This window comes from Pongo abelii, chromosome 6 (assembly GCF_028885655.2).
Source record: "Pongo abelii isolate AG06213 chromosome 6, NHGRI_mPonAbe1-v2.0_pri, whole genome shotgun sequence".
NCBI classification, from domain to species: Eukaryota; Metazoa; Chordata; class Mammalia; order Primates; family Hominidae; genus Pongo; species Pongo abelii.
In genome coordinates, this window is record NC_071991.2 from 45,419,829 (window position 1) to 46,308,296 (window position 888,468).

Consider the following 888,468-nt stretch of genomic DNA (forward strand, 5'->3'; position numbering starts at 1 on the left):
AAATAGGAACACTTTTACACTGTTGGTGGGACTGTAAACTAGTTCAACCCTTGTGGAAGTCAGTGTGGCGATTCCTCAGGGATCTAGAACTAGAAATTCCATTCGACCCAGCCATCCCATTACTGGGTATATACCCAAAGGACTATAAATCATGCTGCTATAAAGACACATGCACACGTATGTTTATTGCGGCATTATTCACAATAGCAAAGACTTGGAACCAACCCAAATGTCCTACAATGATAGACTGGATTAAGAAAATGTGGCACATATACACCATGGAATACTATGCAGCCATAAAAAATGATGAGTTCACGTCCTTTGTAGGGACATGGATGAAATTGGAAATCATCATTCTCAGTAAACTATCGCAAGAACAAAAAACCAAACACCGCATATTCTCACTCATAGGTGGGAATTGAACAATGAGAACACATGGACACAGGAAGGGGAACATCACACTCTGGGGACTGTTGTGGGGTGGGGGGAGGGGGGAGGGATAGCATTGGGAGATATACCTAATGCTAGATGACGAGTTGGTGGGTGCAGCGCACCAGCATGGCACATGTATACATATGTAACTTACCTGCACATTGCGCACATGTACCATAAAACCTAAAGTATAATAATAATAATAATAATAATAATAAAAGAAAAAAAAAAAAAAAAACCATCAGATCTTGTGACAACTCACTCAGTATCATGAGAACAGCATGGAGGAAACCATCCCCATGATCCAATCACCTCCTACCTGGTCCTTCCCTCAACACTTGAGGATTATGGAGATTAGAATTCAGGGTGAGATTTAGGTGGGGACACAGCCAAACCATACCAATAGGTATAAAGTAATATCTCATTGTGGTTTAGATTTGCATTTTTCTGATGATTCGTGATGTTGAGCATCTTTTCACATACCTATTGGCCACTTATATGTGTTCTTTGGGGGGGAATGTCTACAGAAGTCCTTTGCTCATTTTTAAATTGAGTTATTTGTGTTTTGTTCTTGAGCTGAAGGAGTCCCATATATATATATATATATATATATTTCAGATATTAACACTTTATCAAAAACATGGTTTGCCAATATTTTCTCTTATTCTGTGTGTTGCCTTTTCACTCTGTTGATTGTTTCCTTTGCTGTGCAGAAGCTTTTAAATTTGATGTAGTCCACTTGTTCTATTTTTCCATTTCTTGCCTGTGCTTTTGGAGTCATATCCAGGAAATCATGGCTAAGGCCAATGTTAGGAAGCAGATCTACCTTTTGAAGGGAGGAGAGTCAAAGCATTTGTGGACACATTTAAAAACTTCCAGATATGTTACTATTCATTTAAAATATCATATTAGTCCATCAGAAGGCAGAATCAGAAGGCAAAGTGGATTAAAATTATGGTTTCATTATTTAATTGCTGTGTGGCATTGGAAAGGTCACTTAATTCTTGGTGCCTGTTTTCTTAGCTGTAAAATGGGGATGATGATATACATTTCTGTTATATATAACATCGTATACCATCTATTCATCCCTGAAAAAAATGTGTTCTGCCTTAAACAAATTTTCAAGAAAAAAACAACCCCATCAAAAAGTGGGCAAAGGATATGAACAGACACTACTCAAAAGAAGACATTTATGCAGCCAACAGACACGTGAAAAAATGTTCATCATCACGGGTCATTAGAGAAATGCAAATCAAAACCACAATGAGATCCCATCTCACACCAGTTAGAATGGTGACCATTAAAAAGTCAGGAAACAACAGATGCTGGAGAGGATGTGGAGAAATAGGAACACTTTTACACTGTTGGTGGGAGTGTAAATTAGTTCAACTGTTGTGGAAGACAGTGTGGCGATTCCTCAGGGATCTAGAACTAGAAATACCATTTGACCCAGTGATCCCATTACTGGGTATATACCCAAAGGTATTTGACCCAGTGATCCCATTTGACCCAGTGATCCCATTACTGGGTATATACCCAAAGGATTATAAATCATGCTACTATAAAGACACATGCACACATATGTTTTTTGCGGCACTGTTGACAATAGCAAAGACTTGGAACCAACTCAAATGCCCATCAATGATAGACTGGATTAAGAAAATGTGGCACATATACACCATGGAATACTATGCAGCCATAAAAAAGGATGAGTTCATGTCCTTTGCAGGGACATGGATGAAGCTGGAAACCATCATTCTCAGCAAACTATCACAAGGACAGAAAACCAAACACTGCATGTTCTCACTCATAGGTGGGAACTGAACAATGAGAACATTTGGACACAAGGGAGGGGAACATCACACACTGGGGCCTGTCATGTGGTGGGGGGCTGGGGGAGGGATAGCATTAGGAGAAATACCCAATGTAAATGACGAGTTAATGGGTACAGCAAACTAACATGGCACATGTATACCTATGTAACAAACCTGCACGTTGTGCACATGTACCCTAGAACTTAAAGTATAATTAAAAAAAAATGTGTTCTGCAACATCATGCACTAAAAATAACAAGGCCAATGGGAAAAGTAGTGCTGGGAAAACCACACGAAACCTGTGGAACTGTGTAATCAGAGTACTCACAGAAACAGTAACAATCCTAATGAAAGTACTTGCATGGTTCTATGCAGGAATTGGCAGCTGAAATCTCAGGCAATCAACCCTTTGCAGCCTTCACCACTGGGCTTGTGCCTCAGTTGAAGGTGCTGGAGGGCATGCTTCTAATCATTACTAATCTACCACTTTAATAAGGAAGCTAACTTTTTCACAGCTCTTTCATCAACACTTGTAGCTTTGCCGAATGGATATACATAACAAAACTCAGTGGTTCTCTTTTCCTTCCTTCCTCCCTCCCTGCCCCCTCTTTCTCTTTTCTTTTCTTTCTTTCTTCGTCCCCATCCCTTCCCTTCCCTCCCTTCCCTTCCTTCTTTTTTTTTTGAAACGGTTTCACTGTCACCTAGGCTGGAGTGACATCATCAGAGTTCACCGCAGCCTCAATCTGCTGGGCTCAAGCCATCTTCCCACCTCAGCCTCCCAAAGAGCTAAGACCACAGGCGTGCACCACCACCACCAGCTAATTTTTGTATTTTTAGTAGAGACAGGGTCTTGCCTTGTTGGCCAGGCTGGTCTCAAACTCCTGGGCTCAAGTGATCTGCCCGCCTCAGCCTCCCAAAATGCTGGGATTACAGGCATGAGCCACCATGCCTGGCCATGACCTAGTGGTTCTTGAAGTCTTTAAACCAGCCTTTACTTGCACTAAGAAAAAGTACTTTGATGCACTTTTAATTTTTTTAAAGCCTTCATTTATTATCATGCCTCCTCTTCTTTCATTGTGAGAAAACTTGTGAGATCTTTTTTTTTTCTTTTTTTTTCTGAGACGGAGTTTTGCTCTTGTTGCCCAGGCTGGAGTGCAGTAGCGCAATCTCGGCTCACTACAACCTCCGCCTCCTGGGTTCCAGCGATTCTCCTGCCTCAGCCTCTCGAGTGGCTGGGATTACAGGTGACCACCAGCACACTTGGCTAATTTTTTTTTATTAAGTAGAGACAGGGTTTCACCATGTTGGCCAGGCTGGTCTTGAACTCCTGACCTCAGGTGATCCACCTGCCTCAACCTCCCAAAATGCTGGGATTACAGGCATGAGACACTGCGCCCGGCCATGAGATCATTTTAAAACATTAATGTACTGGGAAGAATCAAATATGAACTACAAGATGTGTTATAAACATCACTCCCTTGTTTACTAATCGTGTATGAGCTAATTTGCAGCAAGGATCAGGCATTGTAACAGCCTCATGAAGTTGTGAAGATTAAATAAAGTGACGCATGTGAAACATTGAGGACAATGCTGGGCAAATAGTAAGTGCTTAAAAAGTTATTTTGATTATAATCATATTTGTTTAACCAATCCCCTCTTAGTTTTCCTGCTCCATTTGGAACTACACACCACTGAAGAACCTATTTTTCGAGTTTTTCCTATTTTCACAGTGGTTAGTTCAGATCAGAGCCTTCAGTAATTTCTCTCAGGCCTGGAGTTCTTGGGACTGATTATGGGTGAGAGTTTACAAATATGGATTCACTTACAAAGTCCATTCCTGTGTAGCATAGTTTGGCTTTAATTTAGAAATGTTTCGCTTCATTTAATTTTAGGAACAAGTATAATGATAAAACAAATACATCTTGAATAGGTGCACCCCTTCAGACTATATACTTTTATTTTCAGAATGATAACTTCAAGGCACCTAGATAATTATGAAACAATAAAAAGTTATTTATTGTGTTTTCTCAGGGAAGGATGGGCATTGACTGTCTTATAGGAATATTCTATTTTTTTTTGTTTTTTGAGACAGAGTCTTGCTCTGTCACCCAGGCTGGAGTGCAGTGGTGCGATCTTGGCTCACTGCAACCTCTGCCTCCGGGTGCAAGTGATTCTCCTGCTTCAGCCTCCAGAGTAGCTGGGATTACAGGCGCGCCCCACCACGCCTGGCTAATTTTTGTATTTTTAGTAGAAACGGGGTTTCACCATGTTGGCCAGGCTGGTCTCGAACTCCTGACCTCGTGATCCGCCTGCCTTGGCCTCCCAAAGTGCTGGGGTTACAGGCGTGAGCCACCATGTCTGGCAGGAATACTCTAAAATATAAAAAGAAACAAACTTGGCATATTGGTTAACCCTGAGTTATGGATAAAGTTCAAGTTGAGAAATCTTGCCTTTCTTCAAGCAGTTTAATTACTCAAGGTAGAATCTCTTTAATAAGTAACACTACATTTATTAGATTTTCAAGGAAATATTACTTGTGCCTCATAAAGGGCACTTCATTGATATTTTGAAAAAGCTACTATATCTTAAACCCTATAAATTTTCCTAAATTCCCCTCTTTTGAATTCTTTTGGTAACAACAGCCATGACAATAGAAATAACTAAGATTGCTCTCATGTTTGCTGTGTGCCAAGGCCCTGTGATTCACTAAATGAACGCAATGCTAAAATTGTCCTTTAATCTGGACTTTGCCTACGTATGTGAACTTGGCACTGTGTTAAAATCAAACATTTGTGTCGTTAGGACTTTTTCTTTTTTTTTTTTTTTGAGACAAAGTCTTGCTCTATTACCCAGGCTGGAGTGCAGTGGCATGATCTCGGCTCACTGCAACCTCCGCCTTCTGGGTTCAAGTGCTTCTCCTGCCTCAGCCTCCTGGGTAGCTGGGATTACAGGAGCGTGCCACCACGCTCGGCTAATTTTTGTATTTTTAGTAGAGACAGGGTTTCACCATATTGGTCAAGCTGGTCTCGAACTCCTGACCCCTCACAAAGTGCTGGGATTACAAGCGTGAGCCACCGCACCCGCCAGAACTCTTGAAAGGAAATTTACAAAGGTAAGTTATTGGATAAAAGCGTGATAGAGTAGTTAGCACCAGGTGGCGCTAAAGGACTGAACTTGGAAACGGCTACGGTATTTGGTCCTCTGACCTGAGGGCCGGGAAGGGCGAAGCTCCTGGCTTAATGGCTGTGTTACAGGAAGGAAGGACAAGCATTTGCCTTCCTATGCCCTGTTACGAACAGATGCTAGGATTGAGCCTGTCACATTGTCTAGTTTCCCTCCCTGGAAAGTTGAACTCCCTAAAGGTATGACAGACACAGTAACCTTACTGAGGTCTCAAGTGAACAAAAGACCCCATGGTTTTTCTAAAGAAAAGTGAAAACAAATATCACATGAAATTGCTTTTTGGAATGCGTTTAGTCTTGCTCTCATCTTTGTAGGTATTCAGGAATGGAGATTGGACAAAGGTAGCCAAATGAGAAAACATCTGCCGAAATTCCTTGCCTCGGGAGTAGACGGTGCAAAATCCTTCCCACCAGTTTGGGGTTTATTATTTAATGCACTTCCCCTTTCCTAGACATTTCCAATGTGCTCATAAGTGTTTTTCTCTCCGGCTGTTACCAGGAGAATAAAATCTTAGAATGGAGACCATAGATATAACAATAAAAATAAAATCTTTCCACCGGGTTTCTAAGGGGATAGCAGGAGAAAGAGCAGGAAGTGAAGTAAAAAGCCTCGCTGCAAGTAAATGTAAAACCCCGGGAGCCTGAGAAACAGAAGCTGCCAAATTAAAGAATGGCAACAGTTCCTGCAAGGAGTCAGGCACAGGGGAGGCTGCTTCCTTGGGCAGAGTTACTGGGACATTGAGAGGGAGGCTCTATGGAAAGCGACTTTTGGAGGTAGATTGAGAAAGAAAAGATGTTTAAAAAATGCCTGAAATTTCTACCATCAGCTCTTTCTTTTCTGAAAGTCCAGTCTACTAAAAGAGCAGACCAATAGCTAAGTATCGTGCTCAATTTACACAAATCTCTTGCAATATGCATCACTAAGGGCCGTTTGTGATACAAGATTTGGGCCAAGTAATTCACCTATGTCAGCAATCCACCAGCCAGTCTAAGCCGGTCTGACGCAGACATCCACATAGAGCGAGATGTTGCTGCCATTTCCTGTTTATGGAATTTTTCTGCTGTCTTAGGGAGGCTGATCATGGAAACTCCTGAGTGCAGTATTCCAATTACAGTAGCACCAGGAATTGCATTGTGGGCTTAGAATGAAGCAATTTATCCCTTCTGTCCCCACTCCATTCCCTCCTTATTTCAAGGACCTCCATGACACAAGGGAGTGAAGAAGGCAGTGGGAATGGCTAAGTGTCCCAATGCCTCTGGCTTAGTTCTAAGCATTTTGCTTCATGTAACCTGGAGATCAGGTCATTCCTTGGCCAACCAGGAGAGGCTTTCTCCTCCTAGGCCTTCTGTGTTTGTTTCATTTATTTCAACATTCTCATGTGAAACCATTGTTTAAGACATTTTGCTGCTAAATGGAATTCATTCAGCCTGTAAGAACAGTGAGATCAAAGAAGGGGTATTATTATTTTTTCAAGAGTTGATCCTGAGGTTGGAAATGTGGTGATGAGGCTGGGTGTAATGGCTCATGCCTGTAATCTCAGCGCTTTGGGAGGCTGAGGTGGGAGAATCACTTGAGGCCAGGAGCAACGAACATAGTGAGACTCTGTCTCTCGAAAAAAAATATGCAAAAATTATCTGGACATGGTGGCACACACCTGTAGTCCTAGCTACTCAGGAGGTTGAGGCAGGAAAATCGCTTGAGTCCAGGAGTTTGAGGCTGCAGCGAGCTATGACCATGTCACTGCACTCTGGCCTAAGTGACAAAGCGAGACCCTGTCTGAGAAAAAAAAATTGTTAAAGAATAGCTCTTCTTCCCACAGATAGCCAGTGATTCTACAGGAAAACATACTCCACATTTCTAGGTTTTCATTTATTCAAGCCCTCAAAAGAATTCTATAAACATGGGCTCATCTAGACTGAAGTATAAATAGGTTTAAGATGGGAAAATCGCATGGAAAAATGAACATGGTATTAGGAGACCAAGCGTGAGTCTTGGTGTCGCTGCCGATGTGCTGTGGTGTAAACGGTTTGGGTGTCAGTTTCTCAGCAGCAAAATGAATGTAATGCAAGGCAGGTGTTGCCCCCACCTTAGCACTGGGAAAGAGGGATGACTTGCCTATATTGACAGCCCCTTACTTCCTGTCCTCAGGTCCAGTCTTTCTAATGGACAGGGGACTTTGCATTCACCATGTGGTATGTGTACTTCTACTCATTGGAACTGAGCTTGCAAGCTCTTCTCTTTGGGTCTGGAGAGCCCCTGGCATTCTTTGTTTATTATGAGGAGCAGAATGACTGGACAACGCCAGCTCAATTCCAATGAGTAGAAGTACACATACCACATGGTGAATGCACCGTAGGCAAAGCCGTTTCCCTCATGGTGGTCGTGTCTGCCAGGTTATTATTTTAGCAGCCAGTCCTTTCACACTTTTGCACAATGGTTCCCTTTGAGGCAACTTACTATTTGTTGGTTACAAAGAGACAGCATTGCACTAGGGTGGCAGGGCTAGAAAAGCACTCTGAGTATGTCATCCTGAAGTGGTTGTGATCAGCTGCCCTCTCTAAGTCTATTGGGTTAAATAGCCAGGGTGTGGTAGCATAGGCACTCCGGAAGAGGTGAGGTGATCTGGACTTTGTGTGGTGTCTTGGCAAAGCTGCTGCAGACAGTGTTGAAACGAATGTCTTTTATTCTCCTTTCAAAGGCAACTTCCTTCTGTGTCAGTAACCTCTCTGACAAGAGCCTTGATCTTTGTGGGCACTTCTCCCAGAGTAGATTTTGGGAAAGATTTCGAGTGGCACCAACCCATATGAATTAATATTGTTCTATAAACTCCCACTATCTGGGATGAGATCTGGGGCTGGAAATTGGGCAGGGGGATCCCAAGGACTCCCAGGAACTCATGCCTCACTTCTGTCTGCACAGAGTCCTGTAGAGTGGAAGCAGTTACTGTTCTCAGGGGACGGCACAGGTGGCACCACGCATGTGGAATTAAAGTGTTCTTAGAAAACATCGAAGACATTAAAGGGATCATTACAATTTAAAATGGCATTTTGATAGTTTGATAGATGTATTCTCTGGTTCTGTTAATAACTGTAAAGTCTTAAACATAATGTGCTATTTAAAAATTGCCACATTCAAGCTGTTGTCTGTGCGTGTGTGTGCGCGTGCGTGCGTGTGTGAGCCAGAGCAGGCTCGCACATGCACACACGTGCTTAATGCTCACTTAGTATTGTCAAACTGTTTGTATTTTAATGAATGTATTTGTAATGGCAAGGGACATATTACAGATGCATTTTTCCTTCAGTTACCAGAAGCTTTTAAGGAGTCAGAAAATTTGAACTAATAGAGATAATGTTTTATGTAGTCCCTCAGTGCATCTGTTGAACATGTAGTCAAAGAAGTTCATTGAAATAAATGCTGCGGTTGAATTTTTAACAGCGGCTGCATAAATATGCAGCCATCTATAACCTTTATGCCTGTGGGAGCCAGGAAAATGATCTGTATAATTAACCCCTTGATTGATCTGGTCTTTCAGCTGTCAGGGTGGGAGGGCTGAATTCCCACACAGAGCAGGATGTACCCATAAACTCAAGGTGGCTGAATATTTTTTGGGGGAGAAGTTTCTTTGGAAGCACTAAGTGAGCATTCATTTGACCGAATCTTTAAATGATTCTGTATCCCTCAGTTTCTCAGTCTCTGCTGAAGGATTGGAAGGAACGGGGAAATCATCTGGGATCTCTGATTGGTCACTCGAATTCAGTAGGTGTGGCAGGTAGAGTTCTGAGATGGCCCCCAAGATTCCTACCCTCTGGTGTACACACCCAGTGTGGTCTCCTCTCCTGAGGGTGGGCAGGACCTGGGAATGGGATGGGACGTCACTTTCTTGATTAGGTTATATGACAAAGGTGATAACAGCATCAGCATTATGTTAAGTTACGTTACATTACTTTATGGCTCCATCTTAGCAGAGTGGAGAGATTCAGAACAGGAAAAACCTCCTACTGGCCTTGAAGGAGCAAACGGCCAGATTAGGAAGAAGACCACGTGACAGGGAGTGGCAGGTGGCTGCTAGGAGCTGAGAATAGGCCCTGGCTGCCAGCCAGCAAGAAAGTGAGGACCTCAGTCCTATAACCACAAGGAGCTAAGTTTTTCCCATGACCAGGGAATATGGAACCTGAAGCCTCTAGGGAGATTGCAGCCCTACCTTGATTTCAGCCTGAGGACATTCCAAGTAGAGGATCCAGTAACTGTGTCCTGACTCCTGATCCATGGAAACTGTGAGATAATGCATGTGTGTGTTTCGTGGTAACCTGTTATGCAGAGATAAAAAACTGAAGCAGTAGGTCCGGGGTGGGACCTGATAATTTGCATTTGTAATAAATCTTCAAGTGAGGCTGAGCTGCTAGTTCGGGGCCACACTTTGAGCACCGCTATTATAGTTTAACTTCCCCTGGCAGTTGATTTTATCTGTGATATCACAAATGGACACTCATTGTATGATTCTGGAATGTAACAAATGTTAACCAAAAGGGATTTAGCAATATGTTTTAAGCCTCAGCTAAATATAAGCCATATGGTTTAAGCCTTTAAAAATTATTTTAAATGTGGTGAACAAAATTAAACACAATGTATACTACTAGAAAAAGCAATTAGAGGCCAGGCTTGGTGGCTCATGCCTGTAATCCTAGCACTTTGGGAGGCTGAGGTGGATGGATTGCTTGAGCCCAGGAGTCCAAGACCAGCCTGGGCACCAGAGTGAGATCCTCTCTCTACTTCATGTAAAAAAGTGTGAAAAAAAAAAAAAAAAAAGAAAAAGCAATTGGAATCGGGGCTTACAAAATGAGAACAGGAAAATAACAAAGTGAGGTGTGAAGCTAGCATGCAAAATGCAAAAATCACTCTTAGTTCTCACCTATGTAAGCAAAAGAGACTTAAGGATTAATTGCCATTTTCTTTGTGAGAATCAAACCCCATTTATACTGCTTATGAACAAACTTTATATTGTAAACATACCTTGATTAAAAATTAAGTGATGATTTAGAACACCACATAAACTTTCTAATTTCCACCGTGATAGAGAGTGAGAAAGATGGGACACCCTTTTGTTATTATCCAAAATATTGGCAAATTCTCTGGCATTGCTGAATATATATGGGTAATAACGGCACTTCATTAGTAGGTAGAAAAATGGGTCCTGTGCCTCTAATTCTGTGCAACTATCTTCAACTATTTTTCCAACTCTTTTTGTGATCAAATTCTGCCTCTCTCCCTCTCTGCCCACTCTCTCTCCCTTCATCCTTACTTGTTTTTGTTGAGTAATTTTTGAAGTTAAAACATGCAGCTCCATTGAGATTTTCCTAGCAGAACAAAACAACTAGAGTTTTGCTTAATCCTGAGGCATTTTACTTCTCTCTTAGTAATCTTAGTCCCCTCTGGTATGATATGGGCTTACTGCTGTGACTCTATTAGCTGAACCATCTGGATTGTTGTTTTTTTTAATTTAATACTGCACCTATCATCACCCAAATATGAAAGTTCTGCTCTCTCCAGGCACCTCCATATCCGTATAAGGTATTTTATCTAGCTGTGCCAGGGGGATCCAAGGAAAAAGATATTAAACTTGATTTTGAAGCTATTTCTGAATATTGGTTGGTCTAATGACTGCCCTGCTCAGGTCTTTTGGAATAGAAAGTGTGAGTATGAGTGTGAGTGTGAGTGTGGTGGGTGGGACTGGGGCAGCTGTGAAGTGGAGGGTAGTCATAATCACTTGTAATGGGAGAGAGGGCCCAAGCCAGCACTGTGGAGATGTTTCTACTGCTGGGATATATATTGCATTCTTTTATTCGGAGCCAGAGGCAGGTACCCGACCAGGATATTCGTTCAGCCCTCTTGTAATGGTGACTTTATTTTTATAACTCTTTTTTTTTTCTTTTTGGAGATACAGAGATTCTTTTCTGCAGCTCAGACACCAGCCAGAAGGTAAGCATCCCTGGACCTTTAATTCCACGGTGGCACCCTTGCTAGATGCTGTTTCATTAACAAATGAGACTTTGCATGCGCCTGCTGTCTTTTCAGAGCCACATATCTCAGTCTGGGTGTTAAATTAGTAATTAAATATTTTATTCTTCTGGGTAAGATAGGGAAATAAGTATGATGTTTTTAAATCATTTTTATTATTTTATTATTTTTATTATTTATTATTATTATTTATAACTTCCTTCCGTTTTAACTTTCACTATTCTCCCTCATTAGCAAAGCTTTTTTTATTTTATTTTCTTCTTCTTCTTTTTTTTTTTTGGGGCGGGTGGGGACAGAGTCTTACTGTTTCTCAGGCTGGAGTGCAGTGAGTGGCGTGATCTCGGCTCACTGTAGCTTCTGCCTCCCAGGTTCAAGTGATTCTCATGCTTCAGCCTCCCCAGTAGCTGGGATTACAGGCACGCACCCCACAACAGGCTAATTTTTTGTATTTTTAGCAGACAGAGTTTTGCTGTGTTGGCCAGGCTGGTCTCCAACTTCCGACCTTAAGTGATCCATGCGGCTCGGCCTCCCAAAGTGCTGGCATTACAGGTGTGAGCCACTGTACCTGGCCTCATTAGCAAAGCTTTCAAACAAATAAAAACTTTGTGTTTGGGACAACTCATGGGGGCTGGGGAATCATAGATAAACTTGACCGACCTGTGTATGATTCTTCTGTGTAGAACCTGTAAGGTGGTTGGAGTGCTTGCGATGCTCTCTGTTTTGTGGATTAGAAGACGGAGGTACAGAGGCTTGTCATTTTCCCAGGTTAGGGGTGAGGACATTGGTCTACATTGCTAGTCTTCAGCTGTGCAGCCACCTTAGACAAAATTATAACCCAAATACTGTATTTCTGCTTTTCCTTGTGAATGTCAGTATAAGCATACCAGATGAAAGACTTACCCTAATATTTATGGCTTAAGAATCTGAATTGCATTTCCACTCTGGAGCAATTGTGGGCCCTTAATAGTCATGCTCTTTCACAGTGAAATATTTCTAGAAAGTCTATATTCAAATTGTAAAATACAGGCCAGGTATAGTGGCTCACACCTATAATCTCAGCACTTTGGGAGGCCATGGCCAGAGGACTGCTTGAGTGGAGTTGGAGGTTGCAGTGAGCTATGATTGCACCACTGCACTCCAGCCTGGGCAACAGAATGAGACCCTGTCTCAAACAAAAACAAAAATTAAAAATATTGTGTCCTGGCCAGGCACGGTGGCTCATGCCTGTAATCCCAGCACTTTGGGAGGCTGAGGCAGGCAGATCACGAGGTCAGGAGTTCGAGACCAGCCTGACCAAAATGGTGAAACCTGTCTCTACTAAAAATACAAAACTTAGCCAGGTGTGGTGGCACGCACCTGTAATCCCAGCTACTCAGGAGGCTGAGGCAGGAGAATCACTTGAACCCAGGAGGCGGAGGTTGCAGTGAGCAGAGATCACACCACTGCACTCCAGCCTGGGCGACAGAGGGAGACTTCTTCTCAAAAAAAAAAAAAAAGAAAATATTGTGTCCCAAGAAATTTATTAAACAATGGTGTTTTAGGTTTTTGTTGTTGTAGTGGTGGTTTTTTGTTTTTTTTTTTGAGACAGAGTCTTGCTCTGTTACCCAGGCTGGAGTGCAGTGGTGCAATCTCAGCTCACTGCAACCTCCAGCTCCTGGTTTCAAGCAATTCTTGTACTTCAGCCTCCAGAGTAGCTGGGACTACAGGCACCCACCACCGTAACTGCTATTTTTTTTTTTTTTTGTATTTTTAGTAGAGATGGGGTTTTGCCATGTTGGCCAGGCTGGTCTCAAACACCTGACCTCCAGTGATCCACCTGCCTCCCCAAAGTGCTGGGATTACAGGTGTGAGCCACTGCGTTGGCCAACAATGGTGCTTTGAAGGCAAGTAGTGTTAGGTCTATAGATGACGGTTAATAGAGATTGTAAGCTCTACTGATAAGTTTTGGGTTCTGATAAGCCCAACTCATCTAATGGATGGAGACACATTCTCTGTTAGAGGAACTTCTCTGATAATCTCTCTTGTCAGCACTGCTCCAGGCTTGTCAGGTTGTTGCCACTGGAAACATACAATTGGCTGGTGAAGAAGGTTGGGGTGGGTTATCGGAGTTGTGAGTTGCCTTTGGAGCGTAGCTCTGAGGTTTGAAATGTATTTGTTAATTAGTCTCATAAATGGCCTGTTTATCCATGGGCACATTCTATTTTTAACCTTCAGCCCAGTGTAAAATGATTTTGGAACATTTATCCAGGAATAGCTTTAAGAGCTTTGCTATAAGGAGACTGCCTGTGGCTTGGCGGTAGTTCGGCCTGGAGACCAGCACTGTTTAGAATACTTCTGAGCTCCTTCTGAATGAGTATTTGACTACATGGTGCGAAACAAGCCAGCTCAGTGGCTCCTATGCAGAGATGGAGATGATCCAGGCTGGACCAATCAGCTGGGAACTAAGGGGAAAGGAAAGGTTGGTATCCAGGAAAACAACTTGGAAGCAGGTAGGGAGATGTAACTTCATGAAACCAGCCAGAGATTTCAGCTCTTAGCCCATGATGGCATTGAATAGGTGTGAGGGAGAGACCATGTATGAGAAGCGACATCTCAATTTAATCTCTCCAGGGCAAGGTTTCCTGAGTTGTGTTGTGCCAAACATTAGAGTTTCTCAAGATATTAAGACTGTTTCAAGATCAAGTAAGCTTGACAAACTCTCTATATGATGTTCCTGTTTGGAAATCAAAATTCTTCTGAATAGAAATCTAATTACTTTGCTTAACTGACCATTTACTTCACTAAGTTGACCAAGAAAATACCTTTAGCTCTTAGTTAGCCTGCATACCAAGAAGATGTATGGACGTTCAATGGGTGACTCATCCTGTAATCTTGTGTTTTACTTCTCTTTGTCTCTAGATGAGTCTGGTGATAATAGGAGCATGGGCTATTGATATGGTTTGGCTCTGTGTCCCCATCCAAATCTCATCTTGAGTTGTTATCCCCATGTGTTGAAGGAGGGGCCTGGTGGGAAGTGATTGGATCACAGGGCGGATTTTCCCCTTGCTGTTCTCGTAATGGTGAGTGAGACCACTCACTCACAAGATTTCACAAGGTCTGGTGGTTTTAAAGTGTGGTACTTCCCCCTTTGCCCACGCTCTCTTTCCTGCCACCATGTAAGATGTGCTTTCTTTCTCCTTCATCTTCCACCACGACTGTAAGTTTCCTGAGGCTTCCCCAGTCATGTGGAACTGTGAGTCAATTAAACCTCATTTTCTTTTTAAATAACCCAGTCTCAGTTCTTTATAGCAGTGTGAAAATGGACTAATACAGCTATGTTACATTTTTGCAAGAGCCAAATACATTAACAGTGGCAGTCACTGTTCTCTCTTTGCCCTTTCATTTTTTTTTTTTAAATTTTTTTTCATTATTATACTTTAAGTTCTAGGGTACATGTGCACAATGTGCAGGTTTGTTACATATGTATACATGTGCCATGTTGGTGTGCTGCACCCATTAACTCGTCATTTAACATTAGGTATATCTCCTAATGCTATCCCTCCCCACTCCCCCTACCCCACAACAGGCCCCGGTGTGTGATGTCCCCCTTCCTGTGTCCAGGTGTTCTCATTGTTCAATTCCCACCTATGAGTGAGAACATGTGATGTTTGGTTTTTTGTCCTTGTGATAGTTTGCTGAGAATGATGGTTTTCAGCTTCATCCATGTCCCTGCAAAGGACATGAACTCATCATTTTTTATGGCTGCATAGTATTCCATGGTGTATATGTGCCACATTTTCTTAATCCAGTCTATCATTGTTGGACATTTGGGTTGGTTCCAGGTCTTTGCTATTGTGAATAGTGCCACAATAAACATACATGTGCATGTGTCTTTATAGCAGCATGATTTATAATCCTTTGGGTATATACTCAGTAATGGGATGGCTGGGTCAAATGGTATTTCTAGTTCTAGATCCCTGAGGAATTGCCACACTGTCTTCCACAATGGTTGAACCAGTTTACAGTCCCACCAACAGTGTAAAAGTGTTCCTATTTCTCCACATCCTCTCCAGCACCTGTTGTTTCCTGACTTTTTAATGATTGCCATTCTAACTGGTGTGAGATGGTACCTCATTGTGGTTTTGATTTGCATTTCTCTGATGGCCGGTGATGATGAGCATGTTTTCATGTGTCTGTTGGCTGCATAAATGTCTTCTTTTGAGAAGTGTCTGTTCATATCCGTCACCTACTTTTTGATGGGGTTGTTTGTTTTTTTCTTGTAAATTTGTTTGAGTTCATTGTAGATTCTGGATATTAGCCCTTTGTCAGATGAGTAGATTGCAAAATTTTTCTCCCATTCTGTAGGTTGCTTGTTCACTCTGATGGTAGTTTCTTTTGCTGTGCAGAAGCTCTTTAGTTTAATTAGATCCCATTTGTCAATGGGCAAGGACTTCATGTCTAAAACACCAAAAGCAATGGCAACAAAAGCCAAAATTGCCCTTTCATGTTTAACGTGACAAAATTTACCAATGTCTTCAGGCCCCATTGGTTAAGAAGATGAGTAGGATATTCTAAAACCCTGGAAACTTGGATCTTTGCTGGCAAATGCTACTCTTAGATGCTGAATAAAAGCATCAGGAAGAAATTATAAAGAACATTGTATATTTCTAGGAAGAACATTTTAGTTGGGGAAGAAAGCAATTTCTATCAATTTTTCTAAATTGTGACATAAAACACAACTTAAATATTACCTGTTTGTATAGGGATGCCTGATGTTCACCCACATCCAGCTTTCTTTTCTTTCAGAGCACACAGATGAATATTTATCTCCGTGTAGTTAGGTGGATCCACGTGACCAATTCCAGCCAATGCATCATGGGTGGAAGCAACATGTATAATTTTGCAGCCAGAGCATTTAATTGCAGGTGTGAGAATCTCCAACTCTCTTCCCTAACTGCCATGTCTTTTGAGGTTTTATGTTCCAGATGATGCCTGGATCTTTAAGTCTCTGTCTTGTGAAGGACAGGCAGTGGCTCTGGAGAGTCACTTGAATCCGCAGCTGACTCTGTGTAAAAGGGAAACAAACTTTTGTGTGTGTGTGATGCCAGAATGAGTTTTGTAGGTTTCAGTTATTGTAAAACCTAGCCTATTCTGAGTTTTTCTGATGGACTAAATGAGATAATCCAGGCCAACTTTTCTGAGACATAGTTTTCTCTTTTGTAAAGTGTGGCAAACATTTCTTAACATATAGTGTTGTGGGGATTAAATACCAAGAACACGTAAAACATTTAGCATGGTGCCCATCCCTAAAAAATTTCAATAACTATTAGAAGTTTAAGTATTATAATTATCTGTTGGCATATTTTCTGGCTACAAGTCTTTTATCAAATATATGATTTGCAAATATTTTATCTCAGTTTGTGACTTGTCTTTTAATTCTCTCAACAATGTCTTTCAAAGAGTAGGGTTTACATGTTTATCAGTTTGGCTTTTTTCATAAATTGTGCTTTTGTGTTATAACTTAAAATTTTTTGCCTAACTCAGAGTTACAAAAGTTTTATCCTAGGTTTCCTTTTAGAAGTTTTATAGTTTTAAGGTTTACATTTAAGTCACTGATTCATTTTGAGTTAATTTTTAAAATATAATGTGAAGTATAGATCTAGGTTCATGGTTTTTTGTATATGGATATCAAATTGTTCCAGAACTAATTGTTGAAAAGTGATTGTTTCTTCATCAAATTACCTTTGCACTTTTATAATAAAATCAATTGTTCATATATGTGAAGGTCTGTTTATGAAGTCTCTCTTCTGTCCCATTGATCTATTTGCTGATGTTAACACCAATGCTACATTGTCTTGATTACTATAGCTTCATAATAAGTCTTAAAATTAGCTGGTATTAGTCCTCCAAATTGTTCATCTCTTTCAATGTTGTTGGCTATTCTAGTTTCTTTGCACTTTCATATGAATATTAGAATCAGTTTGCCAATTTCTAAAAAAAGTCTAGTGAGATTTTGATTGGAATTGCATAGAATCTATGGATCTACTTAGGGAGAACTGACATCTTAACATTTAGTTTTTTGATCCATGAACATATTATATCTCTCTGTTTATTTAGATCTTTACTTTTTCTCAATAATGTTCACAGTTTTCAGTGTACTGGTCTTTCACAGCTTTTGTCAGATATATAGCTAAGAATTTTATACCTTTTGGTGTTATTGTAAATGTTACTATTTTTTGAATGTCAATTTCTGACTGTTCATGGTTAGCATATAGAGATACAATTGATTTGTATTTGATTTGTGTATTGTTCTGGAACTTTGCCACCTTGCTCAACTCATTTATTAATTCTTTTATGTTTTTAGTAGATATCATAGGATATTTTACATAAGTAAACATTTTATCTGTAAATAAAATAAATTATACATATTCTTTTCCAAACTGTGTGCCATATATTTTTCTTGTCATATTGCACTGGCCAGAACCTCCAGTACAGTATTGAATAGAAATAGTGAGAGTGGACATTTTTGTCTTATTTCTGACCTTAGCAGGGAAAACATTCAGTCTTATTTGTTGTTTTTGTGTGTGTGTGTGGGAATAGGGAGCAGGGTCTCACTATATTGCCCAGGCTGCAGTGCAGTGGCATGATCAGGGCTCACTGCAGCCTCAAACTTCTGGGCTCAGGTGATCCTCCCGTCTCAGCCTCTCGAGTAGCTGGGACTACAGGTGTGTACCACCACACCCAGATAATTACATGTGGGTTTCACTGTGTTGCCCAGGCTGGCCTCAAACTCCTGGGCTCAAGTGATCCTCCCACCTTGGCCTCCTAAAGTGTTGAAATTACAGGCGTGAGCCACTGCACACAGCTGGCATTCAGTCTTTTATCATAAAAAGCTGTAGGTTTTTCACAGATGTTCTTTATCAGGATGAGGAAGTTCCTTTCTATTTCCAGTTTGTTGAGGTTTTTCTGTTTTTTTGTTTGTTTGTTTGTTTTTAAATCAGGAATGGGTATTAGATTTTGTCAAATGTAATTTCTGTATCTGTTGATACCTTTAAAATCAATAGCCAGAAAAAGAAAGATAGTTTCCTTTTTTGACATGCAGAAATGATATTCAATTATTTATATAAATGCTTTTCTTCAGTTTCAAAGGATATTACACAATCAGCACCATGTAGTATTTCTTGTGTCTAGACCATTGTGACATATAAAAAAACAAAATTATAATTATATCACCTCCTGGAATTCATGATTTTTTCTTACCCAATCCCCACCTATTTCTTTTCCTGATTCTCTTATTTTTGTTAACAGCACTAGTATTTTTCCAGTTAGTTAGAATGAAATATTGGTTATTGCTGACTAAAACAGGAATTCTGGCAAGTAAGGGTTTTAATTTAGTTTAGTTAACAGTTAGTTTTGTGACCTTAGACAAGTGATGTTATCTGTTGCCTGATGGGTTAGTTGGTTCTCTGAGAAGCAGATGCCAAGATGGAGTTAGATGTGCAATGATTGATTTTAGGACATGACTGTGAGGGATAGTGGGAAGGAGCAGGAGAAGGTGGGAGAGACTTCAGAGTATGAGACAGGTCTGTCATATCTGAGAGAGAGGAGGAAGGAAGCAAGATTGGGTAGGAAGAGTTTCAGTCTAGGAAAGTTCTGTTCAACCTGATGGAGAGTCCTTGTGCCAAAATCACCTGTTAAAGGAGTCCTGTTTACAAGAAGTGGACCTTCATTAATACCCTCACTGTGCTCAGTCATCAGCTAGGGGCAGCCTAAGGGAAGTGTGGCCCCACTAGGAACTTGGGGATGGCTCCAGAAGTGCAGCTGCTGGGGTCCTCAGTCAGTTATGCTTCTTGCAACAGAATATCCAAGCAGCCCATTTGCGTTGCTAATGCACTTTATTTGATCACTTACAAAAACGACAGTATTGAACTTTAGGCTTAAATCGATAGTCCACAAATGTGTTTTATTTAGGAGTATAGTTTAACATTGTTTTTTAAAAAATTAGTTTTCAGCACCTAAAAATCTTCAATTTCATCTAAAATTTGCATGCATAGATTCTAGTTACACTGAGTCACATTTTTGCATGGCCACAGTCAACCAGGCCTGCAGAGAGGTTGTGCCCTTTAGGTGGGCCTCTCTACTTTGTCACTGTCTCCACCCAGTCGGCTTTCTTCATTTAAAGGTACCAACCAGGACACTGTGGTCAAATGGTTGGCTCTATTCAAAGGGTGTTGGGAGAGGGAATATTATAAAATGCTACAATTTAGAAAGGGAACAATAAAAAATGGTCAAAGAACATGAACAGATAGTTCCCAAATGACATAAACATGGCTACATTTTAAGCTACCCAATCTTATGATTAATATTTGCATATAGCTTTAATTATTTTCCTAAGATAATTTCTAGAAGTTAAGTTGTACATCTTTATAAGAGGTTGATGGGTGTTGATGAGTTACCGTCTAGAAAAGTTGTGTCAGTTTACACTTCCAACAGCAATGTATGAGGGGCTTATTTCCCTGAAGATGTGCAAACTCTGAATCATGATTTTTTTTTCATCTCTGCCAATTTTAGAGGGGACCAGGTTTCTTGTGATTGTTTTAATCTGTACTTGTTCTGTTACTAAAGGTCTGCATTCAGTTGCAATGAATCTTATTTATAGTGTCTGTTTTTCTAAAACAATGATTACTGGTTAATTTTTTATTAGTTGGGAAATTTCAAATTAATGATATTGTGATGCTTCTGTCAACTGATAGATGTTCCACTTTTGTCACTAAATATTTAGTACTGTGGCAGGGCATGTTAGTTTAAGGTGCTTTGAGAAGCAGATGTGAAGTAAGCACTAAAAGTATAATGACTTATCAGGAGGAAACACCTGTGTGAGGGAAAACAGAAGGCTCTGAATAAAGCCGAGAGAACCATCAGACCACAAAGCAAGTCTGATCCTGTGTGAAGAAGGGAAGGAAAGGAGGAAGGGAGGGTGAAAATGTTCAGCACAGTTGTTTGGGTGTCTTTGAGCCAAAGTTGTTTGTTAGGGGAGCTCCACATCTCCCAGGAACAGGCCTACCTTAGTATTTCTGTTGCATGGAGTTGTTGGCTATAGCAAGCCCATAGGAAGTATGACCTTGGCTATGGCCTTGAAGTCATGAAAGATTTCAGAGCACAGCAGCTGGGGTCCTTATGGTTAAGTAAGCTCCCTATATGAAGATCTGTGAGGTATAACTGATGCCTGAGTTGTCTTCACCAATGGGTGACTCTTCCAGTGGAGCAGGCTTGCTAGAATACTATTTGTAGGAGGGACTAAAGAGCCTCTTAAGGAAGAACTCATCAAAGGAAGAGATGGTCCGGCCCAATGAGCCAGGCACAGACACACTCATGATGGGGGAGCAGTTCTCAGTAGGGCTTCCTACCTAGCTCTCAGCTCCACCTCCTGGCCCAGCCCCAGGGAGGAACGAGGAGACCAGAAAGCCACAAGTAACAAACAAAAGAGCTGATTAATCTAAAATTCCTGGAAGACACAAGCAGCACCATTTTCATATTCTTCTTCTTTTTTTTGAGATGGAGTCTCACTCTGTCATTCAGGCCATAGCACAGTGGCGCAATTTCCGCTAACGACAACCTCCGCCTCCCAGGTTTAAGCAATGCTCCTGCCTCAGCCTCCTGAGTAGAATACCTGGGACTACAGGTGTGCACCACCATGCCTGGCTGATTTTTGTATTTTTAGTAGAGACAGGGTTTCGCCATGTTGGCCAGGCTGGTCTTGAACTCCTGACCTCAGGTGATCTGCCCGCCTCTGCCTCCCAAACTGCTGGGATTATAGGCGTGAGCCACCATGACTGGCCTCATGTTCTTTCTAACAGAGACAACACAAAAAGAGAAAGAAAGGTGCTGTATTCTTCCTACCTGTGTCCCAGAATCCTGAACAGCCGCCGGTGTGCAGGGCCTGGTGGGAAGTGACGTTGCTGCAGAAGCTGCAGTGCTGACCAGGAGGGCAGCATCCCTCAGAGAGAAGGTAGAGGGAGTCTGTGAGAGAGACAGCAAGGGGGCTGGGGGGTGGGGGAATTGGTGCAGTTCGGGGTGGTGTGGTAACTACCTCATAACAGGACTTCTTGATGGGCGACATGTGATGTTCCCTCTCAGAGATAATTGTGGCTGGAGGGCGAGAGTTCTGAGGGGCCAGTGGGGTAAATGCTTTTATTTAGAATTAAAATCAGTTTAGGGTATTGCTCAAGGACTCTGTATTATTAGGTTGGGCAAAGTTATGTCACAATAACAAATAACCCCCAAACACAGTGGTTAAAACAACAAAGGCTTATTTCTTGTTCACATTACTTCCGTGGTGGGTTGGCTAAGGGCTTTGTTCCACTTCATTCCCTTCTTCACATCAGGACCCAGTGCAACAGAGCAGTCACTTTCTGGAACATTGCTGGTGACCTGGCAGAGGGGAAAGAGAAAGAACATGAAGAAGCAGAATTTGACTGTAAAACTTTTGCCTGGAAGTGACACATGTTACACATCATTGGCCCTAACAAGTTACATGATGGCACCTGAGTTCAGTGGGGTGGGTAGTTTAGTCCCCCTGTAGGGTGCGGCAGAGAACAATGGTAAAGAGTAGTAAGGTCTACTCCAGCCCCTCCTTTGGGGGCTCCACCTCAGCTGTGTTCAGGCTTCCAGGCATTGACAGGAGGAGGTGAAAGAGGGAAGCGGTGCATGCTCAGCCCACTAACCATGTGGTGTCCTTTGCTGCCTCAGGGCACCACAGAGTCCCTACCAGCCAGGAGGCTCTCACCAGATGCGCCCCCTTGACCTTGGACCTCCCAGCTTCAAAAACTGTCATACAAGACACTCTGTCTTGCTCTCTTGAATTGCCTGTTCTGGTCGAAGCCAGCCAGCTTCTGCCATGTCATGAGAACACTCATGCAGCCCTGGGAAGAGGTCCACGTGGTGAGGAACTGAGGCCTCCTGCCAACAGCCAAGTGAAAGCACCATCCTGGCAGAGGACCCTCCAGCCCTCATTAAGTCTGTCAAGCCTTGAGGTGAATGAACCAACGCTATGAGTGTAACTTCCCGAGAGACTCTGAGCCAGAACCACTCAGCTAAGCCACAGTAACTGTGAAATAATCATGTATTACTGTTTTAGGCCAGCAAGTTTTGAGAGAATTTATTATGTGGTAATGGATAACTAACACAGTTGTGCTTGTTATGTTTGGTACTCAATCATTTTTACCACCACCACATCAGTACACTGTAGTAGAAAATAAATTGTATGCATTAAACCATTTCTTTTTCCCTGATGAATTAGGCTGGGAAAAGTGACCATCAGAGATTTTTAAATGATCCGAATGATTGCATTAAACATCGCTTATTAGTCTGCTAGGACTGCCATAACAAAATACCACATACTGGGTGGCTTAAACAACAGAACTTCATGTTCTCACAATTCTGGAAGCTGCAAGTTCAAGATCAAGGCATCAGCAGGGTTGGTTTCTTCTGTGGCCCTGGTTTGCAGATGGCCATCTTGCTATGTTCTTACATGATCTTTCCTCTGTGTGTGTCTGTGTCCTAATCTCTTCTTACAAGACACCAGCCATATTGGATTAGGGCCTACCCATATGACCTCATTTTACCTTAATTGCCCCTTTAAAGGTCCTATCTATAAATCTATAAATACAGTAACATTCTGAGGTTACTGGGGGCTAGGACTTCAACATGTAAATTTTTGGGGCACACAATTTCGCCAAGAACACAGCACTACCAGCATTTCCTTCTCTCCCTCCCTTCCTTTCTCCCTCCCTTCCTTTCTCCCTTTCTTTCTCTTTCTTTCTTTTCTTTTCCTTTCCTGTCCTTTCCTTTCCCTTCCTTTCCTTTCCTTTTCCTTTTCCCTTCCCTTTTCTTTCTTTCTTTCCTTCTTTTTCTTTCTTTCTTTCTTTCTTTCTTTTTCTTTCTTTCTCTCTCTCTCTTTCTTTCTTTTTCTTTCTTTCTTTCTCTCTCTTTCCCTCCCTCCCTTGCTTCCTCTCTTCTCTCTCTCTCTTTCTTTCTTTCTGAAGGAGTTTTGCTCTTGTTGCCCAGGCTGGAGTGCAATGGCACGATCTTGGCTCACTGCAACCTTTGCCTCCCAGGTTCAAGTGATTCTCTTGCCTCAGCCTCCATAGTAGCTGGAACTACAGGCGTGTGCCACCACACTTGGTTAATTTTTTTGTATTTTTAGTAGAGGTGGGGTTTCACCATGTAGGTCAGGCTGGTCTTGGACTCCTGACCTCAAGTGATCCAACCACCTCGGTCTCCCAAAGTGTTGAGATTACAGGTGTGAGCAACTGCTCCCAGCCTATCATTTCATGTAGAGCATTCAACTGGAAAAACCCAGTAATATATCTTATATTATAGACTGTCCTAATTGTTCACTTAAAGGTCTGAACACCTTTTTTTAAAAATCATATTAAACCAGGTTCTCTTTAGAAGACTAAAAAAAAGAAGAAGGCAGTTCTACCAAATTGTTTCAGGCATCTCTCTCTTCTTCTGCTATATAAGTATAATCATGCTAAGCTTATTTCTACTTTAAGGACATTACACTAGCTGTTCCTTCTTCCTAGGGAACTTTTCTCCCAGATGTTTGCAAGACTAGACTTCTCCTGTCATGTAGATGTCAGCTTTCAAGTCCCTTCCTCAGAAGTGTCTTTCCTGTTTCTAATCTGCAGTGGCCTTGTCCCCCCACTCCCAGCTCTCGTGTTTCACCATCTTCTGTTTTCTTTGTGGCACCATGTCTATCAGAAAACATATTCTATCTGATAATTCTGGTTTACTGCTTATGTATTTATTGTCTGTGTTCCTTCACTAGAACACAAGTTTCATATTTATCACTCTAGGCTTTTATTGTCAACCATGTTCACAGGCTTTAGTGATAGGGTAGTGGATTGGACACGGGGAAGGAGAAGGGGAGGGGAACAAAAACTGCCTGGACAGGGCAGATGCCAAGAACACCTGGGGCATGGAATTAGGAAAAGGAGGTTTGTAGGTTTGTAGAGGAAACATTTCTGAAGGGCCACAAGATGTGTGACAATAAGAGGGGAAAAGAACAACACTTTTAAAGAAGTGCTATTGGGTGTGTTTATGTTCCTTGAGAGATTCAGGAAAAGATGAAAGTACTCTTTAATTATTTTGATTGCAGTAATGTGTATATATGACCATGACCATGATGCCCTATGTAAAAAGTAGCCTGAATTTCACAACCCAAGAGGTAGGCCTTGTTAGAACACCGTCCTCTGCGGAAATTCTGGTTTTGTGTATCAGTCTCTATAAGGGTAGTCTCTAGAATAATATATAATTACTTTTGGGTCTCTATAACTAAGGATTCTGGAACAACCCCTCACTCTGCTGCCAGTGGGGCTAAACAGTACTCAGCACATAATGAGAACTGAAGAGATGTTAGCTCCTAGGGAGACTGCAGTGTTCATGAGCCAGGCAGAAGGAAGATGGTATAGATGGTATTGGGGAGGCAAACTGAGGCTCTCCCCCAATAGTAGGTCAATGGGGGAAATACTGGGGAGGAAGAGAGGGAGGGAGGGAGAGAGAGAGAGAGAGAGAGAGAGAGAGAGAGAGAGAGAGAGAGAGAGAGAGAGGTGGCTCTTATTTGATAATTTAAAGTATTATTATTGGACTTGATCTTTTGGGAGAATACAGTGAGAAGAGAACATTCTAGAAAATGACTGTTTGTTGAAATAGGGGCAGAAAGACCTGGTACTACTGGTTCCCCAACCTTTTAACTTGTAAAGAGTCATGGGTTAATATGCTGCCCTATGCATCTTAAGTGTACCCAGGGCATTTTGGTAGTTAAGTGTCAAGGAAACTGTCTGAAGGTCCGCAAATGGGATATTTAGAATGCCTGACTGAACAGATAGACCTCTGCCCAAGAGCCTGATGATGAGTAAGCAGCCACTTTGGCAGATGGCCAGGGCAAAGGGTTCCAAGTCTGAGTACCCCTGATGAGAATGTCTCATCATTTGAGATTTGAGATTAAAACTCTAAGGACTCAAACTTCTTGGTGCACCGTTTGCATCCCTGGTTGGGACAGGCCTAGAGGAGAGGGGGTCTGTCTAACCCACTGAAGTCCCAGCCACCTTTCCAAGTGGTCTTGACCAAGGACAGCACACGCATACCTGATATTTCACTTGTGGACCACCTTCGTATAAGGAAATCAGGACTTGGGAGACAAACTCAGATATAGCTTTCAAGATATGATCAGGCATGAAAATAGCATGAAAATGAAAGTAACATGTTGAATAGGTGAAAGAAAATTTTATTTTAAATTCTTTTTGAATAATAGCACATTCTCAAGAAATCCCTAGAATTAAGTATTTTTGTCAATTATTTAGTAAGTGCCTAATTTGCTCTTGCTAGGGAAGAAAATTACATGGTTGTTCCTAAATTATTAAACAATATTTTGATGGCATTGACAGAGCAAGTAGCAAGGTATTGACCAGTCACCCTGCTATAGGAAAACTCTTGGGCAGCTCTGTTTTATCTTGCTAGGTGAAATTGAAGAGAAAAAGTAATTAACTCCCATGAGCTACATCTGCAAACTCTGATGGAAAGTCACACATAAAGTTCACCGTCTTTTATAAGACAAAGTAGAAAAGCTCACAAACTAGTTCTTTTAAAAAATGCCTTAAATGAACTTCAAAGCTGAAATCTTATTATCGTCCAAAGTTTCATTGGTCTGGCTTTGGAGAGGAAATGTAGTTTGGGGGTAAGATTTACTCAAGCTTTTCTTTATGGAATTTCATAATCCAGCCAATCTTCCTTTCTTGCTTTTGTAATTCATCCGTATATCCCTTTCAACACTTAGAACAGTGAATGAGTGAATGGACTTTTTCTTAAGGTTGACTTCTTGCTACATCCATAAAGAAGGATAACTCTGGGGAGAAGAGAGAGAAATTGGAGTTAAAGATAAATCCTAAAAATAGCTGTCTTTTGATTCAGTGAATTGGATTTAGACTGCTGTATGCTTCGTCCAGTTGCTCTTCTCTGGGCCAGGGACCTGCAATGATCGAGGAATGGGGAGATATCATATTTTGGGAGAACTTTTAACCACAACTCAAAAAGTGAATTTCATCCTTCTTGGTACTGAGGGGCAGCCAGAAATTAACTTTCTTTCTTTCTTTCTCTCTCTCTCTTTCTTTCTTTCTTTTTATTTCTTTCTTTCTCTTTCTTTCTTTCTTTCTTTGTTTCTTTCTTTCTTTCTCCTTTCTTTCTTTCCTTCTTTCTCTTTCTCCTTCCTTCCTTCCTTTCTTTCCTTCTTTCTTTCCTTTCTTTCTTTCTTTCTTTCTTTCTTTCTTTCTTTCTTTCTTTCTTTCTTTCTTTCTTTCTTTCTTTCTTTCTTTCTTTCTTTCTTTCTTTTTCTTTCTCTTTCATTTTTGAGACAGAGTCTCATTCTGTTGCTGAGGCTGGAGTACAATCTTGGCTCACTGCAACCTCCACCTCCCAGGTTCAAGCGATTCTCGTGCCTCAGCCTCCTTAGTAGCTGAGACTACAGGCGCCCATGACCATGCCTGGCTAATTTTTGTATTTTTACTAGACGGGGTTTTACCATGTTGTTCAGGCTGGTCTTGAACTCCTGACCTCAAGTGATCCACTCGCCTCGGACTCCCAAAGTGCTGAGATTACTGGCCCAGAAACATTATTTAGATACAGTTTATAAAATGAAAGAATATTTATTAGGAAAAAGATGATTCTTTTATGGGCCACCTACTCAGTGCCCTTAATGTGCTAGGTACTCATGTCATGGATTTTTCACATCAACCCTTTGAGATGATGATGATTTCATCCCCAGTTGATGAGGAATTTGGGACTTCAAGAGGTCAAATAACTCGTTCCAACTTTCACAGGAAGGGCAGAGAATGGCAGCTGGGATCTGGACCCATTTATCTTTAACATCAAACCATGCCATGCTCACTTAGAAGTGCCTGGTAACAGAAGTGGTCACTCCATTGGTGTTGCGTACACTATAGTTGGAAAGACAAGGAGTAGGCACATGGAGAAGGGTCCAGAGTGCAGGGGGAGGGTTAAGATGCATTGAGCACCTGTTATGAAGCAGTGCTAAAGACCATCTTTGGAAAAAGGCCTCTCTCTCAGATGGCTAATGGGCCAGGAAGTTAAGCTGAGCAAGTTTAAGTAATTTTTCCAAGGGTCTCCCAATCAGATCTTGATTTAGGTTCAGTTTGATGTCAAATCTTATGTCTTCTGAGATGCTTCATGCTTCAACTTAGAGCAAAGACCTCCAAAAAATATTGTCAAGGAACAATGTTTGTCTGTGTGCCTGGTAAGTGCTGTTGAGATGGAAAGAAGGGAAAGGACATTGAGTCAAGTTAATTTGGAAAAGTAGAACTGTGTGAGCCAAGGTGGAGGCAGGAGCGATATAGCAGGGGTTGAACTGAGCTCTGACGCCAATGGCATGGCTATGCTTTCCATAGCCGAGAAAGCGTCTCAGAAGGAGAGGAAGAGAGAGAGAGAGAGAGTGTGTGTGTGTGTGTGTATGTGTGTGTGTGTAGTGATTTGTGCACCTAGAGTGGACTCTGTGGCAGCTCCCCTCACAGCTCTCTGGTGGCCTCCATGACCCCCAGGCTTTTGAGTGTGACTAGGAAGCCAGAGGACAAAGAAAAGGTGGCAGGAGAGCAGGTTCTCCTCATGGAGCTCTGGGCTGTCTGCGGTTCTGCCTGTGCTCACCCTCTAGTGGTTACATCTCTTTAACCCCTCACTAAACAATGCTAAGGACAAAACATTCCAGACCAGAAAATGGCCCGCCTGGTGATTATGGCTGCCTTACTAAGTTTTACTGCCTCCCTGTGGATTCTGTTATTTGGGCAGAAGTTGGTCATTCAAAAGATTGAATACAAGTGATTCAAATAACTCAGTGATTTTTCAGAGGGTACATATGGATATTACTTAAGAGTGGGCAAGACCTTTCTCTAGAAACCATCTTTTCATCTTCCAGTCCTAAAACTTCCATATTTTCACTGTATAGTTTGGCGAGAAGAATAACCAAGAACTCTATGCTTTCAGAATGTTTAAGGAGACTCTTTTTTCTTTATTTTTTTGAGACAGAGTTTTGCTCTGTCACCCAGGCTGGAGTGCAATGGCGCAATCTTGGCTGACTGCAACCTCTGCCTCCCAGGTTCAAGTGATTCTCCCGCCTCAGCCTCCCAAGTAGCCGGGATTACAGGCGCCTGCCATCATGCACAGCTAATTTTTGTATTTTAGTAGAGACGGGATTTCACCATGTTGGCCAGGTTGGTCTCGAGCTCCTGAACTCAGGTGATCCACCCACCTCGGCCTCCAAAAGTGCTGCTATAACAGGTATGAGCCACTGAACCCAGCCTAAGGAGACTCTTTTGAATTAGTTGCAGCTGCATCCCAAATATCTTCTTTCCCTTTCAACAGAGTTTCGAGGCTGGTTTTGTTCAGGTTTATCTGAGTATAAACAAAGGATATGCATAGTCACTGTTATTTAAGCTCTGTCATGAAACATTATTCGTCAATCAAACATTGTGGCATCAAGTTGCCTTAGAGTTGAAAAAGTCAGAGGGGACCTAATCATCATTTTCAGTAATCATTTTACCATTCACACATTTGGAGATACCACAGCACTTACTTCAAATGCTTCTTCCTCAACACATAAATTACCACATCCCCAACTTGTGCAAACACACACACACACGTGTGTGTGTGTTCTTCAACGTGTCTGCAAAAGAGAATACCAGGAGTTCTGAGAACATGATCTGAAAATCTTTCCAATTGTCTGTGATTTAGGAAAATCTTGTACTTTGTAGAAGATCCTAAAATTCTGAGCTCATGGAAGACTTGGCCAAAGGAGCCAAGTTTCTGGATTTCTCATCTGGCATTCCAGTCCCTATGTTCTGCTGCGTAAAGGCTGGGTGTGTTTCTAGTGTATGAGATTGTGATGTTCAAAAATAGAAATAAGAGAGATTTTCAGCAACTGAGCATTAATATTTAAGATCCTTGTGGGAAAGGGGAAATATTATGGTGTAGTCAATTATAATGCCAACTTCTTCAATCTCTATTTACTTGGGAAAGATTTCAGTGATGTGGTCTTAATTCCAGTTGAAACTGATCTTTTCATGTTTAGAGGGGACTGGATGTTGACAGTTTTCTTCCCATTTGTTCAGAAGTTTTATTTTTGGCTTATGATCATCCTAGCGTATCAGTAACCATGCAAAAGAATAAACACAATTATTATGTGTTACTAGAACATATTGGTGTTTAATGTGACTTTGATACTTTCTTCTTCCCATTTACAAGCAACTGTGAGAAAACCTTCTGATAGAACTGTTTGGTCATTTACTTTATTTATTTCATTTCACAATAGTTCACACATTTTTAAAGAGTGAAGATTCATACTACTGTAATTGCACCCTGGGGCCACTAATTCGGGTGCCTAAAGGCTCAGGCTGGTCTGGCAAATTGAAGTCTTGAAATTCCATGTCTTATGTTGGCTGATATGCCATCTTTGGGTGTTGGCATCTGTTTTCTTCTGTAAGATTCGTTTTCCCCCCGAACATGGAATATTGTCAACACAGACTATAGTCCAGAGGGCCAACTGTTAAGCTGGGGTAACAAGGAGTTCTCTGGAGCACCAGTGCCTCCGCAGTAATGCTGAAGCTTTTCTTTTTTAAATGTAGGTTTTGAGACAATCTCCTGCCATCTTCATTTACTCCGAGTGAAGGATTCTAATGAAGTCACCATGAGTAATGAGGCTTAGTCCCGTGGGTCCTCGCCTGAGGTGACTGTTTCTGCCACCTGGTTGTTAGCTGTGTGATTTCTGTCTTTGTCTTTGGTATTTGCAGGGAAAGGGCTCCGAGAAGGAGGTGAGCTTCACCTTGGCAAATTCTCTCCCAGCGAAATGAATACAAACATCTGATGTCATGACCCCCCTCTGGTTCCACACATTCAGCATGTTTGACACTGTTAGCAGCCATGGTGCAGGCCCAGAGGACATCAGCAAGTAGATTAAAATGTCCTTTTCTGCCAGGAGATGAGGCCTGTGTCTCAGTGGGCAGAGGCAGGGACAGCCAGGGAAGCTTTGATGGAGATGCTGCAGAACTCGCCTTTCAGGGTGTGTCTGTGGGTATATGAATTATTAATATATTAAGTGGGTTTCCTCTTCCTTTAATTTTCCCCTCCCAAATTCCAAAAAGCAAACAAGGAATTTGTGCTCACTTGCAAAAAGGCCAGATAACTTGGTGTTGGAAAACAACTTCTTTTTCTTCTGTTAGTTTTTGCAATGATGAGCTTATTGAGGAGACTGGAGGAGGAAAAACAGGAGAGAGACATGTGTGTCTTTTAGAGCAGTTGGTGGGTGTGTGGAAGTGGAGAGGAGAGAGAAGTCTGAATCTAGGTGCCAGAACTCCAAGATTGACAAGGTTTTCTGTGCCTGAGTAAAATAGTAGGACCACGTGCCTTCAAGAGACTGCAGGCTTGGACCACGACGCCATCAGTGGTGACTGGAATAGATAGAAGAAGAGAAGGCATGTGGCCGGGTGTAGTGGCTCATGCCTGTAATCCCAGCACTTTGGGAGGCTGAAGCAGGTAGATTGCTTGAGGTCAGGAGTTCGAGACCAGCCTGGCCAACATGGTGAAACCCCATGTCTACTAAAAACACAAAAATTAGCCGGGAATGGTGGTGTGTGCCTGTGGTCCCAGCTACTCAGGAGACTGAGGTAGAAGAATCGCTTGAACCCAGGAGGTGGAGGTTGCAGTGAGCTGAGATTGTGCTACTGCCCTCCAGCCTGGGTGACAGAGGGAGACTCTGTCTCAAAAAATAAATAAATAAAATAAATAAATAAGTAAATAATAAGAAGAGAAGGGTGAAGGGTGTCCCTGACCATTTGCTCTGTCAAAGCTCCTGGGGCCTTTTCATCATTGTGGGGAGGAAGAAACACACCTAATGATGACTGATAGCCTCAGAATCAGATTGAGTTTGATTTAAAGGAGATAAAGAGAGTGACTTTTACGTGTGTTAAAGTCTGTGGAATCAAATTCATCCCTGCTGCCCATCTCACTGCACAAGGAGAGGCCCTGAAGACCTGTGACATTAGCCCAACTGAAGAGCTGGAACTTGCTTCTTCCAAAAAGTTTTTAGTTGAAGAAGCCTAACAGACAAGGAGTGTGAGGAGTGTTACTTTATATATGACAAAGAAATTACATTGTCATTAATATTGCAGGTCACTGCTTTGAGGGGGAAAATCCTTGTTTTATTTTAAGATTCTTAGTAGGGTTGATTCTGAGGCATAGAAAACTCAGGAGAGTTGGGCCTTCCAGACAAATGCATTTGCCTTGATGAAACACATTTGCAATAGCTCTCCAACAATGGCCTAGAGACTACTCACAATTCACATTGGACTTTAAAAAAATATTTTTTTTATCCTGTTTTGAAAATGGACCAGGTTTGGGGCACTAATTCACACAACTACCACACCCACTCTTTCTGCCCAGAGAGTGAGGAGAAAGAATGGGTCAATCAGCTGACATATTTCCATCCAATTTCAAGGATGGAATGTGTTCATTTTCTGACTAATGGCATGTCATTTTGCAGAAGCCTTTGGTCGCAAATTAATCCTGGAATCAAAACAGATTTTCCGGGGAGCAATCTTCCATCAAGTATTGATTTTTTTACACTCATGGAGTCTGTACTCCCTAATTTAACCTGACAATGATTCTGCACAATGGCCTGGGAGCACCTTGGCAGCTCGCTGAAGGAACTTTTACTGTCTTTTCTTTCCGCGAAGTAGAAGGGAAAAAAACAGCCTGGCTAGCTCAGTCAGTCACTGGGGGGCATTTATGACTTGATACTTTACTTTTGGTGATTTGGAATGGTCAGAAAGCTGCCTCCTAACTTTTAAAGCAGTGCTGGGAGGGAAAGCTTCGCTTTGCTGAGATTCTGTTCAAAGGAACATTTTTAAAGAACTGCCAATATTAAACAAATCTGTAATATATTGTTCAGTTATGGCCAATGTTTTCAAGTGATGCCATCTTGCTGTATCCACCAAACATGAGAAAATGGGGAAGCGTTTTCTAAAGAGAGGCTTTTGCCTTTGAATTTCAATAAATGTTGTTCTTTTTCTTGTTTCTGTTTTCTCAAAGACACTTTTGGATCCATTCTGATTCTTGTGAACCCAATAAACATTCTTAAGCTGTGCTGGATATGACAAAACCCCTACTTCAAGGAACGTAGGGCTAGGAAAGTATGGATAAAACAAGCACATTCCATCTATGACAGAACATAAATTACGGAAAACATGGGCACGAGCCAGTGGGGTGGTGAGAACTGGGAGCATTTCCTAATTTCCCTTGCAAGCAGGTTGGGACCATGTGACCGGCTTTGGCCAATTGATGAACTATGAATGGAAGACATAGGAGTCATCTTTAGGTGGAGGCAGTTTTCCTTTCATCTGCTGTCTTCCCCTGCCACAGTGACTAGATGGAGGACAACCTTGTTCTTCGAAGTCCAAACTGGACTTTGCGTAAGCTAAACAAACTTTCATGCTACAAAACTCCTAAGAAGGCTGTGCGTGGTGGCTCATGTCTGTAATCCCAGCAGTTTGGGAGGCTGAGGTGGGTAGATCACCTGGGGTCAGGAGAAACCCTGTCTCTACTAAAAATACAATAATTAGCAGGGCGTGGTAGCGGGCATCTGTAATCCCAGCTACTGAGGAGGCTGAGGCAGGAGAATCACTTGAACCCGGGAAGCGGAGGTTGCAGTGAGCCGAAATCGTGCCATTGCACTCCAACCTGGGCGACAAGAGCAAAACTCAGTCTCAGAACAAAAAACAAAAAACACAAAAAACTCCTAAGAAATCTAGGCCTGCTTAATATCACAGCATTGGTTAGCCAAACTAATACAGATGGGTAGGATTACATAATGAGGAGTGACGCCAAAATCCAGAGAGATGTAATTAAGAAGGCTCATTCACAGACAAGAATTTTGATGAACCCAGGAACACTGAGTTCATAAAAAGTAGTGCTTAAGCAGCTCATGGAAACCAGTGGCGGGTTTTAACTGAAGTTGATTTATCTCATACTTACTGAGATATTGTTTGGAAACAGGGCATGTACATTTATTACTGTTGGAAAACAGAATCAATACTCTGGCTGAATAATGCATTAAGCAGTCTGAGTGAGTCCCTGAGTCATGGGCACCCTAACAGATTAGTTTGGTTTAGAGGTCATATCCTCTGGGTTCTGAATCTTCAACCTAATAAGAATAAAATTACTATTAATGCATTAATTTAGTAGGCACTTGGAGAGACAGGAGAAGTGGGAGGAGAATTTTGGCCCTTGAAGAACTTGTGGGTGGGGAAGGAAGATTGCAAGCACTGTACAGAGTGAGGAAAGAAGACAATTGAGGAGTGATCAGTTTGGGCAGTGGCAGGTCAGAGGAGGCTTTCTGAGACCTGAGAGCTGGGTCCCAGAGGGAGCAAGAGACTGGTAAAGAGGAGGTAGACAGGTCATCCCACTGAAGTGAGCAAAGGACTGAATGGTCTGAGTTGATGATGAAGAAAACTCATGAAGAGTTTGTGTAAAAGCATTCCCAAATGTCCTCATCAAAGGGAAGGGAGTAGATCTAAGGGAGGGAAGAGTGGCAAACTCTCCCAACATTTTCCTTTATTAGTCGTTCGTGTTGACCAGGGACTCTTATGAAACATGACATGTGGTTGGCCATGGCCATGCTGCACTCTGAAGAGTGGCCATCCTGCCCTTTAGATTTGAGCCTTTTTTCTTTCTCTGCATTAGTCATGCATCAGGTTGTTATTGTCGGTGACAATCACAAAATTACTCCATTAGGCCAACTACACATCTTAACCAAGCCAAAAAGATGGCCTTACCAACACACTGGGTTGCTGCCTGGTGCTGTGACCCCATGAGCATTAGTTTCTTCATATGTAAAGTGAGAATTAAATTAAATGAGATGATTTTTATAATACAATTAGTATATAATTGGCCTTTGGTAGATTATTAATCATCAGTAACATTATTATTACCAATCTATGGTTTTTATCACTAAATCAGAATGCATTTGTGATTATATAAAAAGCTCTTTTGGTGGATGCTAAAAAATGAAAACTGACTTTGTTTTAAACTATTTCAGGTCATGTTTATTTGCCCTGTTTGAAATCCAAAGTTCCAAATGGTTGAGGACAAAGTCATCGCTAATATTGAGATTGTTTTTTAACAATTCACTTTCATTTTTTTCTTTGCTTTCTTCTATCATCAAAATAAAGAAGTTATCCACATGTTCCACAAACGAGCAATGAATATACAAGTTTATGTTTAATAATTTTTTGGAAATCACAGATTTTCCAAAATGGGCAAAACATATAAATTATTGTTTTGAAAATTCTTGGAAATCTTCATCTTCCTGTCTTTGTGCCTTCAGGGTGGGAGACTGTTTGGCTTTTTCACCTCTATGGGAAAGCTACAATTATTATGCCTGATTCTCTTGTCTTCTAAAATTTCAGTTTAATAGCAAAATGTTTAATTAAAAACACAGATCAAATGTCATTTGAACAAGTGAACAGTATAGGATGAGTTTTGAGAAAGTTAAACTATAAGTTGTAACTAATGGCTATATTAAATCCCTTGTGTTTCAGGGAGGAAAACAGCACACACCAGGGCCTGTTGTGGCGGGCAAAGGGAGGAAGAGCATTAGGACAAACACCTAATGTATGTAGGGCTCAAAACCTAGATGATGGGTTGATAGGTGCAGCAAACCACCATGGCACATGTATACCTATGTAACAAACCTGTACGTTCTGCACATGTATCCCAGAACTGAAAGTAAAATGAAAAATAAAAATATATTTTGTGTGTGTGTGTGTTTTTTTGAGATAGAGTCTCGCTCTGTCACCCAGGCTGGAGTTCAGCGGTGTGATCTCGGCTCACTGCAAGCTCTGCCACCCGGGTTCAAGCCATTCTCCTGCCTCAGCCTCCTGAGTAGCTGGGAGCCTGGCTAATTTTTTGTATTTTTAATAGAGACGGGGTTTCACCATGTTAGCCAGGATGGTCTCGATCTCTTGACCTTGTGATCCACCCGCCTCGGCCTCCCAAAGTGCTGAAATTACAGGCGTGAGAATAATTTTTTTTTAAAAAGAAAGAACTGTTAGGAAAAGAAAATCCCTTGTGTTTGAAACAGTGATTGAAATAGCGTATTTCAACAGCTTTATGCAGGATGTCGTTCTAGAATGAACTCTTTTTTTCTTTACAAATTAAAGAAAACTTCTGTTCAGTTGAAAGAGTGCCAGCTTTTTTCTTTTTTTCCATCAAAGTGCATCTATACATTAGTGAAGTGCTTTAATGATCTTCACTGTGCACGATTACAAAGTGCTCTATTATATGCAAGTACCGTGGAGGTAAATAGCAGGTTTCATGATTGTAAATTTCAAACTTTCTCCCTTTAAAAAACATATCAGTGATTCTACTGCACATCAAGATATTTAGATTTGAGTGAAACCACTTTCTGATTCTCAAAAGATAGTAACATTTTGTTATATTTGTTATTTGAGCTACTTTTGGAACCAGTCTTCAAAACAGCTAGAGCAGCTAATTATTCCTCTGAGCCTACAGGGTGGGAGAAGTTTGCAGGGAGATAAACACAGGTTATTATTGTTTTATTTCTTTTCCCCTGACTACCAGGTATGAGAGATTGTCAGAGAACACACATGATATGTCATCTTCATTGCCCATGCGTATCTACATTTTTGGAAACTCTAGAAGCTTCTGAAAGCTCAAAATTTGGAGAAGTTTTGCTCTGGGTTTCAAGTGGATTAGAGACCTTACACCAGTGATTCTGGGATTAGAGGCCTATGTTTTTGGATGACAAGCATTTTAGGAATGAAGAATATACAATGAATACCATATGGCCTTTAGCAGAGAGATTCAGGTCATGAACTCTAATCAGACAGGCATGGCTTTAATTTCTACCTCTGATATTTTTTTGGGTAAGTTACTTAAGCTTTCTAAACTTTATTTTTCTCATCTTTATAATGGAGGTAATAAGATCTCCTTCATGGGGTTGTTGTGAAAATTAAATACATACAAATGCATGTGTATACATACACACATAATTTTTTTGGTGATATTAGTTCAGTTCCTGGCAGGAAGCTTAATAAGTGGCAGTTATTCTTATTAAAGCTAAATAGCTTTGCTCAAATGTCTATAGTGGCCCAGATAAATAATGTTATACTCAAATAGAATATAAAAATCCAAACAAAAAAGTATGATTGCCTAAGGTCTCATCCTCAGTTAAAGCGAAATGGAGGAAAAACAACACTTCAGATCCTCTTGGCCAGGTTCCTTCTGTAGGCCTAATAAAGTGTGAGCTGATTTGTCTTTCCTATATGGGCATTTAGGAAAAAGATCTGACTCTAGAAGAGTTTTCTTAATTTTTTTTTTCTTTCCAAACATCTGCATCAAATACTGCTCATTGGTCGTTGGTAGAATCTAATTGTATTTAGATTGCTGAATAAAAACCAGGTAGAAAAAAATGACATTCTGGATGAAAGCATAGGATCAATTGGATTGTTTCAATGAGTTTCATCTATTGTCAGAGGAATAAGTGAAGGGTTCTAGCTGCAGTTGTGAGACTGTAAAAACCATTTAAAGCACATCAACATGTTAGAATTGACTTGCATAGTTTAGAGAAGGGGAAAAAAGGAAGAATTAAAGCTTAGTATTATACTGTGACTTGGCTATTTTTTTATGGTCTGAAAATAAGATGCGGAGGTTTTTTGTTTTTGAGGTCTATTTCGTTCACCTTTTTCTAAAAGATGCACCCATGCTCACTAAGTGGTAGGCAATGATCATTTGAGATGAGATTTAAATTCTTATGTAAAAAACTATGTAGCCCCACAATAGTAAATAACATTTAAGGAATTTTGCAGATGTCTTTATTGAAACAAAGAGAGATGGGAATCCAGAAAATACACTTAAAGAAAACAAAACAGAAAATACAAGATCAGCAGATCGGGTTTTCATTCTATCAATATGCACAAAGACCTGTGGTAATTACACAGTAAAACATTTGCCATTGGCACGCCCCTAAGATGTTTGCATCTGAATTTGGGGCTTTTGGATCCTGTCTTATCAAATAAAATTTCCTAACAAAATCTGGTTGACTTGAGCGAAACGTCTGCTGTACAATGGGAAAGCAAGAATCTCAAATGTTAGAAAGAAATCATCTTTGTGGATTTAATTGCCATTGACAGAAAAAGGCCATTGGGCTGGAAAGATAATCACCGTTCAGTCAGAAAGCATTATGTAGTTTGAAATTAAGGAAAAAAATTCTATTATGTTAAAACAGCTGGAAAATGAAATCTAATAAAGAAAATATTTAATTTAAATGATTTACTTTATTTCATTTCATTTTATCTTTTTGGTCAGTGAACTTTTTCACTGCAAATGTGACATGTATGACTAAATATCACATGTCTGGGCCAGGTAGAAGCTGATATTTATTGATAAATGTCAATCTTGGGAGAAAAACACAACAGATCTACTGCTTTTAAGTTTATTGCCTTTCCATACCAATCTAAATTTTTTTTTTGACGTGACATAAGAGGAACTCTAGTTCATTTTACCTATACGCCGGGAAAAGTTATTCTCTGGGAGGGCATTTTGATGCAACAGTCCACTTGCAAAGATATTCAGATGAGATTACAATGGGTGGCACCACTTCTTCCTTCCTGAGTTAGACTTCAGGCTCCTCCCAAACTAAAGCTGCCATGGTGGCTTGGTTTTGTGTTTGTGAAGCCTGCTGTTTCTTCCGTTTTCTTTGTTCCTTCTTCTTCCTTCACTAACTTTTCAAAGCCCAGCCCACCACCCCTTGGCAGACCGTTCCCTCCTAACCCTCAACCCTTATGCCGGAGAACTGTGGCAAGTAAGATTTTTCCTGGTGGGTATATGATTTTAAAATATTGTGAAGTATTGATGTAGACATAGTCCAGATCTGAGTGAGCTTTTCTTCCTTCCCAAGAGTCTGGGGTTCTGCACTGAAGACCAGGCTGTATCTCTTGTATCCATATTCATAGATCTAGCTGAAGTCCCTGGGTGAATATTATTTTAGCTATTGTCTTACTCTGTTTGTGCTGCTATAATCAAATACCAGAGACTAGGTCATTCATAAAGAATAGAAATATATTTCTCACAGTTCTGAAGACTGAGAAGTCCAAGATCAAGGCACCAGCAAATTTGGAGGCTGGTAAGGGCTGCTTTCTGCTTCCAAGACAGCGCCTTGGAAGGTGAAGGGGCAAATGCTTCCTTGCACCTCTTTTATAAGGTCACTAGTCTCATTCACAAGAACTCTACCCTCATGATTTAATTATCTCCTAAAGGCTTTACCTCTTAATACTGTCACATTGGTAATAAAGTTTCAACACATGAATTTTGGGGTCCATTCAGATTGTTGCAGCTATGAAAGCTATTATTATTAAATTTCTTTTCTGTAGGAAACATCAAGTCATCCTAGTTAGGGGGTTCCTTAATTTCTCTACTTATTCATTCATTTATTCATCTTGCTTTTGCTAGGTGCCCGAACTTGTATTTGTCACAGGCAAGACAAAGATTACTACGACATGTCTCCTCCTCTCAAGAACGAACTATTCTTAACGGATTCAATGGTGCTACAGAATGGAATGAAGTTTAGATTTTCTTTAGAATTTCTCTGAGACCATCTGCCCTAGCCTCAGACATGTTCACTACACTTTTGCTTCTTCCCATCAGCATTGCCCCTCACTCCCCTGTGGGAGCTCCAGTGTGCTCTCTCTCTCTTCTAATGGTCATCACTCCTGTCACAGTGATGCAGGCAAGGATTTAGGCTTAGGTATTTGGAGAGGAGATAAGAAACTGTAGGCCCGGCACGGTGGCTCACCCCTGTAATCCCAGCACTTTGGGAGGCCAAGGCAGGTGGATCACCTGAGGTCAGGAGTTTGAGACCAGCCTGGGCAACATGGTGAAACCCCATCTCCACTAAAAATGCAAAAATTAGCTGGGCATGGTGGTGGATGCCTGTAATCCCACCTACTCAGGAGGCTGAGGCAGGAGAATTTCTTGAACCTGGGAGGTGGAGATTGCAGTGAGCCGAGATCACACCACTGCACTCCAACCTGGACAACAGAGTGAGACTCTGTCTCAAAAAAAAAAAAAAAAAAAAAAGAAAGAAAAGAAATTGTAGAAGCCTACGTCTAATGGCCTTTATTTGCTCTGTGAAGTAGGAGGCAAATTCAGTGCAAAGATTAAGAAAAGTTGTAAACTGTAACCGAGGTCACTCTAGCTCAGTATCTCCTTTTTCACTAGGCTCATCAGCCCCTCAGAAAGCCCCACAAGTGTTTCAGGGGTTACCAGAATGTCTTTACTTGCCTAGAGACACATGCACACCCCCTTCCGCCTCTGGTGTCAGGGTGTCCATGAAGCCCACTGGGTACCCACTATGGGTTTCTGCCAGTGGCCTGAGTGGGTGGCTGCTGAATGACCAGGTACAGAGGTCACTCCTCTGATGCTATTCAGCTCCTCTGGCCCACAGTCCTTCCCACCGCTCCTTCTGGCCTGCAGCCACCTGGCCCCTCTGAGTTTCTGTGTTGGCATAGTCCAATGCTGTGTTACCCAGGCCTTGATGGGCTGCAATATGAAGAGAAACTGTTCCTTCAGTTTTTACTCATAGCATCTTTCTCTCTTATATACAGACAAGCACCCAAGGACTGGCTTAGGGATATATTTAAATAATAGCCACCTGCTATTCTTGGAATCCCTGAGAATGCTCCAGTGATTTAGCCTCTGTTATTAGCTCAACATCGCTGTGCCTTACAATAATTCTGCTTGAAGGGATCTGCAGATTCCCTCATTCCCCTCACTATGCAGTCTAAACCCCAGCTATGGACACAATTCAAGCCACCATATCAGCAGATTCCAGAGGACCCTTTCTTCATAGCTGTATCAACATTTCCAGACAGATGGGATCATGACAGCAGCAAACTAAGACTTAAGTTAAACTCCATGCTAGGAAAGTTTTAGAATAACTGCTTAGGGGATGGAAAATGTACCAGACTAGAGAAAGTTATAAAATTGCTAAACTCCACTCATTGCTCCTTGGAGACTGGAGCCCTTCGATTGGAATGGTACCGTCCAGCATCTGTGTGCAATTTGTCCAGCAGTGTTGGGCGGCCCAGGAAGAAAAGAGAGGTTTGAATTGAATCAGGGATGAGGATGAGCAGAGCTGGTAAGGCATAGTAATACAGAGTGTGAGGGGATTGAGAAAGTTTCTAACATTGTTGTTGGAATGATTGATTTTGAAGCTCAGCTGGCTGGTGCAGAGAAGGAAGGGGAGGGTGGGGGAGTTGAGAGAGTCATTTGTTTAGCAAGTATTTATTGATCACTGACAATGTGCTGGGCAGGCACAGGCATAGGTTCTGGGAAACTGTCTTTGAGAAGTTTGCAGGCAGGTTGGAGAGGTATGTAAATCATAGTATAGAGCGCTAACTGCTACAGTAGTCTAGGGAGCTGTAGAAGTAGACAAGAGAAGCATCTGATTTTTCCAAGACTGCTGGAGGAAATGCATCTTGGAAAAGCACCTGAGTTTTCCAAGACTTCTGGAAACAAGCTTCTGACTTTTCCAAGACAGCACCTACATGGGGAACTGGGAGGCAAGAAGGAGTTAGCCAGGGGAATGGGGAAGCAAGTGTGTTCCCAGGCAGAAGGACCAGCTTGGGTAAAGTCTTTGAGGTAAGAGAGAAAGGATGGCAAGGCCAGCTCAGGGTGACTGGAGTGTAGTGGACTGTGGAGGAGCAGGGAAGGAGGGCTGGCCAGGTTGGAGGAAGGGTCATGGGGTATTGTAGGATATGTTCACAGCTCTCTACCCAGCTCAGTCCCTGCTGGCCACCACGAAACTGCCTCACCATCAAGGGTAGAGCCCAGAATCCAAGTTTGTGTCATGTTGACTGTGCTTTGCCAGTCACAGCTGATCAGACCTAAGGATCATAGTCCAGAATATTCACATAAGGGCAAAGAAAGCTGTTTGCAGAGAGGCAGAACTGAATCAGCGTGTGCAGAGAGAAGGGGAGGGAGAGATAGGGCCAGGGGAGAGGGAGTGAGGAATGTATGAAGATCCTAACTCCTTTTAGCGCTTGAGCTCTGGGGCATTCCCCTGTGTCCTTTTAATTAATTCTTCCTTTTTGCATCCAATCTAACTCAAGTGGGTTCTGTTTCTTGCAACCAAAGGAGCTTTGACGAGGCTCACCAGGGAGAGAACACACAATGAGAGAACTCTGTGGAGCAGCAATGCAGGTAGAGTTGCTTTATGTCTCAAATTGTTAGTCACAGACTTTTCTAGTCTGAGCTGTGGTTTCCTTGGCTGTACTGGTGCCCTCACAGCTTACTAGGCTTTTTTTAAATCTAGTTCAGGAGTCAGCAAACTACAGCAGGTGTGCCAAATCCAGGTCGACGCTTATTTTTGTAAATAAAGTTTTCATTGCAACACAGAGATGTCCATTTCTCACATGTTGATTTATCTCGGTTCCATGTTGCCATACCCACGATTCCTTTCTAGACACATTTCTTAGATTTTCCATAATCCTTTGCATTATTGTGCCTATGCCAGCTCTTTCTTTCTCACTGTAGTTGTCCAGTGTCTCGAGCGTGTCAGGTTTAGATGGAAGCGTCGGAATCTACCTCCCACCAAGACCTAAACAGTGAGGAGAAATTCCTCAAAGAGGACAAATTTCTGAATTGGAGTGTCAAGAAATGACAAATATCCACTACTGAGGGCTGAGGTGGACTTTTCAGAACGCTGGAGCTTTGGAAGAGGCAGCACGGAGTAGTGGGAGTTAGGAGGTCTGTCTCTTCATGCACACCGTCTTACTAACGGGCTGGGGACCTTCACGGTCACTCAGCCTTCTGGAACTTCAGTTTTCCTATCTACAAAATCTCGTGGTTTCTAGATTTTGAATTTCATTGACCAATAACATTTCAAAGGGAATTTTGGGAATTAACATAGATATCTTGCCAATTTGTTGCTTTGTTAAGTAAAGATATTATTTAAAATAACTACCAACTACTATCACCATCATTTTATGCAATAAAATATATTTTAATACCAAAATTAGGAAGGATATTATCTCAGAATAATAATTAATTCCTCAAATTGAGTTAGCTTTTAAGAAAACTTACTATGTTGGCTTTTTTCTTTTTTCCAACTTCATGTGGACCAGTGAAAGACCGTCACTACACCATGGGTGTAGTGGGAACCGTCAGTAATGGTTTTTAAGGTCTTTCCCAAGATCATGATTCTTTGATTTTCTGAAGGCGGGAGAGAGGGCTTTTTGTCTAAGCTTGTTATGACATTGGAAACTTTTTCCTTTTGATCTCTTAGCAGACCTTTTTTGGATGACCTTCAGTGCATGGCAGAAAGTCTACCTTTTAATGTGCATTTAAAAAAACTCTTGAATGGTAAGAGGAAGCCTTTGGGACAAGGAATGTCCACCTCTTTATGTTGCTTAATGTTACTGTCGTAGAGGTGCCCCAGAGACCTTGGCAGTGAGTGCATTTCTATAAATCTTAAAAATCAATCAACTAATCAATATGTAGGCAAGGCTGATAGATGTGCCCACTTACGGGACTAAATGCCTGTCCAGGTTGGCCTTTCTCATTATTGAGGAGACATTGATGGCTGGGGATATGCAAAGTTTCATAAAGATAACCTTTGTCTCTCTCTCCTTCCCACACTTTTCAAAATCCTACATTTTGAAGGCAGCTGGGATCGAGGGAATTGAATATGCACATTTTGAAGGAAAGAAACCACTGATGCATCTATAAATACCGAGGAATAATAACGGAAGGGAAAGGGACACGTTATTGACTGTGGTTAAAAGTACGGCAAGGGATAATGGGCCTTGTCAGACCGAGGGAAACTTTTCAGCTCTAAGGATCCAACTTCCTAACAGTGGGGAGTGTGGAGAGGTTTGTACATAGAGGCCCTTTTCTGGGTGTTCAGAGCCAACCAGATGAAAAACGGAAGGGTTTAGTGCAGTGAGCAGTACCGCCTTCACCAGGGGCTTTCTATGGCCCTAGGTGGTTGTGTTTTTTTCAGCCGTAAGATCTATAATTCTGTTTTTCTCTGTAGATTTTGTGTTGATTCATTTTGATTGCTCCAGTTCTTTCCTCTCCTTGCCGTCCTATGCCTGTGGTTGTCTCTTCTTAAAATTTTGTCTTGCAAGTCCAGTTTGTCTTCCTCTTTGTGTGGATCCTTTTGGTTCATTGCGTGCATGCCCATGTTATTTATTCTGATGTTTTTCCCTGAAACTCTCTCTTGCTGGCTTGGACACTCAGCTATTTGAACACAATAACTACCCTGTGAAAGAGACCTTTCTTTTACTCACTTTCCTACCCCAAGTTACCTGTTTCTGTTCTTAGGAAAGTTCATGTCTAGGAGCAGTTATTTTGTCTTTCTACATGAAGGATGGTTTGTTATATCTGGTACATTTTGGGACTGTGAGGTAAAAAGGCTGATTCCTAAACAAATATATCAGCATTTACAGACAACAACAACAAAAACCAAAACCAAGCTATCCATCACCATAGCCTCTTTATTCTCATGCTACTGCCAACAGTAAAAAAAAAAAAAAAAAAAAAAATTCTGGGCCAGGTGCAGTGGCTCATGCCTGTAATCCCAGGACTTTGGGAGGGAGATGTGGGCAGATCACCTGAGGTCAGGAGTTCGAGACCAGCCTGGCCAACATGGTGAAACCCCATCTCTACTAAAAATACAAACATTAGCTGGGTGTTATGGTGCACATCTGTAGTCTCAGCTACTTGGGAGGCTGAGGCAGAAGAATCACTTGAACCTGTGAAGCAGAGGTTGCAGTGAACTGAGATTGCGTCATTGAACTCCAGTCTTGGCAACTGAGCAAGACTCCATCTCAAAACAAACAAACAACAACAACAAAATTCTGGACTCATCTGTTGAAATTACCCTTATAGCTTATTCATCAATCACACCAGAAAATTGGTCTCATCGCTTCATAATCCCACTTTTTTATTTGACCCAAGATTATATTACCACTTTCATCCATCTTATTTAATTAAATCTGCTTCTTATGCATTTAAGTGCAAGTTGATTGATAGTGAAAATATTTTATAACACAGGCCAGTCAAAACAGATGATAGTTATAACCAACAGATATACCTGTAGCAATATATAGCCTCTGAATATCAATTTTGCTTTATGCTATTCCAAAACATTTTGAAAAATAAAAATGCCCCCCATTATGGTGAACTTTGATCTTTTCTGACTTTCCAGTGTTCAACTTTAGCTGCTCTTTTAGGAGACTTCCCCATCATGTGTGGTTTTCATGATATAGTGGGTAGCGTCCAGCCTCTCACTACTCATGGTGAGAGGTTATTGGAAGAGTTTTTTCTTTCCCTACTTTCTGAGTTCCAAGAATGTGGCAGAGTCTTGGCCTATCAGATGCTCTCTTGAGCAAATCCAAACAAGGCAAAGAGATTTTAGTGTCGATTCAAGATGGAGGCAGTATCAATGTCTTGGGGCAGGGGCAGTAGAATGGGATGAAGGTGGTGAAAGTATCTTAAATTGACTATTTCTACTAAAAGATAATTGTGTTTCCTGTACTTCCTAATTCCCTCTCAATACATTTTCCCTTTTTACTCAAGAGAGTCAGAAATGATTTCTGTAACTTGTGCCTGAAGGCATCTACTTAGGATCTACAAAAAGTTGGCCTCAAACTTTAAGAGCAAGCAGATGTTTTTGTTAATTGACAAAACCATTACTGAGAAATACCTTGGCAGGCTAGGATATGGACCGAAACCAACTAAAATCTGCATTTGGATTAAACACATAAATCAATTTCATGAGGTACAGAGCTGACTAGCAGCAGTTCATGTGACAGTGTTCTATGGTTTTATTTTGACCAAAGCTCATTGACGGCATCCCTAGAAGTGACATGATTACCATCCTTGGGGAAAAGGTGGTCCCAGGAGCCTTTTATTTGGTTCTGTGAATTTTTTCCTTGTGAACCTAAATTAATTTTTAGAAAGTTCAACTATCTTCCCTTCTATTGTGGTTTTTCTAGCTCTAATATTCTGTGGAATTTTTTTTTTTTTGAAAAAAGAATGGTGTTATTTGGACACAGGGTGGGGAACATCACACACTGGGGCCTGTCATGGGGGTGGGGAGGGGAGGGATAGCATGGGAAGAAATACCTAATGTAAATGATGGGTTGATGGATGCAGTGGGCCAGCATGGCACATGTATACCTATGTAATGAGCCTGCACGTTGTGCACATGTACCCTAGAACTTAAAGGATAATTATAAAAAAAAAGAAAAAAGAACTGTGTTTAAATCCCTTGACAGTATTTAATGCTGCTCCGTATATCTACCTTTGTGAGATTAAAGAGACATTACAAAGAGGATTACAAATAAGGAAGAAAACTCCTTATTTCTATTAATTAGATATTTATAGGATGGTACTTCATTTTTATATATTGATTTTATATGAATTTTATTATTTTATCATCTGTAAAGCTACTATTTATTGGCTCTACTTGACAGATTGGGAAATAAACTCAGTGAGCTAGGCTACTTGCCCAAGGTAACACAGCTCATATGTGACAGAGCCAGGATTTGAACTTAAGCCTTCTGACTTCAAACCTTATATTATCCCACAACATCATCCTTTGATTTGAAATTAAGGTATATGTATCAACCATATGGGATTTATTGAACTCAGGAATTGATGTTTGAATGCTGGATGTTGTCGATGACATTAATATATTTGAATGAGTATAAATTGATGTCAAAATACTGTACTGGGTTTATCTGAAACTTCTACTGATTTGTAATAAGAAGCGCACTGATTTCTAGTTTCCAGTTCTACATGTAAAGAGCTTGGAACTTGTTCCTCTCATTTTTATAAAAAAAACACTGAAGAAACTGAAAATCAGCAACTCTCCCAAGAACCGTCAGAGAGTTGAGGTCACAGGGAAAACTGTTGCCCTGAGAACTGGAGAGACCAGTGGATACAGAGAATTACCAGAGCAGAGCCTGCAGCTGGAACCAGTATCAGTGAGAACACTTTAAACTGTAATAGATAAATTGTTGGAGGCTCAGTATGGAGGGGCTTGAGAGTTAAAAAATTCCCAATCTTGTGGGGACATACTATCTTGAGTTTTACCTCCAGGATCCCCAGTAGATTCTTACTGTGAAGACTGGAGAAAAATCCGTCATGCTTCTTGCTGGGAGAAGGGGAGAGCAATCATTTGGAAATAGCTCAGACATCTTTGTTCTCCTTAACAATGCCTACCCTCAAGGGAAACTGTTTTACCAGACCCTAACCAACTAGGGGAAAGGGAAGGCAAATACCCAATTCCAGCCTCCTCTAGCCTTTAATGTGGGACAAGGGATAAACCCAACTCTGGCTCACTAAAAGGCTGAGACCTAATCATAGGATTAAAGAACACTTTTCCAACAGGTCCCTGTATAATAAAAAGAGATCACAATGGAAAGAACTACAGATATCTGACTTTATTTAAGAGGCAATCTCCAGGAAAACATAAAGACAACAGGAGAGACAAAAACAGGGACATCAGGGGAAATTTTGGCCTCTGACACCACAGCTATGGCAAACAGTCAATACTGCCTATACTCTAGCCAGAAAAACACAAAACCTCACACTAAAGGCCCATTTACCTCTTTTTACTTGATACATCATGTCTGGCTTTCAACAAAAGATTACAAGCCATGGTGAAAGGCAACAAAACAAAACAAAGAAGACACACAGTAAGTATGAGAACCAAATTTACTTATGGCAGATAATTTAGAATTATCAGATCTGGAATTTAAAATAATCATAATGAATATGCTAAGGGCTCTAATAAAAATTGTGGACAACTTGCAAGAAGAGATGGGTTATGTAAGCAGAAATGGAAATACAAAGAAAGAATCAATAGAAAATGATAGAAATGAAACATATTGTAACAGAAATGAAGAATGCCTTTGATGGGCTCATCAGTAGACTGGACATGGCTGAGGAAAGAATTAGTGAGTTTGAAGATGTGTCAACAGACACTTCTCAAACTGAAAGGCAAAGAGAAAAAGGAATAAAAAAATGGAACAGAGGATCCAAGAACTGTAGGACAATGACAAAAGGTGCAACATGTGTAATGGGAAGATCAGAAGGAAAGAGAGAAAGGAACACAAGAAATATCTGAAGTAAGAATAGCTGAAAAATTTCCAAAATTAATGACAAACAGAAAACCACAGATCCAGGAAACTAAAAACATAAGCAGGATAAATACTGAAAATCTGTAGGTCTAATCAATTGTCCTTGACATTGTGGCCATAATTGTATACAAACTTCAGAAAATCAGTGAGAGAAAATCTTGAAAGCAACCAGAGGAAAAAGCACCTTACCTAGAGAGGAGCAAACATGAGGATTATATCATACGTCTCATCAGAATTGAAGCAAGTGAAAAGAGAGTGAAATGAATATTTTAAGAGTCAAAAGAGAAAACCACCAACCTAGAATTCTGGATGCAGTGAAATTATCCTTTGAGAGTGAAGAAGAAATAAACTTTCTCAGACAAACAAAAATTTAAGGAATTTGTCACCAGTAGGCCTGCCTTGCAAGAAATGTTGAAATAATTCTTTAGAGACAGGAAAAATAACATAGGTCAGAAACTCCAATCTACATAACAAAAGAGCATTAGAAAATGAAAAAAATGAAGGAAAAATAAAGTGTTTTATTTTTCTTATTCCTAATTGATCTAACATAATAATTTCCTCAAAATAATAATAATGTAGCCAGTTATTATATTATGTTGGTGCACAAGTGATTGCTGTTAGTTAATTACTTTTATAATTAAAAGTAATGGCAAAAACAACAATCACTTTTGCAGCAACCTATAGCTTATGGATAAGTGAAATGACTGATAGCAATGTTATAAGGGATGGAAGGGAAGAGTTGGGAATACCCAGTTATAAGGTGCTTGGAATACTTGTAAAACAGTATTATTTGAAAGTAGACTTGGATTAATTGTAATATTAATTAATTGTAATTAATTAATTGTAATATTATAAACTCTAGGGAAAACACTAAAGAAATTAAACAAAGAAGTATAATTTGTATGCTAAGACAGGAGAGAAAATGGAATTGTATAAAATGGTCAGTTAAAACTAGAGGAGGCAGAAAAAGAGGGGAAGACAAAAAAAAAAAAAAAAGAAAAGAAACAAAGAACAAGAGTAATGAATAGAAAACAGTTACCAAAAACAGCTACCAGTGTGGTCAATACTAATCCACCTGTCAATAATAACTTTAAATGTGAATGGCCTAAATATACCAAAAAGTGTATTAATGTGTATTAGTAAATGTCTCTAATCTGTCAATAATAAGATGTCCAGGTCTTCCCTTTTCCTCTTCTTGATAAAGGCTCTGATAATTATGCAAGACTGATGTCACTGATATTAGAAGCTGTGGGTAAGGGGGTTAAATTGGAAAGAGTTAGAGAAGATCCTGAGCTGGAACTGAGATGCCACTTAAGCTCCCCTGGGGTGGTGTGCATCATGAGGTCAGCAGATTTTCCCACATATCTGGAGTCCATGCCCATGGGTTTTTTCCTAGTAGTTCCCAAGAACCACGGGCACTAAAGGACCAACCCTGATGATTGTATTGTACTTCAACTCAGTTAACATTTGTTGATCATTAGCATATACCCAGTGTAGGTGCTGGACAGTAAAAAATGAATAAGACATGGTCTCTGCCACTGCAGAGTTGAGCCCATGGACATATAAACAAATTACTTAAAGGATGTTGGATGTCATGATTTATGAATTGTCTAGTTTTTATATTCAGAGGTTAAAAACCAGTAGTGTTTAGATAGATTTTCTTCTGTGTTTATTTAAATTTAAAAACCTATTGCCAATATTTATAAATTAGGAGAATTCACACAAATATAAAGATTTTCAGCCTCTCTGGGAAAACTAAAAGGTCTGACAGCACTGGCTTTACCTTCCCACACAGCAACAATAGGTCAGAGCTGAGCCACAGCTATGTCCTTTCGATAAGGCATGCATTCTCCTGTTCACTACACTCTCCACCACTCCCTTTTGTCTCTGACATTGAGGCCAAGTGTCAGGTACTTTTTATCCTTGTGTTTATAGTGTTCTCCTGGGTCCATTTTTCTCATATACATTACTTTCCAGCCTTGTTAGCGTTTGAGTTTATAACCACTATTAAACTTTACTTTTCACAAAAAGCAATATATAAATAAAAAGTCAAATGAGTAACATGTTACTAATTTGAGTAACATAAAATACTCATAAATAATTATAAATACTGATAAATCATAAATTTATTTTTATTAAACAATTAATAAATATTAACTTAAATAATTAATGAATAATTAATTTTATTTATTGATTGATTTTTTTAAACTTATACTTTAGGTTCTGGGGTACATGTGCAGAACATGCAAGTTTGTTACATAGGTATATACATGCCATGATGATTTGCTGCACTCATCAACCTGTCATCTATGTTAGGTATTTCTCCTAATGTTATCCTTCCCCCAGCCCCCACATCCCAACAGGCCCCAGTGTGTGATATCCCTCGCCCTGTGTCCATGTGTTCTTATTGTTCAACTCCCACTTATGAGTGAGAGCATGTAGTGTTTGGTTTTCTGTTCTTGTGTTAGTTTGCTGAGAATGATGATGGTTTCCAGCTTCATCTATGTCTCTGCAAAGGACATGAACTCATCCCTATTTATGGCTATATAGTATTCTATGGTGAGTATGTGCCACATTTTCTTTATCCAGTCTATCATTGATGGGCATTTGGGTTGGTTCCAAGTCTTTGCTATTGTGAACAGTGCTGCAATAAACATATACGTGCATGTGTCTTTATAGTAGAATGATTTATAATCCTTTGGGTATATACCCAGTAATGGGATTGCTGGGTCAAATGGTATTTCTAGTTCTAGATCCTTGAGGAATCGCTATACTGTCTTCCACAATGGTGAACTAATTTACACTCCCACCAACAGTGTAAAAATGTTCCTATTTCTCCACATCCTCTCCAGCATCTGTTGTTTCCTGACTTTTTAATGATTGCCATTCTAACTGGTGTGAGATGGTATCTCATTGTGGTTTTGATTTGCATTTCTCTAATGGCCAGTGACGATGAGCTTTTTTTTCACGTTTGTTGGCTGCATAAATGTCTTCTTTTGAGAAATGTCTGTTCATAGCTTTCACCCACTTTTTGATGGGGTTTTGTTTTTTTTTCTTGTACATTTGTTTAAGTTCTTTGTAGATTCTGGATATTAGCCCTTTGTCAGATGGATAGATTGCAAAAATTTTCTCCCATTCTGTAGGTTGCCTGTTCACTTTGATGGTAGTTTCTTTTGCTGTGCAGAAGCTCTTTAGTTTAATTAGATGCCATTTGTCAATTTTGGCATTTCTTGCCATTGCTTTTGGTGTTTTAGACATGAAGTCTTTGCCCATGCCTATGTCCTGAATGGTATTGCCTGGGTTTTCTTCTAGGGTTTTTATGGTTTTGAGTCTTACGTTGAAGTCTTTAATCCATCTTGAGTTAATTTTTAAATAATGTGTAAAGAAGGGATCCAGTTTCAGCTTTCTGCATATGGCTAGCCAGTTTTCCCAACACTATTTATTAAATAGGGAATCCTTTCCCCATTGTTTTTGTCAGATTTGTCAAAGATCAGATGGTTGTAGATGTGTGGTGTTATTTCTGAGGACTCTGTTCTTTTCCATTGGTCTATATATCTGTTTTGGTACCAGTACCATGCTGTTTTAGTTACTGTAGCCTTGTAGTATAGTTTGAAGTCAGGTAGCATGATGCCTCCAGCTTTTTTCTTTTTGCTTAGGATTGTCTTGGCTATGCGGGCTCTTTTTTGGTTCCATATGAAATTTAAAGTAGTTTTTTTCCAATTCTGTGAAGAAAGTCAATGGTAGCTTGATGGGGATAGCATTGAATCTATAAATTACTTTTGGCAGTATGGCCATTTTCATGATATTGATTCTTTCTATCCATGAGCATGGAATGTTTTTCCATTTGTTTGTGTCCTCTCTTATTTCCTTGAGCAGTGGTTTGTAGTTCTCCTTGAAGAGATCCTTCACATCTCTTATAAGTTGTATTCCTAAGTCCTAGGTATTTTATTTTCTTTGTAGCAATTGTGAATGGGAGTTCACTCATGATTTGGCTGTTTGTCTGTTATTGGTGTATAGGAATGCTTGTGATTTTTGCACATTGATTTTATATCCTGAGACTTTGCTGAAGTTGCTTATCAGCTTAAGGAGATTTTGGGCTGAGATGATAGGGTTTTCTAAATATACAATCATGTCATCTGCAAACAGAGACAATCTGACTTCCTTTTTTCCTAATTAATACCCTTTATTTCTTTTTTTTAAATTTTTTTTTTTATTTTTTGAGATGGAGTTTCGTTCTTGTTACCCAGGCTGGAGTGCAATGGTGTGATCTTGGCTCACTGCAACGTCTGCCTCCTGGGTTCAAGCAATTCTCCTGCCTCAGCCTCCCGAGTAGCTGGGATTACAGGCAGGTGCCACCATGCCTGGCTAATTTTGTATTTTTAGTAGAGATAGGGTTTCTCCATGTTGGTCTGGCTGGTCTCGAACACCCAACCTCAGGTAATCCGCATGCCTTGGCCTCCCAAAGTGCTGGGATTACAGGTGTGAGCCACCACGCCCAGACTCCTTTATTTCTTTCTCTTGCCTGATTGCCCTGGCCAGAACTTCCAATACTATGTTGAATAGGAGTGGTGAGAGAGGGCATCCTCGTCTTGTGCTGGTTTTTAAAGGGAATGCTTTCAGTTTTTGCCCATTCAGTATGATACTGGCTGTGGGTTTGTTATAAATAGCTGTTATTATTTTGAGATATGTTCCATCAATACTTTCAATACTTAGTTTATTGAGAGTTTTTAGCATGAAGGGCTGTCGAATTTTGTCGAAGGCCTTTTTTGCATTGAGATAATCATATGGTTTTTGTCATTCGTTCTGTTTATGTGATGGATTACATTTATTGATTTGCGTATGTTGAACCAGCCTTGCATCCCAGGGATGAAGCCGACTTAATTGTGGTGGATAAGCTTTTTGATGTGCTGCTGGATTCGGTTTGCCAGTATTTTATTGAGGATTTTTGCATCAATGAATAATTAAATGTTAATTTTTTATTTACTGATATTTAATGGAAGTCAAGTTTGTTCCCATTGTCCTTAACAACACCTCATCCAAAGTGTACCAAAATAGACATTTCATCTCACATTGAGACAGCCAGGTGGAAGGGGCTCCCTGGCAGAGCCTCTGAGCAACCTGTGCACTGGGAGGAATGCACACTGGCGTGGAGCCACAGAAGTTCATGCCATTTGCAGTGGGGAGGAGCTCGGCCCCTCCTCTTCCGGGGTGGTACCTGGAATTCAATCTGTGAGGCAGGAAGCCTACACTAGCAGGAACTCTGGCCTTGCAGAGAGTCCCTGTTCCCCCTTTTTTCCTTTTTGCCTAATAAATCCCATTATTCTCACCCTTCAAATCATCTGTGAGCCTAAATTTTCATGGCCATGGGACAAGGACCCAGTCTTTAGCTGAAGTAAAGAAAAGTCTTGCAACAACATGGAGAGCCTCCAAATCACAGACAAGGGATCAAAATTTCCTTCTCACTCTCTTTGGTCTAGAGAGGAAGGCTGAACCATTTTGGTATCATTTATCATAGTTTTTCTGAGAAAACTTGTCATCCTTTGGATTCTGGACATTCATCATCTCTCAAGCTGGCCAGGTGCCTCCTTTCTCTTAGAGGTTTGGGCAGGGAGGGACTGGCCATGAGCATCTGCAGCTGAAGGAAGAATGGTGGCAGCTCCAGGGTTTCCACTTATAATTTGGGTTCTCATGCTTTGTTCCACTGGGATTAGACTGGAAGGGTAAAAAGCCACTGAGGCAGGTGCTGGGAGAAACACAGTGATTCTGGGAAGAAAGAGGGAGAAGTATCACAAGAGGAGTGCCTAGGCAATGCCATGGGCACTTAGATCCAGGAGAACTTGCTTTTAGGCCTTGCAGCCCAGACAGACCTGGTCTTGTATCTTCATTCACCCTCTTGCTAGCTGTGAGACTTTGGGCTAGGGACTTACACTCGCTTTGCTTCAGTTGCCTTTTCTGCAAAAGAAAGAAGCTAGTATCTTCTGGAGTTGTTTTATAGATTAAATGTGGCCAATACCCTTTACACAGTGCCTGGCCTGTTGCAATTGTGCAGTCAACAAATGGTAACTATTATTGTTGTAGTTGCAACCAGCATAGGGTTGCCAGGTAAAAAACAAGATTCCCAATTATATTTGAATTTCAGATGAACAATGAAAAATTTTTAGTATAAATATTCCTGAAATATTGCATGAAATATTCATCTGAAATTCAAATTCAACTGGGTGTCCTGTGTTTTTATTTGCTAAATCTGGTAACCCTACACCAGTATGTTCCAATACTGCATTCATTCATTCATTCATTCATTCATTCAGGCAACAAACGTTTATTGGGCCAGGCACTGTTTTGGGGGCTTATGAAAAATAAATCAAATAAGGACTGCTGACTTTGAGGGGGTTGTATTCTAATTAGGAAGAGGCAGATAATAAACAACAAATATATTAAATAGTTAAACTACGTAGCATATAAGATGATTACAAGTGCTGTAGAAAATGTTGAGTAGGTTATAGGTTTAGGAAGTGCTAGGAGGTCGTGGTGCAGATAGCAATATTAATTAGGGTGGCCCTCGTAAGCCACTTAAAAGATGAGATTTGAGCAAAGACTTCAAGAAGGCGAGGGAGTAGGAGCTTTCTGGGCAAAGGATACAGTTCAAGAAAAGCTGATGACCCAGGAAGGGCACCAGGAAAAGCCAGGAGGTTGAATCCACTAGCATCCCATGAGGGGCACAACCAGATGAGCAGCCTTTTCCCAGGAGCCACTGCCCTTGCTATTACTTTCAAGCTGCCAACTTCTGCCAGGCAGATGACCTTGTGAAGCTCTTCTCTGTCCAGGAGGAATTCTCCTTCCCCATTTTGGAACCAGACCCTGGAGAAGGGCCATGACAAGGGTGAGGTGCTAGGATGTCATATTTAAATTTTATGCATATCCGAGTGACTCCTTAAAAAATTTTGTCCCTTGTGGGCCTCGCTTGCATCACTGAGGCCTGGCCCTGCTTCTAAGGGTACTGAGCTGTTTAATCTGGAATGCCCCAGCTCTCTCCTGCCTCTTCCCTTCTCAGCACTCACAGGATCTCCCTGTCATGGCTGCTCAGAGCTCTGCCAATTTCCCCACTCAGAGCCATCTTCCCTCAAAAGCCACTCTCCCTCTAATCTGTGTCCCTGCGGGGAACCCTAATCTCAACCTTCTGCAAGTATTTGAACCTCAATTGAGGGCCGGGTTTGAGGTCTTTCCCACAGGGTTCCTGGGCCCTGGATAAATCTAGGGATGTGTTTGAGCATCTGTTCCAGGATCTTCAAACACTTCAGGGAGGCAAGAAAGAGGTTTTTAGAACATTTTGAGATGGTGCCTGAGGTCAGCGTCCCCAGAGATGAGGATTTGGGTGCACATGATTTATTAAGGAAGGACTTTGGGAAAACCTGGGAAGGGAGTGGAGATGCAAAGTAAGTGAGGGAGCGATTCCAGATCATTTTCCAGGGTGGGTGGCTGCAGCCTGGTCCCTCCATCTGGAGTATGCATGAGCCTTGGAAGTACCCAGGCCAGGAGCTGTGGGGGCCGAGGAAGTCATCCTCTAGCTCTGGGGGTAGGGATCTGGGGACATAAACTTTCAGGCACCTGGGGCTCTGTGCTCTTTCAGACAAAAGTGACTTAGTAGCTGGAGGAAGTCCTCCAGAAGGTGCAAAATTTGGGGGCCAAATCTTTTTGAAGCAGGTGGCAGGTACACAGAAGTGGGGTGAAAGAATCCTAGGGGTTCTGGGTGGAGCCCTGACAGCATCACTATGGATGGCTAGGAGGTGGGCCCATGCCCAGAGTCCATGGAAGACTTTTGGGAACTGTGTGGCCCCAAACCAGCTTAGCCCAATAATAGAGCAGGGGTCTGTAAACTATAGTCTCTGGGCCAAATTCAGCCAACTGCCAGTTTTTGTTATTAAAGTTTTATTGGAACACAGCTACCACCATTTGTTTACCCGCTGCCTATGGCTGTTTTTGTGCTACCACAGCAGAGTATGGTCCTCAAAGTCTGAAATACTTACTATTTGCCAGCCCCTGAGATAGATCTTCATCCTGACCTCAACTCTAAATAGTGTTTCACTGTTATGCTTTCAGGTCTTAGGCTTTTCATCTGGATCTTGGAGGCTGATCAGAGTTTGGGGGTCAGGAAAGGGAGGAGCAACAGGCCAAGAGAACACAAAATGTAAGTAGAGTTTCCTGGCTGAGGAAGTTGAGGGGGTGCACCCACAAAATATTGAATGGTCTTGTCTGGCTAACTTGAGGATGCTTCTCACCCTTCCAGTTTTGGGCAAAATAAGGGCAAAGTAAGTTTAAAGGAGAGAAGCAGAAAATAAAGGACTTGGAGGAGGAGAATAAGGGATGGGGCAGTTGCTTTGCCAAGGGATGGGTAGGTGGCACTGATGTGCCCCCAAGTATTTTGCTCTCTTCAGGAAGTTTAAATGGACCCCTTCAGAGTTGAATGCTTCCTCTGAAGAGAAAAAATGGAGAAACAGGCTCTTATACTCTTGGGAGACTGCAGATACATTTATTTTTCTGATTTTTGTTCCTCCTGGGGAGTCTGATGGTTCTAGAAGCAGAAATAAAGAATACACACATGGAAGTGCTTGAGCACACATTATGTTTTTCAAAGACTGGTTGTATTGTGACCTCCCAGGAACAGAACCAAGAGCCTGTGTGGACTCTTCCCCTCTATTCAAAGCAGCGAAAAACCCAAAAGTAAGAATTTGAACACTCAGGACACAGTAGGAGTGTGTTAAAAAGTAAGAGTGAAGCTTGTGCTGTTGGAAAGAAGCAATAAAAATGTTCAGTGTGTGTTTACGTCAGGGTGTGTTTTATCAAATTGGATGGCAGAGAATGATTTTGATGGGTTTAAGTCATTTCCCCAAGCCTTTGTATCACAGACTGGCTCCCCGAAAGGACATGTGTACAATGCTCACTGTGTGCATGGTATTGGCTATTGAAGGCCTTGATATGGTTTGGACTTATATGAAGATAAAATCATTCTTTGAATGTAAAGTGGAGGGTCTCATTTTAAGTAAGAGATCATCATGCCAGCCAGTATGAGCCTGCCAATACCTAGGGGTGCATGTTTCCATGACTGAAATCCACTTTTCTTGACTCATACCTCTTGATTGGTTAGCAAAGCCTGTGTGGAAATGATCTCGGGCCTTGTGTCTCCCCCACAGACAACCAGGGGCTATTGTGTTTTCCTCCAGGATTAGCTGCATGGTGGGTCAAGTTAAGATTCTGGGTAAATAATGACTGAGTTTTGGTAACCCAAACAGCTGTGGCATTTCACAGAAATGGGATTTCAAGATATGTGAGTTCTATTTTTGATTTTCTAATTTACCCTCTGTCTCTGAAGTTCAAGACAAACAATTAAAGCAGCCCATGAATGTTAAAAGAGCAATATAAAGAAAAACAGCTGAATTATAATTTATAATGAAAATATTTTGTTTCTTTGTATATTCTGACTTTTCTATAATAAAAATAGGTTACTTATACAATAAAAGATTTCAACAATAACAAAAACTGGAAGGTAAAAGAAGCACAACTGTTTCCCAAATGATCTCTTTTCCTTCATCTGTAGTCACAGATGTAGCCCAAGTGATGACCAGATCCATGGATCAAAAGTCCATTGTCTGAGGTCCAGCGATCCACTTCAATGATGCATTAGTTCAGGAGTTTAGTCAGTCTAAATGTAAGTAAGTCTTAGTGAATCTTCCTTTATGAGAACATTTATTAGTAGCATGAGTATATCTAAGTAGGCCTCAAATCTCAGATAATAGTGCAGGATTTGAAAATGAGGACAGTAATACCTACATATGGTAGGTATCCAGGAAATGCCAGCCTCTTTTCTGCTTCTTTTATCTAGCATCTTAATAAGAGCATCTGCAAAGGGGTTAAATATTATAGTTCACCATGAGTGTTATTATTGCATATGAGTTTCTTGCTCTTTGACTGAAGTTCAATGTTTGGAACTACTTCAGTTCTGGATCTTTTTTGTTATATTGGCTCTCCTACCATTGCATATGTGCAAATAGTCAAACACCCTGGAAATGTCCCCTCTTTCAGAGGTGATGCCCCAGTGACCTCAGTAACAAAGCCCATTAACCCATACAGATCTTTTTACACAGATCCCAGACTTCAGTGATATAGACAAGACAATGGGAAGAGTGTGATTTCTTCCCAAATGACCATCTCAGGTCTGGTAAATGGTCAGGAGCACAACTAAAACTCTTTTTTTTTTTTTTTTTTTTTTTGAGACAGAGTCTTGCTCTGTCACCCAGGCTGGAGTTCAGTGGCACGATCTTGGCTCACTGCAACCTCCACCTCCTGGGGTTCAAGCGATTCCCCTGCCTCAGCCTCCCAAGTAGCTGGGATTACGGGAGTCCGCCACCATGCCCGGCTAATTTTTGTATTTTTAGTAGAGACAGGGTTTCACTGTGTTGGCCAGGCTGGTCTCAAATTCCTGACCTCAGGTGATCCACCTGCCTTGGCCTCCCAAAATGCTGAGATTACAGGCATGAGCCACCACTCCCAGCCAACTAAAACTCTTAAAAGTGACATGAGAGTATCAAAGAAAGTTCTGGAATGGACCTTCCAGCCCAGGTCCCAGGCCGGCTTCCTATTTCCACACACATTACATGGTCTTTACTTGCTAGTGGGATTAGTGACTAGGACCCACTGATTTTCTCTTTCACTTTCGATTGGTTTTAACTCATTTGCCTTTGGAATCATTGGAATTGTTTTCTTATCTGGAGACCCTAAATCTCAGTGATAATAAAAGGATACAATGTATATGCATATTTCTAATTTCCCTTTATGTGTCCTTTACTACTTCTGCCAAGCAGTAAGCATTCAGTCTAAGTTCACCCAAATCATAGTGGACTTGCTAATTAGATAACTGGTAATTATCCACAGCAGTAAGCCTTTCCTGAACTGCTACCGTGTATCAGATACTGTAGTTTTCACTGACACTTCAAAGACATGGTGGTATCAGAGTTTACGTGTTTCAATGTGTACTCATCTTGATGAATATTCTAGTTCCTAGTGTATTGAAGAACCAGCTCTATCTATGAACTTTGGGATCTTGGTGAAGACTATTAACTTTTATGATTCTTAGTTCTCATGTATAAAACAGGAATCACCACACTGCTTTGGGTTTACGTTAGGAGCGAATAAAATAATGTATATGAGAGAGCTTTGAAAAGGATACAAATATGACTGTTATTAGACAAGGAAGATCTGTCACATGCAAATGACAACTAGTTAAAAGAACTTATTGCCAACTACACGTATCTGTAAGCCAAGTCTGCAGGCCACTCAGAGATCAATGGTGGTCATTTTTTAACGTATCAGAGGTGGCTAATAAACATGCAAACTTGATAAATGTTTTGATGAAGGAAGCACAATCCCCAGCACATAACTGTTTGTGGAATTGAACATAATTGAGCCTTAAAGAATGAGTAGAAATTAGATAGGTCAACAATACTGTGGATGGACATTCCAAGCAGAGGGTATTACATCAGAAGTACTTTGGGCATTGGAGAAATTTTAGGAAGTTTGGTGTGGCAAGGACATAAATCTATGAACTGGGAACTGATGAGAGATCAGGCTAGAGAAGTAGGCAAGGACCAGGTTGCAAAAGGTATTGTGTTCTGTGCTGGAGTCTGTTTCTCTTTCTGAAGGTAATGTTGGAAAGGTTTTAAACAGAAGAGAAATTTATTTATACTGGCCTTTTGACTACTCTGGGGTAAACATATGATGGATGTAGAGGCTAGGAGGAGCACATCATGGTGATCCAGGTGAGAGGCAGGTGGGTCTGAACTAAGTAGTGGAAGTGGGGGATGGAGACCAGGAGACAGATTCAAAAGGAATTCATGAGGCAGAATTGCCAGAACTTTAGAGACTTAGGGTGTGTGTGTGTGTGTGTGTGTGTGTGTGTGTGTGTGTGTGTGTGTGTGTGTAGAAAGGGGTTAGGATGACTTCTAGACTTCTGCTTTGGGTGGCTGATGGATGGAGCCATTAACAAGGATAAAGTAAATAGGAGAAAGGCCCTGAAGAGGATAAGTGATGTTCATAATTGTTTTAAGAAAACAGCGAAATATTTCACATGTTTTAGAAAGGTTTTCATGCAGTGCACTGAAGTTCTCCTTAGGTGTCATCTTCTTCCCTTGACCATGGCTTTCCTCAATGTCTGGTAGGTAAGACAAATGGGTGCATTTGGTTGGACTCCTTTTGAAGTGCAGAACAATGGATGAGGAGCTCAGACTTGTCTTTGTTAGGTGTTGGTTTTATCGACATGTTGCTTCTGAACTCTTTCCAAGCATAGATTCTTTATTAAACTCATCACCCACTGTCCTGCTACACTGAATATATTGTATGCATATGGTTGGTTTAGTAGAAAATTGTTATCGGAACAGCTTTTGGAATCATTTAAAAGATACTTGTGATTGTATTCTAAGCTTAGGCTGTTCCTACCCATTCATTTGCAGTTTTGAAGTCGGCCTCGGAATTGCTTCCTATCATTTTAGTTTTGAAATTTATTTTTGAAATATTATAGTATAAGAAACATGGAATTATTTTACTTTCTGGAGAAATATCACTGGTTTTTGCACAATGAATATGAGTTTACTGAAGGCAAAGATTCTTTTTGTTTATTTCTGAGTCCTCAGCACACAGGATTTTCTGACACATATTAAATGCTTAGCAGATATTAGTGGAATATGGAATGGTTAAATGTAAAGGATGGCTGTCCTTTTTAAAGAAGACATTTTAGAATTTCCTAGGTCAAACATATTTCATAATAGGCATAATCATAGGCAGGACCTTTGCCAATAATATTTGTAGAATATTAAATATGGAAAGAAAGCCATTGAAAATCACTTTATTTTTTGTTTTTTCCCCACCCATCAAGGCAGAAGTATCAGCATTTTTTTTTTTTTTTTGCCCCTTTTAAAGTCAGGCTTGGAGCTTCCTGGCCCCTTCATGGCTCATTTATAATGCATGGTCATTTGGATTTTTGGTTTTGTTGCTCACTCCGAAGCACTTCTTATCAATCACAATATGAAGTTGATACACAGATTTCCATGTAGCATAAAAAATGTTTGCTAAAGGTCACTGAAAGTATAGCAATTATGACTCTAAATTTTTTTTTACTGGTACTTTTAGCAAGATGATCCTATTTTTTGAATTAGTGAATTATATAACAACATTCACTCGCCTCTCCTACCCACACTAAACTTCAGGCAGGAACATATGCCAAATGTCCAAATTTTCCAGCACATGCCATTACAGACATTACTTAAGACTAGCAGATCACTCTTCACCAACAGAACTCTCTACGACACCTGGCACACAGCTGGGTGTTAGTCGTAGAATGTGGTGGCTCTGGGTTTTGTCTGCTCATTACCATGGCTCTATTTTTTTGTCTTCTGGTTCTTACGTGTACTCCTCTTTCAATCCTTGTGGTCCCACAGGGTCGTCAGAATGAGGCCCCACCCTTCGCCCACTGACAGGAATGAGCCTGTGACCATGAATTTATGTGCACCACCCCGCAGCACCAGTGCTTAGTTTAGAGAAGGGCGCATGATTCAAAGCCCTAGAGTCAATGGTTAGAGAATCCATCTGAGAAGGAAGCCAAGCAGGACAGGCTGATGACATCTTTGAAACCACTGAATCCAGCTGTGCTTCAGGTCCACAACGGAACTTCCTATTAAGTCAAACAACACAGTATCTTTATGTGTAGGCAAGTTTCAGTTGGATTCCTATAACTTGCAACCAAAGTCCCAATGAATACAATATGTCATTTGAAAAGTTAAAATGATCATGATATTAACCAATCTGTCTTGAACCCCTTCCTTTCCTTAACATTTGGGGTTGTAACGTACAGTTTTTAAAATGCTGACAACTTAATTGACATATCTGAGTGTGAGACACACTTAGCCTAGAAGCTCATGTCAAACAATTATTTATTTTTTATGGTACAAATTAAAAGTGACAGATCTGAAGCTGTTAAGAAATACACAAAGTGCAGCTTTACTGACCATACAGATATTGCTCTAGATTAAGTACAGTTTTTTTTTTTTTTTTAAACATTAAGCAACCTGTGCAGATAAAATCAGCTTTGGTTTCAATGTCAGAGCAAGTAAGGAGCTTTTAAATATTCAGTTTGGCTTCTTGGTCACAAGTCTATCATGTCAACTTCTTGTCATGATGATTTTTCCAAAGCAACCCAGTCCTGTTTCCTGCCCTCCCTCCTGGTGCCTGCTCCGGGCACGGAGAAGCAGATCTCTTTGTGGTGCCTCATAAGTGACCCCGGTGACCAGTCTAGATCACAGCACATAGGACAAAAAAAAAAAATCACTTTCTTAACAACAAATAAACAAATGTGCCTCACATAATTTCAAGTTGAAGACAAGCAAATCACATGACAAAAAGCTCATTACAAAATGTTATCCAAACAGATTTTACAGTCAAACATTGAAATGAAAATCAATTTCCTTTATCTCAATTTTTTTTAAGCTTGGTCATTAACTGGGTACAAGTAGAGTGCTGAGGTAAAACATTGATGAACAGTTTGTATTTCTTTTTTTTTTCTTAAAATAGGAACAGTTTAGTATTGCGAGATTGTCAGCAACATTTAGCCATATCTATACAATGTGCATATACCTACAAATATTGAGCTTTGGTCCAGCGTAGAGAAACGAGCAAAGGCATTTTACGATTTCTTTTTGGTTATAGCTTGAGTTCTTTGATACGCCTCTACTTGTTTTGTTTTGTTTTTTTTCCTAGCTCCTTTTGCTTTTTTGTTCTCTCTTTTGTGTTGTATGTGTGTGTGCATCTGTGTGATGACAACATAAAGAAGCCAAAACCTTGCAAATGCAATTAAAAGTTTCAACTGTTCAAAATATTTTCTTGGTTGAAAAAGAAAGAAAATCTATAAACAGGTGTAAAATGTAATATCCACTGTCATTTTTTTCATGAAGTAATGAAGAAAATGCAGATGACAATAATTAAAAATTATGTGAGAAAAATACTGAAGCTTGAAATACAATCACATATGCCCAAAGTGGCTTTTATTTTTCGTGGGTGGCAACCTTAACCTTCAGTTCATGGAAACATAAAAGACACTTAAACGTTGTTGGCATATGAAGTTGTTTACAAGTAGACATGAGAAATGTCATCATAAAATTAAGCATTAGGTGTGGTCCCAAAGACTTATGAGTTACACAGTATAATTTATATTCCTAAGAATCTGTTCAGGCACCTTTTTATGCCTTGTAGCAAAAAATTTATCTGTAAAAAATTAATATAAGAAGCATTACAACACCTTATAAATAATTTATAAAACAATACAAAATTATAAAACTATAAAAAAATCACTGCACATGAATGGTGTTACGACTGTGGGATGAATATATTTCTTTTTTGTTCCACTCTGGAAGATTACTTTTATTTTATATTTTCCCTGTCCTAGTTAGACCCTCCCAATTATAGATCTCAGAACTGAGCAGGCCTTATGTAACCGCTGCCGGCATATATTTAAATATTTAGCATCCGTCATATGTTATCTTGTTAACTTCTCTTCGCAGGGAGCTTTTCTTGATGGAATTTGGAGCAGGTCCTAGGAGAATCCAAGATCTGTTTTAATCAACAAAGTTTTGGGTTTCTGGGTTGTCCGTATTTGTGCAGTTTTTGAGGTGGCAAAAGGGGCTCTGTGATGTTGGCATTGAAGATCAAGTTAGCTGTGGTCCAGTTAGCATTGACTGGTAAAATGGAAACACCTTTACGAGTGACTTGTTCCACTTCCAGGATTCCTTTTAGAGTTTCCTTGCTGGTAGTCTCTTGATTGCTGCATGAATCATTGGAGGGGACAATTATACTGTAGCATTTACACAAACAGCAAAGGAGCCAACAGAAGAAACTCAAACCCCCCGGGGAGAGGGAGTGTATTAGGGGAAGGAGATGGCATTTCTAATCAGTTGGGCAACTTGAGACTGGGTTTCTCTTTTTATGTCACAACTTACTTCTAGGTAATACATTAGCATGATTATAAATTATGCATAAATATTTACATTTCAACAGCAAGCAAATTGACAGCTCTCTTTTGCCTGCTCCTTTAATGGAACACTGTCTACCTGTACCTGGGTGAAAACACCAGTGGCAGGTGCCAAGTGCTCACCTGCACAGCCGTCCTCACATCCCAACATGTCCTTCTTGCTTATTAGGTTATTGTGGCTCACATATCTTTTAAGTTATTTTTTTTTAAAGGAAATAATCCTCTAGTTCTCATATTGTAGGCTATTCTGATGTGTTAGATAAGCCCCTTCTATATTTTTTTCTTTTGGTGAAAGCTTTTTCAAACTTCCTTTCCCCTGAAGAACCTGGCCCCCAATTCCAGTTGTTTAAATTTGCTCGCCACCTTTCTGCTCCATTTATATATCCCGAAGAGTAATTATTCCCCCTGAAAAAAGTCTGCCATCGCTATCGGAATGAAAGAAGTAGCAGAAAAGATGAGATTAACAGGATACATGATGGCCTTTAATAATCCAGTTGCTATCACTTTCTTTTTAGCCTGTTTCTTTGTGTATGTGTTTATGGGTGTGTGCATGCCATGTGTGTATTTGACTGAAATCTTGAGACATTTCTTTGGCTATCAGACTTCTGAGAGAAATTGCTTTGCACAGAAGCATAACATAGATGTAAGTATTGAACCAAATGTGCAGCTTATGTTTATATTACAAAATTAGTTTTGGTCAGCTCTCCATGTACGTGGCCAACAGACTGAGAAAAATCCCAAGCTCTGGTGTGGACAGTGAGCACAATTACAGCTTATGCCAGTGTTGACAGTTCATCGAGCAAAGCCCTAGTTATTCTGGAGTCTCTCCTGCATTTCACTAGGATCTGAGTGGAAAAGACACTGCTCCTCCCCACTTCTGTGGCCTTCCAGCAGACCCCGGGAGCCACGCACGAGGGAGATGGAGAATGGAGGAAAAGAGAGAAATGCGAGCTCCATTTTCTTTTCTCAAACCCACAAGTCATAGTGAGAAAAAAGCAACGAATGCTTTGGCACACGATCCAGGATGCCCTCCCGTCAAAAAGAAAGACAAAGAAAAAAGACCACCCTCCCCACCACCCCCACAAAAAAACCAAATAGTGAGCCTCACAGAATGGCTTCAACAATGGTACCCACCCCATGGGTGGAGACAATAGATGGGAAAGATGGGAGAAATCAGGCTTCCTATTGTTCTGTTAGTACAAATGTAAAAATTCGTAACACAACTTTACGCGCGGAGAAGCGTAGACAAACGATCGCGTTGCAATGCCATGTTTCTGACTTTGGTTAATAGGTTTCATAGTGAATCAGCACTTAGTACCTGAAGGGGTGCCGTCCTTCCTCCAGGTGGCAGGCTTGTATTCGCTTTGAACAGATCAAAGTTTTTGTTCCTTCGTTGTTGGTTTTTGGTTTAGTTTTTTTTTTTTCTTTTTCCTTAAAATGTGTTCACATTTTCATAATATACAGAAAAAAGTACGTGGTTATTTGGTTTGCTTTAAGTCCATTAAAAAACTGGCTTTGGGGGAGACAGGTGGGGGAAGGGAACTATCCTACCACACACACCTTCAGTGTGGTGTATTCCTTGTTTAAAAATTTTCAAAAAATTTTCTTTTTTCCTCTTGGAAAACCAACGGACATGTAGAAACCATTCTGTCCACTTGGTAGTTTTCTTAGTCTTTTACTTACAAGGGTGATGATGACTGGGGCTATTTTTAAATTAAATTAAATTTTGTTGTTGTTGTTGTTGTGGAGTCCCAAGGGTGGAGTTTAGTTTCTGTGAATTTTGCTTCTGATTATGGGTGGGCATCTCTTTAGGAGTTTTATTCCAGAGAGTCTGTTAAGGGCTCCAAAGGGACTGCCGTGGCCGGCTCGTGCTGTTTTAAGCGTTTAATTGTGTTCTTCAGGGCTTGTCTCTTATTGCAGAACCAAACTCTAACTACTTCTCGGTCATAGTTCAGCTTCTCAGCAATTTCGGTCATTTCCTGCCCAGAGGGGTGTGTGTTCTTCTCAAAGTGGGCATTGAGGATCTCAAGGGCCTGGGGTGTGAAGGAGGTGCGCCGCTTGCGCTTTTTGGATGGTTCACTCCCGATAAACTCGGTCAGGTTCTGCATACCTGCTCGATGGCGGGCCTCAGCCTCAGCCATCCACCGCTCAAGCACCGGCTTGATCTTCTGGGCACTTTTAGGGGTGATGTCCAGCTTTTCAAACCTGGCAGGATACAAAAGGCCAGGGTTCAGTTTGGCTGTCAGACTGCTAGCTATAGTGTTCTCTTGGGCTTCCTGTGGTAGGAAAAAGTGGCTTCTCAGGATGGTGTGTCTGGGGGGAAAATTGAGAAAGAACAGTCTTACACTGAGTCCTCTGCCAGGGTGGGCCTCCTGCCTGCCTGCCTGACTGCCTGGCAGGGCGAATTCACTGCAGGTTAATAGCCAGCTGCAAGGTAGCCAGCCCTGCCCAAGCCAGCGCCCACCCTCCCAGCATGCTCCATGCCAGACCATGCAAACCACACAGGCGCACAGACAGGGGTGAGGAGAAGCAGAGACAGCAGGATGCATGAGCTATCATAACATATCACAGGCACGCAAACAACTCACAGGCCTTTTCCCTATAAACTGAGATCTAAGCATTTATTTTAATAGTACCAGCTCCATTTCTCCAGTCCTCAGACTCCTGAAGGCAAAAATTAACACTAGGAAGTGACATTAAAGATGACAGTTGTCACATTCTTTCATTTAAAATGATTCTTTACATGTTTTACATTTGGTTTTCTTTAAATTACCCCCATTGACTTGGTTATAAAAATGTTATTGCTATTATCATAGTCACTGATGGCCATTGGGACTTTTTTATGGCTCTCTTTTTATCTCTCTTTTGTGTCTCATTTTGACTTCTCTCTCTTTTTCTCTCTCTGGGAACAAACAGTTTTCACCATATGTAAGTTAACAACATGCCCTTTTTCCAGGCAAAACATAACCCATTGCTACTTTCCTGTTCTGGCTCAAACAGCTGGACACATTGTAATTACTATAAAACACCCCACCTCTGGGTGTGCTAAGGCCACCTCCTGCCTTCCAAACACCATCTGGCGTAATGGTGTACTTTTGCACCAGGGCACCAAGCTGTGTTTAGTGTGTGATATCTGCAAACTGTACTTGAATGATATCATTTTCTGTAAATGAGGTCTTCTATATATCAACTACCATCAGCAATTCTTTGCTACATTGACTTTAAAAAATATGAAGCGTCTTGGACAAAATTATATAGAGTGTTTTAAGAAGTCGCCCTGGTACCAAACTCACACTCACTCTCAATGAAGTAAAAAAATGTAGCAATTCCTTTTATTCATTTGTTTGTTTATTCTAAATCCAAATTCACAACTCTCCAGTATGACAGCTTTGGATACACAGAATTCTCTTCTCCCTTTTACAGTGTCCCACGCTGTTGAAACACTTCTGACCACAGAGTGTATTTTATTACAATGGTCTGTTCTCATAGAGCTAAACTGAGCCCATGTTACTCAGAATATGTTTTGCAAGGATGCTTGCAACAGGACAGAAAAGGATAGGCTTTCTTATGTGCCACAATCTTATTTTTGGCAGCACATTTTAGATCTCTTATAATGTGATAAGCAGCACAAACAGAATCAAATTTTAATGCAATTTCCATAGCATTCCCTTCCATGTAGAACTCAAGGGTTATTTGTTTATTTTTGAAAAACCCAGCTTCCAGTACTGGTCAAGGAGGGAAGGAGTACATTTGCTTTCAATACAGAGTGAACTGATCATTTAATGTTATTTAATGAACTTGTCCTTTATGGCAAGCTCCTCAAAAGCTCTCATTGTTGTGCTAATTTGCCACATACCACATTTTGCCATCGTTTGCCATAAAATCCCCAAAGCTTAAATATTTGATAGCGTGACAACAGGCTCTACAGTGTCAAGGCACAAGGGGACAGAGGTTGTGATAGGGCTGATCAGTGTATTGGTAATGCTTTTTTCTCTGTGCCTCTGATAAGAAGGGGTTTAAAGCAGCTCCTAGGAGTCACTGCAGCTAATGAGGGACAAGCGATGCCTGAGTATGCAGCCTCCAAAGCGGATTCCTCACCACCCTCTGAATTCACTTAAATTGTTACAGTATAAGATCTCGGTCTTTCTTTCTTTTCTTGGTAGATAGCTCCTAAAACAATCTCACTGAAATACTGGAAGCTAGAGAAAGGCCCAAAAGTCAAGGCATCAGACATGTTCTATTATACTAGGAATTCCCAAAGTCTCCACATTTCAGACACAGCTTTTTTGACCTCTCTCTGGGGCAGACTTTAGAAATCAACATACTTGATTGGGAGTGCCCAAGAAGTGCTAAGTGTATGAGTTAAACATTAGCCAGCACTTATATCAATAAAAGGAAATCACGTTTTAGGACTAAAAATAAGCTAAACAGGAATTTACCATCAATAGAAAATTGGCAACAACTTAAAAACCTGTGGCTGCCTTTATCCCAAGGCTGTCAAGATGAAACAAAATTAATGTTTCCCAACAGGGAGCAATGGTATTCATATCATGGATGCTGTTCGTTAGTGTTGATGCTTCTGTACATGTTGTTTGGAATAACATATACAAGCCTTGAAACAAATTTCCCAGCAGTAGTATCCTTGTATAGACTGAATAAAGGTTATTTTCTACAGGGAGGTATCTTATAAGAAAAAACAGTAGGGGAGGCCATAGAAGTGAGAGGATCCTATGGTGCTTTTTGTATTTAACAACAATCAATGGGTTTTATGGAAAATCATTGAGCAAAATGTGAGCTGCAAGCTACTACCCCATACTGATGTTATTTATAACCTTAGTCTTAAACTGCAGGAAAAGTACACTTCCGTCCTTTGGGGAATACATTAAAAGTATAAAGAGCAGATAAAAAGACAGCATTTCATGGATCACCAAGAACAAAATCCACTTAAATGAGTTTAGAGTTGGTTTCTTGGCTTTTCCTGATGAAGGAGAACTCATAAGGTATTGCCCAAGAGGAAAAAGCTCTTACCGAAGTGCCTTTGTTACCTCATGCATAAACATGGGATTAGTGCAACACACACATGCATGCATGGGGCCTGCTTCTGACCACTTAACCCGGATCAACTTGAACACAACCAAGGCCGGATTCTGTTATTCATTTATTTAATTTGGGGGAGATGAGCAAGGTTAGGCCAGATTCTCACTACCCTTTTCTGAGCCATTTAAAGCAGCTGCCGCTTCTTTTATTTTTTATTTCTTGTAAATGTGCCTTTAAAGCTGTGTCTGGGAAGGCAAGTTAAAACCTTCAAGGTCACAAGATAGTTAATTTTTTTTTTTTTAATGTGTGTTTTCTTGGAAAATCCTGATAGCCATCTCTGGGCAGAAATAGCGAAGGCGTTAACACAAATTAGGAATGGCAGCTTTACAACATTTGCTCAGAATACCTATGTGCAGACAAAGTCGGTGGCTCTCAGCTGCATAGGAGTGTGGGCTCAGGAGGAAGGCCCCTGACCCCGGGGTAGTGTATTTCCAATGAGACTGCCTTGGAAGTTCTTTGTGAGTTGACAGGAGTTATCAAGCCAGGACCCCCAAATTTGCTTCAGCAGCGTCGTTTGCATCAAGATCACCAGTCCCAACGTATAGCTGCCCCCAAACTTTATTCCCACTCTCTGCCCCTCCAGCTTTGCCCACCCGACGAAGAAAAGCTGAACCGCAAGGACAAACGAGGCCCAGGCCGGCTAGAAGAGGTGACAGCATGCAGGCGCGGGTTACCTGCAGATGGCCGACTGGCTGTACGCGGGGCCCTCTGTAGCACTGAGAGCCTGTCCCACCTGAGTCTGGGTCAGGCCAAGGGACAGGCGCCGGATTTTAAAAGCTTTGGCAAATTCTCGGATCTCCTCCAGATTAACCCCATCCACCTCACCCGCTGCCGTTTGAGGATCTGTGGAGATGTTTTTAAAAATAGGATCAATACGTCAACACACAGCCGAGCAATATCTGTTTATTACGGTTTATAAGAAAGTGGCTCTCTTTAACAGCAGAGCAGTGAGGAAACCAACCTCAGAGAATGTTTGCTTTGTCTCCCAGGTGAGACACCTAAGACTCCATCCTCAACTCATTACACCTCCACAAATCATCCTTCGAGATGTTTCTGTCCCAGATAAAACCACAGCTTGTTCACACTGCCACTTCCCCAATGCCAGAGCATGTTCCTTAGGGCTTAACAAATAACAGCCAGCACTGGGAGGCACTTGCTATGGGGATGCAACTCCATTTTGCCCATAAATATGTTCAAATATTGTGCAAAAATATAAAAAGGGAAAGGTTTCCATTTGAAATGTTTTAATTAGTATATTTAATGCTAAAAATTGCTCTTGAAGAAAATAGTATTTTGTATTTTTCCTTCACCTGATCGCCAAAGCAGCCAGGCTAACAGCTTAGGCTAACAGATGATAATGTTGCCTAATTTCTTACGTTCACATTAGTCCCTCAGAAGAGCATGCTTATGAAACTGCGAGAATGATATTGTCTTTTTCCCCCCATAGCAGTTTACTGACACAGATGCCTTTGTCCCCTGAAAGGGCACATAATAAAAAATGCCTACCACAGGAAAGCTCCTTTGGTGCCGGATAACGCGGTCAATTTAGGACTTATCAAGGGAAATGACACAACAGCTGGAGAATGAAACTTTTCCCCCCCTGGCTACTGATCCCTGGATAAATGAAAGCGTACACCAAGCTGGAGACAGCATGGGTTGGGGATGGTGGAAGATTTCAAAGTGCTACTCAATCCTGCCTGTAGCAAAGCCATTCTCCCTGTGAGCTGACTCTATTGTTCTTCACCTCATTCCTCGGACTAAGGTGAAAAGTTTTTCTCTTCCTTTTTCTGCACAATAGCTCATCAATTTCAGTAAATTTGAGTACTTGTCCAAGGACTGTGGCAGACTATATTACTCTTCTGGGCTGAGAACTATGGAAACTCTAGTTGTTGTGAAACAAAACAAAACAAAACAAAACAAAACAGAACAAAACAAAACCCACAAAACCAGAACATTTGCATGCCAAATGCCCATTTTTAAGGACTTTTAAATAAAGATGTTAATATCTGTGGGGAGCTTGGAGCTTCATGTACAGATTTTCTCATTACTGGGGAGGGATCTTCTCCAGCCTAAGGAAAATGGACTCTGTCAACAGAATCAGCAAAACAGGTATAGATTGTCTTTTATCTTCACATTAAAACAACAACAAAAAAAGTCCTTAGAATGTCGTTACTCATAATTTTGTTGTAGAAAGATTGGAAAGTGGTACAACTACTGCAATCAGTCTAAGTATTTTTGAAAAGTAACTTCTGGGAGTCTGGAGTAGAGGGAGGGGCAATATCAGTTCCAGCCTCTATGGAGTTTTCAGTCTATAGGGGGTTGGCATCCGATGCTAATGCATAAGAAACAATTAGAGAAAAGTATCAGGCAGAGTATAATCAAGAACTAATGGTATGACATCCACACTGGGTGTGCAGAGACAGGAGAGAGGAGAGGAGGGAGGATTCATCTAGGTCTTCCCAATGGGCAGCTTTCAGAGAATGGAGGAGCCACATAGTCTGGTCAGTGGTGACAGCGTGCACACAGGCAGAAATGCAGGGAGGAGTAGGGCACCGTGGGGACCTGTAAGGTTGGTAGGGTGAAGCAGGAGTTCGTGCTAGGAGTAGTGAATATTTCAGTGTAGCACATTGAGAATCTATGAGCACGGGTGGGGCAGGGGTGGGCAGTGACAATAAAACTGGTTTGACTGTTAAGATGAATGGAAATCCTGTTTTTTTCTCCCAAACTACTCCCAGAAGGCAGGCAACCCTTGGCTAATGAGATTTGTTCGGGTCGTCCCTAGTGGAGGCTGCGCTCTGGATCCCAAACCCCACAAGCACATCAGCCTGGAGCTGCTTCCGGGCTCGCTAAGGCTTGTGGGAGCTCACTTCGGCAGTCGCTGTCTCGAGCCCTTTTTTCCTTTCCCCGTGAAAAAAATCCCTAAAGCAAAAGTTGCAAACGGGCAGCGTGCAAATAAAACTCAGCTTTCCTAGTGTTTACATTAAAAAAGTTACTTGCTAACATGTAAACATTTATTTCTAAAGGAAAATCTTCATTTTCCAAATTCTTCTGAAATGTTAGAAGATTTGACTGCCCCGGATGTACAATTGCACTTGGTAGTGTCCAGTGGACTGGAACTGATTCTGGCTGCTCCTTCAGCTCCTTCTCATGTTCACACCACCCAGCCTCCAACCTGCTCAGCCCGTTTTGTGGCCCTGCGTTTAAAGCATGCGTTCCCAATGAGGCTGATACTGGTTCTGAGGGGGAGGCAGGAAAAGTGTTGGTACAATGGTGTGGTCCCCCAAAGGGCCATAGTACATCAACAGAGCAGATGTGTGATATATCTGTGGTATTAAAATGTTTTGGGGGGGTGGGGTAGGGAGGAAGTAGGGCAATTAAGATAAAAACAAAACAAAACAAAACACCTAAAAATGCTTCTTGCAGGGGGAGTGGGGTGATAATAAAATAATAGCTGAGAAACTCTGGTTTAGAGCAGAGAATACAGAATGGTACAGTGAGAGAGGGGTCTGGCCTCTCTGAGAGAGGGAAGAAGGGTTTGGCAGTCTTGCAAGGGTGTGAGCATGGAGGTTTGAAACTGAAAAAATGGAAAGCCGGAGATGTTCCATGTAACAATATCACTTTTAGGACGGTGATTTTCTTAATTTGGCAGGTATAAGAGTCACCACTTTGGGCCCAGGGATGTGCATTTTTAACAAGTAACACAAGCGATTCTGATGCAGGGGATCTGCTGACAACTACAGAAAGAAATCTTTCTTTGTGGCCCTGGCTTGACCAAGTCTGGGGGTGGTGCCCTCTGTGTGCCATTGTCTTTACTGATCCTTTACCATTATTCAGCAGGCTTCACTACGCAGAAAACTTGCTCTCTCACCTGTATAGGACTGATGGGCCAGGCAGGTCTGTTGAGGAGGGGATCCAGAGCAGGCATCCCACCCTGGCCCTTTCCTTACCCCACTGTCACTACTTATGGCGAGTGGCCAAGATCTGGGAATCAGCGGGCTGAGAAAGTAAAATTTTTGCCTTTATTAGCCCCATCTCTAGATCAGCTAGATTCAGTTGGATTAACCAGTATGTGAGGGGCAGGTCTTTAATCTGGAAGGGTTTCCATGGTCTACTCCAGTCCCAAGGCCTGTGTTGCCACCAGACAGTGGCACAGGATTGGGCTGACATTTTATGTAAATGTGTCCTCTAATCTTTCTTCCCTTCCTCTGCTGTCTCTATTGTTTATGTGTCCTTACTAGTTCCTTGAGACTATCAACTAAATCTGTATGTGTGATCGTGGAGGCTGCTTTTTGTCAGATCACTGACAATAATCAGAGTTGAAAAGGAAGCTGTGGACTTTTAGCCTGTGTGCATTGATGGTGTTGTGCAGATTATCAAACTTTCACTTTAAAGCTCGGAGGAATGGGAGCCTGGGCTACTGAGCCCAGTATCTTCCATGAGGCCCCCAAGAAAGAGTTATTCCACCAGGAAATTGAATTCCTTCTTCTTCCTCTGACAGTTTCCACTCTTGTATTTTCTCCTGGTTCTACTTAGCTCCGTGATAAAACAGAAATTCTTATGAAATTTAAACAGGGTGATGGTCTATTGGACAAAGTAGCATCTCTCTGCAAAATTTGTTGATTGCCAGAGGTGAACACTCAGATTTCTTTATATTAGTGTTCTTATCCATAAAACTCAGATGGCAAAATGTTATTGTTACCGTTTTGCTCCATGGGTTCTGAGACTACAAAAGTCTTCCTATTCAAAATGGGGTCCACTTCTAGATAAACATTAGCTTTACCCTGATTACTACATGTGGGACTTGTCTTCACACTTTGGGAGAATTCATTAGATGGTGTCTGTAAGATGTTTTGAATTCATCGAAAGACTAATGCTCTTTTTTTAATCCCGAAGTTTCTGTCTTAAACTCTTGAAGTTGTTTCACTGGGAGAATAGTTTCCCTTCCTTAAGGAATATATACTTTTCGGCTTGAAAAGGGGAAATAAGAGGTGATTGTGATAAATAGAGTCCTCCCTAGAATGCTCCCTTAGCTCAGAATTTCACATTCTGTCCTGGGATAGGTCAGTCTGGCTTTCTGTCATCTATTCTCCTGGCTCTGGGGAGGTTGGGTTCATTTTAAGGATGAATCTGAAGGCCACCTTGATGGGAACTTCAGGTAAAATCCTCAGATCTCTCACAAGGTGGATCCAGCGCTTTTAACCAGCTCTAGGGAAACTCAATCTCGGGTTTCTATGGAGGATGGAGGAAATGACATCTTTTATAGAAGTTTGCTCCAGATTACATGAGCCTGATATATTAAAGACAGGGCCAGAAAGTAATAGCAATGATGGCCAGGGTCCACCCTGAGTCTGACACTTGATCAACTTATAGAGGAATTAACTGGCCTGGGGACTTAGGCTAACATGGCATTGAAAATTGGCAGTAACTCATAAATATAATGATGATGTTTCCAAAATCAAGCCTGGGATGCATGGACTGAAAATAAAAAAGATTTTTATGGGTGCTAAATGCAAACTGTGTGAAAACAAACCTGCTTTGTAGAATCTGGTTGCGTGGTCACTGGGCACATACTGAACTGAATGCTCAGGATGCATCAGTCAGGACAGAGTTTTGCTTTATTTTCCTGTTTGTTTGTTTTTTAAATTTAGCTCCTTCCCACTCTTAGCCCGGGCATCAGTGTAAGGTGCTGCTAAATGGGTTGAATAGTCACCATGCATCAACATCATCTTTCTATGATTCCTGATTTGTGGGATTTTTATGAGAGTAATACACACCTTTAAAGAAGCTTCCCAAGGTATGAATTAATTAACTATCTTATGTAAATAGCTGTCTGCTTTTTAGTGCTATTCTCACAGCAAATAATGGGCATATTTACCACATATTTCTGAGAAATAGGAAGCCATTTGGGAGTTTGCAATGCAATTTGGGAGAACAGTATTTTTGCAATATGGTGACCTCTTTGGGATGTAGAAAATGGCATGGATTGTGAATCAGGGGTTTCACTGTGCTATATGCCATCAGCATGCAACTTTTAAGTTCACTTTATAGTTTTTTTTTTTTTTTTCTGGAACTAACTATAAGTCATTTGCTGTCTAAGGATCAAGCTTAGGTGTTTAGAAAATGTATACTGGAAAAAAATCCAGCAAGTAATCAAAACCCTAAATCTACCTATTTCTAAACAGTGCACTGTAAATCTTAAACCTAATTGGGACATTTGTCAAGTACTTGTTTGACTTTTCTTCTGACTTTCTAAAAACCCTGCTTATAAAAACTATATCTACCTCTGATGATTATGGAGACTGAGCAAGGTTTAACACAAGGCAAGGTGTGTAGGTGCTATAAATAAGTATTGTGCAGAGTTTCTAATAAGTATGCATGTTTGGTCATTCTGAGCCCAGACATGTTATTCTTTGCATATGAACATCTTGCATCATTACTAAGGTATTAACCCAGCATTCTCTTGCTTGTAGTGGGCAAGACTTTTGTATGATCCACCTATTCTAGTTCATCTGGCATATGGCAGGTTAGCCAACACTAGGATGACAGTCTTTGACAACGACATGGAGGAGTCATTGGCCATGGTTTTGACCAAAGTTTTGGTGATATTGTGATGTAATAAGATATATATATCTCTCTCCCTGGTCTTCATCCTTGGTTCCTGGCACAGAGCTCATAAGACTCTTATAATTTCCTAACAAATAGGGGTGCTAGGAGCATCTTCTGTTCTAATATTTAGTCTTTCACCCCACTTCCTGACACAGAGTTCCTAAATCCTTTGGAATGTCCTGGATGATAGGAGCATCTTTTGTTCTAATGAGGTGACTCTTAGGGGCTCCTGGATAGCTTCATGATAGTGGCTGGTCATCAGAAAGACAAAGCCATGATTAGAAGCTTGAAGCTTTTAGCCCCACCTCCATTCTTTAGGGAGAGAAGAGGGGCTGGAGATTGAATTAATAACCAATCATGTCTTCATGATGCAGCTGCCACAAAAATCACTAAGGTATGGAATTCGGAGAGCTTCCAAGTTGGTGAAAACATCCACATTCCGAGAGAGTGGTGCACTCCAACTCTACAGGGACAGAAATTTCTGCATTTGGAATCCTTCCAGACCTTGCCCTGTGTACCTCTTCATCTAGCTGTTCATCTGTATTCTTTATCATATCCTTTATAGTAAACCAGTAGATGTATTTCTCTGAGTTCTGTGAGCCATCATAGCAAATTATGGAACCAGAGTGATATGATTCATGTACTATTCATTCTGTAGTTGGTTTTGAGACAGAAGGGATTTAACTAAACAACATGCTCAAAATTTGTGGCAACTCTAAGTCCAGCAAGGGGTTAGGGCAAAGTGCGACTCCTAGTGGTACTGTTAGACTCTCCTGGCCTGCAGAGACAACTGTGGAGCTAGCATGGTGTCATTCAATATCTGCATATGGGTTTGAAGTTTCTGCCTTCAATTGCATGTGGTAAAAGAGTCTCTCTTTTCCAAGTCTATATATTTCATACCAAGGATATGTAATATGGTTCGCTCATCATAAACCTAGAACTTATATGTCCCACTGGCCACTGTGCAATGAAAGTTCCATCTGGCCCATTAAAGTATCTCTGTTATTGATTTCTGAAAAAGGCTAATCCTTCACTGCCCAGCTGTGACAAGTGACTAGAGAGAACCCAGTTTCATCCATCTGACTGTCTGCTGTCTGCCCATCCACTCATTCATCTTTCTGTCCATCTTACACATATTAACTATTTACCTTGTGCGAAACACTGTATTAGTAGGAGGTTGTTTGTACTTCTTTTTCATATTTACCTTATTTCTTCTCTGTAAGATGCTTAACTTTGGTTCCTTTTCTTTCAGGACCAAAGCTTAACAGTTTATTCTAAATTTATGACCTTGCTGCCATTTAGAAATGGAGTATTTTGCAGAAACTTATACAGAATATTGAGTTGTAACAAAGTTTGACTCTTCCCTAGGAAAAGTTTTTTTTTTTTTTTTTTTTAATTAGGGGAAATCTGGCTATAATTAAATTCACTTTATCCTTAACTTTATGCAAGTCAGACTAGAGTTTCTGGAGAGGGTTGTATATCTAAACAACCTAAAATACAGTTGATGGAAAATGCATATGTATCCTGAAACTCTGGTGTTGACCCATTTTTAAGATCAACAGCATCCAGGCTAGTCTGGTGAAGTGCCTGGGCATTTTTTCTTTTTTTGAGATGGAGTTGCGCTCTTGTTGCCCAGGCTGGAGTGCAATGGCGCGATCTCGGCTCACTGCAACCTCTGCCTCCCAGGTTCAAGCGATTCTTCTGTCTCAGCATCCTGAGTAGCTGGGATTACAGGCGCATGCCACCACGCCTGGCTAATATTTGTATTTTAGTAGAAACCAGGTTTCATCATATTGGTCAGGCTGGTCTCGAACTCCTGACCTCAGGTGATCTGCCCGCCTTGGCCTCCCAAAGTGCTGGGATTACAGGCATGAGCCACTGTGCCCGACCTACCTGGACATTTTAACATCTTTCCATAATGCCTCATTCCATTTTCTTCCCCACCCACAAGCATCTTTCTTGCCTTAATTATCGGTATAATTGAATATAGACACATATGTATGTAATTATTTTTCTTTTTTGAGGAGGATTACTTGTCAGGGAGGTCATGGCAACCATCCATTTTGTTTTAAGAATTGTCCCATGATATGTGAGGATCCTACTGTTCCTGATATAACAGGTCATTCATGACACTTGACCAAACACAGATCCTCACATGTCCTCATTTTATGGCACAGATGCCTACGCAGGCATCCATAGCTACTGGATTTTTGGTCCCTGGTGAATTGTAATCTATGCACATGTTCCACAGTTTTATATATAAGTAAAAACTGTATTAAAGGTGACTGACATTAAATCAGACCATTGTCCCATCCATGTTAACATGCTGTTATTTGCATGTGATAAATATACTATCTATCTCTAGGGCCAAATACCATTCTAAAAACTATATATACATATATATAGGCTATTGAGGGAGGCAGACTTGCAGACTTATCCTATTTTATGAATGGTTGTTCAGAGATTTCTTATCTGATTCCAGCCCATGCAGCTTCCCCCACATGCCACTAGAGGTGGCTTATTGTACGCACACACCCACCCGCCCACAGGCATGCTCTCTTTTATTTCCTCTGACACCTACAAATAGAACGGCAGGGGACTTCAAACACACAGAAAAGCAGCTTGACCTGCCAGCTGAGTGCCTGTTGTTGGTTATTTCAGTTGTGAGCTATGTGGCTCATGCCCTGAAAACTGATCAGTTGCTACCTTCTGAAGTGGCAGGACTGACTCAGCACATCAGCAACCACTTAAGATGGAACCCGGTCCTTGATAGCCACTAATTCAGGGAGTGTGCTTTGGGGGCCTGCTTCCCTAGGGAACCATCTGGTCCTGGGGACGGACTTCTTCTCAATATTGACCTAGCAGTGCCAGGAAATTCCTGTGCAGGGTTGAGAGAAAGAGAGAGCAGGAGAGAGTGAGAGAGAGACAAGAAGGAAGACATTGCAAACAGGCAACAAGAAGGCCACCATGATTTAAACCGAGCCAGAAAGGATACTTACTGCTGACTAACTGGCCCACGCTCAAAGCTGAAGAAGAGGAGGATGAGGAAGAAGAAGAGGAAGCCTGCCGGACGGGACTTTGAGACATGGATGCTTGGCTGTGAGCCAGGTGCAGAAGGTTGCCTTGGGAGGCTGCTTGACCCACTGACGTCTGGGAGGGTTGGTGGAGCTACATGAGGGAATGTAAAAAAAATACACAAATGAATGAAAAATTAGGGGGAAAATGCCAGGGAACAGAAGTTTCATCTGGGGGTGAATCATTTTATTTCCAAGAATATATACTCCTCAGGAAGAGTGCGCACCCTACACAGCAGGCAGGCTTTTTTTTTTTTTTTTTTTTTTTTTTGTAGCGCACATATTGCCGCTTGCTTGACAGGCATTTTATTAGTAATTCTAAATATATTATTAATTCCCTACTTGGCTTGTTAGAGCACCCAGTTTTCTACATTTCTCGACCCTGGCATGTGGCTGGACCTTTCTGTCTATTCATACAATTACAGCATACTTGACAGGCTTCTCAAGTAAGTATAGATAAAATATAACACCGTCAACTCAGATTGGGAAACTAAAACTTAGAGGTGTGGCTGTGCCCCACCATTTTATCCTATGTAACTGGTATTTTTAGAAAAGTTCCAATGTAGGCTGAGTGTGTGTGGGAACTTCCTCCTCTTACAGACTCTAGAGTCTGGATGGGTTTCTGTGGAGTTGATAAAATGCTGTCTGATATCCTAAGGAAAATTCAGAGAGAAGATGGGGAGTCAGAACAAAAATATCCTGTAGAATTTCTAGCTCTCAGTTGTTACTTTCTTATTCTGGGCTGGCCACTGTATTAAGGACATTGACTAATTTTCCTATCAGCCTGTGGTGTGGGTACTATTTCCACCCCTCTCTCACAAACAGGGAAGCCGAGGCACAGAGAAGCTAAAGGATTTTATAGGTTCAGCCAGCAAGTGCGGAGGAGCTGGTCTCTGGACACATGAAGTCTGACCCTGGGACCCGAGCTCTTAGTTATGATGCCACAAGGAAGAATTAATTTAATTTTAAAAATTGTGTGTGTGTTAAGGAAGGCTGTCTTTATATCCATTTATTCATGATTCCTCTACAGGTTATCAAAGGACTGTTGCTCTGAGAAGTGAGAGGAGCTCAGCTGAGGAGAGAAAGGAGAGAGGGAAGGGAAATGCTTGCAGGTTCTAGGTCTACTTGGAGGCCCAGGAGGGATGTCTCTCCATCATTTTTTTTTTTCTCCTGGAAAGCTGCCATAAGGGCAGGCCAGGACCCCAAGCAGGCAGACAAGGAGCCTCAGCATTAGCCATCTTTGTTGATTGGATGTAGCACTTTTTGGTTTGTAAAGTGCTTTCATATCCATCGTCATTCTCACAGAGGTGTAGCAAGGCTTTTGTAAAAAGGAATCAGCCTGTGAGTAGAATTAGGTCAGGACCTCAACTTTGGTGGAAGGGAGAGCTACCCCCAAAACAGGCACCAATCTGGGAAGGTCTATCACCTTGTTAGCACCTAAGAGCCAGCCTGGGGTGTTTCAACTTCATATTTGTCACTGCTTTCCCAGTGTGTGTATGTGTTCATTTTTTCATTCAACTTTATTGAGATATAATTTACACATAATAAAATAAACCCATTTTAAACACAGAGTTTGATGAGTTTTGTCAAATGTGTACACATGTGAAACTACCACCACAATCAAGATATAGAACCTTCTCATCATTCCACAATGTTCCCTCCTCTCCTTTGTCATCAATTTCCCCTCAACTCTCTGCCCTAGACAGCCACTACCCTGATTTCTGTCACTCTGGATTCATTTGTCTGAGTCCAGAAACGGAATCGTACAATATCTACTCTTCTTGTATCTGGCTACTTTTGCTTGGCATACTGTTTTTGAGATTCATTCATTTTGTTGCATGCCTTGGTAGTTCAGTTTTTTTTAATTGCTGAATAGTATTCCCTTCCATATCTTATATGAATATGGTATATTGTTCATGAATTCATCTGTTAGTGGGTATTTGGGTTGTTTCCAGTTTGGGGCTATGATGAATAAAGGTGTTATATAAACATTTATGAACAAGGCTGTGTGTCTGCTTGTGTTTTTGTTTCTCTAATGTAAATACCTAGGAGTGGAACTATTGGATCATACTATAAATGCATGTTTAACTTTCTTAGAACCTCTCAAACTGATTTCCAAAGTGGTTGTACCATTTTATGTTCCCACCAGCAATGTATGAGAATTCCAGTTGCTCCACACTCTCGCTAACATTTAGGATCATCATGCTTTTTAATTCCCTAAAGTGTTTTTATCAAATTAATATTTTTCCTTCAAACAAATGTTAGTTAGGGGCTACTCCAGAAGTGTGCTTAAGGAGCTATTTCCCCTTCTGGTCCCCTGTGGTAATAATTAATAATGGCTCCCCTACTCACATGGCATTCCTATGCAGCAGATGTGCCTGGCAGGATTATGTGACATAAATAACCAGCCTATGTGGTTGCTGAACATGAGAATCCAGGCTCCCACCCCATTGTGCAGGGATCTTCCCAGGAAACCACCTTGTGTCTCCTACAGAATTGCCTGTGGTTGCATTTCAAGTGAACACCTGTATTGTTGCTCAGCTATGCGAAGTAGAGGCTGGATTACAAACCAACGACAGTTACAATTGACGTGGGATCCCAAATTAATATGCATCAAGCATCTGCCAAAGGTAATTAGCTAAACTGCTGAGCACATAATCAACAATTGAATCCAGTAAATTTTATACTGTAGGGACACATATTAAAGATTAAATCTATTTTTAATTTGCTTAATAAAGTGTGATGGATATTTGCATGTCAATCTACCCCCATAACGTGTTGAGTTGTCCTTCTAAATACTGTTACTTGGCAAAAGCTTTTTACAGTTTTGAGTTAACTGAATCATTAGATTGTCTTCCGTTTTACCATTGCATCAATATTTTATTGGCCCTGGGTGTGGTAAAGAACCATCAAGGAACTGGAAAAGACACCAATTTAAATATTTCTTCCTCAGACATAACACAGTAAAGAAAAAGTTAGTAGGCTGCAATCTTGCTTAAATTAAGAGTCACTAGAGCAAGCTAGGGCTTATGCATTAAGCTAGGCAAGAGAAGAAATTTCAGATGAAAATAAAATAATTATTTTAAGAACTTGTTCCATGTCCATACAGTCAAAAGGAGAGTCAAAAGGAATCTAAGATGTCTAAGAATTTAAGAAAGATATTTTCTTCCAAAGTAAATAATCATTTATTTTAGGACATTGGGGCCCTGCTTACCTCTAGAGTTCAACCGAACAGTTCAGAAAAACCAATACAAATTCTTCAAATTTCTTACTTGTCAAGGATCAAGAAGATTATATAAGCAGTGGCATCTCAATGGAGCCCATAGGTTTTATTCCAATTGCCAGTGTAAATGTGTATCTGTTAATTCTAGAATAATTTTCAAGCTCAGATAGAATAGCCTCTGTACATGTCAAAATCAGCCCAGATACTGACCTCTCGCCTTCATAACATCTTTCCTTAGAAAAACAGGACTTCAGAAGTACCACTTCTGTGAACTTCCATGTCTAAAACTGTAAATCTTTCAGGTAAACTATGAAATATAGCACTATGTCATTGGGATTCTTAGTTTAATGTTTTTGGTGTATTAATCTTTAGAAATTTTATGCTTAAAATATGTCAAATAAGAAAAGACAAAGCAGAGATTTAAGCTACTTTATGAAATAGCTCTGGGGTTCAATATAAAAATTTAATATATGTTAAATAAGCAGCATTAGGAATATGTTACTTAATTTGATTTAATTATGTTGTTGTTTTGGACACTGACTTAACTGTAAAAATCATATATACTTGTATTGCATAACTATTGGCAAAAGAAATGACATTTAAGTATTAAAACATAACTGGACACAAAAATTGGAATAATTTACCAAAACAAAATGCAGGGAGTTAGGGAATAATTAGAAGCAGAAGAAAAAGTTTCTTTCCTTTCCTTCCTGGAGGGAAAGGGAAACTTAGATGCTTCTATAAAGGCAGATGTTTTATTACATTGTCTTAATTTTTGAAAGGCCAAATATATGAGTAATGTTTATTGGATGCTTCCTACCTGTTTTTGTGTATATTACTTAAAATCCCGGCAATAGTCTTCCTTTTTAGGTATTGGTGATATCATTACAGAAGAGGAAACAGAGACTTAAAAAGATGAAATGACTTACTTGGGATTACACAGCTGGTATAAGTAAGCTTTGAATCCATGTAAGTCTGACTCAAGAGCCAGCACTGCTTCCACTATGCCCCACTGCCTCTCAACTCCACGGTCATCGGAGATGAGCAGTTACAGGTCAGGGAAATAGCAGGGAGCTGGGAAGTGTGGGAATAAATGAGGTATATTCAAACTGATAGATCACGGTGAGCTACACTTTCAAGTTGATCAGCCATAGTGTAGATCATCATGATCTATCAATGTGTTTCTTTTCCCTAATATAAAATTTCAAATATTTTTCTGGTTTAAGAATTATTGTCTGCAGTTCCCTATTTAAAATGCCATGTTTGAAAGAAAACATGGTACTCTTAGGTGGCTAGAAGATTATCCAAAAATAATGTTAAGATTTTAGTGCAGTTGGGGGACACATCTCAGATGCAGTTGCCTACAGGTTGTTCTTTGCTTGATGTAATTAATTCTGGTTATCTGTACTACCCCCAAACTTACTCTTCTCAGTATTGTATCCTGTTTACATGATCGTATTTTCTATTTATTCACCATACTGTTAGTAGACTGCCTAAAGGAGCTTGAGTTTCTCTCCGTCTGAGTTTACATAATCACTTTCTTGCCCTTTTTTGAGCTGTGAGCCCGGTGTAAATAGGCTGAGAGCATGCAGAATCTGCAAGAAAGAAGAGAAAAGGAACAGCTCATGTGAGCCTGTGGCTGTGCCTTTTCCAGAGGAGGAGGACCGGATGTCCATCCCACACACAGAATGACAAATGGAGCACAGGATGCAGTGTCTGAGAAGCTTTCTACGTCCTACTGGCTCTCACAGGCTTGCTCTCTTGGTTTGTTTTTGCTGGTTGGCACTGCCAGGGTGTTTAATATATTCACCAAAAATAGATTGAAATAACAGCACACTGTAAAGGCTTTCTTGATTTTCTGTGCCACTGATCTCCAGGTATCTTCTATGTGTTATGCAGTATATCCTTAATAATGTTTTAGTTTCTGGAATAAGTCATCTTCTAATTAAATGTGTCATTGATATTAAAATAAGTGGGGTGGCAAGCGTCTTGGAAAATGGAATAAAATGCAGAAGGTACTAGGCAAGTTGGAAAAGTGAATGCATATAAACAGAAAATTCAAATGGGATTAAATATAAAGAAACTCACTTGGGGAGGAAAAATCTCTCTAAATCTGCAAAGGCAAAATGAAGGAGGACTGGCCTTCTACAAAGATGTCAGACAGCCATAGTGAACCCCAGGCTGAACCCTCCCTGTGCTGCAATGGAGGCAGTGAATACAACCCTATGTGGGAAGGGCATCGTTACTTGCCCTCCCTGCCTGCCCTAGTTGGCATTTTTCTGAGTAATGTGTACCTTGGAATAGCTTGAAGAGAAATTAAATCAGTGGTTCTCAAGATTTAGTTGCATCGGAATCACCTGGAGGGCTGTTAGAGCACAGATCACTGGGTTCCACCCTGACTTTCTAATTTAGTAAGCTTGGGTTGGGGCTCAAGAATTTGCATATCTAACAAGTTTTCAGGTGATGCTGCTACTGTGGGTTGGAGGATCACACAGATTTTGGAAGGAGCTTCTCTTGGAAAAAGAGTTAGAGCAAGTGGATCTGTTATGTCTAGACAAAAGAAGCCAGAGCCCAGACATAATAAGAACTTTGATTAACTAGGAAGGTATAATGAATGCCTGAGCCTTACTGAGGAGTTCATTCTACTGTGGACAGGACAAGAGCACAAATTAAATTTGCTGAGAGATTTAGAGTTGACATCAGGATGAGCTACCTTAAAACATTTGGAGGACCTGGAACATGATACAAGGGAGATTTTAGCTATCTTTGTGGAAAATTTGAAAAAAGGAGGAAGTTATCCTTTTGGCATTCAGAGAGGCTTTACAGAGAAGGGAGGGATTTAGGACAGAGGAGGGAGAGTGGATCCAGATCCCAAAGAATGGATGAGCAGGAGCTTGCCAGACAGGGAAGGTGGGAAGGGGTTCCAGGCCAGGGGCACAGAACGCACAGAAAGTATGAATGAACTGTGTCAGCCGAACTTGGCGGGGAGTGAGAATGTGAGACCAGAGAAGTTAGCTATCCAGATACATGACTGGAAGGTCAAAGGGCTGCTTTGCATTGGGACCACCCATATAGATGTCACCCATCTAGGCAAACCCTTACTCTATTTTAGATCCCTTGTGGGTGGGAATGCCTCATTTCTATCTCATTCTGGGTGGCTTGAGAAAAAATTGAGAATCAGTGATTCAGGCCAGGGCTAGGAAGGAACATTGATTTTTTCTGAAAATTAGTAACTGAATACATTTTTGTATTTACTTGAAAAATAATGGATGGATTTTGATAATTGCATGGCATTTTAAGAGAGCTAATTTGAATAAGCTGTCTCTCATTGGTTTTCTGTTAGTACTAAGATTACCTTTTGAGGAAAAATTGAGTGCCTTCATGGATGGTAGTCTCCAAGTATTATAGCTATGGTATTTAATTTTTGAAAAATCTTAATGCTTTGATTTTGCAAGTTGCAGATTTTTTTTCCTTTCGTTTGTCTCTCCCCGCCTTAATGATATTAAAAAGTCCTGTTAACTTTTGTCTGGATTTAGTCAAAAGGAGAATAAATCTACACAAAAATAATGTCTGTGTGGCTTATGAAGAAACTACTAATTCATAGGCATGGGGCAATCAGGGGAAAGAAAACCAGGGCCTCTGGAGAGACCCTGACTTTGGGAGGTGTTCGCCATATCCCACAACAGCTGTAGAATCCCTTGGAGGAAGCAAAAGGTTGCTTTTGAGCTCCACTAAATATTTTTGTATTAAATAACTTTCTTTTTTCATGCACACAAAGCTTCTCATCACTCTATTATTTTCATCTGGTTTTTGTTTGTTTGAGACAGAGTCTCACGCTGTAGCCCAAGCTGGAGTGCAGTGGTGTGATCTTGGGTCACTGCAACCTCTGCCTCCCAGGCTCAAGCGATTCTCATGCCTCAGCCTCCCAAGTAGCTGGGACTACAGGCATGCGCCACCATATGCAGCTAACTTTTTGTATTTTAGTAGAGATGGGGTTTCACATGTTACCCAGGGTGGCCTCGAACTCCTGAGCTCAGGCGATCTGCCTGCCTCAGCCTCCCAAAGTGCTGGGATTACAGGCGCGAGCCACTGCGCCCGGTCTTCATCTGGTTTTTTTCTGACTTTTATTTTCTGGTATTGCTCACCAAGGATTTCTGATGTAATACTGTGGAAGTTATATTTAGGGCTGTCAAATACTGGTGTTTTTTTAAAAAAAATACTGTTTATATTTCAGATGATAACTTTGCATGTTCTTCTCTGATCATTGGAATGGATCATCATTAGTGTGTTGGATACTACATTCTTAGATTCAGGTTCTTTCAATTAATGGTAGGCAGATGTGAAAATTAAATTAAATATGTCATTACTTTTATTAAATTAAAACAAATCATTCCAGGTCATCTGGTCCGACAGTCCTACACTTTACTTCATGAAAGTGGACTTCCTTCTGAGTATGAGTTAGGGAACTCTCTGTTACTGTAATTTATGACATATTTTACCATCAGAACTATGCTCTTGTGAGATCACACATTAGTCATAAATCACATGAAAAAATAAATTGAGAAACTTCTCTACTGTGTGACAGAAATCCTTTATTTTTTAGTGGTTGTCCATATTATATTTCTTCAATGTAAAGGGTAATATTTAAAGAAAAAAATTGAAGACCACTATCCTTATACCTTTTGAGCTTTTAACTTTTTTGACTCAGGGCCTTTTATGAATTGCGAGCCTCAGAATCACAGCTTTTACATCTGGGACTCACACTTGTGCATCTCCTGTCAATTTGCCCAACTTGTTAGCTTGATTGCATGTTCTTATGGTGTCTCAACTGGAGCCAATGCCAAGAAATAAAGTCATTCATTTATTTCTACCATTTCCCTGGTATTTCTGACCAGGTTCACCATCAGTTTTCTGGATATTCCTGGGACTAGGACAGACCACTGGCACATGCCTTGAGCAAGAGGGGCAGGCCCATTGGTGCCTGCTGTGACTTGGGTATTTGAGATGGTTCCCGCATTGCTCTTTTCAGCTGTGCTCACGTGTTCTCTCAGCGTGCACATACCTGAGAGGTGCACATATGTGTACTGGTGAAGGGAGCCCGCTCTTTGGGATGCTGGTTGTAGCTGACATGTTGGTTGGGGTGTACTTTGTTGGATTTGCAAGGTACATCCCCAAGAAGCTGGCTGTTTTTTCCAGTTGCTAATCTCCAATCCTGCAGTGAAGAGGACAGTGGTGGTGGTTAGACTAGCAGAGGACTGACCATATGTTGCCACAGTAGGAACAAGGTTTCATTCCAGGGCTGACAGATGCTGCGTGAGAAGGCTCCTGAGGTATGTCTGGGCCTGTGAGAGAGACTGTGGAAATGGATTACCGATATCTGCTGTGAGCAAGGGGTTAGGAGTGGCACCATTCCTGCCTCTTATTTGCCATTTCTTGGTTAGGCCTTTCTCCTGGATCAAAACTGTACTACTCCCAATCTAGAGTTGCAATTCTGTGTCACAGCTGTAGTCTATCACTCACACTCACCTGTGAAATTAAGGTGAGAGTGAGAGCTACTTTATATTAAATGTTAATGATTTCTAACTAATTCATCACCTTTTTGGCAATTTACAACTGGCTTTGCAGACAGAAAAGGTTTTTAGCAGATTGTAGCAAAAGAGGCCAATTTCCCCATATTTTCCCCCAGAGATAATTTTGAACATAGTTGGACCAGATGAAACTAGGGTTTAAAAGGCCAATGAAAGATAGAGAACCTTGCCTTATTTGAGGAACCACTTAGAAGGTAGAGAATCAAACAGAAATAGTGTAAATAGTAAATAGTGAAATAAATAAACCAGCTGAGAGATGGGGGGAAGAAAAGTTCTTAATGATAAGATTGGCAGAGACTGCTTGGGATAAAGCTGAGGAAGAAGAGGTGGCTCCCCAGGCTACAGATTTAGATTTTGAGTGAGAAGACAAAGTCTCTGTCTCCAGAAAGTGTACGGATTCAGACCTCGCTGGGATTCTCCTGGTGTTGGCTCCCTCACTGGGTGAAGTTCCCTTGCTGAATGCTCTAATAGATCCCTTCACTTCTACCTCATGGCACTTGCTGCTGTCTTAGTGACATATTTGTGTAAGTCTTTGGTGAATGTACGTCTTCCTCACTACACCATAAGCTCCATGAAGGAAGAGCTCATGGCATCTGTCTTGCCCACCAACACAGCCAAGCTTCCTGGTACCAATGCCAGACACATGGTAGGTGGTCAATAAATATTTCAATTAAATAGATTTTTTTGTACTCATTGAACAAGCAACTGGATTTCCCAAGCATAGTCTCTGAGAGCCACCAAGAATGGGCTTGTTTTCGTGGTTGGATCAGGAGCCAAATGGAGGCAATGGCTGAGGTATCTGGAAGGATATTTCTGCATTGTTGTAGATAAATGATAATATTGGGACTTTCTTCTTCCCTTCTCTTTATATTTTATTTCCTTGCTAACTACTTTACATTATACAGCTTTCTGACTTCACATAAAGCCATGTGCTCGGTCATACACTCACTCTTAGTCTTCATCATTCCTGTCCACCATCTTTCTTTTGTTAGTGTACACTCCAGCTTTAACTCTGGGTCTTAGCCTTGCCCACCTCTTACTTCTTAACTCACTCAGTTAAGGAGCTCATTTCAAAATGTTTCAAACAGGGACAATCCAGACTTTAAAACGTTGTAACAGAGAAACAGAGGAATTGATGTTTCTTCATTGCTTTACCTAATTTTATTTCTGTAGCATTTGATACTCGTCCACTTCCTACTTTTTTGAAATACTTGGATGCTAGATCACCACACTCTGGGTTTCTCTTTTAGTTACCCAACCATTTCTTCTCTCATTTTTCATCTTCCATTCCTTAAATGCTGATGTTTCCCAAGAGGGACTCTTGGTCTTCCTTCCCTTGCTTCTCATGTTTTTTCTGATTTTTTTTCTTCCCTTGCTCCTCTTGCTTTCTCTGGTGTCTCATTTGTTTTCAGCTACAACAAATGTACTCATGATTTGACTCCCATGTACTCACAACTCAACTCCAAGTACATGTTCTCATTAATTCTTCTTTGTGTTTTGCTATAGACTCCTAAATGGTTTGCTCACAGTAGATGGTTTACTTCAGTTCAACCTCTCTAGTGCTATCAGAGTTATTTTCTTGAAAAACAAAAAAAAAAGCTAAGCTTTTAAAATACCTTTTACACGTTTAACAGGTCCTGTTCCCCATGCCACCCAACTGGGTGAGTCCCTCCAACAGGGGTTGTCAGACACCCTATATAGGAGTGATCCTACTGGCATCAGGTTGGTGCCCCTTGAGGTCAGAGGTCCCAGAAGAAGGAGGAGGCACCCATCTTTGCTGTTCTCCAGCCTCCTTGAATGACATATCCAGGCATGGGAGTGAATCGGATGAGTAGGGCCTGAAGTGAACCCCCAACAAACTGCAGCAGCCCTACAGAAGAGAGACTTGACCACTGAAAGGAAAACAAGCAGAAGGCAACAACAACAACATCATCAACAACAACAACAACAACAAGCCCCCACAAAAACCCCATCCAAGGATCAGCAGCCTCAAAGACTGAAACTAGACAAACTCACAAAGATGAGAAAGAATCAATGAAAAAATGCTGAAAACCCAAAAGACCAGAGTGCCTCTTCTCCTCCAAATGATCACAACGTCTCTCCAACAAGGGCACAGAACTGGATGGAGGATCAGGTGAACTACTTGACAGAAGTATCAGAAGATAGGTAATAAAAACTATGATGAGCTAAAGGAGCATGTTCTAACCCAACGCAAAGAAGCTAAGAACCTTGATAAAAGGTTTGAGGAATTGCTAACTAGCATAACCAGTTTAGAGAGGAACATAAATGACCTGATGGAACTGAAAAACACTGCACAAGAACTTCGTGAAGCATACACAAGTATCAATAGCCAAATCGATCAAGTGGAAGAAAGGATATCAGAGTTTGAAGACCACCTTGCTGAAATAAGGCATGCAGACAAGACTAGAGAAAAAAAGAAAGAAAAGGAATGAACAAAGCCTCCAAGAAATACGGGACTTCATCAAAAGACCAAATCTATGATTGACTGGAGTACCAGAATGAGATAGGGAGAATGGAAACAAGCTGGAAAACACACTTCAGGATATTATCTGGGAGAACTTCCCCAACCTAGCAAGAAAGGCCAACATGCAAATTCAGGAAATACAGAGAATACCATTAAGATATTTCATGAGAAGATCAACCCCAAGACACATAATCATTAGATTCTCCAAGGGCAAAATGAAGGAAAAACTGTTAAGGGCAGCCAGAGACAAAAGCCAGGTCACCTACAAAGGGAAGCCCATCCCACTAACAGCAGACCTCTCAGCAGAAACTCTACAAGCCAGAATAGATTGGGGGCCAGTATTTAACATTCTTAAAGAAAAGAATTTTTAATCTAGAATTTCATATCCAGCCAAACTAAGCTTCATAAGCGAAGGAGGAATAAAATCATTTCCAGACAAGCAAATGCTGAGGCATTTTTTTACCACCATACCTGCCCTGCAAGAGCTCCTGAAAGAAGCACTAAATATGGAAAGGAAAAACTGGTACCAGCCACTGCAAAAACACACCAAAAAGCCCGGGTGTGGTGGCTCATGCCTGTAATCCCAGCACTTTGGGGGGCCGAGGTGGGTGGATCACCTAAGGTCAGGGTTTGAGACCAGCCGGGCCAACATGGCGAAACCCTGTCTCTACTAAAAATACAAAAAATAGCCAGGTGTGGTGGTGCATGCCTGTAATCCCAGCTACTCGGGAGGCTGAGGCAGGAGAATCAGTTGAACCCAGGAGGCAGAGGTTGCAGTGAGCTGAGATTGTGCCTTTGCACACCAGCCTGGCGGACAAGAGTGAAAATCCGTTTCAAAAAAACAAAACAGAAACAAAAACAAAAAACACCAAAATATAAAGACCAATGACACTATGAAAAAACTGCATCAACTAGTGTGCAAAATAACAAAATAGCAGCATGATGACAGAATCAAATTCATACATAACAATACTAACCTTAAATGTAAATGGGGTAAATGCCCTAATTAAAAGACACAGACTGGCAGATTGGATAAAGAGTCAAGACCCATTGGTATATTGTATTCAGGAGACCCATCTCATATGCAAAGACACACGTAGGCTCAAAATAAAGGGATGGAAGAAAATTTACCAAGCAAATGGAAAGCAAAAAAACAAAAAAACAAAAACAAAAACAAAAAAAAAACAGGGGTTGCAATCCTAGTCTCTGATAAAATAGACTTTAAACTAGCAAAGATCAAAAAAGACAAAGAAGGGAACAATTCAACAAGAAGAGCTAACTATTCTAAACATATATGTACCCAATACAGCAGCACCCAGATTCATCAAACAAGCTCTTAGAGACCTACAAAGAGACTTAGACTCCCACACGATAATAGTGGGAGACTTTAACACCCCAATGTCGGTATTAGACAGATCAATAAGACAGAAGATTAACAAGGATATTCAAGACTTGAACTCAGCTCTGGATCAAGTGGACCTAATAGACCTAACAGAACTCTCCACCCCAAATCAACAGAATATACATTCTTCTCAGTGCCACATGGCACTTATTCTAAAATCAACCACATAATTGGAAATAAAACACTCCTCATCAAATGTGAAAGAACTGAAATCATAACAGTCTCTCAGACCACAGTGTGATCAAATTAGAACTCAGGATTAAGAAACTCATTCTAGTTCTAGATCCTTGAGGAATCGCCACACTGTCTTCCACAATGGTTGAACTAGTTTACAGTCCCACCAACAGTGTAAAAGTGTTCCTATTTCTCCACATCCTCTCTAGCATCTGTTGTTTCCTGACTTTTTGATGATCGCCATTCTAACTGGTGTGAGATGGTATCTCATTGTGGTTTTGATTTGCATTTCAGCCCAGCCATCCCATTACTGGGTATAAACCCAAACGATTATAAATCATGCTGCTATAAAGACACATGCACACGTATGTTTATTGCGGCACTACTCACAATAGCAAAGACTTGAAACAACCCAAATGTCCATCAATGATAGACTGGATTAAGAAAATGTGGCACATATACACCATGGAATACTATGCAGCCATAAAAAAGGATGAGTTCATGTACTTTGTAGGGACATGGATGAAGCTGGAAACCATCATTCTCAGCAAACTATCACACGGACAAAAAACCAAACATCACATGTTCTCACTCATAGGTGGGAATTGAACAATGAGAACACTTGGACATAGGAAGGGGAACATCACACACCAGGGTCTGTTGTGGGGTCGGGGGAGGGGGGCGGGATAGCATTAGGAGATATACCTAATGTAAAGGACGAGTTAATGGGTGCAGCACACCACCATGGCACATGTATACATATGGAACAAACCTGCACGTTGTGCACATGTACCCTAGAACTTAAAGTATAATAATAAAAAAAAAGAAACTCAAAACCACATGATTACATGGAAACTGAACAACCTGCTCCTAGATGACTCCTGGGTAAATAATGAAATTAAGGCAGAAATCAAGAAGTTCTTTGAAACTAATGAGAACAAAGACACAATGTACCAGAATCTCTGGGACACAGCTAAGGCAGTGTTAAGAGGGAAATTTATACCACTAAATGCTCACATCAGAAAGCTAGAAAGTTCTCAAATCCACATCCTAACATCATAATTAACTGGAGAGGCAAGAGCAAACTAATCCAAAAGCTAGCAGAAGACAAGAAATAACTGAGATCAGAGAAGAACTGAAGGAGATAGAGACAAGAAAAACCTTTCCAAAAATTAATGAATCGAGGAGCCGGTTTTTTGAAAAAAATTAACAAAATAGGTAGACCACTAGCTAGACTAACAAAGACGAAAAGAGATAAGAATCAAACAGACACAATAAAAAGTGATAAAGGGGATATCACCACTGATCTCACAGAAATACAAACTACCACCAGGTAACACTATAAACATCTCCGCACAAATAAACTAGAAAATCTAGAAGAAATGAATAAATTCCTAGACACATACACCCTCCCAAGACTAAACCAGGAGGAAGACAAATCCCTGAATAGACCAATAACAAGTTCTGAAATTGAGGCAGTAATTAATAGCCTACCAACCAAAAAAAGCCCAGGACCAGATGGAGTCACAGCTGAATTCTACCAGAAATACAGAGAGGAGCTGGTATCATTGCTTCTGGAACTATTCCAAACAATTGAAAAGGAGGGACTCCTCCCTAACTAATTTTATGAAGCCAGCACCATTCTGATACCACAACCGGGAAGAGACACAACAAAAAAAGAAAACTTCAGGCCAATATTCCTGATGAACACAGATGCAAAAATCCTCAATAAAATACTGGCAAACCAAATCCAGCAGCAGATCAAAACTTATCCACCACGATCAAGTCGGCTTCATCCCTGGGATGCAAGGCTGGTTCAACATATGCAAATGAATAAGCGTAATCCATCACATAAAGAGAATCAAAGACAAAAACCACATGATTATCTCAATAGATGCACAAAAAGCCTTTGATAAAATTCAACATCCCTTCATGTTAAAAGCTCTCAATAAACTAGGTATTGATGGAACATATCTCAAAATAGTAAGAGCTATTTATGACAAACCCACAGCCAATATCATATTGAATGGGCAAAAGCTGGAAGCATTCCCTTTGAAAACTGGTACAAGACAAGGATGCCCTCTCTCACCACTCCTATTCAACATAGTATTGGAAGTTCTGGCCAGGGCAATCAGGCGAGAGAGGAAAATGAAGGGTATTCAAATGGGAAAAGAGGAAGTCAAATTGTCTCTGTTTGCAGACGACATGATTTTATATTTAGAAAACCCCATCATCTCGGCCCCAAAACTCCTTAAACTAATAAGCAAGTTCAGCAAAGTCTCAGGATACGAAATCAATGTGCAAAAATCACAAGCATTCTTTTACACAAACAATAGACAAGCAGAGAGCCAAATCATGAATGAACTCCCATTCACAATCACTACAAAGAGAATAAAATACCTAGGATACAGCTAACAGGGGATGTGAAGGACCTTTTTAAGGAGAACTACAAACCACTGCTCAATGAAATAAGAGAGGACACAAACAAATGGAAAAACATTCCATCCTTTTGGATAGGAAGAATCAATATTGTGAAAATGGCCATACTGCCCAGAGTAATTTATAGATTCAATGCTATACCCATCAAACTACCACTGACATTCTTCACAGAATTAGAAAAAACTATTTTAAATTTCATATGGAATCAAAGAAGACCCCATATAGCCAAGACAATCCTAAGCAAAAAGAACAAAGCTGGAGGCATCACTCCGCCTCACTTCAAACTATACTACAAGGCTACAGTAACCAAAATAGTGTGGTACTGGCACCAAAACAGATATATAGACCAATGGAGCACAATAGAGACCTCAGAAATAACACCACACATCTAAAACTATCTGATCTTGGACAAACCTGACAAAAACAATGGGGAAAGGATTCCCTATTTAATAAATGGTGCTGGGAAAACTGGCTAGCCACATGCAGAAAACTAAAACTGGACCCCTTCCTTACACCTTATACAAAAATTAACTCAAGATGGATTAGACTTAAATGTAAAACCCCACACCATAAAAACCCTAGAAGAAAACCTAGGCAATACCATTCGGGATATAGGCATGGGCAAAGACTTCATGGCAAAAATGCCAAAAGCAGTGGCAAGAAATGCAAAAATTGACAAATGAGATCTCATTAAACTAAAGATTTTCTGCACAGCAAAAGAAACTAGCATCAGAGTGAACAGGCAACCTACAGAATGGAGAAATTTTTTGCAATCTATCCATCTGACAAAGGTCTAATATCCAGAATTTACCAGGAACTTAAACAAATTTACAAGAAAAAAACAATCCCATGAAAAAGTGGGCAAAGGATATGAACAGACTTCTCAAAAGAATAAATTTACACAGCCAACAAACATATGAAAAAAAGCTCAACATCACTGATCATCAGAGAAATGCGAATGAAAACCACAATGAAATACCGTCTCATGCCAATCAGAATGGTGATTATTAAAAAGTCAGGAAACAAGAGATGCTGACGAGGCTGTGGAGAAATAGGAACACGTTTACACTGTTGGTGGGAATGTAAATTAGTTCAACCATCGTGGAAGACAGTATGGCAATTCCTCAAGGATCTAGAACCTGGAATATCATTTGACCCCACAATCCCATTACTGGGTATATACCCAAAAGAATATAAATCTTTCTACTGTAAGGACATATGCACATGTATATTTATTGCAGCACTATTTACAATAGCAAAGACATGGAACCAACCCAAATGCCCATCAGTGATAGACTGGATAAGGCAAATGTGGTACATATACACCATGGAATACTACGCTGCCATAAAAAGGAATGAGATCATGTTCTTTGCAGGGATATGGATGAAGCTGGAAGCCATCATCCTCAGCAAACTAACACAGGAAAAGAAAACCAAACACCTCATGTTCTCACTCATAATGGGGAGTTGAACATTGAGAACAGATGGACACAGAGAGGGGAACAACACACACCAGGGCCTGTTAGGGGGTGGGGCGTGAGGAGGGAACTTAGAGGATGGGTCAATAAATGCAGCAACCACCATGGCATATGTATACCTATGTAACAAACCTGCACGTTCTGCACATGAATCTCATTTTTTTGTGTGTTTTTTTTTGTTTTTTGTTTTTGTTTTTTTCTTTAGAAGAAGTTAAAAAAAAACCCCAAAAACAAACCTTTCATAGATCTCCAGGGCTTGGCTGCAAAGTAAATCATCACCATCATCATCACCATCACCATCATCATCACCATCACCGTCATCATCACCATCACCATCATCATCACGATCATCACGACTATGTTAGTGCTTACTGTATGCCAGGCACTATTCTGACCACTTTCTATGTATATTAACTCATTTAATCCTCAAAACCACCCTGTGAGGTAGCTACTGGTGTATCTCCACTTTACAAATGAGGTAACAGGGGCACAAAGATGATATATAGTGTGTTCAAGATCACACAGAGAAAAAGTCCATCCTTTTTAGATTGTTTATAGAGCCCTTCCATGAATGTCCTCTGCCTCCTCTCTGCTCCAATCACATGAGCCTTTCTCCTGTTTCTCAACACTCCATCCTCTTTCCCATTTCCCTGCCTTTGTGCCTGCCATTCCCTCTGCTTGGAATGTTGTTAACCCTTCATTTACTTGGTTAACTCATACCCAACTGTCTGGACTCCATTCCCAAGCCATTATCTCTGGGAGGACTAAAAACTCTCCGGGCAGAGTTGGTCACTTCCAACTCTGTGGTGACTCCTGCCCTGTCACAGGACAGTCTCTGCTCTACTGCACAACAGATTCTGCTTATAAATCTGTGTCCTCTACAGGGTGATGAGCTCCCTAAAATCTGAAAGCATCTCTCCTTTATTTCTGTTTCTTCACATTTATCAGGGGCCTGCTGTACAGTAGGTTATCAAAAAATGTTTGTTGAAGGAGCCAATTAACCAGACACTCCATGAGGTCAGGGACCACACCTTTCTTCTGTGCTGTGGACCCAATCTCTAGCACAAACACATAGGAAGCTCTCAATTGATATTTGAATGGAAAAATTAACTGGATCATCATGGTTTTGTGAAATTCAACCAAGCAGAACTTCCTGTTTTTCATTTCCTCATTTGTAGGCAGTGGTTTCAGCAGCAGCACCTTGGGATCTCTTAATATTTAATAATTTTTTCATTCACAGTTAAGGCATGAGTGTTCTTGGTTTCTTTTTGACCTCATTTTGAAAATCTGAAAATTAAGTATCTTGAGCACAGATTAATAAGAATACATCCCTATTGAATTTTAGGGCACTCTCTCTGTTTGTAATTTAATATATTCTTATTTTTATATTACAGAGGTATTTAGTTATCACTCATATTCATTAAGAATGAAAAATAGAGTTACATGCCATTTTATAAGTATCGATATGTTCAGATGAGTGAGATCAAATATTTTGTAATGTAAAAGTTACTTTTCATTGATTGAGACCAAAGAGGAGGAGCTGGGTAAGGACAGTGTCCTCTGCCATGGCTGCCTTGGCCTGGAACATTTACCTGCTGGCCGGGCTTGATGGGTGACAGCGTGATGCCCTGGGTGTTGATCACGGGCAGGATCTGGTTCCCAATGACTGTGGCGATGATCTGGCCCTGGGCGTTTGTTAGGAGCTGGGGGGTGATTGGCTGCACTTGCAAGCCCTGAGTGCTGCTCGCTGCTTGGCTCGATGGCCCCGGATTAGGCATCAGTGGAATGGTCCCGATAATCTGCAAGAGAGGCCCAAAGGTGAGGAGCTGGCTCCGTGAAGGGTCTGCGCATGCAACTGAAGACCACGCAGTGCCTGATCTCTCTAGGATGCTCCCTGGGAGCCGACTCAGAATCTGCAAGCAGCTCTGGAGGGGGGCGTGGTGGAAGAAAGTGGCAGGGGCAGGAATCTAAAGAAGAGATAAGTACACACGAACTGAGCTCATGTGATGGAAGGGAGAAACATCTTATTTAAAAATAAAATCAAGCATCTGTTAAGGTATAAACATGCAGTTTTTGCCAGGGCAGGTCTGACATCTGCTTTCTCTCAGAACCAGAGGAAGGATGGGCTTCTCACAGCACTCAAGGCCCCCTTCCACCTAGAAAGCTGCATCCCCACCACCCCCCAACCCCGGGGGGCTCCACACTTCCTGAACTAGGGGATCCTCTGACATTCTTTCCTCTGCCTCCTTCCCTCCACCGACATCCAGCTCCTCTCTCAATGTCGGGGGAGGGGCTCCCCGGTACCCCCAGCAGGATTGGGGCCTCACACACCCTGGTGTTCACAGTGGTGGAGAGTCTGGGCTCTGGAGACAGAGTGACAGGATTCCATTCCCAGCTGTGCCACTTACTGACTGTGGCACATTTGTCAAGGGACCTAAGCTTTCTGAAGGCTTGAGAGAATTGAGATTATAAACAAGCTTTTGAAACTCCTAAAATAGAGGTGAAATGACTACTGAGGACTGAAATCGGAAAGAAAGTGCCTTTTAAATGATGTATTTTAAATCCAGGGCCTAAAGGCGAGGGGTTTGGGGCTTCTGTGGCAGGTGGCAGGAGAGGCTCTTCTCTGCATCCAGTGGCTTCTGGCTTCAACGAGGGACCGTGGGGACTGACCGCAGGAGGGGCCTGGCCAGATCCAGTTACTGTGCCAAGGAGAAAGTCACCATGAATAGAAACAGCAAATGGACAGACCGGGTGTCCACAGAATCTGGACATAGAGACCATACTGTTAGGGACACACCGTTAGTAACAGATGTAATCTGTAAAAACCTAAAACATGATCTGTATTTCCAGCTGTGGTGGCATCTCCTGAGAAGTGACATGGCACTGGCTGTGTGAATGCTTTTCTGCCTCCATACACGGTAGGATGGTTACCTAGCTCTGCTTTCTGGTCGCCTTCAAGGGCTCCGGCTCCCAGAGGTGAAATCTGGTGATCTGGCCTGGTGGCCACCAGGACACAGTAATAAGATCTCAGGAAGTGTTTTCACACATATGATTCCTCTGCATTCTATATTCTTACAACACCTCCGTGAAGTAATATTTGTCATGCCTCTGCTTACTAGACAAGACACAGGGGCACAGGGAGGCCAAGCAACTCAGCTGAGTCTCTTCACAGAAGCGTTTGTAAGTGACAATCTGGGGCTACAGTCCAGGTCTGGCTGACCCCAAGCACTCGCTTTTCCATCCTTCCCCCTAGCTGCCACAGCATGGAGGACCTTGGAGGGTGCCAGCTCTTAGAAAACACACTGTGTGTCTTGTTTACAATTTCCCACTAGATGAAAGGCTGCTGGTGGGCTGGGTTTGTAGATGATACTGCTTTCTACCCGCACAATACCCTGAGCAGTGCTTTGAACATAGTTTCTCAGTAAATGTTGTCTGACTGAGTGGTTTCTAGACTCAGCTGTCACTGGGACTCCAGATGCAGCTGGAACCACAGGAGAACTGCAAGACCATGCCATTCAGTGACAGATCGTGCTGGAGAAAGCCTCCTCATCCCTAGGCCATTGCTTCCACCACAAAAGCCCCTGTGGGATGGCACTAATGGAGGACCTGTGCGGATATCAAGTATCAATGGCATGTGTCAATAGAGGCCGATAAAGGTCAAGTAATTACTGTGAGAGTGGTCAGCTGTCCCCTAGGGAGTATGGCAGGGCTGCTGTCTCACTGAGCAAGCCTGCAGTGCCTGGCCCGCAGCATCAGCAATGAGCACGTCCCATCAGTGCGGGCAAGGTCAGGAGGCGTCCACATCAATAGATCATGGTGCATAAGTACTTTATTGATGAGTGGTCTTGCATTAAACAGCCAGGATTCAAAGGCTGGCTCCTGTGACCCCACAGACAACGTAAGAGAGGCCCAGGAACAGGCCTCCCATCTTCAGCCTATGTTGGATAACTCCTCTTTCCACACATGCACAATGAAAACTCAGCCACTGACCCACCCACTCTGGCCTTCTCCAGTGTCTTAGGCCTTTGCAGCCTCATTTCATCCTATCGGCCTGAGCTGAAAGCCTGTGGAAGCTGAATGCATCTATGGGGCAGGGCTGTGGGTCCTGTTTGGGGCAGGGTGTCGGCGCGATTGAGAGCCAGTGGGAGCAAGTAGCCTGAGAGAATGGTTCAGGGTGAGCACAGCACATGACAGTTACAGAACTCATTGTGATGAAGAGAGAGGCGTTCTGTCCCGGGAAGATTGACACCAGCCTGTGCTCGCCTCTGCAGTAATGAAATACTCTGCCTGCTACCTGGGTGGAATGAAGAAGAAAGGCAAATGCAAACAAGTCATCGGCCTCTTGCTTAAGCACAACCTCACTTTCAACTGTGTGCCAGCACGTTACTAAAACATGGTGCTGCCTATGTTCCTCCCCACCGTGTCCTCTCTTTTTTTCTAGGCCTGAGCATCACTTATCAAGGATAGGATAACAGTAGTGTCAGAGCCAGAGGAATCTGTAATGACCTGACTATTGGTGCTTTTAACAGAGAGTCTGCCTTCGAGGTGGGGGTGGGGAGTCAAGAGCAGTTCTAAAGTCAGGAAGCCTTTGGTGACACTATGCGTTTCTTATTTTTGTTCCCCTTTCAGGGGCATTGCGATCGCCATCTCAATGTGTCAAAAACTCAGTAGTGCATTATGGGGAATTTCATCATATTCCCGAATGTATCACAATATGTTGGTTTCAATTGGCTCCCATTCATTGAAGGGTAAAGATGGTCACACACTGTGTCATCTAAATATTCTCTGATGTGCCTGTTTCACTTATGCTGGCTCTGATTCCTCTTAGCACGGCCACAGATCTAATCAGAACTCCTCCATGGACTTTGACTTCACAGAGGTTGCAAGAAGGGAACCAGGGGAGCTGAGAAGGCAAAGATCTGAGACTCTCTGTACTCATGAGAAGTTGTCCATTTCACCTGTGGAAATCATATTTTAAATTAAAGGCCTTTTGTTATTCAAGGGAAGTATTTGCATCTACATATGTTTCAACTAAATCAGGAAATGAAAATGGAGGTTTGACAAGGCCGTAGGGGAATCTCTTATTTGAGAGTAAAGGTAGAAAGAGGATGCTTTTGGGACACTTGCAGTCCTAAAACTAGCTTTTGGAGTTTGACTTCCCAGCTCCCAGAAGCTAAGATTTACTGCTAGGAGAAGTCCTGATGGAAGGATTTGCCACTGAGCACATGGACAACTAGGCTGTGACTCCTGTTCAAGCCACTCAGTGTACCAGACAGATTTATGTTCTCCTGAAATGCCGAGGATTCCTTCAGAGCAGCCTAATACTGCTTCTCTCTATAAACACTGTGTCAGGTGCCATGAAGGATGCCAAGAAGATGCAACTGGGGCAGGGGAGGGGTAAACAAGACAGGTACCTTGAATGCAGAGATTCCAACAATCCAAGGGTGGAAATGATGAGCACCAAATGAGTTAGCAAGTACTTTTTGAGAAAAATGTCTATACCCACGTGGTGAGTGTGCAAAAGACTATTGGGAATGAATGAGTTACTTCCGAGGAAGAAGGGTGGGGATGGTCCAAGAGGCCTTCACAGAAGAAATGGGGGCCAAGCAGGGTCTGGAGATTGGGTACAATTTGGGGAAGGCAGAGAAACCATTCTAAACAAGAGATCAGCCTAAAGGTGAGAAACATGGGGGGTGGGGAGTTGGATGCAAGAAAAGGTTGAGACAGTTTAGCCTGGGAGGGTCAAATTCCATCCAGCCAAGGGGTTCCGATGAGTGAGGTTTTTTTTTTATTATTATTATACTTTAAGTTCTAGGGTACATGTGCACAATGTGCAGGTTTCTAACATTGTATACATCTGCCATGTTGGTGTGCTGCACCCATTAACTCGTCATTTACATTAGGTATATCTCCTAATGCTACCCCTCCCCCCTCCTCCCACCCTATGACAGGCCCCGGTGTGTGATGTTCCCCACCGTGTGTCTAAGTGTTCTCATTGTTCAATTCCCACCTATGACTGAGAACATGCGGTGTTTGGTTTTCTGTCCTTGCGATAGTTTGCTCAGAATGATGGTTTCCAGCTTCATCCACATCCCTACACAGGACATGAACTTGATGAGTGAGTTTTGACGGGAGTGTAGGGGAGTGCTGAAATGGGGCTATTCCGTGTGAATGTCACTGTGTGGACAGAAAGGACTCAAGTGGTGAGGGACTACAGATATGGAAATCAGTTGTAGACCTAGGATGCTGCTCTAGTGTCCAAGTGTGAAGCAAAATGCCTCAGTGACTCCTTGGCATAGGATTTGCTTGATTCACTAACTTTTGCTTCAATTCAAAAAGCATGGCCTACTCTATGCCCAGGTTGCAACATTAGAAATTTTTCAGTTAAGTTATTGCCCTGTAAATCTCACAGCAAATAGCTCAGGCATTGTTTGCAATGATCCTCTATGTCTTTGCCCCGATTCTTCACCAGTGATGATTCATCTCTGAAAAATGCTTTAACCAGGCCAAGGCCCATACCAGTATTGTAATAATAATTTGTGACCTAAAAGAGTTCCGGCTTCTCTGAAACAGGACTTACTTGATTGTTGCTGTGAATGTCCATCTATCTCTTTCCTTAAATGAGTTAAGAGCATAAGTCACAAAAGAGGAATAAAATTCATATTGTAAGAGCAATGAAAAAAAATCATTCAAATAGTAGTGTTTGCTAGCACATATATTTGAAAGATCCCCATTTCCACAAGAACTTGAGTGACTTATACCCAAATGTGACTATCACTAATTCAGCAGCTATTATAACTTAAGCCATAATGAAGATTAGCTTGCAGTTGTAGCAACCCCAGCAATTCAGGGCTCTGGAGCACCTTTGGATCATGCGGTTACCCTTACACTGCCCTCATGTGCCTCAGTCTCGTTGAGGTAGTCAATAGAGATGAATCATGACTGATGGTGGGTAAAGTGTCCTGAATGTTTTCACTGCTGATGGGTTCACGTCATCAGCAGCAGTCTGAGGATTCTGTCACAGAAGCCCAGGGCATTCAGACAAGTCATCTGATAGGCCACATATCGTTATAGCCAATGATATGTTGTTAAACTCTGTTATGGAGAATGTGATTGCAGACGTCAAATTGACAAGTAATCTTGTGGCCCATATATGTAAGAAAAGGAGACCTATCAATGCTGTCAATCGGTGACTTCCTCAGGTCTTTCAATCCATCAGCAGAGACAATTCTTTCCCAAATATTTGTACAATCTCAGCACATTTTGGTCAACAGATTTTTGTTAACGCTAGCATCATTCTGTCCATTCTTGAACAAAGAGCTTATAACATTTGAGAGCCAGGGAGATGGTGGTGAGTGATCACCAAACAGAAGCAGCCAATTACCTTCTCCTTTCTTTCTGGTCTGGCCACAACTATTCTCTCTTCCTCCAAGTGATGATTTTGTCTTCCTTATATAGTATATTCATTCTAGGCTCACTGTACTCCCAAAGTTAAAGTTAAACTCTCTTAGAATTATTTTGGCAACTCTGATTAGGATAGTGGTTCTGGAAAGGTAGGAAAATACTATTATTTCTCAAACAAAATGAATTTTTCCAAGATGCAAACTAGTGCCTTATTGCATTTGGCTATGTCCAAGATGGGGAAAAAGAGAAGCATGAATATAGAGAGAGGATTTAGCAGAGAATCTAAATCAGAGAATGTAAAGGCATAAAGACAAGCAGATGAAGGCATCTAATCAGAGGAAGACACTAGCCAAAGGGCAAATGGGTTTAATCTTGCAGGAAATGCCAATCCTCTGGCCATGGCTTTCTGGAGCTTTGGAGGTTCCAGGGTTTGGGAAGAAACAGTTTCTTCATTCCCATGACTGACTGACAATGTCTAGCATGGGTATGGGAATAAGAATGGCAGTGTGTTCCAAGATGGTATCACTACAGCCCAGGATATGAGACAAATTACCTTGGACCAACCTGCAAGAAATGGATGACATGTATTTGTTTGATGAGCAACTGTGAGAAAGGATTTTTCTCTTTAATGCTTTTATTAGGGGTACCAATAGGTACTCTAACCCTGGGAATACCCATCTACTTGATGCTTTTCCTTGTCAGTTAGAATTAGAGTCCTTGCTTGGTGCTCTACTGTTTGGTATCAACTTTAGAAACACACTCACAGACAAGAGTAAAGAACTGGAGGTGTCAGGATCCTTAAAATGGCACTTTCTGTCACACTAAGAGAGGAATAATTTGCATGAAAACTGATGTTATTTAAACAGCAATAACAATAATAAAAACAATCCTCTCTCCTAAAAGCTTCGTAAGAGCCATTAAAGGTAATTCTCCTTAATAGAGTTTAAGATGTGTACCAAGGAAAAAAAATTCCCCACTGGCTGGATTTAAGCCCAGGCTTTGCCACTAACTAGTAGGAGATCATTGGTGAATTACTTTACCTCTTAGGATCTCAGTCTACTCACCTGTAAAATAGGAATAGTAATGTCCACTTCATAAGGTTACTGTGAGAACTAAGATGATCTATGCAAAGCACTCAACACTGTGGTTTACCAGCCAAATAACTGTTCAATAACAAATGGTCATTTGTAGCTTAATTTTATTTACATGCTTGTGTGGTAACTCCTGGGCATTTGCACTAAATTGCAAAAGCTCTTTTGAATTCTTCTGAATGTTATATTTTTTAAACTGGAAATTGTTTACCATGATGAATAGAAGATAATAACTTATTATGAAATGTAATTCAATCTTCCCTGTTTTATAATAGAATGCTACGTTGGAAGTTTCCATGGGGGCACCAAGACCCGACTGGTGCTGCATTCCAGGGGAGGGACTAGACTTTGTGCTGGATTTACAGAGGAGGTTACTGAGAACCAGCTAGACAGTTCCAGAACTCAGACCTTGACAACGAGGATAGACACAGAATTTTTGAAAAATCTGTGTCTTCCTCACTTCCAGAGGTGGAGCATGGGGAGCTTTCTCCTTACCTCAAGGATAATGAAAGTGGCTGAATAAATATTGTGCTCTGAAATTTGGGGGAAATATTCTTGAGGAATGAAAAGGTGAGAGGCTTTGGCTTTTGAGCTGAGGAGGGAGGAGAGAGAAAAAGGGAGGGTGAGAGAGAGGGAGAGAGAAGAAGAGGGAGGAAGAGAAGAGGGAGGGAGAGACAAAGAGAGTAAGAAAGATCACTGCCTGCCATTGACCCTAGCTACTCTCCCATGACAGCAGGAGTAAGGATGTGTGGGTGTTTCTCTGGGCTCAATATCATGGGTTGGAATGATTTAAAATCCTGTCCCAGAGGACCCCTTGGGGAATGGGCACTGGGACAACACCAGAGAGGGCTTTGAAGAGTAGATCTGGAGAAAACCAAGCTCGGAGCAGGAAGGGGGCAGCTGGAAGAAAACATGGTGCCAATAACAATGAAAGGTCCCAGCTGGGCCTCAAAATAACTCATGAAAGTGCCCCCAAGAGTTGGCCTGAGCCATTGGCTGGTCCAGAGAACAGGAAGCCTTCTGCTCTTCTTATCCACTGGTATCTCCTTTCCTCACCTCAACCTGACTGGTCGAGAGCATCACTAGCAAGCTGGAGCAGGATGGGAACCATTCCAACAGGGAGAGCAGGAGGGGCCGGCTACCCTTTCCCACAGCAGCAAGCAGCAGGAAGGAGGCCCCAGTTGCGGCTGCTAATGGCGTTTTAAGTTAGGGTTGCAGTTGGGACTGTTGTCAGGGAACTGGACATCTTATTTGCAATTTAAAGTGGCTATACAAGACTGTGTTACCTGAGATGCCCAGAGAAGTCAAGAAGCAAGAAGCCGCTGAGCTTTCGTTCCAGGACAGAGGAACATCACCATTGAGAAGGCTGAAAGAGGCTGCCTTGCTCTCAAATATTAAGGCCAATAATACACAGAAAAGACATTTTATGAGTCATAATGAGCATCAGGACTTTGTCAACTAAGAATGCTTGAAAAAAAGAGGAGAAATGAAGGCAAGAAGGAGACAAGGGAAAAGAGAGAAGAGATAATTTAAGAAGCTAGCAGAGGTACAGCATTTTAAATTGTGAGCAGAATATATTTTCCCATAAACTATGAATTTGGTTTATTTCTGAGAGGTAGCGGCTGCTATTTATAATACTGATTGTTGAAGTTTCAGCTGACTTAAACATGTATACTATTCGAATGCATTAGTTGCTGAAGTTCCTCTGAAGATTTTGAAACCTTAAACTTACAACAGGAACAGTCAATGCCTACCAACAGGGACAATAGTTATGATATCTAAAAAAAGGTCAGAAGAGTCAGGAGAAGTTTTGACATGGTCATTGACAGGTTAGCAAGGTTATTCCCATTAGTAACCAGAAATATTTACAAGGTATAACAAAGATGTGCTTTTGTGGCTCTTCATTTCCTCTATTATGTTTAATTAAACACCAAACTCCCAAACATGCTCTTGAACAGTCTTTTGTTTGTGTAGTTATTGGGGAAGAAGAAATCTAGTATGTCTGCCTCTGTTTTCCAATTACAAATGATGAAGCAGGGAGAAGAGATTCTATTAGATCTTAATGATGTAAGACAGGATGAATAATGCCAATTCCGAAAGTGCTTTATGGGAATAATTTGCGTATAGAGTGTGGCCTGAACCCTAGTTATGCAGCCCATGAGCAGCAAACCTCGCAGAAGAAATTCCACATCTCAGGGAACTGACAGGTCTCCCAGGTAGGAGTCAACTCAGTGGATACAATGATCATTCTTATTGGACTTGAATATTTCTCAGGTCCTTTGGCAAAATAAAGTTAGCAGCCTCGGCCCCATTCTGAACAGTTGACAGTTCCTACTACGATAATACTACAACTGAATCTGGCACACTCCACACTCTGGAGGCAGGTGTTGTGTTTTTTTTTGTGTGTGTGTGTGTGCTTGTTTTTCCTCAAATTTTTAATTTTAAGATGCAGCATAATATCTGGGGTTACATATTTTACTGTAATTATGAGATTTGCCATGTTCTCTTTTATCTGGGTTTCCACTTGAGCTTTAGGAAACATTGATAGAAAAAGGATTTTATCCTGAATATAATCAAAAGAGTAAATTAAATTTACACAAGATTATATTACATTGAGATGAGAATTAAGTGAGGAGTCATTGTAACCACCCTCGTGGTCTATTCCTGGAGTGATTGGTGGGCAGCAATTGGTGTCTAGGAAATGTATCATTTTTTTTGAACACAGTGTAGGTGCCTGCCACGAACACGTTTTAAAATTATATCTGAATTATATATCGGCATAATGAAATGCATACTGGAAAGTTCTGGATTACTTAAGGCTAATTGATTTCCCTATGGTACTTTTTTCCTTCTCCTGCTCTGAATACTTTTTACTCAACTAGAAAGTAGGACGATGAAAACAGGAGATGGGGAGTCAATTGTGCAAAATGTTATCTCCAGCTATTGTCAAGGTTCAGCTGGGCATTGCTATGGACTGAAGATTTATGTTCCCCCAAACTTCACATGTTGAAACCTGAAGTCCAATGTAATGGTATTTGAAGTGAGGCCTTTGGAAAGTGATTAGGTCAAATGGGATTAGTGTCCATATAAAAGAGACCCCAGAGAGTTCCCTGGTCCCTTCCATTATGTAAGGACACAGCAAGAAGATAGCTGTCTGTGACCAGGAAGCGGGTCCTCACTGAACACTGAATCTGCTGGCACTGTGATCTTGAATTTCTCAGCCTCCAGAACTATGAAAAATATATTTCTGTTGTTTGTAAGCCATCCAGTCTATCATATTCTGTTATAGCAGCCAGAACAGACCAAGACAGGCATGATGTTGGAATCAACGTTGACTGGCCTTCTCTGTAACTAAGGGGAAATACTTAGGGATACAAAGTAGTTCTCCCAGAAAGGGGCAGATAAGCAAGATGCTCAGCACTATATGCAATTCTGTTTGGGCAAGCAAAGTGGGATTTCAGGCATCTTTTTGGAAATGGACAGAGAACTTGCCATTTTGTTTCATGCCTGTCTTCTCCTGGGAAATGTATTGCTTATGGTTAACATATACTCGAAGCCTTAAGTATATAAACTTGGTTACGTTTGTACAAATATTAATAATTACATATTAAACATATGCCAATATAGACAGTGGTAGAATTTTCACTGGCAGAACCCCTCTGCTTTATTCTGTGATGGCTTCAAAACTAAGAGGTTGTTTTATTCATGCATTTGCTCATGTACAAATTCATCACTCACTCACTCACTCACTCACTCACTCAGCAAATCCTTTCTGAGGGCCTCCTGTGTGCCTGGCATGGGGGCAGGGCATACCACGTTGTACTAGTTCCCACTATAGAAGACCAGGATGTTACCCAGCCATCTGAATTTGTGTAAACACTCTCTTTTGGATTAGTAGGAATATTCTGTAAATCCTCTCTTAAGGCACCAGCAACCTACCAGTGGAGAAGAAAACCTAGGCTCCCTGTAGGCAGGACAGTCAAGATGGTGCAATTTACATAAAAATGAAACCCACACTGTTGACAAGAGTTCAATAGGTTCTTTTCTCCTCCTGGAAACTGCTGCAACTGTCAATGACTTTAGGTGATCTCCCAAAGTTTCTCCTTTTGAAAACCAGTTACATGCTCAGATGTGTTTGTTGCTGGACAGCCGAGTTCACCCTTTGTTGAAATATGACCTTATTCTGTGGATGGAAATGTCTATTCATTTTTATTCTAATTAGAATTCTACAGATATGGAAATTAAAATATATCCATAGATGGGAACTTTTTGGGAAGATGATGGTGCTGCACCATTGTTGATGGCACTGTCAGGCAGTTTTCTAGATCTTGAGAGTCCGAGAAATATCTGACTATTCTAAATTTCATTTTAAAGCCACTCTGTAGGAAGGAAAATGACCAAAATGCCTATGTAAGTCAGGTAACAATCCGGACTGAGTTACTTTATGGGGGGTAGGTGGGAAGTCGATCTACTGGGACTTCTGGTCTCTAAGGACATAAATTGAAGCCACTGATTTCCCACTGGATAGTAGGCATGGCAGGCACACGGTGGAAAATGACCTCAACTTTGCATAGCACAGTGCTCCTCCTCAGTGGCCACACCACAGTCATAACCTCTGCACATCTTGAGTCCATCACAAGGATCCTATGCATTTCTTACTTGTAAACAATGGCACAGCTCCATCACGCTCCCAAAAAGTTCCCATCTATGGATATATTTTAATTTTCCTATCTGTAGAATTCTAATTTGAATAAAAGTGAATGGACATTTTCACCCACAGTTATTTATAACAAGGGCACATGAGATATCGCATAAAAATGAATTCCTTCAAGCCACTGTGGCCTTGGTTTCCATTTCTAGCATCTTACATTACTTATTCTTTTTTCTTCACTTATTTATTTATTTGAATATTACTTATTCAGTGGGAGGAAATGAATACATTTGTAAATATGATCTAATGCTTCAATTTCCAATTCTTCTTAGTGGTTTTACATTTTGATTATATTTGTCCACTAGAAAGTTTAAGAATGTTCCAGGTACTAGAAAACAAAGATAAATTTTTATGGATAAACTGGAAAACATTTCTTTTCATCATTCTTTCCTTTCTTCCCCAGTGACTACAAATTAAACTATGGTTTCTTTTCATTTTCTTGGTAGCTGCCAACACTGTCAAATTGCTAAAACATTTTTTCCCCCTTAAAAGAGAGGCACAACTGTGGTGAAGCCATCATTTTGCAGAAAGACCAACTTCGTGAGCCTTTATATGGCTTTGCCTAAAACTTTACGTTTTAATACCAGCAAAAATATCTAGAATTTGCAGAATAATTTCTGCTTCTGCCTGCTGATGCCAGATTAAGTGACTAAATCAGATTAAAGTTATTTATTGCTTGGGAGAACACCTGTTAGTTTCACTCAGCTTTGGTCCTTAGAAGCTTTAGTAAACATTCCTAAATAAACCACTGGACCTATGAGATGTTTATATTATTTTTCTACCCAAATGAGAAAAAAAAGAGCTACAGCAGTGGTAGCAAACAAACAAACAAACAAACAACAACAACAAAACCCTAAATTTGGACCAGTGATCTCCAATATTCCAAGTTTTTTGGAGCAATAGGAATTGGTTAAGAAAATATTTGGCAATTGCTTTAAGAAAAGACTGTACAAATTTAGCATCCCTTTGTGCTGTGTTTATACCCAGTGAGCACATACAAGCTGTAAAGCTGAATTTAAATTAGGATAAACAAAAAAACAAGCCTGTGAGAAAAAAGAGGGTGGGGAACGAAGCATGCCAAGTGCCATTAAAGATGCATCTGTTTATCACCACTCAGTTTCATGAGTCCAAGATGATTCATATGCTTTCTGTGAAGAGAATATCCATTGTTGTGGCAAAATTAAATGTAGTTTGCAATATTTATCTATCTATTCAATCAGAAAAAAGTTGTCCTCATCACTCAAACATATATTACTTTTTCAATTTCCTGTTAGTAATTTTTTTTTAATGTTCTTTAGGGTGAGACCACAGACTTTCTCATTTCTCACAACAAAGACCATAGCTCATTAGAATTATGCTGATGAGTTTTTCTCGTAAAATTGCATCCCCAGTTTCATAGGTGACCAATCTGCAGCCTTATCCCTAATAATTAGGCAGTTTTTGATAGATGTATGCAAAGAGGGCTGGATATACTCTTCCAATTGTGGTTTCTCATAGTTTTCTAATTCCTACTTTAAATGTCCCTCAGAAAAAGAGTATTTGGAAGGCACTTCAAATTTGGTCCTGGTGAAATATGATTTATTATTGCTAATAAACCAATCAATAAATGTAATGATTTTCTGACTGTCCTGTTTTAAGCTCAATAATTTATAATTTATGCTGATAGCATGAATTTTGGCATTTTTAATTTCAAAAGTTAGTTTTGAAGTACAGCCTTGTCAGGAACATGTCTCACAGCCTTGCCAGATGATATCATTCACAGACTAGCCATACATATTATTAAGTAATGGAAAAGCTGGAATAGTGATACTTACATCAAAGATCCATTGACATGTTTAGCTACAAAACCATTAACTTAATCCATAACTCAGAATTAAAAAAAATCTATTTAACTTTGCTAAAAAAATTGGAGCATTTTAAGCAATGTTTGTACTATTGTATTTGGTTTCTGAGAGGGTAAGTTTTTAGTACTTTCTGATTCACCTAGGTTCTGGATTTCAGGAACCAGTCTAGATGTGCAAAACCACAGACACTATTCCCATTTCTACTGCCTTATCTCCATGTGAGCTTAGAGGGGCAGAAACTCTACTTTTCAAATATTTAGAACTGTGTATGATTTTATAGTCTCAGAAATCAAATTGAATTCTCAAAGTCTGGAGTAGCACACTATGTCATTTCCTTTTGTGTTCATTTAAGGAATTTGTGTATCACCTTTTAAACATAAAAATTCTTTCTTTCAATAATGTTATCCTTTGTATTAAAAATCCTAAATAGTTCTTTTATAACCCAATAATACTGAGAAGATCCTCATATTAAGAAGGCTTCTATTAAAAACTTGCAAGAAAATCTTCAAATTCCATGTGAATTTAAAACAGATTTTTGGTTTTGTCCATGTTATTTGCTCCTTCCTTTTGGTTATCTAGGATAGTTTGCTGACATTACTTGCAGATTTACTGAAGGCAGATGGGAATGTTTTCATTCTAGACCATCAGAGGAAATCAACAGTTGTTAAATGAGCCTAGCAGGTAATATCTCTGTGACCCTGCCTTTTGATTAAATAAAGTACAACATTTTGTTATGGAGAAAAGTGAATGCTATTATGTCTAGAAGCCATATAGTCATGTCATAGAGGCAAACTAGGCATCATCTAGCCTGTTGCTGCTGCTGCTAATCTGAAGAAAACAAGCTTGTCCAGCTTACCTGGTCACTAATGTGTGGACAGCTGACTCAAAATCATCAAATGGGTCTTCTCTGCATGCTGGTGGGACCATGGGTTTCAAGACAGATGTGAGTGCCAAGGATTTAACATCCTTTGTTAATTTTACTATTTACAACAACCCCAAAATGTTAGCTGTTAAAACAATTGAAGTGAGTTAACTAAATAAACAATTGCCATTTTCGTCAGATATAGTAATGCTGGAGGACCCACTTTAAAGCATATCCACATAAAACTTCGATATATTAAACAGTCCCTACTTTAGGCCAGGCACGGTGGCTCACTCCTGTAACCCCAGCACTTTGAGAGGCTGAGGTGGGAGGATCACTTGAGGTCAGGAGTTCGAGACCAGCCTAGCCAACGTGGTGAAACTCCATCTCTACTAAAAAATACGAAAATTAGTGGGCCGTGATGGTGCGTGCCTGTAATCCCAGCTACTCAGGAGACTGAGGCAGGAGAATTGCTTGAACCCAGGAGGCAGAGGTTGCAGTGAGCAGAGATGGTGACACTGCACTGCAACCTGGGGGACAGAGTGAGATTCAGTCCCAAAAAACAAACAAGAACCCAAACAGACTCTACTTTAGATCAGCCACCCTGAGTGGGTTAAAAAAATATATATATATACATGAAGAGAGCACTATATTTATGAAATGACTACTATATGGCAGGCACTGTATCAGGCACTTATACATGTTATGCTGAAAGCAGCTTTGCTTCAGAGGAAAGCTGGGCTTCAAAGCAGCCAGATCTGGGCTCAAATCCAGGCTCTATCGTTTACTGTATGGCTCTGGAAAGTTGGTTAACTTTTCTTTCTTTTTTTTTTTTTGAGACAGAGTCTCACTCTGTCACCCAGGCTGGAGTGCAATGGTGCGATCTCAGCTCACTGCAACCTCCGCCTCCTGGGTTCAAGCGATTCTCTTGCCTCAGCCTCCCAAGTAGCTGGGACTACAGGTGCCTGCCTCTATACCTGGCTAATTTTTGTGTTTTTAGTAGAGACACGGTTTCACAATGTTGGCCAGGCTGGTCTCGAATTCCTGACCTGAAGTGATCTGCCTGCCTCAGCCTCCCAAAATGCTGGGATTACAAGCGTGAGCCACCGTGCCTGACCTGTTTAACTTTTCTGAGCCTTCAATTCCTTAGCTTTAAATTAGAGATGATAGTGCAAAATCATTGTGAGAATGAAATGAAATGAAATGAAATGACGAATTTATGCAAAAATGTTTATTGAATAGCATATTAGCATATATGAAATACTCCATTCAGGCCACAGATTTTATTACTGTATTTATGGTCTTTATGTGCCAGATGCCGTTCTAGCCACTTGGTTCTAGCTGCAGTGAACAAAACACAATGCTTTAAATTATCATTACAGTACAGTGATTAAAAGCAATCTCTATTAGACATAACTGAGTTTGAATCCAGCCATTTGTAGTTGGGTGATATTGGAAGTTTCTTAATGTGTATAATGGGAATAAAGTATATTGTGTGTGGTAGGAAAGATAAAGGAATATATCAAGTGCTTGGAGCATAAATAGCTGCTTGGCACGTGAATAGTGCTCAATTAGTGGCAGCAACATATTAATGTATTATTGCTATTAATACTAATCCTCCTAACAAACTTGAGAGGAATATATTGGTGTCATTTCATGGAAGAGATAACTTTAGCTGAGGAAGATTAAATATCTTGCCAGGGGGTGCAGAGCTGCTTGCAGATGAAGTCAGGATTCAGATTTGTCTGATTTGAAAGTCCATATTCTTTATCCTGGGCCACCTTTCATGTGAGTACATGGACATTTGCACTGTCCATCTCTGTTACTCTAAGGAGATTGGTTTATTGTATCTATTGGCCAGTATCTCATCTAGGGAGTGTGCAAAATTTTTTTCCTGTTTGTGTATCTGTGTGTTGTTTGATTAATAGCATTTACTTACAAATATAAAGCTGCGTCACATCTTGACTTCACTGTAGTATTCTGAACCCTCCACCTGATGACATCTTCTCAGGATCTATTTATATTGTTAGTTATACAGGTAGGAAAGCTTAGTTGATGAGAAAAATGGCAATTTGGAGTAATAGCTAGTGCACGAAATTCAATTGGATCATTCAAAGGCCTTCATTTGAACTTAGTCTGGCTCCTCTCACTGTTGTGAGTTGTGACTTTTCCATTCCTACCTAACTCTGATTTATTTCTCATTTCTTTCTTATTGGCTCTGTGAGTTGATGACATCTTTAAGAGCATTCATCATGTCAACAACTCACAGGCCAACAAGGAAGTTGGGTGCATTATTGGGCATATGGTGTGGTAAATGATATACTGAATTTGAAAGTTTAATGTTGCTCACATGTGAATTTAATGTTTTCTCCTCTCTGATAATGCTCATCTTAACTATAAACATAGTTTGCAGATGGAGCTGATGTTGTTCTAGGATGCTAAATCAAAATTCAGCACTTCCTCCTTTTCTTGTCCGCCCTCCTTCTACTCAAATCAAGTTTAATTTTCATTCTATAGTTGGAAAAGCTGAGATATAAATGGCTTCCACTCCCATCCCTGACTTTTTGTTAAATACTAAAAAGGAGCCATCATCAACAGCCCATTGTATGGTCTTATTGATACTGAAATTGGTTCAGGATATAAATAACATATTTCCTCAATTATAGTATCCCCCTCAATTATAACATTTCAATGATCACTTCTTTTTTTTTTTTTTTACATTTTTAACATTTTTGAAATTAGGCTACTTCTAACAATCGATATATTTGTTAAGTGTGGTATTTTCTTTCCTCCCCTCCAAAAATCAGTGGTATGACTTTAAGTGTAATTTAAAATTAGTGGTGTCTTAGACTCAAAAGAATTTTTGTAATTCTTGCTCTATCAATCTCACAGAGTAAGAAGACTCAAAATACAGCATTCGATATTTCTCTTTTTCTTTGGAAGGGTTTACCTCATTCTGGGTGGATCTAGAAATGTGTGGGGTCTTGCCACATTAGGAGCTCAATCAATTCTAACATCACTGTGCTGCGTGGGACAACAATCTTCAGCTGCAATCTTCAGCACAACAGAAGATTCACTGGGATAGGGTTTTCTATTGAGCTCTGAAAGGCTCATTTGATGAGTGCCCATACGAAGCACTCACCATGCATTTCTTTCCTCATTGCTAGGTTGCCTCACTGGAAGGCGGGACACCTATGGACACCTTAAGGCGATTTTCTCTGGCAGGAAGTGGAGATCTGATACAGACTTTTCAAGAATGTCTCATTGCTTTAGACAATTCCCTGACACTACCTGTCCAGTTTCTTTGATTAGCAAAAATAATCATAGTATGAATACCAGTTAAAATATCCTGTATTTATTCGGTAAGGTTTACATCTCTTTACAGTTTTCGTGTGTGTGTGTGTGTGTGTGTGTGTGTGTGTGTGTGTATGCCTTCAAGAGAACTCTGTGAGGTTGACAGAGCAAGAATTACAATTCCCATTTGCAGATGGAGAAATGAAGGTTCTGGAGTTTGTGACATGTCTATGGAACAGCCAGGAAATGAACCAGGTCTCTGAACCTGAGAAAATCAGGGTGATATGGAAGGATGGGAATGGACTTGGAACGCAAATCTCAGTTCTGCCACTTCCAGAAGATGTTATCCCAGGGAGTCACTTAACCCTTATGTCTTGAGAGTTTGCTCATTTGTGCAACTGAGATAGTCAAACCTACCATGAACTGCTCTGTTAGGATTATAGATTATACCAGCCCCAGGGTGAAGCCTTAATGCATGGGAGATATTATTTTCACTGTTCTTTTCTAGAAGTCACTTGGCCCAAAGGAACATTCAGCTAAAGCCTGGCACTCCTCTAAGAATTAAGCCAGTTAAAGAGCTTTGCACCCAGTTAGAATTCATGTGAACATTCGTTATAGTATTTTGCCATAAGGGGGCACTAATTGGAATGTAAACTATGCTCATGAAAGAAAGATCTAATATGTCAGACTAGCTCTGAGGGAGCTGTTTGTAAATGGCATCTTGTTATGTAGTACCTGTTTAGAATTATAGCTGTTATTTAGGTTGCTTCATTAGTTAATTGGTCCTCTCCTATCCTTAGACAGACAGGATGTGCCAACAGACTAGATTTAGGAGCCCACAAGAAAACATTTCCCAATTCCCCGGAAAACGAAATACTCATGGATAAAAATTAAAAAGATGGGGCAGGAGCAGTGGCTCACGCCTGTAATCCCAGCATTTTGGGAGGCTGAGGCAGGTGGATCGCCTGAGGTCAGAAGTTCGAGACCAGCCTGGCCAGCATGGTGCAACCCGTCTCTACTAAAAATACAAAAATTAGCTGGGCGTGGTGGTGTGAGCCTGTAATCCCAGCTACTCGGGAGGCTGAAGCAGGAGAATCGCTTGAACCCAGGAGGTGGAGGTTGCAGGGAGCCGAGATTATGCCATTGCACTCCAGCCTAGGCAACAAAAGTGAAGCTCCCTCTCCAAAAACAAAAACAAACAAACAAAAAAATTAAAAAGATAAACAAAACGCTGCAGCAGCCAGAAGTGAGAAAAGCGACAGCACCCCAGTTCTGCTTTAGGTGAGAGAAACCTTGGTCCTCTCTAGCTCAATCTTCAGAGAGAATCCTGCAAACTAGATTTCTCACTGTGTATTCCTGCACATCCCTTTTATGGCAGCTTGCACTGCTGAGTTTTGCTGGGGAAGGAGGGTAGAAAGAAAGAGTTCAGAGAGGGCTTTCCTTTCAGTTCTTTAAGTTAACCCTAAAGCGATTGATAACTCTTTCATTTAAGAAAAGGGGGGGGGGGGGTAGAAGGATGGAGGGCGGGGCGACCTTGGGCGGGGCCGCACCCGCAGTCCTAAGGAGGCACAGCCCGGCGCTTCTGCTGGGGCCCTGACGTCCCGCGTGTCGGCAGCTGGGCCGCCCCGCAGCAAAGCTTCCTGTCAAGTCCGCCGCCCGCGGAGTCCCTGCGCATCGGGGCTCAACAGCGCCATTTACGATCAAGAGGGTCCCAGGCCTCAGGACGGCGAGGACACTTCCGCCCTTCACTCCACAGCCGCCCCCTCCACTCCCCCTCTGCCCGGGCACTGCAGGAGATCCCCTTCAGCGAGCGCCTCGGATCGTCCCACGTTCATTTGCCTTCGGTTTGCATATTACGAGTCCCTGGGACTTTTGGGAACAGTTTGAGATCCCTTATCTCTGCAAACGTGTTATGTAGGTGTGTGTCCTCAAAACAGCACAGAAATCACTGCGAAGCCCCGGTTGCGAAGGAAATCCCCATTGGAAGAGGTTCTTTTCTGATTTAAATCACTATTTCGCATTTTTAAAAACGTGGATAGGAATGAGTGTGAATGGCTTCCTGCAGCATTTTTTGAAGTGGGCTCTGCCAGCGTGAACTCTAGGAAGTGTTCGGTTGGGGAAAACAGGGTTAAGAAAGTTAAAGGGGTTGCTGGGGTGAAGCTCGGTGGGGCAGCCCTGCCGCCTGGCTCCGCCCGCGGGTGGGTCCCACGCGAGACGGCTGCGCGGCGCTGCCCGGCTCCTCGGACCAGGGGATCTTCGTTTGTGGGGCATCTTGAGAGGCTCGTTATTTTCCTGAAGCGCACATTTAGGGAAAAACGGCATTAATGCAACTGGTTCTCCTGAAATGAGGAACTAAAGCTCTCAACTGGGCTGTAAGGGGAAATCTGATATGTTAGTAGAAAGATTGAGTTTGTTTATTGTTTTATCTTTATAACTCAGATGAAGTCAGGGTAAAATTCCTATAATGTTACTAATTCCATGAACATGTATATTTCCCAGTCTCTAGAAAGAGCTGATTTAAGAAATATTATTCGACTTAAAAAAATGCTACTTGAAGTATAGTTCACACAAGGTGACTTAATTTTTACACCTTTTAAAATAAAATTTCCTATAATGACATTGCAAATGAGACAATACAAGCTTTTTTCAGTTTTTTTTTGGTTTATAAAAGATGGCCAAAGCCATTAGTTAAGCAACGTGATATGAATAGATTGCTCTGTTCATAATATTTGAGAAAACATACAGACACCAACTCTGAATTTTCAACAAAACATGTTTGATTCTTATTTATGCAAAATATAGAAACAATATATTCTATTGCCTTTTTTATATTTAAAAATGGTATTATTCTGTACATATTATTTCGTATCTTGCTTCTTCAATCAATATTTTGGAGTAAAAATGAAGAACGTGCATGGAAAGGGTTCATTTTATCATGGCAATCACTTTGGGAATGGGAGAAGAAGGTGCTACGGTTTCAGCTGTGTCTGTCATGTTTTGTTCCTTTCTTTTCTTAAATTTTTTAAAATTAATTAATTAATTAATTTTTTTTTTCCTGTGGCTGCTTCCTGCCGCTCCTACCCCTCTGTTTCTTTTAAAAATAAGCAAGAAGGCCGGGCGCGGTGGCTCACGCCTGTAATCCCAGCACTTTGGGAGGCCGAGGCAGGCGGATCACGAGGTCAGGAGATTGAGACCATCCTTGCTAACACGGTGAAACCCCGTCTATACTAAAAAATACAAAAAAAAAAAAAAAAAAAAAAAATTAGCCGGGCGTGGTGGCGGGCGCCTGCAGTCCCAGCCACTCGGGAGGCTGAGGCAGGAGAATGGCGTGCACCTGGGAGGCGGAGCTTGCGGTGAGCCGAGATCGCGCCACTGCACTCCAGCCTGGGCAACAAGCGAGACTCCGTCTCAAAAAAAAAAAAAAAAAAAAAAAAGCAAGAAAACTGAAGCTAATATGGAAAAAATTGTTGATATCTAGGTGGTTAAACATTAGTGCCTTTTGTATTGTTTTGCAAAAATTATTTTCTATGCATTTGACATGTTTCATTGTTTAAAATGAAATACAGTAATGTATGTGAATCTCCCTAAACTCCTGATCAACTGACTTTGGCAGGATATTTCTAATGCACCTCATTTATTTAGTCACATGGTCAGAATTACACATATTTCTTTTCCACAGGGTTTGAAAATAATTTTACAAATGTGTTCAGCTATGGCTTTGTTAGTTCTTCTTGGCAGATCTAATAAAACCTAGAGAGGGACTCAACACTCACTGAATAAATTCATTATATCTCAATCCTTTGGCTGAGATTTGCATTTACTACAACTTTATTTTCATTTATTTTGTAGTGATTTGCTTTAAAAGATTCTCATGTATTTAAACGATGGGCTAATTACTTTAGCAACCCACAGTTCAGGGTCAATTGCTGGTTTTTCATCCTAAGAGAATAGCCACGATTTATTAAATGCTTATGGCATATATCAGGCACTGTGCCAAGCACTTTTTCTACCACATTTAACCCCACAACAAATATATGTGAGAAGCCTATCATTCCTGTTTTACTGATGAGGAAACAGAGGCCCAGAAAAAAGTTTTATAACTTATCCAAGGTCCACACAACTAAGAAGTGACAGTGTTTGGGTTCCAATAAAAGTCCATGCTTTTAGCTACTCTCTTGCTCTCCGGATATGTTATTTATCTTATTACAACTCAGAGCAACATCCCCATCTGAACATCATGTTGCTTCAATTCTAAGATACGTATTTTTAACCATGTTTGAAAGTGATGACATTGGGATGGCCTTTCAGTTGATGCGTACATCCATGGTGCTGGTGGTGTTCCTGCCTCTGCATCCACCCCTCTCCAGCCCAGAGTTTTGAATAGAGTTGAGTGGCAATCAATGGTTTTGTACAATCAAAGGCATATCCTCTAAGTCATAATGCATAGGCTACTGTCAGAACAATTTGATTGCCTTTCTTTCATCATGGCCTTGTGGTCATTGTAGGAGGCAGCCCCTATCCTACACTGATCCAGAAAATCCTTCCAAATCTCACCAAACCAACTCTGCTCAGCTGTCATACAATAGTATGTGCGTTCTTGAGTAACCTGACTAGGTAAGTCTCTTTACTTTTCCTTCTTTTTAATACTTTGAAATAATAATGTTTAGTTGATTTCCCCCCCTTGACTGGCTTTTTAAGGACCAACGTGTTTGACTTTACTTGCTGCCACTTAAGAAAATCTCACAGTGGTCTAGGACTTAATTTCATCAGGAAACATTCTGAGCTTCAGTTAAAATGTGGAATGCTTTCTTTAGCGCCAGTATAAAATAAAATTTCATTTGCTTTTACTTTTCTGCAATAACGCCAATAAGGAGATATTGCCAGGGGCACCAGGGAAGCCAATTCTATAGCTGAACAAATCGATAGTAAATCTACTTGCCAAATCTTGAACATACCCACTGAATAAGTGTTAAGAGCACGTATATACACTCACACTTTCCCTCCTCCCTACTGATCTATCCAAGCTAAGGGTAAGATTTCCTCAAAATAACTTAATGTCCTACTACTAAGATTTTCACATTCTCAAACTCCTCACACATACACAGACTTCAGCATGGGTTTTTGTGCACAGTTATGAACTGAAGACACATACCATCTTGATTAATAGGTAGCATTTATTGGGTGATAGCATTATTGAGTGATGATTATGTGCCTGATGCCATTCTCAGGACTTAAATCCTAGGACCTGGTGTTATTATTGTCTCCATTTTTCAGATGAAGAAATTGAAGCACTGAATAAGGAAACTGCCCAGTCTCACAGCTGGTGTATGGCAGTCTGGCTCCAGAACCCTTTCTTTTTGCTTGTACGCTGTACTGCCTTTTGCTGCATGTCCAGATCAAATATAGGTTTGCAGAAACTATGAGTCAAAAGTCTTAACAATGATGATGATGATAATTATGCAATCATTTATTGAGAATACCTGTGTACTCAGGCACTGTGGTAGGCTTTCCCCACATATTATTTCATTTAATCTTCACAACCTAGGAGCTTAGATTTTATTATCCTTACTTTATAATTGGCAAAACAGAGGCTCAGAGAGCTCAAGTAATTTGCCCAAGGTCACAGAGCCAGTTATGGGCCAACCTGGAATTCAAACAAGTCCACAGCTAGAACCCAATCCATTGCCCACCTGCCACACTTGCATGATTTCCAGATCCAGTAAACAAAGAGAACTAGGATGTTTTTCTCAGCAATGCCAAAGTCATGATCAATTTCATGACTACTAATTTCAGGAGGACACATGCTACCTTCCCACCTCAGAGTAAAGTTGGGTAAGATATAACTTTAACATCCCTGGGTAAGATATGTACTTTATGATTTTATTTATTTATTTTGGAGACAGGGTCTCACTCTGTCACCCAGGCTGGAGTGCAGTGGCACAATCTCGGCTCACTGCAACCTCTGCCTCCCAAGTAGCTGGGACTACAGGTACCTGCCACCAGACCCAGCTAATATTTTTTGTAGAGACAGAGTTTCGCCATGTTGTCCAGGCTGGTCTCAAACTCCTGGACTCAAGCGATCCACCTGCCTTGGCCTTCCACAGTGCTGGGATTACAGGCATGAGCCACCATGCCTGGCCTCTACTCTATGACTTTAGAATGCAGTATTTCTATTCAAATTCATAACTCTATTGAATAGTGTCTGTTCTTTGAATTAATGACACACGAATGGGTGGGGTCAGAAAGTTATAAAAACGACTGAAGTTTTTCCTCCATGTTTGCTCATAATAACTACTGGTTGGGAAAAAGAAAAAGGAGCAGGAATAAAATTCTTCAATATATGGAGATTTCCTATCTCTTTAAATTTACTCATATCCAGTTAATAGAAACAGAGTCAGATGCCAAGATAGGGAAGCAAAACTGCCAAGTCCCAGGTGGAGGGACTTCTTTCTGTTGAGAGTTGAGGGCCAAGAGCCTGAAGGAAGATTCTGGCATGTCTCCCCATGTCGGGTGGGCATCTGCCCAGCCGAGGAGGCAGCCTTAGGACTGCTTGCCCTGCAAAACAGCACCACTGGCATAGGCTGTGGGCCCTGGGAGACACTGGGTATGTCTCACGGCTGCCTCATATAGGTTCTATTTGAATGTTAAGAATGAAACTATGGCTTAGGTAGGTTAAGTCATGGCTCTAAGATCATAAAACTAGAAAGAGGTGGAGCCTAAACTCAATCCCCGATAGGTCTGAATTCAAAGTCTTAACTACTGAATCTTGTCTTTTGTTTCCGGGTAGCCAAAAGAATCTAGCAGGAGGGGAGGATCAGAACATTTCTGATAATAGAACCCCCATCTCACCCCACCCCTTCTCAACAGACCTAACCTCACCAAACTATCAGTAGAGTAAAACATGCTTTTCACACTTAGGTTTAGGTTATAATGTGATTACTCCTGGGTGAACTTCCAAATGTAAACAATAGTTGATGTCAAGAACTCAAGTGAAAGAATCTTTAAATACATTCAGAGTTTTCTCTTTGTACCTTTTCTGGGAAAGTACTATGGAGATTTTTAAGAAATTGAAAATGGGCTGGGTGGAGTAATCCTACTTTACATGGTATTTTGAGCAAGGCTAATTGTAAGAATCTGGTTCCAGTGTATTGCTACCTTTTGTGCCACGTTAACTTAAGCCAAAGGAATATGCACACACACAAACAAAAAACACATAATTTTTGCCGATCTTTTTTGGTGTAATTTGACCATAGGCTGTTCACCTCACTTCACAGGGCCACACAAATATCTCTGTGCCAACAGGTGTAGGACATGCACTGTTTCCTGGGAAGATAAGCGGGTTTATATTCTAAACATCAAAAAAACAAAAAACAAACAAAACCAACCATATCGCTACATGAATATGGCCAATTATGCACTGGAAGTTTGAGTATTTTAACTCTTGAACTCTTTCTGCACTAGGTGGAAGACATGACCCCCTTGGGCACATGTGTTAAAACTTAAGATTTCATGAGTAGGCATTATTGATTTCTCTGTGAATGTAATTTTTTTTCCCACTTTTCCTCCTAAGGTTTGTGTACCACATCAAATAAACGATCATACCACAGTTTCTAAAATAAGATATTTTAAAGTCAACTCTTATTCAATGTATGCACAGTACCAATCAATCTTCTACTTGGAAGATCATTTTCTAATGGGTACTTATGGGCTGGGAAAACTATACCTGGGGTTTGGTGGCAAAGGCCAAAAAAAGCAAAGGTAGTAACTCTAGCCCCTGAGAATATCTAATTGGCAAAGTAATCAGCCCTTAAATCATCAGAAGAATAAACTCCTAATAATTCCTTCTAAATAATAATGGATTTTCTGCATCACAAGTATTCAAGTGATGGAGCATATCAGTGTATTTTACTTAGATGTAGGTACAAAAATATCAGAGGAAATATCTGTCGGTGGATATGGTTTCTATCTTGAACTCCTAAAATTTACATCTCAAGGGCCAGCTCCCTGGCAGGAGTGAGGCAGGGTGTCCTATTTCTGGGCACAGCTCTATGAAGCAGCGAACTGATGTGAGTATGAGTTATAGATATTAAAACCAACTTTTCCTCTAATACCCCGTCCCTCCAGAAATCTTAATAGGCTTTTAAGAGCCTCCATTTAGAGCTGGCTGCATAAAATGATCCTTCGATGAAAAGAGATTGGAACAAGGGTTAAAGCAGACATTGAAAGGTTACTGTAGAGGGCACAGTGTTCATACAACCCTCCTTTAATATGTGCGGTGTGCACCTGTGATAAGATGATTCATTACATGGGGCCTCTCTTTGACAAGCTCCATCGTTCAGCCCTCGGGGTTCTGACGGGACAATCCTGCACCCGCCCAGGAAATAAAACAAGGTCAGCTTTTTTTTCCCTGGGACGTAGACAGAGACGATTTAGCTTATAATGCATCCTTGTTTACTCTTTATGTAAAATAAAAACAGGGTTCAAGACATCGAAATGCCTGCTCTCCACAGAACAGGCCAAGCAGGGAGTATGCAAACACACTGCTGGGCAAATAAATAAGGCTGGGGGGAAAAGTCTTTGTGAGAATGCTAGCACCTTCTCCCTTGGATTTCATGATCAGTCACACTGGAAAACCAAGGGTCCTAACCACTGGGGTCTGAGACAGGCCTTCGGATGGAGGGTACCCCGACATCATCAGCTTCATCTCGTTTGCTTTTTATGCAGCTTTTCGGTTTATTGGGTCGTCTGAAGCTCTTCCAGGATCTTGTATGAACATTACCTGGCACATTAGCAGTGTGAGGGGACAGACCCTCTCTCATGATATGAGGAAGGTTTACTACCCCTGACATACTGAAGTAAATCAACAAGCATGCCAGAGGTTGCCTGGCTTCCGTGGGAATTGGCAGGAGGCCAGGGGCCATGGGGCTGACTTGCAATTTGCTTCATTCTAACTCACCCCTTTTCTTTGTTGCTTTTACAAGACTTCTTCATCACCTTCCCATACATTCAAAAATTGGCTTTGTTGAGACTAATTTTGATATCTCACAGCAATTATGGAAGGAAACTGATCAGTTTCCCTCATTATCCAAGTTTTTCCTTAAGTGAAAAGTAAAAAAAAGCAAAACTGACATTTTATTTTTAAGATGTAACTTTTTTTTTTTGAAAGACTGCCCCTGTAATGCAAAGTAACTTCTTCATACAAGGTGATAACATGAGTCATAGTACAGAGATAAAAACAAAACAAAACTTTGACAATCTAGAGGTAGGAAAAAAATCTTGCTTCTAAAATATAGAAACACCTCCCAACCCTTCTCCTATTCTTGACATTGCTAGTAAACATTATTTATTTGCCTCGAATAGATGCGGTTACATATCACTGTCATGCAAAAGAAATTCATTTCCTTTCCGAGTTCAATCTGCCATAAAAATGCACTCTTGTTCCCATCTCCCACTCACCTGTCCTTGTGCATTAGTAACTAGTTGACCTGTGACCCCCTGAAGACTGGAGAGGGCATTGCCAAAGGCCTGTGAGCTTGCTATGGAGCTCATGGCTGCTGCAGCCGCTGCAGCCTGACTTGCTAGTGGATTATTAACCAGCTGCAAAGAGAGAAAAGATCACCGTGAAAACCACCGAGAGGCACAGGCACAGCACACGGACACAACATTGACTGTGGGGAGGTAGTTCTCGCCTCAATTGGCTCATGCAAAGGGGCCTGGAACCCACTGGAGGGGCGTGGCGAACATTCCCCAGGAAGCTCTGGGGTAGGGGGATGATGGAAACGAAGCTGCAAGGAAAATGTTGGGCAGCTTGATGGAGCCTGGATTTAGGGCTAGCCCAGGAGGGAATGATCCTGAACTTCAGGGGTGAGGTGGGCTGTTAGGACCTTCTGGAGTGGAGAAATGATTTCGCAGAAGCCCTCTAGACTAAATAAAACTCAGGAAATATCTGCTTTCCCTGAGGTAACCAGACAGAATAGGGGAGTAAACAGGATGGGGGTCGGGGAAAGAGAAGAATAGATTTTTGGGATTTCTGTGAATGAATTTATCATTTCCATTTGTGAATTGCAGTTTCTTTCAGGGACATCGAGTGAGGCAGTTGTCCCACCCCACTTTCTTGTTTGAGGGGAGAAGGAAACCAAAGCCAGTAGAAATGGAAATTTATGGCCTCTGTGCTCTCAGAGGGTGAGTCTAGGGCTGCAACAATTTTGGGGCTTTAACCTAACCACAGGATTCAAGGCCAATGAGAAATGTTGTTCGATGAATGGCCAGATTGACAACTGCTTGCTGTTGTAGCCGATATATGGTCTTTCCTCAGCCTCTTTCCTGGGACAAGAGTGAAACAGGGAGGAAGAAAGAGAGAGGGGGAGAGAGACCTGCTGGGGAGGAGGTTATGGCTGCCAAAATCTGTTTTTCCGTGGAGACCAATTCAATATTCTCCTTCCTGCCAATTTTCCACGCCACAGGTTTTCAGGCCTTCTGACCATGAGGCAGAAGTGTGGCTTCAACTAAAATCTGCATTTAGGTTAATGACTAGATATAAATTCAAGAAACATTTAAACTATTTTCACAGTATTGGTTTTGATACATGAATTTCATTTGTATTTATTCTAGGGTGTTATTTTTTTTCCCATATAGTTTCTCTCAAGTACAACAATTGTTGTGTTGGAAATAATGCATTTTCCATCACCAGTTCCCACATCCATGAAATTCCTGCATTTTTTCAGAAACCTGCCAACACTAAGACTTGGTGGAAAAAAATTAATGCCATACCTAATTCAAGTCTTGGAAGCTCTTCTAAAAATGCCACTTTTAAAACTTTCCTTTCTTCATTTTCTGTCTCAGTCTCTCTCTCTCTTTTCCTTCTTCCCTTCAAATCATATTTTATTTCTTAATTTCTTTGGAAATTTGCCTAGAGATTATACTATCTTATGAAGAAGGAAATATTAATTTATCAGAGAAAACATCAAAAAGGACAGGAATTTAATAATTATTTTTTCATTAATGTGATATCTTTATCTTATCGGTTTCTTTATTCATTTATAACTAAATTTCACATAACTGTTCTTCAGTAATTCTGCTGACCCAGCACATTTTTTTTAAAGATGAGAATCCATTTTAAGTTGATTACTTTATGTCTTTTGCCTTTATCTCTCTCCTAAAAGACAGTAATGATTTTCTTTTTAAGGAGAAAAAAATTCTCACTCATCAGCCTAAAGGGAAACCCTGTCTTATCCCAGATTACCACCATGGGATTTAAAATTCAGGTTGGTCTTGATTTTGATTTTTGGAGTATGTCTTTAAAGGATAGATGGGGTAACTATGTATCCAGAAGTAACTCTCCTTGTTTGTAGACTACCTGAAGTGAGAAGAGTTCATAATATGTTCTTTTTTTTTTTAACTTCTGAAGTGAGAAGACTGCTTGGGAAATACTGTCTCCGAACTGCCGGTACAGACACTGCCCATTGGTACAATATTTTTAGGTCATCTATCAATTGCTATGTTTGCATTTCTTTCATGCAATACAAGTTGAAATCATAATGAAATTCTTGAGTTTCAGGAATATCTCAAAATAAGCTTCTTCATCCTCAACAAATGATTAAATTATGTTCAGTTGGATCTTAGTGTTGACTATGGATTTGGTCCATGAATTTTGGGTGAACAATTTAAGTATCTGCATACAGAATGCTCTCTGAACAAGATAGGCAATTATTTATATTTAAAGAAAAGAAAACATTTTTTATTAATTGCAAGGCATTTCCCTAACATCTATGTTGATCAAAAATTCATATAGGAAATTATAGAATTATTCTCTGGATACAAAATAGCATAGATTGAGAATTTCCTACATTTAGGACACTAGTGTGTTGTTCAGATATAGTTCCATGCAGTTTGCTGCAAATTCAGTTATTGCATAAAGGATAAACAATTATTCTGAATACAAAACAAAGCCTCTACTTAAAAGTGGGCTTCTGAGCCTTTGTGTTTTGGGGTCAGAAATTGGTATATTTCAACTGCTTTGGATGGCTGCCTTGGCAACCACAAATATATAGGTTTGGCTTATTTTTAATGTTTATTTCCTCTGTATTCTGGTCCTAGGTTAAAATCTAGTTTGGTCCTCTTTTTGCCGCCTTTCCCTCTTAATGAAGCAAATGCCAACTCAGATGACTCTTTTACTTCCTACCGGCATTCCAGTAGGTCTTTGTGGAAGTTGTTTGGGTTCTGGGGAGATGCCCTGCTGTCCCTGTAGAACTAGAGCTAGAACCACAGTCACGGAGTGTGGTGTGCACAGACAGTGGGTGCAAGCCAATCTGTAAGCTGACAGCATTCCAGGAGGACCATTGGTGGTGTTGATGGACGCAACTTTATACATACATATCTTTTGGCTTCTCTGTCTGTGACTGCCAAGGCAGGGATGTAATATGCATTAAAATATGTGGCAGGAAAGTGGAGGGGGTGGTCAGGAAACCGCACGTGTTCTTCTCATCACCTCAGGTCATGTCACTCTGTATTGCCTCCAGTCATATCATGTTAGCACTGCTCCTATCAATATTTTTTGATTGGAGACTCTGGGTAGATTTGGACAGCGGGGAACCCAGGAACAATAAATGCACATAATGAGCATGTTATTGTTCCGGGACCAACTGGATATTTTGAAGCTGCTGCAAGTTTATGCCTTCAGATCTTTCATTGCCAATGTACCTAACCAGCAAAGGATGGCCCAAATGAAGTCTGACTGTAATACATGGTCTTGTTTTCAACAGACTAGCTTAAAAGACATGATGAATTCTGGTGTATGCTTGTTGATAAATGTGGAAGCTTTCTAAAGGAAGGATTTGCAGAGGGCTAGAGTTCTTATGTTATATACAAATGGATTCTGGGCCTTGAATACATCAAGTTCTACTTCTGGAGTCTAAAAACCCACTAAGAGAAGCATTGATATCTTAAGACAGTTTTCTCCTCCCTGGAATTTTAGAGAATACAACAACAGAATAATTTTTTAAAGTAGTTTTATGCCAGTGAGGAAGGGCTCCAAGCCTCACATTCCCCTGCTCGCCCATTAATGCAGCTGAGGGCATCAGCTCTGAAAACAGACTGCCTTGGTTTGTGACTTTAAGTAAATCACACTTCATTTTCTCATGGGTAAAATGGGTACAAAAAGAATATCACACACAGGGTTAGGATGAGAATTAAATGAGATAATGCATTAAAAAATTTTAGAATAATACCTAGCATACATTATTTTCTTAATAAATGCTAGCTAATGTTCTGATGGTTTATACTGTGCATGAAGATTTTGAATTAATCAACTTAGAATTAGAACTTGCCTCCATAAATATCTTTTTTCTTTGGAAATAATATGAACAAGAGTAACTATTCCCTATTTTTAGAGCAATTTTATTTTACTTTTTTTCTTATAAAAAAAGATCAGCTTGAAGAATGTGTAAAAGTATTTTAGAGTAGAGAGCATAAGCAAAAAGTATTTAAAACAGGGCTTCATCTGCTTGTCTTGGGCCTGTCCTATTTGATTGGATTAGCTCATCTATAGAGAAAGTAGTGTTTAGAGCCTGAAGCCAGGGTCAATGGGTGACAGCAAGAGAAGACATTACCGTATTTATAGTATGTTTTCCTCATCCTTAGTTTGCAACATTGGTTAGATTTCCATAAGGGCAACCATTTTGGAGTTTAATTCCTGCCTCACGTCAAAATATTGTGAATAAGTCCATCTCACAGTTGCTGATTTGACAGTGAGGGAATGCAGGAAAAAGATTTGCAAAAAAAAAAAAAAAAAAAAAAATTCCTTTAGGATTTGCAGTGATTTATTTCTATGACTACATATCAATATGGATATTTGGTGCTCATCTCATAATGAGAATAAATCCATATTTCCAAATCTATATACTTTGTGCATCTCCTTGCTGTCTGTGTACATGAAATGGTGATGAGAAAAAAAGCTTTGATAAAGTCTCCCCAGGGAGCACCCTTAGATGATGTCATATGGATGTCACCATAGATAATATCATATGATGGAAGAAAGTTTTTCCTAAGTCATGTCCCATATTCTCTTTCTCTGAAAGATGCGTAGTTTGCATCCTGGAAAGAATTCAGTTTCCTTAAATCTGAACATTAGTAGTCATAATATTTTTCATGCAAATGGGCTGATTATATGATTCTATTATTATAAATCTCATTTACAAAAATATGGCAGCATGATGAGGCAATTTAGCTATGGTATTATATTCCTATGTTTATGTCTTCATTCTAAGAGGGACTTATGAATGCAGCTGCCTCAAAACCTTTCTTTGGAGCCTAATTGCCCATGATCTATAGTTCTATCATTCTCCTCATGAGCTATGTGGATTTTATAGAGTATGGATTCTGGAGCAGCTCTTTTTTGCTACTAACTTTTCAATTTAGAACCCTGGAACTGTGGTGCCATTTGTTTTCAAATGAGGATATTCATAAACGCATTCATCACTATTCACTCCTCATTTAAGGTTTGAAATGACTCAGCCGTGGATGCCTAGAAACAGCAGGGCAAATGCAGCTTTTGAGTTCATTGACGTACATTAGGACCTTGACTTTTCCTATATGTATGAAAAAGTGTCTCTTGGTTCCTTGGGATTCTTCTAACCAAATCAGTACTTCCATATCTTACCCTCAAGTCTTCTCTTAAAAGGTCAAGAAATTATCAGTAGACAAATATTGGAAGAGTGACCATATTTATCTCAACAACGTGCTTGATGTGTGTTTTATCCTACTAAATTTTTCCCCCGGGTCTCATCATTATTGTTGTGTTATAACAATACCCTCATAACAGTTAGAAAACCAGTTTTGTGGGTTCCAGTATTGAGCCAGGATTTGCTGCTCACTGTCTGCCCACCCTTCCCTGTAGTGGTGGCAGTGTGCTAGATGCTGACCTTCCCACTCTCTGCCAACCGTCTCCATTGACCACTGCTGAGAGATTTTTGGGGCTGGGGTGCTTGAGATTGAGAGATGCCTCTGAGGCACTGCAACATCCTAAAATACCTTTTGAGACAGCCAGGTGGAAAGGGGTCCCCAGAGAAACACCAACCAGCCTGCGCACTGGGAAGAATTTGCACTGGGGTGGAGCCACAGAAATCCATGCTGTTTGCAGCAGGGAGGAGTCTGGTCCCTCCTCTTCCTGGGTGGAAGCTGGGATTCAATCGGGAAGTGCACCAGCAGGGACTCTGGCTTTGCAGAGAGTCCCTGTTTCCCTTTCTGCCCAATAAATCCTGTTTATCTCACCCTTCGAATTGTCTGTGGTCCTAACTTTTCGTGGCTGTATGACAAGGACTCCATCTTTAGCTGAACTAAGGAGATAGTCCTACAACACTTTGACTCACCAATGCAAAATTCCATGATTTTGGTATAGTTTCAGAATTAATTATATTTTATTTTTATTTAATGGTAAAATTGGAAGTATAGTAACTTTCTATGAGTGTTCCAATATACAGCCATATTGGCTAACAGAGGAATTTTTAAGGTAACCTAAGGTTTTTGGTCAGTTTTCCCAGAAACAGAAAAGGGAAGGGAGGACCTGACCCAGCGCGAAGCTCTGGAGTGTTTGTAGGGTCTCAGCGTTGTCCCATCCTACGGGAAGGAAGCTGGGCTGTCATACCCTATACCTGACAGTCCTTGGTTAACAGCCTGTGGGGTGAAGATGAGGGTTGGTAATGCTCAGGCACTGCTGGCCCTTTGCTCTTGGGGTCAAATGGATCCTGGAGCCCAAGGGAGTCCTTGGAAGAAAGCTTCAGATGCAGGTCATTGAAAGCCCAAGGTGTGGGGGCAACTCATGGAAAAAGAGGGATTCCAGGGGATCTGGGTGGAACATATCATTTTGTGACATAATAAGAAATACATATTTTGTCTTCATCCTTGGTTCCTGGCACAGAACTCCTAAACCCTTGGAATTTCTGAGTAATACGGGTAAGAAAAAACATCTTTTGTTATTCTTAAGAAGCCCTCTTTCAACCACACCCAAGTTTATGCTAATGAGGTGGCTCTAGGAGAATTCTACCTGGCTGGTAGAGTAGCCAAACCCTGTGACTACCGGGATAGAACTTACAGCCCCACTCCTGAACGAAGGAGAGGGAAGAGAGGCTGGGGACTGAGCTAATCACCAGTGGCCAATGATTTCAGCAATCATGCCTTCATGATGGAACCCTATACAACAGATTTGGAGAGTTTCTGGTTGGTGAAAGTATCCATGGGCTGGGAGGGTGGTACACCCCAAACTCCCTGGTGACAGAAGCTCCTCCACTCTGGACCCCTTGAGACCATTCTTTTCTTTTTCTTTCTTTCTTTCTTTTTTTTTTTACATTCTTGAGACAGGGTCTCCCTTTGTTGCCCAGGCTGGAGTCCTGTGGTCCAATCATAATTCACTGCGGCCTCAAACTCTGGGGCTGAAGCCATCCTCCCACCTCAGCCTCCCGAGTATGTGGGACTATAAGTTCATGCCATCCCTCCTGCCTTTTTCTGATTTTGTAGCCATAGGGTCTTGCTACATTGCCCAGTCTGGTCTCAAACTCCTGGGCTCCAGTGATCCTCTTGCCTCAGCCTTTCAAAGTGCTGGGATTATAGGTGTGAGCCACTGGGCCCAACCCAGACCTTGCTTTATGTGTCTCTTCATTTGAGCACTCATTTGTATCCTTTATAATAAACTGATAATCATGTTTCCCTGTATTCTGTGACCCATTATAGCAAATTATTGTGCATGAGGAGGGAATGGTGGGAATCTCCAATTTGTAGCCAAGTTGGACAGAAGTGTGGGTAATCTGGGGACCCCCTACTTGCAACAGGCAGCTGAAGTGGGGGTCAGTCTTGTGGGACCAAGCATTTATTCAGTACCCACTACGTTTTGGGCATTGTGTGAGGGGATACAGTGCGAATGACAGACTGACATGTTCTCCACCCTCAAAGGGAGTATAGTTAACAGGGAAAAAGATTTGGGTGGGAAGAGAAGGGAAGTAGGAAAAAATAAGCTGGCCAGGAAACAGTATCCAGACCTGGAGGGGGCGGCAATCTGGGGTTAGGGATCAGTGGGAGAAGGGGTGGTGGTTTAGAGAGATCTGGAAGAGGCAGCGCAGAGCTGCTCAGAAATGTGTCTTGCAATTAATGCACGATTCTACCTTGAAAGTGGAAGCAGCACAGCGAAACGATTAAGAACTTGAAATATGGAACTAGATTGCCTCGGTTCAAATTCTGAGGCTGCCCGTAGTTAGCTGCACATCTCTGTGTCTGTTTCTTTAGTTGTAGTAAAATGGGATTATAATAGTGGTAATGACATTGTAGGGTTGTTGTGAAGAATATATGAGTTAATACAGGCAAAATATTAGAAGAGCTCCTGCCATATAATAAGCCCCATATAAGTTTTGCTGTAATAATTGTATTCCTTCTAGGAACTTCTGGTCATATTGCTGTTTTAGGATTGAGTCCCCTCTCCTCCTCATTCCCTCTGGGATAGTCTGACTGGCCTTTTTGCAGATCCTCAATACCTCAGCTGTTTGCTTTGCTGTTTCCACCAGTGGAACTCTTTTTCCCATTCTCCCAGATCACCTCCTTAGAGCCACCTTCCTTGACTACCTTATCTACATAGCATCCCCTTTCTTTTAGAGATTCATGCCAAAAGATTTATAAGCAAACAATATGATGTCTAGGATCTGCTGCAAAATAGTCCACAGTGGGAGGGTGGGTGGGGATATGGAAGACAGGTCTTGATTTGATCATTGTAGGAACTGGACAGTGGATCTATATGGCTCATTGGACTTTGTTTTTTTTTTTTTTTACTTTTATATATGCTCACAATTTTCCATCATAAAAGTTTTTGAGAAACCCTTCAATTCTCCATCTAGTCTTGTTTATTTCACAACTTATTAGAGTCTGATATTATATTATTCACTTACTTGTTTATCCTCTTTCTCCCTCTCTCTAAAAGTGCATTTTGATTCACTGCTGTATCTTTGTCTCTTTCAACAGTGCCAGGCATCCAGTAGGCCCTCAATAAATGTTTATCGAGTGAAGGAGTGAGTTGAAAGTCTCTCTACCTGACTGAGAACTTGGTGGGAGCTTCACTCTTTAATATTTACAGAAAAGAGTAGAAATTTTAGAGGCAAAATTGTCTGAATGTTTCTTTTTAAAAATATGTGCTTCAACATGCTGAAACTCTATCTCTACTAAAATACAAAAGAAATTAGCTGGGCATGGTGGCACATGCCTGTAATCCCAGCTACTTGGGAGGCTGAGGCAGGAGAATTGCTTGAACCCGGGAGGCGGAGGTTGCAGTGAGCCGAGATCGCGCCACTGCACTCCAGCCTGGTGACAGAGTAAGACTCCGTCTCTACTATATATATTATATATGTGTATATATAATATATATATAAAATATATATAAATATATATTATATATACACATATATTATATATATGCTTCACAGGCTACGAGCAGTGGCTCACGCTTGTGGATCAGGCAGGTGGATCACCTGAGGTCAGGAGTTCAAGACCGGCCTGGGCAACATGGTGAAACCCCGTTTCTACTAAAAATATAAAATTTAGCTGGGTGCAGTGGCACGTGCCTGTAATCCCAGCTACTTGGGAGCCTGAGGCAGGAGAATTACTTTAGCCCGGGAGGTGGAGGTTGCAGTGAGTCCAGATTGCGCCACTGTACTCCAGCCTGGTGACAAAGCGAGACTCTGTCTCCAAAATATATATATATATATATATATTTATCTATACATATATATTTGTGTGTGTATATATATGCTTTACAATCTCTCACACCACATTGGACCAACTGGCCAGAGCCTCACACATCTGGTGACTCAGTCCTGAGAGCTCCTGTGTAACCCCTGTGCTCCAATCTGTCATGTGAGTTAGCACCAACAAATGCAGCCCTCCTCTTAGTTGCACAGGCAGAGTCCTGAAAGGTCAAAATTGGCACTGAGCAGTCTTTCATACTAGTTGGGAATATTCCAGGACATAAAAACTCAGCAGCCAAAGGTGAAGACCTAGCTCTTCTCTGGACATTTTGGACCAAGAAATTGCATCCCAGATGTCCCCAGAAATTCTATGCCTGGAATTGGGTGGGGCTGGGCTGGGCTGAGGGCTTAATCTCTTGGTTTGAGGTTATTTGGGAGCTGAAGGATAAAGTGGCAGTGAACAAGTCTTTTTTTTTTTTTTTAAATCATTGGTTATGGTGGTGGAGACAGAGTCCGGCTATGGAGCCTACATCTCCCCACCCCTGCCTCATGAACTAGGCCAAAGCCCCACAGACAGCAGCATGAGCCTAAGCTGAAGGGGCCAGCTTCCCCAGATAAGGATGGATTCTATGTGCCCCTAGGCACAAGTGCTGCTGCTTTGAGGCCAGGCACTGGAGAGTGACATCAGTTAAGGAGGTGGGATTTCTGGGGGTATCAGGCCACTTGGGCACTGAGATGGTCTGTGGCTCCTGGAGGTCATTGGATGCAGAGTGAAAAGTGAGGCTCTACTCAGATGGCTTCACGAAGCCTGGACTTCATTGCGGGTGGACAGAGGGGACTCTCCATGAGCACTTGTGGACACACTGAAGAGTTATTCTAGAAGTATGCTGGAGAGAGAGCTATATCCTACATGGGGCCCAGGTCCAAGTTATGCAGAGTTATCAATGAGCTCTGCACCTAGGGAGCTTGGGAGCACTTGAGGGAGGAGAAGGAAATAAATGAGTCTGGCTGACACACAATGATCTGGTGGCAAACTCTTAGAAAGCTCTCCAAAGGGATGCATTTCTTTTTATTTTTAAATTTACTGACAAAATAGTCAAGCCCAGAGCTGAGGGGAAAAACTAGCTTTCAACTTAACCCAATACATTGATTTGATTTTGAAGTAGAGAGGTCAGCATTATGGAAACACACCAACTCTAAATCAGATTTTATCCAAGTTATATGTAGACAAATACTGTATTACTACAAGCCTACACATCTCATTTCCTTTTCTGTCTAGTCCTCCATTTAATAACCTGAAAAATCTATGTTTTTATTGAGTTTCATGCTATTTTCTTACTTACATACAATAGTGCTACTCTTACCAATTGCCTATTGTCATGGCACATTAGTTAGGTGAATTTGTTGAAATTTCAAAATTACTCTTTCTGACTTTTTTTTTTTTTTATATTCTATCATCCAGTTTAAACAAGTGATTGGGGGCACTCTTGTGGTGAAAGTTTTTTAGAAATAAATTTTGCCACAGTATAGCAGTGGGTGTTACTCTAGTTTCTAGCTACAGAAAAGCACAATACACTCTTTACCCACCTGTGCCTAATTTACTTTAGTTCCCAATACTTGCTGAGTTCTTACAAGGGACAATAGGTACTATTGAGTGCAGAAAAAAGACGAGGAAGGATGAGGGGCTCCAAGAAAGCTGAGACACAGGTTCTGTCTTTCTGGAGCTTCAACACACTGTTGTTTATCAGATATTTTCTAATAAACCAAGGTGCAGGCTCTGTGCCAGGCCCCAGGGACAGAGAGATGGACAAGACAAGAGTCTCATGCCTTGAGGCACTGCCCATATAGTCACGCTACGTAGCCAACGCTTTAAGAGAAGGGCAGAGGGAGTCCAGACAAGGGATCCTCATCAGGCTGTGGGGAATGTGGGAGATTTCTTGGGGAGGACAGCTTTGGAACTGAGTCTTAAAGGACGGCTCAGAGTTGATTGTGAGGGCAGTGAGAAGGTGAGAGGAACAGGCTTCTCACCCGCTGCGAATAGCATCGTCAAAGGTGTGGTGTTGAGAAATAGGATTTTGTGTATGGAGAGCTGCTAGTTTGGCACTTCTGATATTTTGGGGAACATGAAGTAGAATGAGGAAAGCAGTAGATTATGGGGTAAGGCACATGCTTGTAGAGGGAGGACCTTGTATATTATTTTATGGACTTGTCCTCTTTGTTCATAGGCAATGATGGAGGGACATGATCAGATGTGAACTTTAGAATAATCACCTTGGAGACTGAGTTGGATTGGGTGGAGATGGGTCAGACTGGAGGCAGAGGAGAACAGGAGGTTGCTGGGAGCAATAGGGCAATCAGAGGGAGGGAGTGCAGCTGGGGGTAACTGCACACAGAAGCACGGTATGGTTCACCACTCATTCAGTCATCAAACACAGCATTGACTGTGTGTCAGGTATGGTGGTGTGGTCTCTCCCTGCAAGCTTCTAGAGTATCGGAGGGACAGATATGTAGACAGACAAGAGCCAATGGGTACAAGCCAGTGTAGGGGTATGCTAAGTGAGCCGTGGACATACTGGGGAACTAGTTAGCTCAGTGGGGGAAAGAGGAGGGGTGTCATGGATGCTTCACAAAAGAACTGATAGGAGCTCAATCCCAGATAAATCACAGACCAACTGAGCAGATGGGAAAGACACACAGTTGGAATAGAAGAAAGAATAATTATGGGATTAGGGGATGTCAGAAAGCTGGCTATGCTCTGAATGTCCACAGCACACCTAAGACAGGAGATGGAGCTCAGGAACCTTCTGAAATGGGCTTTGAAGGCAGAGAAAGAAGGTGGGAGAAGGAAAATAGGAAGTCCATGTATGAGTGGTATGCTTGAGTTCATATGGCATAGAATGCCCACAGAGCGTTTCCCCTGCAGGCTGTTATGAAAACACCTCAATGTTCACATCCTCATGCAACATTAAAGAGCTAGCCTTAACAGCTTTGCAGCCCAGGAAACAATACCAATTGGTAGTCATCAAGTTATAAAATAATTTCATTTATTTTATATAAAGGGAACGCTAAACTGCTGACTGACCAAAAATTAATAATTGAACTTTGAATAATAAAACCAAAGGCATCATCTTTAAAAATACAGAATGTTCTCTGTTACAAAAAACTGCATAGATGGATGATGAAGAACCCCCATGGCTGGGTGCACGAGTTAAGACTGAGCTGTGATTTTATAAAGGATAATGTTAAAAATTAATTAGAAGGGCTATACTAGTTTATTATGAGATCTCAGGTTCCTGAGAATCTGCACAGCATAGCTGGAAGTCTTTTATTTATTTGGGGACTAAGTACTGGAGCATTCTGATGTATTTTACTCCAGAATATTGTGTCTTTTCTACAGATTCTATTTGTACCACTGAAACCCAAGAAACTTTTCTTAAGTCCAGCTAATTCAATGAATTACTTATAAGGAGCAAAACATATGCCTCCTCTTCCTTCCATCCCAATAACCACATTGGTTATTAAAATATGCTTGTAACAAATGTTATGCATAATATCTTTGTTTTATCAGTCCACGGGCAAATGGAGACCCTTGTTAAGCTGTTACTGAATTTTATTATTATGTATAATGGCTTGCTTGCCTCATAAAATGTATCCACTGAACAGCTGTTGTGGAAAGAAGCTAGCCAGAGATATGCTAGCCATCCCACAAAAAATACTACATTTGGGCCATACGATATATATTTTTCGGGGACCAGTAGAAATGAAGCCATTTGTTGTTGGTCTGCCGCTGAACCTTAGAACATCTACCCTCTTGAATTCACAATAAGGGTCAGATATATCATTTTAACTACAGGGAGAAGAAAATGCCATTTCTGGTCATGTCACACCCATCTTAAGTGGGTGTCTGTAAGCAGCCCTGGGTTCACATCCATGAAGGTTTCTTCATTGTAAAGAGCCCAGGGGGCCCTTTTGGCAGATGATTAGAAAAGTAGCTGAACATTCCAGGAGCACCTGCCACACCCGTGTCAGAGGTGCTGCAGCATTAAGTGCCCAAGAGAGAACTATGTCGTCAGGAAAAACAAATGGTCTAAATTATTAGAGAAAATACGACTGTGTAGAAGTGGGAAGATAAGTACATGAAACGGAAAGCAGAAAACATGACTAGAATGCTCAGAGGTAAATAAAATCCTTCTCTGCTCACAAAATATATTGGTTATAGTTTGTTCTAAACACATTAAGCTAACAGTAAGAACCACTACCTGTAGAAGCCGTAAGCCAAGAAAATATAAAAAGTTGTTGTATAGATTGTTTGGGAAGTTCCCATTAATAAAACCGAACATAGGTTAAAAAACATAAAGCTTAATCTCACCAAGAGCAAAAGCAAGGCTGTGTGGGAATTTTCTACATTTAGGAAGAAGAGAGCAGGGAATCACTGATGGAAGAAACCCATCTCTCCAATCAGCAAAGAGAAAAATATTTTAAAAAATGCTTTGGCAATCCTGTAACTATTGAGAAATGTTTGGCTGTGCACTTATGAGCAGAAACTAGGTAACTGGTAGTGCAGGAGAGAATGTAAAATTGCTCAAAGTCTGGGCACCTGGGCTCTCTTCCTGCATCAGCAGCTCCCTGGTCATGCCATCCTGCCCTGCCTGAGCCTCCATGTTCCTGTCTGTAAAATGAAAAGGTTGAACTACATCCGTGGTTCTCAAAATGTAGTCCCAGACAGCAAAGAAGCCACAGCAGTATTAGGGATGTGTGTTATAGAGTTAGACTTCCCTGATGAAAACCTCTGATACACACTGAAGTCCAACCATCAACCATCCCTTATGTTGCTCCAAGGACGGGAGAAAGCCAGATTTTCTCCCTCCTTCCACAGTTCTGTGGGGTGTTGGGTCTAAGGCTAGTTCCACAAATGCTCAGCTTCTCTGAAGCAGACCTAGAAGAAAGGGCTTTCTCCCACAGTGGCACTGAGTGTGGTCCTGGAATGAATCACATCAGCTTCACCTGTGAACTGTTAAAAATGCAAATTCTCAGCATCTACCCTAGACCTGCTGACTCAGAAACTCTGGAGGCTGGAGCAGCAATCTGGGTTTTAATAACTCTTCAGGTGATGCTAATTCATGCTAAAGTCTGAGAAGCCCTGAATCAGATAATTTTTTAAGGTTCTTCAAATGATAAAAGTCTACGATGATGCTAAAATGGAATAAAATTCGGAACAGTGATATATTTTTTGAGTCCTGCTCCTAGAAGGATTACTAAATAAATGTATTAACTAAATAGAATTTTCTAAGTCTGTTTCAGCAAGTAGGAACATACGACTAGAAATAAATATTTAGTGAGTCAAGGATTATGGCAAGTTTCTAAAACACCTGGGCTGTTCATTGACCTCTAGGTTGGCTTCCAGCAGCCCACAGGCAGCAACAAGAGGCACGTGAACACCTCTGGGCTGGGAATGGGACTAGTGGCCTTTCCAACATGATCAGAGCTATCACAATGTTCTATCCTAGGGAAAACAATGGAACTTTAAATCTATAATAGATTTTTAGTAACAACTAGTTACCTAATGTTAAAACATAAGTAACTGCAAGTCGACCAGACAAAGGCTTTCAAGATTATAGCAGAGACTTAGAACTGGCATAGCAGTTTTGCCTGTGTACTGAAGAACAGTACTGCAGAAGGGAGGAAAAGAAAGGGTTGGTTGTCGCTTTGCAAGAGAGGGTTGCCATCGCTGTTGACAGAGACACAGCTGCTGGGAATTTTCATCAGGATAACTTTGGTATGAAACTTGGGAATAATTTAGGTTTTGAGGGGATATATTCTTGTGCCTGGATGGTAGAAAGTTTTACTTATACTTTGATTTTTTTCAGAATAACATGTACACTACTGAGTTCTTACTTTGTACATTACATTTTCAAAAATGAGAGCACATCTTATTATTCATTATGCCTCTATACTTCTCAATTGCCATACTTAAAGGAAAAATAAAGCAAATGGCTCAGTGTAAAAAAAAGGAGGAAAAGAAAATAAGCAAGTTTAGGAGGTGATCATATAATTATTATATAGGAAATATTAAAATAAAATATAGAAATAGAAAATGAAGTAAAAACCACAACATACAAACATGTTTACTTTTCTAAGATTTTGGCTTTAAGAACTTGGACAAATTGACCAGGATAGTCATCAGAGGTTTCAAGAGAAAAAGTCATCAAATAACAAGAAGAAAATGTGATTTTTCAAGAATTTACCAAAATAAAATGGAAGTTCATAATGTTTTAAGAATAATGTATTTTTTAGCTAGTGGCTATACATGTTAGCAAGCAATGATATTTTGGTAGAATACTTGAAAATTACAGCAATTCTCAATGTGTGTTTTGTGGGACCCTAGTCCCAGGGTTTGCCCGAAATGAGAGGTTTGGGAATGAAGCAGGTTTGGGGAACATTGCATGAAGCATCTACCTCTTGGTGATTTATAATGCATGTTAGGACACTGACGGTTCTGAAAGTTGTCCACAGGTAAAAAAAAAAAAACAAAAAACAAAAACCTGTTCAGCTTGTTTAACTCTGCACTGCCCAACATTATTTGATGATAGTACCCATTTCTCATGTAACACCACTAACATCCCTTAGAACTTATATTCTATGTTATACACTCTGGGAAAAGCTGGGTCATGTATTACTTTGTTATCTGCCGATTTAACGAATGCACTAATGGAAGAAATTTGTAATCCACCTTGGCTTTTCTCATCAACTATAGCTAAAGGAAGGACTTTATCTTCCAAACCTAGATGCTTCTCAAACCATCTAGGTCTGGAAAACATTCCCTTTGGTGCTTTTTTTAATGTTCATGCAAATTAGTTAAATTAAGATTTATTGATTTAAAAAGAATCATGGAGATGCATGAGCTTTAAGAATTCATGAACACATATGCCTTGCCTTACCATTAAGTGACCATCACAGTGATATTTCTGCTTTGTCAGAATTATCAGAGTCTCGCTTTGTCGCCCAGGCTGGAGTGCAGTGGCGCTATCTCAGCTCACTGCAGTCTCCACCTCCCGGTTTCAAGCGATTCTTCTGCCTCAGCCTCCCAAGTAGCTGGGACTATGGGCACACACCACCATGCCCAGCTAATTTTGGTATTTTTAGTACAGATGGGGTTTCGCCACGTTGGCCAGGCTGGTCTCGAACTCCTGACTTCAAGTGATCCACCCGCCTCAGCCTCCCAAAGTGCTGGGATTACAGGAGTGAGCCACTGCACCCAGCTATTAAGTGAAATATCACTAAGTGAGCATGGTCGTATCTGATGGTGTCCTCACTATCACTACCTACCTGATGTAGCATCTTTTACTTTCCAAAAAAAGAAGAGGTCTGAATGGAATGGAATGCAATGGAAAGGAAGCACATGTATTAAACAAAAAACTCTTAAGAGAGAAAAACTATAAAGTGGTTCTCAGCAGTAGGTGGGCATTTGGAGTAGGGCCATCTGTGTTCATTTGTGTCCATATGTGTCTATTTTAAAGGTCATAGGGTTTGAACTGGGTCTGTGGCTGACCTGCCCAATTCTGGCTTGGGAGTAATACTTTTCATTATTTTCTATTCATTTGTGCCTTAATATAATTGTTAAACACAGGGGAAAAATGGCCACTAAGAATCTCATTTTGTTTTTGAAACCTCAACATTAAATAAAACCAAGAAACACAAATTTTTATACGTATAGGATGTTATAGTTAGGAAAAAATATTTTTGTATGAAGGAGCAAATTTACATTTGGTCCTCTATTTTCCTTAGTTTGTGTAACCACAGCTTCTTTTTTAACCTTAGAAATATTGGTGGAGAGATTGATTTGCACCTACAGATCAATTGCTATCCTTCACAACTGCAATCAAGGCAAATTACTCACAACTGTTGGTCTGGTTATACCCAAAGTTTTTCAGAACTGAAAAACTTTATATCCAGTTTCTGAGAAACTTTGGCTATAACCAAAGTATAGTCATTATAAATTATAATAAAATATTACAATTAAAAGCCTGGCTCTAAAATAAATCATTTTGATATTTTAGAATTCATCAGTGACAAGATTGTTTTGAAGCATGTCAGAATAAAACTAAAACATGTAGAATTGTTGATCTTGGAAATACATTTATTCAAGACATGATATAGTCATGTTGCTACACTCTTTCCCCTAAATTTTCACTGATGTGTTTAGAAAAGTAAAATGGCACAGGGGCTTGCTGTATATTTCTGAAAATGAATGACACTACTTGTGTTTCTTATGGCCATTGCTAGTAACACTATGACTAATACAGATATATTTCTCTGTGACAAACATCTTCTTGAGGAGGAGCCAGTAAACTGAAGTGTATAGATATCAAAGTAAAACAATAAAATTATGGTAAATAAGCCCAACAAATGTAGAAAAAATTGCATTCCATTTCAGAAACTTTTGGAAACAATCTATAATTTTCTAAACATTTTTAATGCATTTCTTTCTCATGAACTTTGTCACCTAGTATTCAAATAGTAATCATGCAATACATTATAAAATAGGTTATCTCAACTAGAAATGGTTTCAAATATGAAATAGAGTTTATGTACTAGCCATTAATTTAATAGAATAGATAGATGCACTTGATAGCAAGATAAATACTTTTCTCTCTCTTTTTGATTTTTGTTTTTATCAGAAGACTAAGTCCAGGAAATTCAATTCACCATTATGAGAATCATTCCACAGTCAACTTTTCTTTGTTTGAAAATCATTTTGGGCCAGGTGTGGTGGCTCACGCCTGTAATCCCAGCACTTTGGGAGGCCGAGGTGGGTGGATCGCCTGAGGTCAGGAGTTCGAGACCAGCCTGGCCAACATGGTGAAATCCTGTCTCTATTAAAATTACAAAAATTAGCTGGGAGTGGTGGCGGGATCCTGTAGTCTCAGCTACTTGGGAGGGTGAGGCAGGAGAATCACTTGGACCCAGGAGGCAAAGGTTGCAGTGAGCTGAGATTGTGTCATTGCACTCCAGCCTAGACAACAGAGTGAGACTCTGACTCAACAAAAAAAAAAAAAAAAAAAAAAAAAGAAAGAAAGAAAATCATTTTGATAATCAAACAAGGATAACAACAGGACATTCAAGCAATGGAAGCAAGGAAATGATTTTGATTGATGGGGACTGTGATGACGCATACTGAAGTTCCCTTCTCTGTTCCTGTGATGGTGAAGTTTTCCATGTGAGCACTGTCGCAGGACAGTGAAACACTGGGCCATGAAAACAGATATATGGTCAATTCTGCTTTCACCAAAAAACCTCTCCATTCTCTTTTTTATAAAGATTGAAAAACATTTACTCTGCTCCTTCTTTGAAAGGTCATAACCTGAGGATTTATAGTTTCCTAGAAATAACTGATTCTGGTGTCCCTTTATTTTTATTTTACAATTAAAGGACATGAAGTGGCCTTGTCGATGGATTGGATGACTGCTAGAGGCAGGAGGTCTGGCTTTCCCTCCACGAACTAGGAACAGCCTCAGGAATCACATGAACATGTTAGATGTGCACTTTTCAAGGCCATGGCTGGATCTTAGATTCATTCTGTGACTTTACCTGAGGCTCAGTCCTGACAGCCAATGGACTCCATCAATGATTGATTAAAGCATGATGTTCGACGACTATCAAGACAGCAGCTCGAGAGCATCTGTAGCAAATGAAAACAACCACTTTTGGCAGAAATTGTCCTGTATCCAAATGGACGAAGCTGAATAACTGTATGTGGATGGTTATATCAGTTCTGCTGTGTGGAGCCAGGAGCCGCCGAATTGTGGAGGTTCATGTGGATGGAATGCGCCCCCTGACGTACTAACTTGATCCTGACATTCCAATGCAATCCCCTATTCTCTAAAGGGAAAAACTAGCGTATCTGTTAGAGACATAATGGAACTGTAGAGAGTACATTCAATCAGCTACGTAAACTGTGAAACAAATGTCAGGTTTTCCTGAGTTCTGCCATTGTGGTCTGTAAAAGAAGAAGTCTGAATGGGATGGACTGCAATGGAAAGGATGCACATGTATTAGACAAAAAACTCTTAGGAGGCGAAAACTACGAAATGGTTCTTAGTACTGGTAGGTGGGGATTTGGAACAGGGCCATGTGTGTTCATGCATGTCCATATGTGTCTATTTCAAAGATGGCACGATGGAAAATAAAATAAGGATTGTGTGTGTCTTGTCATGGATACAACCACTGTGGAGAGACAAGCAGAACCATCCAGTGGGTGACCCTGGGTTCCTGGGGATGAGCGGGTTGGGTCCGGTGTCTTCCTGTCCCCCAGCACGGGGTGCCGCATGGCAGCTCGACCTACCACAGGGGCGCCTGCTGCAATGGCCCTGGGCAGCTAGTGTTTCCAGCTGAGATACAACTTCTCTGAGCAGTTGCTGTTCCAGCTTAGACTGTTTCTGCCCCACTTTCAGGGCTGATGTCATGAACCCAATACAAGGGGAGCTGCAGAGGGGAGCACGGCATTGACTATTACCATCATCTCCTAACTGGCTTGCCGGCTGTGTATTTAAAGATGTTTTTGTGTGTGTTGAAGACAGACCGGAAGGCAACCACCTATCTAGGGATTTATACACAGGATAAGTGTGCTAATAATTGTATGCCACTGCTATTTGATCCAACTTCTTCTTGCTCTTTTTTGCATTATTTTCAGAAAGTTAAAGAAGGAATTATAAATAAAATAAAGTGGGACTCTAGCTCAACCATGGCCTAATATTATGGAGATAAGGTGACCTTTCCCATCATAGTCCAGTCCCTGTGCTGTTGCCAGAGCAGCCATCCTGAAACATTTGCTGAGATCACCCTCCTGTTAAAAATCTTTGCTGGTTTTCCCTTGGCCTCAGAGGAGCAACTCATCTCTCATCTCACTGTGACTGCCCCAAATGTACAATTCCAACCTCATTTTCACTCGGCACCAAGTGTGAGGGAGCTATAATAGCAACGGTGGAGCTCTGGAGTCATATTGTCTGGGTTCTAAAGGAGGCTCTGCCACCCTGTCACCTAGATAGGGTTCCAGGTGTGTTTACCCAGAAGCAGACTCTGTGAGTTTAGTGTGTAGGATGTTAATGGAGGAGGGACCTTGGGATTGAACCCTGAAGAACAGAGCAGGTGGCAGCTGGAGTGAGCAGAGAGAAATCAAGCCATGGTGCAGGCCTGGCCTCTCTGGCAGCCCCACGGGGAAGCTTTGGAGTAAAAGTGGCCTAAGTTGGTTCTTTTTTTTTTTTTTTTTTTTGAGATGGAGTCTTGCTCTCTCGCCCAGGCTGGAGTGCAGTGGCGCGATCTCAGCTCACTGCAAGCTCTGCCTCCCAGGTTCACACCATTCTCCTGCCTCAGACTCTTGAGTAGCTGGGACTACAGGCGCCCGCCACCACACCCAGCTAATTTTTTGTATTTCTTTTAGTAGAGATGTGGTTTCACCGTGTTAGCCAGGATGGTCTCGATCTCCTGACCTCGTGATCTGCCCTAAGTTGGTTCTTTAAAGCTCCATGTGAGTAGGTCATTGGATATAGGCCACCCTAGAAAGGGGCATGGCCTTGGGCAAAGCTCTGGATGAGAAGACTCTGCAGCTGAGACCCTCTGAGAGGGGCTGCTGACAGCAGGTGGCTGTGAGCCAAGAGCACTCCCAGATAGCTGGAGCAACACTTCTCCATCGAAGAGGGATCTGGGGCACTACAGCATCCCCATACCTAGCCTCTCTAAGCCTCAGGTTCCTCCAGTCTCAATGGGGAGTGATAAAAAGCATTTACCTTGGGACATTGGTATGAAGTTCAATGCTCAGGCACACAGCAGGTCGCACAAGGGTGATCGTTGGGTTCTTAACGCTCTGACCACTCTGAGCAACTTGGCAGCTCCTAGAACCCAACATGTTCTTTCACACCTCCAAGCCTCTGACTAGCATACTTCTCTCTCACTGGTGATGGTTTCCCAGGACCCTGTGCAACTCAGGAGCAGAGACCATGTCTTATTCATCTTTACTTCCTCCCTCTGCCCCTGGTGCTGAACACAATGTCTTGTTAGGCAAGCAATGGGTGTTTGTTGAATGAATAAAAACACAAGAGAGAAAAAGCAATCATTTGTGACACACAGATACTCTTTCCATTGCAAAGATTTGAGATTTACAGAACTTATTGTTTCATTTTCTAACTTTACCATCGGGAAGGCTCAGGGTTAAATTTAATTAGCAATTATAGAAATGATATAAGCCTAGCTATTTGGTATCTTATTTTCTTTTCACTCTGCATGGATTTTGGTGTTTGTATTACTGGCTCTGCTTATAAGTATTATATGTTTTTGATTATAAGTTCTCTCAGATCCCTTTTGGATGCAGGCAGGTTATAAATCACATATATACAAATAACAACATTTTCTAAATCCTGGCTTCAAAAACATTTGGATATTATTATTTGATCAAAATTTATCCCTCTACTTATGAGGATTTATTTAGAGGACACGAAGCTTCCAAATGTGTTCTGAATCAACTTGACCCAATAATTTTGCTTCCATTCTGTGTGTATGAGGAGCTGTGGGAGAGACACATAGTAAATGGGTAAACCACAGACAAGGCAATACTAGGTAATGGGAACTGCTAGAAAGAAAAGGACTAACTGGGGCAGAGAGAAAAGATACTTTCAATTGTGTGGTCAGGAGAGATCTCTCTGAGAAGGTGAGAGTTTAGAAATGAGAGGAAGCCAGCCATGGAAATATCTGGGTGCAGAACAGTGCTGAGAGGGAGCAGCAAGTGCAAAGGCCCTGAGGCAGAAACAAGCAGGGCTTTTTGTCATTTTTTGTATATTCATTATTTTAATTTATAGCCAATACATGTGGCAAATTTGTTTACTTTGGTTAAAAAGAAACACAAAACAACTGCAGATTCCAACTAACTCTTTAGTTCTTAACTCATTTGTTGCCCTACATTTCTATAGTCTTCAGACATGATCATTGATAAGCGCATGCTTTGAGTTGCAGTGCATTTTGTTAAAACTTTTAAAAACTTTATACAGTTTTTAACAGGTCATCTGTCACGGCTATTACAAAAAGGAAAGAGCCCAGCCATGTTGTCTGGTCCATGCCCTGGAGCATTTGATCCAAACCAATTGCAAGTATTTCTAAGGACAGAGTATCTATTATTTTATGAGCCACGAGCAATAAAATTCCTTTCTTCAGACTTTAGTGGAACAAATAAGAACCACTGGGGCTGGTTTGGATTTATCCTCCCCTCCTTGACCTCTAACTGGGCAGTGCTTTGGATTATTGAATCAGCTTCAGGATCAAATATTTTCGAGTTCCTTACATTTCAATGATTTGTTTACCACATATTTTGAGACCCCTATCTGGGGTGCCTTTTATCATATTCAAATTAAACATTCTGGGGAGAAGATGATACAGTTAAATCATTCTGCCCTTGCAGAATTAAAGAAGCATTTCCGTGAGATCTAATGTAACAGCAATGCTGAGAGATAGGCAATTGAGAGATGAAAAAACAGAAGCTCAGAGAAGCTGCCCAGATCTTATAGGTGTAGAAACTCCTGACTTTGGAAAAGATGTACTTTCTCAGTACGTTTGGTAACGGCTGTAGCTTTCGCAGAGAGAAATGGTAATTCATCTTCAGAGGTCTGGTTCGAGCACTCTAAGCACACCCAGAGCACTCTAGCACTGCATCACGTGACTGGTTTGTTGTGTGACTGTGGACACCTTCATGCAATCTTTTTGGGTTTTGGTCAATGGTTAAGCATCTCTGAGTGATATGAACTCAGTGCTGATTTTAATACTCTGTTGGTGGAGACGAAAGAGGTCAAAGATGTAGTTCTTCGTGCTGAAGAGTTTACACCACTGGACTGATCTAATTGGGGGTCTTAGATCAGGGGTCTCCTGATTAAAGGAAATTTAACATTTTCCTTATAAGAATAAACTAAAATATTGCAGAAAATAGGAACATAGAAAGTTTCTGTTAGTGGTGATTCAGACTGAGGTTCTTATGTCATAGACAAAAAAAAATAGCTGTCTGGGGTTCCTAGAGGCATGAATCATGTCAGATCACCAGGATTTCTGAATGGCTGAGAGGCTTTAAAAACAACTTTAATCTTGTACATGGAAATATTACAAAATGCATTGCCAACTACATTTCCTTCTTTTAATCTTTATTACTTTTGTTACACACAAAGTACAAGTTTGTTGTAGAAAATTGTAAAGACAAGCAAATAAAACTTAAAACCACATCAATCCCAGAGATTACAATGCTAAGATTTTGGTATCTGTCCTCTTGCAGTTCTCCTTGGCAATGCACATATTAATAACAATAGGAGCACAGTATAAGTACTTTTTGGGGAAAGGTAATTTTTAAATTCACTTTTTAAAAACTATATGATATATTATTCATTACCTTTCCACACCAATAATTTTTTGTGCCTTCCTATACTTAATGAAATTCCTCATTTTCTTGATGACTCCAGGGTATTATTATGAAGACCCATTAGTCATAGTGTGACCTGCCTGGCTCTCTGCCCCCAGTCCTGTTTCTGGGGTGTTTGAGGATCTCCACCTGAGGAGCTTTGCCCTGTCAGATAAACAGTACATTCGAGCTTTTCTGACTTAGTGCCCTATTCTAAGGCTCTAGGTGGCAACCAGCCTCTTCAAACTGGGTTATGATCACATTTGCTCTTGCTTGAGTTCTTTCCCTGAAAACCTGCAAGCTACAATTCCTTCCAGTCTGACAGCCTCCTCCAACCTTTAATCTTCCAACCTCCCAAGAAAGCCAGCTCTATCCTAAAGGCTTGCCTCATCCTGCATACCAGGGCCAGTGGGCCCACCACATGAATTCCTGGGTCCAGCGCTCTGTCTCTTTTCCCTGAGCTCCGTGGCTGGGGTGGGGTCTATTCCAGTTGCCTGCCTCACCCTGGTCCACTCGCCTGCCTCGGTTCCTCTAGGTCCTCCCCCGTCCTGCTGGCCCAGGTCTGAGTCTCTGTGCTGGTGCTCTCTTTCTATTGGATGACCTCCACCCTTTACCTCAAGCTCCCAGGCCCAGAGGTTCTGTCTCTCTGTTGTATGTTTCTGTTCTGTATCTTCCCATTCTGATAGGCAGGGTCTCAGGTGTCCTTGGGTCTGCTTCTAAAAGAACCTTTTTCTCTTGTTACTTGTTAATTACAATCTTCCATGCTTTTGCAACCAGATAACCAACCTGGTTGGATCTGGGTCAGAACTTAAGTGATTTCTCTCCTTTAAATAATGTACATGACATTTTGACAAAGATTTAACCATTTTTATATTATTATTATTTGCTTGTGTGTTGATTCTCAACTGCTACAAAGAGCTAAGTTGCTGGACAGAGGAGTTTCTAATAGAGGAGTTGTTACCCTAACTGTGGGTGAAAAAAATGTTTTTTCTTGCACTTTGTCATGAAATTACATAGCTATTAGCTCAAGGGATTTGTTAAAGATACAAATAGGTTCCAGAAGAGCTTGTATAACTTTACTACAGACAGAAACTGGGTCAGTAAGTGGAAACCAGGAATCTAATCAACTGATTATAGGAATCCATTTCATAATTAGGTCATTTTTCTGCTTAAATTGGAACATGGGCATTGTCCCCTGCAATCATGCAAATATCCTTAGGTTGAGAAACACCTATACGTGCAAATCAGTCTTTTGCAACTCATAGCAAAAGACTTCACTGGGGTTCTCTTGAAAGTAGCTTTGGATGGGTTGGTGAAATGTGACCCAAGGTGAAATGCCTTGTGCCTGGGGAGGAAAAAGAAGTTTTTAAAAATGGAAAGAAATGAAGCTGGGCATGGAGGCTCATGCCTGCAATCCTAGCACTTTGGGAGGCCGAGGTGGGCAGATCATTTGAGGTCAGGAGTTCGACACCAGCCTGGGCAACGTGGTGAAACCCCATCTCTACTAAAAAAATACAAAAAATTAGCTGGGTGTGGTGGCACATGCCTGTAGTCCCAGCTACTCGAGAAGCTGAAGCACAAGAATAGCTTGAACCCGGGAGGCAGAGGTTGCAGTGAGCCAAGATCGTGCTACTGCGCTCCAGCTGGGGCAACAGAGTGAGACTCCATCTCGAAAAACAAAAACAGAAACAAAAATTAGCTGGGCATGATGGCTCACACCTGTAATCCCAGCTACTCAGGTGGCTGAGGCAGGAGAATCACTGGAACCTGGGGCGGGGCAGAGGTTGTAGTGAGCTAAGATCGCACCACTGCACTCCAGCCTGGGTGACAGAGTGAGTGAGACTCTGTCTCAAAAACAAAAACAAAAAACAAAAAAGGCTGAGAAGGCTGGAGGGTTGATCACAATTTTCCTGTCACTCCATGCTGTGGGCTGCCCCACAGTTTTCTCCTTTTTTAGGGGATGAGATAATCTAAGGACTTTGAGTCCACCTGTCTCCTGAATGCCACACAGTGCTTCTACCTAGGCCCACTGGAGAAACTAGTGGGTGAGCACGAGTAGAATTTCTGGTGCACACAACACGAGGAAGCAGGACTTGGAGATCTGTTGGGAAACTTGTCTCAGTGAAGTCATTACTAAATATCACTGTGAAGAGAACCAAGAAGGGAAGACTTCTAGGAGCCAAAAGGCAGGAGCAGCACTTCGGCAGCTTTTCATACTTTGCCTCTGTACAGATATTTATCATAGAAATGGATATGTGCTAATATAATAATACAAAATAGGTAAAAGACATTTCAATTTATAATGAGGTGACTTTTTTTTTCTATAATCTAGTATTCTCACACTGATGTTGTTCTTATTTTGTTATAGTTTAAAAACTTCCTGTAATTTGTAATAGAAGTAGTACTGAGTTGAAAATAAGGAGTTTTCAGAGCACCCTTCTGCTAGGCTAGCACAGTGGCCTACATCAACATTATTAGAGATGCAAAAAGATTCCTGCAAAAGATGATTTTTATACATGTAATAATATTTACCATGTAACATAGTATGTGCCAGATACCCAACACAAATTACCGCACTTAATCCCACAACACATTGAAAAATAGATTCTATTATTCCCATTCTCAGGTGAAAAAACTGAGGTTAAATGCCTTGTCCAAGAGGCCCGGGAACAGCTGCAATTAGAATCTGGGTCTCACTCACTCCAGGGATGACACTGCCTTCTTAGAGTATAACAAATAAAAGAGAATTTTGTAGGCCAGGTTTATACAGCTCAAATTAAATGGAGCCATGAAAATATTCAGTGGGAGCATCTATATTTCTCATGTGAATAATATGGCAATTTTTTTCCTGAGTTATCTATATTTCTTCAATTGGGTTGGGATGAATAGATCATTTCTAAATAAAACAGGAGAGCATAAAAAATGAAATGAATGGGCTCAATCCCAGTTGAAGCAAGAAGAGTAAAATACATTTCCCTGCTTGAAAGAAAACGATTCATCTATTTGAGGTTCTATAAATGCCCTCTTTCAGAAAGTCATACAGCTCTGTCTAGAAAGGCATTTTACCTCAAAATGACGAGGGCTTTCATTTTGAGAAGGAATATCCTCTCACACTCTGGCCCAAGCGAACAGTTCTCTCTGAAAACCAGGGGAGCTGGTGTTGGTGATAGGAGGGCAAGGCAGGATGGGAAAACGATGAGGAGAAACCGGCCCTGGATTTGTGTTTAAAAATTTTTTAAAAAAGGAAAAAGGAGAACAATAGTAATTACAGTGGAAAATAGCGGAGCTTGTAGACTGTCTGGCTCTACTGCAGGATCACAAAAACCGGGTGGAATTTTACCTAAAGGGCATTTAGTAATGAGTCATGCAAAACAGGAAAAAGAAATAATTTGTGCCTGTCCCTTAACATCTGAGTTAGGAGGATTGGAGCTTGAGGAAGGGAGGTAAAATGATTCTGCAGGCAGGTGGGCACAGGGTGAAGAGCAGGGGAGGTGGTTTGAAGACAGAAGGGGAAGTGGCTAGCTGAGTACATGGACTTTCAAAATGTAATAGTGACTGTAAGTCTCAAAGCAGCGGATTGATTGCTGGAGGAAGAGTAATATAGTAAAATATCTTTCCACCAGAAGAGATTTTAATGCATATGATTCCATGCCAAAATCTGTGGTTCTAGCTCCAACTTGGGCCTAACCTCCAGACAAAATTCCAAAGGTCTGTTGTGTATTTCCACGAGGATGATGCACAGCACCTAAAACTCAGCTTGTTCAAAACGGACTCAATTTCTTTCCCCCAGAGCCCTCCTACCTGATTCCTGAGTCATTCATGCCTGGCTCCTCTCTTCACTTCTAGGTACCATCAATGACTAATCTTATCATTTTGACTTTGAGGATCCATCTGCTTGTCCTCCTCTTTTCCATTGCTGTTGGCTTATCTCAGGTCTTCATTTCTTCAAATTTGGACTATTGCAAGGTCATTCTTGATCCACCTCTAGCATCTTTCACGTTTAATCAATCTTCCCCACAAGGGAAAATCTCAAAGAACTACATAATTCAGTTACAACGTGAGCATCAAGAGATCTTAAAGAACTACACAATTCTGTTATAATATGAATATCAGACACTTCTATATGCACATGAATTGTCAAGAATGGCTGATTTCACCTTTCAGATGATCAGAAACAATTTAATAAGGATTTCACATTGGTCTTCCTGGAATCTGAAGAGTTTCTGCCACTTTTTGAACCCAAGTTGCAAGGACGATAAACCATGTAGCCTTGGATAAACATTACAATGTTGGAGAAAGAAGGGGTTTTTCAGAAGATCTGTAGATGGGCTCATTTTTCAGAAGCAGAAACTAACAATCAGTAACAGCAACAGATTGACGGAGCATAGACTGTGAGGCAGAGTCAGGACTTGCTTAAACTCTGTCTTCTGACTCTTGGTTCACGCTCTTCCATTCCACACCATGCTCCATCATACCACCTCATGCCACATCATGCCACCAATATGCCACATCATGAAACCAACATGTTTCACCAAAGTTTCAGGAAGGTTGACTTAGTCTGTAGAGGGGATTGGAGGGGATTAGGGGGAGCATGGATAAGGAAGGATGGGAAGGAGGTCAGTACTGGAGCCTCAACAGCTATGACATCTGCAGGGTAACCCAGGATGTTGGCAGTGAGGACAGAGAGAAGGGAGTAAATTCGAGAAAGAGAACATGACTGCCCCTTTAAACTACTGTTTTTGCTCAAGGATGTTCCTGGGACGGAGATGGTCTCTTGAAATATATTCTCATCATTATAAGAGATGGATTGTCTTCCAAGGTAGTGGTCAGTAAGTCACTCTTCAGATGCCATCAAAACCTGGGTCAAGAGATGGGCTATGTACTCCCACTTATATCATTGGACCAATTAGTGGCACAAAATATTCTGAGGGATGCAGATATCTTGAGGGGCAGACTGCTGGCAGAAACTTAGTCAAAAGATTTGACTCCAAGCAAGAGGGAGAAGGAAAAGTTTGAGGAGAAGGAAAAGTTCCTCTCCTAAACCAGCTCTTCTTAGAGGTACACACCTTTTGTGGCTCTTATGCAGGTTATTTTTAAAAGTAACTAATTTTTAAAGTGAATATGGTTTTTGTATCTTCTCTTGCTTTTTTACAACTCTTTACCTTTCTGCAAGTTCCCCCTCCCTAGTCTACTCCTAGTTCTTTGGGGGAATTTCTGGGGTTAAAACCACATGTTTCAGGTCTTAAAGCCATCTTGGAACACACATGGCAAAACAAGTATATTTAAATTCTTCTGCCCCAAGGTTGACACAGCGAGGGGGGAGCAGGGAGCTAGTTACTGACATCTGAACACTAAATGAAGCTCCGGAAGCTCTTCCTGTAAAGCTGTCAATGCCTATATGCTTTGGCAAATCTTGGAGATGTGGGCCCAAGAAGACAAACTTTGAATCATTCTCTTAAGTAGGGCAAACATTTTCATTTACTAAGGAAATGATTTCTTTTATATGTAATTAAAATATAATTATAGGCTGTGCATGGTGGCTCATACCTGTAATCCCAGCACTTTGGGAGGCTGAGGTGGGTGGATCACCTGAGGTCAGGAGTTCAAGACCAGCCTGGCCAACATGGAAAACTCTGTCTCGACTACAAATACAAAAGTTAGCCAGGTGTGGTGGTGTGCACCTGTAATCCCAGCCACTTGGGAAGCTGAGGCAGGAGAATCGCTTGAACCCGGGAGGCGGAGGCTGCAGTGAGCAGAGATCACACCACTGCACTCCAGACTGGGCGACAGAACGAGACTCCATCTCAAAAAAATATATATATAATTATAAATATATTTAATATTTAAGTTATTTAATACATACTTTAAATATAATTATATAAATTAAACAATTGATTTTAATTCACTTTATATATTTAATATATAGTTAAACAAATATATTTATATGATAGATATAAGTAAAATATATTTTTATAATGAAATATGTAAATATGCACTTAAAATAGACTAAATAAATATTAAATATATAAGTATAAAAATACTGAAAATATTAAACTACACTAATATTAAAATATACTAAAGTAATATTAAAATAGAGCAAAAATAATTCTAAAAATAAACAACAAAGTTATGTCCATCACAGATACTCATATATTTAAAGTATCATTTTGAGTTTGACATCTATTCTAGGAACTGGAGGCTTTTCCAGTGTTGTGGTTGCCACTATTTTAATAGCAAATGATATTCAAGTAGATAATAAATTTATAGTTGTAGGAGTCCCTGGAGATCATCTACTTACTGGGCATATGTGGCCTTAGGTATGTTTCTCAAGTACTCTGGGTCTTACTTTCCTTATCTGTGAAATGAGAGAGCATGAGAATGTTATCCAGGTGTCAGTTCCAGACTGGACTGAGTCCTTTTCAGCACCAAGCACAGCACTGAGTTGATGATGGAGCTAGCACTAAGATTCCCTTCTGGAGACCTTATTCTCCACAATTCCTAGCCTCAGTGCTCCTCTCCTTTGCTTCTCCTCCTATGAATATCCCTCCTGACTACTCACTCCTCCAACACAGTTTATTTTCATACTTAATTTTAGCAGACCAGAAAAAATAAAATTTCAGTCTCAAGCCACAAATCTCCTTTGCTGTCCTTAAGTGAGCATCCAACAGCGCCATTCTATAGTATAGATCAGTGAATGGACAAACTGTGGAGTCTTGTATGACCCTATAAAGCAAATTAATCACCAATTTGCAATACATTGAAAATGAACAGAATCAAGTCAATAATATAAGCTACAGACTGTTGAGGACAATTATTGAAGGCACCCAACAAGCATTGTGCTAAGTGGGATTTTTTTCCCTCAAATAAAAAAAGGCTAGTGAAATAGGTACTATTATAGCCCCATTTTATAGATGAGGAAACTGAGGTTCTGAGAATTTAAGTAGCTTGCCCAAGGTCACACAGCTAGTGAATGGCAGAGCGGGATTTGAATTCAATATAGTCATGATCCCCTACTGCCTACTTGAAAGGGGCAGGGATGGGGTTTGGGAGCAGAGAGGAACAACAACAACAACAAAAAAATCTCCACCCCCAAATTGCTCTTTCTGCCAAAGCATCTCCTGCTATTGACTGCCAACCTGAACACTTAGTCACAGGACAGCTCTGGGTATGTCTCTTGGGGCTAAATGTCTCCTTTAGGGCTAACTGCTTCTCCTGCGGGGACTGTGTTAAAATTTGTCTTCTGCCTCCCCTCCCAGGAGTTTCCACACTGCTGCAGCTTTAAATAGGAATCTTAAATATTTGAAAAAAAAAAATCAAGGAGGAAGCATTGGTCTTGGCCATCGAGTCCCTGTGTCCCAGCAAAGGGAAAGGTGAGTGGTGAGCAGGAAGCCAGGAAGAAGGGACTGCAAAAGAGGACTGCATGGCTGGCTCTGGGGGCACCTCCGTGGAAGGTCGGGGGGCTGGGAGGACTCCCACGGCACCAGGGACTGGGCGGTGTGACCTGAACGAAGGTGGAATTTCCCAGTCCCACTGGTCATCACCTGAGTAAGAGCTGGAGAGTAAATGAAAATAGCCATCCCCAGGAGAAAAATATTTATTCATTTAATGGCTGAAACAAAATGCCATCTCTGTTGTGATAACAAAAGGTTTAAAGTGCATTACTGTCGTTTCTCAATACACTTGTGGTCTCGCTCCCGGGTCATATGGTGCAACAGTCCATGTAATCCCCTGAATGGAAAAAAATTAGGCTCAAAGTGCCAAATGGATGCCCACAACATAATATCAGGTAAAACAAGCATATTCCTTCATCTTCCCGCCAGCCCCCTCCCAAAACCTCCCCAAATGTTAGAGAAATAGAGAGAAATTCCAGTCATTTCTCATTACTGTGAAGGTCAGCCTGGCTGGGAAAATTGTTTCTGCTTTACAATTCCCCAAACTGTAGAAAGCAGTTAGACTTCTGGACAAAAACTAATGTTGCATTCAAAGGGAAAAGAGGCTGAGACGGCATTGCTGCAGTAATAAGAGAATTTTTTACTCTTTCCACTTCCCTGTGAACCTAATCAACTGTGACATGAGAAAATATACTGGGTTCACCCAGCCAGAATCTGACTGCCACCTGAAAATGTCCTCAATATTCCACTGTTTGGGACTTTACAATGATCCTTCCGACATCAATTTTGTGCATGTACATCAAAATGCCATTAGAAATGCTTCTCCACTCCTCCATTCAATCCAAGAGTCCTGGTGAAGACTACCCCGTGGTTGACTGACGGTTCCTTTCTGCTACTCATTTGAAAACATTTGCTTATATGGAAAGGTGGCTTGTGGGGAAACTGGAAATCTATGGATCTCTATGCTGACTTCTCCCTAAAAGCATTCTTGAATATCTTTAGATGGGGATTTTAAGAATCTGGGGGGCTTTAAGAATCTGCCTTAAACCTGTAATTAGAATTTGTTGACTTGAGTTCCCAGGCTTTCCTCCAGACCCAGAAAGCCATCAGCATCTCACGGTAGATTGGAGTTCAAGAAAAGGTGAACCCAAATTGTTTGTGTGCAGGGGCTGCCCACATAATCCTAGCTGCTGTCAGAAGCTATACTGTACAGGTCCAGTGCAGGTGGGTAGGTACACAGATTGCTTTTTATTCCATTCTCCTCCATGCCACAAGCTTGTGTACGTTCTCTGGGCTCATACACAGACACATATACAAGCATAAATGATGTGCAGCAGTTTTTGACAAGTGCTTGGCATGTATAATGAAATTCTTGATGACAGCTGTATTATTTCCCAGTGACGTAAAGTTGAACAAATCTAATGCGACTTTTCACAGTGGCATTATCATCTTCTCCCTTTGCCCTAATATTTACAGGAAATATTACAAGTGTTTGACATATAAGTTCAGCATTTGACTGACTTTAATAACCATGTGATCAATAAGAAGTGATATTTTTATGGTCCAAGTTCAATATTTAAAGGGTCACAGGTGGCAAATCTTTATCAAAGCAATAAGGCCAGATCTTTTTATTTTTCAAAATCCATTATTTCTTTAAAAAAAACTTCTTTTTGGAATGAATATAATTAAGAGTTAAGATCTATGAAAAGTTGCCTATATTTATAAAGAGTATGGGCATTATAGAGCACACAGATACAGCTACATTTGCTCTCTCAACACCTTGATTTTTGGATACTGAGAAGAAATTCAACGTGATGAACATAGATAGCAACTGGGTAGAAAATCAATGAATGTAAATCTGGGAGCTTATTCTTTATTCAATAAGGAGACCAGTTCCCAGCCTCTTTGTAAAATTATTGCTTCACCAGTAAATGCATACAATTAGCTAGACTAGGTAGGCAGTTCTCCATTTTCTGTGTGCTTGGTTCTGAATCATTTCTGAAAGGAAGTACCAAATTCTTCCATCCACCTTTCTCCCTTAGTCCATACTCCTCCTTGGGTGCAGGATCTTCAGAGCAAAAGAAACATTTATGATCTTGATTGCTGGGCTACAGAACAGGACCATGACTGTTGTCTCTTGGCATACTAATTCTCATATTTGAGTTGCTTATAGCATTGGTCAGCCTCATAGGTCAATTAGTCAATCTTCTAGCACTTACAATCTGGAAACCGCTCAGTGTCCCAGCATTATCAGAGCTTATCTCCCATCTTCTTTGTACCCCTGTCTTCTTTCACCTTCTTTCATCAACATCACTGCTATCATGGTCATATCTAGTACTTACATAGCACTCACTATGTGCCAGGCATTGTTCTAAGAACTTTACAAATACTAATTTAATCCTGATTGATAGCAAATCTATGACACTGACACTTTAATCTGCATTTTTAAAAGAAGGAAACGAAGGCACAAAAGGGCTAAGCAACTTGCCTAAGATCACACAGCTACTAAAGGAGAGTCAGAATTCAAACCCAAGCAGTCAGGCTTCAGTCTCTTCTCCTAACTATACATCTTGCTTCTCATTATCTTTATTTTAATTTTTTAAATATCTTTATTTTTAGGGGGCATTATTATTATTATTATTATTATTATTATTATTATTATTATCATCATCATCATTACTATTACTCAATAGCAAGGATAAGCAAACTACTGCTCATGGGCCGAATCTGGCCCATAGCCTGTTTTGGTATGGCCCATAAGCTAAGAATGATTTTTATAGATGAACATTTGCAATTGATTTGATAATGAGGAGCACTAAGTTTGTACTCTAATGATATGATACATTATCCCCTGGTGATTGTTAATTTTATGTGTCAACTTGACAGGGCCACAGGGTGCTTAGATGTGTGATCAAATATTATTCTGGGTGTTTCCATGAGAACATTTTTGGATGAGGTGAACATTGAAGTTTGTAGACTGAATAAAGCTGATTACTCTTCAGTATGTGGGTGGGCCTCATCCAATCAGTTGAAGGCTTGTGCAGAACAAAAGACTGACCTTCCCCCTAGCAAGAGAGAATTTTTCTGCCTGCTCACCTTCAGACTCTATCTGGTATATCAGCTCTGCAGATTTTGGACTTGAGAGCCTCCATTATAAGGAATTGTATAGATAGATATATTCTATTGATCCTTTTTCTTTGGAGAACGCTGACTAATACATGTCCCCCAAAAGAATTCCATTCTTCTCATTAGTAAATGTGTATTATAAAAATTCTACTCAATTCCTATTATTATATTTTGAGTTTTATCAATAAAAATTTTGTGGAAATTTGTTTTCTCTCTTTATATAAGTACATAAAGAATATCCTTGGCCAGGTGCAGTGGCTCAAGCCTCTAATTCTAGCACTTTGGAAGGCTGAAGCCAGAGGATCGCTTCAGACCAGGAGATTGAGACCAGGTTGGGCAACATAGGGAGACCCCTTCCTACAAAAAATTTTTAAAAAATTAGCAGGCATGGTAGTGCATGCCTATAATCCTAGCTACTTGGGAGGGAGGCTGAAGCAGGAGGATTGTTTGAGCCCAGAATTTGGAGGCTGAAGTGAGCCATGATTGCATCACTGCACTCCAGCTTGGGCGACCGAGCAAGATCCTGTCTTGAAAAAGAAGAAAACAAAACACACACACAAAACAAATAAACAGACAAACAAAAAGAATATCCTTAACTTGCAAAGCCTAAGATACATACCGTCTGGTCCTTTACATAATATGTTTGCTGGTTCCTGAGCTATAGCAATGAGCCCGTGGTTGAACGTAAACTAGTTAATTAGTTTGATTAACTAATTGTCTACCGTGAGTGGGTGTTTGGCAGAATTATCAGTGGAGTCAAATGACAGAGGGTAACCACAGGGTGTCCAGCACGACTCTCCTCTTGGGTGGTATTGGGGAAAGCCACAGAGCTGGCTCAAGGGGACATCTGTAGAAGTGACAGAATAGCCAGTGGACTGGCTCTGAGTAGAGCAGTCAGGGGTAAAGGATGGAGGGAGGAGGAGAGAGGACTGGCCGTTAGTGCTCCAAGCCCCCAGACTGAACTTTAAGAACCATTCTCGGCCGGGCGCGGTGGCTCACGCCTGTAATCCTAGCACTTTGGGAGGCCGAGGTGGGCAGATCACGAGGTCAAGAGTTCAAGACCAGCCTGACCAACATGGTGAAACCTGTCTCTACTAAAAATACAAAAAAATTAGGCAGGCATGGTGGCACACGCCTGTAGTACTAGCTACTCAGGAAGCTGAGGCAGGAGAATCGCTTGAACCCGGGAGGCAGAGGTTGCAGTGAGCCGAGATCATGCCACTGCACTCCAGCCTGGGCGACAGAGTGAGACTCTGTCTCAAAAAAAAAAAACATTCTCCGAGTCTGGCTTCTTTTTCCCTGAAAACACATAGACAGCCCTGATTCCACTGACTGCAAAGATAAGTATTCTTCCTTCCACCACTGCACAGGTCTATGTCCTGCAGAGGAGAACTGTATTCCTTTCATCTTTCTGGAAATTCATATGATCTATGAGAAAGGGATGGTATTAGTTAGGGTTCTCCAGAGAAACAGAACCAATAGGAGATATCTCTGTCTGTCTGTCTACCTATATATTGAGAAGGAGATGGATTTATTTTAAGGAATTGGCTCACAAGATTATGGAGTCTGGCAATTCAAAATCTGCAGGTTAAGCCTTGAGCCTACAGGGTGGAGACTCAGGAAGTGCCCATGTTGAAGTTCAAGTTCAAAGGTCATCTGCTGCAGGATTCCCTTTTGCTTGGGAAAGGTCAGCCTTTTGTTCTATGAGGCAATCTGCTTTACTCACAGTCCACCAATTTAAATGTTAAATTTATCCAAAACACCCAGAATAACACTTGAGCTATGTGGGCACCGTGGCCCAACCAATGGTTGACACATAAATTAACCATTGCAGGAATTAATTTAGGCAGGGGTGGGGAGGGGGCATAGTTGGCCAAAGCAGTGGTACCCATTTGCAGCAAAAGAGAAATCATCCAGCTGAATAACTACTACTGATTCAGACATCCAGGAGCACACGCACCAATGTCTTCCTCTGGCTCTTCCTGTCCTTCTAAATTATACTAGAACTTCAGAGCCCTGCTCAAGTTCCACCACCTCAAGGAAGTCCTCTTGGACACTTTCAGTTCTCAGTTGGCTCCTCTTTGGGTCTTTGAGAGCAACTGCTGTCTTCCCACACTGTTGATCCTTTACTGTGTTCTCTTATGTTGCATGTTAGTCTTGCCTTCTGGAAACATCCTAATAATCTATATCAGTAACAATGACCCCAAGTCATCAGGAAGTTGCAGTAAGGTTTCCTTTCATTTACACTGGGAAATCTCATCAATCTGTCAAATCTGTGAAGTGTCTACTTTACCAGGTTGCTGGAGGATAATGCAGGCATACCTCGGAGATATTATGGGTTAGGTTCCCGACTACCACAATAAAGTCAATATTGCAATAAAGCAAGTCACATGTTTTTTGGTTTACTAGTGAATATGAAAGTTATGTTTACACTCAGTCTATGAAGTGTTCAACAGCATTATGTCTAATGTATAAAAATACTTTAGGCCAGGTGCGGTGGCAGCACTTTGGGATGCTGAGACAGGAGTATTGCTTGAGCCCAGGAGTTTGAGGCCAGCCTGGGCAACATAGTGAGACCTTGCCTCTAACCACCCCCACCAAAAAAAAAAAAAAAAATAGCTGCGAGTGGTGGTGTGTGTCTGTAGTCCTAGCTACTTGGGAGGTTGAGGTGGGAGGATCACTTGAGCCTAGGAGGTCGAGGCTGTAGTGAACTATGATCACACCACTGCATCCCAGCCTGGATGACAGAGCAAGACCACATCTCTGAAAAAAATATTCTATTGTTAAAAAACGCTAATAATTGACTGGGCATGGTGGCTCACGCTTGTAATCCCAGCACTTTGGGAGGCCAAGGAGGGCAGATCACCTGAGGTGAGGAGTTCAAGACCAGCCCGGCCAACATGGTGAAACCCCGTCTCTACAAAAATACAAAAAGAAAATTAGCTGGGCATGGTGGTGGGTGCCTGTAATCCCAGCTACTCAGGAGGCTAAGGCGGGAGAATTGCTTGAACCCAGGAGGTGGAGGTTACAGTGAGCCAGGATCACACCATTGCACTCTAGCCTGGGCAACAGAGCCAGACTCTGTCTCAAAAAAAAAAAAAAAAACAAAAAAAAACTAACAATCATCTGAGCCTTCAGTGAGTTTATCTTTTTGCTGATGGAGGGTCTTGCCTCGATGTTGATGGCTGCTGACTGATCGAGGTGGTGGTTGCTGGAGGTTGGGGTGGCTGTGGAAATTTTTAATTTTACCCACAGTAGAACTTCTTTCAAAATTGGAGTCAATCCTCTCAAACCCTGCTGCTGTCTTAGCAACCAATAGTTTATGTAGCATTCTAGATCCTTTGTTGTCACTTCAGCAATGTTCACAGTAGTTCACCAGGAGTAGATTCCATCTCAAGGAACCACTTTCTTTGCTCATCCTTGAGAAACAACTTCTCATCCTTTTAAATTTTCTCACGAGACTGCAGTCACATGAGATTCAGTCACATCTTTAGGCTTCACTTCTAATTCTAGTTCTCTTGCTATTATATTTCCACCCCACCTTCAGTTCCTTCCTTCACTGAAGTCTTGAACCCCACAAAGTCATTCATGAAGGTTGGAATCAACTTCTTTCAAACTCCCCTTAGTGTTGTTATTTTCACCTCATTCCAGATGTGCTGTCATCCAGGCTTTGTTGTTTCATTTATAAAGCACAGGTAGAGTTGATTTAGCATCATTCTTAAGGGCCCTAGGATCTTACCCTAGGAATGGTAAATGAGCACTGGCTTTAACTTAAAGTCACCAGCTTCATTAGCCCCTAATAGGAGAGTCAGCCTGTCTTTTGAAGCTTGAAGTCAGGCATTGAATTCTCTAGCTATGAAAGCCTTAGATGGTATCTTCTTCCAATAGAAAGCTGTTTCATCTACACTGAAAATCTGTTTAGCGTAGTCACCTTCATCAATGATCTTGGCTAGATTTTCTGAAAAACTTGCTGCAGCTTCTACATCAGCACTTGCTGCTTTGCCTTGAACTTTTATGTTATGGAGATGGCTTCTTTTCTTAAGTCTCATGAACCAACCTCTGCTAGCTTCCAACTTTTCTTCTGCAGCTTCCTCATCTCTCTCAGCCTTCATATAATTGAAGAGAGGGCCTTGGTCTAGATTAAGCTTTGCCATAAGGGAGTGTTGTGGGGGGTTTGATCGATCCAGACCACTCAAACTTTATCCATACCAGCAATAAGGCTGCTTCACTTTACTTTTAATTTCCTTCAAGAACTTTTTCTTTGCATTCACAACTTGGCTAACTGGTACAAGAGGCCTAGTTTTCTGTCTTTCTTGATTTTTGAATGCCTTTCCCACCAAACTTAGTCATTTCTAGCTTTCGATTTAAAGTGAGAGACATGCAACTCTTCCTTTCACTTAAACTTGGAGGTCATTGTAGGGTTATTAATTGGCCTAATTTCAATATTGTAGTGCCTCAGGGAATAGACAGGCCTGAGGAGAAGGGGAGAGACAGGGAAATGGTTGGCTGGTGGAGCAGTCAGAATACACACAACATTTATCGATTAAATTTGCCACCTTTTATGGGTATGATACATAGCACCCCAAAACAATTACAATAGTAACATCAAAGATCACTGCCCACAGATCACCATAGGAGATCTCATAATAATGAATAAACTTGTAATATTGTAAGAATTACCAAAATGTGACACAGAGACACAAAGTGAGCACATGCTGTTGGATAAATGGTGCCGATAGACATGCTAGATGCAGGGTTACCACAAACCTTCAATTTGTAAAAACTGCCCTACTTGCAAAGAGCAATAAAGCAAAGTGCAATACAACAAGGTGTGCCTGTATGAGATCATGTTTGTGACAGTACCATATAAACCACAGGCAAGATACAAATAGAAGATTTTTATTACTATGATACTCTGTTTAAGAAGGCAGGGGATGGGAGCAAAATGCTTTCAAAAGATTTACATTTTACACCTTTTATAGTGCTAGTACTAAAGGTTTAACCCTTACCTCTTCTGGGAAAACTCATCTATCAAGAGAAACTTACTTGTTTGAGGGTGATGGATAGCCAAGGTTTTCCTGTGCTATCCTGATATTCTTCCATTCTGTGTCTTTTAAAATACGTTTATTCTCAGATTTTAAAATTGTGTTTATTTTCACAGCATGGGTGGTGGCTATCGGACAAATGGCTTCCCAAGATCATTTAAATGTTTATGTATATTTGAATGTTTAAATTTAAAATTAAAGGTTCAAATTTAAATATATATGAATATTTTGACTGAGACGAGAAAAGGAAATAATTCCCAAACTACTGTTACTGGTAATGGTTAAATTAATGAAGACTAATTCATCAGTTTTTTTGGATAAATGACTTATGGTGAATAGTGTTTGCCACAGGTGAAAAGGACCCCAAAGCTTTCTTGTGATTCTCAAAATATTGCCCCTCTTCAGGTCTCCCCCTCTATCTTTGTAAAGATGAGCCCCAAAACTTTTTGTATTCCTGAAAAACTCACCCCTCCTCTCTCCTCTGGGTTCTCAAAGCTGCCACCACAGTCTACCCTGGAGGCCACCAGAAGTAAGCCCTGACATCTTGTATCCCTGTTTGTGCTGGTCACCTCAAGAAGCCCAAGAATCCCAGCTCCATTCACACATCTTTTCCCATATGGCATCTGCACACTCCCTCTCCTCCCCTGCCTCCCCAACTCCTGAGACCTCCCTCTGGGCTCTCTGGAATTCCTGGTCCTTCACTAGCCAAGTCGCCCAACTCCTCAACATCTTCTCAGAATATGCCCCGCACCTTTTTGCCCCAGCAGAAGTCTGGCTGTCCCCTGAGGACGCTGCTTTCCTAAAGACCTCATAGGTGGTGGCTGTTCCCTACCCGCTCCTAGTGTCTCTGGGCCTGCGTGGGAGGGCATCTTGCTTGCTGGTCGTTGCTGCTCTCAGACCATTCTCCCATCTCCTTGAAGACCGCAGTTTAGAAGCTCATACCCTGGGACTATACCACTTGCTACCCTTTGTTACCCTTAAAGTCCTTGTCACCCCACCTCATTCCTTGAAGCCTTTACTCTTGGCTCTCTGTCATGCCTTGTGGAATTATGACTGCTGGGGAAAGTGTGTGTGTGCGTCTGTGTGTGTGTGTGTCTGTGATATTTATCTCCTTCCAATACTGTGGTCTCCCAGTTCTTTGCCCTTCTCTCCTCAGGGAGGATGTCCTTTGCTCTACCTCAGCTGTATTTCCCAAGGTCATGCTCTGGTATTAACAATGACCACACCCTTTCCCTTGTCTCAGGTGCAAGTATTCCACTCTCTGGCCTTTCCTGCTTGTTTCCAGCTCATTCCTGTGACTACTTCAAACTCCAATGGTTTCACCATTGGAGTTTGTTACTGGTTAAACAATTCTTTAACCCCACTGGAATTTATAACACTTAAATCCCACCACCTTTCTATTGCCCCATAAGCATCCCATCCCCTAGAGTTCTTCCTTCTTTACCCAGCTTAACATTTCATTGTTCAACTTTGCACCTTCTCTGTGCCTGCACCTACACAGCTGAATGTGGCTGGAGAAAAACCTATAACTGTGCTGATCAGCCTGACTTCAGATACATAACCATTAACCTCAAGTAGACATACCCTGGCACCACCCAGCAATCCTAGGACATTTTACCCACACACCTAGAAGGACTGTTTCACATCTTCTTGCTTCTCTTCAGACCTCTAGCACCTCCTTTCTCATTCTGACTCTTAGCCATTGACCTGGCTTCTTATTCCATTGAGAATAGATAATCTACTTTTTGATGGGATTGTTTGTTTTTTTCTTGCTAATTTGTTTGAGTGCATCGTAGATTCTGGATATTAGTCCTTTGTCAGATGTATGGATTGTGAAGATTTTTCTCCCACTCTCTGCATTGTCTGTTTACTCTGATGATTGTTCCTTTTGCCATGCAAAAGCTCTTTAGTTTAATTAAATCCCAGCTATTTATCTTTGTTTTTATTGCATTTGCTTTGAGTTCTTGGTCATGAAATCCTTGCCTAAGTCTAGAAGGGTTTTTGCAATGTTATCTACTAGAATTTTTGTAGTTTCAGGTCTTAGATTTAAGTCCTTAATCCATCTTGAGTTGATTTTTGCATAAGGTGAGAGATGAGGATCCAGTTTCATTCTCCTGCATGTGGCTAGCCAATTATCCCAGCACCATTTGTTGAATAGGGGACCCTTCCCCATTTTATGTTTTTATTTGCTTTATCAAAAATCACTTGGCTGTAAGTATTTGAGTTTATTTCCAAGTTCTCTATTCAGTTCCATTGGTCTATGAGCCTGTTTTTATACCAGTACCATGCTGTTTTGGCAACTATGGCTTTATAGCATAGTTTGCAATCAGGTAATGTGATGCCTCCAGATTTGAGCTAAGAGCATGAATAGACAATTCTCAAAAGAAGATATACAAATGGCCAACAAACATATGAAAAAATGCTCAACATCATTAATGATCAAGGAAATGCAAATCAAAACCACAATGTGATACCACCTTACTCCTGCAAGAATGGCCATAATCAAAAAATAAGAAAAAAAATAGATGTTGGCATGGGTGTGGTTAACAGGGAACACTTCTACACTGCTGGTAGGAATGTAAACCAGTACAACCATTACGGAAAACAGTGTAGAGATTCCTTAAAGAACTAAAAGTAGAACTACCATTTGATCCAGGAATCCCACTACTGGGTATCTATCCAGAGGAAAAGAAGTCATTACAGGAAAAAGATACTTGCACACGCACGTTTATGGTAGCACAATTCACAATTGCAAAAACGTGGAACCACCCCAAATACCTGTCAATCAACGAGTGGATAAAGAAACTGTGGTGTATATATATGATGGAATACTACTCAGCCATAAAAAGGAAAGAATTAATGGCATTTGCAGTGACCTGGATGAGATTGGAGGCTATTATTCTAAGTAAAGTAACTGAGGAATGGAAAAGCAAACATTGTATGTTCTCACTCATAAGTGGAAGCTAAGCTATGAGGATACATAGGCATAAGAATGATACAATGGACTGTGGGGACTCAGGAGGAAAGGGTGGAAAAGGGGTGAGGGATAAAAGACCACAAATTGGGTGCAGTGTATACTGCTCAGGTGATGAGAGCACCAAAATCTCACAAACCACCACTAAAGAATTTACTCATGTAACCAAACACCACCTGTTCCCCAATAACCTATGGAAATAAAAAAAAAAAATAAATAAAGAGAATAGAGAATCCACCAGAAGAAAACTTCCATGCCCTTTCATTGCTGCAATACCCACCTGCAGCAACTATGTCTGTGTTCTGTTCCTGTGGATGAGAATGCTGAGCTGCTCTCTAGAGAAAACCCCCACTGCTTCAGTGCATCCATGCCTCTTGCCTATTCAAGAACATCCCTGATTTGTTTCATCAATTTCCTCCCTCTACGGGATCTCTACCGCCAAGATATAAATGTGAAGTTTCTGTTTTCATCTTAAAAAACAAACCTCTCTCGACCCAACCTCCCCTCTAGCTATTATGCCATTTGTTGGCTTCCTTTCAGAGAAAAATGCCAGAAAAGAGTTGTCTATTCTTGATGTCTCCAATTCTTCTTTTATTTCTTTTTGAATCCACTTTGATCACTCCAATTCAACGCTCCCGCTCCATTGGAGCTCTTGTCAAGGTCACTACTTATTTCCAGGTGAAAACTCCAATGGTTAATTCTCAGATTTCTTTTTACTTGACCTACCCAAACTGGTTGACACAGTTAATCATTCTCTCCTCGAAACACTTGATTTACTTTTTCTTCTAGGACCCCCCTTTTCCTCCCTCACTGAGCCCTCTTCTTAATCTCCTAGGCCAATTTCTCTTCCTCCTCAGAAATCCTTAAAGTTGGGGTGCTCCAGGGTCCAGTACTCGAACCTCTGTTTCATCCAGGCTCTCTCTCAAAGTAATCTCATCCGGGCCTCTGGCTTAACATACCAGCAGTACACTGATGAACTTACAAGTTTATATCTCCAGCATGGACCTTTTTCCAAAACTTGATTATCTAATTGCTTCCTCAACATTTCCTGTTAAACATTTAGTGCTCTCACAAACATGACGTGTCTAAAACCAACATGTTAAAAACAAAACGTGCACAAACCTTCTCTTCTCACTGTCTTCCTTACCTCGATCAATGGGGAACTTCATACTACCAGTTGCTTAGGTCAAAATCATTGCAGACATCCTTGACTCCTCTGTTTTCCTTACACTCCAAAGCCAATCCATCAGCAAATTCTACCAGCTCTTCCTTAAAATATATTCAGAGTCTGATTACTTCTCACCATCTCCACCACGTACAACATGGTACAAACCATGATTGTCTTTGTCTGGATTGCTGCAGTAGTCTCTTAATTGGACTTCCTGCGTTTGCTCCAGACTCTCGGCCGTCTGTGCTCTTTATAGCATCTACAGGTGTTCATGTTTTATTCTGAGTACTAGCTACAATTCTTACAGTGGCCTGCAAGACCCAGTGTGATCTGGCCTCTTCTTCTTCTGTGGCCCCATCTCCTGCCTCTCTGTCCCTCGCTCACTTTGTACCGGTCTTGCTGGCCTTTCTTGTGCTTCCCGGAACCTTCCAAACATCCTCCTATCTTAGGGCTTTCCATCTGCTCCCTTCCCTGGAGTGTGCCCTTTCCACTGGTCCTGGGAGAGATGTCATCTCTGATTAACCTACATCAAAGAGTAACCCCCTACTTTAGCACTTTCTTTCACTTTGACCACATTTATTGTTCCCCCCATGTAAGTTATCAGTGTTTGATACACTATGTGTTTGTTTATTTGCCTTTTTTTTATTTGTATGCATGTTTGATTCCTGCCCTAGCTCCTAGAATAGTGCTTGGCATTTGTAAGTGCTTAATACATAGTTGATAAATGAACAAATGACTCATAAGACTAAAATGATACCAGAACTGTAGATCAGAAGTTTACTAAAATGGTATCAGGAAACTGAAAAAAGTTCCCTAGAGGATGAGGTCTGGGTCATTTTGCCATAGAATCCTCTGTAAATCTTAGTATTCCACGAGTCCTTCTGACCTTGCTTGTATTGTAAGCAAGCTTGACCAGAAGGGAGGGTCCTAACAAGGGGATCCTGGCAGGTTCTTTTTGGGCTACTCAACTCTCCTTATATGTGCTGGAATAAAAAAATTGCATTTCCCCTCCCCACTTTTTTTTTTTTTTTCTGGCCATTGATAGCTTTCAAGATGAAATAAAAAAGCATTACTTAAATGCACACTATCTGAATTTTGGTCCAGACTAGAAACTTCAAGATGTATTTTAGTAGATGTTTTTTGAGCAATTTAAGACTAGATTATAATTTTGTTTAGACTCACTGAAAGAGCAGCTTCATAGTTTTAAAAAGGGGATAACAAGGGCTACCATGACATTGGAGGCTGAGGAAACTGAATACCACTGTATACTCTCAGACATCACCACCAGACAATGGCAGCCAGAGGGGACCTGGCACTGTCCTATGTGGCTGGGTGCCCTGTCTGCTGGCCACTTGTGAAGGACATGCTACATCCATGAGACAGAATCACTCTCTGTAGCCTCTTCCCCCTTGCCTAACCCACTCACTTCTGCGAATAACCTCAGATTCTCTCAAACACCCAAGCTCAAACATTTGTAGGTGTTCTTTATTCAGACTCAAGAACTTGCAATTTCATCGTGACCTCTTCAAACAGCACGAGTAAGGAGAAGTGGTGAGAGAAACACATCTTTTAGTGTTGTTTCCTGGCTCTCAAAGTATGTTACATAAAAAGAAAAAGAATAAACTTTAAAATGTTTTTTGAACTGTCATTTGATGATGTGTTCGGCAGTCTTCAGAAAATAGGTACATGTTACTACCACATTAGGGGGAAAATAAGTTAAATAATAATTTCCAGCAGCAAGCCTGAAGGCTATCATATTGTCATTCAATAATCTGTTTCTGAAAATCCCCAAATGCATTTTAGTAGGTCTGCATGCTTTCAGCTTTCTGGATCACATATCATAGGCATTATATCCAAAAGAAACAGAGGCAGTCAAACTGACGGATTCTAATTTAGAAACGGAAAAGTGAATCTTCTAGTGTTTCTGAAGGTTAAAAAAATGACAGTCTTGCCTCTTCCCCTGAAAACTTATCTTTAATTATGCTTTGTGGTGGGAGAAAAACAGCATACTTGCTGAGTACAATACCTGAGTTTTAAAAGCTACTTTAAATTAATTCATTCATGCTTTAATCAGTGGGTCAAGGAGTCCACTTTGCAGAACTCACAGCTACATTTATGCAGCCGATCTTGATTTATAAGAGAAATCAAGGGTGAGCACAGTTGAATATAGGGAAATCACCACCTACAAATAGATAGTAAATTTTATAGTGAGGGCTTCATTAGATTAAAACCTTTCGCCTGTTTGGGGTATGTTTTTTCCTTCCTGTTGAATTCCTGAGTTCCCTCAGGCCAAGTACAAGGTCCAGGCTCCCCACCTCTGCAGACCCCTCTTGCATCAGGAAGGCCAAGGTTCACACCTGGTGAGGCTCTCTGTGCATATCCACAATGCAGAAGCAGTGTCTCCAGAGGCAACACAGGCTCCATGAGGAAACACACGAGTGGTCAGACTGAATTCTGTCAGCAGATGAGTGGGGAGAAAGGGAGCAAAACTAAGATCGACTGAGTGACTATTACGTCCTAGGTGCTGAAAGGTGCTTCACATACATTATTTAATCCTCACAACAAATTGTCAGAGGCATTTGAACCAGAGCAACTTCATCCTGAATAGGGACTGGGTAAAATAAGGTTGAGACCTCCTTGGCTGCATTCCTAGATGGCTAGACATTCTAAGTCATAGGATGAGATAGGAGGTTGGCACAAGATACAGGTCATTTGCTGATAAAACAGGTTGCAGTGAAGAAGCTGGCCAACACCCACCAAAACCAAGATTGCCATGAGAGTGACCTCTGGTCGTCCTGATTGCTACACTCTCACCAGCGCCATGACAGTTTACAAATGCCATGGCAATGTCAGGAAGTTACTCTATATGGTCTAAAAGGGGAGGCATAAATAATCCACCCCTTGTTTAGCATTATCATCAAGAAATAACCATAAAAATGGGCAACCAGCAGCTCTCGGGGCTCCTCTGCCTATGGAAGTGGCCATTCTTTCATTCTTTACTTTCTTAATAAACTTGCTTTCACTTTATTGTATGGACTTACCCTGAATTCTTTCCTGCACAAGATCCAAGAACCCCTCTCTTGGGGTCTGGATCTGGACCCTTCTGGTAACAAAATGAGTGCCCTACATGATATTTTACAGGGTAGAGGTAGAAAGCCTCAGAATGTTTATGTGTAACTTCAAGATTTCTACTCTTTCTACTTTAAATCATGTGCTTGAAGTTTAGATAAATTGTTTATTTCACATTTAACGTTTCTATTTTCTTTGTTTTAACAACTGTGTATGGCTTGTATCTCATTTCTCTCCCTCTAAAAGTACATTCAGTATATTCATTGGAAAGTAGTTGCCTAACACCAAGTTAACTAGTACTAATTAATTCTCAAAATCATAATTAATAGGTAACTGCATTGTAGGCAGTATATCTCAAAAGGAGCACTTTTCCTTGTTTAATATTTCACATGTATCTTAACCATAGGAAGATACTATCTGAAAATGCAATTCTAAATAAGGATGTTAACTACCCTGTTGAAAAGTACCTGAATACTTCACTGCAAACAAATCTTGCATGTAAAATATAAAAATTCTCTGTGTTGCACTTGAAATCTGATAAATATTTATTATCAATGCTGTTTGCTTTTAATCTGTTCAGGATATCATTTCTCCAGCTTCTTAGTAGTTAAACAAAAATGGCATTTACATTACAATATTGCTTGCCAACAATCTCATTTTCTGGTTTAGTCAGCAGCCCTTCATGCTTGATTAGTCTTTAATTATACAAATACCTACATATTAAAAAAAGTTTTCTTTTTTCCATACTTTGAGCATGTAATTATTTTCTCTTGCATGCAATAACCTTTAATTTTAGGATTAAGCAACTGATTCTTTTTAGTATGGATGGGCCTTTTCAAGTGTTAAAGCAAATTTGGTTATTGTATTATGAGAAAAATTAACTTTGGGAAACCTCTCATCAGTGCATTTGACAGCTCCCTGATCAACTGTTACAGAAAGCATCTGGAATCTAAAAAATAAAATGAGACTTCATTCCTCCAGCTTTTTGCTATGTCTCCCTATCTCTTTGGTCTAGAAATGTGATAATTTAATTAATTAAAGGCTCCAATGTACCAATTTTCCTATTTCCATAAATTAGGAAGGAGAGCATATATTTTACATAAAAATATTTTAATACAAAGGTTGTTTACAGTTCTAGTAGAGAACACCCCAAACTGTAAACTTTTATAATAAAATATTTTTCTATAATAAATCCAGAGGACGTTTGAAATATATGAGTATCTTGTTGGGTTATACGGTGTTTCTCTCTACTGGCCATGCCTAATCCTTGGGGCCAATGAGATGATCAAACAACAATGAGGCTTAGAAGTGGTACATCTCTTGCAAAACCAAACTTGGTGTAGATGAGCAAATCCTTTACAAACCGTCTAACACGTTGTTAGGTACCTCTTCCGTATTACTTTCCTTCTTTCTGCTCTCATACTAAACCCAGAAAAAAAAATCATTTTCTTAAGGGAATCATCTTAAGAAGCAAACTAACTTGAGAATGTCACAGCACTCAATAGCCACATTAAATATGTACCATGTTCTAGGTTCCATATTAGGCATGAAGGAAACAGAAGTGAATAAGATTCACAAATCTATGCAGTAAGGTTTTGGCCTGTGTTTAACGTGCTGCCAAGAAGACATTTTAACTTGTCTTTATTATCTGTTCCAAAGTTTAATTCATGGGACAATAAAAGCGTCTTCTTGTCATACTCTTTTTTTTTTTTTTTTTTTAATACAGAAGTACAGCTCCACTTCCTTTTGTCCTATTCTCAGGGTTAGCCAGAGGATCTCAGAGTCTGACAGGACCATAAAGCACACCTGGTCCGACTCCTCTACTCTTCAAGAGAATCACTGAGGAAATATTAACCGATATTAATGAACAACCATCTTCAGTTACTCAATCTTTCTGTTAAAAACCCCAGTTTCTCACAATGCTGTAGCTCAACCCATTAACCATTTTTTTGTGTATTACCCTTGAGCCTTAAATAACATCTCTTTATTAATAAATTGTTTACAACTTTATAGAGCAGTAGTTCTTAAACCCTGCTGATCATCAAAACCACTGGCTGCATCCAAGACATTCTGATTTTGCAGTTATTGCGTTGGGTGAGGGGAATTTGTATTATTAAAGAGTCCCCATCTGATTAAAACTTTTTTATTTAATTTTTTCTTATGAGGAATTTTAAATACATCTAAATAAGACACAATAGTATAATTAAGTCACATGGACCCATCAGCCAGCTGCAATAATTATCAACTCATGGCCAATATTCTTCATCTGTACCCTACCCAAACAGCTCCACCCACATCATTCTTTTTCCTTCAATATCATTTTAGAAAAAATCCTAGGGCATGCCATCATTTCATTTGTATTTCAGTAGGTATCTTCAAAAGCTACTCTTAAAAAAAAACTTCATATCACTATCACAGCAAAAAATATTAAAACGAATTCTTTTGTATCATCAGATATCCAGTCAGTGGTCATATTTCCAATTGTCTCATAAAAGTCATACTTTTTCCTTTTCACAGTTTGCTTGAATTGTAATCTAAACAAGCCTCACATAATGAGATTGGTGCTGTGTCTTTTGATCTACAGGTCCAATTCTCCTAGCTCACTCTCTCTCTTCCTCTCAAAATTCATTTGAGAAGAAATCTCTGCAGGTGGTTTTGATATGTGGCCAATCTGGGAATCATGACTGCTCTGAAGCACCCTCAGAGGCCACCAGAAGGGGCGCTAGAGCAATTCGTACTCTGAAGCCCCCACCCTGGTTTATGAAACCCTTTGACCCTTCCCCTCCATGCCACCTGCAAACCTTTTAATAACATGGCATTTTTGGCTCTAGAGAGAACATGATACATTTATAAGAATTACTTTTTCCATCTTCTTATTAAATTTAGAAGTCATCTGAACTTCCTAGCTTTTGTGGCATTGAGCCAAGTGAAATCAGGTGGCAGTTTGGAAAAATGTTGGAGGTGGCATGGTGATGGGCTTGGGGTAAAAGGCCAAATAATTTATCTTCCAAGCCAGAACAGTTCTGAGAATGAAATGTTAGTGATTACCTGGATGGTAGACTTGCACAGAGACTACTCTGGTTAAAAGGAGGTGGGAGGATCCCTTGGGGTCAGACCGGGGCTCAAACTCCAGCTCCACCTCTTACAAACTGTGGGGCTTTTGATAAGTTACCAGCTTCCTCTGAGCCCCAGTTTCCTCGCTTTCATAAGTAATTGCATGGCATACGTAGAAAAACATACCCAAAACACCTAGGACAGTGCCTGGCATACGTTAAATACCCAGAAGTGTTTTTGATTTTTAAACTGGATCATTGTTTTCATACTGGGAGATTCCATGTGTGTTTGCCTGCTCTTGCAGTGGGGTTTGAAGCAGCCAGGCTGCGTCATGTGAGAGTCCCAGGCATCCAATAGTGGGGTGTGAGGTGCACTCAAGGTAGGAGATCCACTTTCATTTTCTTTGGGTCTCCCTGTCTTCTTTATAATATGTTTATGCTTCGGGTAACATGATTTAACCCACGGATCAATCAGATCTATAAAGTATTAACAAGACCTGCTTCTTTGCCTATTATATTCTGAATATCAAGAACTACCATGTGTTATTGAGATGGTGGGGGAAAGGAAACAGATTAATTAGAAAATGATGGTCCTTAATTTGATGTACATTTCTTCCCAGATAAAATAAACTGATTTAAAGTATTTAAATCAAGCCCACATTTCCCAAAGCCCACTGTGAAGATAATGCAGAGAAGGATGAGGTTGAAACAATTTCAAAGGAGTCATCATAACATCTAAGGCTTTTATAGTTCTTACAATGTGCCAAGCATGGTTCTAATTATAACAATAAATAGCTCTTCTTTCATTAGTCATTGTTATCTTCATCAAGAAATTTTGCAAAGAATTTTAAGACAGTCTAATCACAGGCACTTACATATTTGTGACATGAATAATTGTTAAATCAGAAATCATCACGTACAACAATTATTGACAGCCCTGGGATACAAAGAGGCGTGAGACATTGTGTCTGTTCTTAAGGGGCTTATAATTCAAATGAGATAATAAATTGTCCATAAACAAGATGAAAATAAAAGAAAAAGACTTAAAGAGCAAATGCTAAGTGCCCAATATATGAGTTCAGGAAAGCGATTGTTGAGGCCTGGGCCACTGTGGGCACTTCATGGAAGGAGCAGGAAGTGAAGTGAGCCACGAGGGGTCAGTGATGAGAAGAGGGGGCATTCCAGGCAAGGGGCATGGACCAGCAAAGCGAGGGAGGGATTGTGTCAGGCACATCTGGGCATGGTGGGGGGCCAGGGTGAATGCGGCAGAGGGAGTTGGAGGATGGGGTGATGAGTAGGGCCAGAGCGTCCAGACTAAACAGGCCAGCGGAGGGTTTGAGCATGGAGGTGGTATAAACTAAATGTTCTTTTAGGAAGAGTAACTTGACAGTGGTTTGCAAAGTGGATTAGAGAGAAAACAGAAGTAGGAAGACCAACTTAGGGAAGATGGTGATAGCTCTGCCTCGGGGCCAGACTAGGTGGGAAAAGTGAGAGAAGTTCCAGGTACTTTGGATGTGAAGCTCGACAGCCCCTGACTTCTCTGACCAGGGGCCTGTGGACCTGGCCTTCGACTTGCATCTTCCTGAGGGACACAGCTTCCAGGGGCCTAAATTAGCCAATTAATCCCTGTGGGGTTCCGTGCTTCCTTCCCACTGTTTCTCTTTCCCTTTCACTTTCTCTTTAGAATTATCTACTCATTTTTGGTGGGACTACTTGTCAGCTTTTATTACTTAGTCTCTCATTTTAATAGGCTTGTTAAACCACTAATCTGCTGTGTGTTTTCAACCACATAGGCAGTGGTATAATGTTGAATCTTGAAGTTCCCTGGAAGATACGTGTGTGTGGGCGAAGGCTGGGGGGCGGGGTGGTGGGCATTTCTTTTTCGTTCTTTTTGACTGTTGGGAAAGGTGTTTGGTGTTTAAGGGCTCATATCACATGCAGTATGTTGGGATACTGATATACCTGCTTCCTGGCCTGTTATACACCTAAGAAATCCCATCTCTGTCTACCTGAAAAGCTGGGTGTTTCAGGCTAGGGTTTTTCAAATTCTTCTGACCTTGTCTCATAAGAAGAAACACACTTTACATCTCAAGCCAACACATATATACATACAAAAATATATGTACAATTAGATCTATCTCTCAACATGTAACTATAGATGTCCATTTGTATATCACTTAAAGGAAAGTGTCTTTAAAAAAATTTGTAGACTTTGTGTGCTCTGGCATTTTCTACTCCTTTTTATTATTTTCTTTTAAAAATGCTAGTTACAGACTACTAAACCGATTTAGCAATCACTCACAATGTCATGAAAAACACCATGCCCTTCCCCAATCTGGGCACATGGTCCCACCTAATCCTTCACAAAGATCCCTAGAAAGGTCCAAGGCACAGCCTCTCGAGTGCCAGGGCCAGCCTGTTTTCCATGACTGCCCGTCTTCCTATTCCTTGGTTCAAGGGATCCTCATTTTAAAAATGTGCCAGATTCATTCCTGGTGGGAGGGAGAGCCTTTTCAGACTGGGGGCAGAGAGTATAAACATCTGGCCCAGTGATGAATAAATGGGATTTGGGCAACCTGTCATATGGTCAAGAAGAGAGCTCTTACTGCTCCAAAGGCAACTGATAACTATTGATTGGGAAGAACACCTCCTCTCCCTGCTCCTTTCCAATAATCTCTGTTTTAAGATGATTTCCTTCAGGAAAGGCTGAACTCTCTTTATCTAGTTTCCTGATAAAGCAGAAATAGTTAGCAAGAAGTCTTACATTCCTCCTAAATTCTAACTTCTGAGAATTCCTAATGAAATGGCTAGACGGTCTCCTTCTTTGTGTTTTAGGGTCTCCTTTGAATCTCTAATGGGGAGATAAGAATTAACTACAGTCAGATTCAAGGATATACAATGAAAAGGATCTAGACTCTGATGTGTTTTCTTTAAAAAATACTATACTCCGTCCACATCAACCCTGAACACATGGTATGGTATAAAGTGGTGTTTATCTAAACATTAGAGTACCAGGACCATATCTACGTTGGAACAATCAGATCTCACAGCCTAGGTTTCTTCTTCCTCTCTTGTGACACTTTAGATTATTTCAATCCATGTCCTAGTTTAAGAGCCATGTTGGCAAGGAGATTTTTCTAAAGGTTTTTTTCCTATTGCTCAGAGCTAAAGGTTTTGTCCTCTGACCTTTTGATTCCCGCTCTGCATCTAATCAATGTCAGGTCACCACACGTAAAACTAAAAGGAGGTTAAATGGAAAAAACAAAAGCACAAAGCCAAACAAGCACAGGGCCCCAGGCCCACCCGGCCAAGATTAAAAAGCTCACCATTTTGAAATAGTACAATAGTACAGTCTCTTGGAGAAGAAAATATTTCTTGTTTACCCTCCCTGTTCCCCCCACCTCCCGTTTGTTTGGTGCCTGATTTGTTTCCAGTTGCAGCAGGGAGGTCAGAGCAAGCCAGGAAAATGAATGGAATCAGCCTCCTGCTGGGCCGCCTGGAGCGGGCGGGTGTTACGGATCAGCGTAAAGCCAGCTTCCTTTCCTGGGCCTGGGCCGATGTAACTCACTGGAGTGGCAAATTACATCAGACCTACAGCTGTAACCCGACATTATGATTAATTTGATCAGTAATTTCTCCTGTTTTTCATTTTAATCGGTGTGACTATTCTGCTGTGGCAGGTCTTTCAGATCTAATTAAGATAAATTTCCGAGTAAAAGACTTGGCAGACTTTCCGAGTCAAATCCAGGCATCAAGTGTGAAGACCTGCAGCCCCAGTCCATCACCTTTGGGGAGGGCCGGGCCTCCTGCTTGGCAATCAGCCATTCACACTTAAGCAAATTCATAATCTCCAGCACTGCTTAGTCATTCTCTCAAAACGTCCCAGGCAGGAAAGGAAAGGAAGAAAAGCCCTAGACAATGTCATGTTTCCCCATTCCACTGACTTGCCCAAACTACATAAGTGGATGCTTTACAGAATCCCTTAGATGATTTTAAATAAATGTTAAAGCATTTTAAATAAATCCATGCATACGTACATATTAAGCAAACGCAAGTATGTATACATACAAATATTGAAAATACATGCATGCAACTATGAGGATTTGTCATTCCCATGTACATAATAGTCTAACCCTTTAGTGCAAGGAGACAACTATACACATATTGGGTGGGGGTTGGCAGGGCATAAGAGTTTATTTTCCCAATTTGTTTTCTTTTAGGTCAACCCATGCATTCATGTATGCATCCTTAGGCTGATATTTGTACAAGTTCTGGTAGGTTTCTGTTCTTTGAAGATGAAAGTGTGAATGAGATTTCTTTGCAAAGCCCATCAGCAGGACCTGCCCGTCCAATCTGGGGCAAGCAGACATTGCGCAAAGGTCCAGCTGTGCCTGGGTTCCTAGGTCTACCTGCCTCCTTGCAGGAAATGCAAAGTCAGGCCAAGACCTTTGAAAGGGCAGGTGTTTTTGAAGACATTTCTTCCATTTTGTCAAGAAAACGTGTTTTTATATTCCATGTTCTCACTTACAGGTGGGAGCTAAATCTTGGGGATACAAGGACATAAAAGATGGGGGGAATATGAGACTCTAGGGGCTTCCAAAGGAGGGTGGGTAGGAAGGAGCAGGGGCTGCAAAACTTCCTTTTTTTGGGTACTATGTTCATTACCTGGGTGATGGAAGCAATAGAAGCCCAAACCTCAGCACCTTGTGATATACCTTTGTAACAAACCTGCACATGTATCCCCAAATCTAAAATAAAAATGGAAATTGAAAAAAAGGAAACTATTGTCTTACAATGATGGCAGCACTTCCAATTATTATAAAGTAAATTCCCCATTCAAACAGGAGTGACTATTTCTGAAAACAAACATATGACTGGAGTATGCTTACTATCAATGTCATTTTGTACACAGTTCTCCTTCACCCCTGCCCCCTTAAGAGGTTAAGGAATTTCTCCGAACCACCACTACAGGATCTGATATCAGGTAAAAAGAAACACAGTTTGATTCTGTGTATGGCCTCTACATTTTAAGGATCACTTTGCTACTGTTTTGCATGTATCTTGTGTTTTGGTCTCGAAAAAGAGTGTTGAAGCTATAGTGTTAGGAGAAGCTGCCGCCTCCCCTCACTGAGGCAGGCAATCTCAAATGCACTGTGATTGCTGCATGAAAGACAGTGGGGACAGGTATGTGTGATCTTCACAGTCCTATAGCAAGGTGATTTGGGGCCTGCAAATTAGCATAAGACCCTCTGACTTCTCATAGGGTTTCTGTTAGCTATCTGAGCTCTAATTTAGTTAGTGGCCACAGACCACTTTAATCGCTGCACTGGTGTTTCAATTTTGTAGAAATGGCTTCAACAAAACTAGTATATTCACTAAAGAAAAAGAACAGACTTGTCCTCAACCCCGAGCTTAGAGTTACTGATTGCTGAGCAATAATCAATCAAGATTTAGATCAGGAGCTATGAGAAAGACGTAAGCTACAAGAAAGATCAGAGAGGTGGGTAAATGAGAGTCTTTCCTCCAACAGTGCTATCTACCTCCATGACTCCAGGAGTCATGTAATTCAAATAACATCACTTTAGAAGGAGGAAGCTCCTTCTAAACCATGAGAAAAGACTAACAAGAGGTAGATTTGCGCAGTGGGTGAGTTTTTGACATCAGATAGATCTGAGTTTAAATCTTACTTCTAACAGGTCCTCACACCTAACGTCCTCATCTGTGAAATGGAGCTGGTGGTACTGGCGCGAGGGGGTGGGTGGTGGGTCCATTGAGTATTGCTTTACCATTCAAGGTGAGTGACCTGCTGCATCAGCATTCCTGGAGCTGGTTAGAAATGCAGCATCTGGGGTGGGCTCTGGATCAGAATCTACATTTACCAGCCTTTCAGGTGGATCCATATGCAAATAAAAGTTTGAAAAGCCCTACTATAAACTAAATGAGACAACATCTAGCAACAGTGGGGCATCTAATGGGCTCTCAATCAGTAGCAATTGTTCTTATTTTGAGAAGATGTTAAAGATTATGAAAAGGATTATTTATTTACTTTCCCTATTATATTTTAAATATCAAATATGAATCACCAGGTTTGAGCTTTTTCTGCAGATATCGGGCTAATGATTCAACTCCAGAGTCTGGGAGAGGCCCAGGTGGCTGACAAAGCACAGACAGGGTTGTTTTCCTTTCCTGATGGGCTGTGAATCTGGGGAGGGGTAGAGCACAAATGATGCTGGCTCATCCTTTTTGGAAATGAAGACCCGGTCTTATTATATCATAAAAGTAAAGTCAGTGCTGACTCATGCAATCAATACTTAGGGCAAAAAGCATTTTGTATAAACAAAGGGTAGGATTTTGTTCTTTAGAAATGAATAATTGGCAGCCTATTTACAAGATCATACATAGTTGTCCTCAAAGCTGGCTGCGCACTGGAGTCTCCTGGAAAGTTTAAAAAATGCTGGTGCCCACCTTGGTTCCATTAGAATCCTTGGGTGGGACCCAGGGCATTGGTATCTTCAAACAAACAAACAAGCAAACAAACTCCTCAGGTATTCCCAGCGTACAGCCCACATTGGGAACCACTGCTGTAGACTTGGAAAATCTTCTCTTGGAAAAGAATACAAAGGAATTGAACAAAATATGGCTGTAGGAGCGCAGGCGTGGTCTCAGCTGTTTGAAGATGGTGTGGCTTGGGTGAGACAAGAAGAGGGAGAGACAGTCACCTGCCAGGCAAGGCCCAAGTGGCCCTGAAAATATTTGATTACATGCAGGTCTTCCTTTCTGGTATGAAGACGCTCACTTTTTCACTTGAGAGGCTCACTAGCAATGAAAATAACATGTAGGCTGTGCCTTGAAGATGCGTCAAATGGCTTTAATGTGATCATTGCATGCAGGGAGCTTGGAAAACATCCATCTTTGCTTTCTGCCTTTCGTAACTTTCTGCCTCAGGTTGGTCCCAAAGACCACTTGGCTTTAGCCTTAGATTGGTCAGATTCCTTCCATGGAGTGCAGACTATTGGAGGTGAGAACTGCTCTAAGGAATATTCCTTTTTTAAACCTTAGACAGGAGTTCAAGATTATTTATATTTTATCTAATTAAAAAAAAACCAAAAAACCAAGTTTCCAAGTCAACCAGATTCCAGAGAGCTTTCCTTGGGGGAAGTGAGAGGGTTTCTCTTAAATCTTCTCCCCGGACCCCTAAATGTTGCTTTGTTCTTTTTAAACGCCACAGTCACAACATCAAAATACAAGGACAGAGAACTCATGTCTGGAAACAGCAGCTAGTCTCTGGGAGGATATGGAGTCCAGCTGAGAAAAAAAAAAAAAAAAAGGAATCTCTAACTTTACTTCTTTTTTATGACAGTTAAATATCTCCTGGTGTAGAAAACTAAGTGGAGGTGCTGGGCTGAGCCCTGTCGAACTACAGTTCAGACAAAATGGGCTGGAAAGGTTGCATTGATCGGAGCCCAACTGGGCCTTCAGACACAGCTACTAGTTCTGAGCACAGAGCCGACAGCATACAAACGCAGGGCACCCCTCCACTGCTGCATTCATCTGCGGCCGTGAAGGCATCCCTACCGAGTGGCCAAGGACACAGAATTGCCCTATCCAGGAGACAGCCACTCCAAGTGGCACATGAACCTGTCCTGCATGCCTCAACATGGTGCCTTTCTCTGCCTTGGCTCTGCACTCACAGGGCCCCAGGACTGGTGTTTTCAGCCAGTATGCCCAATTTAGTTCTGAACAGTGGAAGACAAAAGAGAAGGAAAACACCAGTGATTCTGAGAGTCTATTTTTAAAAACAGGAAATAGAAAAAGAGCAGGATAGGAGCCTTGTAACTAAGACAATGCCCCACAGACATGGAGTTTTGACAGCTTGGTGCTCTAGACGACTTAGTCCTGGCTTACCATACAGATTTCAGGGTGATGTGACCTGTTGTTTGGAATCCAGACCCTCTTAAAATGCAGGGGTGGAGAATGAGGGTGCCAGGGGCTGGGGGATCTCCTGACCGTTGGAAATTCCTCAGTCAAAAGATGAGGAGGGTGCAGGTGAGGAGGGGAGAAGGCATGCACTCTCCCAGTTCTGTCGGTCCCGTGGGTCTGCAGGGGCTACGTGGTCCAGGGGCACCCTGGCCATGATTCTCATGCTCTGGCATGGGGAGGCAGGACTCCGGTTGTGTGAGCAGGAGAGACAATGGGCAGTGAAGAAAAGGAAGGAAGAAGGGAGGACTATCTGGAAGAGAAGGTCTCCAAGACTTCAGCTGCCGCGAGAAGCAACCCAGCAGGTATTTTATGAAGTGATTTTTCTCACTGTCAATTATCAGAACCATACCGTTTCAGCTTTCTCGTCTCTTGCCTTAGTTTTAAGTTTTTCCTTCCGTCTTTTCTCACCTTTCTATACTTGGTTTTCTCCACGGCCCAGCCTATTGGACCTAGTCTGTGGATTTCTACATACTGTCCTGGATAAGGAAATGGAGGTTACTTTAGTTGTGCTGACCCCACAACTAAGGAGGCTTTAGAGCAGTGGTTCCTGAAGGATTTTTCACAGGAGATATTAATTAGCATTATGTGAAATAAAAGGCTCTAGTGGTTTCACAGGTTTCAGAATTTCTTGGTTAAATCATGTTAACTAGACATCTCTACTGCAGGATGTCTTTTAGCCTTCAGTATTCAAATAATCTTTGCAAAATATATAGGAACAGCATATAGTATGCAGCACTTCTATCTACCCATCTATCTATCTACCTGCCTACCCACCATGCAATCTGTTTTCAATAAAATTTCTTTGGATCAGTGTTTTGTGGAAGAAAATTTGAGAAATGCTGACTTGGAAAATGCTGGGAGCCAATAAGGAAATAAGAATATATATTTCACTAATAACCAAAATGAACATTGCAGAGGTGGTAAGATATAAATAGAGACACTTTGAAGTCAGACAGACTAGATCTGGAATCCCAATTCAGCCGTTGTTAGTGATGTTGAGAAATTTGCTTGAACTTTCTGAGACTTAGTTTCTTTGGGTTGGAATGAAGGCAATTTTAGCTTCTTCTGGGTTGTGATGAGGAGAAAAAGAGAGACCAAAGAACTTAGTAAAAGATATATAGGTAAAGGATCATGGTTACTCCAGTTAGAACTGTGAACTCATGAGGCCAATGCATGAAATAAGTATATAAAAATGCACTTTGTAAATTTCAAAACAGATGGCAAATATTAGCCAAATAGAATCAGAAGTATTTCTTGAGTACTGCATATGTGATGTATGTTATGGTGTGGTACATATATCGTTCTTTCTTTCCATAGAATTTAAACCACGTTATTTGTGTTATTTCAGAAATAGAATGTGGAGATAGGAAGGGTTTAAAGATCATCTAATATAAACTTTTCATGTAATAAGTGACACAACTGAGTCCTAAAGAGATTAGGTGACTTGCCCATGGTCACTAATTAGCGATCTAGTTACTGGCAGAAGTGAGATCATCAAGATAATTCTTCTTTACCCAAATACTAAAAACCACAACTTCGGGAATTTACAAGGAAAAAATAATTCTTGGTTCTTTTTTTGTTTGTTTTTGTTGTTTTCTCAAGAGTTTATTGTATAGTTCATATATTGAAAGTTTTAGATGTAACAACCGTCTTCTCCCAGCCTAATATCTGTATACCAATTTTCCCAACTATTGACTGCTACACAATATGTCATTTCCCTATTAATTTGTGATGGCATCTTTATCCTATATCAAGTATAATAAAAAAATTCTTCATTCTCAATTATAATATTGATGGGCTGGGCACAGTGGCTGAAACCTATAATCCCAGCACTTTGGAAGGCTGAGGCAGGTGGATCACTTGAGCCCAGGAGTTCGAGACCAGCCTGGGCAACATGGCAAAACCCCATCTCTACAAAAAATACAAAAATTAGCCAGGCGCGGTGGTACACGCCTGTAGTCCCAGACACTCGGGAGGCTGAGGCAGGAGGATGGCTTGAGCCTGGGAGGTTGAGGCTGCAGTGAGCTGTGTTTGTGCCACTGTATGCCAGCCTGGGTGATAGTGAGATTCTGTCTCAAATAATAAGAATAATAATAATAGTAATAATAATATTGATGGGGAAACTGAGGTTTAAGTTGGAAGTCTTTAAGATTATATGATTAGGCAATATTAGCATTATGTGAGTGCATGGCTACAGTCCTTTCTTTCTGTTCTAAACCCCTTGGAGCTCCACAGCTCTGAGATGCCCTTTAGTGTAGGTTTGCCCTGTACTGTGTGTGCTCCTCACCCCTTTCCTCAGAAATGCCCCGTACCTCTCTGACTCAGGATGATGCTACGAAACTGACATGCAATTATTAGCCTCATTCTAGCTACTATGGGTTTTTGTGTAGTTTGCAGGGCATCATTTTATTGTGTGCACATGCATTTTTACATTCCTGTGACTATTTGCTTTTTGTTCAACTTTGAGTGCATGTGTTTGTCTCATATTCCCCAACAGGTTATAATATCTATAGTCGAGGATGGAAAAAAAGTAGGCAGGATACTAACATTTTTTGAGTGCCAGCTATCTATCAGGAACCAAATTAGATGCCCTCACATAAGACATTGCATTTAATCCCCACACCAACTGTCTGACCAGTGAGGAAACTGAGGCTCAGAAGGATGTGCTGACTTGACTCAAATGTCCAGCAGAGTGAGCATTCAAACCCAGGTCCATCTGCTTCTCAAGATCACACTTTCTCTGAGGCATCATCTTGTCTGTTCTGCAAACCTTCTCCAGAACAATGCACAGCACAGGTGCTCAATAAATATTTACAAATCATGATAAAAGTGCTTTCTTTACAACCTGGAGAATATTCACTTGCAAGTCTATGCTTTGGAAGTTAATTTAAAAACCAGTGGAAAATTTACCCCAAACCTGTGGGAAATGAATTGAAACTACAAGATGAGAAATAACTTGTGATCATGAAAGCACTAGAATATTGTATTAAGTTCACATAAATACTGGCCAAGCATTGCTCATTCAGAGCAAAGTGCCAGCCGGCACATTTTGGGCATCTCAAATTTCCACTAGACCCTGCATCTATGCACATGAAGGCAAAACTGTTTCAGAAGCATTCTGAGCTAGACTTGGGGATTAGTTTTATCAACCACCATCCAACAGCGAAGGGACTAGACAGTGTATGTGGCTCTAGGCTCTTTGCTGAGCTTGCTGCAGACAGACCATGGCTCTATCCCCACTGTCAGGATCAGAGTGGTTCTCTTTTCTTTGAGAAGTGATCACTTGCCATGTTCAAACGCTGCAAGAATCTTCCCATCCTCCTTTGAGTCTGGCACCCTCATCATCTATCACTACTTGACATGAGTTTCCATAGCCAGTGGTATGAACACGCTTCCTGCTTTGTTAAACCCCTTTCTACATGATTTGACTAAACTATGGAGCAGTACCCAGAAATGGTAAATCTACACAATGACAAAGAAGCACTACAGCATATAAGTAGATTCTTGGTAAACTAATTTTTCCCCTGCCACTCTCAAAGCAATATAAACTTTGTTGTTCCTCCTGGATCTCAAATGCTTGTAATAAATTCTTTGAAACGTCAGTAATGTTGAACTGAGGGTTTTTTTAAGGAGATTTTCTTTCTTTCATAAAAGGAAAAATTGTCCCTTGCAGAGTATATGGGTAAATATGTTTTGTTTATTTTATTCAGTACTTAATACAGTTGGGTAAAGGGATTCTCATTTCCCACCCGGTCTCTCACTGAATAAGTGAATCATGAATGAAGCCCTCAATTTTCTGGAAGGTAGTATAAACAGAAATAAATTCATACCCTTTTATATCTTTAGGCTAATCAACATTTGCTTAACAAATTTACAGCATACAAAAGCATTCTCATCAGTATGTTATATTTAATTTTCATAACTCTCTGAGCTTAGATGGATTTTCTTTTCCATAATAATAAAGTTTTCTTTGGCTTTTTAGCCAAGAGGAAGCCTTGCCTACCCCATATGGACTCTTCCAGCTTTCCAAAGGTCCTCAGAACTCAGATTGCTCTGAGAGAATGTTGTCTACATAGTGATACTTTTATTATGTTTACTAAACTTACTTAATTTCATAAAATCATAAATTAGTTCAGTGAAAAAGTCAGCCAAAAGAGTTATTTGATTGTCATAACATTTCAGTTCAATCAAAAATAATTGCTTTATTAGATCTGTGCAATGGGGAAGATGGATTTCTAGCCCCTTCCTTGCCCCAATTTGTTATCCAACATGCATTTGTTTTTCTACCGTGCAAAATTTGGTGCAGTGTTCAAGTTCAACTAGAAAGTGAGATCAAAGACCTGGCCGAAATTTACAATGGACAGAATGTCATTGACTTTGGCAGATTTTTGCTAACTAAATCATTTAGACAGCCAGTAGCAAAGCTGAGAGGGGTGTGGGTGAGACGAATGAGGCACTCATTTCAGGAACCAAATTTAAAGGTGTGTCCAGAAATGTAGTAATCAAGATGAATAAGATCTTAATACAATATTTTAAAAATAAAAATGAGTGCCAAAAATTCATGATCATTAAATGTTCATATGACTGATTTTTTTCTTTTGCCTCAGACTCCAATATGGCTCAATACTGTTACTGATCCTGCATTTAAAAATTCGAAATTTTGTTGTTCATAGACTTTTGGCATTCATTCTTTTTTCTGAAAATATTTCATTCAAACATTATCTGAATTTTTGAGTACACCCTTAAATTCTGCATCTGAGATGAGTGCTTCCAAGCCTCACCATCGTCCAAGTACTGGCTAGGAAAATTCTGCATAGTGATTTAGCCCTGTGTAGGTACAGAGATGTCTGAGTTCTATATTTACAGTGGCCACACAAAGGAGTTATATGAATACACCCACATAGTCACCCAACTCTATACAGTTTTAGGGGTTTGTAACATAAAACTCCAATGGAACTGAAGGAGTTCTAGAAAGTATTTAATTTTACCCCCTCCCTTTTATAGATGAAAAAACAAACCTAGTCCCACAGAGCCTTGAGTAATAGTGTGGTAAACTGATTAAGACTAATTGCTGGGGGGGAGGGGGTTTGGCCTAGGACACTGGGTCTTTTCCATAGGGCAGACCCACGATTGGAGACCATTTGCTTTAGAGAAATTGAAAGTCCTATAGGTCTAGCTCCTTCTCAAGGCTTTGGGCTCTTTATTTCAAAAAGTGATAATGTACCACCTTCTCCCATCATGTATGCACTTTGGAACTTAGTACTAAGTTTGCCAGTGGGAAAATATCTCAAATGGGAAGACCAGAAGGCGATGCCCACTGCGCAACAGAGGTGGGATTCCGATGCAGTTTTACTCTGCTGTGCCTAAGTGGTAACTAGACCTTTCCATTAGCAAATGCACATGGTTGAGAATACATTTTACGCTCTCAAGCAACTTCACCTCCGAGGAGGTGACCGTGCCCCTCATTCCTCATACAAGTACAGATAGCTTTCACTCTCCAATTCCTACTGATCTCTCTCTCCCTCTGTTATTTATTAAAATGTGCAATAGAACAAGAAAAGCAAAAGATTATCCTGCGTCCTGCCATGCAAGATGGTACGCAGCAGGCCAAGGTTAAATGCAGCATTTGGTTTCTTAAGCTTCTCTAATGTATAGGTGTGGAAAAGCAATCTGGGACCAGAGCTTATAGCAGTGACTCTCTGAGGATAAAAACTTGACTTTAATTTGGACTCTCTGGCTAAGATAAAATCTGCTTCTGCTATCATTATCCCACTTATGTTTGTCCTCCACTCTCTTTTCACTCTGCCACCCAGCTGAGTGGGAAGAAATTAACCTGACCTTGAAGAATACTCAGAGAATCTTCAGGACCATCGAGTTTTCAATAGCCAATAAAATTCCAGAGGCCTACTAACATTGAGATTATAGACTCATAGGCCTGAAAAAGACTTAGACCACACGGATGAGGGAAATGAAGTCCAGAGAGCTAAAGTGACCTATCCAAAGTTATGAGTTAGTTGGAGGCAGGGTCAGAACTAGAAGGGGGACTGAAGCCCTCTGGTTACCCTCTTCCACCTACACCATGACTGGGCTCCAACCATGCCCAGCATATCTCCAGACCACTCAAGAGGGAATATGTGCACAATAGGGCTTTTATAAGATGTCTGAAATTTTACCAGTGCAAATAAAAACTCCCAAGGAGTTTTCTTTTCAAGAAAATTCTTCTTAAAGTTCATAGAAAGGAGGCTTTTCTTTCACCATTCTTATGCTTATGGGGTCTCTATCCAAATTAAAATTACATATTGAATTTTTTTTTTTTTTTTTACCTAGATCATGTTTTTTGCCCCAAAAGATTGCTTCCATTTATGTTTCTGCTTCTATCAAACACAGTCTATATTTTTAGTTTTAGATTCAGGCACAGCCTGTGGACTGTGGGTTTGAGCAAAGATAAGGAGTATGGACTGCTCTCCATCCTGGCACCCAAGGACTAAATTCAGCTCACAGTGCATCTTGTTTGTCCCACACACTGTTTTTATAAATTTGATTTTGGGTTTTACAACCAAGATTACTTTACTTATTTACAGGGACTGCCAGGCCCTGAAGACCTCTGCCCTTGCATTTCCTGTCTAGAACTTCTCTCCTCAAGCCTCCTGGGCAAGAACGAAGCCATGGGTGGGTGGGTCCTGAGTCTCAATGGAGAATCTATAGACAGATCTCCAGGGGCCAGCTTCTAGAGTCTGCTTTAGACCACCAGACCTCCTATAATGCTGCGTGATCAAAATTAATAAACAAAGTGATCCCCCAACCTGTGCGTCTCTGAAAGGATAATACTTTAGACTCCTATCTATCTTAAAACAACTTGGTTTTGTAAATGTAATCCTTTTCACGGAATTGAGTAAAAGAGTAAAATAAAATTACACTGCAATATTGCACAAAAGCCGATAAGAGGTATTTGGATAATTTTTGTTTAGAGTGTTACTACCTACCAACACTATTAATTTTTTTCATCTCAAGAAGTGACCTCACCCAAATATACCACACAACCTACTTACATTTATTTTTTTCTAAAGACATGGGAGCATCTGCACAGTTTTAGAAATAATTGTTGTCCTCCAAAGTTTTGTTTTTAAAGCAAAAAACCTAATTGACTGGCTTTCCCTGATAATCTACATTGCATAGTTCTAAACTAATATCTCTCCAGCAGATTTCTGAACAATGTAAAAAGATAAAGCCCACATGAAAATAAAGGATTGTAAAATGAAATTTAGGCTATCATATATGAATTTAGTTGATCTTTATTCCCTTAATAATCTTCAAACAAAAACATTTTATAAAGATCATTACTTTGGAGAGTTAAATATCTTTGCAATTCCTTTTAAACAGTTTTCTTTTTAAAAAGTTCAAACATTCCATGTTCCACAAACTCAAAAAGCCTGCAGCTAGTGTAAAAAATTTTTTTAAACCAAAATATTCTCTATTTCCTTTATACATGCCTGTAGTAAAGAAAAAAGTCCTTTTATGCCTACCAACACAGATTTGTTCAAAATTAGTTCTGTATCTGCTCAGTAATGTTTTAAAAAAAATTTGTACCAAGTCACTCATTTGGTGGTCATCTGTTAGACCCACAGAAGTTAGAGTAACAGCTCCTCTAAATTTAAATGCACTCTAAACATATTTATTAAGTTTATAAGTTAAAACTTCAACAATGAAAAATTAGAATATTCTCTCAGTGTTACAAAGAAAGAAATGTAGCTCTGAGCCTTCATTTGTTGCAAAAACAAAACAAAACAGCCCTGGGATTTCCATGAGAAACTGTTAGGAGAACTTTGGGAAATTCCCCTAAGTTTATTTTCATGAGGCTGCGTGGTCACTTCATCTAAAGTCCTGTCAACAGTCATTCAACAGGGCTTGTCTTCACTGGGATCTCACTGGCTGACAGAAATTTATAAAACACTGACAGTGTTCAGGGAAGGCTGAGGTCCACAGAGCTCAAAACTTTCATCTAATAGGAAGGAATACTGGACTATATAGGACAACTGGGACACACCTAAGTAATTTCACTCCTCAAGGAAGGGCAATTTTTTTCTTTGGTAATTTTACCTATTTTGGCGCCTGGAATAGAGAAATTAGATGGTATATAGGTACATCTAATGTAAGTGTTCTTAAAAAGCATTAAATTAATTTTTTGGAATAATAAAGTTGAATCCCAAATGCTGCCAACATTAAGGTTGCTGTAATCATGCCTTTTGTAAATTTGATGACACCTGCTCTCTCAGTAGGTGTCAAGTGGACAATGAAGATGTTTTTGGCCCATGTTTATTTTAGTCCTAGGTCAAAGGTGTTATGTTGTCTCACCATTGTAAGATTTGTATAAATACATCTTGAAACTCCACTCATAAAAATGTTCAGATTGAAAGTAGCCCTGGCCCAAGAGCCCAGAAAAACACAATGACTCATCTCTCCCAAATGTGTTCATTTCTAGGAATGCTTTGGGCCACACCACTGAGAATCCAAATTGGAAGAGACAAAGCTATGGGACAACAAACTAAGTTCTAAAATACCAAGTCTCTAATCCACCTGCCTTTCTGTCCGTGTGCCAACCTGTCTTTATTTTGTATACTTTTCTATTTAGGAGCCAAGGATACTATCGCTACTGTCATTCTCAGGCTGGAGAGAGCCGGACTGACTGAGGTTCATACCCACCACTATGGCACGGGGATGAGATGGCACTTGAAACAGGTCCACAGGCTGCTCACTCTGTTGAACTTTGTCACAGTACTACAAATACATGAAGTTGTCTGAAATCTCACAGGGAAAAATGTCATTGTGCAAGTCAAAGAATGGATGGCTTGGCTGAGTTATTAATTTCTGGATCTGATATGATGACATCACAGTCATTATGTTTTGAAGCTAATTTATTTTAAAGACACCTAAGTTAAAAATTGTTTTCTGAAGTTTAAAGTCATATCTATCTACCTATCTATCTACCTATCTATCTGTCTATCTATCTATCTATCTATTTACGAATGCACCTATCCATTCCTTCTCAATAGGTAGGTTATAGATGAGCTCTCATGGTTAGCCTGAAATATCTATTTATGAAGCCCTCAGCCTCACAGTAATAAAGTAAACCTATAGAAGTTTTATTCCTTTATAAAGATGCATATTGGTTGAGGCTCTTGGCATGAATTTAGAGTACTTGTTAGTCTGTGGAGTAATGGTTGGAATCTGGGACATAAGACTGGGGCTAAATTTCTTTGCCCTCCTAACCCCAGAGAGTCTTTAGAAAAATAGAAACAAAAGAGCACAAAGTACTTAAGGTGAGACACTGTTGTATTCATAATATAGAGAAATAACCACCATGCCTCATGGACAGTAGATGCAGTTCTCCACGGGGCTACAAAACTGTGCTAGTAATAATTTTAATTGGATGCTATCTTTGCTGCCTTCAAAAAGTATCATAAAATGGAATTATTACAGGCTCCAAATGCACTTATAGTGCTGGCCTCTCACAGAAGGAAACAGATAACATTTATCCTTTGGAGGGCAACAGAAATGGGCTTCTATTTGTTTCGTTTACATGCATCCCCAGTTGCCTTCTAGTTGCTTCTTCTTCCCTATGTCTAAGAGATCAATTTGAATTAGATGCTGCAGAACTGGATGCTAAGTTTTGCGGTCCCTCTGCCTTTGGGGATGGCACCACCCCATGGAAAGGTCCTTGGTGCTCCTAGGGGCAGACGGGAAGCACGGGGAGCATACCTGTAGAGGATTGGGTGGCGTGAGCGGTGAAGGCAGGCCATGTCCCGGAGACTGACTGGGTTTCTGCGGGGGGCTGGAGCTCTGCTGGGTTGGAGATGGTTGGTTCTGGTTCTGGGAGTGGGAGTGGGGTTGGTGCTGCTGGGGCTGAGGTGCCTGTTGCAGCTGAGATGTAGGAGCTGGCGGCTGCTGAGAGGCGGGTGGTGGCTGCTGGGGTGGGGTGGGCTGCAGCAGCTGCTGCTGGGACTGCAAGGGCGCCTGCGGGGCTGGCTGCGGGTGCTGGTTGGTTGACGGGGGAGGCTGCTGCTGCTGCTGCTGCTGCTGCTGCTGGAGCTGGAGCTGGAGCTGCTGGAGCTGGGAGTTCAGGGATGAGGTAGCTACAAGGAGAGAAAGCGAATGTGGAGTGAGATAACATGACAAAGTGTCTTGCTGGGTCTTGACAGCCTGTCCAGTGCAAGCAGAGAAGGATTTCCTTTAGAAAATTCTCGTCCTCGCCCCCTGAAGCTCTTTGGTATTTAAGAGGGTTGTGAGGCACTGGGAGAACAAAGGTCACTTCTGAGGAAAGTTTAGAATTTCGGGAGGACCAGCATATAACACATCAGGCATTACTTTAAAAGGTGGTGAACAATGCAAGCCAAAGGTGTGTGGTAGGAATGGAGATTGTTTTTTAACTACTTTCTCTCTCTCTTCCTTTCCATACTGCACGGGAAATACACTCATGCTTTCAAGATTTCATTTAGATTTTTGAAGTCCAACCAGTTTCATTGTTTTGGTAAGTGTTTGAGTGGAGTTAAGAACAAAAAACCAATTGTTTGCAATTGCCTTTTCATCCATCATCAATATCATTAATGGTATCATTTTCACTTGCTACTTCAGATCTCCACCCAGTTGCTTAGATGTCTTAGTGTCACATTTCTAACTGTTTTTTATTTTATTTTATTTTTTTTAATTCAAAAGTAGTACATGCTTCTCCATTTTGCAGGGTCAAAAGCCTGAGTCTGAATTTTTTGCCTGCTGATTAAAGAGACAGAACCCCTAGACTGGAAGGATAGCAGGTGACTGAACCAAACAGTGTGGTGATTAGACATCAGCACCTAAGGACAGGACAGCACCTAAGGACTGAGAGAATGAAATCATCTTTTAAGATCTTGTTATGAGAAAGGTAGAGTTGGTGGGAGAAGGTGTCTTAGCACTGAGCACGCAAAATTTGTTCTCACATGCCCACGTAGCACTGAACAATTTCTGCAGCAGGAAGCTGGTTAGTTTGACCTAAGAATGGTCTAGAGAAATTTATGGCTAAAAACCAAGTTCACTTTTTTTTTTTTTTTGCCTAAATCTCAATCTAAAAGCTTTCTAACAAGCCCATGAACAATTAAATATATAAGGATCAATGTCAAACCCACAGGCCTTAAAGGAAAGTGTAGCTGTATTGGTGAAATGACGATGCAACCATTTGCCAGGGGTATCAAATACCAATTCCGTGATCTCATGTACCATGTAGGGCTTCCAACTTGGTCCAGTTGGGATGGCAAGTCCTCATTGAGCCATTGAACTGCTCTAGGTCTATGCAAGCAGCCCAGTGTGTGGCCTGCCTTGCGTGTAGAGCCAGGGTGCTCTGGGGCTTGCGATGTGATCGTAGAGATAGAGATGGCATGGGGGAGGCCTGGAATGTACACCGGCATCATCCCGTTTATTAGACCTTTTAGAGAATGGCCTGCTTTTGCCATTTCCCCCTTTCTTCTATTTTACAAAATCACATTTTATCAAAGATGTGGGAGCCCCGCTCAATTCTGACCTCCTCAGATCTTCTGCAGTCTGGAGGATCCTGGGGCAGTGGAGCCTGATCTCTCCTTCTGGTGGAGTTCCAGACTTCAGGCACTTGATTGCATCTGGCCTCCTGCCTGATTCCAATCAAACCTAACCTGATGTCTTTCAGGTGGGGGCACATATGTCATTGCTTATTTCCATGGTCGACTTAAATACCATACTGCTTCATTTTGGTTAGAAAAGCATTTATCTAAATCAGCATTTAGAAACAGGAAAGTCAGGGAATACTAGCAGATAGATATTGGCAGACACGTAGGTGCAGCAGACCCTAACCTACTAATGAGCCCTGGTCCCAAATATGTCTCCCTTCCTCCATATCCATAAGTTCATATTGCTTGGGTATTTGTTTTCCATAACAGCAGCTTGACTGGGAAGGCATAAACCTAAGCCTTTGAGTTACATAAACTAATTTGACATCTGCAAGCAAAAAATAATACAGAATTAAATATGTTCAGGTATATACCAGATGCAAAGGAAAGCAGGAGGGGCATATACGAACGTAACTTGGGTCTGAAAAACACCAAAGCCACCTACACACTAACATGAAAATGAGAGTTAAAAAATGTGAAAATATAGTGCATCGAAGTGGCTCATTGTAGAAAGCATAAAGCATAGTGAAATAGGACATAGAAGAATGAGAAAATAAGATGAGTAAAGTTAGGAAGGTTCAAGGATGTATTAATATTTGAACTACAAAGAACGTTTGCAGATAAAATGATGCTTGTTGGGGTAAAATTCTGACCCTAAGCAGGGAAAGTTAAGACTTTACTTTCTTCCCTGGTATTTATGCCCTTTTATGATGGTTTCCTCTCTGTCTTGTTACTATACATGACATAGGCCAATGTTAAATGTAAAATTTAACTGTAGAAACAGCAGCTATGAAAGGAAAAGGGATACACAGAAATACATTCTGAAAATTTACTTAAAAATTTTGAAAAAGAAACACAAAACAAAATTTCATCAAACCAAATTTCCTAGAGAGAAGAGAGAGTTACAGTAAAGCCGTGTCTTGAAATTTCCCAAATAAATAATTTAATATGACAAAGAAGTAGCCAAGAATCCTGCATTTCTCAATTTGTTCAGTTTCTATATATTAGCTGTAAATTGTAAACAATTTCTCATATTGAATCTTTGTTAAAAGTTTCCTCAGTAAACCCCTACACATAAATGGAGCCACATCATCAGAGCTATCAGAATTATATCGGATGGGATTTACACAAGAAAAGTCAAAAGCACTTGAAAAGCAAGTCTGTGGAAGATTCTGGAAAAATACAAATGTGTCCTATACTTAGCAATGTACAGAAAGAAAAATGGTGCTCAAATGCTAAAGGAAGTAGGATTTCTAGCAACATCCTAACCTACTTTATGCCAAAATATAAGATCATACTATTATAAGCACTCTAGTCAGCACCTCCACTTCAGCATTTACTTGGACTTCTCAGGCTCAGGCAAATGTGGGCATGGCTGGCAAACTGGTGGATTGGGTGTGAAAGCCTATTAGGAAGGAGCACAGCCATTACTCACTGCTGTTCACATACCTCTGGGTATGTCTGGGAGCTGGAGTAGACTCATCTGGATATGTTTACAGAGGGCAGAAAACCCACGCTGAGGAAGAAGGAAGTAGTAGGGCTTATCACTGAAAGTGACCAGGAATCCTGGAAAGAAGCCTTGTGGTAATGCTTATCCAAACCCATCCTCATCCCAGTCCCCCAGTGCAAGCCTGGTCCTAAGGAGAGAAAGAACACCAAGGAAAAACAAGAAGAGTAACCCTGAAAATATGACACTAAGCGAAAGAAGCCAGACAGCCTTGGCCACATTTCATTTATATGAAATGTCCAGAATAAGTGAATCCATGGAGACAGAAGGCAGAGGAGTGGATGCCAGGCTCTGAAGGTGGAAGGGATGGGGAGGAGATGCCAGTGGGTGTGAGTTTCCTTTTAAGGTGAAGAAATAGTTCTGAAACTAGACAGTGGAAATGGTTGGACAACATTGAAAATATACTTAATGTCACTGAATCCTACACTTAGTTAATAGTTAAAATAGATTTAATAAATTGTTAAATAGTTAAAGTGGCAAGTTGTATGTTACGTGTCTCGTACTACAAGAAAAGAGCTGTTTCTCTATATTCACACACTGGGGACCAAGTTACATTGCCCTGGGAAGCCACAGGGCAAGAGCATACTTCTCCTTTGCTCTTCAAGGCTTTATGTTCCTGAGGGGTCAGGGCAGCCACCAGCAAGGGCAGTCCTGTTGGAGCCACAGGAGAGCCTTGGCCAAGATGCCGGCACAGGGAGAAACACATTGTGCCCACTGGAGAGGCACAGGTTTGGCAGGGCAGGGCGTTGGGAACTGTGGACTCATTTTTAGGTGCACACAAGACCCCACCCCAATGGCTTTGAGAAATGCTGGGGAAGACTTAGAAGCTGGACACTGAGCAGGCACAGAACAGCCAAGGAAATTTGGGTTAAAAGTAAGATAGTGCTTCACAGTTTGAAGATACCTTCATTTAATATGATGAATTAGCTTTTCAAGACAACTGTATGGATAGATGGTGTTATTGCCATGTTATACATATAGAACTCAGTCTCAGAAAGGTTAAGTGACCTTCCCAAGTTTACACAGCCAGTGAATACCCTGGGCACTTCCCAAAACCTCTTACATGACAGGATTATTTGTAATGATGAGGCAACCTATTTTCTCCTAAGGGTTTGATCACAGAAGACTGCTCACATGCAGAAAGATGTGCTCCATGGCTGTGCTTGTGAGAAGAAGTGGCTCAGGTATCCCATTATTGAACCTAAATTGAAGGGTCTGCTTGTTCAGCTCCTGGGAAAGTGTACAGTTATACCTCAGTCCTACTGCAGGCAAATCATTTGTTTAAAGCCTGCTGATGAGAAATGTAAATGTGTGTTTCGAAGATAAAGATGCTAATTTGAGTATGAGCCACGAGTTATTATAAGAACAGAGAAACACGGCTGGGGGGAGTGTGGTGGTTGCAGGAAAGGAGGTGAGAGGTATGAATGGAAGGGAGGTGGAGAAGGGCCATGGTACATGTTATTCATACCACTAGTTTACCTTGATGGTAAGAAAATGCCTCCTCCATGCTTAGACATAGGGCGGCAGCAGCTTTGTGCTCAGGCTTGGTGCCAGTTTAAGGAAAGTAAACAGGCATCAGTTTACCTTGTCCCCAGAACTCGGTGACATATTGTCTCTAGAGTATCCCCGGGGTGGCATCTACGAGTTCCCCAGCTGGATTTGTCCCTAACTGGGAGAAGCAACTCCCAGATCAGCCCCAGTTGTAAAGAATCAATGGGCCCATGGAAAAACCTGTGTTCCCTGATGTAGGCTTTGCCTCCCTAACTCTGTATTTATTGTGTGCTTTTGCTCCCCACTAAGATCTCTAGAAGAAGAAAAAACAGGAATCTTGAACATCCCAAAAGGAGGAATCTGAGTTAGTAAATGGAACATCCACACATGCCCATTAGGTAAGAATATCTCAGGGAGCTGAACCGAGGATGCAAATCAGAAACCCTTTCTGGTGTCCTCAGTAAGGGCATCCCTGGGCTGCACCCGCAGATGGAAGTTTTGCAAAGTCGATGGGAAAAGGTAGATGGCTGGGGACTAGGGATTTTGAAAAAGTGTAAAAGGTGAAAACTTGCTGGGAGGTCTGCCTTTATTCTTTTTTTTTTTTTTTAATTTTTCAAATTTTAGATTCAGGAGGTACATGTGCATGTTTGTTACATGAGTTGATTGTGTATAATAGTGGTAATTTGGCTTCTAATGTACCCATTCCTCAAATATTGAACATTGTACCACAGAGGTAATTTTTCATCTGTCATCTGCCTCCAATCCTCCCTGTTTTGGAGTCCTCAGTGTCTATTATTTCTATTTTTATGTTCATGTGTACCTAGAACTCTGCCTTTATTCTTGGCAACAATGTCAGAAACAAGCAAAGTCAATTCTGCCTCAGAGATTATGATGTGTGACCATCTTGCATATGGTCAGTGTTATCAGCTCCAGAAGTATTACTACTCATGTCCTTAATCTGTCTTTTTGCTTCTTTTGCATTTAAGGCGGAGACCTAAGTGTCTCTTGAGATGTCAGGGGAAAATAAAAGAGATAAATTATTCCAATGAAAACATCCCTACACATTTTCTTGTATTGTTTGAGCCACCCAAGCTTCTTTCTTAGGTTGATTGTTTCTGCCAACTCTAGCAGCCTATCTCAAATTGTGGACCAGAATCACCAGGGGAGCTTGTTAGGAAATTAGATTCCAGAGAGTAGGGCAAAATTTGCATTCTAAAGACCTACCTCAGGGGTTTGGGAGCCATTACCCTTGGGGCCCCTAGCAGTCCTACAGGGAGCTGCAGCAAGTGGAGAGGAAGCGACTTTTCCCTTGACTTTTAACCAGATCAGCTTGCAAATGCAGCTCCCCAACACTAAGACTATTTTTATTTTTATTTATTTATTTATTTTTTGAGACAAAGTCTCACTCTGTCACCCAGGCTGGAGTGCAGTGGCACAATCTTGGCTCACTGCAACCTCTGCCTCCTGGGTTCAAGCGATTCTCCTGCCTCAGCCTCCCGAGTAGCTGGGACTACAGGTGCATGCCACCATGCCAGGCTACTTTTTTGTATTTTTAGTAGAGATGGGGTTTCACCATGCTAGCCAGGCTGGTCTCGATCTCCTGACCTTGTGATCTGCCTGCCTCAGCCTCCCAAAGTGCTGGGATTATAGGTATGAGCCACCACGCCCAGCCTGAGACTATTTCTTTTAAACAAATTGTTATGCCATTAGAAAAAAAAATTGAAACAAGATCATTGGTTGGAAAGAAAAGAAATAGACAACTGGAAATCACCCAGTGTTCTTTAGTGCCTTTTGTTTTGGAAATTAGGGCAATTCACCAACCACTACCGCCTTTGTTGACATTTTAGGGCACACTCTTACTGGAATGTTTTAGGACAGGTTAAGTCTGGGACATAACATTAGCTTTTAGATGCCTCATTAAATAGGAAAGATAAAAAGCGAAGGATGAGTGCCCCCTGTAAAGTAGAATGTAGAAGCTATGCAGGACTACCCCAGGGGAGCTGCACCTGCTCAGCAAAGTGTTGGGGGCGGGGGCTAAGCACTCAGAGGTGGCAAGTCCCCCATGAGTTCCCAGGGGGGGCTTGCTGAGGTCTCTTTATGGAACAGCTGACTTCCCCACTATTTCCATCTGCAGAATAACCCCACCTAGGCCTAAAATCTCAAAAAAGTAAGAGAAAGAAATTGAGAAAACATTCTAATGTGGATGTGGGCACCCCAAAGCAAAGTGCTTCTCCTCTCACTTACCGTAAAAAAGCGTCAGCCTACAATCTCACCCCAAAACACTGAGCTCTCCATTGCTTTTCCCAGTCCTTCCAGATGTCTACTGAGTGCCAGCCAAGATGAAAGAAAAACAATCCACACCTAGACTATTCCCCCATGAAACTGCAGGACACCAAAGATAAAGATCTTTCAAAATCCAAAAAGATTTTGGAGAGAAAATGAAGGGCCACATATAAAGAAACATAAATCAAACTGCTATCATACCTCTCATTAGCAAAACTATATAGCTAAAATCAGAGGACCAATGCCTTCGAAGTTCTGAGGGAAAGTTATCTCCCACCAAGAATTCTATTGCTAGCTCAACTGTCTGGCCAGGGCCAGAGCAGAGGAAGGCCCATTTTGGAACTTACAAAGACTTAGACATCTTATCTTTACATAATTTTATCCTTACATACTTTTTCTTACAAAGTTGAATAGGTACTTCAGCAAAATAAGGTTATGAACTAAGAAAGAGGAAGACAAAAGACCCAGGAAACAGCATTGAAGTCACTCAAGAGAGCAACATAAGGGACCCCCACTGCGACAGCTGTACAGCAGTTCTAGACAGCAGCCAGTCCACAGCAGAGCATAGGGGCAGAGGCTGTAAGGGGAAAAATATGCAGGAAGAAGGGGGATTCCATAGCAATGAAAAAATATCTGAGATTTTGGAAGAATCTGAGAATGTGAAAAAAGAAACAAGAAAATTCAGGAAAAATCAAAGCTGTCGGGGAGTCACAATCCAAATATGAAGCAGCTGTTCCAAATTAGAACAAGAAGTCATTGAGCTTCCAGGAGAAAAACTGTTGGATTCAATGCTGAAGAAAAAGTAAGAAGTGAAAAGATGCGAGCCACTTCCTAAAGAAGATACACATTTCTTTTTATAATAATACTAATAATAATGATTTCAAAAGGAAGGGCAATAAGAAATTCCTGGCAAAACAAACAAACAGCATAAGAAACAAATGCATGGTTTTATAAGAAACAATAAGAGAAACACACATAAACCAATTGTGCAATAAAACGTGATGTACTACTTATCAGGGAAATGCAATTCAAAACCACAGGGAGGCCAGGCGCGGCGGCTCACGCCTGTAATCCCAACACTCTGAGAGGCCGAGGCGGCCAGGTCACTTGAGGTCAGGAGTTCGAGACTAGCCTGGCCAACATGGTGAAACCCCGTCTCTACTAAAAAATATACAAAAATTAGCTGGGCGTGGTGGCGTGTGCCTGTAGTCCCAGCTACTCGGGAGGTTGAGGCAGGAGAATCGCTTGGACCCAGGAGGTGGAGGTTGCAGTGAGCCGAGATCGCACCACTGCACATCAGCCAGAGTGACAGAGCGAGACTCCATGTCAAAAACAACAACAACAACAACAACAAAACAAAACAAAACCAGAGCGAGATACCACCTCATTCAGTTAAAATGGTTATTATCTAAAAGACAGAAAACAAGCGTTGGTGAGGATGTGAAGAGGGAACACTTACATACTATTGGTGGGATTACAAACTAAGACGGCCTTTGTGGAAAACAGTACAGAGGTTCCTCAAAAAGTCTAAAATGGAACTACTATATGATCTAGCAATCCCACTATTAGATGTATATACAAAGACAATGAAATCAATATAGTCAAAGAGACATCTGTACCCCCATGTTTACTGCAGCACTATTCACAACAGCCAAGATAAGGAATCAACCTAAGTGTCCAGCAACTGTGAATGGATAAAGAAAATGTGGTACATATCCATAATGGAATACTGTTTAGCCATAAAATGAATGAAATTCTGTCATTTGCAGCAACATAAATGAACCCGGAGGACATTATGTTAAGTGAAATAAACCAGACACAAAAAGACAAATACCACATGATCTCACTCATATGTGGCATCTAAAAAAGAAAAGCCATAGAAGCAGAGAGTAGAACAGTGTTTACCAGAGAGTGAGGAAGGGTCAGAGGAGGAGAGGCAAAGCTTGGTCAATGGGTACAGACTTAAAATTAGATAGAAGGAGTAAGTTCTGGTGTTCTGTTGCATAGTAGGGTGACTGGGTAACAGTAAGGTATTGTACATTACAAAGTAGCTAGAAGAGAAAATGATAAATGCACGAAATAATGAATACAACATAGATATGCACGGAAATATCAAATGGTAACCCACAAATATGTACAATTTCAACGTCAATTAAAATAAATAACTTAATTGAAAGTAAAATGTGGTGTGATTTTGAGCACTTGGTGGAGTATGAAAGGATGATGCACTTGGATGTTTTCTTTGAGTGGCACTAAAATCCACACTGAGAGGAATACTTGATCACTGCGTATTTTTTTGGCTCTGCAGGAAATAATAAGGTAGCCATATTAAAGTCAAGAGTGTTTACTGACTTGCAATTTTTGGAACAACCTATAAACAAAGCACGAAAGATTTCACGAGAACACAAAAGCTATCATCCTTGACCATGTGGAAGGGAAAGCTTGGTGGGAGGGAGAAGGGGAAGGGAGGACTGGGGCACTACGTGGAGAGTAAAGAGATAGCTCTGCAGTTGACAGAACAAATAGAGACTTAAATATGCTACTCAAAATTATACAGTTAACTAAAAATAGTGCTATGCTTCTCTTTGGAGCAGGGAGAAAAAGAGAGTGAAAGATGTTGTAAGCGAACTAAACCCTCATACTCCATAGCAGGAAATGAACAGATGATACATCAAGTTAATAAAAGACAGAGATAAATTGGAAGTCTTTGGAAGTACGGAGGTAAACTCATAAAGCCTAAAACCAGAAATGGTTAAATGTGATTCCCCTGGGGAGTAATCCTGAGGGTGGAGAGGAGGATGGCTGAGAACTTAGCATGTTTTCAGAAGTCTTGTGGATTGAACTGATTTTTAACCACATGCATGTATTACATTGATAAAAAATTTAAACAAAAATTAGTTTCAAAACTATGGCTACATTTTACATGATAACAGCAAATTCCTATGTTTTCAGCACTGTTTAAAGCATTTGACGTTAATCTCTTCATTGGTTTTCTCAACAACCTTATAAAGTAAGTCTCCTAAACTGGACTCTCTCAGATGCAGACCCTGATCTAAGGATTTGAGTGCAAATGATTTGAAGAAGGGCTCCCAGGAAAAACCAGGAGGGGAGCGAGGACAGCAGGATGGGAGGGCAAGAAGCCAAGCAAAGGCAGGATTTCAGGGCAAGTCCCAGCCTCATCCTGATTCCAGGGAGCTCTGAAGCATAAATGACACCTTGAGGTTTACCCTGCCTCACAGAGCCCCTCTATTTCCTTGACTTCTCCCAACACCAGTGAATCATTGATTCCAGCTGGGGACCGGGCATAAACTCCAAAACATTTTGACTTTCTGTAAGGGGGCAGTGACTTCGGTGCCTAAGAATCAAATGACTTCTAAGAATCAAAGTATATATTTTAAAACTATTATCAGAGGTGTTTATACTATGTAACTGGCCATGTTAAAATACTCTTAAGAAAGTACAAATGGCCCTCAGAGAGGCAAGCTATGAATTTCCATGGAGCAAATTTATAATGGGTTGGTGAAAGCACAATCATATCAGGTCTTCTTGGCTTGCTTTCTGTCTCATATACACAGACATATAATAATAATATATTATTATATTTATTATATATTATACAATTATATATATTTACAATAATATATACCATGTAATTATATTTTGTACATATTTACAATGTTATATATAATATATATATTACACCAAGCCATGTTAAAGACACAGATGGCTTCCCATTTATTTGCTGCTTATAGTCTCACAGTGATATGAGCAATTATACACATGGGATAAAATAATATTGAGCCACTGTAAATTGAGATGAAGTAACCATTTTCATCTCTTCTGCATGGACTAGACATTGTTTCTGTCTAGTATATCTAAATATCCTTGAACTGGTGAAGGTTTTAACATATTGACAGAAACTAAGTGTCCATCAGATGAAGGTTAGTCATTACAGGAAGTACAGAAAGATGGCATCACAGAAGCCAATTCTGAGGTTGAAGTGATGGTCAGAGGCCATGCCCTATCTGGTCCAGCTGGCAGGCATATCCCACTGTGTAGACACATGTGGCCATTATATCTCTGAATAAATTGACATGTCAAATCCTGTATTTATACTCATCTTGCAACCTTCTCACAAGATAAGGATTTTCATGGAATTGTCCTTTACAAACAGAGAAGGTGTTGATCAAAGGGCAATAATATTAGCACCCCTTGACAATTATATTTCTCTTTGTAAATTAAAATGGGCATTCTGGTTTTATAATCTATCTTCTTCAGTTTGAGTCAGCATTGTGATATTCTGATCCAGCTTAGGACACTAATTAAATTGAGTTTCTTGCCATAGGCTGAGATCTAGACCCTATACAGGACCAAATTCATCTTTGGCTCCACTGATGATACCAACTGTGGCATGAACCTTCTTTTGAAAAGTCAACAATAGACATTTGTTCCTGATAGATTAAGAAATATTCCCTAGGACTATTCCATAGGATGCTAGTTGCCACATATGTTCCATGAAAAAAAAAGTGTCCAAAGGCCAAAAAAATTATTTGGGAGATACTGCATGTTTCATCCTATTTTTGGAAATCCAGTGAGCATTAGAATATTAATGGCTAGAATTTCAGCATTAAAGAAACCTGATTCAGCCGGGTGCGGTGGCTCACGCCTGTAATGCCAGCACTTTGGGAGGCCAAGGCAGGTGGATCATGAGGTCAGGAGATTGAGACCATCCTGGTCAACATGGTGAAATCCTGTCTCTACTAAAAATACAAAAATTAGCTGGGTGTGGTGGTGTGCGCCTGTAGTCCCAGCTACTTGGGAGGCTGAAGCAGGAGAATCGCTTGAAACTGGGAGGCGGAGGTTGCAGTGAGCCGAGATCATGCCACTGCACTCCAGCCTGGGTGACAGAGCAAGATTTCGTCTCAAAAAAAAAAAAAAGAAACCCAATTAACATTTTCTATCCAATACTGACCAAACTCATTTGACCTTGGAACGCCATCTTTTTTTTTTTTTTTTTGACACAAACTAATGCATACATATATGGAACTAATATTACTGGGGGGGGGCCCACTTAGAAATAACCTGAAGGTGTCACTGTCTTTGTTGTCAGACATGACTGTTTTATAAATGAAGAAATTTTATACATGTCTATATATATATATGTACACAGAATTTTATATATATATGATTTATATATTTTATATCAGGATCTCTGGAGAACATGATGAACTATTTTCAACATAAAATAAACATAATAAAATTCTTTTTCTTTTTTAGAGTTTGGGGTCTCACTATGTTGCCCAGCCTGGCCTTGATCTCCTGGACTCAAGCGATCCTCTTGGAGTAGCTGGGACTACAGGCATATACCACCATACCTAGCTTATCTATTGATATTCTTGTTTACCCCTACTAAGATTACATGTGTTAATCCATATGTCAAGCTTATCCAGTGTGATGAAACTGGTGAATTCACACTGAAGAGAAACTTTGAAGGTAAAAAACATCCTTGATTGATAAAAAATATAAAGGTGTTAAAATGTAAATATGTGTTAAGTGGGTATGTGCATATGAATTTCTGTTTTTGTTTTTGTTTTTTGAGACGGAGTCTCCCTCTGTCGCCCAGGCTGGAGTGCAGTGGCATGATCTCAGCTCCCTGCAAGCTCCACCTCCTGGGTTCATGCCATTCTCCTGCCTCAGCCTCCCGAGTAGCTTGGGACTACAGGCGCCCGCCACTACGCCAGGCTAATTTTTTGTATTTTTAGTAGAGATGGGGTTTTGCAGTGTTAGCCAGGATGGTCTTGATCTCCTGACCTCGTGATATGCCCACCTCAGCCTCCTAAAGTGCTGGGATTATAGGTGTGAGCCACCGCGCCAGGCCTGAATTTCTTAATAAATGCAGTTTTCATGAAGGCAAAGTATTTCAGATAGTCTGGTAGGAAAGGAGAAAGAAATACAAAAAAGGGTCTTAAAGTGTGCAAAGGTGGGAAACTGGAGCTGGGACTTTTCTGACCAACTAGGACAACCTGGGGCTTAGCTGAACTCTCCCCAGGCTCTGGGAAAGCATCATTGTTATGGATTTTCAGCTGTGAGGAGCTTGGTATGAAAATTCTGCTCCTCGAATAAGTCTACAGCATGAGTTAAAGAAGAAAATGCAGTTCTATCAATACTAAACATTTTAAGACAAAAAATTTAAATAACCCTCTTCTGCCTTTTCCCATCAAATTTCAAGTATTTTCCAGGTGTTAATACAATAGCAAATTAGAACTCCTAGGGTTTGAGTGGGCATTTTGACTTAATTCTGGTGGATAGATTCTACACGTTCCTTGATTTTGCTTAATTGATGTTTAGATAACCTGCAAGGAATCCATAGACCGTTTATGGAAACATTGATTCTTGATTTGAAATCTGTTTGCTCAGCAGATGGGACCAAATTTATCCATCAGAGAATCTAGCCCTCGCACAAGAACTAGTAGTATTCTTTCCTTACAGAGTTTGGCAGAGGATTGGTGAAGAACACGGCAGAAACAATGGGACTCTCCTTGGATATAAGTTCTTTGTGCTCTGCAAATTCTCCAATACATGGATAACCAAGTGGTTGTTGTTGTTTTTCTAGAAGTCTGAGATTCACTGTCTATGCCTCACTGTCTTCTTGAACCAAATGAGTTTAAGGACAGAATATACACTTGGGTGAGATAGGAAGCAGCTCAAAAAAGTGCTCATGTCACATTCAATCCCATTATTTTTCCTCCATTAATATGAAAAAGACCTATTTACATCTTTGATGACTTCTTAGAAAGCCAATCCACCTTGGAGGTTAAAAGGTTTAAAATTAGAGCTAACATTTATTGAGCATGGGTTTTCCAGGGATATTTTCACTTTCATAAAAATTAAGGGAGAAGAGAACCCATAAGCCATATTCACTAAAAATTATGCTACGGGTATGGGGGAAGGGAGAAGTATGCTCAGTTTATATTCCTATGTTAATAAAATAATTCCTTAAATTCAGCAAAGCAAGATGCACCCTGGCTTTCAAAGCATCAGTGTTTGACTTTTCCTTCAAATGGAGATTTGTAGGAGAAAGTATTACAGACAATTCAATGGCTACTGTGCCTGGTTTAAACACAGCACTATGCTCACCAAATTTCTTTTAGGCTATAGACACATGGGCCAGTGCTTATTTTCATGGTTGATTTAATCCATCCCCTGTGCCAGTGTGGGGATTATTCCCTACAGTTATTCTCCAGTGATCTGTCAGTTCAGATTAAAAAAAGTTAAGTGACAAAGATGCAGTGGCTGATTCCTTTAGAAGGCTGTGGAAGCTGCAGTATACAGCAAGAGACTTCTTTTTAAGGATCTGACTATGTTCTCTCTTTAATTTCCCTCATATCGCCACAAATCTTTCTTATCTAGGCTGAACTTTAAACTTCCTAAACAGGCAATTCAATTTTGTTCATATACAACAATTTCAGGGTTGCCAAAAAGGGTTTCCAGATCTTACTTCATTGGCTCTTGCTTAGTTTTTAAGAAGAGGAGATAGCATATATTTCCTTACTTTACATTTGAAATCTAAGACATGATTCTAGGACCACATGGATCCTAGCTTTGCTTGGGATACACAATAAATGATAATACCATCTCTTAAGCTACATCTCTTTTTATATTTTGATATAGGATTCAAAATACACCTTTGCCAGATTTGTAATTCTGTTCCAGATTCTTTGAGAAGAAACCTGCAATAAAATGATTTTAATTGTATAGCAAAATGTTACTCGTGTTAAATGGTAAAAGTTACTCATATAATAAATACTATTATTATTCTTACTCTTATTTTCTCTTTCCATCGCTACAATAGAATTCTTTAGTAGGATTATGAAGATACTGGGTAATTTGGTTATTTTGTATTGATGTGCAAATTAGTCATTCAATTCACACACTCATTTTAAAGGCTTTCATATGTACTAAGTTAAAAAGAAGGCAACTGACAGTTTTAACAAAATAATTACATTAATTCTACACTCTGCTGCGAGAAAAGGGTCATCAAAAATAGAATCCTGAGAAAATTCATAAAAAACAATACAATGCTGGACTACTAATGGGGCTAGGATGTAATACGGTTGCATCATCTATATGATTACAAATGTTTTCTGCAAATGTCTCATGGATTTCTGCCAGGATGGTTGGTCTTGCTTATGAGAAGTAAAATAGTATTATTTTTACTTTGTGGACAAAAGGGGCAAATAGAAATGGATCAGTCAGGATAGGCTAGGTTATGCTGTGATAACAAGCAACCTCAACATCCCAGTACAGTTTACTTCTTTACATGTCCTAAATCATCAGGGGGCTCAGCTCATTGTAGTCACTTAGGTGGCCAAGCTGGTGGAGCACCTACTATCTTGAACATTACCAGAAGGAAAGAGAGCTTTTGAGAGTGAGAATTGAATGCTCTGGGCCAGCAGTAGCTCCCATCACTTTCTCTTGAAACTCATTGGCCAGCACTGGTCACTTGGCACCACTTGAACGCAAGGAGACCAGGAAGTGCCAAAGTGTCAACTCTCAGAGAGCGGGAGAGCCAGGAAAGTTTGGTGAACCACATTAGTGACTTCCACAAAGGTCTCACTCTGCCCCTCAGATGGTTTCCATATTTATCACTTCCTTTCCATTTTCATTTCCCTTTGTTTAACCTCATTTTGTCTTGTCTGCATCACTGCAAGAGCCTTTTTGTTTGTTTGTTTTTGAGATGGAGATTTGGCTCTTGTCCCCAGGCTGGAGTGCAGTTGCGCTATCTTGGCTCACTGCAAGCTCCGCCTCTAGGGTCCAAGCAATTCTCCTGCCTCAGCCTCCCAAGTAGCTGGGATTACAGGCACCTGCCACCAGGCCTGGCTAATTTTTGTATTTTTAGTAGAGATGAGGTTTCACCATGTTGGCCAGGCTGGTCTTGAATTCTTGACCTCAGGTGATCACCTGCCTCAGCCTCCCAAGGTGCTAGGATTACAGGTGTGAGCCACCTTGCCTGGCAGTGCAAGGGCCTTTTAACTCTCTTGCCTTCCTCACTCTCTCTCTCATTTATTAAATTTACTAATGTTATCAAGCCATTTGCTAAGTGCCCATCTGCCACCAGAATTATCTTTGTAAAACACAGATAGGATTATCCTATTAATTTTTTTAAAGAAGGGAATATGATATCTCTCAGCCCAAGGAATTAAACCATAGTGCTCAGCCCAATATTAGAGAATGAGGGAGGGCACTCTGACTTCAACCCACTTTTCTAGAGACACCCTGACCTCTTCTGAGAACCTCACTTCTAGTCCAGAGGTAGAAGCTGATGGTCCATGGCCATCCACAGCCAGCAGTCAGGGATGTCCCACTTCCACACATGGAATCAGGGGTTGAAAAAAGTTTGATTTGGTTGACAAGAATAAAAAATCAGGAGAGCCTCCATAAAATATGTATTGTCCATTTTTCTTAAAGACAAAACAAAACACAACCCCACATCCAGAAGGTCTGGCAACATGACCCTGCATGGGGACTGGAGCTGAGTGCAGCTGTCCTCTTGCTGAGATCCATGGCAGCCAGAATGAACTGCCCCCTCTCCTGAAATTCTATGAGGGGACATCCTGTTGTGCATTGCACCACAATTAGTGTGTCCCTGGATGGTTCTTTTACCAACTAGCTCCCTAAAGAAGGTAACCATTTATATGCAGGACTTTTTTTTTTTTTTTTTTTTTTTTTTAATCTTCCTGTCTTCTCTCTCAGCAACCTGCATACAGCAGATGTTCACTAAATAATTAGGAATTATAATTGTAGGGAGCTGTAATTTGATTGGCCACTTGATGACTTCAACTTATTCTTCCTACCTAACATGTATCATGTGCTTGCTTTGGTTAACTTCACAAAAGTAGAGATATCATTGGAGAATTTCTGAGGTTCACAAGATCCACTGCTCAGGGTTCTAGGAGACTACCTATAAATCATGTGACCTCTGAGCCTGCACGGAGCTGCAGTTAATTTGGGGAAATGGTATAGATTTATTTTTCTAAAAAATCAAATTCTTGTGTTCGTTTTTTGAAAATATAGAACTGTACAGGCCAAGGCAGCCATCTGGATGCATCTGGAGCCATATCCTAAAAATTCTGTAAAATAATTTTGTTTATGAACTAGCAAGTTATTAAAGGAAGTGAGTGAACACCACCTAAGAATTCAGGATTTGAAGGTGGGCTATAGGAATTCAATAGGAAATATGCATATAAAACGTGGTTAAAGAGGAAATGACAAGCTTAGAGAGCCCTGAAAGGTTATCTGGATAAACAGAAAAGTACTGCAGGTAGGTCTGAGATGGACAGATTAAATCATAATCTTAGAAGAGTGAAAAATATCATCCTAACCAAGGGCTGACCCAAATTCCACTCAATCTGGAGAGAAACATAATAGAGCACATGGATTAAGAGGGTTTGAGTTGAAGGTCAGGTTTTTAGTATGTCTGGGCTGGCAGGATGTAAAAGTCAGCCAGGCATAACAAACACGTTGCCCTGTTGAGTGAGCAGGCGGTGGAAGGGCCAAAGCATAAGGTGCAAGTGAGGCCCATGGGTCAGTTACTCACTTCTCTTCCCCTGGTCACGCTCTACTCCTGGCCATCTGCAATTGCATGCTCTGTCCCTAAGGGGAACCAGGCAAAAGTATAGGATGGGTGAGCACAGATTCACTAACATGACAGGTAAAGCAACACACAGATCCCTTTTACTCACAATGAATGAGAACATTCAACACTAATTTCAAACAGTTTATAGAAAAGCTATTTAGAGGAGGATGAGAATTTGAGTTTTACGGCAAGATAGCAACTCAAAACTATAAGATACTTCATGAAGGCTCTCATTGTTTGTCTGGACCCATGTAATAGTCTCCCGTTTTCTCCCTCTCTCTCTCTCTGCCTCTCTTTCTCTCTCTGTCTCTCTGTCTCTCTCTCTCTCTCTCTCTCTCTCTATATATATATATAAATATATACAATGTTTATTCTTAAAGTACAGCTCCCTCCTCTCCTACTTCTCTTTCTCCCTCTCCCTTCCCCTTTCTTCCTCCTCCATTTTCCTCCCTTCCTTCCAATGCATCTTCTCTCCTTACTCTAAAAATTTATTAAGCACCTGCATTATGCTGGGGAATGTGCAGACAATTGAACTTATAAACATAACTTCAACTGTGATTCTGCCTTCCTGCACTTCATTCACATCCTATCTGGGAAAACAGACATGCAAATGCTCAAGCACAAGGTGATATGTCAATATTTCTTCTTGGTTAGTAATTTTCACTGTCTCCCCACATCTCCAGAGAGTACACATCCTCTCCCTTCACATCAAAGCCCTTCACGACTCTGCTCCAAGCCCACTTTCAGGTTTTAGCTCCCAACATTCTTCTGGCTGTAACCTCACACTCCAGCTGCCCATTGCACATCATTTCACACTCACACCTGGCTTTCGCTCATGATTTGTTCTGCTTTCTGAAATGACCCCTCCTTCTGTTTCTCTGTCATGATCCTACCCTTCTTTCAAAGCTCAGCTCTTCTTTCTGGACAGCCTCTTCTGCTCCCACTTACACAAAGTAGGTATAATGAAGTGATGCCCTGGTTATGGTACACACAGTAGTGCCCCCTTATCTTGTGGTTTTTCTTTCCTCGGTTTCAGTAACCTGTGGTCTGAAAAGATTACAGTATTTTGAGAGAGGGAGTGAGAGACCACACTCACATAACTTTTATTATAATATATTGTTATGTTATAATTGTACTATGTTATAGAAGAATTGTTATTTATTTATTTTTGAGACCAAGGGCTCACTCTGTGGCGTAGGCTGGAGTGCAGTGGTGTGATCATGGCTCACTGCAGCCTTGACCTCCTGGGATCAAGCGATCCTCCCACTTCAGCCTCCCAAGTAGCTGGGACTACAGGTGCATGCCACCATGCCTGGCTAATTTTTTAAATTTTTGGTTGAGATGGGGTCTCACTATGTTGGCCAGGCTGGTCCCCAACTCCTGGCCTCAAGCAATCTTCCCACCTCAGTCTCCCAAAGTCCTGGGATTACAGGCATGGGCCACTGCACTCGGCCAAAAATTGTTGTTGTCATTAACCCCTTACTATGCCTAATTTATAAGTTAAACTTTATAGGTATGTATAAATAGGAAAAAGCATAGCATATAGAGGGTTCAGTACTATCTGCAGCTTCAGGTAACCACTGGGGGTGTTGGAACATGTGCCCCCTCAGAAAAGCAGCAACTACTGTATGTCTTTTATATTAATAGTTGTTAGCCAACATTAGAACACTATTGTCCTAGTTCAGACCATGCTGAAACTCTAGGGCTGCAAAAACACTTTTTGGATTATGAACCCCTTTGAGAATCTGATAAAAAAAATATGTACCCTTTACAGAGAGATGTGTTTATACTTATAAATTTAACATAATTTCTCAGGGGATTTCAGACTCCTCTCAAGTTCATCCAGAGACACCTACCCGCCTGATGACTGACAGCATCTGCGGGGGACCAGGCTACAGGTCCGGGTGAAGGGCATCTGTCCCTGAAACATACGGCCCTTCCTGGCATCCACTAATGGGGAGAGGTAGGTCTTCTGATGGAGATTCAGAATCTGGAAGGTGGGCCACAGGTGGTTGAGGGAACTCTGGCCACTTGTTGGTTTTTATTCTCTTCAGTCAGGTCTTAAGAATTCTTATCTAGCCTCTGGACCTCACAGGTGAGAAGAGTTAAAGCCTCTCTGCCCCATGGAGGTTCATTCTGAGTGAGCTCAAGGTGCAAGCCATATTTTCTGATGGGAGGTTACCCTCTGAGCTGGCTTAAAGTCATGTTTAAATAGTCTAGCCTAGTCTCATTCTGTTATGGGCCTTCAGATCAGACACTATAGTGCATTGCTGAAACAAGATGCAAAGAGGATGTCTGAGAATTAGGTAGACATCTCTTAATGCTTTGTTTATGTTATACAGAAATATGACCTTAAATAGTAATTTTGGAAAGAGCTATTGGTGTTCTGTCAGTCCCACTCTGTGAAGGAGTAGGGACTCTTTCCCCTTCATTTTATACCAAGAAAAGGGGGCTTCCATGGAGCTGGTTTGTGTCCCTGCAGTAGGGAGTCACATCAGACCTGTGTTGGCCTCTTGTTGGAAAATGCCACAGGTAAAAAGACAGGCTGGTTAGCTGCTCTAACAGGGAGGCTATGGAGAGATTGTGGCCCTGGTGGCTGGCACTTGAGGCTTGCATGAGAATTTCCTCGGGGCTGGATGTGGGCCACATGAGTGACAAAACCCTAGCATGGCCCACCTGAGATTGTGTCTGAGAGAGTCCCGTGCAGTGGTGAATATATCTCAGCATGGAGAATTTAGAGGTAGGGCATCACCCACATTAAAGGATCTGTATTTGAGAGGCCAGGATTGGGAGGTTTCCAAAAAACCACAATACCATCCCCCAGAAAGAGTTATCTGTAAATATCTCCAAGTCCAGTGAGCGTGAAGCCAGCCAACAGTAGTGCCCATCAGTAGGAACCATCCCTGCTTTCTTTTCCTCTGAAAGGGTCAGAAACTAAAGATAGAGGAGGAGGAGCTGAAACTGTAGGTGGGGAACAAAGAGAGATTCTCTTTCCCAGTTACAGGCTTTCTGCTTACAATTTGGTTGACATGTAGGGCGTGGGAGGTGAAGGGGTCTGAAACCTCAAATCAAATTGGACTTTTGTTTTGTTTTTTTGAGGCAGGGTCTCCCTTTGTCACCAGATTGACGTGCAGTGGTGTGATCATGGCTCACTCCAGCCTCAAAATCCCAAGCTCAAGTGATTTTCCTGCCTCAGCCCCTCTAGTACCTGCATGCACCACCACATCCAACTAATTTTTTAATTTTTTTAGAGATGGAGTCTCACTATGTTGCCCAGGGTGGTCTCAAACTCCTGGGCTCAAGCCGTCCTCCTGCCTCAGCCCTCCAAAGTGCTGGGATGACAGGTGTGAGCCATTGCGCCTGGCCCCAAGTTGGAGTTTTGACTATTACCTGGGTTTGTACGTTCTACTTATCAAAGCAAAGTAGTGTTTATATTACCTAGCAGTAGCCTGGGATGTTACAGGACTTCCTTGAGTTGTCATTTGGGGGTAAGGGAAGAACCAGCCCTAATGAATAAGTTGAAAGCCACAGTGAGTTGAACAAGTCATGTAGTGATTGCACTAACCTCAGAGGAACTGAGCCTTGCTTTGTTTTTTTCCTAAGAGAGCAGAAGGGTTCTTTTGCAGCAGACACATAAAAGCTACTGGGTTAAGTGCGCTGTATTTTCTTCCGTGCCTTTCCTCCTTTTCTCTCTGGTGTTGTCTTTGTGAGTCTAGGACCCTTGTTGAGGAGGGGGATAAGTTTCCCTTTCTTTGGAGATGTTCATTCAGTATTCAGCACATATTTATTGACTGTGCACTGCAGAGGCTATCAAGCCTCAGGGTACAGAGGGATCACCAAGGGTGCTTGTAAAAATGCTGATTCCAGGGCCCCACCTATGCAGATTTTGATTACATACCCTGTAGTGGGCTGAGGAATTGGCAGCCTTTAAACAAACTTCTGGTGCAGGGGTCCTTGGTCCATACGTGAGTAGTGCTGGTCTCTACTGGTTTCCTGGCACTGTGCTGGGTGCCTAAATATCACAAGAAATCAGGCATATTTCTTACCCTCAAAAATCTAACAGTTTGGTGGCATATGTAGCTGGCCTGTAAATTATCAACGTGTTTGAGCATGTGTTTCTTTGGAAGTATTTACAAACCATGAGACAGCAATAGGGTTAGTGTGGGAAGGGAGAGAAAAAAACCCTTGTAAGTGCCAAGCAAAAAACGTTTCCTGCTAGTGAGACAGTCAGGCTGGGAAGAAAGGGAAAATGAAGGGCGAAGTCTTTAAGAGGCTCACCACAGTGAAAGAGCGACTAGTAATTTGAGGATTCCTTTGCCAGCATACTGCCAAATGTATGAGAATTAGAACTGTCAGGGTCCTTGGAACTCATCAAACCCAATTTTACCCTTGAGAAATAAAGAAAATGAGACCCACAGACCCTGAATGATTTGCTCAAGTGCACACAGAGAAGAAGGTAGGATTGTTTATCTGATACATTTTGAATATATGTTGAACCAATAATCACTTATGCCAAGGTAGGTCGTTTATTGGCTTAGAATTCTGGAGGCAGTTCTGTACCTAATAGTTAAAATCTCTGTAAATATATGATTCAATGAGGAATATAATTAGAAAGGCCTCCAAAAGCTTCCTTTTAAATAACCATTTTGTCTAAGATAAAACAAGTAAGTGAAAAGAAATCCCCATGGTAATGTATTATGTCTTAGCTTTTGACCATAAATTATTAAAACTGAAAAATATCTTTGGCACAAAAACTGAGTTGTGAATACATCTTCATTTGTTCAGGCACCATGTATTTACTGAGAGCCTACTATGTTCCGGGCAACCAGTGATGACTTCCAAGCCAGCGTGGACTATGGAAGAGGGATCCACTTTAGAAAGGACACAGCTCCCTCTGGGTGTGTGCTGGCTTTTTACAAACCATCGGCAAGTTCCAATCATGTCGACAGCCTATGTGCAGGCTTAGCTGACTGGGGAGTCAGTTTTACATGCCACTGAGCTAGGGTGCTCTCTGAGAGATACTGCCCCTTCAATGGCAAGGCCAGGTTAAGCAGCTCAGCGACACTTAACTTCCTTGTAGCATAAAGGATAACTTACCGCGGAGGGGGTGGGATTTGAGAAAAAGAAATTCCTGCTCTGGAATAAAGCACCTCACTTATCTTGAAAAGGAAGGTGAGCTCCTGATTCTTGCCTTGGGAAGAACATCAGAGTCTTCCCTCTCAGGCTGAGACAATCCCATGTCACTGGGAAGCTTTTATTAATCTCAGGCTATGTTTCTGATTTTTGCCCCTCACTTTTCAAGTGAAAGACTTGAAAGAGAATGGATACTCAAAAAGACTCACCTCCACATGAGTTTCTCTTTTATTATTAGGTGGTTAACAAAATCAAGTTCTATTCTGAAACTAATAATTGTAACATTTCATCTTCCTCCAGCAACAGCAAAGTGCAGCAATAGGATGAAGTGGCCTGTTGCCTTGTCTTACAAATAAATACTTAAAAAGTCTGAAGATCCATTTAGGAAGGGAACTAGGAAACCTGAAGTCTTTCAGAGGAGATAATACACAGAGGACTGTGTGCTACACCAACTTAGGGGCTCCCAAGACATAAGTCTTACATGGAACATAGCACAAAGGACTTGGCAAGCATGGGGACTGCTGGGTATCCCCAGAGCTGCTTGACCCCACATTGTGGTGGTGAGACTCACTCACACTGCAATCAGTGGGTACTGGGTGAAAACTCAGGGGTCTCAGGGGCAAGCTAGGTTCCTAGGATATTTCTCAGCCACACTGCCTGAGGTCCAAACTCTTTACTGTCAGGTATTCGCATGTGGGTCCCTGGATATGTTGGGGACGAGTGTCATATGAAACTGAATAAGATCACAATTACACTTTGTTAGTTAGAGTTAAAAAAGGAAATCAAAACACTAAGTCCCTGCCAGTGTTCAGAGGCTCCCTGGAAGCAAAATAAATTCAAATCTGTCAGCCCGGTGACCCAAATGGTACGGTTTGGGCATTTAAAACAGGAATGCTGAAAAGATAGCAAGTTGAATATTGAACCCTGTCAATAGATTGAGGCATGCTATTTCTGAGATTTCTACTCCTGCCATTACTACTGTTACTATTCTTATTCCTGGTCTGACTGTGACCACTCTCATTGCTGTTACTCCTACTGCTACCAATATCACTACTGGGACACAGTGCTAAATGAAACTTAAACTCAAGGAAGGGCCTCCTCAAGCTGCTCCCAACCAACTTCTCTCATCTTAACTGGCAGAATTTTTCTCACAGGAGAAGTATATCAAAAGGATAAACCATTTAATTTGGGGACAAATTATGTAACTAAATCTTAGGTCTTTTGTCTATATAATTAGAAAAAAATCGTCACTCCACATGGGTGTTATAAAGCCAAAGTAAAGTTGTGCATGCAAAGTCCTAGGTCAGTGTCACCCATGAAGTCGAAACACTGAAAGTGTTCATTCTTTCCTTTTCTTTCTCCCCAACCTACTGCCATTCTTGCTACTGGAGACTCCAACCAGGACTTAAGGGAGAGATCCGTGGGATAAGTGGGAGAGTTTGAAGGAGAAAGGGGAATGGAGTAAAAAGTATTAAAGCAGAGCTGCCCTGCTCTAGTAGCTATGATGAGGGGCCACTCAGATAGTAAGGCTGCCTACCGGAGGATGGAGGAGAGTGGGAACTGACCATAAACCAGTGGCCATTTATTTTTCTAACAATACAGATTTACTGGCCCCAAAACACAAACTAAACTAATGCAATCGAAATGTTTATGGATCATTCATTGAGTACTTATTATGTGTCACACTTAATACACCTCCTCTAACCCTTGCAAAAACCCCCGGTGCTTCATTTGCACATATGACTTAAGGGACTTGCGTTAATGACCAGCCGCAAGCCAAGCCAGGAAAATCCTTCCTGCAGTGACCCTCGAGTATGGATACTTCCCTGGAAAAACTAACACTGTAAATGTTAAGGAAATGTTTAAAAGTGAAAAGAAGATTCTCTCCTAGGTTTGATAGAATTAGAGTAGCAAGCCTTTCTCAAAAATCCTAACCTATACATAGCCTGCTATACATAGCAGCCATCCCCTACTCAACAACAAATGGGAAGCACAAACTTTTCTTTCTAGGGGATAAAGCATGATACTAAAACTGACAGCACCATAAATCTCAAGTCACGGAAACTCTGTGAAATGTTACGTGTAACAGTGCAGTGTTACAGGTAAGACCACAGAGGTTGAAGTTTTGCTATGTTTTGATTTTGATCACCTGAAGACCATCTTTCAGAAGTTCTTTGTCATGGTGCCATGACTAAGAGGTTGTTTTTATTTATTTATTTATTATTATTATTAAGTTATGTACTTTAAAGTTCAGAAGAGTAATTACCTCAGTTGGGCTTAAGCAGGTACATTTCTAAAGAACTAGGAACAATTCTTTTTTTATTCAGAGCTTTAGATCTCTTTAATGCCTTTGCTAGAGTTTACTTCGTGTATCCTTTAGAATCAAAGTGTGATTAATTTCGGTTCCAACAAAAAATAAGTTTTTGTAAATGTAAGAATAAATGTTTTATGTTTTTACAGTGGCATGGAATGTTCTTATGAATTCTATAACTTGCCAACTGGACTCAGAAACAGCAATAGCCTTACAAAACATGATTATTAGGAACATAAGAGTGATGAAACAGAAAAGCAAACAAATACAAATGTTTGTTTCATGCTCTTCCTTACCACTCCCAGCAAAAATGCCCTCTCACCAAAATGCCCTAAACCAACTCAATGCTTTTTAGAATCTTTAGCTCATTCACATAAGGTCTTTTACCCTTACATCAAAGAAATATTGAAGCTTGCTTCAACCAAGGCCCATGCCTAGCTGGGAGGAGTTGCCTGAAGATCATATTAATGACAATTTTCAAAAGAAATAGGGGATGATCTGCTTGCTCAATTACAGCCAATGAATTCCTCCTGTTGGAATTACTGCTGAATTGTAAATCTCTTCAAGAAAGGCCAGTCAACCAACTGTGCTGGACTCCTACATGCCAGGAGTGTTGTGATTCAAAGTGCAGCCAGTAGGAACTGGGTGAGGAAGCCAGGGACCTGACCTGCAGGCAGAAGTACAGTCACAGTTCCCAAATGTAAATGTCTGCAAATCACCGTCACACACAATAGAACAATCGAAGCTGCACGCAGAGCATCACAGAATCTCAAAGCAGAAGAAGTTGGGGGCTCTCTGGACTAAACTTCCTTTAGATGGTAGGGAATTCTCCCATAGGGTCCCTGACAGCAAACATCCGGCATCTTTTTCACAAATCTCCATTGGCAGGGAAGCTCAGCATTTATGAAGACGCTGATTCTATCATTAGCTCTGACACTAAGATAATTTTCTTGAAAAACAGAAAAATTTACCTTTCTGTAAGTGTTCAAATTCTGTTTCTGTAGCAATATCTGAAAAGTCATTGTTGACATTTCTTCTAATATATTTAGGGTTAATTAACACAAAGGCTAGGTATTCATCAGATTGTCCTGATAAGATTTGGTTTTCAGACCCCTCCGTTTAACTGCTTTTACCCTCTAGGTTCCCTCTGGTTCAAGAATGTTAAGGGGATGGACAGGGAAGGAATGGACTTAGACCCTGATTTATTTATTCACTAAATAAATACTCAAATGGCTACTGTGTTCCAGGCACTATTCTAGGAATAAAGAAAAAGAAAACAGATAATAATTTGCAACCTCAGGGAACTTATATTTTAGTCTGGGGGAGACAGATAAGAAAAAAAATACGTAAAGAAGATAGAGTAAGCTAGATGGGAATAATTGCCAAGGAGAAAAATCAAGCAGAGAAGAGAAAAAGAGGGTGTTGGGGGTATTGGAATTTTAGGTAAGGCAGCAAGGAAGGTCTCATTAAATAAGTGAGGGAATAAGACAAGTGGTGAAGAACCCTTGAGGCAGAGGCAATGGTGCAAGGCCTGAGGTGTGGTGGGGTTGATGGGTCTGGGGATCAGGAGGGAAGTGAGGCTGGAGAGCGTGGGTCAAGAGGGAATGGAGTGGGGGATGGGGCTGGAAAGATAAGGGAAACCAGAAGGGGCAGAAACTTGTAAACCACGGAAAGAACTTTCGGTTTTCTCTGAGTGAGGTGGATTCTCCACTCCTCTGTTTGCTGAGTGGATTTTCAATATTGCTATGTTCTCTGGGCTCTCACATAGTACAACAGTCCCCCCTTATCTGCACTTTCAATTACCCGTGGTCAGCAGTGGTCAGAAAATATTAAATGGAAAATTCCAGAAATAAACCATTTACAAACTTTAAATTGCATGCCATTCCGAGTGGCGTGATGAAATCTCACACCGTCCCACTCTGTCCCCTGCGGGATGTGAAGCAACCCTTTGTCCAGCAGATCCGCATTGTACCCACTCCCCACCTGTTAGTCACTCAGCAATCTTGGTTGTCAGACTGACTGTTGCAGTATCGCAGTGCTTGTGTTCAAGTCACCCTTACTTTACTTAATAGTGGCCTCGAAGTGCAAGAGTAGTGATGCTGGCCATTCACATTTGCCAAAGAGAAGCAGTGAAGTGTTCACTTGAAGTGAAAAGGTGAAAGTTCTCACCTTAATAAGGGAAAACACAGTACATAGAGGGTTTGATGCTATTTGCGGTTTCAGGCAGCTAGGGGTCTTGGAATGTGTTCCCCACAGATAAGGGGAGAACTCCTGTAGTGGTTTTACTGGTTAGGTGACTGCTTGGCTTTGTGCAAAATACTTAGGTCACGTTTTCTCTCGAAGCTTTATTGAGCTTGCACCACTGTCTTCTGGCACTGACTGTTTCTGTGAAAAAGCTGGAGACCAGCTTACTATGGGTCCTTTCTAGACAGCTTGCTTTTGACACCTGCATGCCTGAATAACTAACCTTTAAGTTCAGTAACAGTACCAAAACATGCCTTATAGCAAAGATTCACTATTAATTTTTCCCAGAACTTATTTTTTCACGCTGATTCAGTCCTTTCTTCATTTCCAGGTTTTTTTTTTTTCTACTACATCTTCCATTCTCTTTGGAAAATCAATTCCTTTATATTTATGTTGGATCACCAATGTCTATCCTCCGTATCTTTTTCTTCTGTGAGTTGCTTTAATCTACAATTCCTTTTCTTCTATTTTCACTGCATAGAAATATAGGGCTATTAATTCTGTTTTCAGCTATGTGTATTCTGTTCATTGATGTTTCTAATTTATTATTCCATTCTCTAATCATGTTATTCTGATTCATAATGTGTTTCTGTAGCCCCTAATTCTTTCTTTAGAAGTTTTATTCAATGTTGCCATTACCTCTTTGAGGTCTTGTTTAATTAATTTTATGTTCTCTTTCATTTCTTTTGTAAGGAATTTTTTATGTTTTTAAAAACTTTCAGGATAAATTCTTCATTTGCCCTTTGCATACTTTGTCCCTTTATTTTACAACTTGTCATTTGTGTCTCTATCTATCACAGCCTTCACCTGTGGCTTTATCTACAGCTATAGCCACTGTTCTCTCTCTATGTTTATACCTACACCTACATAGCTAGATCATTGAATTATTTCTGCCTGGTCTAATGCTGTAACATCATTTATCCACCCATCCACTAATTAACTAATTAATTCAACAAATACTTATTGACTACCTAGTAAGGGCCAGGCACTGTTTTGGATACTGAGACAAATCAGCGATAAAAACAGACAAAAATTCCTGCCAGTGCGGAGCTTACATTCTAGCGGAGGAAGACAGAAAGTAAATAATGAGCTTCATAAGTAGGTACATTATGTAATGTGTAAAAAGGTGATCAGTGTGATGGGCAAGTCTGTGGCAGGGCAAGGTGATGAGAAGTGCAATGAGTCACCACAGGAGAGTTTTGAGCAGAGGGGTGATATGACTTGGTGTTTTGTTTTTTTTTATTTTTTAGAACCTGGCTGCTTTTTGCCTGTATAACATGTACCCGATATGACCACTCTGCATAGTGTGAATGGGTCCTCCTCGAACTTTTTTTTTTTCCTTATCAGGGATCCTTTGCCCCTGAGAGTTTCTGTTGAAGGCTGGGGCTTTTCTTTGACTGAAAGAGTGAGGAGGAGGAGACAGCCACTTGGTAACCCACTCCCTGCTCTCCGGAAATATTGCTAAAAACTGCATGCCAGGATGACTTTATCCAACCGGGATGTGCCCTGCTTCCCTGGAGGATCACCCTCCTAATTGTCCCCCCAGTTCAGGATGAGTCGCTTTCACTGGAAACAAAGGAAGTCGGCTTGAGGTCACCATTGTCCTGCTTCATGCCTCTTCCCTCCCTTCCCAAGCAGCTCTTCACCTCTGTCTTGGACACAGGATGGGGAAAGGCAAGCAGCCAGTGGGGCCCCTGCTCTGAGGCAAGGCAGGGGACTTCACCAGCACCCTGTCGCTGGGTCGCAGCCTCCCCTGGTGGCTCTTGGCTCTGGTGTGCCCTCTTGCCTTTCATTCTGCAAAATCCTTTCTTTTAGTTCTAGGTGATGACAATAGTTCTGCCTTCCTCCTGGCTGGGAGAACAAAACTAGTATGTTGTACTTACATCATGTAATGGTTATTTGTTAGCATCACAAAGTACACACTGATGCGTAATGGTGTTTTCTTAATTTTAAAAAGAATCTGTTTAAAGGGAATCAAATTTTCATTTTGATACTTAAGCCAATGACAAATGTTTTTCACCAACACTTGAGGATTTGGATACCTATCACTGGTTGGGAAAATGAGGGTCTTTTATTAAAAAGTCTGTGCTTCTAGGGGACAATCTCCTTTGTGTTCCTGAGTCTTGTAAAATGAAAACTTAAACAGATATTTGCGTATAAATCAATAAGGACAATTACCTCTTCCACGCCTTATACATAAAGCTGTTATTTCCTAAGTGTGTATAATGTGTTGAAACTTCAGCTACTTTTCAACCTTGGAAAGTTATTTTTCAAAAAAATATTAGATTCAATGCACAGATCTGAAAGGCTTCCCATCCTTTACAAGATTTTTTTCTTTCTCTTTTTCCGCTCATTGTAAAGCACTGTGAAGTATTGCACTGTGGGGCTATATACTCTGGATTGCCCTAGATTTAGGGAATTCAGAGTTAAGGCTCCAACAGTAACCTTAACTTTGCCTTCTTGCGGGGTTACGGCAGGCTTTTGTTATGTGATCACATCATCCAAAAGAGCTAAATTCTCCACCGCTTATCTGCCATTCCACCTGCAAAACCCTCTTTGAAGTCGATGGAGCTCTGGGCACTGAGGGGCCAGACATAGTATAGGAGAATTAGGCCCTGTGCATTCAAAACTACAAAATGACACATATACGTGCATTTCTTATCTGCGAGAAAAGGTTTAAAAGGCCACAATTTAGCTACTTGTTGGTGCCTTCTGGAGGAGCTACAGAGAAAAAAGAGTGTGAGCTCTTCCATTTATGTAAGTCACATTCTATGTCATGTCATCAACTCGTATATAGTTGTTGGATAAAAGCCTCCATTGTACAGGAAAGGTAACCTTGTAAAAATGACAAGCGTAGGCTTTCTCCATGTTTTATGCAATTAAAATGTTAACCTTGACATTATACTAGCCCTTCAGTTTTCTTTAAATGCCCTTCAGTTTGTGAACCTGAGGAAAAAAAAATTTTTTTAAAGGTGTGGAGTTTCTAGAGCTAGCAATCTCCTTCTTACCCATGTCTTCTTCATGGACAGCCATGGGGATCGGCTGTCCCAGCCAAGGGCCATTGCCATTATTTGAGGGTTTCCTTTACCATCTCTACTCCTTCATTTCTTCCAGGAAGTTTCTTTCCCATCCTACCCTGCCTCTTCTCTACTGAATGATTAGAAGGTAGAAGAGGGAAGAGAGAGGACAGAGAGCGAACGTTTTTCCATCCACCTCAGTCCACCCAGCTTGACAATGGTAGATAGGATTCCTTGCACCATCTCCTCACTTGTGGAGGCTCTGGTGTTGCTCCTTAAAGAAAGTTCCTTGGACCCTCTCCAAGTCCTGAGTTTCCTCAAAGGCAGTTGAGTCTCTTTTAGTTCTCTCTATATTCTGTGCCCGACTTCTTCCCCCTCGTTCTGATTTCTAACCAGGAGTGCCTTATTTTTATCTACATAGGGGGCAAACAAACAGGAGGGTGGGTGACAGAAGACTTTGAATGGCTGCTTGCAAGCAGTAACATCTGTGTAGAAAACCTCATAAAGGTGGCGTGTGTCTCTGGGTGTGGCTGCGCCACAGGACACTGAGGGAGAAGTTCTGAGATGCTGCTTTCCAAAATGGCCATCAGAACCCTGGGCTGACGTGAAAAGTGGGTAGGAAGGTAGGCGGATCAACTCCTGGCACCCGCAGTGGGAAGGAAGTGAGTTAGTGATGGGCAGTCAGATGATGTTTCCTGGGATGGGGTGGGGTACATGGCACAGGGCACCCACTTCCTGCCGTGCCTCAGCCTTGGCTTGGTGGAGCAGAATACACCCTTTTCGGCTGCCCCCAGGAGCAATGGCCTCCAGTCTGAGCTGGATGACGTTCTGCTTCTTCTGGCTGGTATGGGGGAGGGGACAGCAAGAATGGAAACCCTAAATCCTATTGTTTTTGAGGATAATGTTCTGATATTCCTGGAATTCTGAGGTTATTTTTACCTAGAGACATGAGCTCAATTCTCACTCACATCTGTAGTCCAGGACCAACTTTCTGTGGGTTCTAGATTAGGAAGTGTGTAGGGCCAGAGCTGGCAATCTCCTTTTTACCATGAAGCTGATGAAGCTTACGTCCCAGGGCCCCTCATGGGAAGCTTACGCACCTGGGGGAGGCCCTCACACCATGTCCTTCTGATCACACATTTCACTGAGATATTAAACTGCAGGTGGCAGCGTCTGTTGTCTTTTTCCACATTGATCCCCATCCCTGCCCCCACCCCAACACTGCCCTAGGTTGGGGGTACTTGGAATGGTTGTGGGCATTTGTGAGGAAGTTGAGTTGGGGATATATTCAGCAATGGTTGTCAAGACTGGGATGTCTTTACGTGGTTTGCAGTTCTTTCTATGAATAGCTGAGTTAGTGTGAAATATCTTGGTGTAGGAAGTCCTTCTACCCCTTTGGGACATGCATATGCACTGCCACAGGACCTTGTTCGGTGGCACCTGGCACTGGAAGTAGGTGGACAGTGGAGGCGACAGCTGATATATGCAAAGCCAGAAGCTAGTCTATGAAATGTTCTTCTAAATCTTACAACTCTTTATTTTTTTTTGAAACGGAATCTTGCTCTGTCACCCAGGCTGGAGTGCAGTGGCGCGATCTCTGCTCACTGCAACCTCCATCTCCCGGGTTCAAGGGATTCTCCTGCCTCAGCCTCTCTGAGTAGCTGGGACTACATGCCTGGCTAATTTTTGTATTTTTAGTAGAGATGGGGTTTTGCCATGTTGACCATGCTGGTCTCGAACTCCTGACCCACCTACCTTGGCCTCCCAAAATGCTGGGATTACAGGTGGGAGCCACCGTGCCTGGCCTAACTCTTATAATGAAAGTAACTTAATTGAGGACTTTTTTTTCTTTGACAATTATCCTAAAACTTTACTTACCAATAACACATGAAACTCTAAGAAACTTTTCTAAGAATGAATAATTTTTCAAAAAAAGATTAATCATGACAGAGGAAGTACAAAATTATCTTCAATCATCTCTATGGAAATTGAGATTGCACAATTTTTGTCATCTGAAGAGGCAGTAAAAGGTATTAACCAAAAAACTTAGGAAATATTATCGAGTATGATAGATTATATTTGTGAATTTTGTGATGTTTATGGCCTTTCCAACTTTTACATTTGTAATTTGTTGTGATTTTTTTCTTATTCTAAAAAATATTAACTTTAATACATAATTTTATATTCTTAATTTGGTATTCTTTTTCTTAAAGAGAGTTCTGAAAATTATACATGCTTCATTATCTACAATCTCAAAGCTGCCATCGTAGAAAGAATATTCTGACCTATTAAATATTGACCTAGCAAAAAGATGTTTTAAGAGGTGGTGGCTGGCCAACAATTATTTTAAATGTATAAGAGTCACTGCAGAAACAGTCTTCTGAGGGCATTTTATAATTCAAATCAACATCTCTCAAGCCATCATTTGGTGGGTCTCTTGGACATCTCGACAATCCAATGTCCTCAAACACTTCATCACTGAGTGACGTCCCCTGAACCTCTTCTAATGGATCCCTCCAAAATTCTGATCCTAATTCAGAGCTGAAAGATTGCAATAGTAAAGCCCATTACAAACAGGAGCAAATAAATCAAGAAACAATCTTAATCTTAACGTGGATGGAAACAGGGTCCTCTGGCAGAGTAAATGGAAAGCAACAACTCCAGTTTGGCCAGAGGTCTCCTATCCAAGGATTAGTATACAAAATCATGCTCCAGACATGCTGAAAGCATATGCAAACAGCATGTCTTTTATTTGGAAAGAAAGTCCTTAGGCTTTTGGTGTTCTACAGAAATCCTACATTCCTGGCCAGTTTTTCTGAATTTAGCTAGATATCTAGATTAGGTAGTGACCCCAAAAGTGAGACTAGACCTAAATACTCGAACGCAATAATTACAATGATGACAGAGTGTGGTTAATATATTCTAGAAAGTAGAACCAGGCAGAAGGGCCCCAACTGGCACCTTGTTAGTGATGTAATAGTGGTAGGGTGGCATAGCTGGGAGAGCATGGGTTTTGGAGATCTAGGTTTAAATCTGACCCTGGCTATGTTACATAACCTCCTGAACCTTGGTTTCCTCATCCATAAAGCAAGCTTAATGATACCCACCTGCAAGAATGCTAGGAAGAATGAATGCAATGCTGTGGGTAAAGTGTCTGGATACCAGAAGATAGTCAATGAGTGATAGCTATTATTTCCTTTGTGAGTTTATGCCACCACTTCTGTTGGAAGGTCAAAGTCTTAGACTCATCCATAATAGCTGCTTTTATAAGGAAGTGTGACTTTATTTTCAACAATGCTAATTTATTGGCTACTGACAGGCTGGCAGTTCTTGATTTAATGTGTTGGGTTCTCTTGACTTGTGAACCTGGTTTCTATTTGTTAGAAGCTGGGAAATTTTAGACATTGTTCATGGATATAGGATTTCACGGAGTAAATTTGCAAATGGAATGTTTCTTTCTACAGTTAAGTAACTATAGATTTTTTTTTTTTAAGGGAAAGAAAAGGAAATCGTAAGAAGGGCTATTCTGGAAGGAAAAGAAATTAAGTCATATTTCAGAGTGGTTAAAGGATTTACTATTCTACTACAACTTAGAAGTTTTCTAAGAGTAAATTTAGTTCATTTCTCTTTTTCTTTTACAAATATTCAGTGGAAATCACATACATGACAATTCAAAGTATCAGGCTTCAGGATGTTCTCTGCACATTGAAGAACATTAGCAAAGGCCTGTTCACCATCTTACATTTTCAGAGAGATATAATATTGCCAATTTAAGCCAACTGTTTTCCTTCAGGTCGTACTGTATGTTCTCATTGGAATTGCACAGCAGGGGAAAAGCCTCTGTAGAAGTCCTCCCATGCAATTATAATACCTGGAAACTTCAGAATTTTAACGCTGAGGACTATAACAGCAAATAACCACAAATACCAGGAAATATGCAGACACTTGCTGCACATCTGTCTACACATCATGATTGCGGCATGAATGCTTGTGAGTAGGCTAACTCCTCTTGGTCTTGTGATAATAAACCCAATATAAAGCTGGAGGGCCATTCTGACTTTTTAAAAAAAATACTCTTTAAGAGTTATAAGAAGGCATTTTTGAGTTACATACATTTTGATTTAAACACATTTTAGAAAACAACAAGATAGGAATTGTCATTGATTATACAGTAAGAAGTGCAAAATTAGAGACATTATTATTCCTAATTGTATGCCCCTGGGCAAGCTACTTGATTTAATTAAGCCTTAGCTTCTTCAAGAGTAAAATGAGGAAATGATACCTTCTTAAGTAAAGTACCTGTGAAGATGAAATGAAATCATATTTCTAAAGAGCCTATCTCAGCACTAGATGTCCAACAATGGTAATGATGACGATTTTAGCCTGTAAGTTACATATTGGATTTTAGCATCACACATGTTAACTTGTGAATTTGTATAGTATACATAATTGCAGAAAGTTTGTGTTTGTTTGTTTGAAAACAGGCTAAGAATTTAGCTGGGCAAGCATTAGCCTGAAGGTATGTGTTGCGTCTTCTAACATACCTTACTTAACTGAAAGACTTTTAACTAAATCATGCTCTGTATGAGTCCACTTTCTAGAATTTATTACCACACTCTGGTGGCTATGGTTAATCATCGCTCAGGGACTTTTAGCCTTAGGCTTACTTTTGGAGTCACTACCTAAGCTAAGTATCTTAATTCAGTAAAACTGTCCAGGAATTTAGATATTTTCTGCAAGATACCAAAAAATTTAGGGACTTCCTTTCCAAATAGGAATGCTGTGTGTGTGTACTCTCAGCTTGCATGGGGCATTATTTTTATTTTAATCTTTGGATGGAGGACTTCTGTTTAAGCCAGAGTTGATGGTTTCCATTTACTTTGCCAGCGAGCCCTATTTATGGGTTGTTTCCATTGGAACTTGATTTAAGATTATTTCTTGATTTTTTTTCTCCTGTCTTTAAATTGGCTTTGTTTTACAGAATCTTCTAATTTGGGGTCAGGATTTTGGAGAGATCTTGTGATACACATACTTCTGTTATAGAGATTAGTGAGCAGAGGTTTGATAGGAGTTAGGCATGGTGAACTGTCTGAGGTTACCGAATTATTCAGACATCCAAGAGACTCACCAAACGTTGGCTCAAGATATGTCGATTCGAATTCTCAAAAGTTCTCCAGAGACTGTTTCTGTAGTTTGTTAAGTTTCCTCTCTCATGTCTTTGCCCATGTTTTCCTGTGATGCAACAGCCCTTTCGTTACTGATTGTGAGATTTCTTTATATATTAAAGGTACTTCACAGTCTGTCACATGTGTTGCAGCTTTTTTTCTCAGTTTGTTTTTTATCTTTTCATTTCCGTGGGCTTTTAATATAAAGTTCTTTTACATTTTTACATATAAAATCATTGAAAATTTTCCTTTATGGATTTCTTTTGCTTTCAGTTTTAGAAACACCTAATCCCATTTGAAATGATATAAAAATCACTGGAAGTGTTGGTGCAAAGGGGTGACATTATCAGAACTGTGGTTCAGTGAATTAGTCTGATACCATATTTGGGATAGTTTGAAGTGGATTGATGTGGAAGATGGAGAAGGCTGAAGTTAATAATTTTGTTAAGAAATTATAAAGGTCTGAAGTAGGTGGTATTTCATGTATTATATTTCTTGACTTTGTTTTTTCCCTCTGAGAAGAATTAATAAGACAATTTCTTAGAATTTATTGAACTTCTTCCTCTCTTCTTTCCTTTCCTATAAATATATAGATTGCATGTCCATTCCTAAGTCTGCAGGCCATTGCTAGGTGTGCTGTGTGTATCATCACCTGTCATAGTTGGTACTAAAGCTTTGCTCCCACATTGACTGAAGGAAGGAAGTCAGCCTAGCCTCCAGAGCATCATTCCATCCCATCCAACCAGAGGATCACTTCTTTTTAATCTTCCAACAGATCCAGGGAATAAGGATATTGTGAAAAATAGAGGACAATAAAAATTATAATCTGAGAATGTTGTGTTTCTACACATCTATATTAAAATAGTCAAGTAGAGGAATTAAAACATAAAGCAGGGCTGGGCGTGGTATCTCACACCTGTAATCCCAACACTTTGGGAGTCTGAGGTGGGCAGATCACGAGGTCAGGAGATCGAGACCATCCTGGATAATACGGTGAAACCCCGTCTCTACTAAAAATACAAAAAATTAGCTGGGTGTGGTGGAGGGTGCCTGTAGTCCCAGCTACTCAGGAGGCTGAGGCAGGAGAATGGCACGAGCCCGGGAGGCGGAGCTTGCAGTGAGCGCCACTGCACTCCAGCCTGGGCGACAGAGCGAGATTCCATCTCAAACAAACAAACAAAAAAAACAAAACATAAAGCAATACACTGTAGTGACAGCTATGTCTGTGCTACAATATCCAGTGCCTTTTCAAGCAGATGCAAAAGCAATGATTCTCCAAGTAGAATCCCCAGCCAACAGCGTGAGCATCACTTTGGAACTTAGTAGAAATGTAAATTTTCAGGCCCCAGCCTGGACCAACTGATATACTCTGGGTAGGACCCATGAATCTGTGTTTTGAAAAGTCCTCCAAGTGATTTTGATGCACATTCAAATTTGACAACCACTGCACTGGATTAGACCTCATATCTAGGTCTCTGACGTTCAGTCACTCATCACTCAGTCATTGTTGTATGCCTACTGTGTGCTCAGTTCTACAAACACTTACTGTACTCTAATAGAACTGGTTGTATGACAGATGCTCAAGCAATGAAGAAAGGATGTCGTTACGCATATTGCTTATCTAAGAAGTAATTTTGATTTTACTCTAGTTTCCTGGCTCTCATTGATTGTTTCTTTCAAGTCAAGACAAATGGTACTTATTGAAATTCTGTTATGTCTTGTGCTGTGCTAACCACTGTAGAGAGTCCAAGCAATGATAAGACATAGCCTCTATCTTCAAGGATCTTACAGTTTCATTGAGACCAATCAAACATGCAGGGAATAAACAGCGCCAAGTTAGCATATAGATTCAACTACTGAATTCAGTGATACCAATGTGGAGTACTGAGTTTCTTCTTTTACATTCTATTAGTCTTCAAATGACTCTTACCCAAACATTTTATCTTTGGAACAAAATTCACAAGTGCATAGAGTGTGAGGGAAACAAATGTCACCCCCCAACAGTGCGTTTTTGGTATTAGATCCATCTATTATGATCTTTATTCCTGTGGTGGGGTAGATCCCCCCTGTTGTCCATTACCCTCTTTTTTAAGAGTCCTTAGGTTACCTTAGTTCCAAGCTCATTTGAACAAAACTTGTCTCATAACTTTTGAATTTGCATAGGAGAATGGGGTGTGAAATTGAGAAAATGTAAAAAATTTCAAAAGATGGAATAAGATGGTTTCTGAAAACTATAGACTGGAGAAATTGACTTCATTCTCATGCAAAACTCACAGCAACTGTATTAAATAAGTGGGTTGTAACTGCTTAAAGAGGGCAATGGCACAGAGCTGGCACATCTTATCCATGAACAAATAAAGAGGAAGAATTCTTTTTTTTTCCCCCTAAGAAACATTAGCTTTGTAGACTTGGAGGAAACTATAGACAAATTACTATCATTATGTGGATTTAGGCAGAAAGTCAACAAAGTATGTCTGTGTGATTAAGTTGGAAAAATATAGGCTACTGGTGGCTCCATAAAATCCACAAATCACTGAGCATGCAAGTCTAGAGGACTTTTTAATGGGGCAGTGTCAGCCCAGATAGCTCTCTCTGATGCACTGCCTCAAAGATCTGTCCTCAGCCCTTTTCTATTTAACATTTCATTAGTGACTGGAATAAGGGCATAGAGGGACAGACTGTCAGGGTAATGACTGATGGAATAAGGGTCCAAAAAGTTCATGACAGGGTGGAATGATGACACAAACCTGCCACATAAAGTTTAATGAAGGCACAGTTAGCAAACTTGGTGGTGGTTTCAGACGTACACACTCACACATGTGTGCCTCTGCAAGATTGCTAGTGTGTGATCTACGGGTAACAGCAGCACATGTTAAAAAGCCTTACAGGTTGTGGATAACAACGAGCTACAATGGATTCAACAACAGAATGATGCTGTTGGCCAGCGCTGATGTGATTGATAAAGGAACAGTGCCTGGAGGAAAGGCTGTAAAACCCCTCTGCATGGTGGACTGACAGATCCTACGGGGGAATATTGTGTTCAGTTCTGGATGCCATGATTTGCAAGGGCACTGGGAAGATCTCATCATTTCTTCCTGATGCTGGAAGACTCTGAAATAAACACAACCCAAACTTCTAGAAATGCATCTATTCTAGCTTTACAGGATAGCAAAGAAAAGGAGTCGAAAAACTATTAAATAGCCACTGAAAAACCACTTTTGAGCATCTGGATAGCCTTCTGGATAGCCATCATAGTGGACCAAAATATAAAAATCCTGAGAAGAAGAAAGGCAAAGTTACTCTATGGCATTTCCTCAAAACACAAATGGGATACAATTTTCCCTGTAAAATGAAAGACAGCATTTCAAGGAAAATAACTTTGCAAAAGTGGTAGTGAGTTTCCCGGTAAAGTTGTTAGAGGCTGAATTATGTCTCCTCCTGTCAAGTTTCTCTTTTGAAGTCCTAACCCCCAGGACTCTCAGAATATGACTGTGTTTGGAGATAGGATCTTTAAAGAGGACAGACATTAAGTTAAAATCAGGTCCTTAGGGTGGGCTGTAATCTGGTGTGACTGATGTACTGATAAGAAGAGGAAATTTAGACATGGACGTGGACAGAGGGAAGGTGATGTGACCTCTCAGGGAGAAGACAGCCATCTGCAAGCCAAGGAGAGAGGCCTGGGACAGATGCTTCCTCCATGGCCCTCAGAAGGGGCCACGCCTGCTGACACCTCGATTGCAGACTTTGCGTCTCCAGAACTGTAAGAAAATACATTTCTGTTGTGTTAGCCACCCAGTCTGCGGTACTTTGTTACAGCAGCCCGAGCCAACTATGCTGAAGTTAAGTGAGGGCTGAAGAGGGTGGCTGTTGGCCAGCTCCAGCATTTGTCACTTGCCGTGAGGACTGGCCTGAGAGTTGTAAGTCCCTCCCCAGCACTTTGAAACACCTTCCTAAGGTCCCTATCACTCCTCTGCCCACTTTCCCTCCCTTCCTGGTCTTCGGGGATCTGGATATGTCCTTGATTATCTGCATGGTTTCTATTCCACACAACTGAATTCTGGCTTCCACTTTAGTTCTAGTTATTTACCACACTGTTTAGTTTAGCCATGTAGAAGTTTTAAACTTTTATAAAGTCACGTTTGTTTACCTTTTTTTCTTGTAACATTTTTGTGAAGGACACAGTTTCCTACGCTTGAGTTTCAGGATTTCATCAGTGGCTGAAGGTGATTGGCACTGGGAAATACAGCAGATGGCAGGTTCTCGTGGGCTTGGCCTGCCTTTGGGAGGGGAAGAGATGTGGCTCTGCAGTGGAAAGTCAGGTGGCCTCACTGGGACTGCTGGAAACAAAAACAGTGGGCTGGATGCTGAGAAGGAGTCTCTGCCTCCTGGCTAGGGGCATGAAACAACAGTGGCTGTTTGGCAGCAAAAAGCATGGCCTGAAGGAAGCTGCCTCGGGGCACATGCCAGCGTGCTAAGTTAATCAAGTTGTGTGGCTCATCACTTTTTCCCTGGCTGAGAATTCTCCCGAGCCTTTCCTGCCCGAGGGACCTTGACATCAGCAAAGGCCCTTTTGGAGTTGAATGAAGACCCACGTGCAGAAACAGCAAAAATGCCAGTGAGAGGGGTAATCTAGGAGTGTTGTTTAGTTTTTAACCAAATGCTCCTTAAATCCAGTTTATTTCATTCTCGCGATTTTTAGATTTCAACATTCAATTATGAATGAAGCCCATACCAAACTTGAAACAACTCAAGCCCCTCATTACCTATTTAGAAGTAGTTTTCTGCTGGGCAGGGAGGATCTTTTTCACGGCCTGCTGTGAAATTGACACACTTCTAGCTGTTTCTGTTTTGTTTATTTCAGTGTCTTTCGGAAGTATCAAATGCTGTAGGCACAATTCAGGGAATTGGGCTTATTAATTATTTGAGTTCCCTTTCTAAGTGGACCCAAACAGATCTTTATGAAATAGATGAAATACACAGCAGTAGCCAAAAGGGTAAACAGATAAGACTGTCTGGTTATTCAAAAAGATGAAGAAAAATATGTGAAGTAGTGATGAAAAATAAAACTGCAAGCATCTGCCTGGCTCAACTTCAAAAGCAGGTGAGGGTAGTTTACATTTTTTAAAATTTAATTTAATTTTTATTTTTGTTTTATTTTATTTTACTTTAAGTTCCAGGATACATGGGCAGAACGTTCAGGTTTGTTACATAGGTTTACACGTGCCATGGTGGTTTGCTGCACCTATCAACCCATCATCTAGGTTTTAAGTCCCACATGCATTAGGTGTTTGTCCTAATGCTCTCCCTCCCCTTACTCCCCACCCCACAACAGGCCCTGGTGTGTGTTGTTCCCCTCCCTGTGTCCATGTGCTCTCATTGTTCAACTCCCACTTACAAGTGAGAACATGTGGTGTTTGGTTTTCTGTTTCTGTGTTAGTTTGCTGAGGATGTTGGCTTCCAGGTTCATCCATGTCCCTGCAAAGGACATGATCTCATTCTTTTTTATGGCATCGTAGTATTCCACAGTATGTATGTACCACATTTTCTTTATCCAGTCTATCACTGATGGGCATTTGGGTTGGTTCCATGTCTTTGTTATTGTAAATAGTGCTGCAATAAACTTACATGTGCATGTGTCTTTATAGTAGAATAATTTATATTCCTTTGGGTATATACCCAGTAATGGGATTGATGGGTAAAATGGTATTTCTGGTTCTAGATCCTTGAGGAATAGCCACACTGTCTTCCACAATGGTTGGACTAATTTATATTCCCACCAACAGTGTAAAAGTGTTCCTATTTCTCCACAGCCTCACCAGCGTTCTATTGTTTCTTGTCTTTTTTATTGCCATTCTGACTAGCATGAAATGGTATCTCATTGTGGTTTTGATTTTCATTTCTCTGATAATCAGTGATGTTGAGCTTTTTTTCATGTTTGTTGGCCACGTAAATGTCTTCTTTTGAGAAGTGTCTGTTCATATCCTTTGCCCACGTTTTGATGGGGTTGATATTTTTCTTGTAAATTTGTTTAAGTTCTTTGTAAATTCTGGATATTAGACCTTTGTCAGATGGGTAGATTGCAAACATTTTCTCCCATTCTGTGGGTTGCCTGTTCACTCTGATGCTAGTTTCTTTTGCTGTGCAGAAGCTCTCTAGTTTAGTTAGATCCCATTTGCCAATTTTGGCTTTTGTTGCAATTGCTTTTTGTGTTTTTGTCATGAAGTCTTTGCTCATGCCTACATCCTTAATGGTATTGCCTAGGTTTTCTTCTAGGGTTTTTATGGTTTTGGGTTTTTTTGGATTTTGGATTTAAATCTTTAACCCACCTTGAGTTAATTATTGTATAAGGTATAAGGAAGGGGTCCAGTTTCAGTTTTCTGCATATCGCTAGCCAGTTTTCCCAGCATCATTTACTGAATCGGAGATCCTTTCTCCATTGCTTGTTTTTGTCACGTTTCTCGAAGATCAGATGGTTGTTGATGTGTGGTGTTACTTCTGAGGTCTCTGTTCTGTCCCATTGATCTGTATGTCTGTTTTGGTACCAGTACCATGCTGTTTTGGTTACTGTAGCCTTGTAATGTAGTTTGAAGTCAGGTAGTGTGATACCTGCAGCTTTGTTGAGGATAGTTTAATTTGACTACACTGAATCCCATCCCATACTGTCAGGGACATTTCATAGATGGCAGCCTAGCAGCTGTATTGTAGAAATATCCATCAAGACACATACTTTTATTCAAGACTGGACTTAAGAGGGGAGCAATATATGTCACAGTGGTCTTGCAAACTAATTCAGGCCATGATTATATATGTTAAAGCAATAGATTTCCGGATTCCCTACTTTTTGGCTCAAGTAGTAGTCAGATAAGAGATTGGTCTGAGGCAACTATACACTTAACCAAGTTTTTCTTGTATTATAATAATGTGGCCCATGTGATCACTTGTTAAATGTGAGTTTCGAGTGATTTTTGTCTTATAGTGAAGGTAAATGCCAATAGGAAACCCGTGATGCTGATGGTATCATGGTACAAAGTCTCAGACTTCATACAGGAATGCTGGATTCAGTCCAGGAAAAAAATGTGCATGTATATGTTAATTCATGTGTGTGTATGTGTGTGTGTGTGTATGTGTATGTGTGTTTGTAAACACCCCTATTAAAATAATTAGGCATAAACACTAAATAATACAATTTAAAAAGTATTATTATTAGAGATTTTACTCTAATCATCAACTCTTCTTAATTACTGCTTAATTTAACTCTTTTGTCTCATAGGCACAAACAGACCTAGGTTTTCAAATATCTTTTAGAATTAAAAGCTCTCCTGGCTGTACATATTGTTCTGATACCTTGGGGTTACAGAGCATGTTAATGTTAAAAACTCCTGTGGCTTTATATAAATAAATGCACTGAGCTTTTATTAAGCAGTTAAACTCATTCATTCATTGATTTGTTCATTCATGCATCCAGTGAGAGACATGGGCCAGGCACTGGAGAAACCATAGTGAACAAAACCAGGTGTAGAACCTATTGTCACAGAGCTAAGCGTCAAGAGGGGAAAACACGTTAAGCTAATAATCACATATATGAATGTAAAGTTACATCTGTTCCCCTCTGGGGTGGCATTGGCAGGATGGTGGCCTCCCTGAGGATGAGTTCATGCCAATGAGGTGGGGAGGAAGGAGGTTCCAGGCAGAGGGAACAACACCAGCACAGACTGTGCAGTGGGAGGGAGTCAGGAGACCTGGGGAAGGAGGCCTTGAGGCTGTGTTTAGTGATTTTGGCTTTTATCCCAAGAGCTACAAGGGTACAAAATGCTAAAATTTGCATTTTGAGAAGATCACTCTGGTTGCAGTGTGGAAAACAGATTGGATTTGAGGAGAGGAAGAGGAGAGAGGAAGGTAGCTTATTGAAATGCTATACATGGTAAATGTGAGTATTAGGGATACAATTAGACTAAGATATTGTATCTTGTTCTCAAGGATACTTAGTAGGGAAGGCAAAAATTAAGATTTAAAATTTGGTAGGGAAAACAGATTAATTAATTTTAGAGTTCCTGTAATTAATGAGCATCTAACAACTTCTATTTTCTCTTGTTCCCACAAAAGATAAAAACCCAGAGAATGTACAGCAGGAATCTATGTAGGAAGACTGGGCTCCACTCTGAAATTATTAACTAGAACATTATAAGCTTAATAGATATCTCTAAGTTTCAATTTCCTTAAATCTATGATGTGACTTTGCTCTCATTAAGCTATTACAGATGACATTTATGTGATAAATGCACTCCCATTAGGGTGCAAAGGTCTGATAACAGCACTAGCTCCTCATTAATTTCTGCTAAAGTGTGAAGGGCTGATAACAGGGAAACGCAGCTTTACAGAGGCAGGTACCAAGATTCCTCAGGTCTAGTCTAGTGTCCGGTACATGTTGTTGATATGAAATAAAACTGGGTTAATTCTCTCAAGTTACTTGTGTTTTGAAAGAAAATGTTTAATCATATATTGGAATAAATTTCTAGTGGATGAATTTTAGACAATTTGCTATGAAGGTTGTAGAAATCATTTTAAGTAGTATTGCCTTCTTGATATCAAGATATAACAACACACAGGACTACTCTATCTAAATACTAGGCTTGAGCTGCCACTCTTCTTTCCCATATCCAACTTCTTTTTTGGAGACGGAGTCTCACTTCTTCTCCTAGGCTGGAGTGTAATGGGGCAATCTTGGCTCACTGCAACCTCCGCCTCCCAGGTTCAAGCGATTCTCCTGCCTCAACCTCCCCAGTAGCTGGGATTATAGGCATGTGCCACCATGCCAGGCTAATTTTTGTATTTTTAGTAGAGACTGGGTTTCACCATGTTGGCCAGGTTGGTTTCGAACTCCTGACCTTAAGTGATCTGCCCGCCTCGGCCTCCCAAAGTACTGGGAGGCGTGAGCCGCTGCACCCGGCCTCCCCATATCCAACTTCTTATTGTCATGTCACAATTCTCCCATGAGTCCCAAGAAAGCAGTGAGACTGATTTTCGTGTGTTGCTTACAGAACTCAATCACACACACCCCCTAGGTTTTCAATTTAGGACTCTGATAACTGTGGAAAAGACAATTTGGACTAAATATTTTGAAAAAAAAAAGCAAGCAAGCAAGCAAGCATTTAAAACAATCTTGCTTAGGACTACCAGAATGCAAACTAAGAAATGTAATTTTTTGACCCTAGAGTAGTTCATGGCATGACCCAAAGATGAGAATCTATTCATAATCTGTTTCTCTGAATCCATGAAGTATTGTGGAATTCCTGTTTCACTCCCCAAATGAAACGATCATTCCCCCAGGCCCTGCCCCTGATTTCAATGCAGAGCGTCTTTCAACATAAGTCCCAGGCCTGACTCTGAAATGTTCTCATGTTGTGGGCTCAGTCCAGCAAGCATCCCATAAGAGGTCTTCCCTGGGGTCGAATACAAGTCAGTCTCGAGGTGGGAGGCGGAATGGCCCAGCCACCCTACACCCATCAGGCTGGATAAATATTAGCCACCCATGCTGGGAATGGCACAGGTCCTGCCATCTCTTGGTGATCTGGCTTAACCAAGACTGGCCCATCCCTTTCTTGAGCTCCAGAATGAATCAGGATGCATTTGGTGGACCTCGATGGTACAGCAACTAGTGAAAAAACATTTTAGTCCATAAAATTCAAAGGTAAGATGGACTCTGTTTTATATAAACATCAACTGTGATAAATTTTGTTTTGTACTTAGACACAGTTTGGCTCATTTGCTACTTCACAGCTCTTTCAGTCTAGATAGGCAGAGAAAACAGTAGTGTGTTTTTGTTTTGCTTGTCCAAGGTAACTCTTTTTATTTTTCCTTCTCCCCAGTGGATTGTGAAGTATTAGGTTGGCGTAAAAGTAATTGCGGTTTTTGCCATGGCAAAAACCGCAATTACTTTTGCGCCAACCTAATACTATTGTTAGACAAATGGATGCATCTTGTTAACAAATTGGCTGGAAAAACCTACTTCTAATTCCCCTGGCTGACCAGAAATATCAAGTCAGAGTAAAAAATAGAGACAGCTGTTGCCATCATGGTTTCGGGTTTCTGAAGGGACCTTTCTTCCACAGTGAAATTATCTCACTAGACCTGATTCTCATAGTTTAAATACAGGCACTACTTTATTTCCTTTTACTAATCAATTTAATTGGTTACTAGTTTTTACAAGTAATAAATGCTATTAACAAATTGCCTCTCAATTTTAATACCAAAATGGTGTAACTTACTTTTTTTCCTTTTTCCCTTTCAAATTTTTTCATCTTTTGCTCCAGTCTTGTGCAGACCAAGCTGGACCTCCCCATCCAGTCTTCGCTGATCACTCAGGCCAGGATGGTTTCATGCCTCTCAGTTTCCCCAAGGACAGTGCAATTTCACCTCACCTCACAGGGTTTTGGAAAAAGAGATGTCCTCGTTCATTGGGATAAGAAAGATGTTGGACTTTAAAAACAAACTGTCACGGGTTTCCTTTTTTGGGTTGAGTTAAAATGTGAACTCGGTCTTCAGGTGCTGCTGATTTGGTACCACATTTAGGTTTTATAGAAAGCTGACCCAAAGACTTGGTCCACGCCACCCTCCCTTGTCACCGGGGTTCACACACAGTCCAGTGAATGGGCCACCCATCCTTAGGAGGAAGTGGGCCTGCTTCCCTCAGCTATCACGTGGTCTGAAGCAATAATGGTTCTAGGTAGATCCGAAAGGAAAGCCAAAGGAAGAGCCAGACAACAAAAAGGAATGAAGAAAGGAAAACAAATTCAAGGGGAGTAACGACGGGCCCCAAGTGGCCTTATTATATGAATAGACTGCAGATAACTACATCTTTCTGCCGCAGCGCTTCATAAATTCTGTCATCTTGTTAGGACTGTCAGAAGCACACTGACCTCACTTCCTCCATTAACGAGCTCGCCCTATTTTGAGGGGAGATTCTTTACGAACACACAGCCAGAAACACCTCATAAACAGCTTGTCAGCCTTGTAATTCCGGAAGTAACGAATTCCATGCCAAGGAGAGGGAGAGTGGCACCCCAGAAGCCAGCTGACACACAGCAGAGAGGAGCCTGGCACAGTTGGGGCCGGGCAGAGGCAGGCGCACAGCTGGGTTTGTGAAGCGGCTAACAGCAAAGTTTAATCCCTGCTTACCGAGAAAGGTGTCAGAGCTAGATTGGTGGCTTTTCACGCAATCACCAGGTTCTTTTTATTTGCCTGGATGCTTTCTCTTTTTGGTAAGACAGAGGCGGCCAGAGCCCAAGCAAGATTCGGGGTTTGGAAGGGAGGTACGGAAAGGGCTCATTTGCGCACAGCCTACTCTGATGTTTTCTTTTTTGTTTTTGAGAGCCACTGCAAGACCCCAGCCATCCCTGCAGCCCCCCAACCCAATTATCTTCTTTCAGGCTAGATGAGGAAAACAGCTTTACGTTCCCAGTGATCCAGGATGGATTAAACGGGCAAAAATTGCATTCCGCTTCTATGAGACTGAGTTTTTGCTGAAGTCTCCAGTACAGTCATGAAAAGATTCTCGACTCTATAAAGGCAAGAAAAACTCCCCATGGTCAGCTTATGTACGGGGCAAGCTCCATAAAGTTGCTCTTGCTGACTAGCCTCAGTTTTAGTGTCTTGAGACAAACCGCATCAAATTATATATAAAAACAATGCATCCCAAATGCCAACGAAGACCTTATCTCTTATTCCTAAGGTGTTTCCTCTCGCTCCCCAGCGAGCTACTTTTCACCCCTGTTGATTTACGCTCTGTTGGTGGACACAAAGGTGGGCCGAGCACAAACTGTTTAGTGCTTGCATTGGTGCCTTGAACAGATAATGAAAACAGCTCAGTGGCCAGGACTCCCTGCCCTTTCTTTCCCATAATGATGGCACCAAAACCCTTCACAATGCACATGGTGATCAGAGCCTGTGAACAGGGAATGGATTCATCAAAATTCATTGGATGCATTTTGGGGAGGGTGGAGGTGGGGAGCAGAGAGGCAGACAGGAAGATGAGCTTGGGACTCACCCCCACTCTTGCAGGTTTCACATGTAGCCCGGCACAGGGTGGAAGGTGTGTAGGGTCATCAGTTATTTCCAGTTGCTATTTTGGTCAGCCACATAAAAAATATCCCTGACAATTCTGAATTGCATGTATAAACCATTTTATGGCTGTTGGTCTTGTTGCTCTCTCCTCTCCTTCTCAGTTTTTTTCCCCTTTCTGAGTATCCCATATTTCCTCCTCTCTGCTATATCCAACATAAACATTTATCTTCTTGGACCATGTATTCAAAAAAAAAAAAAAGGTAAAGGGAATAGTAAAAATACAGAGTCAAATGTGAGTGGCAGAGCTATAATTCTTTATGAAGTAGCAGGTAAGATTGATTGTCAAGGGTCAAAAGGCTAGGTCAAACTCTGCTCATTCGTCAGCTGAATGTCATTTTTGTTTTCCCTGTCACCAGATAGCTTAAAAAAAATTGCAACTCCTTCCTCATTATCTGGGACTTGGCTCCTTTTCTGCCATCCAGTATTAATGAAACCATGCTTCAAGCCTAGCCCTCATCTTCTGAGGTTCTTCTTCATGTGCTGCCTCTCTCTCTAAAGCACTGCAGAGAGAGTACCGTTTCAAATGCCATTTTCTCCTGCAGCCACATTGGGAAATTGCCACTAGAGTGAGAATGATTTGAAAACACACACAAAGTATAAACGTTTGAATGAACAAAAATGTAATTAAGTCACAGCAGGTCTAAAGCTTGTGATCCAGTGTAATTGAATGGTGGCAATATCTTTGCATCTCATAAAGAGGAAAACAAAATGAGATGTAATATCTGGAAGCCATCTAAAATTATGTGTCATAAATAAAGAGAAAATTTTTCCCCTTATAATTATAGCAGGTCACAACAACATAATGCAAAACCTAAAATAATGCATTGGCATCTAACGTGCCACCTGCAGCAGGTCAAATGTAGGTTAATGCTATCAAATAATCTCACCTTCAAAAGACTCATTTAATTACCTCATGTTTAATTATTCTAAAATGAAAGACAGTGGTGATTAGATGGGAATTAATTTGTGAATTTTTAAGCACAGATTTACCAAATGCTATACGTTATCAGCTAGAAGAGGTAACCCAAATTTATATCCACAGCCAGATAAAAGCTTAAAGTTTAAACCTTAAGCAATGATGCTGAGTTCCTTGTTTTGTAAACTTGTGCTTTTTTTTTTTTTCTGTCCTCTTTGCCTCTAAATATTAGTTCAGAGACCTGGACCAAAGTGGCTTGATAAATCCAGATTAGAATTTTCTTTATAGTAGTGACATTATTTGAATCAATTGTCTAATCTTCTCCACAAGTACTTGCAATTTTCACTAGCCCATCTTATTCCTATTGGTTGGCAGCCACGTGGTGTGAGTGAGGTCTTTTATGAGCCGGGGAATTTTGCTTTATTTCTATTTCATAATCACAGGCCTGCAGTCCCTGAAGGAGGACAGGTAATCACCACAGAAAGTCCTGCAGAGCATCTCAGGAGGTTGCAAAGAGAGGGCGTAGCTGGATTTGTAAGATCAACATATGGTCTGCTTCTTAAGGAGGAAAAAATAAGGATTACAACAAACAAAAACGTTCAAGGAAATTCTCAGTTAATTTAAATTCACCTAGAAATGATAATTAACTTTGAATATAACATCTATTGATTTTGTAGCTTGCAAAGCCTTTCACCAGGTTCAGCTTGAAGAACTTGATTAAAAGGAATATAGCCTACCCATGTTTAGAATCGAGAATATCAGAGCACAAAGCTCAGAGAACAAATTCTGTACAGGGAGTGGCTTGGTGGGGAGACTTGCGTAGGCAGTCTGAAGCTTTTAGCACTGTCCCAGGGAGCTACTCAAGTGAAAGATGCAAGGGAGAGGTAGGCTGTGGCAACAAGAATGTTTCCGGTGAGATATGGATTCTGAATGGGGATGGGTGGGGACAAGTGGCCCTGGGGAAGGAGTTGTGAAGAGCAATTTAGGAGACGGACTAATATGAAAGACGACGTTGTCCAACCCAAAATATGAAATGGATTTTTAAAACTTGTGTATCTGTGTGTACAAGAAAGGTGCTGACATAAACACGTTAAAAAATACTTTTCCTTAAGTCATATTTTTTTCTAACTTTGGATGGTGCTTTATCTTATCATTTCTAATTACAGAGAAATGATTTTACATTTTGTCATCCTGAGTCTTATGCATATTCTTTGTAAATGTCACTGGGTGGTAAGAACTGAGGCCCGAGTCCGTCTGACTAAGCTGAGATGGTCCAACAGCAACACTGCTCCCACTACTGACAGCAACTGTGAGGAGGAACACAGTCCAGAGATGACATGACAAGCCCCATGAGGATTGCCCCAAACTACAAATAATAATGGAAATGTAACATCTCTGACTGAAAATGACCTGTGTGCTATACTGTGGGGCTAGGGTATTTGTTTTAATGGACTACCAAAACCAAGGCCAACTATTTTGAACCACAAATTCAGATTATTGGAGAAAACTGTTAAAAACTGACTGTATACATTTTCTTTTAAAACATCATTTTGATGTTGTTGAATGATCAGCAGCTACACTAGAATTTCAAACAATTGGTAACTGAATCACGGTAGACCTATTAGTGAAAGTTGATAGCTAATATTTTTCACAATGAAATCAGAATGCTAAAAGACCTTGACAATTTTTAATGTGGGCATCAAATGAAAAAAAAAAAGTGAAGTCCCGCTTTTAAGTAAAACAAAACAAAACTGTATAGCTGTAAGATCAGCAAAACTTGGCTTATGACACAAACAAAAGACTTTATTTAATTATATAACCTAACAGTTTGACTTGAAAATAAAATGGTCATGTGGTGGGTGGTTTCATAGCTAGAACGGAGTTCATAGCAAGGCTGGACCAGCCCTTCTGGGCCTTGCTGTCTAGTTTCCAGTGCTGGGGCTGGAGTGGCCCCCTGTATGTGTGGCCTGTGTTGGGTAATGCTGGGGCAGGAGGACCTGTGGCCAGGCAGAGCTGCCAGTGATGCCTTCCAGAGGCAGCTGGGAGGAGGAACCAATGAGGAGGGGTTCATGGGGGGAAAATAAGCAGAAAGGGAGGTGTGAGTGCTACCCTAACATATTTCAAGATGTTCTCCTGAAAAGAAGGAATTATAGTTAGGTAGCTCCAGTTTAGGGGAAGATCGGAAGCAATGTCTGGAAGTTGGAGAAAACTCACCGTTTTGGGCTCAAAATGAAATAAGGGCTTAATTTTTTATTCTAAGGATGGAATGTGCTGTCTTGATAATCTTTGAATACCTCTTGGTGGGGCTGAATAGGCAGAGGCTGGAAGAGCACCTGGTGTAGAAGGATGCTGAAATTGCATGGGAGCTTGGCGTAGACGTCCTCCACAACTGTATGTAACTATCAGTTTCAGCGGCCAACATTGATTGAGCATCTTCTATGTGCCAGACACTCTGATTCAATGAAGTATCTAGTGATGTTGTCAGCATCTACATGATATGCTCATTCACTGCTTTTTTATTATGTGGTCTCTACTGACCACAATTAGGGAATGGGTTGAAAACTATGATGACTATGGGCACTGTAGGACAGATGATTCACGATCTGCTTAAATGACGGGCTTGCAAGCCAATGGACCAGGTGGTTGTATCTTCAAAAAGCATTTCAACTTTTCACTTCACCAAAGTGTTCATGAAGAGAAGGCTGATATGTGATGAAGAAGAAAGGAACTAGTGTTTGCTGAATATCTGCTACTTGTGAGTCACTATACTAGAAGCTCTATATTAGTTTATCCTTCTCTGTCCTATGAGATGAGCATGATTATGCCCCCGTCACAGCTGAGGATGTTGAAGCTCAGAGAGGTGAGGTTATTTGCCATGTCACATAACTGAGAGGGGCAGAGGTGGGCTTTGAACTCAGTTCTGTCTTATTGCAAAGATGGTGGTCTTGACACTGCAGCTTATTGCCTCTGAGGATAAATAGTCCCCTGAATTGTTAACATTATCTCGCATAAAAGCTAAAGCTTCGATTATACTTGAAAGAAGATTAAACAATTAAAAAGAAAACATAATTCAAAAGCTCGGTCTTTAATTATTTTTTGGTGTTTAAAATGTACCTGCTCTTTCATCTTATTTAGGCAAACAGTGTTAATTGCTATGAACCAAGCCCCCTTCCCGTTTACCCTTTGCATGCCTTTGACTCCAGAATTTCCCAGTCAGCAATCTCCCCTACTGACAGTATACAGGTTCAGTCAATACACACAGATGCCAGAAAGCCCCCTTGAGCATCTGTTACATACAGAGGCCTGGGCTGGGTGCTGCGTATACCCTCAAGGCCAGTGGTTTTCAATTCATGTGCCCAGAAATCACCTGACATTCTTGAGAAGATGCAGGCTCTGATTTAGTGGGTCTTGGCTGGGGTCTGGGATTCTTCATTTCTTACCAGCTTCCAGGTGATCTTGGAGTAGCAAAGCACCTGGGAACCAAAGAATGACCCTGGACAGGTAGATTTTTGATCATTAGATGATTGACCCAAATGTTTTTCTCTGTGTGTGTCTCTGGGAATCTGAATGTGAAAGGCAAAACCAAACACAGTTAAGAGGGAATAGGCCCTGAATAGAAGATAGAAAAATGACACACAGCTAACACATAGTACTCTGCATACATGAACATATTTAATTTTCAAAATGACTCAGTGAGGTTGGTAGACTAAAACTTTCCCCATTTTTTGATGAGAAGCTAAGGCCTGGGAGGGTGAGTAATAGCTAGTAGTAACTAGAAATCTGGACGTTAGCTTTAAGGCATTGTGCATTAGAGGAGGGTACATACAGGGAGAAGAATCCAGGGGAGGGAACCGGGACTTTGAGGTCTAAAAGCCATATCACGTGCACAATCCTTGAGGGAACTATGATATTTAGCCTGGATTTAGAACTTATCTTCCTTATCATTTTCTTCAGTTATTTGATGAGCTGGTTTGAGGAAGGGAAAGTAGGTTTATTTTATGTTTATTTAGGTAACTATTTGCAAACATTGCTTGTTGGGCTATTAATCTTGAGAGATGCTGTGTCGGTAAAAAGTGATGCTGTGGGCACAAGCAGGCTTTGTGCCGACTCACGGCATCCATTAGCCTATTAAAAGCTCTGAAAAGTCCATGGGGAAGCAGACTCACTTGACATCTTTTAAGTCAGGAATTTCATTCTTATTCAACCACAGACTCCCTCTCTCCCTTATGGAAAAAAAAAAAAGATACCTCAAAAAGCTCGGCATGGTGGCTCATGCCTGTAATCCCAGCACTTTGGGAGGCTGAGGTGGGAGGATCCCTTGAGGCCAGGAGTTTGAGGCTGCAGTGAGCCGGGATCATACCACTGTACTCCAGTCTGGGAGACAGAGCGAGGCCCTGTCTCTAATAATGATGATGATGATGACGATGATGATGATACCTTTTAACATTCTATGAAACTAATTTGCATCCTTGGGACACACTTTGGAAAATGCTGATGTCAACTGGTATAACAGGGCCAAGGAATGAAAGTTTCACATCAGGAAATGACATTCCAGAGTAATATAAAGAACTTTTCTAACAATCTGACCTGTCCAACATAAACTCCCCATCACCAGGAATGTTCAAAGAGAGGCTAGAAAACTGTATTTGAGAGAAATCTGAGCACATCTGGAAAGACACACCATTTACAGAATAGGTAACTGGAACATTTTACATTGTCTTGTTAATTCTGCCCCTTAATTTGACAGTAAGATTAAACCATGCTGTGGTTTCTAAAACAATGACATTAGGAAATAATGTTATATAAGTACTCTAGGTAGTTAAATTATTTTGGATTCACTGCTGAGCCAGGATGTTTTCTCCTTGTAAATTGTGTGTACCCCAGCCATCCTGCTACAGAAATACTTTTGTAATCCTTGGCCTGGTTAACAGCTCTAGAGACTTTGAATCTATGTAATCTAGCCCCCAGCCCCATCTTGTTGGTAAGTGGGATAGATGTATGCCCATATAAATCATTATTTCAGAGGTCCCCTCCCCCTTCCCACTTCCCAGGTTAACTCTCTCACTTGCTCTCTGGGGCTAAAGTTTAATAAAAGAAAAGCTGTTTGGTCAACAAGTAGAGATGAGGCTTTAAGTACAGATGCTGGTGGGAAGAGAAGCTCATGGACTCCTATTCACCCTTTTGTTCACTAATTCACTCCATCCATCAGCATTTATTGTGAATCAACGTGTGTCTTGTGCTGGGAATATACAGCTACATGCTTCCTCCCTTCTGGGAATAAATGCTAAGATCATATGCAATCCTGAAAACAGGTTTAGAGATGAGGATGTGGAGGAAGGCACCAGGAGTAGGAAGAAAGCAGAGGAGCTGACAGACGGGGGAACACGGAGTTGCTGGGGAGGCTACTGAGAAACTTCAGCATCCTGTGTAAAGTCAAGGGCCAGTCTTTTTACGACATTTTATATAATTTTCAGAATTCTTTCCTCTACGGCTGATTGAAATACGTGTTTTTTCAAAATCTAACTCACAAGATTTAAAACATAAGGTTTTTGGTCCTTACCTGGGGAGTGTTTTAGTTTTACAAAATGTTGAAATCCATACCATTGCCATGCAAGTTTTAGAAACATGTAGCAATTGGATTCAGTACAAATATGTTTTAAAACAAGCTGGCAGCTCTCCCTATATTCCCAAATGGGAATTCCTGAACCATTGCTACTGGTTATGGAAACAAACTACACCTTCAAAGGGCCTTTTTGCTAGTGGGTCAGCTGGGCAGAAAACTATGGGTGACTAATACATGAGGTACGATGGGCATGGTGGCCATACATCCTACAGGTTTTATGGGCAGTCTTGAAAAATACCCTGTCCCTTTGTCAATCTGTGCATCATGCATGGAACCAACCATGGCATCAGAGTTTTCAGTGGGAACTATCTGCAGTGAGGGGGTATATTACAGGTGATAGAAGATGAGTTCCAATCCTTGCAGGAGGAAAAGTCCAACAAATACGGTTCTGACAAATTAGAAAAAAATTTGTTGATTAGGAGTCTGAAGACTTGGGGATAAAATCCAGGATTTGTCGCTTTCTGGCCAAGCCACTAGAACAGCCTAGCTTTCCTTCTCTGTAAGATGTGATGGCATCCCCTGTGAGGGATACACACTGTGGGCTTGAGAGCTTCACGGAGATCCCCATGGCTGATCCAGGTCCGGGGGAGTGAAGCCCTCAGCCTTCTTGTGGATCCTACGGACCTTGCCTGTGAGAAGCAATGATGCCTAGACCCACCCAAACCATCCTTGTTGTTAGGGACTACAGATATTTGGGCATCTTATATGGTCAGAGGAGGAGGAAACAGCCCTTGAAATAACATCATATTCTTACCAACCTTGACTGAATTTGACTTGAATTAGGAAGAAAAGCCATTTCTTATTTCTTGAGTGGCATGGAAAAGCCCAACCTGTTATGATTTTAATGGCAAACACATTAAAATACCAAACAGAAAGTATTTGAAAGCTAGCACAGAGAAAGAGATGTGTATTTCTCCAAAGGATATAGTGTCTTACTCCCACTCAGAAGGCAATATTACTATTTTAAAGAACAAAGATCAAATTAAATGTTCATGTGCTGTCACCAAGCATGTCAGTATATTTATGAACAATTCAAAATTTGAACTGTTTTCCAGACAGCTGGTCATATGTACATTACAGTAGTTATAATAACCTGTCAGGAGAAATTTCCTCCAGCACATTCATTGGAGAAAATACGTGTAAGAATGGCAGCCTTTTCAAACCCCACCAAATCCCTCTATCTTGTGAACAGCTACTACCACAGCTACAAAATCCACAGAAAGCCAGAGCTCACAGGAGTTTATTAGATGACTTCCTTGTAAATTTGCTCTCTACTGTGAAGACTTTGGGCTACAAACATGCATTTATACAGAAAGAGTTGCACTAGCCCAGCCTGAGATGTGTTAAATGGAATCAATCAGATCTCCAATATACAGACTAAGTATCTATCTTAATCATGTGTACATCAGAAAAATTTATCTTACTACCAAATCTCTTTTGCAAAGGGATTTCCAGCCTTCTCGAGACCATAGGATCTTGAAAATACCAGAGAGGCTTGGTTTATGGTGTAGGGGAAAGGTTTGGCCTTGGAGGCAGAGAGTGAAATTTGCATCCTGGTTTTGTCATTTACTAGATGTGTGCTTAAGCAAATCACTTAAATGGTTTAAGCGTTTGCATCCTCTTGTATTACCTGTATCCTTTTGTATTATCTGCAATAATTTAATAATGCATGTGTCACACTTTGAGAGAGTACAGGTGCTAAATTTTTAAAAAGTTAGAAAGGAAAATAAGTTAAGTGTCTTTTGGCTGAGCTATCCAGAAGCAGTGTTTCTCTAACATGTTCATTTAGTAAAATCAGCAGGTCTTGGGAATGAGTTAAAATAAAGTAAGCTTAAAAAGTCATGATTTGCTCAATAGCCAAAAAGTGGAAACAACCCAAGTGTTCATCAGCAGATGAACGGATATAGAAAATGCTGTGCATACATACAAAGGAATATTATTAGTCTTAAAAGGGAAATTCTGATACATACTACAACATGAATGAAACTTGAAGACATTACCCTAAATGAAGTAAGCCAGTCACCAAAGGACAAACACTGTATGATTCCATTTACACGAGATACCTAGAGTAATCAAATTCATAGAGACAGAAAGTAGAATGGTGGTTGTCAAGGGCTTGGGAGTGGGGGGAATGGGGAGTTTTTGTTTAATAAGTACTGAGCTTGAGTTTGGGATAATGAAAAAGTTCTGGAGATGGATAGCGATGGTTGCTTACAAATGTGAATGTACTTAGTGTGACTGAAATATACACTTAAAAATGATTAGTAATTGGGAAAGAGAAAAAAATAAAGGGCATTCAAATTGGAAAGGAAGAAGTTGAATTGTCTGTATTTATGGATGACATAATCTTATATATAAAAAAACCTTAAAGACGCCACCAAAAATCCTTTAAAACTAATAAATGAATCCGGTAAAGTTGCAGCATACAAAATCAACATTCAAAAATCATAGCATTTCTAAATGCCAATGGCGAACTATCTGAAAAAGAAGTCAAGAAAGCAATCCCGTTAACAATAGTTCCAAAAAAAGAAGTTACCTAAGAATAAATTTGACCAAGGAGTTGAAAGATCTCTACAATGAAAACTATTTAAGCACTGATGAAAAAAATTGAAGAGGATACACACAAATGGAAAGATATCCTGAGTTCATGGGCTGAAAGAATTATTATTATTAAAATGTTCATACTACCCAAGTGATCTACAGATTCAATGCAATCCCTATTAAAATACCAGTGACGTTCTTTACAAAAGTAGAAAAACAATCTTAAAATTCATATAGAACCACAAAACAACCCAAACAGCCAAAGCAATTTTGTACAAAAAGAACAAAACTGGAGGTATCACATTACCTGACTCCAAAATGTGCTACAAGGCTATAGTAACCAAAACAGCACGGTACTTTTAGAAAAATAGACTCCAAGACCAACAGAATGAAATAGAGAACACAAAAATAAATCCATACACTTAGGGCCAACTGATTTTTGATAAAGGTGCCAAGAACACATATTGGGAAAAGGATATTCTCGTCAATAAATGGTCTTGCAAAACTAGATATCCCCATGCAGAAAGATGAAACTAGACACCTCATCTCTCATCACATACAAAAATCAATTCAAACTGGATTAAAGACTTAAATGTAAAACCCCAAATGATAGAAGAAAACATAGAGGAAATGATTCATGACATGACATTGGTCTAGGCAAGGGTTTTTTGGGTAAGATCTTAAAAGCACAGGCAACAGAATTATATAAATAGACAGATAGGACTATACCAACCTAAAGAGCTTCTGCACAGAAAAGGAAATAATCAGCAGAGTGAAGAGACAACCTACGGAATGGAGAAAATATTTGCAAACTATGCATCCAACAAGGAGTTAACATGCAGAATATATAAGCAACTTGAACAACTCAATAGCAAAGCAACAAATACTCTGATTTTAAAAATGAATAAAATACCAAATAGACATTTCTTGGAAGACATACAAATGGCCAATGTGTATATGGAAAAATACTCAACATCACTAATCATCAGGAAAATGCAAATCAAAACCAAAATGAGATATCACTTCACCCCAATTAGAATAGCTACAAAAAATAATGAATGCTGATGATCATGTGGAGAAAGGGGAACTCTTATACACTGTTGGTGTAAATGCAAATTAGTACAGCCATTTTGGAAAACAGTATGGGGTTTTCTCAAAAAATTAAAAATAGCACTACCATATGATCCAGCAATCCAAGTACTGGGTATATATCCAAAGGAAATGCAATCACTATGTTGAAGAGATATCTGTACTACCATGTTTACTGCAGCACTATTCACAATAGTCAAGATATGGAATCAAACTAAGTGTCCATCAACTGATGAATGGATAAAGAAAATGTGGTATATACACACAATGGAATATTAATTCTGCCATAAAAAAGGATGAAATTCTGTCATTTGCAGCAACATGGATGAATCTGGAAGACATTATGTTAGGTAAAATAAGCCAGACACAGAAAAACAAATACAGCACGTTCTCACACATATGTGGGATCTAAAAAAGTTGATCTCATAGAAGTAGAAAGTAGAATAGTGGTTCCCAGAGGCTGGAAAGGGGAGGGAGGAGGAGGGATAAAGAGAGATTGGTCAACAGGTACAAAGTTACAGTTAAATAGGAGGAGTAAGTCCTGATATTCTATTGCACAGTAGGGTGACTATGATTAACAATATGGTATTGTATATTTCAAAATAGCTAAAAGAGAGGCTTCTGAATGTTCTTACCACAAAGAAATGATAAATGTATGAGGTGACGGGTATGCTAAATACCCTGATTTGACCATGATGCAATGCACACATGTATCAAGACATCACACTGTACCCCATAAGTATATACAGTTATTATATATCAATCAAAAACAAAATCAAGAAATGGTAAATTTTATGTACATTTTACCAAAATAAAAAAATATAAACATTAAAATGGCATGATTTCTAAGTGAACCTGTTTTCATATGTCTTGTATTCTCTGTTTATTTCCCTGGTATTTTCCATTCATAAATACTAAAACTTTTAAAAGATGCATTTATCTTGCAAAGTGTCCTTTGGTGCTACTCTAGGAGATTTTGCACCAAGGTGCTCTGGATTCTGGCAAGATCATACATGTTTGGAAATTCGCTAGTGTCTGCCAACTTGCGAGCATCACCACTTTTTAGGGAGTGCAAATATAGGATCTGATGATTACTCTGTAGGCAGAAGATGTCTTCATTCATGTTTTATTCCCAGTGCTTCAGTTTAGTGAAATCCCAAAGCAATCACTATGTTAACTTATTTTCTCTTGGTTGCATTATCTTATGCATTATCTTGGTTGCATTAGTTTTCTTCCTCCATTATGCTGTTCAATTATATGGTGTGAAGCTTTCAGTAAAAGAACTCACCTATCCCACTTCACTGCCCCCCTTAAATTACCTATGAGAAATGTATCAGATAACTAATTTCAGTAAGTAGTCATAATTATTTCCATTACCAACATGCGCTGTAATTGCCTCTTCAGCAATTTTCAAAAGCAATGGAAAGGAGAGTAGGTTCCAGAGACATGGTCTGTTTGAATCTTTAATCTTGGAACTTGTATTATATGTAGCGGCATAGTTTAAGATTCTAGTATTCCTATAAGGTCAGATGGGAATGCTCAGGAGAGAAGCAGGGAAAGGAAGCAGCATGGGCTGTGTTTCCTTGGTTGAGCACACACTTTGGATCACCTGTTATAGATGCCAGGGTTGTGCCTGACAGTGGAGTGGGAAAGCCATCTGCACACATCTTGGGGGAGCATGGGCTTAGCACATATGAAAACTTTGTATTTATTACATGTCACAGGTTAAATTAAGTACTCCCAAAAAGATATGACATCAGTACCTCAGAGTGTGACCTTAGTTGGAAAGAGTGTCTTTACAGGGATAATCACATTAAAATAAGGTCATGAGGGGGTCCTTACCTAATATGAACTGATGTCCTAATAAAAGGAAAAATTTGGGCTGGGCATGGAGACTCACGTCTACAATCCCAGCACTTTGGGAGGCCAAGGCAGGCTAATCACGAGGTCAGGAGTTCGAGACCAGCCTGGCCAACATAGTGAAACCCCATCTCACTAAAAATACAAAAACTTATCTGGGCGTACTGGCAGACGCCTGTAATCCCAGCAACTCAGGAGGCTGAGGCAGGAGAATCACTTGAACCCAGGAGGTGGAGGTTGCAGTGAGCCGAGATCGCTCTACTGTATTCCAGCCCAGGCAACAGAGTGAAACTCTATCTCAAAATAAATAAATAAATAAAATAAAAGGGAAAATTTGGACACAAACACAGACACACACAGAGGGAAGATAGCCACATGAAGATGGAGTATTGGAGTGATGCAATGTACAAGCCAGGAAATGCCAAAGATTGCTGGCAAACCACTGAAAGTGAGGAAGAGGCAAGGGAGGCTTCCTCTACAGGTTTCAGAGGGAGTGTGGCCCTGTTGACACCTTGATTTCAGACTTCAACCTTCCAGAACTGTGAGACAATGAATTTCTTTTGCTTTAGGCCACCCAGTTTGTGCAACTCTGCTATGACAGCCCTAGGAAAACAATGTATTATTTCATTTCATTTCCACAATCACCCCACGGGATGATGTTATTATTTTTTCCTATTTCGTAGATGCAGAAACTGAGGCTCAGAAAGGTAAGGACTGAATCAAAAGTCATATGAGCAGCATGGCAACCCCTAGGCAGATGCTGCTTAAGACATCTGGGAAGGTCGGCAGGTGACACCTGTGTTGGGGCTTGGAACTCGAGTAGATGTTTGCTGGGTGCAGAAGGGAGTGCACTCCAGAGTGAGGTGAAGGAAGAGGATTGTGGGGATCAGAAGTTCTGAGTGACTGGAGTATAGATGAGTGGCAAAGAAGGGCATGAGGTGAGATTGGCAAGAGTGGCTGGAGCCGATTCTGAATGGCCGTGCATGACACACCAGGCAGTCCGGAGAGACTAGGGCCAGGGCGCACCTGGGAGACTGGGCAGTCCTAATTCCAATTAGAAACGAGTGTTGGGATTAAGGCTATAAAAGTCAGGTTAGGGAACTGGAGGTGTGTTTGTGTGCTGTTTTGGAGACAGAATCTAGAATGTTGGAAGTAGTTGGTAATGAGGGATAAGGAGGTTTGAGTTTCACTTCTCCAGCCTGAGGAACATGTGGATGGTGATGGCTAAGAACGGCAATGAGCAGGATGCCATGCACAAAAATCCTTCTCAGCTGAGCTACACGCTGGACTTAGTGACAGGCACACATCCCACTGTTCCTGCCTGTATAGCCCCCTGTATGCCAGCATGAAGAGTGGGCACAGACACAGAGCTGCTGGCTACAGGGGCTTTCTTGAGGTGAGAAATCCAAGGACTTCTCAGCTGTCAGAAAGGAGAGCCCTTACACGGGGGTGGGACAAGCACGGGTGGGTGTCTAGATTGGGCCACCTGCCTGCATTCTACTTACAAGGAAGGTCTGGAAATCAGTTTCAGAATCTACTCAACACCCTTTGTTCTCTGCATTCCTCTATAAAAGGTAAGTTGCCAGGCATCCTCATTAGATGGTGGGCTCTTTTCATGAAGAACAGAGTGGAAGAATATTGGCCACTAGGACTCTGTCTGATCGATGTGGAGAATGAGCAAAACCAGGTGCGCAAACTCCCCTTACCCCCAACACCATGCAGAAGGTGACCGTAAACAGGCTCAATGCCATTGGTTTGTGTCTCCTGGGCCTGGATCTATGGAAAGAGCTTACTTCCGGTTTCTGATCACAGTGATGCCAAAGTGTCCCATGGCTCCTGTCTCAGGAACTTTTCTGAAACGCCTTCTCTGCTTTTTCTCAGAGTTCTCCTTGCACTGTGGGGTCTAGAGGAGCTGCTTCTCATCTACGTCCCCCACCGTTTGATTCCTTCCTTCCTTCCTTCCTTCCCTCCCCCCCCCGCTTTTTGCTTTCTTTCAACAGAATCTCACTCTGTCGCCAGGCTAGAGTGCAGTAGCCCGATCTTGGCTCACTGCAACCTCTGCCTATCTGCAGCCTCCACCTCCCGGCTTCAAGCGATTCTCCTGACTCAGCCTCCCAAGTAGCTGGGACTACAGGTGCGTGCCACCACACCCAGGTAATTTTTGTATTTTTAGTAGAGAGGGGGTTTCACCATGTTGGCCAGGGTGGTCTCGATCTCTTGAACTTGTGATTCGCCCGCCTTGGACTCCCAAAGTGCTGGGATTACAGGTGTGAGCCACCGCTCCTGGCCCCCCACCTTTTTCTATAGGGCAGCTTGGCTCCAACAGCTTCCTTAGGAAAATTTCCCCCTAACCACTTCAGTGGCCCAACCTCATGAAAGTCTGTGAAGGGAAAGTTAACCAAAGCACCAATGTTTTCCCTTTCCCTGGGTCTTTCCCCGCTCAACTGATGATGACAAAGGATCTGAGATCCTAGACACTCCATACTTCCCCAGGGCTGAAATCAAGGCACTGGTGCTTGGAGACTCAATAATACTTGCTTTTTGCAGAAATAGAAAACCAAATATTGCATGTTCTCACTTATAAGTGGGAGTTAACCCCTGGGTACACGTGGACATAAAGATGGGAACAATAGATGCTGGGGACTCCAAAAGAAAGCAGGGAGGGAGGGGGGCAAGGGCTGGAAAACTTCCCACTGGGGACTATGCTCACTATCTGGGTGTCAGGATCAACAGAAGCCCAACCTCAGCATCACGCACTATACCCGTGTAACAAATCTGCACATGTACCCCTTGAATATAAAATTTAAACTCAAATTTAAATTTAAAAATGTGTTTTTCTGATTATATTGATTTATTAGTGACAGCATTTAAGAGCCAGAGAACTTCCTGTCTACCTTTATTTACTTGAAACTGTACTGTTTCTTAAATCTCAGCTATTGTTCTTACACTTGAAAGTTTCTCCCAAAGCACAATGCTGGGAGTTATGTTTTGAAAGAGAATTTTTTATACGACTGGTTCAAATTAAATGTTAGTGGACAAGAATAAATATTTTGGTAAGTAGTTTGAAGGTGAAATGAGAAGGTCACCAAATTCTTGAATACAACTGTTAGTTTACATTATATAAATTAAATTTGTTGAAAATAAGCAAAGTTGCCATAGTCATGCAGTTATTATAAATATTTTTCAATATTTTTCTTTTTACTCTTTATAGTTTATTCCAAAAAGCATTCTAACTGTATAATCTTTTATTCATTTACATTTTTCATGGTTTTATCACTATAATTTTGTTGCCAACATAGGCTTCTCTAAGGCAGTGCCTTTAACTTTTCTGAAGCAACTAAAGTGTTACATTGAGAAAGTAGGTGACAAATTGCAATCTACTGAGGTAAAGGGAGGAGGGAACTAGTTAGTACTCACTGTTCCCCGATGATACTCTTTAAAAAAAAAACAAACCAAGAAACCTCTAGTCTTACAGGCTTTTTCCAGTTGTCCATTGACATCCTCTTTGTGCTTCAAGAGCCAATGCAGGGTACCACGTTATATTTAGCTGTCAGGTCTCCCCAGTCTCCTCTGGCCTGTGATAGTTTCTCAGTCTTTCTATGTTTTTCATGACCTTAAAGTTCTGAGGAGTACTAGCCAGGTTACCTGTAGAATGCCCCTCCATCTAAGTTTTCCTGATGTTTTAATCTTGATTCGACGGGGTTATGAGTTTTTGGAAAGAACACCACAGAGGCAAAGTGCCTGTCTCATCACATCCTATCAGAGGGTACATGACATCCACATGGCATCGCTGATAATGTTAACCTTCATCATTTGGTTAAGTCATGTTTTCTAGGTTTGTTCACTTAAAGTATTTCTCCATTTTTACACTCTGTTCTTTGGAAGCAAGTCACAGAGTCTAGCCCATCCTGGAGGCAAGGGGGAGGGTAGGGAAAGAGTAGAATTATGTTCCCTATCCTGGAGGGTGTGGAATATCTCTATATGTTATTTGAAATTCTTCCTTAAGAAAGATCTGAAATTCTTTTTTATTTTATTTTTTCTTATCTTTGACTTGTCTAAGTTAGTGCTTCAGAATTTCTTGGCTAGTATCCTGCAAAATATCATATTCTCATACTTTCTCTCATCATCTCCCATTCTTTCATTCCCTAAAATGTTTATAGTTTGCTTAAAGTTGTCTTTTCATCCTCATTATCAAGGAATTCTGGAAGGAGGGCAGTGGCTCTGGCTTTGTCATTGCTCATTGTTTGACCAGAGTTGAGTGACTATTTGTTCAGTAAATATAATCTAAGTGCTAAGTCCTCTCCTACTTGTTATAGAAGAAAATAATTTGGGAAAAGAGCTATACTGTCACTAAATAAATCACCTTTATTATCCTTTCTGCTTAAAAATAGGTCTTCCTAAAAATATATAATTAAGAATCCAAAAGTCCCACATTAGCAAATTGACTCACTTGGTATGAATTTAGCCAATGTTTGAGAAACTCAATCTTGGAAATTTAAGTTTCAAGAATGTTTGGTGCCATAATACTTAAGATATTTATTTTCAGGGAGCTCCAAACTCAACAAAATATTTCTCCCCACTCCCAAAGTTGAGCTAAATAGGTGTTTTTGGTTTTTTTCAGCTGACATTTTTTATTGGGTTCCTATTACAGCTCTGTCCCTGAAAGCAGTCCTTGGATTCACTGAGGAATAAAATATTATGCTGGTCTCCAGGGGCTTCCTGGTTGGTAGGGAAGGAGGACAGAAAGGCCCCCTGGTCCAGAGGGAGGAGGCCAGATCAGGCTGACTGGGAAGACTCCAGCAGCTGAACTGTGATGGGAGTGAAGGAGGGATTAGCCTGGAGTCTCTGTCTCTCTACAGTAGTGGGAGGATGACAAATCGACTAGTTCTTAATACATTCCTATTTGGTATTTATGACTCATCTCTAGCTGAGCAACTACTAAGTGCTGTATTTTCTTAAAAACAACTGAATGTTTTCTTCCCTATGATCCTGGGTTATTTCTGGACTTCCTTCTTAAGTTTTCTGTATAGCAATCATAATATTTAAATTTATCTCCAAATCTACCAACTAAATGTTTTTCCAAAGCACTAGCTTTTCTGTAATCTGATCTAACAACAACCACACACACACACACACACACACACATACACACACACACACACACACACACACCAACTCCTCATCCTCTTCATAACGGTATGGATCCCATGGATCCCAGCCTTTTGCTGGATCAGAAATAAAATCTGTAAATTTTTTCTTCTGCAGCAAATTGATTTTGCTGGAAACATTTCCATTTCCAGGATTTTTTATTTTAGTTAAAAAAAGAAGAATAAAATAAGTTGAATGACTATTTGAACGACTCCTGGATGTCTCACCCTCATATTACTGCAAATTATCCCTCCTGGCAGAGATAATGTTTGAAAATGAGCATATAGGCATGTTACTGATGGAAAGTTGTGGCACGTTGAGCAGGTTTGCTCAGCCACGAGAGGGGAATTTTGCAAAGCTCATGCTGCTGGGATAATCTGCCGCTCCCCACGGCTCACACAGCTGCCAGAGCCACTTCTGCTGGCACACGGCCAGGCCCGGGCACTCTGTGATTCCTTAGCTGTAGGAGCTGCTCCCTGGTCATAGGGTTTTTTTTTTTTTTTTTTCACTGATTGAGCACAAGACAGTACCTGGGTTTCCTTTGTAAAACAGAACAAAATAAAACAAAGCCAAACTAGAACTTTTTTCCTTGCCATGCCTTTAGGTCCACGTCAGCAAACTTTTTCTGTAAGGCACCCACATCATAAAGGTTTTAGGCTTTGTATTTATCTGGTCCCTGTTGCTACTCATATTCAACAGCCCCCAAACAGCCAAACACAATATGTAAATGAATGAGCAAGACTGGGTTCCAATAAAACTTTATCCAAGGACACCAAAATGTGAATTTCATATAGTTTTCATGTCTCATGAGTGCTTTCCTCCTTTTGAATTTTTTCAACCATTTAAAAATGTAAAAACCATTCTTAGCTCACAGGTATACAATAACAGGTGGGGACTTGGATCTTGGGCTGCTGGTCGTGGTTGGGTCACCACTGATCTACATTGAGGGCTACATTACCCAGCTGGCCCCTGGCTGGAGAAGAGACTGCTCTGTGCTCTGTGGGGTGTGTGAGGGCAAACCTAACTGGGCCAGGACTCTGTCAGAGAATCCTAGAATCCTCAAGGAGGAAGGGGTCTTGCAGAACACTGAAATAAAACAGCCTTTTGAAGCCAGGGGGAAGAAAGTGAGCCTCGAAGTTACTGAGCTGAGTTGAAGTTATGTCACTAATTGGGGCCAGAATATTGGTGGTTTGATTCTCTAATCTAGGAGGGTTTCTATCCATCCACAGTCTAGAGATATGTATGCTAATTGATAGAAAAATAAAGTTTGAGTGCACCAGGGGATTCCGCGACCCTCCAAGGCCTCATAGTGACCAGCAAAAATCAATGTTTCATTGTAGCTTGATTTCCTAGCATGACAAGATCCAGGTTTAGGCTGTGGAGGTGATAAAAGCCCCACGTACACTTCATTACCTGCAAAGACTTGTGTACCCTCCCTTACCTTCCACTCCGCAGGAGAAGAGAAGCGAAGAGACTAAAAATAGCAATACCAATAATAACAACTGCCATTTACTAAATCCATTTCCTCGAGGCAATATAGCACATGTGTTAAAAGCATGATCTCTGACATCAAACTGCCTGGATTCAAGTGCCCTATCACATACTTCCTATGGCAAGTCCTTTAACCTCTCTGTGCCTCAGTTTCCTCATTTGTAAAATAAAATTGTTCTAAAGATTCAGTCTGTATCTACAAAGTACCCGTGGTGCTACTTCATGTGTTTGCTCCCTCATGTCATCCTCAGAATGACTCTTAAAGGCAGGCATTATTAATCACGTGTCACATATATGGATACCAAGCCTTAGGCATGTGACTTGTCAATGGTCTCCCCCACTGGAATTTGAAGCTAAGTCTGCTCATTCCTGTAACTGTGATGGTGCCCTGTCTCCCAAAGACAGGGAGAAATAAACAAGATCTACAGGGAAACACCCTCAAGTGCTCTTCTGTACACAGTTATGGGTTCTTTCTTGATGATTTTTGTTTTAACTATACTACTGATAAAACGTCTTCCTATTATTGAAAAATATTGAGAGCTCATCTTGACTTAGTCCTGACATTGAAATTCCAGCCTTGATGAGTCTGGAATGGGATGGTGTGATTTTGTCTACTTTATCTTGGATGGTCTTCACAATAGCAACACATATACAGTCAATATGGCCCATGATTATATGACCCTCACACTGTGATGCCACATTTTTCCATGCAAGCTGTACATAAAAGAGGGTTTCCCAAGCTCCTGGCTTGCACCAAGAAGTGAACACAAAGCCCTAGCAGGCTTCACTTCAACAGGCTCAGGGGGTGCTCACGGAGGACCTGCCAGGCAACCCAGTCCTGCCTCAAACTCTAAAAAAGAGGCACCTGGGAAGGCAGATTCTATGACCTGAGTCTATAGGAGCTGATGAAGAAAGAACCACTTATAGGATGAGAAGACACATGGTAAATTAAAGGGAACAGCTTACTCTTGACTATCCAGCTTGTCAGCTGGTGGAGGCCAAGATAGGCTTCCAGCTCTGCCGCCCAGCCGACCATCTGTATCTGGCAGGAGTGTTGGGGGGCTGTCACAGGACTGGGGAGGGTCCCAGGCAGCATCTCAAGAGAATCAAGGCCTTTCTCCTGACCCCTTTACTAGGAGGAACTGTCCAGGAAGAGTCAACATCACGCTGAAATGAGACAACCCATATGCCAGGAGTGGCCGATGCTGCACCTGGCTCAAGGTGAAGGCTGTGTGTGTGCCAGCCTGAAACCTTCCTTCTCTCCCCTGGGGTCAGTGGTTCTCACCCACATCACACCCACACCATTTCTTTTTAACACATACTTCATAACACTCCCTTACTAGCCTGAATTGAAACAATATAACCTATCTACACACAAACTTTCTAAAAAAAATCAATATAATCCCTCAACTATAACAAAAAAGAAATAAAAGGAAGCTAATTTATAATAAAATACCATGTATTTCCATCTGTAAATGCTCGTGCATGGCTATGCTGAAAGATGTAGCGAAGTAGTCTGGCTTTTGGTACTTATAGACAGAGTCCTGTGAGGATTACAACTACTAATCAGAGGGATCCAGGAGCATGGGATTAGCAACTTAAATACCCCCGGCAACTTATTTAAAGTGGAGACTTATTTAAAGTGGTGAAAACTCTCAGTCACTCTGGTGGCAAATCTCAACAAAACAAAATTTAGCCCTCTCCTGATGTCAAGGGTAGTTGCATTCCTGGAAAATGTAATGTGAATTAATTCTGTGTAAAAAGATTGTTTGGATTTATAAATAAAGTGGACTTAAGATTCTCTGCTCACATCATCATAGAAAGATTTTTCCATGAGCGTGAGTGTCTGACAGGACAGTCAAGAGCCACGCTGTATCTATCTTCCTGTGCAAGGCTGGCCACGTGTTAGCTTCTCTTTCCCTTACCTATTTTTCCACGGAATACAAAGTGACAAAGGAGCTCTTTTTAAACACTGCCATTTGGAGTGCCCTATAGACACTTCTGCTTGAGCAACTTAACAGCAGTTCTATCTTTCTGCTTAAAAAAAGCCACTGAAAGTCATCAAGCACCTTCCGCCTCAGTACTTTATGTACTGCCATCCTTCTGCTGGTATAAGCCATCACCCTGACATGTTTTGTATGATCGTCCCACAAGTACAGACACTCATAAAGATAACATCAGGCAGATCTGAACTGGCACCAATTAGTGTCCCTACACTGAAATTCCAGCTTGGGTGGGTGCAGAACAGGCAATGTGATTTTATTTTATCTACTTTCCATTATCTTTGATGGACTTTACAGCAGCAACAAAATCACAGTCAATCTGGGCACGTGACTGCGTGACTTTCACACTCTGTTGCCACATCTCCCTATGCAGACAACACATAAAAACATAGTGTATTATCTCAGAGGCTGAAATTGACAAAGTCACCAAAAGCGAATGCTTCTCTGGAATTAGTATATTTTAAGGAGAAGCTTGTCTGTGGGATTGCTGTGGGGTGCACCTTCAGGATCAATCTGAGTAACCCCTTCCAGTCAAACTCTCCTCACAAGCAAGCTGTGTGTTACCCACCTTAGGAAAAGACTGACAGATAGACAAAGGGCTTGGGGAGGGTAAACCTCATCGTATGAATAAATTAAATACTGACATTAAATTCCAACATGAGGAATGAAGACTGTCAGCAGACTAACTAATTAGGGTTAACAGTGTGTGCTCAGTTAAACTTCAGAAATTTTAGTCAGGTGCAATGGCCAACAACTGAACTCCCAGCTATTCAGGAGGCTGAAGTGGGAGGATCCCTTGAGCCTAGGAGTTTGAGGCCAGACTGGGAAACATAGCAAGACCTTTCCCCTAAAAAAAATAAATAAATAAAATATTTTTAAATGTATGAAAAGTTAACAGCTAGTACTCATTCATTAAGCGTATTACTTTACAGACGAATATCTTTTCCAAATCATGCAAATTATAAAATGTCACTGGGATTCTCCCTATGTCAGGTTTGTCACAAATTGGCCCTATCCAGGATACTCAGTGACAGGCAACAGATGCAGGGCTCCCTGCTGCCTCCCTAGGGCCTGGCACATGCCTGGCTTAGAATATACACTCAATGAGCATTTATTGAATACATAAATGAATTAATTCCTGAACGACTGAAAATAAGGGGTGCTCGAAGGATAAGAAAACTACAGAAAATGACACTTGTGTATTTGAAGAGCAGAGAATCCAAGAGCCCAATCCCATTTGCTTTTCCTACAGTATAATTTTATGGGCGTCTCTGTGTGTGTTCTCTTTCCTACTCCACACCCTCCTCCCGTACTGCTATTCTCCCCTTATTTTTAACTTGCCTCTTCTTTAGTTTTCTAGACTTTTTGCTGTTTTCTTCTCCAATTATGTTATTCAAACAAGCACACCATCCCTGGAGCCACCAAAATAATTCTTGGTCATGTTCGTGATAAAATGCAAGGCAGCTTATTTACAAAATATAGAATGTTCATTTCAAAATCACTACGCGGGGGAAGAGTTTGGTCAACAGGTACAAAGTTACTACTACACAGGAGGAATAAATTCTGGTGTTCTATTGCCCAGTAGGGTGACTATGGTTAACAGGAAAGTATTGTATATTACAAAATAGCTAGAAGACAGGCTTTTGAATATTCTCACTACAAAGAAATGATAAATGCATGAGGTGATGAGTACGCTAACTACCCTGATTTGACTATTATACAACATAGATATGTATCAAAATGTTAAATTGTACCCCATAAATATATGCATTTACAATGTGTCAATTCAAAAAAACAAACAAACAAACAAAAAAAACAAAGGCCAGGTGCGGTGGCTCATGCCTGTAGTCTCATCAACTCAGGAGGCTGAAGCAGGAGGATCGCTGGAGCCCAGGAGGTCAAGGCTATGGTGAGCTATGATCACACCATTGTGCCCCAGCCTAGGCAACACAGCAAGTCCCCATTCCCCCTAAAAAAAGAAAGAAATAAGAAAGAAAATAAAATCACCACACAGGGAGATGCAAGGGACCAATCCCCGGGCTGGGTTGAGGGTGATTCCATAAGGCTATGTAAACACTGCCAAGTGGGAGGGCCTGAGCATTTTGCCCCTCTGTGATTTCCTGGGGAAATTGGCTCATTCAGGAGCTCTTTGCTGATCAACTACTACATCCTTGTGGTGCAAAATGATGTTGATGTTGACCCTGAACCCTTCTTCCTGGTCAATGCAGACTTGTATCTGATCCTGTTCATATGGATATCCTCCACCTCCAATAAAGGTATCTTTTTTGAACACTTTTTAAGCATAAAAACTTCATTAAAATCTCCTGTGGCTCTTTGCCTAGGGAACTTCCCTGATGGGTCAGACAGAAACCCAGCTGGATTCCAATCCATGAAAAAGGCCTGGTGAATCAGTGTGTTCATGGGATGCTTCCCTCCCAGTGGGTGAGATGCTTTGATACATCTGAAAACCTCCACTTCCGAGGAGAAGGCAAGACCAGCCTTTCTCTTCCCGTTATTATTGATATCTTAGCAATTAGAAAATGTACGGACTTTGAACATGAAGGGTTAAACAGACTTTAACTGATAAGGGAGAATTCATCCTGGAAACTCCTTGGAGACACTTGTAATTAATTTGATCTTCTTCAGTCATTAACTCAGACTCATAGTGAGTCGTCTGCACACCGCTCTATTAATTCACTGGAGATCACTTCCTGGGATTCATTTAGTTAAGCAGCACTGTAGGATTACATTTTAAAACCCTTAAAACTGGTTGTAATTGATGTCTGTTTATAGAAGCTTACTTTAATGGAGTCAACATGAGATGGAAATCTCTTCTGGCAGCCTGAGATGCTACCTTCCAGCGTAAAACCCAGCTCTGGGGGTACCAGGTTGGGGAAAAAACTACGGCCGATTGAAATAAATTATTATTTTAATTTTGATAGCACATTCTAAAATGTGGAGTATTTCAACGGTAAAACTATGGATAACTTATTTGAAACCACATGCCTCTCTTGAAGTGCATATGTAAACGTTTAAATGTATTAAGAAAAGTACATACTTTCAAATAAGCCAAACATAAGTAATAATAATGTGGGTTAGGTGTGAGATTTGGGGAAGCTCTGGTTTTCTCTCTGAGGGAAGTTGGGGTGGAGGGACAGTAATGCTTTTTGTTAGACTTCCTCAAAGCCCATCTGGCTCCAGAAGCTCTGGTCAGGCAGGCTGGCCCTGGGTGGGTAGTCCTGTGGTCGGCGTATGGCCGAGCAGTTTAAACACCTTCACCCCAGACCTGGGGGATCACACAGGCTTGGATTTCCTATCCCAAATTCAGAACCAGAGGGTCCCAGAATTTTTTACTAGGGTGTGTATGTGTTGGGGGTGGGGGAGAGTATCTTTATTTTTTCTGTAAAACAGCAAAGTGAGAACTGCCTGAGGTATACATTCTGACCTTTTCTATTTATTTCACCAGGCTGGCTTTTCTCTGCCTGGCCAGACTTTACCTTTCCTTCAAAGTTCAGCTCAAGGCCTAACAACCTCCTTTAATAATCCTTCTCTGACCATGCCTGACAATAAGAGCAAATACTTTTTTGATGTGTAGACATTTGCAGTTTTTCCAACCAATTTTGGGTACTTTCTTGGAGTTATTCTTTAGAACAATTCTTTGTGGTATGTAGAGAGTATATATATTAGCCGTCTCCACACACACAAACATGTGTATATATATCTGTACACATATATATGTATGTGTATATGCATATATATATATGCATATTTGCATATATATCCTCTGAACACCTAAATTATATATTGAATGTACTTATTTATTTACTGATTCATTCAACATTTATTGAATACTTAGCCTGTGGCAGGTACTAAGCTAGGCACCAGGAGTATAGGCTTACACCATAGGAGGGGAGCCAGATGGGTAAATAACTGATGATCTCACCAGATCTTAGTCTGTCAGAGGACTGAGTGGCCAGGTTTGGCAGAATTATAGAGATGAACAAAGTTTAGACACCAGCTGGGACTCTCACCATCCCAAATGATACACTCAGGAAATAATCTTGGGGCCACAATCCCACTCTTGCAGTCAGAATGGTTTCCTCAAATCTTCATTATAACAGGGATTGAATCATCTAACCAGGCCATAACTCAGTAGGGCCCAGTTGGATGGCTGGGCGTCCAAGTGCATTTGAATGATGGGTCCACATTCTTACTTCCTTGCTCCCTGGTTTCCTTCACTAACAGCTAACACCAATAGAGCACTTACTGTATGCCAGGCCTCATTCTAAGAGCTTTATGGACACTAAATCATTGAATGCTCCCACAGCTGAGGTGGGTGAATTACCCACACAGCCCAGGTAGAAGTGGAGAAGCTGGGCTCAGACCCTGGAAGTCAGCTCTAGGGCCCATGGTCCTCACCACCATGCTGAGAGGCCTGGACTTCCATTTTGATGTCTTAGGGGCCTTGAGACTGTCAAGAAGTACCTCCTAATGCCAGTCCTTCCTGCCATTGAGCAGAAAATTAGCAAGTTGACATTGGAAGTCAGACTGAGGAGCTGAGAGAACTGAGAGAATTCAGGACAGGAAATGGCCATGCACATATCTTTATTCTATCAGCACTTATTGAAGGGCTGCCTCTGTAGTGCCAGGCACTGTTCTAGGCTCTGGAGAGACAACAGTGAAGTAAAAACAGTCCCTGCCTTCAGGGAGGTCACATCTGGACATGGACCATGGTGATAGGGGCTGGGGGAAAATAGACAATAAAAAAATGCTGTTCTGCATTCTATCAGGTTGCAATAAGGGTAATTAGAAAGATGAAGTAGAGCATGTGACTCGTGTGTGTGTGTGCGTGTGTGTGCATTGTATCCAAAAGATACCCAAATTATACAACCGTGTGTATCTTAATTAAACAAAGACACAATCCTCTGATCTTAAAAGGTCTAGTGAAGTTCAGACCAAAGGTACAGCTTCAGGAACACATTCAGAATAAGACACTAAAAGAAAAAAACCTTGACTGCTATAGAAGGTGTGATTTAAACTTTTAAAAACACGGGTGCACTACGTGTGATTAGATAAAATATTGAAAGGAGGAACACAAAAACATTATCAGTAGATAAGTCTGAGTTATAAAACTCTGGATGATTTCAAAGCACATATTTGATTTTAATACTGAAGAGAGAAAAAAGAAAGTTTCATTTTCCTTAATCTTACGACAAATTAGGGATGTTTCTAGTTTTCTTTTTAATACTTTTTTACATTTTTGAATTTTAAAATTGTGCATATGTGTCTTTACAATAATAAAAAGCACACAAAAGAGGTCTCTAAAAATGTGGACTGAATTTCTGGGGACAGCATGTGGTTTCACAACAAGAGGAAACAAATTGCCACAATCATCTTTAACGTGATCTTATATCAGATGAGCAGAACATGGTACCTTAGGAAACCCGTCTGTTTTCAGTCAAATAAAAGTGATGGGAAATGGTGATTTTCTGAGCAATAGCACTCTTGTTGTCAGAAAAGAAGGGAAAGGGAACTGGGTACTATTCACAGAAAATGCACTGGGTAATTTTGTTAAGTATATGTTATAGGTTCCAATGCATTTTATGTTTTTAAAAAAAGTCCGACTCCGTGATTCATGTTGGTTGGAAAAAAAACAACAACAACAATGAACTACAACTATGCTATAAATAAAATGCATACCACAAGACCTGAAAGTAAAGACGCTTATGTTCTGATATGGTAAATCTACTCATTTTGAAGATAATAACTTTAAAGCTTCCCCAGTGTGATATTGATCAGTATATTATTATGCTTTTCTTAAATATTAAAAAACCCTAGTCATTTATAAAAAGAAGGAGCACAAAATTGCTCTACACAGTTGTATAGCAGTTGTTGCATGTTTGGCATTTGTAGAATGAAGAGTTGAACAGTGATCCAATGTGGATTCCATCATTGAACTTTTACAAAACCAGGCTCTGAGAAAAAGAAAATGGATATAAACCTGAGTTCCTGTAAGCATCTGTTGGGACTTGAGCTTGTCAGGATCTCCAGCCACTGTGACTATGGGCACAATCTCGCTGGAGCAGTTCAGATCCACCACTCATTCCTGTTTTGCAAGGGCATCCTTTCCCCATGTTTGACAGTTGCCAGTTAGGTCTCTTCCTCTTGATGTCCCACCAAGGTCTCATAACAACCCTGTTTTCCTACTGCAAATAGGAACCTTATGAACCACTGTTTCAGCATAATTATGTAATATATGAAGCTTGTATTTGCCTATAAACTTGTCTAAGGTGAAAGATTTTGAACCTTTACAGATCTCCCCAAACTGGCACCATTGAGCAACTTTTTTTGTTGTTCCCAGACCCCTTTTCCAGTGTTTCTCCACCCTTCCATATTGCTTCCCGCAGCAGCCAACTCAGAAAACACATTTCAAGCTCTCCCTCCCAGCTGATTCCCACAGGCCTAAAATCACGATGAGAGAAAATACTGAATGTGTTTTAGATTTATTGGCTCATTTCTTTTACATCTACTCTGATGTCTTAAAGACATAAGTACTAGTGAATTTTCTAGTTAAACCAGAAAATATGCAGTCTGCATAAACATGACAAAAATGAAAACTCATTTACCTGAACAACATAGTAGAAAACAAATCACAGAACTACAGAGATGAAAAGGACCCTCGAAATTACGAGGTCCATTTTGTCATTCTTAGATGAGAAATGACAGCATGGTGTAGTGTGGTCAGGTCCAAGTTCAAATCCCGCCTCTGCCACTTACAGGCTGTGTGACCTTGAACAAGGTACGTAAACATTCTGTGCGTGTTTTCTCATCTGTAAAACAGGGTTGATAACGGTTCCTACCTGAGGATTGTAGGGAAGATTCAACGAGATACTTAAAATAAGTGGATGAGAACAATGCCTTATAAAAAGTGAGAGCCAGAAAAGCTGATTCTTCATGATGGCCAAAAATGGAAAGTCAGTTTCAAGTAACTAGACAAATCCACATTATGACTTGGATATGTTCTAAGAGGTAACCACTGGAATGACCTACTTTAATAAGGTGACCTAAGGAGTTAACAGAGAAGATGTGACGGAGGAAGGAGGATTCAGGGAAATGCCTGGGTGTCAGGAGAAGAGCTGGCAGTGCAGGAAGAGCATCCCAGTGGAGCAGGTTCCTGCAGGAGCAGGAGAGGCGGCCTGGCTGAGCCCTAGCAGTTGTGGAATTAGTGGTCACAGAACCTTTGCCTAACTTTGTCTCTGTGGCAGCTTTCATTGTTGACCAAAGGAAGCAGGAGACAGATCTGTGGTGTGGGGGGTGTGTGTGTGTGCGCGTGTGTGTATGTGTTATGTAGATGTGTGCTATGTGTGTAGTGTGTATGTGTGATACATGTGCTGTGCTGTGATGTGTGTGTGATATGAATGGCGGTGGGTGTGGTGTGCATGTGATGTAGGGTGTGTGTATGTGTGAGATGTGTATAATATGATATGTATGTGTAGGTGGCATGTGTGGCGTGTAGAGTCTGTGGTATGTGGTGTGGTATCTGTGTGTGCATTGTGTATGTCTGTGATATGTGTAATGTGATGTGTGTATGTCATATATGTGTGTTTAAGTGTTGTGTGTGATGTATGTGGCATGTGGCATGGTGTCTGTGTGTTGTGTGCATGTGGTGTAGTATATGTGGTGTGTGGTATGTATGCTTGTGGTATATGTGTATCTGGTGTGTATGGTGTGGTATGTGTATGCATGTGATGTATGTGTGGTGTGTGGTGTTTGTATTGTGTGTATGGTGTGTGTGTGGTATGTGGTATGTGTGTGGAATGTGGTATGTGTGTGGAATGTGGTGTGGTGTGTGTGCAGCATGATGTGTGTGTGGCTTGTGTGTGGTATGGTGTGTATGTGTGTGGTATGTATGTGTATGGGGTGTGTGTATATGTGTGTTTCTGGGGTGTGGTGTCTGTTGTTTGTGTGAGTGGTTGTGAGCATGGTATGGAATGCGTGTGTTGTATGTGTATAGTGTGTGGTGTGTGCATGGTATTGTGTGTGTGGTGTGAACATGGTATAGAGAGTGTGTGTGGTGTGTGCATGGTATGGAGTGTGTGTGTTGGGGGTGTGGTGTGTGCATGGTATTGTGTGGGTGGTGTGAACATGGTATAGAGAGTGTGTGTGGTGTGTGCATGGTATGGAGTGTGTGTGTCGGGGGTGTGGTGTGTATTGCATGTGTACAGTGTGTGGTGTGTGTGGTATTGTGTGTGTGGTGTGAGCACAGTATGGAGAGTGTGTGTGTGGTGTGTTGTGTGTGTATGTGTACAGAGTGTGTGGTGTGTGTGGTATGGTGTGTGTGGTGTGAGCATGGTATAGAGAGTGCGTGTGGTGTGTGTATTGTATGTGTATGGATTATGTGGTGTGTACGTGGTATTGTATGTGTGGTGTGAACACGATAAGGTATGGTGTGTGCTTGTGACTGTGTGTGTGTGTATGTGTGTGTGTGGTGCATGTACGTGTAGGGCATGCACACACACAGGGCTCCCACCCTCCAGTGTCCCACAGGCCCGAGGCTGCAGTAACACTTACAAGACAGACCCTGGGCATCTGGGCTCTGTCTGCATGGTGCCTAGGAAAGCTGAGAGCTGGGGCAGGCTCATGGGCTGTGGGGAGCAGCCCACAGATTTCCCTAAGGAGCAGGGGACGCTGGTGGAGAGGACGAGACGTCCAGCAGAGAGAGAATCTGGAGCAGCCCAGGGAGGATGCTGAGATAGAAAGTTTTAGTGCACACACAAGTCTGCTCTTACCGCCTGGGAAAGTAAGGAATGCACAGGCCCAGGCTCCCTGTGTGTCCCTGTGCCGCCTGATCATCCTTTGACTCCAGGAGGGCAACACTGCCCTTGGAACGTGCTCAAGGAGGAATGTGGCTCCTGGAGCTCAGGGCTGGGTGTCCTGCTCTCTCTGCTTCTCGCTTGCCTTTTGACTTCCCCACAGTCTTTGGACTCCTCAGTCATCTCCCTACTCGGGGCCCAACAGGCCATTTTGTTTTTCTCTCTGTTCAAGGACAAGTTATGTCGTTTGTGCATGTTTTAGGGGGATGATCTGTTTCCAAAGGCCGGAAACTTCTCAATACAAAGTCAGGCCGAATAACTTACCCAGGATTACATCTGAGTAAACAGTTGGCCCAAAAAGCTGCCCACTGTTTTATTTTTTTCTCGATAGAGAACAACATTGAAACTGGAAAACAAAAATCAGCTGCCGCTTAAGTTTATAAAATGTATTGTGATGAAGGCAGAACTGGGCTCTTATCAATCTATAGTCTTTAAATGTCTTTGCTTAATGTGGCTTCTAGATAATCATCCGATTTTTGATAGAGTGATTACCAGGTAATGCTATCAAATAACAACCATGATTAAACAAGTTACATGAGCCCTAAGGCCCTGAAGCAATTTCTGTGAAGAATGAGTTTGTCCTTCAAATGGCATAATAAGAAAAAATTAGGTGCAATTCACCCAGAACACTACGTTGTACTGGGAGAAGTGTAATATGTTTACCCATTCCTAACAGTTACAAATGGCCTGCAATTAGCTTCCTTTCTTTTCAGCTTCCTTCCTTTCCATTTACCTTGCATTCTTTGTCACGTGAAATGAGCAAGGTGGTTTGTAGCTGCCACTTTGATTTTCTGCCCACCTGGACCACTTTACAATATCACAGATTCTGCGGTGCCCCTACCACCTTCTTCTTTTTCTTTTTTTTTTTTTTTAACATCTAGAGTAAAAATCCACAAAGCAGACAGAAAACAATTTGGGCTATTGGTGAATTTTACACCTGAAATGTCAAAAAAGCTATTAAACATAATTTGAGCCCAGAAAGAAATTATCAACCAACAATTGTGTTACCACAATAGAAGGATCTCTATGGAAAGAAGCAACCAGGAAAAAGGTGGGTTGATTAATTTATCATATACAGGGTCTAGGCATAAGATTCTTAAATGTGAAACTTGTGGCTTATACCAGCTACCAATGAGGACAGAATAATGTGACACACACTTTAAAACCAGTATGTGAAAATGTCTGGATAAAATCCCAGGCTCCAGAACACAGTTTTTAATATTTCTCTTTTTCTCAGTAAATGTTCTCAAAAAGTAAAAGGTAGAGCTGCCGCCTTCAAATCTCTCAGAGTCCAGTATAGTGCTGTTGCCTCTGGGTATTTATTTTTATTTTGGGAGACAAATCAATAAAAAAATAAAAATAGGTAACTACTGTTTCTGTTGTGAGTTACAGTCATAACTAAGTCATCTACGTGGTATTATCCGAAAGTTAATTCCACTACCCAAGAATATGAGAGCTAAGAATTTGTGATGTATTTAATCTATGTTCAGCCTCAATTTATATCACATTCTTCTCCCCAGGTAATCTTGCATCAGTAGGAAATGGGCGGAAACGGTGGTGGCCCTAACAATGTAGTTTCAAAAATGTAAACGTAAATAGTATTAAGCACTGGTACTTTCTTTTAAGAATTTTATGTTCCCTCTGCATAAAAGTTATAGATATCTGAAAGCTTTGATATGCATGAAACATGTCTACGGGGAAAAAAGTAGAGTAAGTGTGGCAGTGCCATGCATGTATAAATTTCCCCCGTGTGTACCCTGCCTCAATGGGCACACAAAACTTCAGAAGTGTGGGTTTTCTCGGTGGAATTTGTGATGCTGTATGTGATTTTGATTCAAATGCATAAGTATTATCTTTTTATTTCAGATGTTTTAGGCTTGGGGTTGTAGTTGAAAGCTCCATTCTAAGCCTAGTTCTCTTGCCTTCTACGTTTTACTTTTTCTTTGCAAGTATGTGTCTTCACAAAGCAGGGTGGGTACATATGGAGCACGAGTTTGTGCCTTTCACACCCACCCTGAGCTGGTTTGTGGGTGTATAATCCTACGGAGACACAATGTAAGCAGCTTAAAGCTTTTGTTTCTAGATAACACACAGTGATTTTCAGATGTGCTAACAGGAAAAGCAAAACCAATACGAATAGGAATTTAAAAGTTCACTGTAACAAGAAGGTATTTTTTTCCCTTCAAAAATGGAAAATTTTATCTAAGGCATATTAAATAATTTGAAATTCTAACTAGGCTTTACAATGACTAAATAATTTCTAGGTTTTTCAGAAGTTGTTACTCCTAACTCCAAGTGCATGTATTTCCCCAAAGTATGAGGAAGTACATTAGTCAGGATCCTAGAAAGTGGAAAGTCTCAAAGTCTCCACCTTTTCCTTCCCTTGGGTACCATGCTCCTTTGTATCTGCACTGTTTCCCAAAATATAAATGTATGTGGCTTGTGAGCTTAGCTTAGCTTGTGGCAATAAACAGATGCAACAAACCTTCCATTGAGAGGGTTGACGGGAGTTCCTCATAAGTGAGCTGGTAAACTTTTAGGTATAGATGTAGTTAATAATAGACTCCTATGCGGTATTAGTTTGCTATTTGCTGCTATTAACAACACAAATTTGTGATCTTACATTTCTGGAGGTAAAACATGCAAAATGGGTTTTAATGGGTTTTACTGGGCTAACATCAAGTGTCAGCTGGGCTATGTTTCTTCCTGGAGGCTCTATGGGAGAATCCATTTCCTCGCCTTTTTCAGCTTCTAGACTGCCCATGTTCTCTGGAAGGGGCTCTATTCGTCCAACTTCAAAGCCAGCAGCGGCTGGGCCAGTCTTTCTACACTGGTTGACTCTGACCTGCTGCCATCATCACACCTTCTTTAATTAGGACTTTTTTCTGCCTCCTTCTGCTTTAAAGGACCTTGTGATTACACTGAGTCCACTCGATAATCCTGGATAATCTCTCTACTTTATGGATAATCTCTCTACTTTAAGGTGAGCAGATTAGCAGCTTTATTTCCATTCACAACCTTAATTTTTATTTGCCTTTTAACAACCTATTCACAGGTTCTGGAGGTTAGCATATAGACATCTTTGGCGAGGGAGCATTATTCTTCCTATTGCATGAAGAGGGAGTTTAATGAGGAATTAACTCCACTCTGATCTTCCCGGCTCACCTCTTTCCCCCTAAAGAATTAGTACCGTCCCTCTTTTTCCCCCAGCCTGATGGGATCCTCTCTTGGGGATTTTGATACCCCGGTCTTCCTGTGCTTATTGGCCTATGGGCATGTTGTCCTTTTGCCCCACCAGATTCCACCCATCTTGTTCTAAGCACTCGTTGAGGGCCTGCTGTGTGCAAGGTCACATGCTTTATGAAAGGAAGTAGATGCATACATATAACAAGGTGAGAGTAATGAAAGCTATGGAAGAGCAAAACGGCAGGGTTCAAAAAAAAAAAGCAGTGCATCAGACAATCTCAATGTGGAACAGAGAAATATCTGGGGGATTCAAGGAATGTACCTGGGAAAGGCAGAAATCATTCTCACGCTTGTAACCTTCTTGAATCCATCAATCCATTGGTAAATGTACATTGAGACCCTATTCTTTACTACTAGGTGATTTTTAATGTAGCCTCTGTGTGGAGCAATCTATTAATTCAGCAAACTTCTAGGCAGGTGCTAGAGGCTAGAAAAGCAGAAGATACAGTTGCTCACCTGGAGGAGCTCATGGCTGGAAATTTGAGAGGGGCAGTACTGCTTTTAAAGGGGATTTGAGAAGACAAATTCACATACACAGACTTTTAAAAATGAAGTCATCTGGAATCTGCCAGAAGGCCCTCAGCTGCAGACACACTGCCCTAAATCCCTTTCCTCACCCAGGGTCGTTACTGTCACTTCTAAAGTTAGACGGCTTATGATGACTTATTTGGCAACCGGTTAATCCAAACCAGGCATTTAGCTCACTTAATTTTTAAATAACTTGAGTTAAAACCTTTATACTTTCCAAAGCAGTTTGCATTCTGCTCCATTTCCCGAAATATTAAGACTGCAGTCATTTATTATTAATACCCCAAACATTTATTGACCACCAAATACATGTCAGCTTCTTCATGTGACACCAGACACACAAAGATGAGAAAGGCATGCTTCTTTGTCCTGAGTTGTAACACGAAGAATAAAGTGTCTTCTTTCCATGAGGCATATGTAATAATTTAGTGGAGCATATTCTCATCTACTCTGGGCAGGAATACTTTCATAATTTAAATTTTCCTCTTTTGGTCTTTTAATACCTCTAATATAATAGCTGTGACCTTCTGATTCACCATGTATTATTTCCAATTAAAATAATTTTCACAACAGTAAATATTTATCATTAAGAAGGCACTTGTATTTAGAGAAACCACATTAATTTTTTAAAGTGATCATTTGTTTAGAATCAAAGTGTCATTGTTTTAGGAATGCTTCAAACTAACTTTTCTATTTGCATATTCAATTATAATAAAAGGATACAGTCATACTCAAAGTTGTCTAGGATATATATAAAGGATATATATAAAAGGATATTCACGCACAAAAGTTGTTTAGACATTTTACAAATCTACCATTATTTACATTCTCTTAGATTAATCTGTATTGTTTTTCTTGGGCTGTCAAATGACCTGGGTGAGTTCGGTAGAATCACAACAAGATTTGGAAACACTTGTGTTGTGTACGCTGCTGCTGAGGCCCACTTTCTTCAGCTCAAAATTAATCCTCTCTTAGAAGATACATGTGTTGTGGCTGAAATGCATGAGCAGGGCAGATCATATTTCTCTCTAAAATTTGAAATTAGGTACCGAGAGATCTTTTGCAACAGACACCAAAGCTGAAGTTACGGGAAGGAGCCAGAAAACAGATTGAGGATGGCCAAAATGGCAAGGAAGCCAAAAATATAGGAGAAATTATGAAGAGTCAGAGTCCTACAGTTTGCTAAGGAGGGCAAGGGATGAGATGCTGTGATAAGGAGCTTGCAGATGCTGGAAGCATGACATTGGTTCCCGGTGGCTTCTCAAGGTTGGTTCCCTGAGACTCGATTGCTCTGTAGTGTCTTTAGATTCCCAGGAGATCCTCATTAATATTTATAATGGACACCCTCTTTCTTGAAGCAGCTTAAGTGAACCTCTGCTTCCCGCACCAAAATCCAGACTAGCATGGAAATAGGAGTGGGCCCATTCTACAAACCTTGATTCTTCCATTTTCTTTTTGGTACTGCAAGAGCTGCCCTCTTTTCTGACAGGATGGTATTTTAATGGATATCAGGCTGTTGGGAATGTTTAAACAAAAAAATAAGAAAGAGGCAAATCTCACTGTCATTGGCCTCCAAATTACTCAGTCTTCCAGCTTTTCTGCAAATATCTGTGAGCCTTTTTATCTGCAAGAATCTGTGCTGAGGGTCACAAATCCAGTGCCTATCTCTGGAGCTGTCTGAGCTCTGGGGAGGGTTTGGGTAGGTTGCACAGAGTGAGAAAATTATGACACGAGGTAGCATGTGCAATGACAGAAGGAAGCAGAGATCAATGGACACTTTCCTCATACTGATTTTCCAATGGCCCTTCAGTGTCCTGACTTTCAAATGGGCTTATGACAACTCCTTATAGTTGGTCAGGTATCGCATTCTAGGCAAGACAAAGTTTAGCCCAGATACCAAGAGGCAGGATGTTGATAATGAATAAACTCTAAGAGAAAAATATAATGGTTTGGCTATCGCAAAGAAGAAGCATAATAGGAAACAAACTGTTAAATAACTTCATCAGAAGCTTAGCTGAGAAAGAAAATAGAAGTTTCTTTGCAGTGCCCCATTTTCAGCAGTTGCTCTAGGCATCACCGTGCCTCGTCTCCTCCCTGCTCTGTGCCCTCCTCTACCCAACTCTCCACTTTGCATGATGCTGGGGTCTTCAGCTTCTCAATATTGTGACCTACATTACATGCTTCTCATTTAGGCGATGGGCAGCGGTGATCAGCTGTTGTTCTGGGATTGGTAGCAATTCTGTAATTTCATTCCCTCATTAGAAGCTGTGTATTTATTTATTAAAGCTGCACACTGCCCAAAGGCAATGTACAAAAAATACAGAAATACCAAAATTAAATAAAGGCTATTATTGCCGTTATTTTATAAAGCTTGTCTATCACAAGCCACCATGTGCATTCTTTATAGGGTAGAGGTTCTGTTAACCAGGTGCTCCCCAGCACCTCACTCAACAAACTTTCTACTACCCTGCTTCTTGCCTCTGTCAGCACACAGGTCCTCTCTATTCCAGATTCCAGCATGAGGCAAAGAAGGCAGGAGATACATCTAAATTCCTGCAACTTTTTGGAAATTCTCTACCCTCCAAACCATCCCTCCATGTAGCTCCTGGGAGCGGTTCTGCTGAGCTCAACACCACAGAGCAGCAGCTCAGGAATTTAATGAATATTTCTGCCTCTTCATGGGTTCTTTCCTCTGTGCTGGAGGAGGGATCATAGCAAGCCGTGGATGCATTCCTTCTTGCACTAATGTTCATGGAATGCCCACTATGAGAGGTGTCTCTGAAGCTGGGAAGCCAGCAGAGACCACACACAGTCATGGCCCTGCTGGAGCTTACATTCTTTGGGGGCTAGGAGGTGGTACAGAAAATGGACAAATACTCAGGGAAATACATGGTCTATCGCATAGTGTTAAGAACTATAGCTAAAATAAAGCAGGGTCAGGGCATAAGGTGTGCCTGTGGGGTGGGAGTTTGGGGGTGCTGTTTTCTACATAGTGGTTCAAGGAGTTCTCACTGATAAGATGCCATGAGCGGACCTCTGGAGGGACTGAGCCAGCAAGCCATGTGCACATCTAAGGGAAAAGCATTCCAAGGGAAGGAACAGCAAGCACAAAGACTCTGAACATGTGTGGCAAAAAACCAGAGGCTGTTAGGGTTCTCCAAACACAAATGTTCAACCTCTGCAAACAGGAAGCTCATTTATAACTTGATGTTAAGGACCCTCTCCATAGGAGAGAAAGTTGGGTGAACGCTCAAACATGCTTTGGGTTAATGCTTTTCATTTCACAGTGGCAAAGATGTCTCTATCTCAAGCTGTTGGTTAGTTAGATTTTCTTCAGATATTTTTCTAGTGTTGCTCAGGATTCCGTGTGTGTGTGTGTGTGTGTGTGTGTGTGTGTCTGTCTGTCTGTGTGTGTGTTTGTGGGGTGACTCTGGAGAGGCTGCAAAACTTATGGATCTAAATTTTGTAACTGGTTTGTAGGATTATCTCAACATATTCAGGGTCCTCTTTGGCTCAGTTAGAAGGGGACCCATACTCAAACAGAGGACAGGTAAATAGAGGACAGGCCAGACGCCAGTGATGAGAGGTCCTTCTGGAGCTGCAGGGACAGACTCTGTCTGTCAACTCCTTTAGTGTTGTTTCTCATGATGTGCTGATCTCTCCACAGAGATCTGAGGAGCATGAGAGAAACAACAGGGATAGCCACACACTCCAGGGATGTAGAGCTGGCCCTCACATTTCAGATAGAAATTGAGTGGACAGGAACAATTTTTAGACACAGGGATGGATCAGAGGCAACAGGCACTGATGTGAACCACTGAAGATTCTGCTACCAGTCCTTTCATATCTTTTGAGTCCCTTTACTTTTCTCCCCTGGTTATGATCAAACTTCAGGGTAGGTGTTGTAAGGGTGGTCAAAGGAGAGAAGAAAGAAATGAAAAAGGAGGAACTGTCCCTGAAACATGTCTGTGCCCATGCTGGGGGTCTGGTGGGCAGACTGTGGTGTCCAGAGCATGCAATCTTAGTGCATGTCCAAGGCCCCAGTGTCTTTGTGCAACATCTCCCAGGATGCTAAAGTTCAGACTGCATTTGCTGCATGAGGAGAGGAGTCTCAGAAACAGGAGCTCAGCTGGGTTGGGGAGATGTCTTCTTATTTTTATTTCTTTCTACTTAACATTAAACACGCATGCATCCTTATGCTAACCAGTTAGCATATGAGCCTATTTTAAAAGTAGGGGACATCAAATAAAGCATTAACAAGAAAGCTTACTGCATTTTCTCCACAGATTTTTAGTTTCCTATAAACAACAAACAAACCAGCTCTTCCTCCTTCACACTCTGGCCTGGAGACCCAGCTCTTCTCCAAGCTTAGGCTCACAAGTGTCATTTTGTTCATTCTCTTTGGCCAAAACTCATTTCAGAGAACACTGCTCACTATAATAACTTGGGTTTTAAGTGGAAATATCTCCTGTGATGCCATCAACTGGAAATAAAAAGAATAATTTTCAAAACTCTCTTCAAACAGCAAGCAGCACAGACCAGGCTGATCACAAAAAGCAGGCAGCCTCTTCTGGAGAGGGCAAACATTAAAAGAATTAAAAATGATAGAGCCCAGTTCTCTTCTCTGAGCAATGGAGAGATTCCAGATGAATGTGGGACCACTTAGCTTTAAAAATAAACCAAATCGTGTTTAGATTTACGTAAATGAATGTTGCCTATGTGTGAAGTTTAGACCCTTAATTAGATGCTGCAGAAGTTTCAAGTGTTTAATTTTGAGCCTAGCATCTTTCTCCCTCCAGGTTAGCAGGCCTCAAGGTGAATGCTATTATTGTTATTCCAAATGGAGACACAAAGCAAAAACGTGAACGCATTTGCAGTTATTCATGATAGCAAGTTCCTGCTTGGCACCGTGATTTTTTACTGAAAAGAAAATGTTGGTTGACTCTATCTGGCCAACAGGGATTTATTCTTTTATATAAAGATAATTTTTCCCTCAGGCCAATTCAACTTAATCTCGAGAATCCTTCATATCATAATATGAATTAATTACATGAAATGGCCGCGGTGAATGTGACTGAGCAGAGTAGCAGTGGCTGAGCAATTCTGCCATCTGGGATTAAGGTGCTATCAGCCCCATGGGGGTAGGATTATACTCTCCTCTCTCGTTTTCACTGGCAAAATCTTGGAACAGAATGATTACACTTCAAACAGAACATTTTCTATCATAAAGAGATGAGATAAAGAACTATTAATGAATAAGGAGATCTCAAACAGGGCCAAAGTAGGTTAAATGGAAGGTGGCTATTAAGGAGGGTTTGTTTTCCTTGTACCTGTGTATCAATGAGCCACATCTTTAGATAAGGCTTTCTCAGCAGGATACCAGATCTTATCCAATGTTGTTACACACTATTTAGTCTCTAGGGCCAGCGACACAAAAGAAATGACATCCCCAACAGAACACACACAAAAACAACCTGGAGAAAACCAGAGGCAGTGCAATGAGAGGGTTTGGGTGAGCTGCACAGCCAAGATCACGGTCACTGTTTTCCATAAAGCTGAGTTTTACCTGAAGTGGATGCAGATGATAAGATGCATGCAAGTGAGTGGGTGTGTGTGGGTTGTAGGGGTTTTCTGAATAAGACACGTGAAAATGCAGAAGAGAAGTAGAAAATAAAATTGCACGCGGGCTGCCAAGATGGAGCTGATATTTGTTTTCTCTGGCACTGCCGAGGCGGCCCTCTCTCGATCCAGCTTTTGTCCTTCAGTGCTGCGAGAGCCCACGCTTTAATGCCTGCAGGTTGACCATGCATTGTTATTATACAGTCTTCATGTTCTCATCATGTGTCATCTGACCAAAGGAGAGTCTACAAAGTGAAAGGCTCATGCAAAATTTATGCTTATATGGCTGTTTCAGTCAGTGGAAAAATCAATACTGCAGGCTTGATGCACAGAAATGACTGAGTACTCTCTGACTGACACTAAAAGCACCGGGAGATTGAGAGCTGCATTTGCTGTTCAAGGAATCGAGTGTATTAGAGCTCTTATAATAGTCTGCTCACCTTATATTAGCCTTTCCTTGGGATTATTTTTTTGATAACAATTATGATTGTGGGGTTTAAGGCAATTACACTATTACAAAGAAAAAGCTGCTTTTTATGTCCTGTAAAGCTGTCATATATTTCACACCGCAACTGCCTTCCAATTATTTTGCTACAATGCACTTTGCAAGCAAAATGTCCTAACTGATATATATTAGTCCTTTATGTTTTATAAATAAAAATCAAAGGCGTAATGTAATCCTTCAAAAGGAGCTTCTCAGTTTCCCCAGACATGATTTGAGAAAGAGCAGAAATGTCGTGGGTGCTGTACGTTTTAAGAGAGATGCATTACAGCGTCTGTGGTTCCCCTGGAAGGGCACACATTCCAGGGGTGCTGCAGAGCTCGGGAGAGAGACCAGGGCCAAACTCAGGTTTAAAATCCTAATAGCATCTGTTAAGTGGAGGGTTAGGGAGGCTTATAGTTGGCATTTAATGATGAAGCAGAAAAACAATCCTTAAAATTAATTCATTCTGAAAGGAACTCAAAGATATGTTGTGACAGCACATTAAGGAGTCAGCAACAATGCAGATAAGATTTCCTCTTAGTCTTCAAACCCTGTTGCAATGAAGATTTTACAGCCACGCTAGGGCCTAGGTGTCAGGAGGCGTGGATGGTGGAATATGGAGACCTGCATGGGGAACAAATATATACCAGGTAGAAAGAAAAAATTCATGGGCTAAAATGAGTCATTGTCACAGGGATCTGGCAGTTAAACTGTGGCCTCAGAAAGCTCCTTGGGGGTGAGCCATGAAAAAGCATGCTTCTGTGTTAATGTCCCAGGGGCAGTGTGAGAAATGCTATTGTTTCTGACTCTGAAAACCATTGAGCAAGATGGGCAAAGTCGGCTCAGTGGGGATACGGACTAACTGGGCTAACCTGTCTCTACCACCCACGTGACATGTAACTACTCTGGGACAACAAGGCAAGTAGTTTAGTCTCTAAATTAATGGTATTAAGGTTGCTTTGTGTTTGCACTCCAACAGTAAACAACAGAATTGCCCAAAACTACTGGAAGCACAACGGTTATTCTGATGATAAGGATTTAAATATGGATGTGGCACATACTGTGGGTGTATTTCACGAAAATTACCCACCTAAGAATTTTATCCATGCATGCACAGAGAAGATCCTTTGGGGATTAAGAATTCAACGCAGAAAGGATTTCTGTGATCTCTGGGCACCCGCTATAGTGGAGAGGCACAGACATCTGGACATGCCCAGTAGCAGCCTCATGCAGGAGTTCTGTGACGGGCTGAGGAGGGGAAAGGCGATGGGGCAGCAAGGATGATTCTCTGGCCTTCCTTGAACACATCTCATCATTTTGATTTACCTTTTATTATCTCCCTGATCAGAATTCTTTCTTAAGCTGTTTTGTTTGGCTTTGTTTTGTTTAATTAGGAAGATGCCATTTTAGCAACTTTCCCTTTGTTGATGCTTAGTCTGAGAGTGAGCTCATTAGCCAGAAATGCTATCTTAATCCCACATCCTGTTAAATATCTTTACGGCACTTGAAATGTCAACAATATCTCTTAATAATTCAATATGTCCACTTCTCCCAGAGTAGTAATGCCACTGTGCTTTTTTTTTTTTTTTTTCTTTTTCCTGGAAAAGAGAACAGTTACTGGGAAGTCTACCAAAATCAACACACTAAATCCTGTCTTTAATATTGGATGTATTTTGAGGCATCCACCTGGGATATATACTAAGAAATTAAATGTACTTTATAATTTCTTAGGAAAAGGATCTATCCCAGACTGTCAGGAAAGACCTACCTCTACCCAAAAAGAGGAGTGGAAAATAAAGATTGTAGAGATGCTAAGAAAACTGCAGAAACTTCCAGGCTCTGACAGGGGTCCTACCTATTAGCTGCCCTGGAATATTGTGTTACAGTTGACCATTAACTTAAAAGTCTGTGACTTCTTGATTTGCTTGAAGTAAGCCCTAGCCTGGGGGATAGGGTGACTTCTGGAATTCCTTCATGGTCTCTTATGAAAGTGGGATTGGTCATTAAATAGTAGCTGACGAGTACCCATATATCAATGAATGGGCTGATACCGCAGTGACTACGTTAGAGCAGAAAGAGCATTGGATTTGAGGTTCCGAGTCCTCAGGTTGAATCCTTCTCTGTCATTTATTAGCCACATGGCACTAAGAAAACCTCTTGAGCCTCCTTGAGCCTCTGCTTGCTTGTTTGCTTGCTTGCTTTCTCTCTCTCTCTTTCTTTCTTCTTTCTCTCTTTCTTTCTTTTTTCTTTGAGACAGAGTCTCACTCTGTCTCCCAGGCTGGAGTGCAGTGGTGAGATCTTGGCTCACTGTAATCTCCGCCTACTGGGCTTAGGCGATTCTCATGTCTCAGCCTCCCGAGTAGCTAGGATCACAGACGTAATTTTTGTATTTTTAGTAGAGATGAGGTTTTGCCATGTTGACCAGTCTGGTCTTGAACTCCTGGCCTCAAGCAGTCCACCTGCCTCAGCCTCCCAAAGTGCTGGGATTACAGGCATGATACACCATGCTTGGCCTCCATTTCTTTATCTGTAGAGTGAAAATAATAATCCTTAACCACAAATGGTTGTAAATTACATGGTAATATTCAAGGAGGAAGCACCCAGCACAGAGCTTGGACCATCAGGAGCACTGAAGACTTGTTCATTCTTTAATTTGTTTCTCATTCAGAGTGGTTACAGGCTAACAAAGCCACCCTGGAGGTGGAGGTTGCAGTGAGCCGAGATCGCGCCATTGCACTCAAGCTTGGGCAACAAGAACAAAACTCCGTCTCCAAAAAAAAAAAAAAAAAAAAAAAAAAGCCACCCTGGATTTGGGGTGAGCTGGATTGTGTCTCAAAACAGCAGAGAGAAGACTATCAATCTCTCTCTCTCTTTGGCTAGAAACATTCATAGACCAATTGGCTAAGTAAACACGGAGTGAAAAAAAAAAATGTCCTGGTACATGAATGAGATTCTTAGGGCCCCAGTTTACGACTGCTATTACTGCTGGCAATTACACCATGGATGATGAGGATGGTGGTTATAGTTGATATCTATTAAACCATTGAGAGGAATTAGCTCATTCTCAGAGTCATCCCATCAATTTCATGGGATAGTTAGGTTGTTCTTTTATCCCAGTTTTACATACAGGAGTCAAGGCTCACACAGGTTAAATAACTTGCCTAAGGTCAAAGGAGGGCTGGGGTTGACACCTGACGCCAGACAGCTTGGCTTAACCACTTGGTCACATCTTCCACTAATGTTCCTTAAAAGTCACTTTAAGTAGGGGGTCAGCTTAAACCATCTCAATCTACACTGTGTCCTCTATTTTCTCTGTCCTGACACTGTTTTCCCCTTTGGTAGTACTAATCACAATTTGCAATTATGTGCTGTCTGTGCACATCTTTAGCTAAATGTCAGCCCTCCCAGCAGAATGTCCCCTCAGAAACCAGGCCTTCCTTGGTCTCCTCCTGTCATCCAGTGCCCATCACCATGCCTGGCACAAAGGAAGGGCTCAGAACATATTTGCTGATGGAAGTCAAACGTGATTTCATAGATTATATTCCTAAAGGTTGACCAACATTTCTCCAATGAGACAATTTTAAAAGGTGGCAGCAGGTGACAGAAAAGCCTTGAGTTCACCTTCAACTTGGTTAACGTCTTGTTTCTTTCTCTCCGAGCATTTACCCCAAGACTCCCTGACACGCGGCTCCCTGAAATGGTCAGTGAGAGGAAAGCAAAGTAGCTAAATCATGAATAATATTTCAGTTTCTCATCTATATATCTAGTGCTTATCTCAAAATGCCATCTGGACTTTGCTCCCATCACTATGCTTGTAGAAAAAGGGTTGGAAATAGCGGTGAGGGCAGCAACAAAAGGCATCAGAACCATGATCTTCTTGCTCAAATTACGCGGTCTTCTTTCTACTTTTTCAGGATTCTTTCCCCATTGATGCTCCTATTGAATCTAGCTGGAACTATGTGCAGTCCCATGTATTATATACTGGAGACCTCTAAGGTTTTACTGCAGATGATAACATGATTTCACGCTAAAACTAAGTTCCTCCTAGATGGAAAGAGACTTGCATTAGTGTTCAGTCCTAATCCAGCACGTAGAACTAATAGCCTTTCCAACAAACTGAATGATGTGATGCAGACAGGAGCCTCTTCTTAATAAGTTTAAGAAGAAGGTAAAGAGTTGATGAAAAACCAAGTCATAAAAAAAGATTTTCTTTCTAACTGGTAGATATTGCTATCAAGACAACCTCTTGGGCCAATGGCTCAGCTAATATTTTCTCAGTGGGTCTAAATAATAAACAGAATGAAGAGACCCCAATGCCTAGGTGTAAAAGTGAAAGGTAGATAATCATATGTCATTTCACTTTTCAGAATTCAGAACTAGAGGAGAACTGGTCAGTACTAATGAAAATTCTACTTGGGTCAAGTTTTATGAAACTGTCTGCTCACTTTTGAATAAGTTAATTTGTTATTATCTTCAACTCAAGATCTTAATGCAGGGCCAGATATTTTCTCCAAGCAGGTTTAACCTTTAAAGATATTCATGTCTGTGATTTATAGACCCAAAGTAGACTTTAGCTTTGCTTGATGGTAACTCACTCAACAAAATCCTTAACTTCGCTAATTCATTACCTAAGCCCCACATTATTTCTGTGAAATACCTATAAGGTTACAGACTTTGGACATCTCCAGGATACCTTTTTTCTTCATGGGCTGCTGTAAAGTTCAGAGATTTCTCATATCCCTCTGGAAATATTAAAGGCCATTTGGAGTATTTGTGGCTGTTACTGAATTCTTCTGTTTCATTAAAATGTATAATTTTCATAAATGATATCCTTTTCAATGGAAGAATCATTTCTGGTTAAGGGGCAGCTGTGAAGTTAATGCCAAGGAAGAACTGATGGCAAGTTTAGATCCTCTGAGTTGGGGATGGTGATTCTGTTCATGCTAAGTATAAATAAGAACCATGATTTTAACACCTGGCTCAGAATGTGGACCTTCATGGGATAGATAACCATAGGCTATGATTTTTCTATATTAACATTACACTGCTTGTATGAAATGTGTGTGTGTGAGTGTACATACAGAAATGAATGATTAGTTGATGGAATTTCTTGGGATTTCATGATATTGTAATTTTAGGGAAAAGGAGCTACCAATAACTACCACCAGTAAGTTAATACCAGTTCCAGCTATTTCTCATACATTGATGTATTTAATTCCCACAACAACTCTAAACGTAAATACTCTTATTTCTGCTTTATAGAAGAGGAAATTCAGTTTCAGAGAAAGAAATTCATCATGGTCACACAGGCAATGAGTGCTACTCAGGCTCAGCTCTTGCCACAGAATCAGACCGTTTCCACAGTGAACCCAACTGTAGTTGTGAGATGTTTTTGCAGCGTGGGCATGGTTTGGGGGCAAAATGCTGTTTTCTGTCTTCCTTTTAGAAGCACTTTAAAATATGCCTATGCCTCAGAAAGACATCACAATCTAAAGTTAATGACAGTACTTGAAATTTATTCTAATGTCTCATGACAAAACTGTTTTTTTATATGAAGTTTTTCTTGTAATTACCTTTTTTTTCTTTTTTTATTATTATTATACTTTAAGTTTTAGGGTACATGTTCACAATGTGCAGGTTAGTTACATATGTATACATGTGCCATGCTGGTGTGCTGCACCCATTAACTCGTCATTTAGCATTACATATATCTCATAATGCTATCCCTCCCCCCACCCCACAACAGTCCCCAGAGTGTGATGTCCCCCCCTTCCTGTGTCCATGTGTTCTCATTGTTCAATTCCCATCTATGAGTGAGAACATGCAGTGTTTGGTTTTTTTGTCCTTGCGATAGTTTACTGAGAATGATGATTTCCAATTTCATCCATGTCCCTACAAAGGACATGAACTCATCATTTTTTATGGCTGCATAGTATTCCATAGTGTATATGTGCCACATTTTCTTAATCCAGTCTATCATTGCTGGACATTTGGGTTGAAGTTTTAATTGAATTTCTCTTTTTCTATTTTGTAGTCCCACTTCATCTGGAAATACAGTAAACCAACATTTTTCCCTTGAGAGAACCTATCTCTAATCTTATAATGGAAATTACCAGGGAAAGATTGTCATTAATGGAAAGTTATCAAATATGAATAGCTTTTTGATCAAAAAGCTTCAAGTCTCCTCTCTCAACAAGCTTTAAGAACTTGAAGACAACGTTGTAGATCTGTAACTGTCAATGACCTGTAGGACTTTCCAGCACTAAAAATAGGCCGTACTTCAAAGTTGGTACTTAATTTTAAAAAATGGGCAAATTCTCAGTTTTCCAACTGACCAAGAGACAAATCAGATGGATTCTGGGGACTTCATTTCTGGGGATTAGTGTACTATCCTAACAGAGCTGGGTTTTCACACCCTTACAATATAAAACCTCTAAAAATGTGTTCATTTTGATCTAGTAGCATGAACTGTCTTGGTTCCCAGAATAAATTATTGATACTACAATTAGCACCTCTTATCTCTTCTTGGAGAACTCAGTAAAATAACTCTTCTAGAGCTGAGCCAAGAAATAAGGATTAAAGGGCTTTTTGTTATATTTTTTCTTTGTTTGCTCTCATCCTTCTGGCTCTGCAGAAGTGGTTTCAAAGGTGGATGCTCTCATACCCTGGCAGGGCATAATTGTTCCCAAGCAATGAGGCTGGGTCTTCCATTGGTGAGTGGAGTGGAAAGAGCTTGCATCCAGCTGAGTGAGGAAATGGCTCAATTATGCCCTGGTTAAGGGGTACAGGGGGTGCAGTGGAGGTGTGTCCCCAAAGTAGCCTGTATTTAGTGGTCCTTGCCTTTCCATCACTGGGAGGACAGTTTTGAGAAAGAACCACAGGAAATGGATAATGAACCCTATAGTCTGCTACTTTTGGGGACCACCACTCTTGATCCAGTTGGTAAATAAGGAAGAATACTGCCATTTTATTATTGTTCAAATAATATAATATGTGCTATGTGTTATTGAGAAGAGTTTCATTTAGTGTCTTTGTCAAACCAGTTTTGATTCTAAGAAACAGAACTATGAAATAGGTATGCTTGGTGATTTCTTATAGTTTTAAAATTCATTTAATTCAACAAACATTAATGGAGGTACTTCCATGAGGACAGTATTGTGTGGTGGTTACAGAGTTCAAATCCTCCAGATGTCACTTACTCTTAATAGCTGTATGAACTTAAGTGAGTGATTTTCTTCTCTGTACTTCAGTTTCCTCATATGAAGGGTGGAGGAGAGAACTAGAACCTGATGGAGGTGGTGTGAAGATTAAGTTACTTCATACCTGTGACTGTGCACATGTGTGCCTGCATGTATCTGGTACATCACACATGGCAGTAATTATTATTTTCAGTATACTGGCAGGCACAGTGCAAGGTGTTTTCTGTGTTCAGTGTCTATTTGTTAGAACAAATATGGTATGTAATTATGGGTATACTACCCTTCTCATCCCCTCAGACTTGGTTTATGCAGTAGCTTCCTATCTGATTTTCATAACAAGACCCTAATTCCAGCCCAGGTTTGTCTTTCTAAAGCTTTGATTTTACCATATCATGACCCCCCCCCAAAAAGCCTTTCTTTTTAGACACTTTAATGAAAAAGATACAGAGTAGACAAATAAGTACAAGAAAGATGGTCAACATTATTAGTCATTAGAGAAATGAAAGTTAAAGCCACTAGATGCTTAGTGGAATGGCTAAACTAAAGACAAGAAAAGAAAAAAAAAAAAGCAAAACAAAAACTGACAACATGAAGTGCTGACAGGATGCGGAGGAACTAGAATGCTCATACCCTGTCGGTGGGATTGCAAAGCAGCACAACCACTTTTGAAAGCTGTTTGGTAGTTAACATACACTTACCATACAACCCAGGAATTCTGCTCCTAAGTATTTACCCAAAATAAATAAAAATTTATGTTCACAGAAAAACTTACATGCAAACATTTACAGTGGCTTTATTTATCATTGCCAAAAAAAAAGGGAAACCATCTAAATATCCTTCAACTGGTAAATGGATAAACAAACTGTGGTATATACACACAATGAAACCTTACTCACAGAAAAAGGAACTAACCTGTTACATACAACATGGATGAATCTCAAATGTGTATTTTAAGGGAAAGGAGCTAGACTCAAAAGGCTACACATGATGCTCAGAAAAAGGCAAAACTATGGAGACAGAAAATAGATCAGTGGTCGCTGAAGGCTGGTGGTCAAGGAAGAGTTAATTACAAAGGGGATGAGAAAATATTTGAGGAATTTGTCTCTATCTTGTATCACAGTTACACCAATTGTGTGTGTTTGTCAAAACTCATGGAACTGTATATTGAAAAGAGTGGATTTTGCTTTATGTAAAGTATAGCTCAATACATTTAACTAAAAAAATACTTCCCACTACCAACAGAATAAGGCCTAGTCAAAGAGCCAAGTTATAAAAATTTATTTTTCCAAACTGATCCTTAATAACTGTCCCCTACTGACCTCTCCTCTCTTCATTCAGTGTCTCTCTTCCCACGAATACATGTTATATATGTTTCTACTTCCCTACATCAGATCAAACTCTCCCCACAAATGAAATGCCTTCACCAGATCTTCACCCATATCCAGACCATCCAAGTTCAGGCCATGTGCCACTATCCCAGTGACACCTTCCTCCCCACACCAGCACACAGTGACATCTTCAGAAAATCCCTCTGTCACTTAATCTTTGGATCACCCATTTGGCATTTTAACATCTGACTTTTTGTCTTGATGCCATTTGTTTCTATATTCATTCATTCTTTCTTTTACTTATTGAACAGCTATTTATTAAACAGATATTTAATTCTGGAGCAATCATTGTCCATTGATTGTAAATCTATTCCTCTGCCTCCTTCTTTCTAAGAAAACCTTGATTTTGTTCAGGGAACATACCCATTTCTCCTAAACTATCTAAGATAATTATGTATCCCAGACCTCTTGCCAGGAACAGGTTAAGAGTAGGCATGCGACCTAATTCCAGCCAGTAAGAAGTGAGAAGTCTGCTGAGGTCTTGCGGGGAAGGGAGGAAGGTTACATGATGTTGCAAATGCAGCGGCTGTTTGGCAACCACAAGGTGAGTCAGCTGCAAGAAAGTTAACATGCCCAAGATGGTGGGCAGAGGAAGGAAGAAACCTAGGTCTTTAGTGACACTGTTGAGCCAATAAAAATGCCAATAAATAAGCCAATAAAGATGCTGTCTCCCTTTTGAATTCTTAATATATGAGATGAGACATTTTCCTGGTAAATAATTTTGAGCTGCGATTTTCTGTATGGCTGAAAATATCATATCTTTTACTTGCAAGAGTCATTAAATAACAAAAACTTCATTAGTATTTATTTATCAAAGAAACTATTGTCTCAGTAATAGATCTATTATTAAAATAGTCATTCGTTCAAGCAGCAATACTTTTTTAGTACCTACTTTGTGCCAGGTGCTATTTTAGATACTGGGGATGCCACAGTAAACAAAACAAGGTTGTATTTTAAATCAATAAGTATTTTGTAAAGTTTTTCATTCTGTAGATTCCTCCGGTCTTATGCAGGAGTTTGAGCTGATTGGTAGGAACTGGTTTCTGGCCTTACAAAATTGGGGCAGTTAGAATTCACAGAATTGAGAGGCATATTAGAAATCAACTTTCCATTAATAAGGCCCCTTCGATTTACGAATGAGGAAACTGAGGTACAAAGGGATTCTGTGGTTTGTCTAAGGTCACCCAGCAAGTAGTGGCAGATGTAAGAACCAGAATTTGGTACTCAGAGCCACTGCCCTTTCCATAAAGTTCTTCTTTAGATTATTTTTAGACTCAACATCCTTTAGAAGGATCATTTATGCGACTTGCTTCTCCCATTAATTTTGCCTTTCCTTGTCCTGATTTGGGGTAATTTCCTTGCACATGGCCACCTTAATTCTGGTACAAACAAAGATGTCAGAGACAGAGGAGTCCTTTCAGTAGAATGCTTCAAATACACACAGCCCAGCAGGAATTCTGGAAATAAAGTATTTTTAAAACTCAGGCAGAATCAGCACTAAATAAAACTCCTTTCCTGGTCTTTCAAAGAAACCCTCATATTCTATTCAAGAATACTTAGCAGTTTCTCATCATAGTGGAAGTGTCTACTTGGAGATGTGACAGAAAACAGCCTCTCATAAGAGAGTCCCATTTGTGAAATTATCCTGAGTGATAATTCAGGACTTTGCCCCCTTTATGAAGCCACAGTTTTCCACCTCTTTGTCATGAAGTTTGCTCAAGGGAAGGTTTATAGGCTACTGTCTTTAGAAATTTGACTCCTGATAGTTACCATAATTAGTGTCATCTGGCCCTAAGGAAAACAATTGTTATACACTTCCTTGGAGTGGGAGCAGAAATCACAATTAATAATATTAGTCTTCGTTAAGTGCTTTGCATGAGACAGGCATTGTTCTAAGTGCTCTTCAGTTGTAATTTTATTTAATCCTTATAAACTCCATGAGGCAGATATAAGTCCACAATCCCTTCCCTAATGATCATGGTCCAGAAATTTTGGATTCAGAATTTTTAATATTTTAGAAAATTAATATGGAAAACATATACCACATATTAATAATACTCCCAGTATCATCTGTAGCAGGATTCCACAATGAAGCACATTAATATTTCTGCAACAAGACCTATTACTTTTCATACTAAGTGGGATAAATAAAAACCATAAATATTCTGATACAAGTTAAGATCAGTTGTGCTGCTAAATCAGTTATGAAAACACCTTTGCTTTTCAGAGATTTTTTGGATTTTGGAATTGTAGACAAGGAAATTTAAACCTACTCAACCATTTGGCCATTCTACAGTTGAGGAAACTGAGGCACCATGAAAACAGGTGTCCCAAGTCTTATCACTAGTCAGTGGTGGAAAATCAGGATCTGACCCTTGACAGCCTCAGCCCAGAGCATTCTCTTCCCTGTCTGTCTTTCATATTATTCCACTTCAGATACAACATCCCAAGTGCAGAAAGTACATTAATTTTAAATATATAGCTCAAAAATGTTTACATATGTAACTACCATCTTGTACTAAGTAATGGAGGTATAGAATGCTTCAACAGCCCAGAGGTTTCCCTCACTACTCTGACTTGTATCACAAAGAGTTAGTTTTATATGTTCTAAGAACATATAAATGTGACCGTACATTATGTACCCTTCTATGTTCAGTTTTCTTTGCTGGTCCCACGTTTCTGTGTGTAGCAATAGCTCATTCTTTTTATTATTGTACTCTTTGACTGCACAAATACTACACCACAATGCATTCACCCATTTTCCTCTTGATAGACATTTGAATTGATTCCAATTTGGAGCTGGAGTCTTCACTATCAGACCTTGTTGCCAACAACTGTCAGTATCTACCTCAGATCCAACCTCCAAAAAAGGCATGGTCACAATAGCAATAAACAGATTCCTCCAATCAGGAGGAAGGGAACTGCCTGCAAATGCTGTTGACTTGGGTTAAGAGCTATAGAGCAAGTGTTGGCAAACTTTTTCTGGAAAAGGCCAGATGGCAAATATTTTTGATTTTGCGAGCCACATAATCTTTGTTACAACTATTCAACCATGCCATTGCAGCACAAAAGCAGCCGCAAACAATACGTAAACAAATGGATGTGGCTGTATTCCAGTAAAGCTTTATTTAGGAAAACAGGTGGTAGATGAGATTCCATCGGCAGACTGAAGTTTGCCAAGCCCTGTTTTCTAGTTGATGACTTTGCTTTCTGGTAAGTTAGTCTAAGAAGGGAGAGGAAACAGACACTGGCAAAGCAACTACCATGTGCCAGGTGCCGTTTGTCCTTATATGTTCATTGTCTCTAATCTCCGCCGCAGCCCACTTGGCGAGTACTATCTTTGTGCTCATTTTACAGATGCTCAAACTGAGTTTAGAGAGGCTTAATAAACTGCCTCAGTTTGTGACTGGTGGTTTGAATCCAGTGCTCTTTCCATGCACATTTAGGGACCCATGAGCAAACCTCAGAGTATTTATACCCCCCTAAAATTACATGCAGACATCTGTGTGTTTCAGGGGATGTGCACTTTTTTCTGTAGGGGAGATCCATAGCTTTCATTCACATCTCAAAGACTGTGATTCAAAGAGCAAGAAGAACCAAGGCCTAGAGAGAGTTCCATCAACACGAGAAATGGAGAAAACCAAATGGTTTGTTGCAGTATATTTAGTAAGGGCATTTTCACAGTGGCCAGAAGTAATGTTACATTTAAATTCTGTATCCCAATCCTGCATTTCAGAAAGGGACATTCTTTTTTATTAAAAAAAAAAATGTTTAAAGGTGAGTTTTCATTTGAGAGGCTCTTCCCTTTTGTATGGGTGCCCCCTGTAAGGCTGCGTCTAGCTGAGTCGTATTTACAGGTACAGGAGTGAGTTGCTGCTGAAATGCACCATGTTGAAATACACAAACTGTTGTTTCTGAGGGGCAGTAGTCCTATATGTATAAAAATGCCCAGGCCTCTATCTATGGACACCTTTCTACAAGTGTTCATAGCTCTTATCTGTCTATGGGTTCCACTTAGCTAAAGTACTTCCTGGACCATAAAGAAAGGGAGACAGCGAACACGTAATTGTTAGCTGTATTTCATGTTCACAATTCCTTTGAGAAAGATCCTAATTAGTCTAAGCAGTGTTTAATGTAAATCAAGTTTCACTTTCAAAATTTCAAGGGCCCCATTCTGACAGAATGTAGATTTTTTAATGCTACACATAAAACATGGGTGCTAGTAAAACATTGCATTGACAGGCAGGGGAAAAGCAGAAATCGATACAGGAAAAGTTACTGAAATTAGGTAGGCCCGGCATCCTGGAGCAGCCTAGGAAAATAACCCTTTTAAAAAGAAGACTTTCTAAGCACACGCTTAGAGCTTTGTTTTCCTTGGCTTTCCATTTGCTGATGCGCCTTCTCTCTCCAGCCTCATTCAGGCTTCTGCAAGTGTTGGCTCTGACTTAGGGCTGTTTTCCTTCAAGGCAAAAGGAGGAAAATGTTGAAGCGCTTCTGTGTGTGAGGAGTGTAGCACCAGACAGCCCCTGAGACACTGCTGGGATTCCCAATACCCTGATTTATTTCACAATGTGATCCAATTATTGAAAATAGCGTCTTTATATCTTCCAATTCTCTTATACACCAAATCACAAAAGCCAGGATCTTTCTATTCGTGTTTGATAGCATGTGGTTAGCAGTTTTACAAACAAATAAAGGATACTTACAGTTTTAGTATAAACTATGATTAATTTTTGTTAAGATGATACATTTATGTACCATAAAGTGACAATTTACTTGAAGATCTTTTTTTTTTTTTCTGTGAGTTGGGTAGTTTCCCTTTGTGCAGAATGCAGAATTGTATATGAGATATTTGAGTCTCTAAAACGATGTGTGATAAATGAAGTAGCATGCTACTTATACGCTTATCATGTTCCCTGACTAGCAACAGGTTCAGCAAAGGGCACAGCCAGTAAATGAAATTTTCCACCAGGACAATATATCATCACAAGAAATGTATGCGTTGGAAACTTACAAGCTTGCTCAAGATGCGGACAAGGTGTGAAATGGTAAAAAATGAAAAGCAGCAGCATCATACAGCAAATTTCAAATTCAAGTGCATATTGGTTGGGGCTGCTGCTTTAACTATTTCAAACCACGAGGATGAGAAAAAAAATGCAAACACAATCTGAAGGCAGGAGTAAGTTTCCATTATTACCAATGCCACGGAAGCAGAGAAAAATGACGGGTACCGAAATGTATATAAGTGCTATGATATTAATTTGAGAGGCACTTAGTTATATTCTTAGAGTACTCATCACCGTGTTTAACCTTGAATGCATCCATTAATATTTCTGTACCTCAATTTCTTTAGTTGTGATGTAGAAGGTGGAGACAAATAATTTCTGAAGTGTGTTCTATTTAAAGAAAATTCCATGGTTCTCTGAGTCTTACCTTTGAGTCCTCAAAGGAAGAGGCGAGTGCAGTTTGGTTTTCAATATGTATTATATTAACAGTTTCTTGGGAAAATGTTGCAATTGCATTTTGCTACTTAACCAAAGGATAAAAGATCTACTCCAGAGACATTCCAGAAAATGCAGATGCACCTGTTCAGTATTCTATTTCAATAATGATCATATCTTAGGAGTTATTTATCTCATCTTCTGGCTCCTTCAAAGTCATCAAATGATGCTCTTGATTGGAAAGAAGACACCTGTGTGATCCAGGAGGTACAGGCTCATTTTCCCCCACATGTGTTTACATCAAGTGACACCAAGGTCCTCTGTTGATGGGCACCATGCATATGATTTCCGTTTGCTAGCTACTTCTGGTAGCTTCTGGTAGTGGAAAGTGACAGTTTGCAAAGGTGAATTATCTGCAGCATAGTGTCAATAGGTATAAATTACCATAGGCCTAGGTGACAGCTATTCTAAGGAAGGGCTCCCTGTATGTTAAAAAGCTCAGGGGATACAATGCACAGAGAGTAAAGGGATAAAATGCAATCTGATCTAGACTGAGGTCTTGTCAACACCAACGACCTCAGAAGGGAAACAGGTTGAAACTTTGACTCTCAGGGGAGAAAGTTCAGTGGACTGGCAGGAGAAGGGGCAGGGTAGTCCGGTGGTGAAGGCAGGGAGACCTTGGCTTTCATCTCAGCACCACCAATTACCAGGTGTGTGGCCTTGAACAAGCGAAATGGAGATGATAATAACTACCTCATAAAATCGTTATGTGTATAAATGAGATAATAATATGGAAAGTCCTAACCACAGTACTTGATATTCAGGAGCTATTTTTATTATGATCTGCCCAGATACATCTATTACGCTGCCTTTGTTGCCTCCTTTTCCTTTTCTAAAAATGAGTGGCTGTAGATCTGGGTTAGACAAAGGCAGGCTGCTAAGAGAGATGAGTATGTGAGCAGCAGGTAGTTACACAGCAAGGAAAGGAAAAGATGGTGTAATATTAATTAAGAAGGTAAAAGTAGCAAATCCCGGAACATAAGGGGCTGACCCCAAAGCACCTTGGTGGTGTAGAGTTTAGCATCCTAAAGACAGCAGAGACAGAACCTACAAAGCACTACAACACATAAACTGAAAGTGGGAAGGCACTTGTTCTGTTGCATTAGAGTGAAAGAATTGGCTTCTGAACACAGGGAGAGAGCCATGCCTAGGGAGGAATGCCTAAGAGAATTTCACTCAGTTAGCAGTCTGGCAAAAGAATTATTTTGATGCCCTATCTGGATAGTTTTACTTCTAGAATAACATTATAGCAGAATGTAACAAAAATGGAACAATGGTACTACTGATGCATGAGAAATTCAGTGTGTTGGCAAGAAAATTGACATTAGTAGAAAATGAATTTCTAACAGTCCCTATAAAACAGTAGTTCACTCCTATGAAGAGGGGTCAGTGGAATCATTGGAACAAAAGATGCTTTTGCACCTAGAGGTAGGTTGCATATGAAGCAGCCAATAGACAAACAAAATACAAAAGAAAGGTGAGTTTCCAGAAGGATCACACTGTGATCTTGCTCCTTTACTTCGTCTCCTTCCCAGAGATAAACACACAGCAACATGGCTGCATTTTGTCTTCACCTGAAAAAAAAATCACTAAATCCAATAACTCATTGATATAAATCTTCTGCACATCAGAACTCATAAGAGTCTAAGGCTTAAGAGCACTCAGGTCCTCAGCACTGCACAATACCAGGAGGCACCATTTCCACCGTGTTCTCTGGGACAGGGTCGGGGAGAGTAGGGGACGGTCACTTAGAATACAGTGACAGCTGCTCAACCAGGCAGTGCTGAAAGCATCCAAGTGCTAATCAGAGGACAGAAAATATTTCCATTCAGAGTCCTTTTTTCCCTTAATAATCTAATTTTAATCATAAAGAATCCCAAGGGTACCATCCTATTCAATACTTGAACAGACCGATTTATCATTAAAAGGGAAACATGCATTTTATCTAACAGAGAGATTACAATATCCTGGGCTGATTGTCTACAAAATGGGGCTCTTATGGTGCTGTATGCTTAGCATATGTGTGCCAAAGATGTAGTTTCCATAAAATTTATGTTAAAACAAGCAGGATAGAAGGCCCACATGTCTATTGGTAGCAGAACATTAAAGATTCAGCAATGCCTTTCTCTGCGCCGAATACCATTTAATGAAAAGTCTCAGAGGAAATATCCCTATGCTCTGATTTCACAACCAGAAGTCCAGAAAATACAAGAGGAGGACAACCACGCAGATGGATTGATATAATTAAAGTGATCGGGTTTTACACTTTCTGAAAGACTCTGCTATGCTGAAGAAAATGAGTCACCTGGAAGTTCGGTAATGTATACGTATTGTGCGTTGGGGGGTGGCATTCACATGCTGGCTTTCTCTGGGGGTCCGCTAACTGGGGGGCCGCTAACAATCACAGGACTCTGGCCAGTGGCATTAGTAGTGCAGCCATGTGGAGGGAGCCTGGGAAGAGATGAAGAAACCCAGGTCCTAATTCCACTTTGCCATAACCCAGATCATCATCCCCTAGCCCTCCGGACAGGATTCCTCCTATGTGCTGGGACGGAGGGAAGTAGATCCGCCTCGGGACAGACCCTTCCTACAGGTCCCAGAGAATGAGAATGTAGCAGTGCAAGAAGCTTTGCAGTACCTTATTTCTAAAATAGTTATTAATTAAATTATTGATAATATTGGCATCTTAATTACTTAATTAATAAGGCAGCTAATGATAATGTTGAGAAAAGCCAAATGCTAAATTCAGACTGGATACCACTTAGCAGAATTTTTTTTTTTTCCTTTGGTAAAACAGATAACACCACCATTTCTTTAGTTCTCATTTTACAATATTCTATCAAATTATTTTGCAAATTACCTGTTTTCAGGTCTACCTTCCTCACTAAACTATGACCTCTGTATTACTCATGCTAGAATATAATATTGAGAATGTGGGTTGAGGTTCCAGACAACTGGTATCCCTGAGCACAGCATAGCATAAGTGGTTAATAAAACACCTGATAAATAAATGAATTAATTAATAAATTGCACATAATTTGTCAGAAAACATTTAAAATATATAATATGCTACAATGTGATCTACAATAAGCTAAAATATTGTTGACAATAAGCTTAAAAGCTTAAAAACCAAGGAATAGTCCTGGAGAGAATGGAAATATATTACACACAGAGTCAAATTCCGTAGATGTCCTTGAGAGAGCACAAAACTTCATTTCATGGGCAAGTCCTTAGTTTAATGCCATGGAAATTGATCCCACACCAGAAGATTCCTTGCCTTTAGCATGTGCATTATTTCAGGCAAATGACATGGGCCATAACTACTTCTGATCTTAGCATGCCATGGCAACATTAAATGATTGCCACTGCAATAATATTTGCTTGATATGTTGAGTTCAGTAAAATCATTGGTAGCAAGAAGTTAAAGGAAACCTACCAACAAATTCAGTATGTGTTCATTCTGGTTAGATCTTCTAACTGCAATAATATAAATATTCAGATTAATTTAGTAAGTATTTGAACACCATCTATATGCTGGAGGGAGCTATACACATTCTTAAAAAATTGGATGTTTTCTATTAAAGGGTTCTCAACCTAGTGACCATGAGTGATAGTCTTTTTAGAGACACCTCCTTTGTTCTCCTCCTTGGAAGTAAAATGATTGTCTTTCTAGTTGATAACTTTGATCATTCATCAAGAGTCAGTGTTTTATTTTGGTTCGGAATAGAAACAGGTAAGCAGCACTTAGTTATCTTCTCTCCATTTTTTTTTTTCCTAAAAATCTTTTGTAATCTATTTACTTGTCCTTTGTGCTTGGAAAGAAGAACAGCTAACAAATATCTAGTTAATATCAGAAGAACATGTAAAGAATAACGACTATTCATATGTAATCATAAACATCATACATTTTTATCTGTTTCTAAAATTGTTGAATATTTATATACTTCAGGGACATATTTGTATCAATTTATATCTCCATAATGAGAAAATTCAATGATAATTTTATACTTTGACTTTTCTATCTAGAAGAAATGCAGGGAAAATTATAGACATGTTTTTACAACTGTTTCTTGAAAATAATTTGTACTTGTTTTGAAATGGCTTATAATCATTTATTTGTAACACAATGTAGTTAGTCATCATGGACAGGGGCTCTGGGATTAGAAAAACAGATTCAAATTCCAGCTTATTTAAAGCCCCATGTATTAATTAGGGCACACCAACTGCTCCAAGAAACAACTCCAAATTTTAGTAGATAAATACAATAATTTTTTTTTCTTTCGCATCTATGTCCAGCAAGGGCCAGTGGGGAGCACACAGTCATTCAGGGATCCAGGCCATTCCCTAGGACCCCTGAGTCCGCCACTGGATCCGAAGGAAGAGAGAACATGCACGGGATTGAATAGAAGGAATTTTTAGGAGCCAGTTCTGGAAGAACATATCATATTGTACCCACATTCTATTGGCCAGGATGAGTCATAGAGACCCGCTTAACTCTAAGAAAGGATGGAAAATATGGTCTATGTGTCAATGAGGAAAAGGAAATGAAGTGATCAGAACAGAAATATCTCTGCCATACCACTTAATCTCTTTTGCAAATTTTTTATCATATATAAAAGGGTATAATTATATATATTTCATAGAGTTGTGATGATTAAATATGATGTCAATAAAGCATATAGTAAATGCCTAGCATGCCGTAGGGGTCAAAAACTGCTACCTATTATCATTGCCGTTTTCCTGGAAGTTAATTCCATCCCTGCTTAAAATTTATTATAAGGCCAATCCCATTAGACTGTGAAGAATACTGAAATAATTTTTCTGTCATGCTAACAATATTAAGATGCTTTTCTTATCACAGTTTCTAGCCAGAACACACTTGCACTTTCAGATTGTAAATTCAATCAGGCTTCTTTACCCTTTGTCATTTTTTCACCCTCAACATTAGTTCTTTGATCCAAGGTTTCTCAATCTCAGCATAATTGACATTTGGGGCCTGGATAATTTTTTGTTTTGATGTTTTCCTGTGCCTCACAGGGTATTTAGCTGCATCGCTGGTCTCTACCCTCTAGATGCCAGTAGCACCACCACCACCAATCACAACAACAAAAAATGTTTCCAGACATTGCCAAGTGTCCCTGGGGGGGTAGGGGAAGACTCACCCCCAGTTGAGAACTACTGTGCTTATCCTTTGTCTAGCACCTTCTGACCCCATTAGCACACAAATCTATTTGGGGTGCATTGGGGGGGCTTGTATTCTAATTAAAATTTTAGTAATAACATTCATCAGACACAGACAAGTGTGTGTCTATATATTGAGCATATTGACCAGTACTAACTGGTATTCTCCCTTCACTTATTCATTTTAAGAATGGCAGAAACTATTTGTATCAATTCTGATATTTCTGTTGGGCCCTTTATGATTTTCCCCCTTTCTAGATTTACTTGCAAATTCTTCTATTACTATGGGAAGGAGACATATTTAGAGGCATGAGGTTGTTCCAGTTAATCAATTCATCCAGTTTTATTGAGCAAGTATTACTATCTCAGCATACCAAAATTTTGTAATCAAACCATGCTATCTTGAACTCTTTTTTTTTTTTTTAAACAGGGTCTTATGCTGTCACCCAGGCTGGAGTGTAGTGGTGTGATCATAGCTCACTGCAGCCTCAAATTCCTGGGCTCATGTGGTCCTTTGCCTCAGTCTCCAAAATAAATGAGACTATAGGCATGCACCACTATACCCAGCTAATTTTTTTTTTTTTTTAATTTTTGGTAGAGACAGGGTCTCACTATGTTGCTCAGGTTGGTCTTGGACTCTGGCCTCAAGGAATCCTCCTGTCTCAGCCTCCCAAAATGCTGGGATTACAGGCATGAGCCACCATGCCTGGCCTACCTTGAACTTCTTATAGATCTTGTGGGAGCCACTTTAAATGTTCCAAACCAGTAGCAGGTAAACCTGATTCCCAGTTGCTGGAGCAATGGAAGGGACAGGGCATCTCGGCCAGAGAGCCCAAGTTCAAACTTGGACTCCACTGCTTCCTAGTTTTATTATTTTGGAAAAATCTCTTAATCGCATCTGTGCCTTGGTTGACTACCATGAACAGTGAGGAGGATAATGCCTGGACAGGGTGCCTGTGGCAAGTAAGTGAGATGAGTTTTGAGAGTGCTCAGAATTTAGTATGTGCTCAATAAACATGAACTGCATGTGAGTCTGTACAGGAACATCAAGATCCTCAAAACGTCAGTTAGTATCTCTCCTTGTCTCCCAATCCCAATGTCCAGGATTACACGCATTGTTTAGGGCAAAGATTGCAAAGTAAATGGAGAGACTTACTGCTGTTAAGAGATACCTGCCTGTTTATTTAACACAATTTCCATGTGAATGGAATCTTTTGTATAGGTAATATTAGGATCGTTACTGAGAAAACTTTAACATCAGTGTCTCACAAACTAGTATCTTACTGGTGAAGTCATATAGGCTACAGGATAAGGGTACGAGGGGAAGGAGGTTTTTCTCTTTTCCTAAATAATTCCCAAATCCAGTTACCTGATGGCTGGCCCAAGCTGCTGCTTTCCTGTGCGTGTTTCTGGAATCATTGTTGGGAAACTAAACCTTGGGATGAGCAAGTGCATTGGGACTTTTCTCCAGAGGAGGTTTGGACCAAGGAGAGAAGGCAGAATGGCCCGGACAGTTGACGCCAGATGAGAAGGGGAGAGAGGGAGCATCACTAACGAGGGCAAAGGAAAGTCTGAGGTCGGGAAACAAATTTGTCATAGTTTTGCCTGTGGCTGATCCTTCAGACAAGTTTGCCAGCTCTTAGAGACAGCCTACTGAAGTGGGGCTGGAGGATGCGCAAACAAAAGCTGCCCTATTGTTTTCTCTTTCTTGAGCTCTTTACGTATTCACAGGCAAATGTCAAGAGGGCTGCTGTTTTCTAACCAGAGCCATCAATCCACTGGAAACAGCATGCATTTAAGGCTCTCTTGACTAAACAGGAACTTAGTGCTGAAATGGATCTCCTCATCCAATTCCACAACCATCGCTCACTACTTTGTGGTCTATGGAGATGGCTATCTGATCAGCAGGGATGTACTTGTGGTGATGAAAAAATGGGACCAGGAGGCTCTCAGTGCCTAAGCCTGGTCCCCAGAGTGCGTTTACCCCACTGACACTTTCTGCAGAGCCCGAAAGACATTCCCAGAACAGCAATTGCAAACTCATCCCTGAGCCTAGGAGCAAGGGTCCCAGGTTTAGCAGCTATTAATTAAGGTAATTATTCCCAGGGCTGCAATTACAACCCAAAAGGTCCCACTTAGCATCTCTTCTTGAATCTCTTGTTTCTGTAATGTTGATGTCTCCAAAAGATTCATTTGCGACCACTTACTGATTACATTTACTCCAGTATATTGTTTCAGATGGACAGGACGGAAAGCCAATAAGGAATATTGACCTCGGCGGCATCCTGTGATTACATGGGCTGTCCCAGCTATCATTAACCACCCCGTTTTATTTTCTGAGTGCCACAAACACTGCTGGTGACAGATCCGTGACCTTTTCCCTAGAAATGTTATGAACCGAATGTGCGGCAGAAATGACAGGAGGGATAGATGTCAAATGGTTGCTTAAATGCTACGTCAGCACCCACAGCTACAGTCTTGGGTTTTGATGTTAGAGGACGTTTTGGTGGGAAGGCTATGTGCTTTCTACTTCAAGAAAACAACAAAAAACCAAGTCAAAAGGATGGAGTCAATAGGCCCTCCTCTGCCTACAAAAACAGACACTTCTAGCCAGCTCTCAGGAAAAAGTTTTAAAATATTTTATATTAAATTGGGATAGAAATCTCAATTTAAGTCATTAAACCTACACAAAAACAATGGACTGAAAGTATATTTTGAGCCTGTGATTTGAAAATGCAATTAAATAAATAATGCAGAATTCTCCTTTAACCTATTTGTGTATGTGTATTTAGGTCAAAGACACAAATCCAGATACTGTGAGTCAAACAACTATTCCTAGAATGTAAAAACTGCATAGAGGAAGAGTAGAGTTGTTTCTTCTGGTAAGGCAGGGATGAATCCAGGCCCACCAAGCCCATCCTCTCTCCTTCCCTTCCTCACCTAAAATAGAGCAACTTCACAACGGGTTTCTCTACCACCTGCTCTTACAGAGCTGTGGTCTCAACCCTGGCTGCACAGGACACTCAACCAGGGAGCTTTTTAAAAGTACCAATGTTGCCGGGCACGGTGGCTCACGCCTGTAATCCCAGCACTTTGGGAGGCCGAGGCAGGCAGATCACGAGGTCAGAAGATCGTGACCATCCTCGCTAACACAGTGAAACCCTGTACCTACTAAAAATACAAAAAGAAATTAGCCAGGCATGGTGGCAGGCGCCTGTAGTCCCAGCTACACGGGAGGCTGAGGCAGGAGAATGGCGTGAACCCGGGAGGCAGAGGTTGCAGTGAGCTGAGATCGCGCCACTGCACTCCAGCCTGGGTGACAGAGCGAGACTCCGTCTCGGAAAAAAAAAAAAAAGGTACCAATGTCACGAGGTACCCTAGATTCATTACATCAGAACTCCATGAAGGGGCCTAGGAATTGTTCTTTTTTACAAAGCCCGGGTGATGCTACATGGGCAGCCCCACCTGAGAAACACCTCTGTAGTTACAGAGCTAGAAAGCTGCCACTCTGGTTGAAATCAACATGATACAATTTTAACTTACTGAAATGACTAGCACTTTTCTTATTAGAGAAAATAGAAAAATAAAGACGAGAAAACTTCACAAAAGAACAAAACTCGATGAAAAAAAAAAGGAAAATAAAAGAGGACATTCTAAACAATCTATCCTAAAAGTAAGATTTCTCACATTTAGTGGATTTATTTAAATATAGTACAAGTACCAATTTAGCCAAAGACCTTAATATTTAGAATTTTTAGAAGTTCTACCTATATTCAGCTGTGGTTCATGGAGGAAGAGATGAAAGCAGGGAAAAGAAAAGAGACAGAAAATGGATTTTGAAATTCGAAGGCAAATAATTTCACAGCTTATGCTTTAGTACAAGGTCAAAGTATTTAAATTTTATCAAATATTTAAGGCACAATAATTTAGAAATGATATATTTCAAAAAGTCATGACCGGCTGTCAAAAATAGTCAATGTAAGGGGAAGAAGAATAGCATGTGAAATTAAGCCCGCAACTCATTCCCCAGTTCAAAATTCACATCAGCTCATTACTATTGAAATATGATAGGTATTTATTTTTTATCAAACAGAAAAGGAAGAGTCTTGGCCTTTCTTTCCTAGAACACTCTTCTCTGATCACAGAAACAATTATGAGTACTTTTACAAAATTGGAATAAAAAGGGAGAAAAATGGGCAACTTCTGAATGACCTACTTTTAGGAAGATATAAATTTACCATACTGCTAACATGTTCTAGGTTTTTGGTGAGGTGTTAATCATACTTTTGAAACAAACAAAAAAATGGTTTAAAGTGAAAGCTTTACATTCAATGTACTTGCTTCTTTCACGTACATTTTAAAGGGTCTTTCTTAGACATTACCTAAACAATGAAGAACTAAGGAGAAGCTTCCGTGTTGCTTTTAAATGTGCGGTTAGATTGTATTTGTGAGCATTTGATGTTCTTCTTTAATAACCTCAAGTAAAAGGCTGAATGCATTCAACAACAGTAGCTGAAAAAAGTGCAATGAGTCATATTATAGGAAAATGGAGAAAAGGATACAGGCCTCTCCACTGAACACAATCCTATATTGTAGGCAATCTGTGATAACACCCTTTTCATTTCAGTTCAGTCCCATAAAATTACCACTAACATTACAACTCATGCAGAACACAGATAAATGTAAAAATGTCACAGAATTCTTCCAGATGGGACTTTTAGTTCCACTAGATCACCATCTACTTTTTTACTTGTCTAATATTTCATTACAACCTTCCATAAGTTAATTTTCTTTCCACTGACCATGTAAATCACAAATCAATTTTCATTTAAAATGCCTGACTACAGATTGCTCCTGAAAGCTCAGAGCATATGCTTCAGTGAATTCTCCAACATCCTTAATGTACATTAGAAAATTTTTTTTTTTTTTTTAAAAAACCTTTTTTTTTAAAGGAATTAATTCTACATTAAAACCTGGCATGAGACCTGAAGCATTCTATTTTCCCCCAAAAATGCGGGTGTGTTTTTATGATATGAAATCACATGTGGTCAAACATTTGTTATGACAAAATTAACGAATATGGCAACATTTTATACCTGCATAAAGTACAACAGTTTTGCTGAAGAACACACGCACATTCACATACATCTATTACATACACAGCATGTGGCTATATCATTTAGTTTTTAAGAGAAAATTATAGATCAAATTTTAGACAAAGTCTCTTTTATACCCGATAATTCTATGAATGTCGTGGATGTGGAATTTTTCCCTTCATGGGAACATGCTTTGAAATCCATGTTTCCCTTTGGTGGGGGGTGAAGAAATTCAACCCCAGTACATTGAGAATTCTTCAGAAATATTCAGACAGAAAAGGTAATCTTGTGCTTTTGTTATGAGAACTCAACATAGCCTGATTAAAACAACTTTAAATTACGGGAAAGTTGGGCAGTTAGGAACCAAAAAAAATGTATTATAAAACAGCCCTCTTTTCGAGTTTTAGCTCCTTAATTAAAAGCTTATTATTTTACACTTGAACCCAGGAGGCAGAGGTTGCAGTGAGCCAAGATGGCACCACTGCACTCTAGCCTGGGTGACAGAGTGAGACCCTGTCTCAAAAAAAAAGAAAGTTTATTATTTTAATGCTATTTTGAATTAAATAGATGTTTATGTTTGATAACATTCCTGATTTCTCCCAAGAGTCTATGAAATTCAAAGTGGTTTGAGGTTTTTGTTTTTTAATTCATTCATAAATGGTATTTCAATTTATGAATGAATTAAAAAAACCTTTTTTATTAATGTTTTTAATTAATGTTCATTACTGTTCAGTATTGTGAACATTATTTCAACATATGAAATGAATATTTGCATTTCAAATCATTAGTGCTCTTGCATTTCTTCACTTAAAACCAAAAAAAAAAAAGAGGAAATAAAGCTATTGAAACTCCAAACTGCTCCAGCATTTCTGCCGAGGTTATGTCTTGGGCAGTTATGTCATTAATGTTATTGAAATAACATTAAATATTGAATGTTGAAATTCAATATTGAAATATTTCAAGTGAGAAGTGGTTGGAGTTCTCCATCTTAAAATACAGTTGGTAGCTGGCTGCAAATCAGTAAATCACATGGTCATATGATATTCTGGAACATTTAGGAGGCAAGCACTGACAAGGCTGTCCCAGGTTTCAGAGAGAAACTTTCACTTACAGACTCAGTCACATCTGCTGAGGGGCCCTCCAGAATTTTGGAAAAGCTGTGGTGGGAAATCAGCGTGTCCTTTTTTTGTGCCGACTGTGTGAATGAATGTGCTGTCAGTCATTACAGACATTCACGAGGCTGATCAACTGGTGTGGGGTAATTTTTTTTCTTCTAGTAGCAGTGACTGTTTTTGCTTTTTTTCTGCCTGTATTTCATAATATTATCACCCTTGTGACCAATAAATTAATTTTCAAGTTTGCTAATCGGTGTAAAGTAAAGCAGTCATTGGTGGTTCTAAGATGTGTGTTGGGGGAGTGGAACCCCTGAACGTGGACCCACTGAACTCTCAGTAGCATTCTGCTCCAACTGCCTCATCCTCATTTCCAAAGACTTGGAAAATTTAGCTAAGAAGACATAACTGCCCAAGACATAACCTGGGTAGAAATGCTGGAGCAGTTTGGGGTTTCAATAGCTTTATTTCCTCTTTTTGTTTTTTTGGTTTTAAGTGAAGAAATGCAAGAGCATTAATGATTTGAAATGCAAATATTCTCAGAGCCAGGCTTTCACAGTTGGAAAAGTACTACCTAGGAAACACACAACTTTCTGGCTGGAAGTTGGCCAAAAAATTAATGTTATTTTATGACCCATTCATTAATCTCCTGAAAAAGTATGCAATATCATTTTATGAGCACCAATGACTTTATGATTCTGGAGGGCTTTTGTAAACCGATTCTTTTCTTTTGAGGTGACCTGGCTACCTTATCCTGCATTCTATTTGTGGCTAGAGTATGGGGCAGACTGTACAGATGATATAAATGTCAAAAGCTTGCTGGTGAAGTACAGCTCTACTAACTGCATATCACACTTGACTTAAACAAAATCATCCATTGCATGTGAAAACTCTAAACACAAAATACACCAAAAATGTCTAATAAATATATAGGATTGGATAGAAGTGCTCAAGTAGAGAACCAACTTAATTTTGTTACTATAACTTGAAGGCTTTAACTACAAAAATTAAGGCTAGAGTAAAACAAGAGTTAGAATAGAAAATTTACTACAAAAGTAAATATTATACTTCAAACTGATGAGAGAGTAGCTCCCACTAGGCTAAAGCATGAATATGGCAGACACGTTCTTGACATTCAAAGCAGAAAATAAGGCAATACTCTGGCATGGAAGAAATTCTTGTTATTCAGGAAGGGATTTAGATAGCTCTCAAAGGTAGGGAAGATTTCAAGGTTGGGGAAAAATGCTGCACAGAAAAACAGGATGATTGTTTAGGTCCTCTGTTGAATTTCAACAGTCAGGATTTTACTGAGCAAGTCACAACTTGAAAATCTTTAAGGAAAATTTTCCTCCAATCTCTAAGTATTTTATTTTTTGTCCAGTGTAGCCTTTAATTGTATTGGAGTTCAATAGAAAAAGAGGACTTGCATTGCAAGAATTTCTTTCATGGTAAAAAGAAATGTTCTTTCATGTGAGTATCCACCTGCATATATCACACAGTTGTATATACCTAAAGTGTAAATCCAACTGCAATTATATAAATACCGTAATGATGATATTTACAATTTGAAGGGCACAAAGCAGAAGTAACACAACTTCTGAAGTGTGCCTTCTCCTTAGGTTATTTTAATATTTGATATCATACTTGAATGTGATTAAGCCATATTAGGAGAAGTCAGTAAGTAACTGTTCTCTCAAAAATGCCCCTTCAACCATAATGAGATATCACTTCACACCCAACAGGATAGCTACTATAAAACAAAACAAAACAAGAAGCCTCCAAAACAAACCAAAAAACCTCAGAAAATTGTAAATGTTGTTAAGGATGTGGAGAAACTGGCACCCTTGTGCACTGTTGGTGGGAATGTAAAATGGCACAGCTGCTATGGAAAATAGTATGGCAACTCGTCAAATGATCGGATGTAGAATTACCGTATGATCTAGCATTCCTCCTCTGGGTATATACCCCAAACAATTGAAAGCTGATACAAATAGATATTTGTACACCCATGTTTGTAGCAGCATCATCCACAATAGTCAAATAGTGGAAACAACACAAGTGTCCATCCACAGATGAGTAGCTATACATACAATGGAATATTATTTAGTCTTCAAAAAGAAGACAATTCTGACATATACTACAACATGAATGAACCTTGAAAACATTATGCTAAGCAAAACAAGCCAGTTACAAAAGGACGAATACTGTATGATTTCACTTCTATGAGGTACCCAGAGTGGTCAAATTCATAGAGACAGAAAGTAGAATGGTGGTTGCCAGGGACTGGGGGAGGGGGATGGGGAGTTGTGTTTTAATGGGTACAGAGTTTCAGCTGGGGAGGATGAAAAAGTTCTAGAGAGATGGGTGGTGATGATTGCACAGAAATGTGAATGTACTTGGTGCCACAGAACTGTACACTTAAAAATGGTTAAGATGATAAATTTTATGTTAGGTATATTTTACTCCAATTTTGCCATGGAAAGTCTCTTCTCTTCCTTTTGTCAACTTCTCTAACTAGATCAGACTGAATAATGGATCCTTAGCAGATAGATAACTCCTAAAATTTTCAAGCATTCAATTGAATTTGGCAGTTCATTTAATTTTTTTTCTGGAACTTTCAGAAATCTGCAAATACCCTTTGTAGAATTATTGGAAGCTTTTAGCAAAAGAAAGCAACAGGCTCCTTGCAAATATGTCTGATGTTGTGGTCTAGCATTCCCTCTGAAACATTCTTTAGTGAAAGCATTGCCTATGGTTCTTTTTAAACAAACCAAATTCTGTGTGGATGCCTAAGCTTTTATTCAGCTAACTTTTGGTGGTGAAAATAAGTAACTAACAGAGATTGAAAATGAGTTAAGACATTTTTTTAATCCCAGAAAAAAATATGGCTTATTTGTTAATTTATTAAGGATATAGAAGGATAATTCTTAAGGAGCATTTTAAAACATTTTAATGTTTTTTTATTTTAAAATATTTAAACCATAAAGACAACTATAGTGAATAACATACAGAGGGCCTGTGTACTCATCACACTGTTCTCACAAATTCTAACATTTTGTCCTTTCTTGCTTCATACTGTGTTTTTTAAAAATATTACAAATACAGTTGAAGCACATAATTTCTCTGTATTTCACAGTAAAAAGTGTATTAATTTTTAAAAAGACAAGATCATTTTTAGGCCAGGTGCAATGGCTCACGCTTGTAATCCCAGCACTTTGGAAGGCCAAGGTGAGTGGATCACTTGAGGTTAGGAGTTCGAGACCAGCCTGGCCAACATGGTTAAACCCCGGGTCTCTACTAAAAATACAAAAATTAGATGTGGTGGCACACACCTGTAATCCTAGCTACTGGGGAGGCTGAAGCAGGAGAATCGCTGGAACCTGGGCAGTGGAGGTTGCAGTGAGCTGAGAGATCATGCCACCGCACTCCAGTCTGGAGGACAGAGTGAGACACTGTCTCAAAAAAAAAAAAAAAAAAAAAAAAAGAGAGAGAGAATTTTAGATTCTGATCAATGGAAATTGCTCATAAAACTGCATCCCAAGTAGTTTCTATACTATAACAGAGAGCCTACAAAATGTGTTGTCTCTAATTTGTGTTACCAAAGTGGATCCTTTGTGATTTTCTGCTTGAAGGTCCACAATTTACATGTACACTGTTATTTTTATTTTTAATGAACATAGCTTTTAACCAGTGCCATATGTATAGGCAGATCCTCCAGGCCTGTGTTGCCCAAGAGAAACATAATGTAAGCTGCAAATGTGAGCCACCCATGCAATTTAAAATTTTCTGTTGTCCATATTTTAAAAAATTTTTTAAAACGCTGAAATTATTTTTAATAAGATATTGTATTTAACTCAATATATCCAAAATATCATTTCAACACATTATCAACATATAAATATTCATGAGATATTTTGCATTTGTGTGAATTTTACACTTACAGCATATCTCAGTTTCAATTATCCACATTTTAAATGCCCAATAGCCATGTGTGGCTCATGGCTACCATATTGGATTTTTTAGCTCTAAATAACAACAGTAGCCATCATTCATTGTGCACTTACTAAGTTATCAGGCACCATGCTAGGTATGTCCCATATGGTATCACATTTAACTTTTAAAACAACCCTAAAAAATAGACAAGCAAAGCAAATCTCAGAAATCAGAGTGCCTTGTCTAGGCTGCATAGCCAGCAAGCAGAAGGACTGGAAGTAAATCTGGTCAGTGTGATTCACAGGCCCCTCTACTAATTACCATGATCCATGTTTGCCTGAGTGCAGAGTCTTTGTCCTAACTGATCCTCTCCTGATCATGTAGTTTCTGTATTAACTAAACATCTCAGATCTTATTCTTACCAGGTGCTCGGGTTTTCAGTTGCATAAATGCCTTATCTGGTCCCAGAGATGGTGCCAAGTACATCCCTCTTTTTCCCCCATCTCTTGTCAAGGGGCTGGAAAATGCTTTGACTCAGAATCACTTCACAATGAGACAAAATGTACTAGGGCATCAAGTTGCAAAAGAAAGGGAGAGACTGATATAATTTAGCTTGGTATGCTACTGCCATCTTAGATTCTTTTGTCTATATCCATTGTTCAGCTATTTGACAAACTCCTATTTCTATTCTCTCCATAAAAGTCTCCCTAGTTGGGGAAGTGGCACACCTTTCAAGGTTTCATAATAAACTGGAAGTGAGTAACAGAACCAAATCAAAGGAAATAAAACTCCAGTCGCGGCTGCTGCTGGGGTTGCCTTCTGAATGTGGCTTATACAATATTTCATCTGTGCTGACACCTTTCACTCTCAATTATTTGGCTGCTGTCAAAACAAATCAATCAAATTATAGCACTGTGTCTTCATGTTACCATGCTATTGCAAGTTAGCAGCATTAACTTTGAAATATATGGAAGTATAAATTTTATCTCTATTATTTATTTAATGCAACTTTCTCCCATGTGAGTTATTTTCCAAACACAGCAAAATCAAATTATCTTATGTCAAATGTTGAATATATATATATATATATATATATATATGTTCTGCTAAGAATTTCTAAAATAATGCCACACAAGGGAACTGAGATGCATAAAAATGTGTTAATGGACCTGTATATTTGCACTAATCCTAATCCAGTGACAAATGACAAACATACTGTGTTCTTTTTTATTTGTTTAGTTTTGGCTATAAACTTGGTAAGCACAGTTGGGAGGAGATAACACTAAACCAAAGTAAAAGGTTAACGTGGAGCCAAGTATTTTTCAGAGATTACGTTTGCTTACAATATTAATAAAATATAATTTTCAAGGTAAATCGTTTCAGAAAATTAAAACTGTGTTATTTAAACCATAGTTTTTACAAGCACAAATATTCTTCCTATAGCATCAGATCTAAACATAATGGTGCCGTTTCCACTGCCCTACATGAGGATAGCAGGCATGACCCAAAGGTTCTTTAAAAAGAAGAAAGGAAGGGAAAAAAGGATTCAAACATTTTCATTTTGAGATTTTAAGGCTACAACTACGTTTTTTAAATAATAGATTTAATTCAATTGAGTTACTTTTCAGCAAAAGAGCAAACACTGTTGAAACTTTTATGTAGACGCTCTTAAAATAGCTTCTTTATACATGGAAACCTGGCAAATCCTTAGAAGATTAAAAAGCAAACTGACATACTTTTTTGGGGGGCTCCTTCTTGTTGCATTCCGGCTAAACAAGGGGTAAGCAACAATCAAAAACACCCACATTAATGCGGAGATTATGTCCATGAAAGAGAATTGAAACACAAGAGATATCTACAGGAGCCCCACATAATCTGGTGCACAACGATTAGACAAGTTGAGAATGCTTCCTTAGCCTCCATTGTGCTTGTCCCTTCCTCTTCCAGGGCTTGAAGAGTGGTGCTCCTTCTGTAACCTCTTCTCCCCCAGAAATCTCTTCCCTCCCTAGCTTCAGTCATGGTTTCTTCAGTCACTGGTTTTCTCCAGTATAAATCTTTTTCTGAGTTCTAGATCTAGGTATTACTAACTGGCTAGTGGTATCTCCATCTCAATATTCTACAGGAAATTTGAACGAATCATGGTCAGCTTAAAGTAGGGATCTCCTCTCCCTTTCCTCTTATCCCTCTACATTTAACCCATCACCAAGTCTTAACAAACCCACCTTGTTAATGCCTCCTAAATCAGTCCCCTGCTCTCCATCATTGCCACCAGGACTTCTTCTCCCTGGATTCCTGCAATGGTTTCCTAACTAGACTGGAGTGCCTACTATAGTGCCTGGCAAATAGCAGATGCTTAGGAAGTATTTGTGAAATTGATCAACCAATCTTTGGGCACAATTCATAGAAGGAAATGAGGTTTAGCTTTTCCCCAGAGGGAGCTGAGAAATAATAGCTGTGATCTCTCACTAGGAATCTACCTTGCAAGAATTACACACTTAAGGGAATATATGGTTTTCTTGGAGAGCATTAGCTCTCCATTCTCTAAACAGTGGGCCAAGAATAATTGGGAACTGTATCCCATTTTCTTATTTTCAATATCTCCCCATTCTCTGTCCCCACACTTCCCTCAGATGGAGAAATTCTCCAAATTTTGGTTCCAGAAGAGAAGTGAGCAAGTAAACCTGCTTCCCTTCCATCCATGGTAATGGAGTGAGATTGTGAATTTCAAACACAGTCTTTTCCTTTTTTAGGCATCAGTGACATTCTAGTGGCAGCCATCTTGGAAAAGAGCTACTCACTTTTGCCAACTCTGATGGCTGGCTTGGAATCCAATCCAGTTTGCACATCCTAGTGTAGAATCATTGCTAGATGCCATCAGAAGCCCTGATTTACAGCCTTATTATGTGCAAACTGGGGATCACATTACTTTCCTGCCTTTTGCTTTGAAAATAAATGCTTTGGCTTTGCTTTGACATTTATGTGGCAGCTGGAAACCATTATCCTTTGACAATGCTTTATTCCATTGACAGTATCTCTTAAATACGCAGTATACTAGTCATACTCCTCATTCATGTGCTTCCAGTTTAATCCATGCCCCAGTGCCTCAGTGACACTCACTTCAAGGATAATGTACTACAGAACAGGCTCTCCAGGTATTTTAAATAAAAAGTCTAAAGCCTCAGAGATACAGAGGTTTGAAAAACTGCCAAAGTAAGACACATTGCAACTACTTTTCATAACTTCTTTATGGTGGATTTGGTATTATTGTATGGCGTGTCTTGTGGAGCTCTTCTGAATAACACTGTGAATATGAATTTATGCACTAGGTATTTTTAATATTGAGCTTTGTGACAGCAAGCCACGTATCATTGTGTACTGAGAACCAAAGTCCTTTCTTCTCATTTCTGCGGCAGGTACTGCATGGCCCTTTTCTGTGAGTGGTAATGGATCTCTGCTGTCAAGTTCATGATGTCAGTGGAGATGCAACTTTCTAAGTGTGGTCATCACTAGAATAGCACAAAATTAAATCACAAGAAAAAGTGGTGCATCTGGCCACCTACTTGTCTTCCTCAAGAATGGTACCAGAAGGTTTAGCGCATATTTCCACCCCCACCCACCCACTCCCTGCCAGCAATTTCTCCTTCGATCAACAAAATCAAGCACATTTAAAGACAATTTTATTAATATTAAATACTGTTCATACATAATGAATGCATAGAATTGCTTTGTGGTTGTATTGTTTTTAATCTGAGAATTAATGCACTTTGTGTTGAGAGTTGCTTTTTTAAAGAAGGTGGTTAGAAGGTCAAGACAGCAGACCCATAAACCTAACCTTGGCAATACTAGTAATTATGTTGTGGATATGGCCTTCCACCTGAATGAATAGAAAGGATTTCAAAATAAAACCTATTAATATAAGAATTTCTCATTGTCTGGAACCTACCAGTAATACTTTGTTATATACAGTGTTTATCTTTTATAATTTCCTCCCTCTCTCTGTGGGTGTGCGTGTGGGTGGGGAGGGGGCTTCCTTTAAACAATTGGGATCAAATTACAGGCATTTGAAATCTTGATTATTTTACTGTTAGCTTCTGTATCTGAGAAACTGAGCAAACAACACTGTTTAATGGGGAACCTGAGTCTCCCATTTCCATAAAGATTTTCCTAGTTTCAATTTCATTAGAAGTTTTGTATTTAAACTTTTTTTTATGTTTTAAAGAAAGCTGGTATTTTGTGAAGCCCTAGAGCATTCACTTATATTTTCTCTTTTTGGGGAAAAACTGAAACATATTTTGCATACCATAGAATTCCCCCTTTTTGTACAAATTTGACAAATACAAATAGTGAACCATCACCATGATCTAGATAGAGAACAGTTGCATCAGCCCCCAAATTCCCTTGTACTCCTTTAAATTCACCTGCCCCCACTTTGGCAGCTACTGATCTGTTTGTCATCCCTCTACTTTTGCCTTGTCCTGAATGTTACTTTAATGAATTCATTCTTTCATAGGCCCTGATTTGCTATTTTAAACAGTCTCCAATTGGCCCATATATTCACTACCCATTTTTATATTTATCATTTGAATTCTATGGTTAGAAATTGTTAATGTATGTGTTCTGAAAAACCACATGAATAGACCATGTGATCTAATGGGTTCACCTAATAGAATTCTAGAATCTCAGTGTTGGAAAGAATCACCTAAGTCAAATACTTCCGTAGTGTATCGTTAATGCAATGACTGTTGGACACAGCGCCTTGTCATATAGTTTCCAATTCTGTGCTCCTCCTCTCTTCCTTTAGGGTTATTTATTTTCCTCCTCCACACCACTGGCAGCTGGCTTGACCAGGTGACTTGTCTGGCTGACAGCACGTGAGTGGAAGTGATGTGAGCAGCTCTTGAGCTGAAGCTTTAAGAGCCACTGTAGTTCTGGCATTCCCTGCTCCCGTTGTAATGAAAAAAACATATCCCAGACAGGGGCTGCTTCTTCTGCCTGGATCCTAGAAGGTGGAGGATGTGCAGCAGAGTCACTGCACACCTGTGACCCTATGTAATATGAAATCAACAAAGAAACACACCTTCCTGTTGGAGATTTTGAGATTTTGTGCTTAGCACTTAGGACTCCTCCCTGGGACACTCTTTCTTCAGATACTGGACAGCTTAATCCCTCTCGTCCATTGGGTCTCTGTGCAGTGTAGAGACCACGACTTATGACCTTGCATAAAATGCATCACATCCCCATCCCTGCCACGCTTCCCCACCTCCATCTGCTTCACTCCCCCAGTAGCATATATGTGCATTAAGGAACTCTTTGTTTACTGCTATGTCCTAAGTCCAGATCACGACCTCTAATGCTTTGAAAGTTCAGTAAGTATTCGTTGAGCAAATGAATAAATGTTGTCTTAATAGAAAAACAAAAATAAATAGGTCTGTTTCTTATCAAACTGGTGTGGTCTTTTACTGTCAGATAATTAAAACTATATAACTCGATACATAGTTCTGATTTGTCTTCTAGTTCCAAAACTTACTCTAGGTTTTTTCTTTTTCTATTAAAAAGATTTTGCTCTTTCTCACTTCTTGTTTTTATTTATTTATTTATTTTTGAGACGGAGTCTCACTCTGTTGCCCAGGCTGGAGTCCAGTGGCGCGATCTCAGCTCACTGCAACTTCCGCCTCCCAGGTACAAGCGATTCTCATGCCTCAGCCTCCTGAATAGCTGGGACTATAGGTGCCCACCATGATGTCCGGCTAAATTTTGTATTTTTAGTAGAGATGGGGTTTCGCCATGTTGGCCAGGCTGGTCTTGAACTTGTGACCTCAGGTAATTGGCCTGCCTCAGCCTCCCAAAGTGCTGGGATTACAGGCATGAGCCACCACTTTCGGACTCTTTTCTGCTTCTTACATTACAAGCTGCTTCAAATTCTTGAGATTACCCAGGCATAAGTAAGTAAATGCAAACATATATCCATGAAAAATTATAGCATAACTGCATTGTTTTTAAGTATGTTCATCTCTAATATTTCAGGCTCTATGATGGCCACGCTCACACACAGGCAAGGCATACAAGGTCCTCAGTGTTGCCTTCTTCCCGCTCCTGTAGTCTGATTTCTTGCCACCTTGGATTCCCAATTTTCATTGAACAGACAGAGCTATTGATAGAACCTGTAGACTCTGGTCTCCTCATGCCTTCTTCTCTACATTGAATGCTCTCTTTACTTCTCTTTACTGGACTCTTAGTCTTTAAAATTCACTCATTCATACTTGAGCACCTTTTACAAGTAAGCCAGGCACTTTCTCTGTTCTTGGGCCACTTTATTGAACCAAATAAAGATGCCTGTCACAGGGCTTCCATTCTAGGGGCAGAGTCAGACATAAATGATGCACATTAGCAATACATCATACACAGAGATTCTCCTCTACAGCCGCAGGCCCAAGCATCACAATGCTGCTGACCCTGCCCTCGATGGCTACAGCAGGCCAAATAAAGAAAAACAAACATTGCTGAGATTTTGTAAAAGGTCCTAAGTGTTAGGGAAAAAGAAAATGCAGAAAGCAAGTAAGGGAGACAGGAGTGCTGGGGCAGGGGAGGAGGAGGAAGGAAGGCTTGATGCTTTCTGGGTGGGAACAGAGTGCTTCAGGCAGAGGGAACAGCCTGTGCAAAAGGCCCTGGGCTAGGAGTACGTGCAAAGAACACCAAGGAGACCAGAGTGCCTTCACATCAAGGCTGATTTAATTGAAAGAGAGGGGTGTAGGGAACAAGAAAGCAAAATAAATTAGATTCAAGATGTCTGTCTTGGAAGAAACTTTGGCACAGGGAACTGACTGGAAGCAGAAAGAAAAGAAGCATTCCCTTTTCTGAGGGACTGCATTTTCAAAGGAGCTACACATCCCTATCTGTTGGAAACATCAAGCAGCCTGTTAGACCTCCAGCATCTATAAGGTATACATGGACTGAGAAACTCCCTGAAGAAAGGTATATTCCTCAACTTCCTCATCAGATGTGGCCAAGGAAGATAACGGACAGGAAAGAATCTCCCAGGGGTGTGGCCAAGGGCCAAGGAGAACAGTGGTCAAAGGTGCTTCCCTAGAGACACCCAATCAAGGAACCTCCATGATGTCTGCCCACTGGGACATTGGAATGATCATAGACAAACAAAATGTAGCATATTTTTATGATGAAGCACTGCTTGGAAATTAACAGAAAAGAACTACTATACTGTTGTATACACAACAACATGGATGAATCTCAGAAACATTATGCCGAATGAGAAAAGCCAGACACAAAAGAATACATATAATATGAATCCATTTATGTGAAGTTCTAGAACAGGAAAAAAACAGATTACCTGGTTGGATGGAGGGGACTGACTGCAAAGGGACACAGAGGAATCTTTTAGAGATAATTAAATGTTTTCTATATTGATGGAACCTGCATGGGTGGATGCAATTATCAAAACTCATTGAACTAAGCAAGTAAGGTCCATGCATTTTCTTGTATGTAAAGGATACCTCAGTGAAAACAGCAACAATACAAACAAAACAGAATATAATGTAACTTGCACACGAAATCCCTAATCCCCAAACTATTCCCAGGTACTTCAGCATCCACAGGCTTTAATTTGGGGAGTCAGAGAAAACCGGGGCAGGTTTCCTGCTAGAGTGAAGGGAAGAAAAACCATCCTTGGCCTTGATTTTTCAACTGGCCTTGAACCTAATTGCTTTTCCATGTTCAGGTTTAGCAGCACTCTTTAATGTATTTTTGGTCATTAATCTAAATGTTATGCTTGACTTAACTGGAATGTTCACACTTTGACATAAATCTCCTATGTAGCACATTTATATTCTCCATTTATGTTGCCTACAGTGATTAGTAGGTCATTCTGGCCTGTGCTGTGAGAACAAGTCACTAACCTGAACCATCTGTCCCAGAAGTAGACTCAGCTCTACTGTTCCATTAACCCTTTTGCTGCCTGTTGTCACTCACATCGAGGCTGTATATATCTTCATTTCCTGCCTATGTTTCAAAAAAGCAAAAGATCCAACACATTTGCATGAGCTCCATAAAGGAGATTTTATTTTGCTACATCAACTAACAACCTCTGTTTTTACCCTAGGACTGCACATCTTTAGTACAGCTATCTGTGTTCCAAAGTAATAAGTAAAAGGGAAGACACTCACTTTTCAAGGAGCTTATGGAGTATGTGACAGAGCAAGCTTAGTTATCTTCTTTCTTTGGAGTTTATGGCTATTATTCGTCTTATTTCACAGGTGTGTGCTTGCTTACAGTCATCAGAGGCCAAAGCCCAATAAACATGGGATGAAGGATGCAGGGATGGAGAGACCCAGTGTAGCTGATGATGGATGGTACTTGGAAGGGGAAAGGGGCACTCAAGGCAAGGTAGGAGAGGGCACAGAACTCACCTATTTCACATAGGGACACAGGGCTTTGAGGAGTAGGTCATTTCTAGATCTTATCTGAATGTTCTGAGTACAGCATTTCTGAATCCCATCCAGAGCTTCCAAGGACTTCATTCAAAACAGTCAGAAGCTAAACCTCACCATTGGCATCTCCTGAGCTCAGAATTTGTCTCAGTCCTTGCTCATAAGAGGCCCTACTGGCTTTTACTGTTACTAAGAGAAAGGCCAGTGTCCAACCTGCCTTACCTGCCACCCCTTCTGCTGACAAGAGAGGCTCAGCTTGTTTCTTAAGCTCGCTTGTCCATGTTCCATACCACATCATTCTGGCTTCCCACTTCCCACCCACATCATAGCCGAGAAGACAGAAATGAACATCTCAATCTGGGGGCAGTCAATCTCCAGTCTGGCCAGTGACACGAGATAGCTTAAATTAAAAGTCTCAGCCTCATGGTAATTTTTCTCTTGGATAGTCAGAATTTTAGATAGACATGGAGATAAGGATAAAGATAAAGATGATGGAGATAGAGAAAAATGGAGAGTTCCTGAAAGGTACATGAATTGGAAAGATGCCTGACCTTAGAGGAGACAAAATGGAACATGAGTGAACCAGAATTATGGTTCAGCCAAAAGCCATCCAATGCAGTACAGAAACGTCCTGGAGGGAGCAGGAGAAGACAGGGAGATGGGTCATTAGTCATTCTGGGTGTGGGGATTAGATGCCTGCCTCCTGCAGAGGAGAGGATGATACAGCTTGCAGCCTTGTGGTTTGCTGGATGCTCTAATGCCCAAATTCATTCCAGGTTCCAATGAGGCTGGGTTACAGGGCTGTTCCTAGGATCCTGCAAGATGTCTAACTCCTTACAACTGTGTATCTTCTTACAATAAGAACTCATCACTGATGAGACAGGAATCAATCTCTTTCTTGCTGGGAAGGATCTGAGAGAAAGACAAAACAATCCCCAGGCCACACATACAGATTTTCTGCTGAGTCATAAGGTCTTTTTATCAGCAAAGCAAAACTTTCACTAGATAAAATCTCAGAGCAAGGACTTCAAGAGGGCTTCCACTGTGTAAGAGAACTTCCCTTGGTCTTGAGGATATGAAAGTGCTAACAGAAGCAAAAATGTTCCCACACATTATTCCTTTCTGTCATTCTCATCTGGAGGCCTGGGGTGGTGAGTGAGAGCGGGAGCATTAATAAGGACATTCACTGCCTTCATGTGGGTCATCCATTGTCATAAGAGTCTCTGATTCTGGCTGCTGGTGACATTGGGGGATACCATGGACTGGATGTTTGTTCCTCCCACCCCACCAAGTTCGTATGTTGAAATCCTAACCCCCAAAGTGATGGTATCAGCAGGTGAGGCCTCTGGGAGTTGATTAGGTCATAAGGGTGGAGCCCTCATGACAAAATTAGTGCCTTTATAAAAGGAGCCCTGAGAGTTCTCTCCTACCTTCTGTGGTGGGAGGACACAGTAAAAAGACAGACATCTATGAACCAGGAAGTGGGCCTTCACCAGAATCGAATCTGCCTGTGCCTTGATCCTGGACTTCCCAGGCTGCAGCACTGTGAGTAACACAATCTGTTGTTTATAAACCACCCTACTTATGGTTTTTATGTTATAGCAGCCCAAACAGACTAAGGCAGGGAGTTGCCTAATGAACTTTGAATAATCTCCCTAGATCAGCATTTCTTAAACTTTAATGTGCATGGGGATTATCTGGGGATCTTTTAAAAATGCAGATTCTGTTCCGAGGGTCTCGGGTATCTCGGGTAGAGCCTGAGATCTTGTATTTCCAGCAAGCTCCCAGGAGACATTGATGCCGCTGGTCTGGGGACCATGTTTTAAGAGGCGACTGTGATATGACCCCTCCTGTCAGAGTCGAGAAGAGCTGCTCTCAGTGTAACAGCATGTCATGAGTGCTCATTAAAATACATGTGTAAATGATGGCCTCCAAGGCTCTGAGAGCTATTCCGTGTGACTTGATAGGGGATGTAAATGAACACGCTCTCAATCACTTCAGTAAAAAGGAAAATATTTGAAAACTTATCCCTGAATTCCAAACCATTAAGAGACTGATGTCAGCAACTTTTTTTTTCCTTTCATCCTAGCAAATTTGTGACTTTTGAGCTAGAAGAATAGACAGGCTAGAGGGCTGGGTAGGAAGGCTGGAGATAATTCCAGTTGGCCGAACTGTTTCATGAGTAAAAGCTTAACACTTCACAATGAGGAAAAGGGAACTATTCATGACCAAGCATGTTACATGGTAACAGGCTCTGCTTCAGACTAGGTGTGCAGACTAGGTATGCAACCTGCCCCTCACAATGACCCACCAAATCTGTTTTATAAAATCACTGGAGAAGTGGGGTGTTTATTATAGATGAGGAGACTTAAGAGTCATTTTTAAAGACTCTGAAAAGCCTTGGGTTGATACTGATTTATTGTATAGGAAAGAGACGGGGGAAAGGAAACAGCCTTCTCCCGTTGCTGTTGACTGCATGAATGCATGTAAGGATTTCTTCTAAGGTACTGATAGTCCATTTACAAGACTCTCACCCTTAACTCTCACCTTTGAGAGAGGATGAGATTTGAGGTCATCTTGAAGACTAGCTCAGTCTCAGAACCCCTGCAGATGACCTTTCAGCCTGTCAGACATTCACTCACCATCCCAAGAGTCCCACTGCTTCTGCAACATAACCTGGAAAGCTCCACAAGCCATTGATTCTGCCTAGGGATTGTCAAGGGCTGTGCAATAGGTTGCCTAAAGGTGGGAAAATCAGCTTTGGGATGGCTGCTGGTGGATTGATTACAAGGTGACCACTGGCTTTGCCCTTTAGGTGGTGGACATTTATCTTGGGCGCTTTCGAGGCATGAGACTTTCCTGATTACCATCCTTATTGCCCTTGAACTTCTCGTTAGGATGACCACTTCTTTCTGGGTTACCTGAAACTTATATGAAAAGAACAGAAAATCCCAAGGAAATTGGAAGGTAGAACTTTCCTGGATCTTGACAGTGATTTAGGGCTTGGGATTCATTCACAAAGAAGAAGGCATTGGGGAAGGAGCTTGATGTTAAGCCTAATTAGAAAGCTTTTCCTATAACCAGCTAATTTGCAACTAGGAGGTATTTTATTCTAATAACCTCATCACCTTCCCTCCAACGTCAGTGAAATTTCAAAGAGGAAGACAAAGGGGGAAATGTTCACTTGCGCATGTGTAGCAGACAAGAGCTTGGGTGTCAACTCCAACCCACTTCTGAAGATGACGCTGAGAGGGAAATTGTGTCAGAAGCGCCCAGGGATAAGAAAGCAAGTGCTTTTGTTTCCCCTACTTAATCAGGCTACAAAGCTTAGGATTCCTTTTCTGAAACCAGAAGTGCCTCAAAGAACCAAACTCCAAACTATAAGCTAATAGTGAACTTTGATATTTACAACAAACAAAAACAAAAGGGAAAATCTTGGTGGAAGAAGTCCACGCTGGACCAATCACTAATTTTGAACCCTTAAAAAAACAGGTACTAATATCTTAAGAATACCAAACCATGATCAAGAAATAACAAGCCTACTTTTTTTTTAAACTCTGATTTTTGGCATCCATCTTAACCAAGCAGGATTAATTCGTGGCCTAGGAGCTCTTTGAGCTTATGTTTATTTATAATATTCAATATTCCCATAAGCACAAATGTTCCAAATGGAAGGCTGCATTTTGATAATGCCCATTTCTTCATTAAGATTTCATCATCCACCTACATTAAAAAGCCTCTCCCTACACTTTGTTGCTTCGGCTTTCACCTTGTGTATTCCTGCTTTATTTGCTTAATCTTGAGATCTGGCTTCCCAGGCACTCTCAAATTTGAAACAAGCAAAGTTTGTGCATTAGCGTATCCTGGGCATGCATGATTTATGAATGGCAGGTTTCTTGGCACAATTTAATGGTACAAGAGAGACTTCGTTTTAAACATTAAAATGGAAGTCAAGAAGTGGCAACAACGGGTGGGGTAGCAGAACACAGAGCACAGAAAGAAGTTTGGGTCAAGAGTTAACAGTTCTTACTTGGTCTGTTTCTTAGTCTTGTGGACTGATTCTCCAATAAATTATACGAAGCCCTAACATTTGATCAACTAAAAAAGTATTTTAAATTGCTATTCTGATAACTTACCCAGACAAGCCCTCATTCTGCAAAAAAATTTAATTGCTAATGTTTGTATATATATGAAGAAAACAAACATCTTTGACTAGTCCAAAATAAATTCATTTTCTCTTTAGCAGGCATCCTATTTATATTCAGGTCATTTTCCACCAAAATAATTCTTTCTCTGACAGAATCTTTTGTAAATCAATCTATCAGTCAATGCTACCAAATCTTTTAAAGAAAAGTCAAAACCTTCATAATATCAAGACAACTATCCTTCCTAAGTAAAATTAGAGTCTGACTTGTTATATGTCCCTGTAACATAAAGGCTCAACATACAAGTCTATTTTTCTCATTGCAAAATATGAGCTCAGGTAACACAATTTTTGTTTAATAACTATAACTAAAACATACTTTGTAGAGCAAAATAATCATTAATAAATTATTCCAAATAATATCTTGTATTTGAGATGTTCCAATCACTTCAAACACAAACAAGCAACCTCTAACTTTTCTTTACCCATGACTAAATTGAAGAATTGGTGAGATGATAACTCAGGTCTTCAAATAAAAACACAGGAATTTTACTTTTAAGTTTTTGATATGTCATGCAATGATGACTCATAAATGCTTCCAGGAGACCTGAAAAGTTTTGATACCAATGTTAGGAAATGAGGATTGATAAAACCAATTGCTTGTGCAAGCTCAGGATTCACAGACAACTGAAAATTTTGCTTCCTATGGAAGCCCTCCATATCATTTAGGGCAGAAGCAACTCTGAACCACATTCACCATTCTAGGCACTTTTTTTTTGTCCACTTCAGAGAATACTGGCCAATGGATAGAGCCTTACGTGGTGCATGGACACTATGGATTACCTTGTAGATTTTGCAATGGCAGAGTCATAATGCCTCCAGCTGCAGCTGCTGCCACCAGCCCTTGGATGTTGGTGAGATTCGCTGTTGGCAGTGTGAGAACCAGTCCTTGCTGGCCTCCTAGCTGTCCCGCCATGTTGAAGGGAATGAGGATTGGCTGGTTGAGAGCTGGGGGGCCTCCTGGCATCACGCCGGCCACAGCAGAAGCTAACTGCTGTGCCGTCAGAAGTGGCTGCAAGGAAACAGATACAGCTAGCTCACTTTCCTATGGAACCAAGGCATGGGTTTTAAAAACATCTTCCTTCCATTTAAGCAGGGTCAGAAAGTTCCCGAAGAAGTACCAAAAAACATGCTCTATCTCAGTAAAAAAAAAGATTGGAAGAAAAAAATTTTCAAAGTTGCATTTCATTGATTTCTTTGGAAAATTTCATTTGGTTTGGACTTCTTCTGAGGAACGCAAATACCTTTACAAGTAATAACTTACGTTTATATGCTATTCTTCCATTGAATTTCCATTTGATCTTATCTTCATATATTTGAAGCTCTCAGCTAGTTTATTCTCTGTTGTTCCAGAAAGAACTCATTGGGATCAGTGGGATTTTTTTATTCAAAAAGAGCAACGAAATACTACTTTTGACTTTTAAATTAACAAAAATAATGTAGAAAATTTACTCAATGCTGGAAAGTCTGTATTGACATCATTATGCAGATCTATGGCTGGGGGACATGTACACTAGCATAATCCTTTTGGAAAGCAATTTAGAAATAGATTATCAAGAGCTGCAAAAATATTTATCCCCCTTTAACTCAGAATATACTCCTAGGATATAGCTTGAAGATATTATTCAAAAGGAAATAAGATAACTGCATAAAAACATGCATTGTTTCAAAATACATAAATATTGAAAATAGTTTATTACAGTACTAAACTAGATGAAATATTGCATAGTCATTAAAATGGATCATTATGACACCTCTTTAGAAAAATAGAAAATGTTTGCAAAATGAGAATACAATAGAAAATAAGCTGGATAACTATTGAATGATTATTGTTAAAATGGTAAAATTATGTATGTACAATGACAAGATCTAAAACAGAATGTAAGACATAAAAATATTTGATGTGGATAAAACTTAAAATCTTTGAAAATAATTCTTTCGTTATTACTCTAACATCATTTGCCCAATTAAAATGATATTATACAAACACATGTTTACATCCACTATGGATGGAACAGCCCTTCTCTGGTAGGGAAAGGCAACTGCTGGGCATGTTTTGAGTACAGCACGTGGGCTCTTCATCAGGATGACATGGGAAGGATTCCTGCCCTGGTTAAGCCAGATGACCACAAGAGTCATTTGATCTTAGAGTCCTTGATTCAGGACTTTCATTGCAGCCTTGTGGGAGCCATGTGGAACATAATAATCCTATATCTGTTGCTCTTCTACAAGAACCAATGCAAAACTCTTATGTGAGGGGTAGGAAATTAAATACAGGCATACTACCAAGCTCAATGTATAATAGCCAGGCACTATTCTAATGCTGTAGTTATTCTACCAATGAGATACAGAGAGGTTAGTAACTTGCCCAAGTCCCATGTCTAGTTGAGAGGGGGTTCAAGTTCAAGCCCAGGAAGGCTGCTCCAGAGCCCATGTTTTACCCCTTTCTTGTATCCCCTCCAATACAAACAACAGATTTAGAGAAGTGGGGCTGCTTTATCTGAAGAGTGAGGGGAGGTGTGGAGAGGGCTAAGCCCACACTTTGGCCATTCCCTGCAGTGTTCCTTTCAGGACCCTTTGGGGGAGACTCTGCAGAGCCCTAGGATTCTGCACAGCTGAATTTAGAACTGCTGCTTTAGACCCCACAGGCCTTGCTCCTAATGTATTTGTGCACTTTGCTAAATTCACACCAAGTAACTGTGCTTCCCTTTTTAAAAAAATACAGTTATTCTAATGAGCAAAATATACTTCGGGAATGAATACAAAATTATAAGCTGGCCCTCAGATTCCAGGTGTTACATCACTGCCAATAGCGATATTATGGTAAGAGGGAAGGCAAATGAGTAGCTCTCAGACCATATATGGGTCATAGATTTGGGGGTTTTGGCCTGCAGCATTTTAAAAATAGGATTTGTGGGCTCAAGGCAGGGCATGCACTCTCCAGTTTGTCAAAAGGCCACCACTCCTCACTGACCTGGGCCTGTGGGGCTGCCTACCCAAACTGAAGGCATTAGAGTGTGTTACCCCCAGTATGTTCACAGACAGGTGTGCAGGCATACACACACACAGACACACATAATTACATGAACACACACATGATGTTACAAGCATAAAATTATAAAGAGTATGACACCAAAAATCCTGTTCCTGAGAGTCCCAGGAAAACTCTCTAGGCTTCCATAAGCCAGCAGACATTTCCCCAGGCTTTCTGTCCACAGGCACGGAGTGATCTGTGCTCCGAGATGGACTACGGGATCTGAGGCCATAGGGAGTCTTGGTGGCGAGTGGAATAAGAATGTCAAGGCCAACCCTCACTCTAAACTTGGGTGAGCCCTCAATGTGCTTAAAGTCATTAACTTCCAGGAGCAATAATGACAACAAAAGGGAGAGAAAGGCCCAAGTCTCAGCTTCTCTTTCCAAAAAAGCAGGATGAACTCTGAAAGCTTCACACTAAATGACAGAGGTAAAAAGGAAAAAAAAAAGCCCAGCCTTTTATAATTGTGTTCTGCATCTCCATATAGCCCACACCAGGCTGCAAAAAACAAATATTGGACTTTAAAAAATAATGATTGTGTTTCTTTATTAATGCAAGAGCTATGTGTGATGTACAGTATTGTCAAACCCAATAAGCTGAACTTGCATTAAAATTGCATTAACGTTTTTATATTAAATCACATCTTGCATTTCAAAAATGGCTATAGTAAGGTTGAAATAACTTAATTTTCTTCATACTCCAGTCATTAAAGTTTTACTTTCCAGAAAACTGCATGGTAACCAACAGCACAATTGTAGTGGGTTTTAAGTTAAAAAAAACAAAAAGTGTTTCCACGTGATTAAAGCCAACCTTTCCTTTAAGAAGAGAGAAGAGTTTTGCAAACATACATTTTCTTGGTGGTATTTAATAAATAATGTAGTCATACTGCTTTTCATACGAAAATTTATTAGCATCTTTGCTCTGTTGGAGTTAATTGGATTTAACTCATTATTATTTATTTGGTGATTTATATGGTTAAACCATCCTAAATGCAGCCCAGTGGAAAGCAGTTGAGAGATACTGACCTGTGGCCCAACTGGAAATGGGGGGTGGGTCTGACTGGCCTGGTGTTGGTCAGGAGTGCCTGGGTCTGATAGTGCCGGGTTTCCTCTGGCCCCTGGAATTCAAAAGAGAAATGCTCCCTTAATATATGATCCAGCCTAGGAACTGCACACTACCCCATTTTCCTGTGATGTCACATAACATTAAGGCATAGATGATATGACAGGGTGGTTTATCAATATCTCCAGTGCTCAAATCACTTATCAATTGCATAAATAATGAGGAGAGACGTTCAGGATGGCCAAATTCATCAAGAGGTAGAAGAATAGAACAGCAGGAAATGTAGCACAGTCAGTTTGCATAGAGTATGCTAGTGTGTCGTATGTGTGAGAAACTGCACCCTTTAAGTACAGGCGAGCCACAGCTAATCTAGTTTCCTAAAATTAAACAAAGTGTGATCTCAGATATGACGAAGTCCATCAATATTTCCCCTAATATGGCTTTCCCCATCTCCTTCATACTCCCTAATATGGCTTTCCCCATCTCCTTCATACTCCCAAGTTCTTCTTCCGTACTCTTTGAACACTGAATCTTATGACATCGCTTTCCTGAAAACAAAGCCTTTTTCCATATCACCTTATACAATGTTCTAAAAAGAATACGGCTCTCCCTAAGCAAGAGTCTCAGGTGCTCATTGAAACAGTAGGAATCCCACAATAGCTCCAGGGAGCTCCGCCATGCTAAGCACAGAACACAACTTGCTTCGTTTACGGGAATCCTATTGGACAGCAAAGCAGAAAAAATGAAATTCCACCAAAGAGCAAATCTTTCAAACCCTTTTAACATGGTCATTTCTCTATGTGTGTTTCTGTGCTTTGTTTCAGGACAAACTGTAGCAGGTAAGATAGTGGTAGAAACAATAGATACACAAACAAACAAACAAACAAATAAAACCAGTGGCAATTTTTGAGAATTTCTACTTGGTAGCTTTGTTTCCTTGGAGTTTTCTAATGGGTGGTTGAAATCCAATTCCAAGCAAACCTTAACAAGATCCTCTTTCCTGATGTTTGTCCTATGAATAACAAGTAGAAGACAATTCAAACCCTGTTTACTGGCATGCCATGGACAACCCAGAAAAAAAGATACGACTCTGTCACACTTATAAATTTTAAAGAAGGTATTATTGGCTCATTTAAAACAAATTCTCCTATATATTCTCCAAAGGGACAGACTTATAAATAATGGAAACAGGGGAAAATACTTCAGCACATTAAGCTACAAATAAAATTGACTGCTACATATTATTCAATTGACTTCTATCTCCACCACAATGTGTCAATCATAACAGCATTTTATAATAGGATTAAGCAATAAATGTGCAAAGCCATTATGCAGAAATCTGAAAATCTGATTAATTTGTAATATTTTTTGTGCAGAAAGTCAGGAATGGACATTGCTCGGGGAATACTTACAAGCATTCTATTGAAATTTCTAAATTGATTTGGAACAAACTAATAAAAACACAGACTTGCTGATATTTTATAAAGTGAATTCTGTCAAAATATGTTTGGCATTTTAATGATTGCTGTCATTTAATAACAAGGGTAAGATGACGCATCATAAGATGCCAACCATTTCCTCATAATGTGCAGAAGACCTTTCTTCTAAATTTTTTATATGTGATTTACCTATTATGCTTAAAAGCACGGCATTTTAAGCCGGGAGATGGCTTGTGCAGTGCAAACCTTGCAAGTCTCTGTTCTTTCTTATATACCCAAGTCCAATTTTGCCCTAAAATTCTCAGCAGAAATTTATGTACTTCAAAGAGCTTATGAGGTTTCAACGTGATGTTTTAGTCAAATATTCAGATTAGGTAAATTCTCAAATGGCTAAAAATGCACAATTTTTTTAAAAATTTGGTTGTTTTTCCATACTTGCCAGGCATGGGTTTTTATGCCAGACTATGAAAAGAGTGTTTTTACAATGCACAGAAAAATAGAAAAGCCCTTTTAAGCAATTAGAAAATGAATACCTTCATTCTAAAAAATTTCTATACCATGCTAAGCCCTTCTGTCTCGTTTCTTTCATACACACCAAGCCCACTTTTTGGCTCTGTTTCTAATGCATGCCATTGTAACGTTTAGGACTGGTCTCACACAGGCACTGTGTCAACAAGATTGTGCATTTGTTCCCCTCAACTTTACACAGATTACATTTGCTTACATTTATTCTTTGTTGCTTTGAGGCCTAGCTGGTGCTCAGTAGCTTGTTCTGAGGCTGGTTAATTCTCAAAAACCACGTTCAGTGCAGTCCAGGGCAATTCCACACAATTTCATGTGTAAAATGAAGTCTTTCACAGGCTCTAGAGGAGATTATGTATGCTCTCCTGCCTGGATCCAAAAGTAATGTTTCTTCTTAGTGTGCATCCCCATTTTCCCGAAACACATGTATCACGCATAGCCTTGTAGGACCATAAACTAATCTGTCTGGTTGCAAGGCGGCTCTGGAATCAGGGGCCTTCTCAGAGCCAGAGGGGGAATCAGGAAGTCAGAATGAATAAATGGCGTTGGCTAAGGGTTTCAGAGAAATTTGAAGCAACACTTAGCTGAACGTTTGCAGAGAATTTGACGTTGGATATTTTCATGGGCACAGATATGAAAACACAAACTTGAATGGGTTGGGTGGGTTCCTCCTGACCAGGAGCCTAGGAAACATGTTACATCTCTGAGACCAAGGAATTCCAAGAAAGCTCTCTGAAGTCTGTTCTGAAGTTAGCAGCCTGTGCTTTTGCAGCAGCAACTATGAGCTCTATGGGACAGGGGCTGTGCTGCTGGTTCATCACTTTATGCTGTCATTTCATTCACATTTCTTTTTCAATAGAAATAGGGGTCTGGCTTTTAATTCAGCAGTGATATAATTCCTTTAAGATAGGTACTGGCATCCACTTGACTACTCACTGTTGTTTAACATAAACCTTTGAAATACCTTTAAATTATTAGCTTATTGGCAAATTCTACCTCGATTCCAATTTAGATATTAAAAGCTGTTTGGTGTAAGAGTTAAAACCAAGAACTCTAAAAAAAATTTAAACTCTGCCTGGGTTTAAATTTAGCACTACCACTTAACTGAGAATGTGAACTCTGGCTTGTTTTCCAACTTCATGCATCACCTTGTAAAAGTCAGGGATAACAATAGTACCCCTCTCACAGCATTGCTGTTGTGAAGATTAAATGAACTAATATGTATGTAACTTTCTTGAAACAGTGCGTGCTTGCCATATAAGTGCTATTTCTCTTGATTATTATTATTTAATAAAAATATTTAATTTGTATTTTTTTTGAGAGAGATAGTATCTCACTCTGTTGCTCCGGCTAGAGTGCAGTGGTGTGACCATTGCTCACTGCAACCTTGATCTCCTGGGCTCAAGCGATCCCCCTGCTTCAGCCTTCTGAGTAGCTGAGACTACAGGAGCGAGCCACTACACCCAGCTAATTTCTTCTTTTTTTTTTTTTTTTTTGGTACAGAAATCATCTCACTCCATTGCCCATACTGGTCTTGAACTCCTGGCCTCAAGTGATCCTCCCACATTAGCCTCCCAAAGTGCTGGGATTTTAGGCATGAGCCACAATGCCCAGCCTAAACTGTATTTAATCTAATAATATTTAATATTATTTAATTTGTCTATAATAGTGACCTGCCCCAAGTCAACTCAATTCATATTCCTGCCCCTCTGTCCCTTTGTGTGGAGTTCACATTCTCTTGCACACTGGCTAAAGGTGGCCACTGTGCACTGACTCTAACTCTGTCCTTGACACCACTGGATGAATGTTGGGAACGCAACTAAATAGTTGGGTCCTGAAGAGCCTACAAAGCAAAATGTTTACATATATAGTTGCTTCCTTTAGTCCATGGTAGCATAATCAGGAAATATGGCACAAAGATAGTGGCAAAGTTTCCAAATTTTTACACAGACCATGGCTTATAGAAGTGGTTCCCACCCAGGCCTGTGAATCATTTGTGGATCTTCCTGAACATAGAGGTTGATATCCCTCATGAGGCTACTGACAGAGCATCTAAAGGGTAGCTCACGTGAAAGTTTTATGAAACTCTACCTGTGACTGAAGACCACAGAGAGCCAGCAGTGGCTTAGATGTTACCCAGGCAAGGCTGAATCTCCTTTGCGCTGAGACTGCCATATGCAATCAGTTTTCTGAATGGCAGATGGGTCTGCAGCTAGTGTAATCCCCTTGGCCTTCCAAGCGTCTTTATCTGCACCATTCTTTCATCATAATCCTGATTGACTTCTAGCTTAGCAAGGGAGGAATCATCTCAGATACATCTGTTTTGTAATTATGATTTGTTCACAGCTAATTTTAAAAATATAGTAACTGATTTTAAAGGGATCATAATATAAAATTTAAAATAGCTACATAATAGAAGTTAATTCTCTGCAAATACAAGAAACCCTGTCTTGAATCTATTATGGAAATGATAGGTCATAAATGGCGAAGACATCAAAATACTGATTAGCAGTTTGGATACAACTTATTATTAATTGTTATAAGACCTGGTTGTCAGAGGGCATTTGTTCACTCAACACCATTGGTCCCAGGGTTGATCTCGCATCCGAAACCCACAGGGTTGCCTGCAGATCCCTCTGCTCTGGAGGGACTGTGACCCACAGAGCTGACAGGGGCGACCACCTGAGCACGACACTCCTTTCTTCAGTGCCCTCCTGAGGACCAAGCCTCCCACACTCCACTCTCTCCACCCAGCTCAAGCTGAGTCCCTGAAGAACCATCACCAATAACTGTCACTGCACTCCTCATAGCAAGTTCATTTTTGTTTTTCAAATTCCTTTTAAAAACAAAAAAAATTGGTACAACACATTTTCATTAACCAAGGGAAACCAGGCTCAGCATCTCTTAGCTACACTAAAAGTAAAATAGATGTTCACTCTTGCACAGGGTTTTGAATTGTTCCCTCTTTTTGGAGTTGACTCTTCCAAGTAAGTCATTTTAAGAAACAAATATACTATTTTTAATCCCGAGAGTATATACTCCTTTTTGGAGCCTTACCCTTTGCAAAGAGGATATGACGGCCAGGGCAGATTGAGAACGGAACAGAATTGCAAATACGAATTGCTCATCCCAAGCAAAACAGCTCCACTTCCTCTCATGCATCAGCGATCCCTCCAAACTACAGTGCTTAAGATTCCCTGGTTAATGACCAATGCATTTTTTATGAATTGGGTTCTTTGGATAGAGAATTTAGGTTTCTGTGCTCTCTGCGTTAGCACAAACATAATCACATGAAGGTCACAGAGATCCCTCAGCTTTCTCTGGTATTCATACCTTTCTCACAAACTGTTTGCAGTTTCCACCAGTGAAGGAGGTGACACAAAGGTTACTTATTCTGAGACGGACAGTTGGATGCATTATTATTTCATGTTGGGTGTGAGAATCCCAGCTAAGCAGAGCAGAAGTCCCCTGTAAATTAAACTTCTCTTCCTTTCAATTTTTTCAAGATTACTAAATGCCAAGGAGGGAGTGGAGATGTCTATAAAAATCTCTGCTGAACTACTGCCACTGTTTGCCGCTTTTTATTGCCTTAGTAGAATCTGAGACTCTAAGGCTAATTCTACAAGACATGCTTGGAAATCAAACATTCATTAATCCACAAAACGGTTTGTACGTTTTTGCAAATTACATTGTCAGGTACTTGTAAATTCACCTATTGAGGCCTGGAGAACCAAGACTGTCTGATTACATTAATATGAAAAATGCATTTCTTTATTCTTACAGTGAGTGACTTATCTGGCTCCAGCAGAAGGAAGTCCAGCTTTCTTTGGGTGAGGAGTCTAGGTCCTAAGTGGTTCTAAATCTTTATTTTAAGACTGCATCTATACATGAAAAGCCAAAGGGAGATTTGGGACAGTTAGATAAACTACAAAAAGAAATCCTACAAATCTCTTATTTGGACTGAAGATGTTTTTGTACTTTCTGCCAAAATTCCTCAATAATTGCTTCATTTTTTTATATGTAGATTTAGTCTGTGCTATAGAAGACTTTAATGACTTCTTTTTCCACAAAATTTACTAAACATCCCTCAGTCTTCCTCCAATAATTTTTTATCATTTGTTTTCACATCTATCTAATAAAAGCAGAGCTAAACTCCTGTGATATCCAGCCCAATAAAAGTCTCATTTTCTGTAAATACTTTTTCTCAGATAGACATGAAAAAAGGAGATAGTCATCAAATATATTTTAGCAAAATTCCATGACACACTTTAGGCAGTTAGAGAACTTTGGGAGTAGAGATTATTCCTTGAGTACTGCTATCTCCACAAGAGTGTAAGTTCTTTCAGGGAAAAGTCTCTAACTCATTTTGTATCTCCCACAGGCCAGCTCCAGGCCTTCATATGTAAGCATATACATATGTATGTATCTCTATATGTATGTGTGTATGGTGGTGTTGAGGTACATCACAGTGAGTTCAAATTCTTAAAATGATGGAGGTATGCGTCAAAATCAGCAGAAAGAATTCAGACACAGATTTTAGAGCATCCAAAAATAGTTTGTCTGATTTTTAAAATGCCTTTTTAAGTCTAAGAAGCCTTGCTCATTTCAACACAGTTCTCCCAGGAAATGCACACTTGCTCTGACAAGGTCATTGCTAGGAGGCAACCTCAACACTGTGCTCCATCCCTGGACAGAGTCTCCTTACAACTGATAGCTGGGCTCTGGAATCCACAGATGGTGCAGCCACACACATTCTGGGCTTTCATGCCCATCTAAGCAGCCTCCCTCTTGCTTCGTCCTTGCTCAACCCTGTGCCAGTGGGGTTAAATAATTTGTGGGGATCAGTGCAAAATAAAAACGCAGGTCCTGGCTTGGGGCTGGTAAATCAATCCCTCCTTCCCCAAGGCACCACCCCAACCTATCACAGATGGGCGAACCCAAGGGATTGTAATCTTCTGGCGGGGATGTGTCGGAGACCTGGATCGGGGTTGGACAGGAAGACCCTCGATGAGTTGCATGCTAAGCATATGACCTTCCCCTCAACTGAGCCCAAGCCCCCTGAGAAGGGCAGAGTGGAGCATGTGACAGCCACACTGAGGCTTCCAGGGCCGCCAGGGGCAGAGAGTGGGCAGCCAGAGCCCATCCTGTCCTGGGGAGGTGAGGAAACTCTAAGCCCCCTCCATCCTCCTACAGGCTCAGATGTCCCATTGGACTTTACTCATAAAACACAAATTCACAGACAAATTCTAAAGAAATTCAGGATGGTGACCTCAGGGCATTAAAACCCAGCTGGGGGCTGCCGGGCTTTGTGAGACTGCAGCCGTCACCTGCTCTTGAAAGGAGCCCTCCCCACAGCTCGCTGCCGATTCCACTGACTCGGTTTCCATACAATTTTCGGTTACTAGTTTTCCTTCAAGAAACCTCAGGAACCTCAAATTTTGAAAATTGTCCCTACACTTGAAACTACTTCAAGAAAGTCGCTTTTCTAAATCAGTGCAAATTCTTTTTTCTTTTTTTTTGTCTTGAGATGGAGTCTCGCTCTGTGGCCCAGGCTAGGGTGCAGTGGCTTGATCTTGGCTCACTGCAACTTCTACCTCCTGAGTTCAAGCGATTCTCCTGTCTCAGCCTCCTGAGTAGCTGGAATTACAGGCACACACCACCACGCCTGGCTAATGTTTGTATTTTTGGTAGAGACAGGGTTGTCTCTACCATGTTGGCCAGGCTGGTCTGGAACTCCTAACCTCAGGTGATCTGCCTGCCTCAGCCTCTCAAAGTGCTGGGATTACAGGCGTGAGTCACTGCACCCGGCCCAAATTAGTGCAAATTCTTAAGAATGCTTATATCTACAGAGGAATTTAAACATAGCTTTTTTTCCCCAATAAGAAATCAAACCTACAAATCATCAACATGTCTATTATAGGTCATTATGAATGACCTCCTAAACATATCATTTGGTGGGAAATTAAGATGAAATACGATTTTGTTTTCTAACTCATCTATGCTGATAATAGAGAGACAAGGTATGAATTCTTCAAAAAGGGAAGCATTTGAAAGGTGTCACCTGCCTTTCTTCAGCTGTAGATCTACCTTTGTAACAGTGTTTTGCTTTCACTAACACCATCACAGATTTTTCTCTCCTGGCTGGCCGCCAAATCACTGGGGAGCTTGACAACAAGGGGACAAGATCTAGATTCTTCAAGGCACTGTGATTGGCCTAGTTTTAAATTGTTTTCAGTTTACCTACATATAGTAAAACAGGCAAGAATTACCAACAGCTGGCATTAAATGTGCTTGAAAAACGGCCAAAGCTGTTAAATAATCTTTGAAATTGTGGGACTAGCTTAGGTGAAGAGAGAGAGAAGAGCGTTTTGGGGGTGAGGAGATGTGGGCAAAGTGAGGAGAGCTAGTCCATGTTTTCTTACCTGATACCTGCATTACAGTACTGTGGTGTGGAAATGGCAAGGCTAGAGAACGCTGTAGTTCTTTCTGCAAGATCCCACCCTTCAGCTCACTTCTAAAACATTCTGATTTGTGTTCTAATATGTGCAAGGCTCTCTTTGCAGCCTTACAGACCTACAGGACTTCCCCATCTGACACCTTCTTACCAGATTTTCAACTGTTTTCACTCACTGAGACTGTTAGCCAAGTGGCCCCACATGGATACTGGAAACTGAAGCCTGAAGAGGAGATGGGGACTGAACAGAGATCCCTGTGTTGTGGTGACATGAATCCGCACTCTTGGCTCAGACCAAAGTTATCGTGAGAACGACGGTGATATCTCATTCCCCTCTTCTCCTCCAAGACCCCAGATGCCTTCCAGAGGTCTGAACTCTGCACAACCCTTCAGCAGCAAGGAGGCTACTAGTCTGTCATGCAGAGTATGATTTAAGCATGAGTTACAACAGAATAAGCCATTATTTCAAATGAAAATGATGGCCTCTGGGTGCAGTCACTTCTGATAATATGCATGGTACAAGACCTCAGAGACCTTCAACACAGAAAACAGTGGTTCTCCCTCAGCAGTAGCTGCATTTGTGTCTGCAAAGAGGGTGATTAGATGATCAGAGACCGTGGACCTCCCCAGATTTTGAGATTTCACAGTGCAGTCAAATTAAAGGAGAACATTAATAATTGGGACAATAGGAATATGAATCTTGAAATTTAATTTTTCCAAAAAAAAATTGTAATTGTCTTGTGCTACTGTGTCCAGAATTGGTTCCTTCTGATGGGTTCTTGGTCTGGCTGACTTCAAGAATGAAACGGCGGACCCTCGTGGTGAGTGTTACAGTTCTTAAAGATGGTGTGTCCAGGGTTTGTTCCTTCAGTTGTCAGATGTGTCCGGAGTTTCTTCCTTCTGGTGGGTTCGTGGTCTCGCCGGCTTCAGGGGTGAAGCTGCAGACCTTCGCAGTGTTAAGCTCTTAAAGGTGGCGCGTCCAGAATTGTTTGTTCCTCCCGCGGGGGTTCGTGGTCTCGCTGACTTAAGGAGTGAAACTGCAGACCTTCTAGGTGAGTGTTACAGCTCATAAATGTAGTGCGGACCCAAACATTGAGCACCAGCAAAAGTTACTGTGAAGAGCGAAAGAACAAATATCCCACAGGGTTGAAGGGCACCAGAGCAGGTTGCCGCTGCTGGCGCATGTGGCCAGCTTTTATTCCTTTATTTGGCCCTGCCCACATTCTGCTGATTGGTCCATTTTACAGAGCGCTGATTGGTCCACTTTACAGAGTGCTGATTGGTCCGTTTTTACAGAGTGTTTTTTGGTGTGTTTACAAACCTTTAGCTAGATACAGAGTGCTGATTGGTGCATTTACAATCCTTTAGCTAGACAGAAAAGTTCTCCAAGTCCCCACCTGACCCAGAAGCCCAGCTGGCTTCATCTCTCACTATCATGATCAAACAAGACATTTTTAATGCCCACCCCAAAAGATGTGTTCTTGATCTCAAGACAGTCCTTTAAAATGAAGAATTTCAGCCTAATGAAAAACTCACAGCATCGTGCTTTCTTTTTCACTTTCCTTTTGACCAGTGACTATTTCATCATAGATGGACCCTGGTCTGTTTGGAGTGTTTGCGAGTTTCATGTGTTTCGTGTCAGCAAGGTAGGATTTGAGGAATCACAGCATGCTCACTGCTTTTATTCTTCTAGGCATAGGAATGTGTGGCCAACACTCCTCTTTATTCAAAAGAATTTTGAATAAAGAATTCCTTTCTTCCCTCAATCCTTATTTTTAAGAGACAAAAATATAATTTCCTTCATATATACATATTTCTATGTGCCAGGTCATACACTAATGACTTTGTATATATTATTTCATCAACTCTTACAATAACCCTATTAGGTGTTTATGATTATTCCATTCATTTATACAGGAAACAAAACTGTATAAACTGTCTAAATAAATAGACAGAAATTAACTCACTGCCTGTTCGGCACAATGAGGTAGCGGCAGAGAGATGAGTGTATCCGGGCTTTCTCATTGATGGCAGGATCACGTCTTTATCCAATTAGGTTTCTCTACTGCTCAAACATTTTACAATAGCTGCCATAGACTCAATACTTACCATGTGCCAGCCACTATACTCAGTATTTTATATCTGTTTTCTCATTAAATCTTCACAGAAGGTCTCTGTAATCAGAACCATCATTCCCATTTTGCAGATGTGGAAACTAAGGTTTAGACAGGTTAAGTAATTCACCTGTGGTCACAGTTAGTGAGTGATAGAGTTGGGATCTGAATGCAATTCCATTTGACTTCAAGACTACACTACATTATACATAAAATGCAAATATTTCAAAAAGACAGACCACAATAAATCACCAATATCATGATACAAATTGCATTTTTCAGATATTTTCCTCTGCATCTAATGGAACCTGGCCCCAGAGCACTCTACGTTCCCGGTATGGTGGGTGGAGGAGGGGAAATGGCAGAGAAGTGGGGGAAGGGGAAGAGTGGGTCCCACTAGAGACATCCTTTTCCTGTGCCCCATTTTTTTCCCCAGGAAAACTTGACCAAATTCCTAAGAAATAAGCACCCCCCCCGCAATCGTCTTTAAAATAATGTTAATAATGAGCTAAGTGCAGCTGCATTCTTAGTTTAGGGTCTCCATAGTCAAGGTGTGACCCCTGGGCCAGCAGCATTGGCATCCCCTGGGACCTTGTGAGAAAGGCAGATGCTCAGGTCCCAGTCCAGCCAGGTCTCAGACCCGCCAAATCAGAATCTACATTATAACAAAGCCCCTAGGTGATGCACAATGCCCACGGTAAAGTGCAAGAAGCACCGGGTTTGAGTTTATAATTCTTTCCCTTTCTCCTTTTCCTTCCTCTCTTCCTTCTTCCTTTTCTCCTTCATTTCTCCCTTTCTTGTGTCCTTTCTCTCTTTTTCATTCCTTTCTTCTTCCTCCCTTCCTTTCTTTTTTATTTGGGCAGTACTAAAAGCAGGAATGCACCTACAACTCCTAACTTGTATCAGACATTTGCCGTAGACTCTTAAATCCTATCCCACAAAAGTCAAGAGGGAGGCGTGAGAATGTGGAGAAAGAAAATGTGCTGGAGGAATGCTCTCAATCACAGTAATAACCTGGGCCACTTCTCACCCCATGCAACCTGCTGGGAGGACGCCCAAGGAAGAGGTTCACAGCAGGAAGAGCTGCTCCCACATTCTCTTAAAGGGAACCATATTTATCCTTTTTAAAATACAACAAAACTGGTGCCAAATGTAGCCCAATATCATTGCTCTGTTATTTATGGCAATTTTCCTGACCACTTTCTCCTTCCATATCCATATCTTTACTTTTCCATTTGTGAGGGTCCACGAAGATAAGAGTCTGGCCTATCCATTTCAGTTATTTGCTCTCAGAACACCACATTCTTTACAAAAGTAGCCAAAGCACCACTTTAAATAAGGGGAATGAAAATTTTAAATCCCTTAAAGCAGAAATAAAACAGCATTTCTACACAGATACTCCAAAAGGGTAGCATTTGCAATCCATTCTTGTGTGCAACTCAAAATCGGTGAAAGGAGGGTCATTTAGAACTCAGTAAAGGACAGGAAGGAAATACCTACCCCCAGAGGAATTACACTGCATGAAATTGTAGCATCACACCTAGTTAGCAAATCCTTATGGTAATAGAGCTTCTATAACAGACAACAACACAAAATTGATCAGGAAAAGAAAGATGTCGGATAACTCACTACAAACAAATTACCAAGAGTTTCAAACCTTCTTCAAAGATGGGGTAACAAAATATTGCATTCCTACGAAGATTAAGTAGATCTAGAACATGAAAACTCAAATCAATGTCTCATCAAGAGATTGTTGGAGACTTTTTTCCTTCCCAAGAGTTGGTTATAAAAAACCAACCAGCCAAACAGCTAGTCCAATCCATGTGTCTCTGACCATTTTTCTCTCACTTAGTCTATTTCTTCGCATTACTATAATTGAAAAAGTATCTATTGCTAAAAGATGCTATTAACTTGAGTGCATTCATAGAGTGTTATATTACTAATAGACTTAGGTCATTTTTTTTATCCTTTTAGCAAAGCATTATTTTGTTGTCCTCTTGTTCTGAAGATTATATTCCACTTAAAGTCAAATAGAACAAAAGCTCCACAGAACTTGTTCAGATTATTTTTATCATTATTTTAACACCATTACATGATAGTATCAATTGTGTAGCAATTTCCATTTGTTATATCAACTTATTTTTGGGTCTGTGTCAGAGCGCATCTTATATAAATATCCCTACTAACCATTACTTGGACTCTGATTATAACTTATAGGTTTTCAGTCCAAATTCTTAAAAAACTTACTTCTTGAGTTTACATTTGGTTTTAGAACTTTAGGGTCAGAATTGAAATAAGACACAGACAATTGACCCTAAATACAATGGTGAAAAGGTAAAGTAATAAAAAAAAGTATCCAATAATTTAAAAATAGATGTCATATTTTATTAGATCCAAGATGTTATTGATGTAAAATTCATGAATATTTTGTTCCACAAGGAAAGAAACAAAGCTGCCAGTTAAACCATGACATGCCGCTAATTATAAGGCACATCCCAATTTGCATCCCCAAATCTTCCTTTTAAGATGCCTTATTAAAATGTTGGTAAAAAGGCTATATATCTTAGAATGAATAAAATACATTAGTACTCATTACTCATTGGGCTTTATATATCAGTGAGTTACGGCACACACAATAGGAAGTCGAACAAACTGGAGATTTTGACGTACAATTTCTAAAGATCCTCAAGGTTTGGTGAGTTAAAATGTCTTTCTGGAGTATGGCAGTTGGATAAAATGCCTTATTAGAAGAAGTTGACTCAGCTGGGTGTGGTGGTTCACACCTGTAATCCCAGCACTTTGGGAGCCGAGGCAGGCAGATCACGAGGTCAGGAGTTCAAGACCAGCCTGACCAACATGGTGAAACCTCGTCTCTACTAAAAATACAAAAATTAGCCAGGCATGGTGGTGCATGCCTGTAATCCCAGCTACTCAGGAGGCTGAGGCAGGAGAATCACTTAAACCCAGGAGTCGGAGGTTGCAGTGAGCCAAGATCATGCTATTGCACTCCAGCCTGGGTGATAGAGCGAGACTCCATCCAAAAAAAAAAAAAAAAAAAAAGTTGACTCAAACAAGAAGGGATCAGGGAAAGAAACGCCCAGTCCTTGAGCATCAGCCTAGAATCTGGTAATATTCTATCTAGAAAATTCTGCATATTCTATCTAGAAAATTCTGCATCTGTGATCTCATTTAATCTTCATAACAAACCCATGATATTAGAATATTAGAATTAAGAGTTAGAAAATTCAAGTAACTGACTCAAACCTTTTTTTTTTTTTTTTTTTTTTAGAAAAGGAGGAGGAGGAAAACGAAGAGTTGGGATTCAAACCTGAGGCTGGTCAAGTTCTTGTGCTCTTTCAATCCCAAGCTGCATTGTACACAAATCTATGTATTATATGCAAGTCTATCAATGTGTATCATGAGGAGTATTTAGGTATGTCAATGTACTTTAGCCACAGGCCACCATGTGGTGGAGCACATTCTGATTTATAGATTCACTGAAAGGAAGGGTCAGGCGCAGTGGCTCACACCTGTAATCCCAGCACTTTGGAAGGCCAAGGCAGGAGGATCGCTTGCGCTCAGGAGATCGAGACCAGCCTGGTCAACATGGCAAAACCCCATCTCTACAAAAAATACAAAAAAATTAGCCAGGCATGGTGGCACATGCCTGTAGTCCCAGCTACTTGGGAGGCTCGGGTGGGAGAATCACCTGAAGCTTGGGCGGTCGGGGCTTTGGTGAGCTATGATCGTGCCACTGCACTCCAGCCTGGGTGAGGGAGTGAGGCCCTGTCGACATACATACACCATGGGGGCATCTCAGTAGGAAGCGGGTAGAAGGAATGATTGATAGGATTTGGGCTTGCATTCAGTGATTTTGGAAAGAGTTCAAGGAAGTGGAGCTTCACTCTGGATTGCATGATGCTTTCTGAAAGTGGGACAATGTTATGACTGAATACTTTAATAATTCTTCTGCAGGAGGTAGGAAAAATGAAGCCAATTTAAAACTATTTGGCTGGATATGGTGGCTCACGCCTGTAATCCCAGCACTTTGTGAGCCCAAGGAGGGCAGATCATGAGGTCAGCAGATCAAGACCATCCTGGCCACATGGTGAAACCCTGTCTCTACTAAAAATATTTTAAAAAATTAGCTGGGCATGGTGGCACGTGCCTGTATTCCCAGCTACTCAGGAGGGTGAGGCAGGAGAATAGCTTGAACCTGGGAGGCGGAGGTTGCAGTGAGCAGAGACCATGCAACTGCACTCCAGCCTGACGACAGAGCAAGTGTCCTCTCAAAAAACAAAAAACAACAAACAAACAAACAAATAAAAAATACCACAAAAACAAACTGTATTTGATAAAAGAACAGTATGCACTCATATTAGTCAGAATGAGTGACTATTTGGTCATTTTGTGGTTTGGACAATGTTGGTTTTCTGTCTGTCTTCAGGCATGATAATGGAGTGCACCTGGTTTTGCCATGGTCCATCCTGGTCAGAGTGGCCTTGTCTGATGTTGTGGCCTCGTCTGATGTTGATGTTCTATGAAATTGTGCTCAGTGGGACAATACCAAGACCTCAGTTGTGAGCACCAGGCCAGGTCCTAGGTGTTAGGGGCTGCTCTTCTCTTTCTTAGTTAAAGAGTACAAGTTTCATTTTGAGAGTATATGATGGACCCCAAACCATGTGGGAGGTATGGATGATGCTATCTAATGCTGATTATAAAATTTTTGTGCAGGGAGATACATTTGGTAATGAAGAGCTTCTCTTGGAAATGTCAGCTGAAAGCAGAATATCTGATAAATTTCTGGTTGGCCTGTCTGACAGTTTCATCTCTCTGGAGTTCAGGGAGCAGAGTCTAGACTTAATTCTGAACAACTGGGCCACGTTGCTGTAACAGGATCCTTAGGATAATGTGACTGAATATCCTTAGATGGGTTGTTTATCAAAAAAGGGAATGCGAGGCAGAGGCAGATGTGCCTAGACTTTAGAAAATTAGATTCTGAAAAATTCAGGAAGATCTTTCACATAATCCCATAACCAGAACCCTTAGAAGATAACAAGAGTCTCTAAAAATCAGATTCTGGCCCGGCATGGTGGCTCATGCCTGTACTCCCAGCACTTTGGGAGGCCAGGTGGGTGGATTACTTGAGGCCAGGAGTTTGTGACCAGCTTGGGCAACATGGCGAAACCCTGTTTCTACTAAAAATGCAAAAATTAGCCAGGGGTGGTGGTGTGCACCTGCAATCCCAGCTACTTGGGAAGCTGAGGCATGAGACTCATTTGAGCCCAGGAGGCGGAAGTTGTAGTGTGCCAAGATTATGCCACTGCACTCCAGCCTGGGCAACAGAGCGAGACTCTGTCTCAAAAAAATTTTTAAAAAACATTCTGACAACCATGTAGAATCTGACTGACTTGTGCTTTCCTTTTTGCTTCACATGCACTGCCTGTGTGATTTTTGATAAGTTATTTAACCTCCCTGATGTTTAGTTTCTTCAACTCTAAAATGGAGGTAATAATAGCACCTGCATCATAATTGTGAGACTTAAAGAGATTACTGAATAAAAAGAGCCCAGCTCTGTGCCTGGAACATAATAAATACTCAACAAATGTTGGCTGTAATTATCAATTATTTTTACAAGTGACGTTGACATACAATTGTTCAATCACAAATGATTATGATAAAGAAGGAAAGAAGGAAGCATTGAAGAGATCACTGTAGCCACAGAGGATGCCTTCTAACAAGGGGACACTTTAGTGGAACCTGTAAAGTCAAAGACTCATGTGGCCAATATGTAAGAATTAATTCAGGTGTATGGAAAAAAATGTAGGAAGACCAGAGGAGGAGGGGGTTTCAAATCGAAATGGCCACATCTAAAAACTCCTCTGAGCTTGTATCCAGTGTTCCAAAACAGCGCCATCTCCCACAGGTTCAAAAAAAACTCAGCATTTTCTTCTCAAAAGCTCTGGTTCCTCCTAATTTCACATTTCCATTCATGTTCATCTTTCTAATCCACACATGCTCAAAAAGCCCATCTCTCAGTTACCTTTGCCTGGTTTCTCTGCCTCACCCCCAGAAGTAGCGGCTCTCAAATCCAAAATGCTGCATTCTACTGTTGCTGGTAGTTGTCCCCCGGCCCCTTCAGCGGCCCTCTGTGACATGCAGACCACAAGCATAGCTGCATGCCTCTGCTCTTGTCCTGTCTCTTGTCCACCCTACCCTCTGATGGCAGTAAAGACTTGTCAATGCCACCATGGAGTGAAGCCTAGCCAATGCCTCCAACTTTGGTGCTTACTCTCAGACAGCTGAGTCAGGAGATTGAGCAGTCAGGGTTTGGAGTTTGGGGTGGAACAGGCAGACAAAGACACAGCCTCCATCAGGATGCCTGTCAGTGGTTAAGCACCAGCCCCAGGCAGGGATCTAGCAAGAGTCTTAGGACGAGGAGCACAGGATCTGAAGGCGGATTGCCTGTCTCCACCACTTAATGGACATGGAACCTCCAGCAAGCTGCTTAATCTTTCTTGGCTCAGTTTTGTCATCTGTAAAATTGAAATAAAAATGCTACCTCCTTCATAGAGTGAGGATGAAGTGCAGTAAATAAATAAATTGCATAATCACAGTTTCTGGCACAAAGTAAACAGACAATAAATGTAAGCGTTCTTATTGTTACCTTATATTTGAAGGGAGACAAGAGACCACCTTGGCGATCACATTAGTAGGCATGTCACCCAGCAGGGCTCCAGAACATAGAGCAGGCGGCAGGCCTGGGAAACCGGGTCACAGCTGTTTGATCTGACAAGATACTGAGATTCTGAGCATTAGCCTCAAGCATTGTCAATGCCTGGGGCGGGGCGGGGGCAGGGTAGAGCCCACAGGTATGTCAGGAGAGGAAGAAATAGAGCTGGGGAAGGAGCAGACCCTGACAGCACCTCCCCCAGTGATTTGCAAAGGCTCTGCAGGAGGGGAGATGACAGGCACTGCTCAGGGCTCAGACACAAGGGACATAGAGCTCAGGACAGAAATCCACGCACTCCTGTATGAGCGGTAGTGGAAGAAGAATGAAAGGAATTATATTTCCGGTGCAGAAGATATCATTTTCAGGGCAATGTCTGGCAGGGATGGTTTTGGGCAAAAATGGCTCGGTTGGTGCTGAGGAATCTATACAAAGGCTGAGGTGGTGTCTGAATGTGCATCCCCAAAATAACTCAGGTCCTAAGTGGAGCATAAGCACACATGTAGATATAGGTGGACTGTAACGATAGGGGCCATATAAATAATCAAAGACCAGGGAGACAGCCACCAGGGAGGTAGTGACAGCCCGCATGCTCGACCGAGTAGCAAACGCTTGCTCAGAGCCCAGGCTGGATTCTGCTGGTATTTTCTTGCAGCTGTCATTTATCTATCTGCATTCCATTCCTAGTAGCTCTCAGTCCTTGCCCCGCAGGAGAGCTATGCTTGGGGATTCCCAGTTCTAAGACCCTGGTCTGAGTTCCAAGTTCACTACTGACTATGAGCTCTAGCCACCTCATCTGAAAATTGTTCATTTGTTCATTCAACATGATATTTATTAAGTTCTTGCCAGGTGGAACGTATTTTGCAACATGTTAGGGATACATAAAAAATATACCAGCCACGTGTGGTGGTGAGTGCCTGTAATCCCAGCTACTCAGGAGGCTGAGGTGGGAGAATCCCTTGAACCCGGGAGGCAGAGATTGCAGTGAGCCAAGATCATATATATATATATATATATATATACATATATATATATGTATATATATACATATATATATGTATATATATATATATATATACCAAGTTGTCACACTTCTCATTACTTAATTAATTTACTCATTCCCAAAAATATTTACTGAATGATGGCCAGATACGCTCCCTGAGCCTCTGGGGCCTACAACCTAGCAATGAAGCTACCTATTAAACTAATGGTTAAACAAGGAATTATTTCAGGAGATCACCTGAAAGAGGATCTAGGAAATTCCAGGGAACGCAGGGCAGCACTAGAATATTCCCCTACATGTCTACCAGTTGCCCCATCAAGAGAAGATGTTTGGGAATACCTGGTTCTATTTTTATAAAACTTTCTTTGAGATGTAGGCTTCGTTTTTAGACATAGCCTTCATAAACTTCTGTTTTAAGTCATTAGCATTATATTTCAGGGTTTGTAAAAACAGTTAAAACAGAAATTTAAAGACCTGGATGCTTGAACCCAACTGTCTCCATTGACAGTTTTCCTGGTTGTCATGTTATGGCGGGAGGGAGGACAATCCTGTCCTGGATCTGATTAGCCCAGGAGTATTTGCTGTATATCTTCACTGGACTGAGCATTCTTGTCCTTAGTACACTATTGTCCTTCACCACCCTCCCCCAACCCGCCACCCATCCTATTGTAATGCTGTTCTAATGACTTTACACTGAAGTGTACTTGCAGCCATCATAACTTCTTTAGATAACAATGGATAAACATCAGCTTGAGAAATTCCAGCTCTGTATTATTTATGAAGCTGCAATTCTCCTGTAAATAACCCAGTTGTTAAAATGATATGTATCTATGTAATTGAGTCTTCTGTATACAAATAAATAAGACTTTATTGCAATGTCAGAAGTTAACAGACCAGTCAATAAAATCAATAACTCACTTTTTCTTGCTTATATATCTAACTTTTCTCCACCTTTCCTATGTCCTCTGTTCTGGTTACATATTACCGCTCAAAAGAAAATACAGCTCTTATGCTACTGTTTATTAAACTGTAGGTGAGGGGGGAGGTGGCAGACAAAGGGAAAAAGAAAACCATTAAATCTCCCACCCATTTGGTGTGTTTCATATTTCACATATATTTATGTAAGAAAACCAAAGAGGAGAGAAAAATGTCTTGTAAGTCAGAGTGCAGATATTTTGAGCATGAGTGCCCCACCCAAGCCACAAACAAATCAGGTGACAGCCACAGGCTTAGTGAGCTTCAGCAAACTGTTGCCTTGCCCCACAGTTGCTGTCCAAAGAGCCCTGCTGGATTAAAGCTGCACCATTTTGCCACCATGGCTGAGATTGTGTCAGCATTTCCCTTTTAAATCCCTAGTGTTGAGAAGCTGGTAATTCAGCTGGAAAAATGTGCTGGGCATAAATCTAGGCATATACTATCTCTGAAGTAGGGAAGAGGTTTGTTTGGAGTTAGTACGTTATTTTTTAAAGCAATTTGCTTAATTGATTTGGCCCTTGTTGAGCTCACTCAAAAAGCTTAAAAGGACTACTTGATATTTTTTGTGGTTATTTTAAAAATCCAATTAAACAAATTGGCACTGATTCAATTTTTTTCTGCACCTGAAGGGGGAAAGATAACCAAAATAGAGAAAAAGAAAAATTAACAGATTGGGTCACTGTAATCTTTATGATGATTCTACCACTGTGAAAATAAATCCATAATTTATTGGCCTATTTGCATGGACCAGCTTGTCCTTTCCCATAGACTAAACACATGAATTTGCCCCTCTTTAGTATCTATCAAAACAGAACTGATCCTCTTAGGAAGGGAGGTCCCTGGCATTTGCAAGACTTAATGGGGAATGCAGGTGTCAGCCTGGACTTATGGACCTTAATCAGGTGGTTGGAATGTTGGACTCTGAGTGGATTTTATGTTGGAAATATGAAAATGTTTGTACTTTGGCTTGGAGCATGATATAATAATCTAGATTTGCATAGTGTATTTTGTGTTATAATAATGAGGAATTATATTTGTTATTGTGGATAACGAATAGTTGCATAAACTTAAAATTCACTCTTTGGCAATGGAAGCTATAGAAAAAGGTGGTTTGTATGAACTCTTGGCATTATTAGGGCTAAGAAATGTGAGAATTATTGGTCTAGAGCAGCAGTCCCCAAACTTTTTGCTACCAGGGACCCGTTTTGTGGAAGACAATTTTTCCACAGATCAAAGAGGGTGGTGATCTGGTTAGGGTCTGTGTCCCTGCCCAAATCTCATGTCTAATTATAATCCCCAATGTGGAAGAGGGACCTGGTGGGAGGTGATTGGATTATGGGGGCAGGTTTCCCGCTTGCTATTCTTGTAATGGTGAGTGAGTTCTCAAGAGATCTGGTTGTTTATTAAAGTGTGTAGCACCTCCCCCTTCTCTCTCTCTTCCTCCTTCTCCTGCTATGTAAGAACTATCTGCTCTCTTTTTGCCTCCTGCCACCATTGTAAGTTTCCTGAGGCCTCCGCAGCCATGCTTCCTGTGTGGTCTGTGGAACTGTGAGTCAATTAAACCTCTTTTCTTTACAAATTACCCAGTATCAGGTAGTTCTTTATAGCAGTGTGAGAACAGACTAATACAGCAGGTGGGGGATGGTTTTGGGATGAGACTCTCCCACCTCAGATCATCAGGCATTAGATTCTCATAAGGAGTGCACAGCCTAGATCCCTCGCATGCACAGTTCACAATAGGGTTCATGCTCCTATGAGAATCTAATGCAGCTGCTGATTTGACAGGAGGCGGAGCTCAAGCAGTAATGCTCACTTGCCTGCCTCTCACCTCCTGCTGTGCAGCCCAGTTCCTAACAGGCCATGAACCGGTCCCAGTCTGCAGCTTGGGAGTTGGGGACCCCTAGTCTAAAGGATATGTCAATTGTTGCCAAGCAAGTTTCCCAGAAAACATGATTTTCCTTGCTGCATTTTTGCTGGAATAAAAATTTCAGGTTTGGGCATAGTAAGTGTAAAGTGCCTACGGGACTCTGATGGTGATGTTGATACCACAAGATGCTCAAGAAAGAGACACAGACTCAGGGACAATCAACAAACAGGTGATACTTCAACCACAGAATGGATGAGCTCTCAGGAAGAGTGGGTTAGAAAACAATGACTTAAGAATGCAATTCTGGGGAATACAACGGTTTACAATTGCAGCAGAAAAGAGCCCAGGAGTTAAACCGAGGAGAAACATTCGATTAGATGAGATAAGAATCCAGAGAGTTAACAGTGCACAGATTTTGCAAGAGGACAGTGCAGCTGGTCATCCCAAATGTTTTAAAGGGATCGAGAGAAGATTTTGCAAGAGGACAGTGCAGCTGGTCATCCCAAATGCTTTAAAGGGATCGAAAGAACAAAAGAAAGATGCCTACTAGATTTGTTAATATGTTAACAAGTACTAAGTACTTAAAATATTATTTGTATGAATAAGCCCTAACATGAGCAGTTCCATTGGAATAATGAGAATTGAGACTGCATTTCAGTGAGGGCTGAGATGCATAGGAAGTGAAGACATATATACAATGTGTTTAAACAGGCAAAACAGGTTAGATCAATGATTTTCAAACTATAGGTTGTAGTCCATTTGAAGAATGTGAAAAAAGGTTTGTGAGTGGCAGCCAGCATTTACAAAACATAGAATAGTAAAATATATAATAGAATGAAGTGGAATAAAATCAGAAATAACTGAGTGCTTAGCACATATTAATGATAAATCTTATTTGCAATGTGTCATTTGTATTATTTAAAATGTGACATTTACAATGTCAATATTATAAGCAATGTGAAACGTCTTTTGTGCTTTAAGATGGAGTAAAAAAATTGAAATCTTCTGATTTATAAAGCAGAAATGGATAATATGGAGTATAATATTTTGTTTTTGTTTTTGTTTTCTTTTTTTAAGGAGTAGAGATTATAATCTGAGAAGGAGGTAGTTAACAAAGAAAGGTTAAAAATATATGTAGGAAGTTCCTAATGGAATAAGCTTGCTGAAAGAGGTGGGAAATAAACTGAGAGCTCACATGATAAATTGATTTTGAACAAGAGGAAGGAAACATTATCTTTGGGGCTGGAAGAAAAGAGAATGAGTGTGGATGGAGGAAGATGATGGAAAAGCAACCTAACGACTTTAATTTTCTAAGGAATGAAGGACACCAGCTCATCTGCTGTGAGAGAGGTGGGGATGGCTTGATTTGGAGAGGTGTGTTTGTGACATTTTAGACAGTCATTGAAAGGAGTTGGAACAGGAGCTCTTTGTGAGCAAGTAACGGGACTAGTTGAAGAGGTTGGTGACCATGGATTTTCTGTGGCTGCAATCTGCAAAGTTGTGCAAGTTGTATAATGAGTTGAATGATTGCACCCAAAAGATATATCCGTTCCCCATTCACCAAAGCAAGTGAATGTTCCTTTATTTGGGGTGGGAGAATAGATATGGTAGGAACAAAGATAGCACTGAGAGATGATGCAGAATAAGCCTGGGCTCCACGTATGGTCCCTGGAGTAAAGAGTTCTGGGTGATAACAGAGTTAGAAATGAGAGTACATATCCACAGAGAAGATGAAGACTGCCAGAGTTGAGGTGGCCAAAGAACATTGCCTTCAGTGACAGAAATGAGGCAAGAGATGCGGCATATCAGAGAGGAGCAAGGTTCTCAAAGGAACACAGTGGAGGAGTTATGGTGTGTTAGTGGCATTTGGGGGATGTGACAATCCCAACCTCCTTCTGATGCCATCATGTGTAGGGTGGACACGAGTGAACAGTCTCTTCCTGAAAGGACTGCAGAGAGCCACGTTCACAGATAACAGCAAAGTTTTGCTTAAAGCCAGGAAGAGAAGATGCTTTCTGCAAACAGGATTGTTTTTCTCTACCCTGAATGGGGGCACATTAGAATCACACGTACATCATCACAGAAATACACAGCCCCAGCAATTCTGCTCTAATTGTCTGGGGTAGGACTTAGACGTTAGTATTATTTAAAGTGCCTTAGTTGACACTGATGCTTAGTCAATGAGAACCGTGGGTGGGAGGGTTTCTTATGGAAAGGCGCTCTGGAAGGCAGAGGGAAAAGGTTGGCAGGAGGGTCAGCAGTGGGCAGCTGGTAGGGGGAAGAGGGAAACTGAAGCCAGTACTGGGGCCCAGTGCAAAAACAAATGTGCTGGGTCCCTTGTTCAGAAATATCAAGCATTTCAGGACAGTGACAGCAGAGCATTGAACTAAACACAGAGCCCTTCTGAGCTTGGGGTCCTAAGCGCCTGCATGAATCACACAGCCATGAAGCCAGCCATGATCCAAAAAGGCAAATGACTGGGAATAGCAGAGACACGAGGCTGGAGTTTCCCATACAATTTTGGAATAAAGTCTTTGGTGCAGACACAAGCTAATCCCTGGGAGCATCAAAGCCTGGTGGAGGCAGTAATTAGTGGCCAGGTGTTGGGAGGCTTCTTCTGTGCTGTGTGCCCAAGAAGTGGTGGGGGACACATTTGCTGATTGAGTGGCATTGAAAGTACTTTGTAAAATAATTCCTCTATTGTCTTTGCATCCACTCAAAAGGCTTCGATTGAGATTTCAGATAGAACGTTCTGCCTTCCCTTTTATGCTCTTTTTCTCTGGCTACTTAAAAAAAATCTAATATCTCATTAAATCTTCGGAATAGACCCTCTGCTGAGAAAGCATGCTAGTTTGCTTTGGCTCTCTGAATGCATGGATACACACCTGGGCGTATTTGCTTCTGTCTCTGTGCTGTTTCCTCCATTAGCAGTTACTGCTACATTGGAATAACAGCCAATCTTCCTCTCCAGCCTCCTTCAAACCTCAGCTCAGAATTTACTCTTCTGGGGAGCTCTCCACTCCCAGTCAAATGTCCCCCAGTCCACCCCTCCTTCTGCTACTATTGATCCCTTTTCTATTGGGCAGCACTTTTAATTTTTCAAAGAGCTTTCACATACATTTTCTCATTTGACCCTTACAACAATCCCATGAAGTAGGTAGAGCAAGTATTATTATCCCCATTTGGAAGATGGGAGAAATGAAATACAACGTGCTTAAGTGGTGGGCCTTAAGTGATATAACGTGCAGCTAGTCAGGGCCAGAACCTCATCCTCCCAGCTCCCCACCAGCTCTGGGAACTTTCCAGTAGACAAGGAGTGATTATAACCAGAGCCACATTGATTTGTCACTCTTGCTAATATTTTCTGTAAACACATCTGCTCTCCATCTCTCCTACTCAAAGCATGGTCTATGAGCCAGCGGCAACTGCAGAGCCTCAGACCACCCCAGATCCAGTGGATCAAGATTTGCATTTTAAGATCCCCAGGTGGTGTCTATGTGTATCAAAGATCAGTTCTGTAGACTGTGTGCGTGTGTGTGTGTGTGTGTGCATGTGTGCGCGTGCGGTCTCAGTCCCATGCATAATAATAGCAAAGATTCAATTGGGCTTAGCAAGTGCCAGACTCTTCTAAATGCTTGACCTATTCTAACCCAGTTAACCCCCATGGCAACCCTAGCTAGGAGAGAGGAGGATACCACTACAACCTGCATGTTACAAACAACAAAAGCAAAGCCCTGGGAGGTGAAGTAACTTTGCCTAAGCCACTGAAAGTCACAGAATTGGATTTGAACCCAGGCAGTGTGGCACCAACATGCACATTCTTAAGGATTATGCTGTTCCACCTTACTGGAAGAATGAAGGAGCATCCTCTCTGGTCTTTTGGGATCATTCCATGGCACTTAAGACAATCATCTTGATACAGTAGCAGTGACTTAAATTTTCTTCACTGACTGATAATGCTATAATAAGGTGGAATACAATCATGTTATCTTTATGGAATCCAAACTCCAGGTATCTGGAGGCCAGCATCCTTGAAACATAGGCTTCCAGAAGAGCTCCAGAGCAGAACCTATAGCTGATTTAAAAAACCGTCACGTCTTATCCCTTTAATGAGGAAAAAAGCAGCTTTTATTCACCTAATGAAACACAGCTGAGAATGCCCTGTACCCAAATAAACACTTGATCAGCTTGCCTCAGGTACAGAAAGGAATGCCCTGATGGGATGGAACTATCTGGAAAAGGACTAGCCTTCTTCCACCAGAGCCAACAAGTAGCAGGTAAACTGGCAGTCAACAGAGGACACGAGAGCCAGGCAGCCCTCTCAGTGGTCATGTCTTTTATGAGGCCACCATCATCCAAGATCCATTTTTTGGCTTTGCTGTCTCTGAACTTGATTACTATGATTCTCTTGGTTCATAGGGTGGAGATATTTTCCATGAAAAGACTCAACTTTATGAAGATCACAAGGTTTGTAGACACCAAAATGACAAGTTGTTAAATTAAATTTAAAAATAATACAGCCTCTCCGGGTAGGCTATGCTTCCAAATTGAGAGAGTTTCTGCATGGGTAGTTTTAAAAGCATATTTAATGTTATAACTCTTAATATAATTTGTATTATACTTATAAAATATTATAATACTTAGAAAACAAAGACTACTTTTATAATCAAACTATAGAATGTAAAACTCAATGAATACTTTTTATTCAATAGGGGCATATCGAAGAGAAACTCTTATGGGATATTCAGGGGAGAGTGAGGTATATAAAAATGGGGAATAGTAAAATGTTTATATCTGAAGAAAGTTGTTTTTGTTTGTTTGTTTGTTTTTGATGGAGTCTCACTCTGTTGCCCAGGCTGGAGTGCAGTGTCATGGTCTCAGCTCACTGCAACCTCTGCCACCCGGGTTCAAGCAATTCTCTTGCCTCAGCCTCCCGAGTAGCTGGGATTACAGGTGCCTGCCACCGGGCCTGGCTAATTTTTGTATTTTTAGTAGAGATGGTGGTTCACCGTCTTGGCCAGGCTGGTCTTGAACTCCTGACTTTGTGATCCACCCGCCTCGGCCTCCCAAAGTGCTGGGATTACAGGCGTGATCCACCACGCCCCGCTGAAGAAAATTTTAAAGCTTAAAAAAGACTGATACAGGTATAACCATATGGAATACAAGCTACAGTTATAAACTTATGCTTGTGAATTTATAGCAAGAGGAGTAGAGTATCTATTGGACTTTTCCTATTCAGGGAAATCACTAATTTTAAAATGTAGCATCAATATAATAACTTCTTAGATTAAAATGCTGTATCAAGAGTAGAACTGATTATGAGACAGCCCCTAACTTGAGAATGTTACAAATCTTAGAAGAAAGAAAAACTGGGAATTTCATATTTGGGGGCATCAGTCTCTCCGAGTCCAAGCTCATTCAGAACTATGGGACCTTCCAGGCCAAGTTCACAGGCCACGGCAGCCCCTTCCATGTGAAGTGCTTAGAAGGACACTGCCAGCTTCAGATCAAGCCAGGAGGCAATGTAGATGAAATGCAACACAAATAGTGTTGATTTTAAACTTTACATCTCAGAAGGCGTTTTTCTTTCGCTTCTTTCCCAATCCTTGGATCGTCTCATTCAGGTGTTCTTATCCCAGAGATGGCAATTTAGTGCATTTGAGCTTCCACTCCCCCATATGGCCAATGGCAGACACTGGGAGTGAATCCTGATGCCCCATCAGAGTTCCACTAACACAGGTGCCCCCACTTGATCATGGTTGGCACGGAGGTTAAAAGAGATTTTCCATCCCTGCCCTGAGCTCTGTGTGAAGGCAGAACTCAGGAAGTCCCAAAGAAATTCTTGTAGCTTCTGAATCCTTAAAAGGAGGGTGGAGGCAAGGGGAGGGGACAAAAGGCCAGTGTCCTAGGGACAAATACATTGAATGATGGACACTGGGTTTTGCATGTGGATCTTCCTACAGTGACCTGATTTTCATTCTAAAAATAAACTAGTTTATAAGAAAATGCAGTTAACTATGCATTGTGTTTGAAGAGTGGAAAAAATATTTTAAACTGAGTGAGCCATAGCATAGAAGGAATAGGCTGGTTGAAGAGTAAGTCATGAGATGAGGCTGCAAAGGAATTCTGTGACTTTCTATGGGCATGTTTCTAAATAAGGTCCATTCCTTCCAATGGTTTCATTATGCCCATTGACTTTTATTTTGGTAGGCATCAACGTGTTTCCAGTTTTTAACAGACTAAGGCTACTCTGATTTATTTCTCATGCTTAATGTTATGAACTCTTCTAGCATGACGTTTTCGCAGTATTTGGAAAACTTCAACATTCTAGAATTTGGAAAATGTGTTATTTGTTGCTAACACAAGATATGGGTTATGTGTTTGTATGCATGCATTTTCTTTTTGACCTTTCTTTGGTTCTATACTCATTTGTGAATAAAACAACATTTCAAGGCCATGATGTAAAAGTTATGATCAGTTAGACCTGCAGAGCAGTGATGATCCAGGAAGCATATTTTGGAAAGGAAAAGGCTTTCCCTATCTTTCTGGAAAAGACATGCTTCTCCCCTAGTGTTGCCTCATTAGTCCAACCTATGGAGCAAATGGGAATTCATCAGATGAAATGTGAGAGCAGAGGGGGCTTCATGAGGGCATTGAGTAACCATCCACACAGGCAATGTCTAGGCACCATACAGAATTCTCATTATTTGTAGCATTAAAGATAACATTCCTTACAGAGCAATTTTTCCTCGAATTTAAGCATTAAGGATAATCTAGAAAAATATGAGGCTGCTTTGCCAGTTAAGCCATGCTCATTCTCTCTGACAAAGAGAGAAGCACCATCACCTGAATCTTGAAATGCTGAGAGATGCTCCTCACAGCCCAAGAACAAATTCACAGCAGGTGGGAGAGGAGACTGGGTCCTGCATGGAGAAGAGCCTGCAGGCCATGGGTGGTTATCTGGCAGAGTTAAGTACTTTGTTGCTGGCCAATAAAAGCATCTGAAAGTTACAAAGGAAGAAGAGGGAAATACACTCAAGGAAGAAAACAAAAAGAAAATGAGAAAACGTTTGGCCAAAGTCTGCTTCTTTGATTTGCTGATTGACCTAAGATAAAGGCGGCCATGGGACAGTCTTCCTAGATGGAAGGAGAAGCTTAGGGAACTGTTGAGTCACAGGTAATCCTTCTGCTCAGTGGAGTGGGTGCTGAAGGGATGGGTGGAGGGGACTCAAGGATGATATCCAGGTTTTTGGAGTGGGGTCTTTTGAGAGAATGTGAGGATGCTAGTCTGTGAGATAAAGAAATCAAGAAAGGAAGCACATGTGGAGAAGTGGGTGTTAAGGGTGGCCGTACATGAGGCCACATGATGATTTTCATGGTTTCTCTGGCACACTGGCCTTTGTGGGCCCCTTTCTTCATTAAAAAAATTCAAAATTATACTTTATGACTGCATTGATATAAAGACAGAGCTGGATTCATTATTACTTTATTAGTAGTATATTAATTTTTCTTCTGATTTTAAACAAAATTAAAATGTTTTCATGGGCCCCTAAAAGTATCATAACCATGGCCTGGGCACTATGCTTGCTGTGCCTAAGGGACAAGTAAGCCCTAGACACCTGTCTTGATTTTCCTGGAACAGTATCTGTCTATGCCTATTGTTGTGGCATAATTACTAGTAGTACCCCTTTTTCACACTCAAAAGTTGACCTAGTTTGGACAATAAAATATATGGCCACCCTATACTGATGCATGAAATTTTGGACATGCTTAGTTTGAGGTGCCTACTGGGATGTCTGAATGAAAGTGTCTAGTAGAAAGCTGGAGGTATGGGTTGGAAGTCAGAAGAAAGACTTGGAGTTAAAGTATGGAATGGAGTTATCAGTGTTTAATATCACTAAAGCCAAAGGACTGAAGGTATAAGAAAAATAGAGGATGGAAAAGGGCACCCATTCAAGGGATGGATAGAGAAGGAGAACCTAGTAAACCAAAGAGGTAGGTGGACACACACACACACTCACACACACACTGATAGTGTGGCACCATAACCAAAGGGAAAAAGTAATTTGATGATGGAGGGAATAGACAACAACATTAAACACTGGAGAGAGGTGACAGGAGAAGAGAAAGAGTACAAGGAGCACATGGCTGACCTGGGGAGAACAGTGCCATTGCGATGGTGGGCGGAATCCAGATCGCAGGGGCTTGAGGAGTACATGGGGGTCAGGGCAGGGATGTCACAAGTAAGACCAGTTCTTGCAAGTATCAGGCTATGACAGAGAAGAGAGAGATCAGGCAACCACTGGAGAGGATGTGGAGTCCAGGAAGACAGGAAGGACTTGAGCGGATGTAAGAACAGATGTGAAGGAGCCAAGTGAGAGTGATCAGGTGAAGACTGAGGAGAGAGGGGACAAGCCATGGGCTGAAGGAAGGAGGAGGTGCAGGAATGGGATTGAGGGCTTTGGCTGTGATAGGATACCTCTTTGAACAGGAGGAAAAGACACACGTGACTGCAGATAAGTTTGCAGGTGTTTTCAGCACTAAATGAAAATAAAGAGATCACAGTAATATATGAATACAATGAAAATCAGGTATAGCTGGCTGTTCTCTAATTACAGTCACCCTTAAAAACAGTCCTGATTGCACCCACAATATAAAAATATTGTGTGCTAACACTCAATGTTCAGGACACAAAAGTCAATACAGAGAAGTGGCAACCAACAAGAATTCAACAGGAAGTTCCAGGTACGTTTTCTAACTGTGATGTGCCTGAAGACAGCCTGCCTGTTGGTCAGCAAGAACTTTTGCCTTTAATACATCATTATCTGTGAGATTCAGTCACATTTTCTAAGTACAAAGGACTTGGGATTCCAGCCAGTGTCTTCCTGCTTAAAGAAATCCAACCCACCTCCAGGGTGAACTGAAGGGAGCCTTCTCCATCACACCCCCACTTGGTAGATCTTTCCCATCCTATGGCAGAACCACTGAGGCACATACACCTGGATCAGCATGCGAAGCAAGTTTTCTGGCTCAGAAATCTCTGCCAAACTCTCTTTTCAGTTATTTCTGTTTCAGCTCCATGCTGAGGCTGGAAAATTAGAAGTTGAGAAGACAGGTAGAATAGCCCTAAATTTCCACTAAGTAACCCATGCAAACTACCATGACAGCCACAGAGTATGTAGCCATGCTAAGAACCTGTGGTTCCCTCTACATTCCCATCCACCACTTGGAAGAGATCAGAACATATTATCTGACAGGCCAGGAGGAATTAGTGTAGGCCTCTATTAGAGGAGGACCAAAAGGAGCCCCGGAGAAGCCCTGTCATCAACATAGATTAAACATAACAAAGAGGTACCTGATTCCACATTGCTTTGGGCATTTAGGCTATGGGTGAAATGCTAGTCCCTTTCTCCAGAGCATGAGAGCAGTGATTAGCTTCCAAATAATTCATTCTTACCAAAAGCAGTGACAAGATGAAAGGGGAAGTTGATAGGATGCTGAAAGTCATTGGTTAAGTTAGAGTAGGATCACTAGCTACACTTTTTCAACATTTCTTTACAGGACATTTATTGAGCACTGTCTCCAGGGATTATCTCATCAAACTCTACAGCAACTCTACCCAATAGTTACTATGACTATTCCTGTTTTACAGATAGACAAACTGAAGCATAGAAAAGTTAAGTAACTTGCCTGAGGTTAGCTAATAAGCGCAGAGCTAGCTGAAACTCCAGATGGAATCCACCTTCTTATCTACTGCTTAAGCTAGCTCTCTACAGCTGTGCTGTCCCAAGTAGTAGCAGCTAGCTACATACAGCTACTGAGCCTTAAAATGTAGCTAGACTAAAAACAGGTATGTGTTACATATAGAATGCATAGGTCCATTTCTAACACTTATAAGAAGATTTATAAGATATCTCAGTAATTTTTATATCGATTGCAGATTGAAATGATAATCTTTTGGGTATATTGCATTCAGCTCATTATTAAAATTAGTTTCCTCTTTTATTTTACTTTTTACATATGGCTACTAGAACATTTAAAATTAACATCTGAGGGTTGCATTTGTGGTTCACATCATATTTCTATTGGACAGTACTTCTCTAAAGTATTAAAAAAAAAAGGGACCTGGAGGCCAGGCACGATGGCACACACCTGTAATCCCAGCACTTTGGGAGGCTGAGGTGGGCAGATCATTTGAGCCCAGGAGTTCAAGACCAGCCTGGGCAACATGGAGAAACCCCATCTCTATAAATAATACAAAATTTAGCCAGGCATGGTGGCACGTGCCCGTAGTCCCAGCTCCTTGGGAAACTAAGGTGGGAAGATCACTTGAGCCGGGGAGGTCGAGGTTGCAGTGAGTCAAGGTCACACCGCTGCACTCCAGTCTGGGCAACAGCATGAATCTTTGCCTCAAAAAAAAAAATAAATAAATAAAAAGGAGGGGGACCTGAAGAGTCAGGCCTCTGATAATTCTGATAATTTCTGTCTTCAATTTTCTAAAACATGAAGGTGGGGGTGGGGTAGGTAGTAATTGATCCTCAAGTATAATTTTCCTACAATTCCTGGGTTATAGATGTCTTGAAAATAACAAGATTCTAGTGAAGAATCACCTTCACTATGTTAAGTTCTATAGGGTAATTCAATAAATCCTATAGAATAAGCCACTATGTGGACCAAGGAATTACTCTGTAGAAGTTCAGGTCCAAAATGATGTTACCTGGATGACGCAACAGCCTCAGTGTCTCACAGGAGGAAATGGTTATGTAAATTACGGGATATAAGTGAGCTGGAATGTTAAGTAAAATGTTAAAAGGACTAAAGAGTTTACAACAATACTAAAAAATGTTTGCGATCTAATGTTAAATATATATTATCTTAAATATGTGAACACAAATGTGCAAAGAAAAACTGGAAGACAGTACATCAATATTAGTAATGACTATCTCTTGGGGAAGATGAGGTTCGAGATGATTTTAAAAAACAAATCTTTTTACACTTTTCTGATTTCTCTAAAAGGAGCAAGTGTTCCTTTTGTAAAAATGATGCTTTGGCAAAGCGAACCACTTTTATTTTGCAGACTCTCTGTTCTCCTCCCCCACACCAATAAGAACAAATAAACAAAAAAGCAATTCACAAAAATTGCCTGATGGCCCTACTCCTTAACAGTCATGAAACTGTTGAGCACGAAAGATGTAAGTTAAATATACAGAAGTCTATCTTGACTTGAAAAGTTTTTTAACAGTTGGATGTTAAAGACCGAAGTGATTTTCAAAGAGCAGAAGTGATTTTCAAAGAGCAGATCGAGTGGATGGTGCTGCTGTCTACACAGGGCAAAGGACACTGTAGCATCCCTTCCTACCTGAGACTGCAGGAAAAAGAGCAATGATGGGTGTCCTATGGCTAAATGCTCTGAAATTTGGATTTCTTGCACAAGTCTATCAGGGATGGCCATTAACCAATTGAGGGATTATTTTTGTTTTATAGGTGAACATCTTTTTTCCTTTTTAATCCAACCACTTCTGTTTCTCTCTTTTTGACTCAATATTTTGGGAAGATAGACAATACTGAGAGATACTTGCTAACAATGTCTAAGAAAAATCTAAATCTAAATAAAAGACATCTTATCATTTACAGATTTTTCCCCTGATTAAAATGAGCTCTGACACTTAAAAATTGGATATTCCATCTTTAAGTATAACTACTAAAACATTTTGACTGAGGAAAATTGTTTAATTTCTAATTAATAATTTTATACCAGAACTTGCAGCAGTATTTTATAGCAGAACTTACAGGATAAATATATATTATAAAATACATATAAGATATATGTGAACTTATGGACACAGGGACAGGAACATCATACACCGGGGCCTGTTGGGGGATGGGGTAAAGGGGAGGGAGAACATTAGGACAAATACCTAATGCATGCGGGGCTTAAAACCTAGATGATGGGTTTATAGGTGCAGCAAGCCACCATGGCACATGTATACCTATGTAACAAACCTGCACGTTCTGCACATGTATCCCAGAACTTAAAGTAAAAAAAAAAAAAAAAAAAGATATATGTGAACTACATTTAAATTCTAATTCTTTAAAAATTGTTATTTATTTTTATTGATATAGTTGTACATATTATTGGGTTACATGTGATTTTTTTTTTTGTAAAGTGAAAGCAAGTTTATTAAGAAAGTAAAGGAATGAAAGAATGGCTACTTCATAGGCAGAACAGCCACATGTGATATTTTGATACATGTATACAATGTGTAATGATCACATCGGGGTAATTGGGATACCTGTCACCTCAAACATTTATCTTTTCTTTGCATTGGGAACACTACAATTCTTTTCCTTTAGCTACTTTGAAATATATAATAAATTATTATTAACTATAATTTACCACTGTACTATAAAATTAATTCTGATTTTTGTTCCAGATTTGCTGAAAAGTCATTTTAAATGGTTAATAATTTTATAGGATTATACAGCTTCTTTGATTAGTTAAATGGGGATTAGGAAAGTCTTCATCTATTATATCTCTATTGTTCCTAGTTTATGATTAAATATATATAACGATATTGCAATATTGCATGGTTATGTTGTTAAAAGTTGGGAAGTTGGGACATTTTTAGTTGTCCTAGCCATATGAATTCATCTACAGACCTGGACCTAATGGTTTTAATAAAATTATTATTGCAACCAATATACAGCATGTAGTTTGCAAAGGATTCTGGGTATTTTCTAATTTTTACTTCATTTTTCTCTTTAAAAAAGACAAAATGTAAGAATATGCATTTTTACCAATCTAACTCTCCAATCTGCAAAGTTAAGAAAGTAACTTTGAATAAGTTTCTGCAAAAATAAGAAAGTAACTTAAGAATAGTAAGCAATAGAAATATGTAAAGACTAAACAAAAACAACAAATAAAATTTTTTATTATTATTATTATTTTTTGAGACAGAATCTCGCTCTGTTGCCCAGGCTGGAGTGCAGTGGCATGGTCTTGACTCACTGCAACCTCCACCTCCCAGGTTCAAGTGATTCTCCCCCCTCAGCTTCCTGAGTAGCTGGGATTACAGGTGCCTGCCACAACGCCCGGCTAGTAGAAACAGGGTTTCTCCTTGTTGGCCAGCCTGGTCTCAAACTCCTGACCTCAAGTGATCCGCCCATCTTGGCTTCCCAAAGTGCTAGGATTACAGGCGTGAGCCACCGCGCCCAGCCTTACCTTTTAATTCAATTTTATAATCACAAATGTGATTATAAATCACATTATAATCACATAATGTGACTTAACATTATGAAAAATAATTTTATTACAAAAAGTATAAATATTTTATCCCGAGTACTAACCCTTATTTTATTAATTTATCCAATCATTCAACCAATAATTGTTGTACCATCCTGGACATTGTTCTATGGGCTAGTACAGATCAATTTTCAAATGGTGTGGTGGAAGTTCCAGGTGTATTTAATCACAATCTGACAGTGACTGTTCTAGGTATATTTAGTTAAAGTCTGATCATGTGTCTACATTAGGCCCAAAAAGAATGCAGAAATTACATTTTTACAATTGACAGTTTTAAACATTGTATGACTTGATGAATTTTATTCACTGCAATGAGTGTGTACAGGTTAACTCTATTCCCTTTGAACAGGTTTTTGTTGTTGGTTGCTGGTTTTTGTTGTTTTGGAGGGGCCCAGACACTTTATGGGCGTGTTGCAGTTCACGCATAGGCTTAACAAGCATAACAGTTCTTCTCCCAAAGACTTTCATTCTCAAAGCATAATGGCTTTAAAATAGTGAATTAGTAAAGGAGAGAAATTAAAGGGAGTCTCAAGTTAACTTTTTAAAAGAATAAGAATTTTCTTCTGTGACTAAAAATCAGTGGGCATTAAAATAAAGGTGTTAAAGTTAGATGCTGGATCTAATCAGATGTAAAGCACAGTTGTTTGAACAAAATAAAACTTTCCTACTGTACAAAGTTCTTCCATAATTCACATTCTCTTCATAGTCCAGAATTTGTCATAGAATACTATCGAAATGTACAACTCAGTTAATTCCACAATGCAAGATTGTTAAACATAAAATAATGTACTGAGGTAGGGCATCCCACCATCCATCACAACAGTCAACTTGGGAAACAGAAAGGCACTGCGTTTTCCGAGTAAAACGCAATCTAATGACCGTTGCTTTGAAATGGATCAATCTGGCCACATGGGCGCAGCTGTGCAGCATTCAAAGCAGCAATCATTGCTGGCTCTGGTGTGGTAGTTTTCTTCCCAATGTCATCTCATTTTATCCCCTCAGAAAATGGCAGTGGGGACAAAAAACATGCAGGAGAGACACATCAGGTTTTTCTTTAGCGTCCTTTCTATTGTGTTAACAACTCTCAATTGTGCTAGCAATTTTCTACTGTCTTGTATTAGGAATTATACTGGCACAATTTGCACCACTCCAGTTAAGCCTGTATCGGGCAACCACCCCAGACTCTTTCCAGCAGGCTTCCAACTCAGTCACAACCATTATGTCAGGCCAGAGGTGGGGAGAAAGGGCTCGTGACCAATGATTTTAACAAATCTGTATTGCTTAACTTATTTAAGCCTCTCACTTTGATTACAGTCAAGACTTTCTGCCCTGGGATTTCTCTGCGTGTGGAATAACACCTGGTAGAAAGATTATGATTGTTACATTAGTAGAAAGAGCACTGGAATGTAAAGAGAGCTGTTTTCCAGAATCAACACAGCCATTAATTAGAGACCTTAGACAAGTCACTTAAAACAGATAATACTCCCTGCTCCATGTACCTCACATGGTTGTCATGATGCTGCAAATAGAGAACCCAGATACAAAAATGTTCAGACAATATTAAGGTGCTACACAAATACAAAGTGTATTTGTCATCTGAAGGCTCTTGAGAAATTAAAATAGGCTATTATTGATGCTTGGTCAAAATTCCCAATTTTGTTTTTTCCAAGACAAAAAAATCTCTTATAAGATCTAATAAATTATATTACCATTGTAGATATGTTTTCTGTGGAATCCTTCTCAATTTGAAAATTCTTAGATATGCCAGCCACAAAAAAATAAATTCCAGCTGGATTAAATATCTATTTTTAAAAATAATACATTTGAGAAAGTATGAAAAAAATATGGCAATAGTTTTACAGGCCTGAATTAGAAAAGGCCTTACTTAACATGACACAAAAGCCAAAACCTAAAAGCCAAAAATAAGTATAACATATGTGACTATATAAAATATGTAACTTATCTGAGGCACAAATGAATTTTGAAGACAATGAAGAATTGGTATAAAATATATATATATATAATACTCAGAGCATTAACATTCATAAAATATAACATTGCCTATACACCAACAATACAAAGATAATCTAACAAAAAATTGGTAAAAGATATGAATAAACAATTCATAAAAGAAATACAAGTAGCTAATAAAGAAAAAGATATTTAATATCACTAGTAATTAAAGAAGTGTATAAAATACTACAGTCATTGGGAAAGGAAAGTTTGTAGTACCGACTTAAGTGAAAGATTTTCATGCATGATACCCAGGAATTCCATTTCTGGATGACCTTCTGGTAGTAATAGTCACACTGACGCAAAGATGTCCATACAATTTTCATAGAAATATTGTACAGGTAAATTAATATTTGTAAATATTTTACAAATGACCCAAAGGTAAATTAATCAATAGAAAACTAACTAAATTATGAATAATTGCTAACATGGGATACTAGGATACTAGTACTATGTAGGATACTATGTGGCTGTTAAACAGTGAGCACTGCTATAGGCAGATGTTAATGATGTTTTATGCAGTACAAAAGAAAAGTTTTTAATAACATGCATAAGACAAGTATGTTTTTTAGCCAAATAAAATTATATTCATATACATACGAGTGTAGGTATATATGTTTATATAATATATCTATAGATATTATATATACAACGTATTATCTGTCTGTCTTTATGCATATGAAGTTTGTTTGGATATACACAAAGTACTAAAGAATTTAAATCAAATTATTCAAAATGTTTGCTGGAGAATGGGGTGTGAGGTGTGAGGAAAGATGTCTATGTTATTTGAATATGCTACAAAGAATATGTATTATTTTGAAATCAGTTAATAGCCAAACCCACAAAAATTTCCCAAAATGTAGTTTGTCTATTTCCATATAGAAGACTTACTGAGCTAACATTAGTCTACGGGAAAACCCCACTCAAATTTGGGACACTACTGGTCATGAAATGTGTCTTTTATCCCCCAAGAAGCGCACCTGCTTGGGAAGAGGCTTTCTGCCTTACTAGGGCGAGGTGAACATTCCAGCACTACCTTCCACAGGTAGGCTCAGCAGTTGGACAGGATCCATTAAGGTAAACAGGATAAACAAGGATTACAGTAGTAACAAAAAAGCTCCAGAGAGCCCCAGGGGTTAGAGAGGTAGGGACAAGCCCTCAGTCCCTTGGAAGTGCGACTTTCCTAAGGGCTAGTGACAGGCTCCGGCTTTCACAGATAACAGTTAGGCTGACACTTGGGATTTGTCAAAAAGAAGCCCACTGTACCTCTTCCTAAACACACCCTCCTTCTCCAAAGAACTGTTTCCCAATCAGTGTCTTAGAGAACATTACTTCTCTGGTATCCATAATTTAGCGGGCGAAGAAAGTTTACATGATCAAATAAGGTTGGGAGATACTAGAGGTCAAGCCAAATTGAACTTTGAGAGAAAGTCTAACTCTCGTTAATATGTAAAATGGACTGTGAATATGAGAAGGGATTATAGGATATAGCATTTTCCAAAGTTATTTTTAATTTTGGAACTAACCAAGTTTTCCACACTGTCTGTGGAATCTTCTTTGAAAAACCAGACCTAAAAGTAATAAAATGTCTTAGGTTTTGGCAGCAAGACTCATTCATTTATTTATTAATTCAACCACTATTGGTGAAATATCTTGTTTGTGTTGGACATTATGCTGGACACAGAAAATGTCAAGACATAGGATACAGTCTGGTGGATAAGATGAACACGAATAGGTATTTGTGCTGCTGAGTAGTGAGGTGCAATGACAGAGATGACGTTAAACGTCCTAGAGTAGGGAGAAGGAATGAATGGAAAAGGTTCTCCGAAGGATGTGATTTGCTTACCACAAAGCAAGAATGATCACCTAGGAGCTGCAATGTACTACATGGATTTGGAAAGTTTGGGATTGAGAAAGTTTTTCTCACGTGTGGCTGGTCAGTTCCTAATTTTTATTGTATTTATTGGCTAATTATTGCTTTTTGCCTCTGGATTTTTATTCACCTTGATCCTCTATTTAGAAAACTCTCCTGTTTCCCCCCTCTTCTTTTTCTTAAGTTTCCAGGTTTTTTCCTCCATCAAGAGCTTGACTACTCTTTTATCTTAAGCATCTTGATCTTGGAAAACTTTTATGTCAAATAAACTGAACTTATTTAAAGGTGATAATATTCTGATCTCATTTTTAATTTATTGAAACATATATGACTATCCTTCAGGGTTACAGATCAGCCTATTAAGCCACAAAAATAACATAACTTCAGCCTAATGAAAGAAATTTGATCTGTTAATTGTTTATCATGAGTAAATTCTTTTTTGACAACTTTTGAAACAATAAAAATAGTTAACAAAACTGCCACTATTGGCTTCAGAATCTGTAGGGGTCCAGGGACTCATGTAAGGCATCACTGTCGTAGACAATTAATTTCATAGTTGGTCTAGTTTCAACATTTCAAATTTTAGTGGAAATAAATTCATGGTCTTCAGTTGAGACTGAGGACAAAGAGTAAGCGACGTTGGGCAGCCACAGCCTGGCTTAGAAGGGTTAACAAATGAAGGAGGGGTTAGTCCCACCTGAGACACCACTTTATGAGGGGCTGGGGGGAGTGCAGCTGCCTTTTAATCAAGGGCATTAGATTATCACCAGGATGGAAAAGTCCTATGAAAATACTGAGTGCGCCGCCAGTCAGGGCGGGCTGTAATCCCCGGGGAAGCATGACATACTCATTGAGCCTAGTGGAGTTGTAATCTTAGGAAATACAAACCCTTTGCATAATTTAAATAAATAGGCCAAGGATGACTTCAAAGAAATAAAAATAATGGGTGGCACCATGCTAATATTAATGAATAGGAAAAGTGGGACCGTATCTAATGTACCTAATACAGACTTGGGAATGGAGTGAATGAGGGTAAAAAAGACTTATCTAGCTTACTCGAGAGGATCAGCATCTCCTTGTAAAGCCTCCCGTAAAGAAATAACTTTCAGACACAAAATTCTTAACAGATATTCACCTTTAACTACAGGAGTATTAGACTTTAGCTTTTCCTTCTCATCTACATTCCCTTCCTTTGCTCACATGTGTGAGGCCAGCATGCCCTGTCCCTGGCTTCCCCCATGTTGGCCACAACTCTTTTTATGAACTCCACCCTGCTTCAGTGCACTCCCTAAGGACCACCAGCAGCTCTGGATGGCAAATGCTTCCACAGCATCCCTTCCCATCTGACACTGCACCCAGCACAAATTGTGACTTAGCATACCCAGAGCCTTATTGCTAATGGGGACCTTCCAGAACAATGGGTTCCTACCCCACTCCATACAGTCCTGCTGGAAGGTCACAGGGAGGGACAGGGTGGCAGAGTAGGTGGAACTCTGGGATGGAAGTGGGCTCAGAGTTCCACCTACCCTGCCACCCTGTCCCTCCCTGTGACCTTCCAGCAGGACTCTATGGAGCGCTTTTATCCACTTTATAGAAATGGTTTCATTTGAAAAGCATGGCTGTAGGAAGGAAAAGACGGTGAAAAAAAAATCGATGATTTAACTGCTATGTTTGAAACCTACTACTATTATTTATTTTTTAGTTGACAAATAAAATTTATGATATCATAAATATATACAACATGTTTTGAAACATGTATACATTGCGGAATGGCTAATTCAAGATAATGAATGTACACATTATAGTTACCTTTTTTGTGGTAAGCGCTCTTAAAAATTTACCCTCTTAGCAATTTTCAAGTATACAATGCATCATTATTAACTATGGTCACCATGTTTTATAGCAGATCTCTTGAACTTACTTCTCCTGCCTAACTTGAATTTTGTATCCTTTGAACAACATCTCCCCTTCTCCCCGGACTTCATCCCTCTCCCAGCCTCTGGTAACCTGCACCTGGCTTATTTCTTTTAACATATGGTCCCTCTGGTTCATGCATGCTGTTACAAATGACAAGATTTCCTTCTTTTTTAAGGCTGAATAGTATTCCATTGTGTATCTGTACCACATTTTCTTTATCCATTCATCCACTGATGGACACCTAGTTGTTTCCATTTCTGATCTATTGTAAATAGTATTACAATGAACATGGGAGTGCAGACATCTCTTCAACATACTGATTTCATTTCCTTTGGAAACACATCCAGTAGTGAAATTGCTTTAACCATTAAATTTTAAAGATGAAAGTGAAACCAAGAGAGGTTTATTTATTTTTTATTTTTTATTTTAATAGAAAGGGAGCCTCTGGATCTGTTCTGTCCAAACACTTGACGCAAGAGACAGATCCACAGGATGCCAAATGTGCTGTCCCAAAAGAGGTTTTAAGGGATTTGGTCAAAATCACCTCATAAGTGTCAAAGCAGGCAGTAGGACCCCAAGTCTCTGAATCTCCATCCAGAACACTTCCCACTACAGATAGTGCTTCATAATGCCGTGTTCTCTGTGTTACTCCTTCCATGAAACTACTTCTAGAAACTTCTCCACAATTTTCGTAGCTACAATAGACAGCTTCTTATCTCCACTAGAGATTCAAACATGAGAATTAAAGCAGATTTTTTGAGTCAATACTAATGGCTTACATATGATTCTTGGGAGATATGATTTCTTGATTTTTAGAAATTATCGAATTAATTGTCCAGAAAACTTCCTTAGGTAGATCAGGGCTTGATATTCTCTGTCAGATTCTAGTTGATCATATACTCTTTGACACATTGCATTTAAAATTGTCTTTGATTAAGAGAAAGGGGTTAAATTCATACTGGTATGAGTTAAAGCCAGACATCAGAAAGCAAAACAAGGTGCTTCTATGAATGATAGAGATTCTCCAGAGTGTGGGGTAATAGCAGAGACACACAGCTAAGAGGTTCTGAGTTTGTTCATGCCCCAGTCGTCCCTAGAATGATATGACAAACCATGTTACAGATGCCTAGAAAACCCAGGCTCTATAACAGCATTTACCCAAGTAATTACTCAGTTTTCTGAATGATACTAAGGTAGTAGAGGAAATGTTTTATTTATTAAAATGTCTGGGAAATACTGAATACTATCCCCCCTTAGAAATTTACCAGCATAATGGCATGTTAAAATTTACCAGCACAATGGCATCATGGCTCCGAGAAAGACAGAGTGTTTAACTTTGTTTATACTAAACTTCTTTGTCCACAGAACTATAGTTTTGCATGTTACTTATGAGCACCCTGGTGAAGTGGTCCACCAAGGAACACACTTTGGGGAATATGGCTCCATTGGACTCACATCAAACTTGCATCGTGGAGATTTATCTGACTTGCTAAATGGAGACTATCTGATCTTGGAAAAAGCAAAATTCAGGTACAACAAAACCTCACTGTGTGAATGAAATTTTAGTTAAGACCTATTCCCTTGAAACTATAGACTGTTTTGGAAGATGTAAAACTTTGTTGTATTTATCGGCATAGAGTAACTAGGTCTACCAGTTAAACCTTCTCAAGTTGGCATTGCAACCAAGCCTGCTTACTGAACACGTACCACTCTTCTACAGAGCATCTGTTGTTAGAAATTAAAATACAAATTAAAATATCCTAACTACTGTAAATATTCCTCACTAAATCTTATTTGCACACTTCTTATCTTCCCTCTGGAGCTCTTTTTCTATCACATGGCTTCATTTACCAAGTTTCTTTTTCTCTCCTGCTACATACACTTAGGCTCTCTGTGTTCTACAGACACAGACTTATCCACAGCCCCTGACCACATGTCTTATAAAAATGCCTCCTGGTCACCATGGAAACTCCATGAGAGGGTATAAATGGATCAGCAGAAAGGCATCCCCACAAATAGAAAAATATATCCAAAGCACGTGTTATGATGAATGGTGGGTCAAGTGCCTTATTTTCTGATCCAAGGACAGGGTTACTGTACCATGCAGGTGAAATAAACATTGGAGAAGATGGCCAGTATACCACGTAAGATGATGACACATGAGAAGACACCCAATTCTTGGTCCCTAAATGTCATGGCAAAATGTGCTTAAACAGATGCAGGGCAGTCTACCTCCTGTTTTGCATAATCTATTTTTCTTTTCCCTTATTCTTCATTATTCTGTCTCCGGATGTTCTTCCCTGATTTGCATAGTACTGCTTTTGTATCATAAAATTGTGGGGAGACAAGGTGCCTGTCACTGACCAATAGAGCCATGAGCCAAGCAATACTCATATGGCTTTGGTCTGAGGATTTGAAAGATGCCTCATCAGTTTACATGGGCTGTTCTGAAGTCAGCTACCTTGAGCAAATCACTTGACCTCTCTGGGCTCCTATTTTCTCATCTATAAAACAAAGATACCAGCTTGGATCTGCCTGGCAGGGTTAATACCTACACTAACATATCTGTCATACAGCTGTCTTTGGAAGATTGAAAACTGGAGAAATACTAAATTCTAATACTACAATTCTACTGACCTTTGCAGAAATGAGACTAAGTGAGAACAAAGAAATATACTTCAGGTAGACGGAAGTGACTCAAGTAGCGTATCAGTTTCAATGAGATGCATGTGAATGTTTTTCTGAAAAGATAAAGTACTACATGAAGTGGAAGGTATTAAACCATCTCCCTATAAAAAGATTTGTGAAGATGAATCTCAGCAGAGGAAAGAAAGGGCAAACAGGAGAAAAGAGAGAAGGCAAGAGATTGTAGTTAGGAATAGATGGTGCCTGGAGTGGGTGATGATTAGAATAGATAACTAAGAAACAGGAAATCTCTTTGGTACTTACCCTTGTGCATTTGCTTCTCCTGGGCTCTCACAGTTCTGATAGTCTGACCCAGAAATTTCATCAGAATTTATTACTACTTTGTACACAAAATGTGAACTAAAAGGTTAATGAAAGATATCAATGGCTGCCATGAACTCAATTCAACATTGAGTAACTATTATGTGCAAAACACTGTGTTTGGCACTAAAAGAGGCACCCCAAAAAAAGGTAATGCTCTCACTTAGCAATTCACTGACAAAAATTATCCTCTGGACATTATAACACGTGGGCACTCCTTTAAGAGTCCTAAATCTAGCAAGGAGATTTACAAGTTCACAACTATCATACAAGATATAATATTATAAGTGCTAAGAATATTGAGGCAAGTTAATCCCAAAGAATTAATCAACAAAGTCTTCATGAAATAGGCTGATTTTTAAGTAGGGCTGATGGTAGAGGCAGGGCTTCTACCAAGGGAGATGAGAATGGGCTGTAGCAAAAGTCCAGAACCAGGAAAGCAGGAGGTCAGTTTTAGATGAATATCAGCTACAAATAAAGAAGCAGTGTCTCATGACACACAGAATGGCCCTGTCTTGTTGATAGCTGAGGTGTTTGTCATAGATGAGTGGCAACAAGGAGAATCAAAGGTGTGGACTGGGGCAGAGGCTCCAATCAGAAAGGCTAATTGGAGACATTAAAGTAGAAGAAACCAGAAGAGTGTCTGTGGGACAGAAAAGTACAAGAGGGACTAGAGGGACCCTTCTTGTAAACTGCTCCTACCAGAGCTCTGAAATAAGCCTTCCACCACTGGTTTACTGAAATTATAAAATCCATTTGGCTGTTCTCAGTCTTCCTCTACTGGTTGCTCCATACAGAATTAATAAATTATTTTAATAACTAGCATTCAGTAAGTGTTCACTGTGTGCTAGGAGGTCTATGACATATGCTCCACACTGGCCACAGCCTCCTTCGGAAACCTTCTCTCAACTTGGGATGCTGTCCTCTCCTATGTTTGCTGATAGTTCCTCAACTCGTACTTCCCAGTCTCCCTTGCTAATTCCACTTCTGTCCACACCATCAGAGACACTGAATCAAGATAGTTGCCCTCTCATATTATGTCAGAATCTCAGAATTGGCTTATTTAAATTGCCCATGCCATTCAAAGATTCTGGGAAGGCGTGTCTTTCTGGTTGAGAGTCACTGGTCTACCTTCTCCTTTCTGACAGGTTTAAGTAGATTTTTTTCTCTCCTCTGGCCTCACTTCCCTTCTCCTCTTTCTCTTTTCTTCCCCTTCTCTTTCATTGGCAAATTCTTAGTTTCAAGAACACAATTTGCCTATTTACTTCTTCCCTCCCTTCTTTCTTTTCCTTCCTACCCTCTTTACATCCTTTCTTTTACTCTCTATTATCATCTTTTTGTAACCTCTTCCCACCACAGTACCTAGTATAATGCCCATTTTAATATACGTTCTATGCATTTTCTCCTGCGGTGCTTTGCACAGAGTAGGTATGCAATAATTATCTGGATTGAGCTAGATATGCTTATGCGTTTACCCAGCAGAAAGGAGTGTACATTTCAACACTTTAAAGAGACTACATAGAAATTAAATGTGGTAGTCAAAGCTATAAAAGTGTAAGTCTTTGGACAATAACTTCTGACTGGGTTAATTATATATTCAGGTGCTCCACAGTGCTTAGATGCAGGGGAGCTTTTGTCTAATACCTTTTCTTGGATGAGCATTGAAGAATGGATTGGGGAAGAAACAGAGAAAGGAAAAGCGGTTATATATCTTTGTGTAATTATAAACCGCCAATGAAAGATAAGACATAGAACATAGACAAGAACATAATCCTATAGAAAAACAATAATGTGACACTGGAGGAGGGCATCTGCAATGGTTAATTTTTTTTTTTTTTTTTTTGAGACCGAATCTTGCTCTGTCACCTAGGCTGGAGTGAAATGGCACCATCTCGGCTCACTACAACCTCTGCCTCCCAGGTTCAAGCAATTCTCCTGCCTCAGCCTCTTGAGTAGCTGGGATTACAGGCACGCACCACCACACCTGGCTAATTTTTTTTTTTGTATTTTTAGTATAGATGGGGTTTCATCATGTTGGCCAAGCTGGTCTCAAACTCCTGAGCTCAAGTGATCCACCTGCCTTGGCCTCCCAAAGTGCTGGGATTACAGGTGTGAGCCACTGCACCCAGCCTGTAATGGTTAATTTTTTGATGTCAACTTGGCTAGATTAAGGAATACCTAGATAGCTGGTAAAGCATTATTTCTGGGGATGTCTGTGAGGGTGTTTCCAGAAAAGATGGCATTTCAATCAGTGAACTGAGTAAGGAAGATCCATCCTCATCCAATGTGGGTGGGCACCATCCAATTGGTGGGGGCCTGAATAGAACAAAAAGACAGAGGAAAGGCAAATTTGCTCTCCTGGAGTTGGAACACCCTTCTCTTGCCCTTGGACATGAGAACTTCAGGTTCTCTGGCCTTTGGGTTCTGGGATTTCCACATGCTGATTCCCAGTTCTCAGGCCTTCAGCCTCAGGCCGAGAGTGATGCCACTGGCCTTCCTGGTTCTCCCACTTGTAGACGGCCCATAATAGGACTTCTCAGCCTCCATAATCACATGATCCAAGCCCCTTAATAAATCCACCCGCATATGTCTATCTCTCTATATATCCTATTGGTTATGTCCCTCTGAAAAACCTAATACTGTATCTAAATTCCTTGGCATTTCCCAATCATGTCTAGAAATTTTGCAAAATCTGTGAAACTTGAGGACTGCGATTCAACATCGTATCCTCAATCCTGCCAATTAGAATATTTAATAATCACTTACTGAATTCAGGAGTGAATGACGAATGCTTTTAAAAAATTACTAATAATTATTGAGTACTATGAGCAACATACTATGTTTTGGGCTTACTGTATACGTTTCCTTTAATCTCCATCACAACATTCTAGGAAGAATGGAACATAGTTATTCACATTTTACAGATGAAGAAACTAAAGCGTGGAGAAACTACATGAATTGCTGAAGTTGGAAAAAATAAAATCCAGACAGCCTGCTTCAGATCCCTGCTCTTCAGCCTGTAGTATGGCTTCCTGAATGAACGGCTAGCATCCTGAATTTTTATCTGCTATATTAAACATCTTACTCCAAGGAGATTTTTCAGCTGCTAACCATCCAGCATTCATTTTTACTGCTTTATTATAGGCCCCAGAAGGAATAACAGTTAACCATTTAGGGATCCCTCAAAACTTTGTCAGTTTATTGAAGTTGCACCTCCAACAATTCGTTGCCTGTTGAAAGAATGTATGTTTAACCCGACTTGATTCTCTGCAGTCATGCATGATTTCAGCTGTAGGACAGAATCACTTGCAGTCATCCAAACCATTAGCCAAAGGGGTTTCTTTAAAGCGTGCATTGCATGCCACAAAAGGGCAAAACCTTAATATGGCTTTATTTGCCAATTAATGTAGCTGTAAATTAATTCCTTACAATCACTGTTCATTAATATTTAATATATTTATATGAAGGATGCCACTTCACAATTCCCTATACACTCAGCATTTAATAATCTAGAAACAGCTTATCTTCTTTAACTCACTGAGACTGGATTTGCAATAACCAGTAATGTTAAATGTATTTTTAAAAAATCGATAATAAATAAATGCATAAGCACTTCCCTCTAGAATGCTTCTGATGTTATTTACAAAATTAAAAAAAAAAGATGACAGATCCACAAGGGACTTTATAACCATTTCATTACCACCTCCCTAATTGTGTATGGTGGAACTGCGTAATCTGTTTATTGAAATTGAAATCTTTGGAACGGATCCTCCCCACAGACATTAACAATAAGCATCTCATGCAATAACATAGTACTTAATGTAATATTAACATTATATGCACCAGGCCTTAACCGCTCACTGGTTCCCCCACTGGAATTGAACATTTTAACAGTCTGTGCTCTGCCTCGGTATTCAATTCTATATCTAATTTACAGGCTGTAAAACACAATATTCACAGATTACAATAAATACAAAGAAGTTCTAAGGACATATCCAGTGGCACTAGGAAAAGAGAGACTATTTTGTTTGCAGTAGAAACAAAAGAAAACTCCCCTTAAAGTTTTGACCATGAAGAAAACCATTCTGTTCAGTCCTGCCAGGCCAAGTGACACAAAAGCATTACTCTGATGCTAGGTGAAGGTTTGTGCATGTACGTGGTGCATGGTTGAAATCTAGACATTCCTCCCCAGCTTCCTTTTCCTGAAGAGGTAAGCAGGGAAGGGAAGAGCAATGAATGAGGGGTTTGGAACACTGGTTTTCGTCTTGAATCTTCCTGAATGATCTTGCATGCTTTTGAGTCGTTTAACTTCTCTACACCTTAATTTTGTATCTTTAAATAAACAAGATGAATGACTGTCTAGAAGATTCCATCCAGCTATAAAACTTGAAAAATCTAGAAGGAAGTCCTCCATGTATTAAAGTTAGTTTGCAAATCCCACTCTGAGATTTTTTTCATTGCCCTTTAAGCAGTATCTCTCAAATTTCTGGCTTTCTCAGTAACGGAGCAATTATAACGGCATTCATTTCATGCTATATAGTTTCCTAAACTCTTTTTATATATTATCTCAATTAATCTAAAGCACAGTACTGACATAAGCTACATAGCTGAGATGAAGACTAGAGACAGGGTTAAAAGGGAAAAAAACATGTGAAATTGCAAAATATCTACTGAATAATGGAAAAGCCTCAAAAGTCAATGAACACTTGCCCAATTCTTTCACAATCATTCAGCTAACTTAAATGATCTAATGGGGGTCTGTAGTCAATATAGTCTTTTGGAAAATACATGTTTACGATCATACTGTAATCCACTAATCTTAGACACAGCATAAACATTCCTTCATTATTGGTGCTACATTCCTGTGTTAGGCAAGAAACTCACAATCTGGATTTTACTTGGTCATTTAGAGAGAGATACAGACATTTTCTTAGGTCATTATGTCTCTATCAGCCAAAATGTGTATTTAATATGTATTTTTTGGAAACTAACAGCTATTTAATATGAAAAATAATGTGACCCATCAAATTCAGGATAGGAGTTACATTTTGGGAGTAGGAAGGGGAATATTCTCAAGAAGGAATCTTCAGGGGCTTCAACAATAGCTAGTATTACATTGTTTAATATGGGTGGCTAATTGAATAGTGTTTGTCATATGGCTATTTACACATTTTATATAAAAATATATAGATAAAATTTTCACGCTAAAATAATAGATAAACTTTAAAAATAAATTTCTCTCTTTCAAGTCTATCTTCCTTTCAGAAAGCTTGGGGAACAAAAATTAAGACCACTGAGTTATAATGTAAATTATAAAATTGTGTGTTTGCCTTTTATTTATGCATCCTCTGACACAACATATAGTTGTCTTGAGAGTAAAACATTTCAATACACATGAACCAGGTTTAAGACAAATACTACAGGATACATTTGATGTAGATTTGCTAGCAAAGTTTTTCAAAGGTATTTGCAACTTCAGAGCTTATAGTTTGCAAGTTGAGTTTTTCTAAATGGGAATTATACTCTTCCAGATTGGTCTTCAACAAATCATTCTCTTATTCACCTCCCTCTTTTCCCAAAAGTAAAACCACTTTTCACCATTTTCACACAAGTTTGGAAAGCAAGGCATTCTGGCTATAGTGAAAAAGATTTTTAATACCCTTTCCATCTCACTCTCTTCATCTCCTTCTTTTCATATAAGGTTGCTCTATCTCATTACTAAGAAAAAAAAGGCTTTAGGACTGAACTCCCCCCTAACCCCCAACCCCCAAAAAACTCAGTAATAGCAAGATAAATATTGGTTTGAAATTATTTCTATTTAAAAGTTGATCAGTTCCTTTCAGAAGCCCCAAATGCTTTATCTTTAATCTGATATTGTTTTGCCTGCTTGGATATGAGATTGCTTTATCCCTCATTCCACTACATTGGTCATTGAGGAAAGTCACTACTCAACTTTCACTTTCAGGTGTGGTTCTTTTATGGATGAAAGGGGAGAACCTGTATACCGGGATCATTTTATTCCACTGGTACACCCCTCTTGAACAATTTCCAACTGTCCTACAACATGAAAGCATGAATCAGCGCATAGTATCAGTTGAACAGCACACATTGAACTATTTTACTATTTCTGTGCAATGGGATTACTACAGAAACACAGCCAGCTTCTCCATTTTGCTGGGGTTCTGCCTAGATTCACAGTAAACAAAGCGAAAGATGACTATGGCTTGAGCCAGGGCAATCATCAGTACATTCATTGCAGTAGTGATAATCTCTTCCCCAGTTGTCATCTTTTTTTCAACTTGGCTAGGAGGCCCCACCCCCACCCACAGAGCCTATATACAAAAGAAGAGCATGAATTCATGTTTCACTCAGGGTTATCAACCCTAGAAAGTGGTTCTACCTGTGGTTGCAATTTCTAATCCAATTAATTTCAATAAAATGTATCAACTATTAGCAATGTAGGAAGTACTATAGAGAAGACCAAGGCATAAGCCTTGCCTTTAAGGATCCTAGATGTGAATGAACTTAGACATAATGCTCAGACACATGAGCACATAACAGTAACAGTAAGGGAGCACTTGCTGTGCTAGTAACTAAGCAAAGAGCTATAGGTATATTTGCTCATTTAATTCTATAAATGCCTTATACAGGCATTATCATGCTGGGGCCAAGAGAGCTTACATACCGGGGTCCTAAAGCAAAGTGGAAGCAGGAAGCAAACCCAGGTCTACCTTACTCCAAAGCCCATGCTGCAACTACTGTCTTAGATGCCAAGCACAGCTACTTGGCCAAGGAGACAGACAACAGAGTGTGGGAATGACTGCGGAAAGTAGGAAACACATCCCTTTAACTTGATTTTAAATGACTTAACCAGATTAATGTTTGTACTTTGAAATGTTTGGCTAACAAGCCTATGAGTAATGTATGCTATTCATTGCGTTTACAACAGTATTTCTCAAAATCTAAATCATCTTCCACTTTTAAAGCTAATTATCACTGTGAACAGCCAGATTTCTAACAAATACTATTGATGTTTATGTGTCCCTACCACTTACTTGTGAACATTATAGGTGGCACAGCTTATTAAATTAGCTGTCATCCATCTTTACACCAGTGGCAAAAGTACCCATCTGATCTCTCACTCTCCCAGCAACCTGGCTGTTTTTCCAAGTGCGTCCCCTTTGCCTGCAAGGCTGCTCGTGGTACTGCACTCTTTTGCCTGGATGTTAAGGGACTCAACTACAGTACTGATTTTCACATTCCTACTCTTTAGAAAAACAAGCATCATACAGAGATGAAGGGAAAAAACTGAATAAGTAGCACCACAACTTTATCTGGGCTGTTGAAATAAAAAAGAAAATCAGCTTAATCATTGTATCTGTTCATTTCCTTTAATTAATCTTTTAATTAATTGTCAACTACAGTAGTAGTATGAGGATACCGATTTCATTTCACTGATTTACCCTGAAATAAAAAGGCATCAAAACCCTTCTGTTGACATCTAGAATCTCTGGATATAAATGTAGATGTTTTGAAATGACTCCCTATTTTTTTCATGCTCTTGACCCCATTTTTCCCCCAAAGGGTGGGATGCAATCATATTGTGTAGCAAAATCAGAGAAGCCACCATGTCTGAGATCCTGGGTTGGTGTAGAGAGATGCAAGGCATGTCACATGAATCCCAGCTTGTTGTCATGAATAAATGCCACATCAGTTCAAATACAGATCAATCTATTTTTTTAAAGCAATAGAAACTGCCATCATTGGTGTTGAATGCTCAGTATTGCTCTTCAACCCTCCAACCTTCATAATAATATATATATAAAATCTTTTCTCCATCAACATTATATTGGCTGCTAGTTTTGACACTAAGTCTCCCCAAACCACCTTTGTCCAATGCACATCACCGCAGAAACCATTTCTTATTGGCTAAAAGCAGATAAACCTGCCAAAAGCCAGTGCTTATTTCTTTCCCAAGAGACCTCACTTGAGTAAGCGTAAGCGAGCATAACTCTGTGTGTTTTCTTACCCAAAGTGACAGGCAGCCTGGGAACAGAAGATCTCCGTTTCTTAACTTGGCACCCTGGATTTGGATGATTTAACTATATATAAAGGCAGCACTAGGTTGATTTGAAAGATACATTTTATCAAGTTGTCAGCTTTCCAGGGCCAACTGTTTCAGAATCACTTATAAGTAAACTAGAAAATGATTTGGATTGTAGGAAATTTAAACCTTACTTTCCCAGAATGTTGCAGCAAATAGCTGAAAAATAGACATAGAATCAAACTCTGAAATTAAAGTGTCCTGAGTGTGTCTCGCTGGTGGTGAGAGGCTGCACAGTCTAATGGATGGAGAACTGGATGCCGAGTCAGGGGACCTAGGGAGTGATTTCCACTCTGGCAGCAAATCACTGAGTGACCTTGGGAATCTCAGCCAACCTAGCCACAGGGAGAAGACCAGACTTCTTGGGCTGGCACCCCTCACTGCTTTGCCCATTTGCCACCTTTTATGGGGCTTTGCCAACAGGTATGGGAAACCTCTTAATACGGGGACGAGGGAGGAGAGGTTTGGACCGGGTAGAGAACTTTAATACCAGCCTTTCTTCGTATCTCTCTCTAGTGGCCAGGAGGAGAGGCAGGAACCTTTGGGGACAGAAAGGTCCTCATGCTTTTCCAGCCCAGTAAAATAAATAACTGCCACAGCCAGTCCCTAACAACCAGCTGGGGGGTCACTTATCCACCCACAGCCTGGAAGATAATTTGGCCTCTTGGTTGATTTGTCAGGAACTCTTGGAGGAGGATTAATCAGGTACTGACTATTGAGGAGTTTTTTCAGGACCCTGAGCATCTCAATGATAAGAATCTTCATGATAGTTTTGGACTCCAGTTTCAGACAAAGCCCTACCCAACTAAAACTCACAGTTCACTGCATTTTCCAACACTGCATGAGTACACAAGCATAAATATGCAGTGTGAACAATGTCCTTGGCCTGCAGATCACCTTTTTCTCTATCGTGAGCCCTCTTGGCTACAGAAAGAAGATAAGCCACCCTGATGTTACTCACATCCTGATAATCCTACCAGTCACAAGGCACAAACAGAAAAAATGCAGACATTCTGTTACTGCCGTTCAAAAGGGTTACCAGCGGTCCCCTTCCTTACTTTTTCCAGACTCCAATCCTCTGCTGGAGTCTTGGAAGCACTGGATTTGGAAGCCTCCCTCTACCAAGCCCTCACAGAATGTGCACACAGTTAAGGGCATGGGATTGTTGGCAAAGGGGCATCATTGCCCTGACATGGCATTTTAAGGAATTTAATGAATCAAATCATTTCAGAAGCCATATATCTGCCTTATTTGAGTTAGATGAAAAGAGAAGTTACTAGGGTAGGATCAGGCATTGTCTCCTTTTTAAAAAAGGGGTCATAGATCTTGTACTGCCACCGGAGAGCAGATGATGCGTCATAGAAATCTCTGCACGACAAACTATGTGAAGCTCAATTTATCTACTTCAGGAAGACCAAGAGCTACATCAGCTCAACAGGGATTTGAACTTGTGGTCCCAGGGACTTCTGGACTAATGAAGCTGATGGTGAGATGACTAAGTCATCACCACTAGCTAATGGGCCCCCAGAGAGGATACATGTGATCAGAATGATTTATTGATCAATGCTGACCTCTAAAACTACTTTAGGACAGGCATTGGAAATGTAAAACCACTTTTACTGTGCCATGGCTCAGGCTGCTGTTACTTCGGCTTTGTAAAATGCTGTATGGGACTGGGATCAATCACTGCTAGGCCTTGCAGTTTGCTGACCTCCATTAGGAAAAGAACTCTCTAGAAGAAGCAGAAAACCCATGTTTAATAGCAAAGAAAGCAATGCCACTTCAGTAGTGCATTTGGAATCACAATGAAAACTTGGAGGGCAGAAGTCCCTACCTCCCACAGGTTGAAAGAGTTCTGTGGAAAAAAAAAGTGGAAAAACTCAATTCCACATAGTTCACAAAGAATAAACTGCATTATCAGAAGAATTTTTTTTTCTGAATGAGGAATCTTTCTTCAATTCTATAAATAACCTCATATAAAGGTGCTCAACATCACTAATCATCAGGTAAATGCAAATTAATACTACTATGAGATATCACCTCATACCCATAAGGATAGTCATTATCAAAAAGTCAAAAGATACAAATGTTTGTGACAGTATGGAGAAAAGAGAACCGCAGTACACTGTTGACAGAAATGTAGATTGGGCTGGGTGCAGTGGCTCACACCTGTAATCCCAGCACTTTGGGAGGCTGAGGCAGGCGGATCACCTAAGGTTGGGAGTTCGAGACCAGCCTGGCTAACATGACGAAACCCCATCTCTACTAAAAATACAAAAAAATGAGGCAGGCATGGTGGTGGGTGCCTGTAATCCCAGCTACTCAGGAGGCTGAGGCAGGAGAATCACTTGAATCTGGGAGGCAGAGGTTGTAGTGAGCCGAGATCACACAACTGCACTCCAGCCTGGGAAACAGAGTGAGACTTTGTCTCAAAAAAAAAAAAAATGTAGCTTGGTACAGCTGTTATACAAAACAGTGTGGAGGTTCCTAAAGAAAATAAAAATAAAACTATCATATGACCCAGCAATCCTTCTTCTGGGTGTTTACCCAAAGGAGATGAAATCACCACCTTGTAAAGATATCTACACTCCTATGTTCATTGCAGCATTAGTCACAATAGCCAATAGGTGAAAACAACCTAGATGCTATACACACACACACACACACACACACACAAACACACACACACACAGACATATTACTCAGCCTTAAAAAAGGAAATCTTGCAGCTGGGTGCAGTGGTTCACGCCTGTAATCTCAGCACTTTGGAAGGCCGAGGCAGGCGGATCACGAGGTCAGGAGATCGAGATCGAAACCATCCTGGCCAACAGCGTGAAACCCTGTCTCTACTAAAAATACAAAAAATTAGCTGGGCGTGGTTGCGGGCGCCTGTAGTCCCAGCTACTTGGGAGGCTGAGGCAGGAGAATGGCGTGAACCTGGGAGGCGGAGCTTGCAGTGAGCCGTGAGCCGAGATTGTGCCACTGCACTCCAGCCTGGACAACAGAGTGAGACTCGGTCTGCCTCAAAAAAAAAAAAAAAAAAAGAGAGAGAAAAAAAAAAGGAAATCTTGCCATTTGCCACAAAATGGATGAAACTGAAAGGCATTATGCTAAGCGAAATAAGCCAGAAACATAAAAGTTTTGCTTGATCTCATTTATATGGGGAATATTTTGCTTGATCATATATATATATGTATATAAATAAACGGCTCAAATACACAGAGAATGAAACAGTGGTTATGACTGGCAGGAGGTAGAGGGAGAGGAAATGGGGAGATGTGGTTCAAAGGATACAAAATAGAAAATATGTAGGATGAACAAGTTCAGAGACCTGATGTACAACATGAGGACTAAAGTTAATAAAGTCGTCCTGTATTAAACATTTTTGTGAAATAAATGGATTTTAGCCGCTCTTATCATAAAAATTGTAATTATGTGAGATGACAAATATGTTAATCTGCTTCACTACAGCAGCCATTTCACTATCTTTATGTATCCTGTAACATCAAGTTGTAAACTTCAATTATACACAATAAAATTTATTTTAAAAATTAACAAATAAATAAAAACACTGGATATCTATGCTTAAAAAAAGTATTCTGATAAGATTTTGCCATAATATTCCCTGCAAGTAAGTACACGGCTGGATATAGACTGAACCTCTGCATAGACTAATTAATGGAGGTTCATAATCAACAATAGATTGCAAAATCCACATCTTGTCTAGAGATGGGGTGACTTGCCTGAGGATCTGAGGGAGACAGTGAGGAATGGAGCGAGACTAAGGCACCACATCATCCAGAACTCAGGAGAGCCTCAGCAAGTCTGATAACCCCTTGACCCCTTCTCTGCTGCTTCCTCAGAGTCCTCCCTCATCAACAATCCCCTCCCTCCCTCTCCTGGATCTTCAACTTCTCTATCAGTGCTTTCTCCTCAGCAAATAAATATGCTCAAGGTTCTACTATCAAAAAGCATGCCCTCATCCTTCCCAGGAAACTCCCCGTCCTTCCACACTTTACTGACAAAATTTTTACATGTCAGTATCCACAGGATCCACATCATCTCGTGAGCACTACACAATTCCTGCCACTCAAGGTTTCCCACAACCATTTTGATAATGCAGAATCTCTGGAGTGAGACACATGTTTGGAATGGCAGATCTGTGTTTCACTAGCTAGGTTAATTTAGACAAGTCACTTAACCTCTTTCATTGTTTCTCTTTTGCAAATGGGAGGATAACAATATTCTCTAATACAGTTGCTGTGAACACTAGCTCATTTAGCAATATCCATGGACAGCATTCATGAAGTGGTAATCATCATCATCATCATCACCATCATTATTATCATTATCATCATCATCATTACCATCATTATCATTATCATCATCACCATCATCATTATCATCATCAACATCATTATCATCATAGTTAACACTATTCCTCTATTCCTGGGGAGGATATCCAAAATCAGTGTCAACCCAAGGAATAGATGCTGGGACAAGCACATGGTTATGCCAGAGATAACTAGAAATTATCGTATCAAAACTCAGAAGAAAAATGTGGGACTCTGAACCCAAGAAGCAGGCAGAAAATAAGAGGCAACCAGAGATCTGAACATGGTCAGAAGGTGAACTAGTTTCTGAACCTAGATATAACAGGTTTGGCCCCTGGTCAAATCCTGTCAATTCTCAAGAAGGTCCAACCTGAACTTGTAAAGCCACCAGTCTACAGAAAAGTGCCCACTAGCAAAGAGGTCAACCATATCCTAGGTAAGATGAAAATTCCCTTCTGTTCTGTGCCAGCCTTTCTGCTGATGGGCAGAAGGGCCCATCCTAGTTGTTAAATGGTTTCTCATGTCCCTGAGAGGGCTTCTGCCATATTCATGTATGGTGGAAGTAATTAAATAGGGCATGGTTGTGGGCAGTGCCTAGGGGTGGAAAGAAGTGATGCCTCCTTTGGAAAACATTTGAAGTATTTAAAAACGACTTTAGAAGATTTGGAGAGTGTGCATGAGTGTGTGTGGTCATAGACTGCATAAAAGTGAGTGTGGGCTGCAGATTTCCATCTCTTCTAGGTGTGTGGGGCTCCTGCAGCAGGGAGGTCTCCCTGAAATGAAGTATAGGACACAAATTAGGCAATCTAAGACAAGCTATAGCCCAAAGTTACCTGTTTGTACTCTGGTTTGAGAGAAGTTGATTTCCTCTGAAATTTCCAGAGCATCCCATGTTCCTGCAATAATCCAACCCTTCCCACTTCTCTAAGTTGCCGTGTGAAGAGTTGGAAGAAAAACAGAAATGCAAAAACACTGGAGTGTTTTTACAATGGAAGACAGAAAAGGGAAAGAGATTGGAGAGAACCTACCCTGGCCTGGGACTTTCTCCATCCCTTTCAAAGTATGTTTCACAAAAATCAATGTTTACAAATGAAAACCTGTTTCCTTGTTCATTCTTTATTAGTTTACAAGCGACCTCAACTCCCATATAGGTTAAATTTGTATTTTTCCAGAATCTTTTTGTTCTGTACACTCATGTCCAAACAGCTCACACGTTTCCTACAAGTAAATACACATAAATATGCCCTATACTTGCAGTAGGATTCACTCGATTATATTATAGTTAGTTTTCCTGAAAATTTTATCAGACAGAAAATATCCATTAGGTTGGTAAGAAAGTAATTGTGGTTTTTGCCATTAAAAGTGTGGCAAACATCCCAATTACTTTTGTACCAACCGAATATACAACCTAAGAATTTTTAAAATAATAACATTGTTATTGTAGAACATTTAGAAAGTATAAAATAAAATAAAGAATTTGATAAACCCTGTCTGTAGTCCCACCACTCAGATAATATAATGTTTTAATACACATTCTTCTATGACTTTTTCTATGTGTATATGCAAATTCACATAGAAATATATGGAAATGTATTTATGCAGTTAAGCTCTTTTTTGTACCTATATTTCTATAACCTAATTTTTCCAGATAATATTATATATTTTAAAAAATATTCAAGCCAGTAAGTTCTCTATAAAATTACTTAAATGGTATGAACTGATTATTTGGAGCATAGAAAGCAGCCTGGTGGAAAGACCCCTTGCCTGAGGATAAAGAGTCCACTGTGCGCTGAATATGTAGTGTGACCTTGGGCAACTCATTCTACTCCTGAGTCTCGGTTTCCTGTGCCTTGATGAGAATCAGAAATAAAATAATTTCTACCAACTCACCACCATCACCTTCATTGAAGAAACCCAAGACTTGAAGCCCAGCCCTCCCTGGGGCCTTGAAGGGGCCTCCTAACCCAGGCTGAGCTACATCTCTTCCCATCCACTGCTAAGCACTTTCCTGCTTTTCTCTCTCTAAACTGTGATCCTGGCTATCAAACGTGGCTATCAAACTATACAGTTTAGATTTGGGTGTGCTCACCTTACCCAGAACTTCATTTTATCTTTCCTGTTTTCATTGTAAAACGAAATCTAATCATATCACTCTCCCGCTGTTGTCTCTCAATGGCCCATGATGGCTCTTAGAGAGAGGTTTCCTGAGCTGCCCCACCTACACTCCGGCCTAGTTCCTCACCCTGCCTCCCTCTGCCTTCCTGCCCTCAGGCACCCTTTGGTTCCTCAAAAGCATCAAGTCCTGTGTCCCCTAGGCCTTGGCATCCACCGTTCCATTACAGCCACGTTAACCACCATGCCTACCCTCCAAAAGCATTTCATCCTTATTCAGCCTTCAGGGAAAGGTAATCATATGCCTCCTCCCTCCTTTGAAGTAAATTAGATCATCATTTCCAGTGCTCTCCCTCCCATAACATTTAGCACAGCGTATACATGTGGTTATTTGATAAGCATTTGTTTCTCCCTTAGACTGTAAGCTCCACGCAAGAGAAGTGTTCAGCTCATCCCTGAAGCTTTACTGCTCAGCTCAACTCTGTGCACATAGCAGGCACTCAATAGATATTTGTTTTAAAACTAAGTGCATTTTCTCTTTGTAATTTCCTCCTCTAACTATTTTAAATTCCAGTTTTCCTTGTGTGATCTCTGTGCAGGTAAGCTTCCTCATGCCCTTTCTGGATCCAGGATGAGAAAAGCAAAAAAGTAAAAATGAATAGAGGATGGGTTATGTTATTCTTTCTCTCTCTTAAAACATAATCAATAAGAATCATTCACAACCCCACACCCTTAAAACTGTACAAAGCACCTTCGGAGAAAGGGGTGAGAGGTCTGGGGTACCAACTTTTCCACTGGAGCTGTTCTTTCCCTACAAATTGGCCAAGGAACTCAAAATGCCCCAGACCCAAATACCTAACTGCAGTCAAAGGGTGAGAATATTTCGGACCAAATAAAAACACTTGGAAAACCTTTTTAGAGCCATTCCAATTACCTTAGGACCTGTTAAAACCATTGCCAGTTAGAAGTGAGAAGGTTAAAATACAGGTCAATCAACACTACACATTTGCAAATAGGCTCAACAAATGTGCCAAGGAGTTACTTCTCTCTGCTCAGGCAGGTTTTATTTGATTACTTATAATAAATGACATACACTGGTCAAAACTGTGTGATCTGGTTCTCTCTCTCTCATAAACGTCATATGCTCACCAATTCCAAGTATGTTCTAAAATGGGAATGTAGTTGTTTTCAAAGTAGATTTTTTTGTAAGCATAGTACCTTGTCTCACTGCAGATTTCTCAATGAACATATTAATTCTTAACTTATGGAGGAAATAAACTCTTTGTTTTGATATTCAGTGAATTTTTGTAAAAAGACACTAGAGATACTCTATAATAGAGTGGCAAAAAATAGTTGACTTTTTAATTTTCTCTTGAAATATCAGATATAAGTGGAGAGAGAAATCTGAAGAAGGTGCCACTAAGAAACTGGCATGAAATGTCCACTCTAAGTGACCAAATGTGCTGCTATGTGAAGGAGTGAAAGCCTTCATTGCAGAAGCCATCGATATCTTGCCTGTAAATTGTAAATTCCGCATGAGTCAATAATGACCTGGGCCACTTGAACTCCAATGGAGAAAGGAGGCTACCATAGACCAAAGACTCCTCCAGGAGGAGCAAGGAGGACCCTTCAAATCTCCAGAACTGTGTTCCTGCAGTATGTCTTAATGCCCTTGAAGAAGAATATACCTCTGGACAATTCTAAAGGATTTGCTGTAATCATTACACCAAATGACAGTTTTGCCTGAGATCATTCATGTAAAAAGTAAGCATTTAGAAAAATAGTTGATGATTCCCATGGAGGTACTAGAAAGCAGTAAACACCATTCAAACCATAAGAGAAACTCACAAAGGTGTTGCCTGATCAAAGATGAATTATGGGTACTTATTCACACTCCAAAGGCCACTTGAACTTACAAGTAGTTCTTTAAACAGCAACTTCCCAAATAATCTAGTTATTTACTTATAGAGACACTTAGGGGATTAATAGAGAATGAAAATGGTGATAGAATAAACCTAAAAGAAACTGATAAAAACTATAGCATACTGAAAGGCCATCAACAATTAAGATGTAGCTCCAAAGAAATTATAAGGCATATCATAGTAAATAGGACATTATCCTGAAATTATTAGATTTATCCATAGTTCTTCAAAACCAATTATGCAATATGAGAAATTTTTTAAAATAACAGACTCTTCCAGTCCAACATGGTTTTATTTCCTATATATGATGATAAGATCTCGATACTTCTTATCATAAGTGAACTTTTTATATTATTTATCTTGTGACTTTATTCAGAAGCAAGGGGAGTACAGTATTTTTCTTTTTAAAAGGCAAATTCTTAAAAGGCAAAGCCCAAGTTGTGTTTAATTTCATATTCTCAGTGCCTGACACCTCGTAGGTACTTTATAAATATTTGAAGAAGGAAGGAAAGAGAGAAGGAAGGGAGGGAGGAGGATAAATAAGAAGGAAGACCTATTTTGATGGGATGTGCTATTCGGCTTGTGGTGGTGATCCTTCTCTTTAGACTTCCTAAATATGTCAGCCTCTTTTGCTCCCTTGTCCATAGTTGCTTGATTCAACTTTTGAAATCTTTTGAAGATTTCTCAGGAATTCAGTTACTTCAATAATTGACGTAGTTCAATAATCCTTCTACATAGAATAAAATAATAAATGTTTGAACTCTTCAATCTAACTGTCCAGATCCTCAATAAATTTCCTCCTTTTACCCTCACCCCAGCCCATTTATTTTATTTTAAAAATTATCTGGGTGCCTGCAATGGGCCCAAACTTGCCCTAGGTTGGTCCTGGAGGTTCAAAGACTAATACAAAAACCTCAGCTCTGGGAGTCTTCACTCCTTCAGCTCCCTCACTCCTTAAGTGGCTCTTTTTCCCCAAATGTCCATCTCTGGTCAGTCAAGCCATCTTGCTTATAAAGCAGACACCGTTTGGGTAAATATTGCTATCTCTTTTACATAGAATGCTATTTAATACATTTAGAATTCTCTATCATCTTTGAAGTTTCTAATGAGCAGAGAGCTTCCTAGACAGCTTCACTGATCAACTAGACCTGGCTTCAGCCAATCTCTTCTGCACACTCCTTCAGCAGTTGTCAGGAAACTACAGTAAACATTTTATCTCCTCAATTAGGCCAAACCCTGTGAAGGTGAGCTCTGTATACGGAACTTGGTTTCTTGCCTTGCCCACAAAGAGAATAGTGCTTAACACAATGAGGTAATCATTTCATTTTATCAGTTCACTAGTTCCTTTGGCACCCTTTTCTGATGCTAAACTTGATCACTATGAGGACCAACTTGGAGACCACCAAAGGCAAGAGAATTTCCTAAAGTGGTTTTGATGCATAATATCCTCATTGCATGTACTTCTCTATGCCACAGCTACTTCTGATCTTGAGATTTTCTTCAGAAAAAAAACAATCCACTAGAATGCAAATGAAGGCAGGGGTTTATACTAGTTTTGTTCCATGCTATATCTCCAGCATCTAGAACAGAGGTGATACATACAACAATTTCATAAAAAACTGTTTAGTTAGCAAATTATTGCTTTAACTGTCTGTTAGATAAATAAATGTACATATGATTTTATAGATTCATATACATTTATATGTTTTTTAATGTTTCAAAAGCATATGACATGTGGAAGATTACACACAAAACTGCTAACATTCATTAACTCAAGGGAATGAATTACAGGAAAGGAGGTGTAAGGGTGCTATAACTTTTTTTCTTTTATACGGTGTTAAAGCAAAAGAGAGGCTCAAATAAGGAGGAATTTAACAAATACAAAGTTCTTTCAGGGCCAGGACTCAATGTATTTCTAAAAGCCAAGAGAATTTACAATTCAACAAAAAAGTATCAATAAGGAAAGAAAATCAAAGGCTTATGAAGTTTCATGGAAAACCTAATTTCATTGTGTGCTGAACTTTATTAGGTAATATTTTTATTTGTTTCCAAAAAGCAGCTCTTACCTTTCTTTTCTTTTTCATTAGTTACCAAAGTGAATTCTTTCTCTTCCTTTAATACAGATTTGCAGCTAAATGCACAGGGACATCTACAAGCTTGTAAACAATTTTCAGCAGTTCATTACCCACCTCTCTTGCCCTACAGAAAGTATAAACACAATGGTACAACAAATCACATGAACATTCTTTTCTACGGCTCACAGTATAATGTTCTGAGAACAACGAGCAGACCAATAACCAAGACATTCCTGCAAAGGCACAGTGCAGCTGCCAGCCACAAGCCAGGCCGCCACGTTTCAGCACATACCATTTGCTCTTCACAAAAGAGTTAAAGAGGTGACCCTACATTAGAAGACATTTTGGAGTTTTATTAGAAGAGCAAGGCTTGGTTTGGTGTGACAATTTTTTTTTTTTTTTTTTTTTTTTTTAAGACTGAGTCTTGTTCTGTCACCTAGGCTGGAGAACAGTGGCACGATCTCGGCTCACTGCAATCTCTGTCTCCTGAGTTCAAGTGATTATTCTGCCTCGGCCTCCTGAGTAGGCGGGACTACAGGTGTGGGCCACCACGCCTGGCTAATTTTTTGTATTTTTGGTAGAGACAGGGTTTCACCATATTGGCCAGGCTGGTCTTGATATCCTGACCTCATAATCCGCCCACCTCAGCCTCCCAAAGTACTGGGATTACAGGTGTGAGCCACCATGCCCGGTCTGGTGTGACAATATTTTTAATAGTTTTTTCAGTCTTCTTTCGTGGCATTCCCAAAGTTCCATTTGTAAACATCTTTTTTTAAAATAATACAAATATTCATTATGATTATTATTGATAGTTTATTTTGAGACTGAGAAAAGAAATTTAAGACCGTGATATTTCATCCTTACTAGCTGTATTAAGATATACACTTTTGGAACTATAGATAAATTTTAAGGGTTGAAGTGGAAAGCACTAAAATTCTGTGGAACTGTGTTTAAGACATACAAAGAATACAATAGACTTTAGTAAAATGATGCCATTGATATCTTGCAGAATAAATATAAATCAGAGGTTTAGGCTGGACTCTTCATCTTTCCTCATCCTACATCTCAAACTGAGTAGGCTCAGATGTCTGGGTGTGAGCTGGGATTTGGAGAACTCCAAAGAACAGGGTAGACTTTGCCCACAGAGGGCAGGAAAATCCATTTCCCCCAAAATCCCCCCAACTGCTTCCTTATATCTGAAATTCCAACCAAGATGCTTTCCTAAGACTTTGTTACTCACTCAATCAGAAATACTCCTGAAAAACGTGAGATTTTGCATTGATAATCAGTTCAGCTTTTATGCGCTCTCATTCTTTTCCAAACAAAAGGAAGAGAACACAAAAACAGTTGCACCTCTTGCCAGAACACAACCCCCTGAATGTTTGACACTGAGGTTTAGAGGCCCTAGAGTGAGTTAAGTCAGAGCACCAGGAGGCTCAGGGAGTGCTCGGAATAACTTCTGACGTTAAGACTGGCCACAAGCTGCAGCCTCTCCACAATCCCAAAAGGGAGCGCAAGGCTTCCTCCTACTTGTAGGCATGGGCCCCTGTGCTGCAGTGGTGTCCTAACCAGACATCCTGCCTCTGCTCCTGACCCTCGAGCCCACCTCCACAGACTCTTAAAACCCCTGGTGACCCCTCACTGCACTCAGGATACATTCCAAATACCTGAGCAAGGCTTAAATGATCTTTTGAGATCTTTCCATTTCCCTCCCCATGGCAGGCAGAATAGCGCCCCACAGAGATGGCCCCTTCTGAATCCTTGCAACCTCTGAATGTTGTGGCAAAAAAGGGTCTTTGCAGATGTGATAAAGTTAAGACTCTTGAGATAGGAAGATTATCCTGGATTATCTAGGTAGGTCCTAAAAAGAGGGAGGCATAGGGAGATTTGACCACACACAAAGGTTGAGGAAATAGGTCATGGAAAAAGAGACTGGGATGACATGGCCACAAGCCAATGGCTGCCAGCAGCCACCAGAAACTGAAAGAGGAACAGATTGTCCCCTAGAGTTCCTAGAGGGAATCAACCCTGCTGACACTTTGATTTCTACTTCTCGCCTCTAAACTGTGAAAGAATAAATTTCTGTTATTTTCAACCACCCAGTTTGAGGTGGTCCTTAGATAAAACTAATGCACTCCTCTATGCCCTAGCCATTTTGGAACTAAACAGATGGTGCCACCTTAGCCTCCACCCCTTAGCACATGCTATTCACTCTGCCAAGAGACTCCTGTCCACCTAAAATTGGGAGGTGGAGGGACACCAGGGTGGAAAACGGAAAAAAACTTTAATTCTGTGCTTAGATTTATAAAAGTAGGCATCACAAGGTACAGCTCTGATACATTTGCAGGGTTAATAAAGAGCTCCTTCCCATCCCATTTGATCCTTACAACAACCCTATGATGTGGGTAGGGATAAGTAACAAGGTCACCCTTTATGTATGACAAAAACTGAGGCTCAGAGAGTGGATCTCACGGTAGCTGGTTAATGATGCTATTAGTCTCCTGACTGTCTCTAATGTGAATTCCTGCCTTCTTCAGTGTCCTATAAAAATGGCATTGACATGTACTTTTCAACCCTAGTCCAAATCATCTAGTACTGATTGTTCTTGAGTCTTTCCTAGAGCCAGAATAGCCGTTAAGTGCAAACAAGACTCAAATGCCTTTCCAGGAGGATCAATCTGCGAATCAAGAAGTGACAACTCACAGACCAAGTCAGGAAGGTGGGCCACATCCCTCATGTCCATGCCGTCTGGATTCAGAAGCTATGTGGAACCACCCAGAAATCTGCCCTGATTCAAAGAAATCCTCTTCTGTTAGCGCATTAAAGAGCTGCAAAAATCCTTCCCAGCCTGGCTTCTGAAATAGACATCACATGAGAAGGAGAATCTAGCACAAATCATGGCCGGAGTTGGTTCCAACCTTGCAGAACAGCATCCACAGTATTAGGATTGGAAAACAGCAAAAGCCACCAAAACCAGGAGCAATATGGCTTTTAGCAATTTATTTAGAAAACTAAGGTAAAACAAATAGTAGTTTGCTTTTGTAGCAAGAGTGACGGTTGTTTCTATAAATAACTCAGGTAACAGACAGGGCAGGCAGAACAGAAGAAATCTAAACTGGGACTCATAAAATCAACAGCAAACATCAGCCTATCAGCACTGAAATGATCCCCTAAGCCCAGTCTCCCTAGATGCTGCCTCTCTGGGGCAAAGGCTGTTTTCTCATATTATACACGAGCAAAGTTAGACAAGTCAAACACCTCTAATGCCTCAATAATCTAGAAACTATTACATTTCTATCAGTGAGGATACCTTTCAGCAACTGCTAGAGATCAGTAAGACGGGATAGCTTACTTAACAGAAGTGGCTACATAATTTGCAGTGCCCAGTGCAAAATGAAACTGCAGGGCCCCTGGTTCAAAAATTCTTAAAAAGCTCAAGAGGGTGACAACAGAGCATTCAACCACACACAGGCCCCTCTGTGCACAAGCCAAGCGACTGCACAGGTTTCCTGCCCATGAAACTGACCCTGCAATGAATGATAGCTCTCTCTCCCAACAGGTGATAAATTCTAGTTTACTAGGTTCAAACAAGAGGAGGTGAGGGAGGGGAGAGTCAAATTATGACTCCATGATGTGAAAGAGAAAGATGAGCTGTGCCAGTCAGATCACTGTAAATCAGCAGTCCCAGGGACCAGTTTGGTGGAAGACCATTCCTTCCACGGACCTGGGGGCAGGGATGGTTTGGGGATGATTTAAGCACGTTACATTTATTGTGCACTTTATTTCTATTATTATTACATTGTAACATATAATGAAATAATTATACAACTCACCATAATGTAGAATCAGTGGGAGCCCTGAGCTTGTTTTCCTTCAACAAGATGGTCCCATCTGGGGATGATGGGAGACAGTGACAGATCATCAGGCATTAGATTCTCATAAGAAGTGCCCAACCTAGATCCCTCACACACACAGTTCACAATGGGGGTTGTGCTCCTATGAGAGTCTAATGCTGCCGCTGATCTGACAGGAGGCGGAGCTCAGGTGGTAATGTGAGTGATGAAGAGTAGCTATAAATACAGATGAAGCTTCACTTGCTTGTCCACCGCTTACCTCCTGCTGTGAAGCCTGGTTGCTAACAGACTACTGACCAGTACTGATCCATGGTCCAGGGGTTGGGGACCCCTATTTAAATAATATAATTCTCTTGGTGATACATGTATTACATAACAGACTGACTGTGGGCCAGGCACTTTGCCTACAAATTTGCATCACCTCATTTATTTCTCACCAACATCCACCTATAAGTAATATTGCTCTCCTCAGTTTATAGTTTCATAAGGAAACAGAGGTTCATAAGGGTTAGTGTCTGAAGTTTTCTAAGGTCTAGTGTCTGAATGCTTTTCTTCTAATTATTAGTTAACACTGTTTCGTTATATCCAAAAAGCATGCGGAAAAGTACTGTCGCCTAATTTAATAGCAAAATCTTACACACCCCCAATTCCTGTAATACATATGATGACACCCACCAGATTTGTGCTCACGTTACTCAGTCCTCAAGTTAGGTGTAGGCCTCTTCACAGGACTGTAGGCTTATAGGTATCTCTCTGCAGGGTTTTGTGATATTTCTCACAGGGACTTCCTGGTTAAGGCCCGCATCCCCGAGAAGCTTGGAAGTAAGTGGGAAGATCAATATGCATAGGTTGAACTGTAACTCATCCAGGAATGTAAAGTATGGGATTATAAAGAGGCACATAGGGTTTATAAAGAGTAATGCTATTGGGGAATCTCTGAAGAATTCAGAGAAGAGGTGATAGTTTAGCTGGGCATGAAATGACATCAGGAGTGTTTAATGTTAATTTTTCTGTATGTTGTCTTTGTTAAAGCTTATTTTTGTGATAACCAATTAAAATTTTTGAAAAGTTGAAAGCTCTTTAACTATAAAAAAATCTGTAAGGCCACCATCCCATAAGTAATCACTGTTAACAACGTGTTATATTTCTCTCTATGATATTTCACATGTGTATATTGATTGGAAGATGGAATTGTGTAGTAAATATAGTTTTGAATCCTGCCCTTTCTCTTAACAATATGTTTGGGTCATACAAATCATACTTTTTAAATAATTTCAAAATATTCCTATATATGGAGGTGCTGTAATTTATTTGACATGTCCCTTGTTGCTTACCATTTAAGTCATTTCTTGGTGTGTGTACCTGGCTTCTTAACTTTCCTTTTTTCTTTTCAGTTGACTCATAATAATTGTACTTATTTACAAAATACAGAGTGATATTTTGATACAATGTGTAATTATCAAATCAGGGTAATTAGCATATCCACCATTTCAAACATTAATTATTTCTTTGCTCGGTGAACATTTAAAATCCTCTTTTAGCTTTCTGATAATATACAATAAATTATAGTTAACATTTATTTTGAGTTTTAGTGCTTCTATTAACAATGTTGTAAGGAACATCTCCACTCCTTTTTTTTTTTTTTTTTTTTTTTGACGGGGTCTCGCTCTGTCATCCAGGCTGGAGTGCAGTGGCACAATCACAGCTGACTGAGCCTTGACCTCCTGGGCTCAAATGATCCTCCCATCTCAGCCTCCTGAGTAGATGGGACCCATCTCAGCTTCCTGAGTAGCTAGGACTACAGTCATACACCACCACACCTGGCTATTTTTTAATTTTTTTTTTAAGATGGGGTCTTGCTACGTTGCTCAGGCTGACCTTGAACTCTTGGGCTCAAGTGATCCTCCTGTCTCAGCCTCTCAAAGTGCTGGGATTACAGGTGTGAGCTACCATGCCCAGCTACCTCCATTCTTAATAGCTGATCTGCACTATGGATTACATCCTTCTAAGATTAAGGAACAATCATTGAGATAAAAAGCACTCTTTATCATATATTTAAAATTGCCTATTTTGCAAGCATATTAAAATTGCTTTCTTAAAAGCCTGTACAAATGTGTACTAAACTTATTTACACCCCAGCCACACCAGCCTTCAGTTCTTTAACATTCCCACTGTTTTCTACCCCAGGACGTTGGTGCATACCATTTTAATCACACTGCCTGGAACATTCACATATCCTAGGATCTATCTCAGAAGTGTCTGTAACTGTTCTTTGATTTGACCTTTAGTTCTTGAGACAGTACCTTGCGGTTCCAGTGTTTATAGCACCACAATACATTTTGGTATCCGGTAGGGTAAGTTCTATTCCACCTCCACCCTAATAATTTACTTTTCAAATTTTTTACAGTATTTAAATTTTTTATATTTTTTATTTAGGTTTTGTCAAGCCAACCAGATAGTCCCCTATATATTTTGCTTGGAATTATGCGAAAATTGTTAATTTGGGCAAAAGTAACATCATATTATTTTACAGTACTCCCGTTCAAGAATGAAATATACATTTCCATTTAGTCAAATATTCTTTTATATTGCTCAATAAAATTTTGTGGTTTTCTTCATATAGGTGTCACACATTCTTTGATAATTCATAGTTGTAGTTGCTACTATATATTCTACAATGTTTATTGCTGTTATATACAAATGTCATTGGTTCTTGTATATTTATCCTGCAGCCATTGTACTTTTGATGAACTTGCTTATTAATTCAAAACATTATTTAGCTGTGGTCCTGGATTGCCAGGGTATGTCTAATCATGCTGTCATCACAGAACCATAATTTTGTTTCCCTTTTCTATAGTTATTCTTATTTTCTTTTATTTATTTATTTGTTATTATTATACTTTAGGTATATCTCCCAATGCTATCCCTCCCCCCTCCCCCCACCCCACAACAGTCCCCAGAGTGTGATGTTCCCCTTCCTGTGTCCATGTGTTCTCATTGTTCGATTCCCACCTATGAGGGAGAATATGCGATGTTTGGTTTTTTGTTCTTGCGATAGTTTACTGAGAATCATGATTTCCAATTTCATCCACGTCCCTACAAAGGACATGAACTCATCATTTTTTATGGCTGCATAGTATTCCATGGTGTATATGTGCCACATTTTCTTAATCCAGTCTATCATTGTTGGACATTTGGGTTGGTTCCAAGTCTTTGCTATTGTGAATAATGCCGCAATAAACATACGTGTGCATGTGTCTTTATAGCAGCATGATTTATAGTCCTTTGGTTATATACCCAGTAATGGGATGGCTGGGTCAAATGGTATTTCTAGTTCTAGATCCCTGAGGAATGGCCACACTGACTTCCACAATGGTTGAACTAGTTTACAGTCCCACCAACAGTGTAAAAGTGTTCCTATTTCTCCACATCCTCTCCAGCACCTGTTGTTTCCTGATTTTTTAATGATTGCCATTCTAACTGGTGTGAGATGGTATCTCATTGTGGTTTTGATTTGCATTTCTCTGATGGCCAGTGATGGTGAGCATTTTTTCATGTGTTTTTTGGCTGCATAAGTGTCTTCTTTTGAGAAGTGTCTGTTCATGTCCTTCACTCACTTTTTGATGGGGTTGTTTGTTTTTTTCTTGTAAATTTGTTTGAGTTCATTGTAGATTCTGGATATTAGCCCTTTGTCAGATGAGTAGGTTGCAAAAATTTTCTCCCCTTCTGTAGGTTGCCTGTTCACTCTGATGGTAGTTTCTTTTGCTGTGCAGAAGCTCTTGAGTTTAATTAGATCCCATTTGTCAGTTTTGGCTTTTGTTGCCATTGCTTTTGGTGTTTTAGACATGGTTTATTGTATTTACTGGAACTTTCAGACAATACTAAATAACAATGGTGACAGTGAGAATTCATTTCTTTTCTCTGCTTTAAATGGAAATACCTTCACAATGAAATGTGATGTTGACTCTTAGTTTCTATTTTCTTTATCAGGTAGAGAACGTATCCTCCTATTAGTGTTCCAAGAGATTTTTTTATCAGGAATAGATATTCAATTTTATTGAATATCCACCGAGATCAACATTTTTTAAATTAGTGACTGGATGTATTAATGCATTGTTAAAAATATTAAACTGTCATAACCCTGGAATGAGTGTGGATGAGTAGTCATTCTAAGGTACTTTTGAATATAGTTTCCTGGTCTTGTGCTTACACTTTTCCATCTTTATTTATATATGTGATTGGGTTATTGCCTTCTGTATGTGGGCTGTCAGACTTAGGCTCACAGAAAGTAAACGCCACAATGGCTGAGATTTTTGCCTAATTTGTCCAGTGCTGGACCCTCTGCCTAGGTCAGTGCCTGATATATAGTAAGTACTTGATAAATATGTGAGTTAATAGAATATATCTGATATTTCTGAAGTTTTTGAGTCAACGCTCGTAACTGCTTTCACATAAATTGTCTATTTCATCCAGATTTTCAGATGTCTTGGCATATATTTTTGTTCATATATTTATCAAAAGCTCATGTCTTGTTAGTTTAAGATCTGCTTCCTGGATTGAATTTTTCCTTCTGTTTGTTTTTAGTTCTCTAAGTTACTGAATTTTACTCTTGTCTTCATTTTTATTTCAGTCTATAAATTTTCTTTTATTGTTCTCTTCATACCTTTTTAAGGTTATTGCCTATTTCACTTATTTTTATTCATTCTTCTTTTATTAAGAAAGATTACAAAATTATGAACTTGCCTTTGACTGTATCTTGCCCACATCTCATAAGTTGGTAGTTTAATGCACTTGTGAAGCTTTTAAAAAATACAGGACTCATTTGGGACCTATCAAATCAGAATCTCCGGAACAGAGACTAGCCGTCTGTACTTTTTGAGAGCTCCTTGGGTGATTCTGATATATAGCCAGAGTTGGGGTATGTGGGTCTAAGCCTGCCTGGAGCTTGCGCACAGTTTGGAGTGAGGTATTGGAGAATGACTAGTGCCTTCCAAAGGTGGAAGATGGCTTTAAGCACCACATGAAAGAATTTGGACTTTAAGCTATAGATACAAGGAGTCATCAAAAGTTGGCAGCAGGATTAAAGTTCAGACTACACTTCCAAGACAATAACTGAGCTCCAATGTAAAGACAGAATGAAGAAGGGAAGAGAAAGACTGTCACTGGTATGATCTCTCATCACCATTATCATCATGATCTGTGGATCTTACAGCAATGGTTCTGAAAGTGTGGCTCCAGACCAGCAGCACCAGCATCCCCTAAGAAGGTTGCTTGTCCCACTCCAGACCTACTGAATCAGGGACCCCTGAGGGCGGGGCACAAGTAGTCCTGCTTTTAAAAGCCTACCAGGTGATTCTCATGTATGCTAAAAACCACTGCCTTATAGTTACTCATCATTCGGCAATAAAGTAAGTGATAATTTCTGTCCACTGTAACATAAGAAAAATAACATCAGAAAAAATCTGGCTGGGCTTGGTAGCTCATGCCTGCAATCCCAGCATTTTGGAAGACAAAGGCAGGAGGATTGCTTGAGCCCAGGAGTTTGAAACCAGCCTGAGAGCAATACAGTGAAACTCTATCTCTACAAAAAATAAAAAATTAGCCGGGTATGGTGGTGCAAGCCTGTAGTCCCAGCTACTCAGGAGGCTGAGGTGGGAGGATCCCTTGAGCCCAAGAGGTCAAGGCTGTGAGCTATGATCATGCCACTGTACTCCAGCCTGAGCAATGGGGCGAGACGGTCTAAAAAAACAGAAAGAAAAAAATTTATGCATTTATTTCTAAGGTATTTATTGAGTTTCTATTATGTTCCAGCCCCTCAGGGCTGCCAGTAGAGCTTACACATGTTGTACATTGTGGTCTATGTGAATATCACCCCCTGGAATTGTACAGTGCACAGTCTACCAAGCCGCAGGCTGTGGCTGTGCCCCTGGGTAGGTATTAGGTTGACACTAAGGAGAACAAGACAATGTTATTGTATTCATGGAGTTTACATTCTACTGGGAGCAACACACGTTAAACTAGTAAACAAATGCAGAAGATAATTATAGATTGTGAGAGTGCTTTAAAGAAACTAAACAGGCAACATCGTAGAGAAAAACATTTCTTATCCAAATTCTTGAGTATATTCACCAACTCACCTATAATCATTTTGAAACCTAGTAAAGAAGGAGACCCAACTTTTGAAACACATCTCTTCTCTTGACTACTCATTGCAGATAAGACACTGACACAGCCCTGCTCTCTTTTACACAGCACTTCAGAAATCACAGCTATTGATGTGGGTGCTTTTGACTCACACCACAACACACAGGCTACATACATGCAGCAGCTGCCTCTCTCTGACAAGGCGACATTCTCGTATTAGTCACATGCGTGCCTGTGGCAGATGAAGCCCCAGCAACAGCTGACTACAACACTCAGAGACATCACAAGCAATGACACGGCCAGGCTCTCCTGGCCCAGGTAGTTTGCAATATTATCTGATTGCATGCAAATGACAGAAAACACTTTCAGAATTTATATTTGATAGGGAGGTCCTTGCTTGTAGGCAGTACTGTCTGATATAGTAGAATGTGATGTTTTATGAGCGGGATTGACTTGTTTCATTGTCCACAAGAAGCTACAGGACTTTTGTCAAAGAGGTAATCTCACACACCATCAAGGAGATGTTCTCAATAGAGACAGATGTTAGTTTGACATCATATCTTAACTTTAAACTAGTCTCCAGTTCCATGTCACTAATGCGGGGGAGAAAAGGCAGTCCTGAAAATGTGTTCCAGAGTGAAGTACGGTAAGTGGAGAAAAAAAACATCCATCTTAAGTAGACGGAGCAAAATAATTGTCATGTTCCTTTTCCCTTCCCCTTCCTCGCCCCACACCTCTTCTCCATAAACACAGAGTCCAAAGGTTTCAGGCTACTTTTACTCTGAACTCCATTTTTGTCAGATCAATGACAAGCCACATTAACAGCGGTGTTTAATTCTATCGATATGTGACCAATTGTGTTAGATTGTTCGGCCATTGATTTCACTTAGAGCTACAGTTGAGTCTGAAAGGAGCTGCTCTTCCTTGCCATACCTCACACGGTGACAAATGCTGAGTGCTGACTTTGTGCTGGGCTTGTACACACTGATTCCACTTTAGGAACACTCGCTCACATGCCAAAGCTCAACCACAAATGATGCAAATATTATTTCTGAAATTGCAGGGTCATCATTTGCCTCTCTGATTAGCCTTGAACGAGAGCATGGCCTGAAATGAATGGATGAAGAGATAAAAAATTAGAAGGTATGAGAACTAAGCAACTGAAAAAAAAATTCAGTGTTCTGGCTGGCCACAACAAATGGAATTATGAGCAAATTTGAATTCAGATGGTTAAACTGTGATGCTCTTCTATTGCTGTAGTCTTACAGTTTTCCAAAATGACCAGACAAATTACATTTGATCTGGAACTATGGTCATTATCCATTACTTTCACTCATTCCCTCTGTCTGGAATCCACACTTCCTTTGCTTCCAAAACAGATGCCTCTCATATGGCCTAGTATTTGATAGCATAACAGGGTGACTATAGTCAATAATAATTTAATTGTACATTTTAAAATAACTAAAAAGTATAATTGGATTGTTTGTAACACAAAGGATAAGTGCTTGAGGGGATGGATACCCCATCTTCCATGATGCGATTATTACGCATTGTGTGCCTGCATCAAAACATCTCATGCACCCCATAAAGATACACATCTACTATGTACCCACAACATTTAAAAATTTAAAAAATTTTAAAAATAAACATAAAAAACAAAATAGATGCCTCTCATCAGAAGGGAAGCAAATCACTCTCTAGGCAGTCAAAGGAGCCTCTCCACTGTGCAGGAGAAAGATCAGAAGACAAAATAAAGGTTGTAATTTCCTGAATACCAACCCACAACCTCCTGACTTAGTGAATTTCTCAACATGGGCTATGACACTTGAAATACCCATTTCACAGCCAGGATATAGAAAATGGGTCTAGCTCTTTAAGAAGGAGGAGATTCCAGCCACTCAGGATGGCCGTAGATTTAGGGCCTTTTCTCCTCCGACTCGACCGAATCAAGGGCTCTTCTTAAAGGCTGGCCGCCTCGGTCAGTTCAGGCAGTCAAAAAGAACACTCCCTCGATGGCAGCGAGGCCCAGCAGCAGCGTGCCACCGCCAAAGTCCTCGGCCCTTGTGAGCCGTTACAGCACTCAGCTTATCAATTTACTTGCAAATGGCTCCCTGAAGTATTAACCCAGGTTAATTATTCGTCAAATATGATTATGCAATGGTAATGTAAAAAATCGGAAATGCGGGATGGAATTTTTCACTCCAGCAGTTTGGCAATTGTGGCAGCTGGTGGAGGAGCTGGAGTAATTACCAGGCCATTCCAGCTGGTGGATCACCACTCTGGTTCAGGAGGGGAAGGGGAAAAAAGCAATAAAGGACCGGAGGAGCGAGAATCTGAGCCGTGCCAATCGACGTGGGGAAAATTTCACAGCTGCTGGTGGTGATAAATGAGAAACGGTGGCCCTACTTCTAATCAATACATGTAAATGCTACTCATTACAGCCTTTATACACACTTCTCAATTAGCCTTTCCTCCCACTGGTAACAAGGAATGTCATGCTTTCTGGACTGTGAAAGTGGTTCAGCGCTGGGTTCACCTGCATCCGTGAGACGCAGCAACTAGGCTCCCGGTGCCCGTGGCAGCAGGTGGGAACGCCGAAAGGCCGGATTCCTCCTCTAGCCAAAGCAGCCAAATCCCAAGTGTACCCTTTTCATTAAACAGTGACTTTTCAGATACCACTTGTTCATTTGGGGTGACTGACAATCCCACCCAGACTCTACTTAGCATCCAAAAATGCAGGCGCATTTGAGGACATGGCCCAGAAGAAATGTTTTTTAAACAAATTATTTTCCTCCTATTTGAAAAAAAAACCTGATTTTTAAAAGTTGTTCTTCTGAGTAATAAACTCTATTATGATTCAGTGAGTTTTCCACATATATTTGCAGAACTTTTTTTTTCAAGAAAAACACAATCTATGAAGGATTCCCTTATTTGCTGTATGTAGTTTCATTTTCCTTTTGTGTAGGGAGATAAAAGTCCAAGCCAGAGCACACTCAGCTCAGCAGGTTGTTTGTGCCTACGTAGCTTCTCTCAAGTGAATTTTTTGCAGCTATGATGCTGTTCCATGTACTGTCAACCAAGTCATTTGGATGGCCCATGTGCGTCTAAATCAGGCAGCCTATATTTAAAGAGTTGAAATCCTTAAGGAAAAATGCAAGTCTCTAATTCTGTAAGTGCGGTGTTTTTCTGCCTTCCGGGTGGTGAGTAATTATATGAGTTTCATTACCTTCATTCATTTTGTTTCATCTGATGTTAAATATAATTTTTCCTATAGTTAATAAATATCCTATAGAAAGGAAAAGACATTAAAACACATATATACACACACACAACCCTTTCTTTACCTTAAAAAAAATGGTATTTTACTTAAGTGCATGCTGTGAAAATTTTTTTTTTTTTTGAGACGGAATCTTGCTCTGTCGCCCAGGCTAGAGTGCAGTGGCATGATCTCGGCTCGCTGCAAGCTCCACCTCCTGGGTTCACGCCATTCTCCTGCCTCAGCCTCCCAAGTGGCTGGGACTACAGGCACCTGCCACCACCCCCAGCTAATTTTTTGTATTTTTTAGCAGAGAAGGGATTTCACAACGTGTTAGTCAGGATGGTTTCAATCTCCTGACCTTGTGATCTGCCCGCCTCGGCCTCCCAAAGTGCTGGGATCCCAGGCGTGAGGCACAGCGCCCGGCTGAAAAAAATTTTTAAAATAATTATAATAATGCCCTTTGAAGTTTGAACTGTTGCCTAGTGAAAGATAAATCCTTCAAATTGTGTTAAAAAATGATGTGTACGGAGCCATGAGTCTATCTATCTATCTATCTATCTATCTATCTAGCTATCTATCAATTGTCTTCAGCCACCTGGACACATGAAAAAAAATTGTTACCAGTTTGAGTATAACATCACAATTAACAAACAGGCATTGGGGTTAAATGCCAAAGAATGCCCATCATCTCAAAATTAAATTGTATAAGTCCATTTTCAGTTAAGCTGAGGGCAAAGCTTTGGGAGGGTGTGAGAAGAGAGGAATCAGTTGTACTTGTTAAGGTTTTCCTACATAACAATGTATATTTAAATCAGTTTAGGTCAAATTTCCTTTATCTGATATTCATAAAGCATCTACTATATGCCAAGCACCTTTCTAGGCAATAAGAATGCAATAGTGAACAAGATAGGCAGAATTTCTATTCTCATGAAGCTTGGGACTTGAACTGACATCCTTGGAGTTGCTAAACCTTGAGATTCCCAAGGAGAAAGCCATTCTCCTAGGAAAGCAGAGAAATGATGGCCAGACACAACTCAAAAGACAATTTTTCTGACCACACTAAGAAATGACCAATTACTAAGATAAAGAATCTCCCTTTTGAATCCTTTGCCAGCACCTTTTACTCAGTCTGAACTCCTGAGGGGCATTCATGTCGTTTCAGATATGTTTATTTTCACCATGATATTCCAAAAGCAATATCCACTCTTATCCTGATCCTGAATTTCATCCTAACTGCATTAAGAGAGTCTTTTACTAAATAAGGATGCTAGAAAGAGATTTGTTCTTAGAGTCTAATATACTCCCACTGAATTTCAGTTGAATTCCTTTTCAGAGGTAAATGTACTTTCTTCACTCTACAGAAAACTTAAATCAGAGACCAGGAATAACTTGTGATTCTAATAGGAGATAAGAGATGGTTTCTATCTGGCTGCCAGACTGCCTGAGAACACATGGCTATCATAGATCCAAGCAACTGGATATCTTTGGTTTTCTTTCTTGTTTCCTAGCAATAAACACGTTGAATAAGAATAAAATACCACCAATTTCATCCTGTTCACATTCGTCACTGATAATAATCAGACTTTTCTGTAAAGACTGACAGTAGACTAGAATTCTGCATTTAAACACCAAAAAGTCCAAACATCCTTATGCAGGAATATTTCCCACAGATAATCATCAAATTAAGATATACATCTATGGTAACCAATTTATATGTTATAATCCTCATGTGCCAAATTTTGCTAATGCTCAGGCTAGCTGCCTAGCTCTGCACAAGCCCTAACATGCAATTTATGTCTAGGATTCAGCTCCTGTATATTTGGGAGGCAGATTTCACCATTAATTTTTTGGTTAATAATAGCATTGTTTTAGTAGAGTTCAGAAATGTGACTGAATTGAATATTGAATTTAATCTTATAGAAATGATGTAGTTAAAAGGGAAATAAATTTTTTAAAATATAAAAGTATGCATATACATATACATGATATTGTCTAAGCTGCTTCTTCTCCATGAAGCATCCAGATCTTGTCACATATTAGCTCAAAACTTTCCACTGGGGGCCGGGCGCAGTGGCTCACGCCTGTAATCCTAGCACTTTGGGAGGCCGAGGCGGGCGGATCACGAGGTCAGGAGATCGAGACCATCCTGGCTAACACGGTGAAACCCCGTCTCTACTAAAACACAAAAAATTAGCCAGGCGTGGTGGTGGGCGCCTGTGGTCCCAGCTACTTGGGAGGCTGAGGCAGGAGAATGCCGTGAACCCGGGAGGCAGAGTTTGCAGTGAGCGGAGATTGCGCCACTGCACTCCAGCCTGGGCGACAGAGCAAGACTCCATCTCAAAAAAAAAAAAAAAAAAAAAAAAAAAATTTCCACTGGCTTTTCATCTTATTTAGAGTAAATTTAAATCCTAACCATGGCCTACAGGATCATATAAAATGCACCTTTCTGCCTCACAGCCTTTCCAGCTGCTTCCCGAAACAAACTTTCCTCACATCTCCATGTGACTCAATCTCTCCCTTCATTCAGGGCTCAGCTCAAATGTCCCCTTATGCGACACTTTGTCAGCCCCCTCTAATCTAGCATGGTACCCCCATCATGCTCCAGTTCTTCACACTGCTTTATCTTTCTTCATAGCCCTTGTCTCCATCTGATGGATTATATATTAGTTGCCTCTTTCTTCCTGTCTCCCCCAGTAGGATGTCAGCTCATTGGTAGAAGAGATCTTGTTTGTCTTTTTCATTTCTATACGTGGTCCCCATTCTTTACTCCAGTGCCTAGTACACGATACACTTTGAATACTGCTTGAATGGCTAAATGAATGAATAAATATTCCCTACCTAAGCCAAGATACTACCAAGATCCTCTTCATCATTTCTAAAATAGACACATTTTTGGTAAGGAACCATAGCTTCTTATGAGTCACCATGTCTGTTTTATGCTGTGTTATTATCGCAGCCACAAGCCACATGTGGCTATTGAGCACTTAAAACATCTCAAATCCAAGTGTGATATGCTATCAGTGTAAACTACATACTGGATTTCAAAGACCAAGTACAAAAAAGAATGTAAAATATCTCACTAATAATCTTTACATTTTTATGTAATGAATACATTTAATTTACATCTTGAAATGATAGCATTTTTATATATGAAGTTAAATAAAATATATTGTTAAAATTAATTCCTTGTTTGTCTTTAGTTTTTTTTTAATGTGGCTACTAGAAAGTTTAAAATTACATACTTGGCTTGCATTTAATTTCTACTGGACTGTGATGGTCTAAAGCATATTTTACCGCTTTTAAAGTCTTTAATCTATTTCTTTAGCCCACTGGTCTAATAAATTATTCTACTTACATTTGATTCCAATAAGCCACCTTGCAGATAAGCATGTGTTGGTATGGATTGTAAATATCTATGTGTATCTCTGATTTCCGAATGCATTTAAGACAAATTACATACACAACTGGTTTTAGCTTTCTCACATGCATCATTAGAGAGTGTTAGCTTTCAGGAGATAGATCTGAATCATCAATATACTGAGAATTTGAACCATCTTTGTTGGCTGAGGCCTGCTTAGGAAAATCTTAGGCCAGTCTTAATTATTTTCATTTCTAAACATAGACTGAGTATGGCAGAAATCTATGAATCTTGCTGTAGTTCATGCAGCCATTTCTAGAAGAAGTAAAAGAAACTCACAACACATACTTATTAACTAGCAGGGACTGACTCAACATCCTACATAATGACGGAGTGCTCATGGCCAAATATGACAGTCAGGAGTAGACACCAGAACAAACCAAGGCACATCTCATTCACTTCCTGATCCACACCTGAAATTTGCATGCCCTTCTCACAGTTGGACCTTCCTCGTAAGTTCCCTGCCCTCCAAGTGGCGGCTTTTAACCAAACAAAAGTTTGCCTCCACTTTCCTTTTCCTTTCCCTATCCCCCTGGATATGAGATGATTTATAAGCATGCCCACAATGCTGTATACCTTATACCTTAGCCAAGGCTGAATTCAGCTTACATGGTGACGAAGGTTAGGTCCAACGTGCAGATAAAGACGTCTGTCCTTGCTGTCTCGTGTAAGAGCTGATAATGAGCAAGACTGGAATGGAAGCTGTCACTTTGCATTGCATCACAGGGACCTGAACAATGTAAAGAAATTAAAAGCTCCCGGTGGCAATGGATCCCATTTCAGTCATTAGCTGTGTGGGAGAGACAGGCACCATTCAGGAGACTGGAACCAGTGGGAGTCTTTGGTCCTTAGGGAATTTGCTGCTAATGCTGCTTTATGCCCCACTTCTTTTTAGTGCACCTCAAGAACAAATGAATTGCTATTCTTTGTTTTGATTATTATTTAGGTCCAGCTACTGTGGATGGAAGGTGGAGGTTTGAAAAGGCAAGGCAAGGGAAGACTGAAAGACCAAGCGCATTAATCTAGAAATCAATATATTTTTTAACAAATGTATATGCAAAAGTATATTTGTGTGTTCATGTGAGAGATATTATAAGAAAATAAATACAAAAAATACAAAAATGGGCTTTCTTTATGCTTCCTCCTCTCTCTTTCTTGCTCTCTTTTTTGAAGCTGGCCTACTGAAAATGAATGAGACTAGAAAACCCAGGACTGACTCTTATTTCAGGCTCAGAAATATGAAAAAAATGTAATATATTTTTTAACAGAAACTCTGAGAATATATGCTTCAATCTTGGAGTTTCAAAAAAGGCAGCGAATCAGGCAGAAGGACAGAAGGTTACAGATTAGTACTGGTCATTGCTCAAAGAGTACAGGTTATAAATAATAAAGGAGGAAAGGGTGAAGGACACTAAAATATAACTGGGGACCCACAATGGAATAATCAAAGCAGAGAATCTAATTTCAGCTTTAAAAATACCATCTAACATTGAATTCCAGCTGTATAGGAATCTTTCTGCTAACACACTGCCACAGATACATAAATGCTTACCTCACACACACATAGTTCAAAGTTTCAAGAGAAGTACCAGGCTAGTCCATGATCTCAGGCCAAACAGTGTCATATTGTTTCATTTGCAAAGTGAATCAAAGTATTTTCTATAGAAGTTAAAGTGCAATTTAAAAAAAGGAAAAGAAGAAAAGGATTGTGGTAGGTATTTTTATATGAAGGCCCAGTAGTAATTTTATATTTTATATAAATTATATAATACATAGACATATTAAAGGACATGTAAAATTAAGGGCCTCATATTTTGGCAAATTTATCAATGTTCCTACAGGCAATATAAATTTGGCCTTCCTCCACACACAAACGCACATACAAAGGAAATATAAAGAACGGAAGAAGAGAAAAATAAAGGCTTAAGGATCTATCTGTGCTTCAACTAACTGTCTCCTAATCAAAATGAAGGCAAACTCAACTTCTGAAAAAGCTGGCTGTACAGAGATAGGAAAACCTGTAAGATGCACCTCTTCCACTAACAGGGTTGTTCTGTGGGGCACATAATTTGTGTCCCCATAACGTGGTTGTTTTGTGGCAAGACTCAGTCTTCACCAGTGGGTTTTGCTTGTTGTTATTGCTGCTGTTATTGAATCTGCTTCTATGAAAGGATGGCTCAGTATGAGTGTTTAAGCCCCCGGTAGGAGGAGAATAATATAATTAAACTCTTCAATACTTCCATACATCTCAGAAACCACTCTTGTCACCTAAGCGACAACAGCGATAATGACAATAGCAAGTCTTCACACCATCTGGGAAGTTATTATTTATTTCAAAATACAATTTGGCTATTTCGTAAAAATATAGTTGTTGATCACCAAATACAACTTTTCATAGGACAATTTCATCTCTGAAGATGTGCACAGAAAAACAGAATTTCCGGCTGGGTGCGGTGGCTCATGCCTGTAATCCCAGCACTTTGGGAGGCCAAGAGGGGGCGTGGATCATGAAGTCAGGAGTTCGAGACCAGCCTGACCAACATGGTGAAACCACGTTTCTACTAAAAATACAAAAATTAGCCAGGTGTGGTGGTGCACGCCTGTAATTCCAGCTACTCGGGAGGTTGAGGCAGGAGAATCACTTGAACCCGGGAGGTGGAGGTTGCAGTCAGCCGAGATCGTGTCACTGCACTCCAGCTGGGGTGACAGAGCAAGACTCTGTCTCAAAAAAAAAAAAAAAGGCCCAGTCTATGGATGAGGAAAGTAAGGTAGAACAAGGGTATGTAGGAATGAAGCACGTATTTGGTTTCTTAGTCATGTATAGTCACAGTGTATGCATCTATGCAATTTATATCTATATATGTATACAGATACTTTCATTATCGTGAATTTACAGATTTTACGACTGGTTACTTTATTTTTCTTCTTAACATATGTGAAGTTGTTGAAATGTCAGAAAAGATAACTGTAAATAAAATAAAATAAAGAATAAAAAAATAAACCAAAGATCAGATCAAGGGAAGGTAAAACTCTCCAAGAAACTGAGGAGTCATTGCTATGAGGCAGTGCAATCATAATAGAAGCCTTAAAAATACCCAAGACATCCTGAAAATGAGCAAGAGATAATAGAGGTGCTGTTAGTGTATTTTAAATCCTGGCCAAGCCATAAAGGACAATAGAGATGGCTCCAGAATAGTTTCTAAAATGCCCCAAATTAGCAAGCAATTGATGCTCTAATATCTGGGAAAATCATGCTTGACTATAAGGAAGCATATTTTAGGAAAGGATGTTTTAATTCAGGCTGAAACCAAAGAAAATTGAAGATATAATTTTCACAAGTATCTAATCAAACACATGTTCTGTTTCTCACCAACTTTCTGAATGCTTGATTCCTTGGTTATTAACTCTGGTCTGTGTTTTGGATTGTCCTACTTCTCTGAAGAAGCAACCAACCTTTCAGTTTTCCCTATGGGATGGAGAATGTGTATTCACTGCCATAGGAACACAAGATAATCAAGGCAGAGCAAGTGCACACAACATAGAGCGCAATGAAACAATGGCTTCCATGGCCTCGAAAATTCATTTGCATAAAGTTAGCACTGATTGAGGACCTACTATATTTGTCAATCATCATGACAGCCAATTTGCACACATCAGCTCTAGTCTGCTCAATAACTAAACACAGTTTAGGTTCAGTATTTATATATGAGGAAACTGAGGCTCAGAGACCACACAGTGCGTAACTGGTGGCATGTTAAGAGGCATCCATATCACCGGGTGCGGTGGCTCACACCTGTAATTCCAGCACTTTGGGAGGCTGAGGTCAGGAGTTTGAGACCAGCCTGGTCAACATGGCAAAACCCCGTCTCTACTAAAAATACAAAAATTAGCTGGGCATGGTGGCATGCACCTGTAATCTCAGCTACTTGGGAGACTAAGGCAGGAGAATCACTTGACCCTGGGAGGCAGAGGTTGCAGCGAGCTGAGATCATGCTACTGTACTCCAGCCTGGACCACAGAGCAAGATTCCATCTCCAAAAAAAAAAAAAAAAAAAAAAAGTATGCATATTTATGACCTCCCCAGTTTAACTCCAAATTGGACCCCAATAAGCAAGCAGGTAAGCAGGTTAAGATAGCAGTCAATCTAAAATAAAGACAAAACAGAAAATGGAGCATCAGGGAAAGGCAATATTCCTTCTTCCTTAGATTGCCTCCCCTCTGCTGTTACATGCACACTTCATGCTGTCTTTTAAAATACTTGTGTTTGCTTATTCTGCATAAGGCTGTGTGCTAAATACTTTACACACTACTTGGCACCGGTGGCCTATGAACTTGCCCATTCAGCTGATGGGAAAATTGAGTTTCTTTAGAGATTAACTTGTCCAAGTTTCACAGAGAGCAGTGAAGCTAGCTTTTGAGAGCTGGCCTGGCTGCACAAGAGCATGTGCTCTTTCCACTCAGTCATGCTGCTCATCTTACTGTGTGTGTGCTAATTTCATACATTAGCCATGTTCTAAATGCACAAGTTGAGCTCACGACTTAAAGGTAATTTGTAGTCCATCTTTCAGGAAGTACAGAATCCTCCTGTAAAATACATATACACATTTCATAAAGTGGCTTATTTGCCAAAAGGCCCAAAAGATAGGCTTAAGATTACATTACAAATTAGGTGTGAAAATGGAAATGGCATCACATCCCTCGCCCTGGGTATATTATCAATGGTCACCATCATCACCTACACCCGATTATTAAATACTATCTGTAGGCTGGGTGTGGTGGCTCATGCCTATAATCCTAGAATTTTAGTAGGCTAATGTGGGCAGATCATTTGATGTCAAGAGTTCGAGACCAGCCTGGCCAACATGGTGAAACCCCATCTCTACTAAAAATACAAAAGTTTGCTGGGCATGATGGCACATGCCTGTAGTCTCAGCTACTAGAGAGGCTGAGGCAGGAGAATCGCTTGAACCCGGGAGGTGGAGGTTGCAGTGAGCCAGGATCACACCACTGCACTCCAGCCTGGGTGACAAAGTGAGCCTCCGTCTCTAAATAAATAAATAATAATTAATATCTCTATATGGCCTCACACACACTAAGTTGGTACACATTTATCTTTTCCTCCTGGGTAGATGTACAAATTTCTGAAAAAAGTTATGCTGGCCAAAGAATAAATTAAAAAAGAAAACAGTAAATATAGTATGTACCTACTACAAGATAATGAGTGAGAAATAATAACGAGAAGTACGTACTTTGACAGAGAATGTTGACCAATCTTTTCTAACCATCTGGGAAAATCATTCCTAAACTGCCATTCTTAATTGTGCCACTTAGCAAAGGATTCTGGCAAGTGACAAGTATGGATGGGAGAATACATTTGGTAATAAAAGCCAGCATCTACTAAGGGCCTTCTCTACTGTGAGCTGGGAAAAATGTAACATGGATTATTATTGTATTTCATCTTGGCAAGAATCATCTGAGGAAGATACTATCATTCCCACTTAATGGATGAGGAAATGGAGGTTCTAAGAGTAAGCAACTTTTCAGAGTTTACACAGCTCGTAACTGTTGCAACTAAGATTCATGTGTCAAAATTATGGTCTTCACAGATATTTTTGTGACTTTTTAAACCTTTCTCATACCAACATCTCTCTCTCTCTCTCAATTTGTCTCTCAGTTATATAGAACTAAAGCAGAAGTTTCACAAAACAGTAATCACCCTTACTTACATGTGATATATGCTGACATTTTTTTCACTGTGGGTCACAGTGAAAGCATTTTTTAAGTATTGAAAAACCAGCTTAGTGGCCTAGCAGAATCTTGCAAGTTGACTAGAAAGAGCCACCAAGAATACTGCTGGCTTACCGATTTCTCCAGTTTATGTGATTCTCACCAGTCCTGGCACTCCTGTATCAGATTCCAATGAGGATCAGGGCTTTTGAAAAGTATAAAGGACAGGGTTTCTAGTAAGAAAGAAATATTGAATTGTGCAGTATTTTTCCAATTACAGCCACAACTACTCTATTCTATTCATTCCAGAATATTCTGAAATATTGTATTTTCTTTCATTTTAAAAAATAAATGCTGTTATTAACCTACTACACTGATTTCATGACACTGGATGGAAATCAACATTTTAAACACGAAATAGAGAAGAATGGAATAGAAACATATTTCATACAAAGATCACCTTGTTGAGTTGTTAATAAATTATAACATTTATGTTTTCTTTTAAGCTGTTTTATTACAGATTAGCTATGAAAATCAGTATATTTCATTGCTTAACAGGTTGACATATTCCCAAGAAATATATTATGTGTAGTATTGGGTTACTTTTAATTAAAGGTATGACTTTTCATGAAAGAGAGAGGTAATAGTTCATTGCATTGGTTAGTGCCCTATTCCTGTGCTTTAAATAATTATTTTTTATTTTAGTTATACACAGCATTATAATCAGATATACAGGCTGGACATGGTGGCTCACACTTATAATCCCAGCGCTTTCAGAGGCCAAAGCAAGAGGACTGCTTGAGCCCAGGAGTTTGAGACCAGCCTGAGCAGCATAGTGAGACCCTACCTCTACTTAAAAAATGTTTTAAATCAGATATATGAAGTATAATATAGAACTGAATTTATTTGATACAATACTCTGGTTTCCAGAGAATTAACAGGCTTCTGGTCATTAAGTGATATGATATTTGCCAAACTCTTGTAGACAAGTGCTAGTTTATAATCACTTCCTACTTATGGCACTTTGACTTGGCTTGGATTTTATTTTATTTCATTTCAAACAGCATCAAATGAGAGCCTTGTGTTCCCCAACCCCAAGAACATCAATTCATCATACATGCCTTCTAATTCTGTGAATTGCAAGCCCTTTGTTTTAACACATTGTCTCATGTTTGAACCAGGTATGACATATATTCTTATTGACCTGGAGAAATTATAGCAAAAAGAACCAAACCCACTATTAATTTATTTTGGGTCATAAATGAGAATACCTATTCTTTAGGTCTGGTTTTTAAAATTCATTTTTAATATTTACAAAAGTAACACAACACATTTTTAAAATCAAATAGTAAAATGCTTAAAGAGAAAACCGTTTATCTTGCTCAATCCTTCCTCACTCTTTAGTTCACCTCCATGCCTATATTTCTAAATAACAGGCTTGCCATGCTATTCCTTGATTATCTATTTTAGCCATTATTTATAGCTTTCTCTTTTGGAGGGTGAGAACTGAATTCTCTCTACCCGGTTTCCCCTCCCCTCTTCCAACCATCCTTCCATTTGACTCTCTCCCAAAGCAAATTATATCACTATCTTTGAATAAATCAATTTGTGATGTTTACATTACCATTATGTATTTATTTTTTACAATTAAGACACAGTGTACAGTGATATTGAATTATTTCTGACAGTTTGTTGATAATAATTGTCTATTTAGTAATTTTCTATCTGTAAATCATTATTTCTTCTTTCAAACTCTTTGCCAATTGCCCTCAACATTGTTGAACATGTCAGGCATCTAATTGTGCCCTCTTCCCAGGGGCATCCCAGTGTTCTATTCCTAACAGGATTGGTTGCTGTCCAGACCTTGCCTCCTCTGTGTGGCTGGGAATTCCCTCCACCTCTTTCCTGGGTCCCATCTCATTGTATGGCTCTCAGGCCTTCTTTCTTGGTTTATCCTCTCATTTTGCTGGAGCAAATCCTCCAGGAGCTTCCCAAGAAGGAGTACATAGGAGATGCAGTTTTTTAAAGTTGAACATGAGTGAATGAAAACTATGACTTGCTGCATAGATTGGCTGGACTTAGAAGTCTACACATGGCTTGATCATTTTCTAACTTGTTGAGTTATTATTGAGAAAACTGATGTCACTCCAGTTCCTGATGTATGCCCTTTTGTTGCTTCTGAAAATGATTAGAATCTTCTAAAATGTCATGGTTATTTACTTTGGTGTGATCTTTTTATGTTCGTTGTGTGTGGGTTACTTAGCCCTTTTGATCTGGCAGTTCATAGCCTTTGTTTATGAGAAATTGTTTTTGTATTATTTATTTGATAATTCCTCCCTTTCTCATTTGTCTGTTCTTCTTCTGCTACTCCTGTTAACCAGAGAACGAAGTTGCTGATTCTACCTCTAATTTTCTCATTAATCTTTTCTATCCTGTTTGATCTCTGTGTACTGCCTGAAAACAACTGGTAGATTTCAACTATCTCTTCTAAACTTTCTGTTGATTTTTTAATTTCAGTCATCATATTTTTTAATTTCCAAGAGCTCTTTCTTGGTCTTTGTCTCTTCTCTGTGGCATCCTTTTCCTGCTGCACAATTGTAGTATTGTATGTTGTTGAGGGGACTTTTTTCCTCCAAGTTTTATGTTGCTGTATACATTGCTTCTATTTTTCCAGAGGTCCTCCTCCCAATCCTCTTTCTTTATTATCTGTCTTTCATATTGAAGGCTTTCCTCAAATACCTGGTAATCCTTGGCTATCAGTTGTTATTTAAAAGAAGGACACTAAAAAGCTGATTGGATGCTCTGTATGCATAGGTGAGATTTATTGACTTAGGATCTATTAGGCTGAGAAGGAGTCGTTTTGCTGGAGAACACTCAATGTCAAAATCTGGAGGCCTTTTCTGGTGGACCAGCTCATTTCTCCAGAGAAGAACCCTGTAATTTTCTGCTAATTGGAGACATGGGAAAGGTAGTATTATGAGTCTAAGGATGGCTATCAGCGTTCTACAAGGTGAGCAGGGGAAGGAAACTGAGGGTTCAACTTCTCCATCGGTGAACTCCATTGGAGTTCAACAACTCCAACCCTCCAAGTGGGGGTCCAGTTCTTACTCGGTGCCTTTGTTTTTGGCCCTTTGGGTTTCCTGTGCTGGGCTGGGTGTCCCTGAAACTGGAACCTCTCTGTTTCAGTTTCCCCAGAGAGTAAGGCTCATGTCTCTGATGGGTGGGGGAGAGTTGCTCACCTTCTAGGAGAGAAGCAGGAGAGATCTTGGGCTCTGACTGCTTTTTATAGGTTTTCAACCAGTCCTCTTACTTTCAGCTGTACCTGAACACTTCCTGTGCAGAGGTACTAGGTGCCTCAGTTCCTGAGGGGATCAGTGGCTTTGCTGTGAGGACTGGTTCCCTCTTGTTGTCTTCTCCTCCTGCCTGCAGTAAGGGCTCACTTTTCTCTACTCAGCCAAGTCAGTTATTACTCGTCCATTTTCCTTCTTCCAAAAGTTTGCTGACCTATCTTGTTCAGGGTCATCTCTTTCCTGCTCCTCTTTGTCCTTGTAGGTTTATGTCTTTTTAGATCCCTTTATGGTTATGTTTATTGGGTTTCAGAAGACAGTGAAGAAAAATGCATGTTTTCAATCACCCATGTTTAACTCTGAGTCCACTCTAACATTTTTGGTTTTAATTTGTTTTGTCTAGCCCCTAGTAGTATCAATATGGGAGCTGGTTTGGTTTCCCTGGGAAGTATAATTTTGTAACTCAAGTTTGTACTGCCTTGTGAGGCATGGTTGTTTACTCTTCCCTTGCTCGACACCCCAAGCTCAAGCTTTCAGCAACCACACTAAAGATTTATTATCATAATGATTTACTATGTAACAAGTGAAGCAATAATTCATTTGCTATTAAGTAATTTTCTGGGTATGCATTGCTGAATTCATTTGAAATATACCTATCTTTCAAAATGTATGAGATCGAAATGCAACTGCATAGGTGGTCCCCTGGCTATAGTTCACCTCAAAAAAGGAGCTCTCTCAGACTCACTGTACAAACAAGAAGGTGCCACTACATAATGTCATTTCAGAGAAATCAGGATAGGCTCCTAATACACCCCTGAACCTCCTGGTACCTGTCTGACTTATTGATTAAAATTCTGTATTTAGTTTTAAAATTTCTTTTGCTTAAAAGTGATGTGCAATTTTACTCTTGGGAAGTGTAAAGACATAAAAATCTTGGTGTAAGTAAAAAAAATCTGAAGATTTTTATTTGGAAGGAGGGAGGTCATCAGGATATCTAACACTGGAAGGAAGAGAGAAAAATGTCATAGAGAAGAGGAAGGAGGCTGATAGATTAGAAGACATCAAACACCCAAGCCAACTGGTTACACAGATGAATAGTTTAGTGGCTAAGAGAAAGGCTTTGGGGGCCAGAGAGACCTGAGTTCAAAACTCATTTCCATTTATTGGCTGCATAATATTAAACAGTTAGCCTCCCTGTTTATTTTCTTATCTACAAAACAGGAATGATAATATTTATTTCAAAGGGATTAAATGAGGTTACATATGAAAAATGCTTAGCAAAGTACCTGGCACCTTGTAAATATTCAATAAACACTAGTTAATTATATGAGTGATAATGATAACTTGCTTCACGATTTTTTTTTTCTTTGAGACACGGTCTCACTCTGTCACTCAGGCTGGAGTACAGTGGCATGATCACGGCTCACTGCAGCCTCGACCTGCTAGGCTCAAGAGATCCTCCCACCTCAGTCTCCTGAGCAGTTGGGACTACAGGTGCACGCCACCATGCCCAGATAATTTTTAAATTTTTTGTAGAGACAGAGTCTCACTATGTTGCCTAGGGTGGTCTTGAACTCCTGGGCTCAAGCAATCCTTCCACCTTGGCCTCCCAAAGTGCTGGAATTACAGATGTGAGCCATCATCCTGGCTCGCTTCATAATTTTAACTGGAGCTTGCCCTGAGTGCAGGAGAATAAAAAGATAATGCCCAGATGGAGAGGCGAGTCTGCTGAGTAGGCTTTGCCCAAATCCTCTGTAGGACAGTGAATGAGTTACTTAACCTCTGAACTATCTCTTACTTTATAATCTGCAAATGAGAGTAAAGTACTCAAATTTGAATTCAGTCTATAATCAAATAAATATTTCTGTAATCCAGGAAAGAGAAGGTGTTGCCAGAGCTACATAAGTATGCTATACAAACAGAACATGTCTTTAAAAAAAAGAGATTTTATTTCACTTAATTTTTGCCAAATGCTCTACTTCTTCTACCTGTTTCAAACGGCGGCATCCAAAAAACAAACATACCAGGCCTGATACTGAGCTCCGGAAGCTTTGACTTGATCAGTTCCCATCTTTTCCCCAAAACCAACACACTGGCCCAAGTTAAGGGTTCCTTTGACTTTGCTCGCAGTAATATGTCAGTAAATACAGTTTCTGTTCTCACTTCTAAGATTTCCAGGTAATCCTAGAAGTCTTTACGGAGTAGGCAAGACCTGGGCTGGCTTTAAAGCCATAAGGAACTTCTTCATGTGAAGGAGACCAGCAGGCTCTACTGGGCCCAGGGAACAGTGGCAGGACAGCAAGAAGGGACTCCTGAGAGAAGTCAACCTTGTTTGGAGCCCAAAGTACCAGAAAAGAAGTAGCAGAGAAGGAGTAGGAAGCAATGGAAATAGAAGGTACCTGAAATAAATAAATAAATAAGTTTTGAAGGTTTTAAAGAAAGCTGAGATTTAATGGGAGAGTGAAAAGAAATGCAAGTTTGTTAAGAAAAAAGATATAGTTACATGTCCCATCTCTGACATCTTTCCACACAATCACTGGAAGAGAGATGAGGACAGAAGACCCTGGCTGGGCCTGGCTCTCTTCTCTGGCTGTATGATCATGGGCATCCATCTGGATCTCCTATTTCTCATCTGCTGAATGAAAGGTAAAGCCAAAACCCTCAAAGGTTTGCTTTCCACACCCACCTGACATTGGGGAGATCACTTTTGTCTTTACACAACAAGAATATAAATTGCTAATTATATATATTTTAACTACTAATAGGTATTTTAGCTCCCTAAACCACTATGATTTATACCTATGTAAATCAAAGGAATATAGGCCTATATAATGCAAACACACACATATCTATCACTCACATATCTGTCTGCATGTGTACTCACATATGCATGTGAGTAACTAATGTTATGCATCTTTTATAAAATTTAAAAATCTCCTTCAGCTAAGATATATGTGATGATTTCTCCAATTAGCAGCAAAGCGCTCACAATACAAAAATTATTATTAAACATTAAAAGATGATACTCTTCTTTTGATGCAAGGTTTAACAACTTCATTTTTATGGTATAAGAACTGTAATTTAGCACCTGACCAATGGCAATTTTTAAAATAAAATTCCTGGCCTTTAATACCATCAAAAATCAGTTTCATCTCTTTTTTACCCAGAAAAAAAAAAAATCACCTTTTTATTAACTTCAGGTGGTGATTTCCATGTGAATGATATTGTTTATCTGTACTTTCCCCACATGTGACCTTATTTTCTTCTAAGAAATATGGAATATTGCTTTGGGCCTTTGAAAGGCAGGGGGCTGGAGGAAGTTCCTATTAAAATAATCTTCACCTAAAGAGGTTTTAAGACTCACCTATCCATTGACCCATGAAGGGTAAATGCTAAATTCCCATAGTCAAATACTCACTCTAACCCTGCAGAAGAGGTGAATGAGCTTCCCTCTTATTTAAATTACTGTGAGATGGATAAGATTTTTACTGTCAGTTGAAAGGTGATGATCACGACTACCATCACCATCACATGGCTGTTAACAATGACAAAAATGACAAAGAAATTTGGATTCACCCATTATCTTCCTTCGTAATGTTTATTTGTTTGTGTGTAATCTCAGTACTATGCAATTCCATGTCAATATTCAGGATGTTTACCTATAGGTACATGCATGGATTCATGGTTTGTTTGTTTTTATAAACCGTATAGCCTAAGATCCTGCTGGGCCCCAAATTAGCATTCAGTTAAACCATTTCTTAAGAGACACACTCTGCTGACTTCTAAATATTAAAAAAGTATGCTATGGACCTAGCCAGAAGGGTATTCCTTGAATTTTCCCCCAAATAATGGCCATGTCTTTTTGCTCTTTTCTCCACATTTACTCACCTCCCATCAGCCCTTGTGACCAAGAGCAATGCACCACATTGGAAGCAAATGTGCTCTTGTGAATCTCCATTATAAGCAACTCCATGTGTTCACAAATTATTTTGGTCCAGGGTAGATTTTGTGAAAATGAGGCATTTTCCTAGTTTGCAAAAACTAAAGATAAACTATTTCTGAGGCCCAGTCCCTAAACAGCCAATTTGCAATAAAAAGAAACAAACCTAAGAAGAGAGATGTAATAACATCACAACCATTTCTTCAAGATCTTTTTGAGTTGACTAGGTTGCTGGCCAGATCTTTAGAAGCCCTGATTTTATCTCTGCTTGTTTTAGCTCCTGTTTCCTCTGTGTAACTTGAGGGAGAATGTTCTAATTCCTTGACTATGTCATTTCCTTGCATATTCTCCTGTCTTTTAATTTTGATTTGGGGAGAAAACATGAAGTTTGTTTTTCCCTTGGTGAGCTGCTCCAAGTAGTAGTCCCATTACTGCAGCCATGAACCTCTGAGCCAGTAACCCGGACCCCAGGATGAGATTGTCTGACAGTGGTGTTTTAAGGTTCTAGCAAATTTTATCCATTCATTTAACTTAGAGTATTTCTCTTTTCTTTTCCTGTTGCTTAAAAAATAAATACAAAAAAAAAAATGAAAAAAACAGAGCACTTTCTCCTGGACTTTCGCAGGCAATGTTGATACATTCTCATAAAGTGGGTACCAAGAGGCCCTTTCTTGAGCATAGTTTTGGAATTTCAATTCAAGACAATGATATACTTCAGAAGTTTTTCTCATGTTTCTTTTTATATACTGTGTTTCTTTGGAATTTATATTCTAAGCTGACTCAAGGATAAAATCAAGATATTCATGTGAGTTTTCTGGTCTCTGGAAATAATTTTTTTTTCTGTAAAAATGCAATTAAAATTCAAAATTTTCGGCTGTCTTATGAAAATCAAGAATAGTTAATTAGGGGGTTAAAATATAAACATCTAATCCATAATAGCTTAAGATGGCAGTATCTTTTCTCTGGGGAGCAGAAAGTTTAGAAATCTGATTAGCATTGCTAATCAACACAAATCCTTTCGGCACACAGTTATTATATAGCTATGTAGCCAAGCCTAATTAATATTCCAGAGTGCCAGTCAAGTTTCATTTTTATTCATTTGATCTATGAACTTTCTCAAGTAAAACACTGATTGGGGGGCTATAATTGGCCCCTAGAGGGGATGATGTATTTTAAAAAGTAGAAGAAAAAAAAAAAACACTCAATTCCTATGCTGTAAGCAATTTCATGTGGATATTAACTGAAATAGCTTGCCAGTGGCAACTCAGTTTAAACAGCAGCTTTGAATGTTACTTCTCTGCCCTGCCTTTATTTGTGGTTATAAACATATTGAAAAAAGAATGGACAACAGGGTATCTGTGATCAAGCAATAGTACCAATAGTATAAGCATGCAATAATATATTATGTACTGTTAATAGATCATAAAGCTTTTGTGCTACGTGCTATTTCCAGTATACAGAAACATTTTGTTATAGCGAGCACTTCTTTGTAAGGGTATTTGTTCCAATGAGATTTTACCTGAATTTGCTCACTTAAAAGTAGTACTTTTAAGTTACCTGTATCATATTTAAAGGACTAATTTCAGTCCTTAAATTTCTGAACCAACATGTTCAGCCAGTTTTCAACTGTGCAGACACATTGACAAGGGCTGGCTACTGCTTTGGGTTTAATACACAGGTGAGAAGTCAGGTACTTACAGAACTATAGAACTAGAAGGGTAAGAACAGAGGTCATCTGAATCCCATCTATAGCAACTATCATCCCTGCCTGAGGACTTCTAATGATGAAGAAATCACCACCTTCTCAACAGGCCACATTTAATTTTGAACAATTTTAGCTATTTTATAATTCTTCTTGCATCATGATAAATTCAGTTCCCTAAAGCTTCCACCCATTGGGGTTTGGTAAGCCCTCTGAAACCACCCAGAATAACTCCAGTCTTTCTCCAACATTAAAAAAAAAAAATCTGCCGATATTTGCAGATATTGGAAATACCTCCCATGGCCTTCTAAGTGTTCATTTCTGCAGGTTGACTGTTTCATTGTTCAGTCCTTGCATGATATAATTGTGAAACCCTTTATCTTCCAAGGGTCATCTGAATGTACTATAGTTCTCCACTGTCCAAACTGAACGCTCTTCACTCTGAAGACCATACAATGCCATTTTGTCTGTCTGCCTATATCTCTATATCTATTTTTTATCTGCACCTATATCTAATGTATTTAAGTATCTACAATTATGATGCATCTATAAAATATGAAAATTCATTATTTTAATATTTGTTGAATGAATTATGCAGAGAACCACTAACAACAACAGCAAAAAGGACAAAACCCTAAATGGTTGGTCATATTTTGGTCATATAACTAAAAGGTCACATTTTTCTTAATCTGAGTAAAGGTAAAACTCTTCACTTTCATTTTACCATCCACAGAAATCTAAATACTAAGAATAATTCATAAACAACTTCTCTCAAGAAAAAAAAGAAATTGGTGTTGGAGCTAAAATGCTACCATGATAATCCTGCCTAAATGTCTTCATGATGTTTCTGAGGTCAAAAAATTATTAGTAAAACTTCATCTCCTTGTGGGGCCTCACAAACCTAAAACTGATATGTTGGGACCAAAGTAGCAGACATTCCCAGAATTGTTTTTAGAATTAATAGTATCCAAACAATTGTGTAGTGATAATTGTTTAACAGCTAGCCTCCTGGGGACAAAAGTATACATATATACGCATATACACATTTATCAAAAATTGATATACAGAATGCATAACACAATCTACAAAAATAACAAAATATACAATTTATTTAAAATTTTTTACACATATAATTCTGTGACACACTATTTCTTACAAAATCCACTATCAGTTTTTATAATTCTATGACCAATGATAGTGTTATAAAATCAGACTTCAAATAAATGTTTGATTGCTATCTGATTTAGCAAGAAGTCATTCACTCCATTGACAAACATTCTGTGTGCATGTTGATTGTTATTTTCATTTATGTCCACAAGATAAAAGTAAAATAACAAAGATATATATTAGAGCTTCACTCATTTATCAATGATGTAAGTGATTTCCTTGAAGAATTATATAATATCTTTTGATTACTATAAAGCTATTTTCTAATTTCTTTGTGCTATTAATAGTATAATACCTATAGAGACAACACACTTTTAACTTTCATCTGTATTATTGGTATTTTCTCCATCACTTTTCTCAAGTTTAGACAATCAACCAAACAATAAATAAGGCATTTGCCTATTTCCATAGTGTAAATACTCTCTCCCTGGCTAATTTAAAGCTACCAACATGATATAATTTAATGTAGCAATGGGAAAAGACATATAATAGCACATCATTATGTAGTATTCCTACCAAGCAGATGCAATAAATGTAAGTAATCTCAAGAGGATAGAAACCAACAAAATAAAGTAAAATATTTAGAACATGATCAGTTTTCATATTTTTAGCTTTGTTTTTAATATAATTCATATAATTATAATTATTCATATAATTCATATAATTATATTCATATAATTCATATAATTATTTTCTTTTCTTTTTTTTTTGAGATGGAGTTTCACTCTGTCCCAGGCTGGAGTGCAGTGATGCGATCTCAGCTCACTGCAACCTTCACCTCCCAGGTTCAAGTGATTCTCCTGCCTCAGCCTCCTGAGTAGCTGGGATTACAGCCGCCTGCCACCAAACGCAGCTAATTTTTGTATTTTTAGTAGAGACGAGGTTTCGCCATGTTGGCCAGGATGGTCTCAAACTCCTGACCTCAGGTGATCCGCCCTCCTCGGCCTCCCAAAGTGTTGGGATTACAGGCATGAGCCTCTGCGCCCAGCCAATTATATAATTTAATTCTTAATAGCAGCTGTATTTAACAATTAGCTCACAAAATTCCTAAAAATGTAGCAATTATCTCTCACAAGCCAGCATGAGCTGGCTCCAGGACACCACTCATGGTAGACTTAGGGAGATATGTAATTTTTCAAGAGCTACTTCGATCTACTAGACGCCTCTCTGAGCTCTGGAATCACTGATTCGAATCAGAAATATCACTCTAAATTTAAAGCCAATATAACTTCATCAGTAATGCTACCTATACTATTTACATTTTCCACTGTGTAATAGGTATAACAGACATACAGCTCTAACATTTATTCCATCAATAAATTACAGTATAAATTATACTATCAAACTAAACAATACTTTTTACCAATCCTATAAAAATGTTGTAAGCTCATACACCAGGACTAACTTAAGAGAATAAGCTAAAATTTCCATCAAGCAAGTCAAAGGATGCCTCATTGGATGCAGGGTCACATTATGCTACCACTCATCAGGCAGAATTTATTCCTTTCCAAAGACCAACTCAGGTGAGACATCAGTGTCTTGGATCAATACCCAGCACATACAACTGTGGTGCTTTCATATGAGTGTTAAAATGGTAATAATCGTATATGGAATTATTCTTACTTCATTCAAAATTAATAACTGGTTGAGTGTGGTGACTCACACCTATAATCCAAGCACTTTGGGAAGCTGAGGTTGGCAGTTTGCTTGAGCCCAGGAGTTCAAGACCAGCCTGGGCAACATGGCAAAGTCTCTACAAAAAATTAGCCAGATGCAGTGGCAGCACATGTCTGTAGTCCCAGCTACTCAGGAGGCTGAGACAGGAGGATTACTTGAGCTCAGCAGTTTGAGGCTGCAGTGAGTCATGATCACACCACTGCACTCCAATCTGTATGACAGAGTGAGACCCTGTCTCAAAAGGTAAACACAAAAGCAAAACTAAAAACTAATAATTAGCAGCAAAATTGGGACACCCAATTTACAGACAACTAAAGACTCCCAAGAAGTTTTTGTTGTTGTTATTGTTGTTTGCTTACAATTGTATACTTAACGTTTTCCTCTAGTTTTGATTGGGAAATTCTTCTACTAATGTTTCACAAAAAGATATACTTTTTGTTGCAAATTATCACCTAAAAACATCTCAAGAATGCATATAAATCTGTTTGTTATTGCATGCTCCATACACAAACTTCTCCACATATTTATTTCATTGGTTAATGATTGTTTTATCTTTATCTAAAAAGAGAACATTAAAACTAGAATCTGTAGATAGATACTAAAGACTCCTCTCATATGGTTAGTGTAATAACCAAAAAAAAGCTTCCTCTTGGGGAATGCATTCACTGTATCTCATAATTTCTCTGGGCAAATGAAGACATCTCTAGGAAATATTCCCTGGGTGTACACAACCAGCCTAGGCTGGGGGAACATGATCAAGTTTCTGGGGACGTGGCACAGGGTACCCCAGAGCCTCCCCTGGGCCACAGATCAGAGGTGTAGACCCCTAGGGAGAGACACAGGTCTCTCTGGATGCTGTGTGGGAGCCATTGCCATGAGCGGTCCAGCTGAGGTCGAAGGAAAGAAAGAGGGTTGACCCCTGGTAATTTACACTGCTGGTTCCTAGTTAAATCTCAACCAGCACCCAGGCTAGTATAGAAATTGGGATCATTAAAGGAGAGAAAAAAAGGGAAAGAGCAAAAAAAAAAATAATAATAATCGAAGGGAAACATTTCAACTTCCTTACACTCCCTCCTCCCAAAACTGCATCTAGACACTCCATGCCAAGACTATGCAAGTCCCTTCACTCTTCTGATTATCAGCATAACCAGATGAGGTGGTTACTATGGTCGCCCTCATGTTACACATGAGGATCCCATGTTAAATAACAGTTTAATGGCCAGGCTGGAGAATTGAGAGCAATTTCAGAATCACAGTTATAGCCCATTGTGTTGAAACCATCTGTTCCTACAGATTTACACTCTACCCTTTCCACCTTGCTCCGTGTTCTGGGAGGCTGATCTCTGTGGACTCTATCAAAGGCTTTTCTTGCTCTGCTGTTTCCACTTGGGTTTTGTCAAAGGAAGGGGAGAGAGAATAAAATTGGAACATTTATTCCTTTGTCTCTTTTCTGGTGGAGTCTTCTTGGGGATGGCTGCATACCACAATACAGGTGAACTTTTTCATCTGACTCTCTCCTTCTGGGTTTCGGTGTCTGCTTCTCCCTGGTCCCTTTCGGGTAAAGAGAGAGGACAAGAGCCCAAGGGTGATAAGGACACTGCATTACTTATGCTTGTGTGTTGTAGGGGGTGGGGGGTGGTTCCACTATCCCTTGTGTTACCCTACATAATACTCAAAATTTTGTAAATAGTACCATTATTAAACTTTCCTCAGTTTACCCAGTTTAAGTATGCCATCTCTTTCCTGCCAGAATCCTGACTACAAAAATACTATAATATTCTGCCATGTATAAACAAATTGTTGGTCTTTAGATAACTAGCCAATTCAAAAGAAAATATTTTTCCCATCATACTTTTGTTAATATGTTTTATTTGCTCTTATCTAACAGTCTACAAAAGTTGAAAAAACATGGGAAAAAATAATACTGATGTCTTTTTTTAATATGAAGAGCTCATATGAAACAATAAGAAGGTGGGCACAGTGGCTAACGCTTGTAATTCCAATACTTTGGGAGGCTGAGGTGGGAGGATCATTTGAGCCCAGGAGTTGGAGACCAGCCTGGGCAATGCAGGGAGATTCTGTCTCTACAAAAATTTAAAAAATTAGCCAAGCACGGTGGCACACGCCTGTTGTCCCAGCTACTTGGGAAGCTAAGGTGTGAGAATTACTTGGGCCCAGAAGGTCAAGACTGCAGTGAGCTGTGATCGCACCACTACACTCCAGCCTGGGCAACATAGTAGGCCTTGTCTGAAAAAAAAGAAAAAAAAAAAGGAAAGAAAGAAAAAGAGAAAAGGTGGATTTCCCAGCAAAAGAAGTGAAAAATAGGCAATTCACAGAAGAATTACCAATGGTCAAAAATCACAATAAGAGTATTCAAGCCTAATTAGTAATCAAAGACAGGCAAAGTAAAAGAAATACTATTTCTCCTGTACCAAATTTTTCAACACCAAAAATACTGATAAAAATCAGATTTGGTGAAGGAATCAAAAAACAGACAGTCTCAAATACTGTTCAGGCTTGAAACACTGTTCATAGTTGTATAAATTTGCATATCCTTTCTGAAGGGCCTTAAAATGTGAATACCTACTGATTTAGTAATTCTACTTCTATTAATTTATCCTAAGAAAATGATTAAAGGTGAAAAAAATAGTTTTATCTACAAAAATGTTCAATTTTAAACATTGGAAACAATCTAACTGTCCAATAATAGGAGTTTAATTTAATAAATGATAGCATGCCCATATGAGCAAAATACTTCACATCATTTAAGCTATTGCTACAAAATATGTCTGCATAGAAAAAATGTCCAATACTATAGTTTCAATAAAAACAAACTAAATATGAAAAAAGCAAACTACAAACCCATTTTATTACTGCATGACTATAGATTATTACAGCATAGTTATAGCATTAGGTTGTAGATTATTACACATCATCTGGAACATGGAGGGGATGTTGTGGGTGTTTGAAATTTATTCTGAGTTCAACAGGAAACCACCATAAGTCTCCAAGTAGTAGAGAGCAACAATGCTCATAATGGTATCAACTCTATATTACCTAAGGTCTAATAGCCAAATCCTGGTAAATATCTGCCTCATGGAGTTTCTGTAAATGACAATACTTTGAAAATGCTAGTCTATGTAATCGTTATCATCATCACTATAAAGAACATCTGGAAATAGTAAAGCTGAGTGTGTAGATGCACTTGGATATCTATTGTATTATGAAATTCTTATAATTGGGATTTAAGGAAGAGCTTTTGTGAAAAGTTCTGCAGACTGGCATTTCATATTGCATCTTTGCGTCACACACCATGATCTACAGAGAGTGATTACAAGCACTGAGATTAACCTGTTCTGGTACCCTACCCACCTCCCCACTTGGGAACATCCCTGGCTGTACTGTGTGTGAAGGCTGGCATCCAACTAGGTTCCATCTTGGCTTTCCATGTATCCCCTGGGGGACTGGAGGGCTGGAGGATATTGATTCAGGAAAACAAGATTCCAGGCTAGAATTCTTAGAATAGTGAAAAGAATTTAGAACTAAGTTCATGACTTTTTCTGTTAATAAAAACTTCTTAGTCTGGCTACTATTTGAACAACACATAGCAATTAAGCACATTTTAGTTTACTGAGTCCATGCTTAGAATAAGTACAGATAATTCTGAGTCTTAATGGGATCTTTTGCACCACCCCCACTTTCATCAACAGAGCCAGAAATTCTTTGTATATCCTTCCATCTAAAGCACCAAGAATACTTATTCTTGCCTGTGCTGAGACTTCTTGATAGATATTATCACACATGGGGAAATGTGGAATCAACTTCTACAGGAATTCAAGACACTTGAAGAGCGAGTCTCTTAGATAAAACCAGAAAAAAAAAAAACAACCTGAGGTTAAAAAAAATCCTAAAACATAGAATTTATTTAATTTAAAAATATTTATAGAAAATTGTGATGTAGATGATCTTCTTATAAATAACAATTACATGAAATATCTTCAAACACACCAACTTGTTTTTCTCAGCCTATCTGTTCTAGAATGTCTAGAGGTAGACATAAAGAGTCGGAAATGGTTTATTATAACGGAAATTTCTGTCTGATACTACCAAAGAGAAATGTATTGAGCTTAATATGTTAGGTTTGGGAAATCTATTTTCATTTGCTATAACCAAAGGTCTATCATAAGTGTGACATGGTGGACTTCTAGATTCCATCTGCCCTCTGCTCCTGATGCCCTAAAATAGACTTCATGTTTTATATGCTTATTGAGTAAAAACCCAGATTCCAAAATTTAAACTAAACCTCTTAATGTCTGTGAGGAAAATAAAAGTGATAAAAAAGGTAACCTTCAGGGGAACTAAACATGCAAATATCTGTAAGATATTGAGCTATGCTCACTAAATGTTGCAGACATTATCTCCCATTTAACTCTGCTTCAAACAAGATCTTCTGATCCATTCAAATATCTCTTCACTAGTAAGAAGACACTGTCTCCAAAGTGCTTTTTTTTAAGTTTATGAGAGAGAAAAGAAATAGATATGTAGAAGTAATATTACTTTTGTGGTGATTATAAAACCTGTCCATTAATTTGTTGACACTCATCAAAAGTAGAGTTTAATTCCCCTCTTCTCAAATATGGAACAGCCTTAATGACTTGACTCTCTAAAAGTAGACAGTGGTGGAAATGATGCTGTTGACTTCCAAGGCTGGGTTAGAAAAGTCTAGTTTATGAAAGCCAGAGTCAATGTAGTGCCTCTTCCCTTCCCCCTCCCCTGTCTCTCCACGCTTGCCCTGGGAACCCAGCCACCACCTTGTGAAGAAGCCCAGGTACATTGTGAGGAAGCACATGCAGCTACTCTTGCCACCAAGCCCAGAAAAGGTTCCAGCCACCAGGGAGATCAATCACAAGACTCGTGTGAGAACAAGCCTTCAAATGATTCTAGCCCTCCACCCCAAACCTGCCACAGCTAACACTAAGTCAGACAGAAATGCACTGTCTCTACCAGGCTTGCCAAAATCGAAGATTTGTAAGCAAAATGAATGTTGTCATCATGTAAACCTCTGTGTTCTGGAGTGGGTTTTAGTGCAGCAATAAATAATGGGAGCAACCCTATAAATATCCCTATAAAGTACAGCATCTGTACTTTAAGAATCAGCTGTACTTCAAATAACACATTAGCAGAGGACACGTAGGGCTGGTGGTAGGTGCTCCCACCGTGTCTCAGGCTAAGCAGGGGGAATGAGCGGCAGCTCCAGAATTTCGAGCCTATCTAGTTTTGCTCTAGCTTTCCCAGTTTTGCTCATTCAGAAGGTAGATCTCAGTATTTGTCATTAACACTCTTCCTGGTCCTACCCCTTTTCCCACAAGGAAGCCCTAATTCTTTACTTCCCTTTAGGTAATCATAGCTGGACATAACTCTTTTCACTGTATATTTGTCCATGATGTTTGCCCTACCTGGGATGCCTTCTCTGTTCTAACCTTGAAATATCAGTTTTAGAAAAATGTCTTATCTAAGTGAAGCCTGGACGTCATGAACATACCAGTATAGGGGTTCGCCAGTACAGGGGTTCTCTAGCTCCAAGTAACACAAAACTACCCTGGCTTACTAAAGCAAAAACTAGAAAGAGAGAGAAAAGAATTTGTTGTAAGGGTTTAGGATGGATCACAGAATTCAAGGAAAAAGCTAAAGATCTAGTTTTCTCTGAAGAGATAGTAACCAAGACTCTTCCAGGAATCAAGGTGGTAAAAACCAGTGGACATTTTCTAGGGGAACCACCTGCTAGACACAGCCTCATGGCTTTTCAGTCTTTGGATCACTCAGTTCAAGAATTAGCTTCCCAGGAAAAACCACCTTATTGTCTACTTTGGGCCATGTAACATCTCTTTGTCTAGGGGAAGATGGAGTGTCTTGATTGATCGTCCCACCAAGACTGTATCCAATGGGAGAGGAGTTATTTGCCGAAGTCACATCTACATATTGTCCATCCAGTGTCCACTACAACAGGTGATGCTACCAACAAAGTCATGATCTCTCATTATTCATCCCTCTAGCTTCTGTCACTTCTCTTTTAGAACACTTCTCACAATGACAAATTATTAAATTTCTGGATAATCATTGCTTAGGATTTGAGTTTCCTATGAAGTCCACAAGAGGAGGGACCAATTCTGTCTAACTTCTCACCATAGTCTCAGCACCTAGTCCAATACTTAGCACAAAGGTGCTCAATAAATATTTGTTGGATATGTGAAAAAGCACTTTATCTTTGTTTTGTTATTAATATTTGTTGATAGATACAGTTTACACCACAGAACAATGTTTTGGTCAACAACAGACTGCATATATCATGGTGGTCCCATAAGATTATATCTTATTTTGTACTGTACGTTTTCTATACTTAAACACACAAATACCAATGTGTTACAATTGGCTACAGTATTTGTACAGTAACATGCTATACAGGTTTGTAGCCTAGGAGCAATAGGCTGTACCATACAAACCCAAGTGTGTAGTAGGCTCCACCATCTAGATTTATGTAAGTACACTCCATGACATTCGCACAATGATGAAATTGCCTAACAACACATTTCTCAGAATGTATTCTTGTCATTAAGTGACACATCACTGTATGTGTGTGTGTGTGTATATATGCACACGCATACATATATAAACATATATATATATTTACCTCTGTCCCTAGATAGGAGAGTAGACTCCTGTGGGTAGAGTCTATTTTCCCTTAATATTCAGTAAATATTGGCCAAGTATGGATGATGTCCAGAAACATCCAATTCAGAAGCAGTTCAATTCAAAAAACATTTATCTGGCACTTAATATATGCAAGATCTATTATCTGTCCTCTAGGGGCTAGCTACCCAGCAAGGAGGCAGACAGATGCACAAGTCATGATAATACTAGGCAAACAGTGGAAATGGCTGCAAAAGAGGCTGTAAAAAATGAGAAAGTAGTTGGAAAGCAGTGGAAGGCAAGAGTCATTGCAATGTTGGAAATCAAAAAGCTTAGCCAGAATATTCTGACCGTAAGAAAGGGGGAAGAGCAACTGGGGACACACTTAATAGGTATTAATTTTTGAATAAATTAACCTCTCAATAAATTCATTATAAGAGACTTAGACAGTACGTCAAGATATTAAATGGTTATTTGCACCTGGTCCTTTCACCTAATTGAAACTGAAGTGTTATTAGCTAAGAATGTACTGCTCTGATGATTCTGCAGATTTTTTCATAAAGGCTGATAGCTGATAAGAAAAAAGAAATACATCTCTGGAGGATCAGAAGACCAAAAAATAAAGTGTCCTTCCAAAAGATAGTGTAAAAGTATTGCCATTTTCATGAGCACATTATTGTAAAGAAAGCCTTAGAGTGAGGAAGCCTATTTTAATATTTTTAATTAAAAAGGTAAGCTACTCTTTTGTTTTAAAATTTTTTAATTGACTAATAATAACCGTATATATTTATGAAATACAGTGTGATGTTTTGTTATATGTATACATTGTGGAATGATTAAATCAAGCTAATGAACACATCCATCATACCACATACTTATTTCTTTGTGGTGCAAACATTTAAAATATACTCTTTTGAGAATTTTGAAATATATAATACATGATTATTAACTATAGTTACCATGCTATTATTAACTATAGTCCCTGAAACATATTCCTCCTAACAAACTTTCTACCCTTTGATCAACATCTCCCCTTTCCTCACCCTAATCCCACAACCTGCAAATTCTCAGGGATGTCAAAGACCGTAAAAATTTCAAGGACCCCAAGGAAGGAAGATGTTTGAACCACCATGGAACATATAAGAGAAATCTGTACCAAAAAAAAAAAAAAAAATCTTGCCTAGAAAAAGCAATTCTTCTCTTAAGTGCTGACTTTTAGTCAGGACTGATTAAGAAAAGAATACACAGCCTGGCGTGGTGGCTCACACTTATAATCCCAGCACTTTGGGAGGCTGAGGCGGACGGATCACCTGAGGTCAGGAGTTTGAGACCAGGCTGGCCAACATGGTGAAACCCCGTCTCTACTAAAAATACAAAAATTAGCTGGGTTTGGTGGCAGGTGGCTGTAATCCCAGCTACTCGGGAGGCTGAGGCAGGAGAATTGCTTGAACCCAGGAGGTGGAGGTTGCAGTGAACCAAGGTCGTGCCATTGTACTCCAGCCTGGGTGACAGGAGCAAAACTCTGTCTCGAAAAAAAAAAAAAAAAGAACGCACTTAACTTTTATAAAAATATGAAAAATTGGAAGATTTAGTTGCAGAGTGCACTCTAGATGGTGGCTGGAAATGAATGGTGTGGAAAGGCGGGTCAGAGCTGGGTGAGAGGCTCAGTAAAAAAGGCTAGACCCAATTCATGCCATAGAATGAAGATGTGGATTTTCATTCCTATGTACAATGTAGCCCAACCTTATATTTGTTTTCCCAACATCATTCTTTCCACGCTGACACTGCTCAGGGGTGCAGCCAAGTGGAGACAGATTTAAGTTTGGTTACCTAATGACAAAACCACAGAGGGAACACTAATAACATCTGGGACATCTAAGGGGTGATACAGCTATAAATTCAGTGAGGAAAGTCAAAACTGTCACATTATATGAAGAGGATGATCATTGCCACTGGCTTAAAAGAGAGTTTGTCTCTTCTACTTAACATTAACACAAACATGTACATTAATTCAATCTGAAACCATGATTTAATATTTTTCAATATCACAATATATTTATTGACATTGATTGACACATGTTAAATGAGTGGTTTTAGAAGTGCCAATGATTTCTAAGAAATGAGCATAGGGCATGAATATGTAATTAAAAATGTGTGGGGTTGCCATGGCAACAACAACAATAACAGAAAGATGTTCCTTTACTGATTCTGATGACTTTGTTGTATATAAGAGGAACTAGGTTTTACGAATCTCAACCAACATGTGTAAATATTCCCAACAAAGGTTATAACATGTTTCTTCCCAATGATGGCTCCAAATGTCAATTTAAGCTACTTAAATATTCACAGCATATTCAAACCCTTGGAAGTGTGGCACTAATAGATTTTTTTGAGGTTGCCATCTTATTTTTGGTTTGTTCCTTTTGAAAAATATATGAAAAGTGTTCATTCTTGAAGATTTGAAAATTCCAATTAAACACTGGCTGTGAAAATTCCTTAAGGAATGAGGACTCCATGGATTTCTAGTTGAAGGCATGTTCCCATGCCTAACACATAACTAACTTTTTGAGAGAAGCACTTCCATTTAGGGGCAGAAAAGAGCTCTCTGCTGGGACAGAGAAGACCCACAATCTAGTCAAATCCTTTGCTTCCAGAGCAAAGGTTATTTTCTCTACATCTAGCTTGAGTTTTGGCTTTCATGGAGAAAGCTACGTTGAGAAAACAGATCTTAACATTCAGAGCCCCTGCTGATCATTAATTTCTGATCCACGCTCCCAAGAGAACCCCCATCAGAATAAGTCACTTCTCAGACCTTGGAAAGATATGCATTGGGCTAAGAAGTGAAGGGAAGGGGCTTTCATTATTAAACACCACCATGTGCAGGCATCTTATTTGCCTTCCTTTACATAATCTTTAACATCCCATCAGATAGGTATTTTAACACTCATGTTTCAGAAGAGGAAACGGAGGCATAAGCTCATAGCCTTGTGCCTAGGTCAAGGGTGGTGATTCGAACCCAGGTTACCATCCTTCTGCAGCACCATTTTTCTAAAATCATCACAACACTTCAATGGACTGTTTCTCTCTCTCTGAAATTTTCTGTAGTTTACCCTGATTAGGTCACAAAAGCATTCTATGAAAGATCTCCGGGCATTTAACTAGAGGCAAATGCTCTGTTCCCAACATGGGCAACAGTGTGGTCAAGGCAGAGAGATAGAAGTGCTTGGCCTGGAGCTGGCAAATTCCCTTGGAGGGAGGGAGGGACAGCTGACGCCCCTGGGAGGAACTCCACCCAAAGGCAGGCTGCCCCCAGGGTATCTGACCACACCAGGAGGGAGAGAGGCATTTGCTGCCGCCCACAGACATCTGGCTTCATAGCACTTCTCAAGGCCAACATTATTTTTAAAATCGCTATTATTTGAAAGAATCACACCTTCCAACATTTTAAATTTAGAGAAGAGTGAGATGTGTAACTGCCCTGTTCCATCCTTGCTCACCACCTCACTTATGTACTCTCCATAAGATGAAGAGAGTGAACAATTGTCCCCTCTAGAACCTGCTTACAATCCATTTATGAGTCTGAATTCTTTCCTGAATGGACTTGAAGAGAAAGCAAAGACTGAAGAAGGGGTGTTGCCATTAGGAAGCAAAGATCCCCAGAACCTTTCTTTGATCAGGAGGACCCTTGGGGGCTGATGTTTCCTTATGGAGAAGCATGGTTACTTCCAAAGGCCACAATTTTTGTTGGTTTTATGGTATCTGCTGCCCAAAATTAATCAGATTCTTTCTAAACATAGCAAGTACATTTTCAACTCTTAAAGTGTGATATTCATTGAGCTCCAGTTACACTCCAGGTACTCTATAGGCTTTTACATGTGTCATTTCACTTCCAGCTCACGATTGCCCTGTGGCGTACCAGCAATACCTACACGCAGAGATGGGGAAGCTGAAGCTTCAACATGTTATTACCTTACCCAGCCAGTGAACAAGTGGTACAGCCAGACTCAAGCCCATACAACCTGACGTCAGAGCCTTGAAGCACTACTTTATAGTATAAGACAATGGCCAGGTGCAGTGGCTCATGCCTGTAACCCCAACAGTTTGAGAGACCAAGGTAGGAGGATAGCTTGAGGCCAGGAGTTCAAGACCAGCCTAAGCAACAAAGTGAGACCCCCTCTCTTGCAAATTAAAAAAAAAAAAAATTAGCTGAGTGTGATGGTACATGCCTGTAGTACCAGCCACTCAGGAGGCTGAGGTGGGAGGATCGCTTGAACCCAGGAGGTTGAGGCTGCAGCCATGATCATACCACCGTACTCCAGCCTGTGTGATAGAGCAAGACCTTGTCTCAAATAATAAAAATTAAATAAATAAATAAATAAAATGTATTGGTCCCTGAGAGAACATACGTAAAAACATAAAGTATTAAAAAAAAAGTACATAAAAATAAAAAAATAAAAAATATATAAGACAAACAAGAATTTTGGGAGGAGAATGAAGGCAGAAAAGACAGGCAGGAAGAAATAACCTAATTCATCCTCCCTTTGGACATGATTAAGAGACAACCCCTAAAGAAGAGCAATTGTGTTCCACGGCATATGCACCAAACTCTGTGATGAAAACATTGCTAATGTCATTTGTCACAAACCGCTTAATACTCCTTTCTTCTTCCCTATTTTTTGGAGATAATAGTTTTTTTCTCAAATTAGGTTTCTAACCAACAAACAACTCTTGAAAAGCATGGTTTTGAAGACTTAAAATTGCCTAAAAAGCTACCGGAAACGATCAAGTAAAATAGAATGTCAATGTATGATGCTGATCGTGGGCTATTTCAGGGTGGGATCCCCATGTCTTGTTCAGTTTTGCATCTTCAGTATCCCTCACAGCAGGTGAGCTAGGTGATCAATTCTATCTGGTGTCTTCTCTACTGAGTCCTCAGGACACAGCACAGCCCCTGCCACAGAGCAGGTGCTCAACAAATATTTATTGAATGGATCAATTCACTGTTCCATGTTGAATACATAAACTGTATTGAATAGAAAAAACTCATTTAATAAATAGGGCAAATTATGGGTTTTCACTTCTATTCTACACCATAACTACACAGTGTATATGTACCTCTCCTTTGTTTTGAAAGTGGCACAAAAGTAAGAAATACAGTTTCAAAACACTTCACAGCAAAGGAGAAAAATATAAGTGGAGACAACAGAGAGTTGATGAAAATTCCTAGGAAAAGTAATTTCAAAGATTCAATATAGAAATGATCCCAGGATATCATGGTTTTATTTTCATCAATTGTTTTATTTTGAGAGGAAAAGATTGTTCTTCTAACTTCTATAAACATGCCCCCACTAAAATAGAATGTTTCTTTGTATGGCTTTGTGACTGTCAGAGAGCAAAGAAGGAAATGTGATGAATTTTGACAGAGAATAATAATAATAATAAAAACCCTTTTATTTATTCTTTAGTACCCTCTCTGGAAAAGGGCATATATACTAAGAATGGCATAAAATGACAAATATAATGACACTGTAATTTCAAAGAGTGCAAAATGTTAAAAACTTGAAAACCATTGTAAAACAGCTTCATAATTAAATTTATATTGAAAATGTCATCACTTTTTATCTATATATTAAAGATATGAAATCAATTTTTAAAGTATTTAAAAAATAATTTCACATATATATTTGTTTCACCTGATATGCACAGTTGTGCTATTTTGCTTTTATGTTGCATGAAGTATTTCTTTATATAAGCTAATTTCAAATATTGTTAAACTAAAAGCTTTACATTATTTTTATGTTCACTTGCTAAATGTTCAAACACAGCCACATTAAAACAAACCATTTCGGCTTTCAGCCATCTATTTTTAAATTTTAAGTCATTTTTTTTTCTAGGCTGCAAAAGTGTATTACCAAATAAACTGACAAAACATCTCAGCAACTAACATAAATGTGCAATTTTAATGCCTTCTAATCACACAAATCAATATGAGATTTTTGTACTTGTGCATGACCTTTTTCAAATTATCCCCCCATTTTGGCTGAATCAGAACGAGTGTGGGCTATTTGATAAAAAACCCTAAGTGTGTGAAATAAGAGCCCTCGCTTCTTCTGCCAGACTCCTCTTGACAGAAAGATGATAGAAGCATCACATCCCTGGGAGAGTAAATGCAAACTGACAAGAGATGAGCCTTTAGATGTTGAATATAATCTTGAATTGTGCTTGAAGTGTCTTATTATCTTGTCTTTTGATGTTGAAGGGGTGGCTCATTGTTAGAAAAAGGAAAACCCTCGTGCATCTTTGCCATCTTTAAAAATTGTTTGGCCTTTAACAACTGCTTTTCCAACTAATGTCCATTTCTCCTGACAATAAATATGGCAGGTCGTCGGCAAGTGACAAACAATTTACTTTACATGCCACACTTATATGGGTTTTGAGAGCTCATGTGGAAGTATTTTAAAAAGCCCATAGAAATTAGCAGTATTACAAATGTTAAGAGGACTGAGATCTCCATGCAGATACTGATGTGAAGTTACTCATCGTGGTTATTTCCTGCTGTTTCTGGTTCTATATCTCACTGGTGCCAGATTCAAAATTCAAGTTCTTTATCATTGACTAAAAATAGCCAGAGAAATTGAAAGAGCAACAATCAGTTCTGACAGATCCCATAAAGGAAATGCACGAATACAGATTTCCAACACACATTGCAATATTCAGAATAGTATATTAAAAAATGCTTATTTCTAAGTAGGAGATCAAGATCAACAATGGGCTTGCTGCATTTTGCCTTTTATCTAAGAATCTTCAGCACGTTTTAATTTTCGCTGCCACTTTGGGTACCCCTTACCCTTTGCATCTACCATTTGTTTTGTGGTTCTTGTTTTAACTTAAAAGTTTAATGATGTTCCTGGTCAACAGGATTTCTTAGCAGCTAAATCACAGTCCTGCTAGTTTTCTGTCACCCAGCCAGATTTTGTGAAAGCTTTCAAGATCTTTTCTCAGACCTCCGTCACTCTAAGAATCCATAAGAATTCTCAAAAGGACCATAAACCGTTACAGGGTTCAGGTTATTGTATCATTATAAAAACATATTGATACACTACAGATGACAAGACGTGTAGCCACCATTCTAGGCTACTGCAACCACCTCGATGCCATCAGCAATCTCCAATGTGACCAGCTCTTTTTTTGTAAGCAGGCAGCTGTAGACATTAATTCCTTTTAGAACATGAGGCATAATTTTTAACACTTTTCTGATGGCCTGCAGATTCCAGTTGGCTTGTTAGAAAATTACTAGGAGTACAAGATATAATTAATGGGAGAAGTAAATATTCAAACTAGAGCAAAGAAATCAACTAGGCTACCTGAAAATTTGAGCAATTTCTTGGGTAAGGCTTAAGACTAAAACCTGCCTTCATCTTAGGAATCAGAATAAAATGAGCCAATCAACACTTAAAACAGTGACATATGTTCCTCCCAAAAGTTTGTGAAAGTTTTCCCTCATAATCGAGGGGATCCTTGTTCTGGATATTTACCCATTCATAGATTATAGAACAGTGTATGGATTTAATTAAATGGATCCGTTGAAATAGGAGTTTCATGCAATATTTCTTGCATGCTTTTCCTTTTGCAAATAGCAAGCGTCCTTTCTGACACATTTCTATTTTGCAATATTTTGGGAAATGAAGTAGGTATATTAAAAAAATGCAGTTTTGATGAAGTGCATTTCACTCCCCACGTGACTTCCATGTGTATACATTTTTAAATACAGGAACATGTGGGTTTCCATTTGACTTTTTATCCTCCTTTACCTTGGGTCGATTTGAGCAAAAAGTCATGTGCAATAATAATTTTTCATGCTTTTAAAACAGCTTCAAATATTTGCATTTTTAAATCATATTAACCCTTTAGCTTCTCTTCTGCTTTGACAGTGATGATTCCCTCCTGCAGGAAGTCACCCCAAATCATTAATTTGTAAAAATAAATCTTGCCATATTGGTATTAAAAGACAAATCACCACATATATGGTTATCAAGAACTGCAAAAGGAGATTAATAATACCACATTAATAGTAAATGTTTAAAATATGATTTCTTTATTGTACATCAATCACTCACTCTACCTTGATATATAGGCGCATAGAATCCTTAAAGGAATGTGTAACAAAAAATTGTGCTTAATAACTATTGAATAAAATGCTTTTGACTTAAAAAAAGAAAAGGATAAATATTTATATTGTGATATATGTCTATCCCAGAAATAGACAAATATTTAGGTTCCCAATATTTAGATCCCAAGAGTCTTCCCTAGCTTGGGTAAGTTGGTATGCTTTAAAAATACATATATTTTCTATAAGTCAAGTTGTCCAAAAACCCCAGATTTCTTTACTGAATTAAACTGCACAAATCCTGAGGAATCTTCTTGTCTCCTGTGCTCAGTAAATAGCAGCATCGAAGAAGACACTGGAACTTGGATTCTAGCCCAAGTATAGCAGAAGCAATACTACAGTATAATTAGTTTCCCTTTTTTGGTAAACTATTAATTTTGATAAATTTATCAGGGAACTATTTTTTAAATATACAGGAGAAGTACATTTAAATGATGGATGGATAGCATGAACTAAAAGAAAGCTTATTATTGTAAATAAGTCTTTGTTAGTTTTATAATAGAGAAAATACATACATACTACAGATTCAGTAAGACAATTTGAAGCATTATATGTGCATGAAGAAAATATGGAGAAAAGCAGACCATAGACACACACACAAATATTTTATACAGATAGCATTACACTTTTTTCACTGTGCACTCACAGTGCCTAAGAAAGAAAATATAGGGAAACAGAAATAAAGTATGGAAGTGGTAAGAAAATGGATAAATTTGCATTGCTATTTTAAAACACTGTTAATATCAGTCTTTAAATATGAATTTCTTGGCTTTCACAAACTTCTGTCATAATTATGCTTTTTTCCTCATTAATAGGATGAAATTAAAGAAATACAAAATATTTGGAAGGTACATCAGTCAATCCCAAGAAACACTAATTATTTTACAGCAAAAGATGAAACACTAAGAAAACTACTTAATGCCAAACAATATATGGCAGGATACACGTATACATTAAATTGTAAAACTGTTTCATGTTGGCTACCATTGGGACATCATAAGTATCCTAAAAATACCTTCATATTCTACTTCATTTGTGAGCTAAACTAACAGGTTTTATTTTGGTTATTTACTAAGAACATTTTTAACCATCTTAATGAATGCAGATTTCATTATACAGTCCCATTTTCAAATGGTCTTTTGTATAGCAAATCTCTGAAGCATTTAGTTCATGTATAATTATATTACTTAGTTTCTCTAATTATAATCTGATCATTTTTCCCTTATATTTTCAAATAGTTTTAATGGCAGTGTGGTCCTCCAATAATAGTGACTTGCTTAGACTATTAGTTAAGTTGTTCCAGGTAGCTAATTTTTTAATTTTAAAACAATCACAATATATACTTGTTACATATAAGACCTTAAAATTACTTAAGAAGGAAAATCTATAAGAGAAGTTTGGGCATGGATTTTCTTTTCCATCCTCAAATAAAATATAGACATTCATATAACATACTAGGAAATTTTTTTAAGTAGAAGCTAATTATTAACAAGCGATCTTGGGGGTATGCATCTTGGTTAGTTAGTTTTAAAAAATTATCTTGGAATACTTATAAAACAAAGTTAATTTCCATTTCTCTGCGAATGACAAACTTTCTTTAGCCTCAGGAGATCTAATATTATTCTTTCTGACCTCTGCATTCACACTAAAAGGGCTTAATCCATTTTTGATAGCTCATGAAGTGTCACAGCATAGAGTAGGAGATGTCTCCAAACAAGCCCACCCTTGTTTCATTTTTATGAAATCTGACTTTGACAATCAGGAGGTGAAAGTTTACATTGAAAAGATTAAGAATCAGATCAATATGTTTAATAATCGACCTCATCAGAAGCCCCCACATTGTGAAAGCACAGATAATCGTTTATGAATAAATATTACTTGAAGGTATTCCCAAAGAAAAGTCCAGTGTTGATAGATTTAGAAGCTCATTCAGAGTCATAGCATGACAAAGTATATGTTCAACTGCAAAATACCATATAAAAAATTAAAACAAATTATGCTCACTTGTTTCTCTCTCAAAGAAAAGACATTTGAAATTTAAAAAGATAAACATTTAAAAAGTAAGACTGAAATGGCATGAATACAAGAAAAGCTGAACAAAAACGCCAGCTAAGTACAGAACCCAGGAAGACAACAAACAAGAAAATTCCAGAGCCAGGCTGGATATTAAAGAGAAACCCATCCACCGGAGAATGGCAACTGTTACTATGAGCTTTCGCTAGCTACCTCTGCCTTTGGATATTTTTTAAAAATTTATTAACCTGACAGCGGGAAACTTTATACAGATTGCCCCCTGACAGGGTGCCAGTTTGGTATAAACACTTTGCTATCTTTTTCTTTAGCATAAAAAATCAAGAAACATGTTAAGTGGAGCCAGGTGCACATTTGGGCAAAAGTGCCTGCTTCTCCGATTGCCTCTGCATTCCCAGGGAAGGCCTGAATAATCAGGGCAGCCCAATAGCAGAACTGAACCTTCTACCCTTCCTCTTCACATTTACTTTCTTTTTAATGTGTGAATGTCTGATGTATTATTAATTCCCAAATATAAACCAGCAAGGTCGTCAATCAAAGAAAGTGCCAATTCTCTCACAAATTAACTGTTGGCTGTCTCATAACAAACAAGGTCCACTTCAAACGGTCAAGTGAAATCTTAACGTTGAAGTGGGAGAAAAACGTATTTGGTCAATTCTTGAGAAGGGGAATGCTAGCTGTATAATTAAAGCAGGTAATTAAGAGCAAAAGCAATCTTCTTAAGGGCTGAGCCTTGGGAGCTTGAATCTGGAATGCACCTCTATTTATTAATTATGACATAAACTGGGCTGAGTGAACTACAAAAACACTGTAATGCCATGTAACCTTTAAGTCAGAAACACCCAAGACATTCAAGAGACTAAAATGGGATCATTTAAAGGAGTGATGATGTGCAGATTAATCTCATTTCTAATACCTTATTTCCTGTTGTTTTTAGGACCATTTAATGACAACAACAGAATATAAGAATCACAGTAATCAAAATAAAAGGGGAGAAAAAAGTAAAACCATATCAGTATTTTGATTTGCTAATGTCCTACCATGGAGTATCCTTGGACACTGCAATATTGAACTTCCTGCTTTAAACAGAGGCCTGGCCTGAGCACCCCAGGCATAGCAAAGGGCTAGCAAAGGCAGGCACAGAGGAAGGTCCCCACTGACGATTCTGACACATATTGTGCACTGTCCCCCATTGAAGTGCACTTAGAAATGAGCAGCTCCACAAACAAATATGGTGAAAAGTTTGAATACCAGTGCCTCTCTCTATGGATTTATTTTTATTTCAAAGCTTACACATTCATGTTATTTAAAGTGGATTTATTTATCAATGCAGCATTACAGTGGTTTTTCTGGGGCAGGGTGGGGGGGAATCTACTAAACTAAAATTGTCCAAATGCACACAGCCTCTCACTGATTTTTTTTAAAATACCTCAGTGCATTAGACTTTCTTAAATGTAAGAACTGTATCCAAATGTGCATTTTTTTTTCACTCAAGTAGTCAGCAGCATGACAAGGGCTTGTTTGACTACTAAACCATAAATGATTTTTGACAAATACCTTATGCATCTCACTTACTTCCACAAATACAGGTTTCTACAGATTTCTTTTAAATAACTGTTTTTGCATAAATCTATTACTCAAATTATTTAGTTGATTTAAAAAATACACTTAATATTTCTTTAGCAAAACTTTCTTTGGTGAAAAGGGGTATAAATTTTCAATTGATATAATATAGAAACTTTTAAAAATATAGAAGCATGATACATATTTTAAATAAATATATTTCTCTAGGGAATTTACCTCATCACCTCCTAGCTAGATCTCTCTTGGGTTTAAGCTCTTGGTACTGATTACTGGCTCCAGAAGAGTTAATCAGAATATTATAAATACCCAAGGTACTGAAGCCTAGAGAGAGACGTTTAAATAAAGTAATGAAGACAGTGATCTCATAATGAAGGCCTCCACTGATGCACGGGCGTGAGGCAGCCTCACCCCCAAGTGCAGTCCTCATAATGCCCTGCAATGACCTCCACGCTGACCTGCAGAGACCACTGTCTCAAGGGGTGACAGACAATTTAGTCCTTTATCCTTTTGTCATTGAAAGTGACTCCACTGCCATAAATTCTCATCAAGCCAACTGGATGGCAATTTGAAAGAAAAAAATCTTATAATGCATGTTTCTGTGAGAAAGATCACAGAAAGGAAAAGAAATACACAATATAGTACATTCTATAGCATGGAGGAATCCCTGAGCCAACTTTAAGGCCTTTTCCAACAGCTCACAGATAAATGGCATTGAAAATACCCACTCTTACAAGTATCATTGCATGCAATTTCTTTTATCCTAGGAAAGCACAATATCAGAAGAGAAAATCAACCGCAAATTTTTGACTTTGGATGCAATGCTTATACATGGTTTTGTAGTTCCATCTCAGCTCAAGGCTCTTAGCTGTGTGCCCAATTAATGCACAGTGTAGTACAACTGAGAAGCCAGCCACTGAGACTAACACAGCCACCCAAGATAGCTGGGACTTAAAGGAAAGAAATCATGAGGTTTAACTTCAAACAATAAACATTTTCCCAGGAGAAACACTGTTAATAAATCATCTTTCAAATCTCAAATATATATGGGAGAAAATATTTAGGGCATGTTTTATGAGATCTCACTTCTTTGGCTGAGAGTGCATGGGAAAACTTTAGCGCACATATTTTTTCCAAGGATATATATTACTTTTATCCTTTCCGCGGTCATTTTCTCGACCAAGTTGTTGATGCTACCATTTGAATTTTAGCATCCAACTTGACTGAATGTGGAACACTGAATTCTTGATGGGCATAACTAAAAGCGAAGCACCACATTGACACGAGTACTATAAATGTCACTAGAGAAACACAGCAACCTCTTCCCTTTAAGATTGTTTGCCAAAGGCCAGTTTTGAGAATGGTTTCCAATATGTACATCACTAGTCACATATTAAATGACTAGCTCTATGTGGCATCACTCATCTGATCACACAGCTAAAGCCCTGTGAGACACAGCGCCAGATTCTCTGATAATCCCCCACCCCCAACCACACGCAAGCCTGTTCTCCTCTATACTGTTTCTTGCGGCTCAGAGCTTAGCATAATACAGTCACGAACTGAAAAAGGAGATAGTTATCCTACAGGCTTTAGAAGAATAAATAATGCACCACTTAATGATATCACAGAGAACTGCCTAACCACATGTTTCTCAATGAAATGTGGATTCATCTCTCCTAAGTGTACTTTAGTTTCCATGGCTGTTCAAGTTAAGCAAAATGTTACCACTGATGTAATTACTTTATAAAACACAAGGGCCCTTTTCTGAACTTTCTACTTAGGCTGGCATATGGCTTCTCCTTTCTCCTTCTGGTATTCTGAGCTGCTCAGAGCACTGAAACATTCTGCACAGTATGTTTCCCTTTGGATGCTGTTAAGTGCAGAGGTGCAATTTAAGGAGAGGCATAAAAGGCCCAATGGTTCCTGGAGTTTCCTTTGTTTATCCATAGAGGGCATCAGTATTAGCCTTTCTCCTGCAGTTTTGGGCTGAAGGTACCATACTGTGAGGAAAACAGACTTGTCCTCTGGACTGCTAATTTGAACAGTACACAGATGGGGGAAGAGGCTTCAAAGAAATCCATTTATACTGAAATTTCAGGTACAATAAAAAAACCCTGAGCTCTGATGGTCTCCTGTTGTTGGTTAATGTCTCTCCATGAACCTAAACATATCAAGATGCACATGATTTGTCATAATCTGGCCATCTCATTAGAGAAGCCCAATTTTCAATAATACGGTGTATATATAGAAGAATGACAGTTTGAGAGAGAGAGAGAGTAAGTATATTAGAAAATTATTGTTTCGATAAAAACATAGATGCTGTCAACTATTCAGGAAGAATGCAATTCTTCATTATCAAGTAAAGGGTATAATCAGGACTACATCTAAAAACAAAAAAACAGACTTGAACATATGCATATCAAAGAAAATCATAGTTCCTTAAATTGTGTTGCCAAAGTTGCTAAAAATTCTGGGACAGAATTATTCTGGAAAGTTTTAGTCAGTTACGTAAACTAGAATTGCTAAGGCCAAGTCCCAGTAATATTAAAAAGTAAGACCATAACAGGCCCCCGCAAAGGAAACCTTATGAGAATATTAGAGTGTCTTCCTCCTGATCCTTTCTGTTCTTTCTTTCTTATATTGTCTCTATTTTTTTCTCAAGTTCTCAAAACTGTTAATCTACTGATTTCTTCTTGACCTAATTGGAAACTGGGAAATACTCACATTGTGTTTGAAACTCAGTCTAGGGACCAAAGACAATTAAGTGAATTCAAAAGGAATGTAAGATGTAGATTTTGCTGTGTTCTCTCACACAAACTCAGAAGTTGAGAATTTCAAAATGAAAAGTGGATTCCTTCTAAAATCCATTATAATTTTAACATTAAACTATGAATCCTTAGTAAATGCCATTAAACTTTTAATTCAAATCTCTTTGACCCTCTTGGAATTTTCGAAGCTTTTTTCTCTACACATGCAAATCAGTAAGACATAGCATAACAAATCTATAACAGTGTTCAACACTGGGAACCCTAAACAAATGAAAAACATCAATCACCCCTCTTTTGGATTACTTGAAAGAAAACAAGTTGGAGCTCCAAGCTCAAGTCTACAAAATCCATTTACTTTTATTTTAAATGTATGCAAAGTTTAGGAACAAAAATGTATTATCTGTAGCTTGTAGAACTCAAAATTGATTACTTTTTAAAAGTCAAAGTGCTTACTTAGCATACTCAACATTAGAGGGGTGTGGGCATGGTTTTTACCTTTCTGTAATTTATCATTGTATCTGACTTTTCTCACTACCCTCCTAAAATTGAAGTGAAGGTTTTAGTACATAATTCTTCCTATATGGATAAAAACTTACACTGTAAAAAATATTTCTTTAGGGTGAAAATGCTAAAACCCTAATGCGCAGGTTTGGAAATTCATGTCAGAGGTGGCATTGCTGCTTTTCAAAGAAGGGGTGCTACCAAAATTTCTTGAAATTGGAATCTAGTATACTGTTAAGCATAAAACAGTATTGTACCCAGAGAAGATCTGAAAAGCAGAGTTTCTCTGTGACATCTCTCTAATGTTTGATTGAGTAAGCATTTAAAATTAGGGAAAAGCTTGTCTGTTGAAGCAAGCTAGCCTAGAGTTGCCAAACTCTCAGGGCAGCTTGCTTTCTGTCGGTTAAAATAAATAAATAAATAAATAAAGCCTGAGTTTCAAGCCGAATTGCTGACTTTCTTAACAAAGTAGTAGTCTATGTAATGATTTTTTTTTTTTTAAGTTCAGGTGCTTGATTGTTTCTTACCTGAGACCAAGCAGTACTCTGCCTGATATATATATGTCAGGTTAGTATGTATATATATGTCTATGTGTGTGCACACACATGCAATTGAAAATAATTAAAAGCAAACGTTTCAGGAGCAATTGTTCTGAAAACCTAACGTCACTCTGAACCCTAAAGTGCTTCTCCAGCAGAGACATCCATTAACATCTATCACTCAGGCACGCGCCTCAACAACCCGCTCCCCTTTCTGATTAGAGATCACAGTTGCATGAGTTGGCTTACAGAGTGTCATCTGTTTGAATGACAGATGTCTTTGCTGGAGTGGCACTCTGCTTGTTCTTGTTTTGTTTATGAAACAAAGATTCCTAAAAGGTCTTGGGCTGCCTCTACTTTTAGTTATGAGGCTATAAACACAATGTTGAAAAGGAGAGGGGTAGAGGAGGGAATCAGAGAACCTGTTTTCTTTCCTCATCACCTTTTTAAAAACAGAAGAAATATTCATTCTGATTGTGATGACACAATATTATTTCTCAGAGCAATTCCTGTGTCCACCTTTGTTTACCTGGCATAGCACGACTTGTATTGATATTTTTCAGTTCTCCTCTCCCATCTTTAGACGACAGATAATGTCTTTACTCACCTTCCCCTTAACAAAAGGCTGCAAAGCAACCTGAAACCGAGTCGATATTTACTCAATAAATGTTAACCAATTCTCACAATGGAACCGATTTCCTGATTATTATTACCACTTTCTATTTTTTTCCAAATAATTTCCAGCCTGGGGACTCTAGCAATATTTGACAAGTCAAAATGGGCAGCGAATAAGTTCCTTGTTGGTAAAAGTTTGGAGGACATCCTCCTAGCCGGCTGGAATCAGCTTCAGTGGCTTAGCACCTCCAAGATGCTCCTTTTTAGTACTTATGAGAAAACTGAATGAACAACAGAAAAAAAGGGGGGTTGGGGGGGTTGGATTGCTCTTCCGGACAACATGGTAGTACTGAAATGAAATACCTAGACAGACTTACCGAAGAGCTTGCTGGGAATGTCCTCGCTGTCATTTGATTCCACAGGCGCAAGCAGGGACTCATTCAGCTCGCTGTCTGAAGTAGCAGCCTTGTCCTCACCTCTCAACTCCGCATTCATTTCACTCCGCACTGACAGCAAGGGCTTACTGACTTGTCCAGCTATCATTGGATCCTAGGATGGGCGAAAAGAGTGAAGGGGAGGAAAAAAAAAGTGGCAGCTTTAGAGTGCGTGTCCTCTCTCTCCCTCTCCCTCTCTCTTCTCTCTCTCTCTTCCACACACACTCTCCCTCTCTCCTCTCTCTCTTATCTCTGGCTGCTCCCGCTGTTATTGCTGGCTGCAGTCAAGTGAAGAGCTATTACAGATCCGATGAGTTCTCCATTACTCCCCACCCTATTAAAGCTCAACTAGCATGTGAGAGATTCAGGAGGCTTCGGAGGAAAAAAAAAAAAAAAAAAAACTTCTTTGAAAGCAACCTCACCAACACAGCTTTAATTGTGGGATATGCTTTTGTGCGAATGTTTTTACACCTTGTTCTGTCTTTAATGCAGTAAGAAAAAAGAAAGTGCTGGGCTTGTACTTCAGCAACATACTAAAAAGGAAGAGCACCCTATGGAGGAACCACGGGCTATTTTAAGAAGCCTTCTCCCCAGGGGAGAAGCAATTAAACTCTATCCCAAGAGCAGAGAAAAAAGATAGGGAGAAAAGAGACCTCGAAAGGCTTTCAATGGAATAAAAGATATTTCTTATGTAAATTCTATAAGCACCCTTAGAAGTTGGCTTCACTGGTCCCAGATTGGGAACCAGAGATGACCCCAAATCAAATGAACATTTTAAAGCAAATAATACACAACACAATACACGAAAATTGATTTAAATTTTTTTTAAGGAATTGGGAAAATACTTACAAACTGTGTTCAATAATTCGGATACCTAGAGCATCGTACACCCAGAGCATTAAAGAAAAAGAAAACAAAAATCGCCTTCAGAAAAGACAAACTTTCCCCCCTAATTATTTAGATCTGCTTTATCTTCAGCTCATTAAGGAGGGCATTTTAGGATCAGAAATATTTTCCAAGTGTAGTCTTTTATTCCATTTGCAAACTGAGACGCATAATATTGTTTTGGCACAATATCGGATGCAGAAGGAAAGGAAGAGCAAGAAGTGCCCTTTTTGCGAGATCTGGGAGCTATTTATTGCCAAGTTCATGCCTAAATGGTTCCTGAGCAGGAAACAGGTGACCAGCACAGAAGCAGGTGGGGCGGCATGCTCCTGGGTCCCACCATTGCATTGGTTGCGGTATGCCTGTGTTTTTTTTTTTTAATGTATTCATGCCTGAAAAGTGAATTTGATATGGCACATGATAATCTATGAAAATGTTAATCAATACAAATAGTTTAAGCTGTCATCAAATGCACTTCTTTAGTCAATACTCATACCATTGAAAACAATGTCACTGTCACCAGGGCTTAATTTGCACAGCACTTAAATATTGGACTCTGTGCATCAATGCACTTCTTCTTCAAATACTGTAGGTAAACACATTTTCTCCCTATTTAAGGCTGAAGCACTCAGCACGCATTTAGCTGAGCCGAATCCTCCCTTTTGAATACCTTGATAGGTCCACTGGAGGGCAAAATTAATACTTAATTGAATCTCACAGTCATCAAAATAATCAATACTTTTTTATTATTTATTCTTTACAGTCTGTTGACTGTTTCAAACCTCTGAGGGAATGGTGGAAAGGATTCATGGCTTTGAAACACTGTCATTTAACAAGGTAATTTTCAGTGGGGCATTAGGGGTTGTGAAACATATAATAAAACAAAAATGGTGGCTTATAATAGGAAGAAAGAAAAGAATTATATTTCTGCCATCTAACAAAACAGGATAAATAAAAAAGCAAGTGCAGAGAGAGAGAGAGCGAGAAAGGAGGGGGATGAGGGAAAGAGAAAGACTGGCTTTTGAAGGGTTTTATCATATCAAGAACAGAGCCGAGCTTTCATAATGCTGACATTTCTCATCCTGACAATCCTAAACAAGTGGAAAGGATGAGATCGCAGATATCATCTTTCATCACATTCCCCAGCTTAAGAACCAACATGACAGCTCCTCTCCCCTTTACACTGTTAATTACTAAATAAAATACTACTCTCTGTCAGCACCAGATTATTGCAGATAGCAACCACAAACATTTCTCCATTGTTTTCCCCCCTCAGAAATGGTGATACCTACCTTGAACTCTTTAGAAAAGAAATTAGACTTGCCTCACCATATTGTAAATATTTGAAATATAATCAATGTAATCAATGTGGTCGATTCACAGTATTGTCAGCTTGAATTTGCTAGTGATAGATTTGCATTTTGTTTACTGGGTCTTGTTGCTGGGATTTGGAGCGCTTGAAACTTGGGGGAGATGGGGGGAGGCAGGCAGAAGGGAAAAGAGACACACAATTCTCAAGATTTCTCTGGATCTCTTTCCTAAATATCTAAGAAAGCATGCATGTTTGAGTTCTGATTCAGTTGGTGAGTGGGTGGGTACGGAAGGGAACAACGTTTGTTGGTTGACCTCGTGGCGTTCCTAAGTATACTCGTCATGTGATGTCAAGATCCCAGGCTTACATTCTAGTCCACTCTTTTTACTTTACAAAAGGTTGAATCCTCAATCTCTCTAATTTAAAGGAAGGGGTGTGACCTGTACCTTTGAGACACCCAGACTCTGTCGCTGTAGTGCTCATCTGAGCATTTTTTAAGACAATGTTAATGATAAACTTATGTTGAGAATAGCAGTCTTATGATAAATCAGACATGATTATTAACGTGCCAGTGAATATCTGGGTAAACTTAAGGAAGAATATTCTACTCTTGCTTTATTTGTGAAGGGTCAAACTGAATCCCGAATCACACTGATGAGCTGAAATGCAGCTGCTGAGTTCAAGTGTACTTAAATCTTTAAGATGTTCTGTCTGGCTGATGTGTGCAAAACATGCACTGGCAGATGGTATATGTTCACTGACCATTAGCTCTTCTTCCTTAAATTACTTTTATGTACCTCATACATGGCTAGGTTCCCAACTAGTGCCTCTCACTGACTTGAGCTTTGAAAATCCAAGAGTTTGTCATTCAAGTACTCACTTAATTTTTTTTGTCTTACAAAACACTTTACGTTTTCCATAATGCAGCTCTATCCCATATATATGTGTGTGTGTGTGTGTGTGTGTGTGTGTGTGCATGACATGGTTAAACAGCAAACCCCTAGTGAGGCAGAGAGCAGACAGCTTTTAATCACAGCTGCAGCCACTGGGGGGTCCATTTGAAAATGTGTCACAAGCAGTAACCAGTGAGTACAGACTTATAAGTGATGGGGGGAGTGCCTCTTTCAAGTAGCACTCGGCTTGGAAGTCATTCTCTCTCTGCCAAGAGCCATAGCAGTCTGTGAAATCCTTTCTGTCGGAGTGAAGAGAGGATTTTCCAACATGCATCTACGTAGGTGCTTGTAGAAATGTAAGAGACCTGCAACTTCAACTCGTACAAGGATCTCTGCAGCGGTAAACAGGAACAGAAATAGCTAGTGCAGGTGAGAAGTAAAATAGAGCTGATGAAGACTTCTTACTTGAAACTCTGAAATTGTTACTATCACAATAGAAGATGTTGAGACTTCTTTGCAATTCGTTTATCAACCCTGAGAGAAGAAAGTGACTAGTCCACCATGGAACAGTATTGCATGTGTGCAATAGGATGTGGCATGTGCCAATACAGGACACTCATGGGGCCATCAGAGACCCAAGAACCAGAAGACGGAACAAGGAGAAGCGGAAGTAGTTTCTATTAGCAAAATCACAACAAAAATTTTCATCGTGTCCTACAAAGAGAGGACTGCAATCACCATCAGAAACTACACAGTGATTATCTGTCTACTTCAAGCATTATTAAGGAATAAAAATAGGTCCCACTTATTGAATGCCTTTACCAGACAGTCTCCTCAGATGGATCTAATGTTACCCTAGCTATGCAAGGTATTAGCCCCATTGTATGGGTAAGAGATGGAGGCTCAGTAGGCTAAGTTTCTTGTCCCAAAGGCACGCAGCTAAGTGGTAAAGCTGCATTTTCAACCCTGGCCAATTCATCTCCAAAAGTCAGCACCTTTTTTACCCAGTAGGCATTGAGTGAAAAATTCAAGGCTTATGGACTTAGTAACTCATGGGGTATCCCAGATTTTGGATGATGAGCCAGAGCCAGTGGCTGTGAAGGGTGTTAAAGCCTGGATAACCTAATCCCAGACATACTGTGTGTAGTATCATCTTCCCTACAGAATGTAGGAACAAAACCACTCTCTGACTGACATTGCTTGAATGAAATCTATGGGGCGATATGGTATAGTAGACAGGACATCAGACAGTGTTCAATACCCAGGCTTGCATTCAGCTTCACCCTATAGATAAACATGGCAAGCCACTTAACCACCTTTGGCCTTGGTTTTCTTGTCCAGAAAGTGAAAAGGCTATAATAAAACAATATTTCCCAAAGTGCATTCCACAAAACACTTGCCCCAAAAGATACTCTACAATGAAAGAGTTCTGCAGTCATACCCACGTGAAAAACTCAGCAGGGAAGTCTACCAGGAAAGAAGTCAATCTAACTCCCTTATTCTAGCACTTTCCCAAGATTATCTGACCATGGGAGGTCTTTGCCTTATAACTCTTATATTATCTAATAGATCTGGAATGGGCAAGGTTCGATTATCTGTAAATTACTGCACTAATTTTTAATGATTCTATAATACTAAGCTCAAACACTTCTACAAGTACATATTTGTATAGTGCTTCTCACATTCTAACAACTTTTACCTAATTAATGTTTCTTAGTTTATTTATGTGTGGTTAGCATATATGATATATGATTTACTATATACTAACCATATATACTGTCATTATATGCTAACTTCTGATGTGCTTTCATATAATTTTTAAATAGAGATGTCTCAGTGTATTTCTATCATAAAGCCTTTAAAGAGTAGATACGAGGTACTGTATTAAGGAGGAGAATTCAACTTGGGCTTTGTGTTTTCTTAACCACGCTGCTAAAAATAATACCACATAAACAAATACGTAATTCAGCTAAAGACCTTCAATAATTTAACCAACAGAGTTTTGATAAGCATATTCATTCTCATTTTATAGTCGGAGAAACTAAAGATAGCTAGATAATTAACTCAGCAAAGCATCCGTGTCCAGTGGCAGCCACGTGATGGAAATACCCACACCTCTCTACACTGAGCTTGAACGAGGTCCAGCATATTTTTACGTACATGCACACTAACAATGAAATAGTCCATCAGAACAGCTTTGAGGAAAATGCAAAAAACATAGGCAGGCTTCAAAAATCCAGGGAAACAATTCATTTGGTTGTGAAGCACTCGAGTATGGTAAAGTTATACAATACACAACAGATTTATTCCTAGAACTCAATAGAAAAATTATATTCATTATAAAGAAAAAAAAATGTATTGGATTTTCCCTCCTCTCAAAATGCTACATTTCAACTTGGGAGAAAGGATAGAAAACAAATTACCTACATCCAATTTTAGATGCAAGCACACCGTCGTATTTTGTGTTTAGTTTCTCCCACGGAGAAGAGGTAAAAATTGAAATCAAAAAGAATTAAGAGGAAGAAACAAGGCATTGGTAGGTTTGGGGAAAGGGTAATTTCAAGTGTGAATATCATTACCTTAGTTGTGAAGAAAAACAAACTTACTTTCTTTTATTAATTACCAAATATTATTAATTAGTTTAGCTCTTGATATGATATTTAATATGAGTATTTCTCCCAAAAGTTATAAAACATTTCTAATTTTTCATCATTCACTATTTCCTTACCTTTTCAGGAGTTTTTTTTTTTTAAAGAACTTCTATTTGACTTTCTGAAACAAGACCATATTTTATTTTTATAAGTGTTTTTTATTGATGTAAGTATACGTATTTATTGTAGAACATTTTGAAAATTTGGGAAGATCAAAGAAGGATGCTAAAAGTATTATAAATTCACCCACAATGGATTATTTTATTTTAAATTTCACTTTTTGGGCTGCAAACAAAAATTATTTTGGAAAAAAGTGGAAAATCTCACATTTCTAGCAAATATTCAACAGACAAAAATTTCCATTATAATACACTTCACTATAAAGCTTATACATGCATACCTTTGATTGTTCCACAGTAGATTTTCACAGCCAAGTATTGATCCAAGCATGCACTTCCTTCCTCAACTCAACATTCCCAACTGCTATCTCTTTCCCTGTGTCTCTCCATTTTGCAGTTAGTGTGGCTGAAATTTTGTTAATCCTGTCCCAAAATATATAAGATAAGTATTCTGTGAAAATCAAGCAGGACATTCAAAATTAAAAATAAATGCTGCATTTAACAGCGGCATACTAAAGAGGGGACCACATGGATATTGCCTATTTTATCGCTAATTACTGGCAGGACCATGAATTGCTCTCTCTTCCATCTTGGTTCCCATACCAATGTGGCTTTCTATATCCCGTGAAGGATATTGTGAGACTCGGCCGACGCGGTGGCTTACGCCTGTAATCCCAGCACTTTGGGAGGCTGAGGAGGGAGAATCAGAAGTTCAGGCCTGCGAGACCAGTCTGGCCAACATGGTGGAACTAAAAATACAAAAAATTAGCGGGGCGTGGTTGCGGGCGCCTGTAATCCCAGCTACTCGGGAGGCTGAGGCAGGAGAATCGCTTGAACCTGGGAGGAGGAGGTTGCGGTGAGCCGAGATCGCACCACTGCACTCCAGCCTGGGTGACAGGGCGAGACTCAGTCTCGGAAAAAAAAAAAAAAAAGATATTGTGAGACTCAAGTGAGGTAATGTACAGATAATGTGTATGAATATGTTTTGAAAGATATAAAAGTATTACACAAATAGACTATTTTCTACAATACCGCTTCCCACATTAAGGTATCTAACTGACTGGGAGTTACTTTTCTCTCCACACTCTCAGTTTGGAGCACGAGTCACCAAATCATTGAAGTTGAAGACTCAAATAGATGCTGTAGGGGATGCTGTGGGGTATGGCCCAGATCCTTCCTTTATTTTTTATTTTTTGAGACAGAGTCTTGCTCTGTCGCCAGGCTGGAGTGCAATGGCGCCTTTAGAACCAAGGCACTCATTTCCCAGTAGCCAGGCATGTTGCCCCTTAATGGCTCACAGCAGAGGAGTCCTTTCTCAGGAATTGCTCCTGCCTGAAAGGAGCTGCCTCTCTCAAGGTCATATCTGTTCCTCTGGGGCAGCCTGGATTTTGCCTTATGGCCTGCAAAGCCTGAAATATTAACCATTTACCTCTTCACAGAAAAAGTTTGCTGACCCATGAACTCCGCCCTGGGTTTGATCAGTTGCCTTAATCGATATTCATGCTCCAATACTAGCATTCAATCAGAAAAGCCACATTCCAGGCGTGGCCACTACAAACACTGTTCACCGACCACCACTCCCTCACCCTGCATTTTGCTGCTTAGTATCATTTACATTAATTTGGGTAGAATTAGTACCTTATTGATCAGCATTAATGGAGGTTAGAAATGGGTTCTCATTTGGTTAAATTAGTCATATTCAGAATATGTGTATTGGCTAAAATATTTTGGAGACCTTCCCCACCTTTGTATGCAAGCAGAGAATATTAATGATCTAGCAAGTGTTTTTGCCTGTGCTTATAGATCTTGCTCCTAGAACTTTGCCATATCTACCTTAATGAACCTTCATTCAAGGTATGCTAGATTCATCTAAAATGACACAGAACTATGACTTCATTAAGCTTTCAGACAAGTCAAGTAAACTATTTGGAAATAATTGGTAATAAAACGTGTTTAATAAATATCTGAATGTGTGGCAGCTCTTGGTATGAGAGCTTGTTTTCATCATAACCAGAATGAAAGGCTTTGAGGACGATGTAGCAAACCCTCACTCATCTCTAACCATAATGGTAGTTTTGGTGGCCTACCATTATCTACCAAAAATAACCTAATAGTTGTGCATACAAGTGTTGCCCCAGGCCATCAGCAACACAACCCACTACACCGGGTGATGACCCCTAGTCAGATGAACACTGTATTAGAGGCAAGCAAGCTAGTTACACAGTAAAATAAGGTCTAGAGCTTCTGTTAAAAGGATGTCCTAGGCAAATTATAATATTTGCTATTCCCACTAATCCCCAACACTTTATCTAGGGAATATTTGGTTAAGGTGAATGTCCAGAATCATCTTGAAAGAAAAAAAATAATACAGCAAATATAGGATTTCCTTTGGTGTAACAGGATGGTATTTCATTACTAACAATGAGTGTGCACATATGGGCAGTTTAAGGGTCTCTTGTCTTTTTGTTGAACCTCAGATAAGTGTCCTCCTCTCCTGTCAGTATCCACATAGGGTCTCTATCCCTCTCCAAGTCCCGCCATGAATCCCACGTCCTCTTAACTATGCTAATACTCTAGAGGCTACTCCAATTGATAATGAAAACAGATGCAGCTGTATTTAAACACAGACAAGCAAATAAGCCAAACCGCTCATCAATGCAAACCTGTAGATTGAAATAACAACATAACAATCAATCAAACAGGAGTTTGCCAGTTCTGGGCTTCTACAAAGCATCTAGCACACAGTTGGACACACCTGCTCGGAATCCTCACCTTGAACCTCTACAGCTCCTTTGCCTCTAGGAGGTTAAAATGACTGTATGAACAATGCTTCATGTATACTTATCTGGGAAGAAAGGGAGACACTGGTATTGACAACCTAATAGCGCCGTCAATTCAATTTCTGCTGCCTTTGTGAAAAAGCATCAATACGAGTTCAATCCAGGCTCATCTAGATCTGGTCTTTTGGTAATGGGGTTATACAGCAGTATTGACATTGCATACCCATACCCTATATTCATACACTCTTCATAATCTGATGGCTTCAAATAGCTATCAGGATTTCATCAGAATACAACTCAGATTAAAGTGAATTTACATTTAGCAATTTGAATGTAGAGTTGCTTGGGAATTACAAAGAGAGAACATCTGGTCTCTGTCCTAAAAAGAGCTTTCTAGCATCTTAAAAACTCTAGCAGAGACAATTAATGTGTGTGTGTGTGTATCTCAACATTTGCAACCTTTTGCAAAAGTGAGATAGTCAGTTTCCAGAATGGAAAGACCTGTTCTCTAGTCCCAGCATTTTAAAACTGTGCTCTGAGAAGCATTGAGGGTTTTAGAGAGGTGCCTCCAGGACCTCAAAGGGAGATAGGGGAAGACCTAAGTGCCCACTCCCAGTTTTTGAGACCATATTGTTTCCTCCCAGCTATTTTACATGGAGTCTTTAGTATACTTGAGGAAAGGGTTACACAGGTCTGCCCATATTGCATATTTGCAATGCATCACAGATGCAATAAAAATCATGATACTTTGTCTGTTAGCTAACCATTTTATTTTTATTTTTCTTTTTTAAAAATATAATTTATTTTTATTTTAAGTTCCAGGATACATGTGCAGGACATGCAGGTTTATTACATAGGTAAACGTGTGTCACGAGGGTTTGCTGCACCTATCAGTGATTTACTTTTCCAAAACACTTAGGTGTTAGACCCTACAGCTGAGATGTTTGAGTCCCTGGCAGGCAGACATGTGTCAAAATTCCCAATACTGGGCACTATGTCTGATACAAAATAGGCTCTCAGTAAGTGTGTTTGACTGATTGATTGATAGGAAGGAAGGAAAGAAGGAAGGAAGGGAGGGAGGGAATGGAAGGGAGGAAAACGAAGGAAAGGAAGGAAGGAGAGAGGAAAGGAAAGGAAGGGAAGGGAAAGGAAGGGAGAAAAGGGAGAAGGGAAAGGAAAGGAAAAAGGGAAGTTCAGAGCAAAGATTAGCTTTGGTTGATATTTTTAGCATACATTCAGCTGTGTCTGAAAGTACATAATATGAAGCCGAGGCCTCACCCAGCTATCTTACCTCTCTGACTCTGCACACACATACACACTGACCCATATGCTGCTTCCAGAAACAGAAGTGAGTTCAGCTTGTGTGACTGCATTACTTGTAACATAGGACAAGATGGAAGAATGTCATAGCTACACTGGAAAGGAAAAGGAAAGTCTCATTTTCCCCCAGGACTAAAGTTGAATGGGAGAAGAGCTGCTACCAAGCTAGTCTGGGGATTAGTCCAACAAAGCGAAGGCAGCAGGGCCCCAGGGGGCCCCAGGTGTGCACAGGGACCACGCCCCAAGAGCTCAGCCTTTGAGTTCTGTCTCCTCGTTCAGCCGGAAGCATCTTCATGTCACTGAGGGAAGCTGGCCACTGCCAGCGCCACTACAGCACTAACTGTGGTCCCAGCCTCCTCGTGGCCTTCAGGAGCAGTATCATCAAACACACACAGCATATTAGAAGCGTGATTTTACTACAAGTGTTCTCTTGGTACGATTTTTCTTAGAAGAAGAAGAGATTTATTTAAACGAATATTACATGAAATATATGTATACATCTAATCCTGCCCTTCTGTTCTGATGACAAAGTTGAGAAGAAAAACTTTTTCTTCAAAAAACATCCAGCTCTTTATGGTTTCAGATTTCCATAAATAAATACGAAAATCCATCCTGCCCCCTGCTGACAGACTAATATTCCTAAAAATCCAGCTCAAAACTTGACTGTTTCCAGAGTAGTTTCTGAGTTGGGCCAGAACTCCAACCTACCGTGCCAGGCCCTCCCCATTCGGAGCCTGGTCTAGCTTTCTTGGGCTGTGACATTGGGCCGGGCACTGCAACACCAGGGAATGTGTTGTTCACATTATAATGATGGTAAAATTGCTAAGACAATTTTTTGTCATGTGGCAATAAAGTGTCCAGGTGCCTCCTGGTCTAGCTCCACAGAGATGCCCTTTGGCCTATAACAGACAGTCTGTGGCCAGCCTCACCTGGGACCTCGAACAGCCCCACACCCCAGTCCCACGGTACCAGAGCGGGTGCTTGGGAACTGGAGCCCAACAGCCTATAGTTGGGTTCACCTTCTACCCACTGAAGGGCACAGTTCTCTGAGCCTTCATTTTCCTGAGAGGAAAATGGGGTAATAACAGTATATGCCTCATGGGATGGATGGGTTAGCAGATTAAATAAATAATTCACAAACAGTGCTCATAGCAGGTCGACTGCTTAGTAATAATAAGAAATTTCGATATTGTTTGCTCCCTGCTGTCTGCGACCCTTCCAACAAGGTGTGACTGTTTGTGTAGTTTATTGTGGAGAAGCTCCTTAGCCTTCATCAGATTTTAAAGGGATTCACGATCTGCTGCCTGATCTGCTCCCCACCCCACATCCCACCAAAAAAATTCAACAAGTAACCACTGCTAAAAAGGATACACTATCTTTATATCTGCACACTTCAAATATTAGGACAGTGCTGGGCACATAATAAACTCTCACTAAGCATCTATTGCTTTCATTTGAAAAACAAAAATAAGAATTAATAGCTATAAAAGATAAAAGAAGAAAAACATTTTTTAAATTTAGATTTTTTTTTTTTTTTTGGAGACAAGTCTCACTCTGTTGTCCAGGCTGGAGTGCAGTGGCGTGATCTCGGCTCACTGCAACCTCTGCCTCCCGTGTTCAAACAATTCTCCTTCCTCAGCCTCCCAAGTAGCTGGGACTACTCCTGCCACCACACCCAGCTAATTTTTTTGTATTTTAGTAGAGATGGGATGTCACTATGTTGGCCAGGCTGGTCTCGAACTCCTGACCTCAGGTGATCCACCCGCCTCAGGCTCCCAAAGTGCTGGGATTACAGGTGTGAGCCACCATGCCCAGCTAATTTTTTTGTATTTTAGTAGAGATGGGGCTTCACTGTGTTGCCCTGGCTGGTCTCAAACTGCTGAGCTCAGGCAATCCGTGAGCCATGGGCTCCCAAAGTGCTAGGATTACAGGTGTAAGCCACCATGCCCGGCCAATTTAGATTTTTAAAAATAAAATTACTCAGAAGTCTTTTGAGAAGGAAACTCTATAAATCCTAACATCTTATGATTTTAAGAAATAAGTAACTGTCAGGAGGCTGTAAATTCCGTAGAATTTTCTCTCTGAATTAAAACAGTATCTGGCTTTTAATTCTACAAGGTTCACAACTCCACATTCTCTAAATAAGCCAGTCTACTTCTGTTCAAAAGGCCATTGCCTAATTGATTTCACCAATAAGGGTTTTCCTTCCCTCTGTTCCCAAGCTGCAATAGCACACTCTGGGAACTGCTAATGTGGCTTGGTTGCTCCAGCGTTGCTTCCTGTGCTTCCCAGCAGTCCGGGCAGCTTTCTCTTGGCCAGCACCAGATACTATGGAGTTTTCCTCATTCTCTGCCTTGGGTCTGTACATGGCTGCACCCAGCGCCAGCTGCTCCCGTCCCTCCCTCTCCTGTAATCCACTCTCCTTTAATATTCCAAGGGTGACCCTTGACTGTCCTTTGAATGCCGCTCCAATTCAAAAGGCTTCTGAGCTTTTAAGACGAGCAGAGATAACATAATTCCAAGGAGATGGGGGTGGGGAGGAAGGAAGAATGTGATTGGAAAGATTAGCTAAATCTTTTCATTCCTGGGGATTTGGCTGCTCACGAAAACATGAACTGGAAGGTTTTTTTTTAATAGGTTCTCCCCCATTCCATCAGCTGTCTGTATTAACCCCTATTAAAAATATTTTGCAGATTTGTTTCCAATTCAAACTATAAACAGAGGCTTAAGTAAATATTTCTTTAAATCTCTAGCCTTTGAAATTCAGGAAAATTTAAAAACCAGGCCAGCCTTTATTAATATTTACTTACATCCTCTTTAGTTTGCATGGATTGGGGATGGCTCTAAATCAGAGCCTACTTAAGACAAAACTGATGCAATTCAACAAATATTTATTGACAGTTCATCAGTACCAGGTGTTGTGCTAGGGACAATGAGAAATGTAAAGATCTAGAAACATTAGCTACCATAAAAAAAGTCACCATCTAGTAGACATCGGCAAAGGGAAGAGAGTAATTGTATTCAGCATCTTCCATGTGCCTGTCTACTTTCACAGTAATAACATTTTCTTAGCACCCTGATCATGTTTACGCAATGTGTTGTATGTACGTAGATTAGGCATGTGCACACACAAACACAACACCCTCTCTTGGAAGCACTGTCTTGACCTCATTATGGTTGCTAATAAATAAACATGTCACTCCACGCAAGGAGTTTTGACTGGTTTTCTAGGCTTTGTTTCTCATTTTAGGGAGATAATCGGCAACTGACAACCCACCATCTCACACTCTGAAGCTCACACAGTGACACGAGGTTTCCACACAGCCATTCAAGATTGGCACTGCTGGATGGAACAGATGAAGCATCTGAGTTGCTGTTTCTCCCTGCGTATTTGTAAAGAATTGCTGACTTAATAGCCTCAAACACCTAGAATGGCTAACGTGTTGACAAGGGTAAAATCAGACCCATTTTAACAAGTCAGTAAGACACCTTCATAAAAGCATGTAAAAACAGGTGAGCTAAAGTCTTCATAAACAATTGGCTCTGTTAAGTGGGTTTAGGGGCTTATCCCATATCCACTTGCTAACATTAATTGGCTTAGATAAATTGTTTAAGGCAAAAATGCATCAGAGATTGAAGAAAAACAACTCAATGCTGACTGAATTACTCAAATTTTAATATGTAAGCGAGGTCTGTTCCTATGACACTGATGTACCTGTGCCCCAAGAAAGCTTGATCCTCCACGGCTGGAATTTAGCCTCATTACACAATCAATCCTCTTTCACGCTACTCCACTGAGCTTCTGCACTATAACTCCACAGGGGCATGCATTTTGCCTGAAAGGTTTTCTGTTTCCCCCACAACACAAATGAGAGATGAAATATTTCTGGGTTCTCCTACTTTCTCTCATACCTCAACTACAAGGTCTCATGTATCTACCTTTCTCCATGCAGCTGGTTCCTGTCCTGATGCCCTGTGAGATTTGAGCTCTGTCTGCAAGTCTTGCTCTTGGCGTTCGAATCTTGTGAGTACTTATTTCCTTAGTATGTCAAGCAAAACTCTAATCAAGCCTGCTGAATACTTCGTTAAAGTAAATCAGCAAGAAATCATCTTTTGAATTAAAATAAGCAGAAAAATCTGAATTAGTGTTGAGATAAACGAGGAAATAAATTCCCAAATTTTGATATAAAAACAGCCAACTGCAATAGACTTTTAAACCCTGAATACATTTTTAAAATCCAGTGGAAAACAGTTTGATTTGTTGTTGCACAAAGACTGTTAGAAATTTTTTCTCATTTAACTTTGATATTGTGTGTGTGTGTGTGTGTGTGTGTGTGTGTGTGTATGTTTCTTTAGAGATGGGGTTTCACCATGTTCCCTGGGCTGGTCTTGAACTCCTGGGTTCAAGTGATCCTCCCACCTCAGCCTCCCAAAGTGCTGGGATTACAGGTGTCAGTCACCATACCTGGCTTTGGTAGTGTTTTGAATGTTATTTATTTATCCAACATGCTTATTGAGTGAGTACTATATGCCAAATGTCCCCAACCCTTGGGCCACGGACCAGTCTGTGGCCTGTTAGGAACTGGGCCACACAGCAGGAGGAGAGCGGTGGGCAAGCAAGTGAAACTTCATCTGTATTTATAGCCGCTCCCCATAGCTCGCATTACCACCTGAGCTCTGCCTCCTGTCAGATCACTGGTGGCATTAGATTCTCGTAGGAGCACAAACCCTATTTGAACTGCACGTGTGAGAGACCTCAGTAGCCCATTCCTTGTGAGAATCTAATGCCTGATGATCTGTCACTGTCTTCCATCACCCCAAGATGGGACCTTCTAGTTGCAGGAAAACAAGCTCAGGGCTCCCACTGATTCTATATTATGGTGAGTTATATAATTATTTCATTATATATTACAATGTAATAATAATACAAGAAATAAAGTGCACAATATATGTAATGTGCTTGAATCATCCTGAAACTGTCCTCAGTCTATAGAAAAACTGTCTTCCATGAAACCGGTCCCTCGTGCCAAAAACGGGGACCACTGCTATATACCATCCACTCCTCTAGGTGATGGGAACACCTCATTGAACAAGACAGATCAAGTCCAGGTCCCTCTTGCAGCTAAAATTACAGTGGGAGAGACAGGCAAAAGTGAAGTAAGTAAATACGATGTTGAGTAGTAATGAGTATTATGAACAAAAACAAAGCAGGGCATAGGGTGACATGGAGGGGTGTGGATATGTAACTTACATAAGGTGATCAGAGAGGTCTCACAGTGAAGGGACCCGTGGGCACAGCCGCAGTGCCTGAGGGGAAGGGCATGTGAGCATCACAAGGCCATGTAGAGGGAAAGGCCCTGCACTGGAGGCCTGTTTAGTGTCCTCTTGGGGAACGGAGGCTGGTGGGGCTGAGAAGTGGGTGCTAGAGAAGTGGCCTATGGCCAGATCTAGTGGGCCATTTTTTGGCCATTGCAAGGACGTGGAATTTAATTCTAATCATGAGAGAAAACCACTTGAGGGTTTTGGGCAAGGCATGACAAGGTCTGATGTGCCTTCCAAAAGGCTGCTTTGTGGGGAGGCAAAAGCAGAAGTGTGGAGGGAGATGCCTGGTAGTTTAAGCACTAGACACATTTTGAATTAAAAATAAAAGATTTTAAAAGGTTTACTGGGCCATAAAAAAGCTGTTATTCTCATAGAACTAGGGAAAAAATTCAATAACCCATATCTTACAGAAATTCAAATTTAAGTCATTTTTTTCTTACTATCTTACCACAACGGTCTTTATATCAACCAAATTCCTTTTGAGAATCAAATAAATCATCTCTCAGCTTTAGCTGCCTTTGCAGAACCAGTACTGGCTGCTTCCTTCTTGCCTGTCAGGCTTAATTGGATTATTACCAAAGCCCCCTGGGCACATGCGGCCAGTGAGGAAGGGAGTGAGTCCCTAACATCACTGAAGTCTGTTCTTCCTGACTCTGGACTAGCTCCCAGCGCAGTCTTAAAAAAGCCACTTTAACTTATCTGAATACAGTTGACCCTTGAATTACACAGGTCTGCACCGCAAGGGTCCACTGATAGGTGAATTTTCTCCTGCATCTGCCACCCCTGAAACAGCAAAACTGGCTTCTCCCCTTCCTCCTCCTCCTCAACCTACTCAAAGTGAAGAGGATAAAGATGAAGACCGTTATGATAATCCACCTGTACTTAATAAATAGCAAATATATTTTCTTTTCCTTAAGATTTTCTTAATAACCTTTTCTAGCTTACTTTATTGTAATAATCCAGTATATAATACATATAACATACTAAATAAGTGTTAATCGAATGTTTATGTTATTGGTAAGGCTTTTGGTCAACAGTAGGCTATTGGCAGTTATGTTTTTGGGGAGTCAAAAGTTGCATGTGGATTTTGCACTGCAAGGAGGTTGATGCTCCAACCCCTGTGCTGCTCAAGGGTCAATTTTATTTCCTTCAGCTAAAATAATATCTGTCACTTCCCAGTGGGACTTAAAAACCATGCACGGTCTTGAGCTCGTCAGAAAATGAATATCACCTGCGGGACTCTCCGGGCATGAAAGCCCTTCCTCACAGCCTGGGCATCAGCCCAGAAGAGGCCTCTGCTCCACCTTCCCAAGCAAGTCTCTTCTCAAACACTTGGTCCCTGGCATTCTGGGCTTTTTGACCTAGTCTCACATGATAAAAAGCCGCTTTTCAACTGCTAATTGTTTGTACTGACCTCAGTTTAGGGACCGCTGCTTCTAAGAGCCCTTGTCTCAATGCAGCTTTTAGCTCTGTGGTGACACTGGCAAGGAGCTTGTGCTTTTTAAGTCTCAACTTCAATCCTCCCCACCCATTGTCATCTATTCTGAGCCACTCAAACCCACAGTGGGCAATGTCGTAGAGGTTCTATATTCTGTACAGAAGGCAAATGCTTGGTCCACTCTCCACAATTTTTATGTGTGATCCACAGGTCCTGTGGATCAGAACCCGGGGGGAGTCAGGGGGTTAAATATAGATTTCCGGATCCTTCCTTAAACTGCTAAATAAGAATCTCACAGGGCAGGGCTCAGCAATCTATACTTTTAACACGTTCCTTGGAAAATTTTTATGAATGCTAAAGAGTGGGAACCCCTATCCTAAAGATATATTCTGAAGAATCAGAAAAGAAGAGTTATCAAGTTTCCCAGCATTTCCAAAGAAAGCAGGCCACAGCAATACACAGCTTTATAGTAACTTCTAAATAGGAGAAAACTTTTCATGAGTTCCTGTTATTCTGTCCTCTGGGCTATAGAATTTGGAGTCTTAAGCTATTTATTTCATATTCTTTATAGTTCAGACTCTATCATTTAACCTTTCAAAATTGCTCTTCAACTTGACAGTCTACATTTATTTTTTAAAGCCATATTTTCCCTGAGTTTTAGTTTAGGATTATGGAACTTACTGTAGAAATTTATGAAAATTATATATATATATATGCATGTACTAGGTGCATATATAATCTCTGTTATCTTTCTTAGTGTTTTTAGAATCAGATTGCATGTACAAGTTAGCATCCTGCTTTTATAATTCACTTTTTCATTCAGTAAATATTTATTAAGGGCCTAACATGTGCTTCCAGCTAGGTCTTGGACAGTGGTCTTTAAAATGAGGCCTATGCACGTTAGGGGATGTTGCGAGACAGGGCATTGATGTACAGTGACAAAGTATTAGAATTTCTCCTCTTATTTCACTTCTTGTAATTCTATTTTGTGTATTTTTTTAGTGGCAAAAATGTATGCTATAAAAAGAACTACATAGATAAATATCAATATATTAAGAGTGCATGGTAAAAATTATTTTCATTGATAAGGCTGGGCTATCAAAAAACCAGGCAATCTCTTGATTTAAGATGTGTCCAATTAGTCACACAAAAAATAAAATTTTGACAGTTCTAAATACATTCTCAGGAGTGAAATCACGGGTTAAAAGAATGTGGACCATTGCCAAATTGCCTTCAAGATCAGGTGGTGGAAAATTTATATTCTCAGTGTATGAGAAAGCCTCTCTTTTGTATTATCCTTAAAATTTTTTTCTAACCTGTTAGATGGAAAGTGGCATTTTATTAATGTTTTAATTTGCATCTCATTACCAAGGTTAAATTTTTCAAGTTTATTAGCTAATTAAGTTTCTTCTTTTATAAATTACTCACATCCTTTACCTGTCTTTCCACTGGAGGTCTAAGTATTTTTCTCATTGAATTTTATATAGATTTATAAAAGTAATAATTATAAAAATGTAATAACTGACATTTATTGTGTTGCACACTGCCTGGGCTATAAATACATACTTGATTTTGACACCTTGCAACAACAAAGACTGGTATTGTTATTTTCCCCATTTTATTGATGATGAAATTGAGATTAGTGAAAAATAAAATGTAATTTAGCTGTATTTCTGATTCCAAATTGTATGCATCCCAAATATTTTTTCTAGAATTTGTTATTTCTGTTTGATTTTTATTAATGTTAGTTTTTAAAAAAGATTTTAAAATTTTTATCCAGTCACATTTAACCTTTATGTTTTATTTTATTACTTTCATGAAATCACTTCCCTGTCCACAAAAAGACAAGCATATACACCCATTTTTAAATTTCCTATTATTTTATTTTAAAAATAATTCTATAGTCTCTGGCATTTGAATGGGTATATGGCATTAAATGCAAATCTCACATCTTCCCAAATAATCAAATTTTAGAGCATAATTAGTTGAATAATCCATTGGCATATTATGCTTCCTTTTTTTTTTTTAGTCAAAGTAAGTTCTAATGAAATTCCAGATCTATTTTTGAACCATATATAGTGTGATGATACATAATGCCATATATATGTGTGTATACGTTAAGTGTATATGTATGCCATATACATAATATATACATTTTATATTTCTAAATATGATTTATAAATAAGTATATTAATATATGAATTATATACAATGCATATATTATATATGATGATGTATAATGCATATATTTTAATGGTATATTTCTATTATGTTATATTAATATGTTATAATAATATGATAATATATATTATATAATATACTATATATAATGCATAATATGCTATATATATTATATAACCTATTTAATAGGGCAAAAATCATCTATATGCTATTCTTCTTTGTCAAAAACGTCTTAGATATTCTCAGCTCTTTATTTCCCAGATGAACTTTAGAATCATTTTGTCAAATTCTAAAATAAAAAGGGGGAGAAAAAATGTCATCTTTATAATATTCAGTGTTACCATCAACACCTGCTTCTTCTCTCTATTTATTTAAACTTTATTTTATTATTATCAGGAAGATGTCATTTCCTCCATATCTACTACAGATATTTTTGTTTTAAAATTTCCAAATATTTTGTGTGTTGTTCATATTGTGAATGAAATCAATTTCTTTTTCTATAATCAAGTTATATGTGGTCATTGCTCTTATATAGAAAAGCTATTGAGTTTTCAGTTGATTCTCTTAGGACTGTACACATATATATTCATATTTTTATCAAATTAAAATAGATGTCCCCTTTTCACTATTTATGGCTATTTCATATCTCATAACGCTAAGCAAAATAATACTTAACAATAGTGATATAAGGCATTCTTGTCTTAGCCTTGATTTTAATTGGAATGCGTCTTGCATTTCACTGAAGTAAGATATTTGAAGCATATTTGGTGTTGGTTTAAGAGAGATTAGCTTTGTCAGGTAAGAAACTTCCAATTCATCCAAAAAAATTAAATCAGAAATGGCTGTTGTATTTTATCAGTTGTTTTCTTTTTTTCTTTCGAGTTAACCTAAAGTATCGTGCAGACAAGCTTCCTAATAGTAAAGCATCTTCGGATCCAGGAATATTCTTAGTTAACTGTCAAGCCGAATTTGGGTTTCAGAATATTTTATTGAGTATTTTGCATTGATACCTTTATAAATAAAACTAGTTTACAAGTTTTTTCAATTGCTCTGTTGTGGATTAATATCAAGATAAGACAATTGGCTTATAAAATTATTCCAGTCCTTTTTAATATTTTTCTATCTCTGGAATAATTTATGAAGCATAAGAATATGTGTCTTTTGAAAATTTGAGATTATTTACTAGTAAAATTATCTGTACTAGCAGCCACATATTTTCTTTCTTTTTCCTCTTGGAGGGATTTTTAAATAATTTCATAATTTTACTATAGTAGTACCCTACCTATTTATTGGTCAATTTGGATCATTCATCTTTTCTTATAAATTCATCTATATACAAGATTTTCAATATATCCGAATGGAATTGTATGTAATATTATTTTATCACTTTAACATCCTTCATATTCATTGTTAAATCTTCTATCTCACTCATGCTTTTTTTCCCCATTTTATGTTGTTTAGATTTAGCAAATATTTATTTTATTGGCTTTCTTTTTCAAAGATCTGTTACAATTATCAACTTAAAGAGTTTGATTTCTTCTTTTATTTTCATTATCTTTCTACCCAATGTCTTTGTGTTTCTTGATTTTCACACTTTTATGAATTTATTTATCCTTTTAAAAAATAATGAGAGAATGTAAGGTTATGAGTTTGTTCTATCTTGTGAATTCTCATATTCATGTTTTAATACTTTTAAAATTAATAAATAGCCCATCCTGTGATGTTATTTTATTCTTTGACCCAACAGTTATTTTGGAGATGTTTTAAATTTAGTGGAGGGTTTTTACAAATTTGTTCTCTATTATTAATTTTTAATTGTAACCGATTATGAAAGAGAATGTGTTTTTAAATTCTTTTTTGGGAGAATTTATTAAGGCTTGTTTTATGATCAGCTTTTAAATGATCTACAGATACGTAAGATCAAAGTATCTTCTATGTTTATAAGAGAGCCTAATATATAAATTAAACATTTAAAATTATGGTTTTAATTCTTTAAGTTATTATTTACTTTGTGTCTCCTTGGTCTAGCTAAAGTTGACCAATGAGTTAATATTTCTCACAATGCTGGTTTTTAATCAACTTTGCATTGACTTTCTAAGAATTTCTGCTTTATGTATTTTTAAGTCTTGTTATTTGATGTGTAATGTTTCAATTAGATGTCAATTACATTTTCCCATCAACAGAAATGGAACTTTTTATCATTTAGTACTTTTTGTCCTGAATTCTACTTTGGGTTTTTTTGTTTGTTTGAGTTTTACTGACAAATATTTGCTGCTTCTTTGATTTTTACCAGTTTTATGTCTTATTTTAGGTGTGTCTCTTATAACTAAGATGTCTGCTGTCATATTTTTAATGCAAAGTTGCTATTCATATCTTACAGAGAAATTTAAAACATTCATGTTTATTGCCATAATTAATATATTTGATCTTATTTTGATTACCTCAGTTGTTTTTCTAGTTTTATTATTATTTTCAGTTTAATTTTTATTTTTATTTTCTGTCATTCTGCTTCATTTGTCATTTGGAGTTTTTTGTTTCTTTATGTGTCTCATTTTTTTTTGTTTCATTTGTGCATGTTTGTATTAATCTTTGCCAAAAATTTGAAAGTTTTATATACTGCTTTTAGCTCTTCGACTGGTAACTACTATTTTAAATACACTTACTAGCTTTTCATTTTTAACTCTCGTAGTTGAGAATATAATGACATCATTGAAGCACCCTTTCTCAATGAAATTTGTGTTAAGAAAATGGGTTTCTATAGCTTTATACAACCACCAACACACATCTCATTCTAAGTCTTTAATACAGAATTTTATATCAAATTTACTATTATTATAAAAATATTTTATACTCTAAAGTGTTTTCTTTCAATATTATTTTGTATTTGTATTCAATTTCTTAACTAAATTTCTAAGTCTGCTTCATATCTAATTGGCTTCAGAGTTCGGTAGCAATCCATTTACTTCATGATGTTCCTTTCCCTTAGTTGATTTTGATTCATCTCATCTGTCTTTTAGCAATTTTTTAAAAGAGATTATGTGGGTGGTTGTATCAGCTGAATCCTTGTTTATCTGATAATGTATTTCCGTTGCCTTCACACATTAAAGGCATCTTCACTAACTAAATTTGTTATATTGCTACTTTTGGCTCAAAATTCTATTGAGATTATTTAAATGTCTACTGAAATTTATTTCCAAATGGGGATGTTTTGAAACTAACCTGCTATTTGTTCTTTTACAAATAATATTTTTGTTCCATGCTTCATGTTTATAAAATTATTGTTTCTCTTTGTTATTTTAAAAAAAATGACCAAGATATCTCTAGGGTGGGTCTCTTTTCATTGATTTTCTTAGAACTGAGAGAACCCTCTCAATCTTGATTTCTCAGGGATTCCCCACCTCCATTTAACATTGCTTTCAATTCTTTTCTTCTAGTCTTCCAGAAGTCTTGCATTGTTCTTCATTCTCTGTCCTTCATATCCATTGTCTCTCTCATCCATTTAACCTCCTGTGGCTTTGTCTCTGTTTTGCAAGAGTTTTACATGTTTCATTATACATTGGTTTAATTTGCCAGTGGAAGCCTATACTTTCATCTTCTAATGTGAATTTCAATTTGTCACTGAAATGCTTTCTTACCTTGAGGAACCCCTTTTTGCATCTCACTCTGCTGTCTTTCCTCTTAGCCCTATTTTCTGCTATAATTGTTGCCCAAGCTGATCTCGAACTCTCAGGCTCAAGTAATCCTCCTGCCTTGGCCCCCCAAGTGGTGGGATTACAGGCATGAGTTGCCACATCCATTAAGTTCTTATATACACATTTTAAGGATGCCAAAGAATTTTCTAAAACCTTCTTCTGATTTTTACCATAAATCATATTTACAGGCTTGCTATTACAGAGCATTCATAATAATATTTCTTTTTCTTTGTCTTGTAGCACCTCTATATGAGTCCAATATTCTTCTTTTTTTCTGTGTATCTGTCCACTAGAAGAAAGCTATCTCGACTATCATTTACTTAGCTAATAAGTGACTTTGACCCCATTCCAGAAGCTCACTGAAGCTGATCGCCATGTCTCTTTCTCAGATCCACAGTGAACAGGAGTTTGTTAAAAATAATTCCTGGTCTTATTCTCCCCACTCTTCCACCATCTCTTTTTTGGTAAAAAACAAACAAACAAACAAAAAACTCCTGGGCTCAAGCGATCCTCCTTCCTCGGCCTCCCAAAGTGCTGGGATTACAGGCATGAGTCAATGAACCAAGCCCCCCAGTATCTTCTAATATTTTTTCTTTGTCCCTCCTGTGAGTGTTTCCCTCCAATGACCATTGTCACACTAATGATTATATATCTTTTAAGGTTTCATCTAGTATGGCTTTGCTGGACTAAAACGGGATCTTCTCCTCCCCTCTTCCTGACACTCTGATGTTGCACATGACAAAGTACAATCACTAGTGTGCCTTCTAGGACTCTACTTGCAGCCAGCCCCACGAGGTGCTGTTGTGGCAACCTTCCTAGCTCAGGATGGAATGGGCAATTGCCTTCTACTCTCTACTTTCTATGTAGTCACTTTTGGCAATAACAAAGCCTAACTGTATATAAAAGTAAGAAGTGGGTGGAAGGTAGATCATGTTCAAACTGCCTAATATAATACCCCACGGGAAGTTTTCTTACAAGTGTTCTCATTCGACAGTTCTCAAAGCATGATTTTGCAAATCTCTAAGATCTCTGAGATACTCTGAGGGGGTCTGCAGGATAAAAATTATTTTCATGGTAATATAATATTATTATAATAAGTATTTTTTTAACAATACTGTCACATTATTTGCCTTTTCACTGTGTTGACATTTGTATTCAGGATGCAAAACAATGGTGGACAAAATTGCAGGTATCTAGGTATAAATCCTAATAATGGCTTCAAGCTACACATGTAGTATCCATGAACTCACACTAAGATTAAAAAAAAGAAGACCAGTTTCACTTTAAAAAGTCCTTGATGTAATGGTGAAAATATTAATTTATAAAAAATTTTTAAATTGCACCCCTTGTGTACTTTTTCTTAATATTTTGTGTGATGAACTGGAAAGTGCACAAAAGCACCTCAGCTGCATACTGAAATATAATGATTGTTTCAAAGAGAAGCACGAGAAGCACCTTGCAATTGTTTAAGCTGCATTCTTGAGAAAAGAGCAACAAGCTGGTTTTTCAGTCTTTGGTATTTGACAGGCAGACTTTTTTGGGGAAAAATGAATGAAGTGAGCCTGTCACTTTGAAGAAAACAACTAAAAGTATTTGTTGCTGATGATAAAATTTAAGCTTTCAAAAAGAAAAAAATTAGAATTTTGGAAAACATATTTACCACCAAAAGTTTAACAACTTCCCAATACAAAAAGACTTTTCTGTTAAAATAAGTGGTGATATTAACAAACAAGATTTTTTATATTGTGTAATAAAATATGTCAACACTTGGACGTGCTATATAACACAGTGAACCAATAATTTCCAAATGATCAGTTGCATGATATTGCAAAATTATGAATTGGTACAAGATTCATTTAAAGTGCAAAATAGGTCAATGGATGTTATTGTAACTGAGTTCAGTTTATTAATGTGGGTTTTTAATTCTACTTTGAAACTAAGCTTGAAAAAACTATCACTAGTCAGATTTTGATACTGTATCAAAGACTAGCCACGATTATCCTAAGAGGCTATCAAAATACTCCTTTGTTTTCCAACTACATATCTGCATGTTTCTTGCTTTCTTCATAAAATTCAACCAAAGGAACATATCATAATAGAATAAACAAAGAAGTAGATATAAGACCACAACTGTCCCCTGTGAAATCCTGTTAAAATGTCATTCTATTTTACATGTCAAATGTAAAATAATACCGGTCTTCTAAATTATTTTATTTGGAAAATATAATTTTTAATAAAAATATTTATGTTAACACATGAGTTTATTATTTTAAGATGCATTAATATACAAATACGTTAAAATTTCTTTGTATTTATAATTTAATAAACATCAATAGATATTACCCATGTAAATGAAAGCTCTTTGCAGTCTTCAATAAGTTTTTTTTTTTTAAGCTTAGTGATGGTGTCTATTTTGCCCAGGCTGGAATGGAGTGGCTACTCACAGGAAAAATCATAGCACCCTACAGCCTTGAACTCCTGTGTTCAAGTGATCCTCCTGCCTCAGCCTCCAAAGCAACTGGGGCTACAGGCATGCAGCACCACACCCAACAGTCTTCAATAAGTTTGAAGAATGTAATGGAATCCTGAGATCAAACACTTTGAGAACCATCATTCTATTTCTGCAGAGTTTTTTGAGTTTCTGAACCAGCAATAGAAAGGGACAACTTTCTACTTTCTGTGTCTAGCTACATAGCATTGTTGGACTACCAACTGCATTTTTCATCCACATTTTATCTGTCTTGAAGGTAATGAACATTTCTCTCATACTCGGACAATACATAGGTGGACTGTTACACCTATCTGGGGATTTGGTAAATTTTCATATATTTAGTTACTTCATACTTTGTAGTGCAAATTGAGAACTTTTTTCTTTTAACTACATCACAAAATTCACCATTTTAAAGTGTATAATTCACTTATTTTTAATATATTCACGACGTGTGCAGCCATCACCAGAATCGACATTTCGACACCTTAAAAATACCTTGAGTTATAACTCCATTATCTTCTCATACCTCAGCCCTAAGAAACTACTAATTTTCGGTCTTTACAGGTTTACCTATTCTGGACATCTCATATGAATGGAATCATACAATCATACATGAGTTTATCTGTTTGGCTTCCTTTTTTTTTTTTTTTTTTTTTGAGACGGAGTCTTGCTCTGTTGCCCAAGCTAGAGTGCAGTGGCACAATCTTGGCTCATTGCCACCTCCGCCTCCCGGGTTCAAGCGATTCTCCTGCCTCAGCCTCTCGAGTAGCTGGGATTACAGGCGCCCGCAACCACGCCCAGCTAATTTTTGTATTTTTAGTAGAGATGGGGTTTCACCATCTTGGCCAGGCTGGTCTCAAACTCCTAACCTCGTGATCCACCTCCTTGGCATCCTAAAGTGTTGGGATTACAGGTGTGAGCCACCGTGCCTGGCCCCTGTCTGGCTTCTTTAACTTAGCACAATGTTTTCAAGGTTCATCCCTGTTGTAGCATGTATAAATACTTCATTCTTTCCTATGACTAAATAATATTTCATTGTATGACTATATTGCATTTCCTGTATCTGTTCATCAATAGATGGGTATTTGGGTTAGTTCCATGTTTGGCTATTATGAATAATGCTTCTGTGAAGATTTATATACAAGTTTTTATACAAACCTATGTTTTCACTTCTCTTAGAAATAGATTTGGGAGTATCATTTCTTGATCATATGGTAACTATAGGTTTAACGTTTTGAGGAACTGTCAAATTGTTTTCCACAGTAGCTGCAACATTTTACATTCCCACCAGCAATGTATGAGGGTTTCAATTTCTCCACATCCTTGCTAGCACTTGTTATTTTCCTTTTTATTTTTTTAATTACAGACATCCTAATGGGTATGAAGTGGTATTTCATTGTGGTTTTGGGAAACTGAGCATGTTTTAAGTATTACATTTGTGAATGAGATCCGGTCACTCACTTTAAATATCACATGCAAGTTTCTGAAGCTTTTCAATCAGTCCTTTCCCCTTGCTTCTTTTCTTTGTTCTCTTGAGTCTCCTAGAAGTATATATACATTTATCTAAGAACTTAATTTAAAAGATCTCAACATTACTTTCCTTTCCTAATTATCTTATCTCTAAACATAATATTTTAAAATTCTCTTCTTTGAAGCTTACGACTGAGTTACTACATGAACACGTGAGCTGATAGGGCACATCCTCTGAGAAGTCATTATAAAAATGATTATACTGATTCATTATTTCCATGCTGTTTTGTCAGCTTTCCAAAAAGATATTGTATAAAAGCATTCCAAGAACCTTTATTTGCTGTGACAGCATCTTTCTACAAGGTGTGTATTTTTTACATTTTTATTTTCCCAAGTCTTTGAGACTATTTCTTACCTTGTTGAGAAATTAAACACTTGATCTTCATAAATATATGAAGGTTGTTTTCATAAATATAATTTTTTAAATGAAGATTCTGGGTGTTGGTTTGTAGTCAGCAGCTGTGAGTATGCAAATTAATAAAACTCCCTGCCCCTGTGTAAATCACCCACAATTTAGATTTTGTAGGTGTTCCCTCCATCATTTGTATTACATAAAAATGTTAATGAACATTTCCAATACAAAACTGATAAATAAATAAACTCATTTACATATCTAGTCATGTAAAGAATAATTTATTCTCCTAATACTTTGCAAATATTAGAATCATCTAAATTTATTGCTTGTAATTCCATGTTTCCATGGTGATAGAGTCTTCATCTCCAATGTCTAGTTAAAATAACCATTAAGAGATTGAAAATGACTAAACACTAGAAACAAGAAAAAAAGACGGAAAAAGACGATTTCCCAAATTCTAGGGGAAATGCATAACAATTGCAGTATTAGTGACTGGTAATGAATTAGGATCACTATGGAAATGTGTTCCCAAAATGGGACCCTCTGCACTGTGCAGGAGACTGATTGGTTCATACCTCTGCCTAACTGTACTTCTGATATACATGGGTTCATCATTTGGAATCTTTCCCTTCTTCCCTCCTAATCTCATCCCCAACCCCCATCAGGGCTCCTCTCACTCTCCAAATTCATCTGGGGACATTGACTGGCTCCTAGTACAGAACTCACCAGGATGTTAGTGTATTGTTCCCCGGGAGACTGAGTCAATGACAGAACTACAGATAACTTGGAGAAGAGGATACAAGCTGAAATATGCTGCTTTCAGATAGTACATTTAAGTAAGGGGGGAGGAATTAGATGCTGTTTCTAGCTTTATGGAATGGTGAGAAAGTCTAAGAGCTGGAGCAGGAGAGACATTAACTTGAGTTTATCAGACCTTAACAGACTGGGTACCTGCAGGGCCCCAGGGGTGGACAGGTTCTGTTTGTTAACATTTCTGGTCATCCAGGATCCTGGTGGACAGAAAGAGAGCTGGAGACAGTATTGAACTTCTGGAGGAATAAACCAACACCCAATGTGAGGCCTCACTCTGTGAAGAATAGACTAGTAAAAACCACTTACTATAGAAATATCACAAATCACTGGAAACAGAAGAGATTTTCCAATTAATGATGTTAGGAGAAAACGATTACTTGGAGAACTGTCAACTGAAAAGCCTTACCTCACATTAAACACTAAAATATATTCAGGCAGAATAAAGAGCTAAACACAAAAAGTAAAACTACAAAAATAGAATTAAAATGTGAAAATTAACTAGTCTTGGAATAGGAATGTATTTTTTAAACATAGAGCAGTGGAAGAAATCAAAAAGGAAAATATTAATAATACAAAACTATTGAACTTTTACATGTTGAAAACATTATAAACAATTAGGAGGTAAATGAAAAGCTGACACTAATAACTGCAACAAACTAGACATACAATGATTTAATGTCCTTTGCAAATTGAAAAAGACTCAATAAAAGTGTGTGAAGATGAGAAACAAAAGACATAAAAAGAAATAGAAAAAGATTTCAAAAATAAACTGACTAGCATTAAAAGAAATGTAAATTAAACAGACAAAAATGATGATTTACAATTTTTTCTTTTCAAATTTTAGAGAGAATTTTTTTTAAAATTGTTATATTTGGTTTAGAATGGTGGTCTAAAAATGGCCTTTCCCAGTTACCATTTTTAAAAGCATGCAAAAGTAGTAAGGAGAATGAGAAACAGAGGCACAAATTCCATCTTCAACAAAACAGGAAGATATCTGAAGCCCTGAACCATAAAAGCAATGAAAGTTTAATGTGTTAAGGAAAGACTTAAGAGAGAGGAAGCCACAACCTCAGAGCTCAGAAAATGCTACCAGCGCACCCTTTTCCAAGATAAAGGGCTCATTCTCAAGTCAAAACCAACAATCATTATTTTTTAACAATGGAACTGAGGGCAGCAGCTCATAGAGAAATGAATATTTTCTGAATCTCGTTTGATTCCAATGAGAAGAAAAGAAACGGTCATATAGACAAGTTACGTTTTCAGGGAGCATTCCACTGATAAGACAGAGTAAAGAAGATAATTCTGTATTGTCAGCTTGTGAGCAACCTGGAAGTGCTGATCTCAGTTGACTTGGGAGTGGCAAAGTCTAAATAAATACCCACACACGCACAATTCTATTATTAAAAAATGTCCTACTGGCATAGAACATAGCATTGGCAACCCCATCCCCACCACCTACACACACACACACACACACACACAGAGAGAGAGAGAGAGAGAGAGACAGAGAGAGAAAAAGAGAAAGAGAGAGAAACAAGGAGAGAGCTTCTGTTGAGTTCTAATCCTGAATTCCAGGAAGTCCTGAGTTTTTAGAGTAATAATTTTTATAAAGAAGTCAACACTTTATCCATACAAAAATTATAAAAAAGATGGAGAAGGAGACAACAAAAGAAAATGCATCAAGAAAAGAACATTCACCAGAAAATGTTTGCCATAAGGCAATTTAAAGCATTATGTTCGAATATATTGTTATACATTTTTAAACTTAATGAAAGAAAGAATAACCTTTGTAAAACAAGAATACAAAGCAAAGATTCAATAGCTCATGGAAGATAGTAAGATCACAGAGGTAAAATAGGAGTTGACAGAGGGAAAATAGTAAAAAAATTGTCACAAAAATAAAAACAAAATTGAAACAGCATACAACATCTATCCTGGCTCTCATCTATCCATGCCTTCACAATAACCATGTTTTATCTCATTTTCTGGAATTGAGAAATAGAGAGTAAATAAAAATTTATACAGATGACAGCCCTGTATGCATATTTTATATGGGAAAATAAAAATTGCTGAAAATATTGAGAACTGGATTGAGGAAAATCAAGCAAAATTAAATGCAAATAAAACAAAGCAAATACCAAATGGCTTTTTTTTAAAGATTAAAGAGATATTGATAGATGAGGTATCTAGACCAAAATAAAAGATTCAATATGAAAAGAACAAAAAATTAGGAAATAATAAAGTATGCTTTAATAACATTTTCTAGAAATAAGACTTGAATCTAGAGTTTCAAAGGCCCACCCCATCCCAGAAAAAATTGAAACAGAATGCTCAACATCAAGATACAGTCATGTTATCAGATAAAAAAAAGAAAACTTTCTGTGCTGTGTTTGTGTGTATCTAGAAGGAATCTACTATTTTCATTTTCAGTATTTTCTTCTACCAATGTCTAGAATATTACTTACCTGCTTTGTACTTTTGTTCTTGCTCAAACATACAGACTCTGATCATAAAATGAAAAAAACTAGACAAAAAAAGAATGGAAAGAACAAAGAAGTCATGACTGGAAGGAAGAAAATATTCCTATTTGCTTCTAATTGGAGTGTTTAAGGATAAACAGCTTTAATAGGAAGTTAAAGTAATCTAATTAACATTATTTGTTTAATATTCTCACTCATAAAAGCAGATTTTTTAAAGTGTGGAATCTGCCCATTAGTATTCAGACAAACAGGACTTATAAGATCAAGTTTGGCAGTGTTCTTAATCTAGTGGATTGCTGGAATACAAAGATGAACTATCTTAAATTACAATAATAAATTATCTGCCCTGAAAGAAGAAATCCCACCATTGCACCTTTTCTCATATCCTAAGAGAAAATTGTAAAAGATGACATACAAATCATAGCATTACTTAGCTCTTTTACAACTTTATCAAGAGTCACACACTGACATACCATTTCCCCTTGCTCACCACCTGCACTTAATCTCCAAGGCTAATCAATTTATTTTCCTCCCTATCTATCTTCTGACTGACTTCTACTTTGTCCCTACAATCCACTACTTCTAATCCAACTCACCTTCAGATAGCAGCTTTTGCCCCCTTCCAATCTATTCTCTCTGCACCCAAAGTGATCTTTTTAAATAGCAAACATGATCATGTAATTATCTCCCCCACCGGAGACTCCGACCCTGCTTACGACTCTTCAGTGGCTTTTTCTTATCTTGAGGGTAATGAGTAATCATTACATGATCTGGCCTTTTCCACCTGTTATCCTCAACTTCTGCAGCTTTTTTCATGTGCTCACACATGTATTCATACTCATTGAATAAGTGTGTGAGCACATGGTTTTTTGTTTGTTTGCTTGCTCTTTTTTTTTTAAAGTTTCTCCAAAAAGCTCTGATCTTTTCCATGTGCTCTGGTGGAGCATTCCTCCTTCTTCCCCCACCCCCACTGCAGCTGCAGCTCTCTCCTACTCGGATTTTGTGTGTCTGTTTAAGCAACCTTCCTTAAAGAAGCCTTTTCTGAGCCATTGTATCTCCTTCCTCTTAATAGTTGTCTCTTCCAACTCTATATTCATGCTTAGAGGGCCATTACCTGTATTCATTCATATTTACTTTCCATCCCTCAATTCCAGAAAATGAATAAAACATGGTTATTTTAAAGGCATAAAAGATCAAGGATAAGCCAAACCCCTTTAGATTTCACTTATTTCATTTTATTTAATGTCACCCTAGTGTGGGATGTTTGAGTAGGTTGCTTAAATTTCCTGCGGCTTATTCATCTCATCTATAAAATAGGAGCAATTACGCTGCACATGACTGTTGTGAGGATCAGGGTTGATAAAAAATGTTGTAACCTTTTATAAAGAGCTGGATCATACTAATTAAAAGGATAATAATAATTGTTATTCTCAAAAGGTGTTATTGGTCTAATCATATATCTGAATGTAAGACATAGAAAGTATCTTGTGGTAGTTTTGATACTAAAAAGTATATAAACTTTTTAAAGTGTTTAGAGTTAGAGATTTCTTTTTTCTTTCTTTTCTTTTTTTTTTTTTTGGAGACGGAGTCTCGCTCTGTTGCCCAGGCTAGAGTGCAGTGGCATGGTCTCGGCTCACTGAAACCTCCACCTCCGGGTTCAAGCAATTCTGCCTCAGCCTCCCGAGTAGCTAGTACTACTGGTGCATGCCATCATGCCTGGCTAATTTTCGTATTTTTAGTAGAGACAGGGTTTCACTATGTTGACCAGGCTGGTCTCTAACTCCTGACCTCAAGGGATCTGCCCGCATTGGCCTCCCAAAGTGCTGGAATTACATCCATAAGCCACTGTAGCTGGTCTTTTTTTTTGTTTTTAATTTCATTTTGTTGTTCTATTTGCCAGTACTGATTTCTCTTAGGCCAAAGACATATAGTACTTCAAAGCTATTTTTTCAGCATGACAGCCTGAGGAAAAGTTTGTAAAACCCCCAGAAGAGTGGTAAAACTGATGGTAAAGAATAGGAAAAAAAATGGGCAATTATCTGTAACATATGCTTGCAGATTATATATGCCAATGTGCATGTGAACACACAGATGAAATATTCATTTCATATGTTCAGAAAAAAAGAACATTTTATATTTTAAGTAATTCACTCTTTACCTTAGGGATCTTCTAGGGAAAAAAACAGTGGTGTTGGCAAATGTGTATATATATTTAATAGATGTATGAAAAAAAGAGAAAAGTAGGGAGAAGATAACAAAAGGGAAAGAGGGACAGAGAAGAAAGGAGGAAGAAAAAAGACAAGAATTATCAGGATTCTTTTTTAGAAAGTCCCTTATTGGGCAAAATTACCAGGGATCCAATGTAGAAAAGGCAATTTGACAGTGAATACACTGTAACTTTCCTAGTGAATGCTTATTTTCTGGAACAAACATCAAAGGCCCATGTGATAAAGCTGTGATGCAAAAATTTCTTGGATTTCCCTTCATTTTTTTTTTTTTATTTTTTTATTTTTTTTATTTTTTTTCTTTTATTATTATTATTATTATTATTATTATACTTTAGGTTTTATGGTACATGTGCGCAATGTGCAGGTAAGTTACATATGTATACATGTGCCATGCTGGTGCGCTGCACCCACCAACTCGTCATCTAGCATTAGGTATATCTCCCAATGCTATCCCTCCCCCCTCCCCCCACCCCACAACAGTCCCCAGAGTGTGATGTTCCCCGATTTCCCTTCATTTTGAGACAATTTCTGAAAAGGGAGCACTAAGTTCTTCTTCTTCCATCATCTTAAAGGGATTTTCATCATAGATTAGCTCTACTAAGGCCTTTGAAAAAATGGAATGTATTCTACCTCTTCAATATACCCCACACCCCTGCCCAAGTTTCTAATTCAGTAGATCTGTGGAAGGCCTGATAATGTGCTTTCTAGTAAGTTCCCAAGTGATGCTGATGCTGCTAATCTGGGGATCCTGACCTTCAGGAAACTTTGAAAGCCAATAGAAAGAACAGAAAACCTTAGAAGTAGAATCATGATTTGAAAGAGCTAGTAGAATGGACAAAGCCAAGGTCCAGTGTGGTTCTGGCACACACTGAGAACCCCATAAATACTGAATTAATAAGTGGATAAATAAATAACACTGTTTTTCTCTGAATGCTTCTGTGAATGGCCCAAGGAAGAAGAGCACCATAGTGACCAAAACATAGGCTTTGCCATTAGATAGATCAAATTTCAAATCTTGCTTCTTCACTTACTGCCTGATACAGTTTGGCTCTGTGTCCCCACCCAAATATCACCTTAAATTGTAATCCCCATAATCCCCATGTGTCAAAGGTGGGATCAGGTGAAGGTAATTGGATCATGGGGGCCGTTTCCCCCATGCTGTTCTTGTGATAGTGAGAGAGTTCTCATGAGATCTGATGGTTTTATAAGTGTCTGGTATTTCCCGTTTGCACTCATTCTCTCTCCTGCTGCCCTGTGAAGAGGTGTCTTCTGCCATGATCATAAGTTTCCTGAGGCCTCCCCAGCCATGCAGAACTGTGAGTCAATTAAATTTCAGTTCTTAATAAATTACATGTATTTTCTTCATAGCCATGTAAGAATGGACTAATACACTGGCCTTAGGATATTTTACTATCATTTCATTTCTCTGGGCCCAAGTTTTTCTCACATTTATATTGCAGTCGCAGTATCTAGTTTATGGAGTTGTTCTGAAGATTAAGAATAATGGTTGTTAAACTGGCTAGGTATGGCTCCTGTAACATTGGAAAGACACACTATGTGATGCTTATTCTCTGCTGTTGTTCCAAGGCTCCCCAAAGTTGCATAGGCTATGTGATAGGAAGGTGTTTCAGCAATGACACCCAAATAATCAGCAGTCAGCCCCCAACACCTGCCAGTGATTGGTAGAAGAGGGCCTAGCCAGTTCAGGGTTCATGAGTATGTGACAGGTGAATCGCCACACAAATGGTAAGTATAGTTACTTTACACGCTTCCCAACCACACATTATTGTGCATGACAAGGACACCCCCAGCTTCAGTAAGCAGAGAATAAATGGACTCTAGAGAAATAAACACTCATGGATACACTATGTTTGAATAAGGATCTGGAGTCAAACACTTTTTCATAAACTTCCTGTCCACTTCTCCACCTGCTAGATCCATATTGCTTTTGAGAACATGCTCTAGTAACTGTTTTAACAGAATAATCTGTCTTTTTCGGGAGAGGATGGCAATCAAAATAAAAGAAATAGCTACACCTGAGTAAAAAACATCTTCTCTAAAAGTCTCAAAGAATATTACTAAATGCCTTATTCAAACATTGTTCAATTCATACACCTAGAGCTTTGGCTTTTCATACTCAAGATTAATATTTCTGTAGAGTATATGTGAAAAGCTTAAATAGGGAAATGTAATCATTCCTCAAGTGTCCTGATGTTTGCCTATCACATACCTCAGTGCCCTGAATATTATGTACATAGAAAGTAACAAGGTAGATTTTTGAGCATTAGCCCTCACCAGCAATTTCCACCCAAATCTACTCAAACATATACTGTAAAATGAAAGACACCGTGAAAACTAGCCAGCTCTATTACTTGCTCTTAAGCAAAAAATGGAATATGGGTTGTGTTCAGTGATGTCACTGTTGTGGATCAGCTTTGCCCCTTGGTGTCCTTTGCCTGTAGAACTTCTGCCTATAAGAAACTCACTCTAAGCAATGATCTGAGGTTCATTTGCATTAAAATACAAAATAATAAAAATATTTAATTCTGTCCTATCCTAGATGTCTAAGGCCCATTGCAGAGCACTAGGCTAGGCTATATGAGGTGTTCTGCAGCATAGGCTAGGCATGGTGGCCTGTGGGACCTAAGTGAATAACTCAAGATGCTGCAGCTTATGGGGAAACAAAAAAAAGAGGTGAATGAGTTGGTGGAATGAGTAAGTCACCAAATATTTTCTCCAAACAGTAATGATAAAACTAGACAAATGTATCAGAAACAACCATTGCAGTGTCCTGGAAATTGACCAAACACTTAGAGCAAACTGATAAGCACTTATTAAAGAAAAACTGTCGAAATTTCATGAGAACTGTGGAAATCCATGGCATTTTTGCCTGGGCTGCCCCCTTCTTGTCCCCCAGCTTTTTGTTCATGGTAATTCTTACATGGTAGGGCACATGGTGAATAGCAGCTTAACTGTAGGAGGAAGATAACTTGATTTGGAGCAGTAGTTGGACAATCCCATCCCCAGCAGAGATGTCAACAATAAGCAACAATATCAAAGACAAGGGAATTAGGACAACAAATTTTGATACCTGAGGTTGAATCCTGGTTGAGGCCCTAATGGGCCAACCAGAAGGTTAGCAGGAAAATATGGGAAATGAGACAGTCATAGAGACACTTGATACCCTTGGTTGACTGGAGGTGATGTGTACACACAGGGGAGACTGGAAGAAGTCCAAGCTGTTCACATATCCCTGTCTTACCAGGGACCTCTGTGTTTTGCAGAGGAGATACCAGAAACTGCAAAACAGCCTGAACTAAAAACTGTCTGAACTATGAATTTGTTCCTGAATCCACATAGAGACCCGTCAACTCAGCGGGAGATGTTGCTGGCTTGAAGTGTTTGGGCCCAATCTCTCACTAATTATTGGTTGACCATTAGGTTATGCAGAAATAGGACTCCTAAGAAGTCAGCCTTAAAAATATGAACAAGGTTGTGGCAAGGGGGTTGGGGGAAAAGGGGTGCTAAGCAGAGAGTACTGTCCGCACACTATAGAGGAAAAAATCTTCAAAAATTTAGTCCAAACAAGTTACTAAACAAAGATATAAACATATTTTTTAAATAATATTGATAATAACTTCCAGAACAAAAAAAAAATTGGAATAAAGAGCTGCTATAATATGGCATCTTAAAGTAGTCCATATTCAATAAAAATTATGAGACATGCAAAGAAACAGGAAAGTGTTACTCATATTAAAGAAGGAAAATAGCAGTGAATAGATGTCACTCTGAGTGTCCTTAGATGCCAAATTTAGCAGATAACAACTTCAACTCAGTTTTGTATATATGTTCAAAGAACTAGAGGAAATTAACAGTAAAGAATTAAAGGAAATTATTGTGACAATAATCCAAAAAATAAAGGACCTCAGTAAAGATATAGAAATTATTTTTAAAATCCAAATGGAAATTCTGGCGATAAAAGTACAATAACTAAAATAAGAATTCTACTTCAGGGGCACACTGTCAGATATAACACAGCAGAATTAAGTTGGTATTATGATAAAGTAAATTATAATTATTTAAGATGCATAACTACAAGCTATCATTTGCTGACCTCTATGCTAGGCTATAAAGCAAGCCTCAATAAATTTAAAGGATTGAAATAATATAAAGTGTATTCTATGACTACAACAGAATTAAGTTAGAAATCAATGAAAGAAAGAGATCTGATGAATCCCCAAATATTTGGAAATTAAACAACATACTTCTAACACCCAAGAATGAGAGAAAATTGCAAAATATTTTGAGCTGAATTAAAAACAATCAAAATATGTATAGCATGCATCTAAAGCAGTGCTTAAAAGGAAGTTTACAGTTTACAAAAAGAAAAATAGTCTCTAATCAATAACTCAAGCTTCCTTTAGCTAACTAGAAAAATAAGAGTAACCTAAACCCAAAAACAGAAAGAAAAAGGAAATAATATGGATTTACATGAACATCAAGGAAATAGAAAAAAATATAGAAAATAATGAAACCAAAAGGTGATTATTTAAAAAGATCAACAAAATTGGTAAATCTTCAGCCAAACTAAGAATAAAAAGAAAGTACAAATTGCCAAAATAAAGAGCAAAAGAGGTAATATCAGTACCAACCCTACAGAAATTAAAAGGATTCTAAAGGGACATTAACAACTTTTCCCCCAAAATTTGACAAATTAGATGAAATGACAAATTTCTAGAAAGACAGAAATGAACAAACTGACTCAAGAAGACATAGGAAATCTGTATAGATATGAGATACCATCTCACACCAGTCAGAATGGCTATTATTAAAAGGTCAAAAAATAGATTCTGGGAAGTTGCGGAAAAAAGGGACTGCTCATGCACTGCTGGTGGGAATGTAAATTAGTTCAATCACTGTGGAAAGCAGTTTGGTAATTTCCCAAAGAACTTAGAACTACCACGCAACCCAGCAATCCCATTATTGGGTATATACACAAAGGAATATAAATTTTTCTATCAAAAATATATGCACATGTATGTTCATTGCAGCACTATTCACAATAACAATGATACGGAATCAACCTAGATGCCCGTCAATGGTAGACTGGATAAAGAAAACGCAATACATATACACCATGGAATATTAGGCAGCCATAAAAAAGAATGAGATCATGTCCATTGCAGCAATATGGAGCTGGAGGCCATTATCCTTAGGACACTAACACAGGAACAGAAAACCAAATAATGCATTTTCTCACTTAGAACACATAGACACAAAGAGGGGAACAACAGACACTGGGGCCTACTTGAGGGTGCAGGGTGAGAGGTGGGTGAAGATAAAAAAAAACTACCTATCAGATAATATGCTTATTACCTGGGTGATGAAATAATCTGTATACCAAACCCCACAACATACAATTTAGCTATGTAACAAAACTGCACACATACCCCTGAAACTAAGATAAAAGCTTAAAAACAGAGAGAAAATTTGTATAGACCTACAACCAATAAAGCAATGGAATTTGTAATTTAAAACTCTTACCACGAAGAAACTCCTAGTTCTAGATAGCTTCATTGATGAATTCTATCAAGTATTTAAATACCAATCCTTCAATTGCTCTTTCAGAAAATAGAGAAAGAGCAAAGTCTTTCCAAATCATTCCATGAGGCCTATTTAACAAAGCCAGCCAAAGACATCATAAAAAAATAAAATTTCAGATTAATGTCCCTGAGAATATAGAGGCAAAAATTCTTTTAAAAAATTAGCAAACCAATCTGCAGTTTAAACATATTTTATACCACAACCAAGTGGGATTTATCTAAGAATGCAGAGTTGATTTAACACCTAAAAATTACCTTACATGACCATTTTACAGATGTAGAAAAAGAAAAGGCAGTTGACAAAATTCCACATGCATTCATGATTTTTAAAAAATTTTAATTGGATTCAAACAGAATTTCCTCAATGTCTACAGAAAAAATATTAAGTGCATCTACATTGGAAAGGAAGAATGGTCAAAAACAATTTTTTTTGTTTGCAGATGACATAATCTTGTATGGAGAAAGTTCTAGGAATATACACACACACACCACACGCCTTCTACAAGGTTGCATGATAGAAGATCAATATACAAAAAATCTATTGTAGTTGCAAATACTAGTAATGAGCAATCTGAAAATCAAATCAAGAATACAATTCCATTCACAATAGTAACATAAAACAAAATACTAATGATGAATCTAACAAAGTGTAAGATTTATACAATGAAAACTACAAGTGCTGAGTGAAAGAAATAAAGGGAGGTAAAGAAATAAGTGGAGACATATTCCCTTTTCATGGATTGGAAAACTTAATAGTGTTAAAATGGCAACTCTCCTCAATTTTATTTACACAGATTCATAGCAATTCCTATCAAAATTTCAATAGGCTTTTTTGTGAAAAATGACAAATTGATCAATATATAAAATTTATATATAAATGCAGAGAGCCTGGAATAACCTGAATAATTTCCAAGAAGAAGAATAAAGTTGGAAGACTTGCACTAACTACCTGGTTTCAAAACTTACTATAAAGCTACAGTAATCAAGACAGTGAGACATTGCTGTAAGTGTACATATATAGGTAAATGGAGCAAAATGAAATTCCAGAATTAAACGTTTACAATTTTGGTCAATTAATTTTTGACAAAAATGTGGAGACAATTTAATGGGGGAAATGACAGTCTGTTAACAAACGGTGCTGGGACAAGTGGATATTCATATGAAAGAAAAAAAGAACTTAGATCCTTATCTCATACCACATGCACAAATAAACTCAAAATAGACCATAACCCTAAATGCTAGTAGTTTAAACTATAAAACTTCTAGAACAGTGGTTCTCAATCAGGATGAATTTGCTTGCCAAGGGACATTTGATAATGTCTGGAGACATTTTCAGTTGTCATAACCAGTGAGAAGGGGTCAGGCAGGCGCTAATGGATCTAGTGCATAAAAGCCATGGATGCTGCTATGTATTCTAGAATGAACAAGACAGGCTCCCATGACAAAGAATTATCTGGCTCAAAATATCAAGAATGCTGCTATTGCAAAATCCTGATCAAGAAGAAAATAGCAAGAATGCTGTTATTACAAAATCCTGATCTAGAAGAAAAGCTCTGTGACTTGGGTTATATAAGGAATTCTTAATGTGTCAATAAAAGCACAACCCATTTTTTAAAAAAGATTATTAAGGTGAATAACTCTTGCACTTCAAATTAAACTATTAAGAAAATAAAGACAAGCCACAGACTGGGGGAAAATATTTGAAAATCAGATTTCCGACAAAGTGCTTGTATCCAGAATATATAACAAACTCAACTCAATAAGACAAACAACTCAATTTAAAAATGAGAAAAAAATTTAAATATACTTTTACCAAACGAGATATACTAATAGCTAAAAGACACGAGAAAGGATGCTCACTTATTTAGTAATTTGGGAAATGCAAATTAAACCACAATGAGATACCACAATAAATCCATTACAATAGTTATAATAAGAAATATAGACAATATCAATTTTTGGCAAGAAGGTGGAGAAATCTGAGCTGTAACATACTGCTGATGCTAATGTAAAATGGTACAGCCATTTGGAAAACTGTTTAACAGTTTTCTAAAAAGTGAACCATAAACATATCAATATGACCCACAAATTCCACTTCTAAGAATCTACCCAAGAAAAGTGAAAACATGTCTACACAAGTACTTGTATCTGCCTGGTCATAGCCACATTACCCCTAATAGCAAAAGACAGGAAACAATCCAAGTGTCTGTCAACTATGAATGGGTAAATAAAATGTGATTAAATTAAAGTAAAATGGAAAATAAAAATGGATAAGTAAAATGTCTGGAAAAGGCCAATTTGTAGTGACAGAAAGCAGACCTCTGGTTGCCTGGGGTAGGGGTAAGAGTGGAGACTGGCTGTAGAGGGGAAAAAGGAAACATTTTGGAATGAAGACAGTGTTCTAAAACTGGTTGTAGTGATGGTTGTGAAACTTCACAAATTTAACAAAAATCATTACATTGTACATTTTGAATGAGTGAATGTACAGCATGTAAATTATGCCTCAATAAAGATTTAAAAAAAAAAAGCTAAAGAGCCTCATCCCAATGTGAGAATACAAATAATACTAGAAGGGAAGTCAGAGAGATCAAGAAGGTTTATGGCAAACAGATACTGGAAAATCCCATAAAGTCTACGAAGGGCAATGTGCCTAAATCTTGGCAGGGAGAGAGCATAAAGAGCTATAACTTGCTGGAAACCCCTCCCCTCACACCTCTGGCATGAATGAAGCTGGGTTAGCCACAGGCTTGTGTATAGGAAGCTCTCATGCTTTGGGGCATGTAAAGGTAGGAGTGAAAATCCCACCCAGTGGGTCCTGAAGCTGACCAAGGTGCTGATAATTTCTCAGTTCAAGATATAGGTACGGGATGCGAATTCGTGATGCTTATTTCTCTGAGGAATGGAAACTGATAGAGGAGTGTACTACATCATAACTACAGGGTTTACTGCCTTAAAGAATCTCAAGGAGCATTACTGTAATGAGGTGGATACCTGTGTACCCAGAGAAGTTACTACCTAGAAGGCCACAGACTCCTTATGCCAGTCTGTTTTTACAAGAAGCATTGCAAAATTGATCAAATAAGATTTGCATCTGGTGAGGGTTCAGAAAGGGAACAAACCATGCCCCTGGAATGACCACAGATAGGAATTCACCTTTTTTGCCTTCAAAGAGGACTGATAATTGCCCTTTAATATGTTTCCCAGCTAAGCCAATCACCAGTTACAAAAAAGAATCACAGCCTTCTTATAAAACATCATATGGAAAAATATCTTTTCTTCTTTCTGTATGCTAACTTGAACATATTTTTTTCTGCAAAAAAAATGCTCATATTTATCAACTTATTCATGGGCTCTGTTAGCAATTTTTAGCCTGTGAGAAACGACATCCTGTGCTAACCACAACAACCTGTAAGAACAGAAATGGATTTCTAATTTAATCACATCACAGTATTGGTCAGTCTCAGAAAACATTTATTATTTCATGACAGAGGTGGCAATATTTTGAAAATCGCTTTATAAATCTATCAGTCTCAGAAAAACAATGTCTTTTAATTTTAAATCAAAATGCTACAGTATCTGCTCCTTCATTAAACACAATTGTCTCAAAATATCTCAAAGCATTTTATTGTCAAAAATGGAATGGGTAAGCTCCAGAAAGAATCTTTACATAAAATATATCTATAATCCCTGTAGAAGTAGAAATATCTGGACGTGTATTCTTATGCACAACAAATCTTGAATGTAATGTGTCTTAAAGCATAATGAAAATCATTTGGAAAAAGGATGTAAACTTGGATTTTTTAGTTTCTCTGAATAAAGGTATTTCATAAATGGAAAACAAAATGATAATGAAAACCGACCCCATACATTCTTTAAAATTTTCTAATGGGTCACAGCTTAAGTACATTCTTTCTTCACTTCCAGGTTCCTAGACTCTCCTGTGCGTGAGAATCCCCCAGGGTGCTTGTTCAAAATGCACTCTTCAAGTCCGTACGCCCAGGAGATTCTACTTCAATGCATCTGAGATAGGGCCTGGAAACCTGGTGATTCTGATGAAGGGGCATGAGAATCACTGCCTCCGAGGACTCTGGTGAATTGCTTAAAGACAGATGTATTTCCCAATAATTTTGTACTTGAGCCTGAGGTATGGCAGCCTTCATGCAACAGGGAGCATTACGGGATTCCTGAAAACCTGGACAATGGAGGACCAAGGGGGCAGAATGGATCAAGACTACACCGAGCTAGCAACTTGAGGATGTTTTCCTTTGGAGGATTCAAATAAGTATGCTAAAACCAAGTCCATGCCAGGTAACATCTATTCTTTCTGTGACTATTCAAGCAAGACAATGGCTAATAATAACTCCTTGATTACTGAACAACCATAAATGCTAGACAGCCTGAGGAATCTGTGTGGGCATTACATGTTCTTTTCTGGTCATAAAATCCAGTTGGTGTGCAATTACTCCAGTGTGACACCTTATATAAGCTAAAAATCATGTCTTCACTTTAAACGTTGTAAATCAATAAAATTACATTGTAGCCATTGACAACACGTACAATTTTGCCTGTTTGATGCCCCATTACTGCAACAGCACTCGCCTTGGTTTGGAAAACAGTCCTTCACTTCCCTAAATGAGTATTACAGGGGAGTTTCCCCCTCCTTGGTCTTCTTGCATTGAGGACATATTTATAGACAGAGAATAATGTCACAAAAATTGCTCTCATAAATAGTCTTTGCTACTTTATAGTATTGGTGTCCATTCCTAGGTCAGATAGTGAAATTTCTAAGAGTTCTATTTTTTTCCCAATGTATTTTCTTACCATTTTTACATAAAAAGGTGGTGGAATTGAGAATTGTGTGCTTGAATTAAATGTGTCATGTTAAACACAATAATGTGCAAAATATAGCGTGTTAAAACTGTACTCCTATGATATAAATATAAAACTTCTACCAGAATAAAATTAAGGAGGATGTCTTTTGTGGGATGTTAGGAAGCCTAACACTCCCCCATTATCCCTTCTGGGATCCAGCTTACAGAGAACATACACACGTTCCAGAATCACTTGCCCAGTGAGGATCAAATTGCCAATGTTATTCATGTCCTGGCAGGTGTTTCCAACTCTTCCAAAGGCAGGGCCTCTGATTGGAGGATGCAGTGTAAGAGACAGCCTGAGACAAAGGAGAAGATTTCTATTCTCCCTGCCCCAGTTAAAAACAGGTCAGTGTGCACTGAAGGCACGACTTAGCCATCCACATAGAACTGAAAAGCTGAAACAAAGTATGAACAGGCATCTTGATGGGTCTCCAGCAGGCTCTGATAAGATCCGTTTACCACTTGGAGATTGACAGTGCAAGGTAAGCCCCTCTAAAGAGGCTGACATTAAAGGGAATAAGCCTGGGGTGAGGTCTACACTATTTGTTGATGAATGTGACAGTCAGCATAGGCTAGGTCAGGCTGCAGTAACAAACAACTTCACTTCAAAATCTCAGCATCTTAAAACAGCATTTTTTTCTTGTTCATGCTACATGTCAAACATGGGTTGGCAGCAGGGCTCTGTTCACTCTCGTCACTCAGAGACCCTGCTGACAGAGGCATGGATCTCAGCACATCCTTCCATGATCACTGTAGCGGAAAGTCTCACCGTCCCAATTGAATGTCCTGGCTATACAGTGACATACATCACTTTTCCACCACAATCCAGTGGCCAGAACTCATCCAGTGGTTCCTCTTAACTTCTAAAGGGCAGAGAAGTACAATCCTCCCATGAACCAGGAAGCTGTAAACACTAGTATGTATGCCACAATGGGGAGTAGCATTGCAGGAGTCAGCATTCATTTAATTTGCTCTTTCTATTTTACAGCTTGGCCACTCACATTTTTAATTGATCATTTTCCTCTGGTTCCTTTGATGTCTTATTTACATAGTCTCAGTGGGCATTGAAATGGAACCTCTATAAAAACGTAGGCATGGAAAACAACTTTCCCTCTGTTCCTCCCACACTCTCTCCTGCCCATACGTCAGAGTATGTATCCAAGAAGCCAAGAGGCTGTGTCATAGGAAACTATCAGTTTCAACACTCTGACCATACATTTGTAAATCCAGCCCAATAAATGCCTGTGATTCTTAACAGTCAAATTAGCCAATCCTCCTCGCATGGGGAAAAGTAAAGAAGCAGATGAGATCATTTCAATACTCCTTGGGTCTTTGGGTGGGAATGGAAGCCTCCTTTTCCATGAAAACATGTGGAAGAAAAGATATCATCTAATAATGTCCTAGTCTTAGATTAGAGAAGACTTTATAAGTCTGGCATGAAAGCTAGATATCATAAGGCAAAATTTTATCTCTTATAAGACAAAAGAAACCTTCAATAAGATGAAAATAAAAAAGAATATATTGGAAGAAAACATTACAACACATGTAACAAAAATGTAGTATCCATAATATAAAGGGTACCTATAAATAAATCAAAAAAACATTCAAATGGCCAATAAACATAAAAATGTGGTTAACTTTACAGATAATTAAAGTATACTGATCATTTTGCCTATAAAATTAGAAAATTTAGAAGATTGATTTCAGTCAAAAGATCACCAGAAGTTGGAGAATTGGTTGATGTATAAACTGGAACAATGATTTTGGAGAGCAATCTACCAATAGTAGTCAAACTTTAAATTTACATGTCTTTTGACCAACAAACCTCCACTTCTAAGAATCTGAACTTCAGAAAGACTTGCACAAATACCTCAATTATATAAGCATCATACTTCTTTACAGGATAACTTGTGAAGTGAAAAATTGGAAAATGCACAAAAGTTTATCCATAGAGAGATGGTTCCATCCATGCAACAGAAGATCATGCAACCATAAAAAAATTCAGATAAAGCTATATGTACTGACTTGGAACAAGGCCTGTGGTACATTACTAAGTGAAAAGCAAGCTGCTGAATAAAACATATAGTACACACCACTGGTGTGTTGGGATCCATCTCTCATTGAAGGAGGAAGCCTTGAGTAGTGTTTGCTGATGTCCATGAGATGAACACTAACCATGGCTCGATTCAAGCTACCAATCCTTTAATAATCGGCTTGAAAAATTCTACAGACCACTGTATGAGTATATTTTCATTTTTAAAAAGTCTGTATGTGTTTGAGTATGTAAGTATGCGAAAGTGTATGTTTGTGTGTGAGTTTAGAGGCACAGAAAAGATGTCAGGAAGGGTAAACAGAAATTAGAACAGAATCATAGTGGGACAAGAGGCAAAGTACCATGTTGTAATTTACATACTTGAATATTTGAGTTTGTTTCATTGAAGATTATTGCTTGAATAGTTTTCTTAAATTATGATTTAAATATTTTATCATTACAAAAATAATACATGGTTACTATAGGAAAAATACAAAATATAAAAAAGAACAGGGGAGAAAATTAAAATTACCCAGAATTCTATTTCAGGATAACCACTGTTACTATTTTCTACATTTTTTTCCAGTTGTTTTCTTCTGGAAAACATAGCTTTGGGTTTTTTCAAAACCAAGTTTACGTTTTATGGGTAATTTGTTAACTGTACAGAAAATTTTCATTCAATTTCTGACTATTTCCTTAGGAAATAATGTTGTTTATTATCTTAGAAGTGGCATTAATTAGTGGCTAAAGGTAAGATCACAAAATATGTCTTAAAGAGAGGATAACTACATTATATTAAATGTAATTCAGGTTAATTCTATGTAATGAAATTTTATGTCTCAGATTTTCTAAAAATATATAGATAGATTTTTATGGCAGTAGAAATAAAGAAATTAATTTTTTTTGTACATTTTACTACCCATGCATTATTTTACCTGCAAGAAAATTATTGGCCCTGTAAAGCTTGCAATAGAAGTAAAGTGCAGTTATCTGGATTAACTCAGTCAATCTGGGATTATATATATATATATACACACACACACACACACACGCACACATATAATACATATATATATTATATACATATATATATATATATAAACTTTAAAAGGAAAAATAAAGCAAGCCAGTGCAGACATTTAGGAAGTAATGAAAATCTTGTCAATACAGCTGCTGATAAAAAACAGGTGAGGGAATTCAGTACAACCTACTTAAGCCCAGGATTCCAGACACCTGCACTCACCAGAGATTTGAAGTCATTGCATCAAGCTCTATACTTAATCCGATAACGCACCAAGTTGAGCCCCAATCAAACTCCTGGTTTCACAGTATGATTTCCAAATGCACTCTCCACCTAACCTTTGCCCATTACTCAAAAACTGAAAATCCAAATTTGTAGACATACCTTTCATGGGATACTATATTCAGAAGTATCTCAGGACCAGAGTCTGGGATATTATGTGTGTCTCAAACCATTTGTTTTATTTGCGACTATCAACTCCCATGCTGATGGTTCTTAATCCAACATACCTCCATTCCTAAGTTACTTAAGTAATTGATAGAGTTCCAATATCCATTGAAATAATTAGGATTACTTGGCATCATTATTTACCTTTCTTTTCTTTTTGCAGTTATGGAGTGTGTCTATAGTGAAGGAGTTTAGAAAAAATATAGTCTCTTTTTTTTCTTTAAGTGAATGCAATTAGTTGATGCGTCCATAAAGGAGCTCACCTGTACTTCATAAAATTAAAGATGTAGACATCTGAGGATGTAGATGACAAAAAAAGTCAGATTGCAATGGAAATTGACTAATAAGCCCTTTGTACTATTGATTCATTTTCTTTTAATAAATTACGGAGAACACAGTGAGTCTCCAAGAATGAAGGAAATTAAATGTGATGCCAGCATTCTATAACCTCTTGTATCTGCCATTCCCAAACAGAACTTTTGACCATGGTAAAATAGCAAGAGAAATGTCGAGAAAATCAGATAGAGAGTAATGGAATCTTGGAACCAATAAACTACAAATTAGTAGAGAAAGGGACACCCTAGAGGCCCTAATCTGGACTTGAGTCAATATTGTGATACAATTGTCCAACAAAACTTATGTGAATTCAAACTGGCTTGAATCCATGCCCTAAATCCATGTGTTTATATATCACCTATTCCCTGGGAGCTAAGAGCACTTCATAAGCAGTTTTGTCTTCCCTCATTATTAAACACCCACAGTTTCCCCTTCTTTTGTCTCTGTGGTGACCTAATATTTCCTGTCGACAGAAGGAGAGACTGGGGTAAGAAGAAGCTCTCTCATATGCCTGAGACAAATCACAAGGAAACAACTAAAGTCAGCCCACGTACTGTTACTTCCAATGGGACGTATTCTACACTAGCCAAGATTTAAATAGAGGAATGTAGGAGTTAATTAAGATATCAGCAAGAACTACAGTGGGTATGGATGATAAGGCAAGGGTTTCAGCACTTTAACAGCATTACTAAAGAGGTTTTTAAAGGGATACACAAGAAAGAATAAACACTGCACTTACTTCCAAGGTTATAATAAAGTCAAGCCAGAATGAAAAATGAGAAGATATTTCCCCAAGATTCAAATTGCCTTAAGGCTAAATTTTCAGAGATCTGAGTAGTGTTTGTATGTGTGTTGTGGCGGGTGCTTGGGAAATGGTCTTTGCTATCAGTTATCTTCCTAAAACTAACTTAAACCTTTTGGGATTCAAATACATTTATTTTAGGCAAAATAAAGTTATCATTTTCTATTAAAAATAGAGGCCTTAAATGTTCATAGGAGTGTTTAAATTCCTTAGAAATAGTCAGCTTAATTTTTCCCTGAAACAAATGCAAATTTTAATATACAATGAAAACTAGGTGACATAAATGATGGAAAAGTATAGTATACCAAAGAAAAGGGTATGTCAAAAAAAATGTGGTCTTGTATCCTCATCTTGGTGGGACAGAGTCAGTCCTCCAGACAGTTCTTACAAGTGGAAGAAACAATCCTATGACAAAAGAGAGAAACTCCAGAGTTGGCAAACCATTTTATTCCTTAATTTTTGAATGCTCAGTTAAGCTACAGCTTGAACAGGTCTGTGACCAACACATATTCATTCAACTGGTCTCTTGAGTAGATTACCTGTTTCCAATGAGGACTCCTTTCTTTAAGACCATCAAAATAAACTTCCTATATATTTGAATTTGGAGAGATTTTTGGAAAATAGCTTATTGCATGTTTCTTGCTTGCTTAAACTAATATGGGGTGGTAAATTGTCGGGGGATGTTTTATTGACCCTTGGCCTTCAGAAAACTAGAAAGGTATCCTAACCTCCACTGATGGTAGTGCTAAACAATCAGGGCGATGGCACAAAGGACCTCTCCCAAGAGCAAATCAACCAAAACCTCTCCTCAGAACTAGACCTGTTTTTGAAAAATATCAACAAACATGATTTGGTCTGTGGTACTGGAAACGTGGACAGGGTGCCTCCAAATAAAAGAATGAAAACATATAAATACCGAGTAAGATCCTGTATCTCTTTATTTGCCTAATACGTTGCTGGAGACATAAAGGAGAAAGCAAATATTACTAGAAAGTGAGATTTTTCTCAGAATAGCCACAATAAATGCCTTTTCAAAAAAAAATTAAGACAAAAAAGAAGACAACCTTCATCTCTGAAATCAAAGAAAAGCCAGTTTGGGTCTAAGATGTTGAAAAAATGGCTCATGAGCAGTTTGTCTGGGTAAAAATATGACCCCTGTGATGTTGCCAAGGTCTCCGAGACCCAGGGTGCTGCTGAGTAAATGCTGGTTGCATAAGTTAGAGCAGCTAAGGGGACACTTTAATTTACGTGCTCAATTTTTCTGAGGTCTCAAAAAAGAAAAAAAATGAAGGTGGGGGAAAGGGATGAATGCGGTTAATCTTCAGGGTGGCACATTCAGGGATGCTTTGGAGATTAAGGGTTTTTCCATTACCTCAGTATCCTCATCTGAGGGAAAGTGATTTTGTAGGAAGAAGCATCTCACTGGAAGTCTTAATTCACCCTCCCCAAAAGGCCTCAGGGTCTTTAAACAGCAACTGAGTCTCTCAAATTCATTTTTCAAATGAGGATTATGTAAGAAAGATTTCAAAATCATAATCAATAAGAGTATGCTTCATATCAGGGCGATGAAATAGTCTGTATACAAAACCCCCAAGACATGCAATTTACCTATATAACAAACCTGCACATGTACCCTTGAACCTAAAATAAAGGTTTAAAATAATAATAATAATAATAATAACAACAACAGGTACTCTTTCATTTCACCATGGACCTACAAGTTAAAATACTAGGACACTGTGAATTAAATGGAATAATAAATATAAGAGGCTCAAATTTCATGTAAAATATTGTCAAATATAAAATGACATAAATTCATATGCATAAAATGTATTTTTCCATTTACTGGGTATTCCTTCTTGGAGTATAAGACATAAGATTTTTTTTTTAAATCTATGTCAGATAAAACTTAAGCATTCTATTTCTTTCACAAACAAACTTATTCCGAAAACTAAGAATCATAACTAAAAACTTGAAACTTCCCCTTCCTCTTATTTTTAAATGGCATATGTCTTATAGAGTCACTGGTAAAGCAAAGAAAAAAACATCCTGCCTTAAAAGTTAAATTTTGTATTTAGTATTATGTAGAATAAATGTAAATGGCATCATTCATGACAATTAATTATAATTAAATCATTCTTTCCATACTTTGCAGGTGTTTACATGGTATTTCTGATTCCTGAGATTGAAGGTTCTACCCAATGGAAGCATATTCTAAAAGACTATTTTCGGTAGCTTATTTCTGAGTTGTTTGGGGACGGTTACAATTAAATAAACAAACACAAAATGGTTTGGCTAAGAACTTTAATCATTCCTGCTGCACAAAAGTCTAGAGATGATTAAAAGAAGACTCAGGGATAAGGATGGTAACGTGAACCAAAGTACTACATCTGGGCCCTGCATACAAAGACCCATCATCACAGACAGAGTGACAGCCTGTACTCCTTGCGAATGAGCTGTATCCTGTAGACAAAAGCTCCACCTGTTCTCAGCATGCCTCTCCTCTCCCGCACGCCCCATATTCTTTGGGCGGCATTTTTCCAGTTTGGGCAAATGAATTTAGATCTCTGTACAGCTGTACTTGTGACTTATGTTATTACAAATATACTCAATTAGCACTTTGTTTTTTAAAAAAAATAATGTTTATTTGAATGCAAAAGGCTGCCAGGACCTGTGGCAGAGAGTGTGAACTTGGTCTTCTGCCACGGGTCACTGGTGATTTCAACTTATTTCCTCTTATCTTCTTTTAATAAATTAAAACCCTTGAAGTTCAAATTAAATTAAATTTAAATTTAAAGCTAGGGAGCAATGTTATCTTTTAGAGTGGAGAAAAAAAAAAAAGCACCAAGTAGCAATTCAGTGGCAAATGTGTTTCAACTTAATGGAAGGTTAATATTCCTTAATTTCTCCAGCTTCCTGGCCCTTTAATAACTGGGAATCCCATTCAGCTATTTTCCCTTGTAGGTTAGAAACCTGATTCGCAGGAAGAAGTGAAGTTTTACCCTAAGTAAAATGCAGAATCTGCCAGTTACTTTTGTCTTTGTCACTGCCAGTTCCCCTGTGGGATACAGCAAAAGAAGAGTCCTTCATAGACTTCCCCAGAATATTTTTATAAATCCCATTTTTTTCACTTGCCTTCTCCTCCAAACAGAAAACACCAGTGCCTTCTGTCTGTAATGTTTCCCTAAATGACATACAGCATATCTCAGTGGCAATGTGACATGATGAAGAGAAACTCATAAAAGATCCTTCAACCACTCCAGAACTTTTATTCTGGAGGGGAAACTGCATTTATAATTTGTCCTTTTAAACAGGGATCTTCTTGCCCCTGCAGAGTAAGAGCTTGAGATATCAACACAAAATCTGAACTCTTCTAGCTTTGCAGATAATCAGAAATCTTCCATTCACTTTCCAACCACAGCAAATTTAAAAACAACTTTAAAAAATATAATTTTTAAAAATATTAAAAATATATATACACATATATGTAATACATATGTGTGTGTCTGTGCATATAAACACACATTAGAGAATCCTTCTGTCTACCTTCCAATCAGAAAGACCTGAAGATGGATAGATGGATGAATAGACAGAATATAGAAAATATTTTAAAATATTCTATTTTTAATAACTATTTTTTAAAGAGTTTCCTTACTTTTGATTCATTAAAAATAGCAAAATAAACAGAGAACTAGGTATCCCCTCACAACCAAATGGCTATGAGTGTGGCTGCCAAAATAACAGGGCGCCAAACTTGAAAGCAGCATTTGCAAACTGCCTCTCCTATTGTGCATTCACCACATCACCTCAATTATGATCATAAACAACCTATTTGCAATGCAATCTACTCTTGACCTGAAAAGCTGAGCCAACCCGCATTTGAAGCTCAAGATTCACACCCAGCAGTGTCCACTTTAAACAGAAAAATCGCATTGATTGCATGAAACTCAGGACTCATTTTGGTCCATCGATTCCCCTAGTGACCTTCTGCAGCATCAAAGCCCAGAGCGAACCCAATCTGACCCCGACTTTATGTGCATTATTATATCAAGAGACAGGAGCTACTTACAGTCCATGCCATTGTCTCCATAGATATGTAATAAAGTATTCTAGAACTGCTCCTGCCGAGAACACTTCAGGTGCACGTCATTTTCTTCTCTATCTTCCTCCCGCCTCTGTCTCCTACTCTTGCATGCAAACACATACACACTCTCCTCCTACTAGTATAAAAATTCTTCCTTTACTGAACGTTTCTTTCTTCCCAGTTCAGAAGAACTCAAAAAGCAACTTCAGACTTTGACTAATACTCACATAACTCCCAGTAAACAACATTCCTCACCCAAATCCATAACTAATCATAATGCTCTTTATGAAGCTCTTCTGTGAAACAATAGGTCTAATACAAAGCTCCTCTCCACACTGTTTTAATTATAATAAATCACCTTCATTATGATGCATACTTCAATATAACATGTCGGCTGCTTAGCTACCTAGGTTACTCCCATAATGAGAGCAGGGCAGACGTGTACGTCTTGAAGAAAGTTATTTACACACACTGAAAAATTCTACGGCATCCCATGGCTTTGCAGCACGATTTTCAGCAACTTTTATCTTACCTTACTGTTCATAACATTACAGCTGAGAAGGCAGGGAAGAAAAGAGTAAGAAAAAGCGCCACATCTGAAAAATGCTGTTTACACAAATAACAGTACCCTGAATACATCCACTAGCGCGGAAAAATAAGTCCTTGCAGTACAATCATTTCTCTATAAATGTATGAAAGTATTTTACTGCCTGGTGCAACAAATCAGCGATGAGACACTACGCTGTGGTGTGTAAGTTTCAAGGGACTGCGTGTCAAAGTCAACTTCCCGGGCAGTCCCCTGAGAACTGCGCTGGGCACATTCTCATGAAAGGTGTGAAAATCTGATTTTCTAAAATGGATCAGTAATTCTCTATGAAGGGGGAAAGGATCGATAAATCTTTGCTAAGTAGATTGTAAAGGAAAAATTATTCTTTCAGTGACAGTACATTAGGATCCTCCAAACAATCTCAATAAACTAAAGACATAGCGTTTCTCCACCAGCTACTTTTGACTTCTGATATATTTTTGTAATCTCAGATCATTCTGCAATGCACATACATTTATATTTGCTAAGCAATGTTCCGTGTTGATGTTGACTTATGGTATGTGCCATTATAATGTTTGGCTGTGACTAGCAAAAGAAAATTATTAGCCGCTTGTAACCTGATAGATGTGATACAAGGAAATGTCATTATAGCCCAATGCACATATATGTTCCTAACTATATCAGTTCGCCGGGTAGCCACAAGATGTGTTGTTGGTATTCCTCAGCCTAATATATATGTGTTGTTTTTAGGCAACTGATCATTGATGTGTAGTGTATATTCTCTTGATGCCTAAAAATACCTGGGGTGTGATATGCTTTGAATCGTGTGACGTTAACAGTCCTTGAAGGAATGTTTCTTTTGCCCCTGGGCGGAGACCAAGGAAATCTTTAGATACCGGTTTTATCACATACACTCGATGACACTGAAAGGGAGTAACTACCAGTCCTGGCCACTAACACATTCGCCATTTGTTTCACAGCTAGGGAGTCCATACTCCTCACCACGCTGAGGCCTGAGAATCCTCGCTAAAGAATTTAGACAGAAGATGTGTGTCACGAGAAAACAAGCCTAGGAGTGGACCGACTGCTCCCAGGAGGCTCTCTGGTTATAGCATCCTGAGCTGTGTGTGGCTGAGATTTCCCCTGCTCTGTGTTAAAGTGGTTATTAAAAAATATGGCCTGTGTGGTAGCGAGGTATTTCAGGGGCCTCAGAGCATGCTGAACATCATGTGTCCTGCAATACCCAGATCAAACAAAGCAAATTCTCAGCATGGCAGGCTGAAATCTGCATTTCTCTCTACTTATGCACATTTATGTCAGAATTAACAATAGGATAGCTCCTTTGGTTACAAAAAGCTCTTCCACAGGATGCGCTACTTTCATGTACAACATCCTTGGACAAAAAAGGGAAACAAGATAATTGGCATGGCAAATTGTAGCAAACAGGTGTGATTAATGTGTGCAAACCTCATTCTACTGAATGTCTAATATATTATAGGAATTATATCCACTAGTATCTTATCAGGGATGGCAGCTGCACGCCAAAAATTTTATAAAATGCCTCCTTTCCCTCTTTTTAATTGAATAATGCTAATAATGGACTCATTCAGGTACAAAAGAGAGTGGCTGTAATTTCTTTTGGCATGAAGAAGGACTCACTATGGTTATAGTCCCTCCCACTGTTTGGTTTTTGTGATGTTTTCTGACCAGAGAATGTTAAGAATCCTAAGAAATAAGGTCAAATTTCTACAAAAAGTCCAACATCCAATGCTCACTGGTAGACAAAATGCAACAGGAAAGTCTATGTGGTATCAAATGAAACAAGACCTCTGGGTATCTGTAAACATTTTGGAGAAAAGTGCCATCCTTTAAGCATCCAAAGGATACCACTGATCTAGAAATAATGAGTAGCATCCTTCCTGATTCACAAGTCGGATTCAGTGGGACACAACTATTGACATACAAAAATTCAAATTTCTCCAAGTCAGAGCTTCTAAATCGCATGGAGTTCTGAGTCTTACCCATTATAAGGCACGTGCAATTTTTTTTCTTTTTGAGGCAGTCTCCCTCTGTTGCCCAGGCTGGAGTACAGTGGCATGATCTCAGCTCACTGCAGCCTCCACCTCCCGGGTTCATGAGATCCTCCCACCTCAGCCTCCCAAGTAGCTGGGACTACAGATGTGCACCACCATGCCTGGCAAATTTTTTTATTTTTATTAGAGACGGGGTTTTGCCATGTTGACCAGGCTGCTCTCGAACTCCTTGTCAAATAATATGCCCACTTTGGCCTCCCAAAGTGCTGGGATTACAGATGTGAGCCACTGTGCCCGGCTGGCTAGTGCAATGCTAAGAAAGCTAAATGATAGGAGGGAATTAAGTCAGCCACGTTTCGAAAGAGAAATGAAGGCTGGTAGGTAAATAAAATACTGATGGATAGAAATATAGAGTAGGTGTTTTGTTACATATTTGCATTCACATGGAACCTTAAAATGAAATGTCTTCACTGATATTGTTTTAATTTGGATTCTAAATTTGAAAAGCATTCTTAGTATCAAAAATTTATTTTTCTGATCCTAATAATTGTCCTGTACTAAACTTTCAACAAAATGGCTTACAGATAATTTTCCTAAAATCAATATAACAGTATATTAATGAGCTAAACATCCATCTTAACAGTTAGTATAAAAACAACAGAATGAACTAAAATACAGTAGGAAAGAGCTAATAAAAATAAAGTTGGCCAGGCGCGGTGGCTCACGCCTGTAATCCCAGCACTTTGGGAGGCCGAGGAGGGCGGATCACAAGGTCAGGATTTTGAGACCAGCCTGGCCAAGATGGTGAAACCCCATTTCTACTAAAAATACAAAAATTAGCCAGACGCGGTGGTGGGCACATGTAATCCCAGCTACTCACGAGGCTGAGGCAGGAGAATCGCTTGAACCTGGGAGACGGAGCTTGCAGGGAGCCGAGATCACACCACTGCGCTCCAGCCTGGTGACAGAGTGAGACTCTGTCTCAAAAACTAAATAAATAAATAAATATTTTTTAAAAAATAAAGTTGAGTTCAATTTTTTTTTGGAGGAGGGCAGGAGGATATGAAGCAACAGTGCTCTCATGTATTGGTGGGAATGCAACATGGTACAGTCCCTTTGGAAGACAGTTTGACATTTCTTTAAAAACTAAGCATAATCTTCTCATATGATACAGCAGTCACACTCCTTGGCATTTCCCCCAAAGAGTTGAAAATATATGTCCACACAACCAGCACACAAACTAATGTTTATTGCAGCTTTATTCATAATTGCCAGAACTTGGAAGCATCAAATTGTTCTTCAGTAGGTGAATGGCTAAACTGTGGCACATCCGGGCAATGAAATATATATATATACATATATAGTATTTTTTGAAAGTTCAGTACAGAAGATTGGCAAAAATTGCTCCTTTGAAAAAGCTAATAAATAATCAGATCTCAGGCAAGAGTGATCTAGACAAAAAGAGAGGATGCCCAAGTAAACTATATTAAAAACTGAAATGGAAATATAACTACAAATAAAACAGATACTGAAAAGATAAAAGAATTCAATGAAAAATGTATGCTACTGCGTGCAAAATATTGATCAAAATGGGCAATTTCCTAGAAAATAAAACTTTTCCAAAAAACACAGAAAGGGATAGAATACATGAACTTCTCTCTTCATTATTATATACATTTAATTCATGATTTTAGGACTTCACATACAAACACACACACCACACATTGACTCAGATGATTCTACAAGTGAAACTTTCAAAAAGTAATTTTAATTTTTAAAAAGCCTTTTAAAGAATAAAGATGAAATACTTCCCCTAAGCTATGAAGTCAGTAAAACCTTCATACCAAACCAGACTAGGACACAGGACAAAAGATACTTCTAGGCTAATGTCATTCATGAGCAAAGATGGAAAAGGTCCTATTAGCAAGCAGAATCTAGTAGTGTATATAAAAATGATAATGCACCATGACCAAGTCACTTTTATCCCAGAAATACAAGAGTGGCTTAACATTTTCAAATCTATAAATGCCTTTTGGTATATTAAATTTAAAGATGAACAATTATGTGATCATTTTAATGTATACAGAAAAAGCATTTGATAATAAATTTCATGACAATTATAAAATATAAGATAAAATTTTCAACAAACTGGGAATAGAATATCCTTACCATTTTAAAGGAATGCTATAACAAACTTATATAAAACATAATTGTTCTTTCTTTTTATTTGTATACATTTTACAGGATACAAGTATAATTTTGTTATATGGGTAGAATGCATAGTGTTGTGAAGTCAGGGCTTTTAGGGTATCCATCACCCAAATAACAGGTATTGGATCCATTATATAATTTCTCATCATCCACCCCCGCTCCCAGAAATGTTATTTTTGATAATGAAAAACGACAAGTACCTTTAAAATGAGGAGCAAGTCAAATATGCTTAACCTCACTATCACTATTTTTATTAAATATTGGATTCAATATCTGAGCCACTGTAATAGGAAACAAAAGTAAAAGTACCAACAATAGGAAAGAAAAATCAAAAATGTTATTTTTCAGATCACATAATTATCTCCATAGAAAAACCAAAAGAATATAAAACAAAATATTAGAAAGTTTGGCAAGATGGCTGGTATATGATCAATATATGAAAATCAATTCTATGTACTAGCAACGATAATTTTAAAAACTATTTTAATAATAATACGAAAAGTTGAAAAATTTGTGTTAAAAAGAAAATCTAGCCAGTTGCAGTGGCTCATACCTATAATCCCAGCACTTTCGGAAGCAGAGGCAGGCAGACCCTTTGAGCCCAGGAGTTCCAGACCAGCCTGGGCAACATAGTGAGACTCTGCACATTTATTTATTAATAGCCAGGCCTGGTGGCTTGTGCCTATAGTCCCAGCTATAGGTATAGTGCCTATACCTCCCTACTCAGGAGGCTGAGGTGGGAGGATTGCTTGAGCCTGGGAGTTGAGGCTGCAATGAATTGTGATTGTGACAGTACACTACAGCCTGTGGCAGAGTAAGACCCTGTTTCAAAAAAAAGAAAAACATTTACAATATTCCAAGTTACATAGGAATAAGCCTGAAAAATATCTGTACAAAGAGAACTATACAAATTTTCTATGTATATGTATAAACTATTTTAGAAAGATATTAAAGAAAACCTGTAAAAATGAGAAGATACATCATGATTATGGATTAGAATGCTTAATAGCATACAGATGTTAATTCTTCCCAAATTTATTAAAAAGATATAAAGGTACATCTAATATATATCAACAAAAATAAGTAAATAAATAATTTTAAAAAGTTATAAGGACACTCAAAACAAAATTTCACCAGATTTTTAGGTTACTTGTCCTACCAGATATCAAGACCTTTATGAGGCACTAGTAATTAAGACAGCAAAGCAATATTTTTAAATGTTTAAAAAATATAAAAGAGTATGTCTTTTAAATGTTGAAATGGGTTAAGGTTTCATAGGCAAGATAGTAAGAGAAACAAACACGAAATAGTTTTAAAATTAACTTCATCTGCATCAAAACTAAAAAATGTCCGCCCATCAAAAGACACCATAAAGAAAGTAAAAACAAAAAGCATGAGTAGGGAGAATATTTTTAGAATGAACATAACTGACAAAAGACTGGTGTTCAGAATATATAATGAATATGTAATATGCAAAAACAATAGAAAATATGACATGAACAGGCTTTTCACAGAGATAAAATAGGAATGTCAAATAAATATACGAAAAAAATGATTAACCTCAACAATTAGGGAAATCCCATTAGAGAACTATGAGATATAATTTTACATTACTTAGTTTTGGAAAAATTAATAATTGGATTATACCAAGTCTTGGAGAGTATATGGATCAATGGGGATTCCTAAATATTGCTTTGTAGGAATATAAATTGGTATATGCATCTGAAATAAATTGGCATTCTCTTTTAAATTTGAGCATACTTGTACCCCAGGTAGAAAAGAATGTCATGGAATGCAAAAACAAATTTTAAAAAATCCAGAATGTACAAAGCAATGGAGGTATAATAAGGCACGTGCAGAATATTTCAGAGAACTGTACATTTTTCTAGATGGAGCACAAGGTGTATGTTTATGGGGGAAGAGAAGGAGATTTGATTAGCAACATTGGCAAACTGCCAACTCACAGTGGGTTGTTTTTGCAATGTTAAGAAGTTTGTCTATTGCCCCACATGCCAAAATATTTCAAGAATTCTTAGTCACGGAACTCCTTGAAATTGAAAGTCAAAAATATAAAAAGACAGAAAAGCAGAGCTGCTCTGATTGGAATTGGAGGACCTTGGACCAAAAGGGAACAGCCCTTCCTCCCTTTCCATGGAGATCCCTGAGGACATACCACCGTGCTCCTAATGCTTGGACACAGGATTTTAAAAGCCCTTGTGGGCAATAGGGTTTTGAGCACTGCAGTGCCACAACCTAATTTGCATTATAGAAGCACCGCATAACATCAGTGTGATTGGATGATGGCAGAAGCCTAGTGAGTGTTTTTAAAGAACACCTGCTTGATGTACAGTAATGGTGAGGGTTTCCGGAAGGATATCCAGTTGCAATATCAGAGGTACCCAATGTATTTGAAAGAAGCTTCAAAGGTCTCAAGCATACAAATATATTTCCTATTACTCATTCAGATTGCTCAAAACACCCTGGGAGTACACTATAATCTTCATAAGTAGTTTACTTATATTGTTTTCTGTGCTGTCAGGAAAAATTGCTTATGTCTTTTATTAATCCTAAGCAAAACCTACTTGATACCACTTTCAATCATCAGAAAGTTGGACAGTCAAATAGACAACAAAAATAAAAATAGAGGGAAAAGCAGTCAATTGCCTAAATTCATCCCTGAGTATCAGAGGAGACACTTGACTTCTGTTATGTAGTTTGGCAATTTCTAAAGAGGAGATGAAAATATCCATCTTCTTACTGCCCTGCATTCCAACCTAGGTTACTCCATCATCATAGTACAAATGGAGCCCATCTTTTCTGGGACTATCAATATTTTTACGTTAAAAGTAAAATTAAGCAATTTAAGTGATAATGCAAAGGTTTTATATTAAAATAAACTCAAAAGAAATTTTAGTCTTAGTAAACTATCACACTGACCTAAGCAGGAATCTTGGCTCTTTCACCAACCATTGGGCCTTTTTCCTTTCTGGCTTCAGTTTCTCCATTTGTAAAGTTCAGAGAACGCCTACTTCTCAGGCTTAAGTGGAATAATACAGAAAATATATAAAATGGAACCTGTATCATAGTTAAGTGTTCAATAAGCAGTAGCTATAATGTGACATAGGAGGACATAAGATTTTACAAATGTATAAATTAGATGGAAATGCTTTTCTAATAAGAACACTTCAACGAGAAAAATGGAAAATGTATTTGGACATTTGTGTATCACTCTAAACTAAGATTTCTCAACCATGAGTCTGTTGACATTTGGAGCTGGATAATTCTACATTGTAGGGAGACTGTCCTGTACATTATAGGATGCTTAGATGTATTCTTGGCCTCTACCCGCTAGGTCCTATTCTTCTCTCTCCAAGTTGTGGCAAACAAAAATGTCTCCAGACATTGCAGACATTGCCGCATGTTCACTGAGGGAATGGGGAAGCATCTTAGCGAAGATACTGAAAGCACAAACAACAAAAGAAAAATATAGCATATGAATGTTATCAAAATGAAGATTTCTTCTTTTAAAAGCCTTTGTGTAGAAAATGGAAAGGCAAGCTAAAGACTGGCAAAAAATATCCACAATACATATATCCAATAAAGGCTAGTATACATATTTTTAAACTCCTGCAAAACAATTGTTTTTAAAAAACTAATCTTAAAACTAGGCAAAAGACTTGAATAATACTTTTAAAACACAGATATACAAAGTATCAATGAATATATGAAAAAGTGCTCAACATCATTAGTCATCAAGGAAATGCAACATAAAGCCACAATGAAATACCACTACCCACCTACAAGAATGATTAAAGGTAAAAAGACTGACCATATTAAGTGCTGGTGAAGATATGGAGCAGGTAGACTCTCATACACTGCTGTTGAGTGTGTAAAATGGTACAACTGCTTGGAAAACTGACAGTTTCTTATAATGTCAGACATATACCTACTCTACCACTTAGCAACTCTACTCTTGGTATTTACCCCAAAGAAATGAAATCATATGTCCATGCAAAAGAATGTTCATAGCAGCTTATTCATAATAGCTCAGAACTGGAAATAACTCAAATGTGCAAGAGATGAATGGATGTACATGGTGGCTTATCTCTCCAGCAAAAAAGAAAAAAGATGGAAAAGGGGGGAAAAAGTCCCAATACATGTGAAAAAAATTAATTTCATAGATGTTACACTGAGTGAAGAATGAAGACATAAAAGAATATGTATTGCATGATTCTACTTACAAGAAGCTTTAGAACAGGTAAATATAAATTATGGTGACAAAATTTAACAAGTGGTTGCCTCCGAGGCACTAGGGAGCTTTCTGTGCCCATAGGAGTGTCCCATGTCTTGGCTAGAGTAGCTGTTACACAGGTGCACACAAGTGTCAAAACTGATTGAAGCGCACATCTGTGTGTTTTATTGCAAAAAATTATGGGTGGGGGATAATCAGGTTGAGCAATCAGAATTAATAACACCTACAGAAAAAAGTAAATATAGGAAACTGAAGAAAATTAAATAAGCACACATATATATATGTTTCATTTTAGTGAATTTTGAGAAGGCATTTTATCCAAAAAAAGAGAGCCAAGTATGAAAAATGAGCAATTTACAAATGAGAAATAAGACAAACTAGTTAACTGGGCCAGAGAGAAGAATGCAGAAAGTAACAAATAGTGAATATCATAAAAGAAAAGAGAAGAAGAAGGAAAGCATTAATCAGAGATACAATAAAAGATATTTTCCCTGAGCCAAAGAAAGTCACAAGTCTCTACATCCTAAAGTCTTCCTAAGAGCCAGATAAGATTATTTCCTTAAGCCTGTCTCTTGACATATCCTGACAAATTTCTGGATTCCAAGAATAAAGATAAAATTCTAAATATGTGTAGTAAAAAAGAAGGAAAATATTATCTTCAAAGAAGAATGCTAAAACTGTGGGCTAGCAGGATTAGATTTTAGGAACCAATACAAAAGACAAGAGTTTTTAAACAATCATTAAGGAATGAAGTACAAATGCTAGAAATCTTAAGCAAGATTAACTAATTCCCTGGAATTTTATTCCCATGTAAATCATCTTTTTTTTATACATTTTAAAATGCAAGGATTGAATTAATATGATATCTATGTGCCTTTTGTAAAAATTATTTAAGAAAGATGTGAATCAACATAACTATAATAGAATAGAGGGAATTTGTAGTAAACATTTTGGGAAAAAAATAGTAAAATGAATATTAAGCTCAAGAAATTGTTAATAATATGGTTTTAAAACTTAGACCAATTACAAACAAAGAATTCTTGAAAGAAAAGATAAATAATTTTATTTTTTAATACATTATGGAACTAACATTTCAGATACTTTCAATAAAACATGGCAAATGGGGTGGAGTAAATAAATACTAAATGCTTATCTTAGTCTGGGGTTATGGAGAAAGGCTATAAATAGAGTTTATATCTTGCTGTTAGAAAAAAATTGGTCAAGTATGTTTGCTACAAAAATTAATATTATCTGCTAGTAGGAAAGAAATAACATGTAAAACTTTCAAAGCAGTAAGAATAAAAACTGATCATTCCAAAGAAAGATAGCAAAGGAAAGAAAATAACCACATAATATAAATTGAAATAGATAAGGTTTTAATCATTCTACAATGTAAGCATATACCAAACATTACATTGTACCCCATAAATATGAAATATTTATTCATAAATTAAAATATAATTTTTAATGGTAAAAATAAGACCAAGAGCAAGCAAATCAATTAACATAATTAACAGAAGGAATTACATTTCTCCATTAAAAGACAATAGATCCAAAATTGAGTTAAGAGAAGAAAAACAAAACCCAGCCAGAGACTGTTTAAAAGAACATTTTAAATAAAATGATAAGGAAAAATTGAAAATGCTTGAAGATATGATAGGCAAATGGAAACAGAAGGAAAGCAGGTGGCAATATTACTATCAAAGTATAGCTTAAGCAAAATGCATTAAATGGGATATATCATTTTTATAAAAGGTACATTCTGCCAAACAGATATGTCAAAAACTCTGTACATTAAAAAAAAAAAAATCTAACCTAGAAATACATTAGGCAAAGAACTTTTAGAAATACGATGAGAAATTGGCAGAAACTGCAATCTTAACAGCAATAACACCTCTTTCAGAGTGTGACAGATCAAGTAGATAAAAAATAGACAGTAGCTGAATAACACAATTAAGGAGTTTGATTTATTGAGGAGAAAGAGTAAAAGAGGAAACATTGTATCTTACAGATGTAAAATACATATTCTTTTCAAATTTCCACATAAAGTAATGAAAAGGACTCATGGATGAGACTGCAATGCAATGACCATCTCAAAAAATCCCCCAAAGAAGAAACACCAGTTAGCCCACACTTTGTCCTCAATGCTGTAATTCTGGAAATAAATACTTCTGCATGAACTTTGGAAAGGAAAGAAATCACATCAGTGGTGGACTGAGAAAGCAATATGAATGATACAATTATTGTGTAACAATATCTTGAAGTAGATATTTGAGTATCTTGAGTAGATAAAAATGATTTATCCCTTCCTGGGCCATTCTAAATAGCTCATCATGCAGCATTATAAAGAGATGACATTATTTTATCAGGGCCTGCCTGAGGAAGTCTTTGATCCTTGTCAACATTTTCTCAATACAAAGGCACTGGTTTCTAGAATGAAGGATAAGACCCCAGATTGGGAGCTACCTTTTTTGGGGGGTCTGGGAGGGCGCACCCAACCTGCTCACTTGCTCCTGGTTCCACACTTCCTAGAATGAAGCCTGACATATGCAAGCTGCGAAGGAAATCCATGATGGCTGCATTTAATAATTATCTTACTTCTTCATTCATGCATACAAATGGACAGCCAACAGTTACCAGATTCTGAGAAAAATTGTAACAAAACCCTAAAAGAATCTAAAGGAATACATTGATTCTCTGATGCTGGAGAAAACAGAAATAATTCAGGGAAGAGAAGGGAATAATAAAATAATTTTAATCGGTGATGTGAAGAAGATTTGACAAAATATTTTATCCACAAAACAAGAACAGGTTGCAGTGATAAAAGGAGCAAAGGTTTTTGAAAATTCAAAATGTAATTGTTGACATTTGAAAGACTGATAAAACACTACATGGAAAAGTCAAGGAAACGTTTCAGAATCTTAAAAAAAAAAAAAAAGAAAATGGGAAAGATTTCAGCACAATCAATCCAGGAAGGCCAACATCTGTCTCCTAGTAGTTCTAGAAAGAGGTAACTAAGAAAAGGAATGTGAGCAATTTATCAAAGGAGTAGTGAATGAAATTTCCCAAAGCTTAAATAAGTCTACAAATGGAATACTGTAAGTCTTCATTTTGAAAGATTCCATATGGTGTTGAGCAGAAAAAAATGGAGGAAAAGAAATCTAAGAACATTCTTATAAAATTTCAGAACACAAGGATTCTAAAGAAGGTCCTAAAAGCTTCCAAAGAGATTACAATGTTTATCCTCAAAGGAAGAAGGACCAAATTGGTTTCAGACATTTCATAAGCAATGTTGGATGCCAGAAAACATCAGAGCAGTGCCTTCAAAAGTTCTGAGTGAGAATTATTTTGAACCTAATATTCTAGCTATCAATCAAGAGTAGAGACAAAATAAAGTCATTTTCAGGCATGTGGGGGCTTATAAAATTTACCATCTACAGATTTTTTCTTAAAGAATTACTTGAGGATGCCACCAAATAACAACAACAAAAATGGGATGTAGGAATGAGGAAAATATAAGGTTTAAGAAACCATGGACCAAATAAGGCTACAAAATGAAAGAAAATTCCAAGAAGTTGGTCATGCAATTGTCCTGGAAAACCAAGGCTGCAATACAAGAAGGAGGCAGGGAAATCAGAAGGAGTGTTTCCAAGAAGCAAATGAATTCTAGGTAGTAAGTTTCTAGGTAAAAGAACTGAACCTTCTTCATGAAAAGGGGAAACTATATTAAAATATGTAAAGTGAAAAATGCTCTGCTCCATTCCCTCCCACTTTCAAATTTTGCTCGTTGTATTTCTACTTTTAGTGGCACTGTTTTCATGATACAAGGTTATATGTCTTAACCTATGAGTTACTCTCTTTTGTTTTACAGTGATTATTTCAAATATTGGATTTTTAAAATTTTTAGATTCAATTTACCGATACATATGGAAAATTTAATTATACAGACTCACAATCCCCTATATGATTGCACTGGAGCAAGACATAAATGAGAACTCAGAATTTTATAAATTTTGCAATGATAATGCAGTACTTAGATTACATATTAACTAACACTCCCAGCACATTCTGGACTATTAAGCTGATTAATATTTCTGCACCAAAAAAAAATGTAAACGGTTTACTTCATGTCAGTTCAGGTGAGGTTTTGTCACCAAATAAGTTCAGGTCATGGCTTCTAGCACAACCAATCTTCACACCTGACACAGTAACTAGAGGGTGGGCTTGTACGCTCTGCAAACCAATCAGAATCATTCCCTACTTCCTACTTCATGGAGAGAGCATTTCTGAGAATGATTGTATACAAAGGAAAATAATGGTGAGAGATGGAGACAGAGAGACATGACCCTCATAGAAATTTTGAACATCAAAAATCACTTCTGCCTGCAGACAGTTCTATCCCTAGACTTCTGTGAGCCATTACCATTGATTGATCTGGCTTTCTGTCATTTGCAACTAAAAGAGTTCAGACAAATTCTATATTTAACACAAATCCCAAGGATTTTTCAATAGGCTAGGAAGAAAACAAAGATGCCTGCTATCACCGTAAGTTTGCTACATTTGACTTGAGGATGTTAGCCAATACAGCAAGGCCAGAAAAAGAAATGAGGTATAACTAACAGGAAAAGAATACAAATTAACATTATTTGCAGATAATATGATGAAAATGCAGAAGAATCCATAAATTAAGAAAACTAATAGGATAATTCTAAAAAAAATCCACTCAAATCACACACACACACACACACACACTCACACACACACACACACTCACACACACACATGCACGATCTAGGAAGGAGCTTAATAAACATTTTGGAATGTTTTATATGAAGGAGTCATGCAAATAATTGGGTTAGAAAACAAAATTCAAAGCCTCTGAGATGACAGCATGCTTGGAATGTTTGAGGAACTGCAGGAATGCCCGGTATGGCTACCCCAGGGTGGATAAGGGAGCTCGTAGTAGATGAGGTAGGAGAGGCAGAGAGGTGGGGAAGATCCCTTAGAAGCAGCTCTACAGAGTGACTCCTACTCTGGGTGATATGGGGACCTCCTGATGCTTTCCAGCCAGGGCTACAGTAATCTGCTTTAGGTTATCATAAAACGGCTGCTGGGTTAACAATAAGTCATGGGTGAACAAAGGAGAACAGTTAGAAGAATATTGTGATAATACACATAACAATAACAGCAACTAAAGATGGCGATTTAGCAGTAGAATTAGATTTAGCAGTACAAAGTAAATAGATCCCAGATAGATTACATAAATCACTAACAAATCTACATAACATGTTCACACGCAGCCCAGTGCACACATTTTGCTCATTGTTATGTAAAACTGTATTTACTAATAGCTAAAGAAAAGTCAAGAAGAATAAGTAAATGATATAAAATCATCGATTTAATATGTATTTATTGAGTACAGCATCCACATGTTAGGCACTAAGCTAGGCCATAGGATAGAGAAGAGGACACAGTTCTTGCCCCAAGGAACTCATAGTTACATAAGGGAGAAAAACAACATGGTAAAATAAAAGTTGTAAAACCTTATACACACAGGAGCATCTGAGGGCAACATCTCCAGTCTTCCCAAAGGCATTTATGACATTCCAAAGGCATTTATGCCTCCCAAAGGCATTTATGACATTCACGGGTTCCCTAGAGCTCCTTGGATCAAACCAAATTTTCAGCAAGGTCTCCACAGTCTGTCTTACTGCCACCTTTACACTCCTCTTGCTCTCTGTGCTCTGCCACAGTGGCTGTTGGCCTTCTTCAAGCCTCTTAAACTGGACGTGCCACACTCCTTTCAGCTGCAGGGACTATGCATGCGCTGTTCCATCTGCAGAGAGCACGCTTAGCGCCATCTTGACCTACACAACTCCAGCTCCTCCTTCAATCTCACCTCCCTGGTATACTCACTGATGATTTCCCTGATAGGGTCAAAGTCTCCTGTGATGAGCTTGCATACCATTCATCTCCCCATGGTAACACTTACTACTGTTTCATATTTATGTAAATATAAATATTTGACTTTGGTTAGCTAGAGTCTTTTCTACTGAACTATAAGCGGGGCGGGTGGGGGGCTATATTGCTTTTAATCTTTTAAAATGCTCCTGTGCTTACATGATTTTACGGCTTTTATTTTACCATCTAGTTTTTTCTCTCTAATGAACTATGAGCTTTTTGGAGCAGAAACTGTGTCTTCCTTTCTGTCCCATGTCCTAGCTTAGTGATCAAACACATGGATGCTGTACTTAATACATATTAAACCAATGAATTGGAATTACTATATCATATCCCAAATTACTAGAACCCTGCTTGGCTCACAGAGGAAATTCAATAAATATTTGTTATTATATAATATATACTGTATTTTATACAAGATAATTAGTATATATTGCATTATATATAGGTAATCTTATATATATCTATATATAATATAATGTATCTCTATATATTATATCTATATGTAATATAGATATAATGTATAATATAGATATAATATACAATATAGATACATAATGTATAATATAGATATATCTATATATAATATATAACATATATCTATATATAACATAGATATATCTATATATAACATATATCTATATATAACATAGATATATCTATATATAATATATATCTATATATAACATAGATATATCTATATATAACATATATCTATATATAACATAGATATATCTATATATAACATATATCTATATATAACATAGATATATCTATATATAACATATATCTATATATAACATAGATATATCTATATATAATATATATCTATATATAACATAGATATATCTATCTATAATATATATCTATATATAACATAGATATATCTATATATAATATATATCTATATATAACATAGATATATCATATATAGATATATATCTATATATAACATAGATATATATCTATATATAATATATATCTATATATAACACAGATATATATCTATATATAATATAGATCTATATATAACACAGATATATCTATATATAATATAGATCTATATATAACATAGATATAATATATCTATGTATAATATAGATATATATATAACAGATATAATATATCCATATATAATAATATATAATAGATTATATATTATATAATAAATATATATAATATATAATTATATGTTATATATTTATTATATACTATATATAATCTATTATATATTATTATATATATTATATATTATATATATTTATATGTAATATATATTATATTATATATGATATATATATAAAATATATATAATATATTAGATAATATATAAAATATATATTATATATTAGATATATATAAAAAATATATATTATATATTATATAATATATAAAATATATATAATATATTATATATTATATAAAATATATATAATATATTATATATTATATAAAATGTATATTATATATTATATATTATATATATAAAATATATTATATAATATATAAAATTTATATATTATATAATATATATAAAATATATATTATATATAACAAATATTATTTATTATTATATATAGATATATATAATATAGATATCTATTATTATATATTATAATATATTATATCTATATTATATATTATAATATATATTATATCTATATTATATATTATAATATATATTATATCTATATTATATATTATAAGATATATTATATCTATATTATATATTATAAGATATATTATATATTATATATTATAAGATATATTATATCTATTATTATATATGATAATATATATTATATCTATTATTATATATGATAATATATATTATATCTATTATTATATATAGATATTTATAGATATGTCTATATAATAGATGTAATATCTCTAGATATAATGTAGATATATATAATACAGATATATAATATATACACAAAATCAGACCTACAAATACCATTAATAGCCATCATATTTTTTTAAAAAAGGAAATAAATTCTAAGAATAAGAAATTGTTAGGCATTGATATATTTTAAAAATTCTGCTCCCAAACAAAACAGAGTATTCTAACAGAGTTACTGACGTAATTTTTTTAAATCAATAAGCAAGATGACAAATATTCTCAGTGGTCATCTGAGTGGAGACCACGAGGAGGAAGACGATCATTTATAGTGTACCATTCTTCTGCCCAAAGGCTCTCTTGACTCCAACTAATAGAAGAGTCAACAGCAGTAGCAAGAAGGAAGCCACAGCTTCGTGGAAACAGTTCCACTTTTGCCAAAAGGAAACTAAGAAGTAGGAGGCTCCATTATTTATTAAACCAAGGATGTATTTGTATAGTCATCTGTGAAAAAGAGCTCTCCAGCATTTGTGAGAGAATGATCTGCAGGACCTTTGACGTTAGGAGGAAGTCTGGTGGGGGGAAAACAGGAAAAAAAAATCTTGCAATTTTCTTTCCAGGTCTAAGCTGTCTAAGCTATAGCAACATGTGGAGGTGACAAAAGAAAAAAGATAAATTGACAAAGAATGAAAGAAGATTCAGCTTTTTCTGAATTCATAAGATTCCACACATATTTCACAAGGATTTATCAGGTGAATTAAGACTTGCCTTGCACATAGACGTTCTTAAAACTAACTCAACAATGTTGTCTTTGTATTACCCAAGGCGTAGGAGAAAGATTTAACATTAAAAGTTGCTAAACAACATCTAACATGTTATCATTTCTGTAAAATTAATTTTATCCACTTCTTTTTCAGTATGTTCACCTTCATTTTTATAGTTATAGCATCTGCTCTCCTGAAAACATGCTTTTCCAGTTAGCTGAAAGAGACCTTCATTCACCTGCCATTTCCACACCCTGTCTGAAACAGTCTCCTGTGGGAAATGTTCATTTAAAGCTGCTTTCCTACACTGCCGGCATTGGATTATGCCTCTCTGAAGGTTCTGCTGCTAAACATTGGCTTTTAAGTAACTACTTAAAGACACTCCCAAGAGATGTACAGTTAATTGTCTCATAATGAGTCGCTTCTCCTAGCCAGAAAAGATATTTCCGCCACATCCATATTTGATTTTCTGGAAAATCTATAGTAGGCTAAGCTTCACACATGAGCCAGTAAAAGCTTATTATAAGCCTATGGTTTTTCTTTTTGCAACTCATGAGGACTCTCTCATTGCTCTGAAGGGAAAAAATCTGGAAACAAAGTAACCTGACAAGCTGAGTACATAAATTAAGTGCATAAATTCTTTACAAATAGGGCTCTTGCTAGTATATTTAAAGTAAAATAGTGTTTCTACAGCACACCCAAGGAGTTCATTTTTAAAATGAATGAAATGATGTTGGAAAGATGACATATTACAACTATTTCCTCCACTCATTGACTTACAGCAGCTCCACTCCCTTGGTGTTTATAGACAAATGCCATTAATAGAAAGGAAGGGACCATGTTTAACATAAATGTTGCCTTCTTTATGCTATGGAACACTGCAAAATATCATTATCATGCCGGAATCAATTGATTATATTATCCCCAGCATTCTAAAAGTCTAAAACTCTACAGACCAAGACATTCTGAATGGTTACCCCATTTTTAAAAAGTACGTATCTAATTTAAAAGAAGCAATTAGAAAACTGGAGATAAATTCTGTTCCTAGACCCATCAGCAATGACCTCGGTCTCCTTTCAAGTTTTCTGTGCCTTCAAGACAGGATACATTCCACTGACATTTTCTTCCCACTTTCTTCATAAGGAAACTGTGGGTATTACTGACCCAACACCCCCCAAAATACTTTAAGCCTCCTAATTGCAGATATCAAGAAATAGAAGTGTAAAGTAATACTCAAAAATCTAGAGTATCTTTTCCCATAAAAGCCACATCTACCTTATTTTTAAAATGAAATATAAAAATAGCAAATAAAATTCCATAAAAGATTATCTATGTGCAGCTTGTATTTAGAATATAAACTCTAATGGTCAACTATGTAAACAGTAAGGAAAGAGATATATATTCAATGTAGGTGTTCAGTAAAACAAACTGTAATACCACCCATGGATACAGCTTATGAATTAAGGAATAATTCTGGCATAAAATAAATCTAACCTTTTGGGAAGCAGCACATCAGAGCAAAAGGGAATCTCACTCATTTAACTCAAAGAAACATGACAATTATTTCCCTCCGATTTTATACAATAAACTCACAGATTATAGTTTTGTGGAAATTTCCTATTGGTAGGCATTCTGAAAAATCAACAAAATACCTGAAGAAGAGCACTCATTTGCCACTTCCTCTTGGATCATTATAAGAACATTCTTTCAGCATCTTGACAGTAAACAGCAAACAGGGTAACACAACCCAAGAGAGTTCATGCCTAGAAGAAAACCCCAACATTTTATTTAAATGATGACATTGCAAAGAAAACTCAGCTGAAATGACACACATACTTTTTACAGGACTTGGCAGACAGAACACTAAACAACTACGTTCTGACTCTGACTTAGCCACAGATCTTCCGTGGAGCTACATGGGAAAATAAGAAGCCCTAATGTCAGCTCTCTGACTTTATCTCTAAATAAAGAAGTAATTTTGAAGGTGTGGCTTGTAGGTACATTGTTCTATATTTTTAAAACAAATTCTATACTCTACTTTTTTTTTTTTTTTTTTTTGAGACTGAGTCTTGCTCTGTCACCCAGGCTGGAATGCAGTGGCACGATCTCAGCTCACTGCAACCTCCACCTCCCAGGTTCAAGCAATTCTACTGCCTCGCCCTCCTGAGTAGCTGGGATTACAGGTGTGTGCCTCCATACCTGGCTAATTTTTGTATTTTTAGTAGAGATGGGGTGTCACCATGTTGGCTAGGCTGGCCTCGAACTCCTGACCTCAGGTGATCTGCCTGCCTCGGCCTCCCAAAGTGCTGGGATTACAAGTGTGAGCCACCGCGCCCGGCCCAACGGTATTATTAACTAGAATGGGGACTTAAAAATGTGATCAGGTGTAAGATGCTTGTCCATGCCCCTGACTCCAACACTTTTAGACTGGGCCCCTTACCCCTTATCGTGTCCCCCCAATACCACAATACACCACATATATGCTGGCACAGCATTCCTTTTCTTTAGAGAGATTACTTTTCAGGTGGAAAACTCGTTAGCTTAGATTCTACAATTAAATATTATCCTGAATCTCTGTCAGAGATTAAATACATATGAATTTGTGTGAGGATAGCTCCCTTTCATAATGTCCATTTTACTGCTGCATGCCACAATATGATGAAAATGTCCAGTTGTTTCTGGATATAAACATAAACTTGCAGAGATCTGTTAGATCCTTTAGAAGATAAAGCAACTCTTGGCATTATTATGAATTATTTGTCTAGGAAAGTCAGTGCCAAAACAAAGGAAATCTCAAAACTCAAACCCAAACCAGACAGTAGTCCATTCTCTTGCGTTTATACCCTATCAACATTGGATCTTATTCACTTCAGGAGTGAAAAAAAAACCAAAAACTAAAACAAAAACCTCTTTGATGGCAGGTCAAATAGCACGCGGCTATCAACCCAACCTACATACACATGCACACGTGCCTGCACGCATGTGCGCAAACACACAACACACAACAGAAACACACACACACACACACACACAGTTTTCTCCCTTTCCCCAAAAAGCATTTATAGTAAATATCCATACAGACAAAAGCCTCCGTTTTCCTACTGCTTTTGTGTGCTGTGGCAGGAAGCAGTTGTCGGCTGCGTTCGTGAAAAATAACAACTGCAGACACTGACACACATGCCACAATGTTCCCGTGGAAATCAAACTCTGAGAAATTTTTTAAATGTTTTCAACACATCAGCATGAAGCATCGACCTAGTTGGAATCACTTAGATCTAAAGCAAATGCACTGATTGTTTTCACAGCAGGCTTTTCTTCTTGGAGCTGAAACAGGCGCACTGGCGAGGGTTGTGAGGAAAGGTCTGCAGCCCCCTGCTTTGGTCTGCTATAGCCAGTGACACGATCAATACCAGGGTGAGCAGCAGAGGAGGCTCAGGGAAGATTATGAAGATGAGGTGAGTGACAGAATTACCTTATAGGATTTGTTCTTTCTCTCACCTTGAATCTCATCTGCCACAGATGAGATGGAAACCATCAGGGCACAGACCAAAAACAAGAGGTGGAAGGGGTTGAAGAGCATTAGACACCATATGTGCTGAGAGCCTGGCCATTGTGTCTTTTCACATGTTAGAATCCTCAGGAAAGGGCAAGTCCTGTAGCAAATCAGGGCGGCACCACTGATTAACGAGAAGACAAATGCCAGCATCTCTTGCAGGGCCTGGAGCACAGCAGGTGGACCAATAATTGGCAGCCCTGATTTTCAGTATATTTTTATTACTGTTAATACAACTACTTCTCCTATTTTACTTTTTAGTCCCAGACAAGTATCATTCATGTAAATAATATACATATATAAAGTACCAACTTTCCAGGTTAAACTGTGGGATGAAGTGCGGACAAGACTAAATGTGCCTTAGGTGCCCGTCATTTATTTAATGAGGGCCTTGTCTGCATAGGCACTGCTAGTCCACAGTTTTCTTCCCCTAACTCAAAGGTCCAAAGATGCCTAAACAATTGAGTCAGCTCATTCACTGGGCTTGTCCTGGAGCTTAACAGAGGCACCAATTTAGTGGAACAAATTCTCATTCAAAATGTCCAGAATGCAAGGAAACAGGAAAATCTTCTATTGTCTATCAATCTGATTGAACGGTCCTGACCAACTAAGTAGAGTTGACCGTATTGATAATCAAATGTGCCTAATACTCATACTGACAATAATATGTCCAAGCTATAGCTGCTTTTATAATCCAACTCCCTAAAGCTTGAGATTTTTAAAAATATTTCTGTGAAGTTTAAACAGCATATAAGAAGTGTCCAAGAAATTCGAGGCTCTTATTTGTTATTTGTTTCCTTAAGGCACTGGGTGAACACAGTGAAAAGGAATATGTTCTAGGCCTTCCCAATTATTATTACCAAAACATCAAGATGAATTGTTATCAGAGATTTTATTCTGATTCTTTGAAAAAAATATATAAACATTTATATGTATATCTCATTTTAAACGGAATGTCTATTCGTTGAAAAGTTAAAAAAAAATGATTCCCCAAACCTAAAAATTATCACTGCCGAAAGTTTGGTTATTTATTTATGGTCTTTTTTTCTACACTTTTAAAATTTACATAATTAGAACCATACTACATAAGCTATTTTTTTTTCACTTAACATTACACATTATATCATAAGCATATACCCAGGTCAATTTCTTTGAAAACAATTGTAATGTCACATGATTTATGGATTTAATATGCTTAATCACTCCCTTCTTTTTTTTTTTTTTTTTGAAACAGAGTCTCACTCTGTCACCCAGGCTGGAGTTCAGTGGCGCAATCTCAGTTCACTACAAGCTCTGCCTCCCAGGTTCACACCATTCTCCTGCCTCAGCCTCCCGAGTAGCTGGGACTACAGGTGCCTGCCACCACACCCGGCTAATTTTTTTTTTTTTTTTTTGTATTTTTAGTAGAGACAGGGTTTCACCATGTTAGACAGGATGGTCTCCATCTCCTGACCTTGTGATCGCCTGCCTCGGCCTCCCAAAGTGCTGGGATTACAGGCATGAGCCACCGCGCCCAGCCCAATCACTTCCTTCTTTTAAGACATCAGATGCTTCCTTTCTGTGTGTGAGTGCTAATATAATTTCTTTATCCAGGTCTCTGAGTATTTCCTAAAAGTAGAATTACTAGGTCAAAGGTGAAAACAACTTATTATTTTTGTGGTTTATTTCAAAAATCGTCTTTTTGTTTTTGAACTTTAGAATTTAAATTTTGAAGTTAGAAAAAGGAAAAAAAAGGAAAATGTTTTCAAAATATCCTACAAGTAAGTGATTAACATTTTAGTATATCCTTGATGGCTTTTTGTACACATCCATAAATATTTAGATATGCATCTCATCTTTCTGTATTATTTATAAAACAGAAGCATGTAGTACAAATGTACTACAATCTGCTTTGTCTGGTTAACTAAATAACTGAGATTCTTTCCATGTCATTAAAGTCTTCCAGATTCGGAAACGAAGATAACTTAATTGTGCTGGCTTTCCATAAGTGCTGTCCCACAGATTATGAATGAGGCTTAGTATAACTAACAGCAACTCAGTAAATTTTAAAACGCTCTTTTCATAGTCTAATATTAATACTAAATCATAAAGGAAACCTTCATATTTCTATGCTGAGGACATTTTGGCAGGAGAGGGAGGAAAAGGAAGAGAGGAAAGGGCAAGGCCGGGAAGAAGATACGCATCAGAAAAAATTCAAAAATTCCCCCGAGGGGAAAAGCAACTTGTAGTCACTTGAAGAAATTGATCAAATCAATAAATTAGCAAAGCAGTAAGTCAGTAATCAGTTTATTGCCCTAAAATGTTATTTTTCTCCTTAATACTTTGTAAATCACTGGCCGGGTGTGGTGGCTCACACCCATAATCCCAGCACTTTGGGAGGCTGAGGTGGGTGGATCACATGAGGCCACAAATTCGAGACCAGCCTGGCTAACATGGTGAAACCCATCTCTACTAAAAATATAAAAATTATCCAGGCATAGTGGCACGTGCCTGTAGTCCCAGCCCCTTGGGAGGCTGAGGCACGAGAATTGCTTGAACCCGGGAGGCAAAGATTGCAGTGAACTGAGATTGTGCCACTGCACTCCGGCTTGGGCAACAGAGTGAGACCCTGTCTCGAAAACAACAACAACAACAACAAAACTTGTAAATCACTAACCTCAAGGCAAAATCAACCTTATATTAACAAACTGGTTTCAAAATCTCTGGATTTTGCCTAAGGAAGAACAGAGTAATAGCAATCACTTTGTTTCTCCTAGAATTCATTACCTATCAAAGAAAATGCATAAACTCTAGAAGTATTGCTTGCTCCTTTGCCACGAAGTGTACATTCGAGAGTAAATTGTTTAAAGCCAAAGGTAACACTGAACAACTTATTTAATATCACCCTGTCTGTTATTTCTAAGTCTTCTTTGATAATATGTCAAGGAGTTACATTCGACATAGCCCTGTTATTTTTACCACAGGTTAGTTTTAAACCCCATTGTGGCTTATAATCAACATTACCATCAACATCACCAACAAATCACATCACCATGACTATCACCACCACATCATCACTATCACCAACATCGTCATCACCATTCACGTCATTATCCCCGTCACCATCAGCATCATCATCACGTCACCATGGCTATCATCGCGTCACCATGACTATCATCACATCACCACCATCACCATCATCATTACATCACCATCACTAACACCATCACATAACCACCATCACCAACATCACCATCACCATTATGTCATCATCACATCACCATCAATATCATATCACCATCACCACCACCACCACCATTATCACCATTTCTCCCATGGCATCACCAGCTGTGGTCAACAGGTTGACCACGCAACCTTTAGGAGATAGCTCAGACATGGTCTTCCCACGTATCCTCATCTAAAGTAGATTTCCCATCCTCAATCATAATTCACTAGCTTAGTAATAATTTTCATTTCCTTTCTGGTGCATATCACAAATTGAGATTCTCCTTTGTTTTTTTACTTGTTTCTCATCTGTTTGCTTGTCTACAATGCAATCTAGGTGAGAACAGGGACCACAGTTATCTTAGTAATCTATCCCCAGGATAGATGCCTGACCCATAACAAGTACTTGATAAAAATCACATGAATTAAATAATATATCACCTATTATCAACTCTTTGTTTATAAACTCTAACCCAATGCAAAAAAAAAAAAAATCAAAATGGCCTGTGTTAAAGAATGATCTTTCTAGTATATTTTGTCTCATTATGGAAATTTAACGCTGCTATACCCATAAGTCATTTTAAACTATTTACCAACTGTGCAGGCACAATCAAGAACATCAAGGTAGAAAAGTAACCTGATAGGTCACACAGGTTAAGAGGTAAGGAACTATTCACTCAAAAACATCTCTCTTACCTTCCCAATATGAAATTTCCACCATTAAATTAATCTTTAAGGATAATATACTGTAATGCCATGAAACTCATTTTAAATGATAAATACTGCATGTTTACTCACATATTAATACCTAGGTATTAATTCAGTTACAGATTATTTGAACAAACAACACTGGGCAGGTCATTTTTAGCTTGCCAAGGACCAAGGTATTGGGAGATCTAAGGAAAAGGAAAGGCCACGTGATTGATAAGGAAGGACCAACAGTGCACAGGAGACCCTGTGCATGGGGCAAAGAAGACACGAAAAGGACAGGAGTGGGAAGACAAGTCTCTGTTGACCCTGATCTTTTCTAGATACTCTATAAACAAAATGTCAGAGTGTTTTTGTTCCATTTCAACAAATATATTTGAGTGACCCAATTTATAGCATTGGGGGAAACAAAAATTGGTCTTGAGGCCAGGGCTATGAATGCATAAGAGAGATTACTGTCTCATTGTAAGTTGGGAGGGTGTGTGTGTGTGTGTGTGTGTGTATGTGTGTGTGTGTGTGTGTTGAGAAAATGGAGAGGGTGGAGATGTAGAAGAAATGAAGAGAACATTTAGCAGAAGATAGACAGTGGAAAGCAGTCTGATATTAGTGGCTGTTGTGTAATAAACATTGGTAAAAATATTGTATTTGCTTCACTAGACAGTACAAGTGATCACTAGAAGTAAAAGCCTTATAAGTGAATCAGTGTTAAACAGTAAGAGGCTTCCCATTTAGAAAAGCACACATATTCTGAGGATTTTCCCAAGAGTATATCTATAAGCTTCAAGTAACACAAACAGAATTCTGCTGGCTCAAGGCCAATCTGCTTAAACAGTGTGCTCCAATGTCCCCCCAAACATGCTTGCTGGCACCTGGAGAGGAGAAGCATTTAACTCCACTTGAGTTACCCTAACTGACCCCTCACTGTCCACTGTCCACTTTCCTTAGCTTGCCATTCACAAAGATGAACTACAAAATGAACTAAAATGAGGGCTGGTTATTTTTTCCAGGTTTCAAGAAGCTCCCTCTAAAAAATCTCTCATTATGAACAGAAGATAAAAAGTTTTAGTACCTACTTTAAGGGAACAAATCAAGTACATTTCATCTTTGGTGGCATGAGACAGGATAAGACAACGTATTAGTTCCATGCCATCATGCCTAGGAACATCTCATAACCAGACTGATTATTGAATTGATCCCCTTTTCAAAATGTACATGTAATTAAACGGTACCCCCCAACAAAGCAATAATAAATCTAAAAGTGGGCTTTCAAAATATTAATGTCACAGCGTTACTAGCAAAAAAGACTATTAAGAACAGCATTATCATTACAAAAAGCACGTAAACCTGTCATTGGATGTGTCGACCAAACAGGAGGCCTAGGGTCAGTGAGACGAGTTAGTCATGGAAAGGTCGTACAGTTGTCACCTCTGCATAGACAAGGATGGCTAGCAAGGGCTTATTTTAGGTGGGAAAAAGCCTATGGTTCCCACAACAACAGTAACTTAACCAGTTACACATATAGTATATTATGACATGAAAGTTGACACCACATACAGAAATAGTAAATACTACATATGCTTGAGGGGTACAAGTTATTGTCGCTATGGGAGCTGTAAGTTCTGAATGGCGATAAAAATGGAGTAAAAACCACCTGAACAGCCTTGGATCATGCCTTTATGGAAACCCTGTGCATTCATACACTTGACAAATCTTTATTGAGTGCCTACTATGTGTAAAGAATTGTGCTACAGGCTGTGGGAAAATATGGCCCCTGCCTCCAGTAGCTAATAAAAAAGTATCCATTGGGACCTTACAATTTTACAAGGACTGAGGGAATTTCTCCCTCTGTAGCCTAACAGTATATTCCACATTTTTCAAATGTCATGTAAAGAAGCCTATATAGGGGAGATGCTATTAGGATCTACCCCAAAATGCCTTCTACTTAACTCCATCATCTGACTCCTGAAGCTAACCCTCTGATGCCCATTGCTATGTTCTCCACTGTTGAGTCATTAAGCATAATTGTTGGTCTACCCCTTCTTCTCTTGCCCTCTTCCAACTCACCCTTATATCAACTAACGTGATTAACACCGGCTGGGTGCAGCGGCTCATGCCTGTAATCCCAGCACTTTGTGAGGCCGAGGCGGGCGGATCATGAAGTCAGGAGATCGAGACCATCCTCGCTAACACGGTGAAAGCCAGTCTCTACTGAAAATACAAAAAAAAAAAAAAATTAGCCGGGTGTGGTGGCAGGCGCCTGTAGTCCCAGCTACTTGGGAGGCTGAGGCAGGAGAATTGCTTGAACTCAGAGGCGGAGCTTGCAGTGAGCCGAGATCATGCCACTGCACTCCAGCCTGGGTGACAGAGCAAGACTCTGTCTCAAAAAAAAAAAAAAAATGTGATTAACACCAAGAATATCTTTACTGCTTAAATTTTCCTAAAATTCTTCTTGCATTGAAAATACTTTACAGAACATATCAATACTTATTTAAATTTGTTCAGATCTCCTAATGGCATTTATGTATTCCATGACATCTCAATAAATATCAAAATATTTGTATGTCTACATATAGGTATGATTTTTAAAAATGAGATCATATTGTATGTGACGTAAACTTCTCTCATTGGGAAACTCCTCTCATTGGGACCTGAGCACTGCAACCCTATCTTCCTGACTTGTTAAAATTCACTCAAGTACACTTTAATCACATAGGACAGCTGAAACTAGAATGTACCTGATAAAGAACATGGGAGAAGATTCCCTCCACCACCCCAATCTTGGGAACTTGCAAGGTCTAGGAGATGTCACAGGTAATTTATTAACTGCAATGAGGAGTAAAGCAATAATTGACTGCATGTATTGTTCACATGACTGTTGAAAAGGGGCTTGAGGGGAGATAAATAGAGGAGGGAAAGAGAAAAGACTTGATCATTTAAAAATTCTTCAGAGAAAATAAATGTACATATAAAGAGAATTTTGCAAAGAATATTCTCTGTTTTTCCCATTTTTCTAAACCAACAAGATCTTATGCTTAGAGACCAGTCAGAAGTGGCTTGAGAGTTGTGATGTAAGTGCCCAGAGAACAGGACTCAGGACTCTTCCAGTTTGGCCACTGCTCCGAAATACGCACTCAGAACACCAGGCATGTTCTTCTTCCACGGAATGCTACGTTGATGCATTAAACTTCAAGTACTTTACGCATTTCACAAGCTTTGACTTCTTGCGAAAAGACCAAAAAAAAAAAGGTTTCCATATACTATTAAAAAAAATATATGAATCACTTATGTGTGTGTGTGTGTGTATGTGTGTTTAAAATCCTGCAATTCAAATATCAGTGTTGCTCAGTGTCAGTTCAAGTGCTAGACAGATTTTCCCTTAGGTTATTTCTGGAATCATAAACTTAAACCTGCAACCCCTGAGAAATCCCGATTTCAGTCTCAGACATTATTTCTGACATTTTTAGATACCATTTTATACTTTATAATGTTACACAATCCTAATTTAAAACTTGAAAATTATAACTGTTATGCATGACATTCATTCAAATAAATGAAACCAATCAACACTGCATTTTTTTACTGATCTAGTCTAAAATCTTATTTTCTTTTTACCTTTGCCTATATTCCTTTTTCCTTAATTTGTTATACAGAACAGCAATACTTATTTCATTAAAAAGAATATATATAGGTAATATGTATATGTACAATATATAGGTATATATGTATATGTATAAATAAGCTTCACTACTATGTTGAAAATTGAGCTGAAAAACCAAGAAAAAATTAAATGTTAAGTGATCAGATATTACTATTTGCTTATCTTTATACACAGAAATAAAAAATAGTCCATTAACATAACTTTACTTAGACATTATTTTGAGAAAATATTATTCAAGAACCAACTAGAGTAGATCCTAACCTCAAGTCACTGTTTCCAAGTACTACCAAAATAATCTCTTTACTCATTATATTTTATTATTCATTAACTTTGTCAATTTGTAAGTACGCATGAAGCTGCCAATTAACATACCCTTCTGTGGCCTTTTGTATTAAAAGTTTTAAAACATGATTTGAATAATCCATTTCCCAGACTGTAGAAAAATGAAAATTATTCACAGTCACTTGTACTGCATAAAACATTGCTAAAGTGAATAGTAACACAATATTTCCACCCAGAGTAATATTTCAGGGACTATGTTTTAAAGGTGGCAAAGTGTTAGTACAGATTTGTTTTTGCCGCTAAAAAAATAGAAGAATATTTTCATGAAATCCCTGAAGACAATGATATTGGCTTTATAAGCTGTTTTGCAGTCATGCTCCTTTGGTCATGCCTTGTTTATCTGGTCCCCATGTAACTTAAAATCTAGTCAATGTAAACTCCTGGAACACAAACTCTGTGTCCTCATTCTCCACTCCCCTTTGTCTTTTAAGATCTGTTACAAAGAACCTCGTGTCCCCGCTTCACGTTTTAAGATTCAACATTATGACTTCCTAAAAATAAGCATCTGCTGGATACCATGGTGGTGGCTGCTTAAATTAAACGTGTTATGCAGTATGAATAAGGAACCATGGCTGAGAAGCCCTTTCCTTTTAGACATCATATGAAAATAGAAAATGACTGTTTTCAAGGATAGCCTCATTTACACACTCTGAAATGAAGCTAGGAGCAGAGCGCAAAAAACAAATTCCCAGACAAGGAATGTTGAGAGGCAACAAATGGAGCAAAGGCAACTTGAGGCTTCAAAACCACTTGAGATGAGCATTCTACTGAGGTATAAATTAGGAGAGTGACAGTTGTAACGAAGCAGTCATTCCATAGTGCCTACTGAGCTCCCACTACAGGCCAGGACATACCTCTAGAGAGACTTAGGAGTTGTATGGGAAGTAGGAGATAAGGGGAAGGAGTAAGATGCTGAGTATGAAGAGAAAAAAACAACCTGTGTGGTCTCTAGCAGTGCTTTCAACTCTTCACCTGTTCTAAGATGATTATGGGCCAATTCCATTGTAGAGAAGGGAGGGAGGGGGTATGGAGACAGAAGAGAAAATGTTATACAGTTAAAGATAGATAAAGATAGAGATGTGAGAGAGAGGGAGAGAGAGAGAGAAAGAGAAGTGAAAGGAAAAGAAACATCTCTGCACCAGTCTAAACTGAAAATACAAAGAGCCTGTAATTCTATTCTATTCAAGACCCTTTGCTTGGATTTTCAGTCTGACAATGGCCTCAATAATACACCAATATCACTCTTTCCTGAAAAAAATTGGTTGGAAGGAATTGCCCAGATAAAGAAAGGTGGGAGGCACCCTGTTCCCCTAGTCTCAGGTTTTCATGTGAACATAGTTTTCACCCATGCAAGGAGCAATTCTTTATTACATTGGTGCGTGACAAGAGTATGACATTCATGGCCTCTAGTCCTATATGTGAATTTGATCTTTTCCCTCTTTGTCCCACTCCCGGTAGGAAGCAGAAACCCTGGGTAAATGGGTCTCTTCATCAGACCCAAACTTTCTGCTGGTAGACTGTACCAAGATCAAAATGCAGGGCACAAGATGCTAGCAAACCAATTTGGTTGCAGGTCTAAAGCCACAGTTTTCAATGAGATTTATAAGTATTAAATGAAAACAAACTAAGAAATTAAAGAAAGGGTCTTATTTATTGTTCCTTGAAACTCTAATAGAATAAAATGAGTGCATGAGTCACGTATTTATCTTTTTATTAATGTGTAATGGTAATTCTTCCTAAACATAAATAATAATTGGTTAAGTCAGGGGACATACTCTTCTGTTCATTTATTCATAAGCATATTGATAATTTGAGCCCATAATTTGTGCTGTGGTATCAAGTTAGTGTGCTGACTTTAAGCACATAACCAGGGGGCAGCATAGTCTCTTATCTTCAATATTTCCTTTAAATCTCTATTTCTTATAAAGATTTGGTCCAAGTAGAAAGAAAGAAAACCACCAAGAAATATTGAAGGAAGGGAGGTGTGAATAGACGAGAAAACCTACCAAGATCTTAATGCACAAAATCTCCAACTCGTATCCTTGTCTACTGTGTTGGATTCTAGCACACATCTCTCTTTTACTCCCTCTCAAAAGATTCAACCCAATTTCCCGCATTGCTGGGCTCTTGCAGGAGATGGTATCAAGGCTCAGCTTATCTGTTTGAACAATGACCATGTCTCCTCCCTGTGATTCAGAGTGATCACTGAAAGGAGGGATGCAGGTGTAGAGAGGTGGCGGTACAAGATATAAGATATATTATATTACAGGCTCCAGACAAAAAAAGAAAAAGAACGACGCTGTCTCTACCAAGCATTATGTTCCCTTCTGATGTTCCAAGGCAGTAAGTGCTTTGTTGAAGACCATGTTGATTTATTTCACCAAATCAGCATTTTGTTTTCTAACCATATATCCATGAGGTCAGGCATGGCTGAATCATTTGTGAAAGCGAAAGGAGATATTTAGGAATACACTCTATTTGGCCTTACATTCATAACACATAAATGTAAATAAGATAACATTTTGTGAATATTTCAAACTACTAAGTAGAAAGAAAGTTCTCTTTTTCAGCCCCACTCCATCTCCAGGGCCACAATGTTTAAAATGCCATTTGACAGGAAAAAGGTTAGTTGAAAACAGCCAGATAAAAGATGCCCTTTATTGAATTCAAAATATGAGAAATACTGCAGGATTTTTCTTAAGTTTTCCCAAATTTGAGTTAAGATATACTTTTTTTGGTAGAATCCTCTGACTTCATATCACCATAATCCTTAATGATACAATACAATTATTTCATAAAAATGAATTTAGAAGTGCCAACATACATTTGGCCAGAATTTTGTTGAGTTTTTGTGATGAATGGATGGAGAAAGCAAACTTATTTTGCAAATAAGTCGAATTTGATTTCAAATTTAGGCAAGAATCTTAATCAGTTAAAAGATGATAGATATACAGATGATAGATGATTGACAGAATGTTAATTTATCAAAAGATAAAAGAGTTTCTGAGGCCATGAATCTCAAATAGTTCAGACTCCATCAGCATTTTGAAGATATGAACCTGTTTTCAAGCCTTTCCTGAAATTACCCATGGGAATTTTACACACACACACACACACACACACACACACACACACACACACACACACACACAAACACAAACACACACAGAACAGTGCCTAATATATATATATCCTACTACTCTCTCTCTGTCTCTCTCTCTCTCTATATATATATATCTTACTTCTCAGGATGTATTTTATTTGTATAACCTCTATATGCATTAATAGGTAAACTCTCATATGCAGAAATGAGAGTTAAAGAATACTTTTAACAGATATTTCCAAATCACTTCTTAAAGGCACTCAAATAATTTATCCCTAAAAAATGTCTTCTGTCTTTGAGAAACAAAGTGAAGCAAATTGCAAGAATTATTAAAACTGATCATGAAAAGGTGTGATTTCTCTCAAATGCTATTTTATAATCCCAAATATCTATTCTATTATGTCACTTATGAAACCATCTCAGCTTTTGATCTTATTTGTTTTATGGCTGCCCTATTTACTAAAGGTGATAATTTTAATAAAAGAATAGTTTTAATTATTAAACAATTAAATAATTATTCTTTAACAAAAGAATAATTTATTTATTCATAGAATTTATACATCTCTGTACTCAGATTACTTTATAAGTCTAAAGGCATCTGACTGTGACATGGGGCACTTACAAACTCATTTGTGAAAATAACTTGGGACACTGTATTTAAAGTCAGACACATCTAAAGGCATATAGCTCATGGAGGATTGGGACATCAACTATTTGAAGCTAGTGTGGCTCCTAGCCTCAAAGTTAGGAGCAGCTCTTTGACGAAAGCTATCAAAGAGCACTGATTTGCTCCTCCACCCTTCCACTCCCCAACGGGTCTACCATTTTACATTTTACAAAAGGATCATCTTCCAGGCCACCATGTGGAGCTCAAGTACAACAGTTATTGATGGCAACAGTAGGAGGAGGAAAAAGAGGAAAGGAAGGAGGAAGTCAGGGAGGGAGTAAATAAGATGTTGCTGTGATGAAATCAGCTTTCATAAAGAGATGACATTTTCCACAGGTAACGTTACAGCCATGTTTCAATTGTGTGATTTTGCATATGATTAAGGATTTATACCTAGCCTCCAGCATTCTCCGGACCAATTCCAGCTTTGCCACTTACTGTCTTGCGGGGCCTTGCGCCACATCCTTAGCCTCAGCTTTCTACTTGCTAAAGTGGAAATAACAACAGTACCTATCTTACAGATCTGGCGTGAGGATTAAATTATACCAGCAAAGTGCCTGGCACCTAGTAAGTGCTCACTTATTGGTAGATTATTACTACTGCTGTTTTTTGGATGGGTAAATATTTAGCCCTTTTCTGGATGAAAAATGGTATTAAATATTAGACATTCAAGAAAGTTTACAAGAGCCCCCACTGAAACACACACAGACACACAGGGATACATGAAATGAATACCAGACTACATTCCCTCCATTCCTTTTCTGCTGTTGATTTATGATTGGTGGGGGGGCAGTAGGGGTTACATTGTTCAATTTTCGTAGGTGTATAGAGTGCACTAGAATCACCTGTAAAGCTTTTTAAAACTACTAATACCCAAGCTCCACCCAGATAAATAGAACCAGAATTTCAGAGAATGAGTCCTTCACATCAGTAGATTTTTAAAGGTTGCCTCTGGTGGTTCTAAAAGGCAGGCAGAGGGAAAGAGTGAAACTTTAGAAAATGATATGAGTTCAAGTCTCATTTTTTTCACTCATTAGCAATATGGCTACAAATAAGACACATAACCTCTCTGAGCCAGCTTCCACTTCTATAAAATGGGGATGATGATCTGTACTTGCTTCTAAAGCTGTGAGGTTCAAACAAGATCATTAATATTAAAGCCATACTCTGCCATTTGTTCTTAAAAGTCCGTTTTAAGCTCCAGGCAAAGAAGCCATCTACCTTTAAATCTACAGATGAAGCATACTTGTCTTAGCACCTGGAAGGAAGAAACAAGAGGGAAAATGAACACACCTACCCAGTGGACAGTTCCATAGACTCAATTCTGGAAGTCTGTGTAGGGAAAGATGGCATGGTCAGCTCACACTCCCATCTTTTATTCAAATATAAGATTTCATTACCACCTACGTTACTGTCTTCTTAGTATATGTGAGGTGATGTAATTAAAGAGAAGGAGCAGAGACATATCCTAAAAGAAACGTAAAACATAACTTTTTACATTCTCTGGAATATTTCAATAAAGTACACTTTGTCTACCTTTTCAAAACCCTAAATTAGTAGAATTCAGGAGCTAAGTCTCATTAGTTTTTATTTAGCCCTGCTTGTGACTGCATTATTTAACTTATGAATCAGGGTTGAAGGATTGGTCTGACAATATGAAACATAGAAAACAGAAATTTAACTGACATTAATTACCACGAATTTCTTCTGGTCTCTTTTTCACTAATCTAGATACACTAACTGAATCATGCCTTGGAAACATACATCTACGTCAATTTCTTAATAAACAGCATTGAGGCTCATGAAAGAAAATAACAAGCATTTTGTTCAGTTGAGTTTGGTGGCTTGGAGCAAACACAAAGGTTTTCAAGTCACAATGTGTCTGACTGAGAACCAGCTCCTTACGCCATTCTCTGTCATTCTTACCTCTTTGTTACTAAATAAAATATTGTGATCTTTATTGCTATGTTAATTGGTTTGAGTGTTCAATATATAAATGATAAGTATCTTTTCCTGTGGCATAAAGCTACTCTTCACTTTTAACATTATACTTAACCTTCTCTCAGGAGACACTATTTATGAGTTCTTTTGCTCAAACAAATCCTATTTGGAAAATTCTGAAATCTTTTATGTTAAGAGAAATGAAACTTCTCTACTTGTTAGACTGATTGCAGAGACTAACTTATTTTTAAAAGCTAGATCAAGAGAGAACTGGTTAAATAAATCACTGTATATCCATAAAAGGGAGTACTACAGAGAAGGATGCAGATCTATTCATAGTCACATGAGAAGAGGTTCAAAATATTTTTTATATGTAAAAGTAAGTTGCAGAACTCTATGTATAGTATAGTTCTACTTGGGTTGTATAAGGATTGCATATACATGCATAGAAAATATCTGGAAGGATATATAAGAAATAGTTAACAGTGGTTATTTGTGGCGAGTGGAATCAGGATACTTTACTTTCCACTTTATACTATTCTGTGCTATTGCAATGGTTTGCCATATGCAGGCATTACTGTTATAATTTTTTAGTAAAAAATTCAAAAATACTCATAGGAGTCTACCATGTAACTAACTCACTTCAATCATGTGCATATAAGAATTGCGTTCATGTACTGTCACTTTTACACAGATGTTCCACTGTCTGCCTGAACTAGCTGTTTAAATTCTATTTGATAAATGAAGGTAGAAAGGGAGAAAGCAATTGCAGTTGATAGGTTTCAGCACTAGTACAAATGGCAGTACATTGCAAAGCAAAGAGCCCCCCTGTTTTTGGAAGGAAATAACCGCAATATTCATACGTTTGCAGTTTTCCGATCGACTATGTACTCGAATTCTTACCACAAACTTGATGTTTAAAAGCTGCAAAGTACTACTCAGGAGGCTGAGGTGGGAGGGTCTCTTGAGCCCAGGAGTTCGCAGCCAGCCTCAGCAACATGGCAAGACCTCATCTCAAAACAAAAACAAAAAAGTTGCAAAGTATTTTTCCATTCTCAACCAAGTTGAGAGGAGTATTTTAAGTAAACATCTACCATAATTTTTTCAGGTACTAAGATTGAAAACAGAGACAAAATATTTTTAGATTATTAGAGGTTAAATAGTCAAGTATTCCTAAAATGTTTAAAGTATGTCTGTGAGTGTGCATGTGTGTTAATGAATTAGATTGCTAGACTGCCTCATTTTCATTTTTACTCTAAATTCTTTCGTCACTAGAAATCTAGATATAGGTTTGTTTACAAATGAAAAAAGTTTTCAGAAAAGAAATCACAACTTTAGTTCTTGAATTGAGGATTAATATATTACCTAGGAACAATGTAGGATTGTTTGGGATTTGAGCCATATTAGCCTTTGTTCCCAGAAACCTTCTGAATATTACTACAAACACCTCTTGTATTAGCAGTTCTAGAAATACACTAAGAAATGCACCTAATAATGTGTAAAGACTCACTTTGTTAAAGAAATATTGAAACAGAGAAAATGAATACAACAGAGATTTACTTTTAAGACCCTGGAACACCATTTGCTGATATGAACAGAGAGAAATTTTCAAACTTGGCATTTTTATATCACAGCCAAACTCTCACAAAATCTCTTATTTTTCTCAAATTCTGACCTAGGGCATTTCATCCCACAGTCATCACTTCTGCCCACCGTTCAACCAGCATCTTGTCAAATCTGGCTGCAAGATTAAGTTTCCCGATTCGGAATTCAATATTGTAACCCTAAGGATATAAGATTCAAGCTGGAACATTCTGGATTTTTTTTTAATGGTTAAAATTATTTCAGCCCAAAGACCAGAGTTCGCCCTGACCATAATGATGAATCATCAGGACTGACACTAAGTGAAATGAGTTTGATGTTCTTGGTTTTATTTGTGCCCATTAAGCAGCATTTTACATTTGTCCTAACTCTCAACCTTTTGGAGAAAAGGTTGAAAGAGGCTTGTTTTCTAGTATTACTTAAGACTTACAAAATTAACTAGCTCTGTCTGAGGCAAGTTTGGCATGCCATAGTCCCTACTATTGTGTGTCCAGCTCCATTCTTGCCCATTCTGCCCTTCCAATTTGGAGGAAAAGAACTGAAGAATTAAGAAATATCTACTTTCCTCATATTTCCTCAGTATCAATTACGGCTTCTGGTATCCTTGCTTCTGTCTTGGTACAATATTTACCTTTTACTCTCAACAAAAACCTACTTCCTTTAAAAAAAAACCTGTATATGAATTCTGCGCTGAAAACTAAGCTCCCTATAAATGTTGTACTTTGTTCTTTTGAGGAGGAATTTGCCTGAGTTCTGATCAATGCTAAAAACACCATTTAACAGGTATGTATTCTTTTAAAAACATACCTGTTTCTCTAAGTTTTTAGGTGTTAGAGATAAATATTTTCTTCTAAAAATAGTTTTAAATTATTCATCAAAAATCAAAGTCATAAAATATGCAGGGTCAACATCATCTTAAACTCCAGAAATAATAAGTACTATTTCACAGCATCGGAGCACTGGTTAACCTCTTGTAAAAAGCTCTAAAGACTTAAAGAAAAGTTTTCCTTAATATTGATATTTGTGTACAGCACAAGCACTGTGAGACCTTCTCTTAGACTTTGTTTTTTAATTCTAGTTTTCCTGTGCTAACGTATTGTTTCACTGTATTTTTTGTGTGTGATTTGAATTGCTAGGTGAAATGAAGTTAGCTTACAAAATAACTTAGAAATATAAACTAAAGAAGCAAGTATATTGGTGAGTTTTCTGCTGCCTTTTTGCTTTGTTTGGCTCGAGGTCTTGTCTCTCTTTCCGGTGCCCTTTCCTGCCTAGGAAGCCCACAAAGATTTCGCTTTTCACTTATTACTCATCAAACTGACTCTGGTTCACAGTGGAAAAGAGAAGAAAAGCTGATAGAGAAATGGCAGTGAAGAAGGAGAACAAAATGTCAGAGCAATACTTTTGAGCGACTATATCCTTTTCATTAAAGGTGTCAACACGTTTATTTGCATCTTTGAACCTAGGACTAGGGAAGTGCTGGAAATTATGTGGGTACCTTTTCCCATGGGAAAAATATACCTCCTGGGTTGGGGGAAGGCTGAAAATAGGTGAAAGTTAGAATGCTCAGTTGATCTTCAATTTTTTTTTTCTTATAATTAAAAAAGTGCTGTTGAAAGGAATAGGGTTGCATTTCACCTAGAATCAGTGCCAAGTATCAACAGCTAACGTCTGTCTTTTGAAGAAAGAATCTTTCATATCATGGGGGTTTTAAAGCTACTGATAAAATGAAAAGCTATTTTCTGAAGACCAGCCAACCTGAAAAACCAGTGTTTTAAAACCTAGAGAATTTCCTTTAATGTAAATAATCAAAGATGTTTTCAATTATTTTGCTATTACTTAGATACAATGGTTTTACATTTATGAGAAGTGCTATCCCTGAAATAACAATAATATGATCATTTATAAGTGGGATGTGGAAAATAACACAAGCATACAGCAAACCAGGAAGGAATTTTTCCAATAAAAATTAAGCAATATTCACCATAATTGGTTCACATTGCGGAACTGGGAAGAACAAGAAAATAATAAAAAGAAAAACAAATCTTTACTGAAATGTAGTGATAGTGTTTCACTCAAAACCCCTTCTTCAAATTGAGATGCAGAAGAAATGTGTAAAAAGCAAAACTGGTACAAATCTTGATTACAATTTTGGATCAGTTTAAGACAATATGGCTCAACAGAGCAATTTACATAGGCTAACAGAGCAAAGCTTGAGTTGGTAATTTACTTTATTCGATACACATTTCACCTACAAAAAAAAAAGAAAGGAGGGAGGCAGGAACAAAAGACGAAAGGAAGAAAGGGATGTAGGGAGGGAGGGAAGGGAAAAAGAACATAAATCCAAGTCTGAGATTATATATAGAGCAGCTATTATCTCCCAAGTAAAGATTTGGCCATAAATTACAAATTAATTTAAAAGTTGTGTAATTTGGATTTTCTTTTAGCGTTCAAATTAAAGTCAATATTTATCTTTTTGCACATTGTTTCTTCAAGTCTGATCTTTTCATGTTTGCACTTTATGTCACAACTTTATTTTCTACTCAATCAAGCATTAGAAAAGAGTAACAGCTTGTACAACATCACAATGCAGTTGAAAAGTGAAGTTTTTCAGTATTTGCAGACATGTTAATTATATTCCAATTTTCATAAGCAATAAAGAGAAAAGTACTTGAAACTGGTAATATGCAGTTTACATAGCAAAGAAAAGGCCAATGAAGAAACATCCTTCACTGACCTCTGAAACAAATATTATAGATTTTACACACAGGAAACTTAATACATGCAAACTTTCTTTTGTAAGCATTTGTATTCTAAAAGTTGCAGCCACCTCTCTGCATATGTTAGAGGTAAGAATCAAAAAGTGTTAAGTTCTTAAGCATTGAAAATGATAATTGAATGGTACAGAGAGTTTCATTAATTGACCTTAGAGATAGAAAAGAAAATTTAGTTTCAAGACCCAAGTTCATCTAATTGTTGTTTAGTATTAACATTATTGTATAGTAGTATTACTATATTGATAAATTTTACTTAAATGGACAAAATTGACTTTATCATTTAAATGTCTGCTTTAATTTTTAAAAATTCTAAACTTGATAAAAATTAAGTCCATCTGGTAAAATGCAAAATGTTAACATAAGACTTTCCTATAAGTATGAATGAAATATTAAGTGAAGTTTTTTAGGTCAATAAACAATACATAGTACAAATTCAATTTTGGTGAGTCCGGAACTTACCAAAAGAATACTAGCACCAGTATGTATAAGAAAGAATAATCCCTTAATTAATCTGTATTTTTTCTAGTATACCATTCATCCATAATACCTTGGGGAAAAAATATTCTCAATAAAATTCAAGCAGTAATAATTTCACACTCCCAAAATACATAAATTTGTTGAAGCAATCTGTCAGTTTCAAAAATACAGGCATTCACACCCACAAAAATCACTTTTTTTAAGAGTATATGGGAATTACGCTTCACATGAGTAAAAGAGGGTTAGGTTAGCCCCAGTGTTTCGTTTTCATATATAAGGCACGAATATCAGTCTAAATTGACAGAGGGCAATCTTCAAGTGTGTTATGAAAGCCAATGTCCCCTCTCCCTAGACCACTTGCATCACACATCAATTTGAGCATATTTTAGGTAAGCAAATTATTATTAAATCTACATTAAATACTTTTTGGAACAAGGGATGGTATAAACAAACCTCCATGTAAAATTAATTGTTTTGATGCTACAACAGTGAAATATTTGTGTGTTTTAAAATCTCCATATAAGAAAACATACATGGAGATACTGTTAAGCCAAATGCATGCACACATACTGAGCAGTGTCTGAGACATTTGCATTGGTTTTCTGATGTACAACTTTACAACACTTCAAATGGTCGAAATGTACTTTGAAAAATAAAAGACCCATTGTACCAGTAAGGGAAATTGTAAACAGCTTTTTATGGCACTTCTAATGCTATTAAAATATAGAATGTGTGGTCTCTTCTCTCTTCTACTAGTACTTTAGCAATGTCAACTGGAAGTGCATCCATGATCACTTTATCCAGCTGTCTCTCTCTCACTCCCAGCAAACTCTTAGATATACTTGATAAATATTTTCATCTAATTTGGTTCATCTGTTGTTTTTATTAACAACTAATTTAATATCCTATGTTCTGCAATATTTGCAAAAGTCAGTCTATAGACGTGAAGCCAACCGGGACCCTCAGGCCTGTGCATCAGGATGGTGGGCTGCCTAGGTCCTCTGGGGACAGCAGTGCCAGAAGGAGTATTGGACACAGTGACCTGACTGTATGAGATGAGAAAAAACAAAAACGGGAGGTCCGCAGTGCTGATGAACTAATCTGTCACTCACAAGCTCAGGTCTGCAAAAAAAAGAAATGCAGCACTAAACATTTAATGGCCATAAGAGATGGAAATGCAAGTCTTCATTTCTAAATGATAATCAAACCAACGATCAGAAACTGATTAACTGTGTAATTGAATTGAATTGAAAATCATCCGATGGATAACAATCCATCCTACCTTCAAGGAGTTAGGAAGCTAACTACAGGTAATTGCTATCAGAGATCTGATTTGATTTCCAAAAATTGTGTGAATGAACCAAGTTTCTTCATCTTGATATACTAGGCAGGGAGTTTGTTCTTCCAAGTACTAGACTGCTTAATTGCTTGCTTGGGGGAGAAGAAATCCTAGGGGAAAGGCATATATGAGCAATTTCTACTCTGTGAAGCCAGTGTTGTGTCCTGAGCTGGATCATGGCCAGAAACAGAAAAGTCTACTCTTCCCTACAGTGGAAGCAACTGTGGATATTTCATCCTAGGAGTGAATGAAAAAACCTAAAGCTCATACTTCATGGGACTCTTTCAATATTCTGACTGAAAACTGGTTATTTGCTCCTCCAACCAAAAGCCATCTAGGAACAGGACTCAGAACAGGAAAAAAAAAAAAAAAGACAAAAATAATAATTATTCCAAAACGTATTTGAGAAGAAACAAACACAAACATTTGCATTATTAAATGGGATTGTTCACACTTGCTGAGTAGATATAAGATGATATTTAAGACAAGAGCTAAAAAATAAACCATCCCTTTCTGGTTTTGAGTGACAGCAGAGCAATAAAAATTATTTTCACATTCTTTTCCCTATTGTTAGAAGTAATCATTTGAGTAAATACACTTATCTGTGCTATAACTATTAAAATGAATTCATTTCAAATATATATACAACCTTTCTTTTTTATATTTCTAGATATGGTTTCAATATAGACTTTCTGACTTTTATGGTATACATATAGGACAATATTCTACTTTTCTTTCCCTTTAAATACTTACTGTTTCAATTTCAAATAAAAAATAGGCATTCTAGTTTGTAAATTTTAGCACAGAAATGTTTACAACCTTCAGCACAATTGCTTTTGTAATTTACTGACTTGGCATTTTGAGGCGTTTTTAACAAATTATGAGAAATAACACCTTCAGAAAGCATGTGACTACTTTGATGCAACTATTTACAATGTATTCATAAGAAGTCATTAACATGTAGAGTTCTTAGACATGTGGAACCTTTGCAGCCTGCCCCTCTGCAGCAGCCAAGACTACTACTACATTTACCGGGCTCAATCACACATTATCTGGGTTAGAAGTCAAGGCACATGTATTTATATATTTATATTTCCCATATGGAGAAAGGGAGCGAGGGAGAGAAAGAGAGAAGGAGAGAACACAGTCAAAATAAAAATATTGAACAGCATTAGAAAAATTTTAACTACTACCTAGGAAACCACACTTGATTCTCTTCTTGCACTTTCTTTCTTTCAGAGATCAAAATTATACTAAACAGTACATACAAAATACAGAGCTATGTAATAATAACTAATTTTAAATCCTGACAAATTAGAAGTTAAGCCTACTATCTGTAAAAATATGTACTGATTCATTTTTTTAAATATATACCTGAGCCTTTAAAAAGTATATGCCTTTACAATTGATTTCCAATAAACAATACTGAAAAACAAAGTACAAGTGACTTTCCTGATTTTTCACCAGAAATATATAGAAAAAGGAAATCCTATTCTTATTAGAGATTGAAGTACAGTAATTCTGCACAGTATTAAAAACCATAACTATGCCATACAGAAGACAGGACCTGCAACCTAAGAAAAGTTTTGTTAAATAGGACAAGACAGTGATCAGGGGCTCAAGTTTTATTTCAATATGCAAAAGTCATCTATTGTAACAGATATTTATTTCATTCCCTACACCACAATTATTTTAGCTATATTTGATGTATTTGCTCATCGGTGAATACTTACATTGAAACAGGTATTAAGAATATATAAAATCAGTTTATATATTTTCTCCTGCCTAGAGACTTCACTTTATATATGCCTATAGAACAAAAATTAACTTGAAAGTTTTAAAAAATATTTCTCTGTCGAAGCAAATATCTACTTCTTTTAAAATAGTGTGAGCCTGTGAAAACATGGTATTATGTATTTGACATTTTCCATCTAAAAATACATTATGAAGCAAGCATGCTGGTATTAATAAACCATGTGCCTTCAGAACTCTGAAGTGCTTTTCTATAATTTTGTTGAAAACAGAATAAGATGATATATTTTCCACCATGCTATTAACATAAAGCAAACAAATTTTATGTCATTGCCTTGCCAGCTTGTCTTGATTGGAAAGTGTACAAAAAAAACTTTGAGGAGTTTATAAATATTCGTGACCATAGTCTGGTTTATGAGTTAACAATCCATAAGTAAACATAGATAACTTAGAAAAATTTAGTCAGAAATACATTACAAAAAAGAAAAGAAACCATGTATATTTCCTTTTTCCTTACCCCACCCCCATCATAGTCAGAAAAATCACCCTCCCTTTGCAGCAGGGTACTATCCTTCCTTCCACCACTTTAGTTATCTGAAGGCAAATGAAAATACAATGATCCTTTTCGTCTTCTGATTTAGCTTACAACGCAAACATTTTAATACAAACATAAACTACTGACTTCACAGAAAGCACCAAACAGAAAGAGCAAGACTCACTGACCCATTTGGAAGACAAAGACGGCAGAGCAGAAAAGCTCTAAAAATCAGCTTGTGAGGCCTCTGAGAGATATTCTTCTGGCATTTCATCACAGCAGCCCCAGACCAGCTCACCTCCCTAGATACAAGGAGGAGGCACTAAATAGAGCTGTTTATTAAAGCTGCTGTGCTGGATTGCATTAGGAAGCGCGAGCAGACCACCTGGACCTTTCAGATTGTGACAGTGTTTAATTTGCAGCCTGCCCCTCTGCAGCAGCCAAGACTACTACTACATTTACCGGGCTCAATCACACATTATCTGGGTTAGAAGTCAAGGCACATGTATTTATATATTTATATTTCCCATATGGAGAAAGGGAGAGAGGGAGAGAAAGCGAGAAGGAGAGAACACAGTCAAAATAAAAATATTGAACAGCATTAGAAAAATTTTAACTACTATCTAGGAAACAACACTTGATTCTCTTCTCGCACTTTCTTTCAGAGATCAAAATCTAAAAAGAAAGCAAATTTCTAAAATAGATTTTTAAGAAACATTCAGACCAAATTATAAATTAGATTTATTCTTCAGTGTTTTCGTTGTTGTTTTAGTTTTTGTTTAAAAGGATCGCATTGAAGTTTTAAGCTGAGGTTTCCCTGGTCAGATTTAATGGGTGCCTTTTGCCTTTCGCACTTTCAGCACTACACTGGCAGGTAGCTGAAGATACAGATAGAAAGATGGTAGTGTAAATATGAATTATGTGAATCATATGGTGAGACCCTTGTGGAAAAAAGGGGTGTTGAGAAATGGCTGACTCCATACCTGACCAATTACAGCTTGCATGGTCCCCGTTTCCTGCTGCGCTGAGAGATCGCAATCCATCATATGTTGTCTTTGAAAAGGAGAATGGGGGTTTCTGGCATGCATCTGTCAATCAACTTCTGCACTCACAACCATCACCAAAAGCAAGGGGAAAAAAAGTCAAGCTGCTCTACCAAATAGGATGAAACCGTCATGTGACCTCCGGCAGACACGCACACACACATTCACTACCTCCACAGAGCGTAAGAATTTTCTGTAGATATGAAATGACATTGACAAATATCCAATACCAAGTAAATAAAGTGAGACAAACAGCTATTCACCAAAGACAAAAACATGGGCTGTAATCTTCCGCTAAAGGTTTAACAAACCTATGAGGATTGTTTTTAATGCTCTAGAAATCTATGTTTAAAACAAAACAAAAACAAAATGAACTATCTCATGTGAGTGTCCATTAAGACTTTGATTTTTGTGCTATTATATACCTTTTTAAAATTATAGTTCATTGCTCTACTTTTCTTAAGGGGTCCCTAATGATTTTATTTTTAAAATCTCTAAATGACCTTTTGATAATATGCAGTTATCTCTGTTGTTTTATATAAAGACATCTTTTCAGAGAAGCTTGAAATGTTAACTGCTACATAACAAACAACCTGATATTTGTGGACTGGAAATGGACATAGAAAATCATCCGTGTAAACGATGATGACCACCCTAATATAAAATATTCAAAGTGTGTAAATAGTAGTCACTAAACTTTTTATCTTCTAAAAGGTAAGGGGATGATTTACTTGCAGCTCATCTAAACTGATGTAATGTGTTTTTAATGTGATGACAAGTATTTTAACTTTCTAAATTTAATTTTAACTACCTGATTCCACACAATCTACGGACAGATTGCCAATGCATTATGGGTCAGTTATTGTTAAGGGTGACAAGAATATAACTTACCAGCTTTTTAACCTTCTTAGGCTAAAGATCGGAACCTGACTTTCAAGACTATCCTACAGGTATTGTACAGTTGCTCTCCAAAAACCCAAAACCGTAAACACCACCCATTAACTTGGTGGCTTTGTGGCAGTGAAGAACATTTGCATTTGTCCACTTTTTAACTGAAGTTTGTTAGTATACTCTCCCTAACTTTTCAAAAAAAATTTATGGGAAAACCTTGTGTTAATATTAAAATGGAGATTTTTTTCAAGGCTCTAAACTGATGACAGGTCGAGGAGCAATGAGAAATATTTAATACAGAATATATACTATTATGTATATTATTGCGTAATATCCACTGCTTGAAAATTAATCAAAAGGAACTTCAAGTAAGAAAAAAAACAATTTTCAACATTGTTAAAGAAATCTTTAGGAGCAAAGAATGAAGGACCGAAGCGCGCCCGCACACACACACACACAAACACACACACGCAGACACAGACACACACACAGTTAAATCAGCATCCCCAAACAAAATGAGACCGTGCGCCAACTGGGTAGCCCTCCTGGGAGCTGAGGGCTAACTGAGGAAAGGCCCTTCTAAACATCATTAAATGTCCCGTCTGCGCTGAAGTCCTACCCGGGGGTTTCTGCAGTTATCCCAGATCAGAACCTCAGGCGTCCCATCATCTCCTTTGGCCAGGGAAGGGGAGGCCAGGGAAGCCGAGCCTGGAGTATCGACAAGGACTGAGCCAAACTTGCTCGAAACCTGCGGGCTCACAGAGGGCAGGGGGCGCGACTGCTCCTGGCATCGCCTTCTTGGGACCCCGCCTGGGCGGACACTAGACAGAAAGCCAGGTGATGGGACCAGTGGGAAGTTGCGGAGGAGGGGCGAGCTGGAGTCCCAGGCCACAGCAGCCGCTGAGCAGCCGCCCCCGCTTTCTAATTCTTGGGGGGCTTGCAGCCAAGCCTGGAGCGCGCCCCGGCGGCACCGCCCTCCTGGGCGCCCGGGAGCCCCGCGCCCTCCACCTGCGTCCTCAGACTTAGGCAGCGGAGCCGGTGCGCGGATGGGGTGAGCCGGGGGGTGGTTTTGGCGTTCGGCGTCCTCTGTAGTGCAGCCTGGGTTCCCCATGCGCTGCCACCCGATCGGAGGCTCAACTTCCCCTGGGATCTAAGCTTCTTAAGCGCCTTCCTATGGGGCTGGGGGCTGGGGGTGTGGGTGGAGGTGGGTGGGAGAGGCTGGCCAAGCTGCAGTATGAGGCCGAAGACCTCCTTTGAAGCTCTGTCCCACAAATTATGGTGGTTCCGATTGGCGTAGGGACAACACTCTTTGCTTATATTCCAGTTGTTTACATGACCATCTGGCCTATATGAATTATAATTATTACTAGCCAGCATTGATGGGAGGCGGAGCCAGGCACTGTGTCAGACACTTCACAGTACGTTACATGTGAAATAACAACTCAGTGAGGCAGGGATGGTTATTCCCATTTTGCAGATGAGACTCAAAAACAAAAAGGTAACAACTCATGATTAATAGGAATATGATTTGAACCTACTCTGAATCCAAAACTGGAGCCCCTTCATATGAAACCACAGAGTCAAGTAACATTCACAATAGTGACTATCATACATGAAGCACCCACTCTTCCGCACATATTTATGGAACCTGTACTAGGTTCCAAGTACTGTATTGGTGTTAGCGCAAAACAGCACAGATTGCTTTAGAAACATAATAAAAATAAACCAAATGGTTAAAAGATTTATCTGGGGGAATTGTTTGATGCTAGCTGGTGGAACACGCTGACACTTTTTAGGCACCGTAATGGGTGGACTCCCTCCCTGACCTCTCAGAGAGCGTGGCCTTGAGAAAGTGCCATTTCTCTGAGTCATGGATTTCGTGTCTTATACCAGTGATAATAATCCCTCAAGGGTAGTGTAAGGATTTGGGGAGATAATGTTTTGTGAAAGCTTATTGAGCTATACTGTGTAAGTGCCCAGCAAGTGTTAGTTATTTTCCCATATGGGAGGTCTATGGAGGGCAGGAAAGATTAACTCCCCTGGGGAAGGGAGGAAGCCTGTATGCAGATGGTGAAAAGATTTGGGTTGTGATATAAACAGAGGGCATCTCCTGTTCAGGGCAAGGGGAACAGCATGAGCAAACCATCTGTTTCTCCATCAGTGTGGGTGGCAGACACTTCTAAGGTTTGATTCATGGAAAACAAATGGGAGAGAATGGGGGTATGCCAACTAATGTTGATTCCCACTCCCACAGTAGCATTTAGGAAAGGAGACTCCTTGAGTGAAATATTCACCATTACCATCATCTCTCTGTTTTCTTACCTCCCATCAAATTTCCATAATATTGGGCATTTTCTGGCCCTCTAAAGCCCCCTCCTGGATCACGAAGCAGCTAGATATGTCCTTTTTCAAGATACTCTTGTAGGCAAGGCAGCAGTGATGGCAAAATGTCACTGTAAGTCAAACCAAAAGAGGTCCCACCATTGCCCAAAATCCCAGTCCCTAGCTTCTCAGGATAGCAATGTCCTTGATTTCTTAAACCACAAAGGACACTGATAGATAAATGGAGGACTGGGAATCAAGATAAAGTGCAGATGTTGGTCATCTCTGTCTTCGTTTGTTTTGATGACTGTTTTGCAATGTTTAGGGATGAGAAGAGCTAACATACCTGGAGGCTTCTTTAATCCAAGGACCAAAAGCAAAAAAAAAAAAAAAAAAAGTGAACAGATGGTTCAAAAAGTCATCAAGACACTCTTACTAGACTTAGTATACTTCTACTTATGCTATCATAACATGTAGATGTACTACAAATCGATATGACATGCCTTTCTCTCTGTTGAGACCTGTTCTTTTTGTTGTAGTTGTTTGCTTTTTTGTTTATGGTTTTACTCTTTTTTTTTTTTTTCGTTTCTCTGTTATTTCTTGCTTTTGCATACATACCTTTCCTGGTTTTTAAAAGACTAACTTACCATTCCTCTGACTCGTTTTATTTTTCATTTTAAATCGCCCACCCCTAGTTTACTAGACTCCAGTCTTCTTCCTAGATTAAGCATCATGGCAGAGCACTCTCTACAGCATGACTCACCACGTAGCTGTCTGTTATCACATGATTTTTGAGGCTGACATGGGAATCAGATGACGGGGGGACAAGAATCAACATACCCGATCAAGACTCCTCATTGGCTGCCCTTTCCCTTCTTCAGTTGGCTTTGCTTCTGCCCTTCTTTTCAAAGTCAGTTTTTCCTAGAATTTCATATGCTGCCATCAGCCTCTGGAATGATCCATTGCTTTTTCTATTTTCACCCCCACAACACTACATTTTTGTCTACTTTCAAGTTTTGTAGAGCATTTCTCTGGAATGGTCTTTTTAATCACCATCAGTTTCCTTAAGCAACATTAGGGGTCTCAATTCCACAGGACATTGACCAGTGTAACTTATCTGTACCCTGGGATCTTTTGTTGTTGTTATTTTCATATTTCTAGGGAAGTTGAGGACAGGAAAAATGTCCAAAACAGATTGATTATTTTTGAAAGAGAAGGGGAGAAGGGAGGAAACCCACACATCAAGCCCAGGGACTACAGAGTTGAGAGGGGCTTGACTTTGCTGAGCCAAGGCACCATTAGTCTTGATGACCTATGATTTACAGTTTTCTTCTACATCATAATTTGGGAGCACTGGTTTTCCCCTGAGAAACAGTGACAAGATATTGCCTTTAAAATGAGCAGCTGAGAAGTTCAAGAGCCTGTTGACTCTGGGCAAGGAAGACCTGTGAATATACTAATGCATTATGAGACCTCCAACTTTGTCATCCTTTCTACCAGGGGACTTTACCCAGGATAAAAACAGAAAAAGCCAACACATGGAGCCAGTTCCTTAATTTCCATTTGCCCTCTTAGTGAAATGTTTTGGCTATAGTTATGCATTTCTAGGTCTTCTAGAATATATTTCTTCTGCTTGAATATGCTTGGAAAAAGGCATTGAAATTCTCCTGGGTTTTACTGTACTTTGGGTAGTTTCTGTGTCTGAGCCCAAATGTTAACACGTAATTTCTCATGAAAATTCTCCACAATGGTGGAGACACACATTCTATTTCCTTACAGCCACAGTACACTACAGGACTTTTTCTATTTCATGGTTATAGCTTCACATGCCTGAAAAAGCTAAATACCACTGTCCTTTTATTCCTTATATCGATAGATTCACAACACATAGACCTAGTTCCACCATTTTAAAGACAAACATTTTTAAATGGATGACTGTACAGAACAAAATTCATCAAGAGAACTTCAAAACTTGCAGCTCTTATATTGGAAAACCCATACCTATATCTATTCTGGATTTCTGTGTAATCATCATCATCATCAATAACAATAACAGCAATAATAATTATAGAAAACATAGACGAGGATCCCAAGATGTAGTTTGAGTACTCTTGAGGGTTCATGAGGCCCTTTCAGGGGGTCTGGAAGGACAAAACTTTTTCAAAATAACACTAAAATGAGATTTTTTCCTTTTTCACTCTCATTTTCTGAAGAGCATACAGTAGCGTTTCCCAAAGCTGCATGATATGTAATTTCATAGCAGATTGAATGCAGAAGCAGACATGAGACTCCAATCATCTTCTAGTAAGTCAGACACTTACTAGAGATTTGCAAAAATCTACAAAGCCACTCTTTTTACTAGATATTTTTTTTGTGGTAAATACAATTTTTTTCATAAAACAAATTATTTATGTTATGTAGCTATTTAAAATAAATCAGTACGTAAACTTTTAATTTATTGGTTTTAATTTCTAATATAGTAAATATTAGTAAACATAACCCATAACACAAAAGCTTTTTGAGGTCTTAAATATTTCTGTAATAGTGTAAAGAAACTCTGAGACTAAAAAGTTTGAGAGTTGCAGATATCTTAGAGTGTTTACTATTTGCCATGCAACTGTTCTAAGCACTTCGCTTATACCAACACATTTAATCCTCACCCTGGCCCTAGAAAGTATGTGTTCTTTATACTGATTTTATAGATGAGGAACTGAGGGCAGTATTATATTGAATATTATAAATGCAAAGGTTCTTAGGGATGAATGTCCAAAACAATAATTTTATATGAGAGTCAGCTGAGATATGCAATACTTCCTGGATGGAAGTGTTGGAAAAAAATCACTTAGTTAAAGTTTTTAAAGGTTTTTTAAAGGATACTCATCTATGATCAACATCAAACCTATGTCCCAGTAAATCAAATGTCCCTATCACATGCCAAAAAGTAGAGGCCTATGAATTAAAGGCTGTCTGGTTCTACTCCCATCTCTACCACCCACTCCTATGGGGCCTGAATTAAGGTGTTGGATTTTTAATGCCCTTCCAGTTACAATATTTTGTAATTGCCAAATCCCCACGTTAGTTGGCAAACAGATCTATACAGAACATAGAAGATTAAAATATATAATTTTTAAGCATTCATTTGACTGTAAAACTATACTTGAAGCACTAGGCAAAAAAAAAAAAGATATTCATTAAAGAGAACAGAGTTATAGTAATTGTTTAATTACCTAGCCATGGCATTCAAGATTATCATCTTGCAAAGGGAATTTTATTTCTTCAAGAAAATATCTGATACACAGCTTAGCCAGGCAGGTCCAAACGGAAGGTAGAAGAAGACAAAGTAATAATGACATAGCTAGGTGAAATAAAATTATGGGTCAAGGAGAACAAAGAAGAAGGAGGAGGAGGAGGAAAAGCAAGACAGACCAGGCAGCTGGAGCCTGAGCTTGCAGGAGTGGATGAGAAATTCCCCACCATGTCCCATGAGGGCAGTGAGAGTCTCACAACTGGGAATAGCTAATATACAATGTTAATTGAATATATTAGGGTGGAGCCAAGATGGCCGAATAGGAACAGCTCTGGTCTACAGCTCCCAGCGTGAGCAACGCAAAAGACGGGTGATTTCTGCATTTCCATCTAAGGTATCGGGTTCATCTCACTAGGGAGTGCCAGACAGTGGGTGCAGGACAGTGGGTGCAGTGCACCGTGCACAAGCCAAAGCAGGGCGAGGCATTGCCTCACTTGGGAAGCACAAGTGGTCAGGGAGTTCCCTTTCCTAGTCAAAGAAAGGGGTGACAGACGGCACCTGGAAAATCAGGTCACTCCCACCCGAATACTGCGCTTTTCTGATGGGCTTAAAAAACGGCGCACCTAGGCATTACCATTCAGGACATAGGCATGGGCAAGGACTTCATGTCTAAAACACCATAAGCAATGGCAACAAAAGCCAAAATTGACAAATGGGATCTAATTAAACGAAAGAGCTTCTGCACAGCAAAAGAAACTACCATCAGAGTGAACAGGCAACCTACAAAGTGGGAGAAAACTTTTGCAACCTACTCATCTGACAAAGGGCTAATATCCAGAATCTACAATGAACTCAAACAAATTTACAAGAAAAAAACAAACAACCCCATCAAAAAGCGGGTGAAGGACATGAACAGACACTTCTCAAAAGAAGACATTTATGCAGCCAAAAGATACATGAAAAAATGCTCACCATCACTGGCCATCAGAGAAATGCAAATCAAAACCACAGTGAGATAGCATCTCACACCAGTTAGAATGGCAATCATTAAAAAGTCAGGAAACAACAGGTGCTGGAGAGGATGTGGAGAAATAGGAACACTTTTACACTGTTGGTGGGACTGTAAACTAGTTCAACCCTTGTGGAAGTCAGTGTGGCCATTCCTCAGGGATCTAGAACTAGAAATACCATTTGACCCAGCCATCCCATTACTGGGTATATACCCGAAGGACTATAAATCATGCTGCTATAAAGACACATGCACATGTATGTTTATTGCGGCACTATTCACAATAGCAAAGACTTGGAATCAACCCAAATGTCCAACAATGATAGACTGGATTAAGAAAATGTGGCATATATACACCATGGAATACTATGCAGCCATAAAAAATGATGAGTTCATGTCCTTTATGGGGACATGGATGAAATTGGAAATCATCATTCTCAGTAAACTATCGCAAGAACAAAAAACCAAACACCGCATATTCTCACTCATAGGTGGGAATTGAACAATGAGAACACATGGACACAGGAAGGGGAACATCGCACTCTGGGGACTGTTGTGGGGTGGGAGGAGGGGGTAGGGACAGCTTTAGGAGATATACCTAATGCTAAATGACGAGTTAATGGGTGCATCACACCAGCATGGCACATGTATACATATGTAACTAACCTGCACATTGTGCACACGTACCCTAAAACTTAAAGTATAATAATAATAAAATTTAAAAAAAATTGAATATATTGCTGTTGTTTATTTTTCCCTGCATTGTACATACACTTTGAATCCCAAACCTTCAGCAAAATCGGCTACACACATAAATTCTTGTGTGAGGGACATTTTTTCAGAGAAAGGAAGGCTGAATCCCTCATCTGGGTCAACAGTAACAAGCTGAGAGAAGAGTTACGGAAAATGAGATGTAATGTGTTCAAATATTTGGTGAAGTCTGAAGAAGTGACACAATATAAAATAGTATTTGTTATCATGCAAGGAATGCAAAACCAAACTCAGCCTTATTGGACAACAAAGGGAATTTCCTGGCTCACAAAACTAAAAAGTACAGAGGTTAGTGGGCCTCAGGTCTGGCTTGATGTAGAGGTTTTTTAACATCTAATGAACCCTGTCTCTATCAAAAAATAAAAATAAAAATAGCCAGGCATGGTGGTGCACACCTGTAGTCCTAGCTACTTGGGAGGCTAACACAGGAAGATCACTTCACTTGAGCCCAGGAGTTAGAGGCTGCAGTGAGCTACAATTGTGCCACTACACTCAGCCTGGATGACAGAGCAAGTCCGTGTCTCTATAAATAATAATAATAATTGTAATAATAATAATGTAAATAGAGTTCTAGCTACATCTCTCCATGAGTCCCTTTGCTCTGTTTCAATCTATCCATTGGTTTTGGCTCCCCTCGTGGTAGTGAAAGGCTGTAGTAACTCCAGGCCTTATACCATACCACAACCCATACCATCTAAAACAGGAGAGAGCCCTTTGTTTCAAATATCCAGACAAAATCCAAAGATTCTCTTTGTTTAGACCAGATTAAGTCACACCCCTAACCCTCCCGATCTGTGTTCAAGGGGATAGAATACACTGGATGGCTTAGCTTCAATGGTGTAATATACTGCAGGAGCTGGAGGCAGATGCAGGACCCCTGGAAATACATGAATCTACAAGCAGTGTTCAGGGGCTTTTAGGAAAGGGAGAATGAATGCTGGGTGGAAAGAAGGACAATACAAAAAGTCTACTACAACAACCCCTGAGAATTCACAGACATTTTGCAAATCCATGCAAGGGGCACAATAAAAGAGTTTTTAGTTCGTTTTAACTAAATCTCAAAGGATAGGCTGACCTGGTGGTTGATGACCTGGTAGTTGTTTTGAGTATTAAGAGAAAGTGTTCATGAATACTGATTACAGTGCATGAAATAACAGTAGATCCGTACACATCATAATTCCCTTCTTCTTCTACTTTCCTTCTTCTTTTTCTCTCCAGAATATAATATATATAATTTGAAGTTTAAACCATAGTGCCGAATTTTGAAGCACGGTGTTCTTAAATTAGAAAGACGATTATAAATTATAAAACAACATTTAAAAATGGGTGGCCATCTTGGTAGGGACATGTCTATGTAGTTGTGCGTACTTCAGCATATACAAATTTGAAGCCCTCATGACAAATAGAGATGATAAGAACAGAAATAAAATACTGAAGAGTCCTTGTTTTGTTTCACTTATAGCATTAGTGAATGTATTCAAATTTACGGATGCTGTTGGTAGGGACACTAAGGAGCCAGACATGGTGGGATTCATCCGAAGAAGGGATGCTGATGAGAGAGTGCAATAACAGGACTGAAAAAGATTGGCATTTATCTGGGCCCATAAGGAAGAGGAAGATTAATCTGATGATAACAAGAATGTACCTTAAGACACAAAAACCACACTTAACAAATGGGGGTTAGTCTAAATGCAGCTTTAAATGCTGAGTCCATGCTGTGATGAAGATTAAGCACATTTTTAAAAACATGGTCTCTGCTGTCAACAAGCTTGTAGTCTCATGATGGAATCAGATCTTAAACAAATAATCCTGCAAATAAATATATAAATTATTAGTTGTAATAAATACCATACAGGAAAATAGGGAGATATGAGAGAATATCAGCCTTTTCTATCATTCATTTTAAAAATTATGTTATGTTTTATAAAAATTATTAGCACAATTATTTAGAATTATTCTAGGGTTAAATGGACACAGGCTGTCTATGCATTTATTAGCAGTTTTTGTGCAGTTCAATAACATAAATTCCCCATTCATGGATTCCTGATTCTGATTAATCTTCAATTAGGCATGATTATGTTTTCAAATAAGAGTTTAAGGCTATTACAGTTTCAGAATTACTGTATATTTAAAAGTGTGTTCTCTGTTGCCTTACCTATAAAGCTATTCCTGATTATGTAAAGTATTTGGGGGTTACATGAGGTTTCCTTCAACTTTGTGGACATTTCTTCATGATCTCCTGCCATTTCATGTTTCAGAGGAAAAGTATTTTGCAGGTAAACTGCTTCATATGCTAAAATATCTGAAAAGTTTTAGTCTTTATTTTTGAAATTTGGTGACTTTACCATGAGATAAATCATTCTCTTGTTATTTTTTGTTAGGAAGTATTCCAAAAGTACACAAAAGTAGAGAATATAATGAACCTCTGCTTAATTGCCATCCAACCTCAACCACATTCACACTATCGTACTTGTTTTTTTATTACCCCCACTGGTTTTCTTGGCTGCTGTTCTTTAACAAATCTCAGATGTCATGTTCTTTTACCACTAAACATTTCAATATGAATTTCAAAAAATAAAGGACATTTTCTTACATGACCACAGACCATTATAAAAATTAATAATAATTATTACTTAATATTAGCAATCATTTAATAATTTTAATATCATCAAATATTCAATATTATAATATTCATTCCACATTAAAACTCTCAAAGTTGATATATTATCCAAAATGTCTTTTTCTGTTTGTTTGGTTGAATTAAGATTTAAATAAGGTTCATTGTTTATATTTTCTTATATCTTTTGTTTCTTGTTTGTGTGTGTGTGTTTTGTTTTGTTTTGTTGACAGGGCCTCACTCTGTCCCCCAGGCTGGAGTGCAGTTGCACAATCTCGGCACAGTGACACGATCTTGGCTCGGTGCAGCCTCCACCTCCCGGGTTCAAGCAATCCTCCCAGCTCAGCCTCCTGAGTAGCTAGGACTACAGGTGCCTACCACCATGCCCGGCTAATTTTTGTATTTTATTTTTTAGTAGGCACGAAGTTTCACCATATTGGCCAGGCTGGTCTCGAACTCCTGGCTCAAGTGATTCTCTCACCTCGGCCTCCCAGAGTGCTGGGATTACAGGCTTGAGCCACTATGCCCAGCCTATATCTCTTATTTCTTATAAAATAATATTAAAAATCCCCACTTCATTTAGTTTTTTATGCTTTAAATATTGAAGAGACTAAGTTCACTCCATGTTCTGACTTTTGCTGATGGTTTTCTCTTAGTACGATTTAACTTGTTTCTCTGTCTCCTGTATTTCTGTAGACTGGAAGTTAGATCTAGAGGCTTGCTTAAATTTCATCTCAAATAATGCCTTACTTTCCCACTGCATTACTTTAGGAAGCACATGAAGCCTGGTGTTCCAACTTAGAGAGATAAGAAAGTTTGGGGTTCAGATGCTGACAACCTGTTTCTTCATTGCAAACATTTCCCTTGACATTTCATCTAATAGTTTTCAGCCCATTGATGACCACTGTCTGAAGTGATTTTTTTATAAGTTACAAAATGGTGACTTTTCATAATTCCTTCTGCATTTATTAGCAGTTTTTGTACAGAAAAACCCACTCACTAAGGATATTTGTTCCTGTGAAACACAGTTCGTGCTTGCAAAGGCAGAATAAATGCTCAGTTCTTTTCCTTTCATTATCAATTTTCACAGTAATGAGTTTGTGCCCTAGCAACCTCTAATATTGTAACAATGAGTTATGTCTTATTTCTTTTTTATTCTTTTTTTAATATCACTAATAACTCATAGATTTTTATATTTTCAGTGAGTTTTAAACAATTGCAATCATTATTCTCATTGATGCTCAGATTGTCACATCTTTTGCCATGGGAGCCCATCAAGCTGGCTTGTGTACTTTGACATGATCCCATTAGCCTCTGATAGCTTCCTTGCTCTTTGTGCCAACAAGATGTTCCAGAATCTTTTTGTTCATTTCCTACACCAGTCCTAGGTTCTTTTTAGAGAAAAATGGTATTTAGAACTACTGATAATATGTCATTTCAGTGGTCAAAGCCAGAAAAAAAATTTTAAGGGAGGAAAACCAGAAGTTCACACTGATATTTCCAATTCAAAATGTAAGAGTACAGATTTTCCTTGACTTCTTTATTTTGTACTTCCATCTCTGGTATCTCTTTTCTCCTATGATTAATATTTAATTTCAAGATAAAATTAATATGATTATTTGCTTGTTTTAACTCAGAATTACAAATCTAATCATTCATAAAATGAAACATCATTCTTGGTTTTACTTATTTATCAGTCAAAAAACAAGATAAAAATCACTGTGGTAAGTTTCATTTGTTGGAAGGCTACATTTTCCATCTTTGAGTATTTTTTGTTCCATTTATTAAAAATATGTATTATTTGAACCTTCTTTCTGTGCTATACATATTTAACATCTATTATATAACCTTTTTTTTTTTTTTTTTTCAAGACAGAGTCTCACTCTGTCTCCCAGGCTGGAGTGCAATGGCACCATCTCGGCTCACTGCAACTTCTGCCTCCCAGGTTGAAGCGATTCTCCTGCCTCAGCCTCCTGAGTAGTTGGGATTACAGGCGCACACCACCACACATGTCTAATTTTTGTATTTTCAGTAGAGACGGGGTTTTACCATATTGGTCAGGCTGGTCTCAAGCTCCTGACCTCGTAATCCACCTGTTTCTGCCTCCCAAAGTGCTAGAATTACAGGCGTGATATGCCACTCCTGGCCATATAATCTTTTAAATCTATGAATCCTTTTCCTCTATATGCTTTTCTGCATATTTGGGCCAGCCCACAATTTATGGAGCTGTGTTTCAGGACAGAGCCCTTTCCTATTGTCAAGGTTATTATTTATGTAAACACAAATGATCGTATAGGGTTTGAGGATAAACAAATTGCTTTGGTGCCTAACAGATATGGTTAGGTGTCAGAATCTGAAAAACTTGGGGGTACCTATGCAGTTGCTTTTGCCAATGAGAAGCACCAGTCCCAGCAAATGTGTGGGTCTTTCATTGAATAGGTAATTCCGACAGCTGGTTTCCACTTCAAACTCCATAGAAAAGTATGATCACATGGAATATAACATTATTTGACAATACATATTAAAGGCAAACCTGATCTGATTCCAAAGGCAAATGTTTGGGAAACATAATTTTTTTTTTTTTAAAGAAAAGCCAATAAAGTAAGCACTCAAGTTAATACAAAAACACTGGGGATGAGATTTTAGGAATCTGTAATGAAGAGAGGCTGGGATTTTAATGCCCAGCAGGGACAGGAATGGAGGCTTCCAGGTCCTCATAGATATAAATTGGAATCAAGTCTCTTTATACTGCTCATATCCTCAATTGATTGGAACCCAAACCTACTTCTAGTATATGTTTTAAGTATGAATTTACTTTTTTGTTTGTTTACATTGCAATTACACTGTATGATGAAAATTGATCCAAGTTCATGATTTACTGGGGCATCTGACAGAAGCAAATGCAAACTACTGCAATTTTTGCCCTATGGAATTCTCAGAGCTTATAATTTAAAAAACCAAAAATATATGATAAAATAATTTGCCAACGAAAATAGTCATCAGAAACAATAAATAGGATCTTCACATTTTTAGATTTTAAAAAGATTGTAAAATGAGTATGATAATAATGATAATTAAACAAATGAAAGATGGTACTAAACCTTAAAGAAAGAAGAAAGCCAGTGAAAAAGAACAATGTCAAAGAATCAAATAGATCCTTTAGTAATAAAAAATATAACTAAAATAACAACTCAATGTATCACTAAATAGCAAGTTTTATGCAAAGAAAGTGAAGTGCAGAGAGGTGGGTGAACTGAAGGATAAGCCTCAGACTCTTTAACAAGAACAGCTCAGGGAGACAGAGGGGTGGAAACTACATAAAGAGTTTAAGAAAGATGGAGCATAGCAGAAGAGGTCTAACATATGTCCAATACATGGGAAGCCTTGCTGAAAGGGCTACTAAAGGGTGTACTTCAGGAAAAAGAAAGTTGAACCCAGACTGAAGGATACAAGAACCAATGTAAGTAAAACAAAAGAAAACAATTTTTAAAAACCTAAACTAAAACAATATTAATAAATATGTCTATAAATCTAAATAAACAGGGGCTGGAGGAGGGGGAAAGTAAGATATCATTAATGAGGTATAAAACTAAGGTGGAATTAATTACTAAATAAAAACAATTTGTAAAATGAGAGGGATGGAGATTGGGGTTAAAATATTTAAAGGTCTTTTATTATTCAGAAGTAAGGTTTAAATATTAATAATCTCCAGAAATCTAGTATGCATGTTAAATTTTTATGGGTAATCACTAATAAATAGTATAACTTCTTGAGTCAATAGAGAGATAAAAGGAAATAAAGTATAATTTAATAGAAGGCAAGAAAGGAAAAAAATATGAAAGGAATGCATTGTAAGTATAAAGCAGAAAGTTTGACAGTAGAAATAAACATATATTGGAAAGTTTAAAACACAAATCAAATAATGTATGAATGAATCAAAGATAAAATTATTTTGGAAATTATAAAACGTTTGAAAATTAACAGTGAGATCATTAACCATGAGACAGATCAATGTGTGAAATGCAACTAATATAAATTGCTTAGAGGTCAACGTTTATAACCTTAAATATTATGGTAAGCAACTTCTAAAATGATTTCCCAGAATTCCACCTCCTTATATTCGGGTCCTTGCATAATCTCTTCCACTTGAGTGTGAGCTGGACCTGATGGCCTGTTCATAATTAATAGAATATGGTGCACATAATGAGATGTCACCGAGGCCAAGGTGTAAAAGATGTTGACTTCCACCCTGCATGTACTCTCTCAAACTCTTCTTCCTTGCCCACTCTGTTGAAGCTTCCAGGAGGTGAGCTGCCCAATGTAGAGGCCCCTGTGGTAAGGAATTGAGCACAGCCTCCAACAAAGACCCGGCAAGAAGCTGAGGCCCTCAGTCCAACAACCCATGAAGAACCGAAATCTCCCAATTACCATATGAGTGAGTGTGGAAGTGGATCCTTCCCCTGTCAAGACTTGAGATGCCTGCAACCCTGGCTGGCACAGATTGCAGCTTTTTAGAGCCACAAAACCTGAGGAACCAGCTAAACTGAGCCCAGATTCCTGACAATCAGAAACTGGGAGGTTACCAAATGTCATTTTCAGCCACAAAGTTTGGGGTAATTTGTTATCTAACAATAGATAACTAACACAAATGCATTTATAGGAAATAACAAAATAATTAAAAATTATAAGCTAAATATCCAACTGATGAAGTTATAAACAACAACAACAACAAAAAAGAAAACGAAAGAAGAGAGTAAACCAAAAGAAAGTAAAAGGAAGGAAATAATAAAGATAATGACAGACATAAGGGAGAAACAAAATCAAATAACTTGTTTTGAGTGTTTTTAACTTTTTATTTGAAATAATTTCAGACTCACAGAAAGGTTGCAAAAATATCACAGCTTCCCTATATCCTTCACCTGCTTCACCTAATGTTAACATCTTACATAACTATAGTATAATTATTGAAACCACAAAACTAACTTTTTATCTTATTTATTATTTTTTTAGATTTAGAGACAGGGTCCCATTCTGTCCTCCAGGCTGAAATTACAGTGGTGTGATCATAGCTCACTGCAGCCTGGAATTTCTGGGTTCAAGCAATCCTCCCTCATCAGCCTCCTGAGTTGCTGGGACTACAGGCATGTACTACCATGCCCAGCTGATTTTTAAAAATCATTTCTTTAGAGACAGTTGCACTGTGTTGCTCAGGCTGATCTCAAACTCACCTCAAAGCAATCCTCCCACCTCAGCCTCCCAAGTAGCTGGAATTACAGGTACAGGCCACCATGTCTGTCTTCAAAATTAACATGGATACAATACTATTACCTATAGGCATTATTGGAACTTTGCCAATTGTCTCATTCTTGTTTTTATTTCTAGCCCCAGAATTCCACATCTGATTTAACTGTTACGTTTCCTTGGCATTCTCCAACCTAAAACATTTGTCATTCTTTGTCTTTCATAAACCTGACAATTATGAAAAGTACTGATTGGTTATATTGTAGAATGTCTCTCAATTTGAATTTATTTAACATTTCTTGTATCTCAGTTTAGTTATATATTTTTGGCAAAAATTCCACAAACAAAATATGCTTTTCTCAGGGGATCATAATGGCAAGTACATTATGTCAACACATTTCATTACTGGTGATGTTAATTTTAATTACTCAGTTAAAATGATAATTGCCAGGTTTCTCTAATATAAAATTACTATTTTTATCTTGTAATTAACAAATATCTTGTGGGAGAGACTCTAAGACTATTCAAGTATTCTATTGTTATACTTTTATCCATTGATTTTAGCATTAGTTAATTCTTTTCTTTAATGTATGACTGTGATGCTTGCCAAATAGTAATTTTCTCTTCTATCATTCTTTTAATATTATATATAATATTATATAATATAATCACTATTATATATATTATATATAATCACTATTATATATAATATTATATAATATAATCACTATTATATATTATATATAATCACTATTATATATAATATTATATAATATAATCACTATTATATATAATATTATATATAATCACTATTATATATAATATTATATAATATAATCACTATTATATATAATATTATATAATATAATCACTATTATATATAATATTATGTAATATAATCACTATTATATTATATATTATGTAATATAATCACTATTATATTATATGATATTATATAATATAATCACTATTATATATATAATTAGTTATAATTATTCTGTAAGGAAGAGCTGTTCCTCTCCTGGCATATAAGAGCTGCTTAGTTGTCTTGACAAAACTAATAAAATAGACAATATTGGGTAATAATGATAATGTAACAAATGAGAAAGCACAAATAATATTGGGGATAAAAATGTGAAGAGTGTCAGAGATGCAAGAATCATAACACTTTATAACACCTTATGCCTGTGAATTTGAAAACAACTTTAAAATGCTGTTGTATAAAAATATAAACAAAATATATTTATTATTATATATTATATATAATATTTATATTATATATTTTTATATTATATTATTAAAAATATAAACAAAATATATTTAATTTGATGACATCAAATTAAATATATTAAATTAAATATATTAAAATTTGTTATATTATATATTAAATATATTGAAATAAATATATTAAATTAAATAGTGTGATATATTAGGGTATGGAAGGATTGGAAAGGAATGGGGGTGGTTTGAGCTGTATTTAAAGTGTTCAATTTATTTTGGTGCAAAAGATATTAGAAGCAAAAAATGCAATGAATTTTATTTTTCTTTTCAATTTTTCAAAGATCTAATGGTTCCATTTTCATTTCTTGCTTTTCTGTCATATTCTTTGATATTTTTGTTCCATGGAATTTATATCTTTTGAAATTCCTGAAGTTACTAGTACTGTCTAAAATTATTTTTCAAAAAATATCCTTAATCTATGTTTTGCAGCCTCTTTTCTAATTTCTTTTTTTAAAATTTTTCTTTTTTTAACTTTCATTTTAGGTTCAAGGATACATGTGCAGGCTTGTTATACAGGAAAATGCAGTTCACAGGGGTTTGTTGTACAGATTATCACATCACCTAGGTACTAAGGCTAGTTCCCAATAGTGATTTTTTTTGATCCTCTCCCTCATCCTACCATCCATCCTCCAGTAAGCCCCAGTGTCTGTTGTTCCCCTTTTTGTGTGTACGTGTTCTAAGTGAAAAAACGAAGTATTTGATTTTATGTTCCTGCATTAGTTTACTAAGGATAATGGCCTCTAGTTCCATCCATTTTTCTGCAAAGGATGTGATCTTGTTCTTTTTATTGGCTGCATAGTATTTCATGGTGTATATGTACCACATTTTCTTTATCAAGTCTACCACTGATGCTGCATAGTATTTCATAGTATATATGTACCACATTTTCTTTATCAAGTCTATCACTGATGGGCATTTAGCTTGATTCCATGTGTTTGCTATTGTGAATAGTTCTGCAACAAACATATACGAGAATGAGCATGTGTCTTTATGGTAGAAAGACTTATAATCCTTTGGATGTACACCCAGTAATGGGATTGCTGGGTTGAATGGTAGTCCTGTTTCTGGCTCTTTAAGGAGTCACCACTCTGCTTTCCACAATGATTGAAGTAATTTGCATTCCCACCAGCATTGTATACGCATTATCTTTCCTCTGCAACCTCTCCAGCATCTGTTATTTTTTCACTTTTTAATAGTAGCCATTCTGACTGGTGTGAGATGTTATTTCACTGTGGTTTTGATTTGCATTTCTCTAATGATCAGTGATATTGAGCTTTTTTAATACGCTTGTTGGTCACATGTATGTCTTCTTTAGAAAAGTGTCTGTTCATGTCCTTTGCCTACTTTTTTTTTTTTTTTTTTTGAGATGGAGTCTTGCTCTGTCGCCCAGGCTGGAGTGCAGTGGCGCCATCTCAGCTCACTGCAAGCTCCACCTCCCAGATTCATGCCATTCTCCTGCCTCAGCCTCCCAAGTAGGTGGGACTACAGGCCCCCGCCACCATGCCTGGCTAATTTTTTATGTTTTTAGTAAGACGGGGTTTCACCATGTTCGCCAGGATGGTCTCAATCTCCTGACCTCATGATCCGCCCGCCTTGGCCTCCCAAAGTGCTGGGATTACAGGCATGAGCCACCGCGCCCAGCTGCCTACTTTTTAATGGGGTTATTTTTTGTAAATTTAAGTTTTTTATAGATGCTGATATTAGACCTTGGTCAGATGCATAGTTTGCAAAAATTTTCCCCCATTTTGTAGGTTGCCTGTTTACTCTGTTGATAGTTTCTTTTGCTGTGCGGAAGCACTTTAGTTTAATTAGAATTCATTTCTCAATTTTTGCTTTAGTTGCTATTACTTTTGGCGTCTTCATCTTGAAATCTCTGCAGTTCCTATATCCAGAATGGTATTGCCTAGGTTGTCTTCCAGGGATTTTATAGTTTGGGGGCTTACATTTAGGTCTTTTATCTATCTTGAGTTGATTTTTGTATATGACATAAGGAATGGGTCCAGCTTCAATCTTCTGCATGTAGTTAGCCAGTTATCCCAGCAGCATTTATTGAATAGTCCTTTTCTGATTGCTTCTTTTTGTCAGCTTTGTCGAAGATCAGATGGTTGTAATGTGTGGCCTTATTTCTGGGTTCTCTATTCTTTTCCATTGGTCTATGTGTCTTTTTGTACCAGTATCATGCTATTCTAGTTACTGTACCCCTTTAGTACAGTTTGAAGTCGGGTAACATGATGCCTCCAGCTTTGTTCTTTTTGCTTAGGATTGCCTTGGCTATTCAGGCTCTTTTTTGGTTCCAAATGAATTTTAAAAGTTTTTTTTTTCTAGTTCTGTGAAGAATGTCATTGGTAGTTTGATAGGCATAGCACAGAATCTGTAAATTGCTTTGGGCAGTATGGCCATTTTAACGACATTGATTCTTCCTATCCATGAGCATGGAATGTTTTTTCATTTGTTTTTGCCATCTCTGATTTCTTTGACCAGTGTTTTGTTATTCTAATTATAGAAATCTTTCACCTCCTTGATTAGCTGTATTCCTAGGTATTTTATTATTTTTGCGGCAATTGTAATGGGATTGCATTCCTGATTTGGCTGTCAGCTTGGCTGTTTTTGGTGTCTAGGAATGCTAGTGATTTTTGTATGTTTATTTTTGTATCCTGAAACTTTGCTGAAGTTGTTCATCAGCCAAAGGAGCTTTTGGGCCAAGACTGTGGGGTTTTTAAAATATAGGTTCATGTCATCTACAAACAGGGATAGTTTGACTTCCTCTTTACCTATTTGGATGCTCTTTATTTCTTTCTCTTGCTTGATTGCTCTGGCCAGGACTTCCAATACTATGTTGAATAGAAGTGGTGAGAGTGGGCATTCTTGTCTTGTGCCGGCTTTCGAGGGAAATGCTTCCAGCTTTTGTCCATTCAGTATAATGTTGGCTGTGGGTTTGTTATAGATGGCTTTTATTATTTTGAAGTATATTCCTTCAACACTTAGTTTTTTGAGACGGATTATCATGAAGTCATGTTGAACTTTATCAAAAGCCTATTCTGCATCTACTAAAAAAAACCATGATTTTTGTCTTTAATTCTGCTTACGTGATGAATCATATTTATTTATTTGCATGTGTCGAACTAACCTTGCATCCCAGGGATAAAATCTACTTGGTCATAGTGGATTAGATTTGTGGACTGCGGCTGGATTCAGTTTGCAAGTATTTTGTTTAGGAATTTTGCGTCAGTGTTCATCAAGGATATTGGCCTGAAGTTTTCTTTTTTTTTTTTTTATTGTGTCTCTGCCAGATTTTGTTATCAGGATGATGCTGGCTTCATTAAATGATTGGGGAGGAGCTCCAGCTCTAGTGGTTTTTTGTATCTCAATCTCCTTCAGTTCCACTCTGATTTTGGTTATTTCTTGTCTTCTGCTACCTTTGGGGTTGGTTTGCTCTTGGTTCTCTAGTTTTTAAAATTGTGATGTTAGGTTGTTAATTTCTGATCTTTCAAATTTTTTGATGTGTGTGTTTAGTGCTATAAATTTCCCTTTTAACACTGAATTGCTTGTAAACCGATTGAATCTTTTCCTTTAAAAATGAGTGGTGTGGGCCAGGCGTGGTGGCTCATGCATGTAATCCCAGCACTTTGGGAGGCCGAGACAGGTGGATTACCTGAGGTCTGGAGTTCGAGACCAAACTGACCAACATGGTGAAACCCCATCTCTACTCTAAAAATAAAAATAAATAAAAAATAAATGGGAGATATACCTAATGCTAGATGACGAGTTGGTGGGTGCAGCGCACCAGCATGGCACATGTATACATATGTAACTTACCTGCACGTTGTGCACATGTACCATAGAGCCTAAAGTATAATAATAATAATAATAATAATAATAATAAATAAAAATAAAAAAATATAAAAAAATAAAAATAAATAAATAAATAAATAAATAAATTAGCTGGGCATGGTGGCGGGCACCTATAATCCCAGCTTCTCAGGAGGCTGAGACAGGAGAATCACTTGAACCCGGGAGGCAGAGGTTGCAGAGAGCCAAGATTGCGCCATTGCACTACAGGCTGGGTGACACAGTGAGACTCTATCTCATAAAAAAAAAGAAAAAAAAAAAAAAGAGTGGTATGGGGGCTGGATATTGGTGTTTGAGTTTAATCACTTACCTGCTAGTGGCTATATGGGGAGAGAATTGGGATTTAAAACAGCCACAGCTCAAATCCCCCTAGGTGGAATTTCTGATCTACTGCATTTTAGCCTTTTCTTTAATGCATTGTTTTCTTTGCTGAGGAGATTATATCCAGTAGCTATAAAACTGATTGTGGCCTTTCTGTTTCCTTTTTCTCCAGCTCTTCAGTCTGCCACCATTCTCTTGGGAAGTTCATCAAGTAATTGAAAATAAAAATAGCGTGTGGCTTCTAGGTCTCTTCCCACAGTTGGGTAGATGATGGGTTCCAAGCTGGATGTTTCCTTTTCCTTCCCAGCTAATTTTTCCAAGCATATGGTTATGTGCTTAATCTTTTATCTTAGGTCAGTTTTATATCTAAATTTTTTATAAGCCTAATACATTTTGATTCTTTTCAATTTGCTTTATTTTCTTCTCAAGGATACTTGTAACTTCTTTCCTTAATTTTTCATACCTGATTTCTTTCTCATTTTTCCATCTCTTTATTAGTAATTTTGTGATATTTGGAAGTATTTTAAATTCAGATTGGCATCAGATTTTTATTCAAAATGAAAAAAGATATTAGAGTAATGCCTGCAGCATCTCTGCATTCAGTCAATATGGTGTTTTTCTCTGGGAACAACAGAGAGATATTCTCAGACATGTAAAGTGTCTGGATATATTTCATTACTATATTCGTGATAAAAAAAATGACCCAAAGAAATATTCTACAACTCGCTGAAAGTAACCAAGATAGGAAATTCAAGCATTGGCACCAAGAGCTGCAAAAGAAGAAGTAGAGATCAATGGAACCTCTTAAATATGGGAACTGTCTAAATACACATGGTGCATGATTTAAACGGTCATATTTTACCAACAAGCACCAGACGTCCTCCTAAAGTAGAAACTACTTTTGTTTAGAACAATGCTTTGATAAGTGGTTTCAGATGGAAAGTAAAGACAATTATAAAACATATCTTTTTTGACAATTTACTCAGTGTTTTATTTTGTTTTTGTTTTTATTTTGAGACGGAGTCTCACTCTGTCGCCCAGGCTGCTGGAGTGCAGTGGTGTGATCTCGGCTCACTGCAGCCTCTGCCTCCCAGGTTCGAGTGATTCTCCTGCCTCATCTTCCTGAGTAGCTGGGACTACAGGCACAGGCCACCACAACTGGCTAATAATTTTTTTTTTTTTTTTTTTTTTTTTGAGACAGAGTCTTGCTCTGTCGCTCAGGCTGGAGTGCAGTGGCGCGATCTTGGCTCACTGTCAGCTCAGCCTCCCGGGTTCATGCCATTCTCCTGCCTCAGCCTCTCAAGTAGCTGGGACTACAGGTGTCCACCACTACGCTTGGCTAATTTTTTATATTTTTAGTAGAGATGGGGTTTCACTGTGTTAGCCAGATGGTCTCGATCTCCTGACCTCGTGATCTGCCCGCCTTGGCCTCCCAAAGTGCTGGGATTACAGGCGTAAGTCACTGTGCCCGGCCACTGATTTTTGTGTTTTTAGTAGAGATGGGGTTTCGCCATGTTGGTCAGGCTGGTCTTGAACTCCTGACTTTGTGATCTGCCCTCCCCAGCCTCCCAAAGTGCTGGGATTACAGGCATGAGCCTCTATGCCTGGCCTACTCAGTTTCTCTACTTCTGTTTTCTCACTTGTGAAATGGGGTTAATAGTACCTACCTCATAGGTTGTAAAAACCCTAAGTGAACATATAGCTAGTACTTGATGATGATTAGTAATTGTTATTTATCAGTGAGTAGAAATTTAAGTATGAAGACTGGAGCAGAGCAGTAGGAGGGAAGGGAAGGGAAGAAAAAAGGCTGAGCACCTCATTGAGAAGTTGGAGCTGAGCTGGTAGAACTGAAGCGTCACAAGAACATGTATTTAAGCGCATGCTTTTAGTTCTCCACTATGACACTGAAATGGACCCAACACTACCTCCCACCTCCCCACCACCACCTTTCAATTTTACACTCCCAAGACTTCAGGAAACATAACACCTACTCCTCCCTCAGTGAGTGGCACTTTGAAGGATGGGTGAATTAAGGATAAGCAGTCTTTTGTATGTTTGGGAAACACTGGGACAGAAATGTGAAATGAATTTTGAAAATTCAGCAGAAGACATAACTCAGAACCATGGGTACTTGGATGAATGCACACTGCTGAAGATTTTTTAAAATCTTGGTAAAACTGTAGAGTTTCTATAGATAAGAGAGATTCTGACAAGATCTTAAAGGACAATGATAACCCAATTGACATCTGGTATTGCAGCTTGTTAATACAGATGACAAAAGTAATTACTTATGAGTTAAGAAATAAGCACAATATGGATTTCAAAGTTTTGGTTATTTTAACAAAAACAACAGACCTAGAAGAAGTAAAAACATATTACACGTATCATCCTACATAGTATATAGGTGCTATTTCATGCTTCACATTAATAGAGAAATACAAGCTTAATCCTGCAAGACAATGCATCAGACTAAGGATTGCTTGAGCCCAGGAATTTGAGACCAGCCTAGGCAACATAGCAAGAGCCCCATCTCTACAATAAATAAATTAAATAAATAAATAAATAAATAAATAAATAAATAAATAAATAAAATTAACTGGTGTGGTGGCACACACCTGTAGTCCCACTACTTGGGAGGCTGAGGTGAGAGGATCACTTGAGCCTGGGGGGTTGAGGCTGCAGTGAGGCATGATTGCGCCACTGTACTCCAGCCTGGGTGATGGATTGAGACCCTCTCTCTCTCTCTCTCTCTCACACACGCATACACACACACACAAAGACATCAGACTGGTCCACTATCTTAATGACATCTTTTTTAAAAGATTTGGGTTGGTGAAAGGATCAGGAACCCTAGATGACTCAGTGACACACAGGCTTGCTGGTACATGTGGGTAAATCTCAGGAAGTACATGATCTTAGAAGTGACCAGAAGTTTTTGAGTGTTCAATATTCTGGGGTATGTCAGGATGTTTCCTTCAAAGTAAAGAACAAACTGCTGCCACTTTCATCCTCTATTCATAAAAAGAGCCAAAATACTTGATGGGCGTCTTTAGGTATTAGATATGTGCTACCCTAACTCATTAACTAGATGATCTGAAAAGTTGCTCACTTGGAATAGACCACCTAACGAGAAGGCTCTGTGGCTGTTCCATGGGGCAGGGTGCATAGATACTCCAAGTGGGTGCTTTTCTGAGGAACCTAACCGATGCAGTCATTATAATAAAACCCTGTGGTTGGCTAAACCAGAAATGAGGGTTTGTAATTATTCTAGGATGGTAAGAGAAAATACAAGCGATATAGCAGGAGAAAAATCTAAGAGTTTGAAATCTGTTGCTTCTGGGGAGCAGGACAGGAAGGAACAGCTATTTCTCATTACTATTGACTTTGTAACTATACACTCATATTTTTGTCATACAGATTTTTAAATAATTTGAAAATTGATCATTTTCATTAGTAAATTAATCAGCCAAAACATCTTATTCTTAAAAATAATTTTATCTTTTTAAAAATCTAAATGTTCAATAGGAAAGTTTGACATGGGAGATTTAAATCTCTTTTTTCCTTTAATGTACAACATTTACTCAGGCTTTCATTTTTCTAATGATGACATTACTGAAACATACTTCTGGGTAATACATGCTTCCTAAGCCATTTCTGTTCCTCCAGCAGAATCAAGGAAATAATGTGTTCACTAAGTTAAAACTCTGATTCTATCAAAGAAAACATTCCCGTCCTCCATTGAACTCTATGTGGTATGCTTAATGTGGATAGGAGTTGCAATGTTGCTATTTGAAAGAATTATGAAACGTTGTTTAGAACTTAATAAGATAAAAGCAAAAATGTTGTACTTTATTACATATTAATTATATATTTATATATTTAATATTACATATTTTGCATTTTACATGTTTCAATACTAAAGATTTAGACACATCTTATATTACATATTTTGTACTTTATTACCTATTTGGATATTCTTGTAAAGGAGTATTCTTTCACAAAAGTTAATGGTTTGGTGAGATTCTTAAAACTGAAATCTGTCCTTTGGATAGCACAATCTGTAATCAATACTGGCATCATTGTTACTCCTAGTCAGCTGAGTAATTGGCAGCTAATGACTGGTTTTCCAATAACACCAACCTCAAATTCCCCTTTAGACAGAGTTTTGGCTAGGGTTCAGAAACTTCCTGACTTCTTGCGCTGTTTTTGTTTTAATGCAGTGGAGAGCTTTGAAACACCTTCAGAGCTTTAAGGCAACACTGTTTTTGGTCTGATGAATTTTCTATATCTTGGTTATTTGACTTCTCGGGTAAGTTTTAATATGTTATGACCTCTCAGGTAAGGCATTAGTTATTCAAAACAAATGTGTTTTTTAAAAAAGAACAGGAGACTTCCCTTGGAGTTGGGAAACAAAAAAAAGAACAAAAATTTCTCAATCTGCAGGGTCACCCTGACTAGCACCCTGCTTAAATTGTGCACTGTCCAACTCCAGAGAGTACTAGTCACAAAAACTGTAAGAATGGAGCTCCAGAAGTGTGCATCACAGTGGCCCTGGAATCTCCAACAGACAATGGACTCCCAGATCGCAAGGTGCATCCTGCTATTCAGCATACAAAGATATTTCAGCACTTAAAATAAACATATTATAATTCTAATCTCCTTTTCAGGCTCACTTTAAAAAATGTATTATCTCCTGAAAAGCACAACCAAGGGAATAGAAAACATCAGAATCCTATCACTAATATTTCTGTTAGAATTACATTAATTTTCAAATAATTGACATCTTTATTACATTTTCAGTCACTGTCTAAGATCCACACATAATTCACTTTTCTTTTTTTTTTTTTTAAGTTTCCTTTAAATGTTGTAATTTTCTTATTTTAACTTCCTCACAACTTTTGTTAAGTTTATTGCTGGTTAGCTTTTGTTTTTGGTTCCTGTTATGACCAAGATCTTTTTTGAGATATGTAAATCTTTAGCTTTTGGATGTATTACACTCTTCTGAACTCTCCAAAACTCATGCTGTTTACCCGTTCTTAACTTTATCCCTTGACGCTCTACTTCTGAACCCTGAATATCTACTGCTTTCTCAGTACCTAGAGGGAACCCGTATATCAAAATAAAACCTTTGGTATTTTATTATTTCCTGTGTTTCAACCAGAGCAAATGATTAACATTGTGTTTGAAGTTGCTGATGCTATTCTGAAAAATTCTGATCCAAGACTTCTCTTGCTATTTTACTCAATTATTGATATTAAAGGCACAGTTCATGACACATGGCAAATCATTAACATTTTCCTCCAAATGAGACATCCAACTTGTTAAAGAACCCTGAAACAAATTTCTCACTGGATTTTCAGTTTGAATAATGTAATTGCATTCAACTTGAGTTCCTTTAAGTATATCCTGCTATGAGTACTTCCAATGCGCCTTCCTCTATGGGCACAATTATGTCTCAGTGAACAGCAGGTTGAAACTACATCAAAGAGAAGGACTATTTTAACAGTTCAACACAGTGAATTGGATGTCAAGAAATCTTAGTTTTGCGACAGCTAACCGGGACAATAGCATTTGTCTATAACTATGTATAAGTATCTGAAGGTTAATATTTCTTATATTTGCAATTTCAAAAATCCTTTTAGCCTTAATGTTGGGCGTGGTAAAAAAGTAAATTAAGAAGCAGAAGAATCGGCAGGGCGCGGTGGCTCACGCCTGTAATCCTAACACTTTGGGAGGCCGAAGCGGGTGGATCACCTGAGGTCAGGAGTTCAAGACCAGCCTGACCAACCTGATGAAACCCCGTCTGTACTAAAAATACATGAGGCCGAGGTGGGCAGATCACGAGGTCGGCAGATCGAGACCTTCCTGGCTAACACGGTGAAACCCCCTCTCTACTAAAAACACAAAAAATTGGCCGGGCATAGTGGCGGGTGCCTGTGGTCCCGGCTACTCCGGAGGCTGAGGCAGGAGAATGGCGTGAACCCAGGAGGCGGAGCTTGCAGTGAGCCGAGATCACGCCATTGCACTCCAGCCTGGGTGATAGAGCAAGACTCCGTCTCAAAAAAAAAAAAAAAAAAAAGAAAAAGAAACAAACAAAAAATTAGCTAGGCGTGGTGGTGTGCTCCTGTAATCCTAGCTACTCGGGAGGCTGAGGCAGGAGAATCACTTGAACCTGGTAGGCGGATGTTGCAGTGAGCTGAGATCGCGCCATTGCACTCCAGCTTGGGCGACAAGAGCGAATCTCCATCTCAAAAAACAAACAAACAAACAAAACAAAACAACACAAAAAAATAAGCGGGAGAATCGTCTAAAATTAAATTTAAAGGAAATCTTTGAGGCCACCCAGCCCCATTCCTCCAGAAGAGAGAATGTGATGCACAGATGCCTTTTTAAATATGAGAGCAAGTCAATACTGTAGACAGAAGCCAGCCCGCAGATATCAACTAGAACTTAGCTACCTAGTATAACACTTGATCCTGTAACTTTACTAACTACTGTTGCTTTATGAAATGTACTTTAAACCGATAGTCCAGAGCATAGGAGGTTAAATGCCATAGAGGTGTATTTTTCCTACCAAGCTCATCTATGATTAAGGGCAGAGGGAAATGTTCTCATCTGGTACTCCTCTACTATTTGAGAATTAAAAAGCCACTTTGGACTGTCTGCCAGTGGCTTCTCCACATGGTGTAGCTCCTGGAAAGTTTACTTGACACACATTTGAATCTTGGTATGATTACCTGAAAGTAATAAAAGTTAAATTTTAAAAAGTAAATCACAATTTGTCACATCTCTGTATTAGTTTGCTAGGATTGCCATAACAAAGTACCACAGGCTAGGTAGAGACATTTATTTTTCATAGTTCTGAAGGCTGGAAATCCAAGATCAAAATGTGGGCAGGTTTAGTTTCTTCTCAGGGCCTGCATGTGGCCGTCTTCTGTGTCTCCATATAGTCTTCCCTTCTGTGTCTGCACCCTCATTTCCTTTTCTTATAAGGATACCAGTCATATTGGATTAAGGCCCAGTCATTATTGCATTTTATCTTAATGAACTCTAAAGGCACTATCTCCAAACAGGCATATTCTGAGATACCGGGGATTAGGGCTTTGGCATGAATTTTGCGGGGGACACAATTCAGTCCACAACGGTTCACTACTCAAAAACTTTCCCTGACTAGTTTTGAAAACTCTTCCCTTGTAGCTCTCCCTCTTGCTCACTAATCTCCAGTTGAATAGGCTTCCGCTCAATTACTAAAATGTGCAAGACATTTTCTGCAAGAGTTCTGTAAACACTACGCCCTCTTCCTGGAACGCTGTCTCCTCAGCTTTGCCTGACTAATTCCTTACTGTTTTTGGGGTCTCAGCTTAAATATTTCTTCTCCAAAAGGTAGGATATCAAATTAGGCATAAAATTCGATGATAGAAATATATCCATATATGTAAATAACTGTAATTACTGCAAAACAGACTAAATGATCCAGGAAAGTAGACAATATTTTCAGATTAGCTAAAAAGATCAAATTCCAGCTCTGTGTTATGTATAAGAAACATAAGTTTGAAAATAAAAACACAGACAAACATAACCTATGCAAATTATAAGCAAAAGAAAACTGAGGTGTCTCCATTAATTATCAGACTAGACAGTTTAAACACAAAGAAGAAAAAACAATCGTTATGAGTGATAAATTCTATATCAAAATTGTGACCTTCCATCTCTCAAACTTCACCAATAAGAAAGTAAAATGACAATCCACAAAATGGGAAAATATATTTTCAGAACTACAACTGGAAGATAATTAAAATCTGTAACATATAAATAACTTTTTCAAATTAATGACAGTGAGAAAAACAGCCCACTAGAAAATGGGGATATCATTTCAACAAATAATTCACAAAAGAGAAAACTTACAAAAAGATGCTTAATATCATTAGTAATCAAGGAAATGTATTTTAAATCACAGATGCCATTTCACATCTTTAGATTAGCAAAAAGGAAAAATGTTAACATTTTCAAGTCTTGCAACGATGTAGGGTACCTAGAACTCGTCTAAAAAGCAGATGGGAGTATAAATTGATACAGCTTTGGAAAATGACTTGGCATGATTTATGTAAGTAGAAAGTAGGTATACACTAAACATGACTCAGCATTTTACTCCTAGGTTTATAATCTGGACTGAGGACCAATGAGCTGTGTCCTGAGGGCCCAATCTAGCCCAAGTCTTGTTATATTGTAATATATACATGTCCATTTGTTTATGTAGTGTCTACGGCTGCTTTCGCAGTATACAGGCAGAGTCAAGTAGTTGCAACACAGACCATATGGCTCTCAAGCCAAAAATATTTACTATTTGGCCTCTAACAGAAAAAGTTTGCCAACCTTTGATCTAGAGAAATTCTTGCATTTGTCCACCAGAAGACATTTACAAAAACATTTATGGCAACACTGTTTTCAACAAGAAACTGGAAGCAACCCAAATGTCCATCAATAGTAAATTGTTACACAGAATAAAAATATGAGTTAACTAGAGTTTCACATAACAAAATGATGCATCTCAGGAGCATAATGTTGAACAATAGAAATGCCTCAGAAAAATTACAGTATGGTTCCATTTGCATAAAATTTATTATAGTACCTTATTATTTAGGTGCACAAACATGTGGTAGTATTGTACATAGAAGGAAGACAATGATAAATTCAAAATTCAAGATAATGGCTAGCTCTGAGTGGGGATGCAAAGGGAAGAGATTCTGAAAGGGTAGGGGCAGGTTTTCCAAGTTAAGGTAGGTAATGCTTTCCTCCTTAAACTTGGTGGTGGTTCCCAGGTGCTCATTATATTATTTTTCTTTATATCCTATTGTTATAAACAGAATTGTGTCCTCACAAAATTCGTATGTTGAAGCCCCAATCCCAGTGTCATTCTATTTGGAGATAAGAACTTTATGGAGGTAATTAAGGTTAAATGAAGTCATAAGCATGGGGCCCTAATCCTGTAGAACTGGTGTCTTTATAAGAAGATGAGGGGACATCAGAACATGTGTTTTTCTCTCTCTCTCTTTCTCTCTCTTCTCTCTCTCTCTCTCTCTCTGCCTCTGTCTTTCTCTCTCTGCACAGGCACAGAGGAAAAGCCAAGTGAGTACACAATGAGAAGTTGGCTGTCTACAAGCCAGAAAGAAAGTGCTTGCCAGAAATAGAATTTGCAGGAATCTTGATCATGGACTTCTATCCTCCGGAACTGAGAAAAATAAATGTCTGTGGTTTAAGCCATCCAGTCTGTGGTATTTGTGATGGTAGCCTGAGCAGACTAACATAAACACGAACATGTTTATAAATGTTTTATGCATTCAATATTTTTATTAAAATTGTGGGAGTAATAAGACCTCTTGAGGGGATATTTAAGCTGAGTTCTGAAGAATAAGTAAAGGTATCATATCGAGTACAATATTTGTATCTCTCAAGTGATTGAATGTATCGGCATTAATTTTATCCTGTGTCAGTTTTGGTATTCTGTGTCTTTAAAGGACTTATTTAAATTATCCAATTTACTGACATGTTCATGCTATTTCCTTATGATCCTTTTAATGTCTATAGGATCTGTAGCCATGTCTCTATTTCATTCTTGATACTGATAATTTGTGTTTTCTTTTTTTTTTCTTTATGAGTCTATTTAGAAATGTATTGGGTTTTGATCCTTTCAAAGAACCAACTTTTGGTTTCACAGATTTTCTACAGTTTATTCATTTTCCATTTAATTAAAAGTTCTATTATTATCATCTTTATTATTTCACTTTTTCTGCTTATTTTGGATTTTACTTTTCTTTTGAAACTTCAGTAAATGGAAATTTAGATCATTGATGTTAACCTTTCTTTTCCAATATAAACATTAAGAGATAAAAACTTTCTAAGGACTGCTTTTTGCACGTCTCACAAAATTTGATATGTTTTCAACTTCATAAAAAATGTTTTCTAATTTCCCTTGCATTTCTTCCTTGACCCATTGATTATTTGGAGTATGTTACCTAACTCCGAAATATTTAAAGATTTTTCAGATATCTGGGTTTTTTCTGTTCTAATTTGATTCTGTTGTGGTTAAAGAACATATCTTGTATGATGTCAGTCTTTTAATGTATTCAGACTTGTTTCATAGTCCAGCACATAGTCTATCTTGTTACACTTTCCATGTACACTTGAAAGTAATATGCACAGTTGACCCTTGAATAATTCAGAGGTTAGGGACATAGATCCCTCACACAGTTGAAAATCTGTGTATAACTTTTGACTTTCCAAAAACTTAACTACTAATAGTCAACTGTTGACCAGAAGCCTTATCAATAAAATAGTCAACTTACACATATTTTGTATGTTGTGTGTATTATACACTGTATTCTTACAATAAAGCATGGTAGCGGAAAGGAAATGCTATTAAGACAATCATAAAGAAGAGAAAATGTATTTACTATTCGTTAAGTGGAAGTGGATCATTGTAAAGGTCTTTATCCTCATTGACTTCATGTTGAGTAAGCTGAGGAGGAAGAAGAAGAGGAGGGATTGCTGTTTCAGAGGTGAAAGGGGAGACAGAAGAGGCAGGCACACTCAGTGTAACTCTTCTTGAAAAAAATCCGTGTATAAGTGGACCAAGTAGTTCAAACCCCTTTTGTTCAAGGGTCAATTGTATTCTTCAATTGTTGAGTGTAGTGTTCTTTAAATGTCAATTAGGTTAAGTTGGTCGATAGTATCATTCAAATCTTTTATATCTTTCCTAATTTTTTTGTCTACTTATGTTGGAGGCCGAAAGAGTGAGGGTCGTGACCAACTCAGTATACCACACTGGAGGCTATACAAGCAAACAGCAAACTGTTCTCATGAATGCAGGTTGTTGGCAAACTGACAAACTGCATCTGCCGCCCAGAAGGAATGCTGAGGGCAGTCAACCCCCAGGGGCAGTGTTTCTTGTGATTATCTACAGGCACAATTGAAGCTTGTTAGCAATCATGTGAACCTGTGATCAATCAAGCAGCTGACCAATCCTTACCTCCTCCTCCCTGCTCTTTCTACCCAATAAATACAAAGGGCTGTAGAAGCTCAGGGCTGCCTTTGCTCACTAGAAACAAGGAGCCCCCAACCCCTTTTTTAAAACAAATCCTTTTTCCTTTGTTTTCATTTCTGCATTTGTCCCCTTTCACTCAGTCCTGTAGTAATGGTCACATACTTATGCTTTTATGAAAACGTTGTTAAATTACCATCAGTAATTGTGAATTTGTCAATGATGTAAGTTTTTTTCTTGTGCGTTTTAAAGTTCCATTAAGTATATACACATCCACTATTGTTATATCAACACATATTTTTTCTCTAATTTTCTCCATACTTACTCATCATGGAATGATTACTTTTTAAAGAAATTGTATAAACAGTAATTTCTCAATGTAAAGAATTTTTTTTAAAATACAGAGCAAAATAGCAAAGCCTGTCTACCTTCACCCTCCTCCACTTATCCATCTCACATCTAATGCTATTAACATTTTGATGAAAAAATCCAGGCTTAAAAAAGCTTTCTTAAGCTCCCATCTTCAAGCCATAGTTTTAACCCAGGGAAAGTTTGAGACTGAGCTGTGTATCTTGGTCTGATGGTCAAAGTGATCATTTTCTATGCCCTCCACCATGAACCAGGTTGTAAAGGAGAGCTTTGTAGTAGTTAAAGTCAGAGAAAAGAAACTAGAGAATTCCTCAATCTTGTGGTGACTGGTTTTCAAAACACGCTTTAGCTGTTGGTGATGTGCAGGCCCAGTGAAATGTCCTGGCTGACCAAACTAACGCAGGAACAGAAAACCAAACACCGCTTGTTCTTACTTATAAGGGGGAGCTGAACAATGAGAACACATGGACGCGGGGAGGGGAACAATACACACTGGGGCCTGTGGGGCAGTCGGGTCAGAGGAAGGAGAGCTTTAGGAAAAGTAGCTAATTCATGCTGGGCTTAACACCTAGGTGATGAGTTGATAGGTGGAGCAAACCACCATGGCACACATTTACCTATGTAACAAACCTGCACATCCTACACACATACCCTGGAACTTAAAATAAAAATAAAAATTAAAATTAATAATAATAATAAAAAAAATCCTGGCTGACATATGTGAGAGGCATATGTATGTGAGGTTTTAAAATTAAAAACCACTTTGTATCATTCTATTACACTCTGTTAGTAAATATATTCTAGATTCGGATACTCTATCAGTGGAATCAGTATGTCTCCAATACTTAAGAAGGAGATGTGTACTCATAAATTTAAGGGATCAGGGGACTCTTCAGTGAGTATTCTGTTTTCTAAATACCTCTTTTTAAAAATTCTGTGTATGCTATTTTCCTTTCCACATTTTGACTAAGAAAAGTCCTTACATGAAAGTTAACTACCAGTAAAAGTCCTTAAATGGCCCTAAAGTCACTTACCACTTATACTCTCCAGTTCTATTGCTAAAGTTTGTTTTCCCTTTCCCTTAGCAAAACAAATGATGTGGAATATTTCTCACAGGAAGCTGTATCAGTAGTCCAGGACATGAAAAATAACATAGAATTTTACTTTGCTCTCCTGAAGATTGAGTGCTAGCTAACTAATTTCACCATTTATTTCAGGATGAACTTTCAAGGTGGAGATAGCAAAATCTGGCGCTCTGAATCTCACCCATTTCCTCTAGGGGAGAGATATAAAAGAATGACCCGATCTTATAAGTAATAGGACTCAGATATTTATGTTCTAAAACATACATAATTTTCATTGTGGAATATAATGGCTCAGTAGGAATAGGTTTATCTTTTGAATCTATTTTCAATTTTATGAGGCAAACTTTAATTTGATGTTTCCTAAAGTCGCTGCCCTCTCAAGTTTCTAAGGATAGCTCCTCATTCTCATGTGTCAGAATTGATAACAGTCAATCATTTCTGTGTATCCATCGAGTTCATTTATTATACATTTCGATGTATAAATAATAATAAGTAATACGTTTGTATAGTACTTTAAGGCTTACAAGACAATGACATTAAATATTTCACTTGTTGTGTCTCATTGACTCAAACATTTTACATTTTAGCATCTCTGAAATCAGGATATATCTTGCAATTGATGGTTTTATAGTTTAACTAGCAGTGTTTTTTTTCCCTTAGTTGTACATAAAATAATGGGTGTCTTATAATCAATCATATCTGAGAGTCTATAAAGCAGAGTAATTCTGACCAAAATTTTCAATTTGATATGATAATTTTACTGATAAAAGAATTGAGGCTAAAAGAGGTAACATGTTTTTCACAAAGATGACATAGGAAGTAGTGGATCTTGAATTTGAAATCTGACTCTTAAACCCATTCGTTACTACAATGGTATTCATCCAGGGTGGTCAGATGGTGCAGAAAGAATATTACCATCAAAGAATGGTGTAGACAACAAACCATAAGTGAACAATAGAATATGAATCATCTACTTCACATTTTTACCCAGAAATCTTTGCAGATATTCCCCTGCATCCTCTGCCTCAACATACCCACTCAGATATTAATCCACGAATATCTTGTTTCATAATTTCGAGTCTTCCCACTTCTGTTCTCAAAGCCACAACACTAAATGTTTACTCAGATTTAGTGTATTAAATTGTCCTCCACCTTGTAACTGACACATATCCCATGCATCACACCCCAACACTGGACATAACTTTCCCCGGCATTATTTGGATTATACCGTTCACATCCTGGAAACTCAACCAAGCTTCCAGTTTTCTCCATTTTTTTTTTTTTTTTTTTTTTTTTTTTGAGATGGAGTCTCGCTCTGTCGCCCAGGCTGGAGTGCAGTGACCCGATCTCAGCTCACTGCCAGCTCCGCCTCCCGGGTTCATGCCATTCTCTTGCCTCAGCCTCCCGAGTAGTTGGGACCACAGGCGCCCACCACCATGCCCGGCTAATTTTTTGTATTTTTAGTAGAGACCGGGTTTCACCATGTTAGCCAGGGTGGACTTGATCTCCTGACCTCGTGATCCACCCGCCTCAGCCTCCCAAAGTGCTGGGATAACAGGCACGAGCCACTGCGCCTGGCCCAGTTTCCTCCTTTTTCATGTTGTGTGGGTGCTGAATTTGTAGGAGCAAATCTTGAGTGTACCTATAAGATAAAAACAATCAAATTTTATAAACAAACAAATAAGCAAATACAGTCAGCGTAGTGCTTTTGTTTTTGTTTTGAGATGAAGTCCCACTTTGTTGCCCAAGCTGGAGTACAGTGGCGTGATCTCAGCTCACTACAGCCTCTGTCTCCTGGGTTCAAGCGATTCTCCTCCCTCAGCCTCCTGCCTCAGTAGCTGGGATTGCAGGGGCATGCCACCACTCTCAGCTAATGTTTGTATTTTTAGTAGAGAGAGGGTCTCACCATGTTGGCCAGGCTGGTCTCGAACTTCTGACCTCAGATGATTCACCTGCCTCGGCCTCCCAAAGTGCTGAGATTACAGGTGTGAGCCACCACACCTGGCCCTGGTGCAGTGTTTTTTGACATGTTAAAACCCAACTAAGATCAATGGAAAGTCCAAAATGATCAATGGCCTACAGAACAATCATAACAACTTGGAGCAGATGCCTAAAAATGGTTTGTTATGAATAAACTTTTGTTTGTAAGGCAAACATGGCCTCCTCAGAATTGAAATCTAAGATTGGACCTTACCAGAATATCCACAGCACAAAGAAGTTTACTGAGATACATGTTAGAGGGAGATGTATTTTATGATCTCAAAACCATCTTACTAACTTTTGGAAGGATGCCCGTGTTAAATAAAGACTAATCAAATTCCATGAAAATCAGTAGTACTTACCTTCCGGCTAGCAAGGGCTTAATATGGCAGCACCTGTCTTTTCTCTGTATATCTTTAACACAGTGCCAGACCCATGGTCCTGGACAGAGCATTAAGACTCAGCAGCTATGATTTGTGTTATGATCTCACTTTCAACATCAAGTAATTTAGCATCAAAATATTTTTAAATAATAGCATATTTTTAATTATGGGAAGAATTTCACTCCTGTTTTTAAAAAGTAAACCTCCAATGTAAGAAAGCAATTTACTTTCTTGGTTAAATAAACAAAAATTCCTTGAATAAACTTCCTGCATTCGGGTACAGTCAATGTTGGATGAAACTTTTCCCAGTATTTTGCTATAAGTTCAGGTTGCTTAGTTGTCTAAGACAAAATGTGACAAACAGATCAACTAGATGTCAAGAGATGCATTCTAGGTTTAGATCTGCTTTTATTTAATACCAGCTTCTGGGTCTAGAAGTCCCCAAGTCTTCCAGTCTCCTGGGGCCACTCTTTCCTTTAGTATGTGAAATAAGATGGCACCAGTCTATCTGATATGCACAGCAGGAAGTTCAAGCCTTCCCCAAGATTTTAGGGCATTTCTAGAGGGACCTTACCAGTTCATGCACACCTCCCATTCTGGATTTATGCTCCTTCTGGATTCTCAATCACTGTACTTATTGGTCAATACCTGGGCTGCTGTCCTCTCTCTGAACTTCCTTACCCCATACCCGACCCCACCTCTCTTCCCTCGTTTTCTCAAAGGACGCTAACCACAGCTGTTCTGTGTAGCAGACATTTTATTGAAGGCTTAGGCTAACAGAAGTGAATTACGTACAGAGAGGTTAGAATTGGCAACCACATAAAATTGAGAATTAGATATCACTGTGTTGAGATCCGAAGGTCATCTCTACTGCAGATCACTTTTTCTGGGTCCTTCCCTCCAAACTTCACTTGCTTCCATCTTCCTGGGTCCCCTCCCTCAGCCATGACACGTCTTTTCCATCTCTCCCTTTCTGCCTCCCACTTCCACTGTCAGCTTAGATTCTCCCAAAAACTCTTTTTATCCAGAGGAAAAAATTCCAGTTACTTTGAAAAGCAACATAATTAACTTCATTGGCCTTGATCTTAACTTTTCAGGCCATGCCCTACCGACTTTTAATGCCAAATAGGTTATTTGCCATACAAAACCAAAAATTTTACCCTAAGAGGAATTTGGACTTTCCACCAGGTCTGACAGCTTAAACTGAAAATAAAAAACAAAATAAATAAATAAGTAGGTTTACAAGAACATTTTTCTCATTCCCACTAGTGTTGTCATTAAGGAGTATACTGAACACAGATCATTCCAGACAAAAGGCCAAAACTCCATTCTTCTGAAGGTTTTTTTTTGCGTGAATATTATTTGGAGAAATGGAAATGTTACTAAAACTGTGTATATCTTAATTTACCCACATCACAAATCTGCACACCCTGCACATGTACCCCAGACCTTAAAACAAAAAGAAAAATTTTTTTAAACCCCACAAATCTGTGTATTTTTTACAGCTCTGTGTTATAATGTCTATAATTCATTTAAAAATACTTTAGAACAGACAGCATGATGTAAATAAATGTGTGTATTAATTTTAATCTACACCTTCAGGGCTGTTACTTATCCTAATTAGAAATTTATACTGAGAGAGAGATCAGCTAGCATTTAATCAGAAAGGCCACAGCTATCCAGGGGCAACATATGTTTATCTTCAATCAAAACTAGAAACTTTGCTAATTTATATATTGAGTATTGAAATGGCTTTGTATTTATGAAATTACTGACTTGATAATTAGCACAAAGAATATTAGAAATGGTTAGATTAGTTAAGTGGCACTAGAGATATGTGGATTGAGTAAATTACTTTAGATATATAGGCCACACTTGCATGCACCTGCAAGCCTTTGAGATGGCACCTGGGACATGACTCCAGTCCCAATTTTAAAGGCTAATGGTTGTCTGTTGCCAATTACTAGGCAAACTAAATTCTATTTTTGGACTGTTGCTATACTTGCTTCCAGTGAACCCTCCATTCAAGATGTTCGCAGATTGCACAAAAGAACTGAGAGCTAGGCCTTTCTGGAACTCACAGAATGAGTTGTATGATGGTTTATGTGCCTGCTTGCTAAAAATGTTTGTCTAATAAATGTATGTATGTAACAGAATTTGTTCTTAGACCTTGATTTCTTTAAAAACATATCCAGGGCCGGGCGCGATGGCTCATGCCTGTAATCCCAGCACTTTTGGGAGGCTGAGGCAGGCAGATCACAAGGACAGGAGTATGAGATCAGCCTGGCCAATATGGTAAAACTCCATCTTTACTACAAATACAAAAATTAGCCATACATGGTGCCGGGTGCCTGTAGTCCCAGCTACTCAGGAGGCTGAGGCAGGAGAATTGCTTGAACCTGAGAGGCGGAGGAGGCTGCATTGAGCCAAGATAGCACCACTGCACTCCAGCCTGGGTGACTGAGTGAGACTCCGTCTCAAGAAAAAAAAAAAAAATCCAGTTGGGCACAGTGGCTAATGCCCATAATCCTAGCACTTTGGGAAGCCGAGGAAGGAAGATTGCTTCAGGCCAGAAGTTCAAGACCAACCGGGTCAGCACAGTGAGACCCCGTCTCTAAAAAAACAAATAAAAATAAAATGAAACAGATCATGGAGGAATAGCTAAAGCTCTGTAGGAGCTTTGATTTCAGTGAATACTAATATCTACCAGAAAGAACCTAATAGTTGCACATGACTAAAGTGATTCAGATGAGTTCCAAACTCTCTTGTAGCCAGAGCTCGACTGTGGTAGGGTCACCATCTGCTCCTGCAGCGCATTTTGCATGTTTAGACATATAATGCATGCTTAATAAATGTAGAATGAATGAATAACTAGGGCATATCATGTATCTAACTAGGTTACTGAGGAGATAAGAATGAAAAGGAAGATGCATTGTCCTTGTTCATTTCATCATTTTGGTGTGTCATGTAGAAATTTGGATATGGACACAATAGAAGTGAAATCAGCCAGGCTGACTATTTCAGGACAGGGCCTTGCAGAGGAGTACCTGAATTATACACTCTTATCAGCAAGCAGGGGTGATCAGGCCCAAGAAACTATTTTGCAAAACTGAAGTGTTTGAAAACTGAGGTAGGCACCAGAACTGTCAATTTGTTGCTTTATAATGAGAAATAAAAATAACACGAGCCAAAATTCTAGCATCAATGTGGCCAAAGAAGCTCTAAAAAAGACATTAATGGACAGATAAGTCAAAATAAGAGTTACCTGGTAAACATGGGTGTTAAGCAAATGAGCTAGTAAGTAAAATGTTTAACAAACATTATATGATTTTGTCTTATTTATCTCTATGTTAGAGATGCAATATTGACAATAGAGCACAAAGTTGATGGCCAGGCCCCCTCTCTCCACCCCCCCCTTTTTTTTGTTTCTTTTTGGGTTTTTTGTTTTTGTTTTCTGAGATGAGGTCTCACTCTGTCACCCAGGCTGGAGTGCAGTGGCTTGATCACAGCTCACTACAGTCTCGACCTCCTGGGCTCAAGCAATCTTCCACTTCAGCCTCCAGAGTAGCTGGGACTACAGGCAGGCACCGCCATAACCAGCTAATTTTTTAAATTTTTTGTAGAGATGAGGTCTCACTATGTTGCCCAGGCTGATCTTGAACTCCTGGGCTCAAGTGATCCTCCCCCCTCAGCCTCCCAAAGTGCTGGGATTATAGGCGTGAGCCACCACACCTAGCTATACCTTAAGTCTTGTTACCATTGAATTTTGTGAGCCTGGATCCACTGTCAGTTTGGGTAAATTTTGCATTACTTTTTATACATACTCTAAGGATATACTAAACTTAGCACATATTTGGCACTCCCTAATCTTGGTACCAACAGCAGATAAGCATCACCATTGATTGTCAAAGGAGGGAAACACTCATTACAAGATCCTCACAAACAGCCTGCTTTACTTTGTATACACTTTTGATAATCATGATGATCTGAATGATAAAGCTTGAAGAAATATCAGATGATGGTCTGCTCTAAGTGGCCTTTCCTCCTTAGATATAAACATCTAAATTATTCCATCCACATTTTTTAGTGCTCATTATTGTGAAAACATTATATTAAGCTTTATGGACTATTTGAAAGAAGAACCAAAATTGTAGCCCTACTCATGAGAAGTCTTACATTTAGTTAGAAAAATTTGGTTCAGACACACAGCACAACTAGAGTTACTCTGAGATAGTCAAGTTGGTAGATGGTCTAGTTTTGAGCTTAAAAGCTTTATTCATCGAATGAATGCTACAATAAATGCTACTTTGTTCCCGGAACTGAAATTACAAAAGGAAAATTAATGAAATAAGTTTATAGAAATCAGCATGGGAATATGGCAAGGAGATTTCGTGCAAAAAGGGAAGTGAATTCTGTCTCGTTGGATATTTAGAATGGGTAAAAGAGACGGGATGAATATTCTAGACTAGGGGTACAGCAAGAGGAACGGTAGAGGATTAGAATGACCACAGTGAGTGAAGAGAATGAGAACATGTAATCAATTAGTGAGGCAGAAGCTAAGTGACTAAGGTACTCACCAAGAGAGAAGAGAAATAACAGGTCGGGTCTGTATATTATGGCTTCAATGAGGTCTCACAAAAATTTGGGAGGAAGGTATTAACATCCCCATTTTACTGAGGAGACTAAAGTGCACACACAAACTCCCTGCAGCTACAAATCCTAGAACAGAACTCTAGGAATCAAGTACTATTGTTTCTCGAAAACAGTTAAGCAGACTGCTGTGCCATTTTCAGGCCAAGGGACCCTGACATGACTTTAAGCAAGGGTCACACACTGGAAAGCCACCAGCTACATCTTAATGACATAAGACCCACAATTTTTGTTTCTGTTGTTTACTTTTGTAGTTGTTCATGTCTTAATAACAGAACATTTCTCATAAGAACACTGTGTGGCCACATGGGGTCTGCATTCCAGCAGGGGTGGCATCTGAGGATGAAAGCTGATCACCAACTGCTCCTTCCAGTGAGGCCAGCCCTCTCCAGTTCTCACTGTGACTGACTCCAGACACACCACTCACTTTTGTCCATTGCCTGACCCCTCTGGGTATTTGAGTTTGCAAGTACTGCATTCAGATAACTCTACTGAGTAAATAATTATGGAAGCAACAACAACAAAAGAGGTGACCTTACTACATGTTTCCCAAAAGGTTCTCTGTCCTCAGAAAGTCCTTTCCATCTCACACAATTCCCAACTCTGTGAGGAATCAGCCTTGGATGGAGAAGAAACACAGGCTCTTGGGCCAATGTGTTTTGCTTGCATAATTTATCTTGAAATACCTGTCACAGAAACTGAGCCTGGTCTGATAGGCTTCTGTAAAGACAATGTAAATGAGCACGGGTAGACAAATTAAAGCTATATAAGTCCTAAATAGTCACATTTGTTATACTCACAGGAATGCCTATTTAGGGAGGCAGGAAGATGCCAATGCCAAGTCTTAAATACAAAACAAATGGGCCAGAATCACAGTTATGTCATGGAAACAGGAAAATCAGTGGTTAGAGGACTGGCATAGCTGTAATTCTACTGTTGTTTTAATGTCATTTTTAGTCTCTGAACAGAAGAGTTTTTGATTTTTATTTTGAGATGATACAAAATTGTTCCACTGATCTTAAAATTGACTTCAAAAAGCATGAGATACTACATTTTAGTCCTAAAGCAGCTGGTACACAATGCAGAAATTGCCATATACAAGTTTTCTGAAACCTTTGAGTATATATTCTAGTCAAAAAGACATGTATTTTTGTAAGTAGAATCATTAATTTTCCTTCACTAAAAAGCGTATTTTAGCATCTAATTAAATCCAATGCTGTGCAAGGCACTTTACAAAGAGAATTGCCTGTACTGGCAGAGGTAACATCAACAACAAAAACCCACACCTATAATCTCATCCCATGATCAAAGAATTATCACTTTTTGTAAGTACCACTGACATTTTTCATATGGACAGGTATTCATATCATTATAATCTGAGACACGAGTCTATGACTAACTCACACATGTTTGAGATAAATAAATTATAGAATAGATTTGTTTTATGAAGAGGAGTTAGCAGTTCTCTGCTTTGAGACTCCTGACTGTGAGGCACGTCCTGCCAGCCGCACATGCCCTGACATTGTTCTTCGCTACTGCCCTGCTCCTTGCTGGTGTTTGCAAACTCTTAACTATCTTGTTTCCTCACCTAAAATGCAGTTCCGCCACTGATCTTCTCTACTGGGAGTATAAACTAAGTCTACACAATATTTAATCCTCATCCATAACCAAGAGGGTTTTCCCTGAATTCATTCTGGTGTTGGGTGTTCACATGATAAAAATCCATTTCCTACATGCCAAGCAAAATATAACAATTTTATTGTTATTTTAATTTTACATTTCTGTGAATACAAAATGTTACTTTTTTTTCCTGTAGGTTTATATGGCAATTTCAAGTTCTCCTTTGTGAATTTCCCCCTTTCCTTTGGAATGGTTTCCTACTAATTTGTGAGTGAACTTTTTAAAGATTAACACTTTCTGATAGATCTCTGGGATTTTTTAAAAAGAGTTTTGGATGCACATAATTTTTATTTTTTATCAAATCTATCATATCTCTTTTTATGTGCATACATAATCAGAAAGTCCTTCTCCATACTAAGATTAATTACATTTACCTGTACAGTATTGCATTTAATTTTTTAATGTTAAAAATTTCATTTAACTCCACTTGTAATGTATTGTATTTTGTTGTACTAGATAAGAGATAAAGACCTTTGTTCTCCATTTTCCAAATAGTTAACATACCCAACATGGACTTTAATCTTATACCATATAAAAAAATTAACTCAACAGGAATGAAAGGCATAAACATAGAGCTAAAACAAGGAAACTATCAGATAAAAACATAGGAGAAAAGCTTCATGACATCAGATTTGGCAATGATTTCTTGGATATAATACCAGAAGCATAGACAAGCAAAGAAAATAGAATAGATAAATTGAACTGCATCAAAATTTAAAACTTATTCATGCATCAAAGGATACAATCAACAGAGTCAAAAGACAACTCACGGAATGGGAGAAAATGTTTGCAAATCATCTATCCGATGAGGGATTAATATCCAGAATATACAAAGAACTACAACTCAACAACAAAAAATAATAGCCAATCAAATTTAAAAATAGACAGATGACTTGAATAGACACTTCTCCAAGGAAGATATACAAATGGCTAATAACACATGAAAAAATGCCCAACATCATCGTTAGGCAAATGCAAATCAAAATCACGAGGAGATACCATCGCAAGCCCATTAGAATGGCTACTGTCATCACACACACACACACACACACACACACACACACACACAAACCCAGAAGATAACAGGTGTTGGTGAGGATGTGGATAAATTGGAATCTTTGTGCACAGTTAGTAGGAGTGTAAAATTTTGCAGTGACAATGAAAAACAGCATGGCAGTTCCTTGCAAAATTTTAAATAGCATTACCAATTTCACTTCTGGGTGCATACCCAAAAGAATTGACAGCAGGCTCTAGCTGGGTGCAGTGGTTCACACCTGTAATCCTAGTACTTTGGGAGGCCAAGATGGGTGGATAACCCGAGGTCAAAAGATCGAGATCAGCCTGGCCAACATGATGAAACCCTGTGTCTACTAAAAATACAAAAAATTACCCAGACATGGTGGCACGCATCTGTAATCCCAGCTACTTGGTAGTCTGAGGCAGGAGAATTGCTTGAACCCAGGAGGCAGAGGTTGCAGTGAGTAGAGATCGTGCCACTGCACTCCAGCCTGGGTGACAGAGCAAGACAAAAAAAAAAAAAAAAAAAGGGAATTGAGAGCAGGATCGCAGGATCTGAAGAGATGTCTGTACACTGATGTTCACAGAAGCATTATTATTCATAGTAGCCAAAAGATGGAAGCTACCCACGTGTTCCCTGGCAAATGAATGAAGTGTGGTATATATACACAATGGGAAAGAAATTATGACACACAAAGGTTATAAATTACAACACATTCTACAACATGGATGAACCATAAAGATGTTTTGCTACACCAGGCAAAAAAAAAAAAAAACCACAAATACTGTACAATTCCACTTACATGAGATACCTAGAATAGTGTAATTCATAGAGACAAAAAATAGAATGGTGTTTGCCAGGGGCGAGGGGGAGGGGATGGGGGAGTCATTGTCTAATGGGTACAGAGTTTCCATTTTGCAAGATAAAGAGTTCTGGAGATTGATTACACAATGTGAGTGTACTACCCAGAATTGTATTCTTAAAAGTGATTAAGATGGTCAATTTTACAATTAAACAATTTTTAAAAATTGGATATATGGAAGACAAATGACGGTGGGTAGAATGAAAGGGCAGGAGAGATGTGCCTGATTCTTCTCACCCGTAGTATCTCAGCTTCTGCTCCTGCCGGAACACCAACCTTTCCCTGCATACAGTGCAATTGCAGTGCTGCGGGGTTTTTTGGTTTGGTTTGGTTTGGTTTGGTTTAATTTCATGGATACTTCAGTGGGAAAATGAGGCAGAATGAATCAGTCACTGTTAGCTAACCATAATTTTAAGAACCACCGTCCCTTTAAAAAATATACATATAACATTTTACAAAAATACACACATCCAAAATCATGTTGGATCACACAATGATACTGCTGCAGGAACAGGAAAGGATGCACATTTATTTGAAGGCTAACAATATGCCAGGGCATTTTTGGTGTTATGCCTTTTCATCTGAGATCTTCTGATTCTAAACCTGGAGATCCATTTTAAAGTGCAAACACCCATATATAGAGCAAGAGTCCAGGGACAGGACTGTGATCGAAGGCATTGTCCTAAGAATGCAGGCTTAGGTTAAACCCCTTTCTTCCAGGAGCTGTGTGTGTGTGTGTGTGTGTGTGTGTTGTAATTGCATCTGATTCACCTTACTGGCAAATAGGGGATCTTCTCCGTGGGGAGGGGAGTTTGCAGTTAAGTGATTCAAAGTTGTTCCAGTTTTACCAGATATCAAGGCAGCACATAACACTGAACCTTAATTTTAGTCCTTACACCACCGTGTGTGTGGGTGTGCGCGCGCGTGCACGTGTGCTGGGGTGAGGTAGGTGGAGGTGTGTAGAGATGTGTGGCCACTGAATGTTTGGGGATACAAAGGACACTGCAGGGTAGGCGGGACCCACAAAACCAAAGGACAAACACTTTTCCCTTTGCTCTTTTGGAGCACTCCAGAGCTCCTCGAGTGTGGTCTACAGACCAGTGTTGGTCTGCAAAGTACTTATCACCTGGATGTAATGCAATAACTACAGAAATCCAGAGTAAGCCTTTAGTCACTTTTACAGCAATTTGACACAGATCTAACACCACACAATTCTAGGCCCATGTTTGAAACAAGCACGCCACCCTGGTTGTGGTTTCACACAGGGCAGTGTTCAGGCATGTTGCCAACCAAATTGGAAGCATGAATGTTGGTCGAGAGAAGTCTTATTTCATTAATGGTTAATTCTGCTCCCGTACTCCTATCCCCACTCCAATTAAGTATAAAATACACATTTCAAGATTTGATGCCAAACCATAAAGGCTAGAGACAAGCTCTGCCACCCAGCAGTAAATATGAAGGGAAAGATTTAATGTAAACGGCAGCGTATGGCAGTGCTGATGATTTCTCATAAACTACATGGACTAATTTAGAAAGAAAAAAAAAGTCAGAGAAGCCTTCAAGGAAGTAATAACCCAGAGGTAAAAAATATTGATTAGGGAAAAATATTATCTTAATCAAAATATGTCTTTTAGCTGGAAGTTGTTTGGGCTTCAGAAAGAGAACAAAATACGTTTCTAAGATGCACATTTTTCCTGTGGTTTTTGTTGAATAATGAGCAATGCCATAACTGTTATTGAAGTCTTTGCTGTGTAAATCAAAAGGAAGGGTTTAATAATTCTATAGGAAACCTTATTTATTAGTGTGATCAACAGTAAGCAATATTAACTATTTTTAAAAATCTCAATATACACCCATGAATTTGGGTATTTCTTAATGTTAGATCCTGATAAATTTTACAAGGCTTGCCATATACTATATTTTCTTCTAATGAGAGCTTGTTATGTCTGATCTCTTTTTATCTGTCTTTAGAAGCAAATAATTCAAAATAACTTGTTTCTGCTAGCATTTGTTTGGAGCTCAAACAACTTCTTTTTAAACTCCTTTCAAGTTTAAAGCTTGACCTTTTAAACACGAAAATCAAACAATATTTGAATAGGCTACATGTTGTTTTATTTTTAGGAATTTTCTCAATTGAAACCAAATCTGAATCAAAGTAGATAAGAGTTACTTTCAAATTCTAACACTTCCCCAGCTTTTCCTTGATCTTATAATGTATGACTGTTCTTAAAATTTTATATACCCCAAAGTGTCATTATTATTTTCGTTTGCCATTTTGACACCGAGAAGTTTATTCTTAGGAGAAACTGTCGGTGGGAATACAGGATTCCATTCTGCATCCTATACATGGAGCAGCCGAAACTAAATGCTAAGAGACGCTTCAGAGTAAGGGGGGGAAAGCAAAATTAGAACATATTTTCTGACTATTCAGTCTGTGTCCACGTACACAAAGTGAGAAGTTGATAAATTGCCCAATAAATTTAGTCATTATAGCCCAGAAAATTTAGGTGTAATTGATGATCAATGACCCAAATCATTCAGGGACCCAAGTCCCTAGGAACTTCAAATCCCCATTTCATGTATAAATACTGGCTATCCCTAAGGCCTCCTTCCCTGACCTAGACATTTCCTCACGTTGCTTCTGAACACATTTGCAAAACCTTTGTGTGTGAGAACTATAGTCTTTACTTTTGCATCGAAAGTACGAGGAAAACTGAAGATTATTTTGAATCCAATCGTTTTTCCCCCTCATCAAAATATGCAGTGAGCGCCCCCTGTTGGCTGCCTAGCAGCAGGCAATACACAAACACAGCCTTGTTAGTACACAAAGAAGGAAGTAAACCAAAAGAGCCAATGGTAATTTGGACTCCCGTATCTAAGGGGGGTAGAGGTGGGGAAGGAAGGAGAGGAAATCAATATTTGCTTAATGGAAAATGACAACATTGATAGGGAAGGAAGTTTTATTCCCAAGCTTTTAATAGGGTATTACAAGCACTGGGGAGGAGAAAATTCTCTTTCTTTTCTCTTTCGTTCTTTTTTTTTTTTTAAGCTTAAAGCTGTATTTTTTTTTTCAGTGCTAGATGAGTAAGAGTTCCTGAAATTATAGTGGGCAGAAAAACCAAACAAATACATTTGTTTTTGCTAAGGGCACACTTGGCTTTTTAGGTTGTGCCTTTCCTCTATTCTACTTAAGTCAAGCACTAAGAAATCTACTGTAAATTCTGAACTTTCCACCATGTTTTCAGGTAGGTGATCTGGGCATTGAAGGGAGGAAAAATGGCTAGGAGAATAATACATAAACATGCACACACATATATTTTCATTCTGATATCCTAAGGATTGATTCAATAAACATAGATTTCCTTTATATTTACCTTAAGTGTCTTAAATTCTAACCCCTTCTAGTTTACCCGCTAAAATCTAGCTTTACTAATCTGCAGGGAAGCATAGATTTTATTTAAAAATCCTGTTTAAAAAGTATGATAGTGGGTTTAAAAGTATAATGGATATTTTTTCAATCCTGACAATAGAGGAGTAAGATGAATTTCTCTCCAAGAAATCTCTTCTCTGACAGGGTGTGGTGGCTCATGCCTATAATCCCAGCACTTTGGGAGGCCGAGGTGGGTGGATCACTTAAGACCAGGAGTTTGAGACCAGCCTGGCCATCATGGCAAAACCCCATGTCTACTAAAACTACAAAAATTAGCCAGGTGAGGTGGCATGTGCCTGTAGTTTCAGCTGCTTGGGAGGCTGAGGCACAAGAATCCTAGCTAATTGGGAGGCTGAGGCACGAGAATCACTTGAACCCAGGAGGCAGAGGTTGCAGTAAGCCGAGATCACACCACCGCACTCCAGCCAGAGCAGTAAGTGCAAGACTCTGTCTCAAAAAAAAAAAATCTTCTTTTAGAAAATTTAAATATTCATGCTTTTATTCTCAATTATATCTCTCCCCAGTTATAAATTTTAAGTATATGATTAGTGCATGGCATGGCCAGCACACTAGAATAAGAAGCAAAGGATTGGGGTTCTAATCCTGGCTCTGCTGCATTTCATCCCTGTAACTGTGTAGCCTTGTAACTTCCCTGAATTTTAGTTTTCTCATCTGAGAAATGAAAGTCATTAACTTGATCATTAATTCAAGATACATGGGGATGCTAATTATGTAGCAATGCACTGCCAGATGCTTAACTCTGGAGGCTGTGTTTGGAGAGGGACTCATAAAACTAACAATAAGCTAGATCCTAATTGCTGTAAATTTCAGTGACTTGACTCAGGAACAGAGAGGCGCTTGATTCTGGTGTCAAACAGATTGGGCCTCAATCTCATCTCTGCTCTTTACCATCTGTGTAACCTTGGAAAACTAATTGTTTCTAAAACTGGGTTTCCTTATATGGAAACATTGAGTTGTTTCTCCAAAGTCATGTGAATGAAAAATGGCAGAAACAAGACAGGACTACAACCGTGCCCTTAAGGACCACTCCTCTAGAAGGGAAATGAACACAAAAAGTTACAGCACTGAGCAACTTGGTTCCTGAATTTTTTTATTGTGCTTCTTGAAGGGACCTCAACGACATGCCAAAGAATTTAGACTTTATCTTGTGGATGAAGGGGAGTTAGTAGAATATTTTAAGTAGGAATGGGGTAGGATCATGACTAACTCAACAGGATGTTAAGAGAATTTGAGAAGCAACCATATGTGAATGTGATACATTTGTAGAAATTTTTATGGTTATATTTATCATCGGTGATCATGCAGGGAAAAGACCCAAACACTCTATCTCTCACTCTGATGTTGGACATTTGTGTTCTAATATAATGTCCTATGGGAATAAAGTAAGACTACTCCTCTATAGGAAATTAGAACTTGGAGACTGAGCCTTGATTAATGGTTGCAGGTCAGCCTTTCCTGTTTTCACTCATCTCTTCCTTTAACCTGGATTCCAAGAAAGCTTGACAACTGTCTACATTGATGTGGAAAAATGGCCTCTGCCAAGGGAGGCAGCCAGGGTTGGACAGCCAGTCCTTCCCATCTAAATATTCTGTCTTCAGTGCCAACCTTGGAACATATTAAGGTGATAAAGTTGCTGCCAGGTATGTGAAGAGAATAAGGTTAATTTTGTTGTCTTAAAGGAGAGGAGCCATCCAGTGTTGCTATGAAGCAAATATAAATCAATAAGGCACTCAAATAAGCTCAATATCTAGTCCTTGACAATCAACAGGAATATGTTCCACTTAATATGACATCTCACCAGTTAATTTATTGCCAAAATGTGACAGGGTTATGTGAAACTTTGGTTATAAATTCTAGTGCATGTAGTTCCTGATATCTAAATTTTCTGCTTTAGAGTTCATTCTGGGGCTGGGGGCGTGGAAGGATAGAGCATGCTTATTATGAAAGGTCAGCATGCGGTGATTACAGCTTTTCTAAATCTGGGTCATGGGTTTATAAAAGGCTTATGATCCATCAAAAGACCTCTCTGAGTCCACAGAATGAAAAGAATGTAGAAAAACTATTGTTCAGGGAAATGCTTTGCTTGTTATTAAGATGTGGTCATTTCAATTATTAACTTATTCTGTAATGCAATCACCCGACTAGAATTCTCTACTTCAAAGTGTATGTCTTTGGAATGTTACATAATCTTTTCAAAATAGTATGTCTTCCTTTCTGAAAAATTCATTTCTCCAATGAATTAGGAAGCTGAGTCACTTTCCTAATCAGGACAGGCCCCTCCTCCAGGAGTGCTGTTCAGCTCCATTTTAACTACCCTGGCAGGTGGCGGCCTGGTTTTTAATTCCTTGAAATCTACAAATATACCCTTCACTTTGGAAGAGGCTCTTAGCTCAAAATGCATTTCTTTAGAAAGATTCACTGAGAAGAAGTAGGAAAAAAAAAAAAAAACAACACCACAAAGCCATGTACTTAAACAGTCTCTTTCAAGCACCACTTAGTGGCGTGGAGCTGAACTGAAGAGATTAGGATTTGACGTCTGACGTAGTCACTCTGTAGCTCCATAATCAAGGGCTGTCCAAGGGTGAGTATGGGGCCTTGGGTCTCTGGGTTAGTGTCAATTATTGAAGGAGTTTTGGGAGAAAGGGAGGAAATAGGAAGGGCAGCCTATTTCTATGAGGAGGAGAGGATTGATACCAGCACTGGAGTGGAAACTGTAATGAAGGAAGTGGCTATCTGGTTGGCAAGGCCATGATTGAAGGGTCAGATCCCGTGGAGAGCACCTGCAGCAGATGGGACCCGCGCCACACTTCTGTTGGATTTTGTCAATGGGGGCAGGAGGAGGTTTAGGGGAGTGCTCTTTCAGAGGCTCTTACGTGCACCATTCACTCTAGGGGTTTGTTTTGTTTTGTTTTTGAAACAGGGTCTTGCTCTGTCACTCAGGCTGGAGTGCAGTGGCACCATCACAGCTCACTGCAGCCTTGAATTCCTGGGCTCAAGCAATCCTACCATCTCAGTCTTCCCAGTAGCTAGGACTACAGGTGTGAGCCACTGCACCTAGTTTTTATCTGTAATTAATGCCAAATTTTACCCTTCAGAAAACAGTATAGGAAAACTCCTTCACTGAACTCTGCAGGTTGAATGTTTATGGCTAAACCAGAATGAAAATTATGATAATGCAGGGTAATAGCCATTAAACAAAAAATAAAAATTCTCCAATGATAGAAGGGGCCTTGGGAGGCCACCTAGGCCAACCCTATTCCATCAGCCCTTTGAACCTGACAGCACTTACCATATATAATAGGATGAGCTACAAGCGTTTCTGCACCCCCTGACACATGGTGAGAGGCACATGAGGACAGGGAATCTTGGGCCTTCTCCTTTATATTATTGGTGCTTAGCATTTGGCTTAAGTAATACTGGTTTGATGTTTGTTGAGAAGCCATGAAACAAAAATGTATAAAATAGTGTAGTACTAATGGACTGAATCCCTATCTAGAAAAATGTATAGTAATCAAATGAAGGTGGTGGTGGTGGTCATGGTGTGTGTTGGGGATGGGAGTGGGGTTAGAAGTCAGGTAGGGTTTGTTTATGACTACCTAGCCTAGAGCGATTTCTGGCTGGTAATAATTTGTTTCATCTAAGTCTGTACGCAGTGGACTTTAATGTCTTCCTGTGCATCAAAGGCCTCACACTGTACTTCAGGGGGCTTTTGTGCATCCTGGTGGGTGCTGTCTACCCAGGGTTAGAGGAGATACTGGGACACCAGACACTCAGCAAGTGATGTGCTAGCTGCTGCTGCAAGAAAATTCTTACTGAGCCTCAATGCAAAAACAATTAACAAAATTCCTCGGCACAGGGGATGTATGGTCCTCACCTGAATGGAGCCAGGAAGTCCCTAGGCATTAGCATTGGACTCTGTTCATGGGACCAGGAGCTAGAGCAGAATGGGAGAGCTTTGCCTCTGGCTTCTCCTAGCTTTCTCCCACTTCATGTTCCCTCCATTCTTCACACACCTCAACCTAGGGATTCCTTTCTGGTCTTAGAGTTACAAAGATTTTTATTCATCAAATCTCTTTCATGTTCTCCTGATGCCTGCTCAATTGAAAATGAAAATACAAGACTTTGCATTTCTGCCGTGTCATTCCTTTCCTGAGGAAATGAGTAAAGAATGCCAAGCTGACAACACGAGAGAAGACAAGGGGTAAAAGAACTGGTGCAGGAGGAGGGAAGAACATATAAATTAATACTTACATTTTTAAAAATATACTATCCTGTCATATAAGTCACTAAACAGCCCATTTACTCAGGAATGATAGAAGAGAGACAGAAGACAGCCTTTATTAATATTTTCAATATGGACACAGGTATGTGGTCTTCTCACTTACCTCTGTGTCTGTCTCTGTTACCATATTATCAGGACTCTTACACTTGGCAAGTGAGAAAACTGAAATTAGTCAGACGTGGTGGCGCATGCCTGTAATCCCAGCTACTCCGGAGGCTGAGGCAGGAGAATCGCTTGAATCTGGGAGGTAGAGGTTGCGGTGAGCTGAGATCGAGCCATTGCACTCTAGCCTGGGCAACAGGGCAAGACATTGTCAAAAAAAAAAAAAACAAAACAAAAAAAACAAAAAAAAAAAGAAAAGAAAAGAAAATTAGATCGTCTCATGTACCTGGTAAATACAAGATGAATTTAGAATTCTTCACAGTTTGATCCGGTTGCTCAAGCATTTATCACAGGGCTCTCTCTCTCCCTTGCCAGTCCTCAGCAGAGCATTCCTGATTGGCTTCATTATTCAGTCAGACTTTCCCCACACAAGCAAGATGAAGGTGGCGGTAAACAGCGCAGACTCACATTCTTTCAGGTTGGTGAGCCCAGAAGAAAGAAGTTCTCTTCCATGCTCATTTCAGCGAAGAAGTTTTGATCAGCACACCTTGAGTTAAAAGTCCTTACCTAGGGCCGGGCGCAGTGGCTCATGCCTATAATCCGAGCACTTTGGGAGGCTGAGGTAGGTGGATCACGAGGTCAGGAGTTCGAGACCAGCCTGACCAACATGGTGAAACCCCGTCTCTACTAAAAATACAAAAATTAGCTGGGCCTGGTGGCACGTGCCTGTAATCCCAGCTACTCAGGAGGCTGACGCAGGAGAATCGCTTGAAACCCAGGAGGCAGAGGTTGCAGTGAGCTGAAATCACACCATTGCACTCCAGCCTGGGTGACAGAGCAAGAATCCGTCTCAAAAAAAAAAAAAAAAAAAAAAAAAGTCCTTAGAAGAATTACTGTGTCCAAAGGAAATATATGATAATTGGTTCAACTTGCTCACATGCTCACCTTGAAGGTAGGAAGTCCTGGTGATTAAGCCCAACCAGCAACACCTAGAAATTAAAGGTTACAATGTCATGAAAATGTTCCAGAAAGTAAAAAACTTACTCCACTCTACTTCACTTGCCTTATCTTTGTATTTTTTTTAAAAAAACACATGATCCAGTACTTTTCAAATTGCAGATTGTTCCCCAATTGCAGATTATGAAATCAACTGAATGAGTAGTGACTAGAATATTGTAGGATAGTATAGAATAGAATAGAATTAAAAAAGTTAGCAATGTCAGTTTGCATCACTCATACTAAAGGAAAGTATTATTTCATGGATATTTTGTTTCAATTATGTCTCTGTGTGTGTGTATATATATTCTTTCAATATACATATCAATATCTAGGTTATGATATAGAATAAATTTCTTACTGTGGGGTGCAGTAAGTAAAAACAAAACAAACAAACAAAAACCTTTCAGATACACTGAGATGATCTACCTATCAGTAAGACTTTCAAGTACTCTTAATTCTTTGGAGGATAAAATTAATTCTACTTAGCACTTGGAGTGATTAACCTCTTCTGTTAAGAATCCAAATTTACTCTGCATATTTAATGATTTTTTGCCAATTTGTTTTGGAAAGAGTTTGGCAATGAAAACAATAAAATAAAAAGTCCTAGGGACCTAACAATAAGCGCCTGTAGTTTGAATGTTCTGAGATTGGCCCTGTAAATTCAGAAAATAGAACCTCAAAGGCAGTTCATATAAGTGGTTGTAGAACAACGTAAGTAGCATACTGTGTCAAATGACTATAAGAATCTGAGCAGAGTGGTGCCTGCCGATAGTCACAGCTACTTAGGAGGCTGATGCTGGAGGATGGCTTGAGCCCAGGAGTTCAAGGCTGCAGTGAGCTATGATCACACCACTAGACTCCAGCTTGGACAACACAGTGAGATCACAACAACAAAACACTTTAAAATAACTGTAGGGAAAGCAGCATCAGAGTTGAATGTCTTTCACAAAGCAGGTCAACAATTTGCAAACATTCAAGAAAACTAGTTCCAAGAGTCAGAATTGTTTTGTATTTTTTTAAGTTATCTTACAACTTACTTATGGAAGATATATAGTAAAATATTAAGTTGTTTTCATTGTCAAATGATAGCCTGGAAGCAGGAAAAGTTGTTATAGGCAATATTTCATGGAAAGAAACTGGCTTAACTCAGAGTTAAATCATCACATGTCTGTGGAATAATATCCCAGTGGCTTGAAAGAGCTCTAGTTTCTCAGGGTCCTGATTCCTTTCCAAAGATAGAAGGACCATCCTATGTTTGCAAAAAAAAGGTTATAGTCTCACTGTCACCAGGTATAGATACACTGGCAGCTTGAACTGCCTAAAATCTTAGGGAATTTACTACAAATAGAAACCAAAAGTGAAAAGTTCCTTTAGAAGAGATTCATGGGCAATTCGTTATTGATACATAATAATTGTACATGTTCATAAGGTACATGTGATATTTTGATATATGCATACAGTGTGTAATGTTCAAATCAGGATATTTAGGAGATCCATCACCTCAAATATTTATCATTTCTTTGCTCTGGGAACATTTCCACTCTTCTCTTCTAGCTCTTTCGAAAAATACAATAAATCATTGTTAACTAGTCATCTACTATGCTGTTGAACACTGGAACTTACTCCTTTATATAACTGTGTTTGTCTCCATTAAGCAAACTCTTTTCATCCCCACCATAGACTCATCCCAGACTCTGAGAACCATCGCTTCTACTCTCTACCTTCATCAGATCAACTTTTTTAATGCCCACACATGAGTAAGAACATGTAACATTTGTCTTTCTGTGCCTGGCTTATTTCACTTAACATAATGTCCACCAGCTCCATCCATGTTGCTGCAAATGACAGAATTTCATTTTTTATGACTGAATGGTATTTCATTGAGTATATCTATCACATGTTGTTACCCATTCATCCATTAATGGACACTTAGATGCACAAAATGTGAATGATTCCCTATCTTGGCAATTATGAATAGTGCTGCATGGGAGTGCAGGTATCCCTTTGATATACTGATTTTCTTTCCTTTGGATAAATATCCAGTAGTGGAGTTGCTGAATTGTATGGTAGTTCTAGTTTCAGCTTTTTGAAAAACTTCCATTCTGTTTTCCATAATGGCTATACTAATTTACATTCCCACCAACAATGTATGAGTTCCATTTTCTCCGAATTCTTGCCAGCATTTACTTTTTGTCTTTTTGATAATAGTATTTGTAACTGGGGTGCATTGTAGTTTTGATTTGCATTATCCTGATGATTAGTAATATTAAGCATTTTTTCATATACCTGTTGCCCATTTATATGTCTTCTTTAGGGAAGTATCTATTCATGTCCTTAGCCCACTTTTTAGTGCAATTATTTATTTTACTGTTGAGTGGTTTTAGTTCCTTGTATATTCTGGATATTAATCCCTTATCAGATGAATAGTTTGCAAATATTTTCTCCCATTTTGCAGGTTATATCTTCACCCTGTTGACTGTTTCCTTTGTCATGCAGGAACGTTTTAGTTTGATGTAGTTTCATTTGTCTATTTTTGTTTTGGTTTAATAGGTAATTTTTATTGCCATTGTTAAGGCAATAATGGATGACAGTTCTGAAGCCTGAGGCTTTATCAATCAAGTATGGAGTGGGATGGCAGAGAGGGGAGAGTGAGATTCTTTTAGATAAAGCAAACCCTCAGAAATTAGAGATAGTGGGACCCTTAGGGCAGGCCAAGTGATTCTGTGTGGCTGGAGAAGAGAGTGGCAGAAAGTGTGGTGGCATATGAGGCTGGAGAGGTAGTGAATATAAATCAATTGTATTTTAACCTAAGAGCAATGAAGAATCAATGAAAGATTGTAGGCAGAGAAGTTTACAATCAAATATCTTTTCTAAAATATCATTCTAGATGCAGCATGAATAAACAAGGGAGAGGCATGGGGATGGAGAGACCCATTAAGAGGTTGTTATAATAGTCTAGATGAGGGTCGATAGTGCATTGGACTAGGAAAGATGTGAGAACGGAGGGAAGGGTACAGAGCGAGAAGTTAACAGGTGAAATTAACAGAACTTGGGGACGTGTTGGGATTTGGGAGTATATATGAAGCAGATGCATCTGAGAAGACTCCCAGCTTTCTGACTTGGGCATGTAGGTTCTGCCAATCATGAAGAAGAGAAACTCAAGAGAAGATTTTAAAGAACGAATAATGAATTCAGTTTGGGATCTATCCTCAAAAAGGAGAGAATAAAAAAGAAAAATATACAATAATCAATGGCAGCAATCAATTTGAGTCTGTGAATTTAGTGAGTATTCTTACACTGTATGTTTAGTTGAACTGTTTCTCAATCTTTGCATTCATGTGTTTACTCTTCGTAGATGCTAATTGTTAAATAAATGAATACCATCTGTGTAAATGAGTAGGAGAAAACATGCCTTTTGAAAAATCTTCAAAATAAATTACATAGTAATAATGTATTATTAGTATTTCTGAAAGGTAAATTAGGATGTTGGACACATTTCATAGATGAAACAATCCAGTAAAGGACCCAAAAATTAAATCATGGAACCTCCAGGAAAAACAGCTGCCCCATATAATCTTTTGCATAGGCGAAATAAGTCTTCCCAGAAGCCTTCCTGGTATAGCCAGTGAGAAAAAACATTTAAACAGACTTTACAATGGCAATATTAACTACATGCCACCAGCTTTAGAGCACATGAATGCTCAGAGGAAAGGATAGCTTCCTGACACCTAAGTGAGAGTGATGTCAAGCAAGGAGCCAAAGATTCTTTGCTTTGCAAAGAATCCTTATCCTATTTAAAGTTGAGAGAAGACCTTCTGGTTGAAATACATGATATCCACAAGATAGCACAGACCTTGACAGTGGAATTGGGAGTCACTCTGACATAATTTTTTTTTCTTTTTGACTCGCTCTATCGCCAGGCTGGAGTGCAGTGGCGTGATCTCTGCTCACTGCAACCTCCGCCTGCCGGGTTCTCCTGCCTCAGCCTCCTGAGTAGCTGGGACTACAGGCTGCAACCCCACACCCAGCTAATTTTTGTATTTTTATTAGAGACAGGGTTTCACCGTGTTGGCCAGGCTGGTCTTGATCTCTTGACCTCATGATCCGCCCGCCTTGACCTCCCAAAGTGCTGGGATTACAGGCGTGAGCCACCATGCTCAGCCTCTGACATGATTTCTAAGAGGTTTGATGAGGCTAGCTTAATTCGTAGAATTTAATGTGTGCAAACACAGAAAAGAGCCATTATTGTAGGATGAAAAGACTTTTTGGGTTTGTAGATGCTCTAAAGGCATTGATGTTCCAGCCATTTCCAGCAATGTGGCATTTGGAGCACAGCTTGTAACTTGTTACCAATAAATCCTTTCCCAGATATAAAATTACACTGAAATTACACCAAGTCTGCAAAGAGTATCACTGTTAAAGTCTGAGTATTTTCTTCAATCCTGCAGTTTAGCATAAGAGTCTTAGATAGTATTTGTAAATTGTGGACCACAGTGGAAACTTAGCAACATTTTAGATCACTAGAAAGAGAAAAATCTGTAATGTATTTGTTTGTTAGTAGAAAAAGACCAACCATTACAAAATGGGAACTCAAAGGAAGAAGAAATTTAATGCTCTGAGAATAGACTGTGCCTTATTTCGGAAAGGTTGCATTGCAAAAAGTCATCTTCAAGTCTTGATTTTTCAGTGTTTTATTCCTTTCTATTAAAAAGCAAGAACCTTATCTTCCAACCACATGCCACTTAAACATGAGGAGATGTATTACTTTTAACTCAAATAATACTTATTATATTAGGAATACTCCCAGGGTATTGCAGGTAGGGTTTTTGTTGGCTGGCTGGTTGGCCTCAGGGTTTTTCTCAACACTCTCCGCTTCATAGTGATCCCACCTCCAACAAGGAGTGGGAACTCAAGGCCAGTCCTCTACTGACCTACTCCTTAAACTAGATACTTGAGCCAATATCTTTGAGGGGTTCAGTATTACAGTTTTTCTAACTTGAAACTGAACTTCAAAATGGCTCCTGACCCTGAATCTGGCTGATCTGTGATTGCCCATCCAAATCTTGCAAAGAAGGCATTGTAAAGTCAGTTGCTGGCTGGAATTCAGCTAGCATTGGAAGAATGGCAAAGTCCTAGCCTTTGTCAGTGCCACATGCAGACGAAGAAATGTGGCAAAGGAAGATGGGAGTGGCAATTCTACGCATCATCCAATGAGCAAGGAATTCAGCCCTGCTGCTGTTCTTCTGTTCTTTTTTTTTTTTTGAGACACGGTCTCACTTTGTCACCCAGGTTCCCAGGTTGGAGGCAATGGCACGCTCTCAACTCACTGCAGCCTCGATCTCCTGGATTCAAGTAATTGATCCTCCTGCCTCAGCTTCCCCCAACAAGTAGCTGGGATTACAGGCATGCACCACCACACCCAGCTAATTTTGTTTTTAATTTTTTGTAGAGATGGGGTTTCACCATGGTGCTCAGGCTAGTCTCAAACTCCTGAGCGCAAGTGATCTGCCTGTCTCAGTCTCCCAAGGTGCTAGGATTACAGTCATGAGCCACCACACCCAGCCTGTTTCTGTCTTTTCTATGATACCTTTCCTTAATCTCTTAGGGCTGGAAACCAAGACTGTTTCCCTGGTTACCGAAACCCACTTAACTAAAGCAAAGGGCAGGGAAGAGAGGATATAAAAATTGCTTGGGGAAGAAAGCCAACTTGTATGTGTGTGCATGTGTATGTGTATGTGAACATGTCAGTTAAGGCTCTGACAGCATCAGAAAACGAATTTGAACTTGTTTGAATAAAAAGTTTCCTAGGATTATAAAGTCCAAGCACCAGGAAATAGTTTGAACTTTTTCAGTCTTAATTCCAAAAATCTCAGAGAAGGGATGAAGATCAATAAACTATATCTAGGAAGCGGAAAGACTTTGCAGGTACCTTGTAGGTGGTGGGCTGGGGGCATAGGGTGGTAGGGGGACAAGTCCTAAAAAATGGGTGCTGTGCAGACAATCCAATAGACGGTCATTACAATGTGTCATAAATGATTAGAACAGGCCTTCTGCACTAGTAGGCCTTCTCAGCTGCAATAAACAGACCCAGGATGGAGAAAAACAGGAGAAAAGAGAGGTCCATCATCTATATCAGCTGATGAAAGCCCATGGTTTCGTTACTCCATGCCCAATCCTACCAAAAAGACCTCTCCCCATCCTTCTTTTCACTTATCTGCACACAATGACAGGCACTGAAGCACAATGAAAAGATGGGAGGGTGTCTTTAGAGTGGGGTAATGCAGAAGGAGTAGGAAAGAGCTTGTGTGAACAGCAAGAGTGGAACACAGGATCTACAGGAAGCAATGTGAGGGAAAGAAATCAAAGGAAGAGCATTTCCGATGGCCTTGGGAGGGAGTGGGCATTGGGGTAAAGGTGGGGGGAGTTTCTCCAGTAATTTCCACTCATTTATGTGTCAGAGAAGAAGTTCATGATACATCAGCTGGAGATGTTAGGCCTTGGGTTCTGGTACTGCCACGTAAGTATTTTTCTCCAGCAGTTATCAAACCAGTTAGAAATATTACCCAGGAGTCTAACAATGATGCTCTTCTTTCTTGGGTTCTTCTGGGTATACTCTCTTCTTAGGGGGACAAGTCTTCCCTATTAATGATTAAAGCCATTTTCTCCTTAAGGCAACAATCAAAAGGCCATAACCTTGGCATCGCATGACGTTCTAGGAAAAAAAAAAAAAAAAAAGGTAATTTCTGGGTCAGGGGCTTGTAACTAAGATTGTTTTTCTATGATAATAATGCCATCAATGGTGGATAAGCCCCCAGGTTGTCACATTCCAACCTAGCTTATATAAATGAGTGGAGTACAGCAGAAACACAATAAAATATAAAACATAAAACTCTATGGTGATTAAGTTTGGTTTTCTTTGTAAACTAATGTTCAGGTAAGTACAAAACTATGAAATGGTCATTGTAGGGTATACATTTTATTTTATTACTGGTACTGCAATGGCAATAGTTTGTACTATTTTTCATATCGTGTATAGATTCAACTGTATTATGGATTTAAAAGCTTTCTGGATCAGAAATAAGGTGCAATTTACTGTTTCTGTAAAAAAGTAAGTATTAAGATTTAATCAATTAACATACTGGTTGTGTTAAATTTTGGAACACAATTGGTGACTGCCATTGCTTTCACTTAGTGCAGCAAACCCTTCCTCTTCTTCCTCTTTTCTTCTGCTCCTTTTCTTTTTCAATTTTTTCATGTCTTTATGTTAGAAGAAGGCTCTTAACGCCACAAACGTACTTTGAAATTGGACTCTTGCTGAAAAATGGACTTTGTTTCACAAATGATATTTGGATCCAATGGCAGGATGTGTTTAAGTATTTTGTTTCAAAATTTTGATTGAAAATGAAAGATTTTCTATGAAATAATACATTTTTCTGGCACAGCTAAACATCTGGATTCTGAGTAGATTGAATTCATGCTTTAAGTTAAAAATTAGTTTTGTGCTTTTCTGTCAAAAATATGAAAGAAGTTCAGTAAGTGGATTGCACGTAAGCATTCTATGTCTGGGGAAAACTCAAACAGATGGTCTTTGAAGTGTTCTTTTAGTAAACATATAATAGGAATCCAAAGGATGAATAAAATATTTCCCGCATTATTCAAAATCACCACATTAGAGTATTGAAGAGGTTTTTTGTTTTTGTTTTTGTTTTTGAGATAGGGACTCACTCTGTAGCCTAGGCTGGAGTGCAGTGGGGTGATCTCAGCTTACTGCAACCTCTGTCTCCCGGGTTCAAGCGATTCTGCTGCCTCAGCCTCCCAAGTAGCTGGAATTACAGGTGCGCACCACCATGCTTGGCTAATTTTTTGTATTTTAGTAGAGATGGGGTTTCATCATGTTGCCTTGGTCTCGAACTCCTGAGCTCGGGTGATCCACCCACTTTTGCCTTCCCAAGTGCTGGGATTATAGGTGCGAGCCACCGCGCCCAGCCCTGAAGTTTTTTTTTTTTAAACGTATTTCCTGATATTTTTAACGAACTTTTAAGAGAACTTCAAATGTTTCAGTGACCAAGTTATTCCATTTCTACACATTTTTCCAAGAAAATATTTATAATTTGGAGATATGCACAAGATGCAATGTTCATCACAGTATAGTTTATAATAGTGAAAACTTGAAAGCAATCTAAATATTGAAAAGTGGAGGAGGATTGGTTACATAAATCATGGAAATCAACTCCATGGAAGCTATATAAACATAAGTAATTATGTAGCTCTATATTATGTGAAATTACGTTGTTGATGTATTAATAAGTTTTTTTTTGTCTGGTTGGTTGGTTGATTGTTTTTTTTGAGACAGGGTCTCGCTCTGTCACCCAGGCTGGAGTGCAGCGGCATGATCTCAGCTCACTACAAGCTCCGTCTCCCGGGTTCATGCCATTCTCCTACCTCAGCCTCCCAAGTAGCTGGGACTACAGGCGCCCACCACCACACCCGGCTAGTTTTTTTGTATCTTTAGTAGAGACGGGGTTTCACCATGCTAGCCAGGATGGTCTCAATCTCCTGACCTGAGGTGGGTCATCCACCCACCTCAGCCTTCCAAAGTGCTGGGATTACAGGCGTGAGCCACCGCGCCCAGGCAATAAGTTTTTTAAAATTACCACAGAACTCTAGAGTGTGATTCAAATTATGTTTAAAACACATAAAGGAAGCCCTTGTATACATATCTGTGGGAAAAAAAATCTGGAAAAATATCCTTCAAAATACTGCAATGAATATAAAGACAAAATTCCTCCTAGGGCCTCTTCTCACTCTTGTTCATTAATGAGTGATATCAGACAGACCATTTATACATTGCCTTTTTCTTTTTAAAAAGACATTAACCTTCTCCATTAATTTCTAATACTTCCCATCTAGACATCCATAAATGTGAAGTATTAACATACTCTGGAGTGTTTTCCAATACCTACAATCAACTCTCGGACTCACTGGACACCAGCTGGGTGTTCAACAACTTAATTCAATTCTGATACTAACCACCCAGGGTTAGCACAGACCCTGTAGCTTAAGAGCTCAGTCCCACAAAACTGCCCCCCACTTCAAACATCAGTTGCAAGTCCTGGGCCTCCTGTGCTTCTGGACAACAAGATATAAATGGGAACTTCCTATGAACCCCTTCTAAGGTTCCATAACTTGTTAGAATGACTCACAGAACTCAGGAAGACACTTTACTTACATTTACCAGTTTATTATAAAGGATACAAATGAACAGTCAGATGAAGAGGTACACAGGGCAAGATCTGGAAGGGTACGGAGCACAGCAGCTTCCGTCCCCATGGGGTACTCCATGTTCCCACTGCATGGATGTGTTCACCAAATTGGAAACTCATCAAATCTCATTTCAAGAGTTTTTATAGAACTTAATCTCCAGTCTTCCCTGCCCCCTCCCTGGGGGGCTGAAAGTTCCAGCCCTATAATCAAATGGTCTTTCTGGTGACCAGTCCCATCTTGCTGCTATATAGGAGCCCCACCCTAAGTCATCTCATTAGTATAAACTCAAGTGTAATAAAAAGGGATTCAATATCAAAATGTACTCCTATCACTCGGGAAATTCTAAAGGTTTTAAGTGCTCTGTGCCAGGAACCAGAGATAAAGACCAAATATATTGCTTATGATAGCACACATACCTAGAAGGACGATCACTTATGGGAAACTGCATAGAAAAGTGTAACTGGTAGCATTTTCTAATCTCACTATGAGTAAGATACAGCTCCACATTCTCTGTAATTGTACAGAAACTAACATTTTTGGGCCATACTCTTTCTTTATGTATAAGAGATTTCTGATAATCACTGTACAGTCTCCTTTGAGAGACTGAGTAAAGGGTGACTGCACATTCCCCCAAATTTCTTTTCTTCTTTTTATGAAAACAAGTAAGTCTTGAGAGTGGTCCTGTGCCTCTAAATGAGGATCATGAAAAATGGAACCTGAAGAGGAGACAGCAGTGTTCGTTATGTGTATACTGAAGTGCAGGAAACAAAATAGCAGTACAACAGTGATAAACACAACTAGGCCTCAGCCTTTGGCAAGGATCTTGACCTACATTTTCTCATTAGTTTTTTGCAACAACCCTGATTGGAAGGTACTTTTAGCCCATTTAACAGCTAAGAATACTGGACTTTGGAAAAGTTAACTTGTCCTAGATTTATTATAAATGGCACACACAAAATTTGAATCCTGATCTGATTCTCAAGCTCTTAAATATCACAATGAACTAGAAAAAAACAAATGCAAATTGGTACCCTGGCAGTACTGTTCTTGTCCTATGTCCCAAGATTCCACAACTTTTATAATCTGAAAGTTTGTTCTTCTCACACACTAGCGTGTGATCGCTCCCTTTCTCCTGTGTCAGGTGGGCAAGTAGAAGAATAATAATTTCCTCAGGTGCAGTAGGTGATGTCTTTTGGCTGAGTCATTTCTATTCTCAAAACTCCTCAATGGCTCCCCACCACTGTATCAGTTAGTATTAAGTCTGTCTGCTTGTGATAGGCAAGCTACAATAACACGTGGGATTATTATTTTATTCAAAATGAGTTTGGAGGCTGGGCTCAGTGGCTCATGCCTGTAATCTCAGCACTCTGGGAGGCCGAGGTGGGTGGATCACCTGAGCTCAGGAGTTCGAGACCAGCCTGAGCAACATGGTGAAACCCCGTCTCTACTAAAAATACAAAAATTAGCTAGGTGCAGTGGCATGCGCCTGTAATCCCAGCTACTTAGGAGGCTAAGGCAGGAGAATCACTTGAGCGGGTAGGCGGAGGTTGCAGTGAGCCAAGATCCTGCCACTGGACTCCAGCCCTGGTGACAGGAGTAAAACCCTGTTTGAAAAAAAACAAAACATTAGTTTGATTAGTTTGGAGGCAGGCAGTTTAGAGGAGCATGTTGGCTTCAGTCATGAGGGACCCAGGCTTCTCCTATCTTTCTGCTTCATCCTTAGAATTTGGTTTTCATCCTCAAGTTCACTTGTGGGACCTGTGTGGTTGCTGGAGAATCTAATGGCAGAAATGGTGAAAGGGGTATCCCCAGATGTCTGTTGCCCTTTAATAGACTTCCCTGAAAAGCACACAGGTAACATTTCCACTTGTATGTCATTGACCAGAACTTAATTACATAGCCATGCCTCACCGTGATGGAGACGAGGAAATGTCTTTTATTTAAACATATTGCTGCCCCTAATATTTTAGGAATTCTTTTACCAATAAAGTAGAAGTGAATGGATATTAGGCAGGCATTTAGCAGTCTCTGCTACAACTGCCTGTGGAATTATACACAAATTTATATCGACAGACTCTAGCACCATCCTACCTAATTGGTCTTGTATCTGACTCTTTAGATGCTATTCCACACCTTTATGTCTCTTCTTCTTTTTTATTTTATTTTTTTTTTTTTTCTGAGATGGAGTCTTGCTCTGTCGCCCAGGATGGAGTGCAGTGGCGCCATCTTGGCTCACTGCAAGCTCCGCCTCCCAGGCTCACGCCATTCTCCAGCCTCAGCCTCCCAAGTAGCTGGGGCTACAGGTACCCGCCACCATGCCCAGCTAATTTTTTGTATTTTTGTAGTAGAGACAGGGTTTCACCGTGTTAGCCATGATGGTCTCGATCTCCTGACCTCATGATCTGCCCACCTCGGCCTCCCAAAGTGTTGGGATTACAGGCGTGAGCCACTGCGCTTGGTCTATCTTTATGTCTCTTCTTATACTGTTCCCTTTACATGGAATATTTTCCCTTTCCTCTTACCATCAGCCTCTTACCTATCCTTTAAGGAACACTTGATGTGCTGCTTGAAGTCATGTCTGATCTTCCCAACTGATTTGATCACTCCCACCTTCAAACTCACACAATGGCTGACTTAAACTTCCCAGATACCACTTTCTTCGTGTCATTTCACTGCTCTAAATCTTCACTATCTTTTTATTTTCTCATAGAACAGGGGTCTGAAACGTACTCAGGTGGCAGGGTACCAAATAGTCTAGTTTGAGAAAACACCATGAATGGAAAGATGTTCAATTAATTAATTGATTCAGTCAACAAGTATTTATAGTGACCCTATTATGCACATACACTGTGCTAGGTGCCTGGTACATGTTTAAAAGTAAGAAGTTGTCAAGGCAAGCTTTATAGTTTCTTCCTGATTTTTTTTGTTGGGATTTATTTACTATTTTTATGTCTCAGTGCTTGTTTATAGCTAAGCAATAGCAAAAAATCAAAGATTTCAAGAAAGCATATGTGAAAACCCTAAATAAAATATTTTACCCATTAATCAATTGATTTCTTTCTGTGAATTGGGAAAATAAAGTGACTATTTGATTTTACCAGTAAAACCCCTTGGTGCAAATCAAGGCACACTAATTTCACAAGAATCTAGCAAGAGAACCACAACAGTGAGTCTAAACTTTACCCCTTCAATGTTCCCTCAAATCTATATATTTCCAAAGATTCTCTCTTAGGTTGTAATACTACACAATACTATACCTCAAATGTCAATTAAAAGTAATGGCAAAAACTGCAATTCCTTTTGCACCAACCTAATATATGTTGAAGATCTCAGATTATTTACATCCAGCACCAGACTCCTCTTAGCTTCAAAACCAAATAACCAAATATCTACTGAACATTTCTTTTACAAGCCAAACAGGGAAAAGATCAACTTTCCCACAAAAGATGGGTAAAGAGCAAGAGTAGAAAGGACAGAACAAAGTTGAAAATGGCCAGTAAATTTATGAAAAACATCCCCTCATCAGAAATCAAAGACATGCAAGTTAAAACAAAAATTAAAATATTAATACTATTTTCCCCAAGCTAAATTGATGAAATGTGTAAAAAATGATAATATCTAATGTTTGATGGTAGGAGGGTTTAGAGCTCTCATATATAGCTCATGGTAGAATAAATTGTGAGAGATTGAATATATAAAGGGGCAATGGCCAGACCAGATATTAAAATAGAACTCTGACCCACAGTCTGAAGAAAGCTGCAGCAATTGCCCAGGAAAACAAGCCATTGTCCACAATAGAAAACCCAGGAATCTAGCCTGACAGTCAAAACTGCCATCTCTAGTAATAATCCAGGAAGCTTAACTATAACCTCTGAAACAATCAGCCTAAAATGAGCAAGACTTTATTGGTAGTTGACAACTTCCTTAATTTTTACTCCCACTTCCAACTAAGACCAACCAGAGAAAACCAAATATCCACCCCTAACCAGTCACATAGGTTGCCCCACTTCTGGTTACCCCACCTGCAGCTTTCTCATGCCAACAGCCTCCAACCAGGGCCTACATGAAGCCTTCCCTTTTTCCACCTTCCCACTCTTGTGCCTGTGTTTGAGTCTCTGCCACAGAGCAAGTGCTGGTGGCTCACTCCCTTTCTAGAGCAAGCTCTGAATAACTCCTCAATGGCATTTCTCATTTGGATGATCTTTATTTCTACAGTTGATACCACCTTGCATTACAGCATTTTCCAAAATTATGCACAGGGATGTTAATTAGATGTACTTAAAGTATACAACAAAATAGAATGATTATATACATTACTTTTTATAAGATGGAATTATAATGTGAAATCATGTTTTAGAAGAATATTTTACAATGTTATTGGGAAACAATCTTGAAATACGACTACGTAAAAAAAAATGACAAAACTTGGTAATATGATGTTTGTTGGACAAGTTTTTAAATAAATACAGAGAGACAAAGAGAGAGCGGAAAGGAGGAAGAGAGAGAGGAAAAAGAGAAGAAAAAAGAAAGGCATATATCCAACAATCATAATCTAAGCAGAGAAATCACGAGTGGTTTTAGAATTTTATTGTATAATTTATTGTATTTTTCCAGCTATCTATTATGAACACATAGTACATTTGTAATTAGAAAAATGTTATTAAAAAATCTAATGTGGTTGCTCAGGGAAATTTCCAATAAGCTATATCTTAAAATGACATTTAGAATATTAGAAGGTAACAGGTTTCAGTGGGACAGTTTTGGAAAAACTAAACTGCAAAATAAGCTGAGGCTGGCCAAATTTGCTAAAGATAACATCAATATTCTTTTAGCTATTTGGTACAGTTAATTAAATAAAGGCCAAGATTGTAGCTTGGAGTTAGAAGTGTAATGTGGTGTAAATTTGCTTGTCATTAGCTGTCACACCTGTAGATTGAGAAAGGTAGCAATCTAAGAAGGAATGGAAGCTGAAGATTGGGAAAAGAGTCTACAACACATCCCCTAATTAGCAAGGGCATAAGAGTGAATTATTTTAACTTTGTCTTTCCACTTTGCTGATTTTTCAAGTTTCCTGAATTTATAAATGCTATTTAATAATGGAAAATATTGAAGCCATTCATATTGTTTAAGCAATGAAATAATGCTATTGTCATGAATAAAATGGCTATAATTTGAGTTAGTAAACTGTTTCAGATCTACGAAACAAATGTATGAGACAGATCCTTGAAACCAGTGAGCCACTCTACAAATGTAAGGTCTTAGGTCTGTTTTCTGAAGTCTATTAACAATTTTAGGTCCTATAGACTGAGAATGAGAAATTGAATCTTACATTTACCTCCATGTGCATTTTTGTTTTAGTTTTAGTTTTAGTTTTTGTTTTTTGAGATGGAGTCTTGCTCTGTCACCAGGCTGGAGTGTAGTGGTGTGATCTTGGCTCATTGCAACCTCTGCCTCCCTGGTTCAAGCAGTTCTCCTGCCTCAGCCTCCCAAGTAGCTGGGACTACAGGCGCACACCACCACACCTGGCTAATTTTTGTATTTTTAGTAGAGACGGGGTTTCACTATGTTGACCAGGATGGTCTCGATCTCTTGACCTCAGGGGATCCGCCTGCCTTGGCCTCCCAAAGTGCTGGGATTACAGGCGTGAGTCACTGTGCCCAGCCCTTTACCTCTGTATCTTGAAGTTGGGAGAGGGTGGACTGATTATGTGCAAGAAAAAAAGCAGGTGATTTGACACAGAATCAGTGACTGTTAGGCTGACTACTCCTCAAACTTTAAAGTATATGCATATGACTGAGGGATATTATTAAAATCCAGATTGTGGTTAAATACATCTCTCAAAGGGCCCCAAATTCTTCATTTTTAACAAGCTCCCAGGTAGTCTTTGGACTACACTTAGAGTAGTTGGAGAATACAAGACCACCTAGGTAAGAGAGCCTCAAACTCTCACTTCACACGAGAAAATGGGATTTGGAGGTCACATGTGAATTTCATCCTGTCCACTGGCCCAGCATGAACCTGCTAGTTCATAGTAGTTTCTTCCTCTAATTTACCTTTCCATACCTGTGTCTCTTCACTTTTCCAGTCTTTCCAAAAGGAAAGAGGCTCATAATACTTTATTGTAATCAAGAGAGTATACTCAATGAGGAACAAACTTGGGGAATTGAGAGTTTCTACGGTTAAATGAGCAGAGGAAAATCTGTAAAGTTTGGCTATATCTTTAATAAGACCCATAACACCCTTCTTGAGAAAGAGAAAGAGAATAAACATTCTCATTCCAGAAAAGTAGAAAGACCAGGAAGGCCCAGAGTGGATGGCCTTCAGCTTTGCTTGCTTGGGCTGCTTGACTTCTCACCAAAATAAAATGGAACCATAAAACAAAAATGACCTTGTGGTTAAGACAGTGGTAATAATCCTTTATTTTCCTTCTTTATCCCAATCTCATCCGTTCACCATAGAAGAGGAGATTGCCAAGTTGGAGAGGCTGTAGTCCTAGAGGTTTATGGGTAACTGTCACTCATAATGGGAAAGAGAAAATCGGAGTTTGTGAGGAAAGTCAGAAAAGTAGAAGAGCTCATTTTATTTTTCTTTCCGGTGGATACCGGACTGAGGGCTTCCACAGTCTCTTTGGTCTGTATTAAAGTTTTTCTGGGATCTGGAGTTCATCATGAGCAATGTTTGGCCCTGGGCTGCTTTGCAAGAGATTTTAGAAACTCTTGGGTTAGGTTTATACTTGCCCTAGGTTTATACTTAGGGAATTGGGTGCTTGCTTATGGATTTCTTTTTTTCTTTTTTCTTTTTTTTCAGATAGGGTCTCACTCCGTTGCCCAGGCTGGAGTACAGTGGCACCATCAATGCTCACTGCAGCCTCAACCGCCACCTCAGCCTCCTGTGTAGCTGGAACTACAGGCGCACACCATTATGCCCGGCTAGTTTTTGGTATTTTTTGTAGAGACAGGGTTTTGCCATGTTGTCCAGGATGGCCTCAAACTCTTGAGCTCATGAAATCTGACTGCCTTGGCCTCCCAAAGTGCTGGGATTACAGGTGAAAGCCACTGCACCTGGCTGCTTGTAGACATTTAAATGCCTCAGGGTGGTCTATCCTGTCGGCTGAGTGATTAGCCCACTGGAAAAGGAACCCCAGCAAGGCTTGGAGGAAGAAGATGGAAGTAAGGCTGTTTAGGCCCTGGGGAGAAGACAGGTGTCTCAGAGATGATGTCACCTTGGCTTCTGGGCCATTGAGGAATCATGGGTTGAGCAAGCTACAGACAGAGTACAAAGTCCATGACTTCCTACTGGGTCAGGGTCAATGAGGCACAGGGAGTCAAAAAAGGTACTGAGGCAACCACCACATGCTGCCATTTGCGATGCCCTCTGCTGGTCACCAGCTACTCCAGTGAATGGAAATTTTAAAATGTCTGTCTTTGGACAAGGTGCTGCAGATTCCTGAGGATTAGGAAACAGAATTCAGAATGTTCAGAAACATGGAGAGGGGATCAGTCATTCTGAAGGCTGGAAGTAATACAGTGGTTGTGCAGATTTTGACCAAGGACAACTTCATATTGTGTCTTCACTTGAACATTTACCTATTGAATATCCCCAACAAAAGTTTAACAATTAATTTATTAAACAACAGAGTTTTTTTTTTAAATCAATGTTCGTATGACAGGAGAAGACAACTTAAAGTAGCAAGCAAAAATAATGATATTATTTGTTGGCGTATAAATTTTCTCTGACTCTCCACTGCAAAGACTGCTTTATATTCACTGAATATACTTAAAAAAGAGAGAGAAAAAAGACAAGAACACTTTTAGAGTAAGCAGCATTTGGCAATCACAGAGACTTTGGCATCAGATAGGGCTGAATTCTATTACTAGTTCTGCCTGTTACTAGCTGCATGACCTCTGAGCTACGGTATTTTCCCCTATAAATGGGGATGATAGAAGGAATTGCTGTGAGGATTAAATGAGATAATTTATGCAAAGCTGTAAACCCAGGGCGTGACATAGTAAGTGCTTAATAAACACTACAATAACTAGAGAAACAAGAACAACAATAAAATAAGCTATAGTATTAGCAATGGTTATGTTCACATCCTTTAAAGCAGAATTCCATTGAGTTTGGAGAATTGGCAGCAGAAATGAAGCCTAACAGGTCCGTCCGCTAGAAGAGATTTCCAGGTTCAGATGAAGCTAAAACTACATTTCCCAGAAGGCGCTGGGCCCAGTGTCTGGTTTCCTCTCATTTCCGGGTCTGTCAGGTGACTCTCCGGTAGCGCCATGGCGGAAGCAGAGGAGCAGGTAAAGGGTGCAGTTGGTAGTTGAGGGCACAGGGATATGGAGACTAGGGTGGGCTGTTTGGGGAGGGTGGAGTGGAGTGGGTGGAGGTGCGGAGCTGCTGGAAGAGCGCAAGGCAGGTCCGCGGCAGGGCGGGGTGGGACGGTGAAAGTTGGTTTCGGACAGCAGAGAGGATGCCAGCCCGGGGAGGGCACCTAGGGAAAGCGCACTGACACACCCCCACGTCCAGGAGGCTGCCTTTTCTCGGGCCCCATCCCTGTGGCCTTTGCCCAGGGAAATTTTGGCATGAAGGCAGGCCAGGCTACCCCAGGGACTGACTGCCTGTGGGAGGAGGAAGAGAGGCCGGGTGACTGAAATTTAAGTTGCTTTCTACTTGAAGTAGGACAATAAGAACTAGGAGAGAGTAGACGATGAGTTTTGTATCTATGGGATTTAGGTACAGAACTGGAGCACTGTTGCGGTGCAGCAGGGATTAAATGCATCAGTTCTGGAGCAAAAATGCCTGGGGTCCAAGTGCTGGCTCCTTTTCTTACTCAATGTGCTACTTTGAGCTACGTATTTAACTTTCCAGTGTAAGATGGGGATAATAATAGGGCCGTCCTCAGAGCGTGGTTTAAGATGGAGAGAGGAGTTTATACACAAAGTTAGAGTGCTTAAAACTGTTGGGCTCAGTAAAAATTAAATGGGATTATTTGTTGCTGGCAGTATCCAGTCAACAACTGGCAACGTGGTACTGAAGTTTAGGGTAGAAATTAGTGATGGGAATATGAATTATTTTCATATAGCAGTAGTGGTAATCAAACATTTTATGAAATGACAAAGTAAAATAAAAAGACAAAAAAGAGAAGCAGACCAAAAAAGAGGCTAGAACTTGGGGGAGATAACTTAAGTTTCCATTTCCAGTCTTATTTCAGTTGGATACTGTTTTTCCTCACAAGTTAACAGGGCTGTCAGTTGCAGTCATTGTCTCTAAACAGTGCCTTGATGATGGGCTGTTTAGTATCATGAGACATTTACCTAGTTCAATAATTTTTACTATTTTCAACATACTTCATTTGTTTTTACTTCATAGTGAAAATTTGTATTGTATATATTTTATATATGCCAATAATTGAGACGTTTGACTAGGCAGAAATTTGGTTTGGCTGGTCTTTGTGATAACAAGATAACAAAATCTGTTATCTAACACTAGAGCCTCCCATTTCCATTCTAGCAGTTCAAAGGAAAACACTCATTAAGAACATATCATTTCATGACTGCCATTGCTCGTTTGAATAAGGGTGAGATTGTTTTTCATATTGTGCATCTTTATTTCATGTTGAAATGTTTGTTTTATGGTTTGATTTGAAAGCAAAAAACTGAGTTTCATATGTTCTTAGATACAGTGTAATAGAAATGGAGAGAGTTGCTCCTAGAAAAACCATTGTTTTTTCTTCCCTTGAAAAAAACCTATGAAATGTTTACCACTGTTTAGTGCAGAAGAAGAATTTGACAAAGTTGTCTGATGTAAAAATGACACATACAAAGTTAGGGATATAATAATGTTTCACATTTGTACGTTATTTTCTAGTTTTAAAAACCCTTCCATATTGCATTTGGTCTTCCCAAAAGAATTCTATGAGGTAAATGTTTACTCTCATACATGGCTGAAACACCTCTGATATTCTAGACTTTCCAGTGGCTTCTAATCTTATTCAGAGGAAAAGCCACAGCCATTACAGTAGCCTGGTTGCCCCACAGGACCTTGACCCAGCTGCCCTTAGGCACCTTTTCTTGACCTGGTTTTTCCAACTACTCTCCTCCCCTTCTGTGAGTCCGCATCAGCTGTACTGGCTTTCTTAGTCTTCAAAAAGCTAGGCAGGTTCCTATCTCAGGGCCTCTTTGCTCATGCTGTTCCTTTTTGAGGAACCCTGATATTTACAGGCTTCCTCATTTCCTTCATGTCTTAGTCCAAGTGTTCTTTTTCATTGCGACCTTCCTTGACCATGCTTTGAAACCTTCCTGCATTATTTTTCTCTATAATGTGCATCACTGTTTGACATACTGTATTATAAAATTTGGTTTTTTTTCCCCTGTATATTATTTCTGTGTACCTCTTACCACAGAGCTTGGAACATCATGACAAGGATTTGTTCACTGCTGTATGTCCAATACCTAGAATATTGCTTGTTACTTAATAAATTTGTGTTAAATGATTGACTTCTACTGATAAACAAATTGAAATTCAGGCAACTTGAGTAACGTGCTCAGGCTTATATCTATAATATAATAAATCTCCAGTCCTCTGTCTCCATAGCTCATGACTTTTCACTAGAATACCCTACCTTTTTAAAATATATGTGAGAACCTAAATCTAAAGTTTTTTTACTTTATGAAGTAGAATTAGCCCTTTTCATTTTAATGATTTTCCCTCAAGCCACCGTTCCACTTTGATGCTTTAACAGCCAATATGTAGTTGGAGTGGGCATTCTCCTCTCCAGTGGTGTCAGTATCTTAAAAAGACTAGTCGTGGACCAGGCACAATGGCCCATGCCTGTAATCCCAGCACTTTGGGAGGCCGAGGTGGGGCGATTGTTTGAGTCCAGGAGTTCAAGACGAGCCTGGGCAACATAGCAAAACCCTATCTCTACAAAAATTACAAAAATTAGCCAGGCATGGTGGTGTGTGCCCGTAGTCCCAGCTACTTGGGAGGCTGAGGTGGGAGGATCGCTTGAGTCAAGGAGGTCGAGGCAGCAGTGAGCCATGATCGTGCCACTGCACTCTAGTCTGGGCAACAGAGCAAGACCCTGTTTGAAAAAAAAACAAAAAACAAACAAAAACCCAGCAGTCTGTTGTAAATGGCTGAAAGAAACAAACATTCACAAATTGTTCAGTTCTTTTTTTTAAAAGAAAGTAAGTAATTGTAGCTAATCTTATCCTTTATAGATTAAAAATGGTTAGGCTTTTCTCTGGTTTGTTTTTGCATTTCACAGTAGGAAGCCATTGAAATCTGATGATGATAGTAGGGCTTTATTATACCATTTTTTTTTAAAGCTAAAAGTGTATAAAAATGGAGAAAATAGGGCTGCGTGCGGTGGCTCATGCCTGTAATCCCAGCACTTTGGGAGGCTGAGGCGGGTGGATCACCTGAGGTCAGGAGTTCGAGACCAGACTGGCCAACATGGTGAAACCCCGTCACTACTGAAAATACAAAAATATTAGTCAGGCATGGTGGTGGGCGCCTGTAATTCCAGCTACTCGGGAGGCTGAGGCAGGAGAATCACTTGAACCCAGGAGGCAGAGGTTGCAGTGAGCCAAGATTGTGCCATTGCACTCCAGCCTGGGTGACAAGAGGGAGACTCCATCTCAAAAACAAACAACAACGACAACAAAACCCCAAAAAATGGAGAAAATAAACTTAACTGTTCTATTGAACTTTTTAGAAAACTTGGCATAAATTTTTTTCTTGGTATCATGTATCATAAATGCCAGTAATCTCCAAGATTAGCAACACAAAACTAAACGTCTCCACATTATCTTTCCTGAGTGTTGTTTCTTTGGTGATTGCTCCCCTCCCGATTAATTTTCAGAAGAACCAAAATAGTGACATCTGCACTGAGTTATTGTGGTATAAAACAGCTCAGAGGATCTGAAACTAAAGCCACTTTTTAGGTATCAGTGAAAAATTTTTTATAAGTCATTGGGAAATCCTTGTTTTTGCCTAATATGGTAAAGGTAGTTGTCAAAAGTAACTACATATATATTTTATAGTTTACAGAAAAAACGAATGCCCTGCATTCTGCCTGGAAATCTTCTAACCAGCAGTTTTGCTTAGCTCCAAAACGATTTATAGTTGACCTTCATAATCACAGATGCCCAACAGTATTTTTCCATATCTTTCATATGAATAACATTCTGCTTGAAGTCTGGTTGTTTGTGTATCTGTCTTATCTCTCCTAGAGATTGCTGAGTCCTCAAGAATAAGAACAAGAACTTACTCATGTCTGTATCTTCCACAGGGCTAGTGCTTTATAGGTACTAAGTGTTTAGTAAAGTGTTTAAATGAATTTATTAGGGGGAAAATAGCATTTCAAATTGTCAAACTGTAAATTAGTAGGATTTGCTTGAAATTATTTTATCTTACTTGCACCTTTTTTAAGTTATTAATTCAGATGTAATGTGGATTACATTCTATACTTTCTTTACTCTTGCCTGCTCCCCAGGTACCCTTTGATCTTCCTACTCAACCAGCCTGGACCCTGGTCCATTAAAGTATTTCCACGATTAGACCATCTATTTCTTAACCAAGTAGGAGAGTTTCTACTTTGAATTCTCCTTCTGCATTTTAGAAATTAGGGGAATTCTGTCCTTATTGTAGATCATTTATGGATTATTAGATGTCACGTTTGTCATGTATATCCCCATGTGATTATGTTACAATAAAAATCAAATCAATACAAATTTGAGTGCCTCAATTTTCTTGCCTGTAAACTGGGAATTCTACTCTCTAAAACTTTTGTGAGTATGAAGTATGTTAAAACTTTTGTGAATATAAAGTATGTTAAAGTGGCTAGGTTGAAATGGTCGTATAAATAAGACAGAGGTTAATCATTGAAACCTGGACTTGGCTTACGTATGCACAATTCTCTTTTCTTACAGTTTGGCTAAGATAGATATTTTAAAGGCAGCATTACTGCTAACTAAAGGAAAAACAAAACCCAAACAAGAAGTTTTAAAAGTATAGAATCAGACAGATTTTAGAGGGTGCACTCTTTCCCATCATGTAACTAAAATGTAGTCACAAATTAGTTTTGCTGGGCAAGCGGATTGCTTTGTTAGTTTTTCCACTTATCTTCACCTGAGTTGGTCGGCTAGAGGCCACCTCCCTAGCTGATTATTAGTAGCCTCCGCCGCGCCCACATTAACACCTTGGAGAGAGGACACTCATCAGATCAGGGGCTTCTGTGTCTCATGCTACTTCCCATTCATGGCTGTGCAGTCTCCTGTTGCCTTTGTTTCTTCTTGATGCCTGGGCCTCCTTACGGTTTTTTTGTTTTTGTTTTTGTTAAAAACCACTTGTGATTCCAGGCTCTTATTTTAAACCTACTGAATCAGAATCTGTGCAGATGGAGTGTATTAGTGGGTATTAGCTAATTCCCCAAACTGAGTTTTGATGATTCTCATGCAAAGCCAGATTTGGGACTGGGTCACCGGGTTACCAAGTTTGCCCTCTTTTCCACGCTGGGGCACACATCAAGATTTTTCTTCATTTGCAGAATAAGATGAGTGCAGTAGCTGAGCCCAGTGGGTCGAATGGGCTTGGTAACCTGAGTCCTCATCTTTACTACTTAACCAGCCTAGTCCCTGAGTGTCTAAAGCTGGCCACAACTCCTTTGAGGTTTTTGAAATTGAAGCTCTGTGACAACAGGGATATCACATACATACCACACAAAATATTTCCTCCTTCCTGTGCCTATATCAGACAGTGCCTATATCAGAACTCCCTTTCTCATTATGCTCAGCTAGGGCACACAGTTTGTTGGGAAGAGAGAGAAGGTGGCAGTACCTCAGTGAGTGTTCACATGTACCTCCAGGCATAGATGGAGATAGATGATTTCTTGGAGCCTGGTCTGCTCTTTTTTTTCCTGCAACTCAGAGCCAGGTGAGCCCTCCTGCAAAGTTTGGAGTGGCCTTCCTGAGGCCCCAGGCTACCATTTCTCCCCCAAATTCTGTTTTTCTTTCCCAACAGTATGTGGGCACTTAACAATTCTGAGGACTTCACAACCCAGGCAAGTCCTGGATCCTCTCTGTCCTGGGCTGACAGTCTTCCTTTTCACCAATCCTGACCTCTGAGGCCAGCTGGGCCAAGCTTTCTCCCAGGCCGCTGTCATAGGGTTCTGTGCTGATGGGAGGATTAGGGGTGGGGGCTGGTTGAAAGCCTGTATGAGAGAAGTCTTCTAGGAGCCCAAGGAATTGTTGGAACTGCTGCATCCTTGTTTGATGCTACCTTCCTGCAGTTCCCTTTCTGTAACTGTCCTACAGTTCATAAGCTAATAATTCAGACATGAGTCTGGAGAAAATATGCTTGGTATTGCTCATAAGGGAAAGGCAACATACGGAGGAGGAAGAATCTTGTTTTAGATTGGCAGCTTGTCTCATCATCATCACCAGCAACATGTTTTTCCAGTAGGATACTGGGAGACAGAGAGGGCAAAGCCTTTGGGTTTATCCACAGCATATTTAAAATGAGAACTTGTAGGACAAGGCAGTTAATATTAGGTGCTAGCTGAGGGGCATGGGAAGAAACATAAAAACCAAGCTCTGATATTGAAGAGAGAGTGAAGGTCCTCAGGCTGAGTGCCTGGCAACCCCTCCCTGGGGTATCCCTGAGAGACCCACTGAGCCTGTAGAGCATTCCATCAGGATGAGTGCAGGATGGGACCAGGGGCCTTCTAAATGGAGGGAGTGACATGAGGAAAGTGCAGAGCAGGCAGCACAAACTCAGGCAGGCAGGGGGTGGTGCACATGAGCAGGAGTGCCTTGGTGTCGGAAATTGGGAGTGGTGGGGGTGGTGGAGTGCATTCTGTCCTGGGTGTAACCGCTCAGCTGCAACTGATGGTATGTGGAAGTGTGGATCCTATGTAGACATGCAGTCAGGAGTACAGGTTTTTATATGGAAGCTTTTTTAAAAACACCACCTAGGCCAAACAAAACACCTGCAGGCCATATCCAGATCCCAGGCCACTGATTTGCCGCTTGTGGCATAGACATATAAGCAATATCTTGGCAAGGGGTCGTCCAGTGTGGCTGGAGGGTCACAGGTTTGTGGAGAGAGTGGGGAGTGAGGCTAAAGGTCTGTTGGGGGCCAGACTGGGAAGGACTTTGACTACTTTGCTGGGGAATCTGAAAGTTATTCTTCAGGCTGGGGCACTACTGAGGGTTGTTTGAGGAGGGCAGTGGCCATCTGGTCTGTGCTTTGGGAAGATAATCCTGATGGCAGATGATGAGTATATTAGAGAGGCCACATGTCAAGGCACAGAAATCATTAGGTAAAGCTGTTTGGGTAGGTGATTGGGCTTAAGGGATTGGTTTGCAAAGGAAAGGTAAAGTGAAATGTTTCTGAGTTTAGCTGTCAATCTGTTACCCAGAATTGGCTCAGATAGACATTTGTATCACTGGGTATCTTCCAGCCTATCACTTTTGCTTTGATCAACAGCACTTTTTTTTATTATAGTAAAATATACATAGCATAAAATTACCATTTTAACCATTAAAAAAGTTGAAAACATTTTTTTTTGTAGAGACAGGATCTTTCTGTGTTGCCCACACTGGTCTCAAATTTCCTGGCCTTAAGCAATCCTCTTGCCTCAGCCTCCCAAAGTGCTGGGATTACAGGCGTGAGCCACCCCCACCTTAACCATTTTTAAGTGTATGATTCAGTGGCATTAAATACACTCACATTGTTGTGCAACCATCACCACTGCTGTAGTTTTGATGTTTGTCCACCTAAAATCTCATGTCCCCCCAGTATTAGAGGTGGGAGGTGTTTGGGTCATGGGGGCAGATCCCTCACAATGGCTTGGTCCCATCCTTAAGATAGTGAGTTCTCTTTCTATTAGTTCCCACGAGAGCTGGTTGTTAAAAAGAGCCTGGCACCTCCCCATTGTCCTCTTTTGCTTCCTGTCTTGCCATGTGATCTCTGCATATGCCAGCTACCCTTCAACCTACTGCCATGAGTAGAAGCAGCCTGAGGCCCTCATCAGAAGCAGATGCTGGTGCCGTGCTTCTGGTACAGACTGCAGAACCATGAGCCAAATAACGCTCTTTTCTTTATAAATTAACCAGCCTTAGTTAGGTATTCCTTTAGAGCAACACAAATGTACTAAGACAATCACTCTGCTTCTTTAGAACTTTTAATCATCACAAACTGAAACTCTGTTCCCATTTAACAGAAACTCCCCGCCTCCGTCTGCCTTTGGTAACCTCTGTTTTACTTCTGTGTTAATGTAAGTGGAATCATGCAATATTTGTCCTTTTGTGTTTTGTTTATTTCACTTTGAAAACAGCATAATTAATAACTTACATCTTCAGGATTTGAAGTTAGATTCTTTAAATGAGAGTGTGAAGCTAAAAAAAAGTTTGAAAACCACTGACTCATTCTCAAATTGTTACCTTTCTCAAAGTTCAGCCTTCTTGGATTTCTTAATGAGGACATTTACTTCATGTCTTCTTTGCCTTTCTGTCTCTAGCATATTAATTAGAGGGCTTGCTGAATGAATGAAGCTAAGAAATAACAGATCAGCCTAATTCTTGACATCACTCATGCATTGCTTTGGTAGGATTGTGGAAACAAGTTTTTTTTGAGATCACCTGTCTGTGTGAGATGTTCGTAGTGGTGCTGAAGGCAAGTCTCAGAGTTTCCTAGAGTAAAATTCCATAGCCAAAGAAGCTACTCTCAGAGCCCAGTTTTCCCTGAAGATTCAGGTCTCAGATCTTCATGCCTCACGGTGTCAAATTCTGGCACTGCATGCTTTCTGGTGTGGAGAAAGAGTGTAATTTGATTTGGAGTTTTTGGATTGAAATTGCAGGTTGGAGACTTCTGTTTTTTCTTTTTTAATTTATATACATTTAAGGGGTACAGGTGCAATTTTGTTACATATATTGCATAGTGGTGAACTCCGGGATTTTTGTGTCACTATCACCTGAATAATATATATTGTATCCATTAAATAATTTTCTCATCATCTACCCTCCCCAGTCTCTGTGGTCTGCCATTCTCTACTCTTTATCCACGTGTACACATTATTTAGCTTCTACTTATAAGTAAGAACATGCATATTTGACTGTTTCTGAGTTGTTTCACTTAAGATAATTTTGTTTTGTTTTGTTTTAATTGAGACAGTGTCTCACTCTGTTGGTCAGGCTGGAATGCAGTGACGTGATCACAGCTCACTGCAGCCTTGACCTGCTGGGCTCAAGTGATTCTTCTGGGTTCAAGTGGTCCCCCCAAGTAGCTGGGACTACAGGTGTATGCCACCACACCTAGCTAATTTTCTTTTTATTTTTTCTAGAGATGAAGTTTCACCATATTGGCCAGTCTGGTCTCGAACTCCTTATCTCAGGTGATCCACCTGCCTCAGCCTCCCAAAATGCTGGGATTACAGGCGTGAGCCACCGTGCCCAGCCCAAATGTTTTTGTTTTAATTATGAACATAAATGGAGTATTCACCCATTTACCTCATGTGCATACTTGAGTGGATTCTATATGAGGAAAAAAAATTTCCTTAGGTTTAATGTAATTTTTCTGAAAAGAGTACTCAAGTGTCTTTTTAGAATTGTACATACAGGAAATAGGAATCTTAAGTGTGGTTTACTGGCATAGTTATCAAAGCCTTGTATTGCTGATGCTAATAACATAATATTCAGCGACTCACAGAGATGGAAAGGATGTTAGAAGTCATTAAACTTAACCTCTAAGCCTCACTCTTCCAACCCCAGTGGTGTTAGGAAAGTTTATAATGTTGTGGGTGGTGAATGGAACATAATGAGCAGTTTATAATAGATGTTCAGTAAAGAAGTCAGAATAGTGACTGTTAATGTTAAAGTGGACTATGTCCACAAGAGAAGGATCAGTACAGTAAGAGGACTAAAACTAGGAACTGTGATGGTGAGTGCAGAGGAGAAACATTTTAGAAGGTGGAACATGATACATGTCGTTAACTCTCTGGATAGCTATCATGTAGTGGAATAATTGGTTTTTTTATGTAGTGCTAAGAATGAAAATGTTACTGTGGATTATTGTAGCTTCAAATGAATAAGAACTTTATGAGACTTGGATTGACATTAAGCTAAACAGGCTGCATTGAGATGCCGAGGAGATTCTAATATTCATTGTGGTTAATGATACAAGTATAATAAAATTCTTAATTACAAGGAACATATCCCCATTTTACCCATGGCCTTTGAAGGCAAGGACTGTGTTGTCCTCCAGGCTGTACTTTGGAGGGTGCCTGCCACCTGTCAGGCTCTTGGTAATTTTTGATGAGTGAAATTAAAATGATTTTAAACACTAGATTTACATTTATCCTGCTGTCCAACTTGTATTGAGTAATATATGCATCGATCTTCCTTAAAATGTTCATTTTTTTCTTGAAAATGTATTAGTTATATCTAAAATGTCCTTGCCCCATTTTTTCTTGTTCTTTATCTCGTGGATTGTTGTAAAGTGCTTACATTCAGTGTCAGCATATTAGTTGTAACCTTTTATTGCTATTGATATCTATAAGTACGTTAAGTAAATCTTCATTTTGCTGACCTCTTTGAGGATGCATGCATCAGCAGATTCTCTCTTTCACTGGACAGGTGAGAGATTAGCAGGATCAAGTCAATTTTTCCCTTTTTGCTTTGTTTCCTTCAGAGCAGCAAGATTCATTGTCTAGCAAGAGGGAAACTGTTAAATGGCAGAATTTGTCTTAGTGGTAATGGTTTAAAGAGTGCATGTAAATTATACAGCTTGTTTACACAGGGTCTGATAGGTACCACTGTAGGAGATTCTTTTAAAAAGCTGTTTTAGCAAGACAGTCATTTTAACTCAACCAGATTAATAGCATGATAATTAATAGCACAAGAGCTTTTCAGTATAAAAACTGGCTTGTAGATAATATGAGATGGCAGTTTCCTCTTCCCTTCTGAGATTAGTGAGGCTGCTTTGCCAGATGGGTTTCCATTATTAACAAGGGAGAGAGTCTTCCAGGCCCTCAGATGACAAGTTCCTGGGGTAATTTGTTTACCTGTTAACTCTTTGAGGGAGAGCAGCAGGATCTGCCTGCCAGGGTGTGGAGAAGTTGCAGGAGACATGTGAAAGTCAGAGCATGTGGTCCTCTAAAGTATAGTTGTAGATTCTCTTCCAAAAAGGGCAGATGGGTGGTGGTAGGAACATGAGGACTCTTTCCCCTTGCAAATGATTAGTCTTTTATCATCTCTTCTGACCATTTTCTTTTTCTATGCTTTATAGGAAACTGGGTCCCTTGAAGAATCTACAGATGAGTCTGAGGTAAGGTGGTGACTCAGGAGCCCTCGGATTTGTAGCTCACTATGTTGTTCTCTTGAGTTGCACTTCTTTGCTAAATGCAGCATTCCCAGGGGCTGAGGGTGTAAAGCAGGGCGATAGGTAACTAAGCCTTGGGGAAGAGCTTTTAATATGCCAGATATCTTAAAAAAGATTAAATGGATTAGCTTAAAAAATGAACAAGAAAAGGAACAAAAAGTTTTCATCTGAAACAATATTTTAACTTGAAACATGTTGGCAGTTGGAAAATTGATACAAAGTTTTAGAAATTTATCTCAACACTTCAACATCCCCCTCACCTGCTTTTTAAAAATAGCCACTGTAGGTTTTATGATGTTTATTCTTTATTTGTTCTTTTAATGAATGTGACATGTTTATTGCTATAATTTTTGAATCATTGAAATTGGAGTTTGCTTCTCTTTCTTTTTTTGTTTGAGACGGAGTCTCGCTCTGTTGCCCAGGCTGGAGTGGTGGCTCCATCTCAGCTCATTGCAGGCTCCGCCTCCCGGGTTCACACCATTCTCCTGCCTCAGCCTCCCGAGTAGCTGGGACTACTGGCGCCCGCCGCCACGCCCGGCTAATTTTTTGTATTTTTAGTACAGGCGGGGTTTCACTGTGTTAGCCAGGGTGGTCTTGCTCTCCTGACCTTGTGATCCGCCCGCCTCGGCCTCCCAAAGTGCTGGGATTACAGGCGTGAGCCACCGCGCCCAGTCTGGAGTTTGCTTCTTAAAAAGGGAACTACCTTAAAAGTTGTTAGGGTATTGTGATAAAGATAGTTTCTTAAGGAGAATAATATATAAGGAAGGACTTTTTAAAAAATTTATTTTCAAGTCTGCATAAGAAATGTTTAAGCATAATATAAATTCTTTTTTTTTTTTTTTGAGACAGTTTCACTCTTGTCACTTAGGCTAGAGTGCAATGGTGCAATCTGGGCTTACTATAACCTCTGTCTCCTGGGTTTAAGTGATTCTCCAGCCTCAGCTTCCTGCGTAGCTGGGATTACAGGCGCCCACCACCACGCCCAGATAATTTTTGTATTTTTAGTAGAGACAGGGTTTCACCATGTTGGCCAGGCTGCTCTCAAACTGTTGACCTCAGGTGATCTACCTGCCTTGGCCTCCCAAAGTGCTGGGATTATAGGCATGAGTCACTGCGCCCGGCCCAAGCATAATGTAATTGGCTTATCAGTTTTATAGATGGACTCATAAGAAGAAGTACATTTTTCCTTTTAATATTCGTTTTGCTCAGAGGAGTGAAAATATATCTGTGATAACCTGCTGGAAATACACACTGATATGACTCTAGCCATGATAATCTATTACATTTGGGTTGATACTGCATAAGCTTATGTGAATTTTGTTGCTTTTCCAGGGAAAAGTTGGACTTACGCATATTTCTCTAGAGAACAGCTTATATATCCGGGGTGTCCAATCTTTTGGCTCCCCGGGTCACATTGGAAGAAGAATTGTCTTGGGCCACACATAAAATACACTAACAATAGCTGATGAGCTAAAAAAAATTGCAACAGAAAATCAAACAGTGTTTTAAGAAAGTTTATGAATTTGTGTTGGGCTGCATTCAAAGCCACCCTAGGCCATATGTGGCCTGCAGGCCGTGGGTTGGACAAGCTTGTTATGTATTATGTCATCGTGTAGTCATGGTTTCTAACATTTTCATTAATAAGGACTTCCATTACTGTGGGGCTTCTGGTAAGGCATTTCTGAGTTTGCTTATAGATAGGGTATATTTGTTAATTTCTCATACAGTATTGAAAAGCATTTTAGGTTACCTTATTTTGGAAATCTCTAGTTAACTAAGATTCCAGTGTTCTTAGAATCATTGGTACAGAATCAGACAGTGTTGGAACTCTGTCCAGGAATTTCATTTTACAGGTGAGGAGGGTGTTGGCAGCCACCTAAATCTAAATCTTTCCACACATGCTCCAAATACTAGACAGCTCAACAAAGAGAGTAAATAAAAGCACACACAATCTAGGCCTCTAGTATAATTAGCAAACGGGGAATAATACAAACTTCAGTGCAAGTGGGGAAATAAACATCCAAAGCCATCAGAGTCGGCTCTGGATTGACGCTGGAGCTGACAGTCAGATGGAGACTGGGTAGAAATGAAGAGAGTACAGCTGAGACCCAGCTGAGGCAGAATGCACATAAAAATCATCTTAGTGAGAAGGGGGCCCCATTCTTAGTGGGGAAATCTGAGAACAGATGTGAGACTTGGTGGATTTTGAGAATTTAAAGAAAGGAGCTTGAAAGTATGTAGGGCTTTAGGTGACAGAGTTGGATGGTGCTGCTTTTGGCAGAGATGGGGGAGGCATCCTTAGAGGCTTGGCAGTGAAAGAAAAGGACAAAGCAGAGGAAATTAAGGGTGCCCAGAAACAAACATCATCATCAGATCAGGAGACTTACCTACTCACCAAAAAAAGATGCCTCTTAGAAAAGAAAATGCAGAAACCTGGTAAACCACACAGATGCCTCACCCCTTCTTCCCTAGTAGCATCTGTTACTGCTATCTAGGAAAATCCAAGACATTTAAAAATGAATTGAAATGACAAGTAACATCCATAAAAAGCTACTATAGGAAGAAAATAGAAAGTCAGAATCAGAGGTTTCAGTAGCAGAAAACAATAACATAACACTCCATCATGAGTTGAATATCTATAAACAAGCATTTGCAGATACAATAAACTACCTTAACGTGGTTTTTATTTTTATTTTTATTTATTTATTTATTTTTTTAGACAAAGTCTTGCTTTGTCACCCAGGCTGGAGTGCAGTGGCATGATCTCGGCTCACTGCAACCTCCACCTCCCAGGTTCAAGCGATTCTCATGCTTCAGGCTCCTGAGTAGCTGTGATTACAGGTGTGCACCAGCACACCCGGCTCACTTTTGTATTTTTAGTAGAGACGGGGTTTTGCCATGTTGGCCAAGCAGGTGTCAAACTCCTGGCCTCAAGTGATCTGCCTGCCTCAGCCTCCCAAAGTGTTGGGATTACAGGAGTGAGCCACTGTGCCTGGCCACAGTAAAGTACCTTAAATCAGATATTTAAAAACTATATTAGAAATGGACAAAGAAACTAGGAAGTTAGGGAATGAGAGTTGGCCAAACTGTGAAAAGGTAGTTGTTTTAAGATTGAGGAAAGAGAGACCCAAATGTGGCCTGATTGTCTAATGTCCTACAGCTGATGAGTGGGAGAAAGGGGTTCCAACTCTGGGCTCTTTCCATTGTCTTGCTGTCTAGCCTCCAGTGCCTACTGCTTGGGATAGTGCTAAAGAACTGGAGGTGGACCCTCATTTGTATCGTGGCCATACCTTGTGTTTTTTGTATGACCTGGGCATAGCACTTACCTCCTGTATTCCTCAGTTTCCTCGTGTGAAAAATGGGTCTTGTTGCTTGCCTTGTATGGTTGCTGTGAAGATTAGATACGATTAATGTTCATAAAGCATCTTGTATAGAGCCTAGCACATGGGAAGCACTTGCTAAATATTAATGACCTTCAGTTTATATTTTAGATATTGTCATGGTGACTCATTTTCCAGCTTGGTGCTTCAACCTGAGGGCTTGGAGAGATTCCTCCCCCACTTCCCCCCAACCCTGGCCTCCGCGCCCCCCGCTGCCTCTAGCTCTATGAAAACAGTTACTCTCCTAGATATTACTGATTCTACTGAGTTTATGGAACAGCAAAGTAGTCAGGATGTTGATAGACCAGGTTTAGGCCTTGTAAGTGTAGTAAGCCTGTTTGCAGTTGAGACTTTGAAGACTTTGGAGTTTGTTTACTCAGTTTGAATCACTTTGCAGTGCCAGGAGTGATATTTTGAGACACCACTCAGTCCCCCAGAGATTCCTCCTTCATCCATTTCTCTTTGTTCTCTATCATCTCTTCTCGTGTTTTGTAACTGTTAAACTTTTTTTGAAGGACAGGCGTTTTCCTTATATATTTCTACCTTTTCCTTATTCAAGTGCTAGGATAATTTCCGTTTCCATAAAGAATAATGTGTAGTGTTTTCAACCATATAACAATTTATATATCATTTTATGAAATGTTGCGTTTCATGTAAACTGTGCTTTTATATTATATCAGTAAGACTTTTAAGTTTATCTGAAGGTCTTATTTTAATATATGTTTGGGAAAAGAATATTGTCTACCAAAAACTGGCCATGTGTTTTTCATTACTCTTGAAAACTACAACCAAATGAAATGAAATTGTTGAGTTAGTATTATTAATGTAAAGGAAAGTGGTGTATATGTCAATATTTAAAACTTTAAGAATTTTAATATATTTTGCAGTTAAAGTAGAAATGCAAAATCATGTTACAACCAAGATAGTTAAGTATGTCATTTAATAGGCTACATAGTTAAGGGTCCTGCATTTACAGTAATAATTGGTTGTGGCAAAATTTTGAGACTAACTAAACTGGTCCTTCCACCTTGGATGTTTTGAAAAATATGCAGTGTACTGTTTATTTCACCTTGATATTATGAGCCAGACTACTTCTTAGACGGTGTTTTATTTTTGAAGAGCATAACAAAGAAGTACATTGTCTTCAAAAGGATTTCACTCCTATTTTGAAGCACTAAGATCTTTTCAATACTTAGGGATGATTGCTCTTGTGTAAATGGTAGCAGAGTGAGGTGGGAGCACAGAGGAGTGGATGAGTGGTCAGGAATAGCTTCAGTTGGAGTGTTCAAGAGTGAGTATGCCTGGAATCTTGGGAGGTGAGTCTGGGCAGCGAAGCTGGGAGTCTTTGGGAAGGAGGGAATGTATGTGCAGAGACTGAGTCATGCAAGAGTATGTATGTATGTTTAGCCAACCATGAGGCACTCATTGTGGCTGTAGTATAGGAGAAGGGTGGGGCAGTAAGGCTGTCGAAAGAAATTGATGCGGTTGTGAAGCTCCTAATGTATTAAACCAGGAAGTGTGGACTTGATTCTGCAGCCATCGGGGAGCCACCCAAAAGTTTGATTGTTGAGAGTAGGGAAGGGGTTGGTGACAGATGATCTGGAAGGAGAGATGATAGCAGGAAGACCATTTGCGTGGTTCTCATGGAAGTCCCCATAAGAGATAGGAGGAGTGTAGGGGCCTGGGCAAGGCAATAGCAGAAGACAAAGAGGAACTGACTCCAAGGAGATGCTTCTTGAGTCCAGTCAATAGGAAATATAGGATAGTGTGGAAGAGACGAGCCAGATGGGGAGTCAGGAAGATTCCAGTGTCCAGTTCAGCCTTGTTACAGTAAAATGAGTCCAGTATAAACAGTGAGAGGAAAAAGATGTTCTAATCCTGAATTCTGAACCTAAAGATTGATTTCTTTATGTTTAGATTATTCTTTTCTTTAAAGTGGTACTTTGTAATCCATTGGTGACCTCTTTTATATGGCTTTGTTCAAGCTGAAACAAATAATATGCTTTCGTATTAAATATATTTTCAAACAAAAGCAAATGATCAAATTAATTTCTGGAATTTTATTTTTTAAGTCCTACAAGTTACTGCTTGTTAGAGGCAGGTCTGAGCCCCCTTTGGAGCAAAGATGTAATGGAACAACTATTGTGTGAGAAGTCTACCCTGATAATGATGATCGCTACAAAAATGAACAGTTATTTAGTATAGAAAACGGTGCTGGGCACTTTGGTATGCTCTTTAGGTATCTTAATCTGCCCTGTGACTTGGCTATGATGATCACTTCCGGTTTACAGATAAAAACACAGACTTCAAGTTTTCGGTAACTTGCAAGGCTACCCAGTTGGTAAATGCATTTGGATCCTGTAGTTTGACTCCAAGGCTCCAACCTCTGGTTATACTGCCTTTAACTCTCTGATTTTAGGCCAAACTCTTCCTCTATGTACCTTTATAGAATTTGACAGGATTAAAAAAAAAAATCTTTGGAACTTTCTCTATGTATAATAATGAGATTTTTGGGTAATATTACAGATTTCGATTTGTTCAACTTGTAGGAAAATATACCAATTTCAGAACTGCTTTCTATTCTAGAGAATAGAGAATAGTTAATTTATATATAATATTAATTGTTTAATAAAGTTCCTGTTATACCTCAAAATATATAATGCTGTTTATTTACAAAACAATTATAAAATATTTATGAAATAATGTTAGCTATAAGTGAGACCTCCTTAAAAATACTCATTTCTATATTTAGAAATTTAGCTATAAGAGCATTCATTTTCTTTGTATAATACAAAAATTTGGAAACAGGCTAAATATCCAGAAATAAATTGATTAAGAAAGGTTTATTCATATAACCCATATAATGGATTGTTATTCTGCCACTAACTTGATTAATGGCTTTAATTTTTAAGTAAAGAAAATATTCATATGTCCTTTTTCATGTTATCTTTATAATTTAAAAAGCTTTTTATAAAAATGCCATTAAGAACAGGAGTCGACAGGCATTTTCTGTAAAGTTCTAGGTAGTAAATATTTAAAAGCTTTGCAGACAGAGGCAATATGGCAGATATTATGTGTGTATCTGCCATGTATGTAACTGTGTAAAAGTGTAAACATCATGCTTAGTTTATGGGCTGTACAAAAACAGATGCCTGGCTGGATTTGGTCTGCAGGCTGTAGTTTGCTGATTCCGGATTTAGGATATATACTGGTTTCTCTCTACCCCACAAAATCCATATATAAGCAAAGGAAAAAAGCATACAAGACCATATTATCACTGGGACATGTGCTTTTTAATTTTATTTACTATCATTATCTGCCTTCATTTTCTAAATTTTCTATAATAAATATGCATAACTCATATACTTAGCAAAATAACTTTTTTTTTTAGCAAAACATTCATCTTTATACATATTATAGGTGTCTTCTGTATTGATGTTTGGGTTGCAGAGCTATGGAACCCAGAATGAAATGGTATGTCTTTCCTTCCCCATCTCAAACTCTCTAACAAGGGAGTTAGGGGAAAGATTTGGTTTATTTGTTAGCCAATTTTATTGTATTCAAGATTTTCTGTTAATATAAAGCCAAAATTGTTTTTTATTCTACTACACTTTTTTTTTCCTTGAGATATTAAATTAAAAAAAAAGTCATTTTGAAATAACCGTATATTCACATGTAGTTAAGAAATAACACAGAGGTGGGAGGTCAAGGCGGGAGGATCACTTGAGGCCAGGAGTTTGAGACCAGCTGGGACAACACAGTGAGACTCTGTCTCTACAAAAAATTTAAAAATTGACTAGGCATGATGGAGCTTGCCTGTAGTCGTGGTTACTTGGGAGGCTGAGGCGGGAGGATCACTTGAGCCCAGGAGGTTGAGGCTGCATTGAACCATGATTATGCCACTGCACTCCAGACTGGACAGCAGAGCAAGACCCTATCTCTAAAAGAAAAAAAAAAAAAAAAGGAAAAACACAAAGATATTCTGAATATCCTTCACCCACTTTCCAAAGGGTAACATCTTATGTAAATCTAGTACAATATCACACCAGGAAATTGATATTGATAGAAGGCACAGACCTTATTTGGATTTCACCCGTATTACATGCATTCATTTGTGTGTGCATGAGTTTGTGTGTACTTAGTTCTGTGCAGTTTTATCATGGGAAGATTCATGTAACCACCACTCCACTGCGGTGAAAATACAGGACAGTTTCATCACAAGGTTCCCTGTGCTATCTTTTTTTGGTCACAGCCACTCCTTGCTGCACATCCAACTCCTGGCAACTACTAATCTGTTCTCCATCTGTATAATTTTGTCATTTTATGCATACTATATGCATAGAACCATATAGAGCATAACCTTTGGAAATTGACTTTTTTTGGTGCTCTGCCAGTCTTTTAACTAGTTGTAGGTAGACCACTCACATTTAAAGTAATGATATGTTAAGGCTTAAGTCTGCCATTTTTTGGTTTTCTGTTTGTATCCTCTGTTTTTCATTTCTCGTTTCTCTTTCCTTTCTTTCCTGTGCGTTACTTGAACATGTTTTAGGATTCTATCTTAATTTATAATATTTTTTAGTTCCTTTGTATAATTTCCTAGTGGTTGCTCTAGGTATTGAAATATATATACGTAACTTATCACAGACTACTGGTGTCCACAACAATTTGCCACTTCTAGTGAAGTGTAGAAACCTTGCTTCTATTTAGTTCCTTTACCCTCCTTGCTTTTTAAGTGCAATTGTTTAAATATTTACTTTACGTACTTTGAGCACCACATCAGTTGGTATTGTATTTTTTGGCTTCAACTGTCAAATGTCATTTAAGAAACTCATGAAAAGAATAATCTATTATATTTACCCCTGTTTTCACTCATCTCTGTGTTCTCTTCTCCTTTTTGAAATTCTAAGCCTTTTTTCTGTTATCTTCTGTCTTCTACTGTTCCTTTCTGTATAGAAAACTCCCATTAGCCACTCTTTAAGGATAGACTTGCAAGTGACAAATTCTTAGTTATTTTAAATTTTTAAATTTTTTAATATGAGAGTATCTTTATCTTCCCTTCAGTTTTGAGGTTTTTTTTTTTTTTTTAACCAGATACAGCATTTGTGGTTGGCAATTCTTTTCTTTGAGGACATAAGATATGTTGTGCCACTTCCCTCTGGCTTCTATCATTTCAAATGAGAAACCCATTTTCATTTGAATTGGTGCTTCCTGTAAGTAATGTGCTGTTTCCCTAGCTGTTTTCAAGATTTTTTTTTTTAACTTTAGTGTTTACAAGTTTAATTATAAGGTCTTTGGGCATGAATTTCTTTTATTTATCTTATTTGGGGTTTGCTCAGCTTCTGGAATCTGTAGGTTTATGCCCTTCACCAAATTGTGACAGTTTTCAACCATTTTTTCTCCAAATACTTTTTCAGTCCCACTCTCTCTCCCTGTGGAACTGTAATAACATGAACGTTGGCCCTTTTGTTATTTTTTTCACAGGTCCCTGAGACTCTTCATTTTTTTAAAAAATTTAAGTTCTGGGTTACATATGCAGAACATGTAGTTTTGTTACATAGTTATACAAGTGCCATGGTGGTTTTCTGTACCCATCAACCTGTCATCTACATTAGGTATTTCTCCTAATGATTTCCCTCCCCTAGCCCCCGACCCCCCACAGGCCCCAGTGTGTGATGTTCCCCTCCCTGTGTCCATGTGTTCTCATTGTTCAGCTCCCACTTATGAGTGAGAACATGCAGTGTTTGGTTTTCTGATCTTGTGATTGCTTGCTGAGAATCATGGTTTCCTGCTTCATCCATGTCCCTGCAGAGGACATTAACTCATCCTTTTTTAAGGATGCATTGTATTCCATGGTGTATATGTGCCACATTTTCTTAATCCATTCTATCATTGATGGACATCTGGGTTGGCTCCAAGTCTTTGCTACTGTGAATAGTGCCACAATAAGCATACATGTGCATGTGTCTTTATAGTAGAATGATTTATAATCCTTTGGGTATATGGCCAGTAATGGGATTGCTGGGTCAAATGGTATTTCTAGTTCTAGATCCTTGAGGAATTGCCACACTGTCTTCCACAATGGTTGAACTAATTTACAGTCCCACCAACAATGTAAAAGTGTTCCTATTTCTCCACATCCTCCCCAGCATCTGTTGTTCCCTGACTTTTTAATGATTGCCATTCTAACTGGCGTGAGCTGGTGTCTCATTGTGATTTTGATTTGCATTTCTCTAATGACCAGTGATGATGAGCATTTTTTCATATGTCTGTTGGCTGCATAAATGTCTTCTTTTGAGAAGTGTCTGTTCATATCCTTTGCCCATTTTTTGATGGGGCTGGGTTGTTTGCTTTTTTCTTGTAAATTTGTTTAAGTTCTTTGTAGATTCTGGATATTAGCCCTTTGTCAGATGGATAGATTGCAAAAATTTTCTCCCATTCTGTAGGTTGCCTGTTCACTCTGATGATAGTTTATTTTGCTGTGCAGAAGCTCTTTCGTTTAATTAGATCCCATTTGTCAATTTTGGCTTTTGTTGCCATTGCTTTTGATGTTTTAGACATAAAGTCTTTGCCCATGCCTATGTCCTGAATGGTATTGCCCAGGTTTTCTTCTAGGATTTTTATGGTCCTAGGTCTTATGTTTAAGTCTTTGATCCATCTTGAGTTGATTTTTGTGTAAGGTGTAAGGAAGGGGTCCAAGTTTTAGTTTTCTGCATATGGCTAGCCAGTTTTCCCAACACTATTTATTAAATAGGGAATATTTTCCCTGTTTCTTGTTTTTGTCAGGTTTGTCAAAGAGCAGATGGTTGTAGATGTGTGGTGTTATTTCTGAGGCCTCCTTTCTGTTCCATTGGTCTATATATCTGTTTTGGTACCGGTACCATGCTGTTTTGGTTAGTGTAGCCTCATAGTAAAGTTGGAAGTCAGGTAGCTTGATACCTCCAGCTTTGTTCTTCTTGCCCAGGATTGTCTTGGCTATGCGGGCTCTTTTTTGGTTCCATATGAATTTTAAAGTAGTTTTTTCCAATTCTGTGAAGAAAGTCAGTGGTAGTTTGATGGGGATAGCATTGAATCTATAAATTACTTTGGGCAGTAAGGCCATTTTCATGGTATTGATTCCTGCTATCCATGAGCATGGGATGCTTTTCCATTTGTTTGTGTCCTCTCTTATTTCCTTTAGCAGTGGTTTGTAGTTCTCCTTGAAGAGGTCCTTCACATCCCTTGTAAGTTGGATTCCTAGGTATTTTACTGTTAGTAGCAATTGTGAATGGGAGTTCACTCATGATTTGGCTCTCTGTCTGTTCTTGGTGTCTAGGAATGCTTGTGATTTGCACATTGATTTTGTATCCTGAGACTTTGCTTAAGTTGTTTATCAGCTTAAGGAGATTTTGGGTTGAGACGATGGGGTTTTCTAAATACACAATCATGTCATCTGCAGACAGAGACAATTTGACTTCCTCTCTTCCTATTTGAATACCCTTTATTTCCTTCTCTTGCCTGATTGCCCTGGCCAGAACTTCCAGTACTATTTTGAATAGGAGTGGTGAGAGAAGGCATCCTTGTCTTGCGCTGGTTTTCAAAAGGAATGCTTCCAGTTTTCGCCCGTTCGGTATGATATTGGCTGTGGGTTTGTCATAAATAACTCTTATTATGTTGAGATACATTCCATTGATACCTAATTTATTGAGAGTTTTTAGCATAAAAGGCTGTTGAATTTCGTCGAAGGCCTTTTCTGCATCTATTGAGATAATCATGTGGTTTTTGTCGTTGGTTCTGTTTATGTGATGAATTATGTTTATTGATTTGCATATGTTGAACCAGCCTTGCATCCCAGGGATGAAGCTGACTTGTTCATGGTGGATAAGCTTTTTGATGTGCTGCTGGATTTGGTTTGCCAGTATTTTATTGAGGGTTTTTGCGTGGATGTTTATCAGGGAAATTGGCCTAAAATTCTCTTTTTTTGTTGTGTCTCTGCCAGGCTTTGGCATCAGGATGATGCTCGCTTCATAAAATGAGTTAGGGAGAATTTCCTCTTTTTCTATTGATAGGAATAGTTTCAGAAGGAATGGTACCAGCTCCTCTTTGTACCTCTGATAGAATTTGGCTGTGAATCTGTCTGGTCCTGGACTTTTTTTGGTTGGTAGGCTATTATTGCCTCAATTTCAGAACCTGTTATTGGTCTATTCAGAGATTCAACTTCTTCCTTGTTTAGTCTTGGGAGGGTGTATGTGTCCAGGAATTTATCCATTTCTTCTAGATTTTCTAGTTTATTTGCATAGAGGTGTTTATAGTATTCTCTGATGGTAGTTTGTATTTCTATGGGATCGGTGGTGATATCTCCTTTATCATTTTTTTGTTGTGTCTATTTGATTCTTCTCTCTTTTCTTCTTTATTAGGCTTGCTAGTGGTCTATATATTTTGCTGATCTTTTCAGAAAACCAATTCCTGGATTCACTGATTTTTTTGAAGGTTTTTTTTTTTTGTGTCTTTATCTCCTTCAGTTCTGCTCTGATTTTAGTTATTTCTTGTCTTCTGCTAGCTTTTGAATTTTTTTGCTCCTGCTTCACTAGTTCTTTTAATTGTGATGTTAGGGTGTTGATTTTAGATCTCTCCTGCTTTCTCTTGTGGGCATTTGGTGCTATAGATTTCCCTTTACGCATTCCTTTAAATGTGTCCCAGAGATTCTGGTACATTGTGTCTTTGTTCTGATTGGTTTCAAATAACTTATTTATGTCCAACTTCATTTCGTTGTTTACCCAGTAGTCATTCAGGAGCAGGTTGTTCAGTTTCCATGTAGTTGTGCGGTTTTGAGTGAGGTTCGTAATCCTGAGTTCTAATTTGATTGCCTTGTGGTCTGAGAGACAGTTTGTTGTGATTTCTGTTCTTTTACATTTGCTGAGGAGTGTTTTATTTCCCCTTATGTGGTCAATTTTAGAATAAGTGCAATGTGGTGCTGAGAAGAATGTATATTCTGTTATTTGGGGTGGAGAGTTCTGTAGATGTCTATTAGGTCTGCTTGCTCCAGAGCTGAGTTCAAGTCCTGGATATCCTTGTTAATTTTCTGTCTCGTTGATGTATCTGATATTAACAGTGGGGTGTTAAAGTCTCCCATTATTACTGTATGGGAGTCTAAGTCTCTTTGTAGGTCTCTAAGAACTTACTTTATGAATCTGGATGCTCCTGTATTGGGTACATATATATTTAGGATAGTTAGCTCTTCTTGTTGAATTGATCCCTTTACCATTATGTAATACCCTTCTTTGTCTCTTTTGATCTTTGTTGGTTTAAAGTCTGTTTTATCAGAGTCCAGGATTGCAACCCCTGCTTTTTTTTCGCTTTTCATTTGCTCTCTAGATCTTCCTCCATCCCTTTATTTTGAGCCTATGTGTGTCTTTGCATGTGAGATACATCTCCTGAATACTGCACACCAATGGGTCTTGACTCTATCCAGTTTGCGTCTGTGTCTTTTAATTGGGGCATTTAGCCCATTTACATTTAAGGTTAATATTGTTATGTGTGAATTTGATCATGTCATGATGATGCTAGCTGGTTATTTCACCCGTTAATTGATACAGTTTTTTCATAGCGTCTATGGTCTTTACAATTTGGCATGTTTTTGCAGTGGCTGGTACCAGTTGTTCCTATCCATGTCTAGTGCTTCCTTCAGGAGCTCTTGTAACGCAGGCCTGGTGGTGACAAAATCTCTCAGCATTTGCTTGTCTGTAAAGAGTTTTATTTCTCCTTTACTTATGAAGCTTAGTTTGACTGGATATGAAATTCTGGGTTGAAAATTCTTTTCTTTAAGAAAGTTGAATATTGGCCCCCACTCTCTTCTGGCTTGTAGGGTTTCTGCAGAGACACCTGCTGTCAGTCTGATGGGCTTCCCTTTGTGGGTGACCTGACCTTTCTCTCTGGCTGCCCTTCACATTTTTTCCTTCATTTCAACCTTGGTGAATCTGACAATTATGTGTCTTGGGGTTGCTCTTCTCGAGGAGTATCTTTGTGGTGTTCTCTGTATTTCCTGAATGTGAATGTTGGCCTGTCTTGCTAGGTTGGGGAAGTTCTCCTGGATAATACCCTGAAGAGTGTTTTCCAACTTGGTTCTGTTATCCCCGCCACTTTCGGCTACACCAATCAAACGTAGATTTGGCCTTTTCACATAGTCCCATATTTCTTGGAGGCGTTGTTTGTTTCTTTTCACTCTTTTTTCTCTAATCTTGTCTCCGTGCTTTGTTTCACTAATTTGATCTTCAATCACTGATATCCTTTCTTGTGCTTGATCGAATTGGCTATTGAAGCTTGTGTATGCTTTACGAAGTTCTCGTATGGTGGTTTTCAGCTCCATCAGGTCATTTAAGCGCTTCTCTACACTGTTTATTCTAGTTAACCATTCGTCTAACCTTTTTTCAAGGTTTTTAGCTTCCTTGTGATGGGTTAGAACATGCTGCTTTAGTTTGGAGAAGTTTGTTATTATCGACCTTTGAAGCCTACTTCTGTCAACTTGTCAAACTCATTATCCATCCAGTTTTGTTCCCTTGCTGGCGAGGAGTTGTGTTCCTTTGGAGGAGAAGAGGTGTTTTGGTTTTTGGAATTTTCCGCCTTTCTGCTCTGGTTTCTCCCCATCTTTGTGGTTTTATCTACCTTTGGTCTTTGATGTTGGTGACCTATGTATGGGGTTTTGGTGTTGATGTCCTTTTTGTTGATGTTGATGGTATTCCTTTCTGTTTGTTAGTTTTCCTTCTAACAGACAGGCCCCCTCAGCTGCAGGTCTGTTGCAGTTTGTTGGAGGTCCATTCCAGACCCTGTTTGCCTAGGTGTCACCAGCGGAGGCTGCAGAACAGCAAATATTGCTGCCCGATCCTTCCTCTGGAAGCTTCGTCCCAGAGGGGCACCTGCCTGTATGAGGTGTCTGTTGACCTCTATTGGAAGGTGTCTCCCAGTCAGGCTACCCGTGGGGTCAGTGACCCACTTGAGGAGGCAGTCTGTCCGTTATCGGAGCTCAAATGCTGTGCTGGGAGAACCACTGCTCCCTTCAAAGCTGTCAGGCAGGGACATTTAAGTCTGGAGAAGCTGTCTGCTGCCTTTTGTTCAGATATACCCTGCCCCCAGAGGTGGAACCTAGAAAGGCAGTAGGCCTTGCTGAACTGCGGTGGGCTCTGCCCAGTTTGAGCTTCCCTGCCAGTTTGTTTACACTGTGAGCCTAGAACCACCTACTCAAGCCTCAGTAATGGCAGACACCCCTCCACCCGCCAAGCTCCCGCATCCCAGGTCAATCTTAGACTGCTGCGTTAGCAGCGAGAAAGGCTCCGTGGGCATGGTACCCTCCGAGCCAGGCACGGGAGGGGATCTCCTGGTCTGCTGGTTGCAAAGACCGTGGGAAAAGCACAGTATTTGGGCAGGAGTGTACTGTTCCTCCAGGTACAGTCACTCATGGCTTCCATTGGCTAGGAAAGGGAAATCCCCCGACCCCTTTTGTGAGGGTAAGGTGACGCCCCGCCCTGCTTCTGCTTGCCCTCTGTGGGCTGCACCCACTGTCCAACCAGTCCCAATGAGATGAACCAGGTACCTCAGTTGGAAATGCAGAAATCACCCATCTTCTGCGTCAGTCTCGCTGGGAGCTGTAGACCGGAGCTGTTCCTGTTTGACCATCTTGGAAGTGACGACTCGTCATTTTAAAAAGCTGGTTTTCTCTCTCTCATTCGGAGGGTATACATTCTCTTGATCTATCCTCAGATTCAGTGGTTCTGTCCTGTGTCATCTCCACACTGCTATTGAGCCCATCCAGTGAGTTATGTCTTTTGGTTATTGTATTTTCTGGTTTTAAAATTTTCCTTTTTTAAAAAAAACTCTTTCTTTTCTGAGATGTCCTATTGTTTCACTTGCTTCAAGATAATTTATAGTTACTTGCTGAAACATTTTTCTAATGGCTACTTTGATATTTCCAACACTGGATTCATCTCACGATAAACATTTTAATGCAAGACAATATTTAAATTATGAAGAATCAATTGCTTCAATATTTCTCATATGCCTCATGTTGTGCTGAGTCCTTTATGTGGATTATTTCATTTAATATGGACCACAGTCCTATCAGGTAGTATATTTGGTGGAAGAGGCTGGTATGCTGAAGTAACAAACAGTTCCAAAATTGTAGTATCTTAACACAACATTTATTTCTGAGTAGAATTAGTAGTGCAGGGAGAGGAAATTGCGTGATTAATAATACAGAAATGTGATCATTTTCTGTAGGGTTTTTTCTATTTATGGAACATAAACAGTGTGCTATGGAATACATTGGTGATAGAACTGGAGACTAAAGCAGCTCTGCTTCATGGAGATAAGTATTTTTTTAAAAAATCCTGCGTCTCAGTGGATCATGAGGTCAGGAGATCGAGACCGTCCTGGCTAATACGGTGAAACCCCGTCTCTACTAAAAATACAAAAAATTAGCCGGCATGCGCCTGTAATTCCAGCTACTTGGGAGGCTGAGGCAGGGGAATTGCCTGAACCTGGGAGGTGGAGGCTGCAGTGAGCCGAGATTGTGCCACTGCACTCCAGCCTGGGTGACAGAGTGAGACTCCGTCTCAAGAAAAAAAAGAAAAAATAAAATCCTGCATCTCTGAATAGGTTCTTGGTGTATTATATATTTAGAAGTATATCCCACCTTTCTCAGAAGAGTTTAGAGTATTGTACAAAGAACTTTGCAATATAAGCATCAAATTATTAGCCTAACATTTCAAGATTACAGTTGAACAGCAGAGAGAAGAATAAGAAGGGAAAAAACAGGCTAAAGAAGAGTGTTAAGGAAAGAGAAGAGCACCAAATAGCAAGTGAAGTGTTTTGAGGTCTGCTTTGTACCAGATGAGGGTTCCAGAGACCTTTGATTTGTGAACGCAACTAAATAGCTAAACTAGGCTTATTCTGCCTATAGTTTGTTCCGTTGAAGCAAAGATTGTGTGCGCATTGTATTACTCAGAGCCCAGGCCAAGGCAGGTAGTTACAGAACAGTTAATTGGTGTAGGCCAGGCGCAGTGGCTCACACTTGTAATCACAGCACATTGGGAAGCCGAGGTGGGAGGATTGCTTGAGGTCATGAGTTCAAGACCAGCCTAGGTAACATAGTGATCCTTCCTCTCTACAAAAAAAGCAAATTAAAAAAAAAAATTGTGTTACCTCTGTCTTTACAATTTTTGTTACCATTATTAAATAAGCATGCCTCCTAAACAGATGTGCATTTAATTCTGGTTTAGTTCTTCCAAATACCAGTTAGGAGTTCTTAAATATGTTAGATATGTAAATTTTAATAAAACCAAGTGGACTGACAAATACTTGAAATTATTTAAAATAAACCTGTATGCTATTTAGTTGAATGAGAAATTAATTTTAAAATGAAATGCAATTTCTAGGTGCATCAGCCACAAAGAGAGTTCTTTTTCAGTTTTGTTAAAATGAAAACCAGTCATTGTGAGGAATCAGGAGATAGCTTTTTAAATCAGGAAATGCATCACACAAAAGTCATTTATTTATCTCACCTGGTGGGTGGAACATTATGAATCATTTATTGAAAATTAAATTGATTCTTTACATGTATTAATTTTAATAAACAGATTTATGACAACTAATAACAAAAATGGTAATGTGCCCTGTTATGAGATTGATTGCTGAGAAAAATGGAGCATAGGGTTATAGTGTCCACATAGCTTCCACATAGCACTTGGCTTACAAACTTGCTCTTTCATTTAATGAGCTATTAATATTAACAGGTTCTGCTGATTATTGCATCATTCAGACATGGATAAACATTCCTTTTGAAGCATATATTATAAAAATTATACGTTTGGAAACTTAGTAGAAACTTTCTGGGGGCAAGATTTTTGAATCTGTATTACGACCCTTTCTTAGAGATTGAAGAGATGAAAACAACTCCCCTGGTATGATATATATTTGAGCAGAATTTATAATTTCACTACCTAGAAGAAAAATTATTTTAGGCAGTCCAAGATTGACTGGTTGATCATTTTATTCATTCAACAAATATTTATTGATGACTTTTATATCCTAGATGCTAGGATACACAAGTATTTCATGAGGGAGACAGTAAACAAAAAAACTTAAATATATAATAAACCAAGTGAAATAACACTAGTTAAGGGGACTATGGAGTGGTCTGAGGAATTGCTGTTTTATCCTGGGTGGTTAGGGAAGGCCTGTCTGTTCAGGTGACATTTGAGTAAATATCTGAGGAAAAAGTCTCATAGGTAAAAGGAAGAACAAACACTGTGCCCAGAGGTAGGGTCATGCTGGATGTCTTCTAGGATGTGAGTGTGGCTGGAGCAGAGTGGTGGGAAATGGTGTCCAAGAAGTAATGGGCAGCTAAGAATGTTGACTGTACAGGTTAATTTCTTGTCTTTGTTGTTTTATTTTTCGTTTTTTGTTTGTTTTTAAGAAGGAGTCTCACTCTGTCACCCAGGCTGGAGTGCAGTGGCCGATCTCGGCTCACTGCAACCTCCGCCTCCTCGGTTCAAGTGAGTCTCCTGCCTCAGCCTCCTGAATAGCTAGGAGTACAGGTGCATGCCACCATGCCCAGCTAATTTTTGTATTTTTAGTAGAGACGGAATTTCACCATGTTGGCCAGGCTGGTCTCAAACTCCTGACCTCAAGTAATCCATCTGCCTCGGCCTCCCAAAGTGCTGGGATTACAGGCATGAGCCACTGTGCCCGGCCCTTGTCTTTGTTTTTTACTGTAAGCTGGAAAGCATTGGAGAGTCTTTGTTTTAGTACGATCACTCTGGATGCTGTTTTAAAAAATGTCTTAAGGAGGATAAGTAGGAATAGGGGAGACCAGTAGGGAGGCTTTGTTAAAACTCTGGGCTAGAGGCGATGAAGGCTGTAGTTGCTTTTTGTTTTTTAAAGTATAGCCAACAGATTTCCTGACTAAAATGGGGGCGTGTAAGTGAAAGGGAACAGTCAAGGATGAGCAATTGGAACGATGGGGTTGCTGTAACTAAGGTAGGGGAGGACTCTGGCTAGAGTTAGTTTTGGTGCTCAGGGTGAAGATGGTGGTGGTGGGTAGGTTGGAAGTTCTACTTTGCATATTTGAAGTTGGAGATGTCAATTAGACATCCAAGTGGAATTGTCTAGTAGACCTGAAGAAGAGTAGTTCAAGTCTGGACTGGAGGTAAGAATTTGTGACTCAGCATTTAGATGGTGTTCAAAACCATGAGACTGGATGAGATCATGTAGGGCATGAGGACAGATAAAGAGGCCTGATTCCTGGACCCTGAGGGGTGCTACCACATTTTAGAGATCTGGTAGATGAAGGGAAATCAGCAAAGGAAACAGAGAAGAGGTAACCAGTGAGGTAGGACGAGAACCAGGAGAGAGTGGTGCCGCAGAAGCCAAGGGAGGATCACATCTCTGGATGAAGGGCACCATCATTGTGTCAAATGCTGCTGAGAGGAGGAATGAGATGAGGTCTAGGGATTCACTCTTGGATCTGCAAAAGTGAGGCCACTGGTGATTCTAAGAGCACTTGTGGTGACTTGTGGTGGTGGGGCTTGACTGGAAGGAGCTCAGGAGAGATTGAGTTGGCAAAATATCTTTGAGATGCCCTGAGAAATTCTCGTACTGTGTGTTACAAAATGTTGCAATCTAGAATGCTTGTATGGGACACTTTTGTTGAGTGACTGTTAAAGGAGATAATGTGTATTTGGCACCTTGCCTGGCATTAAAAGGTATTCAGAAAGTATGCTGCTGCTGCTATTTTATTATTTTTTGTCCATATGTATGCAAGGTACTTTCATGAGGATAGGGACTCTGTCCCCAGTATCTAGTAGAGTTGCTCATCAGTGAATGAATGAATTGATTTTATTAATCGTCTCAACAATTATGTCAAGCTGGTGTTGTGTCCTCATTTTGGAGATGGTGAAACTAGGGCTTTGAGGAGGCCTTTGTCAAACAGAAACAAGGACCACTCCTTGCCTCCTGACTCAACCTGAGAATTGTTTTATCCCATGCCGTGTCCTCACAGGGATCAATATTTAATTTAGGAGCAAACAAATGAGAAGTTTTTTTATTTAGCTTTGGGTTTGGCTCAGGGCTTCCAACTCTTTTGCCTACCATCATTTTTATCCTCTCTGATCCTTATATTATTCTCTTTAACAGGCAGAATAATGGTTCCCCAAAGATGTCTACATCCTAATCCCTGGAACCTGTGAATATGTCATGTTACACAGCAAGGGAAAATTAAGGTTGCTAATCGGCTGACTGTAGGAGAGTGAGATTATCTGGACAGGGCCAGTATAATCCTAAGGGTCTTCGTAAATGGAAGAGGGAGGCAGGAGAAAAGGCTGTGATGTGGGAACAATTCAACCTGCCTTTGCTAGCTTTGAAGAGGGAAGAAGGGCCCACAGCCAAGGAATGCCAGCGCTTTAGGAAGCTGGAAAAGGAGAGGAAAGGGATTCTCCCCCCAGCTTCCAGGGGAGGGCAGCACTACTGACACCCTGATTTTAGCCCAGTGAGATCTGTGTCGGACTCCTAACCTACAGCACTGTACTACAACAAATTTATGTTGTTTCACACTACTAAGTTTGTCAACATTTTTTTTACAGCAGTGATAGGAAACTAATACAGTAAATAATTTGATTGAATGACCTTGTCTTCTTAACACTTTTCATTAGGCTGCATTTCAGAGTTTTGGAAGTCAAATACATCCAGCAAGGAAAACATACAGAAAATGGTTGTGACGGAACTGCTAATACTGTGGGGAGCTGTATTTATAAAAATGTGTCTTTTCTGATGATTGTTCAAGAGTGTGTTTAAACGATCATTTCACTTGACAATTAGGGCCTGATTCTATGCTGTCAGGGCTTTAAGGCATTTCTGTCTCTGCAGGCTCAAGAAATGCTATAACAAATCTAAATAGCATGAAGGTTTCTTTCATCCATGAGCTATTTCAGTTTCAGTGCAGCCGTTTTTAAATACAGAGATTCAGAGGCATCCATGTCATCACAGTTCTTTACTTTAGAATATGACTGTTTTCCCCAAAGACCTCAGTAGATTAAATACGTCTCTCAGAATCACATCAGGGAGGGATGGGAGTGGGGAAACCTCTGATAGAGCTTAAGGGTTTAGTCTGTTGTCATCATTTCCATCACCAGTGATTGGGCAGTTGTGAGGGATTTGGGCTGTCATGGGCTACTTTTAGTCTTTACAGGCATCCAGGAGAGGTTCTTGGCTTAAATAGGAGAGGGTAGCATTTCCTTTTACATTCCTAATAACAAGATTCACACTTAAATGTGTGTGAAAAAAAATTTTTTTAAATGATGTGGTAAAATAAAAAGTAATGTATCTTCATCTTTTAATAGCTTAAAACAATGAGGTAATTAGATGAGAAGTGTTACTGTTTGGTTTTATGGTCTGGTCATGTGATAGGAAGTAACTTAGAAGGGAGGCCATGAGTTCTGCAGTGTGAAGTTAGGGTTGTAATACACATCATGGCCGTGTTTTTAGTATTTGACATTCACTGGGTATTACCAGATACTGAGCTTTGTGCTTTATGTATTGCATTTAATTCTTACAAAAATCCTCTGACGTGCAGGTTATCATTTCCTTTTCACAAAAGGCAAGGTAACCAAGGTTTTAAGTAACTAGTACAGTGTATATGCGCTACATATGGTAGAAATGGCAAAAGAAAAATTTTAGTTTGTTTTGTGACTGGCTCTTGATTATGAATTTCAGTAGGATTTTGGATAATTTTTTCTTCTTTTTTTTTTTTTTTTTTTTAAATGACATTAGTGACCTTTATTAAGATACTTGATTGTCAGCCAGTCCTCACCTCTGTGAGGCTGAGCTGTTGCTGCCCGTTTCTGTAGTGAATGGGGCAGCAAAACCCGGCACCCAGGGGAGAGGTCAATGCTGGATCTACCACCTTTCCTTGACCCTCATCCTTACTGTTGCCCCTGGCTCCCCACTGTGGGTCGTTTCAGTGCCTCCATAGTTTCTTACTTGGGCATGTTAATTTCTGGAATCCTTCTTTCCTCTCATTTTTAGCATGTCTTCAGGGCTGAGTTGGGGGTAGAAGGCCAGCAGCGCAGGTCAGCTCTCTGTCTTGGCAGAAGCCATGTTTTGTTCTTTTTAGTCATACTGTCTTCAAATAAGACCATACCAACAAGGATCGATTTATTACGTTTTCCATTTTCTTGTCTTTTGCCTTGGCTAAAACTTCTAAGTTGGTTTTGAAAAAAGCAGAAGTGATTGTTGGCACCTGTGCGTTGTTTCCTGCTGATGATGGGAATGTTTCTCTTATTTCATTGTTCCATATCATGTTGACTTCTGATTTCAAACGGTCATCCTTGGCTCTTCATTCTTAGCTCTTCGATAAAGAAACCTTTTTATTTACTGAAAGCTTTTTTAAGATCAGAAACAAGTGTTGAACTTTATAAATGCTGTCTGTAGTGTCTGTCAAGATGGCCCTGTGTTTTCTTTTTCCTCTGACTTATCAAATGACGTCAGATTTCCTAATACTCAGTTTTTGTGTTTTTGCAATATTTGATCTTAAATGTTTTTTATTAATATATGCTGGGTTTGATTTATGATATTTAGACTTTCTACATTTAAATTCCTACATGAGATGACAGAATTACATGTATATTTTTTGTTGTTTTTGGTGTACTCTTTGGAAGTTTTGATATCATGGTTATCAAAATGAATTTGGAAGTTTTTATATTTGCCTCTTATGGGGCAGCTTAAATAAGTTGGGAATTTTCCATTCTTTGAAGGTTTTTAATAGAACTTGCCATTAAAACAGTCTGAGCCATGTACCTTTCTGCATGAGATAGATAGTACTTTAATGGCTTTTATTTTCTCACTGTTTTTTTGTGTGTCTCATATTCAATTTGTCTATAAAAGGTACTAATGCTTGGACTTACAATTTTTTTTTTCTGGTTTATTAATTCATTTTAGCTTTACTTTTGTTAGTTTTCACTGGTCCCTGCAGTGCCCACCTTCCTGCTATTAGAGGTCCTTTGGTCCTGCACTGCTTAAGGCTGGACTCCGAGACCATGGAGGGCACTGCCCAGGTGATAGAGGTTTAGAGTCTTAGCCTGTGGAAGAAAGATGTAGAAAGATGGTGGTCAGGGCTAAAATGTGTGAGGATTGGAGATACGGTGGGCAGAGGCTGCAAGCATAGTTCTTCTGGAAAAGAGTAGCTAAGGGGTAGGGCAGGGGTCGGCTCTGTGAGGCTGGGGCAGGCTCAGCCCCAGTCTTGGGCACAGAGGGTTGGTGGGAGAGCTAGAAATCATCTGAATACCTTTCGTTCAGGTGGGTTATGTTTCTTGAAATAAATCAGAATATGTCAGGAATTTAGATTCAACAAATGTGTCAGTTTCTCCTTGATTTTGGTAATCATTTTAATGCTTACTGCTATAGTGAGTTTTTATCTTTATCTAATTTTTCTTGAAAATTACTGAGAAACTGGTAGAGGCTTTGGTTGGGGTGGTTAGCAAGATGCTTCTTTGCATTTGGCTTATGGAATATGCAATTGGAAATGCTCGAGAGGCATTTAATCTCCTGTCAAACAAAATAATTGAAAAGCTTCAGCATTTTCCTTTTTCGTATAACAACATAGATTTATTAGAAGTGTAAGTTTTTCTGACAACTGAGTTTGCAGGACCTCTATTTGCTTCTACTGCTAGAAGATGATATAGTTCCACTTCTATAAATTTATCTATAATTCTAGTTTACAGTATTTCAAAATTGCCAGCCCTTTCCTTCTGTTTGGTGCCTCTACCTCCCTGCTCCCCCTTTTACCCCTCCCTCTGTGTGTCTGCGAAGTAACACATAGTTTAGATGATCTCTGAGGTTCCTTTGGTTAATATTCTATGATTTGGATTTTCCTGTGTGGAAATCTAAATGAGAATATCTTAGAAAAGCTGCTTACCAAACCTGGTCTGCTGTTACTACATACGTTTGTTTTCACTGGTCTTTATTAGGTACCCACAGTTCTGTTAGGTGAAGTTCAGAACAATGAAAAGGCATAAACTCTGCTTCTGAGGATCTTGTGATCACCAAGGGATATTGGCAAGAAAGGAAAAGAGGGTTATGTTGGCTTTAGTGGCAGAAATTGTCCACCTGAATGGCATAGCTTGAAGATTGGTGAGGTTATTCCATATGGCTAGAAGAAAATGAAAAGCTTATTTGCTTTTCTCATTTTTTCCCCTCTTCTATATATTCTTATCGCTTTCCCAATATAAACTAAATGATGGGAGTTGATCCTGTTTATGGTATGTGGCTTAGGGCATGGGAACCTTCACCTTATTTTTTCCTCCTTGAATTGAACATGAAATTCTAATACTACAGGGCACAGGAGAGACCAGGGTTTATGAAGACTGCATATCTTGTGAATCTTAAGTAGAGCTCCTCAATTATTAGGGGCTCAACTTTTTCTCAGTTTTCTGGTCAGTGTGTTACGTTAAAGGAAAGCAGCTTTGAGAGATAAAAATCTTAGCTCAGTAGATACAAAGTGTTGAAGAGGATGTTGAACCATTTTTATGATAAATACATTTGTTTTAGAAAATTTAGAAAATATTGGCAATAGCTCACAACAGTGATTTTTTTCATTTGCTATCTTTAATAGTTACAGCAACCCAGTGATGTGATTTCTATTATCATCCCCATTCTACAGAGGAAGAACCCGACCTTAGGGAAATTACTATATTGGTGTTTATTCTTCTCATCTTCCCCCCATATATGCATATACATTTCTTAAATAAAATTTGGATCATACACAGCAGGTTTTATGACCTATTCTTTCACTTAGCAAGACATTGTGAGAACATTTCTTTTTGTTATTGTCTTTGAAAACAGATTTTAATGTACATGTAATATTTTATCTTGTGAAATTTATTTAATCCAGAATTTTTCAACCTTGGGGCTACTGGCACTTTGGGCTGGATGATTTTTTCTTCTGAGAGAGTGTCTTGTGCCTTGTAAATTGTTTAGCATAATCCCTGGCCTCTACCTGCTAGATGTCAGTAGCACCTTTCCCCCACCCAACTGTGACAACGAAAATGACTCTAGACATTGCCAAATAAATGTCCCTGGGGGGACAAAAATCACCTCTGGCTGAGAACTACTCATTTAACCGTATGTATTTTATGCTTTAAATAATATTATGTGGGTATAGTAAACTCCTGCTGAATTTTCTGTTTGAAAAAGTAGACCCATGCCATCCAGATTACATTTATCAGCTCCTAATTTCAGCTACTTTAAAAATTAATATATTTTTTCCTTAATAGCAGTATTGCTTGTAAGTTGAAAATTTAACAACATTTTTTGCATTCATATAAGAATGTAATTGCCTATCTCTCAGCAGTCTGATGGAAAGGCATGCTGGGAGCTTTGACCACAGTTGTTTTATTGTAGATGAATTCCATTATCTTCATGTCACTTTCTTAAAAAGTTTGGTCATTGAGGCAGCTATAATACCTTGTGTTATTAATGGAAACCAGAAGTTACTCTTTCAGCTTGTTTATGTAGTTTTCTTGATACGTTTTGACACTTTAGAAGGATCTATAAAGCCATCTTTCCTACCAGATAGTCATCTTTGTGTGTAAATAAAATGATCTTTCTTTAGTAGAACTATAGCATACAATATTAATAGTTACAGTTGTCTTTTTAAGGAAGTAGCATCCTTTCTTGGGATGAGGTGGGGTGGGCAATACAAAGCTAATTGAAGACTTTACTCTTTGATTCATTTTGAACTTTACCTTCAGGTTCTTTTTTAGGCATTCTTTTTTCTCATCTTGGATCTTTTCTACACTTTATGGAAAACTTTAATACGAATGCGACAAATTTGGAGATGTCCTATATTATGCATGTACTTTTAGTGATAATGTTACAGTTTCAAATAAATGTGAATATCCAATAATATGTAGCTCCTGTGTATGTTGCCTTTTGTGCATGTTGTTAATATGTTAATATCCTGTGGTAGTGACTAGAACTATTCCTTAAAATATTGTTATATGTTTTTGAAACTCAAGATGTGTTTTGATTGACTTGTATTAATTTTAATTATGCTCTTAAAAATTTATTTGTATTTGGTACCAACTGTGTTTTATCTTTCTATTCTCTCCTCTAATAAATAGTAATAGCAAAGAAATATTTTAGTCATAGGGCTTCTACAAATTGAATTATTTGTAAAGAGAGAATTTTTAAAAATGCAAATTTCCTAAAATTCAAATGTTCTGATACAGGATTTTGATAGCTGTTTTTATATGTTAAGCTTGTAAGGTCCACTACTAATTTTGGATATTTCAATTCCCCATAGGTAATTAGAGTTCTAGAAAGAATGTTCTAGAGGAAGAAAACCTGTATTTTATAGCTTCATCCCCAGGGTTGGTTATCGATTTTCTTTTTATTAATAGTTGGTTTTTTACTGTGGAAGTTCAAACTGCATGAAAGGTTTTTTTTGTGTGTGTTTGTGTGTGAATTTCTTTTGAGGATATTAGTGTTTCCCTATTGTATCTAGCTTTAAAACATTGGATATTTATTAAAAGGATTTGCCCCTAGTCAGATGTAGTTGATGACATGAAACCAACTAAACCATTCATCTTATTAAAATTCCTGGAGGTTCAGCTGAGGTCTTTCTCAGGTGAAGCTGGAGAGGATGAAGGTCATCTCCACAGAGTGAGATGTGAATAGTTGAGGAGTGCTCCACTGGTGGTGGTTTCTACCAGCCTAATTTGGGCTTTATAAGATATCTCACCTTTCCCCAATCAGTATATTGAGCATCATTTTATTTTGTAAAAACAAAACGGATTTTAATAAAGAAATGGTATCCAGAGGTGACATTTTAAGTTCTGTATAAGTAGTAACAGTAGAAAATGTAATGATCTTTCTCTTAACCCCTAGAATTCATGTGACACACATTTTCAAAAAGTAAAATTCAAGTCTTCATTTGATCTGTAACAGTGATGCCATATAAAATGTACCAATATATGTGAAAGATGTAATGTTTAAACAAGATGAAAAATGTAGAATCCATTCTACACAATTATTTTTGGTTGTAAACACTGAAAAAATCAATTTCTTGTACACAAATTTTAAGTTATTAGGTGAAAAGAAATGTAAAATATTCTTGTTAGTATACAAGACCAAGTTAGGTAAACAGGACTTCCTCCATGAAAATTTACCCCATGGTAACACTGTAACAACATCACTAAACAGTTTTTCAGGGAGAAGTCTTTAATTGCTTTGTTATCCTTAAAAGTAATTTCCTTCCTCCTAAGTCCAAAACTCAGTAAGATTGACCATGATGTGACATTTATTTTCAGATAGTGTTTAGAATTCTGTAGGATGGTATAAAGGACTTGTCTTTAATTAAAAGTGCTCTACATTTAGTAAAAATCTATGTGAGTTGAGGAATTGATTCTTTTTGAAAGAAAGCTGCAAATTTTTCTTGTATGGGTAAATGTCACTCTGTTCATATCTTCGCTTAGCTGCAAGTCAGGACTTGTACTATTCCATTAGGTTGTCATAGAAACGCAGTTAACTGTCATCTCAACTCAGACTGTTGATGGTTTTATTTGTAGGTTTGTAAGATTATTAAAATTTAACAAAAATTATTGATTTGCTTTTTATTAACACTGGGTTGTTTACCGTGGAAGTCCAAACTGCATGAAAACCTTTTCTCTATTATTATTATTATTTTAGTTAAAGAGAAACTCTATAATCTACTAGATTTTTAAATGTTTTTTATTTAAAGCGTGATATAGAGTCTGCAGCAGCAGAATAACCTCCATGAATCATATTTTTGAATCACTTTCTATTTTCTTTGTTTACAGCAAGAAGGAAAAAAAAACTTAAAAAATTCACCTTTACCCTGCTTTTAACTTAACATAAAAGATACCTGTCAGAAAAGCGTGAAATGATACGTCAAATGCCTAATATTGGAGTTTTCATTTTATTTATGGTTTTTGAAACCCAGTAAGGATGCTTCACTGAGCTGTGTTGTGAAAGTATTTATTTTTGTATATTTATGTGTGAGAAATTATTTAGTTTTCACTTATAAGTAAGACAGGAAAACCTTATTTACAGTAACTTTATCTAATGGTCCGTGGATGAGTGCTTTTATGCAAAATAGTCAAGAGGCTAGAATTAACTTTTCACGTTGGATGCACATTTGATGTCCAGACTTGAGCAACATGTGGCATCTTATTATAAAGACTAACACTCAGGATTCAATTTGTATTTAACATGTTTACTTCAGAATGCACACATCATCTGTGCTACATTTAATATTAACTTTGTAATGATTTCTCTTTCTTGCTTGTAGATACATAAGTAGAAGTGTCTGTTGTTTTTTGCAGTTTTCTTTTTTCAAATTTTTTAGACTTGGCTAATTAGCTATTTTATATTTTCTGTTAAAAACAGGTCAGTTTTGATGTGTAACAGCTCCTTGGGTTGGGTAGATTATCACTACCTTTTCATAGAAATGTGTAGGCCCTATGGGTAACTGCGTCTACTTCCCTTTTGTTGCTATTAGTTCTTAAAGTTATTCTTGGAAAGTTAATAACAGGTATATCATCTTTGTTTTTAATACTTGCATCCGAAATAAACAGCTAATAGCTTATGTATAACAAGGGAATTAAATTTAAGACAGCTCATCAGTAGACACGAAATACTGATTTTAACTGAGCTTATGGCTCTTAAACTGTTATTACTGTTCTGGTAGCTAGCCTGCATGATGGCCTCCAGTGATCCTTACCTCCTATTATTCATGCTCTGTGTCTGCCCCTCCCACACTGAATCATAGCTGACCCGTATGACTGAAAGGATATTGTAGAAATGACAGTGTTCCATCTGAGGCCATACGAAACATGGATGGGGCTTCCACTTTGTTTCCTCTTGGATCACTCTTGCTTCAGCCCTCCACAGGGCTGCTTGATCAGAACATGGCAAGTGGCTTCCTCCAGAATGAGTGACCCAAGAGTGTTGGCAACTTCTGTCAACAGTGAGGACCAACTTGCCAGCCATTTGATTGAGCCATCTTGGAAGCAGATCCTCTAACCCCAGTCAGGCCTTCTGATAGTTACAGCCCTAGCTGACATTTTGTCTGCAACCCCGTGAGAAGTCCTCAGTGAACCACTCAGCTAAGCCACTTCCGAATTGCCTACCCTTAGAAACTGTAAACGAATACATATTTATTGTTGTTTTAAATCAGTACATTTTGGTGGTCAGGAGTGTGGCACATGCTTGTAGTCTTAGCTACTTGGAAGGCTGAGGTGAGAAGATTTCTTGAGCCTATGAGTTTGAGTCCAGCCTGGGCAACATAATGAGTCTCTGTCTTTATAGAAAATAATAATAAAGTAAGTAAATCAGCAAGTGTTGGCATAATTTGTTACACAGCAATATCTAGCTAATGCACCTGCTAAATAAACATATTTTAAAACATTTTCTAATGATTACATAGTTTATAATTATTTCTAGGTTTAGAATATGCTTCTGTTGTGATTTGTAGTGTCATTTTCTTAGGAGATTTTGGAGTGTGTTATAGAAGGTATTGACTTTAGAGCACTCATAGCTGAATTTGAACTTTAGCTTCTCCTCTACCCACTGTATGTCTTGAGGAAATTACTTAAAATCTCTGATCACCAGTTTTTGCTGAAAGTCTGTAAAACAGGATAATTATACTTAACTCTCTGTAGGGTTTGTTTGTTTTTTCTTTTAAGTCAGGAAGAAATGAGATATCTGATATTAAGTCTCTAGCATGATGCTTGATATAGTCCATCATTTCCATTAATCCACAGATTAACCCCTTTCCATGTGAGGATGCAATCCCTTGCACCACAGGTGAAGACTTCTGTAAGAATATGAGTTTGCCGTCTCTGCCTAGTGTCTCATCAGTCTTATAATCTTCCATAGGCAGAGCACTTATTACTCTACAAGTTGTTTTTCTTTTGCCTAATTTTCTTTTTACTATGATGCACCTTAGGTGTGACTTTATATTTATCCTGCTTATTGCAGAGCTTCTTGAGTTTGTAGGTTGATGTCTTATCGGTTTTGGAAAATTCTGTTGTTATCTCTTTAAATGTTGCTCTTGTTCCTTTCCATTTTTCCTTATTCTTCTGGGACTGTAATGAAAGGTATGTTAGAGCTTTTCACTGTGTTCTACATGCCTCATAGATTCCTTTACATATTTTCCTCCCATTTATTCTTCTCTGGGGTTCCCTTTGGATATTTCTTTACTCATTTCACTTATTTTGTCTTCTGTTTTGCTAATCTTATATTAAACCATCTATTGACTTCTTAATTCAGTTAACATTTTCAGTGTAAAAAATTTCGTTTGATTCTTCTTTTTTTCTTACAGGTTAGAATTCTGTTGAAAATTTCTGTCTTTTCATCAGCTTTCTGTCTTTTTCTGTTTTTTTTTTTTTTGAACATGTAGTCATAGTTATTTCAAAGCCCTGCTAACTTCAGTGTCTTGGTCACCCATTTGTTTATTTTTATGGTCTTTTTTCATCTTGATTTTTGGTCATTTGGTCCCGTCTTACGGCATACCTGGTAATATTTTATTGAATCCTTAGTACTGTACATGAAAAATTGTAGAGGCCCCAGTAGTTTTCTTTCTCCGAAGAGGAGTCACCCCTTCCTTCACTAGACAGTTATGTTGGGGGTTATATACCTTACTCCAATCAAAGATTGAGGTGAGTCAGAGCTCTAAGGGAGTTAAGTTTTTGTGTCCTCTGGGGACCAGGGGTTCCAACTAAGACTGTGATATTCACCAGGATCCAATTTCCCAATGCCTCTTGAACTCTTATTCTTATCTTCTTAACACATCAAGGCAGCTGGTTTGCATTTTTCTTTCTGTTCAGCTTTTTAGCTTCATCCTTTGCAGCTTTAGAAATTGACAGTTGTCTTACAGGGAAAAGTAGCTGTGTAACAAGCTCATGTCTCTGCCTCTCTTCCACTGATATCTTGGCCCCTCAGGTCTCTCTCCAGTTTTGTCACTCCGTCCCCGCAAGTGCCAGAAGTTGTGCTGCTTTTCCGACCCCCAGCAGTGGCTGTCTTCCCAGGCAGAGCTTGTGTTCTCAGCCTCTTGTCCTACACCCAGAATTAGTAAATGCCTCCAGGAAGAAAGTGGCTGTAGAATGCCAGCTCAATTGTCTGCTGCCCTGGAATGTTGATCCTTCTAGTTGAGGTTGCCTCAGCAGCCCTTTGATGCCTTGGATAGATGTTGTTGTATATTCCATCAAGACTTTCTGGTTATTTGTGGTGGGAGCACTGATGTCCTCAAGCTACTCTAATATTAGCTGGAGGGTGAAGACTGTGCAATTATGGTGGTTTGAATGGTTTTTTGACTCTACAAACCAAGATAATTCCATAGTCTTCACCTTCTAGCTAATGTCAATGAGTAGATTATTTTTATGAACTTCTGTTTTGGCTAGCTTTATGCCATCACAGTTTTCCGTATATAAACTTTTTGTTTCTTATTACTTATTGAAGTAAAATAAAATCTTACTCTGAATCATTATTATAATAATTTTTACAACTGTCCTTGATTTATTAATTCAAGGCCATTATAATAAATATTGATTACTAACTTTATTCCATAACTGTGAGGATTAAGAATAGTTTATGAAGCCGTACCAAATAGTAAGGTTGAACATGTAAAGTTAGTGACAATATAACACCAAGTCTGTATACTCTTGTTTTCAACTTTTGAATTTATTTTACCAGTGAAGTTATAGCAATTGATATACCTAGGCAAGATGAAATACGAAGATTTTAACCTTTAGCTGTAGTTGGAATTATTAACATCATTGAAGGAACCATCTCTGGTTCTCTCGTAAGAAGTGTGTTTTGAGGTTTTCAAAACAAATAAATCTATGATGGGCATCATTTTTCTTTGCCGTTTGTGCAGGAAGAAGAGAGCGAAGAGGAACCCAAGCTGAAGTATGAAAGGCTTTCCAATGGGGTAACTGAAATACTTCAGAAGGATGCAGCTAGCTGCATGACAGTCCATGACAAGGTAAGGTAGCACTTCAGAGGATTCTTCTGTAAATTGTTTCTATTGTAAATTTGCTTGTGCCTTGGAGTCCTGATGCTTTTGGTGGTAGCTTTTTACAGTGATTCTGTCCCCTTGCCACTACTCTCTTCCTCCTTGCCAACAAAAAACCCCAAATATTTTATATGTGTATACACGCCCATTCACACACATACAACACACTCCAAGACTGTATTAAGTAGAATGTAGATAGTGATCAAAGTCAAAGATTTATATGAAATGAGTTTTGGTAACTCTGTCGCTCACTTAATTCCTCAAATTATAAGGATTCAATTAGGAACCTGTTAAGATTAGAAATAATGTGAAGCTCAGTGCTTTTAAGTTATTCTTTTATTAAGTTATTATTTTATTAAGTTATTATTGGAAAGTATAAGGGATTACATTGTAGGTGTTATGAATAGTAGAAATGCCCCAAATTATTACTTATATGAATGAATGAATTTATTCCACATCTGGGTCCTTGCTGTAACAAAGCTCCCACCAACTTTCTGAGTCCAGGGTAAGTACTAGATAGCACCGTTAGCCTATTCTTGGACCAAAACAGTTTATGTCATAGTCAGAATATTGGGGGGCAGGGAGCTTCACCCATTTCTCTCTTCTTCCCTATGACTTTGTAAATTTTAATTCTTCCACAAAAAGCAAACTGCTCTTGTCCGATCCATCTCCTGGCGTTATCCTATGTTACTAGCAGTGTGGCCTCGTCCTCCCGCTTGCTTCCCACCCAGTTCCTTTTTACTTCAAATTTTGTTTCATTGTAAATAGAGTCCTGTACCCCCAACACTTTATTAGAATGTATGCCTTCTTTCTCATGTTTTACCAGCAACCTTCTCCTTTGAGGTGCCAGCCATTTGGCTGCAATGCCATCGACCCCTTTTCATTGCTGCCATTCTCCAACTTCTGGTCCCTTTTCTTCACTCATTGAAGATTGGCCTTGTAGTTCTTCAACCAAATTTCATTCTAGTGACCCTTACCTCTTCCCTGTTTCATCTCCCCACTGATAAGGCCACACTTTGGATGGTGTCAGCACTGGAACTTGAGGGTCTTAGCCTCTGTGACACTCTCTGTTGACCCCTGTTATTCTTTAAGCCTCTGTGCTCATTTTCCCACAAGCTATATGACTTTATGGAGTCCTGATCGCTAATCGATTCATTCTTTTTCTTTTATTTTTCTGTGTCTATGAAATGATTGATTATCCTAACTCTATCTTACCAGCATCTTCAATTCTCTTACATCCCTGTCTTCCCTTGTGCCCCTCAGCCATACTCTCAACCCTGAATTAGTGCTTTCATGACAAGTGCAGCCATGTGCTGGTACAGACTTACACACCTAGGTAAATTTGTCACTAAAAATTGTTCTGAATTATTTGTCCTTTGTCAGGTTCTTTAGTCCTCAGTCCCTCTTCTGAACCACTGTCCCTTCTTTCTTAGAGGATGATGTCATTTCTGTGTAAGAAGATTGAAATTGTCAGGTATGAACAGCCTCAATTCCTGACCTCTTTTTCACACCCATTCTTACCCACAGGAGATTTTATTTTATTTATTTATTTATTTATTTTTGAGATGGAGTCTCACTCTTGTTGCCCAGGCTAGAGTGCAATGGCGCAATCTCAGCTCACTGCAACCTCTGCCTCCCAGGTTCAAGCAATTCTCCTGCCTCAGCCTCCTAAGTAGCTGGGATTACAGGCACCTGCCACCACACCTGGCAAATTTTTATATTTTTAGTAGAGATAGGGTTTCACCTATTGGCCAGGCTGGTCTCGAACTTCTGACCTCAGATGATCCACCCGCCTCAGCCTCCCAAAGTGCTGAGATTACAGGTGTGAGCCACCACACCTGGCCACCCACAGGAGATTTTCTTTCTCCTATTCATGAATCTTTTGTTCTTCACTTCATCACATTTCCTCCCTTGTTTCCCAGAGATGCATACTATATATTGGAACATACCTAATGCTACCTCCAAGTAACCAGAAATCTACCTTGTATCTATATAGATTTGCCTATTTTTGTGTATTTCATGTAAATGCAGTCAACATTATTTGATCTCTTGTGTTTGGTTTCTTTCACTTAATGTAATGATTTTGAGGTTCATTCATGATGTGGCATGTATCAGTACTTCATTCCTGTTTTTTGCTGAACAGTATTCCATTGTATAGGTATGCCATGTTTTGTCTGTCTCTTCATCAGCTGATGGACATTTTGCTGATTCTAAATTCTGGATCTCACCTTTCTTCTCAAAACTTCTTTATCGTGACACCATTCTTTTCCTATTGATCATTTGTGACATTCCTTTCTGTTTCTTTCACTTTCCTTTCTTTGCCTCCACTTTTCCTTTACGTGTTGGCTTTCCTAGGATTTGGTCCATTATCCACATTTCTTCTTAATTTGTACTTTATCTTTGTTTTAAATCTCAGGATTTCTGTGACCACCTGCACACTGACCTTCACTGGAATAGCATGCATATTTACTTAGTTGCCTCTTAAACATCTTTACCTGCTGTTGTCTTTTTACCTGAACCTCAGCATGTCCATAATGAATTCATTTTCATTTCCCTCTAAACTTGGATCTATCTTTGTTCTTTATCCCATTTGGTGGCATCACCGCCTCCTTTGTCACCTAAGCCACGGATGAATCCTCCCCTTTCACCCAGTCATTTCCTAAGTCCTGGTGATTTTCTTACTACTCTTGCTCTGGCTTAGGCTCTTATCTTCTACTGCCTCCACAGAGTAAATAAAAGAATCTCTTGTGCCTCTAATTTTTCTGCTTTAAACCCATCTGCCACCTGGTTGCTAGAATAATCTGCTGAAAATACAGATATTAAAACTCTTGTATGATTTTTCATCAACTACAAAATAAGACCTGAGCTCATTAATGTTGTATCTAAGGCTCTCTAAGATCTTGCTCCCTGTCTATTATTGGCTTCTGTCTTACCACTTTCTGCCATAAGTGTGGTGCTCTGGCCACAACACTTGGCTGTTTCTGTTCACAACACCCCATTCTGCTTGATCCACACACATCTGGAGCTCTTCTCTTCGTTCAGGTATTCTTTATTTTTCCTGGGAACTAATGCACATACCGTGAACTCGTCTATTTTCCTTCAGATTTGCTTTCACTCTAGTCTGTTCATAACATTCTACTAAAGTAATCTTCCAGAAACCTCAACCTGATCATGTAATCCTCCTTCTTAGAATTCTTTATTGGCTTCTTGATGACTTAATGATTTGGGCCTTCCCACCCTGATTTCCTCTACTTTCCTGCCTTTCTTCTCTCCATAAATATTTGAATGCCTCTTATTAGCTGACCTTTCCAACCTTATCACCTGTCTCTTCCCCTGGGCATGAATTAGATGTGTCATCCATAATTTCTTGACTTTGTCCTGCATTTTATGTGTCTCTGTGCCTTTGAGCAAGTTGTATCCACTCTGCCTAAAATGGTTTTTACTACAAGCCTACCCTGTCTGCCTTAGTGTCTATTTTCTAATTTCTTTTTTAAAGTTCAGCACAGCTGTCATCTACTATGTTCCATAGGGTCTTAGAGATACTTCCATTTTAAGCATTCTCTTTAAATTTAATTGTAATTAATCCATTTTTATGTCTGTTTCCCTCATTATACCATAACCCTTTTAAGTCACACTTGGTCATTGTCTAAGCATATTATAGAGTGTTTTTTTGTGTGTTTGTTGAATGAACCAGTGAATGAATGAAATGGAGAACAAAGTTTGCCTGCCTAGAGGTCAAACTTTATTAACATCGTACGTAAACCAACTTTGCCAAAGAGCCTGATGTTTGGGAACTGTAATCAATGCTAACTTTTAGAACATGCACTCTTTATCTGAAGTCCATGTTTCTATTTAAGAGGATTCTGATCCAGTTGAGTGTTTTAGCTTTTAATTCTGACCCTAATTCTACTACTCATCGACTGTTTCCAGGGAAGTCTCAACTTTCTGAACTTATTTCCTCATGTGTAATTGAAGGCACTCCCTGCTGTAATGCTTTGAATACTATAAAACACTATGTGAAGGTAGATGATATTAGACAGTTGACCAGATTTAAAATGGACTACTCTTGTTTCCTTTGCTTTGTCCAAAGGACTGTGTATCACCTTTTCTGCTTGTTTCCTTACATAAAGTCCAATCTTTATGGATGTACGTATGTCAGTTACTTAAGTTACTTACATGAAGTTTAAGGTAAAAGCAGTTGTGCTTAGTGGATGATGCCCAATCTGGTAGTATAGAAAATGAGTCAAGTTTCTGTAATTAAACATGAAAGGGTCTAATGAAATTATATTTATTCTTTGCCCATCCTGAATTTTAAGTACATTCAGGTTAAAAAAAAGAAACAAAACTCAATAATTACAAAAGTTCAAGGCTTTTAATGGCTGGAAGGTGGGTAAAATTTGAGAATTTGTATTTATGTTGTCACATTTGTGGCCATTTTGCATTTTTTGTTATATTTTAGGTAGTGGAAAGTATTAGCAAATGATGAAAATATGACTCATCCATAATATTGGTAGTTAAATAACTATAATTGGCTTAGTAAACTTTTTTTTGAAGAGTATATATTTCTAAAAGTGGATAACACTAACGTATCTAATCTGATAATGAAATGTTTTCCTAAACACAAGATAGCTTGTCATAAAAATCACTGAATCTTTTTTTTCCAAAATGTCCTAACATAGTTTTAGTTTTAGGATGAGACTGTAAAGTCAAAATAATTATTTTATGTTTTCTTTCTGTTTTAAAGATTAAATGAATGAAATGAGACATTTAGAAAAAAGAAGGGAAGGAATTAAAACTTGGGTAAATTACATAAGACTTCTAACTTCCATAAAATAAAATGTAATTAGAAGTTCAAAAGTGGCCTTTACAGAGGTGTCAGAGAATGGCAGCATTAAAGCGTTTTAAAGATCCAAGCTCCCTTTTCCCTTAGTTTCCTAACAAACTAAATACGGTATTTATGAGGAGAATCAATATTGTGAAATACTTGGGGTGCAGTGAGCTTTTAAGACCCATTCTTTTACCACAGATAGCCTCAGAATGGAGTATTGTTTGTTTTCAATTCTTATCGTATATGGTGTTTTTCTATTTAAATATTGTCAGTATCACTGTAGAGGTAAAATTACAATCATTTGAGTTCTCTATTTATGATTAGAACATTCTTTTGCTTTGGAGGAAACATTCCTGTTTGGTTTAACTATTCAGATTAATTTCCCCCCAGAATTACCTATTCCCCCTTTCCCTTCCAGCGCCCAAGCATTGTGTTTTCACCAGGCTTGCTGTCTGCCCTGGATGACTAATCGTCATGGCACCTGGTGCATTCAGGCAGGCCTGTGCAGCGGAATCGTCATACCTAGTTATGTCTGCACACCTGATGTTTTATTAACCAGTATTGATTTTTTTTACTCTGGGGACTTTTTTCTTCCTGAAAAAAGGCAACCTTGCAGGAGCGAAAGGCATTGCAGGGGATGAATTTCTAATGAACTCCTTCTTTCCCTTTTTGTGACTCCTCTTTAATGTAGCTTCATATTTTAAGTGCCTGAACTGAAATTTCATTTTAAGCAATTCCATTTTGATAAATCCTTTTAAATCTTGACTTTCTGTAAGGTTATTTTTTAAAGATTGTGCTGCTTGACTGAAACACTTAGTAGTGCCTGTAAATTTGAGCATTTCATTATGGGTTGCAATGAAGCATGCTCACATGCAATGAAATACAGAGAATTTTGGACTATTTGAGTAATGCTGAAATAAAAAGGAAGAAAACTCTCATGTCATATTTCAGGTAGTCCTAAAGTTTCTTCTGGTTTATTTAAGGTTAGTTCAGAGAATTAAAGAAACAATAGGAGTTACGACATAAAATGAGTATTTTTTGACAGTTATTTTATGACACAAAAGGGTTTTTATTTTGCATGATAATATAAACATTAATACTCAACATTATACATTAACTTTTATAGAAGCATCCTAAAGCTAACTGATGGTATGAGTACACCTGAGATTTTCAGTCTCTCAATATGGCATGGATTTTCCATTCGAAAAAATAATTTGTTGTTTGTGTGTGTGTGCAGCTTAAGCGATAGCACTGATTTACACATTTGCCGTAAATTAGGGGGAGTTTCTGAATCATTCTTTTCTCACTTTGAGTTCAACTGTAGGTTGGTCGTGTTTTCACCGCTGCATTTAATTTACTGCCTCAGTCCATCAGGCATTGTGTATAGACTGCATACACACCATTAGTTGTCAGTAGATGAGGGTCCTCATGAGTCATTCTGACAGCTGGCTTACACTATCACAATAAAATAGGCCCTGTTCTGTTATTTCCCAGAAGCTGGAAACAAGCCTTCTCCAAGGCATGCATATCTTTTGAGACATTGCAGATCATTTATGCATTAAGCATCTTGTCTTTAAAAATGGTTTTATTACTACTTGTGTATTAATAGTATTATTAATTAATTAACTGGCCTCTTTGTTCTTCTTACAGTTTTTGGCATTGGGCACACATTATGGCAAGGTTTATTTACTTGATGTCCAGGGGAACATCACTCAGAAGTTTGATGTAGTAAGTATTCTGTATAAAATAATGTATGAGCTAAACTTCATGTTAAGTATTTGTGTTTTAGAATATTGGTTTACCAGTTTGTTTTAATAGCATAAAGAGGATCTTTATTAATTCAATCAGAGTGCTAAGAGTATAAATTTGAACTTTATAATATATTCTAAAAACTTAAAGGTGAACTTATAAAGAAAGGGGTCTAGATACATGCATTATATATATATGCAAACTCCATGTAAAAATCTATACGTCCATTTAATTGCAAATTCTTTACTTAATTATAGTCTTCTATTTGGCTTTAATTTCGGGCATTTAGAATACTCCTGTATTCTTTTAAAATTGTGACAATGTAGAATGTCTAGGTGAATTGTTGTTAAAAGAAAAAATGCTGCTTTGTTAGTGAATAATAGTGCAAATTTACATACTCTGGAAGTTTGTGGAATTCTTAAAGTATGAACCCCCTCATTTAGTGACTAATTTCGGTTGTAAGTACGTGCCCTGTCTTCTTGTTGAGATGCCATATGTAATTGAAAATTGATTGATCACCTTGCTGGATCAGTTTATCTCTTCTAAATATACAAAGCTAAAATATTTTATGTGACTGTTTTGCTGCTTGGACTCTTAAGGGGATTATATTGATTGAAAGCAAAGAACCAGGCTTTCTTTTTTAATTGTGATATGGAATCATTGAGGATGAAGGTACTATTGAATTTGAAGCTTGATTTTGGTGTGTAAGGTGTACCTTAAAGGTGTCAAGAACTTCCATGGTTGTGTAAATATGACACAAACACTTGGTATGAAAAAGGTGACCGTTTCAGGGGACAAATACTATTTTTTTGAAGAAAGCATCAGCACTTGTCAAAAGATCCGTCTATTGATATAGTTTAGAAAGGAGATTACAGTTTCTAAAGCTGACATGTTGTATGGGAAAGGAAAAGGGATGCCTTGTTTTGCTGAAAAGAAATGGAACCCTGGAATGAGGACAATCTTTGGAGCAACACAGACAGGGAATTATGTGCTCTAATCATACTCATGCATCAGGCAAATCCCTTTGAGGCAAGAGGAATATACTTTTGACCCTCCCTCTTCTACCCACTGGGCACTGGACGTGCATCTTGATGACCAAAGCATTTGGTATTTCAGTTGCCATCCATTAAAATGTGTACCTGGTACTGGGCCAGAGGTCGTTTTTGTGGCGTTGTGTGTGCCCCCTCACCTTTAAAAAAGATTGGCTGTATGGTTTCTTACATTTCCTACTCCCGTTAAATGAGTCCCTGACACTCTGCTTCTGTCTTTTTGATATTGAATGGAAATTGCAGTGCTTGCTTGCTAAGGTTCATGGACGTATACCATTGGTTCCATTGCCAAAAGTCAGTCCTTGTATCTATTCAGTATAAGCCTTCAGTTATATCTTCTCTCATGTCTGTTTTATGTCGAGTATGTCCTACATCCATCCTCTTTCAGGTAATTTATGGTATCATCCATAAATTTGTCTAAATCTTTCAGTTCTTTTTTCAGTCCTGACTATATGACATCTTTGAAAATTAAGCTCTCTATAGCTTTGCACCTTTTTTTGGCAAGGGAGGAAGATAATTTGGTGCTATTTTTGTGTGTTTGTTTACCTTACTCAAGAAGTTGATAGTTTGTTTTTGAAAGTTCTCCTTAGGCCATGGGTTTTTCATGATCATTGGCAGAATCTACTGAAGCCAAGCGTATGTCTGCCTAACGACCTGGCAGTTTGCACTCCTAAGTACATATTCAACAAAAATGCTTGCGATGCGTATGTCCACACACACACACACACAAACAGATTGTTAATAATAGCTTAATTCATAATAGCCTCTAACTAGAAACAACTCAAATGTCCGTCAATAGTAGAATGGATAATTGTGGTGCATTCTTAGCAAATTAAAAAGAACAGGCTGTTGATAGATTAATTTCATAGACTTAATGTTCAGCCAAAGAAGCCAGACCCAAATGTGTTCATGTTGTATGATAACTTCTATATGGTGGTCAAGAAAAAGCAAAACTAAACTATAGCAATAGAGTTCAAATAATGGTTTGGCCTGGGAGGGAGCACAGAAGAGTCTTCTGGAGTGCTGAAAATACTGTCTTGGTGGTTTTCTCATGATCTACATATGTAAAAATCACTAAGCTGTCATTTGAGATCTTTGTACTTTATTCTATATAAGTTGTACCTCAGTAACACACACATATTTACACAAACACCTATACATGTGTACATGTCTTTGGTTGAGCTTAAGCAGTGCTGAAATTTTCCTTGTTTGTTGAAGCAACCCCTTTCTGCTACTCAGTATTGAATAATACCTGATTTCCTAGGTTGACATCCTGTTCAGAGATCATTTTGTAAATGAATCGTGACAGGTTATTCCCATGGCTGTATATTCTACAGTTACATAAGAAGGTTGACAGAATTCTGCTTTATACAGCCATCTTTTGTTGATGAAGAATGACAACGGCTAGAGTGATATTTTATTATGCATATTAATACTCAGATTTCAGAATATTTGAAAGAATATTCAGCATATGTTAATTCAAATACTTTGGCCATAAATGGTTTTTTGAGATTATTTCTAGATATAGCTTTATGATAACTCAAAACTTAATTGCTAAAGCAATTTTACTTAACTCAGAGTAAAATAATGTGACTTCAGAATTCTTATAGAATCTTAGAGTCCTTTTAAATTCCCACGATATTTATGCCCATATAACCACATTAATCATAGTATAATTATGCGTCGCTTAACAGTGGGATGCATTCTGAGAAATGTGGTGTTAGGCAATTTTGTCATTGTGCGGACATCATAGCCTCTACTTACACAGACCTAGGTGGTACAGCCTACTGTACACTTAGGCTATATGGTATAGCCTGTTGCTTCTAGACTACAAACCTGTACAGCATATTATTGTCCTGAATACCATAGGCAATTGGAACACAGTGGCAAGTATTTGTGCATTTAAACATACCTAAATATAGAAATGATACCATAAAAATATGGTATAAAAGATGACAAATGATAGGTCTGTACAGGGGACTTACCATGAATGGAACTTACAGGACTGGAAGTTGTTCTGGGTGGGTCAATGAATGAGTAGTGAGTGAATGTGAAGGCTTAGGACAGTAGTGTACACTACTGTAGACATTATAAACCCTGTACACTTAGGCTAAACTCTATTTATTTAAACGTTTTCTTTCTCCACTAATATATTAGCCTTAGCTTACTGTAACTTTTTTGCTTTATAAACTTTTTAATTTTAAAACTTTTAACTTTATAATAGCACACCTTAAGGCAAGCACATTGTACAGATGTACAAAATATTTCTTTATGTATTTATTCTATAAGCTCTTTTCTGTTTAGTTTTTTTTTTCTTTTTTACTTTTAAAACTTTTTGTTGAAAATGAAGATACAAACACACACATTAGCCTAGGCCTACCCAGGGCCAGGATCATCAATATCACTGTCTTCCACCTCCACATTTTGTCCTGCTGGAAGGCCTTCAGGGGCAGTAACGCACATGGAGCTGTCATCTCCTGTGATAACAATGCCTTCTTCTTGATACCTCCAGAAGGACCTGCCTGAGGCTGTTTTACGGGTAACTTCTTTTTTTATAAGTAGGAGGAATATATTCTAAATACCAATAAGAAATATAGTATAGTAAATACATAAGCCAGCAACATAGTCATTTATTGTCATTATCAAGTATTATGTAGTACATAATTGTATGTGCTAGACTTTATATGAGTGGCAGCTGACTAGGTTTGTTTACACTAGCATCATCACAGACACATGAGTAACATGTTGTGCTGTGCTGTTACTAGGCTGCAATGACACAGAGTGTTAGGAATTTTCCAGCTCCATTATAATCTTTTTTTTATTTAAATGTTTAGGAAAAGATAGCTTGTAAAGCATTACAGTCTTATGGGACCACTGTAGTCTATGGTGTAAACCAAAAATAAAATTCTAAGCTCCTTAGTCTGCTGAATGGACTCCTCTCAGGATTCGTGAAAAACTAATTCAGGCCGTGATGGGAAGGGGAAGTCGGACATGCCTCATTATATTCTCTTCTTTTTGGGATTCAGGCACAACTGACCAGCATTAACATTAAGACACAGATCTTAAGACTGACAAAACAGACTCTTTGTAGTGTGAAAGGAAAGAAGATACCAAATTCCAAACTGACTCTAATATAGCATCACATGACAGATAGCAGGCCCTGAAAGAAGTCAAAGTATTTTACCCTAATATATATTCCTTTGACATATTTTGAAATAGCTGTGCAAAGCTGTCTCTTTTGGGGAAAATTTACATTCTGTAGAGAATCCCCTTCCCTTTCCAGGTCTTTAAAGGTCTGAATAGGAAACATTTGCCATATATTACCTCTAAGGGTGCCACCTATGAGACTTCTTCTACATAGTAAGAACCTTGGTCTTCACAACTCCTTATCTTAACCCAGGTACTCCTTTCTGCTGATTCTTTCTGCTGATAACTTAACTCTTTCAACCAGTTGCCAATCAGAACATCTTTGAATCTACCTATGACCTGTAAACCATCCCTCTTTCCTCTCATCTCCTCTTTGAGTTGTCCCACCTTTCTGGACCAAACCAATATATACCTCACATGTATTGATTGATGTCTTATGTCTCCCTAAAACGTAAAATCAAGCTATAACCCAACCACCTTGGGCACATGTTCTGAGGACCCCTTGAGGCTTTGTCGTGGGTCATGGTCCTTACATTTGGCTCAGAATAAATCTCTTAAGAGTATTTTACAATTTGGCTTTTTAGTCAACAGTGGGTATATGTGGTCTCTTGTTGACCAAAATGTTGTTAGGTAGTGCATGACTGTAGTTACTTTTTCTTTAATAGCCTCCAATTTATTTAAGCATTTTAATTTAAAACTTGTTAATTAAGGGTACTTACGTTGAAGCAATGATCAAATTATTGTGCCATGTCTCTGTTAAATATTTAGGAGCATTATGCCATGTGTTTTAAATATTTATTCCTTTAAGTGTGCTAGTGAGAGAGCTAAGAACTTGCTGATCAAACATAAATTTCTACTGTTTACCTTTATGTGTTTTTCTTTCTTTGCTAGAAATAGAAAATGATGAGATTTTGCTGTAAGGCACTATGGTAAGAGACATTATATAAATATTTATAAAATGGATGATTACAAAAAAAGGAGATTAAAACAAAACAGGAGCTTAGTGGCCATTTTGTGTTAAGATAAATATCAAATTTTTGAAATTAAACTCTTGAGGCAGAGGTGGGTTGATGATTCTCCTTGTCAGGTAGCAGAATCTATTGGTATTTCTATTCCTGTTTTTGATTTGAGATTAAACTAACGGACTGTATTCCTTAGTTGCTGATACCTTTCATGTTCATGTGCTGATAAAAACCCAGACCTCTGTCCATCTAACCATTGTGTCTCTGAGAACATTTCACAGTTCTTTGTTACTTCCCACATCAAGTCCTAACTATCTAGCTAAGCATTCCAGATCCTGGTCATTTGGTGAAACCCACCTTTCTAATCTTAGTTTTAATTTCTTCCCTGTCTAGTAATTTTTATCTGCTCACTACCTTCTAAATATTGCTGTGGGCATGCTTGTTTCTAAGCTTTTGATGACTTCTTTTCTCTCTAGAATACACTTCTACACTTCTGTGAATCTCCATTCTTTCTGCAAAGTACTTCCCCTGGATTGTAGCCCTGAGATGTTTCCTTCCTCTAAACTCCTATATTATTACTATTTCACTTGTAGTGTGGCCCCTCATAGTGTCAGTACCAGCCTCACATTCCTGAAGTCTTGGAGGACAGTTGTCATGTCTCCTGGTATACTTCTCTCCTCTTCCTCACTCTTTCTCTTTTCTCTGGTGCCATTTGGTATCCAGTAAGTATATGTTGGCTGATAATATTGTTTTGAAACATAACCATGGAACTGGTGATTTTCTGTTACTGCCTTTCAGGAGGGCCTCTGGGAGTCAGTTCTCTGTTCTCCTGTGTATTATTCTACCTTCACTTGCCCATTGGATGTATAATTAGAAATTTTATACTGAGAGCTACTGTAGACTGAATTCTTCCCCACCTCCTAATTCATATGTTGAGGTCCTAACCCTCAATGTGATGGTATTTAGAATTGGGGACTTGGGGGGTAATTAAATTTAGATGAGGGCCAGGCATGGTGTAAACTCAGGAGGCGACATACAGCAGGGGGATCACTTGAGCCCAGGAGTTCTAGGCTGCAGTGAGTTATGATTGCACCACTGCACTCTCTAACCTGGTTGACAGAGCAAGACCCTGTCTCTTAAAAACAAAAACAAGTTAAAAACAATTTAGATGAGGTCATGAGGGTGGAGTCCTGAAGATGAGATTAGTGCCCACATAAGAAGAGACAGGAGAGACCTTCCCTTCCTCCCCTTTCCTGCTGGCCGTGTAAGGACACAGCGAGAAGGCTGTCTGCAAACCGGAAGAGAACCCTCACCAGAATGTGACTATACTGGCAGACTGAGGACCTCCAGTCTCCAAAACTAGGAGAATTTCTGTTGTTTAAGCCACTCTATGATATTTTGTTATGGCAGTTCAAACTGACTAATATAAAATCAGAGTCTTAAATCTTACTTTTGGAAAGTAACCCTTATGTTCAGCAGTATTTAAGTTTTTAATATATGATCATACCTTTTCTAGTTGCTATGGGTAATGTATAAAGTCATCAAAGTTTAGAAGCTAAAGAGACTTCAAAAGATCATTCCAGATGCAAAAGGTATCAGGGAAGGAAGTGTGGTAAATTGGGCTTGAGCTGTTGTGGTTATGTATTCCATGCCCCCTACTCTTCCACCCTTATCTCCTTGTACATTCAAGACCTCCCTTATGTAGCGAAACATTCTTATGAGGGCACTTCCCTAACCTGAGTTTCAAAATATGTTTTTGTGACTGGTTCCTCATCTGTGAGTGATGATGGTTTCATTTTTCTCCCTGGACTTTGGGACTCGACCATCTTTTGGACTGTATTCCTGACCTTTTGTTGCTTTCTTTGGCTGAGAAGAATTTATTTCTAATATAAATCAGCTCCTCTTTTCTCTTTCCTTTGGATTGATGTATGAGTGTCTGGAGGATCACCCATCTCTTTTTTCATGTTTCAGCAAAAGAAATGGTCATCTTCCTTCTCTCCTCTCTCTTTGACAGTATCATTGTGAAGATTCAGTGTTCCTTTAAGCTGCTTAAATTGCATTTTTAGTATTCACAAACACCTTTTTTTTTTTTTTGAGACGGAGTATCACTCTGTCAGCAGGCTGGAGTGCAGTGGCACGATCTCAGCTCACTGCAACCTCCGCCTCCCAGGTTCAAGTGAGTCTCCTGTTTCAGCCTCCCTGAGTAGCTGGGACTACAGGCATGTGCCACTACACCCAGCTAGTTTTCATATTTTTAGTAGAGACAGGGTTTCACCATGTTGGCTAGGATGGTCTCGATCTCTTGACCTCATGATCCGCCCACCTTGGCCTGCCAAAGTGCTGGGATTACAGGTGTGAGCCACCACGCCTGGCCCACTTTTTTTTTTATCCTTTACATGGCTTAACCATCTCCTTCTTTGTGTTACCTTCACTTTGCTTTTTTTTTTCCTCCACTTCTTGAACGTACGGTACTTTTGTCACAATTATGTCATTTTCCCCATAGAATGCTCATTTCCTGAGGACAGTTTGTGTAATTTATCTCTGCATCATCAGTGCTCAACATAAAAGCTGGTGAACTGATAGAAATAAGAAATTGATAGAAGTTGGCTGAACTAATCCATAGTTCCAAATCTGCAGAGTTTCACATATTTAGACTATTTTCCAGATAATCAAGGTTTTTTTATACCTTCCTCTCCCATATCAGGATTATTGTGTGTACATTATAGGAAATTGTATGGCCATGACCATCTCTTTGACAGTTAATACAGATGCCATACATTCATTATTTGCCTAAACAGCCTAACTCTTTTGGGCTTATTCATAATGTGGCCAGTGCGATGTTGGGTGACTGTTCATTGAAAGAATCTTTGGAGCAGATCTATAAACTTAAGCTATGTATCCTTGAACAAAGAACCCTGTTCTACTCTTGGTCTAATGGTACTCACTTATCGACCTGAAGCAAATACCATCTGTAGTATGCTGTTCTAGATGTGGCATCATTAATTGGCAAGCAGGGCATGTATCTTTTTGATATGATCAAAGTGGTTCATTGTTGGCTCAAATGTGCCAGTACCTGTAATACTTGTTTAAGACTGATTGACAGGTCTCAGATTCTTGTGTGTTTAAAGAACTTGTTTTCTATATTTGAACTCTGTATTTTGAGTGATAAGAGATGTTCAAAGGAATTGAGAATTACTTAAATGGAAATCATTCTAACTTCTGATAAATGATGCCAAGGCAAGTCATATTTCCAGTTGTCTGCATTAAAAAATAATCTCAAGTTTGTGGGTTAAGTATTTATAGATAGCTCGATAATTTTGATGGCTTCTACACACCAAAGTGGCCAAGAAAACATGGTCAGAATTAAGGATGCTTCTCTCTTTTAGAGTAAAGTGTCATACTTACCGAATGTTTTAATATCTGACCCTTTAGTGGTAACTACATTTAGGCAAATATCCCTTATATAGCTAAAATTGAAAATATTCTTTCACTGAATGAAATTACCCTGGTATTTCACATATTTCAAAGTCAGGGTTGAAGTAATTTTAACTTTGTGGAACATGACTCTGAATTGGGTAGTAGACTGGGGCTTAGTTGTCTGAAGCCTTTGGATCTCATTCTTCAGTACAGGGTACTCTCAGTTCTGGTGGTTCTTTCTTTGGGGTTCAAGGCCATTATTGCAAAGTAAGAGCTTTAAAAGGATTATGAATAAGGTATAGACCTAGGGGAGGAATCTCCACCTTTGCAGTTGGGAGATGCGGAACCTGTAGAAAGTGAAATTTGAGGTGAATCTGGAAAGGTGAATGTGTATTTTCCAGGTTGTTAGAGTGGAGTTAAGACAGTGATACTTTTTTTTTTGAGACGGAGTCTCGCTCTGTCGCCCTGGCTGGAGTACAGTGGCGCAATCTCGGCTCACTGCAACCTCCATCTCCCAGGTTCACGCCATTCTCCTGCCTCAGCCTCTCGAGTAGCTGGGACTACAGGTGTCCGTCACCACGCCTGGCTAATTTTTTGTATTTTTAGTAGAGACAGGGTTTCACTGTGTTAGCCAGGATGGTCTTGATCTCCTGACCTTGTGATCCGCCCACCTCGGCCTCCCAAAGTGCTGGGATTACAGGCGTGAGCCACCGCGCCTGGCCACATTCTTCTTATGAAACAGGGAATCACCAAAGGGTGAGGAACATTTGCCATGGACTTTATGTCTTCATATATATATTGTTAATTATCTAGTAGTATCTTGGGAATAGGGGAGTGGAGAGGAAAGAATGGATGGTGAGATGCAATAGGAGCAAATTATTTGGCAGGTTTAGCCAAAGGACTAGAGGAAAAAGAATGGAGTGTTTTCAAGGGAGTGTCTTTGTGGTGATTGACTTTGGAGTTCAGAATATTTAGGGAACTAAATGAACCAGAAGGATGATGGTAGATCGGATGTCATGGACCAGATATGTGGATAAGGTATGAGTGTCTGTGCATATGGTTTAACAATAAATAATTTATACCTTGAGTTTGTTTTGTTAATAATAGACTTCTTAGTCTCTAGGAACCATGACAGGGTATATTTCAAAATGGTAGTGTATACTTCTTTCTTAAACAAGCTCTGTTTTTCTGTTTGAGTAGCTTTGTTTTATTCACCTTCTCTAGAACTTATTTATTTGGCTATAATTCCTAATGTTTTTCATTTAATAGGATCATGATATATTAGGATAGATGAATACTTAATGGATATTTTTCATCTATCCACTCAAGACATGAAGTGCTTGTTACCCACACAAGAGGTTGGTTTGATTGCTGGGCTAGGTATCAACCCAATGACCACAACCAAGGAGATTTAGTAAGATTTAGTATTTAATAAAGGGATTTTATTGCTTGTAACAAGTAAGGAGAACACCAGGGATAGTTCTCAAAGCAGTGTCTCCCAGAGCTGGGGACTGGGTCAGGTTTTATAAGCATAGGATAATGAGGTGTGATCTGACTGGATCTGGCAATGAGGTGATGCCAGGAGGCCTGATCTTACTGGATCCTGCCTTGGGGTGATGCTAGAGCTCCATCTGATTGGATCCTGGATCCTGTTGTGTGGTGTTCGCTTCTTAATTCACCCTGCTCTTAGATTCCTCCTGTGGTTGCATGCTTGGTTCATCTGGGCGTGCTCAGGTTACATGAGCTGAGGGTCCTTGGCAACTGAAAACGCACAATTTTGTTACCCAGAAGTTGAACCATGTTGTTCTGGTGCAGCTATACTTCCACAACATTCTTGTCATTTCGTTGCCCGGTCTTTATTTTATACTTCTATTAAGATGAATTTCATTATTTCCATGGGCAGCTATTAAATCTTAACACTTTAGCTTTTTTTCAAGTTTAATTTATAGCAAGGAAAAAATCATATTAAAACTAATTAAAATGGAATAATGCATACCACTAAATGTACCTTTAGAATGGCTAAAATTACAAAGACTAATCATACCAAGTATTGGTTAGGTTGTGGAGGAACTAGAACTCTCATAAGCTGCTGGTGGATGTACGATAGTATAACAGCTTTGGAAAACAGTTTGGCAAAATTTTAAAGCATGAAACATACACCTATCATACAGTCCAGCCTTTCTAAACTTAGAGAATGAAAAAATATACTCCTACAAAGATTTCTACATGAATATGCATATCAGTTTTATTTGTAATAGTCCCAAACTGGAAACAATCTATACGTCCATTTGCAGGTGAATGGATAGACAAAATGTGGTATATCTAAACAATGGCCATTCAACTCACAATAAAAAGGAATGAACTATTGATCCGTGCTAAGCATGGATGAATCTCAGCTCTATTGTGTTAAGTAAAAGAAGGCAGATTCAAAAGGCTACATATTATAACATTTGCATTTATATAACATTCTAGAAAATGCAAACAAATCTGTAGTCAAAGAAAGCAGATCAGTAGTTGCCTGGAGTTTCATCTCAGAGGAAAAGAACTAAATGCCCTATGGGGTAATCTAAAAATCTGATTTCATTTTACTGATGTGGAAAAAAATTAATATATTACTCAGGGCACTTTTCGTTGCTCAGTGGCAGACATGTGTGTGAGTTCTACCCTAATCATATAGAAGGAGTTTCTTACAGAAAATAGCGGGTTTGTTACTGCTTTAAGTTGCCCAGGAACCAACTTTTCAGTGTCCTGTACACATAGCGAGTGATGCGAAATCTTTGGGTGGGGTGGGGATCTTGTTACTGACTCTGTCCTTTGAATAAGTTCTGTGAGGTGAAATCACCTGGACAGATGCTGTAAACATTTTTAGGATTCTATTGCAGATTGCTACATTTCCCTGCAGTTAGGTTATACCAAAATATGTTCCCGCCAGCAGTCTGAGAGTTTATCATTATATTGCATCACCAGTATTGGCTGTTGTTATTTGAAAATTCATTGCCACTTAGATTTCTAGAAAATGGGAATTTATCAATTTAGTTTGTATTTTTCTGGTTACTAATGAGGCTGTTTACTCTTGAGAATTGTTAGTTTATATACTTTGCCAGTATATGTGTAAAGTTCTAAATTGATTTGTATTAAAAAGTTCATTGTTTATAAGCAGAAATAACATTGTGAAGGGTGGCTCATGTGATGGCTCAAAATCAGAAGAATTAAGTCGCTACCAAGTCAAATTTAACACTTACCGGTCTTCCTATTATTAAATGAAATACTATGATTTGCTTTTAGGGAGACATTCACTTTCACACTCAATTAATATTTTAAATCTGAAATTTTTTTCATTTGCTTGTGTACTTGTTTTGATCTTTAAGTTATTTAAAAGCTTAATTAGAAGGTGTTTGTACCAAGTTTTAAGAGTATATATATTTTTGTTAAAATGTTACTTATATAAGGAACTACTACAGATCCATAAGGAAAACCCAAACAACTCAGAATGAAATTGGGCAGATGACATGAACAGGTGATTCTCAGAAGAACACCAAATGCCCAGTAGCCATGTGAAAAGACCCTTGATTTCTTTAGTAACACAGAATAATAAGGGAAATGTGAAGTAAGACAATATGGTACCATTTTAGAACCATCAACTTGGCAAAGCATTTAAAAGTCTGATCAATACCAGATCCTGGTGCTGGGCCAGGGAATAGGGAGCTGTCCTCCAGGGTGGAAGGCATAGAAAGTCTGGACACAACTTCTTATTTGAAGAGTGACAAATATAGTCTTATTTGACTAGTGACAAATGTCTGCTAGTCTGTGGGCTTATCTTTCAGTTTCCCATTTATGGTGTTTTAGGTTCAGAATTTTTTTATTTTAATGCAGTAAATATGTATCAGTCTTCTCATTTATAGTTTGTGTGTTTTGTGTCTTCTAAGGGAAAATTGTATTTTGCCCCTACAAAGTTATAAAGATATGATATGGAAGGGGGGCAAGGAAGTGCTGGGAAGGGAAGCGTTTGTCTCTGGCTAGGGCTCCACCCCTGGGCCTATACCTAAGGACCCAGGTGAGGACAGGAATTCCTGTTTTCCTGCCCAAATGTTGCATTTCCCAAGACCACCCTGTCCTGTCACACCCCCATCCTGTGCCTATAAAACCCCTGAGGCCCTAGTGGGCAGAGACACAAGCAGCTGGACATCCAGAGGAGCACATCAGCAGAAGAACACACAAGCGGGATGTTGAGAGGAGCACATTGGTTGAAGAGCATGCCAACAGGCACCGGCAGACACCGGCACGCTGGTAGGCCATCGACTGGTAGAACAACGCAGAGTTTGGCCTGGGAGGTTGGAGGAGAGGCCGGGCTGCTGAGCGGCCAGATTTCAGGGGAAAACCGTCTCCTTTCGGGCTCCCCCATCTGCTGAGAGCTACCACTCAATAAAACCTTGCAGTAATTCTCCAAGCCCAGGTGTGATCTGATTCAAGGCAAGAAACCCTAGGACACAGAAAGCCCTTTGTCCTTGCGATAAAGCAGGGGGTCTGATTGAGCTGACTAACACAAGCCACCTACAGATGGCTAAACTAAAAGAGCATCCTGTAACACCCCCTCACTGGGGCTTCAGAAGCTTAAACATTCACCCCTAGATGCTGCCATGGAGTCAGGAGCACCACAGCCCACCCGTCTGCATGCTCCTCCTAGGGGTTTGAGCAGTGGGGCACTGAAGAAGTGAGCCACACTCCCATCACATGCCCTGTGAAGGAGATGAGGGAACTTTTCCTGTTTCATATTCTTTGTATGTCCTTCTAAAGTTTTAAAGTTTTGCTTTTTACATTGTCTTCACTTTTCCTCAAGAAAAAAATTCTCACTGGACTGTGAGAAGAATTTATTCCTTTATATTGTGACAGATACTGAAGTTCTTATCTTGCCAGAAAATTACACGAAAATGAGTCCCTTGAACCTACTGATTTCCCATTTTCTTTCCTTAGCTCCTGTCCAGCCCTTGACCCTGTTGCATTAGTGGAATCTACTATCCCAGATTGGATATAGAAAGAACAGTGGTGATGGAATGATTAGAGAAGAAACTCTGGCAGGGCGGTAATGTCCAGCAGAAGGGTGGTTGGCGGGTTCTGGAGGTGGCAGCACTGCACGCAGGCCAGGCTTGGGGTCAGACGCCAGCCAGCCAGCCCTGCCACATGTTCATTAGCTTGGTGTGTTACCACACTTTCTTCATCTGTAAAGTGTGGATAATAGTCACACCTCTGATTTCGATGATGGTTTTGAGAATTATATGAACGAATACATGTAAAATATGTAACATAAGGCTTAGTAAACATTAGTCGTTATCAGAAGGTGGATAAAGCTAAGAGTCCAACTGAGCATGTTTATTTACTACACTTCCTGAAGAACTATTATTTTTGAATTTATTCATATGTTTGGCTTTAATAATGTTCAATTGTTTATGGGGTAGGCAAACTGAAAGGCAGGTAGGGAAGAAAGAAGGGAAAATGAAGGGGAAGAAAAGAGAAGCTTCTGTGACACACCCATTCTTACACCCATTTTGCCGCCTCCCTGTCCCTCAGCTCCTGTGTTTATTTGGGAGGAGTGAGTATCTTTTATCACATTACACAAATAGTATTTTAAGAACATTATTAAGCTTGAGTAATTAGGTGTGTGAAGTCAATCCCAGTGCAGGTCTAGTGAGTTGACTTCAGAAATGTCTTTTCGACGTAGCAACATTGCAACATGGCTTGTAAGATACTTCTTTTGAAAAGTTTTGAGAGACTGCTTGGAAAATGATTTAATGGGGATTGATAAAGCAGTGTTTTTACACTGGAGAGCATTATAACAATAATTTCTGTGGTGGAAGTAGAGCCAAATTTGTGAAGTGTTAAGTGGTCTTTCTTCATCATATGTTGGAAAAATAAATTAGGCATTTTCTCTTTGGTTAATAACTTGGTCTCAGTTATTTAAATTATTTGTACTACCCACCCTTTTTAGGTAAGTGACTTTACTAATGTGGAAAACAAGGGCTTTACTCTCTCAAATGTTTAGATTTTAGATAAATAGAATGCATTAGCATTGCTGCAGCTATCATTAAATCAAAAATAAAAGTGAGAAAAATAAGAACACACCTTTACTCCTAACAGATTTTTCCTTTATCATTGAGGGTATCATTTACTTGTATATTGAGAACTTAAACAGGGATATTTATGGGCCCTGCTGAGATGTTCAAAAAGCTCTGCAGCCTTCATGGATCTGCTATATGTTTGGCTTTCTTTAGCTGCTTTTATTAGTGGAGTTTGTCCTCAAAGACGTGGCATAGCAGATCCTTAGGATTAGGATAGCCTAAGGATCTGAGCCTAAGGATCTAAGACTTAATTTTACAGAATATTAACATACTTATAATTTCCTTTTTAGTTATATGGTCTCAGGGATGACAACCCCATTTCTGTTGCCTTACTCTTAGAGAAAAAAAAATCATTACACTCTCTAGGGAATGTTCTCTGGGAAAAAAGAAAGAATTTTGTTTTCTGGAACTGTAGTGTTAGATGCCCTGTGGACTAGGAATCTTAAGGGTATGGCCAACTACTAGAGGATGCTGTATTTTTTTTACCAAACCCATTTGGATACTAAAACATCAGTGTTTATTTCTAGGCTAAATTATCATTTAAAATAGTTCAGATCAATTTGGTTGTATGATGTATGAAAATGTCTGTTTTGTGAATGGAAGGGATTGTCCCTTCTCCACGGAGTTCTGGCTCCGCAGACAGCACCGAACTGTTCCCAGCAAGATCCTACCAGTGGGACAGCCCTTTTGATTATTATAGACAGCTTATCTTTTTAAGTCCTTGTTTCTTTTTTGGTATGGTCTACTGGGCCAGACAAGGTGAAGTCTCCTACTCTTTTTTAATCTAAATACTGGGCCCAAGAAAAAGTCATTCTTTGCCTAGTTGCAAAGACTGTGTTTCCAGACTCCTGATGAATATTATCTCTTCAGAAGGCCTGTTCTCTTCTACCCTCAGTGTTTTCTTCCATCTCTGTGACATTTTATCCTCCATCATCTGCCTCCATTATTCCCCGTATATCCTCTTGATGCTTCTTGTAGCTCGTTCTTTCCTTTGCTGGTTCTTTATATTGCCATCATCCTTGTTCACATCTTTATTGAATCTCACCTGGGTTATTGCAGTAAAACCCAACTGATCTCCCTGCCTTGTGTCTCCCCTAATCCCTTTTTCACACAGCTGCCCAAGTAATCTTCCCAAAGCAGTGCTGGGATTTTGTTATTCTCCTCCCTGAAAACACTTGACTGACTCCTTGATGCCTGTGGAATAAAACAGCTCTTCTGGGCAGCACTCAGGACTTCTGCTTTCTGTCGTAACAGTGGTCCCCTGCATTGCGCATACACTGTACCCAGACTTCGTCCTTTGGCTCTCGTTGGAATGCACTTTCTTGTCTTTGCGTATGCAAGTTATTGGTGTCATCTTCTCTGTGACACGGCCCTTGATGACTTCATGCAGAAGAATATGTGTTTGGTATTCATTTAGTAATTACTTCTTACTCCTTCAGCAAACCATCTTAAAGGATGTGCTAGGGATATTACATTAATAAAGCACAGACCCTGCTCTTAAGTCACTTGTGGAACTTGCCATATAAACAATGGTTTGTAATGTAATGTGTTAAAGTATAAAATAGAGTTGTGTTCAAAGTACTGGGGTCACAGACTCTACAAAAACACCTTGTATTCAGGCCATGTTTTTTTTTAATTATCTTTATATCATGTTGGGTGTTTGGTACTATTAGTTGCTTTTTTATTAAGTGCAGTTATTGAATTGTTCTGCATTATTCCCTTGCAATAATCCAGTGACTTGCCCATTCTGCTTTTCTTTCTCTATCACTCTTTCTTTTGTATCTTTGTTGGATATATATATATAAGCAAGGAAAATATTTACTTGGTTTAAGAACAAATAATTTTTAAATCATATTTCACACATTATATGTCACCATTTTGAAAACTTAGTTGTCTTTCATTTCAGATTACTTATATACGGAAAGAAAAGTTTATTCTCTTAACAATGGTATTCCAGTAAAGTGGATTGTTTCACAGTGGTATCAGAACCAAATGCAGTGTTTAGTGTATAGCAGGTGCTTGGCAATTCTTCATTGACAGTGTGAATACTAGAAAGAGAAACTTTGTTGGCTCCTTATGCCATTGCTTAGACTGGTTTTGATTTATATAGAAGGTCCCATTAGTTTTCTGTCTTACCTGCCAAATTTAGTATTGTAAACAACCATTCAAGACATCTTGGGGAGACCACAGTGCAACTTGTCCAAGGTGCTTATCTGAACTGTTAAGAGAAATTTAACTTTCTCTTAGTAGCAGTAGGATGTGGGCATTGCAAGCTCTGGGGAAAATGAGCTCCACCTCTAGATTTGCTGTTCATCCACCTCACCATACAGGACAACTGCAGGATTTGTAGCATCCCGGAAGGTGACTATCTTAAACTTGAATGGTATTTCAGTGATTTGTAAGCTTAATAAGGGCAAGGATCACATTTGTTTTGTGTACCACTGTGTATCTGGTATCCAGCACAGTCTCTGGCATGAGAATAAAAGAGATAATTTGTACCAAAAGCCTTATTTTTTCCTTTTATTGAAGTAATGTTTTGAACATTTCCCAGATTGTGAGTAACTGTCTTGAGTACATAGTCACTGTCTGGTGCTGTGTGCAAGCCAGGCTTCTACCATTGTCCATGGGCTTGTGGCAGGCACAGAAGATGAAGTTTAACAAAAGGAAAACAGCTCAAGGAATCAGCAGTATGCCAGCCTCTTAGGAGGCAAACCCTTCAAATCCTCCCTGTGCTTTTAAAGGTTGTCAGGATTTAGAAAACCAACGTCTATCTAATAAGTCTTCTGTAGGTGGAAAGGCTGTTCCGTGCTCCTGCCTCTGTTGAGGTTCTACCATCCTGGTGGGTGCAACAGCGGGGTGAATATCTGAGCCTTTTACCTGTCAGCCATGCACACGGGCTGTTGGTCTCAGGCACAGAGTAGGGACAGCAGCCTAGGGTTTTAGGGGTCAAATGAAGTTGCAAATGGTCATTGCCTATGATCTCATAAGTTTACAGCATATAAATGCTCTTATTGGGGAGGTGGTTAAAAACTCTTGATTAGAGGAAAAGTTGAGGAAAAAAGTAGGGATATTTTAATGAATAAGCAGAGACTGATTTATAAGCATTCTCATAAATACAGAAAATTTAAGCTCCATTGTTAAACAGGGATGACATGGATGGGCAAAATTATTTTCTTTCCAAACAAGATGAGTCTTCCTCAAAATTTCTTTCCGTTCTTCACATTCTCAGATGATTTTTTTTTTTAGATTATTTCCAAGATGTTAAAGTTTAATCAAGGACGTTTATATTCTAATAGAGTAATTTGTTTTTAGGTCATTAGAATGGAAGTTTAAGTGGCTAAATTTTCCTAACAAGTTTCCTAACAAATTTAGTTTTTTCAGTCTATGTTAGAAGTTAGAGAATATTAGAGCTCTAAGGAGATACATATAAATGGTGCAGTCTGTATATCTTAAAGTAATGATTTTATATTATTCACTTTAATTTTGTAGCATCAGGGCACAGCCCTGATGAACCATAAAGCTACTTGAAGCACTGCAGCTAGTTTGAAATCACTGGGAAGGAATCGTCTGCAGTTTAATCGACTGTGATATTTGGGGAGCATTTGTGCACTCTTGTATTAGGAGTATAACAGTCATCATCTCAAATAGTAGACATGTAATTGTTTCATATTGTTAAAATAGCAATATTGGTATGACTAATTTTTAGCTATGTAACTTAAATAAATACCTTTTGCTTAGAAAGCAGCATTGCTTATACATATAAATAGAGGTGAATTTTTAAAAGTATAAATATATAGTAGATAATCAGTAGTTGTTTTTGGAATAAAAGGATATTTCAACCACATTTTCATGCAGTATATTAAATGTAACATAACCCGGCCATGCCACATTTTATCACTTACCCCTTCTGCTTATAAATCGCTGCCTTTTGAATTTCCTAATTATTTCTCAAGTTGGAATGAATTGTTACTGATAAGGCATTATTTCCTCATCTGTAGAAACAGCATCTTTTGTAAAAATCTGGATTGTCTTGAAAGCGCTTCAATTTAATATAGTCATTCAGTTTTGTTTTCTTTGTTTTGTTTTGTTTTGTTTTGTTTTTGAGACGGAGTCTCGCTCTTTCACCCAGGCCGGACTGCAGTGGTGCTATCTCGGCTCACTAAAAGCTCCGCCTCCCGGGTTCATGCCATTCTCCTGCCTCAGCCTCCTGAATAGCTGGGATAACAGGTGCCCACCACCGTGCCCAGCTAATTTTTTGTATTTTTAGTAGAAACGGGTTTCACCATGTTAGCCAGGATGGTGTCGATCTTCTGACCTTGTGATCCGCCTGCCTCGGCCTCCCAAAGTGCTGGGATTACAGGCATGAGCCACCATGCCCGGCCAGTCATTCAGTTTTAAAGGCATAGAGTCATCTTTAAAACGTCATAAGAAGACATTTTTTGCATACTCATGTTAATTCTGAAATATAATTAGTGTTACGGGGACATGATTGCCGCATGTGGACTGTCAGCTCTTCATCAGCTACTCGAATCTGATCAAATCTTTTCAGTTGAGTATTGAAAACCTTGGGTCCCAAAAGAACAGGGGCATGTCAGAAGTTAACTCTTTCCATTGAACTTAATTGAGGCTTTATCATCCTTTAAATTTTTTCTTATTTTTAAGAAAATCACATTTTAACAAAACTCTGCCTCTGTTTTTATTCCGCTCTTTAGTTGTCTTTTTATAGAGCTTTTGTTTATTTATGTATTTACCTGTTTTCTCGTTGCATGAGATGTGCTTCAGACTCTGAATGATTGTGGTTCTTGTTCCCTTGGGAGCTTCATTGAGCTTTTCTATGCCAGATGCTGAGTTTAAAGTAGATTTCTGCTCTCATGGGCTCACAATTAAGTGCCAGAGACAGGCAGCAAAGTGAGTTATTGTTCTGAAACAGGAATGCTTGGATAGAGACTGATGTGGGAACACACCAGAGGGGTATGCCATCCTGCAGAAAGGAAGTTAGGGGCCTTCCCATAGGAGGTGATGCTTGCATTGAATCTTTTAGAAAGAGCTGGAATTTGCCAAGTCGTGGGCGACAGAGGCTATGTGTGGCCTATACTAAGCCAAATATATAGAGTTAAAGAAAACATTTCAAAAAACCAGGGTGTTTAGAATCTTGTGAATCTTTTGGGTCTGGCTGGAAATGAGCCTGAAGAGATAGGTGGAGCCACGCAATGAAAAATGGCTTTATCAGTAGGATGACTATATATTTTACTATTCGAATGAGGATGAAAGGGCAGCTCTTAATAATTATACCTGGACAGCAGTGACAAACACTGACAAGGGCAAACTGGGATATATGGCTGTTCTGTTTAAAAGCCATATTAAGGAATTTACTTTAAACAGGGTAGCAACATGTGTAATTTGCTTTTAGAAGACTGACTTTGGGATTAGAAGTGTGGAAAATGGGGTGTTGGAGAAGACAAGTGTGTGTCGGGGGATGTGCTTGTGGGGCTTGTTTGGGGAAGTGGTGTCAATTAAGAGATCATTTGCTACAGCAGTGGGAAAAGGATGGATTTGAGAGGTATTAAGAGAGATAGAAGGATCGGACTTAGTGACTTTTGATTGCTTGTGTGGGATGTGAGGGAGAAAAATTTCTCTGGGATGACTCTTAGTACTCTGGCTTAGATAGCTAAGTGGACTGAGGGTCATTAGGTAAAATTGAGAATACAGAAGAAGGCACTGGTTCTGGAATTGACAATTTGACACAGAGCTGTAGAGTAGTTGTTGAATGTGAATATGCAGCTCTAAAGAGAGGCCTGAGCTGGATTGAAAATACCACTGTTTAAGAGGCAGGCTGAGGATCTACAACCTGAAAGGGTGACTGAAAAGTTGTGAGTAGAGGCCAGGTGCAGTGGCTCATGCCTGTAATCCCAGCACTTTGGGAAGCCAAGGTGGGTAGATCACCTGAGGTTAGGAGTTCGAGACCAGCCTGACCAACATGGTGAAACCCTATCGCTACTAAAAATACAAAAATTAGCTGGGTGTGGTGGCGCATGCCTCTAATCCCAGCTGCTTGGGAGGCTGAGGCAGAATTGCTTGAATCCAGGAGATGGAGGTTGCAGTAGGCCAAGATTGCGCCATTGCATTCCAGCCTGGGCAACAAGAGCAAAACAACAACAACAACAACAACAACAAAAGTTGTGAGTAGAAAGGCAGGAAGGAAATGAAGAGAAGTGGGTGTAATGGAAGCCAGTGGAGGAGAGTTTCAGGTGCCAGAAAGCCATGGGGACTGAAGGGCATCCACTGACTTTGAAGCTAAGAAGGCTTTGGCGACCCTTCCCCCAGCCATTCTGGTGGTGTCATTCAGGTAGAAGACCCATTTCTTGTCTACTAGTAAATGGTCATAGGGAATGAAATGAAATAGGCAGCCATTCCTTTGTATACCTTGGATGATTGGTTCCTTGGAAGTATCTTTTCTCATCAATTGGCAAAAATGGTAACTTGAGCAAGAGAATAGTGAGGCATGTGTATGTATATTTTCCACATCCACACTCGTGAGGAATGAAGTACATCTGAGGCTGGCCAACCAGGCTTCTTTGTTGGTTGAATGACTGTGATGCAATTTAAACGGTATTTGTAACACAAAAATTCTTTCTTTTTTATTTTGTAGTCTGGTTCTGGATTCTTCCTAGGTACTTATTCAATTCTATGTGTAGTTATTAAAAAATCTACAACCCTCCAACTGTTAAGTATGTTAACTTGGTTTTAAATGAGAACAAAAAGGGGAAGGAAGATGAGTTGCTGCCAACACAGTGGCAACTCTCAGCTGTTCTGGGGCAGGAGAGCTAGGTCACCTGAGAAACTTGTGTACTTCAAGTACAGGAGTGGTGAACTGGACCAGAGAGTGGGTGAGTCTGGTCCTTTTCACTATCTGTTCCCGGTATGAAAACATTAAATGGTTTTACTGTTTCAATGAAGGAAGTCCTCTCTTCTCACTTTTAAGCAAAAGCTAGCAGCCTGTCTGGTAATTAATATGATATTTCCATTTGCTAATGGGGACTGAAATTTTCAGCGTCTTAATTTTCGTTTCTTTCATTTTACATTTAATGTTTACTTTTGCATTACTTTGTTTTAATTCTGAACTAGTTTTTCATTATATGTTTAGTAACCATTGTTTCTGCTTTTTATGTTGAACATTTAAAAATCTTCATTTACTTAACATTTATAACATATCCAGAATTTAATATTGCTGTGAAGTCAGACTAGGCATGTATTCATTATTTTTTCTTGTAGGATTTTTGTTCAGTCTCTTTCCTAATATTTGCGATGGTTGTTCTCTTGAGAGCTAAAGTCTTCTCCCCCATTTTCCTAAGGGGAAGCATATTGTAGTAACTGTCATTAAATAATTTCCCCACAAACAGTGTGCAATGGGTTCATGTTTTTATAGCCTATTTTTTGGTGGGAAGGAGTACTGATGTGCTAGGTAGGAATGATGGATTTCGCTTTTGTCGTTGGGCCCATAAATAACAAAAATATAACAAAAAATAAAAATATAACAATAGTTTACTTTTTTTTTACTCAACAGTGTTTATATAGCTCGTTGTTGTCAATGCTGAGGGAAAAGAAAGTTGGAAGGAAGCAGTGGTCAGCAGCGTCAGTTGTCACAAAGCAGTCAAGGATGGGAAGGCTGAAAGAATTTCCCGTTTGCTTCAGCCTCTGAAGTTCTTGGCAACCTTAGGGAGAGCAGTTGGCGATGGAAGGGTGGACGGCAGCCAGCTGCCATGCTACTCAGGAGTGACAGTGATGGGAGGCCCCGGAGCACTGAGTGGATGGCTGTCCTGGGGAACTGGCTGGAGCCCTTCCATCTTCCCTTTTGCGTTTATTGAACCTGTATTGTGAGACTTTCAAGAGAGCTTCATGGAAGTTCTCCAACTTTAGGATTGCTTGTTTGATTAATATATTCTCCATCTTGAATCAAAGAAGGGATTAGTGCTGGAGAGGAAATCTTAGAGCAACTGAAAAGATTGGAGAGTTTATAGTTAAAGAATATACTGTTCTGGCCGGGCAGAACAGTGGCTCACACCTGTAATCCCAGCACTTTGGGAGGCCGAGATGGGAGGATCATGTGAGGTCAGGAGTTCGAGACCAGCCTGGCTAACATGGTGAAACCCCGTCTCTACTAAAAATACAAAAAAATTAGCTGTACGTGGTGGTGCATGCCTGTAGTCCCAGCTACTCAGGAGGCGGAGGCAGAAGAATCCCTTCAACCAGCAGGCAGAGGGTTGCAGTGAGCCAAGATCACACCACTGCACTCCAGCCTGCGCGACAGAGCGAGACTCTGTTTCAAAGAAAAAAAGAATATACTGTTCTGGTTTTAAAATAAGTCAGTGAGAAAATAAGTATTTGTATTTGTTTTTGTTTTGTTTTGTAGATGTATAGAAAACCTGCAATTAGGTGTGTTTTTCATAGGCTTCTTAAGTCCAGATGGAGTTCTTGCTTCCCTCCTGGGTGTATCATCAGTGGAGAGTAAAATAAGCAGTAAAATGAGCTTTTCCCAAGTATGAAAGAACAGACGTTTGCTTTTCACACATGGAGTGTAAGTGTGGCGTGCTTGCTAACTGTGACTAAAGAGCATGAAGCTGCATAGGCAACCATGTGAATGTTGGGATTGCTAACTAGTGGGTCTCTGAGAGAACAAAAATGAAATCCTGGCTTCTATTTCTTATTCATTCCTCTCTGTGTCCGTGGGGATGCAGCATTTTTGAAGGAATCAATTATCCATTTGTTAGTCAGAGGAGCCTTACAAATTATACATTAGCAGATTGATTTCTTGGGTTCACTGTTGGGGAACTGATAGCTTAAGGTGGGATGATGAGGAGTATCAGGGGAAAAGGAGTTGCCACAAAAAACACCATTAAAAGCAGCTTTCGAAATGACCGTGAATTTATTCCTAATTGAAGAGCTGACATAATCCATACTAAGTGTATTTATTTCAAGCATCTTACTTTAGGTAATTGATTATCACATGAGGTGTACATGTTGGTAATTTTGCCTTTTCTTTAAATTTAAGAACTTGAGACCACCTGTAGTGGACTTAGATTTAGAAGGTATGTGCTAGTCCTTGCCCCCTCCTGCTTACTCGGACTTCTTTTTTTATTCCATTAAGGAAACATTTTTGTATGTTCTATAGTGTCAGCTTGACATTATTGATTTTTCAACAAACTCACTTATATTGTCCAGAATTCCAAACATGTCTCCATTAGTAATAAAATTGTAGCTAATGGAAAATACAGCTGAGGCCATTTTTCACTGGTCGTCTTTTCTCTGATCCCTTTCACTTTCCCATATTTATGCCAGTATTACATCTTTGCAAACACACACCCCAAATTTTATGTTTAGATGTGATGCTTTCTGCTCATTGCTGTTATGGTAAAAGGTTTAGGAAAATCAGTCATTTTAGCTAAGCAGAATCTTGTACTGGAAGGTTTCCCTCTATGTTTGGGAATATCCTGTACCCTTATCCTGTACCCTTTCTCTCTTTCCGTTTTTTTTTTTTTTTTTCCCCCTGTTGTTGCTGTTTGTTTCTTTGTTTTCAGTATACAGAAATGGTAGATGTATGTAAGGCATTTGTTTCTTTTATAGGATTATGGATCCCAGGCTAGTTGCATGCAACATTGACAGTTGTAATATTGAAATCCTCTTGTTTATTTGTTCTTGATTAAATATTATGGAACTGTTACGGAAATGGAATGTGCATAGTGATGGTGCTCAGTTTTCACTCAAAAATATGCGTGTAAGTTCCTGGAATCATGGTTTTAAATATTATATTGAATATCTGGTTTCTTTTTGTTTTTAGATTAATGAATTTGCTACCTTGCCATGTATTAAAACTATCTTCTGATTAGAAACAAAATAAATATTTTTTTTTGTAGAAATCTAGTAAAGCATAGAAAGGAGTAACCCAAACATTAATAACTTAGTGCTCAGATATAACCAATGCTAATATTTGGGAGTATCTGCTTCCAGTCACATAGGTGATATACAAATACTGTAAGTATAGTAATATTTGGCTAACCTGGAGTTAACCAAACTTCAAGATTTGAGAGCACAGTTCTCCCAACAGCTAAATCTACCCAAGACTTCTGATGTACACTGCAAGTTGTGAGGATTCCCAAAACCACCCTCATGTTTGATGGGTAGGAGACTCACAGAACTCACTGAAAGCTGTTATATTCATGGTGCTTTATTACAGGGAAAGGATACAGGTCAAAAATCAGCTAAAGGAAGAGAGAACATACAGGCTACAGCATGGGATGGTTTCAAATATAAAGCTTTCATTGTCCTCAGGATGTGCTACCCTCCTGGTATAGATGTGTGCTAACCAGAGAAGCTCACCTGAGCCTCAGGTTCAGTATTTTTATGTAGACTCTATTACACAGGCATGATCTATTGAGGGTTATTCATGTGGTTAATCTCAGCTGCCAGGTTGACTAATACCACTCTGACCCAAAGCCCCCACCCACTACATGATTGATCTTTTTGCTTTGTCCAGCTCCCATGCTAATATGATTGGGTATGGCAGGCCTCCCCTAATGTCTGGTCTGGCCAGCCCCCTGCCTTTAACCTAAGATGTTCCTGTCTGTTACACAGAAGCCAAGGGCAAGGGCTGGACCTCTCACTGGACAAAACCAAATACCTTACTACATAATACCTTTTTGTTAAGTTAATTTTTAAGAATTATCATTTAGATGCTTTGCTTTTAGAAATTTAGATAATTTCTATTTCTTAGTATCTTACAAAAGAAACTTGTTGTGAAAAGGCCTTTGTGAAATAATAATCTTTTTGCTTCTCTTTGGTCATAATAGGTAATGTATATTTTAAGTAATTTTGATACACATTTTCAAATACCCTTCAGAAACATTTTCCAAATTTGAATTATTACCAGCAGTGTAAGATGAGTATCCTTTTTTGTGCTTCTTTGCCAAAACTACTATTTTAAAAAGTTTGCTGTTTCCAAAGGTAAAATATGTTATTGTTTTGGTTTTCATTTTTTTTGTTAAATTGACTCTTGTTCTTGTTTACCTACAATTTATGCACATTGACTGTTTACTTGGTTTGATTTTGGTGACTAAAAAATTCAAATTTCTTCAAAAATCACTCCAAAGAAAATTTTAAAATGTGTAGTAAGGTACAAAGATGTTTGCAGTCTGCATGACATGGGGTAAAGATCCTTAACCTATAATTACTTCTTTTTTTTTTTTTTATTATACTTTAAATTTTAGGGTACATGTGCACAATGTGCAGGTTAGTTACATATGTATACATGTGCCATGCTGGTGTGCTACACCCGTTAACTCGTCATTTAGCATTAGGTATATCTCATAATGCTCTCCCTCCCCCCTCCCCCCATCCCACAACAGTCCCCAGAGTGTGATGTTCCCCTTCCTGTGTCCATGTGTTCTCATTGTTCAATTCCCATCTATGAGTGAGAACGTGCAGTGTTTGGTTTTTTGTCCTTGCGATAGTTTACTGAGAATGATGGTTTCCAATTTCATCCATGTCCCTACAAAGGACATGAACTCATCATTTTTTATGGCTGCATAGTATTCCATGGTGTATATGTGCCACATTTTCTTAATCCAGTCTATCATTGTTGGACATTTGGGTTGGTTCCAGGTCTTTGCTATTGTGAATAGTGCCACAATAAACATACGTATGCATGTGTCTTTATAGCAGCATGATTTATAGTCCTTTGGGTATATACCCAGTAATGGGATGGCTGGGTCAAATGGTATTTCTAGTTCTAAATCCCTGAGGAATGGCCACACTGACTTCCACAGTGGTTGAACTAGTTTACAGTCTCACCAACAGTGTAAAAGTGTTCCTATTTCTCCACCTCCTCTCCAGCACCTGTTGTTTCCTGACTTTTTAATGATTACTTCTTATAAATCAGTTTAAAAATTATGGATATCTCAAAAGTAAAATAGTTTCTGCTCCTGGATTCATTCTTAGAACTAATAGCTTAAGACTGCAGTTTTTACTGATGTATTAACTAGCTTTTCTCTCCAGTTCTCTTTAAAGTGACTCAAGAAATGGAAAATATTTATACTTTCACTTTGAAACAGAGAAGGGAAGACTGTAATAAATAATCAAGTACTAAATAATGTGATTGCATTGATTTTGGGGAGGCATAAATCAAGTATAATTTATAATAATTTAAAGGTAATTGTGAATAAGATAAAAGTAGATCAACAACATCTAATTCTTGGATAGAAAAGAAAAAAGAATTTGAGTAATATAGCAAATAATAAAAAATGAAATGAGGAAACATAAAAACTATAAAATAATGTAACTAAGCCAATGCTAAATGGATCAGATATTGTTACTATTGATTAAAGAAAAATAACCTTAGCTTTGAAGGACACATATTTTACAAAATGATGAAAGTGAAAAATAAAAATATGAGCAAAATACACAGCAAAAAGCCAAACAGAAATCAAGCGTGTTGGCGGTAGAAATGTGATAAAAACTAGAATTTAGGGCAAAAGAGCATTAACCAGCAGAAGGCATAGTATATTGATTACATTTACAAGTTAAAAGGAAGATTGAGTATAATCATTATACCCTTTGATATGCCAAATTATAGGGTATCTAATATCTGGACCAAAATTCATTTGAAATTCAGGGATAAATGAACAAAACTACAATTGGAGTATGAAGTTTTTAAAACTTGTTTTTAATCAGTCTTTGATAGATGAAAAAGAAAACAGTGAGTATATAGAGAAATTAAATAATATAAATAGCATGATTTTAAAATACATATTTTGAGCCTAAAATAGAGAATATGAATTATTTTGAAATTATATCTTAGGTTTACTAAGAGAAATTATTAAATTCCTAAAAATAGATATTATACAAACCACATTCACAGACCACAATGCATCAACACTAGACTTTATTAATAACTAGATTAATGGGCAAATACAGCATCACCATCCTTGGAAATGAAACAAAATGTTACTTTTCTCAAAAAGGAAATAATTAATGTAATTACACATTAACTTTTGTCCTTTGATTTGTGACCAATGATAAATCAAAAGCATTTTATTATATGACTGACAAATGAGTCATTATAATTATTAGGCAGTATATTAATGTCTGGAAATTACAAGATGGTGAACAAAATTGTTCTAAAGTAAAAAGGGAAAAAATTAAGGAATAATAGTAAGAAATTAATAAAATAGAAAACTTTTAAAATAAAGCTAATTGATGAAAGTGTTGTTTCTGCAAAGAGGCTAGTACAGCTGATAAACACCCGATAATGATAATCAAAGAAAAAAAGGAAACACAAGTACTTATACCTGTAAGATATCTGTATATTTGCAAATATGAAATAGGAAAAGTAATAGTACCTACATCAATAGAATTGATGTATTAAATGATGTATGTATTAAATGATGTATGTATAAAACTCATAGAATAGAGCCTGATGTATAATGACCGTATAGTAAATATTAACTTAGTAGTAATAGTTTTACTATTTATTCTTAGTAGTATTAATATCATCAGTATTATTAAAATAAAGAACAAAAAGTAAAATAAAAGATATTTTCATCACTAATGAATTTTAAATGTGCTATTTTTTTTTCTTGGAAAATATGAATGACCAGATTAGAATGAGAACATTTGCGTAGCCTGACAATTAAAGTGGAAAAAAATGAAAAAAAAATCTCAAAATTTAAGAAATAACCCATTAAAGATGTTGATCTCAGACATTTTCATGGGCCAGTTCTTTTTTATCTTCTTAAATTTTTAATGTTTATTTGTGAAATGTAACTTTACATAAAACGTGTAGTAAAACAGATCGTCACCATGCAAACAGTCACAAAACTACCACTCTGTTGAGAGTAAACCATGTGACCCTTCCTGATCACAGTGTTCTCTCTTCCCCTCAGAGGTAACCACTATACTGACCTTTATAGTAATAACTCTCTGACTTCTCCGTTTTATTTTACAACCTGTGTGTGCACCCCCTACACACTCTGGTTTTGCCTACTTTTGTATGTTGTGTAAATGGAATCATACAATACGTGTCAGGAATGAGGAAAGGATGCTTTCTGTGATTGCTGCTCCTTGAATAAAACTGTCAAAGGAATATTAAGACCTCTCAGGGGAAATATATAAAATTTTATTTAGAGATATTGAAGAAGACCTAAATAAATGGAGAAATGTTCCATGTTTGCAGATTAAAAGATTCAATATTACAAAGATAACAAAGGGAGAGCTCTCAGCATCTTACCATTAAGTGCAATATTTTCCTAACCATTCAGAAGATATTCTTTAAGAGACTGAGAATTTTTCTCTTTGTGTGCTAAAAGTTTTTTTTTTTAAATACCATGAATGGATATTGAGTTTCATCAAAAACTTTTTGTAGCCCTTGAGATAATTCTATGATTTTTCTCTTTTATCAATATAGAAAATTAGCGTTTATAGGTTAAATCAGCTTTGTATTTTTGGAATAAACTTGGATTTTCTCTATAGGCTGGCTTTGTTAATCGTTTCTTTAGGATTTTTTCATTTATGTTTGTGGGTAAGATTTACTTGTACTTTTTCTTTCTCCTAATATTCTTATTGAGTTTTATTATTATAAGGTTATCCTGGTCTGGTAAAATGGGTTGAGGAGCATTTCCTTTTTATTTTTTTTCTCTGGACGAATTTATGGTGAATTGGAATTTTTTATTCTTTGAACATTCTCTCATGAAGTTAATATTCTAGTGAGGGAGTTTGAAAACAAATAAGTAAAAGATATACTAAGATAGTGGCAAGTGCTAAGGAGACAAAACAAAAGCAATGAGGAGTTATGAAATGTTTGGGTAAAATGTTGACCTTTTAGATTGGTTGGCCAGATCTCACTGAGAAGATGATTACCAGCACAGAGTAGGCAGAAAAGCATTCCAGGCACAGGGTGGACAAATGCAAAGGCCTTAAGGCTGGAGAAGCAGCAAAAGGTCATCAGGACTGGAGTAGAGAGAACCAGGGGGAGAGGGGATGAGGTCAGAAGTTGGAGGGAGGGCAAAGGCCAGATAATTTAGCACTGTCAGGTCATAGTAAAATTTTGGCTTTTTTCTTGAGATAGGAGGCCATTGGAGGGTTTTAAGCAAAGGAATGACTCTTATCAACCTGTTAACATAGTGTCACTTTGCAGACTTGCTGAGAATAGATTTCTAGTAGAGTTAGGGCAGGAAAAAGTCACCTAGTTAGGAGACCATTAGGGTAATCCATATGAGAGTGATGGACTAGGATAGCAGCTGTAGGGGTGGTGAAATGTGGTCCGAGTCTGAATAAATTTCATCAGAAGAGGTGATAGGAGTTGTGAAAGATTAGATATAGAGTGGACATAAAGACAGGAATCAAAAGTGACTTGAAAGTTTTTACCCAGATCAACTAGAAAAAAGTAAGCAGAAGGCATTAACTGAGGTGGGGAAACCATCAGGACGAGCCCTTTCCAGAGGGAACATTGGGATCTTGGTTTTGGATATGTTTTAGATGAGGTGCATATTAGGCATCCAAGTACAGATATAAAAGAAACCATCTTAGATACTGGTCTGCAATAGGGAGAGGCCCCGCCTGGAGATAAAAATGTAGGAGTCATTCCATGGCTTGGAGAAAATACTATGTTTTGAGTATAGATGTAAAAAAGAAGAGGTGCAAGGACTGAACCATGAGATATGGAAGTCAGGAATTACCAGTGGTGCTACGTGCTCCAATTAGGTGAAGTAAGTTAGGATTGAACAAGGACCATTATGTTTAGCAACACTGGGGTCATTTGATCTCAAAATTTACAAGAATAAATACTTGAGAAAAGCCAAAGAAAATGTGAAAAATTGTGACTGAGACTTACTAGTTATCAGAACATACTATGTACACCCTCTATAATTAAATCAATGCTGAATTGATACAGAAATGGACAAAGAGACCATAACTGAACACTCAGAATGTTATGTGAAAATTAGCTGGACGTGGTGGCACGTGCCTGTAATCCCAGCTACTCAGGAGGCTGAGGCAGGAAAATAACTTGAACCCAGGAGGCAGAGGTTGCAGTGAGCTGAGATCGTGCCGCTGCACTGTAGCCTGGTGACAGAGCTAGAATCTGTCTCAAAAAAAACAAAAAAAAAAAGAAAGAAAATGAATTCTGAAATGTGAAAGACTTAGAAATAAAGTAATAACCATCATGCAAAAAAATAGGAGACCGTATATACAATGTCTGGATAAATATTATACCTCATACCCTAAAAATAGAAAAGAGCTCTTATAGATTGACAAAACAACAAACATGTTAATAGAAAAAAATGAGTAAGAGAAGTGACCAAGCAGTTTACAGAAGATCAAATTAATTGGCCAATAGACTTAAGAAAAATGGTTAAGTTTATTAGTAGTCAGGGAAATGAATCAATGAATATTGATCGTTGGCAGAAAAAAAGTGAAAAAAAAAAAACCCTTCTATTGCTAATAGAGGTACGTGGGAAAAAGGATTCTCTTACCTTAGAGGTATGATTTTTTCCCCCATAATGTTGCTAATGTGATGGCACAAATGGTTTCCATTCAGTGAGAAACTTGTTATAATGGAAACTTTGTTTATTTGCACTGGGAATGCTATTGTGTGGCATGCATAGCCCTTAGTAGCACTGTGGCTTTAGACCACTCACATAAATTCTTGAAGCCTCATTTTCACCATTGTGAGATGGAGATAACCAGCCTTAGCTGACTGCTTTCCTCTGGGGTTGAATAACAGATCTTGTGTATGCCAGGTCTTTGCAAATGATATAATGTGATTTACAGAATATTAGGATACGCCATGAGCTTTTCAATACCAGAGTCCCAGGAACAAATTACATAAACATGTATATAGAAAGAAAATCTACTAAGTGTAACTTGCAGTAAAGAACAACTTTGTAAAGAAGGCTTGATGTCTTAGTTGCTTTCATTATTGGATCTCAGTTTTCTGAGCATAGAACAATGCTGTCCAGTAGAACTTACTGCAGTGATGATGTTCTGTGATCTGTATGCTTTCCAGTACTAGTCACATGTAGTCGTTGAACACTTGGCATGTGCTAGTGCAACAGAGGATCTGATTTATCAAATTTTAATTTAACTTTCAGTTTTAAAGGCTGCATGTGGACAGTACCATATTGAACAGGAAACCTAGGCTGCACACACTTACTAAATTATAATTTGAGGCAGCTTACAACCAGATGCCAAAGAAATTACAATCAGAGGTAGGTGCAGTTTATATTTGCCAAGACTAAAATCGATATTAAAAAAATGTAGTTTGATGAACTCAAGATCTGAATAAGGAAACTATTAACAGAAGATATTCAGTTTGAGGAAGGAATTTATTCAAAGACTGTAGAAGTTGAACATTTAGACTTCTCAGCCACAAGTCCAGACGTGCTGGCCTAGGTGCTTTCCCAGATCAGCTTTTGCTTTCTTTGTAGATTCCTTGCTGCCCAGTGCAGTATTCTTCACTCCTTCGAGGTTGTAGTCCTGGCTCCTCTCTTTTCTTTGTTTTGATTCCCTGCTATGAGCTTCAGTTTATTCTTCTACAAAATGGATCAAATATCTATCTTCAAGGAACCTTTACTCTTCTAACATTCTAGGAACTTTAAGGAGCTAGCTTATTTTTCATGGACTGCATCTCAGGGGTGTCGCTCATGTGGTGATTTAGGTATCAAGATGAGAAAGGATTTTGTAGCCAGGAGTCTCATCCTCCACGTCAAAATGTCTTTCCGCAGCATCAATCAGTGGGTGGCCTTTTTGAGGTCTGGGAGCCTTGGTCTGCCCTGACCTTTGCCTACTTGATCTGAGATATTTTTCAGTTGAAGATCCCACATTCAACTTTGCATATTTCCATTTATTTTATCATCAAGCCAAACCATTTTAAGGCTAAATATTTTTTAAAAACTACTCTGCAAGCTCATGTTGTAGCTGCTGTAGGCTTACTTTTCTTCTCATAGTTAGTTTCTACTGCGCTTTGTGTAAGATAGTTGGAAACTGTCGTTATTTAAGAAGAAAACAAAGAGCTTACTGTTTTACAAAGAGCAAAGACATTTGATTGTTGATATGTATTTTCCTGAAGTTTTACACATCTTTTTGTCTTTTTCTTTTTAGAGTCCTGTGAAGATAAATCAGATTAGCTTGGATGAAAGTGGAGAGCACATGGGCGTGTGTTCAGAGGATGGCAAGGTATGGCAAGGATGTGGTCATGCTGAGAGTTCTGCTGTGGCACCAGCCCCAGGTGATCGGAATAGCACCTTGCTTTCTGTATACCTGCACTAAGACAATCTTGATTATTCTTTCTGAGTATTGAACTTGCTTCTGATTGGTCATAATTAGAGTAAAATATATTTTGCACAAATGTGCCTTAGGAAAAGTAATTACAAGAATGTCAATAATGTAACTAGTATTAAGCTGATTAACAGCTGTGGAAGGGTGACATGTCACCTTAATCATTACTACCGTGGCACTTCTACTTCAGTGACTAGTCTGCAGTTCCTGCAAGACAGTAGTTTAATGCCTTTCTGCCATAAATCCACAAAATTGGATTTTGTGGGCATGATTTCTGTGGGCCAGTGGTTTTCATTTTCACACACAAGTTATGAATGTTTCTCTTGAATTATAGAATCTTTTGATAAGCAATCATAGTTTATCAGAAGAATAAAGTGTCTTACAATGGCCACATTAAATAAATGTAAAATCAATATATGTACAGTTTTCTAAAAACCTGGCGCCTACTTCCTCGACCAAGGACATACATCATTTGTGCAGTGTATAACTAACAATTATCAGTGCTTCTTGCTAATGTTGAGCTGTGACATTTAATGGTTGTGGTGATTGATTTTCCACTTATAAGAATGTCTTTTTTGTTTTTAAGTCGATGGAAATCTTTTCTATTGTTGGTTTGCAATGATAAAATCCTAATGCACAGTGTATTTAAGCTACTTTTCTAAAATAACAGTTTGAGAGAGTGCATTAAGAATCATTATAGATCTTTACATATTCCTCACTGAGTAAAGCAGATTTCCTAATCTAATTTTGTATTTTTTATGTGCCCTAAATTCAGTGGGCCATTAAGATGGGTAAATTAAAAACAGTATACTCAGTGTAAAAGAGATATACCCATTTAATCTGTTAACAAAAGGCAACATGAAGTCTCTTGACATACAAGAATGCATTTTATATATCTAAGCCTAATGTTGCCCAAAGAGTCTTTTGAAACAGTAATTGGAACACTAGTGCTTTTCAAAAAGCACTGTCAAATTTTACAGTACTTTCAGAAATTCTGAGATTGTCATGATTATCAGAGAGAGATGAGGGAGGAGTTGGTTTGTGCAGAAATTGAGAAGAATTATCCACACCGCTGAAACATTTTTTGTGTTCATGTATTTGTAAAGAAAGATAATCTTCATTTTGTTTTCTTAAAGGTGAGGAATTCCTTTTGGGCTGTTATCCATTTGACCAAACTAATTTGTTGAAAGATAGTACTCATTTTTATTAAAAATTGGAAACGAATTTTTACTAAATACTTCATCTAGGAATTTTCAGAGCTTTAAATGTTGAAGAATTGTTATTTAATGCACCAAAGTGGAATATGTTAGCTACTCCATCTGGTGGATAAGATGAACCTCAGATTATCTCATGGTACCCTTCTTGTCAAACACCTTTGGTTTCCTATTATGGTAAAATTTATAGCTGCCTATTTTGGTGTGGAACCATGATATATTTTCAGAAATAATATTCCTGTATTTTTATTAACATTGATAGAATTGAAAATAAATCTTTTAGTACACATACTTATATGTAAACTACCCCCTTACCATGGGTTAGTCAGTATTGTGAAAATTGAGAAGCTAGTATAGAATGATTTGGTAAAGTGGTTGGTGATGATAAAAACATAAAGACATTACACAAACACATTCCAGATATCTAAATCTAATGCATCTTTAAATAGGTTTTGTGGGTATTTTTTCCTTTCTTCAGTGTGTTAAGGCTCCTAGATAAATAATTATTTATTAGGTTATTTCAAGGATAACCTTTGATATTTGCATTCAGTTTTCAAGTCGTAATTCCAGCAGTTGTTTAAAATTTACTCCGTTTATTCAGCTAGTGCTCATTTTCAATCTTTTTTTGTCATGACTTTTCTACAGTTCTACATTTTGAGACACACACATATATCGTGTGTGTGTGTGTGTCTGTGTGTGTGTGTTCAGTTTCAGTTTACTGGCATATGTTTCTAGAAAACTTTTAGGATAAGTACATACAAGGTTTATTTTGGGATTTCTTGCATATGTTGCTTTCATATGTAAACTATAGTATAAAATTCGGGGTTGGAATATTTTCTCTCAAAATTTTGGAGATGTTGCTCCCTTTTTTCTGACATTTATTTGTGTAGACATGTCTGAAGCCAGCCTACTTTTGTTCTTTTCTAAAACCTTTACAATTTTTTTTTTGGTCCTGCCTTGGAACTTGGACTAATAATAATAATTACAACAAGAACAACAACAGTAATAAATGGTCTGTGTAATTCAGTTTGCTAAGTTGTGTCTAGTTCTGGTCTCTTTTCATTAATTTTGTCTGGAGCACAGTCAGTCCTTTTGATCCATACACTGAAGTATTGTTTTCATTTCAGAAAAGTTTAGTTCGGCCATAATTTTGATGATTGCCTCAGTTGCATTTGTTTTCATTTCTTCAAAGAAATTCAATAATATAAAGCTGAAGGCAATATCGCTTAGAGGCTAAGAGCATAGCTCTGTATTCCAGCTGCCTGGGCTGGCATTCCCACTCGCTGTGTGAAGTTGGGCATGTTGCTGGGCCTGGCAGTGCCTCCCTCTCCTCATCTTGGCAGTGGGAGGCCCCTGAGGAGTGTTGTGAGGTGCAGGGGATATGGTAAGCTGTCAGTTATGTATTAATTGTTTTTATTGCTAACCATTCATTTTTAATCCATTGCAGTCTGGCGTCTTCCTGTCTCTCATTCTTGTACCTGAACTTTTCAAGGCAAGAGGGTGAATGATTAAGCACTATTTACCCTTCTCCTCCTTTTGGCAATACATAGGTTGTATAGAAAATTGTTCATTCATATTGTGTGACGTCTCACACATATACTTTGCTTTCTCATTTTTAGACTTTTATTTCTGTGTAGTCAGGGAGAGTTGCTCTACTTGTTTATTCCCTTCACTGATTCACTTTTCTTCCAAAGTCAGTTTTGTGTCTTACTACTTCCTGGAGTAGATTTTTATTGCATTTTGCATTTTTAATTTATCTGAAATCTTTCCCAATTCTGTTTTCATATCAGCCTGATATATATTTAATTTTTTTTAAATTAGAACTTTTTGGCCAGTGCGGTGGCTCACACCTGTAATCCCAGCACTTTGGGAGGCCGAAGCGGGCAGATCACGGGGTCAGGAAATCGAGACCATCCTGGCTAACACGGTGAAACCCCGTCTCTACTAAAAATACAAAAAATTAGCCGGGTGTGGCAGCGGGCACCTGTAGTCCCAGCTACTCAGGAGGCTGAGGCAGGAGAATGGTGTGAATCCGGGAGGCAGAGCTTGCAGTGAGCCGAGATCACACCACTGCACTCCAGCCTGGGTGACAGAGCGAGACTCCGTCTCAAAAAAAGAAAATAAAAATATAAATAAATAAATAAACAAAAATTACTACTTTTTATATGCCATAGAGTGTCAGACGGGTGTTGTCTAGTGGTTAGCAGTGGAATTATCCTGTCACTTTTTAGCTGTGTGATGTCTGCTAAGTTATTTATACCTCTCTCTACCTCAGCCCATTTCCTTCCCTATAAAATGGGGATAATAACAGTACCTACTTAATTATTAGGAGGATTAAATGAGTTAATATATGTAAATTACTTGGAATAGAACCTAGAGCAGAAAAATCACTTAATAATTGTGAGCTATTATTATAATCATTGTCATCATCTTCCTGTTTTTCTGCTCCAGGTTCTTAGAGGTCTGATCTTCTTATTGTGGTTGCCAAACAGTTTTCTAGTTTTTTCTTTGGTTTCTGGTTAATATTAAGATATTTCTTAAAGCATGGTTTTTCTCCCTTTGAATCTTTGGAATGTTCTGCAGGACTTTTTTAATAGACCTTGGCTATGTTTTTGTTTGATTTGTTTATCCATTCCAGAACAGGGAGATCTCTTTCTCAACCTGAGTTAGCAAACAGATTCAGTGTCTAACTTGCCCTTGTTATTGTTTTGGGTATTTTAGAATCACCTTATTTCAGCAACAGGGACCCTAAAATGAGCTCAGTTTCCTGTAACTAGATGACGGCAGCTCTCTGCGGGGAACTAGAGGCTTCCGTCATCACTCTCTGGTCTCTTCTATCATCACTCTCTGGTCTCTGATAGTCAACCTGGGTGGAGAGTATGAAAACCAGCAATCTTGACTGCCAGAGTCCCTTTAGCTACCACTGGAGGTATAATGACAGTTCGCATGTCCACCCTATTCTGATTTTTAATGTGTTGTTGGGAAGCAGAAGTTTGAGAGAGGCTGTTACAAGGGAAGTCTAACTGGGAAGGTAATGTAGTACTCTGGCCACCTCCATCCTCTTTTCTCTGCATCAGGGCTGTTGCCCAGTGTTCTGGTTGGCAAATACATAGAGTTTCATGCTAAAGTGGAGAATGATTACATCCCTTACTGTTTCATGAGGGTAGGTTTCCTCTATTTCGGGTAACAAAATGTGTACCACATACTTCTAAGGTACTCACATGGCTCTCTGGTTTGTAGCTAATGAGAATTCCCCTAGGACTTTGCAGGAGCTTGGTTCTATGGCTCATTGTTATGAATTTTCTTTTTCCTTCATTAGGTATTTTTGTTAGCAGGTTCAGGCTAGTTGTTAGGGCTACTACAGGAGATACCATTTTCAAAAGGGTCCTCTCTCGTAACCTTTAATTATGTGATTCTTATCTCAGATGAGCTCTTCCCAAAAGCCGAGGGATTCCCTTCACAGATAAGTGTGATTTTCACGGACAAAATGGCAAAATAAAAAGGGAGAGAGAGGGGAAATAAATGAGAATTGTTTTGGATTTTATTAGCTTTAGTAGTATAACGTGTGAGCAGCTAGTTTGGCATGTCATAGTAGTGAAATGAACCAAAACATTGAAGGTTTTACAAATCACCCTTGTGCTGATACTGATAAAGCTTATGAGATTTGTCTCGTGAAGTTATATGTTTTTTATGTTGAAATAGAATATAAGAACAGTTGAGGAAAATGTTGCTCAGTTAAACATAGTAATAGAAACTGACCAGAGAGTTCTATTCTTGATTTGCCACCTTCAGCAGTTACTCCCCCAGCCCCTACTGTGGGTATGACAGTGACATTTTTGCTTCTGGCGAATTCTCAAGGATAGTGATGTGTATCGGTGCCTGTTTACTATGAACTTGTTTGATTTTGTTCTCTTTTTTGTTTATTCCTCTTTATCACTATACTATTATGCCTTCAATATGCATTTTTAATTTTTAAAGGGACATTTATCCTCAGCAATTCCTAATTTAATTTTCAGCATTACATCCACAGTCCTGGTATTTATCCACACATTTACTGATCTGTCAGTCTTTTTCTACAGGCTTATGCACCATTTGTTTACATCTCATATACTTTTCTACATAATAGAAATCACTTTTTTTCTAAAATTTCTTTATTCCATCTATAAGGCAAAAGGAAGTTTATCCATTTGAATGAATAATCAGCTTCATTTAATTTCAATTTCTGTCATAGAGTGCCCTTAATTCAAAGTCTGATATTCATGTTCTTTTCAGTTTGGCACATATTTAAGGCTTTTGAATTTTTTTTGTTGTTGTTCTATTCTACTCTTCTTACACTTTAGGTAAAAAGATATCTTTCTTTTTTGCAAATTTCAGTTTATCCTATATAAAGATAGCATGTAGAAGAATAGGATTTAGAAAATCCGGGTTCTGGTTCTAACTCTTCTGCTTATGATTTTTATGACCTTAGGCAAGTCATTTTTTCTACATAATCATCAGTTCAACAGGCATAATGGTATTTGCTCTCAGACCTAGCAGTTTTGCTATGAGGACCAAATGAGGAACAGCAGAACATTGCCAATTGTGCAGACTTCAAAAATACCATTTCACCTCACCAGAAAGTTTGAGTTTGTTTGTTCAGGGTGGGATTTGGCCATTAGTTTCCAGGAATTTTAACTGTACAGGTGTGTTTGAGAACCACTAAGGTAAAGCATGTTGACACATTTAGGGATGTAAGTTAATAGCAGTAGTATGAGATTTAGCACAAGACCATGCAGTACCTGACCTTATCATACTGAAAAGAAATAGATTAAGTTAGGAGAAGTTCAGCTTGCTAGTTGAGCAGGTGTTCATACTGAGGTAGCTTCATCAAGGTGGCCATTTGTTGATTCACTCCATTAAGATTCCCATGATTCAGGAACCTCCTTCTTTTCACCTGGTTTTCTTAGATTTGTTGGGGTCCATCAAGTTAAACTTCCCCAGGTAAAGTGAAACCCTGAATGCAGTGCTTTCCTTTTCTGCTTTTTAGCCATTATTTTATAAGATGTTTGTTATATTATCCTATGCCTATATATTTCCATAAAAGTAATGACTTTATAACCTCTGAACAATGAGAAGCAGGTGATGGGGGTGGGGGCATATGTGTATTTGCCATGTGAAGAATACATTTCAAGGCCAGCCTCAGGAAAAATGAAATTTCTTCTGTTTTACATTATATTATCTCCTGTTTGTAGAACCCAAATAACAAACTTGGCACAAGTATATGAAAACGGTAGTTACAAAATGAGTGGATGGTCCCCAAAACTTTAACTTTTAATGCATGAATCTATTTCCCAAAATTATAACATAAGTGAATTTCCTGCTTGGGGCTTGAAAGAATGAACCACTCAGAACTTACCAAGATTAAAATAAGAAGAAATTGAAAGTTTAAGTAGTCCTATATTTATTTTTCAAATAGAATTTATAATTGGAAACCTTTTCGCAAAGAAACTATCTTAGTCCATTTGTGTTGCCATAACAAAATACCTTAGACTGGGTAGTTTATAAACAACAGAAATTTATTTCTCACAGTTCTGAAGGCTGGGAAGTCTAATTTCAAGGTGCCAGCATTTGGCATCTGGTGAGGGCTGCTCTCCTTGCTTCCAAGATGGCGCCTTGTTATTGTAACTTCACATGGCAGAAGGGATGAGTGATGTGTCCCTGTGTGGCAGAAGGCAGAAGAGCAAAAGGGCTAGCTAGTTACCTCAAGCTTTAGCTAGTTACCCCAAGCTTTCTTATAAGGGCACCAATCTCACCTATGAGGGCTCCACCTTCATAACTTAATCATTCACTAAAGGCCCTACTTCTTAATACCATCACCTTGGAGGTTAGGTTTCAACACAGTGAATTTGGGGAGAACACATACATTCAGACCATAGCAAAACCATGAGACCTAGATGGCTTCACCAGTGAATTCCTACAAAAGTTAAAGAAGAATAATACCACTATACTAGAGACTAGAAAGACAGTGAACACATTCCAATGTTGGGAAATAGTTCTCATTGGCTCTAGTACTATTTGTTAGCTCCAAGCATTTGAGATCTCATGGAATTCTCATGCTGAGAGTATAAATAACCATCACTTTGGAGGTTAGGTTTCAACGTAATGAATTTGGGGGAACACAAACATTCAAACTTTCTCATGGTGAGAGCATAATTAATTTGAAACCACTTTGTGAAATGGTTTGCCTATTAAATGTGAACATGCACATAACCTATGGCTCAGCAATTCCATTCCAAGTTATACACCCTTCATAAATATGTGTATAAGTCCACCAAAAGATTTGCAAAGCATGTTCTTAGCAGCAGTATTCGTGATAGCCCCAATCTGGAAACAACCTAAGTGGTCATCAATGGAAGATGGAAATGTGAATTGTGATATATTCATACATGAAATAATACACAGCAGTGGCAAAGAACCAGCCTCTACTATATGCAACAGTGTGGCTAAATCTCACAAAGAAAATGTTAAATAATGAATGAAATAAATCAGTGAAATAGAATATGATTCCTTACTTACAAAATTCTAACACCAGCACAACTTGTCCATGCCAGTAGCTTTGAGGGTAGTGATTAGTTGGAGGGTATTATTTACTGGAAAGGGAAACAAAGGGGCTTATTGGCTTCTATTTCTCGATCAGAGTGATGATTACAGGGATATGTTCATATCATAACAATTTGTCAAACTATAAATTTATGATTTGTATTTTTTTATAGCATGTGTTTTATATTTCAGTTTTGTTTTTGTTTTGTTGTTGTTAAGTAAAGCACTCAGAAAATATACTAAGTATGAATAAAGTAACCTGGAACAACTTTAAGGGAGACACTGATAAGCAGGAACTTAAATCTTTCATTTCTGTATTCTCAGTAGATTCAGCATAAGTTGTGAGTGAAGTGTGGTTCACCTAATCTCTTACCACACTGATCTACGTGGTTGGTTTATTTTATATATATGAGAGAGACTAAAAAAAATCTCCCCTTTCCTTTAAGGGATGAAAAAATAGTTCCTTTAGGGATAGCTTATGGAAGTTTATAAAAGAATATTAATAACTTGTTCAAATCTGTTTCATTGTTTTAATGGCATGCATTTAATACAATTTGTGGTGATTGAAGGGGAGCTCTATCCATGGAATGCTTATGAAAGCTTAATTGCAGCAAAGTACCCTCAACCTGATGGGATTTTCTTTTTTCTTTTTCTTTTTCTTTTTTTTTTTTTTTTGAGACGGAGTCTCGCTCTGTCGCTCAGGCTGGAGTGCAGTGGCGTAATCTCGGCTCTCTGCAACCTCTGCCTCCCGGGTTCAAGCAATTCTCCTGTCTCATCCTCCTGAGTAGCTGGGACTACAGATGCACGCCACCATGCCTGGCTAATTTTCATATTTTTAGTAGAGATGGGGTTTCACCATATTGGTCAGGGTGGTCTTGAACTCCTGACCTTAGGTGATCCACCCACCTCGGCCTCTGCCTCTCAAAGCGCTGGGATTACAGGCGTGAGCCACCGTACCTGGCTGGTGGGATTGTTTTCATTAGATGTTTAATAGAGGTCACGGGGCCTTAAAATTATTAAATGTTCTACTTTTCTTATTGATAGTATGTGTTCATACTGATTCTAGCCTTCTCTATTGCTGTCATGGTGAACTGATACAATCCATTTTCTTTGTAGGTGCAGGTATTTGGACTGTATTCTGGAGAAGAATTTCACGAGACTTTTGACTGTCCCATTAAAGTAAGTATTCAGCAAGTTTTACTTTTTCTAAGGGTTTTCTCAAGTAAGGCAATATGGATTACAGTAATTTGAACATTACCACTTCTGTATTAATTTTGTCAGTAAGTGTCTGTTCAACACTTCAGATGTACTGGATACTATTTAGATGCTGTGAAAGAAGACAGAATGTGTATTTTGTGACTGTGATCTCAGTCTGTCTTCAGGGGTATTTTATTATAGTGACTGAGATCACACACACACACACACACACGATCTGTGATAAAAGACTCAAAGAGGTAGAAATAATATTAAGCGTTCCAAAGCTGAAAGGAATCACTTTTAGCTGTTCTTGTCAGTGATGGCTTCATTGGTGGAGTGATGTTTAACTTGGCTTTAATAAATGGAGAAGGACTGATGAGAGAAGCTGGTTTTTCATGTGGAAGAACAACATAATAGAAATGGAGAGGCTAGAAAGTTCACCTTGTGTTCAGGAAATGGCAAATTGTCCAATTTATTTGGTACATAAAAGACTGATTTCACAAGAGAATGTGGAGGAAGATTGGGCTGGCTTTACATTCAGGCTAAAGAATTTGGACTCCATTTGGTAGATAACTAGAAATTACTGAATATTTAAGAACAAAGTAAATAAACTGAGCTAAGCTTTAAGAAAATTAATACAGTGACTGTATACAGTATTGATTGAAGGACAGATAAGAGTCAAGAGGACTAGTTTTAGATAAAAATTATGGTAGTTCAGGTGTCTATTATAGTTGTTGAAGGAAGAGGTCATTTATTTTTTTTGACTTGTTTATTCAAACATTTATTGACCAGCAGGTAAAGGAGAGATAGGGTCTGATGTATGTTTTAAAAAGTCGAATTTGCCAGAGTGGGGGGTGATTTAAACAGGAGAGTGATTGGGGACAAAAGACAATTTAGAAGCCTAATATAATACTCTAGGCAGGGCATTACAGGATCTCAATGAAAAGAATGATAGTGAGTGTTCAAGATGGAATGGATGAAATGTATTTGGACAGTCTGTGCTAAATAGACTTAGCGAGCCTTAGTGATGGCTTGGATGAGGGTGATGAAAGGTGGAAGAGCTCAGGGTCAGTTCAGGTTCTCGCTTTGGGGATGGGGTGTGGGATGCCATCAGTTGCAGTAGGGTATGTTTGAGTAAGGACATGGCTAGTTTGGTCCTGAGTTTAGATAAGTGTAGTACATCAGGTGGGGATGTTACGGAGGTTTTGGAAACATGAATATGGGCCTCAGGGTGGAGATTGGCCCTTAAACACAAACGTGATAACCATTATTGAATAAGGTGAAGCTATTTTTAAAGATATTATCCAATTTAGAGCTGTAGAGTGAGAAGAGAAGACTGATGGTGAAATTCTGGAACACTCTAACTTGGATACTCAGGCTGTGGAAGAAAAAACAGCAAAGGAGTCTAAGAAGAAGCAGTTGGAGGGACTGTAAGGAATTCCGAAGAGTGGTGTCAGAGAAGCCAGGGGAGAGAGGGTTTCTACAAGGTGGAAGTGGTCAGCAGTGTCGAATGCAGTGTGGAGATTAAATAGGGGGAAGGACTGAAACAAGGGCATTCTATGTGGTGATTATGAAATTACTGGTGACCTTGCTGAGGACTCTTTTCAGAGCAGGAGGGTCACTATACATGAAGGAATTAATTGGAGGTGAGGAAGTAGAAACAATCAGCAGAGACTCTTCTTTCAAGAAATTTGGTAATAAAGAAGAGAGATCATCTGGTAGAGAGAGGAGCCATGTCCTGGGAAGGTTTTTGCCGATCATGTTTTGGTTCATGGCAAAAACCAGTAAAGAGGAAAAGGTTAAAAATAAAAGAGAATGCTTCTTGGGGCAGCACTAAGCAATGAGATCAACAGCTTAGATGGGGAAGATAATCTTGGAAAGAGTCCTAGACCCTCTGCCTGTGAAACAGGCATGAAAGAAGTGGACTGAGCCTAGCTATTGCAAGTTAGACAGTGAAGGAGGAGCACTTGTGGGCAATGACCCTGACGGCTTTATTTTCTTACATCTGAAGGGAAGAAAAGGGTAACAATGTGTTTGAGGAGCAGAGGAGATGTTTGGAATCAGTCACTGATCTACAGTTATGCATTACGAGAGAGCTACGGGGAGATTTTAAGAATGTGAAACAATAGAATGTGTGAATCCCTCAGTACTGATATTGAGGATGGATTAGGAAAGTGTTGAAGGGAAGAAGGGCTAACCTGGGAGGTAGGAGTGGTTAGAGCAATGAAGGATCATATGCTAAGCCTTAAAAATGACATTGTAGGAAGAGGAATCTATTCCATTGTAGGAGGGAAATGTGTCGATTAATACAAGTATAAAATATGTTTAATTGACGGTATATAGAAGTATAATTGTGTGAGATTTTGTGTGTGTGTTTACCTAAAAAAAATTCTCTATGTTAAATTAGAAAAACACAAAATTAGTTAAGTTGGTGATTTCATGGGTGGTTTGGGGATAAAGAGAGAAGGAGGTGGAGTCTATGCAAGCTTACAGCCACAGCAGATGAGCTCCAAAGATGGAGGTACACTGAGTGGAGCCACGAGGGCTTTTGTTTTCACCCCCTCCCCAAAATGTTAATGATGTTATGTAATCATAAAGCCCTTGCAGATGAAGGAAACAGTAACAAGGGTGGTGGAGCAACCTCAAGAGAAACCTGGGTAGCAAGGGGCTGGAGAAAGATTGGATGAGTGGGAAGTAGATGAGAATCAGGGGAACAGGTTGTATGTAAAAAGGTAAGTCCTGAACGGTTAGCTCTTTGGGCTTGTAGCTCTGTTCTCTCTCCATTGATGGGGTCTTGGTGTAAGTGGGCTAAACGTCTGGGAGGCTGCATTGCCACTTGGTGCCATCTATCATTGAGAGGCATCTTGGACAAGGAGTTAGTTGGCTTCTTTCTCTGTTTTTTTTTTTTTTGTCTGTTTTGTGTTGTTTTCTGTAAATTGTACCCAGTTAGAAACAGTTGTGACATCTTGCTGCCTTGACCAACCTCCCTTGACCTCCCTTGCTGCCTCTATACAGGGACATCCACTTATAGGGGTCCTCAGCCAGAAACTAGAACTGACGTATCCTACTCTTTGAGCTTTGACCTGGCTTCAGAGAAGAAATCTTTTCACGTAAGAAGAAAACTCAGATGTCATCAGTTGTTGTAAAATATGATTTGAATATATTACTTCCTACCAAGGTTTCAGGATAATTTTTAGATCATGCTGCTTGAACTGTGTCAGGGGTTTTCATTCTGTGCATTAGCCATGACTCCTAAACCAGAGTTGGGTTCTGTTTCTCTTGTAGATTATTGCTGTGCACCCACATTTCGTGAGATCCAGCTGTAAGCAGTTTGTGACCGGAGGGAAGAAGGTAAGTGCTGTGTGTCTCTACCTTGATATGTAGCCTTGAGGGGTGTTGTGTGTTTACTCTGTAATTTATCCTTAATGTTTTTATGTCTGGCTATTCATTAGGAGAAATTCGAGAAAGACAAATGTAATGAAATCTGATGATCATCATCTCTTGGGGGAGTTGTGGCTTCAGTGTTTCTCACTACATTGTTTTTTTTGTTGAGACGGAGTCTTGCTCTGTTGCCCAGGATGGAGTGCAGTGGCGTGATCTTGGCTCACTGCAGCCTCCGCCTCCCGGGTTCGAGTGATTCTTCTGCGTCAGCCTCACGAGTAGCTGGGATTACGGACGCCCACTAACATGCCTGGCTAATTTTTGTATTTTTAGTGGAGATGGGGTTTCACCATGTCTCTACTAAAGACATGGCCTGGCTGGTCTCGAACTCTTGACCTCAGGTGATCTGCTCTCCTCGGCCTCCCAAAGCCCTGGGATTACAGGCGTGAGCCACTGCGCCCAGTCTCTTGTTGCATTTCTTTGAAGTAGATATAGGACAAGAAAATAAGAGAGCTGTTACATCTAGAGCTTTGAAACATTGCCCCTTCCACAAAAAAGAGGCAGCATTTAAAAATAACAAAAGCACACTTAAACTACTGATTTTTTTTTTTTTTCGATTTTTTTTTCCCTTGTAGAAAATCTCTTGCAGGCCTTGATAAACTTTTAGAACAGTTATGGTTACTCTTCGCTGATATGTTCGTGGCACATTTTATTATCTCAGTGCTATTTAAAAAATAAGAGATTGGGCTGGGCATAATGGTGGCCCACTCCTGTGATTCCAACACTTTGGGAGGCCAAGGTGGGAGGATCACTTGAGGCTGGGAGTTTGAAACCAGCCTGGGCAACAGAGTGAGACCCTGACTCTACAAAAAAATTAAGAAATTAGCTGCGTGTGGTGGTATGCCTCTAGTCCTAGCTATCGAAGAGGCTGAGGTGGGAGGATCACTTGAACCTAGGAGGTTGAGGGTGCAATGAGCTATAATTGCGCCATTGCACTCCAGCCTGGGTGAAAGAGCGAGACCCTGTCTCTTAAAAAGTGTAAAGAGAAATAAGAGAGAAAAACTTTCATATATTAATATTTTTCTGTTTATAGATATAGTAAATTCTCAAAGAATCTGTCTGCTTATAGAATAAGGCAAATTCGTTTTTTTTTTCTGCTTTTATTACCTAGAGATATTTTAAAGACTATTTTTATAATAAATGCTATCACCATACTGGAACTCCGAATATTATTTACTATTCGGTTTGGAGCCAGTGAAAAGGAAGTAGTCTGTAGCTATTTCTGTAGTAGTATAGAGCTATGGAATGGCTGCTTTGAGGCCCAGCTACTAAATGCTTTTAAATGTTTATGATACTTATCTGTCATTTTCCCTTGGTTCAATAGTTAATAGAATGATAGGGCAGGAAAACCTTCTGGTCATTACATGACTCGTTGTAATGAGTGGCAGGTTGGTAGATCCTGATTCCATTCCACGACATAAAGCTAAGATGACGCCAGTTCTGATTTCTGTTAGAGAGCCCCTCCTTCCCCCATCTCACAGCCCATTGTTATCCTTAGGCTGTAGTTGCATTCACCTTATGTTAAAATGTCCAGGGGACTAATTAGTAGTAATTACAGACCTAATTTCACATTCCCTAGCTTAGATCTGCAGCTGATCCACTCCTGAAAAAATAACTGCCTTACTTGTCTTTGTCTTTGTCAGCCTCAGAAAAGAGTAGCATTAACATTCCTCTCGTATTTCTTCACTAAACATTTGTTGGGTTAAGAAATTTTATGTATGATTGTATTAGGGTTCTCTAGAGGGATAGAATTAATAGGATTGTGTGTGTGTGTGTGTGTGTGTGTGTGTGTGTGTGTGTGTATAGAGAGAGAGAGAGTAGTTTATTAGGGAGTATTAACTCACAAGATCGCAAGGTGAGGTCCCACAATAGGCCGTCTCTGCAAGCAGAGGAGCAAAGAAGCCAGTCTGAGTCCCAAGCTGAAGAACTTGGAGTCCGATGTTCAAGGGCAGGAAACATCCAGCATGGGAGAAAGATGTAGGCTGGGAGGCTAAGCCAGTCTAGTCTTTTCATGTTCTTCTGACTGCTTTTATTCTGGCCATCCTGGCCAGATTAGCTGATTAGATTAGATTGTGCCCATGCAGATTGAGGGTGGGTCTGCCTCTCCCAGTCCACCAACTCAAATGTTAATCCCCTTTGGGCAACACCCTCAGACACACCCAGGAGCAATACTTTGCATCCTTCAATCCAATCAAGTTGACACTTGTTATTAACCATCACAGTGATAATAGCATAAGTTCACATAGCTGAAATTTAAACCCAGGTGTTCTTATTTAAAACTCAGTAAGAATAAATAATTTTTCTTTTTTTTTTTTTTTTTGAAATGGAGTCTTGCTCTGTTGCCCAAGTTGGGGTGTAGTGGCATGATCTCTGCTCACTGCAACCTCCACCTCCCGAGTTCAAGGAATTCTCCTGCCTCAGCCTCCCAAGTAGCTGGGACTACAGATGCCCACCACCCTACCCAGCTAATTTTTGTATTGTTAGTAGAGACAGGGTTTTACCATGTTGGCCAGGCTGGTCTCAAACTCCTGACTTCAGGTGATCCGCCCACCTCGGCCTCCCAAAGTGCTGGTATTACAGGCATGAGCCACCATGCCTGGCTGAATAAAGAATTACATTTTATTTAATTCTCACTGGGAATGGTCACTGCTTTTTGTTTTAAATGACTTAAAACAACAAACATTTATTATCTCGTACTTAGAAAATTCAAGAGTGGCTTAGCTGTTAGTCCCTGGCTGAAGGTTGCTCATGAGGGTACAATTGGGATATTGGTTGGAGCTGCCAATATCTGAAGGCTTGTCATCTGAAGGCTTGACCGGGGCTGGAAGGTCAGGTTCTAAGATGTCTGCTGCCTTCTTAATAATCTGCTATACACTTAGAATATTGATAAATCACTTTGGTTTAAATATTTCCCTAACATGTAATGGATGCAGTTTTGATTTTCAGTTTCCAATTTCAAGAGTTAGAGATTTTACAGTTGTCCCCTATTTCTTGAAGGTATTAGAATAAAAGAACATACCAGAGATAATATGAGTGTTGATGTCCATGTGGTAGGACTGAAGATCTGGAGGAGAGATTTTGCTGTGTTGGTTTGTGTTTGTTTTTTGTTTTTTGGTTTTTTTTGAGACAGAGTTTTGCTCTGTCGCCCAGGCTAGAGTGCAGTGGCGTGATCTCGGCTCACTGCAAGCTCCGCCTCCCGGGTTCACGCCATTCTCCTCCCTCAGCCTGCTGAGTAGCTGGGACTACAGGCACCTGCCACCACACCTGGCTAATTTTTTGTATTTTTAGTAGAGACGGGGTTTCACTGTGTTAGCCAGGATGGTCTTGATCTCTTGACCTCATGATCCACCTGCTCGGCCTTCCAAAGTGCTGGGATTACAGGCGTGAGCCACCACGGCTGGCCTGTGTTCTTTAATAATCATTGTATTCGTGAAGTTTAATAATTGCTTTTCTGCTGCAAGGGATATCTGTAGTCTCATCAAGTTTGCCACATTAATTCTGCTGCATGAATGTCTTGTCTCCCTGTAGGATGTCTGGGTTAACTGTGTCAGTAACATATTCTTCATCCTTTTACTTAGCATTTGATATTATTTGCAGACATCCATAGAAAGGACAGTGTGCATGCAGCAGTCTGGGTCAGAGTCCATTGAGTAGATCCATGAGCAGTGCAGGAACAGCAGAGTAATCTAGCATCTAATTGTTGGTAAGGTAACATGGGAAGAGCTTGGAATTTATAGAAAGTTGGATATTGTGATAAGCAATAAGATAAGTAGAATTCAAAAAATGCTGAACAGGCAGAACATCAGGGGTTTGGTTTGTCTCTTTGGTTGTCAGTGACTACTTGACAAGCTGTTCTATGTTCAGTCTTCTATGAGAGAAATTTTTTTTTCTTATTCAGTTCTCCAAAAATGCATCTGTTGACATCTCATTCCAAGCACACAGAAAAAAATGTTTATATGTATATAAAATGAGAGTAAAATAAAAAGTTAAGGTCATCTGGTGAAAAATTGAATTAAAAATGATTTTATTATTAACTTAGACATTCGGGACTAAAATAATTTAAAAGAAAAAACGTACACTGAAGAGCTTAGTATATTGTATGTAAGGCTTAGTATATGGGGCATGAGAAAAGCACATGTATGATATTTTAAAGCAAGGAATCCTGTGATTACCCATGTCAGTGTAAGTAATTGGTATTAAGTCATCTATTTTTTAGATGTTTTAAAATAGCTTAATTGATACATAATTTGCATACCATGAGGTTCACCAGATGATAGTGTGCTGTTTAGTGGTTTTTAATATATTTACAGTGCTGTGCGACCATCAACATAATCTAATTTTAGAACACTTCCATCACCCCAAAAAGACACCTCGTACCTATTAGCAGTCACTCCCCATCTTTCTTCCTCCCCTCCTCTCATCCCTAGGCAACCACTAATCTATTTTCTTTCTCTATAAGTTTTCCTATTCTGGATTTTTCATATAAATGGAATCATGTAATATATGGCCTTTATGTTTAGCTTCTTTCCTTATTTTTCTAGGTATATCAGTGTTGTGGCATGTATCTGTATTTCATTCCTTTTTATGTCCAAATAACATTTCATTCTATAGATCTATCATGTTTTATTCATCCATTTATCACTTGATTGACATTTGGATTGTTTCTACTTTTTGGCTATTATGAATAATGCTGCTATGAACATTTTTGTACAGCTTTTTGTGGCTGTGTGTTTTCATTTCTCCTGAGTATGGAATTGTTGAATCATATGGTAACTCTATGTTGGACATTTTGAAGAATTGCCAAACCGTTTCCCAAAGTGATTGTTCCATTTTACATTCTCATCAGAAATATATGAGGGTTTTAATTGTCTACATTCTCACCAATATTCATTTTATTTTCTCTTTTTGATTATAATCACTCTGGTATGTGTTAAGTGATATCTCATTGTGGTTTTGACTTTCATCTAATAACTGATGATGTTGACCATCTTTTCCTGTGCTTATTGGCCATTTGCATGTCTTCTTTGGAGAAATGTCTATTCAGATTCTTCACCTATTTTTTAATTGGAGTTTTTTTTATTATAGAGTTGTAAACTTTAAAAATAAATTCTGGGTAGATATTCCTTATCAGATACATGATTTGCAAATATTTTTTGCCAGCCTATGAGTTGTCTTTTCACTTTATTGATGGTATCCTTTGAGGCACAGAAGTTTGTAACTTTAATAAAGTCACATTTATCTTAATTTTTTTTTATACTTGTGCTATTGGTGTTGTATCTAAGAGATCACTGCCTGTTGCCTCTTCCAAGGTCATGAAGATTAATGCTTGTTTCTTTTAAGACTTTTGTATTTTTTACTCTTAAATTAGGTGTACAATATATTTTGAGTTCATTGTTGTGTATGATGTAAGACAGGAGTCCAAATTTATTCTTTTGCATGTGAATATCCACTTGACCCAGCATCATTATTGCAAAGACTATTCCTTTCCCATTGTGTTGGGCCCTTTGTGGAAAATTGGTTAACCATAAATGTTAGGGTTTATTTCTGGACTCTGAATTCTACCAATCTATATAGCTATCTTTATGCCAGTACCCCTTTTAGGTTTCAAAGCCACTAATTTTTCTGTAATTAGTTATGGGATGGCAGATGAACTACAGATGCTCCTCAATTTACAGTTGAGGTTGTCCCGATAAACCTATTGTAAGTTGAAGATATTGTTAAGTCAAAAATGCATTTAATATACCTAACCTACTGAACATCACATCTTAGCCTGGCCTACCTTAATTGTAGTCAGAACACTACAGTTAGGCAAAATCATTTAACACAAAGCCTATTTTATAATAAAGTATTGAATGTATAATGTAATTTATTGAAGACTGAAAGTGAAAAATTGAATCATTGTATGGGTACCATCATAAAGTTGAAAAATCGTTAAGTCAAATAATCATAAGTCAAAGACTGTCTACTCTTAAAACTTTGGTTTGGGGTTCTTTCCCTTTAAAAAGCCATTATAGATCATCATTCTTTAAGGAAAACCTGTTTTTATTCCCAGTACAATCAAAGCACCCTAGGGTAATACAAGCAAATTATTTCCACTTACTAAAGAAGATATATATATGAGATCTATCTATCTATCTATATGTATGGAGGGGGGTGTGTGTGTGTGTATGACAAAACAAGTCTTTTGAAAGTGTGATAATAGTTTGTGATTTAGAATAATTTATTTTAAAAAGCCATTATAATTTATTTTACTTATGTTAAAGGCTTTAGAAACATGTAACTGTGTCCACAATTTAGTGACTTGTAACATACAAACTTTGATTTATTTGGATCCATTAAATTTTATCATGTAAATATGTATTTAGTGAGTACTAAAAAGTACCATTTACTTGATAAACTATAATTATCTGTTTGTGTATGGTTAAGTGGAGATTTTCAAAATGTGTATCAGCTTGGTGTGGTTTGCAGAAATATCCAGAGAATTTCCTTTTTCTACATGTTGTGTGGTATGTACTTGTAAAGATTATTTATGCTACATGTTTTTGACATTAGCGTGTTTTGTTTGTTTTAAAATAGATTTATTTAGTTGAGGTACTTTAGGATGTATTTTTCTAATTTCATTAAGAAATATATCTTTGATGTTAAAAACTAAAGGCATTTAGAAGGTTACATTAAGAAAGGAAGACTATTGTGAAATGATCACTTTCATTTTGAAAGTGTTCGCAAATTTTTAGGAGGAGCTGCTCTTTTTGTAACTGAGTTATAGACGTTTATATCTTTGAAAAATGAGATAACTACATTGGCTCAGTAGCTACTTCAATCCTTTCAGCTGCAATTTTAAACTAGGAGCATAAACTAGGCAGAACAATTTTGAAAAGCCCAACATTTAGCAAATGCTTATAACCTTGCAATAATCATATGTTATAGATATCAAGATCCCTCCTCTGTTGAGAACAGGTGGCAGATCACATAGGGGAAAAAGAGAATAAAGACATATATCAGATAACTGAGAGGTTACGACTTTCCGCCTTTAAGAAATAGTTTCATCTTCAAAAAATTGGAGCAAAGACTAGCCAAATGAAGGTGTAATGTGGAATAAAGACATTCTTAACCCTTAAGAACACTGATCTCTAGACTGACAGCCAAATAAATCATTGGAATTATATGCCACCTTCTACAAACAATGGGTTAAAGTGGCACAGAGACTAGAGGAACTAAGTAGAAAAGTAGAGGACCACTATGAGATATTCATGAAGTCATAAGAAAATTTGAGAGAGATGTCTATTAATATTTAATAGTTGTTTAATCTTATTACAATTTTTGATTCATATAAAAATTATTAAAGTAATTAGAACATACTTTTCAAAATAGTACTGCAGAACATAGCAATGTAGCAGAAGAAAACCTGAAACTGTAGTTTGACAGCTATTTCCTTTTTAAAGTTCTGGCTTCTTAGGTGTTTAGAGATAGCTCTTTATCCACCAGGGACTAGGACTAGGAGGCTGTAGTTCTGTCTGGCATAAACTTTTATTTTAGGTTTTCAAGCTATCTTCTTAGTAGTTGAATGCTATAGCTGGATTTATGGACTCCAGTGCTTGACACATGAGCATAAAAAGCTTATTCCATATTCTGTTTTGTTTCCATCTTGAAAAAAAAAAAGAAAGAAAAGAGCACATCTCTTAAAAGTGCCATTGGGGAGAGCTTTCAAACACGTGAACCAATGAATTTTTTTTGTAAGTGTAACCTTCTTGTGTAGCAAGAATTTTAATACAGGAGCATGGCAAATGAAGTTTCTATTTTAGAAATAAATCTGCCAAGTGAATCTTGTCTGGATTTTTTTTTTTTAATTGTCCAGCTTTCCCTGTCAGCAGGTAAGCTTTAGCTTCATAGGACCTTTACCTTTGAGCACTGAAATACACTTTATAGTAACTGGTTCTACTACTTTGACAAATCATTAAATTGTTGCGATGCCATTTGCAGTGGAGTTCATTTTTAGAAATCAGATAGTCAGCTGTTTGGCGTTATGGTGGGATAGAATGAGGGGACCTGGCCACAGGGACAGGTTGCTTTGTAAGCTGGAAAATGTCAGTCAGCAAACAAGGAAAGGACTGGAGTGAATGAAATGAGGAAGATTTGAAATGGCAAATTTTACTTGAAGGACAGAGATGGTAGTGTCAACCAGCTTCTGTAAGCTTCCAGCAGTGGTCTGCAAATAATAAATTGGATTTTGAATCTTTTTTGAAGGAGGATTCAATACAGGAAGCTTTTTATAAAACTGTAAATATTTTTAAAATTATTATTAAGATTATTTTTAAATTTTATTTCTTTTGCCCTTGTTATCAACATTTTTTTTCTAGCTTTATTGAGGTATAATTGACAAATTAAAATTTTATATTATATATAAAATATATATAATATAAAATATATAATATATTAAATATAAAATATAAAATATAAAATATAAAATATATATAATATAATATATATAAAATATATATAATATATAATATAATATAAAATATATATAATATATAATATAATATATATAATATACAATATATGATATATCATATATATAAAATATATGATATATCATATATAATATATTCTATAAAATATATATGATATATTATATAAAAAATATATATAATATATTCTATATAATATATATTTTACATAATATATAATATATTATATATAAAGATATTATATTTTATATATTATATTTTATATATAATATATATTATGTAAAATATATAATACATATAAAATATATAATATATAATATAAAATATATAATATATAAAATATGTAATATATAATATATATTATATATAAAATATGTATTATATATAAAATATATATTATATATAATATATATAAATATATATATATTTTATTTTTATTTTTAGTAGAGACGGGGTTTCGCTATGTTGGCCAGGCTGGTCTCAAACTCCTGACCTCGTGATCCTCCTGCCTCGGCCTCCCAAAGTGCTAGGATTACAGGCGTCAGCCACCATGCCCAGCCAAATTATACATATTTAAGTTATACAGTGATAATTTGATATATACCAAACGTATTTAGTATTTATTGTGAAGTGATTGCCATGTTTAAGCTAATTAACATTATCAGTTGCCTCACATAGTTACCATTTTTTTAGGGATGAGAATACTTAAAATCCATTAGTAAATTTTAAGTATTTAATACAGCATTATTAAATATAGTAACCATAGCGTACATTAGATCCCCGAATTTATTCATCTTAGAACTGAAAGTCTGTGCCCTTTTGGCCAACATCTCCCCATAGCTCCCAGTCCCCTGGCTACAAATCTTTTTAGAATCTAGATAATCCGGTGAGCCTTTTCTTACCACTGCCAGCCCTAAACATGAAGTGTAGGAGTACTTCCTCATGTGTTTGGTCATCTTTGGGTCAGATTGGAGCTGGGGTTTTGGTGGCTAGAAGGGTTTTGACATTAGCAGTTCCTCTCTGTCTCCTGTCCAGTGTTTGGATCTCTAGGATAATATTTCTGCAAGTTTTCAGATGCTCGATTGTAGCCTTCTACCTGAAACTTCTTCCCACATTACCATTGTAGTTTTCAAGTGAATCGTCTGAACATTTTTAAGAATTAAAATTAAGGCTTCCTAGTTAATTCACAATTACACCACAGGCAGCCACCAATCTAACGGTTGCCCGTTGAGGCATTGTAAATACATACCTTTATTTCTTCTAGGTACTGTGTTGTAAGTTATGGTTCCATTCCTAGAAATTTGTTTCATGCTGTCATTAATGTACCAAAATTGATTAAAAACCATTGATTAGTAGGAAGTAAAACGCAAATGTAATCTTCACAAACATTTTTTTAGATATGAAAAACCAAGCAATAAAATAGCTCTATTGTTAAAGTATTTTTTGGTGAGTTTTCCTATGTATACTAAGCTATCTGAGGCTAAAAAATAGAAATATAATGCTTAAATAAAAATCATTTTCAGTCTGAAAAACAGGTGTTCTTCATTGCTGATTGCTTTTTTGATGTCAATATGTAGGACTCCCAGAGTATTTGAATGGTATCTACAGTGGTCGGGATGGGAGAGTTGGGTCCATAGGAACTTCATTTTCCTTTATGATTCCCATTGTCTCATGTCCATCAAATGCCTGTTAAAAATATACTTTTTTCTTTAATGAGTTCAGCTAACTTTTTCATATAATATTTCCATACTGATTGTAGCTTTCCCCTGAACTCTGATGTTAAAACTACCATCTCTTTTCCTTATAACCATCTTTTGCTCCTTGCTGATAATATCTTCTTTTGCATATGGAGAGTCCTGTGCTTATTCTTAAGTATTTTGAGCAATGACCGCAAATGTCATTGCCAGTTCAGAGATGTTCGTTAGATTTTCTTGTGGGATTTAACCTCAGCTGATTCATTAACACTGAGAGGTTCTCTTTCTCTCTTTTGCTTTAAGAGAAGGCTGTATAAAGCAAGGGGCACAATTGCAGTCATTGTTAGTTGGTGTCACGGTACAGACTAAATCACAGTCATTTCACAGGAGTATTTGGTTTGAATCTGCTTCCTGAATACAACTTTGTGTCATGCTTCATGTTAGGTGCTATGTGTACACAGGATCTTGATTTCAGAAAAGGTGGTAGGTTTCCAAAAGCATATAGGTAGGATGGTGTAGGTAGAATATAGTTAATAAGACCATTAGTCAGAATAGTGACTTGATAGGAAAATGAGTGTATTTGTATATTCGCATACAACACTATGGGGTAAATTTACAGTCCTTTATTTGTCTTTAAGCCTTTTGGATCCCCCTCAACCTGTATGTTTGTTTGTTTTCCTTTTAATTTTCTAACTCAATTTCAGCCAATTTTCTTGATGTTTGTAACAGTGAAAATTGGTACAAGCTAACTGTCTAACAATAGTGAATTAGCTGTGTCAGTGCCCTGCGGCCAAAGATCACCAGAAGCACCCCATATGGTTTTAGGAAGATATTAGAAGAATTGTAGGATTTAGTCTGGTGTGAGGTGATTTCGGGGAGGTTTAAGGCTTTGCTCTAGATTGGATGTTGTCATGAAGCATGAATAATTCTACAGCTGGGCATTTTGATAAATCTTATCTAGAAGGAGAAAAGGCTAAGCCAAAGCCAAAGTCGTAACTGGTAAAGAAGCAGCAGTCTGTCATTTTAGCCAAAGTGGGAGGTGTTTGGTCATTGCCACGACTTGGAAAATGTTCATGTCTTGTTTGCATTCAGATATGGTTATGGAGTGGTCTTGCTTCTGTCCTGGTCCTTCGTGGTAGTGGAGTGGCCTCGGCTGATGTTGGTTTTCTGTGAAATTGTTTATATTCATCAAGAGAACATCAGGGCCCTGCTGTGGGAGCCAGGCTAGCTTCTGGTTGTCAGCTTTTCTCTTTCTCAGTTGGAATAAATAAAATTCTCAACATTTGATAGATTGCTTCTGTTGAGGTACTTTTCTAAAATATATGTATGGTCTGATTATCCTTTTCTATAGAAATAAAATTATATATGTAGATGTATTCATGGAAGGCTGTACACCAAATTATTAACAGTATTTGTGTCTGGGCAGGATTATGAATGTTCTTTCTGACCTTCATTGGCTTTTATTTACTTTTTTGTAGTAAGCATGCATTATTTTTATAATAATAAAAAGTAAAGGAATGTTTAGAGTAATTTCAATTATTTTAGATCTTGTTTTAACTTATCATTGTACATCATATGAAATTCCCTACATTATTGACGTCTATTCTTAGCTCAGTGTTATTGAATAGTTGCATAATATTCTATCTTATGGATCTATTTGATTTTCTTAACTATTCTTCTGTCTTTGGACCTTTAGGTTATATCCAGTGTTTGGCTGTCATAAATCATGATGTGGTGAAGCTTGAAATCTTTGGCCTTTCATCTGTTCCTCTGAATGTTTTCCTACCATTGATTCTTAGGATTGGAATTACTGAATCAAAGGTTATGATTTTTTTTAGGCATTTAATGTGTGTTGCCAAGTAAAATTGTATTCCAGAAAACTTACACCAGTTTACATCAGCTATGTGTGAGTACCTATTTTACCACATGCTCATTGCCAATCTGATATATAAAGATACTCCATTTTTCTATTTTATAGTATATTTGAATTTTTAGTGATTTTGAACATTTTTATTTATTAGCTACTTCTGTAGCTTCCTTTGTGATTTGTCTGATTGTATTCCTTGCTCAGGGCAGCTTTTAATATTACCATAGAAGCCAGGACAATGAAGGCTGTCCACTTGATATTTACTGTCAGTTTGAGCACAAATTATTGCTGCTTACTGAATAGCCTGCAGCCTTTTCTCCAGTTTTGGCCAAATCTGGAATAATTATTCTTGTTCCCAGGGAGGCATTATATAGGAGTCTAAATGAGACTTTAGAGTAGACCCTGAAGTGTGTAGAGAGGATGAACATATGTTACCATGTAGATGTGAGTCTGCCCCAAAACCATCAGTTCTGCCACTTCCATGAAAGCTATCAGTGCTGACCAGTGTGTCCAGTTAATGCCAGTTTTTCATAGAGATGGTAAGAAAATGGATTATAATGCTTGAAATTGGGTTCATTTGACTCATTTTCTTCTGCAGATAGTCTCCCGATTTTTTTTTTTTTCAACTTTTGGGTTTTACTTTGTTTTTGTTTTTGGTTTTTTTAGTTTAATTTTTTTTTTTTTTTTTTTTTGAGACAGATTCTCACTCTGTTGCCAGGCTGGAGTGCAGTGCCGTGATCTCGGCTCACTGCAACCTCTGCTTCCCAGGTTCAAGTGATTCTTCTGCCTCAGCCTCCCGAGTAGCTAGGACTACAGGCGTGCACCACCACGCCCAGCTAATTTTTGTATTTTTAGTAGAGACAGAGCTTCACCATGTTGGCCTGATCTCCATCTCTTGACCTTGTGATCCGCCCGCCTCGGCCTCCTAAAGTGCTGGGATTACAGGTGTGAGCCACTGCACCTGGCCTGTTTTACTTTGAATTGTGTGAAGGGCTTGTTCAAATACATAAACCTGTGTTTTCAGGTAACTGTCTGCATTATTCAAGACTTAGCAATTTTGCATTTCTTTTTGATATACTCACTGTGCAAGGATTTTCACCAATCAATGATTGAGATTATATGTAGTTAAAGTTAGAGATATTTGTTCATTGCAGAGAACATTAATTCAAGTTTAATCACCCAGTGGATGATTTTGTGTTATCTCTACCCTGATGCTGAGGGTGTTTTTACCTTGGGCCCAGCCCCGGGAAATGTATCCTCAGATAGCTGCAAACTGAAAAACAGACTCAACGTGTTTGGTATGAACAGCCAGCTCTATTAAATCTGTGGGATCCATATGGAAGATTTTTTTTTAAGTGGTAAAATTACTTAGAAAATGTCCTAGTCATTTCTGAAATTGCACTTGTAATTATGTGCTTGCATTTGCAGAAATTGCAGATTAGTAGTTTAAATAGGGGACTACCTCACATGCTGGCTTGATTGCCAAGCCCACATAGGTGTGTAGGTAGATACTGCATAGGTGGGTAGGTAGATCTTTATCTAGCTGTCATCTCTAGTTTTTTAATGCAAAGAAAGCTGCTCCTAAATGGCACCTCCATTGTTTAACTTATTTTGTTCTCGTGGCAGCTTTGCTTGGATTTCTTGGTTGCTGAATTGATCGTTACCTTATGTTGATACAGTGTTTTTTAAATTTCAAAGCATTGGTCTGTCTATATAGGTTTCACAGAATTAACTGCAAGGGCCTGTCCAAAGTCTGTGTTGCTAATGCAGGAATAGAAAACCAAATACCACATGTTCTCATTTGTAAGTGGGAGCTAAGTGATGAGAACACATTGATACAGAGGGGAACAACACACACTGGGGCCTATTGGAGGAGACAGAGGATGAGAGGAGGGAGAGGATCAGGAACAATAACTGATGGATACTAGGCTTAATACCTGGGTGACAAAATAATCTGTACAACAAACCCCTGTGGCACGAGTTTACCTACATAACAAACCTGCACATGAACCCCTGAAATTAAAATACAAGTTAAAAAAAAAAAAGTCTGTGTTGCATAGGAATGGTGTTTACTGAAATATTGTTTGTAAGCAAGTAGCATTTGAGTGGGCTCTAGGAACCCTTGTGCACAGAGGTTTTCTATGATACCAACATTTTGTCTGTACTGAACTGGTTTTAAACATGTTAAATTCAGATAAAGGAGATTGAAGCATTATAACTTGTTCAGAAAATAACCACTGAATTTAAGGCAATAATATATTTGGGAAGTTCTCTTTTTCTTCCCACATGTTTATATTCTATCTTGATGGACATAGTAGAGCTGTTGGTGGTGTTTAGAAAAGCTGTGTGTTTGAAACTTTGGCACTAAGCCTAAGCATGAAGCAAGACAAAGACACCTGCTCCATATGGGTTCCTGGTCATTCCTGCCTCCTTCAGGATTCAAGACCCCATTTGCCGTCTGTAGCCAGCCACCACCCTAGGTCTTCTCCACACTCATATTTTTCTCACTTACCTTCTTGACTTTTAAAATTTTGCTCATCATCTTTTCTAATCTTGAATATTTAAATCCTTTTGTAACAAGACTTTCCCATTGTTATGTCCTTTGTTTATATTTATTGAGACAGTTTTATTTGCTGGGTTTTACTTTTCTCTATTTCTCTATTTCTCTATTTTATTACCTGGATCTTCTGTACCTTCCTGACCTAGCACAGGTTGTCCTTTGTGAAATATTTGTTTTCTTCAAGCTCCTCGGTTCTCCCCGTGGGAACACACATGGTATCTAAGCCTTGACCCTGGGCTGAAGCCCCTGCTGAATCTTGCCCACTTTCTTGTCTGCCTCAAAGCTAGCAGTGTGGTCAGTATTTAGGAAGCCTGAAGGAGCCAAGTGATTTATCACCTTGAAAGATCACAAGATGATTAAAACAGGGCCAATCATACTCTTTTCAACTCCATCAGGGAAGAGTGAGTGACAAGTAATGATGGGCGTTAGGTGACCAGAATTGGGGACTTCATTACAGCCCGATAGGAATCTTGCCACACATGTGGGAGATTCTGGGCTCCGTGTCCTTATACCACTCTGTAGAGTAGGAAAGCACTAGATAGATTTATCAGCACAAAACAGAGGAGAATAAAGTATATTGCTGAGGATGTGAGGGCTCATATTGAAATATAAGTACTGAGAGTGCTGACTGCCAGAATGTGGATTTATGGGAAATAAAGCCCTAAAATATTTTTTTCCAACAAAAAAATAGACTTCTTGGAAACAGCTTTTCCTCTCTATGTACTTAGCTCCCATTGAGCTTAAATTGCTCTTAGTATTGTGATAATGACAATTCAATATTACAGGGTATGGAAGATGAGCCAAATAAATTAACCAGCTGCTTTTAAGGGTAGTTTTTTTCAATGGCTTACCCCATAAAATGCTTTGTAGAACATTCGTGCTCAGTAGGTCTGTGGGCAGTTTTATGACTGGAAGGAAAAAATGGATATTATTAAATATCAGTGAAGTACAGGCAGATAGTTTTGTGGTAGTTAAATTAGTATAGGATGTTTGTAAGAAAAGGAGTTCATCTTTTCTTAAATCACCAAAGTAAAGCTTTCCTTGGCATTCCTATCAGAAAATATGGTTCTGCTTGAAATTCAGAGATTAGGATAAAAAAGCCAATGGAGAGTGGATCATTTGGCCATTCTCCCTTCTGTATGAAACTCTATGTCAAATCAAAGCAAATCCTGCATGAGAGTTTCAGAGATATAGAAATGACTCCATAATTACTAGCAGGCATTTAAGGTTTTATACTATGTAGGATAGGAAAAGTGGACTCATGAATAAAGAATAAAGTAGGGTGGAGAGGAAAGGCAGAAATAAATGTTCGACGGGGCCAGGCAGGTAACATCAAGGAGAGAAGCAGGCCAGATGCGAGAGAGCCTGGAGAAGTAGGCGCTGTGGCAATCCAGAGAGCCTTCTGCAGGCCTGCAGACCCATTTCAGAAATTACCGTTCAGGCCAAATGTGTGGCCAGTTCGTGTCTCTGAAATAAAAGAGCTGCAATTACTTAAACCTAATAGAGGAAAGCTAACCTTAAAAGCAGCTTTCAAATTTTTGACAAGTTGTGCACAAATTCTATCTGCTGGCCTTCAGCAAAGGAAAATAGACTGACATTACATGCCTGGATATGGGATCCATAGAAGTGAGCCCTTTCTAAAAGCAAGGCTGTGTTGATTGTGTGAATTAGCCATTGGGTTCTTTAAATTTTTGAGATTGGAGTAGATTCCAGTGTGTTCAACATAGTTTAGGAGTATTACTAACTGTAAAGATAGACTGAGTAACTGAAAGGTTTTGGGAAATCACGTAGCTCCTCCTGTAGCAAACGCATTGTGTGTATGGTCAGAGAAGGAAAGAATTAAGACTAGTAGACTCGTATAGCCTACTTAATATTTAATATTTATTATGCCTGTGTGTCTAGCAAAGTATAAGATATGATCCTTTTCACCAATGCACTGGTTGGGGAAATGCAAGGTAAACACACCAATCTCAGTGAACAAGATTTAATAGAGTTAGTTGTGCAGTGAGAAAACCAGTGTGACCATAAAACATATACAGAACCAATAAATTGGGGGGAAATTATTTGACTTACAAAAGAATTCTCTTAAATGATGACTTTCCTTAGTATGTTTATGATGACCTACTTTATTTACAGATATTTTCTTATTTTTCATCCACAAAATATAAAGTGATAGGGACTTAGGCTATTTGAAAAATATAAGAAAATAACGTGAATCCTGTCAAAACTTGTAATGTTAATTAGTTAACATTTGTTTCATTTACAGAGGTTAATTTTTTATCCCCCCTCCCTTTTTGAGCACACATCAGTTGCATAGAATGGCATGTGCCTGTCTGCATTGTAGCAATATCATTGGGAGAAGCTTCTTTGCTCTTTTAATTGCATGTCTGCATTGTAGAAATATCACTGGGAGAAGCTTCTTTGCTCTTTTAATTGCATGTCAGAGCAGGGTCCGCAAGGTTTTTGGGAATCAATCTTGAGATGGCCTGGATTCAGAATTCTTCTGTCCTTCCTTTGCCTCCTCCCCTCTGCTGGAAGTTTTTAGTTTCTTGTTTTGGGAGTTAGAGTAGGAGGCAAAAGGAGGCCAGAGTTCAGCCACCTCTGCTTCCTCCCATAGCTCGGAGCACACCGAGTGTAACAGAAAGGGTCCACTGGAGTGAGCTTGCATTTTGGTAGGAACTGCAACAAGATTTAATTAACAGTTTTCTGAAGAAGTTAATGTTTTATTTGAAAAGCGTATACAGTTTATGTAAATTCATTCTAATACATGTTCAATATGCTTCAAACATTAACTTCTTTAAGTTCCAGTGAATATTTATTTATTTATTTATTTATTTATTTTGAGACAGAGTTTTGCTCTTGTTGCCCAGGCTGGAGTGCAATGGCGCAATCTTGGCTCACTGCAACCTCCTCCTCCCAGGTTCAAGCGATTCTCCTGCCTCATCCTCCCGAGTAGCTGGGATTACAGGTGCCGGCCACCATGCCTGGCTAATTTTTTTATATTTTTAGTAGAGACGGGGTTTCACCATGTTGGCCAGGCTGGTCTCAAACTCCCGACCTCAGGTGATCCACCGACCTTGGCCTCCCAAAGTGCTGCGATTACAGGCATGAGCCACTGCACCCAATCTCCAGTGAATTTTTGATATTACTTTGTTGTTTCATTTTAACTATTCCCCTAAGTTTTCCTGATTGTAAAAATAAGAGAATGGATTTTCATTCCCATTAATGTATTAACATTATAAAAATATTCATATATTTAGTGCAGAATAATTATAAAATAAAAATAATATAAAATTTCAGCACTCATTTATAGAATTAGGATTACTTTGTCATGTATCTTTTAGATTTTATAATATATGTGGATACACATTCACGTTTTAAGGACATTGTATTGAATACTGTTTTGTCATCTGCTTTTTTATTTAATACACCCTCATAGCTTTTTGTGTTAATGAAGATACATGCATAAAATAATAATGGATACATACTCATTGTGTGTGCTCCACCATATTATGCTCCATCATTCCTCAGTTGTTAGTCCATTTCTAGCTGTTATAAATAGCTTTACATGCGTCTTTACTAACTTGTGTGATCATTTCTTAGCGTAAGTTTCTAGGTAGCAACTTCCTGGTGTCATTTTTTTTTTAAAGGTTTGAGTCCATGATGCCAAACGATCCTCCAGAAAGATGGTGTCCAAGACCGCAGCTCAGCAGTTTGAAGATACCTCTTTCTCTGCACACACTCCACTGTACCCCCCACCCCACATACCCATTCCTGACCATATCATTTTGATTCGTCTCTTTATCCGTTCATTCTTTTTCCTTCATCTATCAATTCTAGAAACATTGCTGTACTGTTTTGAGTGTTGATTTATAAAATGTTTTACTATCTGTCTGGACAAATCCATTCCTCCCCCTAAATTACTTAATTTTTAAAAAATTCCTGTTATTCTCTCATTTTTTTAAATGAATTTTTAGCAGTTTTGGAATTTCTAGAAATAATCCCTTTGGGATTTTTTTGGACTTGCATTAAAATTATAGGTTAATTTAATGAGACTTAAGCTCTTTAGTGAGAATTGGAGTCTTACTATCCATGAATATAATGTGCCTTTCTGTTTATTGAGTTCTCCTTTCGTATCCCTCAATCAAATGTTTTTGTTTTGTTGTGTAGCAACGTGTCATGTTCATTATTAACTTTTAAATCTAGATTTTCCTTTTGTTACAACTTTGATTGTATCCCGTAAAGTTTAGGTTTATAGTATTTTCTCAAAGTACTCTGGTTACCATATGAACTCCTCTTTCACCCAAAGATTGAGAATGTTTTTTGTATCATTTTTGTTTTGTATTGTTCTTTCTCTTGTTCTTTGTTATTAATTTCTTAATTTTGTTGTTCCATGAGAATTATGATGATAAGAATTAGATTTTACTTTTAAGTTCTTTTGTTTTTTTTAAATGTCTTCTTATTCATATGGAGTCACAAGTTGGGGATTACTCCCTGGATAATTTGTATTCTTTTCAAATGCAGGATTTTTCCATAGGTGCCTGCCTTTTGTCAGAATGCTTGCTTTCCTTCCCACCTGGGACAGCTACAGTGCTGGCTGCATGCTTGGTGACCCAACCCTTTGTGTTTCAGAGTGAGACTGGCCACTCCCCTTCGTTCCTGCCCCATTACACTGAGTGTGGGGGGTGTTGTGGCATTCTAGTACCTGCCTGACTTCCCAGGCAGGCTTTTTCTGGGGGAATGAGTTAAATCATGGCCTTCACTGGGGTCTTATTATTAGCATATTTTACAGAATTTTTAGCTTAAAATTTGGAGCATATTTAACTTTTTCAACACAGGTGCAGACTGTTCTCCTCTTAGTACTACATTGGTCATTTCTAGGTGGGAATTGGTGAGGGAAAGGAATTCGATGCTGTGTCCCACCGTGCTGTTCTCCTGGCCATCCAGCCAACCCTTCATTCCAGCAGGTGATTATTGAGCACTCACTGTGCTTCACCCATTTCGTACGATCACCTCCATCAGATCCAGGCCACAGATAGAAGATGGACATTTTGATCTTATCAATTCATCATGTTTAATTGTTGTGGCCAGGCATGGTTGCTCACACCTGTAATCCCAGCACTTTGGGAGGCCAAGACCGGTGGATCACCTGAGGTCAGGAGTTCGAGACCAGTCTGGCCAACATGGTGAAACCCCGTCTCTACTAAAAGTACAAAAATTAGCCAGACATGGTGGTGCACACCTGTAATCCCAGCTACTTGGGAGGCTGAAGCAGGAGAATCACTAGAACCCAGGAGGTGGAGGTTGCAGTGAGCTGAGATGGTGCCACCGCACTCCAGCCTGGGTAACAGTGAGACTCCATCTCAAAAATAAATAAATAAAAATGATTGTTTTTAGTTGCCTGTCTTTAGTGGGGCATAATCTTCTCTGTAGCAGGAACTGTATGCTCAGCCTTTCTCCCCCTTTCCTACATTTCTGGGGTCTGTTCTCTGTTCTCTGCAAATGGGAGAAAGAGGCTGAATCACAGTCCGGGGACACTCCCGAAGGCCTCTAACTGGGGGGTAGGGAGGCATGGTAATAGTGACTTCTGAATTGGAACCTGGGATAGGAGAGGACAGGGTGGGTTAGAAGGTCTCTGAGAATATATAGGATATATCTGATGGGAAGACGGGGCTAAGTATGGTCAGAAGAATCCCTGCCTCCAGTCTCCCTGTGGAAGTTGTGAAGTCACACAACTTCAAACTGTCATAGCATTTTAAAGTAACTGTACTTTGCTTACTTGTGATGATGGACATCATATTTAATTTTAGGGATTTTATTTTGTGCTTCCTCTGCCTGTATTAGTCTATTGAGAAAGCTATACAGAAAATACAAATAAAATGTGAATTTACTCTCTTTCCCCTGTTAACCTGTTTCCCCTGCCTCTTTTGGGGTGGGTAGAGGACATAAAATATACTAAGGTAGACTGAAATTGCTTGTAGTGGTAGGAATTTTAATAATTCTCTTATGGAATCTGTTGTCAGCATTTGCTTTGAAAGGATAAACATGTGTTTCAGGATTGCATGCCTTAAGTTACATACTGTATAAATGTCTTTTCTCAAAGGATTTAAATGGAATATATCAAGAAAAATATTTATTGTGTTCTTAATAATGTATGACTTCCTAGAATTACATCTTTATTAATTGTAGAGGTTTTTGACCAGTTATATTTTATATTAAAGTTTATCCAGCAGGTTTTTTGAATGATAGAATCTTCCCTTTAAAATAAAGACCCTAGATACTATAAAATTTCTAAAGAAGCTTAATTCCAATTTTTCTTATTTTGTGACATGAATTACTGTTCGAAAGTCATTGTTCAATTATTTGAGTTAAATGAAAAACATAGACTGCTTCTATTACAGTTTAATCTGTGACTAATATCTTATTTTCAGTGAAAAACTTAAAAGAGGTTTTGATTTCCCAATTTACAAAATAAATTAGTTCCCGGACAATCATTTGAAGAACTTTTGCGATACAAATCTTTTGATTAACTAATGTGCATTATTTTCCATGAATCTTGGTGTTTTGATGCCACCTTGTGGCTTGGCCTTGTAGTAACTTCAACACTCATCCATTTTAAACAACGTCCTGGGGAGAATATGATGTGCTAGGAATTCTTTCCAAGGTACAAATAATATACTACTGTAAGTCTACATTAAAGATGTCGAGAGTGACTTGTTTGTTATTTGGTCACGAGGATAGGTAAAACTAGTAAGTAAAGAACCTGATACATGATTTTCAGTTTCTAAGATTCTTTGTTTATGCTCTTTGTCCCTAGCTGCTACTGTTTGAACGGTCTTGGATGAACAGATGGAAGTCTGCTGTTCTGCATGAAGGGGAAGGGAACATAAGGAGTGTGAAGTGGAGAGGCCATCTGATTGCTTGGGCCAATAATATGGTAAAAAATATGCTTCTGTCTTCCTAATGCTTGTTCAGTGGCAGAAGAATGGCCAAGTTGATAGGGCTGTAATGAAGGGAAAAGATGCCACTTGCTGTGGTGGTGATTTCTAAAGGGTGAAAGGACGATTGGTATCGTACCTAGGAGGTTAAAGAAATTAGATTGCTTTTGGCTTTCATAATATAGTAATTCCCAACATATTCTGGAATCTATTTTAGAGTAAGAAACCTGAGGCATGGAGAGTAGCCAAGAAAATGAAAAGCTATCTTAATAATTGAAGGACTGCATTGGGAATGGGTCTTGAAAATATCATTTGCCTGTTGGCCAAAGGCAAGTAAGAGTTGATATGAAACAAGTGCAGAATATTGCTGATTTCTCTTTTACTCCCAGTATAATCATAGGCAGAAGTATAGACCTGCCTGTAAGAAAGTGGATCGTAATTTTCAGTGCTGCATTTTACCTTAAAGTTTGATTGCTATGAATTGGGGCTAGTAGGAAGTTTTAAAAATGGTCTTTTTGACATCTAGCATATCTTTTGAAGCATCAAGGTATAATTTAGTAAATCAGTTCTATTCAGTTTTAAATGGTAGAAATCTGCCTAGACTCTACCTTTTTATTCTGGACTTTTCTTACTTCTCCTGGGTCACAATGAAGGTAAAACAAACCTGTGGTCACTTGGTTCATTTTTAGTTAGCTGCTTGCCTGGTGTTTTCATTTGAGAACTTTAAAATGTCAGATGTAGTTTTCTTTATATAGGTGGCTTTTCAGACTCAAAGCCTTTCTAAAAAACAAACTTCATTTTTCGTGGTGGAACGATAAAATTAGAAATGTTACTTGTCTGTCAGTTTGGAAATGCAGCTATTGATGTCTGTACATTTCATATTTCTGTTGGATTTGAGTCACCCATGCCATCTAAGAAAATCTCCTTTGTCCAGAAAGAAGGGTGGAGGTTTCCTTGTGGTTTTAGTTCCCACAGGGTTTGTGTGGAGCAGGAGCATTTTCCTTGCATGCTCAGTAAACACTGCTAATATTTCTCCATGCTGGTTATTGGTAGTATGTAGCAGGGGCTGTTAGTAAGTTTTCTGTTACTTTCCTCCTGAGTAGAGGATGCTTACTGCTGTTTTATTTTGCAGGGTGTGAAGATTTTTGACATCATCTCAAAGCAAAGAATCACCAATGTGCCCCGGGATGATATAAGTCTTCGCCCAGACATGTATCCCTGCAGCCTCTGCTGGAAGGACAATGTGACACTGATTATTGGCTGGGGGACTTCTGTCAAGGTGGTTTTGCTTGTCTTTGTAATAAGTCCGTGTTGTTATAGATCCACTGAGGGTGGTCCAAAGGACTGTGAGTCTTGATTGGCTTCTAGGACCCAAATCTTTTCACCTGGATGTTATTGTGACGTGATTACCATTTAATGCTCAAATTATTTCCTGTGCATAAGTTTTAAGATATATTCTTTCTTTTCCATGGCATGTAAAACTATTTGTGAACTTTTTCATGTTGAGAATGGTGCTGTCTTTTTCAATCTTCTTTTAATTTCTCACATCCCAGCTGGCCTTAGCTATTTACAGAACATGGGGTTAGTTTTGTTGTTTAGTCAGGTTTTCTTCTCTTTATTATTCTTTTCATTTTCCCTTAGCTTTGACCCTTCACTTCTTCATTAGAGTTATTGATAGTGGAGAGAGAAGGTTAAAATTAAATCATCCTGCTGCTTGGTAATAATTTGATGGAGTAGAGACCCAGACTTATCATCAATAATAAGATTTGGGCATATTTTCTGAAGTTTAATTATCTGACCCTTATGCGTCTGGGTAAATGAAATTTAACTGTTCTACAAAAGGGGACCCAAGCTCATTCACTTTTATTTTATGCCTACTAGTGCTTCTGTTATATTAGATACTTCAGAGCCAAAAGTTGTTTCCCTTTAAAAAATAGACAGCTTAATTCGAACAAAATAAACTAAAAATTAGCGGAAGTATAAAAATGGCATGAGAGAGTATCCCAGCAATAGTCTCATGGAAGAGCTAAGGCTTTGAGGCCAGACAGACCTGGGATCAAGTCCAGCTTCTTCATTTTCCTTTGGGATCCTCTGTGAGCCTTACTGTCCTCATCTGCAAAATGGTAGTGCTAATTGTTCTCACATCACAAGTTTTGGGGAGAAATAAATGAGCTAATGCATGTAAAGAGTTTTGCATAGAATCTGATGTAATTGCCTAATAAATGTTAGCTGTCATTATTATATAAAGTTCTAGCAATGTCATGAAGGGGACATGGCTATTTAAAATTTACTCTTCTCTGGAAAGGGAAAGTGGAAAATTATTAATGTAATGATTGTTATTAGCAAAACAAACATTGTTACACTTCAGGCCCTCCCAGCCCTTATGTTGTTATCATTCAGGTTCTTTTTTCTTCATGTGTTACATGAACACAACCTGATTTATATTTAGGGTAACAGGAAGGAAGCTATGCCTATAGCGTAGGATGGAAAAAGGGATTCCCTGGGTTCCCTGTCCCATGTGTGTGGTTACTCATCCAATAAATTTGTATTCTTAGTATTTTAAAAATCCCTTAAATGGACCAGGTGGCTTGTTAGTTTTAAAGTTCTGATTTTCTTTTCTTATGGTGAAAGACAAGGAAAATTAGCCTGTAGGAATATGTAACAAGTTTACTCATTACTACCAGAAATTCTTTCTCTGGTATGCTGAATAATGGCCCCAAGGATAGCAAGCCCTAATTCCTAGAACCTGTAAATGTTTCTTTATATGACAAAAAGGTAAATATTACTTTATTTAGCAAAAGATATGATTAAGTTAAGGATCTTGAGATGAGGGATTAACCTGCATTATCTGGGTGGGCCCTAAATGCAATCACATTTATCTTTATGAGAGGGAGGCAGAGGGAGATGCCAACATGGAAGAGAGGAGGAGAAGGCAGTACCACTGTGGAGGCAGAAATTGGAGTGAGGTGGCCAGTGAATGCTGGCAGCCACCAGAAAGCTGGAGGAGACAGCAGATTGTCCCCTAGAGCCTCCAGAGGAAGTATAGCCTGGCCAACACCTTGATTTTAGCCCAGTGAACCCGATTTCAGACTTCTGGCCTGCAGAACTGTAAGAGAATACATCTCTTGTTTTAAACCACCAAGTGTGGCAGTCTGTTATAGCAGCCGTGGGAAATATATACCCTTTCTGTCCAAGTTAAGATCCAGCTTCTATACAATTTTTATGTCAAATATTTCATTTTATTGGAGGTTCCTTTTCTTCAAACTCAGTTCTATATGTTGAGCACTTCTCAGTGTAGACTCTTAGTGAGTTCTGTTGAAGGAAGAGGAGATAAGGACATGGTCTTTCTTCAGAGAGACAGCAACCTTGTTGGGGAGAAGCAACCAGAAACAGTATAATAAAGTGTGCAATTGGAGCTTACCATTTACTTCATTCATTCATTTGCCCAACAAACGTTTACCAGGTGCCTGCAGTGTGCCAGGCAGTGTTCTAGTGTTGCAGAACACAAATAGACAAATGAATGAGTTCCTTCCCTTGGGAAATTTATGTTCTAGTGAGGAAAGTGGACAAAAACAAGTAAGTATAGCATGTTGAAGGTGGCAAATAAAAAGGAGAACACTTTAACAGGATAACAGGAAAAGGGATTGGGGTAGGTACCATTTAATATAGGGTGGTCCAGGGATGGCCTGTCCAATAACTAATACGTTGTTTGGTCAGAGATCTGGAGAGAAAAGTAATGCAGCTCTATGGGGGCCTGGGGTAGGGGGTGTTAGCAGAAGGAGCAGGAGTGCAAAAATTCTTGAAGCAGGAGTGTGATTGGTGTGCTTTTGAGGAACAGCAAGGAAGCTGTTTGTGTCAGAGTGAGTGGAGCAGATGTGGAGGAGAGGGATGTAAGTGGGGGTGGGGGAGGGTGCGGTGGAGGAGCAGATGATGTTGGAGCCCAGAGGCCCTTGAGAAGTCTTTGGCTTTTAATTTGAGTGAGGTAGGAAGCCAGCACAGGGCTTTGAGCTGTTGTGGAGTCAGTTAAGTGATCTAACTTGTATTTTGGAAGGATCTCTGGTTGCTGTGTGGAGCTAAACAGCACAGGGGCAGTCAAGAGGGGAGACCAAGTAGGCTACTGCAGTCATCTCCATAAAAAATAATGTTGTCTCAGGTCAGTGTAATGCACCTGGTGAGAAATGACCAGATCCTGGATATATTTTGATGGTAGACTCTGCAGTATTTGTTGACAGTTGGATGTGGGGTGTAAGATCACAGTCACCTAACATACTGGAAGGTGAAGCTACCTTTTGCTGAAATGGGAAAGACTGTTGATAGAGCATGTTTAGAGTGAAAAAGGCAAGAGTTGGTTTTAGGTGTGTCTACTTGAGAGATGCCTGTTATCCACCCAAGTGGAGAAGTGGAGGAAGCAGATTAGAGTTCATGGGCAAGAACCCACCTATCAGTGGTAAAGGGCTCTTATAATCATTGATTTGTGCTTATGCAAGACATGAGCTCAGGGTAGCACTTACCTGTTCACCCACCTTTACCTGCCACTTCGTACCTATGAGACTGGTGCTGGGTGAGCCCAGACTACAGAGCTGAGTAGTGCCGTAGAGCCGTGCCCAGCTACCAATAGTGCAATGCATCCTCGTCCTCAAGCTGTGGCATGACCAGAGAGATACCAGTCAGGCCTTGGTGTGAATTCCAGCTCTGGCCAGGCAGTCTGGCATCACTCACAGTGCTTCAGTGTTCTCTTCTCTAGATTAAACATAATAACATTGTCTTTCAGGGGTGTCTGAGTGTTGGAAGACTGTCAGCCCTCAAGTTCTGTCAATGTCTCTCAAATCTCTGCACTTCATCTTCCTGTCAGGTCTTTTTGGTGCTGGTTTTACTCCCCCAAACCTATCCTAAACAGTATAGCTAGAATAATCTAAGCGCAGGTCAGATGAGGTCAGTCCCCTCCTTGCCCATAGGATAACTGATCGTAAACATGACTTCCAAGGTTCTGTGTGATCTGCCTCTCCATTCCTCTCCAGCCTCAACTCTGTCCCCTTCTTCCCCCATGCTCTTCATTTCTGTCCGATTGAGCTTCCAGTTGAAGGCCCTATGCTGTCATATCACCCTGTTCCCCTGTGCTGTCTCTCCTGCTTCAACTTACATGTCACTTCTTCCAGGAAGTCTTCCTGCCCTAGCAGGAGATGCCCCTGCTCTGTACTTCCCTGTCACACTTCAGTAAAGTGCCTTATTTTTGTGTCTCCCCCACTGCACCATAATCTTAAGAAAATAATGATAACTGTTTCACAAAGGCCTTAACTCAGGAGCAGTGCCAGTAACTGCCCAAAAAGTGTTCACTAATATTGCCGTTACATTTGCTTTTTTATTATACTTCAAACCATTTGAAAGACTGTTCCTCATGTACTTATATCAGCACATTAAAACAGTTGTCCATTTGGCATTGTGGAATGTGCCGTTAGATGATTTAGTAGTTTCCCTAGTAAGTGTGGGAAGAAGAGTGGATAACTTATAAGCTCAAAAGTCTACCAGAAGGGAAGAAAATTGTAGAAGTGGACAGGCAGTTATATGAAGCGGACAAGAGACAAATGGCAAAAAGCAATCAAGGAAGAAGATAGCCGGTCACTTCTATGTGGAGGCTTCTACCTCTGCAGCCATGGGTTCAAGCCCCGCGTTAGGGAAAGTGGGCACTCTGCATTCACTGAGTTGCTGCAGTGTTGCTGGGCAGCAACTCAGTATACTACATATATTAAAAAACAAAACCTTACAAAAGTTTATGTACCCATTGGTATCAATTCTACTTCTAGGAATTTATCCTAAGTAAACAAAAGTCCTAAAGTTTTATATATAAGTATGTTGATTGCACTATTGCTTACGATAGATATAAAAACAAAAAAATATGTCCCCAAAGGGGGTTGATTAAGTATAGTACATTCATGTAATAAAAGGCAGTCATCCCTCAGTGTCTGTGGGGAATTGGTTCCAGTACCCCTGTGGATCCTGGGCTCCTCTGATGCTTATATAAATGATGTAACATTTGCATATATAAAATGATGTAGTATTTGCATATAACCTATGCACATCCTCCTGTATACTTTAAATCATCTGTAGATTACTTATAACACCTGATACAATGCCTACACATCACTGCATTTGCATAGACTTAATGAAGTAGTTGGTGTACAGCAAGGTCAAGTTTTGCTTTTTGGAATTTTGTGGAATTTTTTTTTTCCTGAATATTTCTGATCTTTGGTTAAATCCATGAATGTAGAATTCATGGATGCAAAACCCATGGATATGGAGGGCTCACTGTGTTATAACGACTTTACAGAATTATGTTGTAGAAGAATCTTTAAATAACATATTGAATTACTTGTATTAAATTGTTAGGTTAATAAAAGTAGCTTTCATAAAAACGAAGATTATTAATGGTGTTCTCTTTGTGCTGGTACAGTGACTAATGCTTGTTTTCCCCTTTGAGTTTTTCTATATTTTAGAATTTTCCATACCATAGTTATAGTTATGGTAGCAGCTATAAAAGAACACTATATAAAAGAAAAAGGAAAAATCTCTGATCACTGACAGAAGTTGTACTTGGATTAGTACTTGACTTCAGGTTCAGTCTCACCAGGAAAGCTGAACTTATGTGAATAAGGCTTTATTGAGGAATAATGTTGGTGAATATAGTGATTGCTATATGTCATTTATATTAATTTCTGTCATTTAAGTCATAGGGTAGATTGTGCTCCATCTGCAGTGCTACAAGGTTAATTTAACAAAGATACCATATATTGAATAAAATGTTATGAAGAATTTTCCATCAAATGAATAAAATAACCTGCGAACTTATTTTCCAGGTATGCTCAGTGAAGGAACGGCATGCCAGTGAAATGAGGGATTTGCCAAGTCGATATGTTGAAATAGGTATGGCTCCAACACTTGCCTTCTGTGGATGTAAAACTTCATTCAAAATTTTGATCTTCATTAATCTCTCCCAGACTGCCATAGTCTTTTGCCTGGACCCCTGCAGCAGCCTCCTAACTGGTTTATCTTCTTCCACTGTGAATTACTCTCATCTGCTGTCCCCACTGCTGTCAAAATACAGATCAGATCTTGTCATCATCCTTCAGTTCCTCCACATCGTTCTCAGAGTGCAGATGGAACTCCTCAGTGGATCACGGGGATCTGTGTTGGCCCCTACCCGCCTCTCCAGCTGTAGCTTACGCCAAGCTTCTCCTTGGTCTCTGTGCTGCAGCCACACTGACCTTTTACCTGTCTATGCCTCTCCTTCCCCTTGTCTAGCACATTCTTTGGCTTGAGTGTTGCTTTCCAGGGAAAGCACTGGGAAAGCCACTGGACCTCCCTGACTGAGTCAGGTCTTCCCATTTTAGGCACTACAACACTGCAGGCCTCCTCCCCTTTCTAGCACTTGTCACGGGTGCCAGTGATCCTGTGATTATTTGATGCATTTCTGTCTTTTCTACCTGACTGTCACCTCCTTTTGAGCACACACAGGGTCTGTTTTTGCTCACCATTTGTATCTTGAGGACCTGGCACAATACTTGTGCATAGAAGGTGCTTAATACTGAGTTGAATGAATCGGTGACTCTGGGAAACAGCTGTTCAGGAGAAGTATGCCCTGGATGATGTACCATGACTTTTATAATTTAGTTTGAAAAAATTATTCTGAGAAAAAAAATTGCCATATTATGAGTCAGCTGAAAAGTTCATTTGCCCATTTGCTTGGTGGATGGGTAATATCAATTTGATGGGTTATTCTGCCAAGGTGAAGTTGAAATAAATTATTTGCACATGACTATATTTCTGTAAATAGAAAGACATACATTACCCACATGGCTAATGTGGTTATAACATTTAAATCTGGGCTATTTTGTACTTGAAGTCAGAAATTGGTGGTAGAGTTTTAATTTTTTTTAACTTTAGGAGGATAACTACATAGTTCAGATTGCTTAGTGTATGGACAGTAGGTATATGAAGAATGTAGTAGTGCTGAGAAAAACTGAGGATCAAGATAAGAGACAAGATTTATGACTAGATAGATAATTGTTTCAATATCTTTTTCTTCTTTCCTTGCCTACCAGAAAATAAAAAGAAAAACAAAAGCCTCTCAACATCTCAATGCAATGTCCTGAGAGATTAGTATTTGGATATTTTTAATTGCCAGAGGGGTATAAAAATGTAGCAATTGTCATCTTCTTTCCTTAGTTGATACTTACTGATCGTGTACTAGGTGGAGGGCATTGTGCTGCTTACATAAACTGCAGTAACTCACTTTATCCTCACAGGAACTCTTTAAGTGCAGGTAGTTTGCTTTTTATTCTATAGATGAAGAAATTGAGGCTTAGGAGGTAAATGACTTGTCCAGGATCTTACTACTATAGCGTTAAAAATGGATAGAATCTAACTCTAAAGAACCACCAGAAAGCTTCCAGGGAGGCAAGGAAGTTTGCTGAAGTGTGTGATCTTGATGAGGTTACTTAACTTTCTTGACCATCGTTTTCTCACCTGTTAAATGGAGGTGATAATGTCTATCTTTCAGGATGGGTGTGGGAATTAGACATGGCGTAAGAAATGTGCCTAACATGGTACTTGGTACATAGTAGATGCTCACTAAACCATGATGGTTATTATCACCATGCAGACTTTCATCCCAACTCTGTGACTGCTGATAGCTGGCTCAGTGGTGACCCTATTAGCCTAGAACCCTGGGATCACATTATTACAGTGTGGTTCATCTGTACTGTAATTTACGTGAAATAGACCATATGTGGGTACTAACAGTATCACATTACTGACATTTTACTACTATGGTTAATGGTTAAGTACCATTTTTTCCCCTCTTAAGAGTAAACCTTTAAGAATATAAGCCATCTTCACAGCAGGAGGCAAAATAGTTTGGGTAAGAGTCCTTGAGTAGGATAACAGAAAGGGAAATATTAGGAGGTCTGGATTACAATTTCCTTTAGCCCTGAATAGTGTGAGCCACTGTTCTTTGGTAAATGAGGTGAAAATGGCATTAAGATTAAAGAAATACGTATGTCTGTACATTTCTTAGAAGCCAATTGTTTATAACTCTTTCTGTTACAACTCAGACTCTCAAAAATAGCACAAAAGTTATTCCTATCACATAGGCTGTTGATTTATTCTGTTAAATGAAAAATAATAATAATATAATGAAGATTAAGCTTCTTGGCCAATCACCAACACATGAAGAGATTCTCTGTACATAGGGCTTTTGGGACATCATGTTTTCTTTCAAATTGCATTGTTAAAAATAGATTATGGTTTGTGCCTAGCATCCATATTTTAACTTCACTTGCATCTCTTGTATTCTCACAGGACTCCCTGAGCCTCTGGTACTTTTCACCAAAGTCTTCCATGATCTCTGTGGTATGGTAGTTGGAGAGCTGACATCATGATGTTGGGAAATGAAACCAATGGTTGTGTGTCATTTTCTGGGAGTTTTCTGCCAGGGGTAGTTGACTTACATGCAAGGAATTAATGATTGACTTCTTGGTCTTAATTTCATATGGAATTTTGTTTAACTGAGATTAAACAATTATATGAGAATCTATATAGAATGACAAGTCAGGAAGAAATGGAAGAGAAAAGAAGGGAAATCTTTTTTACTTTCAGTATTGTCTGTATCTTCGTTGATCATATACTGTGGTCTTAGAATTTAGCACATCATTCTTTTTTCAGTCTCTTAATTGACTGAAAAAACAATGACCTGAAAATTGATGATCTGTTTTCCTAGTGGAGGAGAGTTGTGAGATAATTCTTTCCTAGACCTAAGTATCTCTCTTTATCCACCTGTTACCATTTTGATTCAGCTATATGGGTTACAGTAGTGGAATCTTTGTGTGTGTGTGCCCAGGAGTGATGTGGTTTCATCTCTTAGTCTGAGTCTTGATAGAGATGATGACAGCTGGCATTCTTCAAGATGTTTTTACTTGAGGGTCTAGGTATGTATGGTTTTCTGTTCTGTTATAGATAGTTCAGTATAAATCTCTGTAATAATCTGTTCTGCATTGAATTTTTTTCTAACATTTTGTTATGAAATTTTCCTTAAAGAAAAGAACTTTGTAGTGAATAGAACCTCCAAGATTCTGCAGTTAAGATTTTACTATATTTGCTTTATTACGTATCTGTTCATCTATTCATTCCTCCTTTTGGGAGAGATGTAACAACTGTTTCCCCGCTCAGTACTGTAGACTCAGGTTTTTGTTGTTAGGAGTAGAATTAATGAAGTGTCTCCATAATAAGTAATGGTAAGAAATCTGAAGCACCTGAAGTAACAAATATATATTGTTCCTTATATAACAACCACCACCAAGCACAGTGCTGAATACATTGCAAACAGAATGTCATCTAATCTTCCCAGTATGCAAGTGGGTAGCGGCTACCATCCCCATGGTGTAGGTGAAGAAGCTGATGTTCAGAAGGGTCAGGTAACCTGCTCAAGATTATTCATAAACAAAGAAGGCAGTTTTTGCACTTAGGTGTGCCTAGCTGTAAAGTTGTTGCTTGTAATCACGGTGTCACACAGTGCTTCCCGTGTTTCCTCTACCCAGCCCCTGGCCTTTGTTTACAGAGCCTTGTTCCAGACATTTGGATACAAACCCCTGCAGAAATGCTGTAGAATCTGAAGACCGTTTTTCTATATCAGTGATGATAGCTGCTCACCTTTTCTAGGAACTGCCAGATGAAATGGAAATGCAGTAGATTTGTTTTTTTATTTTGGTTCAGAGAAATATCTCATTTGGAGAGTTAGAAATTATATTTTCACTTGCTTTATCCTGAGATTGAGAGCTTTTCTTCATTGCTTCTCCTCCACATTTTTAGAGAATTTATAGAACCTGGTTGCCTTGGATGACCTTTGGAATTGTTTCTAAGGAAAGGGAACCAAACTTAGATTATGCTTCTTTGAGCCCTTTTAAAAAGAAGAAAAGCCCTTGTTTGCTATTTTTTAGTGTTTAACTTAAGTTTAGTTGATGCAACAAGGTAGTTTTATATTTATAAAATAAAGTGTAACATTTGGTTTGAACCTTGTGATTAGCAGGTCATTGGCAGTGCCTTTCATTTTCTTTTGTCTAAGCAATGTGCTGTAATATACTCACTAAATATTCCTCATAAGTGCTGTTTCAGGAGTGCTAAAATTTGGTAGATGAGATAATCATATCAGCTTAGTTTTGTCGTTTAATTGACAATAGTTTGCTGAATATTGATTATAAAATACAGAATTAAATTGCAAACTAAATTTATTTTCAGTGGTTTTTGGCCTGTGTGTACTGTTCAGCTCCTGTCTGATTTGAATGTTTTTGTTATTTTGTCCATTAGCCATTCTTTTCAATTTCACTTCATGTATCAGGTCTTCTCCATAATTTGCTAATGTAAAGCACTGTGAAGTCAGTTTTACTTTAATGTGTCTGCTTTGTAACACAGCCCTGAAGCTGTTGAAGTGCTGTTATTTCCAAGTGTATTTTCAGTGATAAGTGGTCATGCTGACAAAATGTCCAAACTTATTGAAAAGTCTGTGGGCATTACATCCAGTTGATTATAAAATACTAATATCTGGTAACTAAGGGGCCAGAATCTCTTGGGAACAAGACACTATCTATCATAAAGGGCCCTCAATGCGTTTTCATAAATGAATATAAGACAGTGAAATGTAATTGTTCTTTTTTGTAAATTGCTTGACACACATTTTTGTTTGTTTAAGAATCATAGAAGCTAAGATCTATGGGATGTCACCTTATTTAACTTCAATAAAGAAATCTGGGTAACATTTAGCTAATGGACATTTGGGGACCAATAAGGGGATAAGAAATGGGGGGAAAAGGCAGTGCAAGTTCTGTGTACTGCAGTGCTTTAGCCCTTGCAGTAGCACTGCAAATTCAAGAGAGGGGCTTGGGGCACCCTGACTGCATGCAGCAGAATCACCAGAGAGCCCCCACTTCTGTTCTTGCCAACTGCAGTGTGCTTTGAATCTAAGCATCTCTGTATTCTTATATTCTTCCCCTTCCCCTTCCCCTCCCCCTTCCCCCTTACTTCCCCCCTCCCCCTCCCCCTCCTTCTTTTGGCTTAGGATCTTGCTGTTTGCCCAGGCTTTAGTGCAGTGGCGTAATCACACCTTACTGCAACCTCAGCCTCCTGGGCCAAAGCGATCCTCCCACCTCAGCCTTCTAAGTAGCTGGGACTACAGGTGTGCACCACCATGCCTGGCTAATTTTTTAATTTTTTGTAAAGATATGGTCTCCCTGTGTTGCCCAGGCTGGTGTCGAACTGGGCTCAAGAAATCCTCCCACCTTGGCCTCCCAACGTGCTGGGATTACAGGTGTGAGCCACCGTACCCGGCCCTGACTTACATTTTCTAGAGTGACTTATAGTTGGGAAAAATAGGACTTCAGATTCCTACTTCTCTTATCTTCCACTTAAGTGACTTTAGTCAAGTTACTTAACACCTCTGAGCCTCCTTCCCTCTCTAAAATAACCATAGGGTTGTTGTGGTGAAAAGCGATATTGCATGTAAATATTTAGCATACTGCCTCACAGCATTGTAATGTTCATTAAATGGGAGCTATTATTGATATTAGTATTATATTTAGTTACAGTGGGAGAGAAAAATAGTGGTTTCTTTTAAAATCAGAAGACCTGAAAATTGTGTTTTATGAAATTTGTAATTTAAAGAAAATTTGGGGAAGATATAAATAAGGGCTTACTGAATGATTCTGAGGAGATTGATATGTTTTATAATTGCATTTCTCAATAAAATATATCTATAAACATATATGACAGAGGTACAAGTAATAAAAATATTGATTTAATGTTGTCTCATAGGTCTGAATATGCACATAAGAAGTGAGATAACCTAGCTGGGAATTATTGGAGGATGGTTTTTTACTTTAAACAAATTTTGATTTTTATCCTTTGTAATCTAATATCCATTAGGGTTTTAAACAATTCTTTTTAAATGAAACGAAGAGGTTGTTTTCTCTCATGTTATCCACACCGTTTCTGGCTTAGGGGGCTTATGGTCATGATTATTGCTGCTGTTTCCACCCTCATCTGTACCTCCTCAGAAGCTAAATTTTCCTGCGGTGTGCTATTTTTTGTTTTACACCTGTTCCTGTTTTGCACATAGCATGTGGCATTTTAATTATCTCTTTTTTTTTTTTTGAGACAGAGTTTCGCTCTGTTGCCTAGGCTGGAGTACAGTGGCACGATCTTGGCTCACTGCAACCTCCGCCTCCCAGGTTCAAGCAATTTTCTGCCTCAGCCTCCCAAGTAGCTGGGATTACAGGCACCTGCTACCACGCTTGGCTAATTTTTGTATTTTTAGTAAAGATGGGGTTTCATCTTCTTGGCCAGGCTGGTCTTGAGCTCCTGACCTCGTGATCCACCTGCCTTGGCCTCCCAAAGTGCTGGGCTTACAAGTGTGAGCCACCACACCTGGCCTAATTATTTCTTTAAATATGCAGACTCACAATCTCCTTTAAGTTATGGTCAGGTCTTAGTCATCTTGATGCATCTAGAAGACTGTCTCGTGTAATTGGTACTCAGTTACTCTTTTTTTTTTTCTTTTTTTTTTTTTGAGGCAGAGTCTCGCTCTGTCACCCAGGCTGGTGTGCAGTGGCAGGATCTCAGCTTACTACAGCCTCTGCTTCCTGGGTGCTCGCAGGTTCAAGTGATTCTCCTGCCTCAGCCTCCCAAGTAGCTGGGGCTACAGGCACGTTGTCACCATTGCCAGCTAATTTTTATATGTTTAATAGAGGCGGGGTTTTACCATGGTGGCCAGGCTGGTCTCGAACTCCTGACCTCAAGTGATCCATCTACCTCAGCCTCCCAAATTGCTGTGATTAAAGGTGTGAGCCACTGCACCCAGCCTCAGTCACTCTTCATTGAATTAAGTTGTAACCCTCAGAGATTATGAGACCCAAGATATGAGAAAGTTCTTTCTTGTTAATTTTTATACCAGTCATATGGCATTCATTCTGAAACTGATGGTGTGTATGCTATCGAGGGCCAGACACTATTGATCTATTTGTGACTCTAACCCTGACCCCATTGTCCTGGGCAATGTAAGGTTGATGCATAAAACATGTATAACACCAATATGTGAAAATTTTGTGGTTAGAAGATTCTGGGAATGTGGTGGCAGTGGCAGCATAATTTTTCAACCTACCTAGTCCTCCCATAAAAGCAGAACAACTAGGTCACAAAACCAAAAACCCACAGACAACATTTACAACAAAACTTAGTGACAAAGGTAGTCCTAAGAGCCCCAAGACACAAATTAATGGGAAAATAAAACACTGATAGCCGCAGGGTGATATCAGCGTCTGTGTGAGAGAAAGCAGAGGGGAGCAAGTGGCCATCTGGCAGACTTGAGGCCAGGGGAACTCCAAGATAGCCAGTTGGCATTCACTGGAAAGGCCAACAGGCTGCTCTGAGTGGGCCCAGGACCTGAAGTTAGGTGTGAGAGGCTGGGCAGCCCAGCTACCCCTGGGAACTCACACTGTGGAGCAGCCAGGCCTCCTCTCTCCACTGAGGAGACACTGCTGGGAGCAGAAGAAAGCCTGAATGAGACAGGGACAATAGAAACAAAAGAAACAAGTCCAGATAACACCAGGGAGGAGCTGAGCCAGGAAATCTCAGAAAGCAAGCTGCCATATTTTTCATACCAAATGTAAACAGCAGAAGAGGGAGCTCTAAGAGTTCAATAATGGTCATTTCACCTAAAAAGCGAGCAAGGTTAAATCCATAATAAGTTTTAAGAAAAAGTGAGTAAGAAGCAGACATACCACAAAGACACACCTACACAATAGATTACAACTGTAATTTCCAGTTTCAAAAGGAGCTATAAGACATCTTTAAAAAGTGATATAAGAAATCAGAATTTGAAAATCTCAAATTAGGTGACAGGCTTCAGGAAGAATTTATAAATAAAAGCTCATTTCAGAATTGAAGACTGAACCTGAAGGAAGACAAGGAACAAATATACACAAAGATAATGTTGGTAAGAGGGATAGAAGGGGAGCAGGAGGAAAATTGTAAAAATCACAAAGCAATAAGAACGAAAAGATTTAAGGTTAAGTGATAAATACTGAAGGCAGGCAAAGATAATTCAGTCTACCAATAAAGAGTCCCTGAGGAAAAAATAAAACTAGAGAACGGGACAAATACTATAGACAATGTCAAGGAAAATTTCATGAAAATGCAAAGAAACAGAAGTTGAAATTATAAATTAAAATAGCACACTGTGTATCTGAAAATAGTGACCTATAATGAGCAACACCAAGATATGTTCTAATGAAATTACTGGAGTTTAAAGACAAAGCAAAAAACTTGGGCATCTAGACCTGCACTGTCAAACGTGGTAACCGTTAGCCACTGTAGCTGTTAAGTCTTTGTGGTATGGCTAGTGTGGATTGATTTGTGCTACATACAGAATTCCAAAGACAGTCTAGAAATAAAAGGTAAAATATCTCATTAATCACTTTTTATATTATTACATGTTGAAATAATATTTTAGGTATGTTATGTATTATTAAAATTTCACCTCTTTTTTTGAACTCTTTATCGTGGTGTAGTCCATTCTTGTGTTCCTATAAAGAAATTCCTGAGACTGGATAATTTATAAAGAAAAGAGGTTTAATTCTCATGGTCCTGCAGGCTATACAGTAAGCATGATGCTGTCATCTGCTTGGCTTCTGGGGAGGCCTCAGGAAACTTAAATCATGGTGGAAGACGAAGTGGGAGAAGGCACCTCACATGGCCAGGGCAGGAGCAAGAGGCAGGGGTAGATGCCATACACTTTTAAACCACCAGATCTTGTGAGAACTCACTGTCGTGAGGACAGTACCAAGAGGATTGTGCTAAAACATTCATGAGAAATGACCATTCATGAGAAATCCATTCCCATGACCTAATCACCTCCCACCAGACCCCTCCTCCAACATTGGGGATTACAGTTCAACATGAGATTTGGGCAGGGCCACACTTCCAAGCTATAGCACGTGGCCACTGGGAAATTTGAAATTACATATGTCATTTGTGTTTTGGCCCACATTATATTTCCGTGGGGCAGCTGATCAAGAACTCTAACCTCCCTTTTGGACAAGGACCGTGTACAGAATCGTATTCATCTCATCCTCATTCTGGATCTAGAAGACCTTGCTGAATAGAATTTTCCTGTGAATATAGTCCTTTTGAAACTCTCTTTCTTACTCTGCTAGAATCTCTGTCTTTTTCTTGAGTTATTTCTAGCATGTCTAGGAATGCTTTATCCTCCTGAATAAAGCAGAATGCAGAAGTCCTTCCACCTCCATCAGGAGGAGGAAGGCTGTGCCTCAGCTGTAATGCCCACCATAGTATAGGCATCATCTAGGTGAACATAGCACACTCCCTGCAGGGCCCGCGAGCTGAGCCTCAGCTGGCTTTCTAGATGACCTTGATCTGAAGTAAAGCCACTGTCTTTTGTGGCTACCTTTTGGAACTCTGCTGCATTTTTCATTCCAAAAAAAACCAAAAACCAAAAAACAAACAAAAAAACACCCTATCCAGCTTTTGCTTCCTGTTTTCATATATTTCCTCTCCAGCAGAATTTATGTTTATTTTCTTTGTGATTTATCTTTTCCAGATAATCAGGTTAAAAATGAGCTTCTGTAGTATTAGAACTGACAGCCACCTGTATTCAAACTGAGTCTCCTTTAGGAGAACAAAATATTTTATTTAAATAAATAGAGTCATTTTTATGTGGAATAGAATAGAATTTTAGTGAAAGTAAATAAACTGAAACTTCCATTCATCCACTGAAAATTTGAAATATAAAGTCTGTAATTACTTGAATATATTTTACAAAGTCAGTCCATAAGCTTTTATATATTTTATGTGCATTTTTTACAAGAATATATATTGTCATTCAACATTTCTTTCTCTAAATCTACATGAAGAATATTCCTTATACCTTCATGTTCATTTTGACACTACTGTCTGCAGCCAGCCCTTCTGGGACTCAGCATTAATATAAAAGATAAATAGAATCTTGTTAAATCTAAAAGCAATTATGTTTCGCTGCATTAGTAAAGACTAATGGAAAAACAAGACACCAGCATTTATTCTAAAATGTCTTACTTTGTGGCAGAATGGCTGCAGACATTTCCCTGAATCAGAAACTTACATTAGAAGTGAGTTCTTTTTTGCATGATATCATTACTAGTGGGTATTAATGGAAACGAATTGCTGAGTGGGAGAGTACCGGAAACCAGATAAATGGCCATTATTTTGGAATTCTTAATTTGAGAATCATGCTGAGTATTACTATAATTGCAATTTTGTTTTCTATAAGAGATTTTTGTTGGTATTAGGGAATTACTTTAACAAAAAGAAAGATATAATTTTGTTTCAATTTTATCCAAATGTTGATTACTTGCTTACCTGTGCATCTGGAAGTCTTGACAATATTATTTTCGTGTACCACATCTTTTCTTTATGAATAACATTTTTGTCAGCTTGTAATTTAGCCACTGAATATAGTCCGTGTCCAAATTATTAATTCTCAATTAGCAAAATTTGGCAAGGTTTAGTACTTAACAAGTAAGCATTTATTACAACATCTGGAATTGAGAAGTGAAATGATATGTGCACCTGCAATCTTTCTTTGTTTTGTTTTAGAACACATTGGAATTTCTGTCATGTTCTTAATTAGAGAACAGGAAATTTTCTGTCTTACTCATACAAGCTATTGTGGACTGGGGAGTTGGGATGTAGAGGAGGAAAGGTTTGAGTAGGATTATTTCGTAGTTTCTCTGTTCTGTATCTTGGAGCTCATTCTCAAAAACCAAGGCCTTTGATGTATATTTGGTTACCTTTAGGAGAAACACTGACAGTGTCTGTCAGCGAGACTAGGCAGCCTGTTTGGCATCCCAAGTGGGGAGAATACCTCCTTCTCCCACCCCTTGTTTTGCGATTAGGAGATGTTTTCCCTTAGGTGTCTATGGCAGACAAGCACAGCAAAGCCTGTGATTCCTGTGAGAATCTCTAATTCTCTGCTCTTCACCCAAGTTGCTGGTAAGGGAACTGTATGTGTAGCATTTCAAAAATGGAATGTGATTTAGTAAAACAGAATGCAAGTCCATTTCTACCAATCAGAGATTAGTAACCTCAGGAGTGATGACAACCAAAACCTCTTGTTAATATGTCTTCTAAAATGTGAAACTGCCATCTCTTTCATCACTGGGTCCTTTGTGGCCCCATACTGTTTAATATCATCTGTACATTCCAGCTCTCCCCTGCTCCCTGCTTCACTGCCCACATGCATACGCAGCACTGTGAGCTTCTCTAGAACCTTCCCCAGCCTGGTTACGCTGGAAACACTGTCTCTGCACATGTGGTGGAGGTTGAGGTGGTTCTCCATATAAGCTCTTTTGTGAACATTTATCACATTGCCACTTTACCAAAACTATTCTTAAGTATCTGGATAAGCACATTTGGTTCAAGCCCACAGAGATTAAGGAAAAAATGTGTTCCTGGCAGAACTGGGACCAGAGCACTTGCCCTTGGACTTCCATTGTATGGTACTTTAATTGAGGACAAAGCAGACGAAATATTATCTTTTTATAAGTTTATGTTGCTAACTATTACATCTCTTTGGTCATCCACAATTTTATTTTGGTGCGAAAATTAAATTGTGATAACAGCTGCATAAGGAGGATCATTAAAGGTCAGCAAAGACAAGGAACACTAAGTGATCTGCAAGGGAAAGAAAGAGGAGGACAAAGGAAAATTCAGTATTTCATCTGTAGTATGGATTTTATTTCTACTGTCATTCCTTTCTCTTATAGTTGGGAAATGTTAAAATGACTTGTTCAAGTTCAATTTAGTGGAAGTTATCACCCAAATTTCCTTACTCAGCATTCAATATTGGTTCCAGTATGATACATTGAGGTCCCCTAATTGGGAAAAGAGTGTGGAAATTAACTAAATCTGCAGCTAATACCACAGAACCGTGGAGATGATCTGAATGAAGAAACTCTTAGAAAATGTGGTGGGTCAGAACAAGAGTTTACTCCCAAATGAATCTGTGAAGTGTAGAGTATGATTTCTGGAAGGATCTCTGTAATACCACTACTGTATCAGTTAGCTTCTGCTCTGAAACAAGCCACTCCCAATCTCAGTCTCTTAAAACAATGATCTTTTACATTTTATAGTAGCTAATAATTAGAATCATATAATAATAATATGTGTACTTCTGAGCTTTCTGTCAGATCTTTGGGGTCCAGTGCAGTTGAAGTTACATACTTCTTAAGTGATGCAATATGTCTTCTCGAATTTAAATGGACTATTTTTTTAAAGGAAAGAGAAATTTATTATTTTTCTCTAGCCTTTATTTCACTTAAGAAATAGTGATGTTTCATCATTAAGTAATCTGTATTTATGCATCTTTTTTTTAACTTCAAGTTCTTTAAATAATATCCCTCTTCTCCAAAATAGTGTTTCATAATTACAGATAATATTCTTTGTGACCTTTGTACTACTATAATGCCTTAATTGAGAAAAACGAACTCAGGAATTTTAAAAAATTATTACTGTTACTAATAATGGTTTATATTTCTTTTTATGGGTTTCAAAGCATCTTCATGTAGTCTATGTCATTTTAAACTACCTGAGCACAGTGTCACCCTTGACCATTCATGCTGCTATTATTGTTGGACTCATTTTTGTTTGTGATGGGAATTTGCAAGTCTACTTTCCCGCATATTCGTTTCCAGGATTGATCATTGTGAAGCACTTGCAGTGCTGAGTTATGAAAGTATGTTCAACGGTGTCCCCTTTATGTTAGCTTTTAAAAAGGGGTCCACTAGCATTCACAGTCATTGTGTCCCTCCAGATGTGTGCTGCTGTTTGCCCCTGTTAACGATGACTCCTGTATCCCTTTTGTTTGCAGTGTCTCAGTTTGAAACTGAATTCTACATCAGTGGATTTGCACCTCTCTGTGATCAGCTTGTTGTACTTTCCTATGTAAAGGAGATTTCAGAAAAGACGGTAATTATTTTCTCCCCAAATACAAAGGCATGTGGGGGTTCACTTTTAGCATTACACCCAGATCAGGTTGTTCATCAGTAGCATATGCTATAATCTGAGCAGAACTTACTGACCTATAAAATAAGGTTGGCAGAGATTACCCTTTAGACCTGACATATTTACTTTCCGGAAACTCTACTCATTGCCTGCCTTTGTTCCTATTGCTGAGCCGAAAAAGAGTCTTTTTTTTTCCTTTTTTTTCAACCTCTCTTGGTATATTAGTCAAAAGGAATGAAGGATTCCTCTTGCTGAAAGGGGAAGAAACTAAGCTGACACTGTGCATTAGCAGAAATGACAGCAATGAAGTTGATCGGCAGCAACAACAGGGGTCCCTGTGGTCAGAGGGAATTACAGAAAGGGCATTTCATTATTTTCTTTGGTCCAGACATATTTGTTTACTTCCTAGTGGGCTAGTGATTCTAAGTAGCTTGATTATGGCTTTGAAATGGATTGTTGTGAAATCTCAGTTATCAGTGCAAATAATGGTACATCAAAATCTGTGGCTAATAAAAAGCAGCAGATGATCTAAATTTTGTTGTGCGTGTCTTTGGAAGAAGCTTATATATTGCCCAGTGGACAGGTATCCACACCCAGTCTCCCTTTGAAGCTGAGGACGGCCCCATTCCCAGCTTGTCTTTATTATGAGAGTCCAGGGGTCCTGCCAGCACAAGAATAGGGGTGGCTTCAAGGCATAAACAAGGAAAGCATACTGTAAAGGATTTTCTTCTGGATGCTGTGTATAAAAGAAATTGTAATTGATTCTCTAGTCCTTTACAGTAAGTAGGCAAGTGGGCTATCCTTGTTTGTATCCTTTTTTTTTTTTAAATGGCAAGAAATAAAATGGGGGAGAAAAACCCTGGGAGCCCTGGTTTTGAAGTGGTAGCTGCGCTTGAGCGTTTCTCTGAGCAAGCACTTGCATTAGGAAGCCATCACTATAGTAACCTGAAGCTCTGGGTGCCCATGTTGCTAGGCAATGAAATGCTATAGACTTAAGTGAACACTCAGACCTACTAAAATCAATAGGGTTGGCTTCTAGCCCTATTGCAGGACATCAGTTTGCTATTATTTTATTTATTTTTTGAAAATAAAGAAAAGCAGTGGCTCCTAGGGGAGTAAATACAATGCTTTTTGAGGAGGAATGTAGGAAAGATTGAGAATGTGATTGGAGAAATAAAGAAGCAGTAAAACGAAAAAGGAGAAGCCTAATAAACAACTGAGCAAAGAAAGAAAGGAAACCTTTGTTAATAAAAGAGTATTTGAAGGGAATAAATGCCAAAGACAGGCCAACCTCATAGAGCACGTAGAAAATGGACTTTTTCCAGAAGAAGAAGCGAGGGTTTTGGAGATGACTGGAACATGTTTGTGCCAGTGTATGTAGACACTCATTTTATAGAACATTAAAGTACACCTTAAATCCTTAAACACAGAATAAACTCATAAAATTAAGGCAAAAGGAACAAAGAGGTAAGCTCCCTTTGCCCTTTATTTTTTCATACTGAAAAGGTGGTTTAGCGACATTGAATAAAATTTGTTTTATATCATTCAGTATTATCCCCCAAATATTATCCCCCAGATATCCACATGATACCTTTCACATACATGCATGTTTTCACATAGTTGCAGGGATAGTCACATGCTACTCTGCATTGCCCCGTTTCCATGGGCATTATTCCATTCTCCCTGCGTATGTCTGTGTACTCACCACCATCATTGTGTTTAGTGGTTGTGTACTATTCCATCTGCTTGGTACACTTTAATTTATTAAGGTGTTCTCCTAGTATTTTACTTTTCTTTCATTCATTGATAAAGAACATGTGTGTTAGAAATTGTGCTGGGCACTGGGGATCCAAGATCAACAAAACCAGATTTCTGCTCTTAGGGAATTCACAGGCAAGGGCTGTTTGGCCAGGGAACAAAAGTATAAAATGAGATTTCACATTGCTGATGCTTTTCTTATACATATAAAAGAGCCTTTTCTATGGTCTAGTGAAGCGATTTGCTTTTTATTTTGTTCAAAATATTTTTTTATTTTGCTATTCTGATTTTGATATTTTTATTGTTACAGTGGTCAATTTTTAAGTATATTTCAGTTTTCTCCATTTTTTTTCAGTTGTTTCAAAGTTTAGCAATTTATAATTTCTCCACAGATCTGATAGATTTTTCTTCACTAGTTGATCTTTTATAGTTGCTATTTTATTTTTGGAATGTTTTCTGATTGTAAGTTTCCTGAGGCCTTTCCCACCATGCAGAACTGTGAGTCAATTAAACCTCTTTCCTTTATAAATTACCCAGTCTTGGGTATTTCTTCATAGGAGTGTGAGAAGAAACTAATATGTATGGCTAACTAGAATTAATTTGTATGATGTATAGAAATGTAATTTAAATTAATGTTTCTCTCTTTTCCCCGACTAGGAAAGAGAATACTGTGCCAGGCCTAGACTGGACATCATCCAGCCACTTTCTGAGACTTGTGAAGAGATCTCTTCTGATGCTTTGACAGTCAGAGGCTTTCAGGAGAATGAATGTAGAGATTATCATTTAGGTAAGGGATATCAAAGATCTGGCTGATATGCTTTTTTCATGGTTTTTTTCCCCCTTCCTACTTGCACTAAATGGAATTTAAATTAAGATGCTGAAAGAATCTTAAGAGAATACGTGGGTAGACCGTGTATGCTGAAAACAAGGACATTTGGATGCAGAGATGTTGCAGAACTTGCATAAGCTCCTATAGCAAAAGGGAAGGCTAGAGTTCAGACCAGGACCCAGGGGAGGATTGGGCTCCTTGTTTTTTGTTCTTGTATTTTTTCTATTGTCCTAACTATTTAATGTGACACATAATTTAATGTCAAGCCGCATGGCTCCGTGGTTGTCATATCACTCCCATTTTATGTGTCAGGAAAGTTCACTCTGGGGTGGCAGAGAAGTTGTCTTTCTTGTTTGTAACTGAGTGCTCAGAGCCTGAAGGACTTCTGGCACATTCTAGGTGTTCAGTGAATATTTGTTGAGTGGACAGAGAAATACACTTAGTCACTGCTCGTAAATACAGGGAGAACCATTAATATTTAGTCATACCAGAGACATCTGTGTTTGGCTGTTATCATACCCTTGTAAAATATATTAATGAAAATAGAACAGTTAAGCTTTGTAGGAATGCTGTACTACTTTAAACACCATTGACGTTCGTTGAGAATATTTTCAGTTCTCATTGTGGCCAAAGGAAATGAAGAAATATTCTATATATGTTTAAACTTTCTTATATGAAGACCCTAATCCGTTGAAAAACATAAGAGTATATTCTAGACTTGGCAAAAAGCAACTGTGATTCACAACCGAAAGTGTCCAATCTAGGTATTTGGCTCAGAGCAAACTCTGCTGCACACTTAGAAACCCTTCAGAACAGGTTTTATAATTGAATTCTGCAGGAAACCCTCAGACTGGCATTGTGTGCAACATGCTGAAATGATAGATTATGTCCCTAGGGCTTGGGCATCTGTCATTTATGCCTTAGGTTGTCTTGACCTTGATGAGGAGGAAACATTTATCGCTGACCGTGGGGTGTAATTGTTCTGTAAAAGTAGAACAATGCTGTAAATGGCCATAAATAAAATTTATATACAGTAGATGAATTCTAATATGCAATAGACATGGAGAATTTTTAACACTTTTTCAGCTGAAGTCAGAGTGTTAATGTATTAAACGTAGAATTTTAAACTCACCTTATTTTTTTTCAAGTTTTTTAGTATGTCATTCCTTCCCTTTCTGTCCCTCCTTCCCTCCCTTGCTTTTTTGTCAAGTATTTTTACACTTAAATATTTTTAAAAGCACTGAAATACGCTTCTGTCATTCTTTACCCTGTCTTCCACACTTACCTTCCAGCAGAGCCAAATGCACAACAGAGACAGACACATTTTCTGTTCCCTCTTGGGTTGGGTAACCTAACCAGGTCCTCTGAAACCGTTGCCAAGTTTTCTGCTGTTGAGTCACCAAGTCGTTCCTCTCTTTTCTCATCTACAGAATACTCTGAAGGGGAATCACTTTTTTACATCGTGAGTCCGAGAGATGTTGTAGTGGCCAAGGAACGAGACCAAGATGATCACATTGACTGGCTCCTTGAAAAGAAGAAATATGAAGTACCCTTGATTTTACTTCTTTGAAAGTATTGACTCATCTACAGCATAGAGAGGATAAAATATTTTTGTAATAAGTCTTTTATGTAGTCAAAGTAGAGTTTCCCAAGCCAAAAATATGTAGGAAGTTAATAACTTTCTAGTACCCCCTTCAGAAATTAGGGAACCAAAAGATTGCAATGGATTGACTGGCTTTACTGTTAAGTGGGGGAGGAGTTGGGAGTGGAGGGAGGAGGTGAGTTAGATCTAGACTGTTGGAAGTTTTATTTTTTGATTTTGTTCAAAGAAATTAAAATAGAGGTAGTATTTCAGAAATGTCTATTTGGATGTAATGAAATCGTTTATTTTATGCTTATCACGTTGGTACTCACTTAGGATGGTTTGAACTATCAGTTTGGATAGAATGATGTTGTCCACTTCATTGAGGTTTGGCTTAGATTAATTTGAATAGATAATGCCCAATATCACTTAAAAAAAAAGAAAAAAAACATTTTTCAACTTTAATAGCTACAAAGTTACGTTCTGTAGATGGGCTTATATACTAATTTAAAACAACATCAACAACAAATAGTCTATGTATTTGTTGTACTAAGTTTGTAACCATCTGAAAGGATTTGGAAAAAAATTTTTTTTTTCATTTATAAACTGTTTAAAGTCCAGGTATCGATACCTAGTTCATAACCCAGTAATTACCATGTTACTTTAAATCCAGTAGTTTCTCAAAGAAATAACTGTATGTTTTAAATATTTATGTTAAAGTAGTATTTGTAAACTTTCCAAAATAAAAACAAAATCAGAGATTTTTCAAAAACTTAATTTTAGATATACATAAACATATGCATATAGTTCACTTTTTTATTGAAACGTAAGGGAAAATGCTCCTTTATCAATATGTGTCATAAAGATTTAGAAGACAGCTGCCTTTTTTTGTATAGAGACTAGGAGACTTTGTTGTATTTTGATTTGTGTCTGAAATGTGATTCCATTGTCCTAATGAGGAAATGCATTCAAATGGAAGTGGGAGAAGTCTTCATTTTGGTTGACTGCCCTTGAGTTTGAATTCAGTGAGGTTCATTCAACCATAGCATTAACAATTCCGGTGCTTCAAGCAAAAGCCATGGGAAAATGGAGCTTTATTCGTGTAGTGCAGAATGCTAAACCATAATAACTATAGTGTTTATAACCTCAATATCTTTCTCTCCCACCTTCTCCCGTTTTCCCTCCCTCCTTTTCTGCTTTTTTTTTTTTTTTAAATCATCCTTATGTTTGGAATAAAGGAAGCATTGATGGCAGCTGAAATTAGCCAAAAAAATATTAAAAGACATAAGATTCTGGTAAGTGTGCAATTTGTTATTTGAAACATAACTATCTTTCAATAAGTTATAGTGAGACTGAAAATAATTTGAAAAGAACAGGTTTTTCCTATCTTTTGAGAATTTATTTTAAACTAATTCCCTAACCTATGAGATCAAAATATTTTATCGAATCAGTTTCTGCTTGTAAACAAGAGACTTGAACACCTGCTAGGAGGAAGTTTTAGGTAATTTGGAAACTGTATCTGTGGAAAACGCTTTAAATACAGAGCTTTCTAGTTATGTGTATGAAAGTTTCTCTAAATCGTAGGTAAAAATCACATTATCACAAAATTTATCAAAAGAGAGGTTTCCTAAAACTGCATTGCTTTGGTGTTTCCATAATAACAGACTCAATTGATTTTGTTATGGAAACTAATCTAGAACATCAAATACATTTTTATTACATTTTGGACTCAGGAAAAATAGAATGACTGAAAGCCCCTTTCTTTGCTAACTGTGACAGTGAATGTGCAGATGGAGAGCAGAGAAACTCATATCCTTCACATGTGAAGGGTCCTTGGAGACCATCTAGCCTAGTTCCCTTTTTTACGGGTGAAAACTGGAAGCTCAGTCTTTTATGCCTATTTGGGTTTCAGTACAAATTCTTTCTGCCTACATTTTCCCTACCGTAAACTTCTCTGTAAAACTCCAAATGAAAGCCTGAATTGTCAAAGAGTGCAGAAGCAAAATAATTTAGGAATAACAGGAGAATAGAAAACCAGAGCATCTTTGAAAAAAAAAAAATCCAGCCAAAATTGTGGAGAATAAGCAAGGATTCTCTAGAAATGGAAGAGAATGCATTCCGGCCGTTAGAGTAGTTAACATATGTGAAGATGCAGAGAGGTGCCACAGCTTAGCCTGCTTGGTTATGTGGGCAGTTGAGGGGTTTTTTTTTTTTTTTTTTTTTTTTTTTTTTTTTTGAGACGGAGTTTCGCTCTTGTTGCCCAGGCTGGAGTGCAATGGCACAATCTCGGTTCACCGCAACCTCTGCCTCCTGGGTTCAAGCGATTCTCCTGCCTCAGCCTCCTGAGTAGCTGGGACTACAGGCATACGCCACCACACCTGGCTAATTTTGTATTTTTAGTAGAGACAGGGTTTCTCCATGTTGGTCAGGCTGGTCTTGAACTCCCGACCTCAGGTGATCTGCTCGCCTCGGCCTCCCAAAGTGCCGCTATTACAGACATGAGCCACCGCACACAGCAGTTGAGGGGTTTACTACACAGGTAGCAAAGGCCAGATCCTGAAGTGCTGTTCATAATTAAGAGCTTGGTTCTCTCTTGGAACATCTAGAAATCAATTTAAGCTTTCAGACATCAGATTTCCCTGTTAGAAAGATTCTCTGGTGGAGATGGGGCCAGAGGAGGGCCAGCTGAGATGGAGATCAATCAGGAGGCTTCCTAATCCAGGTGGAAAGTCATGAGACTTACACAGAATCAGTAGGATTGGAGAGGTGAAGATAGATGGAAGATACAGTAAACTTTTAATCTTTGGGATGTGGTGACTGACTCTGTGTGGATGAGCGAATAAAAGTAAAAATCTAGGCTGACTCCCAGGCTTTGGGCTTGGGCCTCTGGTTTGGTGCTGCCATTTACTGATTGATAGAGATACCCTTTGGAAGGAGGAGCAGGATTGGGAGAAATGATGAATCCTATTTTAAACACATTAGTTTTAGGAATCTGTGGGACATCGTAGTGGAGCCCAGGAAAGAAATTTGGGCTGAAAAGTTGAGTCTCAGTTTCTGCACAGGGCACATTAGGGTCCTATTAGCACTACTGACTGTAACCTGTTTATACTCTTAGCTTGCTTTATGTAATTATGCTTGCTTCTTAAGCATATTCATATTTAAATGTATTTATATTTTCATACATTTTAGAGTGAGTGTCATGAACAGAGGACCATGAATGGAACCATCAGGAATGCTCTCATTCAAGGGATGATGCATACATAGTAGATTTGGAACAGCCAGAGCAAGGTCATTTCATGGGAGCTGAGAGAGGAGAGAATTCCAGGGTAAAGAGAGTTAAATGCTTGAGTAGTGGAGGTAAGCAGGTCAGAAGGGTAAGACGAGGTCAGCTGGTCAGTTGTACACTGGATTTGGTGATATGAAAGTAGTGAATTTTCTGTATATGTATTATTTATTCTGAACATGTTGTAGGGAGTGAAAAGTGAATAGGAGATTATAAAGTATGGTTTTGCGTATAGACTATCAGGTTAGCTGTGAAGGGGAAGAGAGTGAAGGCTGTAGCTGGGGCTATGGCATCCTGGGATGATGGTAGTTTTTGGGTATTTTGTGTAAGAGAGGCACTTAAACATGCTTATGCTGAGGGAAAAGAGGTAAAATAGAGTTGACATAAAAGGTTGATATAAAAGGAAGAGGAGGAGTGCAGGATAAGCTCCACAGTGGAGAAGCATGGACATGAGGAGAAAGGTTGGAAGGACTGACTCTGAAAAGGAGACATTCTTTCTCTGAACCTTGATGGGAAGAACTTGTGTAGAATTGTTATGTGTGATCTGTAAAATAAGGAAGTTAGATACTCTTTCTTCACTTGTGTTCCTATAGACTTGAAATATGATTTCTCACATAGTAGTTATTAAAGTAAAAATTTAATAAACTAAAAATGATGGGTATTTTCCTTCACTCTTGAAATGGGCATGTCCTGTACATTAGTCCTATACATTAGTTATGAATAGATTTTTTTTCTCTTAGCATGATGTAATTTCATACCAAACATGCAGAGAAGAAATGGGCTCCTGCCATTTTTTTTTTGCCATCCAAGAAGGTATTTCATATGCACCTTTTTGTACATAAAGTAGAAATTAAAACCCAACTTTTGTTATATATATCAAGCTTAAGCTTCTGGTGAAAATACTTTTAGGTGCAAATAGTATATGAGAAGATGAGTCATGGGGAGATCAAGCAAGAGCTGTCCTGCCATGCCTCTGGTGATGTTGGCCACCCCAAATCCTTTCAGAACCCAGGTAGAATAAGCGAATAAACATGAATACTCTGAAGCCAGTCACTTCCCTGCTTTCAGCCCAATTTCTTCTTCTGTAAACTGATGGGTTTGAATCACAGGTTTTTCTGAGCTCATATCAACTTTAATATTCCCTATTTCCTTTAGTATGATAGTCATTATTTCATTTTTCTTATAACTTCTCTTCAGACTTGGGGTAGAAGAAGTAGGTAGCTTGCATTCTACAGATGAAGGCACAGGAAACAATTTTATATACATTGACAATGTGGAATTGTTAGATCATGTTTCTAATATCGAATACCTCCTTTATGAAAAAATGTCTTAAAGGGGGCAGATTAGGAGCCTTTAAAATACTAACATTATTTACTTTTTTTAATGACCTGACCTGTGAATTCTAAAATGTATGAAAATATAAATACATTTAAATATGAATATGCTTAAGAAGCAAGCATAATTACATAAAGCAAGCTAAGAGTGTAAACAGGTTATAGTCAGTAGAGCTAATAGGACCCTAATGTTGTGCCCTGTGCAGAAACCGAGACTCAACTTTTCAGTTGCTTCAGTTAAATTTTGACATTTCTTCATTTGGCTTTCTCTAGGATATTGGCTTGGCATATATAAATCACCTGGTGGAGAGAGGAGACTATGACATAGCAGCACGGTAATGATGACATTTTCACAATTATTTGTTAATATAAATAGAATTGAGCATTGCTAACAGTAAAAATAAGCCGTTCTTTGCAGTTGACATTTTATTTTTGTACATCTTTCTAACAAGGGTAATTTTTGAATATTATTTTTAAATTATAATTTTTGAATATTAATGATTTCAAGCACAGAATCAGTTTAATGTATATTATTTTCCCAACTATTTCATTTTTACCAAAAGAGAATTGTTTTTCTCATTATTTAATGAGAAAGGTATCAAGAACCATGAAGGATCTCAGACTTTACCTATTTACAGTCTAACAAGTTAGCCTGTCATTTCCCTGGTTGCTGGCAGAAGACAAGAGACTCCCAGGTCAGAGCTAAAGGACTCTCTGAGCAATAGTACCAGCCAAGGTACTGCTACAACAATAGTAGTCAACTAGAGTGTCAACATTTGCCCCGATCCCCAAGCCCCAATTCCCACAATGCAACAGAGGGTGGGCATGGAGATCCTGGCCATGCAGTGGGCCTGTGATACGGAAGAGGACCCCTGAGCTTAGGGTATCTGAATCTTTTCTAGTGACCAAGAACCCCATGTATTAGTCCATTCTCACACTGCTAATAAAGACATACTCGACACTGGATAATTTATAAAGGAAAGAGGTTTAATTGACTCACTGTTCAGCATGGCTGAGGAGGCCTCAGAAAACTTACAGTCATGGCAGAAGGGGAAGTAAATGTGTTCTTCTTCACAAGGCAGGCAGAAAGAAGAAGAACAAGAGCCCAGTGAAGGGGGAAGCTCCTTATAATACCATCAGAGCTCGTGAGAACTAACTCACTATCATGAAAACAGGATGAGGGAAACCATCCCCATGATTCAATTATCTCCACCTGGTCCCTCTCATGACGTGGGGATTAATGCTAACTACAATTCAAGATGAGATTTGGGTGAGGACATGGCCAAACCCTATCACCTTGTCTGCCTTTTGTCCTAAAGACATCGTTTTACCTTTATTGTACTGGGCAGTAAGAAACCTTCCCTTTCCTCAGGAGGGAGACACTATAGAAATGTCCTCTCATTTCTAGAGCTGTTTGCTTTATAAGCATCCTTGGAAGATAGTCCAGAAGAAAGTGCCTCTGCTTATGATTCAAAGAGAATTTTCCCAACCAGAGGATGGCAATTAAATAGAAGTGACCAGACCCCAGGATCCTGGGTTGCAGAGGTCTGTGGTGGGCAGAACACATAAATGTTATGTAGTGGTGTGCAAGTCTGTGTGAGGGGTTCCCACTGGAACTGGGCAGTGCCCGCTGCATGACTGCATGGCAGCCCTGGAAGAGTGCCCTCAAACCAGCTTCTCATCTCCTGAGGTTATTTAAGAAAATGTGTTTCTTTGATGTGTAAAGTAAGGTTTCATTCATACATAATCAGTCCTCCAGGTTATATAGTAGAATAGGATTCTGATTTTCTGAAGTCTGATTTTGTAGTGCATAATTTAAAGCCATTTAGAAAGGATCTGGCACTTTGGGGTATGATGAGTTTTCTTCAAGGCAAGAAAGGTCCCCCGAAACCAGCAGTGCTCCTCTGGGTAAATGGGAAACTTAAAACAGGCAGATAGTTGGGAAAGCCCCTAGTTGTAGTCTTCTGAAAGTGATTCATCTTTGTTTATAAGCATTTTATATTAACTTTTATAAGTTGTGTTAATTTATGTATGCAACCAAATGAGTAACAGTAATATCTTTATGTTCATTGGTACTTGAGATGGAAATTCATCAAAACTCTGAGAAGAGAGATTTCTCTAAACCTCTGGGGAAAATATCTACTTATTCTGTCTCTGTTTGTTTTTTGTTTTTTTTAATTTATACTTTCTTTCTCCCTGGGATGTTTTTACTGCCAGCAAATGCCAGAAAATTCTTGGGAAAAATGCAGCACTCTGGGAATATGAAGTTTATAAATTTAAAGAAATTGGACAGCTTAAGGTAAGCAAAGCCTTATTTTTAACTCTCAGTTTCTGCAAGTAGTATATTAATATTGCAATGGAAACAAAGATAATAGTACTCAGCTCTTTTTTAGGACGTGATTATTATCTCAGATGGAAAGAAAAATCAAACTTTTAGAGACAGTTTCAAAATATAAGCCTCGTGTAAAAAAATACACATATATAAGATTATATATATATTACATATACAATGTATTCACTTATCTCTTTCCAGTTCTCTCTGTGTTTAGATGAAGTTTTCATGCTCTTTTTAATGACTTTTGAAAATAGGTGTAATCTCATCCAGTAGGTTATAAAGCATAAGACTTTTTTTAGATTTACTGAATAATAATGTATTTTTCAAGTAATATTTTACCTGCGGAAAGACAGATGGAAAAAATTAACCACCTAGCTCTAATGAAAAATTTTGATGTTTCTTTTTTTAAATCTTTCAACTTAGTTCACAACATCCTAATCAATCAATAAAGTATTCCCATGTTTGTTTTAAACATTTAAAAAATTTTCAGTATTTGTAGACCTTTTGAATGCTCTCTTGGAGTTATAAATATGCTTTAAAAATTCCCAGTTACCCATCTTGTCAACTGTGTGACTCCTCCTGTCTGCCCTGTAAATGTTACACTTCTCATTGGGTTTACTGGATGTTTTCTGGAGGATTTTATCCAGTCGTGCCTCCCTGTTTACTTTAATGGCTGTGTAACTTGGACCTTTTTTTTGAATATCGTGTGATGGCCGTTTCTCCTTTGTATATACTGCTGATGATGATAATTCAAGTTAATATAAATCCATTCCTTCCCAAATTCAGTCCTTTTCCATTGAGTCTGTGTTTATGATACACAATATACCCATTCCCCAGGGCGTATTAGCTCAAAGCCACTGTTCTTGATTAGAACATCTTACACCCCTCCTCATTCTGTTTAATCTCCACTTCTTGTCATTTTTTTCATGTCAATACCAATCGGGGCTCTTCTCTTCCCCTGTGGTACCATTGCCTTAACTTTTGCCTGAGCCATAGCAAATGCCTTCTGATAGGTCTGTGGGCAGCCCTAGCCCAGAGTTATCTGCATAAAAAATAAGTCTGGACTCTCACTTCCCTAATACCTGTTGCTTCCCTCCTGCCTATAGAATAAAATCAAAATTCCTCTCAAGACCCCACCTCCCCTTCCTCTCCAGCCTCACCTCCCTTGAGTGACACCATCTCGCATCTCTGGGCTCCTCTGACCTCCCTGCACACAGATGCATGTTCGTGGCTCCACGCCTTTGCTCATGCTATTCCCGCTGCCAGATGTCCTTCCCCTCTCTTATTTTTTCCTGAGAAACCCAGGGCTTTAGTAGGCATGGTTCTCCTCTGCTGCTGCAGCACTGTGCTGACCCCTCTCTTGTAACACTTACCACACAATACAGTTATTGTCTGTTTAATTGTCTGCATATCTTTCTTCTAGAACTTGTGAGCTCCTTGGGGATGGTGACCTTCTCTGTCTGTCCCCAGTAAAAAGTGTGGTGATTGGATCGTAGGGCATTATAGGGTCGTTGAACAGTATTTGTAAATGTGACTTTTAACACAGTACTGAAAATATCTGAAGAACACAAATGTGTTTTTCCTAATTTCAAAAGATGATTATGAGTTGGTGAAGGTTGATAAACTCCAGTTGAAGGAAGGAAAGATGAATAGATTACCTGTACTCCTCGATTACTTAAGAAGTCGACTTTTTTCATCTCTGTGACTTTCTCCCTCCTGTTATTTAGATTTCTGTTAACTCATCAGGAAGAACAGAGAGATAAAGATTAACCTAGGCAATTTTTAAATTCATTCATACATGTATATACTTTTGAAAATATATTATAATTTATTGTTAGAAAGTAGTTTTCATTTAAATCCTCTTCAGAACATTTTTTTCAGAGTACTGTATTGCCTCACATTTTTAAAGTAAAAATATACTTTATATTTTCTGCATAATTGGAATGCAGTTTTGTTTTGCCATTTTTTAAAGGATTTTTTTTTTTCCTTTTCCTTACCTAGGCTATTAGTCCTTATTTGCCAAGAGGTGATCCAGTTCTGAAACCACTTATCTATGAAATGATCTTACATGAATTTTTGGAGAGTGATTATGAGGTATGGTGTTCTGATATGGTCATATTTACTTGTTCTCGATGGGAAGTGTTAGGAAATCTAGAAAGGAATACAATGGAGCAATGCCTGTAAAGGAAACAGATTTGTAGTTTGCATGTGGCAGGTGAAACTGAGCTAGAGAAACTTCAGTATAACTCATGTTTATGTAGACAGTGAAAACACTTAGTCCATGTGCATTTTAAGGAATTCCTTAAAGTTACCTTCTTTCTAGAACTAAAGAAAAAGAGCTAAGTGCTATTTTGTAGATTTCATAAATACAATAGCAGCTGCTATTCCATCTTTGATATCATCCCAGAAGAAAGAGAATTATGAGTGTTCTGTGAAAATGATGAAGAGTACAAACTTTCTTTGCAGATGCTGAAGTATGTTATAATTTTCCTATTTTTAAAGTAATGTAATTTAAGCATTTAAAAAATTTATTGTTTTTATGATTCTGTTACAGTTCTTGCACATGACTGAACTCTTATTTTTTCATGAAACTTTTAAAAATCCTGTATCATCAAAGTTACCCTGTTGATTTCATATCTGGAACACTTTTTACTGAGATGGAAAGAAGCATGACTTAACTTTAGAGACTGTAGATGTTTTCTCCTGAATGTTTTAGAATGTCTGTCTGGTCAGTACTGTTAAGGAGATTGTAAATAATTTGTTTTTATTTTCATAAGCTCTTATAAATAATTCATATTTTACCTTCCCTTCCCTTATTCTCAGCTTAATTATTTAATTTTGAATTAAATTGTCACATAATCAGTCAAATAGCTGTGTTCCCTAACAACACTTTTGATCACATATTATGTGGAGAGAAATTTTGTGTTGCTAAACAGAGCACTGAAGGTCAGATTACAAAAAACAAACTGTACTTCTCTGGAATATTGACTTGTCAATTTTTTTCTCCCTAAAAAGATATGAAGTAATATTGGAGATAAAGATGCTTCATGACTTCTTTGTATGGGGTTTCTAGTCATATGCCTGTAGCTTTGCCTATTAACTTACAACCCAGCAGAGTTAAACAGTTAAGCTTTGTTTAATATTAACGACAAATGTATAAGCATGTTAAAAACTGGATGATTTCTGTGGCATTTCGTTTCATGAGTACTTTCTAGATTTTTACTTACTATAATAGGTGCTGAGGTTTTCTATAACTTTGCTCATTCACTCATAACAGGTCCCTTGTACCTGTGTCCTCTAATTAGTAATAATGGCCACAGATAGATTTTATAAATATTTCTTGGGTAGCACATTTATTCAAGGGTACACAAAGCCAGTTGAACAGAGAGAAGCCTAACATGAAATATGATAGATGTTTATTTCAGTTTATGGTGGGGTCATCATGCTTTTATCACACAAGATGACTGTTTTTTTTGTCTTTATTTTGTGTTCGAAGTTGGCAGTACTATGAGGCTGTTGCATGATAGGGAAAAGAAAAAATGAGGCCAAACTTTCTTCTTTCCCTGAGCATTGTTATTAATGGTCTAGGGGCTACTGTGAGCTGCTGGTATTGGGGTAGAAATCTTTACAGACTACTTTGTCTTATATAGTCTTAAGAAAACAGGGCTGTCACAGTGGCTCACATCTGTAATCCCAGCACTTTGAGAGGCCAAGGTGGGAGGATTGCTTGAGCCCAGGAATTCAAAACCAGCCTGGGTAACATAGTGAGACCTGTCTATAAAAAACTAAAAATTAGCTGAGTGCTGTGACATATGCCTGTACTCTCAGCTATTCAGGAGGCTGAGGTGGGAGGATCACTTGAGCCTAGAGGCTGAGGCTGCAGTGAGCTGTAATCATGCTACTGCACTCCAGCTTAGGTGACGGAGTGAGACTCTTTCTCACAAAAAGAAAGAAAGAGGCTGTGTGTGGTGGCTCACCCCTGTAATCCCAGCACTTTGGGAGGCTGTGGGAGGCTGCGGTGGGCGGATCACAAGGTCAGGAGATGGAGACCATCCTGGCCAACATGGTTAAACCCTGTCTCTACTAAAAAAAAATACAAAAATTAGCCAGGCATGGTGGCGTGCACCTGTAGTCCCAGCTATTTGGGAGGCTGAAGCGAGAGAATCGCTTGAGCCTAGGAGGCGGAGGTTGCAGTGAGCCAAGATAGTGCCACTGAACTCCAGCCTGGGCGACAGAGCGACACTCCACCTCAAAAAAAAAAAAAAAGAAAGGAAGAGAGAGAGAGAAAAACAAAGAAAGAGGGAGAGAGAGAGAAAGAAAAGGAAGGGAGGGAGGGAAGGAAGGAAGGACAAGGAAAGGGAAACAAAGGGAAGGAAGAAAAGAAAGAAACTTGATCTGAAATATTATTTTGGTTCTACAAACATTTTAATGTTCTGATTGAATCCATTCCCAAATTTCTGAAGTAAAATTTCAATCATATTAATATATAAGAAGTTTGCAATCTAAATGGAAAGTATGTGGTCTTTTGTTCTGGTCTCTTGCCATCCTTCCAGGGGCTACTTTGGTAGAAATCGGGTGGAACTTTAATGAAAACTATATTACTGATTCTTTTGCGCTTTTCTTACCAAATCCTGGTGCATTACAGAAGCAGCTTCTATCACATTGTTTTCATTTCTAAGTATTATTTAAACAAATTCACAGTAGTTCATTAAAGTATTAATGGAGTTATTTAATAGTAATAATGTACTATTTTTTATATAAACCAAAAAGTGACTGGGGCAGATCTCAATCGATTTAAAGGTTTATTTTGCCAAGGTTAGGGACATATTTGGAGAAAAGAAACAGGGTCTGTGTCCTGTGCTTTTTCCAAAGAGAGTGTTGAGGACTTCAAAATTTAAAGGGGAAAGAGCAAGCAGGAGGCAAAGGAGGAAATTTTAAAAATAAATAAATAAATAAGTAGGGGAAGAGTAGGCAATGAGGCACTTGGTCACATTCCAGTGATGCTCTGATTAGCTCAGGGAATCTACATTTTACATGTAAAAAGAGAGAAGTGGGGAAAAAGTCAATTATGCATTCATCTCTTGCTCGGTAGATCTAGCTTTGACATGAGATAAAGGAAGCATGTGAAATGACAGCTCTCTGTTTGGGAACAAAAGGAAGGCAGTTTTTGCATGACTCAGTTCCCTTAACTTTCCCTTTGGCCTAGTGAATTGGGGGTCCTGAGAATTTATTTTCCTTTCACATTTAATAACGTGGACGTTTTTAATTCTCTTTACTATCTTATGAACATGTTTTTGTTCTAAACATTGTCAAGGATCAGTAAGTAAACTGCTCCATCATACTTTGAGTTATAAAACATGAAGTCTAAAGCTGGGAATCAGGGAGTAGAGACTGAGCAAGATACTGGCCCAGAATCAGCTGTGGGACGGAAACAGGATCAAATCAGGGAACCACAAAATTTGAGATCTAGAGATAGCCAGGGTAAGAGCCAGGGGATAAGACTTGAGCCAAAGTCCCAAATTCCAACGTAAAACTGGCATTAGAAGCCAGAGTGGAAGGAGGACCAAGATGGTGACTTGTTAAAGGTATAGAATGCTGGACAGTTTCACTGTGGGAGCAGCCCTGTCCCAAGCAGACTGCCACGGTCAGTTGTGCTGGCTATACAGTGCACAACTGCATAACCAGTTGCACCCAGCAGCCCAGGCCTAAGTGCATTAGAGGACTCTTGGTGGTGAGGAAAGTAGCTGACTTGGGTAATATCTGTAAGATGTTAAAGCTGTCATCCAAATGTTACAGTTAGTCCAGAATGGGGATAGAGCAAGTCCAACCTAAACTCTTGTCCATGCACTTTATAGAAGGAACAGGATACCTTTCTTAGTTGTACATTTTGTAAAACTAAGGACAGAAGTAGATGGCACGACCTGCCTCCCAAGAATGCTAAATGGAGATTTATAGTACAATAATGTTCCCTGCAACTCTTCACCACACCTAAACTCATAGTCTGAAAATTGATGAAATATTTATTGAACAAACTTTTAATCATATAATTGTTTGGTCTGTTATGTGGCTAAAAGTGAATACTTTTAGGGATGGTTTAAATTTGGTTTGTTTTGAGAATTTAGGAGAAACCAAACTCAGTTTCTCATGCTGTGCTCTTACAACACAACACTTCTGTGACCAAATGTCTGGGTTTTTCCGCTACACACCAAGAAAGCAATTAGTTCTGGAGTGGACACCAGCTGGGTGTCCTCTAATTCAGTTCATTCTAACACTGTCTACATGAAGATAGCATCAGATCCTGCAGGCTGAGGGCTCAGGCCCACAAGACTGCCCCCACTTCAGACGTACCAATCACAAGTTAAAGGCTGTCACCTGTACTTCTGACTGGTCAACTATAAACTGGCGTTCCCACTACCACCTCCTTAGATTTGACTCATTTGCTAGAGCAGCTCATAGAACTCGGGAACACTTACATTTACTGGTTTATTATAAAGAATATTGCAAAGGATACAGGTGAACAGCCAAATGGATTAGATGCAGAGGGCAAGGTATGTGGGAAGAGGCATGAAGCTTCCAGGCCCTCTTTGGGTGCACCACCCTCCAGGCACCTCCAGGTGTTCAGCTTTTGGGGAGCTCTCCAAAGCCACTCCTTTTGGGTTTTAATGAAGGCTTCATTACTTAGACATGATTGATTTAAACATTGGGCTATTGGTGATCGGTGTAACCTTCAGCCCCTCTCCCCTCCTTGGAGGTTGTGGGGCAGGGGTGGGGGTAGGGCTGAAAAGTTCCAACCCTTTAATCCTGTCTCAATCTATCCTGTGCCCAACCCCATCCTTAAGTTACCTAGGGGCTGCTAGCCACTGGCTGCTAGCCAGTCAGCTCATTAGCATACAAGAAGACACATCATTTTGGAGATTCTAAGGATTTTAAGAGTTATATGCCAGGAAACAGAAGGAGGACCAAATGTATATTTCACAATATCACAACTATTATTCTGTTGAATGAGTGTTCTTTTTCTGTTTTTCACCTTTGGTTAGGGTTTTGCCACATTGATCCGAGAATGGCCTGGAGATCTGTATAATAATTCAGTCATAGTTCAAGCAGTTCGGGATCATCTGAAGAAAGATAGTCAGAACAAGACTTTACTTAAAACACTGGCAGAACTGTGAGTATACTTAAGTGTTTCTTTTTCCATATCAGTCTGTGTTGAAAAGTTTTTCATACTTTAGATTTGGCAAACTCCAAGTGGAGAGGATGCATTTTATACCATTTTCCTACATTCCTTCTTAGTAAAAACCTTTCATAAACCTCAAATGAGTAGGAGATAAGGACATGTGTGAAACTGTACAATTGCAATGTAATCTGTTTCCCAGAGAAGAGAAACCCTAACACACAGCGCTTGGGAGAGGCAGTGGTTAGGAAACAAAAGGGTGCCAAGTTTTAGATCACTCAAGCATAACAGTTTCCCAATGAGTGAGGCTCTGGATTCTGCTCTTCTAGGGTCTTCAAGTCAGTTAATTTAATCTCTCAAATGTCAATTCCTTATGGGATAATTTTAAACTTTAAAAGAGATGTCATAATAGAGGACTCCCTGACCCTGAGTCAGGGCTCAGAAAATGGCAGCTTGGTTAATATTTTTCATATTTCTTGGGCACATTCAGTGATGCAGGCTTTGTGCGAGATGCTTATGACACAGAGATAGATAAGATATGCTCTCAAGTACCTTCGATCTAGGGAAACAAGAAGCATGCTGCAGGTCTAGCCGAGACGACCATCCCTACATCCACCTCTCCTCAGTGCCCCCATCACCTCAGACCACTCCTCTCCCTTCATTTTCTTCTTTTGCCCAAAACCAAGAAAGGTATACCAAAATGACCTAGAACTCTGGACGTATTGGATTTTCCACAGAGGAGGTTGTGTTTATGGCATTCTAAGTTGAAATGCTAATCATTTTCTCTTGGAAACGTTGTCCTGTTAGATGCCCCTTAGAGTCTGCAGCGCTGTTCGTAATGGACCAACAGTACAGCTTCAGTTCAGTGAGCTCTCAAGAGCTGACTTAGGGACTTAATGTGAAAAACATTGTTTCAATGGAAAAACACATTTCAGTTAGACACAGCCCCCTTAAAATCAGCTTTTGGAATATTAGCCATTTGTCAGCTGAATACTACTTGTAAGAATTGGAATGGGTGTTTCTGTTACTAAAATGAGAACGTCATCCTGGATCCTAGTTTCTTTGCTGTATCGATGTTTGTAAAACTTTTGAGACTGAGACCCCCCAATAAAGACCATTTTTATTACTTGAATATTGTGAATTTTCTTAAATTTTGGCAAAATGAGAGGCAAAGTTCTGAGAAAGAAATACTTATTGGTCATGTAGAGTTAAATCCCAAGGAATATTTTTTGAAATAAAGTTAACTTTTCTCTCTAAAGGAGTGTTTCCATTTTTAATATTGTGAACCATGCTCTCTCTGTGTGTGTTTTAATTAGAGCTGTTGATGAATATTAATGTAAAAAATTTGTATTACCAGGTACACCTATGACAAGAACTATGGCAACGCTCTGGAAATATACTTAACATTAAGACATAAAGACGTTTTTCAATTGATCCACAAGCATAATCTTTTCAGTTCTATCAAGGATAAAATTGTTTTATTAATGGATTTTGATTCAGAGGTAATGTGCTTTTTATTTTAGTACTGTCAATTATTTTTACTATTCCAAATATTTAATACTTAGATACCTATCCAAATGCTGGATTGGTGAATGAATCACATAACTTGGCTGTATGCCGACAATCTTTAGAACACTCTGACCCTCACTAGATGTTGTTATTTTAGTTGTTTGGCATTCAGGAATCCTTTTCTTAATGTGGTTTTTCTGTGAAAGCAATTCAAATTTGATAGAGGACTTTTAAAGTTGTGTGTGTGTGCATATAAAGTAATTTCTTGCTAAAACAATTCATATAATTTATAGAAACAAACCAGGTATATACTTTGACTCATTTATCCCTCCTAACCTGTCTTCCAGAATTTTAAAATTAAGTGAACTTCCGTCTTGACTGACTTATTACTATTTTATTTCTTGGTGTTCACGTATCCAGCATGTGGGGTTTCACCTGGTTTGAGGTGATGCTCATGTCCAGGACATGTGGAATATGTTATTTTATTGTGTGACAAATTTGAATAACATAATAAATTTAAGCAACCTAATCAGTGGACCCAGCCACAGCTCACATTGGCTCTTGCAAAGTGATGCAAGCTGTGTGTGTGTGTGTGTGTGTGTGTGTGTGTGTGTGTGTGTGTAAAAATCTAATTACAAGTGCTCATAACAGAAATAATGAGGTTTATAAAACTGTTCTTATTCAAAAAATTGAAATTTTAGATAAACTGAAAAGTAGAACCCTAAAGGCTCCAAAAGGATTAATGCATTTTTCAATTGTATTGTACTGTATTTAGAGATATTGTGTGCTATATTAATCTCCACCAGCTTAAACTTAATTTAGATAGGAGCTAGAGCTACCTCTTTTTCTCAAAGATGCTTTAGCCCTTTTTAAAATACTGAGTCAAGTCTTTAGGGACTACAGATTTACGAAGAATTATGTAGCTCCAAGGAAGTTCAGGTAGAGAGGCTCTGCTTGTCTTGGCAGAGGACGAGATGCTTATGTAAAAATTAATTACATTTTCCTCATATCTAGTCTCCCCTCATGCAACCCCCTCCATTGTTCTCCAGAGCCTCGTTTTGCATATGTAGCTGTGGAAAAAAGATGAATGAACTGAAACTAATTGCTATTCTAGAATGTGATCCAGATGTAAGGAATCAGAGTCTTCTGGTTAGAAGAGATCTTAGGGATAATCTACTCCAACACCCTTGTATTTCAGAGAACAAAAGTAACATTTGGAGCAGACAGCTAGGTCGTAGCAGAGTCTAGAACAGGGCCCCCAGGTGTTCTGTGTGAGGCTCAGTCTGGTGTGCTGTTTTCCCTCTTCCTCTTGACATAAACTGTCTAATTTGTGTTTCCCGAATGATAAAAGTGACTAAAGTAAATTCTGAAAGTCCAAAAGCTTTATGTCATTATGAAACTTCAGATATCTCATTCTCTTTCTGGCCCTTATTCCCTTCTCCTCGTAAAACCAGCTCCTTCTGTCTGGAGTCTCATAGGGAGACTAGGTCGAGGTTGAAGTAGCCGGAAGAAAAGCTCATTTTCTTGATATACTGGTGAAGAGATGCTCTCCATAACTACTGAGAGTCTCATGAGAAGGTGTGAAGGTATCCGAGACATCGGGAGGCGGGGGGCTAGGATATGGGCAGTCAAGATGTTTTGTATTTGGTAAGTTATAGCAAAGGACCATTTTAGTAGTATGCAAAACACATAGGCTTCAGATTGAGATGCATTTGAAAATGCAGTTCTTCACAAATACCATTTTCCATAAGAGCCATTGTAAAACTAAGGGCCTCCTTAAGTATACAAAATAAGCCTTCCGCCTGTGAACTGTGGTAGCTACACTGCATTGTGTTTAGTCTTCTCTTCTTAAATAACGGATTTCATTGACTGTGGCTTTTTTTTATATGTTTCAGAAAGCTGTTGACATGCTTTTGGACAATGAAGATAAAATTTCAGTGAGTGTCATTTGTTTTTATATGTGTTACCAGATGAACGTCTGGGACTCCTATAGCTGTGAAGAAGAAAGTTTATCAGATAATTTTGCAGCTTTCTTTCTGTCCTCATGACTCCACCTTGAAACTTTTCTTTTTTATCTAGATTAAAAAGGTAGTGGAAGAACTGGAAGACAGACCAGAGCTGCAGCATGTGGTGAGCACGGCAGTTTCCTCCTTTTGCCCTTTTGATTGACCAGTGGGTGAATCACCTTTCAGTATTGGTGCAAGGAGGATACTGGAGTGAATTCTTCAAGGAGGTTAATATTCCAGTTGGAGGTATCACCACAAACAATGTCCTGTAATTACCAGAATGCAGCATATGCTGTGAATTCAAGGTCAGGGATTAATTGTAGATCAGGCACTTGAATTTTGACCCACGATTGAATTGTGATGGAAAAAAGTTACCAATCTATCTATTATATTACTATAATATAAATATATGTAACATAACTATATATTTAACTATAATGAATGTTTTTGTGTTACGTTGTGTCTAGGAATAAGCACTCTCCCTCTGTAGTTGCCATTAAATATAACCATGGCATACCTCACAGTAAAGGTCAGTATGGCACTGCAGATACTGTACCAAGTTCTCCTGCTAAGGAAATGTCAGACAACCATTCCATATCCAGGACCACAGAGCGATAAAAGGGCAGAGCCTCATTTCTTTTGTCCTTTACCATGACAATAGCTAATTTCATATTTCTTGTGTGCTATTGGTGGTTGTGTAATTAAGGCCTGTTATTCTAGATTTCTTTGGGGGACTACTTCGATTCTCTGCATTGCATCATCATGAGAGTAAAGCAGGAATAGTTGTTTTCTATGTCCTTTAAAACTTATACAAGAGAAAACTTCAGCACACATAGGGATTATATCAGTAGGACTATGGGTATCAGATACAATAAGTGCACTTGTATCTTTGCCCATCTCATTACACCCTAGGAGGAGGCTTAGGAAATAGAGGATTTTTTTCAGAAGTCAGTTTTCTGCTTTGAAGCTTTTGAAGACTGAAGGAAGGGAACGAGAGGCACCTTTTTTTCTCTTTTGCTCAGATGCTACTGCTGCATTGTTCATGATTGGAAATCTCAAGATTATCTGCTTCCCAAGCAAGGCTCCACACTGCTAACCACCTTAGGAATTCATTTATAAAGCAGTGATTTCTGAACTACTTAAGCCATGAGACAGGATTATGGGCAGTAGCTATCTGTGCGACAGTGTAATCAGTGCAATGGTGAAGTGGTGGCACAGCCCACACTAACATGGCTCATCTTCCCTGCCAGGCAATGTCTTGTTTCTATATATGTAAATTTGACTCAGCATTCATGTGACAGGGTCTCCCTGTCCTTTTTGCACTCTGGGAAGCAGCACTACGTATCCCCGCTCAACACACTGACCCCAGTGCCAGTGGACTGGCGGTGGTGTTCATCAGACCTCTGCCTGGCACATGAGTTCAGTCTACTGCTTGTACTGCTCCATTTTGCCTTAGGAAGAGGTGAACAGGAGGCCTGAAGATTGGTTTCTTAAGGTGCATGTGTCCATGGTTAGGCGTCATTGTGACTAGATTCAATAGCGATAACAAACATCAGCGCATTTACAGTCTCAGCTGCAGGGCGGCTGGTGCTCTATGTCTGTTATAAACCAATCCACTTGGAAACAGCCACCCAAGGTGTTAATGCTCGTGGGATTGGTGATTAAGTCTTCCTGTCTTCAGTAGATTGTGGGGTTTTTGTTTACATTTAATATTAACTAAACATTGAATTGTTTTCTGACTTCTGAGTACTGTATTGATAGACTTAATCTTGCCGGTGAGGAGAAAGTGAATTACTGATTTCCTGTGAAGTTGATTAACTTTTTTTCAGACAGCTAGGGTAAGGAATCAGTTTTGAAAACTGTTTCAGAACACCTGCATTCTTCTTGATTTTTACTTTGTATTTTTGTTTTTGATGTTACCAGTTTAGGCAGCATTTCATTTGAAGAGTCAACAAAGAGGAGATGCAGAATGTATGGAAATGAGTTTAGTGCCCACTACTTGAGTTTTTAAGAACAGGTGCTTGTCCCAGGACTCTGCCCTCTTTTATGTAAAATAATTTTTATGATCTGGGAAGACCACTCATCTTTTTATTTCTGAGCCAAAGCAGATACCAATGATGATATTGACAACTACTGTCATTAACATTTCTATAGTTCTTGGTGTATGCTAAGTTCATTGGTTCTGAGTGATTTCGTAATGGCAACTCGTTTAATTGTCACAGTAACTCAATAAAATTTTTGTAGATACACTGAGTCTCAGAGAGATCAGTGACTTGCCTAAGGTCACAGTTGGTACGTGGCAGAGTCAGGTTTTGGGGCCCTTCTAGAGAAAGTACCGGAATCCTTTGCTTTCCCAAAGGGTTTTCCTTTCCACTTCTCCATCACCTAGAGGTTTTCCCTGAATACTGCTTCTCCCCCAACCTGTCCATGGGAGGTGTTTAGAGCTAAAAATAGCAATGTTAGCCAGGTATTGCTTTTCTTATTTTAATGGGTCACGGCTTATCTTTTGTTCCTTTTAGTATTTGCATAAGCTTTTCAAGAGAGACCACCATAAGGGGCAACGTTACCATGAAAAACAGATCAGTCTTTATGCTGAATATGATCGACCAAACTTACTTCCCTTTCTCCGAGACAGTACCCATTGCCCACTTGAAAAGGTAAGGCACAGACTCCCCCACTTGTACACTTTGGATGAAGAGGTTGTCATTGATGGTAAGTTGTTTGTCTTTCTTCTCTTCCTATCTCTGTTCATCTATCCCTGTCCAGGGGGAAGACTATTGCTCTCAAAGAAGTAGGTTTTTGGCTGGGACATTCTGTCAAGAAAAGGAGATCTCATTGGATTAGACTTTGGTGAAGAGCTGAAGCATTTCTGTGACAGGTTTAATTGGAAGAACAGTTTAATCCAAGGTCTAGGACTTAATCAACCATAAGGCAAAAATGATATATTAGGAGTCTCAGTCCATCTCCCAGGATCAGAGTGACACCTCAGAGTCAGAGCCTGGGAGGGAGACACAGACTGTCCTAAGCCAGAAGCAGTTGCTGTAGTCAGGAATCAGGTTTGATAAACCAAGGTCATAGCTTAGGTCCTGCATCCTATCTTCTTTAAGTGTCTACAGTATGTTTTTCTTTATTTCTCCTACATCCTACATTCCACTATAATTATCTGCTTACTAGTCTTTCTCTGCTGGAAATTCTTCAAAGACAAGGAATTTGTCTTACTCATTTTGGTAAATCTAGTACCCACCACACATTAAACATTTACTAAATGTGTGTTGCATCATGAGTGAGAGAATGAATGAATAAATTATATACATGCAGGGTCCTAGTTCGGGCTAAATAAGGACTAGTAAGTTTTATGAGACTGCTGTTTCAAAATAAACTGAAGTACTTAACTATATATATGCTAACAACTGGGCAGCCTTAAAGCCAACAGTATTATGTCCTACAGTTCTCAATACCATCTACCACTAACATCTCCAAATGTCTGACTAAATTTGGATGGCCAGATACATTTGAAAGTCAGCTGTGTGGACCAACAAAATGAAAAACATATTTGACCCATTAGAGATATGTGCAAAGAAGCTGGATGATAACACAGTTTATGTACACTTACAACTTCCGTATATGCTTCCTTAGCCCGCGATGATTAAATGCATTGGAGTACCGTGAACCAATTTAGCTCAATGGATTTTTAAAGTCCACAATTAATGAAAAAAATTTTGCCTGCCTGTTAACTTATAAAACAACGTTAGCATTTTATATTTGGGGCCCTAAGACATTTTCTGAGGACTTAATTTGGAAATTCATTATCTTACTCTAAAAGTAAAAACAGATACTACCCTCTTCTCTCACCATAGGACTTTATAACCTGGCAATGGAGTGAGAATCTTATTCTTTGAACAGTGCTCCTTCATTTGTTTCTCACTTTTCAAGAAAACATTGTATATTTGCAGAGAGGATGTGGCAGTCTCCTGAAGTCTCCCATTGACCTCTGAGACAGAGAGGTCACATGTGGGTGATTAACAGCCCTTTCCATTCCCTAAGCACAAGGTGCAGAGGTGCCACCCAGGTTCCAGTATCTCTATATCGCTCACACACGTTATGCCCACCTGGTTTAAAGTTTTCGGGTCTAGTAGTACTCAGTGGAAGACACCCTGCTTCACCCAGTAGGGAGCAGCAGAACTTGCAGACCTGCATGTGATGCTTCCTACACATATGGCTTGCTTAGAGCATTTGTGTAGACCTTGTAGAATTTTTCTCTCTGGTCCACTGAAAACAACATATTGAATGTAAAAGAACTCAGCACAAGCATAGTAAAACCAATTATGTTTTAGACACAGTTATTTTTAAAAATGTATTTCATGTGTCCCACTGAAAGAGAATTTTGAGCATGGATTAGAGGTGGTAATGGTGGCAACAGACCATTATAAGATAATCAAGTAGTAATCCATATTTTTAGGACTCCCTAAATGGGTTTTCATGTTTCAAGTTATTGAGACTTCTTCCTAAGAGATTATCTCTTTGTCAGGATCTACTGTGGGAAATCTGTATATTTGTAGAAAACATAACACTCTACCCTATTAGGTACCCAAAGCTGTCTTAAAGGAGAGGTTCATGACAGTATTACTAACTCAAGATTCTTACTCCTTTTTCCTTAAAAATAAGTTCTGGTTGGGTGTGGTAGTCCACACCTGTAATCCCAGCACTTTGGGAAGCTGAGGGTGGGAAAATAGTTTTGGGCCAGGAGTTTGAGACCAGCCTGGTGAACATAGCAAGACTCTGTTTCTACAAAAATAAAAACATTAGTCCAGTGTAGTGATACATGCCAGTATTCATACCTGCTCAGGAAGCTGAGGGAGGCGGATGTCTTGAGCCCAAGAGTTTGAGGTTATAGTAAGCTATGATTGCACCAGTGCACTCCGACCTAGGCGAGAAAGCAAAACTCTCTTTAAATAAATAAAAAAGAATAATGAGAAAGAATTCTGTATATACTCAGTCATCTTAGGAACAAATCCCTTTTATGTTTACATGTGACGTGAAAAGCTATCATATGTACCAATTTGCAAATGACAAAGTGGATTTCTCCAATTAAACGCATCCCAAGCTTGCTAGTAAAGGGCACGGAATACCTGTCTGCCTGTTTTGTGTAAAGAGTGACTCATAGAAAATGTGGTCTCTTTTTCTCCTAAATATGAAATTGAGAACTTTGAAATTATAATGCCTCCCTTTCCCCAAAGAAATTTCTGTCTGCTTCCTTAGAATTTAGAGATTGTTGAGTCCTATTGGTACAAGAGGATTTTTTGTTCTTTGTTTCTACTTTAAATGGAAGTGTTTAAGCTTTCAAAGGCATATTCAGAACCCATTGATCCACTGTTGTTTGTAATTTACCTCTGGCAGAATAACACTATATCTTTCTAATTTTGGTTGTCTTTCCTTTGGTTGTCTTCCTTTGCCAACAATTGGCTAATTGTTGAGAGGAGGTGATTTCAGATTGGCAACTGATTGAAATCTTCAAGAATCTAGGTCAACCTTATTTTGAATTGATTGAAATCCCACAATCAATAGTATTTGGCCCAAAACTTTGGAAAGATCCTGACGTCACATCAAAAGCCCTAGTTATAGTTATCAAAGGCCAGAGTTCAGGATTTAAAATCACCATGACTCTGAAATTCAAAAATTAATCATAAACTTTTATGAAATTGTTTGTTCTAAAGGAAATACAGAGTTTGTGGGAATTTATAACATCTACAGCAATTTTTAAAGATAATAAAAATTATTTGTATTTCTTTTGTGCTTTATAATGTATGCTGTGCCTTCATGTATATTGTTTTATTTAATCTCTACAAAAGTGCAGTTAGGTGGATAGAGTCATTTTATACATGACAAGCCAAGTCTTAGGGAGCTGGAAAAAAGCCTAAAGTCTAGAGCTAATAAGTTGAGGGACCAAGACTTAGAACCTGGATCACTTAATTTTAGGCTCTGTATTTTTTCCACTATGTTGGGGAATCATTTTCAGGTTTAAAAAGTTAATGTAAATAATAACAGTAACTAAGGTATTTCCTAGTATTGCAAGAATCATGAAAGATTATTTTTTTTAACTGTTAAACTGTCCTGTAATTTACAGATGTGGTCATCAGACACTGGTTTTCATTTTGCAAATCTGATTTGCTTGTGCCTAGAGTGGTTAAGAGCAGATCATCAGTTTTATAGTTTGGCAGATTTATACTGGAATTTGTGATCACTCTCATATCTAATAGTATTCACAAGGTGGCAGTATTTCTGAATTTGGAAGAATAAAGCTGAGAGATGCCAAGTTTGCAGATTTTCATTAAAGAAATTTAAAGAGAAGATTGAATAAAAGATGACGAGATCAAGGATAGGTAGAAATAATTATTTAATTTACATTTGATAAGGTTCTTATTAGTTACCCTCAGTTTTCTAACTTCATTCTTTACCTTCATAACTAAATCAGAAAGAGGAGAATTAAAATATTATTTTTGCATCATTTTTTACTCAAGTTCTATTATTATTCTGACTTTTCACTTCTATTTTCACTGCATTGTCCGTGTGTGTGTGTGTGTGTGCTCTGTGTGTGTGTGTGTGTGCTGTGTGTGTGTGTGAGCACGAGCGCATGTGTTGTGTGTCTGCTTTAAAAATCTTAGTTTCCCTACTCTTTCCTCTAGAGGGAGCACCGTGGTCCAGGAACATTCAAGAATCTAAATGCTTTCTTTTTATACTTTACTCAAAATTTCTAGAGATTTCTAAAGTCCATTTTCTCATTTGTGAGAAGAGGATAACTTAAGATACTGTTAGAAACTCATCATGAAACATCTAAAATTATGTGAAATTGAAATTTCAGAGACTCAAATTATCTTTGAACTTGGTGATACTCATCTGCTTGCATTCCATGTCATTCCTAACTTCAGCTTGCCTTCAGACATTTCTTCCCACATGACTTCCTTTTTGAAAGTATATACGGGATCTTATAGCCTTGCTATTCTATGGCATATTCTACAGCAATGGAAATGTTTTATAATGTACTCTGTCCAACATAGTAGCCACCAACCACATGTCACAATTGAGTATTTGAAATCTGGCTATTGCTACCAAGGAACTGAATTTTAATTTAATTTAATTTTAATCAATTTAAACTTAAATAGACACATAGATCAAGTGGCTGCTGTCTTGGATAACTCAGATGAGGCTTCAAACTGCAAACTCTTTGTGGTTTGAGACTAGCATGTTCTTAAGCATTCTCATGTGCAGAAGAAAATGGGTAATGGTTCTGTTTGAAATCTTGAATGGTATTTTAAAGTGTGTAAGTGAATTTCCAAGTACAGAATTGATTCATGGATACCTTTTAATAATAAATTATTTTAAGCAGCATAAATGCTTATCGTTAGTCAGACTATCTTTCTCTAAACATTCTCCTTATTCAGTTGTATTACAGTGTTCTGTTTATCTGTCAATGGCAGTCCCACTCAACTATAAACTATCTGTATCTTAACACCCAGAACAAATCTAGGTATTCAGTTGGCTTCTCAGTGATTTTTTGTTTGAATCCCATGTCCTCTGATGTATTTGCACTGTTTTGCTTTATTATTTAACTTCTTACTTATGTTTTTTGTCTCTGCAGTAGTATCACTGCAGGAGAGTGAAGAGTTGGTAAGAAAGTTTCATCATTTACAATGATGATTGACAGGCAAGACCATATAGGAATAGGTAAACCGTATTTTTAATCAAAAAACAAAGGAAGATTTTCTCGGTATTAGCTAGGATTAGATTCAACTGTGAGTGACAAAAATCCCAAAATAATTGTGGCTTAACAGAGCAACAGTTTCTTTTTCTGTCACGTGGAAGTGTTGGTGGAGTGTGGCCCTGCTGAGAGCAGCATGCGGCAGGGTCAGAGACCGGGGCTCCTTCCTCTTGTTCGTCCATCTTGGGTGACGTTGACCTCATGATGTAGGGTAGTACCATCCAGTAGTGGAGAGTCAGGGTAAGGGAAGCATTTCAGGCAAGGGGACGCAATGGAGAGGTGAGCAGAGGGAGGTGAAGCTGCACAGGAGTTCAGGGCTAGGTTGTGGATGCCTTGTAAGTCGTGGTAGAGATTCTCAGCTTTAAGTCTGAGTGGAGCAATGCAATAGAAAGTTTTGTAGGCAGGGTATGAGATAAGGTTTCCCAGGTGGACTCATTCATCATACTGCACCCGGTTCAGATGTCACTTCCCCTTGAAGCTTCTCACAAGAGGACCACACAGTTTCAGTGTCCCTCCTCTGTACACATGGCCCTTTGTTCATGTTACTCTAATCATGGAATAATGCGTTGTCACATCTCTGTTACTTCCTGGACCCTGAGCTCCCAGGGGTGGACTCATGCTGCTAATGCTCCTACTAAGCCTCCTCCTTTATTCTCTTCTTTGTTTTCCTCTTACCTATAATCATCACTAACATTTTTATTATTGTCATCTTTGCATCTCTATCTAACCTGACCCTCTAGCACCCAGCACAGAGCATATAGTAAATGTATCCTGATTAATTTAGAATTAGTAAGTAATTTATCAATATATAGTAGGTCTTTTTTTTTTTTTTAAGACTAATGGAAATGCTCTCATCTGCATAGTTGCTCCTTTTTGGATCATTCTTGATCATCAAAAGTGTTTTTTCCTTCTCACCTTTAACAGATCCTTGAGCAGAGTTCTCTTTCAGCCCCTGTGATCTGGCAGTACAAATATTCCTAGTAAATTCAGTCATTCATTCGTTCATTCATGCAGCATGAATTCATATTTCCTGAGCTTATGGTATGCACAATACTAGGAAAGTTCAACCATGAGCAACATTCCTTACATCTTAATGGAGGGAAACAGAGCTTAAACAAATGACTACAGATTTGGAAGGAAGCAGTGCTGTAAAGAAACCTGAAGTAGTGTAAAGAGAGAAAGCTTAGTGGGAAAGGCCCTTTCTTTTCATTTGGTGTCTTGTTTTCTACTCTTGCTCATGAAATGTTCTGAGTAGCTTCAAATATGTTTTAAATTGAATTGTGTAGAGTCCAGTACCTCTGAGAGGTAACTGAGTGCAGCCAGTCTAGGGAGACGTGTTCTTTATTTGTTTGCTTTGTTTTATTTTTAAAGAAAAGCTGTGGAAAAATTCTTTCAAGTGTAAGTTTAAATGACTTTATTACTATTTGTTCTTATTTGGTCGCCTGTAGTAACATTTTTACCCTGCTTTAATTGAAGGCTTTTGAGATCTGTCAACAGAGAAACTTTGTAGAAGAGACAGTTTATCTTCTGAGTAAGTAGCTTTTATTCATTTTGGTCCCCGTAAACTAAGAAATGGGATGACAACATCATGAAGTAAATTGTGTAAGAAAGGACATAGGTTTTAGACCAATGTAACGTAGAATTTGAGCCTATTTTTACAATAATTTAATATATGAAACAGACTTCACAGCACAGTAAAGAAGGAAGAGTTGTTTAATAAATGTTGAAATAACATATTGGTAATGTATAATCAACATATAAAAATTTATCAGTTTATACCTCACAACATAGATTAAAATAAATTGTAGATGAGTTGACAAGTTTTTTCATTTTTAAAAAAATTATAATCAGCTTATATTACCATCATATTGGTAGAAAATAATCACTTTTAGAAATCACACCCTAAATAACTAGAGGAAATGCAATTGAATACCGTAGTTTTGGAGAAAGAGGAGAGCTTTTTAATATAATCTAGGTGTCAGTGTTCCTGGTCTTCTGGCTCCTACCTCCACATGAGTCACAATTTTTGTACCATGCATACCAAGAAACAAAACTTGACATCTTTTCACATTCTTCCAAAATGAGCCACGTGCATGACAACAATGTGGGTTGTACTGAGGATTGCATAATGTAGCATATAACATAACATTCATATTTGGTGTTTCTCCATTGTCACTTCCCTGCTGACCTCAGTAGGGTTTTTCCGCTTTACGCCTTTCCCTTATACAGCACTCACCCTCATTGGCCTCTTTGCCTCTGTTGAAAAATAATCCAAATCCTCTATTACCATTTATGTGTATGCAGATTCATGGGTGCTCAGCCACAAACCCAGAACTGTCCAGTTATAGCACCTGCCCTTCTTAGGAGAAGTGCTATTAGGGCTGCATTTTGTTACTTCAGCATGTTCCTGGGGTTCTAATCACAATTTTAAGTAGCTTATCAATTCACTAATTCCAAACAGTGTTCTCCCCAAGAAATATTTTGGTGGAATAAATTTTTGTCATACTGTCTTAGAAGCAGTAGAGGACTTATAGGGACATATAGTCTGATTTTATAAAAACTTGACAATCCTGTAAACATTTTAAATAACTAACCATTTTTAGAGACATAAACTGTGGAAATAATATTTGTAAGAAACACAAAATGCTGTGGAAGGATTATCAGATCGGATATCATTTCATTCACAAGCCAGCTTTTATCGGTTGATAATGGCCATGTGCAGGGGGAGGGATTCAAGATCCTTTATTAGTTCCTGCAAGCCCAGAGACAGGGGTAAGGGTGGCAACCTACAACCAGGCAGTTGTTGTCCCTCCACTGAGTAAGGCTTTCTTACATGTACTATATTAAAAACTCATGGAAAATTTTAAACTATTAAAATGCCATAGATCAATGAGCAAAGTATGTAAAGACGATTAGCCAATAGAAGGCATGGTTGATAAATACTTTCATCTCATGAGGGTTATTGAAAGGCTTTCCCCTGAACGTGGGAGAGAAGAAAATGAGTTAGCCCTCCGATAATTGAGTTTGCAATTGGCACAAAGTGTATCAGAAAAGCAATATGCGCAGCTACCTCGTGAGGCAGAATGACTTTAGGGCCTTTAAACGTCTTAAGTGTATCTGCATGTGAAGGTATTGACCTCCGGAATATATAAGTCTATCAAAAGTAAGTCAGAGTATGACAGACCGGGCTTCAAATTCACGGTGTACTATTTAGTAGCTGTATGATCTTAGCAAGCTACTAACATTTGTATTTCCTCTTCTACAAAAGAGGAATATTAGTAGAACATGCCTCATAGGGTTGTAGTGATGGTTAAATGATGTCATTTATATGAGGCACTTAAATGAGTACTCAGGCCAGAGTAAATATCCAGTAAATAGGAGATACTTATTTTGCTATGTTATAGACAGTAAATGTTGGTGTCACATGAGAAAATAGCCTTGTCTTAGCTTTCCAACGATGTAAACAAATTAAGAGATATGCAATTTCTTTAAAAAAATTATTAAAATACCTTAAATGAACTCTTTCTCCCGTCTTCACCCCACCTAGGCCGAATGGGTAATAGCCGAAGTGCCCTGAAGATGATTATGGAGGAATTACATGATGTTGATAAAGCAATCGAATTTGCCAAGGAGCAAGATGATGGAGAGCTGTGGGAAGATTTGATTTTATATTCCATTGACAAACCACGTAAGCATAAAAGCCATCTGTGGTTATAACTTTTTTTTCTCTCACTGTAGCCAGTTATGTCTAGATTAAAAACTATCTCAAGATACACTGGGTTAAAAAAATGGCAGCGTACCTGCAATAAAAACAGGCCAGGTGTGTTGTAATGATTTCCAATACTCCTCCTGTGCTGGAAAACCTGGAGCCTCGTCACTTCGCATTACCTGAATGTGATGAAGAACAGGTGGCTACACAGTTTATTAATTGTGTCCCCATGAGGCATATTTTTACCTGCTGCAAGCAAATTGAATAAATGTCATCTGGGTTGTATTGGTGTGTTTTTTTTTTTGTTTTTAGCTTGTATATGGGAGTGTTTATAGTTTAAGTGTGTAGACCTTACCAGTCTTTTTTGGAAACATGTAACTGTTCTGGACATTGATGATATTTGGATGTTTGTGTTGTAGTATTTAGCCTCCTTCCTGCACTATTTTTGTCAGTACAGCACCCAGAGTTTGTATTTGTTGGTCCTCAGCTTGATTATTTGCATTGGGTCTCCCATTTTGGAAAGGAAAAAACAAAAGCAGTCACCTAACAGAAACCCAACTCTTTTGAAAATAACTAGCAGTAGTGATTTGAAATTTCCTCTTTCCTTTTTTTTTTTTTTAAGTTTGGTAGGAAGTCTTTATGTTCATGTAACTACCTTAATCTGAAATTGACTTTAATAACTATCCTCTTGACAGTGTAAGGAATCTCACTTGTAACTAGCAAGATAAAGTAGTGGTTTAAGGATCTCAAGAGGCAAAGTGATGTGGCAGAACATATCATAAACTTGAGGCTGGCCTGAGTGAATTTGGGCACATTACTTATTAGCTGTGTGACCCTGGAAAAATTAAACACCCCATTTCCCTTGTCTGTAAAATGGGGACACAGCATTCCTACCTTGCACAGTATTTGAGGAAAGTGTATATAATACCTGAGCCATAGTCAGTTGTCAGTAAATATTATTTGCACTCATTTGATGCCAAAAACTGTATTTTGAAGTCAAGTAATCATTTGTTCAACTGTTTTAAAACAGTTCTTATTTACTTTCTCCTTCATGTCTTAAGGAGCGTTAGTTCTTGGAAGTTTAGAAGATTAATTCTTAAGAGTTTAGAAATTCAAATGGTTTTAACACTTACTTTGAAGGAAATAATTTTTTCTTTGAGTTACTTTTGGTCTAAAATTGCATTATATGCAAATTATGTGCAAATAAAATTGCATTATAGTGTTGCTTATATGTTCATTGTTTTATGTGGTATTTTGTAGCATTTATTACTGGCTTGTTAAACAACATTGGCACACATGTTGACCCAATTCTACTGATTCACCGTATTAAGGAAGGAATGGAGATCCCCAATTTGAGAGATTCCTTGGTTAAAATTCTGCAAGACTACAATTTGCAAGTAAGTATCCTTTCTTGGACAAATGAGCATCTGAATTAGTTGACTTAGTACTGGATAAATATTTCTAGGGTTTATGTTAGGTATCAGTTAAAAACTTTCGGTTTTATGGTTACATTTTATTTAGGCCCAGATATTTAGAAAACTGTTCAAATAGAGTAATTAGAAACATCACCTTTAAAATTGTGTTGTCCAGTAATACCTTAAAGGCCTTAGGAAGGCTATTTGATTCTTTAGCCATCTCCAATTTTCACTTGTTTTTGAGCAGACATTCTTACATTTGTATGGTTAATATAACATGGAATTGAGGCGAGTATGAAAGCAGTTATAGTGGCCGTTAGATTGGGCCACCCCAACATTTTTACGGAGAATAAGTATTGTATCCATTTGAGGGAATTAACAAAAATGTTTTTCAGTAAGGTAATAATTTTTCTTGAAGCCATTCAGTAATCTGTTGCCTGAAAGCTGTTAAAATATAGGATTTTATTTAACCTTTTGTCTGTTTTCTAGAATAGTGCAACTTTATTATCCTTGTTAAATCAGAATTTGTCATAACAACAGTGGAACTCATTATTTTCATATAAATTATTATACTAATTCCAAAGCATCTTAATCTTTTCCTTAAAAAGACTCTAGCAATTACTGTTTTTCAGGATGCTGGTAGCTTCTATAGAACTTGAATTAAAACATTTCCTTAAAAATTCAGACTGTTGTTCTTCCTCTAATTCACTTGAAAATGAGGTTTTTTTTAATAATGGATGAAATTACTTTCCTAGAAACAATTCTTGCAGGTAAAGCCAAAAGAAAAGGCTGTTAGCTGAGGAGCATTATGATGTGAGATCCGTTGGGCCATGCAGGTTGCAAAGTAGAGGTCTGCCTGCACTCAGGGTAACAGCCTTAGGTAAGAGGCAGGGTGGAAAGGAGAAGATATTGCAGGAACATTGGTGGCATCAAAAACAGATGTAAGAGATGAAAGGGATGGCAGAGCTGCAGGGACAAGAGGTTGTGCCCAGAGAGTGTGATGTCATTAATGTTTCTGAAGTGGAGTCATGGTGTATACATGTTCAGAAAGTGGGATGATGGTAAAGGTCATTTGTGTAGAATTAGTAGAGAAACTGAGGCCACAGCCCTTCAGAGTCATCCTAATGGACATGAAGGCCAGGAGGAAGAAACAAGGTGCCCTAAGCCAGGCTCCAGCTTCTCCACAGGGGACAGTGGTATTAACTGGACAACACAACTTTAAAAGTGAAGAAGTCTAAAGATGGGGGCGGGGGTGTGAGAGATCATGCAGCCTTCACTCAGGAGAGCTTTGTGGGAAATTGGGTTCATGGGAGAGAAATTGGTATGCAGTTAAGCCAAAGAAGTAGATTACCTGTTCCGCAAAAAGCTTTACGATATACAGGCATATATTTCCAGTGGGATTTGGAGGTTTGCAGATGACCCAGGGGAAAGGTTATTGGAAGGAGAATGAGAAAGTCAAGAAGGAAATAAAAATATGGGAATGGGTTAATAGGCAAAGAGAGGTGAGGTGAGGAGCTGGCCTTTTATGCTGCGCTCTAGGAATCCAGAAAGGTAACGTCCCTGCCTGGGGAAGTCACTAATTTTGAAGGTCAGAATTGGGCTTTGGTGAAAGTGTTTTCAGTGTCAGACCTTATAAGCCTCTGAGTGTGAGTGAGCTTGATAATGACCTGTACTTCATTGACCCTTAGCGACCCCAGGCATGCCAGGATATGCTCTAGGTTTCAAATCCACATTTGATGAGAAGTCATTTAGGTGTCTCTGAACAACCCTTCCCTAAGGGAAGTAGTAAATAATTATCCCTCTGCCTTTCAGCTGTAGTGCGAGAAGCTTGCACTAGGTTAAAAGTTGTGCCTTTCTTTTTCGCCAGCCTCCACAATGACTGCAAAACCACATAGTGCATCCCTATGACTAGGTCATTCTTCCAGAGAACCAAGCTCATGGGTACCACTGTGGTCTCAGTGTTCATTCATTCTTAATAAATAAATTTGCATCGTTCTGAGTCAGTTGGAAATAAAAATGAAATTATTATTAGATGCAAAATGAATGCCTAACATAAAAATATCTACTAAAGAAGCTACTAAATGAATATTTTTTCTTAATTAGAGCTTTTCCTTAAGATATGTAAGTATGTAGTTCGATAATGTATTAAGGAGGTTCAGAATTATTTAGCCAGTGGGTCCAAAAAGCTGTGGTTGCCTATGAATCCCCAACCAAGGAGTGGCTTCTCAGAGGGTGAGGGAGAGATGAACAGGGAAGGCAGCAGAGCCTATGGAAACTGCTGCATCTGGAGTCCCCACTGGAGCTCAGGCATCTTGTTGGAGAATGCAGACAGAAAATGCTCTCTGGGGGCAGGTTGTTCAAAGAATTCCAGGCGTTATTTTTCACTCATAGATAAAGAGTTTAAAATATTTTTCTGCTCTTTTTACATAATATATTAATGACCACTTAATGTGTTTCCTTTCTCTAGGCAACCTATTAGGGTTCACTGTAAAAATAAATCTATCCAGAGAGCACTTTGCAATTTCCAGAAGGATTTCACTGCATGTTTTTATTTTATTCTTTTTTTATTTTGTGTTTTATAAAACTATGTTGTTTTTCACATACTCTCACCTAGCAAAGTAAAAAAATTAGCAACCCTATTCAATCTGAAAATTCGGGAGAAATTTTGCATGTTCATCAATTTCCAGGAATCTGGAAGTGACTGTGTGTGTGATGGGGCTGGGTGGGACAGTAACCCCAGGGGCTATCAAGAACCATTCAGTAATGTAGAGATCTATGGTCAGATGTTGGGGAAATGTTCTCACAGGGCTTCTCAGCACCTTTTCTTGCGGGTATGCATTGGGAATCTCTAAAGGGAGATTGACAATAGAGTGTACAGCATTTAAAACTTACTTGGGCACTGCTTTGGGAGATCATTCATTAGCCAGTTGTTAATTGGAAAAGCGGGTTAGAGAATGTTGTGGGAAAAACTTGAAATGAGTAACTCTTCTGCTTTTAGTTTCACGTTTTCTAAAATGTAACAGGTGTCTTCAACCGAAGGTTAGCATCATTAAGTTTGTTAGATGCCTATGACATGACATAGTTTAAGGAAATAGTATAATCAACTACATCAGCAGTGTTTAATTTCTTTAACTTTCTATGTTTTTATACCTGGCTACCTTGTTAGTGTAATCACTGCACAAATTTTAAAAGCTTCATGAAGTCAGTAAGATGCAAGTAGCATGTATTGCACTTCATAAGCTTTAAATGTTCCTAGGCCTGATTTCAAGGACAAATAGCACTTATTTTGATATAACTTCCAAAACAATATGGTATCAATGATACTTCAGTTTTTATGTAAACTGACCAGTTTCCAGTTTATGCTACAAATTTCTAATGTTTTTACATTTTCTATTTTTAAAACATTATAAATTTAGCATTTATTTATTTAGCGTTTGTGTCCATTTTTGTAGTTGGAGACTTTTTTCCCTTGAGAATTTCAGCATCTTTGTTCTTAAACACTTCTTTTGACGGTTTTATTTGACAAACATTTAATCTTCACAACACTTCTGTAGGAAATATCATCTTTGTTTTACAGATGAGAAGATTGTCTCTCAGAAAAGTTAAGTGATTTGCCAGTCTGGGAAGGTGATGAACTTGGTTTGAACACAGATCCTCTGACTAAATCTCATGCCTTTTTTTAATCGATGACTACATTACCTTTTACAGCCACAAGTAATCTCTAAAAAATCTGCTAATTAGAGTGGGGTCTTAGTTTTTTTCATTATGGGTAACACCTCTTGGGAAAAGAAAATAGCAAGCTTGTTTTAACTTGCTTCTAAAGAGGTGTCATGGTGCAGTGGAAATCTCACCAGGCTAAGCCTCCTGAGTCCCTGGTGTGAGTCTAACCCTTAAGTAAAGTCGTAGATGATCCTGAAGAAGTCATCGCACATCTTTGGACCTCTGTTTTCCCCAGAAAAATAAAAGGGAGCAGGGGCTAGATTAAACCTCCATCTTAGATGCTTTAGGGGCTGCAGACATTCTTAAGGCTAACTGGATCTAAGGCATTGGGTACAAAGCTGAATTGCCTTTAGGCCAACGCCTGCCTAGTTAGGTTTCTCTTCATTTCTCTCTGGAGCAGGATGTTCAGCTTTGGGCACTGGTTTGGGTCTCCTGATTACAAAACTTTCAGAGATCACTACAGAAACTTAGCCTTTACAAGATGGACACAACACTCAGGAGTTTCCACTGTGATGGAAACTCCTCTGAACTTGTGTTATTGTGGTGATCGACCCCCATATTTGTATCCTTTTACACGTGGCAGAATCATGCCACGTGGTTCTCCCAGCAGGCCCTTGCCCCTGCTTTGCAGATGAGAAAGTTGAAGCTAGAAGATGTTGCATGATTTGCCCATGTCGTGCAGTAGAGCCAGGATTCCAAGCCTGTGCACTTGGTGCTGCTCTGCCTCCTGCGATTTGGCAGTTTTACGTTTTCTTTTCATGGGTAATGCTTGCCATTACTCTTGCTTTTGATTTATGTTTTATTTTGTCTGTATCTATGACCAAGACTAGGGTTATGAAGTTTTGTTTTTATTTTTTATTTTTACTTTTTTGAGACAGGGTCTTGCTCTGTCGCCAGGCTGGAGTGCAGTGGCGTGATCTCAGCTCACTGCAACCTCCACCTCCCTGGTTCAAACGATTCTCCTGCATCAGCCTCCTGAGTACCTGGGATTACAGACACGTGCCACCATGCCCAGCTAATTTTTGTATTTTTAGTAGAGACAGTTTATCCATGTTGACCAGGATAGTCTTCATCTCCTGACCTCATGATCCGCCTGCCTCGGCCTCCCAAAGTGCTGGCATGACAGGTATGAGCCACCGCGCCTGGTCTGTTTTTATTTTATTTTTTTAAAGATAGATAATTCTCTCTCCAGCTACCAATCTAAGAGAGGCATTGTCCAACTTCCTTTTCCACCAGCTTTCAAAAGTGGTGCGAATGTGAAATCTCTGCATATTGAAAATAAGGTCAACTCACCTGATGAGGGAGGGAAAATTCACCCTGTACTGTTCTTTTTCTTGAGATAGAAGCTTTGTAGATGAGATTTGCCACTCCGTATAATTAGGTTTAACTATTTGTGAATGCTTTTGTTTTTAATCCGTTTATAAGTCAAATATGTGCCAAAACCTTTTGGTGCTCATGCTTTCAGTTTTACAATTATGATTCTCATCCTCCTTTCTATTCTAGCAGTGTCTGTGAAGTTCTATGTGCGTGCCTTGTGGCACTTCATTTATATTATCTCTGGATAAAAAGGGACTATCTACATAGTGCTGTTGTCTGGTCTTCCACATCATATCCTGTGTATCTCTCACTGCTGGGCCCATTTGGTCTCTGGAGATGCATTCGTTGTACTGGCAGTTTATACCAGAGTCACATACAGAATTGGCATGGAAGACAAATAGGCAACTGTTGTCTTTTAAAGAGCAGTGGACATGGTATTTGCAGACGTGGGCTTCTGTTCTGGCTTTGCCATTAACAAGCCTGTTGAGACTTTGGTAAGGCACTTCAGCTTTCTGGAGCTTGGTTTCCCAGTTAGATTAAGCCAGTGTTTATGAAGTCTGGCTGCACACCAGTATCATCTGGATTCTTGTATACGTTACATAGTTTCAGGCACCCAGCCCAGATCTGCTGAATGAGACTCTCTTGGGAAGGACTAGGGAGCATGTCCTTAAACCACCTTGATATTTCTTACACACCTAGTCTGGCACTAGTCTATGTATTGAAATTTGAGAACCTTGAGATTAGATGACCTCTAAAATATCTTTTGTTTCTAAAGTTCTTAACAGAGGCATTTTATAAATATCTCTTTACATATTGAATACAGCTGCATATTTAATGTTAACTTAATATTTTAATGTAAGCCTTAATATTTATTTTGGGATCTAATAAAGCAGCTTAGATTTTTAGGTATAATTGGGGTTTATTTTTCATGGTTTTTTCTTTTGCCTCAAAAATGACATTTATTTAAAGAAAAAAAATGACAAATTGTCCATCCCTTGACTCCCTTCCCTCCCCTGCCCTGTTCCTCCCAACTGCCACTTGGATTGAACCTTGGCTGGGGCTAGGTAGCAGGACAGCCCCTCTCAGATGAAGTCAGCAACACTGATGGGTGTCTTCTTAACAGAGGGGCTGTCAGAGGCCTTAATGTCTCACGGAATAGTTGTTTTCAAAATGCCATATACTTGATGACTTACAAACACATTTATTGAAATATATGAGTACCTCCTGTGTCAGACAGTATGTTATGTGCTAACAGGGCCTCCACATGTGGTCTCATAGACCTGGGGATGAGCGAGACGCAGCCCTTTGTTCATGCATCTCGTGATCTGAATTGACGTTTCTGGGAGAAGTAAAATGCCTTAACACTTCCATTTTGTTAAACTACGCACACCATACACACAGACACACACATATACACATATATACATGTACACACACAGAGACACACACATGTACACACACATACCTCATCCAAACTGGTAAACTGATTTCAGACATCTCTATGCCTTCCAAAGTTATTTTCCCAAGTTTGCATTTGCTGCAGTCTGCATAGTCCTTTATTTCCCATATCTCTACTTTGCAATCCAAATGGAATAAGAGGAAATAATGGCTTCTTTCTTACTAACCTTTTTTGGGCCTACATGGGTTTCTTTTTGACTCTCAGTATATAAGCTCCTAATTTTCTTCTCAGAGAGAGTTTTTGAATTTATATGTTCATGAAATAAACTTTTAAGACCACATGAGATTTGTTGTTTTCCTTTTGAAATTATTTCAGTTTTGCCTTATCACAGCTTTTAGGTGACATAGGTGGCCTGTGACAACCAGCTGTAGCTTTTACAATTAATTTGATACATCCATACTTCGTGCTATTAGAAATTTAAATACAATTGTGTTTATAAGATTGTTTCTGAACTCCAACATAAGACCTTAGGATCTCTTTCCCTTCATATTTCTCTGCAGTTCATCATTTTTATAAGAATCCCAGCCAAAAGCAAAGCTTTTTCAAGAAGAATTCAAGTCCCATAGCATTGTGACCTAAAGGAAGGATTAGAAGTGAGGGGAAAAGTTTCTCAGTCTAACCCTGTGTCATATTAGGGGCTTTTAAAACCAGGTAGCTGTCTGTCATTTGCAATTCTAATAATAAGCATTGCAGTATGAACAAGGCAATGTCAGCAAAATGTTTAGTGTTCGAAGAATCTTTTAAAATAAAAATTTCAGAAACTTGTCAACTTTTGATGGCATTTTTCCCATGGCCGCTGTTTCTAATGAACCATAATAACTTTGCTGATAGACGGTTCTTTTATTGCTTTATAAAATCTCTATGGGTCTGGTGTTTTGCTTTTGGTTGGGATTATTATCAATGATGATGAACTGCAGAGAAATAAGGAGAAAAGGGGAAGATAAGGCAAATCTAAGTTCTCATGTTGGTTTTCAACAGTCGTATTGTAAATTCATTCTTATTTAAATTTACAGTAGCACAAAATATAATATGTAACAGATTGTTTATAGAAGCCATAGCTGGTTGACTTCAAAATGATGAAAAGGAAAGAGTAAAGGTCACGTTGATAAAATATGTAATTTAGAAAAACTTAGAACTGTGGAAGGAAACAAAGTAATATCAAGAAAACAAGAATCCTGGAGTAGGATGTAAGAAGAAATTGACCGCTAGATTTGAATAGTCTTGGAAAAATATAGGAAAGTCCTGTAAGGAAAATAAATCTCTGAAAGATAATATTGTACTTTCTAAGCTATGCCTACAAGTATTTTTTGAGATGAAAATTAATACCATTGTGAAGTTGAGGAAAGAAAAGACTGGTTTATCCTCAGTGAAATTCTTTTTGTTTTGTTTTGAGACAGGGCCTTACTTTGTTGCCCAGGCTGGAGCATGGCAGTGGTGCAGTCACAGCTCACTGTAGCCTTGACCTCCCGGGCTCAAGCAATCCTTTCACTTCAGCCTTTGGAGTAGTTGGAACTACAGGCATGTGCCACTATGCCTGGCTAATTTTTTTTATTTTAATTCTTTGTTGAGACAGGGTCTCACTATGTTGCCCAGGCTGGTCTTGAACTCCTGGGCTCAAGAGATCCTCCTATCACAGCCTCTCAAAGTGCTGGGATTATAAGTGTGAGCTACCACAACCATCCGATTGTCAGTGATACTCTAATAAGAGACATAGGTTACAAAGCAAAGGTTAATAATGGTGCTGTTTAATTTACCAAGTAGAGATATTTCATAGAGAAGATGTTTCAAACTAGTTTTAAGTTCTGAAAGTGATATCAGGGGCTGTCCAACACAGAGAATAAGAAACCAGGGTAAAACAGGAGGAAACAGGTGAGAAAGTTTTTAGTGGGTTAAAAATGATTGATCTTTGAAAGGCCAGTTAGACATACTTTGGAAAACAAAAACTACTTTTGGTGTGAAGGAGGACATAATCTTCAAAACTGCATGCTTATAAGCTTCTGTAGTCTATAAACATTCAGGAAACATCACAAAATGTATTTGCAAATTCCATAAAGTTTGAGAAAAAGGCACGGGGAAACAACCAGCATAACCGTAAAAAACAAAGTCCTTGCAGACTAAGTTTTTTAACACCTGAAGTAAACAAAGAATACGAGTTTATATCAATATCTTTGAAAACTCAGAAGAACTGTACAATTTTCTAGGAAAATAATAAGTTGTAAAAGTTTACTCAAGCAAATAGAATAGACCTATAATCATTAACTAAATTAAATTAGTAGTCAAAATGTATAGCTACAATAAAGGCACTTATTCCATAGACAGTTTTAGAAACAAGTTTTATCCTTTTAAAAAATAGGTGGCTGGATATGGTGGTTCATGCCTGTAATCTCGTCACTTTGGGAGGCTGAGGTGAGCGGATGGCTTGAGCTCAGGAGTTTGAGATAAGCCTGAGCAACATGGTGAAACCCTGTCTCTACTAAAAATACATAAATTAGCTGGGCGTGATGGCTAACACCTGTGGTCCCAGCTACATGGGAGGCTGAGGCAGGAGGATCACTTAAGTGCAGGAGGTCAAGGCTGCAGTGAGTTCTGATCATGCTACTGTACTCCAGCCTGGGTGGCAGAGCAAGACCTTGTCAAAAAAAATTAATTAAAAATAATAAAACTAATAAAAAGCAGCCTCTGTTTTACATTTACTTTTCCAGATAATTGAATGGAAAAGTTCCTCAGTTCCTTATGGAATGCTAGTGTAACCCTAATACCAGCATTACATGAGGGCAGTATGAAAAAATTATAGCCCTATCTTTTTTTTTTAAACACAAATGCAAAAATAATACATAAATCAATAGCAAATTGAACTTGACCATTTATTCAATTGTTAAAAGTACATCCATATCATAAATGTCATTAGTTCTCCCTAAAATAATCATCTGTATGTTCAATAAAATTTTAATCAAAATCTCCAAAGAATTTTTCATGGAAATTAATAAACTGGTCCTAACATTTGCATAAAAATTAAGAGTAAGATTATTATTCAAGAGGGAAGATATTTTTATTAGATATCCAACTTAATATGTGGGAGTATAAAATGGTATATAACCACTTTGGAAAACTGTTTGTCATTTACTTGAAAAATTAAACATAGACCTACTCCATGACCCAGGAATTTCACTCCTAGGTATTTACTCAAGAGATGAAAATCAGTTCCATAAAAAGATCTGTACAAGAATGTCCTTTGGATTTCCTTAGTAGCCCTAAACTGGACATAACCTCAGCATGCATTAACAGGAGAGTGTACCTCAGGGTTGTTGCCTCTTGGTGACAAAGTAGATGCTGTATCACTAGGCTTTACATCCACACTTCATATGGCACATGCAGGAAGCAAGGGGTTTTTTCCTAATGAGGCTTTGCTTTTTGATTTGAAAGGGCTGCTTTCCCAGGCTTCTTGTTTATCTTGTTGACCAGATCTGTGTTACATGAGCCTCAGCCAGCTGTGTATTTCAGTTGGACACACACTAAACGAAGTTGGAGTTGTGTTTGAAAAGAAGGAACAGGAATGGTAGAGGGCAAGAAGGTGTCAGCTGTGTCTGTAATACTTTATTTTCTGGAATGAGATCTGAAGCACATGGGAAAATATTAACAGATTGTTAAATCTAGGTGGTAGGGACTGGGTCTTTTTTTCTTTTCAGTTTTTTTTAATATTTCATATTTTAAAAAGAAAAATAGCACAAAGTAATGAAAGATAGTGCTCAGAGCAAGAGCAGCAGTGATCAGTGCCATTCTGGTCATTGAAACCTGAATAACAGAAGAGAGTGCATGTGCCCTAAGTATGTAAAGGACATCACATTTGCAAGTTAGAAGGGAGATGGGGAAGGTGATGATAGTCTGTGGTTGGGAAGATAGGCTGGGTAAGATGACCTTGAAACATGTCAGTCATCCAAAATCGTGAGTGTGAAGGTCAAAAAGGGGTGAGGATGACCTGCTTACGCCAACTGCTGTGGCATCTGACTTTTGGCCATCAGTGTCTTTATAAAAAAGACACTCATGGGAAATTCCAAATATGAATTTTTGAGGGTGAAATTAATGTGAACAACAGCACATTTTTCATGAGTCATTGATGGAGTTGCTACTGGGAATCCATAGTCAACATAATGCCTTGTCATACGTCTGATGTTGAAAGCAATACCTGTAGATTGTAGTACATTATAATCTTGTACTGTCTTCCTTCACTTATCACCTTTAATTGCCTACAAATTATTACAGATGTTATAGAATAAATGATTACATTCTGTAGAGGATAGTCTCATATTTTGAAATACCTGCCCGGGATCATATAAATGAAACTTAAAATGTTTTCCTGTTTTTCTGATTTGGAGCCTTGAATTTTGACCAAATGAAGTAGGAAATAGCAGTAAGCTGTATTTGTGTACTTTCCCCTCTCCTGGCTATTTGCCTCTGAATAATGAATTTTCCTAGAAAATGCTTTCTGCAGGCAGACAGATTGTACCTGTTTAGAAAAATGTAATCCTGCTGAGGATATGGTTCCGTCCTGGTTTGCATATCTTGCTGTTTTCTTTTTAGCTTGTAGACACAGTGGCCTCTGTCTAGACTGCTGGCCCTGCCTTTCTCTTATATAATTCATGCCATAGGCCTGGAGCACCCACGAGAGTCAGAGCCATTTTTTTTTAATTGTTTTATCTGAGATGTTGTGGTTGAAACCATTACTCTTAAGTTTTTTATTTTTGTCTTGGAGGCTAAGCAGCTTTATATGTTTGCTTTTAAATTTACTTAAAGTTTCCTGACATCAATATTTCTTAGCTATCTTTCTTACTGTATTTGTTGTTTTTCTCTTCTACCTGTATGTTTTAATGCAGTCTGTTAAAATTTTAATGTATTTTTTTAAAAATCCAAAAAAATTGATTCCTGATAGAATTTTAAAGAATAAAACTTCATAGGCAGTTTCTCAATTAATGTAGGAATACTAAAATCATGTAATTTCCTGTTCATCAATACTAGAAATGGCAGGCATAGAACTTTAATCTAGACATTAGTTTTGTTTTCCTGAATATTAATTTGTCTTTGTATAATTAGGGGAAAAAGGCTTTTGGCTGGATTCACCCAAAGCCGGTGCTCTTTGGGATTTTCAGAGGAACACGTGGACCACTGAGGATAGAGGGCCGCGGTTGGCTGCTCCCTTACTTTTCTTCCCCAGTGGCATGAATTTAAAACTTATGAAAGCAAAATGCCCATCTAGCTTGTCGAGTCGAGAGTGACTTCAATATGAAGAAAGCCAAAGTGCCACCTCTAAACAGTAGCACTTGCCCCTGAAAGACACATGCTTCTCAGCCTCAGAGCTGGGCTGCGGTGAGACAGCACTATCTGTTACGTGAATTTCTATGATGTGACATGTGTAACTGCACATAACTACATATGATAAGACACATAGGACCCGAAGGGAGAAGCCACAGGCACAGCCCCAGAGCATCTCTGTCCTTCAGGCCTTGAGTTTCTCCCTCTGAAAAAGCAGCAACAAGTTCTGGTTAAATAATAATAATAATAATAATAAATAAAATGACATCTGGCTTATGCGCACCTCCTGGAGCCTCTCAGTTTCCTACCAATACCTAAGAAAACCCAGCAAAGGGTGGAAGCTCACACTGTGCTCCACAGAATGGGCATGAAAGGTAAAATGTCACCTGTCCCTGCTGTGTCCCCACCTAAAAGCAGGGGAGGATCTTGGATCCCATCGTGCCTCCAGTTCTGAAATACAACATTGGTACCAGCCAGAAATGGGCATCATCCTCCACTGTGTGCTTCTGACTTCTGAGGCTGCCAAAGCATTGTGATGTCTCTTGTCATTCTCCAGGCAGGAAGGGAGGAAATAGTAAAAAGCCTACAGGGGGATAAGAAAAATGTGTAAAGAAACAAAAGCTGTAATGCTGGGATGAAGAATAAAGAAAAGGACTCTTATGACAAAATATTTGTATTCATGGTCATTTTTCAATTGTCACCCCTCCCAGGAGTCACCAAATTTGAAGGTTATTATAGTCAGTTAATATCACACACACACACACACACACACACACACACACACACACACACACACCCCACATTCATAGCACTATGCTGAATGGTTTGGATTGGATTTGGAAAGAAAAAGATAGATTGCAGTCTGGAGGGGATTTAAGACAGAGATTATATCTGTTTAGTTTATTATCTATACCCGGTACCCTGTACGTGATAGGGACCCAGTACTTATTTGTGCAGTAAATAGATTAACTTATGAAATAAATTGATAATTTTGGAATAACAGGTTTTCATTCTGGGTAAAGATCTGAAGAATGGAATGAGCACATGATGTAGGAGCCAGTCTGCCCAAGAGAATCTGTATAAGGAAGCCCTCTAAAATAACAATAGGATTAGTTAATATAGGGCCTTCTTTGCCAGACTTTGGAATTGATGTTTGATTATACAAATGCTACAGGAGCCAGTGTATGGTTGGAAGAAATGATGAAATGATACACAGAGTAATGAGTGGATCCTGGCTGGCCAGGTCAGCCTGGCAGTGGTTTGGCAGGAAGAGGGTACTGAGGGCAAGAGAATCAGTGAGTGCCCCTTTTGAGTATTTCAAGCGTGCCAGCTTTTGGAATCCCCAGTACAGTGTCCCTTCACCCCTCAGATTTGAGTCTATTTAAGATGGCTTTTCTTTTAAAATGTATGCATTAGATTCTGCTTCGTGAAGGCTGCAAGAAGATTCTCGTAGCTGACTCTTTGTCCTTACTGAAGAAAATGCACCGAACTCAAATGAAAGGTGTTCTTGTTGATGGTGGGTAAAATTGAAATAATCATATGGAACCATGTGCCCTGCTTTCAGAAACGGCCAAACAGGTATAAACAGGACATAATCCAAAGTGTGTGTGTTTTCTTACAGAGGAGAACATCTGTGAGTCGTGCCTTTCCCCTATTCTTCCATCAGGTAAGAAAGTTTTCCCCCAAAAAATCCCAAATATGTATTTTAATGATGAGTGGAATCAAAATTTTGGAATTAGCCAATTACCGTTTATAAAAGTATATAACTTTCAGAATAACCCAGTGGAGAGAAGTGTTGTGTCTTGCATCCCACTCAGTGGAATGCTGGTGCTGCCATTGCTTAGAACTGAGGTTCTCAAGCTCTAGGGTGAGTCATCTTCACCTGACAGGCTTGTTGGAACCCAGATCGCTGGCCCAGTCAGACTCCCTAGAGTCTCTGGTCCCAAACTTCCAGGGCAGGAACTGAGAATGTATATTTCTAACAAGTTCCCAGGTAATGTTGATGCCACTGGTTCAGGGGCCCTTCTTTTAGAACTGCTAGTCTAGGATAAAAACAAAATGAAAACTAACCATCAGCATTTAAATTTCAAGGTAGAAGAACCATATACATGTCTGGGAAAAAAAAATGTATAGGTAGCATTCCCTTTTCTTTAATCTTTTTCTCTGATATATGGTTCCACATGCCCAAGTCATCTCACATTTCAGTGGAAACATACATAATACCTGCCATCTAATTGGAACTGTGAGTCTTTAAAAGACATAAGCATTTGTTTATTTCTAGTTCTTGGCAGATATATATATGTCTTCATCTGTAATGAAAAGCACCTTCTTAAGGTTCATTATGACATAAGAAATTTGCATAATTCAAAAGCAGAAACTAACAAAGCATCATTGTTAGGATGCTAACAAATGCTTTTCAAATATAAGTTCAGCATAACAAAGTACTAAAAGACCTAGCTGATCTCATGTTTACTTAGCATTAAAGGATTATTTCATGGGGCAGTGCATGAGAAGTTGTTCTACTTAGGTTCTTTTCTAGAGGAAATAGCTTTGGATGTTTAAGTGCTTCTGTTGAAAACTGCAGTGGGCTCAGGTGAAGAAGTGAGCTTCCGTAGCATTTCAGACAGTGTTGCAGCAAAAAGGAACCACATACATTCCCACTCTACAGTTAAATTTAATTCCAAATTTAATCTGCTGATGATACTAAATCTTACCAAAAATAAGCTGGCCACACAGAGCAGGAACAGATGAGGGGATCTGCCCAAGCACAAGTGCAGTAACATGCAAGGTCACCACAGCCTGGGCTTGTAACCCAGGTCCGCCTCTGAAGTCAGTGTGTGGTCTTGGCAAAGGTAGCAGGTGGACTGGGAAAGCACTTTTATGAAGCCACAGACTCGACTTCAGCTGTGGTGTATAATGATTATAGGGGTTAGGGGCGCATCAGCACATACACATGCTGGTTTTCCTACAGTTGTCCTCAATGTAGTCTTGGTAACTGACACAGAAGCTAAGCAAGTAACCTGTGAATCGCATAGCAACATGATTATAATACCTGTTTTGTGTCTGATCATACCACCACTCAGGAATGCTTTTGTAAATAAGCCATTCTCTAAGGCAGCTTATTGCTGAAAATTAAACTGCAACTGGACTTTCAGTCGGGATTGGTTTAAAATGATCTTGCTTGTTGCATTAAGTTCTCCTCCTTTCTCTGCCCTCCTCGCCAGATGCAGCTAAGCCCTTCAGCGTGGTGGTCTTCCATTGCCGGCACATGTTCCACAAGGAGTGCCTGCCCATGCCCAGCATGGTGAGTTGGCAGCTTGGCACCTATCAACTAGAGGGAAATTAACACACCTAGAAGAATGTGCTTTAAACTGTAACCCGTCATCCTTATGGCTGTATGGGTTAAAAAAATTATAATGTGGATTTATATCACATAAAAATTAATCTAGTTTTCAAATGTAAAAATATTTAGAAATGTTTTATGTACTATAGTAAACATAAAAGCATACCCATTTGAAGGAATTCATTCAGGCCCAGTTGACAGCTGTCGTGCTGTAGAGATGAGCAACAACAGTAGAGAGCCATTGTGTATCTTATGTGTTTCTCAGCCTGATTTGTGTTCCATGATGCTATCATTTTTTTAGTGTCATATTCCCCCAGGTCACATTAGATGTATTCTGCTGTTGGGTGTCCTGTGAGTCACAGAGTAACAGCTGATCTAGACTAAATCCTATGTTAACCAGAAATAAACTCCAGAAAAAGGAGTGACATCCTATTACTTCCTCTCCACCCCCTGACTAATGCTACCTTAGTGTTTCTGAATATGAGAGTAGAAAAAGATCATTTTTTAAATCTGTGTTTTTAAATTGCATTTTTAGAACTCTGCTGCACAGTTCTGCAACATCTGCAGTGCTAAGAACCGTGGACCAGGAAGTGCAATTTTGGAGATGAAAAAATAGCTCATTTCTCCTTGTCAGTCTCCTCGTCACCACTCTTTTTGAGACTGTTTTCGTAACAACAAAAGCATTTGTTGACACTCGTGCTGTTAAGAGATTTGTTTATGTTTATATTATGCTCAAAGACAGTTTCTTCATCTATTCCTGTACTAATGGTTTCTCTTTGCAGTTGACAGAGAATTTGGGGCTCTCTTCACGCCTTGAAATTTTGGGGTCCATAGTCAATATTTTGTTATTTATTTGTTTGGCTCATTCTTTATATAGTAATGGAAACATAAGTCTAGGAGTTAGAAATGAATTTTTTAGACCTTAGTAAAACCATTTAACCATAAAATGGACAACTGAGAATTCTCCCAGCTGCCTGAAAGCGTCACCAACTGTGGTTATCCTGCAAGCTGCTACCTGCAACTTGGACCTTGTTTCCATGTGTTCTGCTGGCTACCATTCTTGCATTCTGGGTTTGGCTTTTTTCTGTGTCATCAACTATGGTTAGCCTCTAAATAGGCATTTAATGAAACATTGTACAAATTGTCAGTCATTTGGTGACATCTGGGAATAACATTAGCAGGCTGATGTCCTGCACCATTATGTTTACTAATCACATGTTCTGTGTGCTGTGACGACTGTCAGAGTATCTGGCCATGGCGGACACTCAGCATTTGTTGATTGAATAAATGTTAGCTCTTCTCATTGTGAAGGACTCACTTTTACTGGGATAAACAAATGCAGTTAAGAATTCTGGCACCCTTGTAAAGAAGAAAAGAGCTCAACACCTTCGAGTCTGAGAGCTTGTGGCTAGGGTTTGCCAGGAGGGAGGAAACCAGTGACCCTGAAAACTGAGGGTGTCTCAGGAGCAGTGGGACCACCTGATGCTGAAGGACGGACTAATGATGTTTCCTCTTGCCTTCTCTGGTGCCTCCATTGCCCTTATGGAACAGAGCATATCATAGAGGGAGAAAAGTCAAACTTGTAATTGTGTCTTACAGTTATTGGCTTCATCTTCCTTGGGATATATGGTCATCCTCTAATGAATGTAAAAGTGCATAAAAGACATCCTTATTGTTCCTGGTCTCTTAGTCTCATAAATGGGAAAAAATACAGCTTTCTGCTTCTTTCTTTTTGGGGAAAGGACAGGGTGCTAGTGAGTACTGATAGCATGCCAGCTACCAAAGTCACCCAGCCATTCCCATGAGCAGCAGTTCATTTAATTGTCACAGCGTCGCCAGGAAGAAGATCTGATACACCTTGGTTTACAGATGAAGAAAGCAAAATGTAGAGATGTTGTTGAGATCACAGAGGTGACTGCCTAACTTCAGAGCAGGGCTCCTGATCCCTTTAAGAAATTGTAGGGCCAGCTGGGCATGGTGGCTCACGCCTGTAATCCCAGGACTTTGGGAGGCCTTGGCAGGTGGATCACCTGAGGTCGGGAGTTCAAGACCAGCCTGACCAACGTGGAGAAACCCCATCTCTACTAAAAACACAAATTAGCCAGGCATGGTGGTACATACCTGTAATCCCAGCTACTCGGGAGGCTGAGGCAGGAGAATCGCTTGAACCCAGGAGACGTAGGTTGTGGTGAGCTGAGATCGCACCATTGCACTCCAGCCTGGGCAACAAGAGCAAAACTCCATCACAAAAAAAAAAAAAAAAAAAAAAAAAAAAAAAGGAAAAGAAAAGAAATCATAGGGCCAAGTTCAAAGGAAATGCACAGAACATATCTTCACATTAGAGTTAAGAATTCTCTAGCAAACAACAGATTTTTTGTTGTTGTTAGTCACAAATACTTAGAACTGGAAGGCTCTTTGTTATATTGAATGTACCCCTCAGCCTTCTCAGCATTTCCTTATCCCAAGACTAGTGTGCTTTCTGCTACACTGCTAGTTTTCAGTTTTGAGTTTTGTTCTTACCCAATTGTTTTTTGTTTTCAACATTACCAATTTAAAGATTCAGTTTATTACATTTACATTAATCCCCTCTTATGATTTGAGCAAGCTCATTTCCAGAAAAGTTTGCTTTAAGATCATCAATAGGATTTGCTAATTTCGGTGAAGTCATTTTGCTTCGGGGTAAATTATTCTAGTTACCAAGTCCCATTTGGACATAAAATCCTACTCATAGAAAAGGATATAATAAACAGTCTTCATTTTTAAGTAACTGATTTAAAAGGAAAATAATAAAATATGTTCGTTTATCATTTCAGAAATTGCTGTAACACATTGGAAAATTCCTGAACAATATAGATTTTATCGTTAATAAAAAACACTAGCTTTCCTTCATTAGAATGACTTTTCTTTAGAATAAACAATATAGGGTGATTTAGTAAAGGATATTCAATCCTTTTTACTTTTCATCAACCTATAAGGGCTTAAATATGGCAAAATAATCCAAGTGTTAGTCAATTATTTTTCATGTGTGACTAGCCCAATTTAAAATATAAGTAAAAAGCAAACCCATTCCCCTTTTACTGGGGAAGAACATAGTTGCAAAGTACACACTTCATAAGCTATTCTTTTTTTTTTTTTTTTTTTTTTGAGATGGAGTCTCGCCCTGTTGCCCTGGCTGGAGTGCAGTGGCATGATCTTGGCTCACTGCAACCTCCGCCTCCCAGGTTCAAGTGATTCTCCCATCTCAGCTTCCGGAGTAGGTGAGAGTACAGGCATGCACCACCTTGCCCAGCTAATTTTTTGTACTTTAGTAGAGATGAGGTTTCACCATGTTGCCCAAGCTGGTCTTGAACTCCTAAGCTCAGGTAATCCGCCCACCTCGGCCTTCCAAAGTGTTAGGATTACAGGCGTGAGTCACCACGCCTGGCCAAGAAAGCTATTCTTGAAGTGTGAAACAGCCAGGTTCAAAATTATTTTGGAGTACTTTTAGTTTGCTTTTGTTTTTAGCCAAAGGGATTTCATACTGGTTTAATTATGTTCATCCTTGAAAATTTTTGAGAAGTTTCCAACAGATTTTTAGTTCATTTTGCTGTTGTTACAGTGTAAAGCTATATACAGTTGACCCTTGAACCACACAGGTTGGAACTGCAGGGATCCACTTATACATGGATTTTCTTCTGCCTCTGCCACCCCTGAGACAGCAAGACCAGGCCCTCCCCTTCCTCCTCCGTCTCAGCCTACTCAGTATGAAGACGACAGAGATGAAACACTTACGATGATCCACTTCTACTTAATGAGTAGTAAATATATTTTCTTTTCCTTATGATTTTCTTACTATTTTCTTTAGCTTGCTTTATTATAAGAATATAACATATAATATAAATAAAATACAAAATATGTGTTAATGGTCTATTTATGTCACCAGTAAGGCTTCCAGTCCACAGTAGGCTATTAGTAGTTAGGTTTTGGGGGAATTATATGTGGATTTTTGACTGCATGGGGTGTCAGCACCTCACCCCCACATTGTTCAAGGTTCTATTGTATTTTAATATTAAAAACCAAACATGCATTGAGTAATTACTGTGTCAGGAATTATTAGAAGCACTTTGCTTATACTATTTAATTATATTAATATATCCCTATGAAATTGGTGTTATTACCATCATCATCATTTTACGGATGAAGAAACTGAAGCACATAAAGGTTAAGTAACTTGTCCAGGGTCAGGTAGCTGATAGTGGAACACCTAGCTGAAATTCAAACCCATGCAGTTGCCTTCAGAGTGCCTGATCTTAACTGGTGCGTATTTGATTTTTTTGTTGTTAAAACATACTTATTTGAGCTGTTTTGGTCAGCGGATAGAAAGCAAAATCCACTCTTGGAATAGAAAGGGATTTATTAGAAAGTGTTAAATGGCTTACAAAATCATTGATGGGAATCAAAGAAACAATAAGGGAGCTTTCAAGCAATTCACAAAGCCACCCCACAGAACTGGGCTGCCCAGGGAATCACTGCCCCACCACCATCAGATCATGGCCTGCACATAGCAGTGTCAGTTGTCACTTTTAAGTAAACATTGGTAAATAAAAGTGTACACGTTACTCAGTTTCTCCTAAAGCCCTTTCTCAGTAACATTAAATCATGTGTATGCATATGTGTGTGGGAGACATTTCTATGTGCTAAATACTACATCGGTTCATTCTGGTTTCTATTATCAGGACACAGGCTACTAAAACCACCAATTTTGGTACTAAACTGTAACCCATTCCTGGCGCTCTTAGCTAAATGCTGATTTATGAAATCTGGAATGAAGTTCCTCTTTTCTCATGCAGCGCAGGTTTTGGAGTCATTAGGATCAATGCAACATTCATAGTAAAGATAAGACAGGAGCGAGAATGAGAAACTCAGCCTGCAAAAGCAGGTCTCCAGAGTTGGCCACTCTCCAGACCTTTCTTTATGTTTACCCAGAATCGTGGTTCTTAATGAAAACAAAGTCATGCCATTCCCCTTCTCCAGCCCCATGGGAGTCTTTGTGCCCCGTGTGTGAAAGGGCTTGCCGTCTTTGGCTTGGCTTAAGCAACCCATTGCATTTAACTTTGCAGCCTCCCTTTTTCACTCCCTGAACTCTGGCCATTGTGAGTATACTTGTGGTTCCCTTCACCCTTGTACTGCAGCTGTCCTTCATCTTCCAATACTCTGCTCAGACGGGACTCCTTGCTCACCCTGACGTCCTCAGACTGGGTAGGAGACCTCTCACTTGTCCTCATGCAATACCCAGGGACCCATCTGCCTTGTCACACTGCATTGCAGTTGTCTGTGAAGCAAGTGTAATCTTAGTCCACAAACTCAGGTCTACAAATGAATAGGTTTTTAAGTTTTCTCTTGAGTTCACATTCTACCTAGTGGCATAAACTTAATTTAGTTCATAGTAAACTCAGCTAAATCAGGCTTTTCTTGATTAGTTTAGGCACCCCCTTCTCTCTTAGGTTGCCTTGAAGTTTGGGGGTTGTGGCAGGAATGGTCTCCTTGTGCCCCAGAATCAATTAGAAGGAGGCATGTGGTCCTCAGTGGAGCTCTGTCCAGGCCGGCATTGGCTGGAATGCCATCATCCCACCGGCCCCCGCCAGCATCTTCATCTGCTGCCATCATTTCTAGGATATCTTCAGTCCCAGCAGCTGTGGTCATCAGTCCTTGCAGTAACCCTGCTGCTTCTGACAAGCCCCTGCCACACCTCTGTCTGGGCTGGGAAGACTTGATGAACTACCTCATGGCTCTGATGGTGGAAAATGCAGACTTCGCCATGCAAGTTGATCTTTATTGCTTCCTCACCATGCCCAAGAGTCCATTAAACCTCTTTTTTTTTTGTAAATTGCCTGGTCTTGGGTATGTTTTTATCAGCTGGGTGAGAATGGACTAATACAAGTTAAAACACTTTTTTCCAAAAGTAATCTTTTTGCCCCAATTATTCTAGATAGCCTCAATCTTTTTTGCTTTGATGTTGACATGTCAGTGACATATTTTCAAAATTCCATCAACTCCTCTTTGACTAGAGTGATTATATAATTTGTGATCCAAATCAGAGCACTTTGAGAGTATAAAGGGCATTATTAAAAATGACTCCAGGCTTGGTGTGATGGCTCATGCCTGTAATCCCAGCACTTTGGGAGGCTGGGGTGAGAGGATTGCTTGAACTCAGGAGTTTGAAACCAGCTTGGGCAACATGGAGAAACCTCATCTCTGTTTAAACATATATATATATAAAATAAAAATAAATGACTCCAAGCAAACTAGTGAAACCATGACTGTTCCTGGCAACCTAAGAAGTATCTCATCCAGTCTCCACTGTGTAGTTCTATTGATGCAATACTGCATGTAACAGAATGAGGAAGATAGTGTTACTTAAAGCCAAACTGGTTCTGCCTTCTCAGGGAAATTGTGTAAGTCATATCAGAGGAAAAAAGAAATATTTATACTGCACACTTCCACTTAAAAAGACTGGTGGCTCAACAGAATGGAGGCTGAAGAGGAAGAGGAAACACTAAAACTTCAAAGCCTCCTCAAATTCCTTGCTCCTAAGCAGAGCAAATTATTGAATCTTTAGATAGGCAGGAATTAGCCTAGAGTTCCATAGAGGATTAAGAGTGAAGCTTTCTAAAGTGAGGAGAATTGAGAGGTGATGGTTTTAGGGAAAGAGTCAAGCAACCTGAGCAATCAAAGGGCATTTTAAGAAAGGAAAGGCTAATATTCCATTTTATGTTGCATTGCTTCTAAACCCTTCCATCTTCCCCAAATGTTCAGTAAAGTTTCTAAACCCTTCCATCTTCCCCAAATGTTCAGTAAAGTTTGGTATAAAAACTGTGTCATCTCTGAGTAGTTTTTAGGGAAAACTGGGGAGCTGTGTCCCACATCTGGGACCCTGAGAAGTAGAAAGAAGTGAACAGCAGGAGGCAGGATCTGGAGTCGAATGGGAACAGGAATTTAGACCCACAAGAGACAAGAAGAATATAAAAACCCTAAAATTTGCGGAAATGTCAAGAGACTAGTCTTTCCAAAGAACAGTGGAGAAAGGCATTGAGCCAGTTTTAGATGGATTCAAAAGACTGGGTGAACTCAGCTACATCAAATTACACATTTCTATCTCTATTGACAAAATTTGGCTAAAGAGGGCAAATCATTTCAGTTTAGAAACTGCATACATTTTGTCACTAGGATTTTATTCTAATCTTAGTGTGTGTTGGGTTTTATAGACGCATCTATGCCTCCTGGTTTCTTTATGATCCATTTACATCGTGTTCTGTGTGAAAATAAGAGACTTTGTAGATGAGACAAATAAGGGGGAAAGGAACTCACAAATGACAGACTCAAGAATGAAAATTACTGTGTAATTTTTTAATAATTATGGCACAATTAATAGAGATGAAATGCAAAATTCTGCAATTATACTCAAAAAATTATTCATACAAGGATGAGTAAGGAGAGACTCGGTTAGTAGTCCAAATGAAAAGAGAGGCCTTGAGTAAGAAAACTGGAGCATTTTCCTCTGAAGTTAGATCTAAGTTTTAATCTCTGCTCTATCACTTACTAAGCAACAATTTACTTAACATTTCTAAGCTTTGCTTGCCTCATGTAAAATGGGGTGATGATAATAACATCTACTTGGGAGGATGTTAACACCATTAGGTGAGATGATGCGTGCAAAATGCTTAGCTAGTGCTAGCACAGGAAGAGGAACTAGCATGTAGCAAATGCTTCACAAATGTCAGCATCCAAGATGGGTCCCCATGATCCCCACGTCTACCAGGGTTGGTTTGTGTGACCAAAAGAATATGGCAGAATGGACAGAACATCCCTTCCAAGATTAGGTAATGAGACAGCAGCTTGATATCATGCCATCTGAAAGAAGCCATGTTGTGAATGAAGAGACCCATTTGGTGAAGAATGGAAGCACCCTGCCAAGAGCCATATGAGTGAACCTGGAAGTGATCCTCCAGTTACAGTCAAATCCTCAGAGTCAGGAATCCCAGCCAAAACCTTGACTATAACCTCATGATAGGCTGTGAGCTAGAACCACCCACCTAAGCCGTTCCTGGATTTCTAATCTTCTTCTGAACTGTGTGAGATATATGTTTGAAGTTGCTAAATTTGGGAGTTGGGGGACACAATTTGTTATGCAGCAGTAGGTAACTAATACAGCAATCCATTAATAATCAGCCTGGTTTCTGTTACTTGACTACAAATATGGACCATCAGTGACTCCTAAAAATGAAAATTGAATGCAGCATTTTAATGGGCTATTCATCCTATTCACAGAAAGTAGCATTCTCCATTCTGCATCTGAGAACACTTTGCTTAGGGCATTTTTTTAAAACAAGGATTTTGACAAAGTAGACAGGAGTCGTTAGGAGAGTGATCGAATTTGAAATCTTAAAATTTAAGAAACTAGTGGAGGAATTGGATAGTACATGGTTTCAAAAACATGAAAACTGAGGACATTAAATGTGCAAGGGTTAGAAGTTTGTCGCATGCAAAGGGAAAAGTGAAGATAGCATTTTTTCACATTGCTTCAGAAGTCCAGTTGCTGAGGTTAATCAGTGAAAGCTGTAGCAACAAAGGTTTAAGTTCAACATAAAACAACTTCCTAAAATCAGCCAGGTGCAGAGGCTCACGCCTGTAATCCCAGTGCTTTGGGAGGCTGAGGCGGGCAGATCACCTGAGGTCAGGAGTTCGAAACCAGCCTGGCCAACATGGTGAAACTCTGTCTCTACTAAAAATACAAAAAATTAGCTGGGCATGGTGGCATGTGCCTGTAATCCCACCTACTCAGGAGGCTGAGGCAGGAGAATCACTTGAACCCGGGAGGCAGAGGTTGCAGTGAGTCGAGATTGCGCCACTGCACTGCAGGCTGGGTGACAAAGCAAAAGTCCATCTCAAAAAAAAAAACTTTATAACATTTGGAGAGGTCCATCTACAGATGTGTGTGCCCCCTGGAGCCCTGCTCTGAGCCAAGGCTGGTGACCATGTGTCAGGTTGCTGCAGACAGAACTCTGAGCTGCCAAGTTGTTCTCTAAGGTCTCTTTCCACTGTAAGCATATCTAAATCCCCCTAGAACAGCAGGTTTATCAGTTACTCTCACACTCTGTTATTTTTATATGCAGATCCTATGCCCATCTGTTGTGTGTGAATACCCACATCTTTGGCTAGCTTATTAATTCAGTGTCACTACAGGGTCCTTTCTTCTATCCTCTCCGCAAGGCAGGATCCACTTGTGTCTCCCATCTATTTTTCAGCTTTCTTCTTTATTTTGCTTGATAATGCATTCTTCAACTGATAATATTACTAGTTCTTACAAGCTAGTTCTTTTCTAAAAGGAAAATTAATAAGAGTATGTTACCACAAGTGTTATGGACTGAATTATGCCCTCCCCAAATTCATATGTTGAAGTCCTAACTCCATTACCTAAGAAGATGACTATTTAGAGATAGGACCTGTAAAGAGGTAAGTATGGTAAAATGAGGTCATATGAGTGGGCCCTAATCCAACATGACTAGTGCCCCTATAAGAAAAGGAAATTTGGCCGGGCGTGGTGGCTCATGCTTGTAATCCTAGTACCTTGGGAGGCTGAGGTGGGTGGACTGCCTGAGCTCAGGAGTTCCAGACCAGCCTGGCCAACATGGTGAAACCCCATCTCTACTAAAAATGCAAAAAACTAGCCAGGTGTGGCAGCATGCGCCTGTAGTCCCAGCTACTCGGGAGGCTAAGGTAGGAGAATTGCTTGAACCCGGGAGGCGGAGGTTGCAGTGAGCCAAGATCGGGCCACTGCACTCCAGCCTGGGAGACAGAGCGAGACTCTGTCTCCATAAAATGAAAAAATAAAAGGAAATTTGGACACAGACATGCACATGCACAAAGGAAAGACCATGTGAGAACACAGTAAGAAGATGGTCCTCTGCAAGCCAAGGAGACAGGCCTCAGAAGAAGCCAAACCTGCCCAAACCTGGATCTTGGACTTCTGGCCTCCAGAACTCTAAGAATGTACATTTCAGTTGTTTAAATGACCCAGTCTGTGGTCTTCTGTTAGGGCAGCCATAGCAAACTAATACAACATAATTCCTTATTCTGCTGTTGGGCTCTGTCTCAGCAATAGGAACAGAATTCCACTTCTGTCCTAAGGGCTACTGCCTGAACTTCTGATAAACACAAGAGGGCCCACCTGAGCCCACTCACACATTGGATCTCTATCCAAAAATGCCATGTGTCTTTATCATTTCTCCAGGTATGACTTTCCACGCTTTCTCTCCTATGCTTTGATGCCAGGTTGCACCAAAATGTGTAACTGAGAATTGCCTACTTATAAACAATGTGAAAAGGCTGAAGAACATACATTTCTAATTCCAAAAATTTAGAAAAGCTGCTCTTAAGAGCTTTAATGAAATATTTGTAAACGATATTACCATGATTGGAAGTTCATTTTTACATAGGTAGCTTCTTTAAGATTTATTTTTATTTCAATTAAAAAACGTAGCCTAAGATTTAGATTCAAAACATATACTATACAAAATATATATATATATTGAGTATACAAACATTCAGTAACATGACTGCATTAGGACTCTTGGTTGCAAGCGACAGAAACACAACTCAAACTAAATTTGGTCAAAGTGGAATTGCAAGAAGGATGGAGTTGTGCCTGGGCCTCCTGAACTCTGGTGATGCCAGAGCTTGATCTGCAAAGGAGATCCTTGTGCAGCCTGAGGAAGCAAGATTGGCTTACTGGAGTTGAGTTGTCACCCACAACCTGCCATCCATGCACAATCCAGATAAACAAACTGAGGAGCTTCGGAGAACCACTGGTTGCCCAGAGGAGTTTTACCACAAGGATGGGCAGTTTGTCAGTATTTAAGCCAGGACTTCGAGCTGCATTCTCACGTATTGCTTCTCCGTTGTGAATAGTGTCAGCTAGAGTCAGGGCCATACTCCTCAATAAATAGGGACAGGGTATTAACTTAATATTAGGGGAGAAAGTGATGGCAAGTAAGAAAGGAGGACAGTCCCCTAGATGCCTTCTGGCTAATTCCTACATATCCTTCAGTTTAAACATTGCTTCCCCAGAATTGCCTTCTTTGCCTTTCCAGATAAGGCTACCTTCCCTGTTAAGTGCCTCCATAACAATCTGGAGTTATCCAAAGATATTTGAGCCCTTGGAATAATTTAATGATTCATTTTGTTCCCATTAGACTATTATTTCCTAAAGAGTAAGGAGTGCCATTAATTATTTGTCTATCCCCAGTGCCTCTGTTAAGTGTCTGGGGATATATGTAAAAGACACTCAAATATCTGTTCACTGATGTTGTGGATTGGTTTGGATATGGTTTGTCCCCACCCAAACTCGTGTTGAAATTTGATCCACCAGGTGGTAATGTTGGGAGTTGGGGCCTAGTGTGAGGTGTTTGGGTCGTGGGAGCAGATCCCTCATGAATAGATAAATGCCCCCCGACATGGGTAAGTGATTAGTTCCCTTGAGAACAGATTGCTAACAAGAGTCTGGCTCCCTCGGTTTCTCTCTTCTGCTTCCTCTCTCCCCTTGTGATTACTTTGCACACGCCAGCTCCCCTTCCACTTTCTGCCATGAGTTGAAGCAGCCTGAGGCCCTCACCAGCTGCAGCTGCCCCTATCTTGAACTTCCCAGCCACCAGAATTGTGAGCCAAATAAACCTCCTTTTAAAATAAGTTACCCAGCTTCAGGTATTCTGTTATAGAAGCACAAAACAGACTAGGACAACTGACTAGCAGCATAACAGTGGAGTTAACTGCATCAGCCCCAGGCAACTCAGACCCAAATCTAGTATCTAAAGACAGAGAAGTATATTTAGTCACTACAGAAGCCTAATTTGGAATCAATCTGCATTCAGTCTCCCTTTCTTCTCTGTTGAAGTGCCAAGAATAGTGCTGTTGCCATTGTGGATTTGAGGTGGTCCAAAGAGTCTGGAATGGTCCTTCCTATGCTATAAGGATGTTAAAAAAGAAGGAGGTGGAGGAAGAGGGAGCAGGCAGGGAAAGAGGGAGAAAGAAGGAGCAGGAAACCAAAGTACTTTGCACACAGTAGGTTATCAATATGTATCTCTTGATTGAAATGCTCCCAAAGGGAGATGACACAACTTTGCTAAGTAAGGGCTGGCCCATTCTAATCTTATCATTTTGCTAACCAAATCCAGAAGCAGAGCCAGACAGTGAAGAATGATTCGGCCTCATGGTCATCCAAAAAGTGTTCATGAAATTGGCAGTTTCCCAAGGGGTACCATTTTGTTTGATGCCCAGTATGGAAGACCAACAGAGATACTAAATTGTTGCTTGCTTTTTAGCTTACGTTCTTCCTTACACCTCAGTAGCAACCTCAGTCCTGTCTGAAATATCTTTGTTCCCTGCCACATAACCTTTAGATGACCCTGTATTCAAGGCTGCATCCTTAATACATAGTTAGGATGCTCCTTCAAGATCCCTGGAAACATATTAGATTGTAGTTTTCTTCCCAAAGTGCCTACAATTTCTTATATTCATTTAAGATAGAAAAATGGCTTTAATAACCTCAGCAGCCTGGTCACTGGCAGTAGCCGCAGCTGAAATTTTATGATTATAATTTGTCTTTGTGGCCACAAAAATGATGGAAATCTCATTTTTTTCCAGTAACAAATAGTGAGGTTCCTGAATGGAAAAGACATATTAGCCTTAAGAGACTTGAGCTAAGATTTTTCCTAAAATTGCATTTACAGTCCATCTGAGGCACAGTTCACAAGAAACAGAGCCCCTTTTCCAATGGTCCCAGAAAATTTTCTCTATTAACTGTGATTGGCCCAGCTTGGTTTGCATGTGGACACTTGAAGCCACTTAATGGGAGTCAGTCCTATCCAAACCGTATAGATTGAGAGGGGAGAGGAGGCTGGGAATAGGAGGAAAAGTTAAGGTGAATATATTTTTTAATACACTTAACCGGTATAGACCTGTTTACCAACCCATATATTCTGCAAAGATCATTTGGGCTGCTACTGCAGAAAATATTTTAGGAGGGACTAGACCACTGACCATGAAGTCAAGTGGTAATCCAGGCATGAGACAGGCCCTTGGGACCTGGACCTTCCTACTGCTGATCACAGTGCCCTGTGGAGGAGGCCGCCCATCTTCCATAGGAGTTTGGCTCCATGTGTAGAACTATAGTCCAACTCAAACTGATACTGCAGATATTTTGAAAAAGTCACATGTAAAAATATTTATAAATGGAGAATTCAATATATTTAGCAAGAAACATGGGTCTTTATGAACAATTTAAAGATTAACATTGCTGGTGATATAGCATATTTATCAAAGCCCAGGAAGTGAGATGCAAAGATCTTGCTCTCACTCCCATCCCATCTGTGATTTGTAATTATTTTTTAAAGGAATGAAACACTAAAGAAAAGTATATAAGGAAAACATATTGCTTACTTCTGTTATCAGTGCAAATTAATATGAGAACTTTGGGTCATTTAGGCTGGATGATGGAACAACATGTACCCAGTGTATGGCTACACTTGTACTAAGACCATCGGGTAAGCCCAATAATTCCTGGACACAATATTTATATTTGAAGAACTAATGCCTACCTTTAAAAGGTGGACATTCTCCTTTGGATGGTAACACAGATGTGCATTAACCATAACACCAACATAGCAAGAGAATTGAGAAGCCGCTGGGACAAACATTCCACTGCCGGAAGCCCTGGACAAGAGACACTAATTTCACCCTTTCAGCACTGAGGGAGCAGATCCTGTGGGTCTTGACTATGTCTAGAAAGGGTTTCTTCTGAAGTTAGAGAAGGATGGGAGGATGGGGGTCCCCAGGCCCTGCCAAGGGGAGTATTTTTCCAGATCATCAGGCCAAGGGGCTCTTAGCCAAGACAGAGAAATCATTTATAAGCCTTTGACAGAAGCAAGAGGGTTGAGAATCGGGGTGAAATTGCTTCAAATTTGAGGTGCAAAGCATGAGAGGCACCAGAAGTTGGAGAGTGAGAGTCAGAAGCCAGAGACAAAGAAATATATGAATAAATTGACTTTTGGGGAATTAATTTCCAAGTGCAGCCTCCTGCCTCAATGCCACCCTTACCTATTCCTGCTATGCTTCATGTGGCTGTATGCTATTCATTGTTACTATCTTTTAAAACTTTTTGTTACTGAAAATTTCAAACATGTACAAAAATAGAATATTATCGTGAATCCTCATGTACTCACCATCCTACTTGAGTAGTCAATCTTGTTTCCTCTGTACTCACCTACCTCCCCCTATGCCACCAGATCATTTTAAAGCAAATCTTACACATAGTATTATTTCATTTGCAAATATTTAGGTATATGTCATGAAAGGATAAGAACTCTTTTTTAAAATTAAAACTACAATCTGATTATCATAACTAAACAATAATAATTTCTTCATGTCATCAAGTATCCACTCAATGGTCACATTAACCTGATTATCTTACAAATGTTTTCTATAGTTAATTTGTTCAAGTCTGGAGCCAAGTAAGTCACATTGATATATTTCTTAACTCTCTTTTCATCTATACATTTCCTCCTCCTCTTTTTTTCCTGTTTGAATTTATTTGTTGGTGGTTCTTAATATGTTTTCTGATCATAAAGCAATTTATATTTTTATATTTTCATTGAAGAAAATTTGGAAAACATGAAAATGCAGTGTAATTGTTTTAAAAATCACCCCAAATCCCAATATCCAAGATTATCAACAACATTTTGGTATTATTTCCTTCCTGCCCTGGTTCAAGGTAAAAGCTAAACAGAGAAAAACTAAGACACCATCTTGTGGCGAGACCTCTCATTGTCATCTTACCCCACCCCCTTTTCCCATATTCTCTTTTTGGTTATATATATATCTTAGTGCATTATGTCCTTACAGTAACTTCACAGCTCAAATGATATGCCCGTAAGAGTTTTGAAACATTTTGCCAAATTACTCCTGAGAAGGGGACATGCCTTTCCAGAACGACTCTACCAATTGGTCCTCTCGCCAGCAGTGCTTGAGAGCATGAACATAATCTTCAATGATTAGTGGGGCTGGAATAGAAAATTGATCAGGTTGGAAAGGTCAAGGAAGCCTTTTGGAATGTAGAGATGCCAGAGCAGGAGGAAGAGGGCATTGGGGGCAATGAGCAGGAAGGGAGGCTGAGTGAGGCACATCAGGAGTGCAGGAAGGTGACTCTGGGAGATGGAGGGGTTGTTCTCAGAGCAGAGTCCTGTTACTCGCCTCCTAATCAGACAGCAATGCAAAAGCTTGGTCTATTGAGTAAGGAGACATTAACAGAGACCTTCGTACATGTGCGCAACGTGCAGGTAATAATAATAATAATAAAAAGAAAAAAAAAACAGAGACCTTCGTAAGCAGCGGGAAGGTGAGGATTGTTGAAGAATTCTGCTGACACAGTCTGTTGGAATAGAGTTGTCTTGACAACCAAGATTAAAACCCTTCCAGTGGGCTCAAGTCCATTCACCCAGGAGCTTCCTGATGGTGCAAGTCAATCTGTAAGTCTGTCCTTGAACACAGCTTCTTTCAGTTTTTTTTTTCTTGTTCCTGCTTGAATTTCTAATAAAAAAGGATATGCCAATTTCTTAATAAAAATGTATCCAAATCTTCTTTATTCCCTGACCAGATATTTCTACACATTGCTAGACTAGTCCTTTCCAAGACATCAACTTTTAGTCTAGTTACTATGCCTATTTTGTGTGTATTTGCCACTTTGCAATCTTGTATGTAGTTGTGGCTTAAGCAAAACCCATCTTTAATTTTGTAAATGTTACCAAAATAAGTTAGCACAGTTGTAAGTCCAAAGGAATACAAAAGGATGAAGATATGATTCCTGCCTTCCAGAATTTTAGAAATTCCTCTAAATATCTCGAGCAACTAGGATCAATTTTTAAAATGAAAAGAAGGGTCAAATAACCCAAGTAAGAAATCAGCAAAAGATAGGAGGAAGCGATTCACTGTACAGCAAAAACAAATGGCAAAACGAGATAGAAAAAGCTCAACCTCACTAATACTTACGGAAATGTAATAAAATCTGCCAGGCTGTTGGCAGGGGGACAGGGAACAGATACATTTCTATACTATAGGTTGGAGGTGTAAATTGATCACAGTTTTTTTTGGAAGGTAACTTGACAACATTAATTAAAAATATAGATAGCCTCATTCCAGTAATTCAACTTGTAACTATGTATCCTAGAGAAGTTCTCACACTTGTACACAAAAAGCATGACAGCCGGGCACAGTGGCTCACACCTGTAATCCCAGCACCTTGAGAGGCCGAGGCAGGTGGATCACTTGAACCCAGGAGTTCAAGACCAGCCTGGACAACACAAACCCTATCTCTACAAAAATTAAAAAAAAAAATAGCCAGACATGGTGACATGCACCTGTAGTCCCAGCTACTCAGGATGCTGAGATGGGACGATCACTTGAGCCCAGGAGGTTGAGGCAGCAGTGAGACGTGATCGTGTCACTGCACTCCAGCCTGGGTGACGGAGCTAGACGCCATCTCAAAAAAAAAAAAAAAAAAAAAAAAAAAAACCATGACCAATGATATTGTAAATATCAGTCAGTAAGGCCCACATAAACTATGATTCATGCTATGAAATTCTAGCAAGTACTAAAATGGACCAAGACATTGTAAAGTGTAAGAAAGCAAGCTGGTTCCACTTATGGACAATAAAACAAAGCAATCATGTTCTTTAGGTATGTATACAATCAAGTAAATGCATAGGTATGTGTGTACAATACATAGAAATAACAGCAGTAAGTTACCTGGAGTGGGGTGAGCATTGATGGAAGAACTGGGAAAGAGAGGTTTTCTTTGGCTTTATACTTTGTTTGTTTGTTTGTTTATAAGTCAGGGTCTCACTGTAGTCCAAGGTGATTGTGCAGTGGTACAATCATGGCTCACTGCAACTTCAGCCTTCTGGGCTCAAGTGATCCTCCCACCTCAGCCTCTCAAGTAGCTGGGACTATAGGTGTGCGCCACCATACCTGGCTAATTTTTTAAGTTTTTGTAGAGACAAAGTCTCATCATGATGCCCATGCTGGTCTTGAACCCCTGGGCTCAACTAATACTTTTTTATAAGAATATATTTATACATTACTTGAATGACTAAAGAAATGTATAAGAAGTGTTAAAAGGATCATCAGCAGTTATAGTTTATAGTTACAGTTACCAGTTTCCTTCTGTTAGTAAGGAGATTGTATCTCTTTGACTCTCTCCTTGGAAGCAGATATTCCTTACGGCTTTGTATCTTCTAATTTGTAGTTGTTCCCTCAGTGTTTTACTTGAGTAAGAAATGAAACTGTCTTGACAGTTCTTCTAACAACAGTTTAATTCCAAGTTCACCCTAACCTGGAAAGAACTCTGTGTTGAGTGTCACTGGTTGGTGTATTTCTCAGTGACACCAAAGGAAGATATTCATATCAGCTACTATTTTGATGTCATTAGGTATCACTGTGACTTTGTAGTCTTGCTTAGTAAGGTCAGAGTACACTTTTAGAACGAATCTTCTGAGGCATTTTTCTTAGAACCAATTCAAGCTGTGCATTTGCCATCTCATCAGGCTCGTGGGTGATGTACTTTTTTAAAGAAGGCGGCAAAACTTGGCTGGCTTTCTTTTGGAAGGCGTGATTTTATTTTCTCAATCTGTGCATCTTGTGACCAGTGTTAGGATGCTGGAAAAGTAGCTAGGATCAATGATTTTTAAAAATTTGACTTTTAATTTTAAGCTAAATCAAAAGAGAAAGTAAAATTATGTTTCTGTAGTCTTTTAAAGAAGATAATCTAGAAAATTTCATCAGCCAGCCAAAATCATGATTTAAACAGTGATCTTATTTTCCTGAAAGAAATTTACTGAAGATCTATAAAAATGGTTAGATAAAAATAAAAGAGGGAGGAGAAAATGTCCATTCCAGAATCCTGATCACAGATACGGGTGTAGGATGAGAGAGCATTTTGCAATGATTTTGAGATTACTGACAGCAGGTCTTGGGTCTCAGCATATGGAACGATGTGGATGTGTCTAATGTCTTTTGTCTGTTCCAACTGTGGAAATTCTGAGCTGTTTTGTCCTTTTGCTGTGTTTCAGTCTTATGTACATGTTACCACCAGCAGCAGCTGTTTAAATAAAACAGGCACACTGAAATACATACAAAATAGGAATGGTCTCCAGTGTTACACTTGTGATAACTTATGATCTGGGAAAGACTCTGATTCTCTCTGACTTCTTCAAGCCCTTCATGGATAACAGAACTTAAAGAAAATAGAAGAGAAAAGAATGACTTGTAAATGGCCACTAGAATATATCCCACATGTTTTTCTTACAATATAACTGCCTTGACCACTGGAACATGGCAGAGGTGACCAAGGCTAGGTCATAAAAGCATCATGCACTTCCATCTTGTTCTACCAGGATGCTCAAGCTCTAAGACAGCCCACGTCCTGCATCCAAGGAGGTGGAGCAGATGACAGCCCCAGCAAAGACCCTAGCAGACAGCCAGCATCAACCACCACACATGAGAGTGACTCCCAAAATCACCAGCTGGGAGCCGGCAGGTCTGGGGTTCAAATCCAGGTGAGTCAGGAGCCTCATAGTAGCCTGTCCCATGGAAAGGCACAAAAATGAGTGCTGAGGGAACCTGGGGAACCCTCCACTCTTCTCCCTTTGTTCACCAGAAGAGGAAACTAAGGCCAGAGTGGGGAAGTGGCTCACCCAACTTGCATAGCCAGAGCAGGACAGACCTGGACAAGACCAATGCTTGGCATTCCTGCTGTCACTCTGGGAAGACTCTATACTGGGAACAGAAGCAGCATCATTAAATTCCTGCTCATCACTCAGGATCATCGTGGGCAAAACTATTTTTTAAGTGTACAATTCTGTCGCCTTGAGTTCATTCACACTGTTGTGCAGTTATCACCACCATCCATCTCGACCCCTTTCCTCATCCTAAATTGAGAAACTGTACTCATTAAACACTAACTCCCCATTCCCTCCTCCCTCCAGTCCCTGGCAACCACCATTCTACTTTCTGTGAATTTGATTACTCCAGGTATCTCACGTACGTGGAATCATACAATATTTGTCCTTTTGTGACTGGCTTACCATTCATTTATTGATGGTTGCTTCCATCTTTAGGCTGTTATAAATAATGCTGCTGTGAACATTAGTATATAAATATCTGTTCAAGACTCTGCTTTAAATTCTTTTGGGTATATCCCAGAGCAGAATTGCTGGATCCTATAGTAACTCTACTTTGAAATTTTTGAGGAATTGCCTGCACCATTTTACATTCTCACAGCAATGCATAAGTGTTCCAGTTGCTCCACATCCTTTTCAACACTTGTTATTGTCTGAGGGTGTTTTTGGTTGTTTTTTGTTTTGTTTTATAAATAACAATCCTAATGGGTATCATTTGGTATTTCACCGTGGTTTTGATTTGCATTTTCCTAATGAGAGACACTAAGTTTTTGGATGGTTGGTTACCTAGCCAATAGAAAACCTAGACATGAATTAATCACATTTCCCTTTAATACTGCCTACGATAGACAGGCCTGTCTGTACAGAAATTGTTTCTTTCTTTCTTTATTTATTTAAAGACAGACTCTTGCCCTGTCACCCAGGCTGGAGTGCAGTGCCACTATCTTGGCTTACTGCAAACTCCGTCTCTCAGGCTAAAGTGATTCTTATGCCTCAGCCTCCCGAGTAGCTGGGATTACAGGCATACACCACTGCTCTCAACTAATTTTTGAATTTTTAATAGGGACAGGGTTTTGCCTTGTTGGCCAGGCTGGTCTCAAACTCCTGGCCTTAAGTGATCCACCCATCTCGGCCTCCCAAAGTGCTGGATTACAGGCGTGAGCCACCACACCCAGCCAGAAATCTTTTTTTAGTCATTCTAGAACAATCTCCTCTGTCTCTCACTCTTCATATCCCTTAGGAGATACTACAGGCTCTTGTCTCTACTTTCAAAAGAACACCCCAATCCACCCCTCCTCTGTAACCCACTACTGCTGCTCTAGCTTAGTTCTTTGTGACTTTACACTTGGATTTAGTGTACCCATGAAGCTATTCTTTCTCAGGATTGACTGCAAAATTGGTTTTTGCAAATCTTGAGAAAAATCAGTGAAGAAATTGAGACAATGGAAAAAAGTATTATAATTCTGTGATGATTGAAGCTTAACAATCAACAAAGAGATCATTACTGTTTCAAGGGAATCCATTGACATTAAGAGCAGGAAACCCCTACAAGAGAGTCAAAGGTTAAGGTCAACATTTTGAGAAATGGGAATGGGAGTGTGGAGGAGGGACGTCATCCTCATCTAATCCAACAGTCTGGCTCCTAGCAGTTGCTGTGTTCCAAGAGTGTAATGGTCCTATCTGCTGCAAGCAAGGATTCTTGCAAATCAAAATAAATATTAAGAAATTTATACCTATGGTTCATTTTACATAAACCTTATGAGGGGGATTCCAAGAAATAATACATTATGAATGTAGAATAAGTCTTTAAATTGGCAATTTTGAAACTTGATTCTGTCTAGTAGTGTTAACCTTGCTAGGAGATCCAAATGTTAGGTTATTTGAATACTACTCACTTGTATTTCCTGATGTTTTCCAGTGTTTGAACATTTGCTATAAGCTATAGTTGTTTATAAATACTTTAACAGAAGAAATGCAAAGAAAAGAAGCTATGAATATTGTTTTGGAATGCTCCATTGGGAAATTAGAAATGGATAAAAAATCTGAATTAGCAAAGCAATATAAATTATAAATTTCAATACCAAAACCAAAATCAGGGCAAGTAGACAAAATATTTTCATTGCAATGAAAAAAATCTTTTCATTGGATTAAAAAAGATTAAACTTAAATGAAGCAGCAACTGCCCTAATATCCAACTTCAAGATGCTGTTTGGTGCATTCTTAATTAACCAATATCAATGTGAAATGAAAGAAATTTTTTCTACATTTGGAATGTTTTTCATGAAACAAAAACTGAGGCTATTAAGTAGGACAATTGGTGTTTGGTATATTTAACATTTCCATTTTAAGAATTAATAACTTTTAAATATTAAATATGGTATTTAAAATTTTTTTTTTGGTGGGGAGATGGAGTCTTACTCTGTTGCCCAGGTTGGAGTGCAGTGGCATGATCTCGGCTCACTGCAATCTCCACCTCCCAGGCTCAAGCGATTCTCCTGCCTCAGCCTCCTGAGTAGCTGGGATTACAGGTGTGCGCCACCATGCCTGGCTAATTTTGTATTTTTTTAGTAGAGACAGGGTTTCACAGTGTTTGCCAGGCTGGTTTCAAACTTCTGACCTCAGGTAATCCAGCCGCCTCAGCCTCCCAAAGTACTGGGATTATGAGCCACTGTGCCCAGCCAGTATATTAAAAATTTTAGGTGATTTTAACAGCGATTTGTTGCATATTAATATTCTCAGCTTATAATGTTTTACTATCAGATAGAGAACATTTTTACATATTATTGAAATATATAATCTTGTCACAATATATTGGTCCAATTTTTAAAGCTATTTATTATTATATCTGTTTTAGCAGAAAATTAAAATATTTAGTGTATAACCCATCCCAGAAAAAATAATTTACCTATATTATTATGCTTACTCATTATTATTTAAAAACAGGTAAATAAAATGTTTTGAAAATTACAGAATAGCTTGTGATTTGAGGAATTCATGACAATTCCAGGGAGTTCCACAGTTTTGTTCACAAATCCCAAAGACTAATCTATTGGGAATTTGGAAACACTGCTTGGCCTATTGCAGCCACTTCCTGGCTGGCCTTGCCTTTGTTTTCTGCCACATTCTGTCTGTGCTCCTCCCTACTCTCAGAGAGATTCACCATGAACCCAAAACTGTTCACATCATTTTCCCACTTGGAACTCCTTAGTGGCTTTCTACATTTTTGTTCACACACCCTTATCTGCATAAAAGTTTTTAGAATTCACCCCAAAATATGCATATTTATTTATAAATTGCATAAATGTACTGCTATACAAAATCAGGGTGTTCATCTTAAAACAGGCAAAATGTAAACATTAAAAAAGTAAAAATTTGTTAAAGTACTCACAGAAGTTCTAATCTTACTTTCATTAAACCAGTGAATCATTTTGTTAACTTTTAGGAGGGCATGCACTTTACTTTGAAGTTCACTGATTTAAAGGATAAAAATCCAAATTCCTAAGCAATTTTCTTCAAGGTCAGGCCATTTCCCCAACCCCTCTGCAACTCCCTGCATTCTGAGCAAGTTGGACTGCCTGAGGTCCCTGTACGTGGAATGTTCTTTCTCATTTTTGCCATCCTGTACATTTTGTCTTTGCTGTCTAGGATGAACTAGCCTCCTGGTTTGCTTGGCAAACTTCCTTCTAACTTTTTAGCCTCAGCCTAAACATTATCTTTTCCAAGAAGGCTTACTTAACTCTCTCTCTAGGAAGAGTTGGTAAATATTAGGTTGGTGCAAACGTAATTGTGGTTTTTGCCATTACTTTCAATGGCAAAAACCGCAATTATGTTTACACTGACTTAATAATACTAACCATTATTTTCATGATCATCCTAAAGCGTCCACTGCCATTCATGGATTGCCTTTGGGAGTCTGTGCGTACCATCCCCTGTAATCTCTGCAACAATGCAATGAGACTTAGTATTCTTTTTCTGTTGGAATAAAACAACAAAGGCTCAATCCACCTGACTCTGGAGCCCAAGCACAAGGCTGCTTGTTTTCTAGTGACTTCTTTCGTGGCTTTTTCCTCATTGCAGTCAGTATGTGCACAGCTGTATCCCTCACAAGGCAGGGACCCCCCCAGAGATCTGGGGCTGCCTCTAGCCCATCTTTATATTTGTGCTATTCAGCATCAGACCTGACTTACGAAAACACTCAATAAATGGTTGCTAAATAAATTTGTAAATAATTTTTTAAATAATTTCATGATCCTTTGTAGTTTGTATATTGATGAAGTTCTTGGGCAAATTAATCCTTATAAGCAATTATTTATAAAGCATTTTTTTATTATTAACTCTATGTATGTGTACACACAAATTAAGTAAAAACTCTCTTGACCTCTCATATCATCTAATCTGCTCCCTGTCAAGAAGTTATTTTATAGAATATGGAACACAAGCCGATTTTAGAATGCCATGACATGGGTTTCATTATTATTATTATTATTATTATTTTGAGACATTATTATTATTATTATTATTATTATTATTTTGACACTCTGTCACCCAGGCTGGAGTGCCGTGGCTCGGCTCACTGCAACCTCCGCCGGAGGTGCCTGTAGTCCCAGGTAGCTAGGACTACAGGCACACGCCGCCACACCTGGCTAATTTTTTTCTTTTTTTTTTTGCTTTTTTTTGTAAAGACAGGATTTCACCATGTTGCCCAGGATGGTCTCGAACTCCTGAGCTCAAGTGATCTGCCCGCCTTAGCCTTCCAAAGTGCTGGGATTACAGGCATGAGACACCATGCCTGGCCAGGTTTCATTATTTGCTTAGCTGCAACTCTTCCAAAGTTACACAGCCTTTATGAGCCACATTTTCCTCTTCTGTAAAGTGAAGTCATTGATAATATCTACCTCTTGTTTGTGAAAATTCTGAAGCATTTAGAACAATGACTGGTACATATTTATTGCTCTGTATATGTTATAATTTTTAAAGATTTAAGAAAGTTCTTCTGGTGTAGGTGGCTTCAAGCTTCATAAAGTTGTGGCACCTAAGGGGTTTCACTACCTTAGACCTCTGGTCTCTAAACCACATCCCTGGGCCATCACCTTCACTCTTGCATTTTTGATGATCATCTTTTGTTTGCTAGTTAATTCCATGCCTAATTCCATGCTGTTAGCCCAGGTAGCCTTCCAAAACTTCAGACTCGCATATCCAAATCCTACTAGATATATCCACTGTGACCCTGCCCAGTTACTTCAAACTCACCAGGTCTCAAACAGAAAGAATAGGGCAAAGGAAGAAAGGACCAGGGGAGGACACAGACTTGAAGGAGAGTTTGTTTCAGATGGAGGAGGCTTGAGCACCTTTAATGCTTGCAGGAAAGAGGCAAATAGAGGGAGTGGCTGGAGACACAGAGCGAAGAGATGCAGTGAGGGCCTGCAGAGACAGAGTGAGAGGGAGTGGCCCAGGGGACAGGCACAGGAGCTGCTGAGACGTCCCTTCCCCAGTGGGGAGAGTGGGGGACACAGACCAATGGATAGAGGTGGATGCAGGAAGGTTAGTGAGTTCTGCCCAAAGACTTTTAGTTTCTTCGAGAAAAAGAAGAAGATGCGGTTAGTTAAAAACAGAGTAGGAAAAGGAGAACTGGGCACTGTATTCAAGTTTTAGGGTTTCAGGCTGCTGCCAAGGAATGGAGGATAAGCTGCCATGCAAGGCTGTTGCGAGGAGCCTGATGAGGTCAGAGAACAAGTCAGTGCCCATCCATCTCTGAGACTGTGACTTTCTCTCCAGTGCTTATTGGCCAAAGACTGGGAGAGGTGGGCTGTTAACAGAGCAATGTTGGCTATTGGATCCAATGTAAGGGTGTAGATGGTTTACACTACTGCGGAGTGAGAAGGCCAAGCATGTGTGGCCCATGAGTGGGCACATGAGGCCACCCCTCCCACTTGAGGTGACTTCAGCTGTCAACTGAAGTAAGACTTCACAGAAAGAGCTATAACTGAAAAAAGTAATTAAAGTTGTCTAGCTTGTAAATGCAAACGTAGATATTTATAAGCTTGTATGTCGCTTTAGGGCACATGCCCAGTGTTGGGGTGAAAACCGTTTTAAGTGTCCACCGTGGCAGCCTGCCCTTTGGCATGGCCAAGTGTAATCACTCCCATAGGATTTCAGGTGAGAGCTCCAAATCTTTCATCTGTAGTCTCTTTTTATACTATTTAAAAACTAAATATCAAATCATTTGTCTATTTCCTAACATTTATTTTCCCTGGAAGCTTCTTGAGGCTGAAATGATTTTGTCACTTAGACCAGTGTCTTGACCATCATTTTTTAAAAAATTGAACATTGAGTTATTTAATAAGCATAGAGGTATTGATAAAACATAGCTGTTTTATCTTCCTCTGATCACAAAAGCTACACATGTTCATTAAAAAAAAAAAATAAGTGGCCGGGCATGGTGGCTCACATCTGTAATCCCAGCACTTTGGGAGGCTGAGACAGGCGGATCACAAGGTCAGGAGTTCGAGACCAGCCTGGCCAACATGGTGAAACCCCATCTCTACAAAAAACACACAAAAAATAGCTGGTGTGGTGGCATGTGCCTGTAATCCCAGCTACTCGGGAGACTGAGGCAAGAGGATTGTTTGAATCCAGGAGGTGGAGGTTGCAGTGGGCCGAGATCACGCCATTGCCCTCCGGCCTGGGTGACAGGGCGAGACTCTGTCTCCAAAAAAAAAAGTAAAAAAAAAAAAAAAAAAAAAAAATTTAAAGCTGCTCCTAATTACAACACTTCATGGTAATCACTGTTAATACTTTGGAGTAAATATTTCCAGTTTCCCCTAGATATGTCATTGGTTTTCTTGGCCTGTGGTTAGCAATTCTGGCTCTTCTTTTGTCTCGATATTATGTTGTTGCCATACACCTCTGTATAAGCATAGTCCAGGTAAACTCTCCTCCTCAACCCAGCGTAAACCCTTCAAACACAGCAGTGGATTCCAAGTCTCAGGACTCCTTGGAAACTGCAGATGGAAAGACTTCTCCACAGACCCTTGCTTGTCTGTCTTCTCTAAAATCCATTGCCAAGATGGGGCCTCATACTTGACCCTAGTGGGCACTCAATGTGTGTTGAGTTAATGAATGAAAGTTTTCCTTTGCTCCCTGTTCTGCTTGTCTTACGTGAGGCGATGCCGCATGTGATAGCACAGGATGAACGTTTCTGAACACAAAAAGAGGTAGCTGTTAGGCCACACCTGCAGAACAAACCTAGGATTTTCAGAAGGAAGTCTTTGGAACTGGCTCTGGTCCAGTGTTTCCCAGCAGCGCTCTGTGGAGCATCAATCCCCCAGCAAGCTCAGAAAACAAGGGACATGTGGTGAGATGGATTTGAGAAACACTACAAGCATATTAGTATATTTAAAAAGCATATTAATATATTTGAATAGCATATTATTAAAATCTGGGATTTTATATATTTTAATATGTTAATTATATTGTCATATTAACTTGTATTTTACAGAAGAGGGAAACAGGCTGGAAGGGTGACATGACTTGCTCAAGCTAAGGAGTACTAGACCGAGGCTTGATGGAGCCCCTCTCCTCTTCTGGGTCACAGCTCTTTCCATTTCTCCCTGCTTTCCCCACTGGGTTTCTGTTACTTCTAAAAGACTCAGAGGGAAAGTTCTAAAATTGGACCAATGGGACATTTTTAGCTCTTACCAGGCAGATTTTTCCACAGAGCTTGAGAAAGTTCCTGTAGTTCCGGTGCTGCGATCTCAAGATCCCGGGCTCATTGCCAGGTGATTCCTATGCTAGCTGTTAGTTAAGCGCAGTCCAGGTAAAATGAAATTTTGTCCAAGGGACACTGCTTTGTATTTTCCAAGGATGCTAGTAAATGGTCACTCCTTCTTCCATATTTATGTGAGTCATGTCTGTCATGTAATTTATATAAAATACCACACTGATTTGCATTCATATACAATTTCAGGGCATTCTTTCACTTGTCACAAAAATGAAGTTATCCACATACCTGAACTTTTAAAAAGTAATTTGTAGTTTCCCTTGGAGTCATAAAAATTTTAAAAAAGAGTATGTCCAGTGAAATCTTTCTACATATGGGACATCCACTTGCCAAACCTCACTTAACTTTGTTGTGATTGTCAACACCAACATTGAACAGAGAGACTCTCCAGCCACTGAGATCTACCCCAAAGAGAGAGACAGTATGGAGTGGCAGTAAGTGGCTCAGGTTTCAGAGGGAGACATTTGTGTTATACTGGCCCTGTCATGTATAACCTGTGGGGTCTGGGACAGTTCACCTCACCTCTTCACACCTCAGTTTCTCCCTATAAAATGGGGATAACAATGCCTGCCTCCAAGACTTGTGGTAAGGCTTTAAACAGCTTGGCCCAGAATAATCCCTTAATGAGTCATAAATGTCATTGCCTCATCTGTTTCTGGATGTGTTTAAGATTTCTTTTTCTTCCTTTATATTTTAATCAGAAACAGTCATTTTTTGATGCTTTCTGTCCCTGGGGTCTCTATCTCTCGGGGAGTCCTATCATTCACAAGTGCTCCAAATCTTCTGAACGCCCTTTCTACCTTTGACTAGTTCCCTACTGTGGAAAGCCTACCTTTCTGAGACAGACTTCAAGGCAGTTATAGCCTGCCAATCAGATGCACCCATGAATTGGCTTGATTCGGAACACAGGGTGTTCCTATTTGAAGCCACCTGGTCACACTCAAAGCCAGTCAGGTATAATAGCTAAAGCTCCAAGTAAAGCTAATCCCTTCAATGACACGTGGCCTCCCTATCGCACTCAGCAGGGAAACCCATTCCAATTCGTTCTTCCTCTCCCCCAAATGGCCTCACTGGAGCCCACCGGCTGCCACCCATGCCCTGGGGACTCGAGGACAGCTTCTGTCAGCTCCACTTGGTTCAGTCAGAATGATCCAGAGAAGTGAAGGGAGCTGGTTACCCAATAGACAGAGGTCCTTCACACCTGCAACCAGCCTTAGGCATATCTTCTGTGTGTTACCATGTGATAGAGTGATTGTCCCTTTCTTCACTATCAGAGGCCCCTTTCTGTTATCCTAGTCTTGGTACCTGCAGGATCATGGAACAAAGTGGATTTGGTGGGGACATGAGGGCAGAGACTCACCTCACCAAGCTAGATTTTCAATTAGGAAATATTCTTCAAAACCTTAAATTCTGAAAACAGATGTCTGCCTTGTCATGTGATCTTCACTACATTATCCAAGTTTCCTGTTTAGAACCATTTATTTCCTTAACTTTCATTTCCCACTTGATAAAAATGTGATCACAGTTGAGAACTGAAGTGAAAGGATGCAGTGTAGTTTAACCAATTAGAAGCTGGTCGGATGGGCTTGTGTTTGGCTATGACAGAGTGGCTGATAATCTGACTTACTCAACTGTAAAAGCTGGAAAAAAATGCCACCTCCAGGACCCCCATGAAAAAACAAAACAAAACTGTTTGGAGATATCAGAGGGCAACCAAGGTAGTCACGGCTTAGGAGAGAGAAAGGAAACTCACAGAGGTGAGCTGGGCCTCCTCCAAAGCTTTGTATCTGCAGAGCATTTGCCAATCCACACTGCAAGCGTAGAGGCCCAACAGAGTCCAAAATGAACCAGAGGCTGATACGGTCTCACCAGCCTAGACAGGCCCAAATTGTTCAGGGCTACCAAGGCAGCTAGGAATTAAGGAGCCAAGTTCCTGAAGTTAGGGAAACTTGCAGAGGAAGGAGTTCCCTAGTCTGCAAGGAATTCCCCATTGAGACATTTGAGGGCACCTGAAGGTGCATGTTGCAAGTGAGAAACCGGGAAGACTAAGACTGATGCAGCCATTCAAGAGATCACTGCCTACATACGCACCCGCAATGGCACAACAACTGATAACTAATGGATAAACAAACCCACAAAAATGACAAGCCATCCGACCATGAAACTGAGGAGCACAATTAAGTCGAACCTCTACAAGCAAACTCCAAGGAAGAAAGAAAATATGATAGAAACCCATATTGTAAGACACCTAGAAGCAAATTAAAAAAGAAATGAGAGGCTGGGTGTGATGGCTCACACCTCTAAATCCCAGCACTTTGGGTGGTTGAGGCGGGAGGATTGCTTGAGGCCAGGAATTCCAGACCAGCCTGGGTAACATATCAAGCCCCCATCTCTAAAAACAATTTTAAAAAAATTAGCTGGGTGTGGTGGCACGTATTCCAGCCATTAACACTAGCTGAGGTGGGAAGCTGAGGTGGGAGGATCGCTTAACCCCAGTTCAAGGCTGCAGTGAGATATGAATGCATCACTACATTTCAGCCTGGGTGACAGAGTAAGAGTAAGACAAGGTCTCAAAAAAAAAAAAAAAAAAAGAAAAGAAAAGAAAGAAATGTGAAAGGCGAATATTGAAGAAAACAACTAAAGTTACGGAGATACGTGTATAATTGAATCAATGAAATTAAGTGATATTTCTGATTTCTGGTTGGAAAGACAAATTATAAAGGTACCAATTTTTCCCACATTCATCTGTGTATTTTACACAACTCCAATCAAAATCCCTAAAGACTGCTTTTAAAACATAATAAAAACAAGTTTTAAGTCAATATATAAGAATAACCCTGTGAGTGATTAGAAAGAAAACCTGTGAGAATGTTAAGAAATGTTTGAAAAAGACAGTAATGAGAATAGCAGAAATTAAAAGCATTTTAGAACTAGAAGAACAAAAATAGATATCACTAGATGGATTAAACACGTAAGTGTAAACAAGCCATAAAATGCAAACCGTAGTAGTAAGCCAAGGTAATGTAGATGAATATATATATAATGATTTTCTTTTTTATGATACAAACTTTGATCCATTTTGTATTTTTGTTGGATTTAAGAAGTGAGATGGGAATTAGCCTTTATTTTTCTGAAGTAGTTTGCTATTGACTGAATTCCCACACCTATTCTAAGTGATCCTTTATCATATACCAATTTTCTGTGATTCATTCATTGTCTAGTCCTTTCCCTGTACTATTTTAATTGCTATGATTTCATGTGTTTCTATGTGCAAAGGGCAAACCTATCTCATTATTTTTTATTTTTAGAATGTCTTCTGGCACTTCTGAGTTATACATTATTTTACATGACCTTTTAAACTATTTGATCAAATCACCAAAGTAAGTATTTTTGTTTGCAACTGCATTTAATTTGTTTGTAGATTTGAAAAGGTGGGTGATATGGTTTGGCTGTGTCCCCACCCAAATCTCATCTTGAATTGTAGCTTCCATAATTCCCATGTGTCGTGGGAGGGACCCAGTGGGAGGTAATTGAATCATGGGGGCAGTTTCCCTGATACTGTTCTCGTCTTAGTGAATAAGTCTCATGAGATCTGATGGTTTTATAAGAGGAAACCCCTTTCACTTGGCTCTGATTCTCTCTTTGCCTGCCGCCATGTAAGACATGCCTTTTGCCTTCTGCCATGATTGTGAAGCCTCCCCAGACACGTGGAACTGTGAGTCCATTAACCTTCTTTTTCTTTATAAATTATCCAGTCTTGGGTATGTCTTCATCAGCAGCATGAAAATGGTCTAATACAATGGAACACCTCCACATTATTGAATCTTTGGGCCCAATCAGAAGATATGTTTATATTTTTCTTAAAGGAGGTATATTTTCAAAGAAAGGGATAGAATGTTTATAGGTTTATATCTATTTATCTGTATCTATTTATACATATATGAATCATACTATATATGTAAGTATATATAATATAGCATTATTCAGCTGTAACAATTTTTTACTGTGTAATCTGTCAATGACTGGAAGAGATTTATATTACTATGCTTGTATTATTGTCACATTCTATATTTTCAGCAGGATTCTTATAGGTAATCCTTGACTTCTTTACATCTGATTTTCATAAAAGTTAAACTTTTTTAAATGACTTTTGATTCCTCTACATCAGCTCTGATGTGCTGAATTCAGACTTTCCTACACGAACTGACCTCAAAACTCTCTGAGTTGTTTTTCATGGTGGGGGTGCCTGTTAGCCAGCCAATGGTCCACTTCCTTTTTTTTTTTTTCCTTTCAGCAGAGACAGCGTTTTGCCGTGTTGCCCAGGCTGGTCTCAAACTCCTGGCCTCAGGCAGTCTTCCTGCCTTTGCCTCCCAAAGTGCTGAGATTACAGATGTGAGCCACCATGCCTGGCTAAGAGTTCATTTCTGATACTATTACTCTCTTGTCTTATGAAATTATCTGAATATTAATTCGATCTCACCTTTATTATTTTAAAAAATGATCGTAACCTCTAAACATAAAGGGGTTGATGCTGATGGTAAGAACTATAGCTTTTTCATAAGATTAATTCTAATGCGATAAAGATGGAATTTATCAGAGGTAACCAAGTAGCAAATCCTCAGTTTCCTTCAGGCATTTATTATGAAAGTAAAGCAAAATTAATGAAACTACATGAACTACATTGAAACTATATTAATAAAGTTGATTATCTGGAACATCAGTGTCCAGTGGAATATAATACAAGCCACACAGGTAATTTTAAATTTTCTAGAGGCCACATTAAAATATTAAAAAGATGGCTGGGCACAGTGGTTCACGCCTGTAGTCCCAGCACTTTGGGAGACCGAGGCAGGCAGATCATGAGGTCAGGAGCTCAAGACCAGCCTGGGCAATATGGTGAAACCCTGTCTCTACTAAAAGTACAAAAATTGGCCAGGTGTGGTGGCACATGCCTGTAATCCCAGCTACTCAGGAGGCTGAGGCAGGAGAATCGCTTGAACCTGGGAGGCGGAGGCTGCAGTAAGCCGAGATCACACCACTGTACTCCAGCCTGGGTGACAGAGTGAGACTCCATCTCAAAAAAAAAAAAAAAAAAATTAAAAAGACACACATGAAATTAAATTTGCGATATATTTTATTTAATACAATGTATCCAGAAACATTATCATTTCAGCATAAAATAGGTATAAAAAATTACTAATAAGGCAATTTACATTTTTTTCATATTAAGCCTTAAAAAGCTGGTACTTATTTTACATTTACAGCATGTCTCACTTCAGACACGCCATGCTCTCAGACACTCTGCAGTGCTCACGTATGGCCAGTGGCTGTTGTAATGGAGGGTGCAGACCCAGAAGGTAAGGTGTAGTTAGAAATATTACCACACAGTAGCTCTCTTGGAATGAAGTTTGTTTTGTAACTTAAAGGGTTTATCAGCTTTGGCATATTACATTTTCATAAACTTTTTCAAGAATAGCTTATAAATAAAAAGAATTGCTCACATGATGTTTTGATGCTATGGCTTCCTGACAATTAGGAATCTCTTATGAACTTGACTCTTCAACCACATAAAGTTGTAAACCAAAAATAAAATTCTAAGGGCCCCCCAACCATTTGAATGGACTTCCTTCTAGGCCAGGGCACTCTACAAGTTAACCTGAAGGATTGGTTCAGGCCGTGATGGGAAGTTGGGGTTGCATGTGCCTCATTATACCTTCCGGCATTAACAGCAACACACATCCTAAGTCTGATAAGAAACATTTACAATCCACTGTCTGTGAAGCCTGCTACCTGGAGGCTTCATCTACATGATACAGTTTTGGTCTCCACAACCTCTTATCATAACCCAGACATTCCTTTCTATGGATAATAACGCTTTCAAGCAATTGCCAATCAGAATTTTTTTCTTTTTTTTTTTTTTTGAGATGGAATCTCACTCTGTTTCCCAGGCTGGAGTGCAGTGGCGGGATTTCGGCTCACTGCAAGCTCTGCCTCTCGGGTTCACGCCATTCTCCTGCCTCAGCCTCCCGAGTAGCTGGGACTACAGGCGCCCGCCACCATGCCCAGCTAATTTTTTGTGTTTTTAGTAGAGACGGGGTTTCACCGTGTTAGCCAGGATGGTCTCGATCTCCTGACCTCGTGATCCACCCACCTCGGCCTCCCAAAGTGCTGGGATTACAGGCGTGAGCCACCGCACCCGGCTGCCAATCAGAAAAATTTTAAATCTACCTATAACCTGGAAGCCCTTCGTTACAGGAGATAGTTAGCCAGGCATGGGTGGGGCAGTAGAGGGCTCCCCCAACACCCCTACCAGGAAAGTCAGGTGACCATCAGGTGATGGTCAGGCGGTTGTTAACTGTCACTGGAAAATAATTGGTCGCAGCCAGCACCAGGGAAAGGCAATCACCCTATGTTGATAGGAAACACCTGTAACTGGTAATCGGCAGCTTTCAGGAGTTGGGCGAGTCAGCTGGGCATGCACATTAAGAGACAAAAGGTGGAATATGATCTTCCAGGGGCATTCCACCGGAAAAGAGAAGAAAGCCTCAGGCAGGCATTTGTACAGCTTCTTAAACACACTGTGCGTGCTCACCGCCTGAGCACAAGGAGGGCACCGCACATGTGGTGGCCCACCCTAAGGGAAGAATCATGGGAAAAGGGACGCAAGACCCGGGAAGTATGCCAGCGTGTAAAACCCCAAGTCCAAAGGTCAGATGCCTCACTTGTCCTTCTAACTGTACTTTGCTTTCTTTCGTGCTCTGCATCTTTTTAATAAACTTCCAGGCTGGGCATGTTGGCTCACGCCTCTAATCCCAGCACTTGGGAGGCTGAGGCTGGTGGATCACCTGAGATCAGGAGTTCAAGACCAGCCTTGCCAACATGGCAAAACCCTGTCTCTACTAAAAATACAAAAATTAGGAGGGCTTGGTGGTGGGCATCTCCCACTCAGGAGGCTGAGGCAGGAGAATCACTTCAACCCAGGGCAGGGCAGAGGTTGCAGTGAGCCAAGATCGCACCACTTCACAACAGCCCGGACGAAAGAGCAAGACTCGTCTCAAAAAACAAACAAACAAACAAACACCCCTTCCACTCCTGCTCTGAAACTTGCCTCTGTCTCTTTTTCTGCCTTAAGCCGTCAGTCAAATTCTTTCTTCTGAGGAGGCAAGAATTAAGGTTGCTGCAGATCTGTATGGATTCACTGTCTGTATTTGGATATTTGACGCTCCTAATGACACTGCCTTCAAGTCGTTATACCTTTCTGGACCGAACCAATATATATCTTAAATGTATTTGGTTGATGTGTCATGCCTCCCTAAAATGTATAAAACCAAGCTCCACCTCAACCACCTTGGGCACACGTTCTCAGAATCTCCTGAGGGCTGTGTCACAGGCCATGGTTACTCATATTTGGCTCAGAATAAATCTTTTCAAATATTTTACAGAGTTTGACACTTTTCATCAACAAAGTAACACTCTTTGGCAAGTTTCCCCTGACATATTTTGCCCATCTGTTTATTTAAAATTTCGATTGCACTTGCTTTAGGAGTATCTCTTGTCGACACTAATAATTATAGATGCACTGTTTTAATTGTATCTCATATAGACATTAACTCATTGGGTTTAATTTTGTGATTCAATACATGAGTAAATACCATTTGCAGGTATTATTACCAGAGACAGTTTCACTCTCATTTTGTGTGAGTGTGCTTTCTTAGTTTGTATCTTTGCTACATGGCCTGTATTTTTTTTTTTAGGTCATCTCACTCTTCTCCCTGTGGTAATTTGAAAATTATTAAGACTGATCTTATTTCAACTTTAAGTAACATACTTAAAAGTGAACATTCCAAGTCATCTTCATTCAACCTCATAAAGCAAAACAAAATCTACTCCCTGTGGAAGATGAGGGCACTCACCCACTTAGACTTCCTTCTATAAGCTTTAAGATTGTATCAGAACATATTAGGATTTTTATTTGTCTGTTATTGTTATTTTTAACATTATGTAGCTTTTCGATAAATAGGTATAACATCTACATTCTGTACTATGAACATTATTTTTCTATATTTAAATAATTTACTGTTTAGTCTCAGTCAGGAGTGGCCAACTAATTTTTAAGGCCCAGTTCAAAATGAAAACGTAGAGCCTTTCCTCAAAAATTATTAAGAATTTTCAGATGACAACAGCTGAGCATTAAGCCACTTGAGGCCTGTTTCAGCACAAGGCCCTCTACAACCGCATCCTAAGCCTAGGAAGATGGCACTACTGCCAGTCTTTTCATGCCCTTCCCCATTTGTCACTTAGTTTGATTTATCGTTTGGTAGACTGGGTGTAGACTTTGCACCACTCCCTGCCCTGCTGGCCCTCAGAGTCCTTCCTTGCCCTTCCCCTGCTGTGCCCTGAGCCATAGGTTCTTGACTCAGCTGATTTTTCAGCTAGATTTCGCCAACAGGAATGTCTGCAAGAAATTGGAAGGATGGAGGAAGGTGAAGCAGAGTCTTTTTCTCCCAATCCATCTCAGTCAGCATCTCAGGCACCAGCTCCCCATTGTCTAAAACACTATCTTCATCCCCACTGGACAGGCCTGCCAGGGTTCCAGATTCCTTCAGGCAACTCTGGCCCCTGGCCTGAATTCTTTGTCCAGTCAGCCCAGGGACTGGCTGTCGGGCTAATCTTGAAGTGCCTTAATGTCATTTGTTATCTTAGCTCTTACATCAACAGTGAAACTGAATCCCTTTATTCAATTCCTCCTGTTTCAAATACTCATGAGAAATATACTTCCTGATTTTATACAAAGAAGAGATGGCTGCCTGTTACCTTCATATGCAAATGACAATCTAGCATGATGTACAATTCATGAGCTGCATGTGTTTATTTTACTAAAGTTTGGAGCAGTGCCTCTCATACGTTAGCCATGCATCTGAATCACCTGGAGGGCATATTAAGACACAGATTTCTGAGTTCCACCTCCAGAGAATTGAAATTAGTATGTCTGGGATAGTGGTCCAGGGTTTGGCATTCTAACAAGATCCCAGGTGATGCTGAAGCTGCCAGCCTACAGACCACGTCCGAGTGGCATTCCTCTGAAACTTGCTCCATTATCTGCCAGCATTTAATGCTACTTAGAAGATATGTGAGTTCAGCCTCAGTTTTTAAGCTTAATAGGTGACAGGAGTATTCATAAGGCTATCTTTAACCTGGTAGTTCAGCAAATTTTCCAGAATGTTGTGGCATTAGCAAGCCATTGTAAATTTTCTTCTTGATCAGATGATCGCTACCTTCCTTCATTTTAGAGAAAATTCCTTCTAAAATATTTTTAAGAATATATTTGTTTCTGTTTCATTTGTTCTGTCCTCTGTTTGAGGCAGAACCACCAAACTATCCACATATTGGCATCTACTATGGCTCCCTGCATGGTGGTTCTCCCAGGTTTCATGCACCTTGGGAGAAGCCCTGCTGAGCCCACTTTCTTCAAATAATTGATGGATTGGGAAGAAAACTAGGCACTCTGGTAACTTTATCCTCACATACATTTCTTTCAAATCTGTGGTCTACTTAGTGGAAAGTAACTCAGCCAGTCATGGGTCAGGCTGCTTGCAGGACCTGGGTCTCCATAATGGAAAGTCCATGTAGGCACCTGCTATTTCTTGATCCTGCCACCAGCGTCATTCTGTGGTGAGGAACTGAGCTCCTTTCTTTTCTTGGCTTTCCCAGATTCTTAAGTGCTATTCTCCAAATTGAAGGGACCTTAGAAAGATCTTCAAAAATTCCTGTGTTTCTCTTCCCTCACTGCCTGCAACATGCTCTATGGAACTATATGTTGACTCTTCCTTCAACCTGGTCAAAAGTAAACAATCTATTGGCTGTTGTTTACAATCAGTGTGATATGGTTTGGCTGTGTCCCCACCCAAATCTCATCTTAAATTGTAGCTCCAACAATTCCCACATGTCACGGGAGAGACCTGGTGGGAAGTAATTGAATCATGGGGGGTGGGTCTTTCCTTTGCTGTTCTCATGATAGTAAGTCTCATAAGATCTGATGGTTTTATAAAGGGGAGTTCCCCTGCACATGCACTCTTGCCTGCCACCATGTAAGATGTGCCTTTGCTCCTCCTTTGCCTTCTGCCATGATTATGAGGCCTCTCCAGCCACATGGAACTGTGAGTTTGTTAAACCTCTTTTTCTTTGTAAATTACGCAGTCTCAGGTATGTCTTTATTAGCGGCATGAGAACAGACTAATACACAGTGAGAATAGAGAACATACTTGTTTTCTGAATAGACAAAGTTTTCTGAACTATGAATTAACATTTTTGTTCATTTAGGTGATTATAAGGAAGGTGTTACTTTTTTATTTCCCAGTAAGTTTTCTTTCCTAGTTTAAAGATAACTCATAAGGAGCAAGAGATTTTCCAGTATGCAGGGAGGAATAATGCAGTGCAGTTTTCAAGGAGTCGGAAGGAGCGAGGAGACTCTATAAACCACATTCTTACTCTGAAGTACTTTAGAGTTTAAGAGAATAAGTAGTTTCTACTTGCAATAAAAAGGAAGCAATGTCCTTAAGAGAAATCCAAGTTACAATTAAAGCAAGGAGAGGCAAGGAACTGTCAATAAAGAAGCAGTCTATGGAAAAAGGGAAGTTTGCTAAAAATCATGTAGCTGGACTTCCAAAGCATAACTGGAAGTTTTATGCAGCATGGGAGGAAAAGGGTGTTGGGCCAAGGGAGAAAATTGAGAATCTTGTGATGATACAAACAGGAGAGAATAGGTGACCAAAGGAGCTTATGATTTGAATGGCATTCAAAGAAACCAGGAATGTTCAGCAGAGAGGGTTGCTACTTCAGACAAAAGAGAGGGGAGGGCAGCAGCTTCCTTCATCATCTGATGGAGTTAGGCATCTCAGGTAGTGAGCAAGGAAGTCCAAATCTAGTCACTAAGTGCTCAGGAGTGGGCAGTCATCCTGCCAGCTTGGACCCTGTGTGTCTGGTTCCAGTGAAGGTTAAGTCATCAAACCAAGGGAGCACAGGGACCAAGAGGTAAGCTACAAAAACTACAGCTCTTCTCTGAGACATCCCCTCCAAGATCCTGTCCAGAGACACAGGAGGAGGCAATGGTGCTGGTCAGCACTTTGTGCCATTTTGTGGCGTCTCCTACCTGCCCCCTCTTTTTGGCCCAAGTTCTTGTCCTGCCTGCTTACCCACCCACTGCCTGCCTATGGTCCTTCCCTCTCTGGTCTTTAGTGTCCTCACTGGTAAAATGAACATAACATCTCTAATCATGCATATTCACGCAGTAAGGTAGATAATGTGAAAGGGCTTTGAACAATGTAGTAAGGGAAAGAGACTGGGATACTGACTACCCATTTTCCCAATTCCTGCTTCAGAACTGCTCTCCTAGGCCCCAAGCCCCTACCTCTGTTAGCCCCTTGATCAATCTTTGCCTGTCGAGGGGAAAAATTACATAATATCCCAAGAACAGGGACCAATATTACAGCCCCATTTCTTTTCTTTGCTATTTCCCCGATCACTCTTAAACCAAGAAAGTGAGATCTTTTCTCTGATTGATGGGGCCTCCTCACTAGAACAAAGGGGAGAATGTACGTTTCATAATAGGGATTCTGTGATGAAATGTCCTAAGGAGATAAATGTACATTTCATAATAGGCGTTCTGTGATGGAATGTCCTGAGGGGATAAATGCTGGAGTCGGTCTCAGCACATCTCAGTTACTCATTTTGACTCGTTTGGATAAGTGAGTTACTACAGCGCTCATTTGGAAAAATGACTAGAAAGCTACCTCCAATTTCTCGGCCTCAACCCCAGCCTCATTTTCTTTCTGTTCCTTCCCGCTCTCGTCTTCCAGCCCTCCTTCCCCACATTACTCCTCAAACTTCCTGCCCTCAGCCTCCTGTCCAGGGCCGTCCAGGTTGTTCGATTTTCTGCCCTACCCGTTTGCCCAAGCTGACTGATGTCGCCCCTTCCCAGTGCCCTACCTCAAGGAACTTCCTGCCCAGCCCTTCCTCTGTTACTACCAGGGCGTCCGTGTGCCGCCGCCCTGTTCGTCAGGCACCCCTTTCCCAGTGCCCCCCTATCTTTCCCCCTCACCCTCCTCATAGCCCTTCTTTCTAGTCCCCTGTACTCTAGTCCCCACTCCCTATCCAGCCACCCCCAACCAGACCCGACGGCTTACAAATCTCACCCTGGAGAAATGGTTTCCCTCCTTCTGGGGCAGTTCCCAGGCGGCTCAGAATTGCCAGGACTGTGGATTCCCAGCAGCGACCTGGCAGACACGGGGAATCCAAGACCATGGCAAGCGAACATTCGGCCTGGCCTGCGCCTTTCCTCCCCTGCCTGGGCAGCCAGACTGCATAAGCCTCTGCATTTGAACTGGCTTCTCCGTGGAACTTGGTTTGTAACCACAGAGCAAACTGCAGGACCAGGGGCAGAGAAGGTAGGGGAGTGAAAAGCATCTAATCTGTTCTCAAGGAGGGAGGTGATTGGACAACGTGAGGTCTAGTTTTATGTTCATTATCTCCTGGGTTTGCCAGTTGATGGCACGCCTTTTTCCTGGCAGTATCCAGAGGCGGTTCTAGTAAAGAGGCTGGATTCCAAGAGGCCAGAGCGGTATCATACAAACGCTGTTGCCTGGAGACGGAGTGGGGTGCCGTTGCCTAGAGACTGCAGAAGGCTCGCAGCCAAGCCAGTGGTAAGAGGACGCCGAGAGAGCCCCAGACCCACCGAGCAGCTCCAAGGCTATGGCGGGACACCCGAAAGAGAGGGTGGTCACAGATGAGGTCCATCAGAACCAGATCTTGCGGGAGCTGTACCTCAAAGAGTTACGAACCCAGAAACTCTACACGCAGTACCACGTGAATCCCCTGCGCAAGGTTCACAGGATTACGAGGAAGCCTATGTCTTGGCATGATAACCTGGAGGAACCCGCAGACGCCAGGTTTCTGAATCTCATTCACCATGCTGCCCAGGGGCCAACGAAGAAGTACCCGGAGGCACAGACTGAAAACCAGGAAATTGGGTGGGACTCAGAGCCCTTGATCGACCCAGAACGCCGTGACCACAGGATGAACCACTTCAGGGTCTACAATGACATCACGCTGTACAAAGCTAAAATGTGGAGCTTGGGAGAAGATGATCGCCACAAGTAGCATCTCAGCTGTGGAGTCAGTCCCTGGATTTAATGCCCTAAATATCCACTGCCTAGAAGACTAAACATTATTTTAACCCCCCGTCCCCCGTCCATAATTCATGGATAATGGCAAAAATTAGGAAGCATAAAAAATATGCAGAAGAAGGAAATAAAAATTGCCCATTATCTCACCATATGGAAGTGACTAATGTTAGCATTTTAAACCATTTGTTTTTAAAATTAATAATAAATTGCATATATTTATTGTGTACAATGTGATGTTTTGAAAAATGTATACATTGTGGAATGGTTAAATCGAGTACCTCACGTACTTATTTTGTGGTGAGAGGACTTAAAATCTATTCTCTTAGCGATTTTCAAGAATACAATACATTGTTACTAACTGTAGTCACTACAGTGTATGACAGCTCTCTTGAACTTATTCCTCCTAACTGAAATTTTGTGTCCTTTAGCCAACATCGCCCCAATTCCTACCCCTAACCCCTGGTAATCACCATTCTAATCTCTACTTCTATGAGTTTGACTTTTTTAGATTTAGAAAATGTGGTATATTTACTTAATGGAATACAATTCAGCCTTAAAAAAGAAAGAAATCCCATCATTTACAGCAACATGGATGAACTTGAAGGACATTATGTTAAGTGAAATGAGCCAGGCACAGAAAGACAAATACCGCGTGATCTCACTTATATGGTGAATCTAAATATGCCAACATTTTTGCATACTTCTATATTTTTCTGTATATTTGAACTTATTGATCTTACGTTTTGATTAATAGAAGATTGTAAGCATGTATTTTCAGACAGGTGGAGAGAACTGACAGGAATATGATCCTACTTATATGGCATGAACATATAAGATTTGATTATGCTTCTTGTCCCAGTGTAATTACAAATAGTGCCTTCTTTCACTCTCAAAAGTCTTGGCGGGAGCAAGGCTGAAGAAAGTTGGAGGAAAGGGTAGAGTTTTACAGGGAAGTTAAGGAAAGTTAAGGTAAAGTTAGTTGAACAAAAATAGTAACCATTATACTGTCAGTTTTGAAGCCACCAAAAGAAATTTAACTTAACATTTTAAATAATTAATGCTAATTATTATAATTATAATAATTATATATAATAATTATATACTAATTGATATAAATAATTAATGCTAATTAGTTATTTAAAATGTGGGGGCCAGGCACAGTGGCTCACGCCTGTAACCCCAACACTTTGGGAGGCTGCGGTGGGCAGATCATGAGGTCTGGAGTTGGAGACCAGCCTGGCCAACGTGGTGAAACCCTGCCTCTACTAAAAATACAAAAATTAGACGGGCATGGTGGCGTGCACCTGTAATCCCAGCTACTCAGGAGGCTGAGGCAAGAGAATCGCTTGAACCCAGGAGGTGGAGGTTGCAGTGAGCTGAGATCATGCCACTGCCCTCCATCCTGGGCAACAGAGTGAGACTCTGTCTCAAAAAAATAAATAAAATAAAATTTGGGAAGGAGGAGTAAAGCAGGAGGGAGAAGTGTTAAGTGAGTTAAGTTCTCATCTTGGATGTTGCCCGAACAGGAACAATGGCACCACATAGAATGCAGTTCTATGGAACTGCTGTTATGGAAACTCCATGACCACTTCACACTATCCCTTCACCCTTTTGATTTTAAGGACTAGAGTCTAGTTTATGCCTAGACCATAGAACCTCCACTACAGTTACTGCAGAATATCTCTACCCACAGATTGGCTAGAACATCCCATCATCCTTAAGTGCTAATTTTTTTCTAAGTTTTACCTAAGCAGTATGTTTGCTTGATAAAAACTAGGTCACATATGGGTTCTCAGTTTCATGAGAGTCTAGGAAATGCAGGGTTTTTTTTTTTTTTTTTTAGTTTGCTAGCTTCCGTAGTACGGGAAGGCAATAGAAGCTGTTGGAATTTGCACTGAGTGAGCCAATTTGCAGGATTTTCCATAATCTACTGGCCTAAATAACACCTGTTGACAATATTTTAAAAAGTAAATATTGTACATATATAAAATGAGAAAATTTATACAGTAAAACATAAAAGGTAAAAGCTGCTTTTTATTACCCTTTTCATCATCTCTTCCTTTATTAGTTATCTATTGCTGTGCAATAAATTATCCCCAGGTTTAGCAGCTTAATATAACAAAGCACCATTATGTCACAGTTCTCGGGGTCAGAAGTCTAGCTGCTGCTTAGTTGGTTGTCTCTGGCACAAGGTCTCTCAGAGGTTTCAGTCAAGCTGTTGACTGGAGCTTCAGTCTCATCTAAATGCGTGACTAAGGGAAGGTCTTCTTTCAAGCTCACTCATTTGGTTTTTGGCAGAGTTTAGTCCATCACACGCAATGGATTAAGGGCCTGAGTTGCTCATAGATGGTTTCCTGCAGGCCTTCCCGGTTCCTGGACACAGGAGTCTTGCATAGGGCAGCTCACAATACGGGAATCAGATGAGTGAGCAGTTGAGAGAAAAGGCAAGGAAAAAACACCCAAGGTGGAAGTCAGTCTTTCTAAAACCTCATCTTGGAAGTAACATCCATTGCTTCTGCTGAATTCTGTTCATTAGAGGCAAGTTAGTAAGTCCAGCCTACCCTGGATAGGAGGGGATTGCACAATGAGGTGAACACTAGGAGGTGGGGGTCTTTGGGGGCCATCTTGGAGGCTGCCTCCTCTCCCGCCATGTCTCTTTCACCCAAAAAGAATCACTGTTAATAGTTTCTTATCATTCCTCTCAGGGAAAAACAAAAAGAATTGGATTTAAACCAATTATCCAAGATTAACCTGGAAGTGTTCCAACAGTTACTGCTAAGTTCTAAGTGTCAACCATTCCTAAGTAGCATAAATGTCATCCTAGCCAAGTAGACCAGATGAGCATTTGAAACTCACAGCTTGCATTCAAGTAAAAAAGGTAAACAGTATAGCAATGGTAACATGGGGAAAGTGCCCAAGTGTGTGTTTACATTTTCACAAATGAAAAAAAATCAATGATAGGACTTACGGCAATGCCTCTGAAAGAGTTTTTGAAAAATAAATTTGCTCAGAAAACATCTCCACCCCTGTCTCCACAAACATTGACAGAGAAGCAGAGTTGCTACTCCATGATGCTGGTGTGCTATTAGTCCAATGGATAAATGACAGAGACTGGTGTCTGCTAGGCCAGGTACCACACCTGGCCTCACTCAGTTATCACAGCCACCTTTGCAAAAGTGATATTAACTCCCCTGCAAGATGAAGAAACTGGTACTGAGATGTAAATGACCTGCTGACATTCGAAGCCAAAGGTCTCTGGTTTCAATGCCTTTTTTCCGTCCAGTCTACTCTCCAATAGCCAAGGTCTGTTTTGGCCTTTCTTCATTACTGATTTCCAAACTATTCCACAACTTGAGTAGGCAGAAACTTTCCCTTTATCTGGTTATTCAGAAGGAGAGGTTTCAGCTTTCAACTGCCAACCCCTCTCCAATGCAAACAAGGATTTTGGAAATAAGGACCATATGCTTCTCATCTGGTTCCAATCCATCTAGATATGTGATGCCTCACAAGGTCTGTTTCTCTTACAAAAGGTGGCAAATATTTAGAAATCATTCTTAAGCTATGTACACAGCAGCAGGACATCAGGTCCTGGCTTTTGTCCTGTTTGAATTTAAATTAAGAAAGCAACTAAAAATAGATGGAAGACTCAGCTATCTGGGGGATAAAGTCTACCACAAATAACACTTGTAGACAATGTCCAAACATAACCAATAAACCATGTAATTATGTTAGAGAGTCTGCTGGGAATTTGAAATGACTAGAAGCTGTTTGATTTTAAAATTTGAGCTATCACTGTCTTTAAAATCTAACGTGTTAAATAACACTTCAGGATTAAGCATTCATTTAACAAACATTTATTGAATTTAGTACCAGGCAGAAGAAATGAAAAAATCCCATCTTTGGGATTCTAGAAATCTAGGAAATAGAGTAAGATGATCATATAAAAATAATTACAGTACTCTTAGGGGGCATTTATTCTAAAATTCTTATGTTTCCATGAGGGACTTCCACTAGACCACACTAGGCTTTTCTCCACATCTCTCCTCTCCTCAGCCCTTCACTGGGGTCAGTCACAGTGGATTATCTGATGAAGAGTTTGGAAGAGAAAAATGGACTTGCATCTTTGCCACTCTTTCTCTCCCCTCACTCCATTCCTACTGTTAAGCTCTCTGCTACTACTTCCAGGTAAGCAGTATAGTAAGGCAGGTTCTGCCCATCTAAAGGGAGTGTAATTCAGACTGGAAAGTGTGGTACTAAGCCCCCATGCCCACACACAAGTCCGACCTTCCAGAGTGCAGTCTATCAGTAATGAAGCTGATATTTTCATTTCCATCTGGTGTTGCTGAATGTACATCCAAGTTATCTGGAGTTATCTTTAAAACTAACAAACAGTGGTCTTCATCTCAGGCTCACTGAATCTCTGGAGGTACAGGAATTCAATAATGTGTCTCTCTTTGAACTAAGCAAGGAAGAGAGATGTTACTTTCTGTGCCCCTTAAAACTCCAAGAAAAAACACAATTTGTGCTAAGTATAATAAGTGCTGTAAGACACTAAGGAGAGCCCACCTCTTCACAGTGGATGAGTAAGGACCTCACAGAGCAGATGTTATTGGGGCTAAATGTTGAAGCATCTGGAAGTATAAAGGCAAGGAGGGCAAAAAAAATACTCTAGAAAAGAATATGAAAATTCACTGCATGAAAGTACATGTCACAGTAGGAAAATAATCTATGTGGCTTCAGGGTATGGAGGGTTACAGGAGGTGATGAAATGAGACAGGTGCTGTGTTGTGAAGGGCCTTGTAGGGACAGCATTATTCAATTCCTGTACCTCCAAGGATTCAGGAAGCCTGAGATGGAGACCACTATGTGTTAGTTTTAAAGACAACCTCCAGATAACTGGGATGTACATGCAGCTTCAGGAACCACTATCTTTCAGGCTAAGAAGTTTGAGCTTCATCTCATCCATAACACAAGGTCATCAGAGGGAGCTGACCACATCTGTAGATGGATGCAGTGTGGTGGCAAGTGAGGAAACTGTTGTAGGAGTTCAGGCTGGAGAAAATGAAAGGCAAAACCACAGCAGTTGGAAAGGGATGGGAAGAATGGGAATAGAGTCTAGGTATGTTTTTGAGGAAGGAGAGACAGGACTGTCGCCAGATGTGTAGTAAGGCATGTGGGTGCTGAAGGAGGATGAGGCAGACGTGAATGAGTGGAGGTAGATGGTGCCATGTCGGGGTATTTTGTCCCATAATTCTCCATCTGTCTCCATCCCTCCACTCACTCATCCTCATGGAAGAAAGAGTGGCTGATCTCATCTAATCAGGCCTGAGCAGCCACTGTTTAGACCAAGCTTCACTACTGGGTTAGGTTATTGCATTGAACAGTGCTGCAGCTCTGCCACATCTTCTCTGATAATTGTGCCTGAGTGAATAACACAGACCTGCCCTTTTCTCTGTGGACTGGATAAAAGGGTCTCTGAGATTCAAGGGAGAATAGGTCATCCAGGTCTAAGCTACAATCTCCATGTCAGCTTTTCAGCATTTGAAGTGTGGAATCAGTAGGGTAACTTTTCATCCAAACTTGCTTGGGAAAGACCTGGCTAAAACGTGACCAGGCTATCTTTTGTCCTAAATATATCTGTTTTAAAGTCATGCTATTAGTAGCTACATTAAAATAAGCTGGGATGGGTTTGGTAGACCTGCACTTTGTATTTCTGTCTTGCTGCCATGATCTCAGCTAGGCATGGGTGATTTGCCTGTGCAGTGAGCATAGTTTTCATATTAACAAGTGAAAATAATCAGAGATAACTTATTACTCTTTCCCCATATGTATACAGACACAACATTATTTACATCTCCTTTTTCATGACGACACATACTGCTTTCAGATAAAACAAAGTGTTCTCAGCTACAAGCAGCCAGTGACAACTTCCTCCTCCCCTCTCTGCAGTGGTGGAGAGTTATTTTATGTGGATTCCCATGTACCAGTGGGCTGTGCCTTGGCCCACGTTTTGGGGTACAGAATGCACAAAGGCTTCCAGGTGACTAGTCATCAAAGTAAACAGGCGATGTGGAACATATGCAGAGGAAATAGGGGTTGAGTAGTCTTGCTAGAGAACACATAGAATAAAGTCTGTGTGGTTTTGGCACAGGGATTTTATTTTTATTTTATTATTTAATATTTGTTTAATTTAAAACATTTGTATCAGTTGCTTAAAATATTGAAGGTACATATTTAATGAAAAATTAAGTACTGAATTTTCAGCTACTGAAGAAGAGTCAACTTTTTGCTTCTTGTCAATTTCTTGCCTCTAAGCTCCAGATTCATATTTTTGCTTGTTCGCTGATAACAGATCTGGGCCTTGTATATGTTTTCCTTTGCTGGCTGGCGCAATGTTAAGCTTTATAAGTAGAGACCACTGGAGAGACATTGCAGGAGGAAGGGGTTTCCTTCCTGGTTCCAGTGTGACTCACCCACTTCTGGATGGGGCACTTTTTTTCTGTTTCTTCACTGCTAGGTTCCTACAGGTGCAGCTTTCTCTTGCATCTGCCATGAGCTTTCTGCATCCCTCAATTCAAGCAGTGGTATTGCAGTCGGGAGCCATTGAGAGTGTGGCCTACCCAGCTCACTGCTCCCTGTACCCCTTCCTAAGCCCCAACCATGTGCACATGTGTGGTCACATGGGGATGGTCATCTAGTGAGCTGCCTGCCTGACCTTTATCCCATCCAGCCAGCCATGGAGCCCAACCCAAGCCTTACACGTAGTGCAGTAGATTCCCACACAAAGTGGTCATTTCAGCTCCCAGTTCCAGCAGCAACTTCAGCAGTGCTCTGCTTCCCTCAGGGTGCCTGATTCCCTCTGTCTGCCCCCCATCAGCCTTGGCTCACCTTTAGCCTGGAGGGTTGACTCTGTGCCCCCCCAAAATTGAAACACGACATGCCCCAGGCCTTGCTCCTGTGGTGGCATCCAGACTCTGCCCACTGGCCCACCAGACTTGGCTCATCTGCACATAAACAGTTGTTCTTGCTTGCCTGGCCACTGTGGGCCAGCTCTGGCCTGAGCAACCTAGCAACCTCTCCACTGTCCACACCCTCTTCAATGAATTCTGAACCTACCCTTGGGGAGGGGCCCCCCAAAGTTGTTCTTTTTTATATATTTCCCTCTGCACTTTAGATTTCTCTTTGAATCTTTATAGTTATTGTCCTACCATAGTTTATTCATTCTTTGTATTAAATTATGAGTAGGCAAACTTTTTCTGTAAAGGGCCAAATAGTAAATATTTTGGACTCTGTGGGCCATACATCTGTGTCATGACTACTCACCGCTGCTGTTGTAACACAAAAACAGCCATAGACAATACGCAAATGAATGGGTGTGGCTGTGTTGCAATCACACTTTATTTATAAAAGCAGGTCCAATTTTGGCCTGTGGACACAGTTTGCTGACCCTTGTATAAAACTCCTTTTATTTAAGCTACTGGGTGTTTTTTGCTTCCTGATTGATCTAGACTGATACAAATTCAACATCAAAAATTGAAGCAGAAGTGGTCAGTGAATGCCCTGCTCAAACCTTCTCAGTTTATGTGCTAGCTGGTACATGTGTATTTGTCAGTAGACTGCTATTCACAGCTGTTCTAACTCACTTTGCCACACCTATAAGGCCAGAAGTACTTAGGGCACTGCCCTCAGGAGCATTTCTTAGCCAATAATTAAAAGGAAAGAAGGGTATCAATGCCCCAGCTCCCTGGCCCCTTGCCTGGGATAGTGTGTTTTACAGGGATACCCAGAGCTTCCTGCAAGGCTAAGCCCACCATGTTAGCTAGCTTAGGAACAGCCTGTTACTGGCTGCCTTCACTTCTAATGTCATCTTCCGACTCTCCTGATGGTTTCCTGAACCTCTGAATGAACTGTGTGTGCTCAATCCTAGCCTCAGTATCTGTTTCTCAAGGAAATTCAACTAAGAAAGGGATAAGTTATTTGTCTTTTGCTGTACTAATATAAATACAAATTTTTATGCAGTGCACTCATGGTAAAAAAAAAAATCTTACTAAATTAAGAAAAATGTAATTCACAATTGCATTCAAACATGTTGCAATCAAAATAACATCTCTACTTGTGAAAATTTTTGTATATACCAGTACAATTGAACTGCATTGTATGTGTGTATGTAAGCTGAGAGTGAAAACTAAAAACACTAATGAAAAGGCAATACAGATTTTTTTCCTTTGCTGCCCATCATCACCTGAAGTTTAGAAATGTTTGAGCCTTTGAAGAATTACTTTGTACATCAAATTAAGTTGTGTCTTGCAAATGGTATTGAACGTTTGTGTGATTAAGTAATCTAAAATCTGTCTGCATTTTGTTCCAAATATTTAACAAATGTAGCCCCCCCAAATCTCAGCATTTGAAGTTTTTTTTAAAAAACTGCAGTTTGAAAACAATATTTGCAGACAAAAAACTGTTGAAATGTTTCCTTAATAAAGCAATAGAGAAACTGAAAAAACTAAACAATGAGAGCTCAAAAGGAGTGTAACATTTCATTTTGAAGTTCTATGATTATATTTTGCAATACCTTGCTTTGTAGGTAAAATCTACTAATTTTACATCATCTAAATTTGAATTTCTTTTAAAAGAATCATAGATACATATTATTTAAAGAGTTTATATTTTAAAATTAATTTTGACAGATAACAAAAGGAAAAACTAAATTAAACTACACCAAATTTAAGAACCTCTATGCATCAAAGGACACAACAGAGTAAAAAGGCAACCCACAGAATGGGAGAAAATATTCACAAATTATGTTTCCAATTAGGGGTTAATATCCAGAATACATAAAGAACTTCTACAATTCAACAACAATCACAACAAAAACTCAATTGAAAAATGGGGCAAATTGAGTAGACATTTCTTCAAAAGACATACAAATGTCCAATAAGCACATTAAATGATGCACTTTAGTGCCTATAAAGACAGCATTTTCTCAATTTAAATATACATTATGCTGTACAGAGAAGAGTCAAGTGAACACATGAAGAATTTTAAATTTACTAACCATAAAAGGCACACTTAAAAAAGTTTTGGAAAAAAATCAAATCATTTTAAAGAATAAGTTTTTTAGAAAAATATCAGTGACAGAGAACAGATGTGGCTGAGAAGCAGATTACAGTAAGTGAATATGTACTAACAATCATCATTTTGCTTACATTATTTTAAATGCTCAAACAATATCAAAGTTTTCAAAAAATTTTATTTCATGTACATGAGACTATGTTATTTTTATTTTTTAGAAAGTAATTTATTTTTAAAAATAGCTTTCAGAGAACTATTTTATAAACTTATCATAAAACTATTTGAGGGTCAATGAATATTTCAACTTATATATCCCATTTAATTTAGCAAACTTCTTCGGTCTCAAAAGCATTCTTGTTTAGATGATAAATGATAGGCTTAGCTGTTTATGAAATTGGCATACTCCTTGTTTGGTTATTGCTCCTTGGCCCCTCCAGAGGGAATGCTGGAGAAAGAAAGGATGAGGAGTGGGTTGTGGATTCTGCCTTGCTGGTGCCTGGCCAAGTGAGGACACCGGCAAAAACGAGCACTTGAGGATCAGCATACTTCAGGGGAGGCCCGCTTCTCACTGTGCAGTGAGTGGTGGAGGCTGATGGGTGGCTGCAGCTGTGATGAGATTATTGGGAAATGAGATTCTGTTAGTTCCACTTAAGAATGCCTTCAAAACAAGGCAGAGCTTCCAACAGGCCTTCAGGCGGCCGTGGGGAGAATGTTGTTTTGCTATCACAGCTTGTTTTCCCCTTTAATCTGTTTCTCAGCCAGGAGAGAACACAGGGACATTAAACCACAAAAAGCAGCTACAATACACATCCGCCTTGGAGCTCAAGTGTGTGACATTCAGGGCTTTCGGCTCATTAGTGTTGCACAGAGGCAGGTGGCCCTGGATCTGTATCCCCAGATTGTGTCTGTAGAGCCAAGAAAGGAGCCATGGGGAGACTCACTTCTTGGCTTCATTTGGCTTGTGCAGTCTTGAACTTACCTCCTCCTTCTCTTCATGTATCCGCTTGACTTGGGGTTGCTGATTATTTAACCCTTTAGTGTGTTCAAAATTTCATGACTCAAACTGTGGTTTCAGTCACCATGGGTGATGGAATTTATTTTATCGAGAAACAGATGAAGAAGCCTAGGGACTTATTATACAAGGACTATGTCATTCTGAGTTAAGATGCATTCTGATCGATTGTATTCTCGTAGGTTAAATATTTTAACTTTTGTCCTTAGATGCTGCTGTGGGAGCATTGTAATCTTACACAGTTGAACTCAGAAGTGGTCCTGTGACTTGCACTAATCAATGAAATAAGGGCAGATGCAATGCATGTTACTCGCAGAGAAGCTTTCAGAGTCAGCATGTGATTCTCCGTGTCTCATTTCTCTCTGCCCCAGCAACTGGCAATATTTCAGGTAGAGGCTGCTTCACTAGCTGGTCCAAAAATGAAGATGGCATGCAACAGAAGCAACTCACAAAAGACATACAATGTGAGTGAAAAATAACCTTTATCTTGCAGGTCCCTAAGATGTGCAGTGTAGCTTAGCCTATCCTGACTCATGTGTAATTATTATAAACTCAAAGTCTAGAAGCAAAATGTAGGTGTGCCTGGACACTTTGCTTATGGGAATCAGGGCTGCTCAGAGAGGCAGGGAAGAGGAGAAAAAGCACAATTAAAGTCAAGCCAGGCTGAAGCACAACAATGTAGTCCCAGCCTGGGTCAGATGATGTGGTAATGGGAAGATGTTTCCTGGATAAAATTACCTCACTTAGATATGAAGAAGTGCAGAAGTGGGTAGAATTTGTTTGTGAAATAGATGTTTTCAAATGGACTGAGAACTTGTTCTACGTGTATATTTCATATTGGGGAGAACCCCAGAAGGTAAATTATGGATGATTATGTTAAGAAAAGAAATGTTTAATTCCAAAAGCAAAAATAAAAGAAGTAGAGAGCAGTCTGGTCCAGTATCCAGTGTTAGCCTTACATTTGCTAGAAAGAAAGCAGGACCAGCTGACAAGCTGGCCAATTTTTAAACTCAGCTGGGACTGCTTGAAGAAAGCAGGAAACAACAGAAGGAATCTGGGCTCTAGAAACACATCCCAATATCATAAGAAAGGAGTTGTCAGAAAGACAGCTTTCTCTTGCTGCAGAAGGCACACAAGATTTTCCAAAATTAGAACTATTTAAGAATCTGACGCCTTGCTTTGCTGTTTCCGACATCATGACTCCCCCTGGAGTAATGGAGGTCTCAGTGTAGCCCAAATGGGTAAGGATAAGGAGTACAGGGAAACACAAGAAACACTTTAGCTGATGCTTTATGACACTGGCCCTCCTCATCTCTATTAGCAAAAGTGGCACTTCAATTTCTGTTCTGCTACTCTCCCTTGTGGATATGATTTTGGCACATGGTGTTTGTATGGGGAAAGAGAGGATGTGACTAATAGGGCAGATTTGGGAAATCCAATGGCTGATCCTTTAACTCAGAATGGACATTTGCAGTCATGTGTTGCTGAACAACAGGAATATGTTCTGAGAAATGTGTTGTTAGGCAATTTTGTCATTGTGCAAGCATCCTAGAGTGCACTTACACAGACATAGATGGTGTAGCCTACTACACACCTGGGTACATGGTATAGCCTATTGCTCCTAGGCTACAAACCTGCACAATATATTACTGTACTGAATATTGTAGGCAACTGTTAACACAATAGCATTTGTGTATCTAAGCATATCTAAACATAGAAAAAGTGCAGTAAAAATTAAGCACAAAGGATAAAAATGGTATGCCTGTATAGGGCACTTACCACGAATGGAGCTTGCAGGACTGGAAGTTGCTCTGGGGAGTCAGTGAGTGAGTGGTGAGAGTATGTGAAGGCCTAGGACATTACTGCAATTTATAATTGCAAATTATAAACACTGTGCATTTAGGCTACACTAAATTGATAAAAATATATTTATCGTTCTTCACTAATAAATTAACCTTAACTTACTGTAACTTTCTTACTTTATAAACTTTAATTTTTTTTTTTTTTGAGATGGAGTCTCACTCCATCGCTAGGCTGGAGTGCAGTGGTGCAATCTCGGCTCACTGCAACCTCTGCCTCCCGGGTTCAAGTGATTCTCCTACCTCAGCCTCCCCAGTAGCTGGGATACAGGCGCCTGCCACCATGCCCAGCTAATTTTGGTATTTTTAGTAGAGAGGGGGTTTCACCATGTTGGCCAGGTTGGTCTCGATCTCTTGACTTCCTGATCCACCTGCCTCAGCCTCCCAAAGTGCTGGGATTACAGGTGTGAGCCACCGCACCAGGCCAACTTTAATTTGTTGATTCTTGACTCTTTTGTAATAACATGTAGCTTAAAACACAAACACATTGTAAAGCTCTACAAAAATATTTTCTTTATAACTATTCTTTAAGCTTTTTTCTATTAAAATATTTTTACCTTTTAAACTTTTAAAATTAAATATGAAGGTCCACACACATTAGCCTAGGCCTACCCAGGGTCAGGATCAATACATCACTAGGTAATAGGAAGTTTTCAGCTCCATTATAATCTTATGGGATCACTGTCCTAGATGCAGTCCATTGTTGACTGAAATGTTGTTTTGCAGTGCACGACTGCAATTGAATCAACCTCAACCAATGAGAGGATTCGAGGGGTGAGCAGGAGTGATGGGTGTGTCTTAAAGGCAACTTTCAAAGAAATGAGCACATCACTAGGGAGATCCAGGGTGTGGCTGGAATAAACTGAGAACTGTTCGGGACAGTTTGTGGTAGGCGTGATAGGATGCACAGACAGCAGAGGAAAAGCTTGAGCAGTCTAAAGGGAGTGTGTGAGCTCTATCTGAGGCCCTGCCCAGCAACTTGGGTTAAGATGAGCTGGCACGCAATGAAGAAGTGGGAGTGATAGATGGGCTTCAAAAAAGGCAGTGCTCCTGCTTTTTGGGAAGATGTGAATCGCTGATAATTTGAAACAAAAAATGGTGAGTTCTGCTTTCTCTTGCCCTGTGACTAATGCTTTCATACATATACATGTGTGTGTACATGGCCACACCTGGACACACACGAGACACACAAAACCAAGAACTGACATGACAAACATGACAAAGCTGGCAATGGTGAGCAGGTTGGTTTTGAGATGAAAAGACCTGGGGAGGGTAAACACACCAGAAGAGCTGCTGGCTGGCCCATCAAGGTAAAGATATGGGGCTATGCTGGAAGAGTTGGAAGATGAGGAAAAGTTTGGGGAACAGGATTTTGGAGGCAGGGAAGAGCATCATGCCCTGCCCTCCTGCCCTGTTGGTCCCCTGGGATTGTTGGAAGCATTCTTCTGCTTTCAAAGGTCTGCACCTGCACGTCTTGCAGGGGACTTCCCCATGCTCTCACCGTTGCCTTCTCTGCAGGAGCGCAGAGTTCCAGGTGGCTGGGATCTGGTGCCCCACCTGATGGCCCTTTACCAATGACTAGTGGGTGTGGGTGTGGAGTTGGGAAGAAGACTGACTGCTCCCTGCCTCAGGTCCAGGCATTTCTGAGGCTCATTTATACTCCAGAGTTCACCTGAGGGGTCAGGCTGCAGCCATCCTCCCCACGAATCTGCCCGAAAGCTCACCCTGGCTTGCCTTCTTCCCCTTTGCCTCCCATTTCCCACCCTCACTCCCCTACTGGTTTATTTCCTTTTCATTTCTGAAAGCATTTTCTTAATAAACCATGTGCACCCAATTCTTCGTCTCCGAGTGTTCTTTTGGGGAATCTGTCTGAAGACAATCGAGAATTTGCTTCTTGATGGGGTTTGTTTTGTGAGAGATGGAATCTGCAGCAGCCCGTGCTGCTCGGACAAAGTGATCTCAAGCTGTAGGGCGCACCAGTCACTGGAATGCAGGAGGAAGTGGTTATGTTTCCAGAGGGTCACCCAATGATAAGGTTGGAGGAGGGACCACCTAGGTACCTGAAAGTAGTATAACTGCCACACACAAAAAAACAATGCTGGGCACATTTAGGATGAAGGAGCTGAGGGAACCTGCTGCAGTTGAGTGCCAAGGCCAAGCCAATGTGGATGGAAATGGAGATGTGTGTGACTCCCTCACATTTCCACCCAAGTGTGTCAGTGCATGGAAGCAGGCACTTCTCCCTGATGCTGCCCAATGATGGGAACACCAGTGCCTGTGAAAATAGAAGTGGGGTCAATAAGAGGTGAGCGAAGACCTTAGGATGGGAAGGAGTTTGAGTGAGGAAGCTAGGAGCTTCCACGGAGGTAATAGTTCACTTCAATGGAATATTTACCTCAATGAGATGAAGTTTTAAAACAGGAGAGAATAGAATAGCAGAAAAAGACAAGATCAATGTCCAGTCATCCATGGCTGAGAAGGAATGGGTATGCATAAAGGGAAACAGGATTTGCTTTTAAAAATTCATTTTATTTGTTTGCATACATCTGTTTTGTCACACACCTGATACTACTCTCACTCCCTGTTTAAAGGGTAGAAGATACTAACCTTGCAACCGGCCTGCCTTCCTCAGCTCCCTTTATAACTTCAGTTAGAAGCCCTTATGATAGAAGCCCTGTTGTGGTGGGATGCAGAGCCTTCTCTAAAATGCACCAAAAAGTAATGGGTACTAAGAAGATTTATGGGTAAGTCTTCTCATCCACAAGTTTCTTTTAATTTCCTAGTAAAGGAGAGTGCATCTGGAGGTGTTCAGCACTCTGTTTTAGCTAGGTGCCTAGGTACACAGGCGAGGATGGCTGTAGCGGTGGAGGGGGTGCCTATAACCTGCGTCATGAGCTTTCAGACACAGGGCTCACCTCAATCCACTAGGCTGTGGGACCAACTCCCTAAGTCACACGAATGAGGCCTGAAACCTCTAGGGTCAGCTGTGCATGAACACAAAAACTATCAGCTTTTGGGTTGGTCCTCATCCTGGTCCATGTGAGTAGGGACTGCAATTGCTGGGAATCAGTCCTTTCATCTTCTGTTTCCAGGCTGAGGAAGCGAACTCCTGACTACTCAAAGAAACTGTTTAGACTAAATCATCCCTGCCTGGAAGCCCTGCTGTTGTTCCTCCAGTTCCAAAGCCTGAGTTCCTGTGGCTGTTAATCTCACTATGCCATCATCTCTGTCATGCTCCACATGACTTTGCTTTTGACCCATTTATAGGTCATGGAGCTGGTTTCCTGTTTGTTCCCATTGCCATTTCCAAACATTAGACATGGGCAGTTTTAAAAAATAAAACAAAACAAAATTCAGCTCTTTGTTGGCTCACACCATACCCTTGACCTGATCTCATGCTCAGTCTTCCCCATTGATTAAATGTTGTGAAACCTGGTTGCTAACCCTCCTCTCTGTCCCAAGTCCCACATCCTGAGTGACTCCAACATCTATTGGAACAACTCATCCAACACTTTGGTCTCTCTGTTCTTTGATCACTCCGTTTCTAATGGCCTTGCCCTCCACACTTCCCAAGCTTCCATCTCTAAAAATTATGGTGTTGGATTGAAGATGGGCCATAAATAATTACACTCCTCTTTTCTAATTAAGTTCTGAACCAATTATAAGATAAAGAAAGAGCAAGATAGATGGAAATGAATTTCTCATCATCATTACAGATGCTGAATTAGCCATGCAGCCAACAATAAGATTCCCGATAGTGGGCCCTAGAATTAAATGCATCTGCCTGGCTGAATGGGTGCAGGCTTCTCCAGGAGAAAGTCAGCGAAGCAGATCAGAATGCGCTCCTTGGGGCAGTGCAAGGGAGAACAGAACTGGGTACTCAAGAATAACTTCTTCTCTCAGCTTACCAATCAGAGAAGCTCTTCATCTCACAGAGTAGAGGTGAATGAAGGACAAAGAGAACCACTCCAAATAAAAGCAGTGCCAGGAGTGGAGGATGAGTGATCCTTCCCACTGCAGCTAGGGCTGTGTTATCATCCAAACTTCTGTTACCTCCAAATCATTCATTCAAGCCTCCTACTCCTGGCTGACCACCCTCCATCCTCATTGGAAATTCTGGTCTTGTGACTCTCTTTTGTTCCTGTCCCTTCTATCATAATGTGGATTTCTTTTTAAGCTCTTGCCAATATTCTCTACTACTTTGATCCTCAGTATTTTCTTCATATGTCCAGCAGAACTGCAACTCTCCAAGTTTCTTTTTTTCTACACTTACATTTAAATGGCCAAATGTATCAGTCTGTTCTCACACTGCTGTAAAGGACTGCTCAAGACTGGGTAATTTATAAAGGAAAGAGGTTTTATTGACTCACAGTTCCACATGGCTGGGGTGGCCTCAGGAAAATTATGATCATGGCTGAAGGGGATACAAACACATCCTTCTTTACATGATGGCAGGAAGAAGTGCCGAGCAAAAAGGGGAGAAAATCTCGTGAGAACTCACTCACTATTATGAGAACAGCAGCAAGAGGGTACCTGCCCCTATAATTCAATAACCTCCCACCGGGTCCCTCCCATGACACATGGGGATTATGGGAAGTGTAATTCAAGATGATATTTGGGTGGGGACACAGCCAAACCATATCACCAAATATTCCTGGAGAAAGAAAGAGAAAGACACACAACAGAGCAAATTGATGTCACTTAAAATACAGAACTAAAGGAGATAGAGACACAAAACACCCTTCAAAAAATCAATGAATCCAGGGGCTGGTTTTTTGAAAAGATCAACAAAATTGATAGACCGCTAGCAAGACTAATAAAGAAGAAAAGAGAGAAGAATCAAATAGATGCAATAAAAAATGATAAAGGGGATATCACCACCGATCCCACAGAAATACAAACTACCATCAGAGAATACTATAAACACCTCTATGCAAATAAACTAGAAAATCTAGAAGAAGATGGATAAATTCCTGGATAAAGACTAAACCAGGAAGAAGTTGAATCTCTGAATAGACCAATAACAGGCTCTGAAATTGAGGCAATAATTAATAACCTAACAACCAAAAAAAGTCCAGGACCAGATGGATTTACAGCCGAATTCTACCAGAGATACAAAGAGGAGCTGGTACCATTCCTTCTGAAACTATTCCAATCAAAAGAAAAAGAAGGAATCCTCCCTAACTCATTTATCAGGCCAGCATCATCCTGATACCAAAGCCTGGCAGAGACACAACAAAAAAAGAGAATTTTAGACCAATATCCCTGATGAACATCAATGCAAAAATCCTCAATAAAATACTGGCAAACAATCCAGCAGCACATCAAAAAGCTTATCCACCACAATCAAGTCAGCTTCATCCCTGGGATGCAAGGTTGGTTTAACACACACAAATCAATAAATGTAATCTACCACATAAACAAAACCAACAACAAAAACCACATGATTATCTCAACAGATGCAGAAAAGACCTTCGACAAAATTCAACAGCCCTTCATGCTAAAAACTCTCAATAAGTTTGGTATTGAAGGGACGTATATCAAAATAATAAGAGCTATTTATGACAAACCCACAGCCAATATCATACTGAATGGGCAAAAACTGGAAGCATTCCCTTTGAAAACTGGCACAAGACAAGGATGCCCTCTCTCACCACTCCTATTCAACAGAGTGTTGGAAGTTCTGGCCAGGGAAATCAGGCAAGAGAAAGAAATAAAGGGTATTCAATTAGGAAAAGGGGAAGTCAAATTGTCCCTGTTTGCAGATGACATGATTGTATATTTAGAAAACCTCATTGTCTCAGCCCAAAATCTCCTTAAGCTGATAAGCAACTTCAGCAAAGTCTCAGGATACAAAATCAGTGAGCAAAAATCACAAGCATTCCTATACACCAAGAACAGACAAACAGGGAGCCAAATCATGAGTGAACTCCCATTCACAATTGCTTCAAAGAGAATAAAATACCTAGGAATCCAACTTACAAGGGATGTGAAGGACCTCTTTAAGAAGGACTACAAACCTGTGCTCAACAAAATAAAAGACGACACAAACAAATGGAAGAACATTCCATGCTCATGGATAGGAAGAATCAATATCGTGAAAATGGCCATACTGCCCAAGGTAATTTATAGATTCAATGCCATCCCCATCAAGCTACCAATGACTTTCTTCACAGAATTGGAAAAAAACTACTTTAAAGTTCATATGGAACCAAAAAAGAGCCAGTATAGCCAAGACAATCGTAAGCCAAAAGAACAAAGCTGGAGGCATCACGCTACCTGACTACAAGACTACAGTAACCAAAACAGTGACCAAAACAGAGCAGGGAACATCACACACCCGGGCATGTCGGGGGTTGGGGGGCTGGGGGAGGGATAGCATTAGGAGAAATACCTAATGTAAATGACGAGTTGATGGGTGCAGCAAACCAACATGGCACATGTATACACCTATGTAACAAACCTGCACGTTGTGCACATGTACCCTAGAACTTAAAGTATAATAAAAAAAAAAATACATGATCAACTTCAAATAGTCCCTCAACACTGGTCAGCAGAACTATTAAACTTCTCTGAGCAACTCATCCTCCAACTCTCAACAATGACTACTTCAAATCACGCCCCATCTTTTCTTGAAGACTTTTGTTTTCAGCAGATGAGCCCATTTCCTATTTTACTGAGAATTGTGAAGAATCAAAAAGGAACTTCCTTAACTTTCTAACACCAAACCTATCTAATTTCCCCTCATTGGAGCTGCACCTCTTCTAATACATGGCCACACCTCCTACTGTGCCTTAGAGCCTATTCACTCTTGCTATTGCAATAATGCCTCACTATCAAATATCCTTTTCTTTAATCTACTGCATATTCAACCAGTTCTTCTCAACTAGATGCTTCCCATTACCATATAAATGTGCTCGAATCTCTTTTATCTTAAAAATAATTTCCCTTCAGCGGGATACGATTGGCAAGGGACCACAAGAAATTCTAAAGTTCTGGTAATGTTCTTTTCCTGAAGGTGGATGTGAAGCCATGGATATTTATTTTTATTCCTTAAACTGCACACACACACACACACACACACACACCTATCTATACACACACATATATACATATTGTATATGCTATTTCATGTATAATTATTTTCATAATTAAAAAAGTAAAGCAAAACAAAGCCTTCTCTCAATCTCAAATTAGTTTTTAAAAATAATTTCAACTCATATTTTAAATTAAGGCATTACATGTGCAAGCTGGACATACTGCATAATGCTGAGGTTTGGGGTACGATTGATCCCATCACCCAGGTACTGAGCATAGTGTCCAATAGGTAGTTTTTTTCAGCCCTTGCCCCACTCCCTCCCCATCCCCTATAGTAGTCCCCAGTGTCCATTATTCCTTGCTTTGTGTCCATGAGTACCCATTGTTTAGCTCCCACTTATAAGTGAGAACATGCAACATTGGGTTTTCTGTTCCTATGTTAATTCACTTAGGATAATGGCTTCCAGCTGCATGCATATTTCTGCAAAGGAAATGATTTCATTCCTTTTTATGGCTGCATAGTATTCCATGGCATACATGCACCATATTTGCTTTAACCAATCCACTGTTGATGGGCACCTAGGTTGACTCCATGACTTTGCTATTGCAAAGAGTGCTGTGATGAACATAGAAGTGAATGTGTCTTTTTGGTTGAATGATTTCTTTTCTCTCAGCTATATACACAGCAATGGGATTGCTGGGTTGAATGGTAGTTCTGTTTTCTTTGAGAAATCCCCACAATGCTTTACACTGTGGCTGAACTAATTGTACATTCCCACCAACAGTGTGTAAGTATTCTGTTTTCTCCACAGTCTTGCCAGCATCTATTGTTTTTTTTTAACTTTTTAGTAATAGCCATTCTGACTGGTGTGTTGTGGTATTGATTTGCAGCTCCCCGAAGAGTAGTGAAGAGAATTTTTTCATGTTTGTTGGCTGCTTTTCTTTCCTTTTTTTCTGTTTTCTTTTTTTTGGATAGAGTTTCGCTCTTGTTGCCTAGGCTGGAGTGCAACGGCGTGATCTCCACTCGCTGCAACCTCCGCCTTCCGGGTTCAAGCGATTCTGCTGCCTCAGCCTCCCAAGTAGCTGGGATTACAGGCATGCACCACTACATCCAGCTAATTTTGTATTTTTAGTAGAGACAGGGTTTCCCCATGTTGGTCAGGCTTGTCTCAAACTCCCGACCTCAGGTGATCCGCCCACCTCGGCCTCCCAAAATCCTGGGATTACAGGCGTGAGCCACCGTGCCCAGCCGGCTGCTTTTTTTTTTTCTTTTGAGATTATCTGTTCATGTCTTTTGTCCATTTTAAATAGGGTTATTTGGGTTTTGCTTGTTCGATTGCATAAGTTCTTTATAGATTCTGGATATTAGAACTTTGTCACACGCAGAGCTTGTGAGTATTTTCTCCCATTCTATAGGTTGTCTGTTTACTGTATTGATTGTTTTGCTATCTAGAAGCTCTTTAGTTTAATTACATCCTACTTGTTAATTTTTGTTTTTGTTGTAGTTACTTTTGAGGACCTAGTTATAAATTCTTTTCCAAGGCCAATGTCCAGAAAGGTGTTTCCTAGGTTTTGTTCTAGGATTCTTATAGTTTGAAGTCTTACATTTAAGTCTTTAAATAATCTTGAATTAGTTTTTGTATTTGGTGAAAGAGAGGGGGGCAGTTTCTTTCTTTTGCATAAGGCTAGCCAGCTATCCCAGCACTATTTATTGAATAGGGAGTGCTTTCCCCATTACTTATTTTTGTCGACTTTGTCAAGGATCAGATGGCTGTAGGTATGTGGCTTTATTTCTGGGTTCTCTATTCTGTTCCATTGGCCTATCTTTCTGTCTTCATGCAGGTACCATGCTGTTTTGGTGACTGTTAACTTACAGTGTAGTTTGAAGTCAAGTAATGTGATGTCTACCACTTTGTTCTTTTTGCTTAGGGTTGCTTTGTCTATTTTGGCTCTTTTTTGGTTCCATATGAATTTTAGAATAGTTTTTTCCAGCTCCGTGCAAAATGACATTGGTAGCTTGATAGCAGTAATATTGAATCTGTAGATTGCTTTGTGCAGCATGGCCATTTTAATCATGTTGATTCTCCCAAACCATGAGCAGGGAAAGTTTTTCCATTTGTTTGTGTCATCTATGATTCTTCCAGCAGTGTTTTGTAGTTCTCCTTGCAGAACTTGTAGTTCATCTCCTTGGTTAGATGGATTCCTAGGCCTGGCCCTTCCCTTCCCTTCCCTTCCCTTCCCTTCCCTTCCCTTCCCTTCCCTTCTCTTCCCTTCCCTTTCTTCTCTTGGCAGCTATTGTAAATGGGATTGCATTCCCAATTTGGCTCTCAGCTTAAAGGTTATTGATATGTAGAAATGCTATTGATTTTTGTACACTGATTTTGTATACTGAAACTTTACTAAGTCATTTATCAGTTCCAGGAGACTTTTGGTAGAGTCTTTAGGGTTTTCCAAGTATATAACCATATCATCAGAAAAGAGAGGTAGTTTGACGTTTTTCCTATTTGGATGGCTTTTATTTTTTTCTCTTGCCTCATTGCTCTGGCAAGGACTTCTAGTACTATGCTGAATAAGAGTGGTGAGAGTGGGCATCCTTGTCTGGTTCTCAGGGGAAATGGTCTGAGTTTTTGCTCATTCAGTGTGATGTTGGCTATGGGTTTGCATAGACAGCTCTTATTATTTTGACATATGTTGCTTCTAAGCACAGTTTCTTGAGGGTTTTAATCATGGAGAGATGTTGAATTTTATTAAAGAACGTTTTCCACATTGTGATGATCATATGGTTTTTGTTTTTAGTTCTGTTTATGTGATGAATCACATTTATTGATTTGTATATGTTGCACCAACTTTGCATCTCAGGAATGAAGCCTACTTGATCATAGAGAATTAATTTTTTGATGTGTTGCTAGATTTGCTTTGCTAGTAATTTTTTGAGGATTTTTTCCATCTATGTTCATCAGGGATATTGACCTGTAGTTTTCTTTTCTTGTTGTGTCTTTGCCAGGTTTTAGTATCAGAGTGATGCTGGCTTCATAGAAGGAGTTAGGGAGAAGTCTCTCCTCCTTGATTTTTTGAAATACATTCAGTAGGATTGGTACCAACTCCTCTTTGAATGTCTGATAAAATTCGGCTGTGAATCCACCTGGTCCAGGGCTTTTTTGGTAGGTAGGTTTTTTTTTTTTTAATTACTGATTCAATTTTGGAACTTAATATTGGTCTATTCAGAGTTTCAATTTCTTCCTGATTCAATATTGGCAGATTGTGTGTTTCCAGGAATTTATCCATCTTCTCTAGGTTCATAATAGTCTCTGAGGATCTTTCATATTTCTGTGGGATTGGTTGTATGCCTCCTTTGTCTTTCTGATTATGCTTATTTGGATCTTCTCTCTATTTCTACACTAATCTAGCTAGCAGCAATTGATCTTATCTATCCTTTCAATGAACAAACATTTGGTTATGTGATTATGTGCATGGATTTTGGGGTCTCAATGTCGTTCAGTTCTGTTCTGGTTTTAGTTATGTCTTTTCTTCTGCTTGCATAACGGTTAGTTTGTCCTTGTTTTTCTAGTTCCTTTGGGTGTAATGTTAGAGTGTTAATTTGAGATCTTTCTAACTTTTTGAGGTAGGTCTTTAGCACTATAAACTTTTGTCTTAATGCTGCTTTTGTTGTGTCCCAGAGATTTTGGTATGTAGTGTCTCTGTTTTCATTTATTTCAAAGATTTTTTTATTTCTGCTTTACTTGTTTATCCCAAAGTCATTTAGGAGCAAATCGTTTAATTTCCATGTAATTGTGTGGTTTTGAAAGACTTCTTCGTATTAATTTCTGGTTTTATTCCACTGTGATCAGAGAGGACATTTGGAATTATTTTGATTTATTTGAATTTATTAGGACTTGCTTTATGACCTACCATGTGGTTGATTTTGGAGTATGTTCCATGTGCAAATAAAAAGAATGTATATTCCGAGGTTATTGGGTGGAGTTTTCTGTAGATGTCTATTAGATCCAATCAGTCAAGCGTTGAATTTAAGTCCAGAGTTTCTTTGTTGGTTTTCTGCCTTGATAGTCTGTCAATGCTGTCAGCGGGGTGTTGATAGTCTCCCACTATTGTTGTGTGACTGTCTAAGTCTTTTTATAGGTCTAGAAGTACTTGTTTTGTGAATCTGCATGCTCCAATATTGGGTGCATATATATTAAGGATAGTTAAGTCCTCTGTAAATTGAATCTTTTATCATTATGCAATGTCTTTCTTTGTCATTTTTTACTGTTGTTGGTTTAAAATCTGTTTTATCTGATATAAGAATAATGACCCCTGCTCTTTTCTGTATTCCATTTGCATGACAGATTTTTTTCTCCAACTCTTTACTTTGAGCCTATGAATGTCATTTCATGCGAGATAGGCCTCTTGAAAACAGAAGATGAATGGGTCTTATTTTTTTAAATCCAATTTGCCACTCTGTGCCTTTTAAGTGGGGCATTGAGACCACTTACATTCAAGATTAATATTGATACGTGAAGTTTTGATCTTGTTATGAAGTTGTTAACTGGTTGCCTTGTAGTTTCTATAGTGTGGTGCTTTATAGGGTCTGTGGGCTATGTGTGTTTTTGTGGTAGTAGGTGTCATTATTTTGTTCTCATGTTGAGAAATCCCTGAAGGATCTCTTGTAAGAAAGGTCTAGTGGTAATGAATTCTGTTAGTACTTGCTTGTCTGGAAAATATTTTATTTCTCCTTTGCTTATAGAGCTTAGTTTCGCAGGATATGAAATTCTTGGTTGGAATTTCTTTTCTTTAAGAATACTGAAAATAGGCCTCCAATCTCTCCTGGCTTGTAAGGTTTCTTCTGAGAAGTCTACCGTTAGCCTGATGGGGTTCTTTTTGTATGTGATCTGACCTTTTTCTTTTGCTGCCTTTAAGATTTTCTTCTTTAGCATTGAATTTGGGCAGTCTGGTGACTATATGCATTGATGATGTTTATTTTGTACACCATCTCACATGTGTTCTCTAGATTTCTTGTATCCGAATATCTATCTCTCTAGCAAGATTAGGAACTTTTCTTGAATTATTGCCTCAAATGTTTTCGTGGTTGTTTTTTCTCTTCTGTGTCTATTGTTAATGTCCAGTAATTCATAATTTTGGTCACTTTACATAATCCAATATTTCTTGAAAACTCTGTTCATTTTAAAGAATTCTTTTCTCTTTATTTTTATCTAACTGGGTAGTTCAAAAAATCAGTCTTCAAGCTTTGAAATTCTTTCTTCTGCTTGGTGCAGTCTATTCATAAAGATTTCAATTGTAGTTTGAAATTCCTTAGGTGAGTTTTTCAATTCCAGAAGTTCTGGTTGATTTCTTTTGAAGATGTTTATCTCTTCCTTCCTTTCCTGGATTGCTTTAGAAATGTCTTTTTGTTGATTTTCAACCTTGTCTTGGATATCATTGCTGCTTACTTGCAATCCATGCCTTGAATTATTTATCTATCCATCTATCATTTCTGAATTTCCATTTTAGTTAGGGACTATTGCTGGGGAGCTAGTGTGATCCTTTGGTACTGTCACTACATTCAGATTTTACCAGGTTTCTTGCACTAGTTCCTTTTCATCTAGAGATGCTTGCCCTTCTAATTTTAGTAACTATTTTCATGCAGGTAGAATTTTTTTCTTTTTCTTTCTTTTTTTCCAATAATATTATTGTTTTTTTCTTCTTTCCCTTTCCTTCCTCCCCACCCCAGGGTGTGTGACTGTAGAGAATGCTGGGTAGGGTCTTTTGGCTTTGCTCGCATAGCCCTATGCACTTCTGTCACCAGGTTTTATATTGGGCTGTGCAATTTGACCTACAAGCCAATAGATGGCGCTTATGGGTAAGAGCTGGCTGTGTGGCCCGGCATGGTGGCTCGTACCTGTAATCTCAGCACTTTGGGAGCCAGAGGAAGTAGGATCCCTTCAGTCCAGGAGTTCAAGAACAGCCTGGGCAACATAGCGAGACCCTGTCTCTACAAAAAATGAAAAAAATTGCTGGTCGTGGTGGCGTGTGCCTGTGGTCCCAGCTACTTGGGACAGTGAGGTGGGATGATTGCTTGAGCCTGGGAGTTCAAGGCTGCAGTAAGCCATGATCACACCACTACACTCAGGGTGACAGAGTGAAAACCTGTCTCAAAAAAAATGCTATGTGGATGGGAATATATGTGATCCTTATTTACTGGAAGAAGCTCTCAGTTGCCTCAGGAAATGGGTTGATTCATGGAGTGCACAGTGGTCTGAGCTCCCTCCTCAGCCCCAGTGGAGGGGAGGAAGCAAGATGGGCAGGGCCAGACCAGGCAGGTCCACCTGTAGGTCCCCCGATGGCAGGCACAAGCACCAGCACTGAAGGAGAATCCAGTGGATGGCCACCTTGCACCCAGAGGTGTGCCTCGGCATGGAGTTGCAAGACCTCCTCAGCCCTGAGTTCTCTGCCTGGAGATTGGGAGCAGCCTAAACTTCTAACCCAGGAGGGTAGGTGCTTCAGATGCATGGAGATTCTGCCTGGGTGTAGAGTGGAGAGGGCCTCCTGCACCAGGATCTCCGCACAGGAAGATTGGGGTAACTCAGACTGCTGTTCCAGTGAGCAGGTGTCTGCATGCCTGAAGATCTGTCTGGCATGGAGTGGAGAGGGCCCCTCTGCACCCAGATCGCTGCACGGGAAGGGTGGGGTGGCTCAGGTTGCCAATCCAGGCAAACAGCTACTCAAATCACTTTTTATCACACCACTGCATATCTCTTTTCTCCTTCACAACCAGATTTCTTGAAAGAGATGCCTAAAACTTTTGTCTCCACTTTCTTAACTCCCAATCTTTCCTCAACCTATTTAAGGCTGAATGTCATGGCCCATCACTCTCCCATTCCCACAGTCACTCCCCTGAACCAGCTCTGATAAAGTCAACAGTGATCTCCCTGTCCTCAAATACATCCAATGATGTTCAGACCTTATTTTATTACCTGATTCAGCAATGTTCTTAAATACTATTAATCACTTCCACCTTCTTGCAGCTCTTCCTCCCCTTGCCTTGGGTGCTACCACATTCTCCTGGTGTCCTTTCTACCTCTCTGATGCTCCTTCTTAACCTAGTTGGTGGGCTTATCTGCTACTCAGCCATTAAAAGTGAAGCCTGTCAAGGCGGTCTTTTTTCATTATATACTTTCTTTCCAGGCAGCTGTATCCAAGATCATTAATTTTAACTGCTATCTGTAAGCTATTTATATCTAGTTATGTCTTTGGCTCAGACATTTCCTTTGAGTTCCAGATGTATATATCCAACCACCTATTTCATATTTTCCCTTGATATGTCTCAAAGGTATTTCAGACACCTCATGTCCCAGACTGAACTGAGGCTCTTCCCCTACAAATCCTGTCTTCTGCCAGTGGTTCCTGTCTCATGATTGATTCACGCATCTTTTACTGGCCATCTTCTTTCCCACCATAGGGCCTTTCTACTTCCTGATCTAGCTTCATGATATGTTCTTTCTTCTCTCACCTTGGGTAACTTCACAATTCTTTATTTGTCATATGTCTCTTCCTCAGAGAAATTTTCCATGACCCACAAGCCCAGGTCAGCTTTTTGTATTACATTCCTTTTTACCTGGAACACTGAACTCAGTTGAAAGGTTTGCTTGTATTAATTAGCATGATTATTGAGTAAACCTCTGGAGCTCCCACTGTTTGGTCTGTCTTAGCTGCCTCCCCAACAGAACCACCCCTGTTATTGTTCCAGTATGTTGCCAGTGCCCAGTCTAGTGCCCAACATATGTGGAGCAGATGCTCAATAATAGCTCTTTAAATTACATATGTGCAAACATAAATGGTTATAAACATGGTTAGCATAGAGTGTGATACAACTTACTCCCTACGTAAAATTTAAACAATTTGGGTGCTTTTTCTATTTTGGGATGTGGATGATTTTATTATGTGCTGCTTTTATTTGGTGTATGGTTAATATCGGGGGAGATGTAGATTTCAGTGGCATATTGGATACTCTAATGCACCTGGAATTATTATAACACTTAAAGGCAGATGAGATCCCAGGGGGCCAACAGGAAGAAGGTAAGGAAAACTATTCCTGAAAAGTAACGTCAAAAGCCCCCCATTGCCTTCCTGTTTTGCAAAACAGCCTATCTGGCTAAAAGCTAAAAGTTTATAATGGGATGTGGTTTATTATGGTAACGTGAAGTCAAGGAGGTGATTTGAGAAGAAGACATAATGTAGACAGAGGCTTAGTCTATATAGACATTGGGCAAAAGTCTCTTCCTTCGAGATAGGCTTTACATGTTGCAATGCCCGCTCTCCTGAATATGAAGGACCTTATGAGGACCATGAAAATGTTTTAAGGTTCTACAGGCAGATTTATCTTTTGTTTTTGTACATTCCCATATAATTTAGAAAGATGTTCTAATAGGGCTGGTGCAGTGGCTCACACCTGAAATCCCAACAGTTTGGGAGGCTGATATGGGATGATCTCTTGAAGCCAGGAGTTAAGACCAGCCTGGGCAACATAGCAAGATTCCATCTCTACAAAAAAATTAATACATTAGCCACATGTAGTGGCATGCACCTGTAGTCTCAGCTACTCAGTGGGGCTGAGGTGGGAGGATCACTAGAGCCCAGGAGTTACAGGCGACAGTGAGCTATGATTGTGCTACCACCCTCCAGCCTGGATGACAGAGTGAGATCCTGACTCTAAAAAAAAAAAAAAAAGAAGATGTTCTAATAGGATTTAGAAAATAAGAGTCCTGGGGGCTGCGTGCGGTGTCTCACGCCTGTAATCCCAGTACTTTGGGAGCTGAAGGTGGGCGGATCATGAGGTCAGGAGATTGTGACCATCCTGGCCAATATGGTGAAACCCCGTCTCTACTAAAATACAAAAAATTAGCTGGGTGTGGTGGCACATGCCTGTAGTCCCAGCTACTCGGGAGGCTGAGGCAGGGGAATTGCTTGAACCCAGGAGGTGGAGGTTGCAGTGCCCAGATCGCGCCACTGCACTCCAGCCTGGCAACAGAGCAAGACTCTATCTCAAAAAAAAAAAAAAAAAAAAAGAGTCATGGCAAAGGTAACCGAGGGGCATTGAAACCATCCAAGAAGGATGATGGCAAACATTTATATAGCAGTGATTATAGTCCGGGAACTGTTCCAAGGGCTTAACATATATTAGCTATTTTGATCCTCAACACAACCTTATAAAAGAAGTACTATTTTTATTCTTATTTTGGAGATGAGGAAACAAGAGCAGAAAGGAGCTAAGTAACTTATGCAAGACGATTACTATTGTGCCATGGGTATGAGCTTTCTCAACAGGAAATGAGTTTAGACATGAAAAAAAGACAGACTACTGTGTTCCATAAAATGAACAAATAAGAGCAGGTGAAAGGAAACCTGCTGACGGCCCCAGAATTAAGATAGACTCTTAATTGGGGTGGTTGTTGACTTAGAACTGGGGAGGGGCACAGTTCTTGCTTTGCAAATTTGCCTCCTCTGAAGGTTTTCTTACTCCTTGTGTGAGTATTTTCATCTGTCTATATATGTCCTAACATTCTGCAGATTCTTCTCAACACATTAAAAATATGAAGAAAATCCTCATTGGCCTACAGAATTAGACTGATGGGACCTTGTGGGACTGATTTTTTTTTTTTTTTTTTTTTGAAAGAGCTAGCTGAGGTTTTATTTTGGACCAAAAAAAAAAAAAAAAAAAAAAGCAATTGAATTGTTTTGTAGCTGGAGGCATGGGCAAGGGGTATCCCCAGGCAGTAAACTCCCCCGTGGGTGGGCTGAGAGCTAGGGGTGAGCCTCAAGTGGGTCTCCTGTTCCCTTTGCTCCCCTCACAGCGGCCTCCCTCCCCGGCTCTGGGGCACCCACAGGAGGGGCAGGCTGGGAGGGGCTGCCGCAGCTGTTCACTTGGGCAGAATGTCAGAGGACTCGGACACCAGCTTCCCATCGCGGGTCTTGATCTTCACAGCCACGGCCCTGGTGGAGCTGGTGTGGCTGAAGGAGCTGGAGCCTGCGCCAGAGCCAAAGCTGGAGCCCAGGCCGTAGCTGAGGCCGGGGCTTGTGAGGCGCCCGTAGGAGAGCTCAAACCATCTGCATAGCCACAGGTGGTCTTCGTATGGATACTCATGTTCTGCATCCCAGACTCCAGCCAGCTCTCCTCACCCTCTAGCAGCTTCCTATAGGCGTCCAGGGCCAGCTTGATGTTCATCAGCTCCTGGTACTCACACAGCTGCTGCGCCATGTCCTGCTTGGCTAGCTGCAGGGCGGCCTCCAGCTCAGACAGCTTGGCTTTGGCATCCTTCACGGCCAGCTACCCGCGCTGCTCTGCATCTGTGACGGCGGCCTCTAGGGAAGCCCTCTGGCCTTTGAGGCCCTGAATCTCAGCCTGGAGCCAACTGATTTTCCGGTTCATCTCGGAGATCTCAGTCTTTGTACGCCACAGGTCATCCCAGCGCTTCCCAGCCAGCATCTGCAGCTCCTCATACTTGATCTGGTCCGTGCTCTCAGCCTCAGTCAGGCTGCGGTTGGCGATCACCTTGTACGGAGCCTTGACCTCAGCGATGATGCTGTCCATGTCCAGGGAGCAGCTGTTGTCCATGGACAGCACCACAGATGTGTCCGAGATCTAGGACTGTGGCTCCTGGATCTCCTCTTCATACAGCTGCCTGAGGAAGTTGATCTCGTCAATCAGCCCTTCCAGGCGAGACTCCAGCTCTACCTTGTCATGTAAGCTTCATCTACATCCTTCTTGATGAGGACAAATTCATTCTCCATCTCTGTACGCTTATTGATCTCACCCTCATACTTGTTCTTGAAGTCCTCCACCAGCCTCTGCATGTTGCCGAGCTCTGCCTCCAGCTTCAGCTTCTCCTGGCCCAGAGTCTCCAGCTGCTGCATAAAGTAGTTGATGTAGCTCTCGAACATGTTGTCCATGTTGCTCCAAGCCATCTTCTGCTGCTGCAGGAGGCTCCCCTTGGTCTCCAGGATCTTGTTCTGCTGCTCCAGGAACTGTACCTTGTCAATGAAGGAGGCAAACATGTTATTTAGGGTCTTGATCCGCTCCTTCTCCTGGGTGCGCATGGCCTGGATGTTGGGGTCCACCTCCAGGTTCAGGGGGCTCAGCAGGCTCTGGTTGACCATGACGGCAGTGATGCCTCCCATGCTGCTGGCCCCACCATAGCCTCCACCCAGGCCAGCCCGGAAGCTGCTGCTGCCCACTTGGGAGAAGCTCAACGAGCTGATGCAGGCTCCGGGCCCACTCATGTGAGAGCAGCTGCTGAAGGCCTGGGGGCCAGAGGTGGACACCTTGTAGGACTTCTGGGTCACCCTGATGGACGTGGTGGAGGCAGGAGTGGAGGCAGACGGGCTGAACAAGGCAGAGATTCCAGAAGGAGTGGAGAAGGTGCTTCTTGGTCTGAAATTTTTTCTTTTCAAACATTGAGGTAAGGTGGAATCTGAGAGCATGGAAAGATTGCGATCACAGGTGGGATCCAGCTACATGTGGATCTTTGCCATTTTACTTGGAATCAAGGACCATTTGGATCATCCACTAGGTGTGTCTCAGAAAGCACAATACTGGGGAAGATCATTCTCCTCTTTGCAGAGAGAGAACACAGAAGAAAAAATAAGGGCATTCTTCATTTAGCTTGATTCACTTCTCCAGTGGCACAGATATCCAAAATTGAAGCAATTTGACAAGAGCCAAAGTTCTGAATGTTAGTGACAATGGGAATATACTCAGAAGATGCACTTAGTGTCGGAAAAGTTGGGAGACAAATGTTCAAGATCCTGAAAGCAGTAAATAGCAGCTGTAAGGCTCTATGGCAGCCCAGGAAACAGTGGTCCAGAGACCCACATAAGAAACCCACATGAGAACACTGGAGGACAGTGGCAGGAACAACGTGTCAGTGAGGGGTCCTTCTGGAGGCCTGCAGTGTCAGAGCCACCCCACTCCCCAAGCCTCTTGTGATTCTAGGTCAGGGACCATTGGAAGCAGTTCACTAGGACAATGCTTGGGCTGCTGATTCACTCCACAGGGAGAGCTGGATATGTGAGCAACTACAGCACACAGGTCTTGCAGCACACACTGGAGAGAGCTGGGGAGGAGTGGAAGGTGGTGACCTTATGAAAAGAAGAGATTTGGGTGAATTCTGAAGATTAAGAGCTGGTGCAAGAAAGGCAGACATGATCAAAGAAACAATGAAAGATGAGAATAGATAAAAGTGTCTTCCAAGAGGCAAGAGAGTGTGGGATAAGATCAAATTACCATTAGGAACAACACGTGGAGATGCAAAAGGTGCTCTGAGATGTCCTCCTATTGCAGGGTTGACTTAGGTGAAAAAGTTCTGGCAAGCCTACCCTTCATGGCTCCAGATAAGGGTGTATGGAGGTCAGTTCTATATGAGGACATGAAATAAACCATGCATAAACACAAAGATATACCACATTCCTGAATGAGAAAATCTAATATTATGAAAATATGAATTTTCCCATTAATATAAAAATTGAATTCTAAATGAGGACATTGATGTGTGTGCTTAAATTGGATTAAATAAACTTAAAGTTTACATGGAAGAATAAATGTTCAAGAATAGTCAAGAAAATGTGAAAAAAAGGACCTTAGAAAACATTAAAACGAAGTGAAGTCTCTATAATAAAAACAGCATAATATTATCATAGAAGTAGGCAAAAAGATAAGTGGAACTGATAGAATGCAGTACCCAAGAATAGATTCTGCAGGCTGTGAGAATTTAATAGATAAAAAATATTTTAATTTATCACAGAACAGTGGTTTATTTAATAAATAATATAGGCAAAATCAGCTATGCATTGGGAAAGAATAATTTTGGTTCCTGCCTCTCATCTTACACACAAATTCAGGTGGATCAAAATCTTAAAGGTAAAGGATAAAAGGATGGAACTTTAGAAGAAAATGTAGGAGACCATAAGTACAAGTTGAAGATTGATGAAGCAGGAAACCTATAAGCTATTAGAAAATTAGTCAGATTTGATTTTTATAAATATTAAGACATTTTAAAAGGTGAACTATAAGACATACAAAAGTAAAGTACAAATAATGTATTGGGGAAAGTGTGTAATGGATCTAACAGCTGAAGGGTATATTAAGTACACAGAACTATATTAATTATAACTGAAAAAAGATGATTAATAGAAAAATGGGCAGAGATATAAGCAGGCAAGCATAGAACAGCAAATCCAAATGTCCTGGCAGAACAACAACAACAACAACAACAACAAGTCTTTCAGCTTCCTAGTAGTCAGGGAGAAAATACATTAAACTAACAATGAATTGCCACTGTGCACCAATGATATTAGCAAAAATTACAAATGACTTTCACCTACTGCTGGTAAGACTGTCAGGAAAATGGGATCCTCATTCATTGTTGATGAATATGTGAATTGTTCAACTTTTTGTGAAGGCAATCTGGCAAGATCTGTTTTTTTAAAAAAAGCAACCTAACACCTGGAAATCTAATCCCTAGATATAAAATTACCAATACAAAAAGAAGTATGCATTCAGATGTTTAGTTCAGCATAATTATGGTACCCCCAAATCCTGGAAATAAGGTAAATACACATTAGCAGGGAAATGGTTAAAGAAATTGAGGTATATTGGACCAAGGAATATCATGCAGGTACCAGACCATCAGCTAGAGCTACACTAATTGACTTGGAGGAGTTTTATGAAACTGTTAAACTAGAAATGCAAGATGCAGAGGAGTACGTATATATAAGATAATCTCATTTTTGTGAAATTTATGACCAAAAAAAGCCCCTTGATTTTACATATATGTGTGTATGTATGTTGTATAGCTATATGTTTTAATTTTATAAAAATGTGTGTTTGTTCATAAATATACACACAAAAATATTATGGGAGAATGGTCACCATAAAGTCAATGGTGGTTACTGCAGGACATGAGTTTTCTGTGTCTCTAGTGTCTTTTGAGTCTGGAGACAGGCCATGGAGCAGAGTGAGCTCTGGAGCCAGATAGGCTGGTATTGAAGTCTAACTCAGCTGCCTTTTAACTATGAAATTTACTTAATCTCTTCATGTCTCAGTTTCCCCACTAGTAAAACAAATTTATAAGACCTAACTCATAGGCTTGTTATGAGTATTTAATTAAATGAGTCAATATTTAAAGGACCTAGATGAGGGCCTGGCACACAGTAAGTACTGTATAAGTCTTTGTTAATTAAATGTTCACACATTGCTTAATTGTGCTGTAACCGGAAGGTATTATTTATATAATCAGAAAAAAACAAAAAATGCCAGGCATGGTGGCTCACACCTGTAATCCCAGCACTTTGGGAGGCCCAGGCAGGTGGATCACCTGAGGTCAGGAGTTCGAGACCAGCCTGGCCAACATAGCGAAACCCTGTCTCTACTAAAAATACAAAAATTAGCCGGCTGTGGTGGTGGGCGCCTATAATCCCAGCTACTCGGGAGGCTGAGGCAAGAATCACTTGAACCCCAGGTGGGTGGAGGTTGCAGTGAGCTGAGATCACGCCACTTCACTCCAGCCTGGGGAAAAGAATGAAACTCCGTCTCAAAAACAAAAACAAAACAAAACAAACAAACAAAATAAAACAAGAAAAGAAAAAGAAAAAATGTAAATGACTTTAAAGAAACAGACTTGGGTATTGTTTTAGTAGAGTTTTCTGATTAAAAAAGCATACAATTAAAAACAAAACTTTTCCCCTTCACTTTCTATAAAGTAAGAATTAAAAACCCAGAACTTTTCTTTCTGGGAGGAAAATAAGAAAGGATAGAAGAGAGGGAGGGAGGCCAGCTGGGAAGGTGGGAAGGGAAAAAAAGAGAAAACTGCATGTGGGCCTCTATGGAAAGGTCTCTAAAGAATAATAACTGGCACATGTCAAGTGCAAAGCCGTGTGGATAGTATGAGCCTTTGTGTAAATGAAGATGAAGGTGATGTGCACTGGGTATATGCTGGCATACATATAAAATGCCTTCTGAAAGAAAATTAAAACAGATCTTAGTAGTAGTTACTTCTAAAGACTTTGAGGGGAGAGGAAAGGAATATAAAGTTCTCACTATATTGTGCCTTTCTCTATTTGTGGACTGTTCTAATTACATAAATACATCATTTCATTTTTTAATTTCTTTTTAAATTTTTATTTATTAATTTATTATTATACTTTAAGTTCTGGGATACATGTGCAGAATGTGCAGGTTTGTTACATACATATACACGTGCCATGGTGGTTTACTGCACCCATCAACCCATCATCTACATTAGGTATTTCTCCTAATGTTCTCTCTCCCCTAGCCCCCCACCCCTGACAGGCCCGGGTGTGTGATGTTCCCCTCCCTGTGTTCATGTGTTCTCACTGTTCAACTCCCACTTATGAGTAAGAATATGTGGTGCTTGGTTTTCTGTTCCTATGTTAGTTGGCTGAGAATAACAGTTTCCAGCTTCATCCATATCCCTGCAAAGGACATGAATTTATCCTTTTTTTACGGCTGCATAGTATTCCACAGTATATGCGTGCCACATTTTCTTTATCCAGCCTATCATTGATGGGCATTTGGGTTGATTCCAAGTCTTTGCTATTGTGAACTGTGCTGCAATAAACATACTTGTGCATGTGTCTTTATAGTAGAATGATTTATAATCCTTTGGGTATATACCCAGTAGTGAGATTGCTGGGTCAAATGATATTTCTGGTTCTAGATCCTTGAGGAATCATCACACTGTCTTCCACAATGGTTGAACTAATTTACATTCCCACCAACAGTGTAAAAGCGTTCCCATTTCTCCACATCCTCTCCAGCATCTGTTGTTTCCTGACTTGTTAATGATCACCATTCTAACTGGCATGAGATGGTATCTCACTGTGGTTTTGATTTGCATTTCTTAATGACCAGTGATGATGAGCTTTTTTTCATATTTTTTTTGGCCACATAGATGTCTTCTTTTGACAAATGTCTGTTCATATCTTTTGCCCACTTTTTGATGGGGTTGTTTGTTTTTTTCTTGTAAATTTGTTTAAGTACCTTGTAGATTCTTGATATTAGCCCTTTATCAGATGGATAGATTGCAAAAAAATTTCTCCCATTCTGTAGGTTGCTTGTTCACTCTGATGGTAGTTTCTTTTGCCATGCCGAAGCTCTTTAGTTTAATTAGATCTCATTTGTCAATTTTGGTTTTTGTTGCCATTGCTTTTGGTGTTTTAGTTATGAAGTCTTTGCCCATGCCTATGTTCTGAATGGTATTACCTAGGTTTTCTTCTAGAATTTTTTATGGTTTTAAGTTTTACATTTAAGTCTTTGATCCATCTTGAGTTACTTTTTGTATAATGTGTAAGGAAGGGGTCCAGTTTCAGCTTTCTGCATATGGCTAGCCAGTTTTCCCAGCACCATTTATTAAATAGGGAATCGTTTCCCCATTTCTTGTTTTTGTCAGGTTTGTCCAAGATCTGATGGTTTTAGATGTGTGGCGTTATTTCTGAGGCCTCTGTTCTGTTCCATTGGTCTATATATCTGTTTTGGTATCAGTACCATGCTGTTTTGGTTATTGTAGTCTCGTAGTATAGTTTAAAGTTAGGTAGCATGATGCCTCTAGCTTTGACCTTTTTGCTTAGCAGTGTCTTGGCTATACTGGCTCTTTCTTGGTTCCATATGAAATTTAAAGTAGTTTTTTCTAGTTCTGCGAAGAAAGTCAATAGTAGCTTGATGGGGATAGCATTGAATTTATAAATTACTTTGGGAAGTAAGGCCATTTTCACAATATTGATTCTTCTTATCCATGAGCATGGAATGTTTTTCCATTTGCTCGTGCCCTCTTTTATTTCCTTGAGCAGTGGTTTGTAGTTCTCCTTGAGGAGGTCCTTCACATCCCTTGTAAGTTGTATTCCTAGGTATTTTATTCTCTTTGTAGTAATTGTGAATGGGAGTTCATTCATGGTTTGGCTCTCTGTTTGCCTTCATCCCTGGGATGGAAGCCTGGTTCAACATATGCAAATCAATAAACGTAATCCATCCCATAAACACAACCAAGGACAAAAACCATATGATTATCTCAGTAGATGCAGAAAAGGCCTTTGATAAAATTCAACCCCTCTTCATGCTAAAAACTCTCAATAAACTAGGTAATGATGGGACATATATCAAAATAATAAGAGCTATTTATGACAAACCCACAGCCAATATCATACTGAATTGGCAAAAGCTGGAAGCATTCCCTTTGATATCCGGCACAAGACAAGGATGCCCTCTCTCACCACTCCTATTCAACAAGTATTGGAAGTTCTGGCCAGGACAATCAGGCAAGAAAAAGAAATATGGGGTATTCAAATAGGAAGAGAGGAAGCCAAATTGTCTCTGTTTGCAGATGACATGATTGTATATTTATTATTTCATTTTTAAAAATGTCATAAAGAACTATGGATGATAAGATTATAGGCCATTTTATATTTTTATTTCTCTTTATTAAATATGTCACAAATGTTCTTTTTTTTTTTTTTGCTTTTGTTAACAGCTTTAGTGAGATATAATTTACATACCATACAGCTTACCCATTTAAAGTGTAGAAATCACTGATATATTCACAAAGTTGTGTAACTATGACTGTCATGAATTTTAGGATACTTTCATCACCTCTGAAAGGCTGTTAGCTATCTCCCACTTATCCTTTCGTGGCTTCCCCAGTCCTAAGCAACCACTAATCTTTGTTTCTTTAACTCTATCTATTGTGGACATTTCACATCAATGGATTCATACAATATGTGGCCTTTCATGTCTGGCTTCTTTCACTTAGCTAATGCTTTCAAGCTTCATCCATGTTGTAGCATGAATTGGTACTTAATTCCTTTTTATGGCAGAATAACATTCCATTTCATAGGTATACCATATTTTATTTATCCAATAATCAGTTGATGAATATTTGGATTATTTCCACCTTTATGCTTTTATGAATAAGGCTGTTATGGATATTTCTGCCAAAGTCTTCATGTGGTCATATGTTTTCATTTCTCTTGGGTATACACCTAGAAGTGTAATTACTGGGCTGTATGGTAAATCTGCGTTGAACTCTTTGAGAAACTGCCAGACTATTTTCCAAAGTGGCTGCAGCATTTTACGTTCCCACTGGCAGTATATGAGGGTTCTAATTTTTCCACATTCTTGCCAATACTTGTAATCTGACTTTTAAATTATAGCCGTCTTAATGGATGTAAAAATGTTCTTTTTTTAAAAAAAAAACAAAAAGATGAGTTCTAGCCTTAAATGGTGAATTGAAACTTGTCTAAACATTTTCTTTTCTCCCAGTATCTAACAGAGTGAGCAAAAATAGTTAAAACCAGAAAAACAATGCCAATTGTAATCAAACCAGGAAAGGACTATAAGCTAATTCAATAAATTTCAAAAATTAATGTCCAAAGAAAGAAACAAAAAATTCTTGAGCACATCAGGCTGAGCTCTTACTTACACCTCTGTCCCCATACACAAAATTCATATTGGTAAATCAACAAAACCATGTGAATTTTAACTAATGTTCTCCACCCAGAGAGAAGCAGCCTGAGTGAATAGCCTTATCTTTGCTTTCTTTTCACTTTTCCCCAAGACCTCACTTGTAACCCCCTGGTGCTGCCACCTGGCCCAAGCCACCATCATCACTATCATGCCACCTGCATCACTATCATGACTCCTAATTGGCTTCCCTGTTTACACCCTTGCTACCTACAGTCTATGCTCAACAAAATGATCCCTTTAAAATTAAATCAGATAATGTCACTACTCTGTTCAAGAAAAGCTTTGATTCCACTCCTGGCAGATATCCAACATAAGTGGGCACATGTGTGTGCCAAAAGGCACACAAGGGTGTCACTGGCAGCTTTTATTCTTAATAGCCCCAACTCCAAACAAGTCTAAGTGTTCATCAACAGATGAGATAAATTATTATATATTCATACAATATTCATTTTTAAATTTTTATTATTTTATTTTATTTTTTTGAGGCAGAGTTTTGCCCTCACCCAGGCTGGAGTGCAATGGCGCGAGCTCAGCTCACTGCAACCTCCACCTCCTGGGTTCAAGCAATTCTTGTGTCTCAGCCTCTGGAGTAGCTATTCATCTAATAAAAAAAGAACTATTCCTCCACAAAAAATTATGCATTTCACAGCCATGATGCTCAGTGGAAGAAGCACAAAGGAATCCATACTGAATGGTCCCATTTATATTAAGTTCAAAAACAGAAGAAAGAAATCTAATCTTTGAACATGATAGTCAGAAGAGTCATTTCCTTTGGGAGGGTATTGACCAGGAGGAAACAATGAGGAGACTCCTGGGGTGCTGCTGACACTCAATAACTTTGTGTGGTGACTGTATATTTGTTGACATCAGTAATATCCATTGAGCTGTATACACCTAAGATCTGTGGACTTTACTGTACGAATGTTATACCTCAATGTAAAAAGCAAGAAACAAAGAAAGAGAAACAAAGTGAGAAAGAGAGAAAGGAGGGGAGGGAAGGGGAGAGGAGAGAAGAGGAGGGGAGAGAAGAGGAGAGGAGAGGAGAGGAGAGGAAAGGAGAGGAGAGGAGAGAGAAGAGAGGGAAAAGGCTGGCTTCTCATCTCATTCATAGTAAAAGTCACAGCTCTCACCATGGTCTAGCAGCCTATGTGAAGTGCCCTGTTTCCTTGATTCATCCCTGTCCTATTCTCTCTCTTGGTTGCTCCACTCAAGCCCCAGAGGCCACCGTGCTGTGCCTGGAGCACACCAGGCATCCCCTGATTGAGGGCTTTTGTGGTGACCATTCCCACTGCTTAGAATATTTTACCTCTATTTATCCGTGTGGCTCCTCCTTCAAATCTTTGGTCAAATTTCCCCTTTGAGTGAGACTCACACTATCTATCCAATTAAAATGGCCACTGCCAGTGTCTCCTTCCCCCGCACTTTTCATCCTTTTTATTCTCTGTGATGCATCTATAGCACTCATCACCTTCAAAGGCACTTATCTAATGTTTTCGTACGTATTGTCTGTTTCCTTCACTAGAATATAAGGCACAAATACAATGATTTCATGCGTTTAGTTCCTCGATGGATCTCAAGTACTTAGATAAGTGCCTGGTACATAGTAGACACTGAAAAAATATTTGTTGAATGAGTAAGTGAAAAGTGGAGGCATTTAAACGAAGACTGCACAGAGCCTCCCCTAAACTTTCTCCCACCCTCTGACACTTTTCCAGCATTAAAAAAAGCAGGCAGAACATGAACTGCTCGGTCGTCAAATTCGACTTGGGGGAAAGAAAACAAGCTTAGTCCTAGATACAAAGGGAAGAAAGTCAAGAAATCACTTACATTATATCAGAAAAAAGAGAATGCCAGGGTGGGACCAGGGAAGCATAATTAAGATGAGAAGAAACAGAACAGTAACCTGTAAACATACCGAGAAAAAATAAGGTAATGTAAGAAATTGTTCATGCAAAAGACAAACAGAGCACCATATAGATAAAAATATAACTCAGAGAACAGAAGGAAATTCCTCAGAGCTTCTTTTTGCTGTAAAACAAGTTACTAAAAACATGAATTCATTAAAACAAGAGTTTGGAATCATGCTTCTGGCAATGATGGACTATTTTGTAGTAGACCAATTCTCCTCCTGAGAATGTGTAGACTAGCAGAGCAGATTAACATGCATGCATACACACACACACACACACACACACACACACACACACCCATCTGAAGGCATCAGAGAGGTACCAAGGCAATGAGTACTTGAGAAGACAGAGAGAAGAGAGGTAGCTGAGGCTAACATTTGGCACCATTATTCCCCTCCAAGCTTTTTGGTTAAGCGGTGACGGCAAGGCTAGGAAGTTGAGGATAAATCTAAAGCTTAGGGAGAAAAAGGCTAAGCAGAACTTCTGTAAGTCTCATGGTGCTGGGATATAACAATCAAACTTCAGACCCGCAGAAGAGGAAGAAACCTGGTAAGAAACATCTTGAGCATTCAGTTGGGATCACCAAAAGCATAGATACTCTAAGTGATGATAAATGATAAATTGCCCAGCCTTTACAAAAATAAAAATAAAAAAGGTTTGAATGAGCTCAATCTCTATAGGGATTAAGAAGATCTTTATTCCTCTAACTGCTCACTAAAAATAAATCTTATTCAGAGTAAGATATCATTGTCTAGAGCTTCAATTCATCTTGACAATATATTGCATGCAGTGTCTGATATTCAATCGAAAATAACCTGGCATGCAAAAAAAGAGAAAAAAGGAAGGAAGAAAAGAAAAAAGGATAAAAGGAAGAAAAGGAGGGCGGGAGGGAGGGAATGAGGGAAAGCAAAGAAAAGGAGAAGGAAAGGAAGAGGAAAAAGAAGAGGAAAAGACAAGAAAATATTTGCATGGGAAATCCAAATATTAGAGTTATCAGACAAGAATGTTAAAATAATGATTAAAGCAATCAAGAAATTAAATGACAAAATGACTATCAGCACAGACTGGAAGTTCTACCCAGAGAAGAAGTCATTATTCGAAAAAGATACTTGCACACACATGTTTATAGCAGCACAATTCACAGTTGCAAAATTGTGGAACCAACCCAAATGCCCATCAATCAACGAGTGGATAAAGAAACTGTGGCATATCTATATGATGATATACTACTCAGCCATAAAAAGGAATGAATTAACAGCATTTGTAATGGCCCTGATGAGATTAGAGACTATTATTCTAAGTGAAGTAACTCAGGAATGGAAAACCAAACATTGTATGTTCTCACTGATATGTGGGAGCTGAGATATGGAGGACGAAAAGGCATAAGAATGATACAATGGACTTCGGGGACTTAGGGGGAAGAGTGGGAGGGGGGCGAGGGATAAAAGACAACAAATATGGTGCTGTGTGTACTGCTTGGGTGATGGGTGCACCAGGATCTCACAAATATTCACTAAAGAACTTACTCGTGTAACCAAATGCCACCTGTACCCCAGTAACTTACGGAAAAATAAACTTAAAAAAAGAAGAATTAAATGGGATTCTAGAACCAAAAGATAGAAAAACTGAAATTAAAAATTCATAGGCTGAAGGAGTTTCACTACCGATTAGGCTGTTGAAATTGTGAAACATCATTGTTTCTGCCCAAACAATGATGTTAGACAAACTAAAAATTCCTCTTCTTTAATGACATTGAAGGGCTGTGAACACATTGAGGTCTAAATGATCGATGTTGCAGAGAAGGGCAAGCTCTTTCCAAGTGAGGAATGCCCAGCAGCCATTTCCACGTGAGGGAGTAGTTGTCTTGTCTAATGTCATGCATGCGCCCCTCAAAAACCCCTTGAAGGAAGACCTGTTGGTGCAGCGGTTGGGAATGCTGTCAGATGACAGATTTGGGCTACTAATCCCTTCAGGGGTTGCTTCAGCTGCAGAAAGCCAACTCGCCCAAAGTCATGCGTTTCTTGGGGTGGTCCATATCCAATGACTGAGGCATTTTGGCCCAACCCAGGAAAATTGTGACTGGCCATTTTATTCTAGAACTCTTTGTGAGGTTTGTTGAGGCTATTGGGTCTGCATTGCAGGTTGACTTCCCTTTCTGCCTAAATCTGCTTTTTCCCTCTCCATTCCACGTATGTTGGTTTCTAATAAACATTCCATCCATTAGACTCTGTCTCAGAGATTGCTGCCTGGGGAACTTCACCCATGGCAGTTAATGCCTGGAGTGTCCAAGAAAGCGAATATTCAAGTCAGGTTTTGGAGCTCAATTGCCTTCTTCCCAGCTGGCAGTGAGGACCCTATATCCTTGGTGATGAGTGCCACGTAACTTGTAGCACAAGGTGACAGTCCAGTTGTGAAAACTTTCACTAGTGATAAATGCTGATGGTACACACAGAAAGGAAAGTCCTAGCTGGTGAAATGCATCAGCCAGCCTTTGAAAGTCCCAGAGAAATAGTAACTAAAAAGACAATGGTTGGGAGGCTGAGGTGGACGGATCACCGTGGTCAGGAGTTCAAGACCAGCCTGGCCAATGTAGTGAAACCCTATCTCTACTAAAAATACCAAAAAAAAAAAAAAAAAACATTAGCTGGGCATAGAGGTGGGCGCCTGTTATCCCAGCTACTCGGGAGGCTGAGGCAAGAGAATTGCTTTAACCCAGGGGGTAGAGGTTGCAGTGAGCTGAGATCGCCCCACTGCACTCCAGCCTAGGCGACAAGTGAAACTCCGTCTTAAAAAAAAAAAAAAAGACAGTAAGATTAGATGCCTGTTGCTAAACTCATTTGACACTTTAGAAAAAGATAAGGAAAGACTAAAAGCAGTTAACTGGCAATTGAAAGATCAATGTAAACATCAGGATATTTTTTCATTGTAGGAAGCAAGGAGGCTCTGCAGTGGCCTGCGGTGAAAATGCAGAGAAAGCTGAAGATGGGGCCTAGGACTTAATCATCAGAGAAGCAGAGCACCTAAGGTTAAACTTCCAGCTATGCAGGCCTGCAATGCCAAGGTCAGAAGAAAGAGACTCTGACACATGGGATGAGACATCTACAATGAAAACCCTGAACCCTGAAAACCTTAAATATGTACATTTCCCTGAAAGTTCTGAGCCTTCAGAAGGAGCCCATCCTTCCCCATCAAGAGCCCCTTGAAGACAATCCAAAGGCCTCTCCCTTGTGAGGCAGGGATGTGACTCAGGATCTGCTCCCTCCCTCCTCCCTTGTCATTAGGCCTGTCGCTAGGGAGGGGTCACAGGATGTCTCAGCCTGAAAATGCAGACAATACAGGGCCTGAAAATCGAGGAAAAGGCCTATACCACAAAGGATTGCCATTCCCAGATAGCACTTCTGGCAGGAAGCAGGGGCACATGTGTGGGGCTGGATTCTCAGTGCTTGACAAGGGGAGCTCTGAGCATAAGACTGGATAAGGGAGAGTCTATAATGTATTTGCACTCTTCCAAGATATAGAATTTACTACCCTGAAAGGACTCCTAGAAGCATGGACAAAATGCACCTCCTCACTTCCCTCTGCTAACTGAGGGAAAATGCCTGAACTACTGTAGCCCCATATGTAAAGCTAGCCCCTCCAGATTCAACAATTCTTTCCTACTTTTTCTGAGTTAGTGGTGGCTAGAGCTATCTCTTAGTCTCACTGTGCCTGCATCATGGTCTGGGGAAGTAAGACATCACCTCCAAAACACTTGAAACTAAAAGATAACTCAAATTAATTAAATCAGAACTCCAGATGCCACCCAGATGACATCCTGAAGAGATCAAAGAGATGACCTCCTGGAGAACCTGGAAAGGAGAAAGAAATCTTACAGTCTTTAGTAGCCTGGTGAAACATTTGCAGAGCCCTGATGGAGGAATGGGCCTGACCTCACTCTCAAGATAACCATTTCTGAGCTGGAACTAGCCAAAACTGCTACTGATCCCCTACCCAGCTTAACTCCTAGTGAGATAGAAGAGATCATCCCTTTACTTTAGCTATCTCACAAAAAAAGGTGTACCGTTTTTGGGAAAAATGTTATTTGATTCAGTCTCTTCTCTTTTGTCCATGATATATGTATCATAAAATTTAAAAAGTATAAAATATATGAAGAAGCAGGAAAATGTTATTCATAATTCAGTTTAAAAAAGCATTCATAGCAGCAGATCTACAGATGCAGATGACACAGATTTTGAAATTAGAGACATGAACTTTCATAGTCTCTTTTTTTAACTTAGATATTTAGGAACTAATCTCTTATTTATTTGAAGCTTGTAATTCCCTCCGTTTTTTTCCCTATCATACTGACAAAAAATCCAAAATCTTGACAAAATTGGCAAGATTGTAGGGAAACAGGCACTTTCATATATTGCTGGTTGAAATATAAAATGGTATTATCCCATGGAGAAGAATTTGGCAGTACTGAGCTAAACTACGAATGCATGTATTTTTTTTTTGACCTATGGATTTCACGTCTAAGAACATACCCTGAAGACACATGTTTAACAATGTGAAAAAGCATATGCAAAAGCTATTCACTGCAGTATTGTCATTGTAAAATACTGTAAACCACCTAAAGTATAGAATAAAGGAGATTTTTTTACTGGCAAAGTTTGAGATAATTTAAGCATTAAGATAGATAAGAAAAATAATAGTTGGTTGAATAAACTATGCTACATGCATACTATGGGGTACTATTAACTGGTTTAAAAAATGAGAAACATCTCTATGAACTGAAAGGGAGAAGTTTCCAGAATTTATTTAAAAATGAAAAATAAAAGAGAACATATGCAATATGCTACCTTTTGTGGAAAAAAAAACAGAAAACAAGAAAATGTACACATAGCTGTATAATTTTGTAAAAAGATACAGAAGACATAATACAAAAATGAATGAAATTGGTTACTAATTAGGGAAGGAGATGAGCGGGTAGGGTTTCAGGGGAGGGGAAGGAATGATGTTTCTCTGAGTATAACTTTCTATACAATTTTGACTTTTAATTGTATGTTCATGCGTTACATATCCAATAAAATGAAATAAAATTTCAATGGTGGGGGAAAACCCCAAACTAAATGCAAACAGTAACAAGTGAACTTAATGGCTTTCAATTAGTAAAGTAACTTCCCTGAGGAAGTTAAAAATTCTTTTTATTGTGGTAAAATATGCATAACATAAAACTTATCATTGTAACCATTTTAAATCTGTATATATTAAAAGATTTTTCTTTTTTAAGAGAGAGGGACTCACTATGTCATCCAGAGTAGTCTCAAACTCCTGGACTCAAGCAATCCTCCTGAGAAGCTGGAGCTACAGGTGTGCACCACCATGCCTGGCTCATCTATTTTAACCATTTTTAAGTGTACAGTGCTGTGGCACTAAGTACATCCACATTGTTCTGAGGCCATCACAACTATCCATCTCTGAAATACTTTTCATCTTGCAAAACTGAAACTCTACACCCATTAAACAACAACTCCTCATTGCCTCCAGCACCTGGCAACCACCATTCTACTTTCTATCTATATGAATTTGACTATTCTAGGCACCTTATATGGGTGGAATCATACAGTATCTGTCCTTTTATAAGAGGCTTATTTCACTTAGCACAATATCTTCAAGGTTCATCCATATTATAGCATGTACCTGAATGTCATTCCTTTGTAAAGGGGACACAAATACATTGCATGTATACTATGCATTTTGTTTATCCATTCATTAGTTTATGGACACTAGAGTTGCTTCCACCTTTTGGGTATTGTGAATAATGCTGCTACGAAAATGGGTGTACGAATATCATTTTGAGACCCTACTGTAAATTATTTTGGGTATATACTCAGAAGTGAAACTACTGGATCATATGGTAATTCTATTTTTAATATTTTGAGGAACTGCCATACTGTTTTCTATAGCAGCTGCACCATGTTATAGTCCCATCAACAGTGAACAAGGATTCTACTTTCTCCATATCTTCATCAATGCTTGCTATATTTCTTTTGTTTTTGTTTTTTAGTAGTAGCCATCCTAATGGATGTGAGGAGATATCTCATTGAGGTTTTGGTCTGTATTTTCCTAAAGATTAGTGATGTTGAGCATCTTTACATGTGCTTATTGGCCATTTGCATATCTTCTTTGGAGAAATGTCTATTCAAGTCCTTTGTCCATTTTTTGAATGGGTTGTTGGTTTTTTTGTTGCTGAAATGTAAGCGTTTTTTTTTTAAAAATATTCTGGACATTAATCCTTTATCAGATATGTGATAAGCAAATACTTTTTCTGATTACATGGTTTGCATTTTCATTCTGTTGATAGTGTCCTTTGGTGCACAAAAGTATTTAAATTTGATGTAGTACAATTTATCTATTTTTTCTTTTGTCTGTGCTTTTAGTGTCATATCCAAGGAATAATTGCCAAATCCAATGTCATGAGGCTGTTCCCCTATATTTTCTTCTAAGACTTTTATAGTTTTTGGTCTTATGTTTAGGACTCTGATCTATTTTGAGTTAATTTTTGAATATGGAATAACATAAGTGCCCAACTTCATTTATTTGCTTGTGGATATATCATTTTACCAACACTGTTTGTTGAAAAGATTGTCCTTTCCTTATTGAATGATCTTGGCACTCTTGTGGAAAATCAATTGACCATATATATAAAGGTTTATTTCTGGGGTCTTTATTCTATTCCATTGGTTTATATGTCTGTTTTTATGCCAATATTCCAAATAAATTTAGAGCCCAGTACTTTGGCTTTGGTCTGAAGAAATACCTGTAATCAAATCTTGAATTATTAACAGGCTTGTTTGTTTTAGTGGTATGAATATTCTGAAACTATTTTGTGGGTATTGTAGAACTGAGCAAATGAGTGAATATAGTGAGGTTGTTGGGGCCAGAGCAACAAGGAAGATGGGAGATAGAAATAAATACATAATGGGGGGAGGTAAACAACAACCTTGGACAAACTCAAAGTAGAGGCATCAGTATAAACATATTTTACACACACTTACACATACACACATTTGTATATATATATGTTGTCCACTGAGAAACCTAGAAACAATGACACACTGTAGCAATAAACAAACTGAGAGACCAGATCTTGGTTTCTAAATACGATTCACTACTCAAAGGAACCAGGGGTCCATGAAAGAGTGGCTTATTCAAGGGCTGGGGTAGAGAAAATACAAGATGTACCTGGAACATCTCATTGTACCAGAAGAAAAGAAGAAAGTATTCAAAAATGATGAAGATATATAAAAAAAATTTAAGGGCATTTCACTGGCCAAATCTGGGATAATTGGAACATCAAGATAAATAAATAATAGACAACAATAAAATAAGAATCTATGAGTCCAGATAATAAATAATAAGTTAATAAATGAATGACAAGAAGGGGAATGCTCTTCATACAGTAGAATGCTGACTAATCAATACAGTAGCAATGATGGATTTAGAAAATCATCCATTATAAGCCAACATAGTGAAAAGAAATTTAGGCAAGAATCATGATGCATGCTCAAGTGGGAAATGGAGAGTGTGACGAGACAAGATATTGGCATAGTCTCAGAGTATCTCCTTACAAGTTTCTTTCTTATTTTTTATAATTGGGAAGCAGGTAGCTGTAGAGTGGAGAAGCTTGACAATACAGGTGTCTGTAATTAACTTCATCATTTAGAGGCAAATGGCCCATATCCAAATGTAAAAGTCTGGGCTTTGAGAGTATGGCTGAGTCAGTATTAAGATATCTTCAGAAACACCTCAGTGTAGGTACAAGGCATGAAAATATGGGAGGGTGAAGAAACAGAAGATGCTATTTTGGGGAGGAGAACTGAGGAACACATGCCTACTATGTGCTCAGAGCTCTACACTGGAACCACAGAGAGTAGGGGACTAGTCCGCTGCCCTGATGCCACTTCAACAGTCAGCAGCAGCCTCCACCTCCACCTGCCAGTGCCTTCCGAGTTGGCTCCAGCAGCTGTGCTCACGCTTCTCCTTGGGCCACATGCATTGGGGTGACTGGTGGGCAGGGTGTAAAGGCTCAGCCACATCAGCCAGATGGGGACACTCTTGGCAATGCTCAGGATGGAGCCCTTGCTGGACTGGACTTCTTCCTCTGCCAGTCCTGCTTCCCCCACTTCCTGTCACAGGCTCATTGATCTGTAATCAATGTGTACCCAAACTCCATCTCAGCCTCTGCTTCCCAAGAATTCAACTGGAAACAGGCTTATTGGAAAGCTACTGATTTTTCCACTAAATTAAGAAGGAAAATATGGACAAATCATACACTTAAAAAATACGTTGTTTCAAAAGAGAGCAACAGATGAACACAGGCTGTTCCAACTAATGAAGATCTTGTTTTTGGAGATCTGTGTCAGTCATTTGGATTGAGGGATGAATTTTCAGAGATGCCCTGTTTTGAGAAGAAACAGGTTGAATTCCATATTAGTTCTCTAATACAGGCCTGCTGTAACAAAGTGCCACAAAATGGTTGGCTTGAAACAACAGACATTTATTCATTCACAGCTCTGGAGGCCAGAAGTCCAAGATCAAGGAGTCAGCACCGCCATGCCCTTTCTCCTCGCTCCTATAGCGGATGGCAATCCGCGGTGTTCCTTGGTGAGCAACTTTATAACGCCAATCTCTGCTTCTGTCATCACATGGCCTCCTTCCTGCTATGTCTGCCTACGCGTGGTGTTCTCTGCTCTGTGTGTCTGTATCCTTGTTTCTTCTCTCCTAAGGACATCAGTCATATTGGATTAAGGGACTACCCTAATCCAGTATGGCTTCCTCTTAAGTTACGTCTTACTTACATCTGTAAAGACCGTGTTTCCAAATAAGGTCATATTCATGGGTACCTGGGGTTAGGACTTCAACATATCTTTTTAGGGGACGTGATTCCATCCACAACGGATTTCCTCCTAGATTAGCCCACTGAAGCCTCTTTAGGCCTGAGCTTTAATGCCGAACTGTAGCAGTTACACTGAAAGTAACAGAAATAGGAACTCCTCCCTCTGTCACTACCTAACTCCCTGATCTGCCTGGAGGCAGCTCCCAGCAGCAGCGTGTTCGGGGCCTTTAGAGAAAAGAAGTAAGGAGAGTGAGGAAAGTGTCAATGTAAGACCAGCCAGAAGGTTGTGTGGCCTCTAGAGAGGAAAGAGGCTCTACTGCAAGCGAGTTGGGATCTGTTTACCACAAGGGAGAGCATCATAATTAATCCAGGCTTCCTGCATATGGAATCATACCCATAATCCCGATGAGGGTGAGCAGTGAGTTGGCTTCGCCATTACCCAGGGGCTTTTGCTGAAGTAAGGGCTCTGAGTGGTGGCACATTGTAATGGCGAATCCCATGGTGCAAGGTAATCCCTCTAGTGTGCTGGTGGCCACAGCTCCAGGAGCAGCTTTAGGAGAGTCCTTGTGTTCAAGGACGGTGGGAGGCAGAAAACAGCCAGGTGAGGGCACAAGAGCTGCCATGCAAAGGTGGGCACATCTAGAAAGCCATATTCATACAAAAATATAAATGTGGATCAAGTTAACTAAAAATAGGTTCCCTGAACCAAAGAAGTCTCTGTCAATATATGATAAAGTTAAGCATTTGTTAAAAGGTTTTGAAGTAGCTCACTGTTACAAAGCTGGGGTTTGTCCAAGCTGGAGGTATAAAAGCAATTACAAAGGTGCTCTCAGTAGCACAAATGTGCTGATTCTCGCATTGTGCATGGAATTTTTATAGCTTATTTGTGGATGGAAAACAGCATCAAATATTTGCAGGAACTTGTCTCTTTCTTCAGAAAGAATTGTGGCTAATTAGAATTTCTGTTTTATTTTGCTCCCTGACTTCTCAATTGGCTTGTAAGCTATTAAGTGTTGCACAAGCAATTTGTTTGGGGTATAGGAGTCATTTTGCATCTACTTTGCATAAAAGCATCAAAGATGGTATTGAAATATGTTGAAGTTATTAAGCAATTTAAGACAGTGTCATTGTTTTCTTTAGTGGCCAATGACTCTGTGTAAAACAAAGCTCTTGCTTCCTATTTAGCATTTCAGGATACATTAGTGATGCATTATTAATGTATTAGGAAGTTGTTACTTTTAGACAAACAAACCTATTTGGTAAAATTGGGAAAGAAAGAGGGTATTCATGCAGGCACAATTTAGTAAAAATATATGTGGAGCTAAAATGTATATACTTGGCCTAATTTGAAGCATGACTGAGTCTATATTTGATGGTTTTCACCTGAAATGTAGAAGATACTCAGTCAATATATATTTTTGAAAAACATCCTACTTACACTACCATTTTCAAGTAACATTTGTGAGAGAAAATAAAAGTTATTTGATTCTTTGAACAAAAAGCTAAGTATAACAAGCAGTCATAATTTGATTGAGACCCCAATTTCAATTAGGTCCTGCAAATGTTTAAATGGAATGTCTCTTCAATTATCTATACAATGACACAAAGAAACCAATAATTAGAAAAAACTTGTAGCTAATTGGAATATGTTTTAGCATATGAATCACATTATATATGGTGTTATATTATAATTCTTATGAGTGTTAGCAAAGTCCTAGAATTCTCTAAGGCTCTAAATTGGACTGCCAAGATATAAAGACAGGAGAGATAAACTTCTGTGCCATTAAAACATGTGGAAAATGAGTTCTGTGATAATACAGTAGTAATTTTGGGGCTATTCCATCCATTATCAATATCTGTCATAATTCACATTTTGCACATTTTGACTTATCAGCCAATTTGAAGTGCAACTTAGAAGGAAGGAAGGTGAATCAGAAGTGAAAATTGACTCAAGAATTCTGCCTTGTATGGATGAAAATCTGGAGTTGGTGTTGTGATACTTTTTGTGAACCCTACCTAAATAAAGATTGAATATAATTTGATGTCTAAGCATGTCCCAGAAATTAGAAAGAATTGTGGTTACTTTTCATTAACAGTAAATCTATAGGGATTGGATAGATCGTATTTTTCCTTGACTGAAGGGAGAGAAAAATGGATAACCAATACTAGGAAGAGGTACAAGCCATCAAGAAATTGTGGACATGTCCTATGGTTGGAGAATGAAGGAAGTATGCATGAAAGCATGGCCCTACCACTTTGGAGTCAAATGATCCTGCTGAGATCATTTTGTCCTGTAGACCCCTCTCCTTTGGCAGCGCAGTGTTGCAGTTCTGCACAGGGCCCTTAGAGAGTGTGAGGAGTAAACAGTGGCCTAATGGGTGGGGCTCTGGGAACCCAACACTTTCTGCAACCAGAGAGGCCCATCTGATTAATATATTTGGGTTTTACATAACATTTTGTATGAAGAAAGACTCTGCTGTATGGAATAACAATGTTTAAAGTCATTGTAGTTGGGACCTTCACTCCCCCACAACCTCTGTTTCAGCAGCATTATTAAAGAATGGAAATAAATAAAGATCTACAAAGCTACACATTGGCACATGTTTCAGGGGTCTCTTTTACCTGCATTATCAGGTTTGGCAAACTAGATTCATCCGCTCTGTGAGCATCTGTGCAAATCCAACATGCCAGATTTAGGTTTCTAAAGATATATTGGGGAAGAATTCATGAATCCTAGCTCAGGGTTCTTAAGGAGTGGGTACCTCTCCCCTGTAGCATGCCAGGCATCATCATATCTTGCATGATGGATGCTCATGAGCTAGTCTCATGTATACACGCATTTTCCAACAAATATTTACAGAACGGCTACCAAATACCAGCTAAAGTGCTTAGTCAATATTCCAGAATGGCTAGAATGAGCCACCTGGCAACCTGAAAGTGGACACCAATTTACCTTTATGTTGGAGTGAAATATTTTGATAACAGTTTGCATGTAACAACTTTTTAATATGCTCAGCATGTATTCCAAATAGAATTATTAAGAAATGACAAGCCTCCCTTTTCCACCTACGTTACAGAACTAGATTTGGGCATCTGAATAATAAGAAAAATTAACAATTTGCAATTTTATTTTAAAATATATTTATTGAGTTCCAAAAATGTGTTTGGGTGGGATGGGAATAATTACGGGACAGACAAAAGCTGGTACTTTGGGGACTGAGGGCTTGAGCTCTAAGGAAGCAGAGAAAAAGTAAATCTGGTACTCGGGACTCCTGTCCCTTGCCTGACAGACGGAGGGCAGTGATGTCTGCAGAGGGAGCTGTATCTAAAACCAGTGTAGGTGGCTCTGGGGCTCACAGTGCAAGAGTGACTATGGACTGATATTCTCTAGAACACTTCTGGTGTATTCCAGCATTCTGAGACTTGTATCCTCATAGTCAAGATCCCAAGGTAGAGCTAAGATTCTGAAGCCCCGTATTAGTCAGGGTTCTCTAGAAGGACAGGACTGATGGAACACACATATATATGTGTGTTTTT

The 888,468-nt window shown here is 39.2% G+C and overlaps 3 protein-coding genes, 3 long non-coding RNA genes, 1 other non-coding gene and 1 pseudogene across 14 annotated transcripts; 5 read left to right on the top strand and 3 right to left on the bottom strand.

Moving 5' to 3' along the window:
* Positions 1–2,336: 2,336 nt before the first annotated feature.
* Positions 2,337–92,058, top strand: LOC129060664 (uncharacterized). 2 transcript variants are annotated; one of them, XR_010140734.1, is made up of 5 exons: positions 2,337–3,847; positions 11,365–11,405; positions 55,811–55,898; positions 81,051–81,186; positions 82,018–92,058. It is a non-coding gene; the product is annotated as an uncharacterized LOC129060664 (long non-coding RNA). The 2 variants fall into 2 exon arrangements; XR_010140735.1 differs by lacking the exons at positions 2,337–3,847; positions 11,365–11,405 and adding an exon at positions 50,019–50,272.
* POU6F2 (POU class 6 homeobox 2) lies at positions 61,779–495,807 on the bottom strand. 2 transcript variants are annotated; one of them, XM_054560567.2, is made up of 10 exons: positions 495,582–495,807; positions 443,851–444,022; positions 324,610–324,701; positions 321,334–321,562; positions 191,255–191,628; positions 124,008–124,148; positions 96,938–97,144; positions 78,482–78,650; positions 69,551–69,719; positions 61,779–66,092 (listed from the first exon to the last, which is right to left on the bottom strand). In XM_054560567.2, exons 1-10 carry the CDS (start codon positions 495,600–495,602, stop codon positions 65,597–65,599), a joined length of 2,070 nt encoding a protein of 689 aa, XP_054416542.1. In that variant the 5' UTR covers positions 495,603–495,807; the 3' UTR covers positions 61,779–65,596. The 2 variants fall into 2 exon arrangements, with proteins under 2 accessions (XP_054416542.1, XP_054416543.1); XM_054560568.2 differs by lacking the exon at positions 124,008–124,148.
* Positions 195,244–207,897, top strand: LOC129060666 (uncharacterized). Of its 2 annotated transcripts, XR_010140736.1 has the most exons (5): positions 195,244–195,858; positions 196,475–196,563; positions 201,043–201,169; positions 203,726–203,941; positions 204,869–207,897. It is a non-coding gene; the product is annotated as an uncharacterized LOC129060666 (long non-coding RNA). The 2 variants fall into 2 exon arrangements; XR_008527522.2 differs by having other exon boundaries at positions 203,726–207,897.
* Positions 202,176–202,307, top strand: LOC112134489 (small nucleolar RNA SNORA20). Its single transcript, XR_002915911.1, has one exon. It is a non-coding gene; the product is annotated as a small nucleolar RNA SNORA20 (small nucleolar RNA).
* On the bottom strand, positions 422,002–439,691 carry LOC129060665 (uncharacterized). Its single transcript, XR_008527521.2, has 3 exons — positions 439,270–439,691; positions 423,957–424,100; positions 422,002–422,135 (listed from the first exon to the last, which is right to left on the bottom strand). It is a non-coding gene; the product is annotated as an uncharacterized LOC129060665 (long non-coding RNA).
* A 115,050-nt stretch (positions 495,808–610,857) lies between the features above and the next one.
* On the top strand, positions 610,858–799,173 carry VPS41 (VPS41 subunit of HOPS complex). 5 transcript variants are annotated; one of them, NM_001133782.2, is given in 29 exon segments: positions 610,877–610,914; positions 621,905–621,943; positions 653,297–653,404; positions 659,913–659,990; positions 692,847–692,921; positions 701,933–701,995; positions 705,299–705,364; positions 726,861–726,980; positions 728,114–728,260; positions 733,833–733,899; positions 746,945–747,042; positions 749,494–749,623; positions 751,096–751,211; positions 752,486–752,542; positions 756,138–756,199; positions 758,082–758,163; positions 760,201–760,293; positions 765,237–765,364; positions 766,728–766,872; positions 768,775–768,816; positions 768,959–769,009; positions 771,405–771,542; positions 778,118–778,172; positions 780,189–780,329; positions 781,611–781,747; positions 794,985–795,084; positions 795,190–795,234; positions 796,793–796,872; positions 797,447–799,173. In NM_001133782.2, coding segments are annotated over 29 exon segments (2,565 nt in total). In that variant the 5' UTR covers positions 610,877–610,893; the 3' UTR covers positions 797,528–799,173.
* A 36,963-nt stretch (positions 799,174–836,136) lies between these two features.
* LOC100446094 (protein CFAP144P1) lies at positions 836,137–836,865 on the top strand. The gene has a single exon (XM_003777050.4). The coding sequence runs from the start codon at positions 836,203–836,205 to the stop codon at positions 836,608–836,610; it is 408 nt and encodes a 135-aa protein (XP_003777098.1). The 5' UTR covers positions 836,137–836,202; the 3' UTR covers positions 836,611–836,865.
* A 28,663-nt stretch (positions 836,866–865,528) lies between these two features.
* Positions 865,529–867,089, bottom strand: LOC100451967 (keratin, type II cytoskeletal 8-like; annotated as a pseudogene).
* Positions 867,090–888,468: the final 21,379 nt, after the last annotated feature.

Bases quoted from the DNA above. Each gene is read 5' to 3' on its own strand.
- POU6F2 (XM_054560567.2), bottom strand. From the start codon at position 495,602: ATGGAGACAATGGCATGGACT. The intron at 78,651-96,937 runs GTAAATGTTCCA...TCCCTCATGTAG, and splicing joins CCATCAAGCCCGGCCAGCAG to CTCCACCAACCCTCCCAGAC. The intron at 69,720-78,481 runs GTAAGTATCCTT...ACATCTCCACAG, and splicing joins CGTGGGCCAGTTAGTCAGCA to ATCCTCAAACGGCAGCGGGT.
- VPS41 (XM_054559067.2), top strand. From the start codon at position 610,894: ATGGCGGAAGCAGAGGAGCAG. The intron at 692,922-701,932 runs GTATGGCAAGGA...TTTTCTTTGTAG, and splicing joins TGTGTTCAGAGGATGGCAAG to GTGCAGGTATTTGGACTGTA. The intron at 795,085-795,189 runs GTGGGTAAAATT...GTTTTCTTACAG, and splicing joins GAAAGGTGTTCTTGTTGATG to AGGAGAACATCTGTGAGTCG.
- LOC100446094 (XM_003777050.4), top strand. From the start codon at position 836,203: ATGGCGGGACACCCGAAAGAGAGGGTGGTCACAGATGAGGTCCATCAG.